We start from the raw sequence: 1153433 nt of genomic DNA, 5'->3' as shown, positions 1-1153433 counted from the left end.
ATAGGTTTGCTAGGTTTCCCTAAGTGCCGGCAGAGCTATGGTTCAAAAACTACAGCTAGGCACTTTGCCAAAAAAGGGTCATTTTTCACTGCGAAACTGAGGTGTGTCCACGTTGCGTTTTGCGCCATTTCCTGTCGCGGGCACTAGGCTGACCCACACAAGTGAGGTACCATTTTTCTCGGAAGACTTTGGGGGACACGGGGTGGGTGTAAATTTGTGGATCCACGCAGATTCCAGAACTTTTCACCACAGAAATGTGGGGAAAATGTGTTTTTTTTCTCTAATTTTTTAGGTTTGCAAGGGATTCTGGGTAACAGAACCTGGTGGGAGGCAGTCAAGTGTCTAGTTTTCAAAACTGTATAGGTTTGCTAGGTTTCCCTAGGTGCCGGCAGAGCTATGGTTCAAAAACTACAGCTAGGCACTTTGCCAAAAAAGGGTAATTTTTCACTGCGAAACTGAGGTGTGACCACGTTGCGTTTCGCGCCGTTTCCTGCTGCGGGCACTATGCCGACCCCCACAAGTGAAGTACCATTTTTATCGGGAGACTTAAGGTAATTAAGATTTGTAAAGCAACTGTTATTACCTATTGACTTTTGATGCATTTCTGCCTTCCAAATGAAAGACATTGTGTAAAAAAGAAGTCCTTTTGAAAAATGACCGATAATTCTCTTGCTAGTATGAGTATTCCCAATTTTGAAAATATGCAAACATCTACTGTTTCTAAACTCTATAATTTGTTCCCATTTCAGAAATACATATGTGTGTTTCATACCGATTTTTCCATGTATACATTTTCCCACAATAATTGATATATACCCGGTACATAATAAAAAGCCATTGCAAATTGCTGCTCAGTTTTTGACTCTGGGTTCGTCGGGTTCTGGGTGAACCTACAAGTCCTATATATCCCCACAACCAGAAAGGTCCAGCGGATGTAACGGTATATTGCTTTCAAAGAGCTGTCATAATTAGAAGAAGTTACAAGTGAAAACGTTGACACAAAAGGCTGTTTTTTTCAACTAGTTTTCAATTTTTCCTATATTTAACTGTTAGTTTCTATTAAGAAACCTTGATGGATCTACACAAATGACCCCTTGCTGAATTCACAATGTTGTCTACTTTTCTAAAATGTATATCTTTCCAGGATCCATTATTGCTTTCATACCCATTTCTCCCATTAACTGGAAGGAGGTTGAAAGCACAAAAAATAGCAAAAATAGGCTAGGTCCCAGAAAAATGCCAAAACTGTGTAAAAAATGTTGGTTTTCTGACAAAAGTCTGTCATTCCCTAAAAGCTGGGAAAATGGTGATTTCAGCCCCACAAACCCTTTTTTGATACCATTTGCAGGGAAAACCCAGACGCTTTCATTTGCAGCCCTTTTTTCCAATTTTTCTCAAAAAACCCAAAATGTAGCTGTATTTTGGCTAATTTCTGGGACCCCTCCAGGGAATCCATAAACCCTGGGTACCTTTACAATCCCCATGATGTTAGAAGAAAAGGACACAAATTTGGCATGGATACCTTATGTGGTCAAAACGTTACAGGGGCCTAAGCACACACTACCCCAAATTGCCAAAAAAAGGCTTAGCACGGGGGGAAAGGCCTTGCAGCGAAGGGGTTAAGACAAGAGGCAAGACATCTGGCCATTTGGGACCTGTGGCCAAACACATTTTTCCCAATATGTTCTTTATGGTGCCATTCATTTGTTCCACCACTCCAGAAGCCTCTGGTCGGTAGGCACAATGCAATTTGTGTTGTGCATTTAATACTTCACAAATCAATTTTATAATCTCATTCTGGAAATGTGTCCCTCTATCTGTTTCAATCGTTACTGGGAAACCAAACCTAGGAATGAACTCTCTCAGTAGGAGTTTTGCAACAGTGACTCCATCATTTCTTCTGGTCGGGTAAGCCTCAACCCAACGAGAAAACAGACAAACAATCACCAGTACATATCTTAACCTGCTGCATGAGGGCATTTAAATGAAATCAAGCTGCAAAAGAGTGAAAGGACCTCCCTCCCGTCCTATGGTTCCCAAGCTCACCACAGTTTTCCTTCCTGGATTAAATTGCTGGCATATGAGACATCTCTGGCAAAGGCTCTCAGCTATAAGCCAGAATTGGGCATTATACCAAGTTTGTTTGAAAAGTCTAATCATGGCATCCTTGCCTGTGTGTGCCTGCCCATGGTACATCCTTGCCATGGTGGAGATCACGCTATCAGGCATTACTGGTCTTCCATCTCTGTAAACCCAAACTTTGTCTACTTCTCGTTGTGTGCATCCTGATTTTATCCACTGTTTCTTCTCCTCTTCCCCTGCTTCTTCCTGTAACTGCCTCACCTCATCCCATGTACTTACTATGTTAGTAAAAAGCAAGGGGCATAAATCCATTTCTTTTTCCCTGTTATGATTCAATGAAGTCAAATTTCGAGCACAGCATTGAGCTATGTCGTTTGCAAATTCATTTCCTGCTGACACATAATCTGTGCCTTTTTTGTGTGCTATATATTTTATGACAGCTATCTGTTTAGGCAGCTGTATCACCTCAAGTAACTTGCCAACTATTTCTGCATTTCTCATTGGAGTTCCACTCGACGTCAAGAAACCTCTTTGGGACCAAATTTGCCCAAAGTCATGCACCACTCCAAACCCATACTGACTATCAGTAACCACAGTGACTCGCAAATTCTTTCCCAACTTGCATGCTCTAATTAGTGCAAGCAACTCAGCAACTTGAGCAGATCGTACTCCTCTCAAACAAGATGCTTCCAAAACGCTTCCTACAGTGCACACAGCATATGCAGCAAGCAAAGTCCCTTCCCCGGTTCTTAAGCATGACCCATCTACAAACATCACATAGTCAGACTCTTTTAGAGGCATGTCCTTTATATCAGGACGCGGTTTGGTGCAAAAATCAAGCACTTCCAGACAATCATGATCAACATTATCCTTACTTCCGCATCCAAAGCATCAGGTAGTAATTTCGATGGATTCACATCAGTGCATCTTACAAGATTCACATTTGTAGCACCCAAAATCACCTTTTCATATTTAGTTAGACGACTATGCGTCATGAACTGCGTTTTACTTCTTGTCAAAAGGATTGCCACATCATGTGGAACAAACACTCTCACAGGATATCCCATTATAATTCCTTCACTTTGTTCCAAGCTCTTGCACGTAGCAGCTACTGCTTTCAAACATCCAGGAAATGCTACAGCTACTGGATCTAGTACAGCTGAAAAATAGGCAATTGGTCGTCTCAATTTTCCATGTCCCTGCACTAACATGGAAAGAGCGCACCCATCTCTTTCACTGCAAAAAAGCTCAAATTCTTTTTTATAATCAGGCATTCCAAGAGCCGGTGCTTCACACAAGCTGTCTCTTAATTGTTTAAAATATTTAATCTCTTCTTTATTCAGCTCAATTGGATCTTTCACATCACTCTTTGTCAGACGTACCAATGGTTTTGCAATCAATGAGAAATTACTAATCCACTCACGACAGTACCCCACCATTCCAAGAAACATTCTGACTTCTCTCTGTGTCATTGGGGCTCTCATTCCTTTAATGATTTTAATTCTATCCAATGTTACTTTTCTCAAGCCTTTTTCAATCTTATGACCTAAGTATTGTACTTCTTTCTGACAAAACTGCAATTTTGATGGTGATACTTTAAGTCCTCCATCTTCCAAATGATTTAACAGTGCAATTGTATCAACAACATAGGCTTCTCGCGTCTTCGATGCCACTAATAGGTCATCCATATATTGGACTAGCACTGAACTTTCTGGCATCTTCAAATCTTTCAATGATTTCTTTAAGATCTGGTTAAATATTGAAGGACTTTCTGTATACCCCTGAGGGATACGGCACCATGCCAAAATACACTTGCCGAACCGGAACGCAAAAATTGATTGGCTATCAGGGTGCAATGGAATAGAAAAGAAAGCATGACACAAGTCAATGACTGTGTACCATTCTGCATCATAGGGAATCTGATATAGAATTGCTGAAGGGTTTGGCACAATGGGACAGCAAGGAACAACTATTTTATTCACCTTTCTCAAATCCTGCACTATTCTAAATGTCCCATTTGGCTTTTTGAAACCCATGATCGGTGAATTAAATGGACTGCTCATTATCTCTCTCAGAATTCCTTGTTCAATCATTCTGTCTATTACCGGCATTACTCCTGCAACTATTTCTGGTGTCAACTTGTACTGAGGGATATTCGGGTAATTAACTCCTTCTTTTACAGTTATTTTCACAGGATCTACTCTTTTCATTAATCCAACATCTTCTCCTGTGAAATCCCACACTTCTGTTTTCACTATTTCTTTTAATTCTTTTGGTATTCCCTCTAGATCAAATACAACAAATGCATCAGTAATTTCTGGTTCTAAGTTAGCCATTGTCATTCTATACAGTACATCCTCGTCTGGGGTTTCAAAAGCTATACCATCAGGTGTACAAAAGATGGTGCAATTCATCTTACAAAGTAAGTCCCTTCCTAACAGATTTATAGGACTAGTGTCACAAACTACAAAGCGATGCATATCAGCAAATTTCCCTATTCTAACCTTGACAGGTTCGGTAAGATGGGCTTTTATCTGTTTATTTGAAACTCCAACCACTTGGATTGTCTCACCCGAGAGAGAAAGATTTTTCACTTCAGCTGATCTAACATTTGAACGAGTAGCACCAGTGTCCACTAGGAAAGTAACATTTACTTCATTCACCTTTCCATCCACAAAGGGTCCAGTCTGGTGTACCTCTAGAGTTGCGCCAAGTACGCACTCCTCAGCCTCTCCTAGGCACTGTCAATAACTCTCTTCTGACTCACTTTCATTGCGTTGCAGCCAATACTGCGAAATGGCACCAGCGTGCGGTAGCTTTGTTACCTGTTCTTCGTTGTAGAATCCTGTCTCATTACTGTGTCTTTGAGGATTTACGTTCTGTGGAAAAGGTCGCTTTGGCACCTGAAACTGTTGGGTAACAACCTGCTGCTGTCGCGGCGGATGGCAACTCACCTCATTCTGCACCTGTGGATTCAATGATGAATTATCACCATTAGCTTTCGGAGGCAATTTACACTCGGATTTCCAATGCCCTAATTTTCCGCAATTATGACACTTCTTTTTAGCTTCATCTATGCTAATCTGTCCTTTTCCTTTTCCAATATTAGGTTTTGGTCTTGCTTGCCCTATTCCATTGGCTTGTTCAATTAACTGAGCTTCTTGTCGCTCAGCTACCTTAACCTGTGTCCACATTGCCTTTTCATTCAACTTGCATTGTTTGGCTTCAATTTCATCACTATAATATTTTACATGACGTAACACTTCATCTATCTTTTTATTTTGCCAATCTAACGTATGTTGCTTAATCATCTCACTAACTTCAGGCCTTAAACCATAGGCAAACCAGTAAACAAAGTGGCTCAAATCCTTTTCACTTAGTTTCTCATCTCCACTGTATTGCTTAAAAGCTAACAGTAACCTTTTGTAATATGCATGCACTGATTCTTTAGCCTCCTGAGGAGTTCTATCAATTTTTACCTAATCAGTTTCTTTCGGAGGTACTTTATTTTTCTAAAAAGTAATTACCTGATCATATTTTTTCATTACTTCTGGATCTGGGGCTCCTGTCTTAGGATCCCTAGGATACTCTTGATACTCTATAGTAATTTTACATTCTGTCCATAAATCGGCAGGTAAAATTATATCTAACAGGCCGTTCAGATCTACACACAATACTTTTGAAAGTTTGACAAACCTATCTACCTGTCTATATCATTCAACTGTTTTTTTCTAAATCCTGGAAAATCATTTGTAAATTATAAAATGTCCTGACTAGTCCATGGAACATGTACATATCCTCCTCCAGGAATTTCTCTCATGGGACATTCTGTTACCACTGGCTCTTTTTCTCTCACCGGAAAAGCTAGAGAGGCTTTGTCTGTAGTTTCCTCCTTCTAAGCCATCTACTTTTCCAACCATCCACATCACCGTATTTTCTTAATAATGCAATTAATTCTTTAATATGGGTCAACCTTCCTGCCGTATTCAAGTTTTCAATGTCTTTCTCAGTAAAATCTACTCTGTATGGCTTCAGCAATGACCTTATTTTTTCAAAATCTATTCCCATTTCACTCGCTGTCTCTTCTAGTTTTTCATGTAAAGTCCTTGCTCTCCAAGTTATGCTTTTACACAAAAACATCAATTCTTCATCTTGGTATGCTTTTAATAATCCAGTTGGAATAGTTCACAGAATTAATTCTTCTAAAGTCACTTTTAATTTTGCCACATCTAAAGGTTGTGGTTCTGTATCCTTTTTCTGTAATCTTCTTAACCAATCACTTAATTCTTCAGATGTTGGTCCTAAAGGGGTTGTCGCTATTCTCATTTTATCTATAATTTTCTCTGGGGTTTCTGTTGCTGATTCTGTTGCCATAGGTGTCTTTCTTGCTGGACTTTGATTTAACGTTACATTTTGAGGTGTAGTTAATCCTGATATTCCCGCAGCAACCTTCTCCTGTACTACTCCTTTCTTTTTCCTTTTGCATACCGCAATTATACGGGACTGTCAAACAATGCTCATTATCTTTTTGTTTATCAAAAACTGGTATCACTGATCCTATAGTTACAGGCACAGTCACTGCTTCCATATTCTTTGTTAATTCTCTAATCTTTTCAGTTAATTTCAGTGTAGTCCTAGCTAATTCAGCAGACTTTTTATTTTCAGTTCTTACCGTCTGTGACATTTCTGAATCATTAAATGGATTATTTTTCCCAAAATTATTCAGCATTTGTTCAAAACTTTTATTTGTCCCAGTCTCCTTTGGTGGTGCAATTGGTGTCACCATTGCAGAATCCTGTTGATATGTAGGTGGTTTTTATAGAAATGTCCTCCAGCACTTCATCCTCAGATTCACTCACTCCATACCTGTAACCTTCTGACTCTGTATTATTTCTTTTTTCCGTACATTTTCTATCACTCGTATCTCCAACACTTCTCAGAGGAAACATGCCTTCCGTCATGCTCGCATTACGCCATCTTCTCATTCTATCATCATGGTTTTCTTGACCATAATGTCTACCAATCACATAATTATACCTTCTTCCACTACGATGCCTTTCTCGCTCATACATCTCTTCTTCCTATTCAGTCAAAGCCTTAAATTGGGTAGGTCTGGGTTTTGGTTCCAATCTCATCATTCTATCTCTCAAGTTTCGTAGTACAGCTAGACTAAATGAACCATTCTCCGGAACCGCTAGTACTCCATCATCTTTGGTATATTTTACCCAGTTTTCCAACCAAATGCATGTATGTATGTATTTCGCCACCATAAAGGATGCAGCCGTTTTCGGTGGAGGAAGTATCTGTCCTTCTCTAGTTACAATCGGCTTATCTTGCTAAAATAAGTCTTTGATTTTCCCAAACCATGACTTTTTCTCCTTTTCAGGTGGATCGTAATACATCTTGTTTGAATTTTCAAACACTTAATCAATGAAGCTCCGCAATTCACCTTTTCACAGCTTCCCAATTTTTCTGACCAATCCTAGCGCGACTCACACTAACGCACCAATCCTGAGTGTCTATGTCACTCTTATAATGCTCCAATCCTAGCGCATCTCACACTGACGCACCAATCAGTGAAAGCTTCGTCTTTTCTACAGCTGACCAATCCCAGCGCCATCTTTCTGAAATCAGCCTTTCCTAGTACTCCTGCTCTTGCTGACCCATCCTTTACAAAATTATCGGCAAACTTTTCTTAAGGTTTGCTTTATTCAAATCTGTTAGTAACAACATAAACACATCTCCATTGCCTGTTTTGCTAAACCAAAGAGATAGCTTTGTTCATTTACACAAGAATTCTGTCTTTCCAGTAGGCAGCGCTTACCTCTACCCTACCACAGAATTTTCCAGTTTCACTGATAAAGTAGCACTTCCCTCTACCTTACCCTTCTAACATGCAAAAGGCAACCCCGTTTCTCTGGGGATAAAACACATATGGAGACTACAATTCTCCTGAGAATTAAGGCAAGAGGGTCACAAGAAAACCTATTGCTATTCCACTCACACATTCATACAGAGATTTCCCTAACATAACACAATTCGTGTTATCACTATTCTTGAAACCAGACAATGTTCAATTCCATGTGACTTCTCTTGCCACATAAATCCACTCCCTACTTCCCGGAAGCTTCAAATTTTCCAACTACACTTAACATAAACAATACTCAACATAATGTGTTAAACATAAAACAATAATCACCAAACCAATACAATAGAAACCATCAATCTGCTACCAAAAAATACTAATCCAAGGCGAACGATACATTTACATATTCTCCTTATGTTACAGTTCTTATTCACAAGGTTCATTCTTACATTCATTCATTGGTGGGGCCCATAACACCAACACGCTTCTCATTCATACAAAACTCACTCGAATCTGTACACAGGAGAAAAAGGCCGCTGGACAAGTGGGTACCTTATTACCTTTCAGGACTAACTTCTTACTACTTTATGTACACATTTTATACAATTTCCAGAATCCTGCCTTTATCATCAAGGCACTCCACTGTTTGGTTGATGGACCAACTAGTTGGACTGGTTGATGGTGAATTAGAACCCGCTAAAATACAATTAAAGCCTAGGAAAACATTTGATATTTTCAGTAATCAATTTAAGAACCACAGACTTGTTTCTTATTATTTCAATTTTGTTTATCTAAACATTTATCGAACTCTTAAATCTTGCATTTACTGACTATAGCTTATTAATTTGATTTAGATTCACTAAAGAGAAATTAAACATTTAGAAAATACTCTTAGACATAGACTTTAGAAACATGCAGTAAATCATTTACCCATAGATAGGTGACAATAGCTTCAGATCAAAGATGGTGTTATCCGCTTTCTCAGGTGAAGACTCCCTCGAAACGGCAGTCTGACCATCGTAAAAGGATCAAACCGTCGTACAAAACACAGAATTCGGTGTAATAAAGTTCAGAAATTCATCAAAGTCCATACATCAATCTGGAGCATGGATCAATTCCACACTCAAACTGATGATATAGAATCATTTTGAGAATTTATGAAATAGGAACATCCACCTAACAAGAACTCCTTCAAAATTAACCCAAAGACAAACGCAACCGCAACTCCAGCTTCAACGTCAACACCCACTACTAATAATGACTGATGAGGGGATCTTTATAACTTTTTTTTCCCTTACTTCATACAAGATATGGCAACTTTAGGGGCAGCCCAAATGTTCTGATTGGACAGTTCAGGGTTATCAATACTTCATTGCACTTTTCCCAGTGCAAACTGGTTCTCACAAAGGGGTCATAAATAGAAAGTTATTTTCCTGTTTCTCAGGCAGGAACAGCAAATGTATCTTTTCAAGGTAAAAGGGTCCTACTGACAGGTTCATCCTTTGTCTTCTCCCAAGTTCCCATTCAATCATCGTCTGGCTAGCGCTCAAGTCCCAACACATTGGCCTTGGCAGCGATCACGATGTCAGGAGTTCAAGTCACCACATGATCTCAAGAGCTGTCTGAGCATGCGTAGGAATCAACGCGCGTACATAGTTGCATCTGCTTCAGAGAACACCATCGTGGGTACTGCGGCTTAGTAGGCCCGAATGTTAACTTAAGCAAAAATAGACATAACAGAAATTAAAATGTAGAAATGAAAGTTCTAATGTTCAAACCCACACTAATCCCATAAAATATTAGTATTTTCCTAGCTGCAGCAACATTTAAAGTGATAATACTTACCACACGATAGTTTCAAGCCACAATACAATCGCAAAGCAATATAAACCATGCAATTTCACTATTTTAATACAATCTAAGGTTAGTTCGTGTACCATTGTTAATTATTTAATTTTGCCATGCAATTAGCAATTTAGTCCTACGTGTATTTATGTTTATCAAGGTGTAAAGGTTGATTAGTAACACCTCCACTTCAAACAGGTTATGTAAATTAACATTAGTAGGATTACGTAATTAATTCCATGCAAATTAGAGGAGGTATACAAAATTTGGTTTTACCTGCTCCATCACTCGTAATTCCACCTTTCCAAGTGAACGAAAGTTAGGTACTGGTTTCATGTGAATATGTGGGTTCATGGTTTGCAGCACAGATTTTCTAGTGAAATTTGTGGTACAATTACTTAATAATAGGATCCCATCTGAATTGTACACTGAACATTTCACAGTCCAATGACTCATACAAGCAAGGATTGGCTTAAATGGAAAGATGCATGCAGAAGCATGCACAAATGCTGTTACTATTCCTCTTCGAATAAAAAGCAAGATGGATTGGTTTTCTGATACCTATTTTATACATTCTGGTTTCACTTGTGTTTACTAACTTTAACAATGTACAAAAGTAAACAAAAGCAGGCACAGTGTTCACATTAGATTTACGTAAGATAACGGATACCACACAATCATATGATATGCTTCATTCCAGGCTGTAAAAACTCCACCACTGACCCAAAAATGTGTTGTGCTTATGTGGACAGCCCCCTGCTGCATATCTGAACTCCTCCATTTTGGCACACAAATCCATCTCTGTACCAATCCACCATTAGCACGGCATAGCCAGACCCCTCAATAGGGTAATGTCCATATTTGCAATTAGTGTACCCCCCACCAATGCCCACTCAGCCCACCTGCCCACCAAGTACTCCATCTGCCGCAAGAGGGTAATATGTGCGATCTTCTCTATTGGGTGCCACAAAACCCGGGACAAGCAGTGTAAAACAACCCCTCCCCCCCCCCCCCCACTATCGGGATATATAATAGGGCAGGTCCAGATGATGTGGTGAAAGTCTACTTCCTCTTCAACCCAGCGCACAGGCCTCCCATTTGGCCCTCAAGGGAGTGAACAGATCAGGTGGGTTAATGACTAGCGATTTATTTTATTTTATTTATTTATTTATTTGAAAGTTTTATAGAGCGCGGACAAGATCCTTGCAACTATCAGAGCGCTTAACAGTAAATAAAGTTTTTATACATAAACCAAAGACGAATTGAAGCATCTATACACAAAACATGTTACAAAAGCAAAGTGATCAGGTACAACAGGACGCTATCCTCATGCGACAAGCAACCGGAAGATGGAATGTCCAGATTGCTTAGCAGGTCCCTTGTCCTAGTCAGGGTAATGGCTGCGCTGTAGTAGTTCATCATAAAACATTGGGCCTTATTCAGGTGAATTTGGCCATGAGAATTGATTTTACTTCCTTTTTGAATGAGACAATAGAGGGGTTAAGTCTGGTTTCGGATGGTAAAGCATTCCAGATTCTTGGTGCCATTCCTGAGAAGGTACGGTTGTATGTTTTTTTTCTTGTTGAATCGCTGTGGTTTTAGTAATAGTTTTTCCGCACTTCTGGAAGATCTGAGCCCACCAGAGATAGTCAGCTTCTGTGTTAGATATCTAGGTGCGTTGTGGTGCATGGCTTTGTGCGTCATACACGCTATCTTCAAATGAATTCTGGCTTCCAGGGGAAGCCAATTCAGTGATTTGAGGTCTGGTGAGATGTGTACATTTCTTTTAGAACCGGTGATGAGTCTTGCTGCGGCATTGATTGAGGCTCTTAGTGGTGCCGTAGTTGCTTTGGGTAGGCCGCAGAGAGAGACGCTTCCGTAATCCACTCTGGGGATAACTAGTGCTTGTACTGCTTGCTTGAAGTCCTTGCTTGGTAGGAAAGGTTTCAACTTCCTCAATGTGTTGATCTGGTAGTTAGCTCCCTTTGTAGCATTGCTGATATGTTTTTGCATATTGAGGCTACTGTCAAGAGTTATTCCCAGTGATTTGGCTGAGTCAACGATGATAGGTTGAACATTGAGTGCCGTCAGGTGTTTTATCCACTCTTGCATTACAGGGACTTGGGCGGGTGGAGCTATAAGCAGGAATTTGGTTTTTTGGGCATTTAATTTGAGATGGTTTTTTGCCAGCCATATCTGAGCGTCCCCAAGCGTTGTGTTGAGCAGTTTGATGTCTTCTAAGGTGTTGATCTTGCGGTATAGTTGCGTGTCATCCGCGTACATGTGGTAGTGCACGTTAGATGCTTGAAGAAGTTCGGTGAGGGGTTCCATGAACGGGTTAAACAAAGTCGGGGATAAAGAGGACCCTTGCGGTACTCCTAGTGTAACTGGTACGGGTTTTGACATGGTGTTGTTGGCCTTGAATTGTTGTGTTCGATTTTGGAGAAATGAGGTAAACCAGTTTAGCACTGCACCTGATAAACCCATTCTATGCTTCAGGAGATCCAACAGGTTCTCGTGCTTGACCGTATCAAAAGCTGAGGATAAGTCTAGCAGGATGAGTAGGCAGGCTCCGTTTTGATCCAAGATTTGTAGCGCGTCATCAATTATGTGTGTCATGGCTGATTCAGTACTGTAACCTGCTCGGAATCCTGATTGGTATTTATTCAGCAAGTCAAAGTGGTCAATATGCCTTGTCAGTTGGAGGTGTACACATTTTTCCAAGAGTTTGGCTAGTGTGGGGATGTTGGAGATAGGGCAATAGTTGTTTAGGTCCGTCGGGTCCGCCGTGGGTTTCTTTAGAATGGGTGAGACCTGCCCCATTTTGAGGGTGTCTGGGATGCAGCCTTGTTGAAGTGAACTGTTTATGATCTTAGTCCAGAGGGGCAGAAGTAGTGGTGTTAGGTTTTTAACGGCGTTTGTGGGTAGAGGATCGGCAAAGTGATTGGCAGGGTTCATGTCCCCAAGTATTTTACTTATGGCTTCTTCGGAGTATGTCGAAAAAGATGACCAGTTGGCGTTGTTTTTAAGGTTAGGCTGTGATGGGAAGTGGTACAGTGCAATTGGCATTTCAGGGGAGGACTACGTGTGCGGTCCCGTGTGTAGGGTTAGATCATTGAGGAGGTCAATCTTGATATTATCTGTCTTCAGAGTGAAGAAGGCAGAGAATTCTTCACAGTTGGGTTGCCGGCAATCTAAGTGTTGTGGACGTTGAGGTGTGTCCTTACATTGGGTTTTAATTAGTTCAAAGAGTTTTTTGGGACGATTTCTAGCCTGGTCTAGTTGGTGGCTGAAGAATTCTGCTTTAGTGCGCTTGATCTTTCTGAAGTATGCGTTTATCTTTTGCCTTAGTGTATTTAGGTGGTTGGCTGAAGGAGTTGACCTCCAAGTGCGTTCGAGGCTCGGAGAGAGCGTCTGTCATTGTTGAGCGTGCCATTATACCACGGTTTGGAGTCCTTTATGGAGGCTCTCTTTAGTTGCAGGGGGGCTACCTCATTTATTATCCTGGTCATGGTATTAAGGTAGTGATTGGTAAGGTCATGGACTTCCGACGATCCCGTGGGCGGCAGGAGTAGGTTGTAACTGGACGATGGAAAAGTGTTAGGGTTTATTTTTTTTGTATCTCTTTTCCAGACTTTAGGTCTTGTGGATTGCACCAAGTTCAGTTTCACTACTTCCTTGATAAAGAAGGTAATGATATGATGGTCTGACCAGTCACAGGGTTGGATCGAGTCTAGCTGAGTGCAATCTCTTTTAGAGATTATTATATCCAGTATTGAGCCTTTGTCGTGTGTGGGGCTGTTGCATATTTGGTTAAGGTCTAGGTCCTCTAAGAAGTTTTTGAGGCTATTCACCATTACATCCTTGTGGTCATTCCAGTGGAGATTGAAGTCGCCTAAGAATATTTGTGTATTTTGGCGCCCGGTGTTTGTTGATACCATGTCCATGACGTGCTCAATGAAGGCCAGGTTGCCACCTGGTGGATGATATATTGTGTGTAAGGAGCAAAGTGGTTTGTCATTACTGGTGATGTTGAGGCATATGTATTCGCAGGAAGGGAATACCGGTGTAAGTGATCTGTTTACTGAGATACTACTCCTGTGTATACACGCGATGTCCCCACCTGTTTTATCAGTTCTATCCAATCTGATGATGTCATAGTTAGGAGGTACTAGTATGTCAATGATAGGAGAGGAGGATTCATTTAGCCAGGTTTCAGTAAGCAGTATCAAGTCGAGATCTTGTGAGAGAATGAGGTCGGCTATATCTGCTGCGTGTCTAGCAGCCGATCTACAATTTAAGAGGATGCATTTGAGGCGGGTCGTGATGAGGGATGAAGTAGGTTCTTGAGTGAGGGGGACTCTTTTTAGGTTGTTGTCAATGACGCCTCTAATGTTATGTTTGATGGGCCTGTGTGGGTTAAGGGGGATCGTTGGAATGGTCATTGTCGAGGGCGTGATAGGGTTCGTGAGGGCAGGGGCATATGAGTGAAGTAGAGATAGTAGATCCAACTCTAAAAGCGAATTGGTGCTTCGGCGTGGGCGGGTTGGATTATTAATGGCGGGAACTGATTTCCAGCCGTGTAAGAACAGAATAGAGGTGTTTGTTGAGTGCATCAAGGGCCCGCTAGCATTGGGCTGTCTTGTAATTCTAGAGAGCCATGGTTGTTCAGAAATCAACTCCTTAAATGCTTGGAGTTCTTCTTTGATTTGATGTAATGCGCTCATGATCTCATCGAGTCTAGGGTCTGGAGTGTTGAAGAGTGGTGTTGTGGTCTGTAATGTGGATATGACTGGGTGTGTTGAGGTTTGGTCGGGTTTGTGGGCTAGTGCAGGTATGGGAGGTGTGGGAGGAGGTGTAGCAGGCGCGAAAGGATGATGAGGGGATGTGGAAGGTTGAGCTGTTGATGTGGAAGGCTGGGAAGAGGGTGTAGGAGGTGTACTTGGGGACAGAAGGAGCTCAGGTGGTGGTATATCCTCATCGTGGAGATGGAAAGTATTATTATGTTCTGACACTTGAACCGGGTGTGTTGGGCTGGACTAAGGGCTATCTGTACAAGGAGTCACAGTGGGTAACGGCGATGGGGTAGCTGGAGTGTTGGTTATGGGGGGAGTATGTTGACAAGTGGGACAACTATGCTCGAGCATAAGGGGGATTGGTTATCTGTGATTTGTGCGAGTGCTACCGCGGTAGTGCTAGGTTGGAATACCGGAGCAAGGTTGGGGGGAGTGTTTGATAGGATGATGTGCTACGTGTTGTAGTCCTGGGTAGTCTGGGTGGAGGTAGCGTCTAAATCGGATGGAGGTAGATGTGGGGATGGTGATGTGACATGGCTGTCAGTGGAGGGCGATGCTGGGGTGCTTTGTGTGGTCATGGTGCAGATGGCCTGGGTAACAGTTTGGGATTTCAACACTTGCTCTTTAATAATGGGAAGATGCTATCCAGGAGGTTTAAATTATGGTCCGTGGATTGCATGAGGATGGTGCCGTTATTGTAGATGGTGATGGTTGCTGTCGCGTGAAAGAGCTGGGAATGGGAGATGTAAATAACTAGACCGTGAGCGGATTTCCTAGTGGAGGAGATCGTAAATAAGGTAAGGAAGGCTTTCCTCCATTGCGCTCTTCGTTTCGTATGAAAAATGATATCAGTAGTAGTGTGCCCGTTGTGCATTGAGAAGTAGGGATCAGCGATGGGTGTTTCAGGATGAAGTTTTATGAGATTGTGTTTAAAGCGTTTGGCTGCTTTTTTAGATAAGTTGGGGGGGTAAATGATGGTGTAGGTGTGTGTGCCTGTGAGTTCCATGATATGGCGTAGTTAGTGCTATGATATGGGGCTCAAAAAGTGTATAGGGCTAGTTGGGTCAGTGTTCTGAGTTATGTCAGGATTGTGGAGGCAGGTGGCTGTGGGATGGGGAAGTAAACCACTGTGGAGGTATGTTGATATGGATCTATGTGAGGAGAGGGTGTTGAGTCAAGAGCCCTAAAGGAGTGCACCAATGGTGAAGACAGTGGGGAGAGAAAGGTGGCCGGTTATGCAGAGTACGGAATTTAATAAGCAAAAAGGTTTACCTGAAGAATCCGCCCTGTAACGCGAAGGTAGGTCTGTCACTGGTCAAAGGATATAAGTTATACCCTTGTATGGGAGTCGTTCTAAGATGGCCGCCTCCACTGACAAGGAGACTCCTTGCTAACTGTGTAGTCCTTTGTCTCTCTCAGTGAGCTGTGCAATAGCTTGTTTCCCTTTCGTTTCCTTATTGTAGTTGATAAACCTCTTTCAGTTGTTGTGCTTGAGCTGTTATTATTAGGACAGGGGCAACCAGTGTCCGTAGGTGGACCCCTTGCCCTTGTTGTTTCAATGGACGGCCATTTTGCGAGTATGTGGCCGAGGGGTATTGCCAGTTAGCTTATAATACAATGAAAAGTAAATAAAGGTGCTCGATAAGTGAACAGTACCGTGCAGGCATCCGATGTATACCACGCCTGAGGGAACTGCAGGCTACTGCTGGGTCTGTCCTTGATGATCGTGGCGTTGCAGTAGGGCTGCTGTGGATTTATTGTATTTATTGTATGCCCCCAAACAAAAACTAAATGCGCAATACACAATCCGATTTATGTGCATTCACCGTTGTTATGTGCTGCGATTTGGGGGCGGGGAAACGTATCGCCTGCTATCGTCTCCTATCGCCGTCCCAGCAATGCGGGAAGAAATGCGCTTACGCTGTGTCTCTGCTGAGGCGGCTGGAGAGGCTTTGCCACCTCCCGGTCAGTCTGCCGTCCAACTTGGGCGCTCCCCGCTCCTTGGCCCGTGCGGACGTGGCGTGACTTGCAGGCTCGTACACCAACACTCCTGCCTTCTCGCTCCGTGTGGGGGCCGGGGCTCAACTTCCGTGATGCTGTGTACCGTAGGGTTACTCCACCGTAGCCTCCTACGTCGCCAGCGGTCTTTCCCGGTCAGAACGCCCTGTCCAGGGGTCCAGGGCCAACCATCCGCTACACCCGTGCGATTGGCACCATCCCTCCAAGATACAAACTAAATCATGGCTCTTCCCGCTACCCTCAAACTTCAGCGGATGGGAGAGCACAGCCAACTCGCCTACCGGGTCTCGAGGAACACCGCTGGACAATCCGCATGCTGTATCGGGGTAAGTGGCACCGATTTGGCCCCGATCCTTCTGAAAATAGATTGACACGATGAGTGAGTAATTTCTGTTCTTGTAGCATGCTCTGTTCCGTTCTGTTGCTGCCGCTAACCAGGATATACCGATTTCAGGATCCCAAGCGTAAGGAGCTCCTTCGGAGGGCTCCTACCAGTCGGCCATTTTAAATATATGCGCAGGAAACCCCACCTTTCCTTAAAGTTCTTATCAACAACCTTGCTGCCATTGGGCTAAATTCAGGGGAGGCTCCAATAGGGCTTTCAAGGGTCGACAATGCGTGTTGAAGTTGGAAGTATCTATAAAAGTGAGATTGATGCAGATGGAACTCTTCTTTTAGATCTTGAAATAACTTCATGTGAGTTCTTTGCCACACATCCCCAGTTGAGCTATACCAATGAGGTTCCAGTAATGAAAGCCCTCCAGCTGCACAGTTGGGACCATTTATCACCCTCTCCATAGGGCAGTCTGCATTGTGATCTTTCTACCCCTTCCCACCCACCGTAGGGCAATTCACAATACCTGAATAGCTACTTTTGTCAATTCTGGGCATGACTCAGGGAGAGGAACACCATAAACTATGCTCATAATAGTATCAACTCCCAAGAAGGACGCCTCCAACTGAGTGGCGGGGTCATTGCAACTCCCTGGAGCCAATCATTTATAAAGATGAGATACGTGGCCCATTTATCGAATGATATGAGGGGGAACATTTTTAGTCCTAAAGTAAGACTGTACCATGCCCTGGGTTCCCTGAAACTACTTCCTGGTAATTACATGGGAAAAGTCCAGCAACACATATAGAAAGCACAGTAAAACCATAATTGAATATAAAGTGGCTCTACCAAGGATGCTGAGGGGGAGTCAGGCCCACTTTCTGAGATCCACCTGCATTTTAGTCGTCAGTGGAGCTAGGTTGAAGGACAAAGCCAATTATGGCAGTAGGGTTATATGTATGTCTAAATACTTAAAACTCAATCACCAAATGGGAATTTGGAGCTGCCAATGAACAACGTCCATGGTGCCCATAAAGGGGCACCAAGAGGCACTTGGACCAATTCACATGCAGACCAAAGCCCTGATCATAGAAACTAAGCATTTGAAAGAGCTATGAGTCTCGTGGATTCTGCATGAGCCATGAGCAACAACACATCCTCCGCATATAATCCTATACGGTCTTCCAATGCATCTCCCCAAAGAGGCATCGAAAAGCACCAATGACACAAAAAGCTCTATCGCTAACATGAATAAAAGGCGACAACTGACACTCCTGTTGTGTGCCCATTATTATTGGGAACGGGTCAGACAGTGCGCCATTGGCCTGCAGCTGGGCCCTAGGTGTTTTATATAGAATGCGTATATATGATATAAATCTGTTGGGTGTAGCATGTCTCAGAAGATGTCTCAATTCAGTGCTTCAAACACCTTCTCAAAGTCAAGCAACAAGAATGTGTTTTCGTCCTTTAGCCTATGCTTATGCGCCACAGCCTCCTGGACCCTACGGATGCAATGATGGGTACCACGATTGGCTATAAAACCATACTGATTTTTATGTATTAATTAACCCAGGGCGTAGTACTACGCTTCGCCCACGTAGTGTACGTAGCGCTGCCTGCCTAGCAGTTTTCATAGTAGGCGAAGCAGGCAGCGCTACGCACACGCCAGGGCGAAGCGGAGCTGCCTGCCGCCCGCCACCCGCCTCCCGCCCGCCCTCCTTTTAAAATAATGTCATGTATGCTAAAATAATTAACTATAAAGACTTACCTGCAGCGCAGCGTCTCCAGGGCTCCCTCTTCTTCGTTCACAACTTCTTGTCACAAATGCGCAGTCTTTATATTTAATTATTTTAGCATACATGACATTATTTTAAAAGGAGGGTGGGCGGGAGGCGGGCGGCGCGTAATGGGGCTACGCGGAGCGTACGAGTGTGCGTAGATTTGGGCACACTACGCGCTGCTCCACGTAGCCCCACTACGTCCACCCCTGGTATAAATGAGGGGAGGAGCCTACTAACTAACATTTTTGCATACAGTTTGACTTTGACGGTAATAAGCGAGATAGGGTGATACGAGGAACAACACTCAGGTCTCTTCCCTGCCTTAGGATATACTACTTTAGTGGCTAGATTTAGCCCCTCCGGCAGGCGGCCCCATTGAACACCTTTAATAGCAGTAGTATTAGTAGTTATCTAAACTTCAAATAGTATTCAATTTAGAACCCATCTGGACCTGTGTCTTGCCAGTGTGCAGATTGGAGAGCACAATGTTGAGCTCTTCCTCTGTAAAGGGTTGATCAAGTTCTTCCCTAACAGCACCTGATAGCACTGGGAGAGCTAGGTCTCTAATTAAGGGAGACTCAGTACCTCTAGCTGGCGGTGTCCATTTCATGTAGTCCTCAAAAGGCATAGCAGTCTCTCGGACTCCCTCTGTTTTCTTACCCTTGAAGCAAGGTACAGTTTTACCATAAAGTGCCCCAGGCCCATTCTGCCCACATCTGAAGCAAGAGAGTCCTGCCAGCCAATAGATAAGGTTGTGCTAAATTGTCCAGACTTCCTTGAGCTTTTACTGAGTCAGTAGGCCTCATGCCTTTTGTAACTTTAGATTTATCTCTCATGGGAAGGCTCCGAACCTCAGGTCACTGCCTTTCTAATAAACAAGTCCCAGAGCCCCTGTCCTCTGCGTGCACATCTTACTGTACATCTAGTTGATGAAGAAACAACAGGATGCATCTGTCATCTACAAGAACAAGTAGGGCTAAGAGTGGGAATGGGGGCTAAGCACAACTTTCTGCAACTTCTCACCTGATGTTTTGCTAGCTGTGGGAACTAAGACAGGGGCATGACTCAAAATATACAATAACCTTTGGATGAGCTATGTACCTTATAAGTAATTTCTGCTTCTTGAATTTTCTGAGAAGTGACGCAAATTTTTTCGATAAAATGTCTGCGGTCAAACACCTGCTAATGTTTTGATTTTGCTTTCACCAGTTCCTCATTAAAACCGTAAAAAAAGGATTGTCCCTTGATCAGCTCATTGTTCACCTCACACAGTGTCATTTACGACGAGGTACTCCCAGCTAGCTGATTTATTTAGCATTAGATAAGGTTATACTGCCTCATTGTATTTTGATATTTGATTTCTCTCTCTTTGAATTACCGTTATTAAATAGTTGTTGGGTTGCATAGTTTTATTCTTGATTAACGATGTGTCTTTGACACTTGTCACTGTCTTGTTTGAATAAAAAGAGCCACTCCTGACTTGATTCTTGCTTCTCAGAGTGTGTCTTTGTTTTTGCTTACTGGTATGGTGGTAACTGACCCTAGGCTCTGCCTAAAATGGCCCAGGGCAAATGCTATGCTGAAGGAGACACTCAGAATACAGTGAAAACACCTACATACACTAGAGTACACTGTGGGTCACTGTACCCTTGCGATTGGCATGACCTCCCCTATAAGGCCCTACTACATAATAGGGCAGGGTAATGGAACCTACCTTTAAGTCCCTAGTATATAATAGGGGATAGCAGTTGCACTCGCATGTGTTCCTTGCTGAAGCCTGAGGTCAGTTTAAAAGGAGCCCTGTGTTGCAGGACTGCTTTTAAAATGCAAATTGTGCCCAAGCTCGACTTTGGTGTAGGATGCACTTCAAAATGGATAAACTACTATGTTTAGGCTTACGGTTCCATGATGGAATATCGTTAACATAAATATCGTCAGAAATAAATATCGTCACTAAAATATCGCTTACATTAATATCGTCATCCTATACTTAAACAAGAATTCACACAAATATCGATTTTTTTTATCGACAACCCTAATATCGTTCACACTAATATCTACAACATAAATATCGACTACTACATTATCGACTTTATTTTAAATATCATTACCTTAGACATTTATATCGACTACACTAACATCGACGACCTATCTGCTTATAGAAATATACAAAAAATATCGTCTTTTTATTACCAACTCGATATGCACGATTATTTTATTTTACTCACTTGTTTTTACTATTTTACTTTACAAAACTATTCACACATATAATTATTTAGTTTTCCTAATACTTATTGATATAAAAATATATAATATATGTTAAAAAAAATTACATTTACTGATACTATCATACACTCCGATGGCCTAAATGTGAAACACATTTCATTATTTTCTACATATAAACTATTTACATATAAAACAAAAAAGCACATATAAAACTTTTTACAATGTACTTTAACAAACAAATAGTGATGCAACAAACTTACGAAAATAACGGTTTTCTAATTCGAAATTACGTTCTTGACCAATGATTTTGAAATTTCACTAATTGAACCAATCAAAAGCTACCATTAATTAACTCACTAATATAAAAACAATTATACACTTAACGTAATTTACCATTTTTGGCACAAACTTGGAGAAAAACGGTTACCTTGCTGAGAGAAGAGAATACAAACCTACGACTACAACTACAAAACGTCATACTACACTTCAAGTAAGTAAAATCCCATTGCTTTTTTCATTCGAACTTAGCAAAAAGTAGATAAACTCCCTAATTTAAAAACTGTTCTTCTTTAGAGTGAAAACAAAACATGTTGAACTTATCAACAACGACCAAAAAAATAGATATAAAAACATTTATAAACTACCTTATCCATGTCTACTTAGATAGCTGATAAAAATTATTTAAACTTGCTAAGTAAATGTACTATTTACTTCATATGTTAACAACTACTATCATCCAAATACTATAAGTAACACAATGATTATTTTTTCCACAGACTCTACAAAATTATTTACCTATCTACAACTACACTACCAACATCTTCTACTACATCAAGTAAGTATAGTCACTGTATGTATAACAATTCTGAAAGTAAAATCAAACACCTATAACACTAAATCATGTCTTTCAATTATTCTTTAACACTACTACAGAACTTAAAAATAAGAAAATTCAGAAAGAGAAATAAGAATAAAAGAATTACCAGTGAAGCCACATAGTAAGTATATGTTCACGCTCTTTCCTGCTCTTATACACATCTCTGTAAATCGTCTTCAATGTTCTTAAAAATACATATATATATTTTCCACAGATCTACCTTAGACATGGCAACTGGAGCTACTTTCATTACTTCGCAAAAAGGGAAACTAATGCTGAACTACATGGGTTACACCTACACCCAAGAAAGAGTAAAAGCGAATAAGACCCATTGGAAATGTAGCAAATATTACTCAAGTGCATGCTATGGTAGAGCAACAACTGTTGATAACAATGTGGTAAATGTACGTGAGCATAACCACCCACCAAATGTAACAGAAGTGGAAGTTAGAGAAGCACTGGAAACATTGAAAGATGCTAGTAAAGGATCACAAGAAACAAGCACTAGTATTTTGAAAAATGTTTTAAGCAAAGTGCCAGAACATGTGACAGGACAGCTACCTTCTATTCCCAACTTAAAAAGATTAATTTCAAAAACTAAACGTGCTTCAGATCCAACTCCACCAACGCCAGAAAGTTTTAAGGATATAAAAATATATCCTGAATATACCATTACACATAATGAGGATAAATTCCTAATTTATGACAACCAGAGTCATGACAAACGAGTTTTACTTTTTGCTACTAATAGTAATTTGCAAAAACTTAAATCATGTGAAACATGGATGATGGACGGGACTTTTAAAGTTTGTCCCAAACCTTTCTATCAACTTTACACCATCCATGGGGAATACCAAGATACAAATATCCCTCTAATTTATACTCTGCTGCCAAACAAAACAAATACTACCTACGTTGAACTTTTAACAAAGATCAAAGAATTAACAGATAATTACTATCCTCAAAGAATTATAATTGACTTTGAAATAGCCATGATTCAAGCTATCCTTAAGATATATCCCCATACCTCAATACAAGGTTGTTATTATCACTACAACCAAAGTATATGGAGGCACTTACAAAAATCTACCTTAAGCATTGAATATTGTACAGTCACTTTGCTTATCAAATAAAAAAGTTGATTGCATTGGCATATGTACCAACAACAGAAGTAGCTAAGTACTACAATTTATTAATTGACAGCCCTTTCTACCGCACCAATGAGAAAATACTAACTCCCTTCTTGGACTATTTTGAAGATACCTGGGTTGGAAGATTACATCGTTCAGGCCTCCGTAGACAACCTAAATTTCAAATTCCATGGTGGAATGTGTATGCTAGTACAATAGCACAGAAAGCTAAAACTAACAACGCAGTTGAAGGATGGCATAATGCCTTCCAAGCCACTTTAGGAAGAAGTCAACCAACACTTCACAAACTAATCCAAAGCATTAAAAAAGAACAAAGCTACCAAGAACTCAGAATAGAGCAATCCCTTTCTAAAATTGGCCCTAAACTAAGTAAACAAACATTAAATATGTACGAATATCTCCAGCAAAAAACTAGACTGTACCCAAGTATAGAAGGTCTAGCATACTTAGACCTAATAGCTAAATCCATCCTTTAAATATAAATTTACCATGTTTAGTAATAATTTACTTTTTATTCTTAAAAAACAAATGAATATTGTAAAATATACATTAATATGTTCAATAGAATTATATATTAATTGTTTATTGTATATTAAAAAATGTTTTTCATTGTTAATATTTTTCTCAGATGTTAAAAAATTTAAATTTATGTTATGTACATATCGTGATAAAATCAATGTCATAAAAAATATGTAATATATTAAATTTTTATAAAAAATATAAAAATTTAATATACTAATGTATGCATAATTGAAACTGTATTTATGTACAAAACTGCAATATAATTTGTTAACAAAAATTATGTTAAATGTTTTATAAAATGTTCAAAATCTTTGCAGTAACAAATTAAACTATGAATAAAAAAAAAGATCTAAAAATTGTTATTTCTTAATTTAGAAACTTGTCATATGTATGTAAAATTTTATAAAAATGTTTTTAATTTATATTGTTGAAATGAATATTACAACATTACATATATTATTCTTATTAAAAATAGTAAATAGATAATGCTGGATAATAAACCATAATAATTAACTATTCTAACTCCAATCCTACGTAAGTCAGGGTAAATGGTGGATAGTAAACCATTATAATTAACTATTCTAACTCCAAACAAAACATAAGTCAAGGAAAGTGCCGGATTGTAAACCATAATAATTTAGTAATCTAACTCCAATCCAACATAAGTCAGGGAAAGTGCTGGATTGTAAACCATAATAATTTACTATTCTAACTCCAATCCAACATAAGTCAGGGAAAATGCTGGATAGTAAACCATAATAAATTACTATTCTAACTTCAAACATAACATAACTCAGGGAAAGTGCTGGATAGTAAACCATAATAAATTACTATTCTAACTCCAATCCAACATAAGTCAGGGAAAGTGCTGGATAGTAAACCATACTAAATTACTATTCTAACTCCAAACATAACATAAGTCAGGGAGAGTGCTGGATAGTAAACCATAATAAATTACTATTCTAACTCCAATCCAACATAAGTCAGGGAAAGTGCTGTATTGTAAACCATAATAATTTACTATTCTAACTCCAATCCAACATAAATCAGGGAAAGTGCTGGATTGTAAACCATAATAATTTACTATTCAAAGTCCAATCCAACATAAGTCAGGGAAAGTGCTGGATAGTAAACCATAATAAATTACTATTCTAACTCCAAACATAACATAAATCAGGGAAAGTGCTGGATAGTAAACCATAATAAATTACTATTCTAACTCCAAACATAACATAACTCAGGGAAAGTGCTGGATAGTAAACCATAATAAATTACTATTCAAACTCCAATCCAACATAAGTCAGAGAGAGTGCTGGATAGTAAACCATAATAAATTACTATTCAAACTCCAATCCAACATAAGTCAGGGAAAGTGCTGGATAGTAAACCATAATAAATTACTATTCTAACTCCAAACATAACATAAGTCAGAGAGAGTGCTGGATAGTAAACCATAATAAATTACTATTCAAACTCCAATCCAACATAAGTCAGAGAAAGTGCTGGATAGTAAACCATAATAAATTACTATTCTAACTCCAAACATAACATAAGTCAGGGAGAGTGCTGGATAGTAAACCATAATAAATTACTATTCTAACTCCAATCCAACATAAGTCAGGGAAAGTGCTGGATAGTTAACCATAAAAAATTACTATTCTAACTCCAAACATAACATAAGTCAGGGAGAGTGCTGGATAGTAAACCATAATAAATTACTATTCTAACTCCAAACATAACATAAGTCAGGGAGAGTGCTGGATAGTAAACCATAATAAATTACTATTCTAATTCCAATCCAACATAAGTCAGGGAAAGTGCTGGATAGTAAACCATAACAAATTACTATTCTAACTCCAATCCAACATAAGTCAGGAAATGTGCAGGTTAGTAAACAATATACATTTTTCTATCAAATTTTTTTTTATACCCTATTAACTTATAATACCAAAATAACGCTTCTTCAATATTAATTTAATATTTTTTATTAATATTAAAAAATAAATTTCATGTAAAATTTAAAATTTCGAAGTTAAATTTTGATTTCATGATAAATTTCTAATTTATTAATATTTTCTACACTTTTAAAACACGACATTTTTAAATTACTACCCACCCTAATCCCCTATAATACCAAAAACCCGCTCCTAAAAATTTTTTGGGGAAGTTTAAAATTTAATTACAAATTTAATTTGGTGAACAATTCGAAATTTCTAATTAAAATTTCGATTTCTTAATTATTTTCTAATATTTTTTTATTTTAGAAATTTTGTAAAAACCAAATTTTAAATTACTACCCACCCTTATCCCCTATAATACCAATAACACGCTCCTAAAATTTTTTGGGGGAATTTTAAAATTTAGTTACAAATTTAATTTCGTGAACAAATCGAAATTTCTAATTAAAATTTCGATTTCTTAATTATTTTCTAATATTTTTATATTTTAGAAATTTTGTAAAAACCAAATTTTAAATTACTACCCACCCTTATCCCCTATAATACCAATAACCCGCTACTAAAATTTTAACAATTCTTTTCTAGAAAATATTTTTTAACACATATTATTACTAGTAGGAGTTTTGTAAGTTTTTTAAAAACATAATACATATTTTTTTATAAATTTTATAACAACTTATATTTTTCTGTCTATATTATATGAAACGACATTTTGATCAACGATATTCTGTTCATCGATATTTTTTCTTGACGATATTTTTGTCATTCTCAAGAAACGATATTTTTTACAAAGATATTTTCTATTATGATATTTTTCACAGTCGATATTCTTACCACGATATTAATACTAGTCGATATTTTCCCGTCGATATTCTATCTTTATACCTAGGCTTACTAGGTACCCCCAGGGTCTGCCCCAGGTGTCCCAGGGGTGGGGAGGTCAGGCAGTTATCAGGAAGACCTTTATCAAATGAGTTTTCATTCCCCACATTGTGATTAAGTGCTTCACAAAATTGACTTTTGTGCTAGGAGCACTGTGAACCCAGGATCTGCAATATGTTTACATATTCTAAACCCCAAAGTCTTCCTTAGGTATTCCAGTGGTGGGGTGGGTCCAGTAGATATAGGCAGGAGCCTAATAGAAGATGTTTTATAAGCCCTGGTGTTGGAGAAATTGACCAGTTTGTTTTCTCCCTTGCAGATCCCCAGCCACATGGGTTAACAATGCAAGAAGTTAATAACTAATAATTCCCGCTTGGAGAATCATAAAAATATCATTCAAGGACTGATCAGAATGGTACTTATAAATCCAATAATATACTATTGTTGAATGTATCCTAAAATGTACAGACAAGAAGTTTTAAGACTTTCTTGTCTGTAATTCAAAATTCAACCTTCTAGTGGTCAGACCTGATTGGTCAGAGTTAAATGGATTAGCCAGGCTCCTTTGATGAGGTGATAAAGAGTCCCTGGGGTCAGCCACCTCTACTGGGAGGGTGGAGTCCTACTACATAGGAATGCCAGATCCAGGGGGAGAGGTTGTAAACCATCCCCTTCAAATAGGAGAGGGAACAGATGATATAAATCAGGGCCAGTTACGACTCCAGCCTTTGCACCCAGTAGGATGGTGGGATTAGGGAATGAATGGGCAGATGTGAGGGGAAGGGACAGTATGGAACTGAACCATCCTGAAGGAGAGCTTATCCAGCTCTTGTCGCTCTGCTGAAAGATCAGCCATGATGAATTTTGGAGAAATAGTGCTCTCTGGGAGAAAATAATGCCACACTTTGAAGAATGTGGTCATACCATGGGGGGTTGCCCTGCACCTCATTGGACACGAGTACCCTCCTGCTTGACCCAGAGAATTTAGAATAAGTATCTGAGAGGGGAAGAGCCACTCATTTCTGCTGCTTGAACCCTAAGAGAGAAGAAGGGTTCACGCTGAGTAGCTTGATGTGCCTTAACTAGGTCCTGCACTCTGAAGACTGCACTTTCTGCACCATCCAGAACTACAGCCCCTGTAGACTAACTTGCTCAAAAGGACTAAAGAGTAAACCATAATAAATTACTAATCTAACTCCAAACATAACATAACTCAGGGAAAGTGCTGGATAGTAAACCATAATAAATTACTATTCAAACTCCAATCCAACATAAGTCAGAGAGAGTGCTGGATAGTAAACCATAATAAATTACTATTCAAACTCCAATCCAACATAAGTCAGGGAAAGTGCTGGATAGTAAACCATAATAAATTACTATTCTAACTCCAAACATAACATAAGTCAAAGAGAGTGCTGGATAGTAAACCATAATAAATTACTATTCAAACTCCAATCCAACATAAGTCAGAGAAAGTGCTGGATAGTAAACCATAATAAATTACTATTCTAACTCCAAACATAACATAAGTCAGGGAGAGTGCTGGATAGTAAACCATAATAAATTACTATTCTAACTCCAATCCAACATAAGTCAGGGAAAGTGCTGGATAGTTAACCATAAAAAATTACTATTCTAACTCCAAACATAACATAAGTCAGGGAGAGTGCTGGATAGTAAACCATAATAAATTACTATTCTAACTCCAAACATAACATAAGTCAGGGAGAGTGCTGGATAGTAAACCATAATAAATTACTATTCTAATTCCAATCCAACATAAGTCAGGGAAAGTGCTGGATAGTAAACCATAACAAATTACTATTCTAACTCCAATCCAACATAAGTCAGGAAATGTGCAGGTTAGTAAACAATATACATTTTTCTATCTAAATTTTTTTTATACCCTATTAACTTATAATACCAAAATAACGCTTCTTCAATATTAATTTAATATTTTTTATTAATATTAAAAAATAAATTTCATGTAAAATTTAAAATTTCGAAGTTAAATTTTGATTTCATGATGAATTTCTAATTTATTAATATTTTCTACACTTTTAAAACACGACATTTTTAAATTACTACCCACCCTAATCCCCTATAATACCAAAAACCCGCTCCTAAAATTTTTTTTGGGAAGTTTAAAATTTAATTACAAATTTAATTTGGTGAACAATTCGAAATTTCTAATTAAAATTTCGATTTCTTAATTATTTTCTAATATTTTTTTATTTTAGAAATTTTGTAAAAACCAAATTTTAAATTACTACCCACCCTTATCCCCTATAATACCAATAACACGCTCCTAAAAATTTTTGGGGGAATTTTAAAATTTAGTTACAAATTTAATTTCGTGAACAAATCGAAATTTCTAATTAAAATTTCGATTTCTTAATTATTTTCTAATATTTTTATATTTTAGAAATTTTGTAAAAACCAAATTTTAAATTACTACCCACCCTTATCCCCTATAATACCAAGAACCCGCTACTAAAATTTTAACAATTCTTTTCTAGAAAATATTTTTTAACACATATTATTACTAGTAGGAGTTTTGTAAGTTTTTTAAAAACATAATACATATTTTTTTATAAATTTTATAACAACTTATATTTTTCTGTCTATATTATATGAAACGACATTTTGATCAACGATATTCTGTTCATCGATATTTTTTCTTGACGATATTTTTGTCATTCTCAAGAAACGATATTTTTTACAAAGATATTTTCTATTATGATATTTTTCACAGTCGATATTCTTACCACGATATTAATACTAGTCGATATTTTCCCGTCGATATTCTATCTTTATACCTAGGCTTACTAGGTACCCCCAGGGTCTGCCCCAGGTGTCCCAGGGGTGGGGAGGTCAGGCAGCTATCAGGAAGACCTTTATCAAATGAGTTTTCATTCCCCACATTGTGATTAAGTGCTTCACAAAATTGACTTTTGTGCTAGGAGCACTGTGAACTCAGGATCTGCAATATGTTTACATATTCTAAACCCCAAAGTCTTCCTTAGGTATTCCAGTGGTGGGGTGGGTCCAGTAGATATAGGCAGGAGCCTAATAGAAGATGTTTTATAAGCCCTGGTGTTGGAGAAATTGACCAGTTTGTTTTCTCCCTTGCAGATCCCCAGCCACATGGGTTAACAATGCAAGAAGTTAATAACTAATAATTCCCGCTTGGAGAATCATAAAAATATCATTCAAGGACTGATCAGAATGGTACTTATAAATCCAATAATATACTATTGTTGAATGTATCCTAAAATGTACAGACAAGAAGTTTTAAGGCTTTCTTGTCTGTAATTCAAAATTCAACCTTCTAGTGGTCAGACCTGATTGGTCAGAGTTAAATGGATTAGCCAGGCTCCTTTGATGAGGTGATAAAGAGTCCCTGGGGTCAGCCACCTCTACTGGGAGGGTGGAGTCCTACTACATAGGAATGCCAGATCCAGGGGGAGAGGTTGTAAACCATCCCCTTCAAATAGGAGAGGGAACAGATGATATAAATCAGGGCCAGTTACGACTCCAGCCTTTGCACCCAGTAGGATGGTGGGATTAGGGAATGAATGGGCAGATGTGAGGGGAAGGGACAGTATGGAACTGAACCATCCTGAAGGAGAGCTTATCCAGCTCTTGTCGCTCTGCTGAAAGATCAGCCATGATGAATTTTGGAGAAATAGTGCTCTCTGGGAGAAAATAATGCCACACTTTGAAGAATGTGGTCATACCATGGGGGGTTGCCCTGCACCTCATTGGACACGAGTACCCTCCTGCTTGACCCAGAGAATTTAGAATAAGTATCTGAGAGGGGAAGAGCCACTCATTTCTGCTGCTTGAACCCTAAGAGAGAAGAAGGGTTCACGCTGAGTAGCTTGATGTGCCTTAACTAGGTCCTGCACTCTGAAGACTGCACTTTCTGCACCATCCAGAACTACAGCCCCTGTAGACTAACTTGCTCAAAAGGACTAAAGAGTTGATTCCCTGCAACCTACTGGTTAACAGAGCTCACCTGGAACATCACCACCAAGAATCCTCAGCCTGGAGTACTGCCAGTGGATTTGTAAGGGTTTTGTCCAAGTGGATTGTGGGAGCTGTAGTCCCAAACGTTCAAGGACCATCTTAGAGCTTTCAAATCCTTGGAGTAATTTTTTGACACTTTGGGAGCCTTTGGTGAACTTCAGGAAGATGTTCCAGAAGTTTCAAGAAGTTTGGAGCAACTTTGGAAAAAAGCTCTATAAGTGGACCGACTCAACCTGGCCAGCCAAGCCGACGACCCTCAACCACGAGCCGTCCAGCCGTCTAGGTTTGTCCCGATGAAAAGTTCAGGAGGTCTAACTTCCAGACTTTGAACGGGAGTAAGCTAAATCCCAAGCCGGCGAGCAATTACTGAATCCGGCCTGGTGAAGAACATCAAGGGACCCTGGAAGAAAAAGCTATGCAAAAGTTTTAAAGTCTGAAAGTACGAGAGGTGACTGGAACTAAACGCGAGACTCAAGCCACCCACCTTGAACCACGCCCTGGCCTGGATCTCTGGTTCGTCCAGCTGGAAAGCTCCAGAGGTCTGACTTCTATAGGTTGGACTAGGAGATCATTGCAAGGCAAGCCGGTGAACCCTCACTGAATCCGGACTGGCATCAAGGGACCCCAGAAAGAAAAGCTCCAGAAAAGTTTCTAAGTGAGAAGGTAAAAACTTTCACTAAGACATACCTCAAGGTGGAGCCGTGCAGGGCTCAATCGAGGTCCACCTGAAACTTTGACTTTGACCCAGTCTAGCGCAACCAGATGTCCCAATAGGTGCTATAGCCAGACCCTCCAGGATATCGCGATTTCGCGGCAAACCGCGAAATCGGCACATTTGCAAAGATGCCGCGATTTTTACTAAAGTGCCCGCGAAATCGGCACTTTTGTAAAAAAATGCACGATTTTTACAAAAGTGCCCTCCCATTACAATTGCAGATATATCACTCTCCCCCGAGATTGCCTTGCCCCTCCCCCATGATATCTCCAGACCCCCTTCAATTGGCCGGGAGGGGGCTCTCGCCACGGGTCCAACCAATACAAGGAGGGTCCTCACAGCAGGGCAGGCGAGGTGGTGTATATTTACATTCCTCACCTGCCCTGCTGGCCCTGCTGTGCTGTTCCCGTCATAAGGAATGCTGCTGCTGCTCACCTCACCGTCGGCCCAGGTAAGGAAGCTGTGTTGTGGAGGGCGTGCCGCCTGTTCAGGGAACGGCTGGCCCCGGGGGCATTATGTTTTTGGGGCCCGCCGCACACTGGGCACGCAGTGGGCCCCTACTGGCATTTTTTTTGTTCTGAAAATGGTTGTGGGCCTTACGCGTGCCCGGTGTGCGGCGGGCCACAGAGGCATAATGTTTTTGGGGCCCGCCGCACACCGGGTATGCGGCGGGCCCAGGGGCGCATTCTTTCTGGGCCCGCTGCACACGGGGCACGCGGCAGGCCCAGGGGGTATAATTTTTTTTTTAAACAAATGTTGGGCTGGTGCATGTCCGGTCTGTGGGAAGCCCAGGGGGGGCGTTCTTTTTGGGCCCGCCGCACACGGGGCACGCGGCGGGCCCTGGGGGAGGGCAAAAAAAGTTTAATATGCAAATGTTGGGCCCGCGCATGCCCAGTGTGCGACGGGCCCCGGGGGGCTTTCTTTTTGGGCCCGCCTCACACAGGGCACCCGGCGGGCCGTAGGGGGCAAAAAAAAATTTTTAATATGCAAATGCCTTGAAGCCAAACAAAGTGTCTACATTGTAAATAGACCAAATATACATAGCTTCATGTTGTTAAATACTTCAAAAAACGAAGATATCTGTGCTTGTAGGAAAAACTGCAGACTAAAATGCCGCAAAATTGCAGCTAAAGTTCCATATTTGTGCCGCTAAATTTCCATATTTGTGCTGATAAATTTGCTAATCCATGCCGCTATATCCTGGGGGGTCTGTTTAGCTTTCTATGTGCTATATAGTGCTAAATCTTTAAAAATTCTGGTTCCCTACATTGGATTTTTGTTGTTTTGGTATAATTTTAAAGATAGAAATATTTCCTATTTGCATACATTGGTGTTGATTTTTTATTGTGTGCGGTGTCTTAATTATTTACTGAATTGTTGTTTTTAAATGCTTTACATACCTGTCTTAAAAGTTAAGCCTGCTCACAGCCAAGCTACCAAGGGTTGAGCATTAAAATAATTTTCTAAGACCTGTAGTGAGCCCTAGATTTGGTTAGTGGCCTTATTGTCAGTGGCACATATACATATGCCACTACTAATAGCGCACTTTTCAACAGTCTTGTTATTTTAGATAATACATTCTGTGTCAGTTTCTGTTTGGTGAATAACCACCCTCTAACATTTGATCGTGCATACGGATCTTCAGTCTCTAGAGAGTGCGACTTCCCCTTCAGCTGTGGCCAGAGCTTTTTGTTTTTCACTTTGTTTTGCCCTAGTGTGGAGTGGGTCCCGGGGTGCTTTGGTTGGAGTCTGCGGGTGTCATACTACTATACCGGTCCCTCGTCCTCTAACAGACTGTCACCCTGACACTCAAACAAATCCCTTTTTGAGTAAAGCACACACGCAGGCACCAAGCCAGGACTTATTGTAGGATCTTGACATTTGAGGCTTGTGATTTTTGGATCTCATGTGCAAGTTTGCACTTAGCGTTTCAGTATTTTGTATTATTCTTCATATCACCTGTATAGAAAGGATAAGGATCACCTGTTTCCGCCTGTCCGTAAGCAGGGCATACGAGTAGACAGGACAGGAAAAGGTCAGGTCACTCATGCACCAGGTCATACCAGAGTTTATTTAAGTGAGCACTGTTGCGATGATTTATGCGCATATCTAGTTAGAAATATGAAAGGAAAAGGGGAGCTGCACCTTGTGTCTCTCAGCTTTTGCAGGTTCTAAAGGTTAGAACATCTAAGGTTTTCACCTGTATATACGGTGACAGGTAAGGGAGGCATACAGTATTGTAGTCCTCAGTTCTTGCAGATATAAAGGGTTAAGGTACTGAAAGCACATAGTTAAAATGGCATGCCCGTTAGCTTGTCACATTTCGCATTAATATAGCAATGTTTCTGTCTTCATAAGGAAATATGAGGAAGTGCTTCAGTTTTGAAAAGTTACCTTTATGGTTTCCTGCGCTCTCAGTTCAAGGAAAAGTTATTTTACTGCTATTTTTTCAAATCTTTAGGATGGATGAAGTAGCAACATTGACTATGTTTGCCGACGGACCGCAAGTCGGTAAGTTCGACGAGATTTCCCTAGTTCTTGCCTCACACGAATAATTGTATCTAACTTTGTCACACTGAATCCTCCTGGGAGGCACACTAACGGAATTTAGCTACGTCCGATGGTGCCCTCTACGATTTCATTATCCTATGCGTCAAACTTCAGTCCATGCATACAACTTTATTACTATGCCAATGTGGCTTTTAAAAAGCCAACGGACTCAGACACGTCTGGCCGCAGTCTATGTTTTACGATCCAACTACATTTTTAGGCTCCAAGCATCAATATATATATGTCAAAAAACTGCAACTCCATGTTTATGAACAACCTTGAAATTGGTTAATATGTTACCTACATATTCAATAGTAAGACACTTAATGGATTGACCGTATATATGAATAGAAATGTTAGAATTACCACTTGAAGAATTATATCTTTTTCAACAATACTTTTTGAGGAAATACAGAGAAATATTTATTTAATTTCTAGATTAACGCTGCTGAGAGATTTACAGTAATGCTCATTGAAACCACAAGACCTGATATAAATCGAAAAAAAAGGTATATACAATGTATACAACCACACTATGTTAACGCTGCCATAACTGGGGGGCGTGGCCACGACGCCGAGCAAGATGGCCGCCTGACGCGGGACCTCCGATGCACCGGAGCTTTTCTTCTTTGCCGGTTCTTTTCCGAAGAGGATTTTAACATCATGAACATCGGTTTTTGATGTGGGAATGCAGCGCGCTTCTGGTGAGCGCTTTTTGACACATTTTTAAGACCGGGCTGCCTCTTTTTTCACCGCGTTCGTTCTCTCCTCAGAGAGCGGCCGCCATTTTGTTTGTCTGAGGCGCGATGCTCGTTCTTGCTGCTGGCTTGCCTCCATTTACTTCACATTGCCCTTTTTTAGGGTCCTGCACCTCCTGAATGCCGATTCATCCTCTTTTTTGGACACTGCCTTGCCATATGACTACCTTACTGCTTGTGCTGCTTCACGCTACTGGAATGAGGTAACCTCTGATGAGGACTTCCATACTATGTTTCTGCCTCTGATGGGAGCGTCCTTGGCCTGGTTGGTCACTGACCCTGCACTCTTCATTTTTGCATAGTCCGGCATTGGCCTGTCTCTGTTTATTCTGGACTGTCTCCCGGAACATTTCTTTATTCACTCCACAAGCTCTCCTAAGGTTACTGCTTCATCTTATATGTGACTGAATACCTTCACTTTTTGATCTTACCTTATAATCGCTCTCTTCCTTGCTGCTGGTCATTTCCGATTGGCTTCTATGGGCAAGTTACGTAACCCAAAATTTGTCTTTACTCCTTCGGGGAACTCTCCTGTGGTAACTTCTTCACCTCACTCAACGGCGGACTCTCCTCCCAAGGCAGCCCCAATGGCGGGAGTAGCTCTCCCTCGCTCCTCCTCAACACAGCCGCCTTTAAACAAATCCTCGCCTCCGTCAGCAACATCTTCTAAGCGTCTCAAACAAGATGCCTCTTCTTCAGAGAAGTCACCATCCCCTATTTCCATGGAGATGCTTTTTGAGGAAATTCGTGCCCTTCGGCCATTTGTGGAGGAAACCAACAGTAAGATGCAGTTTCTTGAGGAGAAATGGTCGTCCATGGACACCAGAGTTACATCTGTGGAGCAACAGATTTCGGATCTTCAATCTACTTCCCATAGGGTCTCCTCCTTGGAAAAATCTGTTTTGGCGCTTCAACAGCATACGGAGTAATTGGAAAATAGAAACAGGAGGAATAACCTTCGTATTTATGGTTTACCGGAATCTTTAGAAGGGGACGATCCTATGCTCTTTTTCTCCTCCTTTCTCCCGAAGCTTTTGGATATGCCGTCCACTACTTCTCTCAATATTCAGAGAGCGCATAGACTTGGTCCTCGCTCGTCCACATCAACCAAGCCGAGGGGAGTCATTATCCTTTTTTTGAAGTTCACAGATCTTCTCTCTGTTCTCTCAGCGGCCAGGGCCAAGCGTCAGATCTCCTGGTTGGGTCAGAGAGTGTATCTCTCCCAAGATGTTTCAAATGCTACTGCCTCTCGTCGGAAGGAATTTTTGTCTCTACGAGCTCCTTTGAGGTCTCTTGGGGCTAGATATGGTTTATTCCACCCATGCACTTTCAAAGTTACGCACCAGAATCAGACTTGGACTTTCCAGGATCCTGCTGAACTCAAAAATTTCATTCATATCCGTTCTAATTCTGCTATGGAGACCTCTTCCTCTTCTTGTGGCTGATTGTTCAATTGTTTTTTACACTTTCAGATTACTTGAAATGTCTAACTTTTGCTTCCCTTACAGGTCATCCAGTTTTGTCCCTCCCTGTCTTTGTTTCTCTCCATTTATTAGTCTTTTCGTATTGATTATAATATACTTTCTTACTCCTTAGTATCTAATTCTCATCTCCCTCTATCCTTTGTTTAATAATTGTATCTTGTTAGTGTCCTTCATCATTCCTTTTTGATTTCTTTGCTTCTTGCTTCCTCAGTTCTTTCTTCTATGTATCGCTCTTGGTTTTTTTACCCTTTGGTTGTCATAGTGTCTTTTCTTATTCTCAAATGTTACACACTCTTTATTCATTTATCTAGATGGACCGACTGCCTCTTCACCTGGCTCTTCGGTTATGTTCCTTGTTCCGGTGCGATCTGGCCTGGTCTCCCGTTTTGGGGGATCTGTCTCGTTGAGTGTCGCCATTTCCCCGTTGTCCTATTTCGTACTCCCCTCAGGTATGTTTTCTTCAGTCATCCCTTTGGGATATGTGCTGTCTCTCCTTGTATTCGCTTTCCTTTCCCGCTTCCTTTCTCCTTTTCTCTCCCCTTTACTGGTTGATCAATTCCGATTCTCCTTTATTTCTTTTTATCCCTCTCCTTCCTTTTTCAACCTACCTTATCGGTATTTCTCAAAGTTTTCTCTTTTTCGGCTTGTCTTTTGCGCATGCCCTCTCTTTTTCACTTTTTCTGTCCTATTTGATTCTATGTTATTTGTTAATTCAAAGTTGTTACCTGGAATGTAAAAGGTTTCATTAACCCTATTAAGCGGCAGAGAGTTCTGTCCCATTTGGCTTCCTATAACCCAGATATAGCTCTTTTGCAAGAAACCCACCTTAATGATGTTGAATCTCTGAAGTTAAAAAGAAGTTGGGTGGGTACAGTTTTATTTTCACCCTCTGACAATAAAAAGAATGGAGTCGCTATCCTCTGTCATAAAAGACTTAAATGTACGGTTCTGTCCCAGGAGACGGACTCTGAAGGTCGTTGGATACTAGCCAGATTACTGCTGAACTCTATTCCTTTGACTGTTTTCAATGTCTATGGGCCTGTACAAGCAGATTGTTCTTTTTGGCCTTTAATTACAAAGAAATGTATTCAATATAAGGATGTATCATTTATTCTTGGTGGTGATTGCAACCAGATTGTTGACCCGTTCCTTGACCGTAAATCCACAGTCCGTTTCACACCGCACAAACCCCACAAACAATTCCTTAATACTATTTCACAATCACACCTTATTGATTCTAGGCGTCTCACACATCCTGACACATTGGACTATTCCTTTTTCTCTCCTCCTCACTCATCTTTTTCTCGCCTTGACTATATTTTCCTCTCTAAATCTTTATCTCAGAATGTTCTGTCTTCTTCCATTGAACCTATTGTTATCTCGGACCACGCTCCCATCGTAACAGATTTTGACCTACTCCCACCACACCCTAAACCCTCCCGATGGCGCTTTAATAGTGCACTTCTTACTGATCCCAACTTTTCTTCCTCTTTTCGCTCTTTTGTGGAAGAATTCTTTTCTCTTAATTCGGATCCTAGTATTTCTTCCCACACTTTGTGGGATTCCTTTAAAGCCTCTGCGAGGGGATTCATCATTGACTTTGTCTCCCGGAAGAAAAAATAGTTTACTCAAAAGCGGAAATCTTCCTTGGCCCATATAAAATTCCTGGAGCATCAGTTCTACACATCTTCTGACAAATTTATGTCACCGGATCTCCTGCGAGCTAAATTGGAATTCAACAAATTAACTACTGACAATGCTTCTTCGGTTCTTCTCCGCAGTAGTGCAAGGTATTACGGAGGTCGCAATAAATCTGGTAAGCTCTTGGCCAATTATCTTAAATCCCGTAAGGAACGCACTCTTATAGACTCTATATATTCTTCCGTTGGCACCCTTCTCCACAAAGACAAAGAAATCCTTGAGCAGTTTCAATTATTTTACCAGAACCTTTACACCCCAGAATGCCCTCCCACTCCTTCTCTTATTCAGAGCTATTTTGACAATCTCTCTAAACCATCTAATTCTCACCTCAATTTTCCGGATCTTGACCTCGATCTTTCACTACATGAACTCTCTGCAGCCTTGACATCCCTTACTAAAGGCAAAACCCCTGGCCCTGACGGCTTTCCTGTGGAATTTTATTTGCATTTTTCAGACATTTTACTGCCTAAACTTTTAACCCTCTTTCAATCATTTTGCTCATCCGGCAAGGCAGAAGGCACTTTTCAAGATGCCACCATTTGTCTGATTCCCAAGGAAGGTCGCGATCATCAATTTTGTAAAAATTACCGACCGATGTAGACTACAAAATCTTTGCCAAATTACTTACTTGCAATGCGCCTAGACCCCCTTATGCCTCACCTCATTGGCAAAGAGCAATGTGGCTTCGTTAAGGGCAGGCTTACTTCGGACAACTCTCGCCTTTTCCTTAATGTCCTAAATAAGGCTCCCTCACTCTCAACCCCTCTTGCTGCTATCTCTGTTGACGCAGAGAAGGCCTTTGACAGGGTTGACTGGTCTTTTTTGTTTGCTTCATTGCGATGGCATGGCTTTGGTCCCAAATTTATATCCCTTATCTCTCTCCTATATTCTGCTCCCAAGGCTTCGGTACTTGTGAATGGACAACTTTCTCCATCCTTTAATCTTCAGAGGGGTGTTCGTCAAGGTTGTCCTCTCTCCCCACTCCTTTTTGTCTTATCTCTTGAACCCTTTTTATCCTCCATTCGCAATAATACTTCCATTTCTGGTTTCCCATATGGTTCTAATCAATTGAAACTTTCTGCCTATGCGGACGATATCTTATTGTTTATTTCTGATCCTGAATCCTCCGTACCCCCCTTGCTGTCCGAGTTTAATTCTTTCTCTTTGGTTTCAGGTTATAAGATCAATTCGGACAAAACTGAAATTCTCCCTCTCACCTCATCCTGTCTCCCCCATCTTTTCTCTGCTACTGGTTTCGCCTGGAGTAGCTCCAAGATTAAGTACCTTGGCATTTTGTTTTCCAACTCCATCTCATCCTCGGTCAAATTAAATATGTCGGCAGTTATTTCCAGGATTGATCAATCGCTCTCAGCCTGGAATCCCCTCTTTCTTTCCTGGTGGGGTCGATTGGATTCAATTAAAATGATGATTGCTCCTATTCTAATTTATACCTTTTCTATGTTACCGGTTCATATCCCTACATTTTACTTTAAAAAAATCGATTCTCTTCTTTCTCGATTTCTTTGGAAAGATAAGAAATCCAGAATTTCTCTTGCCACCCTCCGTAAGCCCAAATCTAATGGTGGAGTTAACTTTCCTGATTTCCGTCTTTATCACAGATCCTTTTCTTTACGTCAGGCTTCGAGATGGATCTCATCAACTCTTTCTCCTTTCTCGCCCCTTTGGCTTCTCATTGAACACTCTTTACTACTACCCTTCTCCTTTGCTGAGGTGGTACGATTCTCTGCCAGGAATCCCTACTCTCTCTGTCCCCTATTCAAACATACCTCCTCTCTTTTAAATCCTTTGGTTCTTCCCTCCGTGGTCACACGTACGTCCTTTTTGAATTCTCCTATCTGGTATAACTCTCTTATTCTTCTAAAAAATAGACCCATTTTTTGGAGATCGTGGAGGGTAAAGGGCGTATTGTGGGTCAACCAACTTTTTGATGGCATATCCCCTTGCTCTTTTCCCCAATTTCAACTTTTATTTCGATGCCCTCGCTCCTTTTTGCGGAAATTCACAACCCTCATGGCAATTATCCTAGATCGTTATTATTCTCTCCCCTCTACAGCATCACCGTCACCTCCCCCTCCCCTTCTAAGTATTCTTGCTACACTCCCTAAAGCATCTCTCATCTATAAATCTTTTATAGCTCCTAATCCTAATCGCGTCAAAACTAAAGTGGAGCTTTCTTGGGAAACAGATTTTTGTTGTACTTGGCCGATTGTTCTTTGGGATAAGCTGTGGTCCAGATCTTTAAAAATGTCTCGCTCTGCTTCTCTTACTCAATCCTTATTTTATCTGTATCACAGACTCTACCTCTCTCCCCTTTCTTTATCCCGTTTTTCCCCCTCCTCTGACTCTAAATGCTGGTCTTGTGGCTCCTCTGATGCCGACCTTTTCCACATGTTTTTTCTGTGCCCAGTCGTTTCTACCTTCTGGGGGAAAGTGTGGTCATGCCTCTCCCGTATCTTCTCTCTCCCTTACTCTTTTCTCTTTTTGGGTAGCCTCTCTGAACCTTTGAACCTACCCGTTCATCTACACGGTCTCTTTGACCTAGCGCTTGCTCTTGCCTTCCAACACATTTCTTCCAACTGGAAATCTCTGGCTTCTATTTCCCTACAAGGCTGGTGGAATTCTTTATGCCATTTTCACAGACTGGATGTCTCCTTTGCCTCCACTTGCAAACCTGTTCGTAATGTTGATCTTTTCTGGTTGCCTCTCACCACGTATCTGGACTGCTTGGCCCTAAAGAAACCCATACGTCTCAATGCAGAAAATTTTAGGCCCCCTTGAATGTCTTGAACTCTCTCCTTTTGTTATCCCGTATAGGTTTATTTAATACTATTGTTTGTTTATGATGGTAATTTTGCATCGCTGATTTATATAGTTTGAATATATGCCGTATTTATTAGATAATGAATGGTCTATATTATTTCTTTATATCTTCCCCTCCCCTTCCCCCTCTTTTCCTCCCTTATCCTATCCCTTCTCTTGTCTCCCTCAATGTTTAAAATCTCTTAAAATGCTTTGTGGGTTTCTAACAGTGATATCAGCAGTATTAAGTTTTCTCATTGGATTCTGTATTATTGCAATGTTTGCTGATATCTTCCTTTTGTTGTCAATTCTTTAATAAAGCTTTCAAACATAAAAAACGCTGCCATAACCAAGAGCCTAAACCTGTAACTTATTTAATCCTGGCTCAATAACTATAGATTAATTTAGGCTCACAAGAATAAATGCCACTAACCCATCCGCCTGGAATTTCATGATTGGCCCACACACTCACCAAATAAGGTTTATTTACACCTCGATTAAAACACTAATCGTTGAACCTTACTATCCCAAACATTCTTCGGTATTGCGAGTGCCTGCCCCAGAACTAAGCATACAAGAAACATAAAAAATAAATAAATTTTACAATAACTCCTTGTACCACTCACAACTCCTTCACAAATCATTGCACTCTGTCCTGTAGCGATATCACTTCACGCACACATAATGCATGGCTGATAAATCACTTTCACAACTTAGTCCCTGCTGCTAAACACCTGGTGGAGGTAACAACTCCCCCCCTACTGGAATGCACCTGGAGGAGGATATGCATTACTATTACAGGAGGAACACAAACTGTCTTGTTTATTTTGTTTTCAGCCCTGAGGAAGCCCTGGTCCGAATGACAGCGAAAGGGCGAAACACGTGTTGGCTGTTTTAAAAAGCTCTTTCTATTTCAATATGCAATGAATATTGGAAAAATAAACATATGTGAAACCACAACCTGGATTCAGAAAGCATTTCTTCACCCAGAATGAACTGAGAAAAGGAGGAGGAGATACACACTTACCCCCCACTGATCATTGACTGAGGTACAAAAAGGTTCACTACCTTGAGATTCACCTCCTCCAACACAAAATACAAGGCTAAAACGTCCAGCAGGGGAACCTTTAAACCTTCTCTTATTACCTAACCTTTTTATACATATGAAGTATTTTCTAAATTGTAATGATTTTAAATATTCAAACAATAAAGATGAATTCACATTAAAAAAAATCACCATTTTAATGTTAACAAAATGTTTAATTGGTATTCAGCACAAATAATGCTTTTTTATATTATGAGATGTTGAAGGGTTAAAAAAAATTAACGCTTCTGGCTGGTCACTGACCAAAATGACATAATGCAGTAAGTTTTCTGAGGTTAGGAACAGAACAGAAAAAAATATAGTTAGTATTGTCATTTTAAACACGGATTTTTCGTAGTGGAGAATAATGCAAATACTTACACGTATATTACATGTATATTAATAAAAACTGGATTGAGTTCTCTTACAATTTGAAGTTTGTATAAAGTTCATAAATGATAGACGAAGAAAAGGGTAATTATGTTTATTTCTACTTTGATAAGTTTTGGTGCGAAAGCGTGTTTTCCTAACATTTTTATTTTCAGGTGCAAGGCCCTAGGAGAAGAGATGTTTTTCGTACATTGTGGTGCCGATTCCGATCCTGTAAAACCCGGGTACGAACCGTTGTACGGAGCGTTTTCTCCGTCTGACTCGTATCCGGTAAAACCACCTTACAAACCCGCAAGTACGATTCGTACAGAAATACCATTTCCGTACGAATCGTACAAAACGCCGACTGGATAAAATATACCCACAATTCCGATCCGGGACACCGCGTACGTGACGTCCGGACGGAGTCAGGCAGCGTTTTACGAACCAGCAAGTACGATTCGTGCCTACACCCCTCCGCACGTAGCATTTTTTACGGGAGCCAAAAACGGCCGGGAAATTGAGGAGGACGCGAGGAAGGAGCACCTGTACGCGACGGACAGCCATGGACCTCATCCTACATGTCACCCCGGCCCTCATAGCCTACGATCTGGTGCACAGGAACCGAAACAGACGCCGCAGAAGGTCAGAACAACACCCAGGGGCAAAGGTGGGGGGCAGGGGCAGGAAACATAACCCCCACCCAAGGCAAAATGTATACATGTCCTGTACATACCGTACCTCAAGGGACTGGTCACTCCGGGGGGGGGCGTGTCCACCAAGGCCTGCGTCCCGCCACAACGGAAGTGGACGTGGAAGCGTCCCGTCACCACAACAATTGTGGTACACACCGTACCCACGCCTTAAGAGCGTGGGTACGGATCGTACCACGCCTACCCCTACGTCACCCCAACATTGGGGGTACGGCCCGTACCCAGGCCTTAAGAACGTGGGTACGGGTCGTACCAAGCCTACCCCTACGTCACCCCAACAATGGTGGTACGGCCCGTACCCACGTTCTGTAGGCCTGGGTACGGGCCGTACCCCTACTGCTCCCCAACAACGGTGGTACGGCCCGTATCCACGCTCTTCAGGCCTGGGTACGGGCCGTACCACCATTCTTGGGGTGACGCAGGGGTACGCGTGGTGCGACTGTACCCACGCTCTGAAGGCCTGGGTACGGGCCGTACCCCTACGTCACCCCAACAATGGTGGTACGGCCCGTACCCAGGCCTGAAGAGCGTGGGTACGGGTCGCACCACGCGTACCCCTACGTCACCCCAACAATGGTGGTACGGCCTGTACCCAGGCCTGAAGAGCGTGGGTACGGGCCGTACCACCATTGTTGGGGTGACGTAGGGGTAGGTGTGGTACGACCCGTACCCATGCTCTTAAGGCCTGGGTACGGGCCGTACCCCTACGTCACCCCAACAATGGTGGTACGGCCCGTACCCACGTTCTGTAGGCCTGGGTACGGGCCGAACCCCTACGTCACCCCAACATTGGGGGTACGGCCCGTACCCAGGCCTGAAGAGCATGGATATGGGCCGTACCACCATTGTTGGGGTGACGTAGGGGTAGGCGAGGTAAGACCCGTACCCACGCTCTTAAGGCCTGGGTACGGGTCGTACCCCCAATGTTGGGGTGATGTAGGGGTAGGCGTGGTACGACCCGTACCCACGCTCTGAAGCCCTGGGTACGGGTCATACCCCCAATGTTGGGGTGAGGTAGGGGTAGGCGTGGTACGACCCGTACCCACGCTCTGAAGGCCTGGGTACGGGCCGTACCCCTACGGCACCCCAACATTTGGGGTACGGCCCGTACCCAGGCCTGAAGAGCGTGTGGGCGGGTGGGTGGGTGTCGTGCTACGATCCACATCAGTGGACAGAGACATAGGGGTGGGTGCCTATCACTCCCAGCAGTGCCCAGACATATGAGGGGTGGGTGCCAAATCACTCCCAGCAGTGCCCAGACATATGAGGGGTGGGTGCAGAGGACCCCCAGCAGTGCCCAGACATATGAGGGGTGGGTGCAGACGACTCCCAGCAGTGCCCAGACATATGAGGGGTGGGTGCAGAGGACCCCCAGCAGTGCCCAGACATATGAGGGGTGGGTGCCTATCACTCTCAGCAGTGCCCAGAGATATGAGGGGTGGGTGCAGAGGACCCCCAGCAGTGCCCAGGCATATGAGGGGTGGGTGCCTATCACTCCCAGCAGTGCCCAGACATATGAGGGGTGGGTGCAGAGGACCCCCAGCAGTGCCCAGACATATGAGGGGTGAGTGCAGAGGACTCCCAGCAGTGCCCAGACATATGAGGGGTGGGTGCAGAGGACCCCCAGCAGTGCCCAGACATATGAGGGGTGGGTGCAGAGGACCCCAGCAGTGCCCAGACATATGAGGGGTGGGTGCAGAGGACTCCCAGCAGTGCCCAGACATATGAGGGGTGGGTGCAGAGGACCCCCAGCAGTGCCCAGACATATGAGGGGTGGGTGCAGAGGACCCCCAGCAGTGTCCAGGCATATGAGGGGTGGGTGCCTATCACTCCCAGCAGTGCCCAGACATATGAGGGGTGGGTGCAGAGGACCCCCAGCAGTGCCCAGACATATGAGGGGTGGGTGCAGAGGAATCCCAGCAGTGCCCAGACATATGAGGGGTGGGTGCAGAGGACCCCCAGCAGTGCCCAGACATATGAGGGGTGTGTGCCTATCACTCCCAGAAGTGCCCAGACATATGAGGGGTGGGTGCCTATCACTCCCAGCAGTGCCCAGACATATGAGGGGTGGGTACAGAGGACTCCCAGCAGTGCCCAGACATATGAGGGGTGGGTGCAGAGGACCCCCAGCAGTGCCCACACATATGAGGGGTGGGTGCCTATCACTCCCAGCAGTGCCCAGACATATGAGGGATGGGTGCCTATCACTCCCAGCAGTGCCCAGACATATGAGGGGTGGGTGCAGAGGACTCCCAGCAGTGCCCAGACATATGAGGGGTGGGTGCAGAGGACTCCCAGCAGTGCCCAGACATATGAGGGGTGGGTGCCTATCACTCCCAGCAGTGCCCAGACATATGAGGGGTGGGTGCCTATCACTCCCAGCAGTGCCCAGACATATGAGGAGTGGGTGCCTATCACTCTCAGCAGTGCCCAGACATATGAGGGATGGGTGCAGAGGACCCCCAGCAGTGCCCAGACATATGAGGGGTGGGTGCAGAGGACTCCCAGCAGTGCCCAGACATATGAGGGGTGGGTGCAGAGGACCCCCAGCAGTGCCCAGACATATGAGGGGTGGGTGCCTATCACTCCCAGCAGTGCCCATACATATGAGGGGTGGGTGCCTATCACTCCCATCAGTGCCCAGACATATGAGGGGTGGGTGCAGAGGACTCCCAGCAGTGCCCAGACATATGAGGGGTGGGTGCCTATCACTCCCAGCAGTGCCCAGACATATGAGGGGTGGGTGCCTATCACTCCCAGCAGTGCCCAGACATATGAGGGGTGGGTGCAGAGGACCCCCAGCAGTGCCCAGATATATTAGGGGTGGGTGCAGAGGACTCCCAGCAGTGCCCAGACATATGAGGGGTGGGTGCAGAGGACCCCTAGCAGTGCCCGGACATATGAGGGGTGGGTGCCTATCACTCTCAGCAGTTACCAGACATATGAGGGGTGGGTGCAGAGGACCCCCAGCAGTGCCCAGACATATGAGGGGTGGGTGTAGAGGAATCCCAGCAGTGCCCAGACATATGAGGGGTGGGTGCAGAGGAATCCCAGCAGTGCCCAGACATATGAGGGGTGGGTGCAGAGGACCCCCAGCAGTGCCCAGACATATGAGGGGTGTGTGCCTATCACTCCCAGCAGTGCCCAGACATATGAGGTGTGGGTGCCTATCACTCCCAGCAGTGCCCAGACATATGAGGGGTGGGTGCAGAGGACTCCCAGCAGTGCCCAGACATATGAGGGGTGGGTGCAGAGGACCCCCAGTATTGCCCAGACATATGAGGGGTGGGTGCCTATCACTCCCAGCAGTGCCCAGACATATGAGGGGTGGGTGCCTATCACTCCCAGCAGTGCCCAGACATATGAGGGGTGGGTGCAGAGGACCCCCAGCAGTGCCCAGACATATGAGGGGTGGGTGCAGAGGACTCCCAGCACTGCCCAGACATTTGAGGGGTGGGTGCCTATCACTCCCAGCAGTGCCCAGACATATGAGGGGTGGGTGCCTATCACTCCCAGCAGTGCCCAGACATATGAGGGGTGGGTGCTTATCACTCTCAGCAGTGCCCAGACATATGAGGGGTGGGTGCAGAGGACCCCCAGCAGTGACCAGACATATGAGGGGTGGGTGCAGAGGACTCCCAGCAGTGCCCAGACATATGAGGGGTGGGTGCAGAGGACCCCCAGCAGTGCCCAGACATATGAGGGGTGTGTGCCTATCACTCCCAGCAGTGCCCAGACATATGAGGGGTGGGTGCAGAGGACTCCCAGCAGTGCCCAGACATATGAGGGGTGGGTGCCTATCACTCCCGGCAGTGCCCAGACATATGAGGGGTGTGTGCCTATCACTCCCATCATTGCCCAGACATATGAGGGGTGGGTGCCTATCACTCCCATCAGTGCCCAGACATATGAGGGGTGGGTGCAGAGGACTCCCAGCAGTGCCCAGACATATGAGGGGTGGGTGCCTATCACTCCCAGCAGTGCCCAGACATATGAGGGGTGGGTGCAGAGGACCCCCAGCAGTGCCCAGACATATGAGGGGTGGGTGCCTATCACTCCCAGCAGTGCCCAGACATATGAGGGGTGGGTGCAGAGGACCCCCAGCAGTGCCCAGACATATTAGGGGTGGGTGCAGAGGACTCCCAGCAGTGCCCAGACATATGAGGGGTGGGTGCAGAGGACCCCTAGCAGTGCCCAGACATATGAGGGGTGGGTGCAGAGGACTCCCAGCAGTGCCCAGACATATGAGGGGTGGGTGCAGAGGACCCCCAGCAGTGCCCAGACATATGAGGGGTGGGTGCAGAGGACTCCCAGCAGTGCCCAGACAGATGAGGGTTGGGTGCAGAGGACCCCCAGCAGTGCCCAGACATATGAGGGGTGGGTGCCTATCACTCTCAGCAGTGCCCAGACATATGAGGGGTGGGTGCAGAGGACTCCCAGCAGTGCCCAGACATATGAGGGGTGGGTGCCTATCACTCCCAGCAGTGCCCAAACATATGAGGGGTGTGTGCCTATCACTCCCAGCAGTGCCCAGACATATGAGGGGTGGGTGCAGAGGACTCCCAGCAGTGCACAGACAAATTAGGGGTTGGTGCAGAGGCCTCCCAGCAGTGGACAGAGACATGGGGGTGTGTACATCATTCTCCCATTAGCAAAACTCCATGGGTGCATGAAGGCATCCACAATGTGCAACTATGTTGATAGTGCCATGACAACACATCACTGACAGCAGTGGCCCTCTCCCATGAGGATGGATGTCCTTCCCCCACTGCATGACACACCACATGTGGGTGTGATGACAAATTACACATGCATACCCACCCCTGGCGGTGGCAGCACAATACACACACTGAGATCATGCAACAAGACTGTATCCTCATGTTAAACTCCACTCAACTAAGAGAGCCTAAGGGAACACACACGGTCACCCACATTCCAGGACTGATAGGAATGTACAGGTGCTGGGGCTGCCAACAAGTTGTTGCCTCCCTTGGAGGGAAAAGCGTGGAGTACCCACAGATACAATGCCCACAATTGTCAGTCAGGTACCCAAATACCCTGCAGAACAAGTAACACATGTGTGCTAGGCTGGGAGTACACACACGCATAGTGCGGAAAAGGGACCATGTCCACATTAAGCCATGGCAACATACTCCATACACAAGTACAGTGACTACCAAGGATGGCACAGACGATGCAGGCGGAGACATTGCTGAGCAGGCATGGGCAAAGTTGAAGGGATCCCTCACACAGCAAGGAAATGTAGACACAGGTCAGCACAACAATTGGGAAACACCCTGCAGGGAAGAAATCAGGTGCCACAGAGGAAGGAACACTCCTTGGGACAATGTCACCATAGAGTAAGAGCTTACATGACCAAAGATTATTTGCAGAGACCTTGTGATGGCACGCAGATACCCGGGTCCTCCCCATGAGCAGCACACTACAACATTTCCCAGACACCTAACACATTATCACCACCCCAACTCAGGGAGCAGCAGCACCAACAGCAATACCAGAAAAGCATTTGTGTGCAAATGAAAAACAAAATGCTTTATTCAGCATAAAAAAAGATTGGATTTGAAATGTACACTATATACAAGGCCCATAGGCCAGTCCATATGCGAACTCCGGGGGGGGGGACACAATGGGACGCGTCTCCCCTAGCTTGCCTGCACAGTTCAGAGTTCCTTTCCATCCACAGGGGGGGGGGCATTATGTGGGGGGGAAGAACCAGGCACCGCAGGGACAGGAGGGACAAGGGTAGGTGTTGTGGGTGCAGGGACGGACGCCAAAGGTGGTGGTTAGGATGGTGCTGCACACGGTTGCAAGGTCTCCCAGTGTCTCCCCTGCACCCAAAGGAACCACAGGCCCCAAGGAGGGGGTTTGTCAGAGGGATGGGTTGCAGCGCTACTGGGGGAGGATGTGGACAGGGGGGGGACTCAACTCCCCTGCCTGGGGACTTCCTCGACCGCTTGCGGGGCGGTGTCACACTGGGGCTGAGGGACAGACTGGCCATGAAGGACTCTTTGTCCGACTGTTGGGCAGGGGAGCTAAGGGGAGTGGTTTTGGAAGAAGTGCGTCGTGAGGACTGCGGACTCCCACTGTGGCTGCGTGGCTGCCGTTTGCCCCCCGACCCTGTGGGTGTGACTACTTCCCCTTGTGTGTGCGTGACTGGAGGTGTGCGCTTGGCCTTCCCCGTTGGTGTGCTGCCTGTGTCTGGTGGGGTGCGTGCATGGGGATGTCTGGGTGTGCTTGGGAAAGGCATGGGAGTGGGAAGTGTGGATGGTGCAGGGGTAGGGGGGGACGGAGCGCTGCAGGAGACCCACCGCTGCCGTCAGTGACGAGTCCATGGACCTCAGCAACATCCGTTGGTCAGACATCGCTGGTGACATACCCTCCATGTACGACACTGTTAGACGGCGACCTCAGGGGAGCCCGGGAAGGGGTCCTGACTACCCTGAGATCCACCCTCGAAGTATCGTAGCCGGGCACTGGCGAGAGATTCCACAGGGGGGGGGGGAATCTCGTATCTTAGGATCGTACCCCTGGTACCACACGACACAGAGACACCACACCGTGCGTTCTTAGGAATCAATCTTTATCAATCAGATTAGCACTGCAAATATGTACAAGGAGAGCGTGGCTCAATGAGTCTCGGCCGGGATAGGGGGTAGCGGGACAGTCTCTGGCAAAGGTTCAAGGCAGGGACGTATCCGGCGCACAGCTCTCAATCCTCGAGCTGGGGGATACGTTTGTTGTAGTTGGGGTCTGGCGGGACCGTGAGCGTCCGTGGGAGCCGCGAGTCACTCAGCAGGGCTCAGGTACAAGTTCGGAGGTCTTACGATCTTCAGGGAGCCGCGAGTCACTCAGCAGGGCTCAGGTACAAGTTTGGAGGTCTTACGATCTTCAAGGAGCCGCGAGTCACTCAGCAGGGCTCAGGTACAAGTTCGGAGGTCTTACGATAATCAGGGAGCCGCGAGTCACTCAGCAGGGCTCAGGTACAAGTTCCAGGAGCCGCGACCACGTCAGCAGGGCTCTCGTTGTTCCAGCGTCGAATCTGCCGGACAGTCTCAGAGCACCCCTTGTTATAGGTCGACCCCTCTTTGATGTCCGGCGTCTGTGCAGGCAGGGGTCTCGTCACCTGGGGGTCGCTTGTCGGGGTTTCCTGCCATTGTCTTTTGATCCTTTCAGGGCCGGGTCGGGAGGAGTCCCAGACACCCAGCAGGCGTGGAGCCAGCCCTCAGGGAGGCCGGAGGGCCGATCGAAACCCATCGTCCCAGGGGAGCTCAGAGGTGCGATAGAAACTGCTCCTCCCTCGCTCATCCCCTGGAATCGTGATGTCCTCCAGCCGGAGTGGCGCCTCTAGGCCCGGGTCGTGCTGGGGCCGGGCGGCCATCTTGGTGCATGAAGTGGGCACGCGGGCCCGGGGTGGCCGGAAGGAGAGAGGCCATGGACGAGGATGTCCGGGTCGGGTGCGTGTGTTCTGGTGGGAAGGATCGGCTAGGCCGTGGGCTCGGGGCTGTAGGTACCAGGTTAGGTGGTGCGGGGACAAGTAGAGCCATGCTACGAGGCCGGGTCCAACAGACACCATCTGTGTCAGCAGTCTGGTGTGACCATGGAAGACATTAAGCAGCGATGTCTGACCAACCTGCAACTGCCGCAGGGTGTCCACAGACTCGGCATTGACGGCAGCAGGGGAGACAGGGGCAGGGGGTGCAGTGCCTGGCATGAAGGAGACATGTGGTCGCCTAGCAAGGACAGAAGGGACCCGAGCAACTGGGAGGGTGGGGATGGCAATGGAGGGGGCGGCGAGAGATGTACTGCTGCTTTCAGCTGTGGGAGCAGCCTCCGCCCCCTCTGGGAGCTCAGCTTCGGACCAATCAGCGTCATAGTCGGTGTTGGGACTGGACAGGTCCTCCGCCTGACTCCCCTCGCCCTCCGTGCCACTTGCTGCGCCAGACTCCCCAGCACTGGTGGCACCGGTGCTGGATCCCTCCTCCACGTCCGTGCCGGTGTCTCCCTCGGTGTCCCCCGACGATGCTGTGGACAAGGTGAAGAGACAGGAAATAATCAGACACCTGTATACATATGACATATGAGTCCAAACTACATAGGTCACAGTGCATAGCATGAAAAGCACCATGAGTAACATCTACAATACTACGCACATATGTAGGCCCTGCACAACACAGTTGGTTGACCCACCATGCCACTTTGAAACAATGGAGAGCATGACACAACAGCAAATAACTTGATATCGAATTATACAGAGAAGCTAGTGTCTGTGGACAGTCGAGCACAGCATCTGGACCACACACCGTTGCCAAAAATGGATGAGCAGGAACCATGTCTTTTAACTTTTGACACATGCTGCAAAGCACAAACATTAAACCCTGCACAACATGACTGGGCCAATACTTGTTGAGTGTCTGTTCCGACTATCATCACACACAGGCCAGACCTGGCAAGGAGACATAAGCTTTGGACATGTAGGCCTTGCCCGCACAAACCCCCCCCCCTACCTGAGACAATGTGATTGAGACAGAGGAAGGACTTACACCTCTTAATCAAGGATCACAGAAATGGGCTCCATTAAATCCTAATTGCACTCTAACTACCCCTCGTGGGGCTGACCACACATATTATTGACAAACAACCATCATCAGATAGTTGTACACAGACACACAGGCACTGGTCAGTGAGAGGATGCACAAGCCACATTGTACAGTGTACACATGTAGCACACTTTACGTAAATACAAATGAGGCCAGGGTACAATGCCACAGAGGCCAACCTATGCTGACGACACTGAGAATGTCCACAGTGTTGGATGACACACATGATTCCTAGGAAAAGGTGTCTCAGGGGACTGTAGTGGCCACACTGCTCCATGGTCCTGGATAGATCTGACTGCAACAGGAGCAACCGTCCCCGCACTATGCATATCTCCCCCTCATACACATCATTTCTGAGGCCACAACATCGGTCATGCATGCTGCAAGGCAGTTCATTTTAAGCCTCACACTCCTATGTTGAGACTCTGCATCAGTGCCAACAATCATGGACCCCCAAATGACTGCACTGGACAGGGCACAGGCAAGGTCCCAACACATGTCACAGCCCACCCCCACACATGATGCTGCAAGCATTGGGCACTTGGATTAACTGCCAGCCTAGATTACCTTGTGCAAGAGTGACTACACACAGACCAGGGAACACATGTCAAGGAGTGGAAGGGAGGAAGAGCAGGACCGGTTGACTTTGGGGAACAGGATATGCACTGCACATATAAACCCTGGCAGTGTATCCAGGCGACTGAGCACTTCCAAAAGCTGGTGACACACAACAAACACACATGTACCGACACCCTTCCTGCTGCTGCTTCTCCTGTAACCGCCTATCCATGTCAGGGAAGACCACCGCCAGGACACGCTTCATTTGGTGGGTCAGGCGCCGGCGCCCGCCGTGTTTGCGTGGAGGTCAGTCCTCCAGCAGGACCCGCGCGATCCTCCTGGTCCAGCAACGGATATCCTGCCAGCGTTTCCTCACCTGGGGCAGGCGCCGACTGCGACCCTCCACCGACCTCACGGCCCGCTTCCAAATCTCCCCCTTGGCGTAGACGGCTACCTGTGAGGATGACAAAGTGAGACAACATCAATACACAATTGGGCTTGTTTGAACAGGGCATAGTATGCAGCCAACTCATTGCACCTTTGTCATAGGGACATTATCCTCTGGGGAAGGCCAAATGCACTACGTGGCATTTAAAGTACACAGGTGGTATGAAGGGTGCGACAGAATTAATGATCATGGCTCACACTGTGCATCACAAGCAACACCAGGATTATGGACAGCACCTCAAAGCAGTCACATGCCCCAGGCCACTGACGCAACCTCAGCGGAGTACACAGACACACACAGGCACAGGACAATCACCTGCCATTGGCAACTGCGGGTACAAACATCACTCTGCACATGTGCCACTTGACTGGGGGGAGTCACAGGTGTCGGGCTAGCTGAGCACGTCAGACACACAGCACGGCTCCCTGCTCACATCAGATGGGTAGGGCATATGCATCCTCCATGTAGCTGGGGTGCAATGCTCCACATAGACACTCACCCACATGACAGGGGACTTACACACACACCAATGTCCAGGGGCCGTTCACATCATTTGGACACTATCACCACAGGTACACTGGGGGGACCACAGAATCACATCAGGACTACAGAAACAACATTCCCAAGAGTATTAGCCAGGCTGAATGTGGCATGCACCATGCAGTGATTGTCACAGTAAGCACAATGCAAGTGAGGAGTGCAGATATGAACCACATCAGGCTCTGCATGGGAGACATAAGGCAATCCCCCCCCTGGGACCCACCATGAACAACATTGCATGTCTGTCACACCTGGACACAATGCCAGAAGAGACAGACACAAAAAAGGGGCACAGTCACAGCTAGTGGAGTCAGCACTCACCTGCTCCCCATGTCTCCCATACAGGCAGGGGTACTGTGGGAGGATGACGTCCAGCAACGCCTCATTCTCCTCTTGGGTGAAAGGCTGGGTCCTCTCCACAGACCTGGACATGGTGCCAGAGGAATCACAAGCAGCAGCAGTGGTGTGGAATGAAAGGTTGTGCAGGCAAGAGCTCTATCATGGGTCCTGGCTGCCTTATATCTCCCTTGCTGGGCTGGGCTGTTTCATTTACAGGAGTACAGAGTGATTGGTCAATCTCATTTGCATCCTACGTTTCCTCCAATACCTTTACACCTAGCCCAGTGAGGGCCTTTGCATGGTTCAAAATTTGAGCATGATGTCAAGTCAACAACCACTTTGCAACATAGTATATTGTCTCCAACCGACTTTTGCTGGCCACTTGATGAACAATTTTGAACTGGAAATTCGGTCTCCATGACAACCAGCATGCATTCAGGCCCTTATACTTGTCCCTCATGTGTCCCCTATGTAATTTCACTATCCACACACAGGTACGGTGCGTTCCACACGTACCCCTAGGGGACCACTACTCCAGTGATACGGTCCGTACACGCGTGTGTAGGGCCCGTATCACTTTGGTAGTGTTGCCGTAGGCGTACGCCATTGTGATACGGGCCGTACACGCATATGTAGGGCCCGTAGCACTATGGCGTACGCCTACGCCAACACTACCATAGAGCTACGGGCCGTACCCGCGTGTGTAGGGCCTGTAGCACTATGGTAGTGTTGCCGTAGGCGTACGCCATAGTGCTACGGGTCGTACATATGCGGGTACGGCCCGTATCTCTATGGCGTATGCCTACGCCAACACTACCCTAGTGCTACAGGCCGTACCCGCGTGTGTATGACCCGTAGCACTATGGTAGTGTTGCCCTAGGCGTACGCCATAGTGCTACGGGCCGTACATACGCGGGTACGAGCCGTATCTCTATGGCGTACGCCTACGTCAACACTACCATGGGGATAGGACCAGTGTGTACAAGTACGTGTGTACGGTCCTTGCACACACGCGTACTCCTACCCAAACCCCATATTGTGATACGACCGTACACACGCCCTCAGAGCGTGTGTACGGTGCGTTTCACAGCTTACACTGGTGATAGGAGGCGCACAGGAAAGGAATGGAGGTGTCAGACTCGCACAAGGATGGACATCAAGTCATTGTCAGTGCAGTGCATCATGTGTAGGGCCTAGGTGTGCCAGGCTGTGATGTGGCACATGTCTCCTCATGTTTTAACCCAATAGTTGTGTTATGACCTGTGTACACATGTCATGTGTGATGGGGCACCATGTGGCGCACTTCCCCTTCACACCTTTTACATGTGTGCATGTAGTTCAATCTTGTCAAGCACTACATCACTGGCATGGCACAGTCCCCAACACCCGTAACTGTCCCCTGATGCCAAGTACATGGATGATGACACCTGACATCTCACTACCAGCGTGCCTCGATGTGACTATGTCATGTGTGTGTCATGTGTTCCCATGATCTTGCTGTTGGTGTTCCATCAACGGCATCTGCTGTAGCTGCATCCAACATGTGTCTGTGTGTAGATGCCCATGTCACACTATTACGCACACCAGGACACATGTGGAATAACACGTGACGTGTGTCTGTATGCATCTAACAGGGACTTGCGAGCTTAGGACATATCTGCGTAGTCTCAATGTCTGTGTGATCATATTTGACATGTACCCCTTCATGGCAAAGTGTGTGGTCTGTCCTTTTTCCATGACATGTGACCTGTGCTTCTAGCTTGCCGGCAGCTGTCTGTATGAGATGACATCCTTCAAATGCACATATGTGGATGTATGTCACTCCTGTAATGTGTCTGGCTGTTCACCCACACTGGCCCACAGCTACTTTCATGGCATGTCATGTAGACCTTGACAATGCATGTTTGTAGCTGGCTCTTGGTAGGAGTATCACCTGGCTGGCATACGTGTGCAGGATGTATTACACAGACCAGACTCTGTATGTGGCATATGTGTATTAGCTGTTGAACATGTGCTCAGTTCATTGACATTGGTGTAGTAATGTACTCAATGTTCGTTATTCCTTCCAATTTTCTGCAGGGCACCGCCTCTCCCCCGACCAATGCCAGACTTGGCTGCCATGAGGGAACGTGACTGCATACGCCGCTACAGATTCCCCAACGGTTAATTGTGGACCTGACAAACAGGCTGGCACCACACCTCCAACCGCGACACAGTTATCCGACTGCGCTGACCCCCAAGATAAAGGTGATGTCAGCCCTACATTTCTTTGCCACCGGTACGTTTCAATTGACCATAGCTGATGTGGGTGGCATGTCTCAGACCATGTTCAGCCGTGTCCTGCATGATGTTTTAGAAGCCATGTTGGAGCACCTGGATGAATTCATCCACTTTCCAACTCGTGAGCAGTTGACAGGTATCAAGGGTGAGTTCTATGCCCTGGGAGGGATGCCCCATGTAATTGGGTCCATTGATGGGACACATGTGGCTTTGGTACCACCACAGGCACAGGAGGTAGCCTTCCGTAACCGTAAACATTACCACACCATTAATGCCCTTGTGGTGTGTCTTGCTAACATGGTGATTTCCCATGTCTGTGCACGTTTTCCAGGGTCAGCACACGATGCCTACATCATGAGGCGTAGCAGGGTGCCAGAAATGATGCTGCAGCTGCACAACGAACGAGCATGTCTTGTTGGTGAGTAGACTCTGTTTTTCCAGTATTCAGCGGTATCTTAGTATGTGATGGCATCTCCTGACCCACTTCTTAACATGATGTTTCCATGTAGGGGACTCTGGCTATCCCAACATGCCATGGCTGGTGACGCCTCTCTGCAACCCGAGAACAGCTGCAGATCACTGTTACAACAACGCCCATGGGCAGACCAGGCGAGTGATTGAGAGGACGTTTGGCCTCCTGAAGAGCCGATTCCGGTGCCTCCACAAGACCGGCGGGTCCCTCCCATATGCACTGGTGAAGGTCTGCAAAATCTTTCTCATGTGCTGCATGCTGCACAACATGGCAGTGGAGAAAGCTGTGCCACTCATCCTGGATCCCGATGAGCAGGAACATCCACCCGTGGAGGATGACGGCCTTGGTCACGAGGCAAGTGAGGAGGAGGAGGAGGAGGAGGACATCCAGAGTCAGCTCATACGCAACTTCTTCTCATAATGGTGAGTCCCTGGGTCTGAGTGTGCACGCTTGGAGCCTTGTGTGGCATGTGTTGCAATGTGTGTGTCCAGCTGACTGTATGCTAAGTGACTTTGAGGTGTGTGCTCGAGTGCTCCCTCCAGCCTGGCCAACGGAAAAAGCAGAGATTCACCTTGATTAATATGCAGTCTAAAAGCCTCCTCAAATGTCTGAAGTTCCTCCAGTAATCTCGGAACTTGGAGATGTTGCTGTTGCAAGTATAGAATGGCGTCATCTGCGTATATGGAGATGATGTGTGTAGCATCTCTAACTTGAATGCCCCATTCTTCAGAACACAGCATAAGTTAACCACCAGTGGTTCAATGGCCAACGCAAACTGGAGGGGACACAAGGGGCACCCCAGTCTGGTCTCCCTCGCCACATTACAGACGCAAAAATCTTGAAGCAAACCTGCATAGTGGGGTTATAATACTAAAGATAATTCAACCAGTGGCGGCTCCTCCGCTAAGGCGGAGGAGCATCGTCCCACTGTCATGAGCAGCAAAGCAAGGAAGAAATAAAATGATAACGGGATGTTATCATCTGCCGCAGTGCGTGAGGGGGCGGGGCAGAGCTGTAGGAGAGCTGTAGGGGAGGAGTGGTAGAACACTCCTGTGTGCAATAACTGTTTGGTCGGACCTCTCGGGCTGCCCAAAACAGTCATGCGCACTTCCCTGTTCTCCATGCAGGCTGCATTACAGCCTGCATGGAGAACATGTCCACCCCTTTAGCCCCTGGCTGAGCGCTGTGTCACGGCGTTCAGACCAATCACAATGCTGCATTGCAGCGATGTGATTGGGTTAGGGGTGGGAGCATGGCTGCCTGCTTCCTGTTCTGACCTGGAGTCAGACACAGGTGAGCAGGAGAGAAGACGTGGGACCAGGCGGTGGCAAGGTAGGTTTCGTTCTGGAACTAAGGAAATTGGGGCTGAATCCCTTCTTGCATAGAGCCGCCTCCATGTATCCCCAGTCCAGCGTGTCAAATGCCTTTCCTATGTCCAAGGTTACCAGTACTGCACCCATAATGGAGGCTCAATCTGCCTGCATAGCGTGGGTCAATCGTCTAATGTTTATGAGGGTGTTTAGTATGTAGGAAACTACAACGGTCTTTGAGGACCAAAGTACTGATCACCCTTTTCAGCCTATTACTCAGGGTCGTAGAAAACACCTTCACATCCACATTCATCATGGATACAGGTCAGTACAATCCAGGGAGAAGCGGATCTCTATCTGGTTTGGGGAACATAACTATGACAGCCTCCTGCATAGACCGTGGCTGCCTGCTAAGACCTTTGGCCTCCAAAAACACCTGCAATAGGTGAACAGAAAGCAGAGAAGTGTGCACCTGATAAAACTCAGTAGGCAGACCATCCGCCCCCGGTGCCTTGTTATGTGGCATCAGCAGGATGATCGCCTTCAACACTTGTGAGAGATCTGCCTAGAATTCCATCCTGCTATCCTCACTGAGTTTCGGCACTTCCATAGCATCTGTAAAGTTTTGAGTGGAGTTGACATGGGTCAGCTGAGGCCTCTTAGATACCTCTGCCATATGCCCCCAAAGGAATGTATTAATCACTATTTGTGTAGTCAGCATTGAGCCTTCTGGGCCCATGAGAGCCAATATCATAGGTGGAGGAGTCTCCCTCCTAAGCAACCAGGCTACGCCCTTCCTGGCATATCCTCCTTTCAATGGAGTCTGTGCCTATAGTCACGGACAGTGAACCTGTCCAGTGCCATACCTCCCTTATTTTTTTTATTGATGTCCAGCAATTTGTTTTCTCCCTGCACATCTCTGTTCTCCCGCCTCTGCAAATCAGCCAACCTCTCTCCCTGAACGTTCAGGTCTTTGCAGTCGGGATTTAGTGCGAAATATTTTACTAAGGCATCCCCCTCATAACATGCCCTTGAGCGAATCCCATTTATTGGCCTGGTGCAGGTGGTCTCCCAGTTGTCACCAAAGTACCCTTCTATGACAACAGCAATATCTACATTGAAGACTGTATCCTTAGGGCCTCTGGGTAAAGAGGCCATGTGGAGAAAGAGGGAGGGCAGCGACTCTAAGTATATGTGGCCATCAAAGCTGCATGGACAGAAATCAACCAAAGTGTAGGACTGAGGGCAAGTGGACCCCAAGGCTTGTGAGACTAACAACCTATTATGGCGGCTAAATGAACGATGAACAGGGGAATTGAGAGAGGGTCGATTTTATGTCATAGCGTGCCCCAGGCCCGTTCTGTCCACACCTGAGGTATGAGACCCTTGTCCTTGCCCTGCCAGCCTAATTTGTAGGCCGTGTTAAATTGACCAGAGGGTCCTGTGGTATTATTTAACAAATCCCTGTGACATCCTTACCACTCAGCGAGCATAAAACCCCTGTGTAGGCCCTTCTGTTCAATATGTAGGCCTCTTTGTTAAATTGACCATAGTTCTGCCATTTTGCTGTATAGCAGGCTGAAGGCTCACTATCTCAAAGTTCAACATCCCCCTGTTCTTTCGACATGCAGCAGACTGCATCCTGGGCTGGTACATACTTTTAAGTAAGTAGCCACCGCAGATGTGTCAAGCTAAGGAACACAGGAGATTTATATATGTATATATAGAACCCCTTTACAATGCCCATTTTTCTGCTCGCCCTATGCAATTTACAACGAGCGCTTGGCCTGAGAAACTGACCTTTTCACCTAGTCTAGACGTCTGATAAAAACTGCAGACCAAGCTTTTAGGGTAGACTGACATAGGAAGAAGTGGCGTCCTTTCTGAAATATCCGACTTTTTATCAAGGATTTTACACTGTAAGGTTAATATCACGAATACAGAAGTATTGCTGGGCGTTTCTGATAACATTCGATCTAGTGAGATACAGGGGCTGATTTTTGTTGGTATGGCCATTTTCAGGATGTGCGTTGCTTCAGCATGGATAGATCCGATACCCCCTTCATTTTGTGAATGGAGAACTCGGCTATTAGCGACCTGCAGTCTGCAGGTTGCCATTTATAAGAATAAAGGGAGGGATAAGAGGAAGAGGGGTATGAAGATCTGGGCACCATTGATTGCTTGGACACAAGAAATTTAATTGTGGCAATTGGATATTGATATGTATACCGTAAATTGTTTTGTCTTTTCATGTTGTTTATGTACAAATAAGCTCTGTTGTTAAATATGTCAGATACCTGCTCTCCGGGGGAGGGAGGGGGGGGGGAGTGGGGGGGTAATGTGATGTATTGGAAAACTAATAAAAAAAATATTTTTTTAAAAAAAAGGAAGAAGTGGCGTGAGATGACGTTATTGTAGGCGCTTCTCATAACCTAAGACCATATAAAAGGGGAGCTCACACAGTCCTCGGCGGACTATCCCACCCGTCTGTTAGTAGATGGCAGGCGGGTCTGGGTGGTTCCCAAAAGCTTTTGTTTTTTGTTTTGAAGATACAATTTAACTTGCCAATGTATTTGCTATATATGCTATGTATGCTATTTTGCTCTGCTATTTTGTCCCTAAATTGGTGTTTTCTTATTGAGCATTTCATACTTGTATTACATTTACAAAGCTGCTTTCTTTTAGGTTTTAGGTAGGTATGTGAGTATTCTCAGTATTTTAGATCAAGTGTGTTTTGCATTCTGAGAACATTTTTCTTGATTTAACTTACGTTTTTCATAATGCATTTATAAATGTGTCTTTGAGGTTTAGTCTTTCTCTCTCTCAGACAGTACAATAGTTTTAATACAGAAATGCCATCCTATCCATGCGACTACCTGGATTCTGTATTTTGTATTTTTATGCCTTTGTCTTGCGGTTTTTGAAGTTGTACCTTCTTAATTAAACTGCTAAAACTCTCAGTATCAGTTTCCATGGCTCACATGTCTGTTTCCTTCATTTTTAGAGCACCCCGGCTCAAATTAAGGTGTCCCTTTTGTTCCTAGCTCACTCCCTCGCTCACTCCGTGAAGGCTTCATGAGCTCTGTGCTCTGGCCTCTTGATCCTTAATAAAGCTCCCTCCAACATTTTGGCGCCGTGACTCGGAATGGCAGTACCAGCAGACAGCTGAGACAGCTGGGACCGTGAGGACGCAGTCTAAACACTCGTGACTCCTTTCTGACTGAAACCTCAGAGAACAACACTTGGGTAAGTCTATGATGGCTGCCTGACGTGATTGTCTGGTGACAGTTTTTGAGAGGAGCGCTTGTGAGACCTCTGCGTTCCTTCTCCCTTTCAGTTTTTCTTCCCTGTCTGGCTGGTCTCGCTAAAGGACATTCTAAAAGCTGAGGAAGCTTGTGTGCGAAATGTACTTCTGAGTCAGAGAGTAAAGTTAGGAAGTTAGGTGATTTATGTGTTTTTCTTGCTATAAATAAAACGTATGTTAGTACTGTGCCTCTCGTAGAGCCAAAGGGAAGACTGCCTCTGGTGTCTTTCAGTGGTGCTAAGTTTTTTATTATTGTTATAACGTGTTATGGTGCCTCTCGACATATAGTAAAAAAGGGCGGGCCTCTGTCCCAGGAGGTCACCTAGGGACCACCTGACAGAGAGGGAAAGGTTGCATTTACAATCTTTCAGTGATTATTTATGTGTTTTTTATTTCCAGTGCTCCTCTGATAATTCAGAGGGGACCCCTATTTCAGTACCAATAGGGAAGAGGTTGATTATTCCGGCTCGCGTAGCTAACGGGCTTAGGGATATCTCCTGTTTAGAGGGGTTTCCCCGGATGATTTATTAGATATTATATTTTCGCTAGCTTAAGCATTGTTTTTTTTTAGGACTTACATTATGGTTTTTTTAATATTATTGAGATATATTTTGTGTAACGGAGATAGAGTTTATGCCTGTGCCGGAAGGCAAGAAGTTTACATGATGCAAATCTCAGCTTTTTGCGGGCTCAGGAGCGGTTCCGAGTCCTGGATAAGATGTGCCACTCTACGTTTTGTGACTGGCACATGAGGATTTATGATAAACAGATATCAGACTTCCTCGGCTTTTGCGAGGGACTGTCAGTATATATTTTTTATTTCCAAAGACAGTCAACATGAGTATTGTGTGATTATGGTTTGTGAACAGAACACCTTCCAATGTGGTTTTTTGTTATGTTATTTTAAGACACCCTTCTGTACGCATTTAGGCCAGCAGAGGAGAATGCGCAAGTGGCGCTGTGGGTTTATATATATAAATAGACGTGTACATAATATGCTTCACATTTTGTATAATTGAAGTGCAAATATTTTAGGGTCAAATGTCTTTTTATTATGGACTTTTTTAGCATGCATTGTGGTTGTCTTTTTAAGCACCTGTGCCTGGCGCACCAACCTTTCATGTATTTAGTAAGACCAATAATAACTAGGATTGTTACTGTTTTTTTATATCAAAGCTGTTGCCTTTTTGTGAATAAATAGTATTATATAGTTAACCCTTGCCCCCCCAGCCCCTGTCTGACCCATGTGGCGCAGCACCACATTTAATTAGCACAAATAATTTTCAGATATCTGACCACATAGTGCACAACAGTATACCTCGAATTGTTTAACTATTGCCTCACATTTATATTTTGAAGCATGTACTTGGTGACAGGAGGTTGTGTCTGTCGTCTCTCACTTTGTGCCACAAATACATGTCTATGGAACTGCGTCTGGCAGCTCACATTTATTTTGAATTTTGATTACTTATTTGGTGTAAATTGTATTGTTTGAACTTTATTTCTGCAGGGAATGGGAGGCAGCATGTACTTGGTGACAGGAGGTTGTGTCTGTCGTCTCTCACTTTGTGCCACAAATACATGTCTATGGAACTGCGTCTGGCAGCTCACATTTATTTTGAATTTTGATTACTTATTTGGTGTAAATTTTATTGTTTGAACTTTATTTCTGCAGGGAATGGGAGGCATCTTATCGCATTGAGTTTAACAGTGTCTTTTTTTTTTCAACTGCGTGCTTCCAAAAGGGGAGCTACTTTCCTTCATCACATCGCATTGTGGTTTCCTATCTTAGGCCTGGCAGTAGCCAACGCCTTTCGACTTCTCTCTCCATATTGTAATGGGTGTCCTCTGTTCTTCTCCTTTTTCAGCTACATGCGGTGTACTTTAATAGATATAATGTCTGTCACCTACTCTCGATTTGCAATTTAGCGTCTCTCCCTCTCTTACCTGGCTTATAAGCCTTCTTCCCTGAAGTGATACAAATACTGTTCAATAGATGCTCAATTTCATAACGATTCATGGTCAAGAATTCTGTGACCTTTGAGAACATTTTTGTAGCGTGGGTGGCACTTCTATTTTCTTAAATATTTCCCAGAAGTGACCACAATGTGTCATGTCTTATAGGTCAGAGGCACCTGACAATGTTGTCCTTTTGTGGTCAATAGTTCATCATTAAAAGAGTATAAAGATCTGCTCCTTAGTCCATTCGAAGGACTACCCCGCTGCAGTAACCCCTTGGGTCACTGACACCTGTGTGGTCCCCTTCAGCCCTCTATCTAAGCATCTTTGGCTGAAGCTCTAATTTCTTATTGTACTTTGAAATGGTCTTTTTCTCTCTCCTCTGCATTGCCCTTATTCCAAATAATTATTGCAAAGCACTAATGGTTGTCCCTCCTAACTTAACGTGTGCATTCCTAGCATTGCAGTTAAGTGTATGTTGCATTTTGAAAGTATTTCCATTGACTTAAAATATATTTGCATTACATGAGTTTGTTCTTCACTCCACAAATGTGTCTTTAAATGCCAAGACTTTGTTAAGACTTCCAGGCTATATATTGAATTTTCGTTTAAAAAAAAGGGGTTCTTCTTTCATATAAATGAGACAGCTATTTTTCCCTATCGTTTACACGTCTATTTTGTCATACTTTTGCAGAAGCACCCCCTCAAATTAAGCTGCCTTGGTGAAGTGCCCCAGGACCATGACATTTCACCCTTTTCATTGCATTTAAATGTATTTTGAAATTGTAAATTCTTGCACAATTAATTTTCTCATTTAAGGGTTTGCCTTCTAGATACTTGAGCGTCATGAACATCTATTCTTGTGTTACTATTTTGGGCGGATTACAATTATAGTTTTGAATAGTCTTTCTGGAGCTAACAAACAGATGAATATATTCTCTGCTGGGTTAATGATTTGATGAATAAAAGTGGCACTTCAACATAAGACCTTTGTTTTTAGAAGGGAAATACTTACCATTCATCTCTTATTTTGCTTATGGGCCCGCCTAATCTCTTTCTCTCACAGTGGTACCACAGGAGATGTTATATTTAGGTGTGCGTCTCTTGTGCACTACAGTAAGAAGTGATAAGCAGGAACATCTGGTTACGTGCCAAGCACACCCAATTTAACTGAGACAGGTTCATCTAGAGACCACGCAACTGGTGCGCGGTGCATCCAGTGAATACTGTGTCTAGCTTCCAAGTAGCTGCCTTCACGTCTCTTAATTACGTCTATTTGTGCACGGGTTTAAATAGGCTCCCCTATTTTAACTCATTACACACTATATTAAGTGCATTCTGTTCCTTGACAGTGACACTTCACGCTTCTCATCTCACCTTTCTGGTGTGCTTGCACCAATAATAAAGGATCCTCCCACTTGAATATTCAGTAAAGTGGTAGTAAGAGGGGGGAGGAAGGCTTTTTGCATGCATTTCTCGCCACAACACACAGCACCTTTTTGCGTTTTCTGGTTGCTATTAGACCCTAGACTTGGCCCAGCGGCAAATGATAGACCAGCCACACAAAAGAAAGACTAAATGACTAAAAATGCCATCAATATAAGTAATATAGTTTCCTGGCAGGAAAGGAGATACTTTCCAGTTTCAAATGTATATTAATATCTTTCTATTTGGATGGCCAATTATAATTCACACTGAAGATTAAACCAGATGCTGTCGTACTGAGCAACAAAGTACAGAATAATTTACTCCTACCTGCGTCCAAATTCAGCAGCAACTGAAGCAGGCCCAAGCAGTAGCCCATCATGCTAGGATAGATCCAGTAAGTGCTGCCACAAAGAGCACACAGTTGGGGTTAGTTAATAGGAAAACTTTGAAATTGTGTCTCACGGCCAAGACAGTTAGTGACACTAGACTTAGAGCAACGTAAATGTCGGAGCAGATGGTGAACATTAGACAGAAGATTGTAATAAGCAAGTTAAGACTGGAGACTGTTCCCTTCCAATTTCTTGTGCACCGAAGTGCACAGAATAGGGGAGATAAAATGATGGAGTGGAATGCACGCTAGATATACCCATGGTTTCACTTCATGGGCACACGTCAAATGCTGCTAGGTCTCCTCAGCCTTTCATCTTTCCAAGTTGGATAAAATGAGTACCATTGAGTTAAGGGAACAATAAAGACTTGCTATTTTGTGCCACAATACCATTCTGAGTAAAAGTGCACTTTACAAAAGAGCCATATTATTTTAAAATATGCTATATTTTACGTACAATTATAGACAACACGTGTCTGGATATTATATGGTGTTGAAGGGTTTCCAGATTTTTGAGGCTGCCTTCAGAAGTAGCATTCCTGACCGACCACAGATTCTGGGCATTGAGCCAGGCAGGAAAGGCGCTTCCTGTGGCTGGCAGCAAACATAGGATTTAGTAGAAAGAAAAAGTATGTGTATAAATGTATTTGTGTCTGTGGAAGTGAAGAGAAATAGTTGCCTAGAATCACACAATTTGGTAACGGGGGAAGCCGAGATTGAATACAGTGTTTCAGGCTTCACGTGGTGCAGTTCAGTGAAGGAATATGTATGTGTTTACGTGCAGATGGGTGAGAGGAAGTAAGGAATACGTTTTCGGATATGCACAGCTGTGTGCAGCCTTCAAAATATGAGACAACCAGAGATTCATAGGAATAAGATTACCACAGGTAGCCACCACATGCCCCAGTACTAGGAAAATACAAAAGAATAAATAATACGTGCAGATATAAAATAGATCTCAATGTTAAAGGACGGTATGCATAGAACACTACAACTTTTTATCTCTCTTAAAAGTTTCTATCTTCTGTTTGGGTTCTTCTTTCGCTTTCTTACTTAATGAATGATTAGAGGTTATTATTATTAGATTCTTCCGTGCGTCTCTAAGCAGTATTTTGGATTTCCTGTCTTCGGGATGTTTGTTTACATGGGCTCAATGTTATTGTTTTCATCACCTGGTGTCTGGTTAGAAATAAAATACAAATAGGAAAATTTATCATACCACAGGCTCAGGCCTACCACATTTTCCCACACGTTTGGATGACAGTTAGACCATGTGTCCATTACGATAAAAGCAGCAACAACTTTCAGCAATGCCTGAACGGAGTGTTGAAAGGTAATGAATTGAGAGAATGCAAAAATAGTTTATTGCCCATGGATCACTCTGTTTTCACTCACATATATTACAATGTTCTGACAACAACTTAACACCCCATATACTTCTCCCTGATCAATTAATATATGTATAGGTCACATCAACTAGACATCACAGTGGCATTGAAATTATGTAAGAGGGCATATATTTGTCTAAATTAACACCCGCTGCGAAGTTTCTTTCGACTAAGGTATTCAGGCAGAAGGAGAAGGGCCCGCCCCATCATCCCTGAGTCCAAAGAAGAAGAGGACAGGTGATCAGCCACAACAGGAACACCGCCATCTTCACAAGCAGATGTTCTTCAGAGTTGGAGAGAATATTGGAGTAATAAATTACAGTGTAAGGTGGAATGTGCTAAAATGCATTCTAAATGCAGTGCATTCGCCAGGGACACAGAGGATAGGAGTAAAGAAAAGTAGTAATGTTGTTTTTATATTATGTTTAGGTATTGATCATTTCTAATCATGTGCTTCGTATTATAATGTTTCAAGGATACAATGTGTACAGATTTAGTGTGTGTTTTGATATATAGGTGCAATATTTTGAGGTGTTTGAAAATAGGTTTCAAGGTGTAGGGATCGGCACAAAGGGATATGGAATTTAATGAAATATCTACTTGTCCCTTTTGTGGCATGTAATGCAGCGACAAATTATGGCAGCAATGTCATTATATAAGAGCTCTGAAGTAGCCTCTCTGATTATGTTAGGACTCCTTCCATAGTAGGCTTTGAATACTAACAATTCAATGATGTTGCCACGTTTCCGCAGATCTACATACTGGGGCAGAAGGTAATGGTAAGCAACAGTTCTGGTTCACAAAAACGTGGCTGAAGGAAAAGTGAACTTGCAATAGCTCACATTTTCGCTGGAGCAATATAGTACACCTGCATATTTGCTCATGCTTAAATACAGTTCACACATATTTTCTAGGAGTACTATTTCTTGGCCTACTTCTGTAGTCTTGTGAATTTACAACAGTTGTATATCTGCACTTAATACAAGGACATGGGTGCACTTTATTTCATGATTTGGCCCCTAATTAGGTCTGGCGTTAACAATGACCTTTTCTGTTTAGTAAAATGTTGTCTCTCCCTCCCTCTCTTGGCTAGCTTCACTGTGAGTGACTTCATTCTGTTCTTTCACAAGGAGCATATCTACACACAGTTGTTTTATCCAGTGCCAGGAACTACTGTGCAATGTGTGATTTTTGAGACCACAACAATTTCTACTTTTGCCAATGTTTGTTATAATGATGAGGGCCCAGCAGCTCCCACACCAATTAGGTTTCACAAAAATATTGCCAAAACAAGTTGTGCATTGACAGAGCCAAAAGAATGACCAACAATTTTGTTGGCTTTACCAATGCTTGTTTATTTTTATGTTGCAAAGAAATGGTACCTACCTTAGTCTAGTTGTTTAGCTAAATGTTTTGCATTCTTTTTGTGAACATTTTATTTTAAAAGCAAAGAATTATCAGTCTTGCTTTCAAGCTTCTGCAAATATTTGCATCTAAATGAAGAGCATTCTGAGAGCAGTATACATAGCCTCACATTGCTAAAAATTGAAAAAGTGTGTACACATTTTCATACTCTAACCACTGTCAGTAGTGCAGTCTGAGCTTACAACATTTACTTAGAGCACTCACCCTAATAATAAAGCCTTTGCATTAATGAACAATAAATGCAAGTTTGAGCAGCATTAACGCATGGACACAAATATTACCTTTTTTGCAGACAATGCCTTTCCCTGATCCATAGTGTGGTACTGTAAACTGATAGCCAAGGGGTTTGTGCTGTAGGGGTTGAGCCTACTTGTCCCAAGGACGAAATATGCATGAAGGCTTGTTGCCCTTGACCTCAAACGGATATGTCATGGGCGTGGGGCTATAGGATTTACACATCCCTGGGCACAGTTTGACAACTATGATTGTTCTGATTACTAAAGGTGTTTCTGTGACAGAGATTTTCATCTGTGTTTGCTGTTGGGTCAAGCTATAGTACAACGTTTTAATTCTTCTTTTGCTTTTGAAGATAATGAATTTCGTTTTAAAGTCTTGTACAGGGATGCCAATGTAATTTTTGGGTTCTTTTCTTCATTTGGAGTTCCCTCAGCTGGACAACACATGCAGCATGCACCATTAATAGCTCAACTATTGCAAGGCCTGTTGCTTCCAGTTTCACTTGTAGAATGTGCTGCACACGCCTCACCCAAGGACTATGTATCAATTGGTAAAGAGTTTATTGATGCAGATGTACAAGCAAGAATAGCATATGACATTAAATATATTATTAAAAGGGCTGGGTGGAAGAAAAGGAAGAAGGGAACAGGGGAGGATGTATACAAACAGAAAAGAGATATGAATAGGTCCAAATGGAAAGAAATGTTTACCACCGATAATGCTTGCCCCCATGGCCCGTCTTTTTTTCATGGTTCATCACTTGTACGACGTGATAGAAAGATCAGACTGCTTTCCTAAAGCTGTATTTCCACTGCCTCAGGCCACTTCATATCCCCACATGAAATGAACTTCATCAACATATCCCCTACTAAAACTACAAGTACGTGTTGGTTATTGTGTGCATGATCAGCAAATGGACTAAGGCATGCCAATTCAAGAACAGCAATGCACAAACTATTGCCAAATGCCTCCTGAAAGAGTTCATACCGCGCTTTTGAGAACCTATGCTTTTGGGTTCTGAAAATGGACCGGCGTTCATCTCACAGGTGATTGAGGGGTTGTGCAAGGGGCAAGGAGCCACACAGAAACTACATGTGTTCCACGGAAACTACCAAGTGGGAATGGTATCCCAAGTTCATCCTGAAGGGTTGCACGTGCTACACAGAAGAGAAAGGACGAGTGTGTAAGCGGGCCCCAAGGATACATCACCTAAAGAACGTCTGGAAACATCGACGCCCCAACCCCTCAGTCTACAAGTTGTGACAAGACATCTTTACCTTTTCTTCACTTTATTTTCTTCATATCGAATGTGCCTAAGTAATAAGAAGTGCTTGCAAACCTCTCAAATTACTTGAAGACAGGCACCAACGGTTACTTTTTCTGTTTAAAGGTATCATCTCTGAGGCTCTACATTATTATTCAGCAGACTTTTTTGAACATAGTACAGACGCAGCAGAAGATAAGACATTTTTCCAACTAGTCACACTAGGCACACGTACCAACGATTGGAACAATGCCTCAAGACTTGCTCAAGACTTTCAGAACAATTAGAGAAAATTATCATGGGTGCTCCTAGCAACATTGACCCCCATTGCTGCTATTATAATGAATTTTGTACCACATTGAATAAATTGCCATTAATAAAGACGGGACAGGGGGACAGTTGACAGAGCAGGATATTATGTTTGCACACACCGGCCTGCTGACACAAAAGGCGGCATGTGTATTACAATGTCATACCTGTTTGTCCTAATGTACAATATGCTCTTTAGTAAACACGCTGAGTACGTAGCAGTAGCACCTCCTGAGAAATGCATAATTAGCAAAGGGAGAACAAGGATAGAACAGGAAATGCGAATATCTTAGCACTTATAAAAGTTGTAGAAGTAACAATAGGACTACACTAAATGCAGCCTGCTACCATAACCAAATACCTCAAAGACCTGAAAGGTATGCTGTAAGGATTTTGTTAAAAAAATTAACAAGAGGAGGGAATGAGAGAGGGTTGATTTTATATCATAGCGTGCCCCAGGCCCGTTCTGTCCACACCTGAGGTATGAGACCCTTGTCCTTGCCCTGCCAGCCTAATTTGTAGGCCATGTTAAATTGACCAGAGGGTCCTGTGTTACTATAAAACAAATACCCTGGGACATCCTTACCACTCAGCCAGCATAAAACCCCTGTGTAGGCCCTTCTGCTCAATATGTAGGCATCTTTGTTAAATTGACCATAGTTCTGCCATTTTGCTGTATAGCAGGCTGAAGGCAGCTCTGACCCAAATCATATCCAGCTCCTCTTTCTGCGAGGCCTCCTGCTCCAAACTAAGAGCCCCCACCCTACTTGTGTGCTAAGTTCACTATCTCAAAGTTCAACATCCCCCTGTTCTTTCGACATGCAGCAGACTGCATCCTGGCCTAGTACATTCTTTTAAGGAAGTAGCCACCGCAGATGTGTCAAGCTAAGGAACACAGGAGATTTATATATGTATATATAGAATCCCTTTACAATGCCCATTTTTCTGCTTGCCCTATGCAATTTACGACGAGCGCTTGGCCTGAGAAATTGACTTTTTCACCTAGTCTAGAGGTCTGATAAAAACTGCAGACCAAGCTTTTAGGGTAGACTGACGTAGGTAGAAGTGGCGTGAGATGACGTTATTGTAGGGGCTTCTCATAACCTAAGACCATATAAAAGAGGAGCTCACACAGTCCTCGGCGGACTACCCCACCCGTCTGTTAGTAGCATTTCATACTTGTATTACATTTACAAAGCTGCTTTCTTTTAGGTTGTAGGTAGGTATGTGAGTAGTGAGTATTCTCAGTATTTCAGATCAAGTGTGTTTTGCATTCTGAGAACATTTTCCTTGATTTAACATACGTTTTTCATAATGCATTTATAAATGTGTCTTTGAGGTTTAGTCTTTCTCTCTCTCAGACAGTACAATAGTTTTAATACAGAAATGCCATCCTATCCATGCGACTACCTGGATTCCTTATTTTGTATTTTTATGCCTTTGTCTTGCGGTTTTTGAAGTTGTACCTTCTTAATTAAACTGCTAAAACTCTCAGTATCAGTTTCCATGGCTCACATGTCTGTTTCCTTCATTTTTAGAGCAAGCGTTCCCAGACACCCCGGCTCAAATTAAAAGGTGCCCCTTTTGTCCCTAGCTCACTCCCTCGCTCACTCAGTGAAGGCTCCATGAGCTCTGCGCTCAGCCCCCTGCCCTCTTGACCCTTAATAAAGCTCCCTCCAACAGAATAGAATACAACCATGGGTTCAGAGCACTCCACACATCAATATAATCCAGTCTATCCATAACTTTAGCCAGCACCCCCATCATCGCAGGCATTATCTATGGTTTTTTATCCTTGGAACCATCAGTTATACAATTAAAATGCCCCACCCACAGGAGAGGAACCCCCATGTAAGGTGTGACAATCTCACGCAACCCCCCCAAAAAACTCTTATCACCCCCATTGAGTGCATATACATTCAGCAGAATAGACTTCTATCCCGTCCAACAAACCGTATACTAGAAGGTATCTAGCCTCTACGTCTGCGTGTGAAGCCCAGTAACAATGAAAGTCACCCTGGGCCACCCAAATGGCTACCCCGCTTGCATATGAGGAGAATGCCAAGAAAGAGAACTGAGCCCTCCATTTCTTCCCTAATTTGCCCCCTTCTGCGTTACTCAAGTGATTCTCCTGGAAAAAGCCCAATCCCACACCATATCTCTTGAGGTATGACTGCACTCCATATCTCTTGGTATAATTATGGAGTCCCAGTCTATTCCAGGTAGTAATCTTTATGGTTTCCCCATGACTGAGTCATGTTATAGTCGATGAGCCTAAAACAGTATCATGCCTGTAAATGTAGTCCTGTGCAATTGTCCCCAAGTTCTACCCTGTTGTACTTACAGACGGCTGAGTACCAACCACTCACTATGCACAACTTGCATCCATGCACCAACATCCTGGCCCGGGAACAAACAGATAACCACCCATCCATCCCGAAATGCAAATCTCCCCAGCCACCCCGGGGAAAACATCGCCCACAATGCAACTATGTTTACCCATAGCACTCATATCCATTGGCCCTCCCTTACTAACAGTCAACACTCATGCAACAAAACGAACATAGACTGGTCTATTACTGCCTATACTGATCTACTGCTAAGCAAGGAGAGGTCCAGTGATCCCAACATCCAGCGAGTCAAGGCTCCACTCAGACACGGAGATCAGTTCTGCAACCACCCACGCCCCATAACCATACCTAATAAAACAACTGTTCCGATTACACCCACAGGTCTTACTATCAGGCTCATTAAGACCCTCTGTGTAACAAATGAACTGGTTTTGTGGCTTCCTCCACCTACTTATTTCGTATTGACACCTTAAACTCTCTGCCATCAGGATGCATCCCCTCTTTGGGGACCAGGAATGGCACAAACTATGGTGACACTCCTCCATTTAGGTGACTTTCCAAACTACTGATAAGAAATCTAGAATCTGCAACATGGTTCCCTCCAACCCCTGCAGTATACCATCAAGACTTACATCATCCCCTACAACAGGAAACCCATCTAATGGGAAGCAGATGTAACGCTCTAAACCGATGGGGCTATGAAATGAAAATACATGCAGGATACACATCAGGGTCTAGGGGCACAGGGATTCTCCTCAAGAAAGAATTCCCTCTTATAATAGGGAAAACTTGGTCAGACAGACTGGGCAGGTATGCAGCACTTTCAGTGACCTGGGCAGGTGAAGTGAAAAATATCCTGTCTGTATATATCCCCCTAACTTTAAAAAGACTCAACCATGGCTGATTTGGGAGCACGTGTGCTTGAATTCCCAGCGGGATGCCTGTGTATGAGATATGATTTCAATATGGCAGGATGCGAGTTTCTGGACCGTTTGCCACCTAGGGTCCCCTACTCCACTCAAACACAACTCACAGAGTTTTTCCTAGAACTAGGCCTAATTGATATTGGAGGTCTCTAAATCCCAGTACACAGGAATACATGTTTCACTTGGGGATGCATGGGAGCTGATCATGCATTGACTTTATAATATCCCTACCCTCTCTTCTTCCTTACTCCACAGACGTGAAACACCTGGCAAGAGGGATATCCAATCACTCTCCCCTGTGGGCAAGATATAGGGTGGGAGACGTACCTTTATCGGGCCCAGTAGATGTCAATCCCTGGTATATTAAAGTGCCATAAATAAGGAAGAGACTGGCTGAAGCTACTGAGCATTACTTTCAAAAGAACACTAATTCAGTTCCATCAGCACAGGTACTGTGGGAAGCGTACAAGGCAGTGCTAAGGGGTCAAGCACTCTCGTTGATTTCAGGGCACAAACAGGAAAAGAGAGCAAAGTAGCCGAGCTCGAGCAAGGCATCCTAGACCTTGAACTTCAATTAATAAGAAAGGATGATGACAATTTACAACATGCTCTAAAACTTAAACAACAAGACTAAAGAGAGTGGGTGATGGAAGAGGCCAGGAACAAAATTAAAGAAACACAGCACCGAGTGTGTGAAATTGGGGACAAAGCAGGTGAACTGCTGGCATGGCTTGATCAGCGTGAAAGAGCAAATCGATGGGTTGCACCCATATCCTTAAAAACTGGTGAAACCCTCAAAGACCCCCTAGCGATAGCTGAAGTTTTCGCTGACTATTACTCTGAGATTTACTCCACAGAGATGAGATTTTCGGAACAGGACTCTCTCGAGTTCCTGGCGGATATCCCACTCCCGACCCTGACTGAAGAACAACGGCAGAAGATGAAATAATGCAGGCTACTAGTGCTCTAAACTCAGGCAAGGCACTGGGCCCGAATGGTATCCCAATAGAATTATATAAACTTACCACGCAGATAACCGCGCCACATTCACTGGCTATATTCGATAAAAGTAAGACACTCGGTAAGCTTTCAGTGGACCAAAGGCTGGGAACCATAGTGGTAATACACAAGGAGGGGAAGCCGAGGGATCAATGTACCTCCTAGTGACGTATCTTGTTGCTTAATGCTGAGGCAAAGATTCTAGCAAAGTTGTTGGCTATGCAGCTTCTCCCACTACTTCCCACCTTGGTCCATCCGGATCAAACCGGATTTATGCCAGGCCGCAGTACCACCCTAAATCTCAGGCGCCTTTATGGGGTGCTGGGAGGCATCCACAGGATCAGAGAGGATGCTAAGGTCCTATCCCTTGATGCGCAAATGGCTTTTGATACCATTGAGTGCCCTTATGTGTTCGCTGTGCTTAAGCGAATGAGCTTTCAGACCGCGCTTCCTGTCTTGGCTCAGCCTCTTGTACACAGAGCCCCTAGTGCAGGTGGTAGTAAATGGGAAGACATTGCAAGTGTTTCCCCTGTAACGAGGCACAAGGCAGGGGTGCCCCCTAGCACCCCTGATTTTTGCATTAATGTTAGAGCCTGTGGCAAGCTGGATTCGTGGCAAACCACTAATACGAGGTCTGCGCTGGACCGAAAATTGGGAGGACAGGATATCACTGTATTGCGATAATATCCTCAGATACGATGCCTCCCCTGTTTCTTTCTCATGAGAATACTAAATATCTTTGCAAGGTTCGGAAGGTACTCTGGATATACAATTAACTGGGTTAAATCGGTAATATTTGTCCTTTGCAGAGACAGGCCCGTTCTGCCTGTAGAGTGCGAGACACAAATAGCTACGGAAGGATTCCGATATCTGGGCATCTTTGTAACAACCGACCCGGCACGTTTTCAGGCCTGCAATTTACAGGCTCCTCCGGAACAACTCAAAAACGATGTCCAGCACTGGCGCGCCCTCCCCCTCTCCTGGGCAGAGCGGTATTGTTTAAAATATTGGCGCTACCGCGATTTCTATCAATTTTTCTGCAGAACACACCGTTTCCAGTTCCGGATCCTTATTTTGCCTCAATAGACAGCTCTGTCTGTTCTCTTTTATGGGATGGGGGCCCCCCACAGATAGCTCTGAGCAAACTGACACGAAGCTGGTACTAGGGAGGAATTGCTTTGTCCCACATTCAAACCTACTACAGAGAAGCACAACTAACAACTATAAATCAGTGGGTTCATCAGCCACTATCGGAACCAGCTTATAAGATGGATTGGCTTTTTCTCCAGCCGAGTTGATACCTCCAAGCGCTCTATACTGAGCCACGACGTCTCACGCTGGAAGGCCCCACGGCACTAACGGTACACTTATGGAACTCAACTCTTTCCAGACTAGGACGGAAGAACAAAATTACCAAAGCTACGCCCCTACTGGAATCCCAACAACTGGGTGTGATGGGAACTAGACAAAACTTTGACAAATGGGACTTGATCAGAATCTCGCGATTGGGAGACATGTATACGGAGGTAGATATTATGTCATTCAAACAGTTACAAAAAACTCACGAACTGGCCCAAACTGAATATTTACGCTATCTACAGGCAGTGGGTCCCCGAGGGTCAGAACTACGAGAATCATCACCATTGGAATGCAGACTGCAAGTACACTTAACACTAAGGGCAATCTCACTTATATTCCAAAACCTTATCAACAACTTACCTGACTCTCTTACATCCCTGAGAGACCGTTGGGGACATGACATTACATACTTACAAGATGAAGACTGGCTGAAAGCTCTGGCCTCCCCAAGAGAATTAACCATTAGGGCCAGCTTCAGACTGGTTCAGCTCAAAATCCTCCGTAGAGCCTACATCTCATGTTTCACGCTGGTTAAAATGGGAAGAAAGGCAGACACAACCTGTTACAGAAATTGTGGTGAAGAGGGATCGTTCTATCACATACTGTGGGCATGTCCCAAAATCCAGTATTAGGTGATAGTATTGTGTATGTCAAGAATAGTGGGAGAGAACTTAACACTCTGCTGAATGGTGCCTCCTAAATGTGTGGGAAGACATGGATCTGGGACACCCTAGGTCTAATGATAGTGAAACGTGATATAGCCCATCACTGGGCGGCAGATATCCTACCAACCCTATGAGACTGGAAGAGAGACATGGACTGGTGTATGGTGGCAGAAAAGTCAGTTTATGTGAACAGAGGGAGCTGAAAGAAATGGGGGAAAATATGGGACAAATGGAATTTATTTAGAGGGAATGCACAGCCCCGTGGGAGAGGTAATACATCCCCTGACTAATCCAGAGGCACACTGAAAGTAGTAACTGAATGGAAGATAACTAATTGCCTCTGGGCCCATATAAAGTCAATGAAGGTTAATCAATGACTCACTGTGATACTCTTTGATCGTGTTTTCATGATTATAGTACAATGTGTGTTTTTATACTCAGTCACAATAAAATGATTCATTTAAAAAAAAAAAGAGAAGACTTACAACTTCCCAAAAAGTTATCAGCTAACAGAGTCTGAAGTAGGGGTATCCAACCTTTTCTGTAGTGAGAGCTACTTCTGCTCAAGAAAAGTCTTCCAGAGCTACTAGCAAATTTTATACCTGTAAAATAGTGACTACACTATGACCACCCAAATCAAGATTTTCAGTAGTTGCCACCCAAGTATACCAAGTGCGGTTACCAGCAGAAATGCTGGGAAAAAGTTCTTCAATATTAAATGCCTCCCCTTTGAATGTTTTTCATAACTGAATTGTAGCTTTAAAGAAGTCTAGGACCATTGTTTCCTATACCAATGGTGAGCATCCATGGCATATGATTGTAATTCCTGGGAATTCAAAGTAGTCTGTCCATACGAGACATTTGTACATGGGAGTACATGATGATAATGCCAAGCTGATGTTTTGAGACTGTGCATTTCTCAAAAACTGAAAACTGATATTTTAAAGGCAGTTTTAGTTTTCCAAAATGGGGTTTCTTCTGGAAAATTGAGTTTGTTTGCCCACAGTGGAAAGTAGTATTTAATAGAAAAATTTGCATTTTCAGTAACTGGTGAATGATATTTCAAGCTGAGGTGGGGAGACGTACTGCTGTGCTTATGTCCTTTGTGCCTCTGGGCATGTCAAGATTTGAATGTTACTTCATAAGTAAAGGGGAGGCATTTAATATTGAAGAACTTTTTCCCAGCATTTCTGCTGGTAACCGCACTTGGTATACTTGGGTGGTAACTACTGAAAATCTTGCTTTGGGTGGTCATAGTGTAGTCACTATTTTACAGGTACAAAATTTGCTAGTAACTCTGGAAGACTTTTCTTGAGCAGAAGTAGCTCTTCCTACAGAAAAGGTTGGAGACCCCTGGTGTATGCAGAGGGAGAATAGGGCATCAATGCCGCTTTACTTGCGGTGATGAACTACTGCCCATATTGCAAAAGGAGGAATTTGCTTGTAGCACTACATTTTGGTATGCCATACAAAGCTGTGGTGACATATGCACATTTGCCATCCTCCCATCACTTGTGCAACAATTCTGCCCCAGAGTAAGGAAAAAGAAATGATGGTCCCAAACAGAGAGTGTCCTAGCTATTGTGGTGTATCTACAGACACCCATGGTGCCCTACAAGTGTGTGAGAGGGCCCTATAAACTCTTGTAGATCCTTATCTGAACTCTGTTGTGGGCTTTTGTTGATGATAAGATGCTCACTTTGGATGAATTACATTTGTTACTTTTTGTTACTTGCCAGTTGTTTTTTTTAGTTTAAAGAAAAATTATTGGTATATGTTATAAGGCAAAAGAAAAAAAAAGTCTATTATTAATATGTAGTAATGAAGTCCAAGCTGGTAGATATATATAAGAAGTGTTTATTGGAAGCATCATAAGTCCAATAGATGAACCCCACCAGGAGCAGCCAGCATGCTGCTCAGCCCCATGATAACTGTGGCTTTTCTCAACCAGCACCCAACGTTCCGTAGTGCATCACAGTACATAGGCATTCTACTAGAAGGGCAAGAGGTGAATAAAGACATAGATGTAAATGTACAATAAGCAAGATACAACATACCTCCTTTTCTCCCATCACAACAATATACAATGAAACTCAAAAACTGGAAAGATACTGACCTTTACCTACCGATACACCCACTAGTCACACAGGTGGGACAGAAGGCAACACACAGAAGAAGGGTAAAATATAATGTTAAGCAACTGGACTTGAAGATGACAAAAACTCATAATGATACAGAGAAGAGAATGAATAACCAAATAAAATGGACTTATTCCTTCCCTGATGTAAAGCAACAAGACTAGATAATCGAAAACTCATATAATAGACTTGAAACTAGATTAAACTGCTATCCTACCAATGGAATACTGCAAAATTGAAATTGACTTTTGAGAACATACAAACTGGAAAACCTTGAGCAGAAATAACTTGACAAACGTTCCCAAATTGACATACATTGAAATGTGCACTTGAGAATGCACAAACTGGTAAACCTTGAGCAGAAACAACCTGACAAACGTTCCCAAATTGACATTGAAATGTGCAATCCCAACTAGGGAGCACTGCACAGATGGAAATTGAAAACATCGAAGAGTTTACCTTTGCAATACCTCGTGAAAGTACTGGGAAAATTAAAATCGAGTAATGTTGCACAAATAAAAATAAAAATTGAGAAAAATAGAGTAATTAAATCTTGTAAACCCTACAAATGAATGTTGCACACATTGAAAATAGGGGATAATCAGAGAATCAGAGAATAATCAGTATGTAATATCTTTTGAAAACGTATAACTTTGAGAATGAGCAAAACCCGGACAACCTCATGTATAGGTACACCATTGACTTAGAGCGATTTACTCACATGCAATCTTGCAAGAAATAATTGAAAAATAGTAACAACAAAATGTATAAAAGGCCCAACCAAAATACACAAAGTGAAACACAATTTGTGATAACATTTGATCAGAAATTGACATTGAAATGTGAAATCCCAACTAGGGAGCACTGCACAGATAGAAATTGAAAACATCGAATAGTTTACCTTTGCAATACCTCGTGAAAGTACTGGGAAAATTAAAATCGAGTAATGTTGCACAAATAAAAAAATAAAAAAATTGAGAAAAATAGAGCAATTAAACCTTGTAAACCCTACAAGGGAATGTTGCACACATGAAAATAGGGGATAATCAGAGAATCAGAACCTCATGTATAGGTACACCATTGAATTAGACCAATTTACACACATGCAATCTTGCAAGAAATAATGGAGCCCATAATAACATTGAAATAAAGATCCGCTTACACACTGTATAAAATGTGTCTATAAGTGGAGTGTTGACCCCCCCAAGCACATTTAAAGTACAAGTCGAGATGTGTGCTTCAGACTCATCTATAAGTGTTGCTGATCTGAAGTCCCTCGTCGAGGACTGGGAGAAGACGGGTTGATAGATAGGAGGAGATGCTCAGCAAAGTAAATTCTAGAGGCGCTATATAAGTAATCGAAACTGGGACCCAGGTGCAAAAAATATGTGCGGTAGCACTTTGAGACAGGCTAGTAGAAACTGGGAAGCAGGTACAAGAGATGTGTGCAGGAGCACTTTGAGACAGGCTTGCCCTCACGAAAAGCACAGCACAGGTTGAATTGAGAAAAATAGAGTAATTGAACCTTGTAAACCCTACGTTTTACTGGGAACAGACTGGTTGATAGTTAGGAAGAGGTACACACTGCAAAGTAGATTTTAGAGGCGCTGTATAAGTAATAAAAACTGGGAGCCAGGTGCAAAAGATATGTGCGGTAGCACTTTGAGACAGGCTAGTAGAAACTGGGAGGCAGGTGCAATGGATGTGTGAAGGAGCACTTTTAAACAGGCTTGCTCGGACGAAAAGCACAGCACAGGTTGAATTGACACGCTTGAGAGGTGAAATGGAGATGAAAATTCCAGGGACTAGGAACCGGAAACCTTAATTTTGGAAGGCAGGATGCACTCCACTAAAAGCGGAGGAAGGTCTGTGTCCCTAGAAAATGCAAAATTTGAGACACACAAGTTGAAGAGTAAAAAGAAAAGAAAACTCTGGTAGATGAAGATTGGAGAAATACTGCAAGCATTGAAATTGGAAAAAAAAAATAATTGAGCCGCGTAGCCTTTGGTAGAGAAATACTGCGCAGCCTGAAAATGGAAAATAAAAATAAAATAGAACTCCGTAACTGAGTAAACGAACACACACATGCACATTGAGATAAAAGACCAATTGAAATGTACAATCCAACTAGTGAATGCAATAGACAGATGTGCACATAGGAAATCAATTGAGAAGCAATCCCAAATAGAGAAAGCTCATAACATGCATGCAGATAAATTGAAATTGAAACAATGGAGTAATAAAACTATCACATGCACATACCTTGATATAATTGAGAAATCAAACACATGCAAGCACATTGATGCAATTGAGTAATAGAACACCTGCATGTACATTGAGGAATGAAATTAAAGTAACTCCCAGTGAAGAATTCCTAAGAAGTAACAACCACATGAAGGCAAACCTAAATGTACAATCACACATTGAATAATTAAGAAAATATACCTAAGATAATACATATAAATATAATAAGTTAGTAAAATTTACATTGATGAGTATCATGCGTGATGGCACAATAACAGCGCTTTCATCAATGATGCGTAGAGCAAATGTGAAACAGAAAAGGAGCGGGTTCGAATATTGTACCTTCAGAGCGTGAAAGTCGTGCTCGAGTCACTAGTGTTATTACTAGAGATCGTCCAGACAACAGCACGAAACACCGAGGACTCCCATCCATGTGTTGAAGAAACTAAATCCATTCGAACTGGAATAAAAATAAAATAAAATAAAATAATCTGCGTACATCACATGCAGTTGGCAAAGCTGAAGAAAACGCCGCCAACCATAAGATGGTGGGCAGCCTGATGCGTCGCCGGGTGGTTGAAGGCAAGACGCCGCCAACTACAAGATGGTGGGTCACATGATATGTCGCACCGGGTGGTTGAAGGCAAAGGCGTGCCCCGATGACCACTGAAGAGAAAAGAACTGCCTAGCAACGAAATCTTGAGAGCGGTGACTCCGCGGAAATGACCGGGCAGGATTGAAAAATGGTGAGTGAGCGTGTGCCGAATGACCCACGCGTTACATTTTGGAAAAAAAACACAGCGGTTGAACGTGCACAGTTGTTGAAAGAAGGCAGTAAATTTCAAAAGTATACGTCACCCGGACCGGATGCCTTAGATTAAAATGCACTTGAGAGGTTGACATTTCTTTTTTTTTAAACTTTCAGAAGCTCGAGCCTTAAGAAACATGAGAGGCTACCCTATAAGGCTGTTCACAATGTGCCAGGCAGTCTCAGACGACTCACGCAGCGTCTTGAAAACAACTGATCCCCACAACCATGTGTAGCTGTCCATGGATAGACACTCGTGCACGCACCATCCTCAAAAATATTGACCCATGTTGAGTAAAGAAGTAGGTTCTAAAACGTAACTTTGAAAGGTAGAGTTTGATCTTAGTCATTGAAATAGAACAGACTTTGTTGGGAACTTGGCTCGAGCAGAACACACACTTCATGGGAAACAAGGATAGAGGCATACAAAACACCTTACTTATTGAGGTGCTCTAAGCGTAGCTCAGCGTAGATCTGCGAGTGTCAGTAGAATCTCTACAATTCACCTTCGTGAGAGATACTAACGTTGAATGCATCCACAGCTGACTGCACGGTGTTAGGAATGTCTTGAGTTTTATGCTATGGCACTGGTCCACGCTCAGTAACCACATGTAGAGAGATGGATGTAGTTTGAGAAGATGCAGGCACCATTTGGAAATGAATCCCAAGGACATCCAAACTTAGTAGTTGAGCTTGTAGAAAGATTGATGTGCAGAGTTAGACTCTCCAAATGTCCATGTGAAGCAGGAAGAAAACAACTAGGTGCTGTCACAAGATGTTGGTCAAAAGAAAAATCCTGCCACTATCTTGACAAAGGCAAAACAGCACCTTGCTAGAATTGGTAGGCAGGAGAATTTGGTAACTCTCACTGGAAGCGGTAGAGAGTGGTAGCAGAGTAAATTTAGGAGGATGCTCCGTTTCTCTTGAAGTTGAAGCTTGAACTTTAAAGTGGCTTGTAAAAAAAATGGTCTGTTTCTTTTGAAGTTGAAGATGATAAAAAAACCACATTTGAGTAGAGTAGGGTCTGGCGTGTATAAGTCGGGGCGACCGGTGAAGTGGTCACTGGTGGGGTTCAGAGTCCTCTTTTAAAAATTTATGAATTGATGTTGCCTTTTGAAAATCTTGATAGTAGAAATCTAGTGTTGAGCGCGTAGAGGGTATGATCAAATCGTCACCAATAAAATGTAGTAATGAAGTCCAAGATGGTAGATATATATAAGAAGTGTTTATTGGAAGTATCATAAGTCCAATAGATGAACCCCACCAGGAGCAGCCAGCATGCTGCTCAGCCCCATGATAACTGTGGCTTTTCTCAACCAGCACCCAACATTTCGTAGTGCATCACAGTACATAGGCATTCTACTAGAAGGGCAAGAGGTGAATAAAGACATAGATGTAAATGTAAAATAAGCAAGATACAACATAATATTATAAATACAATTATAAATAATGCTGTATAGGGAAAACATAGATACAATGTATGGCATTGGAAATAGAAAAGGAAGAAACTATAAAACAAATCCCAAATGCAAACTATAATTTCAGAGAATGTAGTTAGTTAACTAGGTACACTGCAGAGGATGCAAGGAGCTCTCACTCAGAAGTGGAAGGATGTTGAAGGAGCAAGGAGTAGGAAGACCCAGCAGCGGCGGTGTCCATGACCATCCATGCCATGCCGCGTCCGCAGGCAGTGGACCGAAGTCAATTTGAACCGGGCCAAGGTTCAAGGCTGCTTCATGGCAGCCTCATGACTGGGCACTGGGGACTGGAGCAGCTGGAACAGCTGGAACGGCGGAGTGGGACGTAGAGTTCAGCATCTTCGCGGCCACCTCCTGTGTGCCGCTGGCCAGCTCACACCTGCCTGTCTGTCTGTCCTCTGGAGCCTTCGCACCACCTGCCCCCCAGCCGAAAATCAGTCCACCGTCCGCTGCCTGGCCGAAGCTCCCACACATTACTCGGGCAGCCCACACTCCCCTGGTTGGTCTGGAGTAGTGGTGGAGATTGGCTGTAAAGCCCCTGCAGCGGAAGACAGTTCTGAGGCCGGGTGGCAGCTTGGAAAGAGGAGCAACGTGTAAGGCGAAAAGTGGAATCCTACCACAGTTAGATCATCACCAGATCACGGAAACCTGAGCAAGGTGATTAACTCTCCTCTGCAGCGGCAGCTCGCTCTATCCACCTACACCCTTTCTTCACCACCAGTCTCAATATTAGTATTAGCACCAGCACCAGCACCAGGCTTTGGCAAGCACGTTTTGGGGGTTAACACTACAAGCCACCCACGTAAGAGACCAGCACTAGGTTGGTGCGGCTTGTGCTCATCACACCAGATTAAATATAAGAAACAAAGGAACAACAATAACATGAGCTTTAAGCAAATAAAGTGAATTAATCATATCAAGGACACATAAAGAAGGGTACAAGAAGGGCACAACAACAGATACAACAATGGGCACAAAAGGACACCAAAGGAATACCATGGGATGTCATAGAGCGCAAAACGCAGTCAGGCCTGAAGGTAGTGTGGACCACCCCAACCATCGTAGGACACTGGTCTCAAACAACTTGCACCACCTTACCTTTCCTGGCCCATTCTGCCTTCTGCACTAAACTCTGCCCGTTCTGCATCCACCCGTCTTACGTGACAAAGATATGCGCTCTGGCAGAACACAAGGGCTGGCGGTGTCAGTACCGGTCCACAAGAAGCGGAAGAGGAGGGTAGACCATCTAGATCCAACAACTGCATCGGGTGCATTGGGCCAGATCCTAGATATAACACCAACTACATCAAACATTAGGTTTTGAGATTGATTCAACATCTTATACAGCTACAAATAGCCTTCGAGGTCCCAGCGCTATCCTCTCTCAACCAAAAATTACCTCCAAATTCACCTTCCTCAAAAATGCAGGCTCAGTTTTCTTCTCCTGGAACTCGAGTATAAAGGGCCTGCCCAATCTTCTGAGCCCCATAATGACCACATGCAAGGAGGGTTTCAACCCAGCCTCTCCTCAGCTGGAAATAACATCACCAGGAACAGCAGGAACAAGTAAATTTATTGGGTCCCCGGAGCTGCTTAGGGAGCCTTCACAAAAGGAAGAGGCTTTAGCCCGTCTTGCTGCCTTGGGGGGCGGGGGTTCAGATGGCCCCTCTTGGCACCAAACCATGGGGCAAAGTAGGAGCAGCAGAAGAGGACAAAGAAAGCACTGAGAGACTAGCCAGCGATGTAGCCCCAATACAAAGGTGGAGGGGGAGCTATTGCAGCCCCTTCTTAAATTGTCCCTGGACAGAGAATATCTGTCCCACCTGATCTCCCAGATAGAGCCAGAAAAGAGGATGCGGGCTGCTTCTGGAGACAAACCACGCTCCGCATTACGGACAATGGACCAACCAAAGGGAACATCATTACCCGTGGATGCTTTGAAAGAACTAGAATGCAAAATACCACAGGCAAATGAACGAAACCGACAGAGGGGAAAACTGAAAAAAACACCCTGCTGGTCATATAGATGAGACAGAAGCCGAAAGGACATTTGAGGCTGGACACCTGCAGAATCTGGCTAAACAGACAGTAATCCTGATGCAAACTGCCTGCTTGCCTCCTCTGCAGTCACCAGCCCTGGGGAAAATTCCTCCTCACCCTAGCCGCTTTGAACAGGGCACATCGATTAAATAAAGGCAAGCCCACATGCATATGAACAAAAAGTAGGAAGGGCCGGAATAAAAATCTAACTAGGAACCACACCTTAGTGCCCTACCCCCTCTTCCAAACCAGGAAAAGCTCAGTCCACACTACTCCCTTCAAGGGTCAGGATCAACTTAAGCTCAGCGACTGAGAAGGGGCATCCACAGGAAGAGGTCAAACCCCTGAACTCACTCCCATAACTCAAAAGACCAACAATACGGACTCCATTAAAAAAAATATTTCCACAGAAGCAGCTGACTTATCTATGACAGGAAACAGGGACTTCCCTGCAAATCATGCAGTTCAGGCAAACCATGCTAAAATTACGAAGCAAGATATTGCCACAGCAGTCCAGTGTACCCTGGGGCGGGGTGGGCAGCTCGTGACTGAATCCCCTGGCACCAAACTGTAACAGGTCCATCAAGCACGGAAAAACACCTGCACAGAGAAATCTGACCTAACAAGCACCATGAAAAATGCCACTGGCTGGGCCAAACTTAGCAAAAAAGATTCCACCAAGTTTTTCCCTGTAACTGATAGACTGAGCTTGGTCCCCAACCCCCATGAAGAGTCGCTCCTTCTTCTTGTCTGAGGAGGCAAGGTTCAGGGTTGCACCTAAATACTAAATTTAGGGGTGTTTCAGGTAGGTAAAGGTTGGGTCAAAGGGTCCCTTTCTTGGGGTGGGTACACCCCCCTATTATGCCACCCTCTCTATATACTATACCAATGTAGGGTATAGTATGCACAGAGTCAAGTGGATCCCCAAAGGTAGGCAGAGGTAAAAGTAGATAATAACTTACTCTCTATTTGTGGTAGTATGGGCAAACAGTAAGGCTTTATCAGAGGGAAGAGTTAAGCATTTATTGTACACACTCAGACAGGAATTGATTTCACACACTCAAAGACAGAACTCTGACTAATTTGTTTAGAAAAAAGGTGAGTAAATCCGTTTTTTTAAGTGTACAGTTTATTAAGGTTTCATACAATTTTCCAACTCCACACAGAACATTTTTCACAAAAAAGCAGTCAATGCAATCCTATGGGAGTAAATGAAGTTATCGGTTTGCACTGAGCCCTGAGGTAAGTACTTAGTTTTGGGAGTTGGTTTTCTGGGGTTAGAACAAGGGTTCCCCCAGGGTGAAGGATACACTCTCAAAGCACCCTCAGCAGCACTAGGGCGGCCGGGTGCAGAGTACGGAGGCCCAATGTCATCCAATGAGGGATAGGGGGCCTCTGGTTGGTGGATGCTCACGAAGAGGCCACAAGGTTGTAGGAGCAAAGCTCCTAGACGTAAACTCAGGGTAAAGGGGAATTCAAGCTGTATGTATAAATTCTTTATTTCGGCCAAAGGCCATAAAATATTTAATTATAAAACATCATTCATAAATAATCTAAAATGTATCCAGCCAAATGTTACATGATTTCAATGAAAGAATCGGCAATTGCAATAAAACAATTTCATTCAATAAAAACGTTTTAAAATATACATGGAGTAGATGTCTAGGTATTCATACAATCCAAGGTAAGTTCCACAATCGCAGATATCTTAATCTTTAATATATCACAGCTTTAACCCCATTCTCTTCCTTATTAGACCCACTATAAACAAATATCTTGATAAATATGACGTGTGGTAGGGTACTTGTTGTCAGTACCCTCAGCGCCTCTTGGTGTTTTCTAAATCCCAACAAATTACATAGTGGTCGAATCCATTTACTCCTTGCCCTATCATACGCCAGGCAGAAAAACTAAATATGTGCAATGTTTTTGATATTATCCATAGGCCCTAAAGTGCGTCTAGTGCATAAGTGCAGGCAAGATCTCCCCCCCCCCTCCCCATTTTACAGTGTGGCTCTTAATCTGTAATATGTTAAATCTTAGCTTTAGGTACAAAATTCTTGCTAGAAACGGTTGTACCTGGTCAAGGAAATCCTTGCGATTCGGATTTGGCTTGATAGAAAGGAATTCAGTTGTTAACCTTCCTAAATGTGGATCGCAGTGGAGTGCATTCAATGTATGTTGCCAATAAATATCCTTCAGATTGCCTTTGCAGCGTGGCGTTAAACTGTGCGGGTTTGTCCAGTGCGATTCAAGGCCTCACTATATCAGCCATTTCCAGACAAATCTTAACCATGGGAAGGTAAGACATGTATCAATATCCAATAATTTGCTTGCACCTTCTCTATATGCTAGTAATTCCGGCATAGTCCATAGCCGTATCCAATAGAGCAGTTGGCGTAGGGTTGAGAGATGTCCTATTCACTTCAGATTTAGATCATGGAACATTGGAACAAGTGGTGTTGATTGGGGTAATGCTAATATTCTCCTCGCAAAATTATTTTCCCCAGTTGTTAGTTGTCTGATGTCACTTATGCCCCATAACTGATCCATACAGTGCTGCAGCCTGGAGCTTACATTTGTATATCCCGAGTGCTGGTGTCACAGCTTTGCTTGTAGTTGAGCTATACTTTTTTAGATTGCCCATGACCCTTGGGCTAACCTTAAAGCTGAATGGCTAATTTGCTTATTCCAGGCTAGTTTAGTATCTAGTAATATGCCCAAAGTAAGTAAAATCGGTGGCATATTCTATTTTCTGATTACTCAGCACAAGATTCTTTTTAAGGGCCTTCTGTGGGTTTAAGGCCATGTACTATGTTTTATTAGCATTTATTTCTAAGCCCTTTTCTGTGCAGTATCTATTAAAACCGTTCAACATACTTTGTAGCCCCTTCATGGTCTGTGATATCAGAATGGTGTTGTCTGCGAAGAGCAGCGCCTGCACCAAATTCCCATTTAGCCTTGGTGGATCATTTACTTGATCTTGTAGGTGATCCACCAAGTTGTTAATATAGAGTGTGAACAGGGTGGGAGCAAGTACGCAACCCTGTCTCACTCCTCTCTCTATTGGGATTGGCTTTGTTAGTTCCCCATTCATACCCCAGCGAACTCTAGCGTAGTTCTCATTGTGTAACCTTTTTAGCTGCGTGACCAAATTCGGGGGGGGGGGGGGGACCTTGTTTTTCAAGTGACTCCCATAATAGGCTTCTGGGTACGAGGTCAAACGCTGCCCTCAGATCAACGAATGCCACATAAATGTGCCCTTTCTGATTTTAACATATTTCCAGATAATACACAGGAGTCTGAAGACTTCATCTATTGTACTAGTACTGGATCTAAATCCTGCCTGATATAGGGACAGTATGCTATTAGTCTCTATCCAGCCGTTAAGCCTGTTCAGTACCTGCCTGGCATAGATTTTTTGGAGTACATCTATTAGGCTAATTGGTCTATAGTTCTCGGGTTTGTGTTTGCTGCCCTTTTTGTGGATGGGGAAAATTTCAGCCCCTTTCCACGTTCCCGGTATTGGGGCACCGGCTGATATTGCGTTGCTCAGAGCATTACCATATGGAACCCATACCTTTTTATCATGTTTAAATAAGTCACAAGGGAGTTTATCTAGTCCCGGTTCTTTTACCGATTTATTGGAGTCTATAGCATACTCCGTGTCTTGCAATGAGAAGACGATCACCTCACTGTCTACCTCTATGTGGGTAGGCAGTCTTTCTCTGCTCGGCGCTACAATGGGCCTAAAACTTGAGTACAAATCAGTGAAGTGGTCGGTCCAAGTCACCGAGTCCAGATAATGCTATGTTCTTTGTACTTGGGCCTTCCCACCCCGTGCTATGATTTTCCAAAACTCTGCCTGGTTATTTGTTTTGCTGCCTCCAGAAGATCCAACCAGCTATTTTCTTCCCAATTCCGCTTGTCAATGGTCAATGCTTTCCGGTGTACATCCCTGGCACTCCTCACTGAGTCAGCACTTCCCTGCTTTATTAATTCCAGTAAGGCTGACTTAGATTTCCTACATTTCGGTTGTGTTCCATGGGTTTACCTTTTGTCCTGACCTAGGGTTAGATTTCAAATTCTTCCCATTGTTTTTTTTATTTTTGGTGAACAGGGGCTCTAACTTTGAGACCAGGGCAGCATGCATAGATGTTATAGACCGATCGCTTGACTCTAGGGGTTGTATTCACAAGAACGTGTGATAACTACCGCAAGAATAGCATAACGCAACTTTCAATATCGCATCCCATCATGGGAAAATAACCCTGTGTCAACGTGGAATTCACAACAAGGTGATAGCATGCGATAGACAATGCAAAACGCGACCGCGAAAAATCATGCGATGAGGACAATTGCGGTACACAAATCAGCAAAGACCAGCCACAGGCCTGCAAATCCCAGGTGTCTGGCAGGAAAAAGCAACATAAAGCAAGAAAAAAAGCCAAAACACATTTCAAGCTGCGTATCAACATGGATGCACCCGGACCGAGTGCAGAGGACAAGCAGGACACCCCAAGCCCCACGGAGGACCAGCCAGGAACCCCACGTTCGTGGAAGGGCAAGGACAAGAGGAAGAGGAAGACGGGGCTCAGTCCGCAGGAAGACTGGATCCTCATCACGGAGGTGACCGAACACCATCACCAACTGATGCAGCCATCACCCCGTGACACACACCGAACACACCGGTCACAGAACCCGTATCCGGGGAGTAAGAAGGGGATGTGAACTACTGTGTGGGGAAGGAGGCAGTAGCAGCCATCACTGCGGTACGGCCTGTCCCTGCCTGGTGATGACCTATGCATCATGGCCTGGGAAACACCTCAGAGTGACCCCCGGAACACTCTGCGACTTTCATCCTGCCCTCCACACGGACTCCCATTTCTTCACCGCTGGCCAATTACACAGTTATCCTGCTGCGGACTGCACTCTCCCTCATCCCAATCACTGTGCAATCCCCAAAGGACTCTGGTTGGCCCACCACTGTGATGTGGGCTTGGATGGCCATGTACAGCCCAACTGTGATGTGGGCTTGGATGGCCATGTACAGCCCCAGCTCCCGCAATCACCTGAATGTGAATAAAATATTCGAAATCACACAGATGTGTCCTCACTATGTTAACTCACGTATGGAGGTATGGCTGGATGTAGGTACAATGATTGCACATGAAGGTATGCCCTGGTAACTGACATCTATGCACATGTGTATCCATGAGACACATGGCCAATTGGATGACTGTGAAGGTGAGTACTAGCTGTGTCCCCATTGCCCATCAACAACAATCTCACAACCCCCAACGTAGGCACACATCCATGTATTGAATAGGGCTGTGTGTAGGACTGGCCCAAACGAAAGCAGGCCAGGAGTGGTGTCCTACAGCACATGTGACACCAGAAGTTCACGTCACATACCTTCTCACACACATCTGTGTGGACACATTCTGTTGTGGTATATGACATTGCTCTACATGGTCAGGGGTTGGACACCATACTCACATTGCTGAAGTCACGTAAGTGCACATGGCGTCTAGCACCTATCCAATAACAATGTCTGGCTCACAGAGGTGGAGCTTGCCAAAGGGACACCCCCCCATTGCACATGCCTCAGTCAGTTCCTCCCTGTGTTGGGAAGATGCCCATTGTGGCTCACAAGTGGACAATCCAAACAACACACCTCACAGTTAGACACCAGTGGAGTTGCATAGACTTTATTGGCATGTGCGTGTCAGTATGGACGAGCCAACGGCCACAACAGGCAGGGACATGTTTAAGACACTTACACGCAGCATGGGTACATGTCGAAGTTCAGGAAATGTTGGGGCTAAACTGGGCAACACTCATCATGGATGGCAACGCTCTCAGCCCACCTTGCCTTGCTGGATGAGTCATGTGTTGTTTGGCGTCTGCCCATTGCCCCGTGTGAGGGGGCACGACTCAGTGCCCATGGGATCTGCATAGTGCTCTGCCTCCGGAGTGCGCCGATTGTCCGCTCTGTTGACAGTGATCAGGTGTGAGGGTCCGACAGGTTCACATGTCGTGCTACATTGCCATGTGTGTGCTCTCCCCCAGCAGTGTGTCCGAATTGGCAACGTGGCCAAACAACGCTGTGTTGCACCGGACATGGACCTGCATCACCTTCCACAGGTGTGTGTGTACATGCGTTGTTCCACGCACATGCATTCAGAGCCCAGACGTAGGCAGACGTATCCTCTGTTGTGGTGGAATGTGTGGGTAATCCCCACGATGCAACAAGTTGTTAGGACATGTGCTGTGGATGACGATCGGATGTGGCTGCAGGAACTTAGTTACTTATCCATGAATGCCCGTTCTGCTTCATGTGCAATGTGTTCCAATAGTACGTCGCTGTCGTGTTCAAGGAACCCCAGGGTGAGCCAATCCATTAAGTTGTCTGGGCAGGTGTGCTCAGCCCATGCCGTTTCACCAATCCGCAACACAGCCCAATAGGGAAGTGCCTCGATGTGGTCACTGCATACGAGGAATTGTGCAATCTCCCATGCACAACTACCAATACATACGCAGTATGTCAGGGCATTCCATGCACGGCTGTCTCGGTTACACTCCTGTTCGTGTCCAGGGGGCGCAGACACAAGTCATAGTCCAATTCATCAACAGTTGTGTTGGATAGGCAGACATCCATGGGACACTCGAATGTGCATGTTCGGCAGTGGAACCAGGGCTGGACGCATGTGACATAGGCAATGCAGAAGATGAGCCAGTAACTGATCCGCAGCACTGCCAGTGGCACTGCTCCCAGTAAATGCAGCATACGTGCACGGTATTGTTCCACGTGACGGGGGTTGTGCATGTGCCCGGTATGGCCTGCCATTGCGTTGGTGCGTCTCGTGGAACCGGCACTCTTCTGAACTGCGGCAGTTGTGTGGAGGATATGCCACAGCTCTCAGCAATGATTCAAATGTGTGTGCAACATTGGGGAGAGTGGGTTGCTGTTTCCGTGAGTGTCAAGGGCGGGTTGCTGTTTCCGTGAGTGTCAAGGGCATCCCATGCGGAGGGATCACAGGCAGGGGCTTCTGTGTGTAGGGTGTGGATGAGTCAGATAGTTCATTTGTGGAATGTGCGGTGTGGGAGTCGTCCCCGTCTGCCATGGCTTCTCTCTCAGGGTGTTCCAGGCGCATTCTGGATCAAGGTCAGAGGTGCAGGTGTCCTTCCACCTTCTGCATTGGAATAATGGAGCTTTCATCCCTGGTGTTTGTCTGACTACTACTTACGTTTTCGGAATGTGATGTGGCTTTGGCGCTGCGATTGGGACACGGCCTTGGGCTCATGATGTACGGATGGCGATACACACACACATGTTGGCATGTGGAGCCAGGTGCCCGAGGGGCCTTGCGCTGCTTGTGCAATCTCACTCCTTCTCTCTCCCTCACTCTCTCCCTGTCTTTCCTTTGTTGGGCACATGGCACACCTCCTTCTCTTGAATTTGGTCTTCCAGGCTGTGTGCTATTGTCCAGTGAGGAGCCACTAGGACTCATCCTACGGGTTGTCTCGGCTTTTGTTTGTATTGTGTTTTGTGTTGGTGATTGCATTGCTGTTTGACTGAGTCTCCATTTCCTGGCCGCGCATGTCCGTTGATTTTCCTGCTTGTGCGACATCAGGCAAAATGTTTGTGTGGGATTTGTGGTGTTGATTTGCAGTTTCTTAGTCCGGGGTTGGGGGTGGTCCCGGGGGGGGGGTGTTGCGGGCCTGGGTGTGGTGTCAGGGGGTGTTGTGGCCCTCTTGGGTGTCCGGGCCGCATGGTGGATGGCTCCATGGTATCTGTTGCTCTTCCGATGTGGCCCTGGGCTGTGCTCCCTTTTGTTGTGCAGACTTCCGTCCGACTTTACACCAGGTCAGAGCAGGTGTAGATTTCCTGGTTCTAACACGCCTTATCGCCTGTTTTGTGTTTTCATCGAAGTTCTGTCTGGTCGTTGTGAATGTTGAGGTGTGATGTTGTCGCCGTTTTTGGCACCGGAACGCCCACTCTGCATCTCATTAGCTATAGTTGCGGGGGGCCTCTGTGGCGATGTTTTTTGCGGCTGCTATCGCTGGTATACTGGTGATATCAGCTGTTAACATTAGCTTGTGAATGGGGCGATAGATTTATCGCAACTTTGGCTGCGATAAAGTGCAGTTGACTCTGCGATAGTTTCTTGTGAATATGCCCCTAGATGTGCACCCACTATTTCTGCAAAAGTATTATACATGTTAGTCATAATTTCCAGACTTCCTGTGATTTTCAGCCACCCTATAGATCTTTGATTATTCCCTACTAAGGGCTGCACAGTATGTAAATCAGTATTTGATTGGTTATTTTTCGCTATATGGCCTACTACTTCCAAGCATAATGGTCGGTGATCACTGTCATCCCTCATTTCTATTTTAAAGCTTACTATTATGCTCCAACAATGGATGCTGTGCATTATATAGTCGATTCTCAACTGTCTGCTGCCGCGCTTGAAAGTATTGAGAGGGGCAGTTTCATCCCCATTATTGAATACCCTTCCATTGCATGCCCTTAGATGGTGTTCAACCGTTAACTGCACTATCTGCAACGCTGGATTAGTGCAGGGTTTAGAGGGCCCAGCCACTAGTTGAGGAAGGCCTAAAGCTGTATCTTCTTCTTCTGTGGCGCAAATCTAATCCAATTAGTGGCTCATAGACACACTTAAAATCACTACATACAATTACAGTGTCACTAGGGTCTACATTATCCAAGGAATTACTTAGTGTGTTAATAATCCCAGAGTTTGCCTTATTGGTCTATTATAGATGTTAAACAGGTACATGTTTTCATTGTTATCTTTTAGATATATTGCCATCAGGTCAGGAGAATCTATAGTAAGGTACGAGGATCGAGTCGCAATGTAATTTTAATCCATATTACTAGGGCCCCCCGATGGTCTCCTTCTGTGCGTTGGAATTGCGTTCTTATAAAATGTTTTATACCCCAACTTATGTGGAGGTGTCAATAGCCATGTCTCTTGGAAAAGACAGATATCAAATCTGTCTATGTAGCTATGCCAATCAGGATCTTAGAGCTTTCGTTTTAGGCCCGCTATGTTCCAGGATACTATAGCTATATCTTCCTGACCTATTGCGATAGTTTTAGTTGTTTGGGTATTAGAATCTGTGATTGAATATACACCCTCACATCTTGAGGTCCCCTCAGCCTTGTTTGAGTCATTTCGATCATTAACAACCCTCTTTGTCTCTATAGCCATTTGAGAGCCACTAGCATGTGATTTGGGCACAATGCGTTGGAGTTCTTTATTCAGCCTGGTATCATTCTTGGTTAGTAGAGTGGGCTGAAATCGAGTGCATCGGTGAGTTTCCTCCAGGAGTCAATCATTTTTATTTAGGCTAGAGCTACTGAGTCTTTAGTAGCTGGGCAGACCTATGGGGAATGGAGCGTCTAATTTGGATCGACGACGAGTCTGGAGAGCAGGTGTGGAATTCTAGAGTAAGCAAGTTGTCTACCAATTCTGGCCCTATTAGTGTCAACTCTATACAGTCTACTGTTTGCCCTGTTAATATACACCTGTGCATCCCGATAATGTCCTCTCGGATTAACGAGCTACAACCCCTGACATGGTGAATCCAATGGATCGCTTTATTAATCAAGGAGTCTTCCGCCTCTAGTCCCTGCCTTGTGCTTAGTTTAGGAGCATTAGCCATAATGATTCAAGTTACCACCCAAAGAGTACCCACAGCGGCACAGGGGCTGCCGGGTACAGGGTGCAGTTTTTGGCATCGGGTGCCCTGTTGTTTCCCTTCGGGATTCTCTGGTTGCAACAAACACTGCAGGCTAGGGACAAAGGTCTTCTGGAGGCGACCACCAGTTGGAGTGGTAAGTTGGGATGTGAAGGGATGCTGGGACACCGTTGGTTGGGCCAACCAAGCCCACGGGGCGTCAGATGCAGGTTTGTCTTTTGGCATCTGGTTTCTCTTACCAGCTCCTGTCACGGGGCAGTAGGTGTCGACTGGAGACTTGCAGTAGGTCAGGGTACACCAGATCCCAGGTCAGGATAGTTGCGGAGACCTCCTCATGGTGTTGGGCTACTGGAACTCGGGCTATGGGTGTCGGATGCAGAGTGGTGCAGACTTGCGGATTTGGCCGGAGTCAGTTGGTGAGCAAATCCAGGGCTCACGGGAGACAAAGTCTTTTTAGTGAAGGCAGGGCTGGTCCTCTGGGTTCTAGGGGGGATGCTGGCTGCAGGACACACTGGGATTTTGCTGGAGCAGGTCGAGGTCGGGACAGGCCAGCAGGGCTGGGGCCAAGGCAGTTGGTGTCCTCCTCTTCTTCCTTCAGCACAGCTCTTTGGTTTTTCTTCTTCTTGTCTGAGGGAGCAAGGTTCAGTATTGCACCTAAATACTAAATTTGGGGAGGTTTAGGTGGATAAAGGTTGGAACCAATGGGTCTCTTCCTTGGGGTAAGTACACCCCCTATTATACCACCCTCCAGTCGGAGGGGGGCATACGCCTGACTGGTTGACTGGGTCCCTCCAACTTCAAGATGGCAATGACAGAGGGGTGTGCTTCACCTCGCCTCCCCAATCTGAGGGGTGGGGTTGGCAAAGTTGGGCACACCAATCCCCCTATCTTGTTTTTCCATCGATTCTCCCACCCAAAAGTGGGGGTCAGAACCGGTGGAGGGCAGTTCCTGGGAGCCGAAAATGGTTGGGCTAGCTCACAAAGGTGGCAACCCTTCGAAGCTTCCACCTTGAGGACCCTGCCCATCTTGGGGGAGGAGGCTTGTCACTTTGACCTAGGATATGCTTTGTTTCAGGACCCTTTGAGGGCAGGCTCTTGACCCAAGGGTCCAGAAACATGTCTAGTGTGGCAGCTGGTGAGCAGCCACTCAGCCAGGACACTAGCGTTAGGTCGATTTTCAGGAGGCATCTCTAAGATGCCATCTGAGTGCATTTTTCATTAAATCCCACACTGGCATCAGTGTGGGCTTAATATGCTGAGAAGTTTGAGATCAAACTTCCCAGTTTGCAGTAAAGCCATTATGATGCTGTGGCGTGCACAATGACAAACTCCCAGACCATATACTCTTTATGGCTTTACTGCACTTACAATGTCTCAGAACAGACTTAGACACTGTAAAGGGTACGGGTCATGCCCCTGCACCCTCACCACTATATACTGTGATATCATAATGCAGATGGGGTTCTTCGGTCCACTTTGGTCTGCTGTTTGATAGGTGGTTTACGCCATCTCACTAACCCCATGCATGGGAAAAAGCAGCCTCAATTGCATTATTCAACCTATACCTTGATCTTACATGAACCACCAATAATCAGCTGACATGAGTGGGCAGTGCATATACAATGCCTCAATCAGCGAGAAGGTCATGCTGGACTGATGGAACCTTTTTAGTCATCACATAGGACTGAGATTCCTATCCAAGGGAAGAGACCTGTGTAGGAGGAGGCCAATCACTGCAATTTCCAGTGCCAGGTCTTAAGCTCTGACAGAGGCATTAAAGCCACTAGGGTCGCTCCTCTCTTGTTGGGGTGATAGGAGTGAAAATTAATAAATTACACTTGGGTGTCAGTGGTGTTGGATAAGTGCTACAGCACTACTGCACAGAAGGAATAAGCCTCTACAGGCCTTATTTCCATAGTAAACACCGCTCTTTTTTAAAACTAATAAGCTAAGGTGCCACTGCACCTGCTGCCCCATTGATAGCTGCACCGCTGCAGTGGAGTAAATGATCAATGATGCAGTTCTGTTTAATGAAAAGAAAAAGAACGATTTCTGAAAGAGCCCAAGATCAGTTCACAAGAGTACTGGTCACAACAGATTTAGAATGTCTGCGTTCTAAGAAGACTAGTCTTCTAAATCTATTGTGATTTTTTTTCTGTTTTTTCATATTTGACTGTGCTGAATGTGACTCAACCTCACTTCAAATGCAAATCGATTGCTATGTCTGGCATACACGCCTGTTAGTGCATATTTAATAAGGTCATAGGTTTAGGTTGTGCACTGCGCCCCTCAGCCTCACCTTCCTCAATGAGGTAACCATACAGCACAATGCTTTCCCTGAGCTGCTGAGTTGCTGTTACCAATCCACAAAGACATTCTACCACAGTACCCATTCTGTGTTCCCTTTTATACAAGGACAGATGAATGGATGTCAGAGTTCCTGCTGAACACATGGCCGTTACAATACAATACACTCTTGGTTAAACTTGCACGCTTCTAATGCACTTTGCCCAGTGTACAGTCAGTCCTCACTTTCCTCAGAAAGACCTCCACTTTGTAGCCATTGCAACCCTGGCCCATCAATAGGTTACTCGAGTCTGCAGTCTACAGCCTACACCCCCTCCAGACTAGGAACTCATCTTTGTTACCTAGAAGTCCGAAAACTCCAAAAGGTAGGAAAGGTGTGTTGCCAAAGGTTATTTAATAGGGGACACTGTTGGCAACCAGAGGCAGAGACTCAGAGGGGCAGCTTTGCCAGCAGTCTACCATTAGGAGGTGGAAGATTGCAAGTAGCTGCGTAGACTTGCTATTAGGGCCCATGAAGATGAAACATGTACCTGTTCCTTTCCTGCTCAAGTATCTGTCCGGTCCTTCTGTCCACAACACCAAACTCCTGTCTGAAAACAGAGTGGACAATAGCAGGACTGGTAGGTACCGATAAATGGTAACACATTCAATCTGCAACATTTGGAGCTCCATCTAGAAATTAGAGAGTGGGGGCCTCAAAACTGATGCGATAACTGGAACGTCCACATTGCATGAGGTGATCAAAACGCAGAACTTTGAACCAACGCCACTTGTAACAGCATTAATTAACCTGGAAGGGGGCTCCTGGGCTCCTCCTTCTGGCCCCAGTCCACCTATCAATAAACAACTACACCAGTTGCAAAATTAAACCCTATACATAATGATAAAATCCACCACACACACCACCATGATATCACTGGCCTGGCTTATGGCTCCAGGGCGAGGCAGATTTCGCTCAGTCAGTGCATAAGCAGGAGGCCACAACTCCAACCCCCCTCCTCTCCAAAAATACACACAGATTCAGTCCACTTTCTCATCCAGAAGCAACTGAAATTTGTTTTCAGCTGCTCGGTGCTCCTTATAACCCTTTTGTTTGTTAACAGGGGTAGTAGGGCGATGCCCATCATTTTCATCAACACCAGATCCCCTGGCTGGAGAGAGTGATTCCAGGGGTACTGGATCGGGGGGTGTTAAAGGGTGGATTTTCAGCACACAGGAGAGTGAGAGAGAGAGAAATATGATATCAAAATACAATGAGGCAGTATAACCTTATCTAATGCTATATAAATTAGCTAGCTGGGAGAACGTCGTGGTGAATTACACTCTGTGTATTCACTACGAGGCTAAAGTCACCTTCAAGATGCTCACCCACACACACAAGGCCCTTCACGACACCGGACCAGCATACCTAATCAGCCGACTCAAATTTCACGCACCCCAAAGAACCCTAAAATCAGCCCAGCTCTCCTACCCTCTGGTTCCCCGTATCAGAAAGACCAGATCAGGAGAACGCTCCTTCTCCTTCCTGGTGGCCAAAGCCTGGAACACCCTTCCGCTACACGTCAGATGGATAACATCGCTCCCCATCTTCTCAAGGAACCTCAAAATCTCTCGGCACCTGAGAAGAGGTCACCTAATGAGCAGAGGAATCTTAAAACAGCCAAGTCTTAAGCACTTTCTGAAATCGAGTCAGATTGGAGCATGCACGGATGTCATCAGGGAGACTGTTTCAATGAACGGGGGCTAGATGAGAAAAAGCCCTACAGCCCATTTTGGCTTTCCTGATTCTCCACGTGCAGAGCAGCTTGTGATTTCTAGATCTCAGCTGACGCACGGGTAGATTCAGTTCAAGTTTCTTCTTGAGGTAAGAAGGGCCCGTCCTCTGGAGTGATTTAAACACAGTAATAGAAGCTTGACGATTGCTCGTTTTCTAATAGGAAGCCAGTGTAGTTGACTAAGAGGGGTAGAGATGGGGCGAGTGGCGGTTTATTAAGGGCAAGGCGGGCTGCAGTGTTTTGAAACACCTGCAATTTAGATAATAAACCTTCCCTTATTCCGACCAGGAGAGAGTTGCCATAATCCAGTCAACTAACCAAGAGAAACTGTATAAGGGTTTTTCTCGCCATGAGCGGTATCCACGGGAAGATCTTTCTAAGCATTCGCATTATTCCAAAGCAGGTGCCCGACAACGTCTTCACCTGTTCCTCCATTGAAAGTTTATTATCAATTCTAATGCCTAAGTTCTTGGCCCATCTTTTCGGGGAGGGCGCCTCTCCTAGTTCTACTGGCCACCATTCTGGGGTCCACAGTTCCTCAGCTTTACCAAACAGCCGTATCTCTGTTTTGATGGAGTTAAGTTGGAGAAAGATCTTCCTCATCCATAGGACTATATTAGACATACCGTTTTTAAACTTTACTTCGGTCGCTGCTGGGTCCGCCTCTATAGGGACTATCACCTGCATGTCGTCTGCGTACGAAATGGTCTCAAACCCGCAGCTCCTTATATTTGAGGCTAAGGGGGCCACATATATATTAAACAAGGTGGGACTTAAGATGGATCCCTGTGGGACCCCCTTATCCACCAGATTGGTCTGTGACACAAAGGAGTCCAGCTGGACACATTGTGATCTGTTGGTCAAATAACTTTGAATCCATTTAAAGGCCATGCCTCTGACACCAATCTCTCAAAGCTTATTCAGAAGGATACGATGAGAGATGGTGTCAAAGGCAGCCGATAGATCAAGAAGAACAAGCATTGCTGGGGTCCCATTGTCCAGTGACATCCTTATAGTGTCAGTGACTTCCAGCAGTGTGGCCTCAGTGGAATAACCCGACTGGGATGGATCGGGTAGGTTATTCTGTTCCAAATAGCCAGAGAGATGCCGATTGATTATTGTCTCCATGATCTTCGAGCTGCAAGGGAGGAGAGAGATCGGCCTGTAGTTTTGTAGATCAATGGGATCTGCCAGCACCTTTTTCAGCAGTGGTTTAGTGTGTGCGTGTTTCCACTTATGAGGAAACGTGGCTGTAGCTAACGAGATGTTACAAACTTCAGCAAGCGCATCGGCTAAGACTGGGGTAACTTCTGACATAACGGCAGGAGGAGCCGGGTCTAGTGGGGATCCAGATTTCGCATGCATTAATAAGGAGCCCACTTGCTCACCAGTGACTATATGTGAGAGTGAGTGATTGTGAGACTGGCTGTATGGATGAGTGTGTGCTTGTGTCAGTGATTGTATAACAGAGTTAGTATCTGTTAGTGTCTGTATGAATAAGTGAGGTGGTGTGTGTATAATTGTGTAGGTGAGTAAATGGGAGTGTGATTGATTATTTGCATGACTGACTATGTGTGTGAGTAACTCTATGGGTGAGTGGCGGTGTGTGTCTGTATATGTGTATGAGGGCATATGATAGTGCTGTACTGATGATCGACTGCATGTTTGAGTGACTGTATGGGTGAATAAGTAGATGTGTGTTTAGACCTAGGAATCAGTGAGTGGATATGTAGTAACTGGTATTGGTGTGTGTTTAGTTTAAAAAATGGTAGTCTGCATTTTAGAGTGGGTGCATCAAAGGTTATATTAAGGTGTGAGGAGGTGCATCAGATTATCATGTGGATGGTGTCATCAGTGATGTCATGAGTGATGTCATTTGAGATGTCATCAGTGATGTCATCAGTGATGTCACTGACCATGTCATGGGTGATGTAATATGTGACATCATCAGCAGTGCATTGCGGGCGCACGAGTTATAGTTACCTCAACTAACTACAACAGCGAATTTCTATGGTTTTGTAAGAGTGAAATGTCCAACTAACTATAACATCCCTGAAACCTATGTTTTTTTCAGTGAATTTCTAAGGTTTTTTAAATGCTGATTTCTAACTATAATGTCCCTGAAACCTATGGTATGCAGCGAGTGCGCGAATACCGGCCCCGCGTAACATCACATACGTAGTTCCGGGGTTCGCGGCGGGTGCGCGAATCCATCGCAAATCTTTAGGTTTTAAAAGTATATGTACATAAGTTTAATATGTATATTATAGCAAGAGATTCTTTAATCTAATTACAAAAATCATATATTTGTAACTGGAATAAAGAGAAGTTATTGTTAAATATATATTTCGGGAATCGCAACGGGTGCGCGCTGGTTGCGCCGTGTGCGCAAATCCCATGTGACATAAAAAGAAACAATTTAATTGGTTAAGAACCTTTTGATTCTAGAATTTGAAGGACCCCACCCATTTTTTTCATTCTTTCAAGAGCATCTCAGAAGACACACCTGTTGTTTTCTGATCCTTTGCCTTTTTTTGTTTTTTTCAATAATTTAAAAATGGCAGCTGGAAATGATCCTCAGCAGATTCCACCTGAAGAGGAGGAACCGGTGAAGAAAAGATTTGAAAGTATAATGTGGGCATTTTTCTCGATATCACCAGGGGAAAAAAAGTCAATGCCCGAAAAGTTACCTGCACCATTTGTGGGAATGTTCTCTCACGAGGTTCAGAGAAAAAATATTCCTGAGGGACATCGTCGATGTTAAAACATTTGCAGACTATCCATCCTCGGCGTCTCGCAAGAGAACAGCATTAACGGGAAGAAGAAAAGCAGAGAACGGTTGACAAAACTGCTGGACAAAGCACATCATCTGGTTCTACCACGACTAGCACTCAAAACATCATCCTTGAGTTTGAGTGGAGCAGCGTTGTGTGAAATGTCACAAAATTCTATGTTTTGGTGAGCAATCACTGGATGCCATCTTGGTTGTTATTATGAACCACTATTGTTTATTTGTTTTCTCTAATGCAATGACTTCCTAATTGAATATTTTTTTTATCATTTTTCCCCTTGGTTCTATTTAGTTTTTCATTTAAAAAAACCCCCACCAAATTCTTTTTAAAAAGAGTTCAAAAAACAAAAACAAAATATTAAAAAAACAAAAAAATGGTTCATTCAGAACCACCCATTTGGTTTAAAAAAGCAAAACGTGCAAGTGTTGTATGAATTGTGGTAAGTGGAATACATGGAGAAGTGTACAGGTAGTGTATATATGATTGAAGGAGTGCATGGGTAGTGCCTGAGTGATTGCATGAGTGAAACGAAAGTGTCTGGGTGATTGAAAGAGTGCAAGGCTAGTGCCTGGATGATTTTGTAAGTTCCTGGGTTATGCCTGGGTGATTGCATGAGTGCAGAGGTAATGTGTGGGTGATTGGAGGAGTACATTGGTAATGCCTGAGTGATTGCATGAGTGCAAGGGTAGTGCTTGGGTGATTGCAAGAGTGCAGGACTAATGTCTGGGTGATTGCAGATGTGCATGGCTAGTGCCTGAGTGACTACATGAGTGGCGAGGTAATGTGTAGGTGATTGCAGGAGTGAATGAGTGGTATCTTAGTGATTGCATGAGTGCAAGGGTAGTGCCTGGGTGATTGGAGGATTGCAAGGGTAGTGTGTGGTGATTTTGTAAATACATGGGTTATGCCTGGGTGATTGTATGAGTGCAAAGGTAATGTGTGGGTGATTGGAGGAGTGCATGGGTTATGCCTGAGTGACTGCATGAGTAAAAGGGTACTGCCTGGGTGATTGGAGTAGTGCAAGGGTAGTGCGTGGTGATTTGGTAATCGCATGTGTAACACCAGGGTGACTGTATGAGTGCACAGATAATGTGTGGGTGATTGGAGGAGTGTATGGGTAATGCATGAGTGATTGCATATGTGTATGGGTAATGCCTGGGTGATTGCATGAATGCATGGGTAGCACCTGGATGATTGTAAGAGTGCATGGGTACTGCCTGAGTGATTGAAGAAATGCATGGGTTGTGCCTGAGTGATTGCATGGGTGCATGAGTAGTGCCTGGGTGATTGCATGAGGGCAAGGGTAATGTCTGGGTGACTGGAGGAGTGCATGGGTACTTCCTAAGTGATTGAAGGAGTGCATTAGTAATGTCTGGGTAATTGCATGACTGCATGGGTAGTGCCTGGGTGATTGGGGAACTGTATGGGTAATACCTGGATGATTCCATAAGTGTAGGAGTAATGTCTGGATGATTGAAGGAGTGCATGGGTAATACTTGGGTGATTGCAAGAGTGTAGGAGTAATGTCTGGGTGATTGCAGGAGTGCATGGGTAATGCTTGAGTGATTGAAGGAGTGCATGGGTAATGCATGTTTGATTGGAGTGGTGCCTGGATGATTGGAGGAGTGCATGGGTACTGCCTGAGTGATTGAAGTAGTGCATGGCTAATGCCTGGGTGATTCCATAAGTATAGGAGTAATATCTGGATGATTGAAGGACTGCAAGGGTAGAGCCCGGGTTATTGCATGTGTGTATGGGTAGTGCCTGGGTGATTGGAGGAGTGCATTGCTAATGCCTGGGTGATCCCATAAGTGTAGGAGTAATGTCTGGATGATTAAAGGAGTGCATGAGTAATACCTGGGTGATTGCAAGAGTGTAGGAGTATTGTCTGGGTGTTTGCAGGAGTGCGGGGGTACTGCCTAAGTGATTGGAGGAGTGCATGAGAAGTGGCTGGGCTATTTCATGAGTGCATGTGTAGTGCCTGGGTTATTGCATGAGTGCATGAGTAGTGCCTGGGTGATTGGAGGAGTGCATTGGTAATGCCTGGGTCATTGTATGAGTGCAGAGGTAATGTCTGGGTGATTGGAGGAGTGCATGGCTAATGTCTGGGTAATTGGACGAGTGCATGGGTACTGCCTGAGTAATTGAAGGAGTGCATGGGTAATGCTTGAGTGATTGCATGAATGCAGGGGTAATGTTAAGGTGATTGGAGGAGTGTATGGGTAATGCTTGGGTGCATGGATGACTGCATGGGTAGTGCCTGGGTACATAGAGGAATACATGGGTAGTTTCTGGGGGATTGGAGCAGTGCATAAGAAGTACCTCTGTGATTGCATGACTGTATGACTGTACGGGTAATATCTGGATGATTGGAAGAGTGTATGGGTAGTGCTTGAGTGATTGCATAAGTGTAGCAGAAGTTCGTGAGTACATGTATGAGTGCATGGCTAGTGCTTGAGTGATTGCATAAGTGCATGGGTAATGCCTGTGTGATTGGAGGAGTGCATGGGTAGTGCTTGAAAAAATGGATGACTGCAATAAAAATGACTGTAAACATGACATCATATTATTATGCTTATTACATTATTTCATCTTACCTTCTTTATTGAAGTAGATACCAAACTCAGTGAAACTATTTTACAGTAGTTTTATTGCAAACTGAATTTGAATTTTTTCAAGCTTTAGTATTACTTTCTGTGAAAAAAAGAAGAAAAAACTGTTCTTGCTTATAAGATTATAATTTTAGGAACACAACAAAATGTTAGTATTATATAACATATTCTGTTTGCCTTTTTTGCTGTTCTCAGATTCTACTGAATTTCACCATTTACAGTGATTTCAATGTAGATCATCATATAACAGCGGGGGAAAAATACAATCAATGAGATTGTAAAAAAAAAAAAAAATCTGCAGATGAAAATATTTGCAACAAGTTCAACTATCTGTTTACCTATCTACAGTTTGTAAATTATATTTTTCCACTACAATAAATAATTTTTTCTCTGAAGTACATTTCTGAAATATACATTCTCATTTATATCACATATTTTATAAAGATCTAATATATTAACTATTTATTTCAAACACAATTTTGTAAATTCAATAACAATCAGCTCAAACCATAATCCAAACATACATTTTTCACATCTTCCCAATAGGCAGAATAATGTTTCCAAATCAATTTCCATTGAAAATATCCAGAATAAACTCATTTATTTGTGCTTACATCTTCCCAATGGGCCGAATGATGTTTTCAAAACTTTGGCATTAAAAATATCAGATATGAATCTGATAATTCGAAAGACAACCTACATCTATATTGCAAATGGGCATCATTGCAATGTGTCCATCCTTTATTGCACTTTAAATACACAGTATAGTGTCCAGATGTTGTAGTAGGTCCATCATGAAAAATAATAGCCACAGCCTTAAAAGTTCTTCCTGAAATTGATAGTTGACTTGCCACTAAATGTTTCATTTTTGTTTCCAATTTTCTTCCATTTGCTTTACAACTTTGTAGCATTAAAATGACATATTTTCCAAATCTTTCTATATATCACGTTGCCAGCATTTCTGAATTATAATGAGAGCATTTCATATTTTGATTAGCTATTTTTACTAATTTGTTAAAAGATACTGATTTGCAATCTTTTATCGTCAAGTATATGAATCGTTCAGTGTCTATTCCAGTAGTGGAAGAAAATGAACACTCTTCACATTTATGATCCCATCTGTAACTTAGACCAAATAAATTTTCAATTTCTATTCCTTCACCTTTCAATACACCAAGCATGAACATAAGATATTCTTGTGCATCTTGTTGTATATTGGGTGTAAATTGTGAAGAACAAATACATACATCCAAAAGATGCCGAATGCCAGAAGCTGTATGGATTTTACTTCTATCAGTTAGCAACTTTTGAAAAACATTATGTAGTAAAGAAGATTATCTTTTTTCTTGACTTTCCATAATTTCAAGATGGAGAGCTTCAAGAGAAAACACAACTTTCACAATTACATTAGCATAGCAGTTGATACCTGAACTATTTTCTAACTGGTATCCTACAATATCATCAACAGTGTCCATTTTCATTTTCTTTGTAGCTTCATCACTCTCTTGAATAGTTTTCTTTTTTTGAACCTCACTAGAATGTTTGTCATATTTTCGATTTGGACACACTATACGCTTTTCATATACGGGCTATTCACCTAAGTTAGGAGCATACAGTCTTCTTTCTCAACAAGATCAATCAAATACAAACCAGATAATGTTCTTACTCGAGACAATGCAACGTATGCCATGCCTTCTTGAAACTCTGTACTTCCACTATTTACCAAAGCACTGTCTACACTTAAACCTTAAGATTTAGGAATGGTTACTGTATATGATAAAGGAAGAGGAAACATACAAGTCTTTTACAAGCAAAAATGAATAGCACAATGTCCAATCTGTTTTACCTCTTCCATCTGATCAAATTTAATCTTCAAAAATTCAATCCATCTCAGTTCTGATAACTAACAAAATCAATTTTTTTTTCCCATTGCTCCATTTACTAAACCTTTTTCTACATCCAAATTACTTTATAAAATTGCCCGACAGTTTTTACATACATATAATGTCATTTCTAAACCAGCAGTCTTAGACACTGACTTTTCCAAAGAATCCAATTTTGTCTGTAATTTCTCCGACAGAAGAATAGTAACTCCTTCATGTTCCATTTTATCAATGGCTGCCATTTTCACTATTGGTTGTTTTTCCAGTTTCAAAAGTTCATGATTGAATGTAGAACACTCTTGCAGTGTTGGCATTAGGCAAACTATAGACTTCTTTTCTCCAATTGTTTTGTACATTATTTCAGGTGCAATGTTTTCATTTGGAAACAAATTAGTTAATAGCCAACTTTGTAAAGCTTCTTTACCATGTTGTGTCAAAACTCCAATTCTCATATCTTGAAGAATGTTTCCATAGTGTTCATCACTTGCTTGTCGCATATTCTTAATAAGTTCTTTATATTCAAAATGAGACCAAATGTTTACATTTCCAATACTTCCCAAAAATGTCCTAGTATCTTCATGGACAAGAGTTTTAAAAACTGGTTCTCCTTTCACAGGAGTCAGTTGTAGTAGATCGCCAAATACAATTGCATGTTTTTCTCTTAATAAAACATCATAATCTGTTTTTAAAATCTGTTGCATTCTTAAATGTACGAAGGCAAGCATTAGGTTTGAGACCATGCTAACCTCATCAATGATTAGAAGTTTCATTTTCTTTAGTACTCTTGAGACTTCATAACAAGCTTCTCCAGACAGTTTATGATATTCCAACGTATTTTCATGTTCTACTGGTAGCAGGAGTAAACAATGTAATTGTCATGCTACCAGTGTTGGATAGCCTTAAGCGACAGACATACGCGTTGTGGGGTTGCAGAAAAAAGGGATTATTTGTATATAACTAAGGAAGTCCCTCTTCTTATAACAAAACAAAAAAAACATAATGTCCAATGTCTTGGTCTCCCAGGGAGGTCTTCGCTACTGCCCGTTGTTCCTGTCTTCTCAGATGGGTTCTTGTGCCAGAGCTCTCTTCTGAGCAGGTGCCTTGATTTCAGGGGGGTGTTGAGGGAGCCAAAAAAGAAAACAAAAACAAGAAAACCAAGGTTCAGGATTGGATTCCACTATAGGATATAATTGGAGGGAAGATAGGTCGTGAGGGACTGTGCACCACGGCTAAAAGGGTGGTTCCCAAGCAAGACCCTGAGCCGTGACCACCCTCATTAATGTTTCCCTCCCGGTGTGTTGAGGAGGTCCCGGAAGCGTCCCCGTACCTGTTGAAGCCACCCTCCTCCTAGGGGGTGGCGGGTGCTTGCGTGGTGTCAGTCGGGGCCGTCGCTCTCTTCAGCCAGTAGAAGGGTGACTTCTCTCCCTTCTCCTTCTCTGGTTCTAGGATCCTCGATGCTGCTTTCCATTTGCGTCCTCTCGCGCCGCTTTTCCCGAGCTTCTTTCGTCTTCTTACTGCTTGCTGCTTTTTCCCCGCCTTTCCTCCACTGGCGATACGTCCCAGCGTTGCTGCGTCACCGCTGCCTGTCCCGCCTCCTCATAACGTCGGAGCGGGTTAAAGGGGCAGTCGTCGTCTTCCCGCACCTGCATAGGTGCGACATGGGGGTCAAAGGGTAGAGTTACAATCGGCATCCCTGGCTCCTCTCGACACACCCTTCCCCTAGAATTTCCCCGTTCGGGGGAAATAGGGAAACAGGACAAAAAGTCCGCATTGCACTGCTCAATTCCCTTCCGGTGGCATACCTCAAACTGAAAAGGTTGCAGGGATAGGAACCAGCGGAGGATCCGATCATTGCAACCTTTATTTCTCTGTAACCAGGTGAGCGGGGCATGGTCCGTATACAAGATGAAGGGTCTGCCTTCTAGGTAATACCTTAGTTTCTCAATACTCCATTTTACCGCCAGGCATTCCTTTTCTATGGTAGGATAGGACTTTTCATGGGGGAAGAGTTTACGGCTTATGTATAGGATCGGCCTCTCCCTACCCTCGCTATCATGTTGGGAGAGGACAGCACCCAAGCCCACCCCGAGGTGTCAGTTTGAAGAATAAAAGGTTTCCTGAAATCAGGGGTCTGCAAGACCAGAGAAGATGTTAGGGCGGTTTTAAGGATCCCGAAGGCAGATCGTTCCGTGGGAGTAGGTGAGGCCAGTCTCGCGGAGGTGACCGTTTTCTTTAAGAGATCGGTCAGAGGAGCCGCCTTCTCTGCGAATTGGGGAATAAAACGTCTATATTATCGCACCAACCCCAAAAAGGCCCGTAAGTCTCTTCTTGAGGAAGGAAACACCGTCCCCTGGATGGCCCTCACTTTTTCTGTTTGTGGTTCAATCATGCCCTTCCCCAGTAGGTACCCCAAATACTTGACTTTTTGGAAGGCGAAACAAGACTTTTTGGCATTAATGTGTAAATGTGCAGAACGGATTTCTTGAAAAATAGCCGATAGGTGCATCACATGGTCTTCCCAGTTCTTACTAAAGACGACTATATTGTCTAAGTATGCAGACGAATACTTTTTTATGTTTTTGTAGCAGGGTGTCCATCAACCTCTGAAATGTAGCTGGGGCGCCGTGTAAACCAAACGGTAACACGGTAAAATGAAAAAGCCCGTCTGGAGTGGAGAAAGCCGTTTTCTCCTGGTCCTTGGGGTTCAGAAGTATTTGCCAATAGCCCTTGGTGAGGTCGATGGTAGAGATGTATCGGGCCTCACCAAGGCGTTCTATCAGTTTGTCCACTCTGGGGAGGGGGTACCCGTCTTGCTTGGATATGCGGTTCACCGCCCGTAAGTCAATGCAAAACCGGATGCTGCCATCCGGTTTAGGCACTAACACGACCGGCGAACACCAATTGCTGCGGGAGGGAACGATGATTCCCGTCTCCAGCATCTGTCTTATTGCCTCTCGAAGGGTCGTTGTTTTACTGTGACACCTTCCTGTGTGGGAATGGAATGTAGAGCAAGATGGGTTCTACCGGGCTGGTCAGAAAAGATGTCTTGGAAGGATTCTAAGACAGCGTGGATGTCCCGGATATGTTCAGGGGTTAGCTCCTTATTGAGGATGGTGGAGTTGAAAGTGGAAGAACTGGAGAGTACCAAGTATATGGTCTGGGTTGGTTGAGGAGGGGGCCGTAACCATATTTTTAGTAGGTTTATGTGATACATCTGGGTTTTGTTGGTGTTAAGCTGCAACAGATAGGTGGCTTTACCTATTTTGCATACCACAGGAAAAGGGCCCTGCCATTCTTTCCGTGATTTGTGGGAGGAAGACGGGAGCAAAACCAAAGCCAGATCTTCAATTTGTAGCTCTCGTAATTTTTTTCCTTTATCATAGGTTTGCATCTGCTTTCCTTGGGCCTTTTCCAAAGAGGCATGGGCAAGTTCCCTTAGTTTGTGGAGGCGGCTTTTGATTTGAGTGGCATATAGTCCAGGAGAGCCTGGGCTTCCTGAGTGCCCTCGGCCTCCCAGCTGTCTTTTGTTATTTCGAGAAGGGTCAGCGGTTTCCGACCAAATGGTAATTCAAAGGGAGAGGTGCCCAGGCTACTCTGTACCTAACTACGAAGCACAAATAAGGCTAAGGGAAGAAGCTGACCCCAACGTTTCCCATCACTGGCAAGAAGTTTTTTCAGAGTCAACTTGAGGTTTCCGTTATATCGCTCCACCAGACCATCGGTCTGGGGATGGTATACGGACGTTTTTATGTGTTTAATGCTTGGCTGTTGGCAGACCTGTTTCATCAAGCGGGAAACAAAAGGGGTTCCCTGATCAGTTATGATTTCTCTGGGAAACCCCATCCTAGAGAAAACTTCAATTAGTCTTTGGGCTATCGTCGGGGTGTTCGCGGAATGCAAGGGGAGCGCTTCGGGGTACCGAGTGGAATAATCGACTATTACCAGTACATACTGATGGCCTTTATTGTACTTGGGGAGGGGGCCTATAAGGTCCATACCTACACGATCAAACGGCTTGGCAATTATAGGCAAGGGACACAAGGGGGCTTTTGGAGGGATGTAAGGGTTCTTCTTGTAGTAATCTAAAAGTAATCCCAAGGGCCACACTTACCAGTGGCCCGCAATATCAAATAATAAGCAGTTGGCAACGTAGAAGGTTCAAGCGTTTATTGGCCACAACTGAACTCTACATAGAGGAGCCTCATCGATCCTCACGTATCAGGTGCGCCGAGGAAGACTGCTGGCCCCTTGACAGAATCTCACTTATATACATAACAGATTCGACATACAAAGCCTTACAAGTGGAAAAACACCAGTTAGCCCAGGAGCTCCTAAATGAGCTCATACCATATCTAGTTTCAGCTGCACACAAAGGGGTTGCTATCTTTACAGAGAAGGTCGGCAGGGTGACTCCCTTTTCGTCCCGGGCCTAGAGCAATTCACTTGATACTCCCTACAGCAGATGTGACCTTGGGCCTCAGCCGTAAATACAATTCAACCTGTCTCTAAGCTGGTACGAGCTAAATCATGTAGATGGGAGGCAGAGGGAACCACGTGATCTGAAACACGACTGGTCATAATCCAAGATGGCCGCAGTATGGTTTTTCGGCCCTTTCTATCGTATAAGACACAGAAAAAGGAACAGGCCATCTTCCAAAGCATATCTCATGTTTATGGAGCAGGGATACTGACCAAGATACATTATGCTAACTTCACATGCTGACTTGAATCCCACAGAACGGCCCTTTTTAGCATAATGTAGCTACCAACCAAATTACTCCTCGAAGATACCTTCATCTATCTGCATCATGTCATGTATCTCTTTCTGTGCTAATTGAGTATTTACCCTGGCTGGGTTTGCTTTAGGTTCAGGCAAGGCAAGACAAATTCGGGCGGCACAGTAGGAGCAACAGGCAGGCCCACATTGGATGCAGTCACAACAAGTGAAAAGAAAACCCACTATTCCTAGGAGGATCATGAATATTTTCCAGCCCCAGGTGGTAAGAAGTCCCCAGAACCATCCTGAAATAGACCAGGTACCCGTATCCGTATGAATCTCAGATGCTAATCGATGCAGTTTCTGGATGGCCAAATGAACTGAGGGGGCGGAGTCAGGTATATACACGCAGCAGGAGCTGCCGATCACTCTACATGCTCCTCCGCGATCAGCTAGGATAACGTCTAAAACAAGACGGTTTTGGAGAGTCACAAGTCTGGTCGCTTGGAGCTCAACTGTTATATTAGTCAGTATTCCAGCAGTGGTATTCACCACTCCCTCTACCACCCTGGATAATCTAATTTCTTTACTGGTCAAAACGGGTCCCCATATAGGCAGGACTCCTTTCATGATATCATCAAAATGTTGGGCGGGGGTGTCAGTTTGATCCGTAGCATCTCCATCAGTGGTACCTGATCCTAAACTCCGTCGGCTCAGTGAGTGAGACTTGTGATAGTCGGAAGGGGCTATATAAACAGGAGGATATAGGAAAGACAAGTAACATCTACCTGACCATCCTCTGGGGAGCCAGGTGTAAGCATTTTCTCCACACACAAAATATACATTCAGAGGGGTAAGTATAGGTGGGCTGCCAAATGTTTGTAATCTATAGGTATAGTTACATTTACTAAAACCAACAAATAAATGACCAGTACCATGTATACAAAAGGAGGACGACGTATTCAACACAGGGACCGGAATGATCTTATCATCTGACACATTTCGTTCCTGGAAATATTTGAAATACTCAGTAAAATTGAAGGACACAAAATCTAACACTTCGTCCCTCAACCAGGTGTCATTTTCATGTTCACCCATTCATGCAAGCGGTTGGATCCAGATTACCGTCTGTACCCTCTGAATTTGGGGTGAATCCCTGATGCCTTTCTATATATGCTAGAATTAGGTCGTAATCTTTCTCTGAAAATCGGTGCTCATCAACAGTATAATGTTCATATATCATTGACATTAATCTAAACCAAGCTTCGCAACTGCCTAAATATGACAAAGGCATTGAAATGAATAGATCATGTTTGTGCATCACTGAGGGGAGAAGGCCACATACCCAGCAATTCGTAGCATTCGTGGAACTATGGGTCTGGTGTAACATTTCAATAAAAGCATTATTCACATATGTCTGGCGATGCCTTTCTTTATGTGGGGCAAAAGTCTGGAAGCGATGCTCCTCAGGGACAGGGGTGGAAGCTATCAGAGTGTGCACAGGATGACGGAATTCTAAATAGATGAACATTCCCAAACATAATATTAATGACACAACTATTATGGCAATGAAAACAATCTTGGCACGCAAACTCCAGGTAGAAAACATCGGCAGATATGGATACAAAGTGCGGGGTACTATGGGATGTTCCTCTTCAGGGACAAAACGAGCAAAAGGGTACATTCTCACTAAAAGTCCAGATATAATCTCGGGAAAAAGGGGGATCTACAAGCAGTCCAACCTGCCGGAGGGTGCTTCTTTCCTGTGTCCGTATTAGAGCCTCACAGGCAGACTCCTATTGTTCCAAACAACAAAAAGAAAAATGAAGACACAAAAACTTCTCGCGTTGGAGTTGCACTTGACACAACTCTTGCTGAAAGGAAACTCCACCTGGGCCCCACCAACTGATCAATGTCTCTACCTTCTTTCTGAACAGAGCTTTATTAAAAGTTCCGGGCTCTCAACGAGTTCAGTCCAGTGTTTTTGTGCTTTCCAGGTTTTTACTCAAGCCTTCCTTCTCATTCCCTAGGCTGAACCTGGGATCTTTGCTTTCTGTCGGGGCCGCAGGTTGTAACGAACATGACCCGGTATTTCGGGATTAATGAAAAGAACAGGCACAGTGGGATCAGGTAGAGGACTGGGTGTGTGACTTCCCTGGTCAGATATTACATTCCCAGGTGTCAGACCACCCGCTGCAGACGTTTCCGAACTCACGGCACCCTCCTCTCGCCCAGTCGCTTCTCCTCGGGCTTCAGGGGAAGGTGTCTCTTCGGTAGGTTGATCACTTTCATGCACTAGTACTTCGTTCTGGTCCCGCTGATCATCCGGCAAAGGAAGGGGAACCTTTTTTAGATGCGACACATGAATCCAATGCCGTTTCCCTTCAACTTTAAAAGCCGTTCTCGTAGCCAGAAGCACTTGAAAGGGCTTGGTCCAGCGCGGGTCCAGACTCGATTTCCGTTGGTAGTTCCGAACCAAGACCCACTGTCCAGGCTCCAGGCTGTGTCCAGGACCATCCGGCAGGGGCTGCAGTACTGCTGATATCTGTTGGTGGATAGAATGAAGATCTTTAGTTAATGCATTAAAATAATCTGCCAACATAGGGTACTCAATATCCCTAAAGGATTTTGGTCGCGGCACACCCCATACATTAGCAGGCCTACCGAATATCACCTCATAGGGTGATATCCCACTACGGGAGTGGGGAGTAGTTCTTACAGACAGTAGAGCTAGGGGTAAAAGATCAGGCCATTTTAGCCCTGTTGTATCCTGTAGCTTCGCTAGTTTCAATTTTAAAATCCCATTATATTTTTCCACCAGCCCTGCTGATTGGGGGTGAAGGTCAGCATTGAAATGTGTCCCATTGTCACTCCAGATCACCCGTGGTAACCCATAGTGGGGAAAGAACTCCTTTACTAGGGCTTTTGCGGTGGCTAGGGCAGTGTTTTCCTTGGTGGGGTACGCCTCCACCCATTTGCTGAACGTACAGACCACTACCAAGACGTATTTGAGATTATTAACCCGCTCAAACTGAATAAAATCCATCTGTAATACTTCAAAAGGTAGAGTGGCTGGCGCAAAACTACCTGTCAGAACAGGGATACTACCTCCTGGATTATGCTGTAGACAAATCATGCAATTCTGGACCAGATGCTTTGCAGTCTTATGGATGTTGGTATTATACCACACAGGATCCAGTACTGCGCAAATACCTCGAACCCCCACATGGGCGGGACCATGTGCCATGGACACTACCGCATTCACAAATGCATTTGGCAGTAGCCATCTACATCTCTCTGACAGGTCAATCCAACATCCATTTTCATCTAGCTTCCCTATCTGTTCCTGCCAGTGCTTTAGTTCTTCAGGGGTTGCTTCTAGTTGCAATTCTTTCACGCTATCCATAGTGTTATTGAATGTCTCTGTTTCTACCATCCCTCTATATAGACTAGTTACAAGCATAGAGGTGGTATTGGATTGAGCGGTTTCTTTAGCTATTCTGTCCGCAAAGGAGTTTCCCTTACCTACATCATCAATTACAGTTTTATGAGCACTACATTTAACAACGGCTATGGCTTGGGGCAAGGTCAGGGCAGCCAACAATCTCGAAACCAACTGACCATTCTTTATTTTCTGACCATGGGATGTAAGGAAACCTCTCTATGCCCACAACCTCCCGAAACTATGTGCTACGCCGAAAGCATACTGGCTATCGGTGTAGACATTTATCCTTAACCCTTCGCCCAATTCACAAGCCCTTAGTAGTGCGACTAACTCGGCAGCCTGGGCCGATCGATAAGGCACCTTGGCCGTCTCAACTACTGTCTGTAGTGTGGTGATTGCATAGGCAGCGGTCGTGGCGCCGCTAGATAACCTGAAACATGAGCCATCGACATACAATTCCCCTTGAGGATCAGATAAAAGAATGTCTGTCAAATCTATCCGCCCCTTCGTTTCTTCCTCTGTCCGAAATGTGCAATCATGTATGTCTTGACTGTGGTCTTCCAGAGGGAGGGGTAGTAACGTGGCGGGGTTCAGAGTGACACATCTTTTGATAGTGATGTGGGGTGCAAACAGGGTCAATTCGTACCCTGTAAGACGCGCACTAGTTAAGTGCTGAGTCTGTGTCCTGTTCAACAATACGTCCACAGCGTGGGGCACCATCACTGTCAGGTCCGTATTCAGGACGAGCCCTTCCGATTGTCGAATCGCCACCGCAACCGCGGCCGTGGCTCTTAGACAACTGGGAAGTGCCCTGGCGACATTATCCAATACCGCCGAAAAGTACGCACAAGTTCTTTGCTTACCACCAAATCCTTGTGTTAACACTGAAAGCGAGCAACCGTCCACCTCATACACGTAGAGTACAAAAGGCTTCCGGTAATCAGGGGTGCCAAGCATGGGAGCAGAGCAAAGAGCAGATTTTAAAGAGACAAAAGCATTCTGACATTCAGCTGTCCAAGGTAAAGGCTCATGCACATCTTTAGTCGTTAGATGCAAGAAAGGCTTAGTCAGTAGGGAATAGTTAGGGATCCATTGGCGACAGTAAGAAGTTATACCAAGCAAAGCGCGGACATCACGTTGCGTGCGAGGAACCGGCATGCTAGATATAGTTGTGATGCGATCAGGAGTCAGTCGTCTTCCCTCCTTCGACAGGAGATGACCTAGATAGGTCACCTCCGGTCGACAATATTGAAATTTAGACAACAACACTTTATTACCATGTTTTGCCAAGTGCTGTAACAATGCAACTGTCGCCTCTCGGCAACCGTGTTCGGTATCAGAGGCCACTAGGAGATCGTCTACGTACTGCAACAGAACATTACCTGGTGGCAAATTTAGGGTATCCAATAACGCTTTAAGCGCTTGACTATAAATACTCGGGCTTTCTGTATAGCCCTGTGGGGCGCGACAGAATCTGAAGCTTCGGCCTCCTAATGAGAAGCCGAAAAGGTATTGACTATCAGGATGAATGGGAATACTAAAGAAAGCGTTTTTCAAATCAATGACAGAGAAAAATCTAGCTGTAGGAGGAATCATCGTTAAAATAGTAGTGATATCAGGCACCACGGGATATTGGGGCACCACAATCTTGTTTATTTCCCGCAGGTCAATCACAAAACGATATGTGTCAGCATAATCAGGGTTTTGATCTATCGGGGCTCGTTTAAGAATAGGAAGAATAGGGCTATTACACTTATTGGAAGCTATCTCCTCCACTACAGCGTTGCGGATCAAATCATGAATGATGGACAACAAAGCTCGCTCACCCGCAGGGGCAACCTTATACTGCGGGACTCTAGGTAACTGGGCATTCTGTTTCAAGGTGATCGAAACAGGGGGTGTTTTCAACAAACCCACATCAGTATCTCCGGTAGCCCAAAGGCCCTGGGGAATCTTTGTAAGCTCAGGGGGTAAGGTGTCCGTTTTGGAGAAACATTGTGCCGAAAGAGAAGAGGGTTTCTTGATAGTCAAATATACACCGTCTGGAGAGCAATAGATACGGGCATATAACCTTTTCAGTATGTCCATGCCCAAGAGATTCTCACCACACTGTGAGGTTAGAAGGAAGGGAGAATCTATTGAAATTGGTCCCAGAGTAAGAGAAAGAGGTTGGGAGATGGGGCTTACCACCGGAGTTCCAGAGTAACGGACACATTATTCTGGCCAGACAGAGCAGCCCCAGGGACAAGGGCACGTGAAACAGAACTGTTCATAGCCCCTGTGTCAACTAGAAACTTACCCGATGTATCCATTAAACGTGCATGAACATAAGGTCCGTTTTGATCTATTGGAATTGACACATGTCCCCCACTCTGTCCTCGGCTATCCTATGCCTGAGAATAGCCTGCCGAGTCATCGCTCACACATCCTTCGTTGTAATATTGCTTCCCCTGACCATGGTCGAAACAATTCTGACTATTCTCACCTTGTCCGAAACCTTCCTGCCTTGTATATCCACCCCGATGACCACCTGCACGTCCTCTCCCTTGGCCCCTCGGAACGCTGTTTTGCGCATACAACAACGGACACTGGGCTCGCCAATGTCCTTCCTGTTTACAGAATGCGCATTGATTTATTCCCAAATCTGTTCGTCCTACACTCTGCACGGGACCCGCCCCTCATGAGGCGAAGTTCTGTGTCCCTCGACCCCTCCCTCGGCCTCTTTCAACTTGCTGTAACAAGACTCGCGTCTTCAAATCTTTCGATTTCTTTTCCGTTTTTTCTTTATTCTCGTTCTCACGGTGCTCATAGTATTGGGCCATACTTAAGATAGTCGAAGGGGCAGATGTTGTCCAAGTACTTTCCGCTGCCTGAAGTCGGGCCGATATCTCAGGTAATAGGTTAGTTACAAACCTATTGACAAACAATCGTATGCCGCCCTCCTTGGACAGATCTTGTCCACTGAAATCAATGAAAACCCCTTCGAACCTCGTAAAGAAATCTGACACACTCTCATCCTTTTTCTGTTTGCACGCTGTCAATTTGTCCCAATTTACTTTTCTGGGAGGGATTAGCGAATGCATGTAAGTGATTATTTTTTCCGGCAAAACTAATATTTCAGTTCTAGGCTCATCTCCTGATTTACGATCCCTATCCCAGTCCCTCAATTGCTCCCATGTTCCCCCAAACTCCGTCACATGGTGCTGGTCATGCACCTGACGCCATATATCCACCGGCACCAATAGAGCAAAGAATAGCTCGATATCAGCCAGCGTCATCACCGCCGATGAGGCGGCTTCCGTGAGTTCTTTATAGTATGCCGTAGGATTCTTCCTGGGGTCAGGCAACTGAGTTTTCAATGATAGTACCTCGCTGCTTTTCCATGGGGTGTACACCCACTGTTCCTGAAAACGGGCGTCGACTCTGGGGCGGGTAACCGTCCCTTGTGCGTCTACTATTTCAGTTATTTCCGGGTGATAAATAGGGTGTACCTCACGCATTGGGTACTGCTGTACTCCTGTGGGAATAGCAGCTTGTAGCCGCATTCTGTAATTTACCAGAGTTCTCACATTCCCATATACTGCTTCTGGGCTTAACTGAGATTTATGCGCCTGGTCATGAATATCATACAGTATGGCCGGAGCCCTTCCCTCTCTATAAACCTGCTACCACAATGATATGAGGCGTTCGGCCATGTGTTCTAACGCGTGCTGCTGCATCACTGGCTCATAATCTTTCATGGTGCTCCATATGTCGGACAAAGTAGAAATAGATTGCCACATCCATTGGGATGCCTGTACTGCAATGGTCTCCTTCTCCTCCGTTCCTAGAGCTGATCGAGTGAACAGCTTCTTGCCATCAAGAGAACCGGCCGGATGTACTGGAGTTGAAACAGCTGCAAAAGGAGTTGCACTCGCGGAAGAGGAGGTCAAGGCAGAAGGAGAATGTATTGACCCGGGTGACAACTGAGGAGCTTCAGCTGTCAACAAATTGGGCAATAAAGCCATAACTTCCGAGACAGAGGAAGACAACCGAGAGAAGTCGGCTATAGGCGAAGGGAGGGAGGGGTGCTGGGGCGCCGCTGCAACAGGAGTTACCAGGGACGCAGCTGAAACCGGCGCAGAGGCGACTGTCCCTGCCCCAGCCGATACTGCAGCCGCTGGTACCTCCGGATATAACCGTTGCGGGACATAAGGGGGCGGTGGCCGCATGTCCAATAAGTCTTCTATTTCATCCTCAGCGTTAGGTCGAGCCACATAACTTTTATCGACCTTCAGTCTAAATTCACGATTCACACAATCAATTCCTTTCTCCACTCGAGCTCTATCATAGGCTACAACTTTCTGAGTGATGGTCTGCCCTGCCTTAGCCCTTGCTAGCTTTTCCTCCCTCATTCGCCGTTGCTTTGATTCTTTCTGCCAGGTGTTTAAGGCTTCAAACATAGACTGCCTACTGCGTCTAAAAAATAGTTGTTCCTGTAAAAAGGCAATTTTCTTTTCATCAAACGAGCCAGTCTTTGGCCATTGCAACTTTTCATTACCTTTAGTATACTTATGCCATAAGGTGTTGAACAATAGAGGAGCAATTCCGTGCTTCACATACATGTAATGGCTAGGGCTGCCCTCCAGTGGGGCGGGCTGACTCTCAGCCAAACGAGAGTCGCTGGTCCGGCAACAGCAACCAAAATAATTCAATTTGCTGTAACACGGCATGTTGGTTAGTAGACAGACACAAATAACATACAACTGATTTTATATCACATGTAACATATATGTCGACATTCCATATATCAATTCTCTTTTCTGCAGTTCAATCTATCCAAACTTGATGCATCCAAACAAACGAACCGAGCCCGTCGACTCCCGTTCGTGGAGAATTATTCAACAAAGGACCAACAGAATCACAACAAGCAGTCTCTCGACAGACTGGCAAGAGGCGATCAGACAGAGGTAACCACAAACTGCACTACGGTCCATTCCGCTGCCTCCCTGGTTCACCACTGAGACTATTCCGATGTGGTCCAAGCCGCACCTCAGATATGTCTCATGGCTACCCAGTTTCAGCCACGGGCTTTCCCGAGTGCAGTTCGGCCGTGCGTCACACACAGGTAACAACTAGGCATCTGATCAGTATCTCCAAATCACCAAAAGATCCATGGAGTCTCTACAGTTAGTCCCTACCGGACCACCCTGCAAGACCTCCTTAATTCTCCTAGGGCCGCCACGACCCCTCAAATCAAATCCAGTTAACTGTTCCAAAGGTACCGCTCAACAGCGTGTACTTCAAACAAATGCACCGCTTAGCAGCGTGTGCTTCAAACAAAATGCACCGCTCCACAGCGCGTGCTTCACAACTTCAAATTACTCACCGGGTGCACCCAGGTACAAATGTTCGTTCTCCGCTGCCAACTTCTTACAACCAACACGGTCAGTTCCTGGGTTAAGCCCATAGGACCCTGGTGAAGGGCGACTAGCAGCAGAGGGCACCCCGATCGGGAGCACGGAGTGGACGTCGGACTCCCCTCCACCCGCCCGGCCAAGACGCCCTCAATCCTGCCACCCGAATACGGGGGAGGAAAGACCCTATCACGGGGTCCCTTTGTGGTTGCCAACTGTAGTAGTCTAAAAGTAATCCCAAGGGCCACACTTACCAGTGGCCCGCAATATCAAGTCAAATAATAAGCAGTTGGCAACGTAGAAGGTTCAAGCGTTTATTGGTCACAACAGAACTCTACATAGAGGAGCCTCATCGATCCTCACCCATCAGGTGCGCTGAGGAAGACTGCTGGCCCCTTGACAGAATCACACTTATATACATAACAGATTCGACATACAAAGCCTTACAAGTGGAAAAACACCAGTTAGCCCAGGAGCTCCTAAATGAGCTCATACCATATCTAGGGGTTGCTATCTTTACAGAGAAGGTCGGCAGGTTGACTCCCTTTTCGTCCCGGGCCTAGAGGAATTCACTTGATACTCCCTACAGCAGATGTGACCTTGGGCCTCAGCCGTAAATACAATTCAACCTGTCTCTAAGCTGGTACGAGCTAAATCATGTAGATGGTAGGCAGAGGGAACCACGTGATCTGAAACACGACTGAACATAATCCAAGATGGCCGCAGTATGGTTTTTCGGCCCTTTCTATCGTATAAGACACAGAAAAAGGAACAGGCCATCTTCCAAAGCATATCTCGTGTTTATGGAGCAGGGATACTGACCAAGATACATTATGCTAACTTCACATGCTGACTTGAATCCCACATTCTTCTGGCAATTGGCGCATTCTTGGCAGTACTTCTTTATTTGTGCATGTACACCTGGCCAAAATATATTGCGGAGTATGGAGTGAGATGTTTTTTCTACTCCACAATGTCCTGCCAGAAGGTGCGTATGGGCAAAAAAAGGACCTGATCCCTAAAGGCCGCAGGAACTAATAGCTGTGGTTCCTCCCCCTCCTTACCTATCCTATATAAGAGGCCCTTCAGTTCAACAAAACAGGGATACACTTTGTGGGGCTGTTGGAGGGACGCCCTAGCGCTTTGCCAGGCATTACTGAGGCTGCTGTCGTTTAGTTGGGCAGTCCTAAAGTGCGTATCCATGGCCCAGGGTTCAGAGGCCAAAAAGCGGTCTGAGACCTATGTTGTACCGCTCCCCTTAACATCTCAAAGAACCAAGGATTGTCAATGCCGATAATGAGAGGCTCAGGCAGGTGGGGCCAGACCCCTACGTCAACCCCTATACTTAGGCCCTGGGGGTTTTGGAGGGTGATTCTGGCGAGGGGATATTCTTTGACATCACCATGCACGCATCTTATTTTGACATGTCTTCCAGATAACAAGGAAGCAGGTGCTACGAGTTCCTCTCGTATGACTGAGTGCTTACACCCGGAATCCAGGAGGGCGGTTATAGATTGGTTATTCAGGATCAGACTCACATAGTATATCGGACCGGTTTCTTGTGCGAAAAGGATGGAATGTGGCAAGTAGCTAACGTCCATTGGTTTGTCTTCTGTTTTTTCTTTTCTTTTTCTACAGAATTTGGCGATGTGGCCCCACTCCCCACATTCGTAACATTGGGGTCCCGTCACTGGAGAGCTTTTGAGGCGTCCTACACGGGGTTTTGGCTGTTCATAAAATGCTTTCGCTGTTTTTCTTTCCGTCCTCAGGGGAAGTGATTTTGGATTTCTCTCTTGTTTTTTAGGGGGTCCTCGACTCTGGGCCCTTGCACAGGAGGTGGGCATTTCAACTGCGTGTTCTAAGGTGAGGCCCGCGTGTTGACGCAACCAGCGTTGGGTCCCATAGGGGAGAGCTTCTAAATATTGTTCGAGATATATTTTTTCCATGATAGCTTCTCGGGTAGACTCCAGAGGTTTCAGCCATCTATCCCCAGCATCCTTGATTTTCTAAAAGAGGGTTTTGGGGGTATCGCCAGTAACTCCTCTTTCCTGCCGGAAGCGAAGACGATGAGCTTCGTCGTCTATGCCAAGTCTGCTTGACATGCCCATATGCGGCCGTACCATCACGATTGGCAATTTGATATGCGGCGTGGGCTTCACCTGTAAGAAGGGGGGCTAAATAGAAAGGCCAGCGGTCCCCTGGCCAGCCACTCGCCCTGGCAGCCCTTTCCTCCACTGGTGATAGGTCCCAGCGTTGCTGCGTCACCGCTGGCTGTCCCGCCTCCTCATAATGTCGGAGTGGGTTAAAGGGGCCGTCGTTATCCGGCACCTGCATAGGTACGACATGGGGGTCAAAGGGGAGAGTTACAATCGGCATCCCCGGCTCCTCTCGACAGTAATGTAATCCCTTTAATGTTGTTGTGTGCCGCTAACCCAGTTGGAGCTGTTACAACACAAGATAAATGTGATTCAGTGGTTTTCTGTAGATAACTGGTCAAAACTTTAATTAAGAAACTTTTCCCTGTTCCAGCTTGACCACTGATATACATTTGAATAGGTTTAATTGATGTACAGTTGCACTCTTTTTTTCATGAAGTAAACCATGCTGTATCTGTTATGTCACTTGCTGATATATTTCTTTGTGTTCAAAATTTAGTTGGTCTTCCAAGTTTCCAAACTCAATTATATCCTGTTGTGCTTGTTGCGTTGCCGTTTCTACTTCATTCATGGCTATTGCTGCTTCATTTTTAATAATTGGTTGTCCTAATGGATCTTGACTTAGAGGAGCAGAACTTTGACTATCTTGAGAACTGTCTCTAGCTATTTCAGCTGCAATAGTAGTTTCTTGTTCAATCTCTTCATTTAACATTTTTAGATAATTTGGAAAAAGTGTGCATTTAATACTATCTTTACATGCAATAAAATAATCTTCATAGCAGTCAAAATCTCCAAGTAATTCTATTTTAGTACGCCAAGGCTTGAAGAGTTGCAGAAGTGCTAAATAGAAAAATTCAGTTTTATCTGGAGTTTTGCAACTGAGTTTTCCGTGACTGATAAAATTTTCTTTGGCATGTTTTACCAAACATCCAGCACATCCAATTACTGCATAATTTGCTTCATTTATATTTTCTGTAACATTTCGCTTAAAACTATAATGTTATAGTATTTCATAGCGACATATGTTTTCCAGATGTGGACTTCTTTTGGGATAGTACGTATCCAACATATTTGTTTTAACAATACCTGTACTTTCTGGTTCATTCAATGCTAAGGGGCCGATTCCGATCTGGGTCGGAAAGCTCTCCGACCGAGCCGGATCCGGAGTGTTTTCCGACCGAGCCAGACTCCTGCTGTCCGACTGAGCGAGTACGATGCAGCCGTAGGCTGCTGGACTCGGTTCGGTCGGACTCCCATAGAAGTCAATGGGAGCCGGTCGTACGATGCGTACATGGGCTCCCGTTGATTGAATGGGTATGTCTCACACAAGGGCGCCCCCTACAGTGGGTACGTGTCTGTGCCATCTGCACCATTCATGCCTGTGTTGGGGAGACCCTTGGGTCTCCCCCTGTGTCCGAGTCATAAGGCTGCGGGTGAAGGGGGGGTCCGACGCGGACCCCCAAAGGCAGCTTCCTGGATGTTTTGTGAGCCAGAAACTTCGGCTTGATCCGGCTGTCCGACACGCACATCGTACTCGCTCGGTCGTAAAATGTCTCCATTGGGCGGTGCGAATCGTGTCCGTACGAGTCAGTCGGAGCATGTCGGATCCGGAAACGGTTCGGTCGGAACACAAGCGTGCAGTTGCATCGTACTTGCTCGCTCGTATAGGTGTCCGAGTCGGTTGGGAAACACGTGTCCGACTCGTACATTTTTCCCGCCGAATCACTTTCGGAGCCCTTCCGACCCAGATCGGAATTGGCCCCTAAGTATTCAATTTCTAGTACAGATTTCAAAACTCAATTTATTGTTGCAGCAAGACCTAGACTTACCCAAATGATTCCTCTTGACTTTGGATATAAATTTGCAGAGGTCAACCGATCCGAACATTTGTAGGATCCAATCTCTAGATGGAAAAGCATCTTCAAACTAAAGCTGTACAATTTGTTACTAAGAGTCTTCTCTTGTGAAATTTCTTCCCACATTTCTTTTAACTTTGTCTTTTCAGATTTGGTTATATATGATGTAACATAATGAGCAACAGCAATCGAATTGTCTGCAACATATTGAATATCCATGTTTGCATTCCACATTGACAAAATCACTGGATTGTAGTCATTAATATACTTTGAATCTTCACTTCTTTTTATATTGTAAGTATTCTTTGGATATTTTCACATTATAGTATGTCTTACTGCTGACATGAAACTGTTGACTCTTCCCTTTTAAATTACTGGACGTATGAATCCAAAAATACATTTTGTATAAAGTTTTCCCTTTGACCTGCATTTTTGTCGACAATATTTTCCACATCGATGACTTTGAAACCATAAAACGTGTTGTCCTAAGCTGTTTTCTCCTCCTTTTTTTGGAACGGCACAGGTAACATAGTCTTCAATGAAAGACAAAACAGTTTCATCAGAATCGGTTCCAAATGTAGGTGCATTCTTGATCCATATTAGCATGTGCATATGAGGAGCACCTCTGGCTTGGTACTCCTCTCTCCAAAAGAAATAAATAACTTCTCCAAGAGGTGGATTATTTTTATTACAGATAAAAGACATCATAGCTTAAAACCTGTGATTAAAATATCTGCACACATTTACAGGATCCAAAGAACAGAGCTCTCCAGCTGTCTTCAATTAATTCTTTTTTACATTTGAATTTGCTTCTCGTAGAAATTCAAGTAAATCGTCCCATGCGTATTCAGCACAGCTAAGCGTAACAAACCACGTAGGGGTTCCTAAGTTCCTTAAAATACATTTAAGTTCTCCGTGACGACAATACCAATACTCATTAGTACCACGTTGACACGCCATCAAATTAATTAACTGATATTCTAAATGGTCATCTCTTTGAAAGATGTGTAAGATAAACTCTTGTTTTTAATATGTGGTTCACTGCATATGAAAGTCCAGACAAGTGACTTCAAACAGAAGATGAAATAAATATGGAATACACTGTCGAAATCTTGGATCTTCTGAGTACAATCTTGTTGTACGATATTCTGAAGCTGGAATCTGTACTGGTCATTCATTATATCGTCCACCTTTTCCAGTGGGGAAGAGCTGTAGAAAACAACGAACTTCTAAAGTTTTTTCCCATACAGTCATGGGAGTTCCCTTTACTTTCTTCATTTGGAATAATTCAATAGTGTTTCCTATCACTTCTTTTGAATGTAGAGGCTGCAAACATTAATGTTCATAAATTTCTTCTCTCCTCGAATTGTCCGCTTTTTCTATTTGGCCGGTTGAAATTTGTCTTTCATCTTGCATAGATAATTCTTGTTCTTCCATATATACAATTCTATAATAAATATTTTGTACAAGATATAAAGTAGCGTTTTGAAGTTTGGTGACATCTAATAACTCTTGCCATATTTTCCAACTCATTGTTGGTACGCCATTAACTAGAATAACTACAGGTTCAGTTTCCTCTCTCTCTCTATACCAACAATTTCAATATTTTTCTTAAAATCTAAATGACTGACTGAAGAACTTATAAATCGCACTTATGCCGAGGCGTCTTGGTGCTGGGTGAGTGTGGTCCAAGCAGCTAGATGATTTTAAGAACTTAAAATTGCCAGATCTTTATCTGCTTCCTGAATATGGCACTGTTAGCTTGTAACCTGATTGTCACGGGGAGGGAGTTCCATAGGATGGATGCTTGGTAAGAGAAACCCTTTCCTCCACATATAGCTCTTTTTATTTTAGGAACACATAGCAATCCTGTATTGGTGGACCTGAGACAGCTTTGGGGCTGGTATACAGAAAATAGGGATTGAATATCCACAGGCCCTCCTCCGTATATAGCCTTATGCAATAGGCATAACGCCTTGAAGTTCACTCTCTGATGGACTGGAAGCCAGTGTAACTGCTTAATCACCGCTGACGTGGGGTGGTGTTTTGGTAAGTCAAGCAGAACCCGAGCCGCAGCATTCTGAAGCGACTGAAGTTTTGTAATCTGTCCTTTGCCAACCCCTAAATACAGGGCATTACAATAGTCAACAAAACCAGAGCTCCAACCACTGTTTCCCTAAGTGACAAAGGAATAAATGGCAAGATTTTGGCGAAGGACTTTTACTCTGAAGAAACATGCAGAGGAAACTTGATTTATTTGTGAGGCAAGTTTAAGATCCTGATCAAGCACAAAGCCAAGGTTCCTGGCCTTGGGCACGGGGACTGGGCAGTTGCCAGCTTCAGGAGGCCACCAAGCCTGGCTCCATATTGATGGTTGTTGACCAAACTCTAGGACCTCAGTTTTTTCTGTGTTAATCTTTCAAAAGTTTGAATGTTTCCATGCCATCACGTCCGTGAGGCAATTACGAAACCTGTCCGCTGTAAGTCCCACACTATGGTGCCGATTCCGATCCATTATAAATAATTTGCGTCGGATAGTTTTTACGTCCGAATATCGTCAGGAAAAGTGTACGAGAGTGAGCCGGACATTTTTACGTGCAAATCGTAAAACACAAGTCCGAGCGCGCAAGTGCGATCCCGACCGTCCGTCCGAATACACAATCGCACGTAAAATGGCCCGTACGGAGCCAACGCAGTAGCACACATGTACACGGTAAACTAATGCCCGTGTACGAGCCGTACAGCCCCCCACCCCCAAATATGTCAGCACCGTACACCACCCTGTCCGCACTGTACCCCAGCCCCGCAACTGTGCGCGCCGTACCCCCCCATGTACGTGCCGTACCCCCCATGTACGCACCTTCCCCCATGTACAAGCCTTCCCCCACATGTACGCGCCGTACCTCCGCATGTACGCGCCGTACCCCAGGCCCGCACCTGTACACGCCGTACCCTCCCCATGTACGTGCCTTAACCCCCATGTACGCGCCGTACCTCCGCATGTACGCGCCGTACCACAGGGCCGCACGTGTACGCACTGTACCCCCACCGCATGTACGCGCCGCACTCCAACACCGTACCCCAGCACCCTCACCCAGCATCGCGTATGTACGGATCGTAGCTACACGAAAAATACTCTTACAGAACCAGGACACTGTAAAACAGCACAAGGAGGGTCAATTCGACTTGCACAACACCACAAAACACGTCTACATGACAAAATACATCTCAATGACTGACCTGGCACATCCAAACAGGCAAACAGAGGCCCTAAATCACAACCACCTCTTATAACACACCCACCAAAATTCAAACACAGCCACACCCAAAAATGGACCAATAAAAAGGGCCCACACACAACCCATGAGCCTTTGCAACAGACCCACTGCTGCCAGACCCCACAGAGAAACAACTCTACATTACTCATACCTTCACTACACCTCCACTCACACACCTTCACACAACCTCCTTCACAAACATCCCCCTCTTCACATTCACACACACACCGTCACATTCACACCCACACACCCACAACCATCCACACCCACACCCACACCCCACACCATGCCCACAGACAAGAATCCAAAGTTCACAACGGCGGAGCTGGACCTCCTTGTCAACGAAGTCATCAGAGTCGAGCCACAGCTGTTTGGAACATTGGTCAGACAGACCAGCATAGCTGAAAAATCTGCCATGTGGCAGAGGATTGTCGATAAGGTGAATGCTGTTGCGCCCATCCGAAGGACCAGGCATGAATGCCAAGCCAGGTGGTACGATCTGCGCATTGCGGTCAAGAGGAAAATGATCGAAGAATATGCCCACAGTAACATCACTGGAGGTGGGCCGCCCCGCAGACCCGTACACTAACATCCCTGGGAGGAGAAGGTGATGGCCCTGCTATCGCCGGTGGGAGTACACGGAGTCGAAGGAGTCGCAGAGCCTGGTGAGTACACAAACAACTTACGTAACATGGGGCAATGGGGTCCACACCACATATACACCAAATGCACGCAACTTCCCCCAAGCACTGACCGCACACAACCACACACAAAAACCAAGCTCATGCCACTAACGTCACCATGCACCCTTCACAAATCAAGGCAAAGTCATGTCCAAGGCTACAACAACCACAAACACAAGACTGGATGTCTGGGAGGCTGGGAGGGTGGGCCCCACACAACACATTGTGAAAATGAGACGCAGACACCAATGCCCTCAGCCCATATGGCATAGGTACATACCCATGCACAATGCACAGGGACTGGCAAAGTACTGACAAGGTAGCTGACACTTGACCCTGCTGTATGCAGCACAAGGCCCTCCTGGGACCCCTGTACACTCAAACACCAACTCCACAAGCACAGGTATCTAACACAGGAACTCACACTCACTGTCATGCCTGCATGCACCATGAGGGGACAGACACATCACCTGGGAGACCCAATGACACCTCACACCACACACAACAGCAGGCCCGGTCACAACCCCCCCGGGACAGGCAACGGATTTACACACTCCCACAATGGACATGTGACACAACAAGACCAATCCATAGCCAAATAAGCATCATAGCCAACAATCTACAGGTCAAACACTCAGGAGAACATCCCAATCTGTCCCCCGCAACATACCCATCCCCAAGTGGACATTGAGAGGAATACTTTCAACTACCTGGAGGAACTGTGTCAACTTGAATATGTATGAAAGATAGATGTCGCATGAAACACCATTAACATTGTCTCTCTCTCACACACAGGGCAACGTCGTAGATCTCCCCCCAACACTGTGGGGGGGGGAAGAATCACAGTCCCAGGCTCCGTGTGACGATGATCCCACCGGCAGCGACGACTCTCACCACTCCATGGATGACCCCGAACAACCTGGACCCTCTGGTGCCCAAGCCCCTGCAGCACCTGCGTCAGGTACATCTGTGCCAACCACCACCCCCAGCCCTGACACATCCCAGGACACACCCAGGAGCCCTGCTCGCACTGAACAACAGAGCCAGTCTGACCAGGAGGGACAAGGTTCTCCGGGCACCCAGGAGGAGGCAGGCAACCCTGCCAATGCCATCCCTCAGGGGTCCCGTAGACCCGATGTGCCCACAAGGGCAGGCCAGGCTCAAGTGGGCAGGGGTGGTGGGAGTGGAGGCAGGCGGAGGCGCGAACCTGACCAGCCAGCTCACACATACGCATACGCAACATCCTGGACTCATACCGGCGTGACACCAGAGGCATCAACCAGGTCGTGTCCAGACTCTCAGAGATGCAGGGGACCCTCGATGAGCTAAAGAACCTGCAGGTCGAGCATCATGCCAGTCATCAACAACACCAAGGACGGATGGAGGCAAGACTGGCTGAGCTCCTGGCGGTGCACAGAGACATGAGCCAATCACTCTGTCAGATCGCCCAAAGCATGGGCAACCCTCCCTGTGCCACCAGGCGTAGACCAGCACCAGACACAGGGAGGGAGGAGGAGGAGGATTCGTCTGACGGAGCGTCCCAAGCATCGTCAAGGCCTGCATCTGAGGGTCCCCGGAGGAAGGTGGGTCGTCCACGGAAAAGACCGTGAGAGTCAGCGGACCATCCACATCTCCCAGGTCACCTGGCCTGGCACCTGGCCCTCTGGCGCAACAGCAGCACCTCATCCAATGACATTCTCTGCCACATGGACTTGCTGGTCACAGTCTGACCAATGATGACCAACACTGTGGTCTGGACTCTGATGACTTCCAATGCCAAGGATACCATCTCCCCCTGTGATCTTTGGATTCTATTCCCCCAGTAGAGCACCTAATTTCATCGACCAATACACGTACGCCACCGCAAATAAATAGATTACTTTGGTCATGAGACGTTCCTGTCATTTTGCATAATTCAACCACATATGTGTGTGGAAATGTCAAACTATGCCTGAGTGTTGAACTAACTCCAGCCATCCATACCCTGGGATAAGAGTCTGTTACAGGACACACATGGGTCACAAGGTATCATTCAATGTAGGCATGGAGCACAACGCTCACCTGTGATGGCCTCTGGCTGCTGAGGGGGGGCTTGCTAAACTGTGCGGACAGACCTATTTTGGAGAGTATCATCAAGGCGTAGAGGTCATGGCTCATGTGGAGGTTCCCGGGGAGGGAGTCCCAGGTATGTGTGGCCAGGTGGGAGAACAATGTCCTGTATGCTGGAGTACGGTGGATGTGAAGAACGGTGGCCAGGGCAAGGTTGGATGCACGGAGATGGCCCAACGGGACCTAGGATGACAGACGTACAAGGTTGGTTTGGGGTCGGGGTTGTGGACTGCCTCCTGAGTGTGGGTGGGGAGTGTGGAGGTCATCCTGCAGCAGACAGTGATCCATTGCAGCTATCTATGGTGGACGGTGAGGTGGCTGGGGCGCAGGGTGTTGAAGCTGAGGTGTGCAGATGCACCCTGGATGTGGACAACTTTCCTGGGAATTTGGATGTACTTGCTCCGTAGAGGGCAGGCCAGTATTTGACATGGATGTTGTCATGGACCTGGGGGATGGTCTGTCTTTTCTTGGAGTGGATCTATCTGTGGATCATGTGCGTAATGCAGAGGGCGTTGCAGCATGAGGTACAGATGCTGTGGACTAGCATGGCAAATGTGAGCAAGCCAAACATGATGCACACCATCTTGTGTGTGTGGCCACTGGGTGCTTGTGCAGGGCTTCTGCGGGTGGGACACAAGCACTTGACCCAGCTGGAAGGGGACAATCCTCAGATGATCACCTCAGTCCTGTACAAGTCCAGCCCCAGGTGGCTCGTGTTCAGCCATTCATCAATGGATCTCATGCATACTTGAATGATGGAACTGCAAATGTCTGTGTCTTTGTTGAGGGTGAGGAGCACCTGGCTGTCAATGGCATACGAGCTGATGATGAGGTGCTGTGCGCATGTGATGGTGGAGAGGGGGGTCCTGGACACTCTGTAGATTGACATGTTGAGAGATGATAAATGTGCCATGTCCCAGACGATGACACCATACTACATGCTGAAGCCTTGAGTCCCACTCCCATGCCCTTGCTGGGCTACAGAGCCGGTGGGGAGTATTAGGGACGTGACCTGGTTGGTGTGACAGGGCCTGGAAGGCAGGGCAGCGCAGTGTAGTTGGAGTTGCACACTCAGCATGCAAAGGTGTTGTGTGTGTGCCCAGGGTATGTCTGACAGCAGGCGTTAGATGTGCGGATGGACATAGCTCGGAGTGTGGCTGCTACATCAGACTGTAGTGTGATGTGGGTTATGCAAGGACAGGATGGTGGTGCAATGTGCACCTTGCGGGGAACAACCTTTACAACGCAACTTTTACAACGCACTACCATTACAACGAAAGTGTTACAACGCGAGTGCATTGACAACGCAGGACATTACAACGCAAGTCTTTACATCGACTTGCACTAGATGCCGTGCTAACATTAAAAATACTGTAGTTTACTATCCCAACACCTTCCCTACTGTTACGTGGACTGGAGTTGGAATAGTAAATTACACTTTTTTAATGTTAGCACGCCATCTAGTGCAAGTCGATGTGAAGACTTGCGTTGTAATGTCCTGCGTTGTCAATGCACTCGCGTTGTAAAACTTTCGTTGTAAAAGCATGCGTTGTAACAGCATGCATTGTAACGTCATACATCCGCACCTTGCATGTGCTGATGGTCCAGCCTTTGGCACTGCGTGGCGGCAACAGTGGCATAGACAAGCTGAGGACAGCCAAATGAATGGGTGGAGGGAGGAAGTGAGGAGCATCTTGGAGGCGTGTGTGTTGCCAAATCTGGATACTCTGTGGGCCTTTGCTGCAGGGGCCGCAGCAGCAGGTGGCATCTTCTTGCTAAATGCCAGGATTTGCACACAAAGACTAGGATGTCAGAAGGACAACTGCAACAGGCGCGTGTGTAAAGTAAGGAGTGTCCAGTGTCACATGGCACACCCAGAGACAATGCATGCACAATCACCAAAGAAGCATGACACCGGATCAGGAAACTGAATGCCGACCTGCGCACAGGAGACACACCCTCAGCAGCTGTTGATGGCCCATTGTGTGGACCAACATGCAAAAAAACATACACGACCATGTACTTCATGCCCAATAGGGAGCCTAATCCATGAGCAACTGCATGCATGTTGCTAAACTACACATGGACTCCTATGCATAATCTTCCACAACTATGCCAGATATGCCGCATGCAAAGTGGCAAGAGACCTGCATTGACAGAGATGAGGCACCTTGGAGTGTGACGAACACCTTTATTACTCAGCCTCACACTAAGGGAAATGCATCAATTGGAACAGACTCACAGGTCATTTGGCTGACCATGTGTGACCTACACTGGACACCCCCTTCAACACACAGATGTAGTAAATCCTACAGAGCTGGCACACAAGTGAAGGGGTTGAGCCTAACACCCCTTGCTGCACACGGAGAGTCTGCAATTCCCCATAGAGCCTCATATGGGGATGTCCCACACTATGTCCACCATTAGCATCCCGTATGTTCCTGTGGGACGTTTTACACACATTGATGCCTTCATCAGAATCCACAAACCATTACAGATGACTGTCAGGAAGGGTGACTATCAATTCATGGGAGCCATGCAACACGTCATGTGGCCCATGGTGAGTCGACATGTATGCATGGTAACACAACATGCACAGGAGCAGTCCCCACATATCACAAACACGTACCACCCACAAATGGCTTGCTACACTCCTTACCCCAAATGACTTTTCACCATGTCTGTGCATATAACTCTGATCCAGCACACGTTGCAATACTCATGAGGAATAGCAGGAGGGCAATGATGACATGAGCAGACGACAGCCGCAAGAACCTGGGGAGGACAGACACACAACAAGTCAGCGAAGAGCGAGTAACCCGCAGACATGTACATGTACTCTACAGGAATGATGTTGTCACCATGCTCTTAATAAATTTAGTGTCCCAGCTAAAATGTGTGGAATGACATCATCACTTGAATGACACATCAGAACACAACTCCAAGTCACTTAGCACACAGTCAGCTGGACACACACATTACAGCACATGCCACACAAGGCTCAAAGCGTGCACACTCAGACACAGGGACTCACCATCATGAGAAGAAGTTGCGGATAAGCTGACTCCGGATGTCCTCATCCTCATTCTCACTTGACCCGTGCCCAAGCCCTTCATCTTCCACGGGTGGATGATCCTGCTCATCGGGATCCAGGATGAGTGTCACGGCCTTCTCCACTGCCATGTTGTGCAGCATGCAGCGGCATATGGGAGGGCGCCGCCGGTCTTGTGGAGGCACCGGAATCTGCTCTTCAGGAGTCCAAACGTCCTCTCAATCACGCGCCTCGTCTGCCCATGGGTGTCGTTGTACCGGTGTTCTGCGGCTGTTCTGGGGTTGCGGAGAGGCTTCATCAGCCATGGCATGTTGGGATAGACAGAGTCCCCTACATGGAAACATCATGTGAAGAAGTGGGTCAGGAGATGCCGTAAGATACAAAGATAGCGCTAAACACAGGACTAACAGAGTATACCCACCAACAAGACATGCTCGTTCCGCGTGCAGCTGCAGCATCATTTCTGGCACCCTGCTACGCCTCATGATGTATGCATCGTGTGCGGACCCTGGAAAACGGGCACAGACATGGGAAATCAGCATGTTAGCAAGACACACCACAAGGGAATTGATAGAGTGTTAATGTTTGCGGGTCCTAAAGGCTACCTCCTGTGCCTGTGGTGGTACCAAAGCCACTTGTGTCCCATCAATGGCCCCAATTACGTGAGGCATCCCTCCCAGAACATAGAACTCACCCTTGACACGTGTCAACTGCTCAAGCGTGGGAAAATGGATGAAGTCATCCAGGTGCACCAACATGGCTTCTAAAACATCATGCTGGACACGGCTGAACATTGTCTGGGACATGCCACCAACATCAGCTATGGTCAAGTGAAACGTGCCGGTGGCTAAAAAATGTAGGGCTGCCATCACCTTCATCTTGGGGGTCAGAGCTGTAGGATACCTGTGTTGTGTTTGGAGTTGTGGTGCAAGCCGGCGGGTCAAGTCCTCTATCAACTCTTGCGAGAAGCGGTATCTGCGTATGCAGTCATGTTCACGCATTGGCATCCAGGTCTGGCATTCGTCTGGGGAGAGGCGGTGCCCTGCAGAGATTTGGAAGGAATAACGAAGAGTGAGTACATTATCACACCAATGTCACTGAGGTGAGCACATGTTCAACAACTAATACACATCTGCTTAATACAGAGTCTGGGCTGTGCAATACATCCAGGACACGTAGGCCAGCCAGGTGATACTCCTACGAAGAGCCAGCCACAATAGTTGCATGGCAATGTTGACGTGACATGCCAATAAAATAGCTGTGTGCCAGTGTAAGTGACAAGCCAGACACATTACATGAGTGACAGACATCCACATATCAGCTGGCGGGAGTCTAGACGCACAGGTCACATGTCATCTGAATAAGGACAGACAACACACATTTCCATGAAGGGGTACATGTCAAAAACTGATGACACAGACATTGAGAGAACGCAGATATTGCCTCATGTCAGGAAGTTATCTTCGAACCATCATGACACATGTAACGTGTGAGTCCACATGTGGCATGGTGTGCGTATATGTGTGTCATGCACATATCCACACAGACACATGTTGGATGCTGCAACGGCAGATGGAGTTGACGGAACACCAACGCCAAGCTCATGGGAAGACATGACACACACATGACATAGTCACATCGTGGCACGCTGGAAGTCACATGTCATGTGGAATTATCCGTGTACCTGGCATCAGGGGACAGTTGCGGGTGTTGCTGACTTTGCCATACCAGTGATGCAGTGCTTGACACGTGTGTCCCACATGCACACATGTGCAAAGTGTGAAGGGGAAGTGTGCTACGTAGTGCCCCATCACACATGACATGTGTAAACAGCTCATCACACATCTATTGTGCCACAACATGAGGACACATGTGCCACATCACTGCCTGACACACCTAGACCCTGCACATGAAGGACTGCACTGGCAATGACTTGATGACCAGCCTTGTGCGAGTCTGACACCTCCATTCCTTTCGTGTGCGCCTCCTATCACCAGTGTAAGCTGTGAAACGCAGTACACACACTCTGAGGGCATGTGTACAGCCCGTACTCACGCGTAACTGCCGTACATGCATGAGTACGTGCCTATCACTATAGTTGTGTTGCTGTAGGTCCGAGTGATAGGCACGTACTCACGCGTGTACGGGCCGTACACGCGTGAGTACGTGCCGTATCACTAGGGCCTACGGTACCCCCAACTATAGTGATAGGCACGTACTCACACGTGTACGGGCCGTACACGCATGAGTACGTGCCGTATCACTAGGGTCTACGGTACCCCCAACTATAGTGATAGGCACATACTGACGCGTGTACGGGCCGTACACGCGTGAGTACGTGCCGTATCACTAGGGCCTACAGTACCCCCAACTATAGTGATAGGCACGTACTCACGCATGTACGGCTTGATGTAGTTCATGTGTGCACTCCTCACTTGCATTGTGCTTCCTGTGACATTCACTGCATAGTGCATGGCACATTCAGCCAGCCTAATCCTCTTGGGCATTCTTTTTCTATTGTCCTGCGGTGATTCAGTGGTCACCCCGGTGTGACAGGTGACTGCACCCACAGATGTGTGTGAGAGTTGAGTGGAGCTGTGGTGAGAGTGTCCAAATGATGTGTACGCCCCCTGGACATTCATGTGTGTGAATGTTTCTTGTTATGTGGGTGAGTGTCTATGTGGAGTGTTGCACCACAGCTGCATAGAGGAGGCAACTGCTCAATCCATCTGATGTGTGAAGTAAGCCGTGCTGTGTGTCTGACTTGCTGAGCTAGCCTAACACCTGTGACCCCCCCCCTGCCAAGTGGCAAATGTGCAGAGTGAGGTTTGCATCCATTGTTGCCAATGGCAGGTGATTGATGTGTGCCTGTGTGTGTCTGTGTACTCTGCTGAGGTTTCGTCAGTGGCCTGGGGCATGTGACTGCTTTGCGGTGCTGTCCATCAGCCTTGTGTTGCTTGGGATGTACAGTGTGTGCCATGATCAGGGATTGTTTCACACCCCTCATGCCACCTGTGTACTTACCATGCCATGTAGTGCATTGGTGCGTCCACAGTGGAAAAAGTCCCTATGACTAAGGTGCTATTACTTGCTAGCATACTATGCCCTGTTCAACAAATCAAAGATGTTCAAATGTGTGTCTCTGTGACATGGTGCAGGTGTAGTGATGTTGTCCCACTTTGTCATCCACACAGGTAACCGCCTACCACAAGGGGAAGATCTGGAAGGATGCCGTCAAGGCCATGCAATCGGTGGAGGGTCGCAGTCGGCGCCTGCCACAAGTGAGGAAGAGATGGCAGGACATCCGGTGCTGTACTCGGAGGATCGCCCGGGTCATGCTGAAGGACTCACCTCCACCCAAGCACGGCGGGCGCCTACGCCTGACCCACCAGATGAAGCGTGTCCTGGCGGTGGTCTTCCCTGACCTGGATAGGCGGATACAGGAGTTACAGCAGCAGGAAGGGGGTAGGTACATGTGTGTTTGTTACAGATTTACAAAAGAGGTCTAGGATATAAATACAGCACTTATCCCTGTCCTGGGAATATCAATAAATGTATGGTGCAAGGATCAAAGAAGCAAGACCCCTTCGCTTCCCAAAAAAGTGGAAGAAAACTTTCACTCAATGCAATTTAAGAAATTTTGATCCGCACTCAAATGCAAAACACAAGTCCATCCAATTTGTATATTTTTAAATTGTTCTTTATTTTCATATTCTTTCTTCTAGTAGCCTTCCTAGTAGCCAACGCGTTTCGTCCTTTTTTAAGGACTTCTTCAGGGCTACAACATAAACAATAACTATTATTAAAAAACATTTACCATAAAAACTTTTTTTCTTTTTTTTCTCTTTTTTAAATACAGTCAGGTTTATAATTATAATTATAGCAATTCAATGCAATTTTACATTCCAAAAGGTTCATAGATCTAATCCACCAGGCACATAATCCTTCACAACAATAATAACAGAAGTACCATGTGTATCAGTATGGAAATAAGACAGTATGAGAAACTCATAGAGTACTGTCAGGCGATTAATAAAAAGACCATACTGGAACAAAGCAGATTTCATTTTTTCATTTTTGTACATTAAAATCATATGCTCATGCATTTTTCTTTTAGAAAAAAGGGGAAATCCTATGTTTCATTTCCTTTGTCTCTGGCCACAAAATAGTCCCATACATCATTATATATTTTTTTGTTTTACATTTATGTACAACACCAATTACATGAACTGTTAAATTTATCAATACCTCAGCCGATGATTTTCATATAAGTATTTGATTGATTCTCATTTCGATGGTTTCTACCTCGTTTTTCTCTCTACATGAATATATATATTACAATGATTGCATAGTATCATCAGTCATATTTCAAGTACCAATTATATATCAGTGCATTTAGTATGTTATTATAATATTCATATTTGGAGATCGTCAAAAATCCCACATTTCTTATTTATAATTTTTAAGAATATAAGTGGCTAGAGCATATCGATCACAACGTTTTTTATATAAAATTGAGATGTCACTAAATTCAATCCATAATGTCATACCTTTAATAGTGTTCAGCCGTGTTTGATAATATGAAGTCAAGTTGGTAAATATCCTAAATGTAGGATGATGTATCTTTTAATAGCTTTAGGTCATCACTATTTCAGGCATCTAATAAACAAAGGTAAAGAGAAAATTATTTTGTATATGCTAAACAAACGCATATGTATATATATAAAAATATATGTGCATCCCCATGCACGCATAGTAGCAGGCTGCATAAGTCTAAGTCAATATGACTATATGCAGCAAGATAAGCAAACTGCCCTCATTAGCCCCAAGTAATCGGCAAGCGAGGCTATTCTATACACCATTATCACCCTTCTTCAAAGGAGCAATGTTCCGGGATGGAGTATCCATCTATAATCATATTACATTGATGGTATAGATTTAGATTTGCCAATCAACGGACTTCTGCACATGTAGGCAGACAAACTTACAAACTGGTCAGACCACACCTAAGAGAAATTGATGGTTTCAGAAGAGCTGTCACTCTATTATCATGCTGCACAAGCAAGGCGAGTTCAACTCTCTGCCCAGCCACCTTCGCGCCATACCTGACCACCTCTCCTTCAGAAGGCAGCTCAAGACCTGGCTCTTCGAGCACTGACCCCCCCCCCCTCCCAGCGCCTTGAGACCCTTGATGGGTGAGTAACGCGCTTTATAAATGCGATTGATTGATTGATTGATTGAACAAGCCTCGGGCTTGAGAAGCTAAACATCAAGATTGGCGCATGCGCTGTCAGGCACATATCATGTAAAAGATATCCGCCATCTTGGAAAGGCTTTTTAATCAAACTCTACTATACATGTGTTGAGCGTGCATTGGAGAACCAATCTCCATTCATATTTGGAATATAACACCAAACGCACAGCGATCTCTACATAAATTTTTTTTTAAATTGTCGAGCACAAAATTCTGGATGCCAAATAGCTATTCTTATTGCGACGTGCTAATATCGACCTCTAATGTTGTTTAGAGGGAGGTGATCACATACGTGCATAGATGTATAATACAAAAAGTTCTCGCCCTTACTTACCGTAAGTGTGGTTTTAGAAGAGCTGTCACTCCGTCATCATGCTGCACAAGCAAGACGAGTTCAACGGGCCACGGGCTTAAGAAGCTAAACCTCAAGGTTGGCACGTGCGCTGTCAGACACATATCGTGTAAAGGATATCCGCCATCTTGGAAAGGCTTTTTAATCAAACTCTACTATACTTGAAATGTGCTTGCATTAGAGATCCAGTCTCCATTTATATTTGCAATATACCACCAAATACACAGCGATCTCTATAAGGAACTGCCATTCTTATAGTAACATGATATTGATGTCTACTATGCTCGGTGATATACGTCCATACTATCCGATGCACAACATGGAGAATAAAAAATGTTAAGTATAACCGCCATCTTAGACGGACTTCCAATTCCGAACAAACATGCTCGATCTTACGGGTCGGCTTCCATCATGTATTCCGCACATGCCACCGAGTATAAAGTGATGACCAAAAGATAAAATATAAGCCAATAATGAAATGCAGAATAGTCATTTAATAAGATGACCACTATTATGCCGAGGCCCAATTTTCACACAGTGAATATATTACGAAACCCATGATACAAGTTCACTACTTAGATATTCGTATGATGAAGCTCCATGGCAGTATAACAGTATTTGAACGTTTATATATCTCTTAGGGTTCCATATATTTTCAAACCCCATTAAGTTTAAACGTTTATATATCACTTTGGGTTTCATATATTTTCTCAAACCTCATCATGAAGTCATGATTTGGAAGATTCCATCACAGTCCCAGTTAAAGTCCTCTAGTTTGTCTAGTGGTGATGTTTTAGACAAACTAGAGGACTTTAACTGGGACAGTGATGATCTGTTATTTGTTACCATGGACGTTGAAAGCCTTTACACCTGTATCCAGCTGAGAAACGGGCTGGAAGCTTTAAGATTTTTCCTGTACAGAAGAAGTGCTAGTCACTTAGATCACACCCAAATGCTAATAAAAATGGCAGAATTGATACTTACAAACAATGTCTTTCTGCATGATGGAACATGGTTTTTGCAGAAACAAGGTACAGCGATGGGTTCGAGGTTTGCTCCATCTTATGCAAACCTTTTCATGGGTTTGTATGAGATGGAGAAGACCTTTGGCAGAGGGGCCCATGCTTGGTTGGATAAAATCATCTTCTATGGTCGTTATATTGACGACATTTTGATGATTTGGAATGGAAGTGCTGAAAGCCTTAGAGAATACCATGCCTATCTCAATAACAACAGATTTAATGTCAAGCTTACTATAGCCTATAGTGAACAGGGCATTGACTTTCTTGACCTCAGTTTGTATATCAAACTTGTAAAAATTGAAAGTAAGGTTTTTAAAAAACCTACGGCATGCAATAGTGTGCTCCATGCCTAGAGCTTCCAACCTCGGAATACCATCAATGCCATACCTTATGGTGAGATGGTTCGAGCCCGAAGAAATTGTAGTGAAGAGACTGAATTCGTACATACTGTGAATAATATCAAATCGAATTTCACAGCTCGGGGCTATGAGCATGAATGTTTAGAAAAGGCAGAGAGAAAAGTCAAAAAACTTGATAGAAAACAAACATTAAAAGGCAATGGGCATAAAATGAATGATAAAAAGAAAGTCATGGAACTAAAGAAGAATGTACTATTTATAACACAGTACAATCAACATAGTAATCATATTTACAATGTACTAAAGCAAAACTGGTCTTTGTTAAGTATGGTTACAAGTCTCTCAAATATTGTGCCTTGTAAACCTAAGGTTGTCTATCGAAGAGGTTTCACCATTAAACAGAAGCTCTGTCCTAGCTGTGTAAAAACAATGGATACAGACAAGACTTTGGTCACGTGGTTACCTAGTAAACCAAATGGCTTTTTTGTGTGCGGCAATTGTTCAGTTTGCAAAATAGGCAAAAATAGAACCAGTGAATTCTCACATAACACAAGCAAGACATATAAAATCATGTCATTCATTAACTGTAATACGACTTATTCCATTTATATTATAGGCTGTGCTTGTGGCAAGATCTATGTGGGCAGCAGTATACGTTGCCTGAAGGTGAGGATACAAGAGCACGTGCGAGCAATAAAAAACATGGATGAAAGATACTCAGTTGCGATGCACATAAAAAGTGATCATCCTGAGAATAAGAAGATCTGGTTTCATGCAATAGAATATGTGGCTGTAGGTGAAAGAGGGGGGAATAGAGAACTTTTCCTCAGACAGAGAGAGGCAAAATGGATATGTGTTTTGAGGACTATGCATCAGGGACTGAATGTGAACTCAGAAATGCATTATTTTTTGTAGGGCTGCAACTGTATTGCCCATCCAATAAGACTCTGGTAATGGGATGTCTCGGGATGAGATTGCTGAAGTTTATAAGTACTTTCTATAACGATACATATAAGCCGCTGTCTTTATTTAATGTTTGTCATGTATTTATGTTACTTTTGATAAAATTATGGATAGGATAATTTCTGTGATGTAAGAGACAGACATTTTCTAAATAATTATGTCTCATGTACTTACAACATGACATTAATTTTGATATTTATTGTCTTGTGATGGAATCTTCCAAATCATGACTTCATGATGAGGTTTGAGAAAATATATGAAACCCAAAGTGATATATAAACGTTTAAACTTAATGGGGTTTGAAAATATACGGAACCCTAAGAGATATATAAGCGTTCAAATACTGTTATACTGCCATGGAGCTTCATCATACGAATATCTAAGTAGTGAACTTGTATCATGGGTTTCGTAATATATTCACTGTGTGAAAATTGGGCCTCGGCATAATAGTGGTCATCTTATTAAATGACTATTCTGCCTTTCATTATTGGCTTATATTTTATCTTTTGGTCATCACTTTATACTCGGTGGCATGTGCGGAATACATAATGGAAGCCGACCCGTAAGATCGAGCATGTTTGTTCGGAATTGGAAGTCCGTCTAAGATGGCGGTTATACTTAACATTTTTTATTCTCCATGTTGTGCATCGGATAGTATGGACGTATATCACCGAGCATAGTAGACATCAATATCATGTTACTATAAGAATGGCAGTTCCTTATAGAGATCGCTGTGTATTTGGTGGTATATTGCAAATATAAATGGAGACTGGATCTCCAATGCAAGCACATTTCAAGTATAGTAGAGTTTGATTAAAAAGCCTTTCCAAGATGGCGGATATCCTTTACACGATATGTGTCTGACAGCGCACGCGCCAACCTTGAGGTTTAGCTTCTTAAGCCCGTGGCCCGTTGAACTCGTCTTGCTTGTGCAGCATGATGACGGAGTGACAGCTCTTCTAAAACCACACTTACGGTAAATAAGGGCGAGAACTTTTTGTATTATATATCTATGCACGTATGTGATCACCTCCCTCTAAACAACATTAGAGGTCGATATTAGCACGTCGCAATAAGAATAGCTATTTGGCATCCAGAATTTTGTGCTCGACAATTTAAAAAAAAATGTATGTAGAGATCGCTGTGCGTTTGGTGTTATTTTTCAAATATGAATGGAGATTGGTTCTCCAATGCACGCTCATCACATGTATAGTAGAGTTTGATTAAAAAGCCTTTCCAAGATGGCGGATATCTTTTACACGATATGTGCCTGACAGCTCATGCGCCAATCTTGAGGTTTAGCTTCTCAAGCCCGAGGCTTGTTGAACTCGCCTTGCTTGTGCAGCATGATAATAGAGTGACAGCTCTTCTGAAACCATCAATTTCTCTTAGGTGTGGTCTGACCAGTTTGTAAGTTTGTATGCCTACATGTGCAGAAGTCCGTTGATTGGCAAATCTAAATCTATACCATCAATGTAATATGATGATACATCGATACTCCATCCCGGAACATTGCTCCTTTGAAGAAGGGTGATAATGGTGTATAGAATAGCCTCGCTTGCCGATTACTTGGGGCTAATGAGGATGGTTTGCTTATCTTGCTGCATATAGTCATATTGACTTAGACTTATGCAGCCTGCTTCTATGCGTGCATGGGGATGCACATATATTTTTATATATATACATATGCGTTTGTTTAGCATATACAAAAGAATTTTCTCTTTACCTTTATTTATTAGATGCCTGAAATAGCGATGACCTAAAGATACATCATCCTACATTTAGGATATTTACCAACTTGACTTCATATTATCAAACACGGCTGAACACTATTAAAGGTATGACATTATGGATTGAATTTAGTGACATCTCAATTTTATATAAAAAACGTTGTGATCGATATGCTCTAGCCACTTATATTCTTAAAAATTATAAATAAGAAATTTGGGATTTTTGACGATCTTCAAATATGAATATTATTATAACATACTAAATGCACTGATATATAATTGGTACTTGAAATATGACTGATGATACTATGCAATCATTGTAATATATATATTCTTGTAGAGAGAAAAACGAGGTAGAAACCATCGAAATGAGAATCAATCAAATACTTATATGAAAATCATCGGCTGAGGTATTGATAAATTTAACAGTTCATGTAATTGGTGTTGTACATAAATGTAAAACAAAAAAATATATGTAATGATGTATGGGACTATTTTGTGGCCAGAGACAAAGGAAATGAAACATAGGATTTCCCCTTTTTTCTAAAAGAAAAATGCATGAGCATATGATTTTAATGTAAAAAAATGAAAAAATGAAATCTGCTTTGTTCCAGTATGGTCTTATAATTAATCGCCTGACAGTACTCTATGAGTTTCCCATACTGTCTTATTTCCATACTGATACACATGGTACTTCTGTTATTATTGTTGTGAAGGATTATGTGCCTGGTGGATTAGATCTATGAACCTTTTGGAATGTAAAATTGCATTGAATTGCTATAATTATAATTATAAACCTGACTGTATTTAAAAAAGAGAAAAAAAAGAAAAAAAGTTTTTATGGTAAATGTTTTTTAATAATAGTTATTGTTTATGTTGTAGCCCTGAAGAAGTCCTTAAAAAAGGACAAAACGCGTTGGCTACTAGGAAGGCTACTAGAAGAAAGAATATGAAAATAAAGAACAATTTAAAAATATACAAATTGGATGGACTTGTGTTTTGCATTTGAGTGCGGATCAAAATTTCTTAAATTACATGTGTGTTTGTTGTGTGTCGCCAGCTTTTGTAGCTGCTCAGTCGCCTGGATACACTGCCAGGGCATATATGTGCAGTGCATATCCTGTTCCCCCAAGTCAACCTGTGCTGTTCTTCCTCCCTTCCCCTCCTTGACATGTGTTACCTGGTCTGTTATCACTATTGCACATGGTCATCTAGTCTGCCAGTTAATCAAGGTGCACACTGCTTTCAGCATCATGTGTGGGGGTGGTCTGCCTGTGCCCTGTCCTGTTCAGTCATTTGGGGGTGCATAATTGTTGGCACTGATGCTGAGTCTCAACATAGGAGTGTGAGGTTTCAAATGAACATACTCGCAGCATGCATTACCAATGTTGTGGCCTCAGACATGATGGGCATGAGTGGGATATATGCATAGTGCCGGGACGGTTGCTCCTGTTACAGTCAGCTCATTCCAGGACCATGGAGCAGTGTGCCCACTACAGTCCCCTGACACAGCCTGCCCTCCTACTCATGTGTGTCATCCAACACTGTGCACATTCACTGTGGGTTCAGCATGTCTCTCCCTCTGTGGCATTGTTCCCTGGCCTAGGTAGTATTTTTCACATGTGTGATACATTTGTCCACTGGACAGGGATACACCAGTTTGCTTGTGCATACTCACACTGGGCAGTACCTGTGTGGCTATTTACAACAATCTGTTGATGTTTGTTTGTGACCAATATGTTTTGGCAGCCCTACAAGGTGATGTCGTGTTCATGAAGCTAGTTTTCAAGCACAGTTATTGTAACCCTGAATAAGAGGTGTCACTTCTTGATCGGTATCAATCACATTGACTCAGGTATAGGTGGGTGTGTGTGGGAGGGGCGTACATGTTCAACCCTGATGTTTCATTGCCAGTTCTGACTTGTTTTTGATGATTCGCAGTACAGAAAGTCATCGTGCAGTGCCCCCGTGTGTCAAGTCGTCCAGACCACTGTGGTGCCATGTATATGTACTTACTGATACCCCATTTCTGGCTAACAGTGGCTTATTTGAATGAGTCTGGCAGCTCATACAATGACTGTGTACGTGTAGTTTGGTGTGCACCTCCTTGTGGGACTTCTGTTATACAGACACATGTGTGTTCTGTTCACAAAGTGGCACATTCACACATTCTAGACATGTCCATTGTGTAAAGGGTTGTGATTCTCCAGGAATCACAATGTATTCCTTTGGGGTTTCCTAAGTACTCACAGGTCCCTGAGTGTGGGGACACCTTCTGCATTGGCATGTGGTATTTGGCCTTGGGTGCGACATTACTGTTGGGTTCACAGTGAAGAAGAGGTGGCATGCCTTCATAGTCTTGCTGTGCTCAACTGATCACAGACACTAGCTTCTTAGGATCTTGGGATTTCAAGTTATTTGCTGTTGTGTCCTAATGTTAATTTTTTCCAAGTGGCATGGTGGGTCAACCAACTGGGGAGTGCAGGGCTTACATATGTGGGGAGTATTCTAGATGTTACTCATGGTGCCTTTCCTGTTATGCACTGTTGCCTATTTTGATTGGACTCATGTGTCAGATGTATACAGGTGACTGATTTTTTCCTGTCTATTCACCTTGCCCACAGCATCATCGGAGGACACCGAGGGAGACACCGGCATGGACGTGGAGGAGGGATCGAGCACTGGTGCCACCACTGCTGTGGAGTCGGCGGAATCTAGTGGCACGGAGGGCGAGGGGAGTGAGGCGGAGGACCTGCCCAGTACCAACACTGACTACGAGGCTGACGGGTCCTAGGCTGAACTCCCTGAGGGGGCGGAGGCTGCTCAAACAGCTGGCAGCAGCACTCCATCCGCCACCCCCCCCCTCCATTCCCATCACCGCCCTCCCACTTGCTCAGGTCCCTTCTGTCTGTGCTAGGCGACCACATGTCTCCTTCGTGCCAGGCACCGCACCCCCTGCCCCTGTCCCCCCTGCTGCCCTCGCTGCCGAGTCTGTGGACATTCAGCGGCAGTTGCAAGTTGGGCAGACATCGATCCTGACTGTCCTCCATGGCCACACCAGACTGCTGACCCAGATGGTGCCGTACATGCAGGGCATGTCATCAGTGATGTCTGACCAATGGATGTTGCTGAGGTCCCTGGACTCGTCACTGATGGCCATAGTGAGTCACCTGCAGCGCTGTGTCCCCCTCTACCCCTGCCCCATCCACAAGTCCCACACCCATGCCTGTCCCAAGCACACCAAGACATCCACACACATGCACCTCACCAGACACAAGCAGCACACCACCATGTAAGGGCAAGCACACACCTCCTGACATGCACACTCAGGGGGAAGCAGGCACACCCACTGGGTCTGGGGCACACAGGCAGGCACGCAGCCACAGTCCTCATCCACATGACTCACTCCCCAGTCCCTCCGATGTCACTCCCCTTGGCTCCCCTGCCCCAGATTCGGAGAAGGAGGCCCACTTTGCTGGGCTGGGCCTCAGCCCCACTAGTTCACCTGGCCGGAAACGGTCAAGGCACTCCACGGGTAGGGGAGTTAAGTCCCCCAGCCTGTCCACCACCTCCCCCACTAGCGCTGCAACCCATCCCTCCGACCCCCCCCCTCCTTGGGGCCTGTTGTTTCTCCGGGTGCAGGGGAGACGCTTGAAGAACTTGCAGAAGTGTGCAGCGCCGAGCTCACCTCCACCTTTGGCGCTGCCCCACCCCCTGTGGTGGAGTCGTCCGTCCCTGCACCCACCACACCTACCCTTACCCCTCCTGTCCCTGCGGTGCCTGGTCCTTCCCCACATGATGCCCCCCCCAGTCGACGACACAGAGTCTTCTGATGTGCAGATAAGCTAGGGGAGATGCATGGCCATGTGTCCCCCCCAAGGAGTGATGATATGGACTGGCCATTGGCCTTTGTGAATAGTCTCATTTACACATTATTATTTTCGTGCTGAATAAAGCATTTTCTATTTTCGTTGGAAAAGTCTTGCATTTCAGGTATTGATGTTGATGCTGATGCTACAGGAGTTGGGCTTGTGGGCATGTGTTATGTTTCAGGGAAATGTTGTAGTCTGCTGCTCATGGGGTGGAACCTGGTATCTGCGTGCCATCATAAGGTCACTGCAAAGATTATTTGTCGTGTATGCTCTTTGTGTTTGGATACATTGTCCCAAGGAGTGTTCCTTCCTCTGTGGCACCTGACATCTTCCCTGCAGAGAGTTGCACAATTGTTGTGTTTCCCTGTGCCTACATTTCCTTTGTTGTTGATGGATCCCTTCAACTCTGGCCATGCCTGCTCAGCAATGTCTCCGGCTGCATCGTCTGTGCCATCCTTGGTTATTATGAAATCTGTTTATTAGCATTTGTTGATATAGACATAACATACATCATGAATGTAATATCCCACAGGCAATGAGTCCGGTACTCAGACGAGTATCCGCTAATTGTGAACGTGGTGAGCCGCAAGATCCAGCGCCACTACGAGGCGTGGATTGATGCAATCAAGTAAGTATCAGGGCCACCGCCCGCAGTTGAACAGATTCATGTAACAGCCGAACTTAGAACAAAGAAGATAGGTTAAACAACAGAAGTCCATCAGAAACAACAGCAGCAGGTTCGATCTTAGACCATACGACCCTCAGGATACCCCCCCCGGTCCACCCCCCCCAAACCCCGGCCCCCCCATCACCCGCGACATGTCATACTATGAGAGGCAAATGTCAGTGTCCGCACATCCTCCCGGTTCGGTTAGGACCTCCCCGTCAGTCCCCGGAGTGGGTCTCCCAGGCTCACCTCCATTCCCCTCCCCACCAGGGAGTGGCACCGCAGTATGTGTCCCACAGAGTCTCAGGGCATCCCCATCCAGCCGCATCAGGACCTGCACGTGTACGTCCCATTGACTCGCTATGGGTGTGAGTCTGAGGCCTAACGTTTCCTCTCGCAAGAGAGCCGTGCCCTCCGCCCCCGCCCACACTAGCAAGGAACTCCGCCACGCCTGCGCCCGAGGGGGTTCAGTCGCCTTCCAGCGCTTGGTAATTAACCGCTTCGCCACAATCAGGCCCAGATCGAGGAAGCGACAGGCAACCTTCGTGGGGGGAGTCCTACAAAACAAGTGTAACAGACAGGCGCGCCAATCTCGCTGCGCCAGCGGACCGGCGCAAGTACGTAGCGCTCCATGCACCGTACGCCAGTATGAGTCGAGCGCTGGGCAGCTCCATAACATGTGTACTAGTCCAGCATCCAGAGCCCTGCAGCGTGGGCATTCAGCGTCCGCCCGGTGGAAATAGCGATTAATGGAGTCGGGAGTGAGATATGCTCTGTGCAGTATGAAGTACTGGATTTGGCGAAACCGCAGATTCCTGGGGATCCGTGTGGGCCCCCGTAGCGTATCCCTCCATTCCTTGTCGGTCAGGGGACGGTCCAAATCCACTTCCCATTTACCCCGTAGCGGAGACAGGTCCGCCGCCACCATCACGCGCAAGGAGGCCGCGAACCAGCGAATCATGTGGCCGCCCCGTCCCATGACGTGGAGGTACTGCATCATGAGGTGTTGCGCCGGTTCCTCCTGAAGAGCACCCCACCGACTCGTCAGCGTCGCGACCAGCGAGCGGTGACGGAGGAACTGACCGGCCGGTAACCCCGTCTCCTCCGCCAGCTGGGCGAACGGTATAAGCGCACCGTCGTGGTAGAGGTCCCCCAGCGTGCAAATATCCGTCGCGTGCCAGTCGGCAAGCTCTGCCGAGCGCAATATCCCTCGACCGCTAGGTGAACCCTCAATCGGCATGGCAGGGGCATATGGGGTATGTGACCGAGTCAGGTAGAGGGCTCGCCGATAGCACCGACAGGCCACCGCCACTAGAAGGGGCCCCGGCTTGGTCGCTCTGGCCGTCGGATGGAACAACGCGATGACATCCGTCAGGGGGAGCGGTGGCTCCACGGACGCCGTGTCGTCCCTTTCCCGGTCGGCCAGCCACCTGGCCACCCATTGCAGCTGTGCTGCTAGGTAATAGTGCGCAAAACAGGGCATCGCGAGTCCCCCCTGACCCGTGGGGAGGTATAACTTAGAGAGCGCCACTCTGTGTCGTGCGGTGCCCCATACAAAATTCCGAAGGGAGCGCTCCAGGGCGGCGAAGAAGGACGCCGGGATATAGGTCGGCAGGTTAGCAAAATAGTAAAGGAGTCTGGGCAGGGCCACCATTTTGACCAGTGCAATGCGACCCGTGACCGCAAGGGGAAGGGTGCCCCAGAAACGCATCTGGGCCCTGATCGCCGTCACCGCCCTGCCCAAGTTACCCTCCACTAAGTCAGCGGGTCGCCGGTATACCTGAATGCCCAGGTAACGGAAGGTGTCTGGCTGCCACCGGACAGGCACACCTCCCAGTTGAAACCGGGGGTCCAGGGTATCATCACGGAACGGGTAGAGACACGATTTGGCTGCGTTCACCTTTAACCCGGAGAGCGTTGCAAACTCCGTGAGAACCCGTTCAAGGTCCCCTGAGATATTCGCCACATCCCGCACGAAGATCAAGAGGTCATCCGCGTACAAGGAAACCTGGTGGGTGGCGTCGCCCATTGGAATGCCGTCCGTCAACACCCCCCGCAGGGTGGCTGCCAAGGGCTCGATGGCAAGCGCGAAAAGGAGGGGTGAAAGGGGGCACCCCTGCCTGGTACCTCGGCCAACCGAGATGGCCTCGGAAACGTACGGGCCAGTTCTCACCCGGACCACAGGGTTCTTATAGAGGAGCGCTGCCATTTGCAGAAACCCAAGGCCTAGTCCGTAATGTGATAGGGTTGCCACCAGGTAGCCCCATTCCAAGCTATTGAAGGCTTTCTCGAGGTCTAACACTAGACAGCCCGCCCGTGGCCAGTGCTGTGCACCGTGTACGGCGACACGGAAGAACCGGCGAAGATTAAGCGAGGTACTGCGCTTCGGCACAAATCCATTCTGGTCCCTGTGCACCAGCACAGGCACGGTGGGGGCCAACCGCTCCGCTAGGACCTTGGCCAGGATCTTGTAGTCGGTGTTGAGGAGGGCGAGGGGGCGATAGGACCCTAGATGAGTAGGATCACGCCCTGGCTTGGGGAAAGAGATCAGGTAGGCTTCCCTCATGGAGGCAGGCAGGGTGGCCTCCTCAAGGGCTGTGAGATATAACGCGTGCAGACGGGGCACCAGAGACTCCCGGTATGCTTTGTAGTATTCTGCCGGGAGACCATCCGGTCCAGGCGCCCTGCCAGAGGCCAATGAGGCCACCGCGTCCCCTATTTCCTCCAGAGTGAGGGGACCCTCCAGTGTTTCCTGGTGGGCATCCGGAACTGTGGGGAGGCCGGCAGCCCCTAAGAACAGATCCAGATCCTGTGCCTGCCGTCGCCCTGCCGAGCTATACAGGTCTTTGTAATGTGCCGTGAGCGTCTGGTGGATCTCCCACTGCGTGTGCACCAGCGTGCCGTCCGGCCCGCGAAGGGAGGCTATTGGCGCATAGCCCGATTCCTGTTGGATCAGCCAGGCCAGCAATCGCCCCGCCTTGTCCGATGTGGCGTGGACCCATGCCGAATGGGCAGCGTAGTTGTGGCAGCGCAACCTCTCCAACAGCGCAGCGTGGCGTGCCCGAAGCCGGGCCAGCCTGGTCGAGTCACGCCCACCACCCTCGCCATGACGTTCGCATGCCAGTAGCCGGGTCTCCAAAGCGGTGAGTAGCAACGTAAGTTGCTTACGGATATTCCCCGTGGCCCCCAGACAGTGTCCCCGCATGGTTGCCTTGTGCGCGTCCCACTCCGTCAACGTGCTCCCCGCCGTGCCCTCATTGAGGTCAAAGAACTGCTCGACCGCCGTGCCGAGCGAGGCCCGGAACTCCGCGTCCTCAAGAGCAGCCGGTTGCAAGCGCCATGTGGGGATGGGTGGTCTCCCCGGGTCCCAGCGGAGACGCAGTCGAAGAGGGTTGTGGTCAGAGTGAGTCCGGCCCAAGTAATCCGCCTGGACTATCAAAGGGTCCAGCGACGGGGAGCTCACCACCCTGTCAAGGCGGACGTGAAGATCATGTACCGCAGAGTAATAGGAATAGAGCCGGTCAGCGGGATGTAAGGTGCGCCAGACGTCATGAAGGGCCCACCGCGACAGCCAATCAGTGAGGCTCCTCGCATTCGAGACCGCCTGTGTACTGCGGAGTGGTGGATAGGATCTATCAAGGCTCGTGTCCAGTACGGCATTAAAGTCCCCACCCAGCAGCCAGGGGAGACCCACACACGGGGTCAGGGCCACCGAGAGGTGATCAAGGAACGACGGTTGGTCAACGTTCGGGGCGTAGATAGAACCCAGGAGCACAGAGTGCCCATTGAGTCGCCCCCGCACCAGAGTGTATCGACCGTCAGAGTCGAGCACTGTCTCGGAGCATATGAAGGGTGTGCCTGCCCGTACCCAAACTAGTGTACCCCGAGCATGCGCGGAGTATGTAGTCCCGAAAAGCTGTCCCCTCCAGCGGGCGCGCAGTCTGTCTAGTTCCAGCCGTGTCATGTGTGTCTCTTGGAGGAGGGCCACCCCTATCTTGTGCCTCTGGAGATAGGCAAAAACAGAATATCGGCGGGTTGGTGTATGCATGCCCCTAATGTTCCAGGTGATGATTGCAGTGTCAGCCATTGGGGTAGAGCGCGGACAACACTAGGTTCATTGGCCGAAGCGGGCCAGCCGGGGAAGGGGAGGGGGAAGAAAGACCAGAGGGACCGCCACCCAGATCTCCTGCTGCAAGAACATGGTGTGTGAGAAAGCTGCAGAACACTGCAGAGTGTAAAGAGACAAAGTTAAAAACAATATGAATAAGAGGAACTCCGTAACCACAGGGGCGAACCCCAGAACCGGGTATTCGTCCAAACATGTAAGGCTCAATTGCCTGTGAACTGCCTGGTCAGGGATGGGTTGGCGAGGGGCTAAAGAGCAATACCGTTGTGCCTGGCTTGCAAGAGCCCCGTGTTACCCCCGTCAGGGCCTCGTGTGTCTGTAGGGCCGCCATTCGCCCAATCGTGTCCCAGGGGAGTGCGTGTAGGGATCGCTGTCACCCTGCTCCCTCGCAACCAGATTAAGCCCGAAACCCCGGTCCCCGGCCCATGTGTAGGGGGACCCATGTTACCCCTCAATCCCCGCAACCCCCATCCCACTCACAGAAATGAACAGGGCCCCAGAAGTCACAGGCCAGGGGACAGCAGAGGCAGTAGGCTTCCCTCCCTCCCCCGGGGAGCAGTACGGAGCAACCCGCCCGACCCCCAGGGTACCTGCAGCGGACACAATGCAAACCAGCAAGAGTTCACCCCAGAAGGTCGGCTGTCTGTGGGGTCACCTCCGGCAACACCTGGTCCTCCGGAATCAGGATGGACGGGGAGGAGGACAGGTCAGTCTCAGTGTCACTGTGAATGCGAGCCGCCACGTCCCCCTGGCTGCTCACAGACCCCAGGGTGGCCACTGCCTCCAGAGCCTCCAGCCGCTCCACACGCATCCTCTTCGGACTTGGCGCAGCCGGGGGACTCGGCCCCATCCCACCGCGGCGGTCCCTCTGTCTCCGCCGTCTCAGCCTCTTCTCTCTGCGCCCCATAGGCCCCGGTTCCGCGGGTCGGGGGCCACCATGTTGGCCCGTTTCCTCCAGCCAGTCCCAGACATCGGACGGGGCATCGAAAAATCGCATCCCATCCTTCGTGACCACCCAGAGGCGTGAGGGGAACAGCAGCGAGTATGGAATGTGCAGCTCTCGGAGACGGCGTTTCACCTCCAGGTAGTTGCTCCTCCGCTTCTGAACAGTCGCGGTGTAGTCCGGGAACAACATCACCGGGCCACCCCCTATTGAAAGGGCTCCCATCTTCCGCGTCTCCCGGAGGATCACGTCCCGGTCCCGGTAGTTGAGGAGGCGAAACAGGAAAGGACGTGGCCGGGCTCCGCATCGGCACCCTGTGCGCCCTTTCCACCACGAACTGCGGGGAGAGCATTCCTGGGGGCAGGATACCTCGTAGCCAGTCCTCAACAAACTGCTCGGGTCGCCGTCCCTCCTCGCCCTCCACCAGGCCCACGACGCGTATGTTCTGGCGCCGAGAGCGGCCCTCCGCATCCTCCGCGCGGTCCTCAAGGGTGTTAACGCGGTCGATCAGATCCTGCAAGGTGGCGGAGTGATTGCGCACTATCGGCTGCACATCTTGTAGCGCCTGGCCGTGACCGGCAACAGTGTCCGCCAGCCGGCGATGATCGGCGTGGAGCAGGGTGAAGTCCACCGTGACTTTGTCGATTCGGGACTCCAGTGAGGTACGGGTTTGTTCCAGTGTGTTACTCAGTCGGTCGACCGCCGCCAACATGGCGTCCATTTTGGCCTCCAGGGTCGATGCGGGCGGCGCCGCGATCACTACAGGGCGCTCCGCCGTCGCAGCAGGGCCGTCCACCCTCAGTCTGTTCTCGGCCTGCTTGTTCCGGAGCCGCCCCTTGGCCAGCTGCTGCGCCGATGGCATTCAGAGGGCTCAGTGATGCACGAGGCCGATCGGGGCTCCAATCACTACCAGGCGCCTTTAGCAAAGGGGGTCCAGCCCCGCCGCCACGAGTCAGGCCAGCACCAAGGGTGTCAGGGCGCAGGGCAGCGTCGCCAGCGGGGGAGGTGCACCGCGAACTGTAGACAACCAGTAGTCAAAGTGCGCCAGGTCGCACTCCGTCGGATCCGGAGCAGCTGCCTCCCCGTGTCCAGCAGCAGATCAGTGGTCAGTCCCCTAGGAGCCTCGCCCCAATCCCGATCCACCGGCGTGGGTAGCAGGGTCACACCGAGGCCGCCAGGGTCGCCTCCGCCATTACAGTTATCCGCTTCGCCTCCGGGGGGCAGCAGTCGGGCGCTCGCCAGGGGCCCGTCCCCGGCCTCACGCCTAGAGAAGGGTCCTCCACAGCAGGTCACTCACCGGGCCACCGGGCGGTGCGGGCGTCACGTCCCCTCCCAGCGCCTCCGGCCACAATGCCGTCCTCCTCCGTCCACCACGGCAGGCCCCCGATGTCCTGGGATTGGCAGAGTCACGGCGTGAGGGGTGCCAGCACAGCGCCGGCGACGCAGCAGGCGTCAAGCGTACCGTCGCCCCAGGGGGACCCCCTCGCAGGTCCCCAGTCCTCCCGTTGCCGGTCCGCTGCGTGACGTGCGGCCCAGCCGCCTCGTGGCAGGCCGCGGCGTGGGGTGATGCGCGTGGCCGAACGCCGCTTCCAGCACTCTCCGCGTAGTCCGTCGGTCAGATCCCCAAGGGGGGCGGCACGCAGGCTGAGGCCGCCCCCGCCGCCACCGCTCAATTCACCGGGTGCCGGGAGCCCACGGGCAGGGACAGGTAGTCTTGGCGGCCCCGCAGCACACTCCGGGCAGGATAACCGCAGGAAAACGGCTCCGTTGCTCAGGAGCCTCACTCGGACGCAGCCATCTTGGCCGTGCGCTCTCTAGCGCCCCCGTCTGTGCCATCCTTGGTACTCACTGTACTTGTGTATAGAGTATTTTGCCATGCCTTCATGGAGAAATTGTCCCTTTTCCGCACAATGCATGTGTGTAATCCCAGCCCAGCACACATATGGTACTTGTTCTGCTGGGTATTTGAACACCTGACTCACAATTGTGAGCATTGTATCTGTGTGAGCTCCACCCTATTCCTTCCATGACAGACAACATCTTGGTGGCTGGCCCAGCACCTGGACATTCCTATCAGTCCTGGGATGTGCGTGACAGTGTGTGTTCTCTTTGGCTCTCTTAGTTTAGTAGGGAGTACCATGACTATACAGTCTTGTGGCATGATCTCAGTGTGTGTATTGTGCTGCATCTGCCAGGGGTGGGTATGCATGTGTTATTTGTCCTCACACCCACATGTGGTGTGTCATGCTGTGGGGGAAAGACATCCATCCTCCTGGGAGTGGGACACTGCTGTCAGTGATGTGTTGTTATGGCACTATCATCATTGTCCAAAGTTAGGGATGCGTACATACACCCATGGAGTTGTGGTCATTTGATAATGATGTACACCCCCCATGTCTCTATCCACTGCTGGGAATGATGGGCACCCACCCCCATTTCTCTGTCCACTGCTGGTAGTCCTCTGCACCCACCCCCATGTCTCTGTCCACTGCTGGGAGTCCTCTGCACCCACCCCACATGTCTCTGTCCACTGCTGGGAGTGATGGGCACCCACCCCTCACATGTCCCTGTACACTGCTGGTATTCCTCTGCACCCACCCCCATGTCTCTGTCCACTGCTGGGAGTGATGGGCACCCACCCCTCACATGTCCCTGTCCACTGCTGGTATTCCTCTGCACCCACCCACCCACCCACCCACTTGCGCCCTTGCTGTGGTACACTGCTGTCCTGGGCCTACACCACCCCCAATTTACAGCTGATGTGCTGCACCAAGCCGTACACCTACATCCGTGGCGTGTGTACGCCTTGTATCCATCATGTAATGGGGCTGTAGGGCCACGCGTGGTACGGCCCGTACCCATGCTCTGGGGCGTGGGTACGGGCTGTACCACCATAGTGGCGGTGACGTAGGGGTACGCGTGGTACGGCCCGTACCCATGCTCTGGGGGCGTTGGTACAGGCCGTACCACCATAGTGGCGGTGACGTAGGGGTACGCGTGGTACGGCCCGTACCCATGCTCAAGGGGCGTGGGTACGGGCCGTACCCCCATAGTGGCGGTGACGTAGGGGTATGCGTGTATGGACCGTACCCACGCCCCCTGAGCGTGGGTACGGTCCGTACACGCGTACCCCTACGTCACCGCCACAATGGTGGTACGGCCCGTACCCAGGCCCCCCAGAGCGTGGGTACGGGCCGTACCACCATTGTGGCGGTGACGTAGGGGTACGCGTGGTACGGCCTGTACCCACACTCTGGGGGGCATGGGTACGGGCCGTACCACCATTGTGGCGGTGATGTAGGGGTACGCGTGTACGGACCGTACCCACGCTCTGGGGGCATGGGTACGGTCCGTACACGCGTACCCCTACATCACCACTGCAATGGTGGTACGGACCATACCCACCCTCTGAGGGGCGTGGGTACGTCCCGTACCACCATTGTGGTGGTGACGGGTATGCGTCCACGTCCATTTCCGTTGTGGCGGGACATGGGATTGGTGGACATGCCCCCCAAAGTGACCAGACCATGGAGGTAATTAATGTGCAGGATATATTTGTTTTTTGTGGGGTGTGGGTTATGTTTCCTGCCCCTTGCACCCCCCCCTTTACCCCTGGGGGTTGTTCTGACCTTCTGCGGCGTCTGCGTCGATTTCTGAACACGAGGTCATAGGCTATGAAGGCCGGGATGACGCGTAGGTTGGGGTCCATCGCTGTCCGTCGCGTACCGGTGCTCCTTGTTCGCGTCGTCCTCAATTTCCCAGCAGTTTTTGGCTCCCGTAAAAAATGGTACGTGCGGAGTGACGTAGGCACGATTCGTACTTGCTGGCCCGTAAAACGCTGCCTGACTCTGTCCGGACGTCGCGTATGCGCCGTCCAGATTCAAATTTGTATGTATTTTTTTGCCGGTCGGTCTTTTGTACGACTCGTACGGAAATGGTATTTCTGTGCGAATCGTACTTGCGAGTTTGTAAGGTGTTTTTCCCGGGTACGAGTCGGACGGAGAAAATGCTCCTTACGACCATTTGTACCCGGGTTTAACAGGATCGGAATCGGCACCTATGTGTCACTGACACCACTAGTTGCGTGCCGTTGGTGTACGAAACCAACATAATGCCATGATCTTTAATTACTCGTGCCAGAGGTCTGACATAAAGGTTAAATAATGTCGGGGACAGGGCCGAGCCCTGTGGGACTCCACATGAAAGGTGGAAGATTCCCGATTGCAGGCCATTCCAGTGGATAAGTTGTTCCTGTGATGTTAGAAATGATGTAAGTAGGGTCAGAGCCAGCTCTTCGATACCTGCTTCCCTCAAACGCCGCAGCAGTACTGCATGGTTTACGGTATCGAAGGCTGCGGTCAGATCGAGCAGGATGAGTGCAGCTCTGCCCCCCCCCACCCCCCCGTCCATCACTTTATGGTTCTCCTCCATGGCCATGATTAAAGCTGATTCAGTGGAGTGCCGGGAGCGGAAACCATGTTGGGTGGAGTCAAGAATGTTGTTACTTTCCAGGTAATCTGTCAGTTCCAGATTCATGACTTTCTCCAAGATTTTTGATGGCAATGGAAGGCAGGAGATAGGGCGATAATGCTTTGCCTTTGTAGGATCTAAGGAGGCCTTTTTTAAGATGGGCCTGATACATGCCTTTTCCAAGAGGATGGAAATTCCCCGGAACTAATGATCTCATTTAATAGGGGGGTCAGGGAGGAACTAACTTCCTCAGATACCAGATGAAGTATATAAGGGGGGCACGGGTCCAGAGGTGAGCCCGACTTAGTTTGTAGCAACAAGTTGGCTACTGTATCTGCCTCTAAAATGGAGAAATGTGCCAGCCTATGTCGTGATGACAGGTTGTCCAATGAATGTACACTGTGCATTTCCGGATCACATGCTGAAGTGGCAGGCGCGTCATAGACCGTTTGAACTTTGTTCTGGAAAAAAATGGCCATTTGTTCCACAAAATTCTGGTCCGGCGAAAAAGCACTGTCACACGGACATTTTGATAGTGCCGGCACTGTTTTGAACAACTCCTTAGAGGAGTTCTTCACCACCAGAAATTTTATAGCTGCCTTGTATTCTTCTAAGGCGTTATTGTATTCCTTTTTATGATCCTCACTATAGTCCGATCTCCATATGCGCTCCTTGCGTCTGCATGTTACTTTAATTTGCCGGAGCTCAGTTGAATACTAAGGTGAGGTAACACGACTACACAACTATATATACAACTCTCCCTGTTAAACCTCTTTGTAAATCTGTTGGAGGCAGCTTACCTGTTTTAGGCTCCCTACGAACTATAGCCTGAAATGGATGCACAGATTGAACAAGAATGGACTCATAAGTATTTAAATCTACCAGTTCCGGAGGAATAGCTACCAACTCTAGGTTGTTATGTGCAGCTCTAGCTGGCATTTTATTCTCTTCTAATTTGTTGTAACAATATTTACAAATAGGTTGATCACTACCCAACTCAAAACGACCTTCCACCAACAATGTTCACCAAATGAATCCCATTCCTAGTTTGACTTCTATAGTGAGTACGTCAACAACAAATACAAACATAGTTTGGTTTTTCCCAATAAACTACCTTAAACTTTGTAATTTATTCTGCAAACTTCTCAGTAGTACTATCTTCCACCCCACCTCTTCTTTTACAACTACACTTACCAAACTCTCACTTTCTCTACATTCCTCTTGAGGAGCAAAGAAACAAAACTCTATATCATCAGACACTGTTTTTTACATCCAATACTGAACCATGCAAAAGAGCTGTGTTTATTTCACTTAAAGATAATATAGGTCTTTTTTACATAGTACAATCTTCTCACTAACTTCCACATTTCTGAGTAATGTTCTCCTAATATTCTTAAATGATGAAAAGTACTTCCACACACTTTTCTAGAAAGACAAGCCAGGGAATGACCCTGCAAGTTACCATATTTTCTCCCTTTACAAGGATCTAGTCATTGCAACATCTTAATCTTTTGTTTAATGCTTCTTTTTACCATAATCTCGTAAGAAATTTCGTTATATATCAATAGATTCCTGTCCTATACTACAAATACTACTACTAAAGTCCCACTTATACACTGGAACTTATGTACGTCTCCCTTGCACTCCTTCTGCTATTACATTTCAAGGACCCATCTTTTCTTTTTCAATTGGACAACCGTTTTTAACCTCATAACAACGACCCCCTGGTATCAACTGCATGAACTAATGTAATTTGTTGAAAATAGCTTTCTTCATGAAAAAAAGGTTCAGTACAAGAAGTATGCTTCCATTTTTTGCAAACGTTAGTTCTATTAACCAGTCTTTTTCTTTTACTTTTCTCCTTCATAAACTGCATTGTTTTATTCAATGTCTACATTCTCTTCAATACTAATATAAACAATCTTCTTTTCAATTCACTTTTTTCGACTACACTTTCAATCTGTAGTTTTTTCTTGTAAAATGCTGTTCTTTTATATTTTTTTCAATCTTTTCATATATTTTGTAGTACTCTACTTTTATACATTCTCTTCCAAATGTCTTTATATTATTTCATCCTTCTTTCAATATAGATTGTTTTCCCATAACCTGATTTTCCATTAATTTGTCCTTTTTTCATTTCCTTCTGATTGTTTGTACAACTTTTCTTTCTCATTTCCCCTTATTGAAAATTAATTAAATTCTTAAAAACTCTTTAACAAATTCTTTAGTTCTCTTACCAGACATTTTTTTCTTCAATGTCACATGTTGTACTTTTGCACTTTTCTTGTCATGCTGAATTTATCTTAATAATTATGGAGAATATCTGAAAAAACAGAAATGTTGAAATAGTTTTGTTAAATAATTTACTATTATTAAAATGATTATATACAAATATTCCTATGTATAAATAAAGAAATATTTTTTATTAATTCTTCCAAACCTATATCAGGCACTGCATAATTCCTACAATTAGAAGAAATCACAAGCTATACAACAGAATCACAGAGCACAACTAAAGGATTCCTCTACTACTACCCAAATCAAATCAAAAGTGCAGTCTGTCAACTTTTAAGGCATGCATAATGTTGTGATTGGGGTATGTCTCTACTTCCACATGTATTCTCATATGTGTTATACATTTGAAGATGCTTTACATATAAAACAGAAGTATACATATACAGCCAGCAGCACCGGCCGCAATGTTAAATCGCCAGATGCACCCGCCGCGGTGGCGGTCACATCATAATTGGGGTGGCGGGACCCCCCATGGCAGGTGGGCGGTCCAGTTACCGCTAGGATGGCGGGCGGACTAAAGTCCGTCCACCATCCTAATGACCCCCTTGGGGGGGCACCCCTCTTGCCTTCTTCTACCCCTCTGTTCTTTCCTTCTGCACTGCTCTTCGATCTTTCTGCATTTCTTTTGCCTGTTTGCACACTTCTCTTGCCTCCTTCTGCACCTCTGTTGCTTCTGTCTGCACTTCGCTTGCTTCTTACTTATTTATTTTGGCTATGTTCAATACTTAACTACTAGTAAAATGGCAAAGCAGCATAGCAGAAAAGTTATGTTTACCATATGTTAAATGACAAATTAGTGATTACAATACTTTGTAACACTTTCTGGAAAACTTCACTTGAAGTGCACTAAATAAATCTAGGTGTCTCTTTGAAATATGAAGCGCACTCTCTCAACTTTTAATGTCTTCATGGTATTCTGTTTAAGATATGTCTGATTTTGTACATATATTGTGATATGTCTTATACATCTGAACATAGTACACATATAAAACACAACTAAACATCTATTTGTATGTTGCTTTTGATATGTGATACTACTAACAGAAAGTACAGACATATGCATGCATGTTTTTAAGAACACTGTGAGACTTACACCAGAGACATATGAAAGGTTGCTGCTATATCTTTTACTAGGCTCAACACCCTATGTAGTCATAGTGCCTGAGTGATTACTTGAGTGTAGGTGTAGTGTCCATGAAAATAGAGGACTGCATGAGTAATACATGAGTGAATAAAGAACTGCATAGGTGCAATGCTTACTTGATTCCATAACTGCATGAGTAGTGCCTGGGTGATTGGAGGAGTGCATGGGTACTGTCTGAGTGATTGAAAAACTGCATAGGTAATACCTGGGTGATTATATGAGTGCAAAGACAATGCCAGCAGGATTAGACTAATACACAGATGCGGCCTTGGTACATCGAAGAATACATGGATAGTGCCTGACTGATTGGAACAATGCATAGATAGTACCTCAGTGATTGCATAGTGCAAGAGGTCTGCCTGGGTCATTACATAAGTGCATTTGTAATGGCTGGATGATTGAAGCACTGCTTTTGTAATGCCTGTCAGATTGCATAAGTGCAGGGATAACGCCTAGGTGATTGCATGAGTGTAGGGATAATGCCTGGGTAATTGCATGTGTGCAGAGGTAGTATCTAAGTGAATGCATGACTGCAGAGATAGTGCCTGTGTGGTTCTATGAGAACACGAGTAGTGCCACAGTGATCTCAGGTGTAGTAAGGTAGTGCCTGGGTGATTAGAGGAGTGCATAGGTAGTCCTTAAGTAATTTTATAAGTATATAGGTACTGGCTGAGTGATTGAAGGAGTGCATAGATACTGACAGGGAGATTGGAGTAGTGTAAGGGTAGTGCCTGAGTGATAGAAGCACTGTATAGCCAATACATTGGTGATTGAGTTCAGGGTAATATCTGGTGGACTACATAAGTACATAGAAAGTGCCTAGGTGATCTTTTAAATGCATTGATACTGTCTAGGTGATTAGAGTACTATTGTGGTACTACCTCGGTGATTGGATTACTGTAAAGGTACTCCTTGGGTGATTTTAAAAATACATGGGCACTGGTTAAATGTTTGGACGAGTGCATAGATCCTTAGAGGCTGATTGGAGGAGTGTAAGGATAGTGCCTGGGTGATTGGACCACTGTATAGCTAATGCACTAGTGATTCCATGAGTGCAGAGGTAATGTCTAAGGGATTGCAGGAGTATATATGTAATCTCTGGGTGATTCATGAGTTAAGGGATTATAAAAGTACATGGGAAGTACCTGGGTGAAAAAAATCCATCAATACTGCCTACATGATTAAAGTACTATTGTGGTAGTGCCTCAGTGTTTGGAGGACTGTAAAAGTAGTGCCAGGGTGATTTTATAAGTGCATGGGCACTGGCTAAGTGATAGGACGAGTGCATAGATTGTGACAAGGTAATTGGAGCAGTGCAAGGGTATTGCCTGGGTGATTAAACCAGTGTATAGCTAATGTGTTGGTTATTGCATGACTGCTGACGTTATGTCTGCGGGATTAAAGGAGTACACAGGTAATACCTGGTGATTACATGATTACAGGGGTAATATCTGGGAGATTACAGGAGTGCATAGGAAGTGTCTAGGTAATTTTATAAGTGTATGTGTAGTACCTGGGTGATTGAAGTAGTACTGCAGTTGTGCCTCTGTTATTGGAGGAGTGCAAGGGTAGTGCCTGGGTGATAGAATCATTGTGTAGCTAATGCGTTGGTGATTACATGAGTGCAAAGATAATGTTTTGGGGATTAAGCAGTACATACAGAACGCCTGGGTGTTTGCATAAATTGAGACATTATAGCTGGGGGATTACAAGAGTAACAACAAGAGTTATTTCCCGTGGGAGTAACGTCCCCAAGTAGGCACACCTTGGTTGAAATTTCAATAAAGTTTCATAAAAGTCTTGTAAATAATTTTATCAATATGTTGGTTTTATTTTGTTTGGTTCCATACTATTGCATTCATAGTACATGATGATTTATTTCACCCCACATTGTTCTGCCCAATGCATTTCGGGCTAAGCCCTTCTTCAGGGGCCTTTAATTCTGAAAGTATAAAAAATGATGCATTATACGAGCAGGCAACAAGGATATGAGGTATAGAAAAAACGACGTGTAAATGCCATCACAAAAAACGTGAATGAAACAAAGTGAACGAACAAACATCAGAGTGAGATCCGTTGGTCATGCTAAATAGATTGCTTGCGTTTCTTAAATTCCTCTTGTTTATTGATCAACGACATGCGTGCATCAAAGTATCACTGCTTAACTCTAAATGAACGTGCGCTAAAGAACTGGTGCACCCGTGGTTGTATAATTCGCTGGTATTGTGTCCATGAAACCCAAATGGCATGCTGAAACTACCGTAACGGCTGTTTCATACGGCGGTTTGTTAACGTGTTGGGCGGTGCACACCCGTGAATTACAATCAAAAAAGTGCACGAGTGAAAATGGAAAATACATGCATAAGAGTCTGACCTTTGATGAAGGTTAGTAGGTTGCAGTAAGTTAATTCCAATTGGATTCTATGGATTACAAGTGCATGGGTACTGCCTGAGACATTGGATTAGTACTTTGGTAGTGCCTGAATGAGTGAAAAAAGTGCAACATCCTGAAAGCATGCATGCATATGTCTCTACTACAAGACTATGCAAACCTCAAAAATTCACGGAACAAGCTTCAAATTTAAAGCAATCACCAAAAATGATGTGCCATATTCTAACTGGACCTCTCTAGAGACTTATAAAAAGTAGCGTAATCACTAATACTTGATCTCAACACCTTTTAAACCACACTATTATGCTGCATCTTCACCATGCTACTACTACTCACAGAGTTCAGCCTACCACATAAAAGCAGCACCTCTTTGTTATACAGCATGCACCTTGAAATGTATAAGAAATATGAAAATACATATACAAGTAGAAACATACTTGTGACAGAAGTCCATGTACACCTTTAAACTTAACAGACTCTACTTCAAATTTTAAACAAACACCTAAAATTATGCGGTATACTACAAATATACATATCCACACACTAAAACAAACTACCATAATCACTAATCCATCTTCCAATATACACTTATTTCTATACAAAATATATTTCTTACAACATTTAACTACAATATAACAAACTACAATACAGATCTCTACATTTAGGTGGCGATTCCAATCCTGTAAAACCCGGGTACGATTCGTGGTACGGAGCGTATTCTCCGTACGACTCGTACCCAGGAAATCCACCGTACAATCCAGCAAGTACGATTCGTACAGAAATACCATTTCCGTACGAAACGTACAAAACACCGTACGGCTAAAAAATACCAACAAGTCTGATCCAGAGTCAGACAGCGTTTTACGGACCAGCAAGTACGAATCGTCCCTACGTCACTCCGCACAGCTATTTTTTTACGGCAGCCAAAAACTCCCGGAATTCTGAGTCCGACATGAAAAAGGAAACCTCGGTACGCGACGGACATCCATGGACCCCATCCTACGTGTCATCCCGGCCCTCTTAGCCTATGACCTGGTGCACCGAACCCAACGCACACGCCGCAGAAGGTGAGAACAACACCCAGGGGCCAAGGGGGGGTGAGGGTCAGGAAACATACCCCCTACCCAAATTAAAACCTACAGTATGGAGGACATACATTACCTCCAGGGTCTGGTCACTTCAGGCGGCGTGTCCACCAATCCCTGCGTCCCGCAACAACGGAAGTGGACGTGTACGCGTACCCCTACGGCAACACTACAATAGTGATAAGCACCGTACTCACACATACATAGCGTGGGTACGGTCCGTATCACTATTGTAGTGGGGCCGTAGGGGTACGCATGTTACAGAGCGTACACGCTCTCAGAGAGCGTGTGTACGGGCCGTACCACGCGTACTCCTACGGCATCACCACTATAGTGATATGGACCGTACACACACATTCATAGCGTGGGTACGGGCCGTATCACTATTGGATTGGGGCCGTAGGGGTACGCGTGTTACGGACCGTACACACCCTCTGAATGCAGGGGTACGGTACGTATCACACAGTACATTTGGGATATAAAGCGTACACACGCCACGAATGTTGGCTTACGGCCTGGTGCAGCATATCACCATTATATTGGTGTGTGTGTAGGCCCTGGACAGCAGTGCACTGCACCAAGGAGGTGGGTGGGTGGGTGTGTGGCTGCATAGGATTCCCAGCAGTGGACAGAGACATGGGGGTGGATGCATATCACTACCAGCAGTGGACAGACATATATGGGTGGGTGTATATGACTCCCAGCAGTGGCCTGCAATATGAGGGGTGGGTGCAGAGGACTCCCAGCAGTGGACAGACATATGTGGGTGGGTGCATATGACTCCTAGCAGTGTCCAGACATATGAGGGGTGGCTGCATATGACTCCTAGCAGTGTCCAGACATATGAGGGGTAGCTGCAAATGACTACCAGCAGTGGACAGACATATATGGGTGGGTGCATATGACTCCCAGCAGTGGCCTGCAATATGAGGGGTGGGTGCAGAGGACTCCCAGCAGTGAACAGAGACATGGGGGGGGTGTACATCATCATCAGATGACCACAACTCCATGGGTGTATGTACGCATCCCTAACTTTGGACTATGATGATAGTGCCATAACAACACATCACTAACAGCAGTGTCCCACTTCCAGGAGGATGGCTGTCTTTCCCCCACTGCATGACACACCACATGTGGGTGTGAGGACAAATAACACATGCATACCCACTCCTGGCAGATGCAGCACAATACACACACTGAGATCATGCCACAAGACTGTATAGTCATGTCACTGCCTACTAAACTAAGAGAGCCAAAGGGAACACACACTGTCACGCACATCCCAGGACTGATAGGAATGTACAGGTGCTGGGCCAGCCACCAAGATATGTCTCTCATGGAAGGAATAGGGTGGAGTTCCCACGGATACAATGCCCACAATTGTGAGTCATATGCCCAAATACCCTGCAGAACAAGTACCATATGTGTGCTCGTCCGGGATTTCACACATGCATAGTGCTGAAAAGGGAGAATTTCTCCATGAAGGCATTTCAACATACTCAATACACAAGTACAGTGACTAGCAAGGATGGCACAGACGATGCAGCCGGAGACATTGCTGAGCAGGCATGACCATAGTTGAAGGGATCCGTCACCAACAAAGGAAATGTAGACACAGGTCAGCACAACAATTGTGCAACTCTTTGCAGGGAAGATGTCAGGTGCCACAGAGGAAGGAACACTTCTTGGGACAATATCTCAAAACCAAAATAACACACACTACTAATGATTTTTTGCAGAGACCTTGTGATGGCACGCAGATACCATGGCCCACCTCATGACCATCAGACTAGAACATTTCTCAGAACCATAACACATTACCACAACACCAACTCCTGGAGCCTCAGCACCAACATCAATACCTGAAATGCAATAGTGTTCAAAGTAAAAATACAATGCTTTATTCAGCATAAAAAAAAAGAAATAACACTATATACAAAGGCCAATGGCCAGTCCATAATAGAAGTCCTTGGGGGGACACATGGGCACGCGTCTCCCCTAGCTTGCCTGCACAGTGGAACCCTCAAGTTCGTCGACCGGGGGGGGGCATTATGTGGGGAAGGACCAGGCACTGCAGGGACAGGAGGGGGAAGGGTAGGTGTGGTGGGTGCAGGGGTGGACGTCTCCACCACAGGGGGTGGGGCAGCGCCAAAGGTGGAGGTGAGCTCGGCGCTGCACACTTCTGCCAGGGCGTCCAGAGTAACCTCTGCACCGGAAGAAACCCCAGGGCCAACGGAGGGGGGAAAGGAGGGATGGGGTGCAGCGCTCTTGGGGGAGGGGGTGGACATGGGGGTGGACTCAACTCCCCTACCCGGGCACTTCCTCTCCCGCTTGCGGGGTGGTGTCACAGTGGGGGTGAGGTCCCGCTCAGCCATGTAGACCTCTTTGGGTGACAGTTTGGCAGGGGAGCCAAGGGGAGTGCTTTTGGAGGGACTGGGTTGTGAGGCCTGCGGACTCAGACTGTGGCTGCGTGTATGGCTTTTTGCCCCAGACCCAGTGGGTGTGCCTACATCCCCCTGAGTGTGCGTGCCAGGAGGTGTGCGCTTGCCCTTACTTGGTGGTGTGCTGCCTGTGTCTGGTGGGGTGCGTGCTTGGGAATGTCTGGGTGTGCATGGGACAGGTATGGGAGAGGGAAGTGTGGATGGGGCTGGGGTAGGGGGGGATGAAGCGCTGCAGGAGAGTCACTGCTGCCGTCAGGGAAGAGTCCATGGACTGCAGAAACCTGCATTGGTCAGACATCGTTGCTGACATGCCCTCCATGAACGACACCATCTGTGTCAGCAGTGTGGTGTGGCCATGGAGGACAGTCAGCACCGATGCCTGCCCAACCTGCAACTGCCGCAGTATGTCCCCAGACTCTGCACTGAGGGCAGCAGGGGTGACAGGGTCAGGGGGTGCGGTGCCTGGCACGAAGGAGACATGGTGGTGCTCTGCATGGACAGAAGGGACCGGAGCAACTGGGAGGGAGGGATGGGAATGGAGGAGGCGGGGACAGATGTTGGGCTGCTGCCAAGTGTTGTAGCAGCCTCCTCCCCCTCGATGAGGTCAGCCTCGGACCCGTCTGCGTCGTAGTTGGGTTTGCCACCAGACAGGTCCTCTGACTGACTCCCCTCACCCTCCGTGCCACTGGCTCCCGCAGACTCACTGGTGCTGGGTCCCTCCTCCAGGTCCGTGCAGGTGTCTCCCTCGGTTTCCAATGATGATGCTGTGGGCAAGGTGAAGATACAGAAAAACATCAGTCACCTGTATACATCTGACACATGAGTACAAAACCAATAGGTCACAGTGCATATCAGGCAATGCATCATGAGTAACAGCTAGATTACTCCGCACATATGTAAGCCCTGTACTCTCCAGTTGGTAGACCCACCATGCCACTTGGACACAAGAAAAAATAGGACACACCAGCACAAAGTATACTGAGAAGCTAGTGTCTGGGAACAGGTGAGCACAGCAATACAATGAAGTCATGCCACCTCGTGTTTACCCTGAAAGAAACAGGAGTGGTGCACCCAAGGCAAACTAACAGACCTCAATACTAAAGGTGTCCCCACACTCAGAGACTTTGGAACACAAAACAAAAAAAATGTTTGTCCCTTGGGAATAACAATACTTTACACAATCGACATGTCTAGAATGTGGGAATGTGCCATTTTGTGAACAGAACACACATGTGCCTGTATAAAAGATGTCTCCCAAGGAGGTGCACACACAACTACATTTACTCAGTCATTGAAGAAGCTGGCAGCCTTATTTAAAGAAGCCACTGTCCGAAAGAAATGGTGTTGCAGAAAGTACATATACATGGGCCCACGGAGGTCTTGATGACTTGACACTCGTAAGTTGGTATCACCAACAACCAACGACTTACCCAAATTCCACAACACTGTGGGAACATGTATATGTATAATCTGCAAAACAGTCTTATTAGAACAGTGGCTTCTTTTAAAATGTGCCAGCGTGTTCCCTGAAAGTGTAAAGGTGGTTTGTTTTGCACTTCCTTGGGAGACATCTGTCATACAGGCACATTATTGTACTTAACAACAAAACATCAAACTAAAGCATAGAAAACATGAAGACCTGTTGACAAGTGTTGTGAGTGCCAAGGTACAATACTTTTTGACTAACAACTTGAATTATGTCAGTTGTCACATGGCCATCCGTTACCTGATGACACACTTGGCAACACATCTGACCCACTGCCTGTCATGTGGAGTGGCACACATGTCCAAACCCAGGACAATGCATAAGCTAATGGGTCTGCAATTGTGTTGTAAAAAGGCATACCTGCACTGAGGAGGCACCCTCATGGCAAGCCAGAATGTCCACACAGATGTCAGCACACAAAGACCAAACTATGTAGCATCTGGACCACACACTGGTGCAAAAAATGTATGAGCAGGAATCATGTATTTAAACAATTGACACATGCTGCAAAGCACAAACATTAAACCCTGCACAACATGACTGGGTCACTGCACGTTGAGTCTCTGTCCAGCCAATTATCACACACAGGTCAGACCTGGCAAGGAGACATAAGGCTTGGCCATGTAGGCCTTGCCCGCACAAACCCCCCAAACCTGTTACAATGTGATTGAGACAGATCAAGAAGTGACACCTCTTAATCAGGGTTTACAAAAATGTGCTGCAAGAATTCCCAAATGTACTCCACATCACCTCGTGAGGCTGGAAACACATATTTGTGACAAACAACCATCAACAGATAGTTGTGAATAGACACACAGGCACTGCCCAGTGTGAGTATGCACAAGCCAAATGGGGTCTCCCTGTCCAGTGGACACATGTAGCACACTTTGGATAAATACAAATGAGGCCAGGGAACAATGCCACAGAGGCCAACCTATGCTGAACACACAGAGAATGGGCACAGTGTTGGATGACACACATGATTACGAGGCAAGGGTATCTCAGGGGACTGTAGTGGGCACACTGCTCCTTGATCCTGGAATGATCTGACTGTAACATGAGTGTTGGACTTGGCCCTTCTGGCAGGTTCCCCCCTAAAACTTTTTGCTTTTTATTGTGACCTGGTGTAGTGATTTTTGGCTTCTGCGCACTTTACCACTGTGTCCCAGGGTAAAGCGTGTGTGTGTATTGAGGTTGGCCTGCCATCCCATAGGAATGCATGGGGGAATGTATGTGTCCCTGGTAGTTCCTGATGCGTGGGGAGTGCAGGTGCGAGTTTGGTATGTACGGACTCGTGTGATGAAATGCTGCGCGATGATGTGTGCGGCGTGCATGTACCTAGTGTGGAAGTGCCACTTCTAGAAGTGGGCACTTCTGTGTGCAGTGTGAAATGTGTGCCTTGTCTGGCGATTGGCTGGCTGAGGTCATGTGACGGGCTAGGGAATCCCCAGAGTCAGGATGAGTCACCCAGTGGTGAATAGGGAGATCAGAAGCTAGATGGGTGGGAGGAGTAAACCTGGGACCTGAATAGGGCTGGGCTTTCCCCACACAGTGCTGGCTCTGCCCCCTGTGGTGCGACTGATGACCCTGGCCTGTCCTGTGAATAGGGAGAGGGGCTGAGCAAAACAAAGTGCTCAAGAACCAGTTGCATCTGGTTCGCCCCTCCCCTGCACCTTGAGACAAAGGTATTGAGTATAAAAAGGGGCTGTGTCCCCTTACAAAATGTTCTCTCTGCTGATCCTAACTGGGGGTGCCTGTTGCTGTTGCTGGGTGCCAGGAGAAACCGCCACTGGGGACTGCCTCCCTGCCTGGAGGGCCCTGTGAGCTGGCCTCTGGGCCCAGCCCTTGCCCCCCTGCCTACCTAGAACCTTTCCTGGACTTTTCGTCTGGGAGCCTGCAGCGCGAAGCTGCACCGTGTAGGGACCCCCCCCCGATTGGGATTGCTTTAACCTCTTCGCTGCGGCGGAATTTCCGCCGCAGCGCTCCCGCTGTGCTGGACATTCCGATCTCGGGCGTGGCATGACGTCTCCCGGCCGTCGTCCACACACGCCCATCGTGACCGCATCACGGCCGGGAGACGTCATGAGCACTGAAGAGGTTACAGCGGGTGCCCACCCCGCGTTTTCGCCCCATCGCGAATGTAATCAATAGCGGGTGCCCACCCCGCATTGTTGTGCTCGCTGGCGGGTGCCCACCCCGCTTATTTAATTATTTCTCTAGCGGGAGCCCACCCCGCATACTGGTGCTGTCGCGGGTGCCCACCCCGCTTATTGCCTTGTGTTAAACGAGGGAGCCTACCCCTCTTACTGCCGGAGGATCACCGCCGCGGCCGGGGAAACCCAGGAAGTCTGGCAGCCCTTGCAGGACGTGGGCGGGGCGTGAGCAGGAAGCGGACGGGAGCCTACCCCGCGCTCCTGAAGCTGGAAGTCTGTGCCGACTGACGCGGGGCTCCTGTGAGGTCGAGGGAAGCCTCGCGCCGAGAAGAGGAACCTGCCGAAAGGAGGTGCAAGCGGGAGCGGGCGGGAGACTTCACCGCGCTCCCGCAACCCAGAAGTGCTGCCGGCAGAGGAGAGAGCCTTCCCCGACGAGCCCGATGAAGTGAGGGCGTCATTAGAAAGCTCACCGCCCCGGAGGAAAGAAGAGGCCGGTGAGTGGAGCTCGATGTGGACTGTGGCTGGGGGAGGCAGAATCTGAGCGGTCCCGCCATGCAGCGGACTGCCCCAGCATTAAAGGGGGCAGTATTGTGAAGGAGTGGGACTCCAACGACGGGGCCATCATCGTTGTTTAGAGCGCTAGTGCGCTCCAGCCTAGGGGGACATTCCTGGCTTTGGTGGAAAGAGCGGCCCCGGAAGGCAGCGGGCCGCTCCAACGAAGGGGGCATTCTTGGTTCAGAGCCACGGAGGCTCTAGGGGGCATTTCTTGTTGTTTGAGTCCAGCGAGACTCCAAGGGGCCAGTCCTTTGTTTAGAGCCCAGAGGGGCTCAGGGGACAGTCAGTTGGCCAGAGCCTACAAGGCTCCAGCGTTGGCCCCCTCATTGTTCTACAGCTGCCCAGCACTTCGTGGGCAGCTGCTCCGTTTAGGCCCCTGACACTGGGACCCAGGGCGTCCTAGCCCCAACAAGGCCAATTGGCCTATGGACAGTCACAGGTGGTGACTTATGTGAGTTTGGCAATTGTGTTTTCCTGCACCTCTGAATGTGTTTTTATGCGTCATGTGCCTTGTGTTTACACCGTGGAATGTATGTTATGCATCCGGTGCTTTCCTTCCCTACACCTCTGAATGTGTTGTGATGCATCATGTGTAATGTGCTTATACCCCTACAGGTATTGTAATACTTAGGTGGTTGGTTTTCTCCTAGTACAGGTGGTGCTAGTGAGGTCCTTGTTCCCTGCGCAGTATTCTCCTAAGGTGGTTAGGGTTGCGTAGGTGGTACTTAACATTTACCAGTAGTTACTGGTTGTGTGCTACAGTGATTTACATTCTATGTTCTAAGTGATATTCTAAGTGCTAGTTCTAAAAGTGCTGATTCTGACAGTGGTCCATGTGGCCCTGTCCCGTGTAAATAGTCCCTTGTAAAATTGTGCCCAGTGCCAGTTGGCACAGTGTAAATTGTGTAAATATTATCTAATGTGTTTTGGTATAATACAAAGGCTATTTTTATATAATACCTTGTGTGTAGTTTCTTTTGTGGTGGGCCTTGGGTGTTGTTGCTGGGTGCGCGCGCAAACGCTTTACACATTGCCTCCGGGATAAGCCTGACTGCTCGTTCCAAGCTACCAAGGGGGTGAGCAGGGGTTATCTTTGGCGTGTAACTTCCTTGCCCTGACTAGAGTGGTGGTTTCTGCCTGGCTTTGGCGCACGCCCTAGCCAACCAGAAATCCCATTTCTAACAATGAGCAACTGTCCTGGCACTATGCATATCTCCCACTCATGCACATCATGTCTGAGGCCACAACATTGGTCATGCATGCTGCAAGTGTGTCCATTTGAAACCTCACACTCCTATGTTGAGACTCATCATCAGTGCCAACAAATATGGCCCCCCAACAGAGTGAACAGGACAGGGCACAGGCAAGGTACCAACACATGTCACAGACCACCCTCACACATGATGCAGAAAGCAATGTGCACTTGGATTAACTGGCAGCCTAGATGACCATGTGCAATTGTGTTTACACACAGACCTGGGGACACATGTCAAGGAGGGGAAGGGATGAATAAGAGCACCGGTTGACTTTGGGGAACAGAATATGCACTGCACATATAAACCCTGGCAGTGTATCCAGGCTACAGAGCACTTCCAAAAGCTAACACAACAAACAGACATGTACCTACCCCCTCCTTGCTGCTCTCCCTCCAGTAACTGCCTATCCAGGTCAGGGAAGACCACCGCCAGGACACACGTCATGTGGGGTGTCAGGCATCGGTGCCCGCCGTGGGGGCGTGGAGGTGAGAGCCCCAGCTGGACCCGGGCGATCCGCCGGGTCCAGCACCGGATGTCCTGCCACTGTTTTCTGACTTGGGCTAGGCGCCGACTGCGATCCCACGCCAATCTCACGGCCCTGACGATCTGCTTCCAGATGACCCCCTTCTCGTAGGCAGTTACCTGTGAGGATGACAAAGTATGGACATTGGTCTCTGTGGAAGCCCCAATGCACTACATGGCATTGAAAGTACACAGGTGGCAGGAGGGGTGCGACACACTTCCTGATCATGGCACACACTGTGCATCACATGCAACACCAGGCTGATGGACAGCACCTCAAAGCAGTTACATGCCTCAGGCCACTGACGCAACCTCAGCAGAGTACACAGACATACACAGGCACAGACCAATCACTCTGCACATGTGCCACTTGCCTGTGGGGTGTCACAGGTGTCGGGTTAGCTCAGCAAGTCAGACACACAGCACGGCTTACTTCTCACATCAGATGGGTAGAGCTGTTGCCTCCTCCATGCAGCTGTGGTGCAACACTTCACATAGACACTCACCCACATGACAAGGAACATTCACACACATCAATGTCCAGGAGGGCATACACATGACTTTGACAATCTCCACAGGTCCACTCAACTCATACACATCTGTGGGTACAGTCACCTGTCACACCGGGGAGACCACTGAATCACCTCAGGCCAATAGCCAAAAAATGCCACCAAGGATTTGCCAGGCTGAATGTGTCATGCACCATGCAGTAAATGTCACAGTAAGCACAATGCAAGTGAGGAGTGCACACAGGAAATACATCATGCTCTGCATGAGAGACATAAGCCTTTCCCCCCCCAGGGACCCCCTCTAAACAACATTGCATCTCTGTCACACCTGGACACAATGCCAGAAGTGACAGTCACAAAAAAGGTGCATAGTCAAAGTTAGTGGAATCAGCACTCACCTGCTTTCCTGGTCTCCCATACAGGCTGGGGTACTGTGGGAGGAGGACATTCAGCAATGCCTCATTCTCCTCAAGTGTGAATGGCTGGGCCCTCTCCACAGTCCGCAACATGGTGTCAGAGGAAGCACAGACAGCAGCAGTGTGGTCGACAGGAAAGTTGTGCAGGCAAGTGCCCTCTCATGGGTTCTGGCTGACTTATTTCTGTCTTGCTGGGGGCTTCATTTACAGGAGTACAGAGTGATTGGTCAAACTCATTTGCATCCTACGTTTCCTCCAATCCCTTTAAACGTACACCAATGACACGAATTTGCATGGTTCAAATTTTGAGCATCAGAGCAAGGCAAACACCACTTTGCAACATTGTAATTTTTGGCTCAACTGACTTTTCAAGCCCACATGATGGCCACATTGCAACTGAAATCTCTGTATCCATGACAACCAGCATGCATTTTGGGCCTAATACTTGTCCCCTATGTAATTTTAGAATCCAAAAAACATGTACGGAGCATTTCACACGTACCCGTACACGTACGGCACCACTACAATAGTGATACGCACCGTACTCACACATCCATAGCATTGGTACGGTGCGTATCACTATTGTAGGGGTGCCGTAGGGGTACGCGTGTGTACAGCCCGTACCACGCGTACTCCTACGGCACCACTACTATAGTGATACGCACCGTACACATGCTCTGAGAGCATGTGTACGGTCCGTACCACGCATACTCCTACAGCACCACTACTATAGTGATACGCACCGTACACACGCTCTGAGAGCGTGTGTACGGTGCGTATCACTATAGTAGTGGTGCCGTAGGGGTACGCGTGGTACGGACAGTACACCCGCTCTGAGAGTGTGTGTACGGTCCGTACCACGCGTACTCCTATAGCACCACTACTCTAGTGATACGGCCCGTACCCACGCAATGGATGTGTGAGTACGGTGCGTATCACTATTGTAGTGGTGCCGTAGGGGTACGCGTGGTACAGACTGTACACCCGCTCTGACAGCGTGTGTATGGCCAGTACCTTGGGTACTCCTACGGCACCACTACTATAGTGATACGGGCCATACACACGCTCTGAGAGCGTGTGTACGGTCCAGACCACGCGTACTCCTACGGCACCACTACTCTAGTGATACAGCCCGTACACACGCAATGGATGTGTGAGTACGGTGCGTATCACTATTGTAGTGGCGCCGTAGGGGTACGTGTGGTACGGACCGTACACCCACTCTGAGAGCGTGTGTACGGCCCGTACCACGCGTACTCCTACGGCACCACTACTATAGTGATACAGGCCATACACACGCTCCGAGAGCGTGTGTACGACCCGTACCACGCATACTCCTACGGCACCACTACTCTAGTGATACGGGCCGTACACACGCTCTGAGAGCGTGTGTACGGCCCGTACCATGCGCACTCCTACAGCACCACTACTCTAGTGATACGGACCATACCCATGCATTGGATGTGTGCGTACGGTGCGTATCACTATTGTAGTGGTGCCGTAGGAGTACGGGGCGTTTCACACGCTTACACTGGTGATAGGAGGTGCACACGAAAGGAATGGAGGTCTCTGACTCGCACAAGGCTGTACATCAAGTCATTGTCATTGCAGACTTTCATGTGCAGGGTCTAGGTGTGTCAGGCAGTGATATTGCACATGTCTTCTCATGTAGTTGCACAATTGATGTGTACACATGTCATGTGTGATGGGGCACTATGTGGCACACATCCCCATCACACTTTGCACATGTGTGCCTGTAGTACAAACGTGTCAAGCACACCATCACTGGTATGGCACAGTCACCACCACCCGCAACTGTCCCCTGATGACAGGGACAGGGACACTAACAACCGACATTTCACGATCAGCGTGCCCCGATGTGACTATGTCATGTGTGTGTCATGTGTTCCCCTGAGCTTGCTGTTAGTGTTCGGTCAACTACATCTGCTGTTGCTGCATCCAACATGTGTCTGTTGTGGAGATGGGCATGGCACATATCTACGCACACCATACCACATGTGGATTCCCACGTAAGCAGGGTCTGTATGCATTGGACATCATATTTTCACATGAGGACATATCTGCGTCGTCTCAATGTCTGTGTTTTCTGTTTTCACGTGGACCCCTTCATTGCAATGTGTTTGATCTGTACATTTGACATTCCATGTGACCTGTGCGTCTAGCTTGCCATCAGCTGTCTGTATGAGATGACATCCTTTAAATGCAGCTATGTGGATGTATGTCACTCCTGTGATGTCTCTGGCTGTTCACTCAGACTGGCCCCCAGGTCGTTTCAGGGCATGTCATGACTTGCCAATCAACGGGTGTATCTGGCTTTTTGTGTCCTGGATGTATTGCACAGACCAGACTCTGTATTTATCTGATGTGTAGTAGCAGTTTAGCATGTGCTCTGTTCATTGACATTGATGTTGTTATGCTCTAAATCTTCGTTATTCAATACAATTTTCTGCAGGGCACCGACTGTCCCCCGACCAATGCCAGACTTGGGTGCCATGAGGGAACGTGCCTGCATCCGACGTTACAGATTCACTCAACAGTTGATTGAGGACTTGACCGACAAGCTGGCACCACACCTCCAACCGCGACACAGGTATCCTACTGCGCTGACCCCCAAGATGAAGGTGATGGTAGCCCTACATTTTTTTGCCACAGGTACGTTTCAATTCACCATAGCTGATGTTGGTGGCATGTCACAGACAATGTTCAGCCGTGTCCTGCGTGATGTTTTGGCAGCCATGTTGGAGCACCTTGATGAATTCATCCATTTTCCTACTCCTGAGGAGTTGACAGGTGTCAAGGGTGATTTCTATGCCCTGGGAGGGATGCCCCATGTCATTGGGTCCATTGATGGGACACATGTGGCTTTGGTACCACCACAGGCACAGGAGGTAGCCTATTGCAACCGTAAACATTACCACTCTATAAATGCCCTTGTGGTGTGTCTTGCTAACATGCTGATTTTCCATGTCTGTGCACATTTTCCAGGGTCAGCACACGATGCCTACATCATGAGGCGTAGCAGGGTGCCACAAATGATGCTGCAGCTGCACGACAAACAAGCATGTCTTGTTGGTGGGTATACTCTGTTTGTCCTGTGTGTTGCGGTATATTTGGCTCTTACAGCATCTCCTGACCCACTTATTTACATGATGTTTCCATGTAGGGGACTCTGGCTATCCCAACATGCCATGGCTGATGACGTCTCTCCGCAACCCAAGATCAGCTGCAGATCACCGGTACAACAATGCACATGGGCAGACCAGGCGAGTGATTGAGAGGACGTTTGGCCTCCTGAAGAGCCGATTCCGGTGCCTTCACAAGACAGGCGGGTCCCTCCCATATGCACCGGTGAAGGTCTGCAAAATCTTCCTCGTGTGCTGCATGCTGCACAACATGGCAGTGGAGAAGGCAGTGCCACTCATCCTGGAGCAGGATGAGCAGGAACATCCACCCGTGGGGGATTAAGGGCTTGGTCACGAGGCAAGTGAGGAGGAGAAGGAGGAGGAGGAGGATATCCGGAGTCAGCTCATACGCAACTTCTTCTCATAATGGTGAGTCACTGGGTCTGAGTGTGCACGCTTGTAGCCTTGGGTGGCATGTGTTGCAATGTGCGTGTCCAGCTGACTGTATGCTAAGTGACTTAGATGTGTGTTCTGATGTGTCACTCGAGTGATGATGTCATTCCACACATTTTAGCAGAGACACTTTCTTTTAAATTAGCATGGGGACAACATTGTTCATGTTTAGTAAATGACCATGTATGCGTGAAAAATCTTTGCGCTAACTTCTTGTGTGTCTGTCATTCCCAGGTTCTCGCGCATGTTGTCTGCTCATGTCATCGTTGTCCTCCTGCTATTCCTCATGTGTATTGCAATGTGTGCTGAATCAGCGTTCCATGCACGGACATGGGGAAATGTCATTTTGGGTAAGGATTGCAGCAAGGCATTTTGGGGGTGGTACGTGTTTGGAATGTGTGGGGACTGCTTCTGTGCATGTTGTGTTACTATGCATACATGTCGACTCACCATGGGGCACATAACATGTAGCATGACTCCCATGAATTGATAGTCACCCTTCGTGACAGTCATCTGTAATGGATTTTGGATTCTGGTGAAGGCATCAATGTGTGTAAAACTTTCTTCTGAAACATACGGGATGCTACGGGTGGACATAGTGTGGGGCATCCCCATAACAGGCTCAATGGGGAATTGCAGCCTCTCCGTGTGCTGCAGGAGGTGTTTGGCTCATCCCCTTAACTTGTGTGCCAGGTCATTTGGATTTACAACATCCGTGTTGTGAAGGGGGTGTCCAGCGTAGGTCCCACATGTTCAGTCAATTGACCTGTGAGTCTGTTTATATTGATGCATTTCCCTTAGTGTAAGTTTGAGTAATAAAGGTGTTGCTCACCCTCCAAAGTGCCTCATCTCTGTCAATGCAGGTCTCTTGCCACTTTGCATGCGTCATCTCTGGCATAGTTGTCAAAGATTGTGGATATGAGTGTATGTGTAGTTCGGCAACATGAATGCAGTTCTTCATGGCTAATGATCTCTATTGTGCATGAAGTCCATGGTTGTGTATGTATTTGGGCAGGTTGCTCTCCCCAACGGGCCGTCCACGCCTGCTGAGGGTGTGTCTCCTGTGCGCAGCTTGGCCTTCTGTTTCCTGATCCTATGTCAGTCATCTTTGGTGATTGTTCATCCATTTTCTCTGGGTGAGCCATGAGTAACCTGACACTCCTTCCTTTACGTACGCCTGTTGCAGTTGTCCTTTCTGACATCCTTGTCTTTGTGTGCTACTTTCGGCCTAGTTTCCAGTACATGCCGCCTGCTGCTGCGGCCCCTGCGGCAAGGGCCCACCAAGTTCCAGGATTCTGCAACCCACTCGCCTCCAAGATGCTCTTCCCTTCCTTCCTCCCTCCACCCATTCATTAGGCTGTCATCAGCTTGTCTGTGCCACTGTTGCGGCCACGCGGTGCCAAAGGCAGGACCGTCAACGCATGCAACGTGCACATTGCACGACCCTCATGTCCTTGCATGACCCACATCACACAACAGTCTCATGTTGCAGCCACCCTCCAAGCAATGTCCAACAGAAAATCAACCGCCTGCTCTCAGGCATACCCTAAGCGCACACACGACACCTTTGCATGCTGAGTGTGCAACTCCAACTGCCTACACAGCGCTGCCCCGCCTTGCAGGCCCTGTCACACCAACCAGGTCATGTCCCTCCTACTCCACACCGGCTCCGTCCAATAGCACGCCATTGGACTCTGTTACCTCCTCAACGCAACAGGCCCACACATCACCTTCATGACAGTGACCTGGATAAAAGCATCCTCAGCACACAACTTCTTCATTGCCATCTCACATGGATACAAGAGCACCCGCAGGGACGGCACTCACAATCCCAGAGGATGAATTGATATCTATTCCCAAGTACACACTCAGGGTCACAAATCCGGTTTGGCACAAACCCCCTGCAAACCCTCAGAGTAACACTCATCTACAGATCTTCAGGCCTACATCCAGAATTCCGCAAAGCCATTAACACGTCCATCTTCACGCACGCCCTCACATCCACAGGATACATGTGGCTGTGGGCCAGGAACTTCTGGCTGGATGAGAACCATACCAGCATCCATCATTGGTCCATCCACATTAGCATCCACGTCTCCGACAAGCAACACACTGCCACACACCCACTACCAATCCCCCAAAGATGCTTGATGTAAGTCAACACAGACATGCTGTGTGGGACACTGGAACCAACACCACCGCCACACCCTGTAACCTCACACACTGGATCAGCAACTGATCCAACAATCTAGCCACGTTGACGGACTTTCCTGTGACGCACATCAACAATGAAGCCACCTGGGACGAGGCAGACCTACTGGACTCATACACGTCTAGCAGGACTCTTGTGCACAGCTTGCAACACAAATAACCATCAGTGGCCTTACAACCCTGGAAAACGGCACACACAGCCATCACCATGTCATCAGCAAGGACAATTGGAGATCCTTCAGATGGAGCTGAGGCCAAAAAGGCGCACGACATCAAGGAGCTCATCAACATTGTGAGTGCACTGACATCAGCTCTCCATCCAAAAGACAGCCCACCCTTGCAAGGCTGAGCCAATCCCGTGCAACTTTCTACCACTGCAAGCTCATGGACATACACGCAAGCCTTGGCACACAGAGGCAGAACGCACTATTATACGCGGGACCAATCCCCCTCAGGTTTAGCACTTCCATCATCAGGAGATACAACACCCGGCTCATGTGCAACATCCCCTGGGGATCTCCATCAGGCCCCTTCCCACACAACATCTCAACCACATCATTCCCCATCCTTGTAACCCCCGTCCAGCACGTCATGTATGTATCATTGGAGTTAGCCACATTCCATGGTAGATAGAGGCATGCAGTGACCCAGGCTCTTCTTAGACAACGGACGGCAGGAACGCAGGCTCTCAAGGAACATCACCATGCTTCCCTAGCCAGCAAATGTCATCAGGAAGACAGGCAACGAGCAACTGACAAGCTTCCTCCATGCAAAGAGCTCCAGGCAACCTGCACAAGACCATCTTCCACAGTAATCACCCCACTGCAACCGTCATCATTGCCACCAACACCGACAACTTTGCCCTGCTCAACAATGGTGAGGCCACCCCCCTTGACCTCTCCACAGCATTATACACGATGTGCTCACACACTGTTAGCTCACACATCTCCAACACTGGTATCCAGGGGATGGACCAGGATGAAATCACCAAGTAGCTCACCGGCAAGGCTATGGGAGTGGGACTCAAGCCTTAAGCATGTAGTACAGTGGCATCATCTGGCACATGGCCCAGGCATCATCTCTCAGCGTGTCAATCTTCAATGTGTACATGACCCCCCTCTCCACCATCACATGCGCACACAACCTCATCATCATCTCGTATGCCATTGACAGCCAGCTGCTTCTCACCCTCACCAAAGACACAGCCATTGCCAGTTCCAACCTTCAAGAAGGCATGAGGTCCGTTGATGAATGGCTGAACATCAGCCACCTGAGGCTGGACTTGGCCAGGACTGAGGTAATCATCTGAGGATTGTCCCCTTACAGCTGGCTCAACTCCTTGTGTCCCACCCGCCAGGGCACTGCATGAGCACCCAGTGGCCACGCACACAAGATGGTGTGCATCATGGACTCGTCGCTCACAATTGCCATGCAACTCACCAGAATCTGTACCTCATGCTGCAACACCCTCCGCATGATGCACATGATCCACAGATAGATCCACTCCAAGGCAAGACAGACCGTCCCCCAGGTCCACGACACCAGCCGTGTCAACTACAGCCCCGCCCTCTACGGAGTAAGTACAGCCAAACTCCCGAAAAACTTGTCCACATCCAGGGTGCATCTGCACACCTCAGCTTCAACATCCCGCGCCCCAGCAACATCAACGTCCACCTGAGATAGCTGCAATGGATCACTGTGTGCTGCAGGATGACCTTCACACTCCTCACCCACACTCAGGAGGCAGTCCATAACCCCAGACCCCAAACCAACCTTGGACGTCTGTCATCCAAGACCCCGTTGGGCCAACTCCGTGCATCCAACCTTGCCCTGGCCACCATTCTTCACATCACTGAACTCCAGCATGCAGGAGATAGTTCTCCCACCTGGCCAAACATACCTGGGACTCCCTCCCCGGAAACCTCCACATGAGCCATGACCTCTACGCCTTAATGATACTCTTCCAAATTGGTCTGTCCGCACAGTATTGCAAGCCCCCCTCAGCAGCTTGAGGCCATCACAGGTGAGTATTGTGCTTCATGTCTGTATTGGATGATACATTGTGACCCATGTGTGTCCTGTACCGGACTCAGATCCCAGGGTATGGATGGCTGGAGTTAGTTCAACACTCAGACATAGTTTGACATTTCCCCACACGTATGTTGTGGACTCGTGCAAAATGACTGCAACATCGTTTTAAAGAAATTTAGTTTTATTCTCGGTGGGGGGTGTGTTTTGTGGGAACAAATAGGTGCTATACAGTGTGCCTAGAATCCAAAGTTCACAGGGGGAGATGGTATCCTTGGCATTTGAAGTCATCAGAGTCCAGAACACAGTGTTTGTCATCATTGGTCAGACTATGACCAGCAAGTCCATGTGGCAGAGAATGTCAGTGAATGAGGTGATGCTGTTGCGCATGAAGGCCAGGTGCCAGGCTAGGTGACCTGGGAGATGTGGATGGTCCGCTGCCTCTCACAGTCTTTTCCGTGGACGACCCACCTTCCTCGGGGGACCCTCAGATGCAGGCCTTGACGATGTTTGGGACTCTCCGTCGGACGAATCCTCCTTCTCCTCCCTCCCTGTGGTTGGTGGTGGTCTTCGCCTGATGGCACAGGGAGGGTTGCCCATGTTGTCGGCGATCCGACGGAGTGAACGGCTTATGTCCGTTTGCACCGCCAGGAGCTCAGCCAGTCTTGCCTCCATCTGTCCTTGGTGTTCTTGTTGACTGGCGTGTTGCTCGGCCTGCTGGTTCTTAATCTCTGTGAGGGTCTCCACTACCTGGCTGATGGCCCTGGTGTCACGCCGGTATGCGTCCATGATGTTGCGTATGTGTGACATACCGGTCCCTTCAGCTGGCTAGTCAGGTTCTCGCCTCCGCCTGCCTCCACTCCCACCACCCCTGCCCACACGAGCCTGGCCTGCCGTTGTGGGCATATCGGGTCTACGGGACCCCTGAGGGATGGCAGTTGTGGTGTTGTCTGCCTCCTCCTGGGTGCCCGGCGAACCTTGTCCCTCCAGGTCAGACTGCCCCGTACAAGTACGGGGCTGGGGTACGGTGCGTACAAGTACGGGGATGGGGTACGGTGCGTACAAGTATGGGGCTGGGGTATGGGGCTGGGGTACGGTGCGTATAAGTATGGGGCTGGGGTACGGTGCGTACAAGTACGGGGCTGGGGTATGGTGCTGGGGTACGGTGCATCCAAGTACGGGGCTGGGGTACAGTGCTGGGGTACGGTGCACACAAGTACAGGGCTAGGGTACGGTGTGTACAAGTACGGGGCTGGGGTACGGTGCGTACAAGTATGGGGCTGGGGTACGGTGCTGGGGTACGGTGCGTACAAGGATGGGGCTGGGGTACGGTGCTTAAAAGGACGGGGCTGGGGTACGGTGCTGGGGTACGGTGCGTACAAGTACGGGGCTGGGGTACGGTGCGTACAAGTACGGGGCTGGGGTACGGTGCGTACAAGTACGGGGCTGGGGTACGGTGCGTACAAGTACGGGGCTGGGGTACGGTGCTGGGGTACGGTGTATACAAGGACGGGGCTGGGGTACGGTGCGTGCAAGTACGGGGCTGGGGTATGGTGCTGGGGTATGGTGCGTACAAGTACGGGGCTGGGGTACGGTTCTGGGGTACAGTGCATCCAAGTACGGGGCTGGGGTACGGTGCGGACAATGGGGGGGTACGGTGCTGACATACGGGGGTACGGTGCTGACATACGGGGGTACGTGCGGACATACGCGGGGCGGAGGGGGGGCTGTACGACTCGTATCCCGGGCACAAGTTTACCTGGGATACGAGTGGTGCGGAGTTCGCTACGTACGGGACGTTTTACATAGGCTTGTGTATTCGGAAGGGCGGTACGGATCGTACTTGTGTGCTCGGACTTCAGTTTTACGATTTGTACGTAAAACTGTCCGGGTTCGTCTCGTAGACCTTTTCCCGATACGATTCGTATGTATTTTTCATGTACGAATCGTACTTCACCGGTGGGACGGGACTTGTACGATTCGTGCGTAAAAAGATACGGATACGAGTCGTCTGGGAATGTTTTTTACCCGATCGGAATCGGCACCTTAATATTATATTTCAAACATCACAGTTCTTGAATAATTTTTAAAGTTTAAAAATAAAGCTAATACATTATACACCTCAGAAATATATAACTCACCTTCCAAATTGATTTGTGGAATATGAAATATCAGAAAGTCATAAAAGATTTTCTTATGCACACAATCAATGTAATGCACCTCTCTCAATAAGGTAAAACCAGTAATGACAAACTTACCCTCTCTTTCTCCACACAAATAAATGTAAGCAACAAATCACATTGCTTCCTACATAATTTCAAATTGTAAAACACATTTCTATTGGTTAGACATATTAACCATTACCAACTGACTTCTAAAAGTGCCCAAACTGATTCTGGAATTTTTTGGAAGTCGTGATTGTACCGTGCACTAACACGATGGAGCCGCAAATCCATACGGGAGTTCAAAAATATATTAGAAATAAAAATAGCACTATTTAAGACGCGACTTAAGATAGTACTGACTTGGGAAATCTTACTTATAACATTAAACATATATATAAATTACAATTCCACATTTTAAAACCTCAGATAACATTCAACCCTTCTCTCCTTCTGCCTAATGCCAGTTTCCATAGCAACAGTTCATGGAAGATTGAAGTGAACTGTCAGCTCACAACTCCTATCTACTATACCTTTCTAATATTTTTTTACTAACCAATAAGAAACATGTTTTTTAAAGAAACTAACATGCACCCTGTTTTTCAGTGTACAATCTTCTTAAACAATCAATTCTCTTCTTTTTAAAAAACAGCATGTTCTCCACCATTTTAGATACCTCTCATTCTACCAACTGACTACCTCAGCTACAGACATCTTTTCATTCCTTACAGACATCCCTTCAAGATGCTTACAGTGTGGATTGTTGGAAACAGGTATGTTTTCTGGTGCAAAAGGTATGCTGAACGCAGAGGTATTGACAAAGACCTAGCTCTGCAAAATGTGGATATTAAATGGATTGCACAGAGAGGAGTTAAGTGGCACCAATTGATGCCTTCGGTTAAAACCTTTTTGCATGTCCAACACCCTGACCTCATGATTGTGCACTGTGGTGGCAATGACCTAGGCACATTGACTGGGGTAGGTCTGGAAATGCTCATGAAGCACACCTTTACACAATTGATGTAGCTTTTACCTCAAACTGTCTTTGTTTACTCTAATATATGCCAAAGAAAGAAATTGAAGTGGTCAAATCAATTCTGTCCATAGATTGGAACAGCTAAGAAACATGTCAATAAATCTGTTTCTGCATACCTAAGAGATCATAGAATGACGTCCATCTACAATAACAATCTACGTTTTGATATAGATGACATCTACAGAAGTGATGGAGTACACTTCACAGATGAAGGAAACAGAGTCTTTCTCAACAACCTAAAGCTCTGCATCTGCACTTACATGAAGCTACAACACACTCATAATGAACACAAGAGCTCTTTTTGGAGCCACCCTATAACATAGTAGTGAATATAATCTTTTTTTCACATACTTTTTTTTGTGTGTGGATTCGCACACCCGATCCGAATCTGCAAAAGCTACAACACATCACTTTTCAAGTTTTACTATTATTATTTAATTTGATATATTTTTATCAAATTTATCAATTGTAATATTGTCATTAACTTCAATCACAGTACCTGTTTAAAACAACGTCACAAATACAACACTACCTTCTAAATGATATACTACTAAATTTATTATTTAAGGTGAATTCATGAATCCAACACAACATTACACGGGGGGCTGCGCTGAGAGCCGCGTTGTTTCACGACTCCAAACTCGAAAGAAAAAATAACGCCCCACTACCATTATTCGGTATTCGACCAGGGGACCCCATCCCCGGGGCCTGCCACCATTTATTTTTGCTAAACATTTGTGGAGGGGGACCACGTGGTCCCCCTCCTAAGCCAATAATGGCCCCGGGGAACCCATCCCCGCGGCCGGGCCTTATTTATATATATATATATATATAATGTTTTAAATTACAAAAGGAAGGAGGGCTGCGTTGCCCCCTACCCTGGGCTACTTCTAGCCCCAGGGACCCCATCCCCCGGGGGTCTGGCCTTAGCATTGGGGTGATTCGGGGGAGCCCCAATGCTCCCACGCTCCCTACCGGCTCCCTGCCTCCTGCGGGAGTCAATATTGCTTTTGGGCAAGGAGAGCTGCTGACATGCAGCTCCCCTTGCCCAAAAGCAATTGTGCTTTGCTTCGTTGAAGCGAGAGCAGGTTTCCTGCTCTCGCTTCAACAAAGCAAATCAGTGTTTGATTGACAGGGTGGGAGCCCTGCTCCCGCCCTGCCATAGCAAACAGCAATATCCCGATCGCTGATGAGATGTCATCAGTGATGTCACTTACTATGTCATGAGTGATGTAATATGTGACGTCATCAGCAGTGCATTGCGGTGGCGCAAGTTATAGTTAGCACAACTAACTATAACGGCCAAATGTCTCTGGTTATGTACGAATGAAATGTCCAACTAACTATAACGTCCCTGAAACCTGTGGTTTTATCAGTAAATTTCTGAGGTTTTTTAAATGCTAATTTCTAACTATACCGTCCCTGAAACCTCTGGTATTTTCAGTATATTTAAAAGGTTTTTTTAAATGATAATTCCTAACTATAACACTTCTGAAACCTATGGTGTTAATATACACACACTATCCCTAAATTAAGTTCTAGCGATTTTAGTTCCATTCCATTCACAGCTCATTTGTAAGTCACGAGTGATGTCATGAGTGATTAACTGACCATGTCATGAATGATGTAATGTCTGAGGTTATTAGCAGAACATTGTGAGGGCGTAAGTTATAGTTAGCTCAGGTAACTATAACTGCTGAATTTTACTGGTTGTGTATGAGTGAAATCTGAGTCTAACTATAACGTCCCTGTAATCTTTGTTTTTTCATGAAATTTCTAGTTTTTTTAACGTCAAGTAAGATGCATATCACAATGGGTGGTGGGGGGTTGGATGCACGGCCTGGCATGGCATTGTGCTGCCCCCACCCAAGCTTGCTGCTCCTGCCTCCTCTCCTCCTAGCCATCCATTGTCCAAGTCCATGTCCCTGCTCCCTTAATACAGCCCTGTGTGGGCGTTGTTCTGCCACTGGCCTTCCTGCCTTCCCTGAACAGTTAGCTTGCTGCCCCATCCACCTCCACCCTATCCTCTGTTCTCTGAATCAATCACTAGCCTTGTACCTCCGGCCATGCATGGTCTGATGTGCTGCCACTGCCCTCCATTTAGCATGATGTCCCAGTCCACTCCTGCTGCCTCCATTGCCCAATTCTATGCCCCGTCATTGACCTCCTGCTTAGCCTCTGTGCTTAGCTTGCTGCCCCTACTCTCCTTCCCCCTTCCCTCCGATGTCTGTGTGCATGCCCCTGCTCCATCCTTTTTGCCCACCATGTTCCATGGACCTGCCCCTCCTATCTACTCTGAGTGTTCTGTTGAGCTGCCACTCCCCTCCCACCTGTGTAGCATTGTCAGATGACTGTAACCTCTCCCTGCCACCTCCACCCTGCCTGTCCACATTCCATGGCCCTATCCCCTTCCTCCTGTCCTCCATGGTCCATTTTACTGCCACACCCTTCTGCCCTCCCTGGTCTGTTGTGCTGCAACTGCTCCTCCTGCCTGCCCCACATGGTCTGTTGTGAGGCCCCTTCCCCTGAACTCTCTTGTTTGTGCCCAGCTCCTATCCCTCCCTTCTATCCTCCATGGTCCTTAGTGCATGCCCCTGCCCCCTCCTTCTTGCCCATCATGGCCATTATACTGCCACTAACCCTTCCGCTTGCTATGCATGGTCTTCTGTGCTGCCACGGCCCCTCCCACCTTCCCTGTGTGGTCAGCTAGATGCCCCTGACCTCCTCCCACCTTCCCTCCATGGTCTGTGTGTATGCCATTATAGTCTCACTGTTGCTCTCCATGGTGTGTCTTGCTTCTAGTGCCCATCCTGCCTGACCTCCATGGTCAGCTTGCTTCTCCTGCCCTGCCCCCTTGCCCCCTGCCCTCTGTTTTCCATGTGCAGACCCCTATTCCCTCCCCCCTGGCTTGTCTGTTCCAATGTAATACCCCTGATCCCTCCCTCCTGCCCTTTATGGTCCGTTATACTGCAGCTTTCTCTCATGTCTGTCCATTATGGTCAGCTAGCTGCCATTGCCTCTTTCCCCTCTGTTCTCTGTTGTCCATGCGCATGGTCCTGTCCCCTCCCTATTGTTTTCTATGGATTGCTGTGCTGCACTCCCGTCCCGCAAACCCTGTGTGGTGTATTGTGCTGCTGCAAGCCCTGATGCCTGCCCTGTATGGTTAGGTTGGTGCACCTCTCCATGTCCCTCCTGTTCTCTGTTATCCGAGTCCATGTCCCTACCCCAATTCCTCATGCCTTCCACAATCCAATGTAGCTTACTTGCTAACATTTTGAACTTGGTAAGAGGGAGATTTTGAAAACAAACTGGGGTATTGATTTTCTCCATTGACTAACATTGAAAAAGAGGCGATTGTAGACAGAAGACAGATCAAATAAAGCTAATTTGGGCTTAAAAACATTGGGTGTTTCCTGGCTGAATCGGGTCTGTTGGCATGTATGGTTGTAGTACCACTGCCTTTTCCTTCTGCCCACAGTGGTCTACTATATTGCCACAGCCTCTCTTGTCTGTCCTGTATTGTTGGTTTGTTGCCCCTGCCCCCTTTCCACTGCCCTCCATAGTCTATTGTGCTGCCACTGCCCTTCCTACCTGCCCAGTGTGGTCAAATTCTTGCCTCTGCACCCTCCTACCTGCCTTCAATTTTCTGAGTCCGTGCCCCTGGCCTCTGCCTCTCAACAGTATCCTAATGAACAACTAGATTGCCAACATTCTATATTTATTACAAAAGTGTGGCACGCCTGACGTCAACAACATATAATCAAAACTGTAATACCTATAGCATTTCCTTTAGAAATTACATAGATGAGAGGGTCTTATTTGCATCGAAATTATGGTTAGTGCTCTAAAAAACTACAATGAGGACATATTTTCTGAGTTTTCAAATAGCGACAAAGCACTTTTAAATTATTTGTTATATTTATTGTTTTATCCAGTTGACCACTTGATTAAATGTTGCACTTAGGGAGTTACTTCCAGAGCTGCAGACTTTGACTCGGGAACCAGGTTGGAGTTTCTGCTTCAGCTCGACATTCTGTGATTCTGGTCAAATCACTTAATCTCCCCATGTCTGCAACCACAATGAATGTGTCCATGTGTGATGTAACCAATGCTCGTGTAAAGCACTCCAATACCTGACCAGTCTGCACTATATAAAACTGCAAAAACACAAAAAATAAAAAGTGTTTGCACACTCATTGGGCTACACATGGGCTACATCTGGGTGATATGTGTGCTACATTTGGGCTCTTATGTCTCTGGTGGCCATCTTGGGAGATTTATTTGTTATGGAGTTTCATAATTTCCTCATTTACTGCAGTCTCCTCAGTAGGAAATGCTTTCAGTTTTTTACTGTGATTCCATCAAGAAGGCATTAAGATTGTCACACATTTGCCATAAATTCTGAATGTTAGCACTCTAGTTGCTGATTAGATCACTGTAGTAAAGCTAATGCACTAATCATTATTTCTATGGCAAAATGAACCTCCTCATTTTGTTCCTTTGCAAATTAAATGTTTTAAGTGTTACCACTTTATTCCAATCAAGATGGCTTCAGGTGTACCATACTTTTGTCATAGGTAAGACTGTTAGCTCTCTAGTTGTTCTTTAGAAAACTCTGGGACATTCTGTCATTAGGCTATACGTGGCCTACATCTGGGTGATATTTGTGCTCTGTTTAGGCTCTTTTGTCTCTGGTGGCCATCTTGGGAGACTTATTTGTTATGAAGTTTCCTAATTTCCTCATTTACTGCAGTCTTCTCAGTAGGAAATGCTTTCAGTTTTTTACTTTGATTCCATCAAGAAGGCATTCAGATGTGTCACACATTTGCCATACATTCAGAATGTTAGCACTCTAGTTTCTCCTTTGATCACTGTAGTAAAGCTACTGCTCACCAGGGAAGTCTGCTGCTGATAAAGAAAGTGTAAGTTTCAGTCTGCATGTCAGAATTTTTTAATGAAATAGAAGAGGATTTGAGAAGTCTCTCAAAGTGTGCCCTAATTTTTCTTTCTTCAGCACTAATCATACTTTCTATGGCAAAATTAACCCCCTCATTGTGTTCCTTTTTAAATTAAATGTTTTAATTGTTACCAGTTTATTCCAATTAAGATGGCTTCAGGTGTGCCATACTTTTGTCATAAATAAGACTGTTAGCTCTCTAGTTCTTTAGAACATTCTGGGACATTATGTCATTGGGCTATACGTGGGCTACATTTGGGTAATATTTGTGCTACATTTGGGCTCTTTTGTCTCTGGTGGCCATCTTGGGAGACTTATTTGTTATGAAGTTTCCTAATTTCGTCATTTACTGCAGTCTCCTCAGTAGGAAATACTCTCAGTTGTGTACTTTGATTCCATCAAGCAGTCATTCAGATGTGTCATACATGTGCCATAAATTCAGAATTTTAGCACTCTAGTTTCTCATTAGATCACTGTAGTAAAGCTACTGCTCACCAGGGAAGTCTGCTGCTGGTATTGAAAGTGCATGTTTCAGTCTGCATGTCAGAATATTTTTAATGAATAGAAGAGGATTTGAGAAGTCAAAATGTGCCCTAATTTTTCTTTCTGCAGCACTAATAATAATTTCTATGACAAAATGAACCTCATCATTTTGTTCCTTTGCGAATTAAATGTTTTAAGTGTTACCACTTTATTCCAATCAAGATGGCTTCAGGTGTGCCATACTTTTGTCATAGGTAAGACTGTTAGTGCTCTAGTTGTTCTTTAGAAAACTCTGGGACATTCTGTCATTAGGCTATACGTAGCCTACATCTGGGTGACATTTGTGCTCTGTTTAGGCTCTTTTGTCTCTGGTGGCCATCTTGGGAGACTTATTTGTTATGAAGTTTCCTAATTTCCTCATTTACTGCAGTCTTCTCAGTAGGAAATACTTTCAGTTTTTTACTTTGATTCCATCAAGAAGGCATTCAGATGTGTCACACATTTGCCATACATTCAGAATGTTAGCACTCTAGTTTCTCCTTTGATCACTGTAGTAAAGCTACTGCTCACCAGGGAAGTCTGCTGCTGATAAAGAAAGTGCAAGTTTCAGTCTGCATGTCAGAATTTTTTAATGAAATAGAAGAGGATTTGAGAAGTCTCTAAAAGTGTGACCTAATTTTTCTTTCTTCAGCACTAATCATACTTTCTATGGCAAAATTAACCCCCTCATTGTGTTCCTTTTTAAATTAAATGTTTTAATTGTTACCAGTTTATTCCAATTAAGATGGCTTCAGGTGTGCCATACTTTTGTCATAAATAAGACTGTTAGCGCTCTAGTCGTTCTTCAGCACACTCTGGGACATTCTGTCATTGGGATATATGTGGGCTACATCTGGATGATATTTGTGCTACATTTGGGCTCTTTTGTCTCTGGTGGCCATCTTGGGAGACTTGTTTGCTATGAAGTTTCCTAATTTCCTCATTTACTGCAGTCTCCTCAGTAGGAAATGCTTTCAGTTTTTTACTTTGATTCCATCAAGAAGGCATTCAGATGTGTCACACATTTGCCATACATTCAGAATGTTAGCACTCTGGTTGCTCATTTGATCACTGTAGTAAAGCTACTGCTCACCAGGGAAGTCTGCTGCTGATAAAGAAAGTGTAAGTTTCAGTCTGCATGTCAGAATTTTTTAATGAAATAGAAGAGGATTTGAGAATTCTCTCAAAGTGTGCCCTAATTTTTCTTTCTTCAGCACTAATCATACTTTCTATGGCAAAATATGCTCTCATTTTACCTTCTAGGTTACCTTCCAAACCTCTGTGGGAAAAGTATGAGAAAATAGTTTTCTTGCAAACATGATTCATGATATCACAGCAGAAGGCTTTTTCACATGGTATAATCAGCTTAGAACACACCACAATTCCTAAAATTAGTATGGTACTACCAACAAATGATTTATAATGTAACTAAAGTCTTATCACTCTTTATATGTTCTCCTTTTGGTGACCCTCAAAACCTTCCATTCACTGCAATGCTTTTTTGTGTTGACATTTTTTATTGAGTTTTATAATATAATACAAGTTAAGAACAATGCAACAAAACATTTGTTAATAAATATTATAAGAATGAAAGACTTTAATGGAGGAATTTTGCTGTTGGATAAAACAAATAAATATGGAACATATAAATATATGATACATAAGTAGTTAAATAAGCAAATTAATAAATAATAAAAGTCGATGTAGACAATAAATTAATGAAGCATATAACATAAATTGATAATTATAAATGGATTGGATGTAAATGTGAAACAGTGATTATACATAAAAGCATCGTAGTAAGAGCATAAAGAATGTATTATTATATAAAAATATTCATCTATTAAACGCTTAAGGTACAAAAGGAATGGGAGGATAAGAAAATAAAAGGAAAATTAAACTTGAAGAATAATGTGGAGAAGTGGAGCCAGAGTACAGAAAGAGAAGAAGAAGAAATATAATTAATATGGTGTGAATACAACAAGATGAGAGAGATAGAATAAATAGTAGTGGTAAGAGCTTGGTCTACAAGCACTGCAATGCTTTTTAATGAGGTGCTATCATGTATGTTAGTCCCAAGATGGCTGCCAACACTTCTTGGCTGAAGTGCTGACAGCCAATGAGATCTCACAATGAGATGTGTGGTTAGGCTCCGCCCAGATATATAAAGTTATATTTCTTTTAATATTTAAAAAACTACTGAACGGATTTACACCATTTAACAAAAAAATCGCTTTCTGAACCAAGAGCTACCTTTCTGCCAAATTTGGTGTAATTCCGTACAGCAATTTGGGCTGTAGCATCGTCTAAAGTTTCCTATGGAAATTTACATGGGGAAAACATGTTTTGGGAACCCCCTTTACTCTCGGCCCCCGCTTGACGAATCACCCCGAAACTTTAAAGACAGGAGCTGACCGGAGCACCCCACTAGTTTTGAAAATTCTGCGAAGATTCGTTAAATGACGCTTAAGTTATTGGGAAAACAAAAAATGTTTTCTCCATGTTAATTTTCATAGGAAACTCTAGACACGGCTACAGACCAAACTGGTGAACGGAATTACACCAAATGTGGCAGAGAGCAAGCTTTTGTTTAGTGTAAATCCGTTCAGTAGTTTTGGAGATATTTAAAGATTTACAGATGTCAATATTTGAAAATTGAGAGATCTGATTGGCTGAGCGCTCCTGAGCATGAGGTTGCCTCTGATTGGCTGCAAACACTTCAAACCAGGAAGTCTTGGCAGCCATTTTGTGACTTGGTTAAAACGAGTAGGGGAAAAGGAAGAAAAAAAGTAGAAGAGGGCAGGGTAGGAACACTGTGACCTTTCTAGGGTGCTGAGGGGGTGTCAGAGGGAGTCCGAACGTAAAGAATTTTTTTTATATGCTTTCGGTGAGATTTGCTTAGGGACTGGAAATTACCGCAGAAAAAAAGAAAAAGGAAGCGTGGTGTTGAGTGCTTTGTTTAATTAAGCCACCGGTTGGGTAGTTCCAGGGAGCAATGTTTAGTTATGATGCAGGTTTACTTCTGTCACGGGGAGCGACACTTCCTTGGAGCAAATATAATGATGGTGGGGAGGGGGTTACACGTCTTCCCTCCCCGTCCGCTCCGAGGAGCAGCACGTGTTTGGAGGTAAATGTAAAATTTAAGTGAGGAGGGGTGAAGTTTCCCCACACTGACCCGGGGGGGGGCACTACTTCTTTGGGCTTTTATGAATTAAAATGCGTGTTCTGTTGTGGACTGCCGGCCCCGGGGAGTAGGATATTGCGGGCTTTAAATTGAATGGAAGAGCATCGTCCAATTTCCCTTGAGGAGCTTTCCGTGGCCCTGGGTATCACCATCTCCGAAGGCCGGTTTCAACAATGACCCCTTTTGCGTAACGCATGGACATTGTGATTTGCTATGGCAAGGCGGTGATCTATGCAGAGTTCCGGCTCTGTGATAGCAAACTTTTGCTTTGCTTGATGGAAGCAAAAGGGGGAAATTTGGTGTCGACTTAAAAATGGTCCAGGGAGGTGGTGTAACGAAACTTGAGGGGGTCCTCCTGCAAGGTAGGAGAAGGGGCTCTCTCCTGATTAAATCACGAGCTCTCTGGCCGTAGCACTCTGCTGAGGAAGCGTCCTGGAGCCTGCCCCCCCCCACTGCGTGGGGGCCTTTGTTACTGAGTTATTGGGTGGCTCTAAAAAGAGCCCTTTTTTTAATTGTGAGTTTGTTGGAGCTACATGTAAGTGCGGATGCACAGCTTCAGGTTGTTGAGAAAAACTCTGTTTCCCTAGTCTGTGAAGTGTACTCCATCACTCCTGTAGATGTCATCCATATCAAAATGTATGTTGTTGTTGTAGATGGAACCCCATTCTATGATCTCTAAGGTATGCAGACACAGCTTTATTTACATTCTTCCTAGCTTTCTCAATCTGAGGACAGAATTGATTTGACCATTTACACTTCTGTCTTTGGCATATATTGGAGTATACATAGACAGTTTGAGGTAAAAGCAGCATTAATTGTCCAAAGGTATCCTTCATGAGCATTTCCAGACCTACCCCAGTCAATGTGCCTTGGTCATTGCCACCAAAGTGCACAATCATGAGGTCAGGGGGTTGGAGATGCAAAGAGGTTTTAACCAAAGGCAACGATTGGTGTCACTCTAATCCTCTCTAGGTAAAACCATTTAATGTCCACATATTGTAAACCTAGGTCTTTGTCAATACGTCTGTGTTCAGCATACCTTTTGCACCAGAAAACATAGCTGTGTCCTACGATCCATACTAGCATTTTGAAGGTATGGCTGGAAGGAATAAAAAGATGTCTGTAGCTCTTGTAGTTCGTTGGTAGAATGAGAGATATGTTGAAAGGTGGAGAAGAAGCTTTTTTTTTGGGAGAAAACGACAACTGATTGGGTGGTGAAGAACATTGTGTAGTGAAAGTACGGTGCTTGTTAGTTTGGTGAGAAAGTATGTTTCTGATTGGTTAATAAAAAATGTTTGAAAAGAACACTATATAGGATACAATCACACGTGCGGAGCGCAACCACACCTTCTACTTGCATTTGGGAGGTACTGTTCTGAACTTAAAAAAATTGTGAACTTATGACCTGCACGTGGCGTTGAATGTTCCATGAACTGTTAGGATGAAGTATGGTGAACTTATGACCTAAAGTCTTCCATTGAATGTTGCAGAAACTGTTAGTATGGAAATTGGCGAAAAGGTGATTGGTGGAGCAGTAGAAATAACTGTGGTATTAAAACATGAAATGCAAAATTAATTACAACTGGTAAGCTATTAAAGTAAATTTTTCAAAATAAGTAGTATGTCTAGAAAAAGTGTGTTCTTTAAAATTTGCGGTAGTATTATTAGAAATAGGCTTCTAAATTGTTGTAAGGGTTTGGGGCTGTATGGCGATGCGGCAGTGTTGGGGAGTGTCCAATCCAGAAAATAAGAGAACCAGTTAGGGGCGTTTTAGAAGAAAGTTAGAGAGTGTTAATATGAGTAGCCAAAAGGAATGTGTTTTGCAATTTGAAATAATTAAGGAAGGATTGTGATTTGTTATGTACATGTATTTATGTGCTAAAAGAGAGGGACATTTTGCCATTATTGGTTCTATTCTTGACGAGAGTCTAGAATTAAATTTATTGTCTGAGAAAGAAAATATTGCATGCGTTTGTGAAATTCAAAATCTGCATACCAACTACAGAGGTGAGGTACAAATTAATAAGGTGTGTTATATATTGTGTAGTAGTGGTTGACTGAGACGATATTTGTAAGTTTGAAAAACATTTTGGGGGGTAAATAACATAGTATTAGTGAAGTGTGTTGTTTCACATTTTTTACAGACTGTGCATAGAGTGTGAGTAGTTGCTGTGATGCAGCGGACTTTACCAGCTCTACACATTCATACACGCAACACTCATTTGGTCCCATATACATTCATACACTTAATGAGCTAGTAAATATCCACCGGTCATCAATTTTGTTTTACTCTAGGAAACCTTTACACTAGTATTCTTACCATTCCTGTCTCCTGAGTAAATGCACTGTCGTATACTTCTAGTAGTAGATTAGACTAGGGAGAAAATACAATAAATGCATTTAACTTTTATTTAAAAGAACCACAGACACTGAAGAAGTTTTAAAAGTTTATCTAAATTAATGATTTTTGTGAGTCAAATCTAGTACACATGAATAGACCAGAAATCTCCATCAAAAACAACAGTTGATGGACAGAATGCAGAACAATGTCATACATTCATCCCAGTACAGAGATCTGGGCCTAAATCCATTGTTCTTTTGCTCACCATGCCGTTCCAGTTTGAACCCAGCTATATGCAAATCAGTCTTGACTCTGTGCCTCATGGGAACAGTCTAGCCTGACCTGCCAAGCCAGGTCCTCCCTGGACTGGAAACAAGCATCCTAGGACCGGTTTCAGGGTTTCACCCCTCTTCAGCCAGGATAGCTTGATTCCAGCGGCATGGAGAGCACGGGGCCCACGTCTGGGCATACCCTTCCCACTCGGGGTGATAAATGCAAAAACAGCAGTTGAGGGACAGAATGCAGAACAATGTCATACATTCATGAGTGGGGGTGAATGTTTAGATTTGTTCTGCATTCCGTCCATCAATTGTGTGTCTTTAGAAATCTCCATCAGGCAAATAATACAGTTAGCTTATAATCGGTTTGCATTAATAAATTCTTGCAATGACAGCACCTGAGGAGAGAATGGACAGAGAGCAAGTACGGAGCATTTACCCTACAGATATATTTACCTAGAATGGTGTGAGGACCCCGACATCAAAGTGTCAAAGATTCAGGATCAGCTCAGGACAGGGAAGGTGACCTCTTCTAGTGCAACGCCAGCGTTACACCCCTCTCTGGTGCTACTCTCTCCGGCTCGGGCATGCCCGGACCCTTCCCTAGATGTGCCTCCTCGGTTGTTCCGCAAATTTTCCCTAGTGTTGGATTCTTCATTCAGATTGCAGCAAAATTGGGCAGCATCTCGGCATAGCATCAGCATCTCAGCATCAAGTGTGTCTAACTAGCTAGAACTTACCTCTGTTATACCAAATTCAAGTGTATGATCCACCCCCAAATGTTTCAATTCCATGTTCACCCGCAATTTGATTGGGCCAAGCAGTGGGGTGAGGATATCACACCATACCAAGTGCAATATTTTTCTTCAGGCTATTGTCTAATTCTCCTCCCCTTAATTTCAATACCCACAAGCTTTATTCCCACAAGCATTTCATACTATGATCGATAAATTTATGGTACAATGTTTCTTTGGGTTCATCTCGTAGGGTTCAGGAAGTTGAGTTCCCATGTCCTTACTAGGCTTAGGGTTTGGCAGTCGTCCCATGACTTCATGGACTTGAGAGCAGAGATGTAAGACGCATGCGTGGTTGCCACAAAGGATGAGGACATCAGTCACCCTCCAAGGCCCAAATGCGAACTATTAATAAAGTCAAAGAAGAACACATTAGAATTCAAACTTAAATGAATTCACTGTATAGCACTTACTTCTACTCTAACCCCATTTACTTAATAAATCTTTTGCATTAATAGCTTAGTATTAAGTGCATAGGTTAGTTTCAGCTCAGCATGTGCATTAGTGTTTTATTTTAAAGCGGCCATTTTAGAAGCTACTGCGCAGCTGCAAAGTGTTGTGGTAGACACATGCTCAGAAGAGTTCCCGCGTTTTAAGCGGCCATTTTAGAACACTTGGGTTACTTATTAAGACAGCATATAGAAAAGCTTCCCCTAGATAGGATTATGTAAAATGTGGTGCACTGTTAGTACTCACGGACAGGTTGGTTACAGTATTACATGTTATTCGAGAGGATTGCATACGAGCAAGTTTCTTTAGATGTGAAACCTTGCTCCATCAATCCCCTCTCTGATGGCATATTATGCCATCACTAAATTCTATTAAATCAGATGCCAACTTTAGCATTCTACCATTTCAATGTCTTCAAATCTGTTATTCCTCCCTTTGTCTTTCTTAAATTGGGATCCTTTCATTCTTTTGTAAATATTTCCCTTCAATTCTTCAAGTCGTATTTCTTCTAATTTTCTTTTCTTACCCTTCTCATTCACTTCGCACCTTTTCCTTTTCCCACTGCATTTACGACAGCACATTATCATTAAAACTAACAAAATTATGCCCATGATTGGCAATAATATTTGACCTAAAATACCTTTACCTATGTTAGAAATCCAACTGCTAATGGTGGAAAAAACTATTTGTTTTTTTCTTCCATACACTGTCAACCTTCAGTGGTTTCAGGTCTTCTTCCAAATGTGTAATATTTTTAATATATCCTCCAATTTCTACACTCTTATCAGGTATATACGTGTCACCGGGATTCAAGTCATGCGAGTAGTTCAGCTGTCTGTTGAAAGCGTCTTCCCCAACCTGATTAGAGATAGAACGCACTCTGTCAGCCAACTCTTTGCAATACTCCAAAACCAAGGCATCAGTTATATTCAACAGCTTGTGTCCTGGTACACATGCTTGTCTCATTGCTCTTATCATGAGTATTTCATGGGGACTCAGTCCAGTGTTTCTGTCTGGAATACTTCTGAGTCCCATCAGAACAAGAGGCAAAGCATCAGGCCATTCCAGGCGGGTGGATGCACACACCTTTCCGAGTCTTGACTTGATTGTGCCATTCAATTGTTCTACCACTCCAGTAGCCTCTGGACGGTAAGCGCAGTGCAATTTCTGTTCAACTTTGAATGCTTCACAGATTAGTCGAATTATTTCATCATTAAATGAGACCCTCTATCTGATTCAATCGTTACTGGAAAACCAAATCTTGGGATGAGTTCTCTTAATAAAAGTTTGGCCACTGTCAAGCTGTCATTTCTTCGGGTCAGGTATGCCTCCACCCACTTTGAAAATAAACAAACTATGACAAGCACATATTTCAGCCCTTGACAAGCAGATAGTTGAATGAAATCTAACTGAAGTCTCACAAAAGGACCTTCTGCCTTTCCAATCTTTCCCATGCAGACTACAGTTTACCTCCCAGGGTTCATTTGTTGCCACGTTAAACATCTCTGGCAAAGGCTCTCTGCTACATTCCTTAACTTTGCGTTAAACCAATCTTGTCTGAAAAGTCGATTCATTGCATCCCTGCCCACGTGTGTCTCCATAGTACATTCTAGCCATTGGCTCAAGCATGCTGTCTGACATGACTGGTCTGCCATCATAACAAACCCACACACCGTCTTCTGCCCTTCTTTGACATCCTATTTTCACCCACTCTTCTTTTTCTCCCATGTCTACTGCATTCTGTAGATCTTTCACCTCCTCCCAGGTTCCCACTCCTGCAAGTAGCATAAGTTGGCAGCTGATTCCACAAGTTTCGATTTCCTTGTTTAAGGCAATCTTATGCCTTGCACAGTGTTGTGCAACATGGTCAGCATATCAGTTACCGGCTGTCACATAGTCATTTCCTGATTGGTGAGCAACACATTTAACCACGGCCACCTCTTTTGGTAATTGAATTGCCTCTAGTAATTCTTTCACAAAAATTCCATTTTTAATAGGAGTCCCTGAAGAAGTCAGGATATCCCCCTGCATCCACAGTTGGCCAAAATCATGCACAACCCCATAACCATATTGACTGTCAGTAAATATGGTTACTCTCCAATTTTTCCCAATTTTGCATGCCTTAATTAAGGCGATCAATTCAGCAACTTGTGCAGATTTGACTTCTGGTAAATAGGATGCTTCGACTATTCCAGTTTGAAACTCTCCATCTTTCAAAATCTCCCCACTTTTGTAACAGAAATAACAACTCTCTGATCTGTAACTTTCTTCCCAACACATTCATGTTTTCCAAATCATAATCAGCGAATTCTGCTCTATATGGTTTCTGCAGCACCTTTGATTTCCCTATGTCAATTCTCATTTCCGATGCCAGATCTGTCAGCTTTTCATGAAATGCCTTTGTATTCCGTGTAATGCTTTTACAAATAAACAGTAATTCTTCCTCACTGTATGTGTTTAGCCTGTCCAGACCCACATTCCCAGCAACCATTTCTTCCAATTCTACTCTCAATTTAAAAATGTCTAATAATTTTGGCTGTGACTTTGGCTTCTCTATTTCTTGAGACCATCTCTCTATATCTTCTGGGTTACTATGGTGGCACTTCTAGTTCCTGTTGACGTTTCTAGTCTAATTTCCTTTGAACAACTGGGCAAATTTCTTTTCGGGTTTCCATCATCGGCTCTCCTATGGGCAAATCCATCAATGATATTACTGATTCACATTTACTTGCTTGATCGTCTATTATTATCTTTACTTTTCGTGGCTCTATGCTTGGAGTAGGCATTACAGGAACTTTAGGACAATTTGATTTTTCTCCATACAATGGAACTACCGGACCTATTGTCACTGGTATTGTTAAGGCTTCAGGATGTGCGTTTATCTGAGCTATTTTCTGAATCAATTTGTCTCTGTTTTTATTTATTGCTTCCCTTTCCTTTTCTTGAAGTACCCTATCTGTGGCGACGTGTACTATCTGTGGAACCAAAGGTGTTCCTAACATTGGAGCACTAAAGGCCATTCTATTAAATCTGTCATTATAAGGTGGAGGACTTTTCATAAATATGTCTTCTAGGTATCCCTCTTCTGCTTCTCAGCTACCTAACATGGTTTTCTCTGTACATTTGCTTCCCATCTGCTCTTCTGATGTTAACACAGAGTATAAACCTTCTGCCACCATAGCCTGTCTCCATTATTTCATATGACTATCTCTAGTCTCTCGGGGAAATTTCGGGTAATATTTGCTTAAATGTCTATTACTTTGGGGTCTGTCACGTTCAAAGGCTTCCATTTCCCATTCTTCTAAAGCCTCATATTGAGTCAATCTAGGTCTGGGTTCTAACTCATTCATTCGTGTTCTCAAATGAGACAATATTCTTCCATTAAAACTTCCGTATTCAGGAAATGCTAGTATTCCATCATCTTTTGTGTATTCTATCCAATTTTCTAACCACACACAAGTATGATAGCCTCTCTCCACCATCATGTATGATGCAGGCGTATTTGGAGGAGGAATGAGAATCCCCTCTCTACTCTTGATGGGTTTGTCCTTTTTCAAATAATTCTTAACTCTTTGTAGGAAAGACATTTTTCTTTTTTCTCCCTACATTGCGTGCTTGTGCTTATTAAGGTAAGCAAACCCTACAAATCTTCTATCTGGTCGAGTCCCTGTTAAAGTTGGATCGTACATGCAATCTCCTCTATTAATATTCTCAGAATCTCTATTTTGATGATCAATCAGACCTTTGCTTTAATTCTAAAAGATTCTCCAATACCAGTGTGGTTTCTATTCTGCTGACCAATCTACTCCTGCTCTGCTTGCTCACTCAGCCAATGCTTGCGCGGCTTTTCTGTGACGTCATTTTCACTCCTTACTACTGACCCCTCCTTTACAACATCGCATCAAGTACATGCCCGCTGTTTCAACCAATCCTAGCGCGGCTCCCAGTGACATCAGTGCAGCACCCGCAACTGACCCCTCCTTTACAAGGTAATGCAAAAACTTATTTTCTCACAATTCTTCACACACATTTCATTAATTAACAACGGATAAACATTCGCTATTGTGTCTGACCCACTAATTCAAAGAATAGTAAGATTTCTTTCACTACAAGTAAAACTCTTCCGCTTAGTCTTCACACACTGTGAGTAAAACTCTTCCGCTTACTCTTCACACAAGCATCAGAGAACCTGCTACTCCATCACACCCCACCTGAGAGACCTGCACTGGCTCCCCGTCAACAAGAGGATCACCTTCAAGCTCCTCACCCACGCACACAAGGCACTCCACAACACCGGACCAGCATACCTCAACAGACGACTCAGCTTCTACACCCTCAACCGCCAGGTACGCTCCACCGACCTCGCCCTAGCCACAGTCCCCCGCATCCAAAGAGCGACCACGGCAGCAGATCGTTCTCCCACCTCGCCACCAAGACCTGGAACCCCCTCCCCACCCTCGTACGGCAGACAGAGGACCTGCTAACCTTCTGGAGACTCCTCAAGAACTGGCTTTTCGAGCAGTAGCGACATCCCCAGCGCCTTGAGACAGTCACAGGTAAGTAGTGCGCTTTACAAATGTTCTGATTGATTGATTGATTGAGTATTACCCTTTCTAGGTGATATAATACCAAACTCACCAGCGAACTCCTCGCTACCAATTATTCTCACTAACATGCAAGAACATTTTTCACTAACTTAGGGGTATACCAGCAAGGGCCGGCGATAATTATCACTCAGCGCGCTTAGCACGAGGATAATTATCACCGGCTAGCTGAATTTTATCACTGAGATAGCGTGCTATCAGCAACGCTTATCTCAAAAGCGATAAAATTCCAGGCGCAAGCTGTCAAATGTGCGATTATCGCTGGAAATCCAGCGTTAATCGCACAATGTTTGGGGATAGCTTGCTGATAGGGCAGGCAGACTTAACCATAATATCCACCTTCCACTGGATATCATGGCTAAGTCAACCTAAAAGCAGGCGTAAGGAAAGTAGCGATAGCCGCGGTTAGTGCTACTTTTCTTATCGCTATGCTTGTTAGCGTGCCCATTGATCATTGGAGAAATGTCGCTTAGCGACATTTCTCCAATTATTTTGGGACGGAACGCCCACTTTGCATCTCATTAGAGATGCAAAGCTGGGCATTGTTGTGATGGGCGCTAAGTCAGCAAAACACGCGAAATTATTGTAGGAGAGTAGGATCTGCTTCACATGGGTACCCCCACTTTTTGCTGGTGTTTCACTGTTTTTCGACTTTAGTCTGGCTGTGGCCCTGCAACTCAGGACCACAGCCTAGCTGCTTCCTCTCTAAAATGGTTTCCGTGTACATTAGGTACATATCTAATTGGATTCTTGAGTGCCTTATAAGCCCCTAGTATATGGTATACTATGTACCTAGGGCATAGGTACCTCAGAGGCCTACCAGGGGCTGCAGCATATATTATGCCACCCCTGGGAAGCACTCCAAAATGGCACCACAGGTTTGCTACTGCAACTTGGGTAAGGGTGTGCTTGCACCCCTTACTGTGATATAGGCTACCTATATCACTACCTTATACAGACACATATAAACCTATAAGCCACTCCTATGGCAGGCCTTGACAACCCTGAAGGCAGAGTGCTTGGTTTTATGTGAGAGGGTGCCCAAGCATGAGCTGAGCCCCTCTGCAGCATTCAGAAATACTTCCCTATGCCTGTTCTGTGATACAGCCATACCATATACTCTTAAGTACATTATAACCTCGCGGTAAATGCCAACTTTGGAATGGCTGCATCAAACCATATCGTCTTTGGTGTCAAACGCTTTGGAATACTACCCCCGCCAGTCCTCCCTTCTAGAGGGAGAGACATGTTCACACTGACTTAACCCGGTTAAATCCTTTCAAAGCCCTGGCATCACAAAATGGATGACACTGCCACAGACATGGGTCTGGCCTCTTGCTGCTGACCGAAACTCCAGCAGGGGAGGCCTGGACAATAGGTTTCCTGTCACAGGGAGGTGTGACCACCTCCCCAGATAGGCAGATGTGTATTGGGGCAGGGTGGGTGCATTCAGTGAATGCTTTTGAGACACTGCCTGGGGCACACAAGGTGTCCCTGTGCATAGCCCGGTTCAAACTGGTTGCAGGGGCACTCAGCCCCTGATCTGGCACGAAACTGGACAAAGGGGAAGGGGTGTAACCACCCCCACCCCAGGCCCACCCATAGGTGGAGCCTTAGAGGTAGTCCATCCCCTAAACTTAGTGTAAGTATAGGAACCCAGTCCCTAGAACTTTAGATTAACCTGGACTAACCTCTGAAACATATATCCTGGACCTTCGACTTTCTATCACGACTAGAAGACGGAAGAAATCTCCCTTGGGGTCAAGGAGTGACTCCCCTGCTTGGCAGGCACCAAAGAAGCAACTGACCGGTCTGCATTGCTGAAGCTCCCGCCGGACACAGAAGTCTCTGCATCACCAGAGGTAGATTTCCAGACTTCCCGAGGCTACCCCGAGTCCACAGCAAGCTGAGGCCCGTGGCTATCGTGGGTAATGTGGAACCGTGACCCCTGGACACTGTGAACTTTTGCAGCAACAACACCTTCCTGGTCATCCTCGAAGTTGTACTTTGGGCTCCGAGTAGCCCAGCCTTGAGCACCTCCTGCACCGAAGATTGTTGGCCTCCACTCCACGAGTGACCCGTGGGCCTGCTCCAAGTGTGACTGCTCGAGGCTCCTTCGCGATCACTAGCCCGTTGGCTAGCAGGTCCCCATGAAGGCAACTCCACTTCTATTTGTGCTTTTCTGGTTGCTCCAGGCTTGTGCTTACTTACCCTTGCTGGGTGAGTCCATCAGACCTTGCCGGTCTGCACCGCAGTCCTTTCTGTGATTTCCTGAGACTTGCCATTGCCAAGGCTTGTTGGGTCCTTCCTGGTCACCGACACCGCAGCACTTGACAGACTTTTTGGGACAGCTCGAATCCGGCTCATGGACTTCATCGACGCCTCCTGGACCTCGTGGCTGAAGAGTCAAGACACTCGACAACTCACCTGAAGCACCCAACATCTGTGGGCATTGGTCCATCCTGCCCTAGGTCACTGGCTAGTGACCCGACTCTCTCCCCTCTGCTTTCAGGTTCCTTACATTCTAGATCCAGGCTTTGATCTCTCCGGACACTTCTCCTCTTCTCGGCAGCAGCAGTTCTTTGCAGGCTTCCATTGGAATCGACGACGCGACACGACACCAAAAGACACCTATGCACCCGGCTTCCCTGGGTGAGGTAACTCAAGTACTCCGGTACTCTCAAGGGTGCTAGCCCTAGAACTGTCTAAGTTCAAAAGGGTTTGGTCCTAGTTCGATTTGAAGTGTCCCTAATCTTTAAAATTCCAACCGCGACATTCCCCATAGAAAGTAATAGGAACCCGCAGTTGTGTTTCCACACAGCATACGGCTCCCGTGGGTTCCCGACGTCCCTACCGTGGGTGGTTCCTTGGGGTCCCAGTGATTCTAGAGGTGATAGGCACCTTACCTATCTGAGTCGTGGTTCTTATACCACTATTTTAGTATATGGTTTGGTACGCCCCTAGGGCCCAAACGTGTATTTCTGCTTTTACTGATGCTTAAACACTTGTAACTGAAGTACTTCGAACTCCAGTCTCATAAAGAGACTAGAAGGGTGCGATTTATCTTAAATACATATATTTTGAATATATACCTGGTGTGGTTGTCTTTTCATTTGATCATTCAATAGATTATAGACTGGTAAAACAAGCTGCTTTACATTCCTTCAAGACTTAGCCTGAAGGCTGCTCTCCATAGCTACCACTAGGATAGCTTTCACATAAGGTTGTCTTTAACATATCACCATAAGGGGTTGTTTGGACTGATACAGGGTGCCCACTAGAACTAGTGGACAGCATATATCAGGCCACCTTCTCACAATTATCGCCGCTTTTGCGTCCGTTTTCGGGTGAAAAGCGGCGATAATTTCATATCGCCGCCTTGATGATATGCCTCCTAGTGCTTCCAGTCTTGCGTAACTTTCAGCACTTTCTCGAACCGGACCAATAACCTCATTTTAGAAGCTACTGCGCAGCTGCAAAGTTTCCCCCCAAGCGACAGAAAAACGTCACACCACGTGATGTGGTAGACGCATGCGCAGAAGAGTTCCCGCATTTTAAGCGGCCATTTTAGAGCACGCATGTTACTTATTAAGAAAGCAAATAGACAAGCTTCCCCTAGATAGGATTATGTAAAATGTGGTGCACTGTTAGTACTCACAGACAGGTTGGTTACAGTATTACATGTTATTCGAGAGGATTGCATACGAGCAAGTTTCTTTAGATGTGAAACCTTGCTCCATTAGCTGAACAAGCACCCTTATATATTTAGGAGTTTTACAGGAAGAAGTGTAGTTTGTCATGTTTAAAGGAGTATATGGTTTTGAAAGTGAGGTACAGGGTTAACTTGCATTCGAAAATGTACGAATTTGTTCACACTGGTGAAGTACACGTGAATATCAATGGAGGGAATTGTCAGGGTCTCTCCCTGTGCTGAATCTGTTTATATTAGAGGTCCGGCAGATCAAGAGTTTGGTAATGATACATCCGTTGACCCCCTCTCCCCAGTCTTTGCCCCCACTCTTTAACGGTTTTATCCCGTTGTTTGTAAAAGGAACGTAAGAGAGGCCCATGTACCCTGAGAAGTAGCACTTAGACGTTGATTGGCTTGTTGGTGGCATCTGTGCAGCTCACAGAAAGTTGCAATCGGTTTGAGTGGTATACAAATGCAGTGTGTGATGTTGCAAAGGTTACATGGTGTTGTGTCTAAGGTACAGGGCAGTAGCGGCTCGCCAAGGGAATGCTGCGGGGTGGGGCGAGGGAGGGGCAGGGAGGGGGGTAGTAGAGTCCGACATACGACGGACAGGACTAACGTCCTTAATTAAATTAAATAATTTGCCTTGCGTGCGGTGCATCACGAACTCAGTGCTGCAGCGCTCGCAAAGTAAATTGTTTTATTTATTTAACTACTTACCTTACTCCTGTCTGTGGTATGTTGGAGTCTACTTACCCCCCTCCCTGCCCTTCCTCTGCCCCGCCTCACCACCCCATAGTACTCCCTCCGTGAGCCGCTACTGGTACAGAGATGAATTGGGGTCCAAAATCAGTCGGGTAATGTAGAAGAAATGGCCTTCTGCAGATTGAAGCTTGTGGGAAAATAGTGGGGGTGGGGCTTTAACATGGACATGCTTTAGTAACTTCAGTGAGATGAAAAAAATGAAATGTTGTTTGCACACTTCGTGCATTGGTTTGTGGACATTTGTAAAGCACACATGAATATAAGTTAAGGTATTGTCAAGCTTCCTGCTTGTGCTGAACCTGTGTACATGACAGGGGCAGCAGATCGGGAGACTGGGAATGACACGTCCCTTGAGGGCCCCCCTTCCTTCCTCCCGCTCTCTAACGGTTTGTCTCCCGTCGTTTCTAAAAAGAAGGTAACACAGGCCCATGTACCGTGAAAAAATAGCAGGCAGACTTTCACTGGCTTGTTGGTGGCATCTGTGCAGCGCACAGAAAGTTGCAATTGGTTACAGTGGTAAATGTGTGCAGTGTGTGATGTTGGAAAAGGTTACGTGGTCTTGTATCTACAGGGCTGAATTGAGGTCTAAAATGCGCGGGGTAATGTACAAGAAATGGGGTTCTGCAGATTGAAGCTTGTGGGAAAATACTGGGGGGAGGGGGCTTTAGCACGGACATGCTTTAATAACTTCAGTGAGATGCAAAAAACGAAATGTTGTTTGCGTACTTCGTGTATTGGTTTGTGCATACTTGTGAAGCACACATGAATATATGTTAAGGTATTGTCAAGCTTCCTGTTTGAGCTGAACCTGCGTACATCACAGGGGCGACAGACTGAGAGACTGGAATGACACATCCCTTGAGCCCCCCTTTCCTCTCCTGTTTCCTCCCGGTGTGTAATAGTTCCTGTTCCCTTCTTTGCAAAAGGAAGGTAACAGAGGCCTATCTGCGATGGTCCTCACTGGTCTTCTGGGGACATATGAGGAGCACAGAGAAAGTCGTAATGTAGTTCTATGGTATAGAAAAACACTGCACACAGTTGCAACTTACATATCACTCCAATTTACATTGCTTGATGATTTGTCTTAACAGTTTAACGTTGCTGAGTTATGTCTATGCTTCAACATCTATTTTCACACGAGTGTTGTATTAGAATATCTGATACCTTTAAAACACAGGTATAGATCTAGTTGTATGCTTTTTTAAGAATGATGCCACTAGGAAAAAGCATAGGGAGATGTTTGCATCCGTAGTGTAATATGGTGATACTTTGAACTGTGTTATGGAAAAGGTTTCTGGTCTGCGTTTGGTAAGCCGAACATTGTTAGTAGTTTCTGAGTAGTGAGATGCAAGAGGCCAATGAGGTTAAAGACATGATAAGAAATTATTTAGTGATTATGGTACTTTGTATAAGTGTTTGGGAAGGTATTGTTGAAGAACGCAGTATATATTTGTGTGAAATGAGTAGTGCTTTGATATTTGAAATCCAGAAAATAGTAATGTAAATAATTGCTTGGTAATTAATATCAGTAATTATATGAAATTATTTTAAAATATTGAATAAATGTAAGAAACTAATGAAACTGTTCTTTGCTTTTCAGAAAATTATTCTGTTTGGATCACAAACTGAAAATGGCACGAAAAGATGAAAAGAAAAGGAAACAAAAAAAAGAGATCTACTTAAAGAAAAAGAAACAAAAAGTGTCAAAAACAAATGAGAGTGTTACTAAGGATAAAGTTTGTTTAGGAGAACCACTAAACAGTTTCTTAAAAAAGTTGTGGAGAAATTATAGGAGAAGAATAGGAATGAAAGGACAAAAAAGAGTTTTTCAACTAATGAGAAGGAGAATGACACTTCAAATGGAATAAGAAAACAAAAAATAAGGATAAAACACAAGTTACAAGAAGACAAAAAACTATTTCAAGAGATTCGACAATTACTTTTTCAAAGTAGAGTAATTCAGAATTTATTGAAAGGCTGTAAAAAGTATAAAACAAGCATTGGCATAGCCTATAGGTCTCGCTTTTGGGACCTTATAAGTATTTAGTTATGCAGCACAATATCCTTGGTGCAACAACATCAACTGTTGCATGGCTAAACACTTATATGGTCCCAAAGGTGAGACCTATTGGCTATGCAATGCTTGTTTTTGCTTTTTGCTATGCACTCTCTAAGAGTACATGCGACTGTACGGTCTAAGTACCCCCCTCTGCCCTCCTCTTGTTGTGCAGTGTTTGTTCCCCACCCGTTGCCCATTGTTTGCTTTTTGTTTCTCACCCCCCCTGCCCTTCTCCTGCTGTCACTTGTTTGTTTAGCCCCAATACCCCACCTTCCTCCCTCTTGTTGCTTGCCCCCAACGCTGATTTTACACATACTGTGCAGCATTGCTTAAAGGGAAAAAAGCGCCATCACGCGGTCAATACTAGCTACATCGTAGCACTTTGTTTTACTTTAAGCCATGTTGCACAACAGCTCGTGCTGTTGCGCAGCTTCTCTAAAAAGCATTGACAAAGCCAATAGATAGCGCATAGGTGAAACCTATTGACTTGGCCAATGCTTTTTTTTTAATGCAGTGTACAGCTTTGATCTGCACCTGTGCACTAACTTTGTTTGCAATCAGGTGCAAATAGGGCCTGTGTTCTCTTTAATACCATGGGTCCTGTTCTTTAAATGTAAAACAATCTGTCACAATTAGTTTTCTTCACTGGTCCCCTGAACTGAAACACTTTTCCACCATGCAAACACTTGTGAATAGTTGAACTGTCCTGATCATTTGCTAAACAAAATCTTTTTTTTTTTTAAATGCTGTTTAGTTTGAAGGTAGTCTTGCGAGTCCCACTATGCTGGTAACATTGCCACAGTGATGGCGACATAGTTGCCATTGGCGAGTTTGCCAGCTTCAGTTTTCATGGGCAACAAATTCCATGTTGCTGCTTGCTCTGCAGGTGAAAATGTACTTTCAGGTGCACCTTCAGGCGGGCAAGCAATCAGAGGAAGCCCACACATTTTCCTTCATATGTACAGAATATGCCAGGACGATGAATTGGGAATTGTTGAATTGGATTTGAATAATACATGTGTAGAGAGAAAACAATGAGAAAATTCGAAATAGCTGCCTGTGGCTGTCTATGGAGCGAACGGCTCACCGAACAGAAATGCCAAGGAAGGTGTTTGAGAAATAGCAGGAAACGTCCTGTTTGACTGGTGGTGCAGGTAGTGTTGCTCTGTTTAAAACCTATTAAAATATGAAAACAGAAGTGCAGATAGAAAACCCATTTGTGGCCATTAATATGCCCCTCTGTGTAAGTGGACGCAGCAGCCAGTAAAAAAAAAATCGACATTTTTCTACCTTGAAATTTTTTCTGTTGGTCTCCTTTCTTGATCGTTGTAAATTGTTCAAGATCGTGAACATGATTGAAGAAAAAAATCCCCCAACTAGAGAGACAGAACGAGTAAGTAAGGACATCATCAAAAACATACATATCACAATCATGGGGTGTTGCAGAACCATAGGCAAATATGAAATGATAAGGTGCGTGTACGCCTTTGAGACTGATCACTTTGGGATGGGGTGCTGAAATACCAGAAGCCAGGCTCCTCGCAACCCTACAGTAAACTGACGTCTTGAGAGGTTCCATACACGAGACTGTGTGTAATGCAGTGCAAACGGCATGGATCGCAGACGTTTCTGCACCAAAGATGGAGAAAAGGCTTCTTTGCTCCACATCTGTGCCCGGCTCTTTTTGTGCTGTGTAGTGTTTATTTAGGACAGTGTGAGGAGTGATGTCACGGCCACCGAAGGATTATCAACCGTTTTTATAACACCCATATCAAATAGAACTTCGATTCTCTTCAGCCTGATGTTGCAGCTAATGCGAGTTTAAACATTGTACGTTGTTTGGATACTTGTGTCTAGCGTCACAGTGGGGCCTAAAGTCAGAGACCCAGAACAAGTCACATTCCACACACAGGTAAGTGCTCTTTTCATGCCACGTGACCAGCCGCGACCCCAAGGGAGCTTGCAGACTCCCTTACTTTCCGTATATGCACGGTTACAGAAAAGTTTATTCCACCTCAAGAAAATACATAAATCTATAATACAGATTATTTTTAAAATACTCATTAATCTAGGATGCTGAAGGCAGGTCAATGGTACTTCGTGTGCACAACATCATAGCTGAATGCAAGTCAACTAAGGTGGCAAGTTCTATTATCGGATATTTGACTTCAAATGAGCATAAATGAAAATTATGGAAATTGAAATGTTAGGTACTATCGTTTGTTGTGAAGGGGTCAATGTGCTGTATAGATAGTTTTGTTCTAATTAGATAGTCTGCTGTAGAGCTAGAATAAAGTTATCACAGGAAGGGGCAGACCTACAGCCTGTCGGAAATGGCGAGTTTTCGGTGTTTTTTTTTATATTGGGGAATTCTCAGTGGTCTGTGAGGTTAAAGGAAGCGCATCGCAGAAAGAAGTGAATTCTCCAGCAGCACATACGGGCTGTTTCAAATGCCACATTTAAACATGACATGCAGGCTCCAATCTAACAACAAACATTGGCCGTGAAAGTAAAGTGAAAGTGATCGCGCGCACACCATGACGAGAGAGGAAAGCCAGATAGCTCCTCTGCTCGTCATTGTGCAAAGGATGAAAGAATGTGCTCACAACTCCCCAGAGACAAGCATTGGAGGGAGGGGGAATTGCAAGGCGGAGATAGGCACGCAAGGCTTAATGAGCCTTGACAGAAACACATGGTGGCTGCGCGAGTGCACACACATGTAAACGCAAGCTTGAGGCCAGCAAGCCTCTGGTAGAACTTTGAACACCCCCTTACTAAAAGTCGAGCAGCAGAGCATGCGCTGCTCTAGGCTCGACCTAAAAAGATTACTAGATTACAAACAAAAGCAGCGGATTGAAACTGTAGTAGATTCTGCTTTTAATTTGAAACAAAAATTATTTATATTAATTTAAAAAAGGATGAAATCTTTAAATAAAACAATGAAATTTCTGAAAGACAAAAGCAAAAAAAAAAGGCTTGTTAATAGAAGTAACTTTGGTAAAACTTTCAGTGGTTAGTGGAAACACACTTCTGCTAGTGAGCCTTCCTTTAATGAAGAAAGCTACTTTCAAGTCAACAATTTAACATTTGCAGTTGATACCAGAGGTCGCTGTTATGAAGTTCGGAATGGTTGTCCCATTGCAAAAGAAGAAATAGTTGTTGTGAGTGCAGAAGAATTAATAGCTCAAGAAGTGCAAGGGAAACGCACACAAGCTCCTGTATATAAGTGGGATTGTAGCAGTATTTGCAGTATTCAACAGGAATATATTGACATAATGCGAAATATTTTACGACAATATGCACAGAAAAGTGTTAAACAGAAGATTAGTTTGTTACAAGGGCTAGATCCATGTAATGTAAGAAAATATACTAAGAAGCTTGGTTATTCTCTGGTTTGCCTTTTGATAAAAGTGTGTAAAAGTACTTTTCATCACGTAAGAATGTTAGCAGTACACCACTCAGGAATGCGGAAGTTTGTAAGGAAAGTGTACTATGTAAAGACTCCTGCATTATGTTTAAGTGAACTGAACACAGCTCTTTTACATAGTTGTTTCGTAAGGTAAAGTGGCTTCGTAGGCTGCATGAGTTGCTTCAGGACTTGGGCTTAAAAACTTTGTGGGAGGATCCATTAAACGCTAGCTTCCCGTCTAAGCAAGCACTGAAGGCTTTGTACTGGGAATTGGTAGCTACCCGAGTTTTCAGATCCACAGCTCCGCTTTCATTGTCTGGTATTTTTCTTGATTTCAAAGATACTATTTCCTTGGCACCTTTTTGGGATGACATTACTAATCCTCTAGACAGGAAGCTCTATTTTCAATTCAGAGTAGGCAGTCTCCCAGTAAGAGAGTTTTCATCTAGATGGGCCGTGACCAACGTGCTTAACTGTCCTGGCTGTACTGCACCTATTGAATCTATTAACCATCTCCTGTTCCAATGTCCATCCTATACAATTCCCCGCCAGACCTGGCTAAAACCAATGTGCCGACAGTTGGGTACTAGAAATGCCAAGGTGGCACTACGTATTTTGCGCTCTGCTGAAATTCCACTTGTTTATATTTCTGTCGCTAAGTTCCTTGGAAGGGCATGGGTGATTAGGAGCAAAATGTTGATTGGGTAAATCCTCCTAGACCCTGAAATGCCAATCTTTTTTGCAAATACCCTTATTTATTGTTTTAAATTATTTTAACATGTTTTGTGTATTTTGTATGTATATAAATTTTCTATGCTTTTATGACAATCGTCGAATAAAGCTTTCTTGACTGACTGACATAGTTGTTTATCAGATGTAGAAAAAATGTGTGATGAAATTGAATTTCTTTTTTTGGTTCAGAACATCAGTGTGTAGAAACTGAGAGCTTGACAGCTGCAGATGTTGAAGAACATGGGAAAGAGATTAGCATTGATCAGTTTGAAGAAGAAATTACCACGTTAAGACAGTGTGTTCTGAAAAACCAAACTATGTTTATATTTGTTGTTGACATACTCATTCTAAAAGTCAAACTAGGAATGTTAATTTGTATTTAAAAAGTGAAAAGGGGAACAATGATAGGTGGCAGCAATTTGGAGGTTACTTGTTCATGGAAGGTCGATTTGAGTTGGGTACTGATCAACGTATTTGTAAATATTGCTACAACAAATTAGAAGAGAACAAAATGCCAGCTAGAGCAATACATAACAACTTAGAATTAGTACCTATTCCAGAGGAACTGGCAGATTTGAATACATATGAGTCAGTTCTTATTCATTTTGTTCACGCATTTCAAGCTATAATTCCCATGGAGCCTGAAACAGGTAAACTGCCAACAACAGATTTACATTAGAGGTCTGAAAGTAAGAGTTATGTACTTACCTTTAGATTTTAAGAAAAATATTGAAACTGTTGGTGGAGACAGAGAGGAAAATGAGGCAGTAGTTATTCTAGTAAATGGTGTATCAACAAAGAGTCGGAAAATATGGCAAGAGTTTGTAGATGTTAATAAACTTCAAAAGGCTACGTTATAATTTTCACAGAACAATATTTTTTTTATAAAAATGTAAATGTTGATGAAGAGGTAATTCGTTTAGAAGATGAATCAGAAATTTCAAGTAGTCAAATAGAGAAAGTGGACAAGTCGAGGAGTGAAGAGATTTATGAACATTATACGATATGTCCTCTACATTCAAAAGAAGTAATAGGAAACAGCATTGAGTTATTTTAAATAAAAAAAGTAAAGGGAACTCCAATGAGTGTATGGGAGAAAAGCTTAGGAGCTCATTGTTTTCCACAGCTGTTCCCTACTGGACAAGGTGGACGATTTGATGAGCAACCTGTATGGATTCCAGCTTAAGAACAAGATTATCAAAAAGATTATACTCTGAAGATCCTAGATTTGACAGTGCATTCCATATATATTTCACCTTTTGTTTGAAAGTGATTTGTCTTCTCTTTCGTATGCAGTGAACCACATACTTAAAATGGGAGTTCATCAATCACTTGTTTCAGCTAAAGAATCCATGGACAAAGTTGAACATACAGGTGATAATTTAGAAGCACAGTTAATTAATTTGATGGCATGTCAACGTGGAACCAATTAGTATCGGTTTTGTTTTCATGGTGAACTTAAGTGTATGTTAAGAAACTTAGGTACACCAACATGGTTTGTAACACTTAGCTGTGCGGAGTATGCATGGGAAGATTTACTTGAGTTTCTACGAGAAACAAATTCCAATATCAAAAATATTGAAATCAAGACACCTGGAGAACTGTGTTCATTGGATCTTGTTTATGTCTACAGGTATTTTAATCATAGGTTTCAAGCTATGATGTCTTTTATCTACAATAAAAATTATTGTCCTCTTGGAGAAGTTATTGATTTGTTTTGGCGAAAAGAGGATCAAGCGAGAGGTGCTCTACATATACACATGCTATTATGGATAAAGAATGCTCTGAAATTTAGAACGGATACTGATGAAACAGTATTGTCTTTCATCGAACAGTATGTTACATGTGAGCTTCCAAGAGAAGGAGGAGAAAAAAGTTTGAGACAACAAGTTTTACGTTTCCAGGGTCACCGTTGTGGAAAGTATTGTTGACAAAAATACAAGTCTAAATGAAAATGTTATACCAAGTGTCAGTTTGGATCCCACGTCCAGTAATTTCTAAAGGATGAGTAAATTCTTTTATGTCTGCTGTGAGGCATACAATAACTCAGAAATCGCCGAAGAATCCGTACAACTTAAAAAGAACAGAACAGTCAAAGTATATTAATGACTACAATCCAGTTATTTTCAAAATTTGGAATGCAAACATGGACAATCAGTATGTTGCAGATAACTCAATCGCAGTTGCACGCTATGTTACATCATATATAACGAAATCAGAAAAGACAGGAATGAAAGATATGTGGGAAGAAATATAACAAGAGAAGAGCCTTAGCAAAAAATTGTACAACTTTAGCTTGAAAATACTTTCCCACAGAGAAATTGGATCCTTTGAATGTTCGGATTGCTTGTGCTCTTCTAGTTTATATTCAAAATCACATGGAATCATTTGGGTAAGTTTAGGTCTTGCCTGCACACGAAATAGAGTGTTGTAAACATTAGAAGAAATTCAATACTGAGCAGAGAATGATCTGTAAAGTACAGAAATTCTTAAAACTAATATGTTGGATACATACTATCCTAAAAAGGGTCCACATTTGGAAGAGCTTTGTTTGTATGAAATACTTCAACATTACAGCTTTAAAAGAAATGTTACACAGAATTTAAAACAATGACAATATGCAGTAATTGGATGTGATGGTTGTTCAGTGAAACATGCCAAAGGAAATCTCATTAATCATGGAAAACTCAGTTGCAAAACTCCAGATAAGATAAAAAAAATGTATTTAGCACTTTTGCAACTGTTCAAGCCATGGCGTAGCGAAACTGAATTACTGGGACATTTTGACTGCTATGAAGATTTGCTTAATGCATGCAAGGATAACATTGGATGTACAATTTTTCCTACATGTCTCCTAATGTTAAACGATGAAATTGAACAAGAAAAGACTATTACAGCTGAAATAGCTAACAACAGTTCTCAAGATAGTAAAGTTCTGGTCCAGTTAGTCAAGATCCACTGGGACAACCAATTATCGAAAATGAAGTAGCAATAGCCATGTATTAAGTAGAAATTTCAATGCAGCAAATACAACAAGAGAATACTATGTTGGAAAACTTAGAAGAACAGCTAAATGTTGAACAGAAAGAAATATATGTACAAGTGACAGAACAGATACAACATGGTTTGATGCATGAAAAAAAGGAATGTATATGTTCACCATTTAAACCTACTCTTATGTACATCAGTGGTCAAGCTGAAGTGTCAAGAGTGCTGAAGAAAATGAAACTTCTCATCATAGATGAGGTGAGCATGGTCTCAAACTTAATGCTTGCCTTTGTATCTTGAGAATGAAACAGGTGTTAAAAACAGATTACGATGTTCTGTTCGGAGGCAAACATGTAATTGTATTTGGAGATCTACTACAACTAACTCCTGTAAAACGACAACCAGTTTTTACAACAGTTGTGCATGAAGACACCAGGAAATGTTTGGAAAGTATTGGAAATGTGAATATATAGTTACATTTTTAATATAAAGAACTTATAAACAATAGCTGACTAGCAACAACATTTTTAATTCTTGTTTCCAGTTTTCTTCCATTTACTCTACAACGTTGTAGCATTAAAAGCAGATATTTTACATATATTTCTATGTGTAATGTAGATAACATCTCTGATTTACACTGAAAACATTTCATATCATGGTTTGCTGCTTTTACTAATTTGCTAAAAGCTACAGATTTGCAGTCAGGTATTGTTAAGTATATGAATCGTTCTGTGTCCACTACACTGCTTGAACTACAAGAACACTGTTCACATTTCATCTATACAGTCGCTCTCACAATCACTGACTCAGGCATATAGTTATTTATATACTCCAACACTCACATATACTGCCTTTCACATATGTAGTTACTCACACATGTACCACTGAGACATCCATTCACTCACCAAAACACCCATACACACACTCACCCACCCATACAGCCCTTCACAGATGCACTCTTTAAACCATACACCCAGTGAATCACCCACTCACACATCTATGCACAGAGTCACACAACCCCCACCCACCCACAAAGACACTCAGGCACCCATGCAAATACTCAGACAACCAATCAATAACCCATATAGACACACATTAAGCTACTCACCAACCCATGCAACAGCTTACACACCAACTGATAGACTGATACCAACATTTACACAGTTTACTCACTAACCCGTGCATTCAGTAAGACATCTCTCATGTATACAGACAGTCATGCACCTACTAAATCATCCATTCAGACACTTATCCACCTACTCTTTCTTCAAAACACCTCGGCATATACGTATATATGTATAAAACATATTTAAATTTTACAGAAACACACATTCACTGGATGATGTCATCAGTGATATCATTCGAGATGTCACTGAGCATGTCATGAATGATGTAATATGTTACGTCATTAGCAGTGCATTGCGAGGGTCTGAGTTATAGTTAGCTCAACTAACTATAACAGCCGAATTTCTCAGGTTTTGTACGCGTGAAATGTGCAACTAACTATAACGTCCCTGAAACCTGTGGTTTTTTAAAACTTTTTTTTGGCCCCCCTGTCCCCAAGAACTCAACCTTGTCAGGTTCAAGCTGCTCTGGTCAAAGGTCAAAGATCATCTCCCCAGGAGACTGATCTGTATTCTGAGTCAGGGGGGAAGACACTGCCTTAACCCTACTGATCCTCCTCTTGGGAGGCACCTGGTCCATTCTTCCAGAATCCATGGCCTGTTCAGTTTTAGACATTTTGGCCTGTGAACTAGTCACAGCAAATACATGTGCAGGGATCCCTAGCATTTCTGCATGTGTCCTGAGCTACACTTCAGCCCAAGCTGAAGTTTCTAGATCATTGCCAAGCAAGCATTCAACAGGGAGGTCTGCAAGACTCTGCATCTACCACAACATTTTGAGGCCAGTTACCCCTCCCCAGGAGAAATTAACAACTGCCAAGGAATGGTATAGTCTGACATTGCTAGCATTGGTCACTTGGTACATTTCACCAAGTATAATCTGCCCAGGATCCACAAGATCTTTTGTCACCATTGTGACACTTGCTCCTGTGTCCCTGAATGCCAAAGCCTCTTTTCCATTAATCAAAGGCTGCTGTCTGTATTTGTCCAAGTTACTGGGACTCACAAAGAGGGACATATCCATGCCTCCATCACAGATCAGGACAGCCTGGGTTGGAACTCTGACTAGGCCAGAGTTCATCCCAGAACCCTTACTCTGAGTATTACCACCACCAATTGTAGCTGCATTGGGGGAACAGTTGCCTTAGGGGCAATGGTGGCTGGAGTTGAGTCTTTGGACTTGGTGCAATCACTAGTCCAATGTGTTTTCTGCTTACATATCTTGCACCATGTTTTTGTTTGGGCCTTTTCCTTTGTTAGATTGGGACTCCTCCCCCTGAAGAAAAATTTTGGGGACATTGTGAAGACTTCTGGTCTTTACCCTTCTCCCCACCCTTGTCAGAGTTCTTTGAATGTTGCTTCTTTAAGTCACCACCTTGGTTCTGAACCTTCTGCTTCACCCTGGTTCTGACCCATTTGTCTGCCTTTTTTCCCAATTCTTGGGGAGAGGTCAGATCAGAGTCCACCAGGTACGGATGCAACAGCTGATTTTGACAATTATTAAGGATCTGCTCCCTCAGAATTAAGTTGTACAATCCTTTGAAATCACAAACCTTGCTGCCAAGCAACCAGCCCTCCAGAGCCTTAATAGTACAATCTACAACGTCCACCCAATCTTGATTCTGTGCCTTTTGGGTATCCCTGAACTTTAACCTATATTGTTCAGTGGTTAGGCCAAACCCATCAATCAGTGCACTCTTCAAGCTTTGGCAATCATCAGCATCCTCTTCTCTTACAGTGAGGAGCGTATCTCTGCCTTTGTCTGCAAAGGAGAGCCACAAGATTGCTGCCCACTGCTCCTGGGGGACCCTTTGTACTTTACAGGCCCTTTCCAGTGCAGTAATTCATTTGTGGATGTCATCCTCACTTTGGTAGGGAGGGACAATCTTCTTTAGGTTTCTATGGTCATGAGGCCTCTCCCTAACAATAGGGATGTTGCTGCCACCATGGGACTCTAGTCCTATCTTTTGTCTAGCTCTATGGAGCTCTAGGGACTCCCTTTCTAGGGCTATCTGCTCTCTCCTAATTTTAAGCTGAGCTTCCTCATACTACAGCAGTCTCTTCGTCCTCTCCTGAAAGGTTTCCCTCATATGAGAGGAGACAGATGTCCCTATGAAGGTGTCAGAATGGTAAGACTCCTGAGAAGGAGATCTGGACCATCTAGGCACACTTCCAACTCTTCCTGGTGGAGTAAAGAGAGGGCCGTCATGGCCATCTTCCTAATCTTCAGGAGGAGTTGCATCTTCCAGGTTAGGGTCATTGTCATACTCCTGGCCAGCTCCAGAGGTCAGGTCAGGGGTGTCTGAACCCCTAGGCCCTTCCTTATCAGCTGCCCCACCCACTCTACCTACCCCATCAGACCCTGAGGTCTTCCTGAGATCATCTAGGAGGAGTACCTCTATGAGGCATTGGGTGTTTGCACTCTTGCCTGTCTTCAGCTTCCTAGTACTACACAATGCTCTCAATTCCAAGAATGGGAGTTTGTCATACCTGGAGGCTAGAAGCCCACTGGCTTCTGCCAGGTACCTACTGGTTCCTGGCCTTAAAGACATTACTAGTGAGGTGTGGTGTATGCACTACCTACTCTAGTGTGGCCTACTAAACTCTATTGAGTTGTAGAAAGGGTGTGCTAAGCCCTTGACACACAACTCTAAGTTCAGTAGAACTTACTGTATTTTAAGCTTGTATTATATGAACCTTAGGTACCTTTAGTGGTTTTCAGTTAGTCACTCACTTGAGATTATCTGCTAAAACAATAGCAAGCTGGAATCCCACACGCTGCACACCAATGTGAGAAGTTGGACTGGTGTATACTGTCCAGTAGTTATAGTGGGCACCATGTACCAGTCCAAACAACCCCTTATTGATGATAGGTTAAAGACAACCTTTATTGAAAGCTATCCTAGTGGTAGCTATGGAGAGCAGCCTTCAGCCTAAGTCTTGAAGGAATGTAAAGCAGCTTGTTTTACCAGGCTATAATCTCTTGAGTGACTAAATGAAAGGAGACCACACCAGGTATATATATAAAATATATGTATTTATTCCTAAACACACCCTACTAGTCTCTTTATGAGGCTAGAGGCAAAAGCACATAAAATACACTTCAAATATTACAGTAAAGTAGAACAAAGTTAGGCCCTAGGGGCGGACCAGACCATATACTAAGAAAGTGGTATAAGAGCCACGGCTTAACTAGACACAAGGCCTAGAGCCTGTAGAATCGCTGGGACCCCAAGGAACCACCCAAGGTAGTGACACAGGTGTGCAGTGTGAGAATACAGCCGCGAGCTCCCATTAGCTTCTATGGGGAAAGACGCGGTTAGATTTTTAGAGTTAAAGGACACTTACAAATGGACTGGGACCAAACCCCCTTGGAATTTGACCGTTCTAGGGTCAACACCCACAGGAGCACCAGAGTACTTGAGTTACCTCTCCCAGGGAATCCGGGTGCATAGGTGTCAAATGGTGTCGGGTTGCGTTGTCGTTTTCAATGGAAGCTGGCGAAGAAGTGCTGCTGCCGGGAAGATGCAAAGTGTCCGAAGAGATCCAAGCCCGGATCGGAGATGTGAAGAATCTGAAAGCAGAGGGGACAGAGTCTGGGTCACTTGCCAGTGACCAGGGGCACGATAGATGAATTCCCACCGTCGGGTGTTTCAGGTGAAAGAGGTGAAGCTTGACTCTTCAGCCACGAGGACCAGGAGGCGTTGAGGACAACCAGGAGCTAGATTCAATCAGCACCATAAAGGATGTTGAGTGCTGCAGCATCAGTACCCGGATTGGACACAACAAGCCTAGGCAACAGCAACCCACGCAGGAAAGAGAAAGATGCTTCGGTGCGGACCAGCAAGGTCCTGGGGACTCCCCAAGCAAGGGAAAGTCAGGGCACGTCTGGAGCAACAAGGGAAGCCCAATAAAAGTAAAGTTACCCTTCTCAGGGACCCACAAGTTGACAGACAAGGGATTGTAAAGGGACCTCATGAGGAATCACAAAATGGCGGCCCACGAGTCACTCGGAGTAGGCAGACCAGCAATCTTCAGTGAATTCACTGCTTGGGGTCTGAGCTACAAGTAACCCAAAGCACAGCCTCAAGGGACGTCGAGAAGATATTGCACTAGCAAATGTGCATGGTGTCCAGGGTTTCCGGTTCCACAGTACCCATGAGGGCTACGGATCTCAGCTTTGCTGGGGACTTGGTTCAGCCGCTGTGAAGTCTGGAAATCTACCTCTGGTGTTGCAAAGTCTTCGGCGTCCAGCGGGCGCTTTGGAGATGCAGACCGAACAGATGCATCTTTGATGCCTGCCAAGCAGGGGAGTAACTCCTTTACCCCAAGGGAGATTCTTCTGTCATCTGGCGTTGAACAGATCGTCGAAGGTCCTGGATTCAGTTTCAGAGTTTTGTCCAGGAATATCTAAAGTTCTGGTTACAGAGGTTCCTTCTTTATACCCAAGGAAGGGGTTGGACTAAATCAGGGGACCAACCTATGGGAGGGTTTGGAAAGAGGAGTGGGTACACCCATTTCCTTTGTCCAGTTTCGCACCAGAGCAGGGGCAGGTAGCCCCTGCAAATGGTTTGAGCTGGACTATGCACAGGGACACCAAATGTGCCCCCAGTGCAGGACCTCAAAGCACTCTCAGAGTGCACCCACCCAGCCCCAATACACTAAAGCCTGTCTGGGAGGTGGTAACACCTCTCTTTGACAGGAAACCTATTGTCCAGGCCTCCCCTGCCAGAGTTTCGGTCAGCAGCAGGAGGCCAGACTTGAGTCTGTGGTTGCAGCATCCATTTTGTGATGCCAGGTCTCTGTTAAGCTGGTACCGGGTATACCGGTGCTGTCATGTCTGTCCCTCTAGAAGGGTGAGATCATACTCCCACAGCAGTTACTGGTGTGGGGGTATGATTCCAAGGTGTTTGACACCAAACACGACATGTTTCCGTGCAGCCAGTCCAAAGTTAGCATTTACCGTTTGGTTATCATGCACTTAAGAGTATATGGTCAGGCTGCATCACAGACAACTACAGAGAAGAGATTCTGAAGGCTGCAGAGGGGCTCTCCTCATGTATGGGCACCCTGCCCTCAGGCCCCCTTGTCCTCAGGATTGATAAGTGCAAAAACAACAGTTGATGGACAGAATGCAGAACAATATCATACATTCACCCCAGTACAGAGATCTGGGCCTAAATCCATTGTTTTTTTGCTCCCCAGGCCATTCCAGTGTCAACCCAGCCATATGCAAATCAGTCTTTACCCTGTGCCTCATGGGAACAGTCCAGCCTGAACTGCCAAACCAGGTCCTCACTGGACTGGAAACAAGTATCCTAGGACCGGTTTCGGGGATTCACCCCTCTTCAGCCAGGATAGCTTAATTCCAGTGACATGGAGAGCACAGGACTCACGTCTGAGCATACCTGTCCCACTCGGGGTGACAAATGCAAAAACAACAGTTGATGGACAGAATGCAGAACAATGTCATACATTCACCCCAGTACAGAGATCTGGGCCTAAATCCATAATTTGTTTGCTCACCATGCCATTCCAGTTTGAACCCAGCCATATGCAAATCAGTCTTGACTCTGTGCCTCATGGAAACAGTCCAGCCAAACTGCCAAGCCAGGTCCTCCCTGGACTGGGAACAAGCATCCTAGGACCGGTTTCAGGGTTTCACCCCTCTTCAGCCAGGATAGCTTGATTCCAGTGGCATGGAGAGCACGGGACTCACGTTTGAGCATACCCGTCCCATTCGGGGGGACAAATGCAAAAACAACAGTTGATGGACAGAATGCAGAACAATGTCACACATTCACCCCAGTACAGAGATCTGTGCCTAAATCCATTGTTTTTTTGCTCACCATGCCATTCCAGTTTGAACCCAGCCATATGCGAATCAGTCTTTACCCTGTGCCTCATGGGAACAGTCCAGCCTGAACTGCCAAACCAGGTCCTCACTGGACTGGAAACAAGTATCCTAGGACCGGTTTCGGGGATTCACCCCTCTTCAGCCAGGATAGCTTAATTCCAGTGACATGGAGAGCACAGGACTCACGTCTGAGCATACCTGTCCCACTCAGGGTGACAAATGCAAAAACAACAGTTGATGGACAGAATGCAGAACAATGTCATACATTCACCCCAGTACAGAGATCTGGGCCTAAATCCATAATTTTTTTGCTCACCATGCCATTCCAGTTTGAACCCAGCCATATGCAAATCAGTCTTGACCCTGTGCCTCATGGAAACAGTCCAGCCAAACTGCCAAGCCAGGTCCTCCCTGGACTGGGAACAAGCATCCTAGGACCGGTTTCAGGGTTTCACCCCTCTTCAGTCAGGATAGCTTGATTCCAGTGGCATGGAGAGCACGGGACTCACGTTTGAGCATACCCGTCCCATTCAGGGGGACAAATGCAAAAACAACAGTTGATGGACAGAATGCAGATCAATGTCACACATTCACCCCAGTACAGAGATCTGGGCCTAAATCCATAGTTTTTTTTACTCACAATGCCATTCCAGTTTGAACCCAGCCATATGCAAATCAGTCTTGACCCTGTGCCTCATGGGAACAGTCCAGCCCGAACTGCCAAGCCAGGTCCTCCGTGGACTGGAAACAAGCATCCTAGCACCGGTTTCGGGGTGTCATCCCTCTTCAGCCAGGATAGCTTGATTCCAGTGGCATGGAGAGCAAGGGACCCATGTCTGGGCATACCCTTCCCACTCGGGGTGACAAATGCAAGAACAACAGTTGATGGACAGAATTCAGAACAATGTCATACATTCACCCCAGTACAGCGATCTGGGCCTAAATCCATAATTGTTTTGCTCACCATGCCATTCCAGTTTGAACCCAGCCATATGCAAATTGACCCTGTGCCTTATGGGCACAGTCCAGCCCGAACTGCCAAGCCAGGTCCTCCCTGGACTGGAAACAAGCATCCTAGGACCGGTTTCGGGATTTCATCCCTCTTCAGCCAGGATAGCTTGATTCCAGTGGCATGGAGAGCACGGGACTCACGTCTGAGCATACCCGTCCCACTCGGGGTAACAAATGCAAAAACAACAGTTGATGGACAGAATGCAGAACAATGTCATACATTCACCCCAGTACAGAGATCTGGGCCTAAATCCATCGTTTTTTTGCTCACCATGCCATTCCAGTTTGAACCCAGCCTTATGCAAATCAGTCTTGACTGTGTGCCTCATGGGAACAGTCCAGCCCGAACTGCCAAGCCAGGTCCTCCCTGGACTGGAAACAAGCATCCTAGGACCGGTTTCGTGGTTTCACCCCTCTACAGCCAGGATAGCTTGATTCCAGTGGCATGGAGAGCACGGGACTCACGTCTGGGCATACCCTTCCCACTCCCTTCCCACTCGGGGTGACAAATGCAAAAACAACAGTTGATGGACAGAATGCAGAACAATGCCATACATTCATCCCAGTACAGAGATCTGGGCCTAATCCCGGGGGCATTTTCAAAAAATAGCGTGGGGGGTCCCAATACCCCCCACACTGCCCCGGGGACCGCCACCCCATGGGGCTTATTAATATTGGGTGGGGGGGCTCTCAGGCCCCTCAGCCCCGGAGACCGACACCCCCGGGGCTTATTAAAATTGGGTGGCGGGGCTCTCAGGCCCCGCCAGCCCCAGGGACCGCTAACCCCGGGGCTTCTATAAAATGTGGGAGGGGGGCCGCGCGCCCCCCTCCTGGAGCCTTGTCTAGGCCCTGGGGACAGCCACCCCCCAGGGCCGGCTCCTGCAGTGTCCCGGGGTGCCCACCCCCGGGACACTGTAGTTTGCAATGACAGGGTGGGAGCCTCGCGGCTACCAGCCTGTCATTGCAAACTGCTTTCCTATTTGGAAGAGAGAGCAGGAAACCTGCTCTCTCTTCCAAATAGCAAAGCAGATTGCTTTTCTGCAGGGGGAGCAGCATGTTAGCTGCTCCCCATGTGGGAAAGCAATGCCGGCTCCTGCAGGACACGGGGAGCCAGGGAGCACGGCCCCCAACGAAGAGGTCCAGCCCCGGGGGATGGGGTTCCCGGGGCCATAAGTGGCCACAGGAGGGGGGCAAGGCAGCCCCTTCCGGATTTTTATATTTAAAAAAAAAAAAATTGGGGGCAGGCCCCAGGGGAGGGGGTCCCCAGGGCCAATAAATTAGAAAAAGAAGGGGGACTACACAGCCCCCCTTCTTAAAAAAAAAAGAAAAAAGCAGGATCAGGCCAGAGGCCACGCCCCCTCCTTGCACCACTCTGCAAACGCGCCCCCTGGCGCATTTGCAGAGGGGCGTGTTTGCAGAGGGGGAACTAATTCCTCTTGAATACTGGGGGTCCCTGGGGGCCAACTAACCCACCAGGAACCTCCAGTATGCGCCAGGGGGCTGCGTTGCAGAGAGGTGTAATGAGGCCACGCCCCTCTTTACACCTCTCTGCAATGCAGCTCCGTGGCGCTTACTGAAGGTACCTGGTGGGCTAGTTGGCCGCCAGGGGACCTCAGGATTCAAGGGGACTTAATCCCCCAACTTAAAACGCGCCATGGGGTGCGTTTGCACAGTGGTGAAGGTAGGGGGCGGGGCCTGAGGTGATATGTGTGCAAACACGCCCTGTGGCGCACTTTAAGTTGGGGAACTCATTCCTCTTCAATCCAGAGGTCCCCTAGGGGCCAACTAGCCCACCAGGTACCTCCACTAAGCGCCACGGAGCTGCGTTGCAGAGTGTTGTAAAAAGGTGCGTGGCCTCCGAATACCTCTCTGCAACGCAGCTCCCTGGTGCATACTGGAGGTACCTGGTGGGCTAGTTGGCCGCCAATGGGACCTCAGGATTCAAGGGGACTTAATCCCCCAACTTAAAATATGCCACATGGCGCGTTTGCACAGTGGTGAAGGTAGGGGGTGGGGCCTGAGGTGATATGTGTGCAAACACGCCCTGTGGCACATTTTAAGTTGGGGAATTAATTCCTCTTCAATCCAGAGGTCCCCTAGGGGCCAACTAGCCCACCAGGTACCTCCAGTTAGCGCCACGGAGCTGCGTTGCAGAGTGTTGTAAAAAGGAGCGTGGCCTCTGAACACCTCTACCATAACACTACTTACCTGCTAAGTGAATTTTCTGCCATAGGATAACACTGGTGATTCTATGTGAAAAAATTTCTAAGTGTCAACTTTATAAATACAATAATATTCCTTAAAAATCACTACTGTAACCAAAACGCTTTTACTCAACTGTTTACAGGAGATGTCCAAGGACTGAATCTAGGACCCAGTCCTGTGGTTAGAAAAGTAATCCATAAAGTAACTAATTGCATTTGACTAGAAATTCACATTGAGCTCAATGTTGCATTGTGTTTGAAATTGTGTTGCCCATTGCAACAACTGTAACTACTGTACTTAAAATTCTATTGCCTATTTGCAAAGTATTTAAACTAAAGTAATTCATTCTCTGAGAAAGTATAATTTGTATTGTAATGTATAATGTAATTATAATGTAATTAAAAAAATAAAATATCTAAAAATAAATAGTTTAAATATGTAGTAAATCAGTATAAAAAAATCAGTATAACAATTAATACATTAAAAATTGTCATTTACAAAACCTTTGAAATTCACTGAAAAAACCATAGGTTTCAGGCCTGATATAGTTAGGAATTAGCATTTAAAAAACCTTTGAAATTCACTGAAACAACCGTAGGTTTCAGGCTTGATATAGTTAGGAATTAGCATTTAAAAAACCTTTGAAATTCACTGAAAAAAAACATAGGTTTCAGGCCTGATATAATTAGGAATTAGCATTTAAAAAACCTTAGAAATTCACTGAAAAAACCATAGGTTTTAGGAGTGTTATAGTTAGCTGGACATTTCACTCGTACAAAACCATTGAAATTCCTCCGATATAGTTAGTTGTATTAACTACATCTCGCGCGCCCGCAATCCACTGCTGATGATGTCACATATTACATCATTCATTACATGATCAGTGACATCACTGATGACATCTCAAATGACATCACTGATGACATCACTGATGACATCATCCATGTGACAATCAGATACACCTCATCATACACTAGTATAACCTTTCATCACTCACTGTAAAATACAGAGTGCCATATTTGAAACCATTGACACACCAATATAAGTTTCTAAACACCCACTCAGGGATTTCCAGATCTAGACACACATCTAATCACTTACCTATAGATTCACTCATACATGCTGTCAATGATCAATAGAACACTTTCAAATATACTTATACACCTATATCGACATTACACACCAGCACACATCCTAATCACTTATGAAGTCATCCTACTCACTTATGCAAACAATGGATCATACTTACTTTTACTTAGCTACACACTTAAACAAACACCACTTCATCTATTCATATAGGTAGTAACTCATACTTAGTGTGTTATAAAATCCCTATTACAAGTATACTGTTATCCATACAGTCACTCATACAATCACTGAGTCTTATGTATACTTTATATACAACAACTGACACATACACTGGCTTTTATTTTTCTAGTTTGTTGGATATGTACCATTGAGACATATATTTGCTCATCACCACACCCATAAAGATATTCAGTCACCCAAACAACTGTTATAACATGTAGTTTTAACTTCATATACCTACTGACTCAACTATTCACACATCTTTGGGCTGTCACACCCCCCCACCGAACCACACACTCATTCACTCTCCCATACAAATACTCAGTTAACTAATCAATAACTAATATAGACTTTCACGTAGCTAGTAACCAGCTGGTGCAGCAGTTTATACAACAACTGACAAAGTGATACAGATATTCACACAGTTTAGTCACTATCCAATTTATTTAGTGAGACATTATAAATTAGTCAAGAAAACAGTCAATCACACTGCTACTAAATCCTCCATCCAGATATTTATATTTATATATCCACTCATTCTTCAATGCAAATTGCTATATATATAATACATATTTAAATAACGAACCAAACCACATTCACTGGATGATGTCATCAGTGATGTCATTTGAGATGTCATTAGTGATGTCACTGACATGTCATGAATGATGTAATATGTGACATCATCAGCAGTGGATTGTGGACGCGCGAGATGTAGTTAGTACAACTAACTATATCGGAGGAATTTCAATGGTTTTGTACGACTGAAATGTCCAGCTAACTATAACACCCCTAAAACCTACGGTTTTTTCAGTGAATTTCTAAGGTTTTTAAATGCTAATTCCTAACTATATCACGCCTGAAACCTATGGTTTTTTCAGTGAATATGTATATATATATATATTATCACTGAAAAAACCATAGGTTTCAGGGGCGTTATAGTTAGCTGGACATTTCCCTCGTACAAAACCCTAGAAATTCCCCAGTTATAGTTAGTTCAGCTAACTATAACTCGCGCCCCCGCAATGCACTGCTGATGACGTCACATATTACATCACTCATGACATGGTCAGTGACATCACTGATGACATCACTGATGACATCTCAAATGACATCACTGATGACATCACTGATGACATCATCCAGTGAATGTGCGTTTTTCTTAAAAGTTTAAATATGTTTTATATATTTATAGTGAAAGGCCTATGGAAGAATGAGTGGGTGTATAAGTGTGTGAATGGGTGATTTTCTAGGTGCGTAACTGACTCCATAAGTGAGTAATTAAATGTATCTTACTGCAGACTAGTGACTAAACTGTGTGAATGTCTGTATGTGTCTGTGTGTTGGTGTATACGTGGCTGCATGGTTTTGTGAATAGCTATATGAGTGTCTATATGGGTTATTGATTGGTTGTCTGAGTATCTGTATGGGTGCCTGAGTGTTTGTATGGGTAGGGTATGTGTGAGTCTGAGACTAGATGTGTGAGTGGGTGATTCAGTGGGTGCATGTTTTTAAGAGTGCATCTGTGATGGACTGTATGGTTGGGTGAGTGTATGTATAGGTGTGTTAGTGATTGAATGTATATCTCAGTTGTACATGTGTCAGTAACTACATATGTGAAACGCAGTGTATATGTGTGTAAGAGTATATAACTATCTATATGTGAGAGTGTGTGATTTTGGGAGTGGCTGTATGCGCCATAGTGCAAGGATATCTGTGTCATGTGCTGTTTGTTTTTCTGCAGGAAGACACAGAATTTGTTAGTATTTTTATGAGTAAGTAAACTTGAGTGTTTTTAACTGTATAAGTGAGTAAATTTTACTGTGATTAATTATTTGCATGACTGACTAGATGTATCAGTACCTCAACGGATGATTGGCGGTGTGTGAGTGTCTATATAGGTGTATAAATGCACAGAGTGACTGTAAGTATGAGTGACTGTACAGGTGAGTGAGTAGCGATGTATGTAGACCTAAAAGTCAAAGAGTGGGTGAGTAATTATTGGTATTGGAGTATCTATGGTTGTCAAAATGGCCGTCTGAAATTTTGAGTCGGTGTATCAAAGGTTATATTAGGGTGTGAGAAGATGCACTAATTTATCACATGGATGATGTCATCAGTGATGTCATCAGTGATGTCATTTGAGATGTCATCAGTGATGTCATCAGTGATGTCACTGACCATGTCATGAGTGATGTAATATGTGACGTCATCAGCAGTGCATTGCGGGGGCGCGAGTTATAGTTAGCTGAACTAACTACAACAGGGGAATTTCTAGGGTTTTGTACGAGGGAAATGTCCAGCTAACTATAACACCCCTGAAACCTATGATTTTTTCTGTGAATTTCTAAGGTTTTTTAAATGCCAATTCCTAACTATAACGCCCCTGAAACCTATGGTTTTTTCAGTTTTTTACACAACAAGCCTAGGCAACAGCAACCCACGCAGGAAAGAGAAAGATGCTTCGGTGCGGACCAGCAAGGTCCTGGGGACTCCCCAAGCAAGGGAAAGTCAGGGCACGTCTGGAGCAACAAGGGAAGCCCAATAAAAGTAAAGTTACCCTTCTCAGGGACATACAAGTTGACAGACAAGGGATTGTAAAGGGACCTCATGAGGAATCACAAAATGGCGGCCCACGAGTCACTCGGAGTAGGCAGACCAGCAATCTTCAGTGAATTCACTGCTTGGGGTCTGAGCTACAAGTAACTCAAAGCACAGCCTCAAGGGACGTCGAGAAGATATTGCACTAGCAAATGTGCATGGTGTCCAGGGTTTCCGGTTCCACAGTACCCATGAGGGCTACGGATCTCAGCTTTGCTGGAGACTTGGTTCAGCCGCTGTGAAGTCTGGAAATCTACCTCTGGTGTTGCAAAGTCTTCGGCGTCCAGCGGGCGCTTTGGAGATGCAGACCGAACAGATGCATCTTTGATGCCTGCCAAGCAGGGGAGTAACTCCTTTACCCCAAGGGAGATTCTTCTGTCATCTGGCGTTGAACAGATCGTCGAAGGTCCTGGATTCAGTTTCAGAGTTTTGTCCAGGAATATCTAAAGTTCTGGTTACAGAGGTTCCTTCTTTATACCCAAGGAAGGGGTTGGACTAAATCAGGGGACCAACCTATGGGAGGGTTTGGAAAGAGGAGTGGGTACACCCATTTCCTTTGTCCAGTTTCGCACCAGAGCAGGGGCAGGTAGCCCCTGCAAATGGTTTGAGCTGGACTATGCACAGGGACACCAAATGTGCCCCCAGTGCAGGACCTCAAAGCACTCTCAGAGTGCAACCACCCAGCCCCAATACACTAAAGCCTGTCTGGGAGGTGGTAACACCTCTCTTTGACAGGAAACCTATTGTCCAGGCCTCCCCTGCCAGAGTTTCGGTCAGCAGCAGGAGGCCAGACTTGAGTCTGTGGTTGCAGCATCCATTTTGTGATGCCAGGTCTCTGTTAAGCTGGTACCGGGTATACCGGTGCTGTCATGTCTGTCCCTCTAGAAGGGTGAGATCATACTCCCACAGCAGTTACTGGTGTGGGGGTATGATTCCAAGGTGTTTGACACCAAACACGACATGTTTCCGTGCAGCCAGTCCAAAGTTAGCATTTACCGTTTGGTTATCATGCACTTAAGAGTATATGGTCAGGCTGCATCACAGACAACTACAGAGAAGAGATTCTGAAGGCTGCAGAGGGGCTCTCCTCGTGTATGGGCACCCTGCCCTCAGGCCCCCTTGTCCTCAGGATTGATAAGTGCAAAAACAACAGTTGATGGACAGAATGCAGAACAATATCATACATTCACCCCAGTACAGAGATCTGGGCCTAAATCCATTGTTTTTTTGCTCCCCAGGCCATTCCAGTGTCAACCCAGCCATATGCAAATCAGTCTTTACCCTGTGCCTCATGGGAACAGTCCAGCCTGAACTGCCAAACCAGGTCCTCACTGGACTGGAAACAAGTATCCTAGGACCGGTTTCGGGGATTCACCCCTCTTCAGCCAGGATAGCTTAATTCCAGTGACATGGAGAGCACAGGACTCACGTCTGAGCATACCTGTCCCACTCGGGGTGACAAATGCAAAAACAACAGTTGATGGACAGAATGCAGAACAATGTCATACATTCACCCCAGTACAGAGATCTGGGCCTAAATCCATAATTTGTTTGCTCACCATGCCATTCCAGTTTGAACCCAGCCATATGCAAATCAGTCTTGACCCTGTGCCTCATGGAAACAGTCCAGCCAAACTGCCAAGCCAGGTCCTCCCTGGACTGGGAACAAGCATCCTAGGACCGGTTTCAGGGTTTCACCCCTCTTCAGCCAGGATAGCTTGATTCCAGTGGCATGGAGAGCACGGGACTCACGTTTGAGCCTACCCGTCCCATTCGGGGGGACAAATGCAAAAACAACAGTTGATGGACAGAATGCAGAACAATGTCACACATTCACCCCAGTACAGAGATCTGTGCCTAAATCCATTGTTTTTTTGCTCACCATGCCATTCCAGTTTGAACCCAGCCATATGCGAATCAGTCTTTACCCTGTGCCTCATGGGAACAGTCCAGCCTGAACTGCCAAACCAGGTCCTCACTGGACTGGAAACAAGTATCCTAGGACCGGTTTCGGGGATTCACCCCTCTTCAGCCAGGATAGCTTAATTCCAGTGACATGGAGAGCACAGGACTCACGTCTGAGCATACCTGTCACACTCAGGGTGACAAATGCAAAAACAACAGTTGATGGACAGAATGCAGAAGAATGTCATACATTCACCCCAGTACAGAGATCTGGGCCTAAATCCATAATTTTTTTGCTCACCATGCCATTCCAGTTTGAACCCAGCCATATGCAAATCAGTCTTGACCCTGTGCCTCATGGAAACAGTCCAGCCAAACTGCCAAGCCAGGTCCTCCCTGGACTGGGAACAAGCATCCTAGGACCGGTTTCAGGGTTTCACCCCTCTTCAGTCAGGATAGCTTGATTCCAGTGGCATGGAGAGCACGGGACTCACGTTTGAGCATACCCGTCCCATTCGGGGGGACAAATGCAAAAACAACAGTTGATGGACAGAATGCAGATCAATGTCACACATTCACCCCAGTACAGAGATCTGGGCCTAAATCCATAGTTTTTTTTGCTCACAATGCCATTCCAGTTTGAACCCAGCCATATGCAAATCAGTCTTGACCCTGTGCCTCATGGGAACAGTCCAGCCCGAACTGCCAAGCCAGGTCCTCCGTGGACTGGAAACAAGCATCCTAGCACCGGTTTCGGGGTGTCATCCCTCTTCAGCCAGGATAGCTTGATTCCAGTGGCATGGAGAGCAAGGGACCCATGTCTGGGCATACCCTTCCCACTCGGGGTGACAAATGCAAGAACAACAGTTGATGGACAGAATTCAGAACAATGTCATACATTCACCCCAGTACAGCGATCTGGGCCTAAATCCATAATTGTTTTGCTCACCATGCCATTCCAGTTTGAACCCAGCCATATGCAAATTGACCCTGTGCCTTATGGGCACAGTCCAGCCCGAACTGCCAAGCCAGGTCCTCCCTGGACTGGAAACAAGCATCCTAGGACCGGTTTCGGGATTTCATCCCTCTTCAGCCAGGATAGCTTGATTCCAGTGGCATGGAGAGCACAGGACTCACGTCTGAGCATACCCGTCCCACTCGGGGTAACAAATGCAAAAACAACAGTTGATGGACAGAATGCAGAACAATGTCATACATTCACCCCAGTACAGAGATCTGGGCCTAAATCCATCGTTTTTTTGCTCACCATGCCATTCCAGTTTGAACCCAGCCTTATGCAAATCAGTCTTGACTGTGTGCCTCATGGGAACAGTCCAGCCCGAACTGCCAAGCCAGGTCCTCCCTGGACTGGAAACAAGCATCCTAGGACCGGTTTCGTGGTTTCACCCCTCTACAGCCAGGATAGCTTGATTCCAGTGGCATGGAGAGCACGGGACTCACGTCTGGGCATACCCTTCCCACTCCCTTCCCACTCGGGGTGACAAATGCAAAAACAACAGTTGATGGACAGAATGCAGAACAATGCCATACATTCATCCCAGTACAGAGATCTGGGCCTAATCCCGGGGGCATTTTCAAAAAATAGCGTGGGGGGTCCCAATACCCCCCACACTGCCCCGGGGACCGCCACCCCATGGGGCTTATTAATATTGGGTGGGGGGGCTCTCAGGCCCCTCAGCCCCGGAGACCGACACCCCCGGGGCTTATTAAAATTGGGTGGCGGGGCTCTCAGGCCCCGCCAGCCCCAGGGACCGCTAACCCCGGGGCTTCTATAAAATGTGGGAGGGGGGCCGCGCGCCCCCCTCCTGGAGCCTTGTCTAGGCCCTGGGGACAGCCACCCCCCAGGGCCGGCTCCTGCAGTGTCCCGGGGTGCCCACCCCCGGGACACTGTAGTTTGCAATGACAGGGTGGGAGCCTCGCGGCTACCAGCCTGTCATTGCAAACTGCTTTCCTATTTGGAAGAGAGAGCAGGAAACCTGCTCTCTCTTCCAAATAGCAAAGCAGATTGCTTTTCTGCAGGGGGAGCAGCATGTTAGCTGCTCCCCATGTGGGAAAGCAATGCCGGCTCCTGCAGGACACGGGGAGCCAGGGAGCACGGCCCCCAACGAAGAGGTCCAGCCCCGGGGGATGGGGTTCCCGGGGCCATAAGTGGCCACAGGAGGGGGGCAAGGCAGCCCCTTCTGGATTTTTATATTTAAAAAAAAAAAAATTGGGGGCAGGCCCCAGGGGAGGGGGTCCCCAGGGCCAATAAATTAGAAAAAGAAGGGGGACTACACAGCCCCCCTTCTTAAAAAAAAAAGAAAAAAGCAGGATCAGGCCAGAGGCCACGCCCCCTCCTTGCACCACTCTGCAAACGCGCCCCCTGGCGCATTTGCAGAGGGGCGCGTTTGCAGAGGGGGAACTAATTCCTCTTGAATACTGGGGGTCCCTGGGGGCCAACTAACCCACCAGGAACCTCCAGTATGCGCCAGGGGGCTGCATTGCAGAGAGGTGTAATGAGGCCACGCCCCTCTTTACACCTCTCTGCAATGCAGCTCCGTGGCGCTTACTGAAGGTACCTGGTGGGCTAGTTGGCCGCCAGGGGACCTCAGGATTCAAGGGGACTTAATCCCCCAACTTAAAACGCGCCATGGGGTGCGTTTGCACAGTGGTGAAGGTAGGGGGCGGGGCCTGAGGTGATATGTGTGCAAACACGCCCTGTGGCGCACTTTAAGTTGGGGAACTCATTCCTCTTCAATCCAGAGGTCCCCTAGGGGCCAACTAGCCCACCAGGTACCTCCACTAAGCGCCACGGAGCTGCGTTGCAGAGTGTTGTAAAAAGGGGCGTGGCCTCCGAATACCTCTCTGCAACGCAGCTCCCTGGTGCATACTGGAGGTACCTGGTGGGCTAGTTGGCCGCCAATGGGACCTCAGGATTCAAGGGGACTTAATCCCCCAACTTAAAATATGCCACAGGGCGCGTTTGCACAGTGGTGAAGGTAGGGGATGGGGCCTGAGGTGATATGTGTGCAAACACGCCCTGTGGCACATTTTAAGTTGGGGAATTAATTCCTCTTCAATCCAGAGGTCCCCTAGGGGCCAACTAGCCCACCAGGTACCTCCAGTTAGCGCCACGGAGCTGCGTTGCAGAGTGTTGTAAAAAGGAGCGTGGCCTCTGAACACCTCTACCATAACACTACTTACCTGCTAAGTGAATTTTCTGCCATAGGATAACACTGGTGATTCTATGTGAAAAAATTTCTAAGTGTCAACTTTATAAATACAATAATATTCCTTAAAAATCACTACTGTAACCAAACCGCTTTTACTCAACTGTTTACAGGAGATGTCCAAGGACTGAATCTAAGACCCAGTCCTGTGGTTAGAAAAGTAATCCATAAAGTAACTAATTGCATTTGACTAGAAATTCACATTGAGCTCAATGTTGCATTGTGTTTGAAATTGTGTTGCCCATTGCAACAACTGTAACTACTGTACTTAAAATTCTATTGCCTATTTGCAAAGTATTTAAACTAAAGTAATTCATTCTCTGAGAAAGTATAATTTGTATTGTAATGTATAATGTAATTATAATGTAATTAAAAAAATAAAATATCTAAAAATAAATAGTTTAAATATGTAGTAAATCAGTATAAAAAATCAGTATAACAATTAATACATTAAAAATTGTCATTTACAAAACCTTTGAAATTCACTGAAAAAACCATAGGTTTCAGGCCTGATATAGTTAGGAATTAGCATTTAAAAAACCTTTGAAATTCACTGAAACAACCGTAGGTTTCAGGCTTGATATAGTTAGGAATTAGCATTTAAAAAACCTTTGAAATTCACTGAAAAAAAACATAGGTTTCAGGCCTGATATAATTAGGAATTAGCATTTAAAAAACCTTAGAAATTCACTGAAAAAACCATAGGTTTTAGGAGTGTTATAGTTAGCTGGACATTTCACTCGTACAAAACCATTGAAATTCCTCCGATATAGTTAGTTGTATTAACTACATCTCGCGCGCCCGCAATCCACTGCTGATGATGTCACATATTACATCATTCATTACATGATCAGTGACATCACTGATGACATCTCAAATGACATCACTGATGACATCACTGATGACATCATCCATGTGACAATCAGATACACCTCATCATACACTAGTATAACCTTTCATCACTCACTGTAAAATACAGAGTGCCATATTTGAAACCATTGACACACCAATATAAGTTTCTAAACACCCACTCAGGGATTTCCAGATCTAGACACACATCTAATCACTTACCTATAGATTCACTCATACATGCTGTCAATGATCAATAGAACACTTTCAAATATACTTATTCACCTATATCGACATTACACACCAGCACACATCCTAATCACTTATGAAGTCATCCTACTCACTTATGCAAACAATGGATCATACTTACTTTTACTTAGCTACACACTTAAACAAACACCACTTCATCTATTCATATAGGTAGTAACTCATACTTAGTGTGTTATAAAATCCCTATTACAAGTATACTGTTATCCATACAGTCACTCATACAATCACTGAGTCTTATGTATACTTTATATACAACAACTGACACATACACTGGCTTTTATTTTTCTAGTTTGTTGGATATGTACCATTGAGACATATATTTGCTCATCACCACACCCATAAAGATATTCAGTCACCCAAACAACTGTTATAACATGTAGTTTTAACTTCATATACCTACTGACTCAACTATTCACACATCTTTGGGCTGTCACACCCCCCCACCGAACCACACACTCATTCACTCTCCCATACAAATACTCAGTTAACTAATCAATAACTAATATAGACTTTCACGTAGCTAGTAACCAGCTGGTGCAGCAGTTTATACAACAACTGACAAAGTGATACAGATATTCACACAGTTTAGTCACTATCCAATTTATTTAGTGAGACATTATAAATTAGTCAAGAAAACAGTCAATCACACTGCTACTAAATCCTCCATCCAGATATTTATATTTATATATCCACTCATTCTTCAATGCAAATTGCTATATATATAATACATATTTAAATAACGAACCAAACCACATTCACTGGATTATGTCATCAGTGATGTCATTTGAGATGTCATTAGTGATGTCACTGACATGTCATGAATGATGTAATATGTGACATCATCAGCAGTGGATTGTGGACGCGCGAGATGTAGTTAGTACAACTAACTATATCGGAGGAATTTCAATGGTTTTGTACGACTGAAATGTCCAGCTAACTATAACACCCCTAAAACCTACGGTTTTTTCAGTGAATTTCTAAGGTTTTTAAATGCTAATTCCTAACTATATCAGGCCTGAAACCTATGGTTTTTTTCAGTGAATATGTATATATATATATTATCACTGAAAAAACCATAGGTTTCAGGGGCGTTATAGTTAGCTGGACATTTCCCTCGTACAAAACCCTAGAAATTCCCCAGTTATAGTTAGTTCAGATAACTATAACTCGCGCCCCCGCAATGCACTGCTGATGACGTCACATATTACATCACTCATGACATGGTCAGTGACATCACTGATGACATCACTGATGACATCTCAAATGACATCACTGATGACATCACTGATGACATCATCCAGTGAATGTGCGTTTTTCTTAAAAGTTTAAATATGTTTTATATATTTATAGTGAAAGGCCTATGGAAGAATGAGTGGGTGTATAAGTGTGTGAATGGGTGATTTTCTAGGTGCGTAACTGACTCCATAAGTGAGTAATTAAATGTATCTTACTGCAGACTAGTGACTAAACTGTGTGAATGTCTGTATGTGTCTGTGTGTTGGTGTATACGTGGCTGCATGGTTTTGTGAATAGCTATATGAGTGTCTATATGGGTTATTGATTGGTTGTCTGAGTATCTGTATGGGTGCCTGAGTGTTTGTATGGGTAGGGTGTGTGTGAGTCTGAGACTAGATGTGTGAGTGGGTGATTCAGTGGGTGCATGTTTTTAAGAGTGCATCTGTGATGGACTGTATGGTTGGGTGAGTGTATGTATAGGTGTGTTAGTGATTGAATGTATATCTCAGTTGTACATGTGTCAGTAACTACATATGTGAAACGCAGTGTATATGTGTGTAAGAGTATATAACTATCTATATGTGAGAGTGTGTGATTTTGGGAGTGGCTGTATGCGCCATAGTGCAAGGATATCTGTGTCATGTGCTGTTTGTTTTTCTGCAGGAAGACACAGAATTTGTTAGTATTTTTATGAGTAAGTAAACTTGAGTGTTTTTAACTGTATAAGTGAGTAAATTTTACTGTGATTAATTATTTGCATGACTGACTAGATGTATCAGTACCTCAACGGATGATTGGCGGTGTGTGAGTGTCTATATAGGTGTATAAATGCACAGAGTGACTGTAAGTATGAGTGACTGTACAGGTGAGTGAGTAGCGATGTATGTAGACCTAAAAGTCAAAGAGTGGGTGAGTAATTATTGGTATTGGAGTATCTATGGTTGTCAAAATGGCCGTCTGAAATTTTGAGTCGGTGTATCAAAGGTTATATTAGGGTGTGAGAAGATGCACTAATTTATCACATGGATGATGTCATCAGTGATGTCATCAGTGATGTCATTTGAGATGTCATCAGTGATGTCATCAGTGATGTCACTGACCATGTCATGAGTGATGTAATATGTGACGTCATCAGCAGTGCATTGCGGGGGCGCGAGTTATAGTTAGCTGAACTAACTACAACAGGGGAATTTCTAGGGTTTTGTACGAGGGAAATGTCCAGCTAACTATAACACCCCTGAAACCTATGATTTTTTCTGTGAATTTCTAAGGTTTTTTAAATGCCAATTCCTAACTATAACGCCCCTGAAACCTATGGTTTTTTCAGTGAATTTCTTAGGTTTTTTAAATGCCAATTCCTAACTATAACGCCCCTGAAACCTTTGGTTTTTCAGTGAATTTCAAAGGTTTTTTAAATGCCAATTCCTAACTATAACATGCATGAAACCTATGGTTTTTTCAGTGAATTTCAAAGGTTTTTTAAATGCTAATTCCTATCTATAACTTATCTCTAAAGATATCATGTTTATTGATTTTCATTCGATTTCTATATTTTTCAAATTCAGTGTGTCATTTTCTTTATTTTTTTTTAAGTACTTTTTTATCACCATTTTTTAAACTTATTTCTTCAATTAATTCTTTTAAAAATTAAAAAATATTATTTGAACTTAATGTGTTTTTCAAACCTATTTTTTTTATATTTTTCAAAATATTTTATCAACTATAAGTGCAAAACTTTATTTCAGATATATATTTTTTCAATGTTTTTGGATCCTCGCACCCTAAGCGCACCGTTCACGATCCGTACGCGATAGCATCCGCGCATGGTATGCGTTGGGGGAACAACCTTTACAACGCAACTTTTACAACGCACTACCATTACAACGAAACTGCTACAACGCGAGTGCATTGACAATGCAGGACATTACAACGCAAGTCTTTACATCGACTTGCACTAGATGGCGTGCTAACATTAAAAATAGTGTAGTTCACTATCCCAACACCTTCCCTACTGTTACGTGGACTGGAGTTGGAATAGTAAATTACACTTTTTTAATGTTAGCACGCCATCTAGTGCAAGTCGATGTAAAGACTTGCGTTGTAATGTCCTGCATTGTCAATGCACTCGCTTTGTAAAACTTTCGTTGTAACAGCATGCGTTGTAACAGCATGCGTTGTAACGTCATACATCCATGCGTTGGGTATGTGTTTAGTGCGCGATTGCTATGCGACCGGTACGCGACTCCCAGCCTATACGCGATACGTTTGATGTACGTAACGCAACGTTTACATGCTTCCGCGATGCATTATATGCGTCCGTGACGCGATGGGTGCGCGGATCCCGCGAAGTATTTAACATTTAAAAAAAAAAATGTATGTATTGCATGTGAATATTAATTGAAGACAAACTCTAAACTAGTCTTAAAACTAATATATTTTGACATCTAATCCTATATTTCTTTTTAATACAATTTCGCGGATGCGCAAGCGCATGGTGCGCGGATCCCATGTGACCTACAAAAAAAAGAGATTTGATTGGTTCATTACACTTCCTGTTCTAACTACTGAAAGACCCCACCCATTTCAATCATTCTTCTTTGAGCTTCTTTGGAGAACCATCTCTTTGGACAGAAGAAGATTTTTTTAGACTAAGTATACACTTAGTTCTAACTTTTTGCAATCAAAAATGGCTTCAGGGCAGCAGGCATCACCTGCATCACCTCAAACCTCTGAGGATGAATTTTTGCCGGAAGAACCACACAAGAAACGTTTTGCTTCAGTGGTGTGGACATTTTTTACTTTTCCCTAAGGACAGAATAAGACCAATGCCACCTTGGTCACATGTAAGATTTGCAAAAGAGACTTATCGAGAGGGGATCCCACCAAGAAATACTCTTGCGGCATGGCAAGTATGATGAAGCACATGAGGAGCCTTCATCCAAACAATCTTGCACGTAAAGAGTGCCGACGCTCCTGCGCCATCCACCTCATCACAGCCGAGCACGTCAAGAGTGCATCCCTCAGACCAAACCTTGGACATCCGTCTTCAATTTCAATTTTTAAAAGTGCTCTGCACTAAGTGCAATAAGATTTTGTGCTATGGCGAGCAGTCAATCGACCACATCTGCCGCCGGCAGGAAAGCCCTATTTTGCTAGTTTTTCTTTCTTTCTTTTTTTTTTACTGTTCCCTGAAGTTCATTGTTTGGTTTCTCCTGGTTTTTTTTCAGAAAAACCAAAAAAAACACAAAATTGTTCAAAAAACCCCCCAAAAAACATAAAAGAAGAAAGAAGAAAGAAAAAAAGTTCTTTTAAGAACTAACTTTCCTGGTTTAAAAAAGAGTTAAATTTCTTTGTTAGTGTGTGAAAATTTAGATGAATGTATGTGTAGTACGTAATTGACTGAATGAATGCATTAGTAGCGTATGGTGAATGTATAAGTGCAGAACTATGAGGAAGTGCTGCAGCATCACACAGTAACCTCTTTAATTGTAGTGTGCTGTAGTACTTCCGAAGCACAGGGATGCAACATATGTACATAAATATGTTGCAAATCTATGCTTCTCTCTGCACGGCTGCTTAAACTGCAGCCATGTGGTGACACAGGCACCCTTGCACAATAGTGCAAGGATATCTGTGTCATGTGCTGTTTGTTTTTCTACAGGAAGACACACCTTCCTGTACAAAAACAATGAGAAAATGCATGTTTCTCCTTCAATGTATGCTGAACATTTCAGCATGCATTGAAGAAATAAAAATTTTGAGAAATTAAAACAATTCTCTTTGTTGTGCTTTCCTACACCAATTGTAGAATGGTGCACCATTCACACACATAACGAGATTTACGATTTCTAATAAATCTAGACATGTGTCTTGTTCTATGAGTATTAAGTGCAATCATGCACAACAACACTTATAGAACACCCTTTCAACCGAAAGTGGTCTGCATGATGAAGTTATATTTTCATGGAGTATAAAAAGTGCACAGAGTGCCTTTTCCTCTCTTTGAAAATATAAAAGAATATCTTACACAATAACTATGTTACAAAAAGTAACATATTTCCGTTTTTAAATTTCCTTGCGAATGATAGAAGGTAAGCACAGAATTTTGACTGCAAACATGTTCAAAGAAGAATGATTGAAATGAAAGCGGACATTCAACAGCTAAAAAGATGAAATATTATGAACCCCTCAAAGTTTTTTTTTTGCAGGTCACTTGATATCTGATTATGGTCAAATTTCAAAACTACATAAACAAAGTGTTTTAAGAAACGTGTTTCAACTTTGTAAATTCTTGCAGGCCTCTTCATTCTCCATATTGAGACTTAGTTAAACTTACCTTCACAGTAATAGGAATAAAACATTTTATTCATTTTTGCCTATTTTTCTTTCAAATATAAATTCTTAAAAAGTGTTCAAATTTGGATCTGTGAAAGAAAATAAAATAAAAATTATAACATATAATAATACATTTTTTACAGCACAACATAATTTCCACAAAGTAATTTGTTTGCCTTTTTTGCTGTTCTCAGAATATATTGAATTTCACTCGAAATAATGATTTCAATGGTACTCGTCACTTAACAGCGGGCAAAAAAAAACAATCAGAAAGATTGTTGAAAAAAAAACAACATACTATTCTCAGTAAAATACCTGAAAATACAAATCATACACATATGAAATGCTTACAGATTACAACATTTTATAACTTTAACTTATAAAAACTGTAAATGTTACCACATTAAAATAATCACCGAATAAATGACCACCAAAAAGTCCATAATTCAAAAATATACCTTTCCTTGAGGCCAAATGGTATTTTTGCACTTCTTCTTTATGTAAACTGTCCAATGGTAGTTCTATTAAATTATAATAATAAATTCCTCAGAGAGTGAATTAGCTTCCTAAAACTTTGGCTTCAAAAATATTAGGTAGGAATTGTGTAATTCCCTAGGCAAACGTTGTTTGAAAACCAACTGGGCATCATTACAAAGTGTTCAGCCTTTGTCACATTTTAGATAGGCAGTGTAATGTCCAGAAGTGGTGGAAGGACCATCATGGCAAATTATTGCAATTGCTACAAAAGTCCTTCCTGATATTGATATTTGTGCTGCTACAAATTGTTTTATTAAAGTATCCAATTTTCTTCCATCAGCTGTACAACGTTGCATCATTAAAATTATGTATTTTCCATATTTTGTTAACAATAATGTGGATAACATTTCTGATTTACATTGGCTACACTCCATGTTTTGATTTGCACCTTTCACTAATTTATTGAAAGCCACTGATTTACAGTCTGGTAATGTTAAATACAGAAATCTCTCAGTGTCTACATTGGTGCTACATGTATACGTGCAATTTTCACAATGATGTTCCCATTTGTAAGAAAGGCCAAAAATATTTTCTATTTCTACACCTTCATTTTCAAAAATGGTAAGCATATACATAAAAAATTCCTGAGCATCTTGTTGGATATTTTGTGTAAATTGTATAGAACCAGAACACACATCCAAAAGACTACGAACATCTGAAACAGATTGTATTTTACTTCTATCTGTTGTCAATTTTTCATAAACAGAGTGCAACAGAGAACAAAATCTTTTTTGCCGATTCTCCATATTTTGCTCTTGCAAATCTTCAAGATAAAAGACAACATTGACCACTACATTAGCATAGCAGTTGACACCAGAACTATTTTCAAACTGATAACAATCGCTCCAACAGTGTCCAATTTCTTTTTACCTGCAATCACAACATTATCTTGTTCTTTTCTTTTCTTGATACCTTCAGAACAGATATTCTCTAACCTTCTTTTTCAACCAACCACACGCTTTTCAAATACAGGATATTGACCTAAATTTGGAGCATACACCCTTCTTAACCTATTATACTCTTTTACACAGTTTGCATCTGCAGTAACCTTTGTCTCATCAAAATCAATCAAAAACAAACCAGATAATGTTCTGACTCGCGACAAAGCAACATATGCCATACCCTCTTTAAATACAGTAGATCCAATGTTCACCAATGCACTGTCTACACTTAATCCTTGAGATTTATGAATAGTCACTGCATATGCCAGGGATAATGGAAATTGTTTCCTACGGACATATAAATCTTTAACAAGCAAAAAACGAACTGAACAACGACCAATTTCTTTAACTTCATCAATCTGATCAAATTTAATTTTTTAAAATTCAATTCCTTCTTTTTTCTGATAATTCACAAAATCCACCACTTTGCCCATTGCACCATTAACTAAACCTTTCTCTACATCCAAATTACGCCTTAAAATTACCCAACAGTTTACACACACATACAGTGTCTTTTCCAAACCAGCAGTTTTAGAATTTTTTTTTTCTAAACAATCTAGTTTTGATCTCAACTTACCCGTTAAAATAATAGTGATTCCTTCACGTAGTATTTTATCGATGGCTTCCATTTTAACAATTTCTACATTTTCCAATTTTAATAATTCTTCGTTGAATATTGAACACTCACGCAGTGTTGGCATTAAGCAAATCACTGACTTATTTTTAGCAATTTCCACGTACACTTTTGCAGCAACTGCATTTTCATTTGGAAAGACATTGCAAAATAATCGACTCTCCAAAGCTTCTTTCCCTTTTTTTGAAAGAATTCCAATTCTTTTATCTTGAAGAATACTTCCATATTCAGCATCATTTGCCTGTCGCATATTTGTTGTCAGTTCTTTGTATTCAAAATTACTCCAAATGTTCACATTACCAACACTGCCAAGAGACTTTCTGGTATCTTCATGGGCAAGTGTTTTAAATACCGGTTGTCCTTTTACTGGTGTCAGTTGCAGTAGATCTCCAAAAACTATGACGTGTTTTCCTCGAAATAACACGTCATACTCTGTTTTAAGAATTTGCTGCATTCTTAAATGCACAAAGGCAAGCATCAAGTTTGAAATCATGCTCACCTCATCAATAATGAGAAGTTTCATTTTCTTCAGCACTCTTGAAACTTCACAACAAGCTTCTCCAGATAGCTTGTGGTATTCCAATTTGATTTCCTGCCAGCATTCTGAAATGGTGAAAAACACTTTCACAAACTTTCCTAGAAAGACATGCCAGAGAATGACCTTGCAAACCAGAATGTTTCCTCACTCTGCAAGGGTCTAGTCCTTGCAACAGCTTAATCTTTTGTTTTACACTTTTTTTAGTATAGACTCGTAAAAAACTACATAATTTTTCAATAGATTCCTGTCGTACACTACAAACACTACTGCAATCCCAAGTGTACACAGGGTTTGTAGCACGTCTCCCTAAAACTTTATCAGCTATCACTTCTTCTGCATTTCTTTCAACCATTTTCTCTTTATGCATTGGAAAACCATCACTAACCTCATAACCTCTACCACTGGTGTCAACTGCATATAATAATTTTTCACTTAGTGAATAACTCTCTTCATTAAAAAAAGGCTCTGAACTGGAACTGTGTTTCCATTCTCCCAAAAAACATCACAATTTTTTTTTTATTAATAACTCTTTTCCTCCTACTTTTGGCCTTCATTACATATATTGATTTATCTAGTGATCGAATTCTGTTCAACACTAAAATAAACAGTTTCCTTTTTACTTCAAAAGCCTTTTCCACAATGCTTTCAATATGCTTCTTCTTTTTATAAAATAAAGCTCTCTTTTTATATTTCTTTACATCTTTCAGCAAATTATGCACTACTCTCTTGTAAAATATTTTTTTGCGTAATTCCTTATACTGATTTTGTCTTCTTTTACCACACTTTATCTCCTTTGACTGAACATTTGCTTTTTTACTTTTCCTCTTATTTTGATTTTTTTTCTTACTCAAAAAATTATTTGAAGTTGCAGCATTCTCTACATTCTGTTTGCTCCTACAAACATTTTTAATAAATTGCTTCGTGATCTTACCAAAGGATTTTTTCCTTTTAGCCACATTATCTTTTTCATTCAATACTTGTGGTTGATGTTTCTTCAAAAATACTCCTGTCTCTGTTCTTTTCTTTTTCTTTTTTTTCTGGCATACTTTCTCGATTTTAACGTTGAAAAACCGTCTCTGCAAAAAAGAGTCACAAATAAATGTATATTAATAACTTTCAAATTTACAATATTCCATTACTGTACAAACACATTTTATATAAAAACAGACTAAAAAACTATAGCCCTGAACCACAAGTGTGACGATGATTAAAACACTACATACATAATGCATACTACTTTGAAGCAGTTCATGCCCTAAAGCCTACCTCACAAAAAGACTACATGCTAACTAACTGAATGATTACAATACTAAAAAGAGACACACTGGGTGAGTAACAGGGTGTTTGCTAGAAGTGTATGAATACTAACTGGGGAATTGAAACTGCGAAATACAACTGTGTAGCCGATTAGAGAACTGAATGCATACTGGATAGGCATTTAAAGCAGTCCATGTGCTAAGGCCTGCCTCACTGCATGAGTACTTGGGTACTGACTGAATGATTAGACTACAGCAAGGAGAGAGCCTGGGTGAATTTATAAGTGGTAGGCTTTTGGCGCAGGGAATGGATTAGTACTTGGTACTGAATGGCTCACTAGAAGAGTGCAAAGGAAGTGACAGGATGTTTGCTGGACTGTATGGATACTCACTAGGGAATTGAAACTGTGAAAGACAAGTGTCTAGGTGGTTAGAAGACTGCATGCACAGTGCATAGGGGTTTGAAGAAGTCCATGTGCTAAGGCCTAGCTCAGTGCAGTGAACACCGTAAGAGCGCCTGGACGGGGTTGCCTTCACCGGGGTGAGCGCATCTGTACAGGGCTGCGAGCAGCAGGGGACTCCATTGCCCAGGAGTCCCTGCGAGCCCCATTGCCTATACCTGGGCTGCTCTCCCTGCACGACACGCCCCCCTCACCTACGTAATTTCCAAACTTAAGCAGCCACTCATCCGCTGCGCGGGAGCGCGCGGGAGCGCCCGGGGCTAAGCCCGGGCAAAGGGCGGGCCGTCTAAGGCCGTCCAAGGACGTACAGGGACGGGCCGGGCCCTTTCTCTTACTTTCGGGATTCGAGGACTCAAAGTATGTTTTAGTTATCAATGTGATAAGATGTTGAATGTAGTTATAATGTATAATTGAAGTTTTAAACTTTTATCTAATTTATATTTTAAATTGTACACATTATTTCTTATTTTTAGTCTTATGATGTCCTCATCACTAAGAAAGGGTAGGCGGGTTACAGTAAAGTCAAGTAGTGTTAAAGCCACTGGAACCTTAGATGATTTTATCACCCGTGCCACGGGGATATTAGATAAGGAAATTGCTCTTACTGAAAAGCGTTTGTCTCTGGACTTAGTTACGGGGAAGCGTTCATCTTTGGGTCGGTTTGCATCTGTGGTCACTCCTGAAAAGAGCATAATAAACGACTTGGAAGCCAGCCCAGACTTAGCCGTTACTTCAGATAATCAAGAAATATCTATGGGCGATGTAGTGAACGGTCCAATAGAAGATTGTTCTGTATTGAGCAATATTGGGGATGGGATCCAACACCCTAATTTGACCCTGTCGGGCCCCATTTCCCTACAACCCAAAGTTTCGGCCTCTGTTCCAGAAGTCACAAAAATTAGTAAACGTAAAAGAGGGGGAGGTCACTTGAAGGGAAGGGTAATACGTATGGGAGACCCTGGTGATCTGACTCATTGCTGCCAAAACAACAACAATAAAGCTTTGTTAACACATATTGAGAAGCTGGTAAAAAGTCTCTTGTTACCCCTTATTGAGAGAACACAAATAGTTAACCTAAAATTGGACCAATTAGAGCACTTAATATCAGTTAACACACATTCGCTGGAAATTTTGGCTAACAACAGCAAACTCCCACAGGCCCAGGGAAATTGTATTGAAATAAAGAAGGGGGCTCACAAAACCTCTATTCAAAAACCAAGTAATCCGCCCCAGCCTATTGCATCTGTTGATTCCCAGCGAACCCCTGTACGATCAGTCCCAACTAGACCTGCACTGGTGGCTGATGGGGACTCTCAGTCAATACCGATTATGGCTATAGCAGCAGCACCGAGCTCAATTACATCTAAGCCAGTAGCCTCATCTCAAGTTAAACAAACTCCACTGAGCGGCCCATTAGTTCTGGATGAAATGGCACCTCCAAGTAAACCAATATGTGTGAACATACCCCCCGAATCTGCACCTTTTATAGCCATCCTGACAGGTGTCCCGGTGGTCGCACCAAATAAACATGAATCAAATCAGGACCTATCAAATAAAGTCACATTCTGGCTCAACAACAATAGACCACTCCCCCCAGCCTCTAGTACAAAAATATTAAACGTACGAAGGGTCCCTTGGGTTGGCCCAAGCAAGAAGGATTTAGAGGGGGATTGTATCCTAATTAATTTTAGGGACAGGTGGGTCAAGGACTTAATCTGTAACAAAGCAAGGTTTGCTAGAATGGGGGATATTCAATGTATAGGTCTTGAATATTTTTATCCCAACTTGCATCATCTTCCCCCTAACCCTCGCTTTCCTGGGTCGAGAGTGCAGGGTAATAATTACTCTGGATGGACTCAGATTAATACTATATCTCGACCCCCTCAAAATCATCCTGGTTTGTGGTACCAGGGTGATGGATCTCTCATGGGGCCAACAAGTTTCAAAAATTTTGGGCAAACCCCCTATGACCAATCAAGAAGGAGATTCCAGGGGGAGGAATACCTAGGGTGGATGCCAAATAACAATATTCCATTAAGAAACCGATTTGACCCACTGGTGGGAATGGAGGGTTTAGATTGACCATTAGACAAGAAAAAGGAAAGCATTCTATTTACCACAGATTTGGTCATGGGGGAAAACGGGGGGACAAGGCAGGAGGATAACCAGGTGGTGGACGCTTTCGACCACAATGCTCAACCTAATATGCTTTCGGATAGTCAAACTGTTAGCAACTTAGCCTGTGAGCTAAACCCACCAATTACTGGGCCTGACCTGGCAACTCCAATAAAGTCTGTGGACAATAGCCTAGGGGAACCTGGGCTGTGTCTAATCTCATGGAATATTGCAGGTCTTGCGGGTAGAATGGAGGATGAAGCTTGGCTGGAGCATGTGGGTGGTCAGGATATCCTGTGCTTTCAGGAGACATGGAGCAGAGCGGGTGGGGAAATTGATGGTTTTCAATCTTTTAATGTTTTGGCGGTCCCATCACTAGCTGGGAGGGCAAGGGGTGGGTTAATGACAGCTCTATCCATCAAACTAAAGAACCTGATAACCTCAAAAATAGTGGATACTCCTTGGTACCAGTTGCTCTTGTTGGAAAATTTGTTCCCAGAGCCCGTGTTGTTAATTAATTGGTACCATAATGTTTTTGATAGAAATGATGTATCTACAATTCAGAGTTTGGAGGAAGCAATATGTAAGGCTCGTAGTGATCGAGCTTTATTAGTAGTTATTTGGGTTGGTGATTTCAATTGTACACTGTGCAAATTTGGTGGCTCCAATGTCTGTGGTATCAATGATCTAAATGAACAGCCTTTGATGCATTTTAAACACACGCCCCAGGGGGACGCTTTAAATAATATCATTATTCTAAATGATTTATGTATGGTAGAGCCCTGGGCTGCCCCAAATATATCGCCAATACCAACCTTTCAGGGAACAAGAGGTGCAATGAGTACTATTGATTTTGTATTTGTGTCTAGTAACTTTCTTCATTATGTTAATAGGCTTGAGGTAATCGCAAGTGCCGTAAGCGATCATAACCCTTTAATGCTATCCTTGAGTGCCCCTGCTAGTAGAAAACATTTGGTTTGGGAGCAACCCATAACATATAATAAAAATCAGGGAGTCACCATGAAGTGGGGGAAAATAAATGCTGAAGGCCTTGAGGTAGAGATTCTGAATGTTTGTAAAACTGAGATCGAATCATGCCTGTCTCTGACGTCTGATCCAGACAAGGTCATTGGGAGTTTTGAAAAATTATGTGGGCACGTGGCTGAGCACCTTAGAAAACCAGTGGGGAAAAAGAATTTAAGGTGTTTTAAATGGTTTGACTCCGCATGCTCTGCCTCACATAAATCCTTAAAAGCTGCCCTTATACAAAAACCAAGAAATAAGGAACTGATAAGATCGACCAGAAGGGCTTATAAAGAGGCCATCACAAAGAGGAAGCAGGAATTGAAAAATCGAGCCTGGGACGATCTAGAGAAGGCCTCTGAGCTAAAAGATAGTAGGCTCTTCTGGGAAGTAGTAAATCGTCCCTTGTTTAAAAATGACACCAAAGAAAGTATACTGACGCAGATTACTGGTGAATCTTGGGAAGTTCACTTTGGTAAAATCTTTAATCCCAAAGCATTATTACTTTCGGATTTGTTGGATGATGTAGGGGATTTGGTGGTACCATCTTCAGCTTTGCTTCTTAGCTCTTCACTTACACTGGAAGAGGTTGAAGAAGCTTTGAGGAAGGGCATATCATTAAAAGCCCCGGGCCCTGATGCTGTCCCTTTGGACTTTTTTAAACATAATATTGAAGCTTGGGCACCTTTATTACTGAATGTTTTTAGGGCTGTTGTTCTTGGTCGCATCCCTGTATCGTGGAAGGTGGCAGTGGTGGTGCCGATTTTCAAGAAGGGCGATAGGTGTGACCCCCGATGCTATCGCCCTATATCCTTGATCGATGCATCATGTAAATTATTGGGGAGGGTTATTTTGGCCAGATTAGAAACATGGGCTGACTCTGTTGGTCTAATTGTGAACTCCCAGTATGGATTCAGAAGTGGGAAGGGGACAGTTGAGCAGTGCCTGAATTTGGCGCTAATTATTGGCAAGTACATGAAGGCAAGGAGTTCTGCAATTTACCTTGCCTTCATGGACTTGTCAAGCGCCTTTGACACTGTTTGTAGAAGCAGGCTGTGGCAGATGATGGACGATATGGGCTTCGAAGAACCCCTGGTGACACTCCTCCGCAGACTACACGCAGCAACGTCCGTGGCTATAAGATTCGGACCTGGGGAGAAACAACTAAACCTATTCCCTCAACTGAGGGGGTGCGTCAAGGTTGCATTTTGGCGCCTTTCTTGTTCCTAGTATACACAAATGGACTAGAGAAGTACTTGTTGGACCACTGTTGTGATTTTCCAAAGGTAAACGGTAGGAGTATTCCTATACTCTCATATGCAGACGATACTGTTTTAATGACCCTCACTGGAAACAGTTTGCAGTTGTGCCTAGATGCCTTTAACACCTTCATGCTGGATCTTGACCTGAAGGTAAATTTTGGAAAATCTTTTGCAATGGTCTGTGGTCCAAAAGGAACAAAACCAAGAAAATTTGTGGTGAATCACTCTACTATTGAAAGGGTGGAAAATTTTAATTACCTTGGAAATCTTTTCAATAGCAAATTAAGTTGGGCCCCTTTAATGAAGGCTCGAGTCCAGAGTGCTACCCGCTCCATAGAAGGTCTTTTTCGCTTCTGTGGTAAGTTGGGTCAAAAACCTGTTGCGCACCTTAAAACTCTTTACACATCTAAATGTTTATCTGTGGCTACCTACGGGGCAGGAGTATGGGGGACCGAAAACCCCTCAGTGGTACAAGTGATGGAAAATAAATTCCTAAAACGGGTATTACTGATCCCATTGGGTTCATCGAATAGCTTCTGTCATAATGAAATGGGAATGACCAAAGTGACTGACATCATTCGTCTGTCACCCCTATTATTATGGGGCAAAATATGGTTATCTGACGATTTGCAGCTCTCGAGAGAAATTCTCTCAGACTGCTTGAGCCTGGATAATGCAAACAAGATCCCCTGGTTGTCATACGTCAGGGACATGTTGAATAAGATAGGTTTGGGTCATGTTTATGAAAATCCTGCAAATATCCAGGGAAACATAAAAACCCAAATTAAGTCAAATTACTGGAAATTTTTAGGCTCACCTTGTCTGGGAGGCCCTATTGGCTATGTACCTAAGTTACAGCATCAATTTTATTTAACTTTTACAACTAATGTCCAATGGCGGTTTTATCTCACGAGGTTTAGGCTAAATACCCTTCATTTTCTTTTTGCCTTTCCTAAACAAGGGGGTTGGTGTGAGCAGCTACCCCCTTGTCCCTGTAATGACAGAGTTAGCCAAAGTACTATACATGTTGTCCTGTTTTGCTCCTTATATCAAGATCCAAGGATTAGATTTATTAAACCTGTCCTGAAGGGGCGGCAACCATGCACTTATAAAGAAGGCTATGATTATTTGCTGTCATTATCTTCTGTTGATACTTGCTGTGCCATGTTAAATTTTATAAGAGTTTCACTTCAGATTAGGAAACGCTATGGATAAATTAGCTGTAGAACTGTGCTTTGCCATTGGATTTGTATTTATGCTGTATGATGGATTTTTTGAATTGTAATTTTTGTTTTACGGATGGATCACCTTATTTGTGTATTATGTTTTTTAACTTTGTGCTTTTATGATTCATTGTATGAATCGAATAAAGATTTTTGAACCGAACCGAACATGATGTTACCTAATGATTCTCTCACAGTGGTTCCCAAATGCACACAGACTCACAGTGTGATTCTAGACAAGCACCACTATCCCTAGGAGTTTACCAAAACTCATTCACTACAGTGAAAGTGATAAGGGAACTGCACATAATCTACATATTTCATGACTACACTTTAGTGTCAATGCCTGACTCATTTAATCAACACATAAGCAACAACTGGCTTCTAATGCTACTAAAACTAGACAACATGACAGGTTTTAAAACAGTTATCTGTCAGCAAATACATGATGTTACCAAATGATTCTCTCACAGTGGTTCCCAAATGCACACAGACTCACAGTGTGATTCTAGACAAGCACCACTATCCCTAGGAGTTTACCAAAACTCATTCACTACAGTGGAAGTGATAAGGGAACTGCACACAATCTACATATTTCGCGACTACACTTTAAGTGTCAATGCCTGACTCATTTAATCAACACATAAGCAAAGACTGGCTTCTAATGCTACTAAAACTTGACAACATGACAGGTTTAAAAACAGTTTTCTCTCAGCAAATGCACGATGTTACCAAATGCTTCTCTCACAATCCTTGCCCAAATGTACACAGACTCACAGTGTGATTTTAGACAAGCAACACTATCCTAGGACTTTACCAAAACTCATTCACTACTGTGGAAGGGGTAAGGGGACTGCACACAATCTACATATTTAAGTACAGCACATCAGTGTCAAAGCATGACTCATTTAATCAACATATAAGCAAAGACTGGCTTCTAATGCTACTAAAACTTCACAACATGACAGATTTCAAAACAGTTTTCTGTCAGCAAAAGCACGATGTTATCAAACGCTTCTCTGACTGTGGTTCCCAAATGCACACAGACTCACAGTGTGATTCTAGACAAGCACCACTATCCCTAGGAGTTTACCAACACTCATTTACTACACTGGAACTGGAAAGGAACTGCACACAATCTACATATTTCACGACTACACTTTAGTGTCAATGCCTGAATCATTTAATCAACACATAAGCGAAGACTGGCTTCTAATGCTACTAAAACTTGACAACATGACAGGTTTCAAAACAGTTTTCTGCCAGCAAATGCACGATGTTACCAAACGCTTCTCTGACAGTGGCTCTCAAATGCACACAGACTCACAGTGTGATTTTAGACAAGCAACACTATCCTAGGAGTTTACCAAAACTCATTCACTACTCTGGAAGAGTTAATGGTACTGCACACAATCTACATATTTCACCACATCACTGTCAAAGCATGACTCATTTAAACAACGCATAAGCAAAGACTGGATTCTAATGCTACTAAAACTTGACAACATGAGAGGTTTCAAAACAGTTTTCTATCAGCAAATGCACGATGTTACCAAACGCTTCTCTGACAGTGGTTCCCAAATGCACACAGACTCACAGTGTGATTCTAGACAAGCACCACTATCCCTAGGAGTTTACCAAAACTCATTCACTACAGTGGAAGAGGTAAGGGAACTGCACACAATCTACATATTTCACGACTGCACTTTAGTGTCAATGCCTGACTCATTTAATCAAAGCATAAGCAAAAACTGCCTTCTAATGGTACTAAAACTTGACAACATGACAAGTTTTAAAACAGTTTTCTGTCAGCAAATACACGATGTTACCAAATGCTTCTTTCACAGTGTTTCCCAAATGTACTAAGACTCACAGTGTGATTCTACACAAGCACCAGTATTCCTATGAGTTTACCAAAACTCATTCACTACACTGGAAGTGATAAGGGAACTGCACACAATCTACATATTTCACGACTACACTTTAGTGTCAATGCCTGACTCATTTAATCAACACATAAGCAAAAACTGGCTTGTAATACTACTAAAACTTGACAACATGACAGGTTTCAAAACAGTTATCTGTCAGCAAATGCACGATGTTACCAAACGCTTCTCTGACAGTGGTTCCCAAATGCACACAGACTCACAGTGTGATTCTAGACAAGCACCACTATCCCTAGGAGTTTACCAAAACTCATTCACTACAGTTGAAGTGATAAGTGAATTGCACACAATCTACATATTTCACGACTACAATTCAGTGTCAATGCCTGACTCATTTAATCAACACATAAGCAAAGACTGGCTTCTAATGCTAGTAAAACTTGACAACATGACAGGTTTCAAAACAGTTTTCTATCAGAAATGCTTCTCTGGCAGTGGTTCCCAAATGTACACAGACTCACAGTGTGATTCTAGACAAGCACTAGTATTCCTAGGAGTTTACCAAAACTCATTCACTACACTGGAAATGGTAAAGGAACTGCACACAATCTACATATTTCACGACTACACTTTACTGTCAATACCTAACTCATTTAATGAAAGGATAAGCCATAACTGTCTTCTAATGCTACAAAAACTTGACAACATGACAAGTTTCAAAACAGTTATCTGTCAGCAAATGCACGATGTTACCAAACACTTCTCCACAGTGGTTCCCATATGCACACAGGCTCTCTGTGTGATTCTAGACAAACAACACTATCCCTTACACTATACCAAAACACATTTTTTCATCTACAAGGAGTACTACATTTTACTACAGAAACATAACTCATTTCACAAATTCATAAACAATAAGTGGTTTCTAAATCTACCAAAATATAAGAACTGCATAGTTATCTGTCTACAAACACATGAAAAAACACAAATCCTTATCACAAAATGGTTTCCACATGCACACACACTGTCAATAAGATTGTAGAGAAAAAAAATACCCCCTACACTTTAGCAGAAAAAATACATTAGTCTGAAAAAAATAAAAATAGTCTACATACATCCCCTCACAATTAAATAACTCACCTTTCAAGATGTTTTGTAGATTAAGAAGTATATCAGTCACACACCAGAAATCAGTCACACACCAGATTTTCTTATACAGAATCTCTGCACTGTGCACCTGTCAGCAAAACCAAAGAATGCCAAAGTTTCCCTCTCATTTTCCACACATATACATGTAAACATCAAATCACATTCCTTCCCACATAAATTCAAAAGCAAACACACATTTCTATTGGTTAAACATTTCAACCCTTTCCAAATGACATAAACTTCAACCCTTCCCCCAATCTGCCTTCTGCCTGTTACCATAGAAACAGGTCATGGAACACTGTACTGAGCACACAGGTCACAAGTTCAGCACACACAATGTTGCTAATCAAAACAGCAAGTGTGCTTGACTTCTCAACATATCAGCTTATCATATATAATGTTCCTTACAATCTGTTTTTATTAACCAATAAGAATCAAGCGTTTAAAAAAACTGAAATATGCACCCTACCTTTCAGTGTAGAAGGTTGTCAAACAACCAATGATTTCTTGTCTTTTTTCAAAATTGCATCTTAGCCACCATTTTAGAAACATCTTACTTTCCAAACTGCCATTTCATTTACAGAGACCATCTGAGTGCATCCAGACCTCCTTACAAGATGCTTACAGTGTGGATTGTGGGACGCAGTTACATTTTCTGGAGCCAAAGGTATGCTGAAAACAAAGACATTCACAAAGACCTAGGTTTGCCAAATGTAGACATTAAATAGATTGGACAGAGATGGTTAAAGTGGCACCAATTGATGCCATTGGTGAAATCCTTCATGCAAATCCAACACCCTGACCTCATAATAGTGCACTGTGGTGGCAATGACCTAGGCACTTTGACTGGGGTTGGTCTGGAAATGCGTATGAAGGACACCTTTGAACAACTGATTTCACTTTTCCCTAAAACTGCCTTTGTGTATTCTAAGATATGCCAAAGGCAGAAATGGAACTGGTCCGATCATTTTTGTCCACAGATTGAGAAAGCTAGGAAACATGTGAATAAATCTGTTTCTGCTTTTCTCCGAGACTACAGAATGGGGTCCATTTACAATAACAATCTGCACTTTCATATGCAAGAGATGTATAGGAGAGATGGAGTACACTTTACTGATGAAGGAAACAGAGTCTTCCTGAACAACTTTAGACTCAGAATAGGTACTTACTTATAAGTACCAAAAACTCTCAATGAACACAACGGCTCTTTTTAGAGCCACTCAAGAACAAAACACTTAGGCTTAATCTTTATCTCCCAACAATTTCATTTTTTTTTCCTTGGATCCGCGAACCCTCCGTGAGAGAATCCGTGCATCCAACGCGATAGGATGTGCGCATCGTGCGCGCATTTCACCGCTTTTTTTTTTTAAAAAGGGGGGCCCCAGGGGGTCCTTCTGGGACCCCCTAAGCACCTCTAGAGGGTCAGAGTATTTCCACTCTGCCCCCTTTTATATGTTTTACGCACTTATTCCCCTTGCTTCTTCAGCCACGCTTCTACCGAGGCAGAAAATGGCCGCCAACAGTTCCTGGTTTCGAATGTAGACAGACGCTCGACAGCCAATTAGCATTCAGCGCGCGATCGGGAGGGTGCGCGCTCCATTCGAGAGGGTTCGCTTACGGTGCGGGGAGTGTCCGCGGATCCTCCCCGGCCATAGATATCACTAACTTTTTTACCCTAATTTTCTCAGGAACTACTGAACAGATTCGCACCAAATATGCAAAAGGCACGAGTCCGAACTGAGGACTACCTCTTTGCCAAATTTGGTGTCATTCCGTTCAGCGGTTCGGGCTGTAGCTGCGACAACAGATCCTATGGGAAAATGCATGGGGAAAACGTGTTTTGGGACCCCCCTTTTTTCTCGGCCCCCGCTTGACGAATCACCGCGAAACTTTCATGGCAGGAGCGGAGCGGAGCTGCCCAAAAGTTTGGAGAACTTCGCGAGAATTCGTCAACCGGCGTCAAAGATAATCCCAATAGAATGTTGCGGATATCCTGTGGAAAATAGGTCCTAACTATAACTATCTACTGGCGACCACCAGTAGATAATATATATATACTTATATATATATATTTATATAAATATATATATATATATATATATATATATATATATATATATATATATATATATATATATATATATATATATATATATATATATATATTCCAAAGAAGCACAAGGCGTTCCCCTGTTACCGGAGCTCCTGGCCCTTCAGGGTGGCCTCACAGATGGGCACGGGGCAGCCCATTAAATTCTCTTCGCAAGACACACAAGGTGAGGCCCAATACAGATGGGAATGATTTTATTCGAAATTTACAAGCGCATGTTTCCATTAGTCCAACGTTTCGGCGTGTTGCCTTGTTCACGGACTGGATTACAAGCGCCCAGGTGCGCTTGAGCCTGCTTTTAAATTGGTGCAACACGTGACTGTTGTTTTCAAGACTACCAATCCCATAGTGCTTTGTGCGTGATGTTGTTCTGCTTGGTGAAAATCACGCCTGTACTCATCCTTGGTGGTGTAATCAATCTCTTCGCACAAGCGCACTATTGTAGTGGAATTATTTTGCCAAACAGTCAGGTGAATAAAACTTTACCGCTGCTCTCATGTGGTTATTTACAATTAGGAAAAAGTCATCCTCATACTGCACGATCTTGACAGCATGTAACTCTGCCAGAAACCCTTCCACGCACCGACCTTTTTTGCTCAGTGGCGATCCTGTTGTTGGCTGGGGGGTGCGAGTGGACCAAGCTCCTCATTAAACATTCCAAAGAAGCACAAGGCGTTCCCCGGTTACCGGAGCTCCTGGCCCTTCAGGGTGGCCTCACAGATGGGCACGGGGCAGCCCATTAAATTCTCTTCGCAAGACACACAAGGTGAGGCCCAATACAGATGGGAATGATTTTATTCGAAATTTACAAGCGCATGTTTCCATTAGTCCAACGTTTCGGCGTGTTGCCTTGTTCACGGACTGGATTACAAGCGCCCAGGTGCGCTTGAGCCTGCTTTTAAATTGGTGCAACACGTGACTGTTGTTTTCAAGACTACCAATCCCATAGTGCTTTGTGCGTGATGTTGTTCTGCTTGGTGAAAATCACGCCTGTACTCATCCTTGGTGGTGTAATCAATCTCTTCGCACAAGCGCACTATTGTAGTGGAATTATTTTGCCAAACAGTCAGGTGAATAAAACTTTACCGCTGCTCTCATGTGGTTATTTACAATTAGGAAAAAGTCATCCTCATACTGCACGATCTTGACAGCATGTAACTCTGCCAGAAACCCTTCCACGCACCGACCTTTTTTGCTCAGTGGCGATCCTGTTGTAGGCTGGGGGGTGCGAGTGGACCAAGCTCCTCATTAAACATTCCAAAGAAGCACAAGGCGTTCCCCTGTTACCGGAGCTCCTGGCCCTTCAGGGTGGCCTCACAGATGGGCACGGGGCAGCCCATTAAATTCTCTTCGCAAGACACACAAGGTGAGGCCCAATACAGATGGGAATGATTTTATTCGAAATTTACAAGCGCATGTTTCCATTAGTCCAACGTTTCGGCGTGTTGCCTTGTTCACGGACTGGATTACAAGCGCCCAGGTGCGCTTGAGCCTGCTTTTAAATTGGTGCAACACGTGACTCTTGTTTTCAAGACTACCAATCCCATAGTGCTTTGTGCGTGATGTTGTTCTGCTTGGTGAAAATCACGCCTGTACTCATCCTTGGTGGTGTAATCAATCTCTTCGCACAAGCGCACTATTGTAGTGGAATTATTTTGCCAAACAGTCAGGTGAATAAAACTTTACCGCTGCTCTCATGTGGTTATTTACAATTAGGAAAAAGTCATCCTCATACTGCACGATCTTGACAGCATGTAACTCTGCCAGAAACCCTTCCACGCACCGACCTTTTTTGCTCAGTGGCGATCCTGTTGTAGGCTGGGGGGTGCGAGTGGACCAAGCTCCTCATTAAACATTCCAAAGAAGCACAAGGCGTTCCCCTGTTACCGGAGCTCCTGGCCCTTCAGGGTGGCCTCACAGATGGGCACGGGGCAGCCCATTAAATTCTCTTCGCAAGACACACAAGGTGAGGCCCAATACAGATGGGAATGATTTTATTCGAAATTTACAAGCGCATGTTTCCATTAGTCCAACGTTTCGGCGTGTTGCCTTGTTCACGGACTGGATTACAAGCGCCCAGGTGCGCTTGAGCCTGCTTTTAAATTGGTGCAACACGTGACTGTTGTTTTCAAGACTACCAATCCCATAGTGCTTTGTGCGTGATGTTGTTCTGCTTGGTGAAAATCACGCCTGTACTCATCCTTGGTGGTGTAATCAATCTCTTCGCACAAGCGCACTATTGTAGTGGAATTATTTTGCCAAACAGTCAGGTGAATAAAACTTTACCGCTGCTCTCATGTGGTTATTTACAATTAGGAAAAAGTCATCCTCATACTGCACGATCTTGACAGCATGTAACTCTGCCAGAAACCCTTCCATGCACCGACCTTTTTTGCTCAGTGGCGATCCTGTTGTAGGCTGGGGGGTGCGAGTGGACCAAGCTCCTCATTAAACATTCCAAAGAAGCACAAGGCGTTCCCCTGTTACCGGAGCTCCTGGCCCTTCAGGGTGGCCTCACAGATGGGCACGGGGCAGCCCATTAAATTCTCTTCGCGAGACACACAAGGTGAGGCCCAATACAGATGGGAATGATTTTATTCGAAATTTACAAGCGCATGTTTCCATTAGTCCAACGTTTCGGCGTGTTGCCTTGTTCACGGACTGGATTACAAGCGCCCAGGTGCGCTTGAGCCTGCTTTTAAATTGGTGCAACACGTGACTGTTGTTTTCAAGACTACCAATCCCATAGTGCTTTGTGCGTGATGTTGTTCTGCTTGGTGAAAATCACGCCTGTACTCATCCTTGGTGGTGTAATCAATCTCTTCGCACAAGCGCACTATTGTAGTGGAATTATTTTGCCAAACAGTCAGGTGAATAAAACTTTACCGCTGCTCTCATGTGGTTATTTACAATTAGGAAAAAGTCATCCTCATACTGCACGATCTTGACAGCATGTAACTCTGCCAGAAACCCTTCCACGCACCGACCTTTTTTGCTCAGTGGCGATCCTGTTGTAGGCTGGGGGGTGCGAGTGGACCAAGCTCCTCATTAAACATTCCAAAGAAGCACAAGGCGTTCCCCTGTTACCGGAGCTCCTGGCCCTTCAGGGTGGCCTCACAGATGGGCACGGGGCAGCCCATTAAATTCTCTTCGCAAGACACACAAGGTGAGGCCCAATACAGATGGGAATGATTTTATTCGAAATTTACAAGCGCATGTTTCCATTAGTCCAACGTTTCGGCGTGTTGCCTTGTTCACGGACTGGATTACAAGCGCCCAGGTGCGCTTGAGCCTGCTTTTAAATTGGTGCAACACGTGACTGTTGTTTTCAAGACTACCAATCCCATAGTGCTTTGTGCGTGATGTTGTTCTGCTTGGTGAAAATCACACCTGTACTCATCCTTGGTGGTGTAATCAATCTCTTCGCACAAGCGCACTATTGTAGTGGAATTATTTTGCCAAACAGTCAGGTGAATAAAACTTTACCGCTGCTCTCATGTGGTTATTTACAATTAGGAAAAAGTCATCCTCATACTGCACGATCTTGACAGCATGTAACTCTACCAGAAACCCTTCCACGCACCGACCTTTTTTGCTCAGTGGCGATCCTGTTGTAGGCTGGGGGGTGCGAGTGGACCAAGCTCCTCATTAAACATTCCAAAGAAGCACAAGGCGTTCCCCTGTTACCGGAGCTCCTGGCCCTTCAGGGTGGCCTCACAGATGGGCACGTGGCAGCCCATTAAATTCTCTTCGCAAGACACACAAGGTGAGGCCCAATACAGATGGGAATGATTTTATTCGAAATTTACAAGCGCATGTTTCCATTAGTCCAACGTTTCGGCGTGTTGCCTTGTTCACGGACTGGATTACAAGCGCCCAGGTGCGCTTGAGCCTGCTTTTAAATTGGTGCAACACGTGACTGTTGTTTTCAAGACTACCAATCCCATAGTGCTTTGTGCGTGATGTTGTTCTGCTTGGTGAAAATCACGCCTGTACTCATCCTTGGTGGTGTAATCAATCTCTTCGCACAAGCGCACTATTGTAGTGGAATTATTTTGCCAAACAGTCAGGTGAATAAAACTTTACCGCTGCTCTCATGTGGTTATTTACAATTAGGAAAAAGTCATCCTCATACTGCACGATCTTGACAGCATGTAACTCTGCCAGAAACCCTTCCACGCACCGACCTTTTTTGCTCAGTGGCGATCCTGTTGTAGGCTGGGGGGTGCGAGTGGACCAAGCTCCTCATTAAACATTCCAAAGAAGCACAAGGCGTTCCCCTGTTAACCGAAATGCGCCTGGCCCTGCAGCAACAAAATTGGGAGAAAACAAGACCACCAGGCCGTGGGAGAGGAAGAGGAAGGGGCAGAGGACAGGGCAGAGGAGGCAGAGGAAGACAAGGCGAGGCAAAAGAGGGCAAGGGAGGCAACGATGCCTCCATGGAAACTCGGGGCAGACAAAAACGGACCTAATAACATCTACTCAGCAAGAAGAAACAGAGCACAGCACTGATTCTCAGGAATTAAATGTTATCAACCTTTCAACTCGTCATCTAACAAAGACAGAAGAAAAACTTCTAAAGAAAGGCCTCAACTTCTGTCCAAAAATACATTTTGATCTTGCCCAAACACGCATCGACCTCTACAAATACATCCGCAAACTTAAACTGGTTAAAATCTTTGCGGACAAAAACAGACCTACAAAGGAGAAAATCGCCTTGACTCACAACAGTGAACTACTAGTTGAAGATGAACAAGCTCTGATCACCCTCATAACAATGGGTGATGTAGAACAAACAGATCCCTGTGACAACTTGGGTGAAATACTTCCACCTTTAGGAGCTGGAATAAGCGGCAAAAAACCCAAATCTTATTTCTATCCTACCTTACCACCTGGCAACAAGATTGACTTGTTTCACGAAGCCATTATACATGAGTTATACCATCTTAACCAACGCAAAGTAAAGGACAATCTTTTACCCTCGGAAAGACAAGCGCTAAAGGATTTACAGCAGGATTCAACAATTGAGATCAAACCTGCTGATAAAGGCGGAAACGTTGTAATTCTTAATAAAGCAGATTACATATGGCAAGCTAACCATCAATTGCAGGATACATCGTGCTACAAAGAACTTAGCACCAATCCAACTAAGGAAATTGAAGTAGCCATCAATAAATACCTTAACGAATGGCAAAATGAGGGTCTGATTGACGAAGAGAAAAAATATCTCACAGTGCCAAAACCCATTGAAGCCACTATTTACTTTCTGCCTAAAGTTCATAAACGATTAAATAAACCACCTGGCAGACCTATCATTTCCGCCAACGGTTCAATAATGGAACCCATTTCCAACTATATTGACCATTTTTTAGCTCCCATTGTAAAAGATTTAACCAGCTACCTCAGAGATACAACTGATCTCCTACAGAAACTTGAGGGCATACCCTGGAACCATCGTTATAAACTAGTGTCAATGGACGTAGTTTCTTTATACACGAACATAGAACATGAACTAGGCCTAAAAGCTTGCAGCTTCTTTTTAGGCAAACGCAACATTCAATACAAACAACACAACTCTATGTTGTTACAAATGATTACTCTATGCTTGCAAATTAACATTTTCACCTTTAACAAAAAACATTACCAGCAAATGAAGGGTACAGCCATGGGCGTTTCTTTTTCTCCGAATTTTGCAAATCTTGTCATGGGGTGGTTCGAACAGAAAATCGCGTGGAACTGCGAAAATGATCCCCATGTACAAAAAATCATAGCATGGTGGCGTTTCATCGACGACTTGTTCATAATATGGGATGGTACCAATGAAGAATTTGCAACATATTTCCAAATCCTGAATAATAATGAGACCAATTTACAATTCACCTATGAAATCAGTCCAAATAAAATCTAATTTCTTGACATCGAAATATATGTGCAAAATAATACAATACAAACCACCCTCTTCAGAAAACAAACAGCTACGAACTCAGTTCTTCATGCGGACAGTTTTCACCCCACAAACCAAAAATGGAACATACCGTATGGGGAATTTTTACGTCTGCGTAGAAACTGCTCCGCGGATAATGATTTTGAGAACCACAGCAAAGCAATGGCAGTAAGATTCCAAAGAAGAAAATATCCTGACAGGATAATTCAAACAAGCCTCAAAAAAGCAAAAGAAAGAAATCGGACTGAGATATTGAAAAACAAACCAAAGGCAACCCAGGATGACTTCACAAAAATACGCCTCATAACAACTTATTCGACTGAAACTAGTGATCTAATTTATATTTTGAAAAAACATTGGGGCATCCTGAAACTTGACACCACCATTGCTGACCTAATTGGAGATCATCCGAATGTCACCTACCGAAGAGCACCGAATCTGGGTGACAAACTGACACGCAGCCACTTCAAAACCAAGCCACAGAAACCATGGACTAACATTGAGGGGTTCTGGCCATGCAAAAACTGCAAAGCCTGCAAAATTGGCATCCCCAAAAAAGAGGTGGAGGGCAGAAAAGGCGGAAATTGGAAAATTCAACAACACATTTCCTGCAAAAGCAAATATGTGGTGTACGTTGTCGAATGCCCTTGTAATCTAAAGTATATAGGCAGTACAATTTGTGAAATTAAAAAACTGATTCTTGAACACATTAGAGCCACCGTTAACATAGATCGCTCTAATGCTATTGCCAAGCATATGGAAAACTCACATGATAGCAAAAGGGAACTGCTTAGATACTACGCCATTGAGTCAAGTCAAGTCAAAAGCTTTTATTCGGTTAGTATAAATACAACCACATAAGCTGAACACACATAATGATACATATTAAAAATTTATAACATATATTTGACTTAATTACAACTAATGATAAATCACTGAGCCGGGACCAGTATCTTGCACGGACTGAAAAAGAACCATACATAAATACACATCAATAAAAATCCGACAAATATCGTTTAAAAATTGTTACATGTTGCACAGTGGACTAGGAATCAAACAAATTAAAACTCCACTTATAGATAAAGTGATATGTGCATAGTACAAAATTTAGGTATGGAAAATTGTTATTCAGGAAACAAAAATTCACTAATCTAAGAAACATTCCATACCAAGAATAAAGTGACATGTGCCTATATATGAAATCCATGACATGATAAAAAGCACCCCATGCCATAATAAAACTAATGCACAAGTTCAAGTGTATCAGAATAACCTAGCACCAGTTTATTACAAATGTATGTAAATTATCATGGGTGGGCATGAGTCTATCTATGGCACCACAAAATAGTCGTAATAACTTATACACGTATACATGATAGCCATTGTAGAACACGTTACACAATTCATAAAATTATGGATTTCCTGGCAGCTCTACACTTCAGAATAAAAGATGCAACATAGAGGCAGACGTCAGGGCTTTGGAGGGAACATAACAAGTTCATTGCGTCAGCTGTAGAACGAATATTGTATTTTAAAAGGATAGGTTTCAAATAAAACTTCCTTAAAAAGACATAAAATTTACAAAATAGCAGGAAATGGCAGCAACTTTGTTTAGAAACGTTGTCACATGGGCAGTTTGAATTAGAACCTGCCCCTATAACAGGGAAGGATACAAGATGGTGTACAATGCCTAGTCTTAAACGTACTAAAACAAAACGGTGCGATTTAATAGTCACATCCACCAAATGCGACTGTAGCCCACTCTTAAGGCTAAGCTGCCTATAAAAGACAGAGGTTTTTTGAGACCGAAATAGCTGACTTCTTTCTTCCGTCTTATACATTATGAACGTCTCTTTAATTTCCTTCTTCGAAAGGGGTATTATATACTCAGAATGAATGTTAATTCCAAACAGAGTATTAAACCAAGAAGTAATGTAATTTAGCCACGGAATACGATGACATAAATCTAGCTTAAGGCAATCTTTAATTACAGACTGTGTGAATGCAGTTTCCTTCTTGTGCCATATTGCACGCCATAATAGTAGAGGGCGTACTGCAGCCAAGTCAGAAATACAATTGAGGCCAGTTTCCTGGTGAATCAAGTCTGTAGAAGCTGCAGCCGGGACACATAACAGGCGTTTGAGGAAGCTGTTTTCATTTATCTGGAGTTGGGCAGTGGATGAGTAACCCCATAATCCAGCTCCACATAGAGCTGAAGAGACGCATCTCGCATTATATATGGTGACCATGTCCTTTATTCTATAGTCCCCTATTTTCGTTGCAAAACGAAAAATACCATTAGAATTCCTATTTACTTTATGTCCAATATTTACTTGCTCATTAGTCCATTTACCGTTGCCATCAAAATTAATACCCAAATAACAAAATGTTTTAACAGCTTGGATCTTTGAGCCTTCTAGGAAAAAGGAACATGCTGACTTTAATTTTTTACCACAAATCATTGTAAAAGTCTTGGATTTATTAATCAACAGTTTCCTGCCATTTATAAAATGGGTAAAAGCGTCAATAAGACGTTGTAAGCCCAAAGGGGTGCGGGAAATTAGGACCGCGTCGTCCGCATATAACAAAACTGAGACGACCATATTGTCAATTTTGGGAGCATCAGCTGAAATATTGTTTAAAGTTGGTGCAATTTGATTAATAAAGAGAGAGAATAAAAAAGGTGCCATAACACATCCTTGCCTTATACCTCTACGCACGGTAAAGAAGGGAGTTCGCTCGCCAGTGGGCCCATAGCGTACACTACAAGAGAGTTTTTCATAAAGTCTTGCTAGAAAGAATACTATCTCCTCCGGTGCACCAAGGTCAAGCAATACTGGCCAAAGGAGCGAGTGGTCCACCAAGTCAAATGCACTGCTCAAATCGGCGAAACATAAAAACAAATTACCTCCTTTCACTGTGGTATATTTGTTGATTAAGACATTGCTCGATAGTCCCAATGCCTTTCCTAAACCCATATTGAACTGGGGTTAGAATGTCTGAATCTACAGCCCAGTCTTCCAATCTTTTTAATAGTACCCTACTTAGTACTTTAATTGAAGAATCTAACAATGAAATAGGACGGTAATTACATGCTTCGGATCGAGAACCCTTCTTATATAGAGGGACAATCAATGATTCTGCCCAAGATTTTGGAAAATCCCCCTCAGATGCAGCATTAAAAATTCTTGTCAGGATTGGTGCCCATAGATCTATTTCAGCTTTATATAAATCGATCGGGACACCGTCCGGGCCTGGTGCCTTGCCCCCTTTACTATTTGCCATCCCTTCCCGCACCTCATCGACGCCAATCATCAGTGGCGCAAATGGCCAAATAGAATTATTTAATAAAAACTGATCTAAAAAAACCTTATCTGGATTAAAAATATTAGAAAAATGTTCTATCCATTCTGTGCAATTAACATGGGACGTCAGCTCAGGGATATGATCATCCTTTAAAAAGGGACTATTTATAATTTCCCAGAATAATTTTATATTTCCGGTTTCACTTGCGAAGCCTAGCTTATCCCAGGCATCTGATCTCATCGCCTTTTTGTGGGCAAGGACAGCTTGTTTATAAGCATATCGTAATTTACGGACTAAAGTTTTATCACGGGGTTTGGACTTTAAAGCTAACTTTAAGTTAGTTAATATCTCCGTGCATTCAGAATTGAACCACTTCTTACTAACATGTTTTGGGCCTTTGGATTTCCGGGTTAAAACATCGCTTATCACCTTATTAATATTAGTAAATTCCATACAAAGTTTACCAGAGGTAACCTCATCCCTTAGACAGTAATTAATGCTGTCCCTACAACTATTTACCACAACTGATTGGATCTTATGTGAGTCTACACCATCCCATTTGATTCTCATTCCATTCGGTCTGATGGGTAGAATATCAGTAATTGTGGAGTCAGTATTAGTCAATTTGCTACCCCATGCCAACAGGACTATGGAAATACTATTGTGGTCACTAACCACCTGTTCAGTTATCCAAAGGTCCACATAGGGACTATTCCTAGTTAATAAGATGTGATCAATATTACTGTTTGCATCTCGGATACTTGACGCTGCGCAGGGAATGGCGTAACCTAGGTGGATCTCCAGAAACCTCGGACACAGCTCTCTCGCAGGTGGGCTCTGGGTAGGACAATCTGCGTTCCTCACCGCCTCGTATGGATGCCTGGTCGCAGTCCGTCTCCTTCGTTGGCCTGAGGGAGTTGGCGGGAAAACCCGCGACGTACGTACTTGAAGTCCGTCACAGCTGTGGAAGGGGGCAAAACTGGACCTTCATCTCCGGCGTGTGGGGAAAGAGATTGAACTGTTCGGGCGCCATTGAACAAGTGCCAGTTTTGGAACGAGGAGGAAACCGAGAAAAACTCCTCCGCTAAAAGGAATCCAAGCACATTGTTTCATTCAGAACTTTGACCCCTCATGGCCTTAATCAGGATGAGGAACTTTTTGTACATTTGTGAGCCTTTTTGTGATGACCAGGTATCATTTTCCCGTGTTACCACACAGATTATAGTGTCGGCCAAATATAATTCTATAGTATCTCTGTACATAAGAATCCAATCTGCCGACTTTGACACATTTGAAAGAATAATAGTCAAACACCCACTAGAGGGTTGAGATTGGGCTTTCTTTTCATTTCAATCCTGTGTCAACAGTTTCTTCCCCACCAGAGGGATGGGATATCATGATGGGTGATTCCGGGTTTTGATGGTAATTGATTCTTTCACACACTGTTTATTTAACCATTAAAACCCACTAGAGGGTAAATATCATATATTGGTTTTCACACATCACGTACGTCTAACACTATGTTTGTGCAAACCTGATCACCCAACTCATCACTTTACTTGTAATTGCGTTGTTAAAAGAGGTCCACTAAAGGACTGTCATTAAGACAAACCAATTTCATTTCTCTTCTCTCCTCATGTCACCTAATTTAAAATTTAATTTTGGAAAATTTTGGAATATTTTGTTTCTTGTAATTCACCAGCATAATGTGTAAATTCACGCACTACAATGACCAGAATGCTTTGCTAACACTCAAACAGGAAGTAGCAGCAACAATTGACATAAATAATGTCTGGCCATTGTGTAGGTAACCCGTGATCAAGGTTCGAGTGAGAACCGAAACGCGTTGGGCCAGTGTTGTTGTTGGCTTTGCTGATGAACTTTCTTTTGGATTAAAACGAACTGCAAACTAAACCTTGGATTCCGTTCTGACCTCTGGGCTCAGAGGTCCCTTGCTTTTGATATATATATATATATATATATATATATATATATTTTTAGATAATATATATATATATATATATATATATATTTTTTTTTTTTTCATGAACATAAAGGTACCAATAAGAATGTTATAAATATATAGATTAAAAACTGTAATTACAGTGGATAATAACATCATGTAAATGATTGGTATTAACCTCATGAAAATGACTGATAACGATCATTTTTTCTCGGTTGAAAATACCATTGATTTTGGGACTATATGTTGGCGATTGGTCATGAGCAACTCCAAGATGGCTACTGTTGCTGCAATCTAGAAGCACAGTGGCCCTTCTTTCATGTGTATGTAAACATTGGAGTCTTTTTTCTATGTTGTCAACATCCGTGTATTTAAGAGAATAACTGTGAATTGGACTCTGACATTGAAAAAGGTCGTGAAGACCGAAACCGGTTTGTCAGTATGGTGGAATAAAGCTTTTCAAAATCTACTGGCTTGGAGTGCATTACCAGCTTTAGAAGGCTAAGGCGTTTTTGTTAGAGTATTTTCACGGATCGCCACCGTGAGGTAGTTGCATCCGGAAGCAAGTGAGCGGCGGCATTTGGCGAAAACTGGTACAAAATTCGAAGAAGTACCGCCGGCTCTGCTATGGAATAAAGGGAAGATTTTCAACGAACGCGGAAGAGCGGGTGAGACTAGACGGCAAGTCCGGATCAAGAAACATTGTATCCGGGTCGAAGCAAAAGCAACAACCTTGGTGAAGGAGGAATCAATTCGGCGGTGAGTCGGAGGACCCTCGTACGGACTGAAGACTCCAGAACCCGGTGAGTTGAAACGCCCCCCGCCCGTGTATCATCCCATGATTTTCCGAGCATTCCTATGAGCCACAAGTGATTTCAAAAGTAATAACGTGGTGTTGCAGTAATCACTGCCACACCGGGACTGCTGTAAAACCAAACCACCATAATAGTCATCAAAATGTTTAGCGAAGAAGAACGGCTAGAAGCCGCAGTGTCCATCTTCTCAACCAAAAGCCAGTACTCTAGGGTTGTAACGAACGAACCGAAAGAAGCTACCACCAACACTTTAAAAGGTCTCTTCAATGCTTTAGAAAGAACATATGAAAAAGAAGTCCGTAAATGGTGGGAGGCTACCTCACTACGCCGATATCTTGAAGTAGAACGTATCCCTTGAGGGCTAAGGATATACACTGTACCCTCTTATGAGAACCCGGACCCGAATCTTCTAGTAGAATGGATTCAACATACCACGAAATCAGCTGTGGGAATGGTAGAAATCCTTATCAAATATGCATTCAGTGATAGATGCAAACTACTTGAAGAGATACAACGCCTAGAGGACGTAATTGCGCAGGACTCAGCGAAAGAAACAGCGGCGAGTCTAAGGTCGCAAATGAAACAGCGGTTAGTTAAATACGAAGATATCATAAGACGCAGGAAGCATGAGAAATTCGCGCGGGATCAGCGTGACTACGAAAGTGGAAGAATTCTAACCTTCGGCAAAAAATTCGACCAGCCCAGAAAAGCGATACAAGAGGCTAAAGGCAAGAATCTCCAGGTGCAAGTCACGTCGGAATCAGATTTGTAAACAGACCATTCTGAGACTGAAGGCGCAAGCGGTGGTAGGCCGGAGCCGACAATGAGCTCCATAGAGTCATCACAAGAAAATCAAGCAAGGCCGGCAAATTTTTGCGACGAGTTTCAAGTCATCCAACAATCATGGAGGCTGAATACACAGAGGCCAAAACCCCCAGAAAGAGAAAAAGGAAAACAAGACGGAGGGGAAAGAAGCACAAAAGGAACCGAGAAACAACAATACACACCGAGAATAACGAGGAGCAGGAAAAAGAGGGGGGCATACTAGGCCCAGAGTCTGACTTAACAGTGGTTAATCTGTCACACAAAAAGCTTACCGATACGCAAATACAGGTGCTAAAGAAAGGACTCACCTTTTGCCCAACGACTCAGTGGGACTATCCTCAAACGAGGATAGACCTTTATCAATTTATAAGAAAGTTGAAGTTACGAAAAATGTTTTGTGGTAGGAAAGTGCAACCAGCTGTGATGACAGAAGAAGCTAATCCTGTATTCAGTTCATTGACAGTAGCTGATTTAACAACATTACAGACTATCAATACCCTGGTGGAAAATTTAACAGTGAGTCAGGAGGAAGCACAAGGTGGAGAATCTACCCTAATAAGAGAAATGGATCTGATGCAAATGGGTGGCAAGAGTCGTTTAAAAAGAAAATCAAAATGTATTCCTAAAACAGGATTTGATATGATCGACAGTTTTCAAGAAATGGTCATCCAAGATCTTGACAATTTGAGAACTGCATCCAATCACAAAGAGGTGAAATTACAGAACATATCCAAAAAACAACGTTAGGCCATTAAATCATTGCAGGATGACATATCTTTGGAAATCAAGCCTTCAGACAAGGGCAGTAATGTGGTCGTCCAGGATAAGGAATTGTATGAGTTGGAAGCCCTCAGGCAACTCAGTGATGTGGACTGCTATAATAAAATTTCTAGACAGCAATATAATGAGAGTGTCTTAGAATTTTATCAGTTGATTAGCAGATGGTGGGACAAGGGAATTTTACATCAAGATGAGTTCGAATTCCTAAAAACAGATCATCCTACTATCCCCACCTTTTATCACATCCCCAAACTGCACAAAAATTATTAGAATCCTCCTGGAAGACCCATCGTGTCCTCCAAAGGAAGCCTCCTAGAAAACACCTCAACACTGATTGACACTGTACTGAGTCCCTTTGTTGGCAATTTGGTATCTTATGTTAAAGATACATCTGATTTTATTAAACAAATTGCCGATATACCATGGGAGGAGAACCACATGTTGGTCACCATGGATATAACTAACTTATATACCAGTATCAATCATATACAGGGTTTGGAAGCAGTCGAGAGCTTTCTAAAAACAAGATCAATACAATACAGTGACCACAACCAAATGATCATAAAGCTTATGACTTTTTGCCTATATAATAAAAAAAATGTATTTGGCAACCAATTGTACATCCAGAAACAAGGTACCGCGATGGGCACGTGCTTCGCCCCCAGCTAAGCAAATCTTTTCGTGGGCTGGTGGGAGAAGCACGTGGCCTGGTACGGGGCGAATGAGCCCTGGATGAACAAGATTGCCATCTGGATCAGGTACATTGACGATATTTTTATCGTCTGGAAAGGGTCGCAACAAGAATTCCTGACATATCTAGATCTCCTGAATCATAACATCTATAACTTACACTTTACTAGTAACATAAGCGATTCAGAAGTGGCCTTTCTAGATCTACTGGTATATGTGAGTGAGGGACAATTAATGACTAAGCTATACCGGAAAGCCACCGCAGGTAATGCCACCTTACATTTTACCAGTCAACATCCAAGATGCCTGGTGAATAGCATCCCCTATGGGGAGTTACTGAGGATAAAACGAAACAGCACACTAGACATGAATTATCAAGGATCAAAGAAAGAAGCCATTAAGCGCTTCAGTGTAAGAGGCTATCCAGTAAAAACATTGAAAGCAGCAGAAAAAAGAGCAGGCCAGAAAGAAAGGAATCTGCTGTTAACAAAAAAACAGGATGAGAAACAAGATGATACAACTAGGTTGATTTTGACGTTTTCGAAGAACTCTGCTCAAATTCGTCAAATCATCAACCGACATTGGAGAATCTTGAGGGCAGATATGGTCATAGGAAAACAATTGCCCCAACATCCCAGCATTACTTACAGGAGGAACACGTCACTACAGGACTTCTTAGTACACAGTCATTTTGAGAAAAGCATGAAAGGCAGAAATGAAATTAAAGGGTTCTTCCCCTGTCTCAAATGCAAAGCTTGCAAGAGCAGTAAGAAGATTAAAGGATATAAGGTCCCAGGTAGACCAACTGAAAAATTAATCCCCAAGTTTTTAAACTGCAACTCAGACTTTGTAGTATACTGTCTGAGCTGTCCTTGCAACCTGCTGTACATTGGAAGCACGGTGCATCCCGCAAAAAAGAGAGTGGTGAAACACATGCGGGCTATCACTAATAACGACAAAAACTATCCAGTTGCACGCCACTTTGCTTTACATCACCAAAGTGATAGTCACCTACTGAGCTATTTCTGCCTTGATCAAATTCCAGTGAGACAAAGAGGGGGCGATAGGGTGAAAAGATTGCGCCAGTTAGAATCTAGATATATTCTAGAACTGAGAACTATGGCACCCTCAGGTTTAAACAGCGAAGAGGAGCTGTGGGTACATATAGGTTAATGTAGAAAAAGAACATATATAGGGGCATAATTCTTGCTTATGCATGTATATATTTTTTCTCTAACCTTTTCCTCCTCCTTTTCCTTTTCCTTTCCCCCTTTTCAGCTAGTCCTCGTCATTACAATAGTTTCCTTCTATACGTAATATTCATGAGATATCAAATCTTTAAGGAGCATAGAGAGGAACTATGTATTTTATTTTATTTTATTCAATTTGAAAATGAACTGAAACAGAAGATGGCTAAATGTTCAGGAGGCTTGTCGCACCTGTATTTTGAACAGTCCTGCCTCTTTCCCATTGGCGGGAACTCGCTCCACCCCCAACCAAGTGATCGCTCACCACTCGTAGTCTATCGGACATGCGAGTCCCAGAATGCATCAGTATCAGGTGAGAGATGAGTGGGGATATGATGTGATCAATCCAAGAGGTCACCCCCAACCAAATGTCCGCTCGCCACCCATAGTTCATCGGAACTGCGAGTCCCCGAATACATCTGCTACAGGTAAGTGCTGCGTGGGGATGCGTTGTAATCAATCCATGTGGTCCGGCGAGGTGCAGGGTAGTTCATGATGACGTCAGAAACCAATTTCCTGCTGTTATAACATCTTGAAGTCTTCACTGGTCCCACACCGTTCCAGCCACCCGATCCAAGACTTCGCAGGACAAGGACAGGAGAGACAGTGCACCCTGCCCTCAGTGAAGTCACGTACCGCAATGCAGCCGTCCTTGCTTCGCCTGTGGTGTGGGAGGCGGGCTCAGACCATTCCAGAACCCTGGACGTGAAAAAGAAAACTGCAGAAGCAGGAACCAGTGATGTCCGAGCCGGCTTAAGGAACGGGTGCCTCCGTAACGCGTCTCTGGCTGACGCGTGCAAAATCACCAGGAACTCCTCCGAAGAAAGAGCAGAGGCCTCGGTAGGTTGAAAGGGAAACTTCTTTATTAGATGAACGGCATAATGCATTTCGGCTTGGTTAGCCTTCGTCAGATGCCTAAATGTTCAGGAGGCTTGTCGCACCTGTATTTTGAACAGTCCTGCCTCTTTCCCATTGGCGGGAACTCGCTCCACCCCCAACCAAGTGATCGCTCACCACTCGTAGTCCATCGGACATGCGAGTCCCAGAATGCATCAGTATCAGGTGAGAGATGAGTGGGGATATGATGTGATCAATCATTGAAAAAGGTCGTGAAGACCGAAACCAGTTTGTCAGTATGGTGGAATAAAGCTTTTCAAAATCTACTGGCTCGGAGTGCATTACCAGCTTTAGAAGGCTAAGGCGTTTTTGTTCGAATATATATATATATATATATATATTCACAGAAAAAAACATAGGTTTCAGGCACGTTATAGTTAGGAATTAGCATTTAAAAAACCTCAGAAATTCACTGAAAAAAACATAGGTTTCAGGGGTGTAATAGTTAGCTGGACTTTTCACTTGTACAAAACCATTGAAATTCCCCCGTTATAGTTAGTTCAGCTAACTATAACTCGCGCGCCCGCAATGCACTGCTGATGACGTCACATATTACATCACTCATGACATGGTCAGTGACATCACTCATAACATCACTGATGACATCTCAAATGACATCACTGATGACATCATCCAGTGAATGTGTGTTTTTCTGAAAATTAAATATGTTTTATATATGTATATCTCAAGGTCGATGGAAGAATAAATGGGTATATACGTGTCTAAATGGATGATTTGTTTTTGAAAAATTGATTGTGTAACTGACTGATTAAGTGTATCATAGTGAATACATGGCTTAGCGAGTAATGTTTAAATATGTAAATATCTGTATCAGTCTCTCACTTTGTGTATAAGTGGCTGCATGGGTTGGTGAGTAGCTACATGGGTGTCTATATAGGTTATTAGTTGGGTTTTTTAGTATCAGTCTGAGTGTCTGCATGGTTCGGTGGGGGGTATTACTTAGTGCATAGGTGCATGAATGAGTGACTCACTGTTTGTATGTGTTGAAGACAGCATGTGTGCAGGACTGTATGGGTGGATGAGTGTGTGTAAGGGTGTGTTATTGAGTGAATGACTGTCTCAATAGTGTCTTTATGAGTAACTACATATGTTTTAAACTAGTATATGTGACTATTGGTGTATATAAGTGAGTATATGTGAGAGTGAGAGATTGAAAGAGTTCCTGTAGGAATAAGTATGTGTTTCCATAAGTGATTGTTTAAAAGACTAAGTATGTGTAAGTTTCCGTAGAAGTAAGTGTGGTGGTGTGTGTATAACTGTATATGCAAGTAAATGTATGTTTGATTCTTTATTAGCATGAGTGACTATGTGTGTGAGTAACTCTATGGATGAGTGGCATTGTGTAACAGGATGTATAGGTGTATGAGTACATATGATGAGTGAGTACATGTATGAGTGACTGTATAGGACTGTTGGTGAATGAGTGGATGTGTATGTGGATCTTAGAATTACTGAAGAGGTTGTTGTAACTGGTATTGGTATGTCCATTGTTTTGAAAATTTTAGTCTCTATTTTTGAATGTGTGTATCAAAGGTTATATTAGGGTGAGAGGAGGTCTGCCACTCTATCACAAGGATGATGTCATCAGTGATGTCATCAGTGATGTCATTTGAGATGTCATGAGTGATGTCATGAGTGATGTCACTGACCATGTCATGAGTGATGTAATATGTGACGTCATCAGCAGTGCATTGCGGGCGCGCGAGTTATAGGTAGCTGAACTAACTATAACGGGGGAATTTCAATGATTTTGTACAAGTGAAAAGTCCAGCTAACTATAACACCCCTGAAACCTATGGTTTTTTCAGTGAATTTCTGAGGTTTTTTTACATGCTAATTCCTAACTATAACGTGCCTGAAACCTATGTTTTTTTCTGTGAATTTCAAAGGTTTTTTAAATGCTAATTTCTAACTATGCCTACAGAGATAGGACATGTGAAGAAAGTAGGAAAAATGCACAGAAAGAAAAAAAAGAAGTGCAGAAAGAAGCAACAGAAGTCCTCAAAGACGAAGAAAAGTGCAGGAAGAAGGATAACGTGCAGAAAGAACAAAAAGAAGAGCAGAAAGAAGCCTTGTTGCAAAATCATCCTGTACCCTCACCTTTTTCTGACGGATACTGGTGGTAACTGAGTCTGACTAACCAGTCCTAGAGCCAGTGCTATGTTAAAAAACACTTAGAATACAGTGAAAACACCTACATACACTAGGGAACATTATGCGTTGGGGTCCCCCTGTGATTAGCATGACCTCCTCTGTAAGCCCCTAGTATATAATAGGGCAGGGGGATTAAAACTACCTCTTACAACAGGCCACAGGGCGTTTTTGCACACGTTAACTCAGGCCCCGTCCCCTCCCTTCACCACTGTGTAAACACGCCCTGTGTCCGTTTTTAGTTGGGTGATTAAGTTCATTTGAATCCTGGGGGTCCCTAGGGTCCAACTAGCCCACTAGGTACCTCCAGTAAGTGTCACAGAGCTGCGTTGCAGAGAGGTGTAAAAAGTGGCACGGCCTGGACTACCTCTCTGCAATGCAGCTCGGTGGCGCTTACTGGAAGCACTTGGTGGGCTAGTTAGCCCCCAGGGGCCCTCAGTATTGAAGGGAAATTATATCCCCAATTTAAAACGTGCTATAGTGCGTGTTTGCACACGTCACCTCAGGCCCCGTCCCCTCCCTTCACCACTGTGTAAACGCGCCCTGTGGCTGTTCTAAGTTCAGAGATTAAGTCCCCTTGAATCCTAAGGGTCCCTAGGGTCAAACTAGACCACTAGGTACCTCCAGTAAGCGCCACAGAGCTGCGTTGCAGAGAGGTGTAAATAGGGGCTTGGCCTCAGAACACCTGTCTGCAGCGCAGCTCCCTGGCGCATACTGGAGATGCCTGTTGGGCTAGTTGGCCCTCAGGGACCCTCAGTATTGAAGAGGAATTAATTCCCCAACTTACAACTTGCCAGGGGGCGCGTTTGCAGAGTGCTGCAAGAAGGGGGGTGGCCTCCGGCACGATGCCAGTCTTTTATTTATTTACATTTTTTAAGAAGGGGGGCTGTGTGGTTCCCCTTCTTATTCTAATTTATTGGCCCTGATGACCCCATCCCCCAGGGCCTGTCTCCTAATTATATTTTTTTGACCCCAATCCCCAGGGCCGGCCACTGTTTTTTATTATTTTTAAAACATATATATTTATAGACACACCTAGGACATGCTGGGCAAACCGTACGTACCTATCACCATGACGATTTGCGTGATATTCATTAAAAGGCGACTATGCATACAATGAATCCACGTGGAATGTATTTACACCACTAGTGAAGCTCTGACATGTCTGATGCCCTAATGTGCCTAATCCCGGTAGACACCCTTGTCGTTTATTTATACAAACATGGGTAGCTATTGACGGGCACATTTAATACACATGCACACCAAGCCATTCAAAGGGGATTCGACAAAAATTCGACCAAAACTATGCAAGAAACCCCCCTCACGGTTAATAAAACACACATCCACTGCCGGATGTGTAATACTTTTTATTTTACTCTCTGGAAAGGGGACGAACATCACTTGAGAGTCACAGCGCGCTCCTGGCAGAGCCCAATGCTGTGTTACACCCACCATTGCCTGCTGAGTGCCACACACCTCTGTGTTGTATTCCACTAGCTAGTGCATATGCTATGACACTCTCTAGCCCATGTGCACTGTAACACCACCCCGTGAATATGTCATGCCACACTTGTCTTCGCACGGGTTATATTGCCCCATCTAACGTGCCTTCCTCGATGCCTATGTTATAACGCACAGTGCTATGCCATACATATTACAATCTGGGATCCATATCTTTGTCACAGTGCATATGCAACGTTACACTCCCCAGCACATATTTTATATTACAACTTTAGAGACTAGTTAGGTTACACAACACTGCCCTGTGCATATTACACTCCAAGGCGCATATCGCATAGCACGCGCTAGTGCCTGTGCTATCTCGCGCTCTCCAATGAATCTGTCATTGCACACAATGTATTGCATATTATATTTCACGCCCGGTTCATCTTATATCACACTTTTTGGTGCATAGTTTATACCATACACTATATCTAGTTTTCATTTTCAATCGTGCTCTCAGGACTATGCTCTATATAACACTGTGTTCACCTACCCTTTTCACGGGCATTACATTTTGCGATAGGGGGTGGAGGGTCAGGGGGTGTTTCTGCCAAGTGAGCCCGGAGTCACAGTCACAAACGTCCTCTTCTTCCTGAATAAAAGTGAGATTATGCTGCATACTTGTTCATATTTTAAGTAGTTCGCACAGACACACGTTTTAAAAACAATAAAGTTCCTAATACCCGCCTTCTCTGAACAGTTAGCTTGCTGCCCCATCCCCCTCCTTCCTATCCTCTGTTGTGTGAATCCATGGACTAGCCTCCTCCCTCCTGCCATGCATGGTCTGATGTGCTGCCACTGCCCTCAATTTAGTATGATGTACCAGTCCACTCCTCCTGCCCTCCATTGCCCAATTATATGCCCCATCATTGACCTTGCTTAAACTCTGTGCTTAGCTTGCTGCCCCTATTCTCCTTCCCCCTGCCCTCCGATGTCTTTGTGCATGTCCCTGCTTCATCCTTTTTGCCCACCATGTTCCATGGACCTGCCACTCCTATCTACTCTGAGTGTTCTGTTGAGCTGCCACTCCCCTCCCACCTGGGATTAGGTTGACTTGACCCTCTAGACATCTGTCGCCACATGTAGAGCTAAATGTCAAGTCCCCTTCACCCCCTAGCTGCACGTCAATCACACGTCATGCTGCTGCGCGCGCATCTCTGCCAAGTATTTCTGCTGACATTGCGAAATTCTTTCATGGAACCACCCCATTATGACATCATACCTGATGACGTTCCTTTGTTACGCCCAATCACGCCCATTTTCATTACGCATGAATAATGTTATCTTCCTTATCAATTGTTACGCCTCTCGCATTTGCTCCACTGTAATGCCTATTGTATAAAAGTGAATAATTATCAATAATGTATGTACTTCACTTCCTGAACCTCCGTGGTGATGGAACTTGGAGGCCACGATTTCGAAATCGTCCATTAGAATAAAGCCCATTCCGAACCTCTAATACCACGGATTCTGCCTCTTATTTTACTGAGCTATTTTTATTATGTTCTGTATCAAATTAAGTCCCGGTAATTAAATTATTTACCACACTAGCACTGTCAGATGACTGTAACCTGTCCCTGCCACCTCCACCCTGCCTGTCCACATGCCATGCCCCTATCCTCTTCCTCCTGTCCTACATGGTCCATTGTACTGCCACACCCTTCTGCCCTCCCTGGTCTGTTGTGCTGCAACTGCTCCTCCTGCCTGCCCCGTGCGGTCTGTTGTGAGGCCCCTTCCCCTGAACTTTCTTGTCTGTGCACAGGTCCTGACCCTCCCTTCTATCCTCCATCGTCCTTTGTGCATGCCCCTGCACCCTCCTTCTTGCCCATCATAGCCATTGTGCTGCCACTAACCCTCCCACTTGCAATGCATGGTCTTCTGTGCTGCCATGGCCCCTCCCACCTTCCCTGTGTGGTCAGTTAGCTGCCTCTGACCCCCTCCCACCTTCCCTCCATGGTCTGTGTGTATGCCATCACAGTCTCACTGTTGCTCTTCATGGTGTGTCTTGCTTCTAGTGCTCATCCTGCCTGACCTCCATGGCTATCTTGCTGCTCCTGCCCTGCCCCCTTGCCCCCAGCCCTCTGTTTATATGTGCAGAACCCTACTCCCTCCGTCCTGGCTTGTCTGTTCCATTGTAATGCCCCTGATCCGTCCCTCCTGCCCTTTATGGTCTGTTATGCTGCAGCTTTCTCTCCTGTCTGTCCATTATGGTCAGCTAGCTACCATTGCCTCTTGCCCCTCTGTTCTCTGTTGTCCATGTGCATGGTCCTGTCCCCTCCCTCTTGCTTTCTATGGATTGTTGTGCTGCACTCCCGTCCCGCATGCCCTGTGTGGTGTATTGTGCTGCTGCAAACCCTGATGCCTGCCCTGCAGGGTCAGTTTGGTGCACCTCTCCATGTCCCTCCTGTCCTCTGTTATCCAAGTCCATGTCCCTACCCCATTTCCTTCCATGATCCAATGTACCATACTTGCGAACATTTTGAACTTGGTAAGAGGGATATTATGAAAAAAAACTGGGGTATTGATTTTCCCCTTTGAGTTACATTGAAAAAGAGGAGATTGTAGACAGGAGACAGATCAAATAAAGCCCATTTGAGCTTAAAAACATTGGACGTTTCCTGGCTGAATCGGGTCTGTTGGCATGTATAGTTGTACTACCATTGCCTCTTCCTTCTGCCCACAATGGTCTATTACATTGCCACAGCCTCTCTTGCAAGTCCTGTATTGTTGGTTTGTTGCCCCTGCCCCCTTCCACTGCCCTCCATAGTCTGTTGTGCTGCCACGGCCCTTCCTGCCTGCTCAGTGTGGTTAAATTGTTGCCTTTGCACCCTCCTACCTGCCTTCAATTTTCAGAGTCCGTGCCCCTGGCCTCTGCCTCTCAACAGTATACTAATGAACAACTAGATTGCTAAAATTCTATATTTATTACAAAAGTGTGGAACGCCTGACGTCATCTTGATGTAATCAAAACTGTAATACCTAGAGCATTTCCTTTAGAAATTACATATATGAGAGGGTCTTATTGGCATCAAAATTATGGTTAGTGCTCTAAAAGACTAAAATAAGGACATATTTTCTGAGTTTTCAAATAGCGACAAAGCACTTTTAAATTATTTGTTATCTTTATGTTTTTTTATCCAGTTGACCACTTGATTAAATGTTGCACTTAGGGGAGAGGATGTGGTGTTACTTCCAGAACTGCAGACTTTGCAACTGGGGAACCAGGTTGGAGTTTCTGCTTCAGCTCGACATTCTGTGATTCTGGTCAAATCACTTAATCTCCCCATGTCTACAACCAAAATGAATTTGTTCTTGTGTGATGTAACCAATGCTCATGTAAAGCACTCCAATACCTGACAAGTCTGCACTATATAACACTGCAAAAACACAAAATAATAAGTGTTTTGCACACTTCTGTCATTGGGCTATATTTGGGGTACATCTGGGTGATTTTGGGCTACATTTGGGCTCTTTTGTCTCCGGTGGCCATCTTGGGAGATTTATTTGTTATGAAGTTTCCTAATTTCCTCATGTACTGCAGTCTCCTCAGTAGGAAATGCTTTCAGTTTTTTACTTTGATTCCATCATGAAGGTATTCAGATATGTCACACATTTGCCATCAATTCTGAATGTTAGCACTCTAGTTGCTCATTAGATCACTGTAGTAAAACTACTGTTCACCATGGAAGTCTGCTCCTGGTATTAAAAGTGCATGTTTCAGTCTGCATGTCAGAATTTTTTAATGAAATAGAAGAGGATTTGAGAAGTCACTCAAAATGTGCCCTCATTTTCTTTCTTCAGCATTAATCATAATTTCTATGGCAAAATGAACCCCCTCATTGTGTTCCTTTTTAAATTAAATGTTTTAAGTTTTACCAGTTTATTCCAATCAAGATGGCTTCAGGTGTGCCATACTTTTGTCATAATGAAGACAGTAAGCGCTCTAGTTGTTTTTAAGAACACTCTGGGACATTCTGTCATTGGGCTATACTTGGGCTACATCTGGGTGATATTTGGGCTACATTTGGGCTCTTTTGTCTCTGGTGGCCATCTTGGGGGACTTATTTGTTATGAAGTTTCCTAATTTCCTCATTTACTGCAGTCTCCTCAGTAGGAAATACTTTCACTTTTTTACTTTGATTCCATCAAGAAGGCATTCAGATGTGTCACACATTTGCCATGGATTCAGAAAGTTAGCACTCTTTTTGCTCATTAGATCACTGTAGTAAAGCTACTGCTCACCAGGGAAAACTGCTGCTGGTATTGAAAGTGCATGTTTCAGTCTGCATGTCAGAATTTTTTTATGAAATAGAAGAGGATTTGAGAAGTCACTCAAAATGTGCCCTAATTTTTCTTTCTGCAGCACTAATCATACTTTTTATGGAAAAATGAACCCCCTCATTTTGTTCCTTTTTAAATTAAATGTTTTAAGAGTTACCACTTTAATCTAAGCAAGATGGCTTCAGGTGTGCCATACGTTTATCATAAGTAGGACTGTTAGCGCTCTAGTTGTTCTTTGGAACACTCTGGGAAGCTGCAGTAGAACACAAAGGAATCAACTGACAGTCTCTGCCCTTGTTGGATGTACATGTTTTACTGAGAATGTCAGACTTCATTCTCACATGACTGAGAAAGATAATGTGAATTTACAGAAAATAAGCTCTCAGTTTAGCTTATAGATCACCTTCCAAACCTCTGTGAGAAAATATTTTTCTCTCAATCATGATATCCCAGCAGAAGGCTTTTTCACATGGTGAAATCACCTTAGAACATACCACAATTCCTAAAATGAGTATGGTACCATCAACAAATGATTTATAATGTAACTAAAGTCTTAAAACCTTCTATTAACTGCAATGCTTTTTAATGAGGTGCTATCATGTATATTGGTCCCAAGATGGCTGCCAACACTTCTTGGATGAAGTGCTGACAGCCAATCAGATCTCAGGATGAGATGTGTGGTTAGGCTCCGCCCACATATATATATGATTTTACTTTTGATTTTCTCAGGAACTACTGAACAGATTGACTCCATATATGCAAAAGGCACATCCCTGAGCTGAGGACTACCTCTCTGCCAAATTTCAAGTAATTCTGTTCAGCCGTTCGGGCTGTACCTTGGACTAAATGTCCCTATGGAAAATTGCAATGGGAAAACGCGTTTTGGGACCCTCCTTTTTTCTCAGCCCCCGCTTGACGAATCCCCCCGAGACTTTCAGGGTAGGAGCGGAGCTGAGCGCCCCACCTATTTTGAAAATTTCGCGAGGATTCGTCAGCCGGCGCCAAAGTTATTCCAAATAGAATGTTGCAGATTTCCTATGGAAACCGGCAGTAGATAATATATATATATATATATATATATATATGTTATGTTAATGGGTGACTTATATAGCGCACGGCTACTCCAAGGAGTGTCCTGGCGCTTTCTGACCCATTACTGAGAAAAAGAGAAAAGACAACAGAAACATAACAGACTTACTGATTAAAAAGCCAGGTTTTCAAGGCCTTTCTAAAGGCAAACAGGTTGGGAATGCGGCGGAGATCAACAGGAAGGGAGTTCCATAGTTTGGGGGCGAGATATTTAAAGGAACGTCCACCTATTCTGACTTTCCTAATGGGAGGCACCATTGCCAGGCCAAGATTATCCGACCGGAGAGATCTGGTGGGTTTGTAGAAAGAAAGCCGTTTCTGAATGTAGGAGGCCCCCACCAAATGGAGTGCCTTATGGGCCAGTGTAAGAGCTTTGAATGTGATTCGCTTCTTGATCGGAAGCCAGTGAAGGGAGGAAAGCAACTCAGATGATCTGGCTTGCCAGGGTAGGCCGAAGATGGCTCTTGCCGCAGAATTATGTACAACCTGGAGTTTGTGCAAGAGATAATCCGGCAAACCCAGGTAGAGGACATTGGAATAATCAAGCCGGGAACAAATCAGAGCTTGTACTGTCAGCTTCCTGTGGGCTAAAGGGAGCAAAGGAAGGAATTTACGCATCATTTTTAGCAGACCAAAACAGGTACCCGTGAGACCTGTGATCTGTGTTTTCAAAGCCAGGGTGTTATCGATTTTGACCCCAAGGTTTTTAGCGACCAAAGAGGAAGAGGAAGGGGGGGACATGCAAACCGGCCACCATTCCTGCCAGGGCGGTTCTGCCTGACAGCCGAAGAAGAGCACCTCGGATTTCTCAGGGTTGCACTTGAGGCTGCTCCGCTGAGACCAGTTGAAGACAGCCCCAAGGCAACCACGGATGCTCTCCCCGTCGAACTCCATGCCCTTCTTGCAGGTGAAGAGGAGCTGGGTGTCGTCAGCGTATGATATGATCTGGGCACCCATCGACTCCGCCAGTACCGCCAATGGAGTCATGAAGATGTTAAAAAGGGTCGGGCTCAGCACCGACCCTTGTGGGACTCCGACATCCATAGGCGGCACCTCGGCGGAGTACGGGGGGGCCCAGACCACTTGTCGACGACCCGCTAGGTAAGATCTCAGCCAGCTCAACACCATCCCTCTGAGACCGATCTCGTGAAGTCTTCTCAAGAGGGCCTCATGCGGGACGGTGTCGAAGGCCGCCGACAGATCCAACATCACCAGCATTGCTCTTCCGCCTGTGTCGAGAACTTCCTTAATGGCTTCATTAACTTCCAAAAGAGCGGTCTCAGTGCTCAAGTTGGAGCGGAAGCCAGATTGGGTGGAGTGGAGTAACCCATGGTCTTCAAGGAAGGAAGAAAGCACAGAGTGGACGTGCTTCTCGATGATCTTAGCCAAACTGGGCAGGAGAGAAATGGGCCTATAGTTAGCATGTATCTCTGGGTCAAGGCCTGGTTTTTTTAGAAGGGGAACGACCATTGCCTTCTTCCAGGCTGGCGGAACAATGCCGCAGGACAAAGATAGGTTCAAAACAGGAGAAATTAAGGAATTCAGAATCTTGGCAGTCCTGGCTAAAAAGCTCGCCGGGCACGGGTCCAGCGGAGAGCCAGATTTAATCCTGAGTAAAAGATCCAGAGAATTAGATTCCAATAAAGGAGGAAACTCCGATAGAATGGGGCAGGAATCAGGAGGTAAAGTCGTCAGATTGGAGTCATGCAATGATGCATTTGGGGCAGCTGGTGGAAAAGATTCTTGAATCAATTTGATTTTCGTATTAAAGAAGATGGCCAGCTCCTTTACCCAAGATTCGGAGAACTTATGCTGGACTATGCTAGATTTGGGAGAGATAAACTCTTTGACAATGGTAAAAATTTCTTTACTGGAATTTGACGCAGACTCAATTCTATTTGCAAAATAGTTCTTTTTGGCCTCAAGAATGTCAGAGTGGTAAGATTTAATAGATAGTTTATAGGCAGACTTAGCTTCTTGGTCATATTGCTTCCGCCAGAGTCTTTCGGCTAACTTACAGTTACGCCGTGCCAGAGCAAGTGACTTAGAGAATATAAGATATATAGATATATAGATATATATATATATATATTTATATATATCCAAACACACAGGAAACCCTTTTTGAAGAGACTCCCCACGAAGGTAAGTATCAACTCGTGTTTATTCGTTGACAGCCTGCCAGCAGGAGAACATCTCGGAGCAGCATAAAACAATGCACGCCAGACGCGTTTCAGGAGTAACCTTTCTTCAGTGGCGTTAAAGCATAACGACTGGAAGCGCTGCTGAGAGTGCACAATTCAAGTTCCAACACCTGCCCCCGTGGGCGTGGCCATCTTCGTGGTCTCATGGGTGATGTAGTGCACTCCTTTTAAACTCAGTGGTTGCGTTGCTAACAGTCTCTGAAATGGCCTTCATTACAATGCAAATGTCCAAGATGGGGCCTGCCCCGCTTTACGGCTGCCACACTGAGCTTTTGAACCGGCAACCCCCCTGCAAGGGCGACAGTTCACCTTCGTTCATAAACGCTGCAGCACCAAACGTGGTGCCGCCGCTGACCCGCAGCAGCGGTGGGCATCTCTTCGCGACCGGGTAAAGGCCGCTAACAAATCCAAACACACAGGAAACCCCTTTTGAAGAGAATCCACACGAAGGTAAGTATCAACTCGTGTTTATTCGTTGACAGCCTGCCAGCAGGAGAACATCTCGGAGCAGCATAAAACAATGCACGCCAGACGCGTTTCAGGAGTAACCTTTCTTCAGTGGCGTTAAAGCATAACGACTGGAAGCGCTGCTGAGAGTGCACAATTCAAGTTTCAACACCTGCCCCCGTGGGCGTGGCCATCTTCGTGGTCTCATGGGTGATGTAGTGCACTCCTTTTAAACTCAGTGGTTGCGTTGCTAACAGTCTCTGAAATGGCCTTCATTACAATGAAAATGTCCAAGATGGGGCCTGCCCCGCTTTACGGCTGCCACACTGAGCTTTTGAACCGGCAACCCCCCTGCAAGGGCGACAGTTCACCTTCGTTCATAAACGCTGCAGCACCAAACGTGGTGCCGCCGCTGACCCGCAGCAGCGGTGGGCATCTCTTCGCGACCGGGTAAAGGCTGCTAACAAATCCAAACACACAGGAAACCCCTTTTGAAGAAACTCCACACGAAGGTAAGTATCAACTTGTGTTTATTCGTTGACAGCCTGCCAGCAGGAGAACATCTCGGAGCAGCATAAAACAATGCACGCCAGACGCGTTTCAGGAGTAACCTTTCTTCAGTGGCATTAAAGCATAACGACTGGAAGCGCTGCTGAGAGTGCACAATTCAAGTTCCAACACCTGCTCCCGTGGGCGTGGCCATCTTCGTGGTCTCATGGGTGATGTAGTGCACTCCTTTTAAACTCAGTGGTTGTGTTGCTAACAGTCTCTTAAATGGCCTTCATTAAAATGCAAATGTCCAAGATGGGGCCTGCCCCGCTTTACGGCTGCCACACTGAGCTTTTGAACCGGCAACCCCCCTGCAAGGGCGACAGTTCACCTTCATTCATAAACGCTGCAGCACCAAACGTGGTGCCGCCGCTGACCCGCAGCAGCGATGGGCATCTCTTCGCGACCGGGTAAAGGCCGCTAACAAATCCAAACACACAGGAAACCCCTTTTGAAGAGATTCCACACGAAGGTAAGTATCAACTCGTGTTTATTCGTTGACAGCCTGCCAGCAGGAGAACATCTCGGAGCAGCATAAAACAATGCACGCCAGACGCGTTTCAGGAGTAACCTTTCTTCAGTGGCATTAAAGCATAACGACTGGAAGCGCTGCTGAGAGTGCACAATTCAAGTTCCAACACCTGCCCCCGTGGGCGTGGCCATCTTCATGGTCTCATGGATAATGTAGTGCACTCCTTTTAAACTCAGTAGTTGCGTTGCTAACAGTCTCTGAAATGGCCTTCATTACAATGCAAATGTCCAAGATGGGGCCTGCCCCGCTTTACGGCTGCCACTCTGAGCTTTTGAACCGGCAACCCCCGGCGGTCACCAGTAGGTAGTTATAGTTAGAACCATTGTGAACTTTTCAAAACTAGTGGGGCGCTCCGGTCAGCTCCTGCCTTGAAAGTTTCGGGGGGGTGATTTGCCAAGTGGGGGCCGAGATAAAAGTGGAGTCCCAAAACGTGTTTTCTCCATGTTATTTTCCATAGGAAACTTTAGACACAGCCCGAACTGCTGAATGGAATTATACCAAATTTTGCTAAAAGGTAGCCCTTGGTTCAAAAAGAGCCCTTTTTGTTAAATGGTCTAAATCCTTTCGGATGTTCATGAGAAATTCAAAATATAGAGGTTGGAAAATCAATTTTCCAAAAAATCTTTATATATCTGGGCGGGACCTAACTACAGAAGCATAAGCTTGGGTCTAATTGGCTGCCAACACTTCAATCCAGGAAGTGTTGGCGGCCATCTTGTTGCAATGCTTTTTAGGTCTCGCCTAGCGATGCAGCACTTGCACTGTTCACTGCACAGACACCACTGCACTGCCCTAAACCCTAAAACACTACCCCCTGCACGACCCCCCGCACTGTCCGAACACCACTGCACTGCCCTAAACCCTTAAACACCACCCCCTGCACGACCCCCTACACTGCCCGAACACCACTGCACTGCCCTAAAACCTAAGACACCACCCCCTGCATGACCCCCTACACTGCCCGAAGACCACTGACTGCCCTAAAAGCTAAGACACCACCCCCTGCATGACCCCTATACTGCCCGAACACCACTGCACTGTCCTAAACCCTAAAACACCACCCCAGCATGACCCCCTACACTGCCCGAACACCACTGCACTGCCCTAAATCCTGAAACACCCCCTGCATGACCCCATACACTGCCCGAACACCACTGTACTGCCCTAAACCCTAAAACTCCACCCCCTGCATGACCCCCTACACTCTCCGAACACCACTGCACTGCCCTGAATCCTAAAACACCACCCCCAGCATGACCCCTACACTGCCCGAACACCACTGCATTAGCCTGAACCCTAAAACTCCACCCCCAGCACAACCCCCTACACTGCTCAAACACCACTGCACTGCCCTGAACCCTAAAACTCCACCCCCAGCATGACCCCCTACACTGCCCGTACACCACTGCACTGCCCTGAACCCTAAAACACCACCCCCTGCACGACCCCCTACACTGCCCTAGCACCACTGCACTGCCCTGAACCCTAAAACACCACCCCCAGCATGACCCCCTACTCTGCCCGAACACCACTGCACTGCCCTGAACCCTAAAACACCACCCCCGCACGACCCCCTACACTGCCTGAACACCACTGCACTGCCCTGAACCCTAAAACACCACCCTCAGCACGGCCCCCTACACTGTCCGAACACCACTGGATTGCCCTGAACCCTAAAACACCACTCCCCTGCACGACCCCCTACACTGCCAGAACACCACTGCACTGCCCTGAACCCTAAAACACCAGCATGACCCATACACTGCCCGAACACCACTACACTGCCTTGAACCCTAAAACATCACCCCCAGCACGACCCCCTACACTGCACGAACACCACTGCACTGCCCTGAACCGTAAAACACCAACCCCCTGCACGACCCCCTACACTGCCCGAACACCACTGCACTGCCCTGAAGCCTAAAACACCACCCCCCTGCACAACCCCTACACTGCCTGAACACCACTGCACTGTCCTGAACCCTAAAACTCCACCCCCCTGCATGACCCCCTACAATGCCCGAACACCACTGCACTGCCCTGAACCCTAAAACATCACCCCCAGCACGACCCCCTACACTGCCCGAACACCACTGCACAGCCTTAAACCCTAAAACACCCCCCTGCATGAACCCCTACACTGTCCCACACTACTGCACTGCCCTAAACCCTAAAACACCACCCCCTGCACAACCCCATACACTGCCCGAACACCACTGCACTGCCCTGAACCCTAAAACACCACCCCCTGCAGGACCCCTACACTGCCCAATCACCACTGCACTGCCCTGAACCCTAAAACACTACCCCTGCAGGACCCCCTCCACTGCCCGAACACCACTGCACTGCCCTAAACCCTACAACACCACCCCCTGCACGACCCCCTACATGGCCCGAACACCACTGCACTGCCCTAAACCCTAAAACACCACCCCTTGAACGACCCCCTACACTGCCCGAACACCACTGCACTGCCCTAAACCCTAAAACACCACCCCCTGCACAATCCCATACTCTGCCAGAACACCACTGCACTGCTCTAAACCCCAAAACACCCCCCTGCAAGACGCCTATACTGCCCGAACACCACTGCACTGCCCTAAACCCTAATACACCACCCCCAGCACGACCCCCAACACTGCCTGAACACCACTGCACTGCCCTAAACCCTAAAACACCACCCCTGCACGACCTCCTACACTGCCCAGACACCACTGCACTGCCCTAAACCACCACCCCTACACAATCCCCTACACTACCCGAACACCACTGCACTGCCCTAAACCCTAAAACACCACCCCAGCATGACCCCTACACTACCCGAACACCACTGCACTGCCCTAAACCCTAAAACACCACCCCCTGCATGACCCCCTACACTGCCCGAACACCACTGCACTGCCCTAAACCCTAAAACACCACCCCCTGCACGACCCCCTAAACTGCCCAAACACCAATGCACTACCCTAAACCCTAAAACACTACCCCCCGCATGACCCCCTACACTACCCAAACACCACTGCACTACCCTAAACCCCAAAACACTACCCGCAGCACGATCCCCTACACTACCCAAACACCACTGCACTGCACTAAACCCTAAAACACTACCCCCAGCACGACCCCCTACACTAGATAAACACCATTGCACTGCCCTAAACCCTAAAACACTATCCCCAGCACGACCCCTACACTACCCAAACACCACTGCACTACCCTAGTCCCTAAAACACTACCCCACTGAGGGGTGGTGCACGTCATTGTGAGGAAACGGAACAGCCTCTGTTTCCTTACAACGACTTGGATCGTCTACATGTTTTTAGAACTCATGGTCATTTACCATACATACCTTAACAACAAAATTGTGGTAAATGACCATGCGTTCTAAAAAATGCGTAGTAATGACTTTGCGATGTACAACGCATTGCGTGGTAATGCATGCGTTGTAATGGTATCGCGAATTAAAAAAGTCATTGTAATGGCTGTTTACCGATAGAAGCTGGCCCCTGTTCTTCAGTGAGTCATTTATTTGATAAATTAGAAGGAAGGAATGTGTTTTTTTTACTCAAAAGTGTTCCCGGCTGTTGTATTGTGAAAGTGTTCGCGTGGCCTGGTTTCACTTCCGGTGAGAGAGTGGAAGAGTCTGTTTGGATCTAAAGGGGTTCTGCTGTTGGACGGGGCCGGCACAACGCATCATCAGAAAACACTGCTAATGGAAAGCGTTGTCCCCGAAGTGTGGAGCAGTGCCAAGAGAGGTCAACAACTGTGCGTCCCACCGCAGTATGACCGTACCGTGTGATCCAGGTGCCGCCCTCAGTGTACGGAAGGCAGAAGTGGCATCTATCGCAGGTCCTCTTGAAGACCATTGTAGCACTAATTCTACATTTTGGAACTAGGGGATTTTAACTTGTTGTTCCTGCCAGATGCAAAGAGAAGAGCCTGTGTTATTCAGCGCCCTTGTTACCGTTTTTTTGGGTAGTGGTGCTTGTCATTTCGCTGCCCCGCCGGTGCACACGACTGGGCTCCCCACCTCGTGTGCCATCTGCAGGGCCTCTGCCCTCAGATCACTGGTTTCGGTTTCTGGAGTGACAACATAAACAGTTGCTCCCAAAGGACTAGCCTGAACACTTAGGTGAATATCCCCTGCACCAGCATTCTGCGGAAATTCTTTCCTAGCTCTCCCACATCGACGACAATGTCATAATAGCACGGCTCCGCTCGGGAGTCGGGACACCGTATGACGTCATAGGAGCCATAAGAGGACCTCGTCGGTGTGCTGACAACAGTTCCACCCATTTTCTCCGTGCCACCGAGGTAAACAGGTGGACCGACACATTTTCACATGTATACATAGTATACTAAATATATATATAAATATACAAATGCATAACCAATAAAGGCATAAAGAAATAGCAACAGATCAATCATTTCTCACTATTAAAACATAAGCATGATTAAGACATATTATAAACATTCATGCCAAACAGTAAAAGCATCTTTTTGGTAGAAACAGGTAGACAACGGGGAGGCGGGTGGGACAGTGAGGAATCCACAGGCAGATACTGTATCCACCAGAAAAAGCGTTACTGAAGGTAAGTAACTTGCTCTTCTGATGGATACTTCTGCCTGTGGATTCCTTACCTTTTGAATAGAATCCTCAAGCCGTACCTCACCCGGAGGAGGGTGTCCACCTGACTAGACCAAAAAATCTTGCAAAACAGATCGAGCAAAATGGCCATCCCTCCTAACCTCCGAATCCAACAATAATCGAATAATTTTTTGTCAAAATTATATTGAAAATAATACTTTAAAAATACTTGTATTAATACATTTAGACAAACACTTAAAGGAAAACCTGTATTTATAATTATTTAAAGATATTTCATACTTTACAAACTACGCCAAAGTTGCGACCCCAGCGTGACTTTCAAAAAACCATAGAAATTAACTGAAAAAAACATAGGTTTCAAGAACATTATAGTTAGTTGGACATTTCACTCGTACAAAACCAGAGAAATTCCCCCGTTATAGTTAGTTCAGCTAACTATAACTCGCGCGCCCCCGCAATGCACTGCTGATGACGTCACATATTATATCATTCATGACATGGTCAGTGACATCACTGATGACATCACTAATGACATCTCAAGTGACATCACTGATGACATCATCCACGTGAAAATCTGATGCACCTCCTCACACCTGAATATAACCTTTGATACACCCACTCTAAAATACAGACTACCATTTTCGAAAAAATAGACACATCAATACCAGTTACTAAATACGCACTGACTGATTCCTAGGTCTACACACACATCCACTCATTCACCCATACAGTCACTCATACATACAGTCACTCATCAATACAAAACTATCATATGCACTCATACACCTATACAGACACTCACACACTGCCACATATCCAGAGTTACTCACACACTTAGACGGTCATGCAAAGAATCAATCATACTTCCATTTACTCACCTATACAGTTATACAGACATCACCTCACTTATTCATACAGATACTAACACATAAATACTCTCTTATAGAATCACTGATACAAATACACACTCACCCATGCAGCCACTCTCATAATTACTGACTCTCACATATAGTTATTTAGTGAATTTCTAAGGTTTTTTAAATGCTAATTTCTAACTATAACGTCCCTGAAACCTGTGTTTTTTCAGTGAAAATATATATATATATATCTATTCACTGAAAAAACCATAGGACACTTGGGCCAAAACAAGACTTGGGACAGAATTGTTCCTCACTTTCATTGGCCCCACATGTCTGAAGACACTAAGGAGTTTTGTCGCTCCTGTGTAACCTGTCAAGCCAGTGGGAAGGCAGGTGGAACCACAAAGGCCCCCCTGATACCACTACCTGTGGTGGGGGTTCCCTTTGAGAGGGTTGGGATTGACATTATTAATGGTGGTGAGGGAAGCAGTGCAGAGAAATTTGTTTTGTGAAAAAGTGAAAATAATAAAATCATCTACCGGGACAGATAAATTGCTTTGTTGGTTCTGTCCGAGTGACGAAATTAAAACCAGTGCAGGAGCAGTTTTGAAAGAATAACTGCTCAAGTCCAGCAAGGGAGGGTTTACATGTTTCAGCCTAACGTTTAAATGATAATCAGGCTTTCGTCAGGACCTTAGAGAACTTATGCTACTGCTGTATATTTGTGTATGATTCAAAAAGTAAAAACACACCAGTTAAGGAAATTATACAACCTACTTTGATTGCGGATTTATTCAAACACTCTCCGTGAATTTCTCAGGAGTATTCATCCAAATCCCGTCAATGTACGGGAGCACTACTCACCTCACCTGGCATCTGCTCAGAGAAATGAGGCCCCGCTCTGTCCGTCGGTACCCCGATCATGTACAGAGCAGGAAGGGGAGGCCCATCTCTTTGCACTGCTTCCCTCACCACCATTAATATAAAAGAGAACCACATTATAAAGAACTATGGCAGATACCACATCTTAAACCAATAGAGAGGTTTTTGTTGCCCACTCAGTCTGTAGCCCTGATTTGTTGGAGGGCTCAGCAAGGGCTATCGAATCCCAAATGATGTTGGTTGCTACTTAGGTGGGTGATGGGATTTATATTCACTAAGAGAGGTCTCCACTTGCTGTATCTTTATCTTTTTCTTCTGCTCTGACCATAGGTTTCCTTTTTGTTGTTATAATATATTGGAAATTAAGGGACTAGAAACCTCGTGGTCAATAAATATTTTTCCCTTAGACCCTCATGATATATCTGGTAAAATCTAGATACATCTAGTTATTTAGTGCTTTCCATAGCTATCACTAGGATAGCTTTCAATAAAGGTTGTCTTTAACCTATCATCAATAAGGGGTTGTTTGGACTGGTACAGGGTGCCCGCTATAACCAGTGGACAGCAAATACAGGCCAACTTCTCACAGACCCCTCCTCCTGGCTCTGGCATTCCTATGTAGCAGGACTCTGCCCTCCCGGAAGAGGTGGCTAACCCCAGGGGCTATTTATCACCTCCTCAAAGGAGCCTGGCTAATCCACTTGACTCTGCCCAATCAGGACAGGCCAGTAGAAGGTTACATTTTGGCATACAGACTAGAAAGTCTTATAACTTCTTGTCTGTACATTTTTGCATACATTCAACAATAGTATATTGTTGGATTTATCAATACCATGATGGGCAGTCCTCAAATTATATTTTTATTAATCCCCCAGTGGGAATTATTAGTTCACAACTCCTTGCTCTGTTATGCTATATGGCTGGGGATCTGCTTTTGGGAAAATGATCTGGGCAATTTTTCCAACACCAATCCTTATAAAACATATTTTACAAGGACCATGCCTATATCTACAGGACACCTCACCCCTGGAGTACCTAGGGAAGACTTTTGGGGTTCTGAATATGTAAAAATATTGCATATCCTCACTCCAGAGGGCTCCTAGCACAAAAGTCGATTTTATGAAACACTTAATCACAATGTGGGGAGTGCAATGTGCAGTTTAACTTAACCCACAGCATATAAAACTCATCTGATAAGGGTCCTCCTTATAACTACCTGACCTCACCCCCACCACTGCGGCACCTAGGGGAGACCCTGGGGATACATAGTATGCCCATACATTGTGATGTATCCATTTTTAAGTGCCTGAAACACCAAAGTTGAGTTTGGGCGCAATTTGCATTTTGAAATCAGTCCTGCAACACAGGGCTCCTTTTAAACTAACCTCAGGCTTTATCAGGACACACATGCAAGTGCAGAAAGGCTGCTTGTCTTTAAACTGCCTTGCCCTATTATATACTAGGGATTTAAAGGTAGTTTCAACCCCCCTGCCCTATTATGTATTAGGTCCTTATGGGGGAGGTCATGCCAATCACACGGGTACCCTAACCCATAGTGTACCCTAGTGTATGAAGGTGTTTACAATGTATTCTAAGAGTCTCTTTCAACATAGCACTGCCCCTGGGCCTGGTTAGGCAGAGCCCCGGGTCATTCAGAGTCAGTTACCACCAATAGCAGTCAGCAAAAAGTTGGGGGGTGCCCGGGGCACAGGATGACTTTGCAACAAAGACACGCTCTGTGAAGCAGGAATCGAGTCACAAGTTGCACTTTTTATTGAAACAAGACAGTGACAAGTGTCAAAGACACATCGTTAATCAAGAAAAAAACATGCAATCTAACAACTATTAAATCAAATTCAAAACGAGAGAGTGAGAGAGGGAGAGAAATTGAATATCACAATACAATGAGGCAGTATAACATTCTCCAAGGCTAAATAAATCAGCTAGCTGGGAGCACCTCGTCGTGAATTACACTGTGTGAGTTAATCAATGAGCTGGTCAGTGGACAGTCATTTTATACAGTTTAAATTAGGAACTGGTAACCCCAAAATCAAAACATTAGCAGGTATTTGTCCGCAGAACATAACAAAAGCTGGACACTTTATTGAAAACAATTTGTGTCACTTCTAGAAAAATTCAAGAAGCATCTTTCTGAAAACTTGCAGAGTGGGGGTTTGTCTGATGCTGAGTAGGAGTTCATTCCAGGCTTTGGCTGTGATGTAGGAGAAGGCTCACCCCCCCCAATGCTTTGGCTCTGCGGATGCGTGGGATTTTGGTTGGGGCCACATCGGCAGATCGGAAGGTTTTCCTGGGTGCGCAGAAGGAGAGTCTTTTGTTGAGGTATTGGGGTCCGATGTTGTGGAGGGACTTGTAGGCGTGGGTGAGGAGCTTGAAGGTCACTCTCTTTTCGACTGGGAGCCAGTGGGGTTCTCATAGGTGTTGGGTGATGTGGTGTTGTCGTGGGATGCAGAGGACAAGTCTAGCTGTGGTATTCTGGATTGTCTGGAGTTTGAGGAGTAGAAATTTGTTTATTCTGGTGTAGAGGGCGTTCCGTAGTCCAGTATGCTGGAAATGAGTGCATGGGTGACGATTCTTCTGGATTCGGGGGTATCCATTTGAAGGTCTTGCGAAGGATGTGGAGGGTGTTGAAGCATGTGGAGGACACAGTGTTGATCTGTTGGTGCATGGTGAGTGAGGAGTCAAGTATGATGCCAAGGTTGCGCACGTGGTCTGTGGGTGTGGGAAGTTCACCGAGGGTGGTGGGGCACTAGGTGTTGTCCCATGCTGAGAGGGTACATCCGAGGATGAGGACTTCTGTTTTCTCTTAGTTGAGCTTTAGGCAGCTGTTTCTGATCCAGGAGGTAACGACTTTCCTACCTTCCTGGAAACCATGTCTGGTGATGTCGAGTTTGTTGGTGAGGGAGAGGATGAGCTGGGTGTTCTCAGTGTAGGATACTATGCTGAGTCCGTGTTTTCTGACGATGGTGGCGAGAGGGGCAATGTAGATTTTAAAGAGTGTGGGGCTGAGTGAGGATCCTTGGGGTATGCCACAGCTGATCTCTGTGGGTTCAGAGAGGAAGGGTGGGAGTGTTATTCTTTGGGTTCAGCTGGTGAGGAAGGAGTGGAGCCAGTCAAGGGAGGTTCCCTGAATTCTGGTGTCGTGGAGTCTGGTGGTTAGTGTGCGGTGGGAGACGGTGTCGAAGGCTGCTGATAGGTCTAGTAGGATGAGGGCTGCCTTGTGGCCCTGGTTGAGGAGGGTGCAGACGTAGTCCGTGGTGGATAGGAGGGCGGTTTCAGTGCTGTGGTTGCTGCGGAATCCGGATTGGGAAGAATAGAGGATCGAGTTGGCTTCTATGAAGTTAGTGAACTGGTTGTTGACAATCTTCTCGGTGACCTTGGCTGCTAAGGGGAGGAGAGTGATTGGTCGGTAGTTCTTGAGGTCCGTAGGGTCTGTGGTGGGCTTCTTGAGGAGGGGTTTTATCTTTGCATGTTTCCAGTCACCTGCAGAAGTGCCTGTTATGAGGGAGCAGTTGATGGTACGTTGTAGTTCGGGTACGATGGTGGAGGCGGCTCTGCGGAAGATGTGGGGTGGTCAAGGGTCAGTGGGTGCTCCTGAATGAGTACTTCTCAAGGTCTTGGCGGTGTCTTTTGTGGTGACAGGTGTCCAGGCGGTGATGGTAGGCTGGGTTACATTGTCAATTTGAGGTGTAGGGTCGGTGTCTAGGTTATGCTCGTTGAAGTTTCTGTAGAGAGTTCTAATTTTGAGATGGACGTCGGAGCCAAGTTTGTTGCAGAGGTCCTGGGAGGAAGGGACGTCGGGGGATTCACCGGTGGTTTAGTGCATTCTTGTATGATGCTGAAGAGTTTTTTAGAGTTGCGGCAGTTGATGAGTATTCTGTTCTGGATAAAGTTCTTCGTGGTTCTGATGCATTGGCGGTGTTCTGTCATAGTGGTCTTGTAGGTGGCGCGTGCTTCTGGGGTTTTGCTGTTCCTCCAAGCTTTCTCGAGTCGTCACCATGTGCGCTTGGATGCTCAGAGGTTGGTGGTGAACCAGGTGGCTTTCGTGGTGTGTTAGTGGCCTTCATAGGAGAGATACATCTAAAGTTACAGAAGGGCATGAGGCTTTTGCCTCAGTAAATGCTCAAGGCAGTATGGACAATTTAGCACAACCTTATCTATTAACTGGCAGGGACATTCAAGACTCTCCCTTGTTTCAGATGTGGGCAGAATGGGCCTGGGGCACTATATGGTAAAACTGGGCCCTGCTTCAAGGGCAAGAAAACAGAGGGAAGCCGAGAGACTGCTATGGCGTTTGCGGACTACTATGGTTACCTGCATGTGAAATCGAATTGGCCAGCTAGAGGTATTGAGTACCCCTTGATTAGAGACCTACCTCTTCCAGTGCTATCTGGTGCTTTGCAGAGGAGGAGCTCAATCTTGTGCTCTCCAATCTGCACACTGAAAAGACACCAGATCCAGACAGGTTCCCAATTGAATACTGTTTGAAGTTTAGACAACCACTCCTACCACTGCTATTAAAGGTGTTCAGTGGGCCTGCCTGCGAGAGGGGCTGGATCTAGCCACTTTAGTAGTATTTCCAAAGGCAGGGACCAAACCTGAGTGTTGTGCCTCATATCACCCTATCTCACTTATTACCATCATAGTCAAACTGTTTTTAAAAATGTTAGCTAATAGGGTCCTCCTGGTCCTCCACTCATTAATACATAAAGACTAGTGTGGTTTTATGCCCAATCGTAGTACCCATCAATCTGTCTGTAGGGTCCAGGAGGCTGTGGCGTATAAGCATAGGTTAAAGGGTGAAAATGTATTCATGTTGCTTGATTTTGAGAAGGTGTTTGATACACTGGATTGAGACTTCTTCTGAGACATGCTGCACCCAATGGGATTTTTATCATATATATGCATCCTATATACGACACCTAGGGCCCAGCTGCGGCCCAATAGCACACTGTCTGAGCCATTCCCAATAAGAAGAGGCACCCGACAGGGGTGTCCACTGTCACCTCACATTCACGATAGAGCCTTTTGTTTCATTGGTGCGTTGTGACGCCCAACTGCAGGGGTTTCTTTGGGGAGACAGTTTGGAAGATGGTATAACATTAAATGCGGATGATGTGTTGTTGGTTGCGGACCATCCAGAATCCAAGCAACCCATGTCTCCTTCAAATGCTTGATCTCTATAATCAGGTCTTTGGTCTGCATGTGAATTGGTCCAATTTCCTCTTGGTGCCCCTTTACAAGCACCATGGACGTCACTGATAGGCAGCTCCAAATTCCCATTTGGCGATTGAGTTTTACGTATTTAGGCATATATATAACCCTACTGCCATAATTGGCTTTGTACTTCAACCTAGCCCCACTGACGACCAAAATGCAGGTGGATCTCAGGAAGTGGGCTAGACTCCCCCTCAACATCCTTGGTAGAGCCGCTTTACTTAAAATGCTGGTTTTACAGTGCTTTCTAAATGTTTTCCAGAATTTTTCCCATGTAATTACCAAGAAGTAGATTCAGGGAACCCAGGGCATGGTGCACTCCTACTTGTGGGCTAAAAAAGTTCCCCACATAGCGTTTGGGAAATGCACTCAGTCTACATACAATGGAGGGATGGCAGTTGCATTCCCATGCATATATTACTTAGCCACCCATCTTATCTTTATAAATGATTGGGTCCAGGGAGTGTGGAATGACCCTGCCTTTCAGTTTGAGGTGTCCTACCTGGGAGTTGATACTATTATGAGCATAGTTTCTGGCGTTCCTCTCCCTCAGTCATGGCCAGAAGTGACAAACGTAGCTTTTCAGGTATGACGAATGGCCCTACGCTGGGCGGGGTTGGATCAAATGATCATAGTGCAGACTCCCCTATGGAGAGGAGGATGAATGGTCCCTACTGTGCAGCTGGAAGGCTCTCATTAATCGAACCTCATTGGTATAGCTCAACTCGGGGATGTGTGGCAAAGAACTCACATGAAGTTGTTTCATGTTCTAAAAGAAGAGTTCCATCTGCATCAATCCCAGTTTTATAGATACCATCAGCTTCGACACGCATTGTCGACCCCTATTGGAGACTCCCGTGAATTTATCACACTGAAAGCTAGGTTGTCAATGGGAATTTTACGGAAAGGTGTGGTTTCCTTCACATATAATTTGCTGGTCATTAACTCACCTGATCTGTTCACTCCCTCGAGGACCAAATTGGAGGCTTGGGTAGACCCTTTGGAAGATGGGGAATGGAGAGAAGCCCTCATGGCACCAAGAGAGCTGGGGATCTCCTCTAAGTTACAACTCATTCAATGTAATTATTTGCATAATACATGTCTGACCCCATTGAGGCATTAGAAGACCCTAAGGCGTCCTTCATCCTCCTGTGTGCACTGCGGTGAGGGAGAAGCAGACTTCCACCACATCGTCTGGACCTGCCCTATTATATCTATATAGTGAGGGTTTGTTTTCCACTGCTAGTCCCGGGTTTTGGGGCACTCAATAGAGAAGACCGGGCGTATTACCCTCTTGGGGCAGATGGAGGACTTGAGGGGTACGGGGGCTCAGTGGGCATTGGTGGGAGTGGTTACACTAATTGCAAACAGGGACATTGCCCAATTGAGGGGTTCGGCCATGCCCCGCTGATGGTGGATTGGTACAGGGGGGTGGATTTGTGTGCCAAAATTGAGTAGCCCAGATGTGCAGCAAGGGGCTGTTCACATAACCATAAAAAATTTGGGTCAGTGGTGGAGTTTTTACAGCATGGACTGAAGCACACCATGTGATTGTGTGCTATCCATTATCTTATGTAAATCTACTGCGAGCGCTGTGCCTGCTTTTGTTTTCTTTTGTGCAATGTTAAAATTAGTAAAAGCAATAAAGTCTGGTGGAAAAAAGTAAATAAACCAGAATGTATAAAATACGTTTTAGAAAAACCAATCAATCTTGCTTTTTATTCGGCGTGTCATAGAAACAGCATTTGTGTGTACTTCTGCATGCATCTTCCCATTAAAGCCAGTCCTTGCGTGTATGAATCGTTGGACTGTGAAATGTTCAGTGTACAATTCAGCCAAATAAAGGTGAGATGGGATCCCATTATGAAGTAATTGTACCACAAATTTCACTAGAAAATCAGTGCTGCAAAGCTCCGCAGAGATCCGCACAGAAGTGCCTGGCGAGGTAGGGCAAGCAGTGGGGGGCCAGAATGATGGAGGAGGTGGCAGTGGTGCCGGGTCTGCGACTATGCTATCAGCGTTGGATGCTGTACTTGATGGTGTGACTGGACCGGGAGCTGGCTCCCAGCTGGGAAAAGCTATCCTTAGGCAGTTGAGCTCTGGAGAGCAACTGAGCTGCTCGGGTCCTGCGGGTCAGAGACTTCCATTACGTATTTTGAAATAGCCGAGGTGCTCAATACGGCAGTTCAGGAGGGCTGGGAAGACGAGGAAGGACCTGAAAATCATTCAGCCCGGTTAATAAAGTGCCCTGTCCCTGCTAGTCAAGAAACTTGCAAAGTAGCCGAGCAGGCTGTTAAAGAGCAGGCCAATGGGTTTAAAAGTGTGAAAAGTGTGAATAGTATGGAGAAAGAAACTTCTGTGAGCAAGGGGATACATAATGACTCAGTAACCAGCCTCACAGATATTCCAATACCTATTCCAGTACTTATTTCAGCATACAGCGTACAGACCTCTGAAGAATCTGTTGAAATATTGACACAGCCACTAAATAGCTTGCTAAGCACAGGCACAGCGAATGGGAACCACCCAGGTAATGGCATAGCTGAACCACCGGAACAATCGATCGGCAGTCTCATGGGCATTAAGACCTGCGTTTCCCTGAATGCTGATCAGTCTTTAGACCTGGCGCAGTGCAACAGTGTTCAAGGTGTGGAAAGCATTCAGATCAGCCACCAGGCAGGATACGTAAATCAGCAAGGTACTGGTGAGGCAGGGGAGTTCACCAATCTAAAAACCAATCCCCCAGTGGTGGGGAAAGGTACAAAATCGAAATGCTCTAAAATAGCCAGGGCAGGTATAGGAGGTAAGGGCCATGGTAGTGGAGCATAACTTCAAGTCACTGATGCACTGGGACGGCTTAAGGAGGCAGCGGCAAGCAGTGCAAAGGCTGACCCGTGGGTGAGCCCTCCACGCAAATGGGTGGCTTCCAAGGGTGAGGTTAAGGCCATCATCTCAAGGCTATTTAACCCTGGAAATATGGAAGTAGTTGCAACAGCAGCGGGAGCTGGAGCCGAAACATCACCTGTATCCATTTCTGTATCTGTATCCACTCACCATGATGGTCCTGACGGTCAGGCCAGGTTACCAAGCGGATTTATTAGTGGATCTCACAATCCCCCTGCTTTTTCATCAGTTGGGCCTCCAGCACTAGCAGTAACAACTGTGCCTGTTGCTCCCACAACATCTTCGGGCCCCGGCCTGCAGTTCAGCATCCCCACCACTGCCTGCACTAGAACTAGGAATCTCTGTAAAAGGCCAGAAACCAATGGGGAGAACCCGTCGCTGTCTACAATTTTGCAGGCGCTGGCTACTCATAGAACGGAGGCTCAAGAATATTATCTGCAGGCTAAGTCTGACGGCAGAGAGATCAAACAAGCGCTGTCTGATGTAAACTCCAAGGTCATTCAACTTTCCTCTGAGGTCATCGACTTACAGGAACGTGTTGCAGCAGTGGAAGAGGCCAATACGTACACCGTGAATTTAGCTAAAACACAGGATTCTCAAATGATGCTTATGCAGGCTAAGATCGAGCACCTTGAGAATCGTCAACGACGTCAGAATCTAAGGATCTTTGGCATCCCTGAAGGAAGGGAAGGCTCTGATCCTCGGGCTTACATTTTCAGTCTCTTCCAGCAAGCTTTTCCAGACCAAACGGATTGGGATATGGATACACAGGTCCAGCGTGCGCACAGACTGCCACTGTGCATCTCGCAGGGGAATCAAGCCAGGTCTAATTTCTCATGGCCAATCCTTGTGTTTTTGGGAAATTTTATTGCTACACCAAGCAAACTATTTAAAGGCATGTCCATCTGCCCCTGTTAAGCTGGACACTATGTCTATATTTGCACGTTCCGATTTGTGAAAATCGACAATGGACAAACACTGGAGGCTGTGTCAATTAATGGATCCCTTAAAAGCAGTGTGCTCACAAGTGTTTCTGCAGGAGTTAGCCCGCCTTAAGATTATTAAAGATGGTCAATCACACTTTTTTTCAATGAGCAAGATGCAAACCAAGCCCTAGTAAAGTGGCAGACTACCGCCAGAAAATTAATTAACACTGAGAGGTAGCATATTTCGGGACAATAGAGAGAAATACTTTTGTGCCTGCTCTTGGTATATGTTTCAATTTCTTGCTTCTTGTTTTGTATTAATTTTGCTACACACTTATTTGGGGAGAAGGGGGATGGGGGTCGGTGGAGCTTCTGGGTTCGGGGGTGTGGAGGGGGCGTCTTCTCAATGGTGTCATTTTAGGACAGCAAGGAAGGGGGTGATTCCTTTTCATAGGTACAGGGAGGGTGGAGGAAGGATGGGTGACAGTCAGAGAATGGCAGCCAGCCGCCTTTGGTAGATCAGGTGGAGTGGCAGGAGGGGAGGGGATCAGGGAGGGAGGGGTTTAAATAGCCATAGCTTAGTTAAAGTATCACTGGTAGAGCATAAGGGAAAGGGATACCCAATGAGGGGGGGGATGACTGAATCAAGTCTACGAACACTGTTTAATGCCTGACCTTAAGTATGTGTGTTGGAATGTTTCGGGGCTCAATCAAGCGGGAAAGCATAGGCTAGTAATGGAGAAGCTTAGTGTATTTAAACCTCATATATTAGGCCTTACAGAAACACACTTAGCTTTTAAGGATAGAGCTGAGCTAAAGCAGCTTGGTCTTGATCTACTTGTATGCACTTCCCAATCGATCTCTATCCAAGGGGTGGCCATATTGAAGTCAAAGAACCTTAGAGTGACTGTATTGCGAACACTGGCTGATTCTAAAGGAAGATGGACAATTGCCCAACTGCTGATTTTTGGGCATCAGATTACGATCTGTGTGTTATACGACCACAATACTTATTGTCCCGAGGTTATTCTTCACTTATGCTCCGAGCTATTGGAGTGGGCAGGAGAGGTGAAAGTCATGGGGGACTTTAATTGTATTATAGACAAGAAGATGGATACTACCAATATCGTAGCTCGTGCCAGAATTGGTAGGACTAGGGCAGCTATCTTAGAACTCCTTTATATTCATTAATTGGTGGATGCCTGGAGGAGATTATTCCCAACTATACCGGGCTATACATTTTACTCATTCCCGCACAAACAATATTCCCGTATTGATATGATCTTTATTAACAGAACTGTGCTGGAAAATGCATCCACAGAGGTATGTCCCAAAATTACATCGGATCATAATCCAGTGATGCTAACTATGCAGTTTCAGTCGGGGGATAAAGAACCACGAAGAGAATTTTATTTGCCTAGACATCTCCTTAGTAATCCAGACTATGTAAAACTCATGAGACGAACACTAGGAGACTACTTGGAGAACAATAGGGGCACGGCGCCCATCGCAGTAGTATGGTATTGTCTGAAGGCCTATGTAAGAGGGGTTACACGACAATACATTATAATGCAGAATCGTCAGGGTGCACGTCAGGTGGAGCAGGAGCACAGGCTGTATTTGGATTTGGAGCAACAACATGCTAGAGCCATTGCCTTAAAGGATACAGGTGAACAGTTAATATATCAGTGGGTTATCGAAGTAAGAGCTAAGCTTAAGAGAGGACTAAGGGGCAGAGTAGCTAAAAACTACCTCACGTATAAATCCAAACAATATGAATATGGGGAAAGGGTAGTCAGTGTACTAGCAAATCAGATTGGTGACCAACGGTCTAGATCCTACATTAAATTAATTAAAGGAGCAGATGGCCTACCTAACACTCGAACTGTAGATATAGTGGAACAATTTAGGCTCTTTTACCCTGACCTATATGGTGAATCAACTTCCTTTAGCCAACAAACTGCCTTGGGCTATATACAGGAGAGTGTACTGCCGTTTTGAATTCATTGGAGTATGAGCCCCTGAAAAAAGACGTTGATTTTGGGGAAATTGAGGAAGAGATTAGTGAGGACACTATTCTGTTGGAATTTTATAAAATCTCTAAAGCTGTTTTCGTACCTGTCTTTCTTCCTTAATTTAATGAAATCATTCAAGAGGAAGATGCCCCTTCTTCTTGGAATATTACTAACATTATAGTGTTTCCAAAGAAGGGCAAATCGGTAGAGGACATGAGCTTGTATCGTCCTATTTCATAGATTAATGCCGATGCAAAAATCTTCTCGAAAATCCTTGCCGCTCACCTGGCTCCTGTTATTCATCACTTAGTCTCAGAACAACAAGAATGCTTTGTTCCAGGCAGAGACACATGCATTCAGTAAAAGTGCTTGTAGTTTGCACACTAAGCGGTCTATTAGGATGGCGGACGGAAAATCTCCCCGACCGCCATGGTAGTGGGAAAAGACCGACTGCAAGGACAGCGGCATAACCGCCAGTCCAATTAGGATGCTCCTCAGTCGAAATCCGACCGTGGCAGTCGGATTCTGGTGATTAACATTGCGGCGGTCGCTGCTACCAGCAGCACCGCCGCAATGTTAAAAGGAGCATGTCTTGCATCTTCCTGCACTGCGTGGCAGGCACTGCACAGTGCCTGCCACCTGGCACAGGAAAATTTAGGGGGGGTACCATGGGTACCCCTAGTGCATCCACACCCCCCAAACACATTGGGGGCCCACAATGGGCCCCCAGAACCAGTCTCCGCCTGCCTTTCAATGGCGGTCCCACCGCAGCAGAAAAGCTGGCCACCGCCGGCATTCTAATCGTGCCAGCGGTGCTTGGCCCTGATTCACAACAATTGCAGTGGTCCAGCTCCGTCCGCAAGGCAAGTGGGCGGACTGCAACCGGCTGAAATGTGGCGGGCGGAAAATCACACCGCCGCGGTTATGACTGCAATGCTAATCGAACCGGCGGTTTCCCGGCTTTTGACAGCGAGCGGATGGCCACTGCCAGACCGGCATTATAATCGACCCCTTAGGGTCGATTCACAGAGGAAAACTTAGACCTAAGGTCTAAGGACCCGATTCACAAAGGTAAATTTAGACTTCAGGGATATAACATTCATGGCGGTACCCCACTCTAAAAATTGTTCCAGCACTACTGTATGTATATAGGCACATCCCCCTAATGATTTCGCCATAGATAAATATCTATATATGCTTGCAAGGGTGCAGACGTGTATGCAAACTGCACACACATATACACACACATACTCACATAGGTTTCAGGGACTTTATAGTTAGTTGGACATTTCACTCGTACAAAACCAGAGAAATTTTAATGTTATAGTTAGTAGAGCTAACTATAACTCGCGTCCCCGCAATGCACTGCTGATGACGTCACATATTACATCACTCATGACATGGTCAGTGACATCACTCATGACATCTCAAATGACATCACTGACGACATCACTGATTACATCATCCAGTGAATGTGTGTTTCTGTAAAGTTTAAATATATTTTATATATGTTAATGCCAAGGTGTATTGAAGAATGAGTTGGTGTATAAGTGTGTGGGTGGAGGATTTAATAGGTGTGTGACTGACTGTATAAGTTAGTGATTAAATGTGTCTTAGTGAATGCATGGGTAAGTGACTAAACTGTGTGAATGTCTGTATCAGTCTCTAAGTTGTTGTGTAAGCTGCTACGTGGGTTGATGATTAGGTGCATGACTGTCTATATGGGTTACTTATTGGTTGCATGAGTATCTTTATGGGTGCCTCAGTGTTTGTGTGTGTGGGTGGGTGGGCGGTGTGTGACTTTCTGCCTACATGTGTGAGTGGATAATTTACTGGGTGTATGGGTTTAATAGTGCATGTGGAATTAGCTGTATAGGTGAGTGAATGTATGTCTCACTGGTATATGTGTGAGTAACTACATATGTGAAAGGCAGTATATGTGAGTGTTTGAGTATATAAATGACTATATGTGAGAGTGAGTAATTGTGAGAGTGGCTGTATAAATGAGTGTGTGCTTGTGTCAGTGATTGTATAAGAGAGTAAGTATATGTTAGTATCTGTATGAATAGGTTAGATAGTGAATGTATAACTGTATAGGTGAGTAAATGGCAGTGTTATTGATTCTTTATATGACTAGCTAGGTGTGTCAATAACTCTATGGATGAGTGACGGTGTATGAGTGTTTGTATAGGTGTATGAGTACATATAATAGCGCTGTATTGATGAGTGACTGCATGTATGAGTAACTGTGTGGGTGAATGAATGAATATGTGTGTATAGATAGGAATTAGTCAGTGGGTATATAGTACCTGCTATTGATTTGTCTATGGTTTTGAAAATGGTAGTCTGTATTTTAGAGTGGGTGTATCAAAGGTTATATAAGGGTGTAAGCACGTGCATCAGATTATCACATGGATGATGTCATCAGTGACGTCATTAGTGATGTCATTTGAGATGTCATCAGTGATGTCATCATTGATGTCACTGACCATGTCATGAGTGATGTAATATGTGACGTCATCAGCAGTGCATTGCGGGGGCGCGAGTTATAGTTAGCTCTACTAACTATATTGTTCGAATTTCTCTGGTTTTGTACGAGTGAAATGTCGAACTAACTATAACGTCCTTGAAACCTATGGTTTTTTTCAGTGAATTTCAAAGGTTTTTTAAATGTTAATTTCTAATTATAACGTCCCTGATACCTATTTTTTTTCAGTGAATTTAAAAGGTTTTTTAAATGCTAATTTCTAATTATAATGTTCATTAAACCTATAGTTTTTTCAGTGGTTTTAAATTATCATTCCATTCTCAACCTGATGAAAACAGCCGATATCGCCAGTTTTCCAGCAATAGCTTCCGCAAAAAAACATCGCCACAAATGAGAGCAACAACTAATGCTAATAATCTGCAGAGTAGGCGTTCCTGTGCAAAAATAACATGAAAACCCCACTTCCCGATATTTTCAACGAGCAGCCAAATCTGCAGTGCGATCCAAAAACAGGCGATAAGCTGCGTTAGTAGTAGGAATGTACCATCTGCCTTTTACTGGTGTAAAGTAGGACAACTACCTACAGTGTGGAAGGGAGCACAGCATCACATCTGAAGACCAACACATGTCATAGAGCTACTGATCATGCACCTCTGACACCCAAGAAGGCCACAAAACCCACTGCGACCACCCTCAGGACCTCCCCCTCGGACCTCCCCCCTACTACCACCGAGGCAGCACACAACAGGACAGCGGACCTTCCAAAAATGGCATGGCCCCTCAGCCAAACAATAGCTGAATGTTGCGAGATGTGGCAACCAAACATGCGTGAAGGATGCAAGTCACCCACCAATAATAATGCACACAATACCAAGTGTAGCGGTGATGTGCTGGACAGACCTCACTATGCAGAGCACAAACCTCTCCATGTGTACATATACTGCTGGTGCTTGTAGTGTTGTGGACAGTGGACGCAACCATGTTAGCTCAGGCAGTGGGAAAGATCTCGGTCATGTACCTGTGTCGTCATCCCCTGTATGCGGAAGCGCAGTGGGCTGCTCCATCGTACACCACTCCAGCGTAGAAGTGGTTCACTTGTGTGAAAGCCAACGCGTCTGCCAGAGCAGCGGCCCTCACCCTGCCACATGGCTGCCACCATGACCGTGGGCCTCCTCGACAGAGGCCCCCTGTGAACACAGCGGCACAGCACCGCAAAGTTATGTCTGTACAAACTACTACCTTCAACCTACACTGCGCACAGCAGAGCTCACAATTAAGATGGAGTCACAATTGCAGATGACGCAGTCCAGTAGGCAAGACACATTGCTCCCAGTGTGGCCCGCCCGGACCATGCATCATCACAGGATGCATACACGCTGAGCGCCAGAGGAACCACTACCTCAGTGCACCGCAAGTCACCGCCACATACCCTTATTGAGGCAGAATTAATTAGACAAAAGGTATTGCTACCAGTGCGGCCCGCCCGGACCACGCATCATCGCAGGCTCCGCACACGCTGAATGCTTCTGATGTCACTAACTGTGCAGCTCAACTCAACACCACGTGGCTGTGGGCCCTTGCTGTCCGCTGCTTCTGGCCTACACTGCGGTCAGCAGGGCTCACAATTAAAATTGAGTCTTGATTCATTAATTACAGAGTCATGTAGGCAACTAACTACAACGTCCCTAAAACCTACATAATATCCTTTTAGTATCCTTGCTTCAAGAACGTTTTTGATATCAAATATAGCTTTAGTACAATGTCCAAATTAATTTTGCAAGTCCAAAGGAACACTGAATGACAGTATAAACTGCGGACAGCAGAGCTCACAGTTCAAATTCAGTTTTGAATTTTTTTTTTACAGAGTGAACTGTACTCTATGTCGTTGGATTTTCTTGAGAGGAAGTCCCAAAAAGCATTCCTCGATGTCTGTGCTGACTACTGCCTTCGATCTACATTGCGGACAACAGGGCTCACAATTCAGATGGAGTCGCGATTGCAGATGACGCAGTCCAGTAGGAAAGAGAAATTGCTCCCAGTGTGGCCCGCCCACACCACACATCATCGCTGGCTGCACACACACTGAGCGCCACACCTACCACTAACTCTATGCAGCTCAAGTCAATGCCACGTGCCTGTGGGCCCTTCCTGACCACTGCCTCTGGTCTACCTTGCGGTCAGCAGGGCTCACAATTCAAGATTAGTACCAATGCAAATTGTGTAACAGACTATAATTAGTTAATAAAACCAAATGCTCCCAATCTGTGCAGCTAAAGTGAACGTTGCGTGGCTGTGGGCCTTTGCTGACCGCTGCCTCCGGCCTACACTGTGGTCAGCAGGGCTCACAATTCAAATTCAGTCTTGATTAATTATTTTCAGAGTCCAGTAGGCAACTAACTATAACGTCCCCGAAACCTACACATTTCGACAATGTATTCCATACATATTTCATCTTTTGTTACCTACACTGCAGTCAGCAGAGCTCACAATTTACATTGAGACATGATTTATCAATTGCAGACAGAATTGTACTCTATGTCCTCGGATTTGTTCAAGAGGAAGTGACAAAAAGCATTCCTCGATGTCTGTGCTGACTACTGCCTTCCATCTACATTGTGGACTGCAGAGCTCACAATTCAATCGAGTTGCGATTGTAGATGACGGAGTCCAGTAGGCAACAGACATTGCTACCAGTGCAGCCCTCCCGGACCACGCATCATCGCTAGCTGTGCACACGCGGAATGCCTCTGATGCCCCTACCTCAGTGCACCACAACTCATGGACCCTTTATGATACAATCTTTTGGGTATGATTTCATATCTGCTGCCCCTACCTGGTACACAAGTCATGAACCCTTTACGATAGAATATTTTGTATTGTTTCACATCTGGTGCCCCTAACTTAGTGCATCACAAGTCATGGACCCTTTATGATTGAATCTCTGTGTGTGATCCGATGATTACTGTTGTACTTGTTGCCAGCACCAACCATTCCCTGAGGGCTGGCTTAAACTCACCCCACATGCATCCAGCACAGACGTCGCTGGACATGTGACCCTGGTAATAAAAGGGCCGAGGGCACATGCCCGTACCCAGTTCCACTATCTATCTAACTGTGTCCATGTGTTCATTATGTATGCATGATGCTGCCCTGGGCTCTACCACATTACATTCTGCTGTGGACAGCGCTTGCAACCATGTTACCTCTGGCAGTGGGGAAAACTTTGGATATGTAACTTTGTCTCGGTCATTGTATTAGTACATAGGTAGAGACTCGATCATTAGAGTACTGCAAGGAGAGTGTATAGTGAATTTATAGTACATATGTTGGCCGAGCCTAACCCCCGAGCACAAGCTTGGCTCTAATTGACTGCCCTCCATGTGCCAAAAACAGAAATTTGGGCTTTGCATGGCCCTGTATTGCTACAGCTGCAACAATCCACTGAATGTGCAATAAACATTCATATCCACACAGATATGTCATGTGCACGATCTTTCATGTGTGGAAGTATGGATGAATGTAGGGTCAGTGATTCCCCCTACCTTCCATGTTGGACATGTTTTAGGACTTGGGTCACAGGGTGACACATTGGAGCTTGTGGCCCGGGTGGCGGCAGCACTACAACAGGGACACCCGCATCAGTTGATTCCTCATACAGCCCAGGATGGAACCATGCCCAGAGCTCCGGAGTCATTGTTCACAGCCTTACGCAGGACTGGCATACGCCAGGCCAGCCCTATCCGCTTACGCATACAGGGAGGGACAACAATGCTACATGGCCCAGATTTTCATTGTAGTGATCTGCTGCTCACAGGTCTAGTTGTCAGTACACCACAGCCACTCCCTGACGGCTAGTTTATACCCGCACCACAACCATGAAGCACAGGCGTCACAGGACACGTGACCCTGCCAATAAAAAGGACCGGACACACGTGCTCCATGACATTTCCATATCAGACTTGGTGCACCGGATGCACTGCGGCCGGCACAGGCACACCGCCAAGGGACGGTGACTTTCGGTGCACTGAGGTAAGTGCTGAGAGGGTGTTCAGCCTGCGATGATGCCCCGTCCCGGTGGTCCGGACTGGTCAGGTTTTGTGTGCCCTGCTGGACCGCAGTGTAGAATGCAAAAAGAACTATTGATGGACAGAATGCAGAACAACGTCATACATTCATTCCAGTACAGAGACCTGGGCCTAAATCCATCATTTTCTTGTTCACCATGCCATTCCAGTTTGAACCCAGCCATATGCAAATCAGTCTTGAACCTGTGCCTCATGGGAACAGTCCAGCCCGAACTGCCAAGCCAGGTCATCCCTGGACTGGAAACAAGCATCCTAGGACCGGTTTCGGGGTTTCACCCTCTTCAGCCAGGATAGCTTGATTCCAGTGGCATGGAGAGCATGGGACTCACGTCTGAGCATACCCTTCCCACTCGGGGTGACAAATGCAAAAAGAACTATTGATGGACAGAGTGCAGAACAATATCATACATTCACCCCAGTACAGAGATCTGGGCCTAAATCCATCGTTTTTTTGCTCACCATGCCATTCCAGTTTGAACCCAGCCATATGTAAATCAGTCTTGACCCTGTGCCTCATGAGAACAGTCCAGCCCGAACTGCCAAGCCAGGTCCTCCCTGGACTGGAAACAAGCATCCAAGGACCGGTTTTGGGGTTTCACCACTCTTCAGCCAGGATAGCTTGATTGCAGTGGCATGGAGAGCACAGGACTCAGGTCTGAGCATACCCGTCCCACTCAGGGTGACAAATGCAAAAATAACTATTGATGGACAGAATGCAGAACAATGTCATACATTCACCCCAGTACAGAGATTTGGGCCTAAATCCATCATTTTTTAATTCACCATGTCATTCCAGTTTGAACCCAGCCATATGCAAATCAGTCTTGACCCTGTGCCTCATGGGAACAGTCCAGCCCGAACTGCCAAGCCAGGTCCTCCCTGGACTGGAAACAGGCATCCTAGGACTGGTTTCGGGGTTTCACCCCCTCTTCAGCCAGGATAGCTTGATTCCAGTGGCACAGTGAGCCCAGGACTCATGTCTGAGCATACCTGGCGCACTTAGGGCGAGAAAGCAAAAGACACACAATTGATGGACGGAATGCAGAACAAATCAAAACATTCACCCCAGTCAAGAGATCTGGGTTAAATCCATCATTCTTTTGCTCACCATGCCACCCCAGTTTAGATCTGGCTATATGCAAATCAGTCTTGACCCTGTGCCTCATGGGAATAGTCCAACCCGAACTGCCAAGCCAGGTCCTCCCTGGACTGGAAACAAGCATCCTAGGACCGGTTTCAGGGTTTCACCCCTCTTCAGCCAGGATACCGAGTCACAAAATAGCTGCCAACACTTCCTGGTTTGGGGTGTTGACAGCCAATTAGAATGAAGTTCATGGTCATGGCAGCCAATTAGAATGAAGCTTGTGGGGGGGTCACGACTCCACCGCTGCCCTAGATATCGAAACTTTTATTTTTTAAATTTCTCAGCAACTAATCAACAGATTTACACCATTTAAAAATAAGGTCGCTTTCTGAACCAAGCACTACCTTTTGACAAATTTGGGGTAATTCTGTTCAGCAGTTTCGGCTGTAGCCTTGCCCAAAGTTTCCTATGGGAAATTGATTTTATTATTCTTAGTTTTAGAATTTCTCAAAAACTACTGAACGGATTTACACCATTTAAAAAAAGGTTGCTTTCTGAACCAAGCTCTACCGTTTTGAGAAATTTGGGGTAATTCAGTTCAGCAGTTCGGGCTGTAGCCCGTCTCAGAATTTCCTATGGAAATTACCATGGAGAAAACGTGTTTTGGGGCCCCCTTTTTTCTCAGCCCCCGCTTCACGAATCACCCCCAAACTTTCAAGATAGGAGCTTACCTGGATAGACTTTTTTTGGGGAGAATTTTGCGAAGATTCGTCAAACGATGCAAAAGTTATTAGCAAATCAAAAAATGCTTTTCCTATGGAAACTAGGTTCTAACCATACAGTAGGTAATACATATATAAATATATATATATATTACCTACTGGCGATCGCCAGCAGGTAGTTATAGTTAGGACCTATTATCCATAGGAAAATCGTGGCATTCTATTCCCAATAACTTTGGCGCCAGTTGACGATTCGTCGCGAAATTTTCAAAACTAATAGCCTTTTCCGGTCAGCTCCTATCCTGAAAGTTTGGGGGTGATTCATCAAGCGGGGGCCGAGCAAAAAGGGAGTGCCAAAATGCGTTTTCCTCGTGTTATTTCAGATAGGAAATTTTAGACACGACTATAGCCCGAACTGCTGAACGGAATTACACCACATTTTGCAAAAAGGAAGCCCTTGGTTCAGAAAGCGCCCTTTTTTTTAAATGGTGTAAATCCGTTCAGTAGTTCCTGAGGTCAAAAATCAATTTCCCATAGGAAACTTTAGACACGGGTATAGCAAAAACTGCTTAAATGAATTACACCAAATTTGGCAAAAAGGTACTGCTTGGCTCAGAAAGCTCCCTTTTTAAAAATGGTGTAAATCCGTTCAGTAGTTTTTGAGACATTATGAAATAAATATAGTGATATCTATGGCCGCGTTGGATCCGCGCACCCTCCCGATCACGAGCATCATGCTAATTGGCTGTCAACACTCCATACCAGGAAGTGTTGGCAGCCATCTCACAAGAAAACAGAAAAACAAATGCGCAAAACAGGAAAAGGGGGCAGGGTAGAAACACCCTGACCCCCTAGGCCTGCTCAGGGGGTCCCATAAGGACCCCCAGGGCCAAAACAAACCATTAAAAAAAAAAATCGGTGAAATTTAAAAAAAACAAAGCACGGGTTCCCGTGCTTCGTTATTATTTAGCCCCAGGGTGGGCCATGTCCCGGGGGCAGAGAAAAATAAGTGTGGGGGGGCCCCAATCCCCCCACTGCCCCGGGGACCGGCACCTCCCCGGGGCTTGGTTAATGATTTGCGGGGGGATACGCAGCCCCGCAAGCCCTGGGAACCGTCACCCCCGGGGCTTTCATTAATTGATTGCGGGGGCACACGGCCCCCGCAGCCCTGGGGACCACCACCCCCGGGACTTAAAAAAAAATAATAAACCTGTGTGGGGGGCTCGGCCCCCCATATGCCCCGGGGACCGCCACCTCCCCGGAGCACTAAATATTCAAAATAGGGGTTCTGTTACGGACCCCGGAGCCCCAGGGACCACCACCCCTGGGGCTTTGCATTAAGTGGGAGGGCCGTGCGGCCCCCCTCCTGGAGCCAGTGATGGCCCTGGGCACCGCCATCCCCCAGGGCCGGCTCCTGCAGTGTCCCGGGATGCCCACCCCGGGACACTGCTGTTTGCAATGACAGGGCGGGAGCCTTCGCTCCCGCCCTGTCATTGCAAACTGCTTTGCTTCATTGAAGCGAGAGCAGGGAAACCTGCTCTCGTTTCAATGAAGCAAAGCAGATTGCTTTTCCACACAGGGAGCTGCATGTTAGCAGCTTCCCATGTGGAAAAGCAATGCCGGCTTCCGCAGGACGTGGGGAGCTGGCAGGGACCGTGGGGGCATTGAGGCTCCCCCCACGGCCCCCAACGTGGTGACCAGGCCCCGGGGGATGTGGTCCTCGGGGCCAGAAGTGGCCCGGGAGGGGGGCCACATAACCCCCTCTCTCATTAAAAAATAAAATATATATATATTTTTTAAATGCAAAGGCCGGCCCCTAGGGATGGGGTCTCCGGGGCCATAAATGGCCTGAGGAGGGGGGCTACGCAACCCCCCTCCATAATAATATAAAAAATAATTGGCCATGCCTCGGGGGTTGGGGTCCCCAGGGCCCTGAATTGGCGCCCCTCCCGTTAATAATTTTTATGATTTATTTGGGGGTCAGGCCCTGGGGGATGGATTCCCTAGGACCCCAAAAAAGTAAAAGGAAGGGGGCCACACAGCCCCCCTTTCATAAATTTCTTTTTGAATAAAGACATGCAATCGTGCCTAGGCCCCGCCCCCTCACAAAAACACTGTGCAAACGCGCCCTGTGGTGCATTTTAAATTGGGGAATTAATTCCCCTTCAATAATGGGGGTCCCTGGGGGCCAACTAGCCCACCAGGTACCTCCAGTAAGCGCCACAGGGCTGCGTTGCAGAGAGGTGGTCCAGGCCATGCCCTTTTTTACACCTCTCTGCAACGCAGCCCTGTGGCGCTTACTGGAGGTACCTGGTGGGCTAGTTGCATCCCAGGGGCCCTCAGGATTCAAGGGGAGTTAATCCCCCAACTTAAAATGCGCCACGGGCGTGTTTGCACAGTGGTGAAGGGAGGGGGGGGCCTGAGGTGACATGTGTGCAAACACGCCCTGTGGCGCGTTTTAAGTTGGGGTATTAATTCCTCTTCAATCCTGAGGTCCCCTGGGGGCCAACTAGCCCACCAGGTACTTCCAGTAAGCCCCACGCACCTTTTTACACCTCTCTGCAACGCAGCTCTGTGGCGCTTACTGGAGGTACCTCGTGGGATAGTTGGAGCCCAGGGACCCTCAGGATTCAAGGGGACTTAATCTCCCAACTTAAAACGTGCTACGGGGCGTGTTTGCACAGTTGTGAAAGGAGGGGGCGAGGCCTGAGGTGACATGTGTACAATTACACCTTGTGGCGTCTTTAAAGTTGGGGAATTAATTCCCTTTCAATCCTGAGGGCCCCTGGGGCCAACTAGCCCACCAGATGCATCCATTAAGTGCCACTGCGCTGCGTTGCAGAGAGGTGGTCCAGTCCACGCCCCTTTTTACATCTCTCTTCAACATAGCTCTGTGGCTCTTACTGGAGGTACCTGGTAGGCTAGTTGGCCCGCAGGGGCCCTCAGGATTGAAGGGGACTTTATCACTCAACTTAAAACACGCCATGGGGCATGTTTGCACAGTGGTAAAGGGAGTGGGCGGGGCCTGAGGTTCCATGTGTGCAAACACGCCCTGTGGCTCGTTTAAAGTTGGGGAATTAATTCTGTTTCAATCCTGAGGGACCTTGGGGGCCAACTAGCCCACCAGGTGTTTCCAGTAAGCGCCACTGCGCTGCGTTGCAGAGAGGTGGTCCAGGCCATGCCCTTTTTTACTCCTCTTTGCAATGCAGCTCTGTGGCACTTACTGGATGTACCTGGTGGGCTAGTTGGATCCCAGGGACCCTCAGGATTGAAGGGGACTTTATCCCCCAACTTATAATGTGCCACGAAGTGTGTTTGCACACATGTCACCTCAGGCCCCCCTCCCTTCACCAGTGTGCAAACGCACCCCGTAGTGCATTTTAAGAGGTTGTTTTAATCCCCTGCCCTATTATGTAATAGGGACTTACAGAGGAGGTCATGCTAATCACAGGGGTACCCCAACGCATAGTGTTCCCTAGTGTATGTAGGTGTTTTCACTGTATTCTAAGTGTCTTTTAGCATAGCACTGGCTCTAGGCTTGGTTAGCGAGAGTGAGTTACCACCAGTACACGTCTGAAAAAGTTGTGGGCACAGGATGATTTCGCAACAAGGCCTCTTTCTGCTCCTCTGTTGGTTATTTCTGCACCTGTCTTGCTTCTTCCTGCACTTTTCTTCGTCTTTGTGGACTTATGTTGCTTCTTTCTGCATTTCTTTTGCTTCTTTCTGTGCGTTTTTTTTGTTTCTTCATATGTCCAACCTCTGTAGGCATAGTTAGAAACTAGCAGTTAAAAACCTTAGAAATTCACTTAAAAAACCATAGGTTTCAGGCACGTTAAAGTTAGAAATTAGCATTTAAAAAACCTTAGAAATTCACTGAAAAAACCATAAGTTTTAGGGAAAGTTATAGTTAGTTGGACATTGCACTCGTACAAAACCCGTGCAATTCCCCTATTATAGTTAGTTCAGCTAACTATAACTTGCGCCCCTGCAATGCACTGCTGATGACGTGACATATTACATCACTCATGACATGGTCCGTGACATCACTGATGACATCACTGATGACATCCCAAATGACATCACTGATGACATCACTGATGACATCATCCATGTGATAATTTCATGCATCTTCTCACACCCTAACATAACTTTAGAAACACCCACTCTAAATTACAGACTGCCATTCTCAAAACCATAGACACTCCAACACCAATATCTACATACCCACTCACTGATTCTTAGGTCTACACACACATCCACTCCCTCACCCTTACAGTCACTCATACTTATGGTAACTCAGTGCAGGACTATCATATGCACTCATACACCTATATAGACACTCACACACCACAACTCACCCATAAAGGTACTCACACACCTAATCAGTCATGCAAATAATTATTCACACTCCCATTTACTCACCTATACAGTTATACACACACCAGCTCACTTAGTCATACAAATACTAGCACATTCTTACGTTCTTATACAATCACTGATATAAGCAAGCTGAACTAACTATAACGGGGGAATTTCACCACGGGTTTTGTACAAGTGTAATGTCCAACTAACTATCACTTTTCCTAAAACATATGATTTTTTCAGTGAATATATATATATAGAGAGAAAGAGGAGAGAGGAGGCGATATTCATCGCCTGAGTAAGGGGGCTGACAACTGCCTTTGTTTCATCTTGCTGGGCACCTGAGCTGGCGTGTGGCCCATAAACAGCCAGTTGGGACATCACTTGATGTTAGGAGTAATACTGTCACTGTACAGACACTCTGTGTGGACTACACTTACCAGCATGCATCTGCTCGGCAAGGTGTGAGCGTGAGGGGCCAGCACACCTTCCATTGGAGGAGGAGCGCGATTACATCAAAATGGGAGCGGTCTAACTTACAGCTGCATCTCGTTTGACCCCCAGAGAGAGTGCGGAGTTCGTGGAACCGGCACCGAGGAGAGCCATTGGAGGCTTTAAACGCGTCTGCCTGAGCATTTCAGGGACTTTTTAATCAATAAAGCCACTTGCCAGAAACCCCGGAGTTGTGTCGTGCCTTTCCTTTCCTGGGAGCAGGCGTTGGTTCATATATATATATAGATACTTACCATCACACTGCATCATGGGACATGTAGTTGTCCTTACGTTTCCAGCCTGGTTCTCAGTGGATGGGGTTAGCTGGAAGTTGGGGACTCGAGGCTGTTTATGCCCTGTAATTCTTTACGAGTTTTCCTGCTGCAACCAGATACTTACCATCACACTGCATCATGGGACATGTAGTTCTGGCACTTGGACTGTTGTGACGTGCTGCAGACTAAGGGGTTGCAGGTGAGCCCTTCGTCATTAGATAGGAGGGGCCTATTTTTGAAACCTTCAGGGAACTTGAATTTGGAACTGAGGCATTTGAGAAAGGCGTCCAGCCGAAACCGGTCATGCCGTCCCATTTTCTAATAAACAGCTATTGAATCCTCGCCGTGTCCTTTGCTCATCTCTGAAGGGAGGAGAGTTTGGTGCCATATGAAGCGCGCTGCTTGTGGCGCACAACAAAGTGCCCTTCCGCAAAGCGGTCTCGATCTCATGAGCAAATGAATCTGTTGTTGGGCCGAGGAATCGGATGTTCGAGATCCGCTGCCTCAAATCAAGGGAACCGAGAGACTGCCGCCGCACGGCGGACCAAGATTGCTTGGGGGGACGCTGGCATTGTCCTTACGTTTCCAGCCTGGTTCTCAGTGGATGGGGTTAGCTGGAAGTTGGGGACTCGAGGCTGTTTATGCCCTGTAATTCTTTACGAGTTTTCCTGCTGCAACCAGATACTTACCATCACACTGCATCATGGGACATGTAGTTCTGGCACTTGGACTGTTGTGATGTGCTGCAGACTAAGGGGTTGCAGGTGAGCCCTTCATCATTAGATAGGAGGGGCCTATTTTTGAAACCTGCAGGGAACTTGAATTTGGAACTGAGGCATTTGAGAAAGGCGTCCAGCCGAAACCGGTCATGCCGTCCAATTTTCTAATAAGCAGCTATTGAATCCTCGCTGTGTCCTTTGCTCATCTCTGAAGGGAGGAGAGTTTGGTGCCATATATATATGTATATGTATATATGCTGGCGGTCGCCAGTAGATATAGTTAGGACCTTGTTTCTATTCAAAAAGCGTTTTTTCTTTTCCCAATAACTTTGACGCCGGTTGACGAATCTTCGTGAAATTTTCAAAACGTTGGTCCCACTCCGGTCAGTTCCTATCCTGAAAGTTTTGGGGTGATTCGCCAAGCGCGGGCCGAGAAAAAAGGGGTGTCTCAAAACGTGTTTTCTCCATGTTAATTCCCATAGGAAATTTTAGACATGACTACAGCCCGAACTGCTGAACGGAATTACACCAAATTTGCCAAGAAGGTAGCCCTTGGTTCAGAACGAGACCTTTTTTTTTGAAATGGTGTAAATCTGTTCAGTAGTTTCTGAGAAATTAAAAAAATAGAGGTTGGAAAATTAATTTTTCCAATAGGAAACTTTAGACACGGTTACAGCCAAAACTGCTGAACGGAATTACACCAAATTTGGCAAAAAGGTAGTGCTTGGTTCAAAAAGCACCCTTTTTTTTTAAATGGTGTAAATCCGTTAAGTAAATTTCGAGATATTAAAGGACAAAAACCTTTATATATCTGGGCGGGACCTAACTACACAAGCACAAGCTTGGCTCTAATTGGCTGCCAACACTTCAATCCAGAAAGTGTTGGCAGCCATCTTGGTGCAATGCTTTTTAGGTCTCGCCTAGCGACGAAGCGCATGTGCTGCATACTACACAAACACCACTGCACTGCCCTAAACCCTAAAACACTACCCCAGCATGACCCCCTACACTGCACGAACACCACTGCACTGCCCTAAACCCTAAAACACTACCCCAGCATGACCCCTACATGGCACGAACACCACTGCACTACCCTAAACCTTGAAAAAACTACCCCAGTACGACCCCTACACTGCCCGAACACCACTGCACTGCCCTAAACCCTGAAACACCGCCCCCAGCACGGCCCCTACACTGCCCGAACACCACTGCTCTGCCCTAAACCCTGAAACATCACCCCCAGCATGACCCCCCTACACTGCCCGAACACCACTGCACTGCCCTAAACCCTGAAACACCACCTCCAGCACGACCCCCTACACTGCCTGAACACCACTGCACTACCCTAAACCCTGAAACACCACCCCAGCACGAACCCCTACACTGCCCGAACACCACTGCACTGCTCTAAACCCTGAAACACCACCCCAGCACGACCCCCTACACTGCCCGAACACCACTGCACTGCCCTAAACCCTGAAACACCACCCCCAGCACGACCCCTACACTGCCCAAACACCACTGCTCTGCCCTGCTCTATGTAATACCCCCCACTGAACCATACAGACACTCAGACACTCATACTGATACTCAAAAAATCAACTAATAACCCATATAGACACTCATGTAGCTACTCACCAACCCATGCAGCCACTTATACACAAAGTGAGAGACTGATACAGATATGTACAGATATGTACATATTTAAACATTACTTGCTAACCCATGTATTCACTAAGATACACTTAATCAGTCAGCTATACAATCAATTTTACAAAAAAAATCATCCATTTAGACACTTATATACCCATTTATTTTTCCATCGACCTTGAGATATACATATATAAAACATATTTAATTTTCAGAAAAGCACATATTCACTGGATGATGTCATCAGTGATGTCATCAGTGATGTCATTTGAGATGTCATCATTGATGTCATGAGTGATGTCACTGGCCATGTCATGAGTGATGTAATATGTGACGTCATCAGCAGTGCATTGCGGGCGCGCGAGTTATAGTTAGCTGAACTAACTATAACGGGGGAATTTTACTGGTTTTGTACGAGTGAAATGTCCAACTAACTATAACGTCCCTGAAACCTATGGTTTTTTCAGTGAATTTCTAAGGTTTTTTTAAATGCTAATTTCTAACTATAACGTGCCTGAAACCTATGGTTTTTTCAGTGAATTTCTAAGGTTTTTTAAATGCTAATTCCTAACGATAACGTGCCTGAAACCTATGCTGTTTTAAGTGAATTTCAAAGGTTTTTTAAATGCTAGTTTCTAACTACGCCTACAGAGGTAGGACATGTGAAGAAAGAAGAAAAACACACAGAAAGAAGCAACAGAAGTCCTCGAAGACAAAGAAAAGTGCAGGAAGAAGCAAGACATGTGCAGAAAGAACCAACAGAGGAGCAGAAAGAGGCCTTGTTACAAAATCATCCTGTCCCCACAACTTTTTCAGATGGGTACTGGTGTTAACTGACTCTGACTAACCAGACCTAGAGCCAGTGGTATGCTAAAAGACACTTAGAATACAGTGAAAACACCTACATACACTAGGGAACACTATGCGTTGGGGTATCTCTGTGATTAGCATGACCTCCTCTGTAAGCTCCTAGTATATAATAGGGCAGGGGGATTAAAACAACCTCTTAAAACGTGCCACGGGGTGCGTTTGCACACTGGTGAAGGGAGGGGGGGGCCCTGAGATGACATGTGTGCAAACCCACCCTACGGGCGTCTTAGGTTGTGGGATAAAGTTCCCTTGAATCCTGAGGGTCCCTGGGGGCCAACTAACCCACCAGGTATGTCCAGTAAGTGCCACAGAGTTGCATTGTAGAGAGGTGTAAAATGGGGCATGGCCTCGACCACCTCTCTGCAACGCAGCTCTGTGGTGCTTACTTGAGGTAGATGGTGGATTAGTTGGACCCAGGGACTCTCAGGATTAAAGGGGAATTATTTCCCCAACTTAAAACGCGTCACAGGGCATGTTTGCACACGTCACCTCAGGCCCCATCCCCTCCCTTCACCACTGTGTAAACTCGCCCTGTGGCCGTTTTAATTTGGGAGATTAAGTCCCCTTGAAACCTGAGGGTCCCTAGGGTCCAACTAGCCCATTAGGTACCTCCAGTAAGCGCCACAGAGCTGCGTTGCAGAGAGGTGTAAAAAGGGGCACAGCCTAGACCACCTCTCTGCAACGCAGCGCAGTGGCGCTTACTGGAAGCACCTGGTGGGCTAGTTGGCCCCCAGGGGCCCTCAGGATTGAAGGGGAATTATTTTCCCAACTTAAAATGCGCCACAGGGTGTGTTTGCACACGTCACCTCAGGCCCCGTCCCCTCCCTTCACCACTGTGTAAACACGCTCTGTGGCCATTTTAAGTTGGGAGATTAAGTCCCCTTGAATCCTGAGGGTCCCTAGGGTTCAACTAGCTCACTAGGTACCTCCAGTACACGCCACAGAGCTGCGTTGCAGAGAGGTGTAAAAAGGGGCATGGCCTAGACCACCTCTCTGCAACGCAGCCCAGTGGCGCTTACTGGAAGCACCTGGTGTGCTAGTTGGCCCCCAGGGGCCCTCAGGATTGAAGGGGAATTATTTCCCCAACTGAAAACATGCCACAGGAAATGATTGCACACGTCACCTCAGGCCCCGTCCCCTCCCTTCACCACTGTGTAAACACGCTCTGTGGCCGTTTTAAGTTGGGAGATTAAGTCCCCTTGAATCCTGAGGGTCCATAGGGTCCAACTAGCCCACTAGGTACCTCCAGTAAGCGCCACAGAGCTGCGTTGCAGACAGGTGTAAAAAGGGGAACGGCCTGGACCACCTCTCTGCAACGCAGCGCAGTGGCGCTTACTGGAAGCACCTGATGACCTAGTTGGCTCCCAAGGGCCCTCAGGATTGAAGGGGAATTATTTCCCCAATTTAAAACGCACCACAGGGCTTGTTTGCACACCTCACCTCAGGCCCGGTCCCCTTCCTTCACCACCGTGTAAACACGCCCTGTGGCCATTTTAAGTTGGGAGATTAAGTCTCCTTGAATCCTGAGAGTCCCTATGGTCAAACTAGCCCACTAGATACCTCCAGTAAGCGCCACAGAGCTGCGTTGCAGAGAGGTGTAAAAAGGGGCGTGGCCTCTGAGCACATCTCTGCAACGCAGCTCCCTGGCGCATACTGGAGGTACCTGGCGGGCTAGTTGGCCCCCAGGGACCCTCAGTATTGAAGGGGAATTAATTCCCCAACTTACAACTCGCCAGGGGGCGTTTGCACAGTCGTGAAGGAAGGGGGCAGGGCCTGAGGTGACGTGTGTAAACACGCCCTGTGGCACGTTTTAATTTGGGGAATTAATTCCTCTTCAATCCTGAGGGTCCCTGAGGGCCAGCTAGCCCACCAGGTGCCTCCAGAATGCAGCTCTGTGGCACTTATTGGAGGTACCTGGTGGGCTAGTTGGCCCCCAGGGGACCTCAGGATTGAAGAGGAATTAATTCCCCAACTTAAAATGCGCAACAGGGCATTTTTGCACACATGTCACCTTAGGTCCCGCCCCCCTTCACTACTGTGCAAACGCGCCCCGTGGTGCATTTTACGTTGGGAGATTAAGTCCCCTTGAATCCTGAGGGTCCCTGGGCTGCAACTAGCCCACCAGGTACCTCCATGAAGCGCCACAGAGCTGCGTTGCAGAGAAGTGTAAAAAGGGGCGTGGCCTCTGAACACCTCTCTGCAACACAGCTCCCTGGCACATACTAGAGGTTCCTGGTGGGCTAGTTAGCCCCCAGGGAACCCCAGTATTCAAGGGGAATTAGTTCCCCATCTGCAAACGCGCCAGGGGGCACGTTTGCAGAGTGCTGCAGGGAGGGGGTGGAGCCTCCGGCACGATGCCGTTCTATTTTTTATTTTATTTTTTTAAGAAAGGGGTCTGTGTGGCCCAACCTTCTTTTCCTGTTTTACTGGCCCTGGGGACCCCATCCCCCAGGGCCTGACCCCAATTTCTTTTTTTTTTTTAAATATATTTAAAGGGGGCCGTGGTCCCCCTCCTAAGGCCAGAAATGGCCCCGGGGACCCCATCTGCCGGGGCATGGCCATTTTCTTTTTCTTTATTTATTTGGAGGGGGGCTGCCTTGCCCCCCTCCTCAGGCCATTTATTGCCCCGGGGACCCCATCCCCCGGGGACAGCCTTTGTTTTTTTTTTTTTTTGAGGAGGGGGCCACGTGGCCCCCCTCCCAGGCCGCTATTAGCCCTGGGGACCCATCCCCTGGGGCTGGCCCTTTCCGTTGGGGACCGTGGGGGGGTCCCCAATTCCCCCACGGTACCAGCGGTTCCCCACCTCCTGCGGGAGCCGGCATTGCTTTTCCACATGGGGAGCTGCTAAGATGCAGCTCCCCGTGTGGAAAAGCAATTGGCTTTGGTTTTTGAAAGAGAGAGCAGGTTTCCTGCTCTCTCTTCCAAAAACCAAAGCAGTTTGCTATGGCAGGGCGGGAGCCGCGAGGCTCCCACCCTGCCATACCAAACAGCAGTGTCCCGGGGTTGGGCACCCCGGGACACTGCAGGAGCTGGTCCTGGGGGTGGCAGTCCCCAGGCCCATCACAGGCTCCAGGAGGGGGGCCGTGCGGCCCCTCTCCCAACATTTGCAAATGGGGCTTCGGGGTTTGTCATGGAAATAATTAGAGCCCCGGGGAGATGGCGGTCCCCGGGGCGTGTGGGGGGGATTCGAGCCCTCCACACAGGTAGTTATTTTTTTTTTAAAACAAGCCCCGGGGGTGGTGGTTCCCAGGACTGCGGGGGGGCCATGTGCCCCCGCAAATATTTTCTAAAAGCCATGGGGTGGCAGTCCCCGGGGCTTGGGGGGGCCTTTGAGCCCCCCACCCATTTACTAAACAAGCCCCGGGGTGGCGGTCCCTGGGCCTGTGGGGGGCCGTGAGCCCCCCGCAAATACTTTTGAAAAGTCCCGGGGGTGGCGGTCCCCGGGGCTGGGGGGCCCCTTTGGGCCCCCATATCAATCATAACATTGCTCCCGGGACTTGGCCCACCTGGGGGCTAATTAATAACATAATTTTTCTTACATTTTCGGCCGGATCCGCGGATCCTCTGCGGATTTTGCTGATTTAAAAAAAAAAAGTGTTGGCACAAGATGGCTGTCAACACTTCCTGGTTTGGAGTGTTGACAGCCAATTAGCATGAAGCTCGTGATCGGGAGGGTGCGCGGATCCACCGCGGCCATAGATATCGAAACTTTTTTAATTTTGATTTTCTCAGCAACTACTGAACGGATTTACACCATTTAACAAAAAAAGATCTTTCTAAACCAAGGCCTACCTTTTTGCCTAATATGGTGTAATTCCGTTCAGCAGTTCAGGCTGTAACTGTGTCTAAAGTTTCCTATGGAAAATTGCATGGGGAAAATAAGTTTTGGGACCCCCCTTTTTTCTCGGCCCCCGCTTGCCGAATCACCCTGAAACTTTCAAGATAGGAACGGACCGGAGCAGGCCATACGTTTTGAAAATTTCGCTAAGATTCGTCAATCGGCGCCAAAGTTATTGGGAATAGAATGTTGTGATTTTCCTATGGTAACTAGGTCCTAACTTTAACTACCTACTGGCAACCGCCAGTAGGTAATATGTATATTTATATATATATATATATATATATATATATATATATATATATATATATATATATATATATATATATATATATATATATATATATATATATACAAATGCATAACCAATAAAGGCATAAAGAAATAGGAACAGATCAAGCATTTCTCACTATTAAAACATAAGCATGAATAAGACATATTAAAAACATTCATGCCAAACAGTTAATGCATCTTTTTGGTAGAAACAGGTGGATAACGGGGAGGCGGGTGGGACAGTGAGGAATCCACAGGCAGATACTGTATCCACCAGAAAAAGCGTTACCGAAGGTAAGTAACTTGCTCTTCTGATGGATACTTCTGCCTGTTGATTCCTCACCTTTTGAATAGAATCCTCAAGCCGTACCTCACCCGGAGGAGGGTGTCCACCTGACTAGACCAAAAAAGTTTGCAAAACAGATCGAGCAAAATGGCCATCCCTCCTAGCCTCCGAATCCAATAATAATCGAATAATTTTTAGTCGAAATTATATTGCAAATAATACTTTAAAAATACTTTTATTAATAAATTTAGACAAACACTTAAAGGAAAACTTTAATTTGTAATTAATTTAAAGATATTTCATACTTTACAAATTACGCTGAAGTCGCGACTCCAGCACGACCTTTCAAAATGGCTACCGGAATGTGCGCAGCCATCGTGTAGGGTGCATGAAGGGTGCGCGACTTCTGTATAATATTTAGAAAAAAAAAGAATGAATATAGTTTTTCTAACAAAAAATTATTCAATATATATAGAAAATAAAAAAAACATAGGATTGAGGTACATTAGACTTACACATTTTCATTTAAAAAACCTTTGAAATTCACTGGAAAAACCATAGGTTTCAGGCACGTTATAGTTAGAAATTAGCATTTAAAAGACCATAGAAATTCACTAAAAAAACCATAGGTTTCAGGCACATTTTAGTTAGAAATTAGCATTTAAAAAACCATAGAAATTAACTGAAAAAAACATAGGTTTCAGGAACGTTATAGTTAGTTGGACATTTCACTCGTACAAAACCATAGAAATTCCGGCGTTATAGTTAGTTCAGCTAACTTTAACTTGCGCCCCCACAATGCACTGCTGATGACATCACATATTACATCATTCATGACATGGTCAGTGACATCACTGATGACATCACTGATGACATCTCAAATGACATCACTGATGACATCACTGATGACATCATCCACATGAAAATCTGATGCACCTCCTCACACCTGAATATAACCTTTGATACACCCACTCTAAAATACAGACTACCATTTTTGAAAACATAGACACATCAATACCAGTTACTAAATGCACACTGACTGATTCCTAGGCCTACACACACATCCACTCATTCACCCATACAGTCACTCATCAATACAACACTATCATATGCACTCATACACCTATACAGACACTCACACACTGCCACATATCCAGTTACTCACACACTTAATCAGTCATGCAAAGAATCAATCATACTTCCATTTACTCACCTATACAGTTATACAGACGCAACCTCACTTATTCATACAGATACTAACACATAATTACTCTCTTATAGAATCACTGATACAAATACACACTCATCCATGCAGCCACTCTCACAATTATTGACTCTCACATATAGTTATTTATATACAACATCACTCACATATACTGCCTTATATGAATGTAGTTACTTGCACATGTACCACTGAGACATCCATTCACTCACCAACATACCCATACACACACTCACCCACCCATACAGCTGTTTCCACATGCACTCTTGAACCCATACACCCAGTGAATCAACCACTCACACATCTATGCACAGAGTCACACACCTCCCATCCACCCACACACACACTCAGGCAGCCATACAAATACTCAGGCAAGCAATCAATAACCCATATAGACACTCATGCAGCTACTCACCAACCCATGCAGCAGCTTACACAACAACAGACAGACTGATACAGACTTTCACACAGTTTAGTCACTAACCCATGCATTCAGCAAGACACATTTAATCACTCACTTATACAGTCAGTCACGTACCTACTAAATTCTCCATACAGACACTTATACACCCACTCATTCCTCAATACAGCTTGGCATATATATGAAACAAAATTAAACTTTACAGAAACACACAGTCACTGGATGATGTCATCAGTGATGTCATCAGTGATGTCATTTGAGATGTCATCAGTGATGTCATCAGTGATGTCACTGACAATGTCATGAATGATGTAATATGTGACTTCATCAGCAGTGCATTGCGGGGGCGCGAGTTATAGTTAGCTGAACTAACTATAACTCCGGAATTTCTATGGTTTTGTACAAGTGAAATGTCCATATATATGCCAAATCCTCACCTTGTAAATCCTTGCCAGGAAAAGAACAAGCGCAGACCCAGGTTCAGTGCTTGTTTTTTTAGTTTATTAGCACACCATCACATCGCCATAACGCGTTTCGGCAGATCCCGCCTTGATCAAATGACAACGTTGCTTTTAGTGAAACCCCTTTTAAAGTGCCAATGCATATTTACCAGGTAATAGACATAGTAAAAATCCTTGCTATTCCTGCATGACTGCATAGAACAATCGATGTTTAAATACATTCCTTAGCCAATTAACATGATGCAACAATAAGACAGAAAATAAAGGGCGATTATTTTCCCTATTCAAATAATTGTGAATACCTATCATTTACATTTTTTTTTGCTTCAATGCATTTGTTTGTTACATCACCACATTGAGGTATGCTAATACCTGTAAATATAGACATTTTTAAAAAGTGCCTGATATTTACCTTATGAAAATTAAATATTTCCCACCCAGTGCAAACTGTGTAAAGTGCTCGTGCTAATTAAGACGTCATGTCCGATTGCCAAGAACACCATATTAGTGATTTAATATGATATATATTAATGTTCTGGCAACATAAAACATTGTGCAAAAGCCAACATGTGCAAAATAAAGGCAAAAACCTAACCTGTTACCTATGTTAAGCCAAATGATTCCCACAATCATATTTATATTTCCATAAATATGTAGATAAATACTATAAATAGATAATACATATAACCGTCATATAAATACAATTCATTTGTCTAAAAACCAAGTTAAAAATGATTGCCTAAAAAGTTTATAAAACACCATTATTTAGCTATATCAAAGAATTCATTGAGAGAAATAAGGAGGTGGTCAGACTCTCAATATATATTACATATATACGGGTAAAAGATAAAATAATGAATTAAATTATACAAGTCCCTTATGTACACTGAAATTATTGGAGTGGATAAGATCACTAAAATACTACTATCATCTAATAACCCTCTACTAAACTAGGGAGACTCTTGTACTAGCTAGAGGTGGCTGAGAAATCCGGGATTAACAGTTGCTTGCAAAAATACCTTCACCCTGTGAGGATCTGCAGAGTGAGTATTATTTATAAGTATGTATGCAAATCCTCACTTGTATTTAATCCCCCTGGCTGTTTAGTGTCTAGCTCGAGAATATAGTGAGTCTCGAGACGTCTCAGTTTTGCTTCTAGGTGTCACCCTCTCCTTGGTGGCGGGACTGTATCTATGCTCCCATGTTATTCTTTAAAGTGTCTGGCCACAGGATAGCTCGGGTCATTGTTAGTTATCGCCCTAGTATGTTGTAGAACCCTTTTGTGTGCCGCCAACTTCGTACTACCAATGTATGCTACATTGCAGCTGCATTCCAAAACATACACCGCATAGTCTGTTCTACATGTAAGATGTTGACAACAGGGGTGGGAGCACACCGCTTCACCTCTCAGGCAAGGTTCGCCCCTGGCATTCTGGTAAATGCAGTCTCTCATAGCTCGCTATGTTGAAATATTTTCGAGTGTTTCGCCAAAGTTGGCGGAGATGGTGCTGATCTCTAGACACGTGTTTCTGGTTTATTAACCGTCATCAGTAGAGATTACAGTCTTACAATTTGGGGTTTGCTGAGTAGGCTGCCAAACATCATATCAGGTCAGGTACCTCTCACTGGCGCGCAGGTGCTTCATCCACAAGCTCGTCAGCTCCATGACTCACAGGAGTACTTTTAAATAGACAACAGGGGTGGGAGCACACCGCTTCACCTCTCAGGCAAGGATCGCCCCTGGCATTCTGGTAAATGCAGTCTCTCGTAGCTCGCTATGTTGAAATATTTTCGATGTAAGATGTTGTTGGATCATATGTGGCTTATCACTAAAAGCAGTGCGGTAAGACGTTCTATTGCTTCCGTACAGACACGCTTTACAATTAGAGCATTTAAAAGATCCCTTTCTCGCAGTGAGCCAACCCCCTGCTTCATGGTCCTCTGGACTGCTCTTAACTAATATATTGGCCATGGAAGCTGACTTTCTAAATGTAATTGCAGGAAATTTGGGAAGAGTGCTACCTATAATGGGATCATCCAGGACTATAGGCCAGTTGCGCCTAATTATATTCCGCAATTGTTGTTCCTGTCGGGAAAAAGTCAAAATAAGTCGGACTGGTTCCATGGGAATCCCTGGACTTATGTTGGATGTGTCCTGCAGGTGTCCCTTGTACTGTAACAGGTCTTCCCTAGCCAATGTTCTGGACTTGAGAATAGCTGCATCTATGGTTTTGGTATTGTAGCCCCGCTCCAGAAAGCGTACTTTACTATCCATCTGATGTTTTTCCAAATCCCTTTCATTGCTACAAATCCTGCGTAAACGTAGCACGGGGGATGTGCACTAGATGCGTGGAGCAAAGTGTTGCCGTGCGATATAGGGATGTGGTTAAAATTTCATTGTTTACAACGACCCTCACATCTAAAAATGTAACACTACTGTCACTGATATATGATGTAAGTGTGAGGTTGACATTGTTCACATTAATTTGAGCAATGAAATGTCTTGCCTCAGTCTGTGTACCATTCCACACAATATAAAGATCATCAATATTTCTGAGCCAGGACACAACGTTTCCACTGTAAATTTGCTCAAACTGCTTTTTGAGGACCAACTCCTCCCACCAGCCCATAAAAATGCAGGCATAGCTGGGAGAGAAGCTGGCCCCCATTGCAACCCCCTGCACCTGCTGATACACTTGTTTTTTTAATAGGAAAAAATTATTTTCTAAACAGAAAATCAACATGTCCATCAACATTCTATTATGCTGCATGTACTCAATGGGTCTGCTTGCCAAGAAATATTCCACCGCCTTTGTCCCATCACAATTTCTAATGCAGTTATATAGCGAGGACATGTCCAAAGTTATTAGTTGGTATCCATTCTGCCAGACAACATATATATATATATATTTCTATACACACACCGCACAGGCAATACATACAGCAGAGGTTTTAGTGAGTTGTACGTACAATTGCGGTACACTGTTGTGTTGTGAGTATAGTCATTATGTGGTTAAGAACCAGCTCTTGACTATTCTTCTGAAGTTGAGATAGTTGTCCATGGATCCTATGTTTGTGTGTGAAGAATTCCATAGTTTGGCTTCAGGAAAAGAGAAGGATGATTTTTTCTTGAATGCATGAATTTTGAGGCTGGGTGTTCTCAAGCACAAATCCTTTGTTGTACCCATTTGATAATTTTTTTTCCTGATGAAGAGTGATCTGCCATGAATTTGTTTGTGAGTGATACAATGCAGCTTGAAGGTGGATCTTTTTGCAACTGGTAACCAGTGTAGGGCCCTCAAGGCAGGGGTTAGGTGTGCTTGTGGCTTTACATGTAGTAGTAATCTAGTAGCAGCATTCTGAATTCTCTGTAATCCTCTCATAGTTGATGAAGATGAGTCATGATGAAGACCATTAGCGTATTCCAGTTTGATAGGACAAGAAAGATGGCAGCTTGAATCTTGTGGGGGAATCCTAGATGCGGCAAGATGTGTTACAGTGTTTTAATTGTGATGAAGCATGATTTGGCTACCTGATCCACTTGGGCATTCATGGACAGCTTGCTGTCCATGGTTAATTTGAGTTTACTTACCCTCTTATATATCCTTGGGAGTGGCCCTGGATCATCAGGCCAGTGGCAGAGAGGGTGTAGGTTTTCCAACCATCACAAGAAATTATTTCAATTTTGGAGGCATTCATTTTGAGGTGGGTCTATGTCACCAATTGTTCAATGGCCCGGATGCAACTGAAGGTTTCTGATGTTCAATTGTTCTTTGGGCTTTCCAATTTCAGAAGTATCTGCGTGATTATGGCAAGTGAAGTAAAAACCATTGATAGATCTGGTAATGATTTTATCAAGATGTAGAAAAGCGTGTTTGAGATGATTGACCCCTGAGGGACTCCTGCTTTAGCGCTGTATGGTTTAGAAGAAAATGGAGGAGTATGGATAATATTTGCTCTATTGTGTAGATATGATGTGATCCAAGCAAGAGCTGTGCCCTCTCTTCCGGCTTCCTTAACTCTTTTGATTAATGTTTCATGATCCACTGTGTCATACGCAGTTGAAAGGTGCAAGAGAAAATGGGCAGTAACCATGTTCTGGTAGACTGTGTTTTTAAAATAATCCCAGATTGTGATTAGAGCTGGGACAGAATCCAGATTAGAAGTCAGAAAGTATGTAATTGTCTTCAATGACTTGTGACATATGGGAGATGACTTTGCCCATGAATGGTCGGTTTGCTATGGGCCTGTAGTTGTTGGGGTCTTGATTTTGCAGGTATGGATTTCTTTTAATGATGGGCATATGTATGCCTTTTTTAGGTCTTCTGGAAAAACTCCCGTTGTTAAGGAGTTATTGATGAGTGTTCTGACTGGAATGGCCACTAATGTTGTTAAAGTAATGCTCTTGAAAAGTTGGAGGTTGGTCAAATTCTAATAGATCCAGAAATGTGGTTGCTGATCGTTCTTTGAAGGAGTGTAAAGGCTGTGTTTACCTTCCCCTAGAGGGTTTTATTGCAAACGGGTTGGGGCTGTTGGTTTCTTTGTTGGATAAGTAAGAATCCAACATGTTTGCTTTAGTTGTTTAATGATTTGCCAGTTTGACACAAAACACTTGAGGAAATAGGATTTGTAGCTGCTGTGAATTATGGCTTATGGAAGTATGTATCTTTTATCAAAATCCTTCTTTATTTTGATTTTTTTCATTGTAGAGTTGTATATTCTGTTATGTCTGCTTAGGCATATCTCGTCTTGAGGTTTGTTTATTTTGTGCCAGTTTACCAGTTGTGTTGAAGATTAACAATTAGTTTTTTTGATCTTTTTGTGATTCTCCCTTCATTGAAGGGTCATGCTTTTTTTGTGATCCGTAGATGTTTTCAGAGGAATTAAGAGAACATAAGCCTTCTCGATCCATCCATAGACTGTTTGCACAGAACTTGTTGTCACCAGATCTATGTTGGAGCTATGTAGGTTTTCTAATTTCCATAGATTCAGCTTGTTCCAAGATCGATATGTAGTTGCAGGCCAGATGATTTTAGAAAGAGTGAGTTGTGGTGTCTTGTGTTGGAAGACAACGAGGTAGTCATCTGACCTTGTGACTGGAGTAATCCTTTGGAAAGTGACTAGGTTTGGGTTGGTAAAGTTAATACCAAATGTGTGTCCTGTGATGTGTGTGAGATTGCGAATGATTGGGTAGGTTGTGTGCGTATAGGCCAGTGAGGGTGATTATGAGGTGTGGCATATTAGGTCTGTCAAACCATATGTTGAGGTCACCAAGGATGCATAGGTCTGAGTACATTGTATTGTGTCTGGGAATGTTGCACTGTTATGTGGTGGTCTATGTTTTTCTATATGGTGTAAATTTGTACTGCATGACAGTTAGTTTACTTTTTGAAAAAGTGGGTGGTGTACTACTGTTGGTGGTGTTAACTGTTGCAGGACGGAGAAGATGTGTTTTTGTCTCTCATTATCTTTCTTCAACGGGCTTAGAACACATTGTTTTGGGTGTGCATGTGTGGGTGGTGGTGGTAAATCGGTTTAAAATCAAGGGATTGGGCTGTGGAGTTGGGTCTGAAAAGTAGGCTTATTATGTGATTGACAAGGGAATGAAAAGTTCTGAAGAGTGTTGTGGAGTTGCTTTCCTTTGCGCATGTTGAAGGTGGAAGGTGTGTGGTGGAGGAGTGGTGGTGCAGCATGAGGGTCATATTTTATGGCCCGGAATTCAGCAATGAATGATAGACATCTGAATGAAAGTTGTGATTGTGGATTCAGAATTTGGTCTTTTTTTGTATGGAGAGTGTGAGATAGAGATGGATTTAAATGTATGTTATTTATGTTGGTATTCAGAGAAGAGTGGAGGCATGTAGGTATGTTTGGATGGTTGGGATTTTTGAATGCGTGACATTTTGTTCACTTAAATTTCATATGCGTATTTGTTTTTGTGGGGTGGTATGATCTGGTATTTTGGTAGTGACTTGAAGTGTAGGATTTGAGTGTGAAGTGCCAGTAAGTTGAAGGAGAAGGGGTAATGAGTGTGAGAGAAGAGTCTCTGTGTAGTGTAAGATTGGGTAAACAGGGTTTGACAGATGGTGTCAAGCTGAGTAGGGGGATGATCTTGCCTTATTAGTGGAAGGAGGTTTTGAAAGAGTGTTGTCATTGGTCTTGTGTGACCAGAATAGGATAGCTGCATGGTAGAGTGGTATGATAGATGGTTGAGTAAAGAGTTCAGAAGGGTGGCAAGGGCAATACTCGGATTCAGCAGAGGGCAGTGAAAGGGTTTTGTTTGGAAAGGGTGTGAATTTGTGAGGATGATGGTGTATGTTTTGTTGATTATTGGTTTATAAGCAAAATATGTTTATGGTTGTGTTGTAGTAGAGAGATGTAGTTTCTCTATGAGTGGGTGAATGTAGGGGTAGAAGGGTGTGTAGGAGTATAGTATACAACTAGGTAGTGTTTGGTGAGTGAGAGTAGGGTGGATCAACCTAGTTTGTTTGGTAGAGAGAGGTATGTGTTTGTTTTCAGTATGTGTGCATGTCTGTGTTTTCAGCTGTTTTCTGTAGTGAGGTTGTGGATTGTAAAACAGGTAACATTGCTGCCTCTCAATTCTTCCTGGCCCAAACAGGTAGTTGATGTCCTTTCCTTGGTGAACTCAGCATATGGTTGGGATACTGTCAGCAGTGGATTCTCAACTTCTCCCTTATGGCTAAGCCTTTGCAGATGTTGACACATAAAGACGTATCAGATCCAGTGCCATGGGATAATCATTGTTTGCTTGCCTTCCTGGAGCTGACAGGGAGTCTGTGTCGTGCTACAGCCTTAGGAGTTCCTGATTACAACAAAGCATTTTCTCTATTCTGTCATTAATGGGAAGGTTGTGCACTCTCTGTACTCACACAGTTACATGGAAGTTTCCGTAGACCAGTGGCCTATTTCTCTGCTAAATTAGATCCTATAGCGTCAGCATTGCCTTGATATCTCAAATCTGTTGCTGCAACTGGTGTCAGTACTGAATGATGTGGGAGCATCGTAATGGGTCACCCACTGACAGTGTACATTCCACACTCAGTGGAAATTCTGTTAACAAGAACAGAAATACAGCACTTGACCAATACCAATCGACAAGGTATGAGCAGGTGATTTTGTCTGCTGACAATGTAACTCTGAAGTGCTTCTCTGTGTTGAACCCTGCTCCCTTGTTACCTGTTCCAAATTCTGAGGGGGAAGAAAGTGAAGACCATGACTGTCTCAATGGCACTAAGCTGTGCACCGAACCACATCCTGACATTGTCGATGAACCACTGTCTGACCCTGATCATGTTCTGTTTGTTGATGGCTCATGCTTAAGAGACAATGAAGGAAACCTGAGAGCAGGTTTTGCTGTCTGTATATTTTCGGGAGTGGTGGAAGCTGCTTGTCTACCAGAAGTATACTCCACGCAGGTGGCTGAACTCATTGCCTTGACTCGTACATGCTGTGTTTCTAAGAAACCCTGAGTGAAGATCTATACTGACAGCCAGTATGGGTTCGGTGTGGTTGATGACTTTGGTCAGCTATGGTCTCAATGGGAATTTATGACTTCATCTGGGTCTCCGATTAGAAATGGAGAGATTGTGATATAATTGTTGGAGGCCATAGCTGACCAAAGTCATGAACCACACCGAACCCATACTGGCTGTCGGTATAGATCTTCACTCAGGGTTTTTTAGAAACACAGTATGACATTGGCAGAGGAAATGTCTTTTATAAAATGTTCTGCACACTGTAAGAGAACAGATTATGTTACCAGAGGAAATCGATGTGCAGATGAAGTTGCACATTATTGTGCTTTGAATTCATGTACTTTCAATGGAGAATACAGAAACGAGGACACAGAGGTGACCGATGTCAATATGACTTTGGCTGCTACCGATACTTGGGATGAGGTAAGGCGTCTGCAGGAGGAGATTTCTGAAAAGGGACAATCAGGATGGATCAGAGCATGTTGTGTGAAGAGAGAGAATGATATCTGGGTGTCAACAGATGAGATAGCAGTTCAGCCCATCTGCTTATTGTATCCTACAGCAAGGCATGAACATAGGGAAAAGTACTGTTATTACACTGAGTCACTTAAGAAGATCAGGAGGACCTTTCAATAGAATGCAGTTGTTTTTTGTTAAGATGCTCATGTGCATTAAATTGAGGTAAATTCTGGTTGTGTTGTACATATTTTCCTGTTCGGTCGATGCTTATCCAGCTAGGAGATGTGACAGTCTCACAGTAGCTAAGCTGTTGTTGAGGGAGCTCATTCCAAGGTTTGGATTCCCAACTATATAGGAGGCAGATCGAGGAACTCATTTTAATAATGAGGTCCTGAAATTGCTATGTGCAGTTTGCGGGTGGGACAGAGACTACATTGCAGTTACAGGCAGGAAGCCTCAAGAATTGTTGAACAGGTCAATGGCACTCGAGATTAGCAAAGGTGTGCTTCAACGTCTCTGAAATTGCCCGATGCATTGCCTCTTGTGCTGATGAGTCTACGTGGTGTTCCTGATAGAAGAACTGGCCTGTCGCCTCATGTGGTTCTTATCGTTTGATGAGATTACCTACTGTGCCTGACAACATGCTTGTGAATATCTCAGATGATTTGATTCTTGGCTACTGTAAAAGATTTGCTGATATGGTTTGTTCTGTGTCTCATCAGGTTGAAGCAGCGACTGCACCAACGTCAGGAGATCTCTGTCACAACCTAAACCCTGGAGGCTGGGCGCCTTTGTTCCCCTTACATCATGCAGCCAGCATGTGATAAGAAATACCTGGATCATTTTGAGCTTGTTGACTTCAGGACTGTAGACTCACACTTGCACTGAACGCAGGTGCAGGTGCAGGTGCATAGACTTTGAGGCACTGCCCAGTAACTTTCATTTAAAAAAAGATGGCACCTCTCTCCCCTACCTCCCTCTACGAGACCTTTAGGGCAGTGAATTAATAGTTAATTTAAAGTAAAACACTTGGGGCCTGATTCACAGGGCCCTCTGCACTCATGACAGAGGGCCTGCAGTTGTGGCAGAGGCCTGCAGTCGTTGTGGGGGGGGCCCACTCATGGCAGGACATTCGCATTGCAGTTTATCATTGCGGAGGCCTCGCCACAAGTGTGGCCCCCTGCCACAAATACAGAGGCCCTTTGTTAAATCGAGTACATATATTCTTACTTCCAAATGCTACATTTTTGTATCTGTAAATTTTCCCCCACACCTCACATCAGAAACCTGAGGCCTTGAATGGAATCACTGCTAGACTGCAGAATAACAAGATTGCTGAATTTCCACCATTACAAAACCAGAAGCCTAATGTCCTGGATCCCAGAGGGAGCAACAGAAAGCAATGAAAGCTCATCAGATGTTAACTTCTATTCTTGGCGCTGCTCACGTGACTTCAGGGCCAGGGTTTGCAAGGGTAGGTACAGTGCTAGCAGGAGGAACCCAGTGGTAGCTGCTGCTAACTTTAATGACACCTAAATGAGGTCTATGATTACCTGGGTACAATCATGGTGTGCTTTCCTCCAAACGGGCCCCAGCATCCCTAGAATATTTGATTAACATAATCAGTGTGAAATCCTCTTGGGAATAAAAATGTTTTTTTTTTCCTGAACTGTTTTAAACTAACAATGTACAGTATTAACTTTCCACAAAGTACATCTCAGAATGCAAATAAAGTGAACGTTTTTTTCTTGGATACTGGAACTGTAGTTCCAATTTCATACACACATCATTGTTTTAATTGGCTTAGAAAAACACATAGATAACCAGTGACTAGAACATAAATTCATGTATATTTTGCCTGTGTGGAAAATATACATTTTGGGTTGCATTTTAAAAGCTCTTCTATCATGTTGCTGGACCCATCATCTTTCTTACACAGATATTTTCCTACAGAGCCCTCATTATGTGGGGCTCATAAATAAAAAGTAGCCAAAATCTTGTGGTGAAATCTGGCCCAACATACTCAATGTCCAGGTGAAATCAACCCAGAATTACTGGTTTCCCAGTTATTCCTAATTTCTTAGTGGACCCTCAGGTCCACCCCATAATGTTTAATTTTCCCTGTCCCTGGAGTTATCAGTACCCCCAGTTTCTTTTACTCTGGGGGATGGGAAAAACCTAGCAATATATTGGGCCACTTATAATGAGGGCCTGACTGCTTTTTTCATTGCACGTTTGACATCATTGTTTCTCAGGCTGTAGATGAATGGGTTCAACATGGGCGTCACAATGGTGTACACCACTGTCACCACCCTCTGCTGGTCTAATGCCTTGGCTGAGACTGGGCGGATGTAGGTAAAGAAGATGCTGCCGAAGAACAGGGTCACTACAGTGAGGTGGGAGGAGCAGGTGGAGAAGGCCCGCTGCCTCCCTTTGGCTGATTTGATCTTTAGGATTTTGTAGATGATAAAAACATAAGAGCCAATGATGAACAAAAAGGGGCTCATGGAGACAAGGGAGCCCTCAGTGAAGAGCAGCCATTCATAAGAGGAAGTGTCAGAGCAGGCCAGTTTGAGGAGGGGTGGGAGGTCACAAAAGAAATGTCTGATGAGATTGGAGCCACAGAACTCAAAGTTGGACACAATACCAATGTGCAGTATAGAATGCAAGTTCATAACGACCCAGGACCCACACACCAAAGATATGCACAGGCTTCTGGACATCACAGAGGTGTAGCGGAGTGGGTTACAGATGGCAGTGTATCGGTCGAAAGCCATCGTGGCAAGAAGGTAGGCTTCGGTGCTTCCTGTGCAGAAGAATGCATACAGCTGGGCAATGCAGCTATGGAAGGGGATCGTTCTGACTTCTGACAGCATATCTTGCAACATCCTGGGCGCAATAGCAGAAGTGAAGCAAATGTCCACAAAAGACAGGTTGGCCAGGAAGAAGTACATAGGGGTATGAAGATGGTGGTCTTTGATAATTACGGCTACAATCATGGCATTCCCCACAACAGCCGTCAAGTACATGGCAAGGAACAATGCAAAGAGTCCAGCCTTCTGATTTGGGTAGTCCGACAGTCCCAGCAGGATGAAGTTCTTCACTGACGTCCAGTTTTTTTCGATTTGTCTCATGGTTGCATTAGATGCACTCTCCTTTTGGGTGGACTGTCTCTTCCTGCGGGAAGCAATTAGCAGATAGCAAAGCATAGAATCACGTCAATTTAGAGAGTAAGTAATAGCAGCAAACGCACTCAGCAATTCATCCATTTATAGAATACCATCAGGAAGCAGTTCTGCTTTTCGAAAGAGTCATTCAATGAAGCATAAACAAAAAAGAATTTAAGATTCTGGTCTACAGACCTAAGTGGCCTTCCAGTAAAAATGTGCTAATCTGTGGCCCCTCTCAATTCCTTCTCATTCAGACAGATATAAGATGTCCTCAATAGGTCTGCATCCACGGTATCTCTTCTGCACTCCTTTTCACCTCTTCTGGTAGCAAGTGGGAAAGCAGGCAACACAGGCAGGACAAAAGAACTAATGCGAAGACAGCAGGGCTATTGTGGAGGCTTGAGGCTCTATGGAGAAATACAAGTTGAGCTGATGGGGACACTTGGCGGGTGTGGAGGAGACATGAGACATAGAAAGGGATACAAAGGAGCTTAAAGGAAGACATATAGGGGCAGATTTACAAACCCCTTGCAACACTTTTGCGTCACTATTCCCATGTTAAAAGTGACGCAAAAGGGGCGCAAGGGGCTTGTAAATCTGCCCCCAAAGTGCCTTGGGGATTTATCCAGAACCACAGGAGGTTATGGATGAGATGCTGAGTTGGTTGGGAGACAGAGTGAATTAGTGACACGTTGCACACCTTGGGATCCCATGAAACTCGAACAACTGGCAATCCCTGATAATGTATTGTCTGTTTTTTCTGAACCACAGGAACCAGATGTTTTGGCAGGCTCATTGGTTCCTCATTTTTAGGCTTTGTCTGTATGGAGGATCAAAGTCATACTGTCAAGGTTTACTTTTAAAGGCTGCTGTGGGGTAGAATTATACTGGTGGCACAGAGATAACACATGGTAATGGTCATGTCCGGTCAGTGATATATATTTCAGAAAGGAATGGTTATAATTTATGTTAAGTTTAGTAGTTAGTACACAATTGATAGACCCACAGTTGAATGTTTCTAACCAATAATTAGGGCCCTCTAGATTTCTTTCAAAATAGCAGAGTTACAAAACAAGTGAACTTGGGTAAGCTGAATTCAGGGAAAAACCTGCATGTTTTGTGGGTATTTAGTTATAAAAGTGCTGCATGTCAGGTCTGCGGTTAAAAATGTACAAACAATGCATTCAGTAAAAGTGGTTGCAGTTTGCACACTGACTGTTTCACTATGCGTTGGTATTTTGTGAACTGATCTGTGGACAAATAGTTTAGTTCACAAACTACCGAATCATAGTGGGTCACAGTTAGACCTACCTCATGAATATTAATTTCAGGGGATATTATTAACAGCAAGGTAACTCTTGTGGCTAATATACTTGTGTTTTGTCTAGGCCCAGTTCTGACTCATAGCCCGCAGGATAACGTATAACATCATCCAAATCACAAAATATTATTTTATGTAGGTGGCTTACTGCTTTTGTCACAGAGATCATTTTGTTAAATTCAGTCCATAAAGTTACACTCCTTCTATTAAAGCACAGTGAGCTATCCACCATGAAAGAGCTGCATACAAAATGCAATGAATGGATTAAAGACTTTATTTTTTTTCTTGATCTTTCAATATGCTGAGGTTGCTAAAAAAGGGTTCCTTTGGGTTGTAATACATGTACATGTAGTACATGTGTAGACAGTCCCAGCCAATGAGTTACGTTTTAAATCCTGAGTTTGTGTTATTCGTGACCAAGCTCTTTTGACATATGCAACACACTATGGTTCGCTGCCATCGTAGGAATGCACATTACCTGTCTGTGATTACTTTTGATTAAAGCAATCTTTTTTTTAAAATGAAGGCCATTTTCTGATAAGAAAATGGGATGCATTTAAAAAACAAATGAACACTTTACAAACATGCCTGGTTGTAAAACATGTTTTTTGTCGACTTTCACAAAGGGGAAGTGTTCCCTTGGGGGCCCCTTCCAGTTTGCAAGTGGCTACCACCAATTTAGATTTGGTGGTAAAATATGAATATTTTGCAACCAGATTTTGATCACAAAACATTAATACATAAGCTAAAGAATTGGTATTTGGAATGGACACCCTGTAAACGCTCCTTCCAAATACCATTTCCTTATTTATTCTAAAACCAAAATTGCGAATTGGTAAAATATCGGTTAAAAGCACCTTCTGCAGAAAAATATGTGTGCCCAAAAAAATGCAGGGGATATTATTAACAGCAAAGTAACTCTGGTGGCTAATGTACGTATGTTTTGTCTAGTCACAGTTCTGACTCATAGCCCACAGGATAACATGTAACATCCAAATCACGAAATAGTATTTTATGTGAGTGGCTTACTGCTTTTGTCACAGACATCCTATTGTTAAATGCAGTCCATAAAGTTATAATCCTTCTATTAAAGCACAGTGAGCTATCCACCATCAAAGAGCTGAATGCAAAATGCAATGAGTGGATTAAAGACCTTTTTTTTTTTTAATTGATCTTTCAATATGCTGAGGTTGCTAAAAAAAAAAGGTTCCTTTGGGTTGTAATACATGTGCATGTAATACATGTGTATACAGCCCCGGCCAATGAGTTACGTTTTAAATCCTGAGTTTGTGTTATTCGTGACCAAGCTCTTTTGACATATGGGGCCATATCTATGAACAGATTTTCCCATAGGCACAGAATGGGTAAAACCCTTTGATACATCTGGCCCATGGTTCCTACCAGTGTGGATGAGATAATTTCTACAAATTGTAAACCTTTTTGCCCTATGTAACAATTCCTATACATTGATTTACACTTGCATATGATTCATTGTCTCTGTATAATGTGAGTGTGATGTAGAGCACTCTGACACCCAAACTTGGAATAAGTAGCATTGTAAAAGGAATTAAATGAATATGAGAGGGACTTCAGAGAGATGAGGGGCACAGTTGGAGGGTGATAGTGAGGGAATATTTGGAGAAGGATATCATGGGGCGTCAACAAAATTTGACCTCCTGGTCACAGATCATCCCTCTCCTCCAGCAGCTCCTCTGTCTGTGCTGCTGCCGCTGACCCTGTTCACTTCTGCCCGGTAGTACTTCGAGGCCCTCCTCCACCCGCAGGCTCCTGCCTGTGCCTCATCCCTGGTGGTCCAGGGGGAGAACCTTGCTCTTCTGCTGGTCCGCTGTTGTCTGCCCTGTGTTTGTGCCCCTTTTTTCTGTCCTTTGTTAATAGTGCCTGTAAATTGTCTTTTCTGTATTCTGCCTGTTTTTTTTACTGTTTGTTCTGTTTTTACCTGTGCCGTTGTTGTGCCCGTTTTGCCGCCCTTTCCTGCTGCCCCCAAAGCCCCTCCCCCCTGCCCATTCCCGCTCCCGCCTCCCAGCTGCGCTTCATTCCCCTTCCCTATTTAATAGCGGCCGCACCACTAGCACGCCACAGGCATGCCAAAGGCAAGCCCGTCCATGCCCCGACAGTGGCCAGGGACCCTGGACCTCTGACCACCCACCGCTACGACTCAGCTGCCCTCCTCGCACTCAACCCCGGAAGGAACAACAACTGCCAGCTATCCGCAATGAACACCACCTGGGCAGTTCTCCAGCTGTCAATGCCACCAGACATTCACCACCCTCCGCACCCCCATGGCCACCGCCCCCTCATTGGTCGCCAACATCCTCCTCAATGTTCGCTCCCTGTACAGACACGCTGTAGATATGTGGGAACTCCTCAACACCCTCTCGCCAGACGTCGCCTTCTTCACAGAAACGTGGACCAAATCCACCTCCGCCCCGACATTGCCACTGCCATCCCTGAAGGGTATAAGATCCCGAGGAAGGGCCAACCCTACCGCCCAGGAGGGGGACTTGCCATTGCACACAAGAGCTCCCTCCGACTCATGATCTCCAGCTCGGGCGACTGCCCGCCCATGACTGAACACCCCCATTTCCAGATCTGGAACATCCCCAGAACGACCCTAAGAGGGACTCTCACCTACAGACCTCCCAGTCCTCGAACTGTGTTCACCACCACCATCTCCAACCTCATCGCGCCCCACGCCATCGCCTCCATGGACTACATAGTCATCGGAGACCTGAACTTCCACCTCAACAACCTCTGCGACCCCAACTCCACCACCCTCCTGAACAACCTCACCAACCGCAGAGTGAAACAACTCATCACCACCCCCACCCACAAGGCAGGACACACCTTTGACCCCATCTTCACAGGAGGCAATAACATCCACTTCAGCCACACCATGCAAGCCCCATGGATGGACCATCACTGCGTATGCTTCTACGTCAAAAAACCATGCCGCCCAAACTTGCACCCCAACCTCCACAAAGAAACTGGAGCAAGGTCACAGAGGAGCAGCTCAACTCCATCCTCAACCGTGATGCCCCCAACACCTCGACGGGTGCCAACCTCGCAGCCAAAGAACTCCACAGATGTATCACCGACTGCACAAACGAGCTCACACCCCTATGCAACCCTGACAGACAGCGCCCCTGAAAGGCCACCTTGTTTATGGCTGACATCCAAGAATCCAGACTCACCTGCAAATGTTTCTAGAAGAACTGGACAGCTAATTTTTGGAAGACCGCACCACCTACAAGAACGGCATGACAGAATACCACCAACGCATTAGATCCACCAAAAAGACCTCCATCCAGAACAAAATCCTCGCCAACTCCAGCAACTCCAAGGAACTCTTCAGCATCATCCAGGAATTCACCAAACCCCTCAGCGAAACCACGGACATCACCCCCTCCGAGGACCTCTGCAACAAGCTTGGCTCCTACTTCCATCTGAAAATCAAGGGCCTCTACGTCAACTTCAACGACCATACACCTGACTCTGAAACCACTCTCTCCTCCAGCAACACCAGCCAGCCCACCATCTCCTCCTGGACCTCAGTCCCCACTGAAGACACCGCATCGACCATGAAAGGCATCCACTCAGGAGTCCCCACAGACCCCTGCCCCCGGCACATCTTCCACAGAGTCGCCACCGCCATCGCTCCAGAACTATGACGCACCATCATTGCCACCTTTGAAACCGTCATCTTGCCCATCAACTGGAAACGTGCAGAAGTCAGACCCCTAATCAAGAAGCCCTCAGCAGATCCCATGGACCTCAAGAACTACCGACCCATCTCCCTGCTCCCCTTCACGGCCAAAGTCACCGAAAAGACTGTCAACATCTAACTAACCAAATTAATCAAAGAAAACTCCATCCTCGACCTCTCCCAATCCGGATTCCGCAGCAACCACAGCACCGAGACCGCTCTACTCACCGCCACAGATGACATCTGCACCATCCTCAACCAAGGACTCTGCAGCCTTCAACGCCACACACTCACCGCCTGACTCCACTACACTGGCGTATAGGGAACTGCCCTACTCCGCTCCTTTCTCACTGACAGAAACGAAAATATTAAGGGTGCCACCCTTTCTCTCCGAACCCACGGAAATCAACTGCCGAATACCCCAAGGATCATCGCTCAGCCGCTCGCTCTTCAACATCTACATGGCCCACCTCACGCTATTGTCAGATAGCACGGACTCAGCATAGTATCCTACGCCGACGACACCAAGCTCATCCTCACCCTCACGAAGGACCCCTTCACCGCCGGACTCAACTTCCAGAAAGGAATGAAGCATGATGCATCCTGGATGAGCAGCAGCTGCCTGAAGCTCAACTCGGAGAAGACATTGGTCCGCTCTGCATGGGACAACACCTGGTGGCCCACTGCCCTCGTCATCCCCCCGCCCCCATGGACCACGCCCAAAACCTCAGCATCATCACCCTCCGCATCCTCTGAAAGACCTTCAAATGGATCCCTACTGAATAAAGAAAGACCATCACTCACGCACTCATAACCAGCAGGCTGGGTTACGGAAACGCCTTCTACGCCGGGATGAACAAGACTCCAGACCATACAGAACACTGCAGGCAGACTCGTCCTTGGCATCCCTTGACATAAACACATCACCCAATACCTGTGTAACCTCCACTTGCTCCATGTTGAGAAGAGAGTAACTTGCAAGATACTCACCCATGCCTACAAATGCCTCCACAACACCAGACCCCAATATTTCAACAATAGAATCTCCTTCCACGTACCCAAGAGGAACCTTTGATCCGCTGACCTCACCGAACACCTGCGCATCTGCAGAGCAAGAACAGGTGGAAGAACCTTCTACTACATCACGGCCAAGACCTGGAACAAGCACCCGATTGACATCAAATGCGCCCCCACCCTGCACATCTTCAGGAAGACCCTCAAGACCTGGCTCTTCGACTGACCGGAGCTGCTCCCCCCCAGCACCTTGAGACCCTCACGGGTGAGTAGCACGCTTTAAAATTCCCTGATTGATTGATTGATTGATTGGGCACCACCAATGCTAAAGCCAGCCCTGATGATTGGAATGGATTAAAAAAGGGGAAGTAGTAAGTAGTTATTGGGAGTTGTGGGCTTGTGTGCTTGTCATTAGGGCGAATTAGTGAAAAAAGAGGAAAACGTTTGAATAATATGTTTGAGGTTTGTGGACTTGTGCGCATTTTAGTTGGGTGAATCTCTAAAAAGGAGTGGGAAGTTTCAGACGGATGCTTGGTAGTTAATAGTAGTCAGAAAGGCTTAGGATGAGTCAAAGAGAGGAGGGATGGGACAAACGTTGAAAGGAGAAGATATTTTATAAACAAAACTGATGTTAAGTTTTACATACATATGTATATATCCCAGACACAGCCGTTCCATCTCTGCCGCTAAATTAATTAGAGTGCACTCGTAAGCATAAATTAATCAAATGTCTTTAATCCACAGCGCATTAGGTTTTACAGACGCGTTTCGGCACAGTCACCTTTCTCAATGTCAGTTATTTCAATGCGTTCTCGAATTATTTAAATAAAGGTACCAAATTCATTCTGGAGTTCAGAGAACTCGAGAAGGGCACAGTGTTGTATATATGACACTGAGTAGTCCTGTATATTCCTACTATTCGTAGCAATTAATTGAGTAATAGAGTTACAATGTATACCCCTCACAATCATCCCATATTGATGAACATGCTTTAAGATTGCCGCCATGTAAACTGACATCTTGATGGCATATGCTCCCTTCTCGAGTTCTCTGAACTCCGGAATACATTTTGTTGTTTTATTTAAATGAATTGAGAACACATTGAAATAACTGACATTGTGAAAGGCGACCGTGCCAAAACGCGTCTGTCAGCCACTCAACTACACAAACACCACTGCACTACCCTAAACCCTAAAACACTACCCCAGCACAACACCTACACTACCCAAACACCACTGCACTACCCTACACCCTAAAACACTACCCCCAGCAGTACATTCTACACTACCCAAACACCATTGCACTACCCTAAACCCTAAAACACTACCCCCAGCACTACCCAAACACCACTGCACTACCCTAAACCATTACCCTCAGCACAACCCCCTACAGTACCGAAACACCACTGCATTACCCTAAACCCTAAAACACTACCCCCAGCACGACCCTGTCCACTACCCAAACACCACAGCACTACCCTAAACCCTAAAAAACTCCCCCAGCACGACTCCCTACACTACCTAAAACACCACTGCACTACCCTAAACCCTAAATCTACCCCCAGCATGACCCCCTACACTACCCAAACACCACTGCACTACCCTAAACCCTAAATCTACCCCCAGCACGACCCCCTACACTGCCCAAACACCACTGCACTACCCTAATCCCTAACTCTACCCCAGCACGACCCACTACACTACCCAAACACCACTGCACTTCTCTAAACCCCAAAACACTACCCACAGCACGGCCCCCTACACTACACCAACACCACTGCACTACCCTAAACCCTAAAACACTACCCCAGCACGACCCCCTACACTACCCAAACACCACTGCACTAATCTAAACCCTAAAACACTACCCCCAGCACAACCCCCTACACTACACAAACACCACTGCACTGCCCTAAACCCTAAAACACTATCCCCAGCACAACCCCCTACACTACACAAACACCACTGCACTACCCTAAACCCTAAAACACTACCTCAGCATGACCCCCAACACTACACGAACACCACTGCACTACTCTAAACCCTAAAACCCTACCCTCAGCACGACCCACTACACTACCCAAACACCACTACACTACCCTAAACCTTAGAAAAGCAACCACCATCCCTTAACTCTCACTCCTCGTGGTTGCTCTCTCCTCGTGGTTCCTGCTTCATGTCGTCTCTGAGGGGCGGTGCACGTTGTTTTGATGAAACGGAACAGCCTCTGTTTCCTTACAATGACGTGGATCGTCTACATTTTTTTAGAACTCATGGTCATTTACCATACATACCTTTACAACAAAATTCGTTGTAAAGGCATGCGTGGTAAGTGACCATGCGTTCTAAAAAAATGCGTAGTAATGACTTCGCGATGTACAACGCATGCGTGGTAATGCATGCACTGTACCGGTATCGCGAAGTAAAAAAGTCATTGTAACGGCTGTTTACCGATCGAAGCTGACCCCTGTTCTTCAGTGAGTCGTTTATTTGATAAATTAGGAGGAAGGAATGTGTTTTTTTTACCGAAAAGTGCGTTTCCGGCTGTTGTATTGTGAAAGTGTCCGCGTGGCCTGGTTTCACTTGCGGTGGGAGAGTGGAAGAGTCTGTTTGGATCTAAAGGGGTTCTGCTGTTGGAGGGGCCGGCGCGACACGTCATTAGAAACCACAGCTAATGGAAAGCGTTGTCCCCAAAGTGTGGAACAGTGCCATGAGAGGTAAACAAGTGTGCGTCCCACCGCAGTATGACCGTACCGCGTGACCCATGTGCCGCCTCCAGTGTACGGAAGGCAGAAGCGGCATCCATCGCAGGTCCTCTTGAAGATCGTTGTAGCATGTAGTAAACTAGTTCTTCTCCCAACATGGCCACTACACCTGTCTCTATGTTTCCACCTACTAAGCCTCCCAGAATGCCTGTGTACATTCTATGTTGTACGTGGAGGTTCCACACTTGTCAGTTGGGGTCTGGTCAGCTGGCGAGGTGTGTTGCTCTGCTGTAACTGAATAAACCTAACTTGTAACTACAAAGAAGTGTCCTGCTGTCTACCTGAACCTATTTACGACATTTTATATTGAATCAGCCCATCTGCTTACAGTAACGTAAGAAGAAGAAACGTGTAACCAGATTAACGCCAGAAAAGAAACTGGTAACCTGAGAAACTGGAAACGCGAGGAAAATTGGAAAAGGAAACTGTACACCTCTGTTGCTGTAAATTTTAAGAAAGCGGCTTCATGTAAGAAGAAGAGTAATTGGAAACCTCTGAGGGAAAAAAAAGGATTCTCAACCGTCTGTTAGTTGCGGAGAGAAATTTTGCCTGTGAGTACCGATTTCTTACTGATGACGATGAGGGAAAAAAAATGAAATAACAAGAGAAGGTGAAATCAGCCTCATGTATTTCCAAAACTAACGAAAAGAAGGAAGTAACTGACCTGGATGACTTTGACACTACTGAATGAGGGTTTGGCTGTCTGATGCCAAGAGACGTTTCCGCCGAGTCGCAGGTGAGCAATCCTGTTCTGCTCTGCTTGTCTTGTGCGCAAGGATTCACCCAGTCTGCCTTGCCATTGTTTGGCCGGAGCGATCCTTCAGCTGCGCTGTCTTCCCTGCTCTGATGACGTAGTAGAATCTTCAGTTGGTGCTAGCGGAGAGGCAGCGTGAATGTGTTCGTCATTTGTAGAATGTCCAGCATTTTGGTGTTCTCCTGACTACCACTCTATGGTCAGTGAAGTCCTTTTAGCGCGACGTCGAGCAACGCAGCTCAGCGTTTAACGTCACGAAGCCATCTTTATAATTTTTGCTTTCGTTCGTTCCCATGGTACTTACGGGACACTTCGTAACGAGGCAATTCTTTATTTTCTCGCCAAGGATCAAGGAAAACACACTAGAACGTCAAGAGGTGAGAACGCAGGCTGTGTTATGTATTATCTGAAGCACTGGCAGTTCCGTTTAGAAGCGTGTATTTTCTTGAAAGATGAACTGAAGAAATATTAACTGTGAATTAATCACTAGGTGAGTGCCGATCCTTTGTTTCTGCCTGAATGTTTTGCTTCAAGGGAAATTCATACATTCTGTGTTGGGACTTGTTTGGATTATTGTACACCAAGATATACTAACTGTTGATGACTCATTAGCAGCTATGATCGCGTTTTGGAAAGTTTACACTTGTAACAGTGACATGACTGCCATCTAGTGGATTTCTGTAATAATAACAGTGAACCAAGCCAAGCGAGGTGTCAAAGAGCCTAGGAAAACTGTGTCACTTGGTTTAAAAATGAAATATTCTGCTGCACTGCTTGGAAGGTATGCGTGAAGAGGCGGAAGTGCATACAGTTATGAGACACCAAAGGGGAGTACAGTAACAGTTATACAGGGATCGAGCACTATAAGATGTAAAGGAAAAAACGCCAATGCAGTCGGGAGTATGAATATGCCTGCCACCGATTCAAAATCCTCAAAGCAAAATGTTTAGCACTTTTCAGTCAGTATTTTGTTAATAGTCTGTGCCACTGTGCGTATAGATGCTACATTTTGTCCACGCTTTGAGCTTAGAAGTAAGAAGTAAGAAGGAAACACTGCTCTTATAGAAGGAATTTAAGAACTAAATAGCGAGTCCGTAAACGATTCGCTGGATCCAAACCAGTGACAAAGATAATATTTCCAGAGCCAACTGAGGACTAAGGTACCAAAACTGGAGGAGGACATAGGAGTGGACAAAGGTTGTCCCAGAACATGGTGTGGATAAAAGGTCGTTCAAGAGGGGACAAAGGTCGTCCCAGAACAAGAGGTGGACAAAACTCGTCCAAGAGGGGACAAAGGTCGTCCCAGAACATGGTGTGGACAAAAGGTCGTTCAAGAGGGGACAAAGGTTGTCCCAGAATAAGAAGTGGACAAAACTCGTCCAAGAGGGGACAAAGGTCGTCCCAGAACATGTTGTGGACATAAGGTCGTTCAAGAGGGGACAAAGGTTGTCCCAGAACAAGAAGTGGACAAAACTCGTCCAATAGAGGACAAAGGTCGTCCAAGAAGGGACAAAGGTCGTCCCACAACAATGAATGGACAATGGTTGTCTAAAGAGTAGGCAAGGTTTGGACATAGATCATCCAAGAGAGCACAAAGTCTATGACTGGTATGGCGATTAGAAGTGGGTCAAAGGCTTCGGAACAGGGTCTAACGTTCCACATCTGGAAGCTGGTCAGGGTGCTCTTAACCTTGTCTGTGAACCTGGAGGGTACAGATGTTCCAAAACTTAAGAGTTCAAAAATAATATCTAGTGCTGAGGTCCTCGATCAGAGCAAAGGATCCAATAGTTAAGAAAGAGGTCAAGAACTTGTTAGAGGGATCCAGACCAGACGGGACTTCTAGTTAAATTATATTTTCAAGTTAACCTTCATCTTCATATTCGAGCGCAAAACAGGTCGAAGAAAGTGAACTGTCTCTTTATGTTTCTTTTGCTGGTCAAATACTGATAGGAGAAAGTGGACTGATTTTTCCTGTTTTGGTCTGTCTAAGGGGAGTAGGTGGTGGTGATACCTATTAGTTGTTTTGGGTGGTGTGTTTCACCTCACATTTCACTCTCAACGCTCTTTGCCCTTTAACGCTCGTTTGTCTGTTCTATCATTATTTTAATTTCTATTATAAAGGAGGATGATGGGTGTGTAATAAATTTCTAGATAAAGGAGGTGGTTGTGTAGTAAACAAATGCTCTTCCCCAACATGGCCATCTGCGGTCATTTGTCTTTTCTAGATAAAGGAGGAAGATGTGTAGTAAACTAGTTCTTCTCCCAACATGGCCACTACACCTGTCTCTATGTTTCCACCTACTAAGCCTCCCAGAATGCCTGTGTACATTCTATGTTGTACGTGGAGGTTCCATACTTGTCAGTTGGGGTCTCGTCAGCTGGCGAGGTGTGTTGCTCTGCTGTAACTGAATAAACCTAACTTGTAACTACAAAGAAGTGTCCTGCTGTCTACCTGAACCTATTTACAACATAGCACTAATTTTACATTTTGGAACTAGGGCATTTTAACCTTGTTGTTCCTGCCAGATACAAAGAGACGATCCTGTGTTATTCAGTGCCCTTGTTACCTTTTCTGTGGGTAGTGGTGCTTGTCACTTCGCTGCCCCGCCGGTGCACACGACTGGGCTTCCCACCTCATGTGCCATCTGCAGGGCCTCTGCCCTCGGATCACTGTTTTCGGTTTCTGGAGTGGCAACATAAACAGTTGCTCCCAAAGGACTAGCCTGAACACTTAGGTGAATATCCCCTGCACCAGCATTCTGCGGAAATTCTTTCTTAGCTCTCCCACGTCGACAACAATGTCATAATAGTACGGCTCCGCTCGCGACACCGTATGACGTCATAGGAGCCATAAGAGGACCTCGTCAGCGTGCTGAGGTCAGTTCCACCCATTTTTTCCATGCCACCAAGGTAAACAGGTGGACCGACACATTTTCACATGTATACATAGTATACTAAATATTACCTACTGGCGGTCGCCATTAGGTAGTTATAGTTAGGACCGTGTTTCCATAGGAAATCCGCAACATTCTATTTTGAATAACTTTGGCGCAGATTGACAAATCCTGGCGAAATTTTCAAAATAGGTGGGGCGCTCCGCTCCGCTCCTACTCTGAAAGTCTCTGGGGGATTCGTCAAGCGGGGGCTGAGAAAAAGAGGGGGTCCCAAAACGTGTTTTCCCCAGGCATTTTTCCATAGGACCTTTAGTCCAAGCTACAGCCCGAATGGCTGGTGTAAATGTGTTCAGTATTTGCTGAGAAAATAGCATTTAAATCAATATATATATCTATAGGCGCGCTCCGAGCGCGTACGGTAAGCTTACCGTACGCGCACGCTGCCATGCGCGAGGTTAATTCTGATTGGTGGTTACATGACTGTAAACATTCGAATCGGTCGAAATCAGGAACTGTCGGCCTCCATTTTGTGTGTCTCACACTGATAAAAAAAGGAGGAGAACGTGGAAAGGGGGCAATGAAGAGAGTTGCAGACCCCCTAGCGTTTGTCAGGGGGTCCAAGAAGGCCATAAAAGTATGAAAAATACATTTACATTTTTTTTTTTTAAATCACGGGGTGCGCGTACGGTAAGCTTACCGTACGCGTACGGTAGAAAATACAAAAAAAAAGAAGAAAAAAACAAATTTAAGTGGTAAGATATTAGGGGGTTCTACAAAGAGCCGTTGTGTTCATTGAGTGTTTTTTGGTACCTACAAGTAAGTACCGATGCAGAGTCTAAAGTTCAAGAGGAAGACTCTGTTCCCTTCATCATTGAAATGTACACCGTCTCCTCTATAAATGTCTTGCATGTTGTAACGCAAGTTGTTGTGGTATATAGAACCCATACCATAGTCTCTGAGGAAAGCAGAAACAGATTTGTTGACGTGCTTTCTTGCTTTGTCAATCTGCGGACAAAATTGGTTGGACCAGTTCCACTTTTGCCTTTGGCATATGTTAGAATATACAAAGGCAGATTGAGGAAAAAGCGTCATCAATTGCACAAAGGTGTCCTTAATAAGCATTTCCAGACCTACACCAGTTAAAGTGCCTAGGTCATTTCCACCACAGTGCACAATAATAAGGTTAGGCTGTGGGAGATGTTGAAAGGTTTTCACCAAAGGCAATAATTGGTGCCATTTTAACCCTCTCTGACCAATCCATTTAATGTCTACATTTGGCAAAGCAAGGTCTCTCACCATACCTCTGTTTTCTGCATACTTTTCACTCCAGAAGACATAGCTGTGACCTACAATCCACACTGTGAACATCTTTCAAGGAGATCTGGATGCACTCAGAAGGTGTCTTTCAGTAGAATGGCAATATGAAATGAAAGACAGTTGGAAAATGGAGGCATACATATTTTTTTAAAATAAAAAGAACTCATTGGCTGATTCAAATCTTTTTACAGTAAAAAGTAGGCTGTATGTGTACATTTTTAGAAGCATGTTTTGTATTGGTTCAGAAAATTGTGTTCACACAGAAGAATAGTTTGGATTTGCTGTTAGGTTGGACAGGTGAAGCACTCTTGGTCTTTCGATTTGAAACATTGTGTGGTGAACTTCTGACCTCTCTCCTCACAGCAGTGTTCCATGAGCTGTTGCTATGGTAGCAGGCAGAAGTCAAGTTGGGGGAAGGGTACATTTGGAAAAGAGTTGAAGTTTTCAACCAATAGAAATGTATGATTTCATTTGAAAAAAAGTTGGAAGCACTGAGATTTGTAATTAACATGTATATGTGTGAAAAAAGAGAGGGAAACATTGCCATTAATTGGTTCTGCTCAGATGAGAGAGGTGTACAGCTCTGATATTCTTACTCTGATAGTCTGCTGTTTGAGTGCCACATTTCTTTCTCAACTAACTAATTTTAAAGGTGAGTTATGAGTTTGAGAGGGGATGTATGTGGTGATTTTTGCATGAGTCTGGGAGCACAGAGGAATTGCTGTCAGAGATGTATTTCGTGTCTCTCTGGTTCTTTTTAGAAGTAACGATGCATATGTCTCTTGCAACTGAAAATACACAGTCTGCATAAGCAGACTGTTAGCACACACCCAACAGTTTATCCTGTACAATCATGCTGAGTATTCACAAGTGAGTGGTGTTTCAGGTAGCAGTGAGTAACGCTAATACATTCAACATCACTAAGGCTGATTTCTTTTGCTGGAGTGTAGTCAGTCACCAAGGTCACACATGTTCATGGTCTCAAAAAGCTGTTTGCACATGTGCTGTTTTCTGTATCTGAAAACTGTAATGAAAATGTATGGGACTGTTAGAGTACTTAACACTTGGAGGAAAAAACAGTAGTAAGTGTGCTTTGAAATTGGCAAGCAAATTTCATTTTCTGCTTAAAATCACAGAAAACAGTAGTAAGTGTGCTTTGAAATTGGCAAGCAAATTTCATTTTCTGCGTAAAATCACAGCATGAGTCTGTGAGCACAAAGGAATTGCTGTCAGAGATGTATTTTGTGTCTCTCTGGTTCTTTTTGGAAGTAACCATGCATATGTCTCTTGCAACTGAAAATACACAGTCTGCATAAGCAGACTCTTAGCACACACCCAGCAGTTTATCCTGTACAATAATGCTGAGTATTCACAAGTGAGTGCTGTTTCAGGTAGCAGTGAGTAACGCTAATACATTCAACATCACTAAGGCTGATTTCTTTTGCTGGAGTGTAGTCAGTCACCAAGGTCACACATGTTCATGGTCTCAAAAAGCTGTTTGCACATGTGCTGTTTTCTGTATGTGAAAACTGTAATGAAAATGTATGCGACTGTTAGAGTACTTAACACTTGGAGGAAAAAACAGTAGTAAGTGTGCTTTGAAATTGGCAAGCAAATTTCATTTTCTGCCTAAAATCACAGAAAACAGTAGTAAGTGTGCTTTGAAATTGGCAAGCAAATTTCATTTTCTGCGGAAAATCACAGCATGAGTCTGTGAGCACAGAGGAATTGCTGTCAGAGATGTATTTCGTGTCTCTCTGGTTCTTTTTGGAAGTATCCATGCATATGTCTCTTGCAACTGAAAATACACAGTCTGCATAAGCAGACTGTTAGCACACACCCAGCAGTTCATCCTGTACAATCATGCTTAGTATTCACAAGTGAGTGGTGTTTCAGGTAGCAGTGAGTAACGCTAATACATTCAACATCACTAAGGCTGATTTCTTTTGCTGGAGTGTAGTCAGTCACCAAGGTCACACATGTTCATGGTCTCAAAAAGCTGTTTGCACATGTGCTCTTTTCTGTTTCTGAAAACTGTAATGAAAATGTATGCGACTGTTTGAGTACTTAACACTTGCAGGAAAAAACAGTAGTAAGTGTGCTTTGAAATTGGCAAGCAAATTTCATTTTCTGCCTAAAATCACAGAAAACAGTAGTAAGTGTGCTTTGAATTTGGCAAGCAAATTTCATTTTCTGCGTAAAATCACAGCATGAGTCTGTGAGCACAGAGGAATTGCTGTCAGAGATGTATTTTGTGTCTCTCTGGTTCTTTTTGGAAGTAACCATGCATATGTCTCTTGCAACTGAAAATACACAGTCTGCATAAGCAGACTCTTAGCACACACCCAGCAGTTTATCCTGTACAATAATGCTGAGTATTCACAAGTGAGTGCTGTTTCAGGTAGCAGTGAGTAACGCTAATACATTCAACATCACTAAGGCTGATTTCTTTTGCTGGAGTGTAGTCAGTCACCAAGGTCACACATGTTCATGGTCTCAAAAAGCTGTTTGCACATGTGCTGTTTTCTGTATGTGAAAACTGTAATGAAAATGTATGCGACTGTTAGAGTACTTAACACTTGGAGGAAAAAACAGTAGTAAGTGTGCTTTGAAATTGGCAAGCAAATTTCATTTTCTGCCTAAAATCACAGAAAACAGTAGTAAGTGTGCTTTGAAATTGGCAAGCAAATTTCATTTTCTGCGGAAAATCACAGCATGAGTCTGTGAGCACAGAGGAATTGCTGTCAGAGATGTATTTCGTGTCTCTCTGGTTCTTTTTGGAACTATCCATGCATATGTCTCTTGCAACTGAAAATACACAGTCTGCATAAGCAGACTGTTAGCACACACCCAGCAGTTCATCCTGTACAATCATGCTTAATATTCACAAGTGAGTGCTGTTTCAGGTAGCAGTGAGTAACGCTAATACATTCAACATCACTAAGGCTGATTTCTTTTGCTGGAGTGTAGTCAGTCACCAAGGTCACACATGTTCATGGTCTCAAAAAGCTGTTTGCACATGTGCTCTTTTCTGTTTCTGAAAACTGTAATGAAAATGTATGCGACTGTTTGAGTACTTAACACTTGCAGGAAAAAACAGTAGTAAGTGTGCTTTGAAATTGGCAAGCAAATTTCATTTTCTGCCTAAAATCACAGAAAACAGTAGTAAGTGTGTTTTGAATTTGGCAAGCAAATTTCATTTTCTGCGTAAAATCACAGCATGAGTCTGTGAGCACAGAGGAATTGCTGTCAGAGATGTATTTTGTGTCTCTCTGGTTCTTTTTGGAAGTATCCATGCATATGTCTCTTGCAACTGAAAATACACAGTCTGCATAAGCAGACTGTTATCACACACCCATCAGTTTATCCTGTACAATCATGCTTAGTATTCACAAGTGAGTGGTGTTTCAGGTAGCAGTGAGTAATGCTAATACATTCAACATCACTAAGGCTGATTTCTTTTGCTGGAGTGTAGTCAGTCACCAAGGTCACACATGTTCATGGTCTCAAAAAGCTGTTTGCACATGTGCTCTTTTCTGTTTCTGAAAACTGTAATGAAAATGTATGCGACTGTTAGAGTACTTAACACTTGCAGGAAAAAACAGTAGTAAGTGTGCTTTGAAATTGGCAAGCAAATTTCATTTTCTGCCTAAAATCTCAGAAAACAGTAGTAAGTGTGCTTTGAAATTGGCAAGCAAATTTCATTTTCTGCCTAGAATCACAGCATGAGTCTGCGAGCACACAGGATTTGTTGTCAGAGATGTATTTCGTGTCACTCTGGCTCTTTTTGGATGTATCCATGCATATGTCTCTTGCAACTGAAAATACACAGTCTGCATAAGCAGACTGTTAGCACACACCCATCAGTTTATCCTGTACAATCATGCTTAGTATTCACAAGTGAGTGGTGTTTCAGGTAGCAGTGAGTAATGCTAATACATTCAACATCACTAAGGCTGATTACTTTTGCTGGAGTGTAGTCAGTCACCAAGGTCACACATGTTCATGGTCTCAAAAAGCTGTTTGCACATGTGCTGTTTTCTGTATCTGAAAACTGTAATGAAAATGTATGCGACTGTTAGAGTACTTAACACTTGCAGGAAAAAACAGTAGTAAGTGTGCTTTGAAATTGGCAAGCAAATTTCATCTTCTACATAAAATCCCAGCATGAGTCTGTGAGCACAGAGGAATTGTTGTCAGAGATCTATTTTGTGATACTCTGCTTCATTTAGAATTGTATTCGTATGAAAGGGGAAGCTTGTTTTCTGGAAATGTGGTGGTTAACATTCAGCCCAAAACAGTTTCTCAAATAAGAGGCAAATGCTAACATATTTGAAATCCATATAGTAGATTTTTCTTCGACTCTTGCAATGGGTTATGTAGTTGCTACATACTAAAAACTCATATTAACCCTTACCACACATGTAGTCTTACATACATGTTTACAGTGTTTATACAGTTATGTAAGGGTCCATTCAAGTCTCTCTTGCACCTGACAGTAGACAGTCTTCAGAACCACACTCTTAACAGAGAGCTAGCTGTTTTTACTGTACACTCATGCTTACTAATCAGCACTGTGTGTTGTTTTAGGTAGGAGTGAGGAACGCTAATGCATTGAACATCACCAAGGATCATTATCTGTGCTGGAGTGTAGTCAGTCAGCCAGGATACACATGTACATGCTCTAAAAAAGCTGATTGGACATGTGCTCTTAACAAATATAGTAATATATTAAAATTACAAAAAGGTATTATTTTTACTTACTTTCAGGTATTGCTGCAGAGCAGTGAAGGAAATATAAGATGTCTATAAAATCAAGACAGCGAAAACAACAGAAAAAACATGTATATTTGAAGACAACTGGAGGACCCAAGTTAGTTGAAGATGCTCATGTTGGGAAAAAAAAAGTCTTCTGGTAAGCAGACAAAGGAATTCTTTAAAAATATATTCAAAAAAAGGAAAAATTTAAAAAATGTCCCCATTGGAAAAACTGTTTCAAGTAGAAAACAACAGGAGAAAAGTGAGAATTTACTAAATGCTAATGTAGAAGCAGAAGCTATAAAAATTGACTTGAAAAGAAAATCAGCATTTAAAGAGATCCGTAGGAAAATGTTTCAGAGAAGAGTGATATCCAATTTGCTAAAGGATGTGAAAACATATAAGAAAAGAGCTAAATTTTACAAGAGAAAAAAAGATATTGAAGCCATTGTAGCTAAGGCTTTAGAATTAAAAAGAAAACTATTCATTTTAATTTTGAACAGGATGCGTACATTAGAAAAAATAGTCAATGTAATGAAGTCACAAAGCAAAACGAAAAGAGTAGTGAAAAGAAATAACTTTTGTAAAGTGTTTTTAGGAGAATGGATGCATAGTTCAAGTACTGAACCATTTTTTAATGAAGAGAGTTATCTTCAAAGTAATAGTTTGCTGCATGCAGTTGACACCAGTGGACGAGCATATGAAGTAAAAGATGGTTGTATAATGGAAAAGGAGAAAATGGTTCCAAGAAATGAGGAAGAAGTGATTGCAGATGAGGTTATGGGGAGACGTCCTAAAGCCCCAGTGTATACTTGGAATTGTAGTAGTATTTATACTTTGCGACAGGAATCTATTGATAAATTACGTGAGTTTTTAAGAGAATATAGTAAAAAGAGTGTTAAACAGAAGATTAAGGTGCTTCAAGGACTAGATCCATGCAGAGTGAGAGAGAATACTGGTTTGCAAGGACACTCTCTGGCTTGTCTATCTAGGAAAGTTTGTCAAAGTGTTTTTCACCATTTTAGGATGCTGGCAGTTCATCATACTGAAATTAGAAAATTTGTGAGAAGATTGTATTTTGCTAAAAGTCCAGCACTAAAGTTAAATGAGTTGAATAACGCTCTGTTTCGTGGATCTGTATCAGATGTTGAGAAGGTTACTGATGAGATTCAGTTTTGTTACTTTGGTCCAGAACAAGAAAGTGCAGGGAATGACACAGTTATTGAGGAAAATGTGGAAGAGAATGTAGAACCCTCCGTAAATAAGAAATTTGAAGATCAAATAACAAAATTTGCTATCATCTCTAATGAAAGACCAAATATTACTTGTATTTGTTGCCGGAGAAGCCATTATAAAATCCAAACAAGGAATGTTGATCTCTACAAAAAAAGTGAAGAAGAAGATAATTATAAATGGAAGGATTTTGCAACATATATATTTCTTGAAAATTGTTTTGATTTGGGTGAAGATCATCGTATTTGTAAATACTGTTACAACAAGTTAGAAGAAAATAAAATGCCAGCTAGAGCTGTACATAATAATTTAGAATTGGTTGAAGTTCCTACAGAACTTTCTGATTTAAATACGTATGAGTCTATACTCATTCAATGTGTTCATCCGTTCCAGACCATAGTACGTATGGAGCCAAAAACAGGCAAATTACCTCCTTCAGATTTACAGAGAGGTTAAAAAGGAAGAGTTGTATATTTGCCGTTGGATTTGAAAAAAAATATGGAAACTATTGATACAGATACTTTGGAAACTGAACCATTAGTTATTCTGGTTAATGGTGTACCTACAAAGAGTATGAAAATTTGGCAGGAGCTGGTAGATGCACGAAAAGTACAAAGAGCAAATTTGTATTTGAAAAAAATAAATAAATGGTATGAATCAATTTATATAGATGAAGATGAAGAAGATCTACTAGGAGACACAGAAACACCAACTGGGCAAATTGAAAAAGTTGACAAGTCAAAAGAAGAAGAAATTTATGAACATTTCAGCATACATACAGCAGAAGTAATGGCAAACACCATTGATCTGTTTCAAATGAAAAAAGCACAAGGAACTCCCGTGAGTGTATGGGAGGAGAGCTTGGAAGCTCGTTGTTTTCCCCAGCTGTTTCCTACAGGAGAAGGTGGACGATACGATGAACGTCCAGTCCAGATTCCTGCTTCTGAGTATCGGACTACAAGATTATATGTAGAAGATCCCAGATTTTGTCAAAATATTCCCTATTTGTTCCATCTGTTATTTGAAAGTGACTTGTCTGCACTATCTTATGCAGTAAACCACATTTTAAAAAGTGGAACACATCTACATAATGTGTCTGCTAAGGATTTTATGAACAAAGTGCAGCAGCGAGATGATCATTTGGAATCACAATTGATCAATCTGCTGACTTGTCAGCGTGGGACGAATGAATATTGGTACCGACGCCATGGAGAATTGAAATATATGTTACGGAATTTAGGAACTCCAACATGGTTCCTAACCCTAAGCTGTGCCGAGTATGCTTGGGATGATTTACTGGATTTTCTACGAGAGGCAAATTCAAACATTAAAAACACTGAATACAAGACAGCAGGAGAACTGTGCTCATTGGATCCGGTTAATGTTTGCAGATATTTCAATCATAGATTTGAGGCTATGATGTCCTTCATCTGCAATAAAAAAAATCCACCACTTGGAGAAGTTGTGGATTTCTTTTGGAGAAAAGAGTACCAAGCAAGAGGTGCTCCTCACATTCATATGCTGTTGTGGATCAAGGATGCTCCAGAATTTGGAACAGATGCTGATGAAGCAGTGTTATCTTTCATTGAAGAATATGCAACATGTGCTATACCTAAAAGCACAGAAGAGAAAAAGTTAAAAGAGCAAGTTTTACGTTTCCAAAGTCATCGGTGAGGAAAATACTGTCGACGGAAGTACAAAACCAAAGATAAATTCTACACAAAATGTCGATTTGGATTTCCTAGACCTTTTCTTTCAAAAGGAAGAGTCAACAGTTTTATGTCAGCTGTGCGACATACTATTACAAGAAAATCTCCCAAAAATACGTACAACCTAAGAAGAAAAGAAGAGTCAAAATATATAAATGACTACAACCCAGTCATTTTATCCATGTGGAATGCTAACATGGATATTCAGTATGTGGCAGACAATTCTATTGCTGTTGCTCGGTATGTCACATCTTACATCACTAAATCTGAGAAAACAGAATTGAAAGAAATGTGTCAAGAGATTTCTCACGAGAAGACTGTCAGTAAAAAGCTATACAGTTTCAGTTTAAAGATGTTATCGCATCGAGAAATTGGATCCTACGAATGTTCAGATAGGTTATCATCTGCAAGTCTGTACTTGAAATCAAGAAGAATAATTTGGGTCAGTTTAGGCCTTGCAGGAATGCGAAATCGGGTACTGAAATCTGTTGGAGAAATTGAATATTTGGCCGAGAACGACCCAGAAAGTACAGATATTTTGAAAACAAACATGTTGGACACATATTATCCAAAAAGAAGTCATCATCTTGAGAACATGTGTCTCTATGAAGTGCTGCAGAACTACATTTTTTCACGGAAAGCCACAGAAGACATCAACAATGGAAAATATAAAGTCATTGGTGAGGAAGGATGTTTGGTGAAGCAAACAAAAGGAAGTTTGATTAATCACAGGAAGCTGAGTTGTGACACTACTGACAAAAAGGAATTTTACTACTTGGCACTTTTACAGCTGTTTCAACCATGGCGTTCAGAGGACGAACTACTTGGAGAATTTCAAAGCTATGAGGATTCATTTAATGCATGTAAAGATACCATTGAATGCAGTATTTTCAAGAATTATGTCCAAATGTTAAACGAAGAAATTGAACAGGAAGCTACAATTGCAGCTGAAGTAGCTAGAGACAGTTCTCAAGACAGCCAAAGTTCTGGAACGCTCAGTCAAGATCCACTAGGACAGCCAATCTTAGAAAATGAAGCTGCAATAGCCATGACTGAAGTGGAAACGGCTATGAATCAAGCTCAGGAAGATTTAATAGACTTACCAAATTTGGAACAACAACCGAATGAAGAACAACAACAAATTTATGAAGAAGTCAGAAAAAAAATTGATCACGGATTACTACATGAAAATAAAGAGTGCACATGCACATCATTTGAACCAATTAGGTTGTATGTGAGTGGACAACCTGGAACTGGGAAAAGTTTCTTAATTAAAGTCATCAGAAGCTACCTACAGCAAAAAACTGATTCAACTTTATCTTGTGTTGTTACTGCTCCAACTGGGTTAGCAGCATATAACATTAAAGGAATTACTCTCCATCGCTTGCTAATGTTACCAGTGGAGCATGAGAACAAAATAGAATATCACAAGCTAACTGGTGAAGCATGCTTCGAAGTTTCAAGAGTGTTGAAGAAGATGCAAGTTCTCATTATTGATGAGGTAAGCATGGTATCAAACTTAATGCTTGCCTTTGTGCATTTAAGAATGCAGCAAATTCTAAAGAGAGACTATGACGTGTTATTTGGTGGAAAACATGTTATAGTTTTTGGGGATCTTCTACAGCTTACTCCAGTTAAAGGACAACCAGTGTTTAATACTGTGACACATGAGGACACGAAGAAGTCATTAGGAAGCATTGGTAATGCGAATATTTGGTCATTCTTTGAGTAGAAAGAACTCACTACTAATATGAGGCAAGCAAACGATGAAGAATATGGAAGTATTCTGAAAGATATCAGAATTGGACTACTCACAGAAGTTGGCAGAAAAGCATTACAGAGTCGGTTGCTACATAATTTATTTCCAAGTGAAGAAATAGTTGCAGAGAAAATATACAAGAACATTGCAGAAAAAATACTGTAATCTGCTTAATGCCAACACTAGGTGAATGCTCAATATTCAATGAGGAACTTTTGAAATTGGAAAAGGAAGAGATTAAGAAAATGGAAGCAGTGGACAAAATCCAACATGAAAGAATTACTATTACATTAACAGGCAAACTGAAAAATAAATTGGATTCTCTAGAGAAGAACATTTCGAAAACAGCTGGATTAGAAAAAAATCTATATCTTTGCATGAACTGTCGAGTATTTTTAAGGAGAAATTTGGATGTTGAAAAAGGTTTAGTGAATGGAGCTATGGGTAAAGTTGTGGGTTTTGTTAACTACCAGAAAAAAGAAGGAATTGAGTTTTTAAAAATAAAATTTGATCAGATTGAAGAGGTAAAAGACATTAGTCGTTGTTCAGTTCGTTTTTTGCTTGTGAAAGACTTATATGTACGTAGGAAGCAGTTTCCATTTTCTCTAGCATATGCTGTAACTATTCACAAGTGTCAAGGATTAACTGTTGATAGTGCATTTGTAAACATTGGATCTACTGTGTTCAAAGAAGGTATGGCATATGTTGCTTTGTCATGAGTGAAAACATTATCTGGTTTATTCATGATAGACTTTGATGACTCAAAAGTTAGTGCAGATGCAAATTGTGTAAAGGAGTATAATAGATTAAGAAGAACCTATGCTCCTCATTTAGGTCAGTATCCTGTGTTGGAGAAACGTGTTGTTTCTTGGAAAAGGAGATTTGAGAATATCTGTAATGAGGATGTACAGAAGAGGAAACAAAAAGAGAGTCATGTGATTGCAAGCAAAAAGAAAAAGGACAATGTTGAAGAGGTTGTTGGTTGCCATTTTGAAAATAGCTCTGGTGTCAACTGCTACGCACATGTAGTGCTGAATGTTGTATTTTATCTTGAAAGTTTTCAAGAGCAGATAATAGAAAATCAAGAAAAAAGATTCTGTTCTGTGCTAAGTCTTCTTTATGAGAAGCTGAGTGTTGATAAAGCTAAAATAGAAAGTGCGACTGAAATTAGAAATCTATTAGATGTATGTTCAGGACGAACACAGTTTTCTCAAAATGTCCAGCAAGATGCACAGGAATTCTTGATGTACATCCTTTTGGTACTTGAAGATGAAGGGATAGAAATTGAAAATTTGTTTGGTCTCTGTTATAAATGGGAACATAGTTGTGAAAACTGTTTCTACACATGCAGCTCTAATGTTGATTCAGAAAGGTTTATCTATTTAACATTGCCAGAGACTAAATCAGTGACTTTTAGTAAATTAGTTAAAGATGCCAATCACAACATGGAATGTTCTAAATGTAAATCAGACATGTTTTCAACGTTATTTTTAAAGAAATATGGACAGTATGTAATTTTAATGATGCAACGTTGTAGAGCTGATGAAACAAAATTGGACACTTTAATAAAGAAATTTACAGGACAGCAATTATCAATGTCTGGAAAAACTTTTGTCACAGTTGCAATCATTTTCCATGATGGGCCTATTGTAACTTCTGGTCATTACACAGTTTTTCTTAAATGTGAAACAGGCTGGACACTGTGTAATGATTCTCAATTGGTTTTCAAGCAACGTTTGCCTTTTGATTTAGCAAATTCCTATTTAATTTTTCTGAAACCAAAATTTTAGACAGAAATTGCAACATCTGTACAAAACATTATTACAATTTAATTGGATTACCATTGGAAATGTCATCAAAAAATATTTTAAAAATTACCATTTGGCCTAAAGGAAAGGTAATAATTTGCATTGTGGACTTCTTTGACACAAATTATTTTGGTGATTATGCTTATGCAACACAATTTTCAGACGATATTTACTGGAATTAGTTATTGTTCTTAGGTGAGATTTTTATTGCAAATGTTACATTTCTATTACGGTATGTTTTAGTGAGAAGAGATTCTGGGCTTTTTTTAAACAATCTTTCAGATTGTTTTTTTTTTTTGCCCGCTGTTAAGTGATGAATGCAATTGCTTTTACGATTTACAGTGAAATGCAATATATTCTGAAAACAGCAAAAAAAGGGCAAAAAAATATTTGTTGAAATATGAAAATATGTGCACTGTATTCTAAAATGTATTGTTAAATATTAATACCTTTTTCTTTTTTTACAGATTGAGAAAGGAAAAATATGAAAAAAAAACTTCTTTATATAAAGTTAAATAAATCACTTATTTTTAATTAAGTTATTTTCATTGTCAGGTAAGTGTGAAATTTCTGGAATTATCACACATTTACTTTAATGCTCACTTTTTTCACTACTTTTCTCTATGCTTTTCTCATTTCAGTAGTAGTCCCTCAAGGACCTTGTAGGGTGATTAAAAATTTTTTGTTTAAAAAAAAAAAAAAAAAATGCGCGTATTAAGAGGTAAGGTTGGCTCTTAAAATAACCGTTGTGTTCATAAAGGGAAAGAGGAAAGAAAGAATGGGAATACTAACAAGGACCACAGATGTGCTGGTCTATCCTATTGTTTATGAGGGAAACACTGGTCTCCGCATGAACAATAAGGCCATGACATCTTGTTCACCTCATTGTAACCCTCCCAAAACGAGGGTTTATATCCAGAGGAGCAGAAAAGGGTGATGCTCCCACCGCAGAGGAAGGGCTCAGCTGAGCTGCCGAAGATGTACTCGGCTGAGCTTCTGCAGGTGTGCTCGGGTGACTTACTGGAGATGTTTCTCCAGTATGTCGAGCATAAGTCCTGGGTTGTTTATCCTTAATGTGTCTAACCATAGAGTGATTTCCAAAGGAATACTTCTTCCTTGGATTCCCTCTAGATAAGACACGCTCACAAAGTGAGCAGGTGACTAAAGGAGCATTTACCTTTTTCTGCCCCTCTGGATAGGTAAAATATTCCCATACAAAAGAAGTCTTTTGTTTCCTCCTTCTCTCTCTGATGATGCTGCTACCAGGCTCACTCTCAGAAGAGGACTGCTGTTCTGCCATCGTATCACAAAGACAACTCAGCTCCTTCTCCTAAGGGGTCACAAGCAGTAATGAGGGGAATGGGTGTGGTGTAGGAAGGTTCTAGAACTGAAAGTAGTTTAAACCAATCAAAAGTGTTGTTTCTTGATCACATGACCAACCGTGCGCGTACGTTACGCTTACGGAGCGCTTACGGTAAAAGTACGCATGCGCATACGAAAGACACGCGCACGCGCGCATGCGCATAACAGGCACGCTCGAACACTTCCGCGTAACGTGCGCACGCGCGTACGCGTGTAAAGTATGCGCTTACGCGTCGCGTAGGAAGTACGGACGTCTACGCAAATTGCGGAACCATACGCAAACAGAGTAGAAATATTACGTACATAAAGCAAAACGTGCGCTTACGGTAAGCTTACCGTACGCGCATGGTAACAATTTAAAAAAAAAAAAAAGACATTTGTAAAAAAGATTCACTATGTTATACTACTATATCTTACCTGTTTTTTTTAAAAAAGGTGAAAATTTATATATTGTAGAATGCATTAAATTTTACCATAGTGTTTAAAGGGAAAAAAAAGTTAAAAAAAAGATGTAAAAAACCTGGCAAAGATAAAAAAAAAAGAAATGTTTCACACACGTTAAATATAAGAATTAGCATTTAAAAAACCATACAAATTCACTGAAAAAACCATGGGTTTCACACACGTTATAGTTAGGAAATAGCATTTAAAAAACCTTGCAAATTCAGTGAAAAAACCATAGGTTTCACAGACGTTATAGTTAGCTGAACATTTCACTCGTAAAAAACCAATGAAATTCCCCCGTTATAGTTAGTTAAGTTAACTATAACTCGCGCACCCGCAATCCACTGCTGATGACGTCACATATAACATCACTCATGACATGGTCACTGACATCACTCATGGCATCACTGATGACATCTCAAATTACATCACTGATGACATCACTGATGACATCATCCTTGTGGTAGAGTGGCAGTCCTCCTCTCACCCTAATATAACAATTGATACACACATTCAAAAAGAGAGACTAAAAATTAACAAAATATTGGAAATACCAATACCAGTTACAACAATCTCTTCTGTAATTCTAAGATCCACATACACATCCACTCATTCACCAACAGTCCTATACAGTCACTCATACATGTACTCACTCATATGTACTCATACACCTATACATCCTGTTACACAATGCCACTCATCCATAGAGTTACTCACACACATAGTCACTCATGCTAATAAAGAATCAAACATACATTTACTTGCATATACACTTATACACACACCACCACACTTACTTCTACGGAAACTTACACATACTTAGTCTTTTAAACAATCACTTATAGAAACACATACTTATTCATACAGGAACAATTTCAATCTCTCACTCTCACATATACTCACTTATATACACCAATAGTCACATATACTAGTTTAAAACATAAGTAGTTACTCATAAAGACACTATTGAGAAAGTCATTCACTCACTAACACACCTTTACACATACTCATCCACCCATACAGTACTGCACACATGCTGTCTTCAACACATACAGTGAGTCAATCATTCATGCACCTATGCACTACGTAATACCCCCCACCGAACCATGCAGACACTCAGACTGATACTCAAAAAAACAATTAATGACCTATATACGCGCGCTGCTAAGGTAGCGCCCTGCCTGCTTGTCTGTTTGAAACTGTGCTTTTTAAAATGAAAATGCTCTTTCTGTGATTTTAATTACTGCTGTGCTGCCAATCGCTGTCACTTCGGTTTTATTTCTTTGCTATTTTGCACACTTCTTTACTGCCGACCTTTGACCCGCCCACTCCCCGTTCCACCACGGGCTTTCCCGTTTGTTGTGGAGGGAGATAGCGGGAGATTTTCCATTGGTTCTTCCGGGGAGGTGGGGCCACACCATCTACGCTGCCACGTGACCTTTGCAGCCTTTATTGGTGATGCCCTGCAACCCGCGCAGCGACGCGCGCTGCTAAGGTAGCGCCCTGCCTGCTTGTCTGTTTGAAACTGTGCTTTTTAAAATGAAAATGCTCTTTCTGTGATTTTAATTACTGCTGTGCTGCCAATCGCTGTCACTTCGGTTTTATTTCTTTGCTATTTTGCACACTTCTTTACTGCCGACCTTTGACCCGCCCACTCCCCGTTCCACCACGGGCTTTCCCGTTTGTTGTGGAGGGAGATAGCGGGAGATTTTCCATTGGTTCTTCCGGGGAGGTGGGGCCACACCATCTACGCTGCCACGTGACCTTTGCAGCCTTCATTGGTGATGCCCTGCAACCCGCGCAGCGGACGCGCGCAGCCGGCGCGCCGGCGGCGCGCCGAAGGCGCGCCAAAGGCAAGCCCGTCTGCGCCCGTCCGCGGCAGTTCGGGGCCAGGGGCCGGTACCCCTGCCCCTTTGTCCTCGTCTGTTTCCCCTAGACTTGTCTACTCCTCATCACAACTTCTTGCCTTACGTCCGACTCGTTTTGCTGATTGTACTTTGTTTCATGCTAACATTATTCCCCCCCTCTCTTGCTCAGGGGCTCATTGCTCCTTTTCCTCATCCCACTCCTTGGAGCCTAACGCGCCTACATCTTCGTCGTCTGATAACACTGCTCCTAAGTTTCGTTTTTTGAGCTTAAACTGTCGCTCTCTCCCTAAGCATAAAATTTTTATTTTTGATCTTCTTTTGGAAGACTCCCCTGATGCCTTTTTTCTAACCGAGACTTGGCTTAACAACAGTTCTGGCCCCGATCTAGCTATTGCCCTACCATCCAATTATGCTATTGCCAGGTTAGATCGAACCTCGGGACCAGGTGGGGGAATTGCTATTATTTATAAACATGCTTTTCAATGTCATTTTGAATCTGTTACTCTTCCCAATTGTGAAGCTGCACGCTTTACGCTTACACTTACTCCTAACTTCTCCTTTTCTGGACTCCTTCTCTACAGACCTCCAGGCCCTTCTTCATTGTGGTCAGCTACTTTGCCTAGTGTGGTCTCCTCTCTTACTCTCACTTCCTCCAATTTCTCGCTACTTGGCGACTTTAATCTTCATTTGGAGGATACCACCAATGTAATTTGCTCCCACTTTATCTCCGATCTCCTAGCGTTGAATCTGCCTCTCTGTAATGTCGGTCCTACTCACAACGCAGGCCATCTTTTAGATCCCATCTTCTCCAACATCACGTCTATGGAGTGTGAACCTGAGCTTCCTCTTTTTTGGACGGATCACTTTCTTCTGAAATTTCAAATCCAGGCCCCGGCCATTTCTCACCCAATTCTCCCTAAATCCTTGTTCTTCATTAGGGATTGGAAAAAAGTCGATATCAACGCTCTAAATAACATGCTAAGGGAAACTGTACCCCCGGCTACTACTCAGGCACCTGTTTCTGCCGAAAATATCCAAAATTGGCTGTCTCATGCTGTTGAATCATGCATTCCCTCTGTAAACAAAAAGTCAACTTACCATCATCCTCCTGCGCCTTGGTTCACTGATAGTCTCAGAATTGAAAAATCCAAATGCAAAGCACTCGAGAGGAAATGGCGACGTAATTATGCCTCTGATCTAAAAATAGCTTATAAAACTTCTTTAAAAACCTATCACGATCTGTGCAAAACCTCCCGCGCCGCCTACACTTGTAACATCATTAACACTGCCACCAATCGCCCGAAGACTTTGTTTAGCCTAGTAAAAAATCTGGCTGGCGCCCAGACCATAGCTAAACCTCCGCCTCTTACCAAGCAATCTTGTGATGATTTGGCTAAATTCTTCTCTGACAAAATTACAATTATTCATTCTGAAATTGCGAATTCTCTCCTAAACTGCATGATCTCCTCTCCTACCCAGACCAACATCTGTCACGAACTTTCTAGTGATTCTCCCAAATTATCCTGCTGGCCTCCTTTGAACTTAGAAACTTTTATATCCAATCTTGGCACCATCAGATCAGGCTCTCCCAATGACCCTCTACCGGCTTCCATAATGCAATTACTCGACCCCGTCCACCTCCAGGTGATCATGGACGCCCTTAATTGCTCCCTCACAACTTCTACCGTTCCTACCACCTGGAAACATTCCATGGTTGTTCCTTTGTTGAAAAAGCCTGACGCCGATTCTCAAGTTTTGTCTAATTTTCGCCCTATATCTCTGATTCCGATTTTTTCTAAGTTGCTGGAAAAACACATACATACGCATCTTGCCAAATTTGTGGAAACCAACAATCTCCTTCACTCATCTCAGTCTGGCTTCCGTGCTGGTTTCTCCACTGAAACCACACTTCTTGGAGTGTCAGAACGATTGCGCCACCTATTGGACTCTGGTGAGACAGTAGCGCTCATTCTGTTAGATTTAAGCGCTGCGTTTGATACCATCTCTCACCCTATCCTAATTAACACTCTGGAATCCTTTGGTATCTGTGGTTCAGCTCTTGACTGGCTTTCCTCCTTTCTCATGGATCGCACTTTTCAAGTGTTTTCTGCCTCTGACAGTTCTAACACCTTCCCTTCACCATTTGGAGTCCCTCAGGGCTCCATTCTAAGTCCGCTGCTTTTTAATTTATACGTTAGGCCCCTGGCCGACATTGCTGTCAACAGTGGCCTAACTTTATTCACCTACGCTGACGACTCTCAAATTATTTTCTCACTTTCTAAATCAGATCCCTCCTCTTCTGTTTCTACTCTTCAGTCGGGTCTACGCCAAATTGCTGGCTGGATGAACAATAATTACTTAAAGCTTAATGCAAATAAAACGGAGGTACTTATCCTAGGCAAACAGAAAGATCTTTGGGGTGCACGTCACTGGCCTAATGAGCTGGGTCCTCTTCCCCGTCCAGTTGACCACGTTCGTAATCTAGGATTTTTCATCGATGACTCTCTGAGCATGCACCATCACGCCACTAAAGTGTCTGCCACCTGTTTTGCTATTCTAAAGTGGCTGCGCAAAATTATTTGGATGCTGCCTAAGGATACTCAGAAAACCGTCGTCCATGCCCTTATCACATCCCGCTTGGACTACGGTAACGTTTTGTTTTTAGGTGCAAACAAGACAATATCCCGCAGGCTGCAACTTGTGCAAAACTCCGCTGCTCGACTTTTATGCAGAATTTCCAAACACGCTTCCATCTCCCCCCACCTCCATGCTTTGCACTGGCTCCGTATCGATAAGCGTGTTGAATTCAAAGCCCTTTCTTTTATGCACAAAATTAAGTGGGGCCGTGCACCCATCTACCTCCAGTCTCTTGTACGTCAGTATGCTCCAACTCGCACTCTCCGCTCCTCCTCCCTTGAGAAATTTGATATGCCTCGGTTCAAACTCTCTAGAATGGGAGGTAAATCTTTCGCTGTTTTGGGTCCCTCTCTCTGGAACTCGATTCCTATTGCCTTGCGCAGAGAGCCATCCTACTCCCACTTTCGCTGTGCCCTCAAAACCTGGCTTTTTACTCATTAAATCTTCTCCTTTCAGCATTGTCGTCCAGGCGCCGGGAAACCCTTTTTGGGTAGCTGTGCGCCATATAAGTTAAATAAATAAATAAATAAATAAATAAGTATAGACACCCATGTACCTACTCACCAACCCATGCAGCCACTTATACACAAAGTGAGAGACTGATACAGATATTTACATATTTAAACTAAGCCATGTATTCACTATGATACACTTTATCAATCAGTTACACAATAAATGTTTCCAAAAAAAATCATCCATTTAGACACTTATATACCCATTTATTCTTCCATCGACCTTGAGATATACATATATAAAACCTATTTAATTTTCAGAAAAACACACATTTACTGGATGATGTCATCAGTGATGTCATCAGTGATGTCATTTGAGATGTCATCAGTGATGTCATGAGTGATGTCAGTGACCATGTCATGAGTGATGTTATATGTGACGTCATCAGCAGTGGATTGCGGGTGCGCGAGTTATAGTTAGCTTAACTAACTATAACGGGGGAATTTCATTGGTTTTTTACGAGTGAAATGTTCAGCTAACTATAACGTCTGTGAAACCTATGGTTTTTTCACTGAATTTGCAAGGTTTTTTAAATGCTAATTCCTAACTATAACGTGTGTGATACCCATGGTTTTTTCAGTGAATATATATATATATAGATATACAAATGCATAACCAAAAAAGGCATAAAGAAATAGCAACAGATCAAGCATTTCTCACTATTAAAACATAAGCATGAATAAGACATATTAAAAACATTCATGCCAAACAGTAAAAGCATCTTTTTGGTAGAAACAGGTGGACAACGGGGAGGCGGGTGGGACAGTGAGGAAACCACAGGCAGATACTGTATCCACCAGAAAAAGCGTTACCGAAGGTAAGTAACTTGCTCTTCTGATGGATACTTCTGCCTGTTGATTCCTCACCTTTTGAATAGAATCCTCAAGCTGTACCTCACCCGGAGGAGGGTGCCCACCTGACTAGACCAAAAAATCTTGCAAAACAGATATAGCAAAATAGCCATCCCTCCTAACCTCCGAATCCAATAATAATCGAATAATTTTTAGTCGAAATTATATTGAAGATAATACTTTGGCTACGGGAATGCGCGCAGCCATCGTGTAGGGTGCGCCACTTCTGTTTAATAGTAGTTTTCCTTACTAAAAATTATTCACAATTTTTTTAAATATATATATTTATATATATATATATAAAATAAAAAAAACATAGGATTGAGGCACATTAGAATTACGCATTTTCATTTAAAAAACCTTTGACATTCACTGGAAAAACCATAGGTTTCAGGCACGTTATAGTTATAAATTAGCATTTAAAAAACCATGAAAATTAACTGAAAAAACCATAGGTTTCAGGAACGTTATAGTTAGTTGGACATTTTACTCATACAAAACCATTGAAATTCCGGCTTTATAGTTAGTTCAGCTAATTATAACTCGTGCCCCCGCAATGCACTGCTGATGACATCATATATTACACCATTCATGACATGGTCAGTGACATCACTGATAACATCTCAAATGACATCACTGATGACATCATCCACGTGAAAATCTGATGCTCCTCCTCACACCTGGATATTACCTTTGATACACCCACTCTAAAATACAGACTACCATTTTCGAAAAAATAGACACATCACTACCAGTTACTAAATACGCACTGACTGATTCCTAGGTCTACACACACATCCACTCATTCACTCATACAATCACTCATACATGCAGTCACTCATCAATACAATACTATCATATACACTCATACACCTATACAGACACTCACACACTGCCACATATCCAGAGTACTCACACACTTAGTCAGTCATGCAAAGAATCAATCATACTTCCATTTACTCACCTATACAGTTATACAGACACAACCTCACTTATTCATACAGATACTAGCACATAATTACTCTCTTATAGAATCACTGATACAAATACAGACTCATCCATGCAGCCACTCTCACAATTACTGATTCTCAAATATAGTTATTTATATACACCATCACTCACATATACCGCCTTTTACATATGTAGTTACTTGCACATGTACCATTGAGACATCCATTCACTCACCAACACACCCATATACACACTCACCCACCCATACAGCTGTTTCCACATGCACTCTTGAACCCATACACCCCGTGAATCAACCACTCACACATCTATGCAGAGAGTCACACACCTCCCACCCACCCACTCACACACTCAGGCAGCCATACAAATACTCAGGCAAGCAATCAATAACCCATATAGACACTCATGCAGCTACTCACCAACCCATGCAGCAGCTTACACAACAACAGACAGACTAATACAGACTTTCACACAGTTTAGTCACTAACCCATGCATTCAGTAAGATACATTTAATCAGAATTGCTTTCCTGTGAGCCATGATTAAGGGATGTCTATCCCGAAACGCGTCGGATCAACGCTGTGAAGGGGGCACATATGCTGATCTCTGCTTACCTGGCAAGGCCCTAAAACCTATCTGTCAGAGAGTGCCAACTACGTGGGTGTTTCCTTTTTTGAGTAAATATGCTGCATTAACCTGGCCACGGCAGGCACCGCTGCTGGACCCTTGCGGATCCGCCCCGTTTCCACATGGCAGAATCGCGGAACGGGTGGTCTGGAGGCTGCCTTGCAGATGGTGAATAGCGGCGATCATGGGCTCCTTTCATCCTCTTTTAAGAACTTTGTTGGTAAGGTACTTTTTGGCAGTCTTCCCACTTGGGAGGAATTTCCTGGACTACAAGTCCTATGTTGCAACGGGGCTTATTCAAGCTCAGCAGACTTCCTGTTTTATCAAAATAAAAGATGGACTGTATGTAGCCCAGTTGTCTGCCGCATTGCTTTCCTGTGATCCATGATTAAGGGATGTCTATCCCAAAGCACGTCGGATCAATGCTGTGAAGGGGGCGCATATGCTGATCTCTGCTTACCTGGCAAGGCCCTAAACCCTATCTGCCCGAAAGTGCCAGCCACGTGGGTGTTTCCTTTTTTTTTTTTTAAATATTTTTTATTGTTTTCAAAACAATTAAGACAATAGGACACTGAAACAGACCTTGCGCATAGATCCCTTGACATATCACCACCCAAATGCATAGTCCCTCAACCAACCCCAAATCTACTGCATTGAAAAAGACAGTGGCTCCCCACCCCCTCACCACCTCGCAGGCCATCTTAACCATCCGAATCAGAGGAGTCCTCATCTGAAAGAGGCGGCGGATCACATATTCCTCCCCTGTACTTGTTCCAGGCCCCCCAGACCTTGGCCCACTTGCGAGGACATCCCCGCCTAATGAATACTGATCGCTCAGCAAACATTGCTGCATCCATCTCCCCCCTCCATGTGGACAGCAAAGGCACCCCCACCGCTCCCCATTTTTGGGCTATGTTCCTTTTGTCCGTCATGATCCCCAGCGTTACCCAGCCCTGCGCCTGACGATCGAGATCATTGGGCTCCCACACATTTAGCAGACAATGCCTGGGCTCCGGCACTAACAATATCCCGCACGCCTGCGACATTGTACGCAGCACTCGCTTCCAGAAGTCTTGGATGACAGGACACTCCCAGACAGTGTGGTAAAAGGTTCCCTCCTCCCCACAACCCCGCAGGCAGAAGGGGTGCGGCGCTCTGCCCATCCTATGTAGTAAGCTCCTGGTGTAGTATGAGCGATGCAAAATACAAAGCTGCACCAGCCGCAGCCTCGAAGGTATACCCACCTCGCGCGGCGATGCCAGTGCCTCACACCATTCCGGGTCATCAAAGTCACCGACCTCGTCAGCCCACCTCTCCCGCAACCCCATCGGGTCCGGCAGATTGTTGATCAGTTTGCGGTACATGAAGGACGTAGCCTTCTTTGGCATGTATTCAGTCAACAGCCTGTCCTCCAACGGGGACGCCTCCGGAACCTGCGCGCCAGGAGCTAGCTGTGCCACCAGGGCATGTTTCATCTGGAGGTATCTGAACCATTCGGAAGGAGCCAGCTCATATTGCTGTTGCAAGCGTGCAAACTGGACGGCCTCCCCCTTCTGCCACACATCGCCTATCACCGAGATTCTGATGTTGTCCCAAGCGTCGAAGCCCTTGCTGTCCCGCAAACCTCCCAGCTGCTTGGCATCCCAGAGAGGTGTAAGTTGAGTCAAGACCCCCCGCCATCCCAACCTGGCCTGCGCCGCATGCCAGATAGATATAGTCTGTCTCAGAGGGCCGATCAGCTTCGAGGCTAGTCGGGCATCATACAGAGGGGACAACATACCCCTCTCACCCAGCACGTCCCTGTCCACCTTAAATGCAGGGTCAGACTGAGGCGCGTGAAGCCACTGGTTAATTACATTCAGCTGCGCCGCCCAATAATAGAGCTGGATATCCGGGAGCGCAATTCCCCCATCATACCACCCGCAAACTAGTTTAGATTGCGCAATTCGCGCCGGCTTGTTGCCCCAGAGTAGGCTGGAAACCTGCGCTACTATCGCGCGGAAGTAGGCCGGAGGCACCGGGTACAGAGTATTCTCCAGCACGTATAGAAACCGCGGCAGAGCCATCATTTTGAAGAGCACCGCTCTCCCCACCAGGGTCAGGGGCAACGCTCCCCAATGCTGCACGTCACGCTTGAGGCGGTTCACTTGATGGCTTAGGTTGCGCCTGAAGAACTCCATCTGATCCATCGCAATGTGCACCCCCAGATACTTGAACGACCCCTCCGCCACCTGAAGCGGACATCCCGCCGGCAGCCGCGGATGGGGTCCCGCAGCACCAGGAGGACCGACTTCGACCAGTTGATCGTATAGCCAGATGCCCGGGCAAAAATCTCGCAGATGTTAAGTAGTGTCAAGATGGAACGCCTACGGGAGGATAAATAGAGCAGTATGTCATCCGCGTAGAGGGAGACGCGGTCCTCCCAGTCGGCAGACCACCGAAGGCCCTGCATCATGGTCTCCCATCGTACCAAGCCGCGAGCGGCTCGAGCACTAGGGTGAAAAGCAGCGGCGACAAAGGGCAGCCCTGACGCGTGCCACGTGCCAGGGGGAAGTCCTCCGACATGTGCCCATTGGCCGTGACATGGTCCAGTGGTTTAGTGTAGAGGAGTCGGATCCAGGCACAAAATTTCGGCCCGAACCCCAAATGTAGCAGTACCGCAAAGAGAAAGGGCCATTCTACCATGTCAAACGCCATTCGTGCATCAAGGGAAAGAATTACAGCCGGTTCCTGCAAACGCTCCACTCGGGCTAGCATACCATGCAGTTGCCTCAGATTGTGAGACGTACCTCTGCCAGGCATAAAGCCCGACTGATCCGGGTGCACAATGTCAGATAAATGTGGTGTGAGCCGGATGGCCAACAATTTCGCGAGGATCTTGGCCTCCGCGTTGATCAGCGAAATGGGACGGTAAGAGGTACATTGATCTGCCGGCTTACCCGGCTTCGGTATTACCACGATGGTGGCCGTTCGTTGGTCCACGGGGAGCTCTCCCGTCTCTAGGCTGTGCGTATACATATTTAGTAAGTGCGGGGCCAGCGTCTCGGATAGCCGCTGATAAAGCTCAATCGGGATGCCGTTCGGTCCCAGCGCTTTACCAGGCTGCAGCGCGCTGATAGCCGCCTGAAGCTCCTCCACCGTGAGCTCGGCCTCAAGGGTCTCTCGGGCCTCAGGGGAAAGCTTGGGCATCTGCAGGTCTCGGATGTATGTCAGCGCCATCTCCACCGTCATGGACGAAGTGGAGGAGTACACTCCTCGAAAGTGCTCTGCCAGGGTGTGCACTATTACTCGTGGGTCTGTCGCTTTCAACCCCTCGTCAGTGCCAAGCTGCACCATCCACCTGGCACCACTGTCGCGTCTGTCGAGCCACGCCAGCAGCCTACCGGTTTTATCGCCCACATCATAGACTGTGTGCCTCGAGGCCTCTAGATGCTGTCTGACACGCTCTGTGAGGTGCTCCTTATATTTTGTCTGAATCACATGCAGGTCCTGCGAGGCCACGTGGGAGGGAGCTTCGGCCTGGCGAGCCTCCGCCGCCCTAAGCTCGAGCTCAAGCGACTGTAACTCAGCTATCTGTTCGCGCTTATACTCCGAAACGGCGGCCATCGCCTGTCCCCGCACCACCGTTTTGTATGCCTCCCAAAGAACCGTAGGGGAGTCGACCGAGGTGGCATTTTCGTGGAAGTAAAGTTTCGTCGCCTGCGCTATAGATTTACTAATTTTTGGCAGTCGTATGCAGCTAGGGCGTATCGGATAAACGCGGCGACGCATCAGGTGATAACTAGTGTAATGCAAGAGGATCGGGGAGTGATCAGAGATACCTCTGGGTCTGATGTCTATACTGTCAATATTTTGGAGACAACCGGGGGAGCCCAGAAAGTAATCAATGCGGGTTAGACTATCGTGCACCCCGGAGTGATACGTGTAGTGCTGCACCGTCGGGTGATGCAACCGCCATAGGTCTGTTAACCCGATTGCTGCCGTGAAGCTCGCAAGGCGGGACACCCCCCCCACCCTTCACTCGAGGCGGAGACCGGTCAGTGAGGTCGTTCATCACAGCATTAAAGTCGCCACCCAATAACACCTCCCCCTCCGGAAGTGTAAGCAGAAATTCACTGAGTGCCGGGAACTCTGTAGCATGCAGCCCAGGTGGGATATAAACAGACACTATGTTGAGGGGCCGCCCTTCCCATTGAGTGTGAGCTGCGGCGAAGCGCCCAGACCCATCCGTGTGTACACTGATCACGATCAAGTGGGACTGCCTGCGCAGCAATATGCCAACCCCCCGGGACCCAGAGGTGAATTCAGAGTGCGCCACCATCTTATACCCCCATCTGTCCAGCGCTTTAGTAGTGGTGCCAGTGAGGTGGGTCTCTTGGAGTAAGACCACCGCCAGGGTACATCTTTTAATACTGTGCAGGACCAGGCCCCGTTTGATTTTATCTCCCAATCCCCGCACATTCCACGTGAATAAAGAGAGGGGCTGCACCGGGGTCAAAGTGGTTTCAGGGGGTTGGTCGTGCATCAGGCCGGACATTACGGTGGCTGGGAGAAGTGACGGAGCATGATGCGGATAATGAGGTGTGAGACATGTGCCATGTAGTGAGATCGCGCTTGGTATAGGTCAAGTGCCCGTGTCCTCCAGAACCCAAACATGTGAACAAAACCGTAAAACATTCCCCAACCCCCTCCCTGCCTCCCTTCCACACGGACTCAGAACTGCCCGCCACCCCAACTCAGCAGAGTGCTCAATTCCCTGAACCCCAACCAGTAATTGCGCTTTAAGGAGCGTGGAGTCCGAGGAAGACCAGAACATCCCCTGTCCCCAGGTCCCATCATTCATGCCCTATGGCAACATGAGGTAGGCCAGTCCAGCAGCTGCGGGCCCCGGAGGTCATTCTCCAACTTCATGCCGGGGGCAGCCTAAGCCACAAATTCATCCGGTAGGCTCCTCCTCAGCCTCCTCCGTTCGCCAGTCGTGACCATCCGGGTCTTCCGCACCCCCAGGGTGCCTTGTCCTGCGGCCCAAGCACCCAGCACCCTTAGCCTGGCGCCACCCCTCTAGCCAGTCATGAGCCTCCTCCGGCGTGTTAAAGAATACAGTTTTGCCATCCGCCACAACACGAAGCCGCGCCGGGAAGAGCATAGCATAGGGAAGTTCTCGGGCCCTCAGCTTCTTCTTGACCTCCAAGAAGCTCCGTCGCTACTCCGCCCCCGCCGGCGTATAGTCCGGGAAGAAGGACACCGTGGAGTTTTGGAGACGGAGGGGCGGCGCCACCCACGTCGCCTGAAGAATGGCGTCCCTGTCGCGGAAATTGAACAGGCGGGCCAGGACAGGCCGCGGAGGCGCACCCACCCTCGGCCGGCCACCGGGTACTCTATGGGCGCGCTCCACCGAGAAAAAGGCCGATAGGCCCTTGGGTTGCAACTTGGACTTGATCAAGTCTTCAACGTATAGGTCCATGGCTGGATGCCCCTCACTTTCGGGAATCCCGGTGATGCGCACGTTGTTGTGGCGGGAGCGCCCTTCTTGGTCATCCAGCCTGGCCGCCATACGTTTATTCTCCGTCTCCAACTGCAACACCTTTTGGAGGAGGTAGCTCGAGTCTTTCGCCAGGGTCTCCGTCACCTGCTCCACGTCCGCGACCCTGGCTGACATTTTCTGGAAGTCCGCGCGGGAAGAGACACGTCCGAGGAAATCGACCCCACAGTGGACTGTACTTGCGTCAAGGCAGCCATAATGTCTTCCAGCGTTACCTTAGGCGTCTCCTTGTCCGCCGCCACCTTCTCGGCGTGTCCGCCGTGGTCCGGCAATGCGGAGGGGTCTTTGGTGTAGGCGAATTTGTCCAGCTTGCCTTGCGGGTTCCCTCTGGCTCCCTTCCCGCTCATGGTCCCGGCAGGTGATGTCACCAGACTCGCCCTCCCGCTCACCGCCCGGGAGCCGGTGAAGCGGGCCGCCCCGATCGGGCGACGACACACCCAGGCAGCCCAGGAAACGTTCACTGCCCCAGGTCACTCGCCTGGGGTCAGCACGGAGAGGCAGGGGCGGCGTCCAAATCGCGGCGGAGTCCGGCACAGGGCAGGTCCGCAGCCCTCAGTCTTCCCCACCGGTCGCAGTGAGTAGTTGTCGCCCCGGGGAGCCCCATCGGCGCCAGGCAGCAGCACCAGAGGTCGTGTCCCAGGCACCCGGGATGAGCGGCAAACTTTGCGCCTCAGCTCCGACCCGTCATCCGAGACTTGCAGTGGGGGCCGGCCAGAGTCTTCGGGCCCGAACGCGCGTCCTCCGCAGGGACACCCGCCTCAATGCCGCTCAGGCCTCGTCTCTCCATGGGGTCGTCGGGTCTGCCACAGGCCGCCAAACCTCCGCCCTCGCCTCAAAGACGGCCCAGTCCGGCCGCGCTCCACCCGGAGCACCCCTGTCACTTGAGGCCCCGGTCTGCGGCGCCGAGGTAGGCCGCAAACCTCCGGGCCTCACCGATCACGTCCCGGGCGCCAGACAGACTCGGGAACCGGATCAGGCGGCGTCGCTTTGTCTCCGCTGTCTGCACAGGGACCCTGGGGCCGGGTCGCCTCACGGATGATGAACGGATATAAGGGGAGTCGATCTCACCCTTGGAGCCCAACTAAGCTGCGGCCATCTTGCTTGGCTGCAAGCCACGCCCCCCGGTGTTTCCTTTTTTGAATATATATATATATATATTCTTTTAGGAAATGATGTCTCTTTACATATGTGCAAAAAGTACACGCAGCACGTTTCAATTCTTTTATTGTATTTCCATTTTATGGCAATCTGGAGGGCAGAATATTGTAGAGAGCTTTTGGCACCATAGTGTGCAATATACAAATACCTTGGCTTGTCATTTTTACATGTCTTTACTCAGGACATTCGATACATTGTTTCTGTGCATTTACCAACAGGCCCAATATGCTTTGATTTTTGGTGATAATATGTTTAATGTGCACTATGCAGATATTTAAGCTTTATCAAGAATATTAATGGGAATTTAAACAATGTATTAAGATGAAACATAACACTGTTGCTGAAATTTTGCGGTGTGTTGCAACAACTAAAGTCCATTTTTTATGTTTATGCCTTGATGGTGTTGGCTATTTAAACTCGAAGTTTGTATGGCGGCAATTAGATTGATAAAGCCGAAACGTGTATCTCTCCTACTGCGAGGGTCGAGGGAGACCTGAAAAATAAATAAGCCTTATCCTTACTTACCTTGAGTACGTGCCTCTTCTTGGTTGGAGTAGGATGTTCGTTTGGATATATATATATATATATATATATATATATATATATATATATATATATATATATATATATATATATATATATATATATATATATATATATATATATATATCTCCAAAACTGCTGTGCTTAGCGGCTCACCAGTCCCACGATGTTGGTGCCGATTCAACGGTTACAGCAACCGAAATATATCCCAAGAATAGCTTCAAACGTCCTTCCATCGAAGGTGATAAAGCAAAGGAACGGCACACCAGGAGAATGTACAAAGTTTTATTGTACACAAAAAGCAAGATGACGCGTTTCGGCGTTAAGCCTTTTCGAAAAAGGCTTAACGCCGAAACGCGTCGTCTTGCTTTTTGTGGACGTTTGAAGCTATTCTTGGGATATATATATATATATATATATATATATATATATATATATATATATATCCTTAGCTTCCATTTCCCCGTCAAGGCTGCCTCTTCCTGGCACCTGCCCCACACAGTACAGACACGGACCTCAATTTCAGTGCAAAAGTTTATTTAGCTTTCTTGCGTGCTAGTCGCCATAACGTTTCGGCTCTGATTGAGCCTTGTTCACATGACAACGTGAAAACTATCAACACCCCCTTATGTAGGAAAAAGACACTCAGCACGTGATACCGGTGAATAGGCATAGACATGATAAAAATACTAACCAAGTAGTTACATGTACAATCTCTTTGTACTTACTGAATAGGCATTACAAATCATTGTATTCAAACCTAAACGCCATTAAGAATCAGATAGTCTGAACATGCATAGTTATTATTTTACAGTGAATACACAATTTAATTAAAAATTAAATTCGAATACCCATGACCCATTTATCTGCCAGTTAGCGGATACATTGTTTCAGCGAACTCTACTAATACATAGTGTTCACAGCAGTCTAATGTGAAAATAACTCTGGATCATAGATAAGAAGTTACACATTCAGTCTTCAAGTCGATCCAATAGGCTGCATAAAATAACTGGATAGTCCTCATGTAGACATATGTATATGGCTAGCTCTGAAAATGTACAAACTCAACCACCGCATATATTCTGGGCATTACTAATTAACTATGCATTGCAATCGATATTCTGTGCAATAATGGCAAATGATCTCTAAGTACATTGTAAACCACCGGTTGCCCAAATTTAAACATAACGGGATAAATCCCTATGTCTTCCATACTATTCAAATAGTACCAATAGTTTTGCTGCAGATCCCTGCAGCTGTGCAAACAAAAGGGGAGTGCAAAAAAGTGCAAAGTGCGTAAATACAGTGGTATCATAAAATATGATAAAAAAGAAGGATTTAAAAACAGCTGTATAAAAAATGAAAGTAGCAGTTATTGGTTAAAAAGTGCCAAAAATACAAGGGGTGGGCAGACTGAGCCCAATCATACCCAAAGACTAATGTTATATGCCAACAAAGGATCGTTGCCTAATGTGGTCAATGTTTCCAAAATATCAAAAGCATATACTGTCTTATAGTCACTAATTGCTCAAGGAGTATAGAAGAAGAGGTATCAGATTGGGGCTCCAACTCGAAAAAGTGCAAATGATCTAAAAGTGCATTCGTGCCTAGAATCTGTTTGTAACAAACTATCATATTTATCCTCATGATATATGGAAATTTGTGTATACAGTACAAGGACATACAGCAAAAAAACCTGAAAACTGATGCTATTTGCCTACTTATAAAATAATAAATAGTACATAAAATGATTAAAACATCAATTCCACAATGATAAAAACCAATTGTAAAATCATTTGAAAAAGCCAAAACCATATATGTACAGGTAATTGCCGTGTTAATCCTATGTAGAGCTCAACCTTGAATGGCACATGCAAAAAAGTACTCCTAACCTAAGATAGAGTGCAGATCCTCTGTGACATTGAGCCCACCCGGTGATTTGGAATCTAGGCGGAGTATATATTTAGTTTCCAATCTTCGAAGCATAGCTTCCCTGTTACCTCCACGCCTACTCGCCGGTAAAGTATCAATAACAAAGAATGTTAATTCCTTGTTGTTGCTATGATGTACCTCCCTGAAGTGGCGAGCCACCGGGTAGGTATTAACTTGATTTGAAATTGCCCTTAGATGTTGCAAGATACGTTTATGTACCTCTAACTTGGTGCTGCCAACATATCTGAGTGCACAAGGTCATTGAAGCACATATATGGCATATTCTGTTTTGCATGTTAACACCTTTTCTATTTTGTGCTTTCTGTCGCTGAACCCATCCTTGTAGTATTTGGTATTAACCCCATGTGTGCCTGCTTTGCATATTTTACATCTAAAAAATCCACCATTGGTTTGCAACCAACTAGTCTTTTCTATAGTTTCAGGATTCGTATTGACGAGGCAGTCCATCATTGAGGGAGCTCGACTAAAGGTGAGGGTTGCCCTGCGTGGAAGGGTTGGGCGTAAAACGGGATCACTATTTAAAATAGGCCAATTACGATTAAAGATGCAATATAGATCACGATGTTGTTTATTAAAACCCGTTATGATTCTGAATTCATTTCGTGATTTAGAGATTCCCTCAGATACTAGGTTGCTGGTGATAGTTTGATCATATTTATTTAATAGATCCTGTCTGATTCTTGCTCGGGATTTGATTATAGCTTTATTAATCACCACTTCTGAATAACCGCGCTGAAGGAATCTGTTCTTACTAGATGCTTGAGCCTCATCTAATTCAACCTCATTGCTGCATACTCTGCGCAGGCGCAGCATCTCCCCATATGGTATGCTGGCAATCAGATGGTGTGGGTGGGCACTGGCCGCATGTAAGATGGTGTTGCCGGCCGTTTCTTTTCTAAATAATCTAGTTTCAATCACACCATTAGATATATACACTTCCGTGTCCAAAAAAGTAACACTCGTTTGACTCATGGTGACCGTGAATTTGAGGGTAAGACTGTTAATGTTGATAGCCCTAACAAATTCCTCAGCCGTCTCTCTGTCCCCCTGCCAAACTATAAACAAGTCATCTATGTAACGGTACCAAGTAATAATATGCAATTTCATTTCATCGCTGTATTCAGTTTTAAGGACCAGTTCCTCCCAAGCTCCCATGTGCAAACATGCGTAGCTTGGAGAGAAACTGGCCCCCATAGCAACTCCCTGCAGCTGACGGTATATCAGGTTGTTATACATGAACACATTGTTAAACAAAATGGACAAGTTTTTATGGTTCAAAGCAAACTTTTTTTGCTGTCATTTTTGCAGTAAACGTGCAAACGTGCAAAAATGACAGCAAAAAAAGTTTGCTTTGAACCATAAAAACTTGTCCATTTTGTTTTGTCAAATTTATTGGGGAAGAGGACAAGTTTTTCTTTTCCTCGCTCTCTTGTTGTTCCTATTTCACATTGTTAAACAAACATATTTTGAGCATTTCTAATAGCATGTCAGTGTGATCCTTGAATTGTTCCTCCCTTTTGGATAGATAATATCCAACTGCTGCCATGCCGTCATCATGTAATATGCTTGTGTACAACGATGATACATCCAATGCTAACATCCAAAAACCTTCCTTCCACTTGACCCTTTGTATTTTGAATAGGAAGTCCCCAGTGTCCTGGACATAGGACTCCAACGATTTAACAGCTCCCTGCAAGAAATAGTCAATATAGACTGATGTTTTTTCCAGCAAGCCCCCCCTGGCAGAAATGATAGGCCTGCCCGGAGGGTTCATATATATATATATATTCACTGTAAAAACCATAGGTTTCAGGGGTGTTATAGTTAGCTGGACATTTCCCTCGTACAAAACCCTAGAAATTCCCCCGTTATAGTTAGTTCAGCTAACTATAACTCGCGCGCCCCCGCAATGCACTGCTGATGACGTCACATATTACATCACTGATGACATGGTCAGTGACATCACTGATAACATCACTGATGACATCTCAAATGACATCACTGATGACGTCACCCATGTAATAAATTAGTTCATCTTCTCACACCCTAACATAACCTTTGATATACCGACTCAAGAAACCGGCGCCAAAGTTATTCCAAATAGAATGTTGCGGATTTCCTATGGAAAATAGGTCCTAACTATAACTACCTACTGAGTGGCAGCACAGAACCTGGCATGCTGTGTGCTCACCCACTGAGGATTCAATTTTTTGCCACGATGTTGTTTGGAACTTGGCAACTCACTCGAGGAATACAGCAGGCACTACATTTACCATCAGGCCACAGGCTGTGGCCACGCCCACTGGGGCAGGGACCTACTGTTTAAATGTAGTAAGTGGACTTTGCCGCCTTCCAACAGCAGTATCCCAGCATCCCATGATGAAGTGCTTTCTAGAGCACGAAACGCGTCGGGAGGGATTTTGAATTTTGCCGAGATGCTGGTACTTTCTGTGTTTGCCTTTGTTGAATAAATGGAGCAAGATAACAAACTCACCTGTGTGGTGTCCTCTCTTAGCAGGCAAACTCTTGAATGGATTTGTTGCGGCCCCGCCTGAGCCGCGAGATTGACCCCGCTACGCTCAGCGCAGTCCTGTTGCGGTGCTACATGGCATTTCAACATTCAGGTCAGGCGAGTGCCTTTCAACGAACTGAGTGGCAGCACAGAACCTGGCATGCTGTGTGCTCACCCTCTGAGGATTTTATTTTTTGCCACAATGTTGTTTGGAACTTGGCAACTCACTCAAGGAATACAGCAGGCACTAAATTTACCATCAGGCCACAGGCTGTGGCCACGCCCACTGGGGCGGGGACTTACAGTTTAAATGTAGTAAGCGGACTTTGCCGGCTTCCAACAGCAGTATCCCAGCATCCCATGATGAAGTGATTTCTAGAGCACGAAACGCGTTGGGAGGGATTTTGAATTTTGCCGAGATGCTGGTTCTTTCTGTGTTTGCCTTCGTTGAATAAATGGAGCAAGATAACAAACTCACCTGTGTGGTGTCCTCTCTTAGCAAGCAAACTCTTGAATGGATTTGTTGCGGCCCCGCCTGAGCCGCGAGAGTGACCCCACTACGCTCCTGTCCTGTTACGGTACCACATGGCATTTCAACATTCAGGTCAGGCGAGTGCCTTTCAATGAACTGAGTGGCAGCACAGAACCTGGCATGCTGTGTGCTCACCCACTGAGGATTTTATTTTTTGCCACGATGTTGTTTGGAACTTGGCAACTCACTTGAGGAATACAGCAGGCACTACATTTACCATCAGGCCACAGGCTGTGGCCACGCCCACTGGGGCGGGGACTTACTGCTTAAATGTAGTAAGCGGACTTTGCCGGCTTCCAACAGCAGTATCGCAGCATCCCATGATGCCTTCGTTGAATAAATGGAGCAAGATAACCAACTCACCTGTGTGGTGTCCTCTCTTAGCAGGCAAACTCTTGAATGGATATATATATATATATATATTCACTGAAAAAACCATAGGTTTCACACACGTTATAGTTAGGAATTAGCATTTAAAAAACCTTGTAAATTCACTGAAAAAACCATAGGTTTCACACATGTTATAGTTAGCTGGACATTTTACTCATAAAAAACCTATGAAATTCCCCCGTTATAGTTAGTGCAGGCAACTATAACTCACGCGACCGCAATCCTCTGCTGATGCTAATACTGTATTTAGACACTTATTTGCCCATGTCTTCTTCCATTAAATTTTAGCTATACATATATTACAAATATTTTTTTTTCATAAAGACACATATGTCATCAGCAGAGGATTGCGGTCGCGTGAGTTATAGTTGCCTATAACCACGCGCCCACTTTACGCAGTTAGTGCCGTGCACGCACGGTGGGCACGCGGTGCGCTACGCGCACCGCGTGCCCACGTTACGCTGTATAGGCCATGTACGCACGATGCGCTTCGCGCACCGTCCGCACATGAAGGACATATTATGCGCTTCGTTGTGAAAGGTAATCTTTTACATGTTCCACATATATATATATGCCATGCACACAAGGTGCCCTGCGGGCACGTTTTGTACACGGGGTGGGTAAAGTGTGGATAATTTTTTTTTTATAATATTTTTTTACCGTACGCGTACGGTAAGCGTAATCGGCGTTTTTTCGAAAAAAAATAAAATTGAGTTTTTTGCCTTGGGGGTTCCTTTGGGACACCTTAATCAAGGCTAGGTGGTTAGGAGCTGTCTAAACAGCCCCTTTATATGTTTTTAGCCTTTGTTTTTCCTCCCCCGTCACAGTGCGAGAGAGAAAATGGTGGCCGCCGCTTCCTGGTTTCGACCGATTCGAATGTTTACTAAGATCTAACAGCCAATCAGAATCGCGCTCGCGCACGGCACCGTACGCATACGGTAAGCTTACGGTAAGCGCACCGTAAGCTGCCACAGATATATATATTGATTTAAATGCTATTTTCTCAGGAACTACTGAACAGATTTACACCAGACCTACAAAAGGCACTTCCTTGACCTGTAGACTACCTCTCTGCCAAATTTCAAGTAACTCTGTTCAGCCGTTCGGGCTGTAGCTGTGTCTAAAGGTCCTATGGAAAAATGCATGGGAAAAACGCGTTTTGAGACCCCCCTTTTTTCTCAGCCCCCCCTTGACGAACCCCCCGAGACTTTCAGGGTAGGAGCGGAGCGTAGCGCCCCATTAGTTTTGAAAATTTCGCGAGGATTTGTCGACCGGCGCCAAAGTTATTCCAAATAGAATGTTGCGGTTTTCCTATGGAAACAGGGTCCTAACTATAACTACCGACTGGCGACCGCCAGTAGGTAATATATATATATATATATATATTCACTGAAAAAACCATAGGTTTCACACACGTTATAGTTAGGAATTAGCATTTAAAAAACCTTGCAAATTCAGTGAAAAAACCATAGGTTTCACACACGTTATAGTTAGCTGGACATTTCACTCGTAAAAAACCAATGAAATTTCCCCGTTATAGTTAGTTAAGCTAACTATAACTCGCGCGCCCGCAATGCACTGCTGATGACGTCACATATTACATCACTCATGACATGGTCAGTGACATCACTCATGACATCACTGATGACATCTCAAATGACATCACTGATGACAACATCCAGTGAAAGTGTGTTTTTCTGAAAATTACATATGTTTTATATATGTATATCTCAAGGTCGATGGAAGAATAAATGAGTATATAAGTGTCTAAATGGATGATTTGTTTTTGAAAAATTGATTGTATTACTGACTGATTAAGTGTTTCTTATTGAATACATGGCTAAGTGTGTAATGTTTAAATGTGTAAATACCTGTATCAGTCTCTCACTTTGTGTATAAGTGGCTGCATGGGTTGGTGAGTAGCTACATGAGTGTCTATATAGGTTATTAGTTGGTTTTTTGAGTATCAGTCTGAGTGTCTGCATGGTTCGGTGGGGGGTATTACGTAGTGCATAGGTGCATGAATGAGTGACTCACTCTTTGTATGTGTTGAAGACAGCATGTTTGCAGGACTGTATGGGTGGATGAGTGTGTGTATGGGTGTGTTAGTGAGTGAATGGCTGTCTCAATAGTGTCTTTATGAGTAACTACATATGTTTTAAACTAGTATATGTGACTATTGGTGTATATAAGTGAGTATATGTGAGAGTGAGAGATTGAAAGAGTTCCTGTATGAATAAGTATGTGTTTTTATAAGTGATTATTTAAAAGAGTAAGTATGTGTAAGTTTCCGTAGAAGTAAGTGTGGTGGTGTGTGTATAACTGTATATGCAAGTAAATGTATGTTTGATTCTTTATTAGCATGAGTGTACATATGATGTGTGAGTACACGTATGAGTGACTGTACAGGACTGTTGGTGAATGAGTGGATGTTTATGTGGATCTTAGAATTATTGAAGAGGTTGTTGTAATTGGTATTGGTATGTCCATTTTTTAGAAAATTTCAGTCTCTATTTTTGAATGTTTGTATCAAAGGTTATATTAGGGTGAGAGGAGGTCTACCACTCTGTCACAAGGATGATGTCATCAGTGATGTCATTTGAGATGTCATTAGTGATGTCATGAGTGATGTCACTGACCATGTCATGAGTGATGTAATATGTGACGTCATCAGCAGTGCATTGCTGGCGCGCGAGTTATAGTTAGCTTAACTAACTATAACGGGGAAATTTCATTGGTTTTTTACGAGTGAAATGTCCAGCTAACTATAACGTGTGTGAAACCTATGGTTTTTTCACTGAATTTGCAAGGTTTTTTAAATGCTAATTCCTAACTATAACGTGTGTGAAACCTATGGTTTTTTCAGTGAATTTGCAAGGTTTTTTAAATGCTAATTTCTAACTATAACGTGTGTGAAACCCATGTTTTTTTCAGTGAATTTGTATGGTTTTTTAAATGCTAATTCTTACCTATATCATATGTGATTCCCATAGTATTTGTATTGATTTTGTATGATTTTTTTATTATAAATTCTTATATTAAATGTGTTTTTTTTTTAAAAAAGCAAGTTTTTTTTAAAACTTTTTATTCTCTTAAAACATTATGTTTTTTTAAAAAAAAATCTGCAATATATCAATTTTTCTCTTTTTTTTTTAAACCAAACAGGTAAGATATATTAGTATAACATAGAAAATACATATTTTTTTTTTTTTAGTGCGCGTACGGTAAGCGTACGGTAAGCGTACGGTTTACGCAATGTTCGTAATTTATGTACTCTGTTTCCGTATAGTTACGCAATTTGCGTAGCCGTGCGTACTGCGCGTGGGGCGCGTAGGCGTGTACGCTACACGCGCACGTTACGCGGAAGTGTTGTGGAGTGACTGTTTTGCGCATGCGCGCGAGCGCGTGTCTTTTTTACACGCATGCGTACTTTTACCGTAAGCGCACCGTAAGCGTAACGTACGCGCACGGTGGGTCATGTGATCATGAAACACAACTTTTGATTGGTTGAAACTACTTTCAGTTCTAGAACTCTCCTACACCACACCCATTCCCCTCATTTCTGCTTGTGATCCCTTAGGAGAAGGAGCTGACTTGTCTTTGTGATACGATGGCAGAACAGCAGACCTCTTCTGAGAGTGAGGCTAGCAGCACTACCTTGAGGCAGAGAAGGAGGAAACAAAAGAGTTCTTTCATATGGGAGTATTTTTCTTTTCCAGAGGGCAAGAAAAAGGTAAATGCACCTTTAGTGACTTGTAAGCTGTGTGACCATGTACTTTCAAGAGGGAATCCTAACAAGAAGTATTCCTTCGGGAATCACACTATGTTGAGACACCTTCATGATGTACACGGTAGGACATATGCTCGACATACTGGAGGAGACCCTTCAGTAAGTCAACCAAGCACATCCACAGCAGCTCAGCCTGGTCCATCATCTGCAGGGCCGAGTCCATCTTCGGCAGGTCAGGTGAGCCCTTCATCTGTGGCGGGAGCATCTCCTTTTTCTGGTCCTCTGGAAATTAACCATCGGTTTGCGAGGGTTACAATGCGGTGCGCCACTTGTCATGGTCTAATTGCTCATAGGGTGACCAGTGTTGCCCTAGTTAACAATAAAATAGACCAGCACATTTGTCCTACCGACTAATATTCCCATTATTTCTTTCCTCTGTCCCTGACCGAACACAACGGCTCTTTTAAGAGCCAACCTTACCTTTCAACTTTTTTTTAAATGTTTTTTTTTACTTTTTTTTGATTATTTTTTACCGTACGCGTACGGTACGCGTAATTTTTTATTTTATTTTTTAAAAAACCACTAAAAATCAATTATCACATTACAAGGTCCTTGAGAGATTACAATGAAAAACTGAAAATGTGATTGTGGAGAATTGGAAAAAAGGGACCATGAAATTTCTGACTTACCATACCCACTCAAAAAATTATTTATTAATTAAAATATAATTTTATTTGCTATAAAAATAGTTCAAGTTTTCGAAAATTTTCTTTCTCAATCTGAAAAAAAAGAAAAAAGTATTAATATTTAATAAAACATTTTATAATACAGTACACATATTTACATATTTTCCCAAAACAATTTTTTGCCTTTTTTTTGCTGTTTTCAGAATATATTGCATTTCACTATAAATTGTGAAAGCAATTGCATTCATCACTTAACAGCGGGCATAAAAAAAATAACAATCTCAAAGATTGTTTAAAAAAAGCCCAGAATCTCTTCTCAGTTAAACATAACATTATCGAAATGCAAAATATTATTCATTAAAAATATCATCTAATAACAAAAACTATTTCTAAAAAATACCGTCTGACAATTTTCTTACAGAAGCATAATCTCAAAAATAATATATCTCAAATAAATCCACAATACATCTAGTTTCCTTTCTTTTAGGCAAAATGTTATTTTTTTAAATTAATTTTTGATTAAATTTCCAACGATAATCCAATAAAATTCCAAAATTTAAATTGTACAGATGTTACTGATTCTCTCTAAAATTTTGGTTTCCGAAAGATTAATTAGGATTTAATTAAGTCCACAATACAATTGGATACCTTTCCTTTAGGCCAAATGGTAATTTTAAAAATCTTTTTTGATTAAATTTCCACTTTTACACTCTGACACATTTTGAATCCACTTTTCAGATTCTTAAAAAAGCACATGTCCAAACTGCTTTTTGAGACCAGCACCATGTGTAACCTAGGTGACTGACTACACTCCAGCAAGGGCAACCAGCCTTAGTGATGCTGAATGTATTTGCATTACTGACTGCAACCTCAAACCCCACTCGGTTGTAAATACTATGCATGATTCCACAGGATAAGCAGCTGGGTGTGTGCTAAGAGTCTGCTTCTGCATAAAAAAATAGCTCCCCCTTTCCATCTAATGCAAATGTAAAATCACCAGAGCAATACCAAACACCTTTCTGAGACCAGCAACATGTGTAACCTGGGTGACTGACTACACTCCAGCAAGGGCAACCAGCCTTAGTGATGCTCAATGTATTTGCATTACTGACTGCAACCTCAAACCCTAAAAGTATTCCTCATTTATACCACTACACCTTAATTTATGGTGAAAACATAGTCCATATTATTTTACATGTTTGTATTTGCATTACTAAGTGCAACCTCAAACCCCACTCGGTTGTGAATACTGTGCATAATTCCACAGGATAAGCAGCTGGGTGTGTGCTAAGAGTCTGCTTCTGCATAAAAAAATAGCTCCCCCTTTCCTACTAATGCAACTGTAAAATTACCAGAGTAGTACGCAATAAATCTCTGCCTGCAATTCCTCTTTGCACACAGAGTCATGTTTTCATATTAGTCTGAAAACGTAATTTCTTTGCCAATTTGAAACCACACTTACTACTCTTTTTTTTGGCAAGTGATAAATACTTTTACAGTCTGACACATTTTAAATCCACTTTTCAGATTCTTAAAAAAGCACATGTCCAAACTGCTTTTTCATACCAGCAACATGTGTAACCTGGGTGACTGACTACACTCCAGCAAGGGCAACCAGCTTTAGTGATGCTGAATGTATTTGCATTACTGACTGAAACCTCAAACCCCACTCGGTTGTGAATACTATGCATGATTCCACAGGATATGCAGCTGGCTGTGTGCTAAGAGTCTGCTTCTGCAGAAAAAAATACCTCCCCCTTTCCATCTAATGCAAATGTAAAATCACCAGAGCAATACCAAACAGCTTTCTGAGACCAGCAACATGTGTAACCTGGGTGACTGACTACACTCCAGCAAGGGCAACCAGCCTTACTGATGCTGAATGTATTTGCATTACTGAGTGCAACCTCAAACCCTTAAAGTATTCCTTATTTTTACCAGTACACCTTAATTTATCGTGAAAACATAGTCCATATTATTTTACATGTTCCTCACATTTAAATTTCTCCCAAAACAGAAAATAATAAACACAACTTCAACAAAAGGAATTCCAATTCTATTATTCATTTCTCAATTTACCATATACATCCCCTCTCAAACTCTAAACTCACCTTTAAAATTAGTTAGTTGTGAAAGAAATGTGGCACTCAAACAGCAGATTATCAGAGCCAGGATCTCTGTTCTCTACACCTCTCTCCTCTCAGCAGAACCAGATAATGGCAAAGTTTCCCTCTCTTTTTCCACACATATACATGTTAATTTCAAATCTCAGTGCTTCCCCCTTTTTTTCAAATGTAATCACACATTTCTATTGGTTGAAAACCAACCATTTTCCAAAAGTACCCTTCCCCCAACTTGACTTCTGCCTAGTACCCTTCCCCCAACTTGACTTCTGCCTGCTACCATAGCAACAGCTCTTGAAACACTGCTGTGTAGAGTTAGGTCAGAAGTTCGCCACACAATGTTTCATTTCCAAAGAGCAGGAGTGCTTGACTTTTCAAACCTAACAGCAAATCCATAGTACTGTTCTTTGGTAACACATTTTTCTGTACCAATACAAAACATGCTTCTATAAATTTACACATACAGCCTAGTTTTTATTCTAGAATGGTATGAAACAGCCAATCAGTTATTTTTTTTATAAAAAAAATATGTATGCCTCCATTTCCAAACTGTCTTTCATTTCTTTTTACCATTCTACTGAATTACACCTCCTGAGTGCATCCAGTTCTCCTTTGAAGATGTTCACAGTGTGGATTGTAGGGCACAGCTATGTCTTCTGGAGTGAAAAGTATGCAGAGAAAACAGGTATGGTGAGAGACCTTGCTTTGCCAAATGTAGACATTAAATGGATAGGTCAGAGAGGGTTAAAGTGGCACCAATTGATGCCATTGGTGAAATCCTTCATGCAAATCCAACACCCTGACCTCATAATAGTGCACTGTGGTGGCAATGACCTAGGCACTTTGACTGGGGTAGGTCTGGAAATGCTTATGAAGGAGACCTTTGCACAACTGTTTTCACTTTTCCCTAAAACTGCCTTTGTGTTTTCTAAAATATGCCAAAGGCAAAAATGGAACTGGTCCAATCATTTCTGTCCACAGATTGACAAAGCAAGAAAGCACGTCAACAAATCTGTTTCTGCTTTCCTCCGTGACTATGGTATGGGTTCCATTTACCATAACAACTTGCGTTACGACATGCAAGACATTTATAGAGGAGATGGTGTACACTTCAATGATGAAGGGAACAGAGTCTTCCTCTTGAACCTTAGACTCTGCATCGGTACTTTCTTGTAGGTACCAATAAAAAATCACTTCATAAACACAATGGCTCTTTTTAGAGCCCCCTAATATCTAAACACTTAAATCTGCATTTCATTTCTTTTTTTATTTTTTTTCTACCGTACGCGTACGGTAAGCTTACCGTAAGCTTACCGTACGCGTACCCCGCGATTTTTTTTAAAATTAATAAATGTTTTTTTTGTACTTTTCTGTCCTTCTTTGACCCCCTTTCAAATGTTATGGGGTCTGTAACTCTATTCCTTGCCCCCTTTTCAAGTTATCACCCTTTTTTTTCTGAGTGAAACACACAAAATGGCGGCCGCCGCTTCCTGGTTTCGACCGATTCGAATGTTTACTAAGATCTAACAGCCAATCAGAATCGCGCTCGCGCACGCCACCGTACGCGTACGGTAAGCGCACCGTAAGCGCACCGTAAGCTGGCTCAGATATATATATTGATTTAAAGGCTATTTTCTCAGAATCTACTGAACAGATTTACACCAAACCTACAAAAGGCACTTCCTTGACCTGAGGACTACCTCTCTGCCAAATTTCATTTAACTCTGTTCAGCCGTTCGGGCTGTAGCTGTGTCTAAAGGTCCTATGGAAAAATGCATGGGAAAAATGCATTTTGGGACCCCCCTTTTATCTCAGCCCCCGCTTGACGAATCCCCCCGAGACTTTCAGGGTAGGAGCGGAGCGTAGCGCCCCACCTATTTTGAAAAATTCGCGAGGATTCGTCGACCGGCGCCAAAGTTATTCAAAATAGAATGTTGCGGATTTCCTATGGTAAGAGGGTCCTAACTATAACTACCTACTGGCGACCGCCAGTAGGTAATATATATATATATATATATATATATATATATATATATATATATATATATATATGTATCCAAAAACCAAACTCCATCGTTGGGGGCCCTCAACCTTGCAGGGCGGCCACAGGCAGACGGGGACGGAGAATCCCGTTAATTTAAACTCCAAAGAACAAAATTGCCAGGCCCAGATCCGGATACAGGCTTTGTTTAATACTGCTGGCTGCATGCACAGAAATCCCTGACGCGTTTCGACATGAAATGTCTTAATCATAGGGCGGCGCTGACTTAACACAACACAGCTGTTAAATGCTCATTATCACGTGACTTGTAGTGAAAACTGCATTTCCCATAAGGCTCTTTAAACTGCAGTGCAATGTTCGTCATACCTGATGGTATCTTTTCACACTAATATGCAGTTTCACGTAAGTATTTCCCCTGAAGTTCTTAAGCCACAGTGCAATATTCGTCATACCTGATGGTGTCTTTTCACGCTGATATGCAGTTTCACACAAATGCAGTCACGTAAAGCTTATGAAAATTCATTTTGTAAAGTCACTTTGTGAAGTCGGGCCGATATTAAACTTTGCTGCTGCCAATCCATACAAAATTCATGCGATGCCTCCGGATCTTGACATGAGGGAGCTGTTGCCCCTCTAGTCTCCCTTTCCTTGCCTCCAAAATGGTTAGTACTCGGCAAATCCGTTGTTCCATCTGGCGCAAGGCAGGTCATGCCCCCCAATTAAATCCAAAAACCAAACTCCATCGTCGGGGGCCCTCAACCTTGCAGGGCGGCCACAGGCAGACGGGGACGGAGAATCCCGTTAATTTAAACTCCAAAGAACAAAATTGCCAGGCCCAGATCCGGATACAGGCTTTGTTTAATACTGCTGGCTGCATGCACAGAAATCCCTGACGCGTTTCGACATGAAATGTATATATATATTCACTGAAAAACCCATAGGTTTCAGGGGTGTTATAGTTAGCTGGACTTTTCACTTGTACAAAACCATTGAAATTCCCCCGTTATAGTTAGTTCAGCTAACTATAACTCGCGCGCCTGCAATGCACTGCTGATGACGTCACATATTACATCACTCATGACATGGTCAGTGACATTACTCATGACATCACTGATGACATCTCAAATGACAGCACTGATGACATCATCCAGTGAATGTGTGTTTTTCTGAAAATTAAATATGTTTTATATATGTATATCTCAAGGTCGATGGAAGAATAAATGGGTATATAAGTGTCTAAATGGATGATTTGTTTTTGAAAAATTGATTGTGTAACTGACTGATTAAGTGAATCATAGTGAATACATGGCTTAGTGAGTAATGTTTAAATATGTAAATATCTGTATCAGTCTCTCACTTTGTGTATAAGTGGCTGCATGGGTTGGTGAGTAGCTACATGGGTGTCTATATAGGTTATTAGTTGGTTTTTTGAGTATCAGTCTGAGTGTCTGCATGGTTCGGTGGGGGGTATTACGTAGTGCATAGGTGCATGAATGAGTGACTCACTCTTTGTATGTGTTGAAGACAGCATGTGTGCAGGACTGTATGGGTGGATGAGTGTGTGTATGGGCGTGTTAGTGAGTGAATGACTGTCTCAATAGTGTCTTTATGAGTAACTACATATGTTTTAAACTAGTATATGTGACTATTGGTGTATATAAGTGAGTATATGTGAGAGTGAGAGATTGAAAGAGTTCCTGTATGAATAAGTATGTGTTTCTATAAGTGATTGTTTAAAAGACTAAGTATGTGTAAGTTTCCGTAGAAGTAAGTGTGGTGGTGTGTGTATAACTGTATATGCAAGTAAATGTATGTTTGATTCTTTATTAGCAGGAGTGACTATGTGTGTGAGTAACTCTATGGATGAGTGGCATTGTGTAACAGGATGTTTAGGTGTATGAGTACATATGATGAGTGAGTACATGTATGAGTGACTGTATAGGACTGTTGGTGAATGAGTGTATGTGTATGTGGATCTTAGAATTACTGAAGAGGTTGATGTAACTGGTATTGGTATGTCCATTGTTTTGAAAAGTTTAGTCTCTATTTTTGAATGTGTGTATCAAATTTATATTAGGGTGAGAGGAGGTCTGCCAATCTATCACAAGGATGATGTCATCAGTGATGTCATTTGAGATGTCATCAGTGATGTCATTTGAGATGTCATCAGTGATGTCATGAGTGATGTCACTGACCATGTCATGAGTGATGTAATATGTGACGTCATCAGCAGTGCATTGCGGGCGCGCAAGTTATAGTTAGCTGAACTAACTATAACGGGGGAATTTCAATGGTTTTGTACAAGTGAAAAGTCCAGCTAACTATAACACCCCTGAAACCTATGGTTTTTTCAGTGAATTTCTGAGGTTTTCTAAATGCTAATTCCTAACTATAATGTGCCTGAAACCTATGTTTTTTTATGTGAATTTCAAAGGTTTTTTAAATGCTAATTTCTAACTATGTCTACAGAGATAGGACATGTGAAGAAAGAAGAACAAATGCGCAGAAAGAAAAAAAAGAAGTGCAGAAAGAAGCAACAGAAGTCCTCAAAGACGAAGAAAAGTGCAGGAAGAAGGATAACGTGCAGAAAGAACAAACAGAAGAGCAGAAAGAAGCCTTGTTGCAAAATCATCCTGTACCCTCAACTTTTCAGACGGATACTGGTGGTAGCTGAGTCTGACTAACCAGTCCTAGAGCCAGTGCTATGTTAAAAGACACTTAGAATACAGTGAAAACACCTACATACACTAGGGAACATTATGCGTTGGGGTCCCCCTGTGATTAGCATGACCTCCTCTGTAAGCCCCTAGTATATAATAGGGCAGGGGGATTAAAACTACCTCTTAAAACAGGCCACAGGGCGTTTTTGCACACGTTAACTCAGGCCCTGTCCCCTCCCTTCACCACTGTGTAAACACGCCCTGTGTCCGTTTTTAGTTGGGAGATTAAGTTCATTTGAATCCTGAGGGTCCCTAGGGTCCAACTAGCCCACTAGGTACCTCCAGTAAGTGCCACAGAGCTGCGTTGCAGAGAGGTGTAAAAAGTGGCATGGCCTGGACCACCTCTCTGCAATGCAGCTCAGTGGCGCTTACTGGAAGCACTTGGTGGGCTAGTTAGCCCCCAGGGGCCCTCAGTATTGAAGGAAAATTATATCCCCAATTTAAAACGTGCCATAGTGCGTGTTTGCACACGTCACCTCAGGCCCCGTCCCCTCCCTTCACCACTGTGTAAACGCGCCCTGTGGCTGTTCTAAGTTGAGAGATTAAGTCCCCTTGAATCCTAAGGGTCCCTAGGGTCAAACTAGACCACTAGGTACCTCCAGTAAGCGCCACAGAGCTGCGTTGCAGAGAGGTGTAAAAAGGGGCTTGGCCTCAGAACACCTGTCTGCAGCGCAGCTCCGCTGGCGCATACTGGAGATGCCTGTTGGGCTAGTTGGCCCTCAGGGACCCTCAGTATTGAAGAGGAATTAATTCCCCAACTTACAACTCGCCAGGGGGCGCGTTTGCAGAGTGCTGCAAGGAGGGGGTGTGGCCTCCGGCACGATGCCAGTCTTTTATTTATTTTAATTTTTTAAGAAGGGGGGCTGTGTGGTTCCCCTTCTTATTCTAATTTATTGGCCCTGATGACCCCATCCCCCAGGGCCTGTCTCCTAATTATATTTTTTTGACCCCAATCCCCAGGGCCAGCCACTGTTTTTTATTATTTTTAAAAAATATATATTTATAGACACACCTAGGACATGCTGGACAAACCGTACGTACCTATCACCATGACGATTTGCGTGATATTCATTAAAAGGCGACTATGCATACAATGAATCCACGTGGAATGTATTTACACCACTAGTGAAGCTCTGACATGTCTGATGCCCTACCGTGCCTAATCCCGGTAGACACCCTTGTCGTTTATTTATACAAACATGGGTAGCTATTGACGGGCACATTTAATACACATGCACACCAAGCCATTCAAAGGGGATTCGACAAAAATTCGACCAAAACTATGCAAGAAACCCCCCTCACGGTTAATAAAACACACATCCACTGCCGGATGTGTAATACTTTTTATTTTACTCTCTGGAAAGGGGACGAACATCACTTGAGAGTCACAGCGCGCTCCTGGCAGAGACCAATGCTGTGTTACACCCACCATTGCCTGCTGAGTGCCACACACCTCTGTGTTGTATTCCACTAGCTAGTGCATATGCTATGACACTCTCTAGCCCATGTGCACTGTAACACCACCCCGTGAATATGTCATGCCACACTTGTCTTCGCACGGGTTATATTGCCCCATCTAACATGCCTTCCTCGATGCCTATGTTATAACGCACCGTGCTATGCCATACATATTACAATCTGGGATCCATATCTTTGTCACAGTGCATATGCAACATTACACTCCCCAGCACATATTTTATATTACAACTTTAGAGACTACTTAGGTTACACAACACTGCCCTGTGCATATTACACTCCAAGGCGCATATCGCATAGCACGCGCTAGTGCCTGTGCTATCTCGCGCTCTCCAATGAATCTGTCATTGCACACAATGTATTGCATAATATATTTCACGCCCGGTTCATCTTATATCACACTTTTTGGTGCATAGTTTATACCATACACTATATCTAGTTTTCATTTTCAATCGTGCTCTCAGGACTATGTTCTATATAACACTGTGTTCACCTACCCTTTTCACGGGCATTACATTTTGCGATAGGGGGTGGAGGGTCAGGGGGTGTTTCTGCCAAGTGAGTCCGGAGTCAGTCACAAACGTCCTCTTCTTCCTGAATAAAAGTGAGATTATGCTGCATACTTGTTCATAATTTAAGTAGTTCGCACAGACACACGTTTTAAAAACAATAAAGTTCCTAATACTCGCCTTCTGTGAACATTTAGCTTGCTGCCCCATCCCCCTCCTCCCTATCCTCTGTTGTGTGAATCCATGGACTAGCCTCCTCCCTCCTGCCATGCATGGTCTGATGTGCTGCCACTGCCCTCAATTTAGTATGATGTACCAGTCCACTCCTCCTGCCCCCCATTGCCCAATTCTATGCCCCATCATTGACCTCCTGCTTAAACTCTGTGCTTAGCTTGCTGCCCCTATTCTCCTTCCCCCTGCCCTCCGATGTCTTTGTGCATGCCCCTGCTCCATCCTTTTTGCCCACCATGTTCCATGGACCTGCCACTCCTATTTACTCTGAGTGTTCTGTTGAGCTGCCACTCCCCTTCCACCTGCCTAGCATTGTCAGATGACTGTAACCTGTCCCTGCCACCTCCACCCTGCCTGTCCACATGCCATGCCCCTATCCTCTTCCTCCTGTCCTACATGGTCCATTGTACTGCCACACCGTTCTGCCCTCCCTGGTCTGTTGTGCTGCAACTACTCCTCCTGCCTGCCCCATGCGGTCTGTTGTGAGGCCCCTTCCCCTGAACTTTCTTGTCTGTGCACAGGTCCTGACCCTCCCTTCTATCCTCCATCGTCCTTTGTGCATGCCCCTGCACCCTCCTTCTTGCCCATCATAGCCATTGTGCTGCCACTAACCCTCCCACTTGCCATGCATGGTCTTCTGTGCTTCCATGGCCCCTCCCACCTTCCCTGTGTGGTGAGTTAGCTGCCCCTGAACCCCTCACACCATCCCTCCATGGTCTGTGTGTATGCCATCACAGTCTCACTGTTGCTCTTCATGGTGTGTCTTGCTTCTAGTGCCCATCCTGCCTGACCTCCATGGCTATCTTGCTGCTCCTGTCCTGCCCCCTAGCCCCCAGCCCTCTGTTTACATGTGCAGACCCCTACTCCCTCCCTCCTGGCTTGTCTGTTCCATTGTAATGCCCCTGATCCATCCCTCCTGCTCTTTATGGTCTGTTATGCTGCAGCTTTCTCTCCTGTCTGTCCATTATGGTCAGCTAGCTACCATTGGCTCTTGCCCCTCTGTTCTCTGTTGTCCATGTGCATGGTCCTGTCCCCTCCCTCTTGCTTTCTATGGATTATTGTGCTGCACTCCCGTCCCGCATGCCCTGTGTGGTGTATTGTGCTGCTGCAAACCCTGATGCCTGCCCTGCAGGGTCAGTTTGGTGCACCTCTCCATGTCCCTCCTGTCCTCTGTTATCCAAGTCCATGTCCCTACCCCATTTCCTTCCATGATCCAATGTACCATACTTGTGAACATTTTGAACTTGGTAAGAGGAAGATTTTGAAAAAAAAACTGGGGTATTGATTTTCCCCTTTGAGTTACATTGAAAAAGAGGAGATTGTAGACAGGAGACAGATCAAATAAAGCCCATTTGAGCTTAAAAACATTGGACGTTTCCTGGCTGAATCGGGTCTGTTGGCATGTATGGTTGTACTACCATTGCCTCTTCCTTCTGCCCACAATGGTCTATTACATTGCCACAGCCTCTCTTGCAAGTCCTGTATTGTTGGTTTGTTGCCCCTGCCCCCCTTTCCACTGCCCTCCATAGTCTGTTGTGCTGCCACGGTCCTTCCTGCCTGCTCAGTGTGGTTAAATTGTTGCCTTTGCACCCTCCTACCTGCCTTCAATTTTCAGAGTCCGTGCCCCTGGCCTCTGCCTCTCAACAGTATCCTAATGAACAACTAGATTGCTAACATTCTATATTTATTACAAAAGTGTGGAACGCCTGACGTCATCTTGATGTAATCAAAACTGTAATACCTAGAGCATTTCCTTTAGAAATTACATATATGAGAGGGTCTTATTGGCATCAAAATTATGGTTAGTGCTCTAAAAGACTAAAATAAGGACATATTTTCTGAGTTTTCAAATAGCGACAAAGCACTTTTAAATTATTTGTTATCTTTATGGTTTTTTATCCAGTCGACCACTTGATTAAATGTTGCACTTAGGGGAGAGGATGTGGTGCTACTTCCAGAACTGCAGACTTTGCAACTGGGGAACCAGGTTGGAGTTTCTGCTTCAGCTCAACATTCTGTGATTCTGGTCAAATCACTTAGTCTCCCCATGTCTACAACCAAAATGAATTTGTTCTTGTGTGATGTAACCAATGCTCATGTAAAGCACTCCAATACCTGACAAGTCTGCACTATATAACACTGCAAAAACACAAAATAATAAGTGTTTTGCACACTTCTGTCATTGGGCTATATTTGGGCTACATCTGGGTGATTTTGGGCTACATTTGGGCTCTTTTGTCTCCGGTGGCCATCTTGGGAGATTTATTTGTTATGAAGTTTCCTAATTTCCTCATGTACTGCAGTCTCCTCAGCAGGAAATGCTTTCAGTTTTTTACTTTGATTCCATCATGAAGATATTCAGATATGTCACACATTTGCCATAAATTCTGAATGTTAGCACTCTAGTTGCTCATTAGATCACTGTAGTAAAACTACTGTTCACCATGGAAGTCTGCTCCTGGTATTAAAAGTGCATGTTTCAGTCTGCATGTCAGAATTTTTTAATGAAATAGAAGAGGATTTGAGAAGTCACTCAAAATGTGCCCTCATTTTCTTTCTTCAGCATTAATCATAATTTATATGGCAAAATGAACCCCCTAATTGTGTTCCTTTTTAAATTAAATGTTTTAAGTGTTACCAGTTTATTCCAATCAAGATGGCTTCAGGTGTGCCATACTTTTGTCATAATGAAGACAGTAAGTTGTTTTTAAGAACACTCTGGGACATTCTGTCATTGGGCTATACTTGGGCTACATCTGGGTGATATTTGGGCTACATTTGGGCTCTTTTGTCTCTGGTGGCCATCTTGGGAGACTTATTTGTTATGAAGTTTCCTAATTTCCTCATTTACTGCAGTCTCCTCAGTAGGAAATACTTTCAGTTTTTTACTTTGATTCCATCAAGAAGGCATTCAGATGTGTCACACATTTGCCATAAATTCAGAATGTTAGCACTCTTTTTGCTCATCAGATCACTGTAGTAAAGCTACTGCTCACCAGGGAAAACTGCTGCTGGTATTGAAAGTGCATGTTTCAGTCTGCATGTCAGAATTTTTTAATGAAATAGAAGAGGATTTGAGAAGTCACTCAAAATGTGCCCTAATTTTTCTTTCTGCAGCACTAATCATACTTTTTATGGAAAAATGAACCCCCTCATTTTGTTCCTTTTTAAATTAAATGTTTTAAGAGTTACCACTTTAATCCAAGCAAGATGGCTTCAGGTGTGTCATACGTTTATCATAAGTAGGACTGTTAGCGCTCTAGTTGTTCTTTGGAACACTCTGGGAAGCTGCAGTAGAACACAAAGGAATCAACTGACAGTCTCTGCCCTTGTTGGATGTACATGTTTTACTGAGAATGTCAGACTTCATTCTCACATGACTGAGAAAGATAATGTGAATTTACAGAAAATAAGCTCTCAGTTTAGCTTATAGATCACCTTCCAAACCTCTGTGGGAAAAGCATGAGAAAATATTTTTCTCTCAATCATGATATCCCAGCAGAAGGCTTTTTCACATGGTGAAATCACCTTAGAACATACCACAATTCCTAAAATGAGTATGGTACCATCAACAAATGATTTATAATGTAACTAAAGTCTTAAAACCTTCTATTAACTGCAATGCTTTTTAATGAGGTGCTATCATGTATATTGGTCCCAAGATGGCTGCCAACACTTCTTGGATGAAGTACTGACAGCCAATCAGATCTCAGGATGAGATGTGTGGTTAGGCTCCGCCCACATATATATATGATTTTACTTTGCCATAGGTCTCGCCCTCGTTTAAGTTAAAGCATTTCTGTTTGTAATTAGGTGGCTTTTTAGCTTTGCTTGTATTAGTGTTTTTCAAAAGTTCATGTACATAACATCCATATGTATACATATATGTATATGTATATGTAAGCATGCATTTATATTTATATAGATATGCAGATTATATACATATGTTTATATATGTATGTATATATATATATATACACATACATATATATAAATACATATGCATATATATATATATGTGCATATGTGTGCGTGTAGAGAGAGGTAGAGAGGTAGAGGTGTAGAGGTAGAGGTAGAGAGGTAGAGGTAGATAGGTAGAGAGTATTAGAGAGAGAAGTAGAGAGAGGTAGAGAGTAGAGAGCGAGTAATAGAGAGTAGAGAGTGAGTAGTAGAGAGTAGTAGAGAGAGTAGCAGAGAGTGAGTAGTAGAGAGTGTGTATTAGAGAGTGAGTAGTAGAGAGTGAGTAGTAGAGAGTAGTAGAGAGTAGTAGAGAGTGAGTAGTAGAGAGTGAGTAGTAGAGAGTGCGTAGCAGAGAGAGAGTATTAGAGAGTAGTAGAGAGTGAGTAGTAGAGTGAGTAGCAGAGCGTAGTAGAGAGTGAGTAGTAGAGAGTGAGTAGTAGAGTGAGTAGTAGAGAGTAGTAAATAGTGAGTAGTAGAAAGAGAGTAGTTGAGAGTAGTAGAGAGTGAGTAGTAGAGAGTAGTGGAGTAGTAGAGAGTAGTAGAGAGTGAGTAGTAGAGTGAGTAGTAGACAGTAGTAGAGAGTGAGTGGTAGAGAGAGAGAGTAATAGAGAGTAGTATAGAGTGAGTAGTAGAGAGTAGTGGAGTAGTAGAGAGTAGTAGAGAGTGAGTAGTAGAGTGAGTAGAAGAGAGTAGTAGAGAGTGAGTAGTAGAGTGAGTACTAGAGAGTAGTAGAGCGCGAGTAGTAGAGAGCAAGTAGTAGAGAGTGTGTAGTAGAGAGTGAGTAGTAGAGAGTAGTAGAGAGTGAGTAGTAGAGAGAGTAGTAGAGAGTGAGAAGTAGAGAGAGTAGTAGAGAGTAGTTGAGAGCGAGTAGTAGAGAGTGAGTAGTGGAGAGTGAGTAGTAGAGAGTAGTAGAGAGTGAGTAGTAGAGAGTGATAAGTACAGAGTGAGTAGTAGAGAGTAGTAGAGAGTGAGTAGTAGAGAGTAGTAGAGTGAGTAGTAGAGAGTGAGTAGTAGTTAAAGAGTAGTAGAGAGTGAGTAGTAGAGTAGTAGAGACTGAGTGGTAGAGAGTAGGAGAGTGTAGTAGAGTGAGTAGTAGAGAATAGTAGAGAGTGAGTAGTAGAGAGATTAGTAGAGAGTAGTAGAGTAGCAGAGAGTGAGTAGTAGAGAGTGAGTAGTAGAGAGTGAGTAGTAGAGAGTGAGTAGTAGAGAGCGAGTAGTAGTAGAGAGTGAGTAGTAGAGAGTGAGTAGTAGAGAGAGAATAGTAGAGAGTGAATAGTGGAGCGAGAGTAGTAGAGAGTGAGTAGTAGAGAGTGAGTAGTAGAGAGCGAGTAGTAGAGAGAGAATATTAGAGAGTGAGTAATAGAGTGAGAATAGTAGAGAGTGAGTAGTAGAGAGTAGTAGAGTGAGTAGTAGAGAGTGAGTAGAGAGTGAGTAGTAGAGAGAGAGTAGTAGAGAGTGAGTAGTAGAGTAGTAGAGAGTGAGTGGTAGAGAGTAGTAGAGAGTGTGTAGTAGAGAGTAGTAGTAGAGAGTAGTAGAGAGTGAGAAGTAGAGAGTAGTAGCGAGTGAGTAGTAGAGAGTAGTGGAGTAGTAGAGAGTAGTAGAGAGTGAGTAGTAGAGTGAGTAGTGGACAGTAGTAGAGAGTGAGTAGTAGAGAGAGAGTAGTATAGAGTGAGTAGTAGAGAGTAGTGGAGTAGTAGAGAGTAGTAGAGAGTGAGTAGTAGAGTGAGTAGTAGAGAGTAGTAGAGAGTGAGTAGTAGAGTGAGTACTAGAGAGTAGTAGAGAGCGAGTAGTAGAGAGCAAGTAGTAGAGAGTGTGTAGTAGAGAGTGAGTAGTAGAGAGTAGTAGAGAGTGAGTAGTAGAGAGAGTAGTAGAGAGTGAGAAGTAGAGAGAGTAGTAGAGAGTAGTTGAGAGCGAGTAGTAGAGAGTGAGTAGTGGAGAGTGAGCAGTAGAGAGTAGTAAAGAGTGAGTAGTAGAGAGTGATAAGTACAGAGTGAGTAGTAGAGAGTAGTAGAGAGTGAGTAGTAGAGAGTAGTAGAGTGAGTAGTAGAGAGTGAGTAGTAGAGAAAGAGTAGTAGAGAGTGAGTAGTAGAGTAGTAGAGACTGAGTGGTAGAGAGTAGGAGAGTGTAGTAGAGGGAGTAGTAGAGAATAGTAGAGAGTGAGTAGTAGAGAGATTAGTAGAGAGTAGTAGAGTAGCAGAGAGTGAGTAGTAGAGAGTGAGTAGTAGAGAGTGAGTAGTAGAGAGCGAGTAGTAGTAGAGAGTGAGTAGTAGAGAGTGAGTAGTAGAGAGAGAATAGTAGAGAGTGAGTAGTAGAGCGAGAGTAGTAGAGAGTGAGTAGTAGAGAGTGAGTAGTAGAGAGCGAGTAGTAGAGAGAGAATATTAGAGAGTGAATAGTAGAGTGAGAATAGTAGAGAGTGAGTAGTAGAGAGTAGTAGAGTGAGTAGTAGAGAGTGAGTAGTAGAGAGAGAGTAGTAGAGAGTGAGTAGTAGAGTAGTAGAGAGTGAGTGGTAGAGAGTAGTAGTAGAGAGTAGTAGAGAGAGAGAGTAGTAGAGAGTGAGTAGTAGAGAGTAGTAGTGAGTGAGTAGTAGAGAGTAGTAGAGAGTGAGTAGTAGAGAGTGAATAGTAGAGAGTAGTAGAGAGTGAGTAGTAGAGAGAGTAGTAGTAGAGAGTGAGCTGTAGAGAGTAGTAGAGAGTGAGTAGTAGAGAGTGAGTAGTAGAGAGTAGTAGAGAGTGAGTAGTAGAGAGTGAGTAGTAGAGAGTAGTAGTAGAGAGTAGTAGAGAGAGAGAGTAGTAGAGAGTGAGTAGTAGAGAGTAGTAGCAAGTGAGTAGTAGAGAGTAGTAGAGAGTAAGTAGTAGAGAGTGAGTAGTAGAGAGTAGTAGAGAGTGAGTAGTAGAGAGTGAATAGTAGAGCGTAGTAGAGAGTGAGTAGTAGAGAGAGTAGTAGTAGCGAGTGAGTAGTAGAGAGTAGTAGAGAGTGAGTAGTAGAGAGTGAGTAGTAGAGAGAAGTAGAGAGTGAGTAGTAGAGAGTAGTAGAGAGTGAGTAGTAGAGAGAGAGTAGTAGAACGTAGTAGAGAGTGAGTAGTAGAGTAGTAGAGAGTAGTCAGTCAGTGTCAGTCAGTCAGTCAGTGTCAGTCAGTGTCAGTCATTCAGTGTCAGTCAGTCAGTGTCAGTCAATCAGTGTCAGTCAGTGTCAGTCAGTCAGTCAGTGTCAGTCAGTCAGTGTCAGTCAATCAGTGTCAGTCAGTCAGTTTCAGTCAATCAGTGTCAGTCAGTGTCAGTGTCAGTCAATCAGTGTCAGTCAGTGTCAATCAGTCAGTGTCAATCAGTCAGTGTCAGTCAGTCAGTGTCAGTCAGCCAGTGTCAGCTAGAGCAGCTCTGCTGACCTGGTTGTTTGGCTCTAAAGCAGCTCTGCTGACCTGGATCTCTCCCTCTAAAGCAGCTCTACTGACCTGGTTTCTCTGGCTCTACAGCAGCTCTGCTGACCTGGTTCTCTGGCTCTAGAGCAGCTCTGCTGACCTGGTTCTTAGGCTCTAGAGCAGCACAACCCCCTACACTACACAAACACCACTGCACTGCCCTAAACCCTAAAACACTATCCCCAGCACAACCCCCTACACTCCACAAACACCACTGCACTACCCTAAACCCTAAATCTACCCCAAGCACGACCCCGTAGACTACACAAACATCACTGCACTACCCTAAACCCTAAAACACTACCATCAGCACGACCCCCTTCACTACACGAACACCACTGCACTACTCTAAACCCTAAAACACTACCCTCAGCACGACCCACTACACTACCCAAACACCATTTCAATACCCTAAACCTTAGAAAAGCAACCACCACCCCATGCCCAATCCCCCTTAACTCTCACTCCTCGTGGTTCCTCTCTCCTCGTGGTTCCTGCTTCATGTCGTCTTTGAAGGGCGGTGCACGTAATTTTGAGGAAACGGAATAGCCTCTGTTTCCTTACAACGACGTGGATCGTCTACATTTTTTAGACCTCATGGTCATTTACCATACATACCTTTACAACAAACTTCATTGTAAAGGCATGCGTGGTAAGTGACCATGCGTTCTAAAAAAATGCGTAGTAATGACTTCGCGATGTACAACGCATGCGTGGTAATGCATGCACTGTAACGGTATCGCGAAGTAAAAAGTCATTGTAACGGCTGTTTACCGATCGAAGCTGGCCCCTGTTCTTCAGTGAGTCGTTTATTTGATAAATTAGGAGGAAGGAATGTGTTTTTTTTACCGAAAAGTGAGTTTCCGGCTGTTGTATTGTGAAAGTGTCCGCGTGGCCTGGTTTCACTTCCGGTGGGAGAGTGGAAGAGACTGTTTGGATCTAAAGGGGTTCTGCTGTTGGAGGGGCCGGCGCGACACGTCATCAGAAACCACAGCTAATGGAAAGCGTTGTCCCCAAAGTGTGGAGCAGTGCCATGAGAGGTAAACAAGTGTGCATCCCACCGCAGTATGACCGTACCGCGTGACCCATGTGCCGCCTCCAGTGTACGGAAAGCAGAAGCAGCATCCATCGCAGGTCCTCTTGAAGATCGTTGTAGAACTAATTTTACATTTTGGATCTAGGGCATTTTAACCTTGTTGTTCCTGCCAGATACAAAGAGACGATCCTGTGTTATTCAGTGCCCTTGTTACCTTTTCTGTGTGTAGTGTTGCTTGTCACTTGGCTGCCCCGCCAGTGCACACGAATGGGCTCCCCACCTCATGTGCCATCTGCAGGGCCTCTGCCCTCGGATCACTGTTTTCGGTTTCTGGAGTGGCAACATAAACAGTTGCTCCCAAAGGACTAGCCTGATCACTTAGGTGAATATCCCCTGCACCAGCATTCCGCGGAAATTATTTCTTAGCTCTCCCACGTCGACAACAATGTCATAATAGTACGGCTCCGCTCGCGACACCGTATGACGTCATAGGAGCCATAAGAGGACCTCGTCGGCGTGCTGAGGTCAGTTCCACCCATTTTTTCCGTGCCACCAAGGTAAACAGGTGGACCGACACATTTTCACATGTATACATAGTATACTAAATATATATTATATATATAGATATACAAATGCATAACCAAAAAAGGCATAAAGAAATAGCAACAGATCAAGCATTTCTCACTATTAAAACATAAGCATGAATAAGACATATTAAAAACATTCATGCCAAACAGTAAAAGCATCTTTTTGGTAGAAACAGGTGGACAATGGGGAGGCGGGTGGGACAGTGAGGAAACCACAGGCAGATACTGTATCCACCAGAAAAAGCATTACCGAAGGTAAGTAACTTGCTCTTCTGATGGATACTTCTGCCTGTTGATTCCTCACCTTTTGAATAGAATCCTCAAGCTGTACCTCACCCGGAGGAGGGTGCCCACCTGACTAGACCAAAAAATCTTGCAAAACAGATCGAGCAAAATGGCCATCAATCCTAACCTACGAATCCAATAATAATCGAAAAAATTTTAGTCGAAATTATATTGAAGATAATAGTTTGGCTACCGTAATGCGCGCAGCCATCGTGTAGGGTGCGTCACTTCTGTATAATAGTAGTTTTCCTAACTAAAAATTATTCACAATTTTTTTAAATATATATATGTATATATATAGAAAATAAAAAAACATAGGATTGAGGTACATTAGAATTACGCATTTTCATTTAAAAAACCTTTGAAATTCACTGGAAAAACCATAGGTTTCAGGCACGTTATAGTTATAAATTAGCATTTAAAAAACCATGGAAATTAACTGAAAAAACCATAGGTTTCAGGAACGTTATAGTTAGTTGGACATTTTACTCATACAAAACCATTGAAATTCCGGCTTTATAGTTAGTTCAGCTAATTATAACTCGCGCCCCCGCAATGCACTGCTGATGACATCATATATTACACCATTCATGACATGGTCAGTGACATCACTGTTGACGTCACTGATGACATCTCAAATTACATCACTGATGACATCATCCACGTGAAAATCTGATGCTCCTCCTCACACCTGGATATAACCTTTGATACACCCACTCTAAAATACAGACTACCATTTTAAAAAAAATAGACACATCACTACCAGTTACTAAATACGCACTGACTGATTCCTAGGTCTACACACACATCCACTCATTCACCCATACAGTCACTCATACATGCAGTCACTCATCAATACAATACTATCATATACACTCATACACCTATACAGACACTCACACACTGCCACATATCCAGAGTACTCACACACTTAGTCAGTCATGCAAAGAATCAATCATACTTCCATTTACTCACCTATACAGTTATACAGACACAACCTCACTTATTCATACAGATACTAACACATAATTACTCTCTTATAGAATCATTGATACAAATACAGACTCATCCATGCAGCCACTCTCACAATTACTGACTCTCAAATATAGTTGTTTATATACACTATCACTCACATATACTGCCTTTTACATATGTAGTTACTTGCACATGTACCATTGAGACATCCATTCACTTACCAACACACCCATATACACACTCACCCACCCATACAGCTGTTTCCACATGCACTCTTGAACCTATACACCCCGTGAATCAGCCACTCACACATCTATGCAGAGAGTCACACACCTCCCACCCACCCACTCACACACTCAGGCAGCCATACAAATACTCAGGCAAGCAATCAATAACCCATATAGACACTCATGCAGCTACTCACCAACCCATGCAGCAGCTTACACAACAACAGACAGACTGATACAGACTTTCACACAGTTTAGTCACTAACCCATGCATTCAGTAAGATACATTTAATCAGAATTGCTTTCCTGTGATCCATGATTAAGGGATGTCTATCCCGAAGCGCGTCGGATCAACGCTGTGAAGGGGGCACATATGCTGATCTCTGCTTACCTGACAAGGCCCTAAACCCTATCTGCCCGAGAGTGCCAGCCACGTGGCTGTTTCCTTTTTTGAATATATATATATATATTCTTTTAGGAAATGATGTCTCTTCCCATATGTGCAAAAAGTACACGCAGCACGTTTCAATTCTTTTATTGTATTTCCATTTTATGGCAATCTGGAGGGCAGAATATTGTAGAGAGCTTTGGGCACCATAGTGTGCAATATACAAATACCTTGGCTTGTCATTTTTACATGTCTTTACTCAGGACATTCGATACATTGTTTCTGTGCATTTACCAACAGACCCAATATGCTTTGATTTTTGGTGATAATATGTGCACTATGCAGATATTTAAGCTTTATCAAGAATATTAATGGGAATTTAAACAATGTATTAAGATGAAACATAACACCGTTGCTGAAATTTTGCGGTGTGTTGCAACAGCTAAAGTCCATTTTTTATGTTCATGCCTTGATGGGGTTGACTATTTAAACTCAAATTTTGTATGGCGGCAATTAGATTGATAAAGGCTGCTGCGCAGCCGAAACGTGTATCTCTCCTACTGCGAGGGTCGAGGGAGACCTGAAAAATAAATAAGCCTTATCCTTACTTACCTTGAGTACGTGCCTCTTCTTGGTTGGAGTAGGATGTTCGTTTGGATATATATATATTCTGACAGATACCGAATTAGACATTCTGAAATTAGGACTTACTTTTTGCCCCACACCAGCATTTGACTATACGCAAACACGTATAGATATCTATAAATTCATCAGAAAGGTAAAATTGATGAAACTTCACCTCCTACATCCCAAAGCGCGCCAGCCGCCAACAACAGCAATGGAGGCTGATGATGATTTGACAGGAGCCGATCTTTCAACCATTGTGTTACTTCATGAGTTAGAGGATGAACAAGAAGATATTTCCATAACTCAGAGATTGGAAGAAAGTGGCATCCCACAAAAAACTTGCAAAAGCAATCTCAAACACAAATCCAAAACGATACCAAGAACACCATATGATGCGATCGATACTTTTCAGGATATGGTCATTGATGAATTAAAGAATCTTCAAAAAAGCAAATTTAATATCAAAAGAAGAAATCTAACAAAACAACAATGGGAAACTATTGAGGAATTGAAAAAAGATGAATCAATCATCATAAAGCCCTCTGATAAAGGGGGGAATGTAGTTATCCTCAGAAGAACACAGTATGAAGACGAAGCATTATCCCAATTGAAGAAGTTGGAGCACTACACTCCAATCAGTAAACAGCAGTACATTAAGAGTATTTCAGACTTCCATGTTTTGATCACAAAATGGAGGGACGAAGGAACTTTAGATCAGGATGATTGGAACTTCTTGAAATGCGAACACCCTGAATTGGCAACGTTCTATCATTTGCCGAAAGTGCATAAAAGTAAAACATGGCCTCCTGGACGACCGATCGTTTCATCTAAGAATAGTCTCTTGGAGAATACCTCAGTCTACATAGATAGTTTTATTTCTCCGATGGTGAGGGATTTAACATCCTATTTACGTGACACTAAGGATTTTCTTCGTATCATACAAGGTATCACATGGGAACCTGGTATGCTGTTGATAACTTTGGACATTGTCAGTTTGTATACATCGATTTTTCATTCCAAGGGCTTAGAGGCTATAAGCTTCTTTATGAATAGGGGACCGCTGAAATATCGAAAACATAATGAGATGCTGATGGAACTGACGGAGTTTTGTTTAACAAATAACATCTTCATTTTCTCTGAACAACTTTATTTACAGAGACAAGGTACGGCGATGGGAACGTGCTTCGCCCCCAGCTACGCGAACTTGTTCGTGGGCTGGTGGGAGGAGCACGTTGCCTGGACCGGTACCAATGCTAAATGGATGGATAACATCGCTCTGTGGACGCGGTACATTGATGATTTGTTCATCTTGTGGCGTGGTCCACAGAGTGATGCAGAGGACTTCATGAAAGCTCTAAATGTTAATGATCAAAACTTACAATTTACGAGTTGCATCAGCAGTAAGGAGGTGGTATACCTTGACCTCAGGGTGTATATTGAAGAGAACACCATAGAAACAGCCCTTTATCGTAAACCCACAGCAGGAAACACGATCCTGCATGCAGGAAGTTGTCATCCGAGGAGTGTAGTTAACAACATACCACTTGGGGAATTTCTGAGAATGAAACAAAACTGTTCCAAGACCCCGGAGTTGAACAAAGCGATTAGTCAGGCCAAAGTGAGATTTCAGAAAAGAGGATATTGCAAGGGAATTCTGAATAAAGCAGAGCTCCATTGCAATTCTATTGAAAGAAGTGTCTTACTTGTGGATAAGATTAAAAGTAAAGATGAAAAAATTAGGATTATCACTAACTTTACTGAAAAATCACCGGAGGTATTTCAAATTCTCAAAAGAAATTGGAAAATATTGAAATCTGACACTACAGTGGGTAAAATGCTAACTGACAACCCCCTAGTAACATACAGGAGAGGAAATTCTTTGAAAGACCATTTGGTTCAAAGTCACTATGTAGCTAGGAAGAGGAAACCTATACCTGTTAAAGGTTTCTTTCCTTGCATGAAATGCAAAGCTTGTAAAAACAGCCACAAAGTGAAAGATTATACAATACCAGGGAAAACAGGGAGAACCCCGATTACCAAGCTTTTGAATTGCAATTCGGATCATACAGTGTATTGTTTGGTGTGTCCATGCGGAAAACAATATGTGGGAAGTACAATACATCCCACAAAAAAAAGAATTTTAGAACACCTTAGGGCAATTACTAATAAAGACCATAATTACCCAGTTGCCCGTCATTTTGAAATGGAACACCAAAGCAATAGCAATCTTCTCAGGTTCTTCTGCCTGGACCAGATTGTCAAATCTGAAAGGGGAGGAGACCAGGTGAAGAAATTACGTATCCTAGAATCAAAGTATATTATAAAATTGCAAACTAAAATACCGAAAGGACTCAACAATGAAGAGGAAATGTGGGTCCATATAAGCTAGTTGGATGGTTCTCCACAGCCCATTAAAATCCTTATGAAATTACTTATTGTCCATTAAATGTAAATAATGCAGACCTCTTTGAAGATCGGCCCATACAGGGCGAAATTTGTGTAATGCGGCTGAATTAGCCACAATATCATTTAAAAATTTGAAAATGATAAACGATAATCATATGCAATGTAAAATAAGTGATATATAAGCAGATTTAAGTCATGAATTCATACATGAATGTAATGTATTGACCATTCAAAGATGGCCGCTGATTTAACAATATCGATGTCTGCATCACTGGATCTTCTTCTATGTTTATTTAAAAACGTTATTTTCCATTTCCATGAATTACGTTAAAACTTTATTTAAACATTTTCAATGCAATGATTGTATAGACACTGACGAAGGCGGTAACGCTGAAACGCGTTTGTCTACTTGTAAGCAGTGGAGACGAAAATAAATGAAATATTGCTTACGAAACGCTGATGGCTTTGAGTGCGCTCTATTGGAAAAAGGTTCCGGGGAAGTGGGAAACCTGAGTTTTTGGAATATATATATATATATACATAAATATATATATTATCTACTGGCGGTCGCCAGTAGATAGTTATAGTTAGGATCGTGTTTCCATAGGAAATCTCAAAATTCTATTTTGAATAACTTTGGCGCCGGTTGACGAATCCTCGCGATATTCTCAAAACTAATGGGGCGCTCCGTTCAGCTCCTACCCTGAAAGTCTCGGGGTGATTCGTCAAGTGGGGGCCGAGAAAAAAGGGTGTCCCAAAATGCGTTTTCCCTATGCATTTTTCCATAGCACCTTTAGACACAGCTACAGCCCGAACGGCTGAACAGAATTACTTGAAATTTGGCAGAGAGGTAGCCATAAGGTCAAGGAAGTGCCTTTCGCAGGTCTGGTGTAAATCTGTTCAGTATTTCCTGAGAAAATAGCATTTAAAAGCATATCAATATCTATTCGCGCGCACCGTGCGCGCACAGTGCAAGCCCTGTGCGCGCACCCTACCGTGCGCGAGCGTAATTCTGATTGGTTGTTAGATGTCAGTAAACATTCGAATCGGTCGAAATCAGGAAGTGTCGGCCGCCATTTTGTCTGTCGCACTGAAAAGGAAAGGTGGAGACCATGAATAGGGGGCAGGGTAGGGAGTGCTTGACCCCCTAGCCATTGTAAGGGGGTCACAATAGGAGCACGAAGGGGCAAAAAAAAGATTTTCCTTTTTTTTAAAAACATCGCGAGGTGCGCGCACTCTGCGCGCACCCGAAAAAAGAAAAAAAAAAAGAAATAAAAATCACGTTTAAGTGTTTAGATATTAGGTGGCTCTAAAAAGAGCCCTTGTGTTTATTGAGTGTTTTTCGGTACCTACAAGTAAGTACCGATGCAGAGTCTAAAGTTCAAGAGGAAGACTCTGTTCCCTTCATCATTGAAATGTACACCGTCTCCTCTATAAATGTCTTGCATGTTGTAACGCAAGTTGTTTTGGTATATAGAACCCATGCCATAGTCTCTGAGGAAAGCAGAAACAGACTTATTGACGTGCTTTCTTGCTTTGTCAATTTGCGGACAAAATTGGTTGGACCAGTTCCACTTTTGCCTTTGGCATATATTAGAATATACAAAGGCAGTTTGTGGAAAAAGTGACATCAATTGCAGAAAGGTGTCCTTAATAAGCATTTCCAGACCTACCCCAGTTAAAGTGCCTAGGTCATTACCACCACAGTGCACAATAATAAGATTAGTCTGTGGGAGATGTAGAAAGGTTTTCACCAAAGGCATTAATTGGTGCCATTTTAACCCTCTCTGACCAATCCATTTAATGTCTACATTTGGCAAAGCAAGGTCTTTGAAAATACCTCTTTTTTCTGCATACTTTTAACTCCAGAAGACATAGCTATGACCTACAATCCACACTGTGAACATTTTCCTTTTTTTTAAAATTAATTTTTATTAAAGAGTAACATGACACTAATATCATCTATCAAAATAACATATCACAAAGAAAGAAGAGATACAAGAACATGTATCCTCTATATCATCAGTATCATGACTCTTATTTTACAATTTTCAACCCCAAACCCCCCCACAAAGCCCACCCAACCACCCCAGAGAAGCTGTGGATTGGAGATAGATATGAAAAATCAATTAAACATTAAACCAATTATCCCGGTAGATTAATACCTCCAGAGCACAATCTATACAATATATGCAAAATATATACACTACTATCAGACTACACTTAATTCAAACAACATGATTTACACCATCCAACCAATTCATTAACGGTGCTCAAATTAATTCCCCATTTCTACGGGCCCTTGGGCCTCTCTTTTTGAAAACCAGGAGCTCCCATTTCCCAACATTTATAAATTTACTAAACCATTCATGTTCAGATTGAGGTGTGGGATCTAGCCAAACAGTTGCTAAACATAGTCTGAGTGTAGCCATAGAGACAAAAAATAACTTCTGCTCTGACAACGTCATGTTCACATCGACTACTCCCAATATAATATCCTGAGATGATAATTGAAACGTACGATGAAACAATATCTCTAGTCGTTGTTTAACTTTGTTTAACAGAGGAGTTAAAATAGGACAAGAAGAAAATATATGGATAATATCAACGGCGAACTCTCCACATCTAGGACAGTTAACTCCAGAAATCCCACCCCATTGATGTATACGCTGTGGAGTTATATACAGATTATGCCAGGTTTTAAAACATTGGACCTGGAGATTTGACGATAAAGTGGAAATATAACTAAGCCGTAATGACTCTTCGCAAACCTCCTGTCCGGCATGTAATCCGATATACCATCGACCAAAATGTTTATGTAAATCATCTTTCCTTTTTTCATTAATTATTTTATAGATTGAGGATATAGTGGAGTGCCCACCTTTAATAGCCTCCAATAATGGGAAAGAGATCCAACTAACAGTCTTACGAGAGAAAAAGTCCCGGATCTGTAAAAACTTAAAAAAATGTTTATTATTAAGCTTACATTTCTGTTTTAAGTAATCAAATGTCCTTACCCCACTATCCGAAACTAAATCCCCGAGTTTACTAACTCCTTGAGCCCTCCAGTCTTCGAAAAATCCATCAGAAAAAATTTGAGGCAAGAGAGTATTTCTATTTACTGGTGTATATATATGTATTCTTCCTATATTAAATAGTTTCCGAATAGATGTCCAAACTTTAAAGGCAGCCAATAAACCCTTAAACCTCACACGTTTGAAATAAGCAAAGTCTATGTACCTCAATAGAACCCCTAAAACTTCTTCTTCATAAACTAATTTATAGATTGATTGCTCCGAATCTTCGAGGTCTGGACAGTCGAGCAACACAGAAATATGTCTCAAAGTGATAGCCCAATAATACATCTGAAAACTGGGCACAGACCAGCCCCCCCTTTCTCTTGGTAGTGTCATGAATTTAAAAGCTCGTCTAGGTCTTCTCCCTGCCCACAGAAACCATGAAACTATGCGTTCTATTTTTTTAAACCATAATGGTTCGAACAGTACAGGGATAGCTCTAAAGAGATACAATATCTTCGGTAAAAAGAGCATTTTAATGACATTGCATCTCCCCATGAGAGTTAGATGAAGATTATTCATCCTACGGGTATCTTTTTCCATCTTACACAAGATCGGTTTGAGATTAATCTCGACAGTTTCTTCTGGATTTGAGCTTATTAGAATTCCAAGATATTTTGCAGTATCAGTGACCCTAGAGTCCGCCAATAAAATCTTATCATTACAGATAATTTGGGTTTTCGAGTCATTAAGATGATAGCCTGACAGTCTACCAAATTGAGAAGTCAGTTTTTGTATTTCCAGCAATGCCTGTTCAGGTAGATCTGTTAGAATGGCCAAATCATCTGCATAGCCCAGTATTTTAGATTCACCACCCTTGGATCTAATTGGACTAATCAGATTATTCAAAAGAATTTTTTTTATTAAAGGGTCAATATAAATGGCAAATAATAAGGGGGAACAGGGGCAACCTTGTCGGGTGCCTCTAAAGATATTAATAGTTCCCGACTGACTTCCCAAAATTGAAATTTGCGCTGTAGGTTGTCTATACATGGTCTGTATCGCTGTAATAAATCCTTCTCCAAAACCATAATGTCTCAAAACCGCCCATAAAAAGGGCTAGGAGACCCTATCGAAGGCCTTCTCCGCATCGAGCAGAATTAAGGCCATAGGGTCCCCTGTAACCCTAGTGAAATCAAACAATGTAATTGTGCGACGGATATGGTTAATTGTTTCCCGTCCTGGGACAAAACCATGTTGATAAACTGAGACCAGTGTCTTAATCACCCCAGAAAACCTCCTTGCCAACACTTTTGCATACATTTTAATGTCACTATTAATAAGTGTAATTGGGCGGTATGATCCCATATCCATTGGGTTTTTATCCTTCTTTAGAAATGTAATGATTCGGGCTTTCTGCCAGGACTCAGGAGAAGATTCTCCCTTCTGCACTATCCTAAATAAAGCCAACATAACCGGAGTAAGTTGAGGCCGGAATATCTTATAAAATTCTCCTGGCAAATAATCAGGGCCTACAGCTTTCCCCACCGGAATAGAATCTACGGCTTGTAAAAGCTCTTCCAGACTGATTTCAGCATCTAATAGATCACGTTTTTCTGGTGATAGTATATCACCACCTATCCCCCGCAAATACTCTTGTATTTCCAGCTGAAGCATGTCATTTTTGCTAATATCTTCACTATACAGTCGTTGATAAAACTTTTGGAAGGCAAGCAGAATATCCCCATCCCCAGACACCACACCGACATCTGGATCCTGGATATTTTTAATACGCATGGCTGCTTCCCTCTCCTTAATTCTAGAGACTAACATATGCCCTGCTCGCTCACTATTTTCAAACATTTTTGATTTCCAAATTAAAAATTTACTAGCCGCCTTAGCCTGAGAGAGCTCAGTTATAGCTGATTTAGCTAAAATAATCCGAGTTTGAGCAGAATCACAATCTCCACCCATCCGTATCTGAGCAACTAAATTCTGCTCGGCTTCTGCCAATTCTATATATAATCGTTGCAGTTTAACCTTTTCCTTCCACCACAGTGCACAATAATAAGGTTAGTCTGTGGGAGATGTAGAAAGGTTTTCACCAAAGGCATTAATTGGTGCCACTTTAACCCTCTCTGACCAATCCATTTAATGTCTACATTTGGCAAAGCAAGGTCTTTGAAATTACCTCTTTTTTCTCCATACTTTTAACTCCAGAAGACATAGCTATGACCTACAATCCACACTGTGAACATTTTCCAAGGAGAACAGGATGCACTCAGGAGGTGTCTTTCAGTAGAATGGCAATATGAAAAGAAAGACAGTTGAAAAATGGAGGCATACATACTTTTTTTTAATGAAAAGAACTCATTGGCTGATTCAAACCATTTTACAGTTAAAACTAGGCTGTATGTTTACATTTTTAAAAGCATGTTTTGGATTGGTACAGAAAAATGTGTTCCCACTGAAAATTACTTTGGATTTGCTGTTAGGTTTGAAAAGTCAAGCAGTCTTGCTCTTTGGATTTGAAACATTGTGTGCTGAACTTCTGACCTCTCTGCTCACACCTGTGTTCCATGAGCTGTTGCTATGGTAGCAGGCAGAAGTCATGTTGGGGGAAGGGATGATTTGGAAAGGGGTTGAAAGTTGCAACCAATAGAAATGTGTGATTCCATTTGAAAAAATGTGGGAAGGACTGTGATTTGACGTTAACATGTATATGTGGGAAAAAAGAGAGGGAAAAATTGCCATTTACTGGTTGTGGAGAGAGGAGAGAGGTGTACAGCTCTGAGATTCTGGCTCTGATAATCTGCTGTTTGAGTGCCACATTTCTTTCTCAACTAATTAATTTTAAAGGTGAGTTATGAGTTTGAGAGGGGAAGTATGTGGTGTATTTTGATATACATAATAGAATTGTCATTCTTGTTTTAAAGTTGTGTTTTACATTTTGTGATTTAGGAGAAATTTAAACTGTCTTGAACTAGTAAGATATTATGGAGTTTGTCTTCACTGTAAGTTAAGGTGTACTGGTATCACTGAGGAATACTGTTTTGTGCCTAGAATCACAACATGAGTCTGTGTGCACACAGGATTTGTTGTCAGAGATTCAATTTGTGTTGCTCTTGTTCTGTTAGCCTTGCACTCGCAGAAAAGCGGCAGTTTGTTTGCTTAAAGTGTGATGGTTAGCATTCAGCAGAAATTAGTTACTCACAAAAAAGAGGCAAATGCAAACACATTTGAAAATAGCATGGTACATTTTCCTATCACTTTAAAAGTGGTGTTTTACATTTTATGTTAAGGAAGATATTTAAGTGCCTTGAACATGTTAGATATTATGGAGTATGTCTTCACTATAAGTTAAGGTGTACTGGTATCACCCAGGAATACTGTTTTCTGCCTAGAATCACACCATGACACAGTGTGCACACAGGAATTGTTATCAGAGATTTAATTCATGTTGGTCTTGCTCTATTACCCTTGCACTTGCAGGAAAGGGGCAGCTTGTTTTTTGTAATACATGGTCATGGTGTCAAGGAGGTGGTAGGACATGTGCTCTTTTCTGCTTGTCTAAAATATAAGAAAAAAGTGTCAGGCTGTCACAGTAATTTTCACTTACTTCACCACAGTACTAAATGTGCTTTCAAATTGCCAAAGAAAATATCGGTTTGTGCCTAGAATCACACCATGAGTCTGTGTGCACACAGGAATTGTTGTCAGAGATTTAATTTGTGTTTCTGTTGTTTTGTAAAACTTGCACTTTTAAGAAAGGGCAGTTTCTTTTTTTCAAGTGTGTTGCTTAGCACTCAGCAGAAATCACTATCTGAAAAGTGTGTGGCAAATGAAAATACATTTGAAAATAGCATGGTACTTTTTCCTACCAATTTAAAAGTTGTGTTTTACATTTTATTTTAAGGAAGATATTTAAGTGCCTTGAACTTAAAAGATATTATGGAGTATGTCTTCACCATTAGTTAAGGTGTACTGGTATGACTCAGGAATACTGTTTTCTGTCTAGAATCACACCATGAGACAACATGCACACAGGAATTGTAGTGAGAGATTTAATTTGTGTTTCTGTTGTTCTGTAAAACTTGCACTTTCAGGAAAGGGCCTGGTATCACCCAGGAATACTGTTTTGTGCTTAGAATCACACCATGAGACAGTGTGCACACAGGAATTGTTGTCAGAGATGTAATTTGAGTTGCTGTTGTTCTGTAAAACTTGCACTCGCAGGAAAAGGGCCTGGTATCACCCAGGAATACTGTTTTGTGCCTAGAATCACACCATGAGACAGTGTGCACACAGGAATTGTTGTCAGAGATTTTATTTGTGTTGTTGTTGTTCTGTAAAACTTGCACTTTCAGGAAAGGGCTTGCTTGTTTTGTTCAAATGTGTTGGTTAGTACTCAGCAGAAATCACTATCAGAAAAATGAGAGGCAAATGGTAACACATTTCAAATCAACAGGGTAGATTCTCCTTCCACTCCTGCAGTGGGTAAGGTAGTTCCTACATGTACAAAACTCCAATTAACCTTTACCAAACATGTACTCTTACACACATATCTGCAGTCTTCATGCACTTGTAAAAGTCTCCATGCAGATCTCTCTTGCAACTGACAATACACAGTCTCCAGAAACACACTGTTTGCACACATGCAGCAGCTTCTCCTACACTCCCATGCATAATACTCAGCCCTGTGTTGTGTTTCAGATAGCAGTGTGTAACGCAAACACATTCAACGTCACCAAGGCTCATTTCCTTTGCTCTACTCTAATCACTCACCCTGTAACACATGCTGATGGTCTCAAGTAGCTATTAGGACATGTGCTCTTTTTTGCCTCTCTAAAATATAAGGGAAATGTGTCAGGCTGTCTCAGTAATTATCACTTGCTCCATCCACAGTACTAAATGTGCTTTCAAATTGCCAAAGGAAATATCGTTTTCTGCCTAGAATCACAGCATGAGTCTGTGTGGACAGAGGAATTGTTGTCAGAGATTTTATTTGTGTTGCTGTTGTTCTGTAAAACTTGCACTTTCAGGAAAGGGCCAGCTTGTTTTGTTGAAATGTGTGGGTTAGTACTCAGCAGAAATCACTATCAGAAAAATGAGAGGCAAATGGTAACACATTTCAAATCAACAGGGTAGATTGTCCTTCCACTCCTGCAATGGGTGAGGTAGTTCCTACGTGTACAAAACTCCAATTAACCTTTACCAAACATGTACTCTTACACACATATCTGCAGTCTTCATGCACTTGTAAAAGTCTCCATGCAGATCTCTCTTGCAACTGACAATACACAGTCACCAGAAACACACAGTTTGCACACATGCAGCAGCTTCTCCTACACTCCCATGCATAATACTCAGCTCTGTGTTGTGTTTCAGATAGCAGTGTGTAACGCAAACACATTCAACGTCACCAAGGCTCATTTCCTTTGCTCTACTCTAATCACTCACCCTGTAACACATGCTGATGGTCTCAAGTAGCTATTAGGACATGTGCTCTTTTTTGCCTCTCTAAAATATAAGGGAAATGTGTCAGGCTGTCTCAGTAATTATCACTTGCTCCATCCACAGTACTAAATGTGCTTTCAAATTGCCAAAGGAAATATCGTTTTCTGCCTAGAATCACAGCATGAGTCTGTGTGGACAGAGGAATTGTTGTCAGAGATTTTATTTGTGTTGCTGTTGTTCTGTAAAACTTGCACTTTCAGGAAAGGGCCAGCTTGTTTTGTTGAAATGTGTGGGTTAGTACTCAGCAGAAATCACTATCAGAAAAATGAGAGGCAAATGGTAACACATTTCAAATCAACAGGGTAGATTGTCCTTCCACTCCTGCAATGGGTGAGGTAGTTCCTACGTGTACAAAACTCCAATTAACCTTTACCAAACATGTACTCTTACACACATATCTGCAGTCTTCATGCACTTGTAAAAGTCTCCATGCAGATCTCTCTTGCAACTGACAATACACAGTCACCAGAAACACACAGTTTGCACACATGCAGCAGCTTCTCCTACACTCCCATGCATAATACTCAGCTCTGTGTTGTGTTTCAGATAGCAGTGTGTAACGCAAACAGATTGAACGTCACCAAGGCTCATTTCCTTTGCTCTACTCTAATCACTCACCCTGTAACACATGCTGATGGTCTCAAGTAGCTATTAGGACATGTGCTCTTTTTTGCCTCTCTAAAATATAAGGGAAATGTGTCAGGCTGTCTCAGTAATTATCACTTGCTCCATCCACAGTACTAAATGTGTTTTTAAATTGCCAAAGGAAATATCGTTTTCTGCCTAGAATCACAGCATGAGTCTGTGTGGACAGAGGAATTGTTGTCAGAGATTTTATTTGTGTTGCTGTTCTGTAAAACTTGCACTTTCAGGAAAGGGCCAGCTTGTTTTGTTGAAATGTGTTGGTTAGTACTCAGCAGAAATCACTATCAGAAAAATGAGAGGCAACTGGTAACACATTTCAAATCAACAGGGTAGATTGTCCTTCCACTCCTGCAATGGGTGAGGTAGTTCTTACATGTACAAAACTCCAATTAACCTTTACCAACCATGTACTCTTACACACATATCTGCAGTCTTCATGCAGTTGAAAAAGTCTCCATGCAGATCTCTCTTGCAACTGACAATACAGTCTCCAGAAACACACTCTAAGCACACAGCCAGCTGTTTCTCCTGCACTCCCATGCTTACTATTCAGCTCTGTGTTGTGTTTCAGATAGCAGTGTATAACACAAACACATTCAACGTCACCAAGGCTTATTTCCTTTGCTCTACTCTAATCACTCACCCTGTAACACATGCTGATGGTCTCAAGTAGCTATTAGGACATGTGCTCTTTTCTGCTTGTCTAAAATATAAGAAAAATGTGTCAGGCTGTCACAGTAATTATCATTTGCTCTTCACAGAAGTAAATGTGCTTTCAAATTGCCAATCAAATATCGTTTTCTGCCTAGAATCACACCATGAGTCTGTGTGCACACAGGAATTGTTGTCAGAGATTTAATTCATGTTTCTCTTGTTTTGTAAGACTTGGACTCGTAGGAAAAGATCAGCTCATGTGATAGGATTTGAAAAGTTGAAAAACAAAACTTGTAATGAATTAAAATTACATAAAGGTATTTTTTTTTAGTTTTTTGCAGGTATTGCTGAGCAACAGTGAAAAAATTATAAAGATGCCTATAAAGTCAAGAAAAAGAAAAAAAAAAGAAACAACAACTATATTTGAAGACGACTGTTAAAAAAAAAATAGGAGGCGAAGCGTGTGTTGGAAAACAGAAAAAGTCTTCTGGTAAGCAAACTAAAGAATTTTTAAAAAATATCTTCCAAAAAAAAAAAAATGATCGAAAGATAAATTCAAACAGTGTTTCAAGTACAAAACAACAACAGAGTCGACAGCAAAAACAAAATGCTAATGTAGACTCAGAAGTAAGAAAGAGTGACTTAACACGGAAAATAGATTTTAAAAACATTCGTCGAAAAATGTTTCAGAGAAGAGTGATGTTAAATTTGCTAAAGGATGTGAAAAAATACAAGAAAAAAACCAAATTTTATAAGAAAAAGAAATTAATTGAAAGTATTGTTACCAAGGCATTAGAAATAAAAAAAAACTATTCAGTTTAATTTTGAACAGGATGCGTAGATTAGATAAATTAGTCAATGCAATGAAGTCACAAAGCAAAAGGAAAAGAGAAGTAAAAAAAAATAACTTTTGTAAAGTGTTCTTAGGAGAATGGAAGCAAAGTTCAAGTACTGAACCATTTTCTAATGAAGAGAGTTATCTTCAAAGTAATAGTTTGTTGCATGCAGTTGACACCAATGGTAGAGCATATGAAGTTAAGGATGGTTGTGTAATGGAAAAGGAGAAAATGGTTCCAAGAAATGAGGAAGAAGTGATGGCTGATGAGGTTATGGGGAGACGTCCTAAAGCCCCAGTGTACACTTGGAATTGTAGTAGTATTTGTACTGTGCGTCAGGAATCTATTGAGAAATTACGTGACTTTCTAAGAGAATATAGTAAAAAGAGTGTTAAACAGAAGATTAAGGTGCTTCAAAGACTAGATCCATGCAGAGTGAGAGAGAATACTGGTTTGCAAGGACATTCTCTGGCTTGTCTATCTAGGAAAGTGTGTCAAAGTGTTTTTCACCATTTTAGGATGCTGGCTGTTCATCATACTGAAATGAGAAAGTTTGTGAGAACATTGTATTTTGCTAAAAGTCCAGCACTAAAGTTAAATGAGGTGAATAATGCTCTGTTCCGTGGATCTGTATCAGATGTAGTGAAGGTTACTGATGAGATTCAGTTTTGTTACTTTGGTCCAGAACAAGAAAGTGCAGAAAATGACACAGTTATTGAGGAAAATGTGGAAGAGAATGTAGAACTCACTGTTAGTAAAAGATGAAATGACAAAATTTACTATCATCTCTAATGAAAGACCAAATATTACTTGTATTTGTTGCCGGAAAAGCCATTACAATATTCAAACAAGGAATGTTGATCTGTATAAAAAAAGTGAAAATGAAGATAATTATAAGTGGAAAGATTTTGCAACATATATATTTCTGGAAAATTGTTTTGATTTGGGTGAAGATCAGCGTATTTGTAAATACTGTTATAACAAGTTAGAAGAAAATAGAATGCCAGCAAGAGCTGTACATAATAAATTAGAATTGGTTGAAATTCCTCCAGAAGTCTATACTCATTCAATGTGTCCATCCGTTTCAGACCATAGTGCGTATGGAGCAAAAACAGGTAAATTACCTCCTTCGGATTTACAAAGAGGTTTAAAAGGAAGAGTTGTCTATTTGCCATTGGATTTGAAAAAAAATATGGAAACAATTGATGCAGATACTTTGGAAACTGAACTATTAGTTATTCTGATTAATGGTGTACCAACAAAGAATAAGAAAATTTGGCAGGAGCTGGTGGATGTACGAAAAGTACAAAGAGCAAATTTGTATTTGAAAAAAAATAATAAATGGTATGAAGCCATTTATATGGATGAAGATGAAGAAGAAATAGTAGAAGACACAGGAATACCAACTGGGCAAATTGAAAAAGTGGATAAGTCAAAAGAAGAAGAAATTTATGAACATTTCAGCATACATCCTCTTCATTCTAAAGAAGTTATGGGAAACGCTATTGATCTGTTTCAGATGAAGAAAGCAAAAGGAACTCCTGTGAGTGTATGGGAGGAGAGCTTGGAAGCTCGTTGTTTTCCCCAACTGTTTCCTACAGGAGAAGGTGGACGATATGATGAACGTCCAGTACAAATTCCTGCTTCGGAGTATTGGACTACAAGATTATATGCAGAAGATCCCAGATTTCGTCAAAGTATTCCTTATTTGTTCCATCTTTTATTTGAAAGTGACTTGTCTGCACTATCTTATGCAGTAAATCACATTTTAAAAACTGGAGTACATCTACATATTGTGTCAGCAAAGGACTTTCACAACAAAGTGCAACAGCGAGATGATCATTTGGAATCTCAATTGATCAATTTGATGGCTTGTCAGCGTGGAACTAATGAATATTGGTACCGGCGCCATGGAGAATTGAAGTGTATGTTACGGAATTTAGGAACTCCTACATGGTTCCTTACCCTGAGCTGTGCTGAGTACGGTTGGGATGATTTACTGGATTTTCTGCGAGAGGCAAATTCAAACATTAAAAACATCCAATAAAAGACAGCAGGAGAATTGTGCTCATTAGATCCGGTTAATGTTTGCAGATATTTCAATCATAGATTTGAGGCTATGATGTCCTTCATCTGCAATAAAAAAAATCCACCTCTTGGAGAAGTTGTGGATTTCTTTTGGAGAAAAGAGTACCAAACAAGAGGTGCTCCACATATTCATATGCTGTTGTGGATCAAGGATGCCCCAAAATTTGGAACAGATGCTGATGAAGCAGTTTCATCTTTCATTGAAGGATATGCAACATGTGCTATACCTAAAAACACAGAAGAGAAAAACTTAAAAGAGAAAGTTTTACGTTTCCAAAGTCATCGGTGTGGAAAATAATGTCGACGAAAGTACAAGAGTAAAGATAAATTCTATACAAAATGTCGATTTGGATTTCCATGACCTGTTCTTTCAAAAGGAAGAGTAAACAGTTTTATGTCAGCTGTGCAACATACTATTACAAGAAAATCGCCTAAGAATACCTACAACCTAAGAAGAAAAGAAGAGTCAAAATATATAAATGACTACAACCCAGTCATTTTATCCATGTGGAATGCTAACATGGATATACAGTATGTGGCTGACAATTCTATTGCTGTTGCTCGGTATGTCACATCTTACATCACTAAATCTGAGAAAACGGAATTGAAGGAAATGTGGGAAGAGATTTCTCACGAGAAGACTGTCAGTAAGAAGCTATACAGTTTCAGTTTAAAGATGTTATCGCATCGAGAAATTGGATCCTACGAATGCTCAGATAGGTTATCATCTGCAAGTCTGTACTCGAAATCCAGAAGAATAATTTGGGTAAGTTTAGGCCTTACAGGAATGCGAAATCGGGTACTGAAATCTATTAGAGAAATTGAATATATAGCAGAGTTTGAACCAGAAAGTACAGACATTTTAAGAACAAACATGTTGGACACATATTACCCACAAAGAAGTCATCACCTTGAGAACATGTGTCTCTATGAAGTGCTGCAGAACTTCATTTTTAAACGGAATGCCACAGAAGATATCAACAATGGAAAATATTAAGTCCGTGGTGAGGAAGGATGTTTGGTGAAGCAAACAAAGGGAAGTTTGATAAATCATCGGAAGCTGAGTTGTGACTCTGCTGACAAAAAGGAATTTTACTACTTGGCACTTTTGCAGCTGTTTAAACCATGGCGTTCAGAGGACAAACTACTTGGAGAATTCCAGAGTTATGAAGATTCCTTCAATGCTAGCAAAGACAGCATAGAATGCAGTACTTTCACATCTTATGTTCAAATGTTAAATGAAGAAATTGAACAAGAAGCAACAATTGCAGCTGAAGTAGCTAGAGACAGTTCTCAAGACAGTCAAAGTTCTGGGACATTTAGTCAAGATCCTCTAGGACAACCAATCGTAGAAAATGAAGCAGCTATAGCCATGAATGAAGTGGAAACAGCTATGAATCAAGCTCAGGAAGATTTAGTAGACTTAACATATTTGGAGCAGCAACTGAATGAAGAACAAAAACAAATTTATGAAGAAGTCAGGAAAAAAATTGATCACGGATTACTACATGAAAATAAAGAGTGCTCATGTACATCTTTAGAACCAATGAGAATGTATGTAAGTGGACAAGCTGGAACTGGAAAAAGTTTCTTAATTAATGTAATTAGAAGCTACCTACAGAAGAAAATGGATTCCATTTTGTCTTGTGTTGTTACTGCTCCAACTGGGTGAGCAGCGTATAACATAAAAGGAGTTACCTTACATCGTTTGCTAATGTTACCAGTAGAGCATGAGAACAAAATACAGTACCACAAACTAGCAGGAGAAGCATGCTTGGAAGTTTGAAGAGTATTGAAGAAAATGAAAGTACTCATTATTGATGAGGGAAGCATGGTATCAAACTTAATGCTTGCCTTTGTGCATTTAAGAATGCAGCAAATTCTGAAGACAGAGTATGACGTATTATTTGGAGGAAAACACGTCATAGTTTTTGGGGATCTTTTGCAACTTACTCCAGTTAAAGGACAACCGGTATTCCATACTCTTACACATGAAGACACGAAAAAGTTGTTAGGAAGTATAGGCAATGTAAATATTTGGTCATATTTTGAGTATAAGGAACTCATTACCAATATGAGGCAAGCGAATGATGAGGACTATGCAAGTATTCTGAAAGATATAAGAATTGGACTACTCACAGAACATGGCAGAAAAGCATTACAGAGTCGATTGCTGAGTAATTTGTTTACAACAGAAGAAATAGTTCCAGAGAAAATATACAAGAAAATTGCTGAAAAAAATACTGTAATCTGCTTAATGCCAACACTACATGAATGCTCTGTATTCAATCAAGAACTTTTGAAATTGGAAAATGAAGAGATCATAAAACTGGAAGCTGTGGATAAAATTCAACATGAACGAATAACTATTATATTGACAGGCAAATTGGCTACTAAATTGGATTCTCTGGAGAAAAACATTTCAAAAACAGCTGGTTTGGAAAAGAATCTTTATGTGTGTATGAACTGTGTACTGAGTAATTTTAAGACACAATTTGGATGTAGAAAAAGGTTTAGTGAATGGAGCTATGGCTAAAGTTGTGGGTTTTGTAAAGTACCAGAAAAAAGATGGAATTGAATTCCTAAAAATAAAATTTGATCAGATTGAAGAGGTTAAAGTCATTAGTCGTTGTTCAGTTCGTTTTTTGCTAGTGAAAGACTTATATGTACATAGGAAGCAGTTTCCGATTTCTCTAGCATATGCTGTAACTATTCACAAGTCTCAAGGATTAACTGTTGATAGTGCTTTTGTAAACATTGGGTCTACTGTGTTCAAAGAAGGTATGGCATATGTTGCTTTGTCACGCGTGAAAAAATTATCTGGTTTATTCATGATAGACTTTGATGACTCAAAAGTAAGTGCTTATGCAAACTGTGTAAAGGAGTATAATAGATTAAGAAAAAGCTATGCTCCTCATTTAGGTCAGTATCCTGTGTTTGAAAAACGTGTTGTTTGTCGGAAAAGGAGATTTGAGAATGTCTGTAATGAGGATGTACAGAAGAGAAAACAAAAAGATAGTGATGTGACCTCAAGCAAAAAGAAAAAAGACAGTGTGGAAGAGGTTGTTGGTTGTCATTTTGAAAATAGCTCTGGTGTCAACTGCTACGCAAATGTAGTGCTGAATGTTGTATTTTATCTTGAAACTTTGCAAGAGCAGATAATACTAAATCATGAAAAAAAGATTCTGTTGTTTGCTGAGTCTCCTTTATGAGAAGCTGAGTAATGATAAAACTAAAATAGAAAGTGCTTCTGATGTTAGAAATCTTTTAGATGTATGTTCTGGATGTACACAGTTTACACAAAATGTCCAGCAAGATGCACAGGAATTCTTGATGTATATCCTGATGGTACTGGAAGATGAAAGAGTAGAAGTAGAAAATGTATTTGGTGTCTCTTATACATGGGAACATTGTTGTGCTAACTGTATGAACACAAGCAGTAGTAATGTAGATTCTGAAAGGTTCATATATTTACCATTACCAGAAAGTAAAACAGTGATTTTTAGTAAATTAGTTAAAGATGCTAATCACAACATGGAATGTTCTAAATGTAAATCTGAAATGTTGTCAACGTTATTTTTAAAGAAATATGGACAGTATGTAATTTTAATGGTACAACGTTGTAGAGCTGATGGAACAAAATTGGAAACTTTACTAAAGAAGTTTGTTGGCAACCAATTATCTATATCTGGAAAAACTTTTGTAGCAGTTGCAATAATTTTTCATGATTGTCCTTCTATAACTTCTGGTCATTACACAGTTTATCTTAAATGTGAAAAAGGATGGACACTGTGTAATGATTCCCAATTGATTTTCAAGCAACGTTTGCCTTATGATTTACCCAATTGTTACTTAATTTTTCTGAAACCCAAATTTTAAATATTAACATCATCATCGGAAGAAAGCATTATTAAAATTTAAAAGGATTAAAATTGCATATTTCACTCAAAAGGGATTTTAAACTTACCATTTGGCCTCAAGGAAAGGTAAAACAAACAATTGTGGACTTCTTTGACAGATATTATTTTGGAAAATGTTCTTTTGCAACAAGGTTTACAGACGTTATTTCTTGAAAATTGTTATTGTTCTTAAAAGGTATTTTTGACATTTCTATTAAGGTATGTTTTAGTGAGGATACATTTGGGGCTTTTTTAAACAATCTTTCAGATTGTTGTTTTTTTTTGCCCGCTGTTAAATGATGAATACAATTGATTTCACTATTTTCAGTGAAAATCAAAACATTCTGAAAACAGCAAAAAAAGGGCAAAAAATTGCTTTGCTAAATATGAAAAAACATGTACTGTTTAATAAAGTGTATTGTTGAATATTAATACTTTTTTTCTTTTTTTCAGAACTAGAAAGAAAATGTAGAAGATGTAATTCAGTTTTCTTTGCAATTAGATAAAAACATTTAATTCTAAATAATTTACTTTGATGGTCAGGTAAGTTTAACATATCTGTATGTGTCACTGCTTTCGTTTCATGCTTCCTTTTCTTCACCTCTCCTTACTCTGCTTTTCTCATTTCTCTTCTCACTCTCTCGTCCTGCTTTACTACTCTTTTGTAACTCCCTCACTCCTTCTCTACTACTCCCCTACCTTTACTACCTCCATCACTAATTTTTCATCCATGTTTCTTTCTCTGTATCCATATGTCTTAGTCTTTTTAACTGCCTTACTCCTTCTCAGTTGTTTGCTCTCTGTCTCTGTATCTGTCACTCTCGGTTTGTCTGTTTTACCCTTAATTTCCTTAACATCTCTGGGGCACATTTACAAGCCACCTGCGCCACCACTACGTCACTTTTCTTGACGTACTAGTGGCGCAGGGTGCTTTTCCATATTTACAAGGAGAGGATAAGCCACTCTGTGTGTCTTTTCCTCTCCTTGTAAATACAGCCAATTCAAATGCAGCACTAAAATGAGCTATTATCTTTTTTGGGTACCTATACATAAGTACTGATGCAGAGTTTAAAGTTTAATAGGAATACTCTTTTCCCTTCATCTGTGAAATGTACACCATCTCTTTTTTAATTACTTTGCCACTCCCCTCTCTTTGTCAGGGAGTCCCTGAAGATTTACTAAAGGTGAAAAAAATGATTTTATTTTTTTTAAAAACCCCATTGGGTGCGCGCAGGGTGCTCACACCCCAAAAAAAAAAATGACAAATAGATTCAAAAAACAAGTTTTTGTGTTTTGATTTTAGGTGGCTCTAAAAAGAGCCCTTGAGTTAATGTAGGGACAGAGGAAGAGAAAAACGAAAAAAAAAATAACAAAACTATGGCCTACTGCAAGGGTGCGCATCAAATTTTCTTTGAATGAGATCAATGCTGCTCTCATCCAAACTAATAAGAGTACCACAATCAATGCAGCATGTACTCATCCTCCCAAAACAAGGACGAATATCCAGAGGTGTGTTAGAAGGTGAAGGCACCATTGCAGAAGAAGTGCTCGCCTGAGCTGCCGAAGATGTGCTCGGCTGAGCTGCTGCAGATGTCGTCGGCTGAGCAGGTGGAGGGTTTGCCCCAGAAGCTTGGCTCAAAGTCACAGGATGCATTGCCTCAACGTGCCTCATCATAGTGTGAATACTAAAAGAGTACTTCTTATTAGCATTCCCACGTGACAAGGTGCGCTGACACAGTGTGCAGGTGACCTTTGGTGCATTCACCTTCTTTTGTCCCTCAGGAAAAGTGAAAAACTGCCATATAAAGGAGTCTTTCTGCTTCCTCTGCCTCTGTCTCTCAAGAGTGTCCTGCTCACTGTCAGAAGGTGGCTGGTGCTCTGCCATTGTCTCACAAAAACAGAGGGAATCAGAACTAATAATGAGGGGAGTGGGTGTGGTTTTGGAAGAATCTGGAACTGAAAGTACTTTGAACCACTGAAAAGTGATGTTTCTTGATCACATGACTTGCCATGAGGGGATTGGGTGTGGTGTTGAAACAATCTGAAACTGAAAGTAATGAAAACCAATTAAAAGTGTTGTTTTATTATTCACATAACCCGAGGTGCGCGCACGGAGCAAGCTCCGAGCGCGCACGGTGCAATTATGCATGCGCGAACGCGTACGCGCGCATGCGCATATGTATTATGCGCGTACGTAACGCGCATACGCAGCACGCGCGTATGCGCGAACGTCAGCGTGCGTACTCTACGCGTATACGCGAGTGTACCGCGTGGAGCGCGTACGACGCACGCATGCGTACTGGGTGCGCACTGCGAGCGCGTACTAAAACTTACGTATTCGTACGTATATAACGTACGCATACGTACGCAAAAAACGTACGCATGCGTACTAGGTGCGCGCTGCGAGCGCGCACTAAAACGTATGTATGCGTACGTAGATAACGTACGCCTGCATACATGAAAAACGTACGCAAACGTACTAGCGCGCACCCTAAGAATTTATAGAAAAAACAAAAAAAAGTGGACATAACTTAATAGAAGATATTAACTATGCTGTTCAACTTTATCCAAATTCAAAGTAAAAAAAAAATGACCCACACAAAATTAAAGGAAACAGATAATTTATAAATGTATACATAGGGAAATTTTAAATTTTTTGAAAAGAAATATATAAAAAATATAATAAAAAAATAAAAAATTAGCATTTAAAAAACCTTTGAAATTCAATGAAAAATCCATAGGTTTCACACACGTTATAGTTAGGAATTAGCATTTAAAAAACCTTGCAAATTCACTGAAAAAACCATAGGTTTCACACACATTATAGTTAGGAATTACCATTTAAAAAAAATGCAAATTCACTGAAAAAACCATAGGTTTCACACATGTTATAGTTAGCTGGACATTTCACTCGTAAAAAACCAATGAAATTCCCCCGTTATAGTTAGTTCAGCTAACTATAACTCGCGCGCCCGCAATCCACTGCTGATGACGTCACATATTACATCACTCATGACATGGTCAGTGACATCACTCATGACTTCACTGATGACATCTCAAATGACATCACTGATGACATCACTGATGATGTCATCCATGTGAAAAATTAGCACATCTTCTCACACCCTAATATAACCTTTGATACACCGACTCAAAATGTTAGAGTTCCATTCTCAAAACCATACATACTGCAATACCAATAGCTACATACCCAGTTATTAACTCTTAGGTCTACATACACCTCCACTCATTCACCTGTACAGTCACTCATACTTACAATCACTCCATACAAGACTATCATATTCATTTATACACCTATATAGACACTAACACACTACCAATCATGCCTAGAGGTACTCTCAGACCTACTCAATCATGCAAATAATCACACTCCCATTTACTCACCTATGTAGTTATATACACTCAAGTTCACTTAGTCATAAAAAAAGTACCACATTCTTACCTTCTTATAGAATCATTCATACAAGCACACACACATCCATTCAGTCACTTTCACAATCACACACTCTCATATCTACTCATATCTACTCATTTATATACTGTTACATGCACATATACTGCCTTTTGCCTAAGCTTCTGGCAGGGAGTATTGAGACCCTTGAACCTTACATCAGAGAGGTTTTGGACCTTTCTTTTGGCTCCGGCAGCGTACCTCAAAGCTGGAAACAGGCTGTGGTACTGCCGATCCAAAAGAAAGCCAACCTTAGTTGGGATAGGCTGGATAATCTCCGACCCATTTCACTCCTACCCTATATGGCTAAAGTGGCAGAAAAGGTGGCCAATCTCCAACTTATGGCTTTTGTGGACAAAGCCAACCTGCTTCACGCTACTCAGTTTGGCTTTCGGGCCCGACACTCTACTGAGTCTGCGTTACTCGTGGCCACTGAGACCATTAGGAAAGGGGTTGATGAGGGGCACACTATGGCCCTTATACTACTTGACCTTAGTGCGGCCTTTGACACTGTAGCACACTTCACCTTGCTACAGTGTCTTAACAAAGGAGGTGTCACTGGTTCGGCACTTATGTGGATTCAGTCTTTTCTTACTGACAGGAGCTTTCAGGTTAGACAGGGAGAACATTACTCTCGTATGTTCTCTCTTAACCAAAGGGTTCCTCAGGGCTCGGCCCTGAGCCCCACCCTGTTTAACCTTTATGTTTCCCCTGTTGCCACCATTGTGGAAAGACACGGCCTCCAACTAGTGACATATGCCGATGACACACAGATGGTCATCTCACTGTCACGAGCTCCTGACGCCGCTGCATCCAGCTTCAGTGCCTGCATGCAGGAGCTTGCATCCTGGATGTCTAACAACTGCCTGAAGTTGAATGGGTCAAAAACTGAAGTGCTCGTGATAGGAGGTGCTCCAAATGTGTGGTCATCGGCATGGTGGCCGGACTGCCTAGGACTTACCCCTATACCCTGTCAGCAGGCAAAAAATCTGGGAGTGGTGTTTGACAGCAAACTTTCTTTCACGGACCAGATTAATCGGGTGGTCGGAATCTGCTTTGGCATGCTTAAGAGTCTTAGGAAGACTCTCGACTTACTTCCAGTTAGTGCTAGGCAGACTCTTGTTCATGCCTTGGTCACATCCAGACTCGATTATTCAAATCTTTTGTATCTGGGTGTGACAACAAAATGCCTTAACCGTCTCCAGGTTCTTCAGAACGCAACGGCCCGTTTGGTGTTGAGGCTTCCTAGAAGAACATCATCTAAAGCGGCCTTAAAATCCCTCCACTGGCTACCCGTCAGGGAACGGATTATCTTTAAGGCACTATGCCTATGCCATCGCATCATTATGTGTAAGGCACCCACTCCTCTTTGTAATCTTATTACTCCCTACAGACCTGAGCGGACGCTCAGATCCTCGGGCACTGGACTGGTCACCATCCCCAAAGTTCGAAAAGCTAGAATGGGAGGAAGATCTTTCAGATTTCTGGCGGCAAAAAAATGGAACCAACTCCCGTTGGAGTTGCGCCTTGAATCCTCAGAAATCAGTTTTCGTAAAGCACTAAAAACACACCTGTTCCGCACCGCACTGGTATGATCTCTTGTTCGACTCGCCTTTTTGTTTCTCCTCTTAGCGCGGGAACACGCTGGGGTGCGTAACCATGCGCTCTACAAAACTCCATAATAATAATAGTTAGTCTCAAATTTACCACTGAGATATACATTCAATCCCTAACACACCCATACATACACTCACTCAACCATACAGTCCATCACAGATGCACTCTTAAAACCATGCATCCATAGAATCACCCACTCACACATTTATGCATAGAGTCATACACACCCTACCCACACAAACACTTAGGCACCCATACAGATACTTAGACAACCAATCAATAACCCATATAGTCACTCATATAGCTATTCACAAAACCATGCAGCCACTTATACACCACCAACAGACACATACAGACATTCACACAGTTTAGTCACTAGTCTGCAATAAGATACATTTAATGACTCACTTAAAGAGTCAGTTACGCACCTAGAAAATCATCCATTCACACACTTATACACCCACTCATTCTTCAACAGGCCTTTCCCTATATATATTAAACATATTAAAATTGTTGAGAAACACATACTCACTGGATGACGTCATCAGTGATGTCATCAGTGATGTCATTTGAGATGTCATCAGTGATGTCATGAGTGATGTCACTGACCATGTCATGAGTGATGTAATATGTGACGTCATCAGCAGTGGATTGCGGGCGCGCGAGTTATAGTTAGCTGAACTAAATATAACGGGGGAATTTCATTGGTTTTTTACGAGTGAAATGTCCAGCTAACTATAACATGTGTGAAACCTATGATTTTTTCCGTGAATTTGCATGGTTTTTTAAATGGTAATTCCTAACTATAATGTGTGTGAAACCTATGGTTTTTTCAGTGAATTTGCAAGGTTTTTTAAATGCTAATTCCTAACTATAACGTGTGTGAAACCTATGGTTTTTTCATTGAATATATATATATATATATATATATTTATATTCACTGAAAAAAACCATAGGTTTCAGGGGTGTTATAGATAGCTGGACATTTCCCTCGTACAAACTCCTAGAAATTCCCCCGTTATAGTTAGTTCAGCTAACTATAACTCGTGCGCCCCCGCAATGCACTGCTGATGACGTCACATATTACATCACTGATGACACGGTCAGTGACATCACTGATAACATCACTGATGACATCTCAAATGACATCACTGATGACATCCCTGATGACGTCACCTATGTAATAAATTAGTTCATCTTCTCACACCCTAATATAACCTTTGATATACCGACTCAAGAAACCGGCACCAAAGTTATTCCAAATAGAATGTTGCGGATTTCCTATGGAAAATAGGTCCTAACTATAACTACCTACTGAGTGGCAGCACAGAACCTGGCATGCTGTGTGCTCACCCACTGAGGATTTTTTTGCCACGATGTTGTTTGGAACTTGGCAACTCACTTGAGGAATACAGCAGGCACTACATTTACCATCAGGCCACAGGCTGTAGCCACGCCCACTGGGGTGGGGACTTACTGTTTAAATGTAGTAAGCGGACTTTGCCGGCTTTCAACAGCAGTATCCCAGCATCCCATCATGAAGTGCTTTCTAGAGCATGAAACGCGTCGGGAGGGATTTTGAATTTTGCCGAGATGCTGGTTCTTTCTGTGTTTGCCTTCGTTGAATAAATGGAGCAAGATAACGAACTCCCCTGTGTGGTGTCCTCTCTTAGCAGGCAAACTCTTGAATGGATTTGTTGCGGCCCCGCCTGAGCCGCGAGAGTGACCCCGCTATGCTCAGCGAAGTCCTGTTGCGGTGTCACATGGCATTTCAACATTCAGGTCAGGCGAGTGCCTTTCAACGAACTGAGTGGCAGCACAGAACCTGGCATGCTGTGTGCTCACCCACTGAGGATTTTATTTTTTGCCATGAAGTTGTTTGGAACTTGGCAACTCACTCGAGGAATACAGCAGGCACTACATTTACCATCAGGCCACAGGCTGTGGCAACACCCACTGGGGCGGGGACTTACTGTTTAAATGTAGTAAGCGGACTTTGCCGGCTTCCAACAGCAGTATCCCAGCATCCCATGACGAAGTGCTTTCTAGAGCACGAAACGCGTCGGGAGGGATTTTGAATTTTGCCGAGATGCTGGTTCTTTCTGTGTTTGCCTTCGTTGAATAAATGGAGCAAGATAACAAACTCACCTGTGTGGTGTCCTCTCTTAGCAGGCAAACTCTTGAATGGATTTGTTGCGGCCCCCACTGAGCCACGAGAGTGACCCTGCTACGCTCAGCGCAGTCCTGTTGTGGTGCCACATGGCATTTCAACATTCAGGTCAGGCGAGTGCCTTTCAATGAACTGAGTGGCAGCACAGAACCTGGCATGCTGTGTGCTCACCCACTGAGGATTTTATTTTTTGCCACGATGTTGTTTGGAACTTGGCAACTCACTCGAGGACTACAGCAGGCACTACATTTACCATCAGGCCACAGGCTGTGGCCACACCCACTGGGGCGGCGACTTACTGTTTAAATGTATTAAGCGGACTTTGCCGGCTTCCAACAGCAGTATCCCAGCATCCCATGATGAAGTGCTTTCTAGAGCACGAAACGCGTCGGGAGGGATTTTGAATTTTACCGAGTTGCTGGTTCTTTCTGTGTTTGCCTTCATTGAATAAATGGAGCAAGTTAACGAGCTTACCTGTGTGGTGTCCTCTCTTAGCAGGCAAACTCTTGAATGGATATATATATAGATATAGGTAGTTATTGTTAGGACCTATTTTCCATAGGAAATCCACAACATTCTATTTGGAATAACTTTGGCGCCCGTTGACGAATCTTCACGAAATTTTCAAAACTTTTGGCCAGCTCCGGTCCGCTCCTATCCTGAAAGTCTTGGGATGATTCGTGTAGTGGGGGCTGAGAAAAAAGGGGGTCCAAAAACGTTTTTTCCCCATGCAGTTTCCCATAGGTCCTTTAGCCGCAGCTACAGCCCGAACTGCTGAACGGAATTACACCAAATTTAGCAGAAAGGTAGACCTTGGTTCAGAGTCATGTCTTTTGCTTAAATGGTGTAAATTCGTTCAGTAGTTCCTGAGAAAATCAAAAGTAAAATCACCTATATATCTGGGCGGAGCCTAACCACACATCTCATCGTGAGATCTGGTTGGCTGTCAGCACTTCATCCAAGAAGTGTTGGTAGCCATCTTGGAACCAATATACATGATAGCCCCTCATTAAAAAGCATTGCAGTTAATTGAAGGTTTTAAGACTTTAGTTACATTATAAATCATTTGTTGATGGTAACATACTCATTTTAGGAAATGTGGTTATGTTCTAAGGTGATTTTACCATGTGAAAAAGACATCTGCTGGGATTTCATGAATCATGTTTGAGAGAAAACTATTTTCTCATGCTTTTCCCACAGAGGTTTGGAAGGTGATCCATAAGCTAAACTGAGAGCAAATTTTCTGTAAATTCACATTATCTTTTTCAGTCATGTGAGAATGAAGTCTGACATTCTCAGTAAAACATGTACATCCAACAAGGGCAGAGACTGTCAGTTGATTCCTTTGTGTTCTACTGCAGCTTCCCAGAGTGTTCCAAAGAACAACTAGAGCGCTAACAGTCCTTCTTATGATAAACGTATGGCACACCTGAAGCCATCTTGATTGGAATAAAGTGGTAACTCTTAACACATTTAATTTAAAAAGGAACAAAATGAGGGGGTTCATTTTGCCATAGAAAGTATGATTAGTGCTGCAGAAAGAAAAATTTGGGCACATTTTGACTTCTGAAATCCTCTTCTATTTCATTAAAAAATTCTGACATGCAGACTGAAACATGCACTTTGAATACCAGCAGCAGACTTCCCTGGTGAGCAGTAGCTTTACTACAGTGATCTAATGAGGAACTAGAGTGCTACCATTCAGAATTTATGGAAAATGTGTGACACATCTGAATGCCTTCTTGAGGGAACCAAAGTAAACAAGCATTGAAAATGCAATAGGTCTCGCCCTCGTTTAAGTTAATGCAATTCTGTTTGTAATTAGGTGGCTTTTTAGCTTTGCTTTCATTAGTGTTTTTCAAACTTTCATGTACATAACATGCATATATGTATATGTATGCATGCATTTATATTTGTATTTGTATAGATATGCAGATTATATATATGTTTATATATGTATGTATATTATCTACTGGCGGTCGCCAGTAGATAGTTATAGTTAGGACCGTGTTTCCATAGGAAATCCGCATCATTCTATTTGGAATAACTTTGGCGCCGGTTGACGAATCCTCGCAAAATTTTCGCAGGGTGTGCGCATAGTGAAAAACCAGAAAAAAAAAAATAAATAAATACATAACTTAGCATTTAAAAAAACGTACAAATTCACTGAAAAAACCATAGGTTTCACACACGTTATAGTTAGGAATTATCATTTACAAAACCTTGCAAATTCACTTAAAAAACCATAGGTTTCACACATGTTATAGTTAGCTGTACATTTCACTCGTAAAAAAACAATGAAATTCCACGTTATAGTTAGATCAGGTAACTATAACTTGCGCGACCGCAATCCACAATGTGTAATTTCAGATGTCATCATTGATGTCATGAGTGATGTCACTGACCATGTCATGAGTGATGTACTATGTGACGTCATCAGCAGTTTATTGTGGGCGCGCGAGTTATAGTTACCTGATATAACTATAACGTGGAATTTCATTGTTTTTTTACGAGTGAAATGTACAGCTAACTATAACATGTGTGAAACCTATGGTTTTTTAAGTGAATATATATATATATATATACAGATATATATAAATGCATATGCATACATATGCATATATATGTGCATATGTATGCGTGTAGAGAGAGGTAGAGAGAGGTAGAGAGGTAGAGGTGTAGAGGTAGAGAGGTAGAGGTAGAGAGGTAGAGAGTAGTAGAGTGAGAGGTAGAGAGAGGTAGAGTGTAGAGGATGAGTAATAGAGAGTAGAGAGTAGAGAGTGAGTAGTAGAGAGTAGTAGAGAGTAGTAGAGAGAGTAGCAAAGAGTGAGTAGGAGAGAGTAGTAGAGTGAGTAGTAGAGAGTGAGTAGTAGAGAGTAGTAGAGAGTGAGTAGTAGAGAGTAGTAGAGAGTGGGTAATAGAAAGTGAGTAGTAGAGGGTAGTAGAGAGTAGTAGAGAGTGAGTAGTAGAGTGAGTAGTAGAGTGAGTAGTACAGAGTAGTAGAGTAGTAGAGAGTGAGTAATAGAGAATGAGTAGTAGAGAGAGAAGTAGAGTTCCCTGGTGAGCAGTAGCTTTACTACAGTGATCTAATGAGCAACTAGAGTGCTACCATTCAGATTTTATGGCAAATGTGTGACACATCTGAATGTTTTCTTGATTGAACCAAAGTAAACAAGCAATGAAAATGCCATAGGTCTCTCCCTCGTTTAAGGTAAAGCAATTCTGTTTGTAATTAGGTGGCTTTTTAGCTTTGCTTGTATTAGTGTTTTTCAAACGTTCATGTACATAACATGCATATGTATGCATATATGTATATGTGTATGTATGCATGCATTTATATTTGTATAGATATGCAGATTATATACATATGTTTATATATGTATGTATATATATATATATATACACATACATATATATAAATGCATATGCATATATATATATATGTGCATATGTGTGCATGTAGAGAGAGGTAGAGAGGTAGAGGTGTAGAGGTAGAGGTGTAGCGGTAGAGAGGTAGAGAGGTAGAGAGTAGTAGAGAGAGAGGTAGAGAGAGGTGGAGAGTAGAGAGCGAGTAATAGAGAGTAGAGAGTGAGTAGTAGAGAGAGTAGCAGAGAGTGAGTAGTAGAGAGTAGTAGAGTGAGTAGTAGAGAGTGAGTAGTAGCGAGTGAGTATTAGAGAGTGAGTAGTAGAAAGTGAGTAGTAGAGAGTAGTAGAGAGTAGTAGAGAGTGAGTAGTAGAGAGTGAGTAGTAGAGAGTAGTAGAGAGTGAGTAGCAGAGAGAGAGTAGTAGAGAGTAGTAGAGAGTGAGTAGTAGAGTGAGTAGTAGAGTAGTAGAGAGTGAGTAGTAGAGAGTAGCAGATAGACAGTAGTAGAGAGTGAGTAGTAGAGAGTAGTAGAGAGTGAGTAGTAGAGAGAGAGTAGTAGATAGTAGTAGAGAGTGAGTAGTAGAGAGTAGTGGAGTAGTAGAGAGTAGTAGAGAGTGAGTAGTAGAGTGGGTAGTAGAGAGTAGTAGAGAGTGAGTAGTAGAGTGAGTACTAGAGAGTAGTAGAGAGCGAGTAGTAGAGAGCAAGTAGTAGCGAGTGTGTAGTAGAGAGCGAGTAGTAGAGAGCAAGTAGTAGAGAGTGTGTAGTAGAGAGTGAGTAGTAGAGAGTAGTAGAGAGTGAGTAGTAGAGAGAGTAGTAGAGAGTGAGAAGTAGAGAGAGTAAGAGAGAGTAGTAGAGAGTGAGTAGTAGAGTGAGCAGTAGAGAGTACTTGAGAGCGAGTAGTAGAGAGTGAGTAGTGGAGAGTGAACAGTAGAGAGTAGTAGAGAGTGAGTAGCAGAGAGTGATAAGTACAGAGTGAGTAGTAGAGAGTAGTAGAGAGTGAGTAGTAGAGAGTAGTAGAGTGAGTAGTAGAGAGTGAGTAGTAGAGAAAGAGTAGTAGAGAGTGAGTAGTAGAGTAGTAGAGACTGAGTGGTAGAGAGTAGTAGAGAGTAGTAGAGTGAGTAGTCGAGAGTGAGTAGTAGAGCGACAGTAGTAGAGAGTGAGTAGTAGAGAGCGAGTAGTAGAGAGAGAATAGTAGAGAGAGAGTAGTAGAGCGAGAGTAGTAGAGAGTGAGTAGTAGAGAGTAGTAGAGTGAGTAGTAGAGAGTGAGTTGTAGAGAGAGAGTAGTAGAGAGTGAGTAGTAGAGTAGTAGAGAGTGAGTGGTAGAGAGTAGTAGAGAGTAGTAGAGTGAGTAGTCGAGAGTGTGTAGTAGAGAGTAGTAGTAGAGAGTAGTAGAGAGAGAGAGAGTAGTAGAGTGTGAGTAGTAGAGAGTAGTAGCGAGTGAGTAGTAGAGAGTAGTAGAGAGTGAGTAGTAGAGAGAGTAGTAGTAGAGAGTGAGTAGTAGAGAGAAGTAGAGAGTGAGTAGTAGAGAGGGAGTAGTAGAGAGTAGTAGAGAGTGAGTAGTAGAAAGTGAGTAGTAGAGAGAAGTAGAGAGTGAGTAGTAGAGAGTAGTAGAGAGTGAGTAGTAGAGAGTGAGTAGTAGAGAGAGAGTAGTAGAAAGTAGTAGAGTGAGTAGTAGAGTAGTAGAGAGTAGTCAGTCAGTGTCAGTCAGTGTCAGTCAGTGTCAGTCAGTCAGTCAGTGTCAGTCAATCAGTGTCAGTCAGTGTCAGTCAATCAGTGTCAGTCAGTCAGTGTCAGTCAATCAGTGTCAGTCAGTCAGTTTCAGTCAATCAGTGTCAGTCAGTGTCAGTGTCAGTCAATCAGTGTCAGTCAGTGTCAATCAGTCAGTGTCAATCAGTCAGTGTCAGTCAGTCAGTGCCAGTCAGCCAGTGTCAGCTAGAGCAATACCCTACACCTTAGAAAAGCAACCACCATGCCCAATCCCCCTTAACTCTCACTCCTCATGGTTCCTCTCTCCTCGTGGTTCCTGCTTCATGTCGTCTCTGAGGGGCGGTGCACGTCGTTTTGAGGAAACGGAACAGCCTCTGTTTCCTTACAACGACGTGGATCGTCTACATTTTTTTAGAACTCATGGTCATTTTTCATACATACCTTTACAACAAAATTCGTTGTAAAGGCATGCGTGGTAAGTGACCATGCATTCTAAAAAATGCGTAGTAATGACTTCGCGATGTGCAACGCATGCGTGGTAATGCATGCACTGTAACGGTATCGCGAAGTAAAAAAGTCATTGTAACGGCTGTTTACCGATTGAAGCTGGCCCCTGTTCTTCAGTGAGTCGTTTATTTGATAAATTAGGAGGAAGGAATGTGTTTTTTTTACCGAAAAGTGCGTTTCTGGCTGTTGTATTGTGAAAGTGTCTGCGTGGCCTGGTTTCACTTCCGGTGGGAGAGTGGAAGAGTCTGTTTGGATCTAAAGGGGTTCTGCTGTTGGAGGGGCCGGCGCGACACGTCATCAGAAACCACAGCTAATGGAAAGCGTTGTCCCCAATGTGTGGAGCAGTGCCATGAGAGGTAAACAAGTGTGCGTCCCACCCTCCAGTGTACGGAAGGCAGAAGCGGCATCCATCGCAGGTCCTCTTGAAGATCGTTGTAGCACTAATTTTACATTTTGGAACTAGGGCATTTTAACCTTGTTGTTCTTGCCAGATACAAAGAGACGATCCTGTGTTTTTCAGTGCCCTTGTTACCTTTTCTGTGGGTAGTGGTGCTTGTCACTTCGCTGCCCCGCCGGTGCACACGACTGGACTCCCCACCTCATGTGCCATATGCAGGGCCTCTGCCCTCGGATCACTGTTTTTGGTTTCTGGAGTGGCAACATAAACAGCTGCTCCCAAAGGACTATCCTGAACACTTAGGTGAATATCCCCTGCACCAGCATTCCGCGGAAATTCTTTCTTAGCTCTCCCACATCGACAACAATGTCATAATAGTATGGCTCCGCTCGCGACACCGTATGACGTCATAGGAGCCATAAGAGGACCTCGTCGGCGTGCTGAGATCAGTTCCACCCATTTTTTCCGTGCCACCAAGGTAAACAGGTGGACCGACACATTTTCACATGTATACATAGTATACTAAATATATATATATATATAGATATACAAATGCATAACCAAAAAAGGTATAAAGAAATAGCAACAGATCAAGCATTTCTCACTATTAAAACATAAGCATGAATAAGACATATTAAAAACATTCACGCCAAACAGTAAAAGCATCTTTTTGGTAGAAACAGGTGGACAACGGGGAGGCGGGTGGGACTGTGAGGAAACCACAGGCAGATACTGTATCCACCAGAAAAAGCGTTACTGAAGGTAAGTAACTTGCTCTTCTGATGGATACTTCTGCCTGTTGATTTCTCACCTTTTGAATAGAATCCTCAAGCTGTACCTCACCCGGAGGAGGGTGCTTACCTGACTAGACCAAAAAATCTTGCAAAACAGATCGAGCAAAATGGCCATCCCGCCTAACCTCCGAATCCAATAATAATCGAAATTATATTGAAGATAATACTTTGGCTACCGGAATGCGCGCAGCCATCGTGTAGGGTGCGCCACTTCTGTATAATAGTAGTTTTCCTAACTAAAAATTATTCACAATTTTTTAAAATATATATATGTATATATATAGAAAATAAAATAACATAGGATTGAGGTACATTAGAATTACGCATTTTCATTTAAAAAAACCTTTGAAATTCACTGGAAAAACCATAGGTTTCAGGCACGTTATAGTTATGAATTAGCATTTAATAAACCATGGAAATTAACTGAAAAAAACATAGGTTTCAGGAACGTTATAGTTAGTTGGACATTTTACTCATACAAAACCATTGAAATTCCGGCTTTATAGTTAGTTCAGCTAATTATAACTCGCGCCCCCGCAATGCACTGCTGATGACATCATATATTACACCATTCATGACATGGTCAGTGACATCACTGATGACATCTCAAATGACATCACTGATGACATCATCCACGTGAAAATCTGATGCTCCTCCTCACACCTGGATATAACCTTTGATACACCCACTCTAAAATACAGACTACCATTTTCGAAAAAATAGACACTTCACTACCAGTTACTAAATACGCACTGACTGATTCCTAGGTCTACACACACATCCACTCATTCACCCATACAGTCACTCATACATGCAGTCACTCATCAATACAATACTATCATAAACACTCATACACCTATACAGACACTCACACACTGCCACATATCCAGAGTACTCACACACTTAGTCAGTCATGCAAAGAATCAATCATACTTCCATTTACTCACCTATACAGTTATACAGACACAACCTCACTTATTCATACAGATACTAACACATAATTACTCTCTTATAGAATCACTGATACAAATACAGACTCATCCATTCAGCTACTCTCACAATTACTGACTCTCAAATATAGTTATTTATATACACCATCACTCACATATACTGCCTTTTACATATGTAGTTACTTGCACATGTACCATTGAGACATCCATTCACTCACCAACACACCCATATACACACTCACCCACCCATACAGCTGTTTCCACATGCACTCTTGAACCCATACACCCAGTGAATCAACCACTCACACATCTATGCAGAGAGTCACACACCTCCCACCCACCCACTCACACACTCAGGCAGCCATACAAATACTCAGACAAGCAATCAATAACCCATATAGACACTCATGCAGCTACTCACCAACCCATGCAGCAGCTTACACAACAACAGACAGACTTATACAGACTTTCACACAGTTTAGTCACTAACCCATGCATTCAGTAAGATACATTTAATCAGAATTGCTTTCCTGTGATCCATGATTAAGGGATGTCTATCCCGAAACACGTCGGATCAACGTTGTGAAGGGGGCACATATGCTGATCTCTGCTTACCTGGCAAGGCCCTAAACCCTATCTGTCAGAGAGTGCCAACCACGTGGGTGTTTTTTTTTCTTTTTTGAGTAAATATGTGGCTTTAACCCGGCCACGGCAGGCACCGCTGCTGGACCCTTGCGGATCCGCCCCGTTTCCACATGGCAGGATCGCGGAAAGGGTGGTCTGGAGGCTGCCTTGCAGATGGTGAATAGCGGCGATCATGGGCTCCTTTCATCCTCTTTTAAGAACTTTGTTGGTAAGGTACTTTGTGGCAGTCTTCCCACTTGGGAGGAATTTCCTGGACTACAGGTCCCATGTTGCAACGGGGCTTATTCAAGCTCAGCAGACTTCCTGTTTTATCAAAATAAAAGATGGACTGTATGTAGCCCAGTTGTCTGCCGCATTAATTAAGGGATGTCTATCCCGAAGTGCGTCGGATCAACGCTGTGAAGGGGGCGCATATGCTGATCTCTGCTTACCTGGCAAGGCCCTAAACCCTATCTGCCCGAGAGTGCCAGCCACGTGGGTGTTTCCTTTTTTGAATATATATATATATATATTCTTTTAGGAAATGATGTCTCTTTCCATATGTGCAAAAAGTACACGCAGCACGTTTCAATTCTTTTATTGTATTTCCATTTTATGGCAATCTGGAGGGCAGAATATTGTAGAGAGCTTTTGGCACCATAGTGTGCAATATACAAATACCTTGGCTTGTCATTTTTACATGTCTTTACTCAGGACATTCGATATATTGTTTCTGTGCACTTACCAACAGGCCCAATATGCTTTGATTTTTGGTGATAATATGTTTAATGTGCACTATGCAGATATTTAAGCTTTATCAAGAATATTAATGGGAATTTAAACAATGTATTAAGATGAAACATAACACTATTGCTGACATTTTGCGGTGTGTTGCAACAGCTAAAGTCCATTTTTTATGTTTATGCCTTGATGGTGTTGGCTATTTAAACTCGAATTTTGTATGGCGGCAATTAGATTGATAAAGGCTGCTGCGCAGCCGAAACGTGTATCTATCCTACTGCGAGGGTCGAGGGAGACCTGAAAAATAAATAAGCCTTATCCTTACTTACCTTGAGTACGTGCCTCTTTTTGGTTGGAGTAGGATGTTCGTTTGGATATATATATTTATATATATATATATATATTATCTACTGGCGGTCGCCAGTAGATAGTTATAGTTAGGACCCTGTTTCCATAGGAAATCTGCAACATTCTATTTGGAATAACTTTGGCGCCGGTCGACGAATCCTCGCGAAATTTTCAAAATAGGTGGGGCGCTACGCTCCGCTCCTACCCTGAAAGTCTCGGGGGGATTCGTCAAGCGGGGGCTGAGAAAAAAGGGGGGTCCCAAAACGCGTTTTTCCCATGCATTTTTCCATAGGACCTTTAGACACAGCTACAGCCCGAACGGCCGAACAGAGTTACTTGAAATTTGGCAGAGAGGTAGTCTACAGGTCAAGGAAGTGCTTTTTGTAGGTCTGGTGTAAATCTGTTCAGTAGATCCTGAGAAAATAGCATTTAAATCAATATATATATCTGAGCCAGCTTACGGTGCGCTTACCGTGCGCTTACGGTAAGCTTACCGTACGCGTACGGTGCGGTGCGCGAGCGCGATTCTGATTGGCTGTTAGATCTTAGTAAACATTCGAATCGGTCGAAACCAGGAAGCGGCGGCCGCCATTTTCTCTCTCGCACTCTGGGGGGGGGGCGAAAACCAAATCAAAAAACATGTAAAGGGGCTGTTTACACAGCTCCTAACCACCTTGCCTTGATGAAGGTGTCCCCAAAGATCCCCCAAGGCCAAAAATTCAATTTAATTTTTTTTTTAAAAATCGCCGATTACGCTTACCGTACGCGTACGGTAACAAATATTTTTTTTTTTTAAATTATCCACACTCTCCCCACCCCGTGTGCAAATGGTGCCCGAAGGTCACAATTTGTGCACGGCATATCCATCTTGTAAAAATATAAAAGATTACCTTTCTCAACGAAGCGCATAATATGTCCTCCATGTGCGCACGGTGCGCGAAGCGCATCGTGCGTACATGGCCCATCCAGCGTAACGTGGGCACGCGGTGCGCGTAGCGCACCGCGTGCCCACCGTGCGTGCACGGCACTAACTGCGTAAAGTGGGCGCGCGGTGCGCGAAGCGCACCGTGCGCGCACGAAATGAACTGCGTTAAGTGGGCGCGCACGCCACGAATGGCGTAAATTAACTTAGCATTTAAAAAAACGTACAAATTCACGGAAAAAACCATAGTTTTCACACACGTTATAGTTAGGAATTAGCATTTAAAAAACCTTGCAAATTCACTGAAAAAAACCATAGGTTTCACACATGTTATAGTTAGCTGGACATTTTACTGATAAAAAACCAATGAAATTCCCCGTTATAGTTAGTGCAGGCAACTATAACTCACGCGACCGCAATCCTCTGCTGATGACATATGTGTCTTTATGAAAAAAAAATATTTGTAATATATGTATAGCTAAAATTTAATGGAAGAAGACATGGGCAAATAAGTGTCTAAATACAGTATTAGCATCAGCAGAGGATTGCGGTCGCGTGAGTTAAAGTTGCCTGCACTAACTATAACGGGGGAATTTCATTGGTTTTTAATCAGTAAAATGTCCAGCTAACTATAACATGTGTGAAACCTATGGTTTTTTCAGTGAATAAATATATATATATATATATATATATTTATCCCACAAGTTGCCCAGATTTGAGGCCGCAACTCGCCAGCAGGTGACTCACAAAGCCATTTTAAAGATCATTGCAGATTCCCATCAAGTATTTTGTCCTTCGGCCTGACGCGTTTCGAAGCCTTTGCGCTTCTCCTCAGAGGCCCCACGCAGGAAATCAGAGCATTTATGCCGCATTTACCCAGCATGCTTTAATGAGACCGCCATTAGTCCCCTCTTTAAGTAAAGTTCAATTTCACACATAGCATGTTGGGAGATGTAGTCACTAGGCAATTCATTACCCTGAATGGGTTCCGTTCCTGCATGTGTTTTAGGACCCGTTTCCAGCCCTCCAGTGGGCTCCCCGATGAGATTCGAACAATGTCAATTATTCTACCTGCTGACGCCACTCAGGGAGGAACATTACCTCTCTGTAGGTCCTGATACGATTACAGGCAGCGCGATCCCTCCACGGCCGGAGCCGCCGCGATATTGATTATCCCACAAGTTGCTCAGATTTGAGGCCGCAACTCGCCAGCAGGTGACTCACAAAGCCATTTTAAAGATCATTGCAGATTCCCATCAAGTATTTTGTCCTTCGGCCTGACGCGTTTCGAAGCCTTTGAGCTTCTCCTCAGAGGCCCCACGCAGGAAATCAGAGCATTTATGCCGCATTTACCCAGCATGCTTTAATGAGACCGCCATTAGTCCCCTCTTTAAGTAAAGTTCAATTTCACACATAGCATGTTGGGAGATGTAGTCACTAGGCAATTCATTACCCTGAATGGGTTCCGTTCCTGCATGTGTTTTAGGACCCGTTTCCAGCCCTCCAGTGGGCTCCCCGATGAGATTCGAACAATGTCAATTATTCTACCTGCTGACGCCACTCAGGGAGGAACATTACCTCTCTGTAGGTCCTGATACGATTACAGGCAGCGCGATCCCTCCACGGCCGGAGCCGCCGCGATATTGATTATCCCACAAGTTGCTCAGATTTGAGGCCGCAACTCGCCAGCAGGTGACTCACAAAGCCATTTTAAAGATCATTGCAGATTCCCATCAAGTATTTTGTCCTTCGGCCTGACGCGTTTCGAAGCCTTTGCGCTTCTCCTCAGAGGCCCCACGCAGGAAATCAGAGCATTTATGCCGCATTTACCCAGCATGCTTTAATGAGACCGCCATTAGTCCCCTCTTTAAGTAAAGTTCAATTTCACACATAGCATGTTGGGAGATGTAGTCACTAGGCAATTCATTACCCTGAATGGGTTCCGTTCCTGCATGTGTTTTAGGACCCGTTTCCAGCCCTCCAGTGGGCTCCCCGATGAGATTCGAACAATGTCAATTATTCTACCTGCTGACGCCACTCAGGGAGGAACATTACCTCTCTGTAGGTCCTGATACGATTACAGGCAGCGCGATCCCTCCACGGCCGGAGCCGCCGCGATATTGATTATCCCACAAGTTGCTCAGATTTGAGGCCGCAACTCGCCAGCAGGTGACTCACAAAGCCATTTTAAAGATCATTGCAGATTCCCATCAAGTATTTTGTCCTTCGGCCTGACGCGTTTCGAAGCCTTTGCGCTTCTCCTCAGAGGCCCCACGCAGGAAATCAGAGCATTTATGCCGCATTTACCCAGCATGCTTTAATGAGACCGCCATTAGTCCCCTCTTTAAGTAAAGTTCAATTTCACACATAGCATGTTGGGAGATGTAGTCACTAGGCAATTCATTACCCTGAATGGGTTCCGTTCCTGCATGTGTTTTAGGACCCGTTTCCAGCCCTCCAGTGGGCTCCCCGATGAGATTCGAACAATGTCAATTATTCTACCTGCTGACGCCACTCAGGGAGGAACATTACCTCTCTGTAGGTCCTGATACGATTACAGGCAGCGCGATCCCTCCACGGCCGGAGCCGCCGCGATATTGATTATCCCACAAGTTGCTCAGATTTGAGGCCGCAACTCGCCAGCAGGTGACTCACAAAGCCATTTTAAAGATCATTGCAGATTCCCATCAAGTATTTTGTCCTTCGGCCTGACGCGTTTCGAAGCCTTTGCGCTTCTCCTCAGAGGCCCCACGCAGGAAATCAGAGCATTTATGCCGCATTTACCCAGCATGCTTTAATGAGACCGCCATTAGTCCCCTCTTAAATTAAATAATTGCAGGAGTGTCCCGTTGAGTGCTTTTCCAAGTTCCTGAAAGTGATTGGAAGTGAGCGCGCATTTTAAACGCGAGTGCACCTTCGCGTTTCAAAGCACCCGTCTATTGAGTGCGCTGGTTTGGAGGTGCAGATGGAGCTATGATTGTTTTCATCAGCGGCACCGCCGAGGCGAAGGGGAACTACGGATTATAGCGAGGACGGATTTGCAGAGTTCAGAGTTCGCACCGTATCTACAGCGATCAACCGACAAGCGGCGATTGGTAAGCGAGACTCCAACGTTTTACTCGCTATTCCCCTGAACCATTGAGGCAAGACGAGGGACCCTGCAGTTTCTCACTAATAAGCAATTCTCATGCGAGCATGTTTAATGTATCAGAGCGCCGCGAAGCGGCACAGGATATGTTTAAAAGGAACACCTTTACAGAGACCACACAGAGAGGCGGCAAGGCTTCCCCTATGGTTACTAACTTGACTACCAAGTTCATGGCACTTGAACGGTTATATGAGCGGGAACAGCGGAAATGGTGGGAGGCAACCTCCCTGCAAAGTTACATCGACTTGGAACGCGTCCCCAGGGGGCTGCGAATCTACACAATCCCGGCCTATGAAAACCCGGATCCAAAGTTATTGGATGAATGGGCCGCACACACAACCGAGTCAAGTAAGGGAATGCTAGTGATACTAGTGAAATTCGCTTGGAGCGATAGGGATAAAGCCTTGCAAGAAATTGAGAAAATGGAGGCGGAGATCGATAAGGAGGAAGACAAGAAGAAAATAGAGGAATTAAAGGAACAAATGAAAAAAAGACTTGTGAAGTATGAAGCAAAAATCAAACAAAGAAAACAGGAAAAGTTTGAACGTGATGAGCGCGATTATGCCCTGGGAAGAGTTCTTACATTTGCCAAAAAATTTGAGGGTCCACGCAAAGAACTAAGAGCGAGACTGAATGAACCGGTCACCACCAGAATTGAGACATCCGAATCGGACCTCACGGGCGGTGAATCCTCAGATGATGCAACGGGACAATCTAGACCTCTCGCGACTCCTTTTCAAGAGGAATTCCGACTAATGAGGCAGACATGGCTGAGGGGTGGCAAGAGCAGACCACCCGAGGGGGAAAAAGAAAAAGAAAGACAAGACGGGGCGGCTGGAAACGAAGGACCAAAAGTCCCTACCAGAGCTTCACGCAACAGGAGAGGGAGGAAATGGAATTAGACAATCTCACCATTATCAATTTGACACCGAGATCCCTCACACCTGTGGAACAGCAAGTCCTGAAGCTAGGTCTAACCTTTTGCCCCTCGAACCAATTGGAGTATACACAGACACGAATTGATCTTTTTAAGTTAACAAGAAAGTTCAAGCTTCACAAATATTTTAAAATGAAGCCCAGTGTTCTGAAATCCAAAAAACCCTCTAGCCAACTTGAGGTGATTGACACTTTGACAGGTGAAGATCTAGCTGCTCTTGAAATCATGGAGTCATTACGGACGGATAATCGAGAAGAAGATCAAGGTGACAACGTCGTGGACAACGATCCAATACAAAGATCTACAAGGCTGGGTTTTAACCAAGTGAGAGACGTGAGCACCTTCAAACCTACTTCACAATTCTTACCTCAATTGCCAGTGGATGCGATTGATGTATTCTCGGAGGCTGTCAATAAAGATCTCTTGATCCTTCGTGGAAAACTTCAAAATTTGGGCACCAAACATAACATAACTACGGAACAACGTATGGCGATTGATACATTGGGAAATGACCACACGGTAATTTGCAAACCATCGGACAAAGGGGGGAACGTGGTCCTCCAAACAAGGGCGAACTATGAGATGGAGGCCATTAGACAATTGTCAGATGCAGAGAACTATCAGAAAATTCCCAAGGACATATACTTGGATAGCATCAGGAGATACCATGACATGATTAAGATATGGCTTGACAAGTCTATGCTCAGTATGGAAGAGTACCTGTTCCTCCGTTGTTTGAATCCGGTGGTTCCCACATTTTACCATATTCCCAAAGTCCACAAAGACATTCAACACCCCCCGGGTCGACCTATTGTTTCTTCCCAAGGGGGATTAACTGAACATTTGTCTATTTTTGTTGACTCCTTTCTTTTTCCGTTAGTGAAAACCTTACCGGCGTACATCAAGGATTCACAAGATTTTTTGAAGCGTATTGAGTTACGACAATGGAATCCTGATTTCAAACTTATTGTGCTAGATATCACTAGCCTATACACCAGGATAAGACACGAACATGGCCTAGAAGCCGTAGCCTATTTTCTGAAGAAAAAACCTCTGAAATTTATGGAACACAATGCCATGATCCTTCAATTTACTGAGTTCTGCCTTAAAAACAATATTTTTGTTTTCGTGGATGATTTTTACCATCAAAGGTCCGGTACTGCGATGGGCACCTGTTTCGCCCCCAGTTACGCGAATTTATTCGTGGGCTGGTGGGAGGAGCAGGTGTCCAGAGCACCGGGACCGATTGAGTACAACAGGGTGGTCAGTTGGTATAGGTACATAGACGACCTTTTTATTATTTGGGATGGCTCTTTCGAGTCAGCTACTACCTTTATTAGTAATCTGAACAAAAATACTATCAATTTGGAATTCAGTGGTGAAGTTAGTGCTGAAACTGTCAACTTCCTCGATTTACAGATTAGGGTAGTAGATAACCAATTATCTGTATCACTGTACCGCAAACCCACAGCCGGGAATTCGATCCTGCATGCTACCAGTAATCATCTTCCTGGGCTAGTAAGAAGTATCCCTTACGGAGAATTCTTACGGCTCAAACGGAATAGCACCAGGGTTGATGATTTTGAAAAGGCAGCTAAAGACAGCATCAGTAGATTTGTAACTAGAGGGTATAGTAAAGCATTCCTTGAGAATACTCTGCAGCGAGTAAGGAATATACCAAGGGCCACTCTATTCAAAGATGACCAGCAAGTGGATACACAGGATAAGAAAAAGAGAAGCAAGAAAAGTAGAATGGATGAGTATGATACCACTAAGTTCAGAATGGTGACCACCTTTTCAAATGGTGCCAATCAATTGAAGCAAATCCTAAGAAAAAATTGGCACATTTTGAAAACGGATCACGTGATTGGTCCAGATATTCCTTCTGTCCCTCTAGTAACTTTTAGAAAAGCCAGATCTTTAAGGGACAGTTTGGTTCAAAGCCATCTATCTACTAGCCCCAAGGTGATGGGAACCCTGAGGGATCTTAGAGGTTTCTTCCCATGCGGCAAATGTAAAGCCTGTGTAGGCAGCAGAAGGACATTGACCTATCAGGTTATTGGTCTCAAGAATCCCCGACCCATTAAGAAGTTCATAACATGTAACACAAACTACGTAGTTTACTGCCTGGAATGTCCGTGTGGCCTACGGTATGTGGGCAGCACGATTCATTGTGTTAAGATTCGCATCCTGGAACATATGCGAGCGATAGCTAAGAATGATATCACTTATTCTGTCGCAAGACATTACTCTGAAAAACATAATAGCAATAGGGAGCTATTACGCTATTATGGTTTGGACCAGGTCCCCATAAGCATCAGGGGAGGAGATAGAATCAAACAACTACGTAGGCTTGAATCACGTTACATTATAGATCTGGGAACAAAAAATCCCGTGGGTATGAATGTGGGCGAGGAATTATCGGTCCATCTTGGTGACTAAATAATAACAGGATAGAGTAATATGGCCCTATGATAGGGATCAGGTATTCAGGATTCTGTGTGATGTTACACTTATATCAGTGGTTCTGTTTCTGTGTGAGGACTGATAACATATCTATCTTTTTTGTATGTATAGAATGATTGTGATAGAGGCTTTCGTATTAGGGGTCACATTACTGCTTGTAAGATAGTGTTAACGCAGGGGTTCAGGCCGATACACGGCGTCATGCTAGAAACTTTTTTCATACATTTGGCAATTGATCTACAGTTGCAAGTTGTTCCTCTGCAATGGAGGAATATTTCCTCTTCGTATTTCACTGTTGATCCTGCAATGCAGATAGCCGATATACGGCTCAATTATGGTCAGGCTCGTGGGACTTCATGTGCCGATATACGGCGTAATAACTGTAAAGTAAATGTACATATTTATGTAAATAATTGCCTTTTCAAAAATGTAGACTAATATTGGGGACCTATTTATGGTTTAATGTTTAACGATTTGTAAATTGTATCTATACATTTTAACTATTGTTTCTCCCAATATGGCGGCTGATTTTTAATGACGATCGCCTCGTTTTGTTGTCCCATTTCGATGACCATGAGAAATAATATCATGTGACTCCTGTTCTGCCTCTTTAAATCTGCCGTTTTCTGGCGCGATTTTTGTAAAACATTTGATTAAGGCATCGCCGAAACGCGTCATGTTTTCTCATGCTCGCAAATGCAATAAATGATTAAATAATTGCAGGAGTGTCCCGTTGAGTGCTTTTCCAAGTTCCTGAAAGTGATTGGAAGTGAGCGCGCATATATATATATATATATTCACTTAAAAAACCATGGGTTTCACACATGTTATAGTTAGCTGGACATTTCACTCGTAAAAAACCATTGAAATTTCACCGTTATAGTTAGTTCAGATAACTATAACTCACGCGCCCGCAATCCACTGCTCATGATGTCACATATTACATCACTCATGACATGGTCAGTGGCGTCACTCATGACATCACTGATGACATCATGCTTGTGATAGAGTGGCGGTCGCGCGAGTTATAGTTATCTGAACTAACTATAACTGTGGAATTTCAATGGTTTTTTACGAGTGAAATGTCCAGCTAACTATAACATGTGTGAAACCTATGGTTTTTTAAGTGAATTTGCAAGGTTTTTTAAATCCTAATTCCTAACTATAACATGTGTGAAACCTATGGTTTTTTAAGTGAATTTGTAAGGTTTTTTAAATGCTAAGTTATGTATGTATTATTATATTTTTTATATATTTATTTTACAATAAACTACCTATGTATATAGTTATAGATTGACTGTATCCTGTAATATGGAATGCCTCGTTTAAAATGTTTTTTTTTTCTTTAAAGGTTTTTCACCGTGCGTGCGTGGTGTGCACACCCTGCGATTTTTTGAAAAAAAAATAAAAATGTTTTTTTCATCCTTCGGGGTCCTTCAGGGACCCCCTGACAAAGGCTAGGGGGTCAGGAACTCTCTACCCTGCCCCCTTTTCACGTTCTCCACCTTTCTTTTTCACTGTCACACACAAAACACACAAAATGGCGGCAGACACTTCCTGATTTTGCCCTATTCGAATGTTGACTGACATGTAACCACCAATCAGGATTACGCTCGCGCACGCTAGGGTGCGCGCACGGTGCGCGCACGGTGCGCGCCTATAGATATTTATGTACTTTTAACTGCAATTTTCTCAGGAACTACTGAACAGATTGACACCATATATGCAAAAGGAACATGCCTGAAATGAGGACTACCTCTTTGCCAAATTTCAAGTAATTCTGTTCAGCCGTTCGGGCTGTACCTTCGAATGAAGGTCCTAGGGGAAAATGCATGGGGAAAACGCGTTTTGGGACCCCCCTTTTTTCTCAGCCCCCGCTTGGCGAATCACCCCGAGACTTTCAGGGTAGGAGCTGAGCAGAGCGCCCCATTACTTTTGAAAATTTCGCGAGGATTCGTCAACCGGCGCCAAAGTTATTCAAAATAGAATTTTCTGATTTCCTATGGAAACTCGGTCCTAACTATAACTATCTACTGGCGACCACCAGTAGATAATATATATATATATATATATATATATATATATATATATATATATATATATTCACTGAAAAAAGATAGGTTTCAGGGGTGTTATAGTTAGCTGGACATTTCCCTCGTACAAAACCCTAGAAATTCCCCCGTTATAGTTAGTTCAGCTAACTATAACTCGAGCGCCCCCGCAATGCACTGCTGATGACGTCACATATTACATCACTGATGACATCTCAAATGACATCACTGATGACATCACTGATGACGTCACCCATGTAATAAATTGGTTCATCTTCTCACATCCTAATATAACCTTTGATATACCGACTCAAGAAACCGGCGCCAAAGTTATTCCAAATAGAATGTTGCGGATTTCCTATGGAAAATAGGTCCTAACTATAACTACCTACTGAGTGGCAGCACAGAAGCTGGCATGCTGTGTGCTCACCCACTGAGGATTTTTTTGCCACGATGTTGTTTGAAACTTGGCAACTCACTCGAGGAATACAGCAGGCACTACATTTACCATCAGGCCACAGGCTGTGGCCACGCCCACTGGGGCGGGGACTTACTGTTTAAATGTAGTAAGCGGACTTTGCCGGCTTCCAACAGCAGTATCCCAGCATCCTATGATGAAGTGCTTTCTAGAGTACGAAACGCGTCGGGAGTGTTTTTGAATTTTGCCGAGATGCTGGTTCTTTCTGTGTTTGCCTTCGTTGAATAAATGGAGCAAGATAACGAACTCACCTGTGTGGTGTCCTCTCTCAGCAGGCAAACTCTTGAATGGATTTGTTGTGGCCCCACCTGAGCCGCGAGAGTGACCCCGCTATGCTCAGCGCAGTCCTGTTGCGGTGGCACATGGCATTTCAACATTCAGGTCAGGCGAGTGCCTTTCAACCAATTGATTGGCAGCACAGAACCTGGCATGCTGTGTGCTCACCCACTGAGGATTTTATTTTTTGCCACGATGTTGTTTGGAACTTGGCAACTCACTTGAGGAATACAGCAGGCACTACATTTACCATCAGGCCACAGGTTGTGGCCACGCCCACTGGGGGCGTGGACTTACTGTTTAAATGTAGTAAGCGGACTTTGCCGGCTTCCAACAGCAGTATCCCAGCATCCCATGATGAAGTGCTTTCTAGAGCACGAAACGCGTCGGGAGGGATTTTGAATTTGCCGAGATGCTGGTTCTTTCTGTGTTTGCCTTCGTTGAATAAATGGAGCAAGATAACAAACTCACCTGTGCGGTGTCCTCTCTTAGCAGGCAAACTCTTGAATAGATATATATATATATTCACTGAAAAAACCATAGGTTTCACACATGTTATAGTTAGCTGGACATTTCACTCGTAAAAAAACCAATGAAATTCCCCCGTTATAGATAGTTCAGCTAACTATAACTCGCGCGCCCGCAATCCACTGCTGATGACGTCACATATTACATCACTCATGACATGGTCAGTGACATCGCTCATGACATCACTGATGACATCTGATGACATCTCAAATGACATCACTGATGACATCACTGATGACATCATCCAGTGAATGTGTGTTTCTGACCAATTTTAATATGTTTAATATATATAGGGAAAGGCCTGTTGAAGAATGAGTGGGTGTATAAGTGTGTGAATGGATGATTTTCTAGGTGCGTGACTGACTCTTTAAGTGAGTCATTAAATGTATCTTATTGCAGACTAGTGACTAAACTGTGTGAATGTCTGTATGTGTCTGTTGGTGGTGTATAAGTGGCTGCATGGTTTTGTGAATAGCTATATGAGTGACTATATGGGTTATTGATTGGTTGTCTAAGTATCTGTATGGGTGCCTAAGTGTTTGTGTGGGTAGGGTGTGTTTGACTCTATGCATAAATGTGTGAGTGGGTGATTCTATGGGTGCATGGTTTTAAGAGTGCATCTGTGATGGACTGTATGGTTGAGTAAGTGTATGTATGGGTGTGTTAGGGATTGAATGTATATCTCAGTGGTACATTTGTGACTAACTACATATGTAAAAGGCAGTATATGTGCGTGTAACAGTATATAAATGAGTAGATATGAGAGTGTGTGATTGTGAAAGTGACTGTATGGGTGAGTGTGTGCTTGTATGAATGATTCTATAAGAAGGTAAGAATGTGGTACTTTTTTTATGACCAAGTGAACTTGAGTGTGTATAACCACATAGGTGAGTAAATGGGAGTGTGATTATTTGCATGATTGAGTAGGTCTGAGAGTACCTCTATGCATGATTGGAAGTGTGTGAGTGTCTATATAGGTGTATAAATGAATATGATAGTCTTGTATGGAGTGATTGTAAGTATGAGTGACTGTACAGGTGAATGAGTGGAGGTGCATGTAGACCTAAGAGTTAATTACTGGGTATGTAGCTATTGGTATTGCAGTATGTATGGTTTTGAGAATGGAACTCTTACATTTTGAGTCGGTGTGTCAAAGGTTATATTAGGGTGTGAGAAGATGTGCTAATTTTTCACATGGATGACATCATCAGTGATGTCATCAGTGATGTAATTTGAGATGTTATCAGTGATGTCATGAGTGATGTCACTGACAGTGTCATGAGTGATGTAATATGTGACATCATCAGCAGTGGATTGCGGGCGCGCGAGTTATAGTTAGCTGAACTAACTATAACGGGGGAATTTCATTGGTTTTTTACGAGTGAAATGTCCAGCTAACTATAACATGTGTGAAACCTATGGTTTTTTCAGTGAATTTGCATGGTTTTTTAAATGCTAATTCCTAACTATAACGTGTGTGAAACCTATGGCTTTTTCAGTGAATTTGCAAGGTTTTTAAATGCTAATTCCTAACTATAACGTGTGTGAAACCTATGGTTTTTTCATTGAATTTCAAAGGTTTTTTAAATGCTAATTTTTCATTTTTTTATTATATTTTTTATATATTTCTGTTTCAAAAATTTCCCTATGTATACATTTATAAATTATCTGTTTCCTTTAATTTTGTGTGGGTCATTTTTTTTTACTTTGAATTTGGATAAAGTTGAACAGCATAGTTAATATCTTCTATTAAGTTATGTCCACTTTTTTTCTTTTTTTTCTGTAAATTCTTAGGGTGCGCGCACCTAGTACGGTTGCGTACGTTTTTCATATATGCAGGCGTACGTTATCTACGTACGCATACATACGTATTAGTGCGCGCTCGCAGCGCGCACCCAGTACGCATACGTACGTACGCATGCGTGCGTCGTACGTGCTCCACGCGGTACACTTGTGTATACGCGTAGAGTACGCGCGCTGACGTTCGCGCATACGCGCATACTGCATATGCGCGTTACGTACGCGCATAATACGTATGCGCATGCGCATACGCGTTCGCGCATGCGTAATTGTACCGTGCACGCTCGGAGCTTGCTCCGTGCGCGCACCTCGGGTTATGTGAATAATAAAACAACACTTTTAATTGGTTTCCATTACTTTCAGTTTCAGATTGTTTCAACACCACACCCAATCCCCTCATAGCAAGTCATGTGATCAAGAAACATCACTTTTCATTGGTTCAAAGTATTTTCAGTTCCAGATTCTTCCAAAACCACACCCACTCCCCTCATTATTAGTTCTGATTCCGTTGGAGAAGGAGCTACTCTGTTTTTGTGAGACAATGGCAGAGCACCAGCCACCTTCTGACAGTGAGCAGGACACTCTTGAGAGACAGAGGCAGAGGAAGCAGAAAGACTCCTTTATATGGCAGTTTTTCACTTTTCCTGAGGGACAAAAGAAGGTGAATGCACCAAAGGTCACCTGCACACTGTGTCAGCGCACCTTGTCACGTGGGAATGCTAATAAGAAGTACTCTTTTAGTATTCACACTATGATGAGGCACGTTGAGGCAATGCATCCTGTGACTTTTCGTCAAGCTTCTGGAGCAAACCCTCCACCTGCTCAGTCGACGACATCTGCAGCAGCTCAGCCGAGCACATCTTCGGCAGCTTTTTCATATATGCAGGCGTACGTTATCTACGTACGCATACATACGTATTAGTGCGCGCTCGCAGCGCGCACCCAGTACGCATACGTACGTACGCATGCGTGCGTCGTACGTGCTCCACGCGGTACACTTGTGTATACGCGTAGAGTACGCGCGCTGACGTTCGCGCATACGCGCATACTGCATATGCGCGTTACGTACGCGCATAATACGTATGCGCATGCGCATACGCGTTCGCGCATGCGTAATTGCACCGTGCACGCTCGGAGCTTGCTCCGTGCGCGCACCTCGGGTTATGTGAATAATAAAACAACACTTTTAATTGGTTTCCATTACTTTCAGTTTCAGATTGTTTCAACACCACACCCAATCCCCTCATAGCAAGTCATGTGATCAAGAAACATCACTTTTCATTGGTTCAAAGTATTTTCAGTTCCAGATTCTTCCAAAACCACACCCACTCCCCTCATTATTAGTTCTGATTCCGTTGGAGAAGGAGCTACTCTGTTTTTGTGAGACAATGGCAGAGCACCAGCCACCTTCTGACAGTGAGCAGGACACTCTTGAGAGACAGAGGCAGAGGAAGCAGAAAGACTCCTTTATATGGCAGTTTTTCACTTTTCCTGAGGGACAAAAGAAGGTGAATGCACCAAAGGTCACCTGCACACTGTGTCAGCGCACCTTGTCACGTGGGAATGCTAATAAGAAGTACTCTTTTAGTATTCACACTATGATGAGGCACGTTGAGGCAATGCATCCTGTGACTTTTCGTCAAGCTTCTGGAGCAAACCCTCCACCTGCTCAGTCGACGACATCTGCAACAGCTCAGCCGAGCACATCTTCGGCAGCTCAGGCAAGCACTTCTTCTGCAATGGTGCCTTCACCTTCTAACACACCTCTGGATATCCGTCCTTGTTTTGGGAGGATGAGTACACACTGCATGGATTGTGGTACTCTTATTAGTTTGGGTGAGAGTAGTATTGATCTCATTCAAAGAAAATTTGATGAGCATCCTTGCAATAGGCCATAGTTTTGTTATTTTTTTTTTTCGTTTTTCTCTTCCTCTGTCCCTACATTAACTCAAGGGCTCTTTTTAGAGCCACCTAAAATCAAAACACAAAAACTTGTTTTTTGAATCTATTTGTCATTTTTTTGGGGGGGTGCGCGCACCCAATGGGGTTTTTTAAAAAAAAAAAAACATTTTTTTCACCTTTAGTAAACCTTCAGGGACTCCCTGACAAAGAGAGGGGAGTGGCAAAGTAATTAAAAAAGAGATGGTGTACATTTCACAGATGGAGGGAAGAGAGTCTTCCTATTAAATTTTAACTCTGCATCAGTACTTATGTATAGGTAACCAAAAAAGATAATAGCTCATTTTAGTGCTGCATTTGAATTGGCTGTATTTACAAGGAGAGGAAAAGACACACAGAGTGGCTTATCCTCTCCTTGTAAATATGGAAAACCACCCTTCGCCACTAGTACGTCAAGAAAAGTGACCTAGTGGTGGCGCAGGTGGCTTGTAAATGTGCCCCAGAGATGTTAAGGAAATTAAGGGTAAAACAGACAAACCGAGAGTGACAGATACAGAGACAGAGAGCAAACAACTGAGAAGGAGTAAGGCAGTTAAAAAGACTAAGACATAAGGATACAGAGAAAGAAACATGGATGAAAAATTAGTGATAGAGGTTGTAAAGGTAGGGGAGTAGTAGAGAAGGAGTGAGGGAGTTACAAAAGAGTAGTAAAGCAGGAAGAGAGAGTGAGAAGAGAAATGAGAAAAGCAGAGTAAGGAGAGGTGAAGAAAAGGAAGCATGAAACGAAAGCAGTGACACATACAGATATGTTAAACTTACCTGACCATCAAAGTAAATTATTTAGAATTAAATGTTTTTATTTAATTGCAAAGAAAACTGAATTACATCTTCTAAATTTTATTTCTAGTTCTGAAAAAAAGAAAAAAAGTATTAATATTCAACAATACACTCTATTAAACAGTACATGTTTTTTCATATTTAGCAAAGCAATTTTTTGCCCTTTTTTTGCTGTTTTCAGAATGTTTTGATTTTCACTGAAAATAGTGAAATCAATTGTATTCATCATTTAACAGCGGGCAAAAAAAAAACTATCTGAAAGATTGTTTAAAAAAGCCCCAAATGTATCCTCACTAAAACATACCTTAATAGAAATGTCAAAAATACCTTTTAAGAACAATAACCATTTTCAAGAAATAACGTCTGTAAACCTTGTTGCAAAAGAACATTTTCCAAAATAATATCTGTCAAAGAAGTCAACAATTGTTTGTTTTACCTTTCCTTGAGGCCAAATGGTAAGTTTAAAATCCCTTTTGAGTTAAATATCCAATTTTAATTCTTTTAAATTTTAATAATACTTTCTTCCGATGATGATGTTAGTATTTAAAATTTTGGTTTCAGAAAAATTAAGTAACAATTGGGTAAATCATAAGGCAAACGTTGCTTGAAAATCAATTGAGAATCATTACACAGTGTCCATCCTTTTTCACATTTAAGATAAACTGTGTAATGACCAGAAGTTATAGAAGGACCATCATGAAAAATTATTGCAACTGCTACAAAAGTTTTTCCAGATATAGATAATTGGTTGCCAACAAACTTCTTTAGTAAAGTTTCCAATTTTGTTCCATCAGCTCTACAACGTTGTACCATTAAAATTACATACTGTCCATATTTCTTTAAAAATAAGGTTGACAACATTTCAGATTTACATTTAGAACATTCAATGTTGTGATTAGCATCTTTAACTAATTTACTAAAAGTCACTGTTTTACTTTCTGGTAATGGTAAATATATGAACCTTTCAGAATCTACATTACTACTGCTTGTGTTCATACAGTTATCACAACAATGTTCCCATGTATAAGAGACACCTGTGCATCTTGCTGGACATTTTGTGTAAACTGTGTACATCCAGAACATACATCTAAAAGATTTCTAACATCAGAAGCACTTTCTATTTTAGTTTTATCATTACTCAGCTTCTCATAAAGGAGACTCAGCAAAGAACAGAATCTTTTTTCATGATTTATTATTATCTGCTCTTGCAAAGTTTCAAGATAAAATACAACATTCAGCACTACATTTGCGTAGCAGTTGACACCAGAGCTATTTTCAAAATGACAACCAACAACCTCTTCCACACTGTCCTTTTTCTTTTTGCTTGCAGTCACATCACTATCTTTTTGTTTTCTCTTCTGTACATCCTCATTACAGATATTCTCAAATCTCCTTTTCCGACAAACAACACGTTTTTCAAACACAGGATACTGACCTAAATGAGGAGCATAGCTTTTTCTTAATCTATTATATTCCTTTACACAGTTTGCATCAGCACTAAGTTTTGACTCATCAAAGTCTATCATGAATAAACCAGATATTTTTTTCACGCGTGACAAAGCAACATATGCCATACCTTCTTTGAACACAGTAGACCCAGTGTTTACAAAAGCACTATCAACAGTTAATCCTTGAGACTTGTGAATAGTTACAGCATATGCTAGAGAAATCGGAAACTGCTTCCTACGTACATATAAGTCTTTCACTTGCAAAAAACGAACTGAACAACGACTAATGACTTTAACCTCTTCAATCTGATCAAATTTTATTTTTAAGAATTCAATTCCATCTTTTTTCTGGTACTTTACAAAACCCACAACTTTACCCATAGCTCCATTCACTAAACCTTTTTCTACATCCAAATTGCGTCTTAAAATTACTCTACAGTTCATATACACATAAAGATTCTTTTCCAAACCAGCTGTTTTTGAAATGTTTTTCTCCAGAGAATCCAATTTAGTAGCCAATTTGCCTGTCAATATAATAGTTATTCGTTCATGTTGAATTTTATCCACAGCTTCCAGTTTTATGATCTCTTCATTTTCCAATTTTAAAAGTTCTTGATTGAATACAGAGCATTCATGTAGTGTTGGCATTAAGCAGATTACAGTATTTTTTTCAGCAATTTTCTTGTATATTTTCTCTGGAACTATTTCTTCTGTTGTAAGACATGTTTTCCTCCAAATAACACGTCATACTCTGTCTTCAGAATTTGCTGCATTCTTAAATGCACAAAGGCAAGCATTAAGTTTGATACCATGCTTACCTCATCAATAATGAGTACTTTCAATTTCTTCAATACTCTTGAAACTTCCAAGCATTCTTCTCCTGCTAGTTTGTGGTACTGTATTTTGTTCTCATGCTCTACTGGTAACATTAGCAAACGATGTAAGGTAACTCCTTTTATGTTATACGCTGCTAACCCAGTTGGAGCAGTAACAACACAAGACAAAATGGAATCCATTTTCTCCTGTAGGTAGGTTCTAATTACATTAATTAAAAAACTTTTTCCAGTTCCTGCTTGTCCACTTACATACATTCTCATTGGTTCAAAAGATGTGCATGAGCACTCTTTATTTTCATGTAATAATCCGTGATCAATTTTTTTCCTGACTTCTTCATAAATTTGTTTTTGTTCTTCATTCAGTTGCTGCTCCAAATATGTTAAGTCTACTAAATCTTCCTGAGCTTGATTCATAGCTGTTTCCACTTCATTCATGGCTATTGCTGCTTCATTTTCTACGATTGGTTGTCCTAGAGGATCTTGACTGAATGTCCCAGAACTTTGACTGTCTTGAGAACTGTCTCTAGCTACTTCAGCTGCAATTGTTGCTTCTTGTTCAATTTCTTCATTTAACATTTGAACATAAGTTGTGAAAGTACTGCATTCTATGCTGTCTTTGCTAGCATTGAAGGAATCTTCATAACTCTGGAATTCTCCAAGTAGTTTGTCCTCTGAACGCCATGGTTTAAACAGCTGCAAAAGTGCCAAGTAGTAAAATTCCTTTTTGTCAGCAGTGTCACAACTCAGCTTCCGATGATTTATCAAACTTCCCTTTGTTTGCTTCACCAAACATCCTTCCTCACCACGGACTTAATATTTTCCATTGTTGATATCTTCTGTGGCATTCCGTTAAAAATGAAGTTCTGCAGCACTTCATAGAGACACATGTTCTCAAGGTGATGACTTCTTTGTGGGTAATATGTGTCCAACATGTTTGTTCTTAAAATGTCTGTACTTTCTGGTGCAAACTCTGCTAAATATTCAATTTCTCGAATAGATTTCAGTACCCGATTTCGCATTCCTGCAAGGCCTAAACTTACCCAAAATATTCTTCTGGATTTCGAGTACAGACTTGCAGATGATAACCTATCTGAGCATTCGTAGGATCCAATTTCTCGATGCGATAACATCTTTAAACTGAAACTGTATAGCTTCTTACTGACAGTCTTCTCGTGAGAAATCTCTTCCCACATTTCCTTCAATTCCGTTTTCTCAGATTTAGTGATGTAAGATGTGACATACCGAGCAACAGCAATAGAATTGTCAGCCACATACTGTATATCCATGTTAGCATTCCACATGGATAAAATGACTGCGTTGTAGTCATTTATATATTTTGACTCTTCTTTTCTTCTTAGGTTGTAGGTATTCTTAGGCGATTTTCTTGTAATAGTATGTCGCACAGCTGACATAAAACTGTTTACTCTTCCTTTTGAAAGAACAGGTCGTGGAAATCCAAATCGACATTTTGTATAGAATTTATCTTTACTCTTGTACTTTCGTCGACAGTATTTTCCACACCGATGACTTTGGAAACGTAAAACTTTCTCTTTTAAGTTTTTCTCTTCTGTGTTTTTAGGTATAGCACATGTTGCATATCCTTCAATGAAAGATAAAACTGCTTCATCAGCATCTGTTCCAAATTTTGGGGCATCCTTGATCCACAACAGCATATGAATATGTGGAGCACCTCTTGCTTGGTACTCTTTTCTCCAAAAGAAATCCACAACTTTCACTTTTTCAATTTGCCCAGTTGGTATTCCTGTGTCTTCTACTATTTCTTCTTCATCTTTATCCATATAAATGGCTTCATACCATTTATTATTTTTTTTTCAAATACAAATTTGCTCTTTGTACTTTTCGTACATCCACCAGCTCCTGCCAAATTTTCTTATTCTTTGTTGGTACACCATTAACCAGAATAACTAATGGTTCAGTTTCCAAAGTATCTGCATCAATTGTTTCCATATTTTTTTTCAAATCCAATGGCAAATAGACAACTCTTCCTTTTAAACCTCTTTGTAAATCCGAAGGAGGTAATTTACCTGTTTTTGGCTCCATACGCACTATGGTCTGAAACGGATGGACACATTGAATGAGTATAGACTCATACGTATTTAAATCCAAAAGTTCTGGAGGAATTTCAACCAATTCTAATTTATTATGTACAGCTCTTGCTGGCATTCTATTTTCTTCTAACTTGTTATAACAGTATTTACAAATACGCTGATCTTCACCCAAATCAAAACAATTTTCCAGAAATATATATGTTGCAAAATCTTTCCACTTATAATTATCTTCATTTTCACTTTTTTTATACAGATCAACATTCCTTGTTTGAATTTTGTAATGGCTTCTCCGGCAACAAATACAAGTAATATTTGGTCTTTCATGAGAGATGATAGTAAATTTTGTCATTTCATCTCCAACATTTTCACTAACAGTGAGTTCTACATTCTCTTCCACATTTTCCTCAATAACTGTGTCATTTTCTGCACTTTCTTGTTCTGGACCAAAGTAACAAAACTGAATCTCATCAGTAACCTTCACTACATCTGATACAGATCCACGGAACAGAGCATTATTCAACTCATTTAACTTTAGTGCTGGACTTTTAGCAAAATACAATGTTCTCACAAACTTTCTCATTTCAGTATGATGAACAGCCAGCATCCTAAAATGGTGAAAAACACTTTGACACACTTTCCTAGATAGACAAGCCAGAGAATGTCCTTGCAAACCAGTATTCTCTCTCACTCTGCATGGATCTAGTCTTTGAAGCACCTTAATCTTCTGTTTTACACTCTTTTTACTATATTCTCTTAGAAAGTCACGTAATTTATCAATAGATTCCTGACGCACAGTACAAATACTACTACAATTCGAAGTGTACACTGGGGCTTTAGGACATCTCCCCATAACCTCATCAGCCATCACTTCTTCCTCATTTCTTGGAACCATTTTCTCCTTTTCCATTACACAACCATCCTTAACTTCATATGCTCTACCATTGGTGTCAACTGCATGCAACAAACTATTACTTTGAAGATAACTCTCTTCATTAAAAAATGGTTCAGTACTTGAACTATGCTTCCATTCTCCTAAGAACACTTTACAAAAGTTATTTTTTTTACTTCCCTTTTCCTTTTGCTTTGTGACTTCATTGCATTGACTAATTTATCTGATCTACGCATCCTGTTCAAAATTAAAATGAATAGTTTTTTTTTTATTTCTAATGCCTTGGTAACAATACTTTCAATTAATTTCTTTTTCTTATAAAATTTGGTTTTTTTCTTATATTTTTTCACATCCTTTAGCAAATTTAACATCACTCTTCTCTGAAACATTTTCCGACGAATGTTTTTAAAATCTATTTTCCGTGTTAAGTCACTCTTTCTTACTTCTGAGTCTACATTAGCATTTTGTTTTTGCTGTTGACTCTGTTGTTGTTTTGTACTTGAAACACTGTTTGAATTTATCTTTCGATCATTTTTTTTTTTTGGAAGAAATTTTTTAAAAATTCTTTAGTTTGCTTACCAGAAGACTTTTTCTGTTTTCCAACACATGCTTCGCCTCCTATTTTTTTTTACCAGTCGTCTTCAAATATAGTTGTTGTTTCTTTTCTTTTCTTTTTCTTGACTTTATAGGCATCTTTATATTTTTTCACTGTTGCTCAGCAATACCTGCAAAAAACTAAAAAAAAATACCTTTATGTAATTTTAATTCATGAAATTTTTTTTTTTAAACTTTTCAAATCCTATCACATGAGCTGATCCTTTCCTACGAGTCCAAGTCTTACAAAACAAGAGAAACATGAATTAAATCTCTGACAACAATTCCTGTGTGCACACAGACTCATGGTGTGATTCTAGGCAGAAAACGATATTTGATTGGCAATTTGAAAGCACATTTACTTCTGTTGAGGAGCAAATGATAATTACTGTGACAGCCTGACATATTTTTCTTATATTTTAGACAAGCAGAAAAGAGCACATGTCCTAATAGCTACTTGAGACCATCAGCATGTGTTACAGGGTGAGTGATTAGAGTAGAGCAAAGGAAATGAGCTTTGGTGACGTTGAATGTGTTTGCGTTATACACTGCTATCTGAAACACAACACAGAGCTGAATAGTAAGCATGGGAGTGCAGGAGAAACAGCTGGCTGTGTGCTAAGAGTGTGTTTCTGGAGACTGTATTGTCAGTTGCAAGAGAGATCTGCATGGAGACTTTTTCAACTGCATAAAGACTGCAGATATGTGTGTAAGAGTACATGTTTGGTAAAGGTTAATTGGAGTTTTGTACATGTAAGAACTACCTCACCCATTGCAGGAGTGGAAGGACAATCTACCCTGTTGATTTGAAATGTGTTACCATTTGCCTCTCATTTTTCTGATAGTGATTTCTGCTGAGTACTAACCAACACATTTCAACAAAACAAGCTGGCCCTTTCCTGAAAGTGCAAGTTTTACAGAACAACAGCAACACAAATAAAATCTCTGACAACAATTCCTCTGTCCACACAGACTCATGCTGTGATTCTAGGCAGAAAACGATATTTCCTTTGGCAATTTGAAAGCACATTTAGTACTGTGGATGGAGCAAGTGATAATTACTGAGACAGCCTGACACATTTCCCTTATATTTTAGAGAGGCAAAAAAGAGCACATGTCCTAATAGCTACTTGAGACCATCAGCATGTGTTACAGGGTGAGTGATTAGAGTAGAGCAAAGGAAATGAGCCTTGGTGACGTTGAATGTGTTTGCGTTATACACTGCTATCTGAAACACAACACAGAGCTGAGTATTATGCATGGGAGTGTAGGAGAAGCTGCTGCATGTGTGCAAACAGTGTGTTTCTGGAGACTGTGTATTGTCAGTTGCAAGAGAGATCTGCATGGAGACTTTTACAAGTGCATGAAGACTGCATATATGTGTGTAAGAGTACATGTTTGGTAAAGGTTAATTGGAGTTTTGTACATGTAGGAACTACCTCACCCATTGCAGGAGTGGAAGGACAATCTACCCTGTTGATTTGAAATGTGTTACCATTTGCCTCTCATTTTTCTGATAGTGATTTCTGCTGAGTACTAACCAACACATTTGAACAAAACAAGCTAGCCCGTTCCTGAAAGTGCAAGTTTTACAGAACAACAGCAACACAAATAAAATCTCTGACAACAATTCCTGTGTGCACACTGTCTCATGGTGTGATTCTAGGCACAAAACAGTATTCCTGGGTGATACCAGGACCTTTTCCTGCAAGTGCAAGTTTTACAGAACAACAGCAACTCAAATTAAATCTCTGACAACAATTCCTGTGTGCACACTGTCTCATGGTGTGATTCTAGGCACAAAACAGTATTCCTGGGTGATACCAGGCCCCTTCCTGAAAGTGCAAGTTTTACAGAACAACAGAAACACAAATTAAATCTCTCACTACAATTCCTGTGTGCATGTTGTCTCATGGTGTGATTCTAGACAGAAAACAGTATTCCTGAGTCATACCAGTACACCTTAACTTATGGTGAAGACATACTCCATAATATCTTTCAAGTTCAAGGCACTTAAATATCTTCCTTAACATGAAATGTAAAACACAACTTTTAAATTGGTAGGAAAAAGTACCATGCTATTTTCAAATGTATTTTCATTTGCCACACACTTTTCAGATAGTGATTTCTGCTGAGTGCTAAGCAACACACTTGAAAAAAGAGAAACTGCCCTTTCTTAAAAGTGCAAGTTTTACAAAACAACAGCAACACAAATTAAATCTCTGATAACAATTCCTGTGTGCACACAGACTCATGGTGTGATTCTAGGCACAAACCAATATTTTCTTTGGCAATTTGAAAGCACATTTAGTACTGTGGCGAAGTAAGTGAAAATTACTGTGACAGCCTGGCACTTTTTTCTTATATTTTAGACAAGCAGAAAAGAGCACATGTCCTAACACCTCCTTGACACCATGACCATGTATTACAAAAAAACAAGCTGCCCCTTTCCTGCAAGTGCAAGGGTAATAGAGCAAGACCAACACGAATTAAATCTCTGATAACAATTCCTGTGTGTACACTGGGTCATGGTGTGATTCTAGGCAGAAAACAGTATTCCTGGGTGATACCAGTACACCTTAACTTATAGTGAAGACATACTCCATAATATCTAACATGTTCAAGGCACTTAAATAGCTTCCTTAACATAAAATGTAAAACACCACTTTTAAAGTGATAGGAAAATGTACCATGCTATTTTCAAATGTGTTTGCATTTGCCTCTTTTTTGTGAGTAACTAATGTCTGCTGAATGCTAACCATCACACTTTAAGCAAACAAACTGCCGCTTTTCTGCGAGTGCAAGGCTAACAACACAAATTAAATCTCTGACAACAAATCCTGTGTGCACACAGACTCATGTTGTGATTCTAGGCACAAAACAGTATTCCTCAGTGATACCAGTACACCTTAACTTACAGTGAAGACATACTCCATAATATCTTACTAGTTCAAGACAGTTTAAATTTCTCCTAAATCACAAAATGTAAAACACAACTTTAAAACAAGAATGACAATTCTATTATGTATATCAAAATACACCACATACTTCCCCTCACAAACTCATAACTCACCTTTAAAATTAATTAGTTGAGAAAGAAATGTGGCACTGAAACAGCAGATTATCAGAGTCAGAATTTCAGAGCTGTACACCTCTCTCCTCTCTCCACAACCAGTAAATGGCAATTTTTCCCTCTCTTTTTTCCCACATATACATGTTAATGTAAAATCACAGTCCTTCCCACATTTTTTCAAATGGAATCACACATTTCTATTGGTTGCAACTTTCAACCCCTTTCCAAATCATCCCTTCCCCCAACATGACTTCTGCCTGCTACCATAGCAACAGCTCATGGAACACAGGTGTGAGCAGAGAGGTCAGAAGTTCAGCACACAATGTTTCAAATCCAAAGAGCAAGAGTGCTTGACTTTTCAAACCTAACAGCAAATCCAAAGTAATGTTCAGTGGGAACACATTTTTCTGTACCAATCCAAAACATGCTTTTAAAAATGTAAACATACAGCCTAGTTTTAACTGTAAAATGGTTTGAATCAGCCAATGAGTTATTTTCATTAAAAAAAAGTTTGTATGCCTCCATTTTTCAACTGTCTTTCTTTTCATATTGCCATTCTACTGAAAGACACCTCCTGAGTGCATCCAGATCTCCTTGGAAGATGTTCACAGTGTGGATTGTAGGTCATAGCTATGTCTTCTGGAGTGAAAAATTTGCAGAAAAAAGAGGTATTTTCAGAGATCTTGCTTTGCCAAATGTAGACATTAAATGGATTGGTCAGAGAGGGTTAAAGTGGCACCAATTAATGCCTTTGGTGAAAACCTTTCTACATCTCCCACAGCCTAACCTTATTATTGTGCACTGTGGTGGTAATGACCTAGGCACTTTAACTGGGGTAGGTCTGGAAATGCTTATTAAGGACACCTTTCTGCAATTGATGTCACTTTTTCCACAAACTGCCTTTGTATATTCTAATATATGCCAAAGGCAAAAGTGGAACTGGTCCAACCAATTTTGTCCGCAAATTGACAAAGCAAGAAAGCACGTCAATAAGTCTGTTTCTGCTTTCCTCAGAGACTATGGTATGGGTTCTATATACCACAACAACTTGCGTTACAACATGCAAGACATTTATAGAGGAGACGGTGTACATTTCAATGATGAAGGGAACAGAGTCTTCCTCTTGAACTTTAGACTCTGCATCGGTACTTACTTGTAGGTACCGAAAAACACTCAATGAACACAAGGGCTCTTTTTAGAGCCACCTAATATCTAAACACTTAAACTTGATTTTTATTTCTATTTTTTTTATGGGTTTTTTCGGGTGCTCGCAGAGTGGGCGCACCTCGCGATGTTTTTAAAAAAATTCAAATCCTTTTTTTTTACCTTCGTGGTCCTACTGTGACCCCCTGACAATGGCTTGGGGGTCAAGAACTCCCTACTCTGCCCCCTATTCACGTCCTCCACCTTTCCTTTTCAGTGCGACAGACAAAATGGCGGCCGACACTTCCTGATTTCTACCGATTCGAATGTTTACCGACATCTAACAACCAATCAGAATTACGCTCACGCACGGCAGGGTGCGCGCACAGGGCTTGCACAGTGCGCGCACCCTGCACGCGTATAGATATTGATATGCTTTTAAATGCTATTTTCTCAGGAAATACTGAACAGATTTACACCAGACCTGCGAAAGGCACTTCCTTGACCTTATGGCTACCTCTCTGCCAAATTTCAAGTAATTCTGTTCAGCCGTCCGGGCTGTAGCTGTGTCTAAAGGTCCTATGGAAAAATGCATGGGGAAAATGCGTTATGGGACCCCCCTTTTTTCTCGGCCCCCACTTGACGAATCACCCCGAGACTTTCAGGGAAGGAGCTGAACGGAGCGCCCCATAAGTTTTGAAAATTTCGCGAGGATTCGTCAACCGGCGCCAAAGTTATTCAAAATAGAATTTTCAGATTTCCTATGGAAACACGGTCCTAACTATAACTATCTACTGGCGACCGCCAGTAGATAATATATATATATATATATATATATATATATATATATATATATATATATATATATATTCACTGAAAAAACCATAGGTTTCAGGGGTGTTATAGTTAGCTGGACTTTTCACTTGTACAAAACCATTGAAATTCCCCCGTTATAGTTAGTTCAGCTAACTATAACTCGCGCGCCCGCAATGCACTGCTGATGACGTCACATATTACATCACTCATGACATGGTCAGTGACATCACTCATGACATCACTGATGACATCTCAAATGACATCACTGATGAAATCACTGATGACATCATCCAGTGAATGTGTGTTTTTCTGAAAATTAAATATGTTTTATATATGTATATCTCAAGGTCGATGGAAGAATAAATGGGTATATAAGTGTCTAAATGGATGATTTGTTTTTGAAAAATTGATTGTGTAACTGACTGATTAAGTGTATCATAGTGAATACATGGCTTAGTGAGTAATGTTTAAATATGTAAATATCTGTATCAGTCTCTCACTTTGTGTATAAGTGGCTGCATGGGTTGGTGAGTAGCTACATGGGTGTCTATATAGGTTATTAGTTGGTTTTTTGAGTATCAGTCTGAGTGTCTGCATGGTTCGGTGGGGGGTATTACGTAGTGCATAGGTGCATGAATGAGTGACTCACTGTTTGTATGTGTTGAACACAGCATGTGTGCAGGACTGTATGGGTGGATGAGTGTGTGTATGGGTGTGTTAGTGAGTGAATGACTGTCTCAATAGTGTCTTTATGAGTAACTACATATGTTTTAAACTAGTATATGTGACTATTGGTGTATATATGTGAGTATATGTGAGAGTGAGAGATTGAAAGAGTTCCTGTATGAATAAGTATGTGTTTCTATAAGTGATTGTTTAAAAGACTAAGTATGTGTAAGTTTCCGTAGAAGTAAGTATGGTGGTGTGTGTATAACTGTATATGCAAGTAAATGTATGTTTGATTCTTTATTAGCATGAGTGACTATGTGTGTGAGTAACTCTATGGATGAGTGGCATTGTGTAACAGGATGTATAGGTGTATGAGTACATATGATGAGTGAGTACATGTATGAGTGACTGTATAGGACTGTTGGTGAATGAGTGGATGTGTATGTGGATCTTAGAATTACTGAAGAGGTTGTTGTAACTGGTATTGGTATGTCCATTGTTTTGAAAATTTTAGTCTCTATTTTTGAATGTGTGTATCAAAGGTTATATTAGGGTGAGAGGAGGTCTGCCACTCTATCACAAGGATGATGTCATCAGTGATGTCATTTGAGATGTCATCAGTGATGTCATGAGTGATGTCACTGACCATGTCATGAGTGATGTAATATGTGATGTCATCAGCAGTGCATTGCGGGCGCGCGAGTTATAGTTAGCTGAACTAACTATAACGGGGGAATTTCAATGGTTTTGTACAAGTGAAAAGTCCAGCTAACTATAACACCCCTGAAACCTATGGTTTTTTCAGTGAATTTCTGAGGTTTTTTAAATGCTAATTCCTAACTATAACGTGCCTGAAACCTATGGTTTTTTCTGTGAATTTCAAAGGTTTTTTAAATGCTAATTTCTAACTATGCCTACAGAGATAGGACATGTGAAGAAAGAAGAAAAAATGCACAGAAAGAAACAAAAGAAGTGCAGAAAGAAGCAACAGAAGTCCTCAAATACGAAGATAAGTGCAGGAAGAAGGATAACGTGCAGAAAGAACAAAAAGAAGAGCAGAAAGAAGCCTTGTTGCAAAATCATCCTGTACCCTCAACTTTTTCAGACGGATACTGGTGGTAACTGAGTCTGACTAACCAGTCCTAGAGCCAGTGCTATGTTAAAAGACACTTAGAATACAGTGAAAACACCTACATACACTAGGGAACATTATGCGTTGGGGTCCCCCTGTGATTAGCATGACCTCCTCACGGGCTGGACCACCTCTCTGTAACGCAGCGCAGTGGTGTTTACTGGAAGCACCTGGTGGACTAGTTGGCCCCCAGGGGGCCTCAGAATTGAATGCAAATTATTTCCCCATCTTAAAACACGCCACAGGGCGTGTTTTCAGACTTCACCTCGGGCCCCATCCCCTCCCTTCACCACTGTGTAAACGCGCCCTGTGTCCGTTTTAATTTGGGAGATTAAGTCCCCTTGAATCTTGAGTGTCCCTAGGGTCCAAGTAGCCCACTAGGTACCTCCAGTAAGCACCACAGAGCTGCGTTGCAGAGAGGTGTAAAAAGGGGCACGGCCTGGGCCACCTCTCTGAAACACAGCGCAGTGGCGCTTACTGGAAGCACCTGGTGGACTAGTTGGCCCCCAGGGTCCCTCAGAATTGAAGGGGAATTATTTTCCCATCTTAAAACCTGCCACAGGGCGTGTTTGCACACGTCACCTCAGGCCCCATCTGTGAGAAAGTGCCATCTTTCTTGCATGGTATGCCTCCACTTTTTGCTGAATTGCTGATGTGCTTTGACTGAGTGTGCTCTGGGCTCCTGCCAATCAGGTGCCCAGTGCCTATGTTCCTTCCCTAAAACTGTATTGAAGCTGAAACCCAATTGGCATCTCTGCCCACATGTCAGCCCCTGGTAAATGGTACCCTAGGTACCCAGGGCATTGTGACCAGAGAACACCCCTAAGGGCTGCAGCACTTATTGTGCCACCCTTAGGGGCCCTGCACCCTGACACCCACACACTGCCTTTGCAGACTGAGTCTCCTGGTGCAGAACTAAATAAAGAGTCGACATGGCACATATCCCTGTGTGCCATGCCCACAAACCCACTGCCCTGGCATACATCAGTCACCCCTCTAGCTGGGTGCCCTATGCCAGTGGTGGGGGCACAGGTGCATGAGCCCTGTTCCCCTACAGTACCCAGAGCCATTCCTGGGCACTGCAAGTGCAGTGATGCCATTAAGAATATATGGTGCTGGGAGGTTGTCATTACGAACTCCACAGCACCATAATGGCTACACTGAAGACTGCCAAGTTTGATATCAAACTTCTCAGCACATTAAACCCACACTGATGCCAGTGTGGGATGTAATGTAAAATGCGCTACATAGGGCATCTTAGAGATGCCCCCTAAAACCTAACCTACAATCCATGTCTTGTCTGAGAAGTTGCCTAGGCTGCCACACAGCATACTTGTTGCTGGACTCCTGGGTGGAGAGCACCCCCACTCTCCTAGGCCTGCAACAATGCACATCCTGGGCGAGGTGCTAGGTCTCCTCCTCCAGGATGGGCAGGGGGAAGCTTGAAAGGCATACCGCCTTTGAGAGCTTCTCCAGACCACTTGCTGTACTTAGCAACTGACCCCCACTGGTTCTGACCCCCACTCTGGCAGGAAGACTGGCGGGAAACCCTACATGAGGAAAGGAGGTGTGCCAGCCTGTGCCAACTCCACCCCTCAGCTGGGAGAGGCGAGGTGAAGCATAACTCCAGGCCCCGGCCATCTTGAGTATGAGGAGCCCTGCCCAATCAGAGATAGGCTCCTGGCCCCCTCCCACAGGAGAGGAGCAGGATAGGGGGTGTACTCACCCCAGGACAGGGACCTATTGGTCCCTGCCCTTCCCCTACCTGTAACACCCCTAAATTTAGTATTTAGGGGCACCCTGAACCTTCCTTCCTCAGATCCCGATTTCGAAACAAGAAAGAAGACCAAGAAGAAGAAGACCTGCCGTACAGCTGCTAACAAGAGGAAAACACCAACTGACTTGGCCCCAGCCCTACAGGCCTGTTGATCCTAGAACCTGCTCCTGCTAAATCCCGGCGTCTCCTGCGGACAGCAACCTCAAAAACCCCGGAGGTCCTGCCTGCCTTGACCCTCTTAGAGACTGGGACTCCCACGAGCAGTGGCTCTGCTCAAACAGCAACACCCCTGGTGCCAGCCAGGAACTGTGAATCCAGCCCACTCTGCACCCGCCGAGCCCGGCCTGTGCCCGAGTGGACAAAGACCCTGAGGACGTTCCCCCGGCGATTCTGACCTGGAATCCAGTGCCCGAGGACCCTCCTCGATGACCCAGACGGCGCCTGCAGACTCAGAACCAGGGACCTCTCCAACCGCAACCAGCAGAGGGTAAGATTTCCCGACGTCCAAAGACACCCTGCACCCGGCGCCCCCGGCCTCCTGTGCCCAAGATCCCAACTTACCCCTTGAAGTGTTCGTCGCTCCAGAAGATCCACCGTCCCGAACCTGCAGCCTTTGTTCCCTTTTAAAGATCTCCATTGAATAACATTGAGCGCCCGATGGCTCAAAAGCATCCTGCACCCAGCCGCCCGAGTTCCCCTAGCAGTGCAACCTTTGTCCTATCCTACTTCCCCATTTGCCCTGAGCAAGCAACCAGGAGCCCAGCTCCCACAGCCGTGTGGCCTGCTAGCCAGCAGCCACCAACCGAAGGCACCCTGCCTCTCATTGGGTAACATTGGGCCTAAGTACCTCTGCACCCGGCTGTCCCTGTGCCGCTGAGGGTGTACCAACTGTACCTACCTGACCCTGGGAGACCCCTGAGTCTATGCCCAGAACCTTAACTCTGCCAGTCGAGTAGTTACGTAAAAGCAGATAACTCACATTTCTTCCATAGGCTAACATTGACTGATTTCACTTGGAAATTCTTCAAAGTGTGGAGTTTGGGAACTTTAAAATATTGATCTAAAATCAGCCGAACTACGAATTCCGATTTACTCACCTGTTCTCAGGAGAGACTTCCGTGCTGCATCTTTGAGCCCAGTACTGATCCTGAAAAGTAATTGTAACCGTACTTACCAGTAACTTGAATTTCCTTCCATAGGCTAACATTGACTTGTTTCACTTGGAAATTCTTCTAATTGTGGAGTTTTGGAACTTTAAAATATTCCTCTAAAATCAGCCGAACTACAAATTCCGATTTACTCACCTGTTATCAGGAGAGACCTCAGTGCTGCATCTTTGAGCCCAGCACTGATCCTGAAAAGTATTTCTAACCATACTTACCAGTAACTTGAATTTCCTTCCATAGGATATGATTGCCTGCTTTTTGCCGAAAAAGTTTCTAAGTGTCGATTTTTGAAACTTACAAATATTCTCTAAAAATCGTGCCAACGATAAAAACGTAATTACGTGCCTGTTTTAGATAGAGGTCCCAGTGCTGAACCTAGGAGTGACGTATTAGTTAACAGTGCCTTTCTGATAGTTCAGTGGGGCAGGGAAGTGCATTATGGGAATTAGAGTTTGGTAGTGAATGTTTATGAGTAGGTTTCGATTATGTTGGATAATTGGGTCGGATGAAAAAGTCACGTGGGGAGATAATGGGTACGCCTGTTTGGTATTTAAATGAATGTGAGTGAGGAGCATACGGATGTTCCATTATGGATGCACGAGGACGTTATTTTGTGGAGTGAAGCCAAATCAGGTGAGAGTGGTGCGGGTGGTTGTATACATATAATGAGGGGTAGTATGAAGTTGTGAGGGTGGTATGAATTCGATTTAAAACGTATATGAAAATTTGGGGATGGAATATAGCAAGTTCTGTGATAACGAAGGGGAGTAAGTGGGTTTCGGTTGATTAGGTGTTTTCCTGCAATTGGAGAGTGTTAGCGTGTTGAATAACAGTGAGGGATTGAGTGCTTATAAGGAGAGTAGTTACAGAGGTGTTTGAAGCGAAGGTAGAGGATCGGGGTAGTGGATGTTATGTTATGTTATGTTATGTTACAGCGTTCTTTTATAGCGCACGGCTACTCGAAAAGAGTGTCCCGGCGCTTTCCACCTGCATCTCAGAATAAAAATAACACAACACAGCAAAAGAATGAGAAAAAGAACTGAAACTGAAGCAATGAGAACAGCCTAAAGATTAAAAAGCCAGGTCTTCAGGCTTTTCCTGAACTGGAACAAATTGACAGTGCTGCGCAGCGAAAGAGGAAGCGAGTTCCACAGCTGTGGGGCTTTGCAGCTGAAAGAGCGCCCTCCCGTGCGGGCCTTCCTCACCCGAGGGACCACCGCTTTGTAAAGGGATTCCGAGCGCAAGGAGCGGACTGGTCGATAGAAGGCTAGTCTCCGCCGCAGGTATCCAGCCCCTGATCCAAACAGGGCTTTGTGCATCAGAGTCAGGGATTTAAACTGGATCCGCTTCCGGACAGGCAGCCAATGTAGCGCCTGAAGCAGCCCGGAAGCTCGGGCTCGTCTACGCAGGCCAAAGATAGCCCGGGCGGCAGAGTTCTGTACCACCTGTAGGCGCTGAACTAGGTAATCAGGGAGGCCAAGGAAGAGGGCATTAGCATAATCAAGCCTCGAACCGACGAGAGCCTGCACAGTAATACGCCTGTGCTCCTCAGACAGCAGGGGCAGGAATTTACGGAGCATTTTCAAAATTCCATAACAGGTGCCAGCCAGACCCAGAATGTGTGTTCGCAGCGATAGCTGGTTGTCCAGCTTGACACCCAGGTTTTTAGCCACCAAGGAAGACTGTGCAGGAGGGCTCATGTCGGACGGCCACCAATGCTGCCACTCCGGATCGACACCGCAACCAAAAAACAGAACCTCGGACTTGCTCGAGTTGGCCCTTAGACTGTTCCGTTGGAACCAGTCAAAGACCAATGTAAGACAGTCCCGAATTCTCCCTCCATCAAACTCCTGGTCTTTCCCGCATGTGAAGAGGAGTTGCGTGTCGTCGGCGTAAGAGATGATCTGGGCCCCATATGCTTCCACCAAGGCCGCCAAAGGGGACATAAAGATGTTAAACAACGTGGGGCTCAACACAGATCCCTGTGGAACCCCAACTCCCAATGGCGGCATCTCGGCAGAGCTCTGGGAAACCCAGACCGTCTGGCGGCGGCCTTCAAGGAAGGATGTAAACCACCTGAGCGCCGTCCCCCTAAGGCCGATGTCATAAAGCCTCGCTAAGAGCGCCCTGTGGGGGACGGTGTCGAAGGCCGCCGATAGATCTAACATGACCAGCATCGCCCTCCCGCCGACATCAAGAGTCTCCCTGATGATCTCAGTGACCTCTAGCAATGCCGTTTCCGTACTAAAATTAGGACGGAAACCGGATTGAGATGGATGGAGCAGATTGTTAGCTTCCAGAAAGCGCGACAGGACACCGTGGACGTGTTTTTCCGTGATCTTCGTGAGGGCCGGAAGAAGTGAAATTGGCCTATAATTGGCCAGAACCTCGACGTCGAGACCCGGTTTCTTTAGGAGGGGGATCACCATCGCTCTCTTCCAAGAGCTGGGGACCCTCCCCTCCCTCAGCGAGGCGTTGAGGATGGGATTAACCAGCGGATTCACCACCTCCGCCATCCCAGCCAAAAATTTGGCGGGGCAAGGGTCAAGTGGCGAGCCAGATTTCAAATTGGCCAACAGCTGCCTGGACACATCGCTGGAAACAGCAGGAAAATCAGACAGCACCGCCGTCGGTGTGTGCGGAAATCCGCACCCAGCCCCGGTGACGCCGCTTCCATCCTCCGGTCCTTCCACAAAGGAGGCCTGAATCGCCTTGATCTTATTAGTGAAGAAGCCGGCCAGATCACCTGCCCACGTATCTGAAGAAACTAGAGGGGGCGATTGGGAACTAGGGGTCGTGAACTCCTTCACAATGGTGAAGATCTCCTTACAGGAGTTCGCGGATGCCTCGATCCTCCTAGCCAAATAGTCCCTCTTAGCTCCCAGAATGTCCCGATGGTAGGCCTTCACCACCGCCTTGTAGGCGAGTTTAGCCTCCCCATCATACAAACGTCGCCAGGCCCTCTCGGCCACCTTACATTGGCTGCGAGCCACACGAAGAGCCTCCGTAAACCATGGTGCAGATTGCCGTGCCACCGTGGATCGGAGGGCTACCTTGGGGGCCAGATCGTCCAGCCTATCAATGAGCCACCGCTGCAGAGCCTCAGTGTCGCTATCCAGATCGCCCGAAAGATGGCATGGGTGATCCAGAAGCGCCTGTTCCAGCATGTCAGGTGTCACTCTGTGCAGCGCCCTCGAGGTCGGTCTAGACAAGACTGAGGCACTGTTATCCGGCCGCGCACTCTCCAGCACCGAAAATCTGATCAGCCTGTGATCGGACCAGAGCACCGGCAGGGTGTCAACCTCCGTAAGAGGGACAGATGAAAACACCTGATCCAGGGTATGCCCCTTCTCATGGGTTGGCCCCGACACGAACGGTAACAATCCCAGTGGAGATGTAATATCCAACAGTTTGACCGCATCCGAGTCATCCGCTACGTCAAGGTGGAGGTTGAAATCACCAGCCATGACGCAGTGCTGTGAGGTCAGCACCAACTCAGAGACAGCTGTCTGCAGATCTTCCAGGAAGGAACCCAAAGGGCCTGGTGGCCTGTAGACCAACAACCCCTTCAGGGCCTGGCCCGGGGACAGTCTGAGCATGAAGGCGAGCGACTCAGCGCTCCCGATGGAATTAAGAGGAAGAACTGAGCAGGAAACGCTCTTTTTCACCACTACCGCCACTCCCCCGCCTCTACCCTTCACTCTATCCTGCCGGAAGATATTGTACGCCGGAGGAATGGCTGAGAAGACATCCGGATTGGAAGCCTCTCCCAACCAGGTTTCGGTAAGTAGCAGGCAAAGGGGATTTTCCCTAACAAGGAGATCGTAAATATGCAGGGCATGGCAGCCTACCGACCTTGTATTCAGCAGCAAACAAAGATGCTGTGCGCCAGCCGTTGCAGGGCGAGGAACATTAACATGGGTCCAGAAAGGCGTCCAGCCACAACACGGACAACGGCGTTTACCCTTAAATCGCCCCGGGAAAACGGAACGGCAGGAGCTAGAGAGGCCCCGCAAATCCCGCAACATCACAGAGGTATAACAGATCATCTCAGCCAGTGTGTCACCGGACCAGCTTCCCCCGCCGCCCCGTCGCCTCCGGGATGCTGACGGGCGCAGACGGGCAGGACTCCGGCACGACTCAGGCTAAGCGAAGGCGCCCACCTGCGCGTCACGCTGCGCGTGAGGGAGCGACTTTAAATAGGCTCTCCAATCAGCCCTGAGCGTGCGAGTCCGCTCCAAGATGGCGGCCGCCGCTGGCTGAGGTGTCCCAAACAAAGATGGCGCCCAAAATGACCCCCAGGACCCGGACCCACCGAAATGGTGGTGCTTGGCAGGCAGAGAATGCCGTTTTTTAAATGCAGGTAAGGGGAGAGAGGGGCGCAGGCTACAGGCAAGCAGGCTAAAAGCAGGGAAAAATCAAACAGAAAAACGAACCTAAATACAAAAACCAGGCAGCATTAAAATACTCTGTGCTAGTATCAGCGCGAGTGCAGCGATGTGGTAGATGGTCTGACCAGCACCGCGCCAAAGCCCGCCTTAAATAGGCTCTCCAATCAGCCCTGAGCGTGCGAGTCCGCTCCAAGATGGCGGCCGCCGCTGGCTGAGGTGTCCCAAACAAAGATGGCGCCCAAAATGACCCCCAGGACCCGGACCCACCGAAATGGTGGTGCTTGGCAGGCAGAAAATGCCGTTTTTTAAATGGATGAATGGAGTAATGGGGAGTATGAGGTTTTGGTTTGATTAGTTGTTAGTTTTTTCGTGATTGTGAGCCTGTGGATTAATACTGAGAATGTAGCTGGAAAAATATGCGTGGGTTACGAAGGAAGGATGAAGTTAACGGATGAGAGGTAGTCGGAGGAGAATGGGTGGTGGTTTCATTGAGCAAGCAGAGTTGAACTTTTGTAGTTAGGAGTGTGTAGGTGTTTACAGAATGATTGTGTAGTTTATAGGGCAATTGCATGTTTGAGTAGGAGTGTAGAGATGGGTGTTGAATCAATGATTTTTATCAATGTGGATAATAGGGTGGGAGCTTCAAGTAGTTTTGGTTTGCATGAAAAGTGTCACTGTAGATTTTTCGGTTTTTCTAATATGTTATAATGGATTGGATGAGTTATACTGTTCATTTCATATGTTCTAGATTCCCCTGACGAAGAGCCGATGCGGCTCGAAATGCATTGGGACATATTGTGCTTATTTCATATGGAGATCAATTTGCACGTACTGTTGTACGAAGCCTAGAATGGCATACAGCATGTATTGGATGTGTTAAATAAAGATTACAGATTGGATCTCACTGTCTCCGTTGTGGTGAAGAATACGATGACAAAAGCCAGGAATAATGGAGGATTACATACAACGATATATATGAGTACTGTGGTTTACCTGGATGAATTGTACACAATTGAGGGAGTTGTTCCCCTTTTCAGCAGTGCGACAGTATAAGAGCCAAGTGGAGAGCTCTGTTTTCACGAACCTAGGAGTCCAGCACTGGATTACAAAAGTTCCGTGAACATACTTTACTTGCAATTTGAATTTCCTTCCATAGGATAACATTGTTGATTCCAACTGAAAAAGTTTCTGTGTCAACTTTTAAAATACAATAATATTCCTTAAAAACCACTACTGTAACCAAAACGCTTATACTTAACTGTTTACAGCTCATGTCCCGGGCCTTAATCTAGGATCCAGTTCTGTGGTTGAAAAGTAATCTACAAAGTAACTAATTGCTTTTAACCAAAAATTCCCATTGAGCTCAATGTTGCATTGTGTTTGAAATTGTGTTGCCTATTGCAACAAACTGTAACTATTGCATTCAAAAAGTCTATTGCCTATTTGAAAAGTATTGAACTAAAGTAACTCATCCTGAGAAAGTATATTTTGATACCTTGTTGGTTCTAAAATAAAACAACTGTATCTTTTGATACAAAACAATTGGCCTAGAGTTCAGTTCTTGAGTGTGTGAGACCATTTGCTGACTGAGTGTGTACAACAAATGCTTTACACTGTCTCTGATACTGCCTTACTGCTCGGCCAAGCTACCACTTTAGAGAGTAAGGTTATATCTAACTTTAACCTCTGCCAAACCTCTGGGGACTGGGGACTATACACACTGTACCTTACTTTGGTCCAGTATATATAGAGCCACTTTCCTACACCATACCCTCCCTTCACCACTGTGTAAACGTGCCCTGTGTCCGTTTTAATTTGGGAGATTAAGTCCCCTTGAATCCTGAGTGTCCCTAGGGTCCAAGTAGCCCACTAGGTACCTCCAGTAAGCGCCACAGAGCAGCGTTGCAGAAAGGTGTAAAAAAGGGCACGGCCTGGGCCACCTCTCTGAAACACAGCGCAGTGGCGCTTACTTGAAGCACCTGCTGGGCTAGTCGACCCCCAGGGGCCCTCAGGATTGAAGGGGAATTACTTCCCCAACTTAAAACGCGTCACAGGGCGTGTTTTCACACGTCACCTCGGGCCCCATACCCTCCCTTCACCACTGTGTAAACGCGCCCTGTGTCCGTTTTAAGTTGGGAGATAAAGTCCCCTTGAACCCTGAGTGTCCCTTGGGTCCAACTAGCAAAGTAGCCCACTAGGTACCTCCAGTAGGCGCCACAGAGCTGCGTTGCAGAGAGATGTAAAAAGGAGCGCGGCCTGGCCCACCTCTCTGAAACACAGCGCAGTGGCGCTTACTGGAAGCACCTGGTGGACTAGTTGGCCCCCAGGGTCCCTCAGGCTTGAAGGGGAATTATTTCCCCATCTTAAAACCCGCCACAGGGCGTGTTTGCACACGTCACCTCGGGCCCCATCCCCTCCCTTCACCACTGTGTAAACGCGCCCTGTGTCCATTTTGATTTGGGAGATTAAGTCTCCTTGAATCCTGAGTGTCCCTAGGGTCCAAGTAGCCCACTAGGTACCTCCAGTAAGCGCCACAGAGCTGCGTTGCAGAGAGGTGTAAAAAGGGGCACGGCCTCGGCCACCTCTCTGAAACACAGTGCAGTGGCGCTTACTGGAAGCACCTGGTGGGCTAGTTGGCCCCCAGGGGCCCTCAGAATTGAAGAGGAATTATTTCCCCAACTTAAAACGCGCCACAGGGTGTGTTTTCACACGTCACCTTGAGCCCCATCCCCTCCCTTCACCACTGTGTAAACGCGCCCTGTGGCCGTTTTAAGTTGGGAGATAAAGTCCCCTTGAACCCGGAGTGTCCCTTGGGTCCAACTAGCAAACTAGCTCACTAGGTACCTCCAGTAAGCGCCACAGAGCTGCGTTGCAGAGAGGTGTAAAAAGGGGCACGGCCTGGGCCACCTCTCTGAAACACAGCTCAGTGGCACTTACTAGAAGCACCTGCTGGACTAGTTGGCCTCCTGGGGCTCTCAGGAGTGAAGGGGAATTATTTCCCCAACTTAAAATGCGCCACAGGGCGTGTTTTCACACATCACCTCAGGCCCCATCCCCTCCCTTCACCACTGTGTAAACGCGCCCTGTGTCTGTTTTAATTTGGGAGATTAATTCCCCTTGAATCCTGAGTGTCCCTAGGGTCCCAGTAGCCCACTAGGTACCTCCAGTAAGCGCCACAGAGCTGCGTTGCAGAGAGGTGTAAAAAGGGGCACGGCCTGGGCCACCTCTCTGAAACACAGCGCAGTGGCGCTTACGGGAAGCACCTGGTGGGCTAGTTGGCCCCCAGGGGCCCTCAGGATGGAAGGGGAATTATTTCCCCAACTTAAAGCGTGCCACAGGGCGTGTTTTCACACGTCACCTTGGGCCCCATCCCCTCCCTTCACCACTGTGTAAACGCGCCCTGTGGCCGTTTTAAGTTGGGTGATAAAGTCCCCTTGAATCCTGAGTGTCCCTTGGGTCCAACTAGCAAACTAGCCCACTAGGTACCTCCAGTAAGCGCCACAGAGCTGCGTTGCAGAGAGGTGTAAAAAGGGGCACGGTCTGGGCCACCTCTCAGAAGCACAGCGCAGTGGCACTTACTGGAAGCACCTGGTGGGCTAGTTGGCCCCCTGGGGCTCTCAGGATTGAAGGGGAATCATTTCCCCAACTTAAAACGCGCCACAGGGCGTGTTTTCACACGTCACCTCCGGCCCATCCCCTCCCTTCACCACTGTGTAAACGCGTCCTGTGTCCGTTTTAATTTGGGAGATTAAGTCCCCTTGAATCCTGAGTGTCCCTAGGGTCCAAGTAGCCCACTAGGTACCTCCTGTAAGCGCCACAGAGCTGCGTTGTAGAGAGGTGTAAAAAGGGGCGTGGTCTCTGAACACCTGTCTACAACACAGCTCTGTGGCGCAGGGAGGGGATGGGCCCTGAGGTGACGTGTGAAAACACGCCCAGGGAGTTGGGACCCCCCTTTTTTCTCGGCCCCCGCTTGACGAATCACCCCGAGACTTTCAGGATAGGAGCGGACTGGAGCGCCGCACCAGTTTTGAGAATTTCACGAAGATTCGTCAACCGGTGCCAAAGTTATTCCAAATAGAATGTTGCGGATTTCCTATGGATAATAGGTCCTAACTATAACTACCTACTGGCGACCGCCAGTAGGTAATGTACATGTATATATATATGTGTGTGTTCACCCTTGTGTATAGTAATATATCTAACATACACACATATAAGCATTATACTCATTTTTAATAGTGTACACCGAATAAATATCTATGAATATGTATCCATTTATTATGTACATGCTTGTAGTAATAGTTGCATTTTTAGGGATACCCATGTATGTTGAGCATATACATAGACTATACAGACAATTCTTTTGTTTTTATTTTGTTAATTTTTTTACATTTCTTACGTCAAAATATAATTGTCATCACTTCTATTATAGTTACTTTTCTCTCCAACCATATTTACATACAGCACTTTGACATATATGTTTTAGTCTCAAAAGCATCATAAACCTATATACCGAAACTCATCTACATATATATTTTCTATATACAATGTGATAGAGAAGGATGTAATGTATATACATAACTTTCTTGATGTATCGTATGCAAAGGAAAAGATACATAAACATACATATACCTATGCATGTGCTCACATATACAACAGATGACAGTGTTATGAAGTATAGCTCCATATGTCTTCATGTACATATATATGCACATACACATAATGATGTCTCTAAAGATAAATATATATATGTATGGCTTGGAGGATATTTTACCAATCCAAAGCTCTAATACTGTGCCTGGAGTGGTGAAAGGCTTAGGCCATTTTACAGCTCGGCATGGATAGCACTGTGCTAATCCTATGCATAAAGCCTTTGCTGTGTAAATGGCAAAAGACTTTGCCCCTTTCTGTCTCAGAGCGGATGGCACTGTGATAATCCTACGCTTAAAGACTTTGATTGAAAAGCGGACATTGAGGTGAGCAAATTTAGAGTGTTGCTGGTTTTGAGAGTGCTCTATAATGGAGCTGCTTTCCACCTAAAATTGAGAACTACCCAGAGTTCTCTGCCACTTTTTTTGCATAATTTATGCATCACTCTATGCCTGAAAGGGTTTTGTTCTGACTTATACTCGGTGCTCCCTTGTGTCTGGACAAAGCTACACCTCACTGAAGAGCTCTAATGAGAGCGAAACATGTGTCTGGGTTTGCATTTATCCATTGTAGGTTGGCTTAGAGGGTATTTTACCAATCCAAAGCTGTAATACCGTGCCTGGAGTGGTAAAAGGCTTTGGCCATTTTACAGCTCGGCATGAGTAGCACTGTGCTAATCCTATGCATAAAGACTTTGCTGTGGAAATTGCAAAAGACTTTGACCCCTTTCAATCTCGCCGTGGATGGCACTGTGGTAATCCCATGCTTAAAGACTTTGATAGAAAAGCAAACATTTGAGGTGAACAAATTTAGAGTGTTGCTGGTGTTGAGAGTACTCTAAGTTGGATCTGCTTTCCACCTAAAATTGAGAACTACCCAGAGTTCTCTGCCACTTTTTCTGCATAATGTATGCATCACTCTATGCCTGAAAGGGTTTTGTTTTGACTTATACTCGGTGCTCCCTTGTGCCTGGACAAAGCTATACCTCACTGAAGAGCTCTAATGAGAGCGAAACATGTGTTTGGGGTTGCATTTATTCATTTCAGGTTGGCTAAGAGGGTATTTTACCCATGCAAACTGTAATACTGTGCCTGGAGTGGTAATACTGTGCCTGGAGGGCTTTGACCCTTTTCCAACTCGGCATGGATAGCACTGTGCTAAATCTATGCTTAAAGACTTTGCTGTGGAAATCTCAAAAGACTTTGCCCCTTTCTATCTTGGCGTGGATGGCACTGTGCTAATCTTACTCTAAAGATTTTGATAGAAAAGCAGACATTCAAGGTGACCAAATTTAGAGCGTTGCTGGTGTTGAGAGTGCTCATAATTGGAGCTGCTTTCCACCTAAATTTGAGAACTACCCAGAGTTCTCGGCTTCTTTTTTTTGTGCATAATTTATGTTTCACTCTATGCCTGAAAGGGTTTTGTTTTGACTTATACATGGGCACTCCCTTGTGCCTGGACAAAGCTATACCTCTTTGACGAGCTCTAATAAGAGCGAAACACATGTCGGGGTTTGCTTTTATTTACTTCAGGTTGGCTTGGATATTATTTTACCAATCCAAAGCTGTAATACAGTGCCTGGAGTGGTAAAAGGCTTTGGTCATTTTACAGCTCGGCATGGATAGCACTGTGCTAATCCTATTCTTCAAGACTTTGCTGTGGAAATGGCAAAAGACTTTGCCCCCTTCTATCTCAGAGTGGATGGTACTGTACTAATCCTACGCATAAAGACTTTGATAGAAAAACAGAATGTCGCTGGTGTTGAGAGTGCTCTATATTGGAGCTGCTTTTGTAATCTTCTCATACTGGTATAGGTAAGTTGTGATATGGACCATTAGTGTAATCCAGATAGGACACAAGAGATGGTCGTTTGAACCTTGTGGGAGAATCTTAGATGCAGGAACATGTGTCACAGTTTTTTTATTGTGAGAAAGCGTGATTTGTCTACCTTATCCACTAGCGCATTGATTGACAGCTTGATGCCCATGGTACATCCAAGGTACCTTACCCTCTTAGATATTTTTGGCGGTGGTCCTGGATTGTTAGGCCAGGGCCGAGTGGGTCACAGATTTTCCAATCACCATATGTGAGTATTTCAGTTTTGGGGGCATTTAATTTGAGGTGGCTCCATGACACTAATTGTTCAACGGCCCAGCGGCAACTGAAGATTTTTGATGTCCTAGTGTCCTTTGGGCTTTCCAATTTCAGAAGTATCTTCATGTCATTTTTTTGTAAACAGATTTTTATTCAATTTCAGCATTTCATGCAGTGCCATCACAAAGATACATATGATTTACCATCATGTTACAAACAGTGGTTATCAACAATCATAATTATAGCCATATATTACTGCTCTCGGCTCCTCACCACATGTAGCCGTCATCTCAGGGGGCAACCGCGTTCATCGTCCCTATCAGAGGTCGCAGAAGATCCGCGTTCTATATCCCTATGCCGGGGGATCAGCATCTCAGTTGCCCGTTCCAGCCCTCACTCATAACTATCTCAACACCCAATAGATGAACAAAATTCTCCCCCTCCAACCCCTGCCCCATCTTCCCCCCTCCCTTCAGGCATGTTGCTCTATCAGTTAGTTCCCAGCTGACTATAGTATCGAGTCATGTTAGGCATCTAGTTCCATAAGTCAAGTAGGAGGGTGTCCACAGAGAGGGAGCCACTATATAGTACATGCGTGTCAATTTTCAAGCTACCTGCACAGGTAAGGTCATGATTTAATCCCTACACACAAGTCTCCTCACTCTAGAGGTGGGTCTGCATCATCAGTCGGGTGCTTGAGTAGGTCCACCAGTGCCACCCATGCTCTCGCTGCCTCTAGTTATTTTTCATTACTTGTTCTCTGTGCCATCTGTAATCTGAAAATCCCCTCACAGTCAGCCCATTTTGTGAATTCCCGCAGCCATCGTGAGATATTAGGTGCGTTGGCCGCCTTCCAGTGAGTGGTATTTTCTCGCTTAGCCAGGACTAATCCCAAGTCAATGAATTTGCTGGTTACTTTATTGCAGGCAGTGTGGGGGAACCAGAGTAATAAGCAATATCCCGGTGTCAGTGGGCTGTCACTATTCGCTATTTCTACTAGTTTAGACGTCACTGCTCTCCGGAACTCCTCCAAAGTGGACACTCCCTGAACATATGCAAAAATTCAGCGTTTTCCAACGGACATCGCGGGCAGAGTGTACGGGTCCAAAAATATTTGTTAATTTTGTGGGGGGTGAGATATGCTCTGTGGAGGTCAAAAAAACTGGATTAGCTGAAATCTCGCGTTTCGGGAACACTTCCATGCCCTTTCTACCAGCGCTTCCCGCGGTTTCTCCTCCACAGGTATCCCAAGGTCCGTTTCCCATTTGACACGCAGATTCTCCAAGGGGCGCCTGATCTCTTGGGTGAGCCGCCTGTATAGGCAGGTGACCGCCTAGATTGTCCCGGCCGCTGATACCACATATTGGCATGGCAAAGAAGCCGGCGGTTCCGCCATTTCTTTCTTCCAATGCTTACGGATGGCTGCCGTCAGTGCGGCATGTAAGAGGAAGTCCCGCCTTGGGAGATCATATCTCTCCACAGGTCATTAAAGGGTAGTAGGGTATTCTCCTCATATAGGTCCCCGATAGTGGATATTCCCGCCTCTTCCCAGTCCCGTAGACCCTGCCAGTCTCCCCCATGTGGCAGTACCTCGCAAACCAGCAACAGGAGCTCGGGTGCATATGTGGGCCCCTGTTTGGCCCTTTTACTAGCCCAGTTCCAACATTGATGCATCACCCACAGATCCCTCGGGCCTCTCTTTCACTCAAGGGGAGCCGGAGTAGTACCTGAGAAAGCTGCGTTAGGTCTGGGTCCATGCCCCCATGAGCTTCCCCATTACGCAGTCTCTCCGCCATCCATTTTGTAAACCACTGTATCTGGGTGGCATGGTAGTAAGCCTCGAAGTCGGGCACTGCGAAGCCTCCCTCTCTCCTGGGTTTCAACATGGTGGTGAGCGCGACCCTGCGCCTCCCAGAGCCCCATAAGAATCCCGTAATCATAGTATTAAGTTGGGTAAAGAATTTTCGCGGTATCCTTAGTGGGAGCGAGCCAAAATAATAAAGTAGCCGCGGTAGAGGGAACATTTTTAGAAGCGCTACAATTCCTGTCACCAAAAGCGGGAGAGTCCCCCAAAATTCAAAGTTACTCCTGGTGGTATGCAACGCCCGTTTGACATTACCTTCCAGTAAGTCGGAGGCTGCGTGGAAAATACGCACTCCCAGGTAAGTCAGGCCTCTACTTTCCCACGTCACATCTAACCCATCTGGTAAATCATCTCTACCAATCCGAACAGGAAAAAGGCACGTCTTGTTCCAGTTGACCTTGAGGCCCGCCACCCGTCCCAACCTGGCCAACAGTTCACTAGCGCCCCGTAGATCATCTGCAGAGTTGGTGAGGAACATTAAGAGATCATCCGCGCACAAAGCAATAAACTGGGATTGACCCATCCCGTCAAGGCCCCTGTAGTACCGTCCCAATCTTGCATGGGCAGCCAGCGGTTCCACCGACTGTGCGAACAGGAGGGGAGTCAGCGGGCATCCTTGTCTTGTGCCCCTGTCCACAGCACAGGCCTCTGATATCACGTCCCCCGTATGCACCCTTGCAGTGGAGTCCTTATACAGTATCGCCGTCCAGACCACGAATCCCTCACCCAACCCAAAAGATCGCAGAACTCTAAAAAGATATGGCCATTCAAGGCTGTCGAAAGCCTTCTCAATGTCAATCCACAGGATGCACGCCTCGTCCCCGTCCCGAGCGTGGCCGTCCAGCAGCCGGATCAGTCGGCGTATATTCATGGCCGTGTTCCGGAATGGAATAATACCCGCCTGGTCCACATGCACAAGCATCGTCATGTAAATCATCAGGCGGCTAGCTAAGATATGGCTTAATATCTTGTAATCAAGGCAGTGCGATCCCACGCTGGTTTATCCGCTTTTAGGAGTGGTATGATTATCGCTTCTCTAGTTGATACAGGGAAGCAGCCATCTCGCTTCAATCTATTGTACAGGGCCAGCAAGCGGGGAGACAATTAATCTACATACGTGGAGTAGAACTCAATCGGGAGCCCATCTGTGCCAGGAGATTTGTTTCTGGCCATGTGTTTTATGGCCCCCCTGATCTCACCTAGTTCTATATCCCGGCCTAAGGACTCTGCTGCGTCTGCGTCAACTTGGGGAAGTTCTATGTCCAAGAATCCCTCCCCTTCCAACACCATGGGGTCCAACTGGCTTCGGTACAGGGCAGTATAGTATTCCAGAAACTGTGTATTAATAGCTTGTTGACCACCTCCCCCGTATCTCTAAGATCGGTGTCCCTCTGCGGGCTGGATTGGCCAGCCAAGCCAACAACGCCCCAGATTTGTCCCTCTAAGCATGATCCTGAGTCTCATATGCCCTGTAGTCAAAGCATCTCAGCTGTTCTACTTGGATTGCTAGCTCCTCCCTGGCTCTCAATAAATCTGCTTGTCTGTCCTCCTTACCTGGACTATCTCTTTCCACATCTCGGAGCTGTTGTTCCGCTTTCTGTATATCGTTTAAAAGGGTCCTACGCACACCCACTGCTTCACCAATACATTGCCCTTTATGACCACTTTGAAAGCATCCCATTCAATGTGGGGGCTGGTGGCCATGTTAGCATTGTTCTGGAAGTACTCCTCTATAGCAGTGCCTATCGTGGTTTGCAACACCTGGTCTTCTAATACCTCAGGAAGGAGATGCCAGCTAGGTATTGTAGGCCTAATTCGCACCCAGTTCAGAGATACCAGGAGGGGATTGTGGTCAGATATCGTCCTGGCTAAGTACTAGCTCAATGTGATCCCCACATGCACATCTGGGGAGCAGAGAATGGAGTCCAATCGGACATGCAGCTCATGTAGAGCCGAAAAATATGAGTAGTCCCTCTCCCCCGGATGATGGGCTCTCCAACTGTCCGTCAACCCCCAATGTCGTTGCCAGTCTCGTCGGGGTTCTGTGTAGGAGCGTCAGGAAGTGGCAGATGGGAGCGGTCTAAGTTAATGTCAGTAATGCTATTAAGATCCCCTCCCAAGAGCACGGATCCAGTCAAAACCTGCGCCAGTGTCTGTGTGAGCCGAGCGAAAAATGCAGGCTGATCAACATTAGGGGCGTCTACACTACCTATGGTAATATCCCGGCTATCAAGGCGCCCCAAAACAACCATAAACAGACCTTCAGGGTCTATTATCTGTCGAACACATTGAACGGGGACCCCTGCTCTCACCCATATTAGCGTCCCCCTCGCAAAAGCTGAGTACGTAGTATAAAACACCTGCCTCCTCCAGCCGCACTGAAGCGCTGCTCCTTCCTTTTGTGTCAGGTGGGTTTCTTGCAGTAATGCAATTTGCACTCCTCTTCTTATCAGGTAGGCTTGTATTTTGTGCCGTCGATTCATAGTGCGCATCCCTCTAAAATTCCAGGTCATACATTTGATACCTACGGGGGAACCCATATCAGAATCTCTAGTCCCTGTCGGTGTACCTCTCCTAGAGGGACATGCCTGACCCCGATCCAACTTTCCCCAACAATAATAACGTCCCAACACCCACTCCCCAGGACAGGCTCACGAGAACAGATCCCCATCCAAACAAAAGCATAACAGTGGTGGTGCGTGCTCCGCTATCAATGGACCCAGAACCCCTCCAGACCCCCGTTCCCCATGTAAGGAACCCTCAGCAAGCCCCCATAATACAAGTGTGCCCCCTCTCAGTGCACAAAATTAATCTCTGGGGCCAAGGGCCAGCATTAATCAACCGTCCATTCTCTGTGCCCACAACCTGCAGCCCAATCAGCCTAACATTCCACCCGCTGTCTGTGGGGTAACAACTGGAAGTTCAGTGTCAGAGAGCCCATGCACACTGTTCGATCTTGAGCTCCCAGATCTGCCTCACTCAGGGTCTGTGACATTGCTGGTCGGGCTGATATCTCCCTGGCTAATGTCAGCAACCGCCTGTACCGCTCTATCCCGCTCCTGGCACCGGCCAGTAGGTGAGGGGGCCCTCTGGGGTGGCGAAGAAGGGATCGACCTCCGTCAGGGCGAGTTCAAATGCGGAGAGCGTGGTTCGTTACAGCGTCTAGTTTCTAGCCAGTCCCAAGCGTCACGCGGGGTAAGAAAAAAGTGCGCCTCCATATCTGCAGTCACCCTGAGGTGAGCTGGGAACAACATGGCGTATGTGAGATGAAGCTGGCACAACATTTGTTTGACCGCCAAAAAGGAAGATCTCTGCCGCTGCACCTCCCTAGTATAGTCCGGGAACATCATCACCCGCTGTTCCCGATCTGTAGGTTCTGCATCTCACGGGCTTGCTGTAAGAGAAGATCTGAATCCCGATAATGTAGTAGTCGCACCATCAATGGACGGGGTGGGGCACCAGGTTTAGGTGGTCAAGCCGGGACCCTGTGGGCATGTTCTAGGGCATAGAAGGGAGAGACACCCTCTGGGGCCACCTCTGTTTTCAGCCATGTTTCCAGGTACTGGACCGCATCCGCCCCCTCTTCTCGCTCCGGTACCGCCACTATGTGCAAATTATTCCGTCGGGAGCGCCCCTCACTGTCCTCAGCTCTCATCTCCAGTACCTTAATCCTGGTTTCCACGTCTTTCAGGGCATCCTGCAGGTTGGCGCCCGTGTCCGGAATGTCCTTCATGGTGGTCTCATTGGTCACCACTCTCTCTTTATGTTTGCGGTGCTCATCTTTCAACAGGGTGAGATCTGTCTCTATGGCATCCATCTTTGTCTCCAGGGCCGCCCGTGAGGAGGTGATGGCCTGCATTATGTCCGCCAGGGTAGGGTCACCGGCTGGCCTCTCCACCCGTCCCCCAGACGCACTCTCATCCTCGTCAGCGTGTTGCTCTGGGTCATCCATTCGCAGGACCTTGAATCCCTTTTTAATGGACACCCTTCCCATCCTGTGATCCGGCGGAGGAGGGATTTAGCTGTTGCAAGAGTTTCGTAAGCCCCAGTCTCTCAAGCCTGGATATGTTTGGGCGCGCTGCAATGTATTCAATCTCGTTGAGGCTCCAGTCCTCACTGGCTCCCACAGGGTACGCAATCGAGTCTCAGGCCAGTGGGCAGCAGAGAAGTCCTCAGGGCACGGACCAGCCAATTTTAATAAGGGTGGTCTCTGGGTAGTCGCCTCAGGATGTAGGAATGATCCAGTAAGGTCATAGGGCCAGTACCATGCACGGGGGCAGCAAACAAGCTGCAGCGCAGCGTTACATCTGTAGTGCCTCGTGGCTATAGGAAGCGGATCCGGCACTACCTATGGAGTCGAAGGGCTTCTACAATGACCAGCAGACTCAGGACGGTACTCTTCAGCTTGCAGGTTGGGACACCGCGTGTGCTCCATGCCGTCCTAGGCTCCCCTTCCGATGCTCTTAAGCGCAGTGCGGGAGTGCCACCGCGTATTTCCACTGCCACTTAGCAGTGTGGGCAGTCTCCGACTTCCACGTGTTCTCCTTCACCCGTCAAGCCGCAGTAGCACAGACCTCCTGGTCCCCAACACGCACTGCCTCCAGGACTCCCTGCTCGCCCTTACTTCCAGACATCCTCTTCAGGCCTTGTGCAAGGCGCGCTTCAGCGCTCCTCTTGAGTTTGCTATGTCTACTATGGGTAGGCCGCCCAGGCACCATAGATCGGTCTTTGTCAGTGGGATCAGCTCAGTAGGTAACTGCCCCTTCTCAGCGCTCACAGAGCCATCCGTGTCACCATTTTATAGTCAGGCGTCTGCATCCATGCTTGCAGGAAGCGCGCTCCAGCCCTCACCTCGATCTTGCGATGTCGTCTGAGCGTCTCGCAGGAGGATTTCCACCTGCACTCGAGCCCCAGACTCCGGTCCATTGGTTAAAGGCCGCTCAAGTCGCAGTTGTCCTGTTCAGCAGCGGGAGTGTCCACCGCAAGTCGCGGCCGCCATTTTACCCTCGGTAAAGCCAGAGCACGGCCGAAGGTAAATTCGCTGTTTTAGTTGTATTCCACCACTCCAACATGCTTGAAAGGGCAGTTAGGGCAATACCAGGTATTCCATCACCCTTTCCCGCGCCAGGGGTTGCTTTAGGTTAGCTGGATCACTTGCGGCAGAGGGAGGCCACGGAGGAGCCCCGAGGTCCGCTGCTCTCTACATCAGCGCCAAGCCACACCCCCTCCACCAAGTATCTGCGTGTCATCTGTGTAGTTACAGCAGATGAAGTCAAAGCCATTGATCTGATATGGTTATGATTTAATGTAGATGTTGAAAAGCTTAAGTGAGGTGATTGTGTTTTGAGGGACTCCTGCTTTAATGCTGTATGGTTTAGAAGAAAATGGAGGAGTATGGATAACATTTGTTCTGTTGTAAAGGTATGATGTGATCCAAGCAAGAGCTGTTCCCTCTATTCTGGCTCCCTCAAATATTTGGATAAGTGTGTCATGATCCACTGTGTAAAAGTCAGCTGAAAAGGTCCAGGAGTAGAAGGGCAGTAACCCTGTTCTGGTCTACTGTGTTATTAAAGTCATCCCAGATTCAGATTAGATCTGATTCAGTGCTTCTTCTTGGACAGAATCCAGTTTAGAAGTCGGAACGTATGGAATTGTCTTCAGTGACTTGTGACATCTGGGCAAAGGCTGCTCTTTCCATAAGTTTGCCCAGGAATGGTCAGTTTGCTATGGGTCTGTAATTGTTGGGGTCTTAATTATGTAGATTAGATTTTTTTTTTATAATCGTTGTATGTATGCCTTTTTTAAGTCTTCTGGGAAAACTCCAGTTATTAAGGAGTTGCTGGTGAGTATTCTGACTGGGGTGGCAGCTGAAGTTGTTAAAAGAATGTTTTTGAAGATTTGGAAATTGGTCAGATGGGTGGTCGGTGGGCTTGCTAGCTTTAACAAGATCCAGAGACTTTGTTGGTGATAGTTTTTTTAAGGAGCACAGAGGCTGTTTGTCCTCCCCTGAAGGGTTTTGTTGCAAATGGGTTGGAACTGTTTTTTGTTGGTTAAATCGGAATCCAAAATGTTTGCTTTAGTTGTATAATGTTTTGCCAGTTTGTCACAAAACTCTTGAGATATGGGATTGGTAGCTTCTGTGCATTTTGGCTTACAGAATTCTATGAGTATGTGTGTCCTGCAAATGCGTGTGGGTTGGGAATGATCTGCTGTATGTTGTGTGTCTCTAGCTATAATAAATTCACAAGACCAAGGACAAACGGTCAATTAGAATGCAATTGCCTCCCAAACCTCCTCTATTCTCCTGTTTTCCCTAGAGGAAGTTAACAACGCGATTCAAGCTAGTGAAAACAGGAAAGCACCAGGGCAAGACGCATTCCAGTTGATTTATATAAGGATAACACTAATTTATGGGGACCCCTGTTGACCCAAGTCTTGATGGCTAGTTGTACAGTAGGCTTCCTTCCATCGTGGGGTAAATCAATCATTGTACCTATTTATAAAAAAGGAGATTGCCGAAACCCAGCGTGTTACAGACCAATCTTCCTGATTGACTCCCTATAGCGGGACGTATAATCCTGGAAAGATTCCAGCAGTGGGCTGAAACCCATGGGAAATTGTCAGACCTGCAATATGGATTTCGAACCGTGGATGGGACAATAGAGCAACCTAAACATGCTTATTGGTAAATATGTAAGAATTAAGAAGGGGAAGATTTACCTACCCTTCGTTGATCTCTCATCGGTGTTCAACTATGTAATAAATGCCAAGCTATGATTAAAATTGAAAGAAATGGGGATGGATTGCCCAATCATCAGCTTCTTAAGAGATTTATATACGGGTTCAATGCCAAGGTAAGGTACGGTCCTGGTGGAGAATGCCCTGCATCCTTCGACGTGGAGAGAGGGGTGAGACAGGGGTGCGTCGTGGCTCCCTTCCTGCTTTCTTTATATATAAACAGTGTGGGGGAGGAGCTCGTGGCTGCCTCTAAAGACCTCCCGCAAATAGGTACGCACCTTGTCCTGGCCCTTTTCTACACCGACAACGCAGTTTTAATGGCCCGCACCCCATTGGCCCTACAGACGCTGCTTACTAACTTTGTTGAATATATGAACAAACTGGGTCTCCAAGTTAATCAATTGAAAACCTTCATTATGAAGTGTGGTAAGATTAGTGAGAAATGCAGAAACATAACAATAAATGGAATAAAGATCAGTTCCACCAACACTTTTTCTTAGCTTGGAGTCCTATTCGACAAGGACAGGTTATGCAACAAGGCAATTGAGAACAGAAATACCCTTTTTAGTAAGGTCTGTTGGGCCCTTAGAGTCTTTGCAAGACAACTGGGCACCAATCCCCCAGATATGATGATGAAGGTATTAAAGCGCAATGCACTAGTTTAGCACTTTACGGGGCGGGCATCTGGGGACAAAAGAAATGCGTAGAGATGCAAGTAACAGAAAATTATTTTCTTAGACACCTGTTAGCAATCTCCAAAAAGCATGTCAGTATATGTACTCCACTCCAAACTTGGTGCTACTTTTCACATAAATGTAATCAAGCTAGAACCAATCTTGTTGTGGCATAAAATCTGGACCTCAGAATACACAGATCTCAATTGAGCAATAATAGCCGACTGTCTTAAGTCAACTGCATATAAGTGCATTCCATGGCTAGCATTTGTCCAGCGGTTCTCCGATGATATGGCTCACCCGGAATACTTTGAGAAACCTGACACATTAGTCACCATCAGCAGAAAAGCACTGAAAAGGGAGGCAGTGACTCATCTGGAAAAACTTAATTTGATAACCGAACTGCCAAAATCTCTTGGTTTTCAAAATCAATTGCTATTAACTACTTTTAATATGCAGCCTTATCTTATAACTGTTTTAAATTCATGGCATGGGCTTGTTCTCACTCGACTAAGTCTGGATATATTTCATAGACTATGCTCCTTCCCTACTATGAATGATTGGTCAACAGATTTGGTAAACTATCCCTGTGACGACAGGATGTCTCAGAATACTATGCACGTGGTTCTCTTGTGTAAATGTTATTCTAAATATAGGAACCGGTACATTTTACCAATAATAAGACAGTTAAGCTTTACACAATGTTGTTGGGTATATTTGTACCTTCAATCATTGCCAACACTAGAGATCTGCTGCAAAATATCATCTTTCCTATGGGCGACTTTTTATGCTAGAAAGGGGATGGCATCAGGTTCTATTTAGAATATGGTAATGGGATTATATAGTCGAGGGGCAAGGATATCCAGGACTTGGGGAAGAACTGAATCTGGAAGGTAACACGAAAAATACTGCATTAATGCACTTTAATCATCTTACGATTATATTTGTATAAATGTTTAATAAAACTTTTATTAGCTAGTTGTCTCCTAGTAATCTGTGCTCATGTTTATAATTCTTTGAAATGCACTTGAATTTATTTAATTACATTACTTTTTAATATTCTGAGTTTATGATTATACTGCTTTTTTAATGTATTTTATATCTAATTAAATGAAATTGATGCATACTGCTTTTTTTGTTTATTTATGTAAACGCTTTTATGGATGTTTGTTGTGACTCCGAATAAAGCTATATATGACTATAGCTTACAGAATTCTATGAGTAGTTTATAAAATTCTTCTTTTTCTTGCTTTTTTAATATATATTTATATACTCTGTTATGTCTGCTTAGGGATAACTTGTCTTGAGTGTTGTTTGTTTTGAGCCAGTTGTATTGAAGCTTAGAAATTTATTTTTTGATCTTTTTCAATTCTCCCTTCATCTAAGGGGCATTATCAAAAGCTTCATGGAGCCATCCATAGATAATTTGTTGTGACCAGATCGGCCTTGGAGGTAAGTAGGTTTTCCAGTTCCTCCGTAATTACCTCGTTCTAAGGTTGATTGCAGATAAGATAATTTTAGAAGGGGGGAGTTGCGGTGTCTTGTATTGGAAGCGAGGTAATGGGCTGACCCTGTGATTTGAGTAATCCTTTGGAATGTGACTAGGTCTGGGTTGGTGAAGATGATAGCTAATGTGTGTCCTGCGATGCGTGTGGGATTGGGAATGATCTGTTGTATATTGTGTGTCTCTAGGCCAGTGAGGATGATTTTGGGGTGTGGCATATTATGTTTGTCATACCATATGCTGAAGTCACCAATGGATGCATAGACCTGACTATATTGTAAGAATATCAGAGACGGTGAATGTGCCTGGTAATGTTGCATTGCTAGGTGGTGGCCTGTAGAGTAGAGAAGGAGAAAGTAACATGAAAAGGTTGGGGTAAGGTTGCACTTGACAAGGGTGGCCCCACAACCTTGTAACGAAACATTCTCAGCTTTGGTGAAGTTTTTTGTTTTCTTTAAAATGTCGTTTAAGCTGCTTCCTTTTGACTTTGTGATTTTGTATCACAGTTTGATAGCCTGGTTGAACAGCTTCATTCAATACTGGTGCCATGTATTCCCCCTTTCATGATTCATTTATAAATGGTAGGTCAGGTTCTGTGTCTATCATTAGGTTGAATATGTTGTACTTGTTTTTTTAAGCATTTCTCTGTGGGTAGCCTAAAGAATGTTTTTTGGAGGTGGTGTGAGTTTCTGCTGGTGGAGAGTGAGTACTGTCCTTTGCAGTAGTGGGTAGTGTGGCGTTGGTGATGGTGTTAACTGTTGCAGTGCAGAGAAAGTCTGTTTTTGTATCTCTTTATCTTCCGTCAAAAGGTAAAAAACATACATCTTTGGGTCTGCATGTGTGGGTGGTGGTGAGTCTGTTTTAAATTGAAGGATTGGTCTGTGGAGTTGTGTCTGAAAGGTAGGTTTGTTGTGTAATATACAAGGAAAGGCATGGTTATGAAGAGGGTTGTGGAGTTGCTTTTCTGTGTATTTATTGAAGGTGTGTGGTTTAGGGGTGGTGTTGGACCATGAGAGTCATATGTTATGGCTCATTCAGCAATGGAGATAGATGTGTGAGTGAAAGTTGTGGTTGTGGATTGAGCGAGTGTTTTTTTTTGTTGGATGGAGAGTGTGAGATAGAGATGGGTTTAAATGTGTGTTATTTATGTTGGTATTCAGAGAAGAATGGATGTGTGTAGGTATGTTGGGATGGTTAGGTGTTTCTGAATGTCTTTGATTATGTTAATTTAAATGCTATATGTGTGTTTGTTTTTGTTTTTGTGTGGTAGTATTATATGGTATTTTTGTAGTGGCTTGAGATGTAGGATTTGAGTGTGAAGTACCAGTGAGTTATGCATATTGACAGTGAAAGGGGGAGGGTATTTACTGTGAAAGTAGGGTCTCTGTACAATGTAAAACTGGGTAAACAGGGGTTTTGAGAGATGGTTGTAGGCTTAGTAGAGGGATGATTTTGCCTTATTGATTGGAGGGGAGTGTTGAAAGAGGGTTGTATTTAGCCTTGTGTGAGCAAAGGAGGGTGGTTGTGTGGTAAAGTGGTATGATAGATGGTTGAATAAACGGTTTGAAGGGTGGCAAGGGCAGTGCTAGGAGTAGGCAGAGGGTAGTGGAAGGGTTTTATTTAGAGAGGGCAAGCGTTTGTGAGATCGATGGTGTGCATTTTGTGGGTTATTGGTATATAAGCAAAATGTGTTTTTGGTTGTGTTGTAGTACAGGCTTGTGGTTTGTGAAGGAGTGTGCAGGCTTAGGAGTAGAAGGGTATGTAGAAGTGTATTATACGACTAGGTAGTATTTGGTGAGTGAGTGGAAGGCTGATCATCCTTGTTTGTTGGTAGAGAGAGGTATGAGTTTGTTTTGAGTTAGTGTGTGTGGCCGTGTTTGTGGTTGTTTTCTGTAGTGTGGTTGTGATTGTGAAATGGGCAACATCTCTGCCCCTCAGTCCTTTCTGGCCCAAACAGGCAATCACCATTGTCCTCACCACCCTTAGCCTCGATGGCCAGGCTGAGGCACCCTGTGGAAATGGCTTGTGAAGGCTGGTGGTGAGGTCATGTGGCCTTTTCCCAATCTCTTAGGCTCAGATGCAGGCCCAGTCAAGTGGTTGCCCAGCAACCACCAAATGAGTGCACTTGGAGGAGTGGTGTGGTCAGCTTTCTAATACACAAACTATGTCTTAGAGGGCAGGTAGGAAGCAGGGAATTGAAGGCAGAGGAAAAAAACTGTGGCTATCAGCAGTCAACCTTGGTTAATGGATGGTCAGTGTGTATGACATCCTGCGTGACAATGTCTTGAGCAAGGGGTGCAAGTGGTGATGAATAATGTCCAGAAGCAGAGGGGATGAGAGTGAGGACGAGCGCCTGTAGAAAGCCATGACATGGGTCTATTATTGCAAATTCTAACGCTTCTGGGCTCAAATTCATTGAATTTTGTAAGCTTTCACCTAGGACCACTAAGAAACAAGTGCAGCAGCAAGGTTGTTACCGTGGCACTTTCTCATGGCTAAAACAAAGGTACAAACAGAGAAATCTTAATGCAACGCAAATCATGTCAATAGTCTTGCTTAATATGAGACAATCCTTTTCTACGAGATTAGATGTAGCTCAGAAGCAATTATAAATCATAGTGATAACCCAGTTGGATGAGTTAAATAAATCACTGAAAATGGAGCGGATCCTATTGCTAATAATGTATTAGATTCCTGATTGTTTATAATGTTAAGGTCAGTCTTCTAGTAAACAATTTTTGGGAAATATGTTTTATAGTCATGTTAATAATTCATCTCATCCTTCTGTTTTAGACAATTCTTATTGTTTAATATGTAATTTGAAAATACATTGTTAATCACAGTCTGTCTGCCTATTATCGCTTTTTGGAAAGTGAATCAATAGGACATACTCAATTTTTTCTTTCTTTTATGAGCCTTTCCTTTTCGCCCTACATCATTGTATCAAACTCTTGATTTTTGTAAGTAGTGTTGTGTAATTTAGTGTCCAAAGTTATGTTTAAAGGTTGCACAAAAGCTCATGGTATGCTCTCCAAAGATATAAACAGGGCCTGACTTACCAACTGCACCTTTGTAGTAACTTACACTTTTGGAGTAACTTACAGTTTTGTTGTAAGTCCAGCACAACACATGGCCAACCACCGGTAATCCAATGCCCTCCTATAGAAAATAATCTAGGTAGGGACATAAACAAAAACCCATAGGAAATAATTGTATTTTTAACTAAAATATAATCTAATAGTGCTGTAGCATTTTTTCTGTTTTGTCCTACATGTAAAGAAAATGTATAAAATGAATTTGCAGTAATATTTGACATGTTCTTCATTAAATGAGGTTGCATGGACCTACTATGTGTCCATAAATAATTCATGTGATTTCTGTTGATTTTCATGCTAAATTGTCACTGTTCTAAAAATAAGTAATTCATGTGCTATGCAGATACTCGTTGGATGTTAATTTGCTTAGCACTTACATTCTTTATCGGAGGGACTCTGTGACCATTGAATAGTTGAAATGTTAGTTACCGCGCAGTTAGCGCGCGATGCTTATGAATTAGTTAACATGTTAGTCATCGCGCGGTTAGCGCAATGCTGCTTATGTAATATTAGAATGTTACTTGTATTTCTTTGAATGTGTGGCTCATGCATGGAGCGTTCACCGGGTTGTGATTCGAAGACAACAGATCAGTTGCCGTTCGTTCATTTGCCTGGGAAGACGCTCCGTGTGTTGGGTGGAGTCATTTCCAATAAATTTAAGGATCAATAATTTCCCGATTCACTTCTACTCTTTTCATCTGGCGACGAGTGACTCCACCCACATACCCACGCAAAAGAAGAGTTTGAAGACTTTCACCATCGTACCTGATACTACTCTCACCAACGCCCGGAACGGAGATTCACAAGTCATTGCGGTGGATCAAGTTCCCTGATTGTCTTCAATCATCTGAAGGGTGAGATCATTGCGAGGTACGTGACTTTTTGTGTCATGCGAACGGAGCACCCAGCTGGCCCACGCTCTCCCTCTCGGCATTCTCCGCCTCGAGCGCTCCCATCGTCCCTCAGTGCATCGATGTCATCTCGTGACGCGACGCCATCTTTGAATGGGACATTTTTCATTAATACAACGGCGATTCATGTAGCACGCCCAAATCAAAAGGTCGAATTAATCAGCGACGAGCATGCTAGATATTAGCTACATCTGAAGTGGCATCTACTCAGCGCGCCTGGTTTCCTTTCAGCGACGCGCATGCTACATTATTGGAATTGTTCAAGCTTGTTCATAATAACCTTAACCAGCGACGGGCACGCTTGATATTGACTACAGCTAAAGTGTCATTTATTCAGCGCGTTTGATTTACTTTCAGCGACGCGCACGCTACATTACTGGAATTGTTCAAACTTGTCCCTAATATTTTTTAAAATAAAACAAACTAACACACCTAAGAAGCTAACAGCACACCAAGTTTTCTTTCAGCGACGTGCACGCTATAACCAAATACTTTAAACTCCTTTTTCTACATTTTATGCCAACAACTTCATCAACTTATATGCAATTTTCATTTTGAGTTATATTTTGATATAGCCATTCATCTACCAAATTCAAATAGATACATTCTGCAATTCAATTTAATCTGCGTGTCATAATCTATCTTTAACAATTCACACCATACTATCAATAAGACCTGTGAGCTATTATTTATTTCACTGTTATTATTGCTGTTATTATATATATTTTTTCGCTTGTGATCTATTATGGCTAATGTACAACAAATAACGCAACCTCCCCCTTTTTTAAACCTGGTAGCCCACCGATTATTTAGTCTGAATGGTACAGACTATTCGAAAATCATTTAGTAGCCATCAATGCTGTGGATTATACACCTGCCCACAAATTTGCTTTACTGTTCGGATGCCTTGGTCAAGCTGCACAAAGGATTTTCGATAGTATGGTACCTGTTCCACCTCCTGCGTCCAATTCCGGCGACAGTCAATGGAACGTTTACTTGGAAGCTGTTGCACGCCTTACAAAAACAGTTTTCCGATTAACCAAATATTATATTGGAGCGTCATAAATTTTACAAAAGGAAACAGGGAAAAGAAGAAAAGGTAGAGGAATACATATCTGAACTAAGAGTATTGGCTACAACTTGTGGTTTCGGACCACTGACGGACAATTATATTAGAGACCAATTTGTTTTTAATTGTGTTTCACGGAAAATTAGGGAAAGAATTCTAGGTTGCAAAAACCCTTCTCTATCTGAAGTTACTGAGCTGGCTCTGAGTATCGAACGTTCTGTTATCTCAAGTAAGGTCATGCAAGAGACGCCGAAAACCGGCATTAACCTCATTTCATCTCCAGATGTAGAACAGGACAACTCTATATGTGCTGTAAATGTCAAAGGTAGAAATGTAAAATTTAATCAAAAGAAACAATTGTTATTCTGTTACAGATGTGAGGCTAAAAATCATATTGGGAATTTTCCGAGTTGTCCTGCCATTGGTAAACACTGCGTTATTTGCAAGAAAATTGGACATTTTCTGGGGGTATGCAGGAATGCTAGAAAACCTCTCAATGTAAACAGTATCAATAGTGTTATAGATACATGCAGCAATTCCCTGAGTAATGTGGTAGTTACACTAGACTGCGGCAGCGAGTAAATTGTTTAAAAGGACCACTGTGATCTGCTATAATCGACAATATTCCCCTTCAGGTGATGGCAGATTCTGACTTGCCTATTACGATTTTGAGGGACACAACCTTTTACGAATTGTGGAACAAACAAGTTAAGTTATCACAATCTGATGTGAATCCTAAAGCATTTGGGGAAAAAGATATCAACATGATTGGATATTTTACTGGTATTGTACAATGTCTCGGGAGAGAGACTGAGACAAAGATTTACGTTGCAGAAAAAGGGAAAAATATAATTGGGTGGAAGGACTTAGCATGAATGGGACTATATTTAGTTCCTGGGGACGAGAATCCAATTAAAGTAGGAGATTTACCCGTATGAAACATTGAATGTCCCATACCCGAGACTGACAACGAGGCAGTAAAAAAATAGTTTCAGATTTCAAATTCGTATTAAGTGATAAAGTTGGCCTGGTTAAAGGTATAGAACACCGCATCAGATTAACACCTGGTGCTCAACCAGTTTCACACAAAGTGCGTTCTGTCCCACTGAGTTTCAAAGAGGAGTTGAAATGCACGTTACAAAGCCTGCGTGACCAAGGTATTATCGAGGCTACTGATTCTTCGCAGTGGGTGGCCCCCATCGTAGTCGCACGGAATGAATCTGGAGAGATTAGACTCTGTGCTGTCTTACGCTCACTAAATTAAATATAATTGTGGATTGTCACCCACTGCCTAAGATCCACGAGTTATTAGCGAACCTCAGAGGGGCCAGATAGTTTTCTTTGATTGATTTAAGATCGGCTTACCATCAGGTCGCTTTGACGACAGACTCTCAAGAGTTGACTACATTCGTGACCCCTTTCGGGGCATACAAATTTTTGCGCCTACCATTTGGTCTTGCGTCTGCCGGCAGCGTGTTTCAGAAACTTATGGATACTTTATTCCATTATATTAGTGGGGTCCAAGCTTATTTGGATGATATTTTAATCTTTGCGAAATCTTTGAATGAACATAACGACATTTTGGGGAAAGTACTTTCTATTTTGAGGGCTAGAAACATGACTGTACGTACTGACAAGTGCAAGTTTGCCGTACAAGAATTGGATTATTTAGGACACACCATATCAAAACACGGGATTAGACCTAAGTTTTCCGTTATTAGAGCTATCGAGGATGCTAAGCCCCCTACTGACAAAGATGCATTACGGTCATTTCTAGGACTAGCTGAGTATTACGCAAGGTTTTTACCATTGATACGCTCAAGCAGTCGAGCCTTTACGCTTATTGCTAAGAAAGGGACAAAGTTTTAAGTGGTCACTCGAGTGAGACAAAATTTTTGAAGATGTAAAAAAAATGGTGGTTTCAGCTCAAGCTTTACATGCTTTCAGAGATGACTGCCCCTCTTGTATAACAGTCGATGCCAGTATTCACGGCCTCTGTGCAATCCTTAGCCAGAGAGTTGAGGGTCAGGAACAAACCGTGGCGTTCGCCTAGAGGTCCCTAAAGTCATTTGAGCAACAGTACAGCACTATTGAGAGGGAAGCCCTGGCATGTGTACATAAATTCAGGATATATATTTGGGGACGCAAATTCGAGCTGGTCACAGACCATAAACCTCTCGTTTATATTTTTAACAAAGTGAATTCCCTTAGCATGACCGCAAGGTTGATGAGATTGGTGTCTAAACTTCAAGAGTTTTGTTTCGAGATCAAGTACATCCAGGGTGGGAAAAACTTTTGCGCCGACTGTTTGTCTAGGTTGTTGATGCACAAAGATGATGAAGAGGATTCTTTTGCTGAAGAGATTGAATGTGTGGCATTTGTGGATGCAGTTCAAGAATATAATTCCGTTTTGTCTGAAACCGATTGGAAGTCAGCATGCGAAAATGATGTGATTTTACAAAACGTAATGGAGTATACCACTCATTACTGGCCTGATGCCAGGTGTTTAGTGGGGGAATTGCGTGTGTTTGCTCAGGTTTCCGATGATCTTTCAGTGGAGAATAAAATTGTCCGACGTGGGGACAAGTTTGTCCCTCCTACTTCTCTACGACCTACAATTATTAATGAGGCACACCTGGGACATTTAGGGGTGACTAAAACCATAATGAAAATTGAACAACACTACTGGTGGCCAACGTTAGAATCGCAAGTTAAAAGAACAATTGATAACTGCCCGTGTGTCTTTTGTCAGACAAACATTGGCGTACCATCAAAACCCTTAATGCACAAAGGTTCAGCACTATATAGAATATATGTATTATCTCAAAATTCACAGTGATTTTGCACATAAATAAATCATCCAACATGTATAATTCTTGAAGTAGTTCTTCTTTATTTTTCTTTAAAATGTTTTCTTTATTTTCCAGAAATCAAGGAATCATATCCATAGCCAACGCATTTCGTCTCATAACGAGACTTCTTCAGGGCTATTAGAAAATACAATACAAATAAAGTATTTTTAAAAAAGTTCAAAAAAAATTTGTTTCAACATACAAAAACAGATACAAAACATTAAAATAGGAAAACACATATTTTCCAATAAGAGGGTTTATATCATAAAAATGATTAGTTCTTTATTTAATCTAATATGATAATTATATATAGGCATGTGTGTCTTAAATATCTGTACATTTGGGAACAAATTATATGTGAGAAGACTATACCATAATGGGCACTCTCTCTTGCAATTCACAGATTAAATTAAAACATCATCAATTATTAGCAAAAATATGGTGAGCATCGTACCTTCACAGTAAGACAGAGCGTAGTTTCATATGTTGTTTTTACAATTCTAGTTTTTGAGAATTCCAACGTTACAAAACTTCTATGCAGTATACAGTTTCTAAAATAACAGATGTATATGATGTAAAGAAAACATCTCTATCATATTTGTATATACATAAAAAAACACAAACTTCATTCCTGTCTATGCCCATTATTGTATAACTTCAACAATTTCTATTTTAATTTAATGTCATATCTCATTCTTATAGCAAGCGCTAATCAAGGAAATCATTTATTCACAGTAGTTTTCACATGTTCCTGATTACAATCACAGTCTCTATAGCAAAAAGCAGATAAACCAAGAGACCAATTCAATGAATACTACTTCCATATTTTATAATGACAATGGTGTCCTCTAGTGTTCCCATATTATTGCTCAATCTATTACTGCTCCTTGTGCCAAAACTAGTATCTAAAGTTCCCAAGGAGATGACAATTACAAACATCATAGATATCTCGTAACTAGTTATATTTGAAAAAAAAAACACAAAATATCTAATCCGAGATAGCTTTTACGTACAGTAATCTATGACAAGATGTGTATCTAGGACTATATCTATGTAGAGTTATGTTTTACTACAAATATACTTTTTCTTTTGAAAAATATTCAGCACAACACGAGCAACTGAAACTGTTTAAAATACTTGTTCCAACCATAAGCGGTTGCATGTAAAACAGGAAGCAACATTGCAATTTAATTGGTCACTCCACGTAATTGAATAATAACCAAAAACTCATATGGTCAAATGGCTTTTCCCCAAAAACTTTTTATATAATAGTGACTGGCACGCATAAAACTCATTATATTAGAAGCATGTCAATTTATTATGCACAGTAATCTATGACTAAATGCATGCTAAAGACTGTATTTCTATATAAGGTTAAATTTTGCTGTTCGTATAATTTTTCTTTTAAAAAGATACTTCAGACCAATGCAAACAGCTAAATATAGTTGTGCAAAGTGTATATTCCAGCCATAAGCGGTTGCATATTAAAACCGCAATCAATACATCGCAGTGTAGCTTAGTTACTCTACACGGTGGAATATTGATCCACAAATCATGCAGTCTAATGGTAATAAGAATGCATGCATATAGCATTATAGAGGACAATCAATGTTGGATTTATAACCCCAAAAAACGAAGCAAAAATAATTCCATGATAATGCAAGATAATCACGGCGGCCATCTTAGACGTGCCGCGACTAATTATGTATGAGACTCATTAATAAGATCCTAAGCGCTTCTAACATTTTAGACATATTATTTCAAAAGCTTTAGAACTCAATCTATTTAACGTCATTTATATTGTTTAAAAATGTTTTTAAATATTGATACCAGTGAACCAATTCTAAAAAACCCAGAACTAAATGAGCATTATTTGGCGCGGTACATATATTCTCTACCGTATTAACATTTCACTCACCCGCAGTGGCATGGTAACCCGTAGCGTGTGAGCTCCTTTTGTTTCAGATTGAAACCGAACAACCGTAAACGGGTTTATTTAAACTCTCCGCCCGAAAGTAAAAGGTATCCGATGTCGAATTAAGATCACCATGACAGCACCAAAGCTACACAAACTTGGCGGCCATCTTTAAGATATAAAAATATATAAACAAATGTGTTTTAGTTCATAATATATATCTAGTTATGTGTATAATGAAGTTGTCATAAAATAAGACAACACTTTGTAAATGAAAAAAAATGTTTGTTTATACTCTTGCTACTAATATGTCAAAAAGTGACTATATTTGTAGCGCATATGAATGCGGAATTCCACGTATCTGGATATTTAAACCGCATCCATGTTCATGTAAAATCGGCAGCCATCTTTAAATGTATAGATGCAAGGTATCACGTATCTAGAGACAAGTTGTTTATTTTAAAAGAAGCATACATGAGTAAAAAACGGCAGCTATATTTAAACTACGAAAATACGTATGTAAAAATATTATGTTGTCATAATATATTTCGTATTGTTTGGTGTAATGAATATAATTTCTAACTCATTGTCATTTCGCTCACCAGAGTGGCATAATAGCTCATGAGAAATATATTTCTTATATTACAGATTATGACCAATAGCCCATACGGCGATTTATTTAAACATCCCGCCCAGAGGAGACAAATCAAATATCAGATGTAAACAAAAAATTCGAGGACAGCGCCCAGGATTACACAAAAGTGGCGGCCATATTGGAGACATTAAACTACATGGATGAACATATTTTCTCCAACAATATGTACCTCATAATACACAGGACGATCATCATGGAACAACACAACACTCATTCTATAAAGACAATATAGTCATACAATTAATGCATCAGGAGTAGCTAGAATAAAGGCTCATATTAATGCAAAATATTACATATTTAATAACAAGTGTTTATACAGCAAAAAATATGTAGGAATGGCACACATCTCTGAATGTCAGAGTACAGATGTAAAATGGTGCTGAACTATATCTATGAGTATGTTTTTTCTCTACTTTCTTGTGGTGTATATCACATTTCGTTCACTAAGAACATCATAACCTGACATGACACTCACCTATGTTCATGACTCAGATACAATAAAGGCCAATTCTTAATAGACCTCATTCTTCCAAAAAGATTGGTCTATCCATGTAATAATCCAATCACTCAAAGACATAATGTGATGCACAAGATTATATTACATTACAGAAACCTCATGAGCGTACAGTCTGAACAGAAATATGAGTTTCCACCATTAAGCAAGAGAGATATTCAATTATCTCATATAAAATGGTGTAGCTCATCATTAACATTAAGCCCAAACTTTACAGTTCTAAGGCGGCATATCCATGATGCCTCTCGTTGCCTGAGAATTAACTCCCTATCTCCTCCTCTTTTAGGTATCTTAACATGGTCAATGCCAAAAAAGGTGAAGATCTTATCATTTGGATGTTCACATTGTATGTGCATGGCAACCGGATATTTAGCATCACAATTTCTTATGGCTCTAGCATGTTCTTGTATCCGCAATTTAAGACTGCGGATACTACTGCCAATATATTTCTTTTTACAGGCACATGTAACCATGTATACTGTAAATGTTGTATTACAGTCGATGAAACAATTTACTGAAAACTCTCTTGATTGACTGCCACTAAACGTCTTGGCCTTATTCACACCAAATTTGCATGTGCAACAGTTCCCACATATGTAAAAACCCAAAGGTTTATTGGATAACCAAGTTGTGGAAGAAATTTGGGCTCTTTTAACATAACTGGGACTTAGTATATCCTTTAGCGTCCTACTTTTCCGATATACTACTTTGGTTTTTTTTTCGATGTTACTTTACCCAAAGAACCTTCCTTTTCTAGAAAATGCCAGTTTTTCTTAAGATATTGTAAATATGGTTGCTGAATACATTATATTCTGTAATAAACAGAACCGCAGAATCCTGTTTCTTGATATTTAACTTGCTTTGAGATTTAGATACCAATGTCTCCTTCCTCTTGAGGGACAGAGCTCTCTTTTCAGCATTATCCAAACAGGACTGATTGTATCCCCTCCTGGAGAAATTCGCTTTGATCTTGTTAATATTTTTAATGAAATCTTCATCTAGGCTACAATTGCGCCTTGCGCGAACCATTTCGCCATATGGAATGGCAGTAATGGTTGATTGTGGGTGTGCACTAGTGGCGTGTAAGTAGCTATTACATGAGGTCTTTTTTCTGTATATGTCACTATGTATTCTGGTATTTCTTACAAGTAATTTCAAATCAAGGAACTCAATGCTATTCTCAGAGTGTTGAATTGTCAATTTCACATTAAATCTATTCCTATTTAAATAAAGATAGTAAGAGTTTAGTTGTTCAACTGTTCCATGCCAAATCATAATAATATCATCAATGTAACGTCTGTAGAAAATTAAATTATCCATCAAAACCCCTTTACATCCTACCGAATTTCCAGGTGCCCCATGGGAAAAAATCGGACTCTATTTTACAGGCCCTTATTGTCAGGTCCGCGGCCCCGACCGCTGCCCCCTTCAGGACCCTTGCAGCGAAAGTTGCCCGCTGGATCAGGGCCGCAGTGCTGTTCCGCGAGATGCGGGACATTGGGGAGACTACCGAGGGAGCCAGGCAACTACCGCTCCCAGCGGCCTGTACTTCCAAAGTCGCGCGCGCACCGGAAGTGACGCGGTGCGAGGTCCAGGCGGCTTCGTAAGCCGGTGCCGGAGAAGAAACGCTCACAGATTATTCTGGAGCTCAAACAAGAAGTGTGTTGGAGAATCCTAGGCTGTGGTTCCAGGGTGCGGTAAGGGTGTCGGGACCGCCAAGACTCCTTTTTTCACACTAGTGCTTCCTTCGCTAACAGTTCTTGTGACTGTCAGATTCAGCTGCCATTCGTGTGGTTCTTGTGGATTGATTAATTCCTGACCAGTATTATGCGTGGTGCACACGTGAATGGGTGACATTACCAGGTGGTATGATAACAATACCGCGCTATGGATTTTTATACAGAAATATTTCTGCCTTACAAAGTCTTTATCAAATAAAGCCAAATGCTACACATGATGCCAAATGATTACTTGTGATAAGTGTGTGTGTTTGTCTCATCTTCTAGCTGGGGTTTGTAGAGAGGTCGCTAGGCTGCAGCATAAGACCTTCCCCAGTGAAGCCTACACACACACCCTTTCGGGTGGGTAACTGTGTTACGTCCTTGCAGAGTGTATATTCTCATGTGGTGTGGACTAGTGTTTATGTGTTGTTTGTTTACCAACAGTCCTGAAAATTGAGTATTGTGTACCGAATTCCTGCACCCCTACGCTAAAGGAGACTAGGTGGCCCAGAAGAGGCTTTGACAAATATTAATCGCCCTTCTTCTGGCACAGCCAGATTTGGTTCTTTTCTGTTACAGGTAGACCTAGTTGTTCAAGGTAGAAAGACCAGTGGGTCATTACATATGGCCTGTATTGCATGGTGTTAACAAACCTTGTGCTTTCTTTTCAGACCTCCCTCCCCGCTGTTCCCTTCCTTTCCTTCCCCCGATTGACCCCCTTAAGCTTCCGTGCCTTTACGGCAACTCGGAATTGAGTTTGTCAATAGTTGGACCCCATTGAGCAACGAAGCGATTCTGAGAGGCCTCCGCGGGACCTGACAGAATAATCTGCCTTATCTTAATATACCTCTCCCGGTCGGTTCGTTGTTGCCATGGCCACCCTGGAAGATGTCTTAGCTACCCTGGTGACCCTTCAACAGGAGATCACTGATTCTAGAACCGAGATAGCGGCCTCTAGGGCTGAGACAGCCGCCCTGCAGGACACGGTAAACAGGTTACAGAGGAACCCTTTTGACGCCCAGTTAGAGCGTGGTGCTAGCGGTAGCTTGTTTCAGTTTGGAACTTCCACGGCTCCCACACCGTTGACGGTAGAACAGCACACCACCCATTTAGTAATGAAGTGTGGGCAAAACCATATTGAAACGGTACGTTTCAACTTCCTTCAGGCTCCTCAATACGGAGTAATACTAGGGCTCCCATGGTTAAGGTTACATAACCCTGATATTGATTGGAGGGAAGACAGAGTGATGTTTAGCGGGTCCTGGTGCTAGGCCCATTGTATGGGAGGAGTTCAGAAAAAAGAGTTAAGCATACTCTCCTCTTATAACATAGCGACCACCGCAGAAACCGATGTCCAGCTCCCCTCATGGTATTCTGAGTATCAGGACGTCTTTTGTGAGAAGCTAGCGGACATACTGCCCCTGCATAGGCATTACGATTGCCGAATAGACCTGGTACCTGGGGCGTTAATACCTTGTGGACGGTTGTATGCGTTAACAGAGGCAGAGAACACACACTTGAGAGAATACTTAGATAGATACCTCGAGAATGGGTTCATCCGTCCCTCAAGATCCCCAGCGGCCTCTCCTGTCTTTTTCGTCCCTAGAGCTAACGGTGAAAAGAGAGCATCTATAGATTATAGAGCTTTGAATGACATAACGATAAAAAACAGATATCCCTTGCCTCTGATACCTGTCTTACTAGAATAGGTCAAAACTGCAGTCATTTACACTCGTCTAGACTTAAAAGGGGCTTTTCACCTGGTTAGGGTACGAGAGGGGGACGAATGGAAGACTGCCTTTCGTACACGGAATGGCCTGTATGAGTACACGGTGATGCCCTTCGGCCTGTGCAATGCCCCCGCAAGCCTTTCAATACTTTGTGAACGAGGTGCTGCGGGAGTTTTTGGACAGGTTTGTGGTGGCATACATCGATGACATCCTCATTTACTCTTCCTCCGTCGAGGAACATCGGGCACATGTCTGTCAGGTATTTGAGGCTTTAAGAAGAAACAGTCTATATTGTAAGCTCAGCAAAGGTGAGTTCCACGTGGATAAAGTGGAATTCTTGGGGGTGATGCTGACACCCACCGGACAAGAGATGTCCGACAGAAAAATCTTAGCTATGAAAGAATGGCCACAACCTTCCAATGTGAGGGACATCCAATGCTTCCTTGGATTTGCGAACTTTTATCGCAGGTTTAGAAACAGGTTTTCTACTGTAGTGGCTCCCATCACCAAACTCTTGAGAAAGAACTAACAGTTTTGCTGGTCTACGGAAGCGGAGCACTCCTTCCAGTGCTTAAAAGAAGCCTTTGTTACCGCTCCCATATTGGCTCACCCTGATCCGGAAAGACCCTACATAGTCGAGGCGGACGCCTCCGATGTAGCCATAGGAGCTATCCTGTCGCAAAGACATAAGGTCACCGGCCAACTTCATCCTGTGGCTTAAATGTCCAGGAAATTGAACCAAGCCGAAACACGGTATACCATCGCAGAAAAAGAGCTCTTAGCTATAAAGGAAACCTTCAGCGATTGGAGGCATTGGTTGTTAGGAGCCAAACATGTGGTCCCAGTATATACTGACCATCCCAACTTGCAGTTCATGCGGTCCACCCGAATGCTGTCTCCTAGACAGTTGCGCTGGATGTTGTTGTTCTCAGAATTTCATTATATTGTCACCTATCGCCCCGGGACCGAAAACAGAAAGGCCGACCCACTGTCTAGACAAGAAACCCCCGCAGAAACCAAGACAGAACCCCAGCATGCGATTCTGGATTCGCAGAAGGTCATCGGAACACTTCATACGTATGCCTTCCTCCAAAAGGTAACCCTAGGTGTGAACACCCGTTACTGGCAGAAATGGTTGAAAGAACATCCCCAGTGGAGGATCCACAAAGGCCTCCTGATGAAAGGCAAACAATTGCTTGTGCCAAAAACGGCCCTTGCGTGCGGAGGTATGGCAAATGTGTCACTATACGCCCAGCGCTGGCCACAACGGTATCAGAAAGACCCTAGATAGGATCTCTCGACAATTTTGGTGGCCGACCGTCGTGGAAGACACCACGAACATGGTCCATCGATGTGAAACATGCGCCAAGGCCAAGACAGATCACGGGAAGACCCAAGGGCTCTTGCAACCCCTGCCAACACCATTGATACCATGGGATACCATATCCATAGACTGTATAGTAGGTCTCCCAAAGGACCAAGGCTGTACCTCCATAGTGGTGGTGGTAGACAGCCTCACAAAAATGGGACATTTCATTGCATGTGCCAAAGAACAAGCAGCAGGGCAGCTAGCCAGACTACTTCTAGTACACGTGATTAGGTTACATGGATTACCGGCTAATGTTGTGTCCGATAGAGGCCCCCAATTTACGGCTAAGTTCTGGAAGGAGTGGTGTAAGGCGTTACATACCAAGTCTTCCAAGTCTACTAACTTCCACCCCCAATCCTATGGACAAACGGAGCGACTAAACCAAAACCTAAAGCAATATTTGAGGTGCTATGTAGAAGACAATTCGGATACCTGGGTGGAGTGGCTATGTTTGGCCGAAGTGGCCTACAACAGCGCCAAACATCAATCCACACAATACACACCCTACTATAGCAACTGCGGATTCCATCCCCGTTTTACCTCCGTGATCCACCCAGTTGTCGTTCCTAATGTACCCGAAGTAAGTGCCAGAACCAAGCGCATACAGCAAACCCTAAGGAGCACGTATAAAAACTTGAACAAAGCAAACATAATCTGCAAAACCATGGTGGATAAGCATCGGAAGCCAAATCCTGTGTATAAAAAGGGTGATGTAGTATGGTTATCCACCAAAAATATCAGGTTCAGAAAATATAGCGTATTCAACCCTAAGTACATCGGGCCCTACAGGATAAAGAGAGTAATCTCCCCACGGGCCATGTTGCTAGCTCTTCCAAGAACGCTAAAAATCCACCCGGTGTTTCACGTCTCGCTTTTGAATCCATCCTACACCCCTGTAAAAAAGAATCCATCTCCTGTCTGGATCAACAACGAACCAGAGTACGAAGTCCGGGCCATCCTCAACTCCAAAATGAGGGGATCCAGACTCTGGTACCTGGTGTCCTGGAAAGGGTATGGAATGGAAGACGATTCGTGGGAACCAGCCATGGGAGTACATGCTCCCCGGTGTGTGAAGGCCTTCCATACACGATACCCCCACAAACCTGGCTCGTGGCAGCCGTCTCGGGGAGTGGGATGTGCTGTCAGGTCCGCGGTCCCGACCGCTGCCCCCTTCAGGACCCTTGCAGCGAAAGTTGCCCGCTGGATCAGGGCCGCAGTGCTGTTCCGCGAGATGCGGGACATTGGGGAGACTACCGAGGGAGCCAGGCAACTACCGCTCCCAGCGGCCTGTACTTCCAAAGACGCGCGCGCGCACCGGAAGTGACGCGGCGCAAGTTCCGGGCGGCTTCGTAAGCCGGTGCCCGAGAAGAAACGCTCGCAGATTATTCTGGAGCTCAAACAAGAAGTGTGTTGGAGAATCCTAGGCTGTGGTTCCAGGGTGCGGTAAGGGTGTCGGGACCGCCAAGACTCCTTTCCTTTTTTCACACTAGTGCTTCCTTCGCTAACAGTTCTTGTGACTGTCAGATTCAGCTGCCATTCGTGTGGTTCTTGTGGATTGATTAATTCCTGACCAGTATTATGCATGGTGCACACGTGAATGGGTGACATTACCAGGTGGTATGATAACAATACCGCGCTATGGATTTTTATACAGAAATATTTCTGCCTTACAAAGTCTTTATCAAACAAAGCCAAATGTACACATGATGCCAAATGATTACTTGTGATAAATGTGTGTGTTTGTCTCATCTTCTAGCTGGGGTTTGTAGAGAGGTCGCTAGGCTGCAGCATAAGACCTTCCCCAGTGAAGCCTACACACACACCCTTTCGGGTGGGTAACTGTGTTACGTCCTTGCAGAGTGTATATTCTCATGTGGTGTGGACTAGTGTTTATGTGTTGTTTGTTTACCAACAGTCCTGAAAATTGAGTATTGTGTACCGAATTCCTGCACCCCTACGCTAAAGGAGACTAGGTGGCCCAGAAGAGGCTTTGACAAATATTAATCGCCCTTCTTCTGGCACAGCCAGATTTGGTTCTTTTCTTTTACAGGTAGACCTAGTTGTTCAAGGTAGAAAGACCAGTGGGTCATTACATATGGCCTGTATTGCATGGTGTTAACAAACCTTGTGCTTTCTTTTCAGACCTCCCTCCCCGCTGTTCCCTTCCTTTCCTTCCCCCGATTGACCCCCTTAAGCTTCCGTGCCTTTACGGCAACTCGGAATTGAGTTTGTCAATAGTTGGACCCCATTGAGCAACGAAGCAATTCTGAGAGGCCTCCGCGGGACCTGACAGAATAATCTGCCTTATCTTAATATACCTCTCCCGGTCGGTTCGTTGTTGCCATGGCCACCCTGGAAGATGTCTTAGCTACCCTGGTGACCCTTCAACAGGAGATCACTGATTCTAGAACCGAGATAGCGGCCTCTAGGGCTGAGACAGCCGCCCTGCAGGACACGGTAAACAGGTTACAGAGGAACCCTTTTGACGCCCAGTTAGAGCGTGGTGCTAGCGGTAGCTTGTTTCAGTTTGGAACTTCCACGGCTCCCACACCGTTGACGGTAGAACAGGACACCACCCATTTAGTAATGAAGTGTGGGCAAAACCATATTGAAACGGTACGTTTCAACTTCCTTCAGGCTCCTCAATACGGAGTAATACTAGGGCTCCCATGGTTAAGGTTACATAACCCTGATATTGATTGGAGGGAAGACAGATTGATGTTTAGCGGGTCCTGGTGCAAGGCCCATTGTATGGGAGGAGTTCAGAAAAAAGAGTTAAGCATACTCTCCTCTTATAACATAGCGACCACCGCAGAAACCGATGTCCAGCTCCCCTCATGGTATTCTGAGTATCAGGACGTCTTTTGTGAGAAGCTAGCAGACATACTGCCCCTGCATAGGCATTACGATTGCCGAATAGACCTGGTACCTGGGGCGTTAATACCTTGTGGACGGTTGTATGCGTTAACAGAGGCAGAGAACACCCACTTGAGAGAATACTTAGATAGATACCTCGAGAATGGGTTCATCCGTCCCTCAAGATCCCCAGCGGCCTCTCCTCTCTTTTTCATCCCTAGAGCTAACGGTGAAAAGAGAGCATCTATAGATTATAGAGCTTTGAATGACATAACGATAAAAAACAGATATCCCTTGCCTCTGATACCTGTCTTACTAGAATAGGTCAAAACTGCAGTCATTTACACTCGTCTAGACTTAAAAGGGGCTTTTCACCTGGTTAGGGTACGAGAGGGGGACGAATGGAAGACTGCCTTTCGTACACGGTATGGCCTGTATGAGTACACGGTGATGCCCTTCGGCCTGTGCAATGCCCCCGCAAGCCTTTCAATACTTCGTGAACGAGGTGCTGCGGGAGTTTTTGGACAGGTTTGTGGTGGCATACATCGATGACATCCTCATTTACTCTTCCTCCGTCGAGGAACATCGGGCACATGTCTGTCAGGTATTTGAGGCTTTAAGGAGAAACAGTCTATATTGTAAGCTCAGCAAAGGTGAGTTCCACGTGGATAAAGTGAAATTCTTGGGGGTGATGCTGACACCCACCGGACAAGAGATGTCCGACAGAAAAATCTTAGCTATGAAAGAATGGCCACAACCTTCCAATGTGAGGGACATCCAATGCTTCCTTGGATTTGCGAACTTTTATCGCAGGTTTAGAAACAGGTTTTCTACTGTAGTGGCTCCCATCACCAAACTATTGAGAAAGAACTAACAGTTTTGCTGGTCTACGGAAGCGGAGCACTCCTTCCAGTGCTTAAAAGAAGCCTTTGTTACCGCTCCCATATTGGCTCACCCTGATCCGGAAAGACCCTACATAGTCGAGGCGGACGCCTCCGATGTAGCCATAGGAGCTATCCTGTCGCAAAGACATAAGGTCACCGGCCAACTTCATCCTGTGGCTTAAATGTCCAGGAAATTGAACCAAGCCGAAACACGGTATACCATCGCAGAAAAAGAGCTCTTAGCCATAAAGGAAGCCTTCAGCGATTGGAGGCATTGGTTGTTAGGAGCCAAACATGTGGTCCCAGTATATACTGACCATCCCAACTTGCAGTTCATGCGGTCCACCCGAATGTTGTCTCCTAGACAGTTGCGCTGGATGTTGTTGTTCTCAGAATTTCATTATATTGTCACCTATCGCCCCGGGACCGAAAACAGAAAGGCCGACCCACTGTCTAGACAAGAAACCCCCGCAGAAACCAAGACAGAACCCCAGCATGCGATTCTGGATTCGCAGAAGGTCATCGGAACACTTCATACGTATGCCTTCCTCCAAAAGGTAACCCTAGGTGTGAACACCCGTTACTGGCAGAAATGGTTGAAAGAACATCCCCAGTGGAGGATCCACAAAGGCCTCCTGATGAAAGGCAAACAATTGCTTGTGCCAAAAACGGCCCTTGCGTGAGGAGGTATGGCAAATGTGTCACTATACGCCCAGCGCTGGCCACAACGGTATCAGAAAGACCCTAGATAGGATCTCTCGACAATTTTGGTGGCCGACCGTCGTGGAAGACACCACGAACATGGTCTATCGATGTGAAACATGCGCCAAGGCCAAGACAGATCACGGGAAGACCCAAGGGCTCTTGCAACCCCTGCCAACACCATTGATACCATGGGATACCATATCCATAGACTGTATAGTAGGTCTCCCAAAGGACCAAGGCTGTACCTCCATAGTGGTGGTGGTAGACAGCCTCACAAAAATGGGACATTTCATTGCATGTGCCAAAGAACAAGCAGCAGGGCAGCTAGCCAGACTACTTCTAGTACACGTGATTAGGTTACATGGATTACCGGCTAATGTTGTGTCCGATAGAGGCCCCCAATTTACGGCTAAGTTCTGGAAGGAGTGGTGTAAGGCGTTACATACCAAGTCTTCCAAGTCTACTAACTTCCACCCCCAATCCTATGGACAAACGGAGCGACTAAACCAAAACCTAAAGCAATATTTGAGGTGCTATGTAGAAGACAATTCGGATACCTGGGTGGAGTGGCTATGTTTGGCCGAAGTGGCCTACAACAGCGCCAAACATCAATCCACACAATACACACCCTACTATAGCAACTGCGGATTCCATCCCCGTTTTACCTCCGTGATCCACCCAGTTGTCGTTCCTAATGTACCCGAAGTAAGTGCCAGAACCAAGCGCATACAGCAAACCCTAAGGAGCACATATAAAAACTTGAACAAAGCAAAAATAATCTGCAAAACCATGGTGGATAAGCATCGGAAGCCAAATCCTGCGTATAAAAAGGGTGATGTAGTATGGTTATCCACCAAAAATATCAGGTTCAGAAAATATAGCGTATTCAACCCTAAGTACATCGGGCCCTACAGGATAAAGAGAGTAATCTCCCCACGGGCCATGTTGCTAGCTCTTCCAAGAACGCTAAAAATCCACCCGGTGTTTCACGTCTCGCTTTTGAATCCATCCTACACCCCTGTAAAAAAGAATCCATCTCCTGTCTGGATCAACAACGAACCAGAGTACGAAGTCCGGGCCATCCTCAACTCCAAAATGAGGGGATCCAGACTCTGGTACCTGGTGTCCTGGAAAGGGTATGGAATGGAAGACGATTCGTGGGAACCAGCCATGGGAGTACATGCTCCCCGGTGTGTGAAGGCCTTCCATACACGATACCCCCACAAACCTGGCTCGTGGCAGCGGTCTCGGGGAGTGGGATGTGCTGTCAGGTCCGCGGTCCCGACCGCTGCCCCCTTCAGGACCCTTGCAGCGAAAGTTGCCCGCTGGATCAGGGCCGCAGTGCTGTTCCGCGAGATGCGGGACATTGGGGAGACTACCGAGGGAGCCAGGCAACTACCGCTCCCAGCGGCCTGTACTTCCAAAGACGCGCGCGCGCACCGGAAGTGACGCGGCGCAAGTTCCGGGCGGCTTCGTAAGCCGGTGCCCGAGAAGAAACGCTCGCAGATTATTCTGGAGCTCAAACAAGAAGTGTGTTGGAGAATCCTAGGCTGTGGTTCCAGGGTGCGGTAAGGGTGTCGGGACCGCCAAGACTCCTTTTTTCACACTAGTGCTTCCTTCGCTAACAGTTCTTGTGACTGTCAGATTCAGCTGCCATTCGTGTGGTTCTTGTGGATTGATTAATTCCTGACCAGTATTATGCGTGGTGCACACGTGAATGGGTGACATTACCAGGTGGTATGATAACAATACCGCGCTATGGATTTTTATACAGAAATATTTCTGCCTTACAAAGTCTTTATCAAATAAAGCCAAATGCTACACATGATGCCAAATGATTACTTGTGATAAGTGTGTGTGTTTGTCTCATCTTCTAGCTGGGGTTTGTAGAGAGGTCGCTAGGCTGCAGCATAAGACCTTCCCCAGTGAAGCCTACACACACACCCTTTCGGGTGGGTAACTGTGTTACGTCCTTGCAGAGTGTATATTCTCATGTGGTGTGGACTAGTGTTTATGTGTTGTTTGTTTACCAACAGTCCTGAAAATTGAGTATTGTGTACCGAATTCCTGCACCCCTACGCTAAAGGAGACTAGGTGGCCCAGAAGAGGCTTTGACAAATATTAATCGCCCTTCTTCTGGCACAGCCAGATTTGGTTCTTTTCTTTTACAGGTAGACCTAGTTGTTCAAGGTAGAAAGACCAGTGGGTCATTACATATGGCCTGTATTGCATGGTGTTAACAAACCTTGTGCTTTCTTTTCAGACCTCCCTCCCCGCTGTTCCCTTCCTTTCCTTCCCCCGATTGACCCCCTTAAGCTTCTGTGCCTTTACGGCAACTCGGAATTGAGTTTGTCAATAGTTGGACCCCATTGAGCAACGAAGCGATTCTGAGAGGCCTCCGCGGGACCTGACAGAATAATCTGCCTTATCTTAATATACCTCTCCCGGTCGGTTCGTTGTTGCCATGGCCACCCTGGAAGATGTCTTAGCTACCCTGGTGACCCTTCAACAGGAGATCACTGATTCTAGAACCGAGATAGCGGCCTCTAGGGCTGAGACAGCCGCCCTGCAGGACACGGTAAACAGGTTACAGAGGAACCCTTTTGACGCCCAGTTAGAGCGTGGTGCTAGCGGTAGCTTGTTTCAGTTTGGAACTTCCACGGCTCCCACACCGTTGACGGTAGAACAGCACACCACCCATTTAGTAATGAAGTGTGGGCAAAACCATATCGAAACGGTACGTTTCAACTTCCTTCAGGCTCCTCAATACGGAGTAATACTAGGGCTCCCATGGTTAAGGTTACATAACCCTGATATTGATTGGAGGGAAGACAGAGTGAAGTTTAGCGGGTCCTGGTGCAAGGCCCATTGTATGGGAGGAGTTCAGAAAAAAGAGTTAAGCATACTCTCCTCTTATAACATAGCGACCACCGCAGAAACCGATGTGCAGCTCCCCTCATGGTATTCTGAGTATCAGGACGTCTTTTGTGAGAAGCTAGCGGACATACTGCCCCTGCATAGGCATTACGATTGCCGAATAGACCTGGTACCTGGGGCGTTAATACCTTGTGGACGGTTGTATGCGTTGACAGAGGCAGAGAACACACACTTGAGAGAATACTTAGATAGATACCTCGAGAATGGGTTCATCCGTCCCTCAAGATCCCCAGCGGCTTCTCCTCTCTTTTTCATCCCTAGAGCTAACGGTGAAAAGAGAGCATCTATAGATTATAGAGCTTTGAATGACATAACGATAAAAAACTGATATCCCTTGCCTCTGATACCTGTCTTACTAGAATAGGTCAAAACTGCAGTCATTTACACTCGTCTAGACTTAAAAGGGGCTTTTCACCTGGTTAGGGTACGAGAGGGGGACGAATGGAAGACTGCCTTTCGTACACGGTATGGCCTGTATGAGTACACGGTGATGCCCTTCGGCCTGTGCAATGCCCCCGCAAGCCTTTCAATACTTCGTGAACGAGGTGCTGCGGGAGTTTTTGGACAGGTTTGTGGTGGCATACATCGATGACATCCTCATTTACTCTTCCTCCGTCGAGGAACATCGGGCACATGTCTGTCAGGTATTTGAGGCTTTAAGGAGAAACAGTCTATATTGTAAGCTCAGCAAAGGTGAGTTCCACGTGGATAAAGTGGAATTCTTGGGGGTGATGCTGACACCCACCGGACAAGAGATGTCCGATAGAAAAATCTTAGCTATGAAAGAATGGCCACAACCTTCCAATGTGAGGGACATCCAATGCTTCCTTGGATTTGCGAACTTTTATCGCAGGTTTAGAAACAGGTTTTCTACCGTAGTGGCTCCCATCACCAAACTATTGAGAAAGAACGAACAGTTTTTGCTGGTCTACATAAGCGGAGCACTCCTTCAAGTGCTGAAAAGAAGCCTTTGTTACCGCTCCCATATTGGCTCACCCTGATCCGGAAAGACCCTACATAGTCGAGGCGTACGCCTCCAATGTAGCCATAGGAGTTATCCTGTCGCAAAGACATAAGGTCACCGGCCAACTTCCTCCTGTGGCTTACATGTCCAGGAAATTGAACCAAGCCGAAACACGGTATACCATCGCAGAAAAAGAGCTCTTAGCCATAAAGGAAGCCTTCAGCGATTGGAGGCATTGGTTGTTAGGAGCCAAACATGTGGTCACAGTATATACTGACCATCGCAACTTGCAGTTCATGCGGTCCACCCGAATGTTGTCTCCTAGAAAGTTGCGCTGGATGTTGTTCTTCTCAGAGTTTCATTATATTGTCACCTATTGCCCCGGGACCGAAAACAGAAAGGCCGACGCACTGTCTAGACAAGAAACCCCCGCAGAAACCAAGACAGAACCTCAGCATGCGATTCTGGATCCGCAGAAGGTCATCGGAACACTTCATACGGATGCCTTCCTCCAAAAGGTAACCCTAGGAGTGAAAACCCGTTACTGGCAGAAATGGTTGAAAGAACATCCCCAGTGGAGGGTCCACAAAGGCCTCCCGATGAAAGGCAAACAATTGCTTGTGCCAAAAACAGCCCTTGCGTGCGGAGGTATGGCAAATGTGTCACTATACGCCCAGCGCTGGCCCCAACGGTATCAGAAAGACCCTAGATAGGATCTCTCGACAATTTTGGTGGCCGACCGTCGTGGAAGACACCACGAACATGGTCTATCGATGTGAAACATGCGCCAAGGCCAATGCAGATCACGGGAAGACCCAAGGGCTCTTGCAACCCCTGCCAACACCATTGATACCATGGCATACCATATCCATAGACTTTATAGTAGGTCTCCCAAAGGACCAAGGCTGTACCTCCATAGTGGTGGTGGTAGACAGCCTCACAAAAATGGGACATTTCATTGCATGTGCCAAAGAACCAGCAGCAGGGCAGCTAGCCAGACTACTTCTAGTACACATGATTAGGTTACATGGATTACCGGCTAATGTCGTGTCCGATAGAGGCCACCAATTTACGGCTAAGTTCTGGAAGGAGTGGTGTAAGGCGTTACATATGAAGTCTTCCAAGTCCACTAGCTTCCACCCCAATCCGATGGACAAACGGAGCGACTAAACCAAAACCTAAAGCAATATTTGAGGTGCTATGTAGAAGACAATTCGGATACCTGGGTGGAGTGGCTATGTTTGGCCGAAGTGGCCTACAACAGCGCCAAACATCAATCCACACAATACACACCCTATTATAGCAACTACGGATTCCATCCCCGTTTTAGCTCCGTGATCCACCCAGCTGTCGTTCCTAATGTACCCGAAGTAAGTGCCAGAACCAAGCTCATACAGCAAACCCTAAGGAGCATGTATAAAAACTTGAACAAAGCAAAAATAACCTACAAAACCATGGCGGATAAGCATCGGAAGCCAAATCCTGCATATAAAAAGGGTGAAGTAGTATGGTTATCCACCAAAAACATCAGGTTCAGAAAATATAGCGTATTCAACAATAAGTACATCGGGCCCTACAGGATAAAGAGAGTAATCTCCCCACGGGCCATGTTGCTAGCTCTTCCAAGAACGCTAAAAATCCACCCGGTGTTTCACGTCTCGCTTTTGAAGCCATCCTACACCCCCGTAAAAAAGAATCCATCTCCTGTCTGGATCAACAATGAACCAGAGTACGAAGTCCGGGCCATCCTCGACTCCAAAATGAGGGGATTCAGACTCTGGTACCTGGTGTTCTGGAAAGGGTATGGAATGGAAGACGATTCATGGGAACCAGCCATGGGAGTACATGCTACCAGGTATGTGAAGGCCTTCCATACACGATACCCCCACAAACCTGGCTCGTGGCAGCGGTCTCGGTGAGGGGGATGTGCTGTCAGGTCCGCGGCCCCGACCGCTGCCCCCTTCAGGACCCTTGCAGCGAAAGTCGCACGCTGGAACAGGGCCGTAGTGCTGTTCCGCGAGATGCGGGACATTGGGGAGACTACTGAGGGACCCAGGCAACTACTGCTCCCAGCGGCCTGTGCTTCCAAAGACGCGCGCGCACCGGAAGTGACGCGGCGCGAGGTCCGGGCGGCTTCGTAAGCCGGTGCCGGAGAAGAAACGCTCACAAATTATTCTGGAGCTCAAACAAGAAGCGTGTTGGAGAATCCTAGGCTGTGGTTCCAGGGTGCGGTAAGGGTGTCGGTGACACCGCCAAGACTCCTTTTTTCACACTAGTGCTTCCTTCGCTAACAGTTCTTGTGACTCTCAGATTCAGCTGCCATTCGTGTGGTTCTTGTGGATTGATTAATACCTGACCAGTATTATGCGTGGTGCACACGTGAATGGGTGACATTACCAGGTGGTATGATAACAATACCGCGCTATGGATTTTTATACAGAAATATTTCTGCCTTACAAAGTCTTTATCAAACAAAGCCAAATGCTACACATGATGCCAAATGATTACTTGTGATAAGTGTGTGTGTTTGTCTCATCTTCTAGCTGGGGTTTGTAGAGAGGTCGCTAGGCTGCAGCATAAGACCTTACCCAGTGAAGCCTACACACACACCCTTTCGGGTGGGTAACTGTGTTACGTCCTTGCAGAGTGTATATTCTCATGTGGTGTGGACTAGTCTTTATGTGTTGTTTGTTTACCAACAGTCCTGCAAATTGAGTATTGTGTACCGAATTCCTGCACCCCTACGCTAAAGGAGACTAGGTGGCCCAGAAGAGGTTTTGACAAATATTAATCGCCCTTCTTCTGGCACGGCCAGATTTGGTTCTTTTCTTTTACAGGTAGACCTAGTTGTTCAAGGTAGAAATACCAGTGGGGCATTACGTATGGCCTGTATTGCATGGTGTTAACAAACCTTGTGCTTTCTTTTCAGATCTCCCTCCCCGCTGTTCCCTTCCTTTCCTTCCCCCGATTGACCCCCTTAAGCTTCCGTGCCTTTACGGCAACTCGGAATTGAGGTTGCCAATAGGTGGACCCCATTGAGCAACGAACCGATTCTGAGAGGCCTCCGCGGGACCTGACACTTATTCAGTACTCGAACAGGATAAGAAATACGCTATATTAGCTGTAGACTACTTTTCAAAGTGGATGTACCATAGTTTCGTGAAATCTCCTGACACTGAATCAACATTCTTGAGTGAGATTTTTTCATTAGAGGGATTCCCTAAAGTGATAGTCACTGATAATGGTACACACTTTGTGTCGGAGAGGATGCGTACATTTTAAAAAAAACTCCGACATTAAACATATGAAAGTCGCCCTATATTCCCCCACATCTAATGGTTTAGTGGAGCGAGAGAATAAGGTGTTAAAAGATGGTATTCAAACAGCACTTGCTTCTAGTATGGAAGTTGAAGATTTTGTTAAACAAAAAATGTTGAACTATAATACCTCCCCCCATTGTACTACTGGGATACCTCCTTTCACTTTATTAAGGGGTAGAGAAGCACACACTGTTCTTTTTCCTTTCTGGCTACAGAATATATCTTGTGAAAATACAGTCAATCTTAATGAAATTACTGAGAGAGTGAATGCGAAACAAATCAAAATGAAAACTGAATTTGATAAAAAAATGCAATTTCCAGAACAAAGATGTACTGGTTGGAGACTGGGTCTTCATTAAAAAACCAAGCAGGTTCTTAAGGTTAGTAAGGGAGCTGCTTTTATTGGACATAAAGGTTGGTGGAATAAATGACATCTAGTCAAAGTGTCTCCACATCAAGTGGAAATTATGCACGATAACCGAAAAAATGTCGAGGATGATTTGGATTGGGAACAATGGTTAGATTCAGAGAGTAAAACTGTGGGACTGAAACCATCTATTATTACGCCAAATGTTAACCCTATTTCATGCGCCAATGCCCAGTCGATTGTTAAATCATCCTGTAATCCTAGTACCAGTACTTCAAGAGGCCGGATTATTAGAACCCCAAAGAAATTTGATGGATTTATTAGATATTAAGTATTTTTAGTATATATTATTCTGTATAGTTTTATGCTTCATGAATTTTATTTTATGTAAAGGGGGAAGGTGGTGTAATAGTTGAAATGTTAGTTACCGCGCAGTTAGCGCGCGATGCTTATGAATTAGTTAACATGTTAGTCATGGCGCGGTTAGCGTGATGCTGCTTATGTAATATTAATATGTTACTTGTATTTCTTTGAATGTGTGGCTCATGCATGGAGCGTTCACCGGGTTGTGATTCGAAGACAACAGATCAGTTGCCGTTCGTTCATTTGCCTGGGAAGACGCTCCGTGTGTTGGGTGGAGTCATTTCCAATAAACTTAAGGATCAATCATTTCCCGATTCACTTGTACTCTTTTCAGACCACAAGTGCAATGGGGCTGTTCCATAGTGTCATGATTCATGTGTGGCATTCAAACGGTCAATTATCTTTTTTTTTTTTTTTTTAGAATTTTATATAGAGCAAACTAGACCCGAGACATCAGGTATCAGAGCGCTTTACATGAGCACCAGTTTCGTTACAGATGGACACATTCATTTTTGTTAGGCACGGGGAGATTCATTGATTTGTCCATAATCACAGGATGTTGAGCGTCGTTGCCGAGAATTGAACCTGGTTCCCCAGCTTCGAGGTCGACCGCTCTAGCCATGAGGCTGCATCCTCTCCTTTTTGCTGCATCACATGACATGCATAACCAGGCTCTGTTGCTTCAAATGACTACTGACATCTGTCTCTTGTGCTTTTAGTGGGACCAGCCGCTAACGAATGATGTTAATTTCATCAGCACCAGAGAGGATCTAGCCATGCTCAGTACGGAAGCCTTACTGGCGTTCACCATGGCAGTCTTCTAGGTGTTGCATGTGGCAGCGTAGTCATATGAGCAGAGATTAAATGACAGCCTGTGGTATGTCTGGAAACAATACTTTGGATGTGTGAGGGCAAAATGGTACAAACATGTGATACTGCTACTAGCTTCTTCAATTGGGTCCTGCAGATGTTATGGCAATAGGTGGCTGTGAAAGTCACCTCAACTTCTGCCAGAAGGTTCATTTCGGTGTCCAGTTGGTGCAATCTTTGCTTTACCTGAGCACGCGTATCCAAATATATGTGATCAGTTAGTTCAAAGATTATACATTAATTTGTACCATTTTGGTGAATAAAAAATATGCTCCTTTCAGCAACCTCGCCATTAGGTAACGCCAACAGTGAGCTCGAAGAAAAACTTTAAGCCACCTAATTTATGATTTTTTAATTAAGCACTGCCCTGGTTCACTCATGTGAGTTTAAGGAATATTTAACTTGATTACTCTCTTCTTCTTACACTTCCAATGCACTCTCTTTTCTCTGTGTTTGCACTGAGAATTAAAACATGTTCTGCATACATAATAGTGTTTTGTAAATTGGCATAAGTAGGCCGATAAGCCGGTGTGTGGCCTGGACGACTAGGATGACGGTCGTGGCGTGAAAGAACTCCACCATGAATGACTCTAATTCTCCTAATAATACTTACTTTAGGTTTGCTCCCCTGCCTGATTCCTCGCTGTACAGTGGGAGCGTCGCCTCACTGAATGCAGCTTGTAAAACACCCGGCGAACAGTTTGGTAGGTGCTTTGGGCCCGTCACTGGACTGCCGAGATTGAGCCCCCAGTGGCCCAGTGGTTGGATCCTGACTGGGGTGACAGCCGTGTATAGTAGGACAGAGGAGGTCGCACAGCGCCCTGGATACCGACTGGAGGCTGATAGGTCTGTGCACAGAGAGAGAGATTGGTGGGGAAGTGGCAGAAACCTCTCCCGTCCACACAGGAATGGTTCAGGCTCAACTGGATGGCATTCTGAGATCTGAGCCCAGTCCTTATAATGGAAGGTACTCATGGGCTCAGAGGGTGATAAAAGGATACGCTGCTGGGGATTGGCCAGGGGGCAGGCCCGAAAGACTTAGGCAGTCCCCTAGGTAAATGAGGAGAAGTCCCCACCAGGCAAAAAAGATGCAGTCAATGAGAAATGCGTAAGAAGCAGATGGAAGTGTGCTACTCCCTCCCTGTGACTGATTACCTGCAGTGACACACAGCAAGCAAGTTTATCGGTAGGCTTCCATTGTGGGGGTTTGTGAGACCATGACAGGGCCTGACTGTTGAAAGAGGCTGAGGGGGGCTTTCCGCTTCCTAATTATTGGACCGCAAAACATACAGACAGGATATGCAGGAGCATATCTCCAATAACAAGAGGCGGATACACTCTGTGGGTGTTCCTGCTCAATGAGTTCACGGACAAACTTTGGATGCGGAACGGGGGTGGAGTGGAGCCTGGGTTGCTGGGGTGAACGATGGGGCGATCAGCGACATGTTTGGGCCCTCTCCTCATTGGACCAGAGGCATAGGGACTCTGGCTGAGTTAGTGTCCTGGGGAGGGATTGGGGCTCACCGCCTTTATTGATGACAGGAATCCTCAGATGCAGCGACCCCGTAATTGGGCCTTTGCTGACTGCTTGTCCTGTCTCCTTGGAAGCAAGGGCAGGTGGGTCGACCTTTCCCCTGGGGTGAAGGCCAGGTGAGGAATCACTGGAAACACTCCTTTTTGAATGGAACTAGAGGATGTTCCCCTCTTTTCTAATTTGGGTACCTCTGCCATGGCGAAAGATAAACAGCATCCAACTAACAAACATGCCACACTTGATAAATTCACACATACCGGTGCCCCAAAATTCACAACAACTGGTGGTGAGTTGAGAGACATTGTTTTGGCCGGGGCCAGTATAAAGATTAAAAAGTAGGGGGGCTAATACGCAGCCTTGCTTTAGACCATTTTTTGTTGCAATTTTTGCAGATACTGTTGTGGCACTTCTTTTAATCCTCACCCAGGTTTTCTGATGCAGTGATATCAGTGCAGAGATGGTATCCCCCAGGAATTTAATTTGCTCCAAAGCGTCCCTCGATTGACTCTATCGAATGCTGCACTGAAGTCCACAAAACAGCAGAATAAAGGTAGCTGATTGGCCAAGGTGGCTCTCCACGACAGGTAGGACTGCGCTATTATATTATCTGTCGCGGAGCAGCCTGATCTGAAGCCTAACTGAGTATGTGGGAGGATGCTGTTTTCTGTGACCCAATTTTCGAGTTCTGACAGCAGGACACGAGCATAGGCCTTAGCTTCGATATCCAATAAAGCTAATAGCCTGTAATTGGCCGGATTTTGTAAAGTGGATGTAATATTGAGCCCTGCCAGGTAGATGGAATTGTGGCTGTAAGAAAGGCTTAACGAGAGGTGTAAGAAGCTCTGCCCAGAAGGATCGATTTGATTTGAAAACTGAAGCTGGTATTCCATTTGGCCCTGGCACTCCATCATTCCTCATGCGGCTAATGATCTTGATCACTTCGGCTTCAGAGATGCCTGGACCCAGGATGTCTTCATGATTTGGTGCTTGAGGCGAATGGAGGGCTGACAGCTCCCCTGTCCCACTGTTGTAGAGCTGATTGACTCAGCAAGCCAACAGAGTGGCAGGCACATGATTTGCCATTCTTAAATGGCTTCGCAAAATTGCCTGGATGTTACCTCCTACCACCCAGAAGACCGTAGTCAATGCCTTAGTGACATCTCGGCTTGATTACGGAAACATCTTGTATCTGGGCTCAAACAAAGCGGTAATAAGACGTCTGCAATTGGTGCAAAACGCTGCTGCCAGACTGCTTTGCAGAATCCCTAGATCCGTTAGGATCACCAAACATCTTAGGGACCTGCATTGGCTCAGGGTCGAAAACCGGATCCGTTTCAAAACCCTGACCTACCTATTTAAAATCAAAGCTGGTACTGCCCCTAAATATCTACAGGACCTTGTTAAACCCTACCTCCCCAATCGCAGCCTCCGTTCTGGTACTGCTGGGAATTTTGTGGTACCAAGGTTCAAACGGGCTAGAATAGGCGGAAGATCATTTTCCTATTTGGGCCCAACTCTGTGGAACACTTTACCCATTCATATACGCAAGGAGGAAAACTTCATGACTTTTAGAAAAAGTGTAAAAACCTGGTTGTTCGACAAATAAGTGCTTTTATTGTTTTCTATCCAGTTGGTTTGTGCGATTCGCTGGTCCGGCGCCGGGAAACCCTTTGTGGGTAGCTGTGCGCCTTACAAGTGTTATAAAATAAATAAAAATAAAAATAAATTGATGTGATTCACCCAAACATTCTCGGGTACCTTAGACTGACCACTATTACTGACTTGGTTAATATATTTCCAAAATGGAGCTGGATTTTTTTCCTTAAGAAGAGAGAACATTTTAAGCCAGGCATCCTCTATTCGTTTAGTACGTTGCTCCCATGCACGTTTCTTATAGGCAGCTCGAAGAGATCCAATTATGGTGCCCTGCAACGCTTTTTCCCCTCTTTGTCTTGCATTTGGGGGATTTTGACGCTTCCATTTGCTTTCCGGCGTTTCCTTATTTGGGTGCTGGTTTAGATCGTTTGGCCCCTGTTTTTGTTGAGCACCCAATGTTCCCCCCAGCGCCTGATGCAAGTCCATCAGGAGAATGGGCCAGTAGTCTAAGAGGGCTTGCGAACCAAAAGCAGTTTTTAATTGTTCATTTTTAGTTGCCCATGCAGACAATTTTGTACCGAGGTTAGTGGTCCATTTTATCCTGCGCGGGACTTTATCAGATTATTTGCCTGTGGATTCGCCAACAGGTTTCAATTTACAAGATGCAGCAGTGGAAAGACTAAAAGATGCTCTAAGGGGCTTGTGGTAATAATAATAATAATAGTCCACATTTGTAAAGTGCGAACAATCACCCGTAAGGGTCTCTAGGCGCTGGGGGCCATCAGCAAGATTAAGCAAGCTATTGCCCAGAGTCACATGGTGCTGGGCTAATCTGCCGCCGGCGATCGAACTGTGATCCCCAGATTCCGGAGACAGTCGCCCTGGCCGTGGCGCCACACCTCTTCCTCCCCTGGCCGCGGCGCCACACATCTTCCTCTGTCACTCTCTGCTCGATTGTCAATGTCAAAGTCATTCAGATGCAAAGCTAGTGTACTACTGATGAATAGATAATCAATTGTAGAGTTATTCCTCTATGTTGGATGCAGGGCCCATGTCTGATCCTTTGCTTTCTTTAGATTATGAGCGGATGATATAGAACAGGCGTCAAATAAGGCTTGTAGTACAGCGACCTCTTTAGGTTGTTTATTTTCATTTCCTGTCTTGTCAAGCGATCTGTTATTAAAGTCCCCGACTATAAGTGGATTATGATGGGGATATTTGAAGAGAAGATCTCCAATGATGGCTGCCTGATCATCGAGTGCTTGGTTTCTCTGTTGCAAAACTGGATTAACATAGCAGTTGAATAATAGCAATTGAAACGGTTTATAGTGATTGTTTATTCCATTCATAGGTAATACTTGAATTCCAGGTGAGGGAGGTGCAAGTGTGATTACTTCCAACCTTCGGGAATGCTTGATGTAAACAGAAAGGCCGCCCATTGGCCGCCCAAAAATATTGTGTCTTGAGGGCTGGGACATGGATTTTGAAGTACCAGGAAAGAGTTGTAGTAGATGTTGCCCATGTCTCCTGGAGACAGAATATATCACTGCTTTGAAGGTAATCTATGGCCGAGCTGTTTTTAATCAGTTTCTGAAGGCCAGCCACATTCCAAGAAATGATTGTTAAGTAATTATTTTGCTCGTTCAATTTGTGGTCTCTGTTGCCTCTAAGGGACTTAAAGGTGCCGTCGGGCCGAATGATGGCCACATTCGGCCTGATGTCCAAGTTGGTTGTTAGTGTCCTGTTTGCTAGTAAAGACTCTTCTCTGATTAGTAGAGTAGGTGCTCCTCAGAGGTTCATGTTGGGAGAGAGCGCTGGTAAGATTGTTACCAGGACGGATATCATCAACACATTTTAGGATGGAGTAAGTATTTAAAGATTTATTGCCTAAAACATGAGGGTATCTGTACTGAGGTAAGTGCCTGATCTCACTACCCCAGTCTGCAAATTGATTGGCTTCGCACAGCATTGCCGTCTGGTGTGACTGTTGGTATAGCCCAACCACTGTGGATTGATCGTGGGAGTCGCCTGGCAGGCTTTGGAATTTAACCCAGGCAACATCTGCCAGGCCTCTTTGCTCCAATGATGATATGTGAGTAAATAAGCGCAGGATGTTGCCTCTGTTCAAAACATCATAATTGCCTTTGGCATGGTAAATACGACCTCCACCACTCCTGGTTTTGAACGGCTGCTGCTCATTGAGGTTCCCGGTATGACTTGATTGTCAAGTGCAAGTGTTGGTTGATATATTGGGTGGGGGTTCTATATACCATTGGTCCAGGAGGAGATTTTGCCACCTGTTGATGCTGCATGTTAGTGCTGTGTGCAGCACTAAACAATGGTTGTGTACCAACCCCCGCCTGTGACCCTGAAGTTGAGGGCAGCAATATCGGCCCAGGGACGAGGTTAATCCTCACATCTGGGCCTTCCATGGACTTAGACTGAGTTGATGTTATATGAGCTTCCCCTTTCTTATTATCAAGAAAAGAAGTGGAGGGGGCATTGAAGGAAATTGCCCCTCGGGCAGAATCATCAGCTAAACTCTTAATTGATGGTTGTTTACTGAGTTGTAAGTGATTTGGTGACACTTCTCTGTCTTTATTTCCTGATGACTTTACTGAAAAAATTGAATAAAACTTCACAGGGCCAATGTCTGACTTAGTTGTGTGTGTTTGAGAATGGCTTTTGCCCGTTTTTGGGCTTTCCTCAGTTTTTTCTTTGCTTTCCTAGAAAGAAAACCTTCCTTCTGTTTGATCTCTGGGGCGCCGTCAAGTTCTTCTACTATTTGACAGCTAGTTGAAAAACAGGGCGCAGCAGTTATGGGCCTCATTGAAGAAGTTAAACTTGAGACAGTAGGTGATGGCGGATGTGATGTTTTAATTCAACTTGCAGGCAGGTTTTCAAGTGAGTTAGTTGGATTGTTGATAGGTTCTGTATTTGATTTGGTTGGAGTCAGTTGTGGGGATGGACCGGAGGGGGCTCTTGAGACCCGGAATGAATCTGCTAAGTAGGTCAAAACCACAGGAAGATTTTCCCAATGGTCCACAATGGCCGCGCATGAACATGAGCTGGTTGTTTGTGAAGTAAAGATCAAGTTTGTGATGTGGTCCATTTTTCCTTTCAAATCTGCCAAACACAGAGCTATTGCCTGCAAGAGATCCATTTGCAAATCCATCTTGGAGGATTGCCAAAATAAAGCTTTGGCCGTTGAGTGTTGTAGATTGATGAGTTTTGGCGATTCGGAAGCAGCCATGAAACTTGGGTTTTCTATGTTTTGAGAGGTGAAGTGATGGTGATTTGTTTCACTAGATAGTCTATACAGCTGTGGAGTGGACTCCAGGGTTTGCTCAATTTTGGTTTCAAGTTGCTGTAAAAATTATGCTGAAAGTTCTCCCAAATCTTGTTTTTTTAAAGCAACGGGAGAACCTGTGGCAGCAATCAAAAAAGGATGCAGCTGAATGGGTGAATGAGATTGGTGTATTTTTGCCTCAATTATTATAGGTCTTCTTGGCACACGTGGGGCTGATTTAGAACTGTCAATAAGAGATGATGAGTGAAAGTCCATTGAAGCACAGCTTGTGTTGGCATTAGGGACAGAATCTGGCCCCAAGGGCAGTTGGGTAAGACTGTTAACAGTGTCCGTGTTTGGGCAAGAAAAAGAGCGGCCATTTGTCTTCGTAGGGCAGAGACCCTGGGAGTTTGTTGGTGAGGGGAAGAAGTCTTCCTTAACACTTGAGTTGTTTCTTTGGTGGTCTGCCCTACCATTTGCTGAAACTCCATTTGAGGGCTTGGAAAACAAGTATTTAGTTATCAAGCCAGTGTTGGCAATTTTTTGGTTATTCTGTGTCTTAGGGGCCCCTGAAAGTTGGTCTGGATTCTGAACATTTATGCGTGTTATGCTGGGATCGTTAGTCAGTGCCCCTGCTGGGGCTGCACCTCCATTGGCGTCAACTGCTGACATTGACCTGGTTACTGGAATCCTTAATGACATTTTGGGGCAATATAGATGTGCGGCGTGATATATTGGTTGATCCTGGGACGAAATAGGATAGTGAGCTAGGGAGATCGAGTAATTACTAGGTAAGCGTAGATGGGCGTAGATAGGCTGTGAGCAGGGCACACTGGTGACCCGTTGACCACACCCAACCTAGTTGGGCCGCTTCGACAGGCTCACTGGGCACGCACTTAGTGGCTGCCTCTAATGGCGGCTGCGCTCACCTTACCCAGCGGTCCTTTGCGCACAGTAGGTGGTTCGCGGGGCTCCCAGGGACTGTTATGTCAATGCAACCTTCCCAAAATTCCTCCGTCTTCCGTGTCACAGGGGCCCCGCCGTGTAGCTGCAGGACTCCTGCATTGCTCCCGCTCCTCTGCTGCTGCTGTGCCATGTCACCGTAAAAACCCGGGCCAGAATTCAAGCCAGATTCTCCATACTTTACTCCATGCTTTACTCGCAAGGTTAATTTAATTAGTAGTCCATGTGCACCAAATGGTAAGGTTGTTTCCAGCCAAGTAACATAGAAGCGGGAGCAGATGAAAAGAAGGTGAGCAGGGCTCACGGGGCACACAGGGTACACAGAGTCACTGCTACCTCAATCACTACTTTTGTTAATTGCGGTATGCCACTTGTCGCGTGCCGTCTGCCTTTCAAGGTTCACCTGTGCTCCTGTGTTCCCCGTCGATGCTGTTGCTGGAGCAGCGGTTAAATGGCAGCAATAGATACAATACACCGCCGGCAGCCGCAGCCACACTTGCAATTGGCACCCGACTGCACCCGACTGCCCGAAGCTGTTTGCCGCTCCCAAAAGTTGTGCAGAGATCCCAGCTGATTGGAGGGCAGAAGGCGCAGCGGACAAGGGCTACAAGCCGGAAAACCGGCACCGCGGTTCAGCCAAAAGCCAGGAGCCGCAGGCCGCGGTCAGCTGGGTTCGGCGTCTTCCTCCTCACTGTGGGACTGACTGTGAACAGGGAGGTGGAGTCACATCACGAAGCGCAAGTCTCACAGTTTTTCTGAACTCGACAATCGCCTATCTACAATTCTCGCAAGATTATGATCTATCCAGATTATACGAGATTGGTAACCATGTAAATCATTCATTGAAGTTAAGAGAAGACTAAGATCATTAAATATCAGATACATACTTTTATACCTGCTCAAATTAGAAAAGTTATTTAGCAGGATAAATTGCTGTCTTTTTAACCCCCTGAGGTGGTAGCAGTGGGCCGAGGAAAGGGGGACCATCCGTCTAAATGATTGACGACCATTCACAGAGTCCTTGCAAAGATCTGATGAACTACAAATCCCGGAGAAGGCTTGTAAGTGCTCAAGGAACAGAAATCAATCCTGCTCCAAGATAAGACAAGCATCTTACATAAGGGCTTTGCATGAATGGAATGATCATGTACCATTCTGAAATAAAGCAGAGGGCGTGGCCCTCCCACCCCACCATCAGAAGTGGCATCTAAATGATTCTTGATACATTCATGAAACATTCAATCGAAACTCACCAAACACTCCATGTCCTTTTACTTATTGGCCTTTTTTTCGTATTGCTGAAGTATTAACTGCAAATTGTTGGGACTGGAGGGAAAAGGGTAGCAGATATACATTGGGGTGGTGTGGATCATTTGTCCAGTCAGCACTTACCCTCTTCCCCCTACAGGGACTCCGGGCGGATATATTGTTCCTACAGGAGACTCATCTAGTGAGTAATAAACGCCAGTTCTTGGCCAGGTGTGGGTATTTAAGTAGTTTACTTGGGGTTTTTGAGGGGGGTGCGTGGTATAGCTAAGCTTATTGACACCACGTTACCTTTAAACCGACAGATAGCAAAGGCAGATATTGAGAAGTGATGGGTCTACTGAATAAAAGAAGCTGTAGAATATGGATACAATGAACCAGAAGTAATGCTCAAAAAGGAGCTGCTCAGTACTGTGTAGTTTGTGGAACGGGATTATTTCTACACTCGGTTCAGGTCTGGATTTAAGGGTTCCTGAGGACCCTAAGTTGATCATCCAACATATTAAAACAGATTTTTACAAAAATAGATATAAGTTGTCGCCACGGCATTGGGGATAATGGTTGCCAACAGAGGCATCAGACGCTGATGGCAAAAGTGCAGCCCCACCTTGGTGGAGGAGTGGGGAAATGACTTGGACCAGTCTATGAGAAAGGAGAAACTGATCTTTGCCTCCAGAGGTTGCCAGCAAAAACACTACAAAATGTGGACTCTATGGTGTCAATACTGAGAAATATATGTTTACCCAAAGGGGCTGGTGAGGTTGGAAAAAGAAAAATACTAGACCATGAACCCCCAAAGACTGCTGACCCAAATAGACACATTCTAGCAGACCTGACGGTACACAGGGATGATCTGAGGAGCCGTATGAATGGCTGGGTGTGGCGGATGGAGGGTGGTCAAGGTGGTTTTTATTGAATAGGTTTAATTGAGTTACAAAGAATTTACAGGCTGCTATCATTCTTGTAATAATTCTCGTACTGTTAAAATCAAACTACAAACTAAAATAAAACGTGTTTTGAGAAAAGAAGCTGGTGGCAAAACTAATCTCCTGGGCCTCGCTTGGTTGCATTGAAAACATGGCTTTTAAAAAGTTGCGCTATGCACCTTATTTGTGTTTTTGTTCCTGTAGTGTTTTTTTCTTTTACTTCATGAAACAATCAAAATGGGCCCATTGTGCGTGGGGATGTGTTTCTGCTGTACCAGTTAATGAGAACACTGCCTGCTTCTGGAGGAGCACACATATAATGTTTCAAACATTCAAAGTTGATGCCTTGCTAATAGAACTGTGTTGTACTTTCCACTTGTATGTAGGTGAAATGTGATATTTGATTATTAAGTTTGGAAGGGTTTTTTAGAGTGAGCCCGTTTTTTACGAAGTGAAAGATTTAAATGGTGATTGGCTTGCATTGTTGCATTTTTAGGGGTACAACCCATGATGCCACCTCACATCATAGTTAAGGCTTGATTTTCTGCTGCTAAAATATTATAAAACCTATTGTATTAGGATGGGCGCCATTTCTTCTTCCCTCCATCATCGAGACAAACACCATATTAGACTGTTATTTATTTTATACTTAAAGAAGGTTTCTCACTTGCTCCTCTTGAAGGTAGACTCCATGGCTGTCTTCTTATTGCGAGATCTGAGCCCAGTCCTTACAATGAAAGGCACTCATGGGCTCAGAGGGTGATAAAAGGATACGCTGCTGGGGATTGGCCGGGGGGCAGGCCCGAAAGACTTAGGCAGTCCCCTAGGTAAATGAGGAGAAGTCCCCACCAGGCAAAAAAGATGCAGTCAATGAGAAATGCGTAAGAAGCAGATGGAAGTGTGCTACTCCCTCCCTGTGACTGATTACCTGCAGTGACACACAGCAAGCACGTTTATCGGTAGGCTTCCATTGTGGGGGTTTGTGAGACCATGACAGGGCCTGACTGTTGAAAGAGGCTGAGGGGGGCTTTCCGCTTCCTAATTATTGGACCGCAAAACATACAGACAGGATATGCAGGAGCATATCTCCAATAGCAAGAGGCGGATACACTCTGTGGGTGTTCCTGCTCAATGAGTTCACGGACAAACTTTGGATGCGGAACGGGGGTGGAGTGGAGCCTGGGTTGCTGGGGTGAACGATGGGGCGATCAGCGACATGTTTGGGCCCTCTCCTCATTGGACCAGAGGCATAGGGACTCTGGCTCAGTTAGTGTCCTGGGGAGGGATTGGGGCTCACCGCCTTTATTGATGACAGGAATCCTCAGATGCAGCGACCCCGTAATTGGGCCTTTGCTGACTGCTTGTCCTGTCTCCTTGGAAGCAAGGGCAGGTGGGTCGACCTTTCCCCTGGGGTGAAGGCCAGGTGAGGAATCACTGGAAACACTCCTTTTTGAATGGAACTAGAGGATGTTCCCCTCTTTTCTAATTTGGGTACCTCTGCCATGGCGAAAGATAAACAGCATCCAACTAACAAACATGCCACACTTGATAAATTCACACATACCGGTGCCCCAAAATTCACAACAACTGGTGGTGAAGTGGGAGACCCTGTTTTGGCCGGGGCCATTTCAATGAACACCGCAGTGATTCCCCAGGCCATTTGAACATCCCAAGAGACCCTGGAGACTAAAATTTGGGCCGTTGGCTCAGATGTCATGCTGCTAAGACTAGACCTCAGACATGCTGTGGACAGGATGAAGAAGGCCAAGACCCGTGTCTCAGACCTAGAAGCCACCATTAAAGCATGCACCAAAAGATCACTACCCTGACAACGAGATCCAAGGATCTATCTGGGCAGGCAGAGGATGCGAAAGGTCAGGCTCGATTAAACAATCTGCATTTCATGGGGTGCCCTGAGGGTTGCGAAGGGAATTCCCTGAAAATATTTCTAGACCAGTGATTTTGTTGTTTATCTCCCAGGAGAAGATCTTGAGCTGTTTCATTATTGAACGGGCACTCAGACCTCTCATACCAAAGCCACCCAATGATCCCCAAGTTCTTAAACTAGGGACGAAATCCTATGTTTTTCTGAACTCGACGATCGCTTATCTACAATTCTCACAAGATTATGATCTATCCAGATTATACGAGATTGGTAACCATGTAAGTCATTCATAGAAGTTAAGAGAAGACTAAGATCATTAAATATCAGATACATGCTTTTATACCTGCTCAAATTAGAAAAGTTATTTAGCAGGATAAATTGCTGTTTTTTTAATCCCCCTAAGCGGTAGCAGTCTGGGAGTGGGCTGAGGAAAGGGGGACCATCTGTCTAAATGATTGACGACCATTCACAGAGACCTTGCAAAGATCTGATGAACTACAAACCCCGGAGAAGGCATGTAAGTGCTCAGGGAACAGCAATCAATCCTGCTCCAAGATAAGACAAGCATCTTACATAAGGGCTTTGCATGAATGGAATGATCATGTACCATTCTGAAATAAAGCAGAGCGCGTGGCCCTCCCACCCCACCACCAGAAGTGGCTTCTAAATGATTCTTGACACATTCATAAAACACTCAATAGAAACTCACCAACCCTCCATGTCCTTTTACTTATTGGCCTTTTTTCGTATTGCTGAAGTATTAACTGCAAATTGTTGGGACTGGAGGGAAAAGGGTAGCAGATATACATTGGGGTGGTGTGGATCATTTGTCCAGTCAGCACTTACCCTCTTCCCCCTACAGGGACTCCGGGCGGATATATTGTTCCTACAGGAGACTCATCTAGTGAGTAATAAACGCCAGTTCTTGGCCAGGTGTGGGTATTTAAGTAGTTTACTTGGGGTTTGTGAGGGGGGGGCGTGGTATAGCTAATCTTATTGACACCACGTTACCTTTAAACCGACTGATAGCAAAGGCAGATATGGAGCAGTGATGGGTCTACTGAATAAAGGAAGCTGTAGAATATGGATACAATGAACCAGAAGTAATGCTCAAAAAGGAGCTGCTCAGTACTGTGTAGCTTGTGGAACAGGATTATTTCTACACTCGGTTCAGGTCTGGGTTTAAGGGTTCCTGAAGACCCTAAGTTGATCATCCAACATATTAATACAGATTTTTACAAAAATTGGTATAGGTTGTCGCCACTGCGATTGGGGATAATGGTTCCCAACAGAGGCATCAGACGCTGATGGAAAGAGTGCAGCCCCACCTTGGCGGAGCAGTGGGGAGATGACTTGGAGCAGGAAGGAGAAACTGATCTTTGCCTCCAGAGGTTGCAGACAAAGCCACTACAAAATGTGGACTCTATGGTGTCAATACTGAGAAATATATGTTTACCCGAAAAGGCTGGTAAGGTTGGAAAAAGAAAAATACTAGACCATGAACCTCCAAAGACTGATGACCCAAATAGACACATTCTAGCAGACCTGGCGGTAGGCAGGGATGATCTGAGGAGCCGTATGAATGGCTGGGTGTGGCGGATGGAGGGTGGTCAAGGTGGTTTTTATTGAATGGATTTTATTGAGTTACAAAGAATTTACAGGCTGCTATCATTCTTGTAATAATTCTCGTACTGTTAAAATCAAACTACAAACTAAAATAAAACATGTTTTGAGAAAATAAGCTGGTGGCAAAACTAATCTCCTGGGCCTCGCCTGGCTGCATTGAAAACATGGCTTTTAAAAAGTAGCACTATGCACCTCGTTTGTGTTTTTGTTCCTGTAGTGTTTTTTTCTTTTACTTCATGAAACAATCAAAATGGGCCCATTGTGCGTGGGGATGTGTTTCTGCTGTACCAGTTTATGAGAACACTGCCTGCTTCTGGAGGAGCACACATATAATGTTTCAAACATTCAAAGTTGATGCCTTGCTAATAGAGCTGCGTTGTACTTTCCACTTGTATGTAGGTGAAATGTGATATTTCAATTATTAAGTTTGGAAGGGTTTTTTAGAGTGAGCCCGTTTTTTACGAAGTGAAAGATTTAAATGGTGATTGGCTTGCATTGTTGCATTTTTAGGGGTACAACCCATGATGCCACCTCACATCATAGTTAAGGCTTGATTTTCTGCTGCTGAAATATTATAAAACCTATTGTATTAGGATGGGCGCCATTTCTTCTTCCCTCCATCATCGAGACAAACACCATATTAGACTGTTATTTGATTTTATACTTAAAGAAGGTTTCTCACTTGCTCCTCTTGAAGGTAGACTCCATGGCTGTCTTCTTATCGCATTAAAACATAGAACAATTTCATGAACCATTCTGGCCTTTAGACAGAGCAGTCCTTATGACAGTTTGCGCTTTGATTTATTATTTGCCTTGTGCTAGACAGTATTTGGTTATTTCAAGTGACTAAAATAAGACTCAGCTTCCACTGCCTATGCTGATTTATATTTATTTGTATTTTGAATGGTGCCTGAGTGCCAGAGAAGCCCACATTTTGATGTTAAGATGAAAGGCCACCCAGGATCATTTTTGATTGATACTGGTGCTACCCAACCCACAGTTAGAACAATGAAGGTCCCCAACTTACCCGTCTTGGGAAAAGAGGTAAAAGTTATAAGCATTAGTAACAAACACATCCCTAATAAGATGTCAGCAAATGTCCCTTTAAAAATGGTCTCGATAGTGAATGATCTTCAGTTTATAATTGATGAAAACAAGTCTAGTTAATTTATTGGGTTGTCTTTTGTGCTGGGTCATTTATTGCATGCCAGATAGTGTAGCAGTTAAAATACAGGATGAGGAATTAGATTTCAAACTAAAATCACAAGAGTCAAGACTGAATGTGTTTCCAGTTCTCACAAAATAAAACTTACCTCCATATTTAAGGGACACAGTGAAAGAGGGGGTTTGGGATTTTAGTGGTAAGAAATTGTGCAGCACATAAGGGTGAAGATGACATTCATAAACTTGGCACACCGATATGTAGATGAAGTTGCAAGATACTGGGCTCTTATGTCCAGTACGTTAAAAATAAATTAAGAATGTAATTCTGAAAAAGAAAGTGTACCATGAACCCAGAGAACCCGAACCTCAATATCAGGTTAACTAAGGGGCATATTATCAAGGACGGCGTTACAATTATTGACGCTTTAGCGGCAAAAAACTGCCGCTAAAGCGACGATAATGGGCTTGATAATATGCACCAGAGAATTCCAATAGAAGCCCATGTACACCCCAGAACATGGGCTTCTATTGGAATTCTCAAGGGCATATTATCAAGCCCATTATCGCCCGCTCTAGCGGCAGTTTTCTGCCACTAAACCGGCGATAATTTTACCGCAGTTTCTTGATAATATGCCCCTACCTTCGTCACAAGAGCTGCAAAAAGGTTAATGAAGTGGCGTAACGAAAGTTGAAGGGGCCCCCCTGCAAGGAACACAGAGGGGCCCCCGCTCCAGATTTAATCCGGAGCTCTCTGGTGTGAGTACAGTGCTGAGGGGGGCCCCCTGCAGCTCAGGGCCCTACCCCACACAGCGGGGGATGCGGGGGCCTGTGTTACGCCCCTGGTGCCAGTAACCAAATCTCCATCCCATTGCACCGGGTCGCTTCCCACTCAATACGCAGTTAATCACCACCTTTTCTCTGAGCCAACTTGTTAGCGGCCTCGTGTGGTATACTGGCTGCTCTCCTCAGTTCATGGCCTGAGTTCCGCCGAGACTCCAGTGCCCCTTTACCTCTCTACGTAGAGACCATCCTCCTTTTGGATAGAGCCTTAAAGTGAGTGGATCACACAGTTGGACTCCCTGGACTTGTGCCTTGTCTGTATCTTTTACTGTGTTTTAATAAAATGGCTCCTTTTTAGCAATAAAGTTATTCTGTTCCTTTTGGCACATGTTTTACACAGAAAATGCATACTGTTAGGAACAATTATGAAAAATCAAATCCGGTACCCTCTTGGCTTTATGTAATTATGCACCGTCAAACATTTTAACTTTTGCATCCCTGAATCTCTTTTTTTTAATAAAATTTTATTATCGGAGTATTTTTTCTATTGTAAAGATTTGTATTAATCGAACAATAAAGTCTTCATTCATTCATGAAAGTGTACTTTTTTTTATCAATAAATCACTTTATTGGGTCGGTAATGAAAATAAAAGCACATAAAAACATCAGAAACATCAGCGTATATCAAAAATGAGTTCTGTGACATATGTAAAAGTATTTTAAAATATATAATGCAAGCTGTAGATTCATAACAAATATTAAAAAACACTATAAAAACAGGGGAACTCCCACATCATGAACCTGATAACAAAAACCTCAATTATGTTTCTGCTATGTTATAAGGCAGGTGCAAAGCCGCCTGCTCAGCTCTAGGATTTCATTCAACAAGTATCAACAATTTATATAAAATATTGTTAGAACAATAGGAGGGTCAGGTGTCCTTTTAGGTCCAGTGTACAAACTCCCTATAAGTATACGTAATGACAAGGAGTATGCAGTTCCTTTTGAGTTAAGAGAAATGGAAACAACAGTCAACCAGTGGGGAGATGGGCAAGCAGATCGGGGGGGATCTAACTGCTCAGAAGCAAGAGCCCTCACACACCCTGATGGGTGTCATGCTTCATCATCAGGCAGCTCCTCTTTGGACCAGCACTGTAATGCCCAATGGGCACCTCGAGGGGCTCTATGCCAGAGGTCTTTTTAAAAATAAGATGCAGTGGTGAAGTGTGGGTGGAGATGCACTATGTGTAGATTGGTGTGAAGTGATTTAAAAATAACTATGAGGGGAGGAGCCAAGATGGCGACCGGAGCAGACGCTTGAGCGCCCGGCTCCGTCGGCCCTTGGCCTCGGACTATCATCCTGATTCCTATCCTCGCCGATTTTCGAGGTGCACCGTGTGCGACGACGCGCTGACCGCGCCGCCGCTTTCCCGGAGTCTTAGCCCGCCCGGATGCCGGAGTTCTTGGTGTCTTTGTTCTCCGCACTGGACCCCTGCTCTGTTGTGACCTTGGCCGGCCCCCTGGAAGCTCCGCAGTCACCGGACCCGCTGGCGCAAACCAGAGCCCCGCGGTCCCGATCCCGCCTCACGCCACGGACTGTCGCCAGATGAGCCGGGGGAGAGACGCCCGGACACCTCCTGCACCCTGCACCTGACGGGCTGGAGCTATAGGGTAAGCCCCGGTGTGGCGGGTCTCCTGCCCCGCTCTGTGGACCGCGCTGTGGAAGGCTGCAGACCCCCTTCTTCTATCGCCTAGTCGGCGGCAAAGAGAGCCCGAGGGAGGGGAAGCGACTGTTGGCTTTCACCGGTTGCGGCGTAGACCTGATGGGAATTGCCTCCTTGTTCCGACCCCCCCCTGGCCACTGTACCGTTCAGCGGTAAAACATGGCGTTGATTGCTTGCTCGCTGCTGGGGGGTGATGCTCCGGTCTCGCCCGCTGCCCGCCTCGCCCTCCCTCTACCAGACTCTAGCCCCAGAGTGCCGTCCCGGATTGCTGCCGATGTGGGGGCGCAGCTTCCGCTGACATGCGGCTCCGTTCTGGCTGCCCTGCGGGACTTTCGTCTGCAACTGTGTGTTGGCTTGCAAACGCTGAGTGAGCGGTTCGACTCCATACTGTCGGCTGCGGGTCGTGAGCGCCCCGTTTGTTATCAACAAGACATGGGTCTGCCGGTGCTTCTGTCCTCTTGCCGGGACGCAACGACTGTGTGTAACCGTGCTACACTGGTGTCTGCAACTGGCTTTCCCGGCACCCAGGATCAATCGCTCTCCTGCTCAATTGCGGATACTTTGTTTCCCCGGTCATTGCTGCCTGCTTTGTTGTTGCCTGCCCCACCGCGCCCGCAAGAGTATCCACCTGAGCGACACCTGACGTCCTCGAGGAACCGTTCACGGTGGCCTACGGCTTCTTTCAGGTGGAACTCCTGTACTTTACAGGCCAGGTCTGGATTTTATATGGTGCACAAGGGGACCTCAATAGATGATCGGCGGCCATTTTGTGACTCTACTTCTCCATCTTCTCCCCAGCGGCCATATTGTCTTTGTCTGCACGGGATGCGGGGCCTTCATGTGGGGGCTGGTCTAATCTTAAGCCCGCGATCGGGCCAGGGCTAGATTGAGTTATATCACCATGGTATCACGGATGGACTGGACTCGGACTGGAACTGTTCGCATATGTTGTGCGCACTCGTCGCGATTTGTCTGCTTTCATTTAAATTGTTGTGACACGTTAACTTCACACGACCGCTCTTGGGTGTAGTGGGTTTTCAGTGTGTGGAGGCGTGGCTGGCCGGTGGTTCCGGGCGCTCCGCGGTTATGTGGGCTCCTCCCCGCTTTCTTTCTTCTTTCTTTTCTTATTTTCTTTATTCTATTCCTACTTTCTCTCTTGTCTATATTTCGGGTTCATTGGGCGACAGGCACTATGCTGGGGGGGGGGCAGGCCGTAGCCTCCGCATTGGTGTAGGGTGGGGGGGTAATTAACTGTTTCTTTTTAGTTCTATGGGCCTTTTTCTTCTATGTCTCTGCGCTATACTTGTTTCGATTCGGGGTCCGGGTGTGGGGTGGATTGAGTGGGGGCGGCTTTGGAGGGGTGCGTATTTACTCGTGTGACTATCCTGTTATCTAACTGCACCGCCTCACTGTCTGCGATTTTCTATGGCCATTTTAATGATGCTGCTGCTCTCCTGTGTGGTGAAGCCATCTTGCGGACTCGAATCTCCTTGGTTCTATCCTCTACTGACTTTTTCTCGAAAAAATCATTTTAAAAACCTTAAAATTAACCTTCACTTCTCCTTCCCCTGGTGTCAAGGATCTCTCCAGTGTCTACCTCCTGAATCGTTGCTAAGTTTGACCATTGATGCACAAGGGATGTAATGTTTGACTCAGTGCTTAACCGTATTGTGGCCGGCCGGATGGTTGTAGGCCCGGATTTGTTCTTTTACTATGCACAAATAAAGGTTTTTAAAAAAAAAAAAAAAAAAATAAAATAAAATAACTATGAGGTACCAAAGGAATTTTTAATGTGGAGGTCCTCTTGTTACGAGTAAAAACAGTGTGGTACCGAGTATGGATGTAAGGATCCAAAACATCTCATACTGTAGGGTACATAGAGGTTGACATGTTTCTTCTAAGAGTTGTCCCTATCAATCAGTGCAATTCATCAGGACCAATAAATCAAATCTATTGGTGATTGGGGAAATGAATGTGATAATTATACAGAAATACCCAAGCACAAGAAATAATGTTGCCCTCCGTAAGTAGGGTATACCTGTGGGTATCTAAATACTGACCCAAAGTCGTTAAACAATTGGCCTCAGAGGTGATGGTAGAGACCGTGCTAGCTGCGGAGTGAAAAGGGCACAGAGAGGGGTAAGCCGCTGCTTATCAGGTGCCCTGGACACCTTTCCATTGCGCAGCTAGCGCAGACTCTGCCAGTCAGACACTGGCCTACTCGAAAACAAGTCTTTGATGTCTCTGGTATCCCCCTTTAGAATAGCATGTGGTTTGAAAAATCGCTCTGGTCTTCCAGTGGTATCTGCGGTTTTCTGTATATATTTGATCAAGGGGATTCTAAAGCCATGGTCACAGGACAAACAAACCTAAAAAATCTCACTATTGAAGGAGACCTCTGGGTTATTCCAGATGGAAGCCAAAAGAAGTGGCTGCAAGACCCTCCAGAGCAGTCACGTTAGCCAATCCCAGCTCTTCATGTATAAAATACTGTTAGCTGCCTGGTCCAAGTCCAAGCAGCCACCTGCAAAAGCAATTTCCTTCTCTCTGACGGCTGCTGCAATCTCTATACCCCTGAATGCCAGCACCATAAGTAAGGACGGGTTGGTACTTTAATTTATACATTTCCAGAAGCGGTATTATAGGTTTACCACTCACTTTAGTAGATACATTAAACAAGCACCAACTGCTCGATTAAAGTGAAAGGCAGGGCAAAAAACCTGTACCAGTATCAAAGATTGACTCTCTCCTGCCTTGAAACTGAGCAGATCTTATGACAATTTGCTCTTTGATTGTTTGCCTTGTGTTAGATTGTATGTATATTTTGCTATTAAATAGAATAGGGCTTAGCTTTCCCTGCCTGTGGTGATTGACATTTCTTTGCATTTTGAGTATTTTGAATTGAATTGATTAACCATTGCATTTTGCCTTCTGTAATGATTTCTCAATTTTGAATAAACCTTCATGGTTTGTACCTGAACCTTATCTCATGTGGATTTTTCAGAATAGATGTGTAGTATGAATTTTCGTTTGTGGGTACTCTGGGTTTTCACATAATTTATGACAAGGGCTCTCATCCTGTGAGACTCACAAATAGCCCTGATCATTATATTATCACTTTTAAACTAACAAAATGCTAGCATTAACCACCATTTCCCTTTAAGGCACTCCAGCTGGATGTGGTTCTAGGTGTGCCTTGAATTTTGCAGTGAGGACCAGAATAGATGCCATGTCCAGCTGTCTGAATCTCCAGATACTAGAGTGGTCCACATTCCACTTCTTCTACGTTGTCTAATGGCATGCAGCTGTGATGACCCTCCTGTACGTCTATACTGTTGGGCTCAAAATATCTCAAGAGGGTCTCTACACTGGGAAACAGTGATAGAGCGGAAAAGCTGAATTTGGATGCCCTAAGGTGATATGTTGGTGCACCACAAAATAGTTGAGTATATTAGTAAATACATTTGCAATAAAGGTTAGGATTGTAGAAATTGTAAAATGTAATGGCCGGCATTACATGAAAAGTTATTCTGTGGCATGGGTCTGTTTCCATTCTTTATGTCACATCACAGATGATGGGGATTCTGCTCTTCTGAGGGAGAATGGAGGAATCAAATGCAAGATTGTGATACTTACAGGTGGTGATCTTCAAATGAAACCTGTACCAGGAGTGTCAAAAAGAGTATTACATGTGAGAGACTGGGGCATTACAGAGACTAGCAGAACATGCCATGTGATGCTGCTGCCCCTTGGTTGTATGTCTGCCATGTCTGCCCATACAGTGTCAGACTGCGACGCAAAATAGGCCAGGAGCCAGAATAAAAGTGGTCCTCTTAGTGAATCAGGACACCAAAAAAGTGGCCCACGTTTGTCAAATTGGAGCAGGTTTGTATAAGTAAAAACTCTATGAATATGTGTCTTGCAAGATATGTGAGACTGCATGCATGTTTGCTTGCTGCAGGCGATGTTTGCAGTAATACCAAAGAAATCAACAGTAAAACCAGACCCTCCAGACCACAATACAGGTCTACAAACTGGAGAAAAAAAGGGCCCAGGCACTGAGCTGTGGGATTAGCCCTCTGGCCCTGCCAGATTGTCCATAGACCAGTCTGACCCTGAAAACTGCTGGATGGCGGATCACTACATCTGGTACCCCAGCTGCATGTTCTTTTCTAATTGAATTTATCATTTTTCAACTTGGAACAGTGTATGGTGTCCATATCACATCAGTTGAACACATTTAGTGCAAATTTTAAAGTACAAGCAGTGTGTTCTGCTTTGTCATGACATTACATACCATAACATCGGGAGCCTTGAATTATGCATTGATGGTCTGATTTGTTGTTAAATTGTACAACCTAAGCCTTGACAAGCAGCAAATGTAATCAATATCGGTGCCCAAGCTTGGTGTCAGAGTGTTTGCCACATTCATCAATTGCATTTGCAACTGTGACAGCACTCCAGTGCAACTGACCACAGTAGTGACAAGAGTACTTTCAAGAAACCACAATACATCCGGCAGGCCAGGCCTGTGAAGTCTTCATCTGGCTGAAGACGGCTGAAATGCTAGAAACTGGTCCAAAGAAGCTTGTTTCCGGTCCAGGGAAGACATGGCTTGGCAGTTCGGGCTGGACTGTTCCCACGAGGCACAGGGTCAGACTGATTTGCATATGGCCATGTCTGAACTGGGGTGGCAGAGTGGGCTAAAGAACGGTGATGGATTAAACCCAGATCAGTTGACTGGGGGTGAGTGCTTGCAATGTTCAACACTCCGTCCATCATTTCCTTTGGTTTTTGCTTTGTTCGCCATAAGTTGGCAGGGTATGCTCAGACTTGAGTCCCTTGCTCACTTTGCCACTGGATTCAAGCAAGCCTGGCTGAAGACAGCTGAAATGCCGGAAACCGGTCCTAGGAAGCTTGTTTCCGGTCCAGGGAAGACATGGCTTGGCAGTTCGGGCTGGACTGTTCCCACGAGGCACAGGGTCAGACTGATTTGCATATGGCCATGTCTGAACTGGGGTGGCAGAGTGGGCTAAAGAACGGTGATGGATTAAACCCAGATCAGTTGACTGGGGGTGAGTGCTTGCAATGTTCAACACTCCGTCCATCATTTCCTTTGGTTTTTGCTTTGTTCGCCATAAGTTGGCAGGGTATGCTCAGACGTGAGTCCCTTGCTCACTTTGCCACTGGATTCAAGCAAGCCTGGCTGAAGACGGCTGAAATGCCAGGAACCGGTCCTAGGAAGCTTGTTTCCGGTCCAGGGAAGACATGGCTTGGCAGTTCGGGCTGGACTGTTCCCATGAGGCACAGGGTCAGACTGATTTGCATATGACCATGTCTGAACTGGGGTGGCAGAGTGGGCTAAAGAACGGTGATGGATTAAACCCAGATCAGTTGACTGGGGGTGAGTGCTTGCAATGTTTAACACTCCGTCCATCATTTCCTTTGGTTTTTGCTTTGTTCGCCATAAGTTGGCAGGGTATGCTCAGACGTGAGTCCCTTGCTCACTTTGCCACTGGATTCAAGCAAGCCTGGCTGAAGACGGCTGAAATGCCAGAAACCGGTCCTAGGAAGCTTGTTTCCGGTCCAGGGAAGACATGGCTTGGCAGTTCGGGCTGGACTGTTCCCATGAGGCACAGGGTCAGACTGATTTGCATATGGCCATGTCTGAACTGGGGTGGCAGAGTGGGCTAAAGAACGGTGATGGATTAAACCCAGATCAATTGTCTGGGTGTGAGGACTTGCAATGTTCAACACTCCGTCCATCATTTCCTTTGGTTTTTGGATGTAAGACCTTCTCTGACTTCATGCTGGTGCCTGGATTAAGGTTAATACTCTGTACCTCATGTGATGGACTCACACTAGGACAACTTAAAGCTCCACAGTAGAATTGTCCTCTTTGTGGCTGATGGACACCAGTGCAGGTCCAACATCTGCCTGCCACAAAACACAGAACCTGTGTGGACGTGTCCCCACAAGCCCTCCCATGTGGTAGAAGCCTCCCCCTCAAGACCTTTAAGATCAGCCAGAATACTCCTCTTACTAAGTGAAGCATTAGGACCAACACACGCTGTACTGATGTTCCTGAAGGCTGATTTATCCATCTTAAGGCTCTTTCAAGGCTAGACCACAGTCACCTGTCAAACGTCTTTGCTAAAAGCGTGGCACTTAGTGTGGTATATTCACTGTGATTCCCAGTGGTCCTGGAGGTTTTCGTTTGCAAATATAGCAGTTTTTAGTGGCAGGTGAATGAGCATGGTAGAAATGTATTCATGTCACCCCAGTGACACCAATAAGCATTACTACTAGCCAGGATCAGCAACATGTTAGAGAAAAGCAAGCAGTCATGCTGCTAAGACTGTGGCGATGTGGCGCACTCTTAGCACACTCCAGAGAGGGCATTTTGGAGGGGATATGGCCCCTCTAGAGACACCTCCATATGAAGGAGAGTAGGGTATCTCCAGCTCTAACTCTGACAGTGCCGTGGGGTGCCCGAAGTCAATATTTGTGATTGAAACTGTGCACAACAGCTACTGGAGGTCTGCATAAAGGTTGGTGCAGTGTGTAACTGCACTCACTTCAGAGGAGAACTCTGTTGTTCATTGTTCCCAAGCTATTCTGTATTCTGCACACAGACCGACACTTTCAGTTAGCACATGATCTGGAGAGGGTTTTCCTCTTTTGGTAATGGGGTGCGTAACCACTGTCTGCACAGGGCCACTCTTTGGAAATAAGGAACTATGCAGATTTACCACACTGGGTTCAGGTGCTTTGGCCATCACTCACCTCTTTGAGCACACCACACCAGCGATCCTTGTTAAGTGTCCAGGGTCAGTGGATGTGTTGTACCAGCCATGTGTGGCTACATGTATAAGTAGCTGGTTTTATTCCCAAAGTCCTGCAGCTGGTGCTGTCAAAGGAGGACTGCACCACTCTGCCCCTTAGGTCACTGGGGAAAGATGTGCAGATGCGTTGTGCGAACACAAATTTGATTCCCTCTGGGACATCCTCTCATGATGAATCTCTTTCTGTTAATTAGAGCCACAAAACAGAGACAGTCTGAAGAATTGTACTCTGAATACAAATTCTTATGAAAATCTAACCACACTTGACCCTGGTGTGGTTCTTTTATGTATCTATTCAGCTTACAATAAACTCTCTCCTTATCTACTGATGGTACTGTGTATTTCTGCACACTAACATGATTGACAACATCTACCTCCTCTCCTTGTTAAGGTAGCTTAATTATTATTTTTTCATTAGATTTCCATGGCACATGATGGACCAAAGCCCACTACACACATTATAAAACCATAGCGGATCAAGAGTACCAATTAATTTGTACAACCATTGAACCTGCTAACCTGCAGGCTGAACAACTAGAATGTAACTCAGGCTACTACAAGCTTTTCTGAACGCAAAGGGGCAGATTTACAAGGAACTGATGTATCTACATAGATGCGTCAGTTTTCTTGCGTCAGAGCTGAATGTCCTTGCGCCACTATGGATTCGCTGTATTTACAATACAGTGCTCCATGGCGCAAGGATTAACAGATGCGTCAGAAATTCTGACGCATCTGTTGGCGCCAAAGTGACGCATTGTTGGAGTTGCTCATTAAAGTGACGCAACTCCAGCAACGTGCAACAATAGATGGGTGAGTCCCCTTCAAAGCCCTGCGTCAATCTTTACGCCTGAGCAGGCGTAGGGATTTTGACGCAGTGAAGGCTTAGAATGGCGCAGTGAAATCTTGTAGATTTCACTGCGTCAGTTCTACATGGCTTTTTGCGTGGGAACGCCCACACTGCATACATTATTCCTGATGCAGGTATAATGTGACGCAGGGCTTTACAACATGACGCATCTCCCTAGATGCATCACGTTGTAAATGGGCCGCCACATTATGCTGCGGCTGCATCAAAAAAGTGACGCAACTGCATCACAAAAGTCACACAAGGGGCTTGTAAATCTGCCCCAGAATGTCTAAGTGCATGTGTGCTGATGACAGGGCTACACATTTTGGGCATCATAGTAATCAGGTAGATGTATCAGCCGAATTTTATGGAGGGTCTGTTTACGGCAGGGGGTAGATCTATGTCCCGATATACCGCCCAGCGGGACCAGATTTTCCTGTGTTGCTGCGGGCAGCCCTGTGCCTGAAAATCCACAATCTCTGCTCCCATGCATCTGTCCATGGCCGTCTTCCATCCTCCTATTGCTGGTGGGGATGTTCCTTTCCAAGTTTGGGCAATGTCCCTTTTGACAAGTGTGAGGCCAAGGAAAAGTAAATGTTGTTTATAGTGGTTCCGCCCAGTCCTCCTGTACTATGGAGCAGGAAGAGCTTAGGGTCCACTGGGAGATCCCATGATAAGATCTGGGCCAGGCAGGATGAAAATTTACGCCAAAATGGCTTCAGCGTCCCATAGCTCCAGACCGTGTGAAAGAAGGTTCCCTCTGCATCCCCGCATCTAAGGCACGTAGGGGACTGGATGACACTCATCTTCCACAAGCGGGTGCGTGTGAAGTATATGCGGTAGAGGTATTGAATTGGATGAGACAGTAGCATGTGGAAACTGCAGCGCTACAGGGACTGGCAAGGGCCTCTGTCCAGTCATTTTCCATCACGTCTGGCAGGTCCTCCTCCCATGCTCCTCTAGTTTTATGAAATGTAGTGCGGGTATGGGTGGTCAGTGTCTGGTAGATCTGACAAATCTTATGTGCCCCTAAGTCCCCTATCAGTAAACGGCCCTCTAAGGAGTGGAATTCTGGCAGGTCATCTAAAGGGCGAATCAGGGGGATCAGGGTGTGTCTCAGCTGCAAATACTCATAGAACAGCGTCTTAAGCAGCTGGAAGTCTTGTTGCAGTTTCCCCAATGATTTAGGAGTAGTACCCTGCATAACATCACCCAGGGTGGAAATGCCTAACAGGTCCCATTTGTGAAAGCCAGGGAGCTCAGCTACGGGGTGTAGATATGTGCCATGCCTTAGCGGGGTTGTCTGTGTCAGGCGGCCCAGCCAGCCCATGTTTCTGAATGTGTACCGCCAGAGCTGGATGACTGTTCTGCTGGCAGGCGGCAGGAAATCTAGGTTTATTTGGCCATAAATAAGCCAAATGTTCCAACGCAAAAGCTGGGCCTGCATGTGAGCAATACCACCATTCATTAATAATCAATAGATAAGATGCAACGTAGTAGGCGTGCAAATCCGCAATTCCCCCGCAGTATATCAGCTGTGTGCAAGTACACAGCGCCACCCAAATGGTGCCCCCCATTCCACAGGAACTTATTGAGGATTGCATTGACTTGGGCATACCATATGCGAGGAATATTATATGGGAAGTTTTGTAACCGGTAAAGAATCCAAGGCAATGAGACCATTTTGAAAATCGCTGACCGTCCATAAAGAGACAGTGGTAAGTGGGACTGGATTGTGGTTTCATCGCGTTGGCTTGTGAGTTGTGGGTTAATGTTATGTGTCCACAAGGTCATGGGACAAGATGAGATGACGACACCTAGGTATTTAAAGCCACCAGTTGCATGGGACAGCTGTGTGGCCTATGGTCCACGGCCTTGGTCTCTGCACATAGGAAATAGCACCTATTTGGAAGGATTAATACCAAGTCATGGAGTCTCTCCGAAACACCCGGAGGATCTGGAAGATTCGGGGTCCGAGACCCACGGGTCCATCATAAAAAACAGCGTTGTGTGCATATAATGCGATTCTGTTAGATCGGGTCTGCGACCACTCGAACCCTCTGATCAGTGGATCTTGCGGCACCCAGGATGCTAAGGGCTCTACAGCCAAGGCAAATAATAACGGGAACAGTGATAACCCTCTCTTGTAACGCAGCTGATAGGGAAGGGTGCCGATCTGTGTCCCGCAATCCGGTCCAAGGCTGAGAGGTCCGTATAGAGTAGTTGGATATATGCCAGAAAACACCGGCCAAAATTAATGGATCTGAGGAGTTGGACTAAATATGTCCAAATTAAGGAGTCAAACGCTTTATCTCTGTCGGCCAGCAGAGTAGCCGCGGGTCGGCCCAACTCGGGGGCTTTAGCAATAGCATTGTGGACACGCCGGATGTTGTATCGAAGGGACGGGTGTGGTATGAAGCCGGACTGATCAGGATGAATTGAGTTGGGAATGCATGTGCAGAGGCGGTCTGCAAGGACTTTGCCCAGTAATTTGGGCTCAAAGTTAAGGAGGGAAATTGGGCAGTACGAGGATGGGTCGTCTAGAGGGCGACCGTGCTTAAGAAATACGCAGCTGTGGTCCATGCAGGTAACAGCGGTGGGGCTGGGTGGGGGGAATTTTGAGGGACACTGCAGAGGGAACATTTAATAATTCATTAATTTTCCCTCAGCATTGTCTGTCGGAATCCCCCCCATCCGGCCCCCCTGCCCAACCTCTGTTACCTGCACTGACCGCAGCTGGAAGAATGACAATTTCGGTGTGTGGCCAGTCAGAAGGTAATATACGTTGTTCGAGGGCTTCATGTAGTGCCTCCGGCAAATGTGGACCCAGCATTGCCATATGTGGCTTTAAGAATTCGCTTGGTAAACCACTGGGGCCAGGTGCTCAGCCTGAGCGTCTGCTGGCCAGCGCGATTTGAAGTTTATCTATGGTTATGGGAGAATCTAATTGGTTGCGCATATGGTTTGAAAGTTTATGGGGGGGTATATCGATTAAGAATTTCCCTATCAGGGCGCTCAAGATGTGTTCCTTCTGCTTATATAGTGAGGCATAATACGCTGTGAACACTTGGGCCTCCGCCTCTGGAGATGAGCACAGGACAGCATCTGTATCCTGGAGTGTCTGGACTGTGATGGGGATGACGCCGCTTGGCACAGTCTGTGGAGCATTTTGCTGGACTTATCCCCCCATTGATAGATTCTATTTTGTGACGCAAGCCAGATCTCACACGCCTCCTCAGTAAGTATATTGCGGTGCTATGTTGAGCAGGAGCCTGTGACGAGTTGGGCTTCGAGGGACCTCTGACGGTTTTCTAATTCAAAAATTTGTGTGAGGCATTTATGTTTTTCACCTGCACAAAAGCTGAGATCTACTCCACGGATTGTAGGTTTGAGAGCTTCCCAAAGAGTAATGCTGGGCGGGGCCGAGGGTGTGTTGAACGCGACTTAATCAGAAATGGCCTGACTGAGAGCCTCTTGATAATCCGGATCTCAAAGGTGCCAAGGTGACATATGCCACCTAAAGGGAGGTTTTTGTGATCCTGTGCGAAGTTTAAATAGAACGGGAGAATAGTTAGACAGTCCCCTGGGGTAAATAGAGATTGTGATATTCTGTGTATGTAACTGTGTGGCACAAATACATAATCTAATCTTGATAGTGAGCCATGTATGGCTGATAGGAATGTAAACCCCCTCTTGGAGGGTTGGTAGGCACGCCATACATCAGACCACCTTAGGGTAGTAGCAAGGAGGTGTAATTTGGATCTGCATGTCGGGGGCTCACGCTCCGGCCCCGCCCCCCGCCGCCGGTCTAGGATTGACAACATGACATCATTCCAATTCCTGACCAGCAGTATCAGGCCCTTTGGAGTTCCCTCCAAAGTTGAGTGATGCTGTCAATGAAGGTATGCCCCAAAGGAGGGGGAGCGTAAACGCTTCCGATGGTTATTTTCTTGCCTTGTAACGTACCAGATATAATGGTTTATCGGCCTCCTGGGTCCAGCCAGTGTTTGGATGGTATAAATAGGACCTGGCGGTGTATAAGGATTGCTGTTCCCCGGGAACCTCGGGTAAACCCAGAATGGAACACTATGTGATACCCAAATCTAGTGAGGCACGGGGTTTTGCTACCTAGGAGGTGGGTCTCCTGAAGGAGAAGGATGTCAGCCTCACAGCGCTTGGCTTGTCGAAAAACGGCACCTCTCTTGATTTTGTTAAGCAGCCCTCTTACATTCCAGGACACTATGGTCGATTCCCTGAACTGGGAACTATGTGTGTGTGTAGTAATCTACCGTCTGTATGAAGTGCAGTTTCGGTTGCATTTGCAAAGTAGTGACATGGCCCTGTGTGTATGTGAAAACTATAACAATAATAACTTAAAAGTAGGAAAGACCCCCTCCCACATCCCACACCATGATACTGCCAACAACAAGAATCATCAGTCGCGGAGAAGGAGTACCTAGGGTGCCAACGGGGGCTAGGGGGCCTGATCCAATCATACCCGAACTTCCCATAAAACATGAACATAAATGTCCAGGGTAGTGATAGTTCCTTGGGATGGCATCCAAGCCAGGATGGTGCTCCAGATGGTGCTGTATTCATCAGAGGTGGCCAGAGGTGGGAGAAGCATAGGCGGTCAGCGTGATTTATCCATCATCGTCCTGGGTCTGAGAACGACATTTGGATCTAGATCAGTGCCTCCTCTTGGATTTGTTCCTTTTTTGCCTATTTCTCTGTGAGCCCTGAGAGGATTCCAGCGGTGGTAGTGTGTGTGGTTTTAGGTGCATCGTCTCATCCACCCAGGTGAAGACCACCTCCGGTGTGTCAAAGAAGTAGGACTTGGAGTTATATGTTACTCTCATATGGGCAGGGTGTAATAACATATATTGTATATTAAGTTCTCTAAGTCTGCGCTTTCCTCCTGTGAAAGACTGGCACTGTGGTGTATCAGTCTAGTGTAATCTGGGAAGATCAAATGGGGCATGATTTGAAGAGTACCCGGTCCTTGTGATTTCTGGCATATTTTAGAATGGCATCCGGTCTGCGCAATTCAGCAGTTTAGCAATCACTGGTCTCCGGCTCTGCCCTAGAGGTGGCTTCTTGGTCAGCACCCGATGAGCCCTCTCCACCACGAAGCAGGAGGATAAGGAGGCTTCTGGCAGGGGGGCTTTCCGCCATTGTATAAGGAAGCGGTCCATGGAGGGGCCCCCGCTTCCTTCCGAGAAGCCAATGAAGAGCAAGTTATTGCGGCGAGACCGGCCTTTGGCATCTTTCATGCCGTATGCCTATTCCTGCGCGACCACGGTGAGTTTGGTTATCTTCTTTTGCAGGACAGCTACCGTGTCCTCGACTGTCGAGACGCGGGTCTCTGCCTCCGTGATGCGGTCCACAGCTTTGCGGCAGTCTTGATGCAGGAAATGTACCTTGGTCCCTATGGCGCCGTTCTTCGCGTCAAGGGTATCTCGGGTTTGAGTAATTGCAGCTAGTAGTGCCGCATTGTCTGGAATCGGACCACCTGCTTCACCTCCATTAGCTCCACCTGGGGCCGTAGCACACTGAAACAGAGTGTTTTCTTTAGGGCCGAAGCCCACCGGCTTGTCTTTGCCCATGTGGGTAGGAGAGGGAAGAAGGTGGAAAAGGGCCCCAGCATCCCGCAGCCCATAATCAGCTTAGTCCAGGATGCTGTCCAAGGGTCCTCCCCCGGACGTTTCACTAGGCACACCGGTCAACAGCACTGCAGGCCAGGCCTCTCGGAATCCGATCCACCCCTGACCACAAGCTGTGCCAAGCCTAGAATAGCTGCTTCCATAGCCCTGGGCCACCAGCCAAGTAGACCCCCAATCGGGATCAGACTCACCAGACCCCCGGCCCGCTGCCTGCCCCTGACCAGCCCTTCTGGCAGACTCTGTATGGCAAGGATGTAGTTGCTGCTGCTGGGTTGGCCGCAACTGGCAGTCGTGGGCTGGTGCTCCTCTGCTACTGCCAATGCATCCGCAGGGAGTAGCCCATGGCCTAACTTCACAGGGCAGGCAGTGCCAGCTGCAGAAATTGTGTCCCTCTGGCTGATTCACAGTAAGTCTGTATGAAGGGCTCAGTTTGGCCACATTCGCACTTGGGGTTTCACAGATTTACAGATGAGGACGTGCCCAGCCCCCGAGTACCTCATAGGGCCCTGGTTCCACTCCCTGTTTATGTCATCACTCTTGGCACTGCAATATGGCTAGGGCCAGCCCGGGCCTCCACTTGCCGGTCAACTCATCTCCGACCCTGGGCAGACCCCTGTTGGTGGGCTGCTAGGCCCCACCGGTCATGTCATCTGGGAGCAGCAGGGCCTCACACGGTCTGGCCCGCGCAGCTCCGGTTCCAAGCCCCAGTCACGGCTCAGACCACGTTGCCCCGCCATCGGCCTTTCACCGGTGGTGTGCTCTGCTCCAGGGCACCGTGGCATGGCCCCGGATGCCAGGGCGCCGCTGCCCAGTGATGGGGCAGGCCTCGCGGAACCACAAGCCTGCGGAAACCCCTGATCTGGCCTGGTCTTGGCCTGGGCTACCACCGCCCAGACAGCAGCTCACAATAGCAGCGCCTCATCCCCGGGAAATCAATGCAGCACTTATCTGCTTCTTAAGTCGCGCTCCATTCTAGGTACCGGCCAAAGGGAGATGTCCTCTCGGATCTGCACAGGCCCAGGCTGCCTGTCTGCCAATCACGGTCAAAAGCCTCCGTCCGACCGCCATTTTATCTAGTTTCAGGGCATCGCTTGTCTCGGACCCTGATGGCGGCTAATATGTTCCGCTGGTTCCGGATTACAGCAGGATTGTGCCACTAGCCTTTTCAGAAGGCCAATCAGAAGAGTGGTTCTCTATCAGACTATCATCTTCAGAAATATTGTCTGACATAAACATTGTGTCCTAAATACTGCTTAGGAGAATATCACCATATTAGGTATAGATTTTCTATAATTACCTCTAATGTGTAAATACTTCGTAAATTATATTTAGACACCATATTTGGATCAAACGGTATTCTATTAGTCCACCCAGAAGAAGAGGCTTTGTTTATTGGTTAGTGTACATAGAAGGAGGATAGGGCATCCTTGACACTTTACTTGCGGTGATGAACTACTGCCCATAATGTAAAAGGAGGAATTTGCCTGTAACACTGAATTTTGGTATGCCATACAAAGCTGTGGTGACATGTAACACAACTCTCTTCTCTAAATATTTTTCTTGTCACCTGTTCTCCTGATAGATTTATTTTTATTCATTGAAAATAGCAGGCATTTTAATTCTAGTTATCGATGTTGTCTATTATCTCTTCAGTGAATACAGTGATGGAGTCCTGACGAAGGCCTTGCCGAAACGCGCCAGTCTCTGCAAATCATTGTAACATGTGTAACATTGACCGTGGATTATGTAATCTCAGATGCTATGAATTACTATTGATGTATACATGTTTGCATTATTGTTTTATACATATTCACTGTGAAATAAGACAACACAGATTGACCTTGTTTTATCTGAATCACTGACAGAATATCGCCGACCACAAAATCGAGTTCCCAAACTATCTAAACCTAAATATCGATATCAAGAATATCGACATCCTATCAACATCATAGTAAGTACAAAAATATCGAAGAGAAAAAATATAATTGTCAAAAATATCATTGTTAAAAATATTGTTTTTTAAAAAAATGTTTAAAGAATAATATAAAACAAAGAAAATAATTCATATAATTAAAAAAAATATTATAAAATGTTTAAAATTAGAAATAATAAATATAATGTACAAAATAAACATACTATATATATAAAATATAACCTGTACATATTGTGGAGAGGTGTGGCTCACTGGTTAGAGGCAGCAGATCTGTAAGCAGAGAATCGGCCAGGGACCAGGGTTCAATTCCCGACGCGGCAGGGTCGTGGACCACGGTCAAAACGGACTCGATAATTCTCGCCTTGGTACCTACTCTAACCAGGAACACAATCGGCAACTCTGGGCATTAGCTTGCCTCATCTCCACAATGGCCCCCCACTTTCGCTGGGGATACCCTGGAGGGACCATCTCACAAGGATAGCCAGGACGGGTTCCCCAGCGGTCTACAGCGCTAGGATGCCTCAGGGCAGCAGTGCGCTTTACAAGACACATACACTTACTTAATAATATTAAATAATTATTATGATAAATTATAACATGTGATAAACATATTACAAATTATAAATACATATATATCAGTAAAATACCAAAATAAAAAAATATTTAAATATATATAATAAATTTTAAAAAAAGTTTTTTTTATTCTTTTACAATTACATTTTACACTACATTAACAGCAACAGTAGGGAAAATATTGGATAGCGGAAGGGATACATTACTGTTCCCACTCCAGGGAGTGCAACAATAGGGAAAGTGTTGGATAGCAGAGGGGAATAATTTACTATTCCCACTCCAGAGAGTGCAACAGTAAAGAAGTGTTGGATAACGGAGGGGAATAAATTACTATTCCCACTCCAGCACGTAGAACTGTAGGGAAAGTGTTGGATAGCGGAGTGGAATAATTTACTATTCCCACTACAGGGAGTGCAACAGTAGGGAAAATATTGGATAGCGGAGGGGTAAAAATTACTATTCCCACTCCAGAAAAGTGCAACAGTAGGGAAAGTTTTGGATAGCGGAGGGGAATAATTTACTATTCCCACTCCAAAGAGTGCTTTAGTAGAAAAAGTGTTGGATAGCGGAGGGGTAAAAATTACTATTCCCACTCTGGAGAGTGCAACAGTAGGGAAAGTGTTGGATAGCAGAGGGGAATAATTTACTATTCCCACTCCATCAGGTAGAACAGTAGGGAAAGTGTTGGATAGCGGAGGGGAATAATTTATTATTCCTACTCCAGGGAGTGCAACAGTAGAGAAAGTGATGGATAGAGGAGGGGTAACAATTGCTATTCCTACCCCAGCGAGTGCAACAGTAAGGAAAGTGTTGGATAGCAGAGGGGTAACAATTACTATTCTCACTCCAGCAAGTGCAACAGTAGGGGAATTATTGGATAGCGGAGGGGAATAATTTACTATTCCTACTCCAGGGAGTGCAACAATAGAGAAATTATTGGATAGCGGAGGGGCAGCAATTACTATTCCCACTCCTGCAAGTGCAACAGTAGGGAAAGTGTTGGATAGCGTGGGGGTAAAAATTACTATTCCCACTCTAGCAAGTGCAACAGTAGGGGAAGTATTGGATAGCGGAGGGGAATAATTTACTAATCAGTCCATGGTCCCCTGAAGTTGAAGTTGAAGTTAAAAGAACTTATAAAGCGCTCTGTGACCAAGCGGTTTCCTGGCGCTGATAGATTGCATGCGTGGGATAAGGTGAGCGAGGGGGGGTTAATGGGAGGGGAACGCTAGGGTGAACAGGTGAGTCTTGAGTGCCTTCCTGAAATGAGGGTAAGAAGTTAAGGACCTGATAGAAAAGGGAAGATCGTTCCAAAAGCGAGGGGCAAGAACAGAGAACCTGGTGCCACCTGCTTTCAATTTGCGGAAACGAGGGATAATGAGGCGGACCTGGTTAGAGGAGCGGAGAGTACGGCTGGGGATGTAGGGGGTAATCAGTGAGTTGATGAAAAGAGGGGCAGTGTGAGCTAGGGCCATGAAAACAATGCATCCCATTTTAAAAAGGATGCGATGCGAGATGGGGAGCCAGTGAAGGGATTTGAGAAGGGGGGAGACATGATGATATTTAGGAAGTTGGTGGATGAGACGAGCCGCCTGATTCTGGATGGTTTGAAGACGTCGCAGCTCGTAGGCAGGGACTCCCGCATAGAGGCAATTGCCGTAGTCTAAACGGGAGAGGACCATAGCCAGGACGATGATTTTGAGAGCATCCAGGGAGAAGAAGCGAGAGATCTTGCGAATAATACGTAAAGCAAGAAAACATGAAGAGACGACGGAGCTGATCTGTGGACGCATCGAAAGATCCTTGCTGATTCTGATGCCGAGGGTACGCACAGAGGCAGAAGGGACTGGAGGGGAACCGAGGCTGGGAGGCCAAAAAGCTGAGGACCAAGGGTTGGAGGTTCCTCCAGTAAGGATTAGCTCCGTTTTATCCGGGTTGAGTTTGAGATGGTTTGAGCTCATCCAGTCAGAGATAAAGATAAAAGTACTTTGGAATTTAGGAAGGGGATTGGTCGAGGGGGAAAGATCAAATATTAACTGGAGGTCATCCGCATAATTGTATACGGTGACCTCTTGTTTAAGCAGAGATGCAATGAGGGGGTAAATATAAAGGTTAAAGAGGAGGGGGGAAAGAGAGGAACCCTGGGGGACCCCACAAGACACAGTGCGTAGAGGGGCAGAGAAACCAGAAAGCTGAACAGCTTGTGACCGGCCCTGGAGAAATGAAGCGAGCCATGAGAGGGCCGTGCCCTGGATGCCCGCCGCCCTGACCCGATCTAGAAGGATGGTATGGTCGACCGTGTCAAAGACGGCGGAAAGGTCGAGAAGGACCAGGGCCTGAGGGATGTTAGAGTCCGCCTTGTTTTTGAGCTCGTCCAGGACAGAGAGGACCACAGTCTCGGTGGAATGGACCGGGCGAAAACCAGCTTGATGGGAAGCCAGAAGATGGTTGTTCTCGATGTACGTGGACAGACAAGAGGTGATATAGCTCTCCAGGACCTTGCCTAAATAGGGAAGCAGTGAGATAGGCCTAAAATTAGAGGGAAGGGTGGGGTCAGAACCAGGTTTTTTTAAGATAGGGATGACCGTGGCAGATTTGAATTGAGATGGTACAGTTCCCTGAGAGATAGAAGAGTTTAGAAGGGCCAGAGGGGGATGAGGGCAGCCAGCAAGCAATTCTCTGAGAATGCGTGCTGGTCCGCAGTCGGCTGGGGAGCCTGATTTGATCTTAGAGAGCAAAGTCAGGTAGGTTTCTTTGGGAATGGGGGGGAAATGTGTGAGAGAAGAGGTCAAAGGAGGAGGGGAAAAGAGGTGAAGTTGGGAAGAGGGTGGTAGAATGTTAGATTTGATAGTGGTGATCTTATCAAAAAAATAATCATTAAGAGATAGACAGAGGGTGTGTGAGGGAGTGGGATTAAGGTTGACTCGATCAGATGCGGCCAGATTATGAACAATGGAAAAGATCTCCTTAGGTTTATTGACAGCTAGTAAAATTTTACCAGAAAAATAGTCAGTTTTAGCTGATAAGATCGCTCTCTTATAGTTGGCCAGGTGGGAACGATATTGGTCCTTCAGGGCAGGAGTGTAATGCCGCCTCCACTGGCGCTCAGACTGGCGGAGTGCCAGTTTGAGGGCTTTAAGGTCACTGGTGAACCATTTGTTGGCGTCGTGGGGGCGGCAGGCTTTAACTGTCCTGACAGGGGCGATTCGATCACATGAAGTGGAAAGCCAGGTGTTAATGGCGTCCACTTGGAGGTCAAGGGAGAGGGCTGACAAATCCGGGATAGATGTAGTCAAAGAAGAGAGAAGGGAATTGAAATCCAGCTGATTCCAACTGCCTGGCTGAAGCTCCCCCGCATTGCTCCGACAGCCCACACTCCCCTGGCTTGTCTGGAGGAGTGGGGGAGACTGGCTGTAAAGCCCCTGCAGCTGAAGACAGGTCTGAGGCCGGGGGGCAGCAAGGGGGAACTAGGAGAGTCGAGCAACGAGTAAGGCAAAAAGTGGAATCCTACTACAATCAGATCATCTCCAGAGCACGGAAACCTGAGCAAGGTGAGTAATTTTACACTGCAGCAGCAGCTCGCTCTGTCCACCTTCACCCTTTCTTCACCATCAGCCCCCAGCCTCAGTATTAGTATTAGTACCTGTACCAGGTGTTGGCAAGCACATTTTGGGGGTGAACACTACAAGCCACCCCCGGCCTCTAGTCTCCAGCCTTCAGTTTTTAGCACAACCAAGGCGGAGCGAGGGTAACTGCAGAACTGTGGCTGGTGACCCACGGAAGCTACCAGTACTAGGCTGGTGCAGCTTGTGCTCACCACACCAGAATATGTAGGGAACAAAGGAACAACAATAACAAGAGCCTTAAGCAAATAAAGTAAATTAATGATATTGCAGACACATAAAAAAGGGTACAAGAAGGGCACAAGAATGGATACAACAGCGGGCACAAAAGGACACCAATGGAATAGCAAGGGATATCATAGAGCGCAAAACACAGTCAGGCCCGGAGGTAGTACGGCTCACCCCAACCATGGTAGGGCAAAGTCCTCAAACAACTTGCACCACCTTAACTTTCCTGGCCCATTCTGCCTTCTGCAATAAACCCTGCTCGTTCTACATCCACCTGTCGAATACATCAAAGATATGCACTCTGGCAGAACACAGGGTCCGGCGGTGTCAGTGGCGGCTCACAAGATGCGGAGGAGGAGGGTAGACCATCTGAAACCAATAGCTGCATCGGGTGCATCAGGCCAGATCCTAGATCTAACACCAACTACATCAACATTAGATCTTGAGATTGATTTAACATAAAATACGGCTACAAATAGCCTTCGAGGTCCCTGTGCAATCCTCTCTCAACCAAAAATCACCTCCAAATCCACGTTTCTCAAAAATGCAGGGTCAGCTTTTTTCTCCAGAAACTGAAGTATGTAAGGCCTGCCCATTCCATTGAGCTCTATAACAAGCATATGCAAGGGGGGTGTCAACCCAGCCTTTCCTCAGCACGAAAAAACACCACCAGGAACAACAGGAACAAGCAAACCTCTTGGGTCCCTGGAGCTGCTTAGGGAGCCGTAACAAAAGGAAAAGGCTTCAGCCTCTCTTGCTGCCTTGGATAGGGTGGGGTTTCAGACGGCCCCTCTTGGCACCAAACCATGGGGCAAAGCAGGCCCAGCAGAAGAGGACAAAGACAACACTAAGAGACTAGCCAGTGATGTAGCCCAAATACAAAGACAGAGACTTCTAAGCTTGTCAATGGACATGGAATATCTGTTCCACCTGATCTCCCAGATACCGGCAGAAAAAAAGGAAGCCAGCTGCTTCTAGAGACAAACCACGCTCCGCATTATGGACAATGGACCAACAAGAGGGAACATTATCACCCGTGGACCGTTTGAAAAAACTAGAATGCTAAAAACCACAGGCAGGTGGACGAAACTGACCGGCTTCCCTCAAAGGAGACCTCCAAAATCTCTCTAAAGACCTATCCTACTCCCAATCCAGGGAATGGGAGATTATGTTGTCTTCCTATGGAAGTGAAGCTCCAAATAACTCAAGCCCCACAACAACTTCAAAAGAGAAAGACAAAGGACATCAAGGCACAACCTGGGCCACAGCCCTCACCATTCTGCAGAGGTCAGTGGATGCAATGTCCTTTCAAACTAACGGAATGGTCATACAGATCAGCCTCCTACATACCATTGTTCTGTATGTAGCCAGCATCTATGAAAAGATCACAAACCTAAATATTCTGATCAAAAGAGCCCAGGTTGACGCTGACAACCTCCGACAAACATGCAACTGCTCTCCAGTCCTAAATAAACTTAGCTCACTCCCGGAGGTGATGACTAAGCTAGTGGGTGAGCTGAAAGAATAAACCAACGTAGAGTCTCAGACGCAGAGGGTAAAACTGAAAAAGAACACCCTACTGGTCATATAGAGGAGACAGAAGCTGAAAGGACATTTGAGGTCTGGACTCCTGCAGAATGGCTCAAACAGACAGCAATCCTGATACAAACCGCCTGCCAGCCTCCACTGCAGTCACCAGCCCTGGGGAACATTCCTCCTCCCCCAGCTGCTTTGAACAGGGCACATCGATTAGATGAAGGAAAGTCCACATGCCAACAAACATAAAGTCAAGAGGGACGGAATACAAAAGCTAACTGGGAACCGCAACTTAGTTCCCTACCCCCTCTTCCAAACCAGGAAATGCTCAGTCCACACTACCCCTTTAAGGATCAACTTCAGCTCCGTGACTGTGTAGGGGCATCCACAGAAAGAGGTCAAACCCCTGAACTCACTCCCGTAACTCAAAAGACCAACAAAGAAAGTATCTCCTGTCATAGCTGACTCAGCTATGACAGCAAATAGGTACCTCCCTGCACATCATACAAATCAGGCAAACCATGCTAAAACTATGAAGCAAGATAGTGCCACGGCAGTCCAGTGTACCCTGGTGCAGGGGGCAGCTCTTGACAGAATCCCCTGGCACTAAACTGGAACAGGTCCATCAAGCTCAGAAAAAACCCCTGCACGGAGAAATCTGACCTAACAAGCACCATGCAAAATGCCTTAGGCTGGGCCACACTGAGCGAAAAAGATTCCACTGAGTTGGCCACTGGAACTGATAGACTGAGCTTGGTCCCCAACCCCCATGAAGAGTTGGTCCATCTTGTTTCTTCTTGTCTAAGAGGCAAGGTTCAGCGTTGCACCTAAATACTAAATTTAGGGGTGTTTTAGGTAGGCAAAGGTTGGGACCAATGGGTCCCTTCCTTGGGGCAGGTACACCCCTCTATTATCCCACTCTCTGTATATACTATACCAAAGTAAGGTATAGTGTGCACAGAGTCCAGTGGATCCCCAAAGGTAGGCAGAGGTAAAAGGCTTTATCAGAGGGTAGTGTTAAGCATTTATTGTACAAACTCAGTCAAGAATTGATTTCACATGCTCAAAGACTGAATCTGACCAATTTGTTTTGTATGCAAATATTATTTAGTTGTACTTTATTTCTAGAACAAAGCCGAGCCTGGTACAGGTAAGTGTAATAGTACTTTGCAAGAATAATGCAGTTAAACACAGTTCAAATGCAGTTGAATGCAATTGGATTGGTTACAGGAACATTACTTGTTCATAAACAGTTGGAATTACTCTTCAGTTACTATTAAAATTACTTTGTAAGTTACTTTTCAGATTACTTCTTAAGTTACTTTTTCTACTCAGTGTGATATTCCTAGATATCACACTGCGACATTTCCTAGATAAAAGGCGAGTAAATCAGTTTTTGTAAGTATACAGTTTCTTATGGTTTTATACAATTTTCCAACTCTACACTTTTTTCATCAGAAAGCATTCAATGCAATCCTATGGGAGGAAATGAAGTTATCTGTATATAGGTAAGTACTGAGGGGCAGATTTACAAGCCCCTTGCGCCTCTTTTACCCCGCCGTTGTGTCACTTTTGTGACGCAGCGGCGGCGTAAAGCCAGCGCCATGGTGCGGGCTATTTACAACGTGACGCATCTGGGAGATGCGTCGCATTGTAAAGCCCTGCGCCACATGTAGGTGTTCCGGCTCAGGGGGGGGGCGTTTCAGCGCAGGAACGCCTCCTAAAAGTGGCTGAGTGAAATCTACAAGATTTCACTCAGTCACTTTTAAGGCCATGCTGCGTCAAAACCCTGCACCTGCTTGAAGCAGGCGTAAGGATTTACGCAGCATGTTAGGGATAGGGCACCCCCGAGTCTTGCTGGAGCTGCGTCGCGCTTGCGACACAACTCCAGCAATGCTCCGCCTTTTCGACGGGGATGCGTCACGCATCTGCCCATCCGAGCGCCACGGTGCGCCGCATTGTAAATGCGGCGCATCAGTGGTGGTGCACGGGTGGGCAGATGGGTTGCAACTCTTCTTGCGCATCTCTGCTGATTAGCAGAGATGCACCAGAAGTCGTAAATCTGCCCCTTAGTTTTGGGAGTTGGTTTTCTGGGTTTAGAAAAAGGGTTCCACCAGGGTCAACGTTGCACTCTCAAAGCACCCTTACGGGCTGTAGAGCAGCTGTGTGCAGAGTGCTTAGGGCCTATGTTATCCAATTGAGAATAGGGGCCCTCCCATTGGTGGCTGCTCACGAGCAGGCCACGTGGTTGTGGGAGCAAAGCACCTGGACTTAAGCTCAGGGCAAAGGGGGATTCAAGTTAGCACCCAAAGTGTACCCACAGCTGCACAGGGGCAGCCTGGTGCAGGGTGCTGTTTTGGCTTAGGGTGCCCTGTTGTTTCTAAAGGGGATTCTCCGGTAGCAGAAAACACTGCAGGCTTGGGGACAAAGATCTTCTGGAGGCGACCACCGGTTGGAGTGGTTAGTTGGGATGTGGAGGGATGCCGCGACCCCATCAGTTGGGCCACCCAAGGTCGTGGGCCTTCGGGTGCAGGGGTGTCTTTTAGCTTTGAGTTTCTCTCACCGGCTGAGATCATGGTCTGAGGATCCTCCGGAAAGGGGCTGTAGGTGTCGACTGGAGGCTTGAGGTAGGCCAGGGATCACCAGATCCTAAGTCAGGATTGCTTGGGAGACGTCCTTGTGATGTTGGGCTGATCGAACTCGGGCAGTGCACGTTGGGTGCAGAGCGGTGGATACTCGTGGATTTGGCCGGAGTCTGTAGTTGAGCAAATCAGGTGTTCACGTGAGAAGTCTTTTTAGTAAAGGCAGAGCAGGTCCTCTGGGTTCCGGGGGGCTGCTGGCTGCAGACACACCAGGATTTCGCTGGGGCAGGTCGAGGTCAGGACAGGCCGGTAAGGCTGGGGCCAAGTCCATTGGTGTCCTTCTCTTTTTTCTTCAGCACATCTCTTTGGTCCTGCTTCTTCTTGTTTCTTCTTGTCTGAGGAGGCAAGGTTCAGGGTTGCCCCTTAATACTACATTTAGGGGCGTTTCATGTGGGTAAAGGTTGGGACCAATGAGTGTCCTCCTTGGGGTGGGTACACCCCCTGTTATGCCACCCTCCAGTAGGAGGGGGCATACACCTCACTCTGATTGGCTGGGTCCCCTCAACTTCAAGATGGCGGGGACTAAGAGTTGTGCTTCACCTCGCCTCCCCAACTGAGGGGTGATGTTGGCAAAGGTGGGCAGACCTCTCATCCTATCTTGCTTTCCCTGCTGATTCTCCAGCTCAAAGTGGGAGTCAGAACAGGTGGGGACCAGTTGCCGGGAGCAGCAAATGGCTGGGGTAGCTCACAAAGGCAGCAAGCCTCCAAAGCTTTCCCTCGTGGACCATGCCCATCCTGGGGGAGGAGGCTTGGTACCTCAACCCAGGATTTTCATTTGTTTCAGGACCCTTAGAGCGGCAGGTTCTTGAACCAGAGGTGCTGAAATATGTCTGGTGGTGGCAGCTAACAAGCTGCCACTCAGCCAGGACACTAGAGTTAGGTCATTTTGCAGGGGACATCTCTAAGAGGCCCTCTGAGTGCATTTTTCATGAAATCTCACACTGGCATCAGTGTGGGTTTAATATGCTGGGAAGTTTTATATCAGTTTTCAGGAAAGCCATTATGGAGCTGTTGAGTTCATAATGACAAACTCACAGACCATGTGCTCTTTATGGCTTTACTGCACTTACAATGTCTCAGAATGGACTCATGCACTGTAGGGGTACAGGGTCATGCACCTGTACCCTCACCACTATATGCTGTGATGGGGTTCTTTGGTCAACTTTAGTCTGCCGGTGAATAGGTGGTTTACTCCATCTCACAAACCCCATGCATGGGAACAAACACCTCCATTGCATTATTCAACCTATTCCTCGGTCAGACACGAACCACCAATAATCAGCTGACATGAGTGGGCAATGCACATACAATGCCTCAATCCGCGAGTTAGTCAGGCTGGACAGATGGAACCCTTTTAGTTATCACATAAGACTGAGATTCCTTTTCAAGGTAAGCGGTCTGGGTAGTAGGAGTAGGAGCCAAATCACTGCAATGTCCAGCACCAGGTCTTAAGCTGGGACAGAGGTATTAAAGCCACTAGGGTGGCTCCTCTTTTGTTGGCGGTGATAGGAGTGAAAAATAATAAATTCCCCTGGTGGGATTGGCAGTGGCATTGTATAAGTGCCATAGCACTACTGCACAAAAGGAATAAGACTATACAGATTTTATTTCCATAGTCAACACCGCTCTATTTTGAAAGTAATGAACGCAGGTTCCACTGCACCTGCTGCCCCATTGACAGCTGCACCGCTGCAGTGGAGTAAATGATCAAAGATGCCCTTTCTGTCTCATGAAAAGAAAGAGAACAATTTCTGGCAGTGCCCAAGATCAATTCACAAGAACACTGGTCACAACAGATTTAGAAGGTCAGTGCTCTAAGAAGACTGGTCTTCTAAATCTATTGTGATTTCTTTTCTGACTTCAGTTTTTTCATATTTGACTGTGCTGAATGTGATTGAACCTCACTCCAGATGCAAATGGATTGCTGTGTCTGGCATACACCGCTGTTAGTACATATTTGACAAGGTAATCGGTTTAGGTTGTGCACAGCACCCAATAAGCCTCACCTTGCTCAATGAGGTAACCATACATTTTCTTTTTTCGTTTGTTTTAGACCTTCCATCTTATAATAAAGATTCCACTGACTTTTTAAACAGAATTAGTGGCATTGCTTGGAAAAAGCAGTACATAATGGCAACAGTGGACGTTGTGTAACTATATACATCTATAAAGCATGAGGATGGCTTGAGAGCCACCAAACATTATTTAAGATCAAGATCTCTAAATTTAATAGAGCATTCAGCAATGCTACTTGAGATGAAGTTCTGCTTGAAAAACAATGTATTTATTTTTGATGCAAATTGTTTTATACGAAGACAGGGAAGGACTGCCATGGGCACTTCTTTCACCGCAGCATACGTTAATTTGACTATGGGATTCTGGGAGGCTGAAACCGTTTGACAAGATGCTAGTGCAGAGCTTTGAAGAAAGTGATTTATTGACAATTTGTTTTTAACCTGAAAAAGGGGAAAAAGGAAGCTTGAATCATTTTTAAAATTACTAAATAAGAATCCCCAAGATCTAAAATTTACATATGAAATGCGTACCGCTGACATAAACTTCTTGGACATTAGCCTTTATATCCAAAATGACAAAATTTGCACTAAAATATACAGGAAGCCCATCAGCAGCATTCTATTTGTGAAGAGTGCTCACCCAAATACGTTGAAATGGAGTGTACCATATGGACAGTTTTTGAGAGTAAAGAGGAATTGTTCAGAAGAAGACTTTAACAATAAAACAAATTAAATGTTTCAGAGATTTAGAAAAAGAGGATATTCTGTATCAGTTCCTGAAGATGCGTTGGAGAGAGCAACAAAGAGGGACAGGTCGGACTTATTGTTCCCCAAAATGCTGAAGAGACTCAAGAAGACAAAATAATAAGATCTATTAAGGATTTTATTAATTGAGACAAAGAAACAAAAACATTGTTTAAGATCAGTTAGAGTATTTTGGAAAAAGATGAAGTATTAAAACCATTTGTATTGAAACACCCAAATATAACTTGTAGAAAAACCTCATAGTTGGCTGATGTTTTGGAACATAGTTTCATGACTAGTTCAAATAAGACAACAACCAGGCTCACGTCAAACAGAAGATCTGGATTTCATAAATGTCAAAGATGTGGAGCGGTCTCTGTTTCAATGGAATCCATCAAGTACAGGCAAACCCCAGAGGAGGCGATCGTGAACTGACTTTGAGGAGAGCAGAATCAAAACCAATAATCATCGGAAGTGAAATTCCACGGGGTTTAAAGGCAGATGCCGAGCTTCATGTTCATCTATAAGAGACAGAATGTTTAGGACGTTGTCAGGTTGTCTCTATTGAAGTCAATTTTCTTCCCAGAAATCTCTGTGAAAAAATTCTCTTTAAAAATTATCTTTCATATCTGTCAAATCTCTTCAAATGATATTTTGCAAGGGATTTCTTTCGAAGACTTCCCCTTGAATGTTCTAGATGAAAAATATCCAGTCCATTAATGTTAGGAATTTTAGTACGTCAAATCCTTTCCCTCTTTGAGTAATTTATTCTTGTATTTATATGCCTAAAATGGTTATGAATTGTTATTAATGTTTGCTTTACAATGATTAAGATTAGATATCGTGTGGCCAATTTGCACATCATTGGATACAAGATGCACTTTATGATGAATGTTTACATGATTATTGCACTTTACGATTTTTTTTTTAAATATTTTTTATTCATGCAGTTTTATATAGTGCAAATTAGAGCACCAGTTGCATTACAGACGGACACATTCATTTTTAGGCACAGGGAGATTAAGTGATTTTTCCCAGAATCACAGGATGTTTGACCCTCCCTCAGGCTCTAACCTGGTTCCCCAGCTACAAAGTCGGGCACCCTAGCCGTTAAGCTACACCCTTTGTCCAAATTGCTGCTGAGACAACTGACTGGAAATTTGCACATAATGAGGGATGTCAGTATTCCATTATGAATGTTTACATGTTTTGCACTTTAATAACTTTATTTCTGAGGTGAGATCTCATAAAATTAATGGATCTCTGAAGAACGTTAGTTAAGGTTGCAAGGCTGGAAAAAATAATAAGGTGTGTTCTAGATTTATAGTGATATTTGAAAATTGTTTACTCGGATGTGGCTTAAACTTTATACCTTGAACAAATGATTGGTGAAATGAACAACATACAACACAATTTAAATACCATTTATTTTGAGGAGGGTTATGTGGAAACTACTGAAAAGAATATTTAATGATTAGAAACGTATTGAAAATTAGAGGGATTTGTTGGAACTGAATAACTGGGGTTGTGGAAGTCGACTTATGGATTATTCAATGTGTGTTTGTCACAAAATATTGCAATGCATAAATTAATCTCAAAAGTAACATAAGTGGTTGGGCCCACAACCTTGTTCATGACGGCAAGCCTCATATTTCGAATTCAATAAATACAACGTATAGAGTAAGCACAAAAGAAGGAATGTAAAGTGCCATACGCATCGTGCTGGTCAGTGCCATCTTTAAACATTCAAAATTCATATCAAACAATAAAGTTCCTGCATGAAAATGTAGTTTTTCCAATTTAACCCCCATCCACTTCCTAAAACATTACAGGGCTCAACTCAGAGATTTCACAATTAGTAGCAGTACCACCTTTCATCATAATGAGCAAAATTATCTCGCAATTCTCTTTCCACAATCATCTAAAAAGTTATTAGGGCAAGGAGAGGGGATTAACAATAGTAGTCTCATTCATGGTCTGTTCTTAAGACACTGTATTAAATTATTAAACTACTCTCCCGTTACTGCTGGCAAGTGCCTTTGCATAGGGTTGCTTGTGCTCAACACAGAGCGAGGGGGGACAATCACAAGGGAGACAGTTGGGAAAAAGTCTGCACTCGTGGAGTGCTTGAGCAAAGAGAAACAAGAGCAGTGCGAGCAGAGAAAAGCAAGCAAATGGGAGAGCAACACGGAGCAGGAGAGCAACTAACGCAAGCAAAAGAAAGACACAAAAACTAACTAGTGGGTAGCGGGTGGGCGAGGAGGGAGGGAGAGAGCACAGCCCAAAGAAAGGTGCATTGATAAGGTAAACAGCACGGAGGTAGAGAAGCACACAGGAAAGAGAGCAACAAAGAGTGCAGGAAGGGAGAGGAGCACAGGTAGTTGTGCTGTAGAACACATGCTCTCCCATTGAAGGCCTCAGCAAAAAGAACAAAGTAGTTCCCAAAAAATGAGCAGTGGCAAGACGCAAGTAAAGAGGCTACGCTCTAGGGAAGGAACAAACACAAGATGGACAAAGCAAGTCATTGAAGACGAAGGAAGTAAATGAGTGACTAAGCCAACCAATGGCAAACAATTGGCGAACTTAATGCCCACTAGGTTATTGGTAAGCTGACAAGGTATTTTACAACCAGACAGAAGCTTCCTGGTAGGTACCACCTAAGAATAAGGTAAATCATTCGGTTTTTTTCTTTCAAATATAAACAGAAATATGCAGATACATGATTGTAATGCCAAAGGGAGTTTTGATGAAGTCTTGACTATTCTTTGTGGACGACACGGTCCATAAAGGAGAAGTTTATACGATTACAGCTGGGTATCCTTCCATCACAAAACCATCTTCCCCCGTGGAAACGGCCACAAACGATAAAAAATTGCCGTTTATGTGGGGACCCAAAAGAGGATATCCTTCACTTAATATGCATCTGCAAAGGACTGGATAAGGAGCACAGTTACCATCTAAAAAACCAACCCTAAATGTTTTTTAAAGCAAGCAGACCGACTTCATGTGTTATCGAATACACAGGCTGTTTATAAAAACAGTTGAGAACCCGCTCTGTGTTCTTTCAGGACCCCAGAACACACACAAAGGCCGGTATTTGTCTTTGAGAAAGATGGTAACCCTATGTGGAAAGAGCCTTTCCTGCCTCCATCGAAGCTTGTGAAAAATGCAGGCACCATTACCTATTGATTTGTGTGAAAAAAATATAAAGGCCTTGTTCTCTGATTGTGAAAGCTTGTTGATCTTAAATCATGTTAATGTGCTCGCATTCGTAAACTTGACTCTAGCGAAGCCCCCATAATCTCATTAACACTCTTAGGGGTATATTCACAAGAACATGTGCTAAACATCACCAAAAAATGCTAACGCAACTTTACACATCTCAGCCTATCACGGGAAAATGACCCCGTGTCAACGTGGAATTCACAACAAGGCTGTACCATGCGATAGTCTGCTGAAACCACGGCCAATGTCCGCGATACAACCACCTTGATGGAGATAAAAACACAAACCACAACGTGAAAAAACATGCGATGGGCCAAAGCGCGATGAGGAAATCAGTGATAAGCAGTGCCAGGCCTGCAATACACACATGGCAGGCGGGAAAAATCACTATAAAGGTAGAAAAACCACTCAAACACAAACTGACCAACACCCAAGCACCATGGAGGCAGCCAGAGCAGGTGCAGAGGTCGAGCGCAACCCCACAAGCACCCCGGACGACCAGCCTGGGACCTCGGAGACAGGGAAGGGCAAGGACAAGAAGAAGAGGAAGACGAAGTTCAGTCCGTAGGAAAACTGGATCCTAGTCATGGAGGTAATGAAACACCATCAACAATGGGCGGGAATCGGAACGCTGAGAAGGCAAGTTGGGCGTACTGGCCGCTTCATAAGGTACGGTGTGTGCTGTGTCCAATGCACACACTCACAGAGTGACTATCATATCATGATATCACACCGTTTTTTTAATTGTTTTCTGCGAAATAAGAAAAGTTCATCACGTAACGTCTTATTTAGAAGCGACGTCGAGATATACGGATGAGATATATGAGCATAATCTCTAAAGGACAATTCGAAGTGAGAGACTACTACCTCACACATCACTTAATTAATGCTATCACGGAATTTAAGAATGCCCTGAAGAAGTTCTGTTCGTAGAACGAAACACGTTGGCTGTGGCTCTTTTAAGAAAAAAATCAATAAAGAAGGAACCTTATTTTTTCAAAACGGACTGGATAAAAAATGATTTGATTGTTTTACAATTGGGAAGTGGTGCAGCTTTGATACAGCTTACATATACAATTGACCCTGCGGGAAGGGTGGTGCCTTTAGACAAAGGGCACTGTTGAAGCTTGCACACAGAATTGCTTTGTATCTCACAAAACATTGATATACTTTCTGAAGTTGGTGCCTACCGTAGCCGAGTTGGTCCACTGTCCAGTGTTAGGTGTTTACCATCAACAACTGTTCGTCACCTCCAACGCGTCATTGGGCAACTAAAATTGAATATGGCGGGACATCGTGGACAAGGTGAATGCTGTCGGAGAGCACAAGAGGTCAATGGACGAGGCCAAGAGGCAATGGATTGACATCAAGCACAAGACCAAGGATAAACTTACAGCCAACCAAAAGGCAGCAATGCAGACTGGAGGTGGGAGGCCAGCACCACAGCTTGTGCTGGATGACATGGAGGAGCTGGTGTCGACAGTCATCAGTATGAAGATTGTGGCCGGAGTCAGGGGACCGGACACTGCCCGACAGGACACAACAGAACCAGGTACTAGGGGGACGGGTGGATATGGCCACAATGGCACACATGCACAATCAAGCAGAACACAGTGCACACCCACAATGACTCTGGGGGTCATGGCCCTGATCTACAGATTGTCACAATGTACAATGCCATGCTGTCTGAATGTCAACATGTACCATGCGTCTACATACATGTGGACAAATTGTAATACACCATCTCCCCTTCACATTGCAGGGGCACCGGCAACACATCCTGCAGAGCAGTCTGAGCCACTCTTCACTGATGACAAGGAGGACACTCCCAGCATCGACACCCAAGACATCATTGACATCATCCGCAACTCACCTCCAGGATCAGGGCAGTCCAGCTGCATCGAGGAGACCCCGCCCACTACCCAAACCACCCAGCAGGAGGCACCCACAGCCTCGGCAGTCTCCCAAGATCCCCAGGAACAACACATGGCCTTCCAACGCCATGTGCTGGAGGGCCAGAGGGAGATGGCTGAGTACGTGCAGGTGGGGTTCGACATCATGGCTACCAAACTGGACACATCCATGGGTGACTAGGTTCCATCAGGTACCAGGTCCAGTCCCTAACGGGCACCCACGGCCTGCTCCATGGTCTGTAACAAGCCCTGACTGACATCGCTGGAGTCATGATGCGAAGAGAAGAACACCTGTCCGCTCAGAGTGGCTCCAGCGATCCAAGCCGTGAGCTGACACACATGTGGAGGCTCATGGAGGACATGGTGCGGATGGAGGCGGCAAGGATGGCAGCCAGCGCTACACATCAGCGAAATGTACCTGGGATCTACAATGCCCTGTAGATCCTCATCATGGCATTGCTGCCACAAGGCGTGGCGCTAATGAATGCTGCTGCCCCCACACCATCCACATCTCCGCTAGGCCTGGGCAAAAATTTCGTTCCGTTCGCGGAAATTGCGATAATTTGACATTTTTGCGTTCCGCGGAGAGCACGAAAATGTCAAAAATTCCGGTTTCCGCAGCTTGGCGATAATTTGTTTCTTGCTCGCGCTGTAAAATGATACATTCTCGCGCGCGCGCGATCGCCTTACCTGAATCCCTGCGTTCGCCGACAAGTTTTCTTGATCCGGTCGCGTTCTCCATGAGATGTTGTATTGTTTTTAGCCATTTGCGCTGTCTCGCGACAGTTCGCGCCCGCAGTGACGTCATGCGTCGCGCGATCACGTCTTTCTTCTCGCGATCATGCACCGCGAGAACAACTCAAAACAAGATGGCCGCGCCCGCAAGCAACCACATGGGTAAGTTGGCGACCCGCAACCATGCAGAAAATCTCGCGAACATGCCGGAAAAAAACTTCCGCATCTTTGCGATATTTCTGCTTGTTTGCGATAATTTTAAACATTCTCGCGATAATTTGCGAAGGTTAATTCCGCAAATTCCGCCCACCCCTAATCTCCGCCCCCTGGTGTGTCAGTGCCTCACAGTGTGGCAGGCGTATCCACTCTGGCACCTGATGTGTCACTGCCACACAGTGCGGCAGACAATCCTCCTCTGGCCCCTGATGTGTCAGTGGCACACAGTGCCGCAGCCGGTACTACAACACCCACAGGTGGGGCAGAGCACACATCAGAGGATGAGGACGTGAATGGGTTTGAGTTCAGAAGGAGGCGCTAGCATTCATTTCCACCACCTGGCCTGTTTCTGCTTGGTGCCGCACATGGCCCCATGACCTTCCACTGACCACTAATACACTCCGCTGCACTCACCTTGGACCGCGACATGGACAGCCATATCCTGTTTGATGACCAATGACTCGGCAACCAGACTGCGGACTGTACCATTCCTCTTCCGCAGTACTTGTCATCCCCGGATGGACTCTGGCTGGCCCTCCATGGGTCCATATTGTGAAGTGTGCTTGGCATGTCCCTGTACTGCTCCAGCTGCAAAACTCCACTGGATGTGCTATAAAGATCCAGTAACGCACTGCTGTGTCAAGTCTTTCATCATTCATGTATGAATGTGTGGATGAATGTAGCGGCAGTGATTCCCCTTACGTCAATGATGCTCATCTAGTGTGATGCCAGTCACAGTGTGCTACATTGCCTATTGTGTTCCGGGTGCCGTGGACACACGCATTAGTCGCTTCCTGTCCGGACATGGACTGAACCACGCCCAGAGCCCCCTAGTCATTGTTGCAAGCCCTGCGCTGGTCCGGCGTACGCCAGGCCAGACCACTACGCTTACGCTCTGAGGGGCATAGCTACCTCTCCCAGGCGTACTCGCTGGTGTTGTGCAGGTCACTGGTCTAGTTGTCAGCATGTCATGGCCACTCTCTGAGGGCAGATTTGCACACACACCACACCCATCCGGCACAGGTGTCACAGGCCATGTGACCCTGCAAATATAAGGGGCTGACAACGTTACATTCCCCTCTGCCAGTGGTGACTGGATGATGGACGCTCCACGGTTTTCAATCATAAAGGGCTCATGAGTTGATGCGCACAGGGTCAGTGGCACCCGAAGCCTTGCTGCCGTCACGGACCTACCACCACGTGGCGCTGACTGGCGTTGCACAGGGTTAGTGGCACCCAAAGCCTTGTGGCTGTCACGGGCCTACCACCACGTGGTGAGACTGGCATTGCACAGGGTTAGTGGCACCAAAATAGCTGAGCGGGTGTGCAGCCTGCGATGACGACGTGTGCATTGATGTGGTCTCCACCATTGATGACTCAGGACTCAGTGTCATGTGTGGGACCTGCTGGGCCGCGGGTGGGTCCGCATAATGTGGACCATGCCATGGTGGCGGGACCGGGGCGTGGAGCTTGCACAGGCACGTGGTGTGCCCACTGGTGGACACACCGGTGGCAGCAGGTGAACAGTGGGGCCTGGGTGCACAGGGCCGGTGGTGTCTCTCTCTCTCCCTTCCTTTCCTTCTCTCTCTTTCACTCTCTCCCCCTTCTCTCTCTCTCTCTCTCTCTCCCTTCATTTCCTTCCCTCTCTTTCTCTCTCTGGCTTTCTTTCCTTCTCTGTTTCTTTGTGTCTCGCTCCTTTGATGTGCGCATGACACACGTCCTGATTTTGTGCTTTTCAGGCTGTGATGTCAAGATTGTCCCTGACGGACCCAACAGGAGTCTTCAGCATTGGTGTTTTGTGTTGTATTTCAATAAAGTTTTTGGTTGTTACTTCAGTGCCGTGTGACTGTTTCTCGTTCTTCTCAAATCAAATCAAATGAGGTGTTTGTTAAGCGCGACTATTCACCCGTAAGGGTCTCAAGGTGCTGGGAAGGGGGTGGGGGGGTTCGCAGGTTCCAGTCCATCAAGGAGGGGGTCTGTCGAAGAGCCAGGTTTTGAGGTTTCTTGTGAAGATGGGGAGCGATGTTATCTGTCTGAGGTGGAGCGGAAGGTCGTTCCTGGCTCTGGCCGTGTGGAAGGAGAAGAAGCGGCCTCCCGATCTGGTCTTTCTGGTGCGGGGGACCACGGCATAGGAGAGCTGGGCTGATCGTAGGATCCTTTGGGGTACGTGGAATTTGAGTTGGCTATTCAGGTATGCTGGTCCGGTGTCATGGAGGGCCTTGTGAGCGTGGGTTAGCATCTTGAAGGTGACTTTAGCTTCGATGGGGAGCCAGTGGAGTGTGCGCTGGTGCTGGGAGATCTTGGCAGGTTGAGGACTAGTCTTTCGGAGGCGTTTTGGATGTCCTGTAGCTTGCGGGTGAGGTTTTTGTTTATTCTGGCATAAAGTGCGCTGCCGTAGTCGAGCCTGCTGGTGACCAGGGCGTGAGTGACGGTCTTTCTGTGTTCGAGGGGGATCCATTTGAAGGTCTTATGTAGGAGGCGGAGGGTGTGGAAGAGGAGGACGAGTTGATTTGGCGGTCCATTTTGAGCTATGAGACCAGGATGATTCCCAGGTTGCGTGCATGGTCCGTGGGGGTAGGCGGGCTTCCGAGGGCGGGGGGCCACCAGGTGTCGTTCCAGGCATCTGGGTTTGGGCCTGTTAGACTTGGGGGTCTCTAGTTGGCACAGGTATGCACTTGTGACAAATAGGGACCCTCTCCTCTAGTCAGGGTAGGGGGGTACACTCCTAAAATAACCCCTGCTCACCCCCTTGGTAGCTTGGCACGAGCAGACAGGCTTATCTCAGAGGCAGTGTGTAAAGCATTTGTGAACACATACAGTAACCAAGTGACAACACTACAAATGGACACCACACAGGTTTTATACCAAAAATAGGTATTCTTTATATAGATTTACCACAAGACCATTAAACGACAAAAACACACAATACTGTTACTTTAGATGGTAGGATTTTGCTTAGTTCTCTTAAGTTCTTAAATGCGACACTTTAAGTCAATGTACCTTTTAGATGCGACACACAGGGCAACAAAAGTGTTGCAACGATGTTGATGCGATGAAGTTTTGGGTGCAAAGAAATAAAGACGTGAAGATCTTCCAGATGCAGCACTCTTCTCCGATGTTGCGAGAAGACTCGATTCGATGCTTCAGCTGCAGCGGCAACACACTTTACGCGATGCGACGACAGCGGCCTTGGCAGTGACACTCTTCTCCGATGTTTGCGAGACGCTTCCGCTCGATGCGAGGTTGCAGTGGCGACACCCCTTTACACGATGCGATGACAGCAGCTCCGACAGCGGCACGCTTCTCCGTGGATGCAAGGCGCTTTTCTTGATGCGGTGCAATGCGACAAATACGATGGCTGCGATGGCGACACGCTTCTACGGCGTTGCGAGACACTTCCTGGATGATGCGAGACGTTTCCGCTCGATGCGATGCTGCAGCGGCAACACACTTTACGAGATGCGACGACAACAGCTCCGACGGCGGCACGCTTCTCCTTCTTGAGTCGCGCTTCCAGCTCCTTGCGACACGCAGTCCCTCAGAAGGCCCAACAACAGCAGCAGGCACTTCTAAAGAACTCTGGGGAGCAGGGGGGTGAAGTCTGTTGTTCCTGAGACTTCAGCAGGAGGCAAGCTCTATTCCAAACCCTTGGAAATCCTTCACAAGTTGAGCAAAAGTACACACAAAGTTCCTTTCTCCTCTCTTTGGCAGTAAGGCAACCACTGCAGGCCAATCCCCCAGTTTCAGGGATAGTTTCCTCATTAGCTTCTTCTGGTTCCTCCCTCAGCAGAGGTTCTTCTTGTTTTCCCAAAGTGATCTAAGTCCTTGGGATCAGGGTCTCAATATTTATACCCAGAATTCCTTTGTCCTCTGAAGGCAGAGGGGCCTTTGCCCAGTCCAAACCAGTTCCTGAGCACTCTGTTTACCAGATTTCTCCTTTCCTTTCACTGTGCAGGGCAGAAACATTAGACGCCCCACAGGAGGTGGAGCCAACATTGTGGAAGGCAAGTACAGCCCTGGAGCATTTTGTTGACAGGATTCCTTCTCTTCATTCACTGTGCAGGGCAGAGACATCATCCGCTCCCAGGAGGTGGAGCCAGCATTGTGGAGGGAAGGCACAGCCCTATTCAGGTCCCAGGTGCAACTCCTCCCACCTATCTAGAAGCAGATCTCTCTATTCACCACTGGGGCTGCTCACCCTGTCTCCTGGAATTCTCCAGCCCTGTCACTCAAACTCCAGACAAAGGAATACACACAGCCTAGCATAGGCAGGTTTGAATGGTTAGACAAGAAAATGCCTACTTTCTAAAAGTGACATTTTCAAACACAGATTGTTAAAACCAACTTCACTAAAAGATGTATTTTATCATCCTGAGTTCAGGCATACTTAATTCGAATTTCTACCATGTTCCCTGAGTGAGTTAGGATTATAAAATGTAATAACCAAACTGCCCATTCTGGCCTATGGAGAACAGGTAGCCTTGCAATAGTGAAAACCAAAAATGGCTGTAATTCACTACTAGAACATACCACACACACCAGGGCATGTCCTACCTTATCCTTACAATGCACCCTGCCCTTGGGTCTACCATGGGGTGTCTGATATGAAGAAAAGGGAAGGTTTAGGGACTGGCAAGTGGGTGCACTTGCCCAGTCAGCATGACAGTACCAGACTGCACGCAGGCTCTGCAATGGCAGACCTTAGACACACGTTGACAGGCTGCTTCTGTGGGTGGCACAACCAGTGCTGCAAGCCCACCAGCAGTATTTGGATTTACCAGCCCAGGACACTCCTGGTGCACTGTACTAGGGTGTGACAGGTAAACCAAACCAACCAATCATGGAATCACTAATTCGTACAATAATTTGCAATAGGGAGAGCATATGCACTTTAGCACTTATCAGCAGTGGTAAAGTGCCCAGAGTCATAAAACAGCCAACAACAGGTCAGAAGAAATATAGGAGGAAGGCAAAAAGTTCAGGGATGACCCTGCAAAAAGGGCCAAGTCCAACAGAGCCCATGATGAGTACTTCCGTTTTGTTGGTGTTTAGTTGTAGGCAGCTGTTTTTCATCCCTTTGGCGACGGCTTCCATGCCTTCTCGAAAGTTGTGTCGGGCAGTGTTGGGTTCATTGGATAGGGAGAGGATGAGTTGGGTGTCGTCTGCGTATGACACAATGTTGAGTCCGTAGGTTCTGACGATGGGGGCGAGTGGAGCCATGTAGACGTTGAAGAGCGTAAGGATGAGGGAGGTCACCTTGGGGACTCTGCAGGTGGTAGGTGTAGGGTCCAAGAGGAAAGGGGGGAGTCTGACCTGCTGCGTTCTGCCGGAGAGGAAGGAGCGGATCCAGTCGAGGGCCTTGTCTTGGATCCCTGCGTCGTGGCATCTGCGTATTAGGGTGCGGTGATAGACTGTGTCGAACGCCGCTGAGAGGTCGAGGAGGATGAGGGCTGCTGTTTTTCCTTTGTCCATTAAGGTACGGATTTCGTCTGTTGCGAGGAGGTCGGTTTCCGTACTGTGTTTTTTTCTGAAGCCGGATTAGGAGTAGTCGAGGATGTTGTGCTCTTCGATGAATGTGGCGAGTTGGCTGTTGATGGCTTTCTCAATGACTTTCGCTGGGAACGGGAGCAGGGAGATGGGTCTGTAGTTTTTGAGGTCAGTGGGGTCCGTCGAGGGTTTCTTCAGGAGGGGGTTGAGCTCAGCGTGTTTCCAGTCGTCAGGGAAGAGGCAGTTGCCAGGGAGCAGTTGATGGTGTGGCAGAGCATGGGTGCGATGGTGTCGGCGGCTCTGTTAAAAATGTGGTGGGGCAGGGGTCCGTAGGGGCCCCGGAGTGGATTGACTTCATCATCTTCAGTGTGTCTTCGCTGGTGAGGGCTGTCCAGTTGTCGATCGCTGGCTTCAGTGCGTTGGTTGTCTTCGTCGAAGTTGTAGTAGATGCTCTTGATTTTGTGGTGGAAAAAGGTGCTGAGTTTGTCGCAGAGGTCTTGTGAGGGAGGTATACCGGTGGACTCGCTGGTGGGTTGGGCGAACTCCTTGATGATGTTGAAGAGTGCTTTGCTGTTGTGTGCATGATTAGAGATCCTGTCATCAATCGCTTTTTTCCTCATTTTTTTGATGAGTTGGTGGTGGGCGTTGGTGGCTGCTCTGAAGTTGTTATGGGCTTCTGTAGATTTGGTGTTCCTCCAGGCATTTTCGAGGCAGCGACAAGTGCGTCTGGACTCTCGAAGTTCGGTGGTGAACCATCTAGCTTTCTTGGCGTGGGTGTTGTTTTTTTTCTTGAGAAGGCTATGGTGTTGGTGCTGTCGGAGATCCATCTGTGCATGGTTTGGGCTGCCGTGTTGGCGGTGTCGTTTTCCACGATTGTTGGGTTGGAGTTGCTGAGTGATGAGGTTAGCTGGTCGTCGGTGATTCTGGTCCAGTTTCTTCGTGGGAGCAGGTGCTGGTGTCTGTGAATGGTGGGTGTTCTGAAGGTGAAGTGGGCGCATCGATGGTCAGTCCATGGGAGTTCGGTGGTGTGGCTGAAGGTGATGGAGTTTCCTGTTGTGAAGAGGGGGTCGAGGGTGTGTCCTGCTGAGTGCGTGGGTTTGGTCACGATCTGGCATAGTCCAATGTTGTGGAGGGTGTCGAGGAGGGATGTCGTGCTGTGGTCCAGTTGGTTGTCAAGGTGGAAGTTGAGGTCTCCCATTAGGGTGTAGTTGGTGGACGCGATGGCATGCAGGGAGATGATGTCCATGATGGAGTTGGCGAAAAGTCTGCAGGGTCCAGGGGGTCGGTAGATGAGGGTTCCTCGGAGGGTGGAGGTAGGGCTGGCCAGTATCTTGAAGTGAAGGTGTTCCATCAGGTCTGTGGGCTCGTCAGGGAGTGTGCTTGGGCGGAGGGTGGATTTGTGGGCGATGGCGATTCCTCCTCCCGGGCGGGTGGGGCAGTCCTTCCTGAAGATGTTGTATCCTTGGGGAATGGCAATGGCGATGTCCGGTCCCGAGGTGGTGTTGGTCCAGGTTTCGGTAAAGAGTGCTGTCGAGGAGGTCCCAGATTTCAGTGGCGTGTTTGTGGAGGGATCGGACGTTGAGGAGGATGCATTGCAGGGTTGTTGTAATCTCCTATAAATGGTACATTCTTCCCCCCTTCCTCGCCTCCCAGTTGGTTTCCCCCACCTGTGTTTGCCAACATTCCACGGTGCCCTCCAGCTGTCTGGAACCTGTGGTGGTGAGAAGACTATTAAAGAAGAGTTCCTTCCTTACCTGTTTTGGTCTTTGTTATAACACTGGCGATGATTCTCCGGATAGGGACGGTTCACCACCATCCTCAAATGCTTATTCCAGACCAGCTGTACAGCTTACATCTACATTGAGTGAGTACCTTGATGTTCCTGCGTGATGTCTCTGCCATCTTCAGCTTTGTGAACTGTGTACTGTTTCCATCTACGTTAAGCGTATTTTGCTGTTTGCTGGGTGGTGACCATGCTACTTTCAGTTATGAACTTTTGTTGGCCCTTCCTGTGAGGAACTTTTATGAAGTCGGTTCCTGAGGCTTTCCGCTGGTGGGTGTCAGCGTGCCTCTGTGGAAGAAGTCCTTTAGGGACCTGATCCCTCCAGAGACTCTGTCCTCTGTCCCCTGTGCTTGTGGAGTGTTTCAGGCTGCCAACGTGTGGCATAGAACGCTCTCTTCAGCTTGTTCACCTTAGATGGGGCTGCTATAACTCCGTGGCACAAGGCGGGCTGGCTTATTCTCTACGACACGCATTCAGGTCGCCTCCGACCTCACTTACATTAAAGCAGTTCCCGCTCGCAGCTTTTCCCTCACTCACGATCGGTGTGACACCGCATTGGCACTTTGACTGCTGCTTTGTGGGACTCCATTCCTCCTCACACCTGTCCAGTCCTTGGCTCGCTGACAGGCACAGCTCTTCCTCAAGACGTATTCGGCTCCTCACGCCTTCCGGCACTCTTCCCTGAGGCAGCTGCAGGCGTCAACCACCGGCGTCGGCCACTCCTCCTTGGGAGCTGCTCCAGATTAACCCTTCCATGGGTTAACACTCGTCTTTCCCAGATCTTCGCTGACGAGCACAGCTTTTCATCCAGTGTCACGACGGAGGAGCCTGATTTAAGAGTGCAGCGGTATCCACACGGCTGGAAGGAGAATCCTTCCTATTCCTTCACAGGCTTGTTAACTCATTTTGGGGCACTTAACTATTTCATGCTTTGGTCTGCCTGTCATGGCACATTAAGGGGCACTGCTACTCCTTGTCAGTCACGCTGATAGGCACAGCTGATATTTTCTTTCAACATAATCCGCCTGTCTCTTTCACGCTGATGGGCACAGCTCAACGTTCTGCTTGGTCTGCCTGTCATTTTCGCAGACAGGCACAGCTCTACACCCCTGGTGAGGCATCTTAAGCAAATACTTTTGCCTGCTCCGTGCTCTGTTCATGTTGCTTTGTGAGGGTAATTCTTTGGACACCAACAGAACTTCCATCTCATAGGGGCACCACTGTGTAGTGTACTTACTTCACATTTTGGTCACACATTATTGTATACTGTTACTGTGTATTTTAACCTACGTTTGAACCTTGCTACCCTCCCTACCATTGTTACCCTTTATTGTTATACTGTGCAAACATGTCAGCCGCTAACATGTCGCAGCCTCCATCTTTCCTTAACGAGGGCGGTGAACCTTTACTGCCATGGAAGCAATGGTTTGGATTGCTGGAATCCTACCTAATTGCTATCGGTGGGGAGAAATGTTCTCATTTACGTAAACTACACACCTTATTTCACAACCTGGGCATTGAGGGACGTTTAAGTTTACGATGATATTTCTGTCACTGTAGATGGAGGAAGTGATAGCGATGATGATGAGAATGTGTATTTGGTGGCAGTTAACAAACTAGCAAAACACTTCCGTAAGAAAATAAATGTGGTGTTAGAAAGGCATAAGTTCTTTTCAAGAACAAAAGGGAAAAGTGAAAAAGTTGAACCAGTCATTGCTGCATTAAAGGGCCTAGCAAACACATGTAAGTTTGAGTCTCTTCAGGAGTTCCTAATAAGGGACCAGTTAGTTAGATGCACTAACAATCCTAAGGTACAGGAGAGGCTTCTGGTGGCCAACCCTGACCTCAAGGAAGACATAGACATAGCGGTGGGGATTGAGCACACAGCAGATTGTATGGTGGAAATGAAAGGAGAAGGAGGCAAATCCACAGAGGTCAATGCCATAAGTAAACCTGATACAGGCAAAGATAACAAAAACAAACCGGCTAACATGTTCTCTCCTGGAACCAAACTCAAGTGCTATAGGCGTGGTAGCCCAAGCCACCTTGCCAACAACCCTATATGCCAAGCCCGTTCTGTTATATGCCACAAATGTGGAAAAAGGGGACATTTGTCCAGAGTCTGTCATGATCAGCACCCCAAAACTGTATTGTCTATTGAACAAGAATCTTCCCCTGAGCCCAAATTAATCTGCCAACTTACAGATACCAATGATACGGCCACATTTCCTTCTTGCAACATCACCTTAGACAACAAACCTGTAACGGTATTTGCAGATTCTTGTTCCCCATGCACCCTGGTTGATGCCAAGGTATTCTCCCAACTGTTTCCCTCATGGCAAAAAAGCATACAGCCTTCTGACATTCAACCGGGTGGTTACAATGGGGATCCTATACCCTATTGGGCATGACCACCAAGGAGATTGGGTTTAAAGGAAGGAATACAGTAGGCAAGATTTACATCACCCAGAAGGGATCCAATTTGTTGGGGTGGAAACACCAAAGGGAAGTAGGGATCAAGTTAGATCCTAACAGTTCTGATCAGGCTCTTTTGGTAGATCCTTCGGTTGGGGAGATGGAGGTGTGCAACGATTTCCCCAAACTATTTTCTGGGGAACTAGGTTTACTTAAGGGTTACCAAGACTCCATTAGGCTCAAATCTAATGCTAAGCCGGTGGCACACAAAGCTAGACCCATACCCCATTTGATGCATGCTCCACTTAGCATGGAATTAGACAGATTACTGTCCCTGGGGGTGATTGAACCCATTGAGTGCTCGCAATGGCTGGCCCCCATTGTTCTCACCACGGAAGCATCTAGTAAAGATATTAGGCTATGTTTTGACCTCAGGGACCTCAATGAGAACACCTGGGTGAACAGGCACCCTCTTCCATGCATTCATGAGGTCCTTACCCTTCTCAAAGGTGTGAGTTGTTTCAGTGTTCTTGACCTATCCTCAGCCTACCACCAGGTAGACCTCCACCCTGATTCAAGCCACCTCACCTCATTTGTTACACCACTAGGAGCATTCCAATTCCTTCGTATGCCATTTTGGTTGGCATCTGCTGTGGCTGCATTCCAGAGAATCATGCAACATGTTCTGAAGGACCTTCCCCGAACACTCTGTTTCCAAGATGACATACTCATCTACAGGAAGGATCTGGAGGAACATAATACCACCCTCAGAATGGTATTGACCAACTTGGGAAAAGCTGGTCTCACTCTCCAAAGGGAGAAATGTTGTATCGGAGTGGGATAGGTTGAGTACCTTGGGCACACCATCTCGCAAGATGGTATCAAACCCAAACTGGACCTTGTGGAGGCGATTTGCAACACAGTGGCCCCCAAGTGTGTTCAAGACCTTAAATCCTTTTTGGGCCTTTCTGAATCCTTTGCACAGATGCCAGCAATAAAGGTCTGGGAGCCAGTCTCACCCAAATGGTAGATGGAAAGGAACAGATTGTCGCATTTGCCTCCCGTGCTCTTAAGGGTGCCGAATCCAACTATTCCGTGGTAGAAAAAGAGGCACTTGCTTGCTTTTGGGCAATCAAACACTTTCGTTTTGTGGGGCATTCTATTTATGGTAAAGACCGACCACAAACCATTAATGTTTGCATTCACCACTAAAGGGGCAAATAAAAGCACCTCAGGATTGCCAGGTGGATCCTGGGACTCGAAGGGTACAATTTCAGGGTAAAGTATGTGCCAGGTTCTCAAAACACTGTTGCTGATTTTCTATCACATTCTCCTTATGAGGTGGAAAGCAGTTCTGTTTCTTGTTATTGTGATGAAGTGATATTGCAACTTACTTGTTTGAACAAGCAGGAATGGGACAATAGTATGCAAGCAGATGCAGAAATTAGCTCCATCAAAGAACTCATCATAAGTGGTTGGCCTGACAACAAAAGTAACGTTCCAACAACCTTTGGTAAGTTCTGGGACATAAAACTGGAATTAAGAGAGAAAATTGTGGAGTTAGCTCACATAGATGGATGCGATGACTGAAAATGTAGTAGAAAATTGTTTAGACTGTAGCCGTAGTGACAAAATTCACCAAACCCAGAAGCCACCACTTTCTCCTGTTGAAGTTCCTGATCGGCCATGGTCAAAGTTGGCTCTGGACATTATAGGTCCACTCAACCTGAAAACATTGAATGAACACTTTATTTTAGTACAAGTGGATTATCACACACGATGGGTGGTCTGCAAATGTGTCCATCAAATCGACACTAGAGTTCTTACACAGTTCTTAGAAAAGCGTGTTCATTGAAGAGGGGATACCAGACACACTCATAACAGACAATGGAGTGCAGTTCACTTCTGACGATATGAAAGAGTTTCTCTCTCACAGGGGCATCACTCATACAAATCTGCCTTGTATTGTCCCCAATGGGTTAGTGGAGCAGATCAACCGGGTGTTCAAAAAATGTCTTCAGAGGGCAGAAGTAATGAGGACACCAGCAAGTGTTGCTTTGAAGGAGACAATTTGGGCTTATCGCACCACTCCCATTAGTGTGACTGGGTGTTCCCTGTTCACCTCTCTCAAAGGGAGGATTCCAAACACTAATCTCTCTCCCCCTGTACTGTTAAATAATGACACATGTATGGTGAACCGAAATTAAATTTCAAGAAGAGTTGGCGAAAACCAAACCAAATACAAGATGAGATACAATCAAACCAAACACGTCAAAACCCAATTATTCAAAGAAGGGGATTGGGTCCGAGTGGACTTGCCCAAAGCACGCAGAAGAGAGGCGTCCAGGTTTTCTGATCCTTGCAGAACATCTAGGCTGGGGAAAAATGTAGTCCATCTGGATAATGGTCAAACCTGGAACATGGGCAGAATCATTCCTCATAAACAAGGCGGTGACGACGGCAATTGTGGGAATCTTGAGAGAGTGCCAGAGGCACTCGGTCCCCAGAGATCTCTGAGAACCAAAAGCAAATAGTGTGGATTAGTGACTATTGTGTTAAGTGATGAAGTATTGCTGGTCTTTATGCTCTCCTGCAATCCCCTTTGCAGGGTTGGTTATAGGAATTGTTTGCTTTCCACTTCTGTCACTTCCCCCGTTCACGCTCCCTCTCACCTTGCTCTCCCTTCCTTTTCTCCCCCTGCCTCTGCTTTTCTTTACCCTTCAACCCCACTCTTTCTTCACCCTATGCAGGGAGGTGTGTTGTAATCTCCTATTAATGGTATCTTCCCCCCCCCCCTCTTCCTTGCCTCCCAGTTGGTTTCCCCCACCTGTGTTTGCCAACATTCCACGGTGCCCTCCAGCTGTCTGGAACCTGTGGTGGTGAGAAGACTATTCAAGAAGAGTTCCTTCCTTACCTGTTTTGGTCTTTATTATAACAAGGGTCTTCGTTTCGCTTGTGTTCTTGCGGGCGGATTGCGCTGGGTCAGTGGTCTTGGTAGTGCTGCAGGTGTGCCGGCAGCGATGACAGCTGAAGGGTCCATGGGTGTCGGCTGGTGATGCTAGCTTGCAGTTGTTGTTGTGGCCTGGATTGAGAGCTTGGAGTGCCACTGGGTCGTAGCGTCGGCGATGCAGAGATCCCGGTTTCCTGGCGCTGGTCGCAGTCGGGTCGCGGACGGGCGCAGACGAGCTTGTCTTTGGTGCCCCGGCAGCACGGCCACTGTGCGGCCGCCATTAAGTAGAGGTTGGGGAGGGCTGGGAGGCGGGAGCGGGAAGGGGAGGTGGATTGGGCCGGTCGCACTGGTCGTGCTGGGGGGAAGGGCCATGTGGGCAGCAGTGGTGGGGAAAAACGAGCTGAAAAAAGTAAAAGGAAAAAGGCAAAAAGAGAGAGAAAAGTGCAAATAAGGCAGCAAAAGTGCAAGAAAGAGGGGAGGAAAGACACAGAGGACACAGGAGAGTGAAAGAGGGAGATTGAGATGAGGGTAAAAAATGAGTGAAAAACGAAGGAAAGACACAGAAGGAGAGTGAAGGGGGAGTTTGAAATGAGGGGAAAACGACAGAAAAAGTGCAAGAAAGAGTGGAGGAAAGACACAGAGGACACAGGAGCGTGAAAGTGGGAGATTGAGATGAGGGTAAAAAAGGAGTGAAAAAGGTTGAAAAGACACAGAAGGAGAGTGAAGGGGGGAGCTTGAAATGAGGGGAAAATGACAGAAAATGGAGGAAAGACCCAGAAAGAGAGTGAAGGGGGAGCTAGAAGTGAGGGAAAATATGAGGGAAAAAGGAGAGAAAAAGCGGAGCAAGAAAATGGAGACAGAGGTCCACTGGACCACCTAGGATGAGGTACAGGTGAAACCTGCGGGTGGAGGAGGGCCTCGAACACCAACACTCGAGAGTGCAGGGGCTTGGGGGAAAGCCTCACTTAATGATGGAGCTGCGAGGGAGGGAGAGCAATTTCACTGACAATGAGTCAGTGGTCTTGCTCGCCTGTCCCCGCAGCGGCCGCCATTAAGTAGGGGTCGGGGAGGGCTGGACAGCTGGGAGGCGGGAGCGGGGAAGGGAGCTGGATTGGCCGGTCGCACTGGTCGTGCTGGGGAGGAGGGGCCACGGGGGCAGCAGCGATGGGGAAAAACGGGCTGAAAAAGGCAAAAGGAAAAAGGCAAAAAGAGAGAGAAAAGTGCAAATAAGGCAGCAAAAGTGCAAGAAAGAGGGGAGGAAAGACACAGAGGACACAGGAGGTTCTTCTAGCCACACATGTGTGTTTTTTTGGGCAATGTGCATCAACATGCGCTCTTTGTGGCTTTGTGTTGTGCACGGTATGTGTATGTCCGGGGGCGGCCAAGGGGGATCTGGGGGTGGTGGCGGTGGGTGTTGTGGCCCTCATGGGTATCGGAGCTGCATGATCATTGTCTCCATGGCATCTGTGGGTCTTCAGGTGTGGCTCTTGGCTGGGCTCCCTTTCATGCTGTGGGCAGTCGTCCTGCTTAGCACCAGCAAAAGGCAGGTGTTAAATCTCTGGTGCTACCGCAGCTTATCGCCTGTTTTTAGTTCGCTTCGCAGATCAAGCAGTTTGTTGTGAAAGTGGTGTTGTGGTTTTTTTAGTGTGTTTTTGCACAGGAATGCCTACTCTGCATCTCATTAGGGTTAGTTGGTGGTGTCCACCGTGGAGATACATTTTGGGGCAGTTATCGCGGGAATACTGGCGTTGCCTGGAGTTTGCACCAACTTGTGAATAGGGTGTTAAATCTATCTCCACTTTTGATGCATTAAGGTGGAGATAAATCGGAGATAAGTCCTTGTGAATATCCCCCTTACAGCTGTTATTGGCCCCAGATTAAAACATGGAGCAGTTCTAAACAAACCCCTTTCAAATTCTTTGATTCTCTGTGAGAAGATGTACCATTGGTGGTCTTAAATATCTCGTTAATGGCTGCCAAATAATTCTAGTCAATGAGTGTCTCAATCCTGATTCAGCTAATAGCTAGTATGGTAACTATTATTTGGATTGGCAGAGTGAATCCATTGTATTTTTGTGTAATATACCCAAATATAGAATTCCTTCCAATGCAGCTCGTACGTTTTTGGTGTAGTATTGCTCCCTGACTACCTCCAAAATGTTTTCACAGGCATCGACTTTGACAGTAAATCACTCCATATTGTATATGTTTGTAATTGACAATATGCCATAGTTCCCTCCTTATGTAACCTAGTCTAAAACACATTAGAAAGGACACTTAAACCTGGATGCTGAGTAGGCACAATGTAACGCTGCATAATACAAGACTGAGAAGTGGGATTTAGCCGATTTGTGAATTAAAATCCTCCAAGAGCCTGGCAGAATCAATATAGACCTTCTTATCAGTGTCAGAGTAATATTTACTAGAAAGTTGTTTTGACATAAACAGTTCTAGCAATATTCAAAGTAAATGGCTTGATCACCTCAAGTTGTCTTTTGGCTCCAAGATCAGTTGAGACCAGAGTGTTCTTAGGCACTGTTGTCAAAACCAACTCCAAGTTCATTTCAGTGCCAGAGAATCTGAAGTAGCCAGTTAGGACCTGCAGAACCTCACCTTACTCTGACATCTAATGTATCTGCCCCTCACAGTTCACCTTTTCAGCACTGGTGCTGATGAATGCTGGAGAGTTTTGCAATCCACATTGAATAAAAGCCACAATTTTCCATTTTAGTCTGGTCTCCTTTTTTACTCCCTCTCACAGATGCTCTAATATTACCACAAATGGGCCCAACACTTCAGTAAAAAGTGTAAGGTGACTGAGTTGTCTGTTTTTCTGAGAATACAAACTTCTCCTAACATTATGCTTGATGCTGTTAAAAATTGAAAGCTGTGCATCCTGTGTGAAGGTGTTACCAGTTTGCACTTGAGCTTGATTGGAACAAGATCAATTAAAGATTGTGTCTCCTGCCTCTGTACATACACATGTAAATGCCTAGTGGCAAAAGTAATTTCCACAAAATGATACAAAGGGAATATTCCAGAAAATCTGCTTGGGGTTAATTAGGAGCATGAGAGAAAAGAGAGCAAAAGAAAGGTTAGCTTGTTAGCTAGTTAGCACCCTACCTGAAATGCTGAACCAGATTGGTTCAGACAGACATGGTGCTTCAAAGGCTGGACTTAGCTGCTCTTTGCCTTCATTACCTTTTACTGTAAGAACCAAAAAGCACCCCTGACTACTTGTTTTTTAAGTAAAAAGTAGCATTAATCAGTGTTTCAGTGGATCACCTAGAGGTTTTGGCCCCTGTGCCACTGCACCTGCTGCACCATTCAAATCCTGGCCCAAGTGCCTGCAAGGTAACTGCTGTTGTGACTGCTGCTTAGTAGTAAGCGCCAAATAAAGGGAATTATAATATGATACAGTATAGCAACAATCCGTGTTCAGTGGGTCCCTAACGCTTTGGGCTCCTATGCCACTACACGATTCAAATCATGGCCCTAGTACCTGCAAGGTCACTGCCTTTGTGACTGCTTGCTTAGTAGTGACATATAGCAACAACCAGTGGTCAGTGGGTTTCCTAGAACATTTGGCCCCTTTGCTACTGAATCTGCTGCACCTTTCAAATCATGGCCCTAGTGCCTGCAAGGTAATTTGCCTTGTCTGCTTACTTTATAGTAACATATCTGACACCTCTTTTACTACACTGATCCCCAAAACAAGTCTTTCTAAACTCTTCCCTCTGACTCTTCCTCTCCACACCCCTTTTTACTCATCCCAACCCTCTCACTACTGTTATAACCTCCCCCCCAAAAAAATCCTTCAATCTTCTATCCCTCCACTATGCTTTTTAATCGAAATAACAGACTAACATGTCCACTTCTCAAATTTCACATTTCACTATAGTAATTCACCACTAATCCTTTATGGGTTCTGGGGTAACGTGCTACTCACCAAAAAAAGCGCTTCAACACCATATTAGGGGTAACAAGCGATATATATATATATATGTATATATGCCAAACTTTGTCCCTCTTCTATCCCTCTGCTATCCTTCTCAATCCAAATAACTGATTAATATCCACCACTCAAATGACTTTCATATTTCACAATACTAATTCAACATTAATCCTTCAATGGGTTCCGGAGTAGCGTGCTACTTGCCAAGAAAGTGCTTTAACAACCCATATGGGGTAACACGCACTACATAACTGCAAACCTTTTTTCCCTCTTCTATGCCTCCGCTATCCTTCTCAATCCAAATAACTGACTAATATCCACCACTCAAATTAATTTCATATTTCACTATACTAATTCACCACTAATCCTTTATGGGTTCCGGGGTAGGGTGCTACTCGCAGAAAAAAAGCGTTTTAACACCCCATCAGGGGTAACACGCGCTATATAAATGCAACCCTTTTTCCCCTCTTCTATCCCTCCGCTATCCTTCTTGATCCAAATAATTGACTAACCTATCCACCAGTCAAATTACTTTCATATTTCATTATACTAACTCAACACTAATTCTTTATGGGTTTCAGGAGTAGTCTGCTACTCGCCAAAAAAACACTTCAACACCTCATCAGGGGTAGTAAGCGCTATAAAAATGCAATTACAATAAAATACAATAGAATACAGCACAACGCTTTCCCTGAGCTACAGGTTTGTAGTGCTGTTTGCTGTAACCCACCCACCAAGGCATTCCACCACAGTACCCTGCAGTAGCATTTAGCTCAGTTTTTTCACCCCATTCTGTGTTCACTCTTAAACAATGACAGATGACTGAATGCCAGAGTCTTCCCTGCTGAACACATGGACATAACAATACAATACACTCTTGGTTAAACTCCCACGCCTCTAATGCACACGGCTCAGTGTATAGTCACCCCTCGTTTTCCTTAGAAAGACCTTCACTTTGTAGCCCTTGCAACCCTGGCCCATCATGAGGTCTCTTAAATCTGCAGTCCACATCGCACACCTCCTCCAGACTAGGAACTCACCTTTCGTACCTAGAAGTCTAAGAACTCCAAAAGATAGGAGAAGTGTGTTTGTAAAGGTTATTTAATAAGGGGCACTGTTGGCAGCCAGAGGCAGAGGTTCAGAAGGGTAACTTGGTCAGCAGTCTAATGCAAAGAGGTGGAAGATTGCAAGTGGATGGCATAGACTTGCTATTAGGGCCCAGGAAGATGAAACCAGTGCCTGTTCCTTTCCTGCTCAAGGATCCATCCGGTCCTTCTGCCCACAATATCAAACTCCAGTCCGAAAACAAAACCAGAGCGGACAAGGGCAGCGCTGGTAGGTACTGGCAAATGGTAAAACATTCAATCTGCAAAGTTTGGAGCTCCAACTAGAAAGTGGAGGCCCCAAAACCGACGCGATAACTGGAATATTCCAAATTGCTTGCCCGTGTAAAAAATAAACGCAGAACTTTGAACCAATGTCCCATGGTAACAGCTTTAATTAATCTAGAAGGGGGCTCCTGGGCTCCTCCTTCAGGTCCCTGTCCACCTATCAATAAACAACGACACCAGTTGCTCAGTTGCATGAGGGTGAGGCAGAGAGCACTGATGCCTCACCCACAAAAAACTTGTACCCCTCGACCAGCTCCACCCCTGGCCCTTTTGCATAATACACTCTTGTAACCCCATGCTTGCCTGTTGTTTCTAATGCCCAAAATTAAACCCTATACATAACGATAAAATCCACCACACCCACCAACATGATATCACTGCCCGGGTTTATGGCTCTAGGGCGAGGGAAATTTCACTCAGCCAGTGCATATGCAGGAGGCCATTACTCCAACCCCTCTCCTCTCCAAAAATACACACAAATTCAGGCCACTGTCTCACAGAGCATCAACTGAAATTTTTTTCAGCTGCTTGGTGTTCCTTATAACCCTTTTGTTTGTTCATAGAGGTAGTAGGGCAACTCCCATAATTCTCATCAACACCAGCCACCCCTGGCTGTAGAGAGTGATTCCAGGGATACTGGATCAGGAAGGAGTTAAAGGGTCGTTTTTCATCACACAAGAACTGACACTGAATGTGTTATCTAAAATCACAAGACACACTCTGAGAAGCAGGAATCGAGTCAGTAGTGGCACTTTTTATTGAAACAAGACAATTGTTAATCAAGAATAAAACCATACAATCTAACAACCATTAAATCATAGCAATCCAAAGAGAGAGAGAAAGAGAGAGAAAATGAATATCAAAATACAAAGAGGCAATATAACCTTGTCCAATGCTAAATGAATTAGCTAGCTGGGAGTACCTCATCATAAATTACACTCTGTGAGGTGATCAATGAGCTGGTCAGTGGACAGTCCTAGTATACAGTTTTAATGAGGAACTTTTGATGGCAAAACCATAACATTAGAAGGTGTTTGACTGCAGAACATATCAAAAGCTGGACATTTTATCGAACAAAATGTGCTTCACTTCTCGGAAAATTTAAGAAGCAGACGTTACTTATAAGGTACATCGTTTATCAAAAGGTTATTGTTTATTTTGAGCTATGCCACAGTTTAATTTTCAAAGCAATAAGGTGAGAAGATGCAGAAAGTTGTGGGTAGTTCCCACTCCTACTCTTAACCTAACTTTTTCTTCTAGATGACAGATGCATCCTGTTATTTCTTCATCAACACGATGTATGGTAAGATGTGCACGCAGAGGGCAGGGTCTCGGGGACTTGTTTATCAGAAGGCAGTGACCTGTGGTTTGTGGCCTTCTCAGGAGAGATACATCTAAAGTTACAGAAGGGTATGAGGCGTACTGCCTCAGCAAATGCTCATGGCGGTATGGACAATTTAGCACAACCTTATCTATTAGCTGGCAGGGACAACTGAGGCACTCATGCTTCAGATGTGGGCAGAAAGGGCCTTGGGCACTATATGGTACAACTGGACCCTACTTCATTTCCCTCCTCTTGTTCATTCTTGAACAAAACTCTCACAGTATACTTTGCAGCCCCCCCCCCCAGTTCAGGAATCTAAGGGGTATCACTCACATGGAAACATTGGCTCTCCTGCAGCTTCCTTTTTCTATTTACTCTAATTCAGGTATGTAAACAAGGGATGTATTGGTTGTAGGTATAGGTGATGGTGTATCCTCTCTTAGTTGGCATTTACTTGTGGTCAGTGGAGGGCTGCTGACCTGGCACTGGGTAATGGTAGTGGGCTGCAGTGAGTGTGGTCCTGGGGTTGTGAGGTCTACGACTTCTAGGAGCACTAAATTATCCCCATTTCCTGTTCTACCTTCCTTCTTGTATATAGGCTTTCGGAAGCTTTCTGTTCCTGAATAGTTCATATCTACTAATTTACTCCCAGTATTTTTAGCATAAAGACAGAACATCTGTACGGCACAATGGAGGAGCAACAGCACACTGAAAACCGGTAACAACATTTTAAGAATGGCAGACAGCCACGAAGACATCCAGTCAGTCAGTTAAACCACTTTATTCGGTTAATAAAAACCCATAAAAGTACAACACATACAACATATTACACTAGACAGCAAAAACATATGAAATACAAATCATTAATAAATATGGGCGACTTTAAAAACATCACAGACATCCAGTCAAAGTTCAGCCAATCAGTGGCTGTGTCTGCTAAGGCAACTCCTTCAGCAATCATTTTCCTTTCTATGTTGTTCCAGTCCTAGATGGCCTGGGTAATGGAGCCATTTTCTTCACTGTTAGCAGGCATTAATGTGCAGCAAGAACTCCCGATCCGATGGCATATCTTCCTCTATGTGTTTTGAAGCCAGTGTGCATTTGCCTTGATCTTGAACATCAGAATGATGGTGTTGAAAAAAACCAGCTGGGCCACGATTAATAGACAGAAGTCCTTGGGTATGTCTTTAAAGGCTGTCTATACAAAATACTCAGCATACCGCCTATGTCGGCAAGGTAACAGAGCCAGACATTGGATGGGCATGGATGTGAGAGATGTTGGGTACAGGAACAATCAGGGTGACTTTGTGCATGGTGACCAGTGAGCAGAAGCTGTTCCATCAAGGAAGTAGTTGGAGATAGAGAAATTCTCCCCAAGCGCAGTAGAAATCCAATTGGCCGGTGGTGCCATATTCCATGTTCAAATTATAGAGAATAGTGTTGCATCCAGAGTTGTGCCCAACAGGTACTTTGCAGTTTCCTAGGAAACAGAGAAGAGGTGACTTTAGTGTCTCATCCTTAACCTCCCAATCAATCCCATCTTCATAATCTGAGTCTACCCAAGATGGCCCTAAGGATGCTACTGTACACCTCAAGTAACCTGGGGCACTCTATTTTTCATGGACGTAAATTATGGCAAATAAGTGTAGAACAGTTCTTTTTTAGCCTGGGCACGGTAGGGTATGGGGTATAGAGTTATTACAGTCTGCTAAGGATGATCGTACTATCATAAACCCATTCTTCCTAACAAAGGCCTCCCTAACTCTATATCAGGAACTCCAACCTTACGCAGCTTTGTTATCTCTTCCTCTATTCTGGTATTGTCAGTGGTAACCTTATGCATTATTGGGGGTGGTGGTCCCATATTGTGGTATTTACGAACACTTCAGAAATGTCTGCTTCAATAACCGGAACCTGCCAGTGTATTCTGCAGAGGAACAGGTGTAGGAGGCATTTTGTAGTGCGTGGTGGCACTTCCCTAAGAAAAATCAGTCTATCTGCACCTACAGGATGGGGAATGTATGCGCACACATAACAGGATTCATTACTCTTCTGCCTCCCTGCTATTGTCATCTAACTATACCACACGTTGTCCTGGAGAGAATCATGGACACTATGCTGCCTGTCTACTGGGGCATCACTATGATGACGGAATGACTTAGGAGGACATACTGAAACATTAGAGGTACCATCACAGGCAATAGAGGTATTGCAACATGTTGCGTTATTAAAGGCACCATTACTATTACTACAGGTGTCAGGAGAGGAACAAGATATGGGATGCACAGTAGAGCGGGCAACAAGTATTTTTCTTTAGGCAATACAAAAGAATAGTGAACTAATAAAACATTGTTAGTGCCACTCCGACAATATTAAAGAGAAACACAGTAAAAATAAATATCTTTGCTGAAGGATCTTTAGAGTTGCTTGTGGTGCGGCTGAATCCATATACCACCAAACGATCTCCCCCATCTTCTTGGACAGTCAGTGGGATCAAGTTATCCTCCTCTTGTTCGTTGTTTAGTGCTGAGATGGTGCAGGGTCGACTCCAATGTCGCTCCGATGTATCCATGCTTTTTGTTCTACAATGCAGACAGCAGTTGGTGAGAAGTCTGTGACTTTAAAAGGTCCTTCAAACTTTGGGTCTTTCCACCAACATACAACCTTGCAGACAAAGATCTGTGTTCCGGGAGGGATGAGTGAGAGCTCAGGATCGATGGGGTCCTTCTCCTTGGATATCTATGTAGAAAAAAACTGCAGAGCACGTGTTAACTCATACAGGTACTCATATATTTCAACTTTCATAATTTCAGAAGAGCTTTTAGTATCTGTTTAAGGTCTAGTTGATGGGACTGATACATTTATTGATCGTCCAGTGACAAGCTGATGGGGTTGTTAGGTGGTGGTTGGAACTTGGAGCATTTTTTTTCTGCCAGCTACAGTGGCACTTATATTGCTTATTTTATTTTTAAGCAGACCGTTCATTGCTTTGGTGGTGGTATGCTGATGTTAATTTGTGTTTAATTCCTAACATGACCTTTAGGAGCAGGAGATTGGCTGCTGCTCTAGCATCACAGTCTAATGAAAAGTACCCTATTTTGCAAAAGGCCTTTTTATAGTCACTGGGGCGTGTGTGCAGGAAGTTGGTGTGGTGGGTTTGCTGGCTGCCCGTGGTGAGATATTCCTCCAGACCTCTGGTGGCTCATCATTGTACCCTGTGCTGCTGTACAATGCATCTTATACCTCACATAACTACACATATCCTGCAACTATTCCCTCCGTCTTGTCACACAGCTGCACTCTTGTGCCCCTGAGTTAAGCAGGCCTCTCAGTTGTCGCTGTTTAGAACAATAGTGAATTAATAAAGGGATGTCCCCATCATGTTCCTTGGACAAGACCCTGACCTGGCTTAGTGTGCCTCCCTTTGTGGTCATAGCCTGCAAAATGTGTCACATCCAGTGACTGAACTGCATAATGTGAAACCAGAAAGCCTGTACTTAATCATGGCTTTCTCATTTTACCAATTTTTGTGATCCTAGGCAATTTACTTCTCTTTTTCTCCTTTTCTAGCTTAACTCTTGGTTCAATATAGTCATTTCTGTCATGGTGGGGAAGAGAATCAGTATCTATAAATTCATGCTTTAAAACTATTCCTTAAAACAACAATAATAACATGACATAATCTGTTGAAAGGGGCATCAGCTGATGACAAACACACCATGAAACAAAACATAAAACACTTACGAAAAGCAAAGTTCTCTTCTCCTACAGCCTTGCACCTGAAAACAAAAATGTTAGGAAAACCAGCTTTTGCACAAATGCTTATTAAAGTACAAATATACATAATTATCCTTTTCTTCATCTATCATTTATGAACTTCAAACAAACTACAAATTGTAAGAGAAATCAATCCTATTTTATTACTATACATGTAATATACATGTACGTATTTGCATTATTCTCCACTCCGAAAAATAAGTGTTTAAAATGACAATAAGAACTATCTTTCTTTCTGTTCTTATCTGTTCATAACCACAGGAAACTCACTGCATTATGTCATTTTGGTCTGTGGCCAGCCAGGAGCGTTAATTCTTTTAACCCTTCAACACCTCATAATATCAAAAATCATTATTTGTGCTGAATCCCAATTGAACATTTTGCTTGCATTAAAATAGAGCCCATTCTGAGGTGCATTATGTATCATGCATGTTGTGTAATACGCCTGATCGTTTACTGTATTGCTCATAAAAGGACCAGAATAGACATGAGTCCTCTGCCACGCAATCACATTACATATGCAATTGTATCTGTGGCTGTGGGCAAATGTATTGGACCTATATTTCGAAGCGTATTCTGCTCCTGCCTATTGTCCCTATTCTCATCCAGAATTTTCATTTAACTATATTTGTATGTAAGCTGTCATCGCACTTTAGCAACCATTTCCAAGATGAGACTAAGTGTAGGGGCCATTGTCGTGGATAGGGGATATGTGTCATCAAATCTTTGGGGCCAGGAAATGTTATGTGTTATCCAAGATGGAAATGGGTGTAGTTAGTGTGCATTCCATTCCACCAATTTGTCTCCCCCTTTGTCTCCCAAGTTCTGTGCACTTGAAATCGTCAGAGAAAAACAGTCTTGTTTCACTAATTCCTTCCCTCTGTCTGTTGTTCACTATATGCTCCAATATTTCCGTTGCTATTAGTACAGTGCCACTCACTTCCTTGTTCGTGAGCCGCAGTTCCAAAATCTCTCTTGTATTGGCTAACTGTGTGTGTATCTTCTGAATAGGTTCTTGCATTTGGGTTACTGCTAGTGCCTGGAGGTGTGGTACTGTTTGCTGCATGGGCTGTTGTTGTTTTGGAGGCAAGCAGGAGTAAATTATTTAGGGCTGTGGCTGCATGTGGGGGTGCAACACCCTGCGTGTTGCCTGCTACTGCATTCAGTGCAGTTTGGGGAAACCCTGCAATGGCAGTCATCTTGTTAACCGGCGCTGCAAGCATGACTGTGTCCGGTGCGTCTTTTATTTTCTTATTTCGCTTCGGCTGGACTAGCTTGGCAGATGCATTTTCAATAGCTACCTACCTGTCCCTATTCGGCTCTTGCTTCTTTTTACAGAAATGAATGAAGTGGTCTTGAATTTCAGTCTACAGTTTGGAGTTCACGGCGGCTATGCCATCTAGCTTTTCCTGCACCTCTATGGGCAACCCTCTTTTTCTTGACCGTGTGAAAGAAGAATCTAGAGTTTCCTCCTGTTGAATTCTATGTCTCTTCTAGTTCCTGCAGCCGTTTTCCTTCAGTCGTGAGATGTATTGTGCTGGCTCCTAATTTTGTTGCATTGTCTATGACATGATGGACCCGATGTCTGGGATATCAGGGAACTTGCAGCATAACTGGGACCATATAATGGTGTGCATTTTGCTAAATGGAGCACCATCATATTTTGTTTCTGTTAGCGTTATTCCTTTTATTCTCCTCTCACTCCAATCAGGGACGTGAGCACACTTTAGATGTCAGCTAACTCTAAGGTGATACCAGTTGCATGTTTTCCTAAGGCTGTTATGCATTTATTAGCACCTTCTGTTAGCGGGTGGTAATTATTTCTTTTAATTGTCTCTGTCCACTTGGGGCCATGGGGCACATTGGGGGGCAGCGTATGGGCTTTTGAACAGTAGGAGCATTTGATATATCACTGTGGTATTGGTTGTTGTGGGTCATGTGAGGTCAAATTGACATTCATATTTCTGGCAGACCTTTTAGCTTGCCCTCATGTAAAGGTAGCCTCGATCTTCATCTCACTCCTCATGTAAGATACAATATTCTGCCGTTGCCATGCTCTTTTAGGTCAAAGGATCCATCTTGTGGCCATGGAATCATCGGTGGTGCAGGACTTTCTGTCCAACCCGCCAAATTATCAGCGAATGGGTTGACATAGAAGTTCGAACCTTGCCTGCTGGCAACTATTTCGTGGGGTGTTAGGTCGTTGCTCTGTAATACAGTTTGTTTATTGAGCATCATGTTTCTGTAATTTTTCTGCCTAGTGAAGTGTATTAGGGCGTTAACAAAATGTCACTTTGATGGGCAGTATTTGGTGCTATTGAGTCTGTGTAGCTGCTGAAGAAGGCAACAGGTTTGTTGTGCAATATGTGCAGAATTATTTCCATCCCCTCTCTACCCTCAATACGCATGTGAAATTATTTTTAGAGCAGGTTACCTGCTTTAAACTTCAGTGAAGTATTATTGAGAAGTTAATTGGGCTATAGTTAAAAGTGCAGTATTGCCTTTAGCCTATTAATGCAGGGAGGGAAGTTGGTGTTTAAAGTTAATGGTTGAAACATTCTGATATTTTAATATTTAGGCTGCTAATCAAAGCTCAGTGGGTGAGGTGACAGAGGTTAATTTTGAGCCCTGTTCACGAAGTTATAAGCCTGGTTATATATCATCGTGAAACTAAGGTCTATAAATCATTAAAAATGAACATGCGAAACATTAGGACAGACACATGTACACTAGGAGTGTGGAGCACTCCAAAATTCACACATGTTCTATCCAAATGTTACAGACCTGCATTATATTCTTGCTTAATATTATTTATGCCATTTATACACTTTTTACATTTGTAGATTGTATCTCGCAAATGTGAACCACAAAATTCAAATGAAAATAGAGCAACACTGTGTTCTTGCGCAAGACACTGATCTTACAAGGGAACACAACAGAGTCGCTTAAAAACCTGGAGATAGAAAAATCATAAGCTGCCCAAAGAGAAAGACAGCAGCTCATTTAAAGGGAGACAACTTATTTACAACTTATTAGAAAAGGCAAGTATTAGCAATTCTAACAATGGTCTTCCTTTGGCAGAGACAGAATCAAAGAAAGAATTCATACATTCTGAAGAGTCTAATAAATAGCACTAAAATAATTCTCCCATGAGCTGAGATGGCAGGAACCATAAAGGGAACTTTTCAAAACTGAAGCACTTCCTCTTATTTCATTATGAAGACAGAAACTTTGCTATATTAATGCAAAAATGCGACAAGCTAAAGGGTGTGCCCTTTTTCCAATGTCGCGTTTGGTACCCTAACCCTTTGTGTCTGCAAAAACTGAAGACTACAATACTATGTGCCTCTCTTACCTGTCACCATATATAGACAGGTGAAAACCTTAGGTGTTATTACCCTTAGAACCTGCAAAAGCGGGCATACGTAAGATGAGGCTCCCCTTTTCCTATCTTATATCTAACTAGATAGGCACATAAATCATCAAATCAGTGCCTACTTCAATAAACACTGTTACGCCCTGGAGCATGAGGGACCTGACCATTTCCTGTCATGTCTACTTGCATGCCCTGCCTACAGACAGACGTAAACAGGTGATCCCTATCTTTTCTAGACAGGCGATATGAAGAAAAATACAAAATACTGAAATGCTAAGTGCAATCTTGCACTAGAGACCCAAAAAGCACAAGCCTCAAACGTTGAATAAGTCCTGGCTCGGTGCCTGCTTGTGTGCTTTATTTAAAAAGGGATATTTTGAGTGGCAAGGTGACAATCTGTAATAGGACGGGGGACCGGAAAAGTAGTATGACACCCACAAGCCACAACCAAATAACCCAGGGACCCACACCACAGTAGGGCAAGACAAAAAGAAAAACAAAAAGCTCTGGCCGCAGCTGAAGGAGAAGCCCCTCTCTCCAAAGACTGGAGATCATTATGCATGTCCCTTCAGGGTCGCCAAATGTAAGAGGGTGGTTTTTCACCACACAGGAACTGACACTGAATGTGTTATCTGAAATAACAAGACTGTTGAAAAGTGGGTTATTAGTAGTGGCAAAAGTTTATATGCTACTGGCAATAAGGCCACTAACCAAATCTAGGGCTCAGTACAGGTCTTAGAAAATTATTCCAATGCTCAACCCTTGGTAGCTTAGCGGTGAGCAGGCAGGCCTAACTTCAAAGACAGGTATATAAAGTATTTAAAAACACCAAATCTATAAATAATTTACACAAAATACACAATAAAAATACAACACCAATGTATGCAAATAGGTTATATTGTTATCTTTAAAATTGCACCAAAACAACAAAAATCCAATGTAGGGACCTGTAAATATGTATTTTCGAATATTTAGCACTATATAGCACATAGAAACCTATTGCGCCTATTAGGACATCTGGTCGCGCTAGACTGAGTCAAAGTCAAAGTTTCAGGCCAACAGTGACGGAGCCCTGCATGGGTACCCCTCGTGGTAGGTCTCGGACAAAGTTTTTACCTTCTGACTTTGAAAGATTTCTGGAGCTTTTCTTCCTGGGGCCCCACGACCACAGTCCGGATTAGGTGAGTGTTTGCCGGCTTGCCTTGCTCCCAGACAAACCTATGGAAGTCAGACCTCCGGAGCTTTTCAGAAGGACGGACCAGAGATCCAAGACGGCGTGCGGTTGAAGGTGGGCAGCTTGACTCTCACGGTTAGTCCCAGTCACCTCTCCTACGTTCAGACTTTAAAACGTTTGCGGAGCTTTTTCTTGAGGGGTCCCTCAATGCTCTTCACCAGGCCGGATTCGGTGATTGTTCGCCGCCTTGGGTTTTAGCTTACACCCGATCAATCTTTGTAAGTTGGGCCTTGGGAAAAACATCTTTTATAAGGCTCCTGCCTATATCTACAGAACCTCCCACCCCTGGGGTGTGAAATGTGCAATTTCACTTAACCCAGGGCATATTAAACTCATTTACTACCTGACCCTCCCTCCCACCTCTGGGACATCTAGGGGAGACCCAGGGGGTAAAAAAATATAAAACATGGGGAAGGAGGGTCCACGGGAAAATTTAAAGACCTGCACAGATACTTTCCCTAGGAAACTAAGAAACAAACTGGATTATATGTAGGTCTAACGTGTTACTCGGCGCCCTTAGGCATCCCAACACACAAGTAGAATGTACCAAATCTCACACAGGGAAGCCCTAATTAAGGGGTGGGATCCCATCACTCACCAAGGTGACATGCTTCATCATCTGGGATCTCCTCACGGCTGTATCCATGTTACATACTCTATTACAGCTCTATATACGTGTATCAATGAAGTGTGTAAGACGCGGAGCTCTGCTAGAGTTGCAGTTGTAAAAGTACGTGGGTGTGGGGTAAACCCCGCCAAAATGGGCCATGTGGCCCCATCAATAGACAAAGGGCCTAAACGGACTGCCATTAATAGGTATGGAAGGGCACCATTGAACCATATACGGTGTTGCCAAGTTGTAAGCGGAATCTCAAGAGCTCTATAAGACTGATATTGCTGAGGAACGGCAGTGGGAGTGTATGTGTGAAACATATCATCAGGTCCATCCAACGCCAGTAAGGTGACCCAATAATAAAATACTTCAAACCCTCAGCATCAGGGACTGCGCAACGAGTCAAATGTGCCCCAGTGCGGCTCTGCTATTAGCCGGAATAACAACTACAGCCATTGTAGAGAAGACAGTAGAACAACTTAAAGAGTGGCAGCGCAAACTCGGGTTATAAGAAAAGAAACACCTTTTAAAACTTCAAGCTTGAATAAACCTATAAAAATGTCAATATAGGAGGTTTCACCATCACAGCTGTCTCCGGAAACAGAAGCGAGGGGATTGTGGACCAGCGCAAACACTACTCGAACGTCTCGCAAATAAGAACCAGACCAAACGTTGGAGGCACCATGTTGCAGGGATTCTGCTCATACACAGAACTATGCACAAGAAAACAGGACCTCAGTAAGTAGGTGTGTACCTCCTACCACATTAGTACCCAAAATCCCAACCGATTAGCAATAGTGTCTCATTCGGTCTCCTACAAATATCAAGAAGCTACAAATGATTAGACAACCCAGAACACGAGCACTCCCGACTCACCTCAGAGTCGCTGGAACAAGACAATCTTTCGCTTTTATGTACTTGTCCACAATAAGAATAATCAGAGTCACTAAATAAGTTCAAAATTTTTATTTTGACTATAGTGATTCATAAAACAGTATGCGAACCACAATCAGCAGCAAAATGCATAAAGCTAGCATCATTAGCATTGTTACAATACCATAGAATGCAAAAGGAGTTGTTATTTTATAAAGACTGTGAAAATGGCAAAATAACTAGGCCTAATCACCCTCCCCTTGGCAGTAAGACGTTATGTCATATAATAGAAGATCTTAAGGCGTTGTTAGCAGACCCCCTACCTGAAAGCCAAACCGCAAAGGTTTACATCATAGGAAGAGCAGAGCTCAGCTCCATGGCACAGCTTTCTTCAAGTGTGGTTTAAAAACATGCAACAACGCTATATCAAAGCGCGATTCGTCCATATTGCAGCTGTTGGTAACATGTGTTGTCTAGGTAATAGAGACTGATCAAAACAGAATAACAAGAGACATAGTTGCAGTTATTTTTTCAAAACTGCCTGAGCACTGATTTTAATCCTGACACCACGAGATATATATTAAAACCCTTTTTTCTCCTGGTAGTTAGATTTATTACACGTTTATCACATTTTTTCTTTTGAGCACTGCACCCATCACTTAGTAACAAACTTTAGCCTATCGTCTGGTGGATTTTAGTATATCCTAGTAAATATTAAAAACATCCTTGAACTCTTCCCTCACAGTGAGGGGGTTGTACCCCTCGGCTGTACTTGGGGTTACAGCTGGGAGGAGATCCCAGAGAATGAAGCATGTCACCTTGGTAAGTGATGAGATCCCGTCTCTTGATTAGGGCTTCCCTGTGTGAGATTTGATACATTCTACTTGTGTTTGGGACGTCTAAGGGCGACGAGTAACACGTTAGACTCACAGATAATCCAGTTCATTTCTTAAAGACCCAGGTGGTACCTAGTAAGTCCCAACATTGTAGTTTATCCATTTCTAAGTGCCTCAAACACTAGATTCAAGTTTGGGCACAATTTGCATTTTAAAAGCAGTCCTGCAACACAGCTCTCCTTTTAAACTGGCTTCAGGCTTCAGCAGGGCACACATTCTTTATAGATTCTTAGCTTAGATTTTAGGATAGCCCCACCAGGAGCAGCCTCCCTGCTGCTCAGCCCATACTCCAACTGACACTTTCCACCTCACAGGCACCCAAGCATGCCATTGCATAAACATGCACGCCAACATTCCACACAGCACATTCATACTGGCTGAGGAACAAGGGCCAGAGTACCAGGGAAAGTGCATAGTACAATATTGGTACTGGATCGCTTTTCATCAGGAAAAACCACCACATAAATTCAACAAAGGAACCTCTTCTCCAATGTGGCACCTCACGCAAAACCCCACCATACAAGAGAAAAACCATGGGTGGCACATTCTCTGGTCAAGCAGCCAAACTTTGGAATTCTTTACCCCCAAAAATAAGATCCACAAATGACTACCTTATCTTCAGAAGACTACTCAAGAATTGGTTCTTCCCCACATAACTACCATACTCAAACATAAATATACAGCATAACTCTCTGTATATAATCATGTACTTGGACTATAGATATGTACCTACATATTTCAATCAATCAATCAAGCATTTGTAGAGCGCACTAATCACCCGTGAGGGTCTCAAGGCGCTGGTGGGGAGGGGGGATCAGCTACTGCTAAAATAGCCAGGTCTTGAGGTGTCTATGTGTATTGCTTTGTATAAACATGAATCAGAATTATGTTTTTAAAGATCTAGACATTCATTAGTTCTGCTAAACAAATGTTTAACATGTATATAAGTGATTGCATAAATAAGCAAAGCTTTTATCATGACTATTGATTTACAATTGCTTCACTATTGAATTACAAAAAAAGACAACAACATTAATTTAAAGTACAGCAACACATGAAAGTCTGTTTCTGAGATGCAACTTTAATCTACATATATTACCATCTTTATACATCTATACCAGTCATATACTTATGATATACCTTCCATGTACTTATTTATCTTTATATTTATTACTTTGCTCGTAATTCAGCATATTCAATGCACTACCTTACATCTCACCCTATATCTCTTACAATATATACTCTATCTCCACTCTGACTCATCTCAAACATCGTTCTACTACTTTCTACAATTCACTACCCTAATTCTCAACCTATACCGCTCTCAGTATATCCTCTACCTCAACACTCTGACTCATCTCAAACCTCATTCTACTACTCATTCCAACACACTACCCTATTTCTCCTCCTATATCTTTCTCAATATATCCTCTACCTCCACTCTCCCATTCACCCCATATGCTTTAACACTACTATGATGGCCAAAATAACCCCTTTTAAATTCTTCCCTCCTCTACCCCTCCTTGCAATATCCACACCTTTTTAACTATTCAGATCTCTCAAGCAAGCCTTTCTAATACCTTCCCTCTGACTCTTCCCCCTCCACCTCCCTGTCACTCATGCCAAACCCCTTCTAATGCTATGAGCTCTAAAAAATAAAACATTTCCAGACACTTTCTTCCACAATTCATTTTACAATCCAAATAACAGACTAACATGTCCACCACTCTAATTAAGTTCATATTTCCCAATACTAATTCACCACTAATTCTTTCTGGTTCCAGAGTAGCCTACTACTCGCTGAAAAGTGCTAAAACACCTCATCAGGGGAGCAAGTGGTATATATGAATGCAAACCCTTCTCTCTTCCATCCCTCCACTACCCTCCTCAATCCAAATAACAGACTAAAATATCCACAGCTCAAATTAATTTCATATTCACTACAAAAATTCACTACTAATCCTTTTTGAGTTCCGGAGTAGTGTGCTACTTGCCCAAAAAGTGCTTCAACGCCTCATCAGGGATGGTAAGTGCTATATAAATGCAATTACAATACAATACATGCAAGTGCAAAAAGGCTGCTGGCCTTAAACTGCCATGCCCTATTATATACTAGGGACTTAAAGGTAGTTTCAGTCTCCCTGCCCTATTATGTACTAGGGCCTTATATGGGAGGTCATGCCAATCACAGGGGTACACTAACCCATAGTGTACCCTAGTGTATGTAGGTGTTTTCACAGTATCCTAAGTGTCTCTTTCAGCATAGCACTGGCCCTGGGCCTGGTTAGACTGAGCCCAGGATCAGTCAGTTGCCACCAGTACCAGACTGCAAAAAGTTGGGGGGTGCCCAGGGCACAGGATGACTTTGCAACAAAGATACACTATGAGAAGCAGGAATCGAGTTAGGAGTGGCACTTTTTATTTAAACAAAACAGTGACAAGTGTGAAAGACACATCATTAATCAAGAATATCACCATGCAATCTAAAAACAATTAAATCACGGCAATTCTAAGAGAGAGTGAGAGAGAGAGAAATTGAATATCAAAATACACTGAGGCAGCATATCCCTATCTAATCCTAAATAAATCAGCTAGCTGGCAACACCTCATCGTGAATTACACTGTGTGAGGTGAACAATGAGCTTGTCAGTGGACAGTCCTTTTATACAGTTTTAATGAGGAACTGTTGACCGCAAAATAAAAGCATTGGCAGGTGTTTGACCTCAGAACATAACAAAAGCTGGACATTTTATCAAAAACAATTTGTGTCGGAAAATGTAAGAAGGAGAGGTTACTTATAAGGTACATAGTTTAGCAAACGGTTATTGTTTATTTTGAGTCATGCCGCTGCCTTAGTTTCCAAAGCTAGCAAAATATCAGGGGAGAAGTTGGAGAAAGTTGCAGTTAGCCCCCACTCTTACTAGCCCATCTCATTCTTCTAGATGACAGATGCATCCTGTTGTTTCCTCATCAACTCGATGTACAGTAAGCTGTGCACACAGAAGACAGGGGCTCGGGGACTTGTTTATCAGAAAGGCAGTGACCTGAGGTTAGTGGCTTTCTCAGGAGAGATACATCTAAAGTTACAGAAGGTCATGTGGCCTACTGCCTCAATAAATGCTCAAGGCAGTATGGACAATTTAGCTAAACCTTTATCGATAGCCTGGCAGTGACATTCAAGACTCTCATGCTTCAGATGTGGTTGGATTGGGCCTGGGGCACTCTATGGGAAAAATGGAACCTGCTTCAAGGGCAAGAAAACAGCGTGAACTCGAGAGTGCTATGGCGTTTGTGGACTACTATGGTTCCCTCTACGTGAAATGAACACGGCCAGCTAGAGATATTGAGTCTCCCCTGATTAGAGACCTACCTCTCCTAGTGGTATCTGGTGCTGTAAGGGAGGCAACACCGGCAACACCGGCATCAGAGGCAAGGCCCTGGAATGGATCATCTCCTTCCTCTCCGGAAGAACTCAGAGAGTCCGCCTGCCCCCCTTCAGATCTACAGCCACGGAGATCATCTGTGGCGTACCCCAAGGATCCTCTCTCAGCCCCACTCTCTTCAACGTCTACATGACCCCCCTGGCGAACATCGCACGCAAACACGGACTCAACCTCATATCTTACGCCGACGACACCCAGCTCATCTTATCCCTCACCAACAACCCCACCTCAGCAAGGACCAGACTACACGAAGGCATGAAGGAAGTAGCGAACTGGATGACAGACAGCCGGCTGAAACTGAACACAGACAAAACAAAGGTCCTCATCCTCGGCCCCACTCCCAACGCATGGGACGACTCCTGGTGGCCCCCCGCCCTAGGCAGCACTCCCCAACCCACCGACCACGCATGCAACCTCGGCTTCATCCTGGACTCATCCCTCTCCATGACCAGACAGGTTAACTCGGTGACCTCAGCATGCTTCAACACCCTCCGCATGCTCCGCAAGATCTTCCGCTGGATCCCCTCCGACACCAGGAAGACCGTCACTCACGCCCTCGTCACCAGTCGCTTGGACTACGGGAACACCCTGTACGCCGGCATCACCACCAAGCTACAGAGGAAACTGCAACGGATCCAGAACGCTGCCGCACGACTCATCCTGGACATACCCCGCCACCACCACACCTCCGGACACCTGAGGAAACTTCATTGGCTCCCAGTCAACAAGAGGATCACCTTTAGACTCCTCACTCACGCACACAAAGCCCTGCACAACCTCGGACCTAAACTCATCAACAGCCGCGTCTCCTTCTACGCTCCTCCGCGCACTCTACGCTCAACCAGACAAGCCCTGGTAGCCGTACCCCGCATCCGCAGAGCCACCGCCGGAGGAAGATCCTTCTCTTTCCTGGCAGCGAAGACCTGGAACTCTCTACCCAGTCACCTTCGCAGCATACCCGATCACCTCTCCTTCAGAAGGCAGCTCAAGACCTGGCTCTTTGAGCTCTGACCCCCCCCCCCCCCCCCCCAGCGCCTTGAGACCCTTTAAGGGTGAGTAGCGCGCTTTACAAATGCGAATGATTGATTGATTGATTGACTTGATTTTTTTTCTGTTTAAATCTGTTTTTATTGACTTTTAGATTACATATACATGAAAGGCAACATACTCTTAGAGCTATCCATGCATTGGATCACTTATCAACAGTGGAAGCATACCATTGTTACATGAAGTTAGAGCATTTCAAGCATACATATGCTGCCTGGTACACCAGAGTGTGTTTGATTCCAATATTTCAGCACATTTTACAAATGATATAGTTACAGATCAGTGATAGCATGGTTCCATTAGTCCAACGCGTAAAGTCTTTCAGAATAATCAGTGTGGACTTCTGAACAGATATCATGTAGTTAAAACAATTAAAACCAACAACCATAACATAGACCAGTGCCTATATAAGTATCCCCACCTCCCACCACCCCTCAACTCCCCCAACAACGCATCACATTACGACAGTCTGGTTGTTACCCCCCTGCATTGGTGTCAGTTATGCTCCCCATTGGTGTCAATTAGAAGATTTGTGTACACAGAACACTACTGCTGCACACGGACATGGCCCACGGCTTCTATTCTGGACCTACATCGCTCCCCCTTGGGTTGCCCCCCTGAGTGTACTTCCTCAGTTCGCTGAAGTGCTTGGAGCAGTCCCTCCCACTGAGCAGCTATGGGCTCCTTCCTCAAACCCAGTGTCTCTTCCCGTTGGATGGCAGTTCCCTCTGCCCTGGCCCATGCGGAGAGCTAGGTCCTCCATGCTCGCGTATGCGGTGGGTCCCGCGCCTTCCACCTCTTGGTGAGAAGTCGCTTGGCGACCACTAGCCCTAGGTCAAGGGATCGGGATGTTACTTTTGTGGCCGGGGTTCTACGGAAGTGGTGCGGCAGGTAAATAGTCCAGTCAAAGGGTATGTCGCGACCAGTGCTTAAACGCAGCAACTCACTTATTGTGTCTCAATATGTGTGTAGTTTGTGGCAACTCCACAGCATATGGATTAGCCCAACCTAGGGCACACTGCATCCGTGCGGTGGAAATACCTATTGATCATCTCAGGTGTAAGGTATGCCCTGTGCACGAGTCTCATGTTTCTGGGTATACGCACCGGGCTCTTCAGCACCCTTTTCCCATTCCCTGTCCTCCAGGCATCTCCCCAGGTCTAGTTCCCATTTGCGTCGAAGGGGTTCTAGAGTAATCGCCACATGGGTACGTAGGGATGCCGCGAACCAACGGACCAGGTGTCTGCCTCGCCCCATGACGTGGAGGTACTGTATGGTGAGGTGCTGGCTGAATTCTGTGGACATTTCCCCCCACTTAGCGGTCAGGGTCACAATCAGTGAGCGTGCATTATGAATTGCCCTGCTGGTAGTCCCTCGTCTTCAACCAGGGAGTCATACAGGATAAGTGTGCCATCACGATATAAATCTCCCAGGGTCTGTATGTCAGCGTCTCGCCAGCGCGCGAGTGAAAGAGAGGTGAGCGCCCCTGTCCCATTAGGGGAGCCTTCCAGCGGTATTGCCGGTGCATAGGGGACTAGAGCTCTGGTGAGGTATAGGTTCCTGCGATATGCCACCGCCAGTAGGAGCGGTGTTGGTGTTGCAGTTTTGGTGGCTGGGTGAAAGAGTGTAAGTATCTGCTCTAGGGAGCGTGGTGGCAGTGTAGATGCTGTGTCTTCCCGACCCTTATCCGCAAGTAAGGGAGGCACTTGATCAACCCCTTTATAGAGGGAGAGCTCAATGTTGTGCTCTCCAATCTGCACACTGGCAAGACAACAGGTCCAGACGGGTTACCAATTGAATCCTATTCGAAATTTAGACAACTACTCCTACCACTACTATAATATTAAAGGTGTTTAATGGAGCCACCTGCCTGAGCCACTATAGTATTATTTCCTAAGGCAGGGAGGAGACCTGAGTGTTGTGCCTTGTATCGCCGTATCTCCCTTATAACCTTCAAAATTAAACTGTATGCAAAAATGTTAGCTAATAGGCTCCTCCTGGTCCTCCCGTCATTAATACATAAAGACCAGTGTGGTTCTATGCCCACTCATAGTATCCATAATTTTATCCGTAGGGTCCAGGAGGCTGTGGCGTATAAGCATAGGCTAAAGGGTGAAGACTAATTTTTGTCGCTTGACTTTGAGAATGCATTTGATACACAGGAATGAGACTACTTCTGAGACATGCTACACCCAATGGAATTTGAGGGACAGATTTATATAATATATACACGTACTATATACGAAACCTAGGGCCCAGCTTCAGGCCAATGGCGCACTGTCTGGCCCATTCTCAATAAGAAGGGGCACCCAATAGGGGGGTCCTTTGTTGCCTCCTATTCACGCTAGCGATAGAGCATTTTGTGTCATTGGTGCATTGTGTCGTCCAACTGCAGGAGTTCCTTTGGGGAGATGGGTTAGAATACCGTATAGAAGTATATGCTACTGGAAATTCGCAGAATACCCTACACGGTGGCGTTCAAAAAGGAAGTAATAACAATCCTAATGAACAAGTTCCTGCCTTAATTTGTCCATGGCTCGACTGTTCTCGAAGTTTTCGTTTTGTTTTGTATTTCAATTATTAATGTCTTTGTTTCATTGCCTTACCTATTATGTAACTTTGTGCCCTACAGTTTTGTATTTAATTTATTTTTGATCACACTTATTTACATTCATACTAGGTTAACATGTGAGCCTCCCTTACCTCAACGTTCCCCTACTTTGTTTCCACTTGCCATTAATGTGAAGCGCTCTTATACCCTTCGGGGTCTTGTTCGCGCTATACAAAACGTTTTAAATAAATAAATAAATTAAATAAATAAATATGCGGATCATGTGTTGTTGTTCGTGGCTCATCCAGAATCCACGCGATCCACATATCTTTCAAATGCTTAATCTCTATGATCAGGTATTTTGTCTGCATGTGAATTGGTCCAAGTCCCTCTTGGTGCCCCTTTACGGGCACCATGGATGTCGTTCATTGACAGCTTCAAATTCCCATTTGGCGATTGAGTTTTAAGTATTTAGGCATATATATATATATATAACCCTACTGCCATAATTGGCTTTGTCTTTCAACCTAGCCCTACTGACGACTAAAATGCAGGTGGATCTCAGGACGTGGGCCAGACTCCCCCACATCCTTGGTAGAGCCGTCTTTATTTTAAATGATGGTTTTACTGTGCTTTCTATATGTGTTCCAGAATTTTTCCCACGTAATTGGCAGGAAATGTTTTCAGGGAACCCAGGTCATGGTGCGCTCCTACTTGTGTGCAAAAAAAGTTCCACGCATAGTATGCATGCAGGAAATGCACTCAATCTGCATACGATGGACGGATGGCAGTTGCATTCCCACGCTTATATGACTGGCCAACCATCTCATGTTCATAAATGATTGGCTCCAGGGAGTGTGGAATGACCCTGCCTTTCAGTTGGAGGTGTCCTTCCTGGGAGTTGATACTATTATTAGCATAGTTGACAGAGTTCCTACACCTGCGTCATGCCTAGAATTGACAAAAGTAGCTTTTCAGATATGGCGAATGGCCCTATGCTGTGTGGGGTGAGATAGAAAGATCACAATGCAGATTTCCGTATGGAGAGGATGATGATTGGGCCCCACTGTGCAGCTGGAGGGCTTTCATTAATGGAACCTCATTGGTATATCTCAACTGGGGGATGTATGGCAAGGAACTCATATGAAGTTGTTTCAAGATACAAAAGAAGAGTTCCATCTGCATCAATTTCAGTTTTATAGATACCTCCAGCTTCGACACACATTGTCGACCCGTGAGATCCCTATTGTAGCTTCCCCTGAATTTAGCCCACTGAAAGATAGGTTGTTGATGGGAACTTCACTGAAAGATGGGTTTTCCTGCACATATAAGTCGCTAGTCATTAACTCATCTGATCTGTTCACTCCCTTGAGGGCCAAATGGGAGGCCTAGGTGGGCCCTTTGGAAGATGGGGAATGGAGAGAAACCCTCATGGCACCAAGAGAGCTGGGGATCTCCTCGAAGTTATGACTGATTCAATTTAATTATTCGTATACTTCGTATCTTACTCCATTTAGGCTTTAGAAGGCCCTAAGGCGTCCTTCATCCTCCTGTGTGCACTGCGGTGAGGAGGAAGCACACTTCCACTACATCGCATGGAGCTGCCTTATTATATCCTGATAGTGGGGGTTTGTTTTCCACTGCTTGTCCCGTGTTTTGGGGCACCCAATAGAGAAGACCACACATATTGCTCTCTTGGGGCAGATGGAGGACTTGGGGGGCAGGGGGGGTGAGCGGGAATTGGTGGGGGTGGGTATACTAATTGGAAAGATGGGCAGTGCCCTATTGAGGGGTCCCGCCCCTGCTGATAGTGGATTGGTACAGGGGAATTGAATTGCGTGCCAAAATGGAGGAGCCCAGATATGCAGCAGGGGGCTGTTCACATAAGCATAAAAATGTTCGGGTCAGTGGTGGAGTTTTTACAGCCCGACTGAAGCACACCATATGCCTGTGGGTTATCCGTTATCTTACGTAAATCTACTGTGTGTGCTGTACCTGTTTTTCTTTACTTTTGTACAATGTTTAAATTAGTAAAAGCAATACAATCTGGTGGAGAAAAACTAAGAGAATCCAGAATGTATAAAATAAATGTTAGAAAAACCAATTCATCTTGCATTTGATTCGGTGTGGCATAGAAACAGCATTTGTCTGTGCTTCTGCATGCTCCTTCCCATTTAAACCAGCCCTTGCTTGTTTAAGTCATTGGAATGTGAAATGTTCAGTGTACAATTCAGATGAATAAATCTTAGATGGGATCCCATTATTGGATATTTGTACCGCAGATTTCCCCAGAATATCAGTGCTGCAAACAATGAACCTAGATATCCACATGAACCCAGTACCCGTCTTTTGTTTGCGGCATGGTGCAAGGGTGTCTGCGTTATACGGAGGATTGGTTTTCACGATGAAAGGAACACCTTCCTGGACAAAAACAATCCTTAGAGGCTTTTTTTTCTTTCTAAGTGTTCTGTGGAATGCAGCAGACTTAGAAAGGAGGAACAATAATTATATTTCTCCTTGTTGCACCTCTCCTGGGAGATGTAGCATTTTGTCAAATTTCCAAGTTTACTAATGTTAGTAAAACCTTCCCAATGCAGAGTACTGCAGTGCAGTGACTTGTGTTGCCTTGAGTTACTTCAGATTTACCAAGACAATCAGAACCAAACAAGATGGCTTTGTTTGACTTGGTAAATCTCACTTAAGGCTTGCTTTGCCCTTGCATCACCTTGCGTGACGTATGGGCAATGCAAGCCATTGATAAATCTTGGCCTTAATTGGGGGACATACAGTCATGAAAAAAGTGTTTTCGCTGCATCCTACCTTTCCCTACAACAAGTTTAGAGCCTTGAATAGTATATGATTTAAAGTAAAACAATTTCCCTTAAATGCTTACTTCCAAATGATACAGTTTTGGAGTTATTAATGTTCCCCAGCAACTCCCATCACAGACTTGAAGTTATGACTGGAATCCGTACCAGATTGCAGAATAGGAACATTTACTAATCTGGGAATGAGTTATGAAGTTGAATTTACAAAACCAGAGGCCTAATGTCCTTGGCCCTAGAGAAAGAGAGTTGCAGAATGTATTCAGTGCTCATCAGGACTGTTTACTTCTGTTCATGGCACTGCTAATGTGACCCCTGTGGCTAGGGCTTGCAAGGGCATGTCCAGGGCTAATAAGATGGACCCCAGTGGTAGCTACTGCTACCTCTAATGACCCCTACACAAGGCTTCTGGTTCAATCTTTGTGCAAATTTCCTTCAAAAGAACACCGACATCCCTAGATCAATATGAATATAAAATTCAACTGAGAATTAAAATATCGGTTATTTTTCCTGTATTTTCTTAAACTAACAATATACAGTATCAACTTTCACAAAGCACATTACAAAAAGTGCAAATAACCTGAAAGTTTTTTCTTGGATAGTGGTACTATAACTTCATCTTCATCTTCTGTTCGGATTTACTTTTGAAGCACGTAGATAAGTGATCGCTTCAGCATAAATTGATGTACATTTTGGAAGTACAGAAAATATACATTTTAGATTCCTTTCCAGGGTACAATCCTTTGTTTTGATGAAATGTCTTCTATCAAGATGCTGGACACATCATCTTTCTTACACAGATATTCTACTAAATACATTTCTGAGAGCTCCTTTAATGTCATTGGTTCTCAGACTGTAGATGAAGAGGTTCAACATGAGCGTTCAAGTGGTGTACAAAAAGTGGTGTACACCTCACCCACCACCACTCTGAGTCTAGTGCATTCACTGAGAATGGGCTGAAGTACATAATAGGATGGTCCCAAAGAAGTCACCACAGTGAGTTGGGAGGATCAGGTGAAGAAGGCCTACAGCCTCCCCTCTGCTGACTGGATCTTTAGAATTGTGGTAATGGCAACACAAAGGGGTTCCTGGTGATAGGGATATCCTCAGTGAAGATCAGCCATTAATAAGAGGTGGTGTCGGGTCAGACCAGTTTGAGAAGAGGCGAATGTTCACAGAAGAAATGTCGGAAGAGATTAAAGCCATAGAGCTCAAAGCTGGACAACATGCCAATGCACCTGAACATCACAAATGTGTAACTGAGTGGGTGATAGATGGCAGCAAATTGGTCAAAAGCCATGTTGGCAAGAAGATACATTTCAGTGCAGGCTGTGCAAAAAGGTTGAATGTAATTAAATAGAAAACAATTTCCTGGAATACCATTACTGGAAAAACCTTTTCACCTAAATGGTTTAATGCAAATTTGCAAGATGAATGACATTTACCATTTCAGAGAAACCAATTCATAGAATGTCTTTTTTTCCAGAATTGACTTTTGCAAGCTTATTTTTAATGAGTAAGTATAATTTAGTTGCTCGCAGATCTTATTTTCAGAAACTTTTTTGTCAGCGGTATTTATTTCAGGGCTTTTTATTTAGGGGATATTATTTCAGGTTTTTATAATTTACATTGTCAGACAATTACTTTGGATGCCTTTAATTTGCTGATCCTTCACCACTCCTAAACACCAACTATCCTTGCCCTCTAAAAGCCTCTTACCACACCTAAACTACACCCATGCCTGACCCCCTAAAGTCAACCCATCCATAACTCTAAAAGACCTTTCTACCCCTAAACTCCAACCATCCCTGAACCCCCAAAAACCCTCACCACAGCTAAACTACATCCATCCCTGTCCCCTAAAGTCCACCCAACCCAGAATCTCAAAAACCCTTTTATTTCCCTAAATTCCACCTTTCGCTTAACTCTAAAGAAAAAAACCTTACCTCAGTGCGGGGCACTGTTGTGTTGTGATTATAGTCATCATGTGGTGAAGAACTCGCTCTTGACTATCCTTCTGCAGCTGAGATTGTAGTCAATGGATCTTATGTTTGTGTGTAGCGAACTCCATAGGTTGGCTGCTAGAACAGAAAAGGATGTTCTACTAATGATTTTTTCTTGTATGCAGGAATTAGCGGGGAGTCATTCTCGAGCATTTGTTTTAGGCATTTGATAATTTTCTTCCTGATGAAGAGAGATCTGTCATGAATTTGTTTGTGAGTGGTACAAAGCAGCTTGAAGGTAGATCTTCTTGCAACTGGTAACCACTGTGGGACCCTCAAGGCAGGTGATATGTGTGCTTGTGGCTTTAAATGTAGGAGTAATCAAGTAGCAGCATTTTGAATTTTCTGTAATTTTCTCATAGTTGATAAAGATGTGTCGTGATAAAGACCTTTAGCGTAATCCAGTTTTGATAGGATAAAAAAAATGGCAGCTTGAATCTGGTGGGGGAATCCTAGATGCAGGAAGATGTGTCACAGTGTTTTAATTGTGACAAAGCATGATTTGGCTAACTGATCCACTTGGGCATTCATTGACGCTTGGTGTCTATGGTAAATTTCAGTTTTCCTACCCTCTTATATATGTTTGGTGGTGGCCTTGGATCGTCAGGCCATGGGCAGAGAGAGTATAGGTTTCCCAACCACCACAGGTGTTTCTTTTAGTTTTGGAGGCATTCATTATGAGGTGGGTCCATGTTACCAATTGTTCAATGGGCCAGATGCAACTGTAGATATCTGATGTTCCAATGTCCTTTGAGCTTTCCAATTTCAGATGTATCTGTGAGGTTATAGCAGGTGATGTCAAAACCAGATCTGGTAATGATTTCAGGGTGATGAGGAAAAGCGTGGGTAAGATGATTGATTCTTGAGGAACTCCTGCTTTAATGCTGTCCGGTTTAGTAGAAAATGGAGGAGTATGGATAATATTTGCTCTATTGTGTAGATACGATATGACCAAGCAGGAGCTGTGCCATCTCTTCTGGCTCCCTCAAGTCTTTGGATTAGTGTTTCATGATCCACTGTGTCAAAGGTATCTAAAAGGTGCAAGAGACGAAGAGCAGTAACCACGTTCTGTTATACTGCGTTTTTAAGATAATCTCAGATTGAGATTAGACCTGATTCAGTGCCTCTTCCTGGACAGAATCCAGATTAGAAGTCAGAAAGTGTGGCATTGTCTTCAATTACTTGTGACATCTGGGAGATGACTGCTCTTTCCATTAGTTTTCCCAGGAATGGTTGGTTTGCTATGGGCCTGTAGTTGTCGGGTCTTGATTGTGCAGGTTAGATTTTTTTAATAAAGGGCATATGAATGCCTTTTTCAAAGTCTTCTGGAAAAACTCCAGTAGTTAAGGAGTTGTTGATGAGTGTTCTGACTGGGATGACCATTGATAAAATAATGTTTTTGAAGATTTGGACATTGGTCAAATCCTAATAGATCCAGAAATGTTGTTGGTGATAGTTCTTTAAAGGGCATACAGCCTTTGTTTGCCTCCCCCTCGAGGGTTTTTATTGCAAACGTTTTGGGGCTGTTGTTTTTTTTTTTGTTGGATAAGTAAAAATCCAACATATTTGCTTTAGTTGTATAATGATTTGCCAGCTTGTCACAAAGCAGTTGAGGAAATGGGATTGGTAGCTTCTGTGTATTTTGTCTTTTGGAATTGCGTGAATCTTTTATAAAATTCTTCTTTTTTTGTTTTTTTTCATTGTAGATTTATTATGTTATGTCTGCTTTGGCATATCTTGCCTTGAGGGTTGATTTTTTTGTGTCAGTTGTGTTGAAGCTTATCAATTTGGTTTTTGATCTTTTCTTAATTCTACGTTCATTGAAGGACATGTTTTTTTGTTATGCTTAGATGATTTCAGAGGGATTAAGAGAACAAAAGCTTCCTGGATCCATCCATAAACTGTTTGTACAGAATTTAATGTGTCCAGATCTATATTGGAGGTAAGTAGGTTTCCTTTTTTCTGCATATTCAACTTGTTCAAAGATCGATTCTGTAGTTGTGAACCACATGATTTTAGAAGGAGTGAGTTATGGTGTCTTGTGTTGGAAGACAATAAGGTAGTGGTCTGACCTTGTGACAGAAGTAATCTTTTGGAATGTGACTAGGTTGGGATTGGCAAAAATGATATCTAATGTGTGTCCTGCGATGCGCATTGGATTGAAAACGATTGGGAAGATTGTGTGTGTCTATACCAGATGGGGTATTTCTGAGGTGTGGCATTAGGTCTGTCAAACCGTATGTTGAGGTCACCAGAGATGCATAGGTTTGAGTGTATTGTAAGAGTAAGAATGTTAGAGATAGTGTCTAGAAATGTGTCTGGGAATGTTGCATTGCTAGGTGGTGGTCTGTAGAGAGAAAGTAGAAAGTGACATGGAAAGAGTAAGGTAAGGTTGCCCCTAACAAGGATGCCCTCACAACCTTGTACAAAAACATCCTCAACTTTTGTGAGATTTTCTGTTTCTTTAAATATATCAGCTAAGCCATCTCCTCCTTTGCCTATGTGCTTTTGTGTCACAATTTGCTATCCTGGTGGAACAGCTTAATCAAATACTGGTGCCATGTCTTTCCTGAGCCATGAGTCAGTTATGCATAGTAAGTCAGGTTCTGTGTCTGTCATTATGTCGAACATGTGTTGTTTTATATGGAACAAGCAGTAGGCAGTCTAAAGAATATTTTTGGGAGGTGGTGTGAGTTTGTACTGCTTGATAGTGAGTTTATTTTTTTAAATAGTGATGGTGTTAACTGTTGCAGGAACAGAGATAGTGTATTTTTGTATCTCATCATCTTCCTTCAAAAGGCTTAAAGGACATTGTTTTGGGTGTGCATGTGCGGTGAGTCGGGTTGAAATTGAGGGATTGGGCTGTGGAGTTGTGTCTGAAAAGAAGGCTTATCATGTGATTGACAAGGGAATGTAAGCTTATGAAGAGTGTTGTGGAGTTGCTTACCTTTGCATATGTTGAAGCTGGAAGGTGTGTGGTGCAGGAGTGGTGGTGGAACATGAGGGTTATATTTTATGGCTCGGAATTCAGCAATGGATGATAGACGTGAGTGTAAGTTGTGATTGTGGATTCGGCATTTGGTCTTTTTATTGTATGGAGAGTGTGAAATAGAGATGGTTTAAAATGTATGTATATTGGTATTCAGAAAAGAGTGGATGCGTGTAGGTATGTTTAGATTTTGTTCACTTAAATTTAATATGCATATTTGTTTTTGTGGTGTAGTATTATCTGGTATTTTGGTAGTGACTTGAGGTGTAGGATTTGAGTGAGCTGTGCATGTTAAAGGAGAAGGGGTATTGAGTGTGAGAGGAGAGTCTCTGTGTAGTATAAGTGGATAAACGGGGTTTGATAGATGTTTGCAAGCTGAGCAGGGCGATGATCTTGCCTTATTAGTGAGGGGGAGTTTTGAACAAGTATTCTCATTGATCTTGCGTGACCAGAAGAGGATAGTTGTGTGGCAAAGGGGTATGATAGATGGTTGAGTAAAGGGCTCAGAAGGGTGGCAAGGGCAATGCTAGGAGTAGGCAGAGGGCAGTGAAAGGGTTTTATTTGGAAAGGGTGGGAGTTTTTTAGATTGATGGTGTGTGTTTTGTTGGTTATTAGTACATAAGCAAAATATGTTTTTTGCAGTACAGAGGTGGGATTTCTGTAGGATTGTGTGGGTATAGGGGTAGAAGGGTGTGTAGGAGTGTATTATATGACTAGTTAGTGTTTGGTGAGTGAGAGGAGGGTGGATCCACCTTGTTTGTTTGTATGTGTTTGTTTTGAGTTTGTGTGCATGGCTGTGTTTTCATCTGTTTCCTGTATTGTGGTTGTGGATTGTAAAACAGGCAACATTTCTGCCCCTCGGTTCTTCCTGGCCCAAACAGACAATTGCCGTCCTTTCCTTGGTGACTGCAGAATCCTGTCGACAGTGGATTCCCAACTTCACCCTGACGGCTAAGCCTTTACAGATGTTGACAAACAAAGACGTGTCAGATCCAGCATCATGGGTTAACGATTGGTTGCTTGCCTTCCTGGAGCTGAGAGGGAGTCTATGTTGTGCTCCAGCCTTAGGAATGCCTTATTTAAGGGTGGGCATAGTTCGCGAAGTAGCACTTCGCGAAGCTACGCAAAGTGCAGTTCGCACTACGCGAGCTTCGCGTAGCACTTTGCGAACTGCGTAGTAACATGTTCGCACTGTGCAAGATGTTGTTTTCAATGATTGCACAGTGCGGACAAGCAACCGGCACTGTGCAATCCTTGAAAATGGCATCTTGCACAGTGCGAGCTGTAGTTTTCTGCTGCTCGAGGAGATTTTTACTCGAGCGGCAGCTTTCTCAACGCGAACTGGTAGTTTCTCATCGCGAGCGGTCGCAATGAGAAACCTGACCTCCTCGCGTTGGGAATCTCGCCGGGAAGTTTATTTTCCTTGTTCGCGATCGCCAACTTGATGTTGCTGATCGCGAACAAGGAAAAAGTCTCACCGGGATGTCATTTTGCTTGCTCGCGGTTGCCAACTTGACGTTGAGGACCGCAAGCAAGCAAAAAATGACTGCAGCACTACACAAGACTACGCTACGCATGTTCGCACTGTGCTACGTGCAATTCGCGTAGTGCGAAGTAGCGCGAACTACGCAAACTTCGCGAGCGTAGCGTAGTGCTTTGCCCAGGCCTAGCCTTATTACAACAAAGCGTTGTCACTATTCTGTCATTAACAGGAAGTTTGGGCGCTCTCCGTACTCACACAGTTACACGCAAGTGTCCTTAGACCAGTGGCCTATTTCTCTGCCCAGGCCTAGCCTTATTACAACAAAGCGTTGTCACTATTCTGTCATTAACAGGAAGTTTGGGCGCTCTCCGTACTCACACAGTTACACGCAAGTGTCCTTAGACCAGTGGCCTATTTCTCTGCTACATTAGATCCTATAGCCACACTGGCGCTGAAAGCATGTGCAGGTGATTAGACTTTCTGGTGCTGCCCAGTAACATCCATCTCAAAAATAGATGGCACCTCTCTTGACTACCTCCCTCTATGATAACTTTAGACCATGAATTAATAGTTATTTTAAATCATAACACTTATGGCTCGATTCACAGGGTCCTCTGCACTTATGACGGAGGGCCCATAGTTGTGGTGGGGGGCCTACAGTCATGGTGTGGGGCCCATCTCATGGCGGGAGATCCGCATTGCAGTTTATCATTGTGGATGCCCCTCTACAAGTGCGGGCCCCCACCACGATTACAGAAGCCCTTTGTGAATCAAGTACTTATATTATTACTTCCAAATGCAACATTTTTGTATATATGAATATTCCCCCACACCTCACATCAGAAACCTGAGTTCTTGAATTTGATACTACCAGACTGCAGAATAACAAGATTGCTGAATGTACCCCATTCCAAAACCAGACGCCTTATGCCCTGGACACCAGACGGAGCCACCGAAAGTAATCAAAGCTCATCGGATGTTAACTTCTATTCTTGGCGCTGCTTGTGTGACATCAGGACCGGTGTTTGCAAGGGTTGGTACAGTGAGGGGAACCCGGTGGTAGCTGATGCTAACTCTAGTGACTCCTAAATTAGGTCCATGATTACCTGAGTACAATCATGGTGTTGTTTCCTCCAAATGGGCCCCAGCATCCCTGGAATAATATGTGAACATAATCAACATGAAATCCTCTTGGGAATCAAAATGTTGGTTATTTTTCCTGAATTGTTTTAAAGTAAACTAACATTGTACAGTATTAACTTTCCACAAAGCACATCTCAGCAATCAAATAAACTGTTTTTTTCTTGGATTCTGGAACTGTAGCCCCAATTTCACACAAACATCATTGTTTTGATTGGCTTACAAAATACATACATAATTGCTAGTAGATGGGAGGCAAGTAAGAATTCCCATTTTGAGTTCGGGGAAGCAGCTGGGAGGATGCTAGCATGGAAAATAAAAGCAGATCAAACAAAAAAATACATTAGAGAGATAAAGCTGGATGGCGAACAATCCTCTCGATCTGCCAGTTCAGATATTGGGAGAGCCTTTTCAGGATTTTTTTCAGGCCATTTACAAAGAGGATACCACTGACGATCTTTTTGCAAGGAATTCTTGGTTAGATAAAATATCCCTGCCAAGCCTCACTCAGGTCCAAAGCAGCTATATGGATTCGGAAATAATAGAAGCAGAGGTCAGAGAAGTTATTGGGCAACTCAAGCAAGGGAAGGCAGCTGGTACAGATGGCTTACCAGCTGAACTATATTGTGCCTTGAGCGAAGCTATAATACCAACGCTGACGGTCCTTTTTAATAGTATTCTGTTAAAAGGGGATGACCCTCCTAAATCATGGAGTGATGCCATCATAGTTTTGATACTTAAACCTGCGAAAGACCCGACCGATTGCGGATCATACCGCCAGATATCACTTCTTAATAACGACTATAAAATTTTTGCGGCTATTATGTCAGCCAGGTTGGGGAAGGTCATAGCCTCAATAATAAATCAAGATCAAAAAGGTTTCATAAAAGGCCGTCAGTTGGCTGACCTTACGCATGATTTAGTCGGGGCCATTGATATTGCCTCTAGCCTCCCTCTGCCGTTAGCTACTTTCACGTTAGACGCAACTAAGGCCTTTGACAGGGTGAGTTGGCCTTATTTGGCTGCGGTACTGAAAAAATTTAATTTCGGTGATCATTTTTGTCAAGTGATCTCTCTTTTGTATAAGGCTCCATTTGCCAGACTCTTAGTAAACAACACCCTGTCAGAACCTGTAAATATTACAAGGGGGACAAGACAGGGCTGCCCCCTTGCTCCCCTTCTTTTTAATTTGTATATTGAGCCTTTTGCGCAAGTCCTACGGTAGGAAGTTAATATCCCCTCTTTTAAATAAGAGGGGTGGGAAAGGAGGGTAGCCCTGTACGCGGATGACATCCTTATTTTTACAGTTGACCCGGTCTTAGCATTTCCAACCATAATTAAGTGTGCAGAAGAATTCGGGCGGATCTCCGGATACGAGATCAATGCAAGCAAAACCGAAATAATGGTGTGGAATATAAACAATACTCATATTAAGGTGACGCCCTCAACGAGGTCTCTTGGTATCCACATCACCCAAGATGTGGGGAACATAGCGCAAACTAATTTAGATCGGGTCTTTAATGACTGCCAAAAAAAATTAAAAGCGTGGTCTTATCTCCCACTATCTATACTGGGAAGAACTAATTTAGTTAAAATGGCTATCCTTCCTAAGTTTACCTTCATATGTAATACTATTCCCCTTGCTTTTGATCCTAAACAAATAGACAAATTTCAGCGGGAAATTAATTCTTTTATTTGGAAGTATAAATCCACCAGATTGGCGTGGAAGAAATTACGAAGGAGGAGGGAAAAGGGTGGGTTGGCATTATCCGATTTGCAGTACTATGCATGGGTCTTCCAATTATCTTATTCTAGAATGCTTCTGAAAGCCCCATCTAACTCCTCGATAGGTTTAATGTTTAGAACCATGTTGGTAGGGGCGGAACTACTCTCTCAGGGATTTATGTTTCAGTTTGGAGACCAAAAGTTTTTTAAGAAGGTTAAATTAAAGTCTCTTCAAGCTATGGCCAGTATCTGGGCCCAGATTAAAAAGAAAATAGGGCTGTCTTATTTTTCAAATTATGCTCTGGTGTGGGACGCTCCGGGTACACCAATGTGTTTGAGGAATGGGTTGGCGTCCCCCTTGAAACAAGCTGGAATCGTAAGGTGGGGAGAGCTGTTGGTAAACGACGCATTGCTGACATGGGATGAACTACGCGACAAGGTCGGCCTTGGGCTATCAAGATTTAAATATATGCAGCTCGATAGTTGGGCCCGGGCTCTAGTTAGGAAAGCTGTCCCGCTGGGTAAATTTAGTAATTTGGAACAACAGCTTGTCATAAGGCAGGCGGGCGGTAAAGAGGTGGCTTTTTGGTATTGGAGTATTTTGGAGGAGGTGGATGGAGATTTTAGCCTCCCTGACCAACTATGGGCAGAGGAGATGGGGCGACAGTGTGAGCAAAAATGGCTTACTTCATTTACTATTACTATGTTACATAGATTAGTTAAACCCGCTTGGCTAAGGCGCAACCATCTTTTCACCGTTCACCGTGCATACCTCTCTCCCTTACGACTATCAAAATTTCAGCCAGGAAAGAGATGTAACAAGTGCAACCTCCTCGGTGCTTCAGATACACACATGTTTAAGGATTGCCCTTCTATCTGTACTTTCTGGGAGAAAATAAAGGACACGTTGGAGTCTATACTTAATTGCACTGTGCCCATTACCCTGTCATTGGTAATTTTTGGCATTGATGAAGATATATTGGGCCAGGCAAGATCTTTTCTTTTTTACGCTATTCTTCTGCAAGGCGTCAAATTTGTAGGTTTTGGGTAGACGCCACAGCTCCATCACATGGCGATTGGTAGACATCCCTATACAATACATCTAAGCTGGACCTGGCTAGACGTGTTAATAAAAAAAAAATTGGCTTTCTGGGACTTTCTGTTAAATCGGAAATAGGAACGCCGGGGTTTTCTTTTTTTTTTTTTTCCCCCGGGTCCTATGATTATGCCTATGTTACTCTTTGGATCTTGAACGCTGGTCTCACCGTTCAATGATTCGCCCCTCCAGGCTGAAAAGATGCTTCGATGGAGTAATCAAGCTAACTAGCTTCCCTCATCATGGATTTATCTTCCGCCATTTGGTGAATTGTGTCCTGGTATGCGAGTTAGCCCGAGAACCTGAGTTCTTTTCTCAGTTTGCGACACACTTGGTGGCTGGTGATTCTTATATTGAGGGTAATTGGCAAATGAGGACAAAAAAAAAATACATACATAATTAATGACTACTACATAAATTCATGAATATTTTGACAGTGTAGAAAATATGCATTTTGAGTTGAAGTTCGAAAGCTCTTCTATCAAGCTGCTGGACCAATCATCATTCTTACACAGCTATTGTCCTACAGAGCCCTCATTATGTGGGGCTCGTAAATAAAAAGCAGCTAACATCTACGGGTGAAATCGGGCCCAACATGCGGAATGACCAGGTGAAATCAACCCAGAGTTCCAGATTCCGCAGTTATTCCTAATTTCTTAGTGGACCCTCATATCCACCCCATAAAATTAGATTTTCCCTATCCCTGGAGTTATCAGTACCCCGAGTATCCATAACTCTGGGGGATGTGGAAAACCTGGCCGTATATTGGGCCACTCATAATGAGGGCCTGACTGCTTTTTTCACTGCACTTTTGACATCATTGTTTCTCAGGCTGTAGATGAATGGGTTCAACATAGGTATCACAATGGTGTATACCACCGTCACCACCCGCTCCTGGTCTAGTGCGTTGGCTGAGACTGGACGGAAGTAGGTAAAGAAGATACTCCCAAAGAACAGTCTCACTACAGTGAGGTGGGAGGAGCAGGTGGAGAATGCCCGCTGCCTCCCTTTTGCTGATTGGATCTTTAGGATTCTGTGTATGATATAAACATAAGAGCCAATGGTGAACACAAAGGGGCTCATGGTTACAAGGGAGCCCTCAGTGAAGACCAGCCATTCATAAGAGGAAGTGTCAGAGCAGGCCAGTGTGAGGAGGGGTGGGAGGTCACAAAAGAAATGTCTGATGAGATTGGAGCCACAGAATTCAAAGTTGGACACAATACCAACATGCAGCAAAGAATGCACGGACACAAAGACCCAGGACCCAATCACCAAGGATATGCACAGGCTTCTGGACATCACAGAGGTGTAGCGGAGTGGGTTACAGATGGCAATGTATCGGTCAAAAGCCATCATGGCAAGAAGGTAGGTTTCAGTGCCTCCTATGCAGAAGAATGCATACAGCTGGGCAATGCAGCTATGGAAGGGGATCGTTCTGACCTCTGACAGCATATCATGCAACATCCTGGGGGCAATAGCAGTAGTGAAGCAAATATCCACAAAAGACAAGTTGCCCAAGAAGAAGTACATAGGGGTATGAAGATGGTGGTCTCTGATAATTACGGCTACAATCATGGCATTCCCCACAACAGCCGTCAAGTACATTGCAAGGAATAGTGCAAAGAGGCCAATCTGCTCATTTGGGTGGTCTGAGAGTCCCAGCAGGATGAAGTTCTTCACTGACGTCCAGTTTTTTTCTATTTGTCTCATGGTTACAGTAGATGTGATCTCCTGTTGGGTGGACTGACTCTTCCTGTGGGAAGCAATTAGCAGGAGGCAGAGCATAGAATCATGTCAATGTAGAGAGTAAGTTATAACAGCAAACACACTCAGCAATTCATCCATTTACAGATTAACATTGGGAAGCAGATCTTTCTTTCCCAAGAGTCACTCAATAAAGTATTAAAAAACACAGAATTTAAGATACTGGCCTACAGACCTATGTGGCCTTTTAGTACACATTTTCTAGTCTCTGGCCCCTCTCAGTTCCTTCTCAGTCAGCCAGACATACAATGCCCTCAATAGGTTTACATCCTTGTTGTCTCTGCAGTACTGCTCTTCACCTCTTATGGTACCAAGTGGGAAAGTGGGCTATACAGGCAGGACGAAAGAACTAATGTGAAGACAGCAGGGCTGTTGGGGAGGCTTGAGTCTTGATGGAGAGGTACATGTTGAGCTGATGGGGACACTTGACGGGTATGGAGAAGACATGACACATAGAAGGGGAGACAAGGGGTCTCAAAGGAAGACATATAGTGCCATGGGGATATATCCAGAACCACAGGAGGTTATGGGTGAGATGGTAATTTGATTGGGACACATAATGAAAGAATGACACATTGCCGATCTTGGGACCCCATGGAACTCGATCAATGGGCAATCCCTGTAAATTTATTGTCTGTTTTCCCTTAACCACAGCAACCAGATACTTCAGCAGGCTCATTGGTTCCTCATTTTTAGGCTTTGTCTGTATGGAGGAGCAAAGTCATACTGTCAAGGTTTTCTCTTAAAAGCTGCTGTGGGTAGAATTATACTAGTGGCACAGAGATAACACATGATAATGGTAATGTCCAGTCAGTGATATTTGTTTCTGAAAGGAATGAATGTTTTATTTATGCTAAGTTAAATAGTTAGTACACAATCTAATCAATAATTAGGGCCCTCTAGATTTCTTTCAAAATAACAGAGTTACAAAACAAGTGTACTGAGGTAAGGTGAATGCAGGGAACACCTACACATTCTGTGGTTATTTAGTTATCCAAATTGCTGTATGTCAGGTGTGCGGTACAAAATGTATAAACAATGCATTCAGTAAAAGTGGTCGCAGTTTGCACACTGACGTTTTCACAATGCATTGGTATTTTGTGAACTGACCGGTGTGCTAATAGGTCAGTTCACAAACTACCAAATAGTAGTAGGTCACAGTTTGACCTACCTCATGAATATTAATGAGGTAAGTCACAAATTGCAACCCACTATTGTTCGATGCCATCATAGGAATGCAAACTACCATACCTGTGGTTGCTTTTAAATAAAGCAATCTTTTTTCAATTTATTATTTTTAAATGAGGACCATTTTCTAAAATTTAAAATGGGATGTATTTAAAAAAACAAATGAATACTGTTACAAACATGCCTGGTTGTAAAAAAAGTGTTCGTCAACTTTCACAATAGGGAAGGGATCCCTTGGGGGCCACTTCCAGTTTGTAAATGGTTACCACCAATTTAGATTTGGTGGTAAATATAAATATTTTTGAGACCGGATTTGGGTCACAAAACATTAATACATAATCTAAAGAATTGGTATTAGGAAGGGATACCCTGTAACCGCACTTCCAAAGATCAATTCTTTAGTTTTTTCAAAAACCCAAATTGCGATTTGGTAAAATATTGATTAAATGCACCTTCTGCAGAGAAATTTGTGTGCCAATCAAATTTCAGGGAATATTATTGTTATGTTATGTTAAACGGGGTTTTGTTAAGCGCTCAGCTACTCAAGCAGAGTGTCCCGGCGCTATCAGACCCGAAGCCACAGAACTCTAAACAGGGGGAGGGGGGCTTATTAACAGCAAGGTAGATCTGGTGGCTAATTTGCTTGTGTTTTGTCTAGTCACAGTCCTGACTCATAAAGTAGCCCAGAGGACAACGTGTAACATCCAGATCACAGAATAGTATTTTATGTACATGGGTTACTGCTTTTGTCAGAGAGATCCTTATGTTAAATGCAGTCCATAAAGTTACAATCCTTCAATTAAAGAACAGTAAACTATCAACCGTCATCAACGAGCTGCATGCACAGTGTAATGAATGGATTAAAAACCTTTTTTTCTTTTAATTGATCTTTCATTATACTGAGTTTGCTAAAAAAAAAAAAGGGTTCCTTTGGGTTGTTATACATGTACATGTACTACATGTGTAGACAACCCCAGCCAGTGAGTTACGTTTTAAATCCTGAGTTTGTGTTACTCCTGACCAAGCTCTTTTAACATATGGTTCCTACCAATGTGGATGTCTTGACTTCTACACATTGTAACCCTCATTGTCCTATGTAACAATTCCTATACATTGATTTAGGACACATGTATGATTCATTGGCTCTGTATACTGTATGGGTGGTGTAGAGCGGTCTGAAATCTTACCTTGGAATAAGTAGCGTTATAAAGGAAATTAAATAAATACAAGAGGGACTTCAGAGAGATGAGGGGCACCGTTGGAGAGTGGTAGTGAGGGAATATTTGGAGAAGGAGATCCTAGGGCATCAACAGAAATTGGTACACAGGACCCCAACAATGCTAAAGCCAGCCCTGATGATTGGAATGGGTTGAAAAAGGTTAAGTAGTAAGTAGTTATTAGGAGTAGTGGACCTGTCCGCCTGTTAGTTAGGTGAATCACCGAAAAGGAGGGGGAATTTTCAAGAACGATGCTTGGTCGTTAATAGTAGTCAGAAAGGTTTAGAATGAGTCAGAGAGAGGAGGGATGGGACAAACCCTGAAAGGAGAAGATTTTTTGTAAACAAAACTGATGTTAAGTTATACATACATTTATATTTCGCTGTCAAAACACCTAACTACTGGACTAATAAACGTGCACTGAGCTGCATCACTTGAGTGTGCGCATTATTGGGATATTCTATGATACATTTATACATGCGAGACACTTAGTAAAGTTTTATTGTCTGGAGTAAACCAGTCTATATAGATAGATATATATACCCGTCTGTACATAGAACCAGCAATTATTAAATGGTTTGATTTGAGTAATACCCCTTGCATGTAGAGTGCTTTAATTTTAGCATGCATGTAAATCTTATATGTGTTCTAAATGTCGAGTATATTTTTTACTTAATAAGTGAGCCCACATTGTATTTTAATTGGCGAACATTGTTAGATTTGATCTGTGACTTTTATGGCCCATGACTGAAATACAGTTTGCACATGTATCTTGTCTTGAAGTATGCAAATCTTTTTAAATCAAATTACTGAAATGAAACTTATACATACATATATACACATACCACTTACTAAAGTTTTGGTAGCAGATATAAACCCCTCTATATATACACCCAAGAAAAGTACATTTACATGGTCTGAGATACACATAAATCGTGGTGTAATATATACATTTTGTGTTCACCTTATATAACTGTATCTGCTTATAATAGGAAGCATAGTTCAGTGTAAAATGATACATATATATTGGGAGATCCTTAAGGACCTGGAAGTGGATAAACAAATCATCCACTTTCTTAGACGGCTATACAGCGACGCCAGAGCTGCGGAGTGTGGTTTGGTGTGAATGGTGAGTGTTCTGCCCCGTTTCGAGGGGGGTAAGGCAAGGTTGCGTGCTAGCCCTTCTTTCTTTTTAATCTTTATATTAATGGCTTGGGTGAAGCACTGGTCAAGGGCTGCCAAGACCTCTCCCAAGTAGGTGGACGTCTAATACCTGCGCTCCTATAAGCGATGATGCAGTATTGATGTCACGCACCCAAGTAGGACTGCAAAGGGTTGTAGATAGTTTTTCAGTTTTTATGTGCAATCTTGGTCTTAGGGTGAACACCTCGAAAACTTTCATAATGAGGTGCAGCCATGGCAGTCAGAAATGTAGGGGTAAATGTAGGGGTATGTATATAGACCAAAAGAAGATAGGGTTCACTAAGAGAATCTCATATCTCTGTATACTCTTTGATCAAAAGGAGACATGATACCAAGCGGTGTTAGCCAAAAAATTTACCCTTTCAAAGACCACAGCTGCCCTTACTAATTTTTCAAGAAAGCTGGGTAGGTGGCCACCTGTAGAAATCGTACAGATTCATAATGCAAAATGTGTCTCAGCGGCCATGTACGGGGCAGGGGTCTGGGGCTTTATGGATGTTTGCCCCCTACAAATAGTGGGAAATGCGTTCCAAGTGGCATATTATCATATGTTTGCCATTCGGAACTGGGCTTACCACACATTGCAGACCTTATGAAAATGGAGCCCATTCTTCTATGGCACAGGATTTGGTCATTGCCAAAAACAATGCATCCTAAGGGACAGTTTAAGATTGGAAGGGGCTTCAACCATCCCATGGCTACGGTATGTGTATGATTTCATGTGCGACCTCGGGCATTCAGAATATTATACTGAGCCTAGTACTATGTCCACCATCGCAAGAAAAGAGCTAAAAAAAGAAGGCCTTATGTTATTAGACTCACTTTGAATATAGGCAGAGATCGCAAAGCCCACTGTGCTGTCCAATCAAATGCATTTAACAATTTTTAATATCCAAACATATTTAACTATGGTACCTGGATGATATGATAGATATTTATTAACCAGATTCAGACTTGGGATTTACCATAAACTTGTAAGTTTCCCTAAAATGAAAGACTGGTCACGAGTAATGCACCTCTGTCGCTGTGACAACCACTCAGTACAGTTCACTATGCATGTTGTTTTATTTTTCAGATTTTATTCTGAAGTAAGGAAAATGTGGATTGTAACAATTTTAATTCACTGGGAATCAGAAAATGTCATCCTGCGTTTTGGAAAACGAACACATAGTCTGAAGGGTGGCAATGTTCTTAAATAGTGTTTTTAGGCATAGGAAAAGCATTATAATATAAATATTCAGCAAACCAAGAGTTAAGGGATAGTGATCTAAATGAATTAATTTTAGAATTAATTGATGCTTTAAAATTTCTTAATCTTATTGGATTGTATTTTTATGTGCTTTTATAATTGCCTAAAAAAGCAATCGAAAAAAGTTTTATTTGATTGAGTGATTGATACATATATAATCTTATAGTCAGATTTACCTACTGTGACATATGTGTTGTTTGATAGAAAGTAGGCTTGAATTCATTACATCTACTCCTCCACTTATAGTTAATGTAAGTAAGATATATTTGTTATTTTCTTTACATATACATATATGTGTAAAGAAATATATATATATTTATTTATATATATGCATATATATATATATATATTTCCCCCTTATTTGCTATAAGTAAAATAAAGTAAATGTATACTTGTATATAGACATTTCCACACATCTCTAACTAACTATGTCTAACTATGTGTATAGAAATATATCTAACAAACACACATATAAGCATTATACTTATTTATAATAATGTAAAAAGAATACGTCTCTGTGTATATGCATCCAATTGATATGTACATGCTTGTAGTAAAAGTTACATTTTAAGGCATATACATAGACGATTTGTTTTGTTTTTATTTTGTTAATTTTTTTATTTCTTATTTCAAAATATAATTGTCATCACTTCTATTATAGTTACTTTTCTCTCTAACCACATTTACATACAGTACTTGGACATATATGTTTTAGCCTAGAAAGCATCAGAAACCTATATGTAGAAACTCATCTACATATATATTTTCTATATGCAACGTGATAGAGTAGGATGTAATATATACATAGTTTTCTTGTTGTATAGTATGAAGACAAAGGAATAGACACATAAACATACATAAACCTATGCATGTGCTCACATATACATACAGATGACAGTGTCATGAAGTATAGCTGCATACATCTTCATGTATGTATATATGCACATACCCTTAATAATGTTTCTATAGATAAATATCTATAAATGCATGCATGGGTGTAGACATATATGCAAATTGTACACACACACACACTCACACACACACACAAATATATATTAGCAGGGTATGCCCAGACGTGGTCCCTTGCTCACTTTGCAACTGGATTCAAGCTAGCTTGGAAGATGAAAAGTGTTACCCCAAAACTGGTCCTAGGATGCTTGTTTCCGGTCCAGGGAAGACCCGGCTTCATAGTTCGGGCTGGACTGTTCCCATGAGGCACAGGGTCTAGACTGATTTGCATATGGCTGGGTCTAATCTGGGGTGACAAAGTTAGCTAAACATCGATGATGGATTCAACCCAGATCTGTGACTGGGGGCGAGTATCTGAAAAGTTTCAGCACTCTGTCCATCAGCTCCTTGTGTTTGCTTTATTTGCCCTAAGTTGGCAGGGTATGCCAAGACGTGGGTCCCTTGTTCACTTTACCACTGGATTCAAGCTAGCCTCACTGATTAGGGGTGTTACCCTGAAACCAGCCCAGGATGCTTGTTTCCAGTCCAGGGAAGACCTGGTTTGGCAGTTTGGGCTGAACTGTCCCATGAGGCACTGGGTCAAGACCGATTTGCATATGGCTAGGTCTGAACTGAGGTGGCGAATTGAGCGAAAGAACGATGATGGATTCAACACAGATCTGTGACTGGGAGCGAGTGCCTGAAAAGTTTCTGTGCTCCATCCATCATCTCCTTGTGTTTGCTTTGTTCACCCTAAGTTGGCAGGGTATGGCCAGACGTGGGTCTCTTGCTCAGTTTGCCACTGGGATCAAACTAGCCTGGCTGATGAGGGGTGTAACCCCAAAACTGGTCCCAGGATTCTTGTTTCCTGTCCAGGTAAGACCTGGCTTGGCATTTCGGGCTGGACTGTTCCCATGAGGCACAGGGTCAAGACTGATTTGCAAATAGCTTGGTCTGAACTGAGGTGGCGGAGTGAGCTAAAGAACGATGATGGTTTCAACCCAGGTCTGTGACTGGGAGTGAGTGTCTGAAAAGTTTCCGCGCTCCGAACATCATCTCCTTGTGTTTGCTTTGTTCACCCTAAGATGGCAAGGTATGCCCAGACGTGGGTCCCTTGCTCGCTTTGCCACTGGATTCAAGCTAGCCTGGCTGATGAGTGGTGATACCCCAAAACCAGTCCCAGAAAGCTTGTTTCCGGTTCAGGGAAGACCTGGCTTGGCAGTTCGGGCTGGACTGTTTCCATGAGGCACAGGGTCAAGGCTGATTTGCATATAGCTGGGTCTGTACTGAGTTGGCAAAGTGATCTAAAGAAAGATGATGGATTCAACCCAGATCTGTGTCTGGGAGTGAGTGTCTGAAAAGTTTTAGCGCTCCGTCCATCATCTCCTTGTATGTGTCTAGGCCAGTGAGGATGATTCTGGGGTGTGGCATATTAGATTTGTCAAACCATATGCTGAGGTTACCAAGGATGCATAGACCTGGGTATATTTTAAGAATATTAGAGATGGTGTCTAGAGATGTACCTGGGAATGTTGCATTGCTAGGTGGTGGACTGTAGAGTAGAGAAGGAGAAAGTAACATGAAAATGTTCAGGTAAAGTTGCACCTGACATGGAAGGCCACACAACCTTGTAAAGAAGCAATCTCTACTTTGGTGAGGGTTTTTGTTTCTTTAAAATGTTGGCTAAGCTGCCTCCTATTTCACTTATGGGATTTTGTGTCACAGTTTGATAGCTTTGTGGAACAGCTTCATGCAATACTGGTGCCATGTCTTCCCCCAGCTATGATTCATTTATAAATGGTAAGTCTGGTTCTGTGTCTATCATTAGGTTGAATCTGTTGTACTTGTTTTTTTAAATGGAACAAGCATTTTTGTGGCCAGTCTAAAGAATGGTTTTTGGAGGTGGTGTGAGTTTGTGCTTGTGGAGAGTGAGTATTGTCCTTTGAAGTAGTGGGTGGTGTGCTATTGTTGGTGGTTTTAACTGTTGCAGAGCAGAGAAAGTATGTTTTAAAATCTCATTATCTTCCTTCAAAAGGGATACAAAGACATATGAAATGAAATGAAATGAAAAGTGGATTTGTAAAGCGCAAATTGCTGCCCTGAGGCGTCCAAGCGCTACCCGCAAAGTGTGGTAAGTTGTCAGAGGCGAACAGCCGGAGTTAGTTTGGAGAGGTAAAAAGAAAGGTCTTCAATTGTTTCCTGAAGGAAAACAAATTGGGATTGGATCTCAGCTGAAGGGGAAGGAGGTTCCACAACTTGGCAGCGTTGTAAGAGACCATCCTGCCGCCAGCTCTCGCTCTCCTGATTCTGGGAACTATTGCTAGGAAGGCCAGGCCGGAGCGCAGTTGTTTCCTAGGATGGTATTGTGAGGTGAGATCCTTCTGGTTTCTTCGGTGACCGTTAATAAGGCAGTCTCCGTGCCATGTTTTGGTCGGAAACCAGTTTGGGTGATATCCAGCAGCTGATTGGCCTCCAAAAAAGCCGTCAGATGTATATTGATGTGCTTCTCCAGAATCTTACTCACCCAGGGGAGCAAGGAAATGGGGCGGTAGTTGCTAAAGTCGCCTGGATCCCGGGTTTTTTAAGTAAAGCCCGGACCATAGCCTGATTCCAGGGAGGTGGGACTCTGCCAGAGGTAATAGAGGCATTAAGGAGGTTCTTGATGGTGGGGAGAACGACCTGGCTAACGGAGATCATAGCTTCTGGGGGAGCAGGATCGCAGGGTGACCCTGATTTTACTTGTCGTGCTAGGATTTCCAGGGAGTCCTGTTCTATCAGAGGGAAGTGTTTCAGAATAGCCGTGGATTGGTGGGGGGTTTCCGCTTGACAGGGCCGTAACTGGGAATCTGGATGGGAACCAAACGTTTTGGTGGAAAAAGACAGCCAGGTTGTTGCAGTGAGCTAACGATTTACAGGGTAGTGTAGAGGGTGGTGGGGGTTTTGTGAGGCTATTTATAATTTGAAAGATTTCTTTAGGTTTTGATTTGGCGCGTAGGATTTGAGTGGAAAAATAAGTTGCTTGAGCAAGTTTGATCTTTGGGTCTGCATGTGTGAGTGGTGGTGAGTCTGTTTGCGATTGAAGGCTTGGGCTGTGGAGTTGTGTCTGAAAGTTTGGTTTTCTGTGTGATATTCAAGGAAATTCATGGCAATGATGAGGGTTGTGGAGTTGCTTTTCTTTGCATATGTTGAAGATGTGTAGTGTAGGGGTGGTGTTGGAGAATGAGAGTCATATTTTATGGCTCTAAATTCAGCAATGGATATAGACATGTGAGTGAAAGTTGTGATTGTGGATTGAGCGATTGTTTTATGTGTTGGATGGAGGGTGTGTTATTTATGTTGGTATTCGGAGAAGAATGGGTGCGTGTAGGAATGTTGGGATGGTTAGGTGTTTCTGAATGTCTGTGATGTTCAGTTAAATTTTGTATGTGTGTTTGGTTTTGTTCTTGTGAGGTGGTATTATCTGGTATTTTAGTAGTGGCTTGAGGTGTAATGTTTGAGTATGAAGTACCAGTGAGTTGTGTATATTGACGGAGAAAGGGGTAGGGTTTTGTGCGTTATTGGTATATGAGCAAAATGTGTTTTTGTTTGTGTTTAGAGTGTAGGCGTAGGAGTAGAAGGGTAGGTAGAAGTGTATTATATGACTAGGTAGTATTTGGTGAGTGAGTGGAAGGTGGATCAACCCTGTTTGTTGGTGGATAGAGGTATGAGTTTGTTTTGAATTAGTGTGCATGGCTGTGTGTGTGGCTGTTTCCTGTAGTGTGGTTGTGATTGTGAAATCTGCAGCATCTCTGCCCCTCTGTCCTTCCTGGCCCAAACAGGCAATCGCTATTGTCCTCACCACCCTTATTCGTGACGGACAGGCTGAGGCACCCTGTGGAGAAGGCCTGTAAAGGCTGGTGGTGAGGTCATGTGATCTTTTCCCAACCTCTTAGGCTCAGATGCAGGTCCGGTCAAGCGGTTGCCCAGCAACCAGCAAAAGACTGCACTTGGAGGAGGGGTGTGGTCAGCTTTCTAATGCACAAGCTGTGTCTAAGAGAGCAGGTAGGATGCAGGGAATAGAGGTGCGAAGAGAAAATATAGGGCTATCAGCACTAAACCTTGGTTAATGGCTGGTCAGTGTGGACGACATCCTGCGTGACAATGCCTTGAGCAACGGGGACAAGCGGTGATGAATAATGTCCCGGAGAAGAGGGGATGAGAGTTACGTTTTCTAGGCTTTCACCTGGGACCACTAAGAAACTAGGGCAGCATCAAGGTTGTTACTGTGGTACTTTCTCAAGGCTAAAACAAAGGTGCAAACAGAGAAATCTTAATGCAACTCAAATCATGTCAATACTTCAATCTTGCCTAATATGAGACAAAACTTTTCTATGGGATTAGATGTAGCTCAGAAGCAATTATAAATCATAGTGATAACCCAGTTGGATTAGTTAAAAAATCCCTGAAAATGTAGCGGATCCTACTTCTCATAATTTATTGGATTCCTGATTGTTTCCAATGTTAAGGTCAGTCTTCTAGTAAATCAATTTTTGGGATTTTTTTTATTATAGTCATGTTAATAATTCATCTCATCCCTCTGTTTTAGACAATTCATATTGTTTAATATCTAATCTGAAAATACATTGTTAATCACAGTCTGTCTGCCTATTATTGCCTTTTGAAAAGTGAATCAATAGGACATAGGGCCAGATGTACGACCAAGGTATTTGCGACTCGCAAATTGCATCACAATAGTGACTCGCAAATTGCTCTGTACAACAGTGTCTGCGACACTGATTGCGATTCCCAATGGAGTCGCAAATTACATGCCTCATGCATATTAATGAGGCACTCGCAATTTGCGACCCCATTGGTAATGGCGGGCCCTCCCAGGTATGTTGGCCTGCTGGGCTCAGTAGACCTCCATGTCTGGGACTGCTTTCAAATAGAGCAGTTTTTTTAAATGCAGCCCGTTTTCCTTAAAGGATATTTACCCCTGCATTTGCAAAGGGGAGAGGGTCCCCTTGGAACCTCTTCCCATTTGCAACTGCATTACCACACTCTTGAAAAGGGTGGTAAATTGCGAGCATTTTGCGACCGCAATTGCAGTCGCAAAACATTCTTACATAGGGTTGCGAGTCGCAATTAGGAAGGGATGCCCTTGGAACGCTAAATAGGGTTCCTACATGGCGCTAACAGTTTTTGCATGAACAAACGGATCGCTACCCGTTTGCGCATGCAAAAATGGGTCGTCCATCTGGCTCTGAATTACTTGTGGCCATGCAACTCCTTTTAATAAAGAACATGTTAAACAGTAAGAATGAACTCAAAAGTAAATCTTAAAAATATTTTATGTTAAATATTACTGTAAATTCATTTCATACATTTACTTTAAACGCAGAACAAAACAGAAACAATCCTACAGCACTATTAACTGAATTTGTAAATAAAAATAGAATTATTTCCTATGGTTTTTTTTTATGTCCCGAACACAATCATTTTGTATGTGAGGGTGTTGTCATACCAGTCATTGGCTATGTGTAGTACTAAATTTACTGGGGGTGCGCACTGTACATACGCGCTGGGGGTACGGTGCATGCATACGCGCTGGGGGTATGCACCTTACATACGCGCTGGGGGTACTGTGCGCACATACGCAACGCACAGGGGGTGTATGCCTGTACGACTCGTGTCCCTGGGGACTCAGCTTTTACGGCTGTTATTGGCTCCCGTAAAAAAAGATCCGTACGGAGTGACGTAGGGACGAATCGTACTTGCTGGGCCGTAAAACGCTGCTTACATACGTACGGACGTCGCGTTCAGGCTGTTCGGGATCAGAATCGTTGATTTTTTTACCCGTACGGTCTTTTGTACGATTCGTACGGAAATAGGCTTTCTGTACAAATCGTACTTCCTAGGTTGTACGGACAGTTTACCGGATACGAGTCGTACGGAGAAAACGCTCCGTACGACGATTCGTACGGCCTTTTTCCAGGATTGGAATCGGCCCCATAATGTTTCAAACATACAAAGTTGATGTTTTGCTAATAGAACTGTGTTGTACTTCCACTTGTATGTAGGTGAAATGTGATATTTGATTAAAACATTTTAGAGTGAACGGATTTTACGAAGTAAAAGATTTAAATGGTGATTGGCTAGTATTTTTGCATTTATTAGGTTTCCAGTTGCACAAGCCGCACAAGCATTTTGCCCTCACCTGCTGTCTTCGGTTTTGCTGCCTCCGGCCAAAGGGGACTACAGTCACCAGCCTGCTTGTTTTTTTCTTCTGCGCTTGGCCGCAAATGTCATCACTCTCAGACTCAACTAACTCCAGGTACAGCAGTGCTTCTTTTTCCTTCTGCCTTGTGATCTGTGTGTTCCGAGACTTGCATCTATTTTCTTGGTGGTGACGTACATCGCTTACCCAATCATGAGTAATCCAGCAGTGAGCAAATTTAAGGGAGCCAAGGGGACATTGGATGCCTACATTATGAGGGCGGAAAAATTGCTTTGCCATGAGATTCAATTAACGGAAAGAGGGCTTTCCATAGATCCTTCATCCTTGCAGAGGCGATCCTCACTAGGCATGCATATATCGGGTTGTATACCTCAACATCAAATTTGTTCACTTCCCATCATTCAAGGGACAGCACCGGTTACCCCGGATACTCTGGTCCCCGTACATGATGAATTAACAGCATCAAATATGTATACTCCAAGTGGGTTTAGCATAGCCTCTAGGACCCGGACTTTCAATCTCCCTTCAGGGGGCACAAAGGCAAAGGCACCTGTGTATCGAAAGAAGGACGTGGGTCCCCAGAAGCCAAAACAACAAAAGGGGCTTCGGTGCAACCATGTGGTGGCGACCTGTTCCATTAGTACACAGACTATGGATGTCCCCCCCTCAAAGCCGTTTTCTATTCTGGAGGACAAAATTGCTACCATTGATGCTAGTGTGACTGCTCTGGACACTGCTCTCGAACGGAATAAAGAATCAATAGACAAAAACTTTGTTCTATTGCATGGTTGTCTAGAGCACTTGGACGGTGCATTGATTAATTTGTCTGGACACATTGAGTCCCATACTACCCCTGAGAACCCCAAGGCCTTGAGGGAGGGCTTGGGACCTGACAATCCCCCCAATCATCTTAAGCCATCCCTGGTTCCCCTAGAGAAATTGCTGGCTATGACATCTGTTATTGAGGACTTGTTGAGTAAAGTACATGGTTTAAGCTCAAATAACACCTTGCTGAATTGCTCTAGAAGTGTATTGAATGACGACAGGGTAGCTCAGTCCTCTCTGGCTGATATTTCACAACCGGTTCCAGGGGTATGCGCTGGATCTAAGAGCATTCCTAATTTAAATGATAATAAAGCGCCAGCACGAACAGGGCCTAGAGGTTTCTTACCATCGCCTAATCCCCATGTAAATCCAAGGGAGAGGGAAAATGGGGAGGAGGTGCTCTTAAACCTGCCGCCAGAGGCCACTCCCTACACAATAATATTGACGAATGTACCGCAATTGACCCTAAAGTCAACTGAAACTTGGGAGTCCGTAAGAAATAAGGCCCTCTGTTGGCTTGGATCTAAATGTGGCCTAACAGACGCCTTATTCAGGGAGTTTAAAATGGTAAGAAGAGTAGGATGGGTGGGGAAAAGATAAAAAACGTTCTCTGGAGATTGCGTTGTCCTTACACTTAGAACGCCAAGTTTAACACAAGAGATTTTGCGTAGACTAGGCTCTAATCATGTGACTAATCATGAAATAAACGTACTGCCTCTGGGCTATTTTTATCCACCAATAAATCACCCCTACAACGTTCCACACCAGAGTTATACTCACCCCATGAATCACTCCCAATTCAGTCTACCTTTGTTTAATCGATTTGGTATGCTTTCTTCTTTAGAGGATATTGACTGACTCGTAAATAGAAGTATCCACGTGATTCAAACACAAATTTCCAGAAATAATTCACCTGGTCTAACTTCGCCATGTATAGTGCCCTTGGGTAAGGATCAACAAGTTGATGCTGAGGTGGGAGATACACCTGCTGACTCCTATACTGAGAATGGAATACTCCAACCAATCATAAACACTTCCCACACATGTCCATCAAATAGTCATGGTCGTCATCTTAATGTTTCCACTGTTGACCTTCCCCACAACGATCATGTATCTCAGCGTGTGCCTAGGACTAACCGAGTGGAAATTCTTTTTGGAAGGCAGGGTTGGTCAGTTTGGCCTTACAAATTTGATACCATATGTATCCAAGAAACCTGGGTAGACAATATACAACACATTAATGGGTACAAAACTTTCTTTACCCCGGCAGCTCCCTCCAGTCAGGGGAGGAAAAAGGGTGGCCTATGCACCTATATCTCCTATAGGTTGAATGCATGTAAGATAGACCTTGTGGAGTCTAAACTTTATTACCAGGTGCTTAAAATATGTATAGATAACTGCCACAGTACAGTATTAATACATTTTTATAACAATATACCTGTCGTGGACACTGAACAAATTCTAAAGCATTTACAGAAAGACCTGGATAGTATTCAAAAGAGCACTAATAAAGAGCTTTGCATGATCTGGGGAGGGGATTTGAATTCAGGACCTTGCCCATACGTCTCAGGAGATGACTGTGGCATAGCATTAGATGATGATAATGACTCGTCCCATTTTTTGCATTCTGCTCTTGGTGACCACCTTAATCTGCTTAAATACACCTTGGACTTGGGTTTTGTAAATGACTTATGTCCACCACCATTCTCGTTTAGCAATACTTTTAATGGCCGTGGTCTGTCTTCAGTTATAGACCACATATTAGTATCAAACAGGTATGCAGACACAATACATTATTTTCAAATACATCCTGTTGCTTTTAGTGACCCTTACCCTATTAGTGTTTTATAGATCTTCCTGCAAATTTGTAAACTAGTAAAAGATTGGCCATTCAACCTGCAGAAGATATCGTTATTAATAGACTGAATGGCTATACAGTTAAGTGGGCAACTATGTAAGTCTCTCCTGAGTAGCTGTAAAGATGACTTCTTGGTCTGTCTCGATGAAACTGTCAACAAGTCTGATGTCCTTATCTCTTTTAGAAACATATCTCAGTCCATAAAAAACAAATTATTATCAAAAAGCAAAAAAAAGGATAGATAGTAAGAAAGGCTGGTTCGACTCTAAATGCTCAAAAGCACATGCAGCCTTGATAACTGCTTTATAAAAGCCCATGAAAGATCCAGGAGCTATAAAAAGGGCAAGAGCAGCGTATAAGCTATCCCTCAAAGAGCATAAGATTGCCATAAAATTGGAATTATGGCAAAATCTTAAGTAAGCCTCAGATCTGAAAGGCTTATGGAAGGCGGTGAATGCTCCATTTCTTGCCTCCAGGAATCTACCCAGTATTGAAATAACAATAGGGGAGGATCAATGGTGGACTCATTTTTCTAGTCTCTATTGTGATATGGTAGATCTGCAAAATGAAGAGGCCTCTAATGTAAATGTAAATGTAAATTTGATACTTGTATAGCGCACTACTCACCCACAAGGGTCTCAAGGCGCTTGTACGAATACCGCTGTGGAACCCATCCTGGCTTTCCCTGTGAGGCGTCCACTCCTGGGCACCCCCAAGGTGGAGGCCAGGCATCCTTAGTGTTGTGGGGGCCGTTGTGGAGATTAAGCAAGCTATTGCCCAGAGTTGCAGAGTGGGACTCCATGATTGGAATAGGCACCAAGCCGAGCATTATCAGGTCCGTGGAATTTTTGAGCCCAAGACCCGCCGAGGCGGGGAATTGAACCCTGGTCCCGGGCTAGACCTCTGCATCAGGGTCTGCCGTTCTAATCATTGAGCCACACTTCTAGAATAAACCCTTCAAGCCATCTTCCAATCGAGATTGATTTTAACGTCAATGAGGTGATTTTAGCTATAAACTCGAGAATGGGTGGCAAACCCCGGACCCGGATAGTATTCCTGTGGATCTATTTAAATCTTGCCCCGCGCTTTGGGGACCACTGCTAGCTATGGTCCTAAAGGCTTGCTGTACCCAGGTATTTACTGCTACCTAGACGGAGTCCATACTTGTCCCCATTTTTAAGAAAGGCAATCGCGACTACCCAGCCTGTTACCATTTTTAAGAAAGGCAATCGCGACGACCCAGCCTGTTACAGACAAATATCACTCCTGGATTCTCTTGTAAAGCTGTAGTCTTAAATCGCCTGCAGCTCTGGGTGGAGGAAAATTCTATAATTTCATAGTTACAGTATGGATTTTGCCAAGGTATGGGCACTGTTGAACAGAGCCTGAACTCAAGTCTCCTGTTGGGAAAATATCTGCTGGCCAAAAGGGAGAGTTTATATCTGTTTTGTTGATTTGAGTTCAGCTTTTGACTGCGTCAACCACCAGAAGCTTTGGAGTATATTAGAGTCCATGGGGGTGGGTCCACCAATCCTAAACTTTTTAAAGCAGTCCTATCCAGATGCCAGGGCCCGGGTGCGCTACGGAAGAAGTGGCGAACTCAGCCACAGTTTCCCTGTTAAGAAGGGGGTGCGGCAGGGGTGTGTGCTAGCCCCCCTTCTGTTTACCCTCTATATTAATAGCCTGGGAGCAACATTGAGAAGCGAATGCCAGTACCTACCATGTATTGGTAAACGGCCACTCGGAGCATTGTTATATGCGGATGATGCTGTCCTATTGGCTCGTACTCCTCTTGGTCTAAAAAAGTTATCTCTAGCTTCTCTGCCTATATGTCAAATCTTGACCTTAAGATAAATATTGATAAAACATTTGCAATGAAATGTTGTACGTCCAATGTTAAGTGCCGAAATTTCGATATTAACAACAGGAAACTCAACTTTACTTATCATTTTTCTTACTTGGGCATTGTATTTGAAAAAAGGGGTCTATGGCAAAAGCTATTGAGTCAAGAAAATTGCTATTTTGCAAAGCAACCAGTGCATTGAAACAGTTTGCTTGAAAGTAAGGAAAGCGCCCAATTGCTGACTTACGAATAATTTATAAAGCCAAATGCATACCGATTGCCATCTATGGAGCCGGCATCTGGGGCTATGCTAATGTTGGGTCCTTGCAGCTAGTAGAAAATGGATTTTAAAGATATCTTTTAGCGGTACTGAATAGCATCGCTACATTTATTTGCCATGCCGAGTTGGGTTTGTCTTACTTGTCTGACCAGATTAAAATGCAGCCTATTCTGCTCTGGCATAAGGTCTGGACTGGCACTTCCACTAGTTTGAATCCTGATGTGATTAATGACTGTCTGTCTCTTTATGGTGTAGACCGTATTCCCTGGATTACATATGTTACAACATTTTTAAATGACTTAGGACATCCAGAATACTTTGCTAAGCCAGACAGTTTGAATCATGTTACCAGGAATGAATTAAAGCTGTTACGTACTGATCATTTGGAGATCATCAGATTAGCTACAAATATCATGAAACCATCAGTAAGAGCACATCAATTACTTTTGACCCAACCAGGAACGCAACCCTATCTGATAGAGACCTTAGGAATTTATGATAGGTCAACGTCTTGGAATTTTTCATATTAGGGTCACTTTCCCAAATATAAATGACTGGTCTTGTTCCTTATTTTTATGTCCCTGCGATAATACGTCTGCACAGTCCACAATACATGTCATGTTCTTTTGTAAGTTTTATATTTTGCCTAGGAAAAAATTGATTTTGCCTATTTTAAATGTGTATGGCTGGAGACAATGCAGACCTGCATTTTTAAAATTGCAATGTTTAAATGGCGGAACTGTGATTGATCACATAGCCAAATACCTGAAAGGGGTGGTTAGATATAGGATGACAATGGTTGACCCCTCTCTCTATTAAACTGTTCGTGATTTCTCTTTTTAATTTAAATTATTATGATGTAACTCATGTTTTTTAAATGTATTGTGCTTTTATGCTTTAATACTTCTTAAATCAAATTCTGGGTGTTGGGGGTCAGTGTTGACCACACAACAGGCAAAGGACCCTGGGAAGGACAGACAAGATACAGTCAAAAGCACAGACGAACAGGAGAGAAATGGTATACACATGCACATAACATGTTGCAAAACACCTACAAAAACACTAGTTAGCAGTACTACCCTATTGTGGAGTACACACCACCTGAATGGACACATCACAGCACGCATCCAGTCAAGTGGCACAGAGACACACTCAGAGAGCAACAGAGCTGGCTCAACACATTCCTGGCTACCTCCATACATTCACATAACAACCCTGGAAACTCACATTCAGGTTGTTGATGAGCAGGGAGCGGACGTCACCATCATCTTCATCATCACTGGCATCTTGGCCCAGGCCGGGATCCTCCACAGGTGCCGGACGTTGGTCGTCGTCATCCTCATCATGGATGAGAGGCACCTCCTTCCACACCGCCATGCTGTGTAGCATGCAGCAGACCAGTAATATTTTGCACACCTTTGCAGGCTCATATGGGAGGGCCCCTCCGGTCTTGTCCAGGCAGCGAAAGCGGCTTTTCAGGAGGCCGAATGTCCGCTCAATCACCCTCCTGCTCCGACAATGTGCCTCATTGTAGCGCAGCTCGGCTGGTTTCACAGGGTTCCTTGAGGGGTGTCAGCAACCACGGCATGTTGGGGTATCCGGAGTCACCTACACACACAAAAATGAACAAGTAGATGAGTTTTGTAGGAGTGCGGAATACAACACTGACAAACACACACAATGAGAAACAGTCAGTACACACCGACAAGCCAGGCACGCTGAGCTGGCATCTGTGACATCAGCATTGCAATGTGACTACTCCTCTTAACGGTTGCGCTGTGCCCATGACGAGACTATCTCGTCATGAACCCCGCCCGCTAATGTAACGCCCGGCACAGGAGGGGGAAAGGGCGTGGCACTGAAGGGGTTAATGTAGGCATCGTGCGCCGAACCAGGGAACCGTTCACACACATGTGTGATACACATGTCAGAAAGACAGACCATTGATCGAATGGTAGTGCTTCCTGTTACGGTATGCCTGCTCATGTGCCTGTGGTGGTATCAGGGCAACATGTGTCCCATCAGTGGATCCAATGACATTCGGCATCCTCCCCAGTGTATAAAAGGCATCCTTATTTTCAGGGAGTTCATCTTGGCTAGGGAACTTGATATACAGGTCGAGGAATTGCAACATCCCCTCCAAGACATCGCGTAGCACCCGACTAAACATTGTTTGCGACATACCACCAGCAGTAGCCACAGTGTACTGAAAGGTACCAGTAGCAAAGAAGTGCTGGGCTGCCATCACCTTCACCTCTGGGGTCAGTGCTGTAGGGTATGTCCGGCCAGGTAGCAGATGTGGCACCAACTGCTCCGCCAACTCCTCAATCAGTGTTCTGGTGAAGCGGTACCGTCTGATGCTGTCACGTTCCTGCATGGTTGCAAGGTCTGGGAACGAACGATGGACAGCTGGTGCCCTGCAGTACAGAGATGCACAAAGGAAGAATGTCAGTGCATCCCCCCATGTGGCCATGACCACAATCACTATCACATGCTAGTTCATGACATTACACAATGTACTGAGGTGTGTGCTGTTGGGCATGGACACATATGTCACCTACAAGACCACCACCTCACATCTCAATTCCACATGTCCACATGAGTGCCATGTAGTGCAATGGGCTAATCATCTGGCTGTGTCACCCAACCTATGTGCTGCTGCAACATTAAAAAAAAAAACACCCCAGTGACTAATAAGGACTCATGTCTCCCAGGCATCACAGATCTTTGCCATGCAGAAACCCAGGCTCCCTGTATTGCCACATCAACACAGCAATGGACATGGCATAGCACGTACACACCACAAGGCAAGCGTAAGTCCCACAGGTAGTGGCCTCTGTTGTTCATGCTGGCCCTACATGTACGTCTCTTAGACACACACCCCATCAAGGTTGATGCATATACCACATGGATGTGGAGACTGTCACCCATTGGTAACATGTGATCAGACACATCTGAGACACAACATGCACACACACTGTGGGTGCACATCAGTATTGGGGCTACAGGTCTCAATGTGACATACATGCCATCACCCCCAGGACTCAGGGAGTATGTGACATGCCCCAAACATATCCAACCTGACACTGTGGCCTTCACTCATGCCAATTACTGTCCAATTGCACATCACAGTGCTAATGTGCACAACACACAAAGGACTCTCCCCCATGTACAAGATAACAGCCTGGGAGTGGCTGCACAAAGTGCCAGACAAATAAACTGCTGTGGCCCCCTCAAACACCCAGGGAATGCAGCCTCACATGCCATGGGACACTGTGTGGCCAATGCTGTAGTGTGGCAGGTGTGTGCACGTGTCCATGGCCAGTATATGTGTGTTGCATCCGTCTAATCGTCACACTAATGCGTCCGACGTGGGTGACAATGCGTACGCATTGCACGGGTCATGTCCGAGCTGTGCGTACGCCTTGTCATTGAATCCAATGCGGTCCCACGCGGGTGACAATGCGTATGCATTGCACGGGTCATGTCCGAGCCGTGCGTATGCCTTGTCATTGAATCCAATGAGGTCTGACGCGGGTGACAATGTGTACGCATTGTACGGGTCATGTCCGAGCCGGTCGTACGCCTTGTCATTGATTCCAATGAGGTCCGAAGCGGGTGACAATGCGTATGCATTGCACGGGTCATGTCCGAGCCGTGCGTACGCCTTGTCATTGAATCCAATGAGGTCCGACGCGGGTGACAATGCGTACGCATTGAACAGGTCATGTCCGAGCCGGTCGTACGCCTTGTCATTGAATTCAATGAGGTCCGATGCAGGTGACAATGCGTACGCATTGCACGGGTCATGTCCGAGCCGTGCATACGCCTTGTCATTGAATCCAATGTGGTCCGACGCGGGTGACTATCATGCATACGCATCGGACATGCATGGTCCGAGACAAGTGTACGCCTTGGCCATTGAATCGTATGGATACGGGTGCATGTGTACATTAAAAATACACGTTGTACAGTCAGTTGAACGAGCAGGGCGCACCCATTGGCTCAGGACTGTCATAGAGACGGATGCGGATTCAAAACTTGTACGAGTTGTGCACTGGAAATTCAGTTGGATGCCTACAACAATGTTGCATTTTCAAGTGTTCCATGAAGGTGAAGATTTGAACGATGCGGAAGGCGTGTACAAGTCGTACTTTTGAATGGATTGGCCAGATTCATAGAATGCAACCGTGTTGGACCTATCACTTTGGACACATGGCACAGAGTCTGCCTCTGTAGCACAGATATAAGGCTGGCTGGACCCCACGGAGCTCACTTGCCTGCACTACATGCTACTGGACCACATCCCTGCTACCACTGCTGCTGTGTATGCATCCTCTGGCTCCTGCTATGGCACGTACACTAGAGAGGGCCCCAACCTTCCCTGAGGAGGAGAACCAGGCCCTGCTGGACGGGCTCCTTCCAGAGTACAGAAAGCTCTATGGGACACCAGGGGAGCAGGTGAGTGTGCTGTCCACTGCCTTCCTAATTATGCATGTTGTCTGACTAGCAGTACTAGCAGTGTGTACAGCAGTGGCAAGCATTCTCACTGACTACTTTCATCCCCCAAAGTGTGTAGGTACATGTACTAAATATTTTTCCTGCTGCTAAAGTGCATTTTTGCCATCTTAAACTATCCAGGCATTGTTAACATGTCAGACATGCATGTGAGTTTTCATTCTCCAGGGTTGCACTACCTGTGAAATTAATTTCCCTTTTTGATGATGACATGTATATCTAATTGTGTGCTGGCAGTTCGGGCTGGACTGTTCCCATGAGGCACAGGGTCAGACTGATTTGCATATGGCCATGTCTGAACTGGGGTGGCAGAGTGGGCTAAAGAATGGTGATGGATCAAACCCAGATCTGTTGACTGGGTGTGAGTGTTTGATTGGTTCTGATGCTCCGTCCATCACCACCCCCTTTTGTACCGCTTTGATCGCTAAAAGTTGGCAGGGTATGCTCAGACGTGAGTCCCTTGCTCACTTTGCCACTGGATTCGAGCAAGCCTGGCTGAAGACGGCTGAAATGCCAGAAACCGGTCCTAGGAAGCTTGTTTCCAGTCCAGGGAAGGCATGGCTTGGCAGTTCGGGCTGGACTGTTCCCATGAGGCACAGGGTCAGACTGATTTGCATATGGCCATGTCTGAACTGGGGTGGCAGAGTGGGCTAAAGAACAGTGATGGATCAAACCCAGATCTGTTGACTGGGTGTGAGTGGTTGATTGGTTCTGATGCTCCGTCCATCACCACCCCCTTTTGTACCACTTTGTTCGCCATAAGTTGGCAGGGTATGCTCAGACGTGAGTCCCTTGCTCTCTTTGCCACTGGATTCAAGCAAGCCTGGCTGAAGACGGCTGAAATGCCAGAAACCGGTCCTAGGAAGCTTGTTTCCAGACGAGGGAAGGCATGGCTTGGCAGTTCGGGCTGGACTGTTCCCATGAGGCACAGGGTCAGACTGATTTGCATATGGCCATGTCTGAACTGGGGTGCAGAGTGGGCTAAAGAACGGTGATGGATCAAACCCAGATCTGTTGACTGGGTGTGAGTGTTTGATTGGTTCTGATGCTCCGTCCATCACCACCCCCTTTTGTACCGCTTTGTTCGCCATAAGTTGGCAGGGTATGCTCAGACGTGAGTCCCTTGCTCTCTTTGCCACTGGATTCAAGCAAGCCTGGCTGAAGACGGCTGAAATGCCAGAAACCGGTCCTAGGAAGCTTGTTTCCAGTTGAGGGAAGGCATGGCTTGGCAGTTCGGGCTGGACTGTTCCCATGAGGCACAGGGTCAGACTGATTTGGATATGGCCATGTCTGAACTGGGGTGCAGAGTGGGCTAAAGAACGGTGATGGATCAAACCCAGATCTGTTGACTGGGTGTGAGTGTTTGATTGGTTCTGATGCTCCGTCCATCACCACCCCCTTTTGTACCGCTTTGTTCGCCATAAGTTGGCAGGGTATGCTCAGACGTGAGTCCCTTGCTCACTTTGCCACTGGATTCAAGCAAGCCTGGCTGAAGACGGCTGAAATGCCAGAAACCGGTCCTAGGAAGCTTGTTTGCAGTCCAGGGAAGGCATGGCTTGGCAGTTCGGGCTGGACTGTTCCCATGAGGCACAGGGTCAGACTGATTTGCATATGGCCATGTCTGAACTGGGGTGGCAGAGTGGGCTAAAGAACGGTGATGGATCAAACCCAGATCTGTTGACTGGGTGTGAGTGTTTGATTGGTTCTGATGCTCCGTCCATCACCACCCCCTTTTGTACCACTTTGTTCGCCATAAGTTGGCAGGGTATGCTCAGACGTGAGTCCCTTGCTCACTTTGCCACTGGATTCAAGCAAGCCTGGCTGAAGACGGCTGAAATGCCATAAACCGGTCCTAGGAAGCTTGTTTCCAGTCGAGGGAAGGCATGGCTTGGCAGTTCGGGCTGGACTGTTCCCATGAGGCACAGGGTCAGACTGATTTGCATATGGCCATGTCTGAACTGGGGTGCAGAGTGGGCTAAAGAACGGTGATGGATCAAACCCAGATCTGTTGACTGGGTGTGAGTGTTTGATTGGTTCTGATGCTCCGTCCATCACCACCCCCTTTTGTACCGCTTTGTTCGCCATAAGTTGGCAGGGTATGCTCAGACGTGAGTCCCTTGCTCACTTTGCCACTGGATTCAACGAAGCCTGGCTGAAGACGGCTGAAATGCCAGAAACCGGTCCTAGGAAGCTTGTTTGCAGTCCAGGGAAGGCATGGCTTGGCAGTTCGGGCTGGACTGTTCCCATGAGGCACAGGGTCAGACTGATTTGCATATGGCCATGTCTGAACTGGGGTGGCAGAGTGGGCTAAAGAACGGTGATGGATCAAACCCAGATCTGTTGACTGGGTGTGAGTGTTTGATTGGTTCTGATGCTCCGTCCATCACCACCCCCTTTTGTACCGCTTTGTTTGCCATAAGTTGGCAGGGTATGCTCAGACGTGAGTCCCTAGCTCACTTTGCTACTGGATTCAAGCAAGCCTGGCTGAAGACGGCTGAAATGCCAGAAACCGGTCCTAGGAAGCTTGTTTCCAGTCCAGGGAAGGCATGGCTTGGCAGTTCGGGCTGGACTGTTCCCATGAGGCACAGGGTCAGACTGATTTGCATATGGCCATGTCTGAACTGGGGTGGCAGAGTGGGCTAAAGAACGGTGATGGATCAAACCCAGATCTGTTGACTAGGTGTGAGTGTTTGATTGGTTCTGATGCTCCGTCCATCACCACCCCCTTTTGTACCGCTTTGTTCGCCATAAGTTGGCAGGTTATGCTCAGACGTAAGTCCCTTGCTCACTTTGCCACTGGATTCAAGCAAGCCTGGCTGAAGACGGCTGAAATGCCAGAAACCGGTCCTAGGAAGCTTGTTTCCAGTCCAGGGAAGGCATGGCTTGGCAGTTCGGGCTGGACTGTTCCCATGAGGCACAGAGTCAGACTGATTTGCATATGGCCATGTCTGAACTGCGGTGGCAGAGTGGGCTAAAGAACGGTGATGGATCAAACCCAGATCTGTTGTCTGTGTGTGAGTGTTTGATTGGTTCTGATGCTCCGTCCATCACCACCCCCTTTTGTACCGCTTTGTTCGCCATAAGTTGGCAGGGTATGCTCAGACGTGAGTCCCTTGCTCACTTTGCCACTGGATTCAAGCAAGCCTGGCTGAAGACGGCTGAAATGCCAGAAACCGGTCCTAGGAAGCTTGTTTCCAGTCCAGGGAAGGCATGGCTTGGCAGTTCGGGCTGGACTGTTCCCATGAGGCACAGGGTCAGACTGATTTGCATATGGCTATGTGTGAACTGGGGTGGCAGAGTGGGCTAAAGAACGGTGATGGATCAAACCCAGATCTGTTGACTGGGTGTGAGAGTTTGATTGGTTCTGATGCTTCGTCCATCACCACCCCCTTTTGTACCGCTTTGTTCGCCATAAGTTGGCAGGGTATGCTCAGACGTGAGTCCCTTGCTCACTTTGCCACTGGATTCAAGCAAGCCTGGCTGAAGACGGCTGAAATGCCAGAAACCGGTCCTAGGAAGCTTGTTTCCAGTCCAGGGAAGGCATGGCTTGGCAGTTCGGGCTGGACTGTTCCCATGAGGCACAGGGTCAGACTGATTTGCATATGGCCATGTCTGAACTGGGGTGGCAGAGTGGGCTAAAGAACGGTGATGGATCAAACCCAGATCTGTTGACTAGGTGTGAGTGTTTGATTGGTTCTGATGCTCCGTCCATCACCACCCCCTTTTGTACCGCTTTGTTCGCCATAAGTTGGCAGGTTATGCTCAGACGTAAGTCCCTTGCTCACTTTGCCACTGGATTCAAGCAAGCCTGGCTGAAGACGGCTGAAATGCCAGAAACCGGTCCTAGGAAGCTTGTTTCCAGTCCAGGGAAGGCATGGCTTGGCAGTTCGGGCTGGACTGTTCCCATGAGGCACAGAGTCAGACTGATTTGCATATGGCCATGTCTGAACTGCGGTGGCAGAGTGGGCTAAAGAACGGTGATGGATCAAACCCAGATCTGTTGTCTGTGTGTGAGTGTTTGATTGGTTCTGATGCTCCGTCCATCACCACCCCCTTTTGTACCGCTTTGTTCGCCATAAGTTGGCAGGGTATGCTCAGACGTGAGTCCCTTGCTCACTTTGCCACTGGATTCAAGCAAGCCTGGCTGAAGACGGCTGAAATGCCAGAAACCGGTCCTAGGAAGCTTGTTTCCAGTCCAGGGAAGGCATGGCTTGGCAGTTCGGGCTGGACTGTTCCCATGAGGCACAGGGTCAGACTGATTTGCATATGGCTATGTGTGAACTGGGGTGGCAGAGTGGGCTAAAGAACGGTGATGGATCAAACCCAGATCTGTTGACTGGGTGTGAGAGTTTGATTGGTTCTGATGCTTCGTCCATCACCACCCCCTTTTGTACCGCTTTGTTCGCCATAAGTTGGCAGGGTATGCTCAGACGTGAGTCCCTTGCTCACTTTGCCACTGGATTCAAGCAAGCCTGGCTGAAGACGGCTGAAATGCCAGAAACCGGTCCTAGGAAGCTTGTTTCCAGTCCAGGGAAGGCATGGCTTGGCAGTTCGGGCTGGACTGTTCCCATGAGGCACAGGGTCAGACTGATTTGCATATGGCTATGTGTGAACTGGGGTGGCAGAGTGGGCTAAAGAACGGTGATGGATCAAACCCAGATCTGTTGACTGGGTGTGAGAGTTTGATTGGTTCTGATGCTTCGTCCATCACCACCCCCTTTTGTACCGCTTTGTTCGCCATAAGTTGGCAGGGTATGCTCAGACGTGAGTCCCTTGCTCACTTTGCCACTGGATTCAAGCAAGCCTGGCTGAAGACGGCTGAAATGCCAGAAACCGGTCCTACGAAGCTTGTTTCCAGTCCAGGGAAGGCATGGCTTGGCAGTTCGGGCTGGACTGTTCCCATGAGGCACAGGGTCAGACTGATTTGCATATGGCCATGTCTGAACTGGGGTGGCAGAGTGGGCTAAAGAACGGTGATGGATCAAACCCAGATCTGTTGACTGGGTGTGAGTGTTTGACTGGTTCTGATGCTCTGTCCATCACCACCCCATTTTGTACCGCTTTGTTTGCCATAAGTTGTCAGGGAATGCTCAGACGTGAGTCCCTTGCTCACTTTGCCACTGGATTCAAGCAAGCATGGCTGAAGACGGCTGAAATGCCAGAAACCGGTCCTAGGAAGCTTGTTTCCAGTCCAGAGAAGGCATGGCTTGGCAGTTCGGGCTATACTGGTCCCATGAGGCACAGGGTCAGACTGATTTGCATATGGCCATGTCTGAACTGGGGTGGCAGAGTGGGCTAAAGAACGGAGATGGATCAAACCCAGATCTGTTGACTGGGTGTGAGTGTTTGATTGGTTCTGATGCTCGGTCCATCACCACCCCCTTTTGTACCGCTTTGTTCGCCATAAGTTGGCAGGGTATGCTCAGACGTGAGTCCCTTGCTCACTTTGCCACTGGATTCAAGCAAGCCTGGCTGAAGACGGCTGAAATGCCAGAAACCGGTCCTAGGAAGCTTGTTTCCAGTCCAGGGAAGGCATGGCTTGGCAGTTCGGGCTGGACTGTTCCCATGAGGCACAGGGTCAGACTGATTTGCATATGGCCATGTCTGAACTGGGGTGGCAGAGTGGGCTAAAGAACGGTGATGGATCAAACCCAGATCTGTTGACTGGGTGTGAGTGTTTGATTGGTTCTGATGCCCCGTCCATCACCACCCCCTTTTGTACTGCTTTGTTCGCCATAAGTTGGCAGGGTATGCTCAGACGTGAGTCCCTTGCTCACTTTGCCACTGGATTCAACAAAGCCTGGCTGAAGACGGCTGAAATGCCAGAAACCGGTCCTAGGAAGCTTTTTTCCAGTCCAGGGAAGGCATGGCTTGGCAGTTCGGGCTGGACTGTTCCCATGAGGCACAGGGTCAGACTGATTTGCATATGGCCATGTCTGAACTGGGGTGGCAGAGTGGGCTAAAGAACGGTGATGGATCAAACCCAGATCTGTTGACTGGGTGTGAGTGTTTGATTGGTTCTGATGCTCCGTCCATCACCACCCCCTTTTGTACCGCTTTGTTCGCCATAAGTTGGCAGGGTATGCTCAGACGTGAGTCACTTGCTCACTATGCCACTGGATTCAAGCAAGCCTGGCTGAAGACGGCTGAAATGCCAGAAACCGGTCCTAGGAAGCTTGTTTCCAGTCCAGGGAAGGCATGGCTTGGCAGTTCGGGCTGGACTGTTCCCATGAGGCACAGGGTCAGACTGATTTGCATATGGCCATGTCTGAACTGGGGTGGCAGAGTGGGCTAAAGAACGGTGATGCATCAAACCCAGATCTGTTGACTGGGTGTGAGTGTTTGATTGGTTCTGATGCTCCGTCCATCACCACCCCCTTTTGTACCGCTTTGTTCGCCATAAGTTGGCAGGGTATGCTCAGACGTGAGTCCCTTGCTCACTTTGCCACTGGATTCAAGCAAGCCTGGCTGAAGATGGCTGAAATGCCAGAAACCGGTCCTAGGAAGCTTGTTTCCAGTCCAGGGAAGGCATGGCTTGGCAGTTCGGGCTGGACTGTTCCCATGACGCACAGGGTCAGACTGATTTGCATATGGCCATGTCTGAACTGGGGTGGCAGAGTGGGCTAAAGAACGGAGATGGATCAAACCCAGATCTGTTGACTGGGTGTGAGTGTTTGATTGGTTCTGATGCTCGGTCCATCACCACCCCCTTTTGTACCGCTTTGTTCGCCATAAGTTGGCAGGGTATGCTCAGACGTGAGTCCCTTGCTCACTTTGCCACTGGATTCAAGCAAGCCTGGCTGAAGACGGCTGAAATGCCAGAAACCGGTCCTAGGAAGCTTGTTTCCAGTCCAGGGAAGGCATGGCTTGGCAGTTCGGGCTGGACTGTTCCCATGAGGCACAGGGTCAGACTGATTTGCATATGGCCATGTCTGAACTGGGGTGGCAGAGTGGGCTAAAGAACGGTGATGGATCAAACCCAGATCTGTTGACTGGGTGTGAGTGTTTGATTGGTTCTGATGCCCCGTCCATCACCACCCCCTTTTGTACTGCTTTGTTCGCCATAAGTTGGCAGGGTATGCTCAGACGTGAGTCCCTTGCTCACTTTGCCACTGGATTCAACAAAGCCTGGCTGAAGACGGCTGAAATGCCAGAAACCGGTCCTAGGAAGCTTTTTTCCAGTCCAGGGAAGGCATGGCTTGGCAGTTCGGGCTGGACTGTTCCCATGAGGCACAGGGTCAGACTGATTTGCATATGGCCATGTCTGAACTGGGGTGGCAGAGTGGGCTAAAGAACGGTGATGGATCAAACCCAGATCTGTTGACTGGGTGTGAGTGTTTGATTGGTTCTGATGCTCCGTCCATCACCACCCCCTTTTGTACCGCTTTGTTCGCCATAAGTTGGCAGGGTATGCTCAGACGTGAGTCACTTGCTCACTATGCCACTGGATTCAAGCAAGCCTGGCTGAAGACGGCTGAAATGCCAGAAACCGGTCCTAGGAAGCTTGTTTCCAGTCCAGGGAAGGCATGGCTTGGCAGTTCGGGCTGGACTGTTCCCATGAGGCACAGGGTCAGACTGATTTGCATATGGCCATGTCTGAACTGGGGTGGCAGAGTGGGCTAAAGAACGGTGATGCATCAAACCCAGATCTGTTGACTGGGTGTGAGTGTTTGATTGGTTCTGATGCTCCGTCCATCACCACCCCCTTTTGTACCGCTTTGTTCGCCATAAGTTGGCAGGGTATGCTCAGACGTGAGTCCCTTGCTCACTTTGCCACTGGATTCAAGCAAGCCTGGCTGAAGATGGCTGAAATGCCAGAAACCGGTCCTAGGAAGCTTGTTTCCAGTCCAGGGAAGGCATGGCTTGGCAGTTCGGGCTGGACTGTTCCCATGACGCACAGGGTCAGACTGATTTGCATATGGCCATGTCTGAACTGGGGTAGCAGAGTGGGCTAAAGAACGGTGATGGATCAAACCCAGATCTGTTGACTGGGTGTGAGAGTTTGATTGGTTCTGTTGCTCCGTCCATCACCACCCCCTTTTGTACCGCTTTGTTCGCCATAAGTTGGCAGGCTATGCTCAGACGTGAGTCCCTTGCTCACTTTGCCACTGGATTCAAGCAAGCCTGGCTGAAGACGGCTAAAATGCCAGAAACCGGTCCTAGGAAGCTTGTTTCCAGTCCAGGGAAGGCATGGCTTGGCAGTTCGGGCTGGACTGTTCCCATGAGGCACAGGGTCAGACTGATTTGCATATGGCCATGTCTGAACTGGGGTGGCAGAGTGGGCTAAAGAACGGTGATGGATCAAACCCAGATCTGTTGACTGGGTGTGAGTGTTTGATTGGTTCTGATGCTCCGTCCATCACCACCCCCTTTTGTACCGCTTTGTTCGCCATAAGTTGGCAGAGTATGCTCAGACGTGAGTCCCTTGCTCACTTTGCCACTGGATTCAAGCAAGCCTGGCTGAAGACGGCTGAAATGCCAGAAACCGGTCCTAGGAAGCTTGTAATCAGTCCAGGGAAGGCATGGCTTGGCAGTTCGGGCTGGACTGTTCCCATGAGGCACAGGGTCAGACTGATTTGCATATGGCCATGTCTGAACTGGGGTGGCAGAGTGGGCTAAAGAACGGTGATGGATCAAACCCAGATCTGTTGACTGGGTGTGAGTGTTTGATTGGTTCTGATGCTCCGTCCATCACCACCCCCTTTTGTACCGCTTTGTTCGCCATAAGTTGGCAGGGTATGCTCAGACATGAGTCCCTTGCTCACTTTGCCACTGGATTCAAGCAAGCCTGGCTGAAGACGGCTGAAATGCCAGAAACCGGTCCTAGGAAGCTTGTTTCCAGTCCAGGGAAGGCATGGCTTGGCAGTTCGGGCTGGACTGTTCCCATGAGGCACAGGGTCAGACTGATTTGCATATGGCCATGTCTGAACTGGGGTGGCAGAGTGGGCTAAAGAACGGTGATGGATCAAACCCAGATCTGTTGACTGGGTGTGAGTGTTTGATTGGTTCTGATGCTCTGTCCATCACCACCCCCTTTTGTACCGCTTTGTTCGCCATAAGTTGGCAGGGTATGCTCAGACGTGAGTCCCTTGCTCACTTTGCCACTGGATTCAAGCAAGCCTGGCTGAAGACGGCTGAAATGCCAGAAACCGGTCCTAGGAAGCTTGTTTCCAGTCCAGGGAAGGCATGGCTTGGCAGTTCGGGCTGGACTGTTCCCATGAGGCACAGGGTCAGACTGATTTGCATATGGCCATGTCTGAACTGGGGTGGCAGAGTGGGCTAAAGAACGGTGATGGATCAAACCCAGATCTGTTGACTGGGTGTGAGTGTTTGATAGGTTCTGATGCTCGGTCCATCACCACCCCCTTTTGTACCGCTTTGTTCGCCATAAGTTGGCAGGGTATGCTCAGACGTGAGTCCCTTGCTCACTTTGCCACTGGATTCAAGCAAGCCTGGCTGAAGACGGCTGAAATGCCAGAAACCGGTCTTAGGAAGCTTGTTTCCAGTCCAGGGAAGGCATGGCTTGGCAGTTCGGGCTGGACTGTTCCCATGAGGCACAGGGTCAGACTGATTTGCATATGGCCATGTCTGAACTGGGGTGGCAGAGTGGGCTAAAGAACGGTGATGGATCAAACCCAGATCTGTTGACTGGGTGTGAGTGTTTGATTGGTTCTGATGCCCCGTCCATCACCACCCCCTTTTGTACCGCTTTGTTCGCCATAAGTTGGCACGGTATGCTCAGACGTGAGTCCCTTGCTCACTTTGCCACTGGATTCAAGCAAGCCTGGCTGAAGACGGCTGAAATGCCAGAAACCGGTCCTAGGAAGCTTGTTTCCAGTCCAGGGAAGGCATGGCTTGGCAGTTCGGGCTGGACTGTTCCCATGAGGCACAGGGTCAGACTGATTTGCATATGGCCATGTCTGAACTGGGGTGGCAGAGTGGGCTAAAGAACGGTGATGGATCAAACCCAGATCTGTTGACTGGGTGTGAGTGTTTGATTGGTTCTGATGCTCCGTCCATCACCACCCCCTTTTGTACCGCTTTGTTCGCCATAAGTTGTCAGGGTATGCTCAGACGTGAGTCCCTTGCTCACTTTGCCACTGGATTCAAGCAAGCCTGGCTGAAGACGGCTGAAATTCCAGAAACCGGTCCTAGGAAGCTTGTTTCCAGTCCAGGGAAGGCATGGCTTGGCAGTTCGGGCTGGACTGTTCCCATGAGGCACAGGGTCAGACTGATTTGCATATGGCCATGTCTGAACTGGGGTGGCAGAGTGGGCTAAAGAACGGTGATGGATCAAACCCAGATCTGTTGACTGGGTGTGAGTGTTTGATTGGTTCTGATGCTCTGTCCATCACCACCCCCTTTTGTACCGCACAAATCTGGGGCATGTGTGTTAATGTACTTTTCACTTTGTCCTCCTCACAGGTTGATGCCCACCAGAAGCAGGAGATCTGGCTGACCATCACCCGGGCTGTTCGTTCTGTGGGGGTCTACAAGCACCGCATCCGCAACTGCTAGAAGAGGTGGCAGGACCTTCGGGGCTGGACCCGGAGGATAGCTAGAGTCCAGCTGAAGCTGTCACCTCCACGCAGGAGGGGCGGACACCGGACCCTGACTCCCCACATGCTCCGGATACTGGCGGTGGTCTTCCCGGACCTGGAAGGGGGTAAGTCCATGCCTGATCTGTGTACTATGTCTGACATGCAAATAGCAGTCTTTTGTCCGGGTCACACTTCCACATTACGTAGTTTTTGTAGTCCCAAAATCAGGTCCCTCATCTGTGTGATGCACCCTCCTCATCTGTTCTACAGTTGTGGCCCCTACTGTCTTTTGCTTGTGTCACTAGGGCACTGTGTCCCTGCAGTCAGCTATGTATCAGGTACCAGTCAGAATCAGTTCCCGTGACTCTGTTGTGTGTTTCATGGGTGGGTCAATTGTTTACACAATGCCTGAGATCTGACATGTGAACTGTGTGTGCCCTTGAGATGTGTACCAATTGCTGGTCTGACTCGCAACATGTTTCTGGGGTATTCAATACAAAACCATGCAGCAGGGTACTCCAATTTTTAGGCATCAGGAGTAGGTATAGCAAGTATGCCACAACTGCTTAGCCACCTGACTACTGTCCGGGGCAAAACACTGGTTCACTTAGTCCTGCCCAGTCTTGCCCCCTCAAGGGCATGCAGAAACACTCTATAATCCCACTCCTGTCTGTGAAATTGCAGGTTGTGCTTCGTGACATGTGCCCTCAGGTGTGTGCCTCTATGTCATTAGGGTGTGGCTTGTTGCTACGTACAACTGGGGTGTCCATGATTCAGAGGGTCAGCATGACATCTGCAATGTGACTGTGGGTGACAAGACCTGTGTGACATATAGGTGTGTGATCATCTGACAGCGCACATTGGTGTATGCAACTCTGTCCCTCATGCAGCTGGGTTATATGCATGGCAGACTGTGATGTGTTAATGTACATGGATTTGTGTTTGCTGAGACTCATATGTCTGATTTTCATGATGTGGGGTCTTCTGGGTCCTGGATATGTTGTTTGCATGGGATGGGCAAGTGCGCCGGTCAGCTGCAGAGTCAGATTTGCCACTGAGCTAGGATTGTGAGTCAGTGCATAATGTTGTCTGGATGCCCTGCCCCTGTGACAGGAGACAGTGTTGACTGACTTTCAGGACATCCCAGTGCCATGGCATTGAACTTGCTATGAGTGAGCCTGCGTTGTGTTCAAGTGTGCACCATGCACCCCATTGTGGCCTTGCCCATCAGGACATGAGTACATCATAGTGTTTTTTGCTGGCATGCATCCCAAGCATGTGAAATGAGTCTCTGCCCATCCCTTCATCGGACACCTGTGCAGAGTCAGTAGCAAGAGATGTGCTGTGGGTCTAGTGACATACTCCTACATGTTCACTTGCATGTACAATTAATGTGTGGGTGGTGCATGTTGGCACATTGGGGTATTAGCATCCAACATGCAACGGCCATATGTGTGCAAGTCAAGGAGGGCTATGTGTGCCATGGTTGATGTTGAAAATGACAATTGGCTTATTCTAAACAGTGTTGGCACTTTGAGCTGTGTTCAGCTGATGATGCCAGGGCTTGCCCTGTGATGTGATGTACTCACTGTGGTGTGTGCAGTTGGTGCAGGTGACTGATGTTGTTCTCTTACTTCCTATTCCTATTCCTATCCAGATACATCCACAACCACAGGAGGGGACAGCTCCACGGACCAGGAGGAGCCACAGAGCCTTACAGGGACAGAAGGAGAGGAGTCAGGGCGATTTGATCCACACAGAGGAGTCGTTAGCACCATCCCCCCCAGCTGAAGGCCACAGCAGCTCTGAGGATGACTCCCCTGTGGAGGCGGGTGTCAGCAGCCACAAAACCCCAGCTAGTGAGGCTGTCTCCGCCACCACCGCCTCCACCACCACCACCACCACCCCCCTCCCATCGGCTCCCATCCCAGAGGTCCCTGTGGGCTCCCGTGTTCGTGAGCATGTCTCCTTTGTGCCAGGCACCGCACCCCCTGCCCCTGTGTCCCCAGCTGCCCTGAGTGAGGAGTCTGTGGACTTACTTAGACAGATGCATGTAGGGCAGACGTCGATGCTGAAGGTCCTCAGGCATGTCTGCCCTACAGAGGACCAACCAGTCCGTGACCTCCTCCCTGATGGCAGCAGTGTACCTCCTCCAACAGTCCCACATCCCTCCTACCCTGCACCACCCACGATTCCAAGCACACTACCTGTCCAAAGCACAGAAACCCCCAAACCAAGGGCTAGACGTGCACACAAGCAAGCGCCATGGACTGATTCCACACTCACAGGGGCTGGTTTGCTGACACACACACAGTCATCCACAACCACTCCACAGTCCTCCGAGACCTCTCCCTCCCAGCCCCCTTCCCTTGCCTCACCTGCAACCCCATCCCCCCCAGAAGCTCTTCCTCTGTGACCTTGGCCTCTTCCCCACCGACCCAGCAGATCCTGATCACACCCAGACACCCTCCCCCAGGCGCAGTCAGACCGAGACGCCCACCCGCAAGTCCCCCCGGTGCAAGAAGAGCAAGACCCCCCCGCCAGCACGCAGCTCCAAGGCAAAGTCTCCGTCCTCCATCCCCCAGGCCACCACTCCAGAGGTTCCCCTGCCACTCCCTGCCCCGGGTTCCCCCTCACACAGATACACCATCCCCAAAATGCTAAGGCTATCCCCCCCTAGCACTTGCTCCTCCACACCTGGTCAGACAGTTGCTGCCACTGATGTAGGGACCGTATCACCGCCCCCTGCCCTGCAGACCTCACCTGTCCCCCATTCCGCTCCCATGGATGTATGCACTGCTTTGGAGTCCACACCCACCCCGTCTGACTTGGGCACTGCAGTGGTGAGCCAATCCACTCCATCTGACCTGCCCACTGGAGTTGTGCCGGCACCCACCCCATCTGACTTGTGCCACACAGTTGTGACAGCACCCACCACTTCAGTCATCTCCACTGCAGTTGCAAGTGTCTCGCCTGCACCCCCCACCTCTTCACTGCCTCCTTCTGCTGCGCCCTGATCCTGTCTCTGCAGTGCCTGGCCTGCCCCCATGTATGCCCCTCCGAGGGGATGACCCCGATCCTTAGCAGTGCAGGCAAGCAAGGTGTGACAGTTGTCACTCTAGTTCACTCCTTGGCAATTTGAAATGGACTGGCCATTGGCCTTTTGGTTGTGCAGACGTTTCGGATTTCATATAGCGAATTTGTCACTCTAGTTCACTCCTTGCCATTTGGACATGGACTGGCCATTGGCCTTTTGTTGGAACAGACGTTTCACTTTTCATATGCTGAATAAAGCTGTACATCATGTTGAGGTTGTTTTAGATGCCCTTGCACCTGTAATGCTTGGTTTACAATGTTGCATACTGATGTGTTGATGTGAGGTACTCCCTGTGGTCCATGAGATATGTATCCTATTCTGGTGGGTATCTATGTCATCCTTTGCAGCTACCTGGGTGTGTCTGGATCAACTATTTGTGTAAATCTCTCTGTGAGCATTTAATTGCCATGGTTACATCTGTGGCTTGCACCCCTGCACATATGATGTGCTTCCGATTGTCCAAATTGTCACTTCCACATATTCGTGCTCATCACTACTGGCCCTACAGGTGTGGGCATCATTGTAATAGGAGAAACTGGGTTCTCTGTGCAACTTGCTAGACATATGTTTGGGGTATGTGCAGCTGACTTAGGGGTGACTCCCGTACCCAGGCTGTTGTGACCAGAGCCTTCATTGTGTGATAACTGATGGCTGACTGACCAAGTGTTCTGCAGACATGAGTGGGACTTGCGGTGAATATGTTTGGCACAGCTGTGCTCCCACAGGAATTGTGTCCCCTCAAGTTAGTGTGTTGTCCAGTGACATGGCCTGGGCCCATGGTGTGTGTTGTATGTGCATGTGTGTGTGTCCACATCCATGTTCATACACAGAAGGTGTTCCCTTGATATGTTCGTGTTGTTGATGCTTGCTGAGTGGTACTGGGTTAATCCCACTACTTTTCTAATGGGCTACCAGATGTGTGAGTGCATGACTCACTACTGTGAATTGGTGTATCATCATTGTGATTTGTCAGTTCTGAGTGTTGATGATGTTGTCAGACACAGATGAGACACAGTGAGGGTTCCTCAAGGCACTTGTTTTTTTCGCAATATCATGTAGTTGTCCCTAGGTGGTAGTTTTCAGTGATTGAGACATTTGTATGTGTGTGTGACTGCTCCCACTTGTCGGGTTCACGGCAGCGATGCTGGCAGGTGTCAGCATGGGTGCCTTGTGTTCCTCCTTGGCATCTGCATAGTCCTGGGACAGTGGCAGGGATTGTGAAGGTCACATGAGCTTTGAGGTCATGGCCATGTACCACATACTGTGCAGTGTGTCTGTCATTCCCCAGGGTTGTAAACAGTCCTTGTGTGATGTGTGTGTGCACCTTAGTTCCTGCCAACATTCCTGTGTTTGTCATGTGGGCATGTGCAATGTCACCTGTCCATGTGGGCTTCACAGATACACATTGTTGCAGTTCAGGTGTGTGGTGTTGATGGTGGACTGATGTGAATGTTTCCATGGATGGTCCCTTAGCTCCCGTTTATCCATGGATGAGGGGCCATGCTGAGTGATTTGTGTTTGTGCATGTGTGATGTACGTTTGTGGAACAGGACACATGTCTGGGTTTCCCAGTTTGTACGACATCTGCCTTTGTCATCACAGTGGAGGTGTCATGCATGCTTGTGTCACACCAATGTGTGGTCCCTGGGGATTGTGCTGTTGTGTGTCAGTCTCTTGCTGTGTTAGTTGGTGTTCATTCCAGCTAGTGTGACTTTTGTCTGTTGTGCTCCCTCTCATCTCCCAACGCCTGATTGCCCACTGAAGGTGTCCAAAGGATGGTTTACTTTTGTATGGCACTGTGTTCACATCTGTGTCACTGTGGTTCAGCCCCTCTCATGTGTTGTGTAGTTGCCTGTGGATACTGTGACACACACACACACACACATGTTGTGTCCGATGTGCAGTGTGAGTTTGCCTGTTTGTGTTTGTGCATCTGCACCAGTGCATTGGTATTGCTGTTTTGGGCCTTTGTCTGGATGCTGTTTCTGTGATTTTGCATGCTGTCCCTGTGAGTCATTTCACATCATTGTGCACATTCGTCCTGGTTGTTGGGTGCCATTGCTGGCATCGAATGTGAGTTAGTGAGCTGACACCTACAGTCTACACATGTTGTTTTGGTTGGTGTGTCTATTTTTGAGATGTGTGCATGCTTGGTGATGGTCACTTCAGCTGTTGTGTCATTGTACGCTGTGTGCATTGTCAGCCCCCATGTGTGGTGCTTGTCTGCACATGGCCGAGAGTGTTATGTTTTCACAGTACTGTTTGCCTCGTCACATCTATGTGTGTGTGGGACACAACCACTATTTTCCCCCAGAAGTGTTTGATGTGTTGGGAGCAGGGATCATACATGCTGTTTGTTATTTGCAGCTTTGACCATGATGACACTTACCTTTTGGTCACTGTGCTAATGGGGGTTTGGTCCCCATCACCACAATGCTCCACATCTGCTGCATTTTGTGAGCCCCCACTTGACTTCTGTTCTACAGGGGGTGTTATTTTTACATTGCAAAAACCAAAGGAAATGATGGACGGAGTGTTGAACATTGGAAGCACTCACCCCCAGTCAACTGATCTGGGTTTAATCCATCACCGTTATTTAGCCCACTCTGCCACCCCAGTTCAGACATGGCCATATGCAAATCAGTCTGACCCTGTGCCTTATGGGAACAGTCCAGCCCGAACTACCAAGCCATGTCTTCCCTGGACCGGAAACAAGCTTCCTAGGACCGGTTTCTGGCATTTCAGCCGTCTTCAGCCAGGCTTGCTTGAATCCAGTGGCAAACTGAGCAAGGGACTCACGTCTGAGCATACCCTGCCAACTTATGGCGAACAAAGCAAAAACCAAAGGAAATGATGGACGGAGTGTTGAACTTTGCAAGCACTCACCCCCAGTCAACTGATCTGGGTTTAATCCATCACCGTTCTTTAGCCCACTCTGCCACCCCAGTTCAGACATGGCCATGTGCAAATCAGTCTGACCCTGTGCCTCATGGGAAGAGTCCAGCCCGAACTGCCAAGCCATGTTTTCCCTGGACCGGAAACAAGCTTCCTAGGACCGGTTTCTGGCATTTCAGCCGTCTTCAGCCAGGCTTGCTTGAATCCAGTAGCAAAGAGAGCAAGGGACTCACGTCTGAGCATACCCTGCCAACTTATGGCGAACAAAGCAAAAACCAAAGGAAATGATGGACGGAGTGTTGAACATTGCAAGCACTCACCCCCAGTCAACTGATCTGAGTTTAATCCATCACCGTTCTTTAGCCCACACTGCCACCCCAGTTCAGACATGGCCATATGCAAATCAGTCTGACCCTGTGCCTCATGGGAACAGTCCAGCCCGAACTGCCAAGCCATGTCTTCCCTGGACCGGAAACAAGCTTCCTAGGACCGGTTTCTGGCATATCAGCCGTCTTCAGCCAGGCTTGCTTGTATCCAGTGGCAAAGTGAGCAAGGGAATCACGTCTGAGCATACCCTGCCAACTTATGGCGAACAAAGCAAAAACCAAAGGAAATGATGGACGGAGTGTTGAACATTGCAAGCACTCACCCCCAGTCAACTAATCTGGGTTTAATCCATCACCGTTCTTTAGCCCACTCTGCCACCCCAGTTCAGACATGGCCATATGCAAATCAGTCTGACCCTGTGCCTCATGGGAACAGTCCAGCCCGAACTGCCAAGCCATGTCTTCCCTGGACTGGAAACAAGCTTCCTAGGACCCGTTTCTGGCATTTCAGCCGTCTTCAGCCAGGCTTGCTTGAATCCAGTGGCAAAGTGAGCAAGGGACTCACGTCTGAGCATTCCCTGCCAACTTATGGCGAACAAAGCAAAAACCAAAGGAAATGATGGAAGGAGTGTTGGACATTGCAAGCACTCACCCCCAGTCAACTGATCTGGGTTTAAACCATCACCGTTCTTTAGCCCACTCTACCACCCCAGTTCAGACATGGCCATATGCAAATCAGTCTGACCCTGTGCCTCATGGGAACAGTCCAGCCCAAACTGCCAAGCCATGTCTTCCCTGGACCGGAAACAAGCTTCCTAGGACCAGTTTCTGCCATGTCAGCCGTCTTCAGCCAGGCTTGCTTGAATCCAGTGGCAAAGTGAGCAAGGGACTCACGTCTGAGCACACCCTGCCAACTTATGGCGAACAAAGCAAAAACCAAAGGGAATGATGGACGGAGTGTTGAACATTGCAAGCACTCACCCCCAGTCAACTGATCCGGGTTTAATCCATCACCGTTTTTTAGCCCACTCTGCCACCCCAGCTCGGACATGGCCATATGCAAATCAGTCTGACCCTGTGCCTCATGGGAACAGTCCAGCCCAAACTGCCAAGCCATGTCTTCCCTGGACCGGAAACAAGCTTCCTAGGACCAGTTTCTGCCATGTCAGCCGTCTTCAGCCAGGCTTGCTTGAATCCAGTGGCAAAGTGAGCAAGGGACTCACGTCTGAGCATACCCTGCCAACTTATGGCGAACAAAGCAAAAACCAAAGGAAATGATGGACGGAGTGTTGAACATTGCAAGCACTCACCCCCAGTCAACTGATCTGGGTTTAATCCATCACCGTTCTTTAGCCCGCTCTGCCACCCCAGTTCATACATGGCCATATGAAAATCAGTCTGACCCTGTGCCTCATGGGAACAGTCCAGCCTGAACTGCCAAGCCATGTCTTCCCTGGACCAGAAACAAGCTTCCTAGGACCGGTTTCTGGCATTTCAGCCGTCTTCAACCAGGCTTGCTTGAATCCAGTGGCAAAGTGAGCAAGGGACTCACGTCTGAGCATACCCTGCCAATTTATGGCGAACAAAGCAAAACCAAAGGAATGTTCTTTTTACATTGCCACAGTGGTATGGTGCTATGGTGATGCTTGCCTTGTGTATGTCACACTCATGTGTTGGTCACACATGTGCTGTTAATTACATTGTATGCTCGTAGCCATATTCACTGTTGTGGGCATTTGTCACAGACTATTCACTGTTGTCATGATGTCGTGGGGGATGTATTTTGCGGACATACCTGATGTTTGTGTATGCTGGATGTGTTGCGCATCACCCATCCTATGGTTGGGGGTGGCAGGGGTAATGGCCAACAGGCCCCCTGTGAGTGGGGGTGGCGGGGTAATGGGAAACATAAGCCCTGTGTGTGGGGGTGGCAGGGGTGATGGGCAATATAAGCCCTGTGAGTGGGGGTGGCAGGGGTGATGGGCAACAGTTGTCCTGTGAGTGGGGGTGGCAGGGGTGATGGGCAACATAAGCCCTGTGAGTGGGGGTGGCAGGGGTGATGGGAAACATAAGCCCTGTGAGTGAGGGTGGCAGGGGTGATGGGAAACATAAGCCCTGTGAGTGGGGGTGGCAGGGGTGATGGGAAACATAAGCTCTGTGAGTGGGGGTGGCAGGGGTGATGGGCAACAGGTTCCCTGTGAGTGGGGGTGGCAGGGGTGATGGTCAACAGGCCCCCTATGGGTGTGGGTGGCAGGGGTGATGGGCAACATAGCCCTGTGAGTGGGGGTGGCAGGGGTGATGGGCAGCAGGTCCCCTGTGAGTGGGGGTGGCAGGGGTGATGGGCAACATAAGCCCTGTGAGTGGGGGTGGCAGGGGTGGTGGGTAACATAAGCCCTGTGAGTGGGGGTGGCAGGGGTGATGGGAAACATAAGCCCTGTGAGTGGGGGTGGTACAAAAGGGGGTGGTGATGGACGGAGCATCAGAACCAATCAAACACTCACACCCAGTCAACAGATCTGGGTTTGATCCATCACCGTTCTTTAGCACACTCTGCCACCCCAGTTCAGACATGGCCATATCCAAATCAGTCTGACCCTGTGCCTCATGGAAACAGTCCAGCCCGAACTGCCAAGCCATGCCTTCCCTGGACCGGAAACAAGTTTCCTAGGACCGGTTTCTGGCATTTCAGCCGTCTTCAGCCAGGCTTGCTTGAATCCAGTAGCAAAGTGAGCAAGGGACTCACGTCTGAGCATACCCTGCCAACTTATGGCGAACAAAGCGGTACAAAAGGGGGTGGTGATGGACGGAGCATCAGAACCAATCAAACCCAGTCAACGGATCTGGGTTTGATCCATCACCGTTCTTTAGCCCGCTCTGCCACCCCAGTTCAGACATGGCCATATGCAAATCAGTCTGACCCTGTGCCTCCTGGGAACAGTCCAGCCCGAACTGCCAAGCCATGCCTTCCCTGGACCGGAAACAAGCTTCCTAGGACCGGTTTCTGGCATTTCAGCCGTCTTCAGCCAGGCTTGCTTGAATCCAGTAGCAAAGTGAGCAAGGGACTCATGTCTGAGCAAACCCTGCCAACTTATGGCGAACAAAGCGGTACAAAAGGGGGTGGTGATGGACGGAGCATCAGAACCAATCAAACACTCATACCCAGTCAGCAGATCTGGGTTTGATCCATACCGTTCTTTAGCCCACTCTGTCACCCCAGTTCAGACATGGCCATATGCAAATCAGTCTGACCCTGTGCCTCATGGGAACAGTCCAGCCCAAACTGCCAAGCCATGCCTTCCCTGGACCGGAAACAAGCTTCCTAGGACCGGTTTCTGGCATTACAGCCGTCTTCAGCCAGGCTTGCTTGAATCCAGTAGCAAAGTGAGCAAGGGACTCACGTCTGAGCATACCCTGCCAACTTATGGCGAACAAAGCGGTACAAAAGGGGGTGGTGATGGACGGAGCATCAGAACCAATCAAACACTCACACCCAGTCAACAGATCTGGGTTTGATCCATCACCGTTCTTTAGTCCACTCTGCCACCCCAGTTCAGACATGGACAGATGCAAATCAGTCTGACCCTGTGCCTCATGGGAACAGTCCATCCCGAACTGCCAAGCCATGCCTTCCCTGGACCGGAAACAAGCTTCCTAGGACCGGTTTCTGGCATTTCAGCCGTCTTCAGCCAGGCTTGCTTGAATCCAGTAGCAAAGTGAGCAAGGGACTCACGTCTGAGCATACCCTGCCAACTTATGGCGAACAAAGCGGTACAAAAGGGGGTGGTGATGGACGGAGCATCAGAACCAATCAAACACTCACACCCAGTCAACAGATCTGGGTTTGATCCATCACCGTTCTTTAGCCCACTCTGTCACCCCAGTTCAGACATGGCCATATGCAAATCAGTCTGAGCTTGTGCCTCATGGGAACAGTCCAGCCCGAACTGCCAAGCCATGCCTTCCCTGGACCGGAAACACACTTCCTAGGACCGGTTTCTGGCATTTCAGCCGTCTTTTGCCAGGCTTGCTTGAATCCAGAAGCAAAGTGAGCAAGGGACTCACGTCTGAGCATACCCTGCCAACTTATGGCGAACAAAGCGGTACAAAAGGGGGTGGTGATGGACGGAGCATCAGAACCAATCAAACACTCACACCCAGTCAACAGATCTGGGTTTGATCCATCACCGTTCTTTAGCACACTCTGCCACCCCAGTTCAGACATGGCCATATGCAAATCAGTCTGACCCTGTGCCTCATGGGAACAGTCCAGCCCGAACTGCCAAGCCATGCCTTCCCTGGACCAGAAACTGCATGAGACTCACTGCTGCCGTCAGAGAAGAGTCCATGGACCGCAGAAACCTGCGTTGTTCAGACATCGATGCTGACATGACCTCCTTGAATGACACCATCTGTGTTAGCAGTGTGGTGTGGCCATGGAGGATAGTCAGCACCGATGCCTGCCCAACCTCCAACTGCCGCAGTATGTCCACAGACTCTGCACTGAGGGCAGCAGGGGTGACAGGGGCAGGGGTTGCGGTACCTGTCCCAAAGGAGACATGGTGGTGCCCTGCACTTGTTGTAACTTGAAACAGCAATGTGATTAAGCATTTACCAAAGACATTAATGCTTTCCCTTACGATCATGTTTTCTCCGTTATGTTGACCGAAGTTTGGACTCCATTTTGTGTTGTCATGCTGCCACGTGTTCGCCACGAGGAGAGTCCGACCTCTGTGTTAGTTGCTCTTGTAATCTGCCCAGTAACAGTCTATAAATAGCCCTTCCGTCCATCTGGCGCATGCCCAGACTTGACCACATCTGTTACTAGTTAGCCTTGCTTGACCATGTGTTCGCGGGCTCAAGGAGTGTGTTGGCTCCGCCCATGTATTGATTCAGTATCGAGAATGACCATAAATGGTAATGTTCTTCGGCCTCATGTTGTATCCACCCACTTATGAGCCCCTCTAATGTGTATAAAAGGGGACCATGTACGCAAGTTCTTTGTGCTACTCTATGCAATACTGAAGAGTGTTGTGTGGATTGTAGGACCACCCTTAAGGGTTAATAAATGCTGTTTTTGTACTTTGCAGTTTCCGTGCCAACTTCCTTATAGATTCCGTTACAGGAGAGCGAACCCTTGTGTCTTGCGGGCCTAGCTGGGCCTGAATTCATCAATTGGCGCCCGTCACGTGGGGCTCATCGGCGACTCGGATGCTCGAAGGACTGGTCGCGACGAAGGTGAGGAGTTTGGCCGGGGACGTGATCACTGCCAGCGGCGTCTTAGCCCTTGCATCCCGAGGTTTTTCTTCCTTCCCTTCCGAGCTGACCGTCTGGGTGGCGCCGGTCATCGACTGAGACCTCTTCTGTCGGTCCTGCCGTGAGAGCCGTTTGGGCGATTGTGGAGCTTGGCAGTTGGAATCTGGACTCTTGATTGGTAAGAACCGTTGTACGGTACTTGCTCCGAGTTTTGAAGCCTGATCTGGCTATTTGAGTTTGATTTGTGATGACTAGTCATATTTTGGGTTTGTCTTTGTGAAAATATATGCGTTGCAACACATATAGGCAGGTAATGTGGAGAGATTTCTCCGGAACTGTGTAAACTTTGAACGGCGCAACGATTAAGTGCCATTTTTTATAATATTGCATATTTTGCATTATTTCTGAGCATGCCTGCTTTCAGCGCACTTCGTAAGTGGTGCTGCTGTTTTGGAAACCGGTTGAACCTCGAGGAATCTGCTCCAGCTCCCCCAGAGGGGACTCCTAATAGGGATATGTATGTGAAGCATGGTCTTTCTTCCATAATGTACAGCACAGTATGGAGGAAATACACAAAAAAGGATCCTGAGTTGCGATGGCCTTTGTATGGATCGTTTGATATACGTAAGATTGAGTATGTGGAACAGTGTATGTGTAAGCGACGTGCTCGTCAGGATATGTTTGAGTGTGTGCGATTATGGGTGAAGGAAGTGCGTGAGCGAGAGAAGCGTGAGAAAGCGCTGTTTGATAAAGAACAGCGGAAGAATGATCATGTGCGAGCACAGGAAGCGAAGCGTCGGGAGGACAGAGAGCAGACGGACAGACAAGAGAAAGAGCGTAGGCTACAAGTTTTGGGTCAATATGTTGTTCGGCAGCCACTTTATCCTGTCCTTAATAATGCTGATGATGATTTTTATTTGCTAGATCCCTCTCCGCCCCCTTATGTTGGCGCATCCGCTCCGCGGCCGCAAGATTCTGACCCGGCTTCGGGTAAGGTAGACACACGGTCCATGCTGTCGGCCGAGCAGATGGCTGAGCTTCGGCAAATTTCCTTCCGTGCACTTAAGGGCAAGGTATCCATGGAGGAATTATTCCAAACTTGGGGGTCGTGGCAGGAGAGAGATAAAGTGTATTTTCTGGGTCATTTCGCGGATGAAGTGATTGATGCTTTCCGGAAACGTTCCGGTGTCTTTGAGCCTGACGAAGTGTCTTCGGATGCCAAAGCATTGCGTAACGGTGTTTTTTCTCCCCCTAAGGCTCCTGATGCGGCTCGGCGGCTGTTCGCCTTGCGGGACGAGGTGCTGGCCCTCAGAGAAAAAGCGCGCCAACAAACAGAGGAGGAGAAGCAGTCGGATTCGTTTGCAGCAGGGGGCCACCCATCCACCTCCCTGTCAGATAAGGATGACGTAGTGCATGTTAAACCAATGCGAGAGGCGGCGCCTTTGTATGTTCCTCCTAAAGGAGCGGGGACTAGCTCGGACATTAACTCCGCCGATGCTAAGGGATATTTCGTGTATAATTGGGTTTATACTCCGTGGCATAGGGCTGATGTTATGGCATTAAAGAATGCATTGCCTGACCCCCGCAAGAATCCAGCGGCCTTCTACGAAGAAGTCGAGGGGGCCCTGAATTCTTGCATCATGACCTTAGCGGATATAGACCTGTTCTTTGGCCTTATCCTACCGCCGGATACGTGGTGATCTGTCCGAAGGGTAGATGATACAGTTGCCTTCAAAGCCCGGTGGTCTGAGCTTGAGGATGAGGACAGGGAGAGGAAGCCCGCACAGAAACCACCCCAGAATATTTTAGACCTCCCTGCTGCTATTGTGGCTAAGTTGAAAACAATTATCCCCCCTAAAAAGATTGACTGGAATATGTTAACTGCATGTAAACAGACAGCTGACGAGTCAGTTGCAGATTTTTTCACGCGCTTCGAAGAAACGTTTCATGACTTTAGTGGCCAGTCGCTTACTGACGAAACGGGCCGCCACCTTTTCGCGGACAAATATGTGGCCAATCTGCTACCGGCGGTTGCGGCCCGTCTAAAAGCGAGCGAGAGTTCTTGGTCCTCCGCGACCCCGACGGCGCTCCTGACTATCGCTCAGTATTATGAGCGTCAGGAGCACGAAGCGAAGGGCCAGGAGGAGAAGAAGTCAAAGGATTTAAAAACAAAGGTGATGTTGGCGCAAGTATATGGCCCGCCCCGACGGGGTAATAATAGAGGAAGGGGAGGATCTTATGGTCCCCCCTCGGGCCGATCTGATTTGAATAGGAACCAGTGTGCGTATTGTAAGCAATCGGGCCATTGGGCCAGGGATTGCCCAGTGTTGCGTGCTTCGCGTCAGGGGCATACTTCGGGTGGCCCGAGAGGTAGAGGGGGTTTCTCGAGTTCTAGAGGGAATTCTAACGATAATGTCCGTTTTGACACTGCTGGGCAGCACCGAGATAGATCAAATGTTTTCGATCGCCAGCATCAGTATCACGTGTCGGAGATTGACCGATCGGGATATCGTGATTCTCAGCATGCATAGGAATGCGTTGGATGGGGGTACGAATCAGTTGAGGTGCCGGTCGATCAGACGGGTCCTTATGTATCGGCTGAGGTTTTAGGCTCTACTGATCAGTTCCTAGTGGACACAGGAGCGACACGTAGTGCATTGTCTAGGCACTTGGTTCCGGGGGCTCCCCCATCCGGCTTAATGGTTACATCGGTAGGGTTTGACGGTACACTCTCCCGAAGCCCTCTTTCACAGCCCCTTACATTTACGGTTGATTCTTTTTCTGCGCCCTGTCCGTTTCTGCTTGCTCCGTACACACCGGATAACATTATGGGCCTTGATATGTTAAAGCATTTTAGGGCTACGATCCGCTGCTCCCCTGAGGGTGTGAGGGTGATCTTAAATGACAACTACCCCCGGTCTGAGCGGATGTGTGCGATATCAGAGGATGCGTTGCTAGCTACCCTCCCTCGCGCTTTATGGGCCACTTCGGACACAGATGTGGGACAAATGGTGATTCCTCTGGTCCACATTAGTGTCCAGGAGGGGGCGGTGTTACCACGCCTCCCGCAGTATCGTATTTCCCAGGAGGGCGAGGAGGCTCTCATACAGATTGTGCAAGATTTGATCGCAGTGGGAGTAGTGGAAGAAGTTCCCTATAATATCTGTAACAGCCCGATTCTCCCCATTCTGAAAAAGGACACGGATGCTAAGGTCTATCGGTTTATAATTGATTTGAGAGAGGTAAACAAGATCGTGATACCTCAGTACCCAGTGGTTTCCGATATCACGACGTTGCTTACCTTGGTCCCACCTACGGCGACCATGTTCTCAGTGATTGATTTGAAAAATGCCTTCTTTTCCATTCCCATTCACCCCGATAGTCGATATCTTTTTGGGTTCACTTTAAATAATAGATCTTATCGTTTTTGTAGGATCCCCCAGGGCTATACAGAAAGCCCTAGTATTTACAGTCAGGCTTTGAAACGACAGTTGGATTCCTTTGTTCTGCTCGAGGGGGTCGCCCTCATTCAATATGTCGATGACATCTTGCTGGCGGCTGACACCCTGGAGTTGTGTGAGAAAAGCACGTTATCCTTACTTTCCTTTTTAGCATCCCACAATCATAAGGTATCTCGGAAGAAATTGCAATTCTGTAGACCAAAGGTGACGTATTTGGGTCACCTTTTGTCTAAGGAGGGGCGTGCACTCACACCGGATCGTATTCAAGTAATTTTGGACACACCGAGACCATCCACACAGAAGGATGTGCGTGCATTTTTGGGCCTTGTTTCTTTTTGTAGACAGAGGATATTGGGGTTTTCACACATAGCTAAGCCATTGCTAGCTCTCTTGACAAAAGACACGCCTATCCCAATCCCTTGGTCAGATGAGTGTGATGCTGCTTTTCAGCAACTGCGACAGGCCCTTTGTTCAGCACCAGTGTTAGGGACCCCTGATTATGCAAAACCCTTTTCGCTGTATGTGCATGAGAAAGATGGATGTGCATTATCTGTTTTAGTGCAGATGCATGGCGATAAGCAACGCCCTTGTGCATACTTTTCGGCCGTACTTGATCCTGTCGCCCGAGCATTACCAGGGTGTTTTCGCTCGGTTGCGGCGACAGCTGTGTCAATACGCCAAAGTGAAGGAATTGTGTTATCCCATAAGCTGTTGGTGTTAGTTCCCCATGCTGTTGATGCCCTGCTTAATCAAACAAAGACACAGCATTTGACCAGTGCCCGTTTAACGGGATATGAGTTGACGCTCTTGGCTCCTCATATTACGTTGAAAAGGTGCGTAACGTTAAACCCGGCCACATTATTGCCATACCCCGAGACCCAGCCTGAGGCGCGGAAAGCGCATGATTGTATTCTTGTGACTGAGGAACAAACAAAGGGTCGTATTGATCTCCAGGATACGCCCTTTCCAGATGTAGATGGAGAACTGTGGGTAGACGGATCATGCCTGAAGCTACCAGATGGTACGACTTCAGCGGCGTATGCAATAACCACGTTGCAAACGATAGTGGAGACAGCACGCATACCACAGAAGTCAGCTCAAGCAGCGGAACTGATAGCATTAACACGAGCATGTGAGCTCAGTACAGGATTGTGTGTGAATGTTTACACAGATAGCCGCTATGCCTTCGGAGTAGCGCACGACTTCGGCCTACTCTGGAAGGAGAGAGGGTTTTTAACGTCACATGGAGTACAGATAATGCATGGAGAGTTAGTTCATAATCTTTTAACTGCATTGACGTACCCAAAGAAAATTGCCATTGTTAAGTGTAGCGCCCATAGGAAAGTGGTTGATAAAGTTGGAGAAGGGAATGCGTTAGCGGATCGAGTAGCACGGGAGACTGCGATGCAGCCCGGTACTACTGCCATGTATGTAGTGAAGTCACAGGTGGAGAGATGGCATGATGCGAAGGAGGAAGTGCGAGAAATGCAGAGGACCGCTTCTGACAAAGAGCGGGAACAATGGGCTAGCGAGGGAGAACTGGATGACGAGGGTTGCTGGAGAAATAAGCAGATGGATAGATGGAAATTACCCACGGCCTTTGTACAACCTATGGTTCAGATGGCACATGGGCTAGCACATGTTGGAGCTTCCGCAATTGTGAAATTGCTTACCCAAGTCTGGGAGCATCCAGAGATTGCTAGCACGGCAAAGAGGGTGGTGCAGACCTGTATGATCTGCCTGAGGTATAACCCAGGAAAGGGTACTCGAACTCCAGCAGGAGGATTTGCGACACCCACTGCACCCTTCGAGGTTCTGCAGATGGATTACATCCAGCTTGAGCGCTGTAACAATTTGAAGTATGTCCTAGTAGTGGTTTGCGCCTTCAGTAAATGGGTTGAGGCGTACCCTACGAAAGACAATACTGCAATGACTACAGCGAAGCTGCTGCTGAAAGAGTTTTTCCCTCGATACGGCGTCTGTAGACTTCTGTGGAGTGATAATGGGCCTCACTTTGTAGCGGATGTTATAAAGTATGTCTTGAAGGGCCTAGGCATCACTCAGAAGTTCCACGCCGTGTTTCACCCTCAGTCTGCAGGACTAGTCGAGAAGTATAATGGTACACTGAAGCTTAAGATCGCTAAAATTCAAGCTTCGACGTCTTTGACTTGGCCAGACGCCCTGCCACTGGCGTTACTGTCAATTAGATCAGTACCGCACTCCCGAACTGGCCTTACGCCATACGAAATCGTATTCGGACGCCCAATGAACATTTGGGGTCCACCAAGGCCTAAGGCTGTGTATGATGTACCTTGTGTAATGATGAGCGATTATCTGGCACAGTTAACGGATAACTTGGTTTCTATTCATCAACAGGTCCGAGAGGCGCTCCCTGATCGGTCTACCGGCGAAGGACATGGTCTCCGGCCTGGGGACCATGTCATGGTGAAAGTCTTCGACAGGACAAACAGCTTGGAACCGAGATGGGTGGGCCCTGAGCAGGTCCTCCTCGCGACGAGGACGGCTGTGCGAGTCTCGAACAGGAAGAATTGGATCCATTCCTTGCACTGTCGAAAGGTACCGCCCGGATTGGTGGAGCCTGCCGTGCTGACCGATCAACGAGAAATCCTGGCAGCAGAGACAGGCCGTGCTGGGGAGCCGAACGTCACTGAGGAGCTCTTTCCGGACCACGCGACTCCTGGAGGAAGGCGATATCATCTTCGACCAAGGAAGTGAGTTTCCAGTACCGGGACATGCTGTCAGAACGGCCCTTGGGTTAGTGAAACGGAGAGCCGATGAGGCAAGGGGGGGGATCAGCCCTGCATTAGTGTAGTGACACCCGTCTTGGCCCGCTGGTGAAGAAATCAACCGCTGCCCAAGGGGAAGAGTTCTGACAGACCTATTAGTTTCAGGAAGATATCAGGGTATTGTTCTTTTTGACATGGAGAAGAAGAAAATCCTTTGTGCATCGGGGTTCATGCTGACAGTAGCTATTGTTGGGATAGCCACATGGTTTGTGGAGGAGGTAACTCCTGCTCGGAAAACACTTGTGTTGACGACTCCAGTGCCTGCGGAGCACTACTTTTATTCATTACCATATCAAGAGTTGAAGCATCGACAGTCCTATTTGAATAACACTTTCATTCAGATGCTGCATCATACCCACGTTGCTACGAACGCTACGAACTGTTGGATATGTGGGATGATGCCAGCCCATCAGAAGAAAGGAGGTACGCCATTCATACCACTTCCTTTCTCTCATAATGGCTCTTGTAGAGCATGGTACACTTTGCTGTTTGCCACTCGGAAACCGACAGTGGGACGATTGCTTTTCAGACTCAATAAAGAATGTCATCAGGATAAAAATGGATATCCGCAAGCGAATGGGACAATTTGGGAATGGGAAGAGTACCGACCAGACAATGAATCCATTCCCTATATCTTCACGAACACCAGAGACACTGTGGGGAAGGACAAATTTGTGATCCAAGTGGCACAAGCTCAAGCGGACCTGTGTGTCCAGAGTGTGGGTTTTATCCCTGTTGGTGTCAGTGATTGTATCACTGTCTTGAACATTGATGGATTGAATAATAGTACCTTCCTAGCGTCCCATAATACCTACTTTGTGTGTGGAAATAAAGGTTATTACCGTTTGCCGGCGGGGTGGTCTGGGGTATGCTATGTATCATTCCTATTACCTCCTGTATTCCTAGCACCCGCATCTTATCATAAAGATTTGAAATTGTTGAATAATGTGACTGTAAATAGGTATAAACGTACTCTATCGATTGATGATGTGGATCAGACTGATACCAGCTTGCAGCAGTATATTGATTTTAACTTAGGACTGTTTTTCTTTGTTGGAGCCGCTTTGAATAGTAGGAAGATCTGAAGATTAACAAGAGTGGTAGAAGCTGTAACAAATCAGACTGCTGCTGCTCTTGGGAATCTTACAGAAGAGTTACAAATCACTAGGATTGTTGCATTGCAGAATCGTATGGTATTAGATGTAATGTTAGCTGATCGAGGTGGAGCTTGTAAAATTATTGGAAGTAGCTGCTGTGTGTTCATCCCTGATCATACGCCATCAGTTTATAACGCCATTAATAAGCTGCATAAAATAGCAGCTGAAATCCACGCAGAAAACGGCACTTGGTCCTTTTCTGGATGGTTTTGGGCATTGGTTACTGCCTGGGGATGGAAGGTCTTAACTGGTCTCTGTATTATTATAGCAGTTCTGTTCCTTTTTTGTATGTGTGTTCAATGTGGACCATTGTTCTGTTCTGTATGCATTTCATTCTGCATCCCAGATAAGAAAGCTATTGCCGATGTTGCTCATCAGAAGCGTCTGGCTAAAGAGGTTGAAGGAATGATGACCATTGACATATATGATGATTATTCTGGTAAACCGGATGTCTTCAGTAAATGCTGAAAGGGTCGTCTGTTGTAACTTGAAACAGCAATGTGATTAAGCATTTACCAAAGACATTAATGCTTTCCCTTACGATCATGTTTTCTCCGTTATGTTGACCGAAGTTTGGACTCCATTTTGTGTTGTCATGCTGCCACGTGTTCGCCACGAGGAGAGTCCGACCTCTGTGTTAGTTGCTCTTGTAATCTGCCCAGTAACAGTCTATAAATAGCCCTTCCGTCCATCTGGCGCATGCCCAGACTTGACCACATCTGTTACTAGTTAGCCTTGCTTGACCATGTGTTCGCGGGCTCAAGGAGTGTGTTGGCTCCGCCCATGTATTGATTCAGTATCGAGAATGACCATAAATGGTAATGTTCTTCGGCCTCATGTTGTATCCACCCACTTATGAGCCCCTCTAATGTGTATAAAAGGGGACCATGTACGCAAGTTCTTTGTGCTACTCTATGCAATACTGAAGAGTGTTGTGTGGATTGTAGGACCACCCTTAAGGGTTAATAAATGCTGTTTTTGTACTTTGCAGTTTCCGTGCCAACTTCCTTATAGATTCCGTTACAGGAGAGCGAACCCTTGTGTCTTGCGGGCCTAGCTGGGCCTGAATTCATCACACTGACAGAAAGGACCGGAGCAACTGGGAGGGCGGTGCTGGGAATGGAGGAGGTGGGGACAGATGTTGGGCTTCTGCCAGGTGTAGTAGCAGCCTCCGCCCCCTCGATGAGGTCAGCCTCGGACCCGTGTGCGTCGTAGTTGGATTCGCCACTAGACAGTTCCTCTGACTGACTCCCCTCGCCCTCTGTGCCACTGGCTCCCGCAGACTCGCCAGCGCTGGTGGCACTGGTGCTGGGTCCCTCATCCAGGTCCATGCCGGTGTCTCCCTCGGATTCCAATGATGATGCTGTGGGCAAGGTGAAGATACAGAAAAACATCAGTCACCTGTAAACATCTGACACATGAGTACAAAAACAATAGGTCACAGTGGATATCAGGCAATGCATCATGAGTAAAAGCTAGATTACTCTGCACATATGTAAGCCCTGTACTCCCCAGTTGGTAGACCCACCATGCAACTTGGACACAAGGAACAATAGGACACACCAGCCCAAAACTTGAATGAGAAAACACTGAGGAGCTAGTGTCTGGGAACAGATGAGCACAGCAATACAATGAAGTCATGCCAACCTCTTGTTTACTCTGAAAGGAACAGTAGTGGTGCACCCAAGGCAAAGTAACACACCTCAATACCAAAGGTGTCCCCACACTCAGAGACCTGTAAGTACTTTGGAACACAAAACGAAAAAAAGTTTGTCCCTTGGGAATCACAATAATTGACACAATCGACATGGTCAGAATGTGGGAATGTGCCATTTTGTGAACAGAACACACATGTGCCTTCATAACAGATTGCTCCCAAGGAGGTGCACACAAAACTACATTTACCCAGTCATTGAAGAAGCTGGCAGCCTTCTTTAAAGAAGCCACTGTTAGAAAGAAATGTAGTTGCAGAAAGTATATATACATGGGCCCACGGAGGGCTTGATGACTTGACACTCTGAAGTTGGTATCACCAACAACCAAGGACCTACCCAATTTCCACAACACTGTGGGAACATTCATATGTATAATCTGAAAAACAGTCTCATTAGAACAGTGCCTTCTTTAAAATTGTGCCAGTGTGTTCCCTGAAAGTGTAAAGGTGGTTTGGTGTGCACTTCTTTGGGAGACATCTGTCATGCAGGCACATTATTGTTCTTAACAACAAAACATCAAACTAAAGCATAGAAAACATGAAGACCTGTTGACAAGTGTTGTGAGTGCCAAGGTACAATACCTTGTGACTAACAACTTGAATTATGTCAGTTGTCACATGGCCATCCGTTACCTGATGACACATTTGCCAACACATCTGACCCACTGCCTGTCATGTGGAGTGGCACACATGTCCAAACCCAGGACAATGCATGAGCTAATGGGCCTGCTATTGTGTTGTAAAAAGGCATACCTGCACTGAGGAGACACCCCCATGGCAAGCCAGAATGTCCACCCAGATGTCAGCACACAAAGACCAAACTACGTAGCATCTTGACCACACACTGGTGCAAATAATGAATGAGCAGGAATCATGTATCTAAACAATTGACACATGCTGCAAAGCACAAACATTAAAACCTGCACAACATCACTGGGACACTGCACGTTGAGTCTGTCCAGCCAATTATCACACACAGGTCAGACCTGGCAAGGAGACATAAGGTCTGGCCATGTAGGCCTCGCCCGCACAAATCCCCCATACCTGAGACAATGTGATAGAGACAGATCAAGAAGTGACACCTCTTAATCAGGCTTTACGAAAATGTGCAGCAAGACTTCCCAAATGTACTCCACATCACCTCGTGAGGCTGCCAACACATATTTGTGACAAACAACCATCGACAGATAGTTGTGAATAGACACACTGCCCAGTGTGAGTATGCACAAGCCAAATGGGGTCTCCCTGTCCAGTCGACGAATGTAGCACACTTTGGATAAATACAAATGAGGCCAGGGAACAATGCCACAGAGGCAAACATATGCTGAACACACTGAGAATGGACACAGTGTTGGATGACACACATGATTACGAGGCAAGGGTGTCTCAGGGGACTGTAGTGGGCACACTGCTCCTTGTTCCTGGAATGATCTGACTGTAACATGAGCAACCGTCCTGGCACTATGCATATCTCCCACTCATGCACATAATGTCGGAGGCCACAACATTGGTCATGCATGTTGCAAGGGTGTTCATTTGAAACCTCACACTCCCATGTTGAGACTCATCATCAGTGCCAACAAATATGGACCCTCAACAGAGTGAACAGGACAGGGCACAGGCAAGGTAACAACACATGTCACAGACCCCCCTCCCACATGATGCTGAACGCAATGTGCACTTGGATCAACTGGCAGGCTAGATGACCATGTGCAATTGTGATTACACACAGACCAGGGGACACATGTCAAGCAGGGGAAGGGACGAATAAGAGCACCGGTTGACTTTGGGGAACAGAATATGCACTGCACATATAAACCCTGGCAGTGTATCCAGGCTACAGAGCACTTCCATAAGCTGGGGACACACAACACAACAAACAGCCAGGTACCTACCCCCTCCTTGCTGCTGTCCCTCCTGTAACTGCCTATCCAGGTCAGGGAACTCCACCGCCAGAACACGCATCATGTGGGTGGTCAGGTGTCGGTGCCCGCTGTGTGGGCGTAGAGGTGAGAGCCCCAGCTGGACCCGGGCGATCCGCCGGGTCCAGCACCGGATGTCCTGCCCTGACGATCCGCTTCCAGATCCCCCCCTTCTTGTAGGCAGTTACCTGTGAGGATGACAAAGTGAGACAACATCACTACACCTGCTCCATGTCACAGAGACACACATTTGAACATCGATGATATGTTGAACAGGGCATAGGATGCTGCCAAGAAATCCCATCTTACTCATATCTACATTGGCCTCTGTGGAAGCCCCAATGCACTACATGGCATTGAAACTACACAGGTGGCAGGAGTGGTGCGACACACTCCCTGATCATGGCACACACTGTGCATCACATGCAACACCAGGCTGATGGACAGCACCTCAAAGCAGTTACATGCCCCAGCCCACTGACGCAACCTCAGCAGAGTACACAGACACACACAGGCACAGATCAATCACCTGCCATTGGCAACAGCGGATACATACCTCACTCTGCACATGTGCCACTTGCCTGTGGGGTGTCACATGTGTTGGGCTAGCTCAGCAAGTCAGACACACAGCACGGCTTACTCCTCACATCAGATGGGTAGAGCTGTTGCCTCCTCCATGCAGCTGTGGTGCAACACTTCACATAGACACTCACCCACATGATAAGGAACCTTCACACACATCAATGTCCAGGAGGGCGTACACATCACTTGGACACTCTCACCACAGCTCCACTCAACTCATACACATCAGTGGGTACAGTCACTTGTCACACCGGGGGGACCACTGAATCACCTCAGGACAATAGCCAAAAAATGCCACCAAGGATTTGCCAGTCTGAATGTGTCATGCACTATGCAGTGAATGTCACAGTAAGCACAATGCAAGTGAGGAGTGCACACAGGAATTACTTCATGCTCTGCATGACAGACATAAGACTTTTCCCCCCCTGGGACCCACTCTAAACCTCATTGCATGTCTGTCACACCTGGACACAATGCCAGAAGTGACAGCAACGAAACAGGTGCACAGTCAAAGGCAGTGGGGTCAGCACTCACCTGCTCCCCTGGTCTCCCATACAGGCTGGGGTACTGTGGGAGGAGGACATTCAGCAAGGCCTCATTCTCCTCCATGGTGAATGGCTGGGCCCTCTCCACAGTCCGCGACATGGTGCCAGAGGAAGCACAGACAGCAGCAGTGTGGTCGACAGGAAAGTTGTGCTGGCAATTGCCCTCTCATGGGTTCTGCCTGACTTATATCTGTCTTGCTGGGGGCTTCCATTTACAGGAGTACAGAGTGATTGGTCAGACTCATTTGCATCCTACGTTTCCTCCAATCCCTTTAAACATACACCAATGACACGAATTCGCATGGTTCAAATTTTGAGCATCATAGCAAGGCAAACACCACTTTGCAACATTTTAATTTTTGGGCCAACTGACTTTTCAAGCCCACATGATAACCACATTGCAACTGAAATTTCTGTATCCATGAAAACCAGCATGCATTTTGGGCCTAATACTTGTCCCCTATGTAATTTTTGATTCAAAAAAACATGTACGGTGCGTTTCACACTTACCCGTACACGTACGGCACCACTACAATAGTGATACGGACCGTACACATGCTCTGAGAGCCTGTGTACAGTCCGTATCACTATAGTAGTGGTGCCGTAGGAGTACACGTGAGTGTACGGTCCGTACCACGCGTACTCCTACGGCACCACTACTATAGTGATACGGACCGTACACACGATGTGTGTATGGTCCGTACCACGCGTTCTCCTACGGCACCACTACTATAGTGATACCGATCATACACACAACGTGTGTACGGTCCGTAACACGCGTACTCCTACTGCACCACTACTATAGGGATACGGACCGTACACACGATGTGTGTACGGTCCGTAACACGCTTACTCCTACGGCACCACTACTATAGTGATACAGACTGTACATACGCTCTGAGAGCGTGTGTACGGTCCGTACCACGCGTACTCCTACGGCACCACTACTATAGTGATACGGACCATACGTGCGTTTCACACGCTTACACTGGTGATAGGAGGCGCACACGAAAGGAATGGAGGTCTCCGACTCGCACAAGGCTGTACATCAAGTCATTGTCATTGCAGACTTTCATGTGCAGGGCCTAGGTGTGTCAGGCAGTGATATTGCACATGTCTCCTCATGTAGTTGCACAATTGACGTGTGATGACCTGTGTACACATGTCATGTGTGATGGGGCACTATGTGGCACACTTCCCCTTCACACTTTGCACATGTGTGCCTGTAGTACAAACGTGTCAAGCCCAGCATCACTGGTATGGCACAGTCACCACCACCCGCAACTGTCCCCTGATGCCAGGGACAGGGACACTAACAACTGACATTTCACAATCAGCGTGCCCCGATGTGACTATGTCATGTGTGTGTCATGTGTTCCCATGAGCTTGCTGTTACTGTTCCGTCAACTACATCTGCTGCTGCTGCATCCAACATGTGTCTGTGTGGAGATGGGCATGACACACAACTACGCACACCATGCCACATGTGGATTCCCACGTAAGCAGGGTCTGTATGCATCGGACATGATATTTTCACATGAGGACATATCTGCGTCGTCTCAATGTCTGTGTTTTCTGTTTTCACGTGTACCCCTTCATGGCAATGTGTGTGATCTGTACATTTGACATTCCATGTGACCTGTGCGTCTATCTTGCTGTCAGCTGTCTGTATGAGATGACATCCTATAAATGCAGCTATGTGGATGTATGTCACTCCTGTGATGTCTCTGGCTGTTCACTCAGACTGGCCCCAAGCTCGTTTCAGGGCATGTCATGTAGACTTGCCAATTAACGGGTGTATCTGGCTTTTCGTAGGAGTATCACCAAGCTAGCATACATGTCCTGGATGTATTGCACACACCAGACTCTGTATTTAGCAGATGTGTAGTGGCAGTTGAGCATGTGCTCTGTTCATTGACATTGATGTTGTTATGCTCTCAATCTTCGTCATTCATCACAATTTTCTGCAGGTCACCGCCTGTCCCCCGACCAATGCCAGACTTGGGTGCCATGAGGGAACGTGCCTGCATCCGACATTACAGATTCACTCAACAGTTGATTGAGGACTTGACCACCAAGGTGGCACCACACCTCCAACTGCGACACAGGTATCCCACTGCGCTGACCCCCAAGATGAAGGTAATGGCAGCCCTACATTTTTTTGCCACAGGTATGTTGCAATTCACCATAGCTGATGTTGGTGGCATGTCACAGACAATGTTCAGCCGTGTCCTGCGTGATGTTTTGGCAGCCATGTTGAAGCACCTTGATGAATTCATCCATTTTACGACTCCTGAGGAGTTGACAGGTGTCAAGGGTGATTTCTATGCCCTGGGAGGGATGCCCCATGTCATTGGGTCCATTGATGGGACACATGTGGCTTTGGTACCACCACAGGCACAGGAGGTAGCCTATCGCAACCGTAAACATTACCACTCTATAAATGCCCTTGTGGTGTGTCTTGCTAACATGCTGATTTCCCATGTCTGTGCACGTTTTCCAGGGTCAGCACAAGATGCCTACATCATGAGGCGTATCAGGGTGCCACAAATGATGCTGCGGCTGCACAACGAACGAGCATGTCTTGTTGGTGGGTATACTCTGTTTGTCCTGTGTGTTGTGGTATCTCTGGCTCTTACGGCATCTCCTGACCCACTTATTTACATGATGTTTCCATGTAGGGGACTCTAGCTATCCCAACATGCCATGGCTGATGACGCCTCTCCGCAACCCAAGATCAGCTGCAGATCACCGGTACAACAATGCACACGGGCAGACCAGGCGAGTGATTGAGAGGACGTTTGGCCTCCTGAAGAGCCGATTCCGGTAGCTTCACAAGACAGGCGGGTCCCTCCCATATGCACCGGCGAAGGTCTGCAAAATCTTCATTGTGTACTGCATGCTGCACAACATGGCAGTGGAGAAGGCAGTGCCACTCATCCTGGAGCAGGATGAGCAGGAACATCCACCTGTGAAGGATGAAGGACTTGGTCACGAGGCAAGTGATGAGGAGGAGGAGGAGGAGGAGGATATCTGGAGTCAGCTCATACGCAACTTCTTCTCATAATGGTGAGTCACTGGGTCTGAGTGTGCACGCTTGGAGCCTTGGGTGGCATGTGTTGTAATGTTGGTGTCCAGCTGACTGTATGCTAAGTGACTTAGATGTGTGTTCTGATGTGTCACTCGAGTGATGATGTCATTCCACACATTTTAGCTGGGACACTTTCTTTTAAATTAGCATGGGGACAACATTGTTCCTGTTTAGTAAATGACCATGTATGCGGAGAAAAATCTTTCAGCTGACTTCTTGTGTTTCTGTCATTCCCAGGTTCTTGCGCATGTTGTCTGCTCGTGTCATCGTTGTCCTCCTGCTATTCCTCATGAGTATTGCAACGTGTGCTGAATCAGCGTTCCATGCACGGACATGGGGAAATTTCATTTTGGGTAAGGATTGCAGCAAGGCATTTTGGGGGTGGTACGTGTTTGGAATGTATGGGGACTGCCTCTGTGCATGTTGTGTTACCATGCATACATGTTGACTCACCATGGGGCACATAACATGTAGCATGACTCCCATGAATTGACAGTCACCCTTCGTGACAGTCATCTGTAATGGTTTTTTGATTCTGATGAAGGCATCAATGTGTGTAACAATTCCCTCTGAAACATACGGGATGCTACGGGTGGACATAGTGTGGAACATCCCATGACAGGCTCAATGGGGAATTGCAGCCTCTCCGTGTGCAGCAGGAGGTGTTTGGCTCATCCCCTTAACTTGTGTGCCAGTTCATTTGGATTTACAACATCCGTGTTGTGAAGGGGGTGTCCAGCGTAGGTCCCGCATGTTCAGTCAAATGACCTGTGAGTCTGTTCATATTGATGCATTTCCCTCAGTGTGAGCTTGAGTAATAAAGGTGTTCCTCACCCTCCGAAGTGCCTCATCTCTGTCAATGCAGGACTCTTGCCACTTTGCATGCGTCATCTCTGCCATAGTTGTCAAAGATTGTGCATATGAGTGTATGTGTAGTTCGGCAACATGCATGCAGTTCTTCATGGATAATAATCTCTATTGTGCATGAAGTCCATGGTTGTGTATGTATTTGTGCAGGTTGCGCCCACCAACGGGCCGTCAACGCCTGCTGAGGGTGTGTCTCCTGTGCGCAGCTCGGCCTTCTGTTTCCTGATCCTGTGTCAGTCATCTTTGGTGATTGTTCATACATTTCCTCTGGGTGAGCCATGAGTAACCTGACACTCCTTCCTTTACATGCACCTGTTGCAGTTGTCCTTCCAGTACATGCCGCCTGCTGCTGCGGGCCCTAAAGCAAGGGCCCACCAAGTTCCCCGATTCTGCAACCCACACGCCTCCAAGATGCTCCTCCCTTCCTCCCTCCACCCATTCATTAGGCTATCATCAGCTTGTCTGTGCTACTGTTGCGGCCAGGTGGTGCCAAAGGCAGGACCATCAGCGCATGCAACGTGCACATTGCATGACCCTCATGTCCTTGCATTACCCACATCAAACAACAGTCTCATGTTGCAGCCACCCTCCAAGCAATGTCCAAGCGAAAATCAACCGCCTGCTCTCAGGCATACCCTAAGCACACACACCAAGCCTTCGCATGCTGAGTGTGCAACTCCAACTGCCTACACAGCGCTGCCCCACCATCCAGGCCCGGTCACACCAACCAGGTCATGTCCCTCCTACTCCACACCGGCTCCGTCCAACAGCACGCCATTGGACTCTGTTACCTCCTCAACACCACAGTCCCACACATCACCATCATGACAGTGACCTGGATGAAAGCATCCTCAGCACACAACTTCTTCATTGCCATCTCAGACAGATACAAGAGCACCCACAGGGACGGCACTAACAATCCTGGAGGATGGAGGATGAATTGATATCTATTCCCAAGTACGCACTCAGGGTCAAAAATCCGGTTTGGCACAAACCCCCTGCAAACCCTCAGAGTAACACTCATCTACAGATCTCCAGGCCTACATCCACAATTCTGCAAAGCCCTCAACACGTCCATCGTCACGCACGCCCTCACATCCACAGGATACATGTGGCTGTGGGCCAGGAACTTCTGGCTGGATAAGAACCACACCAGCATCCATCATTGGTCCATCCACATTAGCATCCGCGTCTCCGACGGGCAACACACTGCCACACACCCCGCTACCAATCCCCCAAAGATGCTTGATGTAAGTCAACACAGACATGCTGTGTGGGACACTGGAACCAACACCACCGCCACACCCTGCAACCTCACACACTGGATCAGCAACTGATCCAACAATCCAGCCACGTTGACGGACTTTCCTGTGACGCACATCAACAATTAAGCCACCTGGGACAAGGCAGACCTACTGGACTCATACACGTCTAGCAGGACTCTTGTGCACAGCTTGCAACACAAATTACCATCAGTGGCCTTACAACCCTGGAAAACGGCACACACAGCCATCACCATATCATCAGCAAGGACAATTAGAGATCCTTCAGATGGGGACGCGGCCAAAAAACAGCACAACATCAAGGAGCTCATCAGCATCATGAGTGCACTGACATCAGCTCTCCATCCAAAAGACACCCCACGCTTGCAAGGCTGAGCCAATACCTTGCAACTTTCTACCACTGCAAGCTCATGGACATACACGCAAGCCTTGGCACACAGAGGCAGAACGCACTAATATACGCGTGACCAACCACCCTCAGGTTTTGGACTTCCATCATCAGCAGATAAAACACCCGGCTCATGTGCAACATCCCCTGGGGGTCTCCATCAGGACCCTTCCCACACAACATCTCAACCACATCATTCCCCATCCTTGTGGCCCCCGTCCAGCACGTCATGTATGTATCTTTGGAGTTACGACATTCCATGGTAGATAGAGGCATGCAGTGACCCAGGCCCCTCTTAGACAATGGACGGCAGGAACGCTGGCTCTCAAGGAACCTCAACATGCTTCTCTAGCCAGCAAATGTAATCAGGAATACAGTCAACGAGCAACTGAAAAACTTCCTCCACGCAAAGAGCTCCAGGCAACCTGCAGAAGACCGTCTTCCACAGTAATCACCCCACTGCAACCGTCATCATTGCCACCAACACCGACAACTTTGCCCTGCTCAACAATGGTGAGGCCACCCCCCTTGACCTCTCCACAGCATTATGCACGATGTGCTCACACACTGTCAGCTCACACATCTCCAACACTGTGTAAGTAAATTGTTTATTTGTACATGATTAATTAAAATCTTTACAAAATATCATAAAACATCGAAATAAGTGTTTTAAAATTCGTTGATACATTGCTAAAAATTTACTTAAGATCAGTTAAGTAACCTTAACAAGTTTTTTTTAGATGTCATCAGGTGCTCTTAAGTCTTTTACACATTAAATCAAAAAACTTTACGATCTGGCAGTTCAGTTTGGTGTATTTCGGATTAAAACACAGTATTACAGCTTGTCTACAAGTCCGTGTGCTATACTGCTTAAAGAAAGGGCATAGTAAGTTATGCCTTAAGTCATTCAATTTAGTGCAAATGCAGATCACGTGAACAATGTCCTCCTTGTCAGTTTTGCACAGTCGGCACTGCTCTGAGGAGTTATTCCTCTCCCAAGGTGGCAAATGTGGGAGTATAGGAATTACTCCGAGACGTAATTTCAGAAACCTTTCTTTGATTTTTATTTTCATGCCAGTACTAAGATATACTTGTGGTTGTACTGGCCCGTAATCACCCAGCGTTGTCCAACCGTGCGCTCTTTTCGCGAAACCATTCTTGTCTTCAATTACTGAGATAATGCGCGCCGATTTTTTTGCGATTTGTTTAAAGGACAGGTGGTCTGTTGGAGTTTCCCATAAGTCTTTCAGGCCCAAGGCTTGAAGTGATTGAAATAGATAGTCTCTGGCCAATGATTTTTGATGTCGATATAGCTCCCCCATACGTTGGAACTTAAGGAGCCAGTCTCAGCGGTGCGAATCTTGTGCCAGGTTCCTACATACGCGCACTGCCTTCCTATTGTCTGTTTAATTATACCAAATTCCAGTCGAATCTGAGCAGGAGAAACGTATTTGGGAAGATTGAAAATGGCCCTATATGATTTGGCCATAAGTATGTCCAGTAGGGCAGCATCCTTCCCATGTAGGGATTCGCTCCTGTATGTGATGGTCGGCTGTAATTTTGCACGTAGTATTTGAAGAAGAGGTTTAAGTGTAAGATCGGGAAGTTTTGCCTTTAGTGATTTGATGGCCAGGTGGATCATAATCGCCTTCCCTCGTAGGGATTCAAGTTGTGGCTTGGACGTATTTTTTGCGTCCAGGATTACTCCCAGTTATTTATAGGTTGTTACCAGATCCATTTTCTCTCCATTCAGGTACCAACGAATTTCCCTTTTTTTCTTATAATTCACAGCCATGGCCTTAGTCTTTTTAAGATTTATTTGAAGGGCGTTTCTTTCAGAAAGGGTATATACGACATTCAAGAGATGTTGAAGGCCCGTTGGGGTTCGACTTATTAACACTAAGTCGTCTGCATATAATAAGTTGGAGAGGATAATTGACCTGAGTTTAGGCGCATGGTTAGAGCATTTGTCAAGTTCTCCTGGTAGATCAGCTAAATAAAGGTTAAATAAGAGAGGAGCCAGTACGCACCCTTGTTTTAGTCCTTTTGTTGTCTTGATAGGTTTCGAAAGGTGTGTTCCTGTTCCAAGTTTGATTTTAATCCAAGTGTTGGAGTGAAGTAGTATTAACACGTCTAAGAGATGTTTCGGTATCCCCCAATGGCTTATTTTCTGCCAAAGTTTGTTACGATCTATGTGATCGAATGCGGCAGTGTAGTCAATGAACGTAAGATATAAAGATGATTTGGTCTCTTTGGCCTGTCCCATCAGCAGGGACAGTGCCATGATGTTGGTTGTGGTGCCTTGGCCTCTGCAGAATCCTGTTTGAGTGAACGGGATAATGGATTTTTCAGCTACCCATGTTGTTAACTCTTCCAGAATTATGCCTGCAAAATATTTAGCCTCTACATCTAGTAATGCAATGAGTCGGTAGTTATTTGGATGCTTCTTACTACTGTGTTTATAAATCGGGCTGATGACTGACTCATACCAGGACTCAGGAAGTATCTGGGTGTAAGTTAGACTATTGAATAAGGATGCCAATGATTTGCTCCAAAATTCCACGTCTTCCTTATACAACATGGGTGGAATACCATTTGGGCCCGGTGCTCCCGCAGATCGCCCTCTTTTTATTTGTCGTTTTACGTCAGCTGGAATAATTAAATTTTGCCATTGCTCGGCACATATCGAAACTTCTGCCATTGGTACTAATTTATCGAGCTTAGGTGAGGTCTTAGACCCATTCTCACGCTTTTCCTGGAACCTTGTGGGTGTGCGGCTGGTTTCTTTGCCTTCAATTTTGGGGCACATGGTTACTGCACGAGGTATGTGTGTTACGACTCCCTCTGTGATGTCCTCATTGTTAAAATGCAGTGACAGATATTTTGTCCAAACCTCCTCTGGTATGTGTGAGTTTTGACCCCGGTGGTCTGAGTTATTTTTTTTTGTAACCATTTGCCAGAATTTCGAACTATTTTTCTGCTTCCCTTCATAATGGAGCTTTGCCCATAGCTCTTCATTCTGTTCCTTCCTTTTTTCCCATTTCATCCGTTTCAGGTGTTTTTTTGCTGTCTGTAGGACTGTTCGCAAACTGCAATTTGTTTGATCCTTTCGTAACAGCCTTAGTGTTTGATTTATTAGCATTTTTTGAGTCTTCATTTCTAGGGTTACTGGATTTTTATTAGGGACTCTCTTCCCCTGGCGTAACGTGTTTGGCTTGTTGTTTATCAGCTTCTCGCTAATTTTTGTAATTTAGCTTTGCCAGTTTTCCAACGCTTTACATGAGGAATTGGCTGCTTGAGTGAAAAGGTTTTTTGCTGTTGTGCTTACTGACCTAATGTTGTCAATGTTGCATCGTAACCGCCGTAGGTTTGACGTGACTTCCAAGCAGGGGCCTTTGGATAATTCCTTTTCCAATTTTGAGGTGACTTTTATTATGGTTTCTAAGGGTAGATGGTCGCTGAGGTCACTCATCCCTATTCTGAACATTTTGGTCCAGCTAAACATGTTTAGAGATATAAACATGTAGTCAAGATGAGAGGTTTGTTTATTGGAGTGGAAGGTTGCAACTGGTGGGTCGTCTTCATCATAACGCCCATTTAAGGCCCTTAGGTTGAGATGTTCCAAATTTTGGAGCAAGTTTTTTGAATACTTAGTTAGTTTGCTGTTTTTTACCGAGCCTTGTGTGGGAACGCCCCATGCCACATTCAAATCTCGAATAAGGTCATCGTCTTGATCCTCGCTGATGAGAAGCATGTTAAAATCCCCCGCCATGATGATTAAGTCGGAGTCCTGTTCTTCCCTTATCTTCTCCAAGGCTGCTCCCAAATCTTTTGCGGCCTTTTGCTTTTGTTTTGGATGTAAGTATACATTGATTATGATTACTTCTTGAGGCAGGTTCCGTAACCAAAGTGAGATTTTTACCACCTGTATTGCACTCGGGGGAGATATGTGAGAGTCTATTTCTTTAATTTCACCTATGGTTTGTATAGATGCAAGAAGTGTTGTCCGGAAGAGGAAGGGAGGAGCTTGCACGCAGAGCTCCGCTGTGACTGAGCACAGAGGTACGGACTACAGATCTACGGACTACAGAGCTGAGCCCAAATGGAGCCGACTCAGTGAATGCTATTGCGCTTTGCCCGCTGCCCGCTCCCGCTCCCGTCTCGCCTGCCAACTCCCTGCTTGTTCCCATCCCCTCCCTGGACGTGAAACTGCCGACCCGCAGTGTTGGGCGGCTTCCGCGGTTTCCGCGGCTCCAGCAGCCTCCCACTGGCGGTGGAACAGGGGAGAGGAGAGTGGACTGCAGACTCGAGCACAGGTGTATGGGGCATTGAAAGCCAGTAAAGAGGCCAGAAAACTGAGCGGAGCGCTCACTGCGAGCAGCAGTGGAAGTAGCGGAGGCTGCAGCAGTAGGAGCGGTTCAGGAGATAAACGAACACCGGTGAGTCTGATCTGCCAAAGGTTCTGCCAAAGGTTCTGCACTAATCACTGCCTGTTGCCCATTGTCTAGTCTCACAGTAAGTGGAAAGCTGATGATCACAGCCCTGACGATCTCCTTGTCCTCCTGGGTTACATTTACATTTACAATTACATTGTGGTCGGAGAATCCCCACTGGATAAAGAATTGGACGCGGCAGAAGATGATCTGAAAAGAAAGAAAAAAAAAAAAAAGTATTAGTCAGAGTGTTTTGCGATGAGCCAGAATTAACTTCTTTGTTACAGAAGATTACACCTTTTATAGTGTGCTGGGGGTAAAGCAGACAACGACGCACGAGCGCAGCTGCTACTAGAGGCAGTTGCAAAGTTGCAAAGCAAGAGCCCGAAGGAAAAAAAAAAAGAAGCAATGAGATCAGGCAGAGTGAGGCAACCACCTTCCAACTCATCTAATATAAAATCAAATTTCAAAATCAACTTTCCATCCAAACCTCGGAAAAGGAAACTAGAGTCAGTATCTTCACCAATAAACTTATGCTCCACCAAAAACGAAGAAAGTCAAAAAAACAGGGGAGATACGATGTCAGTCATTAATCAAGAACCAGGAACCAGTCGCGAACTAACTCCCACTTTCGATTTCAACAAATCCTCAAACGCAAAGTGTCTCGACAACGACAAGGAACTTACTGTATTACCCTGTCTAGCGACAGCTCCTCAACAATTGCAGCAACCACAGGAATTATTCCAGGTGTTTCCGCCTTCGGTATTAAAATCACCACCAATGGGTTTAAACAATCTCATAACCATTGAGGGAACGCCAGTGAAGAAAAAGAAACGTTTCTTCCAACCAAAGATATACACAAAGTTTTCTTTCCTAAAAGATCCTGGATCAGCAATTTTTTCTAAGACAGGGAACATCAAGGGCCTCCATACACAGCTCCTACCAAGCAAACACAATCAAAGCTATATAAAAAATGCCGACAGCAACCTAGTAGGCCCCTCCAGGCAAGCCGGGCCTTTGAATACATCCAACATTGAGGCAGCTGAAGCAAGGTCAGTACCATCTCCATCAAAGGTAAAAAATAGGAAAGTGGGCTCACTTACTCACTTAGCAACCTTGGCAGTCCAAGCAATTTCCAGCCACATAAATCTGGGAAAAGAGCCGTCCAATATATCCGTAAACAAAAATTGGAGCCTACCAAAGAAAGTTGAAACCATAGAGGCAGTAATCCACCAACGCCAACATCTAGTGAGCCATGGTGAGAGCAAGGACTCTGAGATCCAGAACCATAAAGAGGAGGAAAGGAAAGACTTACACTGTCTTCAACCATTAAGTAGTTCGCCAAAACCAAAGAAACCAAAGAAGGTACCCCAGGATATCGAAGAAATACAAACATTGCAGCAGACTAAAATAACGGAACCAGGAAGTAGAACCCAGTGCCATCAACCGGCCAAAATCTCTTTGATCCAAAACCAGACATCTCAAATAAATCTTAAAAGCAACATAGGAAAAATTGTATTAAATGATAGGTCAGCAATAATCACTTCACCTCAACGTTGCACCTTGCCACAGTACAATGATCTACAACCCACAGACAACTACGCAAACAACGACATGTCCTCCATAGCAGCACAGGAATGGGAGGAACTGGTTGCAACCTAAAATCAGGAATCAGTCGGATGCAGTCCATCCATCGACGCATCACCAAAACTGGAAAAAAATAGCACCATTGACAATCTGGACAAAGATACAATATGGGCAATAATTTTGAAAACTCTGCAGCATTCGACTACGGCTCTAGAATTTCAATCTCTAAAAATGGACTTGCAACTCATAGTTCTGCAGACAATGGCGGATACAATTTCAGGAATTGACCAGAAAATCTTAGAATTAAATGGTCTCATAAAAAGAGGCCAAGACGCCGTCTATGAGTCCCAAACAAACTTTCCACAACTACAAACTTACGACCCGATCTTGGACAAATTATCATCTTTACCAGCAATGCTGGGAGACTTGATAAACGACTTAAAATTGACAGCCTCACAAACTCCGATTCCACAAACTTCGGATCTACCGCCAGAATCCTTATCGACATACATAAATCGAGAGAATGAGCCGCCTGCCGAACAGAGCTTAACAACCAACTTACTCCTAAAACAAACATCACCTTTTGACCGGTTGGACACTGTCCCCACGATTATTTCCATAGATAATTCAACTCTAACAAACAATCAAGCCTTGAATAAAACTCGTAGAAAGAAGAAAAGGAAAGGAAGGAACAGGTTGTCAATGAACGGAAGGCATTACAAAGAGACACAACTGTACCCCCCCCACCTTAGTAGCAACTAGCGGACAAAAAGTAAAAAACAATGATCAACCATCAGCCTCCTATAAGACCACAGATAGCACTACTTCTCCTTTTTTAGAATCTTGCGACAAACAGACATCCAGCTCAACCCAGGAAATTGTCCTAAAAGAACCTGAACAGGAATGCCCTCAAATCAAACTAAACCAATCGGTACATAATGCTCACAATGTTGAACCAACATTTGTTGAACATACTCGAATAATAAAAAGTGCGGACAACGCTACAGTCACCAAAACAGAGTTGCCGCTTCAATCAAAATGGCACTTAAACAGCAACACAAAGCCACAAAATGCAGATAATGATCTAATGCAGCAACTAAACCACTCAGACACAATACGCCTAGCACGTTCCCCTCAACCCTTCCACCAAGATAACGTGGGACTTTCAAATCTAATAGCACCCAAGCACTTGCATAGTCAGGCATCAATCCTTTTCATTCCAGAATATACATCCAGAGGAAGGGATGATATATTGAACAGGGGTAACATACTGAGACTCTTGCACTCAGTCACTACCCTAGAAAACATTAGCCCTTCAGAACTTGCACAAATAGAGTTTCAGCCAAACACCGAACCCCACCGCCCGGAAATAATGAAAGCAACCTGGAACTCCGCCGAGACAGTGAGTAAAATCATGGAAGAAGAAGCAACATTCCAACAATGGGGGATAGAGTTGAGATTAGAACAGCGCCATGGACACATTGAAGATTGACACGCTGAGAGATGAGCCCTGGGCCATGTGCCAGATGACGCCACTGTACTACATGCTGAAGGCTTGAGTCCCACTCCCATGGCCTTGCTGGTGAGCCACTTGGTGATTTCATCCTGGTCTCGTATGCCATTGACAGCCAGCTGCTCCTCACCCTCACTAAAGACACAGCCATTGCCAGTTCCAACCTTCAAGAAGGCATGAGGTCCGTTGATGAATGGCTGAACATCAGACACCTGAGGCTGGACTTGTACAGGACTGAGGTAATCATCTGAGGATTGTCCCCTTACAGCTGGGTCAACTCCTTGGGTCCCACCTGCCAGGGCACTGCACCAGCACCCAGTGGCCACGCACACAAGATGGTATGCATCATGGACTCGTCGCTCACAATTGCCATGCAACTCACCAGCATCTGTACCTCATGCTGCAACACCCTCCACATGATGCACATGATCCACAGATAGATCCACTCCAAGGCAAGACAGACCGTCCCCCAGGTCCACGACACCAGCCGTGTCAGCTACAGCCCCGCTCTTCACGGAGCAAGTACAGCCAAACTCCGGGAAAACTTGTCCACATCCAGGGTGCATCTGCACACCTCAGCTTCAACATCCCGCGCCCCAGCCACATCACCGTCCACCTGAGATAGCTGCAATGGATCACTGTCTGCTGCAGGATGACCATCACATTCCTCACCCACACTCAGGAGACAGTCCACAACCCCAGACCCCAAACTAACCTTGGACGTCTGTCATCCAAGACCCCGTTGGGCCAACTCTGTGCATCCAACCTTGCCCTGGCCAACATTCTTCACATCCACCGAAGTCCAGCATGCAGGACATAGTTCTCCCACCTGGCAAAACATACCTGGGACTTCCTCCCCGGGCACCTCCACATGAGCCATGACCTCTACACCTTAATGATGCTCTTCCAAATTGTTCTGTCCGCACAGTATTGCAATCCCCTCCTCAGCAGCTTGAGGCCATCACGGGTGAGTATTGTGCTCCATGTCTGTACTGGATGATACATTGTGACCCATGTGTGTCCTGTACCGGACTCAGATCCCAGGGTATGGATGGCTGGAGTTAGTTCAACACTCAGGCATAGTTTGACAATTCCGCACACATATGTTGTGGACTCATGCAAAATGACTGCAACATCTAATTAAAGAAATTTAGTTTTATTCTCGGTGGGGGGCGTCTATTGTGGGTAAAAATAGGTGCTATACAGTGTGCCTAGAATTCAAAGGGGGAGATGGGATCCTTGGCATTTGAAGTCATCAGAGTCCAGAACACAGTGTTTGTCATCATTGGTCATACTGTGACCAGCAAGTCCATGTGGCAGAGAATGTCAGTTAATGAGGTGCTGCTGTTGCGCATGAAGGCCAGGTGCCAGGCCAGGTGACCTGGGAGATGTGGATGGTCTGCTGCCTCTCACGGTCTTTTCCGTGGACGACCCACCTTCCTCGCGGGACCCTCAGATGCAGGCCTTGACGATGTTTGGGACGCTCCGTCGGACGAATCCTCCTCCTCTCCCTCCCTGTGGCTGGTGTTGGTCTTCGACTGGTGGCACAGGGAGGGTTGCTCATGTTGTCGGCGATCCGACGGAGTGAACGGCTTATGTCCATTTGCACCGCCAGGAGCTCAGCCATCCTGCCCTAACCGTCCTTGCTGTTGTTGTTGACTGGCGTGTTGCTCGGCCTGCTGGTTCTTAATCTCTGTGAGGGTCTCCACTACCTGGCTGATGGCCCTGGTGTCATGCTGGTATGCGTCCATGATGTTGCGTATGTGTGACATACCATCCCTTCAGCTGGCTGGTCAGGTTCTCACCTCCGCCTGCCTCCACTCCCACCACCCCTGCCCACACGAGCCTGGCCTGCCGTTGTGGGTACATCGGGTCTACGGGACCCCTGAGGGATGGCAGTTGCGGGGTTGTCTGCCTCCTCCTGGGTGCCCGGTGAACCTTCTCCCTCCAGGTCAGACTGGCTCAGTTGTTCAGTGCGGGCAGGGCTCCTGGGTGTCTCCTGGGATGTGGCAGAAATGGGGGTGGTGGTTGGCACAGATGTACCTGAGGCAGGTGCTGCAGGGGCTTGGACACCAGAGGGTCCAGGTGGGTTGGGGTCATCCGCGGAGTGTTGAGAGGCGTCGCTGTCGGTGGGTTCAGGTTCCTCCCGAGCCTGGGACTGTGATTCTTCCCCCCCATTGTTGGGGGGAGATCCATGACGTTGCCCTGTGTGTGAGAGGGACAATGTTAATGCTGTTTCATGCGACATCCATGTTTCAGACATATTCAAGTTGGCACAGTTCCTACAGGTAGTTGTATGTGCCTAGCATTCCCCTCACTGTTCACTAGTGGATGGGTATGTTGCGGGGGACAGATTGATATGTTCTCCTGAGTGTTTGACATGTAGATTTTTCGCTTGGATGCTTCTTTGGCTATGGATTGATCTTGTTGTGTCACATGTCCATTGTGAGAGTGGGTAAATCCATTGCCTGCCCCGGGGGTGTGTGCTTGTGTAAGGGGTGTGTGTGACAGGGCCTGCTGGTAGGTGTAGTGTGAATTGGCTGTGGGTCTCCCAGGTGATGTATCTGTCCACTCATGGTGCATTCTGGCATGACAGTGAGTGTGAGTTCCTGTCCTAGATATCTGAGCTTGTGGTGTTGGTGTTTGAGTTTACAGTGGTCACAGGAGGGCCTTGTGCTGGCTACAGCAGGGCCAAGTGTCAGCAACCTTGTCAGTACTTTGCCAGTCCCTGTGCATTGAGCATGGTGCATGGGTATGTACCTGGGCCATATGGGCTGAGGGCAATGGTGTCTGATTCAGAGTTGAACAATGTGTTTTGTGAGCCCCACCCTCCCAGCATCCCGGACATCCAGTCTTGGGTTTGTGCTTCGTGTTGCCTGGGACATGCCATGGCCTTGCTTTGTGGATGGGGCATACACATGTTAGTGGTATGAGCATTGTTTTTGAGTGTGGTGGTGTCCGGTGAGGGCTTGGGGGTAGTTGCGTGCATTTGGTGTAGTTGGGGTGTGGATGCCATTACCCCCATGTTACGTAAGTTGTTTGTGTACTCACCAGGCTCTGCAACTCCTTTGACTCCATGTACTCCCACCGGCGGAAGCAGGGCCATCACCTTCTCCTCTCTGGGATGGTAATGTACCGGTCTGCGGGGCAGCCCACCTCCAGTGATGTTGCTCTGGGCGTAGTCCTCGTTCATTTTGCGCTTGACTGCCCTCCGCAGATCGTACCACCTGGCTTGGCATTCATTCCTGGTCCTTCTGATGGGCGCAACAGCATTCACCCTATCGACGAACCTCTGCCACAGGCGTGATTTTTTGGCTATGCTGGTCTGTCTGACCAATGTTCCAAAGAGCTGTGGCTCGACTCTGATGACTTCGTTGACAAGGGTGTCCAGCTCCTCCCTTGTGAACTTTGGATTCTTGTCTGTGTGCATGGTGTGGGGTGAGGGTGTGGATGGTTGTGGGTGTGTGGGTGTGAATGTGAAGGTGTGTGTGGGAATGTGGAGAGGGGGTTTGTGTGAAGGAGTGTGTGTGAAGGTGTATGTTAAGGTGTATGGGTGCAGTTGTTAGGGTGTGCTCTGTAGCTGCAGTGAGTCTGTTGCAAAGGCTCATGGTTTGTGTGTGTGGGCCCTTTTTATTGGTCCATTTGTGGGTGGGCCTGAGTTTGAATTTTTGGTGGGTGTGTTATAAGAGGTGGTTGTGAGTTTGGGCCTCTGTTGACCTGTTTGGATGTGCCAGGTCAGTCATGTTGATGTTTTTTGTACTGTAGACGTGTTTTGTGGTGTTGTGCGAGTCGAATTGACCCTCCTTGTGCTGTTTTACAGTGTCTTGGTTCAGTACAAGTCGTTTTCGCGTATGTAAGGTGCGTCCATACGCGATGTTGTTGTACCGTGCTCGCATACGCAATGTTGTTGTAAGGTCCGTACATACGCGATGCTGGGGGACGGTGCTGGGGTACGGTGCTTCCAAGTACGGGGCTGGGGTATGGTGCTGGGGTACGGTGCATCCAAGTGCAGGGCTGGGGTATGGTGCTGGGGTATGGTGCATCCAAGTACGGGGCTGGGATACGGTGCTGGGGTACGGTGCATCCATGTATGGGGCTGGGGTACGGTACGCCCAAGTACGGGTCTGGGGTACGGTGCTGGGGTATGGTGCATCCAAGTACGGGGCTGGGGTACGGTGCTAGGGTACGGTGCGTCCATGTACGGGGCTGGGGTACGGTGCGTCCAAGTACGGGGCTGGGGTACGGTGCTGGGGTACGGTGCGTACAAGTACGGGGCTGGGGTACGGTGCTGGGGTACAGTGCATACAAGTATGGTGCTGGGGTATGGTGCGCCCAAGTACGGGGCTGGGGTACGGTGCTGGGGTATGGTGCGTCCAAGTACGGGGCTGGGGTACGGTGCTGGGTTATGGTGCGTCCATGCACGGGGCTGGGTTACGGTGCGTCCAAGTACGGGGCTGGGGTAAGGTGCTGGGGTACGGTGCGAACATGGGGGGGTACGGTGCTGACATACGGGGGGTACGGTGCTGACATACGGGGGGACGTGCAGACATACGTGGGGGGAGGGGGGGCTGTACGACTCGTATCCCAGGCACAAGTTTACCCAGGATACGAGTGGTACAGAGTTCGCTCCGTACGGGACGTTTTACATACGCTTGTATATTCGGAAGGGCGTTACGGATCGTACTTGTGCGCTCAGACTTCAGTTTCACGATTTGTATGTAAAACTGTCCGGGTACGTCTCGTAGACCTTTTCCCGAAGCGATTCGTATGTATTTTTCATGTACGGATCATACTTCAACGGTGGGACGGGACTTGTACGATTCGTACGTAGAAATATACGGATACGAGTCATACGGTAACATTTTTTACCCGATCAGAATCGCCACCTCTGTGTTTGAAAATACCACTTTTAGAAAGTAGTTATTTTCTTACTTAACCAACCAGCCTGCCTCTGCTAGCTTGTGTATTGTATGTCTGGTTTGTGAGTGACAGGGGCTGGGGAGAATCCAGGAAACAGGATGAGTCAGCACAGGGCTCAATAGACCTATCTGCATGTGGAGTGGTGGGAGGAGTAGCACCTGGGTCTGAATACGGCTGTGCCTGCCTTCCAAAATGCTGGCTCCACCTCGTGTGGTGTGTCTGATGACCCTGGTCCACACTGACAAAGGAAGAAGGTGTAAACTGGCAGAATGCACCCACAACTGGTTTGAACTAGGTACAGGACACTCAGCCTTCAGAGGACAAAGGATTTTCCAGTATAAATATTGGGGCCCAAATCCCAAGATTTTAAATCACTTCTGGAACAACAAGACACAGCTTTGCCAAGGAGAAGAAGCAAGGACGCTGCAGGAGTTTGGACTGCCCCCCTGCCAGTGTGCTGTGTTGCTGGGTTGGACTGCAGTGGTGTCTTCATTGCCAAGGAAAGGAGAAGGAACTTTTAAAGAACTTTCATCATCTTGCAGAATATTTCTCCAAGGGCTTGAAATTGTTCTTGCCTCCTGCTGAAGTCTCAGGAACAAAAGACTTCCCCACCAGCTCCCCTCTGAATTTCCTTGCTGGGAAATCTGTCTGCAGAAGCCTGGTTGTCGCTGGGAGCTGGAAGCACGACTCTAGAAGAAGCGTGTCGCAGTCGCAGCTGTTGCCGTCGCATCGCTGGAAAAGCGTGTCGCCGCCCCAGAGGTCGCCGCCGCATCACCAAAGAAGCGTGCCTTCATCGCAGCTGTTTACCAACGCATCACCGGAAAAGTGTGCCGCCACCATGAGGGTTGCCGTCGTATCACTGGAGAAGTGGGCCGCTCCGAAGTTACAGAGTTCGCCGCACGGCCGTCGGGCGTGCACGCATCACCTTCACGTCATCGCATCACATCAAGGGCGCCATCTTATTGCATCGCACCGGATTGTCGCATCGAGGCGCCATCTTGCCGCATCGTAACCGGAATGCAGTACGAGAATCAATGCATCACCTCTTCTCCGGTAAGGAACATCCCCTACTCTGCGCAAGCATTGAGGTGCGACGCATCACCTCCCCTGAAGCAAGGAACCGACGCATCACCCTCCCTGCGAACCTTTTGTTTGTTTTGCGTTACGCATCCAAGGTACTTTTGTGAGAAACGTGTCGCATTTATCATCAACTTGAACTAAGTTACTTCTACCATCTTTAAGTCAATTTTGAGTACAGTATTGTGGATTTTTGTTGTTTGTGGTCTTGTGTTAAGTCTATATAAAGAATACCTATTTTTATAAAACCTGGTGTCCATCTGTAGTGTTTTCACTGTGTTACTGTTTGTGTTCACAAATGCTTAACACACTGCCTCTTAGATAAGCCTGTCTGCTCGTGCCAAGCTACCAAGGGGGTAAGCAGGGGTTATCCAGGAGTGTAATCCTCTTTCCCTGACTTAGAAGCAAGGGTCCCTATTTGGTCAAAGGTACCTACCTCTCCCAACTAGAGACGTCCAGTTCTAACAATAGCGAATGATCTTCAGGTCATAATTTATAACACAAGTCCAGTTAATTTATTGGGTTGTGATCTTTTGTGTGAAATGACTATGGGGCATTTGTATGAAACTCCCGTATTGCGAATCTCAAATTGCGATATTTTGCGATTAGCAGTTTGATATTCGCAAATCGGGATGTATATAAAAAATCGCTAATGTTTAGCGATTTCTTAAAATTCGCTAAAAAGTCTCAGAAACATGCTTTGCGAGTCCTTAATTGCGAAATTCACAAATTAAGAAATCGCAAACGCAGGAATCTGCAATACAGGTGCAGCCTGATGACATCACAACCAGGAAGTGGGAGTGATTTGCTGCACCTGCTTACCTGAGCCACACCCAGAGGCTGTTTGGAGAGTGTGAGGAGTCAGCCCAGGAGAGAACAAACCCCAATGGAGTCCCAGAAGCAACATGAGGGCAATGAGGGTGAAAAGAGGAAGAGGAAACATACATTCTCTGACAAGGAGCAGGAGGTCCTCATAGAGGAGATGGTTTGCAGCCATGAGCTCCTCTTTGGCAAAAAGGCACTGAGAGTCCCAGAAGCAAGAAAAAGAAAGATCTGGCTGGACATACAAGAGAATGTGAATGCTGTGGGTGTAACAAATCGCACTGTCGAAGAATTGCGCAAGCGATGGTACGGCATGCGGAAAAGGTCTAAGGAGAGGGTGGCAGCCAGACTCAAGGAGGCAAACAAGACCGGGGAAGGACCATCCACATCAGCAGAGCCAACATCCCACGAGGAGCTTTTGGAGTCCACCCTCCTGCCTGAGAGCGTCGGTGGTATGGCTGACATTGACAGCTCCGACCCTGCATCCAGCACCCAAGGTAAGATGCATGCAAAATATATCTGCCCTGATCCCCATCCCATGCACACTTCCCCAAATGCGCAAAATATACACAACACATTTCATTCCAGTCCAAGTCTTACAGCACACCCAGCAATGCATCATGGAAGTTGTAGTAATATGTATGACAGTGTGTCCATGACACATAGGAAATCAAATGCAACATGTGGGTCGGTGATAAGGGAATAACACAGTGTCAGAAGTTAGTCAATACAAACTGTAGAAACTTTATTGAGTGCAAATTGTAGACAATGACACAAACTCATGTATTCCCCTTTACATCCACAGCACAATCCAGGGCACTTGATGACAGTGCAGAGGGAGATGACAATGAAAATCCTGAGGACCAGCATGATGATGGGGACTCAAGTGACGATACAGAGCACACAACAATCATGCGCAGGAAGCGCACACATGTGCCCCCACTGCCTCCATTGGAGGATGACATACAGCCCATAGGGGAGGACAGTGACCGAAGAGAGGAAAATTCAGGGTGTGTCACACATGCGGAGTCAGGAAACACCACGGATGAGCATTCCAACACTGGAAAGATGCAGGTCAAGGCCCAGGAGCAGCACTGCCACTGATGAGGACAACACAGTATTTTCAGGTCTGGAACACAGCATGCTGCTGGTACAGTGCCTGCAATGTAAATCATTGCGCTCCATCAATAGGCAGCTATGCACTCTGAACAAAAATCAGCGCAACATGGGGGAGGACATAATGGAGGGCATAATGGCCATGGCATACGTGACCTCTGTGACACCCTGAAGCAAAACCAAGACGCCAGTGACAGGGCTGCCCGACGTGCCAATGCACAGCTCCACAACTACACTAAGGCCGTGAACCGCCTCTGCACCACCACCAGCAATCTGACACGTCGCAGCATTACCATGCAGTTGGAAATGTCACACTGCTGTCAGGACATTGCAAGAGGGCTGGAACAGGTCACCAGTGCAGTGGAGCAAATGCAGACGGCCAACTCTCATGGTCTCTGGCGAGAGTGAGGAGACCTCAAGTAGGAGTAGCATCACACCTACATTGCCTGGAGCAAGAAGGCGCAATTCCAGACAGGGTGCAGTACCTAGGAACCTCACGGAGGGCACTCAGCCTGGATCCCAAACAGCACCAATCCGTCACCGAAGGAGGTGAACTGTACAGTGACAATTTTGCATCAATGGGTGATGCAACCCATCAATGCATATTGAACACTTACTTGTGAAGTACCTGCACTGTGTGCATAACATGTGCTGGGTACAGCAACAGTGAATGCTTTTGAAGTGTGAATAAACACAGCACACATTACAATCATTTTTTGGCTCATGTCATCATTACTCACCTATAACTGGTAAAGCTGCGGGCCCCGACTCTCTCCCATCAGAGATTTATAAGACTTTTTTTAAAGAACTTCGAGCTGATTTGTTGGATACTTTTCAGGCAGCCAGGTTGGGTACTCCTCCCGAATAATGGGCTGCTGCGCATATTGCCATATTTCCGAAGAAGGGGAAATCCCCCGATCAACCTGGGTCGTACCGCCCGATATCGCTTCTTAACTGTGATGGTAAACTCTATGCGAAACTATTAGCAAATCGCATGGCTCCTCACGTTGCACGACTGGTCTCATTACAACATGGTTTTGTGCCGGGGCGTGGGACGGTAGATCATGTTAATAGGGTCATCGCTCTTCTCGACGCCGCGCAGGCTGAGTCCAGACTTCTGGGTCTTGCCCTGCTCGACGCCGAGAAGGCCTTTGACCGCGTGTCTTGGAAATTTTTGTGGGAGGTCATGACTCGTTTGGGATTTAGCACTAAATTTCTTCTGGCACTCCAGATATTTTATCAGTCCCCAACAGCTAGGATCTGCGCTATGGGCCTTAAATCTGAGGAGGTTCAGATTAGAAGAGGGACGCGGCAAGGCTGTCCTTGTTCTCCAATTCTTTTTGCTTTTTATATCAATCCCTTTGTTAAAATGCTCGAGCTTAGCCTACAGATTCCCCCTTTTATTGCTAATGAGGTGAAGTATAAGGTTCTGGCGTATGCCGATGACATCGCCGTTGTTACGTCTGATTTGAATTCTGCTTTACCATCCATTGAATTGTTAGCAGAATCTTTTGGGAAATATTCTGGTTATAAACTTAACAAGTCCAAAACACAGTGTTTGTGTACAGATCAAACTCTCGTACTTGACAATAGGATAATGGAGGAAGTGGTCTATTTAGGCATTAAGATTAGGCCTAATTTGGAGGAACTTGTCAATACCACTTGGATTGATATATTGGATAAAACAAAGCAGGCATTGGAATCTTGGCAGAGTTTATATCTCACTTTGGTCGGCAGAGTCAATTTACTCAAAATGATTATATTACCCAGAGTACTTTATTTTTTTCGTGCTGTCCCTTTATTAGTCCCTAGGCCCAAAATTCGTCAATTACAGTCAATTTGTGAAAAATATTTATGGGCTCCTGGAAAAATACGCAGAGCTTCACGCTTTATGACACTCCCTCCTGTTCGTGGGGGCTGGGGGGTCCCAGACTTCGCCCTCTCCCAGATGTCATGTTTACTTTTAAGAATGCGTACCCTCCTGACCGGAGAGGCAATACCTAACATGGCAGAAAATCCATCGATTTACCATATTACTTTAGGTCCATCTGCAAAAAGTTGTCTGATTTCTAATTTTGACAGTAGCTATTACAAACACACATGGTTTAAAACTATTATATCTGCCTTTAACACTTGGAAAAGTCTCAGGAAAATGTGTAATATGTCTAAATTCACAATATATACCCCATTCAAGGCTCCACATTTATTGCCGTCAATTTTTGGAGATGTAGTTGCACGATGCTGGCACTTTAAAGGTATTACATGTCTCGGTGACTTTGTCTCTGTTGATGGTTCTCTTCTTTCTTTTGATACACTTAGATTACAATTTGATTTAGATAATAATCATTTCTTTAAATACTTACAGATTCGGGATTTCTTATATAAACACACCATGCCATTGACTTCAAATGATGTTATTGATGCTATTAGATTACAACCTCCTAATGGAACTATCTACAAACACTTATTAGCTTATCGTATAGATGATATTGATAAAACTAATCAGAAATGGTCAGGCAAGTTAACATCTGCCTCTATCAATATTCAAGAATCTATTAAAATGGCCCATATGATTTTCTTTTCTGCATCATTAAAAACACAATTGTATAAGACTATTTTTAATTTATATCACACTCCGGCTGTGATGATGAAATGGGGTAATTCATCTTTATATTCTAACTCCGGTGAATGCTTCCGTTGTAAAGCAAGAGAGGCCGATTTATTGCATGTCTTTTATGCATGTTCATCTTTAACATCTTTTTTTAATCAAATTTCAAACTTTCTCGGCTATGTTCTTAGGAAACCGGTAGTATTTTCACCAAAGCTAATCCTACTGGGTATCGGGGATGAAATCATTGAGGGGCACCCTCTATTTGAGTTTCGTTTTTTTCTTTTTATTATCGCCGCCACAATCCGCTTATCCATAGCTACTGCCTGGCTGCAACCACAAGCCCCGAGTTTCGATTGTTAAAAAAATCTCGCAAAAGAAATTTAGGTCTTACAATTTGGCGTCCTTTAAAAGATTATTTTGATGTTTAATTTATATAAGTTTTATATAAGTGGATATCACAGAAATGAGATATATGTGATTTGTACTGTTCTATGTTAGTGATACATTGTTAATGTTGGTTTGTGGAACACTAATAAAAAAAAAAAAAAAAAAATATAAGTAGTTTTGTGTGATCTCAGTCCGTCTCTGACGTCCAGCAGCTGCTCCGACTCCTGATGCTGGTCTGCCAGGGGGAGCAGGGCAATTGTCATCCGATGTGTCTGTATTGGTCACATCAATTGTGGTGCCTTTCTTCATAGCCATGTTATATAGCATTGCATAGCTTGCCACGATTTTACAGCAGATCTCAGGCCTGTATTGCAGTGCACCTCCACTTTTATGCAGGCACCGGAACCGGCTCTTTAGGATTCGAAACGTACGCTCAATGACGCAGCGTGTATATCTGTGTGCCCTGTTGTATCTCCTCTCACTTGCATTGGCTGGATCCAGGTACGGGGTCAGGATGAAGTCCCGCACAGCATAGGCACTGTCACCTGCAGGGATAGACACAATAGGTAAGTCAATGCCCCCCCCTCCGGAGATGTAGTGGATGTATGGATGTGTGCCATGTATTTACCTAGCAGGTATCCCTCGCTAAACTCTCCAGCACTCAGACGTCTGTGTATTCCACTGTGTCTAAAGATGAAAGAGTCATGTGTACTGCCAGGGTATTTGGGTACAATGTCATTGATGATATACTGAGCATTGCACACAATCTGTATATTCAGGGAATGGTAGCATTTACGGTTTCTGTAGACATATTCAGTTGCTGAGGGGGGTGTGATAGCCACATGGGTCCCATCGATGCAGCCAATGACGTGGGGGAAACGTGCAATCTGGTAGAAGTCAAGTTTTGTTTGCTGTAATGCCTGTTGGGTGGTGGGGAAGTTAATGTGATGTGATAGCCTCTGTAGCATTGCATCTAGAAAGGCATCGAAAAAGCGCGAAAGGGCACTCTGTGACACCCCGCCAACCTCCGCTATGACCCCTTGAAAACTCCCTGAAGCCAGGAGGTGCAGGGAGCACAGGACCTGCACATGTGTGTGAATTGTTTGTGTCCTGCATGTAGGGTGTTCCAAATAGGGTTTCAGCTCCTCAATCAGGTCCAATATGGTCTCTGGGTGCAGCCTGTACTTGTCATGGATGTCCTCTTCAGTCTGCTGGAACAGAGTGATGCGCAGCCTGAAGATACGTTCCTGTCTCATTCTCCTCTGTGCAAGAGCCCGAATACGCAGCCTCCTGGCTATCACAAACAGTGCTGCCATTGTGGAAGGATCTGTTGCATTGTGGGGTGGTTTAAGTACCTTGCACCTGGTTTCCACCTGCATGCACTTGGTGTTAATTGCGATTTCTTATTTTGCGAATTTCAACATTTCGCAATTTGTGAATTTTTCATACATGTCCTTGCAATTTCTTAGTTTGCGAAATCCTTTTTGCGATTTTCGCAAACTGAGAATATCGCAATTTGGGAATTCGCAAGGATATTCGCAAATTTTGGGTTTCGCAGACTAAGAAATCGCAAATTTTGCAACTTCTTAGTTTGCACTGAGAATGCGTGTCATACATATGAAATAGCCATTTTGATTCGCAAACACTGATTTTTGCGATTCGCAGCGTTTGCAAATAAAAATTTTTTCATACATATGCCCCCCAGTCATGTATTGCATGCCAGATTGTGTAGCAGTTAAAACACAGGATGGGAATTAGATTTTAAAGTAAAATTACAGGAGTCAAGTCTGAATGTCTTTCCAGTTCGCCACAAGAAGACTTACCTCCAAAAAAAGGTACACAGTGTTTGAGGAGGTATGGGATTTCACTGGTAGAGAAATTGTGCAGCACATAAGAGTGGAGATGACATGCACAAACTTGGCAAACAGATATGTAGATGAAGTTGCAAGATCCTGGGATCTTATGTCCAGTACATTAAAAAATAAATGAAGAATTTAATTCTGAACAAGAAATTGTAGTTTTTTTAAATCAATCAATCAATCAATCACTTTATTGGGTCGATATTGTGAATAAAAGCACATAAGAACATCAGAAATATATAATGTGAGCTGTAGATTCAAAACACACATTAAAAAATACTATAAAAACTGAGGAACTTCCACATCATGAACCTAATAACAAAAACCTCAATTATGGGTCTGCTATGTTATAAGGCAGGTGCATAGCCTCTTCCCTGGTTCTAGGATTTAATTCAACAAAAATCAGAAATTCATATAAAATAGTGTTAGAACAATAAGAGGGTCTATGTGCGCTTTTAGGTCCAGAATACAGACTACACACGGAGTATGCAGGTCCTTTAGCGATAAGAGAAATGGAAACAACAGTCAGTCGGTGGGTAGCTGGGCAAGCAGATGAAGGGAAATCTGACTGCTCAGAAGCAAGATCCCTCACACACCCTGATGGGTGTCATGCTTCATCATCGGGCAGCTCCTCTTTGGACCAGTGCTGAAATGCCCAATGGGCACCTCGAGGGGCTCTATGGCAGAGTTATTTTTTTTTAAATAAGGCGCAGTGGTGAAGTGTGGGAGGAGGTGCACTATGTGTAGATTGGTGTGAAGTGATTTAAAAATAACTAAGAGGAGCCAAAGGGATTTTCAATGTGGAGGTCCTCTTGTTACGAGTAAAAACAGTGTGGTACCGAGTATGGATGTAAAGATCCAAAACAACTCATACTGTAGGGTACATAGAAGTCAACATATTTCTTCTAAGAGTTGATGCTATCGATCAGGGCAATTCATCAGGACCAATAAACCTAATCTACGGGTGATTGGGGAAGTGAATGTGATAATTATACAGAAATACCCAATTACAAGAAATAATGTTGCTCTCTGTAAGTAGGGTATACTTGCGGGTATCTAAAAACCAATTCAAAGTCATTAAACTACTGGCTTCATATGTGATGGCAGAGACCGCGCTAGCTGCGGAGTGAAGAGGGCACAGAGATGGGGAGGTTGCTGCTTATTGAGCGTGATGGACACCTTTTCACTCCACAGCTAGCGCAGACTCTGCCATCACCTCTGCCATCAGAATCCTCCCTGTCAGACACTGGCCTTCTCGCAAACATGCCTTTGATGGTTCTGGTATCACCCTTTAGAATAGCATGTGGTTTGGAAAATAGCTCTGGTCTTCAAATGGCTTCTGCTTTTTTCAGTATATATTTTAGCCAGGGGATTCTTAAGCCATAATCACAGGACAAACAATCCTCAAGCATCTCATGATTGAAAGAGACCTTGGGGTTATTCCAGATGGAAGTCCAAAAAAGAAGTGGGGTAAGCCCCTCCGGATCAGTCATGTAATCAATCCCAGCTCTTCATGTATAAAATACTGTGAGCTGCCTGGTCCAAGTCCAAGCGGCCTCCTGAAAAGCAATTTCCCCCTCTCTGAAGGCTGCTGCAATCTCTGTACCCCCATATGTTAGCACCATAACTAAGGATGGGTAGGCACTTAAATCTATAAATTTCCAGTAGCTGGATAGGTTTACCACCAACTTTAGGGGATACATTAAACAAAGCACCAACTGCTCAATTAAAGCATGTGCAGCAATCAGAAAGGCAGAGCAAAAAACCTGTACCAGTATCGAATGTCACTCCCAGATATGAGAATTCTCTGACCCCAGTTATATTGCTACTCCTGATGGAAAGAGTAAGTTGTTTTCTGTCTACACTTTGCAGAGCTGAAAAAGTTGCAGAACAATGTGCCTGAGGAATATTTTCATAACTCTCTACTGCCTTTAAACCAAGCAGATCTTATGACAATTTGCTCTTTGATTTATTGTTTGCCTTGTGCTAGACAGTATTTGGTTTTGGCTATTGAATAGAATAGGGCTCAGCTTTCCTTGCCTTTTGTGAATGACATTTCTTTGCATTTTGAGTATTTTTAATTGAATTGATTAACCATTGCATTTTGCCTTCTTTAATGATTTCCAAATTTTGAATAAACCTCCATGGTTTTTACCTGAACCTTATCTCATGGGGATTTTTCAGTATACATTGCTTGTTTGAATTTTCCTATGTGGGTACTCTGGGTTTTCATGTACGTTATGACAAGAGCTCTCATCCTGTCAGACTCACAAATAGCCATGATCCATTATATCATCGGTTTTAAACTTAAAATGTGCTCATATTAGCCACCATCTCCTTTAGAAGCACTTCAGCTGGAGGTGGTTCTAGGGGTGCCTTAAATTTTGCAGTGAGGACCAGGATAGAAGCCATGTTTAGTTGTCTGAATCTCCAGATACTAGAGCAGCCCACATTCCGCTTCGTCTTCGTTTAGTTGCTTGCAGCTTTAATGACCCCCTGTAAGTCTATACTGCTGGGCTGGAATTGTGAACTGGAAATATCTTGAGCGAGTTTCTACACTGGGAAACAGCGATAAAGCGGAAAAGTGACGTTGGATGCCTTAAGGTGATATATTAGTGCCCCACAAAATAGTTGAGTAGAATAGCAAATTAATTTGCAATAAATGTTGGGATTGTAGATATTGTATAATGCATTGACGTCCCTTACATGAAATGTTATTCTGTAGCATGGGACTGTTTTCATCTATATGTAATATCACAGATGATGGGGATTCTGGTCTTCTGAGAAAGAATTGAAGAATCAAATGCAAGATTGGGATACTAACAGGTTGTGATCTTCAAACAAAACCTTTACCAGAAACGTTAAGAAGATTATTACATGTGAGAGATGGGGCATTACAGAGACTGGCAGAACGTGCCATGTTATGTTGCTGCCCTTTGGTTGTATGTCTGCCCAAACAGTCTCGGACTGGGACACAAAATATGTCAGGTGCAAGAATAAAAGCAGTCCTTCTAGTGAATCAGACAACTAAATAACTGGTCCACATTTGTCAAATTAGAGCAAGTTTGAATAAGTAAAGGCAATATGAATAGGTGTCTTGCAAGATATGGGAGACAGCATGCATTTTTGCCTGCTGCAGGCAATGTGTGTGGTAATACCAGAGAAATCAACAGTAAAACCAAATCCTTCAGACCAAAAAACAGGTCCATAAACGAAAAAATAAAATACCCATGACACTGACCTGATGAGCCCTTTGGCCCTGCTAGATTGTCCATTGACAAGTCTGTCCCTGAAAGCTGCTGAAGGGCGGATCTCTATATCTGGTATCCCAGCAGCATGTTCCTTTTTTAATTGTGTTTATAATTTTTCAACTTGGAACAGTAAATGTTATCCATTTATTACAAATTTTAAACAGCAAGCAGTATGTTCTGCTTTCTCCTGACATCACTTACCGTAAGATCGAGAACCTTGAATTGTGCAGTGAGGGGCTGATTTGCTGTTAAATTGTACAACCAAAGTCTGAACAAGTGGAAAAGGTTCATCAATATTGATGCCAAAGTTTGGTGCCAGAGTGTTTGCCACATTCATCAATTGAAATTACGACTGGGACAACACTCCAGTGCAACTGACCACAGTAGTGACTAGAGCACTTTCAAGAAACCAAAATACATCCGGCAGGCCACGCTGAAATGTCTTCATGTGGCACCATTGGATGTAAGACCTCCTCAGACTTCAAGCATGAGCATGGATTAAGGTTAACACTCTGTACCCCATGAGATGGCCTAACCTGAAACTCCACAGTAGAATTGTCCTCTTTCTGCCTGATGGACACCAGTGCAGGTCCAACTTCTCCCTGCCACTAAATACAGAAACTGTGTGGATGCAAAATATACCCACAAGCCTTCTGACTTGGGAACAGCCTCCCCTTTCAGAGCTTTAAAATCCAACAGAAGTATCCTCTTATTTCGCGACGCATTAGGACCACCACAGACTTTACTGAGGTTCCTAAAGGCTGATTCATTCATCTTAAGACTTTCAAGACTAGACTACAGACATCTCTCAAATCACTTTGCTAAAAGGATGGCACTTCTCTTGGTATATTCACTGTGTGAATCCCAGTGATGCTGGAGGTATTTTGGGAAGTATATCGGAGTCCTCATTGGCAGGTAAATGGACATGGAGGAAATGTGTATATGTATTCACCTCAGTGGCACTAATGGGTTTACCAGCACGAGCAACATGTTATACTAAAGCAAGCATTTTGGGAAAAAGGGGGTGGTGATGGACAGAGTTTCTGAATGATGCAGAATACTCTTACCAAGTCAAGAGATCATGGTTTTAATCCATCACCGTTTTTTAGCTCACTGCACCATCCCAGCTCAGAACCTGGCTACATGCAAATTAGTCTGTACCTGTCCCAGTGCATGATGGGAACAGGGCAAACCAAACTACCAAGCCAGTTCTTATACTGGGAAGGAAACAAGCTTCCGGGGACCGGTTTCTGGCATCACAGCCTTCGTTGGCCCGGCTTGCCTGAATCCTGATGGTGCAATGAGCAAGGGACTCACGTCTGAGCATACCCTCCCACACTAAGGGGCATATCAACAACAACCGGCGATAATTATCGCTCAGCGCTCTTAGCGTGAGGATAATTATCGCCGGCTAGCGTGAATTTTTATCGCTGAGATAGCGTGCTATTAGCAACGCTTATCTCAATAGCGATAAAAATCTACACGCTAACAGGCTAACGTGAGATTATCGCTGGAAACCCAGCGATAATCACACGTTACCTTGTTGATAGGGACAGGAAAACTTAGCCATGATATCCTCCTTCCATAGGATATCATGGCTAAGTCTGAAAATGAGCAGACGTAAAAAAGCAGCGTTAACCGCGGTTAGCGCTGCTTTTTTTGTCTCTAACAGGGTTAGCGACATTCTTGATAATAGGAGAAATGTCGCTTAGCGACATTTCTCCTATTATTTTACTCTGGAACGCCCCCTTTGCATCTCATTAGAGATGCAAGGGGAAGCGTAGAGTAAAAGGGTGCTAACATGCAAATTTGCATGTTAGCACCCTGTTGTTGATAGGGTGCTAGTTTTATCTCTGCTTTTTTGGCTTTTAAAGCCAAAAAAGCAGAGATAAAGCCCTTGTTGATATGCCCCTAAGTGTGGATAAAATCGATTTGGGAAAAAGGGGGTGGTGATGGACAGAGTTTCTGAATGATGCAGAATACTCTTACCAAGTCAAGAGATCATGGTTTTAATCCATCACCGTTTTTTAGCTCACTGCACCATCCCAGCTCAGAACCTGGCTACATGCAAATTAGTCTGTACCTGTCCCAGTGCATGATGGGAACAGGGCAAACCAAACTACCAAGCCAATTCTTATACTGGGAAGGAAACAAGCTTCCGGGGACCGGTTTCTGGCATCACAGCCTTCGTCGACCCAGCTTGCCTGAATCCTGATGGTGCAATGAGCAAGGGACTCACGTCTGAGCATACCCTCCCACACTAAGTGTGGATAAAATCGATTTGGGAAAAAGAGGGTGGTGATGGACAGAGTTTCTGAATGATGCAGAATACTCTTACCAAGTCAAGAGATCATGGTTTTAATCCATCACAGTTTTTAAGCTCACTGCACCATCCCAGCTCAGAACCTGGCTACATGCAAATTAGTCTGTACCTGTCCCAGTGCATGATGGGAACAGGGCAAACCAAACTACCAAGCCAATTCTTATACTGGGAAGGAAACAAGCTTCCGGGGACCGGTTTCTGGCATCACAGCCTTCGTCGGCCCGGCTTGCCTGAATCCTGATGGTGCAATGAGCAAGGGACTCACGTCTGAGCATACCCTCCCACACTAAGTGTGGATAAAATCGATTTGGGAAAAAGGGGGTGGTGATGGACAGAGTTTCTGAATGATGCAGAATACTCTTACCAAGTCAAGAGATCATGGTTTTAATCCATCACCGTTTTTTAGCTCACTGCACCATCCCAGCTCAGAACCTGGCTACATGTAAATTAGTCTGTACCTGTCCCAGTGCATGATGGGAACAGGGCAAACCAAACTACCAAGCCAATTCTTATACTGGGAAGGAAACAAGCTTCCGGGGACCGGTTTCTGGCATCACAGCCTTCGTCGGCCCGGCTTGCCTGAATCCTGATGGTGCAATGAGCAAGGGACTCACGTCTGAGCATACCCTCCCACACTAAGTGTGGATAAAATCGATTTGGGAAAAAGGGGGTGGTGATGGACAGAGTTTCTGAATGATGCAGAATACTCTTACCAAGTCAAGAGATCATGGTTTTAATCCATCACCGTTTTTTAGCTCACTGCACCATCCCAGCTCAGAACCTGGCTACATGCAAATTAGTCTGTACCTGTCCCAGTGCATGATGGGAACAGGGCAAACCAAACTACCAAGCCAGTTCTTATACTGGGAAGGAAACAAGCTTCCGGGGACCGGTTTCTGGCATCACAGCCTTCGTCGGCCCGGCTTGCCTGAATCCTGATGGTGCAATGAGCAAGGGACTCACGTCTGAGCATACCCTCCCACACTAAGTGTGGATAAAATCGATTTGGGAAAAAGGGGGTGGTGATGGACAGAGTTTCTGAATGATGCAGAATACTCTTACCAAGTCAAGAGTTCATGGTTTTAATCCATCACCGTTTTTTAGCTCACTGCACCATCCCAGCTCAGATCCTGGCTACATGCAAATTAGTCTGTACCTGTCCCAGTGCATGATGGGAACAGGGCAAACCAAACTACCAAGCCAATTCTTATACTGGGAAGGAAACAAGCTTCCGGGCACCGGTTTCTGGCATCACAGCCTTCGTCGGCCCGGCTTGCCTGAATCCTGATGGTGCAATGAGCAAGGGACTCACGTCTGAGCATACCCTCCCACACTAAGTGTGGATAAAATCGATTTGGGAAAAAGGGGGTGGTGATGGACAGAGTTTCTGAATGATGCAGAATACTCTTACCAAGTCAAGAGATCATGGTTTTAATCCATCACCGTGAGTCCCTTGCTCATTGCACCATCAGGATTCAGGCAAGCCGGGCCGACGAAGGCTGTGATGCCAGAAACCGGTCCCCGGAAGATTGTTTCCTTCCCAGTATAAGAATTGGCTTGGTAGTTTGGTTTGCCCTGTTCCCATCATGCACTGGGACAGGTACAGACTAATTTGCATGTAGCCAGGTTCTGAGCTGGGATGGTGCAGTGAGCTAAAAAACGGTGATGGATTAAAACCATGATCTCTTGACTTGATAAGAGTATTCTGCATCATTCAGAAACTCTGTCCATCACCACCCCCTTTTTCCCAAATCGTTTTTAACCACACTCAGTGTGGGAGGGTATGCTCAGACGTGAGTCCCTTGCTCATTGCACCATCAGGATTCAGGCAAGCCGGGCCGACGAAGGCTGTGATGCCAGAAACCGGTCCCCGGAAGCTTGTTTCCTTCCCAGTATAAGAATTGGCTTGGTAGTTTGGTTTGCCCTGTTCCCATCATGCACTGGGACAGGTACAGACTAATTTGCATGTAGCGAGGTTCTGAGCTGGGATGGTGCAGTGAGCTAAAAAACGGTGATGGATTAAAACCATGATCTCTTGACTTGATAAGAGTATTCTGCATCATTCAGAAACTCTGTCCATCACCACCCCCTTTTTCCCAAATCGTTTTTAACCACACTCAGTGTGGGAGGGTATGCTCAGACGTGAGTCCCTTGCTCATTGCACCATCAGGATTCAGGCAAGCCGGGCCGACGAAGGCTGTGATGCCAGAAACCGGTCCCCGGAAGCTTGTTTCCTTCCCAGTATAAGAATTGGCTTGGTAGTTTGGTTTGCCCTGTTCCCATCATGCACTGGGACAGGTACAGACTAATTTGCATGTAGCCAGGTTCTGAGCTGGGATGGTGCAGTGAGCTAAAAAACGGTGATGGATTAAAACCATGATCTCTTGACTTGATAAGAGTATTCTGCATCATTCAGAAACTCTGTCCATCACCACCCCCTTTTTCCCAAATCGTTTTTAACCACACTCAGTGTGGGAGGGTATGCTCAGACGTGAGTCCCTTGCTCATTGCACCATCAGTATTCAGGCAAGCCGGGCCGACGAAGGCTGTGATGCCAGAAACCGGTCCCCGGAAGCTTGTTTCCTTCCCAGTATAAGAATTGGCTTGGTAGTTTGGTTTGCTCTGTTCCCATCATGCACTGGGACAGGTACAGACTAATTTGCATGTAGCCAGGTTCTGAGCTGGCATGGTGCAGTGAGCTAAAAAACGGTGATGGATTAAAACCATGATCTCTTGACTTGATAAGAGTATTCTGCATCATTCAGAAACTCTGTCCATCACCACCCCCTTTTTCCCAAATCGTTTTTATCCACACTCAGTGTGGGAGGGTATGCTCAGACGTGAGTCCCTTGCTCATTGCACCATCAGGATTCAGGCAAGCCGGGCCGACGAAGGCTGTGATGCCAGAAACCGGTCCCCGGAAGCTTGTTTCCTTCCCAGTATAAGAATTGGCTTGGTAGCTTGGTTTGCCCTGTTCCCATCATGCACTGGGACAGGTACAGACTAATTTGCATGTAGCCAGGTTCTGAGCTGGGATGGTGCAGTGAGCTAAAAAACGGTGATGGATTAAAACCATGATCTCTTGACTTGATAAGAGTATTCTGCATCATTCAGAAACTCTGTCCATCACCACCCCCTTTTTCCCAAATCGTTTTTAACCACACTCAGTGTGGGAGGGTATGCTCAGACGTGAGTCCCTTGCTCATTGCACCATCAGGATTCAGGCAAGCCGGGCCGACAAAGGCTGTGATGCCAGAAACCGGTCCCCGGAAGCTTGTTTCCTTCCCAGTATAAGAATTGGCTTGGTAGTTTGGTTTGCCCTGTTCCCATCATGCACTGGGACAGGTACAGACTAATTTGCATGTAGCCAGGTTCTGAGCTGGGATGGTGCAGTGAGCTAAAAAACGGTGATGGATTAAAACCATGATCTCTTGACTTGATAAGAGTATTCTGCATCATTCAGAAACTCTGTCCATCACCACCCCCTTTTTCCCAAATCGTTTTTAACCACACTCAGTGTGGGAGGGTATGCTCAGACGTGAGTCCCTTGCTCATTGCACCATCAGGATTCAGGCAAGCCGGGCCGACGAAGGCTGTGATGCCAGAAACCGGTCCCCGGAAGCTTGTTTCCTTCCCAGTATAAGAATTGGCTTGGTAGTTTGGTTTGCCCTGTTCCCATCATGCACTGGGACAGGTACAGACTAATTTGCATGTAGCCAGGTTCTTAGCTGGGATGGTGCAGTGAGCTAAAAAACGGTGATGGATTAAAACCATGATCTCTTGACTTGATAAGAGTATTCTGCATCATTCAGAAACTCTGTCCATCACCACCCCCTTTTTCCCAAATAGTAAAGCAAGCAGCCATGCTGCTAAGGCTGTGGAGATGTGGCACACCCGTAGCACACTCCAAAGAGGGCATTTGGGAGGAAATATGGACAATCTCAGGGTCGCTCCACAGACACCCTATAAAAAGGATGCTAGGGTATATCCAGCACTAACCCTGGAAGTGGCAGTGGGTGTGCATGGTGAGTATTTGTGATTGGAACCATCCACACTAGCCACTGGAGGCCTGCACAAAGGTTGGTGCAGTGTGTAACCACACTCACTTCTGAGGAGACCTTTATTGTTCATTGTTTCCAAGCTTTTCTGTCTTCTGCACACACTACTAACTTTAGTTACCTCACAATCTGGAGAGGCTTTTCCTTTTTTGACAATGGGGTACATGGCAATCGACTGTGACAGGAGACTCTTTGGAAAGAAGGATCTATATAAATTTACCACACTGGGTTCAGGTGCTTCTGCTACCACTCACCTATTAGAGACCCTCCTAGGTGATTTTACGCGCTGTGCATTCCTTGATTGATTGATAGATTTAAGCATATCACACCAGCGATCTTTTGTAGTGTCCGGGGTATCAGTGGATGTATTGCGCCGGCCATGTGTGTGCCTACATGTATAAGTACCTGGTTTTATACCCTAGGTTCTTCAGCTGGTGCTGTCAAAGGAGGACGGCAATACTCTGCACCTTAGGTCACCGGGGAAAGATGTGCAGATGCATTGCGTGAAAACAAATGTATTCCCTCCAGGAAACTCTCTCATGATGAAACTGTTTATGTTAATTAAAGACACAAAACAGAGATAGTCTAAAGAATTGGACTCTGAACACAAAATTCCCTGATCAAAAAGCAGCAAGGCCTTTGACCTCACTTGCAGTTTCTATCTTTAATGTTTTCAAAAGACCTGAATGCCCTATTTCTAATGCAGAATTTGCATGTCACCATGAGGTATTGCAACCCCAATGCCAAAGTCCATTTGGCCGTGGAGACAGAGTCACTCTCAGGTTCTTAAAGGCCCAATAGAGGTGCAGCCAAATTTCTTCAACTCAGACAAAATCACGTATAGCCTATTGTGATGTTCTGCTTGTTACGGTACCTAATAATGTTATTGATTGTCAGGGTCATGGGGGTTCCCTGGAGTGTAGTTGAGCCTGAAGAGGCAGGGTTGAGAATCTAAGTAGCCACACATGCTCCTGGTTTAAGTAGTTCATTTATGGTTCATTTATGTATCTATTCAGCTTATAATAAACCCTCTACTGATCTACTGATGGTGTGTGTGTATTTCTACACACTAACATGCTTGACAAAAACCTATCTCCTCTACCTATTAAGGTAGCTTTTGAGAAGATCAGAGAAAGCTGTAGTCCATTCTATATTCATAGGCATCCGCATGAGATGAACTTTGTTCACGCTCTCCCCAATGTGCCTGAAATCTTTACTGCAGGTTAATCTGTAGTTGACTCACAGAATGGACCAGTCTTCATGTCAGTCCAGAAGACTTTCTTTAGCAGCATGCTTTGTTGTACATACTAAGATTTGCCACATGGGTACTTTTTGGGCCACTCACTCCACCACCAACAGTAAGCAAATTCAGACTGAATGCAGACGCTTTTGTCTATACTGGGCAGACTGTCCTTTTATCCTAGGTAAAGAGCAATTCTTCATCATTGTTGAAGCCAATGTGCCATTTGCCTTTTCAGAAGGCCAATCAGAAGAGTGGTTGTCTATCAGGCCCTAATCTTCTGAAATATTGTCTGACATAAATATTGTGTCCTAAATACTTCTTACAAGAAAATCACCATATTAGGTATAGATTTTCTCATTTTAACTCTAATGTGGCAATACACCTTAAATTTAATTTAGACACCATATTTGGATCAGATGTTATTCTGTTAGCACACTCGGAAGAGGAGGCTTTGTTATTGGTCAGGATACAATTACATAGAAGGAAGATAGGGCATCAATGACACTTTACTGGTGGTGATAAACTACTGCCCATAATGTAAGAAAAGGAATTTGCTTGTAGCACTAAATTGTGGTATGCTACACAAAGCTGTGGTGACATATGCGCATTCGCCATCCTCCCACCTCTGGTGCAACAATTCTGCCCCAGAGTAAGGAAAAAGAGGTAATAGTCCAAAACAATGAGTGTCGTAGATATAGTGCGTGTTTCCACAAACATCCATGGGGCCCTAGAAGTATGTGAGAGGGCCCTATTAACTCTTGTAGACACTGATCTGGACCTCATGCCATGGTCTGCTGCAGAAATGATGCTCCCTTTGGATGAATTACAATCATCAGTTTGTGTCAATTGCCTGGTTTTATTTTTTAATTTGAAGAAAATGTATTGATATTATGGTATAAGAGAAAAAAGATCAAGAAGAACAATGAAGTAAATTATGAATGTTGTTATAAATGCAATTATAAATAGGGCTAACTATTGGAAAACATAGATACAATGCATGGCATTGGAAAAAGTGGGAAGGGAAAAAAGAAGAAACTATAAAACAAAATCCAAAATTCAAACTGTCATTTCAGAGAATGTATATTGTATAAACAAATATATACTACAAAATTTAAATATGCAATTATTAATAAGTATAAAAGGCAATGAAATTTCTTATGAAATATTCAAAGCATAACAGATCAAGGTGGCTTGGATACTTCATCAATGCACGGCGGTTGTAAATTTGAATCATTAGAAACCTTAGATAAAAAGGCTGTGATTGGAAACCAAAGTAATTCTCGTTTAGTCATGAGTGTGACAAATTCTCTATTAAGGGGCCGATTCCGATCCGGGTCGGAAGAGCACCGAACGCGATCCGGCCCGGAAAAACTACGAGCCGTACGCGTGTTTTCCGGCTGACTCGTACAGCTGTACAGCGAGCAAGTACGATGCAAGCTACGTGAGATTCACCGACCGAGTCGTTTCCGGGTCCGAACCGCTCCGTATGTCTCAGTCGGAAGCTAACCATGGCGTGCAAAGAATGCGATTTACAACCGAGCTAGTACGATGCATGCGTTGGACAGCCTGTGCGAGCCGGTGTGTCCGGCTCGCAAAAGCTCCTGGAGTCGGCCTTCGGGGATCCGCGTCGGACCCCCTGACACCCACAGCCCTATGACTCGGACACAGGGGGAGACCTATGGGTCTGCCCAATACAGGCATGTACGGTGCGGATGGCACTGATGCGTACCCACTGTAGGGGGTGCACTTGTTCGAGACATACCCATTCAGTCAATGGGAGCGCATGTACGCGTCGTACAACTGGCTCCCGTTGACTTCTATGGGAGTCCGACCGAACCGAGTCCGACAGCATACATCCGCATCGTACTCGCTCGGTCGGACTGTAGGGGTCCGGCTCAGTCAGAAAACACTCCGGATCCGACTCGGTCGGAGTGCTTTCCGACCCGGATCGGAATCGGCCCCTCAATAGTTACAGCAAACTCCATCCCGCCACGCTTCAAAAGAAACATAAACAACATGTCTTTCCAATGTTTTGTAATCTGTTGAGAAGCTTCAGCTGTCAGAAGATCAATATTTTTAAAATTAAAGAAACAGCAGTTCCATTTGCCTATTAAACATCCTAGAAACAGATGATCAAAGATAGTGAATGGTGTATTAGTTTGAAATATACAGTTAATCTGCCACCAAACGTCATGCCAAAATTCAGAAAATTCTTGTAAGCAAAAACAAATGTTTCAAGTCTGCATGGGGTACATTACAAGACCAACAATTGCTAAGTAAGTTAAAATTCATTCTATGTAATTGACCAGTTGTCAATATTTATCTACTACAGATAAAATATGGTTTGTGTAGCATTAGCCGTACAGTTGATTTATGTAGTTTCCTCCAGATTTTACTCCACAACAGGGTAGGCTAAGAGATGTTTAGGTATTCTTTCCATAGGAGCTCTATGTCAGATTTTGGTCTTTCCACAAGAAAAGAGGATTTTAATACTTTGTAGAGTAAAGAGGCTTTTGGAAAAGCAAGGGTAATTAGTAGGAGCCAATTATTGGGTGGGGAGAGAGCATTTAAAATATTGTATTTGTGTAAAGTATTCATTTGAGCTTGTGAAAATATGTATATTTGTTTTTATAAAGGTAAGGAAAAGCATATATTGTCTGAACATACCAAAAAGGGATTATCTTTTCATCTGAAACAAATTGATGAATCCACCTAACACCTTTACCTCTCCAGGAAGGCCAATATATTATTTTTTGTTTAATTTCAATTAGTGTATTGTACCAAATAGTAGAATTTCACTTTTCATTTTGAGTGGATGAAAACGAGGGTTGGAGTAGAGAAGTGTGTTTTAAAACAGATGAAGACAAGGTAGGTGGCGGTTTAGTAAATTGGAGAAAAAAAAAACCTTAAGGCCAATGGGGTTATAAATGATAGTTTAATATCTACACATAGAGGACAAGGGGCACATGCATCAAGCAATTTTGCGATCGGAAACAGTGTGATTCGCAGAAATCAGCCATTTGCGATCGCAAAATGGCCTTTTGCTATGCATGAAAGTTTTGGGATTTGCAATTTGGGTAATTGCAATATCTTGTGCTTACCTAAATATCGAATGCAAATAGGGAATCGCAATTTGTGAATCCCTAATGCCACATGCAAGAAGCCTTTCAGAAATGTAAACTGTGCATTTAGGAAAATCTAATCAACAACAATTTGAAGTTGATGTTAACCATGTCCATACTTTGAAAAATGCACAAAACTGCATTTTTCAAAGTGCCAAGTGGCCTTACATATACACATTTCTTTGTAAGGGGCACCTCAGGGGGCCCTTAGGCCCCCAAGCCCCCTTGCCTATGCATTACCAATTTGCGATTACCACTTAGGTAATCGCAATTTAGGCAATGCATGACCATTCCTACCTATGGGCCTTGAGGCCCATAGGAAATAATGGAGTCACTGCTGGATCCGGTCTGGGAGGGAAGCAAGATGGCGGCTAAACCCTAGCCGTTGCGGAGGAGCAGTGACGGCTCGGCAGGTCACGGCCGATTCAAGCAGAATGTCCTGATCTGTTTCCCGGGATCTGACTAGCCCAACCATACGGTTATTTTGGGATGCCGAGGGCGTTAGCAGCGACTTGCCTGATTCTTTGTGGCTCCGCGAGGTGGATCATCCGGGCGTTCGCGGCTCTCACTGCTGATTGCTGTGCTGGGCGCACAGGAGGGCGGAGCTCGCGTTCGGGCCGGCGAACCAGGCGGAGTGAAGCGGAGTTTCGCTTTAGGCCGGAGGGTGTCTGCTGTGGTGTACCGGCTTTGGGGAATCTGTTTCCCAGGAGAAAGGGAAGAGGTGGAGGAATAATGGCTCCTAAACCGGCGCCCACGGGGAAAACGGCCACCCAAAGGGGGAAAAAAACTTTGCGAGAAGGCGTTGACAGTATGGCATCAGGAAATGACGAGTGGAGTGGAAAAGCCTGCCCGCCTGGCTCAACAAAAAAAAGCCAGCAAAATCTTGGGAGAACCAGACAGACTACTTCTTCAACAGCCTCAATAGCCGACATTTTCCCAAAAACGGGTAAGGAGCAAGAGGGTCTAAAAGTGAAAGAAACAGGAAAATCAAGGAGGGGCAGTGTATCTTCAGAGGTGGTAGATATCACCGAGACTGATAACGTCAAGGGGGGATTCTCCCTCAGCGAGCAGACACTATCTACTGCACTAAGCACGACCGAAGCAAAAAACCTAGACGGTGTGACAATTGTGTCTATTGGGAGTGAGCCGATTAAGGATCTGGTACCCCAGGAAGTGGTGATAGATAAAGGAACCCCTTTTCTGCAGGTCTCAGATAAGTCCGATAATGAGCTATGTCCACAGGAATTGGGGCAGTCAGACTATCTCAAAACGGGGGCTGGTCCCGATGTGGGCTTGGGACTTGGCCTGGGCTTGGACGCTGGCTCTGGGGCCCATCCCAATGAAAAGGAAAAGGAAAAGGACAAGGACTCCAGTGAATGTTTTTTTTCAGTTTCTGAGGGGGCAGAATGGTCTGAGGACGAGGAGTGCAGCTCCTTTTTGGACTCAGAAAATGATTCAGAATTAGATCCTCCGATAATTACATCTAGACCTCCGGCGGGTCTAATCGGGAGGAAACCGGCTCAGGCTCAGGTCCAGGTTAATCCTCAATGTGAACTCAGCTGGGATCATTCCTCTGCTCTGGCTTTGCAGGGTTCTCCTAATATGGATACTGCTCATTTATCAATGTTGGAAGCTATCCATAAAGAGATAATTTCACACCGAGAGGAGACACGCCAGGATAATCGCAAAGCCCAGGCTGCTATGAGGAAGATTCAGGGTGTGGTCAGGAAATTATCTAAAGCCTGTACAAATATAGGGGATCGAGTATCTAATCTGGAGGAGAGAATTGTGTCAACGGAGACAGAGGTAGCAGTGGCGATTAGTCAGGTGAATTCCCATTCTGCACAGGTGGTGGATATGCAGTGGAAAATGGAGGAGATGGAGAACAGGATGCGCCGGAATAATTTGAGGGTGTTGGGAATCCCTGAAGGAATCGAGGGCTCTGATATCAAAGTGTACATGATCAAACTTTTCGAGCAAGCATTTCCAGAGCTCTCTAATAGGAACTGGTCTACCGAGATACAACGGGTCCATCGTACCCCCATATAATATCCGCAAAAAACCCAAGGAAGGAGATAAACCCAGGGCTGTGCTGATCTTCTTTGGCAATTATATTTTGAGACAATCTATCGCAGAAAAAGCGAGACCAGATTCTAAAAGAAGCAGTGAAGGGGTCTCTTTCTTTGTCCGCCCTGATTTTTGCCACGCGACAGTGGAGCGTAGGTGGAGATTGAGAGGGATGATAAAACTATTTCAGGACAAGAAGATTCAAGCCTTTTTGATAAATCCCGCTCAGTTGAAAATAATCAATGCAGGGAAGACGGTATTTTTTGCCTCAGAAATTAAGGCAAAAGAGTACCTGGACTCCCTTGGCTAAATAGAATTATCTGTTAAGTAGTTGGTGGGGGGTATATTTATCCCAGTTTGTTTTCTAGTGTTGGTCTCGGCTAGAATTAGGTGATGGGAACAGGCCACAGATACCATATTGGTTAGAATATTGGTCGGGCCTTGATATTATATAGGATTATCTTTTGGCTTCAATAGGTAGTCGTCACTGTAATCTCTGCATTCCATCATAAGCACAGACTAGGTCTGAGCGCTTCTCAGGAAGGGGGGTGGCGCGGGGGGAGGGTGGGTGGAGAGGGAAATGGTGGTGGGTCAACAAAAAACAGAAAAATACGATGCAGTATGGTGTTTGTAGCAGAAGTTGGATATTTTTGTAGGCAGATCATGATGATTAAAGTATTAGGTAATTTGCTAAATGTGCAGATGGTTTTTGATATGTATGTACATTTTAGGGATGGCAGGCATTCAAATTTGTTCAGTTAATATAGGTGGGCTGAATGATTGGAGGAAGCGTAATAAATTGGCACAGTATGTGAAGCATAATAATTTTGACGTTTTATGCTTGCAAGAAACCCATCTTCCCTGGGCTCGAAGGAGTCTTATGCATTTAAATGGCTTTGAGTTGTTAGCATGTACAACTCAATCATCAACAATTGGGGGTCGCTGTCCTAGCCAGGACTTCTATGGGCGGTGGTAGGCGGATTAAAACTGATTGTAGCGGGAGATGGCTTCTGGTGGAGATGGGAAAAGGCTTCACACTCTGTGTTGTTTATGGTTCAAATTGTGATGATCCTGAGATCTTCGATTTTTTAGAAATGGAGCTGGTAAACTGGCTAACCCCTATAATATTTTGTGGGGATTTGAATATCTCGGCTGATTGGGCCAGTAACATAGTTTATTGTGGACGGAAACCGAGAGTCTTTAGGGCTATAAAAGCCCTCATTAGCTCACATGGGTTGGTAGACGTGTGGGGTGCCAAGGAACCTCTAAAATCTGGTTTTACATATTTCTCAAACCCCTTTCAAAAATATTCAAAATTGGATTATTTTTTTATATCCTCCTCAGAAATTAATAGGGTAGGAATTATTAAACTTCCGAAATTCTTGTTGGATCATAATCCGCTGGTATTAACAGTACAAATGGTAGAGGTAGGAAAGATTCGGACAAAATGGACGTTCGAAAGGAGGCTACTATCGGATAATCATTTCGTTGGTCATATTAGGAAATGGGTGGTTGACTTTTTTGACGCCAATAGATATAGCATATCACGAAATGGGGTCTGGGAGGCATTTAAGGCAGCTTTTAGAGGCGAAACGATAAGTTGTGCAGCAAGGCTTAGAAATGAGGATAGGAGTAAGGTTGAAAACAGTGTCAGGAAATTGTCTGCTGCAGAGGAACAACATACCTGTGACATTGCTCAAGGTCGGGTTAGTAACGACAGTTATAGGTTATTACTGGTAGCCAGAGCTGAACTACAGAAGCTAGTTACACTGAGAGCAATGTCTGAATATCAATCATCTAGGGCTAAACGGTATGAAACGAGCGAACAGGCAGGTAGAATTTTAGCTTTACAAATTCGGCAGGGGAAGGCAAAAAACATCATCTCTAAGATTGAAGAAAATGGGATAGAATATTCAGATCCCAAGGACATCCTCCAGGTTTTTAAGAATTTTTATCAAAATCTTTATCTAGAGGCAAAACCAAATGAATCTCAGAGTGAAGAGGTTGTTGATGATGGCCCCCGTTTAGGGGACGCGGCAAAGGAAGAGTTAGAGAGGGACATCTGTGGGAGTGAAATAGCGGCTGCCTTGCATGAGTCAGCCCTTGGCAAGGCAGCAGGCCCTGACGGAATTCCCTTGGAGGTCTATAAATGTTTTGAGGCAGAGATCACCCCGCTTCTCATCGATCTTTTCAATGGGATGATTGGCACAGGAGTGGTCCCGGAATCATGGAAGGAAACCAATATAGCGGTATTTCATAAGAAGGGGAAACCTAGCGAGAAGCCGGGCTCTTATCGCCCAATTTCGTTAATCAATACAGATACGAAGCTATATTCCAAAATCTGGGCTAAGAGGCTGGGCAGGATCATAGGCGACCTCGTCTCCCCATGGCAGCATGGATTTGTACCTGGGCGTGGTACTACGGACCACATTAGGAGGGCAATAGCTCTATTTGATGTCCAGTCGGCAGTGGGGGGAGAGATGGCCATGATCCTGCTCGATGCAGAGAAAGCCTTTGATCGTGTTGGGTGGAACTTTCTTTGGCAGATTTTAATAGGTAGGGGCTTTGGCAAGAACTGTATTAAAGCATTGAGAGCAATGTATGTCGATCCAGTCGCACGAATTGTGGTTATGGGTGAGTGTTCGGAAAAAATCCTCATAAGCAGAGGTACGCTTCAAGGCTGTCCCTGTTCCCCTATCCTCTTCGCTCTTTATATCGACCCTTTGATTCGGGAGATTTTAGCCAGCCCTATGATAAGACCTGTGATATGTAATGGTTATGAAAATAAGATTATGGCGTATGCAGATGACCTGGCAGTGATCACTACTAACCCTCAACAGGCACTTGGTGTTTTGGCCCATTTGGCCAAATCATTTGGTCATAAATCTGGTTATTTGTTAAACGAATCGAAAACACAAATTATATGTATGGCAAATGTTGTCAAATCCGACTCCAGATATATGGACTCTGCAATTTATTTGGGTGTTAGAATTAATGCATCAGTTGATAGGATTGCAGAGGAGAATTTTATCCCACTTGGAAAATTGATTGAAACCGATCTGAAAAGAATTGATGTTCTACATTTATCATTGATTGGGAGGGTGAATGTCCTCAAAATGACAATGTTCCCAAAAATGTTATATCTTTTCCGTGCTATACCTCTGTTAGTTGAGGAAAAAATTATCAAACGGCTAGAATCAATTTTTATAAGGTTTATTTGGCAGTCCGGGAAAATCAGACGCTCCACAAATTTATTGTCACTCCCGAGGGATAGGGGTGGGCTTACCTTACCGAATTTAAGACTTTATCATTGGTCCTGTTTGTTAGCTGAAATGTCCATCCTTTTTCAGTCTACACAGTCTCTTAACCTAGAGGATAGAGATCTACAGATGCCACCATCTATTTTCGAGTTATTAGTCGGAAGAAAAGCACAAGGTCTCTTGATGTGTGAAGTTGATCGTAGATATTATATAAAACCTCGTTTTAAGATCTTGGAAGGTGTTTGGGGAGTTTGGAGAGCTATATCTAGGCTCTTTAAAATCCCCAAAATTCATGCGTATCTCCACCTTAGTAATTCTAGTATATTTTGGGGGAGGGGTTTAGATAGGAATTTTCGGATTTGGCAGGAGCACGGAATTATGACACTAGGAGACCTGGTGGGTGAAGATGGGATAAAGGGTTTTGATGCCCTCCAGAGTAGAGCTGTTATCCATTCAAGTCATTGGCTCATTTATGTTCAATTGGTTAGTGTATTTAAGGCTCTAGGATTCAGGCTGCCTATTGTGTCAGAAGTCCCTTTGATGGATATGCTGGTAAAAGGGGGCTTGAGAATTAAAATTATCTATACGTTTTTGTTGGGTGAAATTAAAAGTGATATCGGGAAAATGGAGAATACACTTGCACGGAAATTAGGGAACCCCGATGTTGATCTGGACATGGCTCTTTATCTGAATAAAAAAGTATTTCGCTCTACGAACTTGAGAGCTCAGCATTATAAGACCTTGTTCGATCTGTATTATACCCCCGCAAAGCTCTTTTCATGGGGGGTTAGAGATGATGATAGATGCCCCAGATGTAACATGGCTCAAGCAGATCTGTTGCATATGTTTTATAATTGTGGTTCGTTATCAGCTATCCAGGGAGAGATAGCTAAATTCTGGGGGGAGCTATTAGGCCAGAGGATAGAATTGTCCTCCTCTTTGATGCTACTTGGCATAGATAATAGATTAAATCTCGGGAAAGCCGCGGAAGCCCTGGTCTTTATATCTGTAGCGGTGCTTCGGATATTAATTACCTCAGGTTGGAAGGATATAAATGCCTCCTCTTTTCAGATATGGCTATCCAGATTATTGGGCATATATAATATTGAGATAGCTCTCTATGCTCAGAAAGGGAAGAAAACTCAGGATTTTGGTAAAATGATGTGGTCTCCTATCTCTGAATGGATCGTTGAAAGACCAAGAGAGTGATGTATACTGTACTGTGGAACGTATATATATACTGCCATTCTGTTTTGATTTACTTTTTCTTTTTAGGTCTAGTTTTCTAAAGATGTAGCAGAAGTATAAATGCTGTTAATATTTGTTTCTGTCTATTGTATCATGTAATATCCAACTGCATCAATAAAAAAATTTAAAAAAAATTAAAAAAAGGAAATAATGGAGTCACAATAGCAAATAGCGATTCCCTAATTACAATTGCGATTCTTAATGAATCGCAATTAGAAAATTGCTATTTGCACCCTTTATTGATGCATCGCATTTTGCGATGACCAAATAGCGATTTCTTAAAAAACGTTATTTGGTTATTGCAAAAAGGAAATTTGATGCATGTGCCCCAAAAAGAAGTATTGGTAGTTGAGGGCAAAAATGCTTATTGTTTAAGGTGAAAGGCTTGATGATGTAATTTAAAATCTTGAATATTAACACCTCCTTCATCTTTGGAAGGTTTCAATTTGGAGTGTAAGATACCAGCTTTTTTATTTTCTATGAGAAAAGTTGGGATTCATACTTATTGATATAAGAATTCAGAAACTGTAGAGGGGTCATAGGAATGATTTATAAAATAACGGGAAACAACATAATATTTATTGAGGCTAGTCTTCCCCACCAGGGAGATGCTTCAAGAGTCTTTTTGTGGCATACCAGGAACCGAAATATTTGGTTTTGGTTGGACTCAAACACGAATTTTAAAAATAAACCATATCTTAAACTCATTTATCTGAATTCAGTTTATAACTAAACCTGGGCGAAGACCTCCACTCCCCCCATGGAGTGTGCGGAGATTTGCCTTCTCCGCGTTGCGCAGAGAAGACAAATCTCCGCAAACTACGCAGCGGAGCGGAATTGGACAGCCCCCGACTTCACAAGGATTAGCGAGATGGCGGGGAAGAGGAGGAGGGCAGCCCGGGGACGCCTCAGTTCAGGTAAGTGGTTTTAATTTTTTTTTTATTAATCTTTAATTACTTGGGCGGGGTGGAGTCAGGTGGCATAGCGGAGCAGAGTACCACAGAGTTTGTTTGCAACTCCGTGGACCTCCACGTAGCCCTGATACGCACACTACGCCCGGGGTTATTATAACCAGAAACTGTGCTAATGAATTGACTTCATTTGGAGAAGTGGGGAGTGAGGATTCAGGTTTAGAAATAAACAGAAGAATATCATCTGTGTAAATTGACTATCCTAATTGTTGATTTCTGTGAGGAAATACTTGTATTTCTACGTTATGACTTAGATTTGTCAAAAAAGATTAAAAGAGTAGACTAAATAAAAGAGAAGATAATGGACAGTCTGGCCTAACACCTCAATGTAACAATGAAGATGCGTTAATAAAAAGCGATAGTATGGGAGCTGAGTATAATAATTATATTAAGTGTACAACCTTAGGGCTAAAACCAAGCCATTTCAGAGAGGAAATCATATAATCAAAGTTCATTCTATCAAGTGTTTTTTTCAGCATCAAGAGTAACTGCTGCTAAAGGGTGTTTAAATATGAAGGATTCAAATCGAAGAGCAACAATTTTTGCAAAAATCTTAAACTCCATGTTAACTAAGGAGATAGGTCAGCAGTTTTTATAATGTCTATCATCTCGACAATCTTCAGAAATTAAACAAATAAGAGCATCCTGGAAAGTGCCATCAGAGGGTTTGGAATTAAAAAAGTTAGTAAAAGAGTTTCAAAAAGGTAGGTAATAAAAGATTTGAAAAGTGTTCATAAAGTTCAATCATAAAACTATCTGGGCCAGGTGCTTTACATTTTTTAATCAAGTGAAGTGTTTAATGGATTTTGTCTAATCAAATATCCTTTTCTATGGACTGAAAATCATTATCATTCTTGAATTATTTTATAATTAAATAGAGGTAATCAGATTTATTTTCAACCTGAGAAGGTTTTACAGGAGTATAAAGTTATAATAATTAAGAAAAGTTTGAGATAGTTCCGAATCATTGCTTGTTACATTGTTATTGGAGGTGTAAAGACTTTAAAAAATGTTTTAGTCCAATAAAATATGTCTCAAGTCACCTGCTTCTTTCTTGTAGCTCCAGCAGGAGTTAGTGGGTGGAAATCTGAATTTACATAGTTTTGCACGTGTCCAGTGAGCCATATATGCAACCCAGTATCGACATTAAGTTATAGACGGTTTAATTTTATCAGATGTTAGGTTCTCCCATGTAGATGGCCAATCAAGAGACTCGTCTGGGGTGCAGTTAGAATCAGAGAAAAGTGATTCCCGCTTATTTTCTATAGATTTGGTTGGAGAAAACTTTGTAGGAGAGAGGAGTGAGTATAGTTCAAACTCTATGTGTACACCTTTGGTATGAATTTGTAGAAAATTAGGAAAGTTGGGGAGATCGGTGGTTTGAGTCTAGTTATGACTGTCTTAATCTTTAGGAAGTGGAAAAAGTCTGGGTAATTTAAGTTGAGGCCATCTTTAAATTGGGAGGAAAGGTATAGGCCTAGAAGGAGTACCAATATCTCTCACCAAGAGAATACCTTTGTGTGCCCATTCCTCTATAAAGAGTATTTTTCCATCTTGATTTAGGTATTCATTGTGCCATAGGGAGGCGAAGTGTGAGAATCACATTTTGTTAGTGAGTTTATTGTTGATTGTAAGCAGTGCCTGTACGTTTTCAGTAGTGAGCCATGAGGGAGAGGAGTTGGTAGAAGGTAGCAGCCAATGTCTTCCCTGTTTTGCTAGGAAACCGTGTTGGTATCTCCAATACTTTGGTAATTTTAGGTCTCCAAGGTTTTTTTGGTAGCCTTATTTGCTTCAATGAGATTCTGGTTTACATCATAATACCTCATTGAGGATTGTATCTATTATCACAAAGAAGGTGTCAGAGAGGTAGATGGGAGATATATTGATGAAAAAATTGATAAGGGGAGTGATCATCATTTTGATGGATTCTATTCTTCCTCACCATGTGATGAATCAAGAGGACCACTTATTTAAGCTGCCTTTAATTATGTCTAGAGTCATATTTTCATTGAGGTTAATAGAATCTTTGAGGTTTTGGGTGAACCAGAGACCTGAGTATTTTATTTCAGCAGGGGCTTATTTGAAGCATTTATCTTTGATAAAAGAGCTGTTAAGTGGAAGGACCTCTGTTTTGTCCCTATTAAGGCAGTAACCTGAAGCTTTGGAGCACTCATCGAAAGTGATGATGTGAGGGAGCGCATATTCTGGTTGGGTGGTGATGCGGAGTATGTCGTCTGTGTAGGCGGAAAGTTTCTGCTGACCTGCAGAGAAGAGGATGCCAGAGATGCAGGGGTTTTCTCTAATTAGTGTGAGCAGTGGTTCCAACATTAGTAGAAATAGTAGGGGTGAAAGGGGGCACCATTGTCTGTTGCCCTGCTGGAGGTTAAAGGAACTGGATAAGGTGCCATTGATGTTTGTTCTTGCTCTAGGTTCTTTATATAGGGCAAGAATCATCCTAGATATGGAGGGGCCTAGATTAAAGGCGGTGAGAGAGGCGTGGAGGAAAGCCCACAAAACCTTATTGAAGGCCTTCTCCGGATCCAGTGCAATTGCGCGTGCTGGATGATCAAGATAGTTGACTTTTTCTATGGCTTGAATGAACAGTCAGTCTGATATTGTCTGAGCTGAAACTTTCCATAATAAAGCCGGATTGTGAGGTGTGTATTATTATTTTTAGGATCCAGCCTAAGCGCAAGAATTCTCGTATTGATTCGTTTTTGGGGTTGGAAGGATCTTACCATTGGTTTGGTATAACTATTAAAGTTGCCTCAGTGGGGTTTTCCCCGATTGCACCTGTGGAAGGGAAATGGGCGAATAGATCCTCAAGGGGAGTGATTAGAGAGAACCCCCAGGTTTGATAGAAGGAAGCTGGGAAGCAGTCCGGTCCCAGTGCTTTCCTGGGTTTCATGTTGTTAATAGCGTTAATGATTTCATCACAAGAGATATGATTTTCTAAAGATTGTTTTGTAGATTCATCTAGCTTGGTGATGTTAATTTTGTTCAAGTATTCTAGGCAAGTTTTATAGTGGAAATTGTTACTTTTGGCATAGAGGGTGGGATAGACGTTTTGGAAGCTGAACAGAATATCTTTTTCATTCTTAGAGGGGATGCTGTGCTCATTAGTGATGGAGGTTATTCTTGATTTTTGCAGATTCTGTTTTATATATGAAGCTAAGATTTGACCAGTCTTATTTTGTCCGCAGATGTTGATACCTTTATATCTTTAGACTATTAGGTGGGCTTTCTTGCTTAAGATTTTGCTATACTCATATTTTAATTTGGTTAATAGGTTTAATTGGGTTTTCTCCCTGGATTGTTTTAGGCCTTTTTCCATCTTTTGTATACTGAGTTCGAGTTGGCCAAGGGCTTGATTGTCTTGTTTATTTTTCCTTGTCATAAGTTTAATCATGTGTCAATGGTGGTAGTTTTTAAAGCATCCCATACTATTTGAAGATTTGGGCAGGAGGTTCTGTTCAATTATATGTATTGTTCAATATCTTTCCTGATTATTTCATTGATGGCTGGGTACTCAGTGAGGAGGTCGTTCATTCTCAATGTTTTGGTTTTGGATATGATGCCAGTGGTGTTGTGTGAAATTGAATTACAGGCCTGATCTGAGACTAAGATTGGGATCAACGGTGAGGCAAATGTGGCTGAGATGTGCAATTCATCAACTAGAATATAATTTATTCAGGAAAAGAAGTTGTGGGGGTGGGGCACAAAGAGTAATCCTTGCCTGAGGAGTTGAATAGTCTTCAAAAATCTTTTAGTTTGAGGGAGTTACACAGATATAGCATCTGTTGTGGGATTTGTTGGTTTTGAAGCGGCAGGCAGAGTTTCTGTCCTAGGTGTCATCCCATGGGAGGTTTGAATCTACCCCTAGGATAATTCTAGAATGAGGGGCAGGAGTCATAGTTTCATGTTGAGGTTTACCCAAAATGGCAGGATGTCATTATTGGGGGCGTAAATGTTCACCGCAATAATTTCGGTACTGTCTTTCTGTAATTTGGTAAAGAGCCACATGCCTTCAGGGTCTGCTTTTGAGGAGGTGATAGTGAGTCTGGAGGATTTGGAGATGAGGGTAATTACACCAATTTTTTTGTTGACGGCTGGGGCACATAAAACATCTCCAACCCATTTTGTTTTTTAAGAGTGACCTCTTTCATTGCAACATAAGTTTCTTCGAGGAGTATGAGGTCTCTCTTACGTTTATGTGTGTAGGCTAGGATTTATTTGGTGTTTTGTAGGGTGGTTTTATCCCTTGACTTTAATGGAGAGTACCTCTATGTTGTACATCTGAACGAACTATGTTTCATAGCGGTAACATCACTGGTGGGTTGCTGGTGGCTGTTGAGTGTAAAGATGGGAAGGAGGTTAGGAGGCGGGTGTCGGGGGAAAATGATGGAGGGATGGAAGGGGAGAAGAAGAAATGGTTCAAGGGAAGGTGTAATGGGAAAGAGCATAGAGTGCAAAGCAGAAGAGAATAGAAAGGAGAAGAGAGAAATAGAGTGCATAGAGCGAGAAAAGTAGATAGTGTACTGTTATTTTATAGTGTGAAAGCAAGTGCTTGGGTTCCCAGAGGGGGTACCTAGTAAGAACTAACTGACGGTAGGCGGGGACGACACAAGAGGATGAGCTTAAGTCCCAGAGAGTGCGAGGCCGTGCAACTGTGACAGTAATAAGACAAGTGTTATATATCTACGTCTGAATTCAACTGGGGTGTGTAAGTAACAAGCTAGTATTGTGTTCAGTATAGGGAGCTTTAGGGCTGTGCAATCCTGGTGTCATAGTGTACTGCAGGTGGTAGTTTGCACAACAAACATGCATTTTGGATGAATTCGGGTCTGAACCAAGTTATTACAAAGTTGGCTGAGGGTTGACCATTAGTTTCTAATATTCAGCTAGTGTGGAGGGTAGTGACATATGAGGCAACTGCAAGATATCCATTAGTCACCAAAACAGACCTATGTGACGGACAGCGTGTAAAATTAGTAACATTCTAGTAAAGGAGAAAAACTACTCTGTCAAAATCCATAGTGAGAGCGGAGTAGGATATAACTGAGGACTGAAGCCAAGAGGTATTGCGAGGGTATATTCGTAAATTAGTGGTTGGTAGGCAGGTAGCTGGCTATTAAGCTATGAGAGGTAATATTCGTTTAGTGTTGTACCAGTGTGTTAATATAGCATACAACATACAACCATGAAGGTAAAACATCGAGACGCCCATATTGCGACAGACTTTGTAGGGGCTCTACGAGGTAGAGGCGTTATGGAGGGTAGAGTTAAATGTTTGAGCTAAACGGTAGTTATTGTTAGTTCTTGGTTAGTAAAACATTCCACACAATCCATCGGTCATTAGTAACTCATTTGGGGAGCACATTAATAGTGCATCTTCCGATCTAGAATGTCCGCAATGTAGGAGTCCAAGTCTTTAGGGTCTTCAAAGATATTTATTTTCTCCATTGAGGGTCATCTTCAGTCGTGTTGGAGCAATGAATGACAATTGTACTGTGAGGTCTTTGAGTGCTTGGCATTGAGATAAGAAGGCTTTCCTTTGTACAAATTTGGTGCCCCCAGGTACTTCAAAAAAGTATGTTTAAAAATATTAAAGTCTTAGGAGTAGGTGGGGTCTAAGCTAATATTCGGACTTTGCCCCAATCTGGGAATCTCCGGGGACCCCGTTATGTTTGAAAGACAGCTTGAGTATACCAATCAGAAGGGCAGGCATCACAAAATGGTCAGCTCTGATATCATCGGGGGCGTCCACCCTTGGGAGGCTTTGAGAGCAAAGATTGGGAACGATTTTTCAAGGTTTAAGTATATTCAATTATCCTCATGGTTTACGTCCGAAAGAAAAGTAGGTTGTGGCGACTGGGAGTTGGAGCTATTAATCCAAGACGTCAATCTTAAGAACAAGGAAGTCTCTAAGTGGTATGAGAAACTCTTGGAGGCGGACGGGAAGGAGTGTTTACCACAACATCTAGTTTCAAACGGGGCTCCCCTTGAGTGTGACATAGAGACTGTTTGGGACCACTCCTTAAGGCCCCTATACAAATTTGTAAAACCAGCTAACCTGAAAAAGAATAATTTCTTCACCACAAATCGTTTATATTGGACGCCGGCCAAGATAGCGAAGTTTGCCCCATCCCTTCCCCAAGTGCCCAAGATGTGACTGTATAAGAGCTAATGATTTGCATATCTTTTTTGAATGTCTGAAGCTGAGAGATTATTGGAGTGGAATTGAGACTGCTTTTAGGAGAATCTTTGGCAGAGAGATCACCCTGAATATGGCTCTCGTTCTATTTGGAGAAGATGGTACAATCAGTAAGTGGCTGAAGAGCCCACATAAAGGGCTTCTGCTCTATCTGATCTTGATAGCCCGGAGGGGAATCTGTATAAAATGGAAGTACCCCGTGCCCACAAAGGTGGAAGATTGGGTTAAGGCAGTCATTAAAATTGCCTGTTTAGATCAAGTAGTGGTGAAGGAGAACAACCTCAATATTTGGCTTGACTTTCTGATATGGAGTAGAGCCTTGGGTTTCGAATATCTTCCCTTGGTCCAATCATTACATCAACAAAGGTGTGGGTCTGGTAAGGTTTGCAGACCAAAACAAATATAGAGGCCGCAGGGCGCACATTTCAGAAGGGCCGCCCTGCAAAGTATTGCAGGCGCTTTTTTGGTGATATGAGGATTACAAAAAAAGAAAGAATGCTTTCCTTTTTTTGCAGTGTCTTTGGAATAGTCTTGGGAGAACCAGATGGAGGAGCCTTGCAATTTGATTCATTGTACTTTCTTTATCTGTGTAAGGATAACCTTGGTGTGCGAGTAGTGGAGGGGTCTGTAGATGGGAGCTATTGGAGCTTTACTGTTTTTGGGGCGGTATGGGGCACCCTGTGTGCCCATGTTATTTCAAAGTCTTTGGTAAAGTTTAAACTGAGCACTTGAGGAATTCATTTTTCTATAAAAGTTACACAGGAAGAAGCCTGGCTTTCCATACCCTCTGGAAGTCTGTGTATGCAGTTGATTGCACCTTCTTTTTCTGTCTACCAGCTCCGTGATGCTCCTTTCTAGCTGGGTTAGTCTTGTGGTGGTGGCTGCTAGAGACTTAGTAAAGTTGTGTTTTTGGTTTTCCAGGGTGCTTATATGTGACTCTGCTTGGTGACTCTCCCTCCCAATGAAAGCATTTCTTGTTGCAAGGATGTGACATCGCCCTGCATGGATTCCGTGGTGAACCTTGACGATTGTGCGAGCATATGTAACATGTCCAGTTTCTGCATGCTTCCTACTATGTAACGTTTGTGTGCATTGAAGTTGTGCAGGGCAGTTGGTATATGTAGCTAATGCTGGCAGTCGAACTTTGAGACCTCACTCAGGGCTCACTTAGGCGAGTGTCGCTCTTTGAAATGATTTAAACTCTGTTCCTGCCCCCAGGTGTCCCATCTTGAAAGCCTTATGTCGTTGGCATGCTTTGAATTGTTATATGATAAGCAGACACAAGGAACTTATCTCGCCAATTAATAAAATCTTTTGCAAGAAGTGGTATCACTTGCGTGACACTGAGAAAATATACAGTGGAACCTTAATTTAATTAAGCCTATCAATATTGTAGCACATTTTAGTAGACGTCCACAGAACAAAGGATGGTAGCTGTACTCATTTCAGCCGAAGTGAGTGTAATTTATTTTGCATAACAATATTGAAAGTACAAAGGAGGCATAAAAGTGATATTAATTGTGTATTTACATTATAAACATTTCAACATTTTGACGTGATTTTGTGAACCCCAGTAAGGTGACCATGACCAAAACAGGGCAAAATATGTAGTGCTAGTAAGAAACGGAAGCAGTGGTTATTGGTAATTGTAGGAGAGTAGGATCTGCACTTATGTTGCTCCCACTTTTTTTCTGATGTATACACTGGTTTCTGGCTATAGTCTGGCTGGGTCCCTGCTAATCAGGGCCCCAGTCTCTCTGTTCTCTCTAAACGACTTGGTGTGCATATTAGATGCACTAGTGATTGGATACTGTGGTACCTTATGAGCAACTAGTATATGGTACCTTAGGTACCTAGGACATAGGCACTTCACAGGCCTACCAGGGGCTGCAGAATGTATTATGCCACCCCTGGGAAGCATTCTCAGTCTGACACCACAGGCGTGCTACTGCAGCCTGTGTGAGGTAGTATAAGCACTCCTCACTGAGATATAGGTTTCTATATCTCACCATACACACACTTATAAACCTATCAGCCACCCCTATGGCAGGCCCTATCAATCCTGAGGGCAGGGTGCGTGGTTTACAATGTGAGGGGGTGCCTCTGAGTGAGCAGGGCCCCTCTGCAGCTACCAGAGTCTATTCTCTATGGCTGTTTGTGGATGCGGTTAAACCATATACTCTTAAGTGCATTAAAATGCTAACTTTGGAATGACTGCATCAAAACATGTCGTGTTTGGTGTCAAACAACTTGGAACCATACCCCCACATCAGTCCATGATGTGGGAGCATGATCCCACCCTTCTAGAGGGGACAACATGTAAAACGACAGAAATCCTTTAGAGCCCTGGCATCACAAAATGGATGTCACCAGCACAGACACTGGGCTGCCCTCCTGCTGCTGACTGAAACCCGCAGTGGAGGAAGTCCAACAAAAGGCATCCTGTCACAGGGAGGTGTCACCACCTTCCAGACAGGATTTAGTGTATTGGAGCTGGGTGGGTGCACTCCTAGAGTGCTTTGAAGTCCTGCACTGGGGGAGCAGTAGGCTCCTCTGTGCACATGCCAGCTCAAACCGGTTCAGGGGCTATCGGTCCCTGCTCTGGTGCAAAACTGGACAAAGGGAAGTGGGTGTAACCACCCCCTACCCTGACCTTCCCAGAGGAGTGGACATAGAGCGTGTCCCTCCCCTATCTTCAGTATAAGATAGCAAACTTTGCCATTGCAAAACAGATTACCCTGGATGATGCTCTACAAAGAATAATCCTGGCCCTTCGATGTTCCACTACCTTTGGAAGACAGAAGAATCTTCCTTGGAGTTAAGGAGTGACTCCCCTGCTTGGCAGGCACCAAAAACCGTAATCAATGGTTGCAAACTTTCCCGCTCCCGCTGGAGTTTGAAGTCCCTGCAGCCCCAGAAGTAGATTTCCTGACTTCTCAATGGCTATTGTGAGTCCCCAGCAAAGCTGTGGCAAGTGGACCCCACGAGTGATGAGGAACAGCAATACCCAGGAACAGTGCACTATTGTCGAGTGCAACCCCTTCACGATGTTCTACGAACTTGTGCATTAGACCATCTATGGCCCACGCCTCCAGCAGGTTTTGCAGTGAAAATCAGCAGCCTACCCTGTCCCAAGTGACCGTGGGCTCCTGTGAAGCATTTTCTGAAGAAGCGTCTTTGCGATCCCTTGCCCGTTGGCTTCTGGGTCCCCCGAAGACTTTCTTATCAACTCAAAGGGCTCCCCTGGTTGCTCCAGGCCTGCCCTCACTTACCTTCGCTGGGTGAGTCCCTCAAACCTTGCTGGTCTGCACCATCGACTTTCTTCCTTCCACACAAGATTTGCAGTTGCCAAGGCATGTTGGCTCCAATCCAGTTGCTAACACTGCAGTCAGCTCTAGACGTTATGAGACACTTCGAATCCAGCTACTGGTCATCGTCGATCTCTCCTGAACCTCGTGAGCAAAGAGTCAAACACCATCGATGACCTGAAATCACCCGACATCTGTGGTCATCCATCTTCCTGGCCACCGGTCACTGGCAAGTGACCTTGAACACTGTCCCTTCAATTTTCAGGTCACCTCCATCTTGAATCCACCCTTGGATTCCACCGGACACTTCTTCAGTCGACACAAGCAGCAAGTCTTCTTTGGTCTCCAGAGAAAACAGTGACGTGACCCGACACCAAAGGACACCTATGCACCTGGCTTCCCTGGGTGAGGTAACTCGTGCACTCCGGTGCCCTAGTGTGTGTTGGCTCTCAAATTACTTACCTTGTAAATGGCTTGCTTGTAGACTTCCTCGAAGTACCCTAAAACTTTAAAAATCAAACCGCGACTTGCACCATTATAATCAATAGGGAGCCCGCGGCTGTGTTACTTACCTGCTAACACTGCAGTAGTGAAGCCCCAGCGATTCCCCAGGCCCTAGGCCTTGTCATTTTGCAAGTCGACATTCTTATACCATTTTTTTAGTATATGGTCTGGTACACCCATAGGGCTCCAGCCATATTTGTGCTTAACTTATTGAGAAACGTTGAATTTTGAATGTGTATCTGGCTTCTAATCTCATAAAGAGATTAGTAGAGTGTGTCTAGTAATAAATACATATATATTTGATATATATACCTGTGTGGTGTCCTTTCAGTTGGTAATTCAAGAGATTATAAGGTAAAACAAGCTGCTTTACATTCCTCTGAGACTTAGCCTGAAGGCTGCTCTCCACAGCTACCACTAGGATAGCTTTCTTTAAAAGGTTGTCTTAAACCTATCTACCATAAGAGTCGAATTGGACTGGTGCAAGGTGGCCACTATAACTAGTGACCAGCATATGCCAGGCCAACTTCTCACAGAAATTAAAAGAGAAAAGCCCTTTGGAAATATATTACAATCGATTCTTCCTAGGCAACTTTTTAGTTTTCTTGTGCTCTCTCTTTCTAGTAGTCGACGACGTTTTGACCCTCTCGTGGTACGGGGTCTCTTCAGGACGGGAATTCTGGAGACTAGCAACACATTGAAGGTAGCCGAGAGGCAGAAGTCTTCCTAAACTAATTCAGGGTACTTCTTGGTGATGTCCAGGGTTTGTAGTCCCCTTGTAACCTTTAGCCACAGACTGGCTTCAGATATTATTCACAGCAACCAGAGGTTACCGTAGGTCCAATTAGTCACGATGAGTATCAATATTCTTTTGAATACCAGCGAGAGATTCTCACCGCCAGGTACATTAGAACCCCCGACGGCTACCAGTTAAGTAATTAAATAACTTACTCACCATACTACATATTGAATCGTGGTGAAATGTCTGCAGGTCTGTTTACTTCAATTGTTACTCACTGTGACTAATTGGACCTACGGTGACCTCCGGTTGCTGTGAATGTACATCACCAAGAAGTACCCTGAATTAGTTAGGAGGACTCCTGCCAACCCAATGGTGGAGATTATCCACCCTTCCTTATGCACCCCAAAAAATGCACGTCCCGTTGAAATAACAACTGTTAGGTCAAAGAAGCGGGCTGCGCTTTTTTTGCGGTGCATAAGGAAGGGTGGATAATCTCCACCATTGGGTGCATTTCTGATTGTGACTTGCATATCGATGTTGTGGTCTATTTCGTTGTCATTTGGGAACTCCCTTGTATTGATTCTTCACATATAGGACCGCTAATCAATACAGTCCTTTGCAGAAGTCTTATTTTGGCCCAAAATCGGGAACTGCGCCAGGGACTCTGGTGCAACCTATTTCAGATTTGACATAGGTGTTTGACGCACGTACTGCCCTGAAGAAGTCCAATTGTAAATGAACTGAACGTATTGGCTGATGTCTTTCATGAACTGAAACACAACAAAATAAAGGAAGAAACCACAATTCATGGACTTTATCGACATTGTCTTTAACCTCTTCAGTTATGTTATGTTATGTTAATGGGTTTTTGTAGCGCGCACAGCTACTCCTGGGAGTGTCCCGGCGCGAGCCTGTGAGGATCCAAAAGAGGAGAAGAGTTAAAATAGGAAGGTTTTAAGCTGCTTTTTAAACTGATTAGTCTCTTTGATGGCCCGTAGAGAGACGGGGAGTGAGTTCCAAGCCAACGCTGCCTTAACCGTAAAGGATCTGCCCCCCATTCTCTGAAGGCGCACCCGAGGAATCCTTGCAAGCAGCAGAGAAGATGATCTTAGAAGCCGGGTTGGTACATAAAAAGCAAAACGTTTCCTGAGATATAACGGACCACCAGCATATAAGGCGCGATGGATTATCACCAAAGCCTTAAACTCCACGCGCTTCCTAACCGGGAGCCAATGAAGCGTGCGTAAATGATGAGCCATGCTTGACCTCAACGGGATGTTCAAAACCAAACAAGCTGCCGCATTCTGGACTACCTGCAGTTTTTTAAAAATATATTCAGGGAGGCCCAGATACAGCCCGTTGGCATAATCCACCCGGGAGAGGATCAGCGCCCGCACTACTGATTCCTTAGCTGGTCTTGGCAGCAGAGGAAGAAACTTCTTAAGGGACTTTAGAATCCCAAAGCAGCTTCCCGTCAGTCTTTTAATCTGGGATGAAAAAGACAGCTGCTCATCGAACCAGACCCCCAAATTTTTTGCTGGGAGTCCTGAACACAGGGGTAGGGGAAAATCAGAAGGCCAGAGGGATTCCCGAAAGCAGGGGGGAAAATTACCGTAAAGAAGGATCTCGGTCTTTTCCTCATTGCATTTAAGTAGAGCCGCCATAAGCCAATGAAAGACAGCTCTCAGGCAGTCCTGCACCTTTGTGGTGGAGAAATCCGATTTACTCCAGGTAAACAAGAACTGGGTGTCGTTGGCATATGCCACAACCTTTGCGCCCCACGCCTCTGCTAGAAGAACCAGAGGGGTGACATAAATATTAAACAACAGGGGACTCAAAGAGGACCCCTGTGGAACACCTGTGGTAACTGTCTGCGGAAGAGATGAAAACGGCGGCAGCCAGACCTGTTGAGACCGTCCCTCTAAAAAAGACTCCAGCCACTTCAGGGCTCTGCCAGTGACACCTATATTGGCAAGTCGAGTCAAGAGCAGAGCATGAGGGACGGTGTCAAATGCTGCCGACAGGTCCAACATTATGAGGGCTGCCCTCCCGCCCGAGTCTAAGCACTCGCGAATAGCTTCCGAGACCTCTAACAAGGCAGATTCAGTACTATAGGCAGCTCTGAAGCCCGACTGGGCAGGATGCAAGAGGCTGAAGCCTTCGACAAAATCAGTAAGCTGTTTATTAACCGCTTTTTCACAGTAGGGAGAATGATGATGCTTTGAATGAGGCTGTTCCCACAGAGATTCAAGCTCTCCAGGAGCCTTTGTTCATTGATCACAAGGTGCCTGGGGCTACCAGATACAATTTTTGCCCTCGGCTGAGGGATACTGAGTCCAAGGAGAAGTAAGATGAGGGATGGACTGTATAAGATAGGCAGTACTGAGTTATAGTACCAACGGAATTAGTTAAAAATTATTGGAGGATTTTCTACTCCTTTAGCTTTTATTCTTCTGAACATTAGCTAAGGAGACTAGAAGTATACCCTTCAGGTATACCATCTTTATCGGCGTGGGATAGATTATAAAAGCTTAGGACAGAGCAAGCTCCACCGCCGGTGCTCAAGAGTGCCAACATTTTGATGGACAATAGGAGCCTGTACCAGTGAGGCTCTGTCGGACACTGGGAATTTGCATATTTCCTTGCCATTCTTGCCTCTTTGCAAATCCACAATTCATCCCTTTGGTAGAAAGGTTGTGGATGAAGAGCAACCAAAGGTTCTTGTTGCACACCGTAATATAATGTAGACACGAAAAAACAAAATGATATGTATTGTTCTTTTGGTGTTATTGATACTAATATTGTGTGGGGTGTCAAGGGTTTTGGAGAATGATCACGTAGCAAGGGTAAGGTTATCTCCCCAAAAAGAAACAAAAGAACAGCCCAGAGTAATGTATTTTTGGAGACCCATGAGAGATTTTTTGGTGAAGGGCCAGCTTGTTACCCCTCTCAATCTGTTACTAATCTGTGGACTGCATATTCATTGTCACTTGTGAGTTATACTTATACTCGGCCACCCCAATTTACGGAAGTGAAAGGAGTATTTGATTTTGGTTACCCGGGTCCAAGTTAGTTACATAGAAATCCACTAGGAATGGGTTATCCAGTTTGTGATAACAATACATACTGTGACAATTTCTATATGGAACAACAGAATGTTACATTGATGGGTTGGCACTACAAGGAATTGATAGTTACCCAGGAGGCTGGCTATTATCCTGCTCATTGCCCCATCGTGACTAGTATGGACACTTCACTGTATATAAATTGTTCAGGAATAGTGCTGTATAAAAATACGATCCCTTTGACACAGGATGAGGATCCAAGTACTTTTTGGATGAATTCCAGGTACGCAGCGGTAGATTATGAAGGTCCAATATATGCATATCCAGGGTTTTATTGTGTAATGGAATATATTCCAATGTCCACAATGGAACAGATGATGTAGCACTTGGAAAAGCGCTGCCTATGGGTGTACCTTATAAACATGCCAAGCCTAATATGCGATGGGTTAAAAGGTCTCTAACAAAAGAATTTTGTGAGGGAGTGACCGATATAGAGGTCAATAATTATAGTAATGGCATTATGTTTGGGTATATTCTTTCCTCTATTTTCACGTTGGGTGGTACCTCCATATCCAGGGGTGAAAAAGCTAGAGAAGATTTCAGATGCAAGTTGCAAATTTTATCTAACACCACGGTAGAGGCTTTACGTGACATCACCACTCAGTTGGAGATTATGTGAACTTATTCGGAGCAGACCCGATATGCGGTTGATTTTATTCTTGCTAAGAGTGGTGGTGTATGTGCGGTGGTGGACAATCAGTGTGTGGTTGGGATCAAGAATATGGAAAATAATATTACCAAACACATTTTAGGTATCCTTGAAAATGTAAAATGAATGGAGAGTGGGAATTGGAGTTGGTCTCTATTTGGCAGATGGGGCTGGATTCTTGAAAAAGGGATTTATCTGATTATAATATTGGTGCTCTGCTATGCCCTTATTCAGTGTCTTCCCTTCTGCTGCTCCTATTGTACCACTATTCTCACCCCTAAAAAGAAGATATCGATTCAAGACACCAATGTTGCCATAATGATTCATAAAGATATTGAGGATATGATGAACATCAATGAGGGAATTTTTGAGAATTCTTCCCTCCTTATTGTTTCACTTCCTGATGTCGATAATATGGAGCGCTCATAATTGTTTATTAATGCGATTTTGTTTACTGTTTAAAGCTTTGTTTCTTCTTGTTGCTGTTAGAAAATGTTTTAGCTCATGCTAAAAGGAGGGTTTGTTAGAATAGAAATTGTTTATGCTTATGGAGTGCTCAATGTCAGTTAGTATTTCCTGCGCCATTTTCTATTTTCGTGCCATTTTAGGCTCTTTGAAACTGATTCAGTTCACTTACGAGTAATGCTCCCCTGAAAGTTTTGATTCTTCCTCTCTGTCTTATTTTAGTAATAAGCATACCATTTATGTTAGCGCACAGATTTCTCACTAGATAGAGGCCTTCTGCCCCTTGTTTAGTGGCGGGCTCGGAATGAGACGACCTTGGACTACGATACTTTGTGTAAAATAGGAGCGCTGAAACCACTCTTTCTGTATTACACTGTTTAACTGCACCTGCCTGGAAAATTCCACTGTGGACGTGTTTTTGCCCAGCTATGAAACATACATAATGTATCTTTATGCTTGTTGATTTCAGGTGGGGCTCCACTCTGAGTGTATATGAATAAACAGTTATTGGTTTGTATTTTCTACTGTCTGACCGACTCTTCATTTAGTACGGAAGGCTGAGAGGTGGTCATTAGTGACCTGAGTGGCCCTAAACGGGTCATTTCCTTCCTCAGCAAATCCCCTTGCTTCCTCTGTAGGTCATAACATCACCGTGAGGGAGAGGCACCTATCCACAGACCACATTGAAGTATTCATAAGTTGCCTAGATCAGTCATTGTCTCTCTGGTACACACATTTTTGGGCATGGCGGGTTACTGCACACATTGGATATTGAGATAAATGAGCATTGTTAAACTTTACCAAGATTTGCCAATGAAGGAAATTAGCCATAAAAGCTTCTGCAAAGACCCGAAGACCTGGCTTTTCAACCAGAAAAAGCTGTCTGCTTTGTCTGCAATCTGTCCTGTGCGCCGGGAAACCTACGGGTAGCTGTGCACCTTAAAATGTAATAATAAGGAATCAGTTTACTTCTGCTCTTGGGGCCATATTATGAATGCTGCCGCAGAGGCAAACATTCCTTTAGGAGGCGCACAGAGTGCATCTCCTAAAGGTAACTCTCTGGAGTGGACAAAGGGGGTCCCATGAAGCACTAAAGACATCGTCTCCTTGAGGCAGGTGCAGTCACACTGCAAGGGGATCTCTCTCCCCTCTTGAAAGTGGAGACGGGTTGCCGCCCTCACATTATGAAACACAGAGCAATCTTTAAACATCTACTCCATATTTCCCTTGAATGTGCTGCCCCGAGGGCAGCACAAGTTCACGGCTGCCCTGGGGGCAGTGCATTCATTCTAATATGGCACACTGTCCCTGTTTGCATTTCAAGCACCTTTTTGAAAGGTGCACCGTGGAGCAAACAGGGAAAGCGTGTCATATTCATAATACGCCCCTGGTCTGCACAGTTATTACCCACTTTGGGAGGATTAACTCATAATTGCGTTATGCTGACAGAGGGTTTCCACGCTTTAATGTTAATTTCATGCGGAGAGTTTGCGTTAGGCCAGTACCATGCAACTTGTAATGAAGGCCTCTGTTGGGTACTCTTTGAGGCATGTTATCAATACTCTTGTTCAGTGCTCAGTGGAAAAGCAGACATTCTATAATTAAGAAGGGTACACTGATAATGACCCACTGTGTCTGGAAGGTGATGCGTTCTCTCTTCTCAGCATGAGTTTGTGGCCTGTCCCTTCCACCTCCCAAAACTCCAGGCATTATAAGCGAGAAGGCAAGCTGAAAGATGGTAGGGGGAAGGGGAGGAGGAGCAAAGTGTGGAGAGAGAGCACAAGATCTTCTGCTCCTCCAACACAGGACCAATTTTATCAAGATACTCTCTTGACTTTCCTCATAACTAATTCAAGAACATAAATAAGTTATATTATGTTTTTTTTAACTTTTTTGTGGCTTTTTTGTGCAAATAATTTTTATTGAAAAAGAACATTGACAATATGCATTTGCTTATGACGTCAAATCATGCTTTGAGTAAGCATTTTATTATCATGCCCAGTGTGCTGCCTACAGAGCTGCAATCTTTATTTTCAAGATGGTTTCTGTGTTAACCGAATAGTCCCTGCCCCCATGCTGAAAACATTGAAACACATGCATTCCAGTGGGAAAATAAACAAAACAGACAAAATCATGAGGACATTTTTTTAATTCTCTGTAGGGAGGCCGCCTCACTTCAAGTCGTCACCTCCTGATCTTTTCATCTGCAAATTGTTACTATCAGGTGGGTTAGTCTACATCAGGGCTTCCCAAAGGATTTTGAACCAAGACCCACTTTTTAGCACGACAAACTTTCGTGACCCACCTAGCTGTAATAGACATGAGTATAATGTAACTAAATACATGTGGTAGAGCATTGTCATTTACAGACAGTACAGTTTCCATTGAAATGGGTTCTAAATTTTGTCAGGCATACCCGTTTATACATAAAACTGTATTTATTGCACACAAATGATAATATGTGGAAATCGTATTGCAGTGAATATTTATTATTTGCACATCACCAAGAAAAGTGTCTTGATTTGCTCTAATCCTATTAAAATCTTTGTTCCCATCACACTTCAGAATCACAACTGCTGAACGTTCTGATATGATTGACAAATTCTTGATGCAATGGTTGAAGGCGGCTGACTCAAACAAGCCAGTCGATGAAGGGGGCTTAGCCAAAGCTTTGAAACAGGACTCATTAAGGATGGGGGCTAAAGTTTAAACGGGAAAGGCACTACATGGTAGGAGGGTGGGGACTATTTTAGAGGTAGGACTCAACCATTTTTATCACTTCCTCCCTCATTTCGCACTAAGTCTACAGCCCATAGGGTGATGTTCAGGACCTCAGATTTACAAAGAAGTCATTTGGCTCTCTCCTTCCCTCTCCCTAGCACCGGAGATGATTTCAGCTGCCGTGCTACAGGCACACACCTTAGCGTTATAATGCTAGGGTGCGTGCCTGAGTCTACCATAGGTTTTGTACTGGAAGGGTACTGTGTCAGTACAAAATACTATATGTGCACACACTTTAAAAATGTTCCTACTATGCATGTGTACTGTATAGTGCAGCGTGCATGCAAAGTCGGAAGAGAAAGGAAAAATAAAAACAATTCTTCTCTTAACACCTCCTTTTAAATGGCATTAACTTTTGCCACTAAACCCTGTCTATTATTGCTTTTTTATATGGTTTTGAATCAAAAGGCATGGGTGGTAGCGTGGGAACACCCATGTACCACCCATGGAATGGCGCTAAGTAACACAAAGCAGTGCTTTGCACTGCTTTGTGTTACTTGCCGGGAACTTTCTAACGCCAACAAGCTTTGCACTGGAAAGTATATTAGGAAAAAAACATTTTGTGCTGGTTAGTGTCCCTTTTGTGGTGCTAACCCAGCACAAAATGTTAGTAAATATACCCCACAGTTGGGAGAAAGACAGACATGGAAAAAGCTGCAACCTACCTTTCCTTATGATATTATTGTTCAACAAAGCATATTTTAAAATGCAAATGGCCTGCAAGTTTTTTCTTGGATAATGACACTATAGCCTCATCCTCAGATATGGACCTCTGATTGGATTGGCTTACAAAATACACAGATAACTAACGGCTGCAACACAAATTAATGTTCTGTGCAATCCATTGTTTTGAAGAAAATACTTCTATCAATATGCTGGAACCGTTATCTTTCTTACACAGATATTTTCTTACTCAATAGGTTTCTGAGAGCTCCTTTGACGTCATTATTTCTCAAGCTGTAGATGAAGGGATTCAACATGGGTATCACAATGGTGTACACCACCGTCACCGCCCGCTCCTGGTCCAGTGCATTGACTGAGAATGGGCGTAAGTAGGTGAAGAAGATTGTCCCAAAGAACAAAATCACCACCGTGAGGTGGGAGGAGCAGGTGGAGAAGGCACGCAACCTCCCACTCTGCGACTGAATCTTTAGAATTGTGGAGATAATGGATACATAAGAGGCGATGGTGAACACAAAGGGGCTTATGGTGACAAGGGAGCCCTCAGTGAAGACCAGCCATTCATAAGAGGTGGTGTCAGAACAGACCAACTTAAGGAGAGGTGGGAGGTCACAGAAGAAATGTCTGATGAGATTGGAGCCACAGAACTCAAAGCTGGACACCATGCTGATGTGAAGCAAGGAAAGGAAGGACACGAAGAGCCACGAAGCACACACCAAAGATATGCACAGTTTTCTTGACATCACAGAGGTGTAACGGAGGGGGTAACAGATGGCAACATAGCGGTCAAACGCCATGACAGCAAGAAGGTACATTTCAGTGCAAGCTGTGCACAAGAAGGCATATAGCTGGGCCATGCAGCCATGGAAGGGGATAGACCTGACTTCTGCCAGCATGTTCTGTAACATCTTGGGAGCAATAGCACAAGTGAAGCAAATGTCCACAAATGACAAGTTGCCCAGGAAGAAGTACATAGGAGTATGAAGATGGTGGTCTCTGATGATTACAGTTACAATCATGGCATTTCCCATAACAGCCGTCAAGTACATGGCAAGGAAGAGCACAAAGAGGCCAGTCTGCTGGTTTGGGTGGTCTGACAGTCCCAGCAAGATGAAGTTCTTCACTGTTGTCCAGTTTCTTTCTATTTGTCTCATGGTTGCTGCAGATGTGATCTGATTTTGGATGGGCTGTCTCTTCCTGTGGGAAGCAATTAGCAAGAGGCAGAGCTTAGAATCATGTCAACGTAGAGAGCAAGTGAGAGCAGCAACCACACTGAGCCATTCATCAGTCTCTAGACTCAACACCGGGAAACTAATTTCCTTTTCCTATAAGTCACTCAATGAAGCATAAACAAAAAACAGAATGTAAGATATTGGACTGGAGAACTGTTTGGTCTTCCAGTTCACACTTGATAATCTACGTCCCTCTCAATTCCCTCCCTGTTTCAAGTTTCACGTATTTTTGGTATTGCTTGGTTAATTAAAACCTTTGCAACATTTAAAGCAATTATAAAACCTGATTAAAAACAATTCAACTGGTGGTGTCACCATACATCAGTTACAGAATTTGAAACTGCATTTTTACAATTTAAATAAAACTCTTAACGGCCTAACGTATATTTAAAGTGTATTTTGAGCTCTAATGTGCAAAAAAAATAATTTTTAAGTGCAAAAAGGCAGACCATTAAGGATTCAACTTTTAGACATACTGGAGTGCAGGAAAAGGAGTTTAATAGCTTAAAGTGCAATCTAGGCAATTTAGGGTGCAGTTTACTTGTTTGTAAACCTTTTTTTTTAAATGGAATTCAGAGATATTTAAGATAACCTGTGCGCACACTAGAGAGTTGGTTAACCGTGGGGACTTTAACTTACCAATCACTGATTAACAGTGGGAAGACATCAATGAATAAAAGATTTCCACAGTGGAGCGATCGGGGTAGGCAGGATTGAGTAAGAAGAGATTACATTCTGCTGTTTCAAATGGCCTGGGTACAAAATGAGTTTTTCTAAGACAATCTAAGATGAAAAGTACAAAGCTGTTTAAGGTGTCCTGTGTACACAAAGGTCATTCCAGCTGGGTGCATGCGACCGGTTCAGGAGGAAATTTCTTATCAACCTTGGTAAGTAATTTCACAAAGCAACAGTTCAGCTGTGTGTCTGTGGGCGAAGCAGGTCAATACCACTTGTCTTAATGATCTAATGCCTCTTTGATTGAAGAGTGGCCATAACATGGCTCTTCGCTCAGCCATTAACTCCCTGCAGGTGCACACCAAGTGTACCATATCTTCTTTCCCTTTTCTGCACAACTGGCAAATGGTCGTAGTGGTGCTACTTTTCCAGGTTGGTTGGTGCAGGAGTGAGGGTAGTATGCCCAGTTGGTATCTCAGAAATTATTCTTTTATTGAGTTGGAGTACCCCGTGTGAAAATAGGATTGGGGTATTGCTTTATCGTAACTGTGCAGCACATATCAGCCAAGACTACTTTGATGGTTTTGTGTACCAGCTATTTGAAGCCTAGCATGGATCGCATATGATTCCCAGTAGTCCTTTAGGCCAAGTTGAGTGACTGATTCGTTAAGGTAAGCCTTAGCGGCAGAGTTACTCCTGATCGTCATTTCCAGCCATAGATGTGTGTTTGTTTCTGCGTTCTTGATTTTGTGCCAGCCCTTGATAGACATGCCTCTCCTACTGAGGGATTGTTTCTGAAGTCTGAACTACAATCATTTCTGAGCTGGGGAGGTGTATGTGGGGAGGCCGAAGATCATTCTGCAGGATCTTGTTATTAACTGTGCATAATAAAATTTACTTACGACAAAAATCACCCTTTACATGTCTCTGGCACTCATGTCTCCGCATCTGGCATCATATGTGTATAGGGCATTTCTAAACTATTTTTTGGGCTTTAGCATCTCTGACAAGTCGAAACACTCCTCTTTTTTGTTGCAACATATATATTCTTGTTCTCACCCGGCCCAGACTTTCTAAAATTGCAATTTGCTGTTTGTAGTTCTTGATAGAAACTATAAAAATGTTGGAACATGGACTTTCCAAGTACATAATATCTACTGATGTGTTCAGATTGTCCAGAGACAACAGGTAGTCCCTTCTCCCAGATGCATTTATTGCTATTTTGAATTGTTTTGCATCTTTGGGTGTTTAAAGGAAGATGCTAAGTTTCAATTGTTGTCTTAAAAGGCTTTTGCTTGCAGTACAGCTGAGAAAGAGGTCGCAGACGTTGTGGGGCTCAACCCAGTAACATACCATCAGTGTCACTCTCCCAGAGTACTGGTTTCCTTGCTTATGCACTTGTTCAACCAAATGCATGCTTAGCATCCGTTTGTTGCTTTCTAGGTGGTAAATGGCTAATATACATAATGCAAAACATTGATGTATACGGCAAAGGTAGTTATTTGTTATATAGGTATGATATGTAAATGATCCCATCCCAAATAGATGCATCCCTTCTGCGTAATGGCTCACTCCCATATGTTATTATTGGGACCAATTTTGCTTGTTTCTATAAATTAAAAATAAATACAGTAGTAGCTTCACATTTTTGGACCGGTCTATTAGTAGGGGAACGGCCACGATATTAGTTGTGGTTCCCATATGTTTGCAGATACCTTAAATGTAATGAGGACAAGACAGAGATCGTTCTCTTTCGGGAATTTTCCTTCACAGGTCTGGCGCTCCTTCTGGTCAGATGAGTTGCCCTTACCATCACCCCATGGTGGTCCTGTAAAAAACTTGTTGATATGGTTTGATGAAAAACTTTGTTTTGGCCCTCAGATTAAAAGAAGCTGACAGGCATTTGTTTCGGCATCCTGAAATCGCTCAAAATATTTTTACCTCTGCTTCTCATCAATGCAAGAAAAACTGTTATCCAAGCTTTGATTACGTCCCGCATTGATTATGCCAACGCATTATATGTTGGTCTACCTGGCTACCTGCTCAACAAACTTCAGGCAATCCAGAATGCTTCGGCTAGATTGTTACTTAACCTCCCTAAGAGGGCAAGTCAGGCCGCATCTCCGTGACCTGCACTGGCTGCCGGTGGCAGAGAGGGTGAAGTTCAAATCCCCGGTTATGACACACTCTGCCTTATATGGCCTTGGTCCAGCCTATATAAAAGCAAGATTTAGTTTCTATTCTCCAGCCAGACACTTACATTCTTCTAACAAACTTATGGCATGTGTTCCCAAGGTCCTCAAACTGAGGGCCGGTGGCAGGTCTCTATCTCAACTTGGGGCTGTGGCGTGGAACCAACTTCCAATGGAGGTTCGTGTAATCTGTGCTCCGAGGTTGTTTAGAAAGAAGCTGAAGACATTTTCTTTTAGATAAGTTCTCTCGAGCTGTTCATCCTACCTGCAAATAGCACGCGCCGGGACACTCCTTGGAGTAGCTGTGCGCATTACACGTGCTAGTAATAATAATAATAATAATACCGGTTTCTCTAGCTGGATGATTTGATTAGCCAGGGACGAAGATGTCAATTCCTCTAGAATGGTGCTGAATTCCCTCTCAGTCAGCCAGACATAGAGATGTAGTCAGGAGGACTGCACACAGATTGTCTCTTCTACACTTCTCTTCACCTCTGATGGTATCATGTGGGTAAGTGGGTAACATAGATAGGGCAAAGGAATTAAGGGAAGAAAAAAGGGCTGTTAGTGATCTCTGAGTCTTAATAGAGATACAAGTCCATTGGATATGCATGTGGGACTAATGGGGAGGTTAGGTGGTTATGGAGAAGACATGAGAAATAGATGGGGTCCCAAGGGGGCTCATAAGAACACATGCTGTGGGAGACACAGGAGATTCTGGGACATGTGTTGATTTAACTGCAACACATAATCAATGATTGGGACATGTCAAGCCAGATCTTGGGTCCCATGGAACTTGGACAGATGACAATCCTTGTAAAATGCAATGCAGTTGGCTTGAAGTCTTAGAAACCATATGAGCTCACTGTTTCCTCCTTTTTGGGCTTTGCCTGTAGAGGGGAGTGAAGCTATGCTGTCAAAGGTTACTCGTGAAGGCTGAAGGGTAGAATGATACAGGTAGCAAGAGTTAACCCAAAATAATGGTAATGTCTAAACTAGGCATCGTGGCGTCCAGTGCAGCAGTCTTTATTGGCGCCACCCCCGGGCAGCGATGACATCCTTCTTCACACATTGGGTGACAACCACCTTCCAATTGTGCCTCTCCTCTCTCCTTAGACCTTCTCTCACGTTTTTTTAATTTCTTTTATAGCGCTTCTCATACCATTGTAGGGTGTCAGAGCGCTGTGCATCACACATAAATATTATACAGAGACAATGAATAGATGTACAAATCAATGTACATAAGGCAATGAATGCCATAATATCTAGGCGTCACATCACCAATATAGGTAGGCACTGTATGTTAATAGTGCTTCATCTGGAGAAATGACATAACACAACAGAATAACCAAAGTTGCTCTGCTGTGATGTATGGAAAGGAGAGAGCACAACAGCTCCATATCTCTTCTCTAGCACTGACTTACCTTAGGCTGCCTTGTGCCACTTCATCATAGTGCAATGGTGCGCATGTGATGTCAAGCATAAGTTTTCTACTGAGAGGTACCCTTCAGTTTTGTGCAGGAAGGGTCCCCGTTCAGTACAAAATTCTACACTTTGATAAGCTTTAACCCTTAACTATTTGCATGTGAACTAAACACATGCTTTGAGGAGGCGTAATTTATTTACGGAAATCCCTTTCTACCAATGATAGGAGATCAGAATTTGCATTAAAATCCATGGGTGGTTGCAGAGGTACATCCATGTACTACCTTTGGTACCTCCCCTTGACACAAAGTAGCGTACAGTAGAACATCGTGCAATTTCACTCTACGGGGGGCTACTTTCTAACACAATTCAGGATTTATGTTGGCAAATCCCAAAACAACACTTTGCACCAAGTTTGTATCACTTCTATGATGAAAGTCTTGTGCAAAGTGTAAGTAAATCTGCCCACAAAATATAGCACACTGGTTGAGGTTGTCTGTACTAAACAAAAATGTATTACTACCCAAAAAAATCATTTTAAGCTACCTTAGAATGTTGAAAGATGAAGAAAAAAGACAAAAGTTTTTAAGTGTATGCCTTGCACTTTGCATGCAGCACTTTGATGCCAGTTCATAGCTCAGTGTGATATATTAGAAGGATGATAACTAACAAAGTGCAGATTACAGAATGCTCTCGGTGACAGAAAGCAGTAACTCACTGTGCTATCTGCAAGAAATACAGATCTGTGATATGCATGCTCCACATTGTGCTTTGCAGCAGGAACATTAACCCTCTATTCTGCTTTAGCATGAGTGAAAACTATCACTAGACAAATCACAGATCTCACCATCAAGTGCAATAATCACCAGGATGAGCATGCTGATGTTCTTGCCCCCTGAACAATGCAGCTCAAATAAAGATCTCTGCAGATTGCCCTTATCTTTCCTCAGCTTGTGATTCAAATGATGTTCCCTTGACCTTGGCACCCAGAGCAATGATCTTGGTCGCACTGCCCTAACTAATGCCAGCACTGGTCTAAACAAGGATATATATTTCAGAAAGAAATAATGATTTTATTTACATTAAAGTTCAAGCGCATAGTACACAATTGATAGACCCACAGTTAAATATTTTAATTAATAATTACGGCCCTCTAGATTTCCTTCAAAATAACAGAGTTGTGAAACTAGTGTGCCTGGGTAAAACCAGAAGTGGAAGTGAGCAGGATCTAAGGGGCATGACTTCCATATTTTTTTCAATTTGACAAAAACAGTTCCTCTACTTTTTAATAAAAGACAAGTTCTGGGACAGTTAATTCCTAAAGTTGAGAGGCCTCAGCTGCAGTGGATGGCTGGGGTTCTCCAGTACTGTGAAGTCGAGGTAGGGGCAGACAGCTAAACAAGGAACAAGCCTTTTTGCCAGAGTGTTTGGTGCCTGAAAGAAATGTAAATGTGCGCAATTGGTTAATCTGAAGATGTAAAGGCTGCATTGCACCAACCAGAATTCAATTCCAACACTCTCTGGGGCAGATTTATGACGACTGGCGCATCCCTGCATATCAGCAGGGATGCGCCAGTTATTATGCGCCACAGCTGCGCCACCATGGATGCGCCGCATTTATAATGCGGCGCACCATGGGGCAAAAACAGCACAGATGCGTGACGCATCTGTGCCGAAAAGTGGCGCATTGCTGGAGTTGCGTCGCAAGCGCGACGCAGCTCCAGCAATGATCTGGGGGGCCCTATCTGTACAATGCTGCGTCAATCCTTACGCCTGCTTCAAGCAGGCGCAGGGTTTTGACGCAGCATGGGCCTAAAAGTGACTGAGTGAAATCTTGTAGATTTCACTCAGCCACTTTTAGGAGGCGTTCCTGCGCCGGAACGCCCCCACCTGCCCTGGAACGCCTACATGTGGCGCAGGGCTTTACAACGTAACGCATCTGGGAGATGCGTCACGTTTGTAAATGCCCCGCACCATGGCGCAGGATTTGCGCCGCTGCTGCGTCACAAAAGTGACGCAACGGCGGCGCAAAAGTGCCGCAAGTGCAACATAAATCTGCCCCTCTGTATTTACACAAGGAAGAGCAGTGATCACATGAATAGTAGAATGTTGAAGTTTCATATCATAAAATAGTGCATGTCTCACTGATTAGTTTAATTTGCATTTTTTTTTCATTTAAATAAGGTGTGTGTTATTTTATATGCAGTTACCTGAAGGTGAAAGACCAAGGAAATAATTACAGGACATGTTGTTCTTTTTAGCTACACCTTTGATCCTGCCTTCACGCCACTGACCCCACCCCCACTGCTCCTAGTTACCATACTGTGGGGCAGATTTACAAGCCTCTTGCGCCACTTTTGAGTCATTTTTAACATGGGAAACGTGACGCAAAAGTGGCGCAAGGGGCTTGTAAACCTGCCCCTGTTTTTTTAATGTACTTTGACTGCTGGGTAAATCAGATGCAGGGAACACTCACGTTTTGTGATTATTTAGAGCCAAAGCGCTGAGTGTCAGATCTCGGGGAAAGTTTGAGCACTTATTATGCGCTCCATCTCACTTAAAGGGGCAGAATTACAAGCCCCGTACGCCACTTTTGCGCCGCTGTTGCGTCACTTCTGTGACGCAGCATCTGCATAAAGCCAGCGCCATGCTGCGGGGTATTTACAACGTGACGCATCTAGGGAGATGCGTCACGTTGTAAAGCCCTGCGCCACATGAAACCTGCGTCAGGTTTCATGTGGGCGTTTTGGCGCAAGGGGGCGTTCCGACAGAGGAACACCTCGGAAAAGTGGCTGAGTGAAATCTACAAGGTTTCACTCAGTCACTTTTCCGACCCCCTGTATCAAAACCTTGCGCCTGCTTGAAGCAGGCGTAAGGCTTGACGCACCATGTTAGACATAGGCAGGGTTGGCACAGTGCTGGAGTTGCGTCGCGCCCGCGACACAACTCCAGCACTGCGCCAACCTTACGGCAGCAGATGCGACATGCATCTGCATTTCCTTGCGCCATGATGCACCGCATTGTAAATGCGGCGCATTCGAGGTGGCGCAAGGATTGAGATGCGTGTCACAAGTTTCCTGGCGCTGCGCCAGGAAACGTAAATCTGCCCCTGAGTTTCTTATATGTTCTTTGGATGAAGCATAGGCTTTGCCGCTGCTAGGCCCTCTGGTTCAGGGAAGCCCTCTGGTTCAGGGAAGTCTCTTAGTCAGACACGATTAGCGCACTGAAATCCAGCTAGGCAGTGTGTAGCAGGTGATGGGGTCAGACAGTATCAGATGCTGAAATGGATTTATATACAAGGACATTTTTGGCACAGCCTGGTTATGGACCTGCATACACCAGGAAACACTGGATCTGTGCAGGCACATGTGGTTGATTGGTACTGGAAGACCTAGAAAGGAAGTATGCCACGGGTGTGGTGAATTACATCTTCCACATTGTGTACATGAACGTCCACAACACAGGGTATCTCTCCCCCTCCATTTGGCTCTTGAAAAAGTTCAAAAAGATTGCAGTGTTGAATGATGGGCTTTTTGGAGGGGTCAGACCTGGCTTTGGGAGCAGCCAGTGCTTAATTTGTAAAAGCATTAGTGCAGGCCCAAAGTTTTGCTCAGTTTTTTAGCAATTGTGATTGTGTCAGTACTATTTAGTTTTGTACACACAGTAATGTTGCTACTTTGCACAGTGGTTGTGTATCTGTCGTGTTCTTTGAGTTAGTCTTAATAAATGCCGTGGGTGCCGAATTCGCGTGTGCAGATTACCGACTTTGAAAGCTAGCGTCATTTCCCCACTGTTTGTGGGGAATACACCACAATCCTGTATGGTATTCCCAGTGCTGACACTGTTTATGTCAGGCATGACTGTTACAGCAGTGCACCTCTGGAGGAAGATGACGTGCAGGTTCACCACCATCAGAAGCCAAGATGCTGTTGTCTTCTCGCAAGTGCAGATGTTGCCAACCTCAACTGCTGTGTTGAGGAGCCGGCATCAGAGCATGGGGATCCTTCTCAGTTTCTTCTGGCGTTGTGCGAAGGCTATTTGAGGGATCTTCCCTTCAGTGCAGAGTCCACCTCTAATTCCATGCAGAGATCTCCACAAGCAGCTGCCGCTGGTATACCCGGTTGCTTGTGCTTAGCAGAGCATCGCTGGTCAGGGGACAGACTACTCCAAGATGTTGAGATAGTGGCATACTTCCTCCACCTCCTCGCTGTGATGGACCAGGCTCATGTCCAGCAGTCTGGCATCCTTGAGGAGCTTCAGGGGCAACCATCATGCAGAAGTAGTAGATCGCTGTGATGGACCAGGCTCATGTCCAGCAGTCTGGCATCCTTGAGAAGCTTGAGGGGCAACCATCATGCAGAAGTAGTAGATCGCTATGATGGACCAGGCTCATGTCCAGCAGTCTGGCATCCTTGAGGAGCTTGAGGGGCAACTATCATGCAAGAAGTAGTAAACAGCTAACACCTTTGCAGGAATACTTGGATCCACATGAGGTAATATAATTACCAGAATCTGTCCTTGAGTAGGTTTGCCATTCAAAATACTCATATTATAGTAGGGAGAAAGATGTAAAGACAGTTGGTTAAGATAAACAAGAACTTGTGGCCTGAGTGTCAGGACGCCATCTTTCCCCCTCCAGTTTAGTTTGTGAAACATTGACTATGTGTAAACCACTGATAGTTTGTCTGCTAAAATCCATATAAAGATAGGAAATGATTGAAGCAGCTGGGTTTTGCTCTGTTAGTCTGTACTTCCCAATAGGTGTCAATTAGCAGAGTTGCAATTTTGAATCTGAAAACAGTTGTCATGTAACTGTTAAGAACCCTAAATCATAGCCAAGGGTGGTGGGTCACAATTCAAATCATGGTAAAATAACAGATGTATACTATCTGTATGGTTTATGGACCAAACAGATCACCCACCTATATTTGATTTTCTTGCATAGAATTAGCTAACTGGCCAGGATAAGTCATACTGATTGGTGATTGTAACAGCGTTATGGATTACAGGCTAGACTCTCTCAATAGGTCAGATATATCAAGAATGAATAGAGAGTTTGCAGCACCATTCTGAGATGTATTAAAGTTTATGGTCTTAGAGACTTCTGCAGGTCATTGAAAGGATGGGAAAATGGTTTCTCTTATTTTTGACCCGCCCACAGGCACTATTCTTGCAATGGCATTGATGTCACCCAGTCTGATCTGTAAAACTAAAATTGAGTTTTGTCGTATGATAGTATCCGATCATAACCCTTTGTTAGTGCAGATAGAACCCCGGGGATGTAAAGACACACCTGCAAGATGTACTTTTGATTCAGTCCTTTTGAAAGAACAATCTTATTGTCAATATGTGTCAAATGCTATACAAGAATTGTTGGAAAAAAATTTGAATAGTGACTCCATAATCATGGTCTGGGATATGTTAAAGGTATGTGTTTGTTGGTTGACTTTTCATATGTCAGAACCTATAAGAGGTCAACATAGAAGATTTTAGAACAGATTTAGCGGAACTACGTGTAATGAAACATCACATTCAACATTTATTAGGAATTCTGATCATACTAACCAGAACATATGAGTAGGTGTAGGCATAAAATTGGACATGTCCGAAGTAAGAAAGCTGCTACTGCATATTTGGCAAGCAGATGGTAGACAATGGAGTATTGAGACTCAATCAGTTGCATACGAGCCTGCAAAATTTAAGAACAAAGTAACATTTCAGTGATAGCCCAAATTAAGGATGAGACTGATTGAGCTGTTAGAAGCCCTCATGCCATTTTGGAACTGTTCCAAAATCTGTTTCAAATAATATACTAAGCAGATAATCACTCAGATCTATCTAAAATAGGTACTTATTAAAATGATAAGATTTTCCCCAGGGCTCTGCCATGCCTTCTGGTGATGCTGGTGAGGGAAATGTACAAAGAGATGATATTCCCATCTTCTACGAATGTTATTAAGATAGTGATATTCTGTGCAATAAAATTTTAAGGGAGCACATGCTTTACAGAACTATGCCAACACCTGATAATAGTAAGCACACTGACCCCAGGTAGTGTGCAAAGGAGGTGAGCCCCTGGATCAGTACCAGAGTGTCTAAAAAGACATCTGGGGCATTTCCAAAAGGGTGGTCAAGGTCCCTACCAGAAGAAAGAGGAAGCAGATAAAAACCTCAAGGCCCCAAAATAGTTCACAGGGGAAAGAGACCCAGCCCCAAACTAACCAGTAAAATAATAGGTTCTTTGACAAGACAACAAGAAAATGTGTACTTAAGTGCTATAAGTGTTACAGATATGGGCACGTGAAAGGGAACACCAAGTGTCCCAAGAGGGCACTACTCTCCTTTATTGAGCAGACCCAAGGGTTGGCCAGTGTAGCGCTTGAGAAGGAGATTGCCCCAGCTAGTGAAAGGAGTAGAGCAGAGGTTACCCTAGTGTCCCTGGGTGACAAAAATATGATGCCAAAAGCGCACATGCCTTCAAATAATTCCATGTTCAGGCAGTGGGTCACCAGTAATGGGTAGAGGGTGGTGGCTCTGGGGGATACAGGAGACAGTATGACTATGGTAAGGTGTCATCTGGTGTCCTCAGAGCAGGGAATACCCAATACATTCCACCAGGTTGTAGTAGAGAGTTGCTACTCTGTGGTTCTGGTTCCTTTGAGTGAAAAGGGGGAGTCTCTGGTTATCGAAGGGTAGTCCTGCCATGCCTGTTGATTGTCTGTGAGGGAATGACCTAGGGCACACTATCTCAAAAGAAGTGGATCTCAGGTCTCACCTGGAGATGTTAAGGTTACCTGAGTGGGCGTGTCTGACCACAAGATCAACGGCAGTCCAAAAGGGAATTCAGGGCACCTGGAAAAATGGCCCAGGCAGCTGCCAAAATTAGGAAGGGCAAGAGGCATGAGAAACAGCCCCTGGAACTCCCATGGTCCAGAAGGAGGCTGGGCCTGTGGTCCCCACCCCAGAACCTACATGGGAGGATATTGCAGCTCTGGGAGACCTAGCAAGCTGATTGTGTGACACTAGGGAGGAGGCGGTAGAGTGTAGAGAGAGTGCCCAACTTTAGAGGGCTGTGGGCAGCAAGCTGAGGCCTAGGCAGCTGGTGATACTTCCAGAGTGGGATAGGGGCTGTACGATCGCGGTTAAATGAGAAGGGCCTAGACCAACCTATAGCCTTCATAAACAGGATGTTACTTTCCAGGGAAGAGAGGTGGAGTGCTATTAAGGAATAAGCCTTTGCTGTGGTCTGGGCACTTAAGAAGCTGAGACCATACCTTTTTGGGACTCACTTTCGAGTTCAGACATAGCACAGAGCTCTCAGATGACTTGTGCGACTGAGGGGTGAAAATCCAAATGGTTGAGGTGGTCCATTTCCCTACAGGGACAGGACCTCATGGTGGAACACTGCCCGGGCCAGACCACTCCAATGCTGATGGTTTAGCTAGGTTCTTCCACCATAGTGATGAGAACTCCCATGAGGGTGTGTAGTTCTCTCCACTTTCCCCTGGGGGGACATATGTTAGACCTGTCAGCCTTTGGTATGGTCCTTCCCTAAGCATTTTGCCTTTTCCCCTCCTGTTGCTTAAATTAATTTTTGTCTGCCATAGGACTCTAACCTCTGCTAACCAGTGCTAAAGTACTTGTGCTCACTCCCCTAAACATGGTGATATTGGCTTACATCCATGTATCACATTTAATTAATCCTATAAGTCCCTAGTAAAGTGGTACTACATGTACCCATGACCTGTAAATAAATGCTACTAGTGGGCATGAAGCACTGATTGTGCCACCCACTTAAGTAGCCCCTCAAAACATGTCTCAGACCTGCCATTGCAGCCTGTGGGCAGTTTTAAATTGCCAATTTGACTTGGCCATATTATCCCTTCGCCAGCGCCAAACCTTTCTTTTTACTACAGATAAGTCACCGCTAAAGTAGGCCCTAAACAGCCGTTAAGGCAGGATGCAGTGTATTTGAAAAGTTGTGCATGTACATTTAAGTTTTACATGTTTTGGGATTGAAAATCTCTTAAATCCATTTTTTACAACTGCAAAGCCTACCTCACCCCTAGGATAACATTGGGTTACCTTATTACATTTAATAAGTGATACCTTTTGTTTGGGAACAGGTATAACTGTCATGTTTGGTCTCTAATAAATTGTCATTTAAAATCTTCTTTGATGGTAAAGTCAGATTTTAAATCAAATTTCTCAAAATTCAACTTTTAGAAAGTTTGCATTTTCTTGTCCTAACCATTTGGTGCCTTCAACCTGTGTCCTTGATTACATGACTACGTGTATTTGTCATTTAACCTTGCATCCCAGACAATGAGAACAATGTTGACTAGGTGTTGGCAGGATGGGCCAATCTGCTAGGATGGGAGGGGCGAGGCTGCTTTCTACCCCACTTACATTTCAAAGGTGCTGCCTCAGCACACTAACAAAGAATTTGATACAAGGCTTTTGTCATCTCTGATCTCTAGGAGCCTGGGCAAAAGACAGGGGTAATTCTAGAACTAGATGACAGAAAGGCTTGGACGTATAAATAGTGGAGCCTTAGAACAACTCTTGAGCTCACTCCTGGACTGCTTTGTACCTCAGAGGACTGCTCTGCTGCTACAAGAGAACTTCACTGCTGCATGAAGCCTGCCTTCTACCCTTAGAGGACCACCTGCTGCTTGAGGCCCGGCTTTCTGCTTGATCCCAGTACTACCAGAGTGACTCCCAGAGCTATTTGGCTGGCGTCCTGTTCTGAGCTACAGGGACATTTAAAACTCCACCAACCTTGATACTGCCTGAAGTGAGTCCTAGCCTCCAAGTGGTGCCCACCCAGTCCTGGACCCTTGGAACTGGTGCTAAAGATGCCCAAACAGCCAAAAACCAAAACTTGGGAATTGTCCAGCAAAATATACATTGAGAACCAAAGATTCATCACCAGTCAGCCTGACTTCACGGTAGCTCCTGCTACATTCTTCTCTGCAGCATCAAATGCTGTTCAGCAGTTCCCGTTTTAAGGTTATCTGGCCCCGTGGAGCCCTTGTCGGCTACAGCCTGCAGCTTCGTCCCATTGGAGATTTTTGACTTACAACAACATGACAAAGTCAGTAAATAGACATCTTCACCGTGATTTTGTCCAGTGACAGCCGGAAGACGAGGTCTCCTCCTCGGAGACTGCTGGCTGCTTTCCCCTGCTGAACTGTAATTTCTTCAACACTTCTTTTCAAATATTCTTCTAAATCCAGATTTAAGCTGAGACTAGGCCCAATCCACTCCATGTATATAAACAGCGCGGTCAGACTTAACTTTCGACTTTGCCCCTGTTTTGCACGACCAGATGCCTATGGTTGGCCAGTTGTTCTATTTGGTGCTATTTTTCACTTTAAATTTTAAAAACTCATAACTTTGATTCTACTGATTGGATGTGTTATTTTTCTTCTGTGGTGTTTTTTATTTCATTGCTGTTTGTGTGCTGCATAAATACTTAACACAGTACCTATAAGATAATCCTGAACTCTTTCGTGACTAGCTACCAGAGGGGAAGCACAGGCTAATGTAGTGACTTTTGTGGTTCATTGTGACTAGGATTGGGTTTGGTGCTGCTTGAGAAGGGTTCACATCCCCTTCAATCAAAAACTCATTTTTCACATTGTCTGTCTATGTTTGCATTACAAATCCACGTCCTGCCAGATTTCTGTCATCCAACAGCCCATAAATGTATCGTTTCCAATTAGCGTGATGGAGGTCCAGACAATTCCACCTCTCAGCTGATTTATTTGCCTTCTTTACAGCCAGATTTATCACACTTTTGGTCTCTCATCATTGGTTTTAAACATAAGTTTAATTGGTCTTCAATCCTATTTCGTGTTTTCATATTATTACCTTATTTTGTGTTAGACTGCACCCCAACCCTCTTTTGTATTGATCTGAAATATCATCATTCGTTCTGACAACCCTCAGTTAGGCTCATATTTTTCAGAAAAGATAATTTTCTAACAGGCACAATGTTTTGAGATTGTCCCTCCCTCCTCCCGTAAGCATTTACACATTCTCTCTGTTCTGTAGATAATAACTACTGAATGTTCACGTCTCTTGTGATTGGCATGTGTCAGAGTGCATTTGTCAGTCACCAATACAAAACTAAACAAATGAATATTATTGTGTAAACCTGTGCAAACAAATCTTCCTTTCTCACCTATGGTAACATTTCCAATTTATTACAATTATCATAAATATACACACTAACAAATTGTATAACATAGAGGCACAATCATTTTTTTTATTTTTTTTATTTTTAAAACTTTTATTATTATGTACAGCAATTAACAATTCATTGCAATTATATCTGAGGACACATAATACAATTTTTTTACAAACAGCATTTCATTTATAGGCATTTAAGAAAGAAAAGGATTGAATAAATAAAGCCCAAAAACTACAGGTTATATGAAAATGGATATTTTGTTACAAAAAATTAAATAAATACATAGTGGACAAAGATGTATCTAGACAACATGTAAGCACCATTCTCTTAATACGACCAAGGGCCTATTTTGAACCTAAGATTTCCTCCAACTATATAGGGGTGCCCAAATACGTCTACCAAGAGATTTCCCTTTCTTGCCTCTTCTTTCGTAGATTCCCTTCTCAAGGTTGAATACAGAGAGGAGACGGGCCAACCATAAATTGAATGTAGGAGCAACTGGATCTTGCCAAGCTGAGGCTACACAAATTCGTAGAACTGCCATGGCGAGAAAGAGAAAGCGGAGAGACATAATATGTCCCTGGGTGTTATCAACCCCAAATAGAATTAAGGATGAGGTTAGCTTAGCCCTAAGGCCCAGGGTGGACTCTAAAAATGTCGAAATTGCGGTTTTTAACATGTCTAATCAGGGGCAGGTTGAAAACATATGGTCTAGATCAGCCTGTGAGGAATCACAAAGTTCCCTGCTGCCCCCCCCCCCCATTGTAAATTTTTTGCCGGAGTGTAGTACAGGGAAAACACTGTATTATAATGTTGGGCCTGAAGCCCAGCAGAACGTAATACTGTCTGCCCCAGCTCGAATGACTGGAAGAAATTGTCTGGATCAGTGTCCAACCTGTCTACCAATTCGCGGCTACACAATCTCCTATTTTTGCCTTGGCCCAAGCCAGCTGAATTAAAATACCATCGAGTGATAAATCAGCGTTTACTGCGGTTGCCAATTCCTCCTCAATACTAGCCAACGATTTGTGCAGTGCTTCCACCCGGCATGCTTCCTTTTTTTGTCGAGAAAGGCTAAAGCTAAGTGTCTCCCCTCTAATACCCGCCTTAAAAGCGTCCCACACCATTCCAGAGCTTGCACTATATCTATTTGTGTCCCAGTATGACATAATCCATCCCTTCATATGAGAGACATATTCGGGGTCTGTTAGGAGCCCTCTTTCAAAAGTCCATGTCCGCTCGCTGCGCAGACCATTAGTGAAAGCCAAGGTAAGAGCCAAAGGGTTATGGTCGGATAGTATCCTAGGGTACTTTTCTATCCTTGCCTGATATGCAAGTGAATGGGAAATAAAAAAATAATCAAGTCTGAAAACTGCCTTAAGAAGCAGAGAAAAACGTGCTCCCGGGATCATTTTGTTTTACATGGTTCCATAAGTCAATAAGGCCGTGGTTACTAGCCATATTAGTGAGTGCCTTAAAGACCCTTTTTTTTCGCCCCCACTACCCCACAACCCCCAGCCCATTGATATTAAAATCGCCACAAACTATTAGGGGGTGGGCCAGTTTGCTAATTCCGTGTCTAAATACTCAAATACTTCTGGTTCATCAGCATTCGAACCATACAGCGACAGACAGTAAAAGTCTCCCGGGCAAACGCACATTCTAATATCACCCATCGCCCCCATCTATCTGATAATTTCCTTTTAACAGTTATGTCATTCCGTCGAGTAAGAATAGCATCTCTTGTCCTGGTGCCCTGTTTAGTAGCGACCAATAACCTAAACCCAAGTTGTTCAAGGACTCCACCCCTCAGGCCTTCTATGTGGGTCTCCTGTACACATAAGATATCGGCTCTCATAGTTTTAAATAGAATAGCCGCCCTTTGTCGTTTAGCTTGGCCATTGAGCCCACAGATATTAATAGTTATAATTCTAAGCTTTAATGGATCCATAAAATAGTTTGAAACCTCTTTCCTCATGAACTTATTGTTTTTCTTTTCCTTTAGCACCATCTTAATCTCCTCTTCTCTTCTAAAAATAACCTGTCCAAAATGCCTAAAGCCTTCAAAAACTTGTTTCCTCATACATTGTACTATGTTGTGCGGTGTTTTACCCTCCCCGTGCCCCAACCACCCCCCTGGGCCAGACCACCCACCACCTCCTCCCCCCACTACCCAAACAGGCAAATAGGTCTGTCAAGACCTATATGTGACGGCCAATCTCGCAGCCTATGCTGCCCCCCCTCCGCACCCTTGTGTGTTGCACAACAGATAAAACAAATCCAATTTGAGACCCAATGCTTACAAAACATAATAGAGATAAGGGTATATCGTACTACAAATAACCGGCTATTCTGCCCTTTGGCTATCGCTCATACCGATTGGCTTGTTTTAGCATTTTTAACAGTTAGACAAAGTCAAGAAACATCACGTGTAAACACTCCTCCCTTTCCTTTTGCCACCTTCAGCTCTGTCAGGAATTCTTGGCCTTTAACCTCTGAAAAAAACATATAAACCCGCCCATTAGCAATAACCTTAAGACGGGCAGGGAAGAGCAAGTATGCCTCACAGCCCTGACCCTGGAATGTGGTTATCATTTGGCGGAGTCTCCACCGACGCTCCACAGTAGCATGGCAAAAATCTGGCCGTGCAAAGAAGGTATGCCCATCGAAAGTCCTCTTGGCGTCTGGTCTAACCATATCTTTTATGGCTTGTCGGAGCAGGAAATTCCCAATGTAGATCAGGATTGCTCTGGGACCCTCTTCTTGCCCAGGATGATTTCGTTTCCGCGTGATTGGGAAGCGGTGGGCCCGCTGGACCTCAATCCCCCAGTTCCATTGTGCAAGTTCCGGGATTGCGCCTTTTAGCAGGGATACAACGAAAGGCATTATGTTCCCCCTTCCGCGTTTTCCGCGATTCCCAATAATCGAACGTTATTTCTTCTTTGTCGGTTTTCGAAATCCTCGAGCTTCCAACACATCTCCATTGCCTGTTTTTCCTGCTGCCCCTTAGACTCCTTTAGTTTATCAACTGCTTCCTCCAAAGCCACTGTCCTGTCCTCCACTTGAGGAACCCTTTCGGCCATTTCAGTGCATAATTTATTTGCTTTGCGTATTGAGGTCTCTAGTTTTCTTGTTGCTTGTAGCGCCCGCCTACTTTCGATTCTGGCCTCACCCTCTATTTGTTTTAGGGTAGAGTATATTAAATCCAGAGAGGGAGGGGGGCGACAGGACCCGGGGGTACAGCTGGGCCATCTTCTATTGCAGCCCCCGTGTTTTCATACACCATACTTGTGGCAGAGTAGTCCCATTCCAGATTTCTCACTGTGGTCAGAGCATTTTTTACAGGACTTATTTTAGTTCTTGTTCTTCGCTTTAGCGAGGTCGATTTGCTATAATGGACTTTCTGTATTGTTGAGGATTCCCCAGAGTCCATACCGCTAGAGATACTTGAATCGCTCAGAACTAGCGAGTCAGGATCTGAATCATCATTGAGTGAGTAAAATGCATCTCCTTCAGGGGAGCCAAGCGCCGTTGCGGCCAGGAGGTGTAGCATTTGGCCAGAATCACTGTCTGTAGCATTAGTGGCATCATCCTATGTACTGACAGACACCCCTTGATGACAGCAGTGTCGATATTGTTATTGCTGTTATTATGGCTTATTCCTGCGGATGCGGCCCAACTCTTCTCCTGGACCCCCACTTGGATCCCACATGACTCCACCAGATCCATTAAACCACCATCGCCGCTTTCGGATGCAGGTGTTGTGGTTGCAAATAAATTACTATCCTTCAGTATCCCTTTTAGTAAAAATGCGCTTGTTGTATTATTTTCGGGCGGATCTATACAGGCGCCAGGATCTGTTTGCAAGTTTCCATTTTGGTGAGCCAAGCTGTAGTGGCAGAGTGAGGGGGGCGAGACACAAGTAGTTGTGAATATAACGTTTTATTTATCACGTGCTCAATACAGCGGCCCACGAGGAGCAAGCGGGGAGACAACCGCTAACGAAGGATTCCGCTCCCGTCTGCCGATCCGCCGGGCCCCCGCTGACGTCACGGCCGACCTCGAAGTGCGATTGGCCGCGACGTCAGGAGGGCAGGCGGACAGCGAGGAAAGACTGCGTTAATGCCCCGCGGAACTAGTCCGCTAACATCGTGTACGACATCTCCCTTATTAACAGAAACAAAAAAATGTAATCGAACACATTATCATCTCATAACAAAGTCATCAAATCTCTGGGTGCTTTGACATGGCGTGTCGGCCTGCAAGGGGTAACATACGGGGTTTGTGCCACCCCACCAACACCTGTGCCGCTTTGGCCCGGGCTCCCCATGCTGCGACTGTCACACCTCCCTGGTCTGGGGCCTGCGCCCATCTGCCTCTCAACACCTCCCGTGCCATGCCGTGTGCTCCCGCTCGTAAGTGCGCTTCCGCATCCGGTCCAACCCTGTGCGGGGGAATTGCCCCCAACCTCATCAACACACATACTTCCACCAGTGACCTCATTGTCTTGCCATTCAAGCACGCTATCATCGCTCTCGGACTCACGCATGTGACCACTTTTCATGATGATTTCCTCTTGCCCAGCTTTGAGCTTGACTATGTCGTCCTTGCTACGCCATCCCCCACCTTCCAGACACACGGCCCCTCTAGTTGCTCCGTGTACCCGCAGTGGTGTTTGAAATACAGATTCCCCTTTCATTACTTTGTAGGGCTTCTTCACCAGTACCCAATCACCCTGCGCAATTTCCTTTGGTTTGGCTCTATTAACCTTGTCAGCATACAGTTTGTTGCTCTCTTGCTTAGCCACTATGCGCTCCTTGACTCTCAACCCCTCTTCCTGTACATCCTCCGTTCCATCCCTCATGTCATACCATTTGTTGAATTTGGGGGTAAGCTCGCTCATGCATCGTCTCCCTCTCATCAAATAGAACGGCGTATGTCCTGTGACTTCATTAGGCGTGTTATGGTAAGTGTGCTCCTTATCAGCCAAAAACGCCTTCACGTTCATTTGAGACGCCACAGCCTGTTGGATACCTTCTTTAAGGAACCTGTTCATCCGCTCGACCTGCCCATTGCTCTTCGGACTGTACAGTGGGGTCTTCTCCTGCTTGATTCCGAGTTTGGCCAGGAAATCTGTCATCTGCCGGGATACCAACTGGGTACCATTGTCGGAAACCATGATCTTTGGCTGCCCCTCCGTCGCGAAGATTTTCTTCAGCACCTTGATCACCCGGTCAGTAGTAACCTCCCTAACGAACTTGTAGTGGATCCATTTGGAGAAGTAGTCCGTAAGGACAATGAGATGCCTGCAGTCATCCGGCAGTATGGTGAACGGGCCTGCGAAATCTATGGCAATCTTGCACCATGGTCCGACCGGAACGTCCACCATCTGCAGTTCCCCCTTGGCTGTCTTCCAATGCTTGTCGGCTCTCAGACACGGCCCACATCTGTCAATGAAGCCGCAGACGTCGCTGCACATCCCCGGCCACCAGTGGTACTGCTTGAGGAGGTTTTTGGTGGCTGTACTCCCCGGGTGACCCCTGTGAGCGATCCTGATCAGCTTGTCCCTCAGACCTTCCGGGGGTACAAACAGTTCATGCCTCTTCAGGAAGCCATCTTCAATCGTAAGTTCCGCGCTTATCTGCTGGAAACATCTGAGTGCCCTGTGCAAGTTCCGGACCGGAGGCCAATGAGTCGTCATGTGGTCCACTACCCTTCGGATGGTCACGTCTTTTTCCTGGGCAGCCAGCCATTCTTCTTCAGAGATAGACCCCTCGCAGATGGCCGTCGCGTCTACCATCGCCACCACACACTCCGTGTCATCCAGGGAACCTTCTTCCTCGCCTGCGATAGGCAAGCGCGATAGGCAATCCGCCCTGCTGTTGAGGCCCCCCTTGATGTGTCTGATGGTGAAGTGGTATTCCTGCAATTTGGACAGCAAGCGCAGGAGTCTCGAGCTGGCTTTTTCATTACCGCGGCCTTCGCCGTCCATCATATAAATCAACGGTTTGTGATCCGTGACTAGCTCGAACTCTTTGCCCCACAAATAGTTCTTCAGTTTCTCCACTGCCCAGACGCACGCGAGCGTCTCCCGCTCGATAGTGCTATAGTGTTTCTCCGCGTCGCTCAGCGACCGGGATATGAACGCGATGGTGCTTTCCTTCTTCCCATGGAATTGGCAGAACACTGCCCCGATACCTTTGGCGCTGGCATCGACAGTGATGACATTCCGGTGATCCTTGTTATAAGGCTGTAACACTGGAGCCGCAACAATGCCAGCTTAACCGATTCGAAGGCAGCTCGTTGTTCCTGCGCCCAGACGTACTTTTCGTTCTTCCGCAGCAGTTTCCTAAGGGGCTCCACTGTGAGTGCGTAACCCTGCATGAACTTCGAGTAGTACTCGCTGAGCCCCAGGAACGACCGCAAGGCGTCCTTGTCTCCGGGACACGGGGCCTCTCGAATGGCCTTCACCAGGTCCTCCTTGGGCGCAATACCATCCGGAGTCAGAACGTGCCCCAGATATTCTATCCTGCCCTCCATGAACTTGCACTTGTCTTTGGAGACCGTCATCCCTTTCTCCCGCAGGATCTCCAGCACCGTCCCCAGCAGCTCCAGGTGCCCCTTCTCATCCTCCGTGTGGATCAGGATGTCATCCTGGAATGCTTTGACGCCCTTCATGTCGCAGAAAAGCAAGTCCATCAACTTCTGGAAAACACCCGACGCTGATGCAAGGCCGAAGGGAAGCCGGACGTACCTGTACGCTCCGAACGGGGTAATGAAGGTGGTCAGTTTTTTGGACTCCTCCGTGAGACACACCTGGTGGTATGCTGACTTCAGGTCTATCAGGGTGAAGAACTTGGACCCTGAAGTGGACGACAGAATTTCTTGGATGTTGGGCAGCGGATGGCAGTTCACTAGGATATTCTTGTTCAAGGACCGCAGGTCCACACATAGACGAATGTCCCCTGTCCTCTTCTTCTTGGACACAACTATCGCGGACACCCATTCTGATGCGCCTGCCTCCTCTATCACGCCTTCCTGCTTCAACTTATCGAGGACCTTCTTCAGTTCCCCTCTGACAGAGAGAGGGACCGTCCTGACCTTATGCTTTATCGGCATTGCCCCTTCTTTCAACTGTATGGCGTGTACAAACCCTCTCACACGCCCCACCTCATTCCTAAAAACGGACTCAAATTCGCCAATGACCTCAGCCAAGCCCCCATGCACTTCGCCAGGTTGTATGTAGCCGACCCAGTCATCACGCAGAACAATGGGGTCGTCGGCTCCGGGGACTAGCATCACACCCAGCTTCGCCAGGTCCTTCCACCCCACAAGACTTCTCCCTTTCTCAGCCACATAGACCTTCGTCATCACAGTGCGCCCTCGAAAGGTGAGTGTATCGCAGAAGAACCCTTTCATCACAATATCCTGTTCCCCAAAGGCCTTGGGATTCACATCAGTCTCACGCAATCGCACTCCCTGCCACTTCGCATCAAACGTGGTGTCAGATATTAGGGTTATAGGCGAACCAGAATCAGCCGTAAACTGCAGCTCTACAGCACCAATCAGAACGGAGCCGATAGGCCCCTTCACTCTGCCGTCCTCGGCATCAATGGACAACACTATGTCCGCACTCGCCTCCGCATCGCTATCACTCACCGAGCTCACTTTCATGCCCCCACCCGGTTTCCTTGTCTTGCACACAGCTGCAAAATGGCCCACCTTCCTGCATTTCATGCAGCTCTTGGTCAGAGCCGGGCACGACCTGCTATCAGCCAAGTGGTCCCGCGCCCCACATCTAAAACAGGTGAACGGCCTCCTGCCACCCCCTCTATCACTTGCTGCTTTGTCGGGAGTCCTTGACACACTTTTACTTTTGTCCTGCACGTAGCACACCGTCGAAGCCTGACTTGTGCATGCAAGCTCCCTAGTGGACACCATGGAGCGCTCAACGGCCTTCGCAATGGCCACCACATCCTTCAGGGAAGGGTTTCTACATGACAGCAATCTCTCCTGCACCTTCTTGGAGTGGCAATGGAACACCACCTGATCTCTGATGTAAGTATCGGTCATCTCCGCATATTCACAGTCTTGCGCCAGAACGCGTAAGCAGGCAATGTACTCCTCAATAGTCTCTCCTTCCTCCTGTCGCCGCAGAGCAAACTTATGGCGCCCCACCATGATATTACCTTCTTCGGCATATTGCAGTTCAAGCCACTTAACCGCCTCCTGATACACATTCAGAGGAGCGGGAGCCCCGGGGGGATCCACGAACACTGGCAGACTGTCAAAAACTTCCTGGCCGGCCTTCCCCAGCAGTCCGAACAGTAGCGCCTTCTTGCGTTCGGGGCTATACCCCTCGCCGTCTATGGAAACGATATAGTTCTCAAACACACGTAGCCACCCTTTCCATTTCATGCTCGGCTTACCAGGAGAATCAAGGAACAGAGGAGGTACGCAGATGTTGACCGGCTGAGCCATCGTCGGGGGTCAGGGACCGCAGCAGGAGGACGACGACCACAAGGACAGCCACCGGACAGGCACGGCTGGTAGCACGACTTGGAACCTCAGCACGCAGGACCGGACCGCGCCTGCAGATGCACCAGCAAGTAGGGCCCCACGCCCACTGGAACACACTGGGTGGGACAGGGAAGGATGACTCTCACGGCACACCTCCTGGGGACAGCAAGGGCCAGCACTCCAACCCCCTCATCAAGCAGCAAACTGTACCGCCGGGGCCAGAAGGGACACGCAGCATCCAGCCAGCAGCAGAACGGACCAAGCGTCGTCAGGATGCCCACGTGAGTGCAGGAGGACCAGCAGGGGGCAGCACTGCAGCAATGGAGGAGCACGAGGGGCTCAGGGCACCGGATATCCCACGTGGGCCGCACAGCATCAATTAACCCTCGTCGCCATTTGTAGTGGCAGAGTGAGGGGGGCGAGACACAAGTAGTTGTGAATATAACGTTTTATTTATCACGTGCTCAATACAGCGGCCCACGAGGAGCAAGCGGGGAGACAACCGCTAACGAAGGATTCCGCTCCCGTCTGCCGATCCGCTGGGCCCCCGCTGACGTCACGGCCGACCTCGAAGTGCGATTGGCCGCGACGTCAGGAGGGCAGGCGGACAGCGAGGAAAGACTGCGTTAATGCCCCGCGAACTAGTCCGCTAACATCGTGTACGACACAAGCCCAATTCCGGCTGCTGATCCGTTCCGGGTAATGCTTCCAACCCTGTAACCAAGCTTGGCTGGTCAGGCACAACAGTCTCTTCAGCTCCTGCAGATGTCGGATCAAGGGGAGTTTCTTTAATATTTTTGGCAAAAACGAGTGGGGCGCTAGGCAAAGAAAATTCCTCAGTTACTGTGGGTTGCCTCAATGTACCCATCGCTGCAGTCCGAAGTCGAGTCCCTCCGGCAGCACCAACATCCTTGGAGCCGCCATCCGCTCTTTTGGCCTGGCCGCCGCGTCGTCCCGAATTTAGCCCCCGCGCTGTAAAAACGGCATTAGCTCTGGTCTTAGAATTGGGGGCGCTGGGACCAATGCGGCCCCCCCCCCCAACCTGCCGACACATTTGGAGGGTCTTTCGGCCCCCCTTTGACCGCCTTGTCTGCCTTCTCCGGTCTTGGAGCCATAGCCCGATCCGAGCGGTAAAGCAGCTCCCGCGGTACGTCAGAATGACAGCGGGTGTTCCGGATCAGGAGATGCAGGGCTGTGATGATCAGCCTGTTGCACAACGGGATCCCGGCACTCAGAAGCCGCATGACATATCAGAAAGTGGCTAAGTAAAATCACTTCTTTCCTTCGTTTTCCTTTAGTGTCCCTTGTCTGTTAAGCTCTCTACAATCCCCAGCATTTTCAAAGAGGTGCGGAAGGGAAAGGCAGCAGCGGCTCTGCTCGAGGTCAGTCGGCCATCTTGCCCCTTCTGGTCTTGTTTTCACACAGGCACAATCGGAGGAATTAAAAAAGAAACAATCATCAATCTTTAGAAAAAGTTCCATTTGGCCTACATTGTCACTGTACGTTTATGAATCACTAGTCACGGACACTTGTGCAGTGCAAGCATGATTATAGGATTTTAAAAAAAAAAAGATTTCAGTGTTCTAAATTATTTTATTTACCTTCTTCAGGAGTTAAGCTTTCCATGATCTTCCGGCAATAAATATGAGGCACACAATTTGCAAATTCACCATTTAAAATATTCTGAAACCACAAAAAAATAGAACACCAGCATGAACCACACAAAACATATTTCACTTTTCAAATCTAATACAAACATATTACATTTTCACCTTTTTCAAAATCTTTTACACAATGTAATCACCCTGCCACATCAAATAAGATGCATTTCTTGTTATAAGTTACATTTTGCACAGGATGCCACAGCATCAGGAAGCTGCTGGAAACAACCTTGCTCCTCCTTCTTGTTTCTAAATTATGGTATCACATTAAAGACTTGTATTCTATAGCTTCACTATGACAATCCATGAATTACTTGTGAAATCATCAATACAATTCAGTTTTTGTTTTCATTGCTTACATTTGACACCTCGGTAAGGCAAAACGTCTCTTTCTGGGTCCTTGGGGTGTCTTCATTTTATCAATAAATTATTCTAGGCCTTGGTCCATTCACCTGGAGGACAACCTATAAAATTGATTGACAGGTATTCAAATACATCTCTACCCCCCCGGCCCCCCTGTTAATACCATCAACTTTTATGTGAACATCAAATGTTCTTCACCAACTGAGGCCAAGTCCTGTAGGAGGGACTGGAAACACAGCAGGACATGATGTAACTAGAGATCTCAAATTATTTTAATTTGCCTCTGCTCCCTTGTAGTCCCAGCCGGACTGAAGAGGTCCATTTGGCCTATATTGTCCCAATTTCTAAATGCAGCATCAATAAACACGCTCTTATTACACACTTTGAGACTGAATGCAATCGATTAGTATACGACCAATACAGATGTATTATAACCGTATTCACACATATGTCCACAATTTACTATATATTCACCTATTGTAAGATCAAACTGGATTGTAACCAATGTTAACAAGTCTCCTCAGCGGGCCCCTGCGAACAAACCGGTTAGACCTATATTGCCCAATTGTCTTAATGTATGTCAGGTATTCACAGCAACGCCTTTTAATATTCTATTTGTCATTTTGAACAGAAAACAGCAATACAGCCACATAACTCCATCAGCCTCGCAGGTCAGAAATGACAGTGATATGGGATTGCAGCACTTGTAGTTCAGGGAAGCCATCAGCACAACAGGGACACACTCCTCAGTTCTCGCTGCTTCCAGCTATGAAGAGGTATGCACACCTTCGACCCAAGGTACACAGCAGTAGGAGAGACAAGGCTCATCCATATACCTTCTGCGACCCATGATACTAACCCAGGGATGCATTCAACCATGTGGAGTTATATCAGTATCACGTCACCTAAGGAGCATGTGCATCATTCAGTAGGGCCCCTGGCCTCACTCCATCCAAATGGGAAACAGCGGTTTCAACGCGGGTAATACCACACGGGTAGGTTACAACGCGGACGTTACATCGTCCTTGTTGTTACCACGCATGGCATTACATCGCAAGTCGTTTTAACGACTTGCGCAAGATAGCGCGCAACACCAGGGAATATGTTGGATTTTAAATCCAACACATTCCCTGCTGTTGCGCTAACTGGAGTAGGAATAGTAATTAATACTATTCCTAAATCCAGCACGCAATCTAGTGCAAGTCGTAGAAACGACTTGCGATGTAAAGCCATGAGTGGTAACAATGAGGACGATGTACCGTCCGCATTGTAACCTACCGCGTGGTATTTGCTCGCGGTGTAAAGAGACATATTCATGCTTGGTGGAATGAGACAGTAATTCAGCTTGTAATTCTCTCTGTTCATTGCAGTAGATCAGGTCGCTAAGCCACTGGTTACATTTAAGGCCCTTCCTTGCCCCACCTGCAGGCCAATGGCTAATGCTAATGGCTAAGAGACTGGTGGTCTCTTAGCCATAAGCCAGGCGAGCACCATAAACTTTCTGTGTGTTGCCACAACATCCTTTTCATGCCCTAGAAGGGCAACCTTGGGGTCTGGCAGTCTCCGCCATGGATGAGACCCCAGCCATGACCTCCTTCCAGTATAAATGCTTTCTATTATAGGACCATGACAGATGACGGAAGCCCTTCTCTGGCGCACCACATCTGGTGTTATTATCCTCCTCTCTAAGACTAAATTGACAAAGACTCATTGGAGTATCGTAAGGTCATTGCGCAATGCAGGAATTTAATCTGAAGCTGACTACTAAAAGTGAACAGAAATTTCAGTCCCACTCCAAAATCCACTGTCCCAACTCCTTTCCCCAACCAAATGTTGCCCTCTGGGACACCATGTGAGCTTCCCCATTGGAAGAGCAGCAAAGTATGGAAATTATGGGCCAGATGTACAACCCTTCACAGCGTTCGCAAAGGGGCATTTGGTCCGTTTGCGACCGCAATAAACAGATCCACAATGTACTAACCCTATTTTGTGTCTCGCTAATCTATTAGCGACTCGGAAAATAGGGTTAGTGAGTCGCTATTAGGAAGGGACGTGGCAAGGGCAACCCTTCCTAATAGCGAGTGCAGATGCTATGTATGAGTGTTTCGCGACCGCATTTGGGGGTCACAAAAACCTCACTGTTTACCACTTACTTTCAAGAAGCACGTAAACCATTAGCAAACTGGAGGGGGTCCCCAGGGGACCTCTTCTCCTTTGAGAATGGGTGCACAAATTATTTCAAGAGCAGGAAGTGGACCCAGTGACTGCTTTATTGACAAAGGAGTGTTAGCCATTCCCAATGGGGTCGCAAATTAGAACAGCATCATTACTAATTAATTGGCACTCGTAATTTGTCGCAAAATTCAATGGTCGCACATCTGGCTCCAAATGATTGTTTTTTTGCATCCAACAGCTTATCAAAGGTGGCGAAATTCCAAGACTCTTCAGGAAATCCTCAGGTGTACAGCTTGCACCAACTCTGATCCCAAGAATCTGTGAAGTTCTCCAGGAGGGATCAAGGGGGTCACCTATATAGTCTGCTAAAGAGAGTAATTAACCTCTATGGTATAAGGCACTCCATCAATGTAGCCCCCTTGAAATTGGGATCTAACAAGTTTCTCATGTGTGGCGGACAACAAAGGCTGAAAGCTCAGTGGGTTGTGGGTGGGAAGTAAATAAATCCTATTCCCACCATCCTGCACAGCATCTTCCAGACCCTGTTGTGCAGTCGACCATGGTCAGGCCCCTTGTTTAGAATAGGCTGTTTCAAGAAATGAAAGGGGGTCCCGGAGACATTGGGTCCATCTCCACTGCCAAATGTGGAAGAAAAATGGTGACAATTGGCACCAATATATAGAATAGTGTGCCTGAGCGCATAGTTGGTACACATCCATGTCAGGGGCCTTGAATCCTCTTTGACAGAATGGCAGTGCAAGGGTTTCCCATTTAACTCTTAGAGGTGTCCCCACCCATGCCAGCCTGACTAATTGAGGTTTAACTAAGGCAAAAGATGCTAATGTGAGTGAGAGGGGGACATTCAGAAATAAATAAAGTCGTTTTGGGAGTACCACCATCTTAACAAGGCCAATGAGCCCATTGAGTGACTTTGGAAGTGATACCCATAGTGTGACCTGATCAGTAAGTGTGCTAAGTACAGTGCCATAGTTCGCATGTATGACCTCCTCCTTATCCCAATGTATTGAGACGCCTAAATACTTCTCTGCGGGAAGTCAGATGTAACTTTTAATGAATTGGCAGTCAGAGGGATTATTTGTGACTCCCCCGCCCCCATTGAAATGGATGCCAGAGAGAACCCTAATGGCAAACTAGACACATCCTGGGATCACAAACATAGAAAGTAACCTCATCCGCATAGAGCAAAATTAGTATGTGTTGGCTCATGTATCGAAGGACATGGTGTGAAAAATGTTGAATACGTTTGGCGGCTGGCAATTCCTCAACCAGCACAAAAAGGAGGGGGGAAGTGGGCAGCCCTGACTTGTGCCTCTTGACAGGCTAAAGGGATCTGAGAGAGCACCATAGTGAAGTAGTATACCTTTCATTTGGGTATACAGTGGGCGTATCCAATCCAAAAATTGACTAGCATGCCACAAAATAGAAACTCTCATTCTAAGGAGTCAAATGCCTTAGTGTTATCTAAAAACACTGCAGCTGTATCCAGGTCCGGGTCTAGTTCCTGCAGAAGGGCAAATAAAGTTTGCAACTTATGGGCAGGCAACTGGCCAGGTATAAGACCTAACTAAGACCTAACTGATCAGGTGGAACTAGATAGGGCATTAGGGACATCATTTGCAACCACCTTGGCCTGTATCTTGACAACAAAGTTCAACGAGGAGAGGGGCAGGTATGAATCGCAAAAGTGCGGGGATTTCCCTGCCTTCAGAAGAGTAATATTTACCACTTAATGCATAGGTTCCATTTGCACCTCCAAATGACAAGCCGCTTCATACATTGCGAGTAAGCGAGGTTCCACAAGTGAAGCATAGCGCTTTTAAAATTCTGCCGCAAAGCCATCAGTGCCTGGCGCTTTGCACATTGGAAGTACACCAATACCTTTAAAAATGTTATCTAGAGTGAAGGGGTGTTTTAGAAATGTAATTGGAGATGGATTCCCTTGTTTCCTCTTGGAACGCTTGGTCCTCTAGAAGTGTTGGCTGCAACCTCCAAGTGGCGCCCCCCCATCCAATATGCACTTGCAGGTGGCTGTGGTCCGAGAAATTCTACCCAAGATATTCAGCATCTAGCACCTGTGTCTGCAATGTGTGGTGGCAATAAATGTAATCCAGTCTAACATGTAGGTTGTGTGCTGTAGAATAATATGAATATTCACAAGACCCTGGGTGCAGTGTCCGACAGCTATCGTGAAGCAACCAGTGGCCAGCCCATTGTGTTAGGCATGCAGCCGCTGTCACCAACGGGGACGAAGGTAGCGGGGGTTGAGATAAGTCCAGGTGCGGCTTTTGGACACAGTTAAAATCGCCAGCCTGTCATAAGCAACCTTCCTAGATCCCAGATGATTCCAATGAGGCAGGGATGCTGGTTCCCAAATCCTCCCAAGGCTTGCCCTCGGTTTACAGGAGGAGACACTGCTCTGGTGGCACATCCCAGGGGAAAAGGGGGTTGGGATGGAGAGAGCGTGTAGAGTCAAAGATGCTGTGGCTCTACTCACCGGGCAAAACCGCAGCAGGCATTCACACCAGTCTGTTGATGAGAGAAGCGGGTACATGTGGTGAATATTTGTGATTTTAACCCTGCGCACCAGCCGCTGGAGGCCTGCACAAAGGTGGGTGCAGTGTGTAACCACACTCACTTCAGAGGAGTCCTTTGATGTTCATTGTTCAGGCCATGCTGTTTGCTGTACACAAAGCTACACCTTCAGTTAGCACATTATCTCCAGACACTTTTCACTTTTATAGTAATGGAGAGCATAGCCCGTGTCTGCGCCGGGTGATCCAGGGCAGGTGCAGAAGGACAGTGAACATGGCAATGAACCCCATTGGAAATAAGTAACTATACAGATTTATCACAGTGGGTTCAGCTGCTTCAGCTACCACTCACCTGTTTGAGAACAGCACACCAGTGATCCTCTTCAAGTGCTCGGGATGTCAGCTCCGTTTGCCTCTGCATATATATAGCTGGTTTTATTCTCATGGTCCTGCAGCTCAAAGGGGGACAGCAATGCTCTGTACCACATGTCACTGGGGAAAGAAGTGCAGTTGCATTTTTTGTAAACATGGATTCCTGCTGGGAATACCTCTCATGATGAAACTGTTAATTAGAGCAAAACACAGAGCCATTAAATTGCACTTTGGACACAAATTCCCTCCATCAAGGCAAGCTCCAATCCCTTAAATCTTTATGGCAATTCCAATTATCACGTGAGTTCAATGCCGGGTTCTAATGCAGAGTTTGCTGGTCCCCATCAGATATTTTACTCCCAAAGCCAAAGTTCAGTTGGCAGCTGTCATCGACTCACTCTCAGGTTTTTCAGCAGCCCAATAAAAGCATAGGCATATTTTTGCATCTCAAACAAAATCAAGGATAGCCTACTGTGAAGTACTGCTTCTCAGGGGACCTAATGATGTCATGGAATGCCAGACCCGGTACCTGGAGGGCACCTGAGATGGAAGTATCAGGGCTGAATATCTAACCACACCTGCTCCTGCTGGGGTCAATTATGTATCTATGCAGCTTACAGTAATGTCTCTCATAATCGATCAACCGAGTTTATGTATTTCTATACACTAAGCTGATTGACAACACCTACCTCCTCTACTTGTCAAGGTAGCTTTTGAGAAGATCAGAGAAACTGAAGTCCAGGTAGCTGCATGAGAGGAGTGGCATAAACACCCCCCCATGTACCTGAATTCCTCACTGAAGGTTCATGTCTAGTTGACTCACAGAATGGGCCCATCTTCGCTCCAGTCCAATGTTTTTATTTTTTCTGTGACCGCAAAGGAAGATTACTTCTTGACATGATTTTTCTAATTCATACAGACATTCACCAGATGGGACCAGGTTTGGGCCACTCACTCCACCACCAAGGGTGACCAAATGTCAGCCTGAATGCAGTGGCCTTTGAGCTAAAAAAGAGCAGTTGTTCATCATCAGTAAAACCAATGTAGCACTAAACCTTTCAGAAGGCCAATCAGAAGAGCGGTTGTCTATAAAACTATCATCTTCAGAAATATCGTCTGACATAAACACTGTATCCTAAATACTTTTTACAAAAATGTCATCATATTAGGTGTAAATGTTCTTTAATTTGCTCCAATGTGATTATATTTTGTCAATTATATTTAAGCGCAATGTTTAGGTTAGGTGTAATTTTATTGGGACACCTAGTAGAAGAGGCTTAGTTTACTAGTCAGGATACTATGACATAGAAGAAGGATAGGGCATCAGTGGCAATTTACTGCTAGTGATAAACTGCTGCTCATTAAGTAAAAATAAGAATCTGCTTGTAGCACTAAAGTTTGGTTTGCAATGCAAAGTGGTGGTTACATGCGCACACTCGCCATCCACCCCCATCTTCGGTAAGGCAATTCTCCCCCGGAGTAAGCAAAAAGTGATACTAGTCCAATATAGAGTACCCTAGCTTTAGTCATTTACCAAAAGAAACCCTTTGAGTCCTAGAAGTGTGTGAGGTGGCCTGAAGAACTCCACTAGTACACATTAGTATGTATTCTCAGCTGTGGTGTGCTGCTGATCATAGGATGCTTACTTTGGATGCATAAAATTGTCACTTTTTGTAATTGACCTTTTTAACAAAATATGTGTGTTGAGCATTTATTCCGGTTTTATATGTGCTTCCAGATTAATTTGTTTTCTCTGCCGGTAGGAAAGTCTACTACAGCTACACACCTCATTCTCTCCCTCTCGGACACAACACCCAGTAGCCACATCAAGTTCAATGCCTGCATGACCGAAATAACCCACTAGATGAAGACCTGTCTAAAGCTGAATACAGGCAAGATCAAAATCATGATCTCTTGGAAGAGCACATCAGTGTGGGAATCCACCAGAACTAGGACTGACCCCCACCACCCACGCCAAGAATTTCTTGGTGATCATCACAGCAAACTCAACATGACCAACCAAGTCAAAGCCATCATTGCCTCATGCTTCCATACCCTGAAGTTTCTGAGAAAGATTTTCAAATGGCTCCCAACCATTACACAAAAACAAGATGCCCTAGTCATAAGCAAGCTGGACCACAGGAGCACCCCCTATGCCGGGATCAACAAAAGCTCACAAGAAGGCTGCAGACCATTATGAACTTGGCAGCCAAAATCTCAACCTCCAATGCTGCACTCATGTGAGTGCTCATGTGAGTGCCCTGTCACCTCATTGAACTTAATATTAGAAAATCAGCACTTGATGTGATTATACTTTTGTAATCAATATTTATAACACAATATTTGTGTTAAGCAATGTTTCTGGCAAAGGTGTTCTAACAGACAAACCAATTTTTGGTATTTCTGTGGCACAGGTGGGGCCCTATTTGCTCAAAACCCCATGTTTGCCACATCCATCTAAATATAATGCTTTCATTTCAAGCATTGGAAAACTCAGAATTATTAGTTCTTGTAAGTTTTAGAACCCTATTAGCATAGGAACCAAGGTATGTTAGAAACATATCTTACAGAAGTGGTTTAATTAGCAACCACAGCCGAGCTAAAGTACAGCTGGAAATTGGAAAACTCTCTTTTAGGTTAGGATGTGGAGAACACATGCAGCAATTGAGCACACTCAACCCTTTCTGTCAGCTTGCATAAAATAAAATACGACGCTCGCAATTATTTTGAAACCTGGTGTCAAGCTTATTATATTAATGACAAGTGAAGACACTTAGGCCCTCATTGTGAATGGCTTGTTAATTCCAGAGGGCCCGGTAACTGAAGGTACAGAGCCCAGTGGAATTACAATTTGTTTTTATACAGAGATTTCAGTTGCTGGAAGCAACCAAAATCTTTGTATGAAAGACCAGGGCAATTCAAATCACAAATACAAGACAGGTTCACAGGGTTATGTAGGGTTAACAAGTTTTCCAAAAAAACTTGATACCCAGAGGGAAACAGTGGGTGAAACTTATAAAGATTTTTGATTGTGTCACTGTCATGCAGCAACTCATGCGGTAAAAAGTATCTCTGAAAAGTTCACAATCTGAGATTAGGAACAGTGGTTACTTGAACACCACAACTGAAGGAACTCCATGGGTCCCTCATTCACAAATGAGAACAAATCAAACTTTTCTACCACATTTTCAAGGCACTACATAACACTAGCCAGGCATGTTACAACAATTGTATCTGTTTTCATAAACCTTCCAGACACCTCCACTCGTCTGTACCCATACTTGAATAAATCCACGCATATGAAAAACCAGATCCAGCATGTGAGCCTTCTGCATCACTCCTAAAGCATTGAACGACCTGTCGCTGCACAGAAGATCCTCCTCCTCACTTTTTGAATTCCGCAATAAGCTGAAGATCTGGCTTTTTGAATGCTCCCACTAGGCCTTAGGTGACTCACACTTGGTCACACTTGCTCAGTGCCAGGTTACCCTCTCGGGTGATAATGTGCTCTACAATTCTGCATACCAACACAGCATAACAGTCAAAGATAATTTACTGCCATTCTTCAGACTGGTCTGTCTTCCTGCTTCCTTGTTGCCACCATCATGAGAGTGACTTTTTTTGCACTTAACGTTGAACATCAGCTCAATGCCTCCTGTTATGTGAGTCCCTTGCTCACTTTGCCACTGGATTCAAGCAAGCCTGGCTGAAGACGGCTGAAATGCCAGAAACCGGTCCTAGGAAGCTTGTTTCCGGTCCAGGGAAGACATGGCTTGGCAGTTCGGCCTGGACTGTTCCCATGAGGCACAGGGTCAGACTGATTTGCATATGGCCATGTCTGAACTGGGGTGGCAGAGTGGGCTAAAGATGTTCTAACATACAAACCACTTTTTAGTTTTTCTGTGGAATAGGTGGGAGCATATTTGCTCAAAACCCGATATTTGACACATCCATCTAAAGACATTGCTTTCATTTCAAGCATTGTAAAACTCTGGAGCTAGTATGACTGCTCTAAGGTGTCATCTAGTGTATTTATAGCAGGTCGCCCCACCAATAGAGTCCACCAGGTTGAGGTATCAGCCAATTGTGAGTGTCACTACCCAGTGGCGCTGGTTCCCTTTGAGGGGGTGGGTCTTAGGTTCCCTGAACATAGCTGTGAGCCCTCCCATGACATTGTCTGCTAGAGAATGACTTAGGCCACACTGTCTGGAAGGAAGTGGAGCTTAAGTCCTACCTAGAGATGTTATGGCTGCCTGAGTGGGTGTGCCTGAATACAAGGTCAATGGCAGCCTGAGAGGGTAGTCAAGGAGCCCTGGAATCTGAAAATATGGCCCAGAAAGCTGCCAAGAAGAGGAAGGGCAAGGGGCATGCAAAACCAGCCTATGAAACTCCTACGGTCTAGGAGGAGGCTGAGCCCGAGGGCAATGGCCCGGAACCTACAGGGGAGGACATTTCTACTCTTGGAGACCTGCCTGAGCTGGCTCAATGGCATGCAGAGGATGAGCCAACCTACGAGTAGGTCTGCAGAGCTCAAAAGAAGTGCCCCATTCTTGAGGGCTTGAGGCGGGAAGCTGATGCCCCAGCAGCTGGTGACACTTCTGGAGATTACATAACCTATTAGGAGAATTACCTCCTCTATAATAACAGTACTGTTCTTGAGTCTGGGTCAGCTCATGTGTTGGTGGTCTGCCAGTGCTGCTGTCTTCCTACTGGGTCTGGTGCATAACATACCCCTTGCAGGACATCTGGGGCAACACAAGACATTTACTAGATTTGTCAGCCACCTTTATTGGCCCTCCATGAAGACAGCCTCAGATGCATACTTTGTCCCACCTGCCAAGCTAGTGGGAAGTTCGGGAATAAGCTCCAGGCGTCCCTGGTTCCCTTACCCGTTCTTGGTGGCCCCTTTAAAAGGGTTGGCATGAACAGTGTTGGACCCCTGCCTTAGCCAACAGGCTTATCCTTGTCTTGTTGGGCCATGCCACCAGATACCCAGAGTCCATACCTCGGGGACTGTAACTGCACTTGCAGTGCCTAGGGCTTTGATGGGGATTTTTACCCAGGTGGGGTCCCCCAAAGACGTAGTGTCTGGCAGGGGCGTAATCTTCATGACTGCTTACTTCAAGCCAATGTGGTATTAGTGTGGGGTAACATATATGTTCCCCACACCCTATCACCCTCAGATCAATGGGCTTTTTGAAAGCCTCAATACAACTCCTGTAGACATGAATATGGGCCTACAAGAAGGCAGAAGTGGAACATCCCCTTGCCATGCCTCCTTTTCTCCTACAGGCTACAGGGAGGTGCCACAGAAAGGAGTTGGGTTCAGTCCCTTTGAGCCCCTGTATAGCCACTCTTTTAGGGGACTTCTCAATATGGTGAAGGAGGGGGGAGAGCAAGCTTTCAAAACACTCCCCTAGGATGTGGTTAGCAACATGTTGGCTCACAGGAACTAAAGGTACCACTTCTGAAAAAAGTCCTTGGAGAATCTGGAAGGCAGCCAGGAGGTACTGAAGTTCTGGAATGACCAAAAGGCCACTCTGGTTGAGGTATAGCCCCACCAGAAAGTGTGAGATATGGAGTCAGGGCCTTACAGAACCATTGGTCTGGGTCGTATGAGATTAAGGAGAACATGGGGAAGGTTACTTACCTAGTGGACCTCAAGACCCCCAGAAATCCCTTAAGAGTACTCATTGTTAACTGTCTCAAACCCCACTATGAGAGGTCGAAAGTCACAATGCTCCTGGTCACAGATAATGTGGTGGAAGAGGAGAGTCAGCCTCTTCCAGACCTCCCAACTTCCAGGGAGTATGATGGGTCACCGGAAGGTGTCTACATCTTCCGGATCCTGCCTACAGAACAGAAGAGACACTGTCACCAGTTGTTATGGTTGTTTGCATCTTTAGTCTACCTAACCCCTGGGCTCAAACATTTGTGCACCCATGATATTGATACAGGGGACAAAATGCCTGTGAAGAACACAAATCTGGTAAGGTGAAAGTTCGCACCAAGGAGGAAGCATCCACGATGTTTGAATTGGAGGTGATTGAGCACTCCAATAGTCCTTGTTCCAGCCCTGTTGAGCTGGTACCCAAAGCCGCACCATAACTCAGATTCTGTGTGGACTATAGGGGGCTCAACTCATTTACAAAAACTGATGCCCACCCCATCCCCAAGCTGACGAGGTCATAGATAAGCTGGGGGCTGACAAGTGCCACAGTACTTTTGATTTGACTCTGGGTACTGGCAGATTGCCCTAACGGAGGGAGGCTAAGGAGGAGCCTGCCCACCTCAGAAGGCCACTTCCAATTCAGGGTAATAAAATAACATGTGTGTTTGTAAGGCACACACTCACCCAAAAGCGTATCTTGATGCCGAATAACAGATGTTTAATGTTACCCAACTCAATGATGCTAATTTTAGCAACCTCAGAAGGATGAAAGTCTGAGTGGACCCACAAGGATTTGAACCTGTGACCATGAGGTCGAACACAGGCCCCTACAGTGTACAAATTATTCCACTAAGCCAGCAGACCTGGCTTATTCCCATTGGGCTAAGGAATGCCCCTGCCACATTTCAGAGGTTGGTTAAAAGGGTGCTGACTGGGATGGAGATGGTCAATGCTAAAGAAAATTCTATCAAGAGATGCCAATTATAGGCCTCACCCACTCTTTGTGGCATGCTTCATCATTGGTGACCTAATTGAACCATGGTAAGAAAATACTACCAGGGCGGACTTAACCTCAATTCAGAGGGAGTTAGATAAAACTAGCTGGACAAGAAGGGATCCAGACCAACTAAAAATATCTAAAGGTAAACTCAGGGTAACACCTTTATTAGTGGGTTCCTCCGTTATATCTAAAAAACGAAACAAGGATGCGGTATGGGCATACTGGCCCCACTATCCATCATAAGCCAACATGTTTCTGACCTAATGTTTCTGGTTGGGGCATTCTTCAGTGCCAGTGGGGATCCCTACTGCTAAAACGCACACTAAATCATTGAGTATAAAAGGAATAGGTGTCAATGTGTGTCCTACCTTGACACCCCAGGATATGCTTCCCAAACTTTACGGACAGAGAGCTCCATGACCTGGGTGGAGATAGTATCCTCTGTAGTCACACATGTGTCAAGATTCATACCATGTGGACCACCTAAAGGCGTTCCCTGTTTACAGCTTTGGGATTTTTCTCGTGTTGTGTGTTCACTTTATTACTGTTTGCGTGCTGCCTAAATACTTTACACATTGCCTTTAAGTTAAGTCCGATTTCCTTTGAGACAAGCTACCAGAGGTTTAGGCACAGGTTAATTTTGTAACTTTTATGGATCACCCTGACAAGGATTGTGGTTGTTGTTTGAGAAGGGGTTCCACCCTCCTCAACCAAAAACCCAATTTCTTACAGTGGGTAGCTGTAGAATTTGGGCCCCTAGCTCAGCCATCACCCAGGAAAACCTACCATACCCTGGAAATTAAAAATGCTAGACAGCCAGAGGAGTTTAGCATGGCATGACTTGCATCTATTTCACTACATTTTCTTACTCTAAAGGCATTGCAAACCTCAAACTTTAGCTAATAAACACATATTTTCCTCATATTTCCGGGGGTTCCAGAATCTGTGGAGATCACCAAATTTCCATTCACCTAGCATTTCCAAACACCTCCTGTTAAAAACTGTACACCACCTTTTCGGGAGGGCCTGGCACCTGCAATGGGAAAGACCCCAAAACACAACATGTACACAACATTTTCTTACATTCTGTGAACAAATGTTTCAGAATGTGGAGGTATCTACAAATTTGCCACAACCAAGTACTCCCACACAGCTTCCATAAAAAAGGTGCTCCACTTGTGTGTGTGGGCCCAGTGCCCCAATAGAAAAGGCCCCAACATGCAAAAGAACAGATCATATTATACCACTCAAAACAATGATTTTCTTTGGAACATGGGTAGCTATGGATTTTGGGTCTGGGATTGCCACCACCCAGTAAAACCTACAAAACCCTCACATTTGTTAAAACTAAGGACTCCTATTGTCACTTGTTTGCTCCGTTCCTGTTGCAGGCACAAAGCCCAGCCACGCAAGTGGGGTAGCATTTTTATCGGGATAATAAGGGAAAACTGTGAGGTGGGACGTTTATGTATCTCTGGCGATTCTGGAAGTTTCAGTCACAGAAATGTAAGGAAAATATATGGTGTTAGCCACAGTTTGAGGTTTACAGTGCATTGTGGTAAGAAAATATCCTGGGATCTATGCAAGGCGCATCATTGTGGAATCCCCCAGGGTTCTAGTTTTAAAAAACGCCTTGGTGTGGTAAGTTTCCTTGGGTGGCAGCTGAGTCTGGGCCCAAATACTGCAGATAAACCTAAACCGATTGCAGATGTCTCCTTGTTGAGTTTTATGGCCTTTTGTGTCACTGTTACAAGGCCAAGCCACACACACATTGTAGCTTTTTTATTGGGAGGAGTCTGAGAATGCTGGGTGGTAGGACTTTTGGGGATTCTTGCTGATTCCAGAAGTTTAGGTCATGGAAATGTAAGAAATATTCGTGATTTTAGAGAAAGTTTGAGGTTTGCTGCACATTGTGGATAAGACAATGTCACGAGAGATACACAAGGCGCAGGTTTGATAGGTTTCCTGGGTGGCGGCCAATCCCGAGTCCAAATAGTGCAGCCATACAGCATGGCAAGAGGGATAAAATTAGGATATACCAATAACCTTATGGCCTATATGTTAAAACAATGCTCAAAAGAATTGAGATTTTCCCTTGCATGCCACAGGGTTGGGGGTGCTTTAGACTCCAGGGAGCAGAAAGACTGTTGATGCTTTAGGGGTAGGGTTGAGTGTGAGGCAAATTGGGGAAGCCCAAAAGGGGAGACACAAAGATTGGCCTGCCCCTTTTGGGGTGGAGGTATGACCCATTGCCAGGGTGGGATGCCCCCATCCCTTTGTTTTTCCAAATGTAAAATCCCAGGTGTCTAGTGGGCTCTCTAATTGGGACAAAACTCCTAATTCCCTCACAGGAGGCAAAGAGACTTCTAGGGTGTGTTTATGGCCTGACGCCAAGGTGGCCCACCCCCATCCTTTTGCTTTCTTTAGCACATTATTGAAATCTCTGATGTCTAGTGGACTTTCTCTCCACCCAGACTGGGGTCAAACCCTCCAATCTGCCTTCCCAGTAGGGCAGACAGACAGCAATGTTGTTTTTGTAAATTAATCTGTGCTTTCCAGCAGGCTTGCTCCCATCCCAGGGCACAGCAAATGTGGCACCGCCTCCTCCCCAATCTGCCTCCCAAGGGGGTGGAAGACTGCATTTCTCCCTTTTGAGGTGGGGTTATGAACCTATGCTAGGCTAGGCCGCCCCACCCATTCATTTTTTTGTTCAGTTAACGGGCTTTCCATCTCATGTGGCGGGGGTGTAGATTGTGGCCAAACCCCCAATCTGCAAAAACACTGCATTGTCCCACTTTGGGACTGTGACATAACCCTATGCCAGGGTGGGTTTACAACATTCCTTTGTTTTTTTAAATGTTTCCCTAGTGTGTACTGGACCTTTGCTCCCCATGGGGGCAGATTGGGAGTAAACTATCCAATCTGTGTTCCGGGGGGGCAGAAAGACAGTATTTTCCCCTTTTAGGATGGGGTGATGGCACTGTACCATGGCGGGCAGGGCCAAACCCTTTTATTACTTTTTGGTCAGAAAACCTCCTGATGTCTACTCCCCGAGGGAGTTTTCTTTTCAGGTTTACATGTTGTCTAGTGGGCTTTTTGTCCCATGGGGAAGTGTGTATTGTGGGCAAGCCCCCAATCCACAAAAAGACTGTATGGCCCTCTTTTGGGATAATGGTATGTCCCTATTCCAAGGTATACCACCAATATCCCTTTTTTCCTGGTGTCTATTGAACCCCCCCCATGGGGGCAGATTGAGGGCAAACTGTTCTGGAGGGCAGAAAGACTGTACCTCCCCCTGTTGGGGTGGGGGGTTGTATTATACCATGGTGGGCTGGGCAACCCTTCTGATTGCTTTTAGGTAAGAAAAAACCTGGCGGCTGGTGGGCTTACTACCCCCCATGAGCAGATTGGGATGAAAGTTACCACAGGAGGGGCAGAAAGATTTTAATCTCTCTTTTTGGATTGTGGGCATTGGCCTATGCCATTGTGGGCAGTCCCTACCACTTTTTTCTTTTCTAGACCTTCTCTGGTGTCTAGTCTGCTTTCTACACTCTTTCTCCCAGGGAGGCAGAGAGACTGTATTGTCCCATTTTGGGGTGAGGCATACCTAGATGGACTGCCCAACTACTTTGTTAATTTTTTTGATCCCTTGCATCTGGTGGGCTTTCTACCCATGGGGTGCAGATTGTGTGCAAATCCTGAAAACTGCCTCAGGGAGGGCAGAAAGACTATAATGCACCCTTTTGGGATTGAGGCATGGTGCTATGCATGGTGGGCCAACTGCACACCTTTGTATTTCCCTTTTTTAGAACTTCTCTGGTGGGCTTTCTGCTCCATTGGCAGGGCAGAATGGGGGGGGGGGGTGGTCAGCACCACTATCTGCCCCCAAGGAGGACAGAAGGACCGAAAATACTGGAAGGTCAGTTCGAACCCCTTTTAAAGAAATCTCTGGTGTCTAGTAGCCATGCCAGGCAATCACATCCCACTATAATCAGCTGGTACTTTGCAGAGTAAGAGAGGTAACACTGGAAAGCTGAGTTTCTCAGCTGTCCAGCAATTTCTTCCTTTTTGCACAATTTCCGGCAAGCACGGAGGAAAGGACTGTGTTCAGCCTATTCTATGCTCACAGCAAAACCAGGAGCCCATTTCCTGGGTGCTGGTCTGATAATTGACACCATCATGTCACTGATGCAATTGCATCAGCTACAGGACTATCATACCCCCCTCGACCCAGAGCATGAGAGTCTCCAACTACATCCCAGGGGTGCCCGACGAGGGTGGGCACTGGAGCAGCACACATCAGCTTCTTCACCAGTGCCAGCCCTTTGGACGTGACCTCCACATCCATAGTGCCCGGTTGTACGAGCTCTGTACATAAAGGTCATGTCCATAGCTCCCTGATGGTTTATGAAGGTCATATTTTGGAATGCTTAATGAAAATCCCAAGGGTCATGAGATGTTATTGTAAGATGGTACTATCCATAGAGGTGTTAATTGTGTTGCATTATTCGTTTGTGACCTTTTTCTGCTTTTTATAATTGTGGTGACACCTTAGTAAAACATGCAGGCCAGCTTTTTGGTAACAACCCTCACTTTTATTGGGTTTAGTATATGTGGTGGGGGATACTGTGGTTTTAGCTTTCAGGACTCACTAGGAGTGAGAGTGTGTGTGTCACCATAGGTATTTCCACCTTTCTACATGTACATATTTGTGAATTAGTGCATAGGATTCTGTAGTGTTGCATAATAAAATGTTTTCCCTTTTCATTAGAGAAAGGACTGATTTGTAATTGAGTTATTGAGTGTTGTTTGTTGTGTAGCAGTAAGCTCTGGGGTACTTCCCCCTCCCTTATGTAGGCCTTGGACTTTTCTTCATTGCCTTAAGAGGGTCAAGTGTTATGATGGGATACTTGGTTGCCAATAAACAGAGGGACTCACATGCTTCACAACTAATAACTCACATCCTTGTAATTATGAAGTTATTTTCCTTCAAAAAGGCACCAACATCCCTAGCATATTATGATAACCTAAACCATTTGAAATTCTACAGGGAATCAAAATGTTGGTTCTTTTTTAAGGATTTACTTAAACTAACAATATACAGAAAACACTCTAAAAAAGCACATTTTAGCATACACATAAACTGAATGTTTTCTCTTGGATAGTGGCACTGCAGCCACATCTTTAGAAATGTATCACTATTTGGATTAGCTTAGAAAACTCCCAGACAACTGATGGCTGCCCCATAAATCAATGTGTAATATGGAATTAAAGACAAATATGCATTTTATGTTCCACTTTAGGGAACAGTCCATTGTTTTAATGGAAGGTCTTCTATTAAGCTGCTGGATCCATCATCTAACTTACATAGATGTCTTCCTAGTAAATGCATTTCTTAGAGCTCTTTTGACTTCATTGTTTCTCAGGCTGTAAATGAAAGGGTTCAACATGGGTGTCACAATGGTGTACACCACCGTCACCACCCGCTCCTGGTCTAGTATATTTGCTGAGAATGGCTGAAAGTAGATGAAGGGAGGAGCAGGTAGAGAAGGCCCTCAGCCTTCCCTTCTCTGAGTGGATCTTTAGAATCGTGTTGATGATGGACACATAAGAGGCGACGGTGAACACAAAGGGGCTCATGGTGACAACTGAGCCCTCAGTGAAGACCAGCCATTCATAAGAGGTGATGTCAGAGCCGGCCAGTTTGAGTAGGGGCGGTAGGTCACAAAAGAAATGTCTGATTAGATTGGAGTCACAGAACACAAAGCTGGACACCATGCTGATGTGCAGCAGTGAATTCAAGGACACGAAGAGCCAGGAACCAGACACCAATGATATGCACAGGCTCCTTGACATCACAGAGGTGTAACGGAGTGGGTTGCAGATGGCTACATAGCGGTCAAAGGCCATGATGGCAAGAAGGTAGCTTTCAGTGCAGGCTGTGCAGAAAAAGGCATACAACTGGGCTATGCAGCCCTCAAAGGAGATAGACCTGACTTCTGCCAGCATGTTCTGTAGCATTTTCGGAGCAATAGCAGAAGTGAAGCAAATGTCCACAAAAGACAAATTGCCCAGGAAGAAGTACATAGGGGTATGAAGATGGAGGTCTCTGATAATTATGGCTACAATCATGGCATTCCCTAGAACAGCTGCTAAGTACATGGTAAGGAACAGTGAAAAGAAGCCAGCCTGCTGGTTTGGGCTATCAGACAGTCCCAACAGGATGAAGTTCTTCACTGACGTCCAGTTTCTTGCCATTTTTCTCTTGGTATCCATAGACAGTCTTGTCCTGTAAGAAGTAATTAACATGAGGCAGAGCTTAGAATCAAGTCAACACAGAGAGGAAGTTATAGGAGCAAACACACTGAACCATTCAGCAAGTATAACAGGTCACCCTGCCATGCATGAGCATATATATCATTAATGAAGATAGAAGTCTCCACTAGGGAGTTTGGAGCACTCAACTGGTGGCTGGGACCAAACAGGCGATCTTACTTCACATGAACAAATCACCACAATACTGGAGCTTGGGGAAAACCAGACTAAATACATCACCAGCCATCTGTGAGATTTTAGACACAGCGGCCCCGATTACGCCTTTTTGGTGGAGTGGTGGCACGACGGTGGGAACAGCCATCCCCCAGCCAGATTACGACTTTTCAGTAGTCTGGCAGGCAGGTGGCACGGCGGTTCCATGGCAGTGCCTCTTTAAAAGACCTCAGTGCCCAGGACAATGCTTCAGCCAACCCATATCTCCAATCTGTTATGCAACAATAGCACACTGGGGGTGGGACAAACCCAGTAGCCCATAATAGAAAACACCCTCTACTTCCAACTTCCAACTAGAGCACAACATGGACAGAGCTAGCTAAGTGAACAAACCTGGTTGTTTCTAGTGAGAGTTGAGGAAATACTGCCCCGCGGGGACATTTTGTATACAATTAGACAAATAGTGCATTTTATATCACAGTTTTTAATGGAATTATGTAAGTTACAAGGACATTCTACTGAAGCAGAACTTCCCCAGGGTTGTTGATGAAGCCCTACCTGCTCACGAAGATTCTGAAAAAATGAACTCAAATTGTGCTCCTAAAAGCACCATTTTCAAAGGTGTATGCAAAAAGTCACAGGCTGTGATCAAAAATGCTTTGTAATTTTGCACATTCTCTCACAAATAACTCTTTGAGCACAATTCAGAATTGCAAAATATGCACAGATTGCCACATTTGGTATTTATCGTGTGTGATAAAGACTGCAGTTTTCACCTGGTTGATTTCGCCAGGGCTTACCTTCTGGATTATTACAAAAGCCCCATTTCAGTTTATGGGTGCCAACAGCAGCCGAGTTCCTTTCACTTTCTCAGCTGCCTTGCATGTGAATTTTGAAAGAATCTCCCTCCATAGAGGGGAGAACAAAAGGTAACAACACCGTACTCCTTGCATCTAATGGCAGGCTGCACCCCTAGCATATCATAGAACAACCTAAATTAAAATATATGTATCTGTCCATGACAGAATTTATGAGATTAACCATTTCTGTAACACTTGCTGATATGTGTTTATAACTACCCAAAGGAACCATTTTTAGAACCCTTAGAATAAAGAAGAAAACAGTAATAGCCAAAATGTATGCTATACAGTAATCTAAAGCTTGTTTACAATTCATGCTATAATACAAGAATTGTAACTCTTGTGACCTGTTAAAACACAAGGATCTCTGTAACAAAAGAATCCACAGAAAATGTACACCGGTATGAAAAATAAATCGGTGACCTACATGTTACGTGCTGTGCTTTCCAGCAGGCACATTAACCATGTAAGCTACTTTGTGACTAGACTAGAATGTGCACAGCGCTATCTAGCAACAGCTTTAACCACCTGTGTTATCCTACTGCTATTAGGCTCTGGGATCTCATGGGTACACAAAGATCCATGCAGTAGATGCCTTAACCTGGTAACATATTTTAAAATGTGGCCAGTTTGTGACCAGTTTAGTAAGTCAGGACAGTTTTAACATCACATCTGTTCTTGTTTACAATTTCTTAGGGGGAGAGTTGTTAAAAATAAATGAATAAGTTGTCTGTCTGACACACCTCACCATGAGTTCGCCCCTCGTGACTACACCACTGCCAATACTTGAGCCCTAATTTATGGGATCTCAAATAATTTTTTCCATTTTTCCATGTCCAGTATTACTCTTATATGTAAATTATTTATTTTAATTTAGGAAGCTAAACCTAAACCCTACGCTTACATACTTTTGCAAACACCCTCACTGATATTGCATTCAGTAACAGTATTTTATTTTATAAATGAGTTCATAGCTGCAGTAGAAATATAATATCAATGCCATATATCAGTTATGTGATGGATGGATAGAGGGACCAATGACTGTATGAGGGGACCGACAGAGGGCCTGATTACAAGTTTGGAGGTCCATCAGACCGCCGAACCCTTGGTGAAGGTGCGGTGGCACTTGGGGAACGCTGCACCAGTGCTCTGCCTGCCGTATTCCAAGTAAGGCAGTCAGACTGTTTTGAGACAGCCGCAACCGCCAGGGAACCGTGTTCCCTGGTGGTGGCATGTCGGTCAGAGGCGGCAGCATGCTTGGTGGTGCCGCAACGGTGATGCCTAGCATATTTTGAGTTGCTCCACACCAGCCATTTCATGGAGGTCAGCCAGCCATGAAAAGGCTGACGGTAGGGAAACAAAGGTTCACTATACACTGGTATGCATGCAGGGTGCACATCATGCACACTCAGTTCCTGCACGGCATGGACGAAACACTCCCTACTGTGCAGGAATCTGCTTTGGCGCTCCCACGGCGGTGCCTTCGTCAAAGGCACTGCCATGGGAACACCAGAGGACCGCCCTCCAGAAGAAGAAAAAACTCCTGAGTTGGTTGGTGGCTGGCGGTCGACGTTGGTGGTGCAGGAGTGGGGTGGTGACTTGCCGCCCCCGTTCCTGCACTGCCAAAGTCGTAATCAGACCCAGAGAATGAGATTTAGAAATGCAGCAAGATAAAAGGGTGAGAGATACAGTGAAAGAAACAGCCATGTTATGCAAAAAGAAAAATTAAGGGAAGATAAAGAGAAATTGAGAGAAAGGGAAACAGAGCACAGGGAATGTTATAAAGAAAGAGATGGGAAAATAGAAGCAGAATAAAAGAGGAAACAATTGTAGCATGGAAAAGAGGAAGCAAGAGGCTCTAAGAGAAAGAATGAGGAGGAGTATAAATAAAGTGAAAGCCCGGGAAGCTCATGGCCTGACTTCTTTGCAAGCCTGGTGTGATGGATAAGAGATCACAGACATTGCATCTCTTTGGCCAATGCTTACAAAAATAAAGCCTGCATTGCAGACCATGGGCTATATGTACAGAATTTTAGAGACTGCCATTTCCTAATTGTTATTCTTTGCAAATCGCAATTAAGAAATCGCAATTCCTAATGTACTAAAATGTACAGGTTGGAAATAGCGATTCCAAATGTCAGGAGACCACTGCCTGATCTTAAAAAATATTTGTTTCCACCTTCGTAAAGGGGAAGGGTCCGACATGGACCCCTTTTCATTTGCGAATTTTTACCACCACCCTTGAGGGGTCGGTGAAACATAGCACTCCAATTCAGTATTTGGAAGGGATGCCCTAAATAAACCTCTTCCAAACAGCGAATTGCTAAACGCAAATCATGATTTGGTAACATGTTTCTGAATCGCAATTTGTGCTCTGTACATATGGAAAAACATTTTTACGGTAGGTAACAGCCAGATTCTGTGAATTGGGTCATTTCCGAAAGCAAAAATTATTTTTTACATATGCCCCCATGTTCCTTCCTCAGGACAATTGAAGCAGACTTCGCTGGAGTATAATCTACTTATGAGGGGGCTCCACCTACACTTCCAAGGAGCTGCATGTCAATCTTTTGCTCTAGCCGTGTGTGGAGCCAGAAGAGAAGGAGGTGCCTTTGCTTTCTGCTTATGTGCCTGTGGACCAGCAGGTTAATGTGTTTTAATTTATTTTACTATGTTAGCTTTTGTGTTAGTATGTTTAGTCAATTTTAGAGTCATTTTTACAAACGTTTCTAAGTATTTTGTTCAAAATTTCAATAATGTTTTTCATTATTGTATATGTGTTTAGGTTATAGGACCAGGATGTTGGCTTCAGAACTTATTAATATTAATTTATTTGTATTTTTTTTCATTCATTAAATACATTTGTATTAAGTTGTTTAAATGTATACGTATCATTTTCAATGTTCAAGCTTAAAACATTCTTATTATCTAAAATGTATACATTTATTTGAATGTTATGTAGTTTTTTTTCAAAAATCGCTTTATTTGCTTGTATGTAGTAGAATATTTATTGATTTTTTGAAATTCTAATTAAAAATGAATAGTAATTGTAATTAATAATTTTTATTACATTTGAATATGTTGTTTTTTACATTAAAACATTTATCTAATTTCAAAATAATTCAATAATGTCTACATAGGAATATTAATTATGGGGTCGATTACGAAGGTGGTGAGACTGCCACAGACAGCCCATCGGTGGCGGTCTCACCGCCTTGTAGTCAAGTTTCCCACCTGCCATATTACAATGGTGGACGGTGTGATGGCGATCGGAAAGACCGACCGCCACGCATCCGATGGGCTCTTTGAGCCTGCAGGTGCGGCAGAGGGGGTTAACGTCCTTACCATGGAGGCAGTGCCTGCGAGGCACCGCTGTAGGATATACAATATCCATTGCCGCCCGTTTTTTTATGGCAGTTAACCCAACATGAAAAGGCTGGCGGAAATGGACTTAAGGGGCCTGCTGTGGGCCCCCCTGGCCCTCCGATGTGGGTATTGGAGGCACCTATGGTGCCCACCTACATGTCCCTGCACCATGTAGCAGGCACCACATAGTGCCTGCCACGTAGTGCAGGGATATGTGCAGTGTCCCAGTTTTGCATTGCAGCGGGTGCTTCAGCCAGCAGCCCCTGCTGCAATACAAACTGTGGTATCAAAGGACAAAGGCTCCTGTGGACACTTAATGAAGTAATATCAATGTATATGAGCACAATGGCAATATATTGGGTTATAGTGATATTGGAGATAGAAGGAAGCAAATACACCTTTGATTTGTTTTTGAATCAAAAATATTTATATAATCCTTGAAATGAAATACTGTTACAAAATAGTGCATTTGAACAAATAGTTCTGAGTGAATATATATATATGAAATATATACAAGGTTTCCAATGCTTCATATAAACGACCATTTACATATATATCTGTACAGTATGCAGTGCTAGATACAGTGATCAGTGCTGGTGAACAATGGTTCATTTATGCATCTTGTCGACGGCGTTTCAACCCTGTGTGCAGTGTAGGGTCTCTTCAGGACCTATGATCGTTGGGACACCTATGAGAAGATGAGGGATAATGTCAGTATGTGGCTCATTTTAAGCAACTGGTATTATGTGGTGGAACTAAGGTTTCGTTTGTACAGTACCAGCAGGGTAATGGACCAGCTCGTGTGGAGGGTGTGGCACCATGCAAAGGATAAGAAAGGGATACTCACATGGGTCCCAGCCGGGAGCTACACACGTGGGAGAAATGAGTAATTAGCATTCAAAAAGTGGGGGTTGGAGGCATGACATAGTATTGCAACTTGGACCAGACCTGAAACTTACCCCAAGTGTGAGGTGGGTGGTGAGCTGGCTATTACGTGAATGCGCACAATGTGAGGATCCACGTGCGTGGAAGATGGCACAATAAAAGCGCTGTCAAGACGGGTCTGTAGAGAGGGGGAGGGAGCATGTGCATTGGTAAAAGTACGGGGACACTTGTAATAGGGTAAACATATATTTAATAAAGGATCAGCGCTTACCGAGTTCCGATTCTGAGCGCATGCATGGAAGCAGGCTACTTCCTTCTGTCGTCAATCACGACGAGGCCATACTTTTTTCATATGAAGGGTGAGAATATTCTCACTTTGGTGTCTAAAAGAAGAGGTCAATGCATTAAAAAATGTACGCTCGGGGAAAATGTGATGTAGCACCGCGCTGACAGCATTCAAGCACAGAGCGTGTGCCCGCTTACCTCTTATGGAGAATGAATCAACTTCAGCCGGTGGCAATCCTTTCAAGTAGCAGGACAGTGTGTGGCTGTCTGCTCAGGTACGATGACAAGGGGTCAATGCTTGCTCTGGATTTATACAGGCCTGCCTTCCTGCCAAAGTCTATGTTCAGACCCGACTGTGGAGTGTGATCAGCGGATGAGATCTGTATTTCTGTTATATTTAATGAAAACAAAAAACAGACTGGCTTGCCTTCCCACCAAAAGTCTATGTTCAGACCCGACTGTGGAGTTTGATCAGTGGATGAGTTCTGTATTTCTGTTATCAGTAAAACAAAAAACAGACTGCTGCCTGACGCGTGTTTAAGGTCCATCCAAGTTCATAGGGGCATGTATTGTGCGTGGATATTATTTATAGATTGCGGACATTTATACTGTAATGAATTTGATAATTCTGTTGAGTTTGGGGACTGGCCGGTTGTCCTAGTTTTAATGCGTGTTTACTTATGTCCGATAACAATATTGTTAAAGGACAGTGATGTTGTGAGCCATTTACATGGTCTGTGCTATGTCTTGTACAAACAGCGCCAAGACGATTGCCTATGGTGTGCATTTTGGTGGGTATAATGAACTCACCCATTTAGCGCTAGCCCATTGTATGGAATTGTACGTCAGGACAGGTATTCCACATTATTTACATAGTCAAGAACATAATATATAGCATTCATAATACATGTGTGATGAGGCATTAAGGGTAAACGATTGACAGTTGTGCATTGAGTGGCTGTAAAGGTTGGTATGACAGTGTGGCACACCATACGATAAATCAGTAATGGTACTTGACTTCAAGACACTAAATTAAGTGTTCTAAACATTATGTTATGTCACATGTAAGACGATCCGCTCAAGACTTTACAAATGTAAATGATAGTCATATCATGTACAATGCTCATGTAATTCTGTTAATATTTTATTTGGGCTTATTGTTTACGACATACCGAAATGCTCACATTGGATTATTTCGCTTTCCTTATTTAACAATTGCTTTATTGGATATGCATTGTAATAATTGCATGAAGAGTGTTTAACAGGAATGAAAAATTATTCTAATATCAGGAATACTGTCTGCTCAATCGGATTTGTAGGGTAGCATAATTGTGACATGACAGCCGGTTACAACTCTATACAAGTATGGCGGAGTTCCTACACGTTTTGTTACAATCCACTGCCCTGTGTTGTGTTTTCTAACCAACCTCGGTGGTGAAGCATATGTGTTATACAACCAGTAGTTCTGGCAAGGAGTTATGTTCAATATACCCCCCTGTTTCAACTGGCATGCCATTTTCAGTATTGTAATTGCCATGTTTGTGTTTTACCCAGCTATAGGTAAATTTACATGTGTAGAAAAAATTTGCACACTGCTGTCTAATTATACAGCTAGTTGAGATCTAATGATGTTAGTTACTCAGTGTAGTGATGAATCCTCGCCACTCCTCCGCTGTATTCAGCCCTTGCGCTATCGAGTCAGTACGTTCCATCCAATGACATTCTAGTCGTTGGAGAATTTGGGTAGGATCTCCTCCTATTTCTGGGATGGGGGCCTTGTCTATGACTTGCCACCTTATGTCATCTGCTGTGTGGTTTTTTTTCGGTGAAGTAGCTGACTAATGAGCGTTGACTATAGAGTGTCATGCGGCTACGGTGTTGACTAATCCTAGCTTTTATCGGTTGTTGTGTCTGTCCAATATAAGGCAGTTGACAGGGGCAGAATATGCAATATATTACATTTCTTGTGTTGCAATTAGCAAAGAAATCCAGTGCATGTTTGATGTTTTTGTGTTCAAATGTTTTTGTATTATGAGTGAAGGGACATGACACGCTGTTGCCACACTTGAAGTTGCCCTTGACCCCAGGCAGGCCCCAAGTGGTCACCAGTGTTCTGGTTGTCTTTGGAATACTCTCCGTGGATGACCTGACTAGATGATCTTTCACATTCTTGCCACGCTTAAATGCAAACATAGGGACATCCATGGATGAATCTATGCTCTTTATTATGTGCCAGTTTTTTGTTATCAGTTTCCGTACCTGGTTGGTTTGTGTGCCAAATGTGGTGTTTTTCTTTAGTGACCGGTAGTACCTCCCTCGGACAGAATCAGGCAGGTTTGAACGATTTTCCAACAAGCCTGTTAGGGTACCCTCTAGTGATCAGTTTAGATTTCAGAATCTCTGCCTCTTTCATGCAGTTGTCTTTTTTGATGCAGTTTCTGCGCAAGCGCAAAAACTGCCTGCATGGAAGACCGTCTTTCAATGCACGGGGGTGGTGACATTTATAGGAAAGCAGTGTATTTCTTTCTGTTGGTTTCCTATGGAGAGAAGTATAAAGTGCCCCATTCTCGTGTTGTATACTGAGGTCCAGGAAGGCTATATTGGACTTATCAATGGTGGAAGTGAAAGTGCGGTGTTTTTGGATATTGTTCAGATAAGTAACAAAGTCTTCAAAGTCAGATCAGTTCCCCGACCAGATGAGGAAAATGTCGTCAATGCACCGCTTCCAACATTTAATGTTGTAGTGGTACAGGTTCATGTCACTCAGAGCAAACTTTTGTTCAACATGGTCCATGTAGATGTTTGCTAGATTAGGCGCAAAAATAGCTCCCATGCTCGTGCTCGAGAACTGTTGATAATAAACATCGTTTGGAACAAAGTAATTGGATCTGAGGGCGATCTTAAGTAAGGAAATGATGAATGCAGTTGGAACCAATGTAGATCTGGGTCTGGTGTCTAGTAAGTCCTCTATTACCTCGCTCTCCCTGGGGTCTCAAATAAATAGGACAGTTGCCACATGTTTTGGGGTAATACGGATTCTTAAGAAGATTTTCAGTATTTTGCCCCTGCCTGCCCGTAAACAGGTAGTACTGGCGCTTGTGGTGTCCAGGTTGGACTACTGCAATGCCCTTTATTTGGGGATTAATAAACGACTCCTTCATCGACTCCAACTAGTGCAGAATGCCGCCGCCAGGCTGGTGATGGACCTCCCTAAATTCCATTCAGTTGCTGCCACTATTAGGAGCCTGCATTGGCTTCCTTTGAGGATGAGAATTGTGTTTAAAGCCCTATGTCTGGTTCACAAGGCTTTACATAAAAAGGGGTCAGAAGACATCAATAAAATGTTCCAAAGATACTGCCCTGGGGCCTTAGATCTGCAAATAAGAACCAGGTTGTTGTTCCCAGGGCCAGAAGAGCCAGGTTGGGAGGGGGGGGGGGGGAAGGGCCTTCTCTCTGATTGGGGCCAATTTGTGGAATTCCCTTCCTTCCACTGTTTCCTCCTCGGAGTCCCATCTGGTTTTCCGGAAGTCCTTGAAAACCTGGCTTTTCACCTGTCTGTTTTCTGGGTCTAATGTGAATTTTTAGCGCTTACACCGTCTGATATCTCCTTCATCTATCCAGTTCCGTAGCGCCTTGATGCCCCTGGGCTAAGTTTGCACTTTATAAAACTTATATTCATTCATTCATTCATTCATTCATTACCTGAATACTGTCATTCTGCGGTATGTTGGTGTATAGCGACGTAATGTCAAGTGTAACCAGCCAATCCGTTTCAGTGTTATATGGCTTGTTTTCTATCAAATTAATCATGAACATAGAGTCTCTTACAAATGTTCTTGTTGTGGAACAAAATCCTTAATGACGTGGTTTATGTATTTCCCAATAGGTTCTAGAACAGACCCACACCCTGATAGTATTGGGCGTCCTGATGGATTTGTGGTGCTCTTATGAATCTTGGGGATGGTGTACAGAGCTGGGGTTCTTGGGTTCTCTATGTTAAAGAATTATAATTCTTTTTTGCTTAGAAACCTTCTTCTTTCCCTTCTCTAGTTATTCTGAGAATTCTTTCTCTGATGTCTGACAATGGGTTTGTGTCTATTTTCTGATAGTGTCGGACCTCTCCTATTTGTTTCTTGATCTTGATGTCATAGTCACTTCGCTCTTGAATAACAATTCCTTTCCCTTTGTCAGCCGGTTTCAGTATAATGGATTTGTCATTCTTGAGGCCCTCTAAGGCTTCCCTTTCATCCAGGCTATTATTGTATGGTATGTATTGACTACTGGTTTTCAGGTTATCTATGCCTGTAAGGATGATTTTTTCAAACATAGGAAGTTCTGGCAGCATCATGGCGTTAGAGGGGTAAAAGGTGGAAGGTGGTCTCAGTCCTGTGGCAGAGTCTGATATTATTTCATTCCTGTCCATAAAAAACAGTTTCAGACGTATTTTTCGGAAAAACTGGTATAATTCAGTTTTAAGATTGAAGAAATTAGTTTGTTCTGTTATCACAAAAGATAGGCCTTTACTAAGAAGGGAAATTTTTGAGGAGGGTAACACATGTTGCAAGAGATTGAAAATGGGGATTGTATCTATGCTGGTCTGTCCCTGATTCAATACGGCTGGGGCCCCTATTGGTAATGATTGTTCCGCGTCTGTCTCTCTCCTGAACATTGATACTATGTTTTGGCCTTTATCTTCCCGCCCCGATCTAAAAAAGGCTGAACAGGGTGATTATCGGAATGGCTTGGACCTGGTTGGGAGTCTGAGCCATCCGAGCCCCCTGATGACTTTGAAAATGTGATTGGCTGGTTCCTCCTAAATCTGCCCCACGTATTTTGTTTGTTTTGGATACCTGTGGTGTTGTAGTAATTAATCTTCTCTAAGATAGGGATAGGCCTTTTCTTTTTAGAAGTTTTTTATGTCCTTCGTAGCTTTGTCTGCCTTTTTCTTCAACTCAAAGGAGTTGAAATCATCTATTGATTTATTAAGTTTGTCCAGGCGTATCTGTGTACAGAATATTTAACAATTAATTTTAAAATGTATTTTGTATGTTGTAGTTTTTACGTATGTTTTTGTATATGTTGAATTGTTAATTTGTCAATGTAAGTACTATAAACTTAAATATATTTAACAACTAAACTAACAACTAATATGAAATTGAATATATTTAACAACTTATAATAACGGATTGAAGTAATGTAAACATTTTGTTTAATTATATTAACTGCTTCGCTGCAGCCGGAATTCCCCGCTGTGCTGAAAAATTCCATGCGTGCACGGTTCGGACGTCCCCCGTCCGTCCTCCGGACACACCCAACATGATGTCAGACGGCCAGGAGCAGTGCGACGCACGGAAGCGGTTAATTTATTTTAATCATATAAAGAAGTGTTTTTACCTTGCATAAAGTAGGTAATTGGAAACTTATTTTATATATATTTTTTTCACAGATGTTTTATTTATATGTTACAGATATTAGATATATTACATTAGACTGGCAATATGCAGTGCTGCATATATAATCATTAATATTATTTTTATATTATTTTGATAACTAATAGTAATATTTTTGGTTTATTGTTTGGTACAAAGATTAATTAATATACATATTAATATGTATTTAATTTATAAGTGTTTTCCTTTCATTGTAACTAATACATTTTATGGTATGTTAAATATTTACTGGGTATGAATTATCTTTTAGTAAAGTTTTGCTCTTTTTAAATATTATGTTCACATTTCTTTATTGTTTGGGAATATATATATATATATGTATATATATATATCTGTATATCTATATTCACTGAAAAAACCATAGGTTTGAAACATGTTATAGTTAGCTGTACATTTCACTCGTAAAAAAACAATGAAATTCCCCCGTTATAGTTAGTGCAGGCAACTATAACTCACGCGACCGCAATCCTCTGCTGATGCTAATACTGTATTTAGACACTTATTTGCCCATGTCTTCTTCCATTAAATTTTAGCTATACATATATTACAAATATTTTTTTTTCATAAAGACACATATGTCATCAGCAGAAGATTGCGGTCGCGTGGGTTATAGTTGCCTGCACTAACTATAACGGGGGAATTTCATTGGTTTTTTACGAGTGAAATGTACAGCTAACTATAACATGTGTGAAACCTATGGTTTTTTCAGTGAATTTGCAAGGTTTTTTAAATGCTAATTCCTAACTATAACGTGTGTGAAACCTATGGTTTTTTCAGTGAATTTGTACGTTTTTTTAAATGCTAAGTTACTTTACGCCATTCGTGGCGTGCGCGCCCAGTTAACGCAGTTCGTTGGGTGCGCACGCGGTGCGCTTGGCGCACCGCGCGCCCACTTTACGCAGTTAGTGCCGTGCACGCACGGTGGTCACGCAGTGCGCTGCGCGCACCGCGTGCCCACGTTATGCGGGATGGGCCATGTACGCACGATGCGCTTCGCGCACTGTGCGCATATGGGGGACATATTATGCGCATCTTTGAGAAATGTATTCTTATTAATTTCATAGATGTTATAAGCCATGCACAAAGGTTGCCCTTCGGGCACCATTTGCACACGGGGTGGGGAGAGTGTGGATTATTTTTGTAAAAAATTTTTTTAAACCGTACGCGTACGGTAAGCGTAATCGCCGATTTTGGGGGGTTTTTGGGGACCCCTATATCATTGATGGGTGGTTAGGATCTGAAGAAACTGCCCCTTTAGACATTTTTGGGCTTCATTTTTGCTGCCCAACTCTGAGAGCGAGAGAGAAAATGGCGGCCGCCGCTTCCTGGTTTCGACCGATTCGAATGTTTACTAAGATCTAAGAGCCAATCAGAATCGCGCTCGCGCACGTCACCGTACGCGTACGGTAAGCTCACCGTAAGCGCACCGTAAGCTGGCTCAGATATATATATTGATTTAAAGGCTATTTTCTCGGAATCTACTTAACAGATTTACACTAAACCTACAAAAGGCACTTCCTTGACCTGAGGACTACCTCTCTGCCAAATTTCAAGTAATTCTGTTCAGCCGTTCGGGCTGTAGCTGTGTCTAAAGGTCCTATGGAAAAATGCATGGGAAAAACGTGTTTTGGGACCCCCCTTTTATCTCAGCCCCCGCTTGACGAATCCCCCCGAGACTTTCAGGGTAGGAGCGGAGCGTAGCGCCCCACCTATTTTGAAAAATTCGCGAGGATTCATCGACCGGCGCCAAAGTTATTCAAAATAGAATGTTGCGGTTTTCCTATGAAAACGTGGTCCTAACTATAACTACCTACTGGCGACCGCCAGTAGGTAATATATAATATATATATATATATATATATATATATATATATATATATATATATATATATATATATATATATATATAGATAGATAGATAGATAGATAGATAGATAGATAGATAGGATGATAATGGGTTTAATCAGAAGCTACCCAATTATTGGGAAAACAGTGACCAAGAACCCACTCCTCACATTCAGGCGGGCAAAATCCATGCGAGGTGAACAATGTGTTAGTAGCCCTGAGATGGTTAAGCTCAAGACATGGCTCACAACAAATCCAGGGAGTAAAAAACGCCAGAGGTGCAAGGCATGCACAATAGGTCAGAACATGAGGGAGTTCTCTAGTTCACTGTTCAATACCCCGTTTAAAAATTGTCACTCTTATAACTGTAGGAGTGAATTTGCAGTGTATATTTTACAGTGCTCATGCCCAAAGGTGTATGTAGGTAGCACCATACATATGGTGGATGTAAAGATCTTACACCATTTATGTGCCATAGCGAAGGTGGACAAAAGCTACCCAGTAGCCCGACACATACACGTAGAACATGGGGGCAGAGTAGCAGATCTGATCTACTATGTCATAGATTTGGTCCCTAAAAATCTGTGGGTTGGTAACAGGGAACAGAAACTCTGGATACTGGAGTCTCGCTACATAATAATGCTGAACAGCAAAATGCTGAATGGTCTGAATTCGGATGAAGAATTGTATGTGCACCTGTAATTATTTCCAAGACTTGTAATGAAGATTGGTTATCTGCTTTTCCAAGCCATAGTTAATGATATAGACCGTAGAATACAGAGTTTTAGACATTTAATTTCAATTTTGGTTCAGTAATCACAGTGAGCATCATTTATTCCTAATTTATCACCAAATAGAGTAATTCTTAGGTAGGGCAGCAATGCGTTTTAAAATGAAGAGTTTGAGTTCCTGACAAGGCCAATTTGAAGCATCAAATAGCCAAGACACTGGTCTGGAATCCAGCTTAGGCAAGCCCTAATTGATTATAGGTAATGCAGTAGTAAAAACTTAGGTTGCAGTGAATAGCCAATGGGGTATAATTTGAGCCAGAAATCTGCAATGGTGATGAAATGATTTTAAACATCAGCTGCATTTGGTAACAATTAGCTGGCTGAAGAGGTTCTCCAGAACACAATTCTGGAGACCATTGGGGCGCAATGATCTTGTATTGTTTAGGCTACAATGAATTTTGAATTGATTGATTTAACCCAGCCCACGAAAAGGCACTGCTACAAGTGTGGGTGATAACCTGTTTATTTAATTTGAATGCCGTCATTTATCAGTGCATGTGTCACATTATGTAAAGGTCAATACATTTGCATTATGATTTCATGCATTCTTATGTGGGACATGTTTCACTTATGTATTTAAGAAACTTAATGCATTCTAATTTTGCACATAGCACTTTACCTGTGTTCTGTCACTAGTATTTCTTCAGTATTCACATGAAGTACAGGTGAGCACTGGAGTATTTAAGTTTAAACAAAATGGCGCTCGCATTATGTGAAAAAGGTGGGAGTTAAAACTGAAACGCGTCGTCTCTTATTGTTTCGACGGAAATAAAAGGAATTAACTTCCAATCTCATGGTGCCGGTGCCGGTGCCTGCTTTCGGAATCAGAAAGGAGTGGGGCAGGATTGCAACCGATATATATACATATTTATATATACACATACATACACATATACATATATATACACACATCCATACATATATACATATATATATATGATTTATATATGTATAATAATAAAGTTCCTTATTTTTCTGAACAATACCTTCTCCAAAATGGTTTGGATTGGTGTGGGGATGTAAATGATACCCCTTTAGTGTCCATGACCTTGCCCCTAATGGTTTATATTGGAGAGGGAATAGTTAATGTGAGCCCTTTAATGTCCCAACACCTTCCCAAAAATAGTTGTAAGCAAAGAGGTGCACCAGGGAAACAAATCCAGTGTCATAAGTTTTGTAAAGGCATCCTTTAATTTATCAATCTTCAAAATTATTTTTATAACGCGTGCAATCCAGCCAACGCGTTTCATTCCAAACCACTCTTGGAACTTCGTCAGGGCTGCAACAGATTACATAAAACATATAAAAAGTCAACATACGATATCCAGCGTAGGAAAAGACGTGCGCAATACCGGAAGCGCTGCCCCGCAAGCTCGGATGTTATCAAATATAAATTTACCATGAAAAAATGGATCTAACATATTATTGTGGACCTAGAAGCTTACTGACGATCTAGAGCTGTGATTTCCTATATCTTGCGTCATTTCGCATCCTTACGAATTTGCATTTCGTCCCTTGTTGGTCTTCATATCAGAGGCCTTCAGCAAACTTTCATCATTGTTCTTCAAGATACTATAACCACTTCCGTTGTTAAAACTAGGAATATTACTAGACTAGCTGTGACTTTAATTTTCAAGTTCATCCGGTTTCTGAACGCAACTTTATTGTGTATACCCTATTATAAGAATTTGGTCCTTTAACATAAAGAAATTCTAGAATCACCATTGTTCCTCCCCCAGTGGCCAACTTTTCCTGATGAAGGCACCCTTGTGTGCCGAAACGCGTGTAGAAAACATTCTAGTCAACCTAAATTGTGCCACACAACTTTAATGCAACTCTACAATATTAATTATCACTTATATATCACTGTTAATACATCTTTATATGTTTTTGTATTCTTGAGCGTATGATTGGAAGTGTGCATGATGGATATGTTATCCTTTGCAAGAATGATTACATTGTTTTTATATATTTTTGATGTATAATAAAAATTGTTTTGCACTTTTGCTACAACCACTGTTGTTTTTGGGTTCTAATTGACAGTATGTATTATCATTCTTGTATTGTTCTCTTGTTGTTTGGTTTCCTTAATTCTGTACAACTATTGTGAATTCCCTACATTAAGGAACCATATCTTCCCAGTAGGGGGCCCTTCTCTTTAAACTAACATACGATATCACACAATATTTACAACATGTATACAAGACTACATTTAAAGTCAAACATACACACAACATATTTACATATAAATTGGACCAAAGTCATACAACACTTGTCGCCATGAGCGATTGCATAGGAAGGCACATAAGACAAAAACATTTAAACATTAATGGGAAAACAGCAAAGACATGCTCCTCAAAGCCACACACTAATGTAACATAAAGATAGCGCAACTTAATGGTAAAGAGAGAGATTTAGGAAAATAAATTCACAGCATGCCACAAGATTTCGATTACATGCTGCCAGGCCACATAAGAGTCTCTATTCAAGACCATTATGTTTCTATTCTCATGTATAGAAAAAGTTATTGGAAACAGATATAATAAACAAATGATCAGAGATTGATACCATTGAAACCAAGGATTTGGTTGAAAAAACTATGCCATACTAAAAAAAGTGATTGAGAACCGTCAGCAATATTCTATAAGATAAGAAGATGAGGAAAATATAGCGTGATGACAGTGACTATAGAGAGGGACACATTTATACCTTGCCAGGAAGTTTGTCTCAGTCACTGTCACGGAGTATAGAAAAAAGAGGCAGAGAGAGAGAGTGATGACACCTGCTCGGATAGCAGTATCTTCATATACTCACAGAGTACTGTTGCTTCAAGCAACAACTCGATGGCAAACCCTTTGGGGGATGGAACATCGTACTTTCAAAAGGAATTAGCAAAACTATGAATCAGCAACAAACAACAAAAAAAGGAACCCCGCAAATCGGGTGGGGGGGGGTACAAAAGGAAATGTAAAGGGTGGAGTAGCAGGCAAAGAGGGCATATCTACACGCTAAAAAAAAAACTGATACCGTTGCAGACTTGTGTTAAGAATACTGTTGGCTCACCTTCTGGGTGTAAAGAATGTAAGGATTTACAGGTTAATAATCTGTGAAACAGGGCACTGGATCAGGATGAAGAAAAGTTGTTATTTAAAGGTTTGGGCTTTTGCCCAACACAAAGTGGTGACTTAACAGATGTGCACACTGATCTATTTAAATTTGTTGGATCTTTAAAATTAAAAGACTTCTTTCATGAACGAGCTTCTAAAGACAATATGCTGGGTATTGAGCCTTCTATTACGCCTTTCACAACTGCAGATATTCAGAACATTCAGTATCTTCTTTCTATTGAAGATAATGATGACATTGATATACGATCACTGTTGCAAGATTAAAATATTGTGGAGAATCTCAAGATAGACAGTGGGCTGCGTCCCAAATCCAAATGTATGCCTACAACTTTGTACCATTGTAATATTTATTTATTCCATAATAAGTAACTGAGGACTTATAAAAGCTGTTAAACCCTAGCAAATTCAGCAAGCAACTTTTTTTAATTTGTTATCTAAAGAAAAACAGGCATTGATCAGACTGCACAATGAAGACAGTTTCGTAATCAGGGAAGCCGCTAAGGGCAGTAATGTGGTTGACCGCCAACTTAATGACAGACTATGTTATGTACCTGAAAGGGCTAATTCCATAAGTGAACTGACTTCACTGATTAACTTGGAACTTTAAGGTGGGTAAAGGTGGTAACTGGTCTCTGGTGCAGTCGAGGACTTTGGAAGTTCATCTTTTAATACGTTAGTTCATGGGGACTTGGGAACTAGTTCTTGCCTCTCAAATCTTGTATTTCCTGTTTTATTTTGATTTCTGTGACATTTGTTGGATTGGTGTGTTCCTTTACATCAACAACAACGTCATATTTTGTTGATTCCTTCCCATAGCATGCATTAGAGTAATATTTAGTACATTTCCAGTTGAGTGTTTCTTTGTTTGTACTTTCTTCGCTGTAAGCGTAGCCCATGTGGGAGAGTTAATGAAAATTGCACTCTTTATTTTCTGTTTTCCATTGGGGTTGTTGTAATGTGAGTCAGGTGCTTCCTTTTCTATTAGAGAAAAAAAGTGTTTAGTTTTATTTATTTTTTTGGTAGTTAGTGGGGGCTGAGGGAGTTTAGTTTCTACCCTTTTTGAGGCTGAGTTTGTGTTTAGGAAAATGTATCAATTAACTTACAATGTGTTAGTCTATGTCCAGGTATTTGATCTCTGTTGTTTTTCCGCAGTTTCTGCAGTTTGGAGTAGTAATTAGTCACATTTTGTGTGGCTCTTATATTGTCAGTTAAATTGATTGCTTACTTTTATTGGGTAATTTGGTTTGCATTGGGATTTTATTGATTAGTGTTCTTTTAGTTTGAATTGTTTATTCCAATATTACCTTTTATGATGAGGGCTATTTAGTGTGTGTATTTTATAGTGGTATACTTGTTTTAATTTGGATGTATGATTTTTTTTATATATATATATACATATATATATATATATATATATATATATATATATATATATATATGGGGCAGATTTATGAGCCCCTTGCGCCACTTTTCTGTCACTTTTAACATGGGAAAAGTGATGCAAAAGTGGCGCAAGGGGCTCATAAATCTGGCCCATAATATCTACTGGCGGTCGCCAGTAGATAGTTATAGTTAGGACCTATTTTCCATAGGAAATCCGCAACATTCTATTTGGAACAACTTTGGCACCGATTGACGTATCTTTGCGAAATTGTCAAAACTTTTGGCCAGGTCCGTTCCGCTCCTATCCTGAAAGCCTTGGGATGATTCGTGTAGCGGGGGCCGAGAAACAACATGTTTTCCCCATGCAATTTCCCATAGGACCTTTAGCCGCAGCTACAGCCCGAACTGCTGAACGGAATTACACCAAATTTGGCAAAGGGGTAGTCCTTCGTTCAGACTCGTGCCTTTTGCTTAAATGGTGTAAATCCATTCAGTAGTTCCTGAGAAAATGACATTTAAATGTACATATATATCTATGGCCCTCTTGTGCCTCAGTAGAACCGAGGCACAAGAAATCAGCAAAAGAAAGCATTTTTTTATAAAACAAAATTGTCGAGATTCGCGCACCCAGAACAAATTTCGGCGAAAAAAAAATAAAAATGAAGCGCAGGCTCCCGCACTTCTTTGGTAATTACCCCGGGAGGCCAAATCCTGGGGGCAATAGTTATGTAAAGGGGGGCCCAGAGGGGCCCCCCAGTCCCGGGGACCGCCACCCCCGGGGCTTTATTTGAGTATGTGCGGGAGCTCTCAGGCCCCCCCAGCCCTGGGGACCGCCACCCCCGGGGATTCTTAATATTCGTTGGGGGGGCTCTCAGGCCCCCCCAGCCCTGGGGACCGCCACCCCCGGGGCTTCAAGTTCTTTGTTGAGGGGGCTCTAAGGCCCCCCCCACCCCAGGGACCGCCACCTCTCGGGGCTTAAAAAATGAATGGCAGGGGGGCTCACGGCCCCCCCAAGGCCCCAGGGACTGCCACCCCCGGGGCTTTATTTTTTAAAAATATACCCTGTGTGGGGGGCTAAAGCCCCCCCCACACGCCTCAGGGACCGCCACCTCCCCAGGGCTCTAAATATGTAAATTGGGGGTCCGTGACAGATCCCCCAGCCCCGGGGACCACCACCCCCCGGGGCTTTGAAACAGATGGGAGCGGGGCCACGCAGCCCCCCTCCTGGAGCCCTTGATGGCCCTGGGGACCACCACCCCCCAGGGCCAGCTCATGCAGTGTCCCGGGGTGGCCACCCCCGGGACACTGCCATTTGCAATGACAGGGCGGGAGCCTCGCGGCTCCCACCCTGTCATTTCAAACTGCTTTGCTATTTGGAAACCTGCTCTCTCTTCCAAATAGCAAAGCAGATTGCTTTTCCACATGAGGAGCAGCATGTTAGCAGGATGCGGGGAGCCGGCTGGGACAGTGGGGGGATTGGGGTCCCCCCCACGGTCCAAACGGGGTGGGCCATTAGGGGCCCGGGAGGGGGGCCACGCGGCCCCACTCCCCAAAATGGTTTTCTTAAATAAAAAATAAAAAAAGGGCCGGCCCCGGGGGATGGGGTCCCCGGGTCCATAAGTGGCCACAGGAGGGAGGCAAGGCAGCCCCCCTCCAAATACATATATTTTTTTTAAAACGCCCATGTCCCGGGGGATGGGGACCCCGGGGCAGATTATGGCCTCAGGAGGGGAGCCTGGCGAACCCCTTCCCAATGATTTATTATTAAAAAAAAAATTGGGGGCAGGCCCTGGGGGATGGGGTCCCCAGGGCCAAACAATTAGAAAAAAGCCCCTCTTCTTAAAAAGAAAAAAAAAACGGGATCGCGGACGAAGGCCACGCCTCCTCATTGCACCCCTCTGCAAACGCGCCCCCTGGCGCATTTGCAGAGGGGGAACAAATTCCCCTTGAATACTGGGGGTCCCTGGGGGCCAGGTAGCTGCGTTGCAGACATGTGTTCAGAGGCCATGCCCCTTTTTACACCTCTCTGCAACGCAGCTCTGTGGCGCTTACTGGAGGTACCTAGTGGGCTAGTTTGATCCTAGGGACCCTTAGGATTGAAGGGGACTCAATCTCTCAACTTAGAACGGTGACAAGGCACGTTTACAAAGTGGTGAAGGGAGGGGACGGGGCCTGACGTGATGTGTGCAAACACGCCCTGTGGCACGTTTTAAGTTGGGGAAAAAAATCCACTTCAAACCTGAGGGACCATGGAGGCAAAGTAGCCCACCAGGTGCTTCCAGGAAGCGCCACTGTGCTGCGTTGCAGAGAGGTTGTGCAGGCCGTGCCCCTTTTTACATCTCTCTGCTACGCAGCTCTGTGGCGCTTACTGGTTGTACTACGAATTCCGATTTACTCACCTGTTATCAGGAGAGACCTCAGTGCTGCATCTTTGAGCCCAGTACTGATCCTGAAAAGTAATTCTAACCATACTTACCAGTAACTTGAATTTCCTTCCATAGGCTAGCATTGACTGGTTTCACTTGGAAAACTGTTCTAGGTGTGGAGTTTTGGAACTTTTAAATATTCGCCTAAAATCATCCGAACAACGAATTCCGATTTACTCACCTGTTATCAGGAGAGAACCCAGTGCTGCATGTTTTAGCCCAGCACTGATCCTGAAAAGTAATTCTAAGCGTACTTACCAGTAACTTGTATTTCCTTCCATAGGAATCCATTGTCTGGTTTTCACCTGAAAACTAAAAATATTCCTAAAAAATCGCCTGTATGACTTAAACGCATTCTTTCAACTGTTTACAGGAGATGCACCAGTGCTGGATCCAGGATCCACCACTGAGTAAGAAAAAGTAACGATAACACTACTTACCTGCTAAGTGAATTTCCTCCCATAGGATAACATTGGTGTTTCTATGTGAAAAAGTTTCTAAGTGTCAACTTTTTAAAATACAATAATATTCCTTAAAAAGTTTAACCAAAACGCTTTAACTCAACTGTTTACAGGAGATGTCCCAGGACTGAATCTAGGATCCAGTCCTGTGGTTAGAAAAGTAATCCATAAAGTACCTAATTCCATTTAACTAGAAATTCACATTGAGCTCAATGTTGCATTGTGTCTGAAATTGTGTTGCGCAATGCAACAACTGAAACTACAGTACTTAAAAGTCTATTGCTTATTTGCAAAATATATTTAAACTAAAGTAATTCATTCTGAGAAAATATATTTTGCAATGTAATGTATAATGTAATTATAATGTAATTTAAATAAAAAAAATCTAAAAATAAATAGTTGAAAAAAAATTAGAAAATCAGTATAAAAAAATAAATATAACAATTAATACATTTAAAAATTGTCATTTACAAAACCTTTGAAATTCACTGAAAAAAACCTAGGTTTCAGACATGTTATAGTTAGGAATTAGCATTTAAAAAACCTTTGAAATTCACTGAAAAAACCATAGGTTTCAGACATGTTATAGTTAGGAATTAGCATTTAAAAAACCTTGGAAATTCACTGAAAAAAACGTAGGTTTCAGGGGTGTTATAGTTAGCAGGACATTTCACTCGTACAAAACCATTGAAATTCCTCCGTTATAGTTAGTTCTACTAACTATGACTCGCGCGCCCGCAATTCACTGCTGATGATGTCACATATTACATCATTCATGATATGGTCAGAGACATCACTGATGACATCACTGATGACATCTCAAATGACATCACTGATGACATCATCAAAGTGACAATCTGATACACCTCATCATACACTAGTATAACCTTTCAACACTCATTATAAAATATGGAGTAGCATATTTGAAACCATTGACACACCAATACAAGTTTCTAAAAACCACTCAGTGATTCCTACATCCACACACACATCTAAACACTTACCGATAGATTCACTCATACATGCTAACAAAGATCAATAGAACATTATTAAATATACTTATACACCTACATCGACATCACACACCAGCACACATCCTATTCACTTATGCAGTCATCCTACTCACTTATGCAAACAATTGATCATACTTACATTTACTAAGCTACACTTATACAAACACCACTTCATTTATTCATATAGATAGTAACTCATACTTAGTGTGTTATAAAATCACTATTACAAGAATACAGTTTTCGATACAGTCACTCATACAATCACTGAGTGTTAAGTATACTTAGTTATAAACAACTGTCACATACACTGCCTTTTATATTTCTACTTTGTTAGACATGTATCATTGAGAAATATATTTACTCATCACCCACCCATAAAGAGATTCACTCACTCAAACAAGTGTTTCCATGTGCAGTCTTTCCTCATATACCTACTAAATCAACTATTTATACATCTTTGGACAGTCACACACCTCTCATCCAACCACACACACATTCACTATCCTACACAAATACTCAATTAAATAATTAATACTAATATAGACTTTACATAGCTAGTAAACAACGTATGTAGTAGTTTACACAACAAGAGATAAAGTGAAACAGATATTCACACAGTTTACTCACTATCCCATATATATAGTGAGACACTTTAAATTAGTCACTTACACAGTCAATCCCAGTGCTACTAAATGTTCCATCCAGACACTTATACATCCAGTCAGTCTTCAATACAGATTGCGAAATATATAATATATATTTAAATATCGAACCAAACCACATTCACTAGATGATGTCATCAGTGATGTCATCAGTGATGTCATTTGAGATGTCATCAGTGATGTTATCAGTGATGTCACTGACCATGTCATGAATGATGTAATATGTGACATCATCAGCAGTGGATGAACCATAGGTTTCAGACATGTTATAGTTAGGAATTAGCATTTAAAAAACCTTAGAGATTCACTCAAAAAACCATAGGTTTCAGGGGTGTTATAGTTAGCAGGACATTTCGCTCGTACAAAACCATTGAAATACCACCGTTATAGTTAGTTCTACTAACTATAACTCGCGCGCCTGCAATCCACTGCTGATGATGTCACATATTACATCATTCATGACATGGTTATATATATATATATATATATATATATATATATATATATATTACCTACTGGCGGTCGCAAGTAGGTAGTTATAGTTAGGACCGTGTTTCCATGGGAAATCTCAAAATTCTATTTTGAATAACTTTGGCGCCGGTTGACGAATCCTCGCGAAATTTTTAAAACTAATGGGGCACTCCGCTCAGCTCCTACCCTGAAAGTTTCGGGGTGATTCGTCAAGCGGGGGCCGAGAAAAAAGGGGGGGTCCCAAAACGCATTTTCCCCATGCATTTTTCCATAGGGACTTTAGTCGCAGCTACAGCCCGAACGGCTGAACAGAATTATGTGAAATTTGGCAGAGAGTTAGCCATAAGGTCCATGAAGTGCCTTTTGCAGGTTTTGTGTAAATCTGTTCAGTATTTCCTGAGAAATTAGCATTTAAATCAATATATATATCTGTACGCGCGCAGTGTGCGCGCACTGAGCAAGTCCTGGGCGCGCACCCTGCCGTGCGCGAGCGCACTTCTGATTGGTTGTTAGATGTCAGTAAACATTCGAATCGGTGGAAATCAGAAAGCGGCAGCCGACATTTTGTCTCTCGCATAAAGAGGGGGTGATAAACAAAGGGGGAGAACGTGAAAAGGGGGCAGAGCGGGGAGATATTGACCCACTAGGCATTGTAAGGGGGTCACAGTAGGACCTTGTAGGGCAAAAAAAAAGATTTATATTTTGAAAAAAAATATCGCCGAGTGTGTGCACCCAGCGCGCACCCGAACATTTTTTTAAAACAAAAAAATAATAAAAATTTGCAATTAAGTGAAAAGATATAAGGTGGCTCTAAAAAGAGCCCTTGTGTTTATTGTGTGTTTTTTGGTACCTACAAGTAAGTACCGATGCACAGTCTAAAGTTCAAGAGGAAGACTCTGTTGCCTTCATCAGTGAAGTGTACACCATCTCCTCTATAAATGTCTTGCATGTTGTAACGCAAGTTGTTGTGGTATATAGAACCCATACCATAGTCTCTGAGGAAAGCAGAAATAGATTTGTTGACGTGCTTCCTTGCTTTGTCAATCTGCGGACAAAATTGGTTGGACCAATTCCACTTTTGCCTTTGGCATATGTTAGAATATACAAAGGCAGTTTGTGGAAAAAGCGACATCAATTGCACGAAGGTGTCCTTAATAAGCATTTCCAGACCTACCCCAGTTAAAGTACCTAGGTCATTTCCACCACAGTGCACAATAATAAGGTTAGGCTGTGGGAGATGTAGAAAGGTTTTCACCAAAGGCATTAATTGGTGCCACTTTAACCCTCTCTGACCAATCCATTTAATGTCTACATTTGGCAAAGCAAGGTCTCTCACCATACCTCTTTTTTCTGCAAATTTTTCACTCCAGAAGACATAGCTGTGACCTACAATCCACACTGTGAACATCTTCCAAGGAGATCTGGATGCACTCAGGAGGTGTCTTTCAGTAGAAAGGCAATATGAAATGAAAGACAGTTGAAAAATGGAGGCACACATAGTTTTTTTATAAAAAGAACTCATTGGCTGTTTCAAACCATTCTACACTAAAAACTAGGCTGTATGTTTAAATTTTAAAAAGCATGTTTTGTATTGGTTCAGAAAAATGTGTAACCAAAGAACATTACTATGGATTTGCTGTTAGGTTTGAAAAGTCAAGCACTCTTGCTCTTTGGATATGAAACATTGTCTGCTGAACTTCTGACCTCTCTCCTCACAGCAGTGTTCCATGACCTGTTGCTATGGTAGCAGGCAGGAGACAAGTTGGGGGAAGGGTACATTTGGAAAGGGGTTGAAGTTTTCAACCAATAGAAATGTGTGATTTCATTTGAAAAAAAGTGGGAAGCACTGAGATTTAAAATTAACATGTATATGTGTGAAAAAAGAGAGGGAAACATTGCCATTTACTGGTTCTGGAGAGAGGAGAGAGGTGTGGAGCTCTGATATTCTGACTCTGATAGTCTGCTGTTTGAGTGGCACATTTCTTTCTCAACTAACTATTTTAAAAGGTGAGTTATGAGTTTGAGAGGGGATGTATGTGGTGATATTTGAGATAAAAATTAGAATTGTGAATCTTGTTCAAAAGTTATGTTTTACATTTTGAGGTTTGCGAGATATTTAACTGTTTTGAACTTGTAAGATATTATGGAGTATGTTTTCACAATAAGTTTATGTGTACTGGTAAGAATGAGGAATACTGTTTTGTGCCTACCATCAAACCATGAGTCTGTGTGCAGAGAAGAATTGTTGACAGAGATTTCATTTGCCTTGCTGTGGAAAAGTAAGAGTTGCAGTTGAAAGGAAAGGACAGCTTGTTTTTAATTGTGATGGTTAGGATTGAGCAGAAATCATTTTGAAAGAAAAGAGAGGAAAATGGCAGCACATTTGAAATTAGCATTAGTTCTGTAAGAATTGGTGACCCAGGAAAGGGGCAGCCTGTGTTTTGTGCCTACCAACACAGCATGAGTCTGTGTGCATATAGGAATTGTGGCCAGAGATGTATTTTGTGTTGAAGTTGTTTTGTAAAACATGCACTTGCAGGAAAGGGACAGCTTGTTTTCTTCAAATGTGGTGGTTAGCAGTCAGCAGAAATCACTTAATCGCAAATGAGAGGCAAAAGCTAAAACATTTGAAACCAACAGGGTAGATTTCCCTTTCAAAATAGTAAAGGCACAGGTAGTTGCCATATGTTCAAAACTGAAAATAACCCTTAGCACACATGCACTGTTACATACATCCCAGCAGTCTTCATGCAGTTTTGGAAGTCTCTTTGCTCATCTGTCTTGCACCAGACAATACACAGTCTCCAGAAACACACTCTTGGCACACACGCAGCAGCTTCTCCCACACTCCCATGTGTAGTACTCAGGTCTGTGTGGTATTTCAGATAGCACTGTGTAACGCAAACACATTCAACGTCATCAAGGCACATTTCCTTTGCTCTAGTGTAGTCACTCACCCAGATTGCACATGGTCATGGTTTGATGTAGCTGTTAGGACATGTGGTCTTTTCTGCCTTTGTGATCTAGAAGGAAAATGTGTCAGGCTGTAACAGTAATTATCACTTGCTCTACCACAGTAGTAAATGTGCTTTGAAATTGCAAATCAAATTCTGTTTTCTGCTTAGAAGCACACTATGAGGCTGTGTGCGCACAGGAATTGTGGCCAGAGATGTAATTTGTGTTGCAGTTGTTTTGTAAAACATGCACTTGCAGGAAAGGGACAGCTTGTTTTCTTCAAATGTGGTGGTTAGCACTCAGCAGAAATCACTAAATCGCAAATGAGAGGCAAAAGCTAAAACATTTTAAACCAACAGGGTAGATTTTCCTTTCAAAATATCAAAGGCACAGGTAGTTGCCATATGTTCAAAACTGAAAATAACCCTTAGCACACATGCACTGTTACATACATCCCAGCAGTCTTCATGCAGTTTTGGAAGTCTCTTTGCTCATCTGTCTTGCACCAGACAATACACAGACTCCAGAAACACACTCTTGGCACACACGCAGCAGCTTCTCCCACACTCCCATGTGTAGTACTCAGGTCTGTGTGGTGTTTCAGATAGCACTGTGTAACGCAAACACATTCAACGTCAACAAGGCTCATTTCTTTTGCTCTAGTGTAGTCACTCACCCAGAATGCACATGCTCATGGTCTCAAGGAGCTGTTAGGACATGTGCTCTTTTCTGCCTCTGTGATCTACAAGGAAAATGTGTCAGGCTGTAACACTAATTATCACTTGCTCTACCATAGTAGTAAATGTGCTTTGAAATTGCAAATCAAATTCTGTTTTCTGCTTAGAATCACACCATGAGGCTGTGTGCGCACAGGAATTGTGGCCAGAGATGTAATTTGTGTTGCAGTTGTTCTGTAAAACATGCACTTGCAGGAAAGGGACAGCTTGTTTTCTTCAAATGTGGTGGTTAGCACTCAGCAGAAAATACTAAAACGCAAATGAGAGGCAAAAGCTAAAACATTTGAAACCAACAGGGTAGATTTCTCTTTCTAAATAGCAAAGGCACAGGTAGTTGCCATATGTACAAAACTGAAACTAACCTCTCGCACACATGCACTGTTACATACATCCCAGCAGTCTTCATGCATTTTTGAAGTCTCTTTGCTCATCTGTCTTGCACCAGACAATACACAGTCTCCAGAAACACACTCTTGGCACACACGCAGCACCTTCTCCAACACTCTCATGTGTAGTACTCAGCTCTGTGTGATGTTTCAGATAGCACTGTGTAATGCAAACACATTCAACGTCACCAAGGCCTCATTTTTATTGATCTAGTCTAATCACTCACCCTGTAACACATGGTCATGGTCTCAAGGAGCTGTTAGGACATGTGCTGTTTTCTGCCTCTGTAAATGATAAGGAAAATGTGTCAGGCTGTAACAGTAATTTGGTACTATTCAGGAACACTGTTTTGTTCCACAAAACATAGCATGAGTCTGTGTGTATACAGGAATTGTGGGTAGAGATTTAATTTGTGAAGTTGTTGTTCTGAAAGAAATGCAGTCCCCGGAAAGGGGCAGCCTGTGTTATGTGCCTAAAATGACGATATGAGTCTGTGTGCACACAGGAATTGTGGGCAGAGATTTAATTTATGAAGTTGTTGTTCAGTAAGAATTGCAGTCCCAGGAAAGGGGCAGCCTGTGTTATGTTCCTAAAATGATGGCATGAGTCTGTGTGCGCACAGGAATTGTGGGCAGAGATTTAAGTTGTGAAGTTGTTGTTCAGTAAGAATTGCAGCCTGTGTTATGTGCCTAAAATGACGGCCTTTTTTGTAATTTTAAAGGATTATAATTGAAGATATCACTTAAAAAGGATTTTGAAATTAATATTTGGCCTAAAGGAAAAGTAATAAAAACTATTGTGGACTCCTTTGACAGAAATTATTTTGGCATGTGTGCTTTTGCGACAAGGTTTAAAGACGGTTTATCTAGAAAAATTTTATTCATCTAGAAAAGTACTTGTAATATATATGTAATATTTCTAACAAGGTATATTTTAGTGAGGATAGTTTTTGGGCTTTTTTTAAACAATCTTTCAGATTGTTTTTTTTTTGCCCGCTGTTAATTGATGAATACAATTGTTTTCACTATTTTAAGTGAAAATTAAAAAATTCTGAAAACAGCAAAAAAAGGGCAAAAAATGCTTTGTAAAATATGTAAAAACATGTAATGCTTTTTGTAATGTATGATTGAATATTAATACTTTTTTTCTTTTTTTGCAGAACTAGAAATAAAAAATAAAAAAAGAAATTCTGTTCCCTTGCAAAATACGGCAAAATTTTTTTTTCAAAATAATTTATTTTTTTTAAAAAATAAGTGAAAAATATTTGTATTTCTCAATCCTCCCTTTTCATGCTTCCATTTCTTCACCTCTTTTTGTACATTAAATTTTTTTTTTTTTTTTTTTAATTTTTTAAAAAACATTCTTGGGTGCGCGCACCCAAAATAAATAAATAAATCCCCCAAAAATGTTGGGTGTTTAGTTTTTAAGTGGCTCTTAAAAGAGCCCTTGAGTTAATGGAGGGAAACAGGAAGAGAAAAACGAAAAAAAAGAAAAAACATCTATGGCCTACAGCACTGATGCGCATCAAATTTTCTCTGAATGAGATCAAGACTGGTCTCACCCACAGAAATAAGTCGACCGCAATCAGTGCAGCGTGTGGACAACCTCGCAAAACAAGGTGGTCCAAAAAGAGGTGTGGAAGAAGGCAAAGGCACCACTGCAGAAGAAGTGCTCGCCTGAGCTGCCGAAGATGTGCTCCGCTGAGCTGCTGCAGATGTCGTCGGCTGAGCAGGTGGAGGGTTTGCTCCAGAAGCTCGACGAAAAGTCACTGGATGCATTTTGTCAACATGCCTCAACATAGTGTGAATGCTAAAAGATGACTTCTTGTTAGGATTCCCACGTGACAAGACTTTTTGACAAAGTACACAAGTAACTTTAGGTGCATTTACCTTTTTTTGTCCCTCTGGAAAAGTGAAAAACTGCCATATAAAGCTGTCTTTCTTCTTCCTGCTCCTCTGCCTCTCAAGAGTGTCCTGGTCACTGTCTGAAGATGGTTGCTGTTCAGCCATTGTCTCTCAACAACAGAATAGCTCCTTCTCCAAAGGAATCAGAACTAATAATGAGGGGAGTAGGTGTGGTTTGGGAAAAATCTGGAACTGAAAGTACTTCAAACCAATCAAAAGTGATGATTCATGATCACATGACTTGCCATGAGGGGATTGGGTGTGGTGTTGAAACAATCAGAAACTGAAAGTAATGATAACCAATAAGAAGTGTTGTTTTATTAAGCATATAACCCGAGGTGCGCGCACTGCGCAAGCTCCGAGCGCGCACCTTGTGATTACGCATGCGCGAACCCGTAGGAGCGCATGTGCATACGTCATATGCGCGTACGTAACGCGCATACGTTGAACACGCGTATACGCGAACGTTATTGCGCGTAATTTAAGTGTATGCGGAAGTGAACCGCGTGGAGCGCGTACGACGCACGCACGCATGCGTACGTACGTACGCATACGTACTGGGTGCGCGCTCCCAGCGCGCACTATAACGTATGTATGCGTACGTAAATAACGTACAACGGTATTCATAAAAAACTTACGAAAACGTACTAGGAGCGTGCTCAGAGCGCGCACCCCAAGAATTTATATTAAAAAAAAAAGTGGAGAAAAATTAATTGCAAAAATTAAATAAACTGTTCAACTTTATCCTAATTGAAATTTTAAAAAAAGAGCAAAAACAAATAAAAGGATACAGATAATATATAAATGAATACATAGGAATTTTATTTTTATTATAAAAAAAAAATATTTAATTTAATAATTCAAAAATTAGCATTTAAAAAACCGTACAAATTCACTGAAAAAAACAAAGGTTTCACACACGTTATAGTTAGGAATTAGCATTTAAAAAACCTTGCAAATTCACTGAAAAAACCATAGGTTTCACACATGTTATAGTTAGCTGGACATTTCTCTCATACAAAACCAATGAAATTCCCCCGTTATAGTTAGTTCAGCTAACTATAACTCGCGCGCCCGCAATGCACTGCTGATGACGTCACATATTACATCACTCATGACATGGTCAGTGACATCACTCATGACATCACTGATGACATCTCAAATGACATCACTCATGACCATGGCCAGGGCGTGGTCAGCGAAGCGGCGTTTCCTGTTGGGTACGTAGAAGGAGAGTCGACTGTTGAGATAGGCTGGGCCGGTTTTGTGGAGTGCCTTGTGTGCGTGGATCAGGAGCTTGAAGGAGATTTTCCTGTCGACGGGGAGCCAGTGCAGGTTCCTCAGGAGGGGGGTGATGTGGTCGCGGCGCGAGACGTCGAGGATCAGGCGTGCAGATGCGTTCTGGATTCTTTGTAGTCTGTTGATGAGCTTGGGTGAGGCTCCGGCATAGAGGGCATTTCCGTAGTCGAGTCTGCTGCTGACTAGGGCCTGGGTGACTGTTTTCCTCGTGTTAGTCGGGATGCATCTGTAGATCTTGCGGAGCATGTGGAGGGTGTTGAAGCAGGTGGAGAAGACTGCGTTGACTTGTTTGGGCATGGTGAGTTTTGAGTCGAGGATGACTCCCAGGTTGCATGCGTGGTCGGTGGGGGTAGGGAGGTCCCCAGTGATGCGGGCCCCCATGAGTCGTCCCATGCTGAGGGGTTGGACCCGAGAATGAGGATCTCCGTCTTGTCTGAGTTCAGCTTAAGTCCTTCGGTGACTGCCTTCATTCCCTGGTGGAGGTTGGATTTGGCAGTGAGAGGGTCCTTGGCGAGGGAGAGGGTCAGCTGCGTGTCGTCAGCGTAGGAGATTATGTTGAGGTCGTGCTGTCGGGCAATGCGAGCTAGTGGTGCCATGTAGATGTTGAACAGTGTCGGGATGAGGGAGGATCCTTGTGGGACGCCGCAGATGTTCTCGGAGGCCTCGGATCCGGAACGGGGGTAGGCAGACTCTCTGAGTTCTGCCGGAGAGGAAGGACGTGGTCCAGTCCAAGGCCTTCTCCCGGATCCCTGCATCTTGGAGTCACATGCATAGTGTGTGGTGGCAGACGATGTCGAAGGCGGCGGAGAGATCCAGGAGGATGAGGGCCGCCATCTTGCCGTTGTCTAGAAGGATCCTGATGTCGTCTGTGACGGCGATGAGGGGGGTCTCGGTGCTGTGGTTGCTGCGGAATCCTGATTGGGAGGGGTCCAGGATGTTGTTGTCTTCGAGGTGGCGGGTGAGCTAGGTGTTAACTATCTTCTCGATGACCTTTGCTGGGAACGGAAGCAGGGAGATGGGCCAGAAGTTCTTGAGGTCACATGGATCCACCTTGGGTTTCTTTAGTAGGTCGTTGATCTCTGCGTGCTTCCAGTTCTCAGGGAAGGTAGCGGTCTCGAAGGAGAGGTTGATGATGTTGTGCAGGTGGGGTGCGATGGAATTACCGGCTTTGTTGAAGATGTGGTGTGGGAGAGGGTCGGATGGGGATCCGGAGTGGATTGTGCCCATGGTCTTGATAGTGTCCTCGATGCTCACGTAGGCCCAGGTTGTCAGGGAGTCGTGGACGGTGGGGTGCGGTGGGTCTGGTGCGATGAGGCCCGCAGGGGTTGTCCGGGTTTGAAACTGTCATGGATGTCGGTGATTTTTTGGTGAAAGAAGGTAGCGAGGGAGTCACACAGGGCTTGCGAAGGCGGGATGTCGTTGGTGCTGGAGCTGGGGTTGGAGAGTTCCTTCACGATGTTGAAGAGCTCCTTGCTGTTGTGTGCGTTATTGTCGAGGCGGTCTATGAAGGAGGTCCTTTTGGCGGTCCTGATGAGGTGGTTGCGGATGGCGTCTTTTTGGCAGCGCGGCTGACCGGCGTCTTGTCGCTGTGCCATATGTTCTCCAATTTCTGGCAGGTGCACTTTGAGTCGAGGAGTTCCGGGGTGAACCAGCTGGCTCTTTTGCTGGTGTCTCTGTTGGTGGGTTTTTTCAGCGGGGCTACGGTGTTGGCGCAGTCGTTCATCCAGCGTTCGAGGGTGAGTGCACCATCATCTGGGTTGGTGGGGTTGGTCGGAGGGTTGAGTATGAGGCTTCTCTGTAGTTGTTCTTCAGTGACTTTACCCCAGCAGCGGCAGGGGGTCTGTGGGGTGCGGTGGTGTGTGAGGGGTTTTCGGAAGGAGAAGTGGATGCAGTGGTGGTCTGTCCAGGTGAGTTCGGAGGCGTGGCTGATGGTGACGTGGGGGCTTGAGGAGAAGATGGCATCAAGTGTGTGGCCGGCGATGTGGGTCGGCGTCATGACGAGCTGTTTTAGTCCGAGGTTGGCGAGGTTGTCGATCAGGGTTGGGGAAGTTGCTGTCGTTGTTGTTCTCCAGATGATAGTTCAGGTCTTAATGAGCACAACCAGGCTTTATTCAGAAGATGCTTGTCACATTGCAGAAAAGTGCATGTATATTTGGAGCACACGAGCTCCCATTGTTCATGCATTTTATTTGTTTTCATACAATGATTGAAATTCAGCTGCAAATCCTGATTTCTGTCCTTTTGTGCAAATGCTAGTTATTTCTGGCATCCTCGGGATGTACTTGTATTGAAACACTGCAAGGCTGTGAGCTAAACTTCATTTTTATAAATGTGCAGAAGGGGTTCTTTATTCTCTTGTGTTTTTGCAATAACAAAAGCATACAATTTCTCCTGTGAAAAAAATTATGTAATTAACAGTCAATGAAAGGAATGGGCAAGTATGACTTATTTTTAATTTAATAATGTGATTGGTGCTGTGCAACTAAGATTTGCAGTGCCTCCTTTTAAGGAACCATGTATGTATTTGTGTGTTTTCTTTGTGCTGAACATTATAAAAGATGTTGTTTTGGTGCAAAAGCCTAATATCTTTATCTTATTCTGATTGATGATTTGTGCTCTTTCAATGCAGTTTTCAATCTGCCACACTTGATGGCTTTTTCTTTTTCTTTTATTCAAAAAATGACATGCCCTAAGCAAGCACCTCAAAAAGCAATACCGATAGTCTGTGATTCCACATAATTCAGAGTTAAATTTCAGACTTGCAGCTTATACCCATGGATGATATCTTACCACACTGATGCCAAACAAAATCTAACATGGTTAGCCATCATTAAAATACTAACTCCATCCCCTCTTCCCAAACTCGTTCTTTACTACTGTCCCCATCACCACTATCAGGAGCACCCCTCAAAGCACCCTATCGTACATCTGTATAACTTCATCTGTTCCTCTCACCCTTGATGCGTCAGATACACCACCACCCCCTTAAATCTCATATTTGACCATTAGCCTGAACTAAATAATTCAGATGCTCCAACTGCACTTTGAACCCACCTAAAAACTTTGGCACTTATGAAAATAGTTCTCCACTTTCAACTGTAACACCATCTCATTGATATTTGGAAAAATAAAATTGTGCAGGCTCTGGGACAACCTAAAAACATAACACTAAGGACCTGATTATGAGTTTGGCAGACCGGTTACTGCATCACAAACGTGACAGATATTACATACACCACATTAGGAGTTCCATTACATTCCATTGGATTTAATGGAACTCTTAATACGGTGAACCGGATATCCGTCAAGTTTGTGATGAACTCCAAACTCGTAATCAGGCCCTTAGGGGCTGATTACATTAACAGCGATAAAGTGAATTACCCACCGCCATATTAAAGGAAAGTCCATCCGCCGCTTTTCCACTGGTCGGCAATCGTTACGATTGCTGGCCGGGCAGAGCTGGTGCACAAATATGGTGGAGGTGCATAGCAGGCACCGCCATCCATATTAGGATGTAGAGTATTTGCAGGCCTTTCCATGGCGGCGATGGAAGGCCTGGCGGGATTTGCTTTGGGGGCCCATTGCGGGGCCCCGGGGGTGGGGGGGGAGGCTGCACTTGGGGTGTACCTATGGTACCCCCTACATTGCCATGCACAAGGTGGCAGGCAATGAGCGGTGCCTGCCATGTTGCGCATGGCAATGCACAACATGACATTTTACTATTGCGTCGGGTGCTGCAGCCAGCAGTACCCGCCGCAATGTTAAAATGCCAGATGCGACTGCCGCAGTGGCGGTCGCATCTTATTTGGGGTGGACTATAGAAGGTGAGTTAACTTCCCTTTTAAATTTGGTAAAGTAGACTTTTTGTACTCTCCCTGATAGTTATTTGGTCTGCGTGTTTCTGATCAATGTTGACAAGTCTGCAGACCTTCCAAACATATCAATGGTAAATGTATTTTCAAACAGCTTGGAGTAAAGAAGCTTATCAAGCGGGCATTGGCAAAAGCCAAAGGCTCTTGCCTATTGCCAAATAGCATCTGCAAAACACGAGAGAAAAATGCATTGTGTTATACGTGTGCACACACATTTATCACAGGTATGCATGATGACACTACAGTGGCTCCAGTGTAGCGATGCATGTGAACATGTCATGATGCCGCTACCATTTTGTTTTAGTTTACTCCTCCAAGATGCCATCTTAGAGGAGAAATGAAAAACCTTGTAATATGTATGACAGCGCAATTTTATTTTTTAAAGGCAGGAGTGGAAAATGTGAGCTGCTCGTTACTCCGTTTTTCTTTCATTAATGCAGTCTTTGTCCTGGTATAATTACTAGCAAGCTTGATGTCAGTGTTGATTCCTAGGTTTCTTCCACCCGTGATATTTTTGTTGATGGTCTTAGATGGACAGGCCAGGAGTAGAGAGGGTCATAGGTTTTCCAATCACTACAGGCTAGTATTTCAGTTTTGAAGACATTATATATGAGGTGGCTCCATATCACCCTTTGGTCAACTGCAACCTTTGTCCCATCCCTCCTCTCTCTGACTCATCCCACACCTTTCTTACTACTATGAACCCCTACACATCCTTCTCAAACTTTCACCTTCTTTCTACTTCCCCTTTCAAATCCATTCCCATCATTCTATCCCTACTTTATCCTCTACTAAACACACAAGAATTTCAATTGCACAAACCTAACACAAATAATATTGATTAAACGCCTTGTCAGGGGTAGTAAGCACCATTTACAATTGCAATTACAATAACATAAAACTGAACTTCAACACTGAAATTCACCAGTTATAGTTAACTGAAGTAACCATTTCTCGTTTTGGCGAAGCTTCAAGCCCCTCTTCTTCTTTACTGCCCTCTTTAATTAGACGATAGTGCGGCACTTCCGCTCCGGGTCGCTGATGTTGATATTTTTTGTCTAGGGTGCTAGTGCCAGTATTTGTCCCGGCTTTGGTTTGTCTCTTCTTCAGGTGAAACATTTGTTTGGTCACTCTATATGCTTAGTTGATGCCTCCACATGTTCATGGGTGCAAGTGCATGAAGAAGAGAAAATCACGAGTAATTAAGTTAAGCACCCCTTAAACTCACACATGGATCTGAGCAGTGCTCAATAAAAAAAACATAAATGTGTTTTTCTTTAGATCCCACTGATGGGGCTACCCAATGGCGGGGTTGCCGAATGTCAAAGATGTCTAGTCTTAATTCCACCACATGCCTCTTTCTTCCATCACCATATACTTCCTGTCTGCTTCTTACTCAGAAGGTTCTCGTTCTCCTAACTTTCGCATGTTATCACTATTTTCCTTTATTGCTCTTCCTTCTTCTTTCTCCTTTTTCTGCCTTTCCTGCTCTTATTCTGAGTCAAAGTATGATGCTGAAAAATAACTACCGGTCCCCTAAAATGAGTGCAGGTGTCAAGCACCTGCAACCCCTGGCACAAATTAAGGGCAGCATCAGGGGTGTCTAGCATTCGTCACTGAGCCTCGGATCCACAACGGATTATAGAAGGAAGATCTAAAGCCTTTTTGGCAGAAAGTATATGACCATGACCAAGTCTTAATCCTTGTGTATTGCCCTCCTCCAATAAGGATCCCTAGGGGGTTCATCTAACAGCCTCCACCTTCATTTAGGGCACCCAAGCTGCATGTGTTTCTAGGTGTCCCTCAAGTTCTGGGGTGCAGATCATGTTAGAAGGTGTGTCCAGTTGGCTCCATCACAACATTTGCTCAGTAAACATGCCTACGAGCACAGTTGGGCTCTCATATACCATTGCCATCCTCATTCAACTTGTTCTCTGTTGTCTTATTGCATGCCCCTGTAATAACCCTCTGGTTATACTATACTGCTGGGCTGACAGCGTAAACTCAAAATATCTGGAGATGGTTTCGACCTTGCAACACATCTATAGGGCAGAAAAGTGACTGCAGATACATCAAGGTGATTTGTTTTGCACCACAAACTATTTGAGTACATCAGTAAATATATTTGAAATAAAGTTTTGGGTTGTGGAAATGATAGAATGTAAAGAAAGGCCTTACATATTGAAGCATTCTTCCCCTGCCAGGGGCAGTTTCCATCCTTTATCTAATATCAGAAACGATGAAGATCCTGGTCTCCTAAGAGAGAATCGAAGAATAAAATACAAGTTGGGATCCTTACGGGTCGAGATGGAACCTTTACAGGGAGAATTGGAAGAGTGTTGCATGTGAGGGCATGGGGCTGGACACAGGCTACCCGAAAGTGCCATGTTCTGCTGCTGTTCCATGGTTGTAGGCCAGCCATGTCTGCCTAAGCTGCCAGGATGCCACAGGGTGAAAGAATAGTCCCGGGCACCGAAATAAAAGCTACCCCCATTAGCAAATCAGACACCTGAAAAAAGGCTCACATTCAGCAAATTATGGCAGTTTTTAACTTTCGGCCTTTGAGGTTGCTGTAAGCAATGTCTGTGGTAATATCATGGACTGAGACCAAACATTCCCCACCACAAGATGTTGGGAGGTCCTCAAAGGCTGATTCATTCATCTTAAGGCTCTTTCTAGGCTAAACCTCGGACACCTCCCTAACCTCTATGTCCAAGATGTGGCACTTCTCTTGGGATAGTCACTGTGTGATTCCAGGGATGCTGCAGGTTTTATTTTGGAAATCAAGCAGTTCTTGGCAGGTGATTGATTGTGGTAGAAACATGTTCATAGAGTCCCCTCGGTGGCACTAATAGTCGTTTCTATTAGCTAACATCCATATAAAGGTAGGGAAAGTAAGCAGTCATGTTACTATGACTGTGGAGTGAGTACACTTGGCACACTCAAAGAAGGGGTCTTTGGGAGAGCGCGTGGACCATCCAAAGGGACCTCCACGATTGCCCCATATAAAAGAGGCTAGGGGGGATCCAGCACTAACCCTGGCAGTGCGGCGGGGTACATATGGTATTTGTGATTTAAATCCTGCACACCAGTGACTGGAAGCCTACACAAAGGGGGGTGCAGTGTGTAACCACACTCACTTCAGAGGAGTCATTTAGTGTTCATTGATTCCGAGATGCGCTGTCTTCTACAAACAGTCTAACACTTTCAGTTCACACATGCTCTGCAGACACTTTTTTGGTAGTGGGGGTGCAGAGCTTCTGTCTGCGCCGGGCAACCCAGTGCAGGCGCAGAAGGACACTGGCCTGGGCAGTGCACCCCACTTTAAATAAGGAACAATATTCCTGAAGAATCTGAAACACCTACACCTGAACCACAGTGGGTTCAGTGTTTCCAGCTACGACTTACCTAATTGATCAGAACAGGCCAGTGATCCTGTTTAAGAATCCAGGGTGACAGTGGATGTGTTGTGCCAGCCCGGTGGGTGGCTACATGTATATGTATATGTAGCTAGTTTTAGTCCCAGGGTCCTATAGCTGATGCAATCAAACAAGGACTGCAATTTTTTCCACCTCACCTCACTGGGGAAAGATGTGCTGATGCATTGTGCACAAACAAAATGGATTCCCTCTGGGAAACCCTCTAATGATTAAAATGTTTCAGTTCATTAGAGCCACAACACATTAACAGTCATAGAATTGTTCTGTGGGCAGAAAATCCGCTAGTTAAGATGCAGCAAAACCACTGAACTCACTAGTCTTTAGGGCAATTCCAATCTTTAAGTGTTTTCAAAAGACCTTAATGTCCGGGTTCTAATGCAGAGTTTGTTGGCCCCCATCAGAAATGTTACTCATAAAGCCAAAGTTCATTTGGCAGCTGTCATTTAGTCATTCTCAGGTTCTTCAGCAGGCCAATAAAAGTGTAGGCATATTTCTACATCTCAAACAAAATCAAGTGTTGCCTACTGTGGTGTCCTGCTTGTCAGGGTACCTAATGTTGTCATGGAATGTCAGGGTCATGGTGATTCCCCAAAGCACAACTGATCTGGAAGAACCAGGGCTGCCCATCTAACCATATCTGCTCCTGCTGGGGTCATCTATACATTTATTCAGCTTCAATAAAACATCTTCTAGTCTACAGACTGTGTCTGTATTTCTACACACTAAGTTGTTGGCCAATATCAACTTCCTCTATTTGTTAAGGTAGCTTTGAGAAAATTAGAGAAAGCAAAGTTCATTCTGTTTTCACTTTTCACATGAGATGAGTGGCATGAACGCCATTCTCCAAGGTACCTGAACCCTTCACTGGAGGTTCATTACTAGTTGACACACAGAATGGGCTAGTCTTCATGCCAATCTAATGTTCTTCTTTTAGCTGTAGTCTACAAAGGTACCTTTTGATATATTGTTTTTATTCATGTAGACTTTCACCATATGGGGCCTGGTTTCGGCCACTCAATCCACCAACAAGGAGTGAGCAAATGTCAGCCTGAATGCAGTGGCCTGTGAGTTATACTAGCCTGACTGTACTTTTATCCAAGGGGAAGAGCAATTCTTTATCCTTGCTAAAGCAAATGTGTCTCTAAGCTTGTCAGAAGACCAATCAGGAGCGTGTTTGTCTATCAAACTATCAACTTCAGAAATACGTCTGACATCAACATTGTGTCCCAAACCCTGTTTACAAAAATATAATTATATCAGGTGTAGATTCTCTAGTATTACCTTCAATGTGACATTATTTTGTGAATGACATAAAGATACAATATTTCCGTCATATGATATTCTGGTACTGCCCCCAGAAGAGGAGGTTTTTTTATTATGCCGGGTACTGTTACATTGCAAGGTTGTAGGGGGACCAGTGACAGTTTACTGCTGGCGTTATACCACTGCACTTTATATAAAAGGAGGAATCTACTTATAGCACTAAACTCTGGTACCCCATACAAAGCTGTTGTGACACAAGCTAATTTGCGATTTCCCCCAATTGTTGTTGCAACAATTCTCCCCAGTGTAAGGACAAAGAGTCAAGAATCCAACACAATGAGTGCCCAAACATTGTGATGTACCCTACGACACCCATGGGGGACTAGAAGTGTGTGAGATAGCTACATGAAGTCTTGTAGACACTAGTGTGGACCCTCTGCTGATGATGGGATGCTAACTTTGGATGAGTTACAATTGTCACCTTCTGTGTAATTTACAATTTTTTGTATAATCTGCATGTTGGGTGTTTAATCTGTTTTTATTTGAGTTTCTTGATTAATTTCCTTGTCTCTACCTGGCTTTCACTACGACACTCAGGGATAATTTAGTGTTGTTCTTCAGACAGGTCTGTCTTCCTGCTTCCTTGTCGTCATCATCAGGGGATTGACCTTTTTGCACTTAAAGTTGATTATCAACTCCGTGTCTCCTGTCATGTGCCCACCTGTTCATCAATATGGAGATGGGTTTGCTACACAGCAGCATTGAGCAGTCAGTACACCAGCAGCACATGAAAAGCAAAGCTGTCTATGCCTGCCCACAAAGGGTGAGCATGTTGGGAAATTTATAAGGATCTTTTTTCTGTATCTAAGGTCTTTCAAGTAAGAGACTTTGATGGCTCCTCTACTGGAGGGTCTCACTCACTATTTCTCAAGTCCCCAAAGTTGCCGTCTGCTTTTGAGGCAAAAAGAGTAACAGACCCCAATTTCCACATTCCCTCCGATTTGTCAGAAAACCTCTTACTATTTCAGATAGATAATGGACTTAGCCCTGACTCCCGTCAAAAAAGGCAAAAGGCAGCAGGGTAAACGTCAACTGCTCTACCTAGGCTAGTCACAAGAGTGGTTTGTACTCATATTGCCCACCTCATATGGCCAGCTGCCACATGACCACAAATAAATACAGAAAAAAAGGCTGATGAGAGGCAATACTCAAGATCAACAATAGTACAGTACACAACAAGGAAGGTTCATTTAGCAGACGTTGTGGGTTTCTGTTGCAAGTCTTTTTATTTTTCAAAATCCTTTGTACAAATGTGGAAACAGCCAACGCGTTTCACCCTTCTTAAGCGCTTCTTCAGGGTTGTAATTTCATACAACTTAGTTTGAATATTTTCTAGCTGCACTTCTTCAACATCACAACTCTTTGACTTTCCCAAGATAACACCTAGCATAGATGGTCCCTCCTCTGTTGTGACTTCTACTCCGTGCTTTTCTTCAAGTTGGACTCTGACAGTCCAAGTTCAGTTCATCTTTCTCTCTAACATTCTTGTCTTATATTTCTAATTAAAATTTTAAATATCTTTTATTAGTAGTTTTTAGAAGCCCTTGTGAATGGTGAAACGCCTTGGCTGTTTCCACATTTATACAAAGGATTTCGAAAAAAAAAAGACTTGCAACAGAAACCCACAACACCTGCTAAATGAACTTTCTTTTTTGTGTACTGTACTATTGTTGATGTGGAGTATTGCCTCTCATCAGCCTTTTCTTAGCTCTGACTCCCCTTCCCCAAAACCAATACACATAAATCTTGGTATTTTATGATAATAAGAATTTATTCAGGTTAATCATGTCTAAAGCAAGCTCGAAGGCTTGGATTGAGACTTTGCACTAGAAGCTCCCAACGCGAGTGTGGTCGTTGACTCTGGAGGTTAAAGGACGATTTTAATTTACCTTTTACTGCGGGACTGCGAGGACCAGGGCGCCTTGCTGCCTGTTTGATCTGCCACACCTGGTCTTCTTCCCGGCCCCTCCCCTCGCCTCTACTTTGCGCCTCGGGGCCCTGCTTCGCGGGTGCCGCTCGAAGGCTTGGATTGAGACTTTGCACTTGGGGCTCCCAATGCGAGTGTGGTCGTTGACTCTGGAGGTTAAAGGACGATTTTAATTTACCTTTTACTGCGGGACTGCGAGGACCAGGGCGCCTTGCTGCCTGTTTGATCTGCCACACCTGGTCCTCTTCCCGGTCCCTCCCCTCACCTCTACTTTGCGCCTCGTGGCCCCCGCTTCGCGGGAGCCGCTCGAAGGCTTGGATTGAGACTTTGCACTTGGGGCTCCCAACGCGAGTGTGGTCGTTGACTCTGGAGGTTAAAGGACGATTTTAATTTACCTTTTACTGCGGGACTGCGAGGACCAGGGCGCCTTGCTGCCTGTTTGATCTGCCACACCTGGTCCTCTTCCCGGCCCCTCCCCTCGCCTCTACTTTGCGCCTCGCGGGAGCCGCTCGAAGGCTTGGATTGAGACTTTGCACTTGGGGCTCCCAACGCGAGTGTGGTCGTTGACTCTGGAGGTTAAAGGACGATTTTAATTTACCTTTTACTGTGGGACTGCGAGGACCAGGGCGCCTTGCTGCCTGTTTGATCTGCCACACCTGGTCCTCTTCCCGGTCCCTCCCCTCGCCTCTACTTTGCGCCTCGCGGCCCCCGCTTCGCGGGAGCCGCTCGAAGGCTTGGATTGAGACTTTGCACTTGGGGCTCCCAACGCGAGTGTGGTCGTTGACTCTGGAGGTTAAAGGATGATTTTAATTTACCTTTTACTGCGGGACTGCGAGGACCAGGGCGCCTTGCTGCCTGTTTGATCTGCCACACCTGGTCCTCTTCCCGGTCCCTCCCCGCGCCTCTACTTTACGCCTCACGGCCCCCGCTTCGCGGGAGCCGCTCGAAGGCTTGGATTGAGACTTTGTACTTGGGGCTCCCAACGCAAGTGTGGTCGTTGACTCTGGAGGTTAAAGAACGATTTTAATTTACCTTTTACTGCGGGACTGCGAGGACCAGGGCGCCTTGCTGCCTGTTTGATCTGCCACACCTGGTCCTCTTCCCGGCCCCTCCCCTTATTGTTTCTATCCTACTTAACTCCTTTCTCCCCCCGCGTGAGCGGGACGCATGCGGAGCGCAGTCCGGGGCGAAGCCCGGGCAAAGGGTGGGCCCTCTTAGGCCCTCTGAGGCCGAGTGAGGCCGGGCTGGGCCCGGTGATTACCCTGTTAGTTCCTTGTCAGTGCCCTCTGTTGTGCACATCCGGGTTATACTGCCACCATGACCCACAGCTCTACTAAAGTTGTACATGAACTGTCGGGGGTTATACCAGCTGGTCCGTTAGATTTCTATTTTAAACGGGTGTTACCCGATGAGGAAAGGGATAGCACCCTGGCCAAACGCAGAACTGAGCGTCGTCGCTCTGTTGAAAATCTGAAGCTCAGGGCTCCCGAGGGTCCCATTTCCCAGGTTCCTCTCTGTGTTGTTGTTAGTCCTAATGATGCGGGCGACCTTTCTACTCAGATGAGTGATCTTTTCCCACTAGGGGAATGTGCCCCCATATCCACTGTTTCCATGGAGCAGGATATCTGTGAAAATTCCGCCCCTAGTTCGTCTAGCATACCTCATGTTGCAATTAAATCCACCCCACCACCTGGCAAACTGGCTAAGAAGTTTACTAAGTCTTACAAAGTAGTTAAGACTTATGGTCCGCCACCGAGTAAGAGAAGACGTAAGAAAGGGGGAGTCTCAGCTAAATATAAGACCAGCCATTCTGACTTTGGGAAGTATTCACTGAAGGTAGCAAATTCAGTAAAAGGGAAATCAGATGAAGCGATTTCTATGCCTAAATCGCCCCCTCCAGCTTCAATAGCTAGCCTAGAACCCGAAGTGTCCCTTAATGTGCCATGTTCCACCCCTGCCGAATTATCATCATTATTAGCTACCCCTTCTGTTGTCCATCATGATGCTTGGGGCCTTCTGATCAAGTCTCTTATCACACCCATTATTGAAAGCTTATAAAGAGTCGAGAAAAGACTTGCGGATCTAGAATCCGCTATAAGTAGGAAAGCTGAACCGATTATAGGACAGGGGAAGGTGGTTGTGCCCACCGGCTCAGAGCCTATAACTGAGGTATCTAATTCCAACTCCTATTCTACCAAGGTTATAGCTCAGTCATCTAATCAGTTAGCCCCTAACCATCACAGGTCATTCCCTCCCATGAGTGGGAGTACTCAGGGTGTGACTATATCTAACGATCCAGAGGGGGGACGACTAAATGCTTACGAAGCGTCTACGCGGGATGAGAGTGAAAGTTTCAGTATTAGCAAGTCCTTAACAAACAATATGCCGCAAGTTGATTTGCCTCCTGAAGCCGTGCCCTTGGTGGTTGTCCTGACGGGGGTTCCGCCTCTGGTGAATAATAAAAGAGAAGGGTATATTCAGCTGAAAAATAAAATCATGCATTGGCATAGACCAATAGAGGAGAACATTAATGGGGAGATATTACATGTTAGGCACCTCCCTTGGCTGGGTGGCAGAAGTAAAAACATTGAGGGAGACATTGTTGTGGTAAATTTTAGAGACCCACAAGCAGTTGACCATATCCTGGACTGACCCCCTGGAAATGGTTACAACAGCATTACTCCACGCGCACTAACATATTTTTATCCTAGATCCTTGGTGCTCCCCCCTTCTCTTATAACCAAGCAGGCCTTATCGTATCCAAATCTACCAGGTGTATCTACTTTTAGTCACCCGTCTTACGCCCCTTATACTACTCTAGCTGCTGATCCCCTACGGTGGAACTTTATTCCCCCCAGATCCTCTAGGAACTACAAGGGAGGCAGGGATCATTCGAGGCCCTTTACTCCCTTGGAGGCAGTGAACAGGTTCGGAGTCCTTTCTAGTTTGGAAGACTGCGATTGATGGTTAATGGCTCCCCTGGGTTGGGAGGGACGAGCAGGCTCAGCTAGTCCTGAGGCCAGCTCCCGCGAGTTGTGTATAGAGGCCACTGGTCTTGATCCCGGGATCACGGGTTTAACCCTGCCAACTGGATCTGCCACTGGTAGGACTGTAACCTGCATCTCACCAGTGCTCCCGGGCTTCAGTGCCATAGACCCTAGGCCGATAAACCCACCACATCAAATAGATTCCATAAATTCCCTTATTCCGCACGCTCTGGATATGAATGTGGGGGTCCCTTCCAATTTGCATTTAGCAGATAACAAGGTTGTACATCTGGTCTCATGGAATGTGGCCGGGCTGCAAAGAAAGTTGGCACTCCCTGAATGGAATTCCTTCATCGAGAAATTCGATGTATGTATGTTCCAAGAAACTTGGAGTATACTTCCAATATATAAATCTGGATATACCACTTTTTTTCTACCAGCCCAGAGCAGTGGAAGGGGCAGACCAGCCGGGGGTTTACATGTATGGATAAAGATCTCTCTGAACTGGGTAATAACTACTCATGATTCTGGGTGTTGGGATATTCAACATATTTCATTGGAGGGATCAAATAAGGGCAGCAGGATAGAGCTATTTAATATCTATGTAAGAGGGAACACAAGGGATACAAATTTAAGCACTGTATCGATCTTAGATCAGGCATTAGCTAATTGTCCCCCCTCCTCTAAAATCATCGTGGGAGGGGATTTTAACTGCACCTTTGAACCCCTAGATGGTGATGACCCTTTGGGTACCGAGGAGGCGGACTCCAGATGGTCTATTCCGGCCCTGTCCTTGGCCCCAATTAAAAAATGGTCAAGAAAGGTTATACAGATCAACTCCCTCACCGTGGACTATAACCTTAGAGCTCTTAACGGCAGGACTCCCTCCGACCCCGACGGTGCGATGACCTTTAATAGGCTCAGTAGCCCGTCAAGAATTGATTACATTTTAATAGATGTGACACTGTGGTGCGACTTAATAGATATGGAGGTGATCCCTTCACAGGACAGTGATCACAACTCTTTGTGTATGACATTGAGATGGGGGAAGCGTAATGTCAACCGGAGGTTATTGCACCCGCGGTCCACCAAAGAGGTGGTACCAATTCAGGGTAACCGCAGGTTGAAATGGGATAAAGTTCAATCGCAGGTCCACAATTTGGCAAGGATCAGAGCGCACGTTGAAGATTTGACCACAGAATTGACGGTGCTCGACCAGGAACCAGCGACCGCCCAGGGTATGTTTTTTATACAGGCGTATAATAACACGGTTGAGGAAGTTGGGAAATTCTTTTTAACTGAAAACAAAAAGGGCAGGGGAGATATTAGGAAAAATAATATGATAATAGCATGTAATCCATGGTACTCGGCCCACTGTAAGGCAAAACGAAATTAGATTAGAATTGCCCTGCGTAAAAAGAGTCAATCCCTGGTTAGCGTAGCCAGGAAAGAATACGCAAGGGCTCTGGAGCAGGCCAAACGTGAGTGGGAGGAACAACACTGGCAGGATCTCAAAGCAGCCTCTAAAAGGAAGAATTCACTCCTGTTCTGGCATCTGATTAACAAAGCTAAGTTGAGTAGCTCTCACCCCCTAGATAGCCATATAACCAGTCAGCAATGGCATTCTCACTTTTCTGCATTGTATGGTGGGTCAGAAGTGCCCTTCTCCTCCCCTGACCATGTTTTCAGGGCTCCTCCCTTACAACCGGTTAAGGACTCTTTTTTGCCTTCTGAGGAGGTGCTGGCTATCAGACATCTGACTCCGAAAAAAGCTGCTGGCCCAGATGGGTTACCAGGAGACCTCCTTCTGGAAGATCCGGAGTTATGGGCCAAACTCATTGCAAAAATAATGAATCTGATCTCCAGGGGATTCCCCGTTCCAGACTCATGGAAGGGAGCGGAGGTAATTACGATCTTTAAGAAGGGCGCCAGAGATGACCCTGCCAACTACAGACCAATCAGTTTGATTGATGTGTTACAGAAGGTGGTCGGCAGGGTCATCATTAATAGGGTAGGCACCTGGATGGAAGAGATGCATGTTTTGTCCCATCTCCAAGCTGGGTTCCGCCAAAAGGTGGGCACGATGGACCAGGTCTTTCGCTTCTTTGCGATCTATTGGAAGACAGTCACCATCAATAAAGGTAGTTTATACCTGGCATTCATAGATCTCAGGATGGCCTTCGACCTGGTCCCTCGCGATAGGCTGTGGGTAGTTTTGGAGCAAATGGGTTTCCCAGGTTCCCTTCTGGGTCTTATTGTGCAACTCCACGAGGGGAACTACGCCAGGATCAGGTGGGGTACCCAAGGTCAATTGACCGAGAAGATACCCATGAAGAGGGGTGTGCGCCAGGGATGTGTTTTGGCTCCAACGCTGTTTTCTCTTTTTGTGAATGGAGTGGTGGACCACCTGAGAGGCGATCCGGCTGATGCCCCATCCCTGGCAGGTGAAAAAATTCCCACACTCCTCTTCGCGGATGACACCATCTTGATCTCCAAGTCCCCGGCAGGTCTTCAAAAGCTTCTGAATCGTTTTAGTTCATTTTGTAGTGATAGAGGCCTTATTATTAACACTTTAAAAACAAAGCTCATGGCCTTATCACCTTCTACCAGATTCAGAAACAATTTCCTGCTTAACGGGGAGCCCTTGGAGTTGGTAGATTCCTTCGATTATTTGGGCATTAGGGTTAATAATCGCATGAGTTGGAAAGACCATCTGGCCAAAATGCTGCTAAATCATAAAAGAGTCTCAGGGGCGGTCTTGAGAGAACATCGGAAATCCAAGAGTAAGCCCTTAGCACCGCTCCTTGCTATCTATGAGGGCCAAGTTCTTCCATCTGCTTTATATGGCTCCGAATTATGGGGGTTCGAAAACACCACCGAGCTAGATAAGTCTGAAAATAAGTTCCTGAGAGACGCGGTTGCCCTTCCGGCCTCCACCCCGTTAATCCCCCTACGGGCAGATATGGGCAGGCGTCCTCTTAAGGCCCTAGTGCGATTGCGCCCGTTACTCTTTTGGGTTCGCTTGCGAAGGTCTAGGGAGCTACAGACATATGCCGCCGCTCTAGACGAACTAATCCTGCTTAATTCTAACAACAGGATTAAGTGGCTGAGCAATCTGAAGCGGATGGTAGTCCTTTTGGGTTTGAGTGATTCTTGGGAAAGTCAAACACCGCCACCCAAGTTAGTGATTAAACAGCTGTACTGGGATTTAGTTCAGAATGAGACCCTCTTCAGTAGTCTAGGGGGTTCTCTAACAGAGCGATTTTTGTCATTCAAATGGGGTAGGAGTTTTGAACCGTTCCTGGACTATATTGAGTTACCCCTGGATAGAGCTCTTTATCTGAAGGTTAGGTTTGGGATCCTCCCAGTCAACGATTTCACTTCGGGATGGAAAAAGCAGAGCGGCCGATCGAACTCATGTCCTAGCTGCGCAGCACCTACAGAGTCTGTGGCGCATTTTATTTTTGCCTGCCCAGCATATAGGGTAGCCAGGAGGACCTGGTTTAAACCGCTATGTAAGGGGATGGGCCTTAGATGCCACAGAATGGCTCTGCGGATACTCATCACTGATACTTCTTCTATTGCTATGGTTTGCGGAGTCGCAAAATTTTTGGGTAGTGCTTGGCGGTCACGCATGAGGCGTTGTAAAGCCTCCCCCACCTCCATCCAATAGCGTAAAGATAATGGTTAGGACTTCCATCCTGCCCGACATTGTTCTTATTGTCTTCATACTATATTCATCTATGGTGTAATGGTAGTTGATGGATGTATTTTATTCCGATGTTTCTTTGTTCTCTATATTTTATTGTATTGTTTTGCTTATTGTCTTCTTTTATGATAAAACTTTTTATCGAATAAAGAAATTTGAATTTGAATTTGAAATTTGATTAGCATCTTAATAATGGACAACTGAGCATTTTTTTATGTTTTTAAAGTGAATAAATTATAGTTCCCAAACATTTGTCACCAAACATCCCTATCCAATTACTTTAAAACTCTTTGTTTGTCTAGTGGCATCCTTTCAGATGCCACAAGGCAAATAGAAGGTCCTCAGTTAATAGCCTGGACAGACAACGTGCTTTGATAATCATAAAGTGCAAAGGATTTGACTGAGTAGTGGTGTGGGGTGGGGATGGTGGAGGATGGACCAGCGTTTTACTAACCAATCAGGTTAGACACTGCTAGTGTTCTTCAAAATGTATGGAATAAGACTGTGTTTATTGACTGCAACGATTTGAAGAGAATCATAAAATATTGTTTGGGCAGATGACAACAAGATAAACTAGTTTGGGAAGGTTCAGTGGGAGTCCCAGGCTACTAGGAGTTAGAAGTGTGTTCAAAATCCACAGTATAGAGCAGGAAGGTCTATCAAAGGTACAAGAAAGGGGCAGACACAAAACAGTGTCTAGAACCCATAGTACAGCTCATAGTGGATGAATATGTGAAAGAAATATATTTGCTGATCCACGGACACCAGAACCGGCACCTCTGTGAGCCTTGCCCGGGAGATGTCAAAAGCAAGGGGGTCAATGGACAAGCTTGAAAGCCCTCTCCTACCTCTCCTACCTCACTCCACAAGAACAGATAGGAAAGATCTGCTAGTTCCTCTCTTACCCCTTTACCCCCTTACCCATTTACCCTTCTACCCCACCACCTCCATGGGATGAAATATGGCAGAAGGCTAGCAGACATCTTAATGTTTTTCTAGTTGTAAATGGAGGCAGCTTCACAGAACCTGGGGCAGAAAAGTAAAAAGAAAGTCCCAGTTCTAAGGGCCCCCACCAATGCATTGTGCCACTAGTATGCAAAAAGCATGCACAGGTATGTAAATCAATGTGTCGCATCCACCAACTAGACCCTGCTGGGAGACCTCAACTTCCACCTCAACAACCAACTAGACCCCAACACCACATCCCTCCTGGACAACCTCCACAACATTGGACTTCGCCAGATCGTGACCAAACCCACGCACTCAGCGGGACACACCCATAACCCCCTCTTCACAGCAAACTCCATCACTTTCAGCCACACCACCGAACTCCCTGGGACAGACCATCGATGCATCCACTTAACCATCAGAACACCCACCATCCACAGATACCAGCACCTGCTCCCACAAAGAAACTGGACAAAAATCACTGACGACCAGCTCACCTCCTCACTCAGCAACTCCACCCCGACCACCGCGGAAGACGACGCCCCCAGCACAACCGCCCGAATTCTACACAGATGGATCACCGACAGCGTCAACGCCATAGCCCCCCTCAAGAAGAACAACAACGCACACACCAAGAAGGCCAGATGGTTTACCCCTGAACTCTGAGAGTCCAGGTGCACCTGCCGCCCCCTCGAGAAGACCTGGAGGAACTCCAAATCCACAGAAGCACACACCAACTTTAAAGCTGCCACCACTGCCCACCACCAGCTCATCAGAAACACGAGGAAAATTGGGATTGAAGACAGAATCTCCACACACGCACACAACAGCAAGGAGCTCTTCAACATCATCAAGGAGTTCGCCCAAACCACCAGCAAGTCGACTGACATTCCCCCCTCACAAGACCTCTGCAACAAATTCAGGACCTTCTTCCACTGCAAAATCAAGAACATCTACGACAACTTTGACGAAGAAAACCAGCACACGGAACCCCCACCAGCCACCCGACACCCTGAAGCCAGTGATTAACAGCTGGACAGCCCTCACCTCCGAAGACACACTGAAGACGATGAAGTCAATCCACTTTGGGGCCCCCATGGACCCCTGCCCCCACCACATCTTCAACAGAGCCTCCGACGCCATCGCACCCATGCTCTGCTACACCATCAACCGCACCCTGGAGAACGGCTCCTTCCCAGACGACTGGAAACACGCCAAGATCAACCCCCTCCTGAAGAAGCCCTCGGCGGACCCCACATCAAAAACTACAGATCCATCTCCCTGCTCCCGTTCCCAGCGAAAGTCATTGAGAAAGCCATCAGCAGCCGACTCGGCACCTTCATCGAAGAGCACAACATCCTCAACCAGTCACAATCCGGCTTCAGAAAAAACCACAGCACAGAAACCGCCCTCCTCGCCACTACAGATGACATCCGCTCCCTACTGGACAAAGGAGAAACAGTAGCCCTCATCCTCCTCGACCTCTCAGCGGCCTTCAATACGGTGTTCCACCGCACCCTAATACGCACACTCCACGATGCAGGTATCCGGGACAAGGCCCTCGACTGGATCTACTCTTTCCTCTCAGGCAGAACGCAGTGGGTCAGACTCCTCCCTTTCCTCTCGGACCCTACACCAACCACCTGCGGAGTCCCCCAGGGGTCCTCTCTCAGCCCAACGCTCTTCAACGTCTACATGGCTCCTCTCGCCCCCATCGTCAGAACCTATGGACTCAACATTGTTTCTTACGCAAACAACACCCAACTCATCCTCTCCCTATCCAACGAAGCCAACGCAGCCAAACACAACTTCCAAGAAGGAATGGAAGCTGTCGCCAAATGGATGAAAAGCAGCTGCCTACAACTCAACTCCTGTGTAAATCTAATGTAAATCATGAAGTTAAGACTGCAGTTTGAACGTAAATGAGTTATTGATGATAATCCATCAAAAGGATAATCTTCATTATAATCATGAGATTTTCAGTTTCCTGAGATTTTGAAAACTCCCCTCCCTTCAGCCCATCACAGGCTGAAGGGAGGCCCTTCAGCCTGTGATGGGCCATCAGGATGCAAATGTCACATCCCAGCTCCCTTTGTGTGACTTTCTAGCAGGAATGCAAAAAGTCCAGATGTCACCCAACCCATACGTGTATTCAGAGACAGGGAGAGGCACAGAATGGTTAAAGTAGGAAAATGCCAACTTCCGAAAAGTGGCTTTTTTTCAGAGAAACTATTTAAAGTTCAACTTCACTATAAATTGGGATTTTAATATGTTAGTGCAGAGACACTAAACTACAAAATCTCTATCTTTTCCCAATTGGAAATTACACATAAAATATGTTTTAAAATAATTCCAATGTTAACCTATGGAAGATATAGGCCTTATAGCAGTGAAAAATGAATTGAGCAGTTGTTTACTACCAGAATATGTAAAACACAAAAGTACATGTACTACCTTTAAATACACTGCTTAGGGCCTACCTTAGGGGTGACTTATTTGCAATAAAAGTGGTGGTTTAGGCCTGGCAAGTAGGTTAACTTGGCAGGTCAAAATGGTAGTCTAAAACTGCACGCACAGGCTTTACAGTGGCAGGCCTGAACCATGTTTAAAGGACTACTGAGGGGGTGGCACAATCAGTGTTGCAGGCCCACTTGTAGCATTCAACACCAGGGCAAATGAAAACACAAATACAGACCATGTTAACAGGGATATATAGGGTTTCTAAGTTCTCCGAAAACACGTTATACTCGGAGCCAAAGTAAGCTGAAGCTTTGAATGATTTTTGATTGCATACCGCCATTACCCAATTCATATGGTAAAATGTATCCCTAGAGGCGTGTCCAAGATGGCACCGGAGTAGCTGTGTCTTCCCAGAGCTCTGCCTCCAGCACATGCATAACGGCGGGTTAGGACACTCTTGGAGCATCTCCACGACACTAAAACGCGGGGGATACACCTTGACTACATTCAGCGGTAGCGCTGGATGCAAATGATGGCCACAATCAGCTATAATCGCATCTCGGAGCCCACAGTGATGGCACCTCGGAGCCCAAGATGGCGGCCGCAAGGAGACCCTGCCTCGAGTGGCTCTGACATGGTGAGCCAGGGTGCTTGCCCATCGTTGTTGAGCACCTGCCCCCCCCCCAGTGCAGAGGTGGCATGGTGCTCGCCATACGCAGACTGAAGGTTGACGGCACCAGCGCCAGGCCAGAGAATGCTGCCGAGGTGGCATTTGCCCCCTCAACGGGCTGAATCAGGCCCAACCAGATAAGCACTCCCTCCCAGGGAATATAACGCATCAGATGGTGGTGGTCAGGGGTACCGTCAGCATGACCACCAGCGCAGAAGGTCCTCCAATGTGGAGAGGCCTGAAGAGGCCTAAAACAGCAGCCATTGTGGGACACTGAAGCCATTAATTTTGTGGGAGTGGCTAACGGTGCCCTCACTCAATCAACAAGCAGCCTGACTCAACAATGACCAGCAGTGGGTGTCCAAGCATACTGCCCATACAGGGGCAAGGTAACAGGGTGAGTGGAATGTGTAAGGGCTTCTGGCGGTGGCCTTAGATGACAAGCATGCACATCCTGATTTTGGTGCTTGGGATGAAGTGATTCTGTGGCACTTGCTGTTGGCCTGTCGAGGTGGGTGAACCCGGTGAAAAGCACTGCTGCTGCACACACTGCAGTGGCACTTGCTTTATTGACTGCTTGAGCAGACCTAGGACCCTTCTGCTACTTCTGGACCAAGCCGCAGTGCTAAAATTAATCTTCCAGATGCCTGGTGGCCTTGTGTGTGGGACAGAATGTGGTGTACCTTGGCACTCTACTGATACCCCCATCTACTCCTGGGGCTGAATAGGCACCCTCATGTCCTCCCACCATGCCAAAAAAGTCAATTCATTGAAGACATGCTCACCTGATGCCCATCAAGAAATCTCATGAGCAGTGTGATGCCCCACTACCTTGCTAGTCCACAATGTGGCAGCTGGAGCAGACCCATCGGTGGACGAGGTCCCTTAAAGGAAACCCCTTGAGAGGTAACATAGCAGTGCTTGAGCAAGAGATGGTTGGGGATGTCAGGGACATCAAGAGAGACCTGAGAGATCTGAGCCACAGAGTAATCACTTTGGAGCAACTCAACAATGTGAGAGATATTTTGGGATCAAACAGTGGCTGGGATACACATTTGGAAATTTCCATGGCTCCCCAAGCTGTACCGGCTGCCAGGGGTTTAGATCTCCCCTGTTGTAAGGGTGACAGTAAGAACGTGGGACAAGGTACAGCTGAAGGGAAATTATTCACTTGCATATCATTATAGATACCTATAATTGGAAGCCCAGAATTTTCGCTGGACTTAAAGGAAGCATCTTTCCTACTATGGCAGGAAGCCAATTGAAGAGGGCGGGGTACTTGTTCGATCGAAAGGGCTTATGGAATTTGCTCAAGTCCAGTCTAACCATAGCATTAGTTCAAAGGCACACTGGTAATACGATGCGATAGACATCCGGTTACTCAAATTCAAATTTAAAATAGGCTTCATTCGATATCTTCATGGAAAACCATAAAAGCGTATACAAAATGTATAAAAAACATATAATTAAAGTGGTGAACAACCTTTACAACGCAACTTTTACACCGCACTACCATTACAACGAAACTATTACAACGCGAAATCTGTTACAACGCATGCCATTACAACGCATGCTATTACAACGAAATGCACTAGATGGCGTGCTAACATTAGAAATAGTGTAGTTTTACTATCCAAACACCTTCCCTACTGCAACGTGGACTGGAGTTAGAATAGTAAATTATACATTTCTAATGTCAGCACTCCATCTAGTGTACGTCGTTGTAAAAGCATGCGTTGTAAAGGCTGGCGTTGTAACAGATCTTGCGGTGTAAAAAATGCGTTGTAACGGCATGCGGTGTAAAAGCATGCGTTGTAACGTCATACATCCAATTAAAGTTACATTAAAAAAAGCTTGATTTCGGGCTCTAGGGCCACAAAAGCACAAATACAAAGCTATAAAAACATAATAAAATCAATAAAACTGTACATGTAACATAAACCAACACAGTACATATCCACAAAAAGAGTAGCAAATTAATATTTACAGTATATTAAAATAGCCAACATAATAATACATTGGTTAGCAGATCATTTTGCTAAGTTTCCACATTGCACCCAGAAATGTAGCCACTGAGGCAACAAGTAAAGGACTTGGGTCTGATCTCTTTATTTGCAAGGCCACATGGTAATTACCCACACCGAGGTGTCTGCAGGTAGGGGCAAGCCAAAAGCTGTGAGGGCAGGCATAGATTGGACAACCAAAGTACAGATGGGCAACACTCTCCGACGAGGCCGTGCAAACCTGGGGACCTTGTCTACATTTTCTGCCCCAGGACTTTTTGGAGCTCTCCTGTCCCACCTACTTGCAAATGTGTTGCCTCACCCGGCCTGAACAAGACACAGACTGTGCTGTGGAAGTCACTAACTGAGCAGTGCTGCCACCCACTGGGTAAGAAACCATCACACTTTCCGATGAAGGATGTTGTCGATCCCATACCCTCTTTTGGCCCAGTCCCCTTTGCCCCCATCCCTCCCTGTCTCCCACACATCCCAGTTGGTTCTCTCTCTTTCCATGTTTACCTCACAGGCCACTGGTTGTAGGTGAGGATACTGTACTGTACTGTACTGTACTGTACTGTTTATTTAAAAAATTAAATAAGTGGTTACTTGAACACATCTGAATTTGAGGTTACACATAATATCATGTGATCCAGAGGGCATTTTGCAAAATGTCTTGTTTCTTCCACACTGATTTACATCCCAGTTTGTTCTCTCTCTTTTCATGTTTACCTCACAGGCCACTGGTTGTAGGTGAGGATACTGTACTGTATTGTACTGTTTATAAAAAAAAATTAAATAAGTGGTTACTTGAACACATCTGAACTTGAGGTTACACATAATATCATGTGATCCAGAGGGCATTTTGCAAAATGTCTTGTTTCTTCCACACTGATTTACATTTGAAATAAAAAAATACATAGAAATCTAATTGTTACTAAAACATCTCCTGATAAAAACAGTGCCTTGTATGGTTGTGCATAGTGACCTCCACATACAACACCCCAACACATAACCTGGTAGCACCACATTTCACTTAGCAGAATCATTGTGTTTTTTTAAAATGGAAATGCTAGACCTGGCAGGCTTAGATGTGGTCTTTCCCCAACTTTTTGTCTTCTCCACACCTGCTTTCTGAATTTTGCTTTTTTGGCATTAAGACTCTGCACTTAGTGCAAAAGTACTTGTGCTCTCTCCTTTAAACATGGAATAGTTGGCTTACACAAGATTGGGACATTTAATTTACTTATAAATCATGGCTAAGTAGTGCTACACCCTACTAGTGGGTCTGCACCACCTAATGTGCCAACCACTAAAGTAGCATTTTGAAGCAAGTCTCAGGTTTGTCATCGCAGCCTGTGTGCAGTTTTTAAACTGCAAAATTAACCATACAAATTAAACCCTTTGCCAGGCCTAACCCTTCATTTTAAAACATATAAGTCAAAGCCAAAGGTAAGCCCTAAACAGCTCATAGGGCAGGGCGCAGTGTATTTAAAATGGTGGTGGCTTGGCCAAAAACAAGGGCCCTACAAGACCTTTGGTCTGGGTCTTGTGAGACGAAGGAAAGAATGGGGGAAGTCATCCACCTGGTGGACCTCAGGACCCCCAAGAATCCCATAAGGGTTCTCCATGTTAACTGTTTCAAATGCCACTATGAAAGGTCTGAAGTCACCAAGCTTTTGTCACAGATGATCTGGTAGAAGATGAGAGTGAGCCTCTCCCCAACCTGCAATTCCAAAGAGCATGATGGGTCAGTGGAAGGTGTCAAGCTCTCCTGTATCCTGACCACAGAGGAGACTGTCTGGGCTGTTTGCCTCTTTATTCTCCCTAACTCCTGGGCTCACACATTTGTACACCCTTGATATTAATCCAGGAGACAGTAAGCCTGTTCATAACAGAATTTACAGACTATCTGAAAAAGTTAGCACCAAGGAGGAAGCAACCAAGATGCTTGAATTGGGGGTGATTGAGCACTCCAATAGCCCTTGGTCGGCCTCTGTGGAACTGGCACACAGAGCTGCCCCTTGAGACGCCACCCCAGAACTCAGACTCTGTGTGGACTATAGGGAACTCAAATCATTAACAAAGACTGCTGCACAACCTATCCCTGAGCGGAGGTACTCATAAGTAGGCTGGAAGTTGACAATTTCCTTTTTTTTACGGAGTTTTATATTGCGCGAACTTGACCCGAAGGTATCGGGTATCAGAGCAATTTACATTGCACCAGTTGCGTTACATGAGGACACATTCATTGTTATTAGGCATGGGGAGATTAAGTGATTTGCCAAGAATCACAGGATGTTCAGAGTCATTGCCGAGATTCAAACCCGGTACCCTAGATTCGAGGTCGACCGCTCTAACCGTTAGGCAACTTCTCTTCTAGTACTTTTGATTTGACTTCTGGGTATTGGCAGATTGCCCTAACCAAGGGAGGCAAAGGAGAGGTCTACATTCTCCACCCCAGAGGGCCACTTCTAATTCAGGGTAATGCCCTTTGGGCGAAAGAAAGCCCCAGCCACCTTTTAGAGGTTGGTTAAAAGTGGCATGACTGGGATGGAGGTTTTCAATGCCCCGTACCAGATGGCAGCTGTCTTCAGTTCCAGTTGGGAGGATCACCTTTTCCATCACCAAGAGGTGCTTCAGGCTCTGCAACAGGCAGGCCTGACTATCAAGGCAAGCAAATGCGACATAGGGCATGGATCTGTGGTGTTACTGGAACACCTGGAGGGTACAGCAAGGTGAAGCCCCTCCAAGCCAAGATTGAGACTATACTGGCCTGGGAACCCCCCAAAACTGACAGTAAAGTCAGGGCCTCATTCGATATTAAAAGAGGTTTGTCAAGGGATATGACTCTATTAATGCCCTTTTAACTGAGGTGACTCCCAAGACGCAGCCCAAAAGGGAGATCTTGACAGAGGCCTGGCAGAAAGCTATGGATACCCTCAAGGAGGCCATGTGTACAGCACCTGTACTCGATGCCCCTGACTTCACCCAGGAATTTATAGTACAGACCGGTGCTTCAGAGCATGGAATACGGGGTGTACCATCAGTGCTGAATGATGAGGGCCTAGACCAACCCATGGCCATCATCAGTAGGAGGTTACTCCCCAGGGAACAGAGGTGGAAGAGAAGCTTTTGCTGTGTTCTGATGATAATAAAAGAGGAGGACGACCCAATAACCTTTGTGAGCTTTGATACTAGTAAAAACTAAAGCAAATGGCCAGCAAGGAGCCCATTTATACTGTAATTAAATATGTATGCGTTTAGAGATCAATAACGCCCTGAACAAAATTCAAAGGAATCAATCCATTTTTAATTGAATATTTCAGATTATGGCAGATAAGAAAATAATAAATGAAGAGACAGAAGTATTAGCAATGTACAATCAATTGGTCTGCATTAAAGCAAGAGGTAACAAGGGATTCTATTAACAGCAAGAAACACATAGCTATCCAGCACGTTACTTTGACATATTTCCATACTTCATATCACTAAAACAGAAGAGTGTAATTCACTCATAATACAAGGAACATTCCTAGAGAGTGTATGACTTTAGTGTAGGGTATGTCCCACTGTTTATTAATCTAAATAAAAGAGTGAAAGGTGCGGTAATGCTTCGGTCTCCTGTTGTTTGAATATGGGAGACCATCCTCAGGACTCATATTTGTGGTTATTTAGTGTAGAGGACCCCTGAATAAGTTCTGACTGCACTGTGAGATTGCAGAAATAATCTGACAAAAAAGAAAAAAATGATTAACTCTTCGGTCGCAAGTTGCAGTCACGGACCCACATTTAGATGGCCTCTTTGCAACCATGAATGGGCACATTGGCACTGAGACACTGCCAGAACCAAACTCCGATGTACCATATTTTTTGCACTAGAGCGACTGCCAGTTATCAGAAATACGAGATCTCGACAGCTTGCAGTGACCACCAACTTCAGGTTCCAGCAACGACCATCGACGATGCCTTACTGGATTTCGGGGCCACTGCTTCGACTGTCGGCAATGGCAGGTCTGCTCTTCGTGCTGCAGCAACAACCATGTGTGATTTTCTCTCTGCTCCTCATGGCCTTCTCCACCATGAACTGGACACGTGGCTCTGGACTTAGAGAAGTTAACTATTTCAGCTGGTCTCTCGGCCTGAAATTGTGATTTTCTCCCATACTAGCAAGACCAGAAGACCATGAGTGGAGCTTTGTGCTTTTAGGCACTATGCTTACCTAAAATCTCGAAATAGCAAATCTCTGGTTGTACTGATTGAATTTTTGTCATTCTGGTATCATTTTATTTATTACAAAATTGACTCTATTTTTGAAAATTGGTTTGTGATTTTTCTTGTGTTGTGTGTTCATTATTACCGTTTGTTTGCTGCCTAAATACTTCACACATTGCTTCGAAGTTAAGCCTGACTGCTTTTGTGGCAAGATATGAGAGGGTTAAGCACAGGTGAATTTAATGATTTTTGTGGTTCACCCTGACATGGGTTGTGGCTGTTGCTTGAGAAGGGCGCTGTTGGAAATGGCCCTTTTTGCAGGGTCATCCCTAAACTTTTTGCCTTCCTCCTGTTTTTTTTCTGACCTGTTTGTGTTGAGTTTATGACTCTGGGCACTTTACCACTGCTGATCAGTGCTAAAGTGCATATGCTCTCCCTTTGTAAATATGACATGTGAATTGGTATATCCATGATTGGCTTATTTGGTTTACCTGTTAGTCCCTAGTAATGTGGCCTGTGTGTGCCCAGGGCTGGTAAACCAAATTCTGCTAGTGGGCCTGCAGCGCTGGTTTGCGCCACCCACAGAAGCAGCTTGTAAAGTGTATCTCAGACCTGCCACAGCAGTGTCTGTGTGCAGTCTAGAACTGCCATCTTGGCTGTGAAGTGCACTCACTTCCCAGCCCCTGAACCTTCCCTTGGCATCATGTAAGCCACCCCTATGGTAGGGTGCATTGTATGTGTAAGGTAGGACATGCTCTGATGTGTGTAGCATGTCCTGGTATTGAATTACACTCAATTTCGTTTTTCACTACTGTAAGGCTACCTGTTCTCCATAGGCCAGAATGGACAGTTTGACTATTACACTCTATAGTCCTAACTGACCCCAGGAACATGGTAGAAAAACGAATTTAGTATGCCTGAGCTCAGAATATTAAAATACATCTCTTAGTGAAGGTTATTTTTATATTCTGTGTTTGAAAATACCACTTTTAGAAAGTAGGTATTTTCTTGACTAAGCCTTCCAGTGTGCTCTGCTGTTATGTGTATTGGCTGTCTGGGTTTGGAGTGACAGGGTTGGGGAATTCCAGGAGACAGGGTGAGGTGTCCCAGTGGTGAATGGAGAGATCTGGATCTAGATGGGTGGGAGGAGTTGTACCTGGGACCTGAATAGGGCTGTGCATTCCCTCCACAATGCTGGCTCCACCTCCTGTGGTGCGTCTGATGTCTCTGCCCTACACTCTGAAAGGAAGGATGCAGCCTGGTAAACAAAGTGCTCCAGGACTGACCAGAACTGGTTCTGGCTGGGTTCAGTGACTTGTGACTCTTTAGAACAAAGACTTTTGGGGTATAAATATCTGTGCTGAAACCCCTACAATTTGTATTACCCCTGGATCTCAAGACCAACCTCTGTCCGTGGAACTGAAGAAAGCTGCAGGAGAGGACTGTCCTGGTGCTGTGTGCTGTTCCCTGGATTGGCCTGCAGTAGTTTTCATTGGACTGGAAAAAGGAGGGAAAAGGAGCTGTAAGAGAACTTTTTAATCTTGAACCTGCAATCACCCAAGGGCTAGAGAGAGAGCTAGCCCCCTCACTGAAGTCTCAGAACCAGTAGACTTCATTTCGTCGCTAAAGCCTCAAAATTATCGCTAAAGCCTAAAAATCATCGCTACACCTACAGAGCGTAAAGAAAATCATCGCATCACTGCCGCTGAAGGCTCGCTGGCCTGATCATCGCCACGCACGTTTGCGGCCATAAAATCATCGCTACAGCTGCTGAGCGTCCAGAAAATCGTCGCATCGCTGCCGCTGAAGGCCCGCTGGCCTGATCATCGCCCTCATGTTTGCGGCCACAAAATCATCGCTACAGCTGCTGAGCGTCCAGAAAATCGTCGCATCGGGTGACAATGCGTACGCATTGCACAGTTCAGGACCGAGCCGTGCATACGCTTAGCCATTGACTGCAATGAGGTCCGACTCGGGTGACTATGCATACGCATTGCACAGTTCGGGACCGAGCCGTGCGTACGCTTAGCCATTGACTGCAATGAGGTCTGACGCGGGTGACTATGCGTACGCACTGCACAGTTCAGGACCAAGCCGTGCGTACGCTTAGCCATTAACTACAATGAGGTCTGACGTGGGTGAGTATCATGCATACGCGTTGGGCAGGCATGGTCCGAGACCGGCGTACACCTTGGCTATTGAATCGTATGGAGACGGGTGCGTGTGTATTTTCAAACTACGCATTGTACAGTCAGTTGACCGAGCCGGGCGCACCCATTGGCTCTGGACTGTCATGTAGACGGATGCAGATTCAGAACTTGTACGAGTCGTGCGCTGGAAATTCAATTGGATGCCTACAACAATGTTGCAATTCCTAGGGTTTTATGAAGGTGAAGATTTGAACGATGCAAAAGACGTGTACGAGTTGTACATTTCCATGGATTGGCCAGATTCATAGAATGCAACCGTGTTGGAGATTCTGCCTCTGCAGCACAGATATAAGGCTGGCTGGCCCCCAGGGAGTTCACTTGCCTGCACTGTATGCAACTTGACCACGTCCCTGCTACCACTGCTGCTGTCTCTGCATCCTCTGGCTACTGCTATGGCACGTACTCTGGAGAGGGCCCCAGCCTTCACCGAGGAGGAGAACCAGGCCCTGCTGGACGGGCTCCTTCCACAGTACAGCAAGCTGTATGGGAAACCAGGGGAGCAGGTGAGTGTGCAGTCCACTGCCTTCCTAATTGTGCACGTTGTCTGACTAGCAGTACTAGCAGTGTGTACACCAGTGGCAAGCATACTCACTGAGTACTTTCATCCCTCAAAGTGTGTAGGAACATGTAATGAACAAGTGTTCTGCAGCTAAAGTGCATTTGTGCAAGCTTCAACTTCCCAGGCATTGTTAACATGTCAGACATGCAGGGTATTTGTCCTTTTCCATGGGTGCACTACCTGTGTAACTCATTTTCCTTTGTGATGACGACATGTATATCCAACTGTGTGCAGCACAATAGGGGGCATGTGTGTTAATGGACTTTTAACTTTGTCATCCTCACAGGTTGATGCCCACCAGAAGCAGGAGATATGGTTGACCATCGCCTGGGCAGTTCGATCGGTGGGGGTCTACAAGCGCCGGATCCGCAACTGCCAGAAGAGGTGGCATGACCTTTGGTGCTGGACCCGGAGGATCGTGAGGGTCCAGCTGAAGCTGTCACCTCCTCGCAGGAGGGGCGGATACCGGACCCTGACCCCCCCACATGCACAGGATCCTGGCGGTGGTCTTCCCGGACCTGGATGGGCAGCTGAAGGCCAGACAGCAGCAAGGAGGGGGTAAGTCCATTAACTCCTTTTCTGACAGTCATTCTGGAAAATATCGTTTTTGCTTCCCCTGTTTAAGCAAGCTGGAGATCAAATGGCCTAGCAAATGCATTTGTTCTCGTACTTTTAATCCTAAGGCACTTAAGGCAAAATGTTCATGCTCTTTGTGCTCGAACAGAGTGTGGGGAATTCAAAACAACTGGGGGAGAAAAGCAAAGTGGGGACAAAAGTGCCTTTTCAATATTTTGCATATTACACTGTGCAGGACATTGGCGTTAAAGACAGCCAGAAACATATAGTAAAGATGAAGGACCCTACAGTGATGGAGCATGACACTTATTAGGTCTACATACAAGCGTGGTGGCCCCCAGCAGCGGTGTGCTTGCCCCCCCACTCTCATAGTATACTCACACACAGCTGTGACCAGTACTGATCGGATGTAGGGGGGCGGGGGTAAGGGTGGGAGGAGGGTGCGTTGGGGAAGTGGGCAGCAAAAAATAAAATAAAAAACGTGCCTTCTTGCCGTTTCCTCGTGACATCATTCCTTCGTTGTTCTCCCTCACTGACCTGAACAGGAAGCACACCCAGACTCCCAGTCAGCCAATCGGCAGCTTTGTGATTGGTCTGATCGGCATGTTTCGGCCCTCAGACACTGACTGGGAATGTTCTCCATGCAGGCTGTAATGCTGCCTGCATGGAGAACATGCTAATTGCGCAATTGCGGCGAAGCAGTCATTGCACACTTAGGAGGGTACGACCACTCCTTCCTTGCCCTTCACGCAAAGCTGCAGAAGTAGGAGAAAATAAAATGATAATACAAAAGTTATTATCATTTTATTTTCTCTTTATTTCACTGTTAAAGAGCAGTGGGGAGACGCTTCTCCGCCTTAGCGGAGATGCCGCAACTGCTCACACACTAGTATCCTGTAGAATTCAGAATAGTTCAAGACTCTGAGACAACTAACCATAATGTATCTCCTTCCGCTGATAAAATCAAAGAACTAAACTCAAAATGAACTAAATATGAAACAGTGGATAACATCAAGGACATAGAGGCTACTGCACACAGATTCCAAAAGATAAAACAGAGCATACAGCTAACCACTTGGATAATATTTAACCACACTAGTGACAAATGAAATCTATCACGCATAACCCTCATTGCACAACTAACTCCATCCCCACTCTCCCAACTGGTTCTTTAACACTGTCCCCACCATCACTGTCAGCAAAACCCCTAAAAGTACCCTATTGTCCACCTGTGAACTCCGTATAACTTCACCACTTCCTCTCGCCCTCTACCGGTCAGCTGCACAACCTGTGTGTTACACTGCTCCTATCCTCATGTTTCAACTGGACCATTTACCCAAACTATATAATTCAGATGCTATTGGATATACTTTTGAAAATACTTCTCAGCTTTCAACAATAACACCATCTCATTGATGTTTAGAACAAGAAAATTGTCAGGGTTCCGGGAGAGCTGAAAGACTTAACACGTCTATGTCACCGCAGCGCTGGCAATCTACCACCCTCAGTATTATGCATTGTGCTTTCTGAAACCCTAACCACGGCCACAGTTGTGTGCAGTCTCCCAGCGGTGGTCAACAAACAGTGGTTACCTAACAGTGGTTGACCGCTGTGGTACGCGTGATAAAAACCACAACAGTGGCCATTGGATTGATTTAAAAACTACACAGCTGATGTGCTTTGGCAAGTGGTTAGCTTGCAAATCACACCCCATCTCTGACCAGCATCCTTTGCTTCTAAACTGCAGTCCACAAAACAGGTACCAGCGGTTTCTGCATTTTGAGATAAGGCACCCCTTTTTTCATCTTCCCATTTAGCACTCTCCACCACCTATAAGTTTTGTTTTGCACCTTTTGTCCAGACATCTGAATATGGCTTTCAAGAGTCCAAAAGCCCGCTCCACTGGCTGATGTGTTCTTACATGGGCTTCATTGAAGCGGACTTCCACTGACATTGTGGGATTCCTCAGCGATGCCAACAAACATGGCTGGTTGGGATACACTGTGTCTCCTAGATGGAAGATTGACAGAAGTGCAACATTTAGTTACACACTTTTCGATCATACTACCTAACATTTTCCACTCAAAGCTAGGACTGATCACACTTACCTACAAACCAGCCCCTCTCCAATAGTAGTTGTGATGTCAGCTGGAGTATGGTTCTGTTGTGCAGTATGAAGGAATCATGTGCAGATCCTGAGAACTGGGCACATTCATTTGAGATGTACAAATCCGGTAAGCAGACAACTTGTTTGTTGTTAGAATGGAAGTGCTTGCTGGTCTGGTAGACTTGCTCCCTGTCGTGTGGTGGTAATAAGGCAACATGCATGCCACTTCAATTACATTTTTGTCTGTGACATTAATCTGCACTGGAATGACCCCAATGACTCCCAAGTCAACGCTGTCAAAGTCTTTCTTGCTGACCAATCATTCACCCAGGCCTGCACCCTTCCAACCCACACGAAAGGCGCGATGTTGGATTGGATCATCGCTAAGGTATCGGCGGTTAGGCTGAATTCAATAGATCCATGCGACTGGTCAGACCACCATGCCATCACCTTCCTAATACCTGACTACCGCATGAAATGACCTGGGCAACCGGTGAAACCTAAACGCTGGCTCAGAGACACTAAGAGCCTTGACCTCGAGAAGCTGACTGCTCGCTGCGAGATCGACCTACACCCCCCAAATCTATCTGAGGTCAATGACCTCACAGAGCACTACAACTCGACTATGTCCAACATAATGGATGACCTGGCCCCATTAAAGCTCAAAAGGTCCTAAATCAAGACATAAATAACCCCTGGTTCAGCGGACCCCTCAATAGCGAAAGGAAAGCTCTCTGACTTACAGAAAGAAACTGTAGACAGCACCCCTCAGCCTCCCAATTTAAACTTCTCCGTCAGGCCAGAAAAACTTATAACAATAACATCCCCATATCCCCAAAAAAGTTCTTCAGAACTGAAAACGCCAAGAACAGACCCCGCAAGCTCTTTGAAATAGTTAAATGTCAATCTAACAAACTAGCTAAGTCATCCAAAGAAACTACAAAATCCCTAATAACCTGTGATGAGTTCTCCTCCTTCTTTACAACCAAAATTAACTATCTAGGTAACAAACTTAATGCCACCTAAAACTTGCCTCCTCCTCTATTACCGGGACCCATATCGCCTCTCTTCCCCCCCCCTGGCAACACCCAAAAATCAAGCTCATTGGTCTAACTTCGAAATATATGATGACCATTCCATCTAAAAAATTCGATCCTCCTTAACACCGAATACCCACTTCAACGACCCTCTCCCCGCCAACTACCTGGCAGCGTCCTCCCTATTAATCGTTCCCGATTGGACTACAATTACCAACACTTCCCTTCGTCAAGGGTCCATACCTGACTCCCTGAAAACCGGGCAAGTCATCCCCATCCTAAAAAAAAACACTTTGAATCCAGCAATTCCAAACAGCTTCAGACCAATTTCCAATATTCCTCTTCTTGCTAAAGTGCTGGAGAAATATGTGCAGCTACAACTAAGCCAACATATCGCTAATTTCAACTTGCTGGACGAATTCCAATCTGGGTTCAGGCCTGGGCATAGCACTGAAACTACTATTCTTCACATCACAGATGATGCTCTCCAAGCCCTTGACCACGAGAAAACCTGTCTCTTGAGCCTTCTGGATCTTTCTTCGGCATTCGACACAGTCAACCACGAGAAACTTCTTGAACGCCTCGAGCACAGGATGGGTCTAGGAGGTATCGTCATCAAATGGTTTGGTTCCTTCCTCCATAACCGCACCCAGAGATTCTTAGTCAACAGCAACCTATCTGCTTCTTCCCCGATAAAAGTTGGTGTCCCTCAAGGCTCTACTCTGTCCCTTTCCCTCTTCAATCTCTACCTTGAACCATTAGCTGAAATGTTTCACATGGCCAACATCTCTTTCCACATGTACGCTGATGATACTCAGATCTACATCAAAATCTCTTCTCTAGAGGAGATTACTTATCTGAATGACGCCCTGCAACTGACTGTTCAATGGCTCGCCAACAACCAGCTCAAACTGAATGCCCAAAAAACGGAGTCCCTTCTCATCTCCCCCCCTAAAAACTCCAATGGCATCCTGGAATGAATTAACTCGATCACAGCACTTAACTGCACATCGACCATAGTGGATTCTACTAAATCTCTTGGCATAACCTTGGACAGCAACCTGAATATGTATGAACCCTCACCAAAATGGAAGCTCTTCATTTAGTGTGATATCAGTATTTACAGTGGTATTCATTTACTATTAAAATGTAGTATTCGTTTAGTATGCATGAAGACTAAGTAGTATGCCCACAAGCTGAAATATGCAAATGAGGGAATACTAGTTCTACTCAACTACCCTTCAAATACATGATGAACACTTCAATTGATTGCTAAAAGAAGACCAGTAGTATTCTAGAAGAATAGTATTTGAAGCTTAGTAGTATTCGGTTAGGGTTTATTTGCAGCTCTTCTGCTATTCCAAGAGCAAAATGAAGGCTAGTCTCATTGATTGTGACCACTGTTTGAAGACTAGGGGTATTCTTTGTGAGCAATACCTGAATACTAACGGCAATGATTGTGAAGACTCAAGTCTAGCAGAATTTAAAGTGAATGTTAATTGAACACTAGTTACATTCACTATTAATTTATAGTAATGTGTTTGATTTGATTGCTTGCACAGGGCTTCTCTTAATGATGCCTTTTGGGCCTTTCAGACTAAATTTTATTTGTTACATGTTTTGAGTCAATGATTATAAGCGGCCTGTTACAAACTCATTAGTCATACATTCAGCAAACATTTTATGATGTGTATGGAACATTTGTTTGTTTTCATATTGTCCAAAAGAACAATTGTGCAAAATTGAATTAGTCACCAGATAAAAGCTTAACTGCTCTAATTCCTCCTGTGTTGATTTTCCACCAGACTCTATTAATGGTATAATTTAGAAAAACAATTTGCTAAACACATTGTACAAGGCTTTTATGCCATTAACACGTAAAATGTTCTGAAGGAGATGCAGGTGACCTGTGAGATGACTTTTATTGACAGAAGAAACTTGCAGATTGGTTGAACTTACAATGTAACAATTGTAAACCACATTATTAGTAAAAATGTCTACATCAGATGTTTGAATGGAGATAGTCTACCAAATTATCAGAACAGATTTTTAAAAAGTGACAAATAGAACCGGTCCATCTCTTGGCATTTGCACTTTTAGATATATTGCGATATGAATCAAAGTTTATAAGCACATCAGTGGTAAAAGTGTCTGCATTACATTTGAATAAAGTAATTGTCTATCAAATTATCAGACTAGATTTAGAGAAACGTGACAAATATTACCAAAGCTTATAAAGTTTGATGTGGTGAAAGTTTCCGTCTTGCATTAGTGCACTTGTTGTTAAAGATACGCTGGTCACTATTTGGGACTTTCCAGTGGTGCTCCTTGCAAAGCGCCCAAACAAATTCTGTAGAATAAATATAAAAGTGGATACATTAAAAATATACATTAATAGGTGGGAACAGTCAGGTCAATTGATTTCTGTCATGAGCATATCCTTCAGTCAGTGTCCTCACATTTCCATTTACCACCTGCACCCCACTGACTCAAAATACTCCCTTTGATTTCCCCTCAATCCCCCTCAGTGGTGGTGGTTCTTGTAGAGTACACACAGGACTTTGCTATTGGCAAGTATCCTTTAAACACTTTCAATGGATAAAAAAGAAGAAATACACTAAGGTTAACTAGTTCAATATATAAAATACATCCAAACATACCTCTGCAAGCAGAAGCTTTCTCTTCATTCAAGCCTCTATCCTTTGAATGCTTTCTTTGACCAGTTCCTTTGCTGTTTGCCAATTCCTGATCGTTGAATACCATAGATATGACTCGATTTAGAACAAATGCTCCAGGATCACTTGAAGTTGGTGCTCTTGCAATTAAACTATAAAGTTGGCCAGCATCTACCAAGATATCGTTGTATCGAAGAAGATTTTTGGGGTCCTTAATGAGTTGTATAAGTCGCCCTTGCCTGTATTCTAAAAATGCACTCCCCATCTCTTCAGCGGAGGTCCTTTCTTCCTGCATTGAAAGAATGGAGATGGATATTAGAGATACAAACACATGAAATTAGCCTTCATATGATATTAACATTAACATGAGTCTTCTCATTAGGGTGCAACAACTCTTGTTTAATGCCCCAAGTAACATTTAAAAAAACTCTCGTAAGAGCGAAAGAGAGAGCGCGTGAAAGAGAGAGAGAGAGCGCGTGAGAGAGAGAGAGCGCGAAAGAGAGAGAGAGCGCGAAAGAGTGCGCCTCAACAGGCAAGGGTCCTAAACGTAGTGCGCCTCACTACGTTTTGCACCCTTGCCCGTGGCGGGTCCTTAGGCCTCCCACACGAGTGAGGCACCGTTTTTATCAGGAGACCCGGGGGAACGCTGGGTGGTAGGAAATTTGTATCAGCTCGGTGATGCCACAACTTTCCCACACAAAAATGTGTGAAAAAGGTGATTTTTTCAGCTAAATTTGAGGTTTGCAGGGCATTCTGGGTAAGGAAACGTTGGGGATCCATGCAAGCCATACCTCCCTGGAATCCCCCGGTTGTCTAGTTTTCAGAAATGTGTGGGTTTGGTAGGTTCCCCTAGGTGGCCGCCGAGCACCGGGCCAAAAACCCAGATGACCCCCCTTGCAAAACCAGGTCCTTTTGAGGTAGGCAATTTTCATGTCGCCTCAATACGTTTTGGGCCCTTGCCTGTCGCGGGTACTTGGGCCTCCCACACGAGTGAGGCACCGTTTTTATCGGGAGACCCGGGAGAACGCTGGGTGGTAGGAAATTTGTGTTAGCCCGGTGATGCTACAACTTTCCCACACAAAAATGTGTGAAAAAGGTGATTTTTTCAGCTAAATTTGAGGTTTGCAGGGCATTCTGGGTAAGGAAACGTTGGGGGATACATGCAAGCCATGCCTCACTGGAATCCCCCGGGTGTCTAGTTTTCAGAAATGTGTGGGTTTGGTAGGTTCCTCTAGGTGGCCACCGAGCACCGGGCCAAAAACCCAGGTGACCCCCCCTTGCAAAACCAGGTAGTTTTGAGGTAGGCAATTTTCATGTCGCCTCAATACGTTTTAGGCCCTTGCCTGTTGCGGGTACTTGGGCCTCCCACACGAGTGAGGCACCGTTTTTATCGGGAGACCCGGGGGAACGCTGGGTGGTAGGAAATTTGTGTCAGCCCGGTGATGCCACAACTTTCCCACACAAAAATGTGTGAAAAAGGTGATTTTTTCAGCTAAATTTGAGGTATGCAGGGCATTCTGGGTAAGGAAACGTTGGGGGATCCACGCAAGCCATACCTCCCTGGAATCCCCCGGGTGTCTAGTTTTCAGAAATGTGTGGGTTTGGTAGGTTCCCGTAGGTGGCCGCCGCGCACCGGGCCAAAAACCCAGGTGACCCCCCTTGCAAAACCAGGTCGTTTTGAGGTAGGCAATTTTCATGTCGCCTCAATACGTTTTGGGCCCTTGCCTGTCGCGGGTACTTGGGCCTCCCACACGAGTGAGGCACCGTTTTTACCGGGAGACCCGGGGGAACGCTGGGTGGTAGGAAATTTGTGTCAGCCCGGTGATGCCACAACTTTCCCACACGAAAATATGTGAAAAAGGTGATTTTTTCAGCTAAATGCGAGGTTTGCAGGGCATTCTGGTGGCCATCTTTGATTTCTTCATTTGTAAAGCATTGAAATCATTTTTTGGTTTCTGACTTCCTACAACTGGCATATTTTCTTTAACCGCTTTTAATCGACTGGCAGCTCGATCTTTTTTCTTTGAAGACAGTTTTTTTGTCTCAATGTTACCCACATGTACCAATTCCTTGCCCAAATCCTGTGCTACAGTCATACTGTTTTTTTTAATAAACACATCCATAGTCTTTTTCAGAGCTGCACATAGTTTCTTGACTGTAACATTAAAAAAAATAATTAATTTTCAAAATGTTCCTATTTGCAAACGACTTGCAATACGGTACTTGTATGACCTATTATTGTGTAGATTTACTTGTCACTGAAACTGGTGAGATTATCGTACCCAGTGTAAAATGAACAATAACTATGGACCCTCAATTAGACTTTGGCAAACGAGTATTCATTCACAAACATGACAGATCCTCTTTACCTTATTGCAAGTGCATCACATCCCAATGCATTTGTAATAAGGTGGATGGGTAATTCATAATGTTTGGGATGGAGTACTCATCCACCAATTTGTAAATCAGGTCACATATTTGTAAAGTATTGCATTACATTATGTATTTAATTTGTAGTCATTTTCTATGGAGCTGTGGGCAGGCATGTAACACCTCAGAAAGAGGTTTTTGGACAAAGGTGTAGGGTTGTCAGAACTGGCTACAGTAATAGCCGCCAATGGGCTTACGAGAGATTGTGATCAGAGTAGAATATCTGCCACTAGAATTTTGGGAGTCGGTGCAATAAGCCAAGGGAATAGAAATATAGGGATTGAAAGTGCAGCATGGAGGCCTGCATGATGGGACATGAGGAGAAAAGACTTCATTTGATGTACCTTTAATAGCAGATCTTCAATGCAAAGGAAAAGGTGATTTACCATAAGATGAGATGACTGTTTTAAACAACGTAGAGCCAAAGTGGAAAAGGGAGCATTGCATTTGTGAAATTTATTCTCACTTGATACCGAAAAGAAAGGTACTGGATATCATCAGGGGCAGACTGGTGTTTCAATGTACAGATTGTGTAAAGGCCGAACCAGATAGCATTCTATGGCCATAACTGGTTCAGCAGTAACTGAGCCTAGCTATTAGTATTGATATGCATTTCAGCAATATTCAAAAGCAAACTTAACTGACAGGGGGACCGTGAAACATACATATTGAAGACACTTACATTCACTGTAGAAGACTAGGATCCCTTTATAAATCATTTTCTTCTTGGTAGGTGTTCCTTCATCATCTAGGTCAAATGTTTCAAAGGCACTGTGACAGCGGGCTCCTAATAAAAGTTCTGAAGTCTTCTCCGTTGCATTAAAAGTGACTTCCGCATGACTTTGCAGCACAACTGATCGGTCTACATAGTAAAATATACAGCAATAGCAGTCCTTACTCGATTTCCTCGTCATGTGCGCCATGGCTTCCAAATGTGCTGAATTAAAAAAAAAATCTAAGCTGCCTTATTCTTTTTAATCCCTGTAAATGAAAGAGTAAATATTTAACTGTGATGTAACCTGCAGTGAATGGGACAGTTTGCGCATGGTGCTTTCAACTCACTGTACCATCAAAATAATCCTCAGCTACTGACAAATGGAACTAGACACTGAAGCAGAATGGAGCTTCAGTGTACACCATCAAATTATTGCACACATTGACAAGCCCATTCCACACTCAACAATGTAGTCCCCATTGCACAACAGACACCCACACTGACAGACACTCAAGCATATCACCAGACATACATAATCATACATCCACAAACACTATGATACTCCAAAATGCCATCACACACCTAAAACACCTACTCTAAACTATATAGCCTCTTATCAAAACAGCTTCTCTTGCCTTCAGAAAGATATGATATCTCACCCAGTTTGATACTCCTATGTCATCTCAGAAACTCATGCTCCATATTAGACAGCAATATACACACCCTCACGCTGAAAATCTAAAAACAGGCAGCAACTTATCAGGAATGCATCTACCCTGTTATTAACCCTCGAAAATTATCCATGCAGACATAGCTCAAACACCACACTCACAAAGCGGACACTGATAGACTAGGGTGGCGAAGTGAGCTAAAGAACGATGACGGATTCAACCCAGATCTGTGATTGGCGGTGAGTGTCTGAAAAGTTTCAGCACTCAGTCCATCATCTCCTCGTGGTTGCTTTGTTCACCCTAAGTTGGCATGGTATGCCCAGACAAGGTCCCTTGCTCACTTGCCACTAGATTCGAGCTAGCCTGGTTGATGGGGGGTGTTACCCCCAAAACTGGTCCCAGGATGCTTGTTTCCGGTCCATCATACTTTAAGCTGGTGAATGCAAAGCTAGCAACGGCTGTGTGTCTACCTCATTAGGTGGGCACAGTTGGAAACGACAACTTTGTTCATGTTGAAGGCCTGGGTCAGAGGGAACTTACTATTGCATGTTCTTTTTCATATTTATTTTCCTTCGTCACTTTTGCTTTCCCTATTTCTTACTCCTTTATCTGTGTTTCTTTATGTTGCTCAAAATATGATTAAAAATAATTTTCGAACCCCAAAATAGGAGTACTGGTGTCCACCACCTGCAGCCACCAGCACAAATTAAGCATGCAAATTCGGGTGTGATGGGACTCTTTCACATAAATTGAGTGCCTTGAAAATGTGTCTGGTACATAGAATACACAGATCATTTATTGAACAGAGTGCACACAAAAAACCTAATTTTTAGGCGCACATGGATTGGCGTAATATGAACGCGGCAACAGGCATTAAATTTATGTTCAAATCTTACTGCAAATGCAGCACAATTGCTTGGTATTTCGAAAAAAAGGTAATATGGACAATTTAGCAACAGTTGATTAGCTATGCTTTCACATGGGAATAACGCTGGTTATGTTGCTGCTTAGCGCCACATGACACCCTGCCTAGCATCCGAGCGTCTGCCATTTTCATAACAAGAAGCAGGCTGTTATGAATGGCTGCAAGTGTTGGGAGTGCCTGTCATGGGAAATTATTGTTGCTTACATGTGACCCCTGTGATGGGCATCTTCATGAGTCAGGCACATTTGCAGAACTGCTGATTAGTTTCCCAAACAGCAAAATTCCTGCATTAGAAGGTAAGTTTGGCTAATTGTCATTTCTACACAGTAGCTGATATACATGTTTTAAAAATCCATAAATAATTCATAATTTATCTGTTCTGTTATCTTTGTCCCTGGTTTGCTTAAAACTACTGACTTAACGCTGCTCCCTTTTAAAATATTCGACTGCTTTGCGCTTTCCTGAAAATAACACAAAGACTGCCACAAAGATCACAGGGAAATGTTTCTGTTCTTGTTGCTCTTATAATTAAAAATTGCACTGTAACGGTGGGCAAGGAAGACACAAGGGAAAGCATTTTGACTACTGAATATCATTTGCCTTTTAAAACACAATGTAAGTGGCAAGTGCAAAACATATAGCTGATAATGGTCAGGATTAAAAAGCTAAGAAAACAGTCTAAATTGGCACCGGCAAACCCCCCCCCCCCCCCTTTGTGATTGGTAGATGCCAAATTCCTATCAAATGACAGCCTGCTCGAGGCCACAGCATATAAACTGGGCACAACAATTTAATCCTAAAGCCCAGTTCTAAGGTCTTCTGTATCCTGGCGCACACACACCTTTCAGCGCCCTTTCCAACTTTAACTTAAGATAATCAAATGGGAATTTTGAATGCTGCTGCATATTTTACAAATGAATATATCTCGCATTAACACCACAGCTGGTAGATTTCATACAGGTGCGACCTTTCCAGTCTGTCAATCAAACGTATTGGTGAATGATCATGTAAGCTGTCAGAGGGTTTGAAAGGCCACTACAGTATCTATATTTCTTTGGCACACCGTGCGCACAATGCATGCAGCGCGTGCTCGAAAATAAATTGAGTAAATATTTTTAAACGAGCTGCCTCACTTATTTCTATAAGGCACTTCCCTGTACTAGAGACCCTGCAAAGAAGGGGCACACGTTAACAACGCACGATCAAGCTTGCATACCTTCCCCTAAAATGGCTTTAAAGGAAGATGTTAAACTCTGTGCAATGATAAATTGACAATAAAAAATTCGATGGCCTGCAACCAATCACTTTGGATCGGCAACAGTTTTCAGTCCTGTCAGAATTCAATGGCCCTATGACCCCGAAGGAGAGGAGTGGAGTGGTGCGGGCGAAGAGCCCTTGGGGCTGCGGTCCCAACGAAGTGATGCCCTGATATCAGGAAGATGTGATAGAGGGCGGACACGCAATATAGCGACAAGGAATGTGGCCAACGTACACATTTACACTTTGAGCTGGCCCATGGAGGCAAATCAGCCGGCAACTTGCTCATTGGCCTGGTTTCGGTTACAGCCAGTGGTCGAAGTGGGAGGAAAAAAGTAGGGGAACTGTGGGCGGAGAATCAGAGGGCGGGAATAACCCAAGGATTGGATCAGTGGGCGGAGCCAGAGGTGTGGCCAGAATGTGCAAACATCCCAATTTTTTGTATTTGTTTGGCATTTCACTGCCCAGTTTAATCAAACAATGGATACACATGATTATTTAAGGTTATAACGAGTTATTGACATTAAAACACATTCACAAAGTGGTATATGCTTCTAATCACAGAATGTCCTAAATACGATAAAATGTGGAAGCACAAGCCATTTATCACCGAGCCATGGAGTTTGTCATCAGCAGTTCTCCCGTTTTCCACAACGGCAGTTCAAACATGAATGGCAAAATATCCTAGTTTGCAAAATGTTTTCTATATAATTATGGCTCTGTCATATTTGCCTCCTTATGGAAGATCTGCTGCATGAACTGACCATTTCAACTAATAAATGGTTTATAGCTCAAACGCATCAAAAGTTAATAAAAAATGTGACTTGTTTTGCTGCGGAGTGGATGGCTTATTGCAAAGGTTGACTGATCATCTTTCTCACTGTTGCATTTGTATGTTACACTGATACTAATGAGGTAAAATCTTTCCAAAGACTGTTAGCATGTGTTCACATGGCAAAATACTAAAATATCAGAAAATATACTGCATTACGCTGCAGCCTTTTTTTTAATGCATAATTTAGTCAACACTGCGGCATAATTTTGTCCTCCTTTGCTGCATAATTGATTCCAGTGGCACCACAGCAGGTAGCACATGTTAAAGGTGCTTGTGAATGAAGCAGAGAGATTGTGAAGTTTGCAAACTTAGTTTGGTGTGCGTGCAAATTCTGCATTGCCAATCCCTGGTGAGTTGCAGCTACTACTTCTGAAACAAGGCCAATGGAGGTACCTATGGGTGAGGCAGACTGGCCTCAAGGGCAGGGCCGGCCTTAGCACTGGTGGTGCCCTGTGCATTAATGTTTGCCCCCCAATGACCACCTCTGCCATGGATTCCCTCACTACCACCCTTTAACAGTGGCCCTGAAGTCTCCATAACCACACTCTCTCTCAGATGCATTTAATTTGATTTACAGCGCCACTCATACCAGTGTAGGGTGTCAGAGCACTTTACATCACACACATTACTCAGAGACAATCAATATGTGTGTAAATCACTGTATAGAAAATGTTACATAAGACTAAGGACTACAAGGTGTAGGAGTCACATGACAACCATACTAGTAGGCCGTATAGTTTAATAGTGATTGGTCTGGAGAAACATAAAATCAGAATTTAAAACGTAATACCATGGTTGGGAGTTCTCTTTAATAATCAGAATTGATTTCTGACCAAAAGAACTCTTTTTGCAACATTAGGATAATCAAAGACTGGGGGAAAAACATAACGCTCTAATTTATACCTTGCTGTTTGTATGCAGCTCGTAGATGACAGTTAATAGCGCACTGTTCTATGTTAGGATTTTAACTTATAAACTGCAAGCAACAAAAGGATCTCTCTGACAAAAGCAGTAGCCCACTGACCTATTTACATTATGTGCACTTTGTGATCTGCATGGTACATGTTCTTTGCAGCAGGGTCATTAACCCTCGGAGCTACCTTACCATGAATCAAAACTTCCACTAGACAAAATGATCTCTCTCTAGGAAGAACATTAAACACCAGAGTCACCATGACATTTTTATTGTTGCCGAAAATTGCTGGAGGCCAGGAAGGAGGCAGCAAGTGTTTTTAAAACCTTAATATACTTGCAAACATAATGCCTCCACCCAAAGTTAGCACCCGGTGCGGTCACACCGGTTGCACTGCCCTAGAGCTGGCCCTTCTCAAGGGTCCTGTGACCACAGTGACAGAGTCACTGTTCTTCTAGGCTGTGCTGCTTCATAGGCCTGCCCGCAAGACTGGAGGTGAACTTCAGTATGGATTGTGGTGGACAAACCTTGTAGGTTAACCTACACTTGCCACTGCTAGGGTCCACCTGCTGGTGCTAAGACACCAGGGCTTCTAAGGTCTTGCGTAGCCTTCTAAGGTCTAGCATGCGATTGTGTTCTCTCAGGAGAGTGGTCTGGTGGACTGGTTATTAAGGCTGAACATGGTTCCCCCGTTCCAAATTCAGCAGCTCTGGCCATAGTGCCACATCCTCTCCCCCACTGAACACCATACTGCCCCACTGAGAAAAACTCACACTGCCTTCAACTACAACCCAATTGCTGCCGGCTATAAACACCTGGATGAGGCTCAATTTAAATGACGCAATAGACAAGAGCAATATGCGGCCTACAAAAAAAAGTAACATCATCCTGGATAAAGCAAACACTCATAGGGAATGCAAAATTTAGCAAACCATGTGAAATGTAAGCAGGAACAACATGGTTACCTTAACGCTTTTACACTCACCATTCAGAAATCAGTGAGTGCTGGAAAAGTTAAGGACATCACTATAGGGCCTTGAATGGACCCATTTCAATATCCATTGCTTATATCCTTACAAAACGTAAGCAGCATGGTAAAAAGACCACATCCCTGCACACAGAGCCGCAGTACACATTTTGTTTTCCAATCCACACTTTGCAGTACCTCCAGGATTGGTGCACTAGTTGCAAGCCCAGGGAAAACAAAGACAAGCAAATAAAAAAAGCGCTTCACTGGCAAACTCTGTAAAAGTGGTGCTAATGTGTTTGTGTGTGAATAAAATCAACCTGGCCAGTTTGCTACCACCCTGTCTTCCTTTATTTCGTTATTTGTCATATTTTTAACCTTTTAATCCAGATGCTGCACTTTGGAATTAAAATACGACATTTCCAGCAAAAATGTTTTTCTTTTTTGGATCCATTTCACTGGGGAGCAAATAATCTCGAAGTCAGGGTTTTCAGTAAGAGAAGAACTGCCAACTTCGACCACTGGTTACAGCCTCGGATTTCTGCCACAACCGTAGCCTGCGGGCCCAATGTGCGCGCGTGGCAGGGGAGTGTCAGAAAGCCGAGGTTGTAACAAATAAATAAACCAAACGCACCACCCGCTTTAAGCCCCACCGTTCAGTCGACTCCGACAGTGGGCAAGGTGTTAAGTCGTAACTTCACCCTTAAAGTGACAATGCAATGTCACACAAGGCACATGCAAATTTACTTCCACAAGCTGCGATACACACAGTCGATATACGATGGAGAGATCGCCCCCGCAGCTTTTGAAGATAGCGCCGCAGGGGCTGGCCAATTTAATTGCCAGGGCTGTCATTGGGAGCGCGATTCGCACGCTACTCGATTGACGGCCCGGGGACCCAGTGCACTGCAGCTACGTGAGCAGCTGGTGTGCTTGCAGTGCACACACATGCTGCAAGTCCAATTACCCAATCATGCGCATCCATTCTGCGCGCGCTCAACAGGATTGGAGGATACTGCCAGAGCCTGCTTATACAACGTGATTCTGCTCTGGTGAGTACGTGAATTAAATTTGGGAGATAAACAATATTCTATTCGAAAAGTGTACTTTGTACTGTAATATTTGTGAGAATATGTTTAAAGCTAAGCCTCGGCAATGAAGGATGATGATGAATCATGCAAAATTCAAAGAACAGGGTATTCAAATGTTAGGAAGTACTGGCGCTCTGCTGGTAAACGTAAGTGTCTTGAATTATAGTATCCGTATGGTGCAAAACAGGGAGGGGAAACCCCTAAACCCCTCAAAATGTAAAGGCCAAAACAAATTTTGACCTCAAACTGAGCAAAAGAACAGTCCTGTGCACACATACAATTATACAGTCATTGGTCGATACAGGTCAAAGCAATACAACAACGAAAACATTTCATGAAGGATTAGAAATTTCCCTTTTAATAAACATAACCAGCCGACACGTGTTTCATCGTGGGGGGTGTGAACCACGAATCTTCAGGGCTGGAAAAAATAACAAAATGATTTGTGCTAAGACAAGTGCCAAGAACAAGGCGACACTGTATAATAATGGTTAATTAAAAACATATTATGAAAAATCAGTGCGGAAATAAACAGGAAGAAAACACCACAACTCCAAAAAGGTGCTGAAATAGTAATAAGAGAAATATAACAAGACATTTGCCTAAACCTTCAATCGGTGTGGAGTCAAAAAAGAAAAAGGAAGAAAGAAAAGGTCAATTAGAAATCACCCTGCACCCGAAAATGTGGAGCGACTCAAGGCATAGAGTCCCTAGGTCTTAAAGGAGTACCAAACAAAAAATCACAAAAAATCACAAAAAATCAAAAAATCAAAAAATCAAAAAATCAAAAAATCAAAAAAAAAAAAAAAAAAAAAAAAGACCTAGGGACTCTATGCCTTGAGTCGCTCCACATTTTCGGGTGCAGGGTGATTTCTAATTGACCTTTTCTTTCTTCCTTTTTCTTTTTTGACTCCACACCGATTGAAGGTTTAGGCAAATGTCTTGTTATATTTCTCTTATTACTATTTCAGCACCTTTTTGGAGTTGTGGTGTTTTCTTCCTGTTTATTTCCGCACTGATTTTTCATAATATGTTTTTAATTAACCATTATTATACAGTGTCGCCTTGTTCTTGGCACTTGTCTTAGCACAAATCATTTTGTTATTTTTTCCAGCCCTGAAGATTCGTGGTTCACACCCCCCACGATGAAACACGTGTCGGCTGGTTATGTTTATTAAAAGGGAAATTTCTAATCCTTCATGAAATGTTTTCGTTGTTGTATTGCTTTGACCTGTATCGACCAATGACTGTATAATTGTATGTGTGCACAGGACTGTTCTTTTGATGATGAATCATGGTTGGGACGCTATTCCACGGCCTAGGTTAAACACTTTCAAACACATGCAAACCCATTACGAATTAAAGTAGCTAGGGGTTGCATGCCCTTAAGCTTTACAACTTCCGTCTTTCCATACTCATAGTTTTTGCAAAGGGAGCATTAATCCGATGCATTACAGCTTTCTCTCTTCTTGGAGATACTAAAACATATTTTCGAGCCTCTTACGATTTTCCACCCCTATAATACCAGAAGATATATATATGTAGGACAAGGAAGCCAATAACATGCTTCAAAGCCTTTCTTTACTATCTCAGGGTCCAATTCACAAAATATTTTGATCAACAAAATAATATTCGTGGGAAAAGTGTTATCTTTAGATGTATATGGGTATGGAGTGCAATTTCCATAGTTTCGATGTGAATGCATTTTCCAGAGTCATAAATATAAGGGTTTGGAGCGGGCATGGCTGTTCTGGTGGAAACAATCACCAAGTCACAACTTCTTGAGTATTCACCAGTATTACATTTTCCATCCGAGTTCACCCGCATGCACATGGTAGGCATTACCAAATGGCATGGAACACCCGCATCTTTTTGTGCAAGTGCAGGAGACATGTTTTTCAAGTGGAGAAAAACACGGGGGAAAACGTGCATCCTCTACTGGCACTAACTGTAGGACTGTTCACCAAGAAAATCTAATGCATAGGTCATATAAGTCCTATTTTTGTGAATCGGCCCCTCGGTCGTTAGTATTCAACACAATAAGAGCAGGGGCCATCACGTGGAAGAGCACCTTTAACAATCAGACTAGCCTTAGGAAGAAAGCCTGTAATGCTATTAGAACATCCACCCAGTGACGTAGAATAGTCTAAATAAAAAGGGGAAAGATAAAAAGCAAACATTAGGAAATTTGAACCGAAGTTCTATACCAGCAACTACTGACCCTCTCCCACTTACTGTTTTCAATGTGGTTTGCAGCGTTCTGACAATCTAATGTATTTATATACGAAGCTTCATAATTATTGGGATATTGGGGGCATATAACGTTTTGGAAATGCTGCAAGTGCTGGATGAATAGATCCTAATTGTTCCACGGAGTAAACCCACAAAATGCAGAGACTTCCTGAAGCATCCTCGCTTCAATCTCTGGGTAGAACAGGAAAGTGATAGTCAAGCAAAACGTAGGCCCTCATTTATGGCTTGGCATCGGGCAGCACAGTAGGGCACCTTGCTGTGCTGCCCTACGCGAAAGTGAAGGGGCAGGAATATATCGTATTTAAACAATGCAGTGAATTCCTGTCCTTTCTGCCTGTGCTGGGCCCGTTTTGGAAACTGAGCATCAACGTAGGCACGGGTGCTTCCATTGCAGGGAGGATTGTTTTTGTGCAGAAAGGGGCACCTTCCTGCACAAAAACAATCCTACAAGGCATTTTTATTTTTCTATGTGTGTTGCAGCACACATGGAAAGAGGAAACAACGAGAAGAAATAAACATCTTTCTTTCCTCTTGTTACACCTCATGTCAGGAGGAGTATGGATTTGACGCTGCCCCAGGTTTACATCACTTTGTAAATCTGGAGGAGCCGCAAATTCCATGGGTTTTGCACGGGAAAACGCACCACAATGCCCATGGAATGCCTCCTGGGCGCAGAGTAAGGCAGCGCAGCAATTTGACCTGTGTCACCTTACTCATGATCTGTGAGGCCACTCAAAGCCACGCAGGGTGGCTTTGCATGACTTCCTTAATCTTGATGAGAGACCTGTGTCACACATGTACCACGGTGCGTGGTACAAACGTTAGGCAGGGCTCTCATAAATAAGCCCCTTACTGTGGCATTGTGGAATGGTTATTTTCGTGAAACTAACTGTTGAGTGTTTTTTCCTCGCATTTCTTCAATTTGGCAACTTGTATTGACTGATAATTGCCATTGTTTCCACCACAGAAATCAATTCATTTGCCACCCCTTGCGAATGAATGGAAAATGCTGAATATTATTAATGTTTTTCATGAAGTGGAGGAACAGTCAAGAAATTGGCAATGGATTCTGGTGATTTTACTTTTCATTGAAATTTTTGGGCCATCCCTAAACCTGAGTAAGGTTCCGTAGTGGCGTATATTCCTGCTGGTGGGTTTTGATTGAGCAGTGGCAATTCAGATAAGTACTTTATGCTCTGGGCTCCCAGGGTTTATGGTGGAGGTGAATTTAGAATTGTGGGTGACAGCCTTTTCATTTTCACGACATGTGGAAGCATTTACTGTTGAAGCCTCCCTTGAATTTCTGTAAATGAGATAGCCCTGCCACTTATTAACGCGACTACCTGTAAGGAGATTGAGGCTTTCAAAAGATGCTCAACTTAACCCTATACAACCGAAGAGTTTTATGTGTCTCCCCTAGCGCCAGCAATACCATGACAGAGACGTTCCTAGGTGGTCATTGACACAGAAGACATTAGTTTTTTTGTTTACATTGTTAGTAGGATGTGGCCGTGTTTAGGAAACGGGGGATATGTTAATTCAGAGTTAACTGAAGGAGAAGAAACTGCACTGCTGGCAGGCTGCCTGGTGGGTACTGGGAACATGTCTATGAATAATGTCTGAACAATATCCCAAGAATGAAAAGGCTCTTATTTTTCATGACATTCTTCCGGTATGATTTTTGAACTGGTAGGCAAGAGGAAATAATTTCACAAACCCATCCACCCACTTAACTACAGTCCCTGTGTGTGCAGCTCTGTCCCTTGATGTAATAACATCAATTTTGTCATCATGCTCTCCCCTAGGTCATAGTCCAATAAGCGGGGGTTTCGGCAGGAAGAGAAATTACAGGTGGAATGGAAAACATTTTGGTGTCCTAAATATACTTTCTCTGTTGTAATTAGGGTACTGATGTTGGTGCTGTATCTGGTTAAACCACCAACTAAGGATCTGCCATTTCTAGGTGGCATAGGATGACTTTTGTAGGTGGAGGACCTCATGATATCATTTTGTCAGAAAAGTACAATAAGTATTCCAGAGAGAGAAAGGGTTACAGGTCAGGAGAGGATGTGGCAATGTACTTGTCTGATTATTTATTTGATTTATTGAACAAATAAAGCACTGGGAAAACATCAAACTTCATATTATTTGAAGGCTGTGCTGTCTCTAGTGCAACTAATAACAGGCTACAGCTATTCTGTTCAATGGCTTCTTAAGGATTTTGGGGACTCTAGGCCAAACATATTTTGGAGGCCCTTGTTTGGATTTATGATACAGTTTCAACTCTTTCTGCCCTATTTGCACAAGCACTCTGGTACAAATTCTAAATGTGTTTACATGTCATTTTCAGGGATAGTGATGTGTGTTTTCAATATTGTAACACAGCAGCAGCTCACTAATATTGTTGCAAATAATCTCTGTGCCCCCCCCCCCATTTCTCATACATGAGTTACTGTTTTGATCTGAAAGAAACTTTTTTTATGGCTGTTGCATGAAACATAAACACAACATTTGTCTGAAAGATGTCTGTACTAGACTCTCACACATTACCCACATTGAAAATAAATTAAAGGAAAAGGCTATTGACAAGAATCAGTATAAGAATGTTTCAAGGTCACCGGGGCAAGACTCTCTTAGGGGGCCCACTGAAAGGCTGAGGCCCTGGGCCACACTGCCCATGCCTTTAAACATCTCTGGTTCTGCCTGCTCTATAATTTTTACTTTCCTCTTTTGGGTTAGGAGTAATTGCAATGTATTCAAGAATAAAAGGATAGTGAGCATGTTTCCCCGAAATTCCTCAAAAATAAAAGCAGGGGTGTGCAAAATTAATTTTTCGTATCCGTCATAAAACTTTATGAAGCATTTTAATCTTCCCAAAGGTTTCTAACTTTTATACTTGGCCAAATTTCATGAACATCATACTGTCTTGTTTAAAACTTCTTGATGTAGACACCTACAAATGACATTTTTCTTCCTGCATCAGGTCCAAGTGGAAACGAGTAATATTTACAGCAATTTATCTTTGCTGTGGATTTTTGTTTTGGCAGAGATTATTATTTACTGGCATGTGCACTGCTAATTAAAGTCAGTCTTTCTGAAGTGAATCAATTCGTTTAATCAGGGGAGTGTCAACCCCCACGGCTACTTGATGCAAATTGCATATCAAATATTGCACAGCTGTAAAAGGTTCCACAAAAGTTCAGTTGGATACCTCTATTCAGCACACCTAGTAATTTCCGATCAACAACCCACTTAAAAAGAAATCACTTGTAAAGAATGTTTACAAATAAAATGTCATTGAGAAGAAAAAGGTTTCTATTCTTGTCTAGTGGCAGGAGAGTAAATGGCCATAATTGTCTTTTTACCCCAAAGGGTGGCGTATATCGAGGGTCTGCATCCAGAGACCTATGTGATGGGAGATAGACACATCATTTTGTACTTTGGTAGACAGTACAAGCACTGTCTGTGCGCTTGCGCCATATCATGCAAACAGTCCTATCATAAATGGAACCACCGAGTCCTTCAATTGAAATGGCAGCATGCTGCTGTGTGTGGTTTTCTCCTGGGGGCAAAGAAGGAGATTCTTTCGTTGAGGTATTGGGGTCCGGTGTTGTGGAGGGCGCTTTGTAGGCGTGTGTGAGCAGCTTGAAGGTCACTCTCCTTTTGACGGGGAGCCAGTGGAGGTGCTGGGTAATGTGGTCTTGTCGTGGGATGCTGAGGACGAGTCTGGCTGCAGCGTTCTGGACAGTCTTGTGAAGTAGAGATTTGTTGATTCCGGCATAGAGAGCGTTCCTGTAGTCCAGCATGCTGGTGATGAGTGCATGTGTGACGGTCTTCCTGGATTCAGGGTGGATCCATTTGTCTTGCAGAGTATGCAGAGGGTGTATGTAAATAAGTACACATATACATACAGAGTGTGACATATATAAAATGTAGAGGCGTGGCAAGGCAGTGAAGAGCATTGAGAAAATAATTAGCAGATTTCACTCAATGTAATTTTCCGAGGTTTTTATTTTAGCACAAAATTGTTCATGGCTCAAGATTCTTTTTATATCGTAGGAGTAATGGCAGAAGCAGGAGCAAAAAAAAGACTTTCTAAAAAACGAGGTCCATACCACAAACATTTAATATTGGTAAGTGATTTAGAATGTTTGAATGGGTGTAGGTGTGCCTTTGAATAGTAGAATGACATTGCAGGAATTGTATGAGTGATCATAATATTGTATTTTCTGGCTACATTTTGGGTTCTGGGAGGGGCTACATCAATTCTACTGTTTGGATTACTGATTAGCACTCTAACGAATTTTAACACTACTGTTGTAATCTCCTCTCTCTTTTTCCCGGTACCTTTCACTGTAGTGTTTTTCTCCTTTTTCTCCCCAGTGGTAGCTTCCATCCTTTTCCCCCACCCCTCCTCCCTCTTGGAATGTTCCTCTAGAGTTCACCTTGGAATGTTGACAGTCTGTGAGTTACGGAGAGTGGATGACAGAATAAAGACGCTTGTACTCTCTTCAGCCTCGGAGTACTCATTTATAACACTGGCGACGAGGACATAATCTAGGCGTACAAGGTAGGAAGATTTATGACACCTTACCTGAACCAGATCTAGAAGAGGATGAGGATGACACGGATGAGTTTAAAGTCACACTGTTAAAGTTAGAGACACATTTTGGTGATAGAGTAAATGTAGTTTTGGAGCAACATAAGTTCTTTTCCCGCATCCAAAATAAACAGGAATCGGTTATCAATTATATAGCAGCACTTAGAGGTCTGACACAATTATGTGACTTTGGTGAACTCAACGATTCACTCATCAGGGACCAACTTGTCAGGTGCACAAATAATAGTCGTATCCAAGAAAAGCTCCTGGCAAAAAAACCCACCTTAAAAGAAGCAGTTAGTATAGCAGTCTCTGTGGAACACACTGCTAAGTGTATTAAAGAGATGAAGACTCCCAACGAACTGGTTGCCAATGTTCGCAATAGCAGTGATGTACAAGCAAGTTCCTTAGATAATGAGGTATTCAAAGTTAGACCCAGAGATGTCATGGATAACCAATTGGTCAGTGAAAAGGGAAGGTTCAAATGCTATAGATGTGGCAGTAGCAATCACCTTGCTAATGATGTACGTTGTTCTGCTCGTAATGTCACGTGTGTAAAATGTAACAAGAAGGGGCACCTGGGTAGAGTGTGCAACAACAGTGAAAACTATAGTGTGAAATTAATACACAGTGAAGGGGATTTGGCCCCCAAGTATGTTTTCCAGGTAAAAGCTAGGGACTGTAAAGCTTCCTCAAGTTTTCAAGAGCAATTCAGTGACCACAGGCCTATTGAATATCCTAAATGTACCATCTTTGTCAATAATAAACCCATAGAGGTGTTGGCCGATTCGTGTGCCCCGGTTACCTTATTCAATATTGATGTCGTAAATGACATGTTTAATACCTCCTGTCTCAATATGCTGGAACCTGACATTTCAGCAGTAGGGTATGCCAATGAGAACATTCCTTTAGTAGGGATGATGAGTGTCTGTATTAAATTCAAAGGAAGATCCACATGGGGAAAAATATACATGGTAAGCAAAGGGTCAAATCTGTTGGGATGGCATCATCAAAGAGAGCTGGGGATTGTACTCGACCCGAACAGTAAAGATCAAGTTCTCATAGCTGAGAAGGTGGATGAAACCTGCAGGGTTGTATACAATTGTTCTGAGTTGTTCACTGGGATAGGCCAAAGAGTAAATAGCATTGTCTGCAACGTACCTCCATCAGGAGTGTACATCATTTCAAATCAAAGTGCCAAAACCTCTGTAGAAGGGGGGGTGCCAGAGTTGGTTCATGCAGAATCAGAAACGGATGTTGTTAAAAGTTTGCCTGCAGAGAATATTTGTAATCTGTCTGACAATATCACAGCAGTTCCAAATACTCCATGGACTAAGTTGGCATTGGAGATAATCTGTCCCGCGGGACAATCAAGAGCCCCTAAGAGATTTGTGATTGTTCTCATCAATCAATCAATCAATCAAAGCATTTGTATAGCGCACTACTCACCCGTAGGGTCTCAAGGCGCTGGGGGGGGGGTGCCGTTACTGCTCGAACAGCCAGGTCTTCAGCTTCTTCCTGAAGGAGAGGTGGTCCTTGGTCAGGCATAGGTCGGTCGGGAGGGAGTTCCAGGTCTTGGCGGCCAGGTAGGAGAAGGACCTCCCTCCTGTTGTCGCTCTTCGGATGCGCGGGACGGCGGCGAGGGCGTGGCTGGCTGATCGGAGGTGGCGTTTGGGAGCGTAGAAGTTGATTCGGTTGTTGAGGTAGATCGGGCCTTGGTCGTGGAGGGCTTTGTGTGCGTGGGTGAGGAGACGGAAGGTGATTCTTTTGTTGACGGGGAGCCAATGCACTAGGGTGCGGTGGCAGACCATGTCGAAAGCCGCGGAGAGGTCTAGGAGGATGAGGGCCGCTGTTTCTCCGTTGTCCATCAGGGCTCGGATGTCGTCGGTGGCGGCGATGAGGGCGGTCTCTGTGCTGTGGTTGGCTCGGAAGCCAGACTGTGAGGGGTCTAGGGACCCATTCGTCTCGAGGAAGGCGGCCAGCTGTTTGTTGACGGTCTTCTCGATGACTTTGGCTGGAAACAGGAGGAGCGAGATGGGGCGGTAGTTCTTGAGATCGGTGGGGTCCGCTGTAGGTTTCTTGAGTAGAGCGCTGAGTTCGGCGTGCTTCCAGCTCTCAGGGAAGGTGGCGGTGTTGAAGGAGGTGTTGATAATGTCCCGCAGGTGGGGTGCGATGACAGCGTCTGACTTGTTGAAGACGTGGTGAGGGCAGGGGTCGGTCGGAGATCCGGAGTGGACGGAGTTCATCATGCGGACGGTGTCTTCGGTGCTGATCGGAGTCCAGGCGCGGAGGGTGGTGGTGGGCGGCGTTGCTGTGGTCGTGGCGTGCGTCGGTTGACAGCTGAAGCTGTTGTGTATGTCCGCGATCTTGTTGTGGAAGTAGGATGCGAGGGAGTTGCAGAGGTCTTGCGATGGGGTGATGTCGTTGTTTCCTGCGTTGGGGTTGGAGAGCTCTTGCACGATGTTGAAGAGTTCTTTGCAGTTGTGTGCGTTGTTGTCCAGCCGGTCTTTGAATGCAGTTTTCTTGGCGGCGCAGATCAGTTGGTGGTGCTTCCGGGTGGCGAGCTTGAGGGTGGTCATGTTGTCCGGTGTTGGTTCCCTTCTCCAGCCTTTCTCGAGGGCTCGGCAGTTCTTCTTGGAGCTCTTGAGTTCGTCGGTGAACCATGGGGCCTTCTTGCTGCCAGGTCTGCTGGGCGGGGTCCTCAGAGGGGCGAGTTCGTCCGCGCAGTTGCTGATCCACTTCGTGAGGTTTTCGGCGGCCTGGCTGGGGTTCGTTGAGCTGGCAGGAGGGTGCTGGCTCAGGGAGGCGGCGAGCTGGTCGGCTGTGATCTTGTTCCAGCTTCTACGGGCAACCTGAGGCTGGTGGTGGTGGAACGCCGTTCTTTTGAAGGTGAAGTGGACACAGCTGTGGTCCGTCCAGTGGAGTTCTGTGGCGTGGCTGAAGGCGATGTCTGTGCTGGATGAGAAGACGGCGTCGAGTGTGTGTCCGGCGAGGTGGGTGGGGGTGGACACCAGTTGCTTGAGACCAAGGTTGGCGAGGTTGTCGAGCAGGGTGCTGGTGTTGCGGTCGTTGTTGTTCTCCAGGTGGAAGTTGAGGTCCCCCAGGAGGATGTAGTCAGCGGAGGGGAGGGCATGCGGGCTGACGAAGTCGGCGATGTCCTCGCTGAATTGGGTGCGTGGTCCCGGGGGCGGTAGATCAGGGTGCCCCTGAGGATGTAGTCAGCGGAGGGGAGGGCATGCGGGCTGACGAAGTCGGCGATGTCCTCGCTGAATTGGGTGCGTGGTCCCGGGGGCGGTAGATCAGGGTGCCCCTGAGGGTGGTCTTCGGGTCGGTGTGGATCTGGAAGTGCAGGTGTTCGGCGGTGGTTAGGGAGTTGTCGGTGCTGGTCGTGATACGGATGGTGTTCCTGTGGATGATGGCGATGCCTCCTCCCATCTGGTTGGCGGTGCGGTCCCTCCGGGTGATCTTGTAGCCCTCAGGGATGGCGATGGCGATGTCGGGCGCTGAAGAGGCGTTCATCCAGGTCTCCGTGAGGAAGGCAACGTCCGGGGCTGTGGTGTCGAGGAGGTTCCAGAGTTCGATGGCGTGTCTGTGGACGGAGCGGGTGTTGAGGAGGATGCACTTGAGGTGGTTGCTGCTGGTGTTCGGCTTGCCAGGTGCTGGTGGCGGGCAGGTCCGGATGCAGGTGAACTTGCAGGTGAGGCAGCTGAAGGGTCCGTGGGTGCGTCTCGGGGTGGCTTGGTGGCATCTCGGGGTTCGGCCGGTGTTGAGTGCGATGAGGGTGGCGGCGTCGTACGTCTGGCGGGTGGGCTGGGGTCCTCGGGGGCCAGGGGTACGGGCGCTGGGCGCGGGCCAGTCACGGACGGGCGCAGACGGGCTTACCTTTGGCGCACCTTCGGCGCGCAATCGGTGCGCCCGCTGCGCGTGCACGCTGCGCGTTTGCACGGTCGCCATATATGGCGAAGTGCGCGGGGGGGCGGAGCAGCTGGGAGGCGGGAGCGGGGAGGGTACAGAAGGAAAAATGGGGCGGGGTCAGCGGTGGTGGCGGGAAGCGGGGAGTGGGGAGGGAAGGTACACGGACCGCAGACAAAAGGCAGGCAATACAGAAAAAAAAAGCACAATTCACAACAAATACGACAGGTCTAACCTACGAAGGCACCAGGGGGAGAAGCGGCGAGCACGGACCACGCCGCTCGAAGGAGGGGGCGTGGTCACGCGGCAGCCGGACAGCGAGGCAGTGTAGGCAGGGAGGCACACGCGGCAGCTGGTGGCCGTGCGGCGCGGGGGTGTCCTACAACTAGGTAATGGATTACACATCTCATTGGATCAAATACAAGTGTGTCTCACGTGTCTCGACAAAAGTTCTAATCGACTTCTTAAGAGACTCGTTCGCTTGCGAAGGTGTGCCAGCTTGCATAGTCACCAACAATGATATCAAATTCTTATCTATGGAAATGAAGACATTTCTTTGTGAGTTGGGCATCGAGCATGAGGAATCTACTGAATATGGCCAAGGAGACAATGACCCCATTCGGATGTCATTGTTTTGGATCAAGAATCTCACTCATCTAGCTTGTACCAACAATATGGATGTACATAAGATGTTACGAGAAAGCATCTGGGCATATCATACATCTTGTGACTTGAGAACGGGAGTTACCCCGTTTGATTCCATCAGGGGAAGAGATCCGCTTGCAAAAGCTATACACCCCTGATTTGTCCTTCTCGCAAAATGTTCTTTTAATGTAACCAGGGCGTTTTCCTCTTTCTCTTATTGCTGGGCGCTCTTCGCCTTCTAGGCCTAGCGGTTTCCATGTTACTTACACATTAAGTTTTGTTTTTCACAGGTTCTTTGTACACTCTCATTCTTCCTTTCCCTCCCAGTTTTTCCATTGTCTTCTTTTTCTTTCTCCTCCGTAGGGAGATGTGTTGTAATCTCCTCTCTCTTTTTCCCGGTACCTTTCACTGTAGTGTTTATCTCCTTTTTCTCCTCAGTGGTAGCTTCCATCCTTTTCCCCCGCCCCCTCCTCCCTCTTGGAACGTTCCTCTAGAGTTCACCTTGGAATGTTGACAGTTGGTGAGTTACGGAGAGTGGATGACAGAATAAAGACGCTTGTACTCTCTTCTGCCTCGGAGTACTCATTTATAACAACTACCTTGTTAACTGTGTATATTTTATGAATTCATTGTATTTTATTGCTTGTTTTATTGATGTTTTTATGGCATGTGATTGCCGAAATAAAGTTTTTATGAATAAATAATTAGTAAAACTCAATCCAGCATTGGTGAAACATGCAGAGGACATAGAGTAATCCCACAGACAGATTTGTGTATTGTTGCATTCCTAGAAGCTGGGTGAGACGCAAACTGGAGAGGGAAGAGTTAGGCTTCACCTGTACACTTCCAAGGGTGCTCTTTGATTTAGTGCCAGGTCACCATAAAGGGACCTGGGCACATCTTAGGAAGGAGATGAGACTGATAACAGAATCATAAAAAACAGGGCTCTCTAGCCCAACCTTTTGAAGAACATATATCATAGTGCCTGACACCCAGTTATGAACGCTAGTCACTCCCTTTGGCCTGTGAGAGACTCAGCGCCTGCTGAGTGTGGCTGCTTGGTGTGCACCAGACTCACTTGGACTTGGCTGCAGCAGTCGGGATCCCCTGCAGATGGGGCGCACTCAGGAACTTCAGATGCTTCACCCTTCACCCTACCTGGATGGGAGCTCTAAACATTCAATAAAAATTAGAACATTGGAATGTTGGGCGCTCCACAATGAATTATCTCTGTTTCTCTTTTTTTTAAATAAATCTTTTTATTGTAACAGCGCAGAATTACTTCTTTACATCATCAATATTACAAACACTCTTAAGCAGTACCACCCCTCCCCCCCCAGAGTGTTGCCAAAGGGCCTTGCAGGGCCGCTGTCCTCCTTATCTCCTGGTATGCTGTTCCCGTCAGATGATTTCTGCTTGATTCATGGCAAGGGTTGTGTCAACCACCGGAGGCAGGGACTCCCCGATATATATTCCATTTATCCCAAAAATTTCCCAAAAATTTCCCCCACTGTTTTGGGCAATCTGTTTTGGCCAGTTCATATTTGTTCTGTAGCCGTTCAAATGACATCATCTCTCTACCCGTTTTTATAAGTACATTTTAAGTACATTTTAAATACATTTTAAATGTTCTGTAAAAGCTAGATTTTACCACATCTATCCATAGGAAATTCACACTGTTGTGTGCTATTATCAATTTATATACTTAAGAAAATTACATTTCTGCTAACCATTTAGTTTAAAGAGTTTTCATTGACAAATTAAGGTGGGCTTCTATGCGTCTCAGTCATATGTGGAGATTGTTCATTGTGTGACTGATAAAAAACCATATACTTTTACTTTATTGTAATCTTTGGACTGTTGAAAATAAACCAAATAGTCATATGAATAAATGGTCATAAGTGCTGGATATACTTTGACCATTAATTCATACTAATATATTAATGGAGGAAGTTGTAAGATCCTCCCACCTATGCATGTGTAACTGGGAAGCATCTGCTAGTGTATCTGTTTATTTGTTAATATTGTGATATATTATTAACCTAGCCATACCGCTCGGTTTAGCTTTAACAGTTTGGACACAAAATGCTTTGGACATGCATCTTTTTAATATTTAATAACTAAGGTTCACAATCTGCTACGATTCAGAATGCAGCTTGAGTAGAATGTTAATATTGGTCCAGTAGTATTCAAATTGTTTGTATTCACTTGGGTGCCAATTCCGATCCGGTAAAAAAATTCCCCGTCCGACTCGTATCCGGATTATTTTCCGTCCGAATCGTCAAAGTAGCGTACAAACTACGATTCGAACGGAAAAAAGTCCATACGAATCGCATTGGGAAGATTTCCCCACACGTCCTCGGGTCGGGAAAAGTCACCGACACGTCCCCGGGCGAAAAACCCACCGTGTGGAAAAATAAAGTCCGACTGCGCAAGTACGATCCCTCCCGTCCTCCCCATTTCACAACCGTACGCAAAAAACACCGTCCGAACCGAACTCCCATAGCAACCATGGAGACATGTGCCCGCATACGCGCCGAACACCCCACCACCCCCCCGCCCGCGTATGTACGCACCGAACCCCCACCCCAGCAGTGCATGTACGCCCCGAACCCCCACCCGTGTATGTACGCCCCGAACCACCACCCGTGTATGTACGCACCGAACCCCCACCCCAGCAGAGTATGTACGCCCCGAACCCCCACCCGTGTATGTACGGACCGAACCCCCACCCGTGTATGTACGCACCCAACCCCCACCCCAGCAGTGTATGTACGCCCCGAACCCCCACCCGAGTATGTACGCACCGAACCACCACCCGTGTATGTACGCACCAAACCCCCACCCGTGCATGTACGCCCCCGAACCCCCACCCGTGTATGTACGCACCAAACCCCCACCCGTGCATGTACGCCCCCGAACCCCCACCCGTGTATGTACGCACCGAACCCCCACCCGTGTATGTACGCCCCCGAACCCCCCCCCAGCCGTGTATGTACGCACCGAACCACCACCCGTGTATGTACGCACTAAACCCCCACCCCAGCCGTGTATGTACGCACCGAACCACCACCCGTGTATGTACGCCCCCGAACCCCCACCCGTGTATGTACGCACCACACCCCCCCAGCCGTGTATGTACGCACCGAACCACCAGCCGTGTATGTACGCACCAAACCCCCACCCCAGCCGTGTATGTACGCACCGAACCACCACCCGTGTATGTACGCCCCCGAACCCCCACCCGTGTATGTACGCACCACACCCCCCCCAGCCGTGTATGTACGCACCGAACCACCAGCCGTGTATGTACGCACCAAACCCCCACCCCAGCCGTGTATGTACGCACCGAACCACCACCCGTGTATGTACGCCCCCGAACCCCCACCCGTGTATGTACGCACCACACCCCCCCCAGCCGTGTATGTACGCACCAAACCCCCACCCGTGTATGTACGCACCTAACACCCCCCCCAGCCGTGTATGTACGCACCAAACCCCCACCCGTGTATGTACGCACCAAACCCCCACCCCAGCCGTGTAAGTACGCACCGAACCACCACCCGTGTATGTACGCCCCCGAACCCCCACCCGTGTATGTACGCACCAAACCCCCCCCAGCCGTGTATGTACGCACCAAACCCCCCCCAGCCGTGTATGTACGCACCGAACCACCACCCGTGTATGTACGCACCAAACCCCCACCCCAGCCGTGTATGTACGCACCGAACCACCACCCGTGTATGTACGCCCCCGAACCACCACCCGTGTATGTACGCCCCCGAACCCCCACCCGTGTATGTACGCACCACACCCCCCCCAGCCGTGTATGTACGCACCGAACCCCCACCCGTGTATGTACGCACCTAACACCCCCCCAGCCGTGTATGTACGCACCAAACCCCCACCCGTGTATGTACGCACCAAACCCCCACCCCAGCCGTGTAAGTACGCACCGAACCACCACCCGTGTATGTACGCCCCCGAACCCCCACCCGTGTATGTACGCACCAAACCCCCCCCAGCCGTGTATGTACGCACCAAACCCCCCCCCAGCCGTGTATGCACGCACCGAACCACCACCCGTGTATGTACGCACCAAACCCCCACCCCAGCCGTGTATGTACGCACCGAACCACCACCCGTGTATGTACGCCCCCGAACCCCCACCCGTGTATGTACGCACCCAACCCCCCCAGCCGTGTATGTACGCACCGAACCCCCACCCGTGTATGTACGCACCTAACACCCCCCCCAGCCGTGTATGTACGCACCGAACCACCACCCGTGTATGTACGCCCCCGAACCCCCACCCGTGTATGTACGCACCAAACCCCCCCCAGCCGTGTATGTACGCACCAAACCCCCCCCCCAGCCGTGTATGTACGCACCGAACCACCACCCGTGTATGTACGCACCAAACCCCCACCCCAGCCGTGTATGTACGCACCGAACCACCACCCGTGTATGTACGCCCCCGAACCCCCACCCGTGTATGTACGCACCCAACCCCCCCCAGCCGTGTATGTACGCACCGAACCCCCACCCGTGTATGTACGCACCTAACACCCCCCCCAGCCGTGTATGTACGCACCGAACCACCACCCGTGTATGTACGCCCCCGAACCCCCACCCGTGTATGTACGCACCAAACCCCCCCCACCCGTGTATGTACGCACCCAACCCCCACCCCAGCAGTGTATGTACGCACCGAACCACCACCCGAGTATGTACGCACCGAACCACCACCCGTGTATGTACGCACCTAACACCCCCCCAGCCGTGTATGTACGCACAAAACCCCCACCCGTGTATGTACGCACCGAACCCCCACCCGTGTATGTACGCCCCCGAACCCCCCCCAGCCGTGTATGTACGCACCGAACCACCACCCGTGTATGTACGCACCAAACCCCCACCCCACCAGGGAATGTACGGACCGCACCCCCACCAGTGCATGTACGGACCGTACTGACGCCAAAAAAACACGTACTGAACCAGGACAAACCATATTTACACAAGGAGAGTCAAGTAGAGTTTCCCCACACCACCAAACATGCCCAACAACCCCACAAACATCACATACACTCACCTGCAACTGCCAAACTGCCAAACAGAGGCCCAAAACTCAATCACTCCTCATAACACACCCACACAAATTTCAAACACAGCCACACCCACAAATGGACCAATAAAAATGGACCACACACACAAACCATGAGCCTTTGCAACAGACCCACTGCTGCCAGAGCCCACAGACGACCCACACCACCATACTTGAACCTCACACTTGCATACCTTCACACAACCACCTACACAAACACCCCCTCATCACATTCACACACACACCTCCACTACCACACCCACACACCCACAACCATCCACACCCACACCCCCACAACCATCCACACCCACACCCCCACAACCATCCACACCCACACCCCACGCCATGTCCACCACCAAGAATCCAAAGTTCACAAAGGAGGAGCTGGAGATCCTTGTCGACGAAATCCTCAGAGTCGAGCCACAGCTCTTTGGGACATTGGTCAGACAGACCAGCATATCCGAAAAAACGGCCATGTGGCAGAGGATCGTCGATTCTGTGAATGCTGTTGGGACCACCAGAAGGACCAGGCACGAGTGCCAATCCAGGTGGTACGATCTGCGGAGGACGGTCAAGAGGAAGATGACTGACAATCACAACCAGGGGAACATCACTGGAGGAGGGCCGCCCCCCAGACCGGTACAATACCATCCCTGGGAGGAGAAGGTGATGTCCACGCTGGCGGTGGAGGGACTACACAGACTGCCAGGACTCCCAGACCCTGGTGAGTACACAAACAACTCACCTCACATGGGGGGGATGCCATACACAATCAATCATGCATGCCACCCCCCCCAAGCCACCACCGGACACAACAACACTGCACAAACACACACATGCCACTAGCGCCTCCATGCCCCATGCATCAATCAGGGCCATGCCAAGTCACAGGCCACACAAAACACCAACACAACACAGGATGTGGTCGATGCTGGGAGTGGGGGCAGCAAAACTAACATTGAGCAACTCACAAGCACACAACAATGCCCTCAGCCCATATGGCCCAGGGCACAGCCATACAAACTGTGTGTACCCACACAGTACTGTCTTGCCTGCAAATGGTGGCTGCCATGCAGGATGACATGGGTCTGAAGGCACAATTTGCACATAACAGCAGACAATGAAGATGCATCGCTCTGATAGAGTCTCAGCACACACCGCCACAGCAGCAGCCTACACTCAGACACACTGCCCAATGGGTGCCCGGAGAACAGGGACTAACTCACATGAACAAGCCAATGGCCATTCAAAGACCGGCTAACTGTGTGTGCCCAGGAAGCTGGCCTGAGGTGACAGAGAGTGACAAAGAGAGGGAGGGAGAGGGGGATTGAGAGGGAAGGAGACAGAGGGGGACACAGGGAGACAGACAGAGGGAGGGAGTAGGGTGACAGAGGGAGACCGACAGAGGGAGGGAGGAGGGTGACAGAGGGAGGGAGGAAGGGAGACACAGGGAGACTAAATCACCCTTGGGTGGTGTGGCCATGTCCACTCGTCAGCCGGTGGACTGTGTGCATGCAGACCAGGTCTGGCAGTGCCTCAACCCCCCCTTCCGTAGATGAAGACCGGTCCATGTGTCAATCTGTGCACGAGTCCATCCGTGCTGCAGGCACAGACCTAACCACACACCCAGTATACCCACCCACTGTGTCGGTAAGAACCCTGTCACAAATGCTTCAGTCCCCTACCTGCAACATCAAATTGCCTTGCCAAAACACCATTTGGCCACGTACAGTGCAACACGTAAGGCGCCTCTGCATGGCTCGCTACGCCCGCACACCACACTGCTGACTGTGTACCCAAATAGATGCATCAACTAAGATTGTGTCTCACACATGCATAAAGCCCTGACAGCTGTGGCCAAGGGACATAGCCATGCACAAGTGCACTGTGAGAGGAATGCAGGACAGATCCAACTACCCAGAGGAAGAGTGCCAAATCAGAAATGCATGCAACATGGATGCCACATGTGACACTGTTAACATTGTCTCTCTCACACACAGGTCAACGTCGACGAACACCCCCCAACACTGGGGGGGAAGTCTCACAGGACCAGGCTCCGCGGGATGAGGACCCCACCGCCAGCGATGACTCTCACCACTCCGTGGATGACCCAGACCAACCTGGCCCCTCTGGTGTCCAACCACCTGCAGCACCTGCGTCAGGTACAACTGTGCCAACCACCACCCCCATTCCTGCCACATCCCAGGAGACGTCCAGGAGCCCTGCCCGCACACGACCACCCAGCCAGTCTGCCCAGGAGGGACACGGTCCTCCGGGCACCCAGGAGGAGGCAGGCGGCAACGCAGATGCCATCCCTCAGGGGTCCCGGAGACCCGATGCACCCACAACGGCAGGCCAGGTGCACGTGGGCAGGGGTGGCGGGAGTGGAGGACGGCGGAGGCGCGAACCTGACCAGGCAGCTCAGGACCCGGTAGTGTCCCAGGTCAGCAACATCCTGGATACATACCGGCGTGACACCAGGGGCATGGACCAGATTGCGTCCACCCTCAATGACATCAAGGGGACCCTCCAGGAGATGAAGACCCTGCAGTCCCAGCAACATGCCTGTCAACTGCAACACCAAGGAAGGATGGAGGATAGACAGGCTGAGCTCGTGGCGGTGCAAACCCAAATGACCGGTGTACTCCGTCGGATTGCCGACAACATGGGCTACCCTCCCTGTGGCACCAGGCGAAGGCCATTACCAGACACAGGGAGGGATCAGGAGGAGGAGGATTCATCCGACGGAGCGTCACAGACATCGTCACGGACTGCTTCCGAGGGTCCCCGCAGGAAGGTGGGTCGTCCACGAAAAAGACTGTGAGAGTCAGCAGAACATCACCATCTCCCAGGTCACCTGGCCTGGCACCTGGCCCTCTGGCCCAATAGCAGCACATGACATTCTCTGCCACATGGACTTGCTGGTCACTGTCTGACCTATGTTGACGAAGACTGTGGCATGGACTCTGACATTTTGCTACGGCAAGGATACCAACTCCCCCAGTGAACTTTGGATTCTACACTCCCGCTGTGCACCTCTTGTTATCCCCACAAACCCGTACCCCACCACAAATAAATTAATCACACTTACAAGATGATGCCGTGATTCTACATTATTACAATACATGTGTGTGTCGTACAGTCAAAGCATGCCTGATCTCAGAATTAACTCCAACCATCCAAACCGTGGGGTCGCAGTCTTGCCCAGGACACACATGGGTCCCAATGTCTCATCTGATACAGACATGGAGTACCATACTCACCTGTGCTGGGCCCAACCAGCTGAGTGGTTCCCGCACAACTGTGGCTACAGACACATTCAGGGGAGCAACAGTCATGCGCAGAGGTCAGGGATCATGTGGAGTGACCTGGCTTGCCGCTCCCAGGTATGTCTAGACATGTGTCCCTACAATGTGCAGCATGCTTGCGTCAGGCGGATGTTGAGAATGGTGGCTAGGAGATGGAGATGCCAGAATGCAGTTTAGGATCACAGTGCCACATGGTTGTGTTGGGGTTGTGGGCTGCATCATGAGTGTGGGCGTGGATCGAGAAGGTCATCCTGCAGCTGGCTGTGAAACATTCCCCCCATCCCGTTTGGACGTTGATGTGGCCTGGTTGCCCGACGCAGTAGCAGAGCTGTGCAGATGCACTCCGGATATGGACAAGTACCATGGGAGTCGTAAGGCACATGTCCGTAGACTGCAGGGTAGGATTCGACACGGATGTTGTAGTTGCCCTGGGGGATGGTCTCTCTTGCCTTGAGGTGGATGGAACTGTGCATCTTGTGCATAATACAGTTCCCACTCCCTGACAAACCCCTAGCATCTTGTCACTCTACACATAGACACATATGCACCACCTATGAAAACTATGCCAGACATGCCGCACGCACAGTGGCAACAGGCCACCATTGACAGGGAAGAGGCACCTTGGAGACAGAGGGACAAATTTATTAGTCATGTGTGTTGGAATGACAATGATACTCTGTCAACACATACACAGGTCATGTGGATGAACATGTGGGAGCAACACTGGCACCCCCCATTGCAACACAGATGCTGGTATCCCATTGACCTGGCACACAAGTGACGGATAACAGCTAAACACCCCCTGCTGCCACGGAGAGGCCGCTATACACCATTGAGGCCCTGATGGGGCAATCACACACCATGTCAACCCGGTGCAACCTGTATGTTTCCGAGGCCAGTGTTACACACAATGATGGCCTCATCACAATCCCCAATCCCCTGCCACATGACAGTCACCAAGTCTGACCATGGCTCCAGGTGAAGCCTGCCCCATGTCATGTTCCCCATGTAGGATCACCATGTATGCAAATGGAACACACATGAACCGGAGAAGTGCACACAGACTACAAACAATTCACACACCCAAAACGACGTGAGGCATCCCTTACCCTAAGGAGATTTCAACACTTGCCCGTGCATGTGACGCTGAATCAGCACATGTTGCTGTGTTCATGAGGAGTAGCAGGAGCACAACAATGCCACCAGCAGACAGCATGCACATGGACCTGTGGAAGAGAGACACACAAGGATTCAGCACAAAGGAGCACATCCGCAAGCATGTACTCAACACGTATCATGTTGTTAACATGACAGGTGACAATGATGACCCTCAGACAACATCCTTCCATTGCGCCATCACTTGAGTGACACTTCAATACACACCACTGACTCACTTGGCAGACATGCAGATGGACACACACATTGCAACACATGCCACACACGGCCCAATGCGTGCACACTCAGACACTGGAACTCACCACTAAGCAAAGAAGTTGCGTATGAGCCGACTCCGCATGTCCTCCACAGCCTCCTCCTCCTCCACATCACTTGCCCCGTCACCAAGGCCTTCATCCTCCACGGGTGGATGGTCCTGGTCATCTTGATCCAGTATGAGTGGAACAGCTTCCTCCACTGCCATGTTGTGCAGCATGCAGCAGACGATGATGATCTTGCACACCTTCACCGGGGCATATGGGAGTGCTCCGCCGGTCTTGTGGAGGCACCGGAATCGGCTCTTCAGAAGTCCAAACGTCCTCTCAATGACTCTCCTGGTCCGCCCATGTGCGTTGTTGTAGCGGTGCTCGGCAGCCGTGCTGGGGTTGCGGACAGGCGTCATCAGCCATGGCATGTTGGGATAGCCAGCGTCCCCTACAAGGAAACATCATGGACAGAAGTGTGTCAGCACAGGCAGTGAGATTGGAAGATGACGCCAAACACTGAACTGCCAGAGTCTACCCACCAACAATACATGCTTGCTCGTTCCGCAGCTGCAGCATCATTTCAGGCAGCCTGCTACGCCTCATGATGAAGGCATCGTGTGCTGATCCTGGAAAGTGAACACAGACATGTGAAATCACCATGTTGGACAGACACACCACAAGGGCATTAATGGAGTGATAATGTTTGCGATTCCTATACACCACCTCCTGTGCCTGTGGTGGTACCAACGCAACATGTGTCCCATCTATGGACCCAATGACATGGGGCATCCCTCCCAGGGCATAGAACTCACGCTTGACATCTGTCAACTGTTCACGAATTGGGAATTTAATGTACTCATCCAGGTGAACCAACATGGCCTCTAAGAAATCATGCAGAACACGGCTGAACATCGTCTGGGACATGCCCCCGACATCAGCAATGGTATGTTGGAACGTACCCGTGGCAAGGAAATGTAGGGATGCCTTCAACTTGGGTGTCAGTGCACTGGGATACCTGTGGCGCGGGAGGAGTTGTGCTTCCAGCCGGCCAGTCAACTCATCAATCAACCGTTGGCTGAATCTGTAGCGGCGTATACAGTCCCGTTCATGCAGGGCAGCAATGTCTGGCATACGTCGAGGGAGAGGCGGAGCCCTGCAGTGAAATGGAAGGAACACCTAAGAGTGAGCACTGTACAACAACATCGTCAATGCACTGAGCACATGTTACACAGCCAATACACATATGCCACGTTGTGAGTCAGGTCTGTGCCACATTTCCTGGCCACGTACGCCAGTCAGGTGACACTCCTACCAAGGGACAGCCACTAACGGAGGGGGGCAAGATCACGATGACATGGCATGAGACTAGCTGTGGGCCAGTGTAAGTGAACATGCACACGCATCACAGGATTCACAGACATCCACACATGTGCAGAAGTAGTATGCGTATGGTACAGACAGGTAGTTGGATGCGATATGCACTGGTCACATGTCATAGGAATAGGACAGGCCACACACATTGCCTTTGAGGAGTACATGTCGAGACAGAACATACATAGGGAGCATGTGGATATGTACTTGTGTTGATACTCCGTGTAGTTGGATACATACACACCTCATGGCAAATCACATATGTGGGCTGGTGTGCGGAACAGTGTGCCATGCCCATCGACACACAGACACATGTTGGCAGCAGCAACTGCTGATGCATTGAACCACACACCTACAGCAAAATCATGGAAAGACATGCCACACACATGACATGGTTGCAGCGTGCAACGCAGCCATACACGTGTCATGTGTAATATTCCGTGTACCTGGCATCAGGGGACAGGTGCGGGTGTCCGTGACTGGGACATGCAAGTGACTCATGGCTCCACTAGTGTGTACGACATGCACACATGTCAAAGGAGTGCAGGGGATGTGTGGTACAATGCGCACCATCACACACGACATGTGTACACAGCTCATCGTACATGTGCTTTGCCCACACCTCAGGGGTAAAGTGCCACATCACATCCTGACACACCTGTGTCACACACATGTGGTATTGCACAGACAATGCATTGGTGTCCACCCTTGGCAATACCTGTCCGCTCCATTCCTGTCTGTGTGCCGCCTGTCACCACTGACAGTTGTGAAACGCACCGTACATACGCTCGGAGTGCGTGTATAGGGTCCCTGTGCCAATATTGCCGCTGGCGTATGCGTACGCCACAGTAGTACGGACCGTACAAGCGCTTGTACGGTCCGGATCACAATATTGCCGCTGGCGTATGCGTACGCCACAGTAGTACGGACCGTACAAGCGCTTGTACGGTCCGGATCACAATATGGGCGCTGGCGTATGCGTACGCCACAGTAGTACGGACCGTACAAGCGCTTGTACGGTTCGGATCACAATATTGCCGCTGGCGTATGCGTAGGCCACAGTAGTACGGACCGTACAAGCGCTTGTACGGTCCGGATCACAATATGGGCGCTGGCGTATGCGTACGCCACAGTAGTACGGACCGTACAAGCGCTTGTACGTTCCGGATCACAATATGGGCGCTGGCGTATGCGTACGCCACAGTAGTACGGACCGTACAAGCGCTTGTACGTTCCGGATCACAATATGGGCGCTGGCGTATGCGTACGCCACAGTAGTACGGACTGTACACGCGCTTGTACGGTCCGTACTACTGTGGCGTACGCATACGCCAGCGCCCATATTGTGATCCGGACCGCACAAGCGCTTGTACAGTCCGTACTACTGTGACGTACGCATACGCCAGCGCCCATATTGTGATCCGGACCGCACAAGCGCTTGTACAGTCCGTACTACTGTGGCGTACGCATACGCCAGCGCCCATATTGTGATCCGGACCGTACAAGCGCTTGTACGGTCGGTATCACTGCTTGTGGGGTGCCCTAGGGCGTGGAACGCACCGTACCTGTGTGTAAATGTATGAAAACACATAGGGGACACATGAGGGACAAGTATAAGGGCCTAAATGAGTTAAATTTTTGAATTTGAGCACCAGGTGCACAGCAGAAGTCAGTTTGAAAGAATCTATTGTTGCAATGTAGATGTTGACTTGACATCATTATCAAAACTGAAACCATGCAAAGCCACACACTGGGGTAGGTTTGAAGGGATTGGATGAAACGTAGGATGCTAATGTGACTGACCAATCAATCTGTACTCCTATACATGAACAGGCCAGCCAGGCATATATAAGGCAGCCAGGTCCCATGAGAGAGCACTTGCCTGCACATCCATTCATCCATGACCACTGCTGCTGATAGTGATTCCTCTGGCACCATGTCCAGGACTGTGGAGAGGTCACAGCCATTCACCCAGGAGGAGAACCTTGCCCTGATAGATGTGATCCTCCCACAGTTCCAGAGCCTGTATGGTCGACCAGGGGTTCAGGTGAGTGCAGACTCCACTAGCTTAGACTGTGCCCCTTTTGTGTGACAGTGACTTCTGGCATTGTGTCCATGTGTGACAGACATGCACTGTTGTTTGGAGTGGGTCCCAGGGTGTGGAAGGCCTCATGTCACCCATGCAGAGCATGCTGTGTTTCCTGTGTGCACTCCTCACTTGCATAGTGCCTACTGTGACAATGAATGCAAGGTGCATGCCACATTCTGCCTGCATACTCCTCCTGGGGATGTTGTTTCCACAGTCCTGATGTGATCCTGTGTTCCCCCCAGTGTGACAGGTGTCAGTACCCATGGATGTGTGTTTGTTCAGTGTACCTGTGCTGTGAGTGTCCAAAGGCCGTGTTCGTCCCCTGCACATTGGTGTGTGTGTTAGTCCCCTGTCATGTGGGTGAGTGCATATGGGGAGTGTTGCACACAAGCAGCATGAGGGATGGATATGACCTGGCCATCCGATGTGAGCAGGGAGCAGTGCTGTGTGCATGCCGTGCTGAGCCAGCCCCACACCTGTGACACCCCCGTCTACTGGCACATGGGCAGAGTGAGGTGTGTACCCGCAGTTGGCAATGCCATGTGATTGTCCTGTTCCTGTGTGTGTCTGTGTACTCTGCTGAGGTAGCATCAGTGTGCTGGGGCAGGTGACTGCTGTGAGGTGCTGTACATAATCCTGGTGTAGCCTGTGAGGCACAGTGTGATCCCTGGTCAGTGAGTGTGTGGTACCCCTCATGCCACCCGTGTGCTTTCACTGGCACGTAGTGCATTTGGCCTTCCACAGTGGATAATGTCCCTATGACAAAGGTGCAATTAGTTGCATGCATACCATGGCCTGTTCATAATGAGGATTGTTCTATATGTGTGTCTCTGTGTCTTTGCTCATGTGGATTAATGTATTCTCTCTTTTGCATCCTCACAGGTAGGCGCCATTGCCAAGGGGGAGATCTGGAGGGAAGCCGTCAGTGCCGTGAGGGGTACAGAGGGTCGGAGGCGGAGCCTGTCTCAGGTGAGGAAACGCTGGCAGGACATCCGGTGCTGGACGAGGAGGATTGCACGGCTCCTGCTGGGGGACTCACCTGAGAGCCGTAAGAACCGTGGGCGCCGTCGTCTGACCCACATCCAGAAGCGTGTGCTGGCGGTGGTCTTCCCCGATATGGACAGGCGCCTACAGGAGAGGCAGCAGCAGGAAGGGGGTAGGTACATGTGTGTCAGTTGTGTGTCCCCAGCCAATGTAAGTGTGCAGTTGCATGGATACACTGCCAGGGTTTGATTGTGCAGTGCGTCAACTTCTCCACAAAGTAGCACAGTGCTGTTCTCACTCCCTCCCTTCCCCTCCTTGCAATGTGTTCCCTGGTCTGTCGCCACTCTTGCACAAGGTTATTTAGGCAGGCAGTTCATGCAGGTGCCCTATGCTATCAGCATCATGTGTGGGGGTGATGTGCCACAGGTATGGGGACCTTGCGTGTGCCATGGCCAATTTCAGTCATTGTGGTGTCCATGTCACTTGGCACTGATTTTGAATCACGACATAGGGGTGTGTCTCCAAAATGTACAGCCTTCCAGCATGCATGTCCAATTGTGTGCCCTCTGACATGATGTGCCTGAGTGGGAGGCCTGCTAAGTGCAGGGACGGTTGCTTAATTTGCAGTCATGTCCATCCTGGACCATGGAGGAGTGTGGGCACTACTGTCCCCTGGGGCACCTCTTCCTAGGTATCATGTGCGTCATCCAACAATATGGCCATTCACTGTGTCTTCGCCATGGGTTGGGTAGGGTGGCATTGTACCCTGGGCTCAACTGTTAGGACCTACAGGTTGCTACATGTGTCCACTGTACAGGGGGACCCATTTTGCTTGTGCATACTCACAGTGGGCATTACCTGTGTGTGTTGTTGAGACAATCTGATGATGTTTGCCTGTCAATGATGTGTGGACATGGCCACCAGGGGCTGTGTGTGTACAGTCATGAATTAGTGGAGGCCATGTGTTTCCATCCCAGAGTAAGAGGTGTACATACTTTCTCCGTCTCAATGAGATTGTCTCAGGTGTGGGTGGTTTGTGCGTACAAGGCCTACATGTCAGAAGCTTCATCCTCCTTGCTGGGTTTAGCCTGTGTGTGATGTTTGACTGGACATATGCTCAAGGTGCAGTGACCCTGTCATGTGTGGCCTGGTTTCATGTATTGCCTTTGCAGCATGCGGCAAGAGAAAATGGATATGATTCATGCTCATCCCTTTTTGACGACGCAGTGTGGTGCAGGTGCTGTGCACATTTGTCCCCAGAGGCTGACTCCTCTCTAAAATTTCAGGTGCAGTGATTTGCTGTTGTGTCATGATCTCCATTGTGTCTCAGTGGCATGGTGGGTCGAAAAACTGTGTGTTCCATGGCCTACATGTGTACATTGTTTTGTAGGTGTTACTCCTGTTGCTTTTCAGGCTATGCAATGTGACCTATGTATATTTGACTCATGTGACATAAGTGTACAGGTGTCTGATTTTCTCCTGTCTCTTCACCTTGCCCACAGCATCGCCGGGGGACACGGAAGGAGACACTAGCACGGACCGGGAGGAGAGATTGAGCACCAGTGCCAGCAGTGCTGTCCTGTCTGGCACATGGAGTGGCACGGAGGCCGAAGGGAGTGAGGCAGAGGACCTGTTGACTGCCAACACAGACTATGACGCAGACGGGTCCGAGGCTGAGCTCCCAGAGGTGGCGGAGTCTGCCCCCCCAGCTGATGGCAGCCCTCCACATCCCCCCGCCACCTCAGGTTCCATCACCGGCCTCCCACATGCTCGTGGCCCTTCCCTCCGTGCTCGGTCCCCACATGTCTCCTTCCTGCCAGGCACCGCACCCCCTGCCCCTGTCACCACTGCTGCGGTGAGTGCGGAGTCTGTGGACATCCTGAGGCAGTTGCAGGTTGGTCAGACTGCGATGCTAAATGTCCTCCATGCCCACACCCAGGTGCTGACCCAGATGGAGGCATACATGGAGGGCATGTCGGCTGCGCAGTCTGACCAACGGCAGTTGCTGAGGTCCATAGACTCCACACTGACTGCAGCACTGGATCTCCTGCAGCGCTGCGTAACACCCCCTACCCCTGCCCCATCCACAATTCCCACTCCCGTGCCTGTCCCACGCACATCCAGACGTCAGCGTGCACGCACCCCAACAGACACAGGCACCACACCACCAGGGAAGTCGAAGCGCACACCTCCTGTCACGCACACACAGGGTGAGGAAGGCACACCCACTGGGTCGGGGGGGAAACGTAGAACACACAGCCACAGTGGGAGTCCGCATTCCACACAACCCACTCCCTCCAAATCCACTCCCCTTAGCTCTCCTGGCCAACAGTCAGTGACAGCATCATCCACTGCGAGTGTGCCCCCCAGCCCCAGGATGACACCACCCCGCAAGCGGTGGAGGCGGGACCCGGCCAGGGGAGTTGAGTCCCCCACCCTGTCCACACCCTCCCCCAGTGGCGCTGCGACCCATCCCTTTGCCCCCCCCCCCTCCTTGGGGCCTGTGGTTGGATTGGGTGCGGGGGAGTCGCTGGGGGAACTTGCCGACGTGTGCAGCGCCATTCTGTCCTCCACCTTTGGCGCTGGCACCCCCCTGTGGCAGAATCATCCCTCCCTGCACCCACAACACCTACCCTTTCCCCTCCTGTCCCTGCGGTGCCTGTTTCCACCCTCCCCCCTGATGCCCCCTCTTCTGTGGATGAAATGGACTTGTGAACTGTGCAGGCAAGCTAGGGGACACACGTCCCGATGTGTACCCCCCCCCCGGACATTGCTGCTGGGCTGGCCCATGGCCCTTGTACATAGTGGACATTTTCTCTGATATATTTTCCTGCTGAATAAAGCCTTTTCTTTTGGTTTTGCACACTGATGCTTTCCTGGACTTGCTGTTGGTGCTGGTGCTCCCTGCGTTGGGGTGGTGATAATGTGTTAGGGGTCTGTGAAATGTTGGAGTGTGCTGCTCATGGGGTGTACCCTGCCATCTGCGTGCCATCACAAAGGTCTCTGCCAATGGTATTTGGTCATGTTTGCTCTCACTGTATGGTGACATTGTCCCAAGGTGTGTTCCATCCTCTGTGGAGCAGGCCATTTTCCCTGCAGGGTGTCTCCCAAATGCTGTGCTGTGCTGTGTCTACATTTCCTGGATGTGTGAGGGTTGCCGTTCAATATAGCCATGCTGGCTCAGCGATGGCTCCGCCTGCATCTGGGGTATCACCCTTGTAGGTCACTGAACTTGTTGATGGGGTATATTGTCCTATGTCTGGGCACTGCTGGGAGTGATAGGTACACACCCCTCCTGTGTCTGGGCACTGCTGGGAGTGATAGGTACACACCCCTCCTGTGTCTGGGCACTGCTGGGAGTGATAGGCACACACCCCTCCTGTCTCAGGGCACTGCTGGGAGTGATAGGCACCCACCCCTCCTGTGTCTGGGCACTGCTGGGAGGACTCTGCACCCACCCCTCCTGTGTCTGGGCACTGCTGGGAGTGATAGGCACACACCCCTCCTGTCTCAGGGCACTGCTGGGAGGACTCGGCACCCACCCCTCCTGTGTCTGGGCACTGCTGGGAGGACCCTGCACCCACCCCTCCTGTGTCTGGGCACTGCTGGGAGGACCCTGCACCCACCCCTCCTGTGTCTGGGCACTGCTTGGGGTGTTTGGCACACCCCATTCTTATAGCAGGTTCGGTGCGTACATACACGGGTGGGGGTTTGGTGCGTACATACACGGGTGGGGGTTCGGGGCGTACATACACGGGTGGGGGTTCGGGGCGTACATACCAGGGTGGGGTGGGGGTTCGGTGCGTACATACACGGCTGGGGGTTTGGTGCGTACATACACGGGTGGCGCTTGGGTGCGTACATACACGGGTGGGGGTTCGGGGCGTACATACACGGGTGGGGGTTCGGGGCGTACATACCAGGGTGGGGTGGGGGTTCGGTGCGTACATACACGGGTGGGGGTTCGGGGCGTACATACACGGGTGGGGGTTCGGGGCGTACATACCAGGGTGGGGTGGGGGTTCGGTGCGTACATACACGGGTGGGGGTTCGGTGCGTACATACACGGGTGGGGGTTCGGGGCGTACATACCAGGGTGGGGTGGGGGTTCGGTGCGTACATACACGGCTGGGGGTTTGGTGCGTACATACACGGGTGGCGCTTGGGTGCGTACATACACGGGTGGGGGTTTGGGGCGTACATACACGGGTGGCGCTTGGGTGCGTACATACACGGGTGGGGGTTCGGGGCGTACATACACGGGTGGGGGTTCGGGGCGTACATACCAGGGTGGGGTGGGGGTTCGGTGCGTACATACACGGGTGGGGGTTCGGTGCGTACATACACGGGTGGCGCTTGGGTGCGTACATACACGGGTGAGGTTTCGGTGCGTACATACACGGGTGGCGCTTGGGTGCGTACATACACGGGTGAGGTTTCGGTGCGTACATACACGGGTGGCGCTTGGGTGCGTACATACACGGGTGGGGGTTCGGGGCGTACATACACGGGTGGGGGTTCGGGGCGTACATACCAGGGTGGGGTGGGGGTTCGGTGCGTACATACACGGCTGGGGGTTTGGTGCGTACATACACGGGTGGCGCTTGGGTGCGTACATACACGGGTGGGGGTTCGGGGCGTACATACACGGGTGGGGGTTCGGGGCGTACATACCAGGGTGGGGTGGGGGTTCGGTGCGTACATACACGGGTGGGGGTTCGGTGCGTACATACACGGGTGGGGGTTCGGGGCGTACATACCAGGGTGGGGTGGGGGTTCGGTGCGTACATACACGGCTGGGGGTTTGGTGCGTACATACACGGGTGGCGCTTGGGTGCGTACATACACGGGTGGGGGTTCGGGGCGTACATACACGGGTGGGGGTTCGGGGCGTACATACCAGGGTGGTTTGGGGGTTCGGTGCGTACATACACGGGTGGGGGTTCGGTGCGTACATACACGGGTGGGGGTTCGGGGCGTACATACACGGGTGGGGGTTCGGGGCGTATATACACGGGTGGGGGTTCGGGGCGTACATACACGGGTGGGGGTTCGGGGCGTACATACCAGGGTGGGGTGGGGGTTCGGTGCGTACATATACGGCTGGGGGTTTGGTGCGTACATACACGGGTGGGGGTTCGGTGCGTACATACACGGGTGGGGGTTCGGGGCGTACATACACGGGTGGGGGTTCGGGGCGTATATACACGGGTGGTGCTTGGGTGCGTACATACACGGGTGGGGGTTCGGGGCGTACATGCACGGGTGGGGGTACGGGCCGTACTTCCACAGGTGGGGGTACGGTCCGTACATACCCCTGCCCGCGCTCTGCGTGCCTGGGTACGGGCCGTACCCATGCCTTTGGTGGGTGGGTACGGTGCGTCCCCCCATTGTTGCGGTGCCGTGGGGTCCGCACCGTACACAGGCCTTGGGGGCGTGGCTACGGGTCGTACCACGCGTACCCCTACATGACCCCAGCAATGCTGGTACTAGCTGTACCAAGGCCTTTCTGACGTGGGTACGGGCCGTACCGCCATTGTTGGAGTGACGTAGGGGGACGCGTGGTACGTTCCGTACCCACGCTCTTGCGGCCTGGGTAGGGTACGTACCGGTTTGCGTGACCATCCACTTCCGTTGTGGCGGACGCTTGCGTTGCTGGCCTCGCCCCCACACCCTGGCAGTGTCCAGGCCCTGATGGTCAGGTATGTCCAGGCCATGTGTGATTTGGTACCATGTGTTGGTGTTGTGTGTCCTGCCCCTGCCCCCCCCTTTGCCCCTGGTTGTTGTGCTGACCTTCTGCGGCGTCTGCGTCGGTTCCTGTACGCCAGGTGGACTGCTAGGAGGGCAGGGATGGCACGTAGGTTCGGGTCCATGTCTGTTCGTCGCGTCCAGCTGCTCCTTGCGTGTGTCGTCCTGATTTCCCGGCAGTTTTTGGCAGCCGGTAAATATTTACCGTGCGGGATGACGTCGGTTCGAATCGTACTTCCTGGTTCGTGAAACGTAGGCTGGATGCATACCGACGTCACGTCGGCGCCTTTCAGGATCGGAATTGTGTTTAGTTTCTGTTCGGTCGGTGTTTTGTTCGATTCGTACGGAAATGGTGTTTCCGTATGAATCGTACTTGCATTTTCGGATGGATTTCGCACCGGGTACGAGTCGGACGGAGAAAAGGCTCCGTCCGACGGTTCGTACCCGGTTTTTACCGGATCGGAATTGGCACCTAAATGTTCTGCATTGTAAATGAAGACTATATGATTAGCAAATAAGTATTTGCTTAGTATTCTGTTAGTGTTCAAGAAGTATCACTTACATATCAGTAGTCTTCATGCACTAGCCTTCCCAAAAATAATACTACAGAATACTAAAATAAGCAAAAAATAGTCTTCGAATGCTATAAAAAGACAGGTTAACCACTAAATGTAGTATTCAACTTCGGTAAGGGAACACATCAACTCGATGGCCAAAACTGCCAGGTTCCACTTGAGCTACTTGAGAAAACTAAAACCCTTCCTTGAAACTGCAGACCTAAACACCGCAGTTCAGGCGTTAGTTATCTCCAGAATTGAATACGGCTGCTCTAACCTATCTGGCCTACCAAAGACATCCACGGCCCCTCTAAAAGCTTGCCTCAACGCAGCAGCTAGAGTCTTATCTGACTCAAAACAATTTGACCATATTTCACCTCATCTGAAGGCCTTGAACTGGCTTCCTCTTGAAGCCAGAATGCAGCTCAAGCTGGTCTGTATCACACACAAAGCCTTGTACACGAACTCCCCCGCATATCTCACCCAGAAAATCATGGTATCTGGGTGTTCAGAAACTCCCGGTCCGCCAGAGACCGTGTGCTCCAGCCACCCTGCTTCCGCAAGGAAAAAACATACAAGCGAGGGTTCTCTGGGGCTGCACCAAGAATCTGGGACTCGCTACCATCCTCCATCAGAAGAATACCTTCTCAGTCAATCTTCAAAAAGGAAGCTAAAACCTTTCTAATGAGCAAATTTCTCCAATAACTCTCCTTTGGCGTGCATACCGCCTTCTGTCATGGCTTTTGTTTCTGTGCATAATTTCCTGTGCTGCTTGGCCCTTTCCGTGTACCAATTCTTCACTCCTTCAAATGTTCTGCTGGCCGTCTCTGCTTTTTGCTATCATATCTCCCCTCTCATGCAATTGCTGGTTTTCTCTTTTTATCGCTGACATGTTGCTCTGCTGATTATGGTACTGTACTGATTATTGTATATAACTCTGACTTTGTCCTAATGTAGTCAACTCCCTAATCCCCATCCTTGTGTTTTCCCTGTGCCTAACCTGTACGTAACGTGTTGTCCCTGTAAAGCACTCTGACGGGTCACGTTCACGATCTATAAAACCTCAAATAAATAAATAAGTAAAATAAAAATCAATAGATCTAGTTATATTTGGGATGTGACCAAATCCACAGAGATCCACCTTCGCAGTGGCTAAATCTCCACATGTGGAGACTGCATGTAGCTGCCTATGTGTCTCAAAAGGGCTGTTAGCCCCTCTTTGAGTCTCAACCAAACATAGGATGTGACATTCCAATAAAAATAGCGACATTGAAATGAGCCTGTGGCCAACTAAGACAAAACAGACATGAGCTTAATTAGTGGTGATATTGAAGTAGGAATATTGAAGTGAGGTTGAAGGTAAGGCTACAACTGATGACATAAATCCAGGAGTGTTTGCCTATTCAAACAAAACTTCTGGATGAAATGCCGCTCTTCTGTGGTGTGTAGGTCTGGAAACAGGCGGTACACTGGAGGCTGGTATCCCCTCCCTCTCCCAGGATACCTATGTGAGGAGTAACACAAAAATGTATTTTGCTCACAGTATTCATACTAACATATCTGAAGAGTAAGGCACAAGCCATGTGTCTGAACATCAATGCTTCATGAAGGAGTACACATTTTACATCATCAATGTAAAATCCTGAACATGCACCTCAAGGTGGCCTTCACAGGTCTGTAACAGAACTACGCACATTATCAATTCAGAGAATTTAAATTGCTTTATAGTGAGGGTAGCATAATGTCATGTGAAAATTCTGCCAATCCCAGTGTGCAGCCCGTTGTGCACATTTAGCCTATGTACAGTTTTCCCAACTGCTAACTTGGCTGATGCCTTACCTTGCTAATAGCACATGTTGAACATACACCGCCGATGGTAATCGACCGCGCGGTGGGCGGTGACATGCCATAGGCCAACATTGGGGATAGGGATGGTTACGGCCCATTGGCTGTGTGCGCCAATGCTGATGACCACATTCGAGGTGTGCATTTACGTGGCATTTTGCCTCCTGTCCTGACACTGGCCTCCTCCATTTTAGCTGTTGTTTGCCACTTCTGGAAGAAATAATGGCACAACCTACAGGGTACAGGGCCCGTCCCATCACTCCAGTGGAGCTGGATGCCCTGATAGAATAGGTCCTTCCCCTGTATTTTTAGCTCTATGCCTCACCAGAGGAATAAGTATGTGTTTCAAATACATATTTAACTTTATTTCACTGCTTTCTTTCTATTCCCATAGGCTACAATGCGCCTCTGAGTGTCAAAGTGTAAGCATTATGTTTCTTGCATTATGTTTCTTGCCCCTACATAGGGCATACATGTAACATTGGAATGTGTGATAAGGGTGATTTCTACTCATATTGCATGCATAGCGCTGCAGTGCTCAAGTTGATAGTAGCTACATTGAGTTCCCAAATCACATCATGGTATATGTGCATTAGTATGTATAGGGTTCACACCATGAGCCACGTCTAAATACTGTTAGAAGCATTTGAGGATGATGTTAGCCAAGTGAACTGTCCCACTGATCACTCCGCCTACATCAGACTTTGTAAAGCAGTTTTCTGGGGGTAGCTATACCTTACAGATCCCTTCAGAGTGCTAAACAACTGTATTTTCACATATGTAATTGTCAGAGGTTTGACTTAACTGTTTTGAATTGGCAGCAATTTGAGGTTCATGTGGAATAAGTTGCCTCAGCCTGCAGAGAGCAAGACTTTACATTAAGAAGTGGGCAGTCTGGGCCATGGCCTAGCCAGTGCCAGAGTTACTGTGGCAGGAGAACTGATGCACAAAGTAATGACCCTGTAGACCTGCCAATCCATGGAGGTTGCCAGAAAGAATTACCTGTCACACTAGTAGTCCTGATAGATGTTATATGGATAATATGAGACATGATGACTGAGGTGACCCCCTGACCTAATACTTCTTTCAATTGCCCCACAGTGTTAATATGTGTCTGTCACTAATGACTGTACCCTTAAGCACACAGGTCTGTTGGCACATTTTCTTATAGTGTTGCTTCCACTGTACAGGCCTATTTCACATCTGAGACATGACAGTGTAGATAGTGGGTAACCTTTGAATAGATTTAGAAATGAGAATCATCTTTTAGCCTCCAATGTCCCTTATCACCCAACAGTTACAGAGGTATGTTGATTGTCATCATTGGTGCCATATTTGGCAAAAGGGGTGTCCTGTGATGGTACTGCAAATAAAACAACCTTATTTTGACTTACAAGGAAACTCAAATAGGTAGTCCAAGTGTCCACACAGCCCCCAGAGATGTAGAAGCTCTCAGTGTCACACATATTAGACCTTACCTTGTGACCTTAGTTTTAGGATGTTGTGTATACTATGGTACTAGCCACTATGGACCAAGTGTATCAATGCAATGGGCCTGGCAGGAAAGGCGTCTGGACAGTAATGTGCAGGTAGTGTACCCTTCAGAAGGTGAATATGGTGTGCTGTGTGTCACAGTACCTTCCATCAAGTTCCACGTAGTATGGGCCTTGCCTACATGATGTTAGTGAGCTGGCTCAGTCAGTGTAGGTGAAGACCAGGGATGAGGCTAGTCATCAGATGACCACAAAAGTGTGTATCCATGCTTTAGCTGTGCCTAGCATGTGGCATGGAAACATGTATTATGTTGACTCTTGATGAAGGCTTGTGCTAGATCCCAACGTAAAATGTATCAAGCTAACAGTTATCCATCTATTGCATCAATGCAGGTCAACGTCCATCAGAATAAGGCCATTTGGAATGCCATTGCCCGAAAAAGTTCAGACCCTGGAGGTCTACAACCGGCGTAGTGATCACTGCAGGAAGAGGTGGGAGAACCTGTGGTGCTGGACGCGGAAGATCATGATGGTCCAGCTGGGGAAGTCCTCCCAACAAAGAAGGGACCCACATAATCGTGGTGGCCTACACGGACCTTGATGGGCAGTTGACGGCCTAACAGCAGTGACAAGAGGGTGAGTCCTGACCAGAGTCGTACGTGTCATATTGCAAACTTTGAGTGTTGCAGACAGGCATTTCACCAACCATGTTGGTAGTGACCCATGTGCCACACACATGATGAATCATTGCTAGTGTAAGTGTGGTAGTAGGTGCATGCTGCTGTGCTGTGCCTATTGTCTTACTGACCTGGAAGACAGCAGAGTCCTGTCCACTTCCAATTCTCTCCTTTTGAGCAGATACCTGGCTGAGGGAAGTGAGAAATCATCTCATGTTCTTAGTAAATCTGGGTTACAATTGTATCACACAGGCAATTAGTTTGGCTTGTGTGAGGATTGATGTACCCTCACAACTGTCTCTCATTTATGGTGGCCCTAGTGCATGCGACATGACATAGAATTTACAGTACATGCAGTGACTGTACAACAGTTCCCATTGGTAAGCACTGGTCATACAGTGAAATGAGAGTGCAAACATCATTGGTGCTACTAGCACTAGTGCCCACTTGTTGGCCAGTGTGCATTTGGCAGTTGATGTTTCATCGGCAATGATGTGTTACAGATTGATGCCATAGACTTGCCATTGGCCTGTGTTCCTACTCTTGTTGTGACATACTGTCATTACAATATTTTCCTACGTTTAAAGAAATTGGTCCTGCCCTTACTATTCTGACTATTTTATGTTTTTGTATAGTTAGTGATGTGTAAGCACAGTTGTGTTTGTTTTATCCCTGATCGCTTATCCAGTTGAAGTAGGTATTCTGATGTGACCTTGGAGCCAATTTCTGGAGTTACACAGTACAAGGGAACATTTTGGATGGATGTCTATATGGGATGACTTCCAAATGGGGCAGACATTGCATTACGTGTCATGTTATATGGTTAGTATTTCAGCTTGGTCTGCCCACTGTCAAAGCCATTTATCTTGCACTTTTCCCTATGATGTAGGTTGGATATGTCTTAGGTGTGTTGAAGTTAGATATTTGTGTATCCACACATTATGGGTGCCAACTTGTCATACCTTTGTGGAGTTCTGCATGACCATGTGTTCCTTTTGTAGTATGTACCTTACAGCTACTTCATCTAGATATGTGCCATATGCTGTTAGTGCTTTCGTAAATTGCACTTACCCACTGCCTACACATACATGGCACTTGGGTATGTTTTTGGTTGTCCTCAGTCCCCAGGTCCAGTGCACATGTAGTTTGTCAGGCATGTGGAAAATGTACTATGCCCCAGGGCTCCAGCCTTTCAGGGCTCCCCCTTATAGAGGCATAGCTATCCTGCAGAGAGTGTTTCCATTGTGCCCTTAGAAAGTCTCTCACACTGAAATCTCTGTTATACCATTGACTGACATTGCTTTTTCATGTGGGTGATGTGTGAGAATTCAATATGGAGTTGTAGCAGAGAAGGTTTGTTTCACTTTAATGCACATCCATACAGATGTTTCTTTTACATCGAAACAGGACCTGGGATGTGTGCAATGTAAGGGTGTCACATTCACTATAGCATCTTGGTTAGAGTTGGAGTGAGAGGGCCTCATGGTCATTGTAGTCAGTTCAATCTCACTTGCGAAATGGTAACCTGCATGACAAATGAAGATCAGTAGTGACATGGCAGACAAGTGAGAAGGGGCAAAAGGAGTCTAGCGTCTTGGTTAGAGTTACAATCACAAGGCCTCATGGTAATAGTAGTCACTTCAATCTCAGTTTAGCAATGGATGTATGCGTATTCATAAATGCTTTTACAAAGCATACCTTTACAACACAGGCCATACAATTAATGCTGCATTACCCCGCGTTCCATTACAATGCAAGTCATTCTGACTTGCCTTAGGGAAGCGCTGGACTTTAGAATAGTATCTTTTACTTTTCCAACTCCCGTCTGTACAACAATAGGGAAGGTGTTGGATTTAAAATGCGCCAAAGTGTTCCCTAAAGCAAGTCCTAATGCCTTGCATTGTAATGGAACACGTGGTAACAACATGTTCGTTGTAGTGCCTGCGTTGTAATGGCACTGCATATTTCTATCTGCGTTGTAAATGCTGTTTCCTTTTAGAAACACTTGAGAAATGGTAACCTGCATGGCAAGCGGAAATCAGTAGTGACATGGCAGACAAGTGAGAAGTGGCAAAAGGGGATTAGCATCTTAGTTAGAGTTGGAGTGAGAGGGCCTCGTGGTAGTTGCAGTCAGTTCAATCTTACATTCGCAACACTGGGGAAATGGTAAGCTGCATGACATGTGAAGACCAGTAGTGACATGGCAGACAAGTGAGAAGGGGCAAAAGGAGTCTAGCGTCTTGGTTAGAGTTGGAGTGACAAAGCTTCATGGTATTTGTAGTCACTTTCCCAACATTTGAGAAATGGCAAGCTGCATGACTAGTGAAGATCAGTAGTAACATGGGAGACAAGTAAGAAAGGGCAATAGACAGAAATTAATAGGTGTGATATTGATGGGGAGGTGCTGTTGTGGAATACAAAATAATTCTCACTTCATTATCACTGTATATCATTTGCAAACACATATCCATTTGTGTACAGTGTGCCTGTGCAGTACTGGTGTTTTGGTATGGGAGGGCATCCAACAGATGTAAATTTGATTATTATTATGAAACAATCCCAGACAGTGTCCCTGTATACGTGCAAATTTCTAAGGGACCCCAACTCTCTAGCCTAGTCCATGGCGGGACCTCGTTTTGCAGAGGAGTCTATGGCAACAGGTATTTGTATGACTTACAGCAGATTGCGTCAGTGATGGAGTGGGTTTTGAATGTGGCTGAGCAGGTAGAGCAGTGACAGGAGGTGTCCTATGAGCACCATTGCGGTTGAAGATGAGAAGGGACGAGAAGAGGTGAGTTTCGGCCTTTTACTGCCCTCATTTATTAGACCATAGTGCATATTGGTGTGGCAGCCCTCAATATTTTGAACAGGTGCAGCACAAGGCTGGTAGTGCAGAGTGCCCTTTCTCTTCTTTACTGCACTCTTTTATTAGACTTTAGTGCCCATCACTGGCGGTCCTCAATATCTTGGACATGTACTGCACCAAGGCTGGGACTGCCTCATGTGTGCACATTCAAAGCCTTTTCGAACAGGCTGTCTAGAGTATAGTTAGGCTGAGATGTAGCTGCTCCAAATACCACTGACCCACTGCAATTTCTCAATACACAGGAAACTAAAGAATCAACAAAAATAGCAGGTCTGTGAGTGACTACAGCAGGATTTTGAGTTTGCTGACGTGGCATATCACCTAAGTAAGAAAGGTGTTTGGCTTTGTATATTTACTCATGCATCCTCCTAGACATTCCTCCCACTGAGGAGGAACGTGCCCCAGAGATCCATCTTTAAGCTACACGCCAACAAGCCTTAAGTGTACATGTTCTCTGGGCGATTAAACTTTGTACAACTCTGCCTTGATGGATCTGTTCTTGATATGGATCTGTTCTGCGAGAAATTAAAGAAGGCAGTAAGTGCAATCTTTAATTTCTGGTTTTAATCCTGAATTCCAAGCTTGAGCAAAGCAAGCTTGAACAAACAATCAGACCCAGTGAAATTTCTTGTCATCACTGTGCCTCCTTTTTAATGATCTTCTCATTCAGAGCACCTCGAAATTATTTAGGATGTACTCTGTAGACCAACATCTCCTGTGTATGGCTTAATAGACCGTAATGTTGTTCCATTATTAAAAATAAAGGTTAGAAGAAACAAGATAACTTGAATCATTAATAAAATTGCCACAGCACAAATGTGTGGTTCATTCATTTTAATAAAGGCCATTAAGTGCAGTGATATAATCTAAGGTGATAAAGTGAAACAATCCAAAATGCACTTTATATGTGAAAGGTATTAATAAAGTGGTAGTCAGTGATACTTGCAGTGGGTCAGAACCTCTAAGATTAACTATTGCAGTGGGTCAGAACCTCTAAGCTGAACTAAAAGATGTTCTTCTCATCCTTCATGGAGCTATTTTTCTAGATCGGTTTCAGCCTCACCAACAGCAAGTTGTGGGATGTCATCAAGAAGTGGGGCCTCAGGAAATGTTCCCCCATCTCCCTTCTGAGGCTGGTGAACATGCCGTTGAGGGATTATGTCATGATATTTGATGCAAGATACCTGTATTCCTGGGAAAGACGCCTAGGCCCGTGGGGCTTACTGAAACATGTTGATGGAAAGGAAAAGTGAAGAGAAGAAGCTCTGTCCTCCTGTTTTTACTCTTGTATTAGAGAGGCACAAGTAAAACCCATTTTAGCTCACTCATATTAAATTTTAATATAGGTCTGACATTAAATTACATAACCTCACCCAAACTAGAGAAACCACACTCAGCAAACTGTACATCCAGTGAGCAGTGGTACTCTTGAATGGTTCCTAGTACTAGATATGGAACCCTCTGATGAAGCTTTTCACTTATTGTATGTTTGTCTGCTTTTTTAAAATCATACAACAGCCCTTTAACGCCTCTCACCCATTCTTAGGTGTGTTAGATACATATGTTGTACCTGTCCTTTATATCTGACAGAATGGTGTGGTGTTCCTTCTGCTAATGCCACCCATCCTTTACTTATACTTTGTGTTAGGTAAGGTTGTGCTGCAGCTGTCCGTGTTGTACTATTATTGTGATAAAACTTCCCACTCTGCATAAAAAAAAACAATTCAATGCTTGTTTTAATGCATGATGTCAGTGAAGAAATGAAACCTCACAAAATATCTGAGCAGGATTTACTTTTGGTTTTACACGTCAAACAAGTAGCTTTTGAAATGGAGTAGGTGCCTTTGTAAAATGTTAAAAGCTAACTGCCAAGTGGCTCCACACATTCAGGCAATTCTGGCATTTCAGCCAATGGCACTTTGCATGCTCGTGTTTTGAGCCCATAATGAAACTGTTAAAAGCAAAACTACAAGCCCCACAATGCAACATGCTGTTGACTGGAAAAAAGATACATGTAAGTATCCTCCAAAAGGACAGAGTTGTGAAATGCAAAATATAGTTTAGCTCCTGTCTTTTGGCTTTTTTTTAATAGGCAGTCACATATTAATCAGTCTAGTGAATACGAGGGCAAAGATTGCCTTTTAGATGTAAATGAGAGCATCTCCTGCTAATGGGCTTACATTAACACTCCTTGGGAAACATGCACCCTAAAAGATCTTGGGGGAATATCTACAAGGCCAGGCGATAATTATCGCTCAGCGCTCTTAGCGCAAGGATAATTATCGCCGGCCAACGCTGAATTTTATCGCGGAGATAGAGTGCTATCAGCAACGCTTATCTCCAAAGCGATAAAATTCAACGCTCAAGCTGCCAACTGTGCGATTATCACTGAAAATCCAGCGATAATCGCACAACGTTTGGCGAAAGCTTGCTGATAGGATAAGGCAGACTTAGCCATGATATCCACCTTCCATAGGATATCATGGCTAAGTCAGTTGAAAAGCAGGCGTCAGGAAAGTAGCGGTAACCATGGTTAGCGCTACTTTTCTTTTCGCTATGCTTGTTAGCGATTCCCTTCATAATTGGAGAAATGTCGGTTAGCGACATTTCTCCAGTTATTTCAGGAAGGAACGCCCACTTTGCTTCTCATTAGAGATGCGAAGCTGGGAGTTCGGAAAACAGGCGCTAAGGCAAGGATTCACGCGATAGCGTGACCTTGCTGATATAGCGATACAATTATCGCCGCTTTTCGTCGGAAAACGGCCGCAAAAGCGGCGATAATTTTTTATCGCCGCCCTGTAGATATGCCCCTTATTTACCAGACCAGTGAGGGCATCAGCAGTCTGAGTTGATAAGAGGCTCAGAGAAAGGAAAATGAATGACCTGATACCTCTGCTTCTGGAGCCCATCCTCGGGGTTTGCGTGATTTATGAAGCACATTTACACACCACTGTGATGTGCATGTGCTGAACAAGTGAAGCACTTCCTGCAGGCTCTGCCGCGAGGGCCGCCAGTGGTGCCCCTCGCATCCCCACTAAGATTATTGAGGTATTAAACTCACGGACTGGATATTTCTAGCTAGGCATCCACTTCCTAAATAAGAAATGTCAATGGGTAATGTACCACGCACACCTTTTTTGTTCTATTGTTCTGAAAATCTATTAAATATTCTGGGCGTACATTAATCAATGCCATTGACCAACTTAATAAAGTTGATGAAAGACTCAAATTTACATACAACATTCATAAGTCTCAAATCAATTATCTGGATGTTCTGGTGGGTATAAAGATAGAATATCGACGGGAAAATATCGACTAGCATTAATATCGTGGTAAGAATATCGACTGTGAAAAATATCGTAATAGAAAATATCTTTGTAAAAAATATCGTTTCGTGAGAATGACAAAAATATCGTCATAAAAAAATATCGATGAACAGAATATCGTTGATCAAAATGTCGTTTATATAATATCGACAGAAAAATATAAGTTGTTATAAAATTTATAAAAAAATAAGTATTATGTTTTTAAAAAACTTACAAAACTCCTACTAGTAATAATATGTGTTAAAAAATATTTTCTACAAAAGAATTGTTAAAATTTTAGTAGCGGGTTATTGGTATTATAGGGGATAAGGGTGGGTAGTAATTTAAAATTTGGTTTTTAAAAAATTTATAAAATATAAACAAATTAGAAAATATTTAAGAAATCCAAATTTGAATTTGAAATTTCGAATTGTTCACGAAATTAAATTTGTAATTAAATTTTATAATTTCAAATAAAAATTTTAGGAGCGGGTTTTTGGTATTATAGGGGATTAGGGTGGGTAGTAATTTAAAAATGTAGTGTTTAAAAATTGTATAAAATATTAATAAATTAGAAATTTATAATGAAATCAAATTTTAACATCGAAATTTAAAATTTTACACGAAATTTATTTTTTTATATTAATAAAAAATATTACATTAATATTGAAGAAGCGTTATTTTGGTATTATAGGGGAATAGGGTCTAAAAAATAATTTAGATAGAAAACTTTATATTGTTTACTAACTTGCACATTTCCTGACTTATGTTGGATTGGAGTTAGAATAGTAAATTAATATAAAATATAAACAAATTAGAAAATAATTAAGAAATTTAAAATTTAATTTTAAATTTCTAATTGTTTACGAATTTAAATTTGTAATTAAGTTTAAAAATTTCAAATAAAAATTTTAGGAGCGGGTTTTTGGTATTATAGGGGATTAGGGTGGGTAGTAATTTAAAAATTTAGTCTTTAAAAATTGTATAAAATATTAATAAATTTGAAAATTATCATGAAATCGAAATTTAATATCGAAATTAAAATTTTTACACGAAATTTATTTTTTAATATTAATAAAAAATATTAAATTAATATTGAAGAAGCGTTATTTTGGTATTATAGGGGAATAGGGTCTAAAAAATAATTTTGATAGAAAAATTTATATTGTTTACTAACCTGCACATTTCCTGACTTATGTTGGATTGGAGTTAGAATAGTAATTTATTATAGTTTACTATCCAGCTATTTCCCTGAGTTATGTTATGCTTGGAGTTAGAATAGTAATTTATTATGGTTTACTATCCAGCACTTTCCCTGACTTATGTTGGATTGGAGTTAGAATAGTAATTTATTATGGTTTACTATCCAGCACTTTCCCTGACTTATGTTGGATTGGAGTTAGAATAGTAATTTATTATGGTTTACTATCCAGCAGTTTCCCTGAGTTATGTTATGTTTGGAGTTAGAATAGTAATTTATTATGGTTTACTATCCAGCACTTTCCCTGACTTATGTTGGATTGGAGTTAGAATAGTAATTTGTTATGGTTTACTATCCAGCACTTTCCCTGAGTTATGTTATGTTTGGAGTTAGAATAGTAATTTATTATGGTTTACTATCCAGCACTTTCCCTGACTTATGTTGGATTGGAGTTAGAATAGTAATTTATTATGGTTTACTATCCAGCACTTTCCCTGACTTATGTTGGATTGGAGTTAGAATAGTAATTTATTATGGTTTACTATCCAGCACTTTCCCTGACTTATGTTATGTTTGGAGTTAGAATAGTAATTTATTATGGTTTACTATCCAGCACTTTCCCTGACTTATGTTGGATTGGAGTTAGAATAGTAATTTATTATGGTTTACTATCCAGAACTTTCCCTGACTTATGTTGTATTTGAGTTAGAATAGTAATTTATTATGGTTTACTATCCAGCACCTTCCCTGAGTTATGTTATGTTTGGAGTTAGAATAGTAATTTATTATGGTTTACTATCCAGCACTTTCCCTGACTTATGTTGGATTGGAGTTAGAATAGTAATTTGTTATGGTTTACTATCCAGGACTTTCCCTGAGTTATGTTATGTTTGGAGTTAGAATAGTAATTTATTATGGTTTACTATCCAGCAGTTTCCATGACTTATGTTGGATTGGAGTTAGAATAGTCATTTATTATGGTTTACTATCCAGCACTCTCCCTGACTTATGTTATGGTTTACTATCCAGCACTTTCCCTGACTTATGTTATGTTTGGAGTTAGAATAGTAATTTATTATGGTTCACTATCCAGCACTTTCCCTGACTTATGTTGGATTGGAGTTAGAATAGTAATTTATTATGGTTTACTATCCAGCACTTTCCCTGACTTATGTTGGATTGGAGTTAGAATAGTAATTTATTATGGTTTACTATCCAGCACTTTCCCTGACTTATGTTATGTTTGGAGTTAGAATAGTAATTTATTATGGTTTACTATCCAGCACTTTCCCTGACTTATGTTGGATTGGAGTTAGAATAGTAATTTATTATGGTTTACTATCCAGCACTTTCCCTGACTTATGTTGGATTGGAGTTAGAATAGTAATTTATTATGGTTTACTATCCAGCACTTTCCCTGACTTATGTTGGATTGGAGTTAGAATAGTAATTTATTATGGTTTACTATCCAGAACTTTCCCTGAGTTTACAATTTATTTTTGATCAAAAGGGTATTTAGTCTTCTGGAACGCGTAGACCCTCGGTTTGAGTCGTCACATACTGTAACTACATATTTTGTGGGAAAGTTATGTCAATCCTGGCTGCGACATTCCACCTTAGCATCTGTCAAAGTTCATTTATCGAAGTTACATGACAAAATAGATTTGAATTATTTTGTTAAAGGTCCTGTGGGTGGCAGAACCAAAAGGTGGGCGTATGCTATTTACAACGAAGTGTGGAAATTTTCGCAAATTGAGGCGGCTTCAAGATTGAGAGCTATTGATCAAGCAAACATGGAAAAGATTTTAGCTGTTATAGATAAGAGCATTAGCACTCTCTATTCCAGAATTTATACATTAGATAATATTGTTTCGTCAGTTGTTGATATTGTGCATGATGATATGTCTGTGTTATATAATGGTCAAAACCAGTTGCGTTCTGTTATGCAGTTTGCATGGACATTGCAGACGTTAAAGGCAGGGAGGGTCCCTTGGGACTATTTGAGCACTACATCGTTATTCATTCCTTTTAACCTTACTGATAAGCAGCGATTTATGTCCATGAAAGATGCTACATATTCATTATTACATATTGAAAAATTAGAACCGTTACCTTTATCTGTGGCGGAAATCAATTCAGTCACGTGGCTTATACACGGGTTGATAACTCTACCGTTCGCACTTCTTAAGTTTACGTCTTGTATGAAACATTATGCTCTGGGTAGATATGAACAGCTGGGCACCGCTTTCATACATGAGGTTTGGTCCCTCCCCTTTACGTATAGATGTACTAGGGACGGAACTGAGGTTTATCTGAAGGGTGAGGAATGTACCACGACACCAGATCATTCCTTGGTATGTAGGCACATTCAATTACACGGTGCATGCAATGTACAAGCCCCGATTTTGGCCTGCGTCCTACGAGGTGTTCCAGTGCCTGTGATTACGCCTTCTTTGACGCTGCTTGCAAAAAGTAGTTATTTAATTTTGAATAATGAAGCTTGCTGCGGGATGTTAGTGGGAATCCCATATATAGTAACTTTATCGCAGAGGGTTGTCTGCTGCAATAATGTTCTCTTTTCACCCCCGCACTAGCGGCTGGATGATTCCATCTGGCCTTCGATTCCAACCTTGAAAGCAGAGTTCAACAAGTTGAGCAGAATAAGAGCTGTATTGTCCCAAAAAGAGGTGCCATTGACTTCCTCTCGTGAAACATTTGTCCTTCACGTTGCTAATACGCGCACTGAGGTACAGGCGGTTTTGAATACTGACCTCCCCCTACATTTCGGAGCTTTGATCCAAACTATTTTCAATGCCTCGTCCACGACCAGCCTGGCTCATTTTTTTAAATTTGTAGGCTCAGGCCTCGTGACCTCTTTCCAAACTATTTTTGGTGTGATTCCGGCATTTTTTCATTCGATTTTCTCGAGCATCTTTGGAGGTGTTCCGCTGCTTCTGGCGCTGGTGGCAGGTGTGCTGCTTTTACTTTTCATACTACGGAATGGCTGCTGTTTCTGTGCCACACGAGCACCTGTCCCGTCTGCATCTTCTTCGTGATAGGATGCTTGACTTTTATGGTACTCTGCCATTGGCGAGTTTAAGCCTGGCATATGGATTATCCTTCAGGTATACCTACTTCACCTGCGTGCAACCTGTATTTCACTGCCTGGATTGTCCCTTTGAATGGCCTCTGGATTTGTGCTTGACCAACACGGTGTCTCCGGTGCCGGATTTCGATCGACTGATGAGGCCCTTAGTGTCTCATGAGTTGGCCTGTTCTGGTGTCCGGATTATGGCTTGTGGTGCGGCGCATGGTATCCTGGGTAATTGGGACATATCAACGGCTGCCTACGACTTCTTGGCTATGAGCTATTTAGAGGAACATTCCGGTTGCCCTCTGATTGTGCTAGAGGCTCCGATGGTTGAAGAACACGTATGTTCCTTTTCTTTAATTAATTGGATGGCTGAGACTTTTAGTGGCCCTGCAAACGATTTTTTGTTGGAAGCAGTTGCCACGTATGCTGCCTATACATTCATGGATTAACTGAACTATCGTCCTTTGCGCCTGTGCTACTGGACAGCAACCTAGCGCAGCATTCATTTTTTTTTCTAATCATTGTGTTACTTATAGTATTTGGATGATAGTAGTTGTTAATATATGAAGTAAATTGTACATTTACTTAGCAAGTTTAAATAATTTTTATCAGCTATCTAAGTAGACATGGATAAGGTAGTTAATAAATGTTTTTACATGTAAGTTTCTGGTCGTTGTTGATAAGTTCAACATGTTCTTTTTTCACTCTAAAGAAGAACACTTTTTAATTTAGGGATTTTATCTACTTTATGCTAAGTTCGAATGAAAAAAGCAATGGGATTTTACTTACTTCAAGTGTAGTATGACGTTTTGTAGTTGTAGTCGTAGGTTTGTATTCTCTTCTCTCAGCAAGGTAACCGTTTTTGTCCAAGTTTGGCCCAAAAATGGTAAATTACGTTAAGTGTATAATTGTTTTTATATTAGTGAGTTAATTAATGGTAGCTTTTGATTGTTTCAATTAGTGAAATTTCAAAATCATTGGTCGAGAACGTTATTTTGAATTAGAAAACCGTTAAATAATTATATGTGTGAATAGTTTTGTAAAGTAAAATAGTTAAAAAAAGTGTGTAAAATAAAAGAATAGTGCATATCGAGTTGGTAATAAACAGACGATATTTTTTGTATATTTCTATAAGCAGATAGGTCGTCGATGTTAGTGTAGTCGATATATATGTCTAAGGTCATGTTATTTAAAATAAAGTCGATCATGTAGTAGTCGATATTTATGTTGTCGATATTAGTGTGAACGATATTAGGGTTGTCGATAAAAAAAAATCGATATTTGTGTGAATCCTTGTTTAAGTATAGGATGACGATATTAATGTAAGCGATATTTTAGTGACGATATTTATTTATGACGATATTTATGTTAACGATATTCCATCATGGAACCGTTCTGGTGTACATCAAAGACAAAAACATAAAAACCACTCTATACAGAAAAGACACAGATAGGAATAACTTGTTGTACTATACCAGCTTTCATCAACCAGCACTTAAGACACATCTACCATATTCTCAACCGCTTAGGATCAAAAGAATCATTTCAGAACCTGAACAACTTATACAGAACGTGACAATGATGGAGCGCCGGTTTCTTAGCCGTGGTTATTCTCAAGAAATCGTCACCAAAGCTATTAATTGTGTATCACCAAAATCTAGATCTCAGCTTCTGATTCCCAAAAAAAGCGTTAAAGCCACATCTAGAGCAGTCATGGTTACCAAGTTTTCCACTGAGAGTTTCAATTTCAAGAAAGTCATTTTGAAACATTGGCCTATGTTACAAGTGGAACCTGATTTTAAGAATTTTTTTTCAGGCAGACCCTTCTTTGCCTACGAGAGAAGCAAAAACTTAATGGAATTACTTAAACCACATAAGAAACATGATTCGACCATGACATACAAAGGCACTGTGCCCTGCCATAATTGCGGCAACTGCAACAACATCAAGTTATATGTTACAGTCACCTGTGACTCCAAGAATCTCATATATATGCTCAAGTGCCCATGTGGCCTGGCATATATTGGCAAAACGGAAAGGAAGATTAAAACCAGACTCAATGAGCACAAGAGTAACATTCGCAATGAGAACTTGAAATCCACAGTGGCAGCACATTTTATTGACCATAATCACATCAGCCAATTAAGATTTTTGATATGTGAAACAGTGCCCATCAAAGAAGGCAGAGACAATCGCGAATTTCTTCTTCAAAGAGAGTCTGTTTGGATTTACAGAATGAACTCACTGGTGCCCCACGGATTCAATGACCGCGTTGAATTTAGTTGTTTTTTGTAAACAACCACATTCTTTGTACTGTGTCTTGGTTTCATTCACGCCTTCATTTCAGCCACGTCTTTAATCATTTGGGGGCATATGTATCAAGCTAATTTTTACTCGCAAACGCTGCGAATCGCAAAATACAGCGTTTGCGAGTAAAAATTCGCAAAACGGGATGTATTAGGCAAAATCCCATCGCAAAATTAAGGAATTGCTAATTTAGCGATTTCTTAATTTTGCCTAACCATTTAAGAAATCGCACATTGCGATTTCTTAAATGATATGTAAAAAGCACCCAAGTTGTGCGAATTATCCTTAAGAAATCGCAAATTACCACCAACTTCCAGTTGGTGGTAATTTGCGATTTCCTTTCACAATGCACTATTTTTAATTTTGCAAAGTGCCACGTGACGCTCATACATGCCCTTAGGGCATGTATGTGCGCCATATGCACACACATGCTCATTTCAGGGGTGCATCAGGGTGTCATCATGACACCCTTGCACCTTTGAAATTATTCTCAAATAGCGATTAGCAAATTGCGAATTCGCTATTTGAGAATTACTTCCCATTCATTCCTATGGGTCTCCTGGCCCATAGAAATGAATGGGCAGGTATTCCTTAATTGCGATTTCGCAATTTGCTAATCGCAATTAAGGAATTTTAAGAAATCGCAAAAAGTTCGCGAATTTTTAAATACATCCCGTTTTGCAATTCTCAAATAGCGATTCCTTAACATTCGCTATTTGAGAATCGCAAATGGTGATGTTGATACATATGCCCCCAATTCACTTATTTTCACTTCTTTTTCATGATTTATAATTTGTTCTAATTTTTTCTAACTTCCTAAAAACTTCCTTTTACTCTCACCTTTTTATTATTTTTCACGTATGATTCTCAGCATTTTACCGATTTACATACATTACTTCCCACTTCAAAATGGCCGCTATATTTCTGAATCAAGCCAATACACCCTTCTTTTGTCCTAACTTTTGTTACTCTATCACATATTGTTTTTATCTATTTTCATATTCATTTATCATTCATATTTATTTTCATTTATTTTTATTGCCACTTTTGGCATTGCCATTTCTTTAGATTTCACATCTCATTGGTTGATACACAGAATTTCCCATTCCAACATGGCCGCCATACTAATGAAGAGCGTGAACACACCCCTTTTCACTGTTTATAACTGCGGCAGTCAATGGCCGCCATGTGAACATTTCTGAACAATGGGAGCATGCTGAACGCTAGCCTGACTAACATCAAGGCATGCGCACTTTCCTCGTTTTTACACATTTCTATGGTACCGGTTACACGGAGCTGTTTAAATTACGGTTCTTCTTTGGTAACCTCTATTTTACATGCTGATTATCCATTGGGCACAGAGTTCAACTTTTATTTCACCGATTCGTTCTTCCGACACACTTTTCAACTGCTTTTCTTTTGGTTATATTAACTTTATTTAGACAGTCTGTCGACTTAATTAAAGGCTTTGTTTCTTTGAAGCACGTCAACGGCTTTTAAAGTACGGAGACACCGGGTGTCACTACATTTTATCATTAACACACCATTTGTTATTTTAAGTATTTTTTTGACATGATCGTCTTACAGCATACATTTTTCATTCGTTCTTCATGATCTTATTAACACACAGAATTGAGGTGTCTGGACACAAAGCACTTGCATGACTAATTTCAGTTTGATTAAACCGGCCGCTTCAATTACTCCTATCTTTACGTTTTCAGGAACATTTCCTCTGACGAAGAGTAATCATCATACCCGAAATGCATTGGGGCTTATTCTTCAGCTGCACACAGTACCCTGGAATTTTTGAATTTTGCACTCGGGATAAACTCATTATTACAATGAGTATGATTTGATGGTGAATCATCAAGAATAAACCTTCTGTTTGAAGTTGCTTGGAACGTTTGATTTACTTTCATATCTGGATTTGGGATGCATTTGCAAGCTATTGGTTGTGCTTAGGAGGGACACTACCCACCCAGGGCAGTGCAACTGTTACACTTCCTAAATAAGACATGTTCCAGGGGCTTTTATGTAGGGCATGACTTTGTTTGTGCCGTGTTCCAGCTAGCCTTGTGTTTTGGGGCAATGTGCTCCTCTCTTGGCTGTTTTGTACCACACCTTGATGGCTCACTGTAAGGGCTAAGTACTCTTCCTGCTGGAGTATAATTCCACTTAGAGTGGTTTGCTGATGTGGATATTGTTTGTGCTGGGTGCTAGTGCCAGTATATGCCCCGCCTTTAGTTTGTCTCTTCTTCAGGTAAAACTTTGTTTGGTCACTGTTTGTTCTAAGTTGATGCCTACACATGATCATGGGTGCAAATGCATGAAGAAGAGAAAATCACAAGTAATTAAGTTAAGCACCAATTCAACTCACATGTGGGACTGGGCAGAGCTCAATAAAAAAAAAAAAATGAGGGTCTCCGGGTTTTTCTTTAGATCCCACTAATGGCGCTACCCAATCGTTGGGTTGCCGAATGTCAAAGATGTTTGTGTTAATTCCAACACATGCCTCTTTCTTCCACCACCATATACTTTCTGTCTCCTTCTTACCCTGAAAGTTCTCTTTCACCCCGTTTTCTCGAATTGTCACTATTTTCCTTTGCTTCTCTTCCATCTTTCTTCTACTTTTTCTGCCTTTCCCGCTCTTATTCTGGGTCAAAGTATGATGCTGAAAATTAACTACTGGGCCCCTAAAATAAGTGCAGGTGTAAAGCACCTGCAAACACTGGCACAAATTAAGAGCAGAATAAGGGTTGTCTAGCATTAATCACTGAGCTCCGGACCATTGATTTTAGATTTTAGAAGAAAGATCTAAAGCCATTTCGGTAGAAACTATATAACCATGAAGAAATCCTTATCCTTGTTTATTGCCCTCTTCCAGCATGGGCCCCCCAGGGTGGTTCATCTACCAGTCACCACTCACCTTCAGGTCAACCGAGCTGGATGTGTTTCTAGGTGTCCCTCAAGTTCTGAGGTGAAGACCATGTTAGAATCTGTGTCCAGTTGACTCAATCACAACATATGCTGTGTAAACTTGCTATGCCGTGCAGGTGGGCTCTCATATACCATACCGGTCCATATTCTTCTTATTCTCTGTTGTCTTCTTGCATGCCCCTGTAATAACGCTCAGGTTAAACTATACTGCTGGGCTAGCAGCTCAAGCTCAACATTTCTAGAGACAGTCTCTACCTTGGGACACATCCACAGGGCAGAAAAGTGACTGCAGATACCTCCAGGTGATACGTTGTTGCACCACAAAATACTTGAGCACATCAGTAAATACATCTGGAATACTAAGCCCTCACATATTGAAGTATTCTTCTCTAGCCAGAGGCAGTTTCAATTCTTTATCTAATATCACAAACAATGAAGATTCTCAAAGAGAAAATTGAAGAATAATTATAAGTTTGGGATCTTTACAGGTCAATATGAAAACTTTACCAGGAGAGTTTAGAAGAGTGTTGCATGCGAAGGCATTGGGCGTGACACGGGGTGCCAGAAAGTGCCCTGTTTTGCTGCTGTTCCATGGTTGTATGACTGCCATGCCTGCCAAAGCTGCAAGGGTCCCACTAGGTGAGAAAATAGTCCAGGGCACAGAAATCAGAGGGACTCCCATAGCGAATGAGACAACTGAAAAAAGGCTCTCATTCTGCAAGTTGTGGCAGTTTTGAACTTGAGCATTGTAGGTAATGTTTGTGATAATATCATGGAAATAATTATAAAAAAAAAAAATCACAAACAGGCCCACAAAATGGCCCGGACACTGGTACTGGCAGACCAGCCATTCTGGGCTGCTGGGTTGCCCCAAAAACAAGTCGGACCCTGAAGGGTGGTGGACGGTGGACCCCGATATCTGGTTTCAGAGCTGCATGTTGTGCCTCAGCCTGGTTCTTGTACCACAGGTGTCAGAGCCTTTAGTCATGCACTGAGGGTGACTTGTTACTAAATAGTACAACCAAAGTTTTGGGAGGCGGAAATATTTTGGCAATATCGTTGTCCAGGTGTGGCACCGGAGTGTTTGTCACCTTTATCAAATGGAACTGTGAAAACAGTAGTGACTAGAGAAAAGTAGTGACTATAGAACATTAGTGACTAGAGACCTTTAAGAAACCACAATACACCCGCCAGGCCTGAAGAGTGATCATGGGGCACCATTGGATGTGAGACCTCCTCAGACTTCATGCTGTAGCATAGGTAATGTGTTAGACCTTGTCCCTCATGTGCTGGATTCACACTGGCCTAACTTAAAATGCCACAGTAGAATTGTCCTCTTTGTGCCTGGTGGTGACCGGTGCAAGTCCAACATATGCCTCTCAGCCCACCACTAAATACACAACCTGCGTGGACACAAGCTGTCCCTGGAAGCCCTGGAAGCTCTCAACCTGGGAACATCCTCATTAAAGATGTGCCAGAAGCCTCCTCTCCCACCATAAAGCACTAAGATCAATCATTCCCCTCCACAAGATGTAGAGAGGTTCCCAAATGCTGACTCTTCCTAGGCTACAGCTTGGACATCTCCCAAACCTCTATGTCCAAGATGTGGCACTTCTCTTGGGATATTCACTGTGTGATTCCAGGGATGCTTCAGGTTTTATTTTGGAAATCAAGCAGTTCTTCTCAGCAGGTAAATGATCATGGTAGAAATGTGTTCACATAATCACCTCAGTAGCACTAATATTCGGTACTATTAGCCAACATCTACAGAATGGCAGAGGAAAGAAAGCAGTCAAGTTGTATGACTGTGGGGCGAAGGACACACTTAGCACACTCAAGGAAGTGGCATTGGGAGAGGGCATGAATCATCCTGGGAGACTTCCACGGATGCCCCATATGAAGGAGGCTAGGGGGGGATCCAGCTCTAAACTTGACAACGTGGCAGGGTGCATATGGTATGTGTGATTTTAACCCTGCACACCAGTCACTGGAGGCCTGCACAAGGGTGGGTGCAGTGTGTAACCACACTTACTTCAGAGTAGTCCTATAGTGTTCATTGTTTCTAAGCTGGGCTGACTTCTGCGCACACGCTAATACTTTTAGTTAACACATGTTCTGCAACACTATTTGGTAGTGGGGTGCAAAGCAGGTCGACCCAATGCAGGCACTCAAGGACACTGAGTAGGGCAGTGCACCCCACTTCAAATATTTCGGAACCATCTGAAACACCTGCACCAGAGCCACAGTGGGCTCAATGGCTCCAGCTACTACTCACCTATTTGAGTAGAACAGGCCAGTGATCCTGTTTAAGCATCCAAGTTGACAGTGGATATGTTGTGCCAGCCCTGTGTGTAGCTACATGTATATGCAGCTAGTTTTGTTCCCAAGGTTCTATAGATGATGCAATCAAAGGAGAACTGCAATACTCTCCACCTCATATCACTGGGGAAAGATGTGCTGATACATTGTGCAGAAACAAAATAGATTCCCTCTGGAAAATCCTCTCATGACTGAACTGTTTCTGTTCATTAGAGCCACAACACAGAAACAGTCATATAATTGTTCTCTGGACAGAAGATTCCCTGATCAAGATGCAGCAAAACCTATAAACGCACTAAATCTTATGGCAATTCCAATCTTTAAGTCTTTTCAAAAGACTTGAATGTTCAGGTTCTAAAGCAGAGTTTGCTGGTTCCCCTCAGAAATTTTATTCCCAAAGCCAAAGTTCATTTGACCGCTGTCATCTAATCTTCACAAGGCCAAAAAAAGTGTAGGCATATTTCTACATATCAAACAAAATCAAGTGTAGCCTACTGTGATGTCCTGCTTGTCAGGGTGCCTAATGATGTCATGGGATTTCAGGGTCATGGTGGTTCCCTAGAGAAAAATTGATCTGGAAGAATCAGAGCTGAGTGTCTAATCACATCTGCTCCTGCTGGGGTCATTTATGCATTTATTCAGTTTATAATAAACCCTCTCCTTATCAACAGGCGGTGTCTGTGTATTACTACACACTAACTTGTTGGACAACAACTACTTCCTCTTTTATTTTAAGTTTGCTTTTGAGGAGATTAGAGAAAGGTGAAGTACTTTTTTTCTTGTTCATTTGCATGATTTGTATTATTTCTACGTTTTTGTTTTATTAACACCTTGTTGATGTTTCTCTTTATGGTTCCACTCTATCCTTTCTATTTCTATGTCTCCCTTTCTACTTTCTTTTCCACCCTACCTTCACTCTCTAAATGCAACTATTATTTTCCTTAATATTGGTTTTAATTTTCAATTGGCTTCATTATTTTAGACATGATAATTTTGCATACTTTTGCTCTAGCTTCACCTTCCGGGTTACCTCGTGTTAGGAGGTTAGGTAACCCTATTAAGAGACAGAGGATATAATCTCATTTAGCCAAACTCCAAACTTAAAACTGATGTTGCATTGCCTCAAGAGTCACACCTTCCTGAGTTAGAGGCAGCCAAGCTAAAAAAAATGTTGGATGGGCACTGTGTGAACAATGGAGTCCTAATTTGGTGTCACAAGAAATTAGATTTTACAGTTGTAAGCCAAAAATCTGATTCAGATGGTCGATAGATTATTGTTAAACTTCTTGTTGACAACATACCTTTGACTATTTTTAGTATGTGTGGCCCAGTCTCTGTTGATAATACCTTTTGAAGTACAATCTCTGATGAAATGGTTCAATATAATGATGATTATATTAAATTTGGTAGTGACTGCAACCCCTATTATGATCCTGTATTGGATAGGAACACCACAGTGAAGTTTGTACACAATAAGATGCACTCACAATTTAAATCTACCATTCAACGTAAATCCCTAGTTGACATATTGAGATTATGCCACCCAGATATCCAGGAATATACTTTTTACTTAGCACTTCACCATTCCCAATCCTGAATAGATTATCTTTTTTTTAGAAAATCCCTACCCAACATGTCCAACATGTCCTTCATTCAGACATAGGATCAATTTTGATATCAGATCATGCACTAGTGTACAGAGATTTTGATCTCACACCTTTTTCGCTGCAGATGGCGTTTCAATAATTCATTGCTCTTAGATGCTAAATTAGATGATGGTTGTCTATCTAATTATGTTGATTACACAGGATGCCCGCTATCGCCTCTCCTGTTTAAATTCATGCTGGAACAAAAGGCATATCTGGCTTTAAAAGTGGGTCACAACATTTTAAGATGCCAGTCTATGCTGACAATACTCTCCTTTATTATTCTAACTCTACGTTTTCCCTTCCTCCCTTCCTCCAGCAAGTTACCCTTTTTTTGAGCTTTCAGGATATAATATAGATTACGTGAGGTATTACCCTTAAATGTCAAGTGTAATAAGCAACTTTTTGAGCATGGGGTTTCAATTGGCAACCTTCCAAAAGGACACTTTGAAATGAAATTTTGATTATATCGTCAAAACATTAAATGATAATATTATTAGTTGGAATCCACTCTGGTGGGGTAGGTATCAAGATGATGCTCACACCTGTATTATACGCTATTGCCATGATTACAGTTCACATTCCTTATCACTATTTATAGAAAAAAGATTCTCTTTTATCAAAATTTCTTTGAAAAGGCAAGTCCCCTGTATAGCCTTGTCTACCTTAAAAAAGGATACATCTACTGGGGGCCTTAAATTTCCATATTTAAAAAAATATCTTTATGCCTTTTCTTTGAAACAAGCTATTTGTTGGCTCTCTCCAAATTAAGGGGCCTATCAGGATGCTGGGACCGGCCGCCAGTGGTGCGGCAGACCCTCACCGGCGATTAGGATGCCACCGCCACAGTGGCGGTGGCATCCTCTATTCCCAGCATTGTGGCGGGCGGTGCTCACAGCACCACCTGCCACAATGCTGGGAATGCACGTCCTGCATTGGCATGCATAAGGTGGCAGGCACCGAACGGTGCCTGCCACTTTGTCCGTGCCAAAGCAGGGTACCATAGGTACCCCCCATGGGCCCCCTTTTGCAAAATCCGCATGCCGTTGCCGCCACAGAAAGGCATTTCCGCGCATGCATTGTAATATGGATGGCGGTGTCTAACAGACACCGCCACTATATTCAAACCTTTTCCTCCCGGTCACCTGTGTGACCGGCGGAAAACTAGCGGACGGTCTTTCCATCCGCCGGGGTCCCCCCCGCCAAATGGCATGCGGGCGGAGGGGAATGTCAGGCGGATCGCCACCGCCATGTGGGCAGTGGCGATCCGCCCGACATCCTAATAGACCCCTAGATGTCACATCCTCTTTTGAGGCTGCGGCTATAGAAATCTCTAATTTCTTCTTTTGATTTTACAGAACTTCTCGCTTTCACAAAAAAATCACACAATCACGCTCTTCAGTTACTTCCCATTCTTTCAAAATCCTGGCACCCCTTCTACCTTCCATATACCACTCAGTTACTACTTTTCAACATTAAACTATTGGGCATAACAGGATACAGTGAGTTAGGAATCATTCTATATACAGGAAAACATGGTGAATCAAAGGATTGTGTTGGTTGTCACAACTCTTTACTGATGATCATCTCTTATCCCTTTCTTTTCTCCAAACTAACATTTCCCTCCAATCTACATCCTGCCCACAATATGATCTTTTAAGTACATCTCTCTACCAATATATATCTGCATTACCTGCTAAATCCACCTCTCCCACTTTTACCATTATTAAGCACTAATCTCTCAGTCTCTACTAATTATAAGTCATTACATGCTATTTCAGATAGAATCAAATCAAAAACTGTGATGGCTTGGGAAAAGGATTTATTGGAGTGAGTGTTGGTCTATCACACTGTGGGGAAAATTGTGGTTTAAACTTCACAAAACTACACAGGCTGACAACACTACACAAACCCTTTTTTTATTTTCATTATTTACTCCTATGACTATAAAATCGTTTTCTCCAATTGCAAATTCATCTTGCTGGTCCTGCACAAGCTCAATTGCTGTTCTAAAACATGTGGTATTTGAAAGTCCTTCTATTATCCGGCTTTGGAAATACGTTTGGTGCCAAATCAACAAGATATTTAAAACTGATATCCCTTTCTCCTTTGTTAACATTTTCTGGGATGTTTGGCTCCTCACTGGCTTACCTTACCTTCTAACTATAAGCTAATAGATTTGTTTTTGGCAGTCACTTTTTATTTAAGAACGTCTATTTGAAACAAGCGAGTAATGTCACGTTTAGATCCTGGTGGAATGCCATTTGTTTTCATCATATATTGGATACAAACCTTATGTCACCTAGATCCTTAGCCATAAAGAGAGATCTTTTATGGCTTCCATTCACTACATATTTGTCATCATCACATATTAATAAAGCCATTAATGTGTCTCATGAAGTGAAGAAACCATCTTAAATCACCCAAATTGCTTTTGTATATTTTATTTCACATTACACAATTCACATACTGTCATCATTTTGTATGTATATTACTTTTACCTTTTGTTTTACAATGTCTACAGTTCCATTAGTGTTATTTCTTTCGAATGGTATAATATACCTATCTATTTCTTCTTTCCCCTTACCTTCGCCTCTACCATTTTCCCAATACATTTTGTGCAGCATACAATGCACATCTATTTATAATATAATATTTCTTGCTATTAATGTGCTGTTTTCCATGATTAGCACCCTAATTCTAGCTCTTGCACTCCTAGTTTATGTAATTTATTGAATTGCTGTTACTTGTTATTCTCAATAAACTCAAACTTAAAAAAAGATAAATCTGAAGTCCATTCTCTATTCTCTTGTAGCCGCATGAAATGAGTGGCATAAACGCCGTTCTCCAAGGTACCCGAACCCTTCACTGGAGGTTCATTTCTAGATGTCTTATAGAATGGGCTAGTCTTCACGCCAATCTAATGTTTTTCTTTTAGCCATGACTATAAACAAAGAAACTTTTGACATATTGTTTTTATGCATACAGACATTCACTATATGGGATCCGGTTTCAGACACTCAATCCACCCCCAAGAGTGAGCAAATGTCAGTCTGAATGCAGCGGCCTGTGGGCCACACTACACTGACTATACTTTTACCCTAGGGAAAGAGCATTTCTTCATCATTGCTAAAGACAATGTGGCACTAAGTTTTTCAGAAAAACGAGTGTGGTTCTCTATCAAACTATCAACTTCATAAATACCATCTAACATCATCATAGTGTCCCAAATACTGTTTGGACCTTCTGCTGCTATGGATAAGTTACAATGGTCACTTTTTGTTTAAGTGACAGTTTTTGACATAATCTGCGTGATGAGTGTTTAATACGTTTTTATTACAGCTTGAATAATTTCTTTGCCTGGCTTTCAGTACGACACTAAGGGATAATTTAGTGTTGTTTTACACACTAGTCTGTCTTCCTGCTACCTGACTTTTTTTCTGTGTCTGAGGTCTTTCAGGTAAGAGACTTGGATGGCTCCTCAGCTGTTGCGAAATCTGCACATTTGAGGGCCAACACTCACAAATTCTCAAGCTGCCAAGGTTGCCTTCTGCTTTTGTGGCGAAAAGAAAAACAAACCAATATTTTCACCTTTTGTCCGAATTGTGCTTACTGTGATAAGGGGATGTTTAGAATCTGACAACCACTTACTCTTTCAGAAAGATAATGGACTCAGCCCTGTCTCCCCCTCCCCCGAACCAATACACATAAATCTTGGTATTTTATGATAAGAAAAATATTCCATCTTAATAATGGACCACTGAGAAATTTAGAATATTTTCAAAGTGGATAAATTATAGTTCCCAAACATTTCTCGCCAAACATCCCCATCCAGTTACTTTAAAATGCTGTGTTTGCCTAGTGGCATCACTTCAGATGCCACAAGACAAACAGAAGGTTCTCAATTAATATCCCCGACAGACAACATGCTTTGATAGTCATAGAGGGCTTTGATACCCAACAAGGGTGTTCTGACCTTGAAGTGCAATGGAGGATTCTATTGAGTAGCGTTGCGGGGCGTGTCATGGTGGCGTTCTACTAAGTCTGCTTCAAAAATGTATGGAATGTAAAGGCTGACTGCTTATTGACTGCAAGGATTTGAATAGAATTAGACAAGATTGTGTGGTCTGGCAACAACAGGATAAACTAGTTTGAGTAGGTTCAGTGGGAGTCCCAGGGTACCAGAAGTTAAAAGTGTACATGAAATCCACGGTATAGAGGAGGAAGGTCCAATAAGGGTGCAAGAAAGGGGCAGAGACATAACAGTGTCCAGAACCCCGAGTGCAGCTCCTAGTGGCTGAATATGTGAAAGAAAGAGGTCTGCTGATCCACGCTCACCAGCACCTCTGTGAGTCTTGACCGGGAGATTTCGAAAGCAAGGGGTCAATGGACAAGCATTAAAGCCCTCTTCTACCTCACTCCACAAGAACAGATGGAAAAGAGCTGCTAGTCCCTCCCATACACCTTTACCCTTCTACCCCGCCACCTCAATGGAATGAGCTGTGGCAGAAGGCTAGCAGACATCTTAATGTTTTTCTGGTTGTGAATGGAGGCAAATTCACAACAACTGAAAAGTCAAAAGAAAATCCCAGCTCAAAGAACTCCCACCCATGCAATGTGCCACTAGTATGCAAAAAGCATGCACAGGTATATAGGTCAAAGTGCCAGACTCACTGACGAGGGTGGGAACAGGGCCCCCTTGACCTAGCACATTTAAACACACCCACCATCTAGTGATCCAAATAGTGACAATTCGTAGGCTGTCCCATTTTACCCAGCAGATGCTCTCCTGCCATGCAAGAGCATCCCATCCCTGAGGCATGGGAGTAGGCCATCATCCATGTCTCTTTTTTCCCTGCAGGTACAATGATTATCAAACTGCGGATTCCCAATATCTATGATAATCCTCAGAAATTCAAAGATGAGTTGCAAACTGTATCTTAATTTTATAATCCTAATTGGGTGGTGTGATTCAATTCCTTTATTTTATTGTGCCAAATAAAGTCAATGATTATTTGTTTGAAATGAGTAATTGACCTTGGCATGTTCCTGGTAATGCCACCACGTCTATTTCCTTGGAAGGAAGCTCAGGTAAATGCTGTTATGGATGTGTCCCTGGTGAAAGCTGAACCAAAGTTTGCAATTGTGAACAGAATAAGAGTATATCACCTGCTGATTTTTTTTTACCATTTGAAAGATGAGTTTGAACAATATTCTGGTATTAAGCAGGCTGGCCAAGGTACAAGAAGAGGTTTGCACAATTTGTATTGGGTTGCAAAGCAATGCTCTTCTTGAAGTAGTTTATGTTGCCTCTTACTGTGTTGCTGTACAAGAAAGGAAATTGCAGACAAACAAATCAAGGTTGATATTTTTACAAATGCAAGTGTTCTAACAAGCTGCTAGAGGCAGGGTCTATAGAGTAATGGGGAAACATAATGACTTCGCTGGGCAAGGGCCTAATGGTCTTAGGCAAATAGTTGGGAGGATGGCTTGGAGTCAGGGGCGGGATTGAGGCCCTTCAGCTCCAGTCAGTGCATTCTCATTCCTCAAATTGTGGGGAGCTGGGACAATGGAAATGGGATTTTACTAACCTATCCCCTACTTTCCACCAACAACCCAAACAACCAGAATGTCCCCAAATCTTCCAAAGTCTATACCATAACTTTTAGGGCAGCATTAGAGGAGTAAACTGCTCCATAAAACGTTTGATTCCAGTAAATCAAAATGGGCCATACGTGGGATGTGTAATTGAAGGAAAACCCATGTTATGCCTTATTGATACAGGTGTTAGCTGTTCTGGTCTAAAGTCCTCTGGATTATCTTCTTCACCTCTCTTGGGCATGCCCATTGTTCAAACGTCTGTATGCCTCACCATTTCATCAATTTAGTATTCCCTGGGTTCCATTACGGACCCAACCTTCCTTTTTGTTCAGCCGTACCTCTCCTAAGAACCTTGCAGGGAGATACCTCTGGTGTAAATTGAAATGTACTGTATATTGCACTTGTGATGGGGCTCATCTGAATGTACTGAAAAACAGTGAAAATTAAGTTTTAGTTGTTTTATGGGAAACTGTAGACTATACTGATGATGTTGATTGTAAAGATATAATAGCAACATCTATATATGGTATACCCCTCAGGTGTAAGAGGGAAGTCACCTCATATTAGTGCTCTGATTAAATAAGGAATTCTAGTGCCCACAGTGAGTTTATGTAACAACCCACCTTCACCAATCAAAAAGATTGGCAAATATATATATATGTATAGGCTCATGAAAGACCTACAGGCCATTAAAGCTGTTGTAATACTTGGTTTTCCTATTGTTGCAAATCCTGCCTCCATATTGTCTTGTATTACTGCCACTGCCAAATGACTCATGTTGGTAGATCTTTATTCTGCTTTCTTATCCATCCCTATACTTTTGGACACTCAATGCCTACTCACTTTCTCATTATCTGGGTTAAACAGCCTTTATAACATGAGCATTACACCAAAATGCCCTTACCATGCATCCATTATGTCGCAATGCCTTTACCAAGCATTGCCTTCACAATGCAAGCCTTTACCACGAAAATGCCTTTACATCACAAGGTAAGTATGTATATGGGAAGTGTGCATATATATATATTGGCGGTCCTGGACGGGCTCCGGCCATCCCATAAATCAAAAATTACTTCCACACACACGATGAAAGAAATCCAGGACTCCCAAAGGCGGTGCTTTAGAATTTATTTCAGGCACAAAGCGCCTCACCAACGCGTTTCGCTTGCAGCTTGGTCGCAGTGATAACAAAAGCTTTATTCAGCCTCATTTTATGAACAAGTTTCATTCAAATCCACGAAACAAAGGTAGGACTATTTGATTCATATAATACATCTTTGTAAACAAGCGCCATCTTAGAATGGTTCATAAACTATGAATCAATAACATTTGTGATTATTTGTTTAGCGATTACACAACAATCAAACTCATTAAATAATTTGATGATTCATAAAAACAATTTCGATACTCCATGACGGTAGATTCGATGATTTTCATGTCCAAGTGGACAAATATACTATACATCCCAATTCATTTGATGACAGAAAAATTGTATTATGTCATGTTAGCGTAATGCAAACATTTAGTGAGTTTATTACGATGTATACTAGATCATATACCTCAGTGTGCTATGCGTCCTGTAGCAAACTATAGGATTAAAAATTAGAATCCAATAATCAAAACACATTGGGCCTCATGTAGGTAAATAAATTTTACCGGTTCTTAAATACCGAGCCGTACCGAATCGGTAAATTAGAATCGGTAAGTTACATGTAGGTAAAAATTCGGTAACAGTTACCGATTCGGTAACAGTCGGTAAATACGAATCGGAATTCACCGATTCGGTAAATACCGAGGTGATAATTACCGATTCGGAAAATACCGAGGTGGTATCTACCGAATCGGAAAATACCGAGGTGGTATCTACCGAATCGGAAAATACCGAATCGGTACGTACGGATTCGGTAAATAACATCACATGACTTGACGAAACCGCTAATCCTGTGCAACGACAGCCCACCCAACCAGGAACTGCCCACACCCAGGCAGGTGTACACAATTAGCCGAAGTGGCCACACCCAGGCAGGTGTACATAATTAGCCGACCCTGGAGAGGCTCGGAGTGCAGAGGAGAGGCAGGGAGCAGTTGCATGTGCGAGCGGGAAACGAACAGCATGTCCAGCCAGAGCACACAGAAAGACGGAGGGGAAAGGAGGAGGAAGCTCAAATTCAGCCCCAAGGAACTCCAGGTGCTGGTGGAGGAGGTGGTGAAGCAGCACCAGAAGCTGTTTGGGAGGCAATCCCTGCAAGTGCCTGAGGCCGAAAAGCGCAACATATGGCTGGCCATCCAGGCGCAGGTCAATGCTGTGGGAGTGACCCACAGGGAAATTGAGGTCCTCAAAAAGCGCTGGTATGACCTGAGGATTGTGACCAAGAGGAAGATGGGCGACATCCAGAAGGAGGCCAGCCAGACCGGAGGTGGAACCAACAGGGCACCTGCCCTCACCGAACTGGAGGAGCTGGTGGCGGCCACACTCGAGCAAGAGAGCGTCGTGGGTCTTGGGGACGCCGACAGCTCTGCCAGAGCCGCAACACACCAAGGTAAGACGAAAGCACAGCAATGTAGCCGCCCCTACCCCTATCCCACATCCCCATTGTGACACGAGAATCACACTGCAGTCCACACGTGTCAGTGCAGACAGGCAATGCATTCCGGGAGATGTAGTCAGGGCAACACTAACCATGACGTAAATGTCACAGGGCAACAAGGCATGTCACGCACTCGAGGCACAAGGAGACAGAGGACAGATTGGAATGTGAAATGATTTATTGTGACGCTTGCAATGCAGCCCTTCGGGGACACTGAGCCAATGTTGTTTTTCTGTCCACAGATGTGACATCATGCAGTACAGGGCATGCTGCAGGGGAGACGGCACACCGGCCACAAAAATCACCTCTAGCCAGCACGAGTGCAGACCAGGGAGCAGGCCCACTTGCAGCCGCACCACCTACGCAGCCAGCCTCGCCGCACACAGAGCCAGCATCACCTCACCGAGAGCCAGCATCACCACCACCAGAGCCAGCATCGCCACTCATGTTCGATTCACCGGCCACATCTCCGCTTGCAGGTGTGAGAATGAGGAGGCGTCCAGCAGCCAGGCTACGAGCCTTAGACACCTCGTCAGACGACAGCATGGGCCCAGAAGACCGCACCGGGCCCCAGGAAGGGAGCCATCCCACTGTGCCCCAAACATCACAGGCAGCACAGACGGGAGCAAGAGGGCGCCGCAGGTCGCGTGTCCAGAGTCCACCAGCACCCACTGACGGCCATGGTGTCTTCTTGGGGCTCGAGGGCCAAATGTTGAAGCAACAGCGCCTGCAATCAAAGGCAGTAATGTCAGTCCAGAGGCACATGCGGGTGATGAGGACAAGCTTAGTCAACATGGACACAAACATTGGCGGCATGGCTGCGGGCATTCGGGACATGTCCCAGTCAATCCAGCAGTTGTGCAGCAAATTAGATGCTGACATCGAAGCACGGCGCCGGGAACGCCAGAGAAGGGACACTACCAGCAGGGCACTCAACCGTCTGGCAACTGCGACTTCCCTACTTTGCCGGCGCTCTGTGACGATGCAGGAGGGCCTAACACAGTGCTGCAGCGACCTGTCACGGGGGATGGTGCAGGTGACAAGTGCACTAGGGGTGCTATTGACAAGTCAGGCGTCGACAACTGCTGCAGGGGATGCTGCGGAGAGCATCGACACCAGCAGCAGCATCACACCCCCCGTCCCCGAAGCACGCAGGAGCAGCAGGCGGCTTGGGGTTGGCTCTAGTGAGGATGCACAGGCCGTGCAATCCACCACTGCAGCGCGTATGCGCAAACATTGATGTGGCCCTGCTTATCCACTTGCCATTGGGTGACGTAACCCTGGACATACTCATTGTATAGATGGCATATTGCCAGATTGGCCTGTTCATGTGTTCATGGCGTGGTGCCACATTAAACTACGTCATGACTTCTCACGACTCGCTGTGTCCCCTCACTTACTCAGAAATAGTTGCATGTGATCTCTGCCCGTCTCTCTCTCCCATCGATTGCAGTTGGCACTCTAGCTGCGCTGCCCTCTGGCTGGCCTGACTCATCCTCGTTGTCCTCAAAATATGTTAGTTCCACATCTGTACCTTTTTTCGTGGCAAGGTTGTGCAGCATTGCACAAGTGGCAATTATCTTGCAGCAGGTGATGGGTTTGTACTGGCGTGCGCCTCCGCTCTTGTGGAGGCAGCGGAACCTGCTCTTCAGCAGTCCAAACGTGCGCTCCACCACATTGCGTGTAGATTTGTGGGCCACGTTGTATCGTCTCTCACTCTGGGTTGCTGGGTGTAGGTAGGGAGTGAGGATGAATGAACGGCATGCATATGCACTGTCGCCTGGATGAGTAAAAGGGAACCATCAGTTACATGCCTCTATACACTCTGATTTGCAGGTTTCAAGGGGCGTCACTGTTACTTACCCAGCAGGTATCCCTCTCCGAATTCTCCGGCTCTCAGTCGCGTGTAGATCCCACTATTCTGGAAGATGTAAGAGTCGTGGGTGCTCCCAGGAAACTTTGCAACAATATCTGTGATGATGTTCCCTGCATCACAGATCACCTGCACATTGATGGAGTGGGTGGACTTCCTGTTCCTGTAGATGTGCTCTGTGTCAGCTGGAGGACAGATTGGGATGTGTGTACCATCAATACAGCCGATGACATGGGGGAACTGTGCCATGTGATAAAAGTCTGTTTTTGTTTTCTGCAGTGCAGCCTGTGTGTTTGGGAAGCTGATGTAGTGGTGCATTCTCTGCATCATGGCATCCAGGAACTTCCTGAAGAAACGTGACAGGCAACTCTGGGATACCCCACCCACCGCAGCTATCACCACCTGATAACTGCCGGATGCCAACAGATGTAGGCTGCAGAGCACCTGCACATGTGGGGGTATGGCGTGCGCCCTTCTTATTGGCTGGTCCAGGAGTGGGTGAAGGTCCCTGATTAAGTCCATGATGGTTTCGGGGTGTAGCCTGTACCTCTCATGTATCTCTGCATCGGTCAGCTGGAATAGTGTGATGCGCTGTCTGTAGATTTGTTCCTCCCGTCGCCACACCCTCAGTCCTGCTGCCTGTAGACGTAGGCGCCTTGCAATGACGTACATGGCGGCCATGTTGTCCACGCTGTTGCATTTTGGGATTGCTTATGTGCATTGTTGATGGTTACCACCTGCTTTCCATCCGTGTTAATTACCGACTCTTATTTACCGATTTTCCTGGATTTCTTAATTACCGACTGCTCCTACATGTCATTTTCAATTTTTACCACTTCATATTTACCACTTCATATTTACCGATTCGTTAATAATGTATTCGGTAAATATGAATCGGTATTTTAGAATTCGGTAACTATGAATCGGTATTTACCGCCTCATATTTACCGAAAAGTGGTTTTTGGACTCCTACATCTCACTTGTCTGAATACCGGTCGGTAACGGCATATTTACCGAAATTCGGCCGTTACCGACCGGTATTTGGCTACCTACATGAGGCCCATTGTGTCTTCAATGTGTTCTCAATTGGAAATGACGTCAAAATTCATTGATCATTATCTGAGACCTTTTGTTTGTGCACTACTAGCTTATCTTAAAGACACAACTCACTTTTTGACACTCATAGATGGTGTGGTCTGGGAGGAAGATTTCTTACTGGTCTCGCTTGACGTGACTAGTTTGTACACTAGCATTCCACATGACCTGGGGCTTCAGGCCATGAGACACTTTTTGAGAGCAAGACCAATCTCATTATTGATGCACACAGAAATGCTATTAGACATGATTAGATATTGTATAACCAACCATTATTTTCTCTTTAATAACAGCATATTTAAACAGATACAAGGAACAGCAATGGGCACCTGCTTCGCCCCCAGTTATGCCAACTTATTTATGGCCAGTCCATGTCCATCAGAGCCTGAAAGAGGCTGGGCTGACTCAGCACTCTAACTCCTGCATCTGGCTGATACTCCTTCAAGGACTGTGAGTAGACTCAAGAAAGTGTTGGGCCAGTGAACAACAACATAATAGGTAAGCGCAAAGCTGCAGCGCAAATAACCGGGGGTAGATAGTCAACATTCTTGATTCCTTTTTGACCAGAGCAGCAAGTGTGCTATTCTAAGAGATTGAGCTCATGGAGTGTTGTCTCTCCTTAGAGGTGGGAAGGAGAAATAGCCCCCTGTTGCACCTCACCTTATCCCCACAATCCCATTGTTATTTCCAATTGTCCTTTGACAGTGACTACAACACTTCTGCCCCACCCGGAATCCTCTATGTCCAACGAGTCTGTAATTGTCCCAGTGGTTAAGAGGAAGTGACCTGCAGGGAAACAGAAGCCCAAAATCCAGGGGGTGACAAGAGTGAAAAAATCTCCCCAAGACCTCATTGTCCCGGCAGTGATGCCTTTTTATAAGAGACTTTGTGATAGGGGGATGCAAGGACATGATTGCAAAATTAGAAGAGCCAGTTCTCTCACTATTTAACTCGTTAATTTTTTGATTAGGTAAGATTGAGGAGAAAAGCTTCTCATCAACAGGGATTGTATTTGTCCATCTGTCAACTCTAGTAATTCCTTGAGTATGCCTCAGCCTCTAGTGAAGGGATGCAATCTTGGGCCTTTGGGGGTTCCTGCTGGGGGGAGAAGGATCTAAGGCAGGTGACCCAACCTAAACTTAAACCACCAGACCCACTGATATTACCCATTATTCCTCAGAATATCTCCCCCTCCCCATGATTACATTAATGACCCACGTTAACAAGTCCACCCAAGAGAAAAATCAAACATCTACCCAAGTTTCCCAGGTAAACTTTCAATCAATAGGAGGAAGGGAAAAACTAGGAATAGAGTCAGCCTTGAGTTTACAGCCCCCCCCGTCGGGATAATTCACCCGCACATATTAGATCTCCCTCCAGTAGCCCTTCCATATGCCCTGGTTAATGTACTCCCACTAAAAATGGGCATAAGGGAATCGATAGACCAGTTAATGGCTAAAGCCCTACACTGGTTTAATACACATCTTAAAATTCATGGTTTATGGGGTAATAGTCTCAATAAACACATCATCATGGCTAGGAGGATAAAAGCGGTGATTGTGTTGTTGTTAATTTTAATAACCAGCATATTGTAAGAATCTTGCTGAGAGCTTGTACAAACAATTTTTTGCTTAACACACAGATCACTGTTTTCCCTTAGAGAACTTTATAGTCCTGCCCTATGTTTCCCTCTGCATAGCTTGCGACCTATAAACAATCCTCCACGTTTGCCCTCATTGGCAATGTGGGACCCCCTCAGCTGCTGTAGATTGAGTATGAGGTTTGAGTCACTAAATCAATTTGCCATCGATCTTGAGGATTGTGACTGACTACCTGAGGGGGGCGTTATAGGTACTCCAATTAGTATAAGCCAACTTCTAAATATCACAGTAGCACTTGTTCCATTGGACCGGGCAAAAGTACTTGGGGGGAGAGTTATGGATAACTCAACCAGCATTAAGGTTCCAACGAACAACTCAGAACCACTGTGCCCCATAAACAGGACTTTCCAGCAAAAGAGAGGGGTTTTAGTCGCTACCTGGAATGTCGCAGGGCTTGCAACTACAATTGCTAATGCTGAATGGCTATTGACATGGCAGGACAGAGACATAGTATGCCTCCAGGAGACATGGGCATTAAATCCAATATTTATTAATGGCTATCGAACTTATCAAACTTTGGCGGTCCCCTCAGTGGCAGGAAGAGCTAAAGGGGGCTTAGTAACCCTAATCTCAAATACACTAGCTCTTAAGGTCGTCAAATTTGATAATTCATCCCGTACTTTCATCTCCTAGCTATTGAAGGAGGACGCCACCAGCTTTGGATACTGATAAATTATTATGATAATAATTTTGGTGAGAGCATGGGGGCGATGGTTGATGTAATGGAAAGAGCCATGACAAACTTCATATGGTCATTGACAGGTAAAGTTTTAAATATTCTATGGCTATGAGACTGTAACTCCCAACCATTTCCTCACTCACTGAGAACGGTTTGTAGTTTGGATGACATGGATGGAGACCCACTCGTTCATTTTAATCATCATGAATATGTGAATGACCTTAATGGGTTCTTATCATCCAGGAATTTAGAAATTTACAGCAAAATAGATAATTGTAGTGAAAGTACAAAAACTAATTCTAGCCATGCAAAATGGATATCAACTCAAATGGGACAGCACAGACAATGGTAGAATTATCCAACAAGTTGTAAACAATAAGCTGAACCTGGTTGTAAATTGCTTAGATCCGGACACCTCTCCAGAGTTTTTAATCCAAACTTTTATAGAAATATTGCAGGAGATTAAATTGTTCTTTACCCAGCCTAGAACTAACAGGGAGAAACCAGAAGTACGATGGTTCGATGAGACCTGTACCCGGATTCTACAAGACCTTCGCAGTGCTTTGAAAGTATCTCCTAGAAATCAGTCCCTTGTTAAGGATTTGCAAACGGGGTAAAAGAAAGCAAGGACAAAAAGGTAAGAAGATATAAAAGAAGAGGCATGGGAAAACTTGTCCAAGGCCATGTTTTTAAACAGTAGGAGGGATTTTTGGAAAATAATAAAAGCACCATTTTTGAAAAAGCACATAGAAAAATCACTGGATAACCATGTGGGTGAGTATACATGGGTGGCGCACTTCGAAAGTATTTTCGGGAATGAGAATCCATTAGGGTTCCTGCTAAACCCCTTAGAGCCTCAGACTAACCCTATGACTTTTAATCTGGATGAAATAACTCTTGCCCTGGCCAAGTGTTGTCGTTCTAAAGCTCCTGGCCCGGATGGGGTTCCCATTGACTTCTTTTTAAAGAACCTGTGATTTGTGGGTCTCGCTGTTAACTAATATTTTTAATGAGATATCCAAGAGGGGCCCCCCCTCCATCATAGTCCCAATATACAAAAATGGGGGATAAATCCAAACCAAAGAACTATCGTCCCATTTCCCTCCTGGACTCCACTGCTAAACTCCTGGGCTATATATTACTGAATAGGCTAGAGGACTAGACAAGGGAAAATAACATCTTGATGCCAACCAGTATGGATTTCAGAAGGGTAGAGGCACGATAGACCAGTGCCTGAACCTAAGTTCGACGATTGCTAAGTCTACCACAGCAAAGGGAGGGCATTTATATATGGCTTTCATGGACCTATCTGCGGCATTTGATTGTGTATGCCATGTGAAACTGTGGGTAGTAATGATTGAGATGGGTATTGATTCCAGGTTATATATGCCAAATGTACTCACAGGAGACGGCCTGCGTCTGCTATAGGAGGGTTAGGGAATGCATAAGACTCTTTAAGATCATGAGAGGAGTCAGACAAGGCTGCGTCCTTGCCCCATTTTTATTTTCACTTTACACAAATGGTGTAAAGCAGCCTTAAAAGGATGCATGGCTGACGTCCCCTCTTTTCCCCCCGGTCCCACTACCAATACTAGCTTATGTGGATAACGCCATCCTAATAGGAAGGACAGGCGTAGCGCTTCAATGCCTAATACATACTTACGTGAGTTTCATGTCATCCCTGGAAAGTAAATAAATCAAAAACCTTCATCTTAATGTCAGAACGACTGCCCCTAGAAAGATACCAGCTTTTTTTTATAGGGACAGGCAAACTAGCAGTTGTGGAGTCTTTTTCCTGTTTAGGAGTGGTTTTTGCTAGTCAGCAAACCTGCTCTCACATGGTGGGTAGTAGGGCACAAACAATGGAGCACACTTTGGCTGCAGTGTCTAGTTTCACCAAGAAACTGGTCTCAAAGCCCTTTGCGTCCATAAAAAAGATCTATAGTGCCAAAACTATTTAGGCCAAGACATATGGGGCCGGCGTGTGGGGTATAGTTCCAGTAGATCCTCTGCAGAGGATAGAGAATGGTTTCTTTAAGAGGATCGCCTTGCTCCCTCTTCATTTTCAAACTATATTACTCACTTAGAGCTGGACTTAACTTATGTGTCGGACATAGAGAGATTAGTCCTGATTATGCTCTGGCATGCAATCTGGAACAAACATACAGTGGATCTTAATCAGGCCATCATACAAAACTGTCCCACATTAGACAAGGCAAATAACATTGCCATGCTAGAGGATGTTAAACTAACTTTGTACTCGCTAGGTGTCCCGGAATTGTATGTAAACCCACGTTCTTGCTCTAGTGTCCCAGAAGAGAGGCTAAAGGCTTTGAGGCTTATTTACAAGGCTCTTGTGCCACTTTTGCGTAATTTTTAACATGGGAAAAGTGACGCAAAAGTGGCACAAGGGGCTTGTAAATATGCCCCTTTATTTCTAGGGAAGGCAGCCGATGAAAGGAAAGAATCCCGACAAACAAAAACAACTGTAAAATTTTAATATATGATTCCGTCCTTATCTGAAGGGGAATATTTGGACTTTGATGCAGTAAGGAACCTTCAGCATGGATTTATCCTTCTAAGGTTCTCCTTTAGTGATTTGACAAAATGTCCATGTGATAATGCATCCACGCAATGTGACCTTCACCTTTTTTTCTTTTGTCACTTCTATAAGGAACAGCGAGCCAAATATATTTTACCTCTTTTAAGGCGGCACAACTTTGATCAATGACGTAATGCTATGTCTCTTTTGAAGAAGCTCCATGATCCCTATGTATGTTTCTGTGTGGCTCATTCCTTTGGGCATGTAAGCGAAGGAGACACTTCCTACATAAAGAAGTCTGGGGCAGATTTACGTTCCCTGGCTTATCCCTGCAAATCAGCAGAGATGCGCCAGGGAAGATGCGTCAAGCAAGTTTGCCCTTGCGCCACCGCAGATGCGCCACATTTACAATGCGGTGCATCGTGGCACAAGGACAAGCAGATGCGTGATGCATCTGCTGGCGTAAGGTTGGCACAGTGCTGAAGTTGTGTCGCAAGCGCGACGCAACTCCAGTACTGTTCCAACCAGCCCTATCCCTAACGTGGTGCGTCACGCCTTACGCCTGCTTGAAGCAGGCGTAAGGATTTGACGCACCAGCGTCGGAAAAGTGACTGTGTGAAATCTCGTAGATTTCACTGCGTCACTTTTCCGGGGCTTTTTCCAACGTAACGCCCACCCTGCATACATTAAACCTGACGTGGGTTTAATGTGGCGCAGGGCTTTACAATGTGACGCATCTCTCTAGATGCGTCACATTGTAAATCTGCCGCAACATGGCGCTGGCTTTGCGCCGCCGCTTCGTCACAAAAGTGACGCAACGGCGGCCCAAAAGTGGCACGCACGGCTTGTAAATCTGCCCCTCTATGTTTAAACCTAAGTTCCATCCCTACTTTAGATCTTTAAAAATTTTACATAAATCACATGAACCAGGCCTTACACGATTTATGATTTCTAGAATATATGTAAAATCATTTTTAATGTTTCTCTAAGATTCCCATGGGCTGTTTTTTAACATTTAATCTGGTAATCGGGAATGTGTACCACTCAAATAGATACCTTATTGCGCCCTTTGCACAAATTATAGTGACTGTATTGCGAATCCTTGCACTGTTTAAATCCGTAGGGGCTGTATTATGTATCACTGATGTTTTTAATCGATAACCGTTGATATGTTTTTGATTGTATTAAAGAAGATGATGCCATCCTAATATGTATACTTTTATGATCTATTTTTATACTAGCTTGAATAAAGTTTGTTGAATGAATGAATGAATGACTTATATATTAAGTCTCCTGTAGATGCTTATAGAGACTTGGAAGAGGATCGCTGCTTGCAGATTGTTATCCGTATGTCTCATTGAATCAGGGTGACTTCCAAAATGGTCCAGTATCTATACTGTTAGAGTTTAGGGGAATTGGAGACTTCATGTGCTTTTTCTATACCTACTGTCATGAAGGATATTCAGATTTAAATGTCCCCTCCCCTGTTTAAAGCACAAATGATACACCATACAACTGGCTACTTTTGTCAGGTCATTGAAGTGTTCCTTGTTTTAATTTGCCCTTTTCATTTCATCCCACTGGCAGATAGGTGATTGGTACATCTGCCCTTTTCTGTACAGTGTATCTTAATAAATATGAACCCTGATGGTACATTCCTATTACACAACCAGTACTTTTGATGTTTGCCTGCCATTGGATCACAGTAGCTTCTTCTGCAGATCCTGTTTTTGCTGAAAGACCAGGACTGCATGAAATATGAATGGAGTTGGTGCTCCAATTCATTGCTTCAACTCACCAATCCCATGAGAATAGTATTTTCCAGAGCTACCTTTGCCCACAGTTCAAGAATGAGAGGTCTAAGAGTGCCTACAGTTCTACTCATGTACTGTGTTCCTTTTATCTCTGACAGTCAGTGTGAAACAGGATGAGGGGAAATCAGGTGCATTATCAGCAGAGACGGATTCCATTAGTTAGACCCTCCATGAAGGCATTACTTCTCAGCAACCTAGGGGCATCTGTATCAAAAACCGTATTTGCGATTCTCAAATAGCGATTTTTTGAGAATCGCTATTTGAGAATTGCAAGACGGGATGTATTTAAAAATTTGCACATATTTTGCGAATTCTTAATATTCCTTAATTGCGATTAGCAAATTGCGAAATCACAATTAAGGAATACCTTCCCATTCATTCGTATGGGCCAGGAGGCCCATAGGAATGAATGGGAAGTCATTCTCCAATTGCGATTCGCAATTTGCTAATCGCAAATTGAGAATAATTTCAAAGGTGCAAGGGTGTCATGATGACACCCTGATGCACCCCTGAAATGAGCATGTGTGCGCATATGGTGCACATACATGCCATAGGGGCATGTATGTGCGCCACATGGCACCTTGAAAAATGCCAAAAAGTGCATTTTTGAAAGAAATCGCAAATTACCACCAACTTGAAGTTGGTGGTAATTTGCGATTTAATTAAGGTGAAATCGCATAACTTGGGTGCTTGTTACATAGCATTTAAGGAATTGCAATTTGCGATTCCTTAAATGCTTACGCAAAATTAAGGAATTGCAAAATTAGCGATTCCTTAATAATGCGATGCGAAAATGGCTCATACATCACGTTTTGCGATTTTGTATTCGCAAACGCTGGTTTTTAGCGATTCGCAGCGTTTGCGAATACAAAATCGTTTGATACATATGCCCCCAAGTCGTCTGGCTCTCTGGACACCGATAGCAAAGTCACAGATCAAACTGATCTACCTTTACATGGAGTACATCTGAATTCATGTCATCTTTCCAACTGTATAAGATATAAAGGGATTATTAAATCCTGTTGGGGTTGTCAGACTTGTAATCCTCCTACTTGCCTTGCCTCTTTTAAGCAAGGGCTTTCCTGCTAATTAGTTTTCTCACAGCTCCTTTGACATCATTGTTTCTCAAGCTGTAGATGAACGGGTTCAACATGGGTGTTAGAATAGTGTACACCACAGTCACTACCCGCTCCTGGTCCAGGGTGTTAACTGAGAAGGGGCGAAAGTAGTTGAAGAAAATAGTTCCAAAAAATAAGGCCACTACAGTCAGGTGGGAGGAGCAGGTCGAGAAAGCTCGAAGCTGCCCCTTGGCTGAGTTAATCTTCAGTATTCTGGAGATAATGTAGACATAAGAGATAACAGTAAACACAAAAGGGCTCATTGTGACAAGAGAGCCCTCAGTGAAGACCAGCCATTCATATGCAGCAGTGTCAGAGCAGGCCAGCTTCAGGAGTGGAGGGAGGTCACAGAAAAAGTTCCGTACGAGATTAGAGGCACAGAACCTAATGCTTGACACCATTCCAATGTGCAGCACAGAATGCATGGAGGTGAAGAGCCAGGACCCAGTCACCAAGGCTATGCAAAGACCTTTACTCATTATGGAAGTGTAACGGAGTGGGTTACATATGGCCACATAGCGATCAAAACCCATAACAGCGAGAAGAAAGCACTCCATGCTGGCTGTACAGAACAGGAAAAAAAGCTGAGCCATACATCCAGGAAAGGAGATGGTCCTATCATTGGAGAGCATGTTCTGCAGCATCTTTGGGACAGTGACAGATGTGAAGCAGATATCCACAAAAGACAGGTTACTGATGAAGAAGTACATAGGGTTGTGAAGATGGCGGTCGATGATGATAATAGTTACAATCAGAGTATTCCCCAGCAGGGCTGTCAGGTACATGGCCAGGAACAGTACAAAGAGCCCAGATTGCTGATACAGGCGGTCCGACAATCCTAGGAGGATGAAGCTTGTGAATGAAGTCCTATTTCTGTCTTCCATTAGTTTCAAATCCAGTACTCTCATCTTATTATTCCATCCTTTGAAAAGAATATACAGTGTTAAAACTTTCAGATGAGCTAATGCAACAGAGGAATGGTATACAAATTTGCACAATGTCTCAATCATTGAATCACAGATCCACTGTGATGCTTCTTGCCTGAGGACATATATATACCTGTGATCAAGGCTGTGGGCGGCCAAAACGCGTTATGGCAGACAGTCCGTAAATAAACAGTTTTAGACTATTAGCACAAAGTACTGTGGTCTGTGTCTGTTTTATCCTTGTAAGCGGATTGTTCAATATATAGTTGTAGTTAGGACCGAGTTCCCATAGGAAATCTGAAAATTCTATTTTGAATAACTTTGGCGCCAGTTGACTTATCTTCGTGAAATTTTCAAAACTAATGGGGCGCTCTGCTCTGCTCCTACCCTGAAAGTCTCGGGGTGATTCGTCAAGCGGGGGCTGCGAAAAAAGGGGGGTCCCAAAACGCGTTTTCCCCATGCATTTTCCCATAGGACGTTTAGTCGAAGGTACAGCCCGAACGGCTGAACGGAATTACACCAAATTTGGCAAAAAGGTAGCCCTTGGTTCACACTCGTGCCCTTTGCTTAAATGGTGTAAATCCGTTTAGTAGTTCCTGAGAAAATCAAAAGTAAAATCACATATATATCTGGGCGGAGCCTAACCACACATCTCATCGTGAGATCTGATTGGCTGTCAGCACTTCATCCAAGAAGTGTTGGCAGCCATCTTGGGACCAATATACATGATAGCACCTCATTAAAAAGCATTGCGGTTAATAGAAGGTTTTAAGACTTTAGTTACATTATAAATCATTTGTTGATGGTACCATACCCATTTTAGGAATTGTGGTGTGTTTTAAGTGATTTTACCATGTAAAAAAGCCTTCTGCTGTGATATCATGAATCATGTTTGCGAGAAAACTATTTTCTCGTGCTTTTCCCACAGAGGTTTGGAAGGTGATCTATAAGCTAAACTGAGAGCATATTTTCTGTAAATTCACATTATCTTTCTCAGTCATGTGAGAATGAAGTCTGACATTCTCAGTAAAACATGTACATCCAACAAGGGCAGAGACTGTCAGTTGATTCCTTTGTGTTCTACTGAAGCTTCCCAGAGTGTTCTAAAGAACAACTAGAGCGCTAACAGTCCTACTTATGACAAACGTATGGCACACCTGAAGCCATCTTGGTTGGAATAAAGTGGTAACTCTTAAAACATTTAATTTAAAAATGAACACAATGAGGGGGTTCATTTTGCCATAGAAAGTAGGATTAGTGCTGCAGAAAGAAAATGTAGGGCACATTTTGAGTGACTTCTCAAATCCTCTTCTATTTCATTAAAAAATTCTAACATGCAGACTGAAACATGCACTTTCAATACCAGCAGCAGACTTCCCTGGTGAGCAGTAGCTTTACTACAGTGATCTAATGAGCAACTAGAGTGCTAACATTCAGAATTTATGGCAAATGTGTGACACATCTGAATGCCTTCTTGATGGAACCAAAGTAAAAAACTGAAAGTATTCCCACTGAGGAGACTGCAGTAAATGAGGAAATTAGGAAACTTCATAACAATAAATCTCCCAAGATGGCCACCAGAGACAAAAGAGCCCAAATGTAGCCCAAATATCACCCAGATGTAGCCCAAGTATAGCCCAATGACAGAAGTGTGCAAAACACTTATTTGTTGTGTATTTGCAGTTTTATATAGTGCAGACTTGTCAGGTATTGGAGCGCTATACGTGAGCATTGGTTACATCACACAAGATCAAATTCATTTTGGTTGTAGACATGGGGAGATTAAGTGATTTGACCAGAATCACAGAATGTTGAGCTGAAGCAGAAACTCCAACCTGGTTCCCCAGTTGCAAAGTCTGCAGCTCTGGAAGTAACACCACATCCTCTCCCCTAGGTGCAACATTTAATCAAGTGGTTAACTGGATAAAAAAACATAAAGATTACAAATAATTTAAAAGTTCTTTGTCGCTATTTGAAAACTCAGAAAATATGTCTTCATTTTAGTTTTTTAGGGCACTAACCATAATTTTGATGCAAATAAGACCCTCTCATATATGTAATTTCTAAAGGAAATACTCTAGGTATTACAGTTTTGATTACATCAAGATGACGTCAGGCGTTCCACACTTTTGTAATAAATATAGAATGTTAGCAATCTAGTTGTTCATTGGGATACTGTTGAGAGGCAGAGGCCAGGGGCACGGACTCCGAAAATTGAAGGCAGGTAGGAGAGTGCAGATGCAACAATTTGACCACACTGGGCAGGCAGGAAGGGCAGTGGCAGCACAACAGACTATGGAGGGCAGTGGAAAGGGGGGCAGGGGCAACAAACCAACAATACAGGACTGGCAAGAGAGGCTGTGGCAATATAATAGACCATTGTGGGCAGAAGGAAGAGGCAGAGGTAGTACAACCATACATGCAACAGACCCGTTTCAGCCAGGAAACGTCCAATGTTTTTAACCTCAAATGGTCTTTATTTGATCTGTCTCCTATCTACAATCTCCTCTTTTTCAATGTAACTCAAAGGGGAAAATCAATACCCCAGTTTTTTTTCAAAATCACCCTCTTACCAAGTTCAAAATGTTCGCAAGCATGGTACATTGGATCATGGTAGGCAGGAGGAATTGGGTTAGGGACATGGACTTGGATAACAGAGGACAGGAGGGACATGGAGAGGTGCACCAAACTGACCCTACAGGGCAGGCATCAGGGTTTGCAGCAGCACAATACACCACACAGCGCATGCAGGACGGGAGTGTAGCACAACAATCCGTAGAAAGCAATAGGGAGGGGACAGGACCATGCACATGTACAACAGAGAACAGAGGGTTGACCATAATGGACAGACAGGAGTGAAAGCTGCGGCATAACAGACCATAAAGGGCAGGACGGACGGATCAGGGGCATTACAATGGAACAGACAAGCCAGGAGGGAGGGAATAGGGGTCTGCACATGGAAAAAGAGGGCTGAGGGCAAGGGGGCAGGGCAGGAGCAGCAAGATGACCATGGAGGTCAGGCAGGATGGGCACTAGAAACAAGACACACCATGGAGAGCAACAATGAGACTATGATGGCATACACACAGACCATGGAGGGAAGGTGGGAGGAGGTCAGGGGCAGCTAGCTGACCACACAGGGAAGGTGGGAGGGGCCATGGCAGCACAGAAGACCATGCATGGCAAGCGGGAGGGTTAGTGGCAGCACAATGGCTATGAGGGCAAGAAGGAGGGTGCAGGGGCATGCACAAAGGACCATGGAGGATAGAAGGGAGGGTCAGGACCTGGCCACAGACAAGAGAGTTCAGGGGAAGGGGCCTCACAACAGACCGCACGGGGCAGGCAGGAGGAGCAGTTGCAGCACATAGACCAGGGAGGGCAGAAGGGTGTGGCAGTAAAATGGACCATGGAGGACAGGAGGAAGGGGATAGGGGCATGGTATGTGGACAGGCAGTGTGGAGGTGGCAGGGACAGGTTACAGTCATCTGACAATGCTGGGCAGGTGGGAGGGGAGTGGCAGCTCAACAGAACACTCAGAGTAGATAGGAGTGGCAGGTCCATGGAACATGGTGGGCAAAAAGGATGGAGCAGGGGCATGCACAAAGACATCGGAGGGCAGGGGGAAGGAGAATAGGGGCAGCAAGCTAAGCACAGAGGCTAAGCAGGAGGTCAATGATGGCCATAGAATTGGGCAATGGAGGGCAGGAGGAGTGGACTGGTACATCATGCTAAATGGAGGGCAGTGGCAGCACATCAGACCATGCATGGCAGGAGGGAGGAGGCTAGTCCACGGATTCAGACAACAGAGGATAGGGAGGAGGTGGATGGGGCAGCAGGCTAACTGTCCAGAGAAGGTGGGTATTAGGAACGTTATTGTTTTTAAAATGTGTGTCTGTGCGAACTACTTAAAATATTAACAAGTATGCAGCATAATCTCACTTTTATTCAGGAAGAAGAGGACGTTTGTGACTGTGACTCCGGATTCACTTGGCAGAAACACCCCCTGACCCTCCACCCCCCATCGCAAAATGTAATGCCCGTGAAAAGGGTAGGTGGAGGCAGTGTTATATAGAACATAGTCCTGAGAGCATGATTGAAAATGAAAACTAGATATAGTATATGGTATAAACTATGCACCAAAAAGTGTGATATAAGATGAACCGGGGCGTGAAATATAATATGCAATACATTGTGCGCAATGACAGACTCATTGGAGAGCGCGAGATAGCACAGGCACTAGCGCATGCTATGCGATATGCGCCTTGGAGTGTAATATGCACAGGGTAGTGTTGTGTAACCTAACTAGTCTCTAAAGTTGTAATATAAAATATGTGCTGGGGAGTGTAATGTTGCATATGCACTGTGACAAAGATATTGATCCCATATTGTAATATGTATGGCATAGCGCTGTGCGTTATAACATAGGCATCGAGGAAGGCACGTTAGATGGGGCAATATAACCCGTGCGAAGGCAAGTGTGGCATGACATATTCACGTGGTGGTGTTACAGTGCACATGGGCTAGAGAGTGTCATAGCATACGCACTAGCTGGTGGAATACAACACAGAGGTGTGAGGCACTCGGCGGGCACTGGTGGGAGTAACACAGCATTGGGCTCAGCCAGGAGCACGCTGTGACTCTCAAGTGAAGTTCGTCTCCTTTCCAGAGAGTAAAATAAAAAGTATTACACATCCGGTGGTGGATGTGTGTTTTATTAACCGTGAGGGGGGTTTCTTGCATAGTTTGGTCGAATTTTTGTCAAATCCGCTTTGAATGGCTTGGTGTGCATGTATATTAAATGTGCACGTCAATAGCTACCCATGTTTGTATAAATAAACGACAAGGGTGTCTACTTGGAGAGTACCCACCGGCGGGGGCGCCGGGATTAGGCACGGTAGGGCGTCAGACACGTCAGAGCTTCACTAGCGGTGTAAATACATTCCATGTGGATTCATTCTATGCATAGTCGCCTTTTAATGAATATCACGCAAATCGTCATGGTGATAGGTACATACGGTTTGTCCAGCATGTCCTAGGTTTTTCTATAAATATATTTATTAAAAAAATAATTTTAAAAAAAGGCCGGCCCCGGGGGATGGGATCCCCGGGCCATAAGTGGCCTGAGGAGGGGGGCAACGCAGCCCCCTCCTAAAGAAAAAAAAAAGGCCATGACCTGGGGGTTGGGGTCCCCGGGGCCGATTAAGGCTTTGAATTTTTTCAACAAAAAAAATTAGGGTGCAGGCCCTGGGGGATGGTGTCCCCAGGGCCAGTAAATTAGAAAAAGAAGGGGGGCCACACAGCCCTCCTTCTTAAAAAAATAAAATAAATAAAAGACCGGCATCGTGCCGGAGGCCACGCCCCCTCCGTGCAGCACTCTGCAAACGCGCCCCCTGGCCATTTGTAAGTTGGGGAATTAATTCCCCTTCAATACTGAGGGTCCTTGAGGGCCAACTAGCCCAACAGGTATCTCCAGTATGCGCCAGGGAGCTGCATTGCAGACAGGTGTTCTGAGGCCACGCCCCTTTTTACACCTCTATGCAACGCAGCTCTGTGGCGCTTACTGGAGGTACCTAGTGGGCTAGTTTGACCATGGGGACCCTTAGGATTCAAGGGGACTTAATCTCTCAACTTAGAACGGCCACAGGGTGCGTTTACACAGTGGTGAAGGGAGGAGACGGGGCCTGAGGTGACGTGTGCAAACGCCTTGTGGCGCGTTTTAAGTTGGGGAAATAATTTCCTTTCAATCCTGAGGGACCCTGGGGGCCAGCTAGCCCACCAGGTGCTTCCAGTAAGCGCCACTGCTCTGCGTTGCAGAGAGGTGGTGCAGGCCATGCCCCTTTTTACACCTCTCTGCAATGGCGCTTACTGGACGTACCTAGTGTGCTATTTTGCCCCTAGGGATCCTCAGGATTCAAGGGGACTTAATCTCCCAACTTAAAAAACGGCCACAGGGTGTGTTTACACAGTGGGGAAGGGAGGGGACGGGACCTGAGGTGACGTGTGCAAACACGCCCTATGGCGCGTTTTAAGTTGGGGAAATAATTCTCCTTCAATCCTGAGGGCCCCTGGGGGCTAACTAGCCAACCAGGTGCTTCCAGTAAGCGCCACTGAGCTACGGTGCAGAGAGGTGGTCCAGGCCATGCCACTTTTTACACCTCTCTGCAACGCAGATCTGTCGCGCTTACTGGAGGTACCTAGTGGTCTAGTTGGACCCTAGGGACCCTGTGGCGCGTTTTAAGAGGTAGTTTTAATCCCCTGCCCTATTATATACTAGGGGCTTACAGAGGAGGTCATGCTGATCACAGGGGGACCCCAACGCATAGTGTTCCCTAGTGTCATTTGAGATGTCATCAGTGATGTCATGAGTGATGTCACTGACCATGTCATGAGTGACGTAATATGTATGTCATCAGCAGTGCATTGCGTGCGCGCGAGTTATAGTTAGCTGAACTAACTATAACGGGGGAATTTCAATGGTTTTGTACGAGTGAAAAGTCGAGCTAACTATAACGCCCCTGAAACCTATGGTTTTTTCAGTGAATTTCTAAGGTTTTTTAAATGCTAATTCCTAACTATAACGTGCCTGAAACCTATGGTTTTTTCAGTGAATATGTATATGCGCATAGAGATTTCCACAAATATTGCAGAAAAAACGAGCCACTCCAGTTCTGTGTTCTCAGTATTGCGGGTTTATTTGGCAGACAAACGACGCGTTTCGATCTCAGCAGAGATCTTGGTCACATGACCTTAGATAAGTTTCACATATATTTAAAGGTGCAGTGTACACACACGACGCAGCGTGCAAAATTAACATAAAAGAAATACTTGTACACAACCACATGTGTTTGTTCAGTTGAAATTATTGATAAAGCTCAAAACAATATTTGTTTATTTATTTGTTTCCATTTGTTGTATTTAATCATAATTCCCTACCATAAGTGGAGGAAGTGATTCTAAAATTAATTGATTGTGCAGTTAAGAGAAAATCATTGTATAGTACTTAATTACGATTCATTGGGCGCTAATGAGGACGAGGTGTCTAAGTATTACTAAATGTGTTTGTCTAGAGCGTGATATATATATATATATATATATATATATATATATATATCATCACCAAAAACGCCCAGATTTGAGGCCGCACTCCGCATTAGGTGGGTTACAAACCAATTTTATTGAAACATGCAGTTTCCCATCTCGTTGAAATGCTTCCTGACGTTGGCCTCTGATGAGAGTCACGAAGGACTCGAAACGCGTAAGGCCGAGGGATTGTTTTCAACGAGATGGGAAACTGCATGTTTCAATAAAATTGGTTTGTAACCCACCTAATGCGGAGTGCGGCCTCAAATCTGGGCGTTTTTGGTGATGATATATATATATATATATATATATATATATATATATATATATATATATACATATTTCAATCTCCTTCCTCTCTGATACAGAAGAAAAGCTCGGACACCCAGACACGGTGCAAAGATAGAATTTTATGGCTCCAAAAACAACGCATTTCGGATTTTGCCTTGAACACGCTCTAGACACACACATTTAGTTTCAGCCATTATAAACAGTGAAAGAAAAAGAAAGAGAAAAAGGACTGCTAAACACAATAGTTTTCTCAGTACAATACTGTGGCAGCTATATTTGCATTTTGTCGAAATATTGCCTATTGAATACCAAATCCAATGCAAATATTATACCTCATGGTCAAATTTATAAACCACGTAGAATGTTTGTAATACATCGGCATAAGTATAGCTTAAATTAATCATTGTGTAGATACAATATATTAAAATATGCCTATTGTAAATAAAACTATACAAGAAAATTCGCAGTATCCTAGTAACCTCCTGCCCAAGTGGGCTTGTTGCCAACAATGTACAAAAGCAACATATAAGATAACAAGCATTTTATACAATTTGTCAGTTCCCATTGTGGCTGTATTTTGAACTGCTAATATCACGTTATCGTGAAGACGGACTCACTTGAGTATAGCCACAAGTACCACAAGGCCATGTGAAGTGGCCACGCCCACTGTGGCGGATGTTACAAATATAAAGTGGTTCCATGTGCCGGTATTTTGAACGTGTCATTGCCAATGATTAAGAGTCAGGAAGACTTGAAACACGTCTGGCATCAAGAGAAAGATGACTGTTTTGCCGAACCAGTTTGCAGCCTCCTTGAATAAATGCACAGAATGTAAACCTACCTGTTGAGGCTCTTCCATTTGGGGCAAACTTTGTGTTGTATATATATATATATATATTCCAAAACACACAGGAGCCCATTTGAGGTGATGCCACACGACTTGAGTAAAGCTCACTTTTCTTTATTGAGTGCTTGCCAGCAGGCACCCTTTCAGGAAACAAAACATCTTTGCATAATCCGCCAGACGCGTTTCAGGAATAACCTTTCATCAGTGGCGTGGTAAAGATGAAAGCGCTGTCGCGCACAGTCTGTCTATTTGAACACCTGCCACAGTGGGCGTGGTCCAATGGCCTTCTGGGTGTTGTAGTGCGCAAATATTCTCCAAGTGGATGCGCTCTCATCATTAAAATAAACCAAGTTTAGATGTACAACGTTCTGAAGGGGACCTGCCCCGCTTTGTCGCAGTCAATAGGAGTTGAAGCGTGCACCAACCTGCACTGGTGTTAGCTTCACGTCGTCCCGTTGAAACCGCACCCTGTGGTGCAGTCACGAATCCGCTGTGACGGCGGCGGGCCTCTCCTCACGACCGGGATTGGCCGTTATTAATTCCAAAACACACAGGAGCCCATTTGAGGTACTCAAGTCGTGTGGCATCACCTCAAATGGGCTCCTGTGTGTTTTGGAATATATATATATATATATATATATTTTGTTCTTTAGCTGCTAGCTATCATCCAAAAAGTATGATTAGAAACATCCCATTTAGAGAACTATTGCGAATTAAACACAATTGTTCGAACCATAATGATTATATAGCAGCAAAGGATGCAGCAATGAAAAGATTTCAGTCGCGGTTATGGTGATTCCACTTTAAGACAAGCCGAGGTTAGAGTCGATAGGCTCGAACGGAAAAGTCTATTGGTGACCAAACCCAAAATACCTGACACCAAGAATGATGATGTACGAATGATCACCACTTATAACAACAGATCCAATGCTGTGGTGCATATTTTTCAAAACAATTGGCATATTCTGCAGACGGACACTATTTTAAAACACCATTTACCATCTCGCCCTCTAATAACCTACAAACGTTGCCAATCTTTAAGGGATCATCTAACACACAGCAATTTTAATCCCAGTACAACAACTAAAAACAGACTTAATATCTTAGGGTTTTTTCCATGCCTACGCAGTAAGGCTTGTAAATTTAGCAAGAAAACCATGACCAGGGGATCCTAGACCAGTAAGAGTTATAAAAAAACTCCTTAATTGTAATTCGGATTATGTAATATACTGTCTAGAATGCCCATGTCAGAAATGCTACATAGGTAGTACAATCAACCCAGCCAAAAAGCGCATTTTAGAACATATACGTGCCATAACAAATAAAGATGCTAGTTATGCAGTGGCACGTCACTTCGAACAATTTCATCACAGTGATCGAGATCTCCTAAAATACTTTTGTATAAACCAGGTGGAGAGAGGAGATAGAGGGGGTGACAGGATTAAAAAGCTACGCATTTTGGAGTCTAGATACATTATAGATCTCCAAACAAAGGCCCCAATAGGGCTCAACAATGATGCAGAGCTCTGGGTACATCTAGAAGCGTAGGATACCATAGGATTGATTTTCTCTCAAAGAAAGATGTGACATATGATTAATTAATGAATTGGAATATAACATCATGCCCATATAAATGAACGAAAACGTGGATAGTTGAAAAGCTTTATGAAATGAAGTTACCGCCTGTTGAATTGCCCATTATGGGCACAATTATGACATAAATTGGGTCTTGGAAGAGAAAAAGAAAAAATAGGTACATGTACAATTTTCAAAATAATAGTTAATGCCAGTCTTCTTACATTGCCATCAGTTCAGACATTGCACATTGAATTTAACATAGATGCAACTGGGTAAACCAAAGAACTGAGAATCTACATGACCTAAAATTGATCCCAATATATATATTTTTTCGAAAGTATGATTTATTAATCGATTAATTGTTTTGTAATAATTTTTTTATATTCTGTATGTATATATAGAATTGTTTTACACTCCCGCACTTTTATATTAAAGGGACAGTATAGAATTCACATGCATAAACACTACATTACAAGATGGCCACCAATTGCAGTAGTGAAACATAAGGAAAGGCTAGTGCATTATTTATGTTAGTGATAAACCATGTGACACATTTTTTTTATGTGAAATACTGCCGAAATGACACGATGAAACTGACATTGAAAAAGCCGCGAGGCGAAACGCGTCTGTCAGAGAAGGGGGGTCTGCACTAATAAAGTATTTTTACTTTAAATCTTCGTTCCCGAGTGTGCTTTCCATCGGGTATCGGTGATCATCGGGTACCTGTTGTCTACACATATATATATATATATTCACTGAAAAAACCATAGGTTTTAGGCAAAGTTATAGTTAGTTGGACATTTCACCCCCGCAATGCACTGCTGATGACGTCACATATTACATCACTCTTGACATGGTCAGTGACATCACTGATGACATCTCAAAGGACTTCACTGATGACATCACTGATGACATCATCCACGTGATAATTTGATGCATCTTCTCATAACCTAATACAAACTTTATTGCACACCAATGAACGGTACATTGGCAATATTAAATACATCATGGCATGTTCATTTTGTTTTTGTTGAAACATCTCTGTTAAACACATTCTTATCATAAATGGTTATACAATGGAGTGCACCAAATAAATCAATAGGATGTAGGCTGGACATATGTCCAGGCAATAATGTTTGCTAGAATACTACGTAAGTATTACCTATGACAGTTACAAGTGGAATGCAATTTGAAATATTACTTTTTCAGAACAACCCCATGCCCTCCCCCCCTCCCTCCCTCCTGGTCTGCGTCTCGGTATTGTGTCTTATTGCCCATTACTATGCATCTATCTAGGATCTCTTGGTTCCTGTTGTTTGTGCCGCAGTGTCTGGGCAGCAAGATAACCTCAATTAATTGGCGTCCCATATGTTGGTGCCTTATGGGTGTACTATGGGGTAGATGTGACGGGCCCAGGTGTAAGGTCTAAATGTCGAAACTCTTCTAGCATGCGGTCCCACTCTAGGGAGTTTGGGTGTTTTCTGAGCCCTCTCGCCTCCTCACGTCTAATAGCCGCACTCTCGGCCCCACACCATCGTATCACATCATCCTGCCATGATGTTAATGGAGGGCAGCGGGGAGATTTCCATCTTATGGTAATCCCTCATATAGCTAAGATGAGAGCTCGATCAAGAAATCGTAACTGGACCATAAGGGCGCTATTACGTTTGCGCAGCCCCAGCAAACATTCTACAGCATTGTCATGAATCGTTAACTGCGATGTCTCCGCAAGTGCCCTCCGGATTACGCCCCAATAAGCACCGAGGCGGGGACAAACCCACAACATATGAAGGAATCCCACTTCCTCAGCCCTACAGCGAGGGCAACTATTCTGGGCCTCAGAGAGCATACGTTGGATTCTCCTCGGGGTTAGATATGACCTATGTAACACCATAGTTTGTATGAATTTAAGGCAGGCATTCCGGGACACCCGTTTGGGATGCTCCAAAATACTCGTCCATGCTTTGTCAGTTATGGCCATGCATGTGTCGTCCGCCCATTTTGCCCGGAGAGCAGTGAGTGCAATAGAGACCTGCACCCTAATGCCAGTATACAACCATTTCACTAGGTGACCTCCCCTTCCCATGTAATAAAGCAGGTGAACTAGTTTGTGTTGAGGTTGTTCAGTGCGCTGAGGTGCCCATGTCTCTTTAGTGTAATGTGCGACAGCAGCATACAATAGATAGTGGCGATCTGTTGTGCCTGTGGCCTGCACAAACATATCATGGTTCAGAAGGATGCCATCCCCAAAGAGTGATCCTACCTCTTCCACTCCCACCTCCATCCAGTCGTGTAGTCTTGCCTGTGTTAGTCTCCCACCAGGGAGTGGCAAGCCTAATAATGGGATATTACTCGCATATGGGACTGCCCCCGATGTATATTGTATAGCCTTCTTCCAGCATTGAAGGGCGGTTGTCAGCAAGGGGGACCCTGTGGCTGGAGATTGACTTTAGGTAGTAGGAGTCTGTGGAGTGTCCCACTTTCTAAGTCCCTGGGGCCATATCCAAATTCCTGTAGGTTCCTACCCGCCGTCCAAAAGGATAACCATTGCAGTTGGCATGCGTAATAGCAAGCCCTAAAGTCTGGGACCCCCAATCCTCCTTTACAGGTTTCTAACTGTAGTTTCTTTAGGCTAATCCTACGCCTACCCTTCCCCCATATTAGCTCTAGGAGAAGCACATCCAGCGTTCGGAATACCGCCTGCGGTACTATTAGGGGTAGATTTACAAAAAAGTACAGAAGACGGGGAAGCATCACCATTTTGGAAATGGCAATCCGTCCCATCGCCGATAATGGGAGGGAGGTCCAAAAAGATATACTTGAACGTATGGCAGTGATTGCTCTCATTAAGTTGCCGTCAAGTTGATCAGAGTGGGTCCTATATACTCGGATCCCTAGGTATTTAAAGGTGTTGTGCGCAATCTGCAAACTATAAGTGCAAAATGGGAGCGCGTCTGGACGCGTTCCTTCCTTGAAGTAAAAGGCATTTGACTTACCTTCATTAATCGCAAGCCCTGAGACCCGCTAGAAGGTAGAGAATATACTGGGAAGGGGTTCCACACTGGCTGACAAATTGCGCAAGTAAATAAGAATGTCATCCGCATAAAGTGAAATTAAGTGCTTGGTACCGCCCAGCGGGATCCCCAGTCTGTCGGCCGATTGCCGCAGCGCTATCTCTAAGGGTTCTAGTGCCAAGAGAAACAGAATGGGGGAAAGAGGGCATCCTTGTTGTGTGCCCCTATATATGTTGTATTCACGAGAGATATGCTTTCCGGTATGTGCTCTGGCCGTGGGATTAGTGTAGAGTAGACGTATCCAGCAGAGGTACCCCGGAGGGAGTCCGAACCGACCCAAGGCTGTAAACATGTATTCCCAAGTTATGGAGTCGAAGGCCTGCCGAAGATCTAACGCTATGCAGCCCACATTAACATAATCTGGCGGTGTAGTAGCCATGACATGGTGTAGTCGTCTGGTGTTCAGGGAAGCACTACGGGCCGGGAGGAAACCGCATTGGTCCCTGTGTATAAGGGCATTTAGGGTGTGTATGATGCGGTTGACCAAAGCCTTACTAAGAATCTTGTATTTGGTCGCTAGGAGCGATAAAGGCCGGTAACTAACTAGATAAATCAGTGCCATCCCATCCCGGTTTAAGGAGGGAAACGACCAGAGCTTGCATGGTAGAGTGCGGTAGATGACCAATTTCTAGGGCCGTCCTATATAATTCTTCCAGTTTTGGAACTAAAATGTCAGAGTAGGTTTCATAAAATTCTATGGGCAAGCCGTCAAGCCCGGGAGATTTATTCCGGTTGAGACCTTTGATTGCCGCTCTTATTTCCAATTGTGTAATGGGGCCAGAGAGTTCTTCTTTTGCGTCGTCTGTGATGGTGGGAAATGGCAAGTCTTTGAGGAAGTCCTCTAACAGCGTGTCATCATTGTGTGTGGGGGCCGCATATAGTCCACCAAGGTAGCTGCAAAAGGTCTCATTAATCTCATTTTGTGTATTCACCATATTCCCAGCAGGGGCCATAATACTGGTGATCATAGGCAGTTCCAGGGTGTCCCTCAGAATCCGAGCCAGTAATGTGCCAGACTTGTCGGCCTCAATATGTTTCCGCTGTGTGAAGGCCCGATAATCTTCTAGTACCGCCGCATGTCGAATACGGGCTTCCTGCAAGGGTTCCCGTTTGTCTGGATCCGACATAGCCCCCTGCTCTAGATCCGTCATCTGGGCTTCTATCTCAAGGAGACATTTATGTGTTTCCTGTCTAGCCCCAACAGTAGCCCCAATTACTGAACCCCGCACTACTACCTTGAGCACGTCCCAGTCAATGAGATTCAAGGAGGCTGTGTTCCAGTTTTCTGAGAAATAATTTGAGATCGTTGTGGATAGAGTTGCACGGAACGGGGTATCTTTCAGTAGCTGAGGCCATAATTTCCAAGTGGGGACTGGGGTGGGGACCCTACCCCACGTGAGTGTGATTTCCAAGGGGTTATGGTCAGAGAAGGTCTTAGCTAAATAGGTGGAGTAGTGAATTTGTGTGGTTAGTGTACGGGACCCTAAAAACCTGTCAATCCTGGTGTGGAGTTGGTGGACCGGTGGATAAAAGGAGTATTCCCTATGTGTAGGGTGTAAGAATTGCCAGATATCCGTCAATCCCCAACCACTCAACCAGGTGGTAAGGAGATTTGCTTGTTTGCGTGTGCCAGCGCCATGCAGTGGTGGATGTGATCTATCTAAGTCCACATCAAGAACCGTGTTGCAATCCCCACCCAGAAGCCAGGGAAATATGTCCCACCCTACTAGGGCCATGCTCAACCATTGGAAAAATGTATCCTGATCAACGTTTGGGGCATAGATGCTCCCCAATACCACTGGTAGCCCGTCTAATGTACCCTTCAGTAGTATGTACCTGCCTTGATCATCTACCCGGCGATCTAATTCCATAAAGGGGACCCCATGACGAATCCATATTGCCGCCCTACATGAGAAAGCAGAGTAGTCGGTGGAGAATATGTACCCCCGCCATTTTTTGCGAGTCTTCAAGGCTTCGGAGGCAGTGAGGTGCGATTCTTGAAGGAAAACAATATGAGCCTTCAGCCTGAGTAAATAAACATGGACGCGATGCCTTTTATGGACTGCCCCCAGGCCACGTACATTCCAGGTCAACAGGTTATAAGAACCCAACGTAGTAGTGCTATTGGGCATAAATGGGCAAAGTGGACAGGACTCCCCTCAACTCGGAGCCTAATAATGCTTGCAGACCAGGAGTACCCTTTCCCCATCAAACCAACAATACTTGGCACAGCCGTGAAACAGTGCTGGGCCAAACAATTAACAGCAACATTTATATACAATACTGTGGTGCATACGCAGTGTGGGGGGTTGTCTCCACCAGCCATGACAGTAGCGGTCAATGATCGAGCTCCCGTAGCTCGACAGAACTCGGGGGGAATAAAATGAGTTATCAATGAATACACATTATCGCCTAGTAGGGGGGTAAAAAAAAAACTTTAAAAAAACCCTGGTGGTGTACCTGTTAGAGGTGGTCTCCATCCTACCTTAGGATCGATTATCATTATCAAGCCAGGTAGGTTCCAGTTACACAACATTGGGGAGGAGCAAAACCTCATGACAAGCCTTAGTCTCATGTGAAGTTCAAACTTTCAGCGCATAACATAAAAGGATTAAATTCAAAAGGATACAAATCCGCTGTATAGTCCTGCCACAGTTTGTTCATGGTTCTTTCCATCTTGTTCCGACGAGACGACATAGTGGGTGTTGTCAACTATCTATAAGACCATCCCCAGTTTGGGGTGTAACAGAGGGGAATAGGGTGATACCATGTTCAGAATCTCTGAATGGACAGTATTACTGTCTTCCGAGTCCGATAGTATCTTGGCGGAGTCTTCACTGAAGGATCCAGCTAATGCCAACGCCTCCGCTCTACCCGTCAACCTCTGATCACGTGTTGGGCCCACCATCCCGGAGCTGGATTTGCCAGTCGTGCGGCGCTGCGTACCACTTTCTGTGATTGCGTCAGTCCACGCCGTGATGAGACGGATTGTCTGTCTTGGCTGGGTTCCAAGTCCATCACCTCCAGTCATTCCTCCACGTCCGATGGGCTGTCGACGAAGTACGTTTTCCGGTTGTGGATAATTTTCAATCGTACTGGGAAGAGGAGCGCATATTTGAGCAGGGCATCCAGCAATTTCTTCTTGACTGCTTGATAGGAGGCCCGCTGGCATTGTACTAGAATAGTATAGTCAGGGTAAAGCGAGATCTTCTGATTTTCAAATTGGATTTGTTGTTTTTCCCACGCCTTTTGCAGGAGTACATCTTGATCTCTATAATTAAGTATTTTCACAATTGGCGGTCTGGGGGGCGCTCCAACCCTTGGCGGTCTAGTAGGAATCCTGTGTGCTCTTTAGACGCAGAAGTACGGAGAGAGACCATCTTGGGCCACATAGTCTCGGAACCAGGTTTCCATATAGTCTGCCGGTTTAGTACCTTTGCTGCATTCCGGGAGACGAATCACGCGTATGTTATTGCGTCGATTTCTTCCCTCTGCATCCTCCACTCGTTCCTGCAATCCTGCCACCTGTTGCTGTAACTGTGTTATTTGTGTATCATGTCCGCTAGTTTAGGTGCGAGGGTGGACAGTGTTTTCTTCTGATCTTGGACTGTATCGGCGAGTTTCCCATGGTCCGCTCGGAGGAGATTGAGGCCAGTCGTGAGAGACCCAATTTGCTGTTCTATCGCTCTACGCAAATCTATGACCTCCTTCAGAATCAAGTCAAGCTTGTCCTGGGGAAGTGCGCCCAACTCGGAGGAGGAGGTACCAGGTGATGGGGGCCTAGCCGAAGCCCCGTTCATTTCAGGGGGCCCCCCTGCAGTCACGAGAACGTCTTGCACCTTCCCTTTAAGTCATCCCATGATGATTGTCAAGAAGCAATGGGTGTCGTCAGCACCTGGAGGGCGACAACCGTAAATAAGACATGGGTCCACGTAGCCCCAATCCGATGTCACAAACCTGCCAGGGGATTCTCAGCAAATTAAAGTGGAAGCCTGCTGCTCGTCGTACACCATGTGTCTCCGAGCTTGGTAGACTCAGCGGAAGATAATGGTAGGCCCGGTGGTCTAGGGGGCCATTCAGGCAAGCTATGTGCAGCCACACCCAAAAGCGGTCCGTAGTACTCCACCAGTCTACCCACTCGCATCCAGCACCCTCAGGAGGATTCGGCACCAGGGGCCAGCTTGACTCTGGGCAGCAGCCCCCTCCCTCCGCTGATTTGGGCCAACACTATTCCGTCCTTGCCAACTTATAGGACACAGTAGTACCTTCGCAGAGTCCAGCAACAGCATGCACATGTCGGTGTGTTGGGCAAGTTTATGGCCCCTTGACGATGCTGTCCTCGTAGCCCCCACACATTGGGCAGGCACTGTATCCAGTAGGAGAGGAGGGGGGGTTTCTTTGTGTTGGAGCCCCCCGGCCGACTCCGTCCCCGCAACCCATTGGGGACCGCGCAGCAATGGGGGGGGAAAGTGCTCAGTGCTTCTCGATATGATTGGGTGCCCTCCACTGCACTCAGCCCATCACTTTGCCTTGCAGGGGCAGTCCCAGGGTATTACGTGCCTCCACTCAGTATACCGTCACCCCGCAGGGCCCCTGTACCAACAGCTCCCTTGCTTCCTCAGGGCCAGCCGTGGAGCACCACCCCACGTCTTGCCGGCAGTCGTCCTCCCCCACAAGCAGCGCTGCGCCGGTGAGCTGGTCCTGCCATCGCACCCTCCAGCTCGGCCCCTTCTGAAATGCTGGCTCCAGTCGTTTGGCGGGCAGAATCATACGAGGGCCGCGGTTGTCCGTAAAGCGCCCAGGATGCAGAGCGCGGCCCTCCGCCTTCAACCCACTCCCCGAGCAGGCCGCGATTCACACAGTTTTCACCCGATGTGGCGGCCGACCATCCCAGCGCCTTCCGAGTGCTCAGGGAGGTCAAGATCTCCTCCAGGGGCCGCGGTGACAGCCCTCCCACTGTTTGGGCAATGTTATCTGCCCCCAAGTCGGCAAACCACAGGATAGTTCCCCCTGAGGTCCGGAGCCTCACCGGATTGCGTTCGCCATTGTAGGCGGCTAGCCACTCCCCCCCTTCTCACACCCTAATATAACCTTTGATACACCCACTCTAAATTACAGACTGCCATTCTCAAAACTATGGACACTCCAACATCAATAACTACATACCCACTCACTGATTCTTAGGTTTACACACACATCTACTCACTCATCCGTACAGTCACTCATACTTATGGTCACTCAGTACAGGACTATCATATGCACTCATACACCTTTATAGACACTCACACATCATCACACATCCATAGAGGTACTCACACACCTAGTCAGTCATGCAAATAATTAATCACACTGCCATTTACTCACCTATACAGTTATACGCACACCAGCTCACTTAATAATAGCACATTCTTGCGCTCTTATACAATCACTGATACAAGCACACACTCATCCATACAGCCACTCTCACAATTACACACTCTCACTTATAGCCATTTATATACTCCAACACACATACTGCCTTTCACATATGTAGGGACTCACATATGTACCACTGAGATATACATTGACTCAATAACACACCCATACACACACTCACTTACCCATACAGTCAATCACAGATGCACTCTTGAAACCATGCACCCAGTGAATCACTCACTCACACATCTATGCACAGAGTCACACACACCCCACCCACACAAACACTCAGGCACCCATATAGATACTCAGACAACCAATCAATAACCCATATAGGCACTCATGTAGATATTCACAAACCCATGCAGCCGCTTACACACCAACAGACAGACGGATACAGACATTCACACAGTTTAGTCACTAACCCATGCATTCGGTAAGATACGTTTAATCACTCACTTATAGAGTCAGTCACGCGCCTACTAAATCATCCATTCAGACACTTATACACCCACTCATTCTTCAATACGCCTTTCCCTATATATATTAAACATATTTAAACTTATACACATAGTCACTGGATGATGTCATCAGTGATGTCATCAGTGATGTCACTGACCATGTCAAGAGTGATGTAATATGTGACGTCATCAGCAGTGCATTGCGGGGGTGCGAGTTATAGTTAGCTGAACTAACTATAACGGGGGAATTTCTCTGGTTTTGTACGAGTGAAATGTCCAACTAACTATAACTTTCCCTAAAACCTATGGTTTTTCAGTGAATTTCTAAGGTTTTTTAAATTCTAGTTTCTAACTATGCCTACAGAGGTAGGACATGTGATGAAAGAAGAAACATCGCACAGAAAGAAAAAAAAAGAAATGCCGAAAGAAGCAACAGAAGTCCACAAAGACGAAGAAAAGTGCAGGAAGAAGAAGAGATGTGCAGGAAGAACCAACAGAGGAGCAGAAAGTCCTCCTGTGCCCACAACTTTTTCTGATGGGTACTGGTGGCAACTGACTCTGACTAACCAGGCCTAGAGCCAGTGCTATTCTAAAAGACACTTAGAATACAGTGAAAACACCTACATACACTGGAGAACACTATACGTTGGGGTACCCCTGTGATTAGCATGACCTCCTCTGTAAGACCCTAGTACATAATAGGACAGGGGGATTAAAACTACCTCTTAAAACGCACCACCGGGCTCGTTTGCACACTGGTGAAGGGAGGGGGGGCCTGAGGTTACATGTGTGCAAGCACGCCCTGTGGCCGTTGGGGTATAAAGTCCCCTTGAATCCTGAGGGTCCCTGGGGTCCGACTAGCCCCCCAGGTACCTCCAGTAAGCGCCACAGAGCTGCGTTGCAGAGAGGTGTAAAAAAGGGCATGACCTTGACCACCTCTTTGCAACACACCGCAGTGGCACTTACTGGAAGCACAAGGTAGGCTAGTTGGCCCCCAGGGGCCCGCAGGATTGAAGGGGAATTAATTGCCCAACTTAAAACGCACCACAGGGCGTGTTTGCAAACGTTCCCCAGGCCCCGTGCCCTCCCTTCACCACTGTGTAAACACGCCCTGTGGCCGTTTTAAGATGGGAGATTAAGTCCCCTTGAATCCTTAGGGTCCCTGGGATCCAACTAGCCCACTAGGTACCTTCAGTAAGCGCCACAGAGCTGCGTTGCACAGAGGTGTAAAAAGGGGCTTGGCCTGGACCACCTCTCTGCAATGCAGGCCTGTGGGGCTTAATGGAGGTACCTGGTGGCCTAGTTGGTCCCCAGGGGGCCCTCAGGATTAAAGGGGACTTAATTCCCCAACTTAAAACGGGCCACAGGGCTTGTTTGCACACATGTCACCTCAGGCCCCGCCCCCTCCACCACTGTGCAAAGGAGCCCTGTGGCACGTTTTCAGTTGGGGGATTAAGTCCCCTTGAATCCAGAAAGCCCCTGGGTCCAACTAGCCCACGATGTACCTCCAGTAAGCACCACAGAGCTGCTTTGCAGAGAGGTGGTCCGAGGCCATGCCATTTCACTCTGCAATGCAATGCTGTGGCACTTACTGGGCATACCTGATGGGTTAGTTGGCCCCCAGGGACCCTCAGGATTCAAGGGGACTTAATTCCCCAACTTAAAATGCACCACAGGGCACGTTTCCACACTTGTGACATCAGGCTACGCACCCTCCCTGCACCACTGCGCAAACGCCCCCCCTGGTGCATTGTAAATTGGGGGATTAAGTCCCTTTGAGTCCTGGGGGTCCCTGGGGGCCAACTAGCCCACCACTTACCTCCAGTAAGCGCCAGAGAGCTGCGTTGCAGAGTGGTGTAAAAAGGGGAATGGCCTGTGCCACCTCTCTGCAACGCAGCGCAGTTGCACTTACTGGAGGTAAGTGGTGGGCTAGTTGACCCTCAGGGACCCTCAGGATTGAAGAGGAATTAATTCCCCAACTTAAAACGTGTCACAGGGTGTGTTTGCACACATGTCACCTCAGGCCCGCCCCCTCCCCTCACCACTATGCAACGCACCCCGTGGCACGTTTTGAGTTGGGGGATAAAGTCCCCTTGAATCCTGAGGGTCCCTGGGGTCCAACTATCCCATGAGGTACCTCCAGTAAGCGCCATAGAGCTGCGTTGCAAAAGGTGTAAAAAGGGGCATGGCCTCTGAACACCTCTCTGCAGTGCAGCTCCCTGGCACATACTGGAGGTACCTGGTGGGCTAGTTGGCCCCCAGGGACCCTCAGTATTCAAGGGGAATTAATTCCCCAACTTACAACTCGCCAGGGGGCGCATTTGCACACTAGTGAAGGAAGGGGGCGGGGCCTGAGGTGACATGTGTGCAAACAAGCCCTGTGGTGAGTTTTAAGTTGGGGAATTAATTTCTCTTCAATCCTGAGGGTCCCTCTGGGTCAACTAGCCCACCAGCTACCTCCTGTATGTGCCAGGGGGCTGCATTGCAGAGAGGTGTTCAGAGGCCACGCCCCTTTTTACACCACTCTGCAACACAGCTCTGTGGCGCTTACTGGAGGTACCTGGTGGGCTAGTTGGCCCCCGGGGACCCTCAGTATAGAAGAGGAATTGGTTAATAGTCTTAGATGAACTATGACCTGGAATTGGCACTGTTTTTATCATGCAGCTGTTACGGCAGGCTTTGCAATGCCCACAGGGATAAAAACCTTTGAGATTGTGTTCACTTATAGGTTTGGTAGATGTTATATCATTATGGATGAGAATATCCCTGATACTGCGACCTTTTCTATAAGTTATTTTGGGTCTCCGCTGAAAAGTTTGGCCAATAATGGGATCACTAGTAAGTATGTCCCACTTGTCAGCAAGTATTTTGCGTATCTGTCCTGAGTTCCCATTGTAGGTGAGAATAATTCTACTTGTCTCCTCCGAGGTATTGGCAATTTCAGTATTCACTTTATCTTTGGGACCTAATATTTGAGCACGATCAACTTGATTTACTCTGTTGATGGCTCTTTGGATTACCCACTCAGGGTATCCCCTGTCTTTGAATCTCCATTTAAGAGTATCTGGGTGGCTGCTGAGAGCGTGAAGAAGAGTATTACCAGCTGGAGTATTCCCTATGGGGAGCTGTTGAGAGCGAGAAGAAATTGTAGTACTATCACTGCAATTGAAAGAGAACAGGAGACCATGATTAAGAGATTCAAATACAGGGGATACCGTGAATGGATAATCCAAAGAGCCATCAACAGAGTAAATCAAGTTGATTGTGCTCAAATATTAGGTCACTGACTGCCTCCTAATCTGTTAACAATGTATCACTTCTGTTGAAGTAATTAAAATACCTCGAATCAAATTCCCAATTTCAATTCTGTGAGTGTTAAGTTCAGATTTGGATGCATTTGAACTCCAGGATAAGGGATTTGGGCTAGTAAGTGGAATAGCAAAAAGGTACCTATCACACCCCGTTGGATGGGGACCTGTACTGCGGCTCCAGCAGATCAATAGATAAGATCTAATGGGTTGCAATCACATAAACAAAGATATTTGGCAACTATTTTAGGACTCCAGGACTCAGACCTCATGTAGTGAAAAAAGGAAAAGAAACATAGGGGAGCAGGATAGGGATACCCTGCCTCAATAGACCTGGTGGAGAGGTCCTGGCAGGCCCATCCCTGGGGCACCAAATATGGATTTATTTCAAATGGTAGTGTGATACCAAAGTGTTACTGTGGATCTGCGATACCGTTAAAAAAATGGACTCCATTTTGAAAAAAAAGCCCCCTAAAGAGGGCAGGAACCGTGAGGGTCGTTGCTTGTTTTCTTTTTAAATATCTGGGGAGGAGGGCATGCTTGGAGCCCTGTTAACCGCATACCCTGGGGGCCAAGAAACATTTTATTTTTTGGGTAGTGGGCTATGTGTGGCACACATTCATAAGCCATTGATTGGCCCTGGGGACCCCCCGGGACCTGAGTAAGTATAGATCCCGCCTTGGGTGGGAGCAAACATTTACTCTCCTTCCCTGCTCAGAAGCGCATTATTTTATTCAAAATGTCTGTTTTGTTCTGGGGAAATATGAAAGTTGCTGACGTATTCTGGGGTTTGGCCCTCACAGGACAACCTTGCGTCCCCCAGGGGGATAATACATTAAACAAAATGTGTTTTTTTCTGGGGGGTGCACCACCAAGGAGAGAAAACAAAATTGCATTCATGTATGGGGGGGGTCTGCCCACGTCTGACACAGGAGAAATATAATTATTTAAAAATGTTTCTGGGTAAAATAAGATGGTGAGAACCATGCAAATCATGCCACCCTGGTCTCTTCAGGTGGCTAACTTAAAGAAAATTGCAGGTTTGGTACGTTTCCCTAGGTGCCAGCTGTGCTAGGGCCAACAATCCACCGCAAACCAAATAGCAAACAAAATGTAGGTTTTTGAGTGAAAAACATCGGCATGTCCATATGGCATTTTGGGCCAATTCCTGTTGTGTATGTTGGGCCCACCAAACCAGTGGGGTACCATTTTTATTGGGAGATGTGTGGCGAATGCTGGGTGGCAGATAATGTGTGGCTCCCCGTAGGTTACAGAACTTTCATTGACACAAATGTGAGGAAAATGTGTCTTCATAGCCAACGTTTCAGGTTGCAAGGGATTCTGGGCAAAGTAGTCTGGTGAGAGTCACTCAATTCACACCACCCTGGACTCTTTCAGGTGTCTAGTTTCTAGAAATGTGCAGATTTTCTAGCCTTCCTCTGAGGAAAATGTTTTATTATGCTGTCTGTTTGTGAGACTTCACCGTGTAATAAAACCCTAGCTGTGCATTCAAGCAGTCACACCTAAACAAAAGAACACATGCAAAGCATTTAAACAGCAGCAAAACAATGGACAAGACGGAAGCATGACTCACAAGAAATCTGACACCAATATATAAAATAGTTTGTATTTTTATACATTTTTAGATATCAAAATGAAAGAGATCGATCATAGGGTTACGGAGATATAAGTACTTGAAGAAACTGTAAATCACAACTTTACATTCAACTGCGAACAAGCATTAGAACATTCAATGAATTTGACACTTAGAAACTTTATCTTAGCCAACTTTTGTCATAGTTGGCTGTCATCACTTCCAGTTACTTTGGGCAACCAACTCTGGTGGGGAGCAGGTCAGGGGGACTAGCAACGTCCCAAAGAACAGCTACCTCCAAGAAGAAGCAGTCTGCAGTCCAGTTTCCGCGTTAATGGTAACTTGCCTTCGATGGATTGGTCCCGTTGAAATGGTTACAGGATGCTGAGGTTGGTGAAGGAAGCTGAGGATGTTGTGTGCTTGGCGTGGGACTTCCTGGGGCTACTCCTTAGTCCATGGTCCTGATTTGGAAACTATGCCCATAGGGGTCGATGTCGTCTTTGGCCAGAAAAACTCCAGTTGCCACTGGAATACTGGTCTCAGGACACACTTAAACCAGTGTCTCCCTCCTTTTGGCAAGTGCACTCCTTATGGGTGACCAAACTGCACTCCCACTGCTCTCCCAGGTCCAGCAGACTTGGGTGCAACTTTGAGCGTTGGGACTAAGAACGCACTGAGTCAGTGAGCAACAATCCGGAGATATCGGCTCTCAACATCTCCCAGGTAGGCTTCTACAGCTTTGATGGCCCTGGTGCTGGGGCAGGAAGTTAGCCAACTGGCTCTTGGAGTCTCCACGTCTGTCTGGGTTCAGGAGACGACTTCCCCACAAGCAGAACAGCATAGGCACAGTCCTCTCTGAGCTAGCCCAAGGAGCAGTAGATGCAGTTTAACTTCGGCGCAGCCTCCCTTTGCAAGGGCCAAGGTCAGAAGGGCAATCCTTCTTCAGTCATCTTCTCCAGTCCGGTCGAAATCTGAGTTCTGGGAGCATGAGGTTACTCTTTCACGTTCCGAAAGTACCCTCAGGGGAGATTGCAGTCACTAGCCAGTGACTACTTGGATTCCTCCTGCCTTCCTTCCCTCCTGTGTAGTGTGGCATCTAGCTATACCAGAGTATTATTTCCTCCCACCCCTAAGATAGTTGAACCCCTCTTGTGGTATGTGGAGCTTGTCACCCCACCTTAGCGGAGTGGCTACCTCTGGGCTACACATCCATGGTAAAACCAGTCTGACCAGTATTTTCTCCTTGCTGTTCCTGCTGCCCTCCTGTCTACCTCTATGAGAACAAGGAGGTGCCAGTGTTGATAAATCATTCAAAACATACAATAAAACGTGGAAGATAACATCAAACAACCACGAAAGTACTAATTAATAGTATTTATTTCAATATATTTTCATAAGGTTTTTGATCTATCTTGTATGAAAATTCTTTGTATACAAGAGTAAGAAGCCATCAGCAAATTTAAATACATAAACAAATTAACACATTGTGGAGAAGAAATTAAGTGGAGAAAAGAGAGGGAACTACACTAAACTAATCTGCCAGGGAGACAGATGTGATACTTTGGATAAACATTCATACACCACTCCTCATGCATCCAAACAAACATTCAAACACACTTTCCTTCGGTAACCTATTTATTGTTTATTGCAATTTACCAAAGGACCTACCAAACCTGGTGAGAATTAAACAAGACTGTTTAAAGGTGCATATCAATAATTGTTAATCCAATCCTTCATAATTCAGGAAAATTAGTAAGAATGCACCAGCTTTATATATTTACACCAGTGTTTGTTAACACAAAAAACAAAAGGTCGACGCGTTTCGAACCCCTAGTCCTTGAATATCAAGTGGGGGGTTCTCCTCAGGACCAAGACACAGAGTGGCAGTGCGAATCAAGCCTTTTAAAACAGGGCCAAATCTATGGTGAAAGTGGTCACTTTGGAGATAGCAGGAATTTTCTTTTATGCAAAGTTGGCGAGTCCCTTGATTGAAGTGGGGCGGGGGGGCTCTTGGTTCTCCCTTCAGCGCCCCGCAATGTAATCTCTCGAACTGGAGACGGCACCGCCGAATCTGATTAACGGCGGGAAGCACTTGGCTTGCAGCAGAGTGCGGACCTTGGCCCTGCTACGAAGGGCTATAAGGCTATTAGAACATTCTGCCACTAGAGGGCAAAATGTTCTAACAAAACAAAGCCTTCAGGGAGCGCGAGGGGATTGAAATCCCCTCAGGCTCCCTGAAGTCTTTGTTCACAGCCAGAGCTGTGAACAAAGACACATTGGAATGTTGGTGCTCCGGGCTTATACCAGCCATTATAAGCCCGGAGCGCTCCATTGTTTTCAATGGAGCTATCAGCATTCCAATGTTCTAATCAAGCATAAATCATTTACTGCAATGATGGTATTTAGTGCTTCGCCCTGTAGGGTATGCTTAAAGTTAGACAAAGGTTGATCTGCAGTGTCTACAATCCCACATACTTTTTGCATTCTGTGCTGCCATAGTGTTCAGTTAAAATCACCTACCCAAATTATGCACAATGGGAAAAATCTCACCACAACTTTATCAATTTCATCTTTAAGGGTGTTAATAACCCCACAATTTTGTGGATCAAAAATATTGTAGTACCAGTGAATCAATAATAGTGTGGCATCAATCAGATTAGAAATCAGAATAAGCTGGTACCAAGGAGAGTCTGTTGTATTCTCTATCTTTAGTGACTCATATTGGACGTAAATCAAGGTCACTAATCCTCCCTTTGCCCTCCCTGCAGGTCATGGTTTTGCCCAGACATTAAATTAACAATATGCGTCCATAGTGACATCATCCCTGCTCCAGGTTTCCTGGGCACAGATAATGTCAAACGTCTTCAAGTATTGCACCCAAGCCTCATCTGATAGTTTTGAGGAGATGCCCGCAATGTTCCATGAAATGAGCCTGATTGTGCGGTTATTTGGATTCCGAACCATTGAGAGTTCCCCAGCAGTATTACTACTGACTTGCTCTGCGGGCATAATATCTAAATCCAACCCTACCTTTCCTGCACTATCATTATGCCGGTGCAGAAGTGGGTATAGGCTGTTCTCATGTTCTGATATAGAAGGAAAGGCAACTATACTATCTACTTTATTAGGGGCAATCTCTGGGGCATTGTTCAAAATAACCTTTTTCCCTGTTTTTCTCAAATTTGGTGTTAGTGAATCTATGTCTGCAAGACCGCTTAAAGCCTCAAAACGATTTGGGTGGAACCAAGGAGGGGTGTGGGTTTGCCCATGCACATCTATTGTCTTCCACTGTGTACCATCGTGGTATAGGTGGCTGATAGAAAAACCCCAAGGGTAAAATAGAAATCCCCCTCTCATTTGCAAAGTAATTGTCTATCCTATCTAATATTTTCCTGACCAAGCTTGGGGATCTAAAAGTTAATGCAAAACAATCTCCGGAGAATGTCTTGTTAGATTTCTACACCCACCCAGTCCTGCGTGCCATCTTGAATTCAGAAAATAGAAGTTTATTAATAATATCTGTCCTTGCACTCAAAAAGTGTAGAGATTTGTTGTTCAGTGTTCACAAGTGCTCCATTTCACCGGGTAGCAATGAAGGAACATTAGCCAACACTACAATATATGGGTTTGCTTCTGGAGGTAGGTGCAGGTTGGAATGTGGGCCACTAGGGGGTCTTTGATCAAATGACTGACCTTCTATAATGCCTGTGTTTTAGGGTCTTTCATCATGGTAATTACTTGCCTTATCAGCTCGGGCACTTCTTGGGGCATATGCGGTCTGGGCATTCCTGTGAGACAAACCTTCTGTCTGGTGTAGAGTCTCAGTGCCATTCGAAGGAGGGCATGCTACCCTTGGAAGAGGCAGACCATCCTGAATCGCAGATCTTACAGAGGGTCCAGGGTGCTGTACATCCCCCCTCACAGCAGCCCCCTCCGCCCTGTTTTGCCCATGTTCTACAGAGGTTAAGGAAGCACTAGGTGCTGGTTTTTCCAAACGAGCTAACCTGGCCTCAATTGTGGTTAGCTTTTGCAGTATGAGCTGAGATCACAAGTGCCAGTTTTTTCAAAAAAGCTTCCCTCTCCTGAGTAGGTAATGCTACCAATGATACCCCATCATCAGGAACTAGTGCTTGAATAACCCCCTGATAATGCTCTTTGTCAGCAGGTTTGCTCCGACGACCCAGAGGTTTAGGCAGAAAATAACTTTGTTTATTTTATTTATTTAGCGTCTGCCCCTTCCTTTTCTTTGATGGCGGTGCAAAACTACTCCCATGGTTAATCTTTGCTTTTTGACCCCGTGTGACAACGTTTGGCCTAACTCAAGTGTTGGGTTTTTCAGTTATATCAGAAGCGTTGATGATTTCAAGGCCTGGGGAATGTGACACACTGATTTGTGATGAACTAACTTCCAAACCCGTTTGTGAAGCAGGGATCATATGAGCAGTTCGATTATGAGGGTTTTGTGGCTCCAGGGACAGTCAGCGCTCAGTGAGTTCAATTTCGTGACTGAGTGCCGATTCGGCCCTCAGTAAAACGGCATCCAATGTCCCCACTGCCCCTTGCCCATTTCTAGATTTTAGCCTGTTCATTTTATCCCTTCTACTCGATACAAAGTCAGTACCAACAATGATAATGTCACAGTACCTTCTAGAGTCGACACTGATTGAGACCAGAGGGATGAGAAAACGTTAATAACGTGGCCCAGCTCGGCCTTCGGCCTCTGACGGGCACGGACGGGCCGGCCCTTGACCGGGCGCAGCCCGGGCACGCTCTGTGGGAACTCTTGCCCCCTCTTAAGCGCCTCCTTGCGCGAGTGACAGCGTGCGTTGCGTGCGCATGGCTAGTGCTGCTGGGGAATGTAGTACCGAGGTCCCGGTCCTCCAGATTACCCGGGAAGCAGCTTGCGGCAACGGTGGCAGAGTCTACACGACCCCGTGAGCTTTGGCAGATTGCAAGTGGCAAAATCAGGTAGGTGGCAGGCAGTTGTGCAGTCTATCTGGCTTTATATATAAATCGGCCTTCAGAGAAAGTCTTTTGTGTCACAACTGAGTAATAATTCTTCGCTAGGCCTGTGTTTCCTTTAGTTTCTTAGCAATTCATTTATTACTGAATGGTTTGCTGACACTGGCTTGTCCTCCTTGAAGATCTGCGGTCCTCCTCATATGTACCTTTATTACCTTGTGGAGAAGCAAGGTAGCTTGAGAGGCTATTCCTTACCTTGGAACACCTAAATTCAGAACTTCGAAGAAGAACTATTGTCCAGCCCTTGATGGTTAGCATGTTTTTTTGTTTAAGAGTTTTATTGAATTTTTACGGATAAACAAAAAACAAGAAGAAAGATAACAGCATTGATAAGGCAGTACACAAAGTTAAAATAGAGCATAAATATACAATATATAATTATAGATAAAAAAAAAAAAAGAAAAGTACAATAGTAAAAAAAAGAGCGAAGAAGTAAAAGAGGGAATCAGAGAGAAAGGGAAAAGAGAGAAAAAGGAAAGGAAAAAAAAAGATGCGAATACATAGAATGAAATATGAAATTAAGAAGGAGAAATAGTTTAAGAAACATGCGCATGTGTAGCAAGATAAGATGTGAAAGGTAGCCAAAGAAGTTCTGATTTAATTTTCTGAGATATTATAGAAGAGGAAACAGTAGAAATTCTAGAAATTCTGTGTTCATCACAAATAAAGTTCCACCAAGACAATGAGGATAAATTGGAATTATCTTTCCAACATGACAAAATAACTTTGAAAGCTAATGCAATAAATAGATCGAATAATAAAGATAAAGGAGTGGAATCATCTAAGTCAGGAGAGGATGAACCTAGAAAAATGTTTTGCAATGAAAACATAATATTACATTTAAAGATTTTCATGCATGTAGACCAAATAGAGTGCCAAAAGGACAATACATTGGAACATTCATAAATTTGATGTCTTAACGTGCCAGTAAATTCAGAACAAGACCAGCAAAGGGGTGAAGAGGAAGGGGAAAACTTGTATATACAGACAGGAGTAATAACTGCTCTATTGTAAATAAAATAGAGAGACTGAGTTATACGAGCAGCAGCAGAAATTTTGAATAACTTAGACCATAATTTGTCCCAAGCAGAGACCGATAATGAGAAGGCTGCGTCTGTTTCACAAGCTAATTCTATAGGGGATTTAGGTCTTTCAGTAACATGAAATAACATTAACTTATAAATATGTGAGGCTTTAAGTTTGAGCTCATGAGGAATATTATATAGTGGTGTGGGAGGAACAAGTGATCTGTAAACATTGGATAGATCAAAAGAAGTTAAGTGGGACTGCAATGCCGTGGAAATTAAAGTATATTCATGAAGGAATGTGGAGGGTAGATGATATCGCAATTGTAATTCAGGGAAGGGAAGAACAGAATGTTGGTGAATTAATTGATGAACAAAAATAATTCCCTTCTCCTTCCAATGTTTGTAGTAGAATGTTTTACTTTTGTATTTGATGTATTTATTATACCAAATAGTAGAGGATCAAAAACATTGTAACGGGTCAAGACCATCAACGAGTGTGTTGTATAGTAGATTTTGGGAATATTTTAAAATAGGATTATTTGATATGAAAGTACAGTTGGACATATAAATTACATTATAAAAAGTAAAATCTTTCAATAAGGAGCGTTCAAAAGGGATATCCGCAAAATCATAGGATAGGGCAAAACATTGTCTAATCAAGAATGCAGAATGATAGGCTTTAAAATCAGGAAAACGCACGCCTCCTTCAGATTTAGGGCGTTTAAATTTTATAAGAGAAATGCGTGGATGTTTTTAATTCCATAAAAATTTTGTGCAAATGGAATTAATTTGTGAAAAATATGAAACAGGGGTTCGAAAGGGCAGCATAGATAATGTATATAAAATATGGGGAACAATCATCATTTTAATAGTGTCCAATCTACCCCACCAGGACAAATGCAGAGGGGACCAAGAAAGCAGGAGAGATTGAATTTTGGTAATTAAGGCATTAAACGTGAGTCTAATTGTGGTAGACAAGGTAGCAGAAAACCAGAAACCAAGGTATTTAATTTATGTAGGACACCAAGTAAAATTAGTATAAGCAAACATGTATTGGTAACATAAGGAATTCAACGGCAATACTTCAGTTTTTGAGAAGTTCAACTTATATCCAGAAACACTGGAGTATAACTGGACCTCGTCCAAGAAGGGAGGAAGGGAAGTTTGGGGGTTAGACATATATATCAAGATATCATCAGCATATGCCGACATTTTGGTTTCCATAGAGATATATGTGTGACCGGAAATAAGTGTGTTAACACGGATACGTTCAAGAAAGGGTTCGAGACATAAAACAAATAACAAGGGAGAAAGAGGACAACCCTGACGGGTACCCCTGGATAAAGAAAAAAAACTTGAGAAACGATTATTTACAAAGATACTAGCACGAGGTTGAGAATATAACAATTTACCATAAGCAATAAAAATAGGACCAAATCCAAACCATTCAAGTGTTTTGAACATAAATTGCCAATTGATTCGATCAAAAGCCTTTTCAGCATCCAGGGATAATGCAGCAAGTGGAGATTTACATTTTTTACCAAATGAAATTACATTTGCAAACATACGAGCATTGTCTGCGGCCAATCTGCCCTTAATAAAACCAGTTTGATCAGTTTTAACCAGCAGTGGGATAATAGACTCAAGACGAGTGGCGAGAATTTTAGCGAATATCTTACAATCATAATTAATTAATGATATGGGACGATAATTTTTACAAAGGGAGTGATCTTTATCAGGTTTGGGAATGACAACAAACAAGGCTTCCATAAAGGAACCCGAGGCTCTGGAATCAGTAATGAAGAAATTAAAGAGATCCAGGAGTTTGGGAGCGAAAATGGAGGAAAAAGCAGAATAAAATTCAACAGAGAGGCCATCTGGTCCCGGTGCCTTTGATTTTTTTAAGGACTTAATAGCATCAGTAATCTCTTGAAGAGAAACATCTCTTTCTAGTAGGCCAAATTCGTCAGGTAGGGAGGGAGGAGTAGGAAGGCCAGAAAAGAAAGTATTTAAATTTTGAGTGGAGGGATGTGTATCATCGGAATAAAGTGATTGGTAATATTCATGAAATATATTTGCAATGTCCTCGTCCGATGTTGCCAGACAGTTAGTAGATTCATTTAAAATGGGTCCAATATTCTTATGCTCGGATTTAATTTTTAAGTAATTAGCCAACATCCCACCAGCTTTATTTTGGCCTCCATGATATTTAGATTTAATTTCAAGAAGGACATTACAAGCGTCAACTGTAGCCAGTTTATTAAGTTCAGATTTGGCCTTAATCAGTTCGTGAAGAGCAGAAGGGGATTTAGAAGTAAAATAGGTATGTTCCAGTAATTTGAGTTGTTGCAGTAATGATGTATATTTATTTCGTGCAAGTTTCTTTTTCTTTGCTGCAAAAAAAATAGTAAAAGCACGAAAAGAAGCCTTAAAGGCATCCCAATTATTAGACATAGAAGTATCAGAAGGGTTATTTAGTGTGAAAAATTCATTGATAAAAGCAGTGGCTTCAGTGATGAAAAGGGAATCTGACAATAGAAAGTTATTTAACTTCCAACGACTACATTTTGGGGAACTTAAGGATAGGTCCAAAACAGAAAGGACAGGGGCATGATCAGAAATAAAAATAGATCCAATCTCCGAGGACTGGAGAGATGGGAGAAGGGATTTACCAACCAAAATATAATCAATAGAACGAGTTTGGTGCACATTTGAGAAGAAAGTAAATTCAAGAGAATCTGGGTTACAAGTTTTCCAAACATCGTATAATGAACAAGAGGTAATGGCAGATTGAAAGGCTTTGTGGGATTTATCTGGATTGAATTTACACTTAGATTGTCTATCAGAATAGGGATCTATCCATTGATTAAAGTCACCAGCAACTACAATATTCGGACAGTCAATGGAGGAAAGTGAATTCCAAAATTCTGGGTCTGGTCTGACTGGGCCGTAAATGTTCAAAAGAATTAGTTCTTTATTGTGGATGACAACCTTAGCCATTACCCATCGTCCACCTGTATCATTTTGTGTAGATATAATTTGTACATGCAATGACTTATGAAACAATATCGCGAACACCCCCCTTGTTACCAGCTGAAGGAGAAAACACAACCTGACCCACCCATTGTCTTTTTAACTTGAGCGATTCAATTTCATTACAATGTGTTTCTTGAACAAAGGCAACCTGTGCCTTTAATTTAGATAAATGAGAAAATACCTTTTGTCTTTTGACGGGGTGTCCAAGACCACGAACATTCCACGTGACAAAACTACACATAATGGATTAATGAAGGGGTAGTACACGGAAACAGATGACGCACTTCAGGGAAACAGCTGGAAGGAAATAGACACCATACATGAGACGGAAGGAAAACATATGTTATAGAACAATAAACAGCATTAATGGACACATGCAACAAATGTAACAACAATATACAAGAAATGCAATTATAAAAAAAAGTGAGAAAAAAGGAAGAGGAGGAAAGAATAAAAGAAGAAGAAAATAAAGAGTAAGCAGATCAAGGAGAAATGTGGGAAAAGACAAACATATATGAAAGAATAAAAGTACGGAAGGGGAAGTAAGAGGTAGGTATACAAGAAGAGTAAACAGATCAAGGAAAAGAAACCAGATCTGAAGAAAGAACAGTATCAGGCAAGAGAAGAGCATGGTGATGCCAGAGACAAGAAACTGCGGACGAAAAGAATAGGTAAGAAAAGGCCTCCTTAATTAAAAAAGAACATTGGAGGCAAAGCAAAGTGAAGTGAGAGAAAAAGTAGTAAAAAGGACAGTATAATGTAAACAATTAAAATATTTCAAAGAATGAAGGGTGAAAGATAATTGGAGGGGTAGAAAATATAAAGAGAATAATAGGCTAACAGGATATATAAACCTAGAATAATAGATAACAAATTGTTAAGGAAAAGAAAGTTAAACATTAGTGTTCATGTTGCTTGGAGAAACGTTATGTAGAAAAAGTCTGAGCTTCTCAGGATCTTCAAATGAGCGCGAAGTTCCTTCATGCGTAATTTTGCATAGGCAGGGATGAAGTATGCCATATTGAATGTTTAATTGTCTCATCTGTGGACGTAGAGCCAGGAATTATTTACGACGAGCATTCGTTGCATTGGAGACATCTTGGGATATGAAGATATTATGACCTGACCAAGTAAGACGACGTTTAAGTTTTGCAGCCTTCAAAACATGCATAAGTTCAGTAAATTCAAGAAAGAGCATTATGATCCCACGAGGCTCGTTAGAATTAGGGTGAATACGACCCAGACGGTGTGCACGTTGTATATTTAGAGGGAGAGAAGACTGAAGACCTAAAAGTTCTGTAAGGAATTTCTGCAAAAAAGATACCATGTCTGGCCCTTCTACATTTTCCGGAAGACCATAAACACGTAGGTTATTCCTTCGATTACGATTTTCGAGGTCTTCTGTGTGCAGTTTCAGCTTGTGGATTTCTTGCTCTAGTATTGGGATTTTAACAGAGATATCTTGAAGATCTCCCATACGTTGCTCGAGATCCAACACCTTTCCCTCCATAATAATCCATCCTCCAATAAACATAGGACCCCAGTGCAGGTTGAAAGAGGCTCTTAGACGAGAGAAAGCTCCGCGTACGAGCGGAGCTAAAACGGAGCCGCCATCTTGGCTCGGCGTCCAAGCCACGCCCCCGATGGTTAGCATGTTAAACCCAGTGCAAAAGTGTTCATTTGCTGATAACTTTGCCATTTTCTTATGAATCTACTTGATATTTTGTAGGCTGTTAGTTAATTGAACCCATCAGAGGGATGTCAGGTTTCAATGACATTTGTTAAAGAGGGAGAAGTTAGATGGAGGGGAATGGGGTTAGATATTCTGTGATTTTGCTAATAACTTTAGTGCGATGTCATAGATCTACATCCTACTTACTTCTGATATGCAGAGTTTCATGGAGCTCACTCAGGAAAGGCCTGTTTAGAGGGAGAGGGAAAAAAGTTTGTTTGCTAATAGCTTTGGCACCCATTGAGAAATCTGCACAACCCGTCAGGAATTAACTTGTCAGTATTCTACTGTTATATCAAGTGAAGCCCAGTGCTTGTATCTCATATTTACCACCAGTTTCATTATGTGAAATGGGGGTAAATGCAAAGGGTTGATCAAAAACCTTTGATTTGATAACAACTTCAGCACCATTTGGTGGATCACCACAAAACTTGCAAATTGCATGCACAGCTGACAGTGGCTTGCAATGGAGATAATTCTCTCCAGCATACCACTTTTGTACATAACTGATGGCCATGTGCAACAGGAGTGTGGGTATGCTGCGGGTGAATGGCATGGTGCAAGGCCTGGCTGAAGCCCATGCCCTATGGCCAACTTCCTCTGCACTGACAAAAAAAAGTGTGCATTAGCAGAGAAACCAAGACATTCACTGGAAAGAAAACAGAGTTGAAGTGAAGTTATGGTTAGCTTTAGGATGCAGCATGTTATCAAATATATCAAATGTATCATATAAGGGATAAAGTGCCCCCTTTCGTACATTATACAGATATTACAAGTCACTGAGGACTTCCATAACCTTATAGAGGAATGGGGCTGAAGGCTGAGTTCTTTTATAAGGTTATGGAACTATTCAATGGCTTGCAATATCCTTACTATGTATGCCAGGGGGTTCTTTATCCTATACATAGTCACACCACCCCCTTTCCCACAAACCACTTAATACCATGGTGCATAGCTCTTTCATATGAAGAGTGAGCATGTTTGAAAACATGAAGAATAAAAATAAAGCCTCTAGTGCAAAATCAAACACATCAAAACCTTGTTGGATATTTGTTGAGAACAGATATTAGGAACAGTTCAATACAAGTCCATAGTTTTTCTTTTAAAAGCAGCAGTACTTCAGAATGCATAGAAACTTGCACAAAGATTCCAGCTATCCTCTATCTAAGGAGTGCAAAGTATAAACATATTCTCTATGCTTGTCATTGTAAGCTATTAAAATAGAGCAGAAGACAGAAAAGCAATATTCCATTTTTGTTGCTTTAAGCAGCTGCTTCAATTATGCTCTTTGCCCTGACCTGCCTTTAACGTGGCTGCTGGCTCTGCTCAGGCATTGCGTTGTCAGAACGTGACTGTAATAACTTATAATCGTCCAGTTCTGACATCTTTTCTTAATAAGCAGTGACTGGGTGCATCACAAGTCACCCATTATAAAGAAATTAAAGACTGCCACTTATACAGGGATTACAGAATCTTCTGTATTTTAAATATATCATATAAGCATCCTTTAATAAACTCAGATATTCATTGGCATTGTATTCCTATAATCCAAAGTTTGCAGCAATTTACCAATTCCGAAAATAGTTTCTGAATCGGTAAATGGATTAATAATCCCTATTTGGAAGGTGCATGTTGTGGGGGTCTCTTCCAAAGTGTCATTCATACCCTGACATGAGTGGTTTTTGACCACAATTCTGGTCATAAACCATTCATCAATTACCTACATTTTAAGTTAGAGTGGTAACTGATTCACACGGTAGAAAGAGAAGTCTCTTGACCTCTGCACAGTTGTGAATATTGAAAAAAAGCTTCAGGGATAGTAGGCAGTAGTCTAAAGGACCGCTGCCTACTCTCGATGAAATTTAAAAAAAAGTTTTTTAACAAGGCTCTTTTCCTTTAAGGAATATGGGCTGCATTTAAAAAACGTTTTCGTTATGTTAACACGATATTTAAACACAATACTGACACTTGCAGGCCTACATCCGTGTGATTGTGGACTATCACAGGGGGTCTCAAATTGGGACTTGCCCAAGGAATATTAACTTGGCAGGTCGATCTGTGACACACTGCAATCCAGTATTTTTTAACCTACCTATTTGTACGTTGGTTGGATAGCAAAATAAGATTGCATTTGCAAAAGGACAGTGCACAGTGACCACCTTTTGTGAATGTAATATTTGTGCATCACGCTCTGAATTCTCACACGCCTGGGTTCCTCTTGCTGCTGCCCTGAAGTTTCAGATGCGATTGAGTCTTGGTGACATACCTGAAAAATAGTATTTTGTAGGTTTCTATGATTTTGTCAAAGTTGTCAGGTATATGTTATAAAAGACGCTCCGCTCTGAGTGTGGAGACTCTGCCCTCGTAACTTTACAAGACATAAACACCCTTGTTAATCGGGCCCCACGAGTGTGTGGCCAGACAAGGGAGAGGAGAAACATTTGCCCAATGGAACAATGGCTGCAGAGACTGGGGTGCAGCTTGGTCCAAGGAAGAGAGCAGCTGGAGAATGATTTACATCTAATAGTTAGGGCGGAAACAAAAATGTAAATCTTGAGGATGATGTGAGATCTCATTGATTGCAGACAATTGTCTTATGCTTCCTATTCTGTAAGCACTTTTATACTTGTGCTCATTTGCATGTACTTATTTGTGAGTGGTGCTAACCTGGTGGTAGAAGGGTAGCTTGTTGCCATTTTGGGGAAATGCTTCTGAATTGGAAATGAGCTGGCACTGGAACACTGCTCATCTGAAAGTTACCATAAGCCTTTGACTAAAATCCTCTGCGTCTTGTCTAGTCGCAGAATGACCCAAAGTGTAGCTAATCCCAAAGCAATATCCTATTGGAATAAGGCTGGTCTCAGGGCGAGGATAGGGTGTCAGAAGCAGCTGTCCGCAGGATGAAAGGAAGCTCCACATCAGAGCATCATACATTAACACTGACAGTAAATCCTGTCCTTAGGTGCTTAAAGCTCTGATTGGGAGCTGAATTAACCTCATAGCACACACTGTCTTGGAGAAGATGAGGGATGGGTGTGAACATCACAACTGCATCTGTTTGAAACATCATGGCAACAGTTGTTTGCACTGGACTTATATAAATACCCCTTAGACTCATGCGGCAATACATGCTCATGGACAGACAGTGCACTAGTCACACTGGGCATGTACGAAGCCTATACGAAAGACAGTAAACTGGTTGCATTTTCTATCTGTTTATTGCCTTCTTGCACCATTCATTTAGTGCTCAGATGCTAATATCCACTGCACATCTGCACAAGCTTACTGTCTGGCCAAGTGCAAGACATATTTAGTTCTCAAGTGCAAAATGTCTTTGGGTAACTGTGGAAACCACTTAAGCAATCAAGCTGATGATTTCAATGACAATCTTTATAATAATTTGTACTTGTGGAGCATGAGAATGTCTCCAGACCAATGAGGCGTAGGGCAGGGGATCAGGGAATGATTCGAGATCACCTCAAATTGAGATAGAAAAGGCGGAATCATCCAGGCCTACTGGACTAAGGAGGATGCTGTGGCTCATTTTGTGCTTCTTCGCAGGTACGGCACAAACCAAGTAATCCTCCCAATTTGTCACAGTCTATAATAAAGGCTCACATCAGCCACACCCTACCCCCAAATTTCCTCAATGCACCAACACTCTTTCAAGCAGAAAGGGGAGCCAAGAAGCATCCCCTAGCAATGATTCCACTGGTCAGTGGCTGAAACTGTGTGCAGAAGACAAACAGCTGCACAGGGGCTGTAAGGATCATTACTGTAGTGAAGACAGGGTTTTATGTGCAAACATTGCTATGTTAGCATAAGCGCTTGCCACTTTGCTGCTTTTGCACATGACACTCCAGGTAGCTGTTTTTACAAGTAAAACTGCTTGCTTGCTTTTTCTTCACATGAGAACGGTCTGTTGTTCACATCCTTAGACGTGCACCGTGACCTTAGTCTGAACAATATGTGCAGAAGCCGTCAAGGTCGAATAACAATGTATGCTGTTGAATTCAGGTTGATCGGCCCACGCTCTAGACACAACAAGCACACAGCTGCGAATATCTGAAACTCGGGTGCCTTTAATATTGCATTTGCAGGCATGATTCAGGCACTTGGAGAAAACCTTTCCAGACAGAGAGAGAAGAGCTGATCCTGTGATGTTATTCACCTAAGCTGATCTTTGAGGTATGGGATTCCCCATTCAAACCTAGAGACCTTCTATTAGTTTATAAAACTAGTTTACTAGCGAAGGGAGGGAGGTTCACAAGGTATTATAGGACCTGTTTTCCACTATCATTTTAATATGATTTCTCCCTTCATTTTCTATGGAATTGTAACAATGCTGACGGTTTTATTTCTAATCATTTGTCTGCTTATGTTAGTCACAGTACTGCACCTTAGAGAACGTAGTTAAAAATAAACATTTTTAAACTTTTCCGTGTCTCTGATTACTCTTGTTGTGGACTGATATGAGAATAATGGCGAAAAGGCGTTTCTGATTCACACCATTCCTGAGAGTACTCTAAGTCGCTTGTTCTGGGTTGTCTAATCATTGGTAGCTTCCAGAGGATACGGAGAATGAAGGAGACACTGATACTAGTCGGATAGGGGTTCTGGGTACTGAGGTGAGTTTTTGGTCCACCACAATTCACTGAGGTCCTGGTTTCCTGTGCATAGTTCTGTGCATGAGCAGAATCCCAGCAACATGGTGCACCTAACGTTTTGGTCTTATGATTGAGGTGCCTTAGTAGTGCTTATATTAGTCCACAACACCCTCACTCTTGTTTCCGGTTGACGGGAGTGACGGTTTAAACTTACCTAATTAGTTAATATATAGGTTCTCTCAGACTTGACAATTAAAAAGGTTTCATTTTAAATTTTACCCTTTTTGTGCTATGGGTTAATATAGATTGTTTTTTCTTCTCTGCGTCCTTGTGGCTGATGTCGCTATTGCGGCGCATAGTCGCGCACCTCTCTGGCAGTTCGGGGTGCCAGACGATGGATATCTATTATCTTTGTAGTGAGTGCCAATGCATCATTGCGCTATGAGCTGTTTTACTCTTGGGTTACTTTTCCGGAGGTGAATGCGGATGATAAGACGTTTCACACATACACTCCTACGGCGGTCCCAGCTAATTACACGCCGTATAGAATGCAGGAAATTCCCATTTCTGCATGGCAGCATCGTATTTGGTTCAATGGTGACCTCCCCCACACTGTTACATCGGTTCGTTTAGGTCCCTTGTCTATTCCAGGGGCCACTTGGCCAGTCTTGGCCAGGTTCACACCACATCCACGCTATTTGCGTAGCCCCGCTGGATGACTTACATCAACTACACACCGCCTTGATTGTGGTGTTTAGGGCTTTAGTGAAATACATCTCTCGCAATGTCCAGGTGGGGGCACCTGGGGTTGCGACGCAACCAGCTGGATCGGCCGGGATTACTATTAGTCCCGTCATGGTTAATTCAGTAATGGGCAAGCGCCCCCAGGATAAGGACGATATGCCTTATTGGCTTGCTGAGAAATTTGACCAGCTGGAAGCGGTATTTCCCAATTCTACTCCTGTGGAAAAACACAGGATCCTTACCATTAGTTTGCAGAAAGACTTAGTCCCAGAGGTAACTGATTGTGAGAACTGGGGTAAACTGTTTGCAGAGGTCTATTCGAAGTGCTTCGGCACACCGTCTATGACTGTACTGCCCTCCGTGATCAAGCGTGTTCAGGATCAGCACGGTCCGGAGGCGGCGGTCGAGTTAGAAATTAGGCTTGTCGGCGCGTTCGACGTAGTGGCTGATCTCATCCTTGCTAACGTCAAGGGAGATGCGTTTAACTTTCAAGTGTCGAATGAGCTGCGCCTCGTGGCTGACGTCTATAAACCCCGGCAGTTACTGAAAATTATTGCGGAGGCTTATAAGACCATTGGCCGCAATAGTTTAGGTGTTAAGCCTAAAACAACAGTGCAACCGCAAACTCAGACGGTTAAGTCTACTACAGACGACCGTCCAGCTTTTCCTAAACAAAATTGGAAAACTAAGAAACAGGGAAAGCAGCAACAGAAACAGGGGTTTCGTCCCGCGTCACCGGTTCACGTGACTACTGAACGCACTTATGAATTGCGCGATCGCACTAGAATGAGGTCTCCTGATAGATTTCAGGTTCCTGAACAACGTTCTCCTCGTTCTTCACAGGAAACATCGGTCTCACAGTCCGGTGGTGGAGAACGTGGCAAACGTTGGGGTACCCCACAAGGACGTCAACAGCCCGGCAGATGGTAAAGGCAAGCAGGAAGAGTTTGCACGTCAACGACCCCCGTTTCAGAAAAAGAAGGTTGCTGCACTAACAGCGAGGTATGCCACAGATAGTGAGAACGCAGCTTCGGAACCTGACATGGGCACTAACGTTGCTAGACAGCGCAGCGGAGGTTACAATAGTGCGGCAAGCACTGCGTCCATATCTGAAGGTGACAGCAACTGACACATTTATTACTGTAGAAACTGCTGACACTAGAGTGGCTCCCCCTGACAGACTATATGACATAGTCCTTTTAATTGATGGTGACATACAATGTACCATAAAAGGGATTTTTTGGGGAAAATCTGACCTCTACATATGACATTCTGTTAGCAGAGGCGGACTGGCCCCCAGCTTTCGTTTTGGCTGCTCCCAGAGGGGAGGAGGTAATCCTCCCATCTTTCGCGCACACTGTGCCGTACTCAGGTTGGGTGGGATAAATTATCACCAAGCCATGAGATTCCGTTACGGTCTATGCCACAGCCACAACCCCAATATCCCATGCGCCGCCTAGCTAGATCTCACGTCGCAGAAATCCTTGAACAATTGGAATATCAAGGTGTAATTGAAACATGTGTGTCACCCATGAATAATCCTCTTTTCACTGTAACCAAACCTGATGGGTTGTACCGCTTAGTTTTGGGTTATCGGCATTTGAACTCTCATTGTCGGACTTGCGTGGTACAGAATACCCACAGTTCTGCCCTCGTTGATAGTCTCGTGAGAAAAAGGTTTTAAACCACACTTGACATCTCCAATGGCTTTTACAACCGTAACCTGTCCTCTATTAGTAGTCAATGGACAGCCATTACTTCTGGCAGCAAACAGAAACAGTTTAAAAGATTAGCCATGGGCTACAAAAACAGTCCAGGTGTCTTTGCCGCTTGTGTGGTCTCTCTGTTGGAGGGTATTGACCCTGATGCATATTCGTATGTTGATGATATCTATCTCACAGATGACGAATAATGGCCGCATCTGTGTCGCGTTGATCGCATTATTGTTATGTTCGTGGACTTCGGTTACAAATGTAACTTTGCAAAATCACACATTGTGGAGTTTACAGTGTTGTTTTTGGGCTATGAACTCAACAACGAAGGTTGAGGTTTAGCACCTCACTTCCTGGAGAAACGCGTATTTTTGCGCGCTCCCACAACTCTGAAATAATTACAATCTTTGCTGGGTTTTTTGAATTTCGGGCGTACTTACATTCCCGATTATGCCCAGCGTATCAAGCCGCTATATACCTTGGTACAACCAACTTTTTCCAAATCGAGTTGGATGCCAGAACATTCAGATATCCTGAAATATTTGCAGGCTGATCTTCTTGCTTCTAAATACTCACTGACGCGTGCTAACCACACAAACCTGGTAATAAGAATTGTACCTGGCGCAATGGGTTTCACGTACTTAACGTTTAATGAGGGAGACACAGTCCCTATTGCTTACAAATCACATTTGTACACTTCGGCTGAAATGCGCTTTTCAACAGTCGAAAAGGTTTTGACTGCAGTGCAGATGGCGATTCTGAGCGCATGTTGGTTGTCACACCATATCCTGCCCTAGAGGCAGTGACAAAAGCCAGTGTACCAAATTCTAAAGCTTTGCATCCACGTTGGATACAGTGGGCCACTTCTTTCACGTCTCCGGATGTCACTTACATCTTTGATGCCTCATTGAAGACTCAGGAGTATTTACATTATGAATTTTTTCATCCAGCTCCTCTGTCCGTGCGCCCGCTTGAGGATTGCCATTTTATCATTTACACTGACGGTTCGGTGCAACCGGTGACGTAATCTAAACATGCTTATTTAGCAGCCTGCGGAATAGTGGCTGGTACTTTTGTAAATGGTGAATTCAAGTCTGATGTCGTGCACATGCAGATATTGGGTGATTATACCACCAGTTGGCAAAGCTTCGTGCTCTGGTGCTTGCACTGGAGTTTGCTGATCCTCGAGTGACTACTCTTATAGTGAATGACTCTTTTTACTGTGCTCAGTCTTACAACGACAAGTTATTCTTTTGGTCTCAAAATGAATATTGTGATTCCAAAGGTAGCACAATCAAGCATAAAATGCTTTGGGTTTGAGTCGCAGAACTTAAACAATGTCTGCCGCTCGTGAATGTAATTCATACTCTTGGGCACCAACATGTAGGTGTCCACGCTGTTGGCAAAAGTTTTGCTGACGAAGCAGTGAACACAGCAGTGGCAACATATCTAGTAGCAGCAGTTACAAGATCCAAAAGTAAAATTGATGATGACATCTTGGCAGCAATTGCTGCAACAGAGAAGGGTGATAATTATCCTTGGGGTTTCCCTTCTAAATACTCTTATCATTTAAGTCCTGATAAAGTTCCCTATGTGAGAATTAACAACGTTGGTGACAGATTGATTCCCAACGTGGACTGCAGACTTTCCTTGATAACAGCCGCTCACGAAGGTATGGCTTCTGCCCATGCTGGCGTTTTAGCGACTGTTACTATCTTACAACAACGTTACTGGTGGCGCAGATTGTATAAACAGACTCGTGCTTATGTCCTTAATTGTGACATTTGCCAGCAGATTAAACCTTCGACTGCTGCACTTCCACCACAAACACAGTTGTACATATCTAATAAACCACTTGGGTGTGTTTATTTAGATCACTGCGGTCCTTTCTCCTCTGATACTGCGTATAAGTACATCTTAGTTGCAGTGGATTCGTGCACACGTTTTCTATAGGTCTGGTCATAACGGAGTGCTGATGCTCGAGCTGTCATCAGGGATTTGCGTGTCTTTGTGGGAATATTTGCATGTGGTACTCTCCATTCAGACCAGAGTCCGGCGTTCGCCTCTAAGGCGTACAAGGATGCCATGAGATCTTTGGGGGTCCAAGTCAAATTTTCGTCTCCATACCGGCCTGAGGGCAATAGTGTTGTGGAGCGAATGAACCGTGACTTAAAGCAATCCCTGACAGCTAAGGTTTTAGGTACTGGCAGGAACTGGTTGGCCCATTTGTATAGAGTTCAACATGCACTTAATAATCACCCTAGAAGGTCTCTGGGTGGGCGGACCGCATACGAAATGCTCTTTGGCATAAAAATGTTTGTCCCGGACCTTGATGGTCTAGACATTGCGGCGTCAGCCACACCCTTTGACGTAGATGATCATTCTGCTGTATACAGAATCTACAAGAGACCCGAGAGAGTCTTGCAAAGGAACACTTGCCCTCCACAACTGATGCTGCACTTCAGATTCCGGTAGTTGGCTGGCTACCTCGAGTTGGTGACCTGGTCCATTTGAAGGTGGAGAACAAGGAGTTTGGCCCCTCTTATTGTGCACCGGTTCCAGTGCTTGGCGTGCAGGGTACAAGAACAGTCATTTTACCTCCACTTCCGGGTTGCAAGGATAACAGGTATATCTCCATTGACAATGTCAAACTACAACGAGTGGCCGATTCTTCTTAGTATGACTCCAGCGGTCTCTTGTCCAGCAATGCTGAGAAATTCTTTTTTGGCTCTGGCAAATACCAACAGGCCTGACGTTGTCATCGAGATGCATACAGTTACAAATCCTTTATTGCCTCCACCGGTTGGTGGTCCAGTTCAAGATACTGAGTATACTTATTCCACAGATGTGTCATTGCCTGGTCTACAATCAAGTGCAGTTGACCAGTCACATTTTTCATTTGACACTAATTCTATTACTTCGAATGCCCCATCGATAATTTCTATTTTTGCTGCTTGGTTTAAAAGACATTTTTTAATTCCCCCTTTGACTTACATTTGGCTGGGGCTCATATCTATTTTTTTGTTCATGTCGATTGGATTTGTGGTTAAATGTTTTCGTCTAGTAAATGGACACTATCTGACCGAAAGAACTGCAATTAGATTAATTGATGGAACTTTGGCACCCCACTCCTTATCACACATCATGAAGAGAGACCACTCTTTTGTTAATATTACTGCCTGGCCTGTGTTAGATGGGATTGTATGGGATGCTGTAAAATTTCAAATTCTTGGTCCCACAGAGGTGATTAATGTCCCCAATGTACTTCGTGTTTCTATGGGGGATGTTGTGAAACAAAACATAGGGTTTAATCCATCGTTATTTTGCTCACCATGCCACCCCAGTTCAGACATGGCCATATGCAAATCAGTCTTGACCCTATGCCTCATGGGAACAGTCGAGTCCAAATTGGGAAGACATGGCTTGGCAGTTTGGGCTGGACTGTTCCCATGAGGCACAGGGTCAGACTGATTTGCATATGGCCTGTCTGAACTGGGGTGGTGGAGTGAGCTAAAGAATGATGATGGATTAAACCCAGATTAGTTGACTGGAGGTGAGTGTTTGATTAGTTCAAGCACTGCGTCCATCATCCCCTTTGGTATCGTTTTGTTCGCCCTAAGTTGGCAGGGTATGCCCAGACGTGGGTCCCTTGCTCACTTTGAAACTGGATTCAAGATAGCCTGGCTGATGAGGGTTATGAACCCAAAACCGGTCCCAGGATGCTTGTTTCTGGTCCAGGGAAGACATGGCTTGGCAGTTCGGGCTGGACTGTTCCCATGAGGCACAGGGTCAAGACAGATTTGCATATGGCTGGGTTCAAACTGGAACGGCATGGTGAGCAAAAAAACGATGGATTTAGGCCCAGATCTCTGTACTGGGGTGAATGTATGATATTGTTTTACATTCTGTCCATCAGCTGTTGTTTTTGCATTTTTCACCCAGAGTGGGAAGGGTATGCCCAGACGTGGGTCCCGTGCTCTCCATGCCACTGGAATCAAGCTATCCTGGCTGAAGAGGGGTGAAACCCCAAAACCGGTCCTAGGATGCTTTTTTCCAGTCCAGGGAGGACCTGGCTTGGCAGTTCGGGCTGGACTGTTCCCATGAGGCACAGGGTCAAGACTGATTTGCATATGGCTGGGTTCAAACTTGAACAGCATGGTGAGCAAAAAAAGGATGGATTTAGGCTCAGATCTCTGTACTGGGGTGAATGTATGATATTGTTCTACATTCTGTCCATCAACTGTTGTTTTTGCATTTGTCACCCCGAGTGGGAAGGGTATGCCCAGATGTGGGTCCCGTGCTCTCCATGCCACTGGAATCAAGCTATCCTGGCTGAAGAGGGGTGAAACCCTGAAACCGGTCCTAGGATGCTTGTTTCCAGTCCAGGGAGGACCTGGCTTTGCAGTTCGGGCTGGACTGTTCCCATGAGGCATAGGGTCAAGACTGATTTGCATATGGCTGGGTTCAAACTGGAACGGCATGGTGAGCAAAAAAACGATGGATTTAGGCCCAGATCTCCTTGTCTTGGTGTGAATGTATGATATTGTTCTACATTCTGTCCATCAACTTTTGTTTTTGCATGTGTCACCCCGAGTGGGAAGCGTATGCCCAGACGTGGCTCCCGTGCAATCCATGCCACTGGAATCAAGCTATCCTGGCTGAAGAGGGGTGAAACCCCGAAACCGATCCTAGGATGCTTTTTTCCAGTCCAGGGAGGACCTGGCTTGGCAGTTCGGGCTGGACTGTTCCCATGAGGCACAGGGTCAAGACTGATTTGCATATGGCTGGGTTCAAACTTGAACAGCATGGTGAGCAAAAAAATGATGGACTGAGGCTCAGATCTCTGTACTGGGGTGAATGTATGATATTGTTCTACATTCTGTCCATCAACTGTTGTTTTTGCATTTGTCACCCCGAGTGGGAAGGGTATGCCCAGACGTGGGTCCCGTGCTCTCCATGCCACTGGAATCCAGCTATCCTGGCTGAAGAGGGGTGAAACCCTGAAACCGGTCCTAGGATGCTTGTTTCCAGTCCAGGGAGGACCTGGCTTTGCAGTTCGGGCTGGACTGTTCCCATGAGGCATAGGGTCAAGACTGATTTGCATATGGCTGGGCTCAAACTGGAAGGGCATGGTGAGCAAAAAAACGATGGATTTAGGCCCAGATCTCCTTGTCTTGGTGTGAATGTATGATATTGTTCTACATTCTGTCCATCAACTGTTGTTTTTGCATTTGTCACCCCGAGTGGGAAGCGTATGCCCAGACGTGGCTCCCGTGCAATCCATGCCACTGCAATCAAGCTATCCTGGCTGAAGAGGGGTGAAACCCCGAAACCGATCCTAGGATGCTTGTTTCCAGTCCAGGGAGGACCTGGCTTGGCAGTTCGGGCTGGTCTGTTCCCATGAGGCACAGGGTCAAGACTGATTTGCATATGGCTGGGTTCAAACTGGAACGTCATGGTGAGCAAAAAAATGATGGATTTAGTCCCAGATCTCTGTACTGGGCTGATTGTATGATATTGTTCTACATTCTGTCCATCAACTGTTGTTTTTGCATTTCTCACCCGAGTGGAAAGGGTATGCCCAGACGTGGGTCCCGTGCTCTGCATGCCACTGGAATCAAGCTATCCTGGCTGAAGAGGGGTGAAACCCGAAACCGGTCCTAGGATGCTTGTTTCCAGTCCAGGAAGGACCTGGGTTGGGCAGTTCGGGCTGGACTGTTCCCATGAGGCACAGGGTCAAGACTGATTTGCATATGGCTGGGTTCAAACTGGAACGGCATGGTGAGCAAAAAAACGATGGATTTAGGCCCAGATCTCTGTACTGGGGTGAATGTATGATATTGTTCTACATTCTGTCCATCAACTGTTGTTTTTGCATTTGTCACCCCGAGTGGGAATGGTATGCCCAGACGTGGGTCCCGTGCCCTCCATGCCACTGGAATCAAGCTATCCTGGCTGAAGAGGGGTGAAACCCCGAAACCGGTCCTAGGATGCTTGTTTCCAGTCCAGGGAGGACCTGGCTTGGCAGTTCGGGCTGGACTGTTCCCATGAGGCACAGGGTCAAGACTGATTTGCATATGGCTGGGTTCAAACTGGAACGGCATGGTGAGCAAAAAAACTATGGATTTAGGCCCAGATCTCTGTACTGGGGTGAATGTATGATATTGTTCTACATTCTGTCCATCAACTGTTGTTTTTGCATTTGTCACCCCGAGTGGGAAGGGTATGCCCAGACGTGGGTCCCGTGCAATCCATGCCACTGGAATCAAGCTATCCTGGCTGAAGAGGGGTGAAACCCCGAAACCGGTCCTAGGATGTTTGTTTCCAGTCCAGGGAGGACCTGGCTTGGCAGTTCGGGCTGGACTGCTCCCATGAGGCACAGGGTCAAGACTGGTTTGCATATGGCTGGGTTCAAACTGGAACGGCATGGTGAGCAAAAAACCGATGGATTTAGGCCCAGATCTCTGTACTGGGGTGAATGTATGATATTGTTCTACCTTCTGTCCATCAACTGTTGTTTTTGCATTTGTCACCTCGAGTGGGAAGGGTATACCCAGACGTGGGTCCCTTGTTCTTCATGCCACTGGAATCAAGCTATCCTGGCTGAAGAGAGGTGAAACCCCGAAACCGGTCCTAGGATGCTTGTTTCCAGTCCAGGGAGGACCTGGCTTGGCAGTTCGGACTGGACTGTTCCCATGAGGCACAGGGTCAAGACTGATTTACATATGGCTGGGTTCAAACTGGAACGGCATGGTGAGCATAAAAACAATGGATTTAGGCCCAGGTCTCTGTACTGGGGTGAAGGTATGATATTGTTCTACATTCTGTCCATCAACTGTTGTTTTTGCAAACTTCATTTGTCTAAATTAAATGACAAAGTAGATTTGAATGATTTTGTTAAGGGCCCTGTGGGTGGCAGGTACAAAAGATGGGTGTATGCTGTTTACAACGAAGTTTGGAAATTATCTCAAATTGAAGCTGCTTCGAGATTAAGAGCTATTGATCAAGCAAATTTGGAAAAAGTGCTTGCTGTCATTGATAATAGCATTAACACCCTTTCTTCCAGAATTTACACATTAGATAATATTGTTTCATCTGTTGTGGATATTGTACAGTATGATATGTCTGTTTTATACCATGGTCAAAATCAATTGCGTCCTATAATGCAGTTTGCATGGACTTTACAAACATTGAAGGCTGGGAAAGTTCCCTGGGACTACATGAACACATCATCTTTATTCCTGCCGTTTAATCTGACTGATAAACAACAGTTCATGTCCATGAAGGATGCGACATATTAATTATTGCATATTGAAAAGTTGGAACCTTTACCATTCTCTGTGGCCATATCAAACTCAGCTGTGTTGCTTATCCATGGATTAACCACTCTACCATTTCCATTGTTTAAGTTCAGTTTATATATGAAACACTATGCCTTAGGCAGATACGAACCATTGTGTACCGCTTTCCTGCATGAAGTTTGGTCACTCCCATTAACATACAGGTGCCTGAGAGAGGGTAAAGAGGTTTAATTAAAAGGAGAGGAATGCACTTCCACACCTGACCACTCAGTAGTCTGTAGGAACATCCAATTGCATGGCGTAACTGTGTCACAACTAGTAGTCTGTTGTAAGAATGTCCTTTTCCCACCCCCGCATGGGAGACTGGATGTATCCATCTGGCCTTCCATACCAACCTTGAAAGCAGAGTTCAACAAGATGAGCAGAATAAGGGCTCTATTGTCTCAAAAAGAAGTCGCCCTGACTTCCCCCGAGAAACATTTGTCCTTCTCTTAGCAAACACCCGCAACGAGGTGCATGCACTTTTAAATACTGATCTCCCACTTCATTTCGGTGCTCTGATTCACACTATATTCAATGCCTCGTCAACAACTGGCTTGGTGCATTTTTTCAAAGTTGTGGGCTCCGGCCTTGTGACCTCGTTCCAAACTATATTTGGTGTGATACCGGCATTTTTTTATTCTATTTTTTCCAGCGTCTTTGGTGGGCTTCCGTTAATTCTCACCTTGACTGCCAGTGTGCTGCTGTTGATTTGTTTGCTCCGCAATGGCTGCACTATCTGTTCCACATGACAGCCTGCCCCGGCTGCTTCAACTGCGCAACCGGATGCTTGAATACTATGGAACACAACCGCTGGCCACTTTGAGCGTGTCCTATGGATTGTCCTTCCGGTTCTCATACTTTACTTGTGTGCAACCTGTTTTCCATTGCCTAGATTGTCCATTCGAATGGTCTCTGGATTTGTGCCTGTCGAACACGGCATCTCCTGCCCCGGATTATAATCGACTGATGAGTCCCTTAGTGGCTCATGAGTTGGACTGTTCTGGTATCGGGATTATGGCCTGTGGAGCGGCGCACGGAATCCTAGGGAATTAGGATATATATGTTGCAGCCCATGACTTCCTGACGCGAAGTTATCTTGAAGAACATGGAAGTTGTCCTCTGATGGTGCTAGAGGCTCCGGTTGTCGAAGAACATGTATGTTCATTTACTTTACTTGACTGGATGGCTGACTCATTTACTGAACATTACAATGACTTCCTCTTGGAGGCAGTTGGAACATATTGTGCCTACACGTTGATGGATTAAATTGGCAGTTGTCCATCTTCCGCACGTTGTAATCCAGAATTGTAATTTTTTTACTCCACAATGGGCTGTATACCGCTCCTGAGAGATGTTTTAATTTTTACTTTTTCCCTACAAATTTTTCAAACTTTCACTACCAATTATACGGATTGGCAATTTATGAACTTGGTTCTGTCTCACTCAAACTTGAACTCTGCATTCCTACATTGCTTCCCTAGTTCGTGGTCCATTCAAGGGAGGGTGTAGTGAAGACAGGGCTTTATGTGCACACATTGCTATGTTAGCATAAGCGCTTTAGAAGTTAAACGCCATCTTGCCACTTTGCTACTTTTGCACACAACACAACAGGTAACTGTTATTACAAGTAAAACTGCTTGCTTGCTCTTTCTTCACATGAGAACGGTCTATTGTTCACATCCCTAGACGTGCACCGCGACCTTAGTCTGAACACTGTGTGCAGAAGCCATCAAGGTCAAATAACCGTGTATGCTGTTGAATTCAGGTTGATTGGCCCACGCTCTAGACACAACAAGCACACAGCTGCAAATATCTGAAACTCGGGTGCCCTTAATATTGCATTTGCATGCATGATTCAGGCACTTGGAGGCAACCATTCCAGACACAGAGAGCAGAGCTGATCCTGTGATGTGATTCACCTAAGTTGATCTATGAGGTATGGGGTTCCCCATTCAAACTTAAAGACCTTCTATTAGTTTATAAAACTAGTTTACTAGCGAAGTGAGGGTGGTTCACAAGGTATTATAGGACATGTTTTCCACTATCATTTTTAATATGATTTCTCCCTTCATTTTCTATGGAATTGTAACAATGGTGATGGTTTTATTTCTAATCATTTGTCTGCTTATGTTAGCCAAAGTACTGCACCTTAGAGAACGTAGTTAAAAATAAACATTTTAAACTTTTCCGTGTCTCTGATTACTCTTGTTGTGGACTGATATGAGAATAATAACGAAAAGGTGTTTCTGATTCCCACTATTCCTGAGAGGACTCTAAGTCGCCTGTTCTGGGTTGTCTAATCATTGGTAGCTTCGAGAGGATACGGAGAACGAATGAGACACTGATGCTAGTCAGATAGGGGTTCTGGGTACTGAGGTGAGTATTTGGTGCACTACAATTCACTGAGGTCCTGGTTTCCGGTGCATAGTTCTGTGCATGAGCAGAATCCCCGCAACATTACCAATAAAGTAAATACGGCAAACAAAATCACATTACATCTGAAAAACATACATATGTTGAAATGAATGCTTTGAGTTATTTTGTCTCAAAAGCCGTTTGCTAGATCCCGCAACAGCAATAGTGGTTCTCCTTAAGGGACCAAGATGTGCATACCATCTACCCCAAAACATAGAGTGGCAGGGGCATTTCTTTTGTTAGGAAGACTGGCCTTATTTTAAGAATGAAGGTTATCTCACAGACGTTCTATCTGGATCCCTAACAACAAGTTGCAAACATCTCCCAAACAGATATGTGTGCTCACCTAACTATCTTACAGAGCTTGCCAGACTGATAGTGGAAAACGTGTGCTCTGTTTCAAGAGGATATGGTGTATTAGTTCTGGTTTAACTATGCCTTTTTCTCACTAGCCTGGTGGCACACCCAAAGCGAAGCACCCCTAGGGGCAGCCCCCACCCACTGTTGGAGCTCAGGGACTCCTATTGACTCTTCACCTCCCATCAGGTCAGGAAGTCCAAGGGGCTCATTACGAGTACGGCAGTCCTGGTACTGCCATTATCGTGGTCTGACCACCGCCACCCTAGCGGGTCCCCTGCTGTATTCTAAGTGTGGAGGTTAGACCGCCACACGACCGCCTCCTCTTCTTGATCCAGGATCCCGTGGCGGTGAGGAAAGGGGCAGGTATATGCTGATGGTGCCGATGCGACAGCACAGAGCATATTCTTACATGCATATCTACCACCCATTTCTCGGCGGGGAGCCGGCCATGAAAAGGGCAGCGGAGATCCAGGGGGGCCCCCTGTTGATTCTACCAATTGCTCCCTCATTCCTGCATGGTGTGGCATGCACAACATAGTGCATTCCACATCATGCAGGAAAGTGCTGCAGGCACGTGCACAGTGGCAGTCTGCTGTTAAGGCTCTTCTATGATCTTAACACAGCCACTGTGCTGAGACTGCTGCAGCACTGCCAGCCCACCCTAGATTCAACTCCGAATCCGGCAGGCGGTGCACTATGGGCTTGGTGGTCTTTCAGTGCTATAGGAGGACCGCCAAACTCATTATCAGGCCCGTAATAAGCTGGAATTAGACACTGCATTCATGGTTGACAGGATACGTGCACAACTTGCTAATGACAAGTTGACTCTCGCCATCTCTGCTGGCCTCTCGGTTATACCCTTCTGATGCATTTGACCCTGCAGCTCTTGCGGACCTTGCTAGGAACTTCTGTTGAGTTCAGGGCTTGGTAGAGTGCAAAAATGGTTCCAGTGCGACTGTGCCCCACATCCTGCTCTTGGTGGTGGTTTGATATTGTTACATTTCACCTTCAACTAAAAACACATCTAAGGACATCTGGCCGGATCATAATTCGCAGATAGCCTTGGGGTGAGTGGGTATTAGTGGAAGCCTATGAGACATCTAATAATGACTTGCTGAAGGTACTGCAGCCTGGGACAGTCAAGGCTTTTCTCTGACTCATGGGACCTCTAGTGATTGCTTAAGGTACAGCAACCTTCTACAGTAGCACATGCCTCCATATCAAGGGATCTCCAGGTACTGCAGCCTGCTGCATTAGCACATGCCTCCACCTCACAGGGACTCCAGGTACTGCAGCCTGGTACAGAAAGCATTTGTGCTTGACTCACGGGATGTTTCTAATAATGATCTAAAGTCTAGTAATGATCTAAGCTACTCAAGCCAAGAACTTGTGTCTGAGTGAAAGGATCTTACGTAACAACGCTGCATCAGGAAGATATCAACTGTAGTGTTTCATTGGCACGCAAATGTCAACGCAATGACATTTGTAAATCAAGAAAGATGCTTTGTGAGTGTTTGGGGTGCGTGAGTTCATGGGAAAATCATATATGGGAAATTCATATGTAGACCCTCCCTTTTAGATTAGTGACAACAGAAAAATCCATGTGTAAGGCATGAAACCAATGGAGAAGAAAAGCTGCTGGACATTTATTGGAGTCTTAAGTGGAGGGAAACTTACTATTAGAACAACATCAGATACATCCCTTCTAGTACATGCTAAACAGTCACTATACCACAAAATTGCTATTCTAATTCCACCAGCAACTTACCTCAAGTCAAGTGCTAGATTGTGACTGAGGGGCAAAATTACTAATCTAACTCCACCACAAACTTACCTAAGGGCAGGTATAGGACAGAACTTAAGGCTCAAAATTAGTATTCTAACTCCGACTATGTACTTACCTCAGGACAAGTGTTGGACAGTGACTACTGTCAAATTTATTAATCTAACTCCACCGAGTAGTTGCCTCAGGGCAGTTGCTGGCAATTTGCTAGATCTTTGCTAAATCTCAAGGAATTAAACACCCGAGGTAATTGTTAACTATATACAAGGCCAAATGTAGACCCACTGCCATGTATGGGTCTGAATTATGGGGCCATGGGTAGATAGACAGCTTCCAATTGGAAGAAAATGCATTTCTAAGGAACTTTCTTGCTGTTCCGAAAAGTAGTGCAACTTATGTCTGCCACACAGAACAAGGAGTCCCGTATATTGCAGACCTGATTAAGATCCAGCCAGTACTGCTATGGCATACAATTTGGTCATCAATACACACTACACTCAACCAAGCGATTATAACTGATTGCCTCAGATCAACGTCAGCCCTCAAAATTCACTGGCTTAAATATGTGCATAACTTTTTGTCTGATATTGGTCACTACGAGTACTTTGAACATCCCGATAGCCTGGCATCTGTACCTAGAAAAGTACTCAAAATGAAATGCTTATCTCTTCTAGAGGAAACAAGACTAGCATCTGAAGTTTTAAAACCTTCTGTACTGAGGAATCAGACTATATTGACTAGCTTCAACATGCAATTTTACTTAGCTAATGTGTTTAATGCTCATCACAGATTTGTGCTGACTCGGTTTCGTTGGAACATCTTTCATCACTCAATCAACTTCCCCACTGTTAACAGCTGATCATCTGACATGGGGAAATGCACTTGTGATGACAGTTCCTTGCAGTCCACAATGCATACTGTTTTGTTGTGTAAACATTTCTCTGGGTTGAGGAAGAAATATATCATCCCTCTGCTATTGCAGCTTGGCTTTATACAATGCCACCCAGCCTTCCTGTACCTACAAATGCTATCGAACATTTATATATGTGCTGTAATGTCTTGATTTCTGTCAGCAGTTATTAATTGCAGGATGCAACTGTAGTCAGTAACTTAAACGGAAATTGATTTCAACTGTGTATTTGATTGATTGAGTTTGGCAGTGGAGCTGGAGTCGTATGCACGCCGCAGACTAGGTGGCCCATCCTCCATATTAAGATGTTGTTGGATTTCAGAATGAAAGACTGCCGGAGCACTGCAGACACAGTCAGCCATTCACAGACTTCCTTGAAGGAGGTGGGGGGAAAGCAGCTGTCATAGAGCGGTACAGAGATGTTTCACTGCCGTCTTAATTATGAGTTGGATTTCTGACAACCTTACCTTGGTGGTGGAACTGCCTGCTTTGCGTCAGCAGAATCAAAGGTTTTAGGGTGCATACTCACCCATTTCCATTTTTCTTCGCTTCAGCCTCCGACGTGGATTCTTTCTCCAGGTCCTCCATCACAGCAGCATCTTGACCCGAAGAAAACTACCCTTTTGATGCCAAAATCCAGGTAAGATCTTTTTTCTATTTACCCACTGACTGGACTGGGCGGACTGCAGCAAGGGGTAGTATGTATTTTTGTACGTGTCATGCATATGCGTGTATTATAAAACTTGTGCAGTCAAATTATATACACATGCATCAACAAATATGAAAAAACATTCACTGGGGGAAGACCTCTGCCGCAGTGGTCTTCTTCAGACCGCCACTGCAGCAGTACTGCGGTCGGACCTCCGAACTTGTAATCAGGCCCAAAGTTTCTAAGAAATAAGACTTGCGCAATCATGGTCATATAGCCTGAACCTTCAAACATCTAAAAAATGTAAAGAAATGCCTAAGAGACTATTGGGTCACATTCAACAATTATTGTTGATGGCGGTTTCTGACTACCTAGACAGTATTGCATGCATATTACATGACTAATGCCCACTAATATTTCCATAAACTACGTGCCTGTTTTAATGATTGTATAGAATTCAATTGGTATTTTTCCATTTTTTTTAACCAAATTAAAATCACTGTGTGTTTATTTCTCTGCGCTTAGTGTTCTTTCACAATGAATTTGCCTTAATGCTAATGCTTGTCCTGGGCCCTTTATATCCGTTTATGTTTTACGGTAACTTTTAAACTTTTATCTACAGCGTGTAAGCACTCTTTGATCTCATAAACAGCACCGAAGTTCAGAGCTAACGCTTAAGTGCACCACGCAGAGCACTTGTTACTGTATGTCCATCATTGACAAACAGGCAAGGCCATGTATAATCCTAATATGTGTGTCTTTCTTTTTCGTTTGTCTTTGTCTATCTGTTTATTTTATTTTCAAGAATAAACTCTGTTCCTCTCCACTGCGGGAGTCGCCAGAAAACACTTTTTTTCACATCATTTTTCACAATTTTTTTCATTTAAAAAAATAGTTTTCACACTTTTAATCTCAGGTCAGGGTGGGCCTTTGTGCGCCCACACCGCTGGGGTTTCACATACACTTAAGGTCCTGACAAATGCCTGTTAAAATTAACATATAGACTGAAACATGTTGACCACACTAAAGTGACCTGGCTGAACAATCTATTCAGTCCATACGTCCGATACCTTGTTTTTATATATGTCTGTTTGGCTTCCATTAAAATTATTTCTGCTGACACAAACAGGACATTTTGAACTATCACCACACACCACTCACAGTAATTCTGGCGTTGAAGCACACCGGGGTGGCATTCGGCCTCTCCAGGTGGGGCCCGTTGATGAAGCATGTCACCAACCAGGTTGGTGAGTGAGGGCTTTTTAAAGAAACCAACTAGGTTTCTACAGTAGTGCATCGCCGCCATGGAAAGGCCCTGTCAACCCATCAACAGAATAGCACTGCCACCACGTTATGCCCCAGCACTGCTGCCCGGCAATCGTAACGATTGCCGACCTGCGGAAAAGGGACGGACGGACTTTACATCCATCGTGGTACCCCCCGCCATGCTAATATGGTGGGGGGGTAAATCATGTTGTGATGGCGATCGGCCCACCATCATAATGACCCACATAGATGTAAAAACAAGCGTGGGGAATACTAGAGCATAGTTAAGACTTCAGGGACAATTACGATGTTGGCGAGAGAGCTTCTTACCGACTCGGCTTCGGAATCGTTTCGGACCGACTCGGGTTAGGCAAGTCCGACCGACCAATTACGATGTTTCTGAACACCGTTCGGTCGGACTCCCACTGACTTCATTGGGAGCCTGGGTTACGAACGAGAACACAGGCTCCCATTGGAAGAAATGGTTGATGCGGTAAACCTTGCACCCGTCATAGTCACCCCATGGTGCCTGCATGGTTTTCAAGGGGTCCCTTGGGCACCCCCACAGACCATACCTGGGGGCCTCAGGATGAAGGGGGGCCTGTGAGGGCCCCAAATTCAATTTACAACAGACGTTTTGTGTCCCGCAGGCCGACTCAGAACGGCTGTCAGACACTGACATCTTAATCGCTCTGTCGGAAACGGTGTTCACATCAGCTCCGACCTACTCGGGGCTACGAGTGCAGATCGGAACCGATTCAGACAGTCCAAACGGTTAACCTCTATCAAAATCGGTCGGTCAGAAAGGTTCGAAGGTCGGTCAAAAACATAGGTTCTGAAATGGTTTAGGAGAATCCGAATGCCTTGAGGAGCCTTTCCAACCGACATCGTAATTGGCCCCTTCATTGTAAAGGTATATTGTGGTTTATACTGTATTGTAAATGCTGTTTCCCATGGCTAACCAATACCCTGCCATTGAAAATAATGGAGTTAGAGACTTAAAATAAATTCCCATGAGAAATAATGTTAAATTAAATTAATGTATATTGCCTTTTTATCTATACGTAATACATTAATTTATTGTTTAAAATAAAAGACATAATTAATAATAAATATTATTTTAACAACTGTTTAACTTTAACATATATTCAACTTTACCTTAAATCATACATTATTTTACATTATTTCTATACATAACTTTTTTAGAAATGCTTACTACATAATAAATAACTAGAAATATTTTTCTGTGAGTGGGAGTTTCTTACTAAATCTTTAAAAAAATGTTATTTTAATTTAATATATTTAACCTTATCAAATATTTAATTAAAATTACTTTAATCGTGCTGTATCATTTTTTTATTGCTCTACATTTAAAGCAAATATATCAAATTAAATTATAATTAATATGTGTATTTAATATACACGTATGTTGATAACTTTTTTCAAGGTTAATAAACTGTTTTACTTTTCCCCAATAGTTTAGCATAGGGAGAGCTCCATGCTCGGGGCAGGGATCTCCCTATGATAAAGAGTATCCCTACTTATGCTTGTCTAATATGATCAACTGTATTTATTAAGGAAGGCTCTACCTGCTAGATCTTGTTCAGTAATCCACATTTCAAGTTGAATGCAGAACTGAATGTACTTTGGGGTGAATGGAAATTTTTCCTAATGGACTTGCATTGTAATCGATCTAGTATGGGTGCTATTTTTGATGGAAAAGTGTTCAAGTAAAATCATAAGTCCTACTAACAGATTTTGTTTTCTGTGTGTTAACTTGACTCAGTCATTGGTGACTGTCTGATTATAAGTAGAGGGTACCTTACAAGTCTAGTGCCACCTGCCTACATGCAATTAAAGGAACTTTACACCAGTTGCAAGTTTTGGTGGGATGGTTGGTTTTCATCCGTCGCTTAGTTTCCATGGCTAGGCCATTTTCTTTGCACAATAGCTAGAGCAATTCTAGGGTTCAAGGCTAAGCATCACAGAAACAGTTTATCTGTCAGGTCAAGGTTGACTTAAAGATTTGGAATGAGTTCTTGGAGTCAATCATTGGCTCAGTAATTAGGCAACTCCCACGTCATGGGTACTGAAGGGTTTAATCAATGACGCACAGTAAGAAGGAAGGGGTGGTTACCCTGCTCCTAGGAATAACAGCATCATCACTAGCATGTAAAACACAGAGGGCTTATGAGTCTGCCTTTAAATCCCTGCAGGCTTTTGTTAATTATTTTACAAAAATGGGGGGTGGTCTAGCCCCTTCATTTCAATGGCAGAGTGAGGAACAAATAGTCATCTTTCAGCAGTATCATATTTGTGAAATGGTCAATGGCTAGGTATGGTGGTTTGGTTTCCATAGTATACAAGCCTTGTTCGGATGGAAGAGTGAATCCGTTCAGGCACTACCCATGCCGGCATTTAGAAATCAATAAACCACTAGCCTTGGAGGGCCACCGCTGGACTACCTTTTAAAGCAGCAAGACTGTTTCTGGGTCTTCTTCAGTAAATTATTTGGACTCTCACATGCAGGGGAAGCTCCTTAATTTGAGTGGACGAGCGTCACCCCACAAGTGCAAGAGCTAAAAAATTAAACAGTAATAAAGTTTATTTATTAACATTTTATTTTTCAACAAACACGCCCTGAACTAAGGGCCCGATTATGATGCCGATCAACAATGCAGTAAAGAGATCGGCCAACAGGAAGTCTATGGTCCTGACTGCCAAATTAGGAATGGACCCTCGTGGAGGTGGTAAGAAACATGCCTCTTTGCCAAAAGGCATGTTTTTAAACATTCCTGCACCCTGAGGCAGGCAAAATGTGGTGCCTGCCACACAATGCAGGGATGTATCGGGGGCGCCACAGATGCCCCCACAAGGCCCATAGGGGAGGGCCACGGGGGACAGGGACCCTGCTAAAGGCACCAAAAAAGCCTTTCTACCAGCCATTTATTGTCGGAAGAACCGACATGAAATGGCTGGCGGAAAGGTGGATCGTAATCCCCACGATGGTGCCTGAGAACGCGCCGCCTCCATTGTGGGAATGCGATCTGACCGACTGCCCAATGGGCTCCTTGATGATACAAAGCAAAACATCTTATAATAGCAGATTTACCAGCAGAGATTACTAGAGCACAGAAGTTACTGTCATTATTTCATAAGCTCACAAGATGGTGGTGTTTATGAGAGAATACATAGGGCATCACAGATGCAGAATTTCGATGAAGAAGGTTAGAACGACATGTTCCATGAATCATTGTAGGGGTCAGTTGCTCTATAACCTTTTGTAATTAACGACTGAGGAATGAGGCAGATGTTTTCCGCCTCTGGATCCTATCGTGTATTTCTGCTGTTTTTCCTGAAAACCCTTGTACTTGTGGGGTGGTGCGTGAGAAGAGCTCACCTAATGAGTCGTAGGATCTTAAAACAACCAGGCATTAAGCAGTTTCTTGAAACGGGGCAGGTTTGGGCAGGACCGGATATCCTCAGGAAGACTGTTCCAATTGCAGGGTGCTAGATGAGAAAAGGCCCTACCGCCTGCCTTTGCCTTTCTGATTCTCCGCTTGCAGAGCAGGTTACGATTGCTAGATCTTAACTGCCGCGCGGGTACGTATAGCTCAAAATTCTTCTTAAGATAAGAAGGGCCTGTTCCCTGGAGAGACTTAAAGACAGTACATAGCTGCTTAAAGATAGCTCTTTTTTTAATAGGAAGCCAGTGTAGTTGGCGTAAGAGAGGTGCCAATAGGGTCCGTGCTGGTTTGTTAAGGGCAAGACGGGCTGCTGTGTTTTGAACTACCTGAAGTTTTGATAATAAGTCTTCCCTTATTCCAACCAGCAGAGAGTTGCCGTAGTCCAGTCGACTAACCAAGAGCGACTGGATGAGTGTTTTTCTTGTCGTGAGAGGGATCCACGGGAAGATCTTTCTAAGCATCCTCATTATTCCAAAGCAGGTGCCTGACAACGTCTTCACCTGTTCTTCCATGGACAACTTATTATCGATTCTGATGCCTAGATTCTTGTCACATCCTTTGGGGTATGGGGCCTCCCCTAGTTCTGATGGCCACCAATCTGGGGACCACAGTTCCTCAGCCTTACCAAACAGCAGTATCTCCGTTTTGATGGAATTAAGCTGGAGGTAGTCTTCCTCATCCAGGTGGCTATATCAGACATACAGTTATTGAACTTTATTTTGGTTACTACAGGATCTGCCTCTAAGGGGAACTATCACCTGCATGTCGTCTGCGTACGATATAGTCTCAAACCCAGAACTTCCGATAATTGCGGCCAAAGGGGCTACATATATATTAAACAGGGTGGGACTTAGGATGGATTCCTGTGGTACACCCTTGTCTAACCAAGTGGTCTGTGACAGAAAGGAATCCAACTGGACACATCGAATTTGGTTGGTCAAATAGCTTTGGATCCACTTAAAGGCCATGCCTCTGACACCAATCTCTCGGAGCCTAGCCGTAAGGATAAAATGAGAGATGGTGTCAAAGGCTGCCGACAGATCTAGGAGAACTAACATTGATGGAGTGCCAATATCTAGAGACATCCTTATGGAGTCGGTGACTTCTTGACATTAGAGTAAAGGTTTATCTACTCAGTGCTTTCAAATACATTGCTGATTTTCTGCAAAACTGTATTTAATTATATTCAGTTTGACAGTGTTTTCTCTTACATTTCCAAGTTCCTCAGTTTGAAATCAGATAAAGCTACAATTGGTGTGAAAGTCACAATAAGAAGTCATACATCTTGGAGGAGTTAATTATTTGCTGGCTTGCTTAGACTGTGAGGACACAGAAGTTACTGCTTAATTAAATCAAGAGATGAACACTTTGCTTTTGCTTTCTACAAACTCTGTCTTTAAAAAACATTGCTTTATCTACTTGCTGGATCAAGAGGTCATATTGGAACAATGATGGAGAAATACCTATTTCTTATGTTAATTTATGTATGATGAAATATACCTGGATAGTTTACATGAAGTAATTCATTTTTTTTAAGAAGAGCTGTGCATGGATGAGCTTCTCTTGTCCAGAAAGTTTGGTTCTTCCTCTGTGAGGCACAATTTCTATTTGTTTTTGGTGGGTATATGATTCCACATATAGAGGTACTATGTTTTTGAGTGTGAATGGTATAAATAAATGACATTTACTTCTTATTTTTTTAGTTTGGTCATTAAACAAGCATAAGGACCCATATACTACTTTTGAAACAGCCTCTTCCGCATCTAGGACTTACAAGAGCAAAAATATTATTTTGCATTGTTACAGGTAAACCTTAAGGTATAGGGAACATATTATTATGTTAAACAATGTGTTAAGCGATTAATGTATGTTGTGCTTCTTCCAGGTCTCCTTCCCAGCTGTTCCCTACCTTTCCTTCCCTCACTTGATTCCCTCAAACTTCTGTGGTATAATAGCAGACGGAATTGATGCTATCGAGAGGTGGACCCTATTGTGCATTGAACCGATCATGGAGGCATTGATTGTCATTGTTACAGAATAATCTGCCCAAGAAAATAATTCCTCCTGGTCGGTTCAAACACAATATGGTGTTGTAGACAGGTCAATGCCGTCGCCTCCAGCTGCTTCAACACCCTACGCATTCTCTGTAAGACCTTCACATTGATCCCCCCGAGTCAAGGAAGACAGTCACACACATGCTAATAACCAGCAGATTGGACTATGGCAACGCCCTCTACGCAGGCATCAACAAATCTCTACTCCGCAAGCTCCAGACGATACAGAACATCGCAGCCATACTCGTTCTCGGCATCCCTCGACACGAGCACATCAGCCAACATCTACAGAACCTCCACTGGCTCCCGTCGAGGAAAGAGTCACTTTCAAGATACTCACCCATGCCTCCACAACACCGGACCCCAATACCTCAACGAGAGAATTGCCTTCCACATACCCAAACCTCAGATCCACCAACCGTGCCCTTGCCGAAAGCCCTCGCATCTGCAGAGCCAGGACAGGGGTTAGAGCCTTCTCCTACATCCCAGCCAAGACCTGAAAGGAGGCTCCCGATCGACATCAGACGCACCCCCTCACTGAACACCTTCAGAAAGGCCCTCAAGACCTGGCTCTTTGACTGCAAGAAACTGCTGCCCACCCCCACAGCACCTTGAGACCCTCACGGGTGAGTAGTGCGCTTACAATTTCCCTAAATGATTGATTTATTAGGGGACGTGTTAGCAGCTTGAGCGTTAGTACAACAAGAGGTAACAGCATCATGAGCAGAAACCAAAGTATTGCAGGAAAGAATAGACAGAATGCACAGAAATCCCTTTGAAGCTCATATTGGGAGAGCCTCTGGGGTTTTTTCTTGGTTAACCAATGATGACACCACGCAAAAATCCTCCAGTTACAGTAGAAATTCCTACTCCACTACCATTAGCTGCACCTGAAAGATTTCATAGGGCAGCAAGCGAGGTGCAAGCATTTGTGACCCAAATCCTTTTGCATTTTTCCTGAAAACCTAAAGTATTTCCCGCTAATCAGACCAGAGTGGTCTTTAAGATGTCATACTTAGCAGGTGGTGCTGCACAGTGAGCAGCACCATTGGTAAGGAGGAACGATCCGCTCTTGTGTGATTGGATAGTATTCCGCAAGGAATTTGAGAAAGTCTTTGATAGAAGGGCTAACTCTTTTTCAGCGGACAGAGAATTATTAGAATTAAAGCAAGTCTCGAAGCCGCAGCGTTCACGACCTGCAGATGTGTGGCAGCCGTTGGTGGAGTGGCTCGCAGGAGCGGAAGTGGAGGGAGATGACTGAGTTGACTGATTGGAAGGCTGTCGATGAGATGAAGACCGGTGTACGCTGTCTTGTGGAGCGCGCTAGTGGGGGGGGGAGCCAGCCTGGTACGAGCGCCATGTTAGCTGAACCTGCGTATAGCAGAGATGGGAGAACTAGTGTTTGTGCGGATCTGATGGCGCGCGGCCGCAGGGTGGGGGCAGTCGGGATATCTGCCCTTCGTGTTGGCGGGTTCCTCCCTAACTCTCGCTCAAAGTAGGTGTTGTTGGATTGTTCCCAAAACTGTTACCGTTTGTGTTGTACTCCAATATACGATGTGAAATCGCTCATGCGGCTTGCCGCACTGACAACATGCTGCCTGCCTCCGGGTTGTTGGCTGAATAGCAGTGTACGAATTGATGAGACAATAAAGGTTTTTCAAAATCAAAAAAAAAAAAAAAAGCAAGGCTCGAAGGACTTGTTTGTATATCTAAATAACTTTCAAAGGTTGGTGGCTGAGACACAAAGGCCCGGAGAAAAAAGAGCCGCTTTATTCCATTTAGGATTGAGAGATGATTGAAAAGATGTGCTAGCACAGATCAATCCACAACCTGTCATTTGTACGGACTTAATTAATCTGACTTTACGATTAGATTATCGCATGAAGAAGAACAAAGGGGATAGAAAGAAAGTGGATCGATTACTCCCCAGATTTGAGAGAAGTAGAGACACAGTAGTAGTATCTGAGGACTTCAGATCCAATGGAAATCGGTACAGCCAGAGGTTCACTGACTCAGGAAGAGAAAAACATGAGAAGAATGGGCTGTGTTTATATTGTGGTAAAGAGGCCAGTTTGTTAAAAATTGTTTGGCTAAACCTAAAACAAGGTCTGGGTGGTCCAAGGTATCATCTATTGATACCACCAAAAATCTGAAAAGCTAAATAGCTCAAGGGTAGAAGAAGGGAACGACTTGAGCTGCACGGTTAGTCCTTCTTTAGATGTATCCAATCGAGAGCACTTCTATTTACCTATACAACTGAGTACGCCGAAAAGTTGGCAATCTTTTTAAGCCATGATTTATTCTGGGTCTACAGGTATTTTTATTGATGAAACTATGGCTCAAAGGTTACAACTAAATTTGATGAAGAAAAGAGAAACCAGAAATTGTAGTAGCTGTTGATGGGAGAGACTTAGTTTCTGGCCCCATAAGATATAGCACCGAAATTCTATCAGTGAGGTGTGAAGAGTATCACGCTGAAACATTATGTTTTGATGTGCTAAAAGCTCCTCAATATGGATTGATACTTGGGTTACCATGGCTGAAACAGCACAACCAATCTATTAATTGGAATAATATTACCATTGTCTTTGATTCTCACTTTTGTTCGTCTCATTGTTTTATTCCCATAACCCAGCCAGTAACGGATTTGGCATTGAGACATAATATAGCCACAGCGGCCAAAAAAGACACCTTTCTTCCCGACAAGTATCAAGAATACTGCGATGTATTTAATGAAAGACAAGCAGACATATTGCCACCTCATAGACCCTATGACTGCCAAATTGACTTAATATCAGGTGGGAGTATATAGGCTCTCACAGAACCTGAAAATGAACATTTGAAGCAATATATAGATCAATATCTAGCTAAATGACTAATAAGGGAGAGGGGTTGGCCTAATGGCTAGGGCAGTCGATTTTGAATCTGGGGAACCGGGTTCGAGTCTCGGCAATGACGCTGAACATCCTCTGATACTGGGCAAATCACTTAATCTCCCCGTGCCTAACAAAAATGAATGTGTCCTCATGTAACGCAACCGGTGCTATGTAAAGCATTCTGATACCTACGGGTCAAGTTTGCGCTATATAAAACTCCGTAATAAATAAATAAGGACATCCAAATAACCTGCTTCTTCTCCTCTTTTTTTCATACCAAAAGCCAATGGCAAGAGGCGAACGTGTATAGATGTTAGAGCCTTGAATAATATTACCATCAACAATCGTTAACCTCTACCTCTTACACCAGTTCTTTTAGATCAGGTAAAAAATGCTACCATTTATAGCAACTAAGATCTCAAAGGGGCTTATCATCTGGAGAGAATGAGGGAGTGTAATGAATGGAAGATGGCTTTCGGTACACAATATGGTCTTTTTGAGTATCAAGTGAAGCCTTTTGGTCTTTATAATGCACCTGCTACGTTTCAACATTTCTTGAGGCTATTTGAATATATTCACAGTGGTTTACATTGATGACATATTAATATATTCCAAGGGCACTCTCTTTAAATCTCTTTGAAGGGATGACCAGCTTGCCCTCTTTTCTGTACCCATTAAGGAGTCCTTGGGCTTTACATCTCGCTTAGTTATTGGTATGTACTCCAGAGAGGACACTGAGATCTGTCTCCCAATCTTAACTCCATTTTAAACTATCTCTCCTGGGTGCAGGGCTTCTAGCCTGCTTGGACCACAGCTGTGGGACGTCTCGTCCTTTGAGCTGCACTGTGTCACTACTTGGAATCTATTTAGGAAATGTCTCAAGATTTGCCATTTTTCTAAACTCTATTCTACTGCTGCTCATTTAAATTTCGTCTATTTTTTATACTCTTACCTGTCTCGCCCTCTCGCCTGTTTTCCTCTTCTTTTCTTATCCTGTCTCTTTTATGCATGGCTCTGTGTTTCTATTATCCCTCTCACTTGACATACATATCTTTCTGACAACTGTCTCTCACAGCTGTGTATTATTTGTTTCTTTCGTATGCATGTGTACACACACACACACCTTCTTTGTCTCTACCTCTTACTTGTTTCTTTGCAGTGTCCTCGTCCTATCCCTTCTTTCTACTTCCTCTGCTCTCTCTACTGTATTTCCCTTTCCGTTGAAGTAGAGTTATGGAGTGGCCATTTTCCCAGGCCCTTTCCTTCATCATCTTGCAATAAGCACCAGTGGTCAGCCACCAACATTAATAAATTAATTATCTTTCAAGTTTATTTCTGTTTCAACTTATGTTTTTTAGGGGCTGATTACAATGTTGATCAGAAAGGCTTTGAACGGGATTAGGAACCCGCGTTTCCGCCATCTCAGAAACACATCCGACTGACCGATTACGATAGTCGGAAACCGTTTGGTTGTTTCACCTTGGTACCGATCGGCATTCAAAGAAAAAAAGTTGGTCGGAGCGGAATTATACAGGTCTTTGGATTGCGTTTCCGACCAACGCATTACGATGTCGGATTTGGACAGCCTTTCCAAATCGGTTTGTCTGACACAGATCGGCAGCCGGAATCTGACTTTGGGGCCCATAGTTGCCCCCCAGTCACCCAGAGACCTCCGGTTGGGGCCCATGTGGGTACCCATGGGTCCCCTCTTTCCAACCATACACGGTGTGGCAGGCACCAAGGTGTGCTGGCCACAGGTTACAAGGTATCCAGGACCGCCCCTTTTTTCAATGGGAGTCTGTGTAGATGGTTGGAACACATGCTCCCATTGAAGTCAATGGGAGTCTGAACGGTGTTCGGAAACATAGTAATCGGTCGGTCAGACTCCCCGAATCCAATTCGGTCGGAAACCATTCTAACACCTAGTCAGTCGGAATGTTTTTCGACCGACATCGTAATGAGGCCTTTTGTGTCTTTATAGACAGGCTGCTGAGTAATGTGAAGGGCACCTCAGGAGAGAGCCACCAGATCACAAAAGTGTAGGATGCACACTGTTTATTCTACGAAACAAACATATGTCCCTGTTCTTTGCAGGCTACAGAAATTATAAAACGTCCAGAGATCCCTGTTTAATTTTTCATCCGAAAGCGCAAAGTGGAAAATAAAAGTTGTGAATTAAGCCCTTGGGAATAATACAAATTTACCATCTATATGGATCTGAAAAGGACTGGCTGCTGAGTCATCTGAATTTCCTTCAAATACAAAATTATCTAGTTTGTGAAAACTTACCACATAGTTTTTGAGGGCTGTTGTTAGCCTCTCAGATGTCAGCAGGCTGGAACCACAAACTAGTCACAGTTTCACATTAAAAAAAAGATGATTGGAAAATATGGCTGGAGACCCCACCTAACTGTTCCACACTAGAAGCTTCACGTATCCAAGAGTGTGTGAGGTCTACACTCCACAGAAGGTTGTATCCGTGACCTGCTCTATTTATTTCCAAGGTTCTGTACTCAACCACAGAGGAACTGTGCTAATTTGCACTTAGGGGAGGGAAGTTATGTATAAATGAAGTAATCTCCCATGAGGAAAATCGAGTTGCATCAGAAACATGTTTAGAATCCCAGAACAGGCAAGAAGAGAAAGAATTTACAATCTTATCCTGTTCTAACACCGATGACGTTCCAAGTAAAATATTAACTCACCTGTTTTTTTGTTGTTGAAATAAAACATATAAGCCAGTAACAATCGATTGGCTTTTAAATGAAATCATGCAGAAAAGGGACACATCCTTTGTATGTGCCTATGTGTTTGGGTAGCCTTGAAAAAGAGATTGCTTGTTAAGTAGTAAAGAAACAAGTTCACCATCAGATCCACTGTATAGCTGTGTACCTACATCAGAGCAACAGATATATGCAACAGAGGTAGGTGAATGTTGTAAAAGTAGGATTCCCCATAGTCGCAAAGCTTTTTGGCCAAACAAATATCAGGTGAAGATTGGGGCGAGTGTTTGTGATGTCGCCATCATGCACATGAGGAAAAGGGTGGCCAACTAGACCAAGCTACAGTTCTGCACAACCACCCCAGATGCGTTTGTCTTTTGTCTGTGTTCAAGCTGGACTCCTGGAATGGGAACAGGCTGTTGAACTTTTGATCCACCTAGTCACTTTGTGAACGTTGCACAGCGGGGACTGTTGATGTTGGAGAGACCAGGCAAGCCAGCTACAGAACTCCAAAGTGAAACCACAAGTAGTGCTGGAAGGAGCTGATTAAATCTTTGTGTTAAATGAAGAATGCTTCCTACATAGGATAAAACAAATCAGACTTGCATTCACATCACATGGTCACATTCACTTAGAGAAAGACACTAAGGTGAATGAAACAATTATTTTCACAGAAAAGCATGAAGCTCCCTAAAGTTTCTTCCACCAAAAGAAAGCTCTTTGTCAGGCCTTTTCTGATGATGCCTCACAAAATTGTTACCCACTCACCGTGAGAACCTTCCTGAATGCTTCCAAATACCTCTTCGTCCTCAGTTGCCAATAACCAATCAGCTTTAGGGTGACTGATTTGAATTTGTCTCCTGGGTAAATGTGTGCAATCTACCCTGGTGATGTTTGAATACAAAGTTAGCTAAAGGTCTTGCTCTAAAGCTTTCACCTTTCAGCTTCAGTAGTGTCTACTGGTGTACAGAATTGGAGGTAAAACTGCCTTAAACACCTATGATCAGTCATATCGGGCTTTGTTATCTACAACACTCGTGGCAATAGATTGTAATCTATCTGGACAATAATGTATGCCCCATAGCACTTTTCTGTCACTGCCCAATTAACAGCCAGATATTGCATTTTGTGGATAAACAATTTTATTTACAGCTCATTTGCTTCGGGTGGCTAAATCAACAGGTCCTGGAGTTCTCCCTCCCCAGTGTGTCGAAGGAAGAGTTGACTTGGTCAGCAAAGACAAATCTGTTTGCTGTGGGCAGTCTGTCAATGATTTTGTTCATGGATGTCCTCTCAATGAGAGCTGAGGTATAGATAATTTTTCTTGCCTTCTCTGATTCTTCCTCATCTCTGTATAGGTGCATACTTACAAGATTCTGGGATGTCATACATGCTTTGGGGAGACGTTGCCTTATGCCCAAAAACCCAGAGATGACCACAGGACAGTTGAATTCAGTCTCCTCTTGATGTACCACTGTCATTAATATCTGCAAATGTCAAAATCATAAAGAAAAGTTTGTGAATTAGGCTTCAGAATGCTTATTTTCCAGCAATGGGTAGACCAGGGCCTAAAGATTTCTCTGTCTTTATATCTTGGTAGATATGTTTACTCTGGCCTTTGTCTACCTTGCCAAAGAGGGTGTCATCATGAGACATATTAGTTTGACCCCTGAAAGGGAAAGCCATTAATAGTTTCAGTACCCTAGAAAACTCTGACCTACTTTATTATTGTTTGGCAGCTGGATGATTTTGAATGCCTCATTCTTTGTAAGAACTCACTGAAACAATGTGAAAAAGTACCTAAACCTGACCCTGCTCTAAGGGTATTTGCTCAGTTAAAGTTTGGATACATTTTCATTTGGTTGATGTTAGAGTTTCACCAACAATTGCCCATCCAGAGGTGGTTGTGTCATCAAAGTACACCAATAGATGCATCAGGTTAGCTTCTCCGGATAGTGCTTAGTCGTCTCAGGATGCTCAGGGTAGGGTTTCAATCCCAAAAAGCAGAGAGAAGGGGTTAAGATGTTGCCCTGTAAGTTATTAGCAGAATCACCAAACTCCTAAAGGGGAAAGAATCTGTGGAAGACTAAGGGCCTGATTATGAGTTTAATGGTCCCACAGTGGACGGTGCAATGCTTCGTCCTCTGTGGGACCGCCAAACCCTTGGTGCAACTGCCTGGCAGATCAGGAGTTTTTTCCTGGTCTGGTGGGTAATCCTGCGGTGGTCTGTTAGGCTAATAAAAGATCCTAACAGGCAGACCACTGTTCTCAGAGCTCCGACTGCCCCTTCTTGCACAGTGTGGCATACTGACCACTGCCAATGTGATACTGTAGGCAGTCCCACAGAGCGGCGGTTGTTGGACTGCCACCATGAGTTCGGCAGTCCTATGGATCGTCAAACTTGTAATCAGACCCTAGAAATGGAGAATCAGACTGAATGCTGAACGTCGCAGTGGTGGGAGGTTTCAGTTGCAGTATGCATCTGAGTCATTAGTAGCAGAGCACATATAATCTCACTACTCACAGAGCTCCTTGCCTGACAATGATTCATAGTTGTATTAGCTCTCTGCTTCATTGAGTTTTTTCTCCCAATTCTACATCCTTCACCTTCTTTGTCAGATCCAGGCCCTTCCTTTATTTGTGTTGTTTCTTTGTTTGTCTACTTGTATTTTGGATGATGATCATCTGCCATAGACCTTTGGTCTCCATTGTCTGGGGAGGGTGGCTGATGTATTATGTCATGCCTGATAATAATTTGTTTGCAATATGCGATTGATTAAAATCATTACATGTAATACAAATTAATTCAATTGTGAGTACAATTGAACAAAGTTTGCATTAAGGATACAACCCCTAATGCAAAACCTGGTCCTACCAGACCAATCAGGCTTCATTCCAACGAGGTCAATAACACATAACCTATGGACCATTTTTGCGATGTTTCATTACTTGGACCCAGACTTGCCGGCTGCTGCTGCCCTTTTAGACGCATCAAAAGCTTTCGATTCCGTGGAATAGCCCTTCATGTTCTCAGTACTGCGCAAGATGGGGTTTCCAGAACCTTTATTGCACTGGATAACGCTATTATGCACAGAACCGAGCGCACGATTAAGGGTGAATGGTAATACAGAGAATATATTCGGTTCGAACACCACTCAGGCCTGAGTATCAACTGGACCATGTCTATGGTGATTCCATTGACTCCAGCTACACTGCAACCTCAGCTATGCTACCCCTTACAATGGCATACAGACCCAGTGAAATACCTGGGGGTAGGGGTTCACAGAGACCTGGAGTTAATAATACGCGACAACTACGGTAGAGCCCTTACAAAACTGGAAGATCAAATATACACGTGGATTAGGCTACCACTATCGCTAGCTGACAGAATATCAATGCGGAAGATGGTTGTGCTCCCACAATTTCTTTATCTGTTCACAAATATACTGGTGCGACTCACACAACAGTTCTTTACAAAACTACGCACTAATATGAGCAAGCTAACATGGGCAGGAAAGCAGACGAGAGTAGGATGGAGGGACCTGACTAGACCATATACACAAGGGAGGTTCGGAGCTCCATACCTACAACTTTACTATTACTGCGCAAAGGAACAACATGTGCATTATTGGATACACCCACATGGGGAGAGGAGTTGGCCTAACGCCTAGGGCGGTCGACCTCAAATCCGCTGAACATCCTGTGATTCTGGGCAAATCACTTAATCTCCCTGTGCCTAACAAAAATGAATGTGTCCTCATGTAACGCAACTGGTGCTATGTAAAGCGCTCTGATACCCGATTCGGGTCAAGTTCGCCCTACATAAAACTCCGTAAAATAAAATAATGAAAAATGCCCACATAATTCACATAGTGGTGGAACATGAGAGCGTACATCCGACCCCACTAGCTGCCTATATCCTGGAGCCAAAACACAATACCACGAGAGCAGAAATTAACCCAGTCTGCTGCACATCAATGGCATGGCATATGCTAGCAAAGCGTGCGCACAAACTACCCACATATGCACCAGCGCTAACCCTGCGTCATTATCCGAGCATATCTGTAACACAGGAAAAACACATGCAAAAACTACTAGAAGATATGGGCTTACGCGTTATGGGCAATATATTCCCTGAGGGCCAATTCATTTCACAAAATGAAACCTCGCTAGTAGCACACCTCACACCCTTAAAGATATTTACAGACCTTAGATTGCGAGCGGCCAGGAAGGAACTCTATTCTACATTCCCCAGCGCACCACCGACACATAATGCGCTCCGAATACTTTTAACAGCAACCACACATAAATGACTAGTAACAAACCTGAATAATGCAGCCCAGCCCGAACACTTCCTAGAACAGGAACAGGCTCTACAAAGATGGGAAGACGCACTGGGCAGCTCAATCTCTGAGGAAGACTGGGGGTACAGCTGTGCAATTACACAACTGCTCACGTCCAATAGCAACTTGCGAATCATACATTTCAAATTCCTACAACAAGTGTACTATACGCCGACCCAACTATATAAATAGGGACTTCTGGAAGATGACAAATGCATAAGAAGCAGCGCCCAACAAGCAGATTGTTACACATGGCCTGGGCATGCCCACAGCTTCACTCATACTGGCAAACTGTTACCTGCACTCTCAGGGCAATGCTAGCTGAGCAGATACCTATTCTACCCCAATCCTGCTTGCTAGGGATCTATAAAATTAAGCAGGCCAGAAGGCGCACATTCTTAGCTGTGGCATTACTCCTAGCTAAGAGAAGAATAGCTCTAAAGTGGGGGAGCAAACAGACACCACAAAGCAAACACTGGATCACAGATATGACGTATTGCAGGGAACAGCTAGAAACTTACGCAGAAGAAATACCAGAGGCCTCCCAACCAAAAGATTTTTGGGACCCACTCACGCAATACCTAAGGTCTATGCAAGCTGATGATTAACCACACACCTCCCTATAAAAGCTATGATAACTGTAATGTATTCTGGGAACTATGCTGTAGATTGTAAATACAAGGCAAAGACTATACTATGGAAATACATTAGAGCTGTACCTAATGAGCCAGACACTGTTATGTATATGTTATGTCACTTGTAAACTTGTGACATATTGTGCTGTGGATCTGTGAACAAACGTATGTAAAATAACCGCATAAGAAATGTGGAAACTGTATAATATGCCTGACCATTATTAAATAAAAAATTAAATAAAAAAACAATTGAACAAAGTTTACACTTAATATTAACTTGTCTTTTTAAAGCCGTTACTTGTTTTTTATAAATATACTGTGCCTATATAGAAAATATGAGTAAAACAGTGTAAGAAATTGGGTTACTGGTTGAGGGGGGAAGGATGAAACCCTTGTCAAGTAGCAACCACAAATGTTCTCAGGGTGAAGTCACAAGCAAACCCTAAATTAACCTTTGCTTAACCCTCGGGCAGATTGTGCAGAACAGTCAGGCTTAACTCAAAGGCAATTTGAAAGTGTTTATGCAACACTTCAAACAATAACACAGTAAAAAACAACACACCACAAAAGGATCCCACATCAGATTAAGAAAAATAGAGTAATTCTTAGATAAATAAAACAAGACCAAAACAACAAAAATCCAATCATTAGAGAAGGTTTGAAGGTTTAAAGATTTCAGTGAAAATAGCGGCAAAAAGCACCAACTATGGATATCTGCCCGCGCCAGACTGGGACAAAGTCACGAGTTCAGGCCGACCGCGATGGAGTGCAGACCGAATACAGGAACCCACTAAGGCTAAGTGAACAAGAGTACTTTAAATCTTGGTTCGTGAAGTGTGTGAGGTTCCACGCCGAGGTTGCCTCATGCAGCCAACAAGGCAATGCGTCACTTCCGAGGTGATGTAGAGCTACGTTGCAAGGCCCTGTGCTGTTGTCGAGGATCCCGTTGACATGGGCTTGTGATGTGAAGTTCGACATCGTGAATGCATCGCACAGCTGAGGTTATGCATCAGTTCCTAGGAGCTGTGATGCGAGAACCTGCGCTGTTGAGGCTGCCGGCAATGAGAGATGCGAGGGCCTGCATCAGGAAAGCGTGGGACAGGAGGCAGTTGGGGCTACATGGTCGATGCAAATTCCTTTTCTCCGGAGGAATGCTCACAGCAGAGGCGATGCGTTGGTTTCAAAGGCAATGCGTGGGACAGCAAAGACGATGCGCCGGTACTGCTAGATATGCACCGCGCCACGGAGAGAATGTGTGAGTTCTGTTGGCTCCACAGAGGCTGGCAGAGCACTTTAGGTCCACTTCCAAGCATCCAGGACAGGTCTGGCACCATGTTCAGGTGCTAGGTTCAAGGTTGTTGGAGCCTTCTGTCCCTGAAGCTCTAGTTGGAAGGCCAGCCAACTAGCCCTTGAAGACGAATATATGATGTTACTTAGCATACCGTTACTCCGCAGGTATTTACTTTGAAGTTTTTACTTCTCAAATACCAATACTACGCATGATTTTAGTGCGCATACTTTTGTTCCCAAATACATTAAAAATGCTTTTACTTCGCAGTTATTTATTACGCATACCGTTACAACGCTTTATTGTTACTTTAAAACAAAAAATTATTCGTAATAGTAACTTATCCCCTGGCACGTACCCTGAACCCTAGAAATACCCCCTACACCCCAAAACCCTATCTCACCCTGACCCCTAAAAATATCCCAGTACCCCAATACCTAAATGCAGCCTGAACCCTAAAATTGCCCTCTACACCCCAAAACCCTAACCCACCCTGACCCCTAAAATTACCACAGCACCCCAAAACCTAAACGCACCCTGAACCCCAAAAATACCCCAGCACCCCAAAACCTTAAACGCACCCTGAACCCTAAAAACTCCCCCTACACCCCAAAACCCTATCCCACCCTGACCCCTAAAAATATCCCAGCATCCCAAAACCTAAACGCACCCTGAACCCCAAAAATACCCCAGCACCCCAAAACCTTAAATGTACCCTGAACCCTAAAAATACCCCCTGCACCCCAAAACCCTAACCCACCCTGACCCCTAAAAATCACCCTGTACCCCAAAACCTAAATGCACCCTAAACCCCAAAAATACCCCCTACACCCCAAACCCTAACCAACCCTGAACCCTAAAATTACCCCAGCACCCCAAAATCTAAACGCACCCTGAACCCCAAAAATACCCACCACCCCAAAACCTTAAACTCACCGTGAACCCTCAAAATACCCCATGCACCCCAAAACCCTAACCTACCCTGACCCCTAAAATGACCCCAGCACCCCAAAACCTAAAAGCACCCTGAACCCTAAAAATTCCCCAGCACCCCAAATCCTAAAACACACCCTGAACCCTAAAAACACCCCCTACACCCCAAAACCCTATCCCACCCTGACCCCTAAAAATACCCCAGCACCCCAAAACCTTAAATGTACCCTGAACCCTAAAAATACCCCCTGCACCCCAAAACCCTAACCCACCCTGACCCCTAAAAATCCCCCTGTACCCCAAAACCTAAAGGCACCCTAAACCCCAAAAATACCCTAGCACCGCAAAACCTTAAACGCACCCTGAACCCTCAAAATACCCCATGCACCCCAAAACCCTAACCCACCCTGACCTCTAAAAATACCCCAGTAACCCAAAACCTAAATGCACCCTGAACCCCAAAAATACCCAGCACCCCAAAACCCTAACCCCTAAAATTACCCCAGCACCCCAAAATCTAAACGCACCCTGAACCCCAAAAATACCCAGCACCCCAAAACCTTAAACTCACCGTGAACCCTCAAAATACCCCATGCACCCCAAAACTCTAACCTACCCTGACCCCTAAAATTACCCCAGCACCCCAAAACCTAAAAGCACCCTGAACCCCAAAAATTCCCCAGCACCCCAACACCTTAAACACACCCTGAACCCTAAAAACACCCCCTACACCCCAAAACCCTATCCCACCCTGACCCCTAAAAATACCCCAGCACCCCAAAACCTTAAATATACCCTGAACCCTAAAAATACCCCCTGCACCCCAAAACCCTAACCCACCCTGACCCCTAAAAATCCCCCTGTACCCCAAAACCTAAAGGCACCCTAAACCCCAAAAATACCCTAGCACCGCAAAACCTTAAACGCACCCTGAACCCTCAAAATACCCCATGCACCCCAAAACCCTAACCCACCCTGACCTCTAAAAATACCCCAGTAACCCAAAACCTAAATGCACCCTGAACCCCAAAAATACCCAGCACCCCAAAACCCTAACCCACCCTGACCCCTAAAAATACCCCAGTACCCCAAAACCTAAATGCACCCTGAACCCTAAAATTACCACCTACACCCCAAAACCCTAACCAACCCCGATCCCTAAAATTACCCCAGCAGCCCAAAACCTAAACGCACCCTGAACCCTAAAATTACCCCCTACACCCCAAAACCCTAACCCACCCTGACCCCTTAGAAATACCCCTGTACCCCAAAACTTTAATTTACACAGTAACTCCATTATGCGTAGTAAGTGCATGCTAAGTAATGGAACATGCATAGTAAATGTATGCTAAGTAAATGCATGGCTAGTAATGGCATCTGCAAACTAAAATATGCGTAGTAATGGCAATACGAAGTAATGACTGCGTAGTAAAGGTAGAATACCCTTGAAGACACTTTAGGTTTCTGTGTTCAACAGATGCAGGTCCAATCCTTCTCACCCAGGCAAGAGGGCAGCAAGCAGCAGGTCAGCACAGCAGGTCAGCAGTCTTTCAGTGCAGCAGTCTTGCACAGTGGCAGTCCTTTCAGCAGCACAGCAGTCTTTCTTCCTGCAGAGTATCCACTGGTCCAGAAGTTTACTGAAGAGGTGGTATCTGAGGGCCAATATCTATACCTGGTGCCCTTCCTATGGAAGGTGGGAGAAGCTTTCTGCCTTCCCTGTCCTGGCTCCAGACTAACTACAGAGGGTATGCAGCCCTTTGAGTGGAGGCAGGATGGAGCCTATTCAAGTTGTAAGTATGGCTGTGCCCAGCTCAGCCCTTCCATCTTGCCTGTGATGGCCCATTCAGGCAAAACCTAAGCTCTCAATGGTGTGTGGCTGTTAAGGAGGCATACTCAAAGCCCACCTGTCAGCTACACCCAGTCATGCGACCTAGATACAGGCTACAGGCACAAAATGGCTAAAGCAGGAAAATGCTAACTTTATAAAATTGGCATTTTATAAATTGTAATATATATTCGACTTTACCATAAGAGAGAATTGCTTCATTACAATTCCAAAGACGCCAATAGAGACTGCTTACTTGTTCCCCATTTGGACATTACAGCTTATTAAATGTAATAAGGTAACAGCAATGTTATCCTAATGGACAGGTAGGACTTGCAGTAGTTGAAAAACAAATTTAAGAGTTTTTCACTACCAGGACATGTAAAACTTAAATTTAAATGTCCGACTTTTTCAACACATTGTACCCTGGCATCTGGGCTGTTTAGGGCCTACAACAGGAGTAACATATATGTATTAAAAAGGAAGGTGTGGGCCTGGCAAATGGTTTATTTTGCCAAGTCTAAATAGCAGCTTAAAACTGCACACAAAGGCTGCAATGGCACGCCTGAGACATATTTAAAGGGCTACTTAAGTGGGTGGCACAATAAGTGATGCATGCCCACGTGTAGCATTTAATTTACAGGCCCTGGGAACATGTAGTACCACTTTACAAGGGACTTATAAGAAAAATAAATATGCCAATTGGGATAAGCTAATGTCACCATGTTTTAAGGAGGGAGCACATGCACTGTAGCACTGGTTAGCAATGGTAAAGTGCACAGAGTCCTAAGGCCAGCAACAACAAGATCAGCACAAAATGGAGGAGGAAGGCAAAAGGTTTACGGCAAGACCACCCTAAGGCTGACAGGTCTAACAAACAGCCTGTTAACTGTATATGTTAAACATTTCTCTTCACTGCTTAGTGTCTTTTCTACAAAACTATAAAAACAAACATAACAAGCACGGGCGGCATTGCAACCCTGGTAGACACATATAAGGGGCAGTAATAAGCAAAATTGGACACACAATGGGTTAACAGTACTAAGTCCAGGTGGTTTTGTGCCGAGGCTGCAGGAAGGAACCAACATCTCATCACGGTCTCAAGACACTGAGTTAGCCAGATAAGTCATTATCATGTGGTTGATCTAATTGATTCCTAGGCTTTATATGCCACTAAGTACATCACAAAACTACCATTAAGGAATATCAATCTCAATCCAAATATCCTTTTACTGAAAAGTAGCCAAATATCCATGCGTCTGGTCTTTCTCGCTGCCCAGTGGCGGTGGAATGCCAGGAACAAGGACACTCCTGACTAAATGCGGGGAGATTCTAAAATCAGTACTTGGTAAAACACTCCCCTTTCTTTCAGTTTCAAGTTCTTCATGAACAGGGAAGACAATGTACCACGGAGTACTGAAAAAACTACTGTGTGATCGAGGTTGTTGTCTGTCTGACAGGCAGCCTCCAAGTGGCCATCATCGAAGGTCTGTACATTCTGCTGGAGGAGAAAGGGTTCGCCCAGTGCCTAGAAGCATGTCTGCCTCAGTGTTGAGAGAGGAAAGGAGTATGTCTGGACCCGCAGGAGAGACTGTTAGGGAGAAGAAACCCAGCATGTTCCTCGTCTAGGGAAAGCCAGAGAAAATGGATTGCCTGAGAGCAAAGGCAGGAGTGACCCCTGATGCAGGGGTTTCCCAGTCTCTCTGTACATTGGCCAGCAGCTGCCTGGGTTTCTATACATAGGCCCAGTTGAGCTGCAACCGCCTTTGTGTTTGCATCAGCCGAAATATGGCTGCAATAGCTTTCATGTTTGCAGTGGTCCAGTTGGGGCTGCAACTTCCCTTTTCCAAGTTATTGTAGAACCTTTCCATCAGTGCTGATTCCTTCCACCTAGTAAGGACTCACAGTTGTCTCACTCCCTGCCTCTGTGGTCCTCCACTTGGCCTCCAATTATTTATTCTCTTTAATCTCAGCATGCAGCATGCAGTAGCAAACAACAGATTTATTTTCTGAGGCTCCACTTCTGTCTTGCTACTTTTATTTTAGGCTTGCTCCTTGATTTCTATAGTCCCATATCCACAGGCTTTAAGGTCAGTGATGCTCCTATAGTTAGAATCTGGTCCTCTTTTCCCTTGAGGCCAGTTCATATTTGCAGTGCCACTAGCTCTATTCCCTTTTGTGGTTGTGTTGATATCTTGATTATTATTACCAAGGGTGCAAATGAGATTCTGAGGCTTGGTGCCTCTTGCACAGAGACTCACAAGCACTCTTCTCCCAGGAGATCTGCTGGGTGTTGTACCAGACTCTAAGGGCCTCATGTAGGTAGCGAAATACCGGTCGGTAACGGCCGATTTTCGGTAAATATGCCGTTACCGACCGGTATTCAGACAAGTGAGATGTAGGAGTCCAAAAACCACTTTTCGGTAAATATGAGGCGGTAAATACCGATTCATAGTTACCGAATTCTAAAATACCGATTCATATTTACCGAATACATAATTAACGAATCGGTAAATATGAAGTGGTAAATATGAAGTGGTAAAAATTTAAAATGACATGTAGGAGCAGTCGGTAATTAAGAAATCCAGGAAAATCGGTAAATAAGAGTCGGTAATTAACACGGATTGAAAGCAGGTGGTAACCATCAACAATGCACATAAGCAATCCCAAAATGCAACAGCGTGGACAACATGGCCGCCATGTACGTCATTGCAAGGCGCCTACGTCTACAGGCAGCAGGACTGAGGGTGTGGCGACGGGAGGAACAAATCTACAGACAGCGCATCACACTATTACAGCTGACTGATGCAGAGATACATGAGAGGTACAGGCTACACCCCGAAACCATCATGGACCTGATAAGGGACCTGCACCCACTCCTGGACCAGCCAACAAGAAGGGCGCACGCCATACCACCACATGTGCAGGTGCTCTGCAGCCTACATCTACTGGCATCCGGCAGTTATCAGGTGGTGATAGCTGCGGTGGGTGGTGTATCCCAGAGTTGCCTGTCCCGTTTCTTCAGGAAGTTCCTGGATGCCATGATGCAGAGAATGCACCACTACATAAGCTTCCCAAACACACAGGCTGCACTGCAGAAAACAAAAACAGACTTTTATCACATGGCACAGTTCCCCCATGTCATCGGCTGTATTGATGGTACACACATCCCAATCTGTCCACCAGCTGATACAGAGCACATCTACAGGAACAGGAAGTCCACCCACTCCATCAATGTGCAGGTGATCTGTGATGCAGGGAACATCATCACAGATATTGTTGCAAAGTTTCCTGGGAGCACCCACGACTCTTACATCTTCCAGAATAGTGGGATCTTCACACGACTGAGTGCCGGCGAATTCGGAGAGGGATACCTGCTGGGTAAGTAACAGTGACGCCCCTTGAAACCTGCAAATCAGAGTGTATAGAGGCATGTAACTGATGGTTCCCTTTTACTCATCCAGGCGACAGTGCATATGCATGCCGTTCATTCATCCTCACTCCCTACCTACACCCAGCAACCCAGAGTGAGAGACGATACAACGTGGCCCACAAAACAACACGCAATGTGGTGGAGCGCACGTTTGGACTACTGAAGAGCAGGTTCCGCTGCCTCCACAAGAGCGGAGGCGCACGCCAGTACAAACCCATCACCTGCTGCAAGATTATTGCCACTTGTGCAATGCTGCACAACCTTGCCACGAAAAAAGGTACAGATGTGGAACTAACATATTTTGAGGACAACGAGGATGAGTCAGGCCAGCCAGAGGGCAGCGCAGCTAGAGTGCCAACTGCAATCGATGGGAGAGAGAGACGGGCAGAGATCACATGCAACTATTTCTGAGTAAGTGAGGGGACACAGCGAGTTGTGAGAAGTCATGACGTAGTTTAATGTGGCACCACGCCATGAACACATGAACAGGCCAATCTGGCAATATACCATCTATACAAGGAGTATGTCCAGGGTTACGTCACCCAATGGGAAGTGGCTAAGCAGGGCCACATCAATGTTTGCGCATACGCGCTGCAGTGGTGGATTGCACGGCCTGTGCATCCTCACTAGAGCCAACCCCAAGCCGCCTGCTGCTCCTGCGTGCTTCGGGGACGGGGGGTGTGATGCTGCTGCTGGTGTCGATGCTCTCCGCAGCATCCCCTGCAGCAGTTGTCGACGCCTGACTAGTCAATAGCACCCCTAGTGCACTTGTCACCTGCACCATCCCCCGAGACAGGTCGCTGCAGCACTGTGTTAGGCCCTCCTGCATCGTCACAGAGCGCCGGCAAAGTAGGGAAGTCGCAGTTGCCAGACGGTTGAGTGCCCTGCTGGTAGTGTCCCTTCTCTGGCGTTCCCGGCGCCGTGCTTCGATGTCAGCATCTAATTTGCTGCACAACTGCTGGATTGACTGGGACATGTCCCGAATGCCCGCAGCCATGCCGCCAATGTTTGTGTCCATGTTGACTAAGCTTGTCTTCATCACCCGCATGTGCCTCTGGACTGACATAACTGCCTTTGATTGCAGGCGCTGTTGCTTCAACATTTGGCCCTCGAGCCCCAAGAAGACACCATGGCCGTCAGTGGGTGCTGGTGGACTCTGGACACGCGACCTGCGGCGCCCTCTTGCTCCCGTCTGTGCTGCCTGTGAGGTGTGGGGCACAGTGGGATGGCTCCCTTCCTGGTGCCCGGTGCGGTCTTCTGGGCCCATGCTGTCGTCTGACGAGGTGTCGAAGGCTCGTAGCCTGGCTGCTGGACGCCTCCTCATTCTCACACCTGCAAGCGGAGATGTGGCCGGTGATTCGAACATGAGTGGCGATGCTGGCTGTGGTTGTGGTGATGCTGGCTCTCGGTGAGGTGATGCTGGCTCTGTGTGCGGCGAGGCTGGCTGTGTTGGTGGTGCGGCTGCCAGTGGGCCTGCTCCCTGGTCTGAACTCGTGCTGGCTAGAGGTGATTTTTGTGGCCGGTGTGCCGTCTCCCCTGCAGCATGCCCTGTACTGCATGATGTCACATCTGTGGACAGAAAAACAACATTGGCTCAGTGTCCCCGAAGGGCTGCATTGCAAGCGTCACAATAAATCATTTCACATTCCAATCTGTCCTCTGTCTCCTTGTGCCTCGAGTGCGTGACATGCCTTGTTGCCCTGTAACATTTACGTCATGGTTAGTGTTGCCCTGACTACATCTCCCGGAATGCATTGCCTGTCTGCACTGACACGTGTGGACTGCAGTGTGATTCTCGTTTCACAATGGGGGATGTGGGATAGGGGTAGGGGAGGCTACATTGCTGTGCTTTCGTCTTACCTTGGTGTGTTGCGGCTCTGGCAGAGCTGTCGGCGTCCCCAAGACCCACGACGCTCTCTTGCTCGATTGTGGCCGCCACCAGCTCCTCCAGTTCGGTGAGGGCAGGTGCCCTGTTGGTTCCACCTCCGGTCTGGCTGGCCTCCTTCTGGATGTCGCCCATCTTCCTCTTGGTCACAATCCTCAGGTCATACCAGCGCTTTTTGAGGACCTCAATGTCCCTGTGGGTCACTCCCACAGCATTGACCTGCGCCTGGATGGCCAGCCATATGTTGCGCTTTTCGGCCTCAGGCACTTGCAGGGATTGCCTCCCAAACAGCTTCTGGTGCTGCTTCACCACCTCCTCCACCAGCACCTGGAGTTCCTTGGGGCTGAATTTGAGCTTCCTCCTCCTTTCCCCTCCGTCTTTCTGTGTTCTCTGGCTGGACATGCTGTTCGTTTCCCGCTCGCACATGCAACTGCTCCCTGCCTCTCCTCTGCACTCCAAGCCTCTCCAGGGTCGGCTAATTATGTACACCTGCCTGGGTGTGGCCACGTCGGCTAATTGTGTACACCTGCCTGGGTGTGGGCAGTTCCTGGTTGGGTGGGCTGTCGTTGCACAGGATTAGCTGTTTCGTCAAGTCATGTGATGTTATTTACCGAATCCGTACATACCGAATCGGTATTTTCCGATTCGGTAGATACCACCTCGGTATTTTCCGAATCGGTAGATACCACCTCGGTATTTTCCGATTCGGTAATTATCACCTCGGTATTTACCGAATCGGTGAATTCCGATTCGTATTTACCGAATGTTACCGAATCGGTAACTGTTACCGAATTTTTACCTACATATAACTTACCGATTCTAATTTACCGATTCGGTACGGCTTGGTATTTAAGAACCGGTAAAATTTATTTACCTACATGAGGCCCTTAGTGTGTAAGTATTCCTTGCCTTTTGTGCACTCCTTTCATCTCACAGAAAGATAATTTCCCAAGGAACATGAAACAAATTTTTATGATATTTTGTCTATTGTGCTTCTGTTTGTATGGTCATCTTTCTTTCTTTTTGTTTTTTATACAGTATACATCCTGTCAGCACATATATATTTTGAAACATTTGTTTTTATTTGTTGTAAAATAGGAAGACATATACAGAAAAGGAGAAATGCTATCATGTGGCAACACTGACTGAAGAATAACACATTGATCAGCATCCCAAATATCATTCAATGTCAGACAAATGAAGATTGAGCCATAATTGCTGATATTGTTTTTTAACCTTACAACCTTCACAAATATTAATCATAAAATGTGGTACAGGACCCAGCCCCCACCCTGATACAAAGGTTAAGCAACACAGTACACATATCTCATTATTCATTCAAGCACTAAACAGGCCTGTGCCCACATTCTAGACAGGGTACAATCTGAGAAGCAAGTATTGGCGATAAGTGAGACATTGAGCAACATCGGGGTCTTGTCTGTAAAGTTTTGTCTTTGTGTTTGTGGACCTTACCCAGTTCAGGTAAATGGACCCAGTCCCAGTTTGTTCCAGTCCAGGGATTTTGCCATGTCTTTTTCTTTTGAAACTATCAGGTGCTGTTATGTGTATAATAAACCCCTCCTCCAGAGTCACCTTATTCTTGCTGAGGTCAGATATTTGTTAATCCTTGACAGTAGCCAGAGGGGGCTGGTTCATAGTCCACTTTCTTTGTGTTTGTTAATATCACAATGTCTTGGATATGCAAGACATTAAAAAAACTCCACTGTGGTGCGCAGAAAATACGGGCTGTCCAAATGTCCCAATTGGGTTACTTTGACTATGACATAATCATTATTATCTCTTACTTGTGTAATATAATATGTTGAAAGTGTTTTGTTAGTTAATTATTATTTTTACCCTTCTTCAGAACAAAACACGCAGTAGATACAAAACTGTAACATAAATATTGCCGTCAAGCCCGTTCCTGTAAATGTATTGGAACTTTGCGATATGACTCTGTCAAACATGCCTGAGCCATACGGTAAAGTTGGAAACTTTTTCCGTTTAAAAAAAAGGAAAAAAGTGAGTTTTCGATAACTGGTCTTATCCGGCTCATCTGTGCTTGCAGCTCCATTAATAATAAGCTTAAGCACACCTTATCTTCGAGGTCCATTGACCAGATACCAGTACAGTAGATGGTTCTGGATCTGCATGCCTACCAGGACGAAGACCATATAGTAATTCCTTTGCTCGCCATTAAGGTGTTTTCAAGGGTGTATCGCTTTTTTGTTGTCCTGAGGATGATCCACTTCCAAAGCACACATGGTTCAATATGTCAAGAACAAAATAAGCTATGACCTTAAAGCAGATTGATTGACTCTGGGCTAAAGAAGGAGTCGACAACTTGCCCCATTTGACAAACTTTGTAAAAAAACTGTTCACAGGCTGATATTGATGTTATGTTATACATGTGTCTTTTGTGACCCCACTTTTACAAGCACTGCTCTGATCTGACCTTGTGGAACACTCTTCTATAAAATGTTGTTGTGTTAGAATTATTCAATGTAGTTTTTTCTTTGAGTAAGTGGTGTGTTGTTGTAAGTTAGTACATAACCTATCTAAGGGGGATTCTTTGACTCCCTCATCAAAAAGGGATTTTTCTAAATCTTTTTTGGGTGTTAAACCATCTTCCCCACAGAATCATTCCGGAATTTTATAACTTTTGAAAAGTAGCATTTTCAGAATTGTGACATAAAATCTGACTTCAGCATCAAAGAGGGTTTTAAATTACAATTTGTTTTGGTCCAAACTTGACATTCCTATTTGTTACCAATCAACGGTTACCACGTATTTAATGTGATGAGGTAACCCAATGTTATCCAAAGTGAGAGATGGGCCTTGCAGTAGTGAAAAACAAATGTAGGAAGTTTTCACTACCAGTACATATAAAACTTAGAAACAAATATCTTACTTTTTAAATGCAATGCACTCTGCCCTAGGGGTGGCTTATATGTATTAAAAAGAAAGGTTTGGCTTGGGAAAAGGTTTATTTTTCCAGTTCAAATGGCAGTTTAAAACTGCATGATAAGATGCAATGGCAGGCTTGAGACATGTTTTAAAGGGCAACTTTTTAATATGTGCAGCAGGCACACTAGTACCATTGTATTTACAGGCTCTGGGTACATGTAGTACCACTTTATTAGGGATCTATAAGTAAACTAAATTCAGCAACTGGGTGTAAGCCAATTTTATCATGTTTAAAGGATGTCCCCTCTGCCTGACTGTCAGTTCACCTGCCTCATTTACATGTGAGGCAATCACACTGATTATCTCATATGAAAAGTGCATAACTTGTGCCCGTGGGTGCTGGAGGTGGCCACCGGCCCTCATTTTTGGGGTGCAGCACTTACTTTTACACATCAGATATTTACAGGGAGAAAGAGAGGGAAATTGAAAAGACGTAGGTAGAGAAAGACTTTAAAATGCCACAAAGGGAGAAAGCAGGAACATTTAAGAGTGAGTAGGGAGTGTCCTGTATAGTATTAGGGAGGCATGTGTTGGTTTGAGACCATCAGTTAGTTTTGGTATTCAGCGTGTGGATGTTTAATGGTACCAGCCCCAGGTTTCTGAGCATGGCTTTAGGCACCGGCACTCTTTCTTTTATAAAATAAGCACTGCATCTGAAGTACCAGCCCGGCAGGCGAGCCCCCACAGAACCACCTGTTCCTGGTGTAAGATGTGCTGCCCTATTTAAAGTGAGGTTTCTTATGCTGTTGTGCATGGCATCCTAGGTAAGGAAAATACAATCAGGTGGCAGAGATGTTATTTTTTGATTCTCAACGATGGGTGAACCAGCATTGAACCATTTCACAGCAAGTGCGCCTGTTCTGGCAGCGAAAACTGTGTGGTAAAAAAATTCCACCAGTGTGGTGGGGATCTCTTAAATACAGGGGGAATTGTGCCTCAATCTGGGGATATCAGGATATTCCAACTGGAATTTGAAGCTGAGGAGTGGGCTCTTGGAGCCACAGAGTCAAGGACTGGAACCCACTCCTCAACTCTAAATTCCAGTTGGAATATCCTGATATTCCCAGATTGAGGCACAAAAGATCCCTGATATGGAGGGGCGTGGCCAGCATGGCTAGTCACAATCGCCATAGCTTCAGCTGCCCCACATAAATCTGTGCTTGAATCCTGCCTTCTTCCCATTCTTTAAACACTAAACAAAGATTTAACGATTTACAATAGCTGGTGTCAAGGTTGTGGGAAGCGTCCGAGTCCCGAGTCGGAGGGGAGAAGGCTCCGATGGACTCCTGGCTGAGAGGGGAAGCGGACAAATATGGTGCCCGACCCCGAGGCATGTAGCGGCCTCAGTGATCCTAAGAGGAGAGATGCTCTGGCTCCACGGTGAGGGAGTGAGAAGTGGAGAAGTGGAGGCTCCCGTATATTGAGTACAGCGGATGATGTCCGGGGCAGCAGCGGAGCCTTGGAGTCGCCGCACAGGGCCTGAGCAGACAAAGCCTCAGGCAGAGTGCTGTAGAGGCGAGTGCGTGTGTGCGGCAGCCACCGTAGCGGCTCAGCAGGTCGTGGGGAGTAAAGCTGAGCCAGGCAGACTAGAGTTGGCCAGGACAGCCAGGCGATCCTGGGTAAGGTGGAACAGCACAGCCACCCAGTGAGCTGACCCATGAGAGGCAGAGGGCAGGCGGGGACAGCCGGGCCAAGACCCCAGCAGCAGCACTGTTAAACAGCGGGAATGACATCCAATCACCAGGAGGGGGGAAACAGACCCCTGTGAGGTGAGCCCGCAGATAGAGTGTGTGACTGGGCACAAAGGCTGAACGAATCCCTGGGGTTGCCGGAGCGACGAGTGGAAAGGAAGTGGAAATTATCCACGCTGGGTCTCCGCCTAAGGCCTTACTGAGGACGCCTGGGGGGAGAGGCAGAGCAGCCTCCAGGTGAGCACCACCAGGAGTGACAGACTGCAACCCTTGTAAGAAGCAAGGGGGTGGGGAATCCCTTCCCCCACAGATCAAGCGAGAAGAACAATTTGTGCACAGTGAGGGGTGCAGGGGTATTTCCTCCCCCAGCCAGAGAAGAAGCTTAATACTCACCAGTGTGGAACAGAGGCAGTACAGACCCACTGAGGGTTGCTGCTGGCCCAGCCGAGCATAGGAGAAGCCTTGGAGGCTTCCCTTTTTTCCTTTTAGCACTTTCTAACCTGTGGCGCTCCCAGAGGCGAAGGGCCGGAGTCGCAGGCAGATAGTGTGGGAAGTCCTGTGATGCCAGCAAGCAAACTCATTGACGCAGCTCAGGAGAGTACCAACAAAGCAAATATTCTCCCCACGGACTCGGTGTAAACAGGCAAGAGGGGAACTGAAAAGATAAAAAGAGTACGGTGGTGGCGTCCTCTAGAAGATTGTCTATACAACCCAGTGGCAAAGCAGGGGGAGCCGCCCGAAGCTCTGAGGTGTACAAGACACGAACCAATAAGAGCAAACCATGGCTAAAGATAAAGATCCCAAGCCCCAATGAGAGTGGAAGATGGACAAGTACACGAAAGTGGTGATTCCTGCCCCTGAAGTGCTAGGAGATATTGCCTGACAATGCAATGCTTGCGAGCAATACAAGCTTCAAGAGAAGCATTGGAGGGCAGGATAGCTGCAGAACGTACTGACGTGACTCTACTATGGCAAGACTTCTGCAATGTAGCTGAAAGAGTGACACAGTCCGAGCAGGGAATCTCGGAAATGGAAGACTCAATGCACAACTTGCAAGGGGAATTTACCAAGTTGACAGCCTCCTTCAAGGAGACAATTTGGAAAGTGGATGATGCAGAAAACCGGGCGAGAAGGAATAACCTGCTATTCATAGGTTTCCCAGAGGGAATCAAGGGGTCAGACATGGGAGGATACCTCAAACACACTCTCACTAGTGCCTCATTTTTCACCTGTTTTGGGATTGAACGGACACACAGAATACCTACTCCCAGGCTGCTGGCAGGCGTGCTCCCTAGGCCAGTCATAGCCCAGTTCCTAAACGATCAAGATAGAGAATTAATACTTCACGAGATAAGACGGCTGGGAGAGGTCCAGATGAAAAACACGAACATAATGGTGTTCCCGGATTATTCCAGGGAGGTCCAGAAGCAAAGGAGAACCTTCGACTCCGTAAAGGGAAAATTGAGAAACCTCCGCATTCAGTACATGCTTGCCTTCCCGGCCAAGCTAAAAGTCATATTTCAAGATAGGACCTTTTTCTTCTAGACCCTCAAAGAGCCATGGGCGAGGGTAGAGGAGAGGCCCACCAGGGTGCGGAACACAGAACAAAGAGACTCACAGTGTCAGACACCAGAGACGGTGGTAAGGCCTAAAACCATGAGAGCCAAGATCAAACGACGCCTGGGGCGAGGGTCTGAGTCCCACGGCAGCACACCTAGAAGATAGAAGGTGATGGCTGAGAGAGAAAAGCAAGACCAAGACTCGAAGAAGGACCCAAACCAAAGGTCAAGAGACCAGCCAGACCTTGGAGGCAGGCCCAGGAGAAAAGCCACACCGGACCCACCGGAAACGGAACACTCGGAGGGATCGGACGGTGACCATCGGTTACTGCAGACAATTAACCATCTAGAAGAGACGGCGGTGGAGGGAGACATAGGTGGGACGCCACGACCAGCAACACCAGATGGAAGCGAGGAAGATTGATGATCCAGGGCATGCCGGATGTCGAAGAGACAGTAGGAGAGCACTAGGTGCTAATTGAGGCCAATCTAGCCTAGGCTGGGTATAATTGGAACCGGAGCCTGGACACCACAGACTTCCTGCTCTTATTAGTTAGCTATTTTCACTGTTGGGATAGGGAGAGGGACACAGACCTCTCAGGTTAAACCTACCACACAGTTGTCATGTTGACACATTGGAGCAAGTGCGGGGGAAGTGGGAGAGTGTGGGGTGTGGGAGTTGGGGCGGGAAGGTCCAGAGGAGGACACAAATGGGGGATTTCAGAACTATTTGAACGGTTTCGGTGAACACATGCTTACACATCAGGATACAGGCAGCACATTGAGACTCAGCATTCTGGGTAGATATGACAGAGACATCTCCGCGGGACATGGCTGAAAAGGGCTATACGGCAATGACTTGGAAAGTAAACTGGCTGGGGTACCAGATTAAAAGGGGCATGGTAACTAAATACCTAAAAAGACGGAAGCCCCACATAGTGCTCCTCCAGGAGGCGCACCTTAGAGGGACGTGCTGTCATTTTCTGGGAAGAGGCATGTACACTACCCGGCTCCCGGGGGGTAGCGATACTTGTCAGGAAGACTATACCCTTCTATGTGTCCAACACTTGGGTGCCGATTACGATCCTGGAAAAACCGGGTACGAACCGTCAGTCGGAGCGCTTTCTCCGTCCGACTCGTACCCGGTCGTAAAACTTTACAAACATGGAAGTACGATTCGCACGGAAACACCATTTCCGTACGAATCGTAAAAAACACCGTCCGACGAAAATATACATACAAATGTGATCCGGGGATGCCCCGACGTGACGTCGGGACGCTGTCAGGCAGCGTTTCACGACCCAGGAAGTATGATTCGAACCGACAGCAGTCCGGACGGCAATATTTTCACGGCACCCAAAAAGTGCCGGAAAAGCGAAGTACGCCGCAAAACGACCTGAATAGGGGGCCCGGTACGCGCCATTCCCTCCCCCAGCCCCCGTGAGTACGCGCCATACCCCCCCAGCCCCTGTGAGTACGCGCCGTACCCCCCCCAGCCCCCGTGAGTACGCGCCGTACCCCCCCCAGCCCCGGTGAGTACGCGCCGTACCCCCCCAGCCCCAGTGAGTATGCGCCGTACCTCCCCCAGCCCCCGTGAGTACGCGCTGTACCCCCCATGTATGTACACCCCTGTACGTGTCGAACCCCCGTGTATGTACACCCCTGTACGTGTCAAACCCCCCGTGTATGTACACCCCTGTACGTTCGAGTTGTACCCCCACCCGTGTATGTACACCCCTGTACGTGTCGAACCCCCCGTGTATGTACACCCCTGTACGTGTCGAACCCCCCGTGTATGTACACCCCTGTACGTTCGAGTCGTACCCCCACCCGTGTATGTACACCCCTGTACGTGTCGAACCCCCCGTGTATGTACACGCCTGTACGTTCGAGTCGTACCCCCACCCGTGTATGTACACCCCTGTACGTGTCGAACCCCCCGTGTATGTACACCCCTGTACGTGTCGAACCCCCGTGTATGTACACCCCTGTACGTTCGAGTCGTACCCCCACCCGTGTATGTACACCCCTGTATGTGTCGAACCCCCCGTGTATGTACACCCCTGTACGTGTCGAACCCCCCATGTATGTACACCCCTGTACGTGTCGAACCCCCCGTGTATGTACACCCCTGTACGTTTGAGTCGTACCCCCACCCGTGTATGTACACCCCTGTACGTGTCGAACCCCCCGTGTATGTACACGCCTGTACGTTCGAGTCGTACCCCCACCCGTGTATGTACACCCCTGTACGTGTCGAACCCCCCGTGTATGTACACCCCTGTACGTGTCGAACCCCCGTGTATGTACACCCCTGTACGTTCGAGTCGTACCCCCACCCGTGTATGTACAACCCTGTACGTGTCGAACCCCCCCGTGTATGTACACCCCTGTACGTGTCGAACCCCCCCGTGCATGTACACCCCTGTACGTGTCGAACCCCCCGTGTATGTACACCCCTGTACGTTCAAGTCGTACCCCCACCCGTGTATGTACGGTGCGTACCCCCAGCGCGTACAGGGGTGTACATACACGGGGGGGTTCGACACGTACAGGGGTGTACATACACGGGTGGGGGTACGACTTGAACGTACAGGGGTGTACATACACGGGGGGTACGACTCGAACGTACAGGGGTGAACATACACAGGGGTACGGCGCGTACTCACGGGGGCTGGGTGGGGTACGGCGCGTACTCACGGGGGCTGGGGGGGTACGGCGCGTAATCACGGGGGCTGGGGGGGTACGGCGCGTATGTGGGCACATGTCTCCATGGTTGCAATGGGAGTTCGGTGCGGACGGTGTTTTTCCATACGGTTGTGACATCGGACGCACGGGATGGATCGTACTTGCGCGGTCGGACTTCACTGTTCACGTTTGTACAGTAAATCGTCCGGGGAGGTGTCGGACACATTTTCCGACCCGAGGACGTGTGGGGAATTATTCCCAATGCGACTCGTATGGGCTTTTTACCATGCGAATCGTGATTGCCAGTTTGTACGGCACTTGTACGATTAGTACGGTAAAAAGACCAGATCCGAGTCGGACGGGCAAATTTTTTTACCGGATCGTGATCGGCACCTTGGTCTGATCCCAGCAGCACATATGTGGCGGTATAGGGAACATGGGGGCACAGAGAGATTACACTAGTCAGTGTTTATGCGCCCCTGCAATCACAGCGACAGCCAATTGAGAAAGTAGCGGAGGTCCTACTGGCGGACATCTACTCCCAACACTTGGTGGGTGGGGACTTTAATGATGTGGTAGATCCTGTCATAGATCGGTCCACACAGACAGGCGGTGGGAGGGGAAGCACTGGCTGAATTTGCACTCACCCTTGAACTGAAGGATATTTGGCGCAGACATTACCCCACTGACAGGGCATACTCATATTTTTCGGGTGGGCACCGGAATTAGGCATGGTGACAGGGGTGGACTACCTGGCAAGAGGGTTGGCAGATCACTACCCCCTATGGCCCGTGGTACGGGGGGCTGGAGGCTAAATGCTTGGGATCTTAAAGAGCCAGGGATAGCGAAAGAGAGAAGGATGGAAACAGAGCTGCATTTCCGGGAAAACCAAGGGTCTGTCACCTCAGCTGTGGTCCTATGGGAAGCTTTTAAGGCTGTGTTACAAAACAGAGCCCAGAACGCCATTGCCCACAAGAAAAAGAAAGAGACACAAGACATTGTGAAGCCTAAAAGGAAACTCCTGCACCTAGAAAGAAGCGAGGGCGGAAACCCTAGTCCGTCCATCCTCCGTCAGATAACAGTCACCCGTGCATTGACTGCTATCTGATGGAGGGAGGCAAAACAGCAATACCTCACCCTTAGGCATCGTCTAAATGAAGCAGGGGACAAGCTGAGGGAACTCCTGGCGTGGCTAGGCAGGAAGGAGATAGAATCCAGATGGGTAAGAGCCATCCACAGGAAGGGAAAGGACTTTACAAATGCACAAGATATTGCAAACGCCTTTGCAGATTATTATGCTAATTTATACAAAGAGCAGAAAAGGGTGGGGGACACGCAGATCAGGGAATATCTTAGAGAAATAGATCTCCTGGCTCTGTTCCCGGAGAGAGAGATGCTTTGGAAGAAGCGTTCACGCTCGAGGAGGTGACCAAGGCCATACATAAACAAAAAACAGGGAAGACTCCAGGGCCTAAGGGTCTGCCTGCAGAGCTTTTTAAGGCCAACTCCGCATTGTTGGGTCTGCACCTGCTGGATATGTTCTGGGCGGATAGGGAAGAGGGCATTCTACCACCTGATTTGCAGAAAGCACAAGAAGTGGATCACAAGCCCGGAAAGCCGGTAAGAGATTGCTGGCCATATCGACCAATCTCTCTCCTCAACGTGGAGGTGAAGATACTAGCTTCTATCCTAGCAAACAGGTTGGCTCAGTGGCCACCTCCCTCACACATACCAACCAATTGGGATTTATGCTGGGGAGAGGGACAAGCTTTTTAAGTCCAACTCCGTATTGTTGGGACCGCACCTGCTGGATATGTTCTGGGCGGCTAGGGAAGTGGGCATTCTACCACCTGATTTGCAGAAAGCAACAGAAGTGGATCACAAGCCCGGAAAGCCGGTAACAGATTGCAGGCCATATTGACCAATCTCTCTCCTCAACATGGAGGTGAAGATACTAGCTTCTATACTAGCAAACAGGTTGGCCTCAGTGGTCACCTCCCTCATACATATCAACCAATTGGGATTTATGCAGGGGAGAGCGACAAGGTTCAATCTAAGAGGCATAGTGAACTGCCTGAGTACGATCCAGGAGAGAACTGAGTCTCATGTGCTGCTCTCATTGGATGCAGAGAAGGCCTTTGATGTTGTCCATTGGACCTTTATGTGGCAGACGCTAAGGAGCTTTGGGGTTGGCCCCAAATTTATGGGGTGGATTGAGTTGCTTTATAGGTCACCGACAGCAAGAGTGCGGGTAAATGGGGCAGTGTCGGAAGAGTTTGCAATAGAAAGAAGTACCCGTTGTACCAGATGCTCTTTGCATTAGCCCTGGAACCGCTAGCTTGCCTTGTAAGAACACACTCAAGCTTAAAGGGGTTCATGGAAGGCAGAAGGGAGGAACGAATTTCCCTCTACGTGGACGATGTCCTTTTGTATGTCACTGATCCCTTATCCACAATTCTAACCCTTTTTGAAGTATTGGGCATGTTTGGGAAATATGCAGGCTATAAAATTAATTGGGGTAAATCAATCCTATACCAAGTGGGAGCCCTCCCCCCTGACGTGCAGAATATCCCCAGGGAACTATAAGTAACCACGGAGAGATTCGTAGGGTGGTGACAGAATTCCATGCTGATGTGGAGAGGTGGAGAAGGTTGCCCTTCACACTACTGGGCAGAGTGGCAATGTACAAGATGATTACGCTCCCCAAGCTTCTGTATAGCTTGCAAAACACATACCACAAGATCCCGGAGGACATTTACAGGACAATAGATGGTGAGGTACCCATGCTTCTGCGGGACAGGGGCAACCACAGATTGCACTCAGTACGCTGCAACGTAATCAGTACAATGGAGGGATAGCCCTTACGGACATCAGATCTTACTACAGGGAAGCATATGTGATAGCAGTAAATGAGTAGGGACCCATGCCGAGATCACACCCGACTTCTGTGCTGGACTGTGGCCAATTTGAAGTACACTCACACCTACATTATGTATATGGGGAGAAGGGGTTAAACACTTGCTGCCAGCGACTCAGAGGGCTCTGGAGGCCTGGAAGGTCCCCGAGAAACTAATGGGTTGGCATATGAAAGTAATGAGGCAGAACCCATTATGGGAAGGAAGGCGTCTTCCAGAAGTTGGGAAACTTAAGGGGTTCAAGGACTGGGACTTAATAGGAATCTCCACGAGTGGGGATCTAATAAAGGGAGGCTCTTTTATCAAGTTTGCAGCCTTGCAGCACGAATTCCAGATGGAGGATAGACAAAGGTCCAAATATATGCAAATGAAACACACTTGGAATGCTGAGGGAATAGAAGCGGCAGCCATCCCCAAATTTGCGCCGCTAGAGGGTAGACTCTTGCAGGGTAAGATTCAGGAGAAAGCCATATCCTGGACCTACAAGACCCTCCTTAATAACGTCCCATAAAACCAGTGGCTCTGAGGGGGAAATGGGAGGATACCCTGGAAGATCTGGAGGACATAGACTGGGAGGCAGCCCTTATGTACCCGAGGGAGGTGGCAATCAAACTGAGGCTGCATTTAATTCAACTCAAAATACTACATAGAACATACGTAACCAGGTCCCGTTCCACAAAATGGAAGGGGCAGAATACCCCGGGTGCCTCCTCTGCCAGACAGACAAAGGCACGTTTATAAACACCTTATGAGAGTGCACACATATACAAAGTTACTGGATCAGAATAATGAGGGAACTAAGTGAAATATTGGGGGCTCAGCTACCAATGGATGCCAAATATGCATTGCTGGGCATACCCTCTGACGTAGACTTACCCAGACGGAGTCTTAGCCTGTGTCATTTTTGGATGATAGTGGTAAAAAGAGATATACACAAAAAACGGGGAGCGCCACTGGTCCCGACCTTGAGAGGGTGGAAATCTGGGCTGGACATGTACATGGGGCGGAGTAGGTGAAATACAGCATGAGGGGCTGTCCGTGGAAATTCTTCAAGGTCTGGCGTCCCTGGATCAGGTATTATGGGCTTGAGCTTCAGGACACACAGGTGGGTTCACAAAATGTAGGAACGCCCTGGGATAAGGGAGGCCTTACCAAACAGTCACCTATGGGGAAGACGGGAGCAGAACCCAGTGTAAATCAAACGCTGTGTCCATAAACCGTAATATATCAAATCTGCAGGTAAGGAGTATTTTCTGTAACCGATTAAAAAATGTGTATTGCCTATTGATCATATCTGTACCAAATGTGTGATTGATGTGTTTTGCTAAGTACAAAAAGGTTTCAATAAAAATATTTATTAAAAAAAAGATCCCTGATACATGTTCTGCTGGTGACCTTTCTAAATTCTGGGTGTTGGGGTCATTGGGCTGTTTTACAGTTACATCGGATCCTTTTAATAACATAGCAGTTTATGATTGGGTTGACTATTTTCATAATTTCTATTCTGATGATTCTGCTGACTTTACAGAGATAATAGCAAATATAGCCTTCCAGACAACTAGTAGTTCTACACCTATGTTTGAAATTGCTGATATTTTCCAGTCCCTGAACGCTGTCTCCAGCAGATATTTGTTTATCTGAATTAGAGGCCCAGTCGCGTTATATCTTAGTTCTGGCCAATGCAATTGCAGCAGGGGTACCCATCCCAGACTCGTTGAAAGGCACCATAGTCTTACCTGGTCATAAAAAAGGCAACTTTTCCATACCTTCCAACAGGCTAATAAGTCTTGTAGATTGCATTCAAAAACATTTTGGTCTTTGTCTTCTTAATAAAATTCAAGATTGGATGGTAGAAAGTGATGTTCTAAGTCCATTTCAAGCAGGCTTTCGCCATAGGGTCTTAACCATCGTCCAGGTTTTCCGATTTGTGTTAATCTATTGGAGAACTATTCTGATTGGCGGGGGCAGCATTTATGTTGCTTTTGTTGACTTAAAGTTGGCTTAAAGTCGGCTATTGATTTAATTCCCAAGCCCGGCCTTGGGAGTGCCTTGGCTGACCTAGCAATGCCCCCTGACATTTTAGCGCTTTTAATTTGCTTGCACATGGATAATTATGTGCGCATTCACTGGGAGCGGGAGGGCAGGCTCATCTATCAGAAAGAGAGCAATCTGCAAAGACGTTCGCCAGGGCTGTGTCCTGGCTCCCACTCTCTTCTCACTTTTTATTAATGAAATTGTTTCCTTTTTGTCTCAGGCTGGTTCCAAAATTCCAATTCTTCTTTTTGCGGATGACACCTTGTGATCTCCAAGACCCCTTGTGGGTTTCAGAAACTTCTTATTCGTTTTAATGTGTTCTGTGCCGCAAGTGGCTTGGAGATAAACATTGTTAAAACCAAGGTGATGTATTTTAATCAAAACAGATCTTTTGAGGGAAGCCTATGTGCAGGGGGAGTTCCCCTCAATAGGGTTGATTCTTTTGCATATTTTGGGGTCACATTTGCAGAGGGCTTGTACTAGCACCTTCATATCAACAAAGCAACCACTAAACTCGAACAGATTTTGGGTGTGATACTCAAGGAATTTTTGACTGTTCAGTGACTAAATATCGAGGGACATAATATAGAATGGCCAAAATATCGCCGCCAAAATATAGAAGGACAGAATATCGACTCCCTATCTACAAACAGGTAAGTACTAAAATATCGATTCCAAAATATAGAATGTTAAAATATAGTTAGCTAAAATATCGAATTTTTTAAATGTATTAAAAATAATATAAAAGTAATTAAATATTAAAAACAATTAAATAAAACATACATAATATAATATAAAAAAGCTGAAAATGTAAACATAATAAAAGTAATGTAAAAAAAGTAGAGCTTTTGTTGGATAGTGAGAGCGTAAAAATTACTATTCTCACTCCAGTGAGTGCAACAGTAGGGAAAACGTTGGATAGCGTAGGGGTAAAAATTACTATTCCCACTCCAGTGAGTGCAACAGTAGGGAAAGCGTTGGATAGCGTAGGGGTAAAAATTACTATTCCCACTCCAGAGAGTGCAAAGGTAGGGAAAGCGTTGGATAGCGGGAGGGTAAAAATTACTATTCCCACTCCAGAGAGTGCAACAGTAGGGAAAGCGTTGGATAGCGGGAATGGAAAAATTACTATTCCCACTCCAGTGAGTGCAACAGTAGGGAAAGCGTTGGATAGCGTAGGGGTAAAAATGACTATTCCCACTCCAGTGAGTGCAACAGTAGGGAAAACGTTGGATAGCGTAGGGGTAAAAATTGCTATTCACACTCCAAAGAGTGCAACAGTAGGCAAAGCATTGGATAGTGGGAGAGTTAAAATTACTATTCCCACTCCAGAGGGTACAACAGTAGGGAAATCGTTGGATAGCTGGAAGGGAAAAATTACTATTCCCACTCCAGTGACTCCAACAGTAGGGAAAGCATTGGATAGCGTAGGGGTAAAAATTACTATTCCCACTCCAGAGAGTGCAACAGTACAGAAAGCATTGGATAGCAGGAAGAGAAAAATTACTATTCCCACTCCAATGAGTGCAACAGTAGGGAAAGCGTTGGATAGCGTAGGGGTAAAAATTACTATTCCCACTCCAGTGAGTGCAACAGTAGGGAAAACGTTGGATAGCGTAGGGGTAAAAATTACTATTCCCACTCCAAAGAGTGCAACAGTAGGCAAAGCGTTGGATAGCGGGAGGATGAAATTTACTACTCCCACTCCAGTGAGTGCAACAGTAGGGAAAGCGTTGGATAGTGTAGGGGTACAAATTACTATTCCCACTCCAGTGAATGCAACAGTAGGGAAAACGCTGGATAGTGTAAGGGTAAAAATTACTATTCCCACTCCAAAGAGTGTAACAGTAGGGAAAGCGTTGGATAGCAGGAGGGTAAAAATTATTATTCCCACTCCAGTGAGTGCAACAGTAGGGAAAGAGTTGGATAGCGGGAGGGTAAAAAATACTATTCCCACTCCTGAGAGTGCAAAAGTAGGGAAAGTAATGATTTAATTTTAAAATAGGATTACATTAATTATCAATACCATTAAAAAGTTAATTAAAAATAATTACCAATTAATAACAATTAATTACCATTGAAAAAAATTAATTAGCAATTAATAAAAATTAATTACCAATTAATACAAATTAATTAACAATTAATAATTAATTATTAATTATCAATACACATATATAAAAAAATATATATTTACTTTATTACAATTAATTTAATTCCCACCTAATTCCCCTATAAACCCACAACCCACTCCCAATAATAAAAAATACAATTAACATTATCAATTAATCAATTAATAAAAATAATTTTGCAATTAATACAAATTAATTAGCAATGCATACAAATTATTACCCATTAATACAAATTAATTACCAATTAATAATTAATTATCAATTAATTATCAATACACATAAATAAATACATAATTATTTACTTTATTAAAATTAAATTACCTCCCAGCCAATTCCCCTACAAACCCACAACCCGCTCCTAATAATAAAAAATACAATTAACATAATTATCAATTATTCAATTATTATAAATTAATTACCAATTAATAAAAACTAATTACCAATTAATAACTAATTATCAATCAATTAATTATCAAAACATATTAATATAATTAATATTTAATTAACCATAATTAAATTACTTCCCACCCTATTCCCCTATAACCCCACAACCCGCTACGGAATTAAATTACGCAAAAATTAAATTACATAACATTCATTAGTTTAAATAAATTAAACATACATTACAAAAATAATACATAATTTTAACACATATACTACCATACATAACACTAAAAAAAATCGATATTATAGATATCTATATTTTTAAATTCGATATTATGGTAATCTATATTTTAAAATTCGATATTATGAAATTCTATATTTTTAAATTCTATATTATGGAAATCGATATTTCGTACCCCAATTTCGATATTCTGACCTATCTATATTTTGATAATTCGATATTCTGTCCACTCTATATTTTGAATTCGATATTCTGGGCAGTCGATATTTCTGAATCGTTATTTAGGGTGTTCACCATTTTTGACATCCCAAACTAAACCTATTTCACCTGCACTTAAGATCTATAAGGCTAAGGCTTTGGGTTCAGCTCTATATGGGGCTGAATTATGGGGGGTTTCTAAACTTGACAACCATATAAGAACTGGGAATAAATTCCCTTAGAATCTTACATCTCTTCTACCTAGTACCCCGTTATATCCATTGTTTAGTGACTTGGGAGTTACGGGGAATCCAGTAAAATCAGCCTACGGCCCCTACTGTATTGGAGATGCCTGTGGACTACTCCCGAGCTTCCCCATTATGTGGAAAGTCTAAAGGATGTCATATAAGCTGACCAATTTAATAAAATGTCATGGCTCTCAAACATGAAGTCAGCACTGTTTTCTTTAGAGCTCCATGATTTGTGGGATCATCCAGCCTCAACTGTCTTTCCATCTAAGGCTGTGTTGAAAAATAAATATTGGTGGCTGAGGAATCTCAGAAAGTATTCAGCTCTTAGTTGACCAGTGTTTTCATTGGCATCGAGTCCACACAGGGTTTGAGTCATACTGGGATATAGTATCCGTTCCACTCCATAGGAAATTAGATTTCCAGTTCTGAAAAGGCACTCTACCTTTCAAAGTGTTTACTTCTGGATGGGCTGGCAAAGGCGACACTTGTTGTCCTGCCTGCAGCCTTTCAAGAGAGAGCTTCTCCCATTTTTTTTGCCTGTCCAAGCTATACTTTCACACTGCAAACTCGGCATGCACCTGTATGTAGATTACTAGGAATACGTATTCATCAGGAAGCCCTTCGTATTTTTAGATCAGATCCTCGCCCAGTAATAGCCATTTCCAACTCTAAATTCCTGGGTGCTATGTGGATGCTTTGAAGTAAAGTTCTCTGTCGCCCTGGTCTTACTTTGTGCGTCATTATTGTCGTTTTGGTAATATTCTGACATAATGGCATGAGTAAAAAAAAGGAGTACCTCTGCTGGCATTGCACTGCCTTGTGCTTCTGTGGCTTTTCTGTTAAAAAAACTTTATGTCTGTCTGTAGAGGTGGGCTCCTGCTTTACTCAGGATAGTCTAAGAGCTTTAGATGTGCTTTTGGTATTGAAAGTATTGGATAAAAATCCAAAGCTGTAAAGAGATGTTGGTTAAAATAACAAGACTAGCTGAAAGTGTCTACATGTGTTGACCCCACTCGTCAGCTTAGTATCTGAAATACTGGTATCATGTTCCTCTCAACTGCTCAAACCAGGGCATGCAGTATTATATGATTCATCATCTGTTGCCGGATTTATGGTCCTTGAAGCAAATGATCTGACAGTAGCTAAATCCTGCCTGGTTCATCCCTTAGAACTCCCATGGCGAACTTTGACATGCAGACCCTGCACGGTCTTCAGCTTTATTCATGCTTGTTCAGGGGCTGCTTAAACCATGCAGCATCCTTCCTGTGACAATGTGGCTCAGCATCTCTTTTCAGTGTGTCTTATGCATTGTATTGCCCTGGCACTAATATTCCTCTGTATATTCAACATGAGCTTACATATTTGTATTTCACTGTTCATTTTTCCATCATATCATAGCAACCCAATGGCCGCGTATCACCTATGACACCTAGGTGCCGATTCCGATCCTGTAAAACCTGGGTACGAATGGTCGTACGGAGCGTTTTCTCCGTACGACTCGTACCCGGGAATTTCACCTCACAAACCAGCAAGTACGATTCGTACAGAAATACAATTTCCGTACGAATCGTAAAAAACACTGTACGGCTAAAAAATACATACAATTCTGATCCTGGACAGCGGGTACGCGACGTCCGCACGGAGTCAGGCAGCGTTTTACGGGCCAGCAAGTACGATTCATACCGACAGCGCTCCGCACAGTTATATTTTTCCGGGAGCCAAAAAGTGCCGGAAAAGCTAAGTATGCTGCGATGCACGACAAAAAGGGGGCCCGCTACGCGACGTACATGCCATCACCCACATCGTACGTGTCATCATGTACGGTGCGTACCCGACATTGCATATGTACGGACCGTATCCCCCGTATGTACGGACCGTACCCCCCACCCCCGTATATACGGACCGTACCCCCCACCCGCGTATGTCCGCACCGTACCCCAGGCGTACCCCCATCCTCACGTATATACGGACCGTACCCCAGGCGTACCCCCATCCTCGCGTATGTACGGACCGTACATATGTGAGGATTGGGGTACGCCTGGGGTATGGTGCGGACATACGCGGGTGGGGGTACGGTCTGTACATACGGGGGTGGGGGGTACGGTGCAGACGTACAAGGGGGTGGGGGGTACGGTGTGGACGTACGGGGGGTGGGGGGTACGGTGCGGACATACGAGGGGGTGGGGTGTACGGTGCGGACATACGGGGGTGGGGGGTATGGTGCAGACGTACGGGGGTTGTGGGGTACGGTACGGATGTACGCGGGAGGGGTGGGAGGCTGGGGGGGGCCGTACGACTCGTTCCCCGGGCACAAGTGTACTCGGGGTAGGGGCCGTACAAAGTTCGCTCCGTACAGGGCCTTTTCCATGCGCTTGTGTTTTCGGACGGGCGGTACGGATCGTACTTGTGCGCTCGGACTTCTGTTTTACGATTTGTATGTAAAACTGTCCGGGGACGTCTCGTAGACTTTTCCCGAGGCGATTCGTATGTATTTTTCATGTACGAATCATACTTCGCCGTTTGTACGGCACTTGTACGATTCGTACGTAAAAAAATACAGATACGAGTCGTACGGGAAAAAAATATCCAGGATCGGAATCGACCCCCTAATGTCATTCCTGTGTTTTCAATCAACATCACTAGACATCCTAAGAATTGTACTTTCATAGTTATAAATATTATGATATTATTAGAATTAAGGGCTTTAAAATTCACAAAGATAACTAACACTTGAGAGTAACTTACATATGTAAATGTGCGCTTATACTTGTGAGTAACTTTACTCATTTTGGCTGTTCACCATTTCCAAATGAAAATATACAGGGGTGGAGCCAAATTTTCGAATGTAAGTTACTTTAAAAGGGAGCAGAGTTGGAGATCTCCTTATGGTAAAGTATAGGGAACAGTAAAAAGTTTGTTAAATTTGAAAACACTGAGTAAATTCTTTTGTGTTAAATTTATTTATTTTATTTGTAACGTTTTATATAGTGCGAACATGACCCCTGCAGTTATCAGAACACTTTACACATGAACAGAGGGCAGAGGCAAAGGAAACAGATATTGCTCCCAGATACAGATGGTGAGAAAAGTACTAACATAAAAACGGTAAATAAAACAATCATCAAAATAATGACAGCAAGCAGTCATCATGCAAGTAGTGGATGAGAGCAGGTGAAGCACGCGAGGGCAGAGATCCTAGGATCTAGGACACAAATTTGATCATGAGTAAAGCCTTCACTTCTTTCTTGAAGGAGGCAGGTGAGGGATGCCCTCTGGTTCCAGTTCCTCTGGGCTATCCCAGAGAAGGCTCTGTTGTATGCCTTGGAGAATCTCCGTGGTTTAGGCAATGTGGAGTTCTGGAGCTTCTAGAAGCTCTATCGCCACCATAGAGCACTAACTTCTGAGGCAGATATCTCAGGGTATTGAATTGGAGGGATTTATGTGTCATTGAAGCAATTTGTAATTGAATTCTTGCTTTCTAGGGGAGCCAGTTGAGAGTTTTAAGGTTGGGGAGATGTGGCACGTTCTTTTAGATCCTGTGATGAGTCTAGCAGCCGAATTAAGGGAGGCTCTTAGAGGAGACAAGGGCAGACTGCAAAGGATTGCACTACCATAATCTAGCCTAGGGCTTGTACTGCAGACCTGAGGTTGTGGCGGGTAGGGGGAGGAAGGGTTTTAATCTCCTCAGGATGCTCATTTGTAAGCTTGCTCCTTTGGTTGCGACATATGCTTCTGCATGTTAAGGTTTTTGGAGAGAGTTATCCCCAGAGATCTTGCTGAGTCTATAACTGGGGGCTGGCAGTTGAGTGCTGTTAGTTGTTCTAGCCATTCCTCAATAATGTGTGACTGATTGGGTGGAGTGGTTAGTAGGAATGTGGTCTTACGGTGTTTAGTTTGAGGTGGTTTACTGCAAGCCAGGATTGGGTTTTTGTGGAATTGAATTAAGAGATGTGATGTCTTCAGGGGAGGAGACTTTTAGGTACAGTTGGGTGTCATCTGCATACATATGATAATGAATGTTGGATGAGCTCAACATTTCAGTGAGAGACACCATGATCAAGTTAAAGCGAGTGGGTGAGAGGGAGGAGTCCTGTGGGACCCCTAGAGAGACAGGAATGGCCCTAGATAGAGATTGATTGACGTTGAATCTTTGATATCCATTTTGGAGTAATGAGGTTAACCAGTTTGGGAAAGATCCTGATAAGCCTATTCTATGCCTCAGGAGATCTAATAAATTGTTGTGTTTAACCGTGTTGAATGCTGAAAGATAGGTCAAGAAAGATTAGGAGGCAAGATTAATATTGGTCCAGCATTTTTAGCGCATCATCCAATGTGATTCAGAATTGCTTCGGTTCTGTGCCCTGGGCGGAAGCCAGATTGGAAATTGTCCAAAAGGCAGAATTGTTTGATGTGGTTGCAGAATTGGATGTGTACACATTTTTCCAGGAGCTTTGCCAGAGTTGGCATGTTAGAGATCTGGCGGAAGTTGTTTAGATCCTTGTGGTCCACTGATGTTTTTTTCAGGATAGGGGACACCTGCCCCAATTTTAAGCAGTCTGGGATAATGCCTCGAAGTTGAGAGGCATTGACAATCTTGGTCCATAGTGGTAATATTGATGATTTGATCCCATGGACGAAGTTAGGGCAGAGGGGCGACAGAGTAGTTAGCAGGCTTCATTGCTGCAAGAATTTTGAGGATTGCTCATTCGTTAAAGATTTGGAAGGAAGTCCATGAGGCATTGTTTTTGAGGGTGAATCCAGTTGGGCAAGCGAGTAAGGCTGTAATGGAAGGGAAAAGGGTGGCGATGGGAAAGAGAGTATGATGCTCCAAAACCCTCTGCAGGTCGATCTTCATATTTTCAGTCTTCTCGAGGAATATGGAGGCAAATTCCATGCAACTAGGGAACGGACTGGATCCAGCATGTGGGGCGGGGGTTGAGTAGGTAATTTGATTGTGATATCACAAGTTGAAATAGTTTTTTGGTCGGTTTTAAGCTTAGTCTAGTTGGTTTCTAAAGAAATTAGCTTTTGACCTTCTGATATTTTTGCAGTAAGAATTTCTTAAAAGCTTGAGGTGATTGAAGGACGAAGAGGCTTTCCACTGACATTCAACTAGTATTAGTGTACATTTTTCAGTATTGAGTATAGTCATCGTACCATGGCTTGCAGTTTTTGGTGGACAGTCTTTGTAGTTGTAGCAGTGCAATGGAATATAGAATAGTAATCATGGAGCTGAGGTAGTGGTTTGTAAGAACCCATACATCTGACGTGTCTTCGAGGGAAGGCATGAAGTTGCCGCTGAGTTGTGCCAGTTGATCAATGTTAATATGTCTTAACCTCCTTTTCCAGGTTCTAGGTTTCATTGATTGAGCTGCATTAACTCTCACAGATTTATTGATTAGGAATGTAATGTAGAAGTGGTCAGACCAGTCACAAGGGAGGATCGATTTGAGTGGAATGGAGTTGGCCTTGGCAAGATCTCAGGTCGATCTCTTTCATGTGTGGGGTTGTTGCAAATTTGAATCAAGCTGTGGTCTGAAAGGAATGTTTTAAGGCTGTTCACGGCGGAGTTATTTAGATCGTTCCAGTGTAGTATGAGGTATTCAAGGAAGATCTGGATGTCATGTTGACCTGTGTTTGTTGTAATGATTTCCATAAACTGTTTAATGAAAGGAAGGTTGTCCCCTGGAGGGTGATGACCCTTGATCCTTGGTAGGTCGCTTCCCACACTGCACAGCACCGCCTGTGTGCCCGTGCCTTAGTCCAGCTGCCGCTGCTGCTGTCAGGGGTTCGAGGCCCTCCTTGCTCCTGCTCGTGTTGTGGTATTTTCATTCATTGTTATTTGTGCCTTATTGTAAGTCTACTGGTGGTCTATTGCCCTTGTTTCCCCCTTCTGTGCCATTACTGTGCCCATTTGACTGTTTGCCCATTTCTTCCTTTCTGTATCCATCGCCGTTCTCCTATCCCGTTCCCGCCGCTGCATCCCCTGCGGCCCTGCCCCCCGCTCTCCCATTCCGCCTTTCCCGCCTCCCAGCTGCTCCGCCCTCCCACCTCCCCTTCTTATGGCACGCCTAAGGCAAGCCCGTCTGCGCCTGTCCTCGCCTGGACTGCGCCCAGCGCCAGAACCCCTGGCTCCCGCAAATGCCATGACGCCCGTCCCCGCTACGACTCCAGCACCCTCCACGCACTCAACGCTTGGCAATCTTGCACCTGCTGCCTGGCCACCCCGAAGCACACCCAAGGACCCTTCTCCTGCAGCTTCACCAGCATCCGGCCCGCCAACCCACCTACCTCAGATGCATCCTCCTCAACACCGCTCCGCACGCAAACACGCAGTTGAACTCTGAGACCTACTCGACTCCAACACCCCAGATGTCGCCTTCCTGATGGAGACCTGGCTGAACCCCTCCTCGGCACCCGACATTGCCATAGCCATCCTAGAAGGCTATAAGATCACCCGCAAGGACCGCACCAATGGAGTAGGAGGAGGAATCGCCATCGTCCATAGGAACACTCTCAAAGTATCGACAAACACCGACAACACCCTCATCACCACCGAACACCTGCACTTCCAGATCCACACTGACCCCAACACCACCCTCAGAGGAACCCTCATCTACAGACTCCCCGGACCCCAACCACAGTTCAGTGACTCTATCGCACACAGGCCCTCGACTCCACGGACTACATCCTCCTCGGGGGCCTGAACTTCACCTTGAGAACAACAACAACACCAACTCCACCACCCTGATCGACAACCTCGCCAACCTCGGACTCAGACAACTCGTCACAACACCCACTCACTCTGCCAGCCACACGCTTGACCCCATCTTCTCCGCAAGCTCCTATGTCTCCTTCAACCACACCACCAAGCTCCACTGGGCCAACCACCGTTGCATCCACTTCACCTTCCGGAAACCCACCACGCACCACCGCACCCAACAGATGCGGCGTCGCTGCTGGAGCAAAGTCACCAAAGACCAGCTAGCCACCGCCCTCGCCCGGAGCCCACCCGCAGACCTGACCGACCCCGACACCGCTGCTCGCAACCTCAGACAGTGGATCAACGACTGCGCCAACACCCTCGCCCCACTCAAGAAGCCCTCCAACAGCCACACCAGCAAGAAAGCCAGCTGGTTCACGGAAGACCTCCAGGCCTCCAAGCAAACCTGCCGAAAGCTGGAAAAGAACAGGATCCATGAACGAACACTGGGACTCCTTCAAAGACCACCTAGACAACAACGCACACAACAGCAAAGAGCTCTTCAACATCATGAAGGAACATTCCAACCCCAGCTCCAACACCAACGACATCCCACCTTCGCAAGACCTATGCGACTCGCTGGCCACCTTCTTCCACCGCAAGACATCTACAACAGCTTCAACGCCGCATCCGCCCCGGCAAGCACGGAGACCCCCGTCCCCACGACCACCATCTGCACCAACCGCCTCACCATCAACATCATGAACACTGTCCACTCCGGATCCCCGTCAGACCCATGCCCACACCACATCTTCAACAAAGCCAACACCACCATCGCACCCCATCTCCGGAAAGCTATCAACATCTCCTTCAAGACAGCGACCTTTCCGAAGAGCTGGAAGCACGCAGAGATCAACGCCTTACTCAAGAAACCGAAGGCGGATCCCATGGACCTCAAGAACTTCCGACCCATCTCCCTGCTCCCGTTCCCATCGAAGGTCATCGAGAAGGCCATCAACAAACAGCTGACCAACTTCCTCGAGGAGAACAGCATCCTAGATCCGTCCCAGTCCGGGTTCCACAGCAACCACAGCACCGAAACTGCCCTCATCGCCGCCACCGATGACATCAGGACCCTGCTAGACAACGGAGAAACCGCGGTCCTCATCCTCCAGGACCTGTCAGCCGCCTTTGACACGGTCTGCCACCGCACACTATGAACATGCCTCTACAACGCCGGAATCCAAGAGAAGGCCCTGGACTGGACCACCTCCTTCCTCTCCGGCAGAACACAGAGGTGCCGATTAGGATCCTGGAAAAAATTTCCCCAACCGAATTGAATCTGGACTTTTTTCCGTACAAATGGTAAAAGCGCCGTACAAACTGCCAAGTACGATTCGTATGGGAAAAAGTCCATACAAATCGCATTGGGAAAATTCCCCCACACGTCCTCGGGTCGGGAAAAGTCTCCGACACGTCCCCGGACATTTTTACGTACAAATGGGAAAACTGAAGTCCAAATGCGCAAGTACGATCCGTCCCATCCGTCCGATTGTACAACTGTATGGAAAAAAGACCGTCCGGAGCGAACTCCCATAGCAACCATGGAGATGTCCAAACAGGTGCCCGGTATACGCCGAACACCCCAACATCATCTCCTACACCGATGACACCCAGCTGATCCTCTCCCTCATCAGGAACCCCCACACCGCCAAAACCAACCTCCACGAAGGAATGAAGGCCGTCACCGACTGGATGAGGAACAGCTGACTATAGCTGAACTCGGACAAGACAGAGGTCCTCATCCTCGGATCCACCCCTTCGGCCTGGGATGACTCATGGTGGCCAACGGCACTAGAAAAAGCCCCAACACCCACTGACCACGCAACCTAGGGGTCATCCTCGCCTCCACCCTCTCCATGAAGAAGCTGGTCAATGCTGTGTCCTACTCCTGCTTCAACACCCTCCGCATTCTCTGCAGGATCTACAAGTGGATCCCCACTGGAACAAGAAGGACGGTCCCCAGGCCCTCGTCAGCAGCAGACTGGACTACGGAAATGCCCTCTACGCAGGAGCCTCGGCCAAAGTCCTGAAAAGGCTCCAACGCAATATAATGCCTCCACACGCCTGATCCTCGATATCCCTCGCCGCAGCCACATCACACCCTACCTGAGAGACCTGCACTAGCTCCCTGGTAACAAGAGGATAACCTTCAAGCTCCTCACCCACGCGCACAAGGCACTCCACAACACCGGACCAGCGTACCTCAACAGCCGACTCAGCTTCTACACACCCACCCGCCAGCTCCGCTCCGCAGACCGCTCTCTCGCCACTGTCCCCCGCATCCAAAGAGTGACCACCTGCGGTAGATCATTCTCCCACCTCACCGCCAAGACATGGAACACCCTCCCCATCTGCCTATGACAGACCCAAGACCTTCTGAGCTTCAGAAGACTCCTCAAGACCTGGCTCTTCGAACAGTAGCAGCATTCCCCCCCAAGCGCCTTGAGACCCTCACAGGTATGTAGTGCGCTTTACAAATGCTATGATTGATTGATTGATTGATTGATTAATGTATTGTAATGTAATGTAATGCAAACTTATAAAGCGCACTATCACCCCACGGGTATCCTGGTGCTGAGGTTTACAGGTACTTCCCTAATTGCACAAGCTTACCAATTGGATGACTGTCCTACACTACATGCTAGGTAAAAGCCAGGTTTTAAGCTTCCTTCTGAAGTGGGGGAACTCTTCAACTTGCCTGAGGATGAGTGGTAGATTGTTCCATAGAAGAGTGGCCGCACAACTAAACGCTCTACCTCCAAACCTGGAGGTTCTAAATCTGGCAGTGCTGACCAGATGGGCAGTGGAGGATCGAAGATTTCTTACGGGGGAATGCCAGACAAATTTGTCCTGAAGTGGCACTGGTCCAAACCCATGCAGAGCCTTGGAGACAATGCATAATGATTTGAACTGGGTTCTCTGTGCTAGAGGAAGCCAGTGGAGCTCATTGAGAGCCGCAGAGGCAGAAGCACTGCATGGCTGCTTTAAGGCTCACTTAGCGGCAATCGTCTGTATTCTTTGTAACTTCATAATCAGGAAATCGGGCGCACCGAGTAGTAGGGCATTGCAGTAGTCCAGACAGCTCAAGATAACACTTCTCAGCACGAGAGCCCTGGCTGACATGGGTAGCATTGGGAAAATCTTCCGCAGTGCTTTGATAAGGGAAAAGCAGGTTCCGATCGGTTTGTTTACCTTGTTTTCTAGATACAGCTTGTTGTCAAAAACTACCCCTAGATTGCGCACTGCTGCGCCGGAGTGGGAGATGTGTCCACCTGAGTAGGCCAGAAATTCGCCGGAAGCGGGCGAGGGACTTTCTTAGCCGTGCAGTACAGGATTTCTGTTTTTGCCCCATTAAACTGCAGGGATTGTCAGTAAGCCATCTAGTAGTCCTTTGCATGCATTCATGAAAGTTGCTAAGTGGAATAGACTGATTCCCCTCTAGAGACAAAATGAGCTGTGTGCCATCCTCATAATTCACCAGCTTGATGTTATAGATTTGATGATGGGGATCAGTGGTTGCATATAGATATTAAATAGGATTGGGTTGATAGACGAGCCTTGGGGAACACCATGCTGAATGGTTCTGAATTTTGAAAGATAAGGGGGAAGGGCCACTGCTTGCTGTCTGTTCTCAAGATAAGACCAAAGCCATTTCAGTGCCAGGCCCTTCAACCCTATTTCAGTGAGCCGCCTTAATAAGATTTTGTGGTTGACCGTATAGAACGCGGCAGACATGTCCAGTAGTTTCAAAATTGCAGACTGACCATATAATAGATAGAACGTTTGCAAACTGGCCTGGTATTGCATGTGATATCAATGTATAGGTATTTGTATGAGGATAACACAGGTGAATAACATTGTTTCACAGAAAGGCTATCACAGTGAATGCAGGCAATACCTCCACCGAATCTACCAGTTCTGACCAATCTAGTGATACTGCGTCATATATGGGTGTAGATGATTAATTTAACCCAGCTTCAGTCAGGATTAGAAGGTCAGGATCACATGAGAGGATACGTTCAGCAATATCTGCCACATTAATTAATTAATTTTATATATTTATGTTAAATGTAGAACAAAATAAAATTTGCTATTGCACTAATAAACTAATATACATTTTAAATAATTATTTTGAACGTGTTAAATTATTGAAAATTATTTTTCTGAAGTTTAAATCAAAAAACCTACCCAAAGTAAAAACAATGTTTTTTTATTATGCATTGCAAATTATTAAACATGAGGTATATAATGGATTAAAAATAGTTTAATTGTATTTTAAGAAAAATTACATCACATTAATTTTTAAATTAAAAAAGTGACTAAAATATGTTAAAATAAAACATTCAATATGTTTCATTTTTTTTTTTTTAGCATGATATGAAATGTATTTATGTTTTTGACTAGTTTAAATATTTTACTTTCAATTAACATTATTTTCTATGGGGTTTTATTTCAAATTTCTACCTCCATATTTTTTATGGCCTAGTGTTTCAGTAACTGAGATTTTGCCATGTGTGACACTGGACTTCCTGCAGCTGGAGTACATTTACTACCCTTTTGGGTCCTTTTATACTGCAGTAACTTTAGAAAGGCAATTTGTGAATAGCAATGGCCTTACTCTTTCATGGATAGGTACTTGTCTCGCCTAAAACCCTCCACAGCCCTCCCTAAACTGCTCCTTACTCTGTCTAAAACCCCTCACATTCAGTAGAAAGCATGCCCCTTTTTCCAGCTATGAGTTGTTAGATATTTAACACACCGGATAATTATCGGATGGGTTAAATAAATAAATCTTTATTAAATTGCCGAAATTTACCAGGGGAAAAAAATACAGTATTCACAATATCTTGTGGATTTTGGTGCGTTAAACACCAAATCTGCATGTTATTTCACAATAACTTGTAATAGATGATATTTATTGCACTCAATAATTGACGTACCTCGTAGTATTGTTATATATCATGTGCAACAAATACCACCTATACTCCTAATCATGGCCTAAGTAGTAAATTATATGCGTGAGGATCTCCCTATAGATAAGAGAGGTGGACATTTCCCCCCGTAGGTTTGTGAATTGCATTTTGTAAGTAGTACTACTGTCATACTAGGAGTTCATCTATAGGGCCCTTAGTGTGCAAAGTGCTTCCAAGTGGCCAAATGTAATTTGTGACGTCTTCAGCCAGTTTAGGCAACAGTAACTCTTATAATTTTGAGTGTATAAATAAAATGTATAATAATAAAAATATTAACTCCAAGTCCCATAATGCAATAGGTTGTTGACTAAAAAGCCAAGGATGGCTGAAGATATCACACATGAGATGGCACTACTTAGCATTTATGATTTTCTCATGTTATAGGTGACTCATTGATGCAGTGCAGGCTTTTAATAACAGCTCCTTGCTTTCTATGACTTGAAGGTTCACTTTTAGCATTTTAAATATAGGCTATACAAACCTGAACATTCTATGGGATGTTGACTTAAAAAACACAAATGAAATTGTCATCTATGACATGGATCCACTTGGCAGCTGTTTGTCCCCACTGGGGAGAGGCATTGCACAGTGCAGAAAGTATCCACTGTGCCTCAATTGTGGTGGTTGAGGCCACTTGGCACTTGTGTTCTTGGTACCATCTTACTATGGCCGTAGTACTATGGGACTAGCAGTCACAGGCTTCTGATTGAGGAAGTGTGGGGGGAGCTCATAATTCAGCCATCAACCAATGAACACATAACATCATTGTCCAGCCCACTGCTTGTCTTTTTAGAAAATAACATACGTGTGTGCCCACAGCAGTACTTAATTCTAGACAATTTAATCAAGTATACATTGTAGTCATCCTGATAACAACTCTGTTGGGCTACTCCCCTTATCTTCCTTGGTGCTAGCTCCTACCCCGGGGACACTAGAAGAACCTGACCTCCAGCAAATTATGGTAGAAAAATTAGAAAGGCTCGGGTGCATATTGTATTTCCCCACTTACCAAATGTTCAATCAGCTCACTTGTTTGATGGAGTTCCTACCCCTGGTAGTGTAGTGAATAGCGATTCAGTCTCAAAGTCCTTTGCACTCAACTAGTGAGAACTCAATGGCTTGACCCCTTCGCAGGTAGAGGCCTATGGTGTTCAGGTGCAGTCCCTTGGTGTTTGCTGAGGAGGCCGTGTACGGCCCATGTCTGTCGGTACACTGCCTCTTGGATTAGTCCATCAACCAGCCTAGCAACACTGTACAAGTGCTGGTCTAGCAGCTGCAGCCCTCTCTCACTGGTAGTCTCTGGTTGGGATCGGTGGAGTGTACAGCCAGGCTGATGCAAACACTACACAGCTGCAGCCCCAACTGAACCACAGTTGCAGCTCCAAATGGGGTGATGCAAACACCACGCAGCTGCAGCCCTGTCTGGACCAATGCAAACACCAAGACAGTTGCAGCCCTATTGGGCCGATATGCGAAAGACAAGGCAAAGCAGGCCAATTCGCAGAACCATGTAGGCTTTTATGTAGGCTTTTCATGGTTCTCATCAGCAACCATAGAGAGCCAGGCTCTGCTTTCGCTCTCAGGCAAACAACTTTTTCTGACTCTTCCTCCAACCAGGAACATACTGGGTTTGTCCTCCGAGACAGTTGTTCCTCCCGCATGGCCAGGCTGACTCCTTCTCTCACTCAGCAGTGAGGAAGGCAGGCATCTAGGCACTAGGTAGACCCTTGCTCATTCAGCAGAGAGCCAGAATTTGAATGATGTTTCCTCACCCCTGGGAGACTGGCTGAAAGACAGATACTAGCCTTCGTCACATAGCAGTCCTTTGAATACTCTGTGGAGCACTCTCTACCTTGGTCATGAAGAACATGGAACTGAAAGAAAGAGTAGGAGGTGTGGGTCCCTCTTTTATACACATTTTCTGGTCAGTGTCCTTCTGAGGCTGCTCCCCAGATACAGTCTTTCTATAAAGTGATGCTGCTCAAAGCAGGTAGCAGAGGTGTTGCATCCAAAGTGGGAGCACCCACAGCATGGGTGTGAAAAATTGGATTGTTGGTTGAGTGGGGTGTTAACACGGCTCAAGCAACAGCCACAATACCTGTCAGAGTGAACTACAAAAGTCACAAAATTAACCTGCGCTTAACACTTTGGTAGCTTGGCAAAATAGCAGTCAGGCTTAACTTTGAGGCAATGTGTAAAGTATTTCTGCAGGACACAAACCGTACTAGCACACAAACAGTACTAAAGTGGAAACACCACATAAGAAAAATCCCTAACCAATTTAGAAAAACAGAGTAAATTTTAATAAATTATTTGACACTAAAACAACAAAATTCCAATTGATCGAATCAGAGTTATGAATTCTTAAAGTTTAAGGTAAATACAAGTGCCTAGAAGATCAAAGCGACAACCATGAACATCTAGTTGTGCGAGACTGATTCAAAGTAAAACAATATGGGCAACCATGATGGTCAGATACAAGAAGTGGATTGGGCCTGGTTAGCGCTTACCTTCGGACTTAAAAGAAATTCTGAAGAAAATGTTCTGAGAAGCTAAAGTTCAGCAGGGCCAAGCTACAGGGAGTGTCTGAGGAGGGAACGCTGTCGTGAAGGAGCTGCTAGACAAAGTCAGGCTGAAGATTTCTTTGGACTTAGTAACTTTTTTGAAAGTCAAAAATCTGCAGCGGGATGAAGATAGAGGCTGTAGACTACAAGAGTTCCGCGAGGCCAGATACCCCTTTGGCATAAGATCACTGACCAGGTTTTGTTGCTACATAGAATAACATAGCAGAAGCTGCTGCAAAGTCAGGCTGACCAGCGATGCACCTTGAGCAAGTAGGCGAGCAGGTTGACCCCAGTCTTCTCTTAGTCCTTGGAGTAGTTTTTGGTTAAACATGTTCAATGTCCCAAGTTTTGGATTTTCACTATCTGGGCATATTTAGCACCACCACCAAGGGTCCAGGACTGGAGGGACATCACTTGGGGTTTAGCTCGCACTCAGACTGGATCCGGGGGCAGGTTCAATGTGGTTGGATCCTTTGCCGTCCCTGAGGCTCTGATCAGGAGGCCAACCAACTATCCCTTTGAGTCACTCTAGTAGTCCTGGGTTCAGCAATAGAACAAGGCTCAAACAGTAGGGCAGGCCTCTGAGGTTTTAAGGCAGACTTCAGGGAGCAAATCAGTCCTTTCAGGTGTAGAAATACAATTTTCTGAAGTATGCAATAGGTTACAACAGCAAGCAGACCAGTGAGAGTCCTTCCACAGGTCTAAAAAGTGAACTGAAGAGTGGTATTGAGGGTCCTATTTTTATACATAGTACCTCATTTGAAGTAGGAGAATATATAAAGAATTCCCTTTGAAGTCCTTGAAATTTCCTGACTCCCCTGCCCTGGCTCTAAGCTGGTTGATTGAACAATGCAGGAGTGACAAACCCTTTGTGTGAAGGCGGGCGCAGCCTATTCAGTTGCAAGTGGGGCTGTGCCCAGCTCTGCCCCTTATCCTGCTAGTTAATGGCCCATCACAGCTAATCATCTCTATTGTGTGGCTGTCTAAAGGGAATAAACAAAGTCCACCTATCAGCTACAGCCAGTCATGTGACCATGAACAGTCTGCATGCCCCAAATAGTTAGGGCAGGAAAATGCCAGCTTTCTAGAAGTGAAGCAAGGCAAAGCAAACAGCTGGTTTGCACTCCAATTAAACAAAGGAAACAACAAATTAGTAATATAACAACAGCAATCTCTATGGTGTGCAAACAGAGAGGAGGGTCAGCTCGCCTCCTGTACTGAAAGTAATAAGATAACTAGGACAATAGTCGTAGAATCTGTGTGTGATAGAGATCAGGGTATCAAAAATATGCCCACTACCACAGATAGAGTAATCTCACAGTTACACGCACATACATTCATCATACGCTAGGGCCCATTTCACTAACATACACTCAAATACTCTACCAGCAATAAACCTGTGGGAAGAAAACTCCTAAACCACCCTGCATCTATATCTAAGCGATAGGACCTGATTATAGTGGTTGACCCTAAACATACTCTATAATCTATACAACAATGATCAAAAATGTACACAATAATTGACAAGAAAGAATATCCAACACCATGTTTTAAAGTTATATTGCTTTATCTAAAATTAGTCAAAGTAAAATCAATCAGAATAAATCATTTCTCATAGTTACCTATTCTAACTAAGTGTCAGAACGGGTCAGGACCAGTCTCTCGGTAAAGTCTCTCAGGACAGAGTCCTCAGCATCGAACCTCAGCAACGCGTGAAGGCGGCCAAAGAGTGGGGAGAGCCCTCCCTAAACTAACAGTTTTTATAATGAAAAATACAATAGAAACACACATAAAGTTGGCTGAATAAACTGTATCACTGAGCAGAACGAGAAGGAAGAAATGTAACTTTGCTACATCTGGAAATCTCCGCTCAGGAAAAGTCACGAGACATAAACTACGGAACAGGAACCAAGGAAATAAAACATGTAACACATTTAATCCGATTTCTCCTCGGCCATCGAGCCACAGTTCAGAGTTTCCTCCTAAGGCTCCTTTGTCCTTTGAGAAAGCCAAGGACACTTTCACTTTTCTTGGAGTACACCCAAAGCTGCTGCCGTCCTCATGGAAAATTTAATAGAAGGACCATGGTCAGTTGTCTTCGACCTTTTTCCAGCAGGGGTCTCTCTTGCCACATCACAGAAATATTCACTCGAGGCCAGGCTCTCAAATCAGCCATCATGGATTAGGCCTCCATAGGCCACAATAGACCATCTCAATTTAAAAGAAATAAAAACAACATTACTACAACATAATGATTAAACAGTGTTAACCCCACTAATACCCTTATGTGTATGCATTTATCTAGCTTTGCGACATAAAAAGCATTAATTCAGACAGCGTTTTGTGCTCAAAATAAATAGCACACAGCAACATTTAAACATGAAAACTTGCACGTTATTGTAAATACATGAACAGCACAAATAAGCTAACCCTCATGTAACTTTCTCTTGTGTTAGGACAAACAGGTTGATTAGTAAAACATACTTGCACAAGACAAATAATTAATTGTTAATTATTAATAAATTAATAACACACATAGACATGCCAGAGCTTCAAAAGCCCCAGAATTTTCTAAAAGAAAACTCTGCTCCAGCAATCCCCCCTTTGGTGATTTTATCACCAAATAAACCCCCCCAAAAACAAATTCGTGAAAATTTAGTCCCATTTTAGGAAATCAGAAATGTCTCTTCCCTTTTGGACAACATTAAACACCAGTCACTCTTTCATCATCTCTCTTTGTCTCTAAATAAACACTCTCCCTCAATTCTTCTAGTTCAATCTCTTCTGGTTCTCTTTTCGAAAGTTTCGAATTCTTGTTTTTCTTTTCATTCTTCAATTTCTCTTTCCCTCTCCTGTTTTTACAACACACACACACCAATCTTAGTATCAGTAAAGCAACAATTATACAAGACAAAGGAAACAATATTCTACCTATAATAGTACTACCTATCTTTGCAATAAAATCCTTAACAGCTATCATTTTATTAGCTAGTTTAGTCCATAAACTCCCAGTCTCAAGTGGTACTAAATCTTCATGCAAATCAGTAATATTTTTGATATAGACCTTCAGGTCTTTACTTTCGTCAGGAATATAAGTGCAACAATGTTGAACTTTCAAAATTCCACAAACTCCACCCTCCTTAGCCAAAAGAATATCAAGGGCAAGTCGATTTTGCATTGACATGGCACGTACGGCACTTAATTCCGTATTCACCAAAAGAAACCCTCCTGCGGTATTTGTCGATAAGCGATCAACCACTGTGGACAGTTTCCGAATTCCATAAGCATTTAAAGAAATTCCCACTGCTGGAATCAAAACCCCAAAAATATCACCCACGATTTCAGACCAAGTTTCTCTCCTAAAACGTGTTAATAGGTTAATGTCTTCTACATCTTTTACTTTATCCGTGTGAAAAATCTTAGGAAAAACCAGGCCCACATAACATGTGCCATACCAATGGTCAGGCAACTTGTAATAAGCCTTGTTCCCACACACATAGTACACTCCTGGAAAAATCGTATCTTCTCCACCTCTGAAACCCCAACCTGTCGCAATGAAGTATGTATCATGGCACTCACTAGTTCCCACAAAATATGTATCATATTGGGATTTCCTTCTGGTAATGCATAGTTTACCCTTCTGCGGTGCATCTAGAGCCAAAGTTGGACTAGCCCTATTCCTCAACTCTTTTCCCATCTCAACGTCCCAAATTGTCTCACTCACTTCATATTTTCCCCCTTTCTCATGCATATTCAATCTCCTTTCCTCTACCATATCCAGGAAAGCTTTCTCCTCTCCTTTTAAACTGCAAGTTAAATTATTCTTAAAAATGTAATCTAATGTTAGTCCTTTTTCTTCAATAAAAATCTCACCAAAAGTGTTAGCTTCTTTAGCTGGATTCAGCTCTTTGTTCATTGGCAAGTGCCCAAAAATACTATCTCTGTTAGACATTTTATAATCTATTTTCCCTAACAAATAAAAAACACTACTTAAAATACTACAAGAAATACCATATGTAGCTGGCAAATGGTGATAAGTAACACCCTCTGAAACGGATGCAGGTAATTGCATGCAGACATAGCAATCCCTCACTTCCATCGTCTTCACATATTCATATAACAGTTTAGAAAAAACATTACTAGAAAAATTATTAATTGACCTATCTTTATGTATGTAACTACTACTTCTAATTGGAACTACTTTTTGTGAATTCTTCTCTACATTAGTCCTGTTTTCTGTATCCATTCCAAATTCTACTTTAAAAGTAACTAATAAAATTAAAACACCCCATAGAAGCATTAATAATCCAGTACAACAGCAGCACATTTTGCACCACCTCTTAAAGAAGGCACATCTATTTCTATTTTCCTCTATGTTAGCCATTTTAGTTTAGCTTCTACTACTCCACTACTGTTTGAACTTCTTCAATTCTTCAGCAATTCTTCAGCTTTCAGTTTATCCAAATGATCTCCTCATTCACTTGATCCAAGTGAATCCTTCTTTCACTCAGTTTGGATACTTGTCATTCTTCACTTCAATTTCTTCAACATCAAACTGTATCAGATCTCCAACGTCGGAATCCTCAGTACTCGACTCTTCTCCAATGTCAGTCAAGAGTACTTTCAGAATTTCACCAGTATCTTCCTCAACCACTTTTCTCAAGACCACTTCCGGATTATCTCGAGTCACTGTTTCTTCTTTTCCTTCTTCAGACAGTGTCACATAAGACCATTCCGGTGATCTGTACTTTTGGTTGGGTCTTTTAACTCTTCTTATTTCTACTGGTTCTTTTGATTTCTTTAATTATTTTTCTTCAGCTCTCGAAGTTTGGCTTGAAACTTCATTCACTTGTTCAGCTTTTGATGAATTTGCTCTTATTACTCTTTATCTCACCCTTTTCACTCGGTTGTTTGGCCAACGATCTCCTTTCACAATCTTTTTCGGCCTCAATTCTTTACCACTCTTCTCTCCAATCGAAGTTCTCTTTCTCAGAACTCGACCTTCTGTTTGTTCATCTTCATCATCTGTTTCAAGTGCCTCTTGTTTCCGTTTCCCAGTAGCTTTTCCTTTCTCCACAGATTTTTTCACCACTGTTTGAGACTTCCCTATTTCTGTCTCTCCTCGGGTCTCCGACACGCAATCTTCTTGCTGTCTACTTGTCCCTTCACCTAGCTCCTCATCAATGTTCCCTACACCTCCTCGGGGGTCTTCCGCAATCTGTCCCTTTCTATCTTTTTCTGACCCTGTTTCTTCAAGAATAATCTCAAGTGGTTCTTCAATCTCCTCCTCTTCTGATTCAGGAGTTGGTTCTGTGTGTTTTCTCTTTTCTTTTCTTTTACTCCCACTGCTACTTGAAACTTCAGGCTCTGTAACAGAATTCGATTTTCCCTCTGATACTCGCAGTGAATCTCTTGAAGCTCTCTCTGCTTCTTTTCTCACTGATTCCGTATCTTCAGGATCTTCACCATCACTGGAATCTGACTCTTCATAATACTCTTCACCAGTTCCCTCTCTTGGGCTTGGAACTCTCAGAGTATGACTCGCATGTACCCAGTGCTTCAGTCCAGCACACTTTACTGCAGTCGTTGTAGTCAGAATGACTTGTCTCGGCCTTCCCCACCTTGGAATCAAGCAATTTCTTCTTCTGTGCACCTTAATCCTTACCCAGTCACCTGGACTCAGATCATGGGCTTGTTTCTTCTCAAGTGTGGTAGCTTCTTCTCCAATCTGGTGAAACACAGAATGAACTGCGTCAGCCAGGCCTTTACAGTAATCCAAAATCATGTCATCAGTTATTGACACCAACTTATTCACAGGCACGAATGCATGGCGCATAGCACGTCCCATGATTATTTCATGCGGGCTCAAACCAGTAGTTCTATCTGGAGTAGATCTCATTGTCATCAGAACAAGGGGTAATACATCTGGCCATTTCATGCCAGTGGCTAAACACATTTTTCCAATCCTATTCTTGATTGTGCCATTGATCTGCTCAACCACACCAGAAGCCTCTGGTCGGTATGCACAATGTAGCTTCTGCTGTATTTTCAATGCTTCACAAATTAAACCAATGAGTTCATTTTGAAAGTGTCCACCTCTGTCAGACTCAACTGTAACTGGAAACCCGTATCTAGGAATCAACTCCCTCAACAGTAACTTTGCCACTGTTAATCCATCATTTCTTCTAGTCGGGTAAGCTTCCACCCACCTTGAAAACAAACAGACTACCACTAGAACATACCTCAGTCTGTTCACTTGGGGCATTTCAATGAAATCAATCTGCATTCTTGTAAAAGGACCTCCTTCTCTGCCTATTGTCCCCAGACTCACCACTGTCTTTTTCCCAGTGTTAAATTGCTGACAAATCAAACACCTTTGACAGATGCTCTCCGCAATTGTCCTAAACTTTGCATTGTACCAGGTCTGTTTAAAGGACCTTACCATCGCGTCCCTCCCCAGATGTCCCTGACCATGATACATCCTTGCCATTGACGACAAAATTGAGTTTGGCATTACTGGTCTGCCATCTCTGTAGACCCAAACATGGTCTGTTTCTCTTGGAGCACATCCTGCCTTAACCCAATCTTGTTTCTCTTCCTCTCCTGCCTCATCTTGTAACTGCTTTACTTCATCCCACGTTTCTAGGACATTAGTAAACATCAAAGAAAGAACAGACATTTCTTCCATCCTACCCCTGTTAATTGATTGGTTTGTTTTAGCGCAATACTGCGCCACATCGTTGGCAAACCTGTTACCAACAGTGATAAAATCATCCCCTGAACCATGTGCGGCACATTTTACAACCGCTAACTCCTTAGGCAGCTGTATCGCCTCAAGCAATTTTCCAATCAACTCAGCATTCTTTATCGGAGTTCCACCCGATGTCAAGAAACCTCTTTGTAGCCACAGTTGGCCAAAGTCATGCACCACTCCAAATCCATACTGACTATCAGTCAACACGGTTGTTCTCAAGTCCTTCCCAATCTCACAAGCTTTTGTCAATGCCACTAGTTCAGCAACTTGCGCAGATTTCACTCCTTTCAATGGTGATGCTTCCATGACCTCTGAAACTTTGCACACTGCATATGCTGCACATAGCACACCATTATCATTTCTCAGGCACGATCCATCCACAAACAACACATGGTCATTCTCAGGTAAGGGAAGATCCCTTATGTCTGGTCTCGGTTTTGTACAGAACTCAAGCACATCCAAACAATCATGATCATCTTCCATTTTTATACCCACATTTTCAATATCCGGCAAGAGTGTCGCTGGATTCACATTCACACATCTCTCAAGAGTCACATTTGATGCTCCCAGAATCACTTTTTCATACTTAGTCAACCGACTATGTGACATATGCTGAGTTCTGCTTCTTGTCAAAAGAATTGCCACATTGTGAGGTACGAATACCCTTACAGGATACCCCATTATGATCCCCTCACTCTGCTCCAGGCTTCTGCATGTCGCAGCTACAGCTTTCAGACAACCTGGTAACCCCACGGCTACAGTGTCAAGTGTCGATGAGAAGTATGCAATAGGCCTTCTCAATTGCCCATGTTTCTGAATTAACACTGAAAGTGCACATCCATTTCTTTCACTGCAGTACAGTTCAAATTCTTTTTCGTAGTCAGGCATACCCAAAGCTGGAGCCTCACACATTTTAGTTTTGAGCTCTTCAAATGCTGCCAATTGTTCTGCATCCAGATCTAACGGATCTGTCATCTCACTTTTTGTCAATTTAATCAATGGCTTTGCTATCAGGGAAAAATTAATTATCCACTGACGACAATATCCCACCATACCCAGGAACATTCTCACTTCTCTCTGGGTTTTCAGAGCTTTCATTTCTCTGATTATTCTGATCCTGTCAGTAGTCACTTTTCTCAGACCTTTCTCAATATTATGTCCAAGATAATGCACCTCTTTCTTGCAAAATTGCAATTTGGCTGGAGATACCTTTAACCCTCCATCTGCCAGATGATTCAGTAAAGCTATGGTATCCACTTCACAAGCTTCACGCGTCTTTGATGCCACAAGTAGGTCATCAATATATTGTACTAGCACTGAGCTCTCAGGCATGATCAAACTTTCCAACGATTTCTTCAATAACTGATTGAATATCGAAGGACTCTCCGTATACCCCTGTGGGATACGACACCATGCTAAAATACGCTGGCCAAACCTAAATTCAAAAATCGGCTGGCTATCATGATGCAATGGAATTGAAAAGAACGCATGACACAAATCAATCACTGTATACCACTCAGCATCATGTGGAATTTGATACAGAATCACTGATGGATTTGGCACAATGGGACAACATGCCACCACAATTTGATTAACTTTTCTCAGATCCTGTACGATCCTAAATTTGCCATTGGGCTTTTTCAGTCCCATTATCGGTGAATTACACGGACTACTCAATAGTTCTCTTAGGACTCCTTGCTGAATCATTTTCTCAATTATTGGAGTTATCCCTTCAATTATTTCTGGTGTCATTTTGTACTGAGGAATGTTAGGATATGTAATTCCCTCTTTCACTGCAATTTTCACTGGATCTACATTATTCATCAATCCCACATCCTCTCCTGTAAAATCCCAAACTACTCTTTTCACTGTGTCTCTCAGCACTTGAGGCAAATCCTCCGGATTGAACACTGGAAATGCACCAATTAACTCATTTTCTCTATTTTCTAGAGTCATTCGGTAGAAAACATCATCATCTGGTGTCTCAAAAGCTATTCCATCTGGTGTACAAAAAATTGTGCAATTCATTTTACACAATAAGTCCCTACCTAACAGGTTCACTGGACTTGTGTCACAGACAATAAATCTGTGCATGTCTGAAAATTTCCCTATCTGTACTCTTACTGGTTCAGTAAGACGTGTTCTGATCTGTGTATTGGCTACACCAACTACTTGGATTGCTTCATCCGAGAGAGGAAGATTTTTAACATCTGTTGACCTGACAGTTGATCTTGTCGCACCTGTGTCTACCAAAAAAGTAACACTCTCCTCATTTATTTTCCCATCCACAAATGGTCCTGCCTGGTCTATTTCTAGAGTTGCACCAAGTATGCACTCTTCTTCCTCTCCTCGGCACCGTCAATAATCACCCTCAGACTCACTCCCTTCACTCTTTAACAAGTACTGCTGTACTTTGTTAGAACGTCTTGGTTTGTTTACCTGTTCATCATTGAAGAATCCTGAGTCCTGATTGTACTTTTGTACCCCTCTATTCTGCGGTAAGGGCGGTTTTGGCTCTTGACTCTGCTGTCTCACAACTTTCTGCTGTTGTTGCTGCTGGTTATTCCCATCATTCTGCACCTGTTGATTTAAGGATTTACCCTCATTATTCACTAATGGTGGATTAGGACATTCAGATCTCCAATGTCCCAGTTGGCCACAGTTGTGACAAGGGAACTTCTTTTTGGCTTCCTCAAGACTTCCTTTCCCTTTTCCTGCAAATCTCGGTCTATTTCCTCCATTATTTCCTGGATTATTTGCCTTTTCCACCAACTGTGCTTCCTGTCTTTCTGCAACTTTCACTTGTGCCCACATTGCTTTCTCTTTCAGCTTTCTTTGTTTTGCTTCAATTTCATCACTGAAATATTTTGCATGTCTCAGAATCTCATCTACTTTTTTACTCTGCCAATCCACTGTGTGTTCACGAATTCTCTCACCAATTTCAGGTCTAAGACCATATACAAATCTGTATACAAAATGACTCAAATCCTTGTCACCCAGGTGTTCATCTCCACTGAATTGTTTAAAAGCCAGTATCAGCCTCTCATAAAAAGCATGAACTGATTCTTTTGCCTCCTGTTGTGTTCGATCTATCTTAACCCAGTCTGTCTCTTTTGGAGGAACTTTACTCTTCAGGTATACCATCACCTGATCATACTTCCTCATCACTTCTGGATCTGGTGCCCCTGTTCTTGAATCTCTTGGATATTCCTCAGTAGGCCAACTCACAACTATTTTACACTCAGTCCACAAGTCTGCTGGAACAATTATATCAAACAGACTATTCAGGTCAACCCACAGCACTTTTGACAATTTCACAAACCTATCTACCTGCCTATACCACTCGACGGGCTTTTCTCTCAATCGAGGGAAATCATTCGTAAATGATAAAATATCCTGTCTAGTCCATGGAACATGTACATATCCTCCTCCAGGTATTTCTCTCATAGGATAATTCTCCACTGGTTTCTCCTTTTCTCTCACTGGAAATGCTGAATAAGTTGTTCTATCTTCAGATTCCTCTCTTTTCTTATACCACCTATCCTTCCACTTTTCAACATCACCCCATCTTCACAGTAATGCCACCATTTCTTTAATCTGTCCTGTTCTACCAGAAGCATTCAAATTTTCAATGTCCTTCTCTGTAAAATCCATCCTGTAAGTTCTCTGTAAAGCTTTTACTCTATCAATGTCAACTCCTTGCTCATTTGCTATTGCTCTTAGTCTATCATGAGTATTTCTTGCTCTCCATGTTATGCTCTTGCACATAAACATTAGTTCACCATCATGATGACTCTTCAGGATTTCTGTTGGAACTGTTCCTGTCACAAGCTCTTCTAATTCTATACGTAACTTAACCACATCAATAACTTGTGAATCCTTGTCCTTTTTCTGAAGAACTTTCATCCAATCATTCAAATCATCAACTGTTATTTCAGCAGTTTTTCTCACTGGAACCACTTTTTTCTGCGGTTCTAAAATCGGCATCCCTGAACAACTAGGTTCACTAACATCCAATAGTTCACTACATGTATCATGTCTGGTTTGTCTCAGGTCACTTCTCCCTGTTCTTTTATCTGAATCTCCTGAAGGACCAACTGAATTTGTCGATTTATTTGCAATATATGGAATTACCAGTCCTTTCTCACCTGCTCTCTGTTTATCAAACACAGGCATAACTGGACCTATAGTTACAGGCACTGTAACAGCTTCCAGATTCTTCGTTAACTCCCTAATTTTCTCACTCAACTCTGTTGTCGTCTTTGCTAATTTTCTAGCATTTTCCTCACTACCTCGATTCTCTCTCTCCCTGAAAGAACTACTACTTCTTGATTCAGGTGTCATTTTTTCTTTCTCAACTGTATCCCTTATCGGAGAAACAACTGGTGTACTCTCATCTGGTTCTGTTCTATATGGAGGTGGTCTCTTGTAAATCATGTCATTTAAGATCTCATCCTCATATTCTCCATATCTTCTCATATCTGACTCAGAAGCTCTTTCTGTCGAAGGAGCAGAAGCTTCAACTGTTCTCATTGGATATAATCCCTCTGACATACTAGCATCTCGCCATCTTTTCATTCGATCATGATGTGTTTCACGATCATGTCTCCTCCCAAACATGTACCTATACTACCCTCCAGACCTTTGCTTTTCTCGGTCATGAACTTCCTCTTCCCATTCCACTAAAGCCTCGAACTGTGTAGGTCTCGGCTTCGGGTCTAAGCATAACATCTTTTCCCGTAAGTTTCTCAACACAGCCAAATTAAATGAACCATGTTCTGGAAATGCTAGAACACCATCTTCTTTAGTATACTTAACCCAATTCTGCAACCATATACAGGTATGTAATCCATATTTCGCAGCCATGAAGGATGCAGGTGTTTTCGCTGGAGGTAACAACTCACCCTCTCTTGTTTTAACCTCTTTATCCTTGCTAAACCACTTTTTAACTTTTCCAAAGAACGTCTTTTTCTTTTTCTCTTCTTGGTAATACATTTTAGCAAGCGCTTATCAAACTCTCTACTCTCTCCGTATTATAAATATACAATACGAGTTTCTCATCCAATAGTAGCGCGACTCACACTAACGCACCAATCCTGGAGCGTCTACGTCACTACACAGCTCTTCCAATCCCTGCGCGACTCACACTAACGCACCAATCCTAGCGCGAACCCTATTCTGATTCACTATCCAATCAGTGCGCGGACCTTCTGACGTCAACAGTCGCTGCAGTCTCTGTCTCCTGTCTCTGTCACTCGTCTACCCCTCCTTTACAAAAACTCTCAGTAGACTTCGTGTGTCAAAATTTCTACAAAATCTATTAGTTACAACATAAAAACATCTCCATTGTCTGCTTCGCTAACCACAGAATAGTAAAAGAGAGCCTATTTCTCAAAAACCAATCAACAACTTTCATACATCGCACAACTGTTTCCTCTAGGATTTATCCAAAGAGTCTTACAGTCAATAAATGTATATGCATTCACGCACATTCACACGAGAAAAATATAGTACATGCACACAGAATCCTGCTTACCGAGAACAGCACAACCTGTCTCTGTACAGAATTATAACTCAACAACTAAGCAGCTTACCTCTGCCCAGTTCCTCAAACAAGCTCAGAGAATACCTATTACTCCTCCCGCGATAAGCTTTAACGGCAATCCTTACGGATCCCTGGGACTTAAGACCAGAGTTTCACAGATAACCTTCACTACGATACACATTCCTTACATACCAGAAATATCTAATAGTAACATACGACGATGTCACTGATTCCGAACCCAGACAATGTGAACGCGCAACTTCAATTGTCACACGTAATTCCTTACAATCCCGTCTTTCCCGAGAGCAGCATATACACCTTCTCTGCCCTACTACGGAACTGCTTCCACAGCTTCCAAATTCCAGAAGCACTACATATAACTCAACATTACGACTCCAACATTTAATATTAGTACATATACCAACAACATCAAAATAAATCAATAATCAATAAGCCAATATACAAGCAATCTTATCTTATCAGATCAAGACAACCATCTACAACCATCCTCTGCTACCAGAGAAATTGATAGAGATCAGGGTATCAAAAATATGCCCACTACCACAGATAGAGTAATCTCACAGTTACACGCACATACATTCATCATACGCTAGGGCCCATTTCACTAACATACACTCAAATACTCTACCAGCAATAAACCTGTGGGAAGAAAACTCCTAAACCACCCTGCATCTATATCTAAGCGATAGGACCTGATTATAGTGGTTGTCCCTAAACATACTCTATAATCTATACAACAATGATCAAAAATGTACACAATAATTGACAAGAAAGAATATCCAACACCATGTTTTAAAGTTATATTGCTTCATCTAAAATTAGTCTAAGTAAAATCAATCAGAATAAATCATTTCTCATAGTTACCTATTCTAACTAAGTGTCAGAACGGGTCAGGACCAGTCTCTCGGTAAAGTCTCTCAGGACAGAGTCCTCAGCATCGAACCTCAGCAACGCGTGAAGGCGGCCAAAGAGTGGGGAGAGCCCTCCCTAAACTAACAGTTTTTATAATGAAAAATACAATAGAAACACACATAAAGTTGGCTGAATAAACTGTATCACTGAGCAGAACGAGAAGGAAGAAATGTAACTTTGCTACATCTGGAAATCTCCGCTCAGGAAAAGTCACGAGACATAAACTACGGAACAGGAACCAAGGAAATAAAACATGTAACACATTTAATCCGATTTCTCCTCGGCCATCGAGCCACAGTTCAGAGTTTCCTCCTAAGGCTCCTTTGTCCTTTGAGAAAGCCAAGGACACTTTCACTTTTCTTGGAGTACACCCAAAGCTGCTGCCGTCCTCATGGAAAATTTAATAGAAGGACCATGGTCAGTTGTCTTCGACCTTTTTCCAGCAGGGGTCTCTCTTGCCACATCACAGAAATATTCACTCAAGGCCAGGCTCTCAAATCAGCCATCATGGATTAGGCCTCCATAGGCCACAATAGACCATCTCAATTTAAAAGAAATAAAAACAACATTACTACAACATAATGATTAAACAGTGTTAACCCCACTAATACCCTTATGTGTATGCATTTATCTAGCTTTGCGACATAAAAAGCATTAATTCAGACAGCGTTTTGTGCTCAAAATAAATAGCACACAGCAACATTTAACCCCTTCGGTGCTCATGACGGAATGGTTCCGTCATGACCCACGGTTGAGCTGTGCTCATGACGGAACCATTCCGTCATGACCACACCCGCGCAAGATTCCGTCAGCACAGCGGCGGAATCTGCGCAGCATCGAAGGGGTTAAACATGAAAACTTGCACGTTATTGTAAATACATGAACAGCACAAATAGGCTAACCCTCATGTAACTTTCTCTTGTGTTAGGACAAACAGGTTGATTAGTAAAACATACTTGCACAAGACAAATAATTAATTGTTAATTATTAATAAATTAATAACACACATAGACATGCCAGAGCTTCAAAAGCCCCAGAATTTTCTAAAAGAAAACTCTGCTCCAGCATGTGCACTACCAAAAGCACTCAAAATAGTTTTCAACAATATGGCATACAGGTGATCTATTGTCACAGCTCAAATGATCAAGGTTAACTCATTTGTAAATACAAAAAGTTCATTAAGAGAGTACTCAGCAAAAACAACAATACTTTTAGCTTCTTTAAACCGCATTTTACTACCTTACAACGCATACACAGATTCGACTGCGACTCAGACTAGTATTGCTTTACTTAGGTCTATGCCCTGGGAAGGGGCGAAACACGTGTTTCTATTACTTGGTTCAATGGCTGGAACCAAGACCTTTGTCTTCAATCAAGATAAAAATGAAAATAATACTGTGCAACTTCTACTTGGATTTATGAGTCTCTGTACTAAACAGGACAAGGACGTAAATAAATTTAATTGGCCCCCTAATTTTCTACATATAAAGAAGGGCGGGGTCCATGCCCTTATACCATTTGGGGGACATTCCTGCTCAAACAGTGGTTGTACGACATGATATCGAGGAAAACAACATTGACATACAAAAATACTGTCAAAAAATATAGAAAATTTTAATTTCACAACTATGTACTTAAAAAGTAAAAATACAAATATCTATTACAAATAGATTGAGAAAAATATCTTAAATAAAACAATAGCCTAAAAATAAAGTCATACAAATATTGCCTACATATTACAACTAAGAAAACATTTTTTTAAATCACGAAAACCAAAATATCAAACACTGGCAAAATCACATGATTTTAAGTAAAACAAATGATATGACATTAAACATATAAAAAATAAGACAAAATAAAATGTAGATACCTTAAATATGTAATGAAAAAACTCATTAGCACTTACCTAAAAGGACCAAAAAAATGTAAACTAGTCTCTAACCAAATGTATCAAATTAAGCTTAAAAACAAATAACAAATAGAAATTCTTTCCCAACTAAAAAATAGTATAAAAATCCACAACAACACATAATAAAATACTTCTCGAAGAAAATGTGCAGCTGGATCACAAACCTACAAAAGAAGACATCCGATTTCAACAAACCACTAAATACTCCAAAATAAGTTTGATAAAAATGAAAGCTAATGAAAGTAATATATAATTAAAACTAATTTGAGATAACAAATATTTAAAACTACACATAGAAGCATGTAAGAATGGTGGGGGGACCGGAGTCCACCCGCCATCCTAGCGGGAACGGGACCACCCACCTGCCATGTGGCGGCCCAGCACCCCTGATCATGATGCGACCGACACCGCGGCAGTCACATCTGGCATTTTAACATTGCTGGCTGCAGCACCCGCCGCAATGGTGAAATGCCATGTTGTGCCTGCCACCTTGTACATGGACAGGTAAGGGGGTACCATAGGTACCTCTAAGTGCACCCCCACACCCCCACCCCCCCGGGGGCCCGCAATGGGCCCCCAAAGCAAATCCCCACCAGCCTTTCCATGGCGGCATCTCCGCTATCTAAAGGCCTTAAATTCTCTACATTCTAATATGGATGGCGGTGCCTGCTAGGCACCGCCACCACATTGGAGCCCCAGCTCTGCCCAGCCGGCAATCTTAATGATTGATGACCGGCGGAAAAGCGGCGGACAGTCTTTCCGTCCGCTGCGATACCCACCGCCATCGTAATATTCACGTTACGATGGTGTGACAATCACCACCGCCTTGCCATCGTAATCAGCCCCTATATATTTATAGTCTCCAAAATACAGGCACATCCTCTACAAGAAGGATAAAATGCTACAAGGAAAGGAAAATATAGACATAGACACCAAATTATTGGAAAAACAAAGAAGACCACCTCAAACGTAAGTATTTTAACCAATACAATTAAAACCTATACTTTGGCATGTTAAAGATAAAACTAACAAAAAGTACATTTTTAACTAAACAATAAATCAACACATCTAACACTTCCCAGCCTCTCAACTGACTACAACAAAAGAAAATGGTGTCAAAAACAACGCTTATAGGCAGGTAAAAACTCTACAACCAAAATGAAGTAAAGGCAACATCCAGACCTAAGTTAAAATGTGCATTTGCAATGTTAAAATAAGTATAATCAAATGTATTAGAATGTTAAAATAATTGTGATATAATATATTCGTTTTACGAAAAACGTAATGTATATTTTCTATACTCTAAAACCCACTGATAAATGGTCAGAATAAGATACAAGAATGAAGTTTCAAAAAGGGAAGCTGTTATTAAACTATAGAAAATATACTTATATTAAGGAGCACTCTACAGTAAGAAAATACACAGGAAATACACCAAATAGTATTCAAAGGCATGCTATAGCAGTGCTATCATTAAAAATATAATAGTTGAAAGTATTAGTGAATATAACCATTTCCCTGATATTACAGAAATAGAAGTCCGAAATATTTTATAGGACCAAAAAGAGGCCACAAGAAACAACAGGAAAACAACTTAAAAATATTATACCAAATGTTTAATAAGCAATAGACCAACTCCCTGGCTTACTGGGTGCCGGGTCTGGTGGATTAGTGGGCTAATGTGTCCACTTTAGGGGCCTGTGTTCGACCTCATTGTCACAGCTTCAAATCCCGGCGGGTCCACTCAGCCGCTTATCCTTCTGAGGTCGATAAAATGAGTACCATTAAGTTGGCTAACAATAAACATCTGTTATTCAGCGCCAAGATACCCCAGGGTGAACGTGCACTTTACAAATACATGTTATGTTATGTTACCAATCCTAAAAGGATTAAATTCCACAATATCTAGACCAACCATAGTAGAGCTTCTTGCGTTTAAAACCATAGGAATATGTAGAAATACTGCAACACTCACTAATCTGACATAAAAGAGACAGCTTCTTACTTTAGGGCAACCTCAATAATGATAACAAGAATTATCATTTATGCTACCAATAACAACGCACTAACCTTAATACATTGTGAAACATGGATGATAAATGGCATTGTTACCTACAAAGAAAGTGCAGCTCACAATGCATGTCTATATATTAAACAGTAAACTAACAACTCTAACCCACAAATGTTATTATTGGTTTGATTCCTAACATGCAAAGATTTCAACCATACTTAAAATGTACCCACTCACTGTAATTCAGGAATGCCACTATAACTTTAACCAGGGTATATGGAGGAACCTACAAAAATCCATTTTAGAATATGCATCTTACCTAGAATTTGCACACAAAATTAAAACGTCAATAGCGTTATCATACGTCCCTGTAATAGAAGCCACTAACCATTGATATGATAATTACATCCCATCACCAAAAACAAGAAACATAAGTAGATTCCCAAATATATTTTTGGGATGATACATGGGTTGGTCGCCTGCACCAATTAGGCCACAGATCCCAACTCAAGTATTACATTCTGCGGTGGAACATCTATGACAGCAGCATGTTCCAAAAAGCAGAGAGAAATAGCACAGTAAAAAGGTGGCAGTTTTGTCCGAGTAACACTTGGAAGAAGAAATTCCTACACTTTACTAATTCTTAGAAATACTTAAAAAAGGAGAAAGGTGTCAGGAGATAGGAATGGAACAATCCTTAACCCAACTGAAACCAAAACTCTTCAAACTAATCAAACATATGAACTTCAAGCATTCAAAGTAAGACTAGTAGTAACAACCCTGGCCTAACATATCTACAATTGGGGGCAAATGTATGAAAAAGTGGCACAGTGCAGCTCAACATTTCACCGGAGGCCGCAGGGAGAAGGGGGCCCTGCTAAGTGCCCCCAAAGTTGCTTTCCGATAGGTTTTCCATGTCGGAAAGCCTGCTGAAACTAACATCGTAATCCCGACAGCAGAAATGATGTCCTATTGGGATTACGTGCCAGTTTCAACTGGCCGACGGGCTCCTTGAGCTTGTCAGAATCCAACCGCAATGACCGTCCGGTTGCACTTCTGACCTCCTTTCCGATCAACATTGAAATAGGCCCCTATATGTTTATAGGAGACCTGGGATGCTCAGGGCTGTCTAGATATGGATGGATATTCCACATACACCGCCACAGCTATTCCATCCTCTAGTGGGCCTGCCAGAGGGGGGTCTTGGCACACAAATTATCTTGGGTCTACTTTGAAAAGCTGAGCTGATGATGCCCAAATCGCCTCATATCCTTGGTGTTCTTTTGACTTTTTCAAATAAGTAAAGAATATTGGTTATGAATTGTTATGATTCTGTCACAGCCAGGCATGACTCAGATGCTGTTTCCAGTCTAAGAGCATTGATAGATGATTACTTTCACTCAGTGTCTATGTTTCCATTGAATTTGTTATTGGAGGATTTTAATTTGCTTCCTTACTTAGCTTGTTATAGCAATGAGGACTCTGCGAATGAATCAATATTTGATTGATTGATATGATTAACAGCCTGATTACTGATTACAACCTATTTAACCATATGGAACTGAGAAAGGGTGGGGCACCCAAGAGGACACCCACGTTCAAGGGGATTTGCGCTAGTTCCACTACTGTATTTATTTTGGTCTCATCCTATTTGTTTTTTGTTCTTGTAAAATTTATGGTTGATTGGGATACCCTGAGTGGCCAAAATCCCCAGACGGATATCTTTTTATGGGATAAAAAGCCTGTTGATGTGACTCACCTATTTCAGGAGCCAGTACTATCTATCGATCAGTGGTGAAGGGTTGGATAGCCTTTAATTATCCCAATAGATTTTATTTCCACCTTGGTTACCACCTGTCTGACTGATTTTGGAACCTGTTTAAGTCATGATGCCTCAGCCCATAACATTCTGATGTCCTTTTCTAATATTTGCAGATCTATTGAGCCTGTTCTTTCTAAACCTGGCGTTCCATGCTCCCCCCCCTCCATGCAAGTGGTTTGATAAAAAGTGCTTGCAAGCGCATAAGGAATTGTTAGCGGCTCTGCATAAGAAACCTCGTTACCAGGAGGAGGTGAGGATAGCCAGGTCAGTATATTGCTCGACATGTACCAAGCGCAAGAGTCAGTTGAAAAAGAATACCAGGGAAAATCTATTTGCAGCCTTTTGGCATGTGATAAATGAATCCTCTGTATAGCTGTGAGCAACTGACCAATCAGGCATCAACCATTATGGTGCAGGCCTGGGTAGATCATTTTGTGGCTATTTATGAACAAGAGGCCTTGGATACTGTGCCGGCCTGTTGTAGGGTGGACCAAACAATTGAATTTCGATAGGAGCAAGTGAGCTTAGCCATCTCTTGTTTCTCCTCCAGTATGGCCCCTGGTCCAGACGGAGTTCCTGGCAATCTATATAAGGACCTTATTGATCTGTGGGCCCCTTTATGAACCTGCATTTAAATGCAGCAGCTAATGGCCCTTTTCCGCAGTCATGGCGTCATTTGGTTATCGTCTCAATTTTTCACAAAAGAAAAAGAGGAGAACCAGCCTGTTACAGGTCCATATCACTTATTGATTTAGAGGGAAAAAATTTAGCCTGGGTATTGCTCGATCATCTTTCATTCTGGGTGCAAGAGCACAGCATCCTGTCCGACTTACAATATAGGTTTATGACTGGACGGGGAACTTGTTTGCAAATATACCAAAGCCAAGAGGGACACGACCCAACTAGCCTTCGTGGACCTCAGCTTAGACTTTGTTAGAGTAAACTGTGCCAAGCTGTGGTGCATGATAGTGCGAATGGGGGTTGAGCCTGCACTAGTCACTTTTCTGCATAGTTTGCATGATGGCCTTTCGGCATTGGTTAGATAACTGCTCCAATGGGGAATGCACACTGTACTTTAATTTGAAGCGTAGGGTTTGTTGGGGTTATGTCCTTGCACATTGTTCATTCTCTATATTATTCTTTTGGAATACGTTTTAATTCACTCACCCTTAGATGTCCCTATGGTAGGAGGGCGTCAGATTCCTGCTCTGCTTTACGCAGATGACACGGTCTTAAATGCGCATACTGCCAGGCAACTACAGTCTCTTTTAGGCCTTTTTATTGGTTTTATGGGCAACTTAGCTCTTCCGCTAACTTCTCAAAATGTCAGACAATGGTTATTGGCCTTAATAAAATTAAAACACTGAAATGTGTGGCAAAGGGTTATCACATCAGCAAGGTTGACAACTTTTAATTTATGGGAATCCAATTGGATTCCCGTCTTAATTGGCAACTGCTGACTAATCATAATATAATGTCCTTCAATAGGGCCATCTAATGCATTGATGATTTTTCTCGCCGACTTGGGTGCACTCATTTAGAGACAATTCTGGACATTTTTAAAGCCAAATGTATTTCCATAGTTAGCTATGGCTGTGGGATTTGGGGCTATAGGCCCAGAGCACCCATCCAAATAGCAGAATACAAATTTCTTAGAGGGCTCCTAAAGATTCCACAAAGCACAACCACTGAGGTAGCTCACGGTGAATTGGTTATGGATTCTTTTTCCGCCCCCTGCTTCTTTGGCTTTCAGTCTGGATGACGGAGGAGCTGGAGCGTAATAGGTTAATTGTTTGCAATTGTATGGGCCTGGATAATTCTTCACAAATCCCCTGGCTACATTATGTCTCATTCAGCTTGAGAGCCTAGGAAGCCAGAGCTTTTTCTTGATCCAAGTTGTATTGCCAAAACTGATGTAACCTGGGTCAAATGGACCTTTAGCGCCATGGCAGTAACAGAACGTGAGACGCTTGCTTTGACCAAGCACTCACTGTGTCACTTTATGTTGGTCAAAACTGTGAGTGGCATGGAACCTTATCTAAACATAGATACATCTACCTACCATCGAAGGCTGTTGACAATTTTTTAGGCTAATTCATTTTCCTCAGCTCCTGTCTCCCAGCCAGAGCTGTTACAAAGATTCTTACTTATCGGTATGCATGTTTGATAATGTTTCCATTGTTGATACTTTGCACATAGTCATGATTTGCCCTAGGTTTAGTAATTTGCACTGCAAATTTATATGGCTCCTTTTGCTATCTATGAATTTTAAACAAGTGAGACCAACACTCTTGTTTCTACATATCTTACCAACCCTTAGAGTGTGTTTTTATCACGGTATCTTTCAGGTGCCCTGAGATTTGGAAAACTGACTTTTTTTTCAATTCTACATTTTTTGTGTCCTTAAATCTTTTGCTGCTATTGTGTTTTTATTGCATAGTTCTGTGCTTTGACTTTTATGATCTTATCTTTAAAATTGATTAATGTTTTGATAATTTATCAATTGATTGACTCCAATATTCCAGGAAATCTGAAGAAATTGAAAAATATAAATAAATACTCCAGAAAAACTGAAATATGAAGGAAAAGATGAAAAATTATTTGGTTTAAACATATTCAACTGTTTTTCTTTGTAAAAAAATGCATCCTGGTTATTTAGGGCCTGATTTAGATCTTGGCGGACGGGTTACTACATCACAACGGTGACTGATATCTCGTCCTCTGAAATATATATCCCATAGGATATAATGAGATATGATGAGATTTATATTTCGGTGGATGGGATATCTATCACCATTGTGACTAAGTAACCTGTCTGCCAAGATCTAAATCAAGTCCAAAGTCTGATGTCTGAAGAAAGAATTGTGTAAAGGAAACGACATATGAACACACGCAAAAAACACTTCCAACCACAGTATAAAACAAAGCACAGTAAAAAAAAGCATTTGAAGCAATGTTGAACTCATACAACACATATTCAAAATACAAAGAAATGTTATATTTCACAATAAGACCTACCACAATACACTTACTACACTAAAAAACAATATACTAAAACAGCATCCTTTCATATAGACATGCATAACAAAATGCTTGCTGCCTATCTCCGGGTAATGGTATACTAAGATCCCAATTCTAGATAACTCAACCCATGGTTGGGTTTGTGCTGCAGAAATAATTGGTGATTCTCATTCCATTTTAAATTGCATTAGGATGGTAAACTCTCCCCCATACAACCCTTGGGTTTTATTTATGCCTTTGACTTCTGTTTACTTTCAGAAACGCGGGCTACCAGCTCTGGTTATAAATTGGGTTTTAAAAATTTTTCATCCCCACTTTGCATATAAAGATATCCCAAACAAAAAAAGACCTCCTTTCTAGTTAACACATATAATAGAATTACCAGTAAATTACCAGAATCCGTAACTTTATGTCATTTTGACAGTTTGCTAAACTCATAGATATATATGCCACTATGATTGAGGGTGACTTTAATACATCCTTCAAACCATCTGTTATGTTATGTTAAAGTAATTTATTGAGGGCCAGCAAATCCTCAAAGGTGTCAAGGCGCTAACCCTAAAGGAGAGAAGACACAGGTATAATGAGTTACTTAGGAAAAGGTTAGGTTTTTAGGTTCTTTTTAACAAAAAGAGGGTTGGTATTGACCTAATGGAAATGGGAAGTGTGTTCCATTCCTTGGCAGCGGAGTTCACAAAACCTCTTGCTCCCCAATTGATTTGTTTGAACCTATTGACAGTTAGTTTTCGGGTGCCCGTGTATCTCAAGAATCTTCCTGGAACATACCATTGGAATGAATGTTTGAGGAACTCCGGGCCGGTTCCATGCAGGTCTTTGTGGGTAAGGTAGGGGGCTTTAAAGTTAATGCACCGCTTGACTGGCAGCCAATGGAGATGTTTGTTGGGTTGAGTTACCGATTTATGTTTAAGGATCCCTGACTGAGGTAGTGCTATTGTGTCTGTGGAAGGATGTTGGTTGAAATTTTTAAATTTCTGACTCACTTTGTCCAGGAAAAAAATAACCAGGCTATTGCAAACTTTTTGGCTATCGTTTGTAATAGTAGTTGAGATCAGGTTAGTGACCACCCTAAAAAGCTCTTTAGCAGAGTTGTCGCCTGACGCTATCTTTAGCGTGACATATGCACATTTTTTCTTTGAGCATGAGTGCTTTTTAGTTACTCAGGCAGATTTTGTATTATTCTTTTTCTACAAGGTCATAGTCTTTCCTCCAAAGTCCCTCCTGTCTTCTGCATGCTTTTTTTGTAGCCTAACATTTTCTGTGAACCAGGGTGCAGAGGGTTTGTTCCTCCTAGAGTTGAAGGTTTTCAAAGGTACAGTGAAAGCTATGGCAGATTGCAGCCAGTTAATTTACTTGGTGGTGGCGTCTTCTGGAATTCCAGAAGGAGGAGGCAAAGTATGTAAGAGGTTTTTATTAAGGGTCTCACTTTGAACTTTATTCCAAGCATGGGCTTTAATCTTATGGTTAAGGGTTTTCTACGAGCTTTATGTCAAAACAAACTGCATGGTGGTTGGACCAGGTTAGAGGGATTGGGTCTTTCTTAACCACCAGAGGGTTGTTTGGTAACACTCCATCAAGTGTATGTCCAGCTGTATGTTGGGATTTTTTACTAGTTTGGCCAGTAGTAAACCTAAAGTGTTTCAGTTAAAGCTCTTGTGCCGCTGTCAAATTCTCTTGGTGAATGTTCAAATCACCCATCAAAGTGAATTCATAATTGGTCAAACCTTCCTCAAGTAGGGAGCCAATATTTTGAATGAAGATCTTGCTGGGTCCCGTGCATCGAAGAACTAATAGACCCCGAAAGGATTGATTATTAGAGAGATTAATTGTGAAATTAAAGCTTCATAGTCAGATGAGGGTACTTGCTTGATGACTATGGGCAGCATGTCTTTAAGTAGCAGGGCAAGGCCCCCTCCCTGTTTCAAAGGTCTGTCTATGTGGTGGAGGACAATTGGTTGGGGTAGCTGCTGCTAGATCAGATCCTGATGATTGATCGGCCCAGATTTCAGTGACCCAAGTGATACCTAGGAGGTGACTGTACAGCAATTCACGGAATTCAAAATAATGTTTCATTAAGGATCTGGCATTTGTCAGAGTGCACCTAACAGAATTGGTGAGAGATGGCGTGGAACAAGTAGTCATAGAAATAATATATTCTTTACATCTAGTGCTTATCCAGGTTACAGAGTCCCCACAATGCGAACAGGAACAAACTTTATCCTGAGTGGTCCCAAGGAGCTCAAGACACAAACAGTCATGGGTCTTACCTTTAACTTTCAGATCCAGAAGCAAATCTCTAGAGAAGGTTAAGGTCAGTGGGGGCTTAAACAAGCAGAGGGGCTGGCACTGAGCATGGTCCAAGCACAGATAGGCGCAAACGGGCTTGCCTTTGGCACACCAGCGCTATGGACGTGCTACGAGCATCATTAAATTCATGCTTGATGCCCAGTGGGCGTGGGCCAGAAAGTGCACACTGCAGGGCATGAAAGAAAAATGTGTAAGGGGAAAACAAAGGAAGAACCAGGGTCCAGCTACCCTGGTTATCCCTCACCAGGCTCCCCTGGGAGGGATAACTACTGGTAAATAAAACACAATTGAAAGAAATGGGATAACAATGTAAAACATAAAAGCATTAAAACTGGTAGATCACCCTTTTAAGATGGCGCCCAGATGTGCAGGAGTCAGGCGCCTCCTTCAGAATGCACTGGAGATGATTAGGTTCTTAGCAAAAGAGGAAGACATATAGGGCCATATGTAGCTCGTTTGTTGAATTGGACCATTTGTGACCTCAAAAAGCCTTTTTGCATGTACAGAACCCTATTTTGGGAGTTCGTTGTCTTTTTTCTCTTTGAAGCTCAACCCGTTTTCCTTTAAGGAAAATGGGCTGCATTTAAAAAAAATGTAGCTTTATTTAAAAGCAAACAGAGGCATGGTTGTCCCCAGCAGGCCACCATCCCTGTGTTTTTAGGGATTCCCAATGTTTCGCAAATTGCGACCTACCTTATGAATATTATTGAGGTAGGTCAATTGCGACCCCCTGGGAATCACAGACAGTGAAATTCACACTGTTGTTCATAGCTGTTTACAATTTCTGAATAGTGAGTGGCCAAAATTTGCTATTAGGAAATCACAAACCAAGATCTATGTGGGGTGGTTTCCCAGTATTACTAGCTCCCACTAAGCCACATTTTGCAAGGGCTGCATTGCGACTCATTGATATCACCTTATAATGTGGTCTACGAGCATGCAATGGCTTTTATCTTTCAGATAGTAATGCACCTCCAACTTTCAAAAGGGGCCCTTATAGAAGTAACATTGTTTATTTACTTCTTGACGTTGTATTGTGGGCAGAAATTGCTGATATGATTGTGCTCCTGAGACATGAAAGTGATCATGATCCTTTAGCTTTTTATTTTTCAGGATCCCTGACAAATAGTCCATTACCTAGAAAGAGCCAGTAATTTAATAATTACCACCAATAACAAAAATGTAAAATGGGACTATGTTGTTAAAAGTCCAGCAGAAGTAAAACTAATGTATACCACTTTCAGTGATGAATCTTTTAAATCTTAATCTGGATTTGCCTTCTGGATTACTAGAATGACTGGATAAATTATTTAATAATATCAAGTTTTTTTGCTGCAGAAGAGTAGGGTGGGGGAAAGAGCTCTGAGAGCGTAAGAATGGTTCAAGTCTGATTGCAGGATTATTAAGACCCACCTTAAAAGTGCCATGAAGCAGATCAATATCGATAAAGTAAAAGCAACTAGGGGAGTCTTCACAGCCTAGGAAATTGGGAAAATCTAGTAGAAGTGGCTAAACGTAACAAAGCAAGGATATTTTGGCAGAAAGTGACACATGGGGGACAAAATTAATATAAGAGACCATACGTACACATTCTGGCAAGTGAATGCATCACACATTTCAAGGTTCTTCACACCGCCAACACAGAAAGTGTCACCATTGACACCACTGTAAAATCATCTCCTTTTCAGCGCAAAACCACCATGAACCACACTATCATTTTGTCCTTCTCTGACACCTTAGCATGAGTTATCGAGCAGAAACAAGGGACGGTGTTAGTCCCAGATAAGATCCTAACAGACTTTGAGCACTCCGACCGTGATCTATGGGTGCCCTATATAACTGCTTTATCCAACGCAATAATTGCAGGCGCTCTAATGCCAAATACATGTAAGTGTACCAAGATAGCTCCCATATTCAAGAATAGATGTCATAATAGACCAAGTAACCATTGACTGTTTCGCTTGATCTATAATTTGCACAAGGTATTCTGCAGACAAGTACTCAATAAGCTCACATCCTGGATGACAGAAAATAACATCTTAAGTAAAATTCAGGCCGGATTCAGATTGAGGACAATTACGATTGACAAGGCTTTTCGCCTCATGTTGATTAAGTGGAGAGTGGTAGATATATCTGAGGGGCGACTTATATTTTGCTATCGTTGACTTACGGGCCACGATTTATCTTGTCCTAAGAGTGAAATTATTGCATGTACCTTCTGAGCTGGGATTCCGCTTTGCCCTTTTTGATAGTGAGGAGTCTGCACACAGATGGCTTTGCACAGGCTCAATGGCGCCTAAATGGTGAACTCTCCAAAAGAATACAAGTTAATAAAGGAGTGCCCCAAGGTTACATATTAACACAAATCCAATTCCTCCTTTATATTAATGGTTGTGTTGATTTTTTATTGATTGTGAGAATGCTTCATCCGTATTAGCTGGTCAGAAATTTCCTGCATCCCATTTTTGCAGACAATATTCCATTAATCTCTAAAACCCAAAAAGGGCATCAGGTTTTGCTCCAGATGTTTGGTCTATGTTGCAGCAGCCATGGTTTGGAGATTAATGTGCAAAATACCAAATTCATGGTATTCAACCCCCATAAAAAAATCAGGGGTACAATAACAACTCAAAAATCTGTTAGACAGAGTAAGATAATTTGACTCCTTTATTGTTAGGTTATCTGACTGCCATCTATGGCATGAGCAAATCCTAAAGAGTGCACTCTTGATGAAACATGGATTTTCTGCAATGATCAAGTTTGCCAAGCATTCAGCTACTCACCATGGGTCCCTGGCTCTTCAGATATACAGGGCACAGGCACTTAGTGCTGCTCTGTATGGCTCGATGTTTTGGGGGCACTGTGTAGTGGTGAGCCTTGGAAGAGCTGAGAATGATATTATAAGACCATTGTTGAGGCTACCCTGAAGTGCTCTGTGCCTGCCGCTGTGATTTTATTTGTCCTTAAAACCAATTAATGAGTATGACAAACTGATGCCTATCATGTATTGGATAACAATTTGGAGAAAAGAAGAATTACATTATTATTATTATTAGGAAGCTTATAAAGTGCTATGGTTACTCCAACCGGAGTGTCCCCGCGCTAGGACATAAATGAACGCCAGTGACCCTCCCAAGCTAACCGCCATCCAGCGCGGACATCCACACAGAGATGGCACCCTACGACTTTAGCCCTCCCGGGGGGTGAGGGATGGGCCAGGTTTTCAGAGACTCCGACTCAGATGTCCTCAGATCCACAGGGAGCTCATTCCATGCCTTGGCTGCCAGGAACCCAAAGGATCTCCCGACAGCCCGCGCCTTCCATACCCTGGGCACAGTCAATCTAGCACTGCTCAAAAATCTCAGATTACGAGCAGGCTGGTAGACCGTCAGGAGGGGGAGAAGAAAACGTGGCCCCCTTTTCCTAAGGATTCTATGACTAAAGCATAGGGCCTTAAAAGTGACTCTGGCCTGGCTAGGGAGCCAATGCAGTTCCTTCAAAGCTTCTCCCACCGAAGCCCTCCTTGGGACATTCAGGATAAGCCGGGCTGCGGCATTTTGGACCTTCTGCAAGATGTTAAGATTTTTTGCAGTTACCCCTGGATACAGGACATTGCAATAGTCAAGGCGAGGTGTGACCAGAGCCTGTACAATAGTTCTTTTAGCGTCCAGGGGGAGGAGGTCCAGGATCTGACGTAGCATCTTTAAAATGCCAAAACATGTACTGGCCACAGCAGATATTTGCTCAGAGAAGGAAAGATTTTCGTCGAACCACACTCCCAAATTTTTCACCTTGGCTTTCGGCACTGGACTAGGTCCTAGTGCTTCTGGCCACCAATGCTGCGACCAGAAAGAGGACTGTTTTCCAACAACCATCACTTCTGTCTTCCCTGCATTTAACTGGAGGCAACTCAGTCTCATCCAGTCCATTAGCTCCCCCAGGCAAGTTCTGAAATCTGCAGCCCTTCCAGATTCCTTCTGTTCAAGAGTCACAACTAGCTGAGTGTCATCAGCATATTACACCAGCTTAATTCCATGTCTCAGAACAATATTTGCAAGCAAGCGCATATAAATGTTAAACAGGGTGGGGCTGAGAGCTGATCCCTGCGGCACCCCCTGGTTTAAAGGACAGACTCTGGAGCTAAAAGGATGTTGCAGAACCTGGAAGGATTTATTATCCAGAAAATTCTTCAACCAAATCCACGTGACACCTCCGACCCCGACTTCCCGTAACCTTTCAAGTAGGAGGCCGTGGGACACCGTGTCAAACGCGGCACTTAGGTCCAGCAGAATCAAGGCTGTGGTCCTACCTTCATCAGCCACAGCCCTCAACGCTTCGGCTTACAGGAGGAGAGCGGACTCCGTACTATGCATAGGCCTAAAGCTGGACTGGGTATCATGAAGAACCCGCCTCTCTTCCAAAAACCTCGAGAGTTGTCCATTCAGATATTTCTCTGCAATTTTAGCTACATAGGGAAGTAGAGATATGGGTCTTAAATCTTCAGGAAGAGCGGAGTCCAATAAGGGTTTTTTCAACTGAGGGACCACCATGGCATGTTTCCAATTGCTGGGGACCTGCCCCGTGCTAAAGGACAGGTTCAGTAGCAAGGTGAGAACATGAGCAATGATTTTCTTTCCTAGTTGCAAAAATTTGGGAGGGGCTGGATCAAGAGTTGACCCAGATTTCACCGCCTCCATCAGCCTGAGGACCTCATTTTCCACCAGAGGACAGAGGGCAAACTTATCCTCGGTCCACGGGGCCTCCATACCAGGCACGGGGGCATGCCTCCTACTACTTTCTGGAAAGGTAGCATATATCCTATCAATCTTATTAGTAAAATAGTCAGAGACCTTATTACAATAATCCATAGAGGCAGGGAGCGCAGCTGTCACCCGTTCCAAAGAGGATAATTGTTTCACAACCTGAAAGATGGTCTTCGTGGAATTTTTTGCTAGCTCAATTTGCCCTGTGTGGTATTCCCTCCGTACTCTCCTGATCTGGCGATGGTAAAGCTTCAAATCCTCTAAATATTTCTGTCTATTCTCATCCTGATAGCTCTTTCTCCATTGGCACTCAAGATGCTTACAGCTGGATTTCATTTGCGCCAAATCTCCGGAGAACCACTTTGCAGAGGCAGATGTACGCCCACTTTTACATTGTTTTAGCGGTATCAGGGAGTCCACAGCCTCCAACATCCAACTCAATATTAAATTATCTGCTCTCTGGATGTTGTCCCCTACCTCAGGAGGTCTGCCAGCCAGATGGATGACGTAATGTCCTTAGCAGACCGCAAGTGATTTAAATCCACTGAATGATATGTGTTAGAAATGCATTAGTGCTTCTTGGGCAAGATAGCTATTGGACCAATACTTTATTTATTCCCTTAAATGCACATTGCATTGTGAAGAACAGGTTCTGCCTTCATGCCCGGGAAAAACAAGCAAACACCACATCAATGGGCAGAATGACTATCAGTTATGAAATCTCAAAAACAATTACAAATTTGAAGAATTATTGAATTATATGAATCACCCCTTGTGCAGAACCCTGCTTTTAAAGCTTTGGTTGAGTACACTCCTGCCGGCATCCTTTACTAGCACATGACTGGTTTTTGAATCTGAATGTTGACTATGCCGTGCTTGCAAAAAATGTGGCAAAACTGTTTAGCATGTTCTATTTTTTTAACAGTATACAAGAGACCAAGATCAAGATGGGCTAAACTTCTTGCTTAGGCCTAGGAACAAGGCAATTCAAAGATGCCCTAAGATTCTGCAAATCTAATGCCAGCTCTTACATGGAATGTGCCATTTCAAATTTCTCCAAGCAGTCTGGTATTAAAGAAGGAAAGCACTGACAACAGTTTAACACATTGTTATGTTTATTTGCACAAATATTTGATGTTAAAGAGATGAACTAGTTAGTGGGTTTTAATCTTGATTTTAACTGTACATTTTACTGCTTTTATGGAATGTAAATGAGAAATTGTATGTGTGAATTGTTGATAGATTATTATGTATCTGGACTGAAAATAAAGAAAGAAAGGCATTCCAATTTGTCTAAACACCTACCCTTTACTACTAAGCCCTTAGAAAATAAGTTTAAAATAGTCTTACCTGAATCGGAGAACAGCAACAGCAAACTACGATAGCAAACGCCACGAACAGTCTATAACAATAAACAGACATCAAAATGAAAAAAAACTGGATGTAATTGTAGAGAAATTAAAATAACAAAAATCTTCCATCCCATAGTAATCAATGTAAAAATTTTATTTTTATTTTTTAATGTTTAGAAAATATTTAACACATTTTTAACATGTCCATAAAGTGTGCTTAGAAAACATGCACCAAAATGTTTTATGTATTCATATATATTAAAGATGACTGATAAAAATATAAAACCATTCTTTTATACTTTTAATACATCATAATGTTTAAAACATTTAAGTAATGTACAAAATGTCATGTTTGATAAAGGTTACATATTTAAATTTTTTAGAGATCTACAAATAAAACATATGTATACTGTAACTATATATGGTATATGTAATTGTAATAATTCTGAAGTATATTTTTCTTGGAAATAACAGAATATTTCAAAACAATCTATTGTAATTATTAAAAAATAATGCACAGTTTAAATGGTACATATTAAAAGTGATGTTTAGAAAATGTATATAACAATAAGATCTAATAAATAATAGCTTACAAAAACTATATTAATAAACATACTTACAATTTATACTCTAAATTACTACACCTTTTCAATAAGTTAAACAAAAAATACAAATGCTAACAATTTATGAATATCAACTTCAATACTCTTAAAAAAACTAAGCCACACGGCAGCCACAAAGGCTACCTGAGTACCGCTGCGGGGACTCCTGAGGCACCGGGGCACTCCCAAACTGAGCTGGTGGGACATTCCAAGGGATTAAGTATGTCTCCTGATATAAAATCATTGGTCATCGTCCTGTTCTGGATCAGCCCTCACCTGACCCTGCTCCTGCTCACCCTCCATGACATTTAATTTGGAGATCTTTCCATCGGCAGCTGAGACCTAGACATTTTGACTGACGCCCGGTGGAGCCACCTCGCGAGCTAAAGGGGAAATGGGCTATGGATTTCCCTCCTTCACCATCACCATCACCTACCCAGCCGGTCTTTGGGCAAACTCTCCTGTGTCTCTCTACTGGACCTGCTCCCTTCACAAACTATGGTGGCCATCTTGGAGTGGTCATTCACTTTACTGATGCTCACAATTCTGGTCCCTGCTATGTTTGCCCCATATCACATACTGGGTGATGTCGCCTATCTTCAAAATGGCGCCGGTCAGGCAATTTCAGGTCTACGCCCTGTGTGGTCCCCAAAGGTGAGCAGAGGGACTGACTGGAAATCAGACATTGTTTTCTTCCTCATCTTGTTTTTCTATGATTATTGAATGCACTAGCACCGAATCTAACTGTAATGTAACTGCAATTGATTTAACGCTGTAACACACCTTAATTCTCATGTAAAGCGCTCTGATATCTCCGGGTCTAGCCTGAATTCCTCGTCTCCTCACTGTGCTTCCTAACACCTCCCCACCTCTTCCCTCCTTCATTCTTTGCTTGCCTCCCCTGTTCCTTCCCTCTCTCCCCTGAATTTCTTTCCCCAACCTGCTTTGTTTATCCTCGTGCCTATGCCCCACTAAATCTCCCTCCCAGTCACTCTTTTACATTATCCCTTTACCCTTCTACACGCCTTGAACAAATGGATGTAACTCGTAATTGATGTACCTTCTGTAATAATGTGTAATTTGTAACCTATGCTACCCTACCAGCCCGACTCCCTATCATTGCCCCCTCTAATATACCCTTGTCCAAAGCACTCCTACTCCCTTTGTTGGGGATGGATCCAGCATTTTTGCCCTGGAGTCTCGGAGACCCTTCTGAGAGAGTCCACAGTGACAAGGGAGTCTCAGTTAGTGGCGGTCTGGGATTGATCCCCTTACCACTGGAAACCGTCTCCTACCCTGCCGGAAGTCGGACACTGTGTTCACGCTGGGTTTTCTACCCCCTCCTCCTCCCTCCTTCATTCTTCTAAGTGTGCCCATGACCCAAGCACTCCTCTCCCCTTGTTGGGGAGGGATCCAGCATCTATGCCCTGGAGTCTCAGCAACCCCGCTGAGAGAGTCCACCGTGACAAGGGAATCACACAAAATGGAAGACTGGGAATGATCCCTTTACCGCGGGGAGCCATCTTCCACCCAGCCGGACATCAGACACAGTTACTTCCTCGTCTCTTCACTGTGTCTCCTACCCCCCACCCCTTCCTTCCTTCATTCTTTGCTTGCCTCCCCGTTCCTTTCCTCTCTCCCCTGAATCTCTCTCCCCCTACTTGCTCTGTTTTTCCTTGTGCCAATTCTCCGCTTAATCTTCCTCCATGTCACCCTTTTTCATTACCCCCTTACCCTCTACACGCCTTGAACCAACGGATGTAACTTGCAATTGACGGACCTTCTGTAACAATGTGTATTCTTGTAACTTATGTAACTCTCCTCATGTAAAGCGCTCTGATACCTCCGGGTCTAGCCAGCGCTATACAAAACTCAAGTAAATAAATAAACACATTGGCGAAAGTGTTCTACTTTGAAGAAAGTCTAATCTACTAATCCCATTCCAAATATTAACATAAGTATAGGACTTTGGGGACATTCAAATTCACTAATCTCACTCCAAATTTAATGAAATTATTGGACTTTGGGAGGGCTGGGGCAAATTGACTATTCCACCTCAAATCTTAACAGCATTAGAGAAGTGTTGGTTTTTGGGGGGCTGGGGTCAGATTACCTATTTCCACTCCAAATTTACCCACATTCGCATTGTGGAAAATGTTAAACTGGGGGTTGATAATGTATTATTCTCAGTTCAATTGTAAACACATTGGTGTAATCGTTGTACTTTGAGGATTTCATATTTACTATTCTTACTCCATACTCAACCACATTATGGAAACTTTGAGGGAACTTGAGGGTTTAAATTTACTATTCACATTTCAAACTTAACAACAATTGGGAAAGTGCTGGACTTTTAAGTATCAAAAATAAATACTCCCAAAAAATATAATAGACATTACACTAAAATTAATACATTACAGAAAAAACATTACAATTGTCCCGTAAATATAAATCATATAACATAAATTTGGATTACTCCCAGAAAATAACAAATATTTATTATAACTTCAAAACTAATCATCATAATTATTTTACAAAAAATAAAAAATAGTTTCAAAAATAACAATTAACAATATACTGAGGTGCCAATTCCGATCCGTTAAAAAATATTACCGTACGACTCGTATCCGTATTTTTTTACGTACGAATCGTACAAGTCCCGTACAAACGGCCAAGTACGATTCGTACGTGAAAAATACATACGAATAGCGTCGGGAAAAGTGTACGAGAGGGAGCTGGACATTTTTACGTGCAAATCGTAAAAGAAGTCCGAGCGCGCAAGTATGATCCGTACCGCCCGTCCGAATAAACTACCGCATGTAAAAGGCCCCGTACGAAGCGAACGCTGTAGCACACATGTACACGGGTAAACTTGTGCCCAGATATGAGTCGTACAGCCCCCCCTCCCCCCGCATATGTCAGCACCGTACCCCCGTATGTCAGCACCGTACCCCCCCTCCGCAACGTACCCCAGCACCGTACCCCAGCCCCGCATCTGTATGCGCCGCACCCAGGCCCGTCTCCCAGCCCCACACCTGTACGCACCGTACTCCAGGCCCCTACCCCAGCACCCCACCTGTACGTGCCGCACCCCAGGCACGTACCCCAGCCCCATACCTGTATGCACCGTACCCCAGGACCGTAGTGCCTGTACGTGCCGCTCCCTAGGCCTGTACCCCAGCCCCGTACCTGTACGCACCGTACCACAACACCGTACCCCAGCCCCCCACCTGTACACGCCGCACCCCAGGCCCGTACCCCAGCCCCGTACCTGTACCCACCGTACACCAACACCGTACCCCAGCCCCCCACCTGTACGCGCCACACCCCAGGACCGTACCCCAGCCCCGTACCTGTACGCACCGTACCCCAACACCGTACCCCAGCACCCCCACCCAGCATCGCGTATGTACGGACCTTACCCCAGCCCCCCACCTGTACACGCCGCACCCCAGGCCCGTACCCCAGCCCCGTACCTGTACCCACCATACACGAACATCGTACCCCAGCCCCCCACCTGTACGCGCCGTACCCCAACACCGTACCCCAGCCCCATACCTGTACGCACCGTATCCCAACACCGTACCCCAGCCCCCCACCTGTACGTGCCGCACCCCAGGCCCGTACCCCAGCCCCGTACCTGTACGCACCATACACCAACACCGTACCCCAGCCCCGCACCTGTACGCACCGTACCCCAGGACCATAGTGCCTGTATGCGCCGCACCCCAGGCCCGTACCCCAGCCCCCCAACTGTACGCGCCACACCCCAGGCCCCTATCCCAGCCCCGTACCTGTACGCACTGTACCCCAACACCATACCCCAGCCCCGCACCTGTACGCACCGTACCCCAACACCGTACCCCAGCCCCCCACCTGAACGTGCCACACCCCAGGACCGTACCCCAGCCCCGTACCTGTACGCACCGTACCCCAACACCGTACCCCAGCACACCCACCCAGCATCGCGAATGTACGGACCTTACCTACGCGAAAAATACTCGTACAGAACCAGGACACTGTAAAACAGCACAAGGAGGGTCAATTCGACTCGCACAACACCACAAAACACGTCTACATGACTAAATACATCTCAATGACTGACCTGGCACATCTAAACAGGAAAACAGAGGCCCTAAATCCCAACCACCTCTTATAACACACCCACCACAAATTCAAACCCAGCCACACCCACAAATGGACCAATAAAAAGGGCCCACACACACAACCCATGAGCCTTTGCAACAGACCCACTGCTGCCAGACCCCACAGACAAACAACTGCACCTTACTCATACCTTAACTACACCTTAACTTACACACCTTCACACAACCTCCTTCACAAACACCCCCTCTTCATATTCACACACTCACCGTCACATTCACACCCACAACAATCCACACCCACATCCCACACCATGCCCACAGACAAGAATCCAAAGTTCACAAGGGTGGAGCTGGACCTCCTTGTCAACGAAGTCATCAGAGTCGAGCCACAGCTGTTTGGAACATTGGTCAGACAGACCAGCCTAGCCCAAAAAACTAGCCTGTGGCAGAGGATCGTCGATAAGGTGAATGCCGTTGCGCCCATCCGAAGGACCAGGCATGAATGCCAAGCCTGGGGCAGGCAACGGATTCATCCACTCTCACAATGGACATGTGACGCAACAAGATCAATCCATAGCCAAATAAGCATTCTAGCCACAATTCTACAAGTCAAACACTCAGGAGAACATATCAATCTGTCCCCCGCAACATACCCATCCACAAATGGACATTGAGAGGAATGCTAGGCACATCCAACTACCTGGAGGAACTGTGCCAACTTGAATATGTCTGAAACATGGATGTTGCATGAAACAGCATTGACATTGTCTCTCTCTCACACACAGGGCAACGTCATGGATCTCCCCCCCAACAATGGGGGGGAATAATCACAGTCCCAGGCTCGGCGTGAAGATGATCCCACCGGCAGCGGCGACTCTCACCACTCCGTGGATGACCCCGACCAACCTGGCCCCTCTGGTGCCCAAGCCCCTGCAGCACCTGCATCAGGTACATCTGTGCCAACCACCACCCCCATTCCTGCCACATCCCAGGAGACACCCAGGAGCCCTGCTGGCACTGAACAACACAGCCAGTCTGACCAGGAGGGACAAGGTTCTCCGGGCACCCAGGAGGAGGCAGGCAACCCAGCAAATGCCATCCCTCAGGGGTCCCGAAGACCTGATGTGCCCACAACGGCAGGCCAGGCTCGTGTGGGCAGGGGTGGTGGGAGTGGAGGCAGGCGGAGGTGCGAACCTGACCAGCCAGCTGAGGGAATCGGTATGTCACACATACGCCACATCCTGGACACATACCGGCGTGACACCAGGGGCATCAGCCAGGTAGTGGGGAGCCTCACAGAGATGAAGGGGACCCTCGACGAGATGAAGAACCTGCAGGCCGAGCAACACGCCAGTCAACAACAACACCAAGGACGGATGGAAGCAAGACTGGGTGAGCTCCTGGCGGTGCAAAGGGACATAAGCCATTCACTCCGTCGGATCGCCGACAACATGGGCAACCCTCCCTGTGACACCAGGTGCAGACCAGCACCAGCCACAGGGAGGGAGGAGGAGGAGGAGGATTCATCCGACGAAGCGTCCCAAACATCGTCAAGGCCTGCATCTGAGGGTCCCCGGAGGAAGGTGGGTCGTCCACGGAAAAGACCGTGAGAGGCAGCAGACCATCCACATCTCCCAGGTCACCTGGCCTGGCACCTGGCCCTCTGGCGCAACAGCAGCACTACGTCCAATGACATTCTCTGCCACATGGACTTGCTGGTCACAGTCTGACCAATGATGACCAACACTGTGGTCCGGACTCTGATGACTTCTAATGCCAAGGATACCATCTCCCCCTGTGAACTTTGGATTCCATGCACCCGGTAGAGCACCTCATTTCATCTACCAAAACACGTACCCCACTACAAATAAAAAAAAATATTTGGTATCATGAGATGTTGCAGTCATTTTGCATTAGTCCACAACATATGTGTGTGTAAATGTCAAACTATGCCTGAGTGTTGAACTAACTCCACCCATCCATACCCTTGGATCTGAGTCTGGTACAGGACACACATGGGTCACAATGTGTCATTCAATGCAGACATGGAGCACAATACTCACCTGTGATGGCCTCAAGCTGCTGAGGGGGGGCTTGCAATACTGTGCGGACAGACCTATTTGGAAGAGTATCATTAAGGCGTAGAGGTCATGCCTCATTTGGAGGTTCCCGGGGAGGGAGTCCCAGGTATGTTTTCCCAGGTGGGAGAACTATGTCATGCATGCTGGAGTACGGTGGATGTGAAGAATGGTGGCCAGGTCAAGGTTGGATGCACGGAGATGGCACAACGGGGTCTCGGATGACAGTGGCACAAGGTTGGTTTTGGGTCGGGGTTGTGGCCTGCCTCCTGAGTGTGGGTGGGGAGTCTGAAGGTCATCCTGCAGCACACAATGATCCATTGCAGCTCATTTGGAGGTTCCCGGGGAGGGAGTCCCAGGTATGTTTTCCCAGGTGGGAGAACTATGTCATGCATGCTGGAGTACGGTGGATGTGAAGAATGGTGGCCAGGTCAAGGTTTGATGCACGGAGATGGCACAACGGGGTCTCGGATGACAGTGGCACAAGGTTGGTTTTGGGTCGGGGTTGTGGCCTGCCTCCTGAGTGTGGGTGGGGAGTCTGAAGGTCATCCTGCAGCACACAATGATCCATTGCAGCTATCTCTGCTGGACGGTGATGTGGCTGGGGTGCGGGATGTTGAAGCTGAGGTGTGCAGATGCACCCTGGATGTGTACTAGTTGCCAGGGAGTGTGGATGTACTAGCTCCGTAGAGGGCAGGGCAGTATTTGACATGGATGTTGTCGTGGACCTGGGGGGATGCTCTGTCTTTCCTTGGAGTGGACCTATCTGTGGATCATGTGCATCATGCAGAGGGTGTTGCAGCCTGAGGTACAGATGCTGGTGATTACCATGTCAAATGTGAGCGAGCAATACAGGATGCACACCATCTTGTGTGCGTGCCCACTGGGTGCCTGTGCAGGGCTCTGGCGGGTGGGACACAAGCAGTTGAACCAGCTGTAAGGGGACAATCGGCAGATGATTACCTCAGTCCTGTACAAGTCCAGCCTCAGGTAGCTGATGTTCAGCCATCCATCAATGGATCTCATGCATTCTTGATTATTTGAACTGGCAATGTCGGCGTCTTTGGTGAGGGTGAGGAGCACCTGGCTGTCAATGGCATACGAGCTGATGATGAGGTGCTGTGCGCATGGGATGGTGGTGATGGGGTCCTGGACACATTGTAGATTTACACGCTGAGAGATGATACCTGGGCCATGTGCCAGATGACGACACGATACTACATGCAGAAGCCTTGACTCCCACACACATGGCTTTGCTGGGGTACAGAGTCAGTGGGGAGTAGCAGGGACATGACCTGGTTGGTGTAACAGGGCCTGGATGGCGTGGCATCACTGTGTAGGCAGTCGGAGTTGCACACTCATCATGCAAAGGTGTTGTGTGTGCACTTAGTGTATGCCTGAGAGCAGCCGGTAGATATGCGGATGGACATTGCATGGAGGGTGGCTGCAACATCAGACTGTAGTGTGATGTGGGTCATGCAAGGACATGAGGGTCGTGCAATGTGCACGTTGCATGTGCAGACAGTCCAGCCTTTGGCACCGCGTGGCCGCAACAGTGGCACAGACAAGCTGATGCCAGGCAAATGAATGGTGGAGGGAGGAAGGGAGGAGCATCTTTGAGGCGTGTGTGTTGCCACATCCGGAAACTCTGTGTGCCCTTGCTGCAGGGGCTGCAGCAGCAGGCGGCATGTCCTGGAAAATATGCCACAAGTTGCACACAAAGACAAGGATGTCAGAAAGTCCAACTGCAACAGGTGTATGTAAAGGAAGGAGTGTCCGGTTTTCAATGGCACACCCAGAGACAAAGGATGCACAATCACCAAAGATGACTGACACCGGATCATGAAACTGAAGGCCGAGCTGCGCACAGAAAACACACACTCAGCAGGTGTTGAGGGCCCTTTGTGGGGACCAACATGGCCAAATACATACACAACCATGAACTTCATGCACAAGAGAGATTCAAATCCATGAAGAACACCATGCATGTTGCTCATCTACACATAGACTCATATGCACAATCTTTGACAACTATGCCAGAGATGCCGCATGCACAGTGACAAGAGACCTGCATTGACAGAGATGAGGCACCTTGGAGGCTGAGAAACACCTTTATTACTCAGGCCAACAGTAAGGGAAATGCATCAATATGAACAGACTCACAGGTCATTTGGCTGAACATGTGGGACCTACACTGGACACCCCCTTCACACCACAGATGCTGTAAATCCATTGAACTGGCACAGGGGGTGAGCCAAACAACCCCTGCTGCACATGGAGAGGCTGCAATTCCCCATTGGGCCTCTTATGGGTATGTTGCACAGTATGTCCACCCGTAGCCTCCCGTATGTTTCAGAGGGAAGTTTCACACACATTGATGCCTTCCTCACAATCCACAATCCCATTACAGATGACTGCCACGTAGGGTGACTATCAAGTCATGGGAGTCATGCTACATGTCAGGTGCCCCATGGTGAATCGACATGTATGCATAGTAACAAAACATGCACAGGAGCAGTGCCCACACATTCCAAACAACTACCACACCCAAAATGCCTTGTTGCAATCCTACCCAAAGTAGAATTTTCACCATGTCCGTGCATGTAACGCTGATTCAGCACACGTTGCAATACTCATGAGGAATAGCAGGAGCCCAACGATGCCACAAGCAGACAGCATGCGCAAATACCCGGGGATGACAGACACACGAGAAGTCACTGAAAAGATACTCAACCGCATGCATGGTCATTGACTCTACAGGAATAGGTTTGTCACCATGCTAGTTTTAAATTTACTGTCTCATCCACAATGTGTGGAATGACATCATCACTCGAGTGCCACATCAGAACACACCTCTAAGTAACTTAGCATACAGTCAGCTGGACACACACATCGCAACACATGCCACACAAGGCTAAAAGTGTGCACACTCAGACCCAGGGACTCACCATTATGAGAAGAAGTTGCGTATGAGCTGACTCCGGATGTCCTCCTCCTCATCCTCCTCCTCCTCACTTGCCTCGTGACCAAGCTCTTCATCCTCCACGGGTGGATGTTCCTGCTCATCCGGATCCAGGATGAGTGGCACAGCTTTCTCCACTGCCATGTTGTGCAGCATGCAGCACACAATGTAGATTTTGCAGACCTTGACCGGTGCATATGGGAGGGATTCGCCTGTCTTATGAAGGCACCGGAATCTGCTCTTCAGGAGGCCAAATGTCCTCTCAATCACTCGCCTGGTCTGCCCATGGGTGTTGTTGTAACGGTGATCTGCAGTTGTTCTGGGGTTGCAGAGAGGCGTCATCAGCCATGGCATGTTGGGATAGCCAGAGTCCCCTACATGGAAACATCATGTACAGAAGTGTGTCAGGAGATGCTGTAAGATACAAAGATACCGCTAAATACAGGACAAACAGAGTATACCCACCAACAAGACATGCTCGTTCGTTGTGCAGCCCCAGCATCATTTCTGGCACCCTGCTACGCCTCATGATGTAGGCATCGTGTGCTGACCCTGGAAAACGTGCACAGACATGGGAAATCAGCATGTTAGCAAGACACACCACAAGGGCATTAATGGAGTGATAATGTTTTCGGTTTCGATAGGCTACCTCCTGTGCCTGTGGTGGCGCCAAAGCCACATGTGTCCCATCAATGGACCCAATGACATGGGGCATCCCTCTCAGGGTATAGAACTCACCCTTGACACCCGTCAACTGCTCACGAGTCGGAAAATGGATGAATTCATCCAGGTGCTCCAACATGCCTTCTAAAACATCATGCAGGACACAGCTGAACATGGTCTGGGACATACCACCCACATCAGCTATGGTGAATTGAAAAGTACCGGTGGTAAAAAAAGTAGGGCTGCCATCACCTTCATCTTGGGGGTCAGCGCAGTAGGATAACTGTGTCGCGGTTGGAGGTGTGGTGCCAGCCTGTTTGTCAGGTCCTCAATTAACTGTTGGGTGAATCTGTAATGGTGTATGCAGTCACGTTCCCTCATGGCACCCAAGTCTGGCATTAGTCGGGGGAGAGGCGGTGCCCTGCAGAAATTTGGAAGGAATAACGAAGAGTGAGTACATCACAACACCAATGTCAATAAACTGAGCACATGTTCAACTGCTAATACACATCTGCAAAATACAGAGTCTGGTCTGTGCAATACATCCAGGACACGTATGCCAGCCAGATGCGACTCCTACGAAGAGCCAGCTACAACCGTTGATTGTCGAGTTCTACATTACATGCACTGAAACAAGCTGTGGGCCAGTGTAAGTGAACAGCCAGAGACATCACAGGAGTGACATACATCCACATATCTGCTTTTGAAGGATGTCATCTCATACAGACAGCTGGTTGCAAGCTAGACGCACAGGGCACATGTCATAAAAAATTAGCAGCTCACACACATTGCGATGAAGGGGTACATGTGAAAAAAGAAAACACAGACATGGAGATGACGCAGATATGTCCTCATGTCAAAAGAACATGTTCAAAGCATCCAGACACACGTAACGTGTGAATCCACATGTGGCATGTTGTGCGTATATGTGTGCCATGGCCATCTACGCACAGACACATGTTGGATGCAGCAACAGAAGATGTAGTTGACGGAACACCAACAGCAAGCTCATGGGAACACATGACACACACGACATAGTCACATCGGGCCACGCTGGTAGTGAGATGTCAGGTGTTAGTGTCCCTGTCCCTGGCATCAGGGGACAGTTGCGGGTGTTGGTGACTGTGCGATACCAGTGATGCAGTTTCTGACACGTTTGTACTACATGCACACATGTGCAAAATGTGAAGGGGAAGTGTGCCACATAGTGCCCCATCACACATGCCATCTGTCCAGAGGTCATCACACATCTATTGTGCAAAAACATGAGGAGAAAAGTGCCATATCACTGCCTGACACACATAGGCCCTGCACAAGAAGAACTGCACTGACAATGACTTCATGTTCAGCCTTGTGCGAGTGTGAGACCTCCATTCCTGTCCTGTGCACCTCCTATCACCAGTGGAAGATGTGAAACGCACCGTACACACGCTCTGAGGGCGTGTGTACGGTACGTATCACTATATTGGTGTTGGCGTAGGAGTATGCGTGTGTGTAAGGACCATACACACGTACGTGTACGACCAGTGTGTACACGGACGTGTACGACCAGTGTGTACACGGACGTGTACTACGGTAGTACACGTCCGTGTACACACTGGTCGTACACGTACGTATACACACTGGTCGTACACGTCTGTGTACACACTGGTCGTACACGTCCGTGTACACACTGGTCGTACACATCCGTGTACACACAGGTCGTACACGTCCGTGTACACACTGGTCGTACACGACCGTGTACACACTGGTCATACACGTCCGTATACACACTGGTCGTACACGTCCGTGTACACACTGGTGGTACACGTACGTGTACGACCAGTGATTACACGGACGTGTACCACCAGTGTGTACACGGACGTGTACCACCAGTGTGTACACGGACGTGTACTACCGTAGTACACGTCCATGTACACACTGGTCGTACACGTCCGTGTACACACTGGTCGTACACGTCCGTGCACACACTGATCGTACACGTCCATGTACACACTGGTCGTACACGTCCGTATACACACTGGTCATACACGTCCGTGTACACACTGGTCGTACACGTACGTGTACGACCAGTGTGTACACGTATGTGTACGACCAGTGTGTACACGGACGTGTACTACCATAGTACACATACGTGTACACACTGGTCGTACACATACGTGTACGACCAGTGTGTACACAGACGTGTCAAATGCACTGTGCAAGTGGTGCCATAGGGGTACGTGTCAAACGCATCGTACCTGTGTGTGGATTGTCAAATTACATAGGGGACACATGAGGGACAAATATAATGGCCTAAATGCATGCTGGTTGTCATGGAGACCGAGTTTCCTGTACAACAATTTTCATCAGGTGGCCAGCAAAAGTCGGTTGGAGACAATATACAATGTTGCAAAGTGGTTGTTGACTTGACATGATGCTCAAATTTTGAACCATGCAAAGGCACTGGTGTATGTTTAAAGGGATTGGAGGAAACGTAGGATGCTAATGAGAAGGGGTGGGCGGAATTTCCGTAATCGCGTTACGCAAATCTCCGCGAAACGGTAAAAAGTCTCCGCGAACATGCAGAAATTCCTCAAACACGCGAAATTGCTTGTTCGCGATGCTTTTTTCCTGTTCACAGTTGCTGTTTGCGTGCTCGGGGAGAAATATCTCACGAACACGCATTTTGAGAACGCGAACAAGGAAAAATTTCGCGAAGTCGTGGAAAGCAGAATTTTGGGCAATTTCGCGTTCTCCGCGGAACGCGAAATTACCGAAATTCCGCAAATTCCGCGAGCGGAACGGAATTTACCGCCCAGGCCTACTAATGAGTCTGACCAATCACTCTGTACTCCTGTAAATGAAACAGCCCAGCAAGGCAGATATAAGTCAGCCAGGACCCATGAGAGGGCACTTGCCTGCACAACCTTTCATTCCACACCACTGCTGCTGTCATTGCTTCCTCTGTTGATGGTGACCTCAGCTAGGCCTACCAGTGCAAGGGGTTCGCCCTTCTCTGCACAGAGTCCTCAGACCAATAGGAAGAAGTTGGCACAGAAACTGGAATAGAAAATACAAAGTTTAATAAACCTCATGAGGTGGAACTACATTCACACAGCACCCTTCGGTGTTGAGTGAAGTAGTACACTGAACAGAAGAAGCATGGTCCTTTTATACCCACACAGGGGCTGAAAAAGGCGCCACAAGTACACATGAGAAGAGTTATGCACATAGGTGGTCATACAGAAACTGCACAGTCAACAAGTAGGAGGAGTAATAAGTTGCTGACTTCAGTTAGAACAGCCTGACAGTTCTATACTAGGAACAGGTGCACTCTACTAGCTAAGCACATCTACGCATGTGCAGGACTCTGGGAGAGGGAAACAGCAAATGTCCAGCACATAGCTAACTAAAATGGCTGCCAAGTACAAAATGGCTTTCAGCTCATGCAAAGAGATTAATGCAGTCTTCAACAGACGGTTCTTTTAGCATGAGCTAAAGACATTTCCCATAATCCAGTAGGAAAACAAAAAATATGCACATTAATTTTTTCATAAATGTATCAATATCCTAATTCATTGCTAGGTGGGCATTTCTCATTCTAAATATTGTTAAGCTGGTATGTATAAGGTATATATCAAAAAAAAGGGGGGGAAGGAGAGGTTTTTAACGGTTAGGTTCACCCTCCAATTGTATACATAAATAGATAAATAGCCTGAATCTTCAGGTTATAAGAACCTAACCTAGGGGTGTCAGGAAGGCACTTGTTTCCCGAAAGAACACCCAAGGAAAAGAAAGGGGCAGAACAATTCCTTTCTTGAGTCCCCTCACTCACCAGGGTTTCCCCACGGTGACATGCTTCATCATTGGGGTCCTCTCAGTCCTCTACGGGCTGAGGCGTGCTGCGACTTGCGGATTACGTAGGAGCACTGAACAAGACTATGTGTGGTGCAAGTGTCGTGGTATGGAGTGGTTTAAAGTGAATTAAAATAATCAACTAGTGGGCCAAATATATTTTATTCTTGCTCCTAGCTAATTGGTTAAAAAAGTGGGTAATATGCTAGAATAAACTACTTTAATGGGTAAGTGTACCTAGCATATGGTCGACTAGTTTCGAGCTTCCCTAGCTCTTCCTCAGGACTACACTGGGACCAGCCCAGTGCAAGTACCACTCCTAGAAGACCTGATTCGGTGCAAAAATAAGTGAAAAAACACACAAACGCTGCGCCTAATAAGCATGCGTTAAGGAAAATACATACGTAATGTACGTCTAGTGAAAATCTGTAGGATGAAAAACAGACGTTAAAGGGGAAAAGGCAGAATATGCTTATTATCATAGGATATAATGGCGGTTACACTATACACCTGTGTTGCAATATTCAATAGTGACGTATTCTTATTGTGCCACTATGTTGCTCTCCAGACAGTACATCTTTCATGCTGGCGTTTCGCTATATCGTGAGTAAAAGTGTTCGTGAATGCACACAGTGCACATATAATAAAACACACAAAAAACAAAAAACATGCGTCTGACATGACAAACTACACACAAGTCAGCAACTATCCCAACAGCGAAAAAAATCTTCATGAAAAAGAACAACGTTGGGTGTTTAAACTGCGATCAGATGACCTCGGCCTGAATGATGATATACCATGGGGCCATTTCACCTCAAACTAAGTTTTTCTTTCCAGCAATTGTCTGACTAATGGCTACAACCACTTGGAAATGTGTTACCCAGAATACATTCGTCCCTCGAACATAGTGAAAAATAGTGAAAAATTAAGTTGGCTATTTTTTCCTGGGATAAGAGATGTGCAAATACCCTTCAGAGTTTGTGCCCCCTTCATATGACATTATTTAACTGAGATACTCTCTACTATAACGCAGACCACGTTATCTCCACCTTTTTTTAATTTTTTAATTTTTTCTATATATTTTTTCCTTTGTTTTCCCAAGTTATACATATAATTTGGGTTTTATAATAACCACTGATTGAAGTACCAATGGGTCACCCGGTCGTGTTTCAACTAAATGCAACATTTAGGACGATTACTCACTTAAAAGAAAGTATGGTATTGTCAGATTCTCTTTCCCCGATCTAAGATGGCTGAACTATTCCCTTCTCATCGATCTAAATTTAAAGACACAACGCCCAATGGCTCCCCAGCCCATTCCGTTATTTTGTGTATGTTGGAGCCGATGTAAAATGACTCCCTATTCTTTGTTTATTATGGAGTTCACTTTCTCCATTCTTCCTCTTGCATTAAGAATTTTTCCTGTTCCAAGATGGAGGCCACGGAAGAGGACCGCAATCGGCAAGTCCTTCTTTCCTTTCAAATCCCCACCCAGGTAGATATTTCGGCACATGGCTCGCAACCACACAGTATGCGGTCGGCGAGGCAGGTCTCCAGTAGGTGATTCCGGTGGGTGGCTTGAAAAGTACAAGTGAGTAACTACATCGCGGAGGGAAGCCCCGTTTCCATCACTAACTGAGATGGTTTTCCATCGTATTTTTTCCACTCGCGCTAGGTCTACCAACAAGACGGCGCTCCAGATATTTTACCATATCGCTTGTACCTTTTCTCTAGGTGTACGAGTGTCCACACCCCCTCAGTCGATCATGAGGCACAGTTTTGCCTTTTAAGATGTATGTATTATCGTACTACTGTCAGTTTTGTGTGTAGTTTGTCATGTCAGACGCATGTTTTTTGTTTTTTGTGTGTTTTATTATATGTGCACTGTGTGCATTCACGAACACTTTTATTCACGATATAGCGAAACGCCAGCATGAAAGATGTACTGTCTGGAGAGCAACATAGTGGCACAATAAGAATACGTCACTATTGAATATTGCAACACAGGTGTATAGTGTAACCGCCATTATATCCTATAATAATAAGCATATTCTGCCTTTTCCCCTTTAACGTCTGTTTTTCATCCTACAGATTTTCACTAGACGTACATTACGTATGTATTTTCCTTAACGCATGCTTATTAGGCGCAGCGTTTGTGTGTTTTTTCACTTATTTTTGCACCGAATCAGGTCTTCTAGGAGTGGTACTTGCACTGGGCTGGTCCCAGTGTAGTGCTGAGGAAGAGCTAGGGAAGCTCGAAACTAGTCGACCATATGCTAGGTACACTTACCCATTAAAGTAGTTTATTCTAGCATATTACCCACTTTTTTAACCAATTAGCTAGGAGCAAGAATAAAATATATTTGGCCCACTAGTTGATTATTTTAATTCACTTTAAACCACTCCATACCACGACACTTGCACCACATATAGTCTTGTTCAGTGCTCCTACGTAATCCGCAAGTCGCAGCACGCCTCAGCCCGTAGAGGACTGAGAGGAGCCCAATGATGAAGCATGTCACCGTGGGGAAACCCTGGTGAGTGAGGGGACTCAAGAAAGGAATTGTTCTGCCCCTTTCTTTTCCTTGGGTGTTCTTTCGGGAAACAAGTGCCTTCCTGACACCCCTAGGTTAGGTTCTTATAACCTGAAGATTCAGGCTGTTTATCTATTTATGTAGAAGGTATAAGCAGGAGTACAAAGGGAACAGAGCATTGGGTCATACAGATAGCAGGAGAGAGTAATTACTATTATCAGAAACAGAACTATTAGCTTTCTAGTCCTAAGCAAATCCTAGAACCATCCAGTAAAAACATTTTCAAGGCTCCTATGCATTTCAGTGACCATCAATTTCAATATCAAAATAGCCAACAGTACATATCTAATAAAAACATTTTCACTAGACTTTTCCAGTGTTTCCTTTATGAGGGCTAGAATATCAATCAAGAAAAGGGTAAAGTAACATTTATCGCAGAATAAACATTATTCCCAATACAATTATGAAAGCAGTTAGACATATTATTACAAAAATGATCCTGGATCCAGGGGACCAAGAGGACCACACAGGACCATGAGAATTAGGACGAAGAGCTGCAAAGGGTTGCTCCTCCTCAAAAATGGGATGACCAATGGGGTACATTTTCAACAAATAAGAAAAGGAAGTCCTTGGAATATTAAAGCCGCTGTACAACCAACCAGAGGGGAGTCTTCTCCCTGTGTCCGTTTGAGCCTCACAGGCAGGCTCTTGTTGTTCCCATGGTGGAGCTGCACAACTCGCAACTCAGGAATCACGGCCCAGTTTCAAGGGAAAAGTTTCTTCTTTCAGGATAGGGCAATCACCCACCAGGGCAAATGCTCTCAGCGATCCTGTCCAGTGTCTCAGGCAGTGCACCAGTTTTCTTCATTTCAATCTAACTGGCACCAGAGACACAGCACCTGTACCCTGAACTCAAGTTCTTCCCTAACTCCTGTATTGCTCTGCTGACACACTGCTCTTTCGTTGGGGCCATAGATTGCATTCAGTGTGCCTAGGTATCTCTTGACCAACAAAGGTGAAAACTTTACAGCCAGCATTCAGGAGCGTGATGCTGAAGTGCCTGAAGCAACCCTTGTTTCAAAGGGGGTTACCTCAAGCAAAAACTTTCTTGCTGATCTGGTCGGTCTGTGACTCTCGGCTGGGCATCAAAAACTTGATCCACGATTTCTCCTTTGTGATTTGTGACCCCGTCTTTCGCCCAAGACAGTGGCAGGGTTACACACTTCACATCCCAGTGCTTCCGGCCTTCTACCTTCACTGAGGTCCTGGTTGCCAGCAATACCTGTGCTGGTTACCTTCACTTTGACTTCAAGCTGGACTGGTGCTGACTCTCCAAGCTGGATCTGATGTCCGTGCCCCTCTGGCAATGGTTGTAAGGCAGCAAATATCTATTGGTGGACAGAACAAAAGGTCTTTAGACAAGGCACAGAAATAATCTATCAACAGAGAGGATAGTCTCAGAATACTTCCTAGTCTAGGGACGCCCCATATATTAGCAAGGCACCCAAGAACCACTTTCATCTATGTGAGAGTAAAAAAAACAACAGCCTCGACCTATTGGCAAGTATAAAAGGAACTCTTTGGTGAACTGACAAGAGTAATACGTCACCCAATCCCAAGCAGCCAAGGAAGTCTGTGTTTATTTACTAAATTCTGAGGAAAAGAGAAAAACAATACAGACATACTCCAGATCCTTACATCTGTATATTCCTATCTTAATCATCTAAAGACCCTCAAGAAAAAAGGAAATGTTCTACACTTTTACTCATAGACTTTGCATTACTTGTACAGGACTGCAGACACTTCTAAAATGATTTCTCTTAATAAAAGCACCTACATTGTATGCTTAGGACCATGCTCTCATGTTATAGGAGCAACAGGAACATCTAAAACTGCTACTTTAAAGGGATTCCTATTACATAAAGAACTAAAAACTTCAACATAATGGGTACATTTTCTCCAGCAGAACATCTTGTGACAAACAGACTCCTATAAAACAATATTTTCCTCAAAAATGTTTGCTAAGGATCACATGGGCATCTTCTCTGCATTCTATTTTTCATAATCCAAACTATGCAACATCAGCTCTAGTAAGGGCTGTCAGTTTATTTACACAGACTAGCTAATAAAAACTAGCAATGCCCTTGCAAAACTGTATGTAGCATGAGAATAACAAACAATAGTGGTGTTATCACCTGAGAATTTTAGAACAAAAACTACCCACAGCTAGTTCCCCTTAAAGATCAAAATAAGGAAACCACAATCTAGACTACTCATCCTTTCATAATTTCATCAGACAGGATGGGCAGTAACATAGCAAATTTATTTATTCATTTTATGAATGCTAATAATGTTTAAAACAGTATTACTGAATAGCCAATTAAATGTCTCATGGCTATTTCACAGACAGTTTAGACAGGCTAAAAAGAAATTAGGAAAAAGAGAGAGAAAACATACATTTGCCTACCCTTAATTTGTAGAGGAGCTAGCCTCCTCCCCCCATTTTTGACAGTAGGAAACCTGTAACAGGTTTCATTCTGTCAACACTATCAACCCCAATTTGTAGCAACTGGGCATAAACAAACTCTGAGGAGCTAAATAGCACATTGAGCTAGCTAAAGAACATATTCCTTTAGCAAATGTACAAGCGTGACACGAGGGCACATGAATTCAAACTAAATACCATTGCTTCCTTAATTCAGCCCTGAAAGCATTAGTGCTATACATATGACAGAGCCATTGTCTTAATAAAAGCTGACGTATACCATTATTATTCAATCTGTTCATATGAGTGAACAAAAACTTGCTTTTGCAAAAAAAAGCAAGCAAAACCTCTTTCTGTCCCTGCCCTGCCATTTCGTCTTTCAAATATTGAAATGTCAAAGCAAACGTTGCGCTGAGCCCTGCAGGCTTCTAAATGTAGGACTTCGGCCTTTAACCTATGCAGCTGTCCCATCTTGCGTGCAAGGTTTTCATGGGGGTGTCCCAATTCAAAGTGACCCTGGATACTGAAAGAGCAACAGCAAAACCCACTTCTTTCCTGTCTACCAGCAATTCAGAGGTAAGCATAATAACTTCTGCCAGTTTTTTTCTACATATTTATATTTGTAAGCAGTGTGCCGAGTGCTTGTCTAGCAGTATAGATGTCAGCTATTCATTCTATGCTTACATATGTGCATTTACTGTAGCCTGAGGCAGTTTAAAAGCTGCTCTGATTGGAATAACCTCATTTAAATAGTGAATTTTACTCAATTTCGACTTTGATGTTTGGGGCACTTAAAAATGAATATCCTACAATGTTTTTGCATAATAGTCATCCCCAGAATGTCCGCTACATATCCCAGAGATGAAGTATCAGAAATGTATAATGTATACCCTTATAAAAATGAGTTTTGTACGCCTGTGTAAAGTGACATTTCACATGTAAGTGACCCCCTATTGCTGTTTAGCATGGCTTGAATTCAATTTGGATGCTAGGAGGTCACAGTATCATTATTAGGCATTATAAATATTAAAAAACGAATTTAATGCACCTATTTTAAATACCATTTTTTATATAATCAAAATAAAATTATTTTTTTTAATAAATCCAATCATTTTGATGAGTCCACATATGAAAAGCAAGCTGCATCCCTTGCCTATCATATTTAAACACATTCATTCATAGCCCTAAGAACAGAAACCGAACTTGAAAGTCTGCACCACTTTTAAATGAAGGACAGTCATTATTATTTAACATCAAAAACCACTCTTATCCTAATTTAAAAAGGCATTAAGAAAATAAATCCCTAATGTCAATCTGTCCCCTGTTTATCAAAAATAATGAAACTATATTTCTAACTTTTAAAACAGCAGTCTGAAATGCAGGATTTTACACCGTGTTTGACTTCAGCTGTTCTCTGTGGCCAGAGTCAGAAATACCCACGTGCTGACACAGCTGCTTGACACGTAAAGGCGTCGAATTCTCACGCCTTTCAAGTCAGCCTTTCCAGCCAGCACAAATCTGTCGTTCTGTAATGTGTATTTTGGGTCAATTCACTCAGATAATGTGAATGCCTTTTAATACCTAATACAGAAGGATAAATGCTGTGACATTTTGTATCTTAATTTATCTATTGCAAAACACACAATTTCGTTTTTTGAAGCTTTTTTTATTCCTATTAAATGTGGATTCTAATTTTATCTTTAACATTGTGGCAATTTGCACACATGTATAGTGTCTTACTCTGTCAATTTAATGATAGCGTGCAACTATTTAGCATATATTATATTATTCATTGCTGGATTCTTTTAAAATGTATTTTATTTTAATGATATTTGGCATAACAGAATGATGACAAAAAAAACATTGAGCTCATTCCAGACATTTTCAAAACGGTGTCCTACACATAATACAGGGCACTTAGGGCTAGCCATTCTTGCACCAAGAGCGCGATTGCTACTTACTCACACAAGTACCACTAATGACAAACCACAGACATTTAAACACACATTTAACCCACAGATCAACACTTAGGACAGAAACAAAAGACAGCCCACAGACTGTACTTAAACCAAACCATTTGTAAATACTAGTTGTAAGTCATATTCACTAGATTTGGCTGGCAGAACACCAAGAAAAAACGCTCTGCATATCACCACTTATGAATGTTACTAAGTGCACAGAGCAGGATCCTTTCTATGTACATATTTAGTTCCTCGGGGTACTAGTCACCAAAGAAGAAATACTTTTTTATACCTAAACCTAGTTAAGTATCCCCTCTAGGGGAGCCGGCTAATTATATACAAGTTTAAAAATTGTACATCCAAGAAAGCAACACATTCATAAATTCACCTGGGGGAAAACAAAAAGACCATCACGCACTTGCTTACAATTAACTGCCTTGTTCTTCAGCTCTAATGCTTTCACATAAATGTTCTTTCGCTGTTCTTTTTCAATCAAGGCTTGCTCACGCTTCATTCGTTCACGCACTTCTTTCTCCCACATTCGTACACAATCAAACATCTCTTGCCTAGTCTTTCGCTTAAACATACATTGTTCCACATACTCAATCTTTCGTAAATCAAATGACCCATACATAGGCCAACGCAACTCAGGATCCTTACGAGTGTATTTATTCCATAATGCGCTGTACATTATAGAAGAAAGACCATACTTAATATACATATCCCTATTAGGCATCCCCTCCGGGGGGCCGGTTGTGCTTCATCTAGTCTCAAATTGGTACCACTACAAAAGCAACACCTCCTATGAAGTGTGATAAAAACAGGCATGCCAAAAATAGTGCAGAATATGCAGTATTATAATCAAAGTAGCACTTAAGGTACCTTTAGTACGATGTGCCGTTCAAATCAATTCAAATAGAGAAAATTCTCCTCATTACCTGCCTATATAGATTGCAATCCATATATAAATCTCATAACAAACCAAGTTGGCCAACACCCATTCCATAATCCAAAAGCCACAGTAAGTGTTACTAAACTACCTTACCAATCCCAGGCATCAAAACCAACAGCAAGCGCCACAGAAGGACACTTACGAATCACTTGGTGTCCAGGTTCCAACTGCCAAGTTCTAAAATCGACCAAATGGTCACTGCACGGCGAATCAACAGAAGAGATCTCAGTCGAGGACCGGCACCACCTGGATGGTCACATCAGAAAGAAAGGAAAAACGTCGTGGTTGCCAAGACTTGGGTCTCATTGGGCAGCGATCGCGTCCACAACGAGATTCCAATCCTTTGTCGCGACCAATCCTTTGGGAATCCGAGTCACCGATGAGCCCCAGCAGTTGGGCGCCAATTTGTTGATGGTGACCTCAGCTAGGCCTACCAATGCAAGGGGTTCGCTCTTCTCTGCACAGAGTTCTCAGACCAATAGGAAGAAGTTGGCACAGAAACTGGAATAGAAAATACAAAGTTTAATAAACCTCATGAGGTGGAACTACATTCACACAGCACCCTTCGGTGTTGAGTGAAGTAGCACACTGAACAGAAGAAGCATGGTCATTTTATACCCACAGAGGGGCTGAAAAAGGCGGTACAAGTACACATGAGAAGAGTTATGCACATAGATGGTCATACAGAAACTGCACAGTCAACAAGTAGGAGGAGTAATAAGTTGCTGACATCAGTTAGAACAGCCTGACAGTTCTATACTAGGAACAGGTGCACTCTACTAGCTAAGCACATCTACGCATGTGCAGGACTCTGGGAGAGGGAAACAGCAAATATCAAGCACATAGCTAACTAAAATGGCTGCCAAGTACAAAATGGCTTTCAGCTCATGCAAAGAGATTAATGCAATCTTCAACACCTCTGTCACCATACCCAGGTCTGTGGAGAGGGCCCAGCCATTCAACCAGGAGGAGAATGAGGCGTTGCTGGACGTCATCCTCCCACAGTACCCCAGCCTGTATGGGAGACCAGGGGAGCAGGTGAGTGCTGACTCCACTAGCTTTGACTGTGCCCCTTTTTTGTGACTGTCACTTCTGGCATTGTGTCCAGGTGTGACAGACATGCAATGGTGTTTAGAGTGGGTCCCAGGGGGGGAATGTCTTATGTCTCCCATGCAGAGCATGACGTAGTTCATGACTGCACTCCTCACTTGCATTGTGCTTACTGTGACAATCACTGCTTGGTGCATGGCACATTCAGCCTGGCTAATCCTCTTGGGCATTTTAGTTCTATAGTCCTGATGTGATTCTGTGGTCCCCCCGGTTTGACAGGTGACTGTACCCACAGATGTGTGTGAGTTTAGTGTAGCTGTGGTGAGAGTGTCCAAATGATGTGTACGCCCCTGGACATTGATGTGTGTGAATGTTCCCTGTCATGTGGGTGAGTGTCTATGTGGAGTGTTGCACCACAGCTGCATGGAGGAGGCATATGCTCTACCCATCTGATGTGAGAAGGAAGCCGTGCTGTGTGTCTGACGTGCTGAGCTAGCCCCACACCTGTGACACCCCCCAGTCAAGTGGCACATGTGCCGAGTGAGGTTTGTATCCGCTGTTGCCAATGGCAGGTGATTGATCTGTGCCTGTGTGTGTCTGTCTACTCTGCTGAGGTTGCGTAAGTGGCCTGGGGCATGTGACTGCATTGAGGTGCTGTCCATCATCCTTGTGTTGCTTGTGATGCACAGTGTGAGCCATGATCAGTGATTGTGTCGCACCCCTCATGCCATCTGTGTACTTTAAATGCCATGTAGTGCATTTGGGCTTCCCCAGAGGCTAATGTCCCTATGACAAAGGTGCTATGAGTTGGCTGCACACTATGCCCTGTTCAAAAAAGCAAAGATGTTCAAATGTGTGTCTCTGTGACATGGAGCAGGTGTAGTGATGTTGTCTCACCTTGTCATCCTCACAGGTAACCGCCTACGAGAAGGGGAGAATTTGGAAGCGGGCCGTCAGGGCCGTGATGTCGGTGGAGGGTCGGTGTCGGCGCCTACCCCAAGTGAGGAAACGCTGGCAGGACATCCGGTGCTGGACCAGGAGGATCGCCCGGGTCCTGCAGGGGGACTCACCTCCACGCCCCCACGGCGGGCGTCGACGACTGACCCACCAAATGATGCGTGTCCTGGCGGTGGTCTTCCCTGACATGGATAGGCAGTTAGAGGAGAGACAGCAGCAAGGAGGGGGTAGGTACATGTGTGTTTGTTGTCTGTCACCAGCTTTTGGAAGCGCTCAGTCGCCTGGATACACTGCCAGGGTTTATATGTGCAGTGCATATCCTGTTCCCCCAAGTCAACCGGTGCTGTTCTTTCTTCCTTCCCCTCCTTGACATGTGTTCCTTGGTCTGTGTGTAATCACTCTTGCACATGGTCATCTAGGCAGCCAGTTAATCTAAGTGCACAATGCTTGCAGCATCATGTGTGGGGGTGGTCTGTGACATGTGTTGGTACCTTGCCTGTGCCCTGTCCTGTTCAGTCATTTGGGGGTCCATAATTGTTGGCACTGATGCTGAGTCTGAACATAGGAGTGTGAGGCTTAAAATGAACAGACTTGCAGCATGCATGACCGATGTTGTGGCCTCAGAGATGATGTGCATGAGTGGGAGATATGCATAGTGCAGGGACGGTTGCTCCTGTTGCAGTCAGATCTATCCAGGACCATGGAGCAGGGTGCCCACTACAGTCCGCTGAGACACCTTTTCCTAGGAATCATGTGTGTCATCCAACACTGTGGCCATTCTCGGTGTGTTCAGCATAGGTTGGCCTCTGTGGCATTGTTCCCTGGCCTCATTTGTATTTACGTAAAGTGTGCTACATGTGTCCACTGTACAGGGTGACCCCATTTGGCTTGTGCATACTCACACTGGCCAGTGCCTGTGTGTCTATGTGCAACTAGCTGGTGATGGTTGTTTGTCACTAATATGTGTGGTCAGCCGCACAAGGTGATGTTGAGAACATTTAGGAGTTCTTGATGCACATTTTAGTAAACCCAGATTAAGAGGTGTAAGTACTTGCTCTGTCTCAATCACATTGTCTCAGGTAGGGGGGGGTTTGTGCGGGAAAGGCCTACTTGTCCAAACCTTATATCTCCTTGCCAGGTCTGACCTGTGTGTGATAATTGTCTGGACAGACACTCAACATGCAGTGACCCAGTCATGTTGTGCAGGGTTTAATGTTTGTGCTTTGCAGCATGTGTCAAAAGTTAAAAGATATGGTTCCTGCTCATCCATTTTTGGAAACGGTGTGTGGTCCAGATGCTACGTAGTTTGGTCTGTGTGTGCTGACATCTGTGTGGACAATCTTGGTTCCCATGAGGGTGTCTCCTCAGTGCAGGTGCTCCTTGTTCCGACACAATTGCAGGGCCATTAGCTAATGCATTGTCCTGTGTTTGGACATGTGTGCCACTCCACATGACAGGTAGTGGGTCAGATGTGTTGCCAAATGTGTCATGATGTTACAGATGGCCATATGACAGGTGGCATGGTTCAAGTTGTTAGTCAAGCAGTTTTGGACGTTGGCACTCACTACACTTGTCAACATGTCTCAATAGTTGATATGCATGACTTTGATGTTTTGTGGTGAATGACAATAATGTGCCTGCATGACAGATGTCTCCCAAGGAAGTGCACAAGACACCACCTTTACACTTTCTTGGACACGCTGGCACATTAGAAACGAAGGCACAGTTTTGAAAAATATTTGTTTTGAGATTATACATATACATGTTCCCACTGTGTGGTTGCATTTGGGTAAGTCCTTGGTTGTTGCTGATACCAACTTACGAGTGTCAAGTCATCCAGACCACCATGGTGCCATGTATATGTACTTACTGATACCCCATTTCTTCTTTACTGTGGCTTATTTGATTTAGGCTGCCAGCTCATACAATGACTGTGTAAAAGTAGTTTTCTGTGCACCTCCTTGTGTGACTTCTGTTATACAGGCACATGTGTGTTCTGCTCAAAAAGTGGCACATTCACACATTCCAAACACATTGATTGTGTAAAGTGTTGTGATTCCCAAGGGTTCACAATGTATTTATTTTGGCTTTCCTAATTACTCACAGGTCTCTGAGTGTGGGGACACCTTCAGCATTGGCGTCAGTTATTTGCCCTTGGGTGCACCAATACTGTTTCTTTCACAGTGAACAAGAGGTGGCATGCCTTCATAGTCTGGCTGTGCTCAACAATTCCCAGACACCATATCCTCTGTCTAATTGGATATCGAGTTATTAGCTGTTGTGTCCGGATTTTCATTGGTTCCAAGAGGCATGATGGGTCAACCAACTGGGGAGTGCAGGGCTTACATATCTGCGGAGTATTGTAGATGTTACTCATGATGCTTTTCATGATATGCACTGTGACCTATTTTTCTTGGACTCATGTGTCATATGTATACAGGTGTCTGATTATTTCCTGTCTCTTCACCTTGCCCACAGCATCATCGGGGGACACCGAGGGAGACACCAGCACGGATGTGGAGGAGGGATCCAGCACCGGTGCCACCAGTGCTGGCGAGTCTGGCACAGCAAGTGGCACGAAGGGCGAGGGAGTCAGGCGGAGGACCTGTCTAGTACCAACACCGACTACGACGCTGACGGGTCCGAGGCTGAACTCCCAAAGGGGGCGGAGGCTGCTCCAACAGCTGGCAGCAGCACTACATCTATCACCGCCCCCTCCATTCCCATCACCGCCCTCCCAGTTGCTCCGGTCCCTTCTGTCTGTGTAGGGCAACAACATGTCTCCTTCGTGCCAGGCACAGCACCCCCTGCCCCTGTCTCCCCTGCTGCCCTCACTGCCGAGTCTGTGGACATTCAGCGGCAGTTGCAGGTTGGCCAGACATCGCTGCTGAGTGTCCTCCATGGCCACACCAGACTGCTGGCACAGATGGTGTCGTACATGGAGGGCATGTCATCAGCGATGTCTGACCAACGGATGTTGCTGAGGTCTATGGACTCGTCACTGACGGCAGCAGTGAGTCTCCTGCAGCGCTTCGTCCCCCCCTACCTCTGCACCATCCACACTTCCCACTCCCATGCCTGTCCCAAGCACACCCAGACGTTCCCAGGCACGCACCCCACCAGACACAGGCAGCACACCAACACGGAAGGGCAAGCGCACACCTCCTGTCACGCACACTCAGGGGGAAGAAGGCACACCCACTGGGTCTGGGGCACACAGGCAGACATGCAGCCACAGTCGGAGTCCGCATTCCTCACTCCCCAGTCCCTCCAATGTCACTCCCCTCGGCTCCCCTTCCCCACAATCTGAGAAGGAGACCTACTTGGCTGTGCTGGGCCTCAGCCCCACTGGTTCACCAGCCCGCAAATGGGCAAGGCACTCCACGGGTAGGGGAGTTGAGCCCTCCCTGTCCACCACCTCCCCTAGTAGCGCTGCAACCCATCCCTCCGACCCATCCCCCTCCATGGGGCCTGTGGTTTCTTCAGGTGCAGGGGAGACGCTGGCCGAGCTTGCGGACGTGTGCAGCGCATTGCTAACCACCACCTTTGGTGCTGCCCCACCCCCTGTGGTGGAGTCGTCCGTCCCTGCACCTACAACACCTACCCTTCCCCCCTCCTGTCCCTGCGGTGCCTGGTCCTTCCCCACATGATGCCCCCCCCAGTGGATGAACATGAAGTGTCAAATGTGCAGGCAAGCTAGGGGAGACGCGTGGCCATGTGTCCCCCCCCCAGGACTTCGCATCTGGACTGGCCTATGGCCTTTGTAAATAGTGTCCTTTTATACGTTTTATTATAATGCTGAATAAAGCATTTTGTTTTTCCTTTGCAAACTATTGCTTTTCTGGTATTTATGTTGGTGCTGATGCTCCCTGAGTTGGGGTGGTGATAATGTGTTAGGTGTCTGGGAAATGTTGTAGTGTGCTGCTCATGGGGCGGACCCTGGTATCTGCGTGCCATCACATGGTCTCTGCAAATAATCTTTGGTCATGTATGCTCTTTGTGTTTGGAGACATTGTCCCAAGGAGTGTTTCTTCCTCTGTGGAACCTGACATCTTCCCTGGAGGGAGTTGCACAATTGTTGTGCTGACCTGTGTCTACATTTCCTTGGTGGGTGACGGATCCCTTCAACTATGGCCATGCCTGCTGAGCAATGTCTCTGTCTGCATCGTCTGTGCCATCCTTGGTAGTCGCTGTACTTGTTATAGAGTATGTTGCCATGCCTTCATTTAGAAATGGACCCTTTTACGCACTATGCATGTGTGTACTCCCAGCCTAGCACACATATGTTACTTGTTCTGCAGGGGATTTGGGCACCTGACTCACAATTGTGGGCATTGTATCTGTGGGAACTCCATCCTATTCCTTCCATGGGAGACAACAACTTGGTGGCTGTCCCAGCACCTGTACATTCCTATCAGTCCTGAAATGTGCGTGACATTGTGTGTTCCCTTTGGCTCTCTTAGTTTAGTAGGCTTTAACATTACAATACAGTCTTGTGGCATGATCACAGTGTGTGTATTGTGTTGCATCCGCAAGGGGTGGGTATGCATGTGTCATTTGTCATCACACACACATGTGGTGTGTCATGCAGTGGGGGAAGGACATCCATCCTCATGGGAGTGGGACACTGCTCTCAGAGATGTGTTGTTATGGCACTCTCAACATAGTCGCACATTGTGGATGCGTTCATACACCCATGGGGTTGTGGTCATCTGAGGATGATGTACACACCCCCATGTCTCTGTCCACTGCTGGGAGTGATATGCACCCACCCCTCATATGTCTGGGCACTGCTGGGAGTGATAGGCATCCACCCCTCACATATCTCTGTCCACTGCTGGGAGTGATATGCACCCACCCCTCATATGCATGGGCACTGCTAGGAGTGATATGCACCCACCCCTCATAAGTCTGGGCACTGCTGGGAGTGGTAGGCACCCACCCCTCACATATCTCTGTCCACTGCTGGCAGTGATATGCACCCACCCCTCATATGTCTGGGCACTGCTGGGAGTGATATGCACCCACCCCTCATATGTCTGGGCACTGCTGGGAGTGATAGGCACCCACCCCTCACATATCTGTCCACTGCTGGGAGTGATCTGCACCCACCCCTCATATGTCTGGGCACTGCTGGGAGTGATAGGCACCCACCCCTCACATATCTCTGTCCACTGCTGGGAGTAATATGCACCCACCCCTCATATGTCTGGGCACTGCTGGGAGTGATAGGCACCCACCCCTCACATATCTATGTCCACTGCTGGGAGTGATATGCACCCACCCCTCATATGTCTGGGCACTGCTGGGAGAGATAGGCACCCACCCCTCACATGTCTGTCCACTGCTGGGAGTGATAGGCACCCACCCCTCATATGTCTGGGCACTGCTGGGAGTGGTAGGCACCCACCCCTCACATATCTCTGTCCACTGCTGGCAGTGATATGCACCCACCCCTCACATGTCTGGGCACTGCTGGGAGTGATATGCACCCACCCCTCATATGTCTGGGCACTGCTGGGAGTGATAGGCACCCATCCCTCATATGTCTGGGCACTGCTGGGAGTGATATGCACCCACCCCTCATATGTCTGGGCACTGCTAGGAGTGATATGCACCCACCCCTCATATGTCTGGGCACTGCTGGGAGTGATAGGCACCCACCCCTCACATATATCTGTCCACTGCTGGGAGTGATATGCACCCACCCCTCATATGTCTGGGCACTGCTGGGAGTGATAGGCACCCACCCCTCACATATCTTTGTCCACTGCTGGGAGTGATATGCACCCACCCCTCATATGTCTGGGCACTGCTGGGAGTGATAGGCACCCACCCCTCATATGTCTGTCCACTGCTGGGAGTGATAGGCACCCACCCCTCATATGTCTGGGCACTGCTGGGAGTGATATGCACCCACCCCTCATATGTCTGGGCACTGCTGGGAGTGATATGCACCCACCCCTCATATGTCTCTGTCCACTGCAGGTATTCCTATGCACCCACCCCCATGTCTCTGTCCACTGCTGGGAGTGATATGCACCCACCCCCCATATGTCTGGGCACTGCTGGGAGTGATAGGCACCCACCCCTCACATATCTCTGTCCACTGCTGGGAGTGATATGCACCCACCCCTCATATGTCTGGGCACTGCTGGGAGTGATAGGCACCCACCCCTCATATGTCTGTCCACTGCTGGGAGTGATAGGCACCCACCCCTCATATGTCTGGTCACTGCTGGGAGTGATATGCACCCACCCCTCATATGTCTCTGTCCACTGCAGGTATTCCTCTGCACCCACCCCCATGTCTCTGTCCACTGATGTGAATCCTAGGCAGACACCCACCCACCCGCCAGCACCCTTGGTGCAGTACACGGCTCTCCTGGGCATACACCCCCCCCAATATACTGGTTAGATGCTGCACCAGGCCCTATGACAACATTTGTGGCGTGTGTACGCCTTGTATCACTGATGTACTGGTGCCCTAGGGGTACGCGTGATGCGGTCCGTACCCACGCTCTGAGAGCGTGTGTACGGTCCGTACCCCTACATCACCACAACTATGGTGGTACGGCCTGTACCCACGCTCTGAGGGCGTGTGTACAGCCCGTACCACTATTGTTGGGGTGACGTAGGGGTACAGTCCGTACCCATGCTCTGAGGGCATGTGTACGGTCCGTACCCCTACATCACCACAACTATGGTGTTACGGCCCGTACCCATGCTCTGAGGGTGTGAGTACGGGCCGTACCACTATTGTTGGGGTGACGTAGGGGTATGGCCCCTACCCACGCTCTGAGGGCATGTGTACGGCCCGTGCCACTATTGTTGGGGTGTACCCACGCTCTGAGGGCTGAGTACGGGTCTTACCACGCGTACCCCTACGTCACCCCAACAATGGTGGTACGGCCTGTACACACGCCCTCCGACCGTGGGTACGGGCCGTACCCCTACGTCACCCCAACAATGGTGGTACGGCCCGTACACATGCCCTCAGAGCGTGGGTATGGGCCGGACCCCTACGTCACCCCAACAATGGTGGTACGGCCCGTACACACACCCTCAGAGCATGGGTACGGGCCGTACCCCTACGTCACCCCAACAATGGTGGTACGGCCTGTACACACACCCTCAGAGCGTGGGTACGGGCCATACCCCTACGTCACCCCAACAATGGTGGTACGGCCCGTACACACGCCCTCAGAGCGTGGGTACGGGCCGTACCCCTACATCACCCCAACAATGGTGGTATGGCCCATACCCACGCCCTTAGAGTGCTGGGTACGGCCCGTAGCCCTACGTCACCCCAACAATGGTGGTACGGCCCGTACACACGCCCTCAGAGCGTGGATACGGGCCGTAACCCTACGTCACCCCAACAATGGTGGTACGGCCTGTACCCATGCCCTTAGAGCGTGGGTACGGACCGTACCCCTACATCACCACAACTATGGTGGTACGGCCCGTACCCACGTGATGAGGGCGTGTGTATTGGCCCTACCACCATTGTTGGGGTGACGTAGGGGTACGGCCCGTACCCACGTCCTCAGAGCGTGGGTACGGGTCGTAACACACGTACCCCTACGTCACCCCAACAATGGTGGTACGGCCCGTACCCACGTGATGAGGGCGTGTGTATGGGCCGTACCACCATTGTTGGGGTGACGTAGGGGTGCGGCCCGTACCCACGCTCTGAGGGCGTGAGTACGGGTCTTACCACGCGTACCCCTACGTCACCCCAACAATGGTGGTACGGCCCGTACACACGCCCTCCGACCGTGGGTACGGGCCGTACCCCTACGTCACCCCAACAATGGTGGTACGGCCCATACACATGCCCTCAGAGCGTGGGTACGGGCCGTACCCCTACGTCACCCCAACAATGGTGGTACAGCCCGTACCCACGCCCTCAGAGCGTGGGTACGGGCCGTACCCCTACGTCACCCCAACAATGGTGGTACGGCCCGTACACTCGCCCTCAGAGCGTGGGTACGGGCCATACCCCTACGTCACCCCAACAATGGTGGTACGGCCCGTACACACGCCCTCAGAGCGTGGGTACGGGCCGTACCCCTACGTCACCCCAACAATGGTGGTACGGCCTGTACACACGCCCTCAGAGCGTGGGTACGGGCCATACCCCTACGTCACCCCAACAATGGTGGTACGGCCAGTACACACGCCCTCAGAGCGTGGGTACGGGCCGTACCCCTACGTCACCCCAACAATGGTGGTATGGCCCATACCCACGCCCTTAGAGTGTGGGTACGGCCCGTAGCCCTACGTCACCCCAACAATGGTGGTACGGCCCGTACACACGCCCTCAGAGCGTGAATACGGGCCGTAACCCTACGTCACCCCAACAATGGTGGTACGGCCTGTACCCATGCCCTTAGAGCGTGGGTACGGACCGTACCCCTACATCACCACAACTATGGTGGTACGGCCCGTACCCACGTGATGAGGGCGTGTGTATTGGCCCTACCACCATTGTTGGGGTGACGTAGGGGTACGGCCCATACCCACGTCCTCAGAGCGTGGGTACGGGTCGTAACACACGTACCCCTACGTCACCCCAACAATGGTGGTACGGCCCGTACCCACGTGATGAGGGCGTGTGTATGGGCCGTACCACCATTGTTGGGGTGACGTAGGGGTGCGGCCCGTACCCACGCTCTGAGGGCGTGAGTACGGGTCTTACCACGCGTACCCCTACGCCACCCCAACAATTGTGGTACGGCCCGTACACACGCCCTCCGACCGTGGGTACGGGCCGTACCCCTACATCACCCCAACAATGGTGGTACGGCCCATACACATGCCCTCAGAGCGTGGGTACGGGCCGTACCCCTACGTCACCCCAACAATGGTGGTACGGCCCGTACCCACGCCCTCAGAGCGTGGGTACGGGCCGTACCCCTACGTCACCCCAACAATGGTGGTACGGCCCGTACACTCGCCCTCAGAGCGTGGGTACGGGCCATACCCCTACGTCACCCCAACAATGGTGGTACGGCCCGTACACACGCCCTCAGAGCGTGGGTACGGGCCGTACCCCTACATCACCCCAACAATGGTGGTATGGCCCATACCCATGCCCTTAGAGCGTGGGTACGGCCCGTACCCCTACGTCACCCCAAAAATGGTGGTACGGCCCGTACACACGCCCTCAGACTGTGGGTACGGGCCATACCCCTACGTCACCCCAACAATGGTGATACGGCCCGTACACATGCCCTCAGAGCGTGGGTACGGGCCGTACTCCTACATCACCCCAACAATGGTGGTATGGCCCATACCCACGCCCTTAGAGCGTGGGTACGGCCCGTACCCCTACGTCACCCCAACAATGGTGGTACGGCCCGTACACACGCCCTCAGACTGTGGGTACGGGCCGTACCCCTACGTCACCCCAACAATGGTGGTACGGCCCGTACACATGCCCTCAGAGCGTGGGTACGGGCCGTACCCCTATGTCACCCCAACAATGGTGGTACGGCCAGTACCCACGCCCTCAGAGCATGGGTACGGCCCGTACCCCTACATCACCACAACTATGGTGGTACGGCCCGTACCCACGCTCTGAGGGCGTGTGTACGGCCGGTACCACTTTTGTTGGGGTGACGTAGGGGTACGGCCCGTACCCACGCCCTCAGAGCGTGGGTACGCGCTGTACCACCATTGTTGGGGTGACATAGGGGTGCGGCCCGTACCCACGCTCTGAGGGCGTGTGTACGGCCCCTACCACCATTGTTGTGGTGACGGGACGCATCCACGTCCACTTCCGTTGTGGCGGGACGCAGGCCTTGGTTGACACACCCCCCGAAGTGACCAGACCCTGGTGGCACTGTATGTACATGATATATGTGGTATAATTTGGGTAGGGGTTAAGTTGCATGCCCCTCGCCCTCCCCCTTTGACCATGGGTGTTGTTCTGACCTTCTGCGGCATCTGCGGCGGTTTCTGTGCACCAGGTCGTAGGCTAGGAGGGCTGGGATTACACGTAGGATAAGGTCCATGGCTGTCCGTCGCGTACAGGTGCTCCTTCTTCGCATCGTCCTCAATTTCCCGGGAGTTTTTGGCTGCCGTAAAATATTAGCCGTGCGGAGTGACGTAGGCACGAATCGTACTTGCTGGTCCGTAAAACGCTGCCTGACTCCGTCCGGACGTCACGTACGCGATGTCCCGGATCGGAATTGTGGGTATTTTTTAGCCGCACGTAGTTTTGTACGAATCGTACGGAAATGGTATTTCTGTGCTAATCGTACTTGCTGATTTGTAAGGGGGACTTCCCGGGTACGAGTCGTACGGAGAAAACGCTCCGTACGACCATTCATACCCGGGTTTTAACGGATCGGAATCGGCACCTAAATGTAAAATCAAATTACATACATTTTTGATGCCCAATAAGAAAAAAGCTAATTACAAAAAAACATTTATTTAAAGCCCAAAAATATATGAAAATTAATTAAATATATGTATTTTACTTTAGGAAAGAATTTACAAACAATATTTTTAGAGAAAAGGAACAAACATTTTAACAAAATAATATACCGATAATTATACTTATATAAAATATATACATATTCCAACTGGATTTGAAAACTTAATAAAACATTATATTCTAAACATGTGAATTTTACATATTCAAAAATAAACAAACTTAAAAAAGAAATAATTAAATGGTAAAATATTTTAATAAAAAACTATTATAAACATAACAAATGTATCAAATGATTTTTTTATTTCCTTCTGACCCTATTCCTTTATAAGGACTCATCCTTGACCTCACCAGACAAACCCACATCATGCCCCACCTGCAGAAGCTACACTGGCCCTCGATCCAGAACAGATGCATGTTCAAGATGTTGACTCATTCATACAAAGCCGAGCACAATGAAGGACCAGCTTAAATCAACACACTCTTAACCTTTCACCAACCAGACATCTACAGTCTGCGTCCCTCTTCCTCGCAGACACCCCCTGGATCCACTGACTCAACAGCGGTAGATGCTCCTTCTCATACCTGGCGGCCAAAGCTTGTAACAACCTTCCCATTCACCTCAGGGCCACCTCATTGCTCCAGCAATTAAGGAAGGGAGTCAAGACCTGGCTGTTCGAATGAACAGATCACCACAAAGCTAGCAGCAGCTCCAGTACCTTGAGACCCTCACAGGTGATCTGCTGCGCTTTACAAATCTTTGATTGATTGATTGATAAACCTGAAATCCTGCTCCTATAATTACTATGCAACAAATACAAACATTTTAAAAATAAATACAATATAACATTGCAACATATATAACACACAAAGATTTTTTAAACAACAATATTAAATATATTTTTTTTTAAAACATAATCTTATCTGCCATATACTATCCCATGACACTTTTTACATCAGGGTATTTAGGAAACAATATTTCTATCTCATGACATTACATGATATTTTGTCGAAAGACCCCAGCAGCAGGTACGAGCATGCAGTTAAATGTATGAATGTGGAAAAAACTTCACAAGTATGTGACTTTTGAGGTTGTACACTTGTCAAAGTGCTAAGGTTTATGAACTAGTAACTTGTGTTGATTCAAAACAGCTTTTGAAATATCCTTTTTTCATAGCGTATCTGTGTTTCAGAATATTAAAGTGTTTGATCTTTAGGTTCAACCTTAATGGCATTTAGCACCATTAACGCCATTAACTGCATTAGTTTGAGTACCGCCAATAATGGTGAAGTGATGTAGGTCTGGCAAGAAAAATAGTTAATTCAGGCTATTTCCAAGGAAAAACAAGGTACTGTTGTCATGCATGGAATGAATCCTTCTTCCGGGATTGTATGGTAAAAATATCTCCCTGCAAGGACTTGCGCTTCCTGATCCTGCTGCCTTTCCCTGTGCTATTTGTGTCTGTGCTGCAAGCTCTTAAAATAGGGCATAGCCTGAGCATAGGTCTGTGAGAAATTTTAATAAGATATAGATTTACAAAATGTCAACATTTTGCGTTACGCGAATTTCTTGAAATTTCTTGAAATTACACATTGCAGGATTTCGTGTAAAAAATGTTAGGGATATGCCACCTTGCAGTTCACATCAGTTCATCCACTTCAGATCATAATCCACTTTTTATCACTCTTTTGCCATGATGACACTTGAAGTCATTGTATTTGAGAATACAAATTCTCAAGGAATTTAAATCTTTAAGATCATAACATCCTTATATCAGATATAATTTGAGAAAAGATGAACTTAAGGTTTTACAGTCTTTAAAAACTCCACAGACTACCATAAAACAGGCCGATAAAGGGGGGGGGGGGATTGTAATTCAAAATAATATGAATTAAAGTGATGAAATTAGCTCATCAGCTGTCAGTCTCTCACTGCTATAAACATTTACCCAGTGACCCTACAACTATAAAACATTAATCTGTGACACTACAACTGATATTGCTAGTGAGATTATGACTGTTACTACACATGAATTTAGCTTTTTAATAACACCTCCTAAAAAGCCACTTATTTGTGTGATTATGACTATTACTATGCATGAATTTAGCTTTTTAATAACACTTCTCCTAAAATGCTTCTTATCTATACCCTTCCTCAAATTCATAAAGATTCTTGCTCACCACCAGGCAGACCAATCATTTCAGCCTGTGGTTCACTACTTGAAACCCTTTGCCAATACATTGATTACTTTATAAAACCATTTGTTCCCCTCATCTCAACTTACATTTGGGAAACCCCACACTTTATCAACTGTGTTGAGAATCATCCTCTTTCAGACACACAACAGATTTTGGTCACTCTGGACATTGAATCCCTTTACACAAACATCGCTCAGTAGGAAGCTATAGAGGTGAATTGACTATAGAGGTGATTAGGAATTCACGTAACACCCGACCTATTCTGATGGCTGTCCCTACAGAATTCATGATTGATCTTTAGAGCTTTGCCATGCAAAAAAACTTGTTTTTAATGTAATGGTGAATACTATTTTCGAATACTGGGAGTTGCTATGGGTGCTTCTTTTGTGCCTAATCTAGTCGTTGTCTACATGTATGGTTTTGAAAAAAGATTCCTTCTTGCTGACTGACAGTAACAGATTTGCTTACAATGTTATTACATGGAAAAGTTACATCACAGCAATGCACACAATAGGGGCAAAATTTCTACCGTCCATTTCCCAAGGCGCTATTGTCTTTAAAGATAAGATGTCATTGTGGCTGGATAGAGCTCAATCCGCCTGCTTCTGTAAAATTTTTATTTTGCCCTCCTCCACTTCACATGTGCGAATCCGTAAGGAATTCAACTTGATGTCTCAAAAGTTGATACTTAAAGCACGATTCATAGCATTCTGTCTAAAGGCCAAACAAGCACGGGAAATCTCATTAAAAAATTGCATATGGCTAATGATAAATGAACACGGGTAAACCTGGCACAATTTCCTTACTCACTCTGTTGAAACACTGGAAGCCTGTGAAATATGGGCCATCACCATACCCATACCAGCGGCAGTAAAACTCTTAATAAAACAAGCAAAAATAATGTCAGAGGTCAACAATGTAACAAGCTTAAAAAACCTTAAGCACGGAAGTTGGGCTTTAAAACTATACAACAGCAGAGGCTTACCACACTATCTGTCGTTCCCCATAAAGCCAATAATGAAGCGCCAACTAATGAGGCAACGATTCGGCTTGATCCCTCTATTGGCATTCAAGTATGGGCAAGGCTACAAAGAAATCTCATCCACACAGTGCTGTGCCTGTGAGGGAGAAGAAGAAACGTTAACTTTCATATTATGTGTTTGCGAGACACTGCACCCTTTAAGAACTTATTGGCTTCGACTATCTGGCGCATTTTAAACATTCGGACATGCAAGGACGCTCTGGTGGAATGTTTGAATGTTGACTCAGCACAGTTGTCGGAGCGCTTTATTTAATTTCTGATGGCCGCAAAGGACATTTTGGCCCCCGAAAAATCCATAGAACCATAAAGCTCATACAACCATTATCAGTTTTAATCCTTTTTAATGTAATTGCCAAAAAGTTTTTAAATTGACGCTTATGCACTTTATTCTGTATCTCATTATTCGCGATTGCAATGATTTTAACTAATTGTGCAATAAAATTCTATTCTATTCCATTCTTTTCTACATTAAATAATTTTTCTTGATTCGGTCTGGGTGACTCAATGAATTGGCTCTTTTCCATCAATGGCTTAATGGAATAAACACCCCCATTCAGTTTACCTTGTCCTCCTGCTCCAAGAATGCAAGTTTTCTTGACTTAATGGTTAAACATGACAATGGGCATTTGTATGTGTCATTGTATCGAAAACCCACGGAGAAGAACTCCACACTACAGTACTCAAGTTTTCATCCAAGTAGTTTACGTGATAATTTGCCCTTTGGTCAATTGCTCTGTATTCGACTAAACTGTTCTAAGAAAGAGGGCTTTTTTCGTGAATCAAATACTCTTATATACCGTCTTCTAGAAAGAGGTTACCCGAAACTTTTGCCTACAAGAGCACGTAAAAGAGAACGGTTCTTACACCGAAGTAATCTTTCATCTCCTCAGAACAAGACCTTACAACAGAGATTGACCTTTGTTAACCAGTTTACTCCTGTAAGTAATCAGATTAAGAAATTGGTTCTTCAAAATTGGAATATTTGGAAGATATTAGAGACTGACCTGGAGGTCCCACTTTTCTCTTTTAAAAGAGGAAGAAATCTTAGGGATCATTTAGTGAAGGCTAAACAACCTTGTGATTTCATCCCTGGGAACCAAATTTCTCAATCTTGGATCTTGAAAGCTATGTTGGGGCATTTCAAATGTAGGTCTTGCAGTGTGTGATTTGAATATGTGTTCCAGAACTCTGTTGCTTCTTGAATGCAAATGGAACTACCGTTTGAATTCTGCTATCACGGGTCTTAACATTAATGATGAAACAACTCAAACTATCTCCACCTATCGCCACTAAATGGGTTATTCATGATCTTGTTAGACTATCTGGGAAGACATGTTGTTCTTCATGTGTATTTGAATATAGACTTTTTATTGATATTTGTTTAGTGCATGTATTTCTTGTGTGCATACTCTTGTAAATAGTTTTATTCTTTTTTACTTTTTTTCTAATAATAATTTCCTTTCTTTTGGTGGTTGGTTTCTCCATTTCAGATTTCTTGAATACTAAGGTCATGGCTTTGTCTCCAGAGGGTACAAGTTGTGACCTTACATACCCATTTGCCTTTTCAGAGTGGGTTGTTTTTTTGTGCTGGTTTTTGGTTTTACTTGTATCCTAATTTCCCACTTTGAAGTGTATGAATTCTATAGCATTGGCTCTGGTGGCCATAGTTTGCTTATTTAATACGCCCCCACAACTGTTCTTCTAAAAATTCTATTGCAATTTGTTGAACAAAGTTATAAACAGTTGTCACCTGCACTCACAGGACAGAGCAAAATATGGTAACTTTTCTCTGGAAATTTCACAAAATTCTGTAAAAATCTAGTCAAATTATGGTTTTGTAGTGAAATGCGATTTGCTGGTATCTTTCAACACTTTTTAAGTCTTAGAGCACATGTCAGACTTTTTAAATGCAAGATGTGTGCTCTGGTAAAAACAAAATCTGCATCAAAGCGGCGGTTCACTCAGGAGAAATAAAAAACTAAAAGAATAAAAAGAACCAAAGGTAAGCCAAAAACTATTTATAAAGGAGCTAAGGAGAGAGCCTCTGGCACCATGTCTGCAGCAAAAGGGAGCTGTAGGGCAAGGGTAATGGAGCGGTGGTACCTTCTGAGGTGTGATATTTTGCACACAATGAGTGACATGAGGAAAGCAGCGCCATGTCGTCACAAAAGCATTACTTTTAATACTGCAAATCTGGATGTATCCTTTTTACTTCAATAAAAGAGTGTATGCAAGGACACCAGACATCCGCAATTCATGGGCTTCCTATGCAATGACAACATTCTGCACAGCATGAGACATGCATGTGAGCACAACTAACACTAGTTGTAGTGGTTGACACCCTAAGACTCAGACCGCCTACAAGAACCTACAGGACCCTGCAAAATGTTCACACTGAAATCCATATTCACACTGCTGTCACTCTGTTGAAGTGTGCAACACACCCACTTCTGCCAACTCAGCAGTGGCCCCAAACAAAAATTATGTCTTTCCATACCTTCAGATTTTGGATGTTGACCACCTAAAGCACCTTTATAGAACTTTTACATGATGTTAATCCTTTGATGGAAACAAACTTCTGAGACAGGATTTGTATTCATGGTGTGACTTAAATGGACCATTTATGGATTTGCTTAATCCTCTTCCCCACTGAATTTCATCCTCTTTCCTGAACTAAACATCCCAGTTTTTGGAGGGCAGGTTGGGTGACCATGCGCCCTATTAAACATATGCTCTGTATGCACTGACCCTTCACTCATTTAACCTCCCTCGTCTAAGAGTAACTTTCACAGGCTTGACGTGAAAGGAAACCACATAGACTCATGGGCTGATTCACAAATAGCTTCCACCGTTGTGGCAGAGGCCCCCCGCTCGTGGCAGAGTCTCCACAATTGTGGTAGAATCTCCACAATGAGAAGCTGCAGTGCGGAGATTCTGTCACTAGAATGGAGACTCTGCCACATCTGCGAAGACTCTTTGTGAATCAGGCCCTCAGAAAGGGCTCGGGTAGAATGCATGGTACTGTACACGTACCCTGTGTTTTCTAGCCTGCCCGAGAGGAAGCTACATAGACTCAAAGAGGACTGGGTGAGAATGCAGGCTATATTAGTCATGCTATGCTCTGTGTTCGCTAACCTGTTTGTCCTTTAAGTCTGAGAGGAAAGCCCATACACTCAGATATGGAGGGAACTAGTACAACTTAACCTACTTTATGTGTGTATCTTAATGTATGTTACGGAACATGTATAGCCAACCTACTCTCAGAAACCCAGGATAAATTAGTATTTGCCAGTGTCTTGGTTTTGGAGAGATGACCAGGCAAGGTCAAACTTATTGCATTTGTATATGCTCGTCCCCTGTATGGGATACAGGTGTGTCCCTTGCTCTGCATGCCTGAACTCCTTGTTTCTGTTTTACTGGATGTTGGATTTTGACACCAGCCTCACACTAAATTACTGCTGTGAAAACTATCACTCAAGACAAAGGCTGAATATGGAAGACAGCCCGAGAAGGACACATGAAATGAGAATCCACCCAAACCGGCTCTGCGGAGGCAAAAAGAGAATCCACATCCCCTGTCTCTGTGAAAACGTTGGAGCTACTGACCCACTTATTTTTCCAGTTCCCAGGTCTTTTAAACTGAGGATGGAGTGCTCCAGGGAGAACCCAGAGGATGATGCACAGCAAGGACTGCTGTCTGCCTCACAGCCTGCTTCCCAGAGATGGAGGACATCACCTCAAATCCAGTCTAGACCTACCCTGGCAATCGAGAATTCCTGCCTGATGGAGAGGGAAGCAGTGCACTGATCCTGCAAGAGTAGTTGGCTACCGGAATGGGTGTTCATTAACCAGAGACCCACATTCTGCGTTATTAGCATGATTAGGATCATTGATCCATCTTCACAACCTGCAACAGTTTCAAAGCATGCCGAGGGCATCCCTGTGTTCTCCCCATCATCACCGTCAGGGCACATGTGCCCAATGTGCCCGGTTGATCGCTCTGACTGAAGCCAGGATAGAGACTTGCATTGTCGCAGCTGCTGCGTGCCAGAGACCCATGACAGTGTGGCAGTGGTATCACTAACCTGACCTGGCCATCGAGAAGCAAAGACTGTGATCTCATGGTGCCTGCCAAGATACCTCTGTGAGCAATGTACCAAAGAGTGGTTGGGTAGCGGGGCACTACTCCAAAGATAGAGGCCATTTCCTTTAAGAACCCCATGCCAGACTTAGTACATGGTAGCCAAAGGAGCTGAGGAATGTGCCCAAGCATAGCACCAAGAAGTCTGTCATAGCTGCTGGAGCCCCATGCCTGGAACAGAGGATGGTCAACTGTCTCTAACCGGGAATGCTGCAGTATAACTGACAGAGACTCACTGGAGTGATAAGAGTAGGCTTGCTGAACCTGGTATACTCACTTGTGGAGCCCAGAACAGAGCCAACACCTGAATCACCTGCTCATGCTGAGTCTATCCAGAGACTCACCACGCAGCTGGCAGGTGCACATCTGCAGCGGGACTGCAATATACCATGAACACTAGTTATGGCCACCTCCAGTGAACCTGCTGCCAGTGTGAAGGGCCAATGTGGCCCAGTGCCACACCAGAAGGAAACAGGTGAGAGACTCTACAAGGCCCAAGAGTCCGGAAGAAACTCCTGTTAAGAAGGTGGTGGGGAAGCACTGCACCTAAACAGAGACACTACGCCACAAGAAACCCTAGGACCCCAGGGACAAAAGGAGAGTGTGTGGGGTGGAAGTGTGCCTTGATAGAGATCCCATGTTGAAGCACATGGGACGCGCACCCTCAACTCATGTGTCTGATGTAACTAGAATGTGTACTATTCAGCTTGAACTTCTTGTGATTTTTTTAAAGAAAAGCATTGAGCTGGACAATCATTTTATTCGGGTGCTGCTTGTAGCCTTGCATGCTGAGCCTGCGTACCCCCCACAAGAACCTTCTTGAGAAGCCTGCGACTGTTCGCCATAGCCTCAACTGAGAGTCAAGTGTGGAAAGAGTTGTACTTGACCCAATTTGCAGAGCCATAGCAGGACGTACCTGGGGCCAGTAGAGGCAAATGACCCCAACCCACAGAACTGTTCCCCGGTAGCCCCTGTCTGATGCATATCCTCCAAGACAGGGTTCTGACAATACTGCTAAAAAAAGTTCTGAAGTGGTTTCTACCACCTGCCAATGAGCCCTCATTACAAGGGGCCTTTGAATACCTTTGGGGCCGGTAACAGCAGTTACCGGGCACATCAGCATTATGAAATATGGGGGGGAAATGCAGAAACACAGATAAAAGAAGTGTGAATCTCTGGATGCCAAAATCCCAAATGAGGAATTACAGGAATTTCAGACCCAAAATTAGAGATTTACCCAGTAATTCCTTACTTCTGATTGGACCCTTAGGTCGTAATGAGCTGGAATGTTCCCACTCCTGGAGTGACCAGTGCCACTGGCGTTGATAATTCCGGGGTGGGTAAAATCTGGCACATTTGCCAGGATGGTCAGATTGAGGTCTATCATCGTGCTATCCCCGAATAGGAGGAAACTGGGCAAAGTTGGAAAAAAGTACTGCATGATTAAATATTAGTGAAAATAATTAGAATGAATTGTAGTCTTTTTAAAAGTAAAATTGGCAAGGAAATAAACAAAAATATTTTTTTTCTCAAAGTGCATATTTCTCATACGTATGATGTCTGCCAGGTAATAATCGGTCAGTGTAGGTTGCAACGAAAGGAACACACATGGGCTTTGCAGTCTTATAGTGGGCAGCCCGTGTGTTTTATTGCATCAGCCCTGCCCCTCCTATTGCTCACAGTGGCATGAAAACATGGTGCAATATTCAACAGTGCGTGTCTTTTTATGGCAATGAGTTCCTTGAAGTGAGGGTCCCACTAAGGACTAAATTTCTGACCATCACGCTCTTTACTCGTGCCTCACCTAGTGCCCTGCACATTTGGGATCTTCAGTGTCTGTGGTCTAAACCATGGTCACACCATTCCAATTGACAGGTGTTCAGACCCTACCCCCCCCCCACACCCCTCCACATGTTTACGCACAGTCGAGGTGGCGCCTTCCCTTGATTATTTCATAACATTAGCAGTAACAATTTGAAACATTTTACTTTGGAGACCCTGGGAGCGGTTAATTGACAGACAGTGTCGTTAATTAATGAAGCTGCACAAACTTTTCAACTTCCTCAGGGAGGAGGAAAGATTGCGCCTCATTAACTTGTTGTCAAACTTCAGCTCCCCCCGGGCCGCCATGTCTCGCCTGCGCTTGGGTCCCAGGAGCGGCTTGGGGACACGCTAGTGCTCTAATGAAAGCCCTAGGCGACAGCGGCTGCGTGGAGACTAAACTAACGAGGTGAAATCACAATAGGACCCTGGGGGACACCAGCGCTCCAGCACCAACATGGCTGCCGACCCCTGAGAGGCGTGCGTGCTAAGGCTCGCGTGGGTGGGAGGCAGGAGGTTACACTCCCAGAAGAACTGCCTCACCTTTGATTTACAAGAAGTTATTCAGGATAATTTCAATGCACTAATGACAAACTGCAGCCGATAATTGGTGTTTTTTTCATCATACTTTTGATTCAGCTCAATTAAATGGCTTCAGGGCTCAGAATGGTACTTTATTCCATCCATCCTTGCGTCATACCGAATGAATTATACTCATATATCACTGTCCAGTTTAGGTCAGTATTAATATTTTTGGGCACACGTAGTACCATGGCCAAACATGATGATCTCATAAGGCTTGATAAAAACAATACCAGTGAAAGAAAATAAGTAGTTCTGTTTAATTTACACCTTAATGGAATCCACAGATGGTTTGCTTTCCAGGTGCCAGTCAGTCTGGGAAATCTGAGCCTGTGTTTGAACCCCAGTCACATGTCAACACGGAAACTCTGTTTACTCTTTTACATATTTAAAAAGTTTAATTTTAGTTTATATAAAAAAGATGATGCCTCCAAAAACATGTTTTGACACCAAAAGTCATTTCGGAATGCCTAAGTAATTTTGGGCTTTATGCCTTTGCCCTGCATCCTGTACGTCATTCAATATTGAATTAATTTTTTGTATTGATTTTTATAAAACGGTTACAAAATGGCCATAACCACAAGACTGTCTCGTTTGATTTTGTAATGTAATTACATTCCGTGTGCATCTCCGACCATTTAGTACTTCATCTGGTTTTAAATAAGTAATTAAAAGCAGTTTAACAAACAACAACAGTTCGATGCATTGTCGGCTATAGCTTTGATTGCGCCCAGTGCCACGATCTTTGTAGGAGCCCCCGCCACGCTCCCCATCCCCCTCCCCTCCCCATGTGCTCCTACTTCATGGATTCCCTCACTACCACTCTCCAATGGTTCTCCTATTGTTTTCCTAAACATTCTCTCATATTTGTTTTATAGCGCTTTTCTGCCCAGACTTGCCTGTCAGAGCGCTTTACTTCACAGACAAAAGGCCTGATTCACATTGGACAGAGAGAACAGTCTTGTTTATGTGTGGAGGAGTCTCTGCCACAAATGAAAAACAACGCAGTTGTGAACATACTACTAATAAAATACCTTTATGATTAGGAAAAATGTGTAAAGTTATTCAAAAGTGTAATTTTAACTTTTGTGAATCGGGCCCAATGAGTCAAACCAGTGTGTCAACCAATGTATAAGAAATGTTACTTACGACAACGAGTACTACAAGGTGCAGGAGTCATTTCACCCCCGCTGGTAGGCATTATGGGCCAGATGTATGAAATTGCGTGTTTGTGATTTTCTAATAGCAAATTTTAGCGATTTGCTATAGGGAAATCGCAAACTGCGATGTACAACAGTGTGTTTGACACTGTTAGCGATTCGCAGAGCCTTGCAAATGGATCTGCATCAGCAATATTCATGAGGCAGGTCGCAATTTGCGATCCATTGTGAATGGCTACAATCACAGGGCTGGGTCAGTGATTGTTTTTAAATAAAGCAATTTTTTTTATGCACCCCTTTAATGGGATGCATTTGAAAAAAATAAAAAATGAAAGACTATTTTTTCATTTTTTAATCATACGGACCACTGCCTGCTCTTAAAATTTTTGGGCACCCACATTCACAAAGAGGAAGGAGTCCCTTGGGGAACCCTTCCATTTGCAATTGGGTTACCAACAACTTTAAGTTGGTGGTGACTGTGAATGTTTTGCGGCCGTATTTCTGGTTGCAAAACATTCCTACATACCAGTGCAACTCACTATTAGGAAGGGACGCCCCTTCCAAATAGCGACTCGCAAATCCTATTCTGCGAGTTGGAAATAGGTTACTGATTCACAAATAGGGCTGGTACATGCCAAAAAGCATTTTACTGGTTGCAAACAGCCTGATGGGCTATTTGTGAGAGGTAAAATGCTTCGTACATCTGTCCCCCGATGTTAAGAGTGCTTGATCTGGAGAAACAAAACAGCAAATTAACTAAGTGTTCGCGATGCACAGTAAGCAAAGTTGCTGCACTGTGGAGTGTGAAAAGGAGAGGGCATGACAGCACCATATCCAGGGCCGGACTGGCCGTAGCGGGCAGCGGGCAATACCCCGGTGCGCCGCACGGGTGGGGGCCAGGTTTGGGCCCCTGGGGGATGTTTTTGTTACAGGGCCGTTTTTGCAGCATAGCTGCAAAATTAAATCGACTGAAAACCGGCCCTGGCAAAGAGCTCGGCGGCACCAGCCGGCTTTCAATGTGCATGCAGCACTCTGATGACACTTCACAGCTCATTGTACTATAGTAGAAAGATTTTTAATTATGAACTCCACGTAACAAAAGGATCTATGTGACAAAAGCAATAACTCACGTAGCTATCAACATAAAATACTAAACTATGATCTGCATATCACACGTTGTGCTTTGCAGCAGGAACATTTACCCTCTCTGACACTATGTCATGAGGCAAAACTGAGTAGATAAAGTTCTGATCTTTTCCTTAAGTGTATTACCCACCCCAGTGATCATGACCGTGTTATATGTCTTGAAACATAACACAAACACAAAGGTGTTTACAGGCTGCTCTTATCTCAGTTCAGCCTGACATGCAGAGGACGCCCCCTGACCTTGGCGCCTGGTGTCACTGCACCAGTCACACCTCCCTAAAGCTGACACTAATACGATATATCACTCAGCTAATTCGGAGAGCTTAATGTACCCTTTATCCCTATTTTCTACTCTGTAACATACATAAAGGGGGTATAGTGTGTGTGTCATCCACAAATCTGTTGTGGTCTCTCTAAATAATAGTTGTTGCCTCTGTAGCACTGTCTCCCTGAGTTGATGGCTCATCAATTTCTTTTGACACCAGTTACACCGTTAAAGGGCCCTGTATGTTCCTTGACCTTTATGTATGTGGCTATAGGGATGCTTATGTCTATGATCTATCTTTGCATGTGGCTATTTCTTTTAATCAGTCCTCTTTCTTAGGTGTGGTGCTCCCACTCCAGTGCATTGCCCACCTGGCTTCACCAAGTCCCTAGAGGAACCAATTCGATGTGGTCCATCCAGTATGTACTATAGGTGTGGTACGTGCACAGCTTATATGTTTGTGATCATATTTTATCAGGTTTTTGTAGAGGTAAGTCCGTGCTCCTAGGGTGTCACTTCTCTGAACAAGGAGTGCGGGGATTCAGTATGATTGGTTGCATGCCCTTAAACATTAGGGCGTGTCCCCTGGGCACTGGTATATCGATGTTGGATTGTTGTTATTCAATTGGATTCAATAAAGTTTCTTCAAAAGTTTTTTGTAGTTTATATTTCTTTAATCACGAAATTCATATATCATTTCGATGATGCATCGTATAATACGAGTTTACAATTCCCAATGCATTTCGGCGTGATGCCTTCTTCCGGGGAATATCTAATATTCATTTACTTTTAGATATTCCCCGGAAGAAGGCATCACGCCGAAATGCATTGGGAATTGTAAACTCGTATTATACGATGCATCATCGAAATGATATATGAATTTCGTGATTAAAGAAATATAAACTACAAAAAACTTTTGAAGAAACTTTATTGAATCCAATTGAATAACAACAATTCAACATCGATATACCAGTGCCCAGGGGACACGCCCTAATGTCCATCCAGTATGGCCATCAATGGTTTTAACTCGACCTGATTGTCTTTCACACTTGCGATAATGTGATAAGGGGAGAGGACCAGGCGAAAAGGAGAAACCTCATGTGAACTGACCCACATTGCAGACACTGATACAGTTTGGTGGAATCTATTCTATGTTGCCTCTCTGGCGTGATATATGCTCTGTGCAGAAACTTGAAAATGAATTAATTTGTGTTTATGATTGATGAACACCCATTTTTCACTGCATGCAGCAATATGTCCACTTTGTCTCGACCATTCAGTTCCCAGGCCTATCTATTACGAATGGTCCTACCCATTTCAAGACTGGACACCAGAGTGTGTAGCCTAGACACAAATCTGGTAGAGTCTGTGGATGTAATCAATTGGGTTAGTGGCTCAAACTCAGCTGACTCTCCATGGAATTCGGGGGTCTTTTCAGGTACTGAGTTTCTTAACTGGAAATATGTGAACACATCCAGAGGACTGGGGTAACATCTGCTCTAAAATTGCTCTAATGTGACAAATGTCCCCTCAGTATAGAGATGCCCGAGCTCAGTCAATCCAGCTTTAGCCAATATCTGTATCACTTTACATTCTGTGGTGAGTGGAAGTCTTCCATGTCCAGCAGGTATTTGTTACTGTGACTATTTCCCCAACAAGGATTAGAAAGGTATGCCATGTGTCTGTTCTTTCTCAGTTATACAGCAGGGGATCCTTCTATTAAGTGGTACCAATATTTAGCATAGTGACTTTGCACCCCCAGGTGATATTGTTCGAGGTCAAAGCAAACACAAGGAGATGATGGATGGAGCGCTGAAACTTTTCAGACTCTCATCCCCAGTAACAGATCTGGGTTGAATCCATCATCATTCTTTAGCTCACTTCGCTGCCCCAGTTCAGACACAGTTATATGCAAATCAGTCTTGACCCTGTGCCTCATGGGAACAGTCCTGAATGAACTGCCAAGCCATATCTTCCCAGGACCGGAAACAAGCATCCTGGGACCGGTTTCGGGGTAACACCCCATATCAGCCAGGATAGCTTGAATCGAGTGGAAAAGTGAGCAAGGGACCCATGTCTGGGCATACCCTGCCAACTTAGGGCGAACAAAGAAAGCAAACACAAGGAGATGATGGATGGAGAGCTGAAACTTTTCAGACAGTCACCCACATTCACAGATCTGGGTTAAATCCGTCATCATTCTTTAGCTCACTTCGCCACCCCAGTTCAGACACAGCTATATGTGAATCAATCTTGACCCTGTGCCTCATGGTAACAGTCCAGACCGAACTGCCAAGCCATGTCTTCCCTGGACCAGAAAGGATGCTTTTTCCAGTCCAGGGAAATCTAGCCTGGCAGTTCGGGCTGGACTGTTCCCATTGGCCACAGGGTCAAGACTGATTTGCATATGGCTGGGTTCAAACTGTAATGGCATGGTGAGCTATAAAAACGATGGATTTAGGCCCAGATCTCTGTTCTGTGGTGCATGTATGACATTGTTCTGCATTCTGTCCATCAATTGTTGTTTTTGCATTGTGCGAGGTCAGGTACCTCAAACACACCCTTGTTAAAGGGAAAGTGTCAGAATTTCCCAGCTTCTCCATGGTTGTTTTCCTTCCCATATAAATCTTGTCAATAGTGATCTATGAGTTTGAATGAAAGTCTTATTAATTAGGTGTGGGATGTTCATAAATAAATATGGAAATTTGGGAATGACAACCATGTTTATAAGCGCAACCCAGCCAGCTAGAGCGGCAGTATTATTCACTCATTAATCTTGTGGGCCAGCCTTCCAATTGCCCGACCATAATGTACTCTGTATGGATTCTGTGTCTCCGTGCTATACCATCCACAGATATTCAACTGATTCTTCCATCCATTTATGCGGGAGTTCTAATGTGGTCTTTAATGTGACCTCCATTAAGGGAAACAGTTCAGTTTTGGTATATTTCATGGATAGACAACCAAAACTGATCACCTTTCGTATTATTAATAGAGGGCATTATTACTTTATCTTTCGGTTTACAGACAAATAGGATCATATTGTCCTCATACATAAAGAGGGGCAAGGGTCCCAAACAGAAGTATTTGGGTGTATGGCGTTCCTGGATGTATTGGACAAAAGGATACAAGGCCAGCACAATCAGGACAGGTGAAAGGAGTCAGCCTTGTCTGGTACCTCTTGCCACAGCAAACAGCCCCAAAGTTAGAATGTTTGCAGGGACCTTGGCCACCAGTTTGGAATAGAGTAGTATTATTGTTTTTAATAACTGTTCCCCAAGGCCACATATTCAGAGTGCGGGTATCAAATAAGGCCACTCCAGTGAATCAAAAACCTTCTCTGAATCCAGGAGAATGTCTGCTACTTCTAATGTGGGGTTTAAACTGTATAAGAGAATACAGGAGTCCTGTGTGTAGGTTAACTTCTGTGCCTCTGTGTGGTACACAACCTTATTAAATGTGGGAAACCAAATCCCCCATTCGTAGTGATCAGCGGTTTGCTTTCATGCTGGAGCAGAGTTTTCTGTTGAAAATTTATCGAGTTTTAAGCTCCAGTTTTGTCTATATGTTATGATTAAAATTACTAATTTGAAAACATTAATTAATAGTTTGTTTTGTTGAATGTCCAGATTAATCAACACTACTAATGAGAGAAAACTACACGTGGGAATGCATATATGTTGCTTAATAATATGCGTGGTTTAATTAAATGAGTATCGCAAAAGCATTATTTGTTTCGAGTTTTTGCTTTTTAAATAACGTGTGCTAATGCTTTATTGCGTTGCAGAAGGCTAGATAATTACATACACATGTGGGTATTAGTGGGAATTAACACTGTATAATCATTATAATGTGGTAACGTTGTTTTGTGTTTCTTTTAATTAAGATGGTCCGTTTTGTCCTAAAACAAGATGGCTGCCATTTACAGCCTGCACTCGAGTGATTGAATTCTGACGAGAGGCCTTGCTGAACATGGTCGAAAGTCACCTGACCACAGCTTCTGCCTGAGTAGAAAGTTTCCGTGAGGACAGTAGCTCTGGGAATGATTCCAATTGTCCTTGGAGAAGGATAAAGCCACAATGAACAATGACAAGTCTGCGGTGGCTCTGCTATGATACCAAGGAAGGGCATTCACGAAAGTAACATTTGCAAACTCGAGTTTCCTTCTTCCGTATTTTTTATTTTTGTGATTTTTCCTGAGCGGAGGTTTTCTAAATGTAACCAAGAGACTTCCTTTCCTGCTCGCTCTGCTCAGCGGTTCATCGGATATCCAAAGTTTGTTTGTAACTTTTATTTTGTTATTTCCCCTATAAATATGTTAGACTAGAGAGGGTCCGTGTTCTTTGCGCTCATTACATTCATCGCGTCCCTTGTGGTCATCGCGTTTTGGACTTCATGCTGAGGACGGCAGCTCGAGAGACTTTACCGAGAGACCTGTCCTGACCCCTTTTAGCTAGAATAGGTAACTATGAGAATAATGATTTTGCTAATGATTGACTTTCATTTTGAACTAATTTAGATAAACAACCATTTGTTTGAATTACAGTGTCGGGTGGTTATTCTTTGTCATTTATTGAGTTTCAGATGTATTTCCTATGTTTAAAATCATGACTCAGGACAATTTCTTTATGGTCGCATTGACCTCGCTTTAGGTGCAGATTGGTTTAGGTTTCTCTCCTATATTCAGTGTGGATAGAGTAATAGAATGAATGTCAGTGTGATGGGCCCTAGCGTATGATGAGTGTATGTGCGTGCGACTGTGGATTTACTCTGTCCGTGGAAGTAGGGAGATTTTATATCACATTGTCTGGGTTCGGAATCAGTAACATCATCGTGTGTTACTATTAGGGACATATTTTCAGTATAAAAGGAGTGCGTATGGTAGCGAAGGTTATCTGTGAAACTCTGGTCTTAAGTCCCAGGGATCCGTAAGGTTCGCCGTTAAAGCTTATCGCGGGAGGAGTAATAGGTATTCTCTGAGCTTGTCTGTAGGACTGGGCAGAGGGAAGAGCTGCTTGGTTAATGTGTGTTATAATTCTGTAGTGGGACAGACTGTTTGCTGTTCTCGGGAAAGGCAGGATTCTGTGTGCATGTGCTATATTTTCTGGTGTGAAAGTGCGTGAATGTATGAGCATTTAATTGATTGTGAGACTTTTAGGAGCAGTCCTAGAGGAAAGTTATTGGATGCAAGTTAGAAGGGCAGAGTAGAGGGATGTGCTACTGTGTCAACGAGAGTAATTATTCCGTAGTAGAGCAGAGGCAAGCGCTGTTCTAGAGAGAAGCGGGATTCTTGTGAGAAAGAATTTTCTTTACTATTCTGTGGTTAGCGAAGCAGACAATGGAGATGTTTATATGTTGTAACTAATAGATTTTGTAGAATCTGAAACGAAGTCTACTGAGAAGACTTTGTAAAGGAGGGGTAAACGAGTGACAGGAGACAGGAGCAGAAGCGTTTGCAGCGACTGCTGATGTCATACAAACCGCGCTGTGATTGGGTAGTGGATCAGAACAGTGCTCGCGCTAGGATTGGTGTGTTGGCGTGAGCCGCGCAGGGATTGGAAGGAGTACAGGGTGACATAGACGCTCCAGGATTGGTGCGTTGGTGTGAGTCGCGCTGTTATTGGACAAAAGATCGTACAGTCGCGGAAGGGACTAGAGAATATTGGTAAACGATAAAATGTATTACCAACCGGAGGAAAAGAAGAAAAAATCCTTGTTCGGTAAAATAAAAAGGTGGTTCGACAAGGATAAAAATGTAATAACTAGAGAGGGTGAATTGCTACCTCCGACGAGGACTCCTGCATCCTTCATGGTTGCGAAATATGGGTGTCATACCTGTATATGGTTGGATAACTGGGCTAATTATACTAAGGAAGATGGTGTCTTAGCGTTCCCGGAACATGGTTCATTTAATCTGGCCGTGTTGAGAAATTTACGGGAAAAAATGATGTGTCTAGAGCCTAGACCAAGGCCGACACAGTTCGAGGCGTTGGTGGAATGGGAAGATGAAATGCATGAGCGAGAAAAGCAGAGGAGTGGAGGCAATTATAGGTACATGTTCGGGAGGAAATATGATCGTGAGACTCATCATGATCGAATGCGGAGATGGCGAGATGCTTTTATGTCAGAGGGATTATATCCTATGAGGACTGTTGAAGAAGCGGAAGGGAGGAAAGGTGCAGAAAAGGTGCCTGATACAGAAGTGAGAAGGTATGGAGTTAATGATTACGAGGATGCGGTCTTGGATGACATGATTTACAAGAGACCACCTCCGTATAGACCAGAACCAGAAGAGAGCACGCCAGTTACTACTCCTGTAAGAGATACTTTGCGAATTATTAAAACTGAGGTTGTGACACCTGATCTGAAAAGTGGTAGCTCTTTCACGGAAAGGGAGAGAGAGAGGGAGCGAGAGAGAGAGAATCGAGTCAGTGATGAGAAAACCAGAGAATTAGCCAGAACCACATCTGAGCTGACTGAGAAAATCCGAGAGTTGACGAAAAATCTTGAAGCAGTTACAGTGCCTGTAACAATTGGTCCGGTTGTGCCTATTTTTGATAAGCAAAGAATGGGTGAAAATGGTTTGACGGTTCCCTATGTTGGAAATGGTTTGGTTGGTACTTGTACTTTGGAAGAATCAAGAATGAGAACAGGAGAAAATAATTTGAGACAGTCGCAGTCGAGACATGATACCTGTAATGGAGGATTAGGTGTGCAGCCTAATTCAGGATTGAATACTGATTGTTTGGGAGGAATGATTTTGGAACCACAGAGGATGGCAGAACAAGTGGGTGCAGTGAAAAAGTCTACTGAAATAACAGCTGAAGATTTGAATGATTGGTTGAAAGTTCTTCAAAAGAAGGATAAAGATTCACAGGCAATTGATGTAGCTAGGTTGCGCATAGAATTGGAGGAGCTTATTGCAGGAACAATTCCTACAGATATACTGAAAAACCATCATGATGGGGAGTTGTTATTTATGTGTAAAAGTATCACCTGGAGGGCTAAGAGTACACATGACAGGTTGAAAGCAATAGCGAGTGAACAAGGAGTTGACATGGATAAGGTGAAAGCTTTGCAGAAGCCTTACAGGGTGGATTTCTCTGACAAGGATATTGAAAATCTAAATGGTGCTGGCAGAACAGGACAGATTAAGGAAATGATTGCCTTATTGCGAAAATGGGGCGATGTGGAAAAATGGAAGGATAGGTGGTACAAGAAAAGGGAAGATTCAGTGGACAGGACTTACTCAGCTTTTCACATGAGAGAAAAAGAGAAAACAGTGGATGCTTATCCTATGAGAGAGATTCCTGGAGGAGGATACGTACATGTCCCATGGACTAGACAGGATATTTTGTAATTTACGAATGATTTTCCTCGATTGAGAGAAAAGCCCGTCGAGTGGTATAGGCAGGTAGACAGGTTTGTGAAATTGTCGAAAGTGCTGTGGATTGACCTGAATAGTCTGTTTGATATAATTGTTCCAGCAGACTTGTGGGCAGAGTGTAAAATAGTTGTAGATTGGCCTGCTAAAGAGTATCCAAGAGATCCGAAAACAGGAGCACCAGATCGAGAGGTTATGAAAAAATATGAACAGGTTATAGTGTTCCTGAAAAATAAAGTACCCCCGAAAGAGACAGACTGGGTTAAGATAGATCGAACACATCAGGAAGCAAAAGAATCAGTTCATGCTTTTTACGAAAGGCTGATACTGGCTTTTAAACAGTTCAGTGGAGATGAACACCTGGGTGACAAAGATTTGAGTCATTTTGTATACAGATTTGTATATGGCCTGAGACCTGAAATCAGTGAAAGGATACGTGAGCATACAGTTGACTGGCAGAGTAAAAAGAGTGATGAAATCTTGAGACATGCAAAGTACTTCAGTGATGAGATTGAGGCAAAACAGAGTAAGCTGAAAGAGAAAGCAATGTGGGCACAGGTGAAAGTTGCTGAGAGACAAGAAGCACAGTTGATGGAACAGGCAAATAATCCAGGAATTAGACCTAGATTTGCAGGAAAAGGAAAGGGAATCTAGAGGAGGCAAAGAAAAAGTTCCCTTGTCACAACTGTGGACAATTGGGGAATTGGAGGTCCGAGTGTACCAATCCACCATTGGTGAGTAATGAAAATAAACCCTTAAATCAACAGGTGCAGAACGAGGGGTGTAATCAACAGCAGCAACAACAGAAGGTTGTCAGACAGCAGAGTCAAGAGTCAAAACCGCCCTTGCCGCAGAATAGAGGGTCCCAAAAGTATAACCAGGACTCAGGATTCTACAATGATGAGCAGGTAAACAAACCGAGACGTTCTAACCTGGTACAGCAGTACTGGTTAAAGAATGAGGGGAGTGAGTCTGAAGGGGACTATTGACGGTGCCGAAGAGAGGAGGAAGAGTGCATACTTGGTGCAACTCTAGAAATAGACCAGGCAGGACCATTTGTAGATGGGAAAATAAATGGGGAGAGTGTTACTTTTTTAGTAGACACAGGAGCGACGAGATCAACTGTCAGGTCAGCAGATATTAGAAATCTTCCTCTCTCGGACGAAGCAATCCAAGTAGTTGGTGTAGCCAATACACAGATTAAGACTCGTCTTACCGAACCAGTAAGGGTAAGGATAGGAACATTTTCAGACATGCACAGATTTGTAGTCTGTGACACCAGTCCAGTGAACTTGTTAGGTAGGGACCTATTGTGCAAGATGAACTGTACAATTTTCTGTACTCCGGATGGAATAGCTTTTGAGACACCAGATGAGGATGTTTTGTACCGGATGACTCTAGATAATAGAGAGAGTGAAATTGTTGGTACATATGCTGTGTTTAATCCAGATGATTTGACACAGGAGTTGAGACACACAGTGAAAACAGCAGTTTGGGATTTTACTGGAGAAGATGTGGGATTGATGAATAATGTGGATCCAGTGAAGATTTCAGTGAAAGAGGGGATTGTTTATCCTAATATCCCACAGTACAGATTGACACCAGAGATAATTGAGGGAATTACTCCTATAATTGACAAGATGATTCAAAAGGGTGTTTTGAGAGAGTTACTGAGTAGCCCGTGTAATTCACCGATAATGGGGCTAAAGAAACCTAATGGAAAGTTCAGGATTGTACAAGATTTGAGAAAAGTTAACAAAATTGTGGTGGCATGTTGTCCCATTGTGTCAAATCCTTCAGTGATTTTGTATCAGATTCCTCATGATGCTGAGTGGTACACGGTAATTGATTTCTGTCACGCTTTCTTTTCAATTCCATTGCATCATGACAGCCAGCCGATTTTTGCATTCCGGTTTGGCCAGCGTATTTTAGCATGGTGTCGTATCCCACAGGGGTATACAGAGAGTCCTTCGATATTCAATCAGTTGTTGAAAAAGTCATTGGAGAGTTTGATCATGCCTGAAAGCTCAGTGCTAGTGCAGTATATCGATGACTTACTTGTGGCATCGAAGACACGTGAAGCTTGTGAAGTAGATACCATAGCTTTACTGAATCATCTGGCAGATGGAGGGTTAAAGGTATCTCCAGCCAAATTGCAGTTTTGCAAGAAAGAGGTGCATTATCTTGGACACAATATTGAAAAGGGTCTGAGAAAGGTGACTGATGACAGGATCAAAATTATCAGAGGAATGAGAGCCCCAATGACCCAGAGAGAAGTGAGGATGTTTCTGGGGATGGTGGGTTATTGTCATCAGTGGAGAAGTAATTTCTCTCTGATAGCAAAGCCACTGATTAAGTTGACCAAAAGTGAGGTGAGAGATCCATTGGAACTGGATGGAGAACAAATGGCAGCATTTGAAGAGTTGAAGAGCAGAATGTGTGAAGCCCCTGCTTTGGGAATGCCAGACTATGAGAAAGAGTTTGAGTTGTACTGCAGTGAGAGAAATGGGTGTGCACTTTCAGTGTTAATTCAGAAACACGGACAACTGAGAAGGCCGATTGCGTACTTCTCATCGACACTTGACCCCGTAGCTGTGGGTTTGCCAGGTTGTTTGAAAGCAGTAGCTGCTACATGCAGAAGCTTGGAACAGAGTGAGGGTATAATAATGGAATATCCTTTACGGGTATTCGTACCTTATGATGTGGCAATTCTTTTGACAAGAAGCAGGACTCAGTACATGTCACATAGTCGGTTGACTAAATATGAGAAAATCATTCTGGGAGCATCAAATGTGACTCGGGAGAGATGTGTGAATGTGAATCCAGCAACGTTGTTACCGGATGCTGACAATGTGAATGTTGGAGATGATGTTGATCATGATTGTTTGGATGTGCTTGACTACTGCACAAAACCAAGACCAGACATAAGAGATTTGCCATTGCCAGAGAGTGATCATGTGCTGTTTGTGGATGGATCATGTTTGAGAACTGATGATGGTGTGCTGAGGGCAGCATATGCGGTGTGTAAGGTTTCAGAAGTTATGGAAACTTCGCCTTTGAAAGGAGTGAGATCTGCTCAAGTGGCTGAATTGGTGGCATTGACAAAATTTTGCAAGATTGGGAAGAATCTGAGAGTGACTGTGATGACTGATAGTCAGTACGGATTTGGAGTCGTTCATGATTTCGGCCAGCTTTGGCTACAGAGAGGTTTCTTGACATCGAGTGGGACTCCAATAAAGAATGCTGAAGTGATTGGAAAGTTGCTTGAGGCGATACAGCTGCCTAAAGAGCTAGCAGTTGTGAAGTGTGCTGCTCATGGACAAGGAGATGATTTTGTTACTCTTGGTAATCGTTTTGCCAATGACATAGCACAGTATTGTGCAAAGAACAATCATTCAATTAATAGGGCACGAGATAGGGAAATGTCTTTTTGTTCTGTGATGTTTACTAATGTCCTAGAAACGTGGGATGAAGTGAAACAGTTGCAGGATGAGGCAGGAGATGAGGAAATGAGAGATTGGATCAAGGCAGGTTGTGCCCCAAGAGAAACAGATCATGTTTGGATCTATAGAGATGGTAGACCAGTCATGCCCAACTCAATGCTGTCGACAATGGCAAGAATGTATCATGGCCAGGGACATCTGGGAAGGGATGCAATGATTAGGTCTTTTAAACAAACCTGGTACAATGCAAAGTTCAGGTTGATTGCAGAGAGCATCTGTCAGAGATGTTTGATTTGTCAGCAGTTCAATACTGGGAAAAAGACAGTGGTGAGCCTAGGAACAATAGGCAGAAAAGGAGGTCCTTTTACTAGAATGCAAATAGATTTCATTGAAATGCCCCAAGTGAATAAATTGAGGTATGTTCTAGTGGTAGTCTGTTTGTTCTCAAGATGGGTGGAGGCCTATCCGACTAGGAGAAATGATGGAATAACAGTCGCAAAGTTACTGTTAAGAGAGTTGATTCCTAGGTATGGGTTCCCAGTGACGATTGAGTCTGACAGAGGTGGACACTTCTACAATGAGCTTATGGGTTTAATTTGTGAAGCATTGAGCATACAGCAGAAGCTACATTGTGCATACAGACCAGAGGCTTCTGGAGTCGTTGAACAGATGAATGGCACAATTAAAAACCGAATTGGTAAGATGTGTTTAGCCACTGGAATGAAATGGCCTGATGTCTTGCCTCTAGTGCTGATGACTATTAGGTCTACTCCAGATAGAACCACAGGTTTGAGTCCGCACGAAATCTTAATGGGACGTGCGATGAGACATGCATTTGTGCCTGTCAACAAGTTGATGACAATAACTGATGACATGATTTTGGATTACTGTAAAGGCCTGGCTGACGCAGTTCATTCTGTGTTTCACCAGGTTGGAGAACACGCTACCACACTTGAGAAGAAGCAAGCCCATGATCTGAGTCCAGGGGACTGGGTGAGGATTAAGGTGCACAGGAGAAGAAATTGCTTGGTTCCAAGGTGGGGAAGGCCAAGACAAGTTATTCTGACTACGACAACTGCAGTAAAGTGTGCTGGTGTGAAAAACTGGGTGCATGCGAGTCATACTCTGAGAGTTCCAAATCCAAAAGATGGGACTGGTAAGGAGTATTTTGAAGAGTCAGATTCCAGTGATGATGCAGAAACTGAACCAGTGAGAAGAAAAAAGAATCCTGAAAGGGGTGAAGGAGAAAGAGAGTCAGGTGATTCTTTTTTCTTTCCAAGAGAGGCTTCAAGAGAAACATTGAGAGTCTCAGAGGAGAGATCGGATTCTGTAAGAGTGCCTGAAGTTCTATCAAGTAGTGGAGGAGGAAGAAGAGAAAAGAGCAATTCCACAGAGACTACACCTGAATCAGATGAGGAGGTTGAAAATCCACTTAAGATTACACCTGAAGAAGCAGGGTCAGAAGAAGATAGAGAGGGACAGATTGCGGAAGACCCCCGAGGAGGTGTAGGGAACACTTCTGATAAGCTAGGTGAAGGGACACGTAGACAGCAAGAAGATTGCGTGTCGGAGATCCGAGGAGGGGCAGAATTAGGGAAGTCTCAATCGGTGGTGGAAAAGACTGTGGAGCGAAAGAAAATTGTTGAAGAACAAGAGGCAAATGAGACAGAATCGGATGAGAGTGAAAATGAGAAATCAGAGGGTCGAGTTCTGAGAAAGAGAACTTGGATTGGAGAAAGAAATAATAAAGAAGTGAGACCAAAGAGGGTTGTAAGAGGAGATCTTTGGCCCAACAGGATAAAGAGACTGAGGTACAGACTGACACGAGCAAATTCATCGAAAGCTGAACAGGTGAACGAGGTGTCTAGTCACAATCAAGCAAAAGGTGAAAAACAAAAGGTCTCAAAAGAACCAGAGGAGATCAAGAGAATCAGAAAACCTAACCAGAAGTATAGGTCACCGGAATGGACGTATGTGGCACTGTCTGAAGGTGAAGAGGCAGAAAGTCAAGGAAATCCAGAGGGGACCGTACGTGAAGTGGTTGAAGAGAAAACTGTTGGAATCCTGAAAGTTATCTTGACTGACATTGGAGAAGAGTCGGATGCTCAGGATGTTGTTGAAGATCTGATACAATTTGATGTTGCAGAAGAAAAAGTGAAAAGTGATGAAAATCCAAACTGAGTGAACTGAAGGAGTCACTTGTAGGAAAGTGAAAAAAAAAGATCTGAAATTAGTTGTGTGAAATAATCTAGAGTTCTAAAACTCAGTAGTGGAGTAGAAGAGGCTAAGTCAAAAGACACTGCCAAAGTAGTAAAATGGCTAACACAGAGAATAATCAAAGTAGATGTGCCTTTTTGAAAAGATGGTGTAGAATGTGCTGCTGCTGTACTGGTTTATTAATGCTATTATGGGGTGTACTAGCTTTATTAGTTACTTTTAGAGTTACGATAGACACTTTTGGAATACATACTGAGAATGTGACCAATGTAGAGAAGAGTTCACAAAAAGTAGTTCCAACTAGAATTAGTAACATTTATGTACATAAAGATAGGTCAATTAATGATTTTTCTAGCAATGTTTTTTCAAAGTTGTTGTATGAATACGTAAAAACAATGGAAGTTAGGGATCGCTACGTATGTATGCAATTACCTGCATCCGTTTCAGAGGGTGTTACTTATCACCATTTATCAGCTACGTATGGAATTTCATGCAGTGTGCTAAGTAGTGTTTTTTATTTGTTAGGGAAAATAGATTATGAAATGTCTAACAAAGATAACATTTTTGGGCAATTGCCTATGGACAAAAGGCTGAATCCAGCTAAAGAAGCTAACATTTTTGGTGAGATTTTTATTGAGAAAGAAGAATTAACCTTGGATTACATTTTTAGAAACAATTTAACATGCAGTCTGAAAGAAGAAGAGAAGGCTTTCCTAAACATGGTAGAGGAAAGGAGAATGAACATGCATGAAAAGGCAGGGAAATACAAAGTGAGTGAGACAAATTGGGATATTGAGATGGGAAAGGAATTGAGGAATGGGGCCAGTCCAACTTTGGCTTTAGATGCACCACAGAAGGGTAAACTATGCATTACCAGAAAGAAATCCCAATATGATACTTATTTTGTTGGGACTAGTGAGTGTCATGATACATACTTCATTGCAACAGGATGGGGTTTTAAAGGTGGTGAAGATCCAGTTTTCCCAGGAGTGTATTATGTTTGTGGGAACAAGGCTTATTACAAGTTGCCTGACCATTGGTATGGCACGTGTTATGTGGGCCTGGTCTTTCCAAAGATTTTTCATATAGATAGGATAGAAGATGTAGAACACATTAATTTACTAACACGTTTTAAGAGAGAAACTTGGTCAGAAATCGTAGGTGATATTTTTGGAGCTTTAATTCCAGCAGTGGGAATTTCTTTAAATGCATATGGAATTCGGAAACTGTCAACAGTGGTGGATCGCTTATCGACAAGTACAGCTGGAGGGTTTCTTTTGGTAAATACGGAGATGATTGCCGTACGTGCAATGTCTATGCAAAATCGACTTGCCCTTGATATTCTATTGGCCAAGGAGGGTGGAGTCTGTGGAATGCTGAAAGTTCAACATTGTTGCACTTACATTCCTGACGAAAGCAGAGACCTGAAGGTCTATATTAAAAATATTACTGATTTGCATGAAGAATTAGTACCACTGGAAGCTGAAAGTATTTGGACTAAGATAGCTAATAAGATAGTTGCTGTTAGGGGTTTTATTGCTACGATAGGTAGTACCATTATTGGTAAAATATTATTTCCATTGACATGTGTAATTGTTGCTTTATTGATACTAAGATTGGGGTGTTTGTGTTGTAAAAACAGGGGAGGGAAAAAGAGAATAATTAGAGGAAATGCTGAAAAGAAACAAAAGAGGTCAAGGAGAGACCCTCAAGAAATGGAATTGGAAGAATTAAGGGAGAGTGTGTACTTGGAGTCGAAGAGGGATGATGTGAGAGAGTCTGGTGTTTAATGTTCATAAAAGACATTTTCAATTTCTCCTAAAAATTGGGACTAAATTTTTTTTTTGGGTTGGTTTTTGTGGTGATAAGATATCACCAAAGGGGGGATTGCTGGAGCAGAGTTTTCTGTTGAAAATTTATCGAGTTTTAAGCTCCAGTTTTGTCTATATGTTATGATTAAAATTACTAATTTGAAAACATTAATTAATAGTTTGTTTTGTTGAATGTCCAGATTAATCAACACTACTAATGAGAGAAAACTACACGTGGGAATGCATATATGTTGCTTAATAATATGCGTGGTTTAATTAAATGAGTATCGCAAAAGCATTATTTGTTTCGAGTTTGTGCTTTTTAAATAACGTGTGCTAATGCTTTATTGCGTTGCAGAAGGCTAGATAATTACATACACATGTGGGTATTAGTGGGAATTAACACTGTATAATCATTATAATGTGGTAACGTTGTTTTGTGTTTCTTTTAATTAAGATGGTCCGTTTTGGCCTAAAACAAGATGGCTGCCATTTACAGCCTGCACTCGAGTGATTGAATTCTGACGAGAGGCCTTGCTGAACATGGTCGAAAGTCACCTGACCACAGCTTCTGCCTGAGTAGAAAGTTTCCGTGAGGACAGTAGCTCTGGGAATGATTCCAATTGTCCTTGGAGAAGGATAAAGCCACAATGAACAATGACCAGTCTGCGGTGGCTCTGCTATGATACCAAGGAAGAGCATTCACGAAAGTAACATTTGCAAACTCGAGTTTCCTTCTTCTGTATTTTTTATTTTTGTGATTTTTCCTGAGCGGAGGTTTTCTAAATGTAACCAAGAGACTTCCTTTCCTGCTCGCTCTGCTCAGCGGTTCATCGGATATCCAAAGTTTGTTTGTAACTTTTATTTTGTTATTTCCCCTATAAATATGTTAGACTAGAGAGGGTCCGTGTTCTTTGCGCTCATTACATTCATCGCGTCCCTTGTGGTCATCGCGTTTTGGACTTCATGCTGAGGACGGCAGCTCGAGAGACTTTACCGAGAGACCTGTCCTGACCCCTTTTAGCTAGAATAGGTAACTATGAGAATAATGATTTTGCTAATGATTGACTTTCATTTTGAACTAATTTAGATAAACAACCATTTGTTTGAATTACAGTGTCGGGTGGTTATTCTTTGTCATTTATTGAGTTTCAGATGTATTTCCTATGTTTAAAATCATGACTCAGGACAATTTCTTTATGGTCGCATTGACCTCGCTTTAGGTGCAGATTCGTTTAGGTTTCTCTCCTATATTCAGTGTGGATAGAGTAATAGAATGAATGTCAGTGTGATGGGCCCTAGCGTATGATGAGTGTATGTGCGTGCGACTGTGGATTTACTCTGTCCGTGGAAGTAGGGAGATTTTATATGCGCCGATCTGCAGCAGTTTCCTGGTAGCAGTATGATGGTTAAGATTATTGTCTTGATCTGATAGATTGCTTGTACATAGGCTTTTTGGTTCATTGATTATTGATTGATGTTGGTATATGTACTAATACTATATGTTGAGGTCGTCGTATTGAGTTCTATGTAGTGTGTACGGCTTCTGGAACGTGGGGAGCTGGTGACGGTTCCGTAGTAGGGCAGAGGGAAGTGAGTGCTGCTCTCGGGAAAAACGGGATTGTTGGCCCTGTACGTATGCAGGGAAAAACGTGTGACAATTGAAGTTGAAGTTGATAGAGTAGTATTATTGTTTTTAATAACTGTTCCCCAAGGCCACATCTTCAGAGTGCGGGTATCAAATAAGGCCACTCCAGTGAATCAAAAACCTTCTCTGAATCCAGGAGAATGGCTGCTACTTCTAATGTGGGGTTTAAACTGTATAAGAGAATACAGGAGTCCTGTGTGTAGGTTAACTTCTGTGCCTCTGTGTGGTACACAACCTTATTAAATGTGGGAAACCAAATCCCCCATTCGTAGTGATCAGCGGTTTGCTTTCACTTTCACCAAAATGATATTATCTAGATTAAGCAGAGACAGTAGGCTATATAAGGCACATTTGTTGAGTTTTTTTCACAGGTTTTGGTAGCTTCGTAATCACGGCCTCTAGCAACGACAAAAGTAACTCGCTATCCTTCAAAGTTCAGTGTATACCTGGAGAAAATGGGGAGCTATTATGTCATTACACGCCTTGTAGGATTCGGAATTGAGGTCCTCTGACCTAGGTGCCTTCCCTCCCACCAAGATTTCAATGGCCACTTTAATCTCCTCACCAAATATTGGCTCATTTAATACATTTCTGTGGTATTTCTCCGCTTTCTCCCCTTTCTCATCCAAACCGTACAAAAGCAGGAGTCCCTCAAGGCTCTATCATCTCAACCATGCTTTTCAACATCTACATGAATTCATTACCAGCACTGATCAATCAATTTCACCTCACATGCTATAACTATGCAGATGACACACACATACTCCTTCAATTGGAATGCCTCAAAGACATTGGAAACTCACCAATTTTCAGTTGCCTGGATCAATGGATGACATGGAACTATCTCAAATTGAATGTTTCCAAAATGGTAATATTCAAGGGTGGCAATTAGAAAAATTATGACCCACTCGCCGTCTGGCGTGTAAAGTATTGAGGTAAGTAAGAAACCTCGGAATGACCATGTACTCCAAGCTATCAAGGAATGCCTAACAGGACAAATTAGCAAGATCAAGCTTTGTTACTATAAAAACTCTCTGACAAAT

General features: G+C 44.7%; 4 protein-coding genes and 1 pseudogene across 4 annotated transcripts; all 5 read right to left on the bottom strand.

Moving 5' to 3' along the window:
• Positions 1-334591: 334591 nt before the first annotated feature.
• LOC146796996 (olfactory receptor 1L6-like) lies at positions 334592-335527 on the bottom strand. The gene has a single exon (XM_085630289.1). The coding sequence runs from the start codon at positions 335525-335527 to the stop codon at positions 334592-334594; it is 936 nt and encodes a 311-aa protein (XP_085486415.1).
• A 290328-nt stretch (positions 335528-625855) lies between these two features.
• Positions 625856-626791, bottom strand: LOC146796995 (olfactory receptor 1L4-like). Its single transcript, XM_085630288.1, has one exon. It carries the CDS (start codon positions 626789-626791, stop codon positions 625856-625858), a length of 936 nt encoding a protein of 311 aa, XP_085486414.1.
• A 121878-nt stretch (positions 626792-748669) lies between these two features.
• On the bottom strand, positions 748670-749611 carry LOC146796994 (olfactory receptor 1E16-like). Its single transcript, XM_085630287.1, has one exon. The coding sequence runs from the start codon at positions 749609-749611 to the stop codon at positions 748670-748672; it is 942 nt and encodes a 313-aa protein (XP_085486413.1).
• Positions 749612-791856: 42245 nt separating this feature from the next.
• LOC146796993 (olfactory receptor 1F1-like) lies at positions 791857-792751 on the bottom strand (annotated as a pseudogene).
• Positions 792752-944410: 151659 nt separating this feature from the next.
• LOC146796992 (olfactory receptor 1E5-like) lies at positions 944411-945349 on the bottom strand. The gene has a single exon (XM_085630286.1). It carries the CDS (start codon positions 945344-945346, stop codon positions 944411-944413), a length of 936 nt encoding a protein of 311 aa, XP_085486412.1. The 5' UTR covers positions 945347-945349.
• Between the last annotated feature and the right edge of the window lie 208084 nt (positions 945350-1153433).

The sequence above is a fragment of the Triturus cristatus genome, chromosome 10, assembly GCF_964204655.1.
Source record: "Triturus cristatus chromosome 10, aTriCri1.1, whole genome shotgun sequence".
In the NCBI taxonomy this organism is placed as follows: Eukaryota; Metazoa; Chordata; class Amphibia; order Caudata; family Salamandridae; genus Triturus; species Triturus cristatus.
This window is presented reverse-complemented; position numbering and strand designations above follow the sequence as displayed.

Coding starts and splice junctions, on each gene's coding strand:
- LOC146796994 (XM_085630287.1), bottom strand. CDS start 749,611: ATGAGACAAATAGAAAGAAACTGGACAACAGTGAAGAACTTCATCTTG.
- LOC146796996 (XM_085630289.1), bottom strand. CDS start 335,527: ATGAGACAAATCGAAAAAAACTGGACGTCAGTGAAGAACTTCATCCTG.
- LOC146796992 (XM_085630286.1), bottom strand. CDS start 945,346: ATGGAAGACAGAAATAGGACTTCATTCACAAGCTTCATCCTCCTAGGA.
- LOC146796995 (XM_085630288.1), bottom strand. CDS start 626,791: ATGAGACAAATAGAAAAAAACTGGACGTCAGTGAAGAACTTCATCCTG.